The sequence below is a fragment of the Oryzias latipes genome, chromosome 4, assembly GCF_053564925.1.
Source record: "Oryzias latipes strain Hd-rR chromosome 4, Olatipes_Hd-rR_3.1".
NCBI classification, from domain to species: domain Eukaryota; kingdom Metazoa; phylum Chordata; class Actinopteri; order Beloniformes; family Adrianichthyidae; genus Oryzias; species Oryzias latipes.
Window position 1 is genome coordinate 3,355,001 of NC_136240.1, and position 1,050,000 is coordinate 4,405,000.

Here is a 1,050,000-nt window from a genome sequence, read left to right on the forward strand (position 1 = left end):
CCGCTGCTCAGTGTGGAAGAGACCATGACTTCAGGAAGAAAAGACCAGCTTCACAGCCTCTCAGCATCTTGGGCAGAGATGTGGCAGAGGTGGAGGTAGAAGTACTTGGGAGTAACCATCGACAACAGACTGAGCTGGAAGACCAACAGCACTGCTGTGTACAAGAAGGCCAGCAGCAGACTCTACTTCCTGAGGACATTAAGGTCCTTCAATGTGTGCAGCAGGATGCTCGGGATGTACTAGCAGTCTGTTGTGGTCAGCACTCTGTTCTGTTCTGCCAGGGACACTAACAGACTGAACAAACTGATTAGAAGAGCTGGCTCAGTATGTAAAATGTAAAATGGACACGTTTGAAGCTGTGATGGAGAGGAGGACTTTAAATAAGCTGGTATCCATCATGGATAATCCTGAGCATCCTCTCCATCCTGTTCTTGACAGTCAGTGGAGCTCCTTCTCCAAGAGGCTAAGGCAGCTTCACTGTCACACCAACCGCTACAGGAGATCATTCCTACCTCACTCCATTGGACTCTAGAACTCATCATCCATTTGCAATAGATAAACTCATTTAAGGTCTGTCTGTTTTTCCCATCCTCCATACATCCATCATCCATCTATCCTCCATCCATCAATCCATCCCTCCATCCATCTTCCTCCTCTTATCCAGGACCGGGTCACAGGGGCAGCAGACTAAGCAAAGGTGCCCAGACTTCCCTCGCCCCGGCCACTTCCTCCAGCTTCTCTGGGGGGACCCAGAGGTGTTCCCAGGCCAGCAGAGAGGTATAGTCTCTCCAGTGTGTCCTGGGTCTTCCCCGGAACCTCCGCCCAGTGGGACATGCCCAGAACAGCCCCCTCCAGGGAGGCGTCCAGGAGGCATCTGGACTAGATGCCCGATCCACCTCAACTGGCTCCTTGTGAAGAAGCGGTTCTACTCCAAGCTCTCTCTGGGTGACCGAGCTCCTCACCCTTTCTCTAAGGAAGCGAACAGCCACCCTACAGAGGAAGCTCATCTCAGCCACTTGTATTCTGGGCGTTGTTCTTTCGGTCATGACCATAGGTGAGTATTGGAACGAAGATTGACAGGTAAATTGGGAGCTTTGCTTTTTGGCTCAGCTCTCTCTTCACCACAACAGACCGATATGTGACCGCATAACTACGGATGCTGCTCCAATCCACCTGTCAATCTCACGCTCCGGTCTTTCCTCAAGACCCAAAGATGTTTTTTAACCTGTCCTGTGCAACAGGCTTATTACTCTCCAGTTTTAACACTGTTGTTTGTTTGTTATCCATCAATGTTTTCTTCAGTCAAAAAACAAACATTTATATTAGTGGGAATAGTTTGCTTTTCCTCTGGAATCTCACAGCCTCAGGCTCTTCTATGAATAGGTTTGGGGGCAAAATCCACACACCTGCGCATTTTAGATGATTGCATTTTGATCCAAACTGAAACATGTTTGGGTTGAAGCTGGATCATAATACATGGTTTAAGGTCACAACGTAACACAAATATACTTTAAAGTTACAAGATAAGAGAAAGATAAATGTGAAAAATTCTTTTCAGTTATTTCCAAATGTAATCCTTCCTTCAGTTGGATCATGTGGATAAGATTGACTGCAGAATCTGAATATGGAAGATGAATTTTGCCCTACTTCCCTGGTTCCCACTCTTCCTCAGTCTAAATCTCCTCACAGAACTCAGGGAAGCTTTGGAGGAAAAGCATGAAGGAGAAAAATCCCATCAGCTAAATTATTCATCTGAAGAAATGCAGGAGAGGGAGGTGGAAGTCTGAAGCATGGCACTCAAAAAAGCCTCCAGTCTGCACAGAAATGTTTGTGAAGATCAAAGTTATATAATCCAAATTCTAATTAATGACATCAAAGGCCGTGACATCCCAAAGACACGCTAACAGTCTGGACCGGGAGCCGTCCAGCATTCCTGCAGACGGCTGGACTGAGGCTGTGCGAGGTAAACTACTTTCAGCAGATCGGATTTGTACGTCCCTGCTGTTCTGCCTGCATACAAGTATCCTGTGGATGGAGGCTTGAAGTTTTCCAGAAAACTTTAGAATTCATTTTTACATTGATTCCATTTACAGTGTGTCCAGGCTGTAAGGCAGCAGAGCCCGTTTCCACGCTCCACCTCCACCAGAACTCCCAGGTCTCGCAAAGTCTGGATGTGGAGTTTTTTCTCCACACTTTCCAAACTAGTAATATTTGGTTTCATTTGTCCACAGAACATTCTGGCAGTAGTTCTTTTGCAAATGTCAAACACATTGTAATGCTTCTTTTTCTTGTGGATTGCAGTGGCTTCTTTGTTTTGAGGACAGTTTTGTAACTTTTAGCTTCACACAAGAAACAGTCCTAAACTTAGCTGCTCTAAGAGCTTTTTGGTCAGAGGCCTGTTTGGCGTGGCACCTTTACCAGAACTGCTCCTGGTCTGTTGCCATGTTAGAATATTTTTCAGTTTGGGATGTCAATAATTACAAAACGTATTTCTTATCCCGTGCAGTGAAAAGGTTTTAGGCAGCTGTGAACGCAAAATGCTTTCTGAAAAATAAATAATTTTGAGTTGATTTTCTTTTTATCCAAGTACAAAGTACACCGTCTGTCTTCATTAAGTAGAGGAGAAATAAAGAGTTGAACTTGAATCATGTCTGGATATAAAGCCTTTATTGTTCTGACCACAAGGTTCATCTCTTTTGTGAAATCTACAACGTTTTAGGGTTAGTCAGAGATTCCAGTTCAAGAGTTCCGGTGATCATTTCCAAAGCCTGGCGTCTTCACGTTTTTGCTTCTTTGACTGTGCACCTTTTCTTAACTGTCTTTTTTATTCGACTGTTTCGTAGCTTAGTCTTGACAAGAAAACTGTTCTTAATTGTAGGAAGTAACACGTTGTCAGAGGCTCAGCGGCCATCAGACTGCACATCCTGGAGGATGAGGGCGCGTGAGGGAATCCAGAGGAAGAAGGGCAGAGCTCAGCAGTCTCCATGATTCATCAAACACATCAATTCTCTTTCATGCCTTCAGACCTCAGCTGAGCACGGAAAACATCCACTCGAGTCTGCAGGAAGATGCCGGCATTTCAAAGTATGCTTAAAGTTGAAAAACCAAAAGACTTTTCCGAAGAGGATGGTGTTTCCCAGAGAAATTCAACCCTGTGATCATGGGAGCAGTCGGGACTCTCCAGCAGAGAAATGACTGTCAGCCAGGATGAGGGAGTGACTTTCTATCGCCACTGTAAACACATTAACTGAAGTGATTCACATCAAGATTTGAATGCATTAAACAAGAGATTTTACAATGCACTGTGTGATAGTATTGACAGAATGAATCCATGAGATACCAGTACTGCAACTGAATAAATGCAGGTTTTTCAGAAAGAACAAAAAAGCGTAAAAATGTTTTAACCCTTTAACAGTAGAGAGGTTTCCTGCAACATCTTGACCACACATGCTCTTTGACATGCCAGTACTGCTTGTTTACACGATCAGTGGGAATCAGCTGATTCGGATGCAACGTAAAGAGGCTTTTCATATCAGCTTTGCACAGGAACTGCAACACATTACTGACATAAAGTGTTGCTTAAAGCTGCTTTTCACCGCTTCAGAATCTGCTGGAATTACATTCATTTAGTACATTTGTTGAAAAGTAACGACAGTCAAAAGAATGTCAACAGTGGAGCTAAAAGGCTCACTGAATAAAGCAAGAGGGATATGCAGAATTCACTGCTACAACAAATGTCTTTTGTTCTCGGACACGCTCCCAAAAATCAAAACATCTGCCTAAATCCGCCGCCAGACACCCAAGATGGCCTACACTGCAGGAACATGGCACTACGGGGTAACTTAAAAGAAACAAATTCCTCGGTTACTCGGATAGAAAAACCTACTCTCTAGTTAGCGCTGCAAAAAGACCAAGAACACAAAGAAATAATTTGGACTGCATCTGGAGATGGCTCTCATAACCTGCCCTCACTTTACTGGTAATAATCAGGTTCACATAGACACGACACAGTGCTACTACATCTGACCTACTGTGAAATTGTGCCTTATAATATCAGTACTATATTGATGTCATGAAATGATGTTGTGTTTGACTAATTTAATTTCATGATAATAATTGCACTGGGAAGCAAGCAGGCAATAAATACAGCCTAACAGATTGAGTGGGTCATAATGGAAGATCGTTCTAGGGCAGCAGCTCAGTCTGAGTCCGTGGCGCCACTTTGAAAAGATGCATTCAGGAACCTTCGGGATACCAATGTGACCAAAATGCAACACATCCAATTACCAAGTCAAATGATATTTGAACATTGTTTAGTCAAAGCTGGAGTGCCAGATAAATTGAAAGGAAGATTCTAAAAGATTGATAAATTGTTAACTAGTACGAGGCTGCGATTCTACATCTGCCCCCCCGGCAGGCACAGGTGGGGTGAGGCTCTGTCATAAACTACAGCATCACTTTAACTTAGCTGCTGCCATTAGTGTTTCATTGTTCAGGTCAGTTTTAATTATGTGAGGCATCACAGTTAAACAGGGCTCCTTAGAACAACAGTTTAAAGATCTAAACAACAACGCAATGGATAAAAAACCAGTTGAAGAGGTCAAAACTATGAAACAAACAAAAGAGCAGCAGAGTAGAAGCTAATGCAGAGCAGAATGCTTGGCTCTTCAGAAATGCTTGGGTTTGAACCCCCACTGCATGGTGTTTGTTTTACAGCAGGACGTCTGGTTGTTCCTAAACTACACTGTCTGTTGTTCATGACGTCCCTGCTGCAACATGAAGGTATAGAATGTCTACATGTCAATGATCTATATATTATCAAAGTAATGTTAAAAATAAAAACATGGAAACTGTCATTGAATCAATGTTTCATGACTCCATAGAAAAAGCCTGTGACAGCAACACAACAGGACAAATGTCAAATGTTAAACTAAATATTGTCCTTATATCTTTGTGACGTCGTGCATTAATGATTCCTTCCTGTTCAGTTGAGACTTTCTGCATGTTTCTTTTTGACAGAGACAGTATTCTAGCCCATATCAGTCCTGCTGGCTCCACTCTGTTTTCCATTAGGATGCTAACAGTTAGGGTGTAGACCGGTAATAACCTCAGTAGTAACCTCAGCTGTCCTGTTTCCTCTCTGCAGCTGTTGAGACTTTTTCTTCTCATGAAGGAAGACGAGAGCGGCCATGTCTGACTGGTTGTTTCAGTTGGGAGGTCTGGTTCACTGTCAGGGTCAGAAATCCTACGTTTCTCTGCCATTGCAGAACCATCAGCTAGCAGCATCCAGAATGCTTTGGAGGGCTCTACACGGATTGTCCCCTTTCTCAACCCTCTGAACCCTGCACACCGTGCCAGGAGCTGTTCATGTGATGGGGGAGCTTCTAGAGCCTGATTGTTAGAAATGAGACAATCAGAGTGTGGGCGTCCTACGTGCGGGCACTACACCCCCCCGTGAATTTACCAACTACAATCATCAATGGGTGATAGTAATTTAAAAATACCCCGATAAATTCAGAAAATATGATGAACATGCCCCTCCCTGACACACACCTGGCAGCCCCTCTTGCTCCGCCCCCCCTGAAGCAGAGCGCTATGTAACAACTTGATGTGATTGATAACGGTTTTTTTATTACCTTTTCATTTTCATTAGTGTTGTTCAGAGAGAATAAGGTTTTGTATTTTTCAGTTGTTTTTTTTAGCAGAACTTTTGTTCTTAATTCAGTTTAGTTTCAGGCTTTTCCAGTGGATTTACTGGTTTGTTTAGTTTTTATTGTTTCAATGTTTGTAAAGTTTTCATTTTTATTTCTTTTTTCAGTAAAAATAAATCTCATCTAGTTTTGGCTTTTAGTTTAGTTTAATTTATAACATCCTTGGTGTCGACAAGTACAACTAATAAAGTAACAGACGATTGGAGGAGCAGAAGTGAGCTTTGCTCTCAGACGGACAGACAGGAGGGTGAAAGGTCAGGCGGGCAGAAGGAGACAGACAGGAGGGTGAAAGGTCAGGCGGGCAGAAGGAGACAGACAGGAGGGTGAAAGGTCAGGCGGGCAGAAGGAGACAGACAGGAGGTCTCTGCGAAAAAACAGTGTGCATCGATGCTCACTAGATCGGTAGATATAGACCACAATGCATTGTGTCTGAACAATGTTTTACCAATAAAATTTATTTTTTAATAAACCATCAACGTTTTTATCTTCAGAAGACACAAAATGCTCATATCAATGAGATTTCATATCGATGATGTCATATTCACCGTTTAGAAGAAAATAGGAAGTAGTGAGCATGGTAACCAAATTGCTTTTAACATCCAGGACACTACATGGTTCTTCAGTTGTTAGGGTGGAATTCAGACACAATCTTATTTTCACTGAAACGGGGAGACTGATGGAAACTGTGAGCCAGAGGCTGAAGAAACAGAAGCAGAGATGGAGTTGAGGCCCACAGAGAGGAAAACGCTGGTCAGGAGATGGGGACAGGAAGCAGTGAGAGGCCACGCCCACACCTTGTTGGACTAACACCTGCAGCTGACCCCGCCCATGTTCCTCCCTGCTGTTGTCCATTCATTGAGGAAATGACCACTGGAAACATCATCTTGGATCTGGTCGTCTGTCTGGACATGACCCGTCAATCTTTGAGGCAACGGCAACCACATGTGATGCACTGAAGCAGTAAGATGTAGACTTAGCAGCAGTATCTAAAATAGTTGAGAGGTTTTGCAGAGGCTGGGCCTCTGCCGCACAGAAGACCAGTTTATAGTTTATAAACAGATTACAAAGAAAGATGGATCAGTAGATCCTTACTCCCCCCATCTGGGGTTCCAGACCAAGTCAGAAGGAAAGTGCAGCCAGGTTGAAGCCTGTGGCCACAGCAGCTACTAGGGGACAAGGCTTTAGCAACCCACTGCAAAGTTAATAGATGTTATTATATATTCTGCTTCCTGAAAGTTGTCATCAGAAAGTGTTACGTTTGTGCTCCACAGCCCCCTTTTGTGGCATGATGGTGAGATCCCTCCTGAAGTGTTTTTGTGTGTGGCACAGTGGGGGTCAGCTGCCGTCCTGATCTGGGGGGGCTTTTCTTGAGAGACAGACCACCTACCTCTGGTGGCTTAGCTGATTCACGTCTGTGACCCGCGAGCCGGCTCACCAGAACTTCAGTGTAGTTTGATGCCAGCGTCAGAGCGCCTTCTGACATGGTGGATTCATTTTGTCCCATCATACTATCCGTAGCTCTGAGCACTGACCTCTGCCGTGAGATCATGTGATACATAAACTCACAGACACAAATATTAATCGGAAGAAAAAACAAAAAAACAAGACTATCAAATAATAATACATCAATTACAGCTAAATACCCCCCCCCCCCCCCCCCCCCCGGCTTTATTTGCTTTAGACACATAGGAAGTAACCACCAGTTTTAATTGCTCCCCCTCTTAGTACATTTACCACATGCACTAATACTCTCACTGGCGTCCTGTGGGGGACACGTTTGGGGGGTCGGACTCCGCTGTTGAAGAATGGAGGAGGGGGTGGTCATGTTGTTCCCTGTCTCCAGCCCCCAGACTGGGTGGGGCGGGGCAGTGGCTGCTGCCAGGGCATTGGTGGCGTCCCGGTGGTTCATCTGCCCCTGACTTAGCAGCTCTTTTTCCACTCAGTGAGGGAGTCCACAACATCTGAGCTGGTTGGACCTTATCCCCTGGGAAACAGGTAGGGCCCCTTTTCTGGGCTCCCCGTCCCCTGTCTGGGCCCTCTGCTAATCGTTGATGTGGGTGGTCACTGCCTGCCTCTAGGCATGGGGGCTCAGGACCCCCGGGCGGTGGCATGCCTCTCGTCTGGGCGCCGGCGTAGGGCTCAAGCGGTCGGGGCATTGGGTATGAGCCTGAAGCACCTTGGGGTGGGACAGGTCCCTGACCTGGCGGGGGCCCCGTCTCCATGGTGGGGGTCGGGTGTGTGTCAGGGTGGTTGTTTTGACGTCTTTACTCGAGTGGGGCTCTCGGATGCCTGGATCAACCGGGCTGCTGCGCTGCCTCCCCCTGGCTCTGGGGTGTGTGTGTGTGTATGGGGGGGGGTCGGGTCCCCTGCCTTTGCTGGAGCATTCAGAGTGATCAAGGTACGCTCTAAGAAGCACACATTTCTTCAACCAACCTGCTTTTCTTTTGCACAAATAATAATGTGTCTGTCTGTGTGCAGAGGTCTGGTAAGGTAAATCTTCCATCATGAATCTATAAATATACTTCCAACATGTAAATAGCTTTGTGCAAACTATTTGTTAATGTGTGAACTTAGTCATGCAATTTACTTATGACACTCTTGTGTTTTGACTTTGTATTATTGACTGCCCCCCCCCCCCCCCCCACCTCCCTCATTCTAACCTCTTATCCCCCATCTCTAACATCCCACTCTATGTCTCTCTTCTTTTGATCCTTCTGGTCCAACAAGGAATGCATACAAATATAATAATCATAAATAAAGCTTATCCTCAAATACAAAAGGGGTTTATACAAATATACTCTGTTTGTCTAAAGATCCATAAACCCCTACTGGAACAGTAAAATGTGTCCAACAAAAGAGGTATTCAGCTCTGACCAGCCGGCTCAGCTGTTGGACAGGACACGTTAGCTTTGGTGAGCGGGCCGCGGTTCACAGGTCACAGGTCACAGGTCACAGGTCACAGGTCACGGTTGAGTCAGGCGAGCCACTGGAAGGTCTGGGCTGTTTACAACCCTAATCCCTGCTGCTTCTCTTCTGATGGAACAGTGCAGTTTTAGGTTATGTAGGGGTGCTGTTCTGTCACAAAAACATGGTTAGAATCTTAAAAGTGTCTATGTGTTTGAATTGAATGTTCTTCTAGAAATAACCGCTGATTGACTACATCAATCCTAACCTGTCACTGTTTGTTCTCCTGCTTTATCCTGAAGAACAACAGAGCTGCAAACTTCCTCCGCTTTGCTGGAACAGCATTTCTTCCCTTAGCTATCCAGGAAGTGTCTCAGGCCGGGTCTGACTGGAGCCAGCATGCCAGACGGCACATCAATCTCACCTTAATGTGGAGGACAGAGTGGTGCAGGTTGGTGTGTGTGAAGGCTCAAGCATTTTGTCACAGCGCTCTCGGTCTGTTCTGGTAGCAACACATGAATCATTCAACCTGCACGTTCCCCCCTCAGCCAGCCGGCACCACGTCTGATAGGTAAATGGACGATCTGGACAGTCCTAATGAAATCATGAAAAACAACCAGAGAGACAAGCTTGATCTGAAAATGCATTCAGGAGAGACGCCAAGGAGCGGCTCAAGGACAAGGTTCTGCAGTGAAAGCCAGAGCAAATGAAATGTTTTAGGACAAACACACGGATGTGTGAAGATGTTCTGGAGGTTATTTGTTTTAGCGTGGACCCCGACCACGTCAAAGCATTTCCAAACCTTTTCTGTTCCAAAGTGGGGTCAATAAAAGAAGGTTTTCACTTTAACGGGTCTCTTCTGCTCTTATGTGACAGCTTCTCACTCCAAACATCATTAAATATGTCGACTAAAACATCATTACTGATGCGTGTGCTCAGATTTTTACTGAGCAACTATGGAAGTTTGTTTGAGTCATAATTCAGAGTAAAATGCAATTTTTGATTAAAAATTCAATTTGCAATTTAAAATTCAATAATAAAATGTACCATTAAATATGACAATTTTAAAAATGAAATATTAAATTTAAAAAATCAGCTCATTCAAATGCCAACGCATTCCACAATTTACAATTTAACATGCAATTTGACCATTTTTATCTTTTTTTAAGGCATTTTGTAATTTACATTTCAATCCATGATTTGCTTTAAATTCATTTAAAGTAACTTCATATCTGTTGCATTTATAATTCTATGAATATCATTTGAATGAAGACATCAAAAATCCATCACTATTTAAAATGCAACTGAGTTTTTTTTTATTCTTCTAATTGTCATTTTAAATACTGAATTCTAAATTACAAAACGTATTTTTATATTCCAAACCTGATTTCCAAATTTAATTGTCAATTGAGACTTGCATGTCACTGTGAATTATGACTGAAAAAACATCAATAAGCAAAAAATAGGACCAAGCCACTTCTCTCTGGTTCTGAGGTTTATTGGCTGCTGTTTTGAAGTGTAATCCAGCGGTTTGGGAGCCCAAATTCCAGGGGCGGAGCTACAGGGTAGCAAGCCCCTCCCTCCCATTTTTGAGTCCACATTGACAAAGACCCTTTGATGCCAGCAGAGGCGTACTCGCCTCAAACCTCTTTCGCTCAAAATGCAGCAAAGTCCCATGTGTGCCCCCCCCACTCTTAGTCCATTTACGTTCAGTGTAAATTAGTACCTAGAAAACTTTTTCAAGCATTCGTTTCCTGAAGGATGGGTCCGAGGCGGCGCACCATCCCCTGCTTGTTTAGCAAAGGCCAACTGATGCCGGAGCATCTGTTCGGACAAGATGCTCAGCTGTGCAAAGATACAAATATGTAAATACTCACCTCCACAAAGCAGTGGAGTACTTATGATGAAATCCTGCACAGGAAGTCCACACAGATGCTCAGGGACAGTGACCTGTGGTGGTAAATTTTCACAATAAAAGAGCCAGACTCAACTGTGGAGAATCCAACATTCATCTGTGCTCACACAAAACCTCACAATTAGACTGAAGCAACGCAGGCTTTCTGCATCGAGAGGACTATTCCACTGAGCTTTGTGTTCATAATGTTTTTTTTAGTTCCTGGTTTATTAGTACCTGTTGACAAATGGTATGACTCAGGAGATACCACTTGGACAGGTATGACTGTTTTGTAACTGTATCTGTTATTAGTGACCTGAAGGAGGCGCTGTTTTACTCTGGATGTTGGAGCAAGCTTTCTGTTCGGTCCTGTTAATAAAGTCAAGCCGGTGAATGGCTAAAGAGAGACGTGGCTGCCCGTCGTAATTTCTTCATAATTATTCCGCTGCAGGTAGGCAAAAGGTGTAAGCCTACACTGAGGAACTAAACCTGCTAACAGGTTATGGGCCCAGAGACCGCAAGGAGCATTCTGAGAGTCTGACGACGGACACGTGCTATCGCAAGACGTCTGTTTGCCAACGTAAAGCAGGAATTAGCTGGAAGCTATCGCTAGCTTAGCTACGGACATAAAATGACGAACAGAACCAAGATTAAGTGGCCCACATTCGACGGGAGAGCAGAGGAGTATGAGCTCTGGGTAGAAAGGATGTTATGCTGCATGCACAGTGCAGGACTGAAGCAGACAATCCTGAATGAGCCTGCCGGTCCTCTGTCAGTGGAAGAACAAGCACGTGACAACAAGCTGAACGCTGATGCATATTGCGCGCTGGCGCCATTACTGGATAACACCAGCTTGGGACTGATATTCAGAGACACTAAAGACAAAGGCAGAGAGAGTCTCAAAGTGTTAAGAGAACACTACATCGGCAAAGGTAGGCCCCGGATTGTCTCCCTGTACATAACATTGACCTCACTGAAGAAAGCAGACACAGAGACTGTTACAGAGTATGTCATCAGAGCAGAGCAAATCATTACAGCGCTCAAGAGTGCAGGTGAAGCACCGAGTGAGGGACTGATGATGGCAATGATGAGGGGACTTCCAGAAAAATACAAGCCATTCACGCTGATGGTTACACATAGCTCTGCAGACATGAAGCTGGGAGAGTTCAAAGCCAAATTAAGGAACTTTGAGGCCTCTGAAGACATAGACCCCGTAGCAGATGAGACGGGAGAGAGAGTGCTGAAAGCCCGAGCGGCTCCAAAGAAAAAGAGCGGACCTTCAACGGACCTGGTTTGCTGGAGATGTGGAGAAAAGGGGCACAGAAAAGATGATTGCTCAAAGAAAGCTTGGTGTAGTTCATGCAAGAGCACAAGTCACACAGATAAAGCGTGCAGAAAGAAAGAACGTGGACGTGGCTCTCGGTGCGCTCGTGCTCAAGATGACTGCTGCGACAGCAGAAGCCATAAAGTGGATTGCAGGCGGGACGACACCAGGGGAGCTGCAGAAAAGGAAGACTTCACGTTTAAGACGGAGACGAAAGATGCCAGCAGAGCTGCACAGCAGATCCAGATAAAAGGCCTGGTCGTGGACACAGGTGCATCGTCCCACATTATTAACGACAGGAGCCGGTTCAAGAGTTTCGACAGCACCTTCAAGCCAGAGAGACACAGCATGGAGCTTGCAGACGGAAAGCGTACTTTTGGGTTGGCACAAGGCAGAGGGGATGCACAGGTATGTCTCCTGGACAGTAAAGGGCGCCGCTGTACAGTGACGTTGAAGAACGCCCTCTACATCCCCTCATTCCCACAAGAACTCTTCTCGGTGAAGTGTGCAACTGCTAATGGTGCCAAGGTACACTTTGATGAAGGTAAAGATGTTCTTGAGGTGCCTGATGGCACCAAATTTACCATTCATGTGTTTAAAAGGATGTACTACTTACAGACAGATTTTGGTGAAAATGATGTTTGTAATGTCAGTTATGATATCCAAACCTGGCACGAGATCATGGGTCACTGCAACTAAGAAGACATACTGCGATTGCAGGATGTAACAGTCGGCATGCACATTAAAGGTGCAAAACGTAAGCCTGATAAAGAATGTGATGTATGCATAAAAGGAAAGTTCACCCGAACGAGAAACAGAAATCAACTGACAAAGTTAAGACACAACTTGAACTTGTGAACACAGATCTAGCCGGTCCAGTAAACAATGAATCAATAGATGGTTTCAAGTATATGCAGTCTTTTACAGATGTGTATACAGGGGCTGTTTTTGTTTACTTCCTGAAAGCAAAAAGTGATGCAACTCAAGCCACTGAGAAGTTTCTGGCTGATGTAGCACCTTATGGTACTGTGAAATGCATTCGGTCAGACAATGGGACTGAGTTCACCAGTAAAGAGTTCCAGACGCTACTGAGGAAGAACAAAATCAGACATGAGATGTCCTGCCCATATTCCCCACACCAGAATGGGGTGGCAGAGAGGGAAGGGCGCACCCTTTTTGAGATGGCTCGGTGTAAGCTTATTGACAGTAATCTGCCTAAGAGCCTTTGGCATTATGCCATTCAGGAGGCAGCTTACACCAGGAATCGATGCTTTAATAAGCACACGGGTACTACCCCCTATACAGCTCTGACAGGTAAAAGGTGTGATCTGGCAAAGATGCATAAGTTTGGATCAGTGTGTTATGCCTACCAACAAGATAGGGGTAAACTAGACTCCAAGTGTGAAAAAGGGCTCTTCGTAGGACATGATAAAGGCAGTCCAGCTTTTCTGGTCTATTATCCCAGTACAGGGAAAGTACAAAAGCACAGACTGGTGAAATTCATCACAAAGACAACCTGTGAGAACGAGACCCAGACTCAGGAGCTAGATGTTGACTCCTTAGGAGACTGTGAGGAGAGAGAGGCACTGCAGCCCAGTTGCCCCATCACAGATGAACAGACAGATGATCTACAGTCACCAGAAAATGACGCAGAAGAACACCCTAGAGTGATGACACAGGTTTCGAGCAGTAGGAAATACCCCACCAGAGAACGTAAACCCCCGGGGTATCTGAAAGATTATATTCAGGGAGATGCCAAGGAGGAAGACAGTATGCTCACTAGCATAGACTACTGCTACCGAACAGTTTGTGGTGTGCCACTAACCTTTAAAGAAGCTATGTCATCGACAGAATCAGGAAAGTGGAAGAGAGCTATGGATGAAGAGATCAAATCCTTAGAGGATAATCAGACTTTTACCCTGACTACATTGCCAGAAGGCAGAAAGACAGTGGGAGGTAGGTGGGTGTACTCCATTAAGGAGAACAATGATGGACATGAACAATACAAGGCCAGATTTGTGGCTAAAGGATATAGTCAGAGGGCCGGGATTGATTTTGGCGAGACATTCTCACCTACAGCTAATCTGACCAGTGTACGTGTTGTGATGCAGAAGGCAGCCCAAGACAACCTAACATTACACCAGATGGATGTCAAAACAGCTTATCTGCATGCACCCATCGATCGAGACATTTACATGGAGCAACCTGAAGGTTACGAAAAAGGGGAAGGAAACCTGGTGTGTAAGCTAAAAAAATCCATCTATGGTCTGAAACAGTCGGGGCGCAATTGGAATGAGATGCTTCACACATGTCTGACAGATAACAATTTTACTCAGAACCCAGCAGACCACTGTGTCTATACAAAAGAGTCGAAACAGGGAGAAAAGGTAATAATCGTCATCTGGGTGGATGATCTTATCCTTGCAGCCACTAACATCAAAAGTCTAAACCAGGTGAAGGCGTTACTTTCCACCAGGTTTAAGATGAAGGATCTTGGTCAATTAAAACACTTTCTAGGCATAGACTTCAGCCAATCTGATGGCTGTGTAAAAATGTCTCAAGAGAGGTATGTTGAAAAGATCCTGAAGCGCTTTGACATGCAGGAGTGTAGAACAAGGGAGACTCCATGTGACCAAAAGCTAAATTATTCGGAGGACGCACCTAAAATGGCAGATGTTAAAACATACAGAGAGGCTGTTGGCAGCCTTATCTATCTGGCCACCTGCACAAGACCTGATTTATGTTTTGTGGTAAGCAAACTCTCACAACATTTTGCTGATCCCACAGATGAGCATTGGGTTACAGTCAAACACGTTTTGCGTTACCTCAGAGGGACTGCTAACAAACAACTTTGTTTCCGAAAAAGCAGTGAGGGCCTGGGTCTTCAGGCATATAGCGACGCAGACTGGGGGGCAGACACCAGTGATAGGCGGAGTACGACCGGTTACTGCGTAACTATGAGCAAAGACAGCTCATTGATCTCGTGGAAAACCAAAAAGCAACCAACAGTAGCCCTATCTACTTGTGAAGCCGAGTACATGGCTCTCGCCCTAACAATTCAGGAGTGTATCTATTTGGAACAGCTGCTGAAAGGCATGGATACACATGAGTATTTGAAATCTGTGGTTTATGAAGACAACCAGGGGACCATTGCACTTGTCAGAAACCCAGTGAACAGACAAAGATGCAAACACGTGGACATAAAATATCACTTTATCAGGTCCACCATAAGAGATGGGAAGATATCACTTGTCTACTGCCCCACAGAAGACATGGTCGCAGATGTTATGACTAAACCTGTCACTAAACTGAAGTTGATGAGGTTTTCACAGATCATGTTTGGTGAATAAGTGTTTTGACATTTAAGTGATTTGATTTGTTTATTTTTGTTTTATTTGACAATGTTAATGTACAGTCTACAAGTCATTCATAAGTGGGAGTGTTGACAAATGGTATGACTCAGGAGATACCACTTGGACAGGTATGACTGTTTTGTAACTGTATCTGTTATTAGTGACCTGAAGGAGGCGCTGTTTTACTCTGGATGTTGGAGCAAGCTTTCTGTTCGGTCCTGTTAATAAAGTCAAGCCGGTGAATGGCTAAAGAGAGACGTGGCTGCCCGTCGTAATTTCTTCATAATTATTCCGCTGCAGGTAGGCAAAAGGTGTAAGCCTACACTGAGGAACTAAACCTGCTAACAGTACCATCAATTATTGGAGGGAAAATACTTGGAATAACTGTGATGCGTGAATAAAAACCTCTTCATGCAGGGGATGGAAACAGCTGTTTCCCTTTTTTATTCAGTAGATGCTGCTTGTTGTAGATCTGCGACAAACGTAAAATCTATCTATTTTAGGTGCTCTTGTCAAATGTACTATCTTAACTTCATTTAGCATTTCCTGATCAAACAGCACCTCCGATCTCACACAGACTCATTTCTACAGCGGTTTGCAGTTCAGAGTAAACCGTTCGTTTGTCCGTTCTGGTGGCAGCAGCTGAGACCCCACAGGTATACTGACGCGTTTCTTCTGCGGTGAAGAGGCTTTTCCTCATCCGTGGTTTGTGAGCAACAGAGTGGATGAATGATGACTGCATTGCCTATGTTGCCATTGCAACAATAACATGTACAACTACGACAGAAATGCAGTTTTGTAGACGGGGAGTACAAGGAAATACTGTAAGAACAGTGGAACAGCATTCATGCGCTACGATGAAAAAAAAGTCCCCACTTGTTCAGAAAGGCATAATATAAAACAGATACAGCAGAGGAAATAAGTATTTGATCCCTGCTGATTTCATATGTTTGACACCTAAAAAGGTCAGTCTGTCATCTTAAAAGTCGGTTTATTTTAACAGTGAGAGATAAAAAAATCACTAAGAAAATTGAAACATCCACTTTGAAGAATTTAGATATGCACAAATTCACCCCTAAATTGTAAATTGCACAATGCCTTTTCATTGGAATTAGGGTAAAATGGCCATTTCAAATGCATTTGATTTTGTTTTTATTGGAAGACTGAGGTGTTGACGACCAAAAATTGCATTTTCAAATTGCAAATTGAATTTTCAGTTAAGAATTGAATTATTTATCTTTGAAGAAAAATGGAAAGAATTCGACTTAACAATGGCTTTGTAGGTTGATTTCTCAAGTTTTGTGGTGGTTTATTTTCAGAAACGTGGAGCTCATATTCTGATCTGCTGAACAACACGGTCTAGTTGCAGTTTTTAAAGTATAGAAACGGATTTACAGATTTTTCTGTGGAATTCAATTCTTCACCAATGCTGTCATGTTTATGTAAATGGAGACAAAGGATGAAGGCTTACATATAACCAAAGTTATAACAGAAATTCCACGACTGTATTGCCTTTTTAATTCAAGTAAATCTGCCACAGCAAGAGGATCATATTTGACACATTAGGCCATAAAGGCCGTGTCACACACAATATGTACATTTTACACATTTTACACATTTTCCACGTTTTGAAATTTTTTTAAACACAATCCCACACTGTTGATGTTGCCTCTTCTAATACTGTAGCAATTTCTGGCATGTTTTTTTCTGTTTTCTCAGCTTAATGATGGCTCCTTGAAGGGATTGTGTTTAAAAAATGCTTTAGTTTTTCACATTTTTCTGCAATCTTTTTGTTCAACCCATGGAATAAAAGCTGAAAGTCTGCACTTCAATGGCATCTGAGTTGTTTTATTTAAAATTCACTGTGGTAATGTACAGAAACCAAATTAGAAAAAATGTGTCTCTGTCCAAATATTTATGGTCCTGACTGTAGTTTGTTTTCGTTGGGTAGTTTAAGGGTTGAAGGAAGAACAGGAAGAAACCAGAAGCAGACTCTGGAAGGGTGACCATGTGCCACGACTGGTTGGTTGGGGTCTGAGAGGACAGGATGAGACGGACAAATATGGAAAAACATTAGAACATGTGTGCTAAAGTGAAAAAGGATATGTTAGTAACAGCAGCCATTGAAAAACAGGAAGCAGCTGGAGATAAAACAACATCTGCTGTAACAGATGCTACAGGAGGAACCATAGGAAAGTGTGAAAACGATACGGCTGTGGTTCTTTTCCTTCTCTTGTCTTTAAACAGGGATGTCTGCCCAACCCAACTGTCTCAAAAAAGGGGCGTTTTATTCATTAGAGTAATATCAAAAGCCTCACAAGCATCCTTCTTTGAAGTATCAGCTCCAGAGAACAGCAGATACCGGATCAGAACCCAGTATTCTTTGTTGGTTCACCTCTACAGACATGAGACAGGAAAAATAAGGTTTAACCTTTGTGCTATCTTAGATGACCCCACCCTTCCATTGACGTGTTCCCCCTACCATGACAAAGGTGGATAAAGGTGGAAAGATTTCATGTAATCCATGGACACCAGTGAAGATCACAAATCATTGAAGAAAAAAGGTTCAGAGCACTGTCTAGTGGGTCTAGATGACCCAACTCCCCATGTCAAAGTGCCTAGGACAGCACAAGGGTAACAAGGGTTATCGAATACGATAACAGTGTTTTTTCCCTTTTTACCTCCCTAATTGCTCTGGACTCAACACTATTATTTGTTAGCGTGATTCTGTTTTCAGAATGCCGTGTTCTTAGCGGTGCCTTCCAGGGTGTATTATTGTTTTAGTCTACCAGTTTCATGGCAGTCCTGGTTTGTGTTTTACGTCAGGCTTTGCCATGGGCAGCTTTTCACAGTAGTAATGTCTGTAATTGTCCAAGCAGGTGCCAGCAGATCTGCAAGAAATCATGTGCATGGGTGTACCAGTCCTTGAACGTTACATATTAGCAAATCTGTTTTAATTATCCCTATCTAAATGCAACCTTTTGGCAATTCTGATATTCCCCTTAAAGATCCCGCTGAGCTCAGCCCTAATTAAAGCAGTAGGAGGAGACACCACCAGCATCTGGCAGACTGGAAATCTGGTATCTATTTTAGAGCTGGGTGTCATTTATAATTTCAAGAATCGATTTGATTCTGAATTTACTCGGTTTACGCATTTAGACATATTTGTATAGAAACATATAATTATCTATAAATGCTTTGAAGATATTCACATAAATCTGATACAATTCACATACTGTAAATATTATCAGTAAAATAATAAACCAGTGAGATTGTTAACACCATACAGTGTTACATAATTTCTCAAAAGGAGAAGCTCCAACAGAAATGTGCAGATTGTTAAGAAACCTGTTTCAGTTTGGCCACTAGGTGGAGCTAGCGCTGCAGCATCACACTTTATTTCAGAAGATTTAAGGAAAAAATGCTGCTTACTTACTTTCCTGCCTGTGAGTATTTTAAGCTTTTCATCTAGTCAGAAATGTATGTTTAGGGCCACCGAGCGTTAGCATTAGCCGTCCTATGGGAAATTCCATTATACATTAGTATCAAGCTAGTGGACTTTGGCTTTAAGCATTAGATCACCGGAAAAGGAAAGGGATGAAAAAGATTGATGTCTACCTTTATGGATGGATTATTGATTTGATCAACCAAGACCTAATGTGTTCATGTTCAGCCCAGCAGCAGCAGCCGGCATCATCTGTACACATTATGCTTCACTCTGGAATATTTCTTTAGTTTTGCTTCTTAGAGACGTCACATCTGTGTTTGACCCGAGGGTCCAGAGGGTCCTCACATCCACCCATGATGTCACCAAATGAGCAGTTTCACTCCATCACTCCCACACTACTCACTATTATTCTCTAAAACGGTGTTTTTCAACCTTTTTTGAGACAATGTTTGCTTTTTCTTTGACAAAATCCAGCGCCACACCCTTACCCAAAAAATGTAAAAAAGAGAAAGTCTGTAGTCTGTCTTGATATACAGTCCCTCCATCATCTCACAGGCATTCTTTGTAATCATTGAGGCAGATTTTGTAGTTGCACCTGTTTTTCCTAAAAGTTGTGATGGTGTTTAATAATAATTTTTAACTAAATTAGTTGAAAATTTGCCCAGGAAGTTGCTTTTCCCTCCAGTTAATTAAAATGCAGTTCTATGGAACCTCCCCAAAACCAAAAGGCGTTTCTGAACCAATGACTGGAAATCCTTCCGTCACATTAAACATAACGGTGGTTTGTTTAGGGCGGAGGGCGGCTTCCTCTGGTCGTAGGGACATGCAAACATCACATTTCACCTTTTAAACTTTAAACCCAACTGTGGATCTGTCAGTAATAAAAGCATTTTCTGTGTTCCTTTAACCATGATTGTGAAGTTTTTAGGCCAAATCAACTATGTGTAAAATCAAGGGGTTCTTCTGCCATCTACAGGTGACGCTGTGCAGTTGCAGTAGTTAAAAGCAACATTTGTAAAAGCAGCAAACTGAACTGTTTTCCCTGATTTTCTACATAAAGTGGTAACCTGCAAAAGAAAAAAACTTTTAAAAAATAAAAGAAGCTTCAAAATTTTCAATTCAATTCAATTTTATTTGTATAGCCCAAATCCACAACAACAGTCGTCTCGATGGGCTTTGGATGGGTAATCTTTAATAAACCTAATGAGGGAACACAATTATTAAGAATCTGATTAATCTATTGTACTTTGACAATTCTTGAGATTTTCTATTGTTTGGAGGGAAACTATTTGACCGGAGTAAAAATGGAGATACCGGTTGTGAAATGTTTAACAGATCTATGCTCTATTTTGAAGTCTGTCCAGTTTAGCTTCACCTCCTATTATTTGGACTGAAGATGCTGTGCTGCAGGTTTATTAATTCCTCCCAGACTCCAAGCTAAAGCAGAAGAGAAGCTTCCTGCGTGTTCAGAGCCAGGATACGTGACGGTCTGGGTCAGGGTCTGCAACCTCTACCGGTTAAAGAACCAGATCTCTGGTCTGGTCCCGTGACAGCCGTGACAGTGTTGGACACGCGCATGGCTTTGGGGGGGTAGTTTGGCAGATTGAACTGAAAGTGGATAGAATTGCAGCAGGACAGACAGACGGAGTGGAAACAGCCTGGTTTGCTCTATGAAATGAAGACGTATCTGATCACATTTCTGGGATTTAGTTCTTTTAGGAAATGTAACTGCAAATCCATTTGTGGATGAATGTTCACACTTGAACTATTTGCTGGTTCAATTCTAAATGCATTTGCAAATCACAATGTCAACAGTAAATTTAACAACCAATCAGTTAAAGCAGGGGTGTCAAACTCATTTTGGTTCGGGGGCCACATTCAGCCCGTCTGATCTCAAGTGGGCCGGACCATAACATAAAAGCAAAATAACAGCTTTGTTTTAGTTTTTTTTACTCAGTTGGAAAAAATGCATCAATCAACATAGTAGCCTAATCACTTAGGGCTAATGGATCCCAAATAGAAGTAATTTCAATTAAAGAAAAGTTGGTCTATTCAATTTTATACAGACTGAATCTTTTACATGTGACACTGAAGCAATCCAGAAACTTTTCTTTATGGTGAGTCTCTCAGTGGTGCTGAATGTTATATTCTTTGAACACTGCGATGTTGGTGACATACAAAGCATCTGGGTTTTGCATTCAGCTTAGTGAAAGAAAAAAAAACTGTCCATTTTTCCTGGAAATCTCTTCACTCCACTTCACTTTTTGACAACATTTTCGTCATTAGGGTGTCGCTACTGATCATCCTTATAGCAAGATAACAGCGGTGAGGCTCATAGGGAACCAAAGTGAATCTTAACCAGACACAGAGCTGTTATGTTTCAACAGTAGCGGTTCTAGGCACGGGCCGTCCGGGCGGTGGCCTGGGGCGGAAAACTGAAGGGGGGCGGCACCGGCGGCTCAGCCCTTGTAAAATATTATATGCACCACTATTGGTTTACTTATGTCACAGTTTGTGAGTTTGTAACAGCCTGAACCTGGCCGCGCCGCCGCCCTCGCCCCGCAGCTGTGCGCTCTCCTGTCTTTGAGAAGTAGACACAAATGTGTGTGAAGAAGAAGGGAGGGGGCGCGGGGGGAGCACGGAGCACCACCGCGTTTGCGCATGCGCAAAACCTGACGGGCTCATCTTTCAGGGGAGGCGACGGTCGCGGGCTTGATGAAAAAAATAAAAGTAAAAACTGCGACTGCGCCGTCATGTAGCGAATCAGCGCCCCTGGCTATAGCTGCACGCGCTCCTGCTGGAAATGTGTGAAGAAAGGGGGGGGGGGGGGGGGGGGGGCTGCGGGGAATCAGTTCAATTGTGGGACGCTTCCAAATTAAGTGGCTAGGTGGGGACAAGGGCGGGGGTTTGAATCTACTTCATAAAACCTTTTTATAAGTCAGTCATAAGGTGACATTCTATAACCTACACTTTAATAAAGGTATAGAAAATATATTCTGCTTTTTTGGGGTTAATTTTGTGTTAAATGCCCAAATGAAAAAATGGCAACACAAAACAATGCTGTCACTAAGGTGACAGTTGGTTCAGTCGACGGACTTGATGTCTTCTTCGTGACGTGAGGACATTTATGCCAAACAAACGCCAAAAACATCTAAAATATGGAGAAAAAAAGGTCAAAGCCATCTGGTGCCCAATTTAGAAAGAAAAGAAAAGAAGAAGAGGAGAAAAGAGATAAAGAAAACGGTAAGTCCTCACAGCTTGATGCATGTCTTTTCTAAATTCTAATGCTACCTGCCCTACAACAACGTTACCGATGAAAACTTTATTTTGGTCGATGACCAACACTGAAGTAGGCCCAAATGTTGCAAATAGCGTCATTTTTTTTTTTTTTTTTTTTAGATTTTATTCTTAAAAATTTGCTCTGCCTTAACTTGTAACATTAGTTATGATTCATGTGTCTGTCTGCTCTGCTGTAACACAAAGGTTTTGTTGGGTTTTGCTGTTGTATACTAGTTCATAATGTTAAAAAAGCTGTGATGGTTACACAGCATGCTGCTGCTGCCATAAGATGCTAATGGGGCAAATAATTTGAGATTGGTCTTAAATTTAATAATCGTTTGTGGCAGCCTAAACGTTTTCCCAATGTTTTTTTGACATTTAACTGGGGATTTAGGGGTTAATTTTGAGCCTGCATATGAAGTTTATTTTTTATTTGTTTTACAAATGTGGGATTATATTTTTAGCCAATAGAATTTCTATAAATCTGTAGGTAGTTTTAAAAATGAATATTTACCATTTACTGCAAATCTATGGGGACAAAACATAATTCAACAGGTCATAACTGAAAATTTTCCAATCAAAGGATTGAAGACGGAAAACATGAGCTAATTTTTCTTCTCTGAAGTATAGATCGATATAGAACATGACAATTTAAATTTCCAATTCATAAATGTTTTTAAAATATTTATTTTATATTATTTATTTAATATTGATTTAATATTTCTTAGCTAACTGTATTTTTGCCATGCTTATGGTCTTTTATTTTTTGTGTTCTGATAACTATTATAATGCTGTTCAGAATTCTGACATCTTTTGTATCCACTTCTTAATTTCAATGACAATATAACATGTCAGTTGACAAAGACAAACAAAGTTCTGTTGTGACTATGGGGGGGGGGGGGGGGGGCGCCTGGGGAGGGTCTCGCCCGGGGAGTAATTCAGGGTAGAACCGCCACTGTGTTTCAATTTTGGCACGTGCATAGATATGCTGTTTCACCTGTTTTGCTTTTCCTTTACTCCCCCTAGTGGCGGAATTGGCATTTCGGATATTTCTTTTAAAAAATCGCCACAGGAATGGACTAGAAACTTGCTTTCTTTATTAATCATCCTTCTGATTTTTACTCTTCATGTGTGGGCCGGAGTAAACCACCTGGCGGGCCGGACACGGACCGCAGGCCGCATGTTTGACAGCCCTGAGTTAAAGTGATCAATTCTTCTTCAGGCTGCAGGGGGGCGCAGTGGTCAGCACTCTCATCTCACACAGACTTTTCAGTGGACTTTGCATTTTCTGTACAAGCCTGGGTATAATGTCTTCTCCTGGCAACCTGACTTCTTTCCAGCATCCAAAAAAGAAAAAACATACTTCATAAGGCCACTGACTCAGTTACTTCTGCTTTCATCAACAGCCGTTTACTGTCATACTGGCAGATGGGTGTGACTAGATGCACTCTACGGTTGTTAGCAGATTCAAATATCACCTCGATTTATTTATTATAAGTTTTTATTCTCTTCAAAGGAATCACTGCATCTTTTTTTAGATCTCAGATTGAATGAAGTGATTCTGAAATAACAACATTCACTTTACAGAGACAACATGACAGGTACAAAAATCTATTTATATATGTGAAAACAACCAATGACAGTGTCTGCATGAAGCTGGTCCTGCAGAGTCTCAGCTTTGGGCGGCCCGCTGCATGATGACAGAACACAGACTCAACATCTGCAGGTATTCATCTGCTCCGTCCGAGAGGCACTTACTCACAACCTGAAAGCAGAGACAGACAGACAGACTGCACTCACTGGAACACTTCACCATCATGTCATTTCCTCAGAGGACTGCTGTCATGCACAAACACAAAGCATCATGGATCCTTCCAAACATCCTGTAGCTGCAGTTCTATGTTTGACTGCCTCTTAAATCCACATCAGAAACATTAAAGCAGGAACTTGGATTTTCTGTAAGACTTTAGTTGAACTGTTAGGAAACTGTTAGGAGCGGCTGCACCTGCGGCTGATGTTCTTATCTTTTCCATTTACTGCAGGCAACAAACCTAATCCCACCAAAATAGAGAGAGAGATCCTTCATCACTAGACAGCAACAGATATGGTTTTTTCAGGGCCGATACAGATATTAGTAGTTAAGATAACCGACATTTGGAGCTGATATTTGTTTGCAGTAAAAGTGAAAATATTGGCATCAAAATTTAGAATAATACAAACACCAACAATAAACTTTATTTATAAAAACAAGTTAATAAAAAAGGTAAATAATTAGCTCCTATCAGTTTTAGAACTTTAAAAAGTCATGCTGACACAGTAGGTCATGACTTCCATTGAAATGTAAACTCCTGTGCTTCAAAGTACACCCACATGAAGAAACGGGACAACCCTGTCCTTCCACATGCCGTGGGGAAGGGTTGGGTTTTGGCCTTAGTCACATGCACCTGTACAGGGGTTGATCCGTTCAGGTGCTGTGGGCTTTTGGGTTGTTCGGTCCATGGAGGGTCATGGAGAAGAGCGGCTGCACCTTACTGGTAGTGATGTGACGTTTTGTATCAAGACTTCAAGCCGAGTGTCGAGTGGTAACGCAGGAACTTCCAGGAAGCGCGTATAGAGGCGTGTGTGTCTTATAGTTGCCTTATGTAGCGCTCCAGTCATTAGTGAGGTGCTTATTTATATAGCACTTTCATACAACAGTAGTTGAGACAAAGTGCTGAACACAACAGTAAAAAACATTAAAACATGTTAAGGGGGGGAAAACACAGACGGAGATAAAACTATAGAAAACAGTAAACAGTTAGAAAAACAGTGGTCTCATATTGGGTTAAAAGCCAGAGCATAAAAATGGGTTTTTAAACGGGTTTTAAAAATGGACAGTGAAGGGGCTTCTCTAATGGCCAGCGGCAAAGTATTCCACAGCTTTGGAGCGGCTACAGCAAAAGCTCTGTCCCCTCTGAGCTTCCGTCTGGACCTCGGTACCTCTAGAAGCATCTGATCAGCTGATCTGAGGCACCGTGCCGGCGAATAGGGAGAGAGAAGCTCAGAGAGGTACAGCGGGGCAAGACCGTGTAAAGATTTAAAAACAAGCAGAAGAATCTTAAAATGAATTCTAAAATGCACAGGCAGCCAGTGAAGCGATGCTAAGATCGGCGTGATGTGGTCTCTTTTGCGTGCTCCAACCATAAGACGAGCAGCTGCATTTTGAACACGTTGGAGACGCAAGAGAGACGACTGGCTGAGTCCAAGATAAAGAGAGTTGCAGTAATCCAGCCGGGACGTGATGAAAGCATGGATTACTGTTTCAAAGTGTGCAGGTGTTAAAAAAGGTTTTACCTTAGCAAGTTGGCGAAGGCTTAAAGGGCTTAACTTCACTACAGAGCTTATCTGTTGGTCCATCCTAAAATTACTGTCCAATTTAACACCCAAGTTAGAAACAGTTGATATTAAGAAACCAGTCAGAGAGCCCAGATCAATCGGGGACGGTCCACTAAAATCATTCAGTCCAAAAATTACAACTTCTGTTTTCTTTTCATTCAAACTCAAGAAACTTAGGGCCAACCAGTCCTTAATGTCATGGAGACATGACAGGAGCTGCGTCACAGAGAGATTATCCTTTTTTAGCGGCAGATAGATCTGACTATCGTCAGCGTATAAATGAAAGGAAATGCCGTGTTTTCTTAGAATGGACCCTAAAGGTAACAGATATAAAGAAAACAGAAGAGGTCCCAAAACCGACCCTTGTGGGACCCCAGAGGGAACCCGAGCTGTGGTGGATTCATAACCACCTAAACTGACACACATGGTTCTTTCCGCCAGGTAGGATTTGAACCAGTCCAGTGCAGTACCTTGAATCCCCACCAGGTTCTGGAGCCTAGAAATTAAAGTGCTATGGTCTACGGTGTCAAATGCTGCAGTTAGGTCCAGCAACAACAAACAAACTACAGCAAACAATAGAGCAATATCCAGCAGACGCTGGTATAAAAGCTACAGGATGCAGTTACAGATGCTGAAAACCAGAGTCTCCTCTGGAAACTCAACCTGTTCGACTCTTCTGTTAACAGACTGCCTGTGTTCTTGGCCATCATCAGCAAAGCCCCGTGGTAGAAAGCTATCAGAGCGCAGACCAGAACAGTTCCCAGAGGTAATGTGGTGCTGCTCTTCACTGTCTCACATAGCAGCTGGTACTTCCCTGTCCCTGGTTTGGAAACAATGATAAAAGGCGTATACTTGTATAGCGCTTCCTCGAAGGCCCAAAGCGCTGTACAGTCCCATTCACCAGTCCACACACATTCACACACTGATGGCTCTACTGTCAAACACTGGCGCCAACCTATAACCACCAGGAACAAGGTGAAGCTCAGAGCCCAAGGACACTTCTACACATGGCCGCTCCATCAATCTAAGTGCTGCATTAATTCATAATCGATGTTATTCAAATCAGATAAAAGCAAAGTCTTACCGCCATCTTCTCTGTAATGATGGACTTGTCCTTGTCCTTCAGGTCACTCTCTATGATGGACTCATGCAGCTGACTGAGGATCTGTGTGGCTGCATAACCGTCATTCACCAGGTTCTGATGAAGACACGTTCAGCTCATGAGGACATGAAGCACAGACAATGGCGGTGGCTTCCACATGACCATTAGTCTTCACTTACTGGCTGTTAGCTGGGACACAACAATGGAAGTAACCTTAGGACACCTACCCTGACTGTTACCTCCAGTCTCTCAAATGTCCCCTTAAAACATGTCTGCAGCAAGCCCTCTATCATTTTGGAAGGAACCACCTGGAAAGAGAAGATTCACCGTCAGGTGACTGGACAAAAGGAGTCCCTGGAGGGGGATTTTCTTTAAAGATCTATCCTCAGTCCGTCTGGTGGTGTGTGGCTTATGGCACCATCTCTGGATTCCCATTTATAACTTTACTAGCTTAAAAGAGGATCCTGGTCACTATTCCACTGGCGGCATGAATTCACTTTACCCATAATGCAGTTCAAACCTTCATTTTTGAGTCACAGTTTTGATACGGTTTGATTTATGACTTGCATATTAAAAAACAACAAAAAACTACAAACTCAGATTTTTTTTTCATTTTCTAATAAGCAAATAATGAAGAAAAACATTCAGTTGGTTTATACTGAGCCTGGTGTGATGCAATGAACCAATATTTAATATAATAAAATTAGCACAACAGGTGTGACCGACACTTTCAATGCATCAAACGTACGTAGCAAAGTAATTCGGTTCAATGATGTAACATGGTTTGGTTCTAAACCAGGAATGGATTGTGGCATCCCTAATGCAATCCCTGAAATCTGGAGGAGACAACACAAAGCATCCATGTGTCAGGCAGAGGAATGACTCACCCCGGCTATTTCAACAATAGCTCTGTCAGTGATCTCCTTGTCCATGTTGAGTCGAGCAGCACACTGCAGGAATGTGATGGCTTTCCGCAGGTCCCCCTCTGACACCTGCACCAGTGCCTCAATACTCTAGAATAAAATGCTACAGTTACCTGCAGCAGCTGTGCAAAGACAAACACCCAACTTCAACAGCCACTGCATGAGTCTGTGCAATGGGAAGAGAAACAAACTCTTCTTGCCTCGTCCTCTGAAGCTACGTTCACAACAAACGCACATCAGGGGCGTCCAGTTTCTATGCTAAGTTAATGTACAGACGCAATACGAGGTCAGTTGCACAAAAGAGTGTCAGATAGGGTGAGATTCTCAAGTATCTGAACTTTAGCAAAGTTGTTGGCATTGTTGCATCAACAATCAGGAACGTATTCAGTAGTGACGTGTAGATGATCTGAACACCACTTACAGTTCTAACTAACATTGAGGAGAAGCCGATGTTTCTTTGAGATATGTTTGTTATTCCTATGGAGATGATAAAAAGGAGGTCCTTGAAATGTATTCAAGTTTTTCTTTTTTCCTCCTCAGGCTAAGGCAGCAGCTCATCAAACTGGGTCACAGACAGAACCGCTGAAAGCTCCTGCAGGAGATGCTGGAGCTCACCGTACGGAGAGTCTCTGAGTGATGTCATGAACGCATGGAGACGTGGTTACCCATGCTTTGTCGTGTAATGTAGCGATAAGGCTAACATCTTTAACCGTAGCTCTTCCTACGGGCGGCAGGTTTATGAACAAACTCTTGGACAAGCATTTGTGTTGAGTGTAAACGTAGCATTGCCTTAGTCTGGCTCCTTCCCGGTCTACGGTCAATGGTGCAGATGAAGGACGGTCAACTGTCAATTTAAAGAAGGACCTATGTTTAAGCACGGTTTAAATGAAATAGGAAGCTCATAGAAAAAGGATCCATGAACCGTAATGGCTAAAAAAATAGATTTATTAAATCCTGAAATAGAAGAGTTACTTAGACTCTTTAACATCTTTCTTTGTGTTTTTATTCATTCGAAACACTACTGGATTTCATTGGTTGTAATTCATAAGCATTTTATCCTGAACTAGCTGATCCAGAGCCCTGCCCCTCGTGGTGGAGGGCTGTTTACGCCTCTGCCGCCCACGAGGGTCATCCTGGTGCTGCGGAGGAGAATCCCGTTTCTTCATGTTGGTTTGCTCTGAAGTTTACATTTCAATGTAAGTCATGACTTTTTGTATCAAACTACTTTTTGAAGTTCTAAAACGGATGCTATGCATTTTGGCAGCTGCTCGCTCACGCGGATGACCGGCGACTATGGATGACGCCAGCGAGTGGGGGTAACGACCAAATTCAAAGATTTCTCCATAACTCTCTGCTTGGAGGGCTAAATGTAGGGGTATGGAGAAGCCGTGGGGGACGGGGGAGGACTGGGATTGGGCCTAGTTCTGCATCTCCAGAGTGACTCCTGCTCTACCTCTCTGGTGTATTTGAGGTTCTCCTTCTCACAGATCTCCAGCAGTCGCTCTTCTTGGATTCGATTGGCCAAAGGTTTAAATCGAAACTTGGAGCATCTGGATGTTAGGGGCTCAATAATCCTACGGAACACAGACAGACAGCAGGGTCAGGATCCAGGTCAAAGGTCACCTCTGAGCCTTTGGGGGGGCGGAGTCAGGCAACCTGCTGATGTAGTTACAGATGAGACAGAAACGGGTGGTACGGGACTCCTTCTCCATGGTCCGCCTTAGAGCCGCCTGAGCCGGCGCCGTCATGGAGTCCGCCTCGTCCAGAATGATGATCTTAAAGGGAGGACACAGCTTTCCACTGCAAATGCAGGAAGATGGAGGGTGAATCTCTGCACTTCTTCTGTTTTTACCAAAACAAGAACAAATTTCAGCAGGAATTGTGTTCATTGAAAACAGTCGAAGGGTTACAGTAGTTGTCAGAATTGAAAGACTAGACCTAAAGCTCTGCTAGTAAAGAGTTATAAACTTATTGGTGAGGGGAATGCCGGATGTCACGTGAGTACGAACAAGTGCTGTAAGACCGCTGTACCACCACATTGGTGTCACTCAGGTAAAACTAGCTTTTCTTGTGCCTCAGTAACCCCCAATTCTTAGAAAAATATTCGTACCGACATTAAAAATAATTAAGCCTGAGGAACTGGAAGATGACGAAGGTTACATTGACGAGTGTCTCGAGCTTCATGGGGAAGACACAAGCTGCCTCCAAGTCAGGAGGACTTGCCCGGAGCTGCGTCCTCTCCCGGCGCCGACTTTGAACGCCCCCTCCGCCTTTTTGGAAGTAATAACTGTGGGAGTCAAACAAAGCATCGCTGCCGCAGATCTATGTGGATTTTCTGTCGTGTCCATTTGCGTGACTGTCTACGATTCACTCCCTCCATGTTGTCAAAATAAAGGGCTGCAGGTCTGTTACTGATCAAAACCAACGTTTTATGGGTTGTTAGGGTTTCTGGCTCAACATTTGCCACTGGTTAAAGCATCGCTTAAATACCAGAACCCTTTTAAAAGTAACGGACTGGCACCTGATAAAACCCAGACGCTTCCCATCAAGACAACTGAAATGTGGACCAAAGGCCTCCCTGACACAAAGGCATCTGTAGACGGTCTTACCGTCTGACCGCCGTGATTCATCAGCACTCATCCAACAGAAATCGTTAAAATGAGATGCTTACATTTGGAGGTTATCCTGGTGCAACAACCAACCGTAGCACACGTGTGTTCCATCATGACATTTGATGGCCATTCATTCTAGGGGTGCAACGAATCACTAGCCACGGTTCGGCGCACACATGTGCACCCCGGATTTCCACCAAAGTCACTGATTTAATCTGTTGGATTCATCAAAACAGTGTGGGTGTGTGCATGTGGGGGTCTGTCCAAATGCTTTAGATTTGAAATGAGCTCACTCTGGACGGGTTCCTGCCACGGTAAGCTGAGCAAAGGTTTTCACTTTCTCTCTGACGACCTGGATGCCTCGCTCATCCGAGGCGTTCAGCTCCAGCACCCTCTGCCGGTACAGCTCCGGCCTAAAGCGGGATATAAAAAGAGAAAGTGGGATGTTAGAAGGAGAATGTGAGGAAGAAATGAAGGACAAGAAAGGAAGCTTCTAAAAAGTCAGAAGTGGTTTCCTCACCCATAAAGTTCTCTAGCAGCTGCTAAGATGGTAGAAGTCTTTCCTGTTCCAGGCGGGCCGTAGAACAGCAGGTTTGGAAGCTGCAATCACAATGACACACATGTGAGATACTCGGCTTTTCCAACGCCTGAAAAGTTAGTTCTCATCTAACTGAAGAGGAGTAAACTCATGCTTGCTTTGCTGCAATAATCTGACAACACGAGATACCAGGTCTTACTAGCTGCATCTGAAAAAAGGATGTTGATTTAAAGAAAAGACACAAAGTTCAGGTCTCTGCAGGTGAGACTTCCATCCCAAACTCTGATCTCTGCAGTGGAAATCAAGCTCTGATACTAACATCTGCTCCTTCCAGGGACTTCTTCAGCACCGCCACCACCTCCTCCTGGAAGGCCACCTCATCCACGCATTTTGGTCTGCTGGAAAACAGAAAATCAAAGAAGTAAAGCAACTCAGAGTTTAGTATTGAACCCATTGTAGCTTCAGCTATTTCACAAGTGAACATGCAGCCGGTTACACATCTCTACAACAACACTTTAGTGTATGAAATGAAACCTGAGAAAACCAAAACATGCAGTTGTCAGTTTTTTTTATTTCACTTGCTATTGTCAGTCAGAAAACCTGATCTATCCCACGGATTTCCACATTCATATGCATTGTGCCAGTGGCTGAAATGATCCTAGATCCAGTCATCAATAAAAGTGCAACAGGAACTGCTATCAGACTGAGCCACTGTTTGAAAAAACGATGGAAGAAACCAAACATTACCCAACCTAACATGGCTGCTTTTTGTTTTTGTTTTGCCAAATAATCAAACAAACAAAGAATGAGCTGAAAGTCTGTCCATCAAACCATCATGAAGAGGATTCACTAACAGACTACAACTGTTTTTCCATGTTACATGACACAAACTACAGAGTTAACACAACACTAATGTTTGTGTAGTGATACTGCAGTCAGTCCCGGCGTGAGTGTACGGAAGCTTTTAGGTTCATTTATAGAACAAAGACTTACTATTTCTCAACCCAAGGAACAGTCTTTGGTTTCTTGTCTGCGCTGGGCCCAGCCGGCCCTTTATCCTTCAGAGGTTTACCGACACCCGCTCCTTTGAGAAATGCCTGCATGGCTCCTTCTGGATCAAGAGAAGGACGGATGAGCCAGGAACCCAGAGAAACACCAACGACAGAGCCGTACGACTATGAGGAGCTTACAGTAGAAAGGGGCACAAGGCAAGGCAACCTTTTGGTCAGTAGGGACTAGGCCTGCACAATATACCGCAAATTTATCGTTATCGCAAGATCAAGCTGTGCAATCTGCATATCGCAAAACACAGCAAAAAATGCAATAAATGGTTACCTTAAATGTGCTAAAACAATCTTATGGCAGCTTAAATTATTTAACGAATCAAATAAATCCCTTTATGCATTTGACCAATCGGATAGAGCCTTTAGCGTTGTTGACCAATCAGATGGAGCCCTTTTATGTTAGATGTTCCCTCCTATGTCAACGAGGGTCATTTGGAGTACAATTCTTAAACTGTTGCAATAAAATGGGAATGATGTTTTTGGTTGTTTCGCTATTTGTTTATATACCGCAAATTATATCGTTATCGCAATATTAATCCCTCATATCGCAAGTTTTTCCTCATTTCGTGCAGCCCTAGTAGGGACACAATAGCATTTTCAGTGGAGGCTTAAAAATTATGTCTGATTTTCCTTTTGTAAGGCACTTTGTGACAGCTGTCGGTGAAAGATTCTAATGAAATAAATAGTACTACTTAATTTAGTTTACAAGTAATATATTTTTTTTTAATCTACTAAAATACAACTTAAAAAATGACAAATTCATTGTCAACTTATTTAGGGCTATTTTGCATTAAAACTTTATAAACAAAATAATGTTACGAGCAGTGAAGATCTCTATTTTCTAATACGATTGAAACAGATACATTTAATTCCAGTATCAGTTTTAATGATGACTTCCTGAAACGTTAGCTTTCCAAACGATGATGCTCCCCCAGCCTCTGCTACACTCGTCCGATTGAACACGTTTTGCACAAGTTGTTGTTGTTGTGGTCGAAGCTAGCAAGCAGCACGAACCGCGCGCGCGAGCTGTTTTAGCTGACAAAAAAGACTACTTTTTTCTTCATACAGCTGCACGTACAGTATCTTACCAGAAAGTCCAGAGAAAGGACCAAACACCAACGTTCAATGACAACTCTGCCTTTATAAACACCCCTTTCCAAAACCGCTCCACAGCCCCAAAGCGCCGCTGTTTCCCGCTCCGCCGTAGAACGTCACTTCCGCCGTAGAACGTCACTTCCGCTGACGATCTTCCAATCAAATTCCCAAAAGATTCGTCATTTCCTGTTTGAAGGCTGTTTTCTCTTTGTCTTTTTGACAAATACACATTCTCGTTTTCTTCTTTTCCATTCTTTCTCTGCTGTGCGTGTTTACTTTTCTCTTCTGTCTCCTTTTCTTCCAGGGTTTTTCTTCGTTTGTTATTCGTCTTTTCTCCCCTCGTCATCCTTTTTTGTTTACTTTTCTTCAATTGTAATAAATAATGTTCTGACTTATATTCTCTCCTCTTTTATTCCTCTATCTTTGACTGTTTTCTTTTTTATATTACCTCATCTTATCATTTTTCCATTTCTCAGATTTTCTCGTCTTTTAATTCCTGTTTTTTGATTCCTTTGTTTTTTTTCTTAATTTCTCACCTTCCTCTCAGTTTCTTCCAGCACTTTTCAAAAAACAGTTTTTTTCTTTTTAATTAATTCTGTTTTTTTCTTTTCCTCTCCCCATTTTTTTTTAATTTTTTGTCATTCTGTGTCTTTTTTATTTTTATCTTTCTCTTCTCTCTTTTCCCTGCTTTCCTTTTGTTCTCTTCTTCTCCCCATTACTCATGTTTTCTTCCTTTTTTCACTCCCCTTTGTCACATTTCCATCCATTTTTTCTTGATTGAAAGTTGATTTAAAAAATCAGTTTAAGAAAAGTAAATGAAAATAAAATGAGAAAAAATAAAAACAGCCGGCTCCAAATCGAAGCGGCCTTTTCTCCACATGGGTCGAAACAAATGTAAAAACATCAAACAATAATGATAATATTTAGGATAATTTCTAACCAAATGGGTGCCAAAATACCTAAATCTAAATTGAAATGCTATTTCTAAAATTGTAAATTTCCCCCCATGTGTTCTCAGTTTTTCACCATAGTGACGGACACTGATTGAGAGGAAAGGAAGAGGCAGAGCAGATGTCTAGAGCTAATTGCTGTCAGTGCTGCAATGACATCAGTCCCCAGAGAGGCTTCAGCCGTCAGCTAGAACATCGTTTGCATCCAACAAAACCTGGATCTGGATCTCTCAATCAGAGAGTCCTCCAGGTGAAATCCATCCACTTTGCATAAAACAAGCAGGAAAAGCTGAAGCAGGACCACAAAGACACTGAACTATGCGATTATCTTAAGCATCACCATAAAGAGACTCATGGTCAGCATGACATGGAAAGAAAGAAAAGCCCTTTCATGAAGACCGGTCCATGTGCCGCCTGCCTCCAGTCACCAGGGTTTCTCTTTTGGACCCCACCCCATCCACAGAGCTTTCCCTCCCCCTGCAGGCAGGTACAGCAGCTGTCTGATGAGGTCTCCTTTTGTGACTCAGCTTTTTCTTTCACAGAGAGGGCAGCATCAAGAAGCAGGATCCACATTTCCTCCACAATTTCAGCCTAAATGAGAGAACGTTTTGCCTTCCCATTTTCTCCTTTCTGTCTGGGATTTTTTACCCGGAGCCCATGGATCAGCCTAAAGAGAAGTGCAGATCATTATCTCATTTTTTCATTTTTATCCTCAAGTTGGAGTAAGGCTTTTCTTTTCAAATATACCCATATCTGATGACTGGTAGGACATTAGTGATTTCGTTTACATCGGTTGTGCTTCTTGGTGCTGTTGTCAAATAGTTTGGGTCTAATATTTGTTGTTTGTAATAATCACTATTTTTCCATGTTTGTATGAACTGGAAAAGACATGACTGAATGACGAAAGCTATAAGCAAAAATCTGTGACCCAGGATAGACAAAGAGAGAATTGAATTAGTGAGCAAAGCAGAGGACAGTGAGGGGTGGAGGATAGGAGGCGTGGCAGCAGGGAGAGGAGACTGGATGCCTCCCACACTCTGAGATGCTGTGTTGGCTGAAGGAGGACGAGATGTCGGTTCAGGAGCTGCTGCAGCGGGTGCAGTGTGTTATCACACACGTCGGTAAGTCTTTTCCTTATTCACCACACCACAGACCCATTTTCTCTGATTTGTTTCCTAAATAAAATGCTGAAAATGGGTTATTTCTGCCTGCTGCTCCTGAGTGGAGGATGTGCTATGAGGTTGTAAAGCATGACAGATGACAGGAAAGCTCTCAGGAGCCTGAGGGGAGGAGCCATGCAGAGGGATGAGCAGAAAGGTGCAAACGGGACATCATTTTGCTGTGGTGTTGCATAAATCACAGCTTTTACGTTTTAGTTTTATAAGAGCAAACTCAAATGAAGACTTTACATTGCAGCTGACCTCTGCGGTAACCAAAGGCTAGACAATATTTCCATTTTCATTTAAAGTCACCATAGCCCTATAGAATTCTTTTCTACATTCATTGACCTTCGTCTTATTGGTTTTTTTTTCAACTCCTGCTCCTTTTTTTTCCTCAAAGTCTGGTCTGTCCGATGCTTTTACTTTTATTAGCCTCTCCTCTTCTTCGTCTTCATCCGGGGAATTTTCTGGCTCAAAGGAAGTAGGTTACTGTACCATGCTGGAGACGGTCACATCCTCCATTGCTGCTCAGCCTGTGCTGCACAATAGTCAGGCTGGGGTGGGGGTGTGATGTGGCAGTGAAGCAGGGAAGGACTTGTGGAGGATGTTGCTATGACAACTGAGCCAGGCTCACTTAGTAGTTTTCCTGCAATAAATGCTAAACTGTTTTGTTAGACATTATAATTATTTCTATTATTGTTATTGTATTTGTTGCTTTGTTTTTTTATCTTCACCTTTGTTATTTGCATGTTGGAAAAAGATAAATAAAAGGTTATATTAACATAAATGAGTACTGACAAAATAAATATTCTTCTGGCCCATTCCTGCATGCACAGTTATTGAAATTCCAATGTATTGAGTGAGGCCAACATAGAGAGAGGACGCTTGGATTATCCGTAGCATGGCATCTACACTTGTTCTTCCCGATGACAACTAATTATGGGTATGGGGGATTATGATCTCAAAGGGCACATTATTATTGAATCTTGAGGCATGAAGACTTCAAACCATCTGCTTCCACAGTGTCCTAAATAACATCTTATGCTACGTTCACATCGCGCATGTGATGCACATTCAACAATGCACGTTTAGCCCATTGGTCTGGACAAGGAAGGAGGGGCTTCTTCTTCTACTGTTTACTAACACATGTCTACCACCTACAACTGGAGGAGGCTTAGTGCAAAATGTCGAAGCAGTGAAAATCTAGTGAATCTTGCTCCAGGGTTTTTCTTTTACAGCTCTGTTCCGATATATGAAAGTCTTGGTGTCATATAAGTCTAGCTGGGAACAAAACACAGTTTTTAATTTCACCTCCGTAATCAATTTTCAAACGGTTGCCACTTCTGTAACTTAAAGGGGATGTCATCGTCACTACCGAATCCAAGTCCCTAATTGGTCAAACTCAACCTGGTTTGACTTTGTAGAGCCCAAAAATGGTCATAGAAACTTCCAAAGCAAGAGTTTCGAACACGGAAGTCTGAAACGAGGAAACACGCGCGCTTACAGAGACGTTTTTGTTGACAGTTTGTTGTGAACGCAGCTTTAGATAGGCTATGTCTGCTACACTTTTCAGATTAAATGATAAAGGACGTGTTTCATGCAGTGCTTTTTTTTACTTTTTATTCCACTTTTGGTGTAAATGTCATAGACTAAATATGTAAGGGTTAAGTGGCCAACAACGTGTTCATTATAAAAAATAACGGACAACGGACGACCCAGAAGGCTTAGCATCGGACAGTTGCTAACTATGGATACCTCGAAGGCCATTATCCCACGTATACCATGGTCACTTACAAAAGAAATAAATATTTAATTAATTTTTAGAACTTTATTCTTATTTTTTGGGGGTAAATTGCATTTTCACAAAAAATCAGACTATTTGATGGGTGGCGCAGTGCATTGTCATGGTAACGGCTGAGCTGGAACCGACCTCTACTGCTATGTGACCGGAACTTTTTTTTTTAGGTGTACACTTTCACTTTGTAATGCACACCCAGCACCCAATCAGAATTGAGTATTCACCCGGATCACAGTATAACTATACTGAAATTCCCAGAAGTTATGAAACTGTCTCATAGACTGACATACAAGCATCTTTATGGTTGGCATCTTTATTTTTCTATAACTGTCTTTCTTGTGAATTTAAGCTTACTGGTATGTAAAATGGGTCTTTTCTAAAAAAAAAAAAAAAAAAAGTACTGAAATGAATTAATTTCCTTGTTTGGGGTTCTCTCTGCTGGTACACTTCTTCTGTTAGACAGCAGAGGGAGCTGTCGCTTGGGTAAAAATCCCATTCTGTATGTTTTGCAATGCTAAATAATTCCAAAATAATACCAGTGTTGTCTTTGCTTCAATCTGAAGTACCTAGTAAACATTTCAAGTAAAAATGTTTCCATGCCTTTTTAGTGGTTCATGCTGTAAACAGCCATTGTGATCTGAAGTGTTATCTCCTGACAAGTGTTTCCGGTTTGCGGTATTGTTCAGAGTTTCCCCAGTATTGGCTGCCAGATCCTCCAACAGCTTCCAGTCTTTGTTTTAAGTCAGAGCACTAGTCTCTTCACTTGCTTTTCTATGGATTATCACTGGTGTGCTGGCATATCCTTTTGAGTATTTTTCTTGGTTTCTGTCTGCTGGACAGAGAGACCAGCAGATCAGGTTGGCTCACAGCAGCAGAGGTGAACAAGGGGTGAAATTCTCAGATCCAGCAGGGCACTCATTCCACATTCTGGCCCAATTTACTCACTGAATTAAATGTAAGAGGCTCAGCACTGAGCAGATCAAGCAGACTGGGTTAAGTAGACTGGTGACCAATGCAGAGCTAACAAAAGAAAGATATGGTTGGTAGTTTCTAGGTCATTGAACAGCATGGGCCACAGCAGAAAGCAAAGGCAGTTTAGCAAATAAGTTTAAAAAAATCAACACCAAATGACAATAGTATTGATAGGTGATGATGGTATTACTTTCGTCAAAGCAGAAGCACTGAACAAGTCCACTGTTTTAATGGAGCAGGATCTGGTTTTGGCTGAGTTGTTCAGCAACAGTTCAAAGATTCAAGGAGTGTTTATTCCCATTTTCAGTGAACAGAGCAGTTTCACAGAATTGGAATTTGCTTCGGTGTTAGTGTGCAACATAAAACACTTATAGAAAAAATGAACAACAGTAAGCAAAATTAAAAAATGACACAATGGTCAGAACAATAAATAAAGTAGTACTCTATAAATGTACTCACTTCAGTAGTTTGTGTCAGTGCAGTAATAGCTAGTCTCTGCGTCTAAACCCAATAACATGAGGGAACTGAGCAAATATTAAAATGTTTGTTGTCTACCAGTCACCGCTGATCAAATTCAAAATCTGAAATTGTACACCAAACTATTTGTTTTAGGTTCTGGTAACCCTTCTGACTTCATCATGGGCTGCACGGTGGCGCAGTAGTTGGTGTTCTTGCCTTGCAGGGAGAAGACTCTGGTTCAAATCCCTTTCTGTGTGGAGTTTGCATGTTCCTCCTGGCGCTCTATCTCCCTCCAAAAGACATGTTTCATAGGGTTAATTTATTATTCTAAATTGTGTTTGTGCTGATTTTTGTGGCCGTCTAACAGACTGGGGACCTGCCTTCTCCAAACAGTAGCTGGGTTGGCTCCAAATGGATTCTGTCGGTTCTAAAAATGGAGGAATGAACAAATCTTATATATGGTATTGGTTATGCCATTTTTATTCAAAATAAAAAAAAAAGTTGTTTTCTAGGACATAGTTGTTGCAGAGTGGCAGCAGTTCTTTAGAAATTCACCTCTGAGTTGTGGGCAGGTCCATTGGTGCGGATTAAATTATTTAATACAAATCAACTTTTTTGAACTTTTTAGTGTATTATATTAAAGTGATCCATTCCTGCGCTCTGAGCAGCAGCCCCTCCCAATCCAGGAAAATCTCAAGTTGTGCTGTCTCAAATTGAGGAACAGCCCCTTCCAGGAAAAGTCTGCGCTGCCAGCTCCGCCCCCCAGGCTAACGCACACCCACTTTCTCCACGGAGTTAATGGTGACCGTTATCACTTTGCACACACTCTCTCCCGCTGGCTTACAGCTCCTCTCAAACCCAAGCTAATATTAGCGGTGTAACAAAAATGGTGAACAATATCAGAGCTATCTAGCCGTAGAGTTTAGATCCAGATTCCAGCTCAACAAAGACGTTCATGGATCTATTTTTTCTGCAGGTGGATGCTTTAAAGCCGAGCAGAGCAGGGAGCTTGTGGATTGTAGTTTGTATGTAAAAACCTGACGCTTTTTCAAACTGCAAATTTTCGTCTACTCCTGATTCACAACGATTTGAACTAGATATATAGCATTAGCTGAGATAAAGCTATAGTGTAAATGCTGTAAGCTGAATCTGGCTGCTGAAGATGCTAGTTCTGATAAGCAAAAACAAACAAACAAAAAACCCGAACAAATGTCTAAATTAGCCAAAACAGTTTCCATAATGCCAAAAATATTAGCTAAACTCCAAATTGTAATTTCCTTTTAAACATGTCCTTTATCATCAGGAAAATACAACAAGAACATATTAAAAACACCCAAACACAATTTGTATGTCTTAAAGACAAACACATACCCAACACACTAAGTACCTCTTTAGGAGACTAAAGTCCTTAAAGAAATAGGAGAAATGACGTCATCAGATGGGGAGGAAACCCAAACTTCCGCAGTGAAGCAGAAGTAAGAGCAGCGATGAGAATCCAGAGTCAGGGAAAGCAGAATGCAGAGGCATATAAATCCAAATCCTGCATCCAGAGGCAAAACTTAAAGCAGGAAGATAGAGCACAGTGAGAGGTGGAAACAGTAGACTGAATCCCAATGAGGGACAGAAACGGATCCAAAGCTGACAGGCCATGCTGACTTTAAACTGCTGGACAGTGAGATAAGGTAGGACTGAAATGGCATGCATACTGTGGTTCACAGATGGAAAGAAAAAACAAAGTCTGTCATAGCATATGACGTCAAAGGTCACTTATGTATTGACATTAGTCTATACAGTTGGGAGGTGCAAGACAGAAACAAACTGTCTTTGTCATTGTGCACACCTCAGAGAAGGAAAGACAAAAGCAAAGGCGCTCTGGGGTAAACATGGAAGGGGAAGTCACTTCAGAGTGTTTCTATATTGTTGGTCAGCTGTGGTAAGAAATGAGCTGCTCAGGCAAGTCACCAACCAGCAAGGAGCGACTCAAAGCCCTGCTCTGATGGAAACGCCCACCCACACACAGACTGACCAAAGGGGAGGGTCTGTGCTGGGCTAGTCCAGAGGAATCAAGGGAAACCACACGATCCAGAAGACAGATCCTTTGTGGTCTGGTTTATGTTTTCCTGCTGGACTGTCTTGGACTGGACCCTGTTCCACCTGATTCTATTGCTCGGCTTCAAGAACAGCAGCATCAATTATGGGATCTGTGATATGTAAGTGATGGGCAGACCGGCAACAATGATCAATGCTTCAAACGGACCTGTTGGGTCCCTCTGACAGGGACACGGGGGGGGGGGGGCTGTAGAATGACATCGAATTCAGCACAGATCAACATTCAGCTGAAAGCAGACCTTTAATTCAATATCAGTGGTGGAATAGCACAAAGAATGGGATTGAAAATAGATCTCCTTTTTGTTTCTCTTCTTTTTATCAACTCATTCCTTTCTAGTGTTAAAACTGTTTTCTTTGCTCCTTTCCGTCTGTCTCTCTTCAACATCTGTTATTGTTAGTTACCAAGAGAATAGAATAGATGTTTACATGGGTGGGACAAGCTCATTGTTTTGGAAATCACTTGATGGTCTTTTGTCTGCGAAACTAGAAAAATGGAGAAAATTTAAAGTAAGGGCCAAATTTGGGACTTAAATTTTGAGTCTTCCCTTTATACAGAGATTTTGATTGTTAAAACTATTTATTCCAAAAAGAAAACGGACAAAAGTCTTATTTTTTATTTCGTTGGTACAAAAACATAAACCCAACGATGCACAAAGGAATTTAGATTTTTTTTCAAATATACCAAGTTTTTTTAAATTCTTTTAATACACCCTATAAATCCAAAAATATTATTTTCTTCATTTTATTCCTGCAAATAATAAAGCAAAAATAACCGATATAATATAAAACAGGAAGGTCAATGAACTAATTTAAAGATAAAGTTTCTGCTAACAGCTCAACTTTACAAAAAAAGTAATCAGTACCTGAAATCTGTTAGTAAAGTACAGATGAGACTTATAGAGCCATGGAGGGAAAAAACACCTTGAGAAATTTTGACTTTTTGGGAATTCAGGCTTTTTTTTCTTAGATTTCTGACTTCAAAACTTTTAGATTTGTTACAACAGTCTGACTTCCTCTTCAAATTTTTATTTTTCAAAATTCAGAAAGTAGTTAACTTGATGTATAAAAATGGTTTCAAATAAGATTTGCATTATTGCAAATTAAATCACTTAAGTAAAAGGAAAATTAATATTAATTTAAGGAAAACTAAGAAAGTAGCTTGGAAAAGACAAACAAATAAGGACTGCAGTAAAAGTTTTATTAATTGACTAAAACTAAGGAAATCAAGGTAAACAAACATGCATAAGGAATAAGGGAAATCTAATATTTTAAGATTTTGAAAATAAAACTGGAATTACTTAAAGTGGAACACTTCCAGATTATCTTGCATCCATAAATGAGACAAACATCATAAACAACACATAAAAGAACAAAATCAAATAAATAAGATAATTGCAGTCCATTGTGTTTGGGTTATATTTGTTTTAGTTATAAATCTACTTAACTAAAAAGATAAATAGTGCAGGAAAAATACTTTAACAGGATTGTTGTTGTTTTTTACAAAAGGTCACTTAAGTAAATGTAACTAGTTACTACCTACTTGTTTGTTAGTCTTGTGGCCCAGTTGATGGCGGGGAGGAACAAAAACAGCGATTAGAGGCATTTTTGACACACACCAGTTTTATAGGAGAGCTTCTGGTCTCTGATCTCCATGGACGACCTGGCAGGACAGTCCCTCAAAGGAATTCTGGAAGAGTCCGCTCAGTTTAGCCGGGATCCCTTGTGCTGGAGGAGTCTCAACAGCGTGTCGTGATGGAGGCTGTCAAACGCCTGGAGGAGATCCACAAAGGTCACGTACAGAGGGGAGTTCCACTCGACAATCATCCAAGGCATGGTCATTTAGTCAGTGCAGGATGTCTTCCGTCTGAAGTCCACCTGGTCTGACGTCAACTGCGTCCGTCATCTTTTTTCAGTTGGATCCTGTTGAACATTTTTCTTGGCACTGACTAAAGAGTGATACCTCCATAGTTCTCGCAGTTTCTTTGATAGATTAATGATGTCTCCTTCCATCTGCTGGTATGTCTTCCTGATCACAAATCTTCTCCAAGAGTGGTAGCAGCATGACGACACTGATCTTTACCATCTATGCATTGGAATGAATACTCAGTCAATGTCTGAGTATTTATTCCAATGAAAGGCACAGCAAGCCGTGCTGCACTCTCATGGTCTTCTAGATTGGAAGGAGGAATGTTGTGTTGTGCTACAGTTTGTTATATTTGCAAGCTATGAAGTCTGTTCAGTTACAGTAAAAATGCAGAATGACTAGAGTACAGCTCTACACTGGATTGAGAACTTTTAATGATTTGCCATTCAAGTATAAAGTGGAGAAAAGTTTGATTCGGGGCTGATATGAAGCAAAGTCTTGCAGCTCCACTGAGTATTAGGTTCCTGTCAGGATCTAAAGCTAAGACCAGGGCAACTGCGTATTTTGTTGTAATTCCTTTGTTTCTATACTTTGATATATTACAGAAATTTAGACACATCTCTGCATGTGCAGTTTTAGCCTTACAGAAACCTTTTTTAAAATCTTTCGTCCTGTCTTTCCATCTGAACCTGTATTTCTAGTGCAGTAGTGGTAGCTGGATGCAGGTCTGACTGGACGATGTGTAAATGTCTCCAGATTTCCATATCAAGTGCCACCGGCCGCCCAGTAGTCCAGGGGTATATAAAAAGCGACATACATTATGATTTTTACACAACATGCCTCCCAAGAAACCCCAACGCCCAGAAGGTCCAAGCGGTGCAACCACAGCAGGATTCATATGCAGGACCAATGGTGGCCAGATTGACGTCCGGTCATCGCTGGGCCTCTGGCCCATGTGAACATCCCCCGCGGGGCTACCGTACGATTTCTTACAATCGGACGGTGGCAGTGGGATGCCAGCACGTGGACGGGGGGGTGGCTGGCAGTGTGAAATAGGTTGATCATCAAACGATTTAGGGACCTCGGAGACCCTCCAATCATCATGCTGCTGCGTTCCTGCCACCCGCCTGTCAGTGGACTGCCACCCTGCTACCTCCAAATGTGCCCGGACGGCCACTGACCGGTGTCAAAAACTTGTCCGTTCATGGTTTAATTTGACCTTGTTCTTAAAACCTCATACACCGCTGCACTGGTGTAAAAATACAATTGCTGCCTTGCAGCCGCCTGCCAAATTTGCATTTGCATTTTGGGATATGTGACCTAAGTTTTACATGCGCTATCAACAATTACTCAATCAGTTTTTTACTGGTGTTGTCGAGATGCTGGAGTTCAGCTTTTGGTCATTGCTAACATCACCATGTTAGCCCAAAGGAAAAAAGTATTACCTTATTATTCCAGGATGCCTCGACTGACTGGGGTTAATCCCTAGTATCTAGATGTGTTGCATTTAGAAGCATTTCCAGCTGTCAGCAGTGGAATGACTACTTAAATGAAGATCGTTTTATTCTAGGCTCAGTTCAAACTGACAAAGTAAGCTGTTGCGCAGACTGCCGATACTTCTTAAACAATGTAACCAGGTCTGCAGAGTTTCTTTGTTCAAGTCCTAAAAAAATTAAAACACAAAATCCTTTAGTAGTTTTTGTGTGTTCATGTTGGGATGCAACCGGCTGTTATGTCACCCCAAGGCAGGCACAGAAAGGAACAAGTGAAAAGTCTCATTCCATCTAGGTGAGTCATTTCCGAGGTTCAGGTCTGGTGTTAAATACTGGATGATCTCACGGAAAATGAATTATCTTGTAATATTGAATCTTTCTGTGCTTTCTTTCCCACCAGCTTGTCTCAGTTTGACAGGAAAGTAGTTGCAGTGAAGGTCTCCACACTGTGCACATGTAAAAGCACTTTAATAGGCTTTCCTGGTAAGCACAGATTATGACTGCAACAGTCAGACTGTCTCGCACACCTTAAGCTTTGCAGGGAAAGCACATAGTCAGAGTACCTGCAGTACTCCTGTACAGCAAAGCAGTCTTGTTTGACAGTGGATAAATACACCACTCTATTGCTGTAGAGCCAAACATACTGGAAGGAGTAAAAGCTTCTAGAAAGGAGCATTCAAGCATGGCAGAATCTTGTGTTCTTCAGAAATCCTACTCTGTTGTACGGATCTCCTTGTCTGAGATGGAGTCATATTGTCGCCTGGTTGGGGCGTCTCAGACGACCCAGCCCCTCACACTGAGAAGTTGGTCCTCCCGTCCTTGTTTCCACTGTAACAGTTCTGCAACAGTTTGGTATGTTTAGTGCTTTTGTGAAACTCACCATAAAAATAAACTAAAGATGTCATTTTCACCTGTTATATATGTTTATGCCCATGAATGCAAAAATATATATATAAAAGACTTGTACTTGTTGTGCAAAGAGGCATAGAGTGATGCAACCTTTGATTCAAACATAGTAAATAACTATCTATTTTTTACTTTAAATTGATCAGACAAGATGCAACTTTAAAAAGTAGTTTATAAGGACCCTTGGTTTCTGGAAGGAAATTCTGTGTAGGAAAGGTGTTGGGTCATGATGGTGGCGTTTCTGAGGTCCTTTTGCAGAAGTCGTAGCCAGTGTCATAAAGCGAAGCCCCTTTTTCCTGGGAGTTGTTGTCTGTCTCTGACAAAAGCCCTCATAGGCCTAAAGATGGGAAATCTGGGATGTCTACGTGCCTGACAATATTGCACGATTTTTCGGACCATAAGTCGCTCTAAAGCAAAAGTCAAAGTCAAAGACGCCAAAATATACATAAAAAAAAGCTACAAGTAGCATTTAGCGGGCCCGACCACGTGCGACCGCCCCTCGAGCAACGTTCCGCTCGAGCCGTTTTGCGTCACCGCAACCACCCGCTTCGCACAAAGGAAGCGTTGAAACGTCACATTCAGTAATTCAACATCCAAGTCACAGCTTCACGGCCGCAACCTAATCTTCCGAAACCGCACAAACATCTGCAAAAGGCTTCTGTGTTCACAGGAATTCATCATTTTTCTACACAATTTCCAAGTATTTGGCTGAATTCTTATTTTCACCAAAAGGGGGCGCTGTAGGTATGATCAATGAATCCACTTAATCTTTTTCCTCAGCCACCATTTCCATCACACGTGTTACCTGCAATCCAAAAAATCGTGGCACCAAAATAGAGAACACGACCATGTGAACTTGAAAGTTTTCTGATTATCTTAGCCAGAAAAATATGGAGTTTGGAAGTAAAACGTATTTGCATGACAGTACAAAGAGACGAGAGGCGTGGACGATCTCTTTAAATCTTTCTCAACTCGTTCAATTAACTGACGTAGTTTTCTAAAGGAAATCTGCAGGGAGCTGTGCAGGAATCTATGTCCAGATTCCCCAGGAGTATACAAAGCTATGGTCAAAAAGACTAAATGAAAATATTCCTGCAACATGCATAAAAAAAGGATACAAAAGTATTAAAAGAAAAATGTTTGCAAAAGCCCAAACAAAAACATGCAGACATTAAGAAACGGACTAATGACAGAAATCAAGGTGCTGAGAGCTAAAATTACATCATATTTATGTTTTAATCTGTGTAAAAATGAGAAACCTCAGGTCATGTGTTACATAAAAGATCCAGCTTTGCTGGGTCGTGTCCCAACTTGAGTTTGGAATTGGTAAGAATGATGGTTGTTAGTGTCTTTATGAGGACATAATGTTAGTAAGCAGCAGCATCTGTGCGATTCTGTGTGAAAATAAATGGCCCCTTGTGTGCAGATCCTGTCATTAGACATCCTCTGATTGTTTTCAAGTATTGACGTCTTCTTCCGGACAACAACCCCTGCTCCTTCCTTTCCCCTGACCTTGAGGAGCAACCACCCAAAAATAACTTGGGTGGTGCGTCACAAGAGAAGCAATGAACCTCCTACATCAAAGCCACTGTGGAAACAGCAAAACGTGACTTGATTGGAAAGTTACTCTTCAACATTAGGTCCATTCAACATGCAGTCCTAAATTGAATAAAGTACAATCTTTTAAAAAATAAATATTTATTTGTCACATTAGCCAATTTTCAATGTAAGAATTGAAAAAATTCTTACATTTAATGATTCAAATCCGCCTCAGCATCTGAACTTCTCTGTCCTCTTTAACAGTTTAGGTTGATACTCTGGCTTTCTGTTAGCTTAAACAGATGGGATTAATTCCAATAGCCCAAAATGAGTAGAGTTCTTAATAAAAGTAATATTTTGGTTTCATCTGACCATAGGACATTCTCCCAATCCTCTTCTGGATCATCCAAATGCTCTCTAGCAGACTTTAGACGGGCCTGCACATGTACTGGCTTTAGCAGGGGGACACGTCTGGCCCTGCAGGGTTTGAGTCCCTGGTGGTGTAGTGTGTTACTGATGGTTTGTTACTTTGGTCCCAGCTCTCTGCAGGTCATTCTCTAGGTCCTCCATGTGGTTCTGGGATTTTTACTCACTGTTCTTGTGATCATTCTGACCCCACAGGGTGAGGTCTTGGGGGGAGCCCCAGATGGAGGGAGATTCTCAGTGGTCTTGTCTTCCATTTTCTAATAATTGCTCCCACAGGTGATTTCTTCACACCAAGCTGCTTTCCTGTTGCAGATTCAGTCTTCTAGCCTGGTGCAGGTCAACTATTTGGTTTCTGGTGTCCTTAGACAGCTCTTTGGTCTTGGTCATAGTACAGTTTGGAATGTGACTGTTTGAGGTCGTGGACAGGTGTCTTTATATAGAAACCAGTTCAAACAGAAAACATTAATACAGGTAACCAGTGGAGGACAGAGGATCCTCTACAGAAGAAGCTACAGGTCTGGGAGAGACAGAAATCTTGATTGTTTAAACCAAAAACTTATTTTCTATCCTAATTTACAAATATATTCTTTAAATGTATAACTCAACTATGATAAATATATAAATATATAAATATGATAAATATATATCATAGTTGAGGTATACCTATGATGAAAATTACAGGATTTCATCTTTTTAAGTGGGAGAACTTAAACAATTGGTGGCTAAGTGAATCATTTTTCTCCCCACTTTACATAAGGTGAAGTAAAATACCACTTTGACCCCTGAGCAAAGGGGTAAAACATGTTGGCTTGAAGGCCTTATATCACTGTAAATGATCATAATTTTACTCTTGGAACCATAAAGAAAGATATTTAATGGAAGACGACTTATATGAAATACCTGGAAGTAAGATGGCTCGATTTCTGAGGCCCCGCCTTTGGCTCCATGTGGGTGTCGCCCCGCAGCAGCGTGTCTGTGTTTCACCCACGAAAATAAACATCTGAACTTTAGCAAAGATGGATGTTCATATTGTGCATATAAAAAGAGAGAGTTTTTGCCTAACACTGCTAGCTCCGTGGAGAAAGTGGGCGTGTCTGTTAGCCTGGGGGCGGTGCTGGATGTGCAGACTCTTCCTGGAAGGGGCTGTTCTCATTGGTCTACATCACAATGTGAGAACCCACTCGTTTTACTGGATTGAAAAACGATGAGGGCTGTCTCATCTGCCTCTTTCTCGTGTATGTGAATTAGAAAGTTGAAAAGCAGCACTGAAAAAAAAAACATAGAGTAGACGATTCTAAAATTTGTATTTGATTTTTACTAATAAAAAGTATATTTATTTACATTTTAATGTATTTTTTAAGCTATATATTGCAGGTGAGGCACAGCCCCCCATTACTGCACATCAATGACCCTTTAAGTTTCATGATGATGTTGCATGGAGCATGATGGGTGTTTGTTGGAGGGCCCTTGTTCTTGTGTGGGGCTGGTGGGTAAGGGGGTGTTCAATACTCCTGGATAGTGGTGGGCCCCTTCTCTGGAGCTTGGTAAAGTCGCTTTTCCCTCAGAAGAAGAGAGCAAGTATTTACGTGCTTGTCAGAATCAAACAAAGAAAACATGAATATTTCAACATCGAACTTGGTTCGGGGATATTTTAAAATGTCCGTCATTATTTCTTCGCGGCATTGTAGACGCTACTTGGCGTCTATCTTCTTCGCTGGTATGTGTGCTCAGCAAGGCAGTTTTGTGTTTGAGCGCCCCCAAGTGGTGTTTTACTGTAACTTCAGAAGCTCCAGACACGTGTGCAAAAGTGCCATTCTCATTGGTGGAATAGATTTCGACGCGACGCGTCAAAAAAAAAAAACGAACCCGAGGCGTTTTTTTTTTGACACTTTGACGCGTGGCGTTTTTTCGCGTTGGTGTGCACACTCTCATTGGTGCCCTTTGTTTAGTCATGAGGCGTTAAACGTCGGCCAAAATCGCGCGCGAAATTCGTCCCGGTGTGTGCGGGCCTTCAGGCTGGACTGGGGCTTGCGATATCCGTTCTGCTGTGCCCCTTTTTTGCAACAGTCCTTGTAACTTAGGTCTGGGTGGCTTTTATAGGGTCCCCCATGGGTGGTGATGGTGGAGTGGAAGGGTTAGATATTTAACCCATGTCTTGGATAGCACAAGGGTTTAAAAGTGTTTCCATTATAATTTCATTATAATGGATGAAATCTTGAAACAGAAACACAGTTCAAAGGAATGTGAGTCATGAAGTTTACTGTCTGGTTCTGGGGAACGTGACGTGAGTCAGAAACCATAAAACTCACACACACCAACAAAACACTTATGACTGCAAACACAGCGGATTGTCTCCTTTTTTCCAGCGCTCACTGCCCTCCCTTCCCCTCCTTCTTTTCCATGAACTCCCACTCCTGCCATCCTCTGGCTGTTGATAGGCTGTTCGCTGCTCACAGCAAAGTTGTTTTGCAGCTGGAGCTGCAAAAACTGACCGCAGACGCATGAAACAACTGGAAAGCAGACTGACGTTAGCTTGAGTGCTTTTGACTAGATTTTTCAGCTTTACCAAAGAAAGCAAAGAGAGGGAAATGAATTTGAACAAGAGGATGCCAGAATGCATCAGGACACATCAACACCTTGGTGAAAAAGACCCAATTGGACTTTTGGATTTTGTCTTGATCCGGTGAACAGTCTGATGGGATTATTGGTCTTCTAGGGGGATTTGTGCTGCTGGACGGCGTAAACATGAAGAGTGTCAAACATGTTATAGGTAACACTCACACAAACTCTGAGAACTGTGACATGGAGGGTCTATCAGAGTGTCATCAAATCCAAAAAAATATACAGAACCTGTTCTATTTCTCAAAGTAAAATGTTTCTTTAGAAATAATGGGTTAGGATTTAGTACCATGACTTGGTAGACCTACTGATGGCAAAACAACTCTGATTTCTACATTGAGGATGAGAGTGGAGCGGTTCAACAAAATCTGTGTTAAATAATAAAATGGCATCAGTTTGACAGTAGCTTTTGTGGAGATAACCCAGATAAAACTGTTTTCTCTTCTGCTTCTTTATGTAATTCCCCGTCTGGGTCTTTGTTTCTGTCCCAGAATGTTTTTCAAAATGTTTGAAACTGTTGTTCTGCAAAACAGGCTCACTTCATTTCAAACAGAGAGGATACTTGATGTTAGGATGATGAACAGGAAGTTCAAATGACCCCAGTAACAAACTTGTTCAGATGTAAGAAGATTCTGGGATTTTGGTCCCAATAATGTGTGACAGTTGTGATGAAGAAGTCCCAAACAGTGATGCACGGCAAAGACCTGAGCTGCCTCTAAGGCCCAAAGTGTTGCCACTATGTTTCCTTTGGCACTTTCCTTTTAAAATGTTTTCAGTTAGAAATTTGAACATTTCTGACATGCTTTTCTTTAAAGTGTTCATCCACTGTTAGTAAGGGTTAGTATCACATCTCAAGGAATCAGCAAACTATTAGAAAAATCTCTTGCCTGCAATATTAATTACCACTACACATCCCCTTATTACAAATAAGAAATCAAAAATGCTGCCAGAACTGGCTTCCCTTAAATGTCCAACTTCCAACAGTTATTACACAGAGGTCCAGCTTCTCTTTTGCTTTTGAAGGACACAAATGAAGGAGAAAGACAGGTTTGAAAGAAGACTTGGAGAGGATGGATAAACTTGAAAGAATTTTATGCCATATTTGCCAAGTTTGGTTACAGTTAGTCAGGGAGGATAAACCCAGGAGCAGGAAGACTCAAACACATCCAGAAAGTTTCAAAGATTTCATCAAAAGGCCAACCATGAGAGACGGCAGAGAAGACGCTCCAACACCAAACACAGAATGAAGCTAGATTAGATCATTGCAGGCAGCTGTGACTGATTCAGGGGAGGCTTGACCTGCACGAAACAGAAGCTAAAAAACATCACTAGGGGCCGATCCATGACAGGTTTTTGTTCATCGTCGCCATGTCAAGCGTTTAAAAAAACTTTTCAAATGATCTCCAAGAACAGGGCCACGGGACCAAAAATCAACCAGCAGCTTTTCATCCGCAACAACCGTCACCATGGTTTGGAAACACCCAATACAAACTTACAGCCAATATTTTTGTAATTAAGCCTTGTCTGTAAGATGTTTCTGCGGTTAAAGGACAGAGCAGAGTGTAAATGTATCAGCAAAAGGGAAGCTTTCCAAAATGATCTGGCTGTGATTGAGTGTGTTCTGAATGGACTTGGGATGTCAGCAGACTGGAACCAGAACAGAGGTACATTGATCTTTAAAAGCCACAATCAGCTGCTGTGTTCTTCATCTCCTCATGACCGTCTCCTCCCCCATCAGCTCAGAACCTACCCCGTTCTGTTTCAGATAAAGTGCGGGCAGGCTCAATGCGCGTCTTTCTTCTCAACCACAGAGAGTGTTCTGTGCCACATATGCTGCACTTTCAGCTTCAGGCAGTTGGGTAAACCAGTGCAGACATGAAACAATATGCTTGAATGGATGTGTGTTGGGCTGTGCACATATCTGTGCCTCCACCAACTTTGGTTGAGAATCTTTGGTTCCAGTTTTTACAAATTGTTAACTCCTAAAGTGCAATAGTAGAAAGCTGTTTTCTAGATGAACTAACTCTCTAAAGATGCAGAAAAAATGTAACAGGAAATATCCATCCAGTAATTTTGGTGACATGTTTTCAGATACAAATTCAGAGTATCTCCAAACTTTGGCTTCCGATATAATTATCAAGTGTTTGTTTTGTGTGTCGGATTGGAGCACAAGAATTTAAAGACCTTCTCCAATGAAAATGTTTTTTGGGTGTTTTTTTTGCATGTTTTTGTTGGATGGTTTCTCCATCCTCAGTGTAATCCACAGAACATTCCTCAACCAGACGTTCCACCTGGAATGACTGGTTGGGGTTGTGGGGGCTGTAAGCTAGCAAGAGAGAGAGTCAGCAAAGGGATTATGGGAAATGAGCGCAGGCAAACTCCTTGCCAACTGTACCGCCCACAACACAGAGGTGAATTTCTGACAAACTCCTGCCACTCTGCAGAAACTATGTTCTAGAAAACAACACAGGTTTTTATTTTTTTATTTTTGCTGAAAACGGCATCATCATAATTTGAAAATAGACTAAAACATGATTGGAGTGGGACTCTAAAGCTTCTGTCTCAACCAAGAATAGAAGAGCCTGTGCCGCCCTGATGCACAGCTAGTGCAGCGTGAAGATGGAAAGCAAGGAGAAGCATTCTGATTGGTGTTTGCAGCAGAATTCAGATTTGTAGCTGTCAGGCTGAAGCTGCTGTCATGTGTGAGCTGGGAAATTTACAGTTCAATCATTTCAATGATGCTTTATGTGAGCTCTCAGATATTTCCATTGGGGGGGGGGGTTAGCAACATTATTTACCTTTGAGGGCAGTGTTCCATGGGTTGGGAACCACTAACCTGAGTTATAAGTTGGCACTGTACCATGTTTATGGAGTCGCTGGATTTAATGTTAAGTACTGTAAAAAAAAAGGTACAAAATAATTTTGGAATCACATCTGCTGTTTGCACTGAAGCTTTGAAAATCTTGAGCAGACTGACTATCATCCTCTCTATGCTGCTTGTTTCCTTCATCTGTGCATGTGCTGTGTGTCTCTTCCTCTAGATGAGATCATGCAGCAGGACATCAGGCCCCTGCTAGCAGTGGATATCATAGAGCAGCTTCATCTGCAGTTTGCCTTGCTGTCAGGTAAGTTGGAACTTTCCTGCCCCTTTGCAGGTGTTAAATAACCTTCACTCCTCAACATTTGTACTATTATAAAACATGTCTCTTTGGAGTCACTATTTTAAAGCAAAACGTCCAAATAAGAACAATTACAACAGAAGACACCAAAAATACATAAAAATCCTAATAGATTAGTAAAATGAAGCCCTGCAGACTCGGTTTACCAGAAAGTTCTGGGTAAAAAATAACTCAGTAAAAGTCCACTTTGCTCCATGGGTGAGCAGAAGGAGCAAAGTGATGACAGCCAAACTAACCTTAACAGTGCAACAAAACTGGTGATCAATATCAGATCTGTCCATCTGTCCAGTTCTGATCCAGATTCCAGCTCAGACCAGGAAAACAAAGACGTTCATGGATCTATGGATGCATCAGAATAGAGCAGAGCTGGGAGCTGGTGGCCTGCTGATTGTAGATTTTACATAACTTTTTTTCTTCTACTCCTGATTCACAACAATTTGATAAAAGAAATACTCAGAAATGGCCTTTTAATCTTAATTTTCATCAATATGTCCTCCATCATCAGAACAGTACCAAAAGAACATGTTAAACACCAAAAGATCCATATAGTGTTTAACTAATCAGAGCTAATGCAATCATTTAACCATTAGCTCTAAATATGGCCACAGTACCTGGCCTACATCAACATTTCAATAAATAAAGCACTAAAGGTTATGCAGCATTGTTGAAGTTGTTTGGGGATTCAGCTTCTCCTCCTACAGGGGAATCGATCCTTGAACTGGGACTTTTTCACGTTTCTCAGCTGAATTTGTCAATGACTAGTTTCTACAACAGCCAGATCACTTAAACCCAATAGTTCACATAGAGATGCATTGTGTTCCTGCATTGTGATCATTAAGTTATCTCAGTTGAATTTAGCCCAGACTGCTGTGCAGATATGCATGTAACAAGTGTGATAACGGATAATGAGGCATGCACTGACTCGTGTAAAAAGTCTAAAACTCAAACATTTCTTTTTATTTCTGTGGAACGTTCTTACCTTTCTGATTCTGCATGATATCCTAACTCTGCATTTATCCCAGCTCTTCAACCTTCTGGATGAACTATTAGTACACATCTAAGTTCATACAAATATTTCTCTTCTATCCTCTTCAAAGACAGATCTGTGCGTGAATCCTTTCAACCTTTGCCAAAGCCAGAATAGTGTTTTAACTGAAACACGTGTTTCTGTTGATGCAAAGCAGCAGTTTCCTCCGGTGGGTGACGGCTGCCATCCTGACTTCCAAACAGCTTCAGGCTGCCTGGTTTTAAATAAGTATGGAGGCTTCAGCCTCCTTAGAACTTCTCTTCTTTGTGTGCAGAGTCTCTTTCCTGATCACCGCTTGGGTCAAAGTAACCCAGATGACTTATTACAAGGTGACTCATGTCACAGTTTTAGCAAAGACCGTTTCACATTAGTGTTCAAACAGGGGAAGTCTACTTTTAGCGAACCATTGATATTTCTGAAATTTCCTCCAGAACTTCTGCATTTTCATGCTTTTGGACAAATATTTTGCATGTATTTTTAGAATTGTATTTGGTTTATGGATTTTCAAAATGCTGTTACTGCATTGCAGACAATATTCATGCACATGGTTAATATAACCAACAGCCTTGGAAAAGCCGCTGCCTGGAAATATTCAATGATTTTGTGTTTTTCTGCAGGTGGACGGGGGAAGGATGGAGCGCCCATCATCATTTTTCCTGAGTACTCTGGCTTCAGTGAAGTGCCAGAGGAGGATTTTCTCAATGTTGTAACTTACTTGACCAGCATCCCCAGGTACGTTCCCTACATGATGCACCAACACTGTCCCGTCATCCTGACATGATCACACTCCTATGTTTTCTAAAGTTCAAAAGGCCACACCTTTTGATGGGAAGTCATGCTAGACTTCTCTTTTATGCAGCATCAGGATGCTTCAGGAAGATAATGAATGTTCACCGGAATTGTAATATCAACCTCTTAAGAGCTGTCTCACCCCCCCCCACAGATTTAATTGAATCCTATTCTTATGTCACTCTCCTCCATCAAAATTTATATTACATGGATGATGAAAAGTTACATCTTCACGGTAGAACAAGTGATGATGTTGGTAAAAAAAAAGCAGTCAACTTGACCTATAGTGTATCTTTTAATGTTGAAAACATTTGTCTAATGCTGTCAAATGCCCCCTGTTTTCCTGCCCCCAGCCTGGATGCTGCCAGTATTGGCTTCATCATCATCATGGACCGGCGGAAGGACAAATGGAGCTCGGTCAGGGGATGTTTGTCCAGGATTGCTGTAAGTCCTCAGAGACTGCTGAATGTCCATCACCTGTCCCTGTGCTGGCTTAGCTCGCTTTCTCATTCTGATACTACAATGCTAAACGCTCTGCGCTCATTTAGTGGTCACACCGCTCACATGACAGCAAAACATGCTTTCACGTGGAGCCATTTTTACTCAGCAGACCTAAACCTGAGCCCCCACACACCCACACCTCCAGAAACAGGCCGGGACCACCCATGCCCAGCCCACACTGCACACCTGCCCGCCAGCCCCACTGATGACAAACCAGGGGAAGTGGCAGAAACCGACTGTCAAACTATGAAGGCGGGCACCATCAACCAGCAGAGGCCCCGTCTGGGGCCAGGGGACGGTGAGCCAGAGGACCAGACTCCGGTTACTTTGAGCAATGATGGAAAAATTGGGGTGCCCCAGAAAAGGGGCCCTACCTGCTCCTCTGGGGACACAGTCTAACCAGTTCAGATGTTGTGGACTCTTGCCATGTGAAAAACTAGCTGCATGGTCAGGAGCGCAAGAACCCCTGAGACACCACCAATGCCCCAGCAGCGGCCGCCGGCCCGCCCACCCAGTCTGGGAGGTGTAAAACAGAGAACGTGACCATTCCTCTGTCGCAGTGTGTGTATGTGTGTGTGTGTTATTATTGGTGGACATGGGTGATGCAGACTCCTCCATTCTTCAACAGCGGAGTCTGACCGCCCAAACGTGTCCCCCGCAGGACCCCAGTGAGTGTATTTGTGTAGGTAGTGAATGTACTAAGGGGGGGTGCAAATACATTTGGTGGTTACTTTCCCCAATGATCCCTACACGTCTACAGCAAATAAAGCCTGATATGGGGGGGGGGTCCTTTATTTGTAATTTATTTGTATATTTCCACAATTGATAGTTGTGTGCCCCCCTCCCCATTGACATTTGACAAACATACGTATAAATATATATATATATATATATTTTTTAAATGTTTAGCCCCCCCCCCCCCAGCGGAGCTGCCACCAGTGTGTGATTGTGTGACTGTAAAGTGCTTTAGGCCTTTGGAGAAGGTAGAAAAGCACTTTATAAGTATTATGTCAAATACCATTTACTAGCTGATGTGATCCAAAAGTAGTTTCTGGTATTTATTATAACTGCTGCTGTTTTTACTCACCCAGTTAACTAAAACAGTTTTTTTCATCTATGCAAAGAGCAGTAAAGATGACGGGTTTCAATCTTTCCTCTATACTGATGGTGCTCATTTCACCAAGTGAAAGTGTCATATCGGGTTGACAGATCTACACACACCTGCCAAAACCATGAGGCTGACATGCAGAGCCACAGTGCATGCAGATAATCATCCGGTGTGTTGCTGTTCCAAAACTCACTAGTGTCTGATTCTCTGAGACCATGTGGAACATCCGTTGTCCTGTGTAGTGAGTCCTGTTCAAGCTGATTTCGGTAGCTTCCACAAAGCCACACCGTGAACTGCTGACATCATCGGAGATGTCTTTTTTCAGGGGGCTTTCCCAGGACATCTTCAGCTGGTGTTGGTGCTCAGGCCGTCCAGGTTTTTCCACAGAACTGTCACAGATATTGGGATAAAGATGCACAAGGATGACTTCAAAATGAAGGTATGAGTTAATTCCCTATTGTTACAAACAGGAGACGCAAACTGAATCAAGCAAACACTGAGATGGAATTATGTAAGCAATATGTAGCTAGATGCTTAGAAAGGCAACCTTTCAGAAAATCTTATTTTCAGGAGTGACTTTTATAGTGAAACTTGAACCCTCAGAGTTTGTGTTCCCAATGTAATCCCAGTTGTCGCTGCAGTGAACAGATGGCACTGGTTTCATACAGTAGTTAGGAGGGAACAGTATCAGCAGTGAAATTGAAACGTAATCAAAGCTTGACTGACTGTGACTGCAGTCAACAGACTATCTGTGTTTTCAGATAGTGATGCTGAACTCACTGTCAGACCTTCATGGTTATGTGGACAAAAGCCAACTGACCCGGGAACTTGGGGGAAGCCTGGATTACAACCACAGTCAGTGGATGCATCATCGAACTGTAAGCCAACATCCTGAACTCCATCAGATTTACAGTCAGACTGTACTCTCACCTCCATTTGGCCCTTCCTGGGAAAATGGTCCAAAACAATCTTGTACATGAACTTGTTGGAACATCTTTAGGAGAGATGCAGGATTATTTCATAATTCTAAACTTACAGCTTCTGAGGGAAATATATTGGTTTTGTTCCAAATGATTATTCTGTCACGTCACTGCAGCTGTTTGGCAGCTGACTCAGCATCAGGTGGACTGCACATGCATGAGGCTGAAAGAAGAGGAAACTGTTGTGGGACCCAACTCCCTGATTTGACTCTAAAACTTAAGGGATGTAAATTGTAGAGGCACAAAACCTTTAAACAATGTTGTTGTGCATCAGCCCTGCATTCAGATTGCAGATTACAGAATAACTTTGTCCTGAATACTGCAATCATCCCTCAAAAGAAAAAAAGGAAAGTATTTTTGTTATGTCACAGGTCCCGTACTTTCTCAAACAATCAGTGAAAAGGTTGTGCAGGCATGCTAAGACTTGCTGGCACTTCTTCACAGCGTCATCCTAAATTAAAAGAGCAGATGCAGGTCCATCCTGCATCCCAGATGAGAGTGAAGAACTGTAAGTGAGAACTCCCACTCCCACTCCCACAAGGCGGTACAAAGGCGAGGGATGGTTCAGTGCAAAAAGACTCGGTGTGTTCTCGACAGAAGAGCGTTATCGACGCAGCTACAGAGGAAGCTGTGTCTGAGTTAACTGCTAGAATTCATAGGGCTCATATTTACAGCTGCATTACACTGATCTCTCTGAACCTAGGTTGTAACAGCTGGGCAGAGTCTGGAAATGTTTGAATCACGTGTCATCTTTTTTTTTTGTAGGCCATAGAAAACTTTGCCATGACGGTGAAATCCACTGCCCAGATGCTGCAACGGTTTGGAAATGAGCTGGCTGAGACGGATCTCCCCCAAGATGTCCAGAGCACCAAAGACCTGCTGGCTGCACACACTGACAGACACAACCACCTCAAAGTAAAGCAGACACACCAGTTGGTGAAACACTGCTGGTCAAATTTGAAATACTCCATTGGTAAGACTTACCAAGTGTGGAGGAAGTTTAACTCTGTAGGGAGAGTGGAGAAGGATGAGTTCTTTTGAAATACAGTTATCCCAAAAATCTTTAAAAAGACTCCAATAGAAAAAGGAAACATTCAATAATCATTTCAATTTTGTTTGTATAGCCCAAATTCACAAAAACAGTCGTCTCAGTGGGCTTCGTACCGGTAATTGATTCTACATGTTGGCTCTCAGTAGACATGAACACCAAAAGAAGAACGATTCAATCTTTGAAAATGTCCCATGCGTTTGAGCAGAAATGTGTCGTTGCACACAGATTAAAAGTGATGCTAAACATGAAACGTTCTGTGTATTGGCATCAGGACGAACTGAAGCTGGCTCTGCGGCAGGGCTCCACCCTGTCTGGATGTATAAAGGAGCAAGCGGCCAAGTCAGAGAACCATGAACTCAACCCTGATGAGACGGAGAACCAAACCACCGTGGAAAGGTGCTGCACGTTGGGCCTCTGACACGCTCTGCACCATAAACACCATGCAATGCTGAAGATGCTGCCGTGCGTTCACAGGCTGATGGCCCAGTTGGATGAGACGGACAACGCCTTTGAGCAGTTCTGGAGTAAACATCACCTCAAGCTGGAGCAGTGCCTGCAGCTGCGCCACTTTGAGAAGGACTTCAGAGAGGTAGAGCTGCCTGTGGAACAACACACTTCTCTGTAGACGCAGCTTTTTGGACGTTTGAAATGGTTTATTTTAAGCAATCAAAGCAAGAATAATACACCAAACAATACAATCAGCAGTTCTACATTCATACAAAGGCGTATTAAACTTAGGATAAGTAGCTTCAAACCAGACAGTTCATCAGGAAGAATCTCTGGTGCCACGCTGAATCTTGTTAGGCTTTTGAAAGAAACAGAAATGGGAGTAAAACACTGCACGTCTGTTCTGTTTATTACAGTAAGTTAACATATTAAGAAATTAAGAAGAGGAAGGTATTATTTTGGGGCATGGAATGCTCAGCAAAGATTTTGATCTGGAACTAACGGTACTGCTGACCAACAGTCACAGCAGGATTGTTCTTAGCATTTGACTTTGTAATGTTTACACAGTAAAAAAGTTCAAATCAAGCTAAACTTTTTGGAAAAAATCTGGACAAACATTTCTTTTTCTTTAACTTTTCTTCCAGGTCAAAGTGACTCTGGATGGTTTGATGAATTCTGTAAACACACTGGCAGACACAGCGGACTGTGCAGCCAGAGTTGAGCTTCTTTTAAAGGACCTGAAAGCACTGGAGGACAAAGCACGGGTCAGTCAACACACACATGCACACACTGACATTTCAACTCTGCTCCATATCATGGCTGCTTCTTTATCCTGCTTCTGTTTAGCTTTTGAATCTGGGAAAAGATGGTCTGAGATCGTCTTGGCACTCCTTTTGGTATTCATTAGTAGCATCTGAATTGAGGTCAGCTCCCTCATGGCTGCAGGAGTGTAAACTCCAGGCTTTGTGGTACGTTGTCCTGCTTTTTCTGAGATCTCAATACCACATATGCTGCTGATTACCTGGATCATCTGCGTTCCATCAGTAGGAACCCACAATAGCAGACTAGTTAAAAAAAGCAGAACACTGGGCATCAAAGCCTGGAGCAGACATTTCCTGTAGGATAGCATCCATTTGTGGCATGGACGCTCCTACTTGGCTGTAACAGTCTGTTGGTGATCATCAACAGATGATTTTTAAATCTAGTTGTTTTAAGGAAATGCTTTGGGTGTCAAACACAAAGTCATCACAGAGAAGAAAAGAATCGAGCAGGAGTATTAGTTTAGAGTACCAGTCACCTTCAAGAACCTTAGAGATCCATGTAGAACCACAAAAACACTGGAACATCTGTTGTAAAGCTAAAGAGAGGCAGGTTAGTAATGGCAATAAGCACAAGTACACTGATGAACATAAATGTGAGAGCGGTCATCATACATTTCAAAGCAACTGAGTTCATTTGTTTACCTAACTGATGTCGTCCTGATCAGCTGTTGTTGTCCACAGCCCTCGCTGGAGAAGGCACAGCTGCAGGCGCTGCATGGCGACCAGCTCATCCAGAGTAGCCACTACGCCGTGGACTCCATTCGCCCCAAATGTGTGGAGTTGCGGCGGGTCTGCGATGACTTCAGCAACGAAGTCCAGAAAAAGCATGATGTCTTGTCCAAATCCTTGCAGATACATAGAGGCATCGACAAGGTAAGAGTCTAATGCCAGACGACTGACAGACCACAGACATAAACATAAAATTCTACATTTGAGCTCATCAGGATTAAGTCTGCCCTAACGATACAAGGTCGTGGCGTTCCTCTCCTGACTTCTGCCCTCAAACATGATTTGTTCTTATAGAAGTAACAAGTGAGCAGTCAGAACTTTGGTAGATTTTTTGAGGTGGAAATGAAATATTTTAAGTGAAGGGGCTGCTGGTTCCACTACACTGTGGTTTATTTAACAATGCTTTTTGGTGTACAAACTATAATAATAATACTTTATTTGTAAAGCACCTTTCGAGATAAAAATCACAAAGTGCTTTTTAAAAGAAAACACAGAGTCTGCAGATTTGAGGCTGAGAGGAAGGGAGTTCCAGAGGGATGGAGCCACTGCTGCAAAGACTGTCACCTTTACATTTTAACCAGGTTCTCTAACAACCAGACCCTGGTCACATGACCTCAGGGACCTGCTGGGAGGGTACTTCTGCACAAGGCCTTTTCTATAGACCGGTGCTTGGCTGTTAAGAGATTTTAAAATGCACTTGGACACGGATGGGGAGCCAGTTCAGCTGCATTAATAACGGGGCGACCTGTGAAAACTTGGATGACTGTTTTAAAGCCTTGCTGCAGTGTCTAGACAACCTGGAGCCGTTCTAAAGATTTTTTGCTTAAAAGTGAAGATGGAGTTGAAGTAAACAAGATCAGAAACTAAAAGATATAAAAACGTGGATGAGCATCTTCATATCATAATGTGACACAATTAGACTCCATTTTACAATGTTTTTTAGATGATATAAACTACAATAAATAAGTGACCCAACATGAGAGTCAAGGGTTAAAACGGGGTTTAGAGTCACCCCAAGGTTCCTGACAGAAGGCTTGATAAAGGAAGCAAGTGGACCGAGCCACTGGACAATCTGGGGGAGGCAACTGTCAGCAGCACAGACTAGGACCTCAGTTCTGGCTTCATTTAGTTGGAGAAAGTTATTATTCATCCAACTATTACCTTAATCCAGACACCTGCGTAAAATCTATATTTTAAAAACATCCTGGGGTTTAAAAGACACATAAAGCTGACCATCATCAGCATAAAATGATAGGAAATATCATTAAAAGAAGTTAGAATCTGCTGCAAAGGCAGCAGATATAAAATGAACGATAAATGTCCCAAAACTGAGCCTTGTGGCACACCAGAAGTGAGGGATGCAGAGGAGGAAGTAAACTTGGAAAATACAATGGAGACTGATCTACCACTCAGATAAGAGGAGAACCAATTTAAATCGGATCCGGACACCTCAACCCAACTAGCTCTAAAATGGCATGTGGACATTTTTTAGACATGATGAACAAACACTAAATGTGATCTGAATAGAGCTGTGGGTTTTCTCCAGGAATTCTGGCTTCCTCCCACAGTCCAAAGACACGCTTCATAGATTCATTGATGATTCTAAATCGTCTGTGGGTATGGGTGTGTGTGGTTGTCAGTCTTTGTGTGAACCTGTAATGCACTGGAGAACTGCACAATAGCTGGGTATTCACCTCGTGACCCTGTAAGGTGCAAAGTAGGTTTGGAATGAATGAACCTCTGCTGAAGGCAGCCATGGAACACCATGACTGGATCAGATCAGCAGGGGCCTCTTGTACACCTATTCCACTTTTGATATCTTCAGAATATTTGAACTTTTTTACGTAGGAGGATGGGGATGTAACATGTACAGAAGTAAATTTCAACTGTGACCATCATATTAATAATGTCATGGTGGTTTTATGAAGGACGTGTGGGAAAATGTTCTGCTGCACACTCATGATCCATGTGCGTTTTTTCTTTTTATCTTCAGGTCAACCAGTGGTGTGACTCTGGCATCTATCTTCTGGCCTCTCAAGCTGTGGACAAGTGTCAATCACAGGAAGGGGCAGAGTCAGCACTGACAGACATTGAAAACTTTTTGGAATCAGCAGAGAAGAACCAGCTAACAGAACTGAAGAACCTCCACAACCAGTTTGAGATGGTTCTGTCTGAGGACCTGAAGGTATGGTGCAGAGGAAACCTGCAGCGGGGGGCTCCACACTGAATGTTCACGAGGATAAGGATTACTGTAGGCTGTGTGTTTGTGCGTAGGGCAGCGTCCAGATGGTGCTGAAGCGACTGGAGGATGTTCAGGAGATGTTTGAGAAGCGGCATGTTAGCCTTAAAAGACTGTCGGCCAAACAGACGAGGCCCATTCAGCCCGTTGCTCCAAGGCCTGATTCCTCACCCAAACGTCCTTCACTCAGAAACCCCCCGAGAGCTACAGGGAGTCCGCAATGTGAGCGGCCTGTTGTGTCTTCAGCTGATTTATTCTGATGATGGAACCACTGTAACTCTACCTGTGTGTTGCACAATCTGTCTGCAGAACTTTGTTCTAGAATGACTGAAAACCTGAGTGGAAGCTTCTTGGTGTGAAGCTTGTCAGCTCTTCTGCATCGACTTTCAAACATAAAAGCCTTTTCATTACATTTTTCATGTTTTCTTTTTCTGTTTCAGCTTTTGCTCGCAGAGCAGCTGATAACTCACACAGTGGTAGACAGGCAGCAGAAGTTGATCCCAACAAGAAGAAAAACACTCGCAAGACCAAGGCAGGCATCAAGGTACAGTGAGCGTCCCTGGAGAGAAAAAAGGTCAAATGTGCCGCCACCAATGAAAGGCTGTCCAGTGCTGAAGTCACTAAAGGGACGTTCGGTGCAGAGACTCTCTAGAATAGAACAGAATCAAACGGTATTGATCCCACAAAGGGGAAATTACCTTGCTACCATAGCTCTACGAAAAACTGTAAATAGATTAAATAACAGCTAAAAAATGATCAACAAACATTATCGTCCAGTGTAAAGTCAAATAGCTGACAGGAGGATAAAGTGGCAAAAGCGCCCCTTTCCTGCAGCGAGGGGGTTTCAGTCTCTGACTGAAGGAACTGCTCAGAGCATCCATGGTCCCATGATGATGATGATGATGAAGAGGATTGTCCCTGATGGATTCCAGTTTCTGCTGCATCCTCCTCCTCTCATCCACCACAGTCACAGACTTTAGGGGACATCCCAGAACAGAGCCACATCTCACACCAGTTTGTTTTCCTGTTCTGGTTCCTGTCAGTGCGTCCACCCCCACCCCCCACCCCCCAGCAGCTCACTCTGCAGAAGAGGGCAGATGCAACAACGCCATCAGGAAAAGTCTTCAACCTGCAAATCCTGAAGGATCCAGTCTTCTCAGCCTCTCCTGGGATCTCTGGTTGCTTCTTCTGTGGCATTTTGTTGTTGCTAATGCTAATGCTAACGCCGCTGCAGTCACGTGACGTGTAACACAAAAAAGTTATTAATAAGAGAAAAACAAAACAGAAACAAGTCAACACAGAGCTGTGGGAACTGGCAGCGTACTGTCAAAAATACATTCAAACAGGAGGCTGTTCCTTCTAAAATAATAAAAAGTCAGCAATCACTCAAGCAACTAGATGTCTGACCTGGAGTTTGTCCTCCTTTAAACTTCAACTCCTGCGGTGACACCTGTTGGTCTTATGACATGGTTCACATCTTTGTGCCAAGGTTTTGTGCTTCTAAAGGTTTGTTTGCATGTCAGAAGGAAAAGTGAAGCACATGAAACATCAAACCGGAACATCAGACTGTCAATGTTTCTGCTACAGATCGAGGTGATGCACGAGGAAAGCCAGGGAGGCTCCGCACATGTTGTTGCTCCCGCTGAATCTGAGGAGAGTCTGTCCAGCAGACGCAGGTCATCACACAAACACGCCGCACAGACACACCAGACACATGGCTGCCTCTCTGCAGACCATGCAGGAGGAGCGGCAGTTTAAAAAGAGACATTTAAGATGCTGTACTTGCTGCTAAAGCATGCCATGCATTGTTCTGTAGACTGAATTTTACTTTTTTTTCCCTGAATCCCACAATAAATCTAATGTTTAAGGAGTTCATCTGAGAGAAACTAATGCAGCAGAGGTACAATAAAAGATTGTATTACTTTAGTTTGCTATGGTTAAAATGTTTTCCCTGAAGGCTTGACCTGGGCTTTGGCTGAAAACCTCAATGTACCAAAGGAAAGAACGATCATACAGCAGACTTTCTGGGAAGAAAAGTCTAATGCCAGGATCAATCCTGTAGCCTGCCTTTCACAGCATCGGGTTCTTTGTTTGAGTAGATGTTGGAGTTCCTAATCTTGTGTCTTAGACTGCGGTCACATATCCCAAAATAACTCCTGCAACTTAAATGCAAGTTTTTCAGCAAATTGAGTGAGTGGCCATGCAAAGGCATTTCTAATCAGGAGGGGGCAGTTGTATTTTTACACACCACACGGTGGCCGCAGAGGTTAAACAAGGACCAGACAATTTTTGGACATTGGTCAGTGGCCGTCTGGGCACATTTGGAGGTGGTGGAGTGGCAGTCCAGGACAGGCGAGTGGCAGGAAGGCAGCAGCACTTGGAGGGTCTCCAAGGTCCCCATAATCGTCTGATGATCAACCGATTTCAGACTGTCACCCTCCTGCAACCCTTGTGCTGCCGTCCCACTGCCACCGTCCGATTGTGAGAAATCGTTCGGTAGCAGTGCGGGCACTCGACGGGGCCGGGGGCCAGCGCTGACCTGGACGTCAATGTGCCGATCCCGGCCATCGTGGGTCCAAATGGGGAGACGGCATTGATGCTGCACCCAACTGACCATGGCCTTGAAAGCACCACAGCGACTCAGAGACCTGTAGATTATTTCAAATCAGACCCCCTGTTGTTTCTTTTTGGATTATTTATAACAAGCTGAGGTTTTCCTTTTCAAATTGTAGTTCACAAATGTAAAAATAACAAGGCAGGTATTTGACATAAAGCTAAGCACAGCATGCTGAAGAAATTGATGATCAAAGTCAGTCAGACTTTGGTTCAACTTTTTTCAAAGATCTAAATAAACTGAAACGTGAATATGAATAAATGAACATTCATGCTGTCAAATGATCCAAGTTATAGCCATACTTGTTCTTACTGACACCTTCATTTAGATGTGGTTGTGCTTTTGACTCAAGTATTGAGGCATTTTTGTTGTTCCTTCTTAGACACATCATGACGGAGTTAATTGAAACCGAGAGGATTTACGTGGAGGAACTGCAGAGCATCTTGGAGGTACCGGCACTCCAACTATGATGTGCTTTTCGTTCAGGCAGAGAATTGAAGCGGACTTGTAGAAAGTTAAAGAGCAGTCAGAGAAAGAAGTCACTAGGTAGAGCTTTCAGTCACATTGAATGTTTATATCATTTTGTTTTGGACGGTTCAGGCTTCTGTGTCGTCTGCCTGTTTTTGAAAATAGAAACTTTGTCGTTTGGCATGATCACTTACTAAAGGTTCAGGAGGAGAACGATCAGATTCTCCTCCATGTTGGTTTTGGTTTCCATCCATTGATCACATCCTCAACACAACACAGGCCAAAGCTGAGATCCTGAGTACCGTCGTCTTCTTCCCCAAAGTTGAAATATTTGAACTCTGGTTCTGCCGCAAAGCGCCGCAGGACTTCAGATAAAGAGACTTGACATTGAAACTGGACGCCATTGATGCGGGAATCACGTTCGGTGTGAACCGAAGACTTCCAAACATACGTTTCCTAACAGGCTTAGTGTTCCCATCGCTGGATTAAGACTCTCTTTCTAACAAAAGTCTCATGTCATTTAAACGTCCCAAATCAAAAGCTTTGCTTAAACCTTTCTTAAACAATGGAACCTTTCACACCAGTCTTGTTTCTTGAAGTTAATGACTACCATGCGTTTAAAATGAAATAAATAAATAAACGTTTAATTGCAAAAAAGAAGTAATTCTAGCTCAAAGTACCAAAAGACAGACAAAATGTTCACTCTATGTCTCAAAGTTCATAAAAGCAATTCAGAAACAAGAACCTATCTGATTCAACATGAAGACCAAGAACCTTCCTTTGTACGACTTGTACTTTTTAAATCGTGGGAATCAGAGGGAGTGAGGGCATGCCACCACCAGGAGGCTAGTTGCCCCAGCAGGGCAGTCCTGACTAACATTAGCCCATTTGCTCCACCTTTACAGCAGAAGAAAATGCATAGAAAATGTTCTAAACCTAGTATGCAGCATTTTTTTAACCTCATTTGATTTATTATGCGATATCAATATACGCCTTAATGAAAGGGTGGTGTGTGTGTGTGGGGGGGGTGAATGAAATGTCATCCTTTAATCATGCATTTTAGAGTTTTGTCGTTCATGCAAAACTGTTTGACTAAAGGGTTTTAGGTTAGATGTGTTTGAGGAGAATTGTGTCCACTGAGCAGCCGGGTCATATGTGTGCGAAAGCATGCGTCCAAACACGTATGACCCCACCTGCCTGTGAGAAAAAACATGACAGAACCAGCTTTAACAGCCTTTGTGTGTCGAGCATTTCATGTTGGCCACTCAAATTTCATCTGGATGATAAACAACCTGAATTTATTCAAATGACCAAATTTGAGTGGACAAGTTTTTCTTCTTTTTTACTTTTTCCTTTATGATTAATACTATTTCACTTGATTGCAAAGTATAGGGGTTTAGATCCAAAGCCGGATCGAGCCGCAGTTTGGATTTTGTGCCTAAATAATATTTTGTTCACTTCTGTTTTGTCTTCATGTTTTCCCAATACCTGTTATTTCCTAATCCTAATCTCCTTCTCCCTCCCCAGGGCTACTATGTTGAGCTGAATAACTCTGAGTTTAGCCACCTTATCCCCCCATCCCTAGAGAACAAAAGAGACGTGCTGTTTGGGAACCTGCCAGAGATCTACGACTTTCACAACAAGTAGGTGAAAAGCTTTTTCTTCATTTTGTTGTGTTTTTGCTTTGTGTGTGTGGCAGAGGATGTGATCAGCATCCTAATGTCAACATTATCTCAGTCTAAGAAAGGAAGTCTGAGCAGAAATGTTTGCAGTAATTGACAGTCAAAAAAAGGAATTTGTGCATTTTTTCCAACTTGGTGGTTTTTCTATTTTCTGAACAAATCTAGCTGTGGTTTTGGTGAGATGAAAATGTTTAAAAAATGCAGTAAAAAAATGCAGTATTCTCATAACATTAAATGCAAATAAACTATTTCACGAAAAATCTACTACAATTAAATGCTTTTCATTTCTTCATATAAAACAAAATACATCTAAATAAATTTTTACCAAAATTACTGTGAATTACACATTTAAAGACCAGAAATAAACGGTAAAAGAGTCTATCTGAAAAATAATAATGATATTATTATTAACAGTTGACATTATAGAAATGACCTAGAAAGCATCACAGAAGGGTCCAGCAGCAGTAGTTGTGTTTACATGAACAAAAGTAATCGGAATAAACGCCTGATCAGAACAAAAATGCGTCACGTAAACACGCCATTTGGAATACTCTGACCCGATCAGACTCCTTCGGATCAAAATGTCTTTCCAATTGAGATAGGTGGGTTATACCGATTGTTGATCCGACTGTGGTCTATGTAAACAGTTTACTCTGATTGTGGGACACTAATGCTCTGTATTTACGGCATGCATGGATGGATTGGTGCTTCAGAGAAAGCTTTGGAGCGCAAGCAGGAATGGCTGCCTGCTCTGCGTGAGTGAACTGCTGGACTCGGTAGAACCGGGTCTCCCGGTAGAACCGGGTCTCCTGTGACTCTGAGCAGAAGAGCAGCTCTGGGACATTGTGTAAGCTAACGGAGGCAGCTTTTAAATGCTGAAGTGCAGACCAGTCCTGAGAAACCGTGTAAACAATCATGTGTTTTTCATGTTTCCAACCATGTCCACACACAATAAAGGCTGATGTTATTCCCATATGTTAACGGTTAGCCTGGATGCCATTTGCAGCTCTGAACACAAAGATTATTTAAGTTCATCCAAGGCTTAAGGTTGTTAGCACGTGTTAGCCTAATCCTAACCCCTCTTCTGGGTCTGTTCGGCCGATAATAAAGCACTGGCCGCACATAATTATAACATTATGAGTGAACATGCCCTTAATAATAATCAAAACAATAATAAAATCACGTTTAGAAGATCATTTAGCTCTATGCTATAGCTTTATTGTTTACTACGTAACTCCAGTAATTTAGAGAGTTCTGCGCAGTGTGGCATTGGTCAACGTTTGTTATAATCTGAAATAGTTTTTCTGTGTCCATGTACACGGTTCAATTCTAATCCAATATTTGATCCGTTCAAAGTTATTTTTCACATGGAACTGCGGCTACAGTTGCCACAGGTTTACAAAGGCTAAATGCAGAATTTAGCCAATCACGATCAAGAAATCATACCCACATTTTTGAAAAAGTGGGTCCCATTTTGATGTTATGACGGGACCCTGCAAACCGGGGGAAATTTGAGTGCAGGCTGCATTCACACAGGCCCACAGGCCGGACTTTGGACATGCCTGGTTTACACTATCAGAAAATAATGACATTTAGACATATCATCATTGAGGGATTGGTGCATCCGTAAAAACACAGGCAAAAGACAGTAGTCTGATTAAAGACAGTAGTCTGATTAAAGACAGTAGTCTGATTGAAGACAGTAGTCTTATTTCTAAAACTACTATGAGTCACCGGTCATCTGCAGAGAAAACATAACAAATGCAAAGACTAACTACTGGTGACAAAAGGTTTGTAAAAAAGCCTCAAATCTTCAAACAAGTGATTTAAAAGATGGATGCCTGTCCAGAAATGCTAAAAATTGAGCAGTTTGGCTGACTGAATTCATTCGCAACCCCTACCGCTTCTCCCTATCCCTACATTTAGCCCTCCAAGAGGAGGGTTATGCATTTAAATCCAGTCGTTTCCACCACTCGATGACATCATCCAGTCACCGGTCATCTGCGTTGGCGCGTAGCAGCCAATGCTCGGAAAGTACCCAAAACATCGGTTTTATAAATTTTGAAAAGTCATGACTTACATTACAACGTAAACGTCTGTGCTTCAGAGCACACCCACGTGCAGAAATACATTTCTCTGACGCGGCAGGGATCACCCTACCGGTGGAGGGATTGCCAACCTTAAGTCACTATGGCTCCCCACTTAAAAAAACACTTTTGGACACCGCTACATCTCCAAATGCCCCTTCAATTGGAGCAATAGTGAGGAGCCAGAGGGACTGGGAATGATTCTGGATTTCGGACTATGACTCAGGGGCAGTAAGATATCTTAATTTATTCTTCCTGCACAGAAAGACACACAGAGAACATCCAACAAAGTCAGCTCTGACTAGAATGAATAAAAAATATTTGAAAAACAAAGACAGACTAAAGATACTTATATTTATATAAAAATGCTAAGAAATATTCTAAATAATGTTAAATAAAATCATAAAATCGTCAAATAGCCGCAAAATCTACAAAACAGCCAGCGAGAAATATTCTGAAGATAGACTGTACATCATAAAGGAGCAGACACAGCAGCTGTAACAACAACATTCCAGCTGCTGAGAGTCTGCTGTTTCCTCTTGACTGAGTCAAATTCATTTGCAGGACGTTTCTCATGGAGCTGGAAAACTGCGTTGAGAAACCAGAGTTGGTGGGAAGCTGTTTTCTGAACAGGGTAAGTGAAGTGAAAACTAGTCTGAAAATCTCAAATTCAAACAAATCTGTTATTTGTTTGTGACATAAACCATAAAAATGCATTTTAAATAAATGTTTGACTGAGGGGAGAGCTCTCAGTTTGTTGGTGGTGTGTAAAGCTGCGTTCACACCGTATGTGAATCACACCCCAAGTTCGCATCGCATGCCCCCTGTGGGACAAAGTTGCTGCTGAATGCTTGTCCAGAAATGTTCATAAACTTGACGCTCCAGACATGTGGGAGGAGCCACCGTCCAAGGTTTTTAGCCTGGTTTCCACGTTGAGGCATTGACTGTTTCTCATTATAGTCAATGCATGTCAAACACAGATGATGTGTAGAGATCAGGTTTATTTAGGTTATTAGAGGTCTACAAAAGCATCGGTAACCACGTCTCCACATCAGAGACTCTCCCAGTACAGAGAGTCTCTGTCTGCAGGAGCTTCGTCTGAATGACGGACGCTTGCTGTCCCGGATTAATCCAAGCAAAATAGAGAAAAGAATAAAGTTAGAGGATCTTTTTATTATTGTCTCGATGGAAAAGCAAACATAATCACTTCAGGTGTAGAGGTCTGCTGCTACTGTAGTCCATCTGCATGAAGGTTGGACGTGTTGTGCATTCGGAGATGCTCTCCTGCAGACCTCGGTTGGATCCAGTGGTTCTTTGAGTTCCTGTTGTCTTTCTATCAGCTGGAACCATTCTGACCTCTGACGTCAACAAGGCATTTCTGTGCACAGATCTGCTTCTCACTGGATATTTTCTCTTTTTCTGACCATTCTCTGTAAACCTTAGAGATGGTTGTGGGTGAAAATCCCAGTAGATCAGCAGTTTATTAAATCCTCAGACCAGCCCATCTGGAACCAACAACCATGCCGTGTTCAAAGACACTTCAATCACCTTTCTTTCTCATTCTGATGCTGGTTTGAACAGCAGCAGATTGTCTGGACCATCTCTACATAAATGCATTGAGGTGCTGCCATGTGATTGGCTGATTAACGAGCAGCTGGACAGGTGTGTCTAAGGGTGAAGGTGTAGATCAGGGCTGCTCATTCCTGGTCCTGGAGATCTACCACCCTGCCTGTTTTCCAGCTCTACCCTGCACTGCTTGCTGCTGATTACCTGGACCAGGTGTGTTCCTTCAGTCAGAATGTGGAGACATCTGATTGAGCTAATCAGCAGCTAGCAGGACTTGGAGATCTGGAAAACAGGCAGGGTGGTAGATCTCCAGGACCAGGAATGAGCAGCCCTGCTGTAGAGGGTTAACACCAGTTTGACCTGGTTTCTTTCCTGCATTGTGCCTGGTTTCTGCAGCTGGTCACAGCCAAAAACATAAGCATAGTCCTTGTGCTTCCTGGCATGTTCCAGTGGCGGCGGAAACATCACCATCTCTGAGTTGGTTTTTTGTAAAAATCCTTTTGAAATGTTTAGCTCTTAGCCTGACATGAGGTTGAGTGGGCTGCCATGGTTCGAGGGAAGTCCCATGGTTGTGGTCACACACATACCCCTCAGATGTGCTGAGCTGCAGTCTAACCTTTTGATAGTTTCTGACCCTCAGTCCAGATCTCTCTGTAAGACATTTGGCACCACTGAGGGGCTGAATGAAGGGTTTGGAACTTTTGGAAAAGAAATCTTTAAAGTGGTAAAGATATGGTTTCTTCATTCTCTAGGTGTTTGTATGCCAACAAGATGTCGTGATAGGGTCTTTAAACGTCCTCTTGTTTCTATGTTGCAACAATGTGCTATGCCTTGCAACATTGAAGTTTAATGTCTTCTTTTATATCAAAGGACCTTCAGTTTAATGTTGTGCAATGTGACAGACAGCAAAATTACAGGTAAAAGCTCTTGGATCTGGCCCTGTGTGTGTCACCAGAAGGAAGAGCTTCAGGTGTATGAGAAGTACTGCCAGAATAAGCCTCGCTCTGAAGTCTTGTGGAGACAGTGTGGGGACAGCCTCTTTTTTCAGGTAATGAATTCTGAAGACATTTTTGAGCACAATCTTCATCTTTGACTGGAATAGAGGTCATTTTTATGGTGAGCTCCACATACTGTAATATCCAGCTTGTCCTACATGATCTTACATATCCTGCTTGGCAGATTTAAGATGATACGGTTTGTAAAGAAACTTTTGCCTGTGTGGGAGCAGGAATGCCAGAAGAAACTGGACCACAAACTGTCTCTGGATGCTTACCTGTTGAAGCCCGTTCAGAGGATCACTAAATATCAGCTGATGCTAAAGGTGGGCAGAAAGGCATAATACCTGACAGTACAGGCAGCTGCACACTACATTATGAATGCATTTGCCTTCACAAAGTCCATCCCATGAATTACACTTTTGTTGCTTTGGTTTCCATTTTAAAAATTCAAACAATGATTTCAATTTGGGGCCACAAATCTCAGGGGAACTCATTAAAATTTTGAACATTTCTTTAGTTTGATTTCTTTTTGAATACATTTTGACTGCTTTATTTTTTTCCACTAACATTTGTCGTCTACATAAAAAAACTGTTGACAAGAAAAATAGTTTTTCTACCTTTTGTTTTTTAAATAACCCTAACTACTGCAATGAATATATATTTAGTTAGAAGTTTAAAAAAAAAGAAACACTTTTCATCATCTAATCCGTTCCCTTTCGGGGTCACAGGGCTGCTGGAGCCTATCCCGGCCAATCATGGGCGAAGGCAGGGGGCATCCTGGACAGGTCACCAGTCTGTCACAGGGTCACAATCACAAACCCATTCACACCTATGGACAACTTAGATTAACCAACTAAGCTATGAAGCATGTCTTTGGACGGTGGGAGGAAGCCAGAGTCCCAGGAGAAACCCCCCGCATGCACAGGGAGAACATGCAAACTCCACACAAAAAGGTCCCCCATTGGTGTTTTGGTCCAGGTCCCCCAGCCGGGACTTGAACCAGGGGCCTTTTTGCTTTGGGGCAAGAGCAGTAACCACTGCCCCACCGTGCAGCCCGTAACAACTGTTTGGAAGGTTTTTTCTTTGCATTTGGAATAACTAAACCCAGAAAGGAAGCTGTGGTGGAAATGCTAAATGACTTGGTTACCAATAACCTGTTGGTGTCAGGTACGAGAGTTGATGTAGGACCCAAAATGCAGAGATGGGAGGCACACGGTTCCAAGTCACGTGGTTTTAATTCCATAAACAAAAGCGCTGCCGAGCGGGGAAGACAAACAAAACCAACTCTTGTGGTAAACAGGGAAGAAGACGGTCAGGGAAATGACGGTATGGACCAGCACAAGAGGAACCAGACACAGCTGAAAACCATCACGAGATATTGGGACCAGGGAAGTAAAACTCAAAACTAATACATACAGGAAAACTTCAAAATAAAACAGGAAGTAGAACTTAAACATGACAGGAACAAAATGGAAGCAAAAAGTAAGGGAAAAAACCCAAACCATGACAGTTAGGTGGACTAGTGTTTGTTCTGTTGACATCTAACTGTATTGTGATCTTTTTTCTCTTCTTTTCCTCAACTCCTGTGTAATTGTGTAGTCTTGTGTTTGTCTCTGGCATCTCCTGTCTTTAGAATGACATTACTCTCCTCCTGTCCAACAGGAGATGCTCAAATGCAGTAAGGATGAGGGAATGGTGGAGCTGGAGGAGGCTTTGGCCACCGTCATCGATATTATCAAGTCTGTCAATGACTCCATGCACCAGATAGCAATTACTGGTTTTGATGTGAGTATACAGACAGACCAAAGGAATTCACTTACAGTCTCCAGCTCAGTTCTCATCTGAAAATCCCTGTCATCACTTTACAGGTGACATCAATTCTTAATGACTGTCAATTGTAGACACCACAGAGTTCATTTTGTGTACATTTAGTTAATGTTTTTTTCCATGAGCCACAGATTTGAAACATTTAGGATAAATCCCTGGACTGGGTGTTCATAATCTGTTGGGTTCTTGGTTTCAGGGAAACCTGAGTGAGCTGGGGAAGCTGCTGATGCAGGGCTCCTTCAACGTGTGGACCGACCACAAGAAAGTCCACAGCAAGGTACAGAAATGCTTACAGAAAACACGTTTCAAAGAGGGTGAGCAGGTTCAACCAATCCCATCAATTTAGCTTGGTCGTGGGCCATCATCCACAGTTAAACTTTATACCTTTATAATATCTAATCTATGATCAAATCAGTGTCGACATTGTTTATTTCAACATCAGAAGTGGACAGGTATCCATCATTGCAAACCAAAAGAATTATGGATATACTTGCAGCAAACATTTATCTTTCAACATTAAAGAAAAGATGCTTTCAACATTTTGCCTTTTTCTGAGACTCGCTTTTTCAAAAAGTCCCACAAAGCAAAGTAACAAGAAAGGTCTATGATAATAAAAACAGTTTTCTTATAAGTTTACACTTTAGACTCTCTTGAATCTTATTGAGTATTGAAAATTGTATCAATGAAATCACACCTACCGCTGTTTACACACAATGTTTTACATATTCATTAGAGATGCACAGGGCGCTCCATGATTTTAGCAAGCAGTTACAGTCAGTTATAATGTGAAACTGTTCTTAAACTTTTAAAGGGCCTACATCATGCAAAATCAACTTTTTGAGCTTTTAAGTGTCATAATGTTAATTGTTTAAGAAAAAATACCCAAAATGGTATTTTGATCCATTCAAGCATTTCTGGGTATTTCTCTGAAAACCCGACCCTCCCAATCCAGGAAAATGAGTGGGTTCTGACATTCTTAATGAAATATCAGTTGTTTTCCTGAGTTCTTTTCCAACCCAGAAGTAACACGACTCGATCACTGATGCTCCTCCTTTCTCTCCTTGTGTGTGCCGCCCATTTCATGACCTCTAGGATCATCATCCTAGAGCCGGCCTCAGCAGTGTGTCTGTTTCTCACACAAAAACAAACGACATCCAAAGCTCTGCAAAGATGGATGTGCATATTGTGCATAGAAAATAAGAGTTTAGCAAATCACTGCTAGCTCCATGGAGAAAATGGGCGTGTCTATTAGCCTGGAGGCGGGGCTCACTGTGACGTCACAATTCGTTCTTTAGTGTGCCAAAAGTATTATATTATCATATACATGGACATTATTCACTATAAAAGGCTTAAGAAGAGCAGGATATTGGCCCTTTAAACCTAAAAAACTGATTTGTAAACATGCATCCTTATTCATTCATCAGGAGTTTCCTGAAATGTTTGGTCACACAACAAATCCTCTAAAAAGTGAGCTTGAAGTTTAAAATTTAGAGGAGAAACAAATACATAAAAATGGTTGATGTTGATTTTATATTTTCTTTCATGGTGTGAAGTTTTCACTGAATGAAATGACTGTGATGTGAACCTGATGGATGCGCTGCTTCCAGGTGAAGGACTTGGCCAGGTTCAAGCCCATGCAGAGGCACCTCTTCCTATACAACAAGATGCTCCTGTTCTGTAAGAAGCGAGAGGATGCCACAGAGGGCTACGAGAAGACGCCGTCCTACAGCTTCAAACACTCGCTGAAGGTCAGGCTGCACTTCAGCCAGAAAAGCTTGTTCGTTCCATAACAGCAAACACGGATACCAGATGGTTTTGCAGTTTGTGAAGGCAGAATAGTGGACGTCATGGAGGTTCTCTAACAGTCCCGTTTGGACTCTGCTGTCAGTCTGTCTGAGTGTCTCCTTTCTGCTGCGTCCAGATGAGCGCCGTCGGGATAACGGAGAACGTGAAGGGGGACAGCAAGAAGTTTGAGGTGTGGTACAATGGAAGAGAGGAGGTTTACATTATTCAGGTATGATGATGTTAATTATTAGGGATGCTTTCAAAACAGTGATATGTCTATGTCGTATTGTCTTTTTGGTGCTGTAAACATTTGTTCTTCAGATAGTTAATCAGGTTTATTGTGGTGCGAGAGATTGTTAGAATGCCATGCTTTACCAGCTCCCTCATTGCCTACGATGCCTGTCAGGATTCCCTCTCTGCTCACTAACTACTAAAAACTGTATAGTGCAGGACTGTCTAGTTTCCTGTTTTTAAAAGCCATTCAGGCAACCCGCTCACTACTTGCTTTGTAAATGGTAAACATGGCATCCCCGATTGGCAGAAGTAAAAACATTTGACAAAGACTATGAATCCACTGTGTTCTGATGATGAAAACTTGGATGGTTAATAAATATAAATTAAAATTCAATTTTTGTCATACTAAAAATCACAATGCATTGTGGTCTAAATTTGCCGATCTAGTAACGTGAAAGCACACTGTTTTTTCGCAGACTTCTGGGAAATTATTGGCGTAATAGATTTTGGAATTTCAGATTAGGACAGCTCTACAAAATGCAAAAGCACTGTTGTCGTTATTCTTTTAGCAAATCCCTCCAGGGGTCGCCCCAGCAAATCAGCTTCACAGAGCACTAAGTAGTGAGAAGTGAAGGAATTCAGACACAGCAAACATCAAATCTTCTGTCTGCCTCCAACAGATTAAAAAGATGCACATCTTTTTACTTCCTCTTCTGTGATATTAGAAGCACAGAAAGTCGTTAGTTTCTCAAGCTAGAAAATGTAGATAACATAAACAACAGTGAGTTGTTATATTCAGCTTTCCTGGTTGTACTGGAAACAAAGTACTGGCTATAATATATAATATTAAAATATTACAGTCCTTTCTAAGAAACTGCATTTCATTCTCTCTGTTTGTGTTAAATAATGATAAGAATTATTATTAATATGATACTTTTGTACTTAACCTGATAAGTTTGCTTTGTATTATTTCCTATCAGCTTTAGAAGGTTTAGTTGGCTGAATTTTAATTTCAAATGCCTCTTTTTGGTTGACCTCCACAGGCCAGTTTAGCTAATAGTCTCCTTACCAAAAAGCCCAGACAGTCTGCATGTGTTTTTGTTTTCAGGCTCCCTCCATGGAGGTAAAAAACATTTGGGTGTCGGAGATCCGAAAAGTTCTGACAGGCCAGCTGGAGGCATGCAGAGGTTAGGACTATTCTGTGTCTTGTCTTCGTGTGAAGCTTTTAGTAGCAGCACCAGTAACTCCTAACTGATCCAGCAAAAAAACTAAAGCAGGAAATTGTCCTCATGGTTGGTGAGCAGCAGAAAGAAAACTTTTTAAGAAGTCTGTACTTTCTATCAAATTTGTGCATGGTGAAAATACAGAAAGAACAAAATTATGCAGAATGAAGTAACATTTTGATCTTTACTATCGGCTAACCAGCGTGCGAACAAACAGATGAACATGAAGGAAACACCAAAAAGCAAAATCAATTTAAGCAACACTAAAACGTTTACACTGTTCCATTGAGAGCAAAATGCCATAAGACCCCAAATGTTCTTATGCCGTTATGATGGTCTGCACACCAGTCCAGACCAGTCTAGACCTGGACCGTCAAATCACTGACAGATCTGGATCAGTAGAATGCAGATTCCTATAGTTGCTTAGTGAAAAGTTGATAAAAAATAAGAGGATGTGAGGTTGCGGGTAAAGTGTCTTGCCCAAGGACACAACAATGGTTGGCTGGGGGGAGCGGGGATCGAGCCGCCGATCCTCCGATCATTGGCCGACCTGCTCAACCACCGCCGCCCCCTTCTGTAGCACAGAAGCTGTTACCCATTAAAGTATTAGCATCAGTTGGCTTTTTTATGATCCATTTGACTCGATAAGGACAAAACTGTGGCTTGAAGGTGAAATTGGAGAAAACCTGTCCTTACGACAAAGTCAATAGTCTGTTTATCAGATGATAAACTCCTTAACTGGTTCATTAGCCCTGTAGCACTGGAGATGTCATCGGGGATACCTAAATAACACCTGCTGCTTACGCTGCTGACTGCTTACATGATCAACATGAATCAGCTGATTCAGACGTGGAGAAATGACGCCAACGGTTGTGGAAAGAAGGTAAATACTGGAGCTAAAACTCTGGTGATAAAGGGTTAAAGTTAGGAGGCCAGTATGGCAAGCTGCTCCAACATTACAGGGCAGGTTCTTAGGATCAAACATAATCCCTTCAGTCAATGACTGCCAAAGTTCTAATCTGAACATTTATTGAGTGCATCTAAGAAACTGGCAAGACTGGGCAGTAAATCTCTAAAGCACTCACATCAAACTGAAAGTAGACATTGTTTTGGTTATGAATGATCCAGTGATGTGGGGTGAGGTCCGCGGCTGGTGAGGCACTGACGTCAGTCAGATGTACAAACAGATGAACCCTACTGAGAAGCTTAGTCACCATTTGATTGGCAACAGTTAGTGTTTTGTTGAAAATCTCATTTCAACATTTTTCCTCCTTTTCCAAACAGTAGCATAGAAAAGAATCACCAAAATTGTAATTATTGACTTAATTTTACCTACAAATGAAGCTCCTTCTAAAGAAACACATAAATGACCTGTGAGTGGAAGTGTTTCTTTTCTTTCTTCACTTGAGAGCACTGACGTGTCTCCACAAATTCCTGACTTTAGACACGCGATCCTCCAGTTAGAAAATTATGCCAAACAAAATTTAAGACTAAATGGCTGCACATGACTCCCTACCACTAATTCTATTATTCTTTAGCAGCAGTGTCAGATTCTCTGGAATCACCAGCGCCCTCTGCCTTAAGGCATGGGTACTGCGGACCTCACCTAGTGCATTTCTAATGTGCATTTTTGGTAATAAAGTTGGACTCTGCAATGAGGAACTTTTAAATACTTAGGAATTATCTTTTAAAACAATGTTAAACCCCGTTTTAGGTATTTTGATGCTATATTTGAGACAGAGTTCTTCATGTGACATCAAAGATGTGAGTCAAACAGCTGATTAACCAGAAGGATGTTTTGAGTAAACCAAGACGGATAACACAAAGATTGGTTGGTAGCATTTAGCATGGTAGCATCAGTGTGTAATGACACCACTGTCTCTGAATCAACTCTTTTCACTAAAGAATCATTTCATTTCATTCATTTCCTTTGCACAGGTGTAAAAAAAGCTATCATTCCTTGTTTGTGTTTTTATTCTTTTCTTCTATATTAAATACTAAATGTACAGTATATAGAAATACTTTTTGGTGGGGTTGTTTGTGTCTCCCACTTTGATCTAAAAACACACAAATATTAGCACATGTAGAAAACATGTGTGTTTATTATAAAAATAGATCCACTTCATTTTCTTCTTAAAATCCAGAAAAAACTGTTTTATTTTCAAAAAGGCTCTATTCTGTGCATCCTGTACTTAAGGGATTTTAGTAAATCATTTTCTTAGACTCTGGTTTTTGTTTTTTTATTTGTTTCAGGCAGATGACCATGTCAATGAATTATAAACGTTTTTCTTTTCTTCACAGAAGCCAGTCAGCTCAACATCTACAGTGCTCCCATCAGGTTAGTGTTAACACAAGAACACAACTCATGAAGCAACACCATAAATGCTGAAATAATTGAAGCATTCAGTTGCTGCAACATTCTAATGACTTGGGAAAAAAAGTAATTTAATCAAATTTAAGCCATAGCACTATCTTTTGACCTGATAGGAATGTCCGCAAAATGGCTCTCAGACAATCGGATTCATCGAGTCCAGAGTTGGGCTTTAGGAGGACAAACCCTGGTCCTAACACAAGACAGAAGAAAGGTAAGACGCTGCTTTCAATAAAGTCTGAATAATAGCAATCGTTATTCTTTTTTTAATGCAAATTGACTTTAGTCTTGGTTTATCCATGTGCACAGATCATATATGTTAGGTTTCCTTCAGCCTCAGCAGCCTTTTGTTTTTCTGAAGCTCTGAAAACAGTACTGAGCACTGCAGCACATTCAGGCAAGGCTGTGTAGTCCATTGCATTGTGATGATTTCATCACACACACACGCCTTTGTTATACTGCTGAGCATATATTTGTACTCCCCCTGTGTAGAGGGTGTAAAGGGTGAACTCAAATATTAGCTCGGGTCTAAAGAGGTTAACATTGAAATCCTGAGATAACGTTCCTGATATCTCCTTGCTGTATCAGCTCCTTTTGATCTCATATCTTGAGAAAGATTAAACATGGTTCCCAGTAAACCTAACCTGGCCTGATCAAATCAGGCTTGCTGATATGCATATGTAACATATGTATCAGCGTGCGGCTGTGATGCAGCGGTAGGGCAGTCCACCTCTGATCGAACGATTGCAGGTTCGATTCCCAGTTTGCCTGGTCATGTGTCGAAGTGTCCTTGGGCAAGACAATGAACCCCACCTGGCCTTTGGTGGAAGGTTAGCGCCGGTGTTTGGCAGCGGAGCCGCCACCAATGTGTGAATGGGTTAATGGGTCTGTGACCGTGAAGCGCTTTGGGCCTTCGAGGAAGGTAGAAAGCGCTTTACAAGTATACGCCATCTACCATAACTGTTATAAACTGTTATTTATTGTTATAAAATGTCAATAGGAGCTGTAGGAGATGTATTATGTAACATCATCAGCTTGTCACAAACTGTCATAATGTTCTTCCTGTCATGAACCATGTCCAGCCTGTCATAGGTTTGCTGACAGGCTGGAATCTGGACATCTGATACCTAATATGATTAAAATTACTAAACAAAAGTGTAAATATTTACTCTGCAACCAGTCACTGTTTCAGTCTCCAGTGCAGAAGGACAAAATGCTGGTTGTGATGTCACTTAAAACATTAGCAGTTTTTTTTATTTATTTATCTCAAAATGACAGGGTGGACAGCAATTTCAGGGACGTGAGCCAATGTTCAATGGTGCTATGAAAATAGAATATGCTTGATCAAAATTACTTGTTTTATCAAGGAGTGTGCTGTGACAAAAATGATTGTTGATGAAAATTGATTTGGCATAAGTTAACCATTTATTACACACCCTGAAGTCAGCAAAACATCATGTGGGAAATACCAAAATCGCATACATCCAAAGAAAAAAGTTACATAAACTAAAGGAATCACAATTTAAGAAACAAATTATTTAATGAAATAAATTATTTTACTGATATGTGTGCAAGTCTTTGGTCACTTATGATAAGAAGTCAGAGTTGAATGATTCTTCTCCATTTTGTTACTCATGATACTCATGAGGACACCAAGAGCACTTCATAGTGACAATGACCCAATGACAACATGTTCAACTCAACTAAGGCGAGAAGAAGAAAACTCCTTACTTTGTAATCACAACATTATATATGATCATATGCCAATAGTTTTATTAACATAAGAGGAACAAAAGACGTTTTACACATTCAAAGGTTTCAAAGGGGCTTATTGTCGTATGTGCAGTATGGAAACGGTTTCCCTGTACAATGAGATGCTTCCTTTGCTGTTCGCTCTGAATGCCATAATGTTAAAGGTTAAATAAAAGACAGGGTAAGATATTTACAGGATATCTGAAACATTCACACCAAATATAAAATGTAACTGTGCATCAGTAAATAACTAAACCTATACAAATCAGCTTTTAAGCAAGTTCAGCGAAGAGCAACTGTGCAAAAGAGACTTCATGAGCTAAACAATGTGAAACACACGGATGTTGAATATTAAGGTGTATAGAGCAGGAATAATAGACAATGAGTTTGTGCAAAGGTGCTGTTTGTAGTTCCAGACTTCTGTCAGCTGTTAAGGACCCTGCTGGCAGAAGGAAAGAGAGTTCCTAATTCTGCATTTCACACTCCTGTACGTCTGTCCTGAGGGGAGGAGAGTGAACAGACCTGGTTGGGGGTAGGCGGGGTCATTGATGATGTAGACCCTGCTCTGCAGCAAGGGCAAAGGATTCCTGGTGATCTTAGATGCAGCTGCTGTACCACACTGTGATGCAAATGGTCAAGATGGACTCAACCATGCAGCCGTAGAAGCTGCTGAGGATGTCTGGGCACAGGCCGAACCTCCTCAGCCTCCTGAGGAAGTACAGCCGCTGATGAGCTTTCCTCACCAGCTGTGTGGTGTTGAGTGTCCAGGTGAGGTCCTGGCTGAGCTGGACCCCCAGATATTTGAAGCTGCTCTCCCTCCCTACTTCCAGACCCTGATAAGCAGCGGTTGATGAGGGTTCCTCTCTTTCCTCATATAATCTCCTTTGTCTTGTCTGTGTTGAGGATGAGGTTGTTGTCCTCACACCATGTCACCAGAGAGGCCCCTCCCTCCTGTAGGCTGCTTCAACCCCCCAGTGATGCGTCCTATCATGGCGGTGTCATCAGCAAACTTCAGGATGATGTTGTCCCAGCGTAATTATAATTGCACCGCAAGATCATATGAAATGTGCATGGCTGTTTGACCAACGGGGGACAGTCTACCAGCTGTCCCCGACTTACCCTAATCTCATATTTGGGTGATGGGGGAGGGTTCAGCCTGCGATGCACCTTGGGGGGAGGAGCTACTTAGCAGTGGTCCCCCTCCCATGGTTGCCATATGGAAACACGCCCTCCCCTCTTGGTTTTAATTGCATCTTGGACATGTAGGACCCTTGATGGGGGGGGGGGGGGGGGGTGCTTGGACATCACTGCCAGCAAGCAGGAGATGTCCTTTCAGTGCCCAACCTGCCAATTGTAACTGCACCCCCTTAGTACACACACCCTCCAAAATATACACTCCAACTCACACGCACACACACACAGACACACACCCTCACAAACACACACACATACATTATACAAGGAAGGTGGGACCTTGGACCATCTGTCCCCTACCCCATCCCTGGTAGGGGGGACCTGGGCCCTCGGCGATGGCGGCCATGACACTTTTTTTCCCTCTTTTTCTTTATTTTGCACATCTCTTTACCTGCACTGTTTTGTAAATAGCTTTTTAAATCATACCACATTTTCCTTGTTCTTGTTTTTTATTATTATTTTATATTATTCTTAGTCTTTTTTCCCTGTCAGTTGCTATGGTAACGAACAAATTTCCCACGTGTGGGATCAATAAAGTATTTCTGATTCTGATGTTCCTTGGGTTCCGGCATCCTGGGCCCGACAGCCCTCTCTCTCCACGCAGGGAGACGGATCCCTGAGTTCTCTGGCAAGACCAAAAGCCGGGGATCACATCACACCTGAGCCGGGGGGTGTCCTCTTCTGGGTGTCCTCCTCCTGGACGGGGGTGGCTGGCCCCTGCCTTGGTCTCTCCTAGACCAACCGTGGGCCGGGTTGATGGCTGCCAGGAGTGTGGGGTGGGTCTCCCTTGGGGGGTCCTGACTCGTGCCTGGGGTCGGGGGATGCCCAGAATTCCTGGGCAGCGGTGGGTTGCTCGTCTGGGGCTGTGGGCGTTCTTCTGGGACGGGGCACCACGTTGGGCCCTCCTGGGGCAGTGAGGGGGGTGCTCTCCTGGTTGGGCTGGAGCTTGCACTCTGTCCCCCCATGCCCCCCTGCTCTCTGGCTTTGGTGGCCCCGCGGTGGACCTGCTGGCCCTGGCCTGGGTGGCGGATGCAATCACCCGGGGGGCGGTTGATCTCTATTTGCCTGTTGCAGGTGTTGGGGGGTTGTGGCTGCCGCTGCTGCGGCAGCGGGGGTCTTGGTGTGGGGATGACTGGACACTCTTCCTCCTCAAGAAACTCCTGCATGTGCAGCAGATGAATCTTTTTGGAAAAACCAGTGAAAGGCGGTTTTCTAATGGAAGTAATCGATCAGCAGGTGTAGCTATTTTAAAAGGTCGAGTACATTTGAAATTCATAACATGACTTTTTAAAAAGGACGTTGTTAGCAAACGAAAAAAAGGTAAATGAATCCCAAGTCAGCAATTTTAAATTAGTAGTTACAATATGATGGTAATATAATACTGGTATGGTTTGTCCAAGAATTTCATATTTGTTATTCAATTGTTTATTATTTTGTGGTCATTCCACATTCACAAGTGTAAATGCTCAAATTCACAACCTTTTTTTAATTTATTTTACCTGGACTTTAAATCCTATTACAAATCAATAAAACATATCAAAGAACATTTCATACTTTAAAGGAGTGTTTTGTGTTTATGGAAATAATGTAACCCTCTGGTTTGTTAATTTTGTGTGCCGTGCGGTTGCACTGTACTTGTAGTGTTTTCTTTTACCTGTTGTTCAAAACCAAGTGTGGTTCAATAAAGTGAGGTCAGAGAGGCTCCGTCTATATGGGCTGAACACAGGAATAAAGAAAATGCACATGAAGCTGATTCACCAAAAGAGAACATCAGAACATCATTTGTGTTTCAGTCAGTAAAGGTCTCTTTCCAGTGATGCTTATAGTTTGGACCCACTCTGTAGGTTTTTATGGTGTAGTGTCAGTGTTCCTATCCTGAGATGGGAGTCTTCCTGTTCTATGGTTGCGTTGGATGAAGGAAGAAAGTCTTTCTTATCTTTGTTGGGAAAGGTGACCGGTCCACTCCAAACTCCAAATCTTACCCAGGATTTGCCCAATATTAGGTCACAATTGCACCTGATACACACATTTAACACTGAGCAACTTGTTTTTAGACTTTTAGATGTAATTTAGTTTTCTTTAGTTTGAAATGGCAAATCCTTACTTGTTCTATTAGTAACTGTTTTGCTCGTTTCAACTGGATTTTATCCTCTTCTGTTGGGACTCCTTGTTTATTGAAACTAAAGTTTGCTCTATTTTAGATGTATTTCTTAACGAAAAGTGGCTGTATCTCTGTCCAAAGAAGTTGACTGGACATGCAGCTAATAGAAAGAGAACACACACGTTTAAATCAAACACGTTTTTCAGTCTATTCTAAAGTGCATCCAGTTATGAATCAGTGATATGACTCCCACTTCATCTCATCCTGTTAGTTCACACTTGATACCAGTCAAGTGTGTTGCAGGAGGGTCCAACATGTCCTCCGTGTGTCGTGGACAGCAGTCTCCGTGCTGCGTCTTTGTGTGAAGGCCAAGTGCAGAGTGGTGGATGATGTCCATGGTGGAGGTGAACTGGGACAGTCAATCCCTTCCCATCCAGAGTCCAGCTTTAGGGGGAGGACATTTGTTGATGACATAGGGGAATTCTTATGCTCATGCTTTTGTAAACCGTGCCTTTGTTCTTCCCTGCTGTGCTTCTGCTGCGTGTTTAGCCGACACTTCGGCCGGCCGCTTGGCCCACTCGGCTGGTAATGCCAGGAAGCACTTCTCCTTGCAAGCACTTTCAAACCGAAGGTCTCTTCCAGCAGGTAACACATCAAGTGCTGCTTTATTCTTTTTTTTTAACCATCATCATCATCATCGTCATCATGAGGTCTTTGTCCACTGCCTGCTTTCGGGTTTCCTTATTTAAATTGTGAACTCCAGTCCAGTTGAGGGTCTGGCTCCATCTGTCCTTTCCTGACAGTTTCTGTCGGACTCGTCTGACACTTCCTTAGTTTGTTCATGTTTTAGGTCTGATGATAGAAATGATGTGTGAAGATGGACTTGAAATCACTCTCGGAAAGGCTCAAACCAGTGTCTACTTTTGGCAAAACACTGTAGCACCATCTGTCGGTGGTTATTGATCAAAGTGGGTCACATGGTTTTTATGAAGACGCTTTTATAGAGCCAGCAGACGAAAAAAGTCTGTGTTCTGCATTTCATTTGCTGTCCTGTTATGTCTGTCCACTCCATTTTGTGCTGACCTTAAGGCTGAAAGACACAGTCGGCCTTTGGCCCCTGCGGCCCTCAGCTGCATGCAGTCTGTTAAATATGAGGAACTTCTCTAAAGTTTTCCCAAATTCTCTGTTGCCGGTCCCAATCTGTCCTTCATGCTTCATTGTTCCAGCATGACGATTTAAAATCATTACTCCGCTCAGATTACTTTCTCTCATTTTTCTGTCGGTCTTTTGAATGTCTTTGATGTTGTTTCTGGATTTCCTGCAGACTTTCTTAAGTGCTGTTTAGGTCAACAGTGTGTTAGCGCTGTCATAAATGTAGTCCTTTCTTCTTTTCTGTCTGCTTTCATGCTGTCAACTGCTCTCCTGCACTACTTTCATTCAGAATGTCCTTTTCTCCATCTGTCTTCCTCTGGTTTTGCGCCTCGGCCGACCGTAGAGCCTGCTGCTAAGGAAGCAGAGGTTCCACGCCGCTTCTCCCTCACGTCCTCTCTGGCCTCCTCCTCTTCCATCAGCGCTCGCAGAACAAAAGGTATCCAGCTAGCTTTCCTGTTCTGGTTCTGGTTCTGGTGGCTCACATGTTATCAGAGGAAGCTGACACCACACTAAGATCTGTCATACAATTATTGACTTTCCCTTTTAGATTTGTGGAATAATAAACAAAACTATTTCCCCCACTGTGCCTTTTTTCCTCCCATGAGCACACGCTCTGGAGTTATCGCTTAGTCCTTCATTCACAACACTTATTAGCTTCTGTCTTGTTTTTTTTTTGCGCTGGTTTCAAATGTGCACCAGGCAAAAACACCAACTCCTGTCTGCAGCATCTCTGTAAACAATGCTCAGCACCTCCTCAATAAAATGTATTTTTTGTTGTTGTTTTTTTGAGTTTTAACTTATTGTGATAAAGCTTCTGTGTGGATATTTCCTGGCTGACCTGCTGTCTTTAAATGCGTGGGTGCATTTATTCTCCCTGACCAGGTTCCCTTTCTGCTAGCATAAAAAGCAAGAGACATGAAATAAAGAGTGATCCGACTCCACTTGGTTATGAAGGTACAGTCAGAACCCCCCCCCCCCCACTCTTCTTCAGTGCTTGACTGTTGTGTTTCTGCGTTTGATAGTGCATGTCATGAAATGCATTTCATGTCTGTTGCATGTGCACCTCTGGAGTTCTGGTGTGTTTGTTGTATTTGTGCATGAGGTTTTACTCAACCGGAGCCAAACTGCTCAGGTTCTGGTCTCCTGGTTTACTTGGTGTTGGTCGGTGTGTGTAGCTGTGTAGAACAGTTTTTGACTGGAATTGTGTAAAGCCCTTGCCTTCCCTCCAGATACTTTGAATGGTGCTATCGCAGCAGCGAGGAAACGCCAGAGTATGACTGGCAGCACTGGTTCTGGTGCCGGTGGCACTCCATCTGTGCCTAGATCTACCTCCCAACCAGGTAACCGTGCAGGAGGATCCTTTCCATTTCCTTTTGGAGGGGAGTTTGGACATTTTTCATTATCAGCCATAAATGTTTACAAACATGCAGCATTTGCATCTGTTTGTGAAAATGGCGTGAAGCTGCTCATCGATCACACACTGCATGATACAGCACACCTCCAACTGACTTTGATGGTTCCATTTTGGAGCAGACTCAGTGGAAATGAAGTGGGTGTTCAGCCGGATCTGTGCTGGCTTCACTTCAGACTGCAGTCTCTTCGGTTTTAGATTCATGAATCAAGTCCAGCATCTTTTCAGACCGAGCTGCTTAAACAAAACAGCATATTCTCAGGACAGATTAGGTTTCAGCTCAGCTGTCTGGGACTCATCTGTGTGTCAATGCTGAAGAAATAATCACTGACTCATACTTGAAGCTTCCTGTTTTGCTGTAAGTTATAAATATCAAAGTTCCGTTCAAGAATTGTAAAAGAATATATGAAGTTTTCCTTTTTTATATCTTAATTTCCTTGATTCTCTAGATTTCACCAAAACTTTACTTTTACAGAAACTGTCTCAACAATAACTGTAATGTAACACATTTATTAGTGAATGCAGATCATTTCTGACTCACTCAGTACAAAAGACAAAGTAACAAGACTGACATGGTTAGGATTTAGAAGGTGTAAAGGTGGGGGTCAATGCCGCGTCACACAGCCACTACGTTCATTTGGCACACATAAAAATGGGTCATTTGTGATTATGCGTGGAAAAAGTGAGAAGTTTTGGTCTTTACCTGAAATTTCCACAGATGTGTCACGAATGAACCATGTTAAAACCACAGAAGAAGTACGAATAATTCACACAGAACACGTAAATCAGCGTAAAAGCCCTAGTGTTTTAGTGATTCCTCCAACAATTACGTATTATTAACGGTATAGGTGGGCCGTATTTGCGATGTAAAAGTTCTGCATCAGTAGTACATGCGCAAAATGACACTCGTGGAACGGTCGTGAAAAGACACAAATTTGCATATGTATATTGCAAAAATTACGCACAATTGTGTACGATTTACAAAAGAATTGAATATAATCTAGGTAAACTGTGTAATTCCTAACCAACCAAAGATTCTGAACAGCAAGACTGAATTCATGTAAAGACCTGTCTACTGAAACCCTTGACGGTCATCTGCGACGCCCTTAAGAATGACATAAATCACACATGTCTCACTGCAATCTATTTTAACAGATGAGTAATCCCAAGAAATGATTAGTAACTATTGTTTACTTTTGTGTGAGCGATGACAGTGTTACAGTGTAACTCGTTCCTCTTGAGGCTAAGAATAAAAGAGCAGAGCTCAGCCATGCGTCTCTGTCACAGATACCATGGATGTCAGATCCACTTGAAAGCCTTTTAGGGCTCCGTAAGGTTCCTGCTGGGGAACTGAAAGTACTCTGGTAGTCCCAGCATGTGGACAATAAGGCTGCTCGCTCAGACAGGTTAATGCTGTCCTGCTCATCCTCACATTCCATATGTGGGCTGAAATGTCATTCTTTGAAGTTACATTGAGGTCTAATTTCCAGGCTCAATAAAAGGGCTCCATTTTGCCATTTTACTCTCCGCCATCAAGCTCAAGTGTTGCTGTCTTTGTTCATGACTCCGTTTTGAGCTCAGTCTTTTGTGCCCTCAGGCTGTGTGCAGCAGCGTCTTCTTTCCATGGACACGGAGGACTTTGAGACAATTCCCTCTAGCGCAGAGGAGTCCTCCAACTCTTCAGAAGAGGACAGCATCAGTAAAAATGTAGGTGTATGTGGCATTACCTTCACTCCTGGCTCTTTGAAATGTGGCAAGCTGTAATGTGCTATAGCAATCCGCTTCACAAAAAGCGGACTATTTGATAGGTGGTGCGGTGCGTTGTCATTAGCTGAGCCAGCCATTACCTCGACTGCAGCGGCAAAGGAAAGCGATCTACATGCTGGTTGTCACGATGGGTTAATAAAGCATCAATTCAGAGAGAAAGTTCACCTCTTACCGCTTGTTTTTGTCCACATGATGAAGTTAAAGGTTGTTTTAAAGAAGTCGGGGCAGTGATTCATAAGATTTAAGATAGCTGACCGGAACTACTTTTTTAGGCGTACATTATCACTTTTTAATCCACATTCAGCAGCCAATCAGAAACCAGTATTCACTCGGACTATGGTATAAATGTAAATAATTCAATTATAACGACTCATATTTAGACCTATTAGCTCTTATGCATACAGAACACGAGACATTGAAAGAATTAAATATTAAGTTTGTCAAGTAAGAGATAATGTCCACAAAATGTGCTTTAGAAGGAGTTTCATTCAGTGCTTGAAAGGGAACGGGACGAACAGAATTTATATAATTCCACCCCCTTATAATTTAATTTACTTTTTACTTTTATTTCCTTTGCATAAATGATCATTTTCCGCTTCTGAATTCCTGATTAGTTAGTTTATACTTTACCAATACAAGTGCAGGTCACTTGGGGACAACTGCATCAGCCAAGTGTCTTTAAACCTTTGAAGAAGGCGTGTCTGTCTGCAGTTTATGTCCCTACCCTAGACTTATATTTTATCAACAGTTGGTACTGAAAGCTGGACTTTTACAGAAACTATAGAGAAATGAGGCAGCATGAAAAAATTGAAGCAACCAAATAAAACATTGATCTTTTAAATCTCATTCTGCCTGATGCGGAGTGTCTCTAGCTTTGATTAAGGGATTCAGCTTTGTGTAGCTGCATTTGGTTGTGCTTCATAGAAATGGTGCCAGTAAGTTGAAGCTCCTTTTTTTGAAAAATATGTAAGAAGCAAACATGTCCATCTGTCCATGATCACAGAGTTTCAAATCTATTCTCTCTGCAGCGTAACAGCAGCCAGTACCGGGTGCAGCTGACCTATACATCCTGTGAAGCAAGAGACCTTTCATTGGGAGGCAGTGACCTGGTTCCATTTCGAGAAGAAACTGAGAATGGAAACTGGTAAGTTCATATCTAAGTCATGCTGTTCGCTTGTTGAACAGTCCAGCAGCTTTGAATTCACCTGCAGGAAGCCTGGGAGCATTTCCATACTGTCCTACTGTTCCTTAAAGAAGTGGGAATCCTTGGTTGGTGTCTGAACTTCATGATCACACGTGGATTAGATCTGTGACTTCCCAGGTCTGTGTCATTGATAGCAGTTGCAGAGCGAAACGGTGAAGAGGAGAAATGTCTAAATGTGGTCACATCACAGATATAAAAGGATTAAAACAGAAAATTCTTAAAAACTCTACAATGTTAATAAAACGTGCAGAGAGAAGCACGGCTTCCTAACAAAATTCTCATCAAATAACGGGACTCTAAAATAATCCTGGTTTTAAAATTGATTTAATGCATTGTTTTTAGGGTTTTTAAATTATTAATTATTTTTTATTTATCTTTTCCTCTTTACTAATTTGGACTGACAGTTAATTCATAAGACGGAGAGACCTTTGTGTCAGGTCTGGTTGTAATGTCTGCATAGCAGTAAAGAGAATCCTACCATGAATTTTAGATGTGTAACCTGAAATGATGATGAACATTTGGGCTTTGCTTTGCCAGCAGACACATGCAAACCAGGGGTGCTAGGACTTTTTTGGCATGTGAGCCACTTGTGAGACGACATTGTTCTGAAGATCTACCTGTGTGTGTGTGTGTGTGTGTGTGTGTGTGTGTGTGGGTGTGTGTGGGTGTGTGTGGGTGTGTGTGGGTGTGTGTGGGTGTGTGTGTGTGTGGGTGTGTGTGTGTGTGTGTGTGTGTGTGTGTGTGTGTGTGTGTGTGTGTGTGTGTGTGTGTGTGTGTGTGTGTGTGTGTGTGTGTGTGTGTGTGTGTGTGTGTGTGTGTGTGTGTGGGTGGGTGGGGGTGGGTGTGGGTGGGTGTGAATTTAAACACACGTGAAGTGACGTAGGTATCAGAGGATGTTTGCTTGGCCGTTCTGCATGTCAATCAAGTGCTGTACTTCTTGCTGAGGATTTTGATTTGCTGACGGATTTTTTAGAAATATATAATTTTTCTAAAAATATATATAATTTTTCTAAAAAAATATATAATTTTATTTTTTTGGTTATTTATCTTTGCTGGCCTGCGATCTACCCTCATGTCTTTGAAGATCGACCGGTTGATTGCGGTCGACGTAATGAGCACCCCTGTGCTATACTCTGACTGATGACAATGTACAGCGGGGAAAATAAGTTTTGAACACGTCTACATTTTTCTCAAAAAACAGATTTCTAATCGAGCTATTGACATGAAATTTTCACCAGATGTCGGCATCAACCCAAGTAATGCACACATAGAAAGAAATCCAAACATTTATGTCCATAAATGAAGTTATGTGTAATAAAGTGAAATGGCACAGGGAATAAGTATTGTAAGGATGTGAGACAGACTGATCACATGCAGACCTGGAGCCAAACACACACTCACACACTGCAGTGAGTGACGGGCAGTGGGTTTTACGTTTTTACAATCCCTGCGCGATTCACCTGCTGATTGTCCCCTCACCCCCCACCCTCTGCTTTCTTCCTCACACTTCCCGTCCCCGCTACTGCGCGCTCTTTCTCAGAGACGGGAGCGCGCAGTTTTAGGCACGGCAATTCACAGGTTTCCGGCTGGTACAAACTCTGTGAAATAATAGACAATTGTAAACTTATAGTGCTGGCGCAGATTTCTCTCTCCAAGCACCGCTACTACTGCGCGCCTCTGGCATCGCATCGCGCCCGAGAAGGACTGGTCTAATGAAAAAAAGAAAAAAAGGATAATTAAAGATTTGTCTGCGAGCCACATGTGACCATCAAAAGAGCCATATATGGCTCGCGAGCCATAGGTTCCCGACCCCTGCACTACATAGTACACTATATAGTGTGTTCGCCAGTTCTTAGTGCCGTCTGAATCTGCAATTCCAAAATCCAGTGCCCTAGAAATTTCCCAGAAGTCTCTGTGCAAAACCAGTGTGCATCGATGCTCACTAGATCAGTAAATATAGACCACAATGCAATGCGTCAGAACAATTTTTGTAAATGTAAATGTATTTTTTTGATTAACCATCAACGTTTTCATTGTCAGAACACAGTGGATTCATAAATAATCGTCACAAAATGTATCCATGAGATTTTACTTTGATCCATTTAACGTCATCGATTTAACTTAGTGAAATCGATGACGTCATACTGCCGTTATAAAAAAAGTAGTGAGCATAGTGGAGCATCCAGGGCACTACATAGCTGCACTATACAATGTATTCTCAGTTACATCTGTGTTTTTTTAAGACTGTGAATCCTGAACTTGTTTGGATATGTGGTGGAAATGTGACAAATGGAAATCCAGTAGAGTGAATGTTGTTTTTTATTAATCAGAGAGAGGTTCTCACATTTACCTGTTGTTGTTTTTAAGAAATGTGGATTTACAGAAATCATCAGACTCTCCAATGAAGCTGGACGCACTGAGCTTAATAAATAATTATGATTGTCATAATATATTATAATCAAAGAAGGAGCTTTGATTCTGAGAAGTAACACAGATCACTGTGTTTAAATGCAACTATTTTCTGAATCCCGTTTGGGATCACAGGGTTGCTGGAGCCTATCCCAGCTAACACTGGGCAAAGGCGAAGTTTACCATGGACAGGTCACCAGTCTGTTGCAGGGCCATGTACACACACACACACATATATATATAAATATATATATATATATATATATATATATATATATATATATATATATATATATATATATATATATATATATATATATATATACATATATACATATATACATACATACATACATACATACATACATACATACACGGACAAACTGAATTGTGGACTATGGAGGAAGCCGGAGTGCCCGGAGGAAACCCTCACATGCCAGGGGAGGACATGCAAACTCCACACAGAAGGATTTGAACCCGAGTCTTCTCACTGTGAGGCGAGAGCGCTAACCACTACACCGCCATGCAGCCCTATAACCAGGACCGGATCTCTTGTTCTGTTTTTATTTCTGTTTTTTGATTTCTTCTTGTTTTTATTCCAGATGTCCTCAGTGATGCAGGTGCAGCAGCCCCCCCTGGTTGACTGAAGATCTATCTCAGGACAGCAGATGAATGCGCCACACTTTGTGTTCATTTGACAGCAAACTTTGAACTCAAACCTGGAGTGGGACCCGATCCTACTTGTGGAATTGGAGTTTCCAAGCATTTGTTTGGTCTACTTCTGCTCTCTAGTTGGAGTTTTTCATGCCTGGCTTTCTGCTGGAACCTCAACATGCCTGAAGAGCAGCAGCACTTTTCAAACATGCAAACAGCAGCGGATGTCTGTTCTATTCAGAACTTTGACAATTGGATACAGAACAAACATCAGACGGAAACAGTCAGATCATTTTCTTCACCCAATCTTAAGTATTTATTCCAGTTGGCATTTTTCTTTGTGTTTCTCCACTTTTTGCAAACATAATGCTTATTATGTCATTTTGTTCTTGCGGTCATATTTAGTAATAAAATGTGGCATGTCCTGATAACGTCTTCATACTAGGATCCCTTAAGCACTCCAGCTTTTCATGCAACCATGTAGCACGATGCAGGACGGCCTCAGCGTTCTCAGGAAAAAAGAACAGAACTTAACCGCCAAAGGGGTAAACCAATCAGTGTCCAATGATCCCGATCCTTTACCTTCATGACAAAGCATTGTGGTTCGCTCATTCTGAAATGAGGCTGGCTGTATTAGAACATTAAAAATCCCAGGAAGTTAGGAGCTGTCAAAAATGGTTATGTTCTTTTTTTAAACTGCTGAATTTTTAATGCTGTCACTTTCAGTCAAACAGTTTGTAACAAATATTCCCTGGGACCAAACAAGAAACGGACCTTTTGTTACAAACATGTTTCATTTCCTTCGTTGCATTGGTTGCAGGTTTTCGTATTATCAGATCCTGACAGATCTTAGCATGATGCATGATGGGGTGGGGGGGCTGATGGGTATGAAGTGAATTTTGTGCCATTTTTCCAAGTGCAACATTCATTGTTTTGAGTGTAGAACCTAAAACATTTTGTGTGCTCAAACATTACTTTTAACTTAAAAAATAATAAAATAAAAGAAAAAGAAGCGTAAAATCAAACAATTTTTGCTCTATAGAGAAATTCTCTCTTCTGTGCTCCAAGCAGAGCAGGGCTCTACATTACAAATGTGCCACAAAATCCAGCCAATCACAGACATGGACATAAAGATTGATGTCTGTGATTGGCTGGCTTTTGTGGCACATTTGAAACATGGTGCCCTGCTCTGTTTCAAGAAACTGTTTTGCACATATTTCTACGTTTCAAGTGCAAAATAGTTTTTTAATGCTTTAAGATCAAAACTGTGAGTGTTGTGTTTGAGATACTGGCACAAAAATCCCTCCATTGACAAGCACTTTGTTTAAAAAGAAATAACATTGCTGATCTAAGATATTTCTGCCAAACTGCTGTATTGTTTTTACTCCTTTTCTCTTCTTCAGGCTTTGACTGTGTTCTGCATGTCGACATGGAGGGGGGAGGGGGGTCTTTTCTGTGTTAAATTATCACAAAATTGGAACAAAATGTTTTAAAAAGTCCAATGACTCCTAAACAATCTTGACTGTGACCACGGAAAAACAATAAAACATAAATAACCTCCACATTTCAGGTTTGACAGTCCACTCCTCCTGACCATATTGGATTTATCTTTAATGAAAAATGGTGTAACTTTTTTAATGAATCTATATTGCAGTTGTACTGCACCGTGATGCTGTCTTGATGGCCGTTTCTCCAAATTATGGAATATTATGTCTGTTTATTGTATTTGTCACTGTTGTGTAAATATTTATAATATGTTATATGGTTTTTATAATACAAACAATTCAATTTCGCTTTTTTGTTTGACAATTCTATCATTCTGCTTGTATATAAATAAAAGTTGTAATATGTGACAATAATATTTTTGCAACTCAAGTGAAAAATGTCTACAGCATTGCCTCAGCATCGTTAGGGTTTCATATCCCATTTCAGGCATTATGTCTGCTAGCATTGCTAATGTTTTTCATATTTAGTTTGCATTATTACAAGACCGGTTAACGAAGGCTTTGTTTCCCACGTTTCCCTTATGTTAATTGAATGTCATTTTGGTGGGTGTGGTAGGTGTTTGTGCACACATCAGCAGTCCAGAGCTCCAGCCTTCAACCCTGCAAATCTGGTAAATGTGGCAGGCCGTGAAGCCATGCCAGCTTGATTGTGGCTCGAGCCATCTGTATTGGAAGAGGCATGCAGGCAGCTGGAACAGCTGGAAACGAAGTGTAGAGGTTTTCAGAGCGCTGTTCGACCCTCTGAGCTCCATGCTATTTCACATTACAGGAACAAAGCAACGATAGAGCTGGTTTACACAATGACATCACACACCTGGGAGTCAGAAGGGATTGAGGAGGGAGGAGGGAAGGGATTGAGAAGGGATATTTTGTTTAGAAATGATTGCAAAATGATTGCCCTGGTCATGCATGATGTTTGTGCAAACAGTACACTGTAGGTTTTATGTGACATACAGTACAGACCAAAAGTTTGGACACACCTTGTCATTCAAATAATTTTCTTTATTTTCATGACTATGAAAATTGTAGATTCACACTGAAGGCATCAAAACTATGAATTAACACATGTGGAATTATAGACATAACAAAAAAGTGTGAAACAACTGAAAATATGTCATATTGTAGGTTCTTCAAAGTAGCCACCTTTTGCAGAGTCACCTCTGCTGCAGAGGATAAGTTCATCCGAGTCAGCAGCCTCAGAAATGGCAGGTTAACAGCAGCTCAGATTAGAGAGCAGGTCAATGGCACACAGAGTTCTAGCAGCAGACACATCTCTACAACAACTGTTCTAAGGAGACTGTGTGAATCAGGCCTTCATGGTAGAATATCTGCAAGGAAACCACTGCTAAAGAAAGGCAACAAGCAGAAGAGACTTGTTTGAGCTAAAGAACACAAGGAATGGACATTAGACCATGGAAATCTGTGCTTTGGTCTGATGAGTCCAAATTGGAGATATTTGGTTCCAACCACCGTGTCTTTGTGCGACGCAGAAAAGGTGAATGGATGGACTCTACATGCCTGGTTCTCACTGTGAAGCATGGGGGAGGAGGTGTGATGGTGTGGGGGTGCTTTGCTGGTGACACTGTTGGGGATTTATTCCAAACTGAAGGCATACTGCACCAGCATGGCTACCACAGCATCTTGCAGCAGCACGCTATTCCATCCGGTTTGCGTTTAGTTGGACCATCATTTATTTTTCAACAGGACAATGACCCCAAACACACCTCCAGGCTGTTTAAGGGCTATTTGACCAAGAAGGAGCGTGATGGGGGGCTGCACCAGATGACCTGGCCTCCACAGTCACCGGACCTGAACCCAATCCAGATGGTTTGGGGTGAGCTGGACCGCAGAGTGAAGGCAAAAGGGCCAACAAGTGCTAAGCATCTCTGGGAACTCCTTCAAGACTGTTGGAAGACCATTTCAGGTGACTACCTCTAGAAGCTCATCAAGAGAATGCCAAGAGTGTGCAAAGCAGTAATCAAAGCAAAAGGTGACTACTTTGAAGAACCTACAATATGACATATTTTCAGTTTTTTCACACTTTTTTGTTATGTATTTAATTCCACATGTGTTAATTCATAGTTTTGATGCCTTCAGTGTGAATCTACAATTTTCATAGTCATGAAAATAAAGAAAATTCTTTGAATGAGAAGGTGTGTCAAAACTTTTGTTCTTTACTGTAAATGGCATTATTATTGTTGGAAGAAGTATTGCATCATAGCCTGCCTTTCCCTTTTTGGCTCCCATCTGGGTAAGTATATTTCTGAAACGGAACAAAGCTGAGGGCGCCATTTAACATTTAAAATGAAATCTTCAGATATAAAGAATGGAGATGCGCCGCTATTCACGTTACAGAGAGAAAATACTTAATGATTTTTTCCCCGCTGTCTGTGTCGCCCCTGAAAAATGTCGCCCTGGGTGATTGTCCGTGTCGCCCATATCAAAAACCGCCACTGCGCCTCAGACAAACCAGAAGATGTGGATCTCTGATGAACCAAAGTCACAGTGCTGGTTCACTTTCTGATGCCCAACAGACTTTTAGAATATGTAGCCTACACTCCTGCTTTTATTTTTTTTACAGAACAGCCCTTTTTATTTATGGCTACAGGAACAGGAAAGGCAGACTGAACAAAATGTGATGTGTCATGTCAGTCATGAACAAAGTGGCTCCTATCTCACATAAATATGTCTCATATTTTGCACTAGACTAGCGGATGCAATTCGTTCCTTTTTTACGTCTCTGTATTCCCTGCTTCTGCTCAGTGGACAAACACACCACCCTCCTCTTCCTTCGTGCATTTGCAGCAAGTGAATGAACAGGATGTCATTCATGTTTTTAATAAAACTCGGAGACGATTGCGTTGTTTGAAAATAATTGACGCCGCTCAGAAGTTCATCGCAAATCAATTGCAGGCAAATCCAAACAACATAAGTATGACTTAGGCTAGATTGTGGATAAACTGATGCGATGATGATCGATTGCTTGGCTCTTGAAAGCGACAAGACCCAGCTTCTTCCGGAGAGTCTTTTTTTTTACTGTCCTTCACTCTGTCTTACTTCTTTTTCTTTTCGAGCCGCTCATTATTATTCAATACATGTTTGTGCTGAGCAGGGGAGGGGTAGCCAAAGCTCGTCACGCGTGCAGCAGCGCGTGAATGCCAGAGAGCGCCAGATGCAACAAACACTAAAAGAGACAACATTAACACAAAAACGTACAGAAATGAGTGACAATAAGAAATAAGCAAAATCTGGAACAACTTCACTTTAATTAATAATGTGAGAAGAGAATTAAGAGTCTGCAAGAAGACAAATATATCTAGAAGTGGCTCCACAACAAAGCTGCAGCTGAGAATCTGCTAAACAGAGCAGATCATTACTGACTGAAGAAACCAGATCCGCTTTAAAAAGCTAAGACACTAGTATTTTTGGATGTCCACCTTTACTGTGACGTGCTACTTCTGAATCACTTGACCCCTCAATAACCATTTTATGATGCAGAAACCAGCTTTGCATTTCATATTGAAAATTCCTGTAGCCACAATAAATGCCTCTAAATAAACAGTAAACAAATCTCCTAATGGAACCACAGCCAGGAAAAAACATTGAAAATAACCACATAAATTTGGAACATTATTTATTATTACAGTGATCCCTCGCTATAACGCGGTTTATTTTTCACGGTTTCGCTACTTCACGGATTTGCATCGTGCATTGTGTTCTGCATTCTGATTGGCTAAAAAGTCACTCCGCTTCTTCTCTACTTGTGCGTCAATAGCGTTGCAGTTTTATATGTACACGCACGTAAAACAACTTGCCAAATTTACATTAAGTGCGTGCAAATTCAACAACTCCAATATAATCGATGGTGGCCTTTTGGTGTAGAAGGATCTTTTTGCGAAGAAGAAAAAAGAGCGACAACAACTGCCTACCACTATGTTCTTCTCCTGAACAAACACAGCTGCACTGCGGGCTTCAAGAAGAAAACACTGCAGAGCGGAGTCAGGACGCAGCAGCTCAGTCTGAAGAGCAGTGAAATACACCTGAGTCACTATTTGTCCCACTGTACTTTGTATTTTTTTCATAATCATTTAAAATTTTCTCCCGTTTAATCCAATTACTCGGGTCATGGTGGGCGGGGCTAATCTCCGCGATTTGAAACCTTCTGTTCACATTGATGATTCAAATTATTATTTGACAGTACAGAAGTTATTTGTTGAAAAAAAATGTTTCTAAAGTACTTTGATTTGTGAAATAAATGCTTGAACCTGTAAAACGGTCTGTTCTTTCTTTTCAATATATAATACAGTATTTAATTGTATAATAATTGTTAAAAAAAAAGGGTTCTACTTCACGGCAAAATCCGTGAAGTAGAACACGGGTTGTTTTTGGAACGTAACCCCGCAAAAAACAAGGATTTACTCTATATTTATCATTTTACTCATCAAAAAATCTGATTATTTGAAGACTAAATCCGTCCTCCTCTCTTTCTTCAAAAACAGTTCATCCCCCTGTCGTGTAGATTATGGTCTTCAGTTCCATCAAGAAGTCCTTTTCTACTCCATCAAGGCCAGTGCTGAGAGCTCAGTCTATCCAGTTGTGTTTCTGTAGGTATGAATTCGCTTTAGAGCCGAAAATGTCCGCTGAACAGACACAGTGGACACGGGGACGGTCAGTGCCAAACACACAAATCCTTACGGCTGCTTCATGATTCGCTCAGATTTTTCTGATGACGGAAGTGTTAAACTGGACGAGGCTGCATGTGACTTCCTGAAACTTCTGTCCAATCAGAAGTTCTGAATGCTGTGACGTTGTCTAAGCCTGGTAGAAGGCCCTGCTGACATCAACTCAAAATCTGATTAGTTGAAGGAAATAAATGACCAACATTGTTGTTGCATTAGGGGGCATTCAGAACAGATAGTGAAGGTCTCTTTAGCTCTGATCCTGCCTGGCAACAGAGCACAACTGAAATGCTATTCGTTAAATGCTCCAATGAGAAAACACATGTCTGCAGCATAACCATCATAAACACAACCAAATGGAATGGACAGACCATTTGGAATGATTTCATGAGTGTGCATGGACAAAATATGATTAACACAGGATTCAGATCTTTTTTAGGCCTTCAGAGAAGGCCTTGAAGGACCTGACGGCCCACCACTGTGAATATCACATACAGTGGGTGCCTAAACGTGTTTAACTCCACCCTTGTTGAGGCACGCCTGGCTCTGCACACTGCAGCCAGGGGCTTATTGAAAATGTAGGCTTCAAGTAGAAGATTGTAGAAATCAATGGGTGACGTCAGAGATGCTTTGTCCAGTAATTTATGTCCATTGGCAAAGCAAGGGCAGTGGATGGTGTGGAGTAGAAAGATGAGATGGAGGCATTCAGGGCAAGCTTTACAATTAAGGCTACCTATGACGTCTTACCTTCTCATGCAAACCTTAGCCAATGGTGTGGCGAAAACCCCACATGCTCTCTATGTCAAAGCCCAGCAACATTGAAGCACATCTTAGTGGGATGCAAGACCAGCCTGAGTCAAGGCCATTACACCTGTCGACACAACCTGGTGCTGAGGTGTCTTGCAACAGTGCTAGAAAGACAGAGAAAAAGCATGAACGCCCTTCCTCGTTCATCATCTCATCGGCACCCAACACCATTCATTTGCCTGCCACCATGTCTGACCTTTGCCATAGTATCTACTGAGGGATAATAACACCTAGTCCAGGGGTGCTCAGACTTTTTTGGCATGTGAGCTACTTTTGAGACGACAATGTCTTGAAGATCTACCTGTGTGAGTGTGTATGTGTGTCTATATATACATATACATATTTATATATATAAAATTAGCACATAACATTTTCTATGTACTGATAATGAAAAACTACACAGTAGGATTACACAAAGATACTTCTGTATTAACATTTAAGGCGTTTTATTACAAAATCAGAAAGCAGTGACTATCGTATGTCATGCTCTGCTGTAAACCGTGCTGTGGGGGGAGCGTGGCATTTCTAAAGCCAGCTGGCTCTGTGAGAAGCACGCGCCACGGAATACACTGCTGCCTTGGTGAGCTCGGATCCATCGGGCGGGAACTACAGAACCAGCAGCAGGAGCAGACATGCGGGCGGTCCGGGCCTCTATAAACACTCCAGTGGGCCGGAGTGGTCTTCTGCCGGGGACTTGACGTGCCGCGGGGCAGAAAGCGACTTTCTGATGACAGACAGAATTTGGGCTCAATGAATTTAAACACACATGTGCTGTGAACTATGTATCAGAGGATGTTTGATTGGCCATTCTGCATGTCAATCAAGTCCCGTTACTTCTTGGTGAGGATTTCGATTTGCTGACGGACTTTCTAGAAGTACATTTTTTTTGTTATTTATCTTTGCTGGCCTGCGATCTACCCTCATGTCCTTAAAGATCGACCGGTCGATCGCGATCGACGTAATGAGCACCCCTGACCTAGTCCTATACAACAGATCTCAAATGGCTTCTTTAGCTGAAATTAAGCAGAAGTTTAAAACTATTAAAAGGAAAAAAGTTTTTAAAAGAGTTAGAGATTTGAACACAACCATTCCTTCCTATGGGACTGAACATTTTGCATAATAATTGAAAAACAAAAAAAAAATTCTATAAAAAGCACAAGCAGCAATCTCGACAGCGAGTAGAACATTTTGATGTCCAAATTGATGAGAGTATGAAGTCGAATCAACTATTTTTTATTCATTTGGCACCTTAACATGACTGTCAAACAAGGAGCCTGAAAACTCTAAACATCAAATCGGCAATAAAAGATTAAAATTATGAAGAAAGTAAAATATAAAAAAATATTTAACATGGTAATTAAAAGTTTACAGATAAAAAGCATTAGAAAAATACATTAGCAGAGCCGAGTCTTGTGCTGTGTTAAAAGCTTAGCTGAAAAATCAGTTTCATGACGTTTTTCAAAAGTGGTCGTGGTGATGCCAGCTGCAAACTCTGCAGGGAGGAACATCTACGCGCCGAAAAGTCTGGAAAGTGGACCGAAACTCCATTGGGTAAATAATTATAAAAGTATTAATAAATGGATATGAAACAATGACTTTATTAACAAACACATGGTGTGTGTCAGCTTTTTTCCGACACTTCCTAAATGCAACATGGGCGTGTCGAAAGTGATGAGTGCGTCCCGATTTGAATGAACGGACCAATTAGCTTGCTCGCCTGAATGACGCTGTTTTTGTCACGGCGCTCTTGTCCAATTGGAGAGCTCGCCGTTGTGTGCTTTGCTTTTTGAATTGAGCTTCACAGAAGCCCCGGATCCACGAAGCTGTCAACAAACCGAGACGCTTGTTTGGACTACCTTCACTTATGGAGGACGTAATGCTTTGATACGGTATTTGAACTTTGTGCCATTTGTTTTTATTTACTGGTTTATTGTGACTCTTTTCGCGCAGACCACAGATAGACGTTTACGAATTAACAGCTGACTCATTAGCTTTGTCGCCAAAGTTAGCTAATTAGCTAATCGAAGTTAATTTACTTTAGCAGCCAGTTGCATCTATCAAGCCCTTTCCTTTGGTTGACACCCGTTAGTATCAGAAATTCGGACAACAAAACATCGTAAGTTAAGTTCCACTTTTTATCCCCGCATCATCATGATCATGTCAAGGCAAGCGCCCCCTGAAAGGGCCAGTGGCTGTCGCTAACGATTAGCCTGTCATCTACAGCAACTGTTTGTGTGCGTTTGTCTGCGTTTCCATTTTTAGGTTAAAGTTGAGTCCATTGACAGCCTGTAAACAGAGACGGAGTTCGTGTCTAACCAACAGTTGTCATCGTGACTCCATCCATGTTTCTCCTGCTAGCTTGAAGAGTTTGCTGGTGTTGTGCTCGCGCCATGGCGGACAGCAGCATGCTGTCTCTGGGGGCAGCTCGGAGTCTGTTGGTGGACTCCTCGGTGTGTGACTCCAGGATTGCTGAAGTCACCAGTGACCACACTTTTCTGGCAGCAGCATGTGAAGATGAAGAAGGTGAGAAGTTGTAGTTTCTCCTCCTTTTTGGAGTTTGTCTTCCAACTTCTTGAAACGAACATCAACCGAAGTTCATCAAGAGAAAAGATGAAGAAAGAGCGGACAGAATGTAAATATTCACAGACATTACAGCATGAACAGTGGGGCAAACATAAGTAACAGAGTAAACAAGTATGTCGACTTTAGCCATGACTAGTTTTTGCGTTAGACACTGTCAGGATGTGTGCGGTTTAGTCTGGAAGATCTGCATCATCAGTGGGAAACCCCCTCTGCCTTCTTTGCTGGCCCTCAGGTGGGATGTCTCAGTGATCTTCCCCACTGCAGATCAGACTGTCTGCTGGACGAATACAGAGCCACTGATGAAGCTACATTCATGGAACATCATCAGCTCTCTCTCTCTCTGGTTTTTTGGGGGAAAACTCCAGCATAGGCTACTAAATAATGATGTTATTTTCCTGCAGTCATTAGTGATGTGGTGGGAAGAAGGGGTTAGGATTATTTCGTCCCACCTGCCCTCACATGTCAGAGTTTCAGGGCCAAATCAATGTATTTTTCTGTCAGATTATTAGAAAGTAGAGTTGGTATATGAAAAGCCTAAATCCTGACGTAAATGTTCCATATATTGTCAATAAAAGTAACTACATTGTAGCTTTAGGACAAAACACTTTTGCAACATTAATTGTTTGCTTTGGTCTATATTTAATTTCCAATTTATCATTGGATGAAAAAATGCCAGTTATTCTTTATATGGAACTTTTCTTCCTTCAGTTTGTGGTTTCAGCATCGTAGGACATTTTGCTGCTAAGTCGTGTTACAGAGTCAATCACTGAGAAAATCTATTTGTTATTTAACATTTTTGTGGGGCCTTTTTTAAGTGAGAACCCTGAATGTGTGTTGAGACTGCATATCCTCATTTGACATGCAGCCATAGTCTGCTAGAACCTGCCGCATCAATCTGTTTCTTTTAGTGGGTTCATTTGGACAGCTCCTATGGCCACTGCCATGTTAACACTCTGCTTTTTCATTTTACTTAGAAATGCTGCCAAAGGTGGAGACGCGGGTTGTCCTGGTGGGAGAAGCTGGGAGAAATCAAGTTCTTGTTAAAACACTGCAGGTACCTCATGAATATAACCCCTAAAGATACACCAATCATAGTTGGTCAAATGGTGTGTTCAACGTCCCACTGCGATCATCTTTTGATTCGTCGTTAAAGTGTTCCCAGAGGTCTTTCAATTATGATTACAAACAATAACCTAGTTTCTGCAGTGCAGCAGGAGTATGCGGTAAGGAGTCTGTCAGTAAGAAACCAATTCACAATACTTCGTGTGAGCGCGCCCACCCCGCCTGTCCCAATAATGAACTGGCCGCTGAAGCGGGGATCTCCGCCACCGGTTCCTTGTCGCTGCACGCCGCCGTCGGCTGGCGGGCAGACGGGACAGGGGTGGCAGCAGGAAAGCGGGGATCCCTCCGCCACCTGCTGGGGGTTTTCTTATTTTGCTTCATCATTCTCTTATTACTATCTCTCTTTTATTTTTTTGACTTTTTTTTTACACCTAATCAGAGGAGTAAATTTATCATAGTTTTTATGATTTGTAACAAAGTGAGGATTTATATTGAATACTTTGAGTGTTGCATTTACCTGCTTGCAAATAAGGCACATGACTTTATTCAGCCCATGTGGTATGACAAAGTTAGTCCACTTGGCTTGAAAGTGTCTTTTCTTCACGCAAACACGTTTTTCCACAAAGGAACCTGCTCTGGCTCTTTTATTGAGGGCCACAAAGAAATCTTCCCGCATGCCGCCATTGGCCCCCGGGCCGCAATTTGAGAACCCCTGATTTAAACAAGAGAGAAAGGAATAAAAGTTCAGCCTGTTCACTGTTTGTGACGTTACAGTGAAACTTATAAACATGGATAAAATGTTGGTCTTTTTTGTCTGAAATTAATCAATTTATCAAATTTATATATTTGTAAAAATTTACAGTTTCTCTGGCAGAAACATAAAAGTAAATAACCATTTAGAATGAATCTCCTTTTATTTGGTTTTTGTGAAGTTTACATAAAATTTTACTTTAATCAACTGGAGGGAAAACAACATATTGTCACAACTTTTAGGAAAAACAGCCGCAACTTCAAATATTTCTGCCTCAATTATTCCAAATCATGCAGGTGAGATTGTGGAGAGACTGTAGATCAATAGATCAATACAGACTATAGAGTTTCTCTTTTTTTGTGGTTGCTGGTGTGCCACAGGATTTCTGTCTAGGAAAAAAATGACCTTTGCTCAAAAAAGCTTTAAAAACCAACAACTGGTTTACTTAATCAGCTGCTGTCATCAGCTGTTTTTTTTATTCAACAGAGCTATGGAATCAAAGTATTTCCCTTCCAGGGCATCAATAACATTCCAAACAGTTTGAGTTTAAGAAACAAGACTCAACCCGCATGCTGACTCAGTTGAATCGATGCACTTACTCGATGTAAATGCCCCCGTGACCTATTTCTGACGCTGGCAAGGGAAATTTCAAGTTCAAGACAAGCAAGAGTCGTATTCAGAACGAAGACATGTCGAACGCAAAACTAAATGTATTCATTATTTCAAAAATTGTGTACAAAGTATTAATTTGTGCGCAGTTTTGTTTCTGTGCTTACGTTTCTTATTGACAGTTGTCTTACCCCAGTAGAAATCAACCTCCAAATTATGGGACAGACTGTTGGCATAAAGCAGCCCCAGCACCCTTCTCCTCTCCGCTGCTGAGAGCTCTCTGTTTACACTCTTTTCAACTAATTTACAGCCCTTCACTCCCCCAACCAAACATTAGTGGTGCAAAATGATGAGCTAAATTGGAGCTATGCAGCCGTCTGACCAGTTCTGATCCAGATTCCGGCTCAGACCAGGAAAACAAAGACGTTCATGGATCTGCTGGTCTCACGCTGGATCCATCAGAATGGAGCAGAGCAGAAATATTCAGAAGCGTTTTCATTATATATACATGTCCTTCGTCAGACCCCCCCCCCCCCCCCCCCCCCCACATACGATTTTCATTGGAGTGGGTCTTCAATTAGATGAAGTTGATAAATGCTGCTGCTGACTCATTTGCTTTCATCTTGCTACGTTGTGACCACATGTGTGAACTTTTCCATGTCATCCTGTTGAAGTCGGATGAATTTTGACAACTTTGGCCACACAAGGACCAAAATATGACATGATTTGTCCTTTATGTCTCTGAGTTTTCAGTTGAACAGTAAGGGCTGTAGGTTAATTTCTAAACTTAAAGAAACCATTGTTGGTCACCTGAGGCACAGAGGGACGGGTCAGCCTGCAACCTCTTCAAGTACACCCTGCTTAACCAAAAGCCCCAAACCTCATCAACAGGTAGCAGAAGCCCATCTTTTCTTTGGTAATCTTTGGTAATCCTCTTTCCAGATCCCCACTATAGACCTTAAATCTAAAACATTTATATCAAAACACCAAGTTCTTTGGTTCTGCAGCTAAGACCATCTAGAGTGTTGCTTCTGTTTGAAGTCACTGGCTTTGGATTTTGCAAGGCCACAGAGCAGGCGCAATCTTCTTCCCACCAGCTACAGGCACACTCCTGGTGTGGATGCGCATGTGTGCGTTGTGGTTTACCCCCCCCTCGCCTCCTCTAGCCCTTTTTAAATCTGTTTTTATATCATGTGTTCATTAAATGCTTGTCTTTGGTTTTTTAGGCCATCAGAATGATGGAGGTACCTGTGGTAAAGATAAGAGAAGGTGATGCGAGTGCCAAGGAGAAAATGATGATAAAATCTATAGTCAGCATGGTCAGTACAGAGTCTGTTTCTCTGTTTGACTGTTTTACATGGATGGGATCTTTGGGAAAGCACCACTTCTGGCCCTGATTCTCACTGACTTCTTCATCAATCACCCTCTAAGACTTGACTCACAGCTGAACGGGTTTCTGGGTGATATTTGTTTCTGGAATGTTGGTGCATGCTTGTAGGCCAAACATGAACAAAGTCCTTCACAAGCTTCTCTTGTTGAGTTGACTTTTGGAAATAGCAAGTTTGAGCTTGTTATCTATTTATTTGAGTGAAAGAATACCATTCTGGCTTTTCACTGCATTATCTAAACTGATTTGACTTTTGTGAAATGTATTTAATGTTTTGAGATCTTTCTTTATTCATGAGTCTGCGGTGGGGTTGGATTTTTCTGAACCTGTCAGTGCTGCAGTCATTTTAGTAGAAAATTCAAGGAAGCTACATGTTTAAAATTGTTTACATCAAATTCTGCTTTTACACCCTTTAACCTAACAAAACTGCAGACGGAACCTGGCAGGTACAGAGATATCCTCTGTTGTTATGCTGGTCTGTCTTGTTGCTGTCTGGACGTTCAATTCTCTCTTCAGTACCAGGGAAGGCTTTTAACAAGACAAGATGATTGTCATAATACAGTAAGACTCATCTTCAACCACTCATTGGTTTGCTTTCGTTGTGATTCTTCTTTTTCAGGACATAAACACTCCGTTCTTGGTGACGGATAATGTTCAGGAGTTTGCAGAAGGCGACGGTGCAGAGTTTGAGACGGTGTTTGTCCTTACAGACTTTGACACCTCAGACTACAGCTTTCTTCACAGGCGGGACAACCGAATTGTAGGGCCTCCTGTTGTCTTTCACTGTGCTGCGAAAGAAGAAGTAAGCCTTTAATACTTTCACTTTAACTAATCTTATCTTGGCTGTTTATTGCCTTAGGGCAGGGGTCTGCAACCTGAGGATCCAGAGCCACATGTGTCTCTTAACACTTTGTTTTGGCTCTCTGGCTAAAGAAAGAATAAGATGGTGATAATTCTAAGAAAAAAAGGGCTACTTATTCTGCATGATTGAATTTGAAGTAGTCATTTATATGAAATTATGGCTAAGGTCCTTCTATAACAGAAAGATAAACTGTGGAAGTTTTGTACACCACTGCTAAGATTTCCACTCAATCAAAAGCCTTTGTGCAAACAATCATTGAATGCACAGATTGAACAAAACGTTTGTAACATGATTTTACTTCTGTAAGCCGAGTTATACTTCTAAATAATGTTTAGCTGGAAGTCTGAACATGCGTATTTGTACACGTTTTGTGAAGGGGCCTTTACCAGGGGTCGGCAGCCTGGGGTACGCTGAGGGAAAGGGGTGTGTCAACAATTGGTTCTTCAGCGTTAGAAATAAGGGGGGGAAAATCTGGCAAGTAATATTTGGTTGTCCTCCCCAATTCTTGGTTGTCCTTCGATACCAATATTCAACAGCAACGAAACCTACTCAGATGTCAGTACTTACATCTATATTTCTTCTATACATATAATATCAACTGCCTCTTATGATGGACATTTAAAAAAAACTCTTTAAATTTTAAAAACAAACATTTTACTAAATATTGAAGCATCTGGTTACACAAAGTATTGCCATGTAAATCAAATACTGCTACGGTCAAATGAAAATACTTTATCTTACCCTATAATGTATCAGAAAATTGATTACATTAACCAACACTGTAACTGAATGGCATTCTGAATACAGATCAAATGTAAGGTTCAGGACTTGGTTCGGACTAAATTAACCAGACTGTGAATTTTCCTGTTTGACTACACCCCTGGAAAAAATATATAAATGTTCTTTATGCATTTATGTTTTTATTAATGACAAAAAAACACCAGTATACATACTGGTGGCATAAAGTAACCACATAAATGCAAAGCTATGTAGTTGATTATTTTTTTTAATGGCTTTAAAACTCCTACTGGGTTTTTGTCAGTAAGAAATTGCTCCAAATGGCTCTCTTGGTGTTGAAGGTTTCAGACCCCTGCCTTAGGACAAAAACATGGTGATTAAAAAGCGTATTTCTGCAGTGAAGTTCAGCTTCTCATTGCTCTTTTCTGTCTCCCGGCAGCCAATGCTCTTCTCATGCCGTCCTCTTTACTGCACTGCTATGCTCAACCTGTCGCTGTGTTTAACAGGCTTCAGGAACAAAGAGGAGATGGTGGGTTCATTCAGCATTCTCATTTTTATACAAATATTCAGGTTTAGATGTAACATCAGCCACACATCCATCATATGGATCCAAACCAAGAATGTAGAAGTCATTAATCTAAGACATGGTCGTTGATGTTGAGTGTGATGCTGAGTTTTTGCTGTCTATTCTGGATGTAGAAGAACTTGGTGAATCTGGTCCATCACATGGGTGGAACAATCCGGAAAGACTTCAGCACCAAGGTTACTCATCTTGTTGCATACTCCACCCATGGAGAGAAGTACAGGGTTTGTACATCACAATTCATTCTTGTCTCTTCTAAGAACATGCAATGTCAATTCTGGTGAAGGTCCAGTTGCTATGACTTAACTTCAAGACAATATCCAAGCCCTTAATATTAGGTTTTTTTTCAGTTTATATCAATATTATCTAAGAGCAGTATTTAATTAAATCACAAACAAGTGAATTGAAATTGAATCAATTCTGGATTCATTCTGTTTTTTATTTCTTATACTGAAAGTTATTTTGTGTAAATTTGACTATGCTGACTGTTCCTTTTTAAAAACGAATATATCTCAATATATCATTAAAAAAAGCACCATAAATTTGCACTATAAATAAAAACATTGTATGACGATAAAGGCATGTTAATATTCAGGTAGTTGTCTAATATCAGACAATTTAACAAAAAAAAGAGAAAATTTGTTCTGGTAAAGTCTTTAGATGTATCTCGATATGTATTGTATCGCTAGATTCTTGCCAATACTCACGCCTAGTTTTAATGAGGTTTTCTCTCATCTCAGCTGGCGGTGTGCATGGGTACTCCCATCCTCACTCCACTGTGGATTCAAAAATCATGGGAAAGAAGAGATGATGTGTAAGTTTGAAATCTGTGTTTTTACACCCATGTTACTTTTAAAAGTTTTGATATAAATTGTATGTATTTCTGCAATACACGGATGGGATGCTCAAGCACAGTGGTCCCCAACCCCTGGGCCATGGTCCAGCACTGATTCATGGGTCACTTGGAACCGGGCCATGGTCAAGCTTCTTTTCACAACCCACAAACCACATATGGACTGGTTAAGTTTAGGTCTGCCAAGTCTTTCTGGTGTGCTTCGCCGCCAGCCAGTCAAAGTCAAAGTAACTTTATCGTCAAAATCTGCAATGTTGACACATAAATAGAAATTGAAATTCCGTTTCTCTTCAGCTTCAGTTTTAAACGGGGAGACAACTTCAAAGTGTACTATAAAACAAACAATAAATAGTTGAGGCAATAAATAGTAGAAAAAATAACAATGTAAAAGTGAGAGGAGAAAATAAAGTGAATATAGTTCCTTGTTTAACTTAAATATTTTACGGCACTGGAGGACTGGCGGAAGGTGCAGTTAGTGCTGATGAGGTAGGTGACGTGTGTATTTCAGGGATCAGCAGAGCAGGAGGGCAACGGGGCAAAAAGAGGGGAGTGGGGGCAGGGCTGGGAGAGAGTTCAGCTTCCTGAGAGCCTGGAGGAGAAAACTGTCTCTCAGTCTGCTGGTCCTGGCCTTAAGACTGCGTAGTCTCCTCCCAGATGGCAGCAGACTGAAGGAGCTGTGGGATGGATGGGTGGGGTCATCTGCAATGCAGAGGGCTTTCCGGGTGAGGCGGGTGTTGTAGATGTCCTGGAGGGAGGGGAGGGGGTCACCGATGATCCTCTCTGCTGCCCTCACGATGCGTTAGAGGGAATTCCGGCGGGACGCGTTGCAGGCGCCATACCACACCGTGATGCAGCTGGTGAGGATGCTCTCCACGGCGCCTCTGTAGAAGGTGTGCATGATGGGGGGAGGGGCTTTTGCTTTCTTTAGTTTTCGGAGGAAGGGGAGACGCTGCTGTGATTATCCATCCAGCGATGTGATGTTCTCAGACCAGGAGAGGTTGTCTGTGATGTGCACACACAGGAACTTGGTGCTGCTCACTCTTTGTGTTGTTGATGGTCAGAGGAGCAGGCTGAGTGTGGCCTCTCCTGAAATCCACAACCATCTCCTTTGTCTTCTCCACGTTCAGGAGGAGATTATGGTCTCTGCACCAACCGTCAGCAAACTTGACGTAGACGTTGGAGCTGTGTGTCGGTGCACAGTCGTGGGTCAGAAGGGTAAATAGGAGGGGGCTCAGCACAAATCCCTGGGGAGCCCCCGTGTTTTTCATGATGGTGCTGGATGTGTTGCTGCCGACTCGCACAGCTTGTGGTCTCCCCGTCAGGAAGTCCAGCAGCCAGTTACACAGAGGAGCATTGGGGGGGGGGGGGTGTTGAATGCTGAACTGAAGTCAATGAACAGCATCCTGACATATGAGTCCTTATTCTCCAGGTGAGTGAGTGCAGAGGGGAGAGCAGTTGAGATTGCGTCCTCTGTTGAACAGTTGGACCGATAGGCAAACTGAAATGGGTCCAGGGAGGGGGGCAGGACATACTTTATGTGCCGCATGACTAGCGGTTCGAAGCACTTCATGATGATGGGAGTCAGAGCAACCGGACAGGAGTCATTAAAGCAGGAGGGAGAGGGCTTTTTAGGGACGGGTATGATGGTGGTCGCTTTGAAACATGTGGGGCTGACAGCCTGACTCAGAGAGATGTTGAAAATGCCTGCGAAGACGTCGGCCAGCTCCCCCGCACAGTCTCTCAGCACCCGACCAGGGATGTTGTCTGGTTCTGGGGCTTTTCGGGCATTGATCCTATTGAGGGATCTGATCACGCTGTCTGAAGACAGCGACAACACCTGGGGCCTCATTTATAAACGTTGCGTACGCACAAAAGAAGGCGTACGCCACTCTCCACGCAATACTTGAGATTTATAAAAAGCAAACTTGAGGGGAAAATGTGCGGTCCTTCACGCAAGCTCTGACCCAGGCGTACGCACAAAAACGGGTGAAATGAGAAACGGCGACGCCGTCGGCAGATGCAAGAAACACGTGAAAATGACAATACTGCCTCTCAGAAATAACATGAAGACTTCACAAAGCAAGTCTTACAATTAACAGCTACACCAACACCCGTTTGATCGATCAGCAGTGAAACAAACAAAAACAATCAAACGAAAATTACAACAGAAATTCAAATGAACACATATTTGCAAAAAGAAAAATGAAATATATTCTGCAATATTGCCGTGGTGTGCTATTCATCCTCATAAATAATATAGTTAACAGAACGAAATAATGTACAAAACTGATATTCTCGTTAATGTGTCCGTCTGGCGGAGCAGATATATGTGCGGGCGTGCGGACGGACGGACAGACATATTAATTGTCCACTGGGGAAAGTTGTTTTCATATTAAAACATTTCTTCATAAGCTACAGAATTATGGTATTCATGCATATGCCTTTAGTTTGTTTTATTTTTGATAAAACAATGTATTGTGTATGTCTCACCATTCAGAAAGCAACAAGAAATTACATTTGCTGATCAGTTTCCCATTTCCACGTGGATTATTACCGACATCTGTAGCTTGTCAGATGTAACTAAATGGAGGGAAATAAAATGCCCCATCACAATGCGTAATGACGCACAATGGCTGATCTTGCGCTCTTAGAAGATGTAGCAAATGGAAGAATTCGGAGTGAACGCATCTTTAGACAGCAAGAAAACTTGCTGGCAAACGAGGACGAGTGGCTTATGAGCCGGTTCCGACTTCCTCAAGCCATCCTGTTGGACCTCTGCGGGCTTTTGGGCTCGACGTTACAGAGGAGCACTCGGAGGAACTACGCTGGTCACCCGGTGCATCTGGCCATCTGGCGCACCGGTGCCCCCCCCCCCCCCCCCCCCCGATGGAGCGCTAGAAGTTTTTTCGCCTCGACTTTGATGTCCGACCATTTCTTTTTTAATTTAACCACGGTCCGAGGTTGTGAGGCTACAGCATTTCCGGCGTCTGCCACCGTCTGCCGCTCACGTGCCTTTTTGGCATTAGTAATGCCCACACTGTGCCCTCCAAACAACATTTTTCTCCTCTTTTCCACCTCACCAACGATAAATTCTACTTCACATTGAGTGAAGTTACGTTTTTTTCATTTCCCCTCGGTGTGTGCCATGATTTCGCAAGCCATGAATATTCATTTGTGGGCGTTTCACGGACTATTTATGGGCAACTATGGGCGTCTCATGTAGCCGCAAAAGCTGCGCTGCATTTAGAATTGGTTGTGATTTATTAAGGGAAAGATGCGTAGGATGTGCGTGCGTACGGTTTTATAAATCTGAATATTTCTGTGCGTACGCACGTCCTATGTTTCATCCGTACGCCACTTCTGACGCAAATCCTACGCAAAGTTTTATAAATGAGGCCCCTGGTCTCCAGGAGAGGGTGGAGTTTTCTGGGCCGTTGTGCTGTTCACTGCCTCAAAGGAGTTCAGGTCATTCAGCAGAGAGATGGAGCTGTCACATGTCTGTGGTGGAGGTTTGTAGTCTGTGATGTCTGAAGTCCACGCCACAGGCTCTGAGTGTCTCTGCTGTCGCTGAAGTGATTAGCGATCCTCCTGGAGTATTGAGCGTATTGAGTCCAACTTGCCACCAGGTAGTGATCGGTGGACAGCTCTGCCTCTCTTTATCCCAGTGTACAAGACACAAGGCCGAACGTCGCCTAACACAACCTCAAAGTCGATCGTCGTCCTGCTTTCTAGGGTGTCCTGCTGCCACGTGTATTGGTGGGACACCCTTGTGTTTTAACATAGAACACCTCTCTGATTCAGACAGTTTCTTCCAATCACGGCCTTCCAGGTGCCACAGTTTCCCTGATCTGTTCAAATGTGATTAATGCAGAAATTGAGACCTTTTCTTTTGGTCTCTTATGATTCATAATACATGAAGACCTTTTTCAATAACCTGAAGGGTTAACTGTTGGTGTAATATTTCATGACATTTTTCTGTTCTTCCTTCATGTCTAAAGAGATTTTCACGCAGGCCAGGAGGAGTTTCGATCGGAATTCAAAGTTCCTCCGTTCCAAGACTGTGTTCTGAGTTTTCTGGGTTTCTCTGAGGAAGAGAAGGCCAACATGGAAGAGAGGACTCTGAAGCATGGTTTGTGCCTCTCATTTAGAATGGATTTTGGTTTTTGTGATTAAGTGGGATTGAAAAGACTAACTGGCTTTATTTTGGTCTCAGTTTTCATGTTAAAGTTCACATCAAGATTCGTGTCATTACACAAATATGAAGTGTGTTTCTTTTAAAATATATATGATTGTTTTGCATCCAATATAATCTGTAATCTAGTGGAACTGAGTTAATGAATGCTCCTTTTTTTTAAAACTGTTTTAACTCCTTTTAACCAGTGTAATAAATCTTGAAATCACAGTACCAAAATACAGAAAAGGATGTAGAGATTATTTCTTTACAAACTTAAAAATAAAATATTGAAATTCAAATGCAAGCCAAGTAGGGCTGCACGATATGAGGAAAACTCGCGATATGCGATATTGGTAATTAATATTGCGATAACGATATAAATTGCGGTATATAAACAAATAGCAAAAAAAACAAAAACATCATTTCCATTTCACTGCAACAGTTTAAAAATTACACTCCAAATGACCTTTGTCGACGTAGGAGGCAAACATCAATATTGAACAAATGCATAAAGGGATTTATTTCATTTGTTCAATATTTCAAGCTGCCATGAGATTGTTTTAGCACATTTAAGGTAATCATTTATTACGATTTTCGCAGTCTTTTGCGGTATGCATATTGCACAGATTGATGTCGTGACAACGATAAATTTGTGGTATATTGTGCAGGCCTAAAGCCAAGTTTAGATTTGACTAATTATTTTTCGGATCAATCCTGTTTGAAAACAGAACATTTGTAACATGTTCAAGCTATGGTCCTCAAAATAAATGCCATTTCATGCCTTTTACTTGTGTATTTCTGCATTGGACCACTCAGCTTTCACACTGTGGTTTTAAAGTGTTTCTGAAAAATGACCCATTTGCATTCTAGGGAAAAAGCTGGCATTTCTTTAGACCTTTTTAGTTTTCTAACTATGTCGTTCAAAATCTCTGTAAATAAAAATTATTGGTCTTTTTTTACTTTTGTATGTTGTTGGAACTGAAAGGTGGCAGATATCTGGAGGTTGGGGATGAGAGATGCACTCACCTGGTTGTGGAGGAAAACTCTGTCAGAGAATTGCTAACTTCTTCCAAGAAGCTGTATGTGGTCAAACAGGAGGTAAGCTAGTCTTACTAACACAGGGGTCGTGTTGACAAACACTTGCTTTTATTTGATCCAACAAATTAAAAAAAAAAAAAATCAGAATCTGGCAGTTTCCATTGAGCTGGAATGTCTATAGTTGTGATTTAACAAATACTTTAGCATGTTTCCTGATCTTTTTTGGTCTTCATTTCCTCCTCCTTCATGATGCAGTGGTTCTGGGGAAGCATTCAGATGGATGCTCGTGCAGGTGAATCCATGTATCTCTATGAAAAGGTAACATGCTTCCTGTCATTGTTTGATTACTAGATGCATTTCTTCAGGCCATGCATATAAAAGCCAAGATTAAAAGGAAAAAAACAAATGATGAAAAAACAAAATCCTGACCAGTTTAAAGGAAAAAGAAGAGAAAATTACGAGTAAAGTCTAAATAAAACCAGCATTTGTGAAAATGGTAATTTCTCCTAAAAATGAGAACAAGAAGTCAAGCCTTCTGAAAGTCTAATGTGTAGACCTCTTCATTTTCTAGGACAAATATTTTAGCAATTGGCATTTAATCACAAATTGGCTAAATTGTCTTTTTTTTCTCCTGGAGCCCATCTTTTCATCGCTTCTTTCTTGCTCTTTTTCTGCTCTTTGTAGAATGACAGCCCGGCCATGAAGAAAGCCGTGTCGCTCCTGTCACTCACCACGCCTAACAGTAACCGCAAGCGCCGCCGTCTAAAAGACACTCTGGCTCAGCTCAGCAAGGAGACAGAGATGTCGCCCTTTCCCCCCCCACGCAAAAGAGCCTCAGCAGAGAACTCCCTGTCCATTGGCTCCCTGCTTGACATCTCCAACACTCCGGAGACATGCAAGGGCTTGACAGGTGAGAGCAAAGGAGAGATTACAGTACAACTGGACCTGCTTGAGCCTTTTCCACTCTGTCATTTACTGTATACTTCAGCCATATCTGTTTTCTTCATAAGAATCGATAATACCTGTCGTCAACCCAGAAGGCAGAGTAGGAGAAAGTTCTGTTAAGAGGAATAGAATGAGAAGAAGGAAAACCAGAGAAAAGAGAATCAGGACAGACACGGAAGACAAAAGGAAAGTGTCTCGCCTTAGTGCAAATATCTGCCAACATCCAGAGGAGGAGCAGCAAGGAGCCGGTGAAGGTTAGGTTCTAAAATCTAAGTGGATGTGTTGGAAATAAAGGGAGGCCTCATATCCCCAGACATATAAAACTGTACTTAGTAGCTTAGAGGAGAAAAGTTGAACTGAAACTCCTTTTTATATTTGTATTCCAATTAGAGCTCCAGATTTAATTTAAACTGGAGATCTGGTTCCAAACAGTGAGGAGATTGTGAGCATGTGACGCTTGGATTAGATCAGTCTGTAGGAACAGTTGTGTCCATAAGTCTAAATTCATGGGGGAAGATTTTAGGATTTCTCTGCCATTTTTCAGAGTTTCTGAGGTATTACATTTTACCTCATTCATGGTTAGTGGTTGGGTCGAGTCATTTGTTGTGAACAAACTCTTTTAAAATCGTAGTGACAACACAAACTTTCCAAATGATCCTGTTGAAAAGGTTACATTTCCCAGTCCTGATAACATTTTTTAACGTTCCAAGTGGTGTTTTAATTATGATTACGAAGTTTTTAATCAGAATCCCACAACCTAAATGTCTTAAAGCCATATTTCATGTTTATCTGAAGCCGCTGTTTCCAAAATCTCCTCTACATGGGCGTGGCCATTCTTTCTAAATCGAATTGCAGCCTAAGAAATAAAAAATACTTTTAATTGATCATTTTTATAACCTGTCAATGGTCTAGCATTCAGTATTCTTCTTTTTTAAACCCAATCCTATCATGATTTATTTTGTACCCAGGTTTTATGTTTGTAAAGTTGAGTTTAATTGAACAGCTTTTGCAGACAGTCTCTAGTGAACTTTTGAGGAGGGTTTCTTGGTTTTGGTACATCCGCCTGTAACTGCTGTGTCGGAGGAAGCGGTAGGTGCTAGAGCAGGCAGTTTTGAGGATATTCCTTTATTAAATAGATTTTTTTTTTGTGACTTGACACAAACTTTGTAAGCAGAACCTCCTCATTCAAAACATTGTGGAGGGAAGTGTCGTTTTTATGGCCTCTTCCCACTTTTAGAGTAATGGATACAATAGAAACAATACTGACTCTATTTTCCACACATTAAAAGCCTTCATTTTCCCCCCACAAAAAAAATGACAGTATGCGCTATAAGATGGAGCGCCTTATATATGATTAATTTCAGTCATGCTTACTGATGTGGTAGCGATTTTGAGAAGTGCACGGTCTGTCAAAATCTCATTTTTTTTTATGTACCAATTGCAAACACGGTTGGGTGTCATAGGCAGAGCTGGAGGTAGCAGAGATGTTGAGGTTCTCTTTAGGTCCAGGATGGATCAGGAATGAATCCATCAGAGGAACAGATCATGATAGATGTTCTGGAGATAAATGCAGAGAAGCAGATGGAGATGTTTGAGAGGAGGAACAGGGAGGATGATGGTGAAAGGATGCTGAGGGTGGAGCTACAGGGAAGAGAGGAAGACCAAAGAGGAGCTTCATGGATGGAGGATAGTATGCAGAGAAGAGGGTTAGATGGAGGTGGATCATTTGCCCTGGCAAGTGCGAAAGGGAGCACCTGAAAGGAAAAAAACTCTTTTTTTAATAGACGCTAGGGCTGCACGATATGAGGAAAACTCGCGATATTGGTAATTAATATTGCGATAACGATATAAATTGCGGTATATAAACAAATAGCAAAAAAAACAAAAACATCATTTCCATTTCACTGGAACAGTTTAAAAATTATACTCCAAATGACCCTTGTCGACGTAGGAGGCAAACATCAAACATAAAAGGGCTCATCTGATTGATCAACAACGTAAACGGGTCCTTCTGATTGGTTAAATGCATAAAGGGATTTATTTCATTTATTCAATATTTCAAGCTGCCATGAGATTGTTTTAGCACATTTAAGGTAATCATTTATTGCGATTTTTGCCGTCTTTTGTGGTATGCATATTGTACAGCTTGATTTCGCGATAATGATAAATTTGTGGTATATTGTGCAGGCCTAATAGACGCCAACTTAGAATTTGTCATACTGATGTTTTAACAGCTGCATCTGGTTCCACTCAGTTTCTTTTGAGACGGACTGACTGTTCAGGAAAAATAGTTCACTTTGGTTCAGAGAGCATCACGCTTCTCAGAGATTGTGCCTTTGTATCCTCTGCTGTCTGCCACAGCAGATGTAGTGTTTTGATCAGCTAATACAAAATTTGAAACATGTCAAAAATGTCAAACACATCTATTGTCTTAAGTACAACATTCTGTATAGAACTGTGAACTCTTACAATGTTTATATGTTTACTTTATCAAAGGAAAATCATGTGGATACCATGTGCTGCTCTTGGTTGCTTAGTTTGGTGCTAACTTTCTGTGTCTGCGTGCAGAGAGTTCAACTCCGGTTCTTTCAAAGCAGTCGGCAAGGTGGCAGGTCTCCAGGGAACTATATCAGACAGAAAGTAACTATGTGGACATCTTGAGCACTATCCTACAGGTAGGTATCAGCGCTCGCACTGCGTTGTCCTGATGTTCCCTCATTAGTCAGGTAGACCGTCTCCTCACACCAGTGTCTGGTTGGGCACTTTCTTAAAAATCTTAGTTAATCCCAGCAGGTTAAAAAAAAAAGGGCCTCTTTGTCTTGCTTCTAAAAATAATTTTGAGCTTCTATTCTTTTCTTGACTTGACTCAAACATCAAGAAGCAAACAGGTCAATCTGTTTAATCCACTGTTGTCAGCCTGTTTTGTAACTCTTGATGGGCACTGCACATATAAACAATTGAAAGTTGAAGCTTGCAGCGTCTTAGAGTGGGTTTATCTCCCAGTCTCAAACAAAGACGCGTCCTGATAAAATAATAAATATAATCATCTTTTATTGTTGTGATTCTTATTCTACCTCTTTTCCCTTTTTAGCTTTTTAAACATCCATTGGAAAAAGAGGGGCAGGTCGGGGGTGCCATCCTTGCCCAAGAAGAAGTTAAGACCATTTTTGGAAACATCCCCGACATCTTTGAGGTCCACACTCAAATAAAGGTAGAACACTCTGGAGCAGTGAGATGCCACTTCCAGAGAAGGGCTTTAATGTTGCTTTGTTCTTTAGAACGACTTAGAGGAGCTTCTGTCTGACTGGTCAGAAAACAGGAGCGTGGGAAACATCTTTCTCAAATACGTGAGTTTAATGCTTGTATTTTCGTGTAAAACTGTGTATTATAGATCTGAATGGAAAATGATTTTTCTTTCCTTTTAGTCTAAAGAACTGGTGAAAGCCTATCCTCCTTTTGTCAACTTTTTTGAAATGAGCAAGGAGACGATTGTGCGATGTGAGAAACAAAAGCCACGTTTCCATGCATTTCTGAAGGTATGATCTTTTTTCTAACTGTCATATAGAAGTGCACTCCTGTTCATTTGGGTTTGCCGTATTTGTGTGAAAGTTCATCGGGCGGCCATGGTGCAAAGGTACAGCGGTGGACCTCTGATTGGAAAATCACAGTTTTGGTTTTTGTCCTGCCCGCCCATGTGTTGAAGTGTCCTTGGGCAACACACTTTGCTCCTGGTGGTTAGAGGTTGGCACCAGTATTGAGCGGTGTTCACACCTAACATGGTTTGCCTGGCAGGGGCGTTGAATTTCAATTTTATGTGAATGCACAGATGCGTGTCATTTGAGTGTTGTGCATGAGGTTATTTCCTAAATATTGACTATCAAAATTTTTAATTGGACTAAAGATTATAATGAAAATGATGATAATGAAACTTAAATCAAAGAGATTTTGATTAACAAAATCATTAAATGTTTTTTGTTTCTAAGCATTTATAGGGCAAGTGGTGTATGGTTAAATCTCACTCTGATCATCCTTTAATCAGTTGTCAAAGGGTTCCCAGGGGTCTTTAAATCATCATTATAGAGTTTTTAGGCACAATCCAAAAACCTGTGTTGTTTTCTAGGGCATAGTTTCTGCAGAGCTGCAGGAGTTTATTACAAATGTGGGCAGGCTAACTCTGTGCCTGCCCCCTCCCCTTCTCATCTGTTTTCAGGCTGTACTGCTAGCTTACAGTCCCAGTAACATTAGTGGTGTCTAGGGGTGTAATGATACACAAGGTAAATGGTTCGGTTCACTTCTGTACCGTTTCGGTACCTTTTTTTTTCTTTTTTTCCCGCATAAGCATTGTAACGACCCAGCCGCTTTATCACTCGTAGTGGGGAAACGAGAGCCGAGCTGCTGATTAACTAACTGCTAAGACTGTCCTTGGAAGGCACTGCATCCGGCTTCAAAAGTAACTTGTTAGCAAAGCCCATTTTTTGAATAAAAAATGCTACAAGATGATGTTAAAAACACTAAAACACCTATTTTAGTGCAGTAATTCTTTAAATAGTGCTTGTTTAAAAAAAAAAGTTTTTTTTTAAGTTTTATGATACAAACGCCACCAAGAATTTGACAAAACAAAACCTGTAAACCACTTAACAAACAAGACTATTACAAACATGGCATGTGTTCATACATGTATTGAACAATAGGCACAAAAGAACAAAAGGGAGTCAGATCTAAACTGAGCTTTTATCTTCCATTCATTTGTTAGCACATTTATCCATTGTCATATTTGGCTATATGTCCACAGCTGTTTGTGCTTTTTTAAATTTTTTTACCTTGATGCCCAAAACACGTCAGTCCCATTCACTGATTGCACACATTGATGACTGCTCCAAATCTGCAACGTCCCGATCAGAGGTCGCCTGCTCTCCACCACAGCTGCCCCACATGCTAACTTTGTAATATCCAGTATGCTACTTACAGGCATTATGTAGCATTGCATGCTGAGTGTACAAAGGTTGTTGTTTTGTCTTTGTGTTAACACGACATGCAGTCACAAAGGGATTGTTGTGCAGATTAACCAGGCCAAGCCGGAGTGTGGCAGACAGACTCTGGTGGAGCTGCTCATCAGACCAGTGCAGAGACTTCCCAGTGTAGCGCTTCTGCTTAATGGTAACAAATGGAATATTGCACAGCCTGATGTTTAGACTGAGGCTATTGTTTGTTTTCTTTTGCTTTATACGTTTATTCTTGACATGATTTACACCAGACTTGTTTTTTCAGCACCTCTCTTTCTCTCTCCATTCTAATGTCATTGTAGTTGTTTCTTCTTGTCCATCTCTGTTTTATCAGACTTGTACTTTTTCCTCTACTGCAGATATAAGGAAACATACGTCTGATGACAACCCGGACAAGATCACGTTGGAGAAAGCGATCGAGTCGCTTAAAGAAGTCATGACGTGAGTTGGCTTAACTTTCCCCTGGGAGAGTGTGGCTCGAACACAAACCAGACCCAGATGTTGCTGGGATGCACACCAATGTTGAAAAAGCCAAAGTAGTTCCAAACTTTGTAATCAGGTCAGATACTGCTTCTACTGCTGCCTGCCTTGTTACCTTTGGATCGAGTATTTTCTAAAACACCACAGATTGTGGCTAACTCATGTCAAACTCTGGGATTGTTCAGACCACAGACCTTCTTAGCTAAAACAGATGCTGCTGTGTTGATACTTGTGGTGTGAAACTGCTGGTACCCTGTTATTTAGGAAATCCCACAGGGCTTACAGAGATTACTGAAACTATTTTCAAAGTATTGAGTCAAATTTGATAAAAGTTCAAGTCCCGGCTGGGGGACCTGAACCAGAATATCAATGGGGGGCCTTTCTGTGTGGAATTTGCATGTTCTCCCCTGCATGCGTGGGTTCTCTCCAGCTTCCTCCCAAAAACATGCTTCATAGGTTCATTGGTTACTCTAAATTGTCCCTAGGTGTGATTGTGAGTGTGCATGGGTGATTTGGGGCCCTGCGACAGACTGGCAACCTGTCCAGGATGTCCCCTGCCTTTGCCCATGAGGGGCCGGGATAGGCTCCAGCAGCCCGTGACTCTGGGACCAAGCAGGTTTAGAAGAGGAATAAATGAATGACTCAATATTTATTTAGTCAGGTTAAGGTATTTCTGTGACTATTCTGAGGTTTTACAGAAACAGAGGAATACTAATACTTTATTTACAGTATTTGCACTGGTATGTATGTGTTTATTGTTGCCAGGCAAACATAGAGTACTCTACTGGGGGCAAACAAAATCATTATCACTGTTTGAAAATGATGCATATATAGGTATGATAGAATCAGTAGAATCAATAGTAGTGTGCATGTTAAGCTTAAATTACCCATCATTTATGTTTTTGTATTTAAAATTACATTTTGAGTCACTTTCCCTCATAGTGGTTTAATTTGGAGATAGCTACTCTTTATTTATCTATTTTTTTTATTCATCTCTTAGTTGCTTATTTATCTATTTACTCGTTTATTTATGCTATTTTTGCTGTTTAATGCTGCACATTGAAACAAAATGGTCAAATGTTCTGTCAGAATGACAATGTTTGACGGATGGAGGTGGTTTCCAGTTGTTTCTGCGCTTCTGACTGTTTATTCTTGACATAAACTCTACCAACAGTCACATCAACGAGGACAAAAGGAAGACCGAAGGCCAGAAACAAATCTTTGATGTTGTTTATGAAGTCGATGGCTGTCCAGTAAGTTTGAGTTTGAATATCTTTGTGGGAGTTTTTGTTGGTATGTTTTAACATGTTTTTTTTTTCTACTTAAAAGTGTAAGGACTTGTAAAATTTCAGACAAAAATACTTCCAAAAATATTGCAAGGGGTCTTCAAGAGAATTGAGCCATAATAAGAAATCAACGAGGAAAATTAAAATATTCAAAAGAAATGTCAGAAAGCAGTAGCCAGAAGTAACTCTGCAGTGTTTTAACTCTGCAGCAGTTTCATGAAGAAGGCAGAAGCAGATGAAGAAGGTTTCTGCAAAAGTTATTCATGTTAAATACAATCTCTACCAATTTGTGTGATAAAAGATGTTTGTGATGAAAACTTCCTAACAAAAGTTAATCCAAATGTCTGGACTGAAGTGGGTTTTACAGGGACTGTATAAGTATACACGTTCCTTCCACATTCGATGTCAGACCGTTCAGTCATTTCCAGTTTGGAGAGTCCATAGCGGAACAATGTTTACATGGAAATAGCTGAGTCTTTACAGTTTACTAGATCTCTCCTGGAGCTCCTTAAATTCACAATAAATGAAATCTGCCTCCAGAAGGACACCAGGTGGGCACAACCTTCAAACTGTGTGTGGTTGCAGGGTTCATGTAAACGAGCATGTCTAGACTCCAACAACCGACTGCAACTTAGCATGGAACGTGTAGACCTATATCTTTTCATAACTTGAAGCTAGAAGGCCTCAACATCTCTCTAAAAAAAAAAAAAAACACTACATAGTTATACTGTAGTTCTCTCACTTCCAGGACTGTTTTTTGTTGTTTTTTTGCCATTAGATGCTCTTAGCATTTAGCACACACTGTGCTCATGCTAATCACTAACCATTTGTGTTTTTGTATAATGGATAGCTTACCATTTGTTAAGATAAGATATGCCTTTATTGTATTGACTTTAATTGCTTACTGTCTTGAAATAAAGTCTGATGTCATCACCGGAGGTAAACTTTTTTGCCGATAGCCATCTCCTCCATCTGACGCCTGAGCCTTGCTAGTTCAGAGCAGGGATCTTCATTTTCACTCAGGCTACGTTTAGGGCAGCCAGCTCAGTAGTAGAGCAGTAGTCATGGTCAGAACAGACTGTCTGCTCTGGTCAGTCATCACAGGCTGGGTTTGGACATCAGGACCTACAGCAGGAAGTGAGCAGTTGTTCCATCAGGATTTGACGGTTTGATAAGGTCATCAGGAATAAAATGAAAACGATTTCGCTGAATATTAATGGCCCACTTCTTCCGTTACTCGCCATTTTTAGGAAAGTGTGACTGAAAAAGTTGCATTTAACGCATGGTAGACTTTCAGGGACACATCCATGACAGCTTTATGTGCTGTTCCATCAGTTTTGGAAGTCAAAATGTGTCTTCAATGTCATCGTACAGACGCACAACAAACATACAGTCCAAAAAACAAACTAAACTCTATCAATGCTCGGAATCGTTCTCTGTTGTAGGGGAAATCAACGTCTGTAGTTAGTTGGAAGTGGAAGTAGCTCAATGGTCTTAATTTTAACAGGAAATATGTCTTTGAGATCCATGCATAGAAGCCATTTCTTTCTTCTTTTTGTGAACATTTCTGTTTCTTCTTTTTAGGCAAACTTGCTTTCTTCGCACCGCAGTCTTGTACAAAAGGTGGAAACGGTTGCTTTGGGAGACCAGCCGTGTGACCGTGGAGAACAAGTGACCCTCTTCCTCTTCAATGACTGTCTTGAGGTAAACACTTGACCCTGCATAATAGAGGCATTAACAAGTGGGGGACTCTCCTTTACTCAGAACTTAAGTTAACCAAACTTTCTGTCAAGAAATGTATTTAAAAAAATAAATAATGGAGATGAAAGGGGTGCAACAATACCAAATCACAGTAATAGTTCAAACAAAGTCAATAACACACATAGGCTCAGGGCTCCAGACTAACTTTTTTCACTAGGAGCACTGTGGCCCCTAACTGAAAATTTTAGGGGCGCAACCAGAAAATTTAGGGGCGCATACCGTAAATCAACATTCTAACCAAATCTACTAATTTCCACTGTATTACTATTAAATACTTTAATAATAGATGCAGAAATTACAATGTGCTGTTTCTAATTCAGTGTCACATTTTATTCTGCACTTTTGAAGATGCAACAAGAAGGTAAACTGACAGCACCATCGCTGTCATGACAGTACAAATAAGTAAAGAAAACGGATGGAAATGTATCTTTGTGACACCAAATAGGTGCAGCCAAGATGCACAATAAGCGTGTTTGAGATCACCCAGGTGAACTCAACGCTGCGCAGATCACCTGGTGTCTGACATGTATTTTTGTTTTTGCTCAAACATCAACTGTCAATCATCACAAAAATTTCAGGAGAAAGGGGTGGGAGCAAGGGGCAAACCTACCCGGACACAGCTGGAAACTGAACTGACTGAAAGCTGCCCTACAGACTACAAAACAATGCATTATGGGACATGTGTCCTGATGGTTTTTGTAGTGGAGTGATTAATTAAAATAATTTAAAATACCAATTCATTAAAAAAGGCTACATACATCACAAAACATTAAAATAATCATAAAATATATAATAACACAGATCATACTAAGGGGGAGAAGAATATTAAAACTAAATTGAATGTTAAGGACAACTCCAATTTCCTGTTGTCCTTCAGTCTCGCTGCAGATTCGCTTTCATCTCACAGCCCCCCCTGCCTGGTTTCCCCAATGATCCAGGCGAGGTGCCGGTTCATCTCAAACACGTCTATCGTTGCATTTTCCCCACGTATTTTCAGTGTGTCTAAAACTAATGTTGTTTTTGCTCGAGCGTGTTTAAAGTTCAAGCCCCGTTAGCTGTCACGCATGTAGGTGTGGGACATTTATTCTCCTCAGCTGACCCGACTCCCGCGGGACGGGAGCGGTGTGCTGCCGTAACCCGTTTGATGCGCCGCCGTAACCTAAACCTAAACCTTCCTCCGGTTCTGTGCGGTCCAGAGAAAAGTTCAGCACGGACTGCATGTATTTAGAAAATTACGAGCGAATGAATACGTTCTAAAGGAAAGTAAGGAACTCCTTAATGTGGTCCGGGGAGGGGGCTGACAGGTTTCCTGCTTTCAAACCCTGTCATTGTCACGCCCCCAAGAGTCATATACCCCACTGTGATTGGTTGGTCATCTCCGCGCACGACAATGAAAAAGTGTCATTCATACAAACTGGCGGGCTGCAGTAACATTAAACCTTCATATTAAGGCAGGGACCGCAAAATATCATCTTGGGGGCCGCAAATAGCCCGCGGGCCGCGAGTTTGAGACCCCTGCTGTACACTCTGGCACTGGTACACTAGCCGCAGGTCGGAAGAACGAATCAATAGTTCGCTTACTCATAGTTCAGACGCACATATCAGGTTGTGACATTTGTCTCCGTTTCCTTCCCACAGATGTTTACGCGCACGCGATTATCTCTAGGCCCCGCCCCCTCCACGCATTTTAGCCACTCACAGAGGCTTTCCCTATTCTTCTCATACGCAGTGGCCGCCTCACAGACAGGCATCACGCGAGAGTGTGCGTGCTCGCGTTTCATGAGTATGTGCGCGAGTGTGTGTGTCTGCCTGCGTGCGTGTGGGCTCGCGTCTCATTGATTATTTCATTGATCATTGACGTGCCCCTTCCACGTTTAATGTATAAAAAATACGAAGGGTGGGGGAGGCAAATTTACTGGTCGCGCATGTGCGACTGGATGTAAAATTCAGTCGCACACTCTCAAATTTTGGTCGCAAAATGCGACCAATTGCTCGCAGTCTGGAGCCCTGCATAGGCTACTCTTCTAATGAATGAGTAATTATTGATTTGCATTCTTTATCTTTGTGAGTTTGTTGGTATATTGTCAATCACACAGGGAAAGCCTGTAAAGCTTGGTTCAAGTCTTAAACCTCTGTTTTTGATTCTCTGCAGATTGCAAGAAAGAGGCACAAAGTAATCAATACCTTTAAGAGTCCATTGGGACAGACGAGACCCCCACCTCCACTGAAACATATATCACTGATGCCTCTGTCTCAGATTCGACGAGTTCTAGACCTACAAGACACAGAAGGTAATAAAACTCACACGCCACAAATGTTATTGTCTTTAGGGGGTTTTATGTGTTTTTTGCCCCAAGTCTTACCTTTGTAAAAAGTTCAACCCCCGTGTGCACCCCAGTTTATCTCACCAAGCTACTATCGATCCAATAACCATACAGACTTGGAATCAACACTATTAATATTTGGATTGATGCATCCACCACTACCAGCTCAGTGGCCTTGTGGTTAGGGCCGCCCTGTAACTGGACGGTCGTGGGTTCAAAGCCAGGCCGAGTCATACCAAAGACTTTATGAATGGGACCCAATGCCTCCCTGCTTGACACTCAGCATTAAGGGGTTGGATTGGGGGGTTAAGCCACCAAATGGTTCCTGAGCGCGGCTGTGTCTGCAGCTCATCGCTCCCCCAGGGGAGGGGTCAAATGCACACCTAGGTGTGTGACAGATAGTGGGACTTCAACGTTAAAAATGGGATCATTTTTGTGGACACCCAGAAAATATCTCATAGATCAGCACTGAACGTGGGTTTAACACACCTGTCTCCTCAAACTCTGTGGAATGATCCACTACAGCGATGTCTCTGTGGAGACATCGCTGTAGTGGATCAGTTTAATGTCAAACGATTTTTTTAAGCCCCTGGTTCCTGGAATATCTTTTTTTTACCTTTAAATGACCTTACAACCGTCCCAATTACCCACTTTAATACAACACAATTACAAGATTACGTTTTTTAGCTCAATATATGACTTGCCATTAGAAGCCATGACATGTCATTGCTTTATCATATCAAAACAAAAAGGCATTCAGTTATTAATTTAAAAAAAAAGTTAGGTAATGAAAAAGGCCTGCCACGACTGATCTTTAAGTGCGGTAAATATATAAAAAACACTTTTAGATTTTGTAATGACATCTCTAGGAGAATATATTAAGACATTTTACAATGTACTTTACCATAAAATTTCCTAAATGTTCATTATGGCCTTGTTTATTTTCTCCTCAGAGTGTGTGAATGCGTTTGCGCTGGTGGTCCGACCTCCCACTGAACAGGAAAACTTGTTGTTCAGCTTTCAGCTGGTTGGGGAGGAGACTGTTAAAAGTGCCTGGCTGCGCACACTTTGCCGTCATGTTGCCAACACCATCTGCAGGGCTGATGCGGTAAGAAGACCCACATTCACACAATGACAAAACGAGACACACAAATCCAGATCAATAACTGTTTTAATAACTGCCGCTGCTGCTGCAGTGGGGGTCTTGGTGTGGGGATGGCTGGACACTCTCCCTTCTTCTTTTCACATTCCACCATCCATTTTTAGGCATAAGTATGCGTGTGTGAACACTAATTGTATTGTGTACATGTTATCATGTGAACGTTTTTGGATCAAACAGGTGTTTATAACATCTGAGTGTGTGTGTGGACAGGCCCCGCCCCTGGCAGACGTGTATTACATCTGAACCTCACTGCAATGATTATAACCATCCAGCAACTTGTTGCTTTATGCTGCTTCATGGTTTTACCCCCCCCCCCCCCCCCCTTTCTATAATCACCCTTCTATCCCCCCCTCTCTAACATCCCTCTCTCTTCTTCCCTCCTTTTAAAAATAAACAAAATGGCCATTCTAGCAAATATGATAACTGACTAATAGCCATTTATTTTTCAGTAGGAGTCTGATGGATTTTGACTTTCTGGAACCAGCAGGGACTTCATATTTGGAAACGCGACAGGGGAGGGGTTGCTTAGTCCAGTTCACATATACAGTCTATGATTAAGACCTGGATAAAGGTTTAAAACTCAAACGTGACTCCAGACCGTAGCAGAATGGCTACAGGTTGCGGGTCCATAAACTTTATTTAGCTAATCTGACATGTCAAAATAATGACAAAGCAACAAGTGTTAACTTTTAGATTTGGATGTTTAAAATATGATGGATGTTTATAGACACAAATAATTTTTTTTTTCTTTGATATATTTCTTGTTCAGTTGTACCAAATATTTAATTTTTGAGTTATAAGAAACCGTAGCTGGATGCTAATGATTTCAAACTAACATGTTCAAATCTGTTAATGTCACATGCAGTATTAATCTTAGCAGCAGAGAGCAATGTTGCCTTACTCAAAACTTAAATGGTCTGTCTATGACTTTAGTTTTCTGAAGTACAGGAACTCAGTACATCAAATGTAGTAGTAATAAGTGATATCATACCCTTGCATGTCTGGCTGAAAACACATCTATTCAAACCCAGTGGCAGATGACAGGTGGGCGCTCGCGCCCCCACTTATAATCTTATCATTGCTGTTTTCCCTTAGATTGCTAGCTGCTCTTCATTTAGTGGGAACACACTAAATGACATAACATGTTGTTCCCTTTCTGTTGATTCACTCGATACAACACATAGAGTATGGCAGTGGTCCCCAGCCGTCTCGTGGACCGGTACCAATCCGTGGGACAGTTTGTATCAGGCCACAGAGGAAAAACATGACCTGCATTTTTTTCATTTTTATTTATAACCTGATCTTAAAAGGAAAATTATTTTGGAAAACATCCGACTCATTCTGGACAAATTAAAATCCATTCTCTACTTTTCTTAAAGTGGCTGCGCTGACCGCTAAATTGATACCCCCAAGCCGCCAAAGTTAACACAAAACAAACCATTTAGGAAAGTTTCTTTTTGCTGAGAAGATCCAGTGAGGAAAGCTGCATCTCATAGACAAAAATTGGAGCCCTTACTCCAAATATGGATTTATTGTGACAGTTTTTCACACAGACCATAATAATAATGCAGAATATTCAGCAACTGGTTGTCTAATGTACAAAGATCCTGCTAATAAAGTTGTTTAGAATTATGGATTCACATTTCTTATATTTATAAAATACCAGTTTTAGTCACATTTTTATTTAAAGTATTTATTTATTGCGTCTTAAAATATTTCCCTGCCTGCTTGACAGAATCTCTGTGGATTGAGAGCTAAAACCGAGCCTCCACAGGCTAGATTTCTTTTAGCAAACCAAGACTTTGTCAGCCATTTGGGGGCTAACAAAAGAAGAGACCGGCTCTGTTTGCGTAGCCAATATGTCTTTTGCTAAATCATTTTCACTAGGGGAAATGCATACAGAAGGAGATGCCACTGGGTGTACCAGACCATTCTATCCCAAAGGTATATTCAGATATATTCAGATATATCAAGAACAAGAACAGTGGGCAGATGGTATTTTCTTTAGAAGATCAGCAATTGACCTCTTTGCAAGCAAAGCAGTCCCATATTTGAGGGTAAGGCCTCTATTTTCTCACAGCTTCGGTCTGTGAAGTGTACTCCTCTCAAAGTCAGCACTCTGCAAACAGACACAGTAGCCATAAAAGCAACAGTGACTTGCACCATCAAGAATAGTTAAGTTGACATTGGTTTACTGAGGATAGATTGGTAGGGCTAGCTAGTAAGAGCATAGTGACCGAGTGAGCTGTTCTGGTCGAGGTAAAGACCTGAGTAATGACTCCAATGATGGAAGCATATAAGTGGAGTCGGGACTCCCCACCTGTTACTGTAATGTCATATGGTGTACAGATGGGCAAAAAAGTATTAAGTCAGCCACCAGTTGTGCAAGTTCTCCCACTTAAAAAGATGAAAGAGGCCTGTAATTTTCATCATAGATATGCCTCAAATCTGAGGGACAAAATTAGAAAAAAAACAGAAAATCTCATTGTCTGATTTTTAAAGAAATTATTTTAGTTTGTAAGAAGCATTTCAAAGTCCTGGAGTGGCAGGAGTTGAAAGTCCGTGTTGCCCAGCAACAGCCTCAAAACATCACTGCTCTAGAGCAGATCTGCATGGAGGAATGGGGCAAAATACCAGCAACAGTTTGTGAAAACCTAGTGGAGACTTGTAGAAAAGGTTTGACTGCTGTCATTTCCAACAACGGGTGAATAACAAAGTATTTACCGTAATTTCTCGACTATAAGGCGCACTTAAAAGTCTTAAATTTTCTCCAACCTGTAGGGGGCGCCCTATGAGGTTAAGCGGCTAATGTGTAGTTGTGGGACTTCGGCTAGAAGTAATAGAAGACATCAGTAGAACCAACTCAGTGTTTCTCCTGCTGCTTTTTTCCACAATGAGTGTCTATGTGTGTGTGCTGAAATGTGTGTGTGCCGAGTTCCTGCGTGCCGTGCTCCAAAAGGAGGGGGCAGACACTCATCTAAGTGAGTGTGAGTGCGCATTCAGTTTGTGTTTCTCAGTTAGGGAGAACAGTAATGAAATAAAAAGGTTTTCCTCCCAAAAAACAGAGATTGGTTCTATTATTGACCCGCTCCAGAGGCTCTGAGGGCAATGGCAACTACCCAATGTCATAGGGGTATGCGGTCACATTATAACCCCCACCACCACCACACACACACACACAGACATAAATAGATAGAGTACTTTAATAATCCCGAGGGACTTGCATATCCATCCATTGTTCCTCAAATACACAAACATTCAATAGAAATTTAAAAAGTAGTTGAGTAATAAATAGTCATAAAATCTTAAAATAATCACACTCACTAAAAACAGAGTAAAAAGAATAAAAGTATAAGAGCAATAAAAATAAAATAAAAGTAAGTAAAAGCATAAAAGTGGTAAAAAGTAGATGCCCGTTTAGTGACTCCTCATGCCCCCTATTGAACATAATAAAATGCCCCATCCCATCTAAACATCCACACAACACTTTAATTGTTTAAATGTATAAATCTAATTATTAACTGATCTTGGATATGACAATAGAACATTTTGGAGCCATTTCAACCATTATTGCCTCAACAAGTCCCCAGTTTTGTGAGGTGAAGGATCTTCTGAGGAAGGAATGCCCCAACCCTCTCCTCTGCACCTCTCTTCTTCTCCCTCTTCATCATCTGCTGATCGTCTCTCTTTATCATCATCATCTGAAGCTCTCTCCTCGTTCTTCTCGATTGTGACTGACTTGTCATGTATGCCTGCACTTATTTTCCCAGAAGGCCCCAGTGAACAAATGGTCAGCAGAAGTTTAAACCAGAATGAGCATCTAGGTTTTTGTGACTTTAATAGTTTAATATTCCTACCTGAAGTCATCTCTGCTCTTTTTTTCTAGCAGACATGGAGATGTGATTACAGATGTTTTTGTGGAGCTTTTTAAAATAAGTAAACCCGATCTCTAAACATCCTCAGTGTCTTCCATGCATTTTAATGAAATACACACAGACTGCTAAAGATGTCTGCTGGGTTAGAAGGTTTGAGCTCCAGGCCTAACATAAATTCTGCCGCACTTCCCATCTTCTAGCCATGTGATTAATCTGCAATGGGTTTTGTTGTTGTTTTCAGGAGGATCTTATCCAGATCACAGACCCAGACTCACTTCAGGTCAGCACAAAGGACATGGACAGCACACTGAGCAAAGCATCCAGAGCCATTAAGAAGACCTCGAAAAAGGTACCATGTCAACTCACTAAGAGGGGGTTAGAAAAGCTCTGCCTCCTTGTAATGAAGTTAACTCAAAAGTATTATTCAGTACCTCTATCCAAAAAGAACAAAATGTGCAGGAAGTCGCTCTATATGATTGCAGAAATGAACTAAAAACGAGACAATGCTGCAAGAATGCAGTCTTCCCTTGTTTATCGTGGGGTTAGGTTCCAAACCCAACCTGCAATAGGTGAAATCCACAAAGTAAGATTATAGATGCTTTAAGGTGGGAAAACTCTTCCCTACACACTTTATACACTTTTCTGATTCCAACTGTGCTCACCAGCTGCTCACCTGCAGAGGGTTTATAAAAGTGTTAGTGTGAGAGTTCAGTGTCAGCTTGCTGCTCCCAGGTTGGACCGGCTGAGCTCCACCTCAGGCTGTCCAGAGCGGCGGCTGTTTGCAGCTGAGTCCAGCCACAAATGCTCCTCAGCAATGGTTGCCCTCATTGCAGCATCAGATCCTGGAGAATCTGGTCCCCTGAATGAGTGCATGGTACACTTCGGCCGTGTGCTTGAATCTCCACCCCACGTGCACACTTCACACCACTTCCTGTCTGCGGTATCCCTCGCTCCTAACCCACAGTGTAGTGATGGACGCATCAGATCAGATTTTCTGGTATGGCCATAGGCTCATCTTAGTGTGAGAAGTTCATTCCTGGATGTAACATTTTTCTTTCCATCTGATCTAAATGTTGTGAAGCTTAGAATCATTACCTTCTGAAATTACTGCAGCTTGGCACTCACTTCCCCCCTCTCTCTCTTTTTGTCCCCCTTTTTTTCCTCTCTTCTTTTTTCTTTTCGCACTTTTCCCCTTCTCTTTCCTCTGGGGAAATAAACGGAAAATTTTCTTTTGGACTATTCTAAAGTGATCCTATATGAGCCCTAACCTAAATCCCATTGAGCATCTTTGGAAGGAGCTGAAACGTGCCGTCTGAAAAAGGCACTCTTCAAACCTGAGACAGCTGGAGCAGTTTGCTGATGAGGATTGCTGACGGGTGGAGGAGTCTCATTGACAGTTACAGGAACTGCTTCATTGCAGTGATGGCCTCTAAAGCTTCTGCAACAAAATATTTAGTTAGGGCTAGCATCATTTTTGATGATTTTGTAGATAATTCAGTTGAAGTGTGGTTCAAAAGCAATATCTCTTTTATTGCTTTAATTTAATAATTTTTTTTTAGTTTATTATTACTTTTGTCAGATTCAAGTTATTTCTGACTATTGTGAGTAGAGCTGTGACGGTGTCGGATTTTTGATCACCGCGGTGATGAACCACCAGCCCCCTGGTGCCCCCAAAAAACAAAACACAAAATCCCCCGGCGGCCGCATCGGAAATAAATTATTGTTCTTTATTAACAAATAACAGTAACAACTAAGTACTACCTATATAACTAATGAACTAACTATATAGCCTATATAGGTGTTGTAGATTGACTGACTGTGTGAGCACGCTGCATCGTGTGTAGGACTGGGAGGAGGGAGCGCGCACACGTGTGTTGGGGGTGCGTGTTGATTCTTCTGCAGTGGACCGCTCTCTAGCTGCACGGGAATTTCAGCTGTGCTCTCTGGTACAGACATCTTCTCAAAATATTATGTATTGCCCAGTAATAAGCAGACTGCAGACACTTTGTCACCTTTCTGGTAGCCATGAAGCCGGAAACCAATGAAGAACGCGGGGCAGGAGGCTCCGCCTTTGTTTATACAGACACGCAACGTTGCGCTGCACAAAATTCATCTTTGGTGTTACAGAGTGAAGGAGAACAGTAATAACACCCCCCGCCCAACACAAAATCCTCCGGCAGGCGGCCGTGTCGTGTACTCAAGAACGCACGCAGCTTGCAATGGAGATGAATACAAATGGAAATGAATAATTAGAACACAGTGAATTTATCGTATTTCCTCGCCAGACGGAAACTTCCGTTGTAGAATGAGGATGTGCTTCTGAAAGCGCGCGCCCGTGTGTGTAAAGGGAGCAGTGTGTCACGTGCAGCGCAGAGGCAGTGAGAGCGCGCGGCGAGAGAGAGTGAGAGGCGCGGTGGGAGAGAAGGAAAGAAGGAAAGTCTGAACACAGGACTAGCAGAAAAAGTCAATTATCAGGAAAGATGAACGTTTTTAATGTGTTTATTATAGTTCCAATCACACATCATATGCAGAACTTAAAAAAAAAAAAGTGCGGTGATGCGGTTATCATCACAGCCCTAAGTGTGAGCTGTTCTTTCATTTACTGAAGGGTACCAATCATTTTGTCCGTGTGTATATCGGAGAGTCCTGGCCTTACCTGCTTTTAGTTTTTTGGTGGCTTCACTTGGCAGCATTTGGGGGAAACCATGATGCCACTAAGGGAACACTATATACCCGCTCTTTAACTTGGAGACGGCAGACATGACATGTTCACATTTAACGTATGCCAATCTTTAATTTGGTTGTTTAGCAGTGCAGTCGTTTGAAACATTTTGAACTAGTCTCACATTCTCTTATCACTTCATTCCCCGCAAAACATGTTAAACACATTAAATGAAGGAATGCTCTTAGGTTTAACCCTTGTGCTATCCTAGGCACTTACTTTACCATTGGGAGTTGGGTCATCTAGACCCACAAGACAATGCACTGAACCTTTTTTCTTCAATGATTTGTGATCTTCACTGGTGTCCATGGATAACGTGAAATATCTTTGTGTCTTCAGGTGACTCGAGCCTTTTCTTTCACAAAGACTCCAAAGCGTGCCATCCAGAGAGCCTTCATGGCCAACACCACTCCTGACAAGAAAACCCAGAGGCTGAGTTGTGAGAACAGAGTCTGCAGCAGCGCCACACTGGCTGTGAGTCATCTGCTTCTCATTCTGATAAGAGGAACTTATCTAGTTTTCAAGAATTTGTTGCAAACTTTGTTACAGTCTCTTCTAGTTGGGATTTATTCAACCACACACTTTTGATTTGACATTTACCAACAAACCAATGGAAAGACGGGATCTAATTCATTTATAATTTTTTTAATCAGCGCTTGCTCAACATTAAGACAAAGCAAACAACATTTCAGTTTGAGTTTATAGCTGAAGTTGAAGTTTAATCAATTTACTTTACTTCTAGGATCAAAATGACTTTTTTGTGACTCTGAAAAGGTTTTTTTTTCTGTCCTGAAGAATGACTTGATTATGCTTTTGTGGGTCCAGAGAAGGAGACGTAGTCACAGGACACACCCAACCCAACAACCGCATTAGTGTGCAAGCGGACCCACAAACCATTGACCCATGCACATTACCTACGCTTTTTCACCAGCTGTCTAAAGCTGCGTTCACACCGAACGTGATTCACGCAGCAGAGGCGTCCAGTTTGAGTGTTAAGTAAATGTACAGATGTTATCTGAGGTCTTGCGGCATGATTTGAGCATTTGGCACGGTGCGCCTGTCCGGTGCTGCCATGATTTGAGCATTGCAGGGCAGTATGTTCAGGGTTAAAAATCTGAACTTTGCCAAAGGAAATGCATGTGACAGTTCAATGACATGATCAGCAGGGGGAGTCCATAACCAACATGAGGATAAGCTGATCGTTCTCCTGAATTTCATGATATATTTTTTATGCCCGTCGAGATAGTAATAAGTTCCTCTAATTTCTCTTAACATGGTCAGAGTCTTGCATGCATTGTAAGGAGATAAACGCAGACACTGCTCCATGTAGCGATCAGGCTAAAACATTAGGCAGTAGCTCCTCCCACAGGTCGAGCAGGGAATTTGCCACGCATCCAAATGGAGCCGGCCGCCGTGAATTTGACCCACGAATCGTGTTTCATGTGAACGCACCATAGTGCAGATGTTATGAGTGTGTCACAATCTGCTTCAGTCTGAAAGTCGAGTTCACTGCTGGGTTGATGAGAAACGGTCAGAGCTGTATATTTGAGAGAGAGATTTAAATTCTGTTTCTAGTTTCAACAGGCAGACAATTAAGTGACACTAAAATTCCAGGGGTGTGGTCTGCCTTGTCGGTACCACCTAAGCCTTTTTGAGCCTGTTGCCTTTCACAGAACTGTGAACAAAGTGCAGTTAAAGTGACAAAAACACAGACCTCTGAGATAAGATGTTCCGGACACTATTTAACAAAGAAAGGAAAAAAATGACACCAGCGGAATGGAAAGCCATTACAAATGTAAGAATCAAATGTGTATTTCTTGCAAGATAATTAAAAGTGTCAATTAAGTGTGTACAATTAATCAAGAATGAATGTCAAATCCATCCACATATCAGTGTCATAAAGTTTAGCCCACATCCAAATAATGCAAACGGAACATTAGTAGAACTAGTGCTGTCATGTGATTAATTTTTTGTGCTATTAATTAATCATGACCTGTAATTAATTAATCTATTGTAATCTAATTTAATAATAGCAGTGGAAAGCCTCATTTTAAGGTAATTTTATTTAAATTCATGACACACAGTAAAAAATCAAAATACAATTTAAAAAAGCGGCTTTATGAAGTTTTCTTATTATAACAGACTTCCAACTTTCACTTTTACACAACTAAAATATATTTTTTCAATCTCAAACTATTAATAAATAAATGCAAGAACAAAACAACTCAGTGTTTTTCAACCAGTGTGCTATATTTCACTGATCTAAAAACATTTACCATCAGCAGAATATCAGCTCTGTGTTCATTCCAATTGGCTCAGGTTTCACACTGAGTAGTTTGCAGACTATGTGGACCTCTCCAATATAAATGCAGCGGATCTCTCAGCATTTTCTGTCTTTCATAAGGAGGGCGAGAAAAACTCTGCCCACGCACATCAGGAGGGTGGGGTTTGTAAAGACACTTTTGGACAAATGTCCAACAGCCACTTTGATGCAGATAAAAAAAAAAGACAATTAATTTAAATAAATCACTGAGTGAGGGAGGTTCTGTGCAGAACCGGGACTAGAGATCCGTGCGGATCCCTAGTAGCTTCCCCTGGGATCCGGTGTCAGAGTGTAAACGGTGAATAAACTAATAAAGGACAGAAACATGAGTCTGTCCGGCATCAGCACCACTGCTCTCCACTACAACTCCCATGATGCATTGGGCTAATGTGACGGCGTCTCTTACTGCGCTGCTTTTAACTGTTCTTCGGGTTAGGAATGGGATGACCCTTCAGTTCATGTGAGTCAAGGGAGGTGAGGCAATACTATTGGTAAATAGTGTATATAAGGAAATGTGGACTGCACCCCCCCTCCCATCCTCCTCTAGTGGTCAGTAATTGAAAATGAATACAAGCTGTTGGCAATTTTACAAGTAAACCCCTGTTTAGCATCGGCCATCAGCTCTCAGAAAGGTGCAGACAGAGCTCTGTGGGATATGGTTTGATTTTGACTTTGTGATGATGTCCCTCCTTTTTCTGTCTTCATTTTTGAATTCTTGGTTCATCTGTCTCTCTCCTCCAGATGTCTCGCTCTACATCTACGTTTTCTTTGAGTGATTCAGCAAAATCCAGTGCCGTGGTTCAGCGCTCTAACTCTCTTGACCACCCACCCCTCAGAACCAGGGTGCCTGTCTGTATTTGTACCCCAGCCCCAAGCCCAAGCAGCAGCAGCCCTTCTTATCCTGCTGCCTCTGGCAACCAAGAATCCCAGTCCCCCAGTTCTACTCCATCGCTGACCCTGGCAGCACAGCCTCAGTCCACCCTCTCCATTCCCCACACTTCCACATATGTAGCGCATTGCACCTCTACAGTTGAGAATGACTCTAAATTCGTGCATTCCCAGCCAAAGTCTGGCCAGCATGTGTTTAGATCTCCATCCTCAATACGACTCCAGGCAAGAGCTGCAGCCTCTCATCAAGGCAATGTCCAAACCGTGACCATTTGTGAGCGAAGACGTCCTGAGCACGTGGACCCACACAAGGCCATCGGCCCTCGCAGTGAGACTCTGCTTTAGACCGACACTCAGTGCAGTCCTGAGGTTTCATGTGAGGAAACACGTCTTTTCTGACATTGTGGTGTTCCTGCACCCTCTGTAACATCAATCTAAACCTCACTTCTTTAGTTCTGCCATTCAACATCCACAAAGCACCGGTGTAGCTTCCATCCAAAATCTGCTCTTTAAAGTGAACACCCTGCCGCAAAAGATCAAACTAAACTTAGTGATTTGTGTCCAAAGATGTGGAAATATTTTTATTAGTTGGGCAGAAAATTTGAAGAGTGGATGTGGAATAGTTAACCTGTGGGTTTTGTGGACAAATTACGGTGGTGGAAGCTGGGGCCTTTCACAGGGTGGATCCATTATTGGTGGTTTATACACAAAGATTGAGTGAAATGGAAGAGTTTAAAACCTAGAATTAGGTCTTTATTCTTCCCTCCTTAATAATACCTAAGACAGAACTTTCGTGAGTTTTTAAATCTTTGTTATCCTTGGTGAATGGTTTCTCAAACACAAAATCAGCTTAGGTTCTGTGCTTTGGGTTTGGTTCGCTTTTTATTAACAGGAATAAAGAACATTCAAATAGTTTTTACTTATCGTTTTCAAACATAATTTATTTCACATGCTGACAGTAAAAACGGGAGTTTTCATTTATGAATTAGCGGCGAGTGTTTTATTTGCTCTCATGTGGCCTCGATGTGAAACTATGGGACATATTGTACAATTCTGATTTTTATCTACCGTATTTTCACGACCATAGGGCGCACCGGATGGTAGGGCGCGGTCTCAGTCACGGGGGATTTTTCCGTCATTGACACATACGAAAGGCACACCGGGTGTTGAGGCGCGGGCACGTTAATGCCCCGTTCAGACCCTCAGTGCTTCTAGAGTGGGTTAATAAAACATCCAGTCTCTGTTCTTTAGAGGAAACCTTTTTTTTTGAAGGAAGTGTTTATTCCCACACCTTGAGTTAGGTGGCTGTGAAGAGAAGTGACACTCATGTTATGCTGAATATTAGTCAACGTCTGTGAGCAACCTGCCTCACCGCTTACTCCTCTCTTACTGGATTGGTTGAGGGTTATGAGGCAGAAGAAGCATGTACAGTCGAAAAGTGCAGACAGTGACACTGCAGTCAGGTTCCACTCGGCCTTTATCTCTCTCTCCCTTCCTCACTCCATCTTCTTCTACGACCCACAGCTACACATTAAACGCACTGGCTCATAGGACGACCCTTGCTGGCGGAAGAAAATTCATGACTTAAGTGCGCCTTATAGTCGTGAAAATACGGTTAGTCACAACAATAGAAAACAGCCTACAATAACTTTCTGCAGTGCATGGTGGAAAAAGTGCGTAAACCAGTGGTCAGCATCATGGTGTCTGCGTTTATCAAGTCCTGGAGATCCTCTCACATTTCTGGAGCATGCTTGCTTGGCATTTCCTCACACAGCTGGGCTTGCAACAAGTAGCTTTATAAGGCAATTCTTACATCCGTTGAACTCATGAGAGGCTTTTGAATCTGTGCTTGCTGCCTTGTAATGGTATTTTAGCTGCTGCTCTCTTAATCTGTTGTATTTGTCTGGCCTAAAGTTTTCATGAAAAATCCAAGGTTTTCATACCTTGTCCAAGGCGTTTAACTATTTCAGAATTTTCAGGAGAGAGATCCTTTTTCTTTCCCATGTTGCTTGAAAATCTCGGTCTGCTTTAAAATGTGGAACGTCCTTCTTTAGTGTTTTTTTCTTTGATTGAACTCACCTGCAAACTGATTATTACAGGTGTCTGAGATTGATGTGAGTGACCCAAAGAGCCCAGAGACAACATCACAGTCCATATTGTTCTAACGTGTTTCTGTCAGTCACTGACGGGTTTCTTCTTCACAATTGGTTTTTACAACTTTCCTGAATCTTAGAAAATCTTGCACATTAATTCTATATTAGGAAATATGAGATTTGTTTTCTCCAGTTAATCTTTCTTAAACATTGATCTGTCTTTTTCCCCTTTTCCGACAGGCACATCACTCGCCATCTATGGTCCATCTGCCTTCCATGTTTGAGAGGAAGTACCACACATTCAGCCGTTCGACCACCCACCTGTTCTGAAGCAGTTTGACCTTTTGTTACTGGAGGTGTGACCTGTCAGGACTGTGAGTCATAAAAGGTCATTCATTAGAAAATGGACAACCTTCATTGGTCCATGCTGGTGCTTCAGATAAACATACCTGTCCAGAGGAACATGCTTATCGCATTAACTCAAAGATCTAGCAGATGCTGATATTTGTCATTATCAGAAACATTTGTTTTTCCTGAAGTTCAGTGAGAATAGGATGAAAACAGTAAACCAATTGTTGGTCATCTTGCAGCACCTGAGGTAGTTTTAGTTCTGCAGTGACGGAGGCCTTTTAAGATCACCAAGCACTAACCAACATGGTACTGTGCTCTGTTCGGGACCGCCAGACTGAGGTGCCTCTGACACTGCTGAGGGTAAGGTGCGGGGGAAACAAAGAAGGGTATAGTTTGACATTTTATGCAGATAGTCAGATCAGTTGATGGAAGTCTGCTCTGAGTCCACTGTTCTCCAACACAATTATTTTTGGTGGAGTTGAGGTTTTTGTGGTAAAGATCTTGATACATTGAAGTCCTTGTAGATTTTGTCTTAATTTAGTCAATTGTCTTCTGTTGCTCTTTTAATTAACCCTCTTTTCATAAAAGGCCTATATATATTAGATGACTTTTTATATGTAGTAGCTTAGACTAAATAAGTACTTCCAGTTAAATGGGTCCCTTCCAAATGTAAACCTTTGGTGTTCACAGCTTTCATAAAGCTGTTTTTAGAAGTTTGAGAGACTTTGTTGGTAAGAATGGACTTCAGGGTTTTGTTATCATCCTTTCAGGTGCCCTCACATCTGTGTAATTGTACAATAATTCTCCTTTAACCGCTATTTATGTTCATTACACTTGTTTATTTTTAATTGTTTCTGTTTGTCTTATTAATGTTTTTCATTCATTAAATGCACTTGAACTTGGATTTAGAGATGCCTTTTATGCCTCAAGTAAAGTTTATCTTTATCCAAACATTTGTCTTTTACTTGTTTTACACAAATCATTGAAGAAAAAAGGTTCAACGCACTGTCTAGTTGGTCTAGATGACCCAACTCCCAATGTTAAAGTGCCTATACATTTGTGGTATATGTCACACACCACCAACCCAACAAGAAGCACTTTCTGAATCTAAAACACAAGATCGATAGATTGATAGATAGATAGATCAATAGATAGATAGATAGATAGTCAGTCTTTATTGTCATTGCAACATTGTACAACGAGATTAAGGTGCAAAAATAGTCTAATAGTAAAAAATAAAATCACAATAAATAGTATAAAAACAATATAAAATACAGCAGACATAACCCACACACGCGTGAACATTCTGTCATGTTTCCATTTATGGCTTGTTCTTTACAGCGTTTAATGTAGTTATTGCTACGGGATAAAAACTTTCCTTGAATCTGTCAGTCCTTGTTTTGATTGACCTGAACCTTCTCCCTGATGGCAACAGTTCAAAGAGGGAGTGTCCAGGGTGTGAAATGTCCCTAAGAATGTCCTGGGCTTTTTTGAGGCAGCGCGAGTTGTGGAGTTCTTCCAGAGGGGGGAGAGGGCAGCCAGTGATCTTCTGTGCCGTGTTAATGACCCTCTGAAGAGCTTTCCTCTGAGCCACTGTGCATCTGCTGAACCACACACAGACACAGTACGTGAGGATGCTCTCAATAGAGCATCGATAAAAGGACACCAGCAGTCTCTGGGAGATGTTGTTCTTCCTGAGCACCCTTAGGAAGTGCAGTCTCTGCTGGGCCTTTTTTAGCAGCTCAGAGGTGTTTACTCCCCAGGTTAGATCCTCCTCTATGTGGACCCCCAAGAAGCGGAAGTCTGGCACTCTCTCCACACAGACCCCGCTGATGAACAGTGGAGAAACAGCAGTTTTCTTCCTCCTGAAGTCAATAATGACCTCCTTGGTCTTTGTGGTATTGAGGAGCAGATTGTTCTCCCTACTCCACATCGTCAGCTGATCCACCTCGTCTCTATAAGCAGACTCATCTCCCCCCGAAATGAGTCCCACCACTGTCGTATCGTCTGCGAATTTGACAGTGGTGTTGCTGTGGTGAGCAGGAATGCAGTCATGGGTGTACAGGGTGTAGAGCAGGGGGCTTAGCACGCAGCCCTGTGGGGAGCCAGTGCTGAGTGTGAGGGCCTTGGATGTGTGTGGACCCACTCTCACTCTCTGACTGCGATCAGTAAGAAAGCTCTTGATCCAAGAGCAGGTGGAGTGTGGAAGTCCTAGTTCCATCAGTTTATTTACCAGTTTGTGAGGGAGAATGGTATTAAACGCCGAGCTGTAATCCACAAAGAGCATCCGCACATAGCTTCCCTGTTTCTCCAGGTGGGACAATGCAGTGTGGAGGGCTGTGACTATGGCGTCCTCTGTGGATCTCTTTGCCCTGTACGCAAACTGGTGTGGGTCCAGGGATGTTGGAAGTAGTGATGTCATGTGACTCCGTACCAGTTTTTCGAAGCACTTCATCACCACTGGGGTGAGTGCAACTGGCCGGTAGTCATTGAGACTGGTGATGTGTGTTTTCTTGGGCAGGGGGACTATAATGGAGGACTTCAGGCATGGTGGGACAGTAGACTGGGCAAGAGACTGGTTGAAAATCCTGGTAAGGACTCCAGCCAGCTGGTCCGCGCAGTCCTTCAGAACGCGTCCAGAGACACCATCGGGTCCAGCAGCTTTCCTGGGGTTGACGGTCCTCAGTATGCTTCTCACCTCTTGCTCCTTCATGGTGAAGCTGAGGCTGCTGTGTGCCACTGGGTGAGGGTGTGTGGGTGTGTCAGAGTTTTCTACCTCGAAGCGAGTGAAGAAGAGATTCAGCTCCTCTGCCAGCGAGGAGTCAGCTTCGGCAGCACGAAGGGTGGTCCTGTAGTTGGTAAGATGCTGGACCCCTTTCCACACCTCCCTGCTGTTGTTGCTGTCCAACCAGCCTTCAATCCTCCTGTTGTAATCCATTTTGGCCTTCCTGATGCCTCTCTTCAGGTTGGCTCGGGTTGAGCTGTAAAGAACCCTATCGCCAGATCTGAAGGCAGTGTTCCTCTCCCTCAGCAGCTGCTGGACCTCCCGGTTCATCCAGGGCTTTCTGTTGGGGTACACCCTAATGTGCTTGTCCACCGTAACAGTGTCTATGCAGTTCTTAATGTAACACAGCACACTGTCTGTGAACACCTCCAGGTCTGGATGTTCAAAGACGTCCCAGTTGGTCCTCTCTTTTTTTTTTTTTAAATCAACTTTATTGCACATTATGTCATTTTACAAAGATGTACTTTTAGGTATGCAATAAAAACACAACTGCAAATATCAAATACACAACTGTAACAAACAGAAGAACAAGAATAGAGAGAAATAAGCCAGGGGGTTAAACTCTACGAGAAAATACTGAAACTATCACATACAGACAATGTTCTGATTGCTTTTTGCTTCTCTGAATTTCGAATACTGTTGATATACTGATTTAATTCAGAAAGGAATACAGTGAAACAAGGTTTTCTACCAGAAAATTTACATTTATGAACATGGAATTTAGCCAAAATTAGTAAAAGATTTAAAAGAAAAGCAGAGTCCTTTTGCATATTGTTTGATATTAGACCCAACAAAACATCTTTCCAAGATAAGACAAAACAAGAATGAATTTTATCATTAATAAAATCACATATCTTCTGCCAAAATACCTTCACTTTGGGACAATGCCAAAAAAGATGGATAACTGTTTCAGGGGAATTACAACCAAAACTACAGAGTGTCTCAATGTTTAATTTAAATCTGTTTTGAATAAACATTTTAGCTGGGTAAATTCTATGGATAAGCTTAAAAGAAACTTCTTTAACCTTATTAGTGATTAAAAATTTATTGGGTGTTTGCCAAACCTCCTTCCATGCAATGTCTTCAACAAACATGTTCCAATAAGACATGCTACGAGGTAGTGAAACAATGTTCGTTTGAAATAATGTTCGTATTGCTTTGTTGTTTTTCCTAGGATAACCGGTCAGACATATTTTCCCCACAGGAGTATTAATGGGAGAGAGTAGAAAAGGCTCCTCAACATTAACTCTGTGTTGGAATTTAAACAGCATGCAGACACCAGAAGGGATAGCTCCAAACACTCTAGCATATTCTAAAGGGGGAACAGGGAAGTTACATTTAGATAGAAATTCCTCATAAGTTCAAAGTAAGCCCTGGTTGTTAAATAATTGATACACAAAAATAATCTTATTTCGAAACCAGTATTCTATGAAGAGTGATTTACGTTTATATAAAATGTCCCTGTTATTCCAGATAGAATATTTGTGAGGTGAAAAGTTGTGTTTGTATACAAGGGACCATTAAATGAAGGCTTGGCGGTAAAATGCAGATAATTTTAGTGGGATTTTACATACATCATAATTACACATGAGAAAGAAATCAACACCACCAACTTTAGATAAAATATGAAGAGGTATATTGTTCCAAATTGAGCTGGGATTTCTAAAAAGTTGTTTCAGCCAATTAATTTTAAATGTGTTATTCAAGGTATAAAAATCGAGAAAATTGAGGCCACCTTTGTCATAGGAGTTCATGAGAACATTTTTTTTTAAGTAATGGGTTCTATTTTTCCAGATGAAATTAAAAAGCATTTTGTCAATTTCTTTGATAATTTTATCATCAACATGTAAAGCCAAATCTGCGTATGTTAAGCGGGAAATACCTTCTGCTTTGCTGAGTAAGATCCTTCCTCTCAAAGATAAATCTCTGGAGAGCCACTGATTCAATTTCCTTTGAGTTTTTTCTATTATTGGGTTAAAATTTAGGGAGCTTCTTGCATGTTGGTCTTTTGTTATTAAAATACCTAAATATTTCACTTCAGATTTAACTGGAAGATTATACAAAGTACTAGCAGCACCTTCTTTAATTGCCATTAATTCGCATTTATTCACATTCAAACAAAGACCGGACGCCTTTGAAAATGTCCCAATAACGTCAAAAGCAACAGGAATTTGCTTTTCATTTTTTAGAAAAAGTGTAGTGTCATCTGCAAGTTGAGTAATAATTAGTTCTTTGTCAATGAGATTGATGCCTTCAACTGCACTGGATTTAATGTGATCTGTTAACAGTTGAGAAACTAAAAGGAAAAGATACGGAGAAACTGGACAACCTTGCCTAATTCCTCTCTCTAGATTAAATCTGGGAGAGGTGCCACCTGCTAATTTAATAGAGCTGTTACAGTTTTTGTATAATGTAACAATAGCTGAATAAAAGTATTCTCCAAAACCAAATTTTTGAAGACAATGCAAAATGAATTTATGTTCTACGGTATCAAATGCTTTGTAAAAATCCAAAAATAAAATAAAACCGTTACCATTTATAATGTCTGGATGATCAAGAATGTCCAAAACTAGCCTGATATTATTCATTATATGTCTTCCTGACATAAAGCCAGACTGGGTCTCATCAATTATTGAGTCCAGTGTCAATTTTAGTCTCTTAGCCAAGATTGTTGCGAAGATCTTATAATCATTGTTTAGTAGCGATATTGGACGCCAGTTATCTAAGAACAATGGGTCTTTTCCAGATTTCGGAATTAATGTCATCAAGCCTTGAGTCAATGTCGTAGGAAGAAGTTCTTTATCTATACTTTCTAAAAACATTTGATGTAAAAAGGGAGACAGATTCTCAGCAAAACATTTATAAAACTCTGAAGTCAGCCCATCTGTCCCTGGTGATTTATTGGATTTAAGTTGTTCTATGGCCTTTTGCACTTCCTCAAGTGTTATCATGCTTTCACATTGCTCCTTTTCACTTTCAGTGATTGTTTTGACTGTTAACGAATCTATGAAGGCATCTGTTGAAACTTGACAAAATTTAGAGCTATAAAGTTTCTGGTAAAAATCACAACAATAGTTAGAAATGACTTTATGGTCTTCTGAAATAGTTCCATCTATATTAATTTTGTGAATGCTACTACCTTTAGAATGGTGTCTCTCCAGATTAAAAAAGTAATGTGAATTTTGTTCACCATTTTCAAGCCATCTTGATCGAGATCTCACAAAAGCTCCCTTGGCTTTTTGAAGATATAAATGATCCAGTTCAGTTTGAAGGTTAGAGAGTTGGAGTTTATCTTCATCTGATAGTGTGTCAGCTGCATTTTGACACAAGTGAGTTATTTTTGAAATGACATTTGCTAAATGTGCTCTTCTACTTTTAGCTTTATCACTACTTACTTTTCTGAGATATTTACTTATTTCAAATTTAAAAAGCTCCCAGTGTAAACCATATTTCTTTTCTATATTAGCTTTAGACCAAAAATGTGCTATTTCTCTTTTGATTTGTTTTTTAACAGAGTCATCCAGTAAAATAGAGCTATTAAGTTTCCAATAAGCTGAATGAGTAGCATAAGACTTAGAGGTGGTAAACTTTATCTTAATAACTATGGCTTTGTGGTCTGTAAGAGGGGTGGGGCAAATGTTTACATCAATCTGATCTATGGCAACACTTTTTGAGATCAACCAAAAGTCAATTCTGGACTGACTTGTACCCGTTTTGTTCCTCCATGTAAAGCATTTGACATCAGGGTTTTTCCTTCTCCATATATCATGGAGGTCAAATTTCTCCATAAAATTCTTTAGCTTGGTGTTGCTTCCATCCGGCGCACGAGGCCACCTATCTGCATTATTATCTGGGACATTATTGAAGTCACCCCCCAACAGTATGATAGCATTTGGAAATTTTTCTAACCATTTCAACAATGTTTTCTATAGAGAAAAGAAGTTGTTCATTTTCTTTGACAGTGTTGTATCCATAAATATTGGCTGAAATAACAATATTATCATCACATTGTAGTATTTGGCAAATATAATGACCTGATGGATCACTTTCAGTAAGTAAAATATCCCCACTAAACCTATTTTTTAGAGTTGTTACCCCGGCCGATCGCTCTGTACCATGTGAAAACCATAAAGAATGACCCCACTGACACTTCCAGAATTTGGCATCATCAGATATTGAATGAGACTCCTGTAAAAAACAGAGATCTGAATGAAACTGCTTAGCAAATAGAAATAAAGCTTTGCGTTTAACATTGTTGCGTAGCCCCCTGGCATTAAAAGAAACAAAAGATAGAGTAAACAGATTAACTAGAACAATAAACAACACACAGAAAAAAGATTTTGTTTTATAAAAACTATGAAGTTATTTAACAAAAAGTGCAATATCGAGAACAGCACCAAAATAAATTCTTAGCAGCTTTAGTACGGAAAAGAGAACTTTTTTCTTTTTTTTTCTTTTTTAACCTCTACTTTCCTTCCCTTTCTGCCCCCTTTCCCCCTCCCTTTGCACCCCCCCAAAAAAACCCAACTCAGATATAGAATTGAAAAGGGATTCGAGAGGGGGGAAAGTTCCTGAGAATGCAGAGGAGAACACACTGGACTCCTCACATGGTTGGGAAAACAAAGAAAAAAAAAGAAAGAAAAAAAATCAAAAAAAAAGTCTCGTATTTATTTATTTTTCCTTTTTCTTCCTTTTCTATTTTCATGGGTGAACTTCTGACCCATTAATAAATCCACGGCCTCCCACGAAGTAAGCCGCCTTTCCCTCCTCGCGTGCTTTCTTGATTTTCGGCCACAGCTTCTGCCGATTCTCCCTGTCCTCCTTTGTTAGGTCCTCGTTGAAGCGCAGGCCTTTGGCTTGGAGAAACCCGTTCTTCTTGGCCGCTCTCCAAACCTCCTCCTTCAGACGCCGGGAGATGAATCTGATTAGAACCCCTCGAGGCCTCGGGTCCTCCTGGCGTTTTCTTCCCATCCGATGAGCGACATCAACAGCATCGGGAAACTTTTCTTTTTCTGAGGGCAAAACATGCTGGCAAATGTTGATCACCTCCTCGCGCACGTTTTCCTTCTCAGCCTCAGTAAGACCGTAGAGCCTCAGATTCCATCGACGACCATAAGCTTCCATTTCTGCAACCCGGGCCAAGCATCTCGATGTAAATTCCTCATTTTTTTCCACACGTTTTTCCATGACCTCAACTTTGTCATTTATGAGTTTAATTTCGGAACGGACAGTTTCAACCATTTTTTCAAGAGCATCGCTTCTTGAGTTGATTAGTTCGGCGAGCATATTGACTGCTTCATCTGACTTCATGGACCAGGGCATAGTAGGCTTTTTAGCAAGAGGAGGCTTACTTGGGGTCACTGGGAGTGAAGGAAATTCCTCCTCCGAAGTCACGGGAATGTCCATGCTGCTGCCGGAGTAGTCGTGCTCGTCGGCTAACAACAAGCTAGCGGAGCTGTGTTTGTCTTTTGAAGATTCGCTTCTTTTAGGAGGTTTGGGCATTTTGAATGGTGGGATTTTGTAAAAAGTATCCAAAAAGTACAATCCACAACGTTCACCGATCGTTTTCAAGAAAAAGCAAAATGTTGCTGCTTCAAAAATGCTCAATAAAAAAGTTAGGTGCTCGGAGCTCGATAAAAACAAACCGGTCACGCCGCCATCTTGCCGGCCCCCCCCAGTTGGTCCTCTCAAAACAGTCCTGCAGCTGCTGAGAGGCCCCATCAGGCCATATTTTTACTGTTTTCTTAATGGTGGGAGCAGTTTTCCTGAGGGGGGTATATGCAGGAATTAGGAGCAGTGACAAGTGGTCAGACTGGCCCAGGTGAGGTAGGGGTCTAGCCCTGAAGCCCAGCTTAATGTTTGTGTAAACCTTATCCAGAGTCTTAGCTTCTCTGGTGCTGCACTTAACATGCTGGTGAAGGTTAGGAAGCACTGGCTTTAAGTCCACGTGGTTGAAATCCCCTGCTATGTGCACAGCGTCAGGATACCTGCTCTGCTGCCTGCCAATGCTGTCATGTAAATGTCCGATAGCTGTGTTAGCATTAGCGTCCGGTGGAATGTAAACAGCAGTAACCATGACCACAGTAAACTCCCTCGGGAGATAGATGGGCCTGCATCTGACAGTCACATACTCCAGGTCCGAAGAGCAGTGACTGTCTACAGTCTTGGTGTTTGTACACCAGTTGTTGTTGACATAGACACACAACCCCCCTCCTCTGCTCTTACCGGAGTCCTTCGTCCGGTCATGGCGCTTAGCGGTGTAGCCTGCTAGCTGGATAGCAGAGTCCGGGATGAGAGGATGGAGCCAGGTCTCTGTGATCAACAAGATGCACATGTCCTTCAAGATCTTGTTGTTCACAATCCGTAGCCTTAGTTCATCCATCTTGTTGACGAGTGATCTGGCGTTCGTCAAAAAAAGGCTGGGAAGCGGTGGTCTCTGTGGCTGTCTCCTCAGCCTGGCAAGTGCTCCAGCCCTGCAACCTCTCTTTTGCTTCCTGTCCCTCCGCCTTCGCTTCCTTACCGCGGGGGTTGTGAGCCACCTGGACCCATACGGAAATGATATATATGAATCTTATACGTTTTTTGTCTCTTTTATCTGAAACTTATAATTTAAGCATAAGACAGTCAAACCCCTTATAAGATCCTTAGTAAAATAGGACAATATGAAACTTGTATGTTTTGGTAACATATAAGAAAAGTGTATGATAGTAGTTCCACATACAATATTTTTAGTAGGCATGTGTAATATAGCCTAGCCTGTGACTAGCTGGGATGGGCTCCAGCAAGACCCCCGCGAGGGATAGAGCGGGTTGGAAGATGTATGGATGGATTTAAGGACCAACTATTCCTAATGACATTAGCAACATGATATTGTATCCACACAGCAAATATTGAAAATACATGTGGGATGTAATTAATATGTCGCAAAGACAGAAAAAGACGGATGCATTCTTTCATGTGATGCTAGAGAAAGACTTCTTTATTTTTGTAGACTAAATAATAGAATAATAACAACACATAACATGAAGTACAAAATGTTTTACATAGGAATACATGTGCATTTTATCTTTTCCCTAATAGGTGATATTTCATTTTAGTTATATTGTCAATAGTTGAGGCAGAAATTTTCCTTTTGGACCCTCAAAATGAATAAATGAAAATATTCTCATTTAGTTAATAGTAATTTATCTACAGTAATATGTGTTCAGTAGCTTACATACAACTGAGCTGGACTGTGAACACTGAATATACACACATGGTCTAATTACCTGAGTAGCACTTATGGCTTTGTTAAAGCCAGTGGGAAACTGAACAGTTGACATGTAGCTCAGTTCAGTTCTGACATGAGAACCTCTGGCAAATTTCTGCACTGTGCATTTACCATAGTTTCCTATGGCATATAAAGACTGGTCACCCACGTCGATAAAGTGTGAGACTCTAAAAATACTCCCATCCTCTAAAAGTACAACAGAATTGTTTCTTTGTTTTGTTTTGCTGTAGGAACGGCCATGAATAACTAATCCATTTACAGCTATTCTCTTGTAGTAACTCACCACAGCATTTGTGGGAACCTCTCTCACTGAGTGGAGAGCAGCTTGATCATCAAGAGTTACCAAGCTTACATTTGGTGGACCAAGGGCAGTCACCCCAGTGACCTTTTTAATCTTGACACGCTGCTTTCCATGTCTCATTTCATTGCAGAAATCTTTAACTTCTGCAGGTGCATTAGTTAGAAACTGCTGTGCTAAACGGGGAAATGCACGGGTTAACACCACTTGTTTACATATTTGTTGTGGTACAGCTTGACTACTTTTTACTTGTTTCAGGAGATACCCATTGAAATTTTCAAACATAAAAGCTGAGTGAGCCCACAAAGGACCCCAGTGCAATACACTTTTGCTCAAATGCAGAAGTGAATGAACATTGAACGTCATGTGTTCTACTCCATACAGTGACTGCACACCTCCAACAAAGTACACTAATGCTTCATGTGCGTGACTTATCTGTTCAGCATTTAGTCCTGACCCCAACAGAATGCTTATACCCTCTATCAACAATGCCCAATGACTAAGATATTTCTGGGGAAGTATGCCTTTCAAAACTGGCAAACTATAGTACAAAAGCCAGTGCTGCCACTCGTGGGCTTTCCAGAATTTGCGTTCTGTTAGAGATCTTGGAACTCGAGCAACAACGCCCGGAGGCTTTATTGATAAGAGGTGTCTGTCCATCAATGCCGTTTGTGCACCAATACACCATGGTTCAGAAATACTCTTGGAATCCATCCATAAACTTGCCATATATCTGCACACACCAAGCAACACACAGTGCATGTAGTCAGGGACCATCCCATTGATCAAATCAAACATTGGTAAGTGGGTAAGGGCAGATGGGCCCTTTATTCCCAGTATGGACTTCCCTTCTCTTTCAGCAATTTGTCCTATTTTTACTGTGGTTTTATGATTTCTGTCACTTGGCTTTTCAGCAGGACATGTGTAAACCCTTGTGTTTCCTTTTCCTTTCCGTGTTTGCACCCCTGGGTGAAGACAGATTCCACACCCATATTCACCATTAAACTGTTTAAAATTCTGTAGCAGTGGCCTTGCCACTGCATCACACACACAGCACAATGCGTGCACTTTAATGCGTCTCAGTAAATGATCACTAGGATGCTGCCACTCGAAACCATCTTCAGAAAGACTGACACACTCCTCAACAAAAGGATTGAAAAAGCACAACATGTCTGGCTTTTTGTTTCCAAACCATAAAGCACATAAAAGTACATGTTTATCTCTACTCTCAGGGGGTATCTCATTAACACAACACAGTATTGGCCAAATATTGAATTTAGAAGACTGAAAGACTGGTACACCATCACAGTTAAATGTAAGGGACAGAAAATTCTCTTCACTTTTTGATTTTAAGGTCTGATATAAAGTTCCATCAGCTATGTCCTTTATCAAATCCCCATCACTTTCCTCAGCACAAAAACAGAGATCATGCATCCCTTGGTTCTCAAGAATATCTTTCAGCTGATCCTTTAGTGGAATAGTAATGAAAAAATGTCCTTCCTGCAAACTTGACACAACTGTTGTGGATGAGGAACATGAGACACATTTGAGAATTTTCTCTTGAGATTGTGAAGGACCAATGTATTTAGTACAAACTCTGCAGTAATGATGACGTTGAAACTGATCAGCAAGACAAACTAACGGTTTCTCCAATAAATACTTGCTTGTTGGAACTGCACTAGTCCCAGCAGAATGTAACTTGAGCAGTTTCAGCAGATCTTCCATCAATACACCTGTAGTATTGTGTCTCATTGCGAAGGACAGAATCGAGATGATGCTTTGCTCTGCTGTTAGTCCGCGGGAGTGGGCATCTACTTCTTGAGAGGCATGACTCTAAAATGATCATAAAAAAGACATTAACATATCATGTTCCAAATGCATCAAGTTTTAATCTTATTCTTGTTAACTCTACTTATCATAACATATAAAGAAGCAACAAAAGCATGTACATTTCAGTACACTATAAAAATGTATGGGGGTGTTCTGTTAGGGTTTTTTAAATAACAAAATGAACAAATACAATAAACAGCCTCATATGTGAATGGCATAGTTAGCCTCAGTTGTACCATTGTGAAAGATTCTGCTCTTTCCTCTTGTCCTTGGCTGGTAACATTAGTGTTTTCCTGAGAAGGATACAAATAAACATTTAAATACAGAATAAGAGAAAGAGAAGACACTAAACTATTGCGGTTTTTGTGTCACCTGTGCCAGTACGACAGGTTCAATTCCAAATTCTGGCTGGCTGGCATCATCATCATTTTCCTAAGAATGACACAAATGAAGAACATAAATAGTTGTACTTTAACAGTAAGAGTAAGGAACAGAGTGGGACAAAGAAGTGTATAAAGCTGTAGTTGTTTTTCTCACCTGTGATGGTATAAAAGGCAGTGCTTTCTGTGTGATATCTTCACGGTCCTGGGAGGAACGCAATTTTGTTATTTTTTTTTTTTTAAAATAAAGAGATATGCTTGAAAAGCAAAAGTTATAGTTTTACAGTAGGTGAGAGAGAATGAGTGAGTCTGTGAGTATAACATATTTTTTTCTCACCTGTGTCAGTATAAGAGGTTCTCCTCTCTGCTCTTCTATCTGGATGTGATTTTCATCACTTTCCTAAGTATAACACAAATGAACATTAAAGACAGAATCTGCAGTAAAACAGCAAAAGTGAAAAACGGAGTTAGAAAGGTCTATAAAATGAGTTTCTACTCGCCTGTGTCAACTCTGCGCTTTTGTCAACTTTCTGGGTGGCATCTTCACTATTCTAAGAGAAGAAACAGGTGGATTGGTGATTGAAAACGAAGAAAGAAGACTTACGATAGAGAACTAGTAGCTATAGTTTGATAGTGATGGTGGAAGTTCAACAGAGAGAGCTATAATGTAGTTTTGCAAACCTGAGCTTGTGTGAGATGTTCTGTTGTCCAGTCTCCACTTTGATTGCCATCTTCATGATGCCCCTTAAAACAATTAGTATGAAAAACAGTGTCTCCTTTAGCGCATTGTAGATGACAGTGCTGCTGTATTACAATTTCCAAGAGTCATTAAACAAAATATGTAAGCTTTAAAAAAAAATTATACATAATTGCAGCATGACATTTAATGTAGCCTAAAATGTTCTCACAGCAATAAATTTGCATTTCAGATGACATACAGATGTCACGTACAATGTTGTATACTGTAATCTTCGTTCATCTAAACATACTACAACCTTCATATGATGGTGGAGTGTAATTACACTGTCCTTAACCATACGTTTTTGGTTCATGCTCTAAAAAAATGTATAATACGTCAACTCATTTATCTCAGCTGAACTTACTAAGACTTAGTTAAACTATTTTTTCCTGATCATGAGACAGAAATATTTTACACTTACATGTTGTGTTGCGTGCTCTCCACTGTCTTTTAAACTTTTTTCGATTCTCCTGACAAAACGATGGAGAGTAACGACTTACTAATCACTAGTTACTGTAAGATTATGCTTACTTTCGATCTGCGTTAGGAGACATACGTACCTTTTTTTCCATCTCGTTAAAGTACGCCCAGGAATGTTTTTCCTCAACCAGTCTCTTTCTGTTACGTCAGGTGTAACGAGTTTCCGCTTCGACATGGCTGTCTGTCTATAATCCATCCATGTTCTGAACCGCTATTTTCGCCTAGAAAATCATCGAGCACGATGTTTAATTTAATAAGAGCGATGATGGGTCAATATTGGACTGAAATTTTTAGGATCAGCCAATCAGAGGGGAGAAAGCGCGGTGTATGCGTCAGCCTTCCTAGCAACAGTTGTCAACGCGAGATCTTTGTTTAACTGAGCCGTCTGCGTCTTTTGAATATAAAAAAAGCGGCAACTGAGAGAAATCGCCGACATGGATGAAACACGCGGGTGAATCTGGCGCTAGTGGTAAGTACAGTTGTTTATTTAACGTTTTATAGATATGTGTGTTTATACAGATAGATAAGTCGATGTAAATGTTTTATGGCTTTAGCTTAATTCGGCCTCCACCTTTGCGTGGTGGAGTAGCGCTTAAGATTAGCATAATTGTTAGCTGAATCATCATGTAGAAAAGTAAATTTTAAACTGGCAATAATTGTGATATCAAAGGGAGACTTCTCAGTATACGAAATTGATTTTTCATTGTATACAGCCTGAAACGATGGAAGCGTTTCTGTCTCATAATTAAAAATAAAAGTCAAAAATCTGCGCAGCAATCACCACGCTGGCCCCGCGAAATCACTTCGCATCCCGCGGTGGAAGGCTGAACGTTCCCAGCGGTGATCGCTTCGCATCCCCCAAAAGCCGTTTGTGGGATTTCTTTTGAATTTTGAGTCAAGAAACGCCACTTCATTTTGAAAAAATAATTATGGTATTGACTTTTATTTTTTAATTATGAGACAGAAACGATAATGAAACGATCTGAAATTTAACTAGGCTTCATCATGTCCATACATTGAACCATAGAACATATACATTTTTGCGATTAAAAAAACACCACTTGGGAATTTTAACATATTTTTTATGTCTTGGTCTGTTGGCTGTTTATTGCTAACCTAAGCAATTTTATTTTGATTTCGTCAGAACTCATGGAACGGAAGTTTGCTGTGGTGAGGTGGAGTGAAGGAAAGGATGCTGGGAAGTTAAGTGAAGTCAAGACTGAGACCATCCGGGCATATGACGACTCCAAAATGGACCAGCATGGCAATCCCATTGTTGCGTATTCAGCTATTGTGGAATGGCGCCACGGGAAGAAACCGCGAGGAGGATGGCCTCACTACAGAGGCACTGTGCTGTTTGTCAGCGGTAAGTTACTGTTGAAATGGTCTGAAGTAAACACTGTCTGCTGTATAATAACCACTACCTACTACCTAATTAATAGAACAGATCGTGTCCAAACATAAATAAGGCAAGATTCATCAGTTTTAGTGTGTGTGTATGCCTAGTCTTTCCCATATATATAGATATAAATATCTATAGCTATATATAGATATTTATATAAATAACTGTCATTAATTTGAATGAATTTAAATTTCTTTGTTTTTTCTTTTCTTTCATTTTTTGTTCTCAAGCAACTCGTTTTGAGGCAACCCGTAAAATTAACTTGCTGCTGAAGACTGATGAACCTCTAGAACTGACCAAGAGGAAATCGGTCCTGCCTCAAAAATATCAAGATGAGTCAGATAACTCGACCGACACTGACAGTCAGATTCTTACTGAGTCATTACAAGTCAAGGTGATATCAAGTTATATGGAGCTCTTTTGTAATATTTCTCAATGAATGTTACATCAAATTGTGGAAGTGATTTTTAGTTCTGATTTGCAGTTATAGACTGCAATGTTTAGCTTTAAAATATATACCATCATTTGTAGTTCTTGTTACTGAACCTGTTGTTTTTGCAGTTGAGCTACTAAACTGAAACATCAGTTGTTTTTTTCTTTTTCTGTATTAATGATTTGATTTTTCTCTCTCTGGACACCCAGAAGTCAAAGGTACAGAAAAGAAAAGACCCTGCTGAAGACTTTCTTGAGATGTACTGTCATCCACAAACAAGTTCAAGAAATCCAGAAAAGACAGTATCTGAATTAATGCAGGAGATCAAGGAGCTGAAAGAGGAGAACGCTAACTTGAAGGAGATGGTTGTTCAAGGTATTTGTTCATATTATTTACTAAATTATTTGTCAAATCTTTTTCTAAAGCGTTTTATCCTGCCATTACTGTGCTGTATTGTTTTTTACTTGCCACTGATGTAAAATAATTTTTGTGTTTATATTTTTGTTTCTGCTGTGTGCAGATATACCAGAACTCATGAAAACCATGAAACATGTAATTAAGTCGGTTATACCTACCAAGCGATCCAGGCTGGAGCTTAATACACCACCGATGCCCCCCCAGAGTTTTAGTTCCTCACCACCATCCCCCCCTGGAGCTACAGAATCCAGTTCTGTGTCTGACACTGTGACTCCATCCCAGAAGGACTCGCAGTCTTCTAAGGTCATTGTTTTTTAAATTATAAATTAATGTGGTACATACATTTTTGAATGAGTATGGTTAGTGTAATTTGCTGTCTAAACTATTTAGAACTGAAAATATGTACACTTTTTTAACCCTAAATGCACTTGTCTCCTTGTTTAAACAGGTGGAGATCTACCCTGGAACTGGAGTCCTGGTGGAGAAACTGGCGTGGACGTACGCTTTAAATTCACATTCAGCCACTGGATTTGTGAGACATCTGGTCACAGCAGTCTTCCCACCAGAGATACTGCTGGTGAGCAATCTTCGCGGGGGCAAACGAGGTGGAGGAGACGCTCGTCTACCATTGGACAAGCATAAATTGGATGCCATTTACAGTATGTTTTCAGCTTTTTATTTATTTGTGTGTGTGTGCAACATTTTAGTCCTCATTTACCATAATGACAGTCTACCACCATTGGTTGTACAACTGGTACCAAGAGAATCTGGCACTATTTGACATCAACATTATGTAATGATTCTTCCTATTTTTATTGGTCTCTGTGACATTACAAAGTACACTAAGTTCTCATCTGTGTGTGCATATGTGTTTGTGTGTGTGTTTATATGCAGGTGCAACTCTTGAGAGGTGGCCAGGGACACAGATCGCCAGCATCGGAACCACAATAAATTGCAAGATTACAGAACTCCGGGCGAAAAGTAAAAATGTTGCCGTGCCATAAGTTGTCATGGTTAGACTTCGGGTTGGTTCTAAAGGTTGTTTCCTGTTTTATTTTTAAGGCCCTTCCTTGTTTGTTTAGTTTAGTTTGACTTCCCTCGTCCCAATCTTTCCTGATCATTGGCACCTATGTCTCGTCAGCCCCGTTAGTATATATGTCTTGTCACTCCCTTCCTCTTGTGCTGATCTGTACTGTTTGTTCCCCCCTTCAAGTGGTTTTGGTTCTATTGTCAAGCTTAGATAAGTCTGTTCTCAGTTTATGTTACTCTTTTGGTTTTTGGATTCCCTGTGGTACAGCGTCCTTTGTTAAATAAATAGATTTTGTTTTTTCGAACTCCTGCTGCTTCCTGTCCTGCATTTGTGTCCTCTACCAACCCTAAACGTTACATGATTGTTCCTTATTTAAATTTAGTTTTTAGTGTTATAGACATTGAAGAACTGTATTTATGTGAAGGGAAGGGAATTGTAATAGCTGAAATTAGTTTTAAGTGATGTGCCTGTTTGTAGTTGCAATTTGTAAGGCAATTTCAGTGTCCATATACCGTAATTTCAAATGAAGTCATGCCACTTCAATATGTGCTTTATATAAGTTTAACAATTAACACTTGACATTATACTCATACATACATAAAAAGTATGTTGTTTTATAAAATGCTACAACAGTTTTTATAGTTTAACATTCTTGTAGAAAAATTGTAAGGAAAATATATTTTACTATGATGTTATATACCATTAACATACAAAAGACTTGTATGTAATGATACATATGTATATATGTTTTTATACTAAGTTTGTCATTTTAATTAGATGACATATAATAAAAGTAAAAACAACATATAACAAAAGTATAATTTCCCCATCAGGGATATACATTTTACTTGCAGATAACTTACATTTAATGTTTTATTTTCATATATGAAAAGTATATTTTTGGGAAAAGAACATGTAAGAAAATACTATGACTATTATATGACACATATATAGAAAACATAGTTGCCTTTCATATTTCTTATATTTCAAATAGACTATTTTTATATGATACATACATATTTCTGGTTAATGTCATGTGTATGAGCCAACTGAAGGTGGCACAGGTGAAGCGCTGCGTCATCAGCCAGGTTGTGGGTGTGTCACTGGGGGCGTGCGTGGCACGAAGTTTGAAAGGTGCTCACTTACTCGCGGTGAGGGATGTGAATGGATGAGGAAGTGGGGTGAGCCGCGGTGTTCACATAATTTGTTGACCGCGTTACTTGACCGCGTCACTTGAGTGGTTTTGGAAGCCTGTCACTGCTGGAATATTTAATTTATCAATCGTTTGGATTGTATGGATTGGAAACCTGCAGAATAAAATAAATACTTCGCAGCCAGGCAGACGTTTGGGACTTTTCATTGGAACGCGCGTCGGACAAAGAAGCCGCAGCTTAGCTCACGGCGGCCCTCAACGCTGTTTAGGCGCAACAATAAAGTCGACAAATTGTGACTCTCAGAGACTTTGATTGGTGGAATTATCACCCTGGAGTTTTGGAGATCATTCGATCGCTTTTGGAACTGGAAACCACTGGATGTGCGACGTGATTGGAGCGCCGCAGCCCACTACGTTCATTCATCGATGGTTTGGTACGGCGTTCATTCATAAAACCGTTGGACCTGAGGTATGGAAGCACACACAACAGATGCATGCGCCTGAAGACGGACAGTGATGACAACTCATCTTCACGTTTAAATAACAAAATGGAGCCAAGCGAATCTATATCACACTCTGATGTTAAAGATAAAGATGAAAAAAGACAACCAAAGCTTACTGTTAAAGCTTTGGAAAACAAGATTGAAAAGCTACAGAAAGACCGTCAAAGAAAGATTAATGAAATTAAAACTGTAATCAGAAACCTCAAGGAATTTATGCAAACTCAAGAAAATGTTAAGATTGTTCAGTCTCACTCTGATAACTTAAATACATTAATGGAAGATGTTAATCAGCTTCATGAATCTGTCATTCCACTACTTCCATTAGAGGAACAAGAACTGCAAAATAACTGGTTTTCAAGCATTTATAGATTTAATTCTGCATTTATAGCTGAAGTTGGAAGTTGGCTTTCAAATGTGTATGATCAGTCATGTGACCTAAAGGCTTCCACCACAGAAGAAACCTCTCATCCACAACAGTCTGAGTTATTTGTTGAATCTTCAGTCAAAAAAGCAGCAGAGTCATACATTTCTCATGGGTCAAAGAACAGCAATGATGCAATTGATGATGTGAAGCCAAATGACAGTGTTTCCAACATTGGTAGCAGAAGATCAAACAAAAGCCACTCAAGTAGGAGTAGATCATCTCTATCCTCAACATCTTCAGCACGCATTAAAGCTGAAGCAGACATTGCTGCATTAATGGCAAGACAGAAAATGTTAAAACAAAAGCATGCTTTAGAAGAGCAAGAGGAACAGCTCAGGAAAAGGAAAGAAGAACTGACACACTGCAGCATCAGTGGCTAAAGTAAAGGTGTACCAGCAGAGCTCAGCTTGTTCTCAAGCAACAGCTGCTTCACGTAACGGATCTGATGGAATGAACTCTTATTTTGAAAGAGAACAAAAGAAAACGCAAACCTTAAATCCTTATTCTGAATCATTTGAGCCTACAGTTATTGGACAACAATCTCACAATAGTGTTACAGTGTGTCAGCCTCATTCACAGCCAGTCGTCAATACTAAAGTAAATCGAGTGGATACTCAGACTCAAATTACAGGCGTAGATCAGATGAACTCAGTGACTCAACAAAATGAAGCTTATACTATGAATCAGTCTCACCCTCAAACAGCACATGAAACGAACCCATCATCAGCTGGTGAAAGTAACCAATTAATATCAGTATTGGAAAGACAAAATGAAATCACGTCTTTGTTGGTTCATCAACAGTCTGTATTTTCACTCCCAAAAAGAGAAATTCCAGTATTTGATGGTGATCCTCTTCATTACAAGTCTTTCATTAGCGCATTTGAAGACAGCATTGAAGCTAAAACAAACAGTGCAAAGGATTGTTTGTATTTTTTAGAACAGTACACTAGAGGTCAACCTCGAGAGCTAGTAAGAAGTTGTATCCAAATGCCCAGTGATTCTGGATATGTTAAAGCAAAGTTACTACTACAAGAACATTTTGGCTGCTCAATCAAGATAATTTCTGCATATATGGATAAAGTTTTTTCATGGCCTGCTATAAAATCTGAAGATGTAAAAGCTTTACAAGCATACAGTTTTCTACTCCGAGAATGCTGTAATGTTATGGAAGACACTGAATTCATGCACGAGTTGGATGTTCCTGGCAATATGCAAGCTATTATCAGGAAATTACCATATAAGTTGAAGGATAAATGGAGACACGTTGTTTGTGACATACAGGAAAGGTTTCACAGAAGAGTCAACCTTCTTGATATTGTTCAGTTTATTGAGAAGCAGGTGAAGATTGAAAGTGACCCACTGTTTGGTGATATTCAAGACTTATCTACTCCAAGGAAGGTTGTTAGAGCTTCCAAGCCACAGCCATGTTCAAAGTTCAAAGGAAGCAGTTTTGCTACCACAGTTGGTGCTACAAAAAGGAAGGTAGAACCTAGAATGGAGAGAGAGAAAAATTTACCTGTTGCTAAAAGCTGTCTTTTCTGTGGATCAGGACATTATTTGGATTTGTGCCCTCTATTGGAAAAGAGAACACATGTGGAGAAAATGACCTTTTTAAAAGAAAAGGGTCTGTGTTTTGGTTGTCTGTGCATTGGGCACATGAGTAAAGACTGCAGGAGAAGGCTGGAATGTAAAGTGTGTGGTTTGAAGCATCCCACAATGCTGCACATCTTTCCTAAAGAAAAGGAAACTGGTCCAATTCAGAGGAAGGAGAACGCTGACAGTGCATGTGCGATGGCTTCACTTTCTGTCCAATCTAGTGGTTTAACTGGGGCCGGTGAACATGATTGTACTCTACCGATTGTACCAGTTCGAGTTAAATCCAAAAAGAGCCAACAAATGATAATAACATACGCCTTCTTAGACCCTGGTAGCTCTGCATCGTTTTGCACTGATGAACTCATGAGGAAACTAAAGCTAAGTGGGAGAAGAACCAACATCCTCTTAAGAACAATGGGTCAGGAGAAGATGGTTGGGAGTTGCATCGTTTCAGACTTGGAGATAGCTGGATTGGATGAAGATATGTTTTGTGAATTACCCGAATTGTACACACAGAGTTGTATGCCTGTACATCGTGATAATATTCCCCATCAAGACGATCTGCTGAAATGGCCACATCTGGCAGACTTAAGAATCACAGAAATCAATTCGGGAATTGATTTGCTTATTGGTGCAAATGTCCCTAAAGCACTAGAACCATGGCATGTCATACGAAGCGAAGATGGTGGTCCATATGCAGTTAAAACAATCCTTGGCTGGACAGTAAATGGACCTCTAAGAGTTGTAGTTGGTGGAGAAAGAAGAAATAAACAGTTAAGTGTCACTGTGAACAGAATATCTGTGTCTAGACTTGATGATCTGTGGCAACAGCAGATGAAAATGGATTTCCCTGAATGTTCTCAAGATGAGGAGCTTGGATGGTCAAGGGAAGATCATCGTTTCATGGAGATGGTTTCAAAATCCATCAAGCTGAAAGACAACCACTATGTCATTGGACTACCTCTGAGACAGATTGATGTGAAGATGCCAAACAATAGGGCGGTAGCAGAACAGCGTGTTTTGATGTTACAAAGGAGATTTACTAAAGACCAACAATACCATTCTGACTACACAGGTTACATGAATGACATAATCTCTAAAGGCTACGCAGAGAGAGTTCCTGTTGAAGAGCTTAATCGTGGTGATGGAAAGGTTTGGTATTTACCACATCATGGAGTTTACCACCCTCAGAAGAAGAAGATTAGAGTGGTGTTTGACTGTGGTGCTACGTTCCGAGGAGTTTCTCTGAATGCTCAGCTTTTACAGGGCCCTAATCTCACAAATTCATTGGTGGGTGTCATCACTCGATTCAGAAAGGAGCCTGTTGTCCTTATGGCAGACATAGAAGCTATGTTTCATCAAGTTAGAGTACCCCATTCTGATTCTGATCTGTTGAGATTTCTCTGGTGGACAAATGGAGACCATACACAAGAGCTGGTGGAGTACAGAATGGTTGTACACCTATTTGGCGCAACATCTTCTCCAAACTGTTCCAGTTTTGCGCTGAGGAAATGTACAGAAGATAATCAGCATTTGTTCACCTCAAATGTGACCACCACTGTGCTTCATAACTTTTACGTGGATGACTGTTTGGTGTCTGTGAGTTGTGAAGAGGAAGCTGTTATGTTATATCATGGTTTACGTGCACTGTGCAAAAAGGGAGGCTTTCAGCTTCTGAAGTGGATAAGCAATCGCCGTAATGTCATAAATGCTATACCACAGCATGAAAGATCCAAAGAGGTGAAGAACATAGACCTGAACAGAGACAATTTACCAGTAGAGCGTGCATTGGGTGTGCTGTGGAGTGTTGAGTCAGATCTGTTCAGATTCAACATCATGTTGAAAGACAAACCTCTGACAAGAAGAGGAGTTTTATCGGTCGTAAGCTCTATCTATGATCCCCTGGGTTTTCTTGCGCCATTTGTGCTGACCGCAAAGCAACTCCTTCAGATCATGAGCAGAAGACGAGTTGGTTGGGACGATCCTTTGCCACAGGATATCGTGCAGGAGTGGAAAAAATGGTTGGATGGACTTCATCAACTTCAAAGTTTTGAAGTCACCCGGTGCCTTAAACCTCCAAATTTTGACAATACTTTGAGCGCTCAGCTTCACCACTTCAGTGATGCAAGTGAAGAAGGTTTTGGAACAGTGACCTATTTGTTGCAGCATGACTGTAAAGGGCAAGTGCACTGTGCATTCATAATGGGGAAAGCACGTGTTGCTCCACTTAAGCCCGTTACAGTACCTCGCATGGAACTGACAGCAGCAGTGGTTGCAAGTCGAATGGATAAATTATGGAGAAATGAGTTGAGAATGGAACTGCAAGAGTCTGTATTATGGACTGATAGTACTTCTGTATTGAAGTATATCAAAAATGAAACGTCAAGATTCAAGACTTTTGTGGTGAATAGAGTCACAGAAATACTTACCTTGACCAAATCATCTCAATGGAGATATGTTGATACCCATAGGAACCCGGCAGACATTGCATCAAGAGGAGCCACTGTTGAATCTCTCTTGAAGAGTAACACATGGGTGTCAGGACCAAACTTTCTGCAGGAATCTGAAAGAAACTGGCCACTAAATCCAGATGAACTCCATAGAATCTCTTCAGATGATCCAGAGGTTAAGACCTTTGCATTTGTGAATGCTGTAGACGCCAGTGAGAAGGTTGATCCAGTTATGAGCTTCATTAATTACTTTTCTTCTTGGGTCAAACTGAAAAGAATGGTTGGTTGGCTACTCAGGTTCAAGCGCCTGTTGCAAATGTTTGTTCAAGAAAGAAAACAAATGAAAGCCAATCCAACAAGTTCCAGCTTTGATGGGGTGAGAAGTGAAGAACAAAAGAAGGAAGTAAGTTCAATCAATAGTGGCCAGAATGCATTTGGTTCTTTAAAGTGTGGGTGACATGGCCTATTTTAATAAGCCAAAATATAGTAAATAGTTTCTATTTCATGTTGCGATTGTTTTTAATATTTTTCGAAAAAGAATAAATAGCGAAAAACGCAATATAAACAACGAGGACGGCCGCCGGCTTCACGCATTCCGCCGAATTCGCGCCGCCCTGTTTGTGACGTAACGAAAGGAAGACAAGGCAGACAACATGGCTAGCACCGATAGCGAAGCACAGAGTGATGCTACCGTCTCTATTAGCGATTTATCATCAGATGAACAGAAAGATGAAGAGGAAAGTTGCGGAGATTATCATGATGATGAGTCACTTTTGCAACCGTATCGATTCGAACCCTTTTGCGAAAGTGAGGAGGATATAGCAGAAAGTAGTAGGTCTAGTGATCATGCCGATCATGACGATAGCCAGCATGAAGATTCGGCTAGACTCCAGTAAGTCTAAAAAATGTATAAAATTAAATTACTCCACTTACCCTAAAATATACTCAAAATGTCCCCTTTTGGCCTAATCTAAACAAAGGTAAACACTGGTTTTCAACCCAATTTACAAAATAAATGTCACAAAATAAAAGTTTCCCAGATGGTACTACTCTTTAGTTAACAAAGTCACTGTATACCATTAACAACTGTGGAACATTAACAGTTTTACCCGTTTGAACCCGTTTGAAACCTTTTCTCGTGCGCGCGCGCGCGCTCACACACACACAGTTCAGTTTACTCACGGTACCGGCACCTCAAAAGCAAAAGAAAAAAAACGTTGCAGGCCTGTTGCTTCTCTTGCAAAACATTGAGTGCGTTGAAATACTCCAGTTGGATCCAAGGACAACAGAAAACACGACTACTTCGCCTCAATGTGATCCATCGTGATGCACACTAGCTTAGCAGCCTCCGCTCCCGACTCCAGCGCCGTCCTCTCCGACCCAGAAAACGGCTCGCTCGCTTCCAGCTCACCCGCCTTTCCTCGACTCAGAAGCCAAGATCCTCCTCCCAACTCTCCGTTCAAAATTCTTCGTTTGTGTCCCGGTTTTTGTCCCTTCGAAAACGCAGACTTCTCTCCTGCAGATCTGGAGGGAAAAATCCTTCGCCGTCCACCTTCTTGAACTTTCCCCTTTTCAGCAGCGTTTCTTGTTTGGGAATTTTATACACAGATACACTTTCAGTAGATGTATTGCTACATCCAGCTGCCACACAACGACTTGGCATGTTGATGATTAACAGATTTAAAGACGAGAGAAACGAAGACTACCGGTTTTGTTTACATGCTGTCCGAAGCGGAACTGCGAAAATCAACGCCTTTCATGACGTCACAGGTCATATCGGGTTCACTTCCAGCCTGCGCTCTAGCGGCAGATCCAAATCTCTGATTCCTTCGAAAGATGTCTATTATTCATATGCTTCGGATTTTTTTCGACGCGAACTATTGGTATCAATAGAATCAGCGTTTAAAGGGCTTTTTTATTTGACAAAGTTGTTCAAAGCATGGCATCCACACTTTAACGCTGGAAGAGTTTACAGAGGCAGAAACTGCTATAATTCTTTATTGCCAATGGAAAAGATATTCACAAGAGATCACAAGTTTACAGAAAGGAGGGCACATAAAGAAGACTAGTCACCTCTACAATCTTAATCCTACTCTGGGAGAGGATGGCGTCTTAAGAGTCGGAGGCAGACTTAGTAGAGCAGCTATGCCAGCTGAAGCAAAGCATCCAGCTATTTTGGCCAAAGACCTTCACATTTCTGGGCTTATTTTACAATATGTGCATCATCAGACAGGACATGGTGGACGCAATCACATGCTTGCCGAACTACGCCAAAGGTTCTGGATGCCAGGAGCTAGCACCGCCATCAGGAAGATTTTATCCAAGTGTATTACTTGCCGCAGACTCCATGCTGCACCAGGCTGTCAGAGGATGGCAGATCTTCCCCCTGAGAGGGTATGTCCAGATGAACCTCCCTTTACTCGTGTTGGAGTTGATTGTTTTGGCCCCTTCGAGGTCAAGCGAGGAAGGAGCATGGTGAAACGATATGGAGTCATCTTCACTTGTCTTGCAATAAGAGCTGTACATCTGGAAGTATTGTCATCATTGGAAACGGATTCCTTCATCAATGGCTTCCGAAGGTTTAATGCCAGGCGTGGGCAAGTGTTGGAGCTGCATTCAGATAACGGAACCAATTTCGTTGGGGCTGAACGTGAGTTAAAGGAAGGAGTAAGAAGATGGAATCATTCACAAATCAGCAACACCCTACTTCAGAAGGGAATCAAGTGGATTTTTAATCCCCCCACTGGATCACATCATGGTGGAGTATGGGAGCGTCTGATCAAATCAGTGCGGAAGGTTATGAACTCTGTCTTAAAGACCCAGAGTTTGGATGAGGAAGGTCTTCATACCTTCTTATGCGAAGCCGAAGCCATCATTAACAGTCGCCCCATAACCAAAACCTCCACTGATGTTAACGACTTAGAAGCCTTGACTCCAAACCATCTACTTCTCCTAAAATCTAAACCCCTATTGCCACCAGGAGTGTTTTCTCAGGAGGAAGTTTACGCTCGTCGACGATGGAGACAAGTCCAGTACATGGCAGATCTTTTTTGGAAACGCTGGTTGAAGGAGTACCTACCTCAGCTTCAAGAACGGCAAAAATGGCAGAGCATCCGGAGAAATCTTGTTCCTGGGGATATCCTCATCATCTTGGATGATTCTGCACCTCGCAATTCATGGCTGACTGGTCGAGTTGTGGAGACTGTTCCTGACAGGAGAGGACTTGTGCGACAAGTTCGCATTAAGACAAAGACTAGTTGTCTGAATAGACCTATTACCAAAGTGTGCCTTCTACAGGAAGCTGAGGAGCCATGAAGATCTGAAGAAGACTTTCTAGTTAAAATTGACTCTTACTGTTGGAATGGTTTGAATGATCACTTGGGTTGGGTAAAGCTCACATGGTGGGTTGGTGTTTTAATGCCTTCATAGTTTTGTCTCCTACACATTGAGTAGGTAATTATTATGTGTAATAATTAGGGGCCGGAATGTATGAGCCAACTGAAGGTGGCACAGGTGAAGCGCTGCGTCATCAGCCAGGTTGTGGGTGTGTCACTGGGGGCGTGCGTGGCACGAAGTTTGAAAGGTGCTCACTTACTCGCGGTGAGGGATGTGAATGGATGAGGAAGTGGGGTGAGCCGCGGTGTTCACATAATTTGTTGACCGCGTTACTTGACCGCGTCACTTGAGTGGTTTTGGAAGCCTGTCACTGCTGGAATATTTAATTTATCAATCGTTTGGACTGTATGGATTGGAAACCTGCAGAATAAAATAAATACTTCGCAGCCAGGCAGACGTTTGGGACTTTTCATTGGAACGCGCGTCGGACAAAGAAGCCGCAGCTTAGCTCACGGCGGCCCTCAACGCTGTTTAGGCGCAACATCATGTATGAAAAGAACCAGAAATAGGCCACTTTCAGGAGTTTATCATATAAAAGACTTATACGTCTTAGAAGATGGACATATATGTGAAACATAATGCAGGTCATGTTAATTTCTTATAAGTTTTATATAGTTCTTTTCCGTATGGGGAGCCGGGGTCCCTCGCTATGTCCACCGGAATCTTTTGCGAGCTGACAAACTCGGCTGCGATATTCCGGTCGCAACAGACTCCTATTTTAAGTAGATCTAGGCGGCTGTAGATGTTGCTAACTCCCATGATGTACACGGAACAGACAAAAGTAACACAAACAAAAATACGCGAAGAAACCGTAAAAACCGCAAAAACAAAGCAAAACAAAGCACTGACTAAGCACTGACTATAGAAGCACCGAGCCGCTGCAACACTGTTCGCCGCCATGTAGTGAGCTGACTGGAAGTGCTGTGACAACTCCTCAAGTTGGGCAAATAGCACAGACATTTCCCTGTGTTTCCATTGGATTAGCTGCTTAGAAATGAACTATAAGCTCAATTTGGATTTGTCAGGGATGAATACGCGGACACAAGATGCAGGACAGCAGAAGCTCAAAAAAACAATGACTTTAATCCAGAAGAAGGCTCTGAGACTCGTACACAAAGTGACAATAACAAAGAACGTTCCGCAGACAAGTGAAGAGGCACACAAGGTTTATATACACAACAGCGATTGAAAACAGGTCAGTAGACAGGTGCTGGTGATGAATGAAGTCAAAATAACAAAAGCACAATGGAACACAGAACAGGAACTTAACAAAATAAAAGCCCCAACCCGGAAGTGAAGGCAACCTAACCGCCCTGGCCCTGGTACCCGACAGGATCAATGCTCCAGGCATTCTTCTAATAACTGATCACTAAAGTCAAAAACAGAACACTGAAGGTATGATAAAACTTCCCAAAGAAGGCCTGTCATACAGCAGCAACCCTATAATAGGCCCTTTCTGGATGGAGTTTCACCTTTAAGCTCAATTTGGATCAATGCTCCAGGCATTCTCTTGAGATCAGTGAGAGACACCCAGAAATTATTTTTTGGCAAATTTAGTATTATGGCACAACCAACTCCTGTCTTTGTGCTATCTTTCTTGTGGTAAAACCAAAATTAAGACAACCCCAAAGAGAAGCAATTAGGAAATCAAAACCATCAGTGTCTCTGTTTGAGGTGGCCTCGAAGCGATTCACAAAGCTAAGGTTTTGTCAGAAAAGGCACTTTACAGTTAGAATCCTGGTCCTATTTGTATTGTGCCCCCAAGCAAGACACTTAGAAAAAGGATGTTTTTCTTCCAGGTGTTGTCATGAACTTTACCTCAGCTTGCTTCCACGATGAGTCTGTGTTGAAGAAAGACCGAGCTTCTGGAGATTTTACTTTGTGTAAGTCTTTACATGGTGTTACTAGATGTGACAGACAGGACTGTGGGTGGTAGTTTGTCCCTCATGGTGTTCCATAGGTTAACATTGATGGCCAGCACCTGTCTGTTGAGCTGTGATTGGCTCACAAGGCTGATAAATAGCAGCTGTGGGAGTTCCATCTAGATGCTGGTTTCCTGGTTTGGCCTTGGTGGGTGAGCTTGACATGTGGACCTTTTTACTAAGGCTTTTAATCATTTGAGTCCTTTTACCAGGGATGGGAATAGAAGCCCCATGATGCCTCATTGGGGTTCATGTAATTGTTCCGGAAAAATGAACCACCCATTCAGGGCTTCGAAACCACACAGAACAGCGGCATCTGGTGGCGGACTGGATATATATCGACATATCAAAGCTCCCTGTGGAAATGTGGAAATGATGATGAAAAAACGCAAAACAGAACAATGTTGTTAATGATGATTAAAAAAAACGTATAAAACAACACAACATGTGACGTTTTCTGTGAGAAGTGCTTGACACAGCAAAATACACATCACATGAAGAAAAAAATAAACGCAAAAACAAATGTTAGAGGCTGGGCTTGAGCCAAGGACTTCTAGGTCTAAGTACCACTAATTATTCCACTGAGCTATTATTATTGAGAAAGTAATGACATGCCAGTGTAGATTCATTGCAGTGGTTTTTCAATATACAACGTTCTTACTGTATTGTTTAATTAGGAAGAACCGAATTGAAATGATCCTGAGCCACAGAACGTTTTTTACCTGGAGCCATGGTAAAGTGCAGTGAACTGACGCTGATTCCAATACAAGCGAAACAATAGAACTGGTTTGGAAACGTTCAGGATTAATTTCGCATTTCTAGAGAATAGCGCGCCCAACTGTTCAAAACACAAGTGACATCTGAAGCGTGGTTCGACAAAACGAAGCATTTGGCGCGTCATACGTCATCAAACACGTGATCTGCACTGGTTGACACACGCCCCGAAACATTGTGCCGAAACTCTCCGTTTCATGAAGGTGAAACGCGCGCCGAAGCGCAGTGTCAAACGGGCCATCCCTACCTTTTACTACAGTTTTTAAGCATTTGAGTTTCAACATTTTAAATTCTATTTATATTAACAAGTGGTGGCATGAGTTCTGACCCTGGGGCATGAGAGGTAACATAAGGGTTTGTAAAACATGTGTTTTTTCCCAGGGAGAACTAACTTATTTTTCTTTTTCCAGCAGAGTTGCCACTGCTGTTTTGCTTAAAGTGTTTTTAGTCATTGTTTTTAATGTTTTAATCAACCTTGACACCCGTGCTTTTATCCATTTTTAAACTGTTTTGTGCTCATTTTAGTATCTTGGAGGTTCGACCTGGCTGAAGGTGGCTGCCTCCTCCCTTTATCCTTATGGTAGCTGGTGGGTGCCATACATAGTATTGTGTAGGGGGGACCCCCCTGTTTTCGGCCCATAAATTAGTGGTGTCCTGAATCTAGCCACAGGGGTTGCAAGCCAGTTACTTCTGTGCCGGTCCCAAGCCCGGATAAATAGAGAGGGCTGCGTCAGGAAGGGCATCCGGCGTAAAAATTGCCAAAATAACCATGCGAATCATCCACAACACTTTAGACATACCGGATCGGTCGAGGCCCGGGTTAACAACGACCGCCACCGATGCTGTTAACCTACAGGGTGTCGGTGGAAATTTGACTACTGTTGGTCGAAGAAAGAGGGGAGGCAGAAGGGTCCGTGGCCAGAGAGAGAAGGGAAAAGGCAGGAACATAGGTTTGAGAATAGGGACTCTTAACGTTGGCACAATGACAGGGAAAGGCAGAGAGCTGGCAGACATGATGGAGAGAAGGAAGGTAGATGTACTGTGTGTGCAGGAGACAAGGTGGAAGGGCAGCAAGGCACGTAGTATTGGAGGAGGATACAAACTGTTCTATCATGGTGTTGATAGGAAGAGAAATGGGGTAGGAGTGATTCTGAAGGGGGAGTTTGTAAACAGTGTTCTAGAGGTGAAAAGAGTCTCAGACAGGATGATGAGCCTAAAGTTAGAAATTGAAGGGGTGATGGTGAATGTAGTCAGTGGGTATGCGCCACAGGTTGGCTGTGAGTTAGAAGTGAAAGAGAGATTCTGGAGTGAGTTGGATGAGGTCATCGAGAGTATCCCCAGAGGAGAGAGAGTTGTTATTGGAGCAGACTTTAATGGACATGTTGGTGAGGGCAACAGAGGTGATGAGAAGGTGATGGGCAGGTTTGGTGTGAAGGAAAGGAATCTGGAGGGACAGATGGTGGTGGACTTTGCAAAGAGGATGGAAATGGCTGTAGTCAACACTTACTTCCAGAAGAGAGAGGAACATAGAGTGAAATACAGAAGTGGAGGTAGGAGTACTCAGGTGGACTACATCCTGTGTAGACGAGGTCATTTGAGAGAGGTTAATGACTGCAAAGTGGTGGTAGGAGAGAGTGTAGCCAGACAGCACCGCATGGTGGTGTGTAAGATGACTCTGGAGGTCAGGAAGAAGAAGAGAGGGAAAACAGAAAAGAAGACCAAGTGGTGGAAGCTACAGAATGAAGAAACTTGTGAGGAATTTAGGCAGAAGTTGAGACAGGTCCTGGGTGGTCAGGATGAGCTTCCAGATGACTGGGAAACTACAGCAGAGATTATAAGGGAAACAGGTAGGAAGGTGCTAGGTGTGTCATCTGGAAAGAGGAAAGACGGTAAAGACACTTGGTGGTGGAATGAGGAAGTACAGGAATGCGTCCAGAGGAAGAGGTTGGCTAAAAGGAAGTGGGATGTAGAAAGGACTGAGGAAGGTAGACAGGAGTACAAGGAAGCGCAGCGTAGAGTGAAGAGAGAGGTGGCAAAGGCCAAACAGAAAGCTTACGATGAGCTATATGACAGGCTAGAGAAGGACTTGTACAGGCTAGCCAGACAGAGAGACAGAGATGGGAAGGACGTGCAACAGATAAGGGTGATTAAGGACAGAGATGGAAAGGTGCTAACAACCCAGGAGAGTGTACAGAAAAGATGGAAGGAGTATTTTGAGGAGCTGATGAACGAGGAAAATGACAGGGAAAGAAGGGAGGAAGATGTGGTTGTTGTGGAGCAGGAAGTAGCAGAGATTGGAAAGGATGAGGTTAGGAAGGCTCTGAAAAGGATGAAGAGCGGAAAGGCCGTTGGTCCTGATGACGTACCTGTGGAGGTATGGAAGTGCTTAGGAGAGACAGCAGTGGAATTTCTAACGAGTTTGTTCAATAGGATTCTAGAGAGTGAGAAGATGCCTGAGGAATGGAGGAGAAGCGTTCTGGTCCCGATCTTTAAGAACAAGGGTGACACGCAGAACTGCAGCAACTATAGAGGAATAAAGTTGATGAGCCACACAATGAAGCTGTGGGAAAGAGTAGTGGAAGCCAGGCTTAGGAAGAAGGTGGAGATTTGTGAGCAGCAGTATGGTTTCATGCCCCGTAAGAGCACCACTGATGCCATTTTTGCTTTGAGAATGTTGATGGAAAAGTACAGAGATGGTCAGAAGGAGCTGCATTGTGTGTTGGTAGATTTAGAGAAGGCGTATGACAGGGTGCCGAGGGAGGAGCTGTGGTACTGTATGAGGTCGTCTGGAATGGCAGAGAAGTATGTCAGAGTAGTTCAGGACATGTATGAGAGAAGTATGACGGTGGTGAGATGTGCTGTAGGTCAGACAGAGGAGTTCAAGGTGGAGGTGGGACTACACCAAGGATCAGCTTTGAGTCCTTTTTTGTTTGCTATGCTGATGGACAGGCTGACAGACGAGGTAAGACAGGAATCTCCCTGGACAATGATGTTTGCGGATGACATCGTAATTTGCAGTGAGAGTAGAGAGCAGGTGGAGGAACAGCTAGAGAGGTGGAGGTTTGCTCTGGAAAGAAGAGGCATGAAGGTCATTCGTAGTAAGACAGAATACATGTGTCTGAACGAGAGGGATCAAGGTAGAAGCATTAGGTTACAGGGGGCTGAGGTGAAGAAGGTGCAGGAGTTTAAGTACTTGGGGTCAACAGTTCAGTGTGATGGAGAGTGTGGAAAAGAGGTGAAGAGGCGAGTGCAGGCAGGTTGGAGCGGTTGGAGGAAAGTGTCAGGAGTGTTGTGTGACAGAAGAGTGTCAGCAAGACTCAAAGGAAAGGTGTACAAGACAGTGGTGAGACCAGCTCTGCTCTATGGGTTAGAGACGGTAGCAGTGAGACAGAGACAAGAGGCTGAGATGGAGGTAGCGGAGATGAAGATGTTGAGGTTCTCCTTAGGAGTGACCAGGTTAGACAGGATAAGGAACGAGTACATCAGAGGGACGGCTCATGTTGCCTGTGTTAGCGACAAAGTCAGAGAAGCCAGACTGAGATGGTTTGGACATGTTCAGAGGAGGGATAGTGGATATATTGGTAGAAGGATGTTGGAGATGGAGCTGCCTGGCAGGAGGGCAAGAGGACGGCCAAAGAGGAGATATATGGATGTCTTAACAGAGGACATGAAGTTGGCTAATGTTAGGGTAGAAGATGTCCATGAAAGAGTGAGGTGGAAAACGATGATTCGCTGTGGCGACCCCTGATGGGAAAAGCCGAAAGAGAAAGAAGAAGAAGAAATTAGTGGTGTCCTGCTCAGGTGCACCTCTTCTGTTTTGTATTTTTCTTTTAATCACTGTTTGGGTTGTGGTGTGTTTTTGTGTGCATTTGTGCAGGTACTCCTGGTGAGGGTTTGGATCGGAGATCTCCCTTGGTGGTGTTTGTGGCTACCCACCGGTGCAGTGGGGCTGAGGCGATCCTGGAGGCAGCCCCCCTCATGCAGTCTTGGAGTGCGGTCCAACTGTCCGAGTTTATTTTAACCTTCTCTTTTATGGAACTTGTGTCAAGTTTTTAATAAATTATATATTTTTAACCACTATCAAATCCAGTCTCCATTTGGGGTGCAAGTGTAAGAGGGCATTCGGTCACAAAGTGGCTGTGGTGGACCGAGCAGAAGAAGGCAAGGACAGCAAACAATTTAATCAAAAATATTTAAATTTATTCTTCAAAATGTGTAAATGGGCAAAAATGGGCCCTTAAAAGAGGTCAAAGCAACAAAGTTAACTCAAGTTTTTAAATGTAACAGAGGACAACTGAACAGACAAAGCAACATAATTAAACTGACCTCCTCCCTAATTGGAAACACAAGGGAACATATATAGTGGCTGATCAAACCAACTAGACACACAAGGGGGAACTTAAAGAGACTAAGACAAAATACATCAAACAAACTAAACTAAAGTCCAACCTATAGTAAATTAACATACACAAATGAATGAAAATAAAGAACATCAAAATAGAAACTAAAGTAAAGAAACACAAAAAGAGTTCCTTGTCCACTGGGTGATGGTTCAGTCCAATTAGCTGCCTGCTGAATATAAGGCCTCTGCTGACTGGCATGCATTCTTGTGTCAGGCCTGACTTGATTGTTCCAGCAGCAGATGGCAGCAGCAGCAGCAATGGTTCCCTTTAGCACTGGTAACTCAAAGCATAACATCAAATTAATAAAGCAAATTATAATAAAGTAAACTGAAACATGTTGATAAACTTTATGATCAAATGTGTGTTATTTTTGAAAAAGAAATCTAAAAGTATATGCAAACAAATAAAGTGAACAGATATATGTAGGGTGTGGTGCAGGAGGTTACTGCCCTGATGGTGTGGCAGCGTAGGCAGCCATCACAGTGGCGTTGTCGGCAGGATCGGATTCCTCTACTGAATTTAAGACTTGGATCTGGATTGTTGTTTTTTTAAATGTCTTTTTAGTTTGTTTCTTTTAAAACCAAAACAGCAGTGGACACACCGTAGGGCTTGAATAACGAGGGTGCTACATTGCCAGCCCAGCACTTCAGAGAGACTCCATCACAGCAATGGCAGATGAAGTGGAGCAGTTAAGAGACCAGGTTCGCCAGCTTCAGGAGGCCAATGATCGCCTGCTACAGCAGAAAGCTTCAGCCGGCTAATCCCTGAGACTTTGTGGACCCACCAAGCCCGGTTTTGTTGGACAGATTGATGTACCTCCCTAGGGAGCCAAAGTGTCTGGTGTTCCGGGGGCATGTGGGGGTATTGATGACTGGTTGGAGGAAGTTGAAGCTTGTGTTCGTGCTAGACGCCCAGGGGCTCTTGATAAAGCGTATTTCATCTTTGACCATTTAGATGGTGAGCCTAAGAGGAGATACGATATAGGCCGAGACGTGAGAGGGAAGACCCAGAAAAGATTATCAATATTCTGAAGGAGCTGTATGGATGTTCAAGTTCTTATGAAGCCTTGCAGGAGAGATTTTTCTCCAGAACACAACAGGAGGGTGAATCCCTCCATGAGGGATTCTCATGCCCTGCTCTCAGTCATGGACAAGATCAAGCAGTGGGAACGTGAAGGTAGACCAGGGGAGGATCGTCGTGGTGGCCTTTATCCAGTCCCTTCTATTTGTGCTATGCAAGGTTTCAAATGTGAAGCCTGGCCATCAGTCTAACCAAAACCAATGTCATGGCCCAGGGCACTGAGACCCCTCCAACAATCACCATTGATGGACACATCCTGGATGTTGTGGAGAACTTCACCTACCTCGGGTTCATGATCTCCAGTTCATTGTCCATTGACTCGGAGATCAACAGCAGAATCGCAAAGGCAGCTGCAGTCATGGCCAAACTAATCCAGCGAGTGTGGAATAATTCCAGCCTCACTGAGAGGACCAAATTGCACGTCTACCAAGCCTGGGTGCTCAGTACCCTCCTTTATGGCAGCGAAACGTGGACCACCTACGCAAGGCATGAGAAGAAGCTCAACACCTTTCACTTGAGGTGCTTGCGGCGCATGCTGCAGATCAAGTGGCAGGACAATGTCCCAAACATAGAGGTGCTGGAACGAGCCAACATGAACAGCATGCACGCAGCACTTGGTGAGAGACGTCTGAGGTGGCTTGGCCATGTCATGAGAATGGACACAGGCCGCATCCCTAAAGACCTACTCTACGGCGAGCTAGCTGAAGGCTATAGAACAAGAGGGCGTCCAAAGCTGCGCTTCAAAGACGTCTGCAAGAAGGACATGAGGTGGTGCTCCATTGACCCCTTCACATGGGAAAGTCAAGCAGACGATCGCCCTATCTGGAGACTTGCAGTCAGGCAGGGTACAACAGATGCTGAGGCCAAGCGGAACGAGAATGCTGTACAGAAAAGAACCAGCAGGAAGCAGCGGCAGCAGCAGCTGCAAGAGCCATCATCCTTCACCTGTACCAAGTGTGGCAGGGACTGCCATTCCAGAATGGGACTGCACAGCCACTCTCGGCGGTGCAGGTAGATTCAACAAGGAGCTACACCATCGTCTCTCGAGACGGACGGCTGCCGACGAAGGGAATCGCAAGACTAGGAAAGATGCCTTCCCTCTTCCCCGGAGTCTCTGGATGCCCTTTGTGGGGCCAAATGGTTTTCCACGCTCGACCTGGCTAGCAGCTAAAACCAAGTGTCGGTGACTGAGAGAGATTGCCCAAAGACTGCTTTCTGCACACCATTTGGGCTATTTGAGTTCAACCGGATGCGCTTTGGTTTGTGCAACGTGCCAGCTACTTTTCAGCGGTTGATGGAGAGGATGTTTGGGTCAGAGCATTGTCAATCCCTCCTACTATATCTGGATGATATTATTGTGTTCTCTTCTAGTGTGGAGAACCACTTAAATTGTCTGGATCGGGTGCTGAGTCGACTGCAGAGAGAAGGACTAAAAGTTAAGCTGGAAAAGTGTTGTTTTTTCAGGAAGGAGGTCAATTACCTTGGCCATCTGGTCTCCCGTGAAGGGGTATCTACGGATCCATCCAAGGTGTCACCTGTGGCCAATCGGCCACACCACACAACTGTCTCCGAGCTTCGGTCCTTCCTTGGATTTGCCAGTTATTACAGGCGGTTCGTGGAGGGGTTTTCAAAGCTGGCTGCGCCATTACATCGCCTGGTTGCTGAATTGGCAGGCAGAAAAGGAAAAGAACCACCCCTGGAGAGCCACTGGAGCAATGCATGTGAGGGAGCTTTCAATGAGCTTAGGAGGAGACTGGTGAGTGCACCCACTCTGGCATTTGCTAATTTTAACCTCCCGTTTATTTTGAAAGTGGAAGCAAGCCATGCAGGCCTTGGAGCAGTTTTGTCTCAAGAGCAGGATGGCAGGGTTAGACCCATCGCCTAAGCCAGTCGAAGCCTCAGCCCAGCAGAGAAAAACTATAGTTCCATGAAACTAGTTTCTTGGAATGAATGGGCTATGACTGAAAAGTTTCGGGAGTATTTGTGGGGCCAACACTGCACTGTGTGGACTGATAATAATCCATTAAGTCATTTGGAAACAGCCAAGCTGGGGGCAACTGAGCATCGTTGGGTGGCCGAGCTGTCGGCATTCAGCTATGATATTAGATATCGACCAGGGCGGGCTAATACAAATGCAGATGCATTGTCCAGGCAGCCACCCACAGCAATGACAAGGATGACCACTGGGTCAATGTTGGAAGGAGTAGCCATTCCGGTTGCTATACATCAAGCTGTTCGACAGGAGCCACAGGTTACCCAGTCTGCCGTCTCTGCTTTTCCCTCATATACTGTAAATGATCTCAAACTGTTACAGGAAGCAGACCCAATTATTGGTGCCTTTCTTCAATTCTGGAAGGCACAGAAAGCCCCAAATTCCACTGCTCGGGACAAACTGTCAAGACCGGTTCGAGTACTGTTACGGCAGTGGGACAAGATCACAAGTAAGGATGGTATGATCTTTCGCAAGGTACAACGGCCAGATGGAGGGGAGGAGGTCCTACAACTGCTGTTGCCTATGTGCCTCAAAGAAGTCCTGCAGCAGCTGAATGATGACCATGGCCACCAGGGGATTGAACGTACCACTGAGCTAGTAAGGCAGAGATGTTATTGGCCAGGAATGAGCGATGATATTAAACAATGGTGCAAAGACTTTACACGATGTATCCTGGCAAAGACCTCAGAGCTGCCTCACATACAGGAAGTGCCTCAGGTAACCAGAACGCAGTCTAGTGGTGAGGAGGACGACCAGGGTGCATGGGTCATGCTTGACCCCAGAGGAGGCCAACCTGAACTATCGTATGCACAAACCCCCCTTCAAGGTGACCTTGTGGACAATGTTACACCTCAGGAAGACTGCGTCCATCCTACAGAACCTTCCCGAGCTCCTGTGTTACCCACTGGGTCTGACGCAGAAGGGCAGAGGAGGTCAACACGCGCCACAGCAGGAAGACATAGAAACCTGCATCCTCTCCCAGCATCAGTGTTAAATCTGGCAGATGGGGCTACGAACTCCCAGGTAGCTGGGCTAGAGGGTTGCATTACTGTCGTTTTTCGACCATGGTGTTAAGTAGGTAGATTTGTTTTTTTTATCCGTGGGGCACGGATACACGTGAGGCACATAGGCAGTGGGGCGGAGGCGATCCTGGAGGCAGCCGCCCTCATGCAGTTTTGGAGTACGGTCCAACTGTCCGAGTTTATTTTAACCTCGTCTTTTATGGAACTTGTCAAGTTTTAATAAATTGTATATTTTTAACCACTATCAAATCCAGTCTCCATTTGGGGTGCAAGTGTAAGAGGGCATTCGGTCACAGACACAAAGACTACCCCAACATGTAGCACTTACTGCAAAGAAATTCAAGTCAGTGCCTATGTTAAGGTCATCTGAATGTCTGATTTTTCTCAGATTGAAGCCACAAAGGTTTTCATTGAGAAACTTCAGCAGTATTGGTATTTTTTGGTCAGGAAATACTTCAAAGAAAGGAAATACATTAGGAAAAGTATTTTCTAGCTTGCTTTTTGTTTGCGTTTAGGACACCAAAAGTCCGTGTCCGTGTCCAAAGTCCAATACCGTCAGTGCAGAGTGGAGCCACCAAAACAAAAATGGCTGAGACAATAAAAGCTTATAAAAATTTAATTTAATGAACAATTTATGATCTAAAAGTGCAGTTTTACTCCGATTAACAGTACACAGATAAAACAATAAAAGGGAGAGGCAGGAATAAAAACAGGAAGGCCGAGCCGACCGCCCGTCCAGGAGGGGAGGGAAGAGCAAGGCCGTGGACTAAGCCAGTACGCGGCAGCGCACCTCACTCCACTCTGTGCTGAAAACAAATCCACACACACACAATAAGAAAAACGTGCAAAAGAAACTTCCACTACACACTAAAAGGGAAATAAACAAATACAGTGAGGGAACTGGAGTGAGGACGACGCTGCCACAAGGGGCCCCCCTCACCAACACCACACGCACCGGCGCCCGACTCAGACCTATGCAACAATAAAAAGAAATCAGAGTCAACCACACAATAAATACAGCACCACTCTAAAACACATTAAAATGTATAAAAAGGGTGGATAAAGAACACACAGTGGCTCATGACATGTGCAACACGTCCAGCTGCTTACAGCATCTAGTTAAAAGAGCAGAAAAAAAAAGAGTAAAAGGTGATCTACATTCTCCAACAAGAGGAGCTTCAGCCATACATACCACCATGCAGGCAGGCAGCCACTGTCTGTCAACTCACTCCCTGTTCCTTGTAAAGGGGCAGACACAGCTGAACTACATCCCCAATCAAGCAGGCATGCACCTGTCACAGGCATACCTGCCGGTTACATTCTTCCCCCCTTTTTTTGTTAGCGTCCCTACAACTCACTGCCACGGGCGAAACAACCCTTCAAGCATACTGCTGGACACCTGCACCTGAGACCCTGCAGCCCCTTCTAACCTAGTCCCAACACCTACTGGTAGATGATGGGGGTTTGTATGCTGTCCAGCTGTTTGTCGAGTAGTCCTTTGTAATACAGGAGGGTCGAATGTGTTTGGGCAGGCAGCAGGAGCAGCCTCCATTGTAGGTACAGCCGGGACACCAGTTCCATTTTGTCCTGATGGTCTTAAAACCCAGAAGCCATTCTCCTCCACATCAGGGTTCCTTGTTCTAGAACTGGGTCTATCTGGCAAAACAGGTGGATCCACAGGTATAGGCTTAATCATGCAACGATTTACTTGCCGTACCTTTTCAGGCTGATCCCGTGGGGCAACTGTATAGACGGCTCCTCCAGGCTCAGGAGGTCTTGTGACCACAAACACTTCAGGAGCCCACTTGTCCCGGATCTTGTTGCGCCCTCTGTGTGAGAAGTCCCTCAGGTACACCCTCTGTCCAGTTGGCAACACCTCCTCTGTAACATGTTTGTCTGCCCTTTCCTTCCTTCCCGCAGAAGCTAGGCGCATTAGTTCTCTGGCACCTACTATAGCCACTTGTAGCCTTCTCTTGTGTTCACCGACCCAATGACGGGCCTCGCCGGCAACAGGCTCCTCAATGCGACCCAGAAGAAAGTCAACAGGCAACTGAGGTTCACGACCAAACATGAGAAGGAACGGTGAGTGTCCTGTTGACTGGTGCGGAGTGGTGTTGTAACTAAACAGCACTTGGGGCAAATACTTAGGCCAGCGGTGCTTTTGGTCAACTGGGATGGTTCGCAGCAGATCATGAAGCGTGCGATTAAACTGCTCACTTTGGCCATTTCCTTGAGGGTGGTAGGGTGTTGTGCGGGACTTTTCAACACCATACAACTCACAAAGCTGGTATATGAGGTTATTTTCAAAGCAGCGGCCCTGATCAGAGTGCAGCCGTGTAGGGACCCCAAACTTGTAAAACCACTCCTTGATGAGGATGTCTGCCACAGTAGAAGCCCTCTGGTCTCAGGTTGGTACAAGCTGTGTAAACTTGGAAAAGACATCGGTCATAACCAGTACTTGCTCTCTCCCATCCCTTCGCTGGCTCCAACATGGAAAAGTCAATGGCCAAAATTTAATTCGGCTTTGAAGCCAAGAGATGACCCATAGGTGCTCTGACTGGGGTTGGGTGCTTTTGGCCAGACAACATCGTTCACACTTCAGGCACCAATCCCGAATAATGGCACCCATACGTGGCCAGTAACACCTTTGCTGGATCAACTCCAGAGTACGTTCAACGCCTTGATGGCCATGGTGGGTATGCAATTGCTGAAACACCTCTTCCTGTAGGCTCTCTGGCAGTACTAGCTGGAGGACTGGCTCACCCCCGTCTGGTCGCTGGTAGGTGCGATGTAACAGTCCGTCTCTAATGCTAAGCCGACCCCACTGGCGAAGCAGTCTCTGTGCTCCGACCTCCAGTGCTTGCTTCTCCAGCCGGCCAGGCATTCGCTGCTGCCCGACCAGGTGCATAATCGGTGCAATGGTTGCATCTGCCTGCTGCAAAACCACCAGATCATCTGTAGTCCGTTGCGGTACTGTAGAAACACTGGACTGGCTGGCTGAAATGGGAGCACATTCCACCTCTTGAAGTCCTTCTGGTAACACAGACCCTGGGCGAGCTGGTGTAATGATGGTACAGGCCCTGGTTTGAGGTTGTCGAGAAAGAGCATCTGCATTTTGATTGGTGCGGCCAGAGCGGTATCTCACTGCATAATCAAATACAGCCAGCTCTGCTACCCAACGCTGCTCTGTAGCTCCCAGCTTTGCCGTCTTAAATGACTAAGGGGATTATTGTCAGTCCATACTACACACTAATGGCCCACCAAACAGTCCCGGAACTTTTGTGTCATGGCCCACTTCATTGCCAGGAACTCAAGTTTTAAGGAGCTGTAGTTCTTCTCTGCTTGGTGAAGACTACGACTCATGTAGGCTATGGGCCTGATTTTGCCCTACTGCTCTTGAGACAGCACTGCGCCCAAGCCCTCGTGACTTGCATCCACTTCTAAAATGAAAGGCAGATCAAAGTTAGCATATGCCAAAACAGGTGAGGAGATCAGTTTTTCTTTCAGTCTTTGAATGAAGTATGGACCCACCAGTGTGAGGGCGCTTTCCAAAGACTCCCTCCGGTGACGACGGCTCTTTCCAGACAACTCAGCAATAGCCCGGTGAAGAGGGGCAGCCAACTGGGCAAACCCTTCCACAAAGCGCCTATAATAGCTTGCAAATCCCAAGAATGTTCTTAATTCAGGTACAGTCCGGGGAGGGGCCCATTCAGCGACAGCCGCAATCTTCTTTGGATCAGTTGCCACGCCAGCTGCACACACATGACCCAGGTAGTCCACCTGCTGTTTCAGGAAATGACACTTTTCCAGCTTAATTTTCAGGGACTCCTTCTCAAAACGGCTGAGGACCAGCTCCAATCTAGTCAGGTGTTCATCAACAGTGGAGGGAAAGACAATCACATCGTCCAAGTACAGTAACAGAGTGTGACAATTCTGGTCCCCAAACATCCTTTCCATAAGCCGCTGAAAAGTACTGGGGGCGTTACATAAGCAAAAAGGCATCCTGTGAAACTCAAACAGGCCGAAGGGTGTACAGAAAGCAGTCTTCATCTTATCCTTCTCCGTCACTGCCACCTGATGGTAGCCACTGGCCAAGTCAATTGTTGAAAACCATCTGGCACCAGAAAGGGCGTCCAGTGATTCCTCGATCCTAGGTAGAGGGAAAGCGTCCTTCCTTGTCTTGCTGTTCAAAAGTCTGTAGTCGACACACAACCTCAAAGTCCCATCCTTCTTCTGAACCAGAACTATTGGGGAGGCGAAGGGGCTACAGCTCTCTCGTATGATTTGACTGTCCAGCAGTTTACGTACATGAGCCCTAACCTCGTCATAATTAGACGGTGGGATTCGCCTATGTCGCTGCCTCACAGGGGTCTCTGTTTGAGGTGGCCTCGAAGCGATTCACAAAGCTAAGGTTTTTTTAAGAAAAAGCACTTTACAGTTAGAATCCTGGTCCTATTTGCATTATGCCCCAAAGCAGGACACATAGAAAAAGGATGTTTTTCTTCCAGGTGTTGTCATGAACTTTACCTCAGCTTGCTTCCACGTTGAGTCTGTTATGAAGAAAGACCTAGCTTCTGGACACAAACTCACCCATTTTATGTGCTTGATGGTTTCAGTGATCAGACTCTTTTGTTATACAATCACTATTCAGATACTGGTTTTTGAACGACCCATTGACTGTGAAAAAGGACCAGTTAGTGTAAAGGTCAACTTGATTTTTTAGAGTTTTGTGATTTTGAGTCCATTTGGAGTCTAGTGGTTACTGGATCCAACCCAGCTATTGTTGGGGGATGGCAGAGTCGCACCAAACAGGTCTCCAGTCTGTTAAAGAACCACACAGTCACAAACACACACTCACATGCTCTGCTGAGAGCAATTCCCCAATTGGCCCTATGAAGTATGTTTTTAGGATGCTGGAAGGAAGCCAGAGTGCCTGGAGAAGACCCTTGCTTGTACAGAAAATGTAAACACACATGACATAAAAAAGGGTTAGGTGTTTCTTTTACAACCCGTTTAGTGTGGAACTACTTTCAAAAAAATTTAAAAACTGCTGGAAATAAAAACATTGCTGGGCGATTTTACTTTGTGTAAGTCTTTACATAGCGTTGCTAGACACCAAGACTACCCCAACATGTAGCACTTACTGCAAAGAAATTCAAGTCAGTGCCTATGTTAAGGTCATCTGAATGTCCGACTTTTCTCAGATTGAAGCCACAAAGGTTTTCATTGAGAAACTTCAGCAGTGTTGGTATGTTTTGGTCAGGAAATACTTCAATGAAAAGAAATACATTAGGAAAAGTATTTTCTAGCTAGCTTTTTGTTTGCGTTTAGGACACCAAAATTACCCCAACATGTAGCACTTACTACAAAGAAGAAAAAGTCAGTGCCTGTGTCAAGGTCATCTTTATGTCCAAAAGCGAGAACATGAGACCATGAAGTTTTGGTAATGTGTCAACCGTAAGGTTTGTAGTATAAGTCACACACCACCAACCCAACAAGAAGCACTTTCTGAGTCTAAAACACAAGATAGTACTCAAGTTGGGCAAATAGCACAGATATTTCCCTGTGTTTCCATTGGATTAGCTGCTTAGAAATGAACTATAAATGTATTTGTTTTTGAGTTGTTTCCTTACCAAAACAGTTGGAGTTTGTTCCCAATAGATAGGATTTAAAAGTGATTTCAAAGTCAACAAATCTAGAACAATTTATATTTGTTCAAATAAAAACCATTCTGGAATCTTCTCTCTAAACTTTACAACATAAAAAAATACATTAGTTCCGAATTCCATTGATAATAACTGATCACTGAAGTCAAAAACAGAACACTAAAGGTCTGATAAAACTTCCCAAAGAAGGCCTGTCATACAGCAGCAACCCTATAATAGGCCCTTTCTGGATGGAGTCTCACCTTAAAGCTCAATTTGGATCAATGCTTCAGGCATTCTTTTGAGATCAGTGAGAGACACCCAGAAATCATTTTTTTTGTCAAATTTAGTATTATGGCACAACCAACTCCTGTCTTTCTCCTGTATTTATTGTGGTAAAACCAACATAGAGACAACCCCAAAGAGAAGCACTTAGGAAATCAAAACCATCAGTGTCTCTGTTTGAGGTGGCCTCGAAGCGATTCACAAAGCTAAGGTTTTGTCAGAAAATGCACTTTACACTTAGAATCCTGGTCCTATTTGCATTGTGCCCCCAAGCAAGACACATAGAAAAAGGATGTTTTTCTTCCAGGTGTTGTCATGAACTTTACCTCAGCTTGCTTCCACGTTGAGTCTGTGTTGAAGAAAGACATAGCTTCTGGAGATTTTACTTTGTGTAAGTCTTTACATAGCGTTGCTAGACACCAAGACTACCCCAACATGTAGCACTTACTGCAAAGATATTCAAGTCAGTGCCTATGTTAAGGTCATCTGAATGTCTGACTTTTCTCAGATTGAAGCCACAAAGGTTTCCAATGAGAAACTTCAGCAGTGTTGGTATTTTTTGGTCAGGAAATACGGCTAAGAAAGGAAATACACGAGGAAAAGTATTTTCTAGCCTGCTTTTTGTTTGCATTTAGGACACCAAAAATACCCCAACAAGTAGCACTTACTACAAAGAAGAAAGAGTCAGTGCCTGTGTCAAGGTCATCTTTATGTCCAAAAGCATGAACATGAGACCATGAAGTTTTGGTATTGTGCCAACCGTAAGGTTTTTAGTATAAGTCACACACCACCAACCCAACAAGAAGCACTTTCTGAGTCTAAAACACAAGATAGTACTCAAGTTGGGCAAATAGCACAGACATTTCCCTGTGTTTCCATTGGATTAGCTGCTTAGAAATGAACTATAACTTTGACCAATCTCTCTAGTCATCCCAAATTAATCCTTCTGACAATGACATCAACAGTTTTCTCAATAGCATAGATTTATGGAGTTATTTCAGTCTCAATAATCAGAAATGCACACAACCAGCGATGTGGGTCGATAGCTGGATGGTGATGTGGGATCTTTCCCAGGTTTCAGAAGTAAGATTATATTAGCAGAATTCATATTTGGAGGTAGATAATTGTTGTCCTTAATTTCTATTGTCATTCTGAGAAAAATGGGAGCTAAGATTTGCCAAAACTCTTTATAAAATTCTGCTGGGAAGCCGTCTGGTCCTGGGGCTTTTTTACTAGGCATGTTGGTTAATGCTTTATGTAACTCTTCTTTAGTAAAAGGGGACTCCAGGGCTGTGATTTGTTCCTCTGTTGGTTTAGGCAAATCTATATGGAGTTATTTCAGTCTCAATAATCAGAAATGCACACAGCCGGTTTTACAAATACACACGCTCCGATTCACAAATGTCATTTTATGCAAACGTGAAAAATAAATTCGGAAATACACACCCTGTGTTTCACAAACACACACATTGTGTTTCACAAATGCACACTAAATGTTTTACAAATGCACAATAAGTGTTTCTCACAAATGTGCACACTGTTTTTCACAAAAACATTTTAGAAATTCACAATAAATGTATCAGAAATGCACAGTAAGTGCTTCACAAACGTGATTTTTAGTTACACATGTGATGTGAACTCACAGATCATTCGAATTGCAGACTGTGCATTCAAAATCCCGTTCTCGTTTGTGAATCTCCCCGTGTGTGTGAGAGATTTTTCTACGGTGAATATTGAGACTCATCTGACGGAGCGGGTCGACTAATGTCACCATTGGCTAGTGAATCTGTCAATCAAACTCATCGGCAAAGCAGGCGGGTTCGCTTTTAGCCAATCGAATGGCCCCTTACACTTTCTCTACGCTTTCTGCAGGTGGCAAGAGCGCCGCCCATGTTTGATTCTGTACCAGTCGGTCGTTAGCGTGTTAGCTTTAGCATGGCTTGTCGGTTTATTTGCCTTCTGTTGTCAAAAATTACTGGCTTGTGCAACTTTTCAGTGGACCTGGAAGCAAGGCAACAGTGGTTGAATGCAGTTGACATTGAATCCATCGAACTCTGTACTGGTCATGAGATTTACAATGAATGTTTCACTCGGGATCGTTTGTACGTTATTCTCTTAGCTTTCATGCTAGCGTCATTTCAACACTCAGACACGGTTCCCTTCGGTTTTGATCTTATGAAGGTGGAGGAGAAAAATCTTTAACTTCCACAGTATGTTCTGTGGAGAAACTGGCATCACTTTGCTCCGTACCACGCAGTAGGACTACATTACCTCAAGTTCATCTCACTGTCAATCACAGATACCCAATACACCCCCCCTGCTCAACCCGAAGTCACTTTGCCAGACCTTAATTTTATTTTTTTAATAACTCAAATGTCATTGATTTTATATTGTAACCATATACATATACCTCTTGGCCAGGTCACCCTTGCAAAAAAGATCCTCATCTCTCTGGGTTTTATAGCTGGTTAAATACTACACAACAAAAGATGGTCATAGAACAACAAAGTGCAAACATTCACCCTTTATTGCAGAGTAAAATTCAGTGAAAACATGGACAAATTAAAACATCAAAATTTAAGCAAATGTGGGATCTCTACTGATTTGAATTTTATTTAAACTGGAACTAATTTTCATAACTTCCTTACATACAATGAAGTCCCTTGAACAATACAGCAGTATTGATTTGAACTCTGTCTTGCTCCCCTCAGTCTCTCTTCTTCTGTATGTAATTATGTCGCCTAAATTAAGTTCTAAACAAACGGGACAGTAAAGATATAGGTCCACTCCCAAACGGTCTGAATTAAACAATGGGTTGATGTCGTCTTGCAGTTCCAACATTTGTGGACCCAAAAGGGGACTGTCCCATACCGGGACATTGATCCCAGGATGAGGTTCAGCCATGGATCCACTCTCCTCCCATTCAATCTCTGGAACCAGCATACCCTGACAAAAAAAAAAAAAAAAAAGATACTGTTTATGAACAGCACTGTTTTTTTTTAATGTTTTAGATTATGTAGGAACAGAGACCCACTAATAATGACTTATATTGTTTCTAGCAGGCAGACCTCATATCTCCATAACTGTTTTTAATTTGCAAATAAGTGACTTTTAACAAAGTAGTGAGATTAGTACAGCTGATGGCTCATAATGCCATGCATTGTGATGCATTTTGAATTTGCAGATGTGCTATTCTTCCTACTTGATTTAAAAAACCAAACAATTTAGGGAAATAGTTTGCACCACACAACAATAATCCTTTTCATTCATTTTTGATGAAAATTCCTTGTAGTCATTGTGATTTCATCATACTGTTCTTGATACTTTCCACTTTAGTCAAACTGCACACAAATCAGTTGTCCAGTACAGTGAGATTAAATAAAGCAGGGTTTTTCAACCAGTGTGTGTGCCGCGGCCGTGGGAGATGGTCAAGTGTGCCGTGGGGAATTGCCCTACTTCACTGATCTAAAAACATTTCCCATCTCCAGGAAATCAGCTCTTTGTTCATCCAAACAGGCACTGATAAAACACTGAGTAGTTAGGAATATGAAAGATCTTAAAATGACTTTTTCTTTGTGTTTATTTAATTCTATAAAATACATTTTGATAAGGTTGACGGTACAGCGATTTAGCTGCAGCTATAACCGTGTAAGGAAAAGTCCCGCCCCTTTAACTGTCTCCGCCAATCATTCTTGAAGGCTTAATCACATGTCATTAGTCTGACCAATCAGAAGTGGTTAAAGTCTTCACTTCCTTGTTCTTAATTCTGCTGGTAAAGTCGCTCAGTTATAACAAAAATACCAGCTAAAGCTCGTCTTTAGCGGTGTAACTTTCCACAAAGTCCGGTGTCAGACCATGGAACAAGTGAACAAAGGTTAAAAAACACTGAAATAAAGCACTTACCCGGGGATCAGAAACAGGGTTGTGGGTCAAGCCCAACTGCCACAGCTGATTTGGTGTCATGCTTTGCTCCGTCCTGATTGGATGGCTGTCCCACGCGTCACTAAAGACATCCAAACTGGCCTGAATGCGTGGTAGGAAAATATAGTGGCAGCAGAATACGTGATGTTACTGATATTGAGCAAGTCTTGGTCCTCAGGAGAGTGCAGGATGTTGTAATATAAACCAGTAACACTCATGAAGACATCACACCAGAGGGGCTCAATCCTGTATTTGGAAAAAAGCAAAAAGAAATATTATATTGTCAGATTTATTTTTAATACATCATTCACATTTATGTATATATTAAAGTAGGGCTGCACTATATGAAGAAAAGTCGCGATATGCGGTATAGGGTTGGGCGATGTCCCCTAATTTGGCCGTTGACGATGTTTGCTGTCAACCATCGTGATGGACGATGACATCGTCGGGGGGGGGTTGTATTTTTACATTTTTCGTTCTTATATAACTGCTATTCGTTTTTTTGCTTTTTTCATTTTATTTCCCAACTAATGACTAATCCGCGATGATCCAGTATAAACTGAGGGAAGTGACTTTAACAGAAAAAGTAACAAGCAAAATAGAAAAGAAGTGTAGTCGCTCCCGCACTTAATTAGTGAAGTGGACCGGCGGAGCGCGGACTTAAATCTTTGTGTTTGATGGGAAGGGGGGGGGGGGGGGGGTACATGAGCGGTATGTGTGGGAGATTTAAGACTGCGATCCTTCCCGCAGCTCTAGGGGTACAAGCAACCGAACTCAGAACCGGGTCTAAAAGTGTGTGTCTGAGCACAGCTCGGATCGTCAGCACACACAGCGGTTTGAGCATCAAAGCAGAAATGTCGCTCAGTCCTTAGAAAACATTCAAACAATCACGTGGATTTGTGTTTCCAGTCGTGTCCCGACTAAATAAAGGCTGATGTTATTCTTACATGTTTACGTGCAGCCAGCAAGCAGCACCACCCAAAGCTAATGTTGTTAGCCCGTGTTAGCATACTGCTAATCCTGGCTCCGTTCAGAAAAAGCACTGACCACACGGATTAAAATTCAAATGATGAGCGAACAGGTGTTTGATAATAACCGTAACATTATTAAAAGCACGTTTAGAAGATCGTCTCGTATTTTACCGAGCTGACATGTCAATATATATAGCCGCTCGGTGCTGTTATCGTTTTGTATTGAATTGTTACATCCAATAAAGTTTGGAAAAAAAGCCGCTCGGCGGAAGTTGTATCCCCTTCCGGTTTTCAAACTGCGCATGTGCGAATACTGCGCATGTGCGAATGATTTATTCCGACCGAAATTGTGACCTTAGTGAACGTTTTTATATTCTGAAAACATTTTTCTGGGCCCATGTACACGGTTGGATTCCAATCCGACCATTGATCCCATCAAGATATTTTGTACATGTAACCGCGGCTTATGGTGTCGACGCGCAACGTGGCGGGGGCGTGGCATCACGATGGTGGTCTCTCCATCGGGATGTCAGTCACCCATCACGATGGACGATGATATCGTCCATCGGCACAACCCTAATGCGGTATCAGTAATTAATATTGCGATAACGATATAATTTGCGGTATTTAAACAATTAGCAAAATATTATTCCCATTCCATTACAACAGCTTAAAAATTATACTACAAATGACCCTTGTTGACATAGGAGGCGAACATACAACATAATAGGGCGCCATCCGATTAGTTAACAACGTGAAGGGGTCCATCTGATTGGTCAAATGCAGAAAGGGATTCTTTCAATCCATTAAACACTTCAAGCTGCCATAAGATTGTTTGGGCACATCTAAGGTAACCATTTATTGCAAATTTGCTGTCTTTTGCGATATGCATATTGCACAGCTTGATATTGCGATAACGATAAATTTGCGGTATATTGTGCAGGCCTATATTAAAGCGTCTAAAACTAGGTTCAACTCACCGTTGATTGTGTGTACACTTTTGCTGCAACAAAGCTGTTTGTGTCAGTTCTACATACTGTGAGCATCAACTCAGCTATGCCCACATTTTCTCCTCCGTGATCTCCTCTCACCCTGACAATAACATGAAAATCATGTCTCAAACACATAATTACAAATGCATCGCCAATACGGTACACAACAATTTAAAATGTAATGTTCTTATGTATGATGCCAATAAGTAGAATTTCTAGGTTATATAAATTGCAGGAGTGGGTTACATGTATCACTGGGGGAAACATTGAGGTGAGAGAGACTGTTAAGGGGGTGTAAAATGTTATTCATGAGGGGAAAGAGTTTTAGAGTTGCCTTTGTTTTCAGAGGAGTCTAAAAAAAGTTATTTTATTTTTGTACAAATAACCAAGTGCTTATACTGCCTGATATGTGAATAAAAGATTTCTTTATGAATAACATGAATACCTCAGAGGAAAGCCATACACGTTCACAGCGTCACTGAAGAAGGCCAAGTCTGCACAGTGTTGTCTGCCATCTTCAGGTGCAAGATCTATGGAATACAAGTACAAATACTTTCAACTGACAGATATTTACAGGGGCAAAAATGCTAAATTCCCAATTGATAGGTAAAACAGTAATACAATAGGATGATAAAATATGAAATAGAATAGAATAGAAAGGTATTTAGGATGTCACGCTTCAGCAATTCCTAGAGAATAAATAAAAACACGACAAACATGGATTAGATCATTTAGCTGTCTGAGATTAAATTACAAAATTTTCAAATATTAAAAAGGGGAATTTTTTAAAACATTCTTGCTATGATAACTTGAGCTTGTAGTAAAGAACAGCTTTAAAAAAAATCAGAGACAAGTCACTGATCACAGGAAGCCTGTGTGGAATATTTACAGTAACTTCTACTCAAATCACTGTTGACAGCTGATTTCTCCCATCCGCCCTTTCTTTGACTACTTATCGACTACAAAACAGCCTAAAAACATAATGTTTGGGATTTTTGTCATTTCGTCATTGGAAGTAAAGATACAGGGAATTTAGTGGCTGTCACTCTGACACAATCTCACAGGGTTTTACAGCACAATACGGGTTCTAACGTTAGAAACTTAATGAGGCTTCTTTCATTCAAGAGTGGATTCACGTCTGTTATATTTAAAAAATGCCGTTTTCATGAATGTCATATGAATTAACTTTGTTGCACATATCCACCCCGTCTTGAAGTCTGGGTTGTGAAAAGACTGTGTCTAACTTTAACCCGGATCGCGTTTACATACTGGCAGCACACGGAACAGCTAACTTACTAGCTAGTTAGCATAGCATCAGTGTTCAAACAAATCCCGTCTCCAAATCAATACTTTTTATTAAACTTTCTGTGCTGCTGTAAATCCGGCATGTTTTCCCCTTAGTTCCTTATGAATCATGTTAAGAACCTACAGATTGGCTGTATATCTAGCTTGAACCGACGCGCTAGCTTAAACTTCCCTGACACTCACAGGGCAGGCAGACACAATTTGAGTCGAAAGCCGGCTAGTTTCGGGGCCCCTGGTTGGTTGTAGTTACTCGTGTTGTGTGAAGAGCTGGTATGCCAAGTATAAAACTTGACAAAACCATCATAAGTCCTCCCCCGCTTTCATAAAAAATATGACCGCACAGGCTAAGCTAATCTAATTTGCGGTGGGGGTACTCTGCAAACGACTCGACTGAAGTGTTCATAAAGCATTCACACATGTCACTTGGCTAAGGAGAACACTTCAACTTAGTATTCAATAACATTACAGGATGTACAACGAGGGAATAATAATCAAATAAGTGCATTACTTACGGGCTGAGACTGATCGCGTTCGGAAGACCTCTCCGCCATGTTTGCCGCCCGCGTCCTCTCAACTGCTGTGCTGAACAGCTCCCTCCCTCGTCAGTTGAGAGTGAAGAGTGTAAGGGGCCATTCGATTGGCTAAAAGCGAACCCGCCTGCTTTGCCGATGAGTTTGATTGACAGATTCACTAGCCAATGGTGACATTAGTCGACCCGCTCCGTCAGATGAGTCTCAATATTCACCGTAGAAAAATCTCTCACACACACGGAGAGATTCACAAACGAGAACGGGATTTTGAATGCACAGTCTGCAATTCGAATGATCTGTGAGTTCACATCACATGTGTAACTAAAAATCACGTTTGTGAAGCACTTACTGTGCATTTCTGATACATTTATTGTGAATTTCTAAAATGTTTTTGTGAAAAACAGTGTGCACATTTGTGAGAAACACTTATTGTGCATTTGTAAAACATTTAGTGTGCATTTGTGAAACACAATGTGTGTGTTTGTGAAACACAGGGTGTGTATTTCCGAATTTATTTTTCACGTTTGCATAAAATGACATTTGTGAATCGGAGCGTGTGTATTTGTAAAACCGGCTGTGTGCATTTCTGATTATTGAGACTGAAATAACTCCATATAGATTTGCCTAACCAACAGAGGAACAAATCACAGCCCTGGAGTCCCCTTTTACTAAAGAAGAGTTACATAAAGCATTAACCAACATGCCTAGTAAAAAAGCCCCAGGACCAGACGGCTTCCCAGCAGAATTTTATAAAGAGTTTTGGCAAATCTTAGCTCCCATTTTTCTCAGAATGACAATAGAAATTAAGGACAACAATTATCTACCTCCAAATATGAATTCTGCTAATATAATCTTATTTCTGAAACCTGGGAAAGATCCCACATCACCATCCAGCTATCGACCCACATCGCTGATTATTGCAGATCTTAAAATAATATGCAAAGCTTTGGCGGGAAGGCTGGAGAAGGTAGTTCCCTCTCTAATACATCCTGACCAAACAGGTTTTATATAGGGTAGACATTCATCTACCAACATGCGCAGATTAATCAACCTCATAGATTATACAACCATCAACAACCGAGAAGCAACCATTTTGTCACTGGACGCAGAAAAGGCATTTGATCGGGTCAACTGGAAATTTTTAATAGCCACCCTGAACAAATTTGGCTTTGGAAAATCATTTATTAACTGGATTAAAATATTATATGCCTCTCCTAATGCTCGTATCAGAACAAATGATCAAACATCTCCAAGCTTTAATTTACAAAGAGGAACCAGACAAGGCTGTCCACTATCTCCGTCTTTATTTTCACTTTTTATTGAACCTCTAGCTGCTGCTATTAGGCAAAGTCGAGACATTGAAGGCATTCAAACCAAAAATTTAGGACACAAAATAAGTCTTTATGCAGATGATGTTTTACTATTTACTCCAAATTCACAATCTTCCATCTGCCAAATCATCTCCCTAATGAATAGATTTTCCTCAGTTTCAGAATACTCCATAAAATGGTCTAAAAGCACAATTCTACCAATTAATTGCAATTATCTAAATCCGTCATTTATTAAAATACAAACAATACTTAGGTATAAATATCTCCTCTAGGCTTTCTGATCTACTCAAGCTAAACCACACCCAACTACTTAAAACAACCGAGGCTGATCTCACTAGATGGAAAACTCTACCCATTTCTCTAATCGGGAGAGTTGCAACCATAAAAATGATGATTCTCCCAAAAATTAACTACCTATTTTCAATGATTCCTTCCAAACCTCCAACTACTTGGTTCAAATCATTAGACTCATTCATTTCCCCCGACCTCTGGGAAGGTAAACCCCCACGGATCAGTTTAAAAACTATTAAAAAAACCTAAAGATAGAGGAGGACTAGGCCTTCCAGACTTCCAGGACTACTACTCCGCGAACAGATTGTGTTATGTACAAAAATGGCTGAATCCTAGTACACGAGTACTTCTTTATCTGGGTACTTTGTGGATGAGACCCAGACGGGCAGTATTGACGATGTCTATGTGCTTACAATTTCTTGGGAAACTCTATTGGTTGTTGCGGTTGCAGGTATGTCTTTGTCACTTGTATGTGTCTCTTCTTGAACATCTGTCTTTTCTTGAGACTCACTGTCAATTTTCACAGTAAGTGTCCTTTTGCGTTCTGTGAACTTGTCATCGTGCAAGCATGTTGGATGTTTCCTTTGACACTTATCACATGTGCTTCTCTTGTCGCACTTCTTGGAGTGATGCCCTGTCATTAAACATCCAAAACAAAGTTTCTCTGTTTGTACAAACTTGACACGATCTTGTACAGTTTTCTCTGTAAACTTGCGACACTTATTGAGAGTGACCAGACCTTTTGCAAAATATGCACGTTGTGGCACTGAAAATTGAGTTATCTGAGTTTGTTGTTAGAGTTTTGGCTTGAATGACTTGAGTTTTTTTGTGTTTGGGGTTTTCTGATTCTAAACTTTTGAGTGCTTGTATTGAGGTTATGGGGTCGCAGGCCAAGTCTGCTTCAGCTGACATGAATTCCACAAACATCTGGAACGATGGGTAATAGCCACTGATTTGTCTTATTTCCTTAGCTTTGCGGTTCCATCTTGACACAAGCCAATCTGGCAGTTTTAACAGTATTCTTTGGTTCCCCATACAATCATTGAGAACTTCCAGAGTTTTGATATGTGGCATTGCTGCTTCACAACTTTTAAGGAAGTCTGCAAATTCTCGTAATTCACATCCATCCTTGGAGTTTATTTTAGGCCAACTGTGGAGCTTGTCTCTGAAACATTTTCCTATGGTGAATGGATCTCCAAATCGTCTTTCCAACAAATCTTGAGCTGAGTCGTATGCTTCGTCTGTGCCTATTAGGAGAAATCCTTCGACTGCCTTTTTTGCAGATCCACCAATGTACTTTCTAAGGTAGTACAGCCTTTCGTTTTTGGGAATATTTTTTCTTTCAATTAATGTTTTGAAGGACAACTGCCAGTCTTTAAACTTTAGAGGTCTCCAGTAAACACTGTAGGTTATGGAGTTGGAAGCCGATTGGCACATATGGCTTCTGCCAAGATGCTCACTAAATCAGAATTATGCTGAAGTTGTGCGTTAGCTGTGGGGACTTGTATTTCTCTAGGAACAAATTGCTGACTTGATTCTTGAGTTATTTGACTTTTGACTACTGTGTTAGCAAGTGGAACAAATGCAGGGCTTGTTGCATTTAGAACTTGTGCTGTATTTGAACCTTGAAAGAGTGTAAGTGGTGTGATGGGAATTTGATTACGTTCATCCGCCAGTATGTTGCTGCTTGTCGAACTGTAACTTTCGTAGCTGTTTTCAGCTTCATTATAGATCTTCACTCTGGCTTTGGCAGCATTAAGTTTTTTAATCTCTTCCAAACGTTCTATTTTCCTGCGTTGTTCCTCCATTGCTTGTTGTCTCATTAAAGTCGCACCAAACAGGTCTCCAGTCAAGTTTTTGTAATTTGCTCTTTTGCCTTTCTTGTTCCTCCATGACAGCTAAGATTTCTTGGGATGCGGCTGCCTCAGCTGCTGCTTCAACCTTTTTGATTGACTGTGCGCATGACAGCAATGAGCTATTTGACTTTTGTGTTTTCGACCTGGAATTAGATCTTTCTGAAGCCAAACACGATCCAACATCTGGCCATGGCTCTTGGTCCTCTTCGGCCTTTCCTTCTAGCCACCTTTCAGCGCTTTTAACAATGAAATCTGAAAGGGTTGTGCATGCTTCAACCTTGCACCTCATGTCTGGATCCGGAGGATGTATTTGCCGGATCTCATTGTATATAGCTTGAACATTTTGGCAAGTTAATATTATGTTGTTCATCAACTCTGTTAACTCACTCTCAGTGGCTGTGTCAGTCAATATTACTTTGCTTAATCTTGCCTCATATCTCCATTTTTCATAAAAAATTTTGTATTTACGTTGCAAAGCTTTGAGCTTTTCTTCTTGAAGCTCCTTTCCCTTTTCAGTTAATGTTCTTGTTCTTTCACTTTTGCGAATATTTGTTTGAGTATCTGGATCATTAGATACGTCAGTCATCTTGTGAGTCGAGTCCTATAGTTATAGTCTCACTTCGATCACAAATGACTCAAATATTACCTTCAAATTGTTATTTCTTAGTAAATAACATTAGTTAATTAATTTCTTAACATAAATAGGATATATTCACTTAAACTACTTCAATTAACCTTTAATATGGTTTTAACTTCAAACAAAATGTAGAGACTTCAGTAATTAGAACAAACAAATTACCATAAAGTTCAGTAGAGAATAATTAGCTTTTGGCTTAATGTGCTGAAATAACTTTGTGCAGTTTAACTTCTTTTAAACCACCCTTATTTCCTTAGAGCACAATTCTTTTCTTATTTCCTACTTTACTTTATGAAATTGTCCTTAATCAACAAAGCACTGTTGCTGGGGAACGTTGAGCTGGCGTAACGGCGCCCTCTTGTGGTCTGCGTCGGTTATCGACCAACTGCCGCTGTTGTGCCGTCCGTCTCTCGAGCTTCTCACCGCCGCTTGGCTGGAAGAGTTTTCACTGTAGAGTTTTCTTCACTGTTCCTCCTCAATGACAATGCTGAACACGGTATTCTCGAGAACAGGCACATTTTAATGTCTCCACTCCATGTAACGCCATGAAAACTACACAACAGAGTTGTACAAATACCGCTAGACTTGACATTTACAATTTCACCAAAAAATACATAAGTTAACTACCTCGTGGCTGCCTGTCACTTCGGAGGTCTTTGATGAATAACCAGTCTGTATTCAGCCTTTTCCAAGCTGCCTTTTTGGATGGATCTTTCGAAGTCTATTATGATGTGAGAATAAACTCCGCAGCCCAACATTAAATCACGCGAGTTCTCAGGAACTCTCGCGTTATTAGCGTTATACACAACTTCATATAACATTGTAATGTAACAGAACTAAACAGTATAAAATCAAATAAAACACAATTTACACATTTTAATAACACAATTTTCAACCAAAAGTATTTCTTCCTTTAAACCAAAAAATCCCAAATCTTGTAACGTTTTCAGTGACACTTACAGTTTCCATTGAGAAACTTCAGCAGTGTTGGTATGTTTTGGTCAGGAAATACTTCTAAGAAAGGAAATACACTATGAAAAGTATTTTCTAGCCTGCTTTTTGTTTGCATTTAGGGCACCAAAATTACCCCAACAAGTAGCACTTACTACAAAGAAGAAAGAGTCAGTGCCTGTGTCAAGGTCATCTTGATGTCCAAAAGCGAAAACATGAGACAATGAAGTTTTGGTAATGTGCCAACTGTAAGGTTTGTAGTATAAGTCACCAACCACCAACCCAACAAGAAGCACTTTCTGAGTCTAAAACACAAGATAGTACTGAAGTTGGGCAAATAGCACAGACATTTCCCTGTGTTTCCATTGGATTAGCTGCCTAGAAATGAACTTTATTTGTTTTTGAGTTGCTTCCTTACCAAAAGAGTTGGAGTTTATACCCAATAGATAGGATTTAAAAGTGATTTCAAAGTCAACATTCTAGAACAATTTACATTTGTTCAAATAAAAAACATTGTGGAATCTTCTTGTGGTAAAACCAACATTGAGACAACCCCAAAGAGAAGCACTTAGGAAATCAAAACCATCAGTGTCTCTGTTTGAGGTGGCCTCGAAGCTATTCACAAAGCTAAGGTTTTGTCAGAAAAGGCACTTTACAGTTAGAATCCTGGTCCTATTTGCATTGTGCCCCCAAGCAAGACACTTAGAAAAAGGATGTTTTTCTTCCAGGTGTTGTCATGAACTTTACCTCAGCTTGCTTCCACGTTGAGTCTGTGTTGAAGAAAGACCTAGCTTCTGGACAAACTCACCCAATTTATGTGCTTGATGGTTTCAGTGATCAGACTCTTTTGTTATACAATCACTATTCAGATACTGGTTTTTGAACGACCCATTGACAGTGAAAAAGGACCTGTTAGTGTAAAGGTCAACTTGATTTTTTAGAGTTTTGTGTTTTTGAGTCCATTTGGAGTCTAGTGGTTACTGGATCCAACCCAGCTATTGTTGGGGGATGGCAGAGTCGCACCAAACAGGTCTCCAGTCTGTTAAAGAACCACACAGTCACAAACACACACTCACATGCTCTGCTGAGAGCAATTCCCCAATTGGCCCCATGAAGTATGTTTTTAGGATGCTGGAAGGAAGCCAGATTGCCCAGAGAAGACCCTGTCTTGTACAGACAATGTAAACACACATGACATTAAAAAGGGTTAGGTGTTTCTTTTACAACCCCTTTAATGTGGAAATACTTTCAAACAAATTTAAAAACTGCTGGAAATAAAAACATTTTACTTTGATTTTACTTTGTGTAAGTCTTTACATAGCGTTGCTAGACACCAAGACTACCCCAACATGTAGCACTTACTGCAAAGAAATTCAAGTCAGTGCCTATGTTAAGGTCATCTGAATGTCCGACTTTTCTCAGATTGAAGCCACAAAGGTTTTCATTGAGAAACTTCAGCAGTGTTGGTATGTTTCGGTCAGGACATACTTCTAAGAAAGGAAATACACTAGGAAAAGTATTTTCTAGCCTGCTTTTTGTTTGCATTTAGGATACCAAAATTACCCCAACAAGTAGCACTTACTACAAAGAAGAAAGAGTCAGTGCCTGTGTCAAGGTCATCTTGATGTCCAAAAGCGAGAACATGAGACCATGAAGTTTTGGTAATGTGCCAACTGTAAGGTTTGTAGTATAAGTCACCAACCACCAACCCAACAAGAAGCACTTTCTGAGTCTAAAACACAAGATAGTACTCAAGTTGGGCAAATAGCACAGACTATTCCCTGTGTTTCCATTGGATTAGCTGCTTTGCAATGAACTATAACTGTATTTGTTTTTGAGTTGCTTCCTTACCAAAAGAGTTGGAGTTTGTTCCCAATAGATAGGATTTAAAAGTGATTTCAAAGTCAGCATTCTAGAACAATTTACATTTGTTCAAATAAAAATCATTCTGGAATATTCTTGTGGTAAAACCAACATTGAGACAACCCCAAAGAAAAGCACTTAGGAAATCAAAACCATCAGTGTCTCTGTTTGAGGTGGCCTCGAAGCGATTCACAAAGCTAAGGTTTTGTCAGAAAAGGCACTTTACACTTAGAATCCTGGTCCTATTTGCATTCTGCCCCCAAGCAAGACACTTAGAAAAAGGATGTTTTTCTTCCAGGTGTTGTCATGAACATTACCTCAGCTTGCTTCCACGATGAGTCTGTGTTGAAGAAAGACCGAGCTTCTGGAAATTTTACTTCGTGTAAGTCTTTACATAGCGTTACTAGACACCAAGACTACCCCAACATGTAGCACTTACTGCAAAGAAATTCAAGTCAGTGCCTATGTTAAGGTCATATGAATGTCCGACTTTTCTCAGATTGAAGCCACAAAGGTTTTCATTGAGAAACTTCAGCAGTGTTGGTATGTTTTGGTCAGGAAATACTTCTAAGAAAGGAAATACACTAAGAAAAGTATTTTCTAGCCTGCTTTTTGTTTGCATTTAGGATACCAAAATTACCCCAACAAGTAGCACTTACTACAAAGAAGAAAGAGTCAGTGCCTGTGTCAAGGTCATCTTGATGTCCAAAAGCGAGAACATGAGACCATGAAGTTTTGGTAATGTGCCAACCGTATGGTTTGTACTATAAGTCACCAACCACCAACCCAACAAGAAGCACTTTCTGAGTCCAAAACACAAGATAGTACTGAAGTTGGGCAAATAGCACAGACTATTCCCTGTGTTTCCATTGGATTAGCTGCCTAGAAATGAACTATAACTGTATTTGTTTTTGAGTTGCTTCCTTACCAAAAGATTTGGAGTTTACTCCCAATAGATAGGATTTAAAAGTGATTTCAAAGTCAGCATTCTAGAACAATTTACATTTGTTCAAATAAAAACCATTCTGGAATATTTTTGTGGTAAAACCAACATTGAGACAACCCCAAAGAGAAGCACTTAGGAAATCAAAACCATCAGTGTCTCTGTTTGAGGTGGCCTCGAAGCGATTCACAAAGCTAAGGTTTTGTCAGAAAAGGCACTTTACAGTTAGAAGCCTGGTCCTATTTGCATTGTGCCCCCAAGCAAGACACATAGAAAAAGGATGTTTTTCTTCCAGGTGTTGTCATGAACTTTACCTCAGCTTGCTTCCACGTTGAGTCTGTGTTGAAGAAAGACCTAGCTTCTGGACAAACTCACCCAATTTATGTGCTTGATGGTTTCAGTGATCAGACTCTTTTGTTATACAATCACTATTCAGATACTGGTTTTTGAACGACCCATTGACAGTGAAAAAGGACCTGTTAGTGTAAAGGTCAACTTGATTTTTTAGAGTTTTGTGTTTTTGAGTCCATTTGGAGTCTAGTGGTTACTGGATCCAACCCAGCTATTGTTGGGGGATGGCAGAGTCGCACCAAACAGGTCTCCAGTCTGTTAAAGAACCACACAGTCACAAACACACACTCACATGCTCTGCTGAGAGCAATTCCCCAATTGGCCCTATGAAGTATGTTTTTAGGATGCTGGAAGGAAGCCAGATTGCCCAGAGAAGACCCTGTCTTGTACAGACAATGTAAACACACATGACATTAAAAAGGGTTAGGTGTTTCTTTTACAACCCCTTTAATGTGGAAATACTTTCAAACAAATTTAAAAACTGCTGGAAATAAAAACATTTTACTTTGATTTTACTTTGTGTAAGTCTTTACATAGCGTTGCTAGACACCAAGACTACCCCAACATGTAGCACTTACTGCAAAGAAATTCAAGTCAGTGCCTATGTTAAGGTCATCTGAATGTCCGACTTTTCTCAGATTGAAGCCACAAAGGTTTTCATTGAGAAACTTCAGCAGTGTTGGTATGTTTCGGTCAGGACATACTTCTAAGAAAGGAAATACACTAGGAAAAGTATTTTCTAGCCTGCTTTTTGTTTGCATTTAGGATACCAAAATTACCCCAACAAGTAGCACTTACTACAAAGAAGAAAGAGTCAGTGCCTGTGTCAAGGTCATCTTGATGTCCAAAAGCGAGAACATGAGACCATGAAGTTTTGGTAATGTGCCAACTGTAAGGTTTGTAGTATAAGTCACCAACCACCAACCCAACAAGAAGCACTTTCTGAGTCTAAAACACAAGATAGTACTCAAGTTGGGCAAATAGCACAGACTATTCCCTGTGTTTCCATTGGATTAGCTGCTTTGCAATGAACTATAACTGTATTTGTTTTTGAGTTGCTTCCTTACCAAAAGAGTTGGAGTTTGTTCCCAATAGATAGGATTTAAAAGTGATTTCAAAGTCAGCATTCTAGAACAATTTACATTTGTTCAAATAAAAATCATTCTGGAATATTCTTGTGGTAAAACCAACATTGAGACAACCCCAAAGAAAAGCACTTAGGAAATCAAAACCATCAGTGTCTCTGTTTGAGGTGGCCTCGAAGCGATTCACAAAGCTAAGGTTTTGTCAGAAAAGGCACTTTACACTTAGAATCCTGGTCCTATTTGCATTCTGCCCCCAAGCAAGACACTTAGAAAAAGGATGTTTTTCTTCCAGGTGTTGTCATGAACATTACCTCAGCTTGCTTCCACGATGAGTCTGTGTTGAAGAAAGACCGAGCTTCTGGAAATTTTACTTCGTGTAAGTCTTTACATAGCGTTACTAGACACCAAGACTACCCCAACATGTAGCACTTACTGCAAAGAAATTCAAGTCAGTGCCTATGTTAAGGTCATATGAATGTCCGACTTTTCTCAGATTGAAGCCACAAAGGTTTTCATTGAGAAACTTCAGCAGTGTTGGTATGTTTTGGTCAGGAAATACTTCTAAGAAAGGAAATACACTAAGAAAAGTATTTTCTAGCCTGCTTTTTGTTTGCATTTAGGATACCAAAATTACCCCAACAAGTAGCACTTACTACAAAGAAGAAAGAGTCAGTGCCTGTGTCAAGGTCATCTTGATGTCCAAAAGCGAGAACATGAGACCATGAAGTTTTGGTAATGTGCCAACCGTATGGTTTGTACTATAAGTCACCAACCACCAACCCAACAAGAAGCACTTTCTGAGTCCAAAACACAAGATAGTACTGAAGTTGGGCAAATAGCACAGACTATTCCCTGTGTTTCCATTGGATTAGCTGCCTAGAAATGAACTATAACTGTATTTGTTTTTGAGTTGCTTCCTTACCAAAAGATTTGGAGTTTACTCCCAATAGATAGGATTTAAAAGTGATTTCAAAGTCAGCATTCTAGAACAATTTACATTTGTTCAAATAAAAACCATTCTGGAATATTTTTGTGGTAAAACCAACATTGAGACAACCCCAAAGAGAAGCACTTAGGAAATCAAAACCATCAGTGTCTCTGTTTGAGGTGGCCTCGAAGCGATTCACAAAGCTAAGGTTTTGTCAGAAAAGGCACTTTACAGTTAGAAGCCTGGTCCTATTTGCATTGTGCCCCCAAGCAAGACACATAGAAAAAGGATGTTTTTCTTCCAGGTGTTGTCATGAACTTTACCTCAGCTTGCTTCCACGTTGAGTCTGTGTTGAAGAAAGACCTAGCTTCTGGACAAACTCACCCAATTTATGTGCTTGATGGTTTCAGTGATCAGACTCTTTTGTTATACAATCACTATTCAGATACTGGTTTTTGAACGACCCATTGACAGTGAAAAAGGACCTGTTAGTGTAAAGGTCAACTTGATTTTTTAGAGTTTTGTGTTTTTGAGTCCATTTGGAGTCTAGTGGTTACTGGATCCAACCCAGCTATTGTTGGGGGATGGCAGAGTCGCACCAAACAGGTCTCCAGTCTGTTAAAGAACCACACAGTCACAAACACACTCACATGCTCTGCTGAGAGCAATTCCCCAATTGGCCCTATGAAGTATGTTTTTAGGATGCTGGAAAGAAGCCAGATTGCCCAGAGAAGACCCTGTCTTGTACAGACAATGTAAACACACATGACATTAAAAAGGGTTAGGTGTTTCTTTTACAACCCCTTTAATGTGGAAATACTTTCAAACAAATTTAAAAACTGCTGGAAATAAAAACATTTTACTTTGATTTTACTTTGTGTAAGTCTTTACATAGCGTTGCTAGACACCAAGACTATCCCAACATGTAGCACTTACTGCAAGAAGAAATTCAAGTCAGTGCCTATGTTAAGGTCATCTGAATGTCCGACTTTTCTCAGATTGAAGCCACAAAGGTTTTCATTGAGAAACTTCAGCAGTGTTGGTATGTTTCGGTCAGGACATACTTCTAAGAAAGGAAATACACTAGGAAAAGTATTTTCTAGCCTGCTTTTTGTTTGCATTTAGGACACCAAAATTACCCCAACAAGTAGCACTTACTACAAAGAAGAAAGAGTTAGTGCCTGTGTCAAGGTCATCTTGATGTCCAAAAGCGAGAACATGAGACCATGAAGTTTTGGTAATGTGCCAACTGTAAGGTTTGTAGTATAAGTCACCAACCACCAACCCAACAAGAAGCACTTTCTGAGTCTAAAACACAAGATAGTACTCAAGTTGGGCAAATAGCACAGACTATTCCCTGTGTTTCCATTGGATTAGCTGCTTTGCAATGAACTATAACTGTATTTGTTTTTGAGTTGCTTCCTTACCAAAAGAGTTGGAGTTTGTTCCCAATAGATAGGATTTAAAAGTGATTTCAAAGTCAGCATTCTAGAACAATTTACATTTGTTCAAATAAAAACCATTCTGGAATATTCTTGTGGTAAAACCAACATTGAGACAACCCCAAAGAAAAGCACTTAGGAAATCAAAACCATCAGTGTCTCTGTTTGAGGTGGCCTCGAAGCGATTCACAAAGCTAAGGTTTTGTCAGAAAAGGCACTTTACAGTTAGAATCCTGGTCCTATTTGCATTGTGCCCCCAAGCAAGACACTTAGAAAAAGGATGTTTTTCTTCCAGGTGTTGTCATGAACTTTACCTCAGCTTGCTTCCACGATGAGTCTGTGTTGAAGAAAGACCGAGCTTCTGGAGATTTTACTTTGTGTAAGTCTTTACATAGCGTTGCTAGACACCAAGACTACCCCAACATGTAGCACTTACTGCAAAGAAATTCAAGTCAGTGCCTATGTTAAGGTCATCTGAATGTCTGACTTTTCTCAGATTGAAGCCACAAAGGTTTTCATTGAGAAACTTCAGCAGTGTTGGTATGTTTTGGTCAGGAAATACTTCTAAGAAAGAAAATACACTATGAAAAGTATTTTCTAGCCTGCTTTTTGTTTGCATTTAGGACACCAAAATTACCCCAACAAGTAGCACTTACTACAAAGAAGAAAGAGTCAGTGCCTGTGTCAAGGTCATCTTGATGTCCAAAAGCGAGAACATGAGACCATGAAGTTTTGGTAATGTGCCAACTGTAAGGTTTGTAGTATAAGTCACCAACCACCAACCCAACAATAAGCACTTTCTGAGTCTAAAACACAAGATAGTACTCAAGTTGGGCAAATAGCACAGACATTTCCCTGTGTTTCCATTGGATTAGCTGCTTAGAATGAACTATAACTGTATTTGTTTTTGAGTTGCTTCCTTACCAAAAGAGTTGGAGTTTGTTCCCAATAGATAGGATTTAAAAGTGATTTCAAAGTCAGCATTCTAGAACAATTTACATTTGTTCAAATAAAGACCATTCTGGAATATTCTTGTGGTAAAACCAACATTGAGACAACCCCAAAGAGAAGCACTTAGGACATCAAAACCATCAGTGTCTCTGTTTGAGATGGCCTCGAAGCGATTCACAAAGCTAAAGTTTTGTCAGAAAAGGCACTTTACAGTTAGAATCCTGGTCCTATTTGCATTGTGCCCCCAAGCAAGACACATAGAAAAAGGATGTTTTTCTTCCAGGTGTTGTCATGAACTTTACCTCAGCTTGCTTCCACGATGAGTCTGTGTTGAAGAAAGACCGAGCTTCTGGAGATTTTACTCTGTGCAAGTCTTTACATAGCGTTGCTAGACACCAAGACTACCCCAACATGTAGCACTTACTGCAAAGAAATTCAAGTCAGTGTCTATGTTAAGGTCATCTGAATGTCCGACTTTTCTAAGATTGAAGTCACAAAGGTTTTCATTGAGAAACTTCAGCAGTGTTGGTATGTTTTGGTCAGGAAATACTTCAAAGAAAGGAAATACATTAGGAAAAGTATTTTCTAGCCTGCTTTTTGTTTGCATTTAGGACACCAAAATTACCCCAACAAGTAGCACTTACTACAAAGAAGAAAGAGTCAGTGCCTGTGTCAAGGTCATCTTGATGTCCAAAAGCGAGAACATGAGACCATGAAGTTTTGGTAATGTGCCAACCGTATGGTTTGTACTATAAGTCACCAACCACCAACCCAACAAGAAGCACTTTCTGAGTCCAAAACACAAGATAGTACTCAAGTTGGGCAAATAGCACAGACTATTCCCTGTGTTTCCATTGGATTAGCTGCTTAGAATGAACTATAACTGTATTTGTTTTTGAGTTGCTTCCTTACCAAAAAAATTTGGAGTTTGTTCCCAATAGATAGGATTTAAAAGTGATTTCAAAGTCAGCATTCTAGAACAATTTACATTTGTTCAAATAAAAACCATTCTGGAATATTCTTGTGGTAAAACCAACATTGAGACAACCCCAAAGAGAAGCACTTAGGACATCAAAACCATCAGTGTCTCTGTTTGAGATGGCCTCGAAGCGATTCACAAAGCTAAAGTTTTGTCAGAAAAGGCACTTTACAGTTAGAATCCTGGTCCTATTTGCATTGTGCCCCCAAGCAAGACACATAGAAAAAGGATGTTTTTCTTCCAGGTGTTGTCATGAACTTTACCTCAGCTTGCTTCCACGTTGAGTCTGTGTTGAAGAAAGACCTAGCTTCTGGACAAACTCACCCAATTTATGTGCTTGATGGTTTCAGTGATCAGACTCTTTTGTTATACAATCACTATTCAGATACTGGTTTTAGAACGACCCATTGACGGTGAAAAGGACCTGTTAGTGTAAAGGTCAACTTGATTTTTTAGAGTTTTGTGTTTTTGAGTCCATTTGGAGTCTAATGGTTACTGGATCCAACCCAGCTATTGTTGGGGGATGGCAGAGTCGCACCAAACAGGTCTCCAGTCTGTTAAAGAACCACACAGTCACAAACACACTCACATGCTCTGCTGAGAGCAATTCCCCAATTGGCCCTATGAAGTATGTTTTTAGGATGCTGGAAGGAAGCCAGATTGCCCAGAGAAGACCCTGGCTTGTACAGAAAATGTAAACACACATGACATAAAAAAGGGTTAGGTGTTTCTTTTACAACCCCTTTAATGTGGAAATACTTTCAAACAAATTTAAAAACTGCTGGAAATAAAAACATTTTACTTTGATTTTACTTTGTGTAAGTCTTTACATAGCGTTGCTAGACACCAAGACTACCCCAACATGTAGCACTTACTGCAAAGAAATTCAAGTCAGTGCCTATGTTAAGGTCATCTGAATGTCCGACTTTTCTCAGATTGAAGCCCCAAAGGTTTTCATTGAGAAACTTCAGCAGTGTTGGTATGTTTTGGTCAGGAAATACTTCTAAGAAAGGAAATACACTAGGAAAAGTATTTTCTAGCCTGCTTTTTGTTTGCATTTAGGATACCAAAATTACCCCAACAAGTAGCACTTACTACAAAGAAGAAAGAGTCAGTGCCTGTGTCAAGGTCATCTTGATGTCCAAAAGCGAGAACATGAGACCATGAAGTTTTGGTAATGTGCCAACCGTATGGTTTGTAGTATAAGACACCAACCACCAACCCAACGAGAAGCACTTTCTGAGTCTAAAACACAAGATAGTACTGACGTTGGGCAAATAGCACAGACATTTCCCTGTGTTTCCATTGGATTAGCTGCTTAGCAATGAACTATAACTGTATTTGTTTTTGAGTTGCTTCCTTACCAAAAGAGTTGAAGTTTGTTCCCAATAGATAGGATTTAAAAGTGATTTCAAAGTCAACATTCTAGAACAATTTACATTTGTTCAAATAAAAACCATTCTGGAATCTTCTTGTGGTAAAACCAACATTGAGACAACCCCAAAGAGAAGCACTTAGGAAATCAAAACCATCAGTGTCTCTGTTTGAGGTGGCCTCGAAGCGATTCACAAAGCTAAGGTTTTGTCAGGAAAGGCACTTTACAGTTAGAATCCTGGTCCTATTTGCATTGTGCCCGCAAGCAAGACACTTAGAAAAAGGATGTTTTTCTTCCAGGTGTTGTCATGAACTTTACCTCAGCTTGCTTCCACGTTGAGTCTGTGTTGAAGAAAGACCTAGCTTCTGGACAAACTCACCCAATTTATGTGCTTGATGGTTTCAGTGATCAGACTCTTTTGTTATACAATCACTATTCAAATACTGGTTTTTGAACGACCCATTGACAGTGAAAAAGGACCTGTTAGTGTAAAGGTCAACTTGATTTTTTAGAGTTTTGTGTTGAGTCCATTTGGAGTCTAGTGGTTACTGGATCCAACCCAGCTATTGTTGGGGGATGGCAGAGTCGCACCAAACAGGTCTCCAGTCTGTTAAAGAACCACACAGTCACAAACACACTCACATGCTCTGCTGAGAGCAATTCCCCAATTGGCCCTATGAAAGATGTTTTTAGGATGCTGGAAGGAAGCCAGATTGCCCAGAGAAGACCCTGGCTTGTACAGAAAATGTAAACACACATGACATAAAAAAGGGTTAGGTGTTTCTTTTACAACCCCTTTAATGTGGAAATACTTTCAAACAAATTTAAAAACTGCTGGAAATAAAAACATTTTACTTTGATTTTACTTTGTGTAAGTCTTTACATAGCGTTGCTAGACACCAAGACTACCCCAACATGTAGCACTTACTGCAAAGAAATTCAAGTCAGTGCCTATGTTAAGGTCATCTGAATGTCCGACTTTTCTCAGATTGAAGCCACAAAGGTTTTCATTGAGAAACTTCAGCAGTGTTGGTATGTTTCGGTCAGGACATACTTCTAAGAAAGGAAATACACTAGGAAAAGTATTTTCTAGCCTGCTTTTTGTTTGCATTTAGGATACCAAAATTACCCCAACAAGTAGCACTTACTACAAAGAAGAAAGAGTCAGTGCCTGTGTCAAGGTCATCTTGATGTCCAAAAGCGAGAACATGAGACCATGAAGTTTTGGTAATGTGCCAACTGTAAGGTTTGTAGTATAAGACACCAACCACCAACCCAACGAGAAGCACTTTCTGAGTCTAAAACACAAGATAGTACTGACGTTGGGCAAATAGCACAGACATTTCCCTGTGTTTCCATTGGATTAGCTGCTTAGCAATGAACTATAACTGTATTTGTTTTTGAGTTGCTTCCTTACCAAAAGAGTTGAAGTTTGTTCCCAATAGATAGGATTTAAAAGTGATTTCAAAGTCAACATTCTAGAACAATTTACATTTGTTCAAATAAAAACCATTCTGGAATCTTCTTGTGGTAAAACCAACATTGAGACAACCCCAAAGAGAAGCACTTAGGAAATCAAAACCATCAGTGTCTCTGTTTGAGGTGGCCTCGAAGCGATTCACAAAGCTAAGGTTTTGTCAGGAAAGGCACTTTACAGTTAGAATCCTGGTCCTATTTGCATTGTGCCCGCAAGCAAGACACTTAGAAAAAGGATGTTTTTCTTCCAGGTGTTGTCATGAACTTTACCTCAGCTTGCTTCCACGTTGAGTCTGTGTTGAAGAAAGACCTAGCTTCTGGACAAACTCACCCAATTTATGTGCTTGATGGTTTCAGTGATCAGACTCTTTTGTTATACAATCACTATTCAAATACTGGTTTTTGAACGACCCATTGACAGTGAAAAAGGACCTGTTAGTGTAAAGGTCAACTTGATTTTTTAGAGTTTTGTGTTGAGTCCATTTGGAGTCTAGTGGTTACTGGATCCAACCCAGCTATTGTTGGGGGATGGCAGAGTCGCACCAAACAGGTCTCCAGTCTGTTAAAGAACCACACAGTCACAAACACACTCACATGCTCTGCTGAGAGCAATTCCCCAATTGGCCCTATGAAAGATGTTTTTAGGATGCTGGAAGGAAGCCAGATTGCCCAGAGAAGACCCTGGCTTGTACAGAAAATGTAAACACACATGACATAAAAAAGGGTTAGGTGTTTCTTTTACAACCCCTTTAATGTGGAAATACTTTCAAACAAATTTAAAAACTGCTGGAAATAAAAACATTTTACTTTGATTTTACTTTGTGTAAGTCTTTACATAGCGTTGCTAGACACCAAGACTACCCCAACATGTAGCACTTACTGCAAAGAAATTCAAGTCAGTGCCTATGTTAAGGTCATCTGAATGTCCGACTTTTCTCAGATTGAAGCCACAAAGGTTTTCATTGAGAAACTTCAGCAGTGTTGGTATGTTTCGGTCAGGACATACTTCTAAGAAAGGAAATACACTAGGAAAAGTATTTTCTAGCCTGCTTTTTGTTTGCATTTAGGATACCAAAATTACCCCAACAAGTAGCACTTACTACAAAGAAGAAAGAGTCAGTGCCTGTGTCAAGGTCATCTTGATGTCCAAAAGCGAGAACATGAGACCATGAAGTTTTGGTAATGTGCCAACTGTAAGGTTTGTAGTATAAGTCACCAACCACCAACCCAACAAGAAGCACTTTCTGAGTCTAAAACACAAGATAGTACTCAAGTTGGGCAAATAGCACAGACTATTCCCTGTGTTTCCATTGGATTAGCTGCTTTGCAATGAACTATAACTGTATTTGTTTTTGAGTTGCTTCCTTACCAAAAGAGTTGGAGTTTGTTCCCAATAGATAGGATTTAAAAGTGATTTCAAAGTCAGCATTCTAGAACAATTTACATTTGTTCAAATAAAAATCATTCTGGAATATTCTTGTGGTAAAACCAACATTGAGACAACCCCAAAGAAAAGCACTTAGGAAATCAAAACCATCAGTGTCTCTGTTTGAGGTGGCCTCGAAGCGATTCACAAAGCTAAGGTTTTGTCAGAAAAGGCACTTTACACTTAGAATCCTGGTCCTATTTGCATTCTGCCCCCAAGCAAGACACTTAGAAAAAGGATGTTTTTCTTCCAGGTGTTGTCATGAACATTACCTCAGCTTGCTTCCACGATGAGTCTGTGTTGAAGAAAGACCGAGCTTCTGGAAATTTTACTTCGTGTAAGTCTTTACATAGCGTTACTAGACACCAAGACTACCCCAACATGTAGCACTTACTGCAAAGAAATTCAAGTCAGTGCCTATGTTAAGGTCATATGAATGTCCGACTTTTCTCAGATTGAAGCCACAAAGGTTTTCATTGAGAAACTTCAGCAGTGTTGGTATGTTTTGGTCAGGAAATACTTCTAAGAAAGGAAATACACTAAGAAAAGTATTTTCTAGCCTGCTTTTTGTTTGCATTTAGGATACCAAAATTACCCCAACAAGTAGCACTTACTACAAAGAAGAAAGAGTCAGTGCCTGTGTCAAGGTCATCTTGATGTCCAAAAGCGAGAACATGAGACCATGAAGTTTTGGTAATGTGCCAACCGTATGGTTTGTACTATAAGTCACCAACCACCAACCCAACAAGAAGCACTTTCTGAGTCCAAAACACAAGATAGTACTGAAGTTGGGCAAATAGCACAGACTATTCCCTGTGTTTCCATTGGATTAGCTGCCTAGAAATGAACTATAACTGTATTTGTTTTTGAGTTGCTTCCTTACCAAAAGATTTGGAGTTTACTCCCAATAGATAGGATTTAAAAGTGATTTCAAAGTCAGCATTCTAGAACAATTTACATTTGTTCAAATAAAAACCATTCTGGAATATTTTTGTGGTAAAACCAACATTGAGACAACCCCAAAGAGAAGCACTTAGGAAATCAAAACCATCAGTGTCTCTGTTTGAGGTGGCCTCGAAGCGATTCACAAAGCTAAGGTTTTGTCAGAAAAGGCACTTTACAGTTAGAAGCCTGGTCCTATTTGCATTGTGCCCCCAAGCAAGACACATAGAAAAAGGATGTTTTTCTTCCAGGTGTTGTCATGAACTTTACCTCAGCTTGCTTCCACGTTGAGTCTGTGTTGAAGAAAGACCTAGCTTCTGGACAAACTCACCCAATTTATGTGCTTGATGGTTTCAGTGATCAGACTCTTTTGTTATACAATCACTATTCAGATACTGGTTTTTGAACGACCCATTGACAGTGAAAAAGGACCTGTTAGTGTAAAGGTCAACTTGATTTTTTAGAGTTTTGTGTTTTTGAGTCCATTTGGAGTCTAGTGGTTACTGGATCCAACCCAGCTATTGTTGGGGGATGGCAGAGTCGCACCAAACAGGTCTCCAGTCTGTTAAAGAACCACACAGTCACAAACACACTCACATGCTCTGCTGAGAGCAATTCCCCAATTGGCCCTATGAAGTATGTTTTTAGGATGCTGGAAAGAAGCCAGATTGCCCAGAGAAGACCCTGTCTTGTACAGACAATGTAAACACACATGACATTAAAAAGGGTTAGGTGTTTCTTTTACAACCCCTTTAATGTGGAAATACTTTCAAACAAATTTAAAAACTGCTGGAAATAAAAACATTTTACTTTGATTTTACTTTGTGTAAGTCTTTACATAGCGTTGCTAGACACCAAGACTATCCCAACATGTAGCACTTACTGCAAGAAGAAATTCAAGTCAGTGCCTATGTTAAGGTCATCTGAATGTCCGACTTTTCTCAGATTGAAGCCACAAAGGTTTTCATTGAGAAACTTCAGCAGTGTTGGTATGTTTCGGTCAGGACATACTTCTAAGAAAGGAAATACACTAGGAAAAGTATTTTCTAGCCTGCTTTTTGTTTGCATTTAGGACACCAAAATTACCCCAACAAGTAGCACTTACTACAAAGAAGAAAGAGTTAGTGCCTGTGTCAAGGTCATCTTGATGTCCAAAAGCGAGAACATGAGACCATGAAGTTTTGGTAATGTGCCAACTGTAAGGTTTGTAGTATAAGTCACCAACCACCAACCCAACAAGAAGCACTTTCTGAGTCCAAAACACAAGATAGTACTCAAGTTGGGCAAATAGCACAGACTATTCCCTGTGTTTCCATTGGATTAGCTGCTTTGCAATGAACTATAACTGTATTTGTTTTTGAGTTGCTTCCTTACCAAAAGAGTTGGAGTTTGTTCCCAATAGATAGGATTTAAAAGTGATTTCAAAGTCAGCATTCTAGAACAATTTACATTTGTTCAAATAAAAACCATTCTGGAATATTCTTGTGGTAAAACCAACATTGAGACAACCCCAAAGAAAAGCACTTAGGAAATCAAAACCATCAGTGTCTCTGTTTGAGGTGGCCTCGAAGCGATTCACAAAGCTAAGGTTTTGTCAGAAAAGGCACTTTACAGTTAGAATCCTGGTCCTATTTGCATTGTGCCCCCAAGCAAGACACTTAGAAAAAGGATGTTTTTCTTCCAGGTGTTGTCATGAACTTTACCTCAGCTTGCTTCCACGATGAGTCTGTGTTGAAGAAAGACCGAGCTTCTGGAGATTTTACTTTGTGTAAGTCTTTACATAGCGTTGCTAGACACCAAGACTACCCCAACATGTAGCACTTACTGCAAAGAAATTCAAGTCAGTGCCTATGTTAAGGTCATCTGAATGTCTGACTTTTCTCAGATTGAAGCCACAAAGGTTTTCATTGAGAAACTTCAGCAGTGTTGGTATGTTTTGGTCAGGAAATACTTCTAAGAAAGAAAATACACTATGAAAAGTATTTTCTAGCCTGCTTTTTGTTTGCATTTAGGACACCAAAATTACCCCAACAAGTAGCACTTACTACAAAGAAGAAAGAGTCAGTGCCTGTGTCAAGGTCATCTTGATGTCCAAAAGCGAGAACATGAGACCATGAAGTTTTGGTAATGTGCCAACTGTAAGGTTTGTAGTATAAGTCACCAACCACCAACCCAACAATAAGCACTTTCTGAGTCTAAAACACAAGATAGTACTCAAGTTGGGCAAATAGCACAGACATTTCCCTGTGTTTCCATTGGATTAGCTGCTTAGAATGAACTATAACTGTATTTGTTTTTGAGTTGCTTCCTTACCAAAAGAGTTGGAGTTTGTTCCCAATAGATAGGATTTAAAAGTGATTTCAAAGTCAGCATTCTAGAACAATTTACATTTGTTCAAATAAAGACCATTCTGGAATATTCTTGTGGTAAAACCAACATTGAGACAACCCCAAAGAGAAGCACTTAGGACATCAAAACCATCAGTGTCTCTGTTTGAGATGGCCTCGAAGCGATTCACAAAGCTAAAGTTTTGTCAGAAAAGGCACTTTACAGTTAGAATCCTGGTCCTATTTGCATTGTGCCCCCAAGCAAGACACATAGAAAAAGGATGTTTTTCTTCCAGGTGTTGTCATGAACTTTACCTCAGCTTGCTTCCACGATGAGTCTGTGTTGAAGAAAGACCGAGCTTCTGGAGATTTTACTCTGTGCAAGTCTTTACATAGCGTTGCTAGACACCAAGACTACCCCAACATGTAGCACTTACTGCAAAGAAATTCAAGTCAGTGTCTATGTTAAGGTCATCTGAATGTCCGACTTTTCTAAGATTGAAGTCACAAAGGTTTTCATTGAGAAACTTCAGCAGTGTTGGTATGTTTTGGTCAGGAAATACTTCAAAGAAAGGAAATACATTAGGAAAAGTATTTTCTAGCCTGCTTTTTGTTTGCATTTAGGACACCAAAATTACCCCAACAAGTAGCACTTACTACAAAGAAGAAAGAGTCAGTGCCTGTGTCAAGGTCATCTTGATGTCCAAAAGCGAGAACATGAGACCATGAAGTTTTGGTAATGTGCCAACCGTATGGTTTGTACTATAAGTCACCAACCACCAACCCAACAAGAAGCACTTTCTGAGTCCAAAACACAAGATAGTACTCAAGTTGGGCAAATAGCACAGACTATTCCCTGTGTTTCCATTGGATTAGCTGCTTAGAATGAACTATAACTGTATTTGTTTTTGAGTTGCTTCCTTACCAAAAAAATTTGGAGTTTGTTCCCAATAGATAGGATTTAAAAGTGATTTCAAAGTCAGCATTCTAGAACAATTTACATTTGTTCAAATAAAAACCATTCTGGAATATTCTTGTGGTAAAACCAACATTGAGACAACCCCAAAGAGAAGCACTTAGGACATCAAAACCATCAGTGTCTCTGTTTGAGATGGCCTCGAAGCGATTCACAAAGCTAAAGTTTTGTCAGAAAAGGCACTTTACAGTTAGAATCCTGGTCCTATTTGCATTGTGCCCCCAAGCAAGACACATAGAAAAAGGATGTTTTTCTTCCAGGTGTTGTCATGAACTTTACCTCAGCTTGCTTCCACGTTGAGTCTGTGTTGAAGAAAGACCTAGCTTCTGGACAAACTCACCCAATTTATGTGCTTGATGGTTTCAGTGATCAGACTCTTTTGTTATACAATCACTATTCAGATACTGGTTTTAGAACGACCCATTGACGGTGAAAAGGACCTGTTAGTGTAAAGGTCAACTTGATTTTTTAGAGTTTTGTGTTTTTGAGTCCATTTGGAGTCTAATGGTTACTGGATCCAACCCAGCTATTGTTGGGGGATGGCAGAGTCGCACCAAACAGGTCTCCAGTCTGTTAAAGAACCACACAGTCACAAACACACTCACATGCTCTGCTGAGAGCAATTCCCCAATTGGCCCTATGAAGTATGTTTTTAGGATGCTGGAAGGAAGCCAGATTGCCCAGAGAAGACCCTGGCTTGTACAGAAAATGTAAACACACATGACATAAAAAAGGGTTAGGTGTTTCTTTTACAACCCCTTTAATGTGGAAATACTTTCAAACAAATTTAAAAACTGCTGGAAATAAAAACATTTTACTTTGATTTTACTTTGTGTAAGTCTTTACATAGCGTTGCTAGACACCAAGACTACCCCAACATGTAGCACTTACTGCAAAGAAATTCAAGTCAGTGCCTATGTTAAGGTCATCTGAATGTCCGACTTTTCTCAGATTGAAGCCCCAAAGGTTTTCATTGAGAAACTTCAGCAGTGTTGGTATGTTTTGGTCAGGAAATACTTCTAAGAAAGGAAATACACTAGGAAAAGTATTTTCTAGCCTGCTTTTTGTTTGCATTTAGGATACCAAAATTACCCCAACAAGTAGCACTTACTACAAAGAAGAAAGAGTCAGTGCCTGTGTCAAGGTCATCTTGATGTCCAAAAGCGAGAACATGAGACCATGAAGTTTTGGTAATGTGCCAACCGTATGGTTTGTAGTATAAGACACCAACCACCAACCCAACGAGAAGCACTTTCTGAGTCTAAAACACAAGATAGTACTGACGTTGGGCAAATAGCACAGACATTTCCCTGTGTTTCCATTGGATTAGCTGCTTAGCAATGAACTATAACTGTATTTGTTTTTGAGTTGCTTCCTTACCAAAAGAGTTGAAGTTTGTTCCCAATAGATAGGATTTAAAAGTGATTTCAAAGTCAACATTCTAGAACAATTTACATTTGTTCAAATAAAAACCATTCTGGAATCTTCTTGTGGTAAAACCAACATTGAGACAACCCCAAAGAGAAGCACTTAGGAAATCAAAACCATCAGTGTCTCTGTTTGAGGTGGCCTCGAAGCGATTCACAAAGCTAAGGTTTTGTCAGGAAAGGCACTTTACAGTTAGAATCCTGGTCCTATTTGCATTGTGCCCGCAAGCAAGACACTTAGAAAAAGGATGTTTTTCTTCCAGGTGTTGTCATGAACTTTACCTCAGCTTGCTTCCACGTTGAGTCTGTGTTGAAGAAAGACCTAGCTTCTGGACAAACTCACCCAATTTATGTGCTTGATGGTTTCAGTGATCAGACTCTTTTGTTATACAATCACTATTCAAATACTGGTTTTTGAACGACCCATTGACAGTGAAAAAGGACCTGTTAGTGTAAAGGTCAACTTGATTTTTTAGAGTTTTGTGTTGAGTCCATTTGGAGTCTAGTGGTTACTGGATCCAACCCAGCTATTGTTGGGGGATGGCAGAGTCGCACCAAACAGGTCTCCAGTCTGTTAAAGAACCACACAGTCACAAACACACTCACATGCTCTGCTGAGAGCAATTCCCCAATTGGCCCTATGAAAGATGTTTTTAGGATGCTGGAAGGAAGCCAGATTGCCCAGAGAAGACCCTGGCTTGTACAGAAAATGTAAACACACATGACATAAAAAAGGGTTAGGTGTTTCTTTTACAACCCCTTTAATGTGGAAATACTTTCAAACAAATTTAAAAACTGCTGGAAATAAAAACATTACTGGGCGATTTTACTTTGTGTAAGTCTTCACATAGCGTTACTAGACACCAAGACTACCCCAACATGTAGCACTTACTGCAAAGAAATTCAAGTCAGTGCCTATGTTAAGGTCATCTGAATGTCCGACTTTTCTCAGATTGAAGCCATAAAGGTTTTCATTGAGAAACTTCAGCAGTGTTGGGATGTTTTGGTCAGGAAATACTTCTAAGAAAGGAAATACACTAGGAAAAGTATTTTCTAGCCTGCTTTTTGTTTGCATTTAGGACACCAAAATTACCCCAACAAGTAGCACTTACTACAAAGAAGAAAGAGTCAGTGCCTGTGTCAAGGTCATCTCGATGTCCAAAAGCGAGAACATGAGACCATGAAGTTTTGGTAATGTGCCAACTGTATGGTTTGTAGTATAAGTCACCAACCACCAACCCAACAAGAAGCACTTTCTGAGTCTAAAACACAAGATAGTACTCAAGTTGGGCAAATAGCACAGACTATTCCCTGTGTTTCCATTGGATTAGCTGCTTAGCAATGAACTATAACTGTATTTGTTTTTGAGTTTCTTCCTTACCAAAAGAGTTGGAGTTTGTTCCCAATAGATAGGATTTAAAAGTGATTTCAAAGTCAGCATTCTAGAACAATTTACATTTGTTCAAATAAAAACCATTCTGGAATATTCTTGTGGTAAAACCAACATTGAGACAACCCCAAAGAGAAGCACTTAGGACATCAAAACCATCAGTGTCTCTGTTTGAGATGGCCTCGAAGCGATTCACAAAGCTAAAGTTTAGTCAGAAAAGGCACTTTACAGTTAGAATCCTGGTCCTATTTGCATTGTGCCCCCAAGCAAGACACATAGAAAAAGGATGTTTTTCTTCCAGTTGTTGTCATGAACTTTACCTCAGCTTGCTTCCACGTTGAGTCTGTGTTGAAGAAAGACCTAGCTTCTGGACAAACTCACCCAATTTATGTGCTTGATGGTTTCAGTGATCAGACTCTTTTGTTATACAATCACTATTCAGATACTGGTTTTAGAACGACCCATTGACGGTGAAGAAGGACCTGTTAGTGTAAAGGTCAACTTGATTTTTTAGAGTTTTGTGTTGAGTCCATTTGGAGTCTAGTGGTTACTGGATCCAACCCAGCTATTGTTGGGGGATTGCAGAGTCGCACCAAACAGGTCTCCAGTCTGTTAAAGAACCACACAGTCACAAACACACTCACATGCTCTGCTGAGAGCAATTCCCCAATTGGCCCCATGAAGTATGTTTTTAGGATGCTGGAAGGAAGCCAGATTGCCCAGAGAAGACCCTGGCTTGTACAGACAATATAAACACACATGACATAAAAAAGGGTTAGGTGTTTCTTTTACAACCCCTTTAATGTGGAAATACTTTCAAACAAATTTAAAAACTGCTGGAAATAAAAACATTTTACTTTGATTTTACTTTGTGTAAGTCTTTACATAGCGTTACTAGACACCAAGACTACCCCAACATGTAGCACTTACTGCAAAGAAATTCAAGTCAGTGCCTATGTTAAGGTCATCTGAATGTCCGACTTTTCTCAGATTGAAGCCACAAAGGTTTTCATTGAGAAACTTCAGCAGTGTTGGTATGTTTTGGTCAGGAAATACTTCTAAGAAAGGAAATACACTAGGAAAAGTATTTTCTAGCCTGCTTTTTGTTTGCATTTAGGACACCAAAATTACCCCAACAAGTAGCACTTACTACAAAGAAGAAAGAGTCAGTGCCTGTGTCAAGGTCATCTTGATGTCCAAAAGCGAGAACATGAGACCATGAAGTTTTGGTAATGTGCCAACTGTAAGGTTTGTAGTATAAGTCACCAACCACCAACCCAACAAGAAGCACTTTCTGAGTCTAAAACACAAGATAGTACTCAAGTTGGGCAAATAGCACAGACATTTCCCTGTGTTTCCATTGGATTAGCTGCTTAGCAATGAACTATAACTGTATTTGTTTTTGAGTTGCTTCCTTACCAAAAGAGTTGAAGTTTGTTCCCAATAGATAGGATTTAAAAGTGATTTCAAAGTCAACATTCTAGAACAATTTACATTTGTTCAAATAAAAACCATTCTGGAATCTTCTTGTGGTAAAACCAACATTGAGACAACCCCAAAGAGAAGCACTTAGGAAATCAAAACCATCAGTGTCTCTGTTTGAGGTGGCCTCGAAGCGATTCACAAAGCTAAGGTTTTGTCAGGAAAGGCACTTTACAGTTAGAATCCTGGTCCTATTTGCATTGTGCCCGCAAGCAAGACACTTAGAAAAAGGATGTTTTTCTTCCAGGTGTTGTCATGAACTTTACCTCAGCTTGCTTCCACGTTGAGTCTGTGTTGAAGAAAGACCTAGCTTCTGGACAAACTCACCCAATTTATGTGCTTGATGGTTTCAGTGATCAGACTCTTTTGTTATACAATCACTATTCAAATACTGGTTTTTGAACGACCCATTGACAGTGAAAAAGGACCTGTTAGTGTAAAGGTCAACTTGATTTTTTAGAGTTTTGTGTTGAGTCCATTTGGAGTCTAGTGGTTACTGGATCCAACCCAGCTATTGTTGGGGGATGGCAGAGTCGCACCAAACAGGTCTCCAGTCTGTTAAAGAACCACACAGTCACAAACACACTCACATGCTCTGCTGAGAGCAATTCCCCAATTGGCCCTATGAAAGATGTTTTTAGGATGCTGGAAGGAAGCCAGATTGCCCAGAGAAGACCCTGGCTTGTACAGAAAATGTAAACACACATGACATAAAAAAGGGTTAGGTGTTTCTTTTACAACCCCTTTAATGTGGAAATACTTTCAAACAAATTTAAAAACTGCTGGAAATAAAAACATTACTGGGCGATTTTACTTTGTGTAAGTCTTCACATAGCGTTACTAGACACCAAGACTACCCCAACATGTAGCACTTACTGCAAAGAAATTCAAGTCAGTGCCTATGTTAAGGTCATCTGAATGTCCGACTTTTCTCAGATTGAAGCCATAAAGGTTTTCATTGAGAAACTTCAGCAGTGTTGGGATGTTTTGGTCAGGAAATACTTCTAAGAAAGGAAATACACTAGGAAAAGTATTTTCTAGCCTGCTTTTTGTTTGCATTTAGGACACCAAAATTACCCCAACAAGTAGCACTTACTACAAAGAAGAAAGAGTCAGTGCCTGTGTCAAGGTCATCTCGATGTCCAAAAGCGAGAACATGAGACCATGAAGTTTTGGTAATGTGCCAACTGTATGGTTTGTAGTATAAGTCACCAACCACCAACCCAACAAGAAGCACTTTCTGAGTCTAAAACACAAGATAGTACTCAAGTTGGGCAAATAGCACAGACTATTCCCTGTGTTTCCATTGGATTAGCTGCTTAGCAATGAACTATAACTGTATTTGTTTTTGAGTTTCTTCCTTACCAAAAGAGTTGGAGTTTGTTCCCAATAGATAGGATTTAAAAGTGATTTCAAAGTCAGCATTCTAGAACAATTTACATTTGTTCAAATAAAAACCATTCTGGAATATTCTTGTGGTAAAACCAACATTGAGACAACCCCAAAGAGAAGCACTTAGGACATCAAAACCATCAGTGTCTCTGTTTGAGATGGCCTCGAAGCGATTCACAAAGCTAAAGTTTAGTCAGAAAAGGCACTTTACAGTTAGAATCCTGGTCCTATTTGCATTGTGCCCCCAAGCAAGACACATAGAAAAAGGATGTTTTTCTTCCAGTTGTTGTCATGAACTTTACCTCAGCTTGCTTCCACGTTGAGTCTGTGTTGAAGAAAGACCTAGCTTCTGGACAAACTCACCCAATTTATGTGCTTGATGGTTTCAGTGATCAGACTCTTTTGTTATACAATCACTATTCAGATACTGGTTTTAGAACGACCCATTGACGGTGAAGAAGGACCTGTTAGTGTAAAGGTCAACTTGATTTTTTAGAGTTTTGTGTTGAGTCCATTTGGAGTCTAGTGGTTACTGGATCCAACCCAGCTATTGTTGGGGGATTGCAGAGTCGCACCAAACAGGTCTCCAGTCTGTTAAAGAACCACACAGTCACAAACACACTCACATGCTCTGCTGAGAGCAATTCCCCAATTGGCCCCATGAAGTATGTTTTTAGGATGCTGGAAGGAAGCCAGATTGCCCAGAGAAGACCCTGGCTTGTACAGACAATATAAACACACATGACATAAAAAAGGGTTAGGTGTTTCTTTTACAACCCCTTTAATGTGGAAATACTTTCAAACAAATTTAAAAACTGCTGGAAATAAAAACATTTTACTTTGATTTTACTTTGTGTAAGTCTTTACATAGCGTTACTAGACACCAAGACTACCCCAACATGTAGCACTTACTGCAAAGAAATTCAAGTCAGTGCCTATGTTAAGGTCATCTGAATGTCCGACTTTTCTCAGATTGAAGCCACAAAGGTTTTCATTGAGAAACTTCAGCAGTGTTGGTATGTTTTGGTCAGGAAATACTTCTAAGAAAGGAAATACACTAGGAAAAGTATTTTCTAGCCTGCTTTTTGTTTGCATTTAGGACACCAAAATTACCCCAACAAGTAGCACTTACTACAAAGAAGAAAGAGTCAGTGCCTGTGTCAAGGTCATCTTGATGTCCAAAAGCGAGAACATGAGACCATGAAGTTTTGGTAATGTGCCAACTGTAAGGTTTGTAGTATAAGTCACCAACCACCAACCCAACAAGAAGCACTTTCTGAGTCTAAAACACAAGATAGTACTCAAGTTGGGCAAATAGCACAGACATTTCCCTGTGTTTCCATTGGATTAGCTGCTTAGCAATGAACTATAACTGTATTTGTTTTTGAGTTGCTTCCTTACCAAAAGAGTTGGAGTTTGTTCCCAATAGATAGAATTTAAAAGTGATTTCAAAGTCAGCATTCTAGAACAATTTACATTTGTTCAAATAAAAACCATTCTGGAATATTCTTGTGGTAAAACCAACATTGAGACAACCCCAAAGAGAAGCACTTAGGACATCAAAACCATCAGTGTCTCTGTTTGAGATGGCCTCGAAGCGATTCACAAAGCTAAAGTTTTGTCAGAAAAGGCACTTTACAGTTAGAATCCTGGTCCTATTTGCATTGTGCCCCCAAGCAAGACACTTAGAAAAAGGATGTTTTTCTTCCAGGTGTTGTCATGAACTTTACCTCAGCTTGCTTCCACGTTGAGTCTGTGTTGAAGAAAGACCTAGCTTCTGGACAAACTCACCCAATTTATGTGCTTGATGGTTTCAGTGATCAGACTCTTTTGTTATACAATCACTATTCAAATACTGGTTTTTGAACGACCCATTGACAGTGAAAAAGGACCTGTTAGTGTAAAGGTCAACTTGATTTTTTAGAGTTTTGTGTTGAGTCCATTTGGAGTCTAGTGGTTACTGGATCCAACCCAGCTATTGTTGGGGGATGGCAGAGTCGCACCAAACAGGTCTCCAGTCTGTTAAAGAACCACACAGTCACAAACACACTCACATGCTCTGCTGAGAGCAATTCCCCAATTGGCCCTATGAAAGATGTTTTTAGGATGCTGGAAGGAAGCCAGATTGCCCAGAGAAGACCCTGGCTTGTACAGAAAATGTAAACACACATGACATAAAAAAGGGTTAGGTGTTTCTTTTACAACCCCTTTAATGTGGAAATACTTTCAAACAAATTTAAAAACTGCTGGAAATAAAAACATTACTGGGCGATTTTACTTTGTGTAAGTCTTCACATAGCGTTACTAGACACCAAGACTACCCCAACATGTAGCACTTACTGCAAAGAAATTCAAGTCAGTGCCTATGTTAAGGTCATCTGAATGTCCGACTTTTCTCAGATTGAAGCCATAAAGGTTTTCATTGAGAAACTTCAGCAGTGTTGGGATGTTTTGGTCAGGAAATACTTCTAAGAAAGGAAATACACTAGGAAAAGTATTTTCTAGCCTGCTTTTTGTTTGCATTTAGGACACCAAAATTACCCCAACAAGTAGCACTTACTACAAAGAAGAAAGAGTCAGTGCCTGTGTCAAGGTCATCTCGATGTCCAAAAGCGAGAACATGAGACCATGAAGTTTTGGTAATGTGCCAACTGTAAGGTTTGTAGTATAAGTCACCAACCACCAACCCAACAAGAAGCACTTTCTGAGTCTAAAACACAAGATAGTACTCAAGTTGGGCAAATAGCACAGACATTTCCCTGTGTTTCCATTGGATTAGCTGCTTAGCAATGAACTATAACTGTATTTGTTTTTGAGTTGCTTCCTTACCAAAAGAGTTGGAGTTTGTTCCCAATAGATAGAATTTAAAAGTGATTTCAAAGTCAGCATTCTAGAACAATTTACATTTGTTCAAATAAAAACCATTCTGGAATATTCTTGTGGTAAAACCAACATTGAGACAACCCCAAAGAGAAGCACTTAGGACATCAAAACCATCAGTGTCTCTGTTTGAGATGGCCTCGAAGCGATTCACAAAGCTAAAGTTTTGTCAGAAAAGGCACTTTACAGTTAGAATCCTGGTCCTATTTGCATTGTGCCCCCAAGCAAGACACTTAGAAAAAGGATGTTTTTCTTCCAGGTGTTGTCATGAACTTTACCTCAGCTTGCTTCCACGTTGAGTCTGTGTTGAAGAAAGACCTAGCTTCTGGACAAACTCACCCAATTTATGTGCTTGATGGTTTCAGTGATCAGACTCTTTTGTTATACAATCACTATTCAAATACTGGTTTTTGAACGACCCATTGACAGTGAAAAAGGACCTGTTAGTGTAAAGGTCAACTTGATTTTTTAGAGTTTTGTGTTGAGTCCATTTGGAGTCTAGTGGTTACTGGATCCAACCCAGCTATTGTTGGGGGATGGCAGAGTCGCACCAAACAGGTCTCCAGTCTGTTAAAGAACCACACAGTCACAAACACACTCACATGCTCTGCTGAGAGCAATTCCCCAATTGGCCCTATGAAAGATGTTTTTAGGATGCTGGAAGGAAGCCAGATTGCCCAGAGAAGACCCTGGCTTGTACAGAAAATGTAAACACACATGACATAAAAAAGGGTTAGGTGTTTCTTTTACAACCCCTTTAATGTGGAAATACTTTCAAACAAATTTAAAAACTGCTGGAAATAAAAACATTACTGGGCGATTTTACTTTGTGTAAGTCTTCACATAGCGTTACTAGACACCAAGACTACCCCAACATGTAGCACTTACTGCAAAGAAATTCAAGTCAGTGCCTATGTTAAGGTCATCTGAATGTCCGACTTTTCTCAGATTGAAGCCATAAAGGTTTTCATTGAGAAACTTCAGCAGTGTTGGGATGTTTTGGTCAGGAAATACTTCTAAGAAAGGAAATACACTAGGAAAAGTATTTTCTAGCCTGCTTTTTGTTTGCATTTAGGACACCAAAATTACCCCAACAAGTAGCACTTACTACAAAGAAGAAAGAGTCAGTGCCTGTGTCAAGGTCATCTCGATGTCCAAAAGCGAGAACATGAGACCATGAAGTTTTGGTAATGTGCCAACTGTATGGTTTGTAGTATAAGTCACCAACCACCAACCCAACAAGAAGCACTTTCTGAGTCTAAAACACAAGATAGTACTCAAGTTGGGCAAATAGCACAGACTATTCCCTGTGTTTCCATTGGATTAGCTGCTTAGCAATGAACTATAACTGTATTTGTTTTTGAGTTGCTTCCTTACCAAAAGAGTTGGAGTTTGTTCCCAATAGATAGGATTTAAAAGTGATTTCAAAGTCAGCATTCTAGAACAATTTACATTTGTTCAAATAAAAACCATTCTGGAATATTCTTGTGGTAAAACCAACATTGAGACAACCCCAAAGAGAAGCACTTAGGACATCAAAACCATCAGTGTCTCTGTTTGAGATGGCCTCGAAGCGATTCACAAAGCTAAAGTTTAGTCAGAAAAGGCACTTTACAGTTAGAATCCTGGTCCTATTTGCATTGTGCCCCCAAGCAAGACACATAGAAAAAGGATGTTTTTCTTCCAGTTGTTGTCATGAACTTTACCTCAGCTTGCTTCCACGTTGAGTCTGTGTTGAAGAAAGACCTAGCTTCTGGACAAACTCACCCAATTTATGTGCTTGATGGTTTCAGTGATCAGACTCTTTTGTTATACAATCACTATTCAGATACTGGTTTTAGAACGACCCATTGACGGTGAAGAAGGACCTGTTAGTGTAAAGGTCAACTTGATTTTTTAGAGTTTTGTGTTGAGTCCATTTGGAGTCTAGTGGTTACTGGATCCAACCCAGCTATTGTTGGGGGATTGCAGAGTCGCACCAAACAGGTCTCCAGTCTGTTAAAGAACCACACAGTCACAAACACACTCACATGCTCTGCTGAGAGCAATTCCCCAATTGGCCCCATGAAGTATGTTTTTAGGATGCTGGAAGGAAGCCAGATTGCCCAGAGAAGACCCTGGCTTGTACAGACAATATAAACACACATGACATAAAAAAGGGTTAGGTGTTTCTTTTACAACCCCTTTAATGTGGAAATACTTTCAAACAAATTTAAAAACTGCTGGAAATAAAAACATTTTACTTTGATTTTACTTTGTGTAAGTCTTTACATAGCGTTACTAGACACCAAGACTACCCCAACATGTAGCACTTACTGCAAAGAAATTCAAGTCAGTGCCTATGTTAAGGTCATCTGAATGTCCGACTTTTCTCAGATTGAAGCCACAAAGGTTTTCATTGAGAAACTTCAGCAGTGTTGGTATGTTTTGGTCAGGAAATACTTCTAAGAAAGGAAATACACTAGGAAAAGTATTTTCTAGCCTGCTTTTTGTTTGCATTTAGGACACCAAAATTACCCCAACAAGTAGCACTTACTACAAAGAAGAAAGAGTCAGTGCCTGTGTCAAGGTCATCTTGATGTCCAAAAGCGAGAACATGAGACCATGAAGTTTTGGTAATGTGCCAACTGTAAGGTTTGTAGTATAAGTCACCAACCACCAACCCAACAAGAAGCACTTTCTGAGTCTAAAACACAAGATAGTACTCAAGTTGGGCAAATAGCACAGACATTTCCCTGTGTTTCCATTGGATTAGCTGCTTAGCAATGAACTATAACTGTATTTGTTTTTGAGTTGCTTCCTTACCAAAAGAGTTGGAGTTTGTTCCCAATAGATAGAATTTAAAAGTGATTTCAAAGTCAGCATTCTAGAACAATTTACATTTGTTCAAATAAAAACCATTCTGGAATATTCTTGTGGTAAAACCAACATTGAGACAACCCCAAAGAGAAGCACTTAGGACATCAAAACCATCAGTGTCTCTGTTTGAGATGGCCTCGAAGCGATTCACAAAGCTAAAGTTTTGTCAGAAAAGGCACTTTACAGTTAGAATCCTGGTCCTATTTGCATTGTGCCCCCAAGCAAGACACTTAGAAAAAGGATGTTTTTCTTCCAGGTGTTGTCATGAACTTTACCTCAGCTTGCTTCCACGTTGAGTCTGTGTTGAAGAAAGACCTAGCTTCTGGACAAACTCACCCAATTTATGTGCTTGATGGTTTCAGTGATCAGACTCTGTTGTTATACAATCACTATTCAGATACTGGTTTTAGAACGACCCATTGACGGTGAAGAAGGACCTGTTAGTGTAAAGGTCAACTTGATTTTTTAGAGTTTTGTGTTGAGTCCATTTGGAGTCTAGTGGTTACTGGATCCAACCCAGCTATTGTTGGGGGATGGCAGAGTCGCACCAAACAGGTCTCCAGTCTGTTAAAGAACCACACAGTCACAAACACACTCACATGCTCTGCTGAGAGCAATTCCCCAATTGGCCCCATGAAGTATGTTTTTAGGATGCTGGAAGGAAGCCAGATTGCCCAAAGACCCTGGCTTGTACAAAAAAAAGGAAACACACATGACATAAAAAAGGGTTAGGTGTTTCTTTTACAACCCCTTTAATGTGGAAATACTTTCAAACAAATTTAAAAACTGCTGGAAATAAAAACATTTTACTTTGATTTTACTTTGTGTAAGTCTTTACATAGCGTTACTAGACACCAAGACTACCCCAACATGTAGCACTTACTGCAAAGAAATTCAAGTCAGTGCCTATGTTAAGGTCATCTGAATGTCCGACTTTTCTCAGATTGAAGCCCCAAAGGTTTTCATTGAGAAACTTCAGCAATGTTGGTATGTTTTGGTCAGGAAATACTTCTAAGAAAGGAAATACACTAAGAAAAGTATTTTCTAGCCTGCTTTTTGTTTGCATTTAGGATACCAAAATTACCCCAACAAGTAGCACTTACTACAAAGAAGAAAGAGTCAGTGCCTGTGTCAAGGTCATCTTGATGTCCAAAAGCGAGAACATGAGACCATGAAGTTTTGGTAATGTGCCAACCGTATGGTTTGTAGTATAAGTCACCAACCACCAACCCAACAACAAGCACTTTCTGAGTCTAAAACACAAGATAGTACTGAAGTTGGGCAAATAGCACAGACATTTCCCTGTGTTTCCATTGGATTAGCTGCTTAGCAATGAACTATAACTGTATTTGTTTTTGAGTTGCTTCCTTACCAAAAGAGTTGGAGTTTGTTCCCAATAGATAGGATTTAAAAGTGATTTCAAAGTCAGCATTCTAGAACAATTTACATTATTTCAAATAAAAACCATTCTGGAATATTCTTGTGGTAAAACCAACATTGAGACAACCCCAAAGAGAAGCACTTAGGAAATCAAAACCATCAGTGTATCTGTTTGAGGTGGCCTCGAAGCGATTCACAAAGCTTAAGTTTTGTCAGAAAAGGCACTTTACAGTTAGAATCCTGGTCCTATTTGCATTGTGCCCCCAAGCAGGACACTTAGAAAAAGGATGTTTTTCTTCCAGGTGTTGTCATGAACTTTACCTCAGCTTGCTTCCACGTTGAGTCTGTGTTGAAGAAAGACCTAGCTTTCTGGACAAACTCACCCAATTTATGTGCTTGATGGTTTCAGTGATCAGACTCTTTTGTTATACAATCACTATTCAGATACTGGTTTTTGAACGACCCATTGACAGTGAAAAAGGACCTGTTAGAGTAAAGGTCAACTTGATTTTTTAGAGTTTTGTGTTTTTGAGTCCATTTGGAGTCTAGTGGTTACTGGATCCAACCCAGCTATTGTTGGGGGATGGCAGAGTCGCACCAAACAGGTCTCCAGTCTGTTAAAGAACCACACAGTCACAAACACACTCACATGCTCTGCTGAGAGCAATTCCCCAATTGGCCCCATGAAGTATGTTTTTAGGATGCTGGAAGGAAGCCAGATTGCCCAAAGACCCTGGCTTGTACAAAAAAAAGGAAACACACATGACATAAAAAAGGGTTAGGTGTTTCTTTTACAACCCCTTTAATGTGGAAATACTTTCAAACAAATTTAAAAACTGCTGGAAATAAAAACATTTTACTTTGATTTTACTTTGTGTAAGTCTTTACATAGCGTTGCTAGACACCAAGACTACCCCAACATGTAGCACTTACTGCAAAGAAATTCAAGTCAGTGCCTATGTTAAGGTCATCTGAATGTCCGACTTTTCTCAGATTGAAGCCACAAAGGTTTTCATTGAGAAACTTCAGCAGTGTTGGTATGTTTTGGTCAGGAAATACTTCTAAGAAAGGAAATACACTAGGAAAAGTATTTTCTAGCCTGCTTTTTGTTTGCATTTAGGACACCAAAATTACCCCAACAAGTAGCACTTACTACAAAGAAGAAAGAGTCAGTGCCTGTGTCAAGGTCATCTTGATGTCCAAAAGCGAGAACATGAGACCATGAAGTTTTGGTAATGTGCCAACTGTAAGGTTTGTAGTATAAGTCACCAACCACCAACCCAACAAGAAGCACTTTCTGAGTCTAAAACACAAGATAGTACTCAAGTTGGGCAAATAGCACAGACATTTCCCTGTGTTTCCATTGGATTAGCTGCTTAGCAATGAACTATAACTGTATTTGTTTTTGAGTTGCTTCCTTACCAAAAGAGTTGGAGTTTGTTCCCAATAGATAGAATTTAAAAGTGATTTCAAAGTCAGCATTCTAGAACAATTTACATTTGTTCAAATAAAAACCATTCTGGAATATTCTTGTGGTAAAACCAACATTGAGACAACCCCAAAGAGAAGCACTTAGGACATCAAAACCATCAGTGTCTCTGTTTGAGATGGCCTCGAAGCGATTCACAAAGCTAAAGTTTTGTCAGAAAAGGCACTTTACAGTTAGAATCCTGGTCCTATTTGCATTGTGCCCCCAAGCAAGACACTTAGAAAAAGGATGTTTTTCTTCCAGGTGTTGTCATGAACATTACCTCAGCTTGCTTCCACGATGAGTCTGTGTTGAAGAAAGACCGAGCTTCTGGAAATTTTACTTCGTGTAAGTCTTTACATAGCGTTACTAGACACCAAGACTACCCCAACATGTAGCACTTACTGCAAAGAAATTCAAGTCAGTGCCTATGTTAAGGTCATCTGAATGTCCGACTTTTCTCAGATTGAAGCCACAAAGGTTTTCATTGAGAAACTTCAGCAGTGTTGGTATGTTTTGGTCAGGAAATACTTCTAAGAAAGGAAATACATTAGGAAAAGTATTTTCTAACTTGCTTTTTTTTTCGTTTAGGACACCAAAATTACCCCAACAAGTAGCACTTATTACAAAGAAGAAAGAGTCAGTGCCTGTGTCAAGGTCATCTTGATGTCCAAAAGCGAGAACATGAGACCATGAAGTTTTGGTAATGTGCCAACTGTAAGGTTTGTAGTATAAGTCACCAACCACCAACCCAACAAGAAGCACTTTCTGAGTCTAAAACACAAGATAGTACTCAAGTTGGGCGAATAGCACAGACTATTACCTGTGTTTCCATTGGATTAGCTGCTTAGCAATGAACTATAACTGTATTTGTTTTTGAGTTGCTTCCTTACCAAAAGAGTTGGAGTTTGTTCCCAATGGATAGGATTTAAAAGTGATTTCAAAGTCAGCATTCTAGAACAATTTACATTTGTTCAAATAAAAACCATTCTGGAATATTCTTGTGGTAAAACCAACATTGAGACAACCCCAAAGAAAAGCACTTAGGAAATCAAAACCATCAGTGTCTCTGTTTGAGGTGGCCTCGAAGCGATTCACAAAGCTAAGGTTTTGTCAGAAAAGGCACTTTACAGTTAGAATCCTGGTCCTATTTGCATTGTGCCCCCAAGCAAGACACTTAGAAAAAGGATGTTTTTCTTCCAGGTGTTGTCATGAACTTTACCTCAGCTTGCTTCCACGTTGAGTCTGTGTTGAAGAAAGACCGAGCTTCTGGAAATTTTACTTTGTTTAAGTCTTTACATAGCGTTGCTAGACACCAAGAGTACCCCAACATGTAGCACTTACTGCAAAGAAATTCAAGTCAGTGCCTATGTTAAGGTCATCTGAATGTCCGACTTTTCTCAGATTGAAGCCCCAAAGGTTTTCATTGAGAAACTTCAGCAGTGTTGGTATGTTTTGGTCAGGAAATACTTCTAAGAAAGGAAATACACTAGGAAAAGTATTTTCTAGCCTGCTTTTTGTTTGCATTTAGGACACCAAAATTACCCCAACAAGTAGCACTTACTACAAAGAAGAAAGAGTCAGTGCCTATGTCAAGGTCATCTTGATGTCCAAAAGCGAGAACATGAGACCATGAAGTTTTGGTAATGTGCCAACTGTAAGGTTTGTAGTATAAGTCACCAACCACCAACCCAACAAGAAGCACTTTCTGAGTCTAAAACACAAGATAGTACTCAAGTTGGGCGAATAGCACAGACTATTACCTGTGTTTCCATTGGATTAGCTGCTTAGCAATGAACTATAACTGTATTTGTTTTTGAGTTGCTTCCTTACCAAAAGAGTTGGAGTTTGTTCCCAATGGATAGGATTTAAAAGTGATTTCAAAGTCAGCATTCTAGAAAAATTTACATTTGTTCAAATAAAAACCATTCTGGAATATTCTTGTGGTAAAACCAACATTGAGACAACCCCAAAGAAAAGCACTTAGGAAATCAAAACCATCAGTGTCTCTGTTTGAGGTGGCCTCGAAGCTATTCACAAAGCTAAGGTTTTGTCAGAAAAGGCACTTTACAGTTAGAATCCTGGTCCTATTTGCATTGTGCCCCCAAGCAAGACACTTAGAAAAAGGATGTTTTTCTTCCAGGTGTTGTCATGAACATTACCTCAGCTTGCTTCCACGATGAGTCTGTGTTGAAGAAAGACCGAGCTTCTGGAAATTTTACTTCGTGTAAGTCTTTACATAGCGTTACTAGACACCAAGACTACCCCAACATGTAGCACTTACTGCAAAGAAATTCAAGTCAGTGCCTATGTTAAGGTCATCTGAATGTCCGACTTTTCTCAGATTGAAGCCACAAAGGTTTTCATTGAGAAACTTCAGCAGTGTTGGTATGTTTTGGTCAGGAAATACTTCTAAGAAAGGAAATACATTAGGAAAAGTATTTTCTAACTTGCTTTTTTTTTCGTTTAGGACACCAAAATTACCCCAACAAGTAGCACTTATTACAAAGAAGAAAGAGTCAGTGCCTGTGTCAAGGTCATCTTGATGTCCAAAAGCGAGAACATGAGACCATGAAGTTTTGGTAATGTGCCAACTGTAAGGTTTGTAGTATAAGTCACCAACCACCAACCCAACAAGAAGCACTTTCTGAGTCTAAAACACAAGATAGTACTCAAGTTGGGCGAATAGCACAGACTATTACCTGTGTTTCCATTGGATTAGCTGCTTAGCAATGAACTATAACTGTATTTGTTTTTGAGTTGCTTCCTTACCAAAAGAGTTGGAGTTTGTTCCCAATGGATAGGATTTAAAAGTGATTTCAAAGTCAGCATTCTAGAACAATTTACATTTGTTCAAATAAAAACCATTCTGGAATATTCTTGTGGTAAAACCAACATTGAGACAACCCCAAAGAAAAGCACTTAGGAAATCAAAACCATCAGTGTCTCTGTTTGAGGTGGCCTCGAAGCGATTCACAAAGCTAAGGTTTTGTCAGAAAAGGCACTTTACAGTTAGAATCCTGGTCCTATTTGCATTGTGCCCCCAAGCAAGACACTTAGAAAAAGGATGTTTTTCTTCCAGGTGTTGTCATGAACTTTACCTCAGCTTGCTTCCACGTTGAGTCTGTGTTGAAGAAAGACCGAGCTTCTGGAAATTTTACTTTGTGTAAGTCTTTACATAGCGTTGCTAGACACCAAGAGTACCCCAACATGTAGCACTTACTGCAAAGAAATTCAAGTCAGTGCCTATGTTAAGGTCATCTGAATGTCCGACTTTTCTCAGATTGAAGCCCCAAAGGTTTTCATTGAGAAACTTCAGCAGTGTTGGTATGTTTTGGTCAGGAAATACTTCTAAGAAAGGAAATACACTAGGAAAAGTATTTTCTAGCCTGCTTTTTGTTTGCATTTAGGACACCAAAATTACCCCAACAAGTAGCACTTACTACAAAGAAGAAAGAGTCAGTGCCTATGTCAAGGTCATCTTGATGTCCAAAAGCGAGAACATGAGACCATGAAGTTTTGGTAATGTGCCAACTGTAAGGTTTGTAGTATAAGTCACCAACCACCAACCCAACAAGAAGCACTTTCTGAGTCTAAAACACAAGATAGTACTCAAGTTGGGCGAATAGCACAGACTATTACCTGTGTTTCCATTGGATTAGCTGCTTAGCAATGAACTATAACTGTATTTGTTTTTGAGTTGCTTCCTTACCAAAAGAGTTGGAGTTTGTTCCCAATGGATAGGATTTAAAAGTGATTTCAAAGTCAGCATTCTAGAAAAATTTACATTTGTTCAAATAAAAACCATTCTGGAATATTCTTGTGGTAAAACCAACATTGAGACAACCCCAAAGAAAAGCACTTAGGAAATCAAAACCATCAGTGTCTCTGTTTGAGGTGGCCTCGAAGCTATTCACAAAGCTAAGGTTTTGTCAGAAAAGGCACTTTACAGTTAGAATCCTGGTCCTATTTGCATTGTGCCCCCAAGCAAGACACTTAGAAAAAGGATGTTTTTCTTCCAGGTGTTGTCATGAACTTTACCTCAGCTTGCTTCCACGTTGAGTCTGTGTTGAAGAAAGACCGAGCTTCTGGAAATTTTACTTTGTGTAAGTCTTTACATAGCGTTGCTAGACACCAAGACTACCCCAACATGTAGCACTTACTGCAAAGAAATTCAAGTCAGTGCCTATGTTAAGGTCATCTGAATGTCCGACTTTTCTCAGATTGAAGCCCCAAAGGTTTTCATTGAGAAACTTCAGCAGTGTTGGTATGTTTTGGTCAGGAAATACTTCTAAGAAAGGAAATACACTAAGAAAAGTATTTTCTAGCCTGCTTTTTGTTTGCATTTAGGACACCAAAATTACCCCAACAAGTAGCACTTACTACAAAGAAGAAAGAGTCAGTGCCTGTGTCAAGGTCATCTTGATGTCCAAAAGCGAGAACATGAGACCATGAAGTTTTGGTAATGTGCCAACTGTAAGGTTTGTAGTATAAGTCACCAACCACCAACCCAACAAGAAGCACTTTCTGAGTCTAAAACACAAGATAGTACTGAAGTTGGGCAAATAGCACAGACATTTCCCTGTGTTTCCATTGGATTAGCTGCTTAGCAATGAACTATAACTGTATTTGTTTTTGAGTTGCTTCCTTACCAAAAGAGTTGGAGTTTGTTCCCAATAGATAGAATTTAAAAGTGATTTCAAAGTCAGCATTCTAGAACAATTTACATTTGTTTAAATAAAAACCATTCTGGAATATTCTTGTGGTAAAACCAACATTGAGACAACCCCAAAGAGAAGCACTTAGGAAATCAAAACCATCAGTGTCTCTGTTTGAGATGGCCTCGAAGCGATTCACAAAGCTAAGGTTTTGTCAGAAAAGGCACTTTACAGTTAGAATCCTGGTCCTATTTGCATTGTGCCCCCAAGCAAGACACTAGAAAAGGGAAGTTTTTCTTCCAGGTGTTGTCATGAACTTTACCTCAGCTTGCTTCCACGATGAGTCTGTGTTGAAGAAAGACCGAGCTTCTGGAGATTTTACTCTGTGTAAGACTTTACATAGCGTTACTAGACACCAAGACTACCCCAACATGTAGCACTTACTGCAAAGAAATTCAAGTCAGTGCCTATGTTAAGGTCATCTGAATGTCCGACTTTTCTCAGATTGAAGCCACAAAGGTTTTCATTGAGAAACTTCAGCAATGTTGGTATGTTTTGGTCAGGAAATACTTCTAAGAAAGGAAATACACTAAGAAAAGTATTTTCTAGCCTGCTTTTTGTTTGCATTTAGGATACCAAAATTACCCCAACAAGTAGCACTTACTACAAAGAAGAAAGAGTCAGTGCCTGTGTCAAGGTCATCTTGATGTCCAAAAGCGAGAACATGAGACCATGAAGTTTTGGTAATGTGCCAACCGTATGGTTTGTAGTATAAGTCACCAACCACCAACCCAACAACAAGCACTTTCTGAGTCTAAAACACAAGATAGTACTGAAGTTGGGCAAATAGCACAGACATTTCCCTGTGTTTCCATTGGATTAGCTGCTTAGAATGAACTATAACTGTATTTGTTTTTGAGTTGCTTCCTTACCAAAAGAGTTGGAGTTTGTTCCCAATAGATAGGATTTAAAAGTGATTTCAAAGTCAGCATTCTAGAACAATTTACATTTGTTCAAATAAAAACCATTCTGGAATATTCTTGTGGTAAAACCAACATTGAGACAACCCCAAAGAGAAGCACTTAGGAAATCAAAACCATCAGTGTATCTGTTTGAGGTGGCCTCGAAGCGATTCACAAAGCTTAAGTTTTGTCAGAAAAGGCACTTTACAGTTAGAATCCTGGTCCTATTTGCATTGTGCCCCCAAGCAGGACACTTAGAAAAAGGATGTTTTTCTTCCAGGTGTTGTCATGAACTTTACCTCAGCTTGCTTCCACGTTGAGTCTGTGTTGAAGAAAGACCTAGCTTTCTGGACAAACTCACCCAATTTATGTGCTTGATGGTTTCAGTGATCAGACTCTTTTGTTATACAATCACTATTCAGATACTGGTTTTTGAACGACCCATTGACAGTGAAAAAGGACCTGTTAGAGTAAAGGTCAACTTGATTTTTTAGAGTTTTGTGTTTTTGAGTCCATTTGGAGTCTAGTGGTTACTGGATCCAACCCAGCTATTGTTGGGGGATGGCAGAGTCGCACCAAACAGGTCTCCAGTCTGTTAAAGAACCACACAGTCACAAACACACTCACATGCTCTGCTGAGAGCAATTCCCCAATTGGCCCTATAAAGTATGTTTTTAGGATGCTGGAAGGAAGCCAGATTGCCCAGAGAAGACCCTGGCTTGTACAGAAAATGTAAACACACATGACATAAAAAAGGGTTAGGTGTTTCTTTTACAACCCCTTTAATGTGGAAATACTTTCAAACAAATTTAAAAACTGCTGGAAATAAAAACATTTTACTTTGATTTTACTTTGTGTAAGTCTTTACATAGCGTAACTAGACACCAAGACTACCCCAACATGTAGCACTTACTGCAAAGAAAATCAAGTCAGTGCCTATGTTTAGGTCATCTGAATGTCTGACTTTTCTCAGATTGAAGCCACAAAGGTTTTCATTGAGAAACTTCAGCAGTGTTGGTATGTTTTGGTCAGGAAATACTTCTAAGAAAGGAAATACACTAGGAAAAGTATTTTCTAGCCTGCTTTTTGTTTGCATTTAGGACACCAAAATTACCCCAACAAGTAGCACTTACTACAAAGAAGAAAGAGTCAGTGCCTGTGTCAAGGTCATCTTGATGTCCAAAAGCGAGAACATGAGACCATGAAGTTTTGGTAATGTGCCAACTGTAAGGTTTGTAGTATAAGTCACCAACCACCAACCCAACAAGAAGCACTTTCTGAGTCTAAAACACAAGATAGTACTCAAGTTGGGCAAATAGCACAGACTATTCCCTGTGTTTCCATTGGATTAGCTGCTTAGCAATGAACTATAACTGTATTTGTTTTTTGAGTTGCTTCCTTACCAAAAGAGTTGGAGTTTGTTCCCAATAGATAGGATTTAAAAGTGATTTCAAAGTCAGCATTCTAGAACAATTTACATTTGTTCAAATAAAAACCATTCTGGAATATTCTTGTGGTAAAACCAACATTGAGACAACCCCAAAGAAAAGCACTTAGGAAATCAAAATCATCAGTGTCTCTGTTTGAGGTGGCCTCGAAGCGATTCACAAAGCTAAGGTTTTGTCAGAAAAGGCACTTTACACTTAGAATCCTGGTCCTATTTGCATTGTGCCCCCAAGCAAGACACTTAGAAAAAGGATGTTTTTCTTCCAGGTGTTGTCATGAACTTTACCTCAGCTTGCTTCCACGATGAGTCTGTGTTGAAGAAAGACCGAGCTTCTGGAGATTTTACTTTGTGTAAGTCTTTACATAGCGTTACTAGACACCAAGACTACCCCAACATGTAGCACTTACTGCAAAGAAATTCAAGTCAGTGCCTATGTTAAGGTCATCTGAATGTCCGACTTTTCTCAGATTGAAGCCACAAAGGTTTTCATTGAGAAACTTCAGCAGTGTTGGTATGTTTTGGTCAGGAAATACTTCTAAGAAAGGAAATACATTAGGAAAAGTATTTTCTAACTTGCTTTTTTTTTCGTTTAGGACACCAAAATTACCCCAACAAGTAGCACTTATTACAAAGAAGAAAGAGTCAGTGCCTGTGTCAAGGTCATCTTGATGTCCAAAAGCGAGAACATGAGACCATGAAGTTTTGGTAATGTGCCAACTGTAAGGTTTGTAGTATAAGTCACCAACCACCAACCCAACAAGAAGCACTTTCTGAGTCTAAAACACAAGATAGTACTCAAGTTGGGCGAATAGCACAGACTATTCCCTGTGTTTCCATTGGATTAGCTGCTTAGCAATGAACCATAACTGTATTTGCTTTTGAGTTGCTTCCTTACCAAAAGAGTTGGAGTTTGTTCCCAATGGATAGGATTAAAAAGCGATTTCAAAGTCAGCATTCTAGAACAATTTACATTTGTTCAAATAAAAACCATTCTGGAATATTCTTGTGGTAAAACCAACATTGAGACAACCCCAAAGAGAAGCACTTAGGAAATCAAAACCATCAGTGTCTCTGTTTGAGGTGGCCTCGAAGCGATTCACAAAGCTAAGGTTTTGTCAGAAAAGGCACTTTACACTTAGAATCCTGGTCCTATTTGCATTGTGCCCCCAAGCAAGACACTTAGAAAAAGGATGTTTTTCTTCCAGGTGTTGTCATGAACATTACCTCAGCTTGCTTCCACGATGAGTCTGTGTTGAAGAAAGACCGAGCTTCTGGAAATTTTACTTTGTGTAAGTCTTTACATAGCGTTGCTAGACACCAAGACTACCCCAACATGTAGCACTTACTGCAAAGAAATTCAAGTCAGTGCCTATGTTAAGGTCATCTGAATGTCCGACTTTTCTCAGATTGAAGCCACAAAGGTTTTCATTGAGAAACTTCAGCAGTGTTGGTATGTTTTGGTCAGGAAATACTTCTAAGAAAGAAAATACACTAGGAAAAGTATTTTCTAGCCTGCTTTTTGTTTGCATTTAGGATACCAAAATTACCCCAAGTAGCACTTACTACGAAGAAGAAAGAGTCAGTGCCTGTGTCAAGGTTATCTTGATGTCCAAAAGCGAGAACATGAGACCATGAAGTTTTGGTAATGTGCCAACTGTAAGGTTTGTAGTATAAGTCACCAACCACCAACCCAACAAGAAGCACTTTCTGAGTCTAAAACACAAGATAGTACTCAAGTTGGGCAAATAGCACAGACATTTCCCTGTGTTTCCATTGGATTAGCTGCTTAGCAATGAACTATAACTGTATTTGTTTTTGAGTTGCTTCCTTACCAAAAGAGTTGGAGTTTGTTCCCAATAGATAGGATTTAAAAGTGATTTCAAAGTCAGCATTCTAGAACAATTTACATTTGTTCAAATAAAAACCATTCTGGAATATTCTTGTGGTAAAACCAACATTGAGACAACCCCAAAGAGAAGCACTTAGGAAATCAAAACCATCAGTGTCTCTGTTTGAGATGGCCTCGAAGCGATTCACAAAGCTAAGGTTTTGTCAGAAAAGGCACTTTACACTTAGAATCCTGGTCCTATTTGCATTGTGCCCCCAAGCAGGACACTTAGAAAAAGGATGTTTTTCTTCCAGGTGTTGTCATGAACTTTACCTCAGCTTGCTTCCACGTTGAGTCTGTGTTGAAGAAAGACCTAGCTTCTGGACAAACTCACCCAATTTATGTGCTTGATGGTTTCAGTGATCAGACTCTTTTGTTATACAATCACTATTCAGATACTGGTTTTAGAACGACCCATTGACAGTGAAAAAGGACCTGTTAGTGTAAAGGTCAACTTGATTTTTTAGAGTTTTGTGTTTTTGAGTCCATTTGGAGTCTAGTGGTTACTGGATCCAACCCAGCTATTGTTGGGGGATGGCAGAGTCGCACCAAACAGGTCTCCAGTCTGTTAAAGAACCACACAGTCACAAACACACTCACATGCTCTGCTGAGAGCAATTCCCTAATTGGCCCTTTGAAGTATGTTTTTAGGATGCTGGAAGGAAGCCAGATTGCCCAGAAGACCCTGGCTTGTACAGAAAATGTAAACACACATGAAATAAAAAAGGGTTAGGTGTTTCTTTTACAACCCCTTTAATGTGGAAATACCTTCAAACAAATTTAAAAACTGCTGGAAATAAAAACATTGCTGGGCGATTTTACTTTGTGTAAGTCTTTACATAGCGTTACTAGACACCAAGACTACCCCAACATGTAGCACTTACTGCAAAGAAATTCAAGTCAGTGCCTATGTTAAGGTCATCTGAATGTCTGACTTTTCTCAGATTGAAGCCACAAAGGTTTTCATTGAGAAACTTCAGCAGTGTTGGTATGTTTTGGTCAGGAAATACTTCTAAGAAAGGAAATACACTAGGAAAAGTATTTTCTAGCCTGCTTTTTGTTTGCATTTAGGACACCAAAATTACCCCAACAAGTAGCACTTACTACAAAGAAGAAAGAGTCAGTGCCTGTGTCAAGGTCATCTTGATGTCCAAAAGCGAGAACATGAGACCACGAAGTTTTGGTAATGTGCCAACCGTATGGTTTGTAGTATAAGTCACCAACCACCAACCCAACAAGAAGCACTTTCTGAGTCCAAAACACAAGATAGTACTGAAGTTGGGCAAATAGCACAGACATTTCCAAGTGTTTCCATTGGATTAGCTGCCTAGAAATGAACTATAACTGTATTTGTTTTTGAGTTGCTTCCTTACCAAAAGAGTTGGAGTTTATTCCCAATAGATAGGATTTAAAAGTGATTTCAAAGTCAACATTCTAGAACAATTTACATTTGTTCAAATAAAAACCATTCTGGAATCTTCTTGTGGTAAAACCAACATTGAGACAACCCCAAAGAGAAGCACTTAGGAAATCAAAACCATCAGTGTCTCTGTTTGAGGTGGCCTCGAGGCTATTCAAAAAGCTAAGGTTTTGTCAGAAAAGGCACTTTACAGTTAGAATCCTGGTCCTATTTGCATTGTGCCCCCAAGCAAGACACTTAGAAAAAGGATGTTTTTCTTCCAGGTGTTGTCATGAACTTTACCTCAGCTTGCTTCCACGTTGAGTCTGTGTTGAAGAAAGACCTAGCTTCTGGACAAACTCACCCAATTTATGTGCTTGATGGTTTCAGTGATCAGACTCTTTTGTTATACAATCACTATTCAGATACTGGTTTTAGAACGACCCATTGACGGTGAAAAAGGACCTGTTAGTGTAAAGGTCAACTTGATTTTTTAGAGTTTTGTGTTGAGTCCATTTGGAGTCTAGTGGTTACTGGATCCAACCCAGCTATTGTTGGGGGATGGCAGAGTCGCACCAAACAGGTCTCCAGTCTGTTAAAGAACCACACAGTCACAAACACACTCACATGCTCTGCTGAGAGCAATTCCCCAATTGGCCCTATGAAGTATGTTTTTAGGATGCTGGAAGGAAGCCAGATTGCCCAGAAGACCCTGGCTTGTACAGAAAATGTAAACACACATGACATAAAAAAGGGTTAGGTGTTTCTTTTACAACCCCTTTAATGTGGAAATACTTTCAAACAAATTTAAAAACTGCTGGAAATAAAAACATTGCTGGGCGATTTTACTTTGTGTAAGTCTTTACATAGCGTTACTAGACACCAAGACTACCCCAACATGTAGCACTTACTGCAAAGAAATTCAAGTCAGTGCCTATGTTAAAGTCATCTGAATGTTTGACTTTTCTCAGATTGAAGCCACAAAGGTTTTCATTGAGAAACTTCAGCAGTGTTGGTATGTTTTGGTCAGGAAATACTTCTAAGAAAGAAAATACACTAGGAAAAGTATTTTCTAGCCTGCTTTTTGTTTGCATTTAGGATACCAAAATTACCCCAAGTAGCACTTACTACAAAGAAGAAAGAGTCAGTGCCTGTGTCAAGGTCATCTTGATGTCCAAAAGCGAGAACATGAGACCATGAAGTTTTGGTAATGTGCCAACTGTAAGGTTTGTAGTATAAGTCACCAACCACCAACCCAACAAGAAGCACTTTCTGAGTCTAAAACACAAGATAGTACTCAAGTTGGGCAAATAGCACAGACATTTCACTGTGTTTCCATTGGATTAGCTGCTTAGCAATGAACTATAACTGTATTTGTTTTTGAGTTGCTTCCTTACCAAAAGAGTTGGAGTTTGTTCCCAATAGATAGGATTTAAAAGTGATTTCAAAGTCAGCATTCTAGAACAATTTACATTTGTTCAAATAAAAACCATTCTGGAATATTCTTGTGGTAAAACCAACATTGAGACAACCCCAAAGAAAAGCACTTAGGACATCAAAACCATCAGTGTCTCTGTTTGAGGTGGCCTCGAAGCGATTCACAAAGCTTAAGTTTTGTCAGAAAAGGCACTTTACAGTTAGAATCCTGGTCCTATTTGCATTGTGCCCCCAAGCAAGACACATAGAAAAAAGATGTTTTTCTTCCAGGTGTTGTCATGAACTTTACCTCAGCTTGCTTCCACGTTGAGTCTGTGTTGAAGAAAGACCTAGCTTCTGGACAAACTCACCCAATTTATGTGCTTGATGGTTTCAGTGATCAGACTCTTTTGTTATACAATCACTATTCAGATACTGGTTTTTGAACGACCCATTGACAGTGAAAAAGGACCTGTTAGTGTAAAGGTCAACTTGATTTTTTAGAGTTTTGTGTTTTTGAGTCCATTTGGAGTCTAGTGGTTACTGGATCCAACCCAGCTATTGTTGGGGGATGGCAGAGTCGCACCAAACAGGTCTCCAGTCTGTTAAAGAACCACACAGTCACAAACACACTCACATGCTCTGCTGAGAGCAATTCCCCAATTGGCCCTATGAAGTATGTTTTTAGGATGCTGGAAGGAAGCCAGATTGCCCAGAGAAGACCCTGGCTTGTACAGAAAATGTAAACACACATGACATAAAAAAGGGTTAGGTGTTTCTTTTACAACCCCTTTAATGTGGAAATACTTTCAAACAAATTTAAAAACTGCTGGAAATAAAAACATTGCTGGGCGATTTTACTTTGTGTAAGTCTTTACATAGCGTTGCTAGACACCAAGACTACCCCAACATGTAGCACTTACTGCAAAGAAATTCAAGTCAGTGCCTATGTTAAGGTCATCTGAATGTCTGACTTTTCTCAGATTGAAGCCACAAAGGTTTTCATTGAGAAACTTCAGCAGTGTTGGTATGTTTTGGTCAGGAAATACTTCTAAGAAAGGAAATACACTAGGAAAAGTATTTTCTAGCCTGCTTTTTGTTTGCATTTAGGACACCAAAATTACCCCAACAAGTAGCACTTACTACAAAGAAGAAAGAGTCAGTGCCTGTGTCAAGGTCATCTTGATGTCCAAAAGCGAGAACATGAGACCATGAAGTTTTGGTAATGTGCCAACTGTCAGGTTTGTAGTATAAGTCACCAACCACCAACCCAACAAGAAGCACTTTCTGAGTCTAAAACACAAGATAGTACTCAAGTTGGGCAAATAGCACAGACATTTCCCTGTGTTTCCATTGGATTAGCTGCTTAGCAATGAACTATAACTGTATTTGTTTTTGAGTTGCTTCCTTACCAAAAGAGTTGGAGTTTGTTCCCAATAGATAGGATTTAAAAGTGATTTCAAAGTCAGCATTCTAGAACAATTTACATTTGTTCAAATAAAAACCATTCTGGAATATTCTTGTGGTAAAACCAACATTGAGACAACCCCAAAGAGAAGCACTTAGGACATCAAAACCATCAGTGTCTCTGTTTGAGATGGCCTCGAAGCGATTCACAAAGGTTAAGTTTTGTCAGAAAAGCCATTTTTTCAGTTAGAATCCTGGTCCTATTTGCATTGTGCCCCCAAGCAAGACACATAGAAAAAGGATGTTTTTCTTCCAGGTGCTGTCATGAACTTTACCTCAGCTTGCTTCCACCTTGAGTCTGTGTTGAAGAAAGACCGAGCTTCTGGAGATTTTACTTTGTGTAAGTCTTTACATAGCGTTACTAGACACCAAGACTACCCCAACATGTAGCACTTACTGCAAAGAAATTCAAGTCAGTGCCTATGTTAAGGTCATCTGAATGTCCGACTTTTCTCAGATTGAAGCCACAAAGGTTTTCATTGAGAAACTTCAGCAGTGGTCGTATGTTTTGGTCAGGAAATACTTCTAAGAAAGGAAATACACTAGGAAAAGTATTTTCTAGCCTGCTTTTTGTTTGCATTTAGGACACCAAAATTACCCCAACAAGTAGCACTTACTACAAAGAAGAAAGAGTCAGTGCCTGTGTCAAGGTCATCTTGATGTCCAAAAGCGAGAACATGAGACCATGAAGTTTTGGTAATGTGCCAACTGTATGGTTTGTAGTATAAGTCACCAACCACCAACCCAACAAGAAGCACTTTCTGAGTCTAAAACACAAGATAGTACTCAAGTTGGGCAAATAGCACAGACTATTCCCTGTGTTTCCATTGGATTAGCTGCTTAGCAATGAACTATAACTGTATTTGTTTTTGAGTTGCTTCCTTACCAAAAGAGTTGGAGTTTTGTTCCCAATAGATAGGATTTAAAAGTGATTTCAAAGTCAGCATTCTAGAACAATTTACATTTGTTCAAATAAAAACCATTCTGGAATATTCTTGTGGTAAAACCAACATTGACACAACCCCAAAAAAAAGCACTTAAGAAATCAAAACCATCAGTGTCTCTGTTTGAGGTGGCCTCGAAGCGATTCACAAAGCTAAGGTTTTGTCAGAAAAGGCACTTTACAGTTAGAATCCTGGTCCTATTTGCATTGTGCCCCCAAGCAAGACACTTAGAAAAAGGATGTTTTTCTTCCAGGTGTTGTCGTGAACTTTACCTCAGCTTGCTTCCACGATGAATCTGTGTTGAAGAAAGACCGAGCTTCTGGACAAACTCACCCAATTTATGTGCTTGATGGTTTCAGTGATCAGACTCTTTTGTTATACAATCACTATTCAGATACTGGTTTTTGAACGACCCATTGACAGTGAAAAAGGACCTGTTAGTGTAAAGGTCAACTTGATTTTTTAGAGTTTTGTGTTTTTGAGTCCATTTGGAGTCTAGTGGTTACTGGATCCAACCCAGCTATTGTTGGGGGATGGCAGAGTCGCACCAAACAGGTCTCCAGTCTGTTAAAGAACCACACAGTCACAAACACACTCACATGCTCTGCTGAGAGCAATTCCCCAATTGGCCCTATGAAGTATGTTTTTAGGATGCTGGAAGGAAGCCAGATTGCCCAGAGAAGACCCTGGCTTGTACAGAAAATGTAAACACACATGACATAAAAAAGGGTTAGGTGTTTCTTTTACAACCCCTTTAATGTGGAAATACTTTCAAAAAAATTTAAAAACTGCTGGAAATAAAAATATTGCTGGGCGATTTTACTTTGTGTAAGTCTTTACATAGCTTTGCTAGACACCAAGACTACCCCAACATGTAGCACTTACTGCAAAGAAATTCAAGTCAGTGCCTATGTTTAGGTCATCTGAATGTCTGACTTTTCTCAGATTGAAGCCACAAAGGTTTTCATTGAGAAACTTCAGCAGTGTTGGTATGTTTTGGTCAAGAAATACTTCAAAGAAAGGAAATACATTAGGAAAAGTATTTTCTAGCTTGCTTTTTTTTCGTTTAGGACACCAAAATTACCCCAACATGTAGCACTTACTACAAAGAAGACAGAGTCAGTGCCTGTGTCAAGGTCATCTTTATGTCCAAAAGCGAGAACATGAAATCATGAAGTTTGGGTAATGTGCCAACTGTAAGGTTTGTAGTATAAGTCACACACCACCAACCCAACAAGAAGCACTTTCTGAGTCTAAAACACAAGATAGTACTCAAGTTGGGCAAATAGCACAGACATTTCCCTGTGTTTCCATTGGATTAGCTGCTTAGAAATGACCTATAACTGTATTTGTTTTTGACCCTCTTCCTTACCAAAAGAGTTGGAGTTTGTTCCCAATAGATAGGATTTAAAAGTGATTTCAAAGTCAACATTCTAGAACAATTTACATTTGTTTAAATAAAAACCATTCTGGAATATTCTTGTGGTAAAACCAACATTGAGACCACCCCAAAGAGAAGCACTTAGGACATCAAAACCATCAGTGTCTCTGTTTGAGATGGCCTCGAAGCGATTCACAAAGGTTAAGTTTTGTCAGAAAAGGCACTTTACAGTTAGAATCCTGGTCCTATTTGCATTGTGCCCCCAAGCAAGACACATAGAAAAAGGATGTTTTTCTTCCAGGTGTTGTCATGAACTTTACCTCAGCTTGCTTCCACGATGAGTCTGTGTTGAAGAAAGACCGAGCTTCTGGAGATTTTACTTTGTGTAAGTCTTTACATAGCGTTACTAGACACCAAGACTACCCCAACATGTAGCACTTACTGCAAAGAAATTCAAGTCAGTGCCTATGTTAAGGTCATCTGAATGTCTGACTTTTCTCAGATTGAAGCCACAAAGGTTTTCATTGAGAAACTTCAGCAGTGTTGGTATGTTTTGGTCAGGAAATACTTCTAAGAAAGGAAATACACTAGGAAAAGTATTTTCTAGCCTGCTTTTTGTTTGCATTTAGGACACCAAAATTACCTCAACAAGTAGCACTTACTACAAAGAAGAAAGAGTCAGTGCCTGTGTCAAGGTCATCTTGATGTCCAAAAGCGAGAACATGAAATCATGAAGTTTGGGTAATGTGCCAACTGTAAGGTTTGTAGTATAAGTCACACACCACCAACCCAACAAGAAGCACTTTCTGAGTCTAAAACACAAGATAGTACTCAAGTTGGGCAAATAGCACAGACTATTCCCTGTGTTTCCATTGGATTAGCTGCTTAGCAATGAACTATAACTGTATTTGTTTTTGAGTTGCTTCCTTACCAAAAGAGTTGGAGTTTGTTCCCAATAGATAGGATTTAAAAGTGATTTCAAAGTCAGCATTCTAGAACAATTTACATTTGTTCAAATAAAAACCATTCTGGAATATTCTTGTGGTAAAACCAACATTGACACAACCCCAAAAAAAAGCACTTAGGAAATCAAAACCATCAGTGTCTCTGTTTGAGGTGGCCTCGAAGCGATTCACAAAGCTAAGGTTTTGTCAGAAAAGGCACTTTACACTTAGAATCCTGGTCCTATTTGCATTGTGCCCCCAAGCAAGACACATAGAAAAAGGATGTTTTTCTTCCAGGTGTTGTCATGAACTTTACCTCAGCTTGCTTCCACGATGAATCTGTGTTGAAGAAAGACCGAGCTTCTGGACAAACTCACCCAATTTATGTGCTTGATGGTTTCAGTGATCAGACTCTTTTGTTATACAATCACTATTCAGATACTGGTTTTTGAACGACCCATTGACAGTGAAAAAGGACCTGTTAGTGTAAAGGTCAACTTGATTTTTTAGAGTTTTGTGTTTTTGAGTCCATTTGGAGTCTAGTGGTTACTGGATCCAACCCAGCTATTGTTGGGGGATGGCAGAGTCGCACCAAACAGGTCTCCAGTCTGTTAAAGAACCACACAGTCACAAACACACTCACATGCTCTGCTGAGAGCAATTCCCTAATTGGCCCTTTGAAGTATGTTTTTAGGATGCTGGAAGGAAGCCAGATTGCCCAGAAGACCCTGGCTTGTACAGAAAATGTAAACACACATGACGTAAAAAAGGGTTAGGTGTTTCTTTTACAACCCCTTTAATGTGGAAATACTTTCAAACAAATTTAAAAACTGCTGGAAATAAAAACATTTTACTTTGATTTTACTTTGTGTAAGTCTTTACATAGCGTTACTAGACACCAAGACTACCCCAACATGTAGCACTTACTGCAAAGAAATTCAAGTCAGTGCCTATGTTAAGGTCATCTGAATGTCCGACTTTTCTCAGATTGAAGCCACAAAGGTTTTATTTGAGAAACTTCAGCAGTGTTGGTATGTTTTGGTCAGGAAATACTTCAAAGAAAGGAAATACATTAGGAAAAGTATTTTCTAGCTTGCTTTTTTTTCCGTTTAGGACACCAAAATTACCTCAACAAGTAGCACTTACTACAAAGAAGAAAGAGTCAGTGCCTGTGTCAAGGTCATCTTTATGTCCAAAAGCGAGAACATGAGACCCTGAAGTTTTGGTAATGTGCCAACTGTAAGGTTTGTAGTATAAGTCACCAACCACCAACCCAACAAGAAGCACTTTCTGAGTCTAAAACACAAGATAGTACTGAAGTTGGGCAAATAGCACAGACATTTCCCTGTGTTTCCATTGGATTAGCTGCTTAGCAATGAACTATAACTGTATTTGTTTTTGAGTTGCTTCCTTAACAAAAGAGTTGGAGTTTGTTCTCAATAGATAGGATTTAAAAGTGATTTCAAAGTCATCATTCTAGAACAATTTACATTTGTTTAAATAAAAACCATTCTGGAATATTCTTGTTGTAAAACCAACATTGAGACAACCCCAAAGAGAAGCACTTAGGAAATCAAAACCATCAGTGTCTCTGTTTGAAATGGCCTCGAAGCGATTCACAAAGCTAAGGTTTTGTCAGAAAAGGCACTTTACAGTTAGAATCCTGGTCCTATTTGCATTGTGCCCCCAAGCAAGACACTAGAAAAGGGAAGTTTTTCTTCCAGGTGTTGTCATGAACTTTACCTCAGCTTGCTTCCACGATGAGTCTGTGTTGAAGAAAGACCGAGCTTCTGGAGATTTTACTTTGTGTAACTCTTTACATAGCGTTGCTAGACTTTTGGTGACCTAGCTTCTGGACAAACTCACCCAATTTATGTGCTTGATGGTTTCAGTGATCAGACTCTTTTGTTATACAATCACTATTCAGATACTGGTTTTTGAACGACCCATTGACAGTGAAAAAGGACCTGTTAGTGTAAAGGTCAACTTGATTTTTTAGAGTTTTGTGTTTTTTGAGTCCATTTGGAGTCTAGTGGTTACTGGATCCAACCCAGCTATTGTTGGGGGATGGCAGAGTCGCACCAAACAGGTCTCCAGTCTGTTAAAGAACCACACAGTCACAAACACACTCACATGCTCTGCTGAGAGCAATTCCCCAATTTGCCCTATGAAGTATGTTTCTAGGATGCTGGAAGGAAGCCAGATTGCCCAGAGAAGACCCTGGCTTGTACAGAAAATGTAAACACACATGACATAAAAAAAGGGTTAGGTGTTTCTTTTACAACCCCTTTAATGTGGAAATACTTTCAAACAAATTTAAAAACTGCTGGAAATAAAAACATTTTACTTTGATTTTACTTTGTGTAAGTCTTTACATAGCGTTACTAGACACCAAGACTACCCCAACATGTAGCACTTACTGCAAAGAAATTCAAGTCAGTGCCTATGTTAAGGTCATCTGAATGTCCGACTTTTCTCAGATTGAAGCCACAAAGGTTTTCATTGAGAAACTTCAGCAGTGTTGGTATGTTTTGGTCAGGAAATACTTCAAAGAAAGGAAATACATTAGGAAAAGTATTTTCTAGCTTGCTTTTTTTTCCGTTTAGGACACCAAAATTACCCCAAGTAGCACTTACTACAAAGAAGAAAGAGTCAGTGCCTGTGTCAAGGTCATCTTGATGTCCAAAAGCGAGAACATGAGACCATGAAGTTTTGGTAATGTGCCAACTGTAAGGTTTGTAGTATAAGTCACCAACCACCAACCCAACAAGAAGCACTTTCTGAGTCTAAAACACAAGATAGTACTCAAGTTGGGCAAATAGCACAGACATTTCCTTGTGTTTCCATTGGATTAGCTGCTTAGCAATGAACTATAACTGTATTTGTTTTTGAGTTGCTTCCTTAACAAAAGAGTTGGAGTTTGTTCTCAATAGATAGGATTTAAAAGTGATTTCAAAGTCATCATTCTAGAACAATTTACATTTGTTTAAATAAAAACCATTCTGGAATATTCTTGTTGTAAAACCAACATTGAGACAACCCCAAAGAGAAGCACTTAGGAAATCAAAACCATCAGTGTCTGTTTGAGATGGCCTCGAAGCGATTCACAAAGCTAAGGTTTTGTCAGAAAAGGCACTTTACAGTTAGAATCCTGGTCCTATTTGCATTGTGCCCCCAAGCAAGACACTTAGAAAAAGGATGTTTTTCTTCCAGGTGTTGTCATGAACTTTACCTCAGCTTGCTTCCACGATGAGTCTGTGTTGAAGAAAGACCGAGCTTCTGGAGATTTTACTTTGTGTAAGACTTTACATAGCGTTACTAGACACCAAGACTACCCCAACATGTAGCACTTACTGCAAAGAAATTCAAGTCAGTGCCTATGTTAAGGTCATCTGAATGTCCGACTTTTCTCAGATTGAAGCCACAAAGGTTTTCATTGAGAAACTTCAGCAGTGTTGGTATGTTTTGGTCAGGAAATACTTCTAAGAAAGAAAATACACTAGGAAAAGTATTTTCTAGCCTGCTTTTTGTTTGCATTTAGGATACCAAAATTACCCCAAGTAGCACTTACTACGAAGAAGAAAGAGTCAGTGCCTGTGTCAAGGTTATCTTGATGTCCAAAAGCGAGAACATGAGACCATGAAGTTTTGGTAATGTGCCAACTGTAAGGTTTGTAGTATAAGTCACCAACCACCAACCCAACAAGAAGCACTTTCTGAGTCTAAAACACAAGATAGTACTCAAGTTGGGCAAATAGCACAGACATTTCCCTGTGTTTCCATTGGATTAGCTGCTTAGCAATGAACTATAACTGTATTTGTTTTTGAGTTGCTTCCTTACCAAAAGAGTTGGAGTTTGTTCCCAATAGATAGGATTTAAAAGTGATTTCAAAGTCAGCATTCTAGAACAATTTACATTTGTTCAAATAAAAACCATTCTGGAATATTCTTGTGGTAAAACCAACATTGAGACAACCCCAAAGAGAAGCACTTAGGAAATCAAAACCATCAGTGTCTCTGTTTGAGATGGCCTCGAAGCGATTCACAAAGCTAAGGTTTTGTCAGAAAAGGCACTTTACACTTAGAATCCTGGTCCTATTTGCATTGTGCCCCCAAGCAGGACACTTAGAAAAAGGATGTTTTTCTTCCAGGTGTTGTCATGAACTTTACCTCAGCTTGCTTCCACGTTGAGTCTGTGTTGAAGAAAGACCTAGCTTCTGGACAAACTCACCCAATTTATGTGCTTGATGGTTTCAGTGATCAGACTCTTTTGTTATACAATCACTATTCAGATACTGGTTTTTGAACGACCCATTGACAGTGAAAAAGGACCTGTTAGTGTAAAGGTCAACTTGATTTTTTAGAGTTTTGTGTTTTTGAGTCCATTTGGAGTCTAGTGGTTACTGGATCCAACCCAGCTATTGTTGGGGGATGGCAGAGTCGCACCAAACAGGTCTCCAGTCTGTTAAAGAACCACACAGTCACAAACACACTCACATGCTCTGCTGAGAGCAATTCCCTAATTGGCCCTTTGAAGTATGTTTTTAGGATGCTGGAAGGAAGCCAGATTGCCCAGAAGACCCTGGCTTGTACAGAAAATGTAAACACACATGACATAAAAAAGGGTTAGGTGTTTCTTTTACAACCCCTTTAATGTGGAAATACTTTCAAACAAATTTAAAAACTGCTGGAAATAAAAACATTTTACTTTGATTTTACTTTGTGTAAGTCTTTACATAGCGTTACTAGACACCAAGACTACCCCAACATGTAGCACTTACTGCAAAGAAATTCAAGTCAGTGCCTATGTTAAGGTCATCTGAATGTCCGACTTTTCTCAGATTGAAGCCACAAAGGTTTTATTTGAGAAACTTCAGCAGTGTTGGTATGTTTTGGTCAGGAAATACTTCAAAGAAAGGAAATACATTAGGAAAAGTATTTTCTAGCTTGCTTTTTTTTCCGTTTAGGACACCAAAATTACCTCAACAAGTAGCACTTACTACAAAGAAGAAAGAGTCAGTGCCTGTGTCAAGGTCATCTTGATGTCCAAAAGCGAGAACATGAGACCCTGAAGTTTTGGTAATGTGCCAACTGTAAGGTTTGTAGTATAAGTCACCAACCACCAACCCAACAAGAAGCACTTTCTGAGTCTAAAACACAAGATAGTACTGAAGTTGGGCAAATAGCACAGACATTTCCCTGTGTTTCCATTGGATTAGCTGCTTAGCAATGAACTATAACTGTATTTGTTTTTGAGTTGCTTCCTTAACAAAAGAGTTGGAGTTTGTTCTCAATAGATAGGATTTAAAAGTGATTTCAAAGTCATCATTCTAGAACAATTTACATTTGTTTAAATAAAAACCATTCTGGAATATTCTTGTTGTAAAACCAACATTGAGACAACCCCAAAGAGAAGCACTTAGGAAATCAAAACCATCAGTGTCTCTGTTTGAAATGGCCTCGAAGCGATTCACAAAGCTAAGGTTTTGTCAGAAAAGGCACTTTACAGTTAGAATCCTGGTCCTATTTGCATTGTGCCCCCAAGCAAGACACTAGAAAAGGGAAGTTTTTCTTCCAGGTGTTGTCATGAACTTTACCTCAGCTTGCTTCCACGATGAGTCTGTGTTGAAGAAAGACCGAGCTTCTGGAGATTTTACTTTGTGTAACTCTTTACATAGCGTTGCTAGACTTTTGGTGACCTAGCTTCTGGACAAACTCACCCAATTTATGTGCTTGATGGTTTCAGTGATCAGACTCTTTTGTTATACAATCACTATTCAGATACTGGTTTTTGAACGACCCATTGACAGTGAAAAAGGACCTGTTAGTGTAAAGGTCAACTTGATTTTTTAGAGTTTTGTGTTTTTTGAGTCCATTTGGAGTCTAGTGGTTACTGGATCCAACCCAGCTATTGTTGGGGGATGGCAGAGTCGCACCAAACAGGTCTCCAGTCTGTTAAAGAACCACACAGTCACAAACACACTCACATGCTCTGCTGAGAGCAATTCCCCAATTGGCCCTATGAAGTATGTTTCTAGGATGCTGGAAGGAAGCCAGATTGCCCAGAGAAGACCCTGGCTTGTACAGAAAATGTAAACACACATGACATAAAAAAAGGGTTAGGTGTTTCTTTTACAACCCCTTTAATGTGGAAATACTTTCAAACAAATTTAAAAACTGCTGGAAATAAAAACATTTTACTTTGATTTTACTTTGTGTAAGTCTTTACATAGCGTTACTAGACACCAAGACTACCCCAACATGTAGCACTTACTGCAAAGAAATTCAAGTCAGTGCCTATGTTAAGGTCATCTGAATGTCCGACTTTTCTCAGATTGAAGCCACAAAGGTTTTCATTGAGAAACTTCAGCAGTGTTGGTATGTTTTGGTCAGGAAATACTTCAAAGAAAGGAAATACATTAGGAAAAGTATTTTCTAGCTTGCTTTTTTTTCCGTTTAGGACACCAAAATTACCTCAACAAGTAGCACTTACTACAAAGAAGAAAGAGTCAGTGCCTGTGTCAAGGTCATCTTGATGTCCAAAAGCGAGAACATGAGACCATGAAGTTTTGGTAATGTGCCAACTGTAAGGTTTGTAGTATAAGTCACCAACCACCAACCCAACAAGAAGCACTTTCTGAGTCTAAAACACAAGATAGTACTCAAGTTGGGCAAATAGCACAGACATTTCCTTGTGTTTCCATTGGATTAGCTGCTTAGCAATGAACTATAACTGTATTTGTTTTTGAGTTGCTTCCTTAACAAAAGAGTTGGAGTTTGTTCTCAATAGATAGGATTTAAAAGTGATTTCAAAGTCATCATTCTAGAACAATTTACATTTGTTTAAATAAAAACCATTCTGGAATATTCTTGTTGTAAAACCAACATTGAGACAACCCCAAAGAGAAGCACTTAGGAAATCAAAACCATCAGTGTCTGTTTGAGATGGCCTCGAAGCGATTCACAAAGCTAAGGTTTTGTCAGAAAAGGCACTTTACAGTTAGAATCCTGGTCCTATTTGCATTGTGCCCCCAAGCAAGACACTTAGAAAAAGGATGTTTTTCTTCCAGGTGTTGTCATGAACTTTACCTCAGCTTGCTTCCACGATGAGTCTGTGTTGAAGAAAGACCGAGCTTCTGGAGATTTTACTTTGTGTAAGACTTTACATAGCGTTACTAGACACCAAGACTACCCCAACATGTAGCACTTACTGCAAAGAAATTCAAGTCAGTGCCTATGTTAAGGTCATCTGAATGTCCGACTTTTCTCAGATTGAAGCCACAAAGGTTTTCATTAAGAAACTTCAGCAGTGTTGGTATGTTTTGGTCAGGAAATACTTCAAAGAAAGGAAATACATTAGGAAAAGTATTTTCTAGCTTGCTTTTTTTTCGTTTAGGACACCAAAATTACCTCAACAAGTAGCACTTACTACAAAGAAGAAAGAGTCAGTGCCTGTGTCAAGGTCATCTTGATGTCCAAAAGCGAGAACATGAGACCATGAAGTTTTGGTAATGTGCCAACTGTAAGGTTTGTAGTATAAGTCACCAACCACCAACCCAACAAGAAGCACTTTCTGAGTCTAAAACACAAGATAGTACTCAAGTTGGGCAAATAGCACAGACATTTCCTTGTGTTTCCATTGGATTAGCTGCTTAGCAATGAACTATAACTGTATTTGTTTTTGAGTTGCTTCCTTAACAAAAGAGTTGGAGTTTGTTCTCAATAGATAGGATTTAAAAGTGATTTCAAAGTCATCATTCTAGAACAATTTACATTTGTTTAAATAAAAACCATTCTGGAATATTCTTGTTGTAAAACCAACATTGAGACAACCCCAAAGAGAAGCACTTAGGAAATCAAAACCATCAGTGTCTGTTTGAGATGGCCTCGAAGCGATTCACAAAGCTAAGGTTTTGTCAGAAAAGGCACTTTACAGTTAGAATCCTGGTCCTATTTGCATTGTGCCCCCAAGCAAGACACTTAGAAAAAGGATGTTTTTCTTCCAGGTGTTGTCATGAACTTTACCTCAGCTTGCTTCCACGATGAGTCTGTGTTGAAGAAAGACCGAGCTTCTGGAGATTTTACTTTGTGTAAGACTTTACATAGCGTTACTAGACACCAAGACTACCCCAACATGTAGCACTTACTGCAAAGAAATTCAAGTCAGTGCCTATGTTAAGGTCATCTGAATGTCCGACTTTTCTCAGATTGAAGCCACAAAGGTTTTCATTGAGAAACTTCAGCAGTGTTGGTATGTTTTGGTCAGGAAATACTTCTAAGAAAGAAAATACACTAGGAAAAGTATTTTCTAGCCTGCTTTTTGTTTGCATTTAGGATACCAAAATTACCCCAAGTAGCACTTACTACGAAGAAGAAAGAGTCAGTGCCTGTGTCAAGGTTATCTTGATGTCCAAAAGCGAGAACATGAGACCATGAAGTTTTGGTAATGTGCCAACTGTAAGGTTTGTAGTATAAGTCACCAACCACCAACCCAACAAGAAGCACTTTCTGAGTCTAAAACACAAGATAGTACTCAAGTTGGGCAAATAGCACAGACATTTCCCTGTGTTTCCATTGGATTAGCTGCTTAGCAATGAACTATAACTGTATTTGTTTTTGAGTTGCTTCCTTACCAAAAGAGTTGGAGTTTGTTCCCAATAGATAGGATTTAAAAGTGATTTCAAAGTCAGCATTCTAGAACAATTTACATTTGTTCAAATAAAAACCATTCTGGAATATTCTTGTGGTAAAACCAACATTGAGACAACCCCAAAGAGAAGCACTTAGGAAATCAAAACCATCAGTGTCTCTGTTTGAGATGGCCTCGAAGCGATTCACAAAGCTAAGGTTTTGTCAGAAAAGGCACTTTACACTTAGAATCCTGGTCCTATTTGCATTGTGCCCCCAAGCAGGACACTTAGAAAAAGGATGTTTTTCTTCCAGGTGTTGTCATGAACTTTACCTCAGCTTGCTTCCACGTTGAGTCTGTGTTGAAGAAAGACCTAGCTTCTGGACAAACTCACCCAATTTATGTGCTTGATGGTTTCAGTGATCAGACTCTTTTGTTATACAATCACTATTCAGATACTGGTTTTAGAACGACCCATTGACAGTGAAAAAGGACCTGTTAGTGTAAAGGTCAACTTGATTTTTTAGAGTTTTGTGTTTTTGAGTCCATTTGGAGTCTAGTGGTTACTGGATCCAACCCAGCTATTGTTGGGGGATGGCAGAGTCGCACCAAACAGGTCTCCAGTCTGTTAAAGAACCACACAGTCACAAACACACTCACATGCTCTGCTGAGAGCAATTCCCTAATTGGCCCTTTGAAGTATGTTTTTAGGATGCTGGAAGGAAGCCAGATTGCCCAGAAGACCCTGGCTTGTACAGAAAATGTAAACACACATGAAATAAAAAAGGGTTAGGTGTTTCTTTTACAACCCCTTTAATGTGGAAATACCTTCAAACAAATTTAAAAACTGCTGGAAATAAAAACATTGCTGGGCGATTTTACTTTGTGTAAGTCTTTACATAGCGTTACTAGACACCAAGACTACCCCAACATGTAGCACTTACTGCAAAGAAATTCAAGTCAGTGCCTATGTTAAGGTCATCTGAATGTCTGACTTTTCTCAGATTGAAGCCACAAAGGTTTTCATTGAGAAACTTCAGCAGTGTTGGTATGTTTTGGTCAGGAAATACTTCTAAGAAAGGAAATACACTAGGAAAAGTATTTTCTAGCCTGCTTTTTGTTTGCATTTAGGACACCAAAATTACCCCAACAAGTAGCACTTACTACAAAGAAGAAAGAGTCAGTGCCTGTGTCAAGGTCATCTTGATGTCCAAAAGCGAGAACATGAGACCACGAAGTTTTGGTAATGTGCCAACCGTATGGTTTGTAGTATAAGTCACCAACCACCAACCCAACAAGAAGCACTTTCTGAGTCCAAAACACAAGATAGTACTGAAGTTGGGCAAATAGCACAGACATTTCCAAGTGTTTCCATTGGATTAGCTGCCTAGAAATGAACTATAACTGTATTTGTTTTTGAGTTGCTTCCTTACCAAAAGAGTTGGAGTTTATTCCCAATAGATAGGATTTAAAAGTGATTTCAAAGTCAACATTCTAGAACAATTTACATTTGTTCAAATAAAAACCATTCTGGAATCTTCTTGTGGTAAAACCAACATTGAGACAACCCCAAAGAGAAGCACTTAGGAAATCAAAACCATCAGTGTCTCTGTTTGAGGTGGCCTCGAGGCTATTCAAAAAGCTAAGGTTTTGTCAGAAAAGGCACTTTACAGTTAGAATCCTGGTCCTATTTGCATTGTGCCCCCAAGCAAGACACTTAGAAAAAGGATGTTTTTCTTCCAGGTGTTGTCATGAACTTTACCTCAGCTTGCTTCCACGTTGAGTCTGTGTTGAAGAAAGACCTAGCTTCTGGACAAACTCACCCAATTTATGTGCTTGATGGTTTCAGTGATCAGACTCTTTTGTTATACAATCACTATTCAGATACTGGTTTTAGAACGACCCATTGACGGTGAAAAAGGACCTGTTAGTGTAAAGGTCAACTTGATTTTTTAGAGTTTTGTGTTGAGTCCATTTGGAGTCTAGTGGTTACTGGATCCAACCCAGCTATTGTTGGGGGATGGCAGAGTCGCACCAAACAGGTCTCCAGTCTGTTAAAGAACCACACAGTCACAAACACACTCACATGCTCTGCTGAGAGCAATTCCCCAATTGGCCCTATGAAGTATGTTTTTAGGATGCTGGAAGGAAGCCAGATTGCCCAGAAGACCCTGGCTTGTACAGAAAATGTAAACACACATGACATAAAAAAGGGTTAGGTGTTTCTTTTACAACCCCTTTAATGTGGAAATACTTTCAAACAAATTTAAAAACTGCTGGAAATAAAAACATTGCTGGGCGATTTTACTTTGTGTAAGTCTTTACATAGCGTTACTAGACACCAAGACTACCCCAACATGTAGCACTTACTGCAAAGAAATTCAAGTCAGTGCCTATGTTAAAGTCATCTGAATGTTTGACTTTTCTCAGATTGAAGCCACAAAGGTTTTCATTGAGAAACTTCAGCAGTGTTGGTATGTTTTGGTCAGGAAATACTTCTAAGAAAGAAAATACACTAGGAAAAGTATTTTCTAGCCTGCTTTTTGTTTGCATTTAGGATACCAAAATTACCCCAAGTAGCACTTACTACAAAGAAGAAAGAGTCAGTGCCTGTGTCAAGGTCATCTTGATGTCCAAAAGCGAGAACATGAGACCATGAAGTTTTGGTAATGTGCCAACTGTAAGGTTTGTAGTATAAGTCACCAACCACCAACCCAACAAGAAGCACTTTCTGAGTCTAAAACACAAGATAGTACTCAAGTTGGGCAAATAGCACAGACATTTCACTGTGTTTCCATTGGATTAGCTGCTTAGCAATGAACTATAACTGTATTTGTTTTTGAGTTGCTTCCTTACCAAAAGAGTTGGAGTTTGTTCCCAATAGATAGGATTTAAAAGTGATTTCAAAGTCAGCATTCTAGAACAATTTACATTTGTTCAAATAAAAACCATTCTGGAATATTCTTGTGGTAAAACCAACATTGAGACAACCCCAAAGAAAAGCACTTAGGACATCAAAACCATCAGTGTCTCTGTTTGAGGTGGCCTCGAAGCGATTCACAAAGCTTAAGTTTTGTCAGAAAAGGCACTTTACAGTTAGAATCCTGGTCCTATTTGCATTGTGCCCCCAAGCAGGACACTTAGAAAAAGGATGTTTTTCTTCCAGGTGTTGTCATGAACTTTACCTCAGCTTGCTTCCACGTTGAGTCTGTGTTGAAGAAAGACCTAGCTTCTGGACAAACTCACCCAATTTATGTGCTTGATGGTTTCAGTGATCAGACTCTTTTGTTATACAATCACTATTCAGATACTGGTTTTTGAACGACCCATTGACAGTGAAAAAGGACCTGTTAGTGTAAAGGTCAACTTGATTTTTTAGAGTTTTGTGTTTTTGAGTCCATTTGGAGTCTAGTGGTTACTGGATCCAACCCAGCTATTGTTGGGGGATGGCAGAGTCGCACCAAACAGGTCTCCAGTCTGTTAAAGAACCACACAGTCACAAACACACTCACATGCTCTGCTGAGAGCAATTCCCCAATTGGCCCTATGAAGTATGTTTTTAGGATGCTGGAAGGAAGCCAGATTGCCCAGAGAAGACCCTGGCTTGTACAGAAAATGTAAACACACATGACATAAAAAAGGGTTAGGTGTTTCTTTTACAACCCCTTTAATGTGGAAATACTTTCAAACAAATTTAAAAACTGCTGGAAATAAAAACATTTTACTTTGATTTTACTTTGTGTAAGTCTTTACATAGCGTTACTAGACACCAAGACTACCCCAACATGTAGCACTTACTGCAAAGAAATTCAAGTCAGTGCCTATGTTAAGGTCATCTGAATGTCCGACTTTTCTCAGATTGAAGCCACAAAGGTTTTCATTAAGAAACTTCAGCAGTGTTGGTATGTTTTGGTCAGGAAATACTTCAAAGAAAGGAAATACATTAGGAAAAGTATTTTCTAGCTTGCTTTTTTTTTCGTTTAGGACACCAAAATTACCTCAACAAGTAGCACTTACTACAAAGAAGAAAGAGTCAGTGCCTGTGTCAAGGTCATCTTGATGTCCAAAAGCGAGAACATGAGACCATGAAGTTTTGGTAATGTGCCAACTGTAAGGTTTGTAGTATAAGTCACCAACCACCAACCCAACAAGAAGCACTTTCTGAGTCTAAAACACAAGATAGTACTCAAGTTGGGCAAATAGCACAGACATTTCCTTGTGTTTCCATTGGATTAGCTGCTTAGCAATGAACTATAACTGTATTTGTTTTTGAGTTGCTTCCTTAACAAAAGAGTTGGAGTTTGTTCTCAATAGATAGGATTTAAAAGTGATTTCAAAGTCAGCATTCTAGAACAATTTACATTTGTTTAAATAAAAACCATTCTGGAATCTTCTTGTGGTAAAACCAACATTGAGACAACCCCAAAGAGAAGCACTTAGGAAATCAAAACCATCAGTGTCTCTGTTTGAGATGGCCTCGAAGCGATTCACAAAGCTAAGGTTTTGTCAGAAAAGGCACTTTACAGTTAGAATCCTGGTCCTATTTGCATTGTGCCCCCAAGCAAGACACTAGAAAAGGGAAGTTTTTCTTCCAGGTGTCATGAACTTTACCTCAGCTTGCTTCCACGATGAGTCTGTGTTGAAGAAAGACCGAGCTTCTGGAGATTTTACTTTGTGTACGACTTTACATAGCGTTGCTAGACACCAAGACTACCCCAACATGTAGCACTTACTGCAAAGAAATTCAAGTCAGTGCCTATGTTAAGGTCATCTGAATGTCTGACTTTTCTCAGATTGAAGCCACAAAGGTTTTCATTGAGAAACTTCAGCAGTGTTGGTATGTTTTGGTCAGGAAATACTTCTAAGAAAGAAAATACACTAGGAAAGGTATTTTCTAGCCTGCTTTTTGTTTGCATTTAGGATACCAAAATTACCCCAAGTAGCACTTACTACAAAGAAGAAAGAGTCAGTGCCTGTGTCAAGGTCATCTTGATGTCCAAAAGCGAGAACATGAGACCATGAAGTTTTGGTAATGTGCCAACTGTAAGGTTTGTAGTATAAGTCACCAACCACCAACCCAACAATAAGCACTTTCTGAGTCTAAAACACAAGATAGTACTCAAGTTGGGCAAATAGCACAGACATTTCCCTGTGTTTCCATTGGATTAGCTGCTTAGCAATGAACTATAACTGTATTTGTTTTTGAGTTGCTTCCTTACCAAAAGAGTTGGAGTTTGTTCCCAATAGATAGGATTTAAAAGTGATTTCAAAGTCAGCATTCTAGAACAATTTACATTTGTTCAAATAAAAACCATTCTGGAATATTCTTGTGGTAAAACCAACATTGAGACAACCCCAAAGAAAAGCACTTAGGACATCAAAACCATCAGTGTCTCTGTTTGAGGTGGCCTCGAAGCGATTCACAAAGCTTAAGTTTTGTCAGAAAAGGCACTTAACAGTTAGAATCCTGGTCCTATTTGCATTGTGCCCCCAAGCAAGACACTTAGAAAAAGGATGTTTTTCTTCCAGGTGTTGTCATGAACTTTACCTCAGCTTGCTTCCACGATGAGTCTGTGTTGAAGAAAGACCGAGCTTCTGGAGATTTTACTTTGTGTAAGACTTTACATAGCGTTACTAGACACCAAGACTACCCCAACATGTAGCACTTACTGCAAAGAAATTCAAGTCAGTGCCTATGTTAAGGTCATCTGAATGTCCGACTTTTCTCAGATTGAAGCCACAAAGGTTTTCATTGAGAAACTTCAGCAGTGTTGGTATGTTTTGGTCAGGAAATACTTCTAAGAAAGAAAATACACTAGGAAAAGTATTTTCTAGCCTGCTTTTTGTTTGCATTTAGGATACCAAAATTACCCCAAGTAGCACTTACTACGAAGAAGAAAGAGTCAGTGCCTGTGTCAAGGTTATCTTGATGTCCAAAAGCGAGAACATGAGACCATGAAGTTTTGGTAATGTGCCAACTGTAAGGTTTGTAGTATAAGTCACCAACCACCAACCCAACAAGAAGCACTTTCTGAGTCTAAAACACAAGATAGTACTCAAGTTGGGCAAATAGCACAGACATTTCCCTGTGTTTCCATTGGATTAGCTGCTTAGCAATGAACTATAACTGTATTTGTTTTTGAGTTGCTTCCTTACCAAAAGAGTTGGAGTTTGTTCCCAATAGATAGGATTTAAAAGTGATTTCAAAGTCAGCATTCTAGAACAATTTACATTTGTTCAAATAAAAACCATTCTGGAATATTCTTGTGGTAAAACCAACATTGAGACAACCCCAAAGAGAAGCACTTAGGACATCAAAACCATCAGTGTCTCTGTTTGAGATGGCCTCGAAGCGATTCACAAAGCTAAGGTTTTGTCAGAAAAGGCACTTTACAGTTAGAATCCTGGTCCTATTTGCATTGTGCCCCCAAGCAGGACACTTAGAAAAAGGATGTTTTTCTTCCAGGTGTTGTCATGAACTTTACCTCAGCTTGCTTCCACGTTGAGTCTGTGTTGAAGAAAGACCTAGCTTCTGGACAAACTCACCCAATTTATGTGCTTGATGGTTTCAGTGATCAGACTCTTTTGTTATACAATCACTATTCAGATACTGGTTTTAGAACGACCCATTGACAGTGAAAAAGGACCTGTTAGTGTAAAGGTCAACTTGATTTTTTAGAGTTTTGTGTTTTTGAGTCCATTTGGAGTCTAGTGGTTACTGGATCCAACCCAGCTATTGTTGGGGGATGGCAGAGTCGCACCAAACAGGTCTCCAGTCTGTTAAAGAACCACACAGTCACAAACACACTCACATGCTCTGCTGAGAGCAATTCCCCAATTGGCCCTTTGAAGTATGTTTTTAGGATGCTGGAAGGAAGCCAGATTGCCCAGAAGACCCTGGCTTGTACAGAAAATGTAAACACACATGACAAAAAAGGGTTAGGTGTTTCTTTTACAACCCCTTTAATGTGGAAATACCTTCAAACAAATTTAAAAACTGCTGGAAATAAAAACATTGCTGGGCGATTTTACTTTGTGTAAGTCTTTACATAGCGTTACTAGACACCAAGACTACCCCAACATGTAGCACTTACTGCAAAGAAATTCAAGTCAGTGCCTATGTTAAGGTCATCTGAATGTCTGACTTTTCTCAGATTGAAGCCACAAAGGTTTTCATTGAGAAACTTCAGCAGTGTTGGTATGTTTTGGTCAGGAAATACTTCTAAGAAAGGAAATACACTAGGAAAAGTATTTTCTAGCCTGCTTTTTGTTTGCATTTAGGACACCAAAATTACCCCAACAAGTAGCACTTACTACAAAGAAGAAAGAGTCAGTGCCTGTGTCAAGGTCATCTTGATGTCCAAAAGCGAGAACATGAGACCACGAAGTTTTGGTAATGTGCCAACCGTATGGTTTGTAGTATAAGTCACCAACCACCAACCCAACAAGAAGCACTTTCTGAGTCCAAAACACAAGATAGTACTGAAGTTGGGCAAATAGCACAGACATTTCCAAGTGTTTCCATTGGATTAGCTGCCTAGAAATGAACTATAACTGTATTTGTTTTTGAGTTGCTTCCTTACCAAAAGAGTTGGAGTTTATTCCCAATAGATAGGATTTAAAAGTGATTTCAAAGTCAACATTCTAGAACAATTTACATTTGTTCAAATAAAAACCATTCTGGAATCTTCTTGTGGTAAAACCAACATTGAGACAACCCCAAAGAGAAGCACTTAGGAAATCAAAACCATCAGTGTCTCTGTTTGAGGTGGCCTCGAGGCTATTCAAAAAGCTAAGGTTTTGTCAGAAAAGGCACTTTACAGTTAGAATCCTGGTCCTATTTGCATTGTGACCCCAAGCAAGACACTAGAAAAGGGATGTTTTTCTTCCAGGTGTTGTCATGAACTTTACCTCAGCTTGCTTCCACGATGAGTCTGTGTTGAAGAAAGACCGAGCTTCTGGAGATTTTACTTTGTGTAAGACTTTACATAGCGTTGCTAGACACCAAGACTACCCCAACATGTAGAAATTACTGCAAAGAAATTCAAGTCAGTGCCTATGTTAAGGTCATCTGAATGTCTGACTTTTCTCAGATTGAAGCCACAAAGGTTTTCATTGAGAAACTTCAGAAGTGTTGGTATGTTTTGGTGAGGAAATACTTCTAAGAAAGAAAATACACTAGGAAAAGTATTTTCTAGCCTGCTTTTTGTTTGCATTTAGGATACCAAAATTACCCCAAGTAGCACTTACTACAAAGAAGAAAGAGTCAGTGCCTGTGTCAAGGTCATCTTGATGTCCAAAAGCGAGAACATGAGACCATGAAGTTTTGGTAATGTGCCAACTGTAAGGTTTGTAGTATAAGTCACCAACCACCAACCCAACAAGAAGCACTTTCTGAGTCTAAAACACAAGATAGTACTCAAGTTGGGCAAATAGCACAGACATTTCCCTGTGTTTCCATTGGATTAGCTGCTTAGCAATGAACTATAACTGTATTTGTTTTTAAGTTGCTTCCTTACCAAAAGAGTTGAAGTTTGTTCCCAATAGATAGGATTTAAAAGTGATTTCAAAGTCAGCATTCTAGAACAATTTACATTTGTTCAAATAAAAACCATTCTGGAATATTCTTGTGGTAAAACCAACATTGAGACAACCCCAAAGAGAAGCACTTAGGACATCAAAACCATCAGTGTCTCTGTTTGAGATGGCCTCGAAGCGATTCACAAAGCTAAGGTTTTGTCAGAAAAGGCACTTTACAGTTAGAAGCCTGGTCCTATTTGCATTGTGCCCCCAAGCAAGACACATAGAAAAAGGATGTTTTTCTTCCAGGTGTTGTCATGAACTTTACCTCAGCTTGCTTCCACGTTGAGTCTGTGTTGAAGAAAGACCTAGCTTCTGGACAAACTCACCCAATTTATGTGCTTGATGGTTTCAGTGATCAGACTCTTTTGTTATACAATCACTATTCAAATACTGGTTTTTGAACGACCCATTGACAGTGAAAAAGGACCTGTTAGTGTAAAGGTCAACTTGATTTTTTAGAGTTTTGTGTTTTTGAGTCCATTTGGAGTCTAGTGGTTACTGGATCCAACCCAGCTATTGTTGGGGGATGGCAGAGTCGCACCAAACAGCTCTCCAGTCTGTTAAAGAACCACACAGTCACAAACACACACTCACATGCTCTGCTGAGAGCAATTCCCCAATTGGACCTATGAAGTATGTTTTTAGGATGCTGGAAGGAAACCAGATTGCCCAGAGAAGACCCTGGCTTGTACAGAAAATGTAAACACACATGACATAAAAAAGGGTAAGGTGTTTCTTTTACAACCCCTTTAATGTGGAAATACTTTCAAACAAATTTAAAAACTGCTGGAAATAAAAACATTTTACTTTGATTTTACTTCGTGTAAGTCTTTACATAGCGTTACTAGACACCAAGACTACCCCAACATGTAGCACTTACTGCAAAGAAATTCAAGTCAGTGCCTATGTTAAGGTCATCTGAATGTCCGACTTTTCTCAGATTGAAGCCACAAAGATTTTCATTGAGAAACTTCAGCAGTGTTGGTATGTTTTGGCCAGGAAATACTTCTAAGAAAGGAAATACACTAGGAAAAGTATTTTCTAGCCTGCTTTTTGTTTGCATTTAGGACACCAAAATTACCCCAACAAGTAGCACTTACTACAAAGAAGAAAGAGTCAGTGCCTGTGTCAAGGTCATCTTGATGTCCAAAAGCGAGAACATGAGTCCATGAAGTTTTGGTAATGTGCCAACTGTAAGGTTTGTGGTATAAGTCACCAACCACCAACCCAACAAGAAGCACTTTCTGAGTCTAAAACACAAGATAGTACTCAAGTTGGGCAAATAGCACAGACTATTCCCTGTGTTTCCATTGGATTAGCTGCTTAGCAATGAACTATAACTGTATTTGTTTTTAAGTTGCTTCCTTACCAAAAGAGTTGAAGTTTGTTCCCAATAGATAGGATTTAAAAGTGATTTCAAAGTCAGCATTCTAGAACAATTTACATTTGTTCAAATAAAAACCATTCTGGAATATTCTTGTGGTAAAACCAACATTGAGACAACCCCAAAGAGAAGCACTTAGGACATCAAAACCATCAGTGTCTCTGTTTGAGATGTCCTCGAAGCGATTCACAAAGCTAAAGTTTTGTCAGAAAAGGCACTTTACAGTTAGAATCCTGGTCCTATTTGCATTGTGCCCCCAAGCAAGACACATAGAAAAAGGATGTTTTTCTTCCAGGTGTTGTCATGAACTTTACCTCAGCTTGCTTCCACGTTGAGTCTGTGTTGAAGAAAGACCTAGCTTCTGGACAAACTCATCCAATTTATGTGCTTGATGGTTTCAGTGATCAGACTCTTTTGTTATACAATCACTATTCAGATACTGGTTTTTGAACGACCCATTGACAGTGAAAAAGGACCTGTTAGTGTACAGGTCAACTTGATTTTTTAGAGTTTTGTGTTTTTGAGTCCATTTGGAGTCTAGTGGTTACTGGATCCAACCCAGCTATTGTTGGGGGATGGCTGAGTCGCACCAAACAGGTCTCCAGTCTGTTAAAGAACCACACAGTCACAAACACACTCACATGCTCTGCTGAGAGCAATTCCCCAATTGGCCCTATGAAGTATGTTTTTAGTATGCTGGAAGGAAGCCAGATTGCCCAGAGAAGACCGTGGCTTGTACAGAAAATGTAAACACACATGACATAAAAAAGGGTTAGGTGTTTCTTTTACAACCCCTTTAATGTGGAAATACTTTCAAACAAATTTAAAAACTGCTGGAAATAAAAACATTTTACTTTGATTTTACTTTGTGTAAGTCTTTACATAGCGTTACTAGACACCAAGACTACCCCAACATGTAGCACTTACTGCAAAAAAATTAAGTCAGTGCCTATGTTAAGGTCATCTGAATGTCCGACTTTTCTCAGATTGAAGCCATAAAGGTTTTCATTGAGAAACTTCAGCAGTGTTGGTATGTTTTGGTCAGGAAATACTTCTAAGAAAGGAAATACACTAGGAAAAGTATTTTCTAGCCTGCTTTTTGTTTGCATTTAGGACACCAAAATTACCCCAACAAGTAGCACTTACTACAAAGAAGAAAGAGTCAGTGCCTGTGTCAAGGTCATCTTGATGTCCAAAAGCGAGAACATGAGACCATGAAGTTTTGGTAATGTGCCAACTGTAAGGTTTGTAGTATAAGTCACCAACCACCAACCCAACAATAAGCACTTTCTGAGTCTAAAACACAAGATAGTACTCAAGTTGGGCAAATAGCACAGACTATTCCCTGTGTTTCCATTGGATTAGCTGCTTTGCAATGAACTATAACTGTATTTGTTTTTGAGTTGCTTCCTTACCAAAAGAGTTGGAGTTTGTTCCCAATAGATAGGATTTAAAAGTGATTTCAAAGTCAGCATTCTAGAACAATTTACATTTGTTCAAATAAAAACCATTCTGGAATATTCTTGTGGTAAAACCAACATTGAGACAACCCCAAAGAAAAGCACTTAGGAAATCAAAACCATCAGTGTCTCTGTTTGAGGTGGCCTCGAAGCGATTCACAAAGCTAAGGTTTTGTCAGAAAAGGCACTTTACACTTAGAATCCTGGTCCTATTTGCATTCTGCCCCCAATCAAGACACTTAGAAAAAGGATGTTTTTCTTCCAGGTGTTGTCATGAACATTACCTCAGCTTGCTTCCACGATGAGTCTGTGTTGAAGAAAGACCGAGCTTCTGGAAATTTTACTTCGTCATCAGTGTCTCTGTTTGACGTGGCCTCGAAGCGATTCACAAAGCTAAGGTTTTGTCAGAAAAGGCACTTTACAGTTAGAATCCTGGTCCTATTTGCATTGTGCCCCCAAGCAAGACACATAGAAAAAGGATGTTTTTCTTCCAGGTGTTGTCATGAACTTTACCTCAGCTTGCTTCCACGATGAGTCTGTGTTGAAGAAAGACCGAGCTTCTGGAGATTTTACTCTGTGCAAGTCTTTACATAGCGTTGCTAGACACCAAGACTACCCCAACATGTAGCACTTACTGCAAAGAAATTCAAGTCAGTGTCTATGTTAAGGTCATCTGAATGTCCGACTTTTCTAAGATTGAAGTCACAAAGGTTTTCATTGAGAAACTTCAGCAGTGTTGGTATGTTTTGGTCAGGAAATACTTCAAAGAAAGGAAATACATTAGGAAAAGTATTTTCTAGCCTGCTTTTTGTTTGCATTTAGGACACCAAAATTACCCCAACAAGTAGCACTTACTACAAAGAAGAAAGAGTCAGTGCCTGTGTCAAGGTCATCTTGATGTCCAAAAGCGAGAACATGAGACCATGAAGTTTTGGTAATGTGCCAACCGTATGGTTTGTACTATAAGTCACCAACCACCAACCCAACAAGAAGCACTTTCTGAGTCCAAAACACAAGATAGTACTCAAGTTGGGCAAATAGCACAGACATTTCCCTGTGTTTCCATTGGATTAGCTGCTTAGAATGAACTATAACTGTATTTGTTTTTGAGTTGCTTCCTTACCAAAAAAATTTGGAGTTTGTTCCCAATAGATAGGATTTAAAAGTGATTTCAAAGTCAGCATTCTAGAACAATTTACATTTGTTCAAATAAAAACCATTCTGGAATATTCTTGTGGTAAAACCAACATTGAGACAACCCCAAAGAGAAGCACTTAGGACATCAAAACCATCAGTGTCTCTGTTTGAGATGGCCTCGAAGCGATTCACAAAGCTAAAGTTTTGTCAGAAAAGGCACTTTACAGTTAGAAGCCTGGTCCTATTTGCATTGTGCCCCCAAGCAAGACACATAGAAAAAGGATGTTTTTCTTCCAGGTGTTGTCATGAACTTTACCTCAGCTTGCTTCCACGTTGAGTCTGTGTTGAAGAAAGACCTAGCTTCTGGACAAACTCACCCAATTTATGTGCTTGATGGTTTCAGTGATCAGACTCTTTTGTTATACAATCACTATTCAGATACTGGTTTTTGAACGACCCATTGACAGTGAAAAATGACCTGTTAGATTAAAGGTCAACATGATTTTTTAGAGTTTTGTGTTTTTGAGTCCATTTGGAGTCTAGTGGTTACTGGATCCAACCCAGCTATTGTTGGGGGATGGCAGAGTCGCACCAAACAGGTCTCCAGTCTGTTAAAGAACCACACAGTCACAAACACACACTCACATGCTCTGCTGAGAGCAATTCCCCAATTGGCCCTATGAAGTATGTTTTTAGGATGCTGGAAGAAAGCCAGATTGCCCAGAGAAGACCCTGGCTTGTACAGAAAATGTAAACACACATGACATAAAAAAGGGTTAGGTGTTTCTTTTACAACCCCTTTAATGTGGAAATACTTTCAAACAAATTTAAAAACTGCTGGAAATAAAAACATTGCTGGGCGATTTTACTTTGTGTAAGTCTTTACATAGCGTTAATAGACACCAAGACTACCCCAACATGTAGCACTTACTGCAAAGAAATTCAAGTCAGTGCCTATGTTAAGGTCATCTGAATGTCCGACTTTTCTCAGATTGAAGCCACAAAGGTTTTCATTGAGAAACTTCAGCAGTGTTGGTATGTTTTGGTCAGGAAATACTTCTAAGAAAGGAAATACACTAGGAAAAGTATTTTCTAGCCTGCTTTTTGTTTGCATTTAGGACACCAAAATTACCATAATAAGTAGCACTTACTACAAAGAAGAAAGAGTCAGTGCCTGTGTCAAGGTCATCTTGATGTCCAAAAGCGAGAACATGAGACCATGAAGTTTTGGCAATGTGCCAACTGTAAGGTTTGTAGTATAAGTCACACACCACCAACCCAACAAGAAGCACTTTCTGAGTCTAAAACACAAGATAGTACTGAAGTTGGGCAAATAGCACAGACATTTCCCTGTGTTTCCATTGGATTAGCTGCCTAGAAATGAACTATAACTGTATTTGTTTTTGAGTTGCTTCCTTACCAAAAGAGTTGGAGTTTGTTCCCAATAGATAGGATTTAAAAGTGATTTCAAAGTCAGCATTCTAGAACAATTTACATTTGTTCAAATAAAAACCATTCTGGAATATTCTTGTGGTAAAACCAACATTGAGACAACCCCAAAGAGAAGCACTTAGGACATCAAAACCATCAGTGTCTCTGTTTGAGATGGCCTCGAAGCGATTCACAAAGCTAAGGTTTTGTCAGAAAAGGCACTTTACAGTTAGAATCCTGGTCCTATTTGCATTGTGCCCCCAAGCAAGACACATAGAAAAAGGATGTTTTTCTTCCAGGTGTTGTCATGAACTTTACCTCAGCTTGCTTCCACGTTGAGTCTGTGTTGAAGAAAGACCTAGCTTCTGGACAAACTCACCCAATTTATGTGCTTGATGGTTTCAGTGATCAGACTCTTTTGTTATACAATCACTATTCAGATACTGGTTTTTGAACGACCCATTGACGGTGAAATAGGACCTGTTAGTGTAAAGGTCAACTTGATTTTTTAGAGTTTTGTGTTTTTGAGTCCATTTGGAGTCTAGTGGTTACTGGATCCAACCCAGCTATTGTTGGGTGATGGCAGAGTCGCACCAAACAGGTCTCCAGTCTGTTAAAGAACCACACAGTCACAAACACACACTCACATGCTCTGCTGAGAGCAATTCCCCAATTGGCCCTATGAAGTATGTTTTTAGGATGCTAGAAGGAAACCAGATTGCCCAGAGAAGACCCTGGCTTGTACAGAAAATGTAAACACACATGACATAAAAAAGGGTAAGGTGTTTCTTTTACAACCCCTTTAATGTGGAAATACTTTCAAACAAATTTAAAAACTGCTGGAAATAAAAACATTTTACTTTGATTTTACTTTGTGTAAGTCTTTACATAGCGTTACTAGACACCAAGACTACCCCAACATGTAGCACTTACTGTAAAGAAATTCAAGTCAGTGTCTATGTTAAGGTCATCTGAATGTCCGACTTTTCTCAGATTGAAGCCACAAAGATTTTCATTGAGAAACTTCAGCAGTGTTGGTATGTTTTGGCCAGGAAATACTTCTAAGAAAGGAAATACACTAGGAAAAGTATTTTCTAGCCTGCTTTTTGTTTGCATTTAGGATACCAAAATTACCCCAACAAGTAGCACTTACTACAAAGAAGAAAGAGACAGTGCCTGTGTCAAGGTCATCTTTATGTCCAAAAGCGAGAACATGAGACCATGAAGTTTGGGTAATGTGCCAACCATAAGGTTTGTAGTATAAGTCACCAACCACCAACCCAACAAGAAGCACTTTCTGAGTCTAAAACACAAGATAGTACTGAAGTTGGGCAAATAGCACAGACATTTCCCTGTGTTTCCATTGGATTAGCTGCTTAGAAATGAACTATAACTGTATTTGTTTTTGAGTTGCTTCCTTACCAAAAGATTTGGAGTTTACTCCCAATAGATAGGATTTAAAAGTGATTTCAAAGTCAGCATTCTAGAACAATTTACATTTGTTCAAATAAAAACCATTCTGGAATATTCTTGTGGTAAAACCAACATTGAGACAACCCCAAAGAAAAGCACTTAGGAAATCAAAACCATCAGTGTCTCTGTTTGAGAGGGCCTGGAAGCGATTCACAAAGCTTTGTCAGAAAAGGCACTTTACAGTTAGAATCCTGGTCCTATTTGCATTGTGCCCCCAAGCAAGACACTAGAAAAGGGATGTTTTTCTTCCAGGTGTTGTCATGAACTTTACCTCAGCTTGCTTCCACGATGAGTCTGTGTTGAAGAAAGACCTAGCTTCTGGAGATTTTACTTTGTGTAAGACTTTACATAGCGTTGCTAGACACCAAGACTACCCCAACATGTAGCACTTACTGCAAAGAAATTCAAGTCAGTGCCTATGTTAAGGTCATCTGAATGTCTGACTTTTCTCAGATTGAAGCCACAAAGGTTTTCATTGAGAAACTTCAGCAGTGTTGGTATGTTTTGGTCAGGAAATACTTCTAAGAAAGAAAATACACTAGGAAAAGTATTTTCTAGCCTGCTTTTTGTTTGCATTTAGGATACCAAAATTACCCCAAGTAGCACTTACTACAAAGAAGAAAGAGTCAGTGCCTGTGTCAAGGTCATCTTGATGTCCAAAAGCGAGAACATGAGACCATGAAGTTTTGGTAATGTGCCAACTGTAAGGTTTGTAGTATAAGTCACCAACCACCAACCCAACAAGAAGCACTTTCTGAGTCTAAAACACAAGATAGTACTGAAGTTGGGCAAATAGCACAGACATTTCCCTGTGTTTCCATTGGATTAGCTGCTTAGCAATGAACTATAACTGTATTTGTTTATGAGTTGCTTCCTTACCAAAAGATTTGGAGTTTACTCCCAATAGATAGGATTTAAAAGTGATTTCAAAGTCAGCATTCTAGAACAATTTACATTTGTTCAAATAAAAACCATTCTGGAATATTCTTGTGGTAAAACCAACATTGAGACAACCCCAAAGAAAAGCACTTAGGAAATCAAAACCATCAGTGTCTCTGTTTGAGAGGGCCTCGAAGCGATTCACAAAGCTTTGTCAGAAAAGGCACTTTACAGTTAGAATCCTGGTCCTATTTGCATTGTGCCCCCAAGCAAGACACTTAGAAAAAGGATGTTTTTCTTCCAGGTGTTGTCATGAACTTTACCTCAGCTTGCTTCCACGATGAATCTGTGTTGAAGAAAGACAGAGGTTCTGGAAATTTTACTTCGTGTAAGTCTTTACATAGCGTTACTAGACACCAAGACTACCCCAACATGTAGCACTTACTGCAAAGAAATTCAAGTCAGTGCCTATGTTAAGGTCATCTGAATGTCTGACTTTTCTCAGATTGAAGCCACAAAGGTTTTCATTGAGAAACTTCAGCAGTGTTGGTATGTTTTGGTCAGGAAATACTTCTAAGAAAGGAAATACAGTAGGAAAAGTATTTTCTAGCCTGCTTTTTGTTTGCATTTAGGACACCAAAATTACCCCAACAAGTAGCACTTACTACAAAGAAGAAAGAGTCAGTGCCTGTGTCAAGGTCATCTTGATGTCCAAAAGCGAGAACATGAGACCATGAAGTTTTGGTAATGTGCCAACCGTATGGTTTGTAGTATAAGTCACCAACCACCAACCCAACAACAAGCACTTTCTGAGTCTAAAACACAAGATAGTACTGAAGTTGGGCAAATAGCACAGACATTTTCCTGTGTTTCCTTTGGATTAGCTGCTTAGAATGAACTATAACTGTATTTGTTTTGAGTTGCTTCCTTACCAAAAGAGTTGGAGTTTGTTCCCAATAGATAGGATTTAAAAGTGATTTCAAAGTCAGCATTCTAGAACAATTTACATTTGTTCAAATAAAGACCATTCTGGAATATTCTTGTAGTAAAACCAACATTGAGACAACCCCAAAGAGAAGCACTTAGGAAATCAAAACCATCAGTGTCTCTGTTTGAGGTGGCCTCGAAGCGATTCACAAAGCTAAGGTTTTGTCAGAAAAGGCACTTTACACTTAGAATCCTGGTCCTATTTGCATTGTGCCCCCAAGCAAGACATATAGAAAAAGGATGTTTTTCTTCCAGGTGTTGTCATGAACATTACCTCAGCTTGCTTCCACGATGAGTCTGTGTTGAAGAAAGACCGAGCTTCTGGAAATTTTACTTCGTGTAAGTCTTTACATAGCGTTACTAGACACCAAGACTACCCCAACATGTAGCACTTACTGCAAAGAAATTCAAGTCAGTGCCTATGTTAAGGTCATCTGAATGTCCGACTTTTCTCAGATTGAAGCCACAAAGGTTTTCAGTGAGAAACTTCAGCAGTGTTGGTATGTTTTGGTCAGGAAATACTTCTAAGAAAGGAAATACACTAAGAAAAGTATTTTCTAGCCTGCTTTTTGTTTGCATTTAGGATACCAAAATTACCCCAACAAGTAGCACTTACTACAAAGAAGAAAGAGTCAGTGCCTGTGTCAAGGTCATCTTGATGTCCAAAAGCGAGAACATGAGACCATGAAGTTTTGGTAATGTGCCAACCGTATGGTTTGTAGTATAAGTCACCAACATCCAACCCAACAACAAGCACTTTCTGAGTCTAAAACACAAGATAGTACTGAAGTTGGGCAAATAGCACAGACATTTCCCTGTGTTTTCATTGGATTAGCTGCTTAGAATGAACTATAACTGTATTTGTTTTTGAGTTGCTTCCTTACCAAAAGAGTTGGAGTTTGTTCCCAATAGATAGGATTTAAAAGTGATTTCAAAGTCAGCATTCTAGAGCAATTTACATTTGTTCAAATAAAGACCATTCTGGAATATTCTTGTGGTAAAACCAACATTGAGACAACCCCAAAGAGAAGCACTTAGGAAATCAAAACCATCAGTGTCTCTGTTTGAGGTGGCCTCGAAGCGATTCACAAAGCTAAGGTTTTGTCAGAAAAGGCACTTTACACTTAGAATCCTGGTCCTATTTGCATTGTGCCCCCAAGCAAGACATATAGAAAAAGGATGTTTTTCTTCCAGGTGTTGTCATGAACATTACCTCAGCTTGCTTCCACGATGAGTCTGTGTTGAAGAAAGACCGAGCTTCTGGAAATTTTACTTCGTGTAAGTCTTTACATAGCGTTACTAGACACCAAGACTACCCCAACATGTAGCACTTACTGCAAAGAAATTCAAGTCAGTGCCTATGTTAAGGTCATCTGAATGTCCGACTTTTCTCAGATTGAAGCCACAAAGGTTTTCATTGAGAAACTTCAGCAGTGTTGGTATGTTTTGGTCAGGAAATACTTCTAAGAAAGAAAATACATTAGGAAAAGTATTTTCTAGCCTGCTTTTTGTTTGCATTTAGGATACCAAAATTACCCCAACAAGTAGCACTTACTACAAAGAAGAAAGAGTCAGTGCCTGTGTCAAGGTCATCTTGATGTCCAAAAGCGAGAACATGAGACCATGAAGTTTTGGTAATGTGCCAACCGTATGGTTTGTAGTATAAGTCACCAACCACCAACCCAACAACAAGCACTTTCTGAGTCTAAAACACAAGATAGTACTGAAGTTGGGCAAATAGCACAGACATTTCCCTGTGTTTTCATTGGATTAGCTGCTTAGAATGAACTATAACTGTATTTGTTTTTGAGTTGCTTCCTTACCAAAAGAGTTGGAGTTTGTTCCCAATAGATAGGATTTAAAAGTGATTTCAAAGTCAGCATTCTAGAACAATTTACATTTGTTCAAATAAAGACCATTCTGGAATATTCTTGTAGTAAAACCAACATTGAGACAACCCCAAAGAGAAGCACTTAGGAAATCAAAACCATCAGTGTCTCTGTTTGAGGTGGCCTCGAAGCGATTCACAAAGCTAAGGTTTTGTCAGAAAAGGCACTTTACACTTAGAATCCTGGTCCTATTTGCATTGTGCCCCCAAGCAAGACATATAGAAAAAGGATGTTTTTCATCCAGGTGTTGTCATGAACATTACCTCAGCTTGCTTCCACGATGAGTCTGTGTTGAAGAAAGACCGAGCTTCTGGAAATTTTACTTCGTGTAAGTCTTTACATAGCGTTACTAGACACCAAGACTACCCCAACATGTAGCACTTACTGCAAAGAAATACAAGTCAGTGCCTATGTTAAGGTCATCTGAATGTCCGACTTTTCTCAGATTGAAGCCACAAAGGTTTTCATTGAGAAACTTCAGCAGTGTTGGTATGTTTTGGTCAGGAAATACTTCTAAGAAAGGAAATACACTAAGAAAAGTATTTTCTAGCCTGCTTTTTGTTTGCATTTAGGATACCAAAATTACCCCAACAAGTAGCACTTACTACAAAGAAGAAAGAGTCAGTGCCTGTGTCAAGGTCATCTTGATGTCCAAAAGCGAGAACATGAGACCATGAAGTTTTGGTAATGTGCCAACCGTATGGTTTGTAGTATAAGTCACCAACCACCAACCCAACAACAAGCACTTTCTGAGTCTAAAACACAAGATAGTACTGAAGTTGGGCAAATAGCACAGACATTTCCCTGTGTTTTCATTGGATTAGCTGCTTAGAATGAACTATAACTGTATTTGTTTTTGAGTTGCTTCCTTACCAAAAGAGTTGGAGTTTGTTCCCAATAGATAGGATTTAAAAGTGATTTCAAAGTCAGCATTCTAGAACAATTTACATTTGTTCAAATAAAGACCATTCTGGAATATTCTTGTGGTAAAACCAACATTGAGACAACCCCAAAGAGAAGCACTTAGGAAATCAAAACCATCAGTGTCTCTGTTTGAGGTGGCCTCGAAGCGATTCACAAAGCTAAGGTTTTGTCAGAAAAGGCACTTTACACTTAGAATCCTGGTCCTATTTGCATTGTGCCCCCAAGCAAGACACATAGAAAAAGGATGTTTTTCTTCCAGGTGTTGTCATGAACTTTACCTCAGCTTGCTTCCACGTTGAGTCTGTGTTGAAGAAAGACCTAGCTTCTGGACAAACTCACCCAATTTATGTGCTTGATGGTTTCAGTGATCAGACTCTTTTGTTATACAATCACTATTCAAATACTGGTTTTTGAACGACCCATTGACAGTGAAAAAGGACTTGTTAGTGTAAAGGTCAACTTCATTTTTTAGAGTTTTGTGTTTTTGAGTCCATTTGGAGTCTAGTGGTTACTGGATCCAACCCAGCTATTGTTGGGGGATGGCAGAGTCGCACCAAACAGGTCTCCAGTCTGTTAAAGAACCACACAGTCACAAACACACACTCAGATGCTCTGCTCAGAGCAATTCCCCAATTGGCCCTATGAAGTATGTTTTTAGGATGCTGGAAGGAAGCCAGATTGCCCAGAGAAGACCCTGTCTTGTACAGACAATGTAAACACACATGACATAAAAAAGGGTTAGGTGTTTCTTTTACAACCCCTTTAATGTGGAAATACTTTCAAACAAATTTAAAAACTGCTGGAAATAAAAACATTTTACTTTGATTTTACTTTGTGTAAGTCTTTACATAGCGTTACTAGACACCAAGACTACCCCAACATGTAGCACTTACTGCAAAGAAATTCAAGTCAGTGCCTATGTTAAGGTCATCTGAATGTCCGACTTTTCTCAGATTGAAGCCATAAAGGTTTTCATTGAGAAACTTCAGCAGTGTTGGGATGTTTTGGTCAGGAAATACTTCTAAGAAAGGAAATACACTAGGAAAAGTATTTTCTAGCTTGCTTTTTGTTTGCATTTAGGACACCAAAATTACCCCAACAAGTAGCACTTACTACAAAGAAGAAAGAGTCAGTGCCTGTGTCAAGGTCATCTTGATGTCCAAAAGCGAGAACATGAGACCACGAAGTTTTGGTAATGTGCCAACCGTATGGTTTGTAGTATAAGTCACCAACCACCAACCCAACAACAAGCACTTTCTGAGTCCAAAACACAAGATAGTACTGAAGTTGGGCAAATAGCACAGACATTTCCAAGTGTTTCCATTGGATTAGCTGCCTAGAAATGAACTATAACTGTATTTGTTTTTGAGTTGCTTCCTTACCAAAAGAGTTGGAGTTTATTCCCAATAGATAGGATTTAAAAGTGATTTCAAAGTCAACATTCTAGAACAATTTACATTTGTTCAAATAAAAACCATTCTGGAATCTTCTTGTGGTAAAACCAACATTGAGACAACCCCAAAGAGAAGCACTTAGGAAATCAAAACCATCAGTGTCTCTGTTTGAGGTGGCCTCGAGGCTATTCAAAAATCTAAGGTTTTGTCAGAAAAGGCACTTTACAGTTAGAATCCTGGTCCTATTTGCATTGTGCCCCCAAGCAAGACACTTAGAAAAAGGATGTTTTTCTTCCAGGTGTTGTCATGAACTTTACCTCAGCTTGCTTCCACGTTGAGTCTGTGTTGAAGAAAGACCTAGCTTCTGGACAAACTCACCCAATTTATGTGCTTGATGGTTTCAGTGATCAGACTCTTTTGTTATACAATCACTATTCAGATACTGGTTTTAGAACGACCCATTGACGGTGAAAAAGGACCTGTTAGTGTAAAGGTCAACTTGATTTTTTAGAGTTTTGTGTTGAGTCCATTTGGAGTCTAGTGGTTACTGGATCCAACCCAGCTATTGTTGGGGGATGGCAGAGTCGCACCAAACAGGTCTCCAGTCTGTTAAAGAACCACACAGTCACAAACACACTCACATGCTCTGCTGAGAGCAATTCCCCAATTGGCCCTATGAAGTATGTTTTTAGGATGCTGGAAGGAAGCCAGATTGCCCAGAAGACCCTGGCTTGTACAGAAAATGTAAACACACATGACATAAAAAAGGGTTAGGTGTTTCTTTTACAACCCCTTTAATGTGGAAATACTTTCAAACAAATTTAAAAACTGCTGGAAATAAAAACATTGCTGGGCGATTTTACTTTGTGTAAGTCTTTACATAGCGTTACTAGACACCAAGACTACCCCAACATGTAGCACTTACTGCAAAGAAATTCAAGTCAGTGCCTATGTTAAGGTCATCTGAATGTCCGACTTTTCTCAGATTGAAGCCACAAAGGTTTTCATTGAGAAACTTCAGCAGTGTTGGTATGTTTTGGTCAGGAAATACTTCAAAGAAAGGAAATACATTAGGAAAAGTATTTTCTAGCCTGCTTTTTTTTCCGTTTAGGATACCAAAATTACCTCAACAAGTAGCACTTACTACAAAGAAGAAAGAGTCAGTGCCTGTGTCAAGGTCATCTTGATGTCCAAAAGCGAGAACATGAAATCATGAAGTTTTGGTAATGTGCCAACTGTAAGGTTTGTAGTATAAGTCACCAACCACCAACCCAACAAGAAGCACTTTCTGAGTCTAAAACACAAGATAGTACTGAAGTTGGGCAAATAGCACAGACATTTCCCTGTGTTTCCTTTGGATTAGCTGCTTAGCAATGAACTATAACTGTATTTGTTTTTGAGTTGCTTCCTTACCAAAAGAGTTGGAGTTTGTTCCCAATAGATAGGATTTAAAAGTGATTTCAAAGTCAGCATTCTAGAACAATTTACATTTGTTCAAATAAAAACCATTCTGGAATCTTCTTGTGGTAAAACCAACATTGAGACAACCCCAAAGAGAAGCACTTAGGACATCAAAACCATCAGTGTATCTGTTTGAGGTGGCCTCGAAGCGATTCACAAAGCTTAAGTTTTGTCAGAAAAGGCACTTTACAGTTAGAATCCTGGTCCTATTTGCATTGTGCCCCCAAGCAGGACACTTAGAAAAAGGATGTTTTTCTTCCAGGTGTTGTCATGAACTTTACCTCAGCTTGCTTCCACGTTGAGTCTGTGTTGAAGAAAGACCTAGCTTCTGGACAAACTCACCCAATTTATGTGCTTGATGGTTTCAGTGATCAGACTGTTTTGTTATACAATCACTATTCAGATACTGGTTTTTGAACGACCCATTGACAGTGAAAAAGGACCTGTTAGTGTAAAGGTCAACTTGATTTTTTAGAGTTTTGTGTTTTTTGAGTCCATTTGGAGTCTAGTGGTTACTGGATCCAACCCAGCTATTGTTGGGGGATGGCAGAGTCGCACCAAACAGGTCTCCAGTCTGTTAAAGAACCACACAGTCACAAACACACTCACATGCTCTGCTGAGAGCAATTCCCCAATTGGCCCTATGAAGTATGTTTCTAGGATGCTGGAAGGAAGCCAGATTGCCCAGAGAAGACCCTGGCTTGTACAGAAAATGTAAACACACATGACATAAAAAAAGGGTTAGGTGTTTCTTTTACAACCCCTTTAATGTGGAAATACTTTCAAACAAATTTAAAAACTGCTGGAAATAAAAACATTTTACTTTGATTTTACTTTGTGTAAGTCTTTACATAGCGTTACTAGACACCAAGACTACCCCAACATGTAGCACTTACTGCAAAGAAATTCAAGTCAGTGCCTATGTTAAGGTCATCTGAATGTCCGACTTTTCTCAGATTGAAGCCACAAAGGTTTTCATTGAGAAACTTCAGCAGTGTTGGTATGTTTTGGTCAGGAAATACTTCAAAGAAAGGAAATACATTAGGAAAAGTATTTTCTAGCTTGCTTTTTTTTCCGTTTAGGACACCAAAATTACCCCAACATGTAGCACTTACTACAAAGAAGACAATGGAAATAAAAACATTTTACTTTGATTTTACTTTGTGTAAGTCTTTACATAGCGTTACTAGACACCAAGACTACCCCAACATGTAGCACTTACTGCAAAGAAATTCAAGTCAGTGCCTATGTTAAGGTCATCTGAATGTCTGACTTTTCTCAGATTGAAGCCACAAAGGTTTTCATTGAGAAACTTCAGCAGTGTTGGTATGTTTTGGTCAGGAAATACTTCTAAGAAAGGAAATACACTAGGAAAAGTATTTTCTAGCCTGCTTTTTGTTTGCATTTAGGACACCAAAATTACCTCAACAAGTAGCACTTACTACAAAGAAGAAAGAGTCAGTGCCTGTGTCAAGGTCATCTTGATGTCCAAAAGCGAGAACATGAGACCATGAAGTTTTGGTAATGTGCCAACTGTAAGGTTTGTAGTATAAGTCACCAACCACCAACCCAACAAGAAGCACTTTCTGAGTCTAAAACACAAGATAGTACTCAAGTTGGGCAAATAGCACAGACATTTCCCTGTGTTTCCTTTAGATTAGCTGCTTAGCAATGAACTATAACTGTATTTGCTTTTGAGTTGCTTCCTTACCAAAAGAGTTGGAGTTTGTTCCCAATGGATAGGATTTAAAAGTGATTTCAAAGTCAGCATTCTAGAACAATTTACATTTGTTCAAATAAAAACCATTCTGGAATATTCTTGTGGTAAAACCAACATTGAGACAACCCCAAAGAAAAGCACTTAGGAAATCAAAACCATCAGTGTCTCTGTTTGAGGTGGCCTCGAAGCGATTCACAAAGCTAAGGTTTTGTCAGAAAAGGCACTTTACACTTAGAATCCTGGTCCTATTTGCATTGTGCCCCCAAGCAAAACACTTAGAAAAAGGATGTTTTTCTTCCAGGTGTTGTCATGAACTTTACCTCAGCTTGCTTCCACGATGAGTCTGTGTTGAAAAAAGACCTAGCTTCTGGAGATTTTACTTTGTGTAAGTTTTTACATAGCGTTGCTAGACACCAAGACTACCCCAACATGTAGCACTTACTGCAAAGAAATTCAAGTCAGTGCCTATGTTAAGGTCATCTGAATGTCTGACTTTTCTCAGATTGAAGCCACAAAGGTTTTCATTGAGAAACTTCAGCAGTGTTGGTATGTTTTGGTCAGGAAATACTTCTAAGAAAGGAAATACACTAGGAAAAGTATTTTCTAGCCTGCTTTTTGTTTGCATTTAGGACACCAAAATTACCCCAACAAGTAGCACTTACTACAAAGAAGAAAGAGTCAGTGCCTGTGTCAAGGTCATCTTGATGTCCAAAAGCGAGAACATGAATTCATGAAGTTTGGGTAATGTGCCAACCGTAAGGTTTGTAATATAAGTCACACACCACCAACCCAACAAGAAGCACTTTCTGAGTCTAAAACACAAGATAGTACTCAAGTTGGGCAAATAGCACAGACATTTCCCTGTGTTTCCATTGGATTAGCTGCTTAGCAATGAACTATAACTGTATTTGTTTTTGAGTTGCTTCCTTACCAAAAGAGTTGGAGTTTGTTCCCAATAGATAGGATTTAAAAGTGATTTCAAAGTCAGCATTCTAGAACAATTTACATTTGTTCAAATAAAAACCATTCTGGAATATTCTTGTGGTAAAACCAACATTGAGACAACCCCAAAGAAAAGCACTTAGGAAATCAAAACCATCAGTGTCTCTGTTTGAGGTGGCCTCGAAGCTATTCACAAAGCTAAGGTTTTGTCAGAAAAGGCACTTTACACTTAGAATCCTGGTCCTATTTGCATTGTGCCCCCAAGCAAGACACTTAGAAAAAGGATGTTTTTCTTCCAGGTGTTGTCATGAACTTTACCTCAGCTTGCTTCCACGATGAATCTGTGTTGAAGAAAGACCGAGCTTCTGGAAATTTTACTTTGTGTAAGTCTTTACATAGCGTTGCTAGACACCAAGACTACCCCAACATGTAGCACTTACTGCAAAGAAATTCAAGTCAGTGCCTATGTTAAGGTCATCTGAATGTCCGACTTTTCTCAGATTGAAGCCATAAAGGTTTTCATTGAGAAACTTCAGCAGTGTTGGTATGTTTTGGTCAGGAAATACTTCAAAGAAAGGAAATACATTAGGAAAAGTATTTTCTAGCTTGCTTTTTTTTTCGTTTAGGACACCAAAATTACCCCAACATGTAGCACTTACTACAAAGAAGACACTGGAAATAAAAACATTTTACTTTGATTTTACTTTGTGTAAGTCTTTACATAGCGTTACTAGACACCAAGACTACCCCAACATGTAGCACTTACTGCAAAGAAATTCAAGTCAGTGCCTATGTTAAGGTCATCTGAATGTCCGACTTTTCTCAGATTGAAGCCACAAAGGTTTTCATTGAGAAACTTCAGCAGTGTTGGTATGTTTTGGTCAGGAAATACTTCAAAGAAAGGAAATACATTAGGAAATTATTTTCTAGCTTGCTTTTTTTTTGATTAGGACACCAAAATTACCTCAACAAGTAGCACTTACTACAAAGAAGATAGAGTCAGTGCCTGTGTCAAGGTCATCTTGATGTCCAAAAGCGAGAACATGAAATCATGAAGTTTTGGTAATGTGCCAACTGTAAGGTTTGTAGTATAAGTCACCAACCACCAACCCAACAAGAAGCACTTTCTGAGTCTAAAACACAAGATAGTACTCAAGTTGGGCAAATAGCACAGACATTTCCCTGTGTTTCCTTTAGATTAGCTGCTTAGCAATGAACTATAACTGTATTTGCTTTTGAGTTGCTTCCTTACCAAAAGAGTTGGAGTTGTTCCCAATGGATAGGATTTAAAAGTGATTTCAAAGTCAGCATTCTAGATCAATTTACATTTGTTCAAATAAAAACCATTCTGGAATATTCTTGTGGTAAAACCAACATTGAGACAACCCCAAAGAAAAGCACTTAGGACATCAAAACCATCAGTGTCTCTGTTTGAGGTGGCCTCGAAGCGATTCACAAAGCTAAGGTTTTGTCAGAAAAGGCACTTTACACTTAGAATCCTGGTCCTATTTGCATTGTGCCCCCAAGCAAGACACTTAGAAAAAGGATGTTTTTCTTCCAGGTGTTGTCATGAACTTTACCTCAGCTTGCTTCCACGATGAGTCTGTGTTGAAAAAAGACCGAGCTTCTGGAGATTTTACTTTGTGTAAGTTTTTACATAGCGTTGCTAGACACCAAGACTACCCCAACATGTAGCACTTACTGCAAAGAAATTCAAGTCAGTGCCTATGTTAAGGTCATCTGAATGTCTGACTTTTCTCAGATTGAAGCCACAAAGGTTTTCATTGAGAAACTTCAGCAGTGTTGGTATGTTTTGGTCAGGAAATACTTCTAAGAAAGGAAATACACTAGGAAAAGTATTTTCTAGCCTGCTTTTTGTTTGCATTTAGGACACCAAAATTACCCCAACAAGTAGCACTTACTACAAAGAAGAAAGAGTCAGTGCCTGTGTCAAGGTCATCTTGATGTCCAAAAGCGAGAACATGAGACCATGAAGTTTTGGTAATGTGCCAACTGTAAGGTTTGTAGTATAAGTCACCAACCACCAACCCAACAAGAAGCACTTTCTGAGTCTAAAACACAAGATAGTACTCAAGTTGGGCAAATAGCAGACATTTCCCTGTGTTTCCATTGGATTAGCTGCTTAGCAATGAACTATAACTGTATTTGTTTTTGAGTTGCTTCCTTACCAAAAGAGTTGGAGTTTGTTCCCAATAGATAGGATTTAAAAGTGATTTCAAAGTCAGCATTCTAGAACAATTTACATTTGTTCAAATAAAAACCATTCTGGAATATTCTTGTGGTAAAACCAACATTGAGACAACCCCAAAGAAAAGCACTTAGGAAATCAAAACCACCAGTGTCTCTGTTTGAGGTGGCCTCGAAGCTATTCACAAAGCTAAGGTTTTGTCAGAAAAGGCACTTTACACTTAGAATCCTGGTCCTATTTGCATTGTGCCCCCAAGCAAGACACTTAGAAAAAGGATGTTTTTCTTCCAGGTGTTGTCATGAACTTTACCTCAGCTTGCTTCCACGTTGAGTCTGTGTTGAAGAAAGACCGAGCTTCTGGACAAACTCACCCAATTTATGTGCTTGATGGTTTCAGTGATCAGACTCTTTTGTTATACAATCACTATTCAGATACTGGTTTTTGAACGACCCATTGACAGTGAAAAAGGACCTGTTAGTGTAAAGGTCAACTTGATTTTTTAGAGTTTTGTGTTTTTGAGTCCATTTGGAGTCTAGTGGTTACTGGATCCAACCCAGCTATTGTTGGGGGATGGCAGAGTCGCACCAAACAGGTCTCCAGTCTGTTAAAGAACCACAGTCACAAACACACTCACATGCTCTGCTGAGAGCAATTCCCCAATTGGCCCTATGAAGTATGTTTTTAGGATGCTGGAAGGAAGCCAGATTGCCCAGAGAAGACCCTGGCTTGTACAAAAAATGTAAACACACATGACATAAAAAAGGGTTAGGTGTTTCTTTTACAACCCCTTTAATGTGGAAATACTTTCAAACAAATTTAAAAACTGCTGGAAATAAAAACATTTTACTTTGATTTTACTTTGTGTAAGTCTTTACATAGCGTTACTAGACACCAAGACTACCCCAACATGTAGCACTTACTGCAAAGAAATTCAAGTCAGTGCCTATGTTAAGGTCATCTGAATGTCCGACTTTTCTCAGATTGAAGCCACAAAGGTTTTCATTAAGAAACTTCAGCAGTGTTGGTATGTTTTGGTCAGGAAATACTTCAAAGAAAGGAAATACATTAGGAAAAGTATTTTCTAGCTTGCTTTTTTTTTCGTTTAGGACACCAAAATTACCTCAACAAGTAGCACTTACTACAAAGAAGAAAGAGTCAGTGCCTGTGTCAAGGTCATCTTGATGTCCAAAAGCGAGAACATGAGACCATGAAGTTTTGGTAATGTGCCAACTGTAAGGTTTGTAGTATAAGTCACCAACCCAACAAGAAGCACTTTCTGAGTCTAAAACACAAGATAGTACTCAAGTTGGGCAAATAGCACAGACATTTCCCTGTGTTTCCATTGGATTAGCTGGTTAGCAATGAACTATAACTGTATTTGTTTTTGAGTTGCTTCCTTACCAAAAGAGTTGGAGTTTGTTCCCAATAGATAGGATTTAAAAGTGATTTCAAAGTCAGCATTCTAGAACAATTTACATTTGTTCAAATAAAAACCATTCTGGAATATTCTTGTGGTAAAACCAACATTGAGACAACCCCAAAGAAAAGCACTTAGGAAATCAAAACCATCAGTGTCTCTGTTTGAGGTGGCCTCGAAGCTATTCACAAAGCTAAGGTTTTGTCAGAAAAGGCACTTTACACTTAGAATCCTGGTCCTATTTGCATTGTGCCCCCAAGCAAGACACTTAGAAAAAGGATGTTTTTCTTCCAGGTGTTGTCATGAACTTTACCTCAGCTTGCTTCCACGATGAATCTGTGTTGAAGAAAGACCGAGCTTCTGGAAATTTTACTTTGTGTAAGTCTTTACATAGCGTTGCTAGACACCAAGACTACCCCAACATGTAGCACTTACTGCAAAGAAATTCAAGTCAGTGCCTATGTTAAGGTCATCTGAATGTCCGACTTTTCTCAGATTGAAGCCATAAAGGTTTTCATTGAGAAACTTCAGCAGTGTTGGTATGTTTTGGTCAGGAAATACTTCAAAGAAAGGAAATACATTAGGAAAAGTATTTTCTAGCTTGCTTTTTTTTTCGTTTAGGACACCAAAATTACCCCAACATGTAGCACTTACTACAAAGAAGACACTGGAAATAAAAACATTTTACTTTGATTTTACTTTGTGTAAGTCTTTACATAGCGTTACTAGACACCAAGACTACCCCAACATGTAGCACTTACTGCAAAGAAATTCAAGTCAGTGCCTATGTTAAGGTCATCTGAATGTCCGACTTTTCTCAGATTGAAGCCACAAAGGTTTTCATTGAGAAACTTCAGCAGTGTTGGTATGTTTTGGTCAGGAAATACTTCTAAGAAAGGAAATACACTAGGAAAAGTATTTTCTAGCCTGCTTTTTGTTTGCATTTAGGACACCAAAATTACCATAATAAGTAGCACTTACTACAAAGAAGAAAGAGTCAGTGCCTGTGTCAAGGTCATCTTGATGTCCAAAAGCGAGAACATGAGACCATGAAGTTTTGGCAATGTGCCAACTGTAAGGTTTGTAGTATAAGTCACACACCACCAACCCAACAAGAAGCACTTTCTGAGTCTAAAACACAAGATAGTACTGAAGTTGGGCAAATAGCACAGACATTTCCCTGTGTTTCCATTGGATTAGCTGCCTAGAAATGAACTATAACTATATTTGTTTTTGAGTTGCTTCCTTACCAAAAGAGTTGGAGTTTGTTCCCAATAGATAGGATTTAAAAGTGATTTCAAAGTCAGCATTCTAGAACAATTTACATTTGTTCAAATAAAAACCATTCTGGAATATTCTTGTGGTAAAACCAACATTGAGACAACCCCAAAGAGAAGCACTTAGGACATCAAAACCATCAGTGTCTCTGTTTGAGATGGCCTCGAAGCGATTCACAAAGCTAAGGTTTTGTCAGAAAAGGCACTTTACAGTTAGAAGCCTGGTCCTATTTGCATTGTGCCCCCAAGAAAGACACATAGAAAAAGGATGTTTTTCTTCCAGGTGTTGTCATGAACTTTACCTCAGCTTGCTTCCACGTTGAGTCTGTGTTGAAGAAAGACCTAGCTTCTGGACAAACTCACCCAATTTATGTGCTTGATGGTTTCAGTGATCAGACTCTTTTGTTATACAATCACTATTCAGATACTGGTTTTTGAACGACCCATTGACGGTGAAATAGGACCTGTTAGTGTAAAGGTCAACTTGATTTTTTAGAGTTTTGTGTTTTTGAGTCCATTTGGAGTCTAGTGGTTACTGGATCCAACCCAGCTATTGTTGGGGGATGGCAGAGTCGCACCAAACAGGTCTCCAGTCTGTTAAAGAACCACACAGTCACAAACACACACTCACATGCTCTGCTGAGAGCAATTCCCCAATTGGCCCTATGAAGTATGTTTTTAGGATGCTGGAAGGAAACCAGATTGCCCAGAGAAGACCCTGGCTTGTACAGAAAATGTAAACACACATGACATAAAAAAGGGTAAGGTGTTTCTTTTACAACCCCTTTAATGTGGAAATACTTTCAAACAAATTTAAAAACTGCTGGAAATAAAAACATTTTACTTTGATTTTACTTTGTGTAAGTCTTTACATAGCGTTACTAGACACCAAGACTACCCCAACATGTAGCACTTACTGTAAAGAAATTCAAGTCAGTGCCTATGTTAAGGTCATCTGAATGTCCGACTTTTCTCAGATTGAAGCCACAAAGATTTTCATTGAGAAACTTCAGCAGTGTTGGTATGTTTTGGCCAGGAAATACTTCTAAGAAAGGAAATACACTAGGAAAAGTATTTTCTAGCCTGCTTTTTGTTTGCATTTAGGATACCAAAATTACCCCAACAAGTAGCACTTACTACAAAGAAGAAAGAGACAGTGCCTGTGTCAAGGTCATCTTTATGTCCAAAAGCGAGAACATGAGATCATGAAGTTTGGGTAATGTGCCAACCATAAGGTTTGTAGTATAAGTCACCAACCACCAACCCAACAAGAAGCACTTTCTGAGTCTAAAACACAAGATAGTACTGAAGTTGGGCAAATAGCACAGACATTTCCCTGTGTTTCCATTGGATTAGCTGCTTAGAAATGAACTATAACTGTATTTGTTTTTGAGTTGCTTCCTTACCAAAAGATTTGGAGTTTACTCCCAATAGATAGGATTTAAAAGTGATTTCAAAGTCAGCATTCTAGAACAATTTACATTTGTTCAAATAAAAACCATTCTGGAATATTCTTGTGGTAAAACCAACATTGAGACAACCCCAAAGAAAAGCACTTAGGAAATCAAAACCATCAGTGTCTCTGTTTGAGAGGGCCTGGAAGCGATTCACAAAGCTTTGTCAGAAAAGGCACTTTACAGTTAGAATCCTGGTCCTATTTGCATTGTGCCCCCAAGCAAGACACTTAGAAAAAGGATGTTTTTCTTCCAGGTGTTGTCATGAACTTTACCTCAGCTTGCTTCCACGATGAATCTGTGTTGAAGAAAGACCGAGGTTCTGGAAATTTTACTTCGTGTAAGTCTTTACATAGCGTTACTAGACACCAAGACTACCCCAACATGTAGCACTTACTGCAAAGAAATTCAAGTCAGTGCCTATGTTAAGGTCATCTGAATGTCTGACTTTTCTCAGATTGAAGCCACAAAGGTTTTCATTGAGAAACTTCAGCAGTGTTGGTATGTTTTGGTCAGGAAATACTTCTAAGAAAGGAAATACACTATGAAAAGTATTTTCTAGCCTGCTTTTTGTTTGCATTTAGGACACCAAAATTACCCCAACAAGTAGCACTTACTACAAAGAAGAAAGAGTCAGTGCCTGTGTCAAGGTCATCTTGATGTCCAAAAGCGAGAACATGAGACCATGAAGTTTTGGTAATGTGCCAACCGTATGGTTTGTACTATAAGTCACCAACCACCAACCAAACAAGAAGCACTTTCTGAGTCCAAAACACAAGATATTACTGAAGTTGGGCAAATAGCACAGACATTTCCCTGTGTTTCCATTGGATTAGCTGCTTAGCTATGAACTATAACTGTATTTGTTTTTGAGTTGCTTCCTTACCAAAAGAGTTGAATTTTGTTCCCAATAGATAGGATTTAAAAGTGATTTCAAAGTCAGCATTCTAGAACAATTTACATTTGTTCAAATAAAAACCATTCTGGAATATTCTTGTGGTAAAACCAACATTGAGACAACCCCAAAGAGAAGCACTTAGGAAATCAAAACCATCAGTGTCTCTGTTTGAGATGGCCTCGAAGCGATTCACAAAGCTAAAGTTTTGTCAGAAAAGGCACTTTACAGTTAGAATCCTGGTCCTATTTGCATTGTGCCCCCAAGCAAGACACATAGAAAAAGGATGTTTTTCTTCCAGGTGTTGTCATGAACTTTACCTCAGCTTGCTTCCACGTTGAGTCTGTGTTGAAGAAAGACCTAGCTTCTGGACAAACTCACCCAATTTATGTGCTTGATGGTTTCAGTGATCAGACTCTTTTGTTATACAATCACTATTCAGATACTGGTTTTTGAACGACCCATTGACGGTGAAATAGGACCTGTTAGTGTAAAGGTCAACTTGATTTTTTAGAGTTTTGTGTTTTTGAGTCCATTTGGAGTCTAGTGGTTACTGGATCCAACCCAGCTATTGTTGGGTGATGGCAGAGTCGCACCAAACAGGTCTCCAGTCTGTTAAAGAACCACACAGTCACAAACACACACTCACATGCTCTGCTGAGAGCAATTCCCCAATTGGCCCTATGAAGTATGTTTTTAGGATGCTAGAAGGAAACCAGATTGCCCAGAGAAGACCCTGGCTTGTACAGAAAATGTAAACACACATGACATAAAAAAGGGTTAGGTGTTTCTTTTACAACCCCTTTAATGTGGAAATACTTTCAAACAAATTTAAAAACTGCTGGAAATAAAAACATTTTACTTTGATTTTACTTTGTGTAAGTCTTTAGATAGCGTTACTAGACACCAAGACTACCCCAACATGTAGCACTTACTGTAAAGAAATTCAAGTCAGTGTCTATGTTAAGGTCATCTGAATGTCCGACTTTTCTCAGATTGAAGCCACAAAGATTTTCATTGAGAAACTTCAGCAGTGTTGGTATGTTTTGGCCAGGAAATACTTCTAAGAAAGGAAATACACTAGGAAAAGTATTTTCTAGCCTGCTTTTTGTTTGCATTTAGGATACCAAAATTACCCCAACAAGTAGCACTTACTACAAAGAAGAAAGAGTCAGTGCCTGTGTCAAGGTCATCTTTATGTCCAAAAGCGAGAACATGAGATCATGAAGTTTGGGTAATGTGCCAACTGTAAGGTTTGTAGTATAAGTCACCAACCACCAACCCAACAAAAAGCACTTTCTGAGTCTAAAACACAAGATAGTACTCAAGTTGGGCAAATAGCACAGACATTTCCCTGTGTTTCCATTGGATTAGCTGCTTAGCTATGAACTATAACTGTATTTGTTTTTGAGTTGCTTCCTTACCAAAAGAGTTGAATTTTGTTCCCAATAGATAGGATTTAAAAGTGATTTCAAAGTCAGCATTCTAGAACAATTTACATTTGTTCAAATAAAAACCATTCTGGAATATTCTTGTGGTAAAACCAACATTGAGACAACCCCAAAGAGAAGCACTTAGGAAATCAAAACCATCAGTGTCTCTGTTTGAGATGGCCTCGAAGCGATTCACAAAGCTAAAGTTTTGTCAGAAAAGGCACTTTACAGTTAGAATCCTGGTCCTATTTGCATTGTGCCCCCAAGCAAGACACATAGAAAAAGGATGTTTTTCTTCCAGGTGTTGTCATGAACTTTACCTCAGCTTGCTTCCACGTTGAGTCTGTGTTGAAGAAAGACCTAGCTTCTGGACAAACTCACCCAATTTATGTGCTTGATGGTTTCAGTGATCAGACTCTTTTGTTATACAATCACTATTCAGATACTGGTTTTTGAACGACCCATTGACAGTGAAAAAGGACCTGTTAGTGTAAAGGTCAACTTGATTTTTTAGAGTTTTGTGTTTTTGAGTCCATTTGGAGTCTAGTGGTTACTGGATCCAACCCAGCTATTGTTGGGGGATGGCAGAGTCGCACCAAACAGGTCTCCAGTCTGTTAAAGAACCACACAGTCACAAACACACTCACATGCTCTGCTGAGAACAATTCCCCAATTGGCCCTATGAAGTATGTTTTTAGGATGCTGGAAGGAAGCCAGATTGCCCAGAGAAGACCCTGGCTTGTACAGAAAATGTAAACACACATGACATAAAAAAGGGTTAGGTGTTTCTTTTACAACCCCTTTAATGTGGAAATACTTTCAAACAAATTTAAAAACTGCTGGAAATAAAAACATTGCTGGGCGATTTTACTTTGTGTAAGTCTTTACATAGCGTTACTAGACACCAAGACTACCCCAACATGTAGCACTTACTGCAAAGAAAAATTCAAGTCAGTGCCTATGTTAAGGTCATCTGAATGTCCGACTTTTCTCAGATTGAAGCCATAAAGGTTTTCATTGAGAAACTTCAGCAGTGTTGGTATGTTTTTGTCAGGAAATACTTCTAAGAAAGGAAATACACTAGGAAAAGTATTTTCTAGCCTGCTTTTTGTTTGTTTAAAGGACACCAAAATTACCCCAACAAGTAGCACTTACTACAAAGAAGAAAGAGACAGTGCCTGTGTCAAGGTCATCTTTATGTCCAAAAGCGAGAACATGAGATCATGAAGTTTGGGTAATGTGCCAACCATAAGGTTTGTAGTATAAGTCACACACCACCAACCCAACAAGAAGCACTTTCTGAGTCCAAAACACAAGATAGTACTGAAGTTGGGCAAATAGCACAGACATTTCCCTGTGTTTCCATTGGATTAGCTGCTTAGAAATGACCTATAACTGTATTTGTTTTTGAGAAGCTTCCTTACCAAAAGAGTTGGAGTTTGTTCCCAATAGATAGGATTTAAAAGTGATTTCAAAGTCAGCATTCTAGAACAATTTACATTTGTTCAAATAAAAACCATTCTGGAATATTCTTGTGGTAAAACCAACATTGAGACAACCCCAAAAAGAAGCACTTAGGAAATCAAAACCATCAGTGTCTCTGTTTGAGGTGGCCTCGAAGCGATTCACAAAGCTAAGGTTTTGTCAGAAAAGGCACTTTACAGTTAGAATCCTGGTCCTATTTGCATTGTGCCCCCAAGCAAGACACATAGAAAAAGGATGTTTTTCTTCCAGGTGTTGTCATGAACTTTACCTCAGCTTGCTTCCACGATGAATCTGTGTTGAAGAAAGACCGAGCTTCTGGAAATTTTACTTCGTGTAAGTCTTTACATAGCGTTACTAGACACCAAGACTACCCCAACATGTAGCACTTACTGCAAAGAAATTCAAGTCAGTGCCTATGTTAAGGTCATCTGAATGTCTGACTTTTCTCAGATTGAAGCCACAAAGGTTTTCATTGAGAAACTTCAGCAGTGTTGGTATGTTTTGGTCAGGAAATACTTCTAAGAAAGGAAATACACTATGAAAAGTATTTTCTAGCCTGCTTTTTGTTTGCATTTAGGACACCAAAATTACCCCAACAAGTAGCACTTACTACAAAGAAGAAAGAGTCAGTGCCTGTGTCAAGGTCATCTTGATGTCCAAAAGCGAGAACATGAGACCATGAAGTTTTGGTAATGTGCCAACCGTATGGTTTGTAGTATATGTCACCAACCACCAACCCAACAAGAAGCACCTTCTGAGTCCAAAACACAAGATAGTACTGAAGTTGGGCAAATAGCACAGACATTTCCCTGTGTTTCCATTGGATTAGCTGCCTAGAAATGAACTATAACTGTATTTGTTTTTGAGTTGCTTCCTTACCAAAAGAGTTGAAGTTTGTTCCCAATAGATAGGTTTTAAAAGTGATTTCAAAGTCAGCATTCTAGAACAATTTACATTTGTTCAAATAAAAACCATTCTGGAATATTCTTGTGGTAAAACCAACATTGAGACAACCCCAAAGAGAAGCACTTAGGAAATCAAAACCATCAGTGTCTCTGTTTGAGATGGCCTCGAAGCGATTCAGAAAGCTAAAGTTTTGACAGAAAAGGCACTTTACAGTTAGAATCCTGGTCCTATTTGCATTGTGCCCCCAAGCAAGACACATAGAAAAAGGATGTTTTTCTTCCAGGTGTTGTCATGAACTTTACCTCAGCTTGCTTCCACGTTGAGTCTGTGTTGAAGAAAGACCTAGCTTCTGGACAAACTCACCCAATTTATGTGCTTGATGGTTTCAGTGATCAGACTCTTTTGTTATACAATCACTATTCAGATACTGGTTTTTGAACGACCCATTGACAGTGAAAAAGGACCTGTTAGTGTAAAGGTCAACTTGATTTTTTAGAGTTTTGTGTTTTTGAGTCCATTTGGAGTCTAGTGGTTACTGGATCCAACCCAGCTATTGTTGGGGGATGGCAGAGTCGCACCAAACATGTCTCCAGTCTGTTAAAGAACCACACAGTCACAAACACACACTCACATGCTCTGCTGAGAGCAATTCCCCAATTGGCCCTATGAAGTATGTTTTTAGGATGCTGGAAGGAAGCCAGATTGCCCAGAAGACCCTGGCTTGTACAGAAAATGTAAACACACATGACATTAAAAAGGGTTAGGTGTTTCTTTTACAACCCCTTTAATGTGGAAATACTTTCAAACAAATTTAAAAACTGCTGGAAATAAAAACATTGCTGGGCGATTTTACTTTGTGTAAGTCTTTACATAGCGTTGCTAGACACCAACACTACCCCAACATGTAGCACTTACTGCAAAGAAATTCAAGTCAGTGCCTATGTTAAGGTCATCTGAATGTCCGACTTTTCTCAGATTGAAGCCACTAAGGTTTTCATTGAGAAACTTCAGCAGTGTTGGTATGTTTTGGTCAGGAAATACTTCAAAGAAAGGAAATACATTAGGAAAAGTATTTTCTGGCTTGCTTTTTTTTTCGTTTAGGACACCAAAATTACCCCAACATGTAGCACTTACTACAAAGAAGACAGAGTCAGTGCCTGTGTCAAGGTCATCTTTATGTCCAAAAGCGAGAACATGAGATCAGGAAGTTTGGGTAATGTGCCAACCGTAAGGTTTGTAGTATAAGTCACAAACCACCAACCCAACAAGAAGCACTTTCTGAGTCTAAAACACAAGATAGTACTGAAGTTGGGCAAATAGCACAGACATTTCCCTGTGTTTCCATTGGATTAGCTGCCTAGAAATGAACTATAACTGTATTTGTTTTTGAGTTGCTTCCTTACCAAAAGAGTTGGAGTTTATTCCCAATAGATAGGATTTAAAAGTGATTTCAAAGTCAACATTCTAGAACAATTTACATTTGTTTAAATAAAAACCATTCTGGAATATTCTTGTGGTAAAACCAACATTGAGACAACCCCAAAGAGAAGCACTTAGGAAATCAAAACCATCAGTGTCTCTGTTTGAGATGGCCTCGAAGCGATTCACAAAGCTAAGGTTTTGTCAGAAAAGGCACTTTACAGTTAGAATCCTGGTCCTATTTGCATTGTGCCCCCAAGCAAGACACTTAGAAAAAGGATGTTTTTCTTCCAGGTGTTGTCATGAACTTTACCTCAGCTTGCTGAGTCTGTTGAAGAAAGACCGAGCTTCTGGAGATTTTACTTTGTGTAAGTCTTTACATAGCGTTGCTAGACACCAAGACTACCCCAACATGTAGCACTTACTGCAAAGAAATTCAAGTCAGTGCCTATGTTAAGGTCATCTGAATGTCTGACTTTTCTCAGATTGAAGCCACAAAGGTTTTCATTGAGAAACTTCAGCAGTGTTGGTATGTTTTGGTCAGGAAATACTTCTAAGAAAGAAAATACACTAGGAAAAGTATTTTCTAGCCTGCTTTTTGTTTGCATTTAGGACACCAAAATTACCCCAACAAGTAGCACTTACTACAAAGAAGAAAGAGTCAGTGCCTGTGTCAAGGTCATCTTGATGTCCAAAAGCGAGAACATGAGACCATGAAGTTTTGGTAATGTGCCAACTGTAAGGTTTGTAGTATAAGTCACCAACCACCAACCCAACAAGAAGCACTTTCTGAGTCTAAAACACAAGATAGTACTCAAGTTGGGCAAATAGCACAGACATTTCCCTGTGTTTCCATTGGATTAGCTGCTTAGCAATGAACTATAACTGTATTTGTTTTTGAGTTGCTTCCTTACCAAAAGAGTTGAATTTTGTTCCCAATAGATACACTGTAAACCCGAATAGTCCAATGAGCTCAAAAGTTTTATTTTTAACTCAAAAGTAACAAACAAGTTGAGTCAGCTTAAAACCTATAAGCCGATTCAACTTTTGCCACAGTTATATCTTTATTGGACTGAAACATTTTGAGTAAATGAAACCTTGGAGTCAAAACTTATGAGTAATGAGACGTGATGACGTCATAACGTACGCCCATGAACGTGAACTCAGCCACAGAAGTCTTCAAGATGGCGGAGGTCTGATGCGAGTGTCAACTGGCCCAAGTTGATAACGCACATACGTCTAGGTAAGTCGTATTATTTTATTTTTTATTATATTTTATGACTTTCGCCTCTGTATTATATATTTGTTGCTTCTTTTGATGTTCCTTCTAGTATATCCTTTGTATTCATGACGTGCTCCACGAGTTTGTATGTATCTTCGAATAATATTTGTTCTGAATTAAACAATTATGTATGTTTTGCTGTATCATGTCATCAGAGAATTATTGCTTGTGGTTAAAAGAAGTTGTTGGGGCAAAGTTTCAAGTTTTACATTTACCGAGTTGGTTGGCGCACATTTTAAATTATCTAACCGTTACTACTACCTAACCGTTACTACTAGCTAACCGCTAGCTAGCTCTGGCAGAGCGGCTGCCACAGCCACATATACGACTCGGTGGGAATTGCCTTTTTTTTCTACTACATTTTACCACAGGCTCTGTGATTTGGTAATCGTTATGTTTTTCTGTAACTTGTATTTCACGTAGTAACCTAATAAATGCAAATGTGGGCTAAGCTAGCTGCCTTACGCTAACATGTTCTCGTATCTTATTTTTAGTGAACCGGCGGTGCGTTTGAAAAATAAGAGCGGAGGTAAGTTTGGGTTGTAATTAACATGGCTGCAATATTTAAGACACGAGCAGCTCCCAGTCCAATGAATCCTCCGGCTATGGAGAACATTTGACCTTATTGACAAATTAAATTAATTATAAATAAGTGAAAATGTCAAAACTACCTTAATGTTATGTAGCAGTTATAACTTTGTCCTGAATTGGGCTCGAGTTAAAGTACTAAATGTATGATATAGTTTGCTTAAGACTCACAAAACGGTATTTTGGCCCCTGGTTTGGTTGTGATTTGTGTTTCACAATGTCAAATATTTTAATATAACAGTTTTGTCTCTTCCTAAAACATCCATAAAATATTAATATGCATCCTAGATTACATATTGTGGACAGAGTATTGAGGCTATTGTAAAATGCAGCAGTTTTTCCAAGCTACCAGTAGCTTGAAAAAGCTTTAAATTGTGTTTAACATTTTAATTTTTTTTTTTTTTTTGTAGATGTGAGCTGAGTTTCATCGCATCACAAATGTCAACCTGCGAAAACCGTTTTATTTTGACCTGGACAGACAGACGCCACGGATGCTGATCTTTTTGAGACAGAAGGCAGCACGAACCGGAAGGCTCTATGCGACTTTCTGCACCTCTATGATAAACAGGTGAGGTATAACTGCATGGCATGATCAACATTATGCATTAGTATAGCTAAAAGAAGGGGCTGACTTGGATCGGTTCATATTAATCACTGAGCATTTCTAATTCAGTGAATGACTGTAAATGTTTGCTTCACTGGAGAAAAAAACATCAACGTTGATCCCAATGCATTTGTAAATATGAATTTAATGTCATCTTATGTTTGGTGTTTGGTATTTTTGAAATAACTGTACAATTTTAAGATAATTAAAAAGACTAAATGAACTGATCTGAGCCAGACCAAAGGGTGCAGTCATTTGAAATATGTTTGCCATATTAATTTGTTTTTGTCTCTGTGCAGCAAGAGCAGACTGCTGATGTCAAAGGTACTCCTGTCCTCTACTGGTTTCTAATATACAAACGTGAGGAGGACCCACAGTTCTTCAAAGTTTGGAATGTAGGTACTTTATGATGGATAATGTTTTATTCACTAAATAGTACCAGTGACAGTGTGCTGGTTAATACTCCAGCTGTGTGGGTAATATAACTTAACCAGAAAGTCATGCCAAAGCAATGTTGTGAGGTAAAGCACATAGTCTCCTAAAATATTGCACTCCAGCTCATCTGTGCTCCTGTACCTGACCGTGGACCTCACCTCTGGCTCGTCTCGGGCCCACAGCCGTCCCCTATTTCATCTGGATGACGCCAATCTGCTGGACTTTAAAAATGCAGTTGTTGAACTAGAAAATGTAATTCTTCTCTAAGAGTTCTGGAACATTGCCTGTCCGTCCTGGGGGAGGAGTCTTTTTTTATTTATTTTTTTAAAGGAGTTTTCCTTACTGTGTAAGAGGGATCTAATGGCAGGGATGCCCAGTTTAGTTTAGTCTGTTTAGTTTAGCCAATACCTAATGTATTATGATTTCATGTTCTTGTACAATTGCCGGTATGAAGCCCATGGAGACGACTTTTGTTGTGACATAGGACTATATAAATAAAATTGAACTGAATCTTTGCTCTTAAGTTGCATTGGCAAGAAGGGGATTCTTTCCAGCAGGTTGTGTCATTTTTATGGAGATGTTCTGTGCTGTAGTTAAAACTGCCCAATAACAAAGACACAACCTGGTGGAGAGTTACGAGTGCTAACTGTGAGAGCATGACATCAGGAAAGAGTTCCAGAGGGTGAATAGTAGGTAAGAAGCTGGGTCGGATGGAATTCCTGGACGTGTCCTGAAAGGTGCTGACCGTCCAGCACAAGCTGAGAGTTATGTTGGTAAAACTGGTTAGGTGGAGGGAGGGGTGAATAAATGTGATCCTGTTTTCAGATTGTCATGTTACAAAAGCTTTTGCTTATTTTTTTATGGACAGTGCCTTATGGAATCATGATGATTCTTACATATAGTCTTATTTTGATTTCATTTGATTTTGTATTATATAAGCTCTGTTCTTCCAGATCCTTTTCAAGCAATAAATCAAGCTCTACATGACTTTAGTTAAAGATCACTGTATTGAATTAAGCAAATGTGATTTAAGTGACGTTTTTGTTTTATATTCTGTCTTTTTAATCAATGCATTTCATCATTTCTGTAATGAGTTTGATAAATGTTTAAATTATTTATTGCTTTGACTACAATGCTTGAAATCATTAATTTAAATCAACTTTAATAATTTTCCTGATGTGTAATTTCTGACCTTCTCTTAAAATGTAAATTTCAGGTTGTAGTTTTTGCATAAAGTTTTCTTCCCTCAAGCGATCAATTCTTTCTTTAATACTACACTTTTTTTTCATTTGCAGATTAAAGAGTCACCAGAGGCAGACATCAGCAGCACCTCTGTTGGCATTCTGACCGTCAGCAACAACAATACAAGTTCAGTTCATTTCTGTCCGCTCAGTACAGCAGTTGTGGTGGAAGATGAGCTTGTGGTAGGCGACATTCCTAAATGGGTATTTTTTTGAGCGCTAATGTTTGTAGGGAAAGGGCAGCCTAAGAAAATACAGTTTTATGTGGGAAAAGTGTAAAAAAAAAAAGGCTAATAAACAATTTTTGCTTTTCTTGAAATGTAAGAATGCTCTTTTTTATAAAGTTGTATAAGGAAATGGTGTAAAAAAGATTAGTGCTCATTTTTTGCTTTTCTTGAAGACTGATTTTTTTTTTTTTTTTTTATGGCTTGTGCACTTTTTCTTAACACAAATTGTGCAGGGTTTTACATTTTCTAAGACCACAAGTTGTTCAAATGTACTTGTGTAAGGTGGTTAAAAAATAAACTTGCAATTAGAATTCTGCCTCAGTTTTTCTTTTGTAAGAATGGTCCTGACTAAGAAGGATAAAAAAGGCTTAGTTTAGACTTCAAATGATTAATTTTGAGTTGAGATATATTAAAGTTTTTTAGTTCATTGACTAATGTATTAAGGTTCAATAAAAACAAAATATTCTAGTTTAGTAAAGTAAGAATCTTTAAGTTAGTTAAATAAAAAGTTATTGTTTACTTTTAGTTAAATTGTTTTATTTTATTCAACTCAAAGATTTTAAGTTCAAATAACTTATACTTTTTAAGTAAGTCAACTTAAAAATTATTATGTAATCTGTTTCCTCAAAAATTTTGAGTTCACTGAACTTATTTACAGTGTAGGATTTAAAAGTGATTTCAAAGTCAGCATTCTAGAACAATTTACATTTGTTCAAATAAAAACCATTCTGGAATATTCTTTTGGTAAAACCAACATTGAGACAACCCCAAAAAGAAGCACTTAGGAAATCAAAACCATCAGTGTCTCTGTTTGAGGTGGCCTCGAAGCGATTCACAAAGCTAAGGTTTTGTCAGAAAAGGCACTTTACACTTAGAATCCTGGTCCTATTTGCATTGTGCCCCCAAGCAAGACACATAGAAAAAGGATGTTTTTCTTCCAGCTGTTGTCATGAACTTTACCTCAGCTTGCTTCCACGATGAGTCTGTGTTGAAGAAAGACCTAGCTTCTGGACAAACTCACCCAATTTATGTGCTTGATGGTTTCAGTGATCAGACTCTTTTGTTATACAATCACTATTCAGATACTGGTTTTTGAACGACCCATTGACGGTGAAAAAGGACCTGTTAGTGTAAAGGTCAACTTGATTTTTTAGAGTTTTGTGTTTTTGAGTCCATTTGGAGTCTAGTGGTTACTGGATCCAACCCAGCTATTGTTGGGGGATGGCAGAGTCGCACCAAACAGGTCTCCAGTCTGTTAAAGAACCACACAGTCACAAACACACTCACATGCTCTGCTGAGAGCAATTCCCCAATTGGCCCTATGAAGTATGTTTCTAGGATGCTGGAAGGAAGCCAGATTGCCCAGAGAAGACCCTGGCTTGTACAGAAAATGTAAACACACATGACATAAAAAAAGGGTTAGGTGTTTCTTTTACAACCCCTTTAATGTGGAAATACTTTCAAACAAATTTAAAAACTGCTGGAAATAAAAACATTTTACTTTGATTTTACTTTGTGTAAGTCTTTACATAGCGTTGCTAGACACCAAGACTACCCCAACATGTAGCACTTACTGCAAAGAAATTCAAGTCAGTGCCTATGTTAAGGTCATCTGAATGTCTGACTTTTCTCAGATTGAAGCCACAAAGGTTTTCATTGAGAAACTTCAGCAGTGTTGGTATGTTTTGGTCAGGAAATACTTCTAAGAAAGGAAATACACTAGGAAAAGTATTTTCTAGCCTGCTTTTTGTTTGCATTTAGGATACCAAAATTACCCCAACAAGTAGCACTTACTACAAAGAAGAAAGAGTCAGTGCCTGTGTCAAGGTCATCTTGATGTCCAAAAGCGAGAACATGAGACCATGAAGTTTTGGCAATGTGCCAACTGTAAGGTTTGTAGTATAAGTCACCAACCACCAACCCAACAAGAAGCACTTTCTGAGTCTAAAACACAAGATAGTACTCAAGTTGGGCAAATAGCACAGACATTTCCCTGTGTTTCCATTGGATTAGCTGCTTAGCAATGAACTATAACTGTATTTGTTTTTGAGTTGCTTCCTTACCAAAAGAGTTGAACTTTGTTCCCAATAGATAGGATTTAAAAGTGATTTCAAAGTCAGAATTCTAGAACAATTTACATTTGTTCAAATAAAAACCATTCTGGCATATTCTTGTGGTAAAACCAACATTGAGACAACCCCAAAGAGAAGCACTTAGGAAATCAAAACCATCAGTGTCTCTGTTTGAGATGGCCTCGAAGCGATTCACAAAGCTAAGGTTTTGTCAGAAAAGGCACTTTACAGTTAGAATCCTGGTCCTATTTGCATTGTGCCCCCAAGCAAGACACATAGAAAAAGGATGTTTTTCTTCCAGCTGTTGTCATGAACTTTATCTCAGCTTGCTTCCACGTTGAGTCTGTGTTGAAGAAAGACCTAGCTTCTGGACAAACTCACCCAATTTATGTGCTTGATGGTTTCAGTGATCAGACTCTTTTGTTATACAATCACTATTCAGATACTGGTTTTTGAACGACCCATTGACAGTGAAAAAGGACCTGTTAGTGTAAAGGTCAACTTGATTTTTTAGAGTTTTGTGTTTTTGAGTCCATTTGGAGTCTAGTGGTTACTGGATCCAACCCAGCTATTGTTGGGGGATGGCAGAATCGCACCAAACAGGTCTCCAGTCTGTTAAAGAACAACACAGTCACAAACACACTCACATGCTCTGCTGAGAGCAATTCCCCAATTGGCCCTATGAAGTATGTTTTTAGGATGCTGGAAGGAAGCCAGATTGCCCAGAGAAGACCGTGGCTTGTACAGAAAATGTAAACACACATGACATAAAAAAGGGTTAGGTGTTTCTTTTACAACCCCTTTAATGTGGAAATACTTTCAAACAAATTTAAAAACTGCTGGAAATAAAAACATTTTACTTTGATTTTACTTTGTGTAAGTCTTTACAGCGTTGCTAGACACCAAGACTACCCCAACATGTAGCACTTACTGCAAAGAAATTCAAGTCAGTGCATATGTTAAGGTCATCTGAATGTCTGACTTTTCTCAGATTGAAGCCACAAAGGTTTTCATTGAGAAACTTCTGCAGTGTTGGTATGTTTTGGTCAGGAATTACTTCTAAGAAAGAAAATACACTAGGAAAAGTATTTTCTAGCCTGCTTTTTGTTTGCATTTAGGACACCAAAATTTTGTTTTTGAGTTGCTTCCTTACCAAAAGAGTTGGAGTTTGTTCCCAATAGATAGCATTTAAAAGTGATTTCAAAGTCAACATTCTAGAACAATTTACATTTGTTTAAATAAAAACCATTCTGGAATATTCTTGTGGTAAAACCAACATTGAGACAACCCCAAAGAGAAGCACTTAGGAAATCAAAACCATCAGTGTCTCTGTTTGAGATGGCCTCGAAGCGATTCACAAAGCTAAGGTTTTGTCAGAAAAGGCACTTTACAGTTAGAATCCTGGTCCTATTTGCATTGTGCCCCCAAGCAAGACACATAGAAAAAGGATGTTTTTCTTCCAGCTGTTGTCATGAACTTTATCTCAGCTTGCTTCCACGTTGAGTCTGTGTTGAAGAAAGACCTAGCTTCTGGACAAACTCACCCAATTTATGTGCTTGATGGTTTCAGTGATCAGACTCTTTTGTTATACAATCACTATTCAGATACTGGTTTTTGAACGACCCATTGACAGTGAAAAAGGACCTGTTAGTGTAAAGGTCAACTTGATTTTTTAGAGTTTTGTGTTTTTGAGTCCATTTGGAGTCTAGTGGTTACTGGATCCAACCCAGCTATTGTTGGGGGATGGCAGAATCGCACCAAACAGGTCTCCAGTCTGTTAAAGAACAACACAGTCACAAACACACTCACATGCTCTGCTGAGAGCAATTCCCCAATTGGCCCTATGAAGTATGTTTTTAGGATGCTGGAAGGAAGCCAGATTGCCCAGAGAAAACCCTGTCTTGTACAGACAATGTAAACACACATGACATTAAAAAGGGTTAGGTGTTTCTTTTACAACCCCTTTAATGTGGAAATACTTTCAAACAAATTTAAAAACTGCTGGAAATAAAAACATTTTACTTTGATTTTACTTTGTGTAAGTCTTTACAGCGTTGCTAGACACCAAGACTACCCCAACATGTAGCACTTACTGCAAAGAAATTCAAGTCAGTGCATATGTTAAGGTCATCTGAATGTCTGACTTTTCTCAGATTGAAGCCACAAAGGTTTTCATTGAGAAACTTCTGCAGTGTTGGTATGTTTTGGTCAGGAATTACTTCTAAGAAAGAAAATACACTAGGAAAAGTATTTTCTAGCCTGCTTTTTGTTTGCATTTAGGACACCAAAATTTTGTTTTTGAGTTGCTTCCTTACCAAAAGAGTTGGAGTTTGTTCCCAATAGATAGCATTTAAAAGTGATTTCAAAGTCAACATTCTAGAACAATTTACATTTGTTTAAATAAAAACCATTCTGGAATATTCTTGTGGTAAAACCAACATTGAGACAACCCCAAAGAGAAGCACTTAGGAAATCAAAACCATCAGTGTCTCTGTTTGAGATGGCCTCGAAGCGATTCACAAAGCTAAGGTTTTGTCAGAAAAGGCACTTTACAGTTAGAATCCTGGTCCTATTTGCATTGTGCCCCCAAGCAAGACACATAGAAAAAGGATGTTTTTCTTCCAGGTGTTGTCATGAACTTTACCTCAGCTTGCTTCCACGATGAGTCTGTGTTGAAGAAAGACCTAGCTTCTGGACAAACTCACCCAATTTATGTGCTTGATGGTTTCAGTGATCAGACTCTTTTGTTATACAATCACTATTCAGATACTGGTTTTTGAACGACCCATTGACAGTGAAAAAGGACCTGTTAGTGTAAAGATCAACTTGATTTTTTAGAGTTTTGTGTTTTTGAGTCCATTTGGAGTCTAATGGTTACTGGATCCAACCCAGCTATTGTTGGGGGATGGCAGAGTCGCACCAAACAGGTCTCCAGTCTGTTAAAGAACCACACAGTCACAAACACACTCACATGCTCTGCTGAGAGCAATTCCCCAATTGGCCCTATGAAGTATGTTTTTAGGATGCTGGAAGGAAAACAGATTGCCCAGAGAAGACCCTGGCTTGTACAGAAAATGTAAACACACATGACATAAAAAAGGGTTAGGTGTTTCTTTTACAACCCCTTTAATGTGGAAATACTTTCAAACAAATTTAAAAACTGCTGGAAATAAAAACATTGCTGGGCGATTTTACTTTGTGTAAGTCTTTACATAGCGTTACTAGACACCAAGACTACCCCAACATGTAGCACTTACTGCAAAGAAATTCAAGTCAGTGCCTATGTTAAGGTCATCTGAATGTCTGACTTTTCTCAGATTGAAGCCACAAAGGTTTTCATTGAGAAACTTCAGCAGTGTTGGTATGTTTTGGTCAGGAAATACTTCTAAGAAAGAAAATACACTAGGAAAAGTATTTTCTAGCCTGCTTTTTGTTTGCATTTAGGACACCAAAATTACCCCAACAAGTAGCACTTACTACAAAGAAGAAAGAGTCAGTGCCTGTGTCAAGGTCATCTTGATGTCCAAAAGCAAGAACATGAGATCAGGAAGTTTTGGCAATGTGCCAACTGTAAGGTTTGTAGTATAAGTCACCAACCACCAACCCATCAAGAAGCACTTTCTGAGTCTAAAACACAAGATAGTACTGAAGTTGGGCAAATAGCACAGACATTTCCTTGTGTTTCCATTGGATTAGCTGCTTAGCAATGAACTATAACTGTATTTGTTTTTGAGTTGCTTCCTTACCAAAAGAGTTGGAGTTTGTTCCCAATAGATAGGATTTAAAAGTGATTTCAAAGTCAACATTCTAAAACAATTTACATTTATTAGAATAAAAACCATTCTGGAATATTCTTGTGGTAAAACCAACATTGAGACAACCCCAAAAAGAAGCACTTAGGAAATCAAAACCATCAGTGTCTCTGTTTGAGGTGGCCTCGAAGCGATTCACAAAGCTAAGGTTTTGTCAGAAAAGGCACTTTACAGTTAGAATCCTGGTCCTATTTGCATTGTGCCCCCAAGCAAGACACTTAGAAAAAGGATGTTTTTCTTCCAGGTGTTGTCATGAACTTTACCTCAGCTTGCTGAGTCTGTTGAAGAAAGACCGAGCTTCTGGAGATTTTACTTTGTGTAAGTCTTTACATAGCGTTGCTAGACACCAAGACTACCCCAACATGTAGCACTTACTGCAAAGAAATTCAAGTCAGTGCCTATGTTAAGGTCATCTGAATGTCTGACTTTTCTCAGATTGAAGCCACAAAGGTTTTCATTAAGAAACTTCAGCAGTGTTGGTATGTTTTGGTCAGGAAATACTTCTAAGAAAGGAAATACACTAGGAAAAGTATTTTCTAGCCTGCTTTTTGTTTGCATTTAGGACACCAAAATTACCCCAACAAGTAGCACTTACTACAAAGAAGAAAGAGTCAGTGCCTGTGTCAAGGTCATCTTGATGTCCAAAAGCGAGAACATGAGACCATGAAGTTTTGGCAATGTGCCAACTGTAAGGTTTTTAGTATAAGTCACCAACCACCAACCCAACAAGAAGCACTTTCTGAGTCTAAAACACAAGATAGTACTGAAGTTGGGCAAATAGCACAGACATTTTCCTGTGTTTCCTTTGGATTAGCTGCTTAGCAATGAACTATAACTGTATTTGTTTTTGAGTTGCTTCCTTACCAGAAGAGTTGGAGTTTGTTCCCAATAGATAGGATTTAAAAGTGATTTCAAAGTCAACATTCTAGAACAATTTACATTTGTTCAAATAAAAACCATTCTGGAATATTCTTGTGGTAAAACCAACATTGAGACAACCCCAAAGAGAAGCACTTAGGACATCAAAACCATCAGTGTCTCTGTTTGAGATGTCCTCGAAGCGATTCACAAAGCTAAAGTTTTGTCAGAAAAGGCACTTTACAGTTAGAATCCTGGTCCTATTTGCATTGTGCCCCCAAGCAAGACACATAGAAAAAGGATGTTTATCTTCCAGGTGTTGTCATGAACTTTACCTCAGCTTGCTTCCACGATGAGTCTGTGTTGAAGAAAGACCTAGCTTCTGGACAAACTCACCCAATTTATGTGCTTGATGGTTTCAGTGATCAGACTCTTTTGTTATACAATCACTATTCAGATACTGGTTTTTGAACGACCCATTGACAGTGAAAAAGGACCTGTTAGTGTAAAGGTCAACTTGATTTTTTAGAGTTTTGTGTTTTTGAGTCCATTTGGAGTCTAGTGGTTACTGGATCCAACCCAGCTATTGTTGGGGGATGGCAGAGTCGCACCAAACAGGTCTCCAGTCTGTTAAAGAACCACACAGTCACAAACACACACTCACATGCTCTGCTGAGAGCAATTCCCCAATTGGCCCTATGAAGTATGTTTTTAGGATGCTGGAAGGAAAACAGATTGCCCAGAGAAGACCCTGGCTTGTACAGAAAATGTAAACACACATGACATAAAAAAGGGTTAGGTGTTTCTTTTACAACCCCTTTAATGTGGAAATACTTTCAAACAAATTTAAAAACTGCTGGAAATAAAAACATTGCTGGGCGATTGTACTTTGTCTAAGTCTTTACATAGCGTTACTAGACACCAAGACTACCCCAACATGTAGCACTTACTGCAAAGAAATTCAAGTCAGTGCCTATGTTAAGGTCATCTGAATGTCTGACTTTTCTCAGATTGAAGCCACAAAGGTTTTCATTGAGAAACTTCAGCAGTGTTGGTATGTTTTGGTCAGGAAATACTTCTAAGAAAGAAAATACACTAGGAAAAGTATTTTCTAGCCTGCTTTTTGTTTGCATTTAGGACACCAAAATTACCCCAACAAGTAGCACTTACTACAAAGAAGAAAGAGTCAGTGCCTGTGTCAAGGTCATCTTGATGTCCAAAAGCAAGAACATGAGATCAGGAAGTTTTGGCAATGTGCCAACTGTAAGGTTTGTAGTATAAGTCACCAACCACCAACCCATCAAGAAGCACTTTCTGAGTCTAAAACACAAGATAGTACTGAAGTTGGGCAAATAGCACAGACATTTCCTTGTGTTTCCATTGGATTAGCTGCTTAGCAATGAACTATAACTGTATTTGTTTTTGAGTTGCTTCCTTACCAAAAGAGTTGGAGTTTGTTCCCAATAGATAGGATTTAAAAGTGATTTCAAAGTCAACATTCTAAAACAATTTACATTTATTAGAATAAAAACCATTCTGGAATATTCTTGTGGTAAAACCAACATTGAGACAACCCCAAAAAGAAGCACTTAGGAAATCAAAACCATCAGTGTCTCTGTTTGAGGTGGCCTCGAAGCGATTCACAAAGCTAAGGTTTTGTCAGAAAAGGCACTTTACAGTTAGAATCCTGGTCCTATTTGCATTGTGCCCCCAAGCAAGACACTTAGAAAAAGGATGTTTTTCTTCCAGGTGTTGTCATGAACTTTACCTCAGCTTGCTGAGTCTGTTGAAGAAAGACCGAGCTTCTGGAGATTTTACTTTGTGTAAGTCTTTACATAGCGTTGCTAGACACCAAGACTACCCCAACATGTAGCACTTACTGCAAAGAAATTCAAGTCAGTGCCTATGTTAAGGTCATCTGAATGTCTGACTTTTCTCAGATTGAAGCCACAAAGGTTTTCATTAAGAAACTTCAGCAGTGTTGGTATGTTTTGGTCAGGAAATACTTCTAAGAAAGGAAATACACTAGGAAAAGTATTTTCTAGCCTGCTTTTTGTTTGCATTTAGGACACCAAAATTACCCCAACAAGTAGCACTTACTACAAAGAAGAAAGAGTCAGTGCCTGTGTCAAGGTCATCTTGATGTCCAAAAGCGAGAACATGAGACCATGAAGTTTTGGCAATGTGCCAACTGTAAGGTTTGTAGTATAAGTCACCAACCACCAACCCAACAAGAAGCACTTTCTGAGTCTAAAACACAAGATAGTACTGAAGTTGGGCAAATAGCACAGACATTTTCCTGTGTTTCCTTTGGATTAGCTGCTTAGCAATGAACTATAACTGTATTTGTTTTTGAGTTGCTTCCTTACCAAAAGAGTTGGAGTTTGTTCCCAATAGATAGGATTTAAAAGTGATTTCAAAGTCAACATTCTAGAACAATTTACATTTGTTCAAATAAAAACCATTCTGGAATATTCTTGTGGTAAAACCAACATTGAGACAACCCCAAAGAGAAGCACTTAGGACATCAAAACCATCAGTGTCTCTGTTTGAGATGTCCTCGAAGCGATTCACAAAGCTAAAGTTTTGTCAGAAAAGGCACTTTACAGTTAGAATCCTGGTCCTATTTGCATTGTGCCCCCAAGCAAGACACATAGAAAAAGGATGTTTATCTTCCAGGTGTTGTCATGAACTTTACCTCAGCTTGCTTCCACGATGAGTCTGTGTTGAAGAAAGACCTAGCTTCTGGACAAACTCACCCAATTTATGTGCTTGATGGTTTCAGTGATCAGACTCTTTTGTTATACAATCACTATTCAGATACTGGTTTTTGAACGACCCATTGACAGTGAAAAAGGACCTGTTAGTGTAAAGGTCAACTTGATTTTTTAGAGTTTTGTGTTTTTGAGTCCATTTGGAGTCTAGTGGTTACTGGATCCAACCCAGCTATTGTTGGGGGATGGCAGAGTCGCACCAAACAGGTCTCCAGTCTGTTAAAGAACCACACAGTCACAAACACACACTCACATGCTCTGCTGAGAGCAATTCCCCAATTGGCCCTATGAAGTATGTTTTTAGGATGCTGGAAGGAAAACAGATTGCCCAGAGAAGACCCTGGCTTGTACAGAAAATGTAAACACACATGACATAAAAAAGGGTTAGGTGTTTCTTTTACAACCCCTTTAATGTGGAAATACTTTCAAACAAATTTAAAAACTGCTGGAAATAAAAACATTGCTGGGCGATTGTACTTTGTCTAAGTCTTTACATAGCGTTACTAGACACCAAGACTACCCCAACATGTAGCACTTACTGCAAAGAAATTCAAGTCAGTGCCTATGTTAAGGTCATCTGAATGTCTGACTTTTCTCAGATTGAAGCCACAAAGGTTTTCATTGAGAAACTTCAGCAGTGTTGGTATGTTTTGGTCAGGAAATACTTCTAAGAAAGGAAATAAACTAGGAAAAGTATTTTCTAGCCTGCTTTTTGTTTGCATTTAGGACACCAAAATTACCCCAATAAGTAGCACTTACTACAAAGAAGAAAGAGTCAGTGCCTGTGTCAAGGTCATCTTGATGTCCAAAAGCGAGAACATGAGACCATGAAGTTTTGGCAATGTGCCAACTGTAAGGTTTGTAGTATAAGTCACAAACCACCAACCCAACAAGAAGCACTTTCTGAGTCTAAAACACAAGATAGTACTCAAGTTGGGCAAATAGCACAGACATTTCCTTGTGTTTCCATTGGATTAGCTGCTTAGCAATGAACTATAACTGTATTTGTTTTTGAGTTGCTTCCTTACCAAAAGAGTTGGAGTTTGTTCCCAATAGATAGGATTTAGAAGTGATTTCAAAGTCAACATTCTAGAACAATTTACATTTGTTTAAATAAAAACCATTCTGGAATATTCTTGTGGTAAAACCAACATTGAGACAACCCCAAAGAGAAGCACTTAGGAAATCAAAACCATCAGTGTCTCTGTTTGAGATGGCCTCGAAGCGATTCACAAAGCTAAGGTTTTGTCAGAAAAGGCACTTTACAGTTAGAATCCTGGTCCTATTTGCATTGTGCCCCCAAGCAAGACACTTAGAAAAAGGATGTTTTTCTTCCAGGTGTTGTCATGAACTTTACCTCAGCTTGCTTCCACGTTGAGTCTGTGTTGAAGAAAGACCTAGCTTCTGGACAAACTCACCCAATTTATGTGCTTGATGGTTTCAGTGATCAGACTCTTTTGTTATACAATCACTATTCAGATACTGGTTTTTGAACGACCCATTGACAGTGAAAAAGGACCTGTTAGTGTAAAGGTCAACTTGATTTTTTAGAGTTTTGTGTTTTTGAGTCCATTTGGAGTCTAGTGGTTACTGGATCCAACCCAGCTATTGTTGGGGGATGGCAGAGTCGCACCAAACAGGTCTCCAGTCTGTTAAAGAACCACACAGTCACAAACACACTCACATGCTCTGCTGAGAACAATTCCCCAATTGGCCCTATTAAGTATTTTTTTAGGATGCTGGAAGGAAGCCAGATTGCCCAGAGAAGACCCTGGCTTGTACAGACAATGTAAACACACATGACATTAAAAAGGGTTAGGTGTTTCTTTTACAACCCCTTTAATGTGGAAATACTTTCAAACAAATTTAAAAACTGCTGGAAATAAAAACATTGCTGGGCGATTTTACTTTGTGTAAGTCATTACATAGCGTTGCTAGACACCAAGACTACCCCAACATGTAGCACTTACTGCAAAGAAATTCAAGTCAGTGCCTATGTTAAGGTCATCTGAATGTCTGACTTTTCTCAGATTGAAGCCACAAAGGTTTTCATTGAGAAACTTCAGCAGTGTTGGTATGTTTTGGTCAGGAAATACTTCTAAGAAAGAAAATACACTAGGAAAAGTATTTTCTAGCCTGCTTTTTGTTTGCATTTAGGACACCAAAATTACCCCAATAAGTAGCACTTACTACAAAGAAGAAAGAGTCAGTGCCTGTGTCAAGGTCATCTTGATGTCCAAAAGCGAGAACATGAGATCAGGAAGTTTGGGTAATGTGCCAACTGTAAGGTTTGTAGTATAAGTCACACACCACCAACCCAACAAGAAGCACTTTCTGAGTCTAAAACACAAGATAGTACTCAAGTTGGGCAAATAGCACAGACATTTCCCTGTGTTTCCTTTGGATTAGCTGCTTAGCAATGAACTATAACTGTATTTGTTTTTGAGTTGCTTCCTTACCAAAAGAGTTGGAGTTTGTTCCCAATAGATAGGATTTAAAAGTGATTTCGAAGTCAACATTCTAGAACAATTTACATTTGTTTTAATAAAAACCATTCTGGAATATTCTTGTGGTAAAACCAACATTGAGACAACCCCAAAGAGAAGCACTTAGGAAATCAAAACCATCAGTGTCTCTGTTTGAGATGGCCTCGAAGCGATTCACAAAGCTAAGGTTTTGTCAGAAAAGGCACTTTACAGTTAGAATCCTGGTCCTATTTGTATTGTGCCCCCAAGCAAGACACTTAGAAAAAGGATGTTTTTCTTCCAGGTGTTGTCATGAACTTTACCTCAGCTTGCTGAGTCTGTTGAAGAAAGACCGAGCTTCTGGAGATTTTACTTTGTGTAAGTCTTTACATAGCGTTGCTAGACACCAAGACTACCCCAACATGTAGCACTTACTGCAAAGAAATTCAAGTCAGTGCCTATGTTAAGGTCATCTGAATGTCTGACTTTTCTCAGATTGAAGCCACAAAGGTTTTCATTGAGAAACTTCAGCAGTGTTGGTATGTTTTGGTCAGGAAATACTTCTAAGAAAGGAAATACACTAGGAAAAGTATTTTCTAGCCTGCTTTTTGTTTGCATTTAGGATACCAAAATTACCCCAACAAGTAGCACTTACTACAAAGAAGAAAGAGTCAGTGCCTGTGTCAAGGTCATCTTGATGTCCAAAAGCGAGAACATGAGACCATGAAGTTTTGGCAATGTGCCAACTGTAAGGTTTGTAGTATAAGTCACCAACCACCAACCCAACAAGAAGCACTTTCTGAGTCTAAAACACAAGATAGTACTGAAGTTGGGCAAATAGCACAGACATTTCCCTGTGTTTCCATTGGATTAGCTGCTTAGCAATGAACTATAACTGTATTTGTTTTTGAGTTGCTTCCTTACCAAAAGAGTTGAACTTTGTTCCCAATAGATAGGATTTAAAAGTGATTTCAAAGTCAGAATTCTAGAACAATTTACATTTGTTCAAATAAAAACCATTCTGGCATATTCTTGTGGTAAAACCAACATTGAGACAACCCCAAAGAGAAGCACTTAGGAAATCAAAACCATCAGTGTCTCTGTTTGAGATGGCCTCGAAGCGATTCACAAAGCTAAAGTTTTGTCAGAAAAGGCACTTTACAGTTAGAATCCTGGTCCTATTTGCATTGTGCCCCCAAGCAAGACACATAGAAAAAGGATGTTTTTCTTCCAGCTGTTGTCATGAACTTTATCTCAGCTTGCTTCCACGTTGAGTCTGTGTTGAAGAAAGACCTAGCTTCTGGACAAACTCACCCAATTTATGTGCTTGATGGTTTCAGTGATCAGACTCTTTTGTTATACAATCACTATTCAGATACTGGTTTTTGAACGACCCATTGACAGTGAAAAAGGACCTGTTAGTGTAAAGGTCAACTTGATTTTTTAGAGTTTTGTGTTTTTGAGTCCATTTGGAGTCTAGTGGTTACTGGATCCAACCCACCTATTGTTGGGGGATGGCAGAATCGCACCAAACAGGTCTCCAGTCTGTTAAAGAACAACACAGTCACAAACACACTCACATGCTCTGCTGAGAGCAATTCCCCAATTGGCCCTATGAAGTATGTTTTTAGGATGCTGGAAGGAAGCCAGATTGCCCAGAGAAAACCCTGTCTTGTACAGACAATGTAAACACACATGACATTAAAAAGGGTTAGGTGTTTCTTTTACAACCCCTTTAATGTGGAAATACTTTCAAACAAATTTAAAAACTGCTGGAAATAAAAACATTTTACTTTGATTTTACTTTGTGTAAGTCTTTACAGCGTTGCTAGACACCAAGACTACCCCAACATGTAGCACTTACTGCAAAGAAATTCAAGTCAGTGCATATGTTAAGGTCATCTGAATGTCTGACTTTTCTCAGATTGAAGCCACAAAGGTTTTCATTGAGAAACTTCTGCAGTGTTGGTATGTTTTGGTCAGGAAATACTTCTAAGAAAGAAAATACACTAGGAAAAGTATTTTCTAGCCTGCTTTTTGTTTGCATTTAGGACACCAAAATTTTGTTTTTGAGTTGCTTCCTTACCAAAAGAGTTGGAGTTTGTTCCCAATAGATAGCATTTAAAAGTGATTTCAAAGTCAACATTCTAGAACAATTTACATTTGTTTAAATAAAAACCATTCTGGAATATTCTTGTGGTAAAACCAACATTGAGACAACCCCAAAGAGAAGCACTTAGGAAATCAAAACCATCAGTGTCTCTGTTTGAGATGGCCTCGAAGCGATTCACAAAGCTAAGGTTTTGTCAGAAAAGGCACTTTACAGTTAGAATCCTGGTCCTATTTGCATTGTGCCCCCAAGCAAGACACTTAGAAAAAGGATGTTTTTCTTCCAGGTGTTGTCATGAACTTTACCTCAGCTTGCTGAGTCTGTTGAAGAAAGACCGAGCTTCTGGAGATTTTACTTTGTGTAAGTCTTTACATAGCGTTGCTAGACACCAAGACTACCCCAACATGTAGCACTTACTGCAAAGAAATTCAAGTCAGTGCCTATGTTAATGTCATCTGAATGTCTGACTTTTCTCAGATTGAAGCCACAAAGGTTTTCATTAAGAAACTTCAGCAGTGTTGGTATGTTTTGGTCAGGAAATACTTCTAAGAAAGGAAATACACTAGGAAAAGTATTTTCTAGCCTGCTTTTTGTTTGCATTTAGGACACCAAAATTACCCCAACAAGTAGCACTTACTACAAAGAAGAAAGAGTCAGTGCCTGTGTCAAGGTCATCTTGATGTCCAAAAGCGAGAACATGAGACCATGAAGTTTTGGCAATGTGCCAACTGTAAGGTTTGTAGTATAAGTCACCAACCACCAACCCAACAAGAAGCACTTTCTGAGTCTAAAACACAAGATAGTACTGAAGTTGGGCAAATAGCACAGACATTTTCCTGTGTTTCCTTTGGATTAGCTGCTTAGCAATGAACTATAACTGTATTTGTTTTTGAGTTGCTTCCTTACCAAAAGAGTTGGAGTTTGTTCCCAATAGATAGGATTTAAAAGTGATTTCAAAGTCAACATTCTAGAACAATTTACATTTGTTCAAATAAAAACCATTCTGGAATATTCTTGTGGTAAAACCAACATTGAGACAACCCCAAAGAGAAGCACTTAGGACATCAAAACCATCAGTGTCTCTGTTTGAGATGTCCTCGAAGCGATTCACAAAGCTAAAGTTTTGTCAGAAAAGGCACTTTACAGTTAGAATCCTGGTCCTATTTGCATTGTGCCCCCAAGCAAGACACATAGAAAAAGGATGTTTATCTTCCAGGTGTTGTCATGAACTTTACCTCAGCTTGCTTCCACGATGAGTCTGTGTTGAAGAAAGACCTAGCTTCTGGACAAACTCACCCAATTTATGTGCTTGATGGTTTCAGTGATCAGACTCTTTTGTTATACAATCACTATTCAGATACTGGTTTTTGAACGACCCATTGACAGTGAAAAAGGACCTGTTAGTGTAAAGGTCAACTTGATTTTTTAGAGTTTTGTGTTTTTGAGTCCATTTGGAGTCTAGTGGTTACTGGATCCAACCCAGCTATTGTTGGGGGATGGCAGAGTCGCACCAAACAGGTCTCCAGTCTGTTAAAGAACCACACAGTCACAAACACACACTCACATGCTCTGCTGAGAGCAATTCCCCAATTGGCCCTATGAAGTATGTTTTTAGGATGCTGGAAGGAAAACAGATTGCCCAGAGAAGACCCTGGCTTGTACAGAAAATGTAAACACACATGACATAAAAAAGGGTTAGGTGTTTCTTTTACAACCCCTTTAATGTGGAAATACTTTCAAACAAATTTAAAAACTGCTGGAAATAAAAACATTGCTGGGCGATTGTACTTTGTCTAAGTCTTTACATAGCGTTACTAGACACCAAGACTACCCCAACATGTAGCACTTACTGCAAAGAAATTCAAGTCAGTGCCTATGTTAAGGTCATCTGAATGTCTGACTTTTCTCAGATTGAAGCCACAAAGGTTTTCATTGAGAAACTTCACAGTGTTGGTATGTTTTGGTCAGGAAATACTTCTAAGAAAGGAAATACACTAGGAAAAGTATTTTCTAGCCTGCTTTTGGTTTGCATTTAGGACACCAAAATTACCCCAACAAGTATCACTTACTACGAAGAAGAAAGAGTCAGTGCCTGTGTCAAGGTCATCTTGATGTCCAAAGGCAAGAACATGAGATCAGGAAGTTTTGGCAATGTGCCAACTGTAAGGTTTGTAGTATAAGTCACACACCACCAACCCAACAAGAAGCACTTTCTGAGTCTAAAACACAAGATAGTACTCAAGTTGGGCAAATAGCACAGACATTTCCTTGTGTTTCCATTGGATTAGCTGCTTAGCAATGAACTATAACTGTATTTGTTTTTGAGTTGCTTCCTTACCAAAAGAGTTGGAGTTTGTTCCCAATAGATAGGATTTAAAAGTGATTTCAAAGTCAACATTCTAGAACAATTTACATTTGTTCAAATAAAAACCATTCTGGAATATTCTTGTGGTAAAACCAACATTGAGACAACCCCAAAGAGAAGCACTTAGGAAATCAAAACCATCAGTGTCTCTGTTTGAGGTGGCCTCGAAGCGATTCACAAAGCTAAAGTTTTGTCAGAAAAGGCACTTTACAGTTAGAATCCTGGTCCTATTTGCATTGTGCCCCCAAGCAAGACACATAGAAAAAAGATGTTTTTCTTCCAGGTGTTGTCATGAACTTTACCTCAGCTTGCTTCCACGTTGAGTCTGTGTTGAAGAAAGACCTAGCTTCTGGACAAACTCACCCAATTTATGTGCTTGATGGTTTCAGTGATCAGACTCTTTTGTTATACAATCACTATTCAGATACTGGTTTTTGAACGACCCATTGACAGTGAAAAAGGACCTGTTAGTGTAAAGGTCAACTTGATTTTTTAGAGTTTTGTGTTTTTGAGTCCATTTGGAGTCTAGTGGTTACTGGATCCAACCCAGCTATTGTTGGGGGATGGCAGAGTCGCACCAAACAGGTCTCCAGTCTGTTAAAGAACCACACAGTCACAAACACACTCACATGCTCTGCTGAGAACAATTCCCCAATTGGCCATATTAAGTATGTTTTTAGGATGCTGGAAGGAAGCCAGATTGCCCAGAGAAGACCCTGGCTTGTACAGAAAATGTAAACACACATGACATAAAAAAGGGTTAGGTGTTTCTTTTACAACCCCTTTAATGTGGAAATACTTTCAAACAAATTTAAAAACTGCTGGAAATAAAAACATTGCTGGGCGATTTTACCTTGTGTAAGTCTTTACATAGCGTTGCTAGACACCAAGACTACCCCAACATGTAGCACTTACTGCAAAGAAATTCAAGTCAGTGCCTATGTTAAGGTCATCTGAATGTCTGACTTTTCTCAGATTGAAGCCACAAAGGTTTTCATTGAGAAACTTCACAGTGTTGGTATGTTTTGGTCAGGAAATACTTCTAAGAAAGGAAATACACTAGGAAAAGTATTTTCTAGCCTGCTTTTTGTTTGCATTTAGGACACCAAAATTACCCCAACAAGTAGGACTTACTACAAAGAAGAAAGAGTCAGTGCCTGTGTCAAGGTCATCTTGATGTCCAAAAGCGAGAACATGAGACCATGAAGTTTTGGCAATGTGCCAACTGTAAGGTTTGTAGTATAAGTCACCAACCACCAACCCAACAAGAAGCACTTTCTGAGTCTAAAACACAAGATAGTACTGAAGTTGGGCAAATAGCACAGACATTTCCCTGTGTTTCCTTTGGATTAGCTGCTTAGCAATGAACTATAACTGTATTTGTTTTTGAGTTGCTTCCTTACCAAAAGAGTTGGAGTTTGTTCCCAATAGATAGGATTTAAAAGTGATTTCAAAGTCAACATTCTAGAACAATTTACATTTGTTTAAATAAAAAACATTCTGGAATATTCTTGTGGTAAAACCAACATTGAGACAACCCCAAAGAGAAGCACTTAGGAAATCAAAACCATCAGTGTCTCTGTTTGAGATGGCCTCGAAGCGATTCACAAAGCTAAGGTTTTGTCAGAAAAGGCACTTTACAGTTAGAATCCTGGTCCTATTTGCATTGTGCCCCCAAGCAAGACACATAGAAAAAGGATGTTTTTCTTCCAGGTGTTGTCATGAACTTTACCTCAGCTTGCTTCCACGATGAGTCTGTGTTGAAGAAAGACCTAGCTTCTGGACAAACTCACCCAATTTATGTGCTTGATGGTTTCAGTGATCAGACTCTTTTGTTATACAATCACTATTCAGATACTGGTTTTTGAACGACCCATTGACAGTGAAAAAGGACCTGTTAGTGTAAAGGTCAACTTGATTTTTTAGAGTTTTGTGTTTTTGAGTCCATTTGGAGTCTAATGGTTACTGGATCCAACCCAGCTATTGTTGGGGGATGGCAAAGTCGCACCAAACAGGTCTCCAGTCTGTTAAAGAACCACACAGTCACAAACACACACTCACATGCTCTGCTGAGAGCAATTCCCCAATTGGCCCTATGAAGTATGTTTTTAGGATGCTGGAAGGAAGCCAGATTGCCCAGAGAAGACCCTGGCTTGTACAGAAAATGTAAACACACATGACATAAAAAAGGGTTAGGTGTTTCTTTTACAACCCTTTTAATGTGGAAATACTTTCAAACAAATTTAAAAACTGCTGGAAATAAAAACATTTTACTTTGATTTTACTTTGTGTAAGTCTTTACAGCGTTGCTAGACACCAAGACTACCCCAACATGTAGCACTTACTGCAAAGAAATTCAAGTCAGTGCCTATGTTAAGGTCATCTTAATGTCTGACTTTTCTCAGATTGAAGCCACAAAGGTTTTCATTGAGAAACTTCAGCAGTGTTGGTATGTTTTGGTCAGGAAATACTTCTAAGAAAGGAAATACACTAGGAAAAGTATTTTCTAGCCTGCTTTTTGTTTGCATTTAGGACACCAAAATTACCCCAACAAGTAGCACTTACTACAAAGAAGAAAGAGTCAGTGCCTGTGTCAAGGTCATCTTGATGTCCAAAAGCGAGAACATGAGACCATGAAGTTTTGGCAATGTGCCAACTGTAAGGTTTGTAGTATAAGTCACCAACCACCAACCCAACAAGAAGCACTTTCTGAGTCTAAAACACAAGATAGTACTGAAGTTGGGGAAATAGCACAGACATTTCCCTGTGTTTCCATTGGATTAGCTGCTTAGCAATGAACTATAACTGTATTTGTTTTTGAGTTGCTTCCTTACCAAAAGAGTTGGAGTTTGTTCCCAATAGATAGCATTTAAAAGTGATTTCAAAGTCAACATTCTAGAACAATTTACATTTGTTTAAATAAAAACCATTCTGGAATATTCTTGTGGTAAAACCAACATTGAGACAACCCCAAAGAGAAGCACTTAGGAAATCAAAACCATCAGTGTCTCTGTTTGAGGTGGCCTCGAAGCTATTCACAAAGCTAAGGTTTTGTCAGAAAAGGCACTTTACAGTTAGAATCCTGGTCCTATTTGCATTGTGCCCCCAAGCAAGACACATAGAAAAAGGATGTTTTTCTTCCAGGTGTTGTCATGAACTTTACCTCAGCTTGCTTCCACGATGAGTCTGTGTTGAAGAAAGACCTAGCTTCTGGACAAACTCACCCAATTTATGTGCTTGATGGTTTCAGTGATCAGACTCTTTTGTTATACAATCACTATTCAGATACTGGTTTTTGAACGACCCATTGACAGTGAAAAAGGACCTGTTAGTGTAAAGGTCAACTTGATTTTTTAGAGTTTTGTGTTTTTGAGTCCATTTGGAGTCTAATGGTTACTGGATCCAACCCAGCTATTGTTGGGGGATGGCAGAGTCGCACCAAACAGGTCTCCAGTCTGTTAAAGAACCACACAGTCACAAACACACTCACATGCTCTGCTGAGAGCAATTCCCCAATTGGCCCTATGAAGTATGTTTTTAGGATGCTGGAAGGAAGCCAGATTGCCCAGAGAAGACCCTGGCTTGTACAGAAAATGTAAACACACATGACAAAAATAAGGGTTAGGTGTTTCTTTTACAACCCCTTTAATGTGGAAATACTTTCAAACAAATTTAAAAACTGCTGGAAATAAAAACATTGCTGGGCGATTTTACTTTGTGTAAGTCTTTACAGCGTTACTAGACACCAAGACTACCCCAACATGTAGCACTTACTGCAAAGAAATTCAAGTCAGTGCCTATGTTAAGGTCATCTGAATGTCTGACTTTTCTCAGATTGAAGCCACAAAGGTTTTCATTGAGAAACTTCAGCAGTGTTGGTATGTTTTGGTCAGGAAATACTTCTAAGAAAGGAAATACACTAGGAAAAGTATTTTCTAGCCTGCTTTTGGTTTGCATTTAGGACACCAAAATTACCCCAACAAGTATCACTTACTACGAAGAAGAAAGAGTCAGTGCCTGTGTCAAGGTCATCTTGATGTCCAAAAGCAAGAACATGAGATCAGGAAGTTTTGGCAATGTGCCAACTGTAAGGTTTGTAGTATAAGTCACCAACCACCAACCCAACAAGAAGCACTTTCTGAGTCTAAAACACAAGATAGTACTCAAGTTGGGCAAATAGCACAGACATTTCCTTGTGTTTCCATTGGATTAGCTGCTTAGCAATGAACTATAACTGTATTTGTTTTTGAGTTGCTTCCTTACCAAAAGAGTTGGAGTTTGTTCCCAATAGATAGGATTTAAAAGTGATTTCAAAGTCAACATTCTAAAACAATTTACATTTATTAGAATAAAAACTATTCTGGAATATTCTTGTGGTAAAACCAACATTGATACAACCCCAAAAAGAAGCACTTAGGAAATCAAAACCATCAGTGTCTCTGTTTGAGGTGGCCTCGAAGCGATTCACAAAGCTAAGGTTTTGTCAGAAAAGGCACTTTACAGTTAGAATCCTGGTCCTATTTGCATTGTGCCCCCAAGCAAGACACTTAGAAAAAGGATGTTTTTCTTCCAGGTGTTGTCATGAACTTTACCTCAGCTTGCTTCCACGATGAGTCTGTGTTGAAGAAAGACCTAGCTTCTGGAGATTTTACTTTGTGTAAGTCTTTACATAGCGTTGCTAGACACCAAGACTACCCCAACATGTAGCACTTACTGCAAAGAAATTCAAGTCAGTGCCTATGTTAAGGTCATCTGAATGTCTGACTTTTCTCAGATTGAAGCCACAAAGGTTTTCATTGAGAAACTTCAGCAGTGTTGGTATGTTTTGGTCAGGAAATACTTCTAAGAAAGGAAATACACTAGGAAAAGTATTTTCTAGCCTGCTTTTTGTTTGCATTTAGGACACCAAAATTACCCCAACAAGTAGCACTTACTACAAAGAAGAAAGAGTCAGTGCCTGTGTCAAGGTCATCTTGATGTCCAAAAGCGAGAACATGAGACCATGAAGTTTTGGCAATGTGCCAACTGTAAGGTTTGTAGTATAAGTCACCAACCACCAACCCAACAAGAAGCACTTTCTGAGTCTAAAACACAAGATAGTACTGAAGTTGGGCAAATAGCACAGACATTACCCTGTGTTTCCATTGGATTAGCTGCTTAGCAATGAACTATAACTGTATTTGTTTTTGAGTTGCTTCCTTACCAAAAGAGTTGGAGTTTGTTCCCAATAGATAGGATTTAAAAGTGATTTCAAAGTCAACATTCTAGAACAATTTACATTTGTTCAAATAAAAACCATTCTGGAATATTCTTGTGGTAAAACCAACATTGAGACAACCCCAAAGAGAAGCACTTAGGACATCAAAACCATCAGTGTCTCTGTTTGAGATGTCCTCGAAGCGATTCACAAAGCTAAAGTTTTGTCAGAAAAGGCACTTTACAGTTAGAATCCTGGTCCTATTTGCATTGTGCCCCCAAGCAAGACACATAGAAAAAGGATGTTTTTCTTCCAGCTGTTGTCATGAACTTTACCTCAGCTTGCTTCCACGATGAGTCTGTGTTGAAGAAAGACCTAGCTTCTGGACAAACTCACCCAATTTATGTGCTTGATGGTTTCAGTGATCAGACTCTTTTGTTATACAATCACTATTCAGATACTGGTTTTTGAACGACCCATTGACAGTGAAAAAGGACCTGTTAGTGTAAAGGTCAACTTGATTTTTTAGAGTTTTGTGTTTTTGAGTCCATTTGGAGTCTAGTGGTTACTGGATCCAACCCAGCTATTGTTGGGGGATGGCAGAGTCGCACCAAACAGGTCTCCAGTCTGTTAAAGAACCACACAGTCACAAACACACACTCACATGCTCTGCTGAGAGCAATTCCCCAATTGGCCCTATGAAGTATGTTTTTAGGATGCTGGAAGGAAGCCAGATTGCCCAGAGAAGACCCTGGCTTGTACAGAAAATGTAAACACACATGACATAAAAAAGGGTTAGGTGTTTCTTTTACAACCCCTTTAATGTGGAAATACTTTCAAACAAATTTAAAAACTGCTGGAAATAAAAACATTGCTGGGCGATTTTACTTTGTGTAAGTCTTTACATAGCGTTACTAGACACCAAGACTACCCCAACATGTAGCACTTACTGCAAAGAAATTCAAGTCAGTGCCTATGTTAAGGTCATCTGAATGTCTGACTTTTCTCAGATTGAAGCCACAAAGGTTTTCATTGAGAAACTTCAGCAGTGTTGGTATGTTTTGGTCAGGAAATACTTCTAAGAAAGAAAATACACTAGGAAAAGTATTTTCTAGCCTGCTTTTTGTTTGCATTTAGGACACCAAAATTACCCCGACAAGTAGCACTTACTACAAAGAAGAAAGAGTAAGTGCCTGTGTCAAGGTCATCTTGATGTCCAAAAGCGAGAACATGAGACCATGAAGTTTTGGTAATGTGCCAACTGTAAGGTTTGTAGTATAAGTCACCAACCACCAACCCAACAAGAAGCACTTTCTGAGTCTAAAACACAAGATAGTACTGAAGTTGGGCAAATAGCACAGACATTTCCCTGTGTTTCCATTGGATTAGCTGCCTAGAAATGAACTATAACTGTATTTGTTTTTGAGTTGCTTCCTTACCAAAAGAGTTGAAGTTTGTTCCCAATAGATAGGATTTAAAAGTGATTTCAAAGTCAGCATTCTAGAACAATTTACATTTGTTCAAATAAAAACCATTCTGGAATATTCTTGTGGTAAAACCAACATTGAGACAACCCCAAAGAGAAGCACTTAGGAAATCAAAACCATCAGTGTCTCTGTTTGAGGTGGCCTCGAAGCGATTCACAAAGCTAAAGTTTTGTCAGAAAAGGCACTTTACAGTTAGAATCCTGGTCCTATTTGCATTGTGCCCCCAAGCAAGACACATAGAAAAAAGATGTTTTTCTTCCAGGTGTTGTCATGAACTTTACCTCAGCTTGCTTCCACGTTGAGTCTGTGTTGAAGAAAGACCTAGCTTCTGGACAAACTCACCCAATTTATGTGCTTGATGGTTTCAGTGATCAGACTCTTTTGTTATACAATCACTATTCAGATACTGGTTTTTGAACGACCCATTGACAGTGAAAAAGGACCTGTTAGTGTAAAGGTCAACTTGATTTTTTAGAGTTTTGTGTTTTTGAGTCCATTTGGAGTCTAGTGGTTACTGGATCCAACCCAGCTATTGTTGGGGGATGGCAGAGTCGCACCAAACAGGTCTCCAGTCTGTTAAAGAACCACACAGTCACAAACACACTCACATGCTCTGCTGAGAACAATTCCCCAATTGGCCATATTAAGTATGTTTTTAGGATGCTGGAAGGAAGCCAGATTGCCCAGAGAAGACCCTGGCTTGTACAGACAATGTAAACACACATGACATTAAAAAGGGTTAGGTGTTTCTTTTACAACCCGTTTAATGTGGAAATACTTTCAAACAAATTTAAAAACTGCTGGAAATAAAAAGATTTTACTTTGATTTTACTTTGTGTAAGTCTTTACAGCGTTGCTAGACACCAAGACTACCCCAACATGTAGCACTTACTGCAAAGAAATTCAAGTCAGTGCCTATGTTAAGGTCATCTGAATGTCTGACTTTTCTCAGATTGAAGCCACAAAGATTTTCATTGAGAAACTTCAGCAGTGTTGGTATGTTTTGGTCAGGAAATACTTCTAAGAAAGGAAATACACTAGGAAAAGTATTTTCTAGCCTGCTTTTTGTTTGCATTTAGGACACCAAAATTACCCCAACAAGTAGCACTTACTACAAAGAAGAAAGAGTCAGTGCCTGTGTCAAGGTCATCTTGATGTCCAAAAGCGAGAACATGAGACCATGAAGTTTTGGCAATGTGCCAACTGTAAGGTTTGTAGTATAAGTCACCAACCACCAACCCAACAAGAAGCACTTTCTGAGTCTAAAACACAAGATAGTACTGAAGTTGGGCAAATAGCACAGACATTTCCCTGTGTTTCCATTGGATTAGCTGCTTAGCAATGAACTATAACTGTATTTGTTTTTGAGTTGCTTCCTTACCAAAAGAGTTGGAGTTTGTTCCCAATAGATAGCATTTAAAAGTGATTTCAAAGTCAACATTCTAGAACAATTTACATTTGTTTAAATAAAAACCATTCTGGAATATTCTTGTGGTAAAACCAACATTGAGACAACCCCAAAGAGAAGCACTTAGGAAATCAAAACCATCAGTGTCTCTGTTTGAGGTGGCCTCGAAGCTATTCACAAAGCTAAGGTTTTGTCAGAAAAGGCACTTTACAGTTAGAATCCTGGTCCTATTTGCATTGTGCCCCCAAGCAAGACACATAGAAAAAGGATGTTTTTCTTCCAGGTGTTGTCATGAACTTTACCTCAGCTTGCTTCCACGATGAGTCTGTGTTGAAGAAAGACCTAGCTTCTGGACAAACTCACCCAATTTATGTGCTTGATGGTTTCAGTGATCAGACTCTTTTGTTATACAATCACTATTCAGATACTGGTTTTTGAACGACCCATTGACAGTGAAAAAGGACCTGTTAGTGTAAAGGTCAACTTGATTTTTTAGAGTTTTGTGTTTTTGAGTCCATTTGGAGTCTAATGGTTACTGGATCCAACCCAGCTATTGTTGGGGGATGGCAGAGTCGCACCAAACAGGTCTGCAGTCTGTTAAAGAACCACACAGTCACAAACACACACTCACATGCTCTGCTGAGAGCAATTCCCCAATTGGCCCTATGAAGTATGTTTTTAGGATGCTGGAAGGAAGCCAGATTGCCCAGAGAAGACCCTGGCTTGTACAGAAAATGTAAACACACATGACATAAAAAAGGGTTAGGTGTTTCTTTTACAACCCCTTTAATGTGGAAATACTTTCAAACAAATTTAAAAACTGCTGGAAATAAAAACATTGCTGGGCGATTTTACTTTGTGTAAGTCTTTACATAGCGTTACTAGACACCAAGACTACCCCAACATGTAGCACTTACTGCAAAGAAATTCAAGTCAGTGCCTATGTTAAGGTCATCTGAATGTCTGACTTTTCTCAGATTGAAGCCACAAAGGTTTTCATTGAGAAACTTCAGCAGTGTTGGTATGTTTTGGTCAGGAAATACTTCTAAGAAAGGAAATACACTAGGAAAAGTATTTTCTAGCCTGCTTTTGGTTTGCATTTAGGACACCAAAATTACCCCAACAAGTATCACTTACTACGAAGAAGAAAGAGTCAGTGCCTGTGTCAAGGTCATCTTGATGTCCAAAAGCAAGAACATGAGATCAGGAAGTTTTGGCAATGTGCCAACTGTAAGGTTTGTAGTATAAGTCACACACCACCAACCCAACAAGAAGCACTTTCTGAGTCTAAAACACAAGATAGTACTCAAGTTGGGCAAATAGCACAGACATTTCCTTGTGTTTCCATTGGATTAGCTGCTTAGCAATGAACTATAACTGTATTTGTTTTTGAGTTGCTTCCTTACCAAAAGAGTTGGAGTTTGTTCCCAATAGATAGGATTTAAAAGTGATTTCAAAGTCAACATTCTAAAACAATTTACATTTATTAGAATAAAAACTATTCTGGAATATTCTTGTGGTAAAACCAACATTGAGACAACCCCAAAAAGAAGCACTTAGGAAATCAAAACCATCAGTGTCTCTGTTTGAGGTGGCCTCGAAGCGATTCACAAAGCTAAGGTTTTGTCAGAAAAGGCACTTTACAGTTAGAATCCTGGTCCTATTTGCATTGTGCCCCCAAGCAAGACACTTAGAAAAAGGATGTTTTTCTTCCAGGTGTTGTCATGAACTTTACCTCAGCTTGCTTCCACGATGAGTCTGTGTTGAAGAAAGACCTAGCTTCTGGAGATTTTACTTTGTGTAAGTCTTTACATAGCGTTGCTAGACACCAAGACTACCCCAACATGTAGCACTTACTGCAAAGAAATTCAAGTCAGTGCCTATGTTAAGGTCATCTGAATGTCTGACTTTTCTCAGATTGAAGCCACAAAGGTTTTCATTGAGAAACTTCAGCAGTGTTGGTATGTTTTGGTCAGGAAATACTTCTAAGAAAGAAAATACACTAGGAAAAGTATTTTCTAGCCTGCTTTTTGTTTGCATTTAGGACACCAAAATTACCCCGACAAGTAGCACTTACTACAAAGAAGAAAGAGTAAGTGCCTGTGTCAAGGTCATCTTGATGTCCAAAAGCGAGAACATGAGACCATGAAGTTTTGGTAATGTGCCAACTGTAAGGTTTGTAGTATAAGTCACCAACCACCAACCCAACAAGAAGCACTTTCTGAGTCTAAAACACAAGATAGTACTGAAGTTGGGCAAATAGCACAGACATTTCCCTGTGTTTCCATTGGATTAGCTGCCTAGAAATGAACTATAACTGTATTTGTTTTTGAGTTGCTTCCTTACCAAAAGAGTTGAAGTTTGTTCCCAATAGATAGGATTTAAAAGTGATTTCAAAGTCAGCATTCTAGAACAATTTACATTTGTTCAAATAAAAACCATTCTGGAATATTCTTGTGGTAAAACCAACATTGAGACAACCCCAAAGAGAAGCACTTAGGAAATCAAAACCATCAGTGTCTCTGTTTGAGGTGGCCTCGAAGCGATTCACAAAGCTAAAGTTTTGTCAGAAAAGGCACTTTACAGTTAGAATCCTGGTCCTATTTGCATTGTGCCCCCAAGCAAGACACATAGAAAAAAGATGTTTTTCTTCCAGGTGTTGTCATGAACTTTACCTCAGCTTGCTTCCACGTTGAGTCTGTGTTGAAGAAAGACCTAGCTTCTGGACAAACTCACCCAATTTATGTGCTTGATGGTTTCAGTGATCAGACTCTTTTGTTATACAATCACTATTCAGATACTGGTTTTTGAACGACCCATTGACAGTGAAAAAGGACCTGTTAGTGTAAAGGTCAACTTGATTTTTTAGAGTTTTGTGTTTTTGAGTCCATTTGGAGTCTAGTGGTTACTGGATCCAACCCAGCTATTGTTGGGGGATGGCAGAGTCGCACCAAACAGGTCTCCAGTCTGTTAAAGAACCACACAGTCACAAACACACTCACATGCTCTGCTGAGAACAATTCCCCAATTGGCCATATTAAGTATGTTTTTAGGATGCTGGAAGGAAGCCAGATTGCCCAGAGAAGACCCTGGCTTGTACAGACAATGTAAACACACATGACATTAAAAAGGGTTAGGTGTTTCTTTTACAACCCGTTTAATGTGGAAATACTTTCAAACAAATTTAAAAACTGCTGGAAATAAAAACATTTTACTTTGATTTTACTTTGTGTAAGTCTTTACAGCGTTGCTAGACACCAAGACTACCCCAACATGTAGCACTTACTGCAAAGAAATTCAAGTCAGTGCCTATGTTAAGGTCATCTGAATGTCTGACTTTTCTCAGATTGAAGCCACAAAGGTGTTCATTGAGAAACTTCAGCAGTGTTGGTATGTTTTGGTCAGGAAATACTTCTAAGAAAGGAAATACACTAGGAAAAGTATTTTCTAGCCTGCTTTTTGTTTGCATTTAGGACACCAAAATTACCCCAACAAGTAGGACTTACTACAAAGAAGAAAGAGTCAGTGCCTGTGTCAAGGTCATCTTGATGTCCAAAAGCGAGAACATGAGACCATGAAGTTTTGGCAATGTGCCAACTGTAAGGTTTGTAGTATAAGTCACCAACCACCAACCCAACAAGAAGCACTTTCTGAGTCTAAAACACAAGATAGTACTGAAGTTGGGCAAATAGCACAGACATTTCCCTGTGTTTCCTTTGGATTAGCTGCTTAGCAATGAACTATAACTGTATTTGTTTTTGAGTTGCTTCCTTACCAAAAGAGTTGGAGTTTGTTCCCAATAGATAGGATTTAAAAGTGATTTCAAAGTCAACATTCTAGAACAATTTACATTTGTTTAAATAAAAACCATTCTGGAATATTCTTGTGGTAAAACCAACATTGAGACAACCCCAAAGAGAAGCACTTAGGAAATCAAAACCATCAGTGTCTCTGTTTGAGATGGCCTCGAAGCGATTCACAAAGCTAAGGTTTTGTCAGAAAAGGCACTTTACAGTTAGAATCCTGGTCCTATTTGCATTGTGCCCCCAAGCAAGACACATAGAAAAAGGATGTTTTTCTTCCAGGTGTTGTCATGAACTTTACCTCAGCTTGCTTCCACGATGAGTCTGTGTTGAAGAAAGACCTAGCTTCTGGACAAACTCACCCAATTTATGTGCTTGATGGTTTCAGTGATCAAACTCTTTTGTTATACAATCACTATTCAGATACTGGTTTTTGAACGACCCATTGACAGTGAAAAAGGACCTGTTAGTGTAAAGGTCAACTTGATTTTTTAGAGTTTTGTGTTTTTGAGTCCATTTGGAGTCTAATGGTTACTGGATCCAACCCAGCTATTGTTGGGGGATGGCAGAGTCGCACCAAACAGGTCTCCAGTCTGTTAAAGAACCACACAGTCACAAACACACACTCACATGCTCTGCTGAGAGCAATTCCCCAATTGGCCCTATGAAGTATGTTTTTAGGATGCTGGAAGGAAGCCAGATTGCCCAGAGAAGACCCTGGCTTGTACAGAAAATGTAAACACACATGACATAAAAAAGGGTTAGGTGTTTCTTTTACAACCCAATTAATGTGGAAATACTTTCAAACAAATTTAAAAACTGCTGGAAATAAAAACATTTTACTTTGATTTTACTTTGTGTAAGTCTTTACAGCGTTGCTAGACACCAAGACTACCCCAACATGTAGCACTTACTGCAAAGAAATTCAAGTCAGTGCCTATGTTAAGGTCATCTGAATGTCTGACTTTTCTCAGATTGAAGCCACAAAGGTTTTCATTGAGAAACTTCAGCAGTGTTGGTATGTTTTGGTCAGGAAATACTTCTAAGAAAGAAAATACACTAGGAAAAGTATTTTCTAGCCTGCTTTTTGTTTGCATTTAGGACACCAAAATTACCCCAACAAGTAGCACTTACTACAAAGAAGAAAGAGTCAGTGCCTGTGTCAAGGTCATCTTGATGTCCAAAAGCGAGAACATGAGACCATGAAGTTTTGGCAATGTGCCAACTGTAAGGTTTGTAGTATAAGTCACCAACCACCAACCCAACAAGAAGCACTTTCTGAGTCTAAAACACAAGATAGTACTGAAGTTGGGCAAATAGCACAGACATTTCCCTGTGTTTCCATTGGATTAGCTGCTTAGCAATGAACTATAACTGTATTTGTTTTTGAGTTGCTTCCTTACCAAAAGACTTGGAGTTTGTTCCCAATAGATAGGATTTAAAAGTGATTTCAAAGTCAACATTCTAGAACAATTTACATTTGTTTAAATAAAAACCATTCTGGAATATTCTTGTGGTAAAACCAACATTGAGACAACCCCAAAGAGAAGCACTTAGGAAATCAAAACCATGAGTGTCTCTGTTTGAGGTGGCCTCGAAGCGATTCACAAAGCTAAGGTTTTGTCAGAAAAGGCACTTTACAGTTAGAATCCTGGTCCTATTTGCATTGTGCCCCCAAGCAAGACACATAGAAAAAGGATGTTTTTCTTCCAGGTGTTGTCATGAACTTTACCTCAGCTTGCTTCCACGATGAGTCTGTGTTGAAGAAAGACCTAGCTTCTGGACAAACTCACCCAATTTATGTGCTTGATGGTTTCAGTGATCAGACTCTTTTGTTATACAATCACTATTCAGATACTGGTTTTTGAACGACCCATTGACAGTGAAAAAGGACCTGTTAGTGTAAAGGTCAACTTGATTTTTTAGAGTTTTGTGTTTTTGAGTCCATTTGGAGTCTAATGGTTACTGGATCCAACCCAGCTATTGTTGGGGGATGGCAGAGTCGCACCAAACAGGTCTCCAGTCTGTTAAAGAACCACACAGTCACAAACACACACTCACATGCTCTGCTGAGAGCAATTCCCCAATTGGCCCTATGAATGTTTTTAGGATGCTGGAAGGAAGCCAGATTGCCCAGAGAAGACCCTGGCTTGTACAGAAAATGTAAACACACATGACATAAAAAAGGGTTAGGTGTTTCTTTTACAACCCCTTTAATGTGGAAATACTTTCAAACAAATTTAAAAACTGCTGGAAATAAAAACATTGCTGGGCGATTTTACTTTGTGTAAGTCTTTACATAGCGTTACTAGACACCAAGACTACCCCAACATGTAGCACTTACTGCAAAGAAATTCAAGTCAGTGCCTATGTTAAGGTCATCTGAATGTCTGACTTTTCTCAGATTGAAGCCACAAAGGTTTTCATTGAGAAACTTCAGCAGTGTTGGTATGTTTTGGTCAGGAAATACTTCTAAGAAAGAAAATACACTAGGAAAAGTATTTTCTAGCCTGCTTTTTGTTTGCATTTAGGACACCAAAATTACCCCAACAAGTAGCACTTACTACAAAGAAGAAAGAGTCAGTGCCTGTGTCAAGGTCATCTTGATGTCCAAAAGCGAGAACATGAGACCATGAAGTTTTGGCAATGTGCCAACTGTAAGGTTTGTAGTATAAGTCACCAACCACCAACCCAACAAGAAGCACTTTCTGAGTCTAAAACACAAGATAGTACTGAAGTTGGGCAAATAGCACAGACATTTCCCTGTGTTTCCATTGGATTAGCTGCTTAGCAATGAACTATAACTGTATTTGTTTTTGAGTTGCTTCCTTACCAAAAGACTTGGAGTTTGTTCCCAATAGATAGGATTTAAAAGTGATTTCAAAGTCAACATTCTAGAACAATTTACATTTGTTCAAATAAAAACCATTCTGGAATATTCTTGTGGTAAAACCAACATTGACACAACCCCAAAAAAAAGCACTTAGGAAATCAAAACCATCAGTGTCTCTGTTTGAGGTGGCCTCGAAGCGATTCACAAAGCTAAAGTTTTGTCAGAAAAGGCACTTTACAGTTAGAATCCTGGTCCTATTTGCATTGTGCCCCCAAGCAAGACACATAGAAAAAAGATGTTTTTCTTCCAGGTGTTGTCATGAACTTTACCTCAGCTTGCTTCCACGTTGAGTCTGTGTTGAAGAAAGACCTAGCTTCTGGACAAACTCACCCAATTTATGTGCTTGATGGTTTCAGTGATCAGACTCTTTTGTTATACAATCACTATTCAGATACTGGTTTTTGAACGACCCATTGACAGTGAAAAAGGACCTGTTAGTGTAAAGGTCAACTTGATTTTTTAGAGTTTTGTGTTTTTGAGTCCATTTGGAGTCTAGTGGTTACTGGATCCAACCCAGCTATTGTTGGGGGATGGCAGAGTCGCACCAAACAGGTCTCCAGTCTGTTAAAGAACCACACAGTCACAAACACACTCACATGCTCTGCTGAGAACAATTCCCCAATTGGCCATATTAAGTATGTTTTTAGGATGCTGGAAGGAAGCCAGATTGCCCAGAGAAGACCATGGCTTGTACAGAAAATGTAAACACACATGACATAAAAAAGGGTTAGGTGTTTCTTTTACAACCCCTTTAATGTGGAAATACTTTCAAACAAATTTAAAAACTGCTGGAAATAAAAACATTGCTGGGCGATTTTACCTTGTGTAAGTCTTTACATAGCGTTGCTAGACACCAAGACTACCCCAACATGTAGCACTTACTGCAAAGAAATTCAAGTCAGTGCCTATGTTAAGGTCATCTGAATGTCTGACTTTTCTCAGATTGAAACCACAAAGGTTTTCATTGAGAAACTTCACAGTGTTGGTATGTTTTGGTCAGGAAATACTTCTAAGAAAGGAAATACACTAGGAAAAGTATTTTCTAGCCTGCTTTTTGTTTGCATTTAGGACACCAAAATTACCCCAACAAGTAGGACTTACTACAAAGAAGAAAGAGTCAGTGCCTGTGTCAAGGTCATCTTGATGTCCAAAAGCGAGAACATGAGACCATGAAGTTTTGGCAATGTGCCAACTGTAAGGTTTGTAGTATAAGTCACCAACCACCAACCCAACAAGAAGCACTTTCTGAGTCTAAAACACAAGATAGTACTGAAGTTGGGCAAATAGCACAGACATTTCCCTGTGTTTCCTTTGGATTAGCTGCTTAGCAATGAACTATAACTGTATTTGTTTTTGAGTTGCTTCCTTACCAAAAGAGTTGGAGTTTGTTCCCAATAGATAGGATTTAAAAGTGATTTCAAAGTCAACATTCTAGAACAATTTACATTTGTTTAAATAAAAAACATTCTGGAATATTCTTGTGGTAAAACCAACATTGAGACAACCCCAAAGAGAAGCACTTAGGAAATCAAAACCATCAGTGTCTCTGTTTGAGATGGCCTCGAAGCGATTCACAAAGCTAAGGTTTTGTCAGAAAAGGCACTTTACAGTTAGAATCCTGGTCCTATTTGCATTGTGCCCCCAAGCAAGACACATAGAAAAAGGATGTTTTTCTTCCAGGTGTTGTCATGAACTTTACCTCAGCTTGCTTCCACGATGAGTCTGTGTTGAAGAAAGACCTAGCTTCTGGACAAACTCACCCAATTTATGTGCTTGATGGTTTCAGTGATCAAACTCTTTTGTTATACAATCACTATTCCGATACTGGTTTTTGAACGACCCATTGACAGTGAAAAAGGACCTGTTAGTGTAAAGGTCAACTTGATTTTTTAGAGTTTTGTGTTTTTGAGTCCATTTGGAGTCTAATGGTTACTGGATCCAACCCAGCTATTGTTGGGGGATGGCAGAGTCGCACCAAACAGGTCTGCAGTCTGTTAAAGAACCACACAGTCACAAACACACACTCACATGCTCTGCTGAGAGCAATTCCCCAATTGGCCCTATGAAGTATGTTTTTAGGATGCTGGAAGGAAGCCAGATTGCCCAGAGAAGACCCTGGCTTGTACAGAAAATGTAAACACACATGACATAAAAAAGGGTTAGGTGTTTCTTTTACAACCCCTTTAATGTGGAAATACTTTCAAACAAATTTAAAAACTGCTGGAAATAAAAACATTGCTGGGCGATTTTACCTTGTGTAAGTCTTTACATAGCGTTGCTAGACACCAAGACTACCCCAACATGTAGCACTTACTGCAAAGAAATTCAAGTCAGTGCCTATGTTAAGGTCATCTGAATGTCTGACTTTTCTCAGATTGAAGCCACAAAGGTTTTCATTGAGAAACTTCACAGTGTTGGTATGTTTTGGTCAGGAAATACTTCTAAGAAAGGAAATACACTAGGAAAAGTATTTTCTAGCCTGCTTTTTGTTTGCATTTAGGACACCAAAATTACCCCAACAAGTAGCACTTACTACAAAGAAGAAAGAGTCAGTGCCTGTGTCAAGGTCATCTTGATGTCCAAAAGCGAGAACATGAGACCATGAAGTTTTGGCAATGTGCCAACTGTAAGGTTTGTAGTATAAGTCACCAACCACCAACCCAACAAGAAGCACTTTCTGAGTCTAAAACACAAGATAGTACTGAAGTTGGGCAAATAGCACAGACATTTCCCTGTGTTTCCTTTGGATTAGCTGCTTAGCAATGAACTATAACTGTATTTGTTTTTGAGTTGCTTCCTTACCAAAAGAGTTGGAGTTTGTTCCCAATAGATAGGATTTAAAAGTGATTTCAAAGTCAGCATTCTAGAACAATTTACATTTGTTTAAATAAAAACCATTCTGGAATATTCTTGTGGTAAAACCAACATTGAGACAACCCCAAAGAGAAGCACTTAGGAAATCAAAACCATCAGTGTCTCTGTTTGAGATGGCCTCGAAGCGATTCACAAAGCTAAGGTTTTGTCAGAAAAGGCACTTTACAGTTAGAATCCTGGTCCTATTTGCATTGTGCCCCCAAGCAAGACACATAGAAAAAAGATGTTTTTCTTCCAGGTGTTGTCATGAACTTTACCTCAGCTTGCTTCCACGATGAGTCTGTGTTGAAGAAAGACCTAGCTTCTGGACAAACTCACCCAATTTATGTGCTTGATGGTTTCAGTGATCAGACTCTTTTGTTATACAATCACTATTCAGATACTGGTTTTTGAACGACCCATTGACAGTGAAAAAGGACCTGTTAGTGTAAAGGTCAACTTGATTTTTTAGAGTTTTGTGTTTTTGAGTCCATTTGGAGTCTAGTGGTTACTGGATCCAACCCAGATATTGTTGGGGGATGGCAGAGTCGCACCAAACAGGTCTCCAGTCTGTTAAAGAACCACACAGTCACAAACACACACTCACATGCTCTGCTGAGAGCAATTCCCCAATTGGCCCTATGAAGTATGTTTTTAGGATGCTGGAAGGAAGCCAGATTGCCCAGAGAAGACCCTGGCTTGTAAAGAAAATGTAAACACACATGACATAAAAAAGGGTTAGGTGTTTCTTTTACAACCCAATTAATGTGGAAATACTTTCAAACAAATTTAAAAACTGCTGGAAATAAAAACATTTTACTTTGATTTTACTTTGTGTAAGTCTTTACACCGTTGCTAGACACCAAGACTACCCCAACATGTAGCACTTACTGCAAAGAAATTCAAGTCAGTGCCTATGTTAAGGTCATCTGAATGTCTGACTTTTCTCAGATTGAAGCCACAAAGGTTTTCATTGAGAAACTTCAGCAGTGTTGGTATGTTTTGGTCAGGAAATACTTCTAAGAAAGAAAATACACTAGGAAAAGTATTTTCTAGCCTGCTTTTTGTTTGCATTTAGGACACCGCAATTACCCCAACAAGTAGCACTTACTACAAAGAAGAAAGAGTCAGTGCCTGTGTCAAGGTCATCTTGATGTCCAAAAGCGAGAACATGAGACCATGAAGTTTTGGCAATGTGCCAACTGTAAGGTTTGTAGTATAAGTCACCAACCACCAACCCAACAAGAAGCACTTTCTGAGTCTAAAACACAAGATAGTACTGAAGTTGGGCAAATAGCACAGACATTTCCCTGTGTTTCCATTGGATTAGCTGCTTAGCAATGAACTATAACTGTATTTGTTTTTGAGTTGCTTCCTTACCAAAAGACTTGGAGTTTGTTCCCAATAGATAGGATTTAAAAGTGATTTCAAAGTCAACATTCTAGAACAATTTACATTTGTTTAAATAAAAACCATTCTGGAATATTCTTGTGGTAAAACCAACATTGAGACAACCCCAAAGAGAAGCACTTAGGAAATCAAAACCATCAGTGTCTCTGTTTGAGATGGCCTCGAAGCGATTCACAAAGCTAAGGTTTTGTCAGAAAAGGCACTTTACAGTTAGAATCCTGGTCCTATTTGCATTGTGCCCCCAAGCAAGACACATAGAAAAAGGATGTTTTTCTTCCAGGTGTTGTCATGAACTTTACCTCAGCTTGCTTCCACGATGAGTCTGTGTTGAAGAAAGACCTAGCTTCTGGACAAACTCACCCAATTTATGTGCTTGATGGTTTCAGTGATCAGACTCTTTTGTTATACAATCACTATTCAGATACTGGTTTTTGAACGACCCATTGACAGTGAAAAAGGACCTGTTAGTGTAAAGGTCAACTTGATTTTTTAGAGTTTTGTGTTTTTGAGTCCATTTGGAGTCTAATGGTTACTGGATCCAACCCAGCTATTGTTGGGGGATGGCAGAGTCGCACCAAACAGGTCTCCAGTCTGTTAAAGAACCACACAGTCACAAACACACACTCACATGCTCTGCTGAGAGCAATTCCCCAATTGGCCCTATGAATGTTTTTAGGATGCTGGAAGGAAGCCAGATTGCCCAGAGAAGACCCTGGCTTGTACAGAAAATGTAAACACACATGACATAAAAAAGGGTTAGGTGTTTCTTTTACAACCCCTTTAATGTGGAAATACTTTCAAACAAATTTAAAAACTGCTGGAAATAAAAACATTGCTGGGCGATTTTACTTTGTGTAAGTCTTTACATAGCGTTGCTAGACACCAAGACTACCCCAACATGTAGCACTTACTGCAAAGAAATTCAAGTCAGTGCCTATGTTAAGGTCATCTGAATGTCTGACTTTTCTCAGATTGAAGCCACAAAGGTTTTCATTGAGAAACTTCAGCAGTGTTGGTATGTTTTGGTCAGGAAATACTTCTAAGAAAGAAAATACACTAGGAAAAGTATTTTCTAGCCTGCTTTTTGTTTGCATTTAGGACACCAAAATTACCCCGACAAGTAGCACTTACTACAAAGAAGAAAGAGTCAGTGCCTGTGTCAAGGTCATCTTGATGTCCAAAAGCGAGAACATGAGACCATGAAGTTTTGGCAATGTGCCAACTGTAAGGTTTGTAGTATAAGTCACGAACCACCAACCCAACAAGAAGCACTTTCTGAGTCCAAAACACAAGATAGTACTGAAGTTGGGCAAATAGCACAGACATTTCCCTGTGTTTCCATTGGATTAGCTGCCTAGAAATGAACTATAACTGTATTTGTTTTTGAGTTGCTTCCTTACCAAAAGAGTTGAAGTTTGTTCCCAATAGATAGGATTTAAAAGTGATTTCAAAGTCAGCATTCTAGAACAATTTACATTTGTTCAAATAAAAACCATTCTGGAATATTCTTGTGGTAAAACCAACATTGACACAACCCCAAAAAAAAGCACTTAGGAAATCAAAACCATCAGTGTCTCTGTTTGAGGTGGCCTCGAAGCGATTCACAAAGCTAAAGTTTTGTCAGAAAAGGCACTTTACAGTTAGAATCCTGGTCCTATTTGCATTGTGCCCCCAAGCAAGACACATAGAAAAAAGATGTTTTTCTTCCAGGTGTTGTCATGAACTTTACCTCAGCTTGCTTCCACGTTGAGTCTGTGTTGAAGAAAGACCTAGCTTCTGGACAAACTCACCCAATTTATGTGCTTGATGGTTTCAGTGATCAGACTCTTTTGTTATACAATCACTATTCAGATACTGGTTTTTGAACGACCCATTGACAGTGAAAAAGGACCTGTTAGTGTAAAGGTCAACTTGATTTTTTAGAGTTTTGTGTTTTTGAGTCCATTTGGAGTCTAGTGGTTACTGGATCCAACCCAGCTATTGTTGGGGGATGGCAGAGTCGCACCAAACAGGTCTCCAGTCTGTTAAAGAACCACACAGTCACAAACACACTCACATGCTCTGCTGAGAACAATTCCCCAATTGGCCATATTAAGTATGTTTTTAGGATGCTGGAAGGAAGCCAGATTGCCCAGAGAAGACCATGGCTTGTACAGAAAATGTAAACACACATGACATAAAAAAGGGTTAGGTGTTTCTTTTACAACCCCTTTAATGTGGAAATACTTTCAAACAAATTTAAAAACTGCTGGAAATAAAAACATTGCTGGGCGATTTTACCTTGTGTAAGTCTTTACATAGCGTTGCTAGACACCAAGACTACCCCAACATGTAGCACTTACTGCAAAGAAATTCAAGTCAGTGCCTATGTTAAGGTCATCTGAATGTCTGACTTTTCTCAGATTGAAGCCACAAAGGTTTTCATTGAGAAACTTCACAGTGTTGGTATGTTTTGGTCAGGAAATACTTCTAAGAAAGGAAATACACTAGGAAAAGTATTTTCTAGCCTGCTTTTTGTTTGCATTTAGGACACCAAAATTACCCCAACAAGTAGGACTTACTACAAAGAAGAAAGAGTCAGTGCCTGTGTCAAGGTCATCTTGATGTCCAAAAGCGAGAACATGAGACCATGAAGTTTTGGCAATGTGCCAACTGTAAGGTTTGTAGTATAAGTCACCAACCACCAACCCAACAAGAAGCACTTTCTGAGTCTAAAACACAAGATAGTACTGAAGTTGGGCAAATAGCACAGACATTTCCCTGTGTTTCCTTTGGATTAGCTGCTTAGCAATGAACTATAACTGTATTTGTTTTTGAGTTGCTTCCTTACCAAAAGAGTTGGAGTTTGTTCCCAATAGATAGGATTTAAAAGTGATTTCAAAGTCAACATTCTAGAACAATTTACATTTGTTTAAATAAAAAACATTCTGGAATATTCTTGTGGTAAAACCAACATTGAGACAACCCCAAAGAGAAGCACTTAGGAAATCAAAACCATCAGTGTCTCTGTTTGAGATGGCCTCGAAGCGATTCACAAAGCTAAGGTTTTGTCAGAAAAGGCACTTTACAGTTAGAATCCTGGTCCTATTTGCATTGTGCCCCCAAGCAAGACACATAGAAAAAGGATGTTTTTCTTCCAGGTGTTGTCATGAACTTTACCTCAGCTTGCTTCCACGATGAGTCTGTGTTGAAGAAAGACCTAGCTTCTGGACAAACTCACCCAATTTATGTGCTTGATGGTTTCAGTGATCAGACTCTTTTGTTATACAATCACTATTCAGATACTGGTTTTTGAACGACCCATTGACAGTGAAAAAGGACCTGTTAGTGTAAAGGTCAACTTGATTTTTTAGAGTTTTGTGTTTTTGAGTCCATTTGGAGTCTAATGGTTACTGGATCCAACCCAGCTATTGTTGGGGGATGGCAGAGTCGCACCAAACAGGTCTCCAGTCTGTTAAAGAACCACACAGTCACAAACACACACTCACATGCTCTGCTGAGAGCAATTCCCCAATTGGCCCTATGAAGTATGTTTTTAGGATGCTGGAAGGAAGCCAGATTGCCCAGAGAAGACCCTGGCTTGTACAGAAAATGTAAACACACATGACATAAAAAAGGGTTAGGTGTTTCTTTTACAACCCTTTTAATGTGGAAATACTTTCAAACAAATTTAAAAACTGCTGGAAATAAAAACATTTTACTTTGATTTTACTTTGTGTAAGTCTTTACAGCGTTGCTAGACACCAAGACTACCCCAACATGTAGCACTTACTGCAAAGAAATTCAAGTCAGTGCCTATGTTAAGGTCATCTTAATGTCTGACTTTTCTCAGATTGAAGCCACAAAGGTTTTCATTGAGAAACTTCAGCAGTGTTGGTATGTTTTGGTCAGGAAATACTTCTAAGAAAGGAAATACACTAGGAAAAGTATTTTCTAGCCTGCTTTTTGTTTGCATTTAGGACACCAAAATTACCCCAACAAGTAGCACTTACTACAAAGAAGAAAGAGTCAGTGCCTGTGTCAAGGTCATCTTGATGTCCAAAAGCGAGAACATGAGACCATGAAGTTTTGGCAATGTGCCAACTGTAAGGTTTGTAGTATAAGTCACCAACCACCAACCCAACAAGAAGCACTTTCTGAGTCTAAAACACAAGATAGTACTGAAGTTGGGCAAATAGCACAGACATTTCCCTGTGTTTCCATTGGATTAGCTGCTTAGCAATGAACTATAACTGTATTTGTTTTTGAGTTGCTTCCTTACCAAAAGAGTTGGAGTTTGTTCCCAATAGATAGCATTTAAAAGTGATTTCAAAGTCAACATTCTAGAACAATTTACATTTGTTTAAATAAAAACCATTCTGGAATATTCTTGTGGTAAAACCAACATTGAGACAACCCCAAAGAGAAGCACTTAGGAAATCAAAACCATCAGTGTCTCTGTTTGAGGTGGCCTCGAAGCTATTCACAAAGCTAAGGTTTTGTCAGAAAAGGCACTTTACAGTTAGAATCCTGGTCCTATTTGCATTGTGCCCCCAAGCAAGACACATAGAAAAAGGATGTTTTTCTTCCAGGTGTTGTCATGAACTTTACCTCAGCTTGCTTCCACGATGAGTCTGTGTTGAAGAAAGACCTAGCTTCTGGACAAACTCACCCAATTTATGTGCTTGATGGTTTCAGTGATCAGACTCTTTTGTTATACAATCACTATTCAGATACTGGTTTTTGAACGACCCATTGACAGTGAAAAAGGACCTGTTAGTGTAAAGGTCAACTTGATTTTTTAGAGTTTTGTGTTTTTGAGTCCATTTGGAGTCTAATGGTTACTGGATCCAACCCAGCTATTGTTGGGGGATGGCAGAGTCGCACCAAACAGGTCTCCAGTCTGTTAAAGAACCACACAGTCACAAACACACACTCACATGCTCTGCTGAGAGCAATTCCCCAATTGGCCCTATGAAGTATGTTTTTAGGATGCTGGAAGGAAGCCAGATTGCCCAGAGAAGACCCTGGCTTGTACAGAAAATGTAAACACACATGACATAAAAAAGGGTTAGGTGTTTCTTTTACAACCCCTTTAATGTGGAAATACTTTCAAACAAATTTAAAAACTGCTGGAAATAAAAACATTGCTGGGCGATTTTACTTTGTGTAAGTCTTTACATAGCGTTACTAGACACCAAGACTACCCCAACATGTAGCACTTACTGCAAAGAAATTCAAGTCAGTGCCTATGTTAAGGTCATCTGAATGTCTGACTTTTCTCAGATTGAAGCCACAAAGGTTTTCATTGAGAAACTTCAGCAGTGTTGGTATGTTTTGGTCAGGAAATACTTCTAAGAAAGGAAATACACTAGGAAAAGTATTTTCTAGCCTGCTTTTGGTTTGCATTTAGGACACCAAAATTACCCCAACAAGTATCACTTACTACGAAGAAGAAAGAGTCAGTGCCTGTGTCAAGGTCATCTTGATGTCCAAAAGCAAGAACATGAGATCAGGAAGTTTTGGCAATGTGCCAACTGTAAGGTTTGTAGTATAAGTCACACACCACCAACCCAACAAGAAGCACTTTCTGAGTCTAAAACACAAGATAGTACTCAAGTTGGGCAAATAGCACAGACATTTCCTTGTGTTTCCATTGGATTAGCTGCTTAGCAATGAACTATAACTGTATTTGTTTTTGAGTTGCTTCCTTACCAAAAGAGTTGGAGTTTGTTCCCAATAGATAGGATTTAAAAGTGATTTCAAAGTCAACATTCTAAAACAATTTACATTTATTAGAATAAAAACTATTCTGGAATATTCTTGTGGTAAAACCAACATTGAGACAACCCCAAAAAGAAGCACTTAGGAAATCAAAACCATCAGTGTCTCTGTTTGAGGTGGCCTCGAAGCGATTCACAAAGCTAAGGTTTTGTCAGAAAAGGCACTTTACAGTTAGAATCCTGGTCCTATTTGCATTGTGCCCCCAAGCAAGACACTTAGAAAAAGGATGTTTTTCTTCCAGGTGTTGTCATGAACTTTACCTCAGCTTGCTTCCACGATGAGTCTGTGTTGAAGAAAGACCTAGCTTCTGGAGATTTTACTTTGTGTAAGTCTTTACATAGCGTTGCTAGACACCAAGACTACCCCAACATGTAGCACTTACTGCAAAGAAATTCAAGTCAGTGCCTATGTTAAGGTCATCTGAATGTCTGACTTTTCTCAGATTGAAGCCACAAAGGTTTTCATTGAGAAACTTCAGCAGTGTTGGTATGTTTTGGTCAGGAAATACTTCTAAGAAAGGAAATACACTAGGAAAAGTATTTTCTAGCCTGCTTTTTGTTTGCATTTAGGACACCAAAATTACCCCAACAAGTAGCACTTACTACAAAGAAGAAAGAGTCAGTGCCTGTGTCAAGGTCATCTTGATGTCCAAAAGCGAGAACATGAGACCATGAAGTTTTGGCAATGTGCCAACTGTAAGGTTTGTAGTATAAGTCACCAACCACCAACCCAACAAGAAGCACTTTCTGAGTCTAAAACACAAGATAGTACTCAAGTTGGGCAAATAGCACAGACATTACCCTGTGTTTCCATTGGATTAGCTGCTTAGCAATGAACTATAACTGTATTTGTTTTTGAGTTGCTTCCTTACCAAAAGAGTTGGAGTTTGTTCCCAATAGATAGGATTTAAAAGTGATTTCAAAGTCAACATTCTAGAACAATTTACATTTGTTCAAATAAAAACCATTCTGGAATATTCTTGTGGTAAAACCAACATTGAGACAACCCCAAAGAGAAGCACTTAGGACATCAAAACCATCAGTGTCTCTGTTTGAGATGTCCTCGAAGCGATTCACAAAGCTAAAGTTTTGTCAGAAAAGGCACTTTACAGTTAGAATCCTGGTCCTATTTGCATTGTGCCCCCAAGCAAGACACATAGAAAAAGGATGTTTTTCTTCCAGCTGTTGTCATGAACTTTACCTCAGCTTGCTTCCACGTTGAGTCTGTGTTGAAGAAAGACCTAGCTTCTGGACAAACTCACCCAATTTATGTGCTTGATGGTTTCAGTGATCAGACTCTTTTGTTATACAATCACTATTCAGATACTGGTTTTTGAACGACCCATTGACAGTGAAAAAGGACCTGTTAGTGTAAAGGTCAACTTGATTTTTTAGAGTTTTGTGTTTTTGAGTCCATTTGGAGTCTAGTGGTTACTGGATCCAACCCAGCTATTGTTGGGGGATGGCAGAGTCGCACCAAACAGGTCTCCAGTCTGTTAAAGAACCACACAGTCACAAACACACACTCACATGCTCTGCTGAGAGCAATTCCCCAATTGGCCCTATGAAGTATGTTTTTAGGATGCTGGAAGGAAGCCAGATTGCCCAGAGAAGACCCTGGCTTGTACAGAAAATGTAAACACACATGACATAAAAAAGGGTTAGGTGTTTCTTTTACAACCCCTTTAATGTGGAAATACTTTCAAACAAATTTAAAAACTGCTGGAAATAAAAACATTGCTGGGCGATTTTACTTTGTGTAAGTCTTTACATAGCGTTACTAGACACCAAGACTACCCCAACATGTAGCACTTACTGCAAAGAAATTCAAGTCAGTGCCTATGTTAAGGTCATCTGAATGTCTGACTTTTCTCAGATTGAAGCCACAAAGGTTTTCATTGAGAAACTTCAGCAGTGTTGGTATGTTTTGGTCAGGAAATACTTCTAAGAAAGAAAATACACTAGGAAAAGTATTTTCTAGCCTGCTTTTTGTTTGCATTTAGGACACCAAAATTACCCCGACAAGTAGCACTTACTACAAAGAAGAAAGAGTAAGTGCCTGTGTCAAGGTCATCTTGATGTCCAAAAGCGAGAACATGAGACCATGAAGTTTTGGTAATGTGCCAACTGTAAGGTTTGTAGTATAAGTCACCAACCACCAACCCAACAAGAAGCACTTTCTGAGTCTAAAACACAAGATAGTACTGAAGTTGGGCAAATAGCACAGACATTTCCCTGTGTTTCCATTGGATTAGCTGCCTAGAAATGAACTATAACTGTATTTGTTTTTGAGTTGCTTCCTTACCAAAAGAGTTGGAGTTTGTTCCCAATAGATAGGATTTAAAAGTGATTTCAAAGTCAACATTCTAGAACAATTTACATTTGTTTAAATAAAAACCATTCTGGAATATTCTTGTGGTAAAACCAACATTGAGACAACCCCAAAGAGAAGCACTTAGGAAATCAAAACCATCAGTGTCTCTGTTTGAGATGGCCTCGAAGCGATTCACAAAGCTAAGGTTTTGTCAGAAAAGGCACTTTACAGTTAGAATCCTGGTCCTATTTGCATTGTGCCCCCAAGCAAGACACATAGAAAAAGGATGTTTTTCTTCCAGGTGTTGTCATGAACTTTATCTCAGCTTGCTTCCACGATGAGTCTGTGTTGAAGAAAGACCTAGCTTCTGGACAAACTCACCCAATTTATGTGCTTGATGGTTTCAGTGATCAAACTCTTTTGTTATACAATCACTATTCAGATACTGGTTTTTGAACGACCCATTGACAGTGAAAAAGGACCTGTTAGTGTAAAGGTCAACTTGATTTTTTAGAGTTTTGTGTTTTTGAGTCCATTTGGAGTCTAATGGTTACTGGATCCAACCCAGCTATTGTTGGGGGATGGCAGAGTCGCACCAAACAGGTCTCCAGTCTGTTAAAGAACCACACAGTCACAAACACACACTCACATGCTCTGCTGAGAGCAATTCCCCAATTGGCCCTATGAAGTATGTTTTTAGGATGCTGGAAGGAAGCCAGATTGCCCAGAGAAGACCCTGGCTTGTACAGAAAATGTAAACACACATGACATAAAAAAGGGTTAGGTGTTTCTTTTACAACCCAATTAATGTGGAAATACTTTCAAACAAATTTAAAAACTGCTGGAAATAAAAACATTTTACTTTGATTTTACTTTGTGTAAGTCTTTACAGCGTTGCTAGACACCAAGACTACCCCAACATGTAGCACTTACTGCAAAGAAATTCAAGTCAGTGCCTATGTTAAGGTCATCTGAATGTCTGACTTTTCTCAGATTGAAGCCACAAAGGTTTTCATTGAGAAACTTCAGCAGTGTTGGTATGTTTTGGTCAGGAAATACTTCTAAGAAAGAAAATACACTAGGAAAAGTATTTTCTAGCCTGCTTTTTGTTTGCATTTAGGACACCAAAATTACCCCAACAAGTAGCACTTACTACAAAGAAGAAAGAGTCAGTGCCTGTGTCAAGGTCATCTTGATGTCCAAAAGCGAGAACATGAGACCATGAAGTTTTGGCAATGTGCCAACTGTAAGGTTTGTAGTATAAGTCACCAACCACCAACCCAACAAGAAGCACTTTCTGAGTCTAAAACACAAGATAGTACTGAAGTTGGGCAAATAGAACAGACATTTCCCTGTGTTTCCATTGGATTAGCTGCTTAGCAATGAACTATAACTGTATTTGTTTTTGAGTTGCTTCCTTACCAAAAGACTTGGAGTTTGTTCCCAATAGATAGGATTTAAAAGTGATTTCAAAGTCAACATTCTAGAACAATTTACATTTGTTTAAATAAAAACCATTCTGGAATATTCTTGTGGTAAAACCAACATTGAGACAACCCCAAAGAGAAGCACTTAGGAAATCAAAACCATGAGTGTCTCTGTTTGAGGTGGCCTCGAAGCGATTCACAAAGCTAAGGTTTTGTCAGAAAAGGCACTTTACAGTTAGAATCCTGGTCCTATTTGCATTGTGCCCCCAAGCAAGACACATAGAAAAAGGATGTTTTTCTTCCAGGTGTTGTCATGAACTTTACCTCAGCTTGCTTCCACGATGAGTCTGTGTTGAAGAAAGACCTAGCTTCTGGACAAACTCACCCAATTTATGTGCTTGATGGTTTCAGTGATCAGACTCTTTTGTTATACAATCACTATTCAGATACTGGTTTTTGAACGACCCATTGACAGTGAAAAAGGACCTGTTAGTGTAAAGGTCAACTTGATTTTTTAGAGTTTTGTGTTTTTGAGTCCATTTGGAGTCTAATGGTTACTGGATCCAACCCAGCTATTGTTGGGGGATGGCAGAGTCGCACCAAACAGGTCTCCAGTCTGTTAAAGAACCACACAGTCACAAACACACACTCACATGCTCTGCTGAGAGCAATTCCCCAATTGGCCCTATGAATGTTTTTAGGATGCTGGAAGGAAGCCAGATTGCCCAGAGAAGACCCTGGCTTGTACAGAAAATGTAAACACACATGACATAAAAAAGGGTTAGGTGTTTCTTTTACAACCCCTTTAATGTGGAAATACTTTCAAACAAATTTAAAAACTGCTGGAAATAAAAACATTGCTGGGCGATTTTACTTTGTGTAAGTCTTTACATAGCGTTACTAGACACCAAGACTACCCCAACATGTAGCACTTACTGCAAAGAAATTCAAGTCAGTGCCTATGTTAAGGTCATCTGAATGTCTGACTTTTCTCAGATTGAAGCCACAAAGGTTTTCATTGAGAAACTTCAGCAGTGTTGGTATGTTTTGGTCAGGAAATACTTCTAAGAAAGAAAATACACTAGGAAAAGTATTTTCTAGCCTGCTTTTTGTTTGCATTTAGGACACCAAAATTACCCCAACAAGTAGCACTTACTACAAAGAAGAAAGAGTCAGTGCCTGTGTCAAGGTCATCTTGATGTCCAAAAGCGAGAACATGAGACCATGAAGTTTTGGCAATGTGCCAACTGTAAGGTTTGTAGTATAAGTCACCAACCACCAACCCAACAAGAAGCACTTTCTGAGTCTAAAACACAAGATAGTACTGAAGTTGGGCAAATAGCACAGACATTTCCCTGTGTTTCCATTGGATTAGCTGCTTAGCAATGAACTATAACTGTATTTGTTTTTGAGTTGCTTCCTTACCAAAAGACTTGGAGTTTGTTCCCAATAGATAGGATTTAAAAGTGATTTCAAAGTCAACATTCTAGAACAATTTACATTTGTTCAAATAAAAACCATTCTGGAATATTCTTGTGGTAAAACCAACATTGACACAACCCCAAAAAAAAGCACTTAGGAAATCAAAACCATCAGTGTCTCTGTTTGAGGTGGCCTCGAAGCGATTCACAAAGCTAAAGTTTTGTCAGAAAAGGCACTTTACAGTTAGAATCCTGGTCCTATTTGCATTGTGCCCCCAAGCAAGACACATAGAAAAAAGAAGTTTTTCTTCCAGGTGTTGTCATGAACTTTACCTCAGCTTGCTTCCACGTTGAGTCTGTGTTGAAGAAAGACCTAGCTTCTGGACAAACTCACCCAATTTATGTGCTTGATGGTTTCAGTGATCAGACTCTTTTGTTATACAATCACTATTCAGATACTGGTTTTTGAACGACCCATTGACAGTGAAAAAGGACCTGTTAGTGTAAAGGTCAACTTGATTTTTTAGAGTTTTGTGTTTTTGAGTCCATTTGGAGTCTAGTGGTTACTGGATCCAACCCAGCTATTGTTGGGGGATGGCAGAGTCGCACCAAACAGGTCTCCAGTCTGTTAAAGAACCACACAGTCACAAACACACTCACATGCTCTGCTGAGAACAATTCCCTAATTGGCCATATTAAGTATGTTTTTAGGATGCTGGAAGGAAGCCAGATTGCCCAGAGAAGACCATGGCTTGTACAGAAAATGTAAACACACATGACATAAAAAAGGGTTAGGTGTTTCTTTTACAACCCCTTTAATGTGGAAATACTTTCAAACAAATTTAAAAACTGCTGGAAATAAAAACATTGCTGGGCGATTTTACTTTGTGTAAGTCTTTACATAGCGTTGCTAGACACCAAGACTACCCCAACATGTAGCACTTACTGCAAAGAAATTCAAGTCAGTGCCTATGTTAAGGTCATCTGAATGTCCGACTTTTCTCAGATTGAAGCCACAAAGGTTTTCATTGAGAAACTTCACAGTGTTGGTATGTTTTGGTCAGGAAATACTTCTAAGAAAGGAAATACACTAGGAAAAGTATTTTCTAGCCTGCTTTTTGTTTGCATTTAGGACACCAAAATTACCCCAACAAGTAGGACTTACTACAAAGAAGAAAGAGTCAGTGCCTGTGTCAAGGTCATCTTGATGTCCAAAAGCGAGAACATGAGACCATGAAGTTTTGGCAATGTGCCAACTGTAAGGTTTGTAGTATAAGTCACCAACCACCAACCCAACAAGAAGCACTTTCTGAGTCTAAAACACAAGATAGTACTGAAGTTGGGCAAATAGCACAGACATTTCCCTGTGTTTCCTTTGGATTAGCTGCTTAGCAATGAACTATAACTGTATTTGTTTTTGAGTTGCTTCCTTACCAAAAGAGTTGGAGTTTGTTCCCAATAGATAGCATTTAAAAGTGATTTCAAAGTCAACATTCTAGAACAATTTACATTTGTTTAAATAAAAAACATTCTGGAATATTCTTGTGGTAAAACCAACATTGAGACAACCCCAAAGAGAAGCACTTAGGAAATCAAAACCATCAGTGTCTCTGTTTGAGATGGCCTCGAAGCGATTCACAAAGCTAAAGTTTTGTCAGAAAAGGCACTTTACAGTTAGAATCCTGGTCCTATTTGCATTGTGCCCCCAAGCAAGACACATAGAAAAAGGATGTTTTTCTTCCAGGTGTTGTCATGAACTTTACCTCAGCTTGCTTCCACGATGAGTCTGTGTTGAAGAAAGACCTAGCTTCTGGACAAACTCACCCAATTTATGTGCTTGATGGTTTCAGTGATCAGACTCTTTTGTTATACAATCACTATTCCGATACTGGTTTTTGAACGACCCATTGACAGTGAAAAAGGACCTGTTAGTGTAAAGGTCAACTTGATTTTTTAGAGTTTTGTGTTTTTGAGTCCATTTGGAGTCTAATGGTTACTGGATCCAACCCAGCTATTGTTGGGGGATGGCAGAGTCGCACCAAACAGGTCTGCAGTCTGTTAAAGAACCACACAGTCACAAACACACACTCACATGCTCTGCTGAGAGCAATTCCCCAATTGGCCCTATGAAGTATGTTTTTAGGATGCTGGAAGGAAGCCAGATTGCCCAGAGAAGACCCTGGCTTGTACAGAAAATGTAAACACACATGACATAAAAAAGGGTTAGGTGTTTCTTTTACAACCCCTTTAATGTGGAAATACTTTCAAACAAATTTAAAAACTGCTGGAAATAAAAACATTGCTGGGCGATTTTACCTTGTGTAAGTCTTTACATAGCGTTGCTAGACACCAAGACTACCCCAACATGTAGCACTTACTGCAAAGAAATTCAAGTCAGTGCCTATGTTAAGGTCATCTGAATGTCTGACTTTTCTCAGATTGAAGCCACAAAGGTTTTCATTGAGAAACTTCACAGTGTTGGTATGTTTTGGTCAGGAAATACTTCTAAGAAAGGAAATACACTAGGAAAAGTATTTTCTAGCCTGCTTTTTGTTTGCATTTAGGACACCAAAATTACCCCAACAAGTAGCACTTACTACAAAGAAGAAAGAGTCAGTGCCTGTGTCAAGGTCATCTTGATGTCCAAAAGCGAGAACATGAGACCATGAAGTTTTGGCAATGTGCCAACTGTAAGGTTTGTAGTATAAGTCACCAACCACCAACCCAACAAGAAGCACTTTCTGAGTCTAAAACACAAGATAGTACTGAAGTTGGGCAAATAGCACAGACATTTCCCTGTGTTTCCTTTGGATTAGCTGCTTAGCAATGAACTATAACTGTATTTGTTTTTGAGTTGCTTCCTTACCAAAAGAGTTGGAGTTTGTTCCCAATAGATAGGATTTAAAAGTGATTTCAAAGTCAGCATTCTAGAACAATTTACATTTGTTTAAATAAAAACCATTCTGGAATATTCTTGTGGTAAAACCAACATTGAGACAACCCCAAAGAGAAGCACTTAGGAAATCAAAACCATCAGTGTCTCTGTTTGAGATGGCCTCGAAGCGATTCACAAAGCTAAGGTTTTGTCAGAAAAGGCACTTTACAGTTAGAATCCTGGTCCTATTTGCATTGTGCCCCCAAGCAAGACACATAGAAAAAAGATGTTTTTCTTCCAGGTGTTGTCATGAACTTTACCTCAGCTTGCTTCCACGATGAGTCTGTGTTGAAGAAAGACCTAGCTTCTGGACAAACTCACCCAATTTATGTGCTTGATGGTTTCAGTGATCAGACTCTTTTGTTATACAATCACTATTCAGATACTGGTTTTTGAACGACCCATTGACAGTGAAAAAGGACCTGTTAGTGTAAAGGTCAACTTGATTTTTTAGAGTTTTGTGTTTTTGAGTCCATTTGGAGTCTAGTGGTTACTGGATCCAACCCAGATATTGTTGGGGGATGGCAGAGTCGCACCAAACAGGTCTCCAGTCTGTTAAAGAACCACACAGTCACAAACACACACTCACATGCTCTGCTGAGAGCAATTCCCCAATTGGCCCTATGAAGTATGTTTTTAGGATGCTGGAAGGAAGCCAGATTGCCCAGAGAAGACCCTGGCTTGTACAGAAAATGTAAACACACATGACATAAAAAAGGGTTAGGTGTTTCTTTTACAACCCAATTAATGTGGAAATACTTTCAAACAAATTTAAAAACTGCTGGAAATAAAAACATTTTACTTTGATTTTACTTTGTGTAAGTCTTTACACCGTTGCTAGACACCAAGACTACCCCAACATGTAGCACTTACTGCAAAGAAATTCAAGTCAGTGCCTATGTTAAGGTCATCTGAATGTCTGACTTTTCTCAGATTGAAGCCACAAAGGTTTTCATTGAGAAACTTCAGCAGTGTTGGTATGTTTTGGTCAGGAAATACTTCTAAGAAAGAAAATACACTAGGAAAAGTATTTTCTAGCCTGCTTTTTGTTTGCATTTAGGACACCGCAATTACCCCAACAAGTAGCACTTACTACAAAGAAGAAAGAGTCAGTGCCTGTGTCAAGGTCATCTTGATGTCCAAAAGCGAGAACATGAGACCATGAAGTTTTGGCAATGTGCCAACTGTAAGGTTTGTAGTATAAGTCACCAACCACCAACCCAACAAGAAGCACTTTCTGAGTCTAAAACACAAGATAGTACTGAAGTTGGGCAAATAGCACAGACATTTCCCTGTGTTTCCATTGGATTAGCTGCTTAGCAATGAACTATAACTGTATTTGTTTTTGAGTTGCTTCCTTACCAAAAGACTTGGAGTTTGTTCCCAATAGATAGGATTTAAAAGTGATTTCAAAGTCAACATTCTAGAACAATTTACATTTGTTTAAATAAAAACCATTCTGGAATATTCTTGTGGTAAAACCAACATTGAGACAACCCCAAAGAGAAGCACTTAGGAAATCAAAACCATCAGTGTCTCTGTTTGAGATGGCCTCGAAGCGATTCACAAAGCTAAGGTTTTGTCAGAAAAGGCACTTTACAGTTAGAATCCTGGTCCTATTTGCATTGTGCCCCCAAGCAAGACACATAGAAAAAGGATGTTTTTCTTCCAGGTGTTGTCATGAACTTTACCTCAGCTTGCTTCCACGATGAGTCTGTGTTGAAGAAAGACCTAGCTTCTGGACAAACTCACCCAATTTATGTGCTTGATGGTTTCAGTGATCAGACTCTTTTGTTATACAATCACTATTCAGATACTGGTTTTTGAACGACCCATTGACAGTGAAAAAGGACCTGTTAGTGTAAAGGTCAACTTGATTTTTTAGAGTTTTGTGTTTTTGAGTCCATTTGGAGTCTAATGGTTACTGGATCCAACCCAGCTATTGTTGGGGGATGGCAGAGTCGCACCAAACAGGTCTCCAGTCTGTTAAAGAACCACACAGTCACAAACACACACTCACATGCTCTGCTGAGAGCAATTCCCCAATTGGCCCTATGAATGTTTTTAGGATGCTGGAAGGAAGCCAGATTGCCCAGAGAAGACCCTGGCTTGTACAGAAAATGTAAACACACATGACATAAAAAAGGGTTAGGTGTTTCTTTTACAACCCCTTTAATGTGGAAATACTTTCAAACAAATTTAAAAACTGCTGGAAATAAAAACATTGCTGGGCGATTTTACTTTGTGTAAGTCTTTACATAGCGTTGCTAGACACCAAGACTACCCCAACATGTAGCACTTACTGCAAAGAAATTCAAGTCAGTGCCTATGTTAAGGTCATCTGAATGTCTGACTTTTCTCAGATTGAAGCCACAAAGGTTTTCATTGAGAAACTTCAGCAGTGTTGGTATGTTTTGGTCAGGAAATACTTCTAAGAAAGAAAATACACTAGGAAAAGTATTTTCTAGCCTGCTTTTTGTTTGCATTTAGGACACCAAAATTACCCCGACAAGTAGCACTTACTACAAAGAAGAAAGAGTCAGTGCCTGTGTCAAGGTCATCTTGATGTCCAAAAGCGAGAACATGAGACCATGAAGTTTTGGCAATGTGCCAACTGTAAGGTTTGTAGTATAAGTCACGAACCACCAACCCAACAAGAAGCACTTTCTGAGTCCAAAACACAAGATAGTACTGAAGTTGGGCAAATAGCACAGACATTTCCCTGTGTTTCCATTGGATTAGCTGCCTAGAAATGAACTATAACTGTATTTGTTTTTGAGTTGCTTCCTTACCAAAAGAGTTGAAGTTTGTTCCCAATAGATAGGATTTAAAAGTGATTTCAAAGTCAGCATTCTAGAACAATTTACATTTGTTCAAATAAAAACCATTCTGGAATATTCTTGTGGTAAAACCAACATTGACACAACCCCAAAAAAAAGCACTTAGGAAATCAAAACCATCAGTGTCTCTGTTTGAGGTGGCCTCGAAGCGATTCACAAAGCTAAAGTTTTGTCAGAAAAGGCACTTTACAGTTAGAATCCTGGTCCTATTTGCATTGTGCCCCCAAGCAAGACACATAGAAAAAAGATGTTTTTCTTCCAGGTGTTGTCATGAACTTTACCTCAGCTTGCTTCCACGTTGAGTCTGTGTTGAAGAAAGACCTAGCTTCTGGACAAACTCACCCAATTTATGTGCTTGATGGTTTCAGTGATCAGACTCTTTTGTTATACAATCACTATTCAGATACTGGTTTTTGAACGACCCATTGACAGTGAAAAAGGACCTGTTAGTGTAAAGGTCAACTTGATTTTTTAGAGTTTTGTGTTTTTGAGTCCATTTGGAGTCTAGTGGTTACTGGATCCAACCCAGCTATTGTTGGGGGATGGCAGAGTCGCACCAAACAGGTCTCCAGTCTGTTAAAGAACCACACAGTCACAAACACACTCACATGCTCTGCTGAGAACAATTCCCCAATTGGCCATATTAAGTATGTTTTTAGGATGCTGGAAGGAAGCCAGATTGCCCAGAGAAGACCATGGCTTGTACAGAAAATGTAAACACACATGACATAAAAAAGGGTTAGGTGTTTCTTTTACAACCCCTTTAATGTGGAAATACTTTCAAACAAATTTAAAAATTGCTGGAAATAAAAACATTGCTGGGCGATTTTACCTTGTGTAAGTCTTTACATAGCGTTGCTAGACACCAAGACTACCCCAACATGTAGCACTTACTGCAAAGAAATTCAAGTCAGTGCCTATGTTAAGGTCATCTGAATGTCTGACTTTTCTCAGATTGAAGCCACAAAGGTTTTCATTGAGAAACTTCACAGTGTTGGTATGTTTTGGTCAGGAAATACTTCTAAGAAAGGAAATACACTAGGAAAAGTATTTTCTAGCCTGCTTTTTGTTTGCATTTAGGACACCAAAATTACCCCAACAAGTAGCACTTACTACAAAGAAGAAAGAGTCAGTGCCTGTGTCAAGGTCATCTTGATGTCCAAAAGCGAGAACATGAGACCATGAAGTTTTGGCAATGTGCCAACTGTAAGGTTTGTAGTATAAGTCACCAACCACCAACCCAACAAGAAGCACTTTCTGAGTCTAAAACACAAGATAGTACTGAAGTTGGGCAAATAGCACAGACATTTCCCTGTGTTTCCTTTGGATTAGCTGCTTAGCAATGAACTATAACTGTATTTGTTTTTGAGTTGCTTCCTTACCAAAAGAGTTGGAGTTTGTTCCCAATAGATAGGATTTAAAAGTGATTTCAAAGTCAACATTCTAGAACAATTTACATTTGTTTAAATAAAAACCATTCTGGAATATTCTTGTGGTAAAACCAACATTGAGACAACCCCAAAGAGAAGCACTTAGGAAATCAAAACCATCAGTGTCTCTGTTTGAGATGGCCTCGAAGCGATTCACAAAGCTAAGGTTTTGTCAGAAAAGGCACTTTACAGTTAGAATCCTGGTCCTATTTGCATTGTGCCCCCAAGCAAGACACATAGAAAAAGGATGTTTTTCTTCCAGGTGTTGTCATGAACTTTACCTCAGCTTGCTTCCACGATGAGTCTGTGTTGAAGAAAGACCTAGCTTCTGGACAAACTCACCCAATTTATGTGCTTGATGGTTTCAGTGATCAGACTCTTTTGTTATACAATCACTATTCAGATACTGGTTTTTGAACGACCCATTGACAGTGAAAAAGGACCTGTTAGTGTAAAGGTCAACTTGATTTTTTAGAGTTTTGTGTTTTTGAGTCCATTTGGAGTCTAATGGTTACTGGATCCAACCCAGCTATTGTTGGGGGATGGCAGAGTCGCACCAAACAGGTCTGCAGTCTGTTAAAGAACCACACAGTCACAAACACACACTCACATGCTCTGCTGAGAGCAATTCCCCAATTGGCCCTATGAAGTATGTTTTTAGGATGCTGGAAGGAAGCCAGATTGCCCAGAGAAGACCCTGGCTTGTACAGAAAATGTAAACACACATGACATAAAAAAGGGTTAGGTGTTTCTTTTACAACCCCTTTAATGTGGAAATACTTTCAAACAAATTTAAAAACTGCTGGAAATAAAAACATTGCTGGGCGATTTTACCTTGTGTAAGTCTTTACATAGCGTTGCTAGACACCAAGACTACCCCAACATGTAGCACTTACTGCAAAGAAATTCAAGTCAGTGCCTATGTTAAGGTCATCTGAATGTCTGACTTTTCTCAGATTGAAGCCACAAAGGTTTTCATTGAGAAACTTCACAGTGTTGGTATGTTTTGGTCAGGAAATACTTCTAAGAAAGGAAATACACTAGGAAAAGTATTTTCTAGCCTGCTTTTTGTTTGCATTTAGGACACCAAAATTACCCCAACAAGTAGCACTTACTACAAAGAAGAAAGAGTCAGTGCCTGTGTCAAGGTCATCTTGATGTCCAAAAGCGAGAACATGAGACCATGAAGTTTTGGCAATGTGCCAACTGTAAGGTTTGTAGTATAAGTCACCAACCACCAACCCAACAAGAAGCACTTTCTGAGTCTAAAACACAAGATAGTACTGAAGTTGGGCAAATAGCACAGACATTTCCCTGTGTTTCCTTTGGATTAGCTGCTTAGCAATGAACTATAACTGTATTTGTTTTTGAGTTGCTTCCTTACCAAAAGAGTTGGAGTTTGTTCCCAATAGATAGGATTTAAAAGTGATTTCAAAGTCAGCATTCTAGAACAATTTACATTTGTTTAAATAAAAACCATTCTGGAATATTCTTGTGGTAAAACCAACATTGAGACAACCCCAAAGAGAAGCACTTAGGAAATCAAAACCATCAGTGTCTCTGTTTGAGATGGCCTCGAAGCGATTCACAAAGCTAAGGTTTTGTCAGAAAAGGCACTTTACAGTTAGAATCCTGGTCCTATTTGCATTGTGCCCCCAAGCAAGACACATAGAAAAAAGATGTTTTTCTTCCAGGTGTTGTCATGAACTTTACCTCAGCTTGCTTCCACGATGAGTCTGTGTTGAAGAAAGACCTAGCTTCTGGACAAACTCACCCAATTTATGTGCTTGATGGTTTCAGTGATCAGACTCTTTTGTTATACAATCACTATTCAGATACTGGTTTTTGAACGACCCATTGACAGTGAAAAAGGACCTGTTAGTGTAAAGGTCAACTTGATTTTTTAGAGTTTTGTGTTTTTGAGTCCATTTGGAGTCTAGTGGTTACTGGATCCAACCCAGATATTGTTGGGGGATGGCAGAGTCGCACCAAACAGGTCTCCAGTCTGTTAAAGAACCACACAGTCACAAACACACACTCACATGCTCTGCTGAGAGCAATTCCCCAATTGGCCCTATGAAGTATGTTTTTAGGATGCTGGAAGGAAGCCAGATTGCCCAGAGAAGACCCTGGCTTGTACAGAAAATGTAAACACACATGACATAAAAAAGGGTTAGGTGTTTCTTTTACAACCCAATTAATGTGGAAATACTTTCAAACAAATTTAAAAACTGCTGGAAATAAAAACATTTTACTTTGATTTTACTTTGTGTAAGTCTTTACAGCGTTGCTAGACACCAAGACTACCCCAACATGTAGCACTTACTGCAAAGAAATTCAAGTCAGTGCCTATGTTAAGGTCATCTGAATGTCTGACTTTTCTCAGATTGAAGCCACAAAGGTTTTCATTGAGAAACTTCAGCAGTGTTGGTATGTTTTGGTCAGGAAATACTTCTAAGAAAGAAAATACACTAGGAAAAGTATTTTCTAGCCTGCTTTTTGTTTGCATTTAGGACACCGCAATTACCCCAACAAGTAGCACTTACTACAAAGAAGAAAGAGTCAGTGCCTGTGTCAAGGTCATCTTGATGTCCAAAAGCGAGAACATGAGACCATGAAGTTTTGGCAATGTGCCAACTGTAAGGTTTGTAGTATAAGTCACCAACCACCAACCCAACAAGAAGCACTTTCTGAGTCTAAAACACAAGATAGTACTGAAGTTGGGCAAATAGCACAGACATTTCCCTGTGTTTCCATTGGATTAGCTGCTTAGCAATGAACTATAACTGTATTTGTTTTTGAGTTGCTTCCTTACCAAAAGACTTGGAGTTTGTTCCCAATAGATAGGATTTAAAAGTGATTTCAAAGTCAACATTCTAGAACAATTTACATTTGTTTAAATAAAAACCATTCTGGAATATTCTTGTGGTAAAACCAACATTGAGACAACCCCAAAGAGAAGCACTTAGGAAATCAAAACCATCAGTGTCTCTGTTTGAGATGGCCTCGAAGCGATTCACAAAGCTAAGGTTTTGTCAGAAAAGGCACTTTACAGTTAGAATCCTGGTCCTATTTGCATTGTGCCCCCAAGCAAGACACATAGAAAAAGGATGTTTTTCTTCCAGGTGTTGTCATGAACTTTACCTCAGCTTGCTTCCACGATGAGTCTGTGTTGAAGAAAGACCTAGCTTCTGGACAAACTCACCCAATTTATGTGCTTGATGGTTTCAGTGATCAGACTCTTTTGTTATACAATCACTATTCAGATACTGGTTTTTGAACGACCCATTGACAGTGAAAAAGGACCTGTTAGTGTAAAGGTCAACTTGATTTTTTAGAGTTTTGTGTTTTTGAGTCCATTTGGAGTCTAATGGTTACTGGATCCAACCCAGCTATTGTTGGGGGATGGCAGAGTCGCACCAAACAGGTCTCCAGTCTGTTAAAGAACCACACAGTCACAAACACACACTCACATGCTCTGCTGAGAGCAATTCCCCAATTGGCCCTATGAATGTTTTTAGGATGCTGGAAGGAAGCCAGATTGCCCAGAGAAGACCCTGGCTTGTACAGAAAATGTAAACACACATGACATAAAAAAGGGTTAGGTGTTTCTTTTACAACCCCTTTAATGTGGAAATACTTTCAAACAAATTTAAAAACTGCTGGAAATAAAAACATTGCTGGGCGATTTTACTTTGTGTAAGTCTTTACATAGCGTTGCTAGACACCAAGACTACCCCAACATGTAGCACTTACTGCAAAGAAATTCAAGTCAGTGCCTATGTTAAGGTCATCTGAATGTCTGACTTTTCTCAGATTGAAGCCACAAAGGTTTTCATTGAGAAACTTCAGCAGTGTTGGTATGTTTTGGTCAGGAAATACTTCTAAGAAAGAAAATACACTAGGAAAAGTATTTTCTAGCCTGCTTTTTGTTTGCATTTAGGACACCAAAATTACCCCGACAAGTAGCACTTACTACAAAGAAGAAAGAGTCAGTGCCTGTGTCAAGGTCATCTTGATGTCCAAAAGCGAGAACATGAGACCATGAAGTTTTGGCAATGTGCCAACTGTAAGGTTTGTAGTATAAGTCACGAACCACCAACCCAACAAGAAGCACTTTCTGAGTCCAAAACACAAGATAGTACTGAAGTTGGGCAAATAGCACAGACATTTCCCTGTGTTTCCATTGGATTAGCTGCCTAGAAATGAACTATAACTGTATTTGTTTTTGAGTTGCTTCCTTACCAAAAGAGTTGAAGTTTGTTCCCAATAGATAGGATTTAAAAGTGATTTCAAAGTCAGCATTCTAGAACAATTTACATTTGTTCAAATAAAAACCATTCTGGAATATTCTTGTGGTAAAACCAACATTGACACAACCCCAAAAAAAAGCACTTAGGAAATCAAAACCATCAGTGTCTCTGTTTGAGGTGGCCTCGAAGCGATTCACAAAGCTAAAGTTTTGTCAGAAAAGGCACTTTACAGTTAGAATCCTGGTCCTATTTGCATTGTGCCCCCAAGCAAGACACATAGAAAAAAGATGTTTTTCTTCCAGGTGTTGTCATGAACTTTACCTCAGCTTGCTTCCACGTTGAGTCTGTGTTGAAGAAAGACCTAGCTTCTGGACAAACTCACCCAATTTATGTGCTTGATGGTTTCAGTGATCAGACTCTTTTGTTATACAATCACTATTCAGATACTGGTTTTTGAACGACCCATTGACAGTGAAAAAGGACCTGTTAGTGTAAAGGTCAACTTGATTTTTTAGAGTTTTGTGTTTTTGAGTCCATTTGGAGTCTAGTGGTTACTGGATCCAACCCAGCTATTGTTGGGGGATGGCAGAGTCGCACCAAACAGGTCTCCAGTCTGTTAAAGAACCACACAGTCACAAACACACTCACATGCTCTGCTGAGAGCAATTCCCTAATTGGCCCTTTGAAGTATGTTTTTAGGATGCTGGAAGGAAGCCAGATTGCCCAGAAGACCCTGGCTTGTACAGAAAATGTAAACACACATGACATAAAAAAGGGTTAGGTGTTTCTTTTACAACCCCTTTAATGTGGAAATACTTTCAAACAAATTTAAAAACTGCTGGAAATAAAAACATTTTACTTTGATTTTACTTTGTGTAAGTCTTTACAGCGTTGCTAGACACCAAGACTACCCCAACATGTAGCACTTACTGCAAAGAAATTCAAGTCAGTGCCTATGTTAAGGTCATCTGAATGTCTGACTTTTCTCAGATTGAAACCACAAAGGTTTTCATTGAGAAACTTCAGCAGTGTTGGTATGTTTTGGTCAGGAAATACTTCTAAGAAAGAAAATACACTAGGAAAAGTATTTTCTAGCCTGCTTTTTGTTTGCATTTAGGACACCGCAATTACCCCAACAAGTAGCACTTACTACAAAGAAGAAAGAGTCAGTGCCTGTGTCAAGGTCATCTTGATGTCCAAAAGCGAGAACATGAGACCATGAAGTTTTGGCAATGTGCCAACTGTAAGGTTTGTAGTATAAGTCACCAACCACCAACCCAACAAGAAGCACTTTCTGAGTCTAAAACACAAGATAGTACTGAAGTTGGGCAAATAGCACAGACATTTCCCTGTGTTTCCATTGGATTAGCTGCTTAGCAATGAACTATAACTGTATTTGTTTTTGAGTTGCTTCCTTACCAAAAGACTTGGAGTTTGTTCCCAATAGATAGGATTTAAAAGTGATTTCAAAGTCAACATTCTAGAACAATTTACATTTGTTTAAATAAAAACCATTCTGGAATATTCTTGTGGTAAAACCAACATTGAGACAACCCCAAAGAGAAGCACTTAGGAAATCAAAACCATCAGTGTCTCTGTTTGAGGTGGCCTCGAAGCGATTCACAAAGCTAAGGTTTTGTCAGAAAAGGCACTTTACAGTTAGAATCCTGGTCCTATTTGCATTGTGCCCCCAAGCAAGACACATAGAAAAAGGATGTTTTTCTTCCAGGTGTTGTCATGAACTTTACCTCAGCTTGCTTCCACGATGAGTCTGTGTTGAAGAAAGACCTAGCTTCTGGACAAACTCACCCAATTTATGTGCTTGATGGTTTCAGTGATCAGACTCTTTTGTTATACAATCACTATTCAGATACTGGTTTTTGAACGACCCATTGACAGTGAAAAAGGACCTGTTAGTGTAAAGGTCAACTTGATTTTTTAGAGTTTTGTGTTTTTGAGTCCATTTGGAGTCTAATGGTTACTGGATCCAACCCAGCTATTGTTGGGGGATGGCAGAGTCGCACCAAACAGGTCTCCAGTCTGTTAAAGAACCACACAGTCACAAACACACACTCACATGCTCTGCTGAGAGCAATTCCCCAATTGGCCCTATGAATGTTTTTAGGATGCTGGAAGGAAGCCAGATTGCCCAGAGAAGACCCTGGCTTGTACAGAAAATGTAAACACACATGACATAAAAAAGGGTTAGGTGTTTCTTTTACAACCCCTTTAATGTGGAAATACTTTCAAACAAATTTAAAAACTGCTGGAAATAAAAACATTGCTGGGCGATTTTACTTTGTGTAAGTCTTTACATAGCGTTGCTAGACACCAAGACTACCCCAACATGTAGCACTTACTGCAAAGAAATTCAAGTCAGTGCCTATGTTAAGGTCATCTGAATGTCTGACTTTTCTCAGATTGAAGCCACAAAGGTTTTCATTGAGAAACTTCAGCAGTGTTGGTATGTTTTGGTCAGGAAATACTTCTAAGAAAGAAAATACACTAGGAAAAGTATTTTCTAGCCTGCTTTTTGTTTGCATTTAGGACACCAAAATTACCCCGACAAGTAGCACTTACTACAAAGAAGAAAGAGTCAGTGCCTGTGTCAAGGTCATCTTGATGTCCAAAAGCGAGAACATGAGACCATGAAGTTTTGGCAATGTGCCAACTGTAAGGTTTGTAGTATAAGTCACGAACCACCAACCCAACAAGAAGCACTTTCTGAGTCCAAAACACAAGATAGTACTGAAGTTGGGCAAATAGCACAGACATTTCCCTGTGTTTCCATTGGATTAGCTGCCTAGAAATGAACTATAACTGTATTTGTTTTTGAGTTGCTTCCTTACCAAAAGAGTTGAAGTTTGTTCCCAATAGATAGGATTTAAAAGTGATTTCAAAGTCAGCATTCTAGAACAATTTACATTTGTTCAAATAAAAACCATTCTGGAATATTCTTGTGGTAAAACCAACATTGACACAACCCCAAAAAAAAGCACTTAGGAAATCAAAACCATCAGTGTCTCTGTTTGAGGTGGCCTCGAAGCGATTCACAAAGCTAAAGTTTTGTCAGAAAAGGCACTTTACAGTTAGAATCCTGGTCCTATTTGCATTGTGCCCCCAAGCAAGACACATAGAAAAAAGATGTTTTTCTTCCAGGTGTTGTCATGAACTTTACCTCAGCTTGCTTCCACGTTGAGTCTGTGTTGAAGAAAGACCTAGCTTCTGGACAAACTCACCCAATTTATGTGCTTGATGGTTTCAGTGATCAGACTCTTTTGTTATACAATCACTATTCAGATACTGGTTTTTGAACGACCCATTGACAGTGAAAAAGGACCTGTTAGTGTAAAGGTCAACTTGATTTTTTAGAGTTTTGTGTTTTTGAGTCCATTTGGAGTCTAGTGGTTACTGGATCCAACCCAGCTATTGTTGGGGGATGGCAGAGTCGCACCAAACAGGTCTCCAGTCTGTTAAAGAACCACACAGTCACAAACACACTCACATGCTCTGCTGAGAACAATTCCCCAATTGGCCATATTAAGTATGTTTTTAGGATGCTGGAAGGAAGCCAGATTGCCCAGAGAAGACCATGGCTTGTACAGAAAATGTAAACACACATGACATAAAAAAGGGTTAGGTGTTTCTTTTACAACCCCTTTAATGTGGAAATACTTTCAAACAAATTTAAAAACTGCTGGAAATAAAAACATTGCTGGGCGATTTTACCTTGTGTAAGTCTTTACATAGCGTTGCTAGACACCAAGACTACCCCAACATGTAGCACTTACTGCAAAGAAATTCAAGTCAGTGCCTATGTTAAGGTCATCTGAATGTCTGACTTTTCTCAGATTGAAACCACAAAGGTTTTCATTGAGAAACTTCACAGTGTTGGTATGTTTTGGTCAGGAAATACTTCTAAGAAAGGAAATACACTAGGAAAAGTATTTTCTAGCCTGCTTTTTGTTTGCATTTAGGACACCAAAATTACCCCAACAAGTAGGACTTACTACAAAGAAGAAAGAGTCAGTGCCTGTGTCAAGGTCATCTTGATGTCCAAAAGCGAGAACATGAGACCATGAAGTTTTGGCAATGTGCCAACTGTAAGGTTTGTAGTATAAGTCACCAACCACCAACCCAACAAGAAGCACTTTCTGAGTCTAAAACACAAGATAGTACTGAAGTTGGGCAAATAGCACAGACATTTCCCTGTGTTTCCTTTGGATTAGCTGCTTAGCAATGAACTATAACTGTATTTGTTTTTGAGTTGCTTCCTTACCAAAAGAGTTGGAGTTTGTTCCCAATAGATAGGATTTAAAAGTGATTTCAAAGTCAACATTCTAGAACAATTTACATTTGTTTAAATAAAAAACATTCTGGAATATTCTTGTGGTAAAACCAACATTGAGACAACCCCAAAGAGAAGCACTTAGGAAATCAAAACCATCAGTGTCTCTGTTTGAGATGGCCTCGAAGCGATTCACAAAGCTAAGGTTTTGTCAGAAAAGGCACTTTACAGTTAGAATCCTGGTCCTATTTGCATTGTGCCCCCAAGCAAGACACATAGAAAAAGGATGTTTTTCTTCCAGGTGTTGTCATGAACTTTACCTCAGCTTGCTTCCACGATGAGTCTGTGTTGAAGAAAGACCTAGCTTCTGGACAAACTCACCCAATTTATGTGCTTGATGGTTTCAGTGATCAGACTCTTTTGTTATACAATCACTATTCCGATACTGGTTTTTGAACGACCCATTGACAGTGAAAAAGGACCTGTTAGTGTAAAGGTCAACTTGATTTTTTAGAGTTTTGTGTTTTTGAGTCCATTTGGAGTCTAATGGTTACTGGATCCAACCCAGCTATTGTTGGGGGATGGCAGAGTCGCACCAAACAGGTCTGCAGTCTGTTAAAGAACCACACAGTCACAAACACACACTCACATGCTCTGCTGAGAGCAATTCCCCAATTGGCCCTATGAAGTATGTTTTTAGGATGCTGGAAGGAAGCCAGATTGCCCAGAGAAGACCCTGGCTTGTACAGAAAATGTAAACACACATGACATAAAAAAGGGTTAGGTGTTTCTTTTACAACCCCTTTAATGTGGAAATACTTTCAAACAAATTTAAAAACTGCTGGAAATAAAAACATTGCTGGGCGATTTTACCTTGTGTAAGTCTTTACATAGCGTTGCTAGACACCAAGACTACCCCAACATGTAGCACTTACTGCAAAGAAATTCAAGTCAGTGCCTATGTTAAGGTCATCTGAATGTCTGACTTTTCTCAGATTGAAGCCACAAAGGTTTTCATTGAGAAACTTCACAGTGTTGGTATGTTTTGGTCAGGAAATACTTCTAAGAAAGGAAATACACTAGGAAAAGTATTTTCTAGCCTGCTTTTTGTTTGCATTTAGGACACCAAAATTACCCCAACAAGTAGCACTTACTACAAAGAAGAAAGAGTCAGTGCCTGTGTCAAGGTCATCTTGATGTCCAAAAGCGAGAACATGAGACCATGAAGTTTTGGCAATGTGCCAACTGTAAGGTTTGTAGTATAAGTCACCAACCACCAACCCAACAAGAAGCACTTTCTGAGTCTAAAACACAAGATAGTACTGAAGTTGGGCAAATAGCACAGACATTTCCCTGTGTTTCCATTGGATTAGCTGCTTAGCAATGAACTATAACTGTATTTGTTTTTGAGTTGCTTCCTTACCAAAAGAGTTGGAGTTTGTTCCCAATAGATAGGATTTAAAAGTGATTTCAAAGTCAGCATTCTAGAACAATTTACATTTGTTTAAATAAAAACCATTCTGGAATATTCTTGTGGTAAAACCAACATTGAGACAACCCCAAAGAGAAGCACTTAGGAAATCAAAACCATCAGTGTCTCTGTTTGAGATGGCCTCGAAGCGATTCACAAAGCTAAGGTTTTGTCAGAAAAGGCACTTTACAGTTAGAATCCTGGTCCTATTTGCATTGTGCCCCCAAGCAAGACACATAGAAAAAAGATGTTTTTCTTCCAGGTGTTGTCATGAACTTTACCTCAGCTTGCTTCCACGATGAGTCTGTGTTGAAGAAAGACCTAGCTTCTGGACAAACTCACCCAATTTATGTGCTTGATGGTTTCAGTGATCAGACTCTTTTGTTATACAATCACTATTCAGATACTGGTTTTTGAACGACCCATTGACAGTGAAAAAGGACCTGTTAGTGTAAAGGTCAACTTGATTTTTTAGAGTTTTGTGTTTTTGAGTCCATTTGGAGTCTAGTGGTTACTGGATCCAACCCAGATATTGTTGGGGGATGGCAGAGTCGCACCAAACAGGTCTCCAGTCTGTTAAAGAACCACACAGTCACAAACACACACTCACATGCTCTGCTGAGAGCAATTCCCCAATTGGCCCTATGAAGTATGTTTTTAGGATGCTGGAAGGAAGCCAGATTGCCCAGAGAAGACCCTGGCTTGTACAGAAAATGTAAACACACATGACATAAAAAAGGGTTAGGTGTTTCTTTTACAACCCAATTAATGTGGAAATACTTTCAAACAAATTTAAAAACTGCTGGAAATAAAAACATTTTACTTTGATTTTACTTTGTGTAAGTCTTTACACCGTTGCTAGACACCAAGACTACCCCAACATGTAGCACTTACTGCAAAGAAATTCAAGTCAGTGCCTATGTTAAGGTCATCTGAATGTCTGACTTTTCTCAGATTGAAGCCACAAAGGTTTTCATTGAGAAACTTCAGCAGTGTTGGTATGTTTTGGTCAGGAAATACTTCTAAGAAAGAAAATACACTAGGAAAAGTATTTTCTAGCCTGCTTTTTGTTTGCATTTAGGACACCGCAATTACCCCAACAAGTAGCACTTACTACAAAGAAGAAAGAGTCAGTGCCTGTGTCAAGGTCATCTTGATGTCCAAAAGCGAGAACATGAGACCATGAAGTTTTGGCAATGTGCCAACTGTAAGGTTTGTAGTATAAGTCACCAACCACCAACCCAACAAGAAGCACTTTCTGAGTCTAAAACACAAGATAGTACTGAAGTTGGGCAAATAGCACAGACATTTCCCTGTGTTTCCATTGGATTAGCTGCTTAGCAATGAACTATAACTGTATTTGTTTTTGAGTTGCTTCCTTACCAAAAGACTTGGAGTTTGTTCCCAATAGATAGGATTTAAAAGTGATTTCAAAGTCAACATTCTAGAACAATTTACATTTGTTTAAATAAAAACCATTCTGGAATATTCTTGTGGTAAAACCAACATTGAGACAACCCCAAAGAGAAGCACTTAGGAAATCAAAACCATCAGTGTCTCTGTTTGAGATGGCCTCGAAGCGATTCACAAAGCTAAGGTTTTGTCAGAAAAGGCACTTTACAGTTAGAATCCTGGTCCTATTTGCATTGTGCCCCCAAGCAAGACACATAGAAAAAGGATGTTTTTCTTCCAGGTGTTGTCATGAACTTTACCTCAGCTTGCTTCCACGATGAGTCTGTGTTGAAGAAAGACCTAGCTTCTGGACAAACTCACCCAATTTATGTGCTTGATGGTTTCAGTGATCAGACTCTTTTGTTATACAATCACTATTCAGATACTGGTTTTTGAACGACCCATTGACAGTGAAAAAGGACCTGTTAGTGTAAAGGTCAACTTGATTTTTTAGAGTTTTGTGTTTTTGAGTCCATTTGGAGTCTAATGGTTACTGGATCCAACCCAGCTATTGTTGGGGGATGGCAGAGTCGCACCAAACAGGTCTCCAGTCTGTTAAAGAACCACACAGTCACAAACACACTCACATGCTCTGCTGAGAACAATTCCCCAATTGGCCATATTAAGTATGTTTTTAGGATGCTGGAAGGAAGCCAGATTGCCCAGAGAAGACCCTGGCTTGTACAGAAAATGTAAACACACATGACATAAAAAAGGGTTAGGTGTTTCTTTTACAACCCCTTTAATGTGGAAATACTTTCAAACAAATTTAAAAACTGCTGGAAATAAAAACATTGCTGGGCGATTTTACTTTGTGTAAGTCTTTACATAGCGTTACTAGACACCAAGACTACCCCAACATGTAGCACTTACTGCAAAGAAATTCAAGTCAGTGCCTATGTTAAGGTCATCTGAATGTCTGACTTTTCTCAGATTGAAGCCACAAAGGTTTTCATTGAGAAACTTCAGCAGTGTTGGTATGTTTTGGTCAGGAAATACTTCTAAGAAAGAAAATACACTAGGAAAAGTATTTTCTAGCCTGCTTTTTGTTTGCATTTAGGACACCAAAATTACCCCGACAAGTAGCACTTACTACAAAGAAGAAAGAGTCAGTGCCTGTGTCAAGGTCATCTTGATGTCCAAAAGCGAGAACATGAGACCATGAAGTTTTGGCAATGTGCCAACTGTAAGGTTTGTAGTATAAGTCACCAACCACCAACCCAACAAGAAGCACTTTCTGAGTCCAAAACACAAGATAGTACTGAAGTTGGGCAAATAGCACAGACATTTCCCTGTGTTTCCATTGGATTAGCTGCCTAGAAATGAACTATAACTGTATTTGTTTTTGAGTTGCTTCCTTACCAAAAGAGTTGAAGTTTGTTCCCAATAGATAGGATTTAAAAGTGATTTCAAAGTCAGCATTCTAGAACAATTTACATTTGTTCAAATAAAAACCATTCTGGAATATTCTTGTGGTAAAACCAACATTGAGACAACCCCAAAGAGAAGCACTTAGGAAATCAAAACCATCAGTGTCTCTGTTTGAGGTGGCCTCGAAGCGATTCACAAAGCTAAAGTTTTGTCAGAAAAGGCACTTTACAGTTAGAATCCTGGTCCTATTTGCATTGTGCCCCCAAGCAAGACACATAGAAAAAAGATGTTTTTCTTCCAGGTGTTGTCATGAACTTTACCTCAGCTTGCTTCCACGTTGAGTCTGTGTTGAAGAAAGACCTAGCTTCTGGACAAACTCACCCAATTTATGTGCTTGATGGTTTCAGTGATCAGACTCTTTTGTTATACAATCACTATTCAGATACTGGTTTTTGAACGACCCATTGACAGTGAAAAAGGACCTGTTAGTGTAAAGGTCAACTTGATTTTTTAGAGTTTTGTGTTTTTGAGTCCATTTGGAGTCTAATGGTTACTGGATCCAACCCAGCTATTGTTGGGGGATGGCAGAGTCGCACCAAACAGGTCTGCAGTCTGTTAAAGAACCACACAGTCACAAACACACACTCACATGCTCTGCTGAGAGCAATTCCCCAATTGGCCCTATGAAGTATGTTTTTAGGATGCTGGAAGGAAGCCAGATTGCCCAGAGAAGACCCTGGCTTGTACAGAAAATGTAAACACACATGACATAAAAAAGGGTTAGGTGTTTCTTTTACAACCCCTTTAATGTGGAAATACTTTCAAACAAATTTAAAAACTGCTGGAAATAAAAACATTGCTGGGCGATTTTACTTTGTGTAAGTCTTTACATAGCGTTACTAGACACCAAGACTACCCCAACATGTAGCACTTACTGCAAAGAAATTCAAGTCAGTGCCTATGTTAAGGTCATCTGAATGTCTGACTTTTCTCAGATTGAAGCCACAAAGGTTTTCATTGAGAAACTTCACAGTGTTGGTATGTTTTGGTCAGGAAATACTTCTAAGAAAGAAAATACACTAGGAAAAGTATTTTCTAGCCTGCTTTTTGTTTGCATTTAGGACACCAAAATTACCCCAACAAGTAGGACTTACTACAAAGAAGAAAGAGTCAGTGCCTGTGTCAAGGTCATCTTGATGTCCAAAAGCGAGAACATGAGACCATGAAGTTTTGGCAATGTGCCAACTGTAAGGTTTGTAGTATAAGTCACCAACCACCAACCCAACAAGAAGCACTTTCTGAGTCTAAAACACAAGATAGTACTGAAGTTGGGCAAATAGCACAGACATTTCCCTGTGTTTCCTTTGGATTAGCTGCTTAGCAATGAACTATAACTGTATTTGTTTTTGAGTTGCTTCCTTACCAAAAGAGTTGGAGTTTGTTCCCAATAGATAGGATTTAAAAGTGATTTCAAAGTCAACATTCTAGAACAATTTACATTTGTTTAAATAAAAAACATTCTGGAATATTCTTGTGGTAAAACCAACATTGAGACAACCCCAAAGAGAAGCACTTAGGAAATCAAAACCATCAGTGTCTCTGTTTGAGATGGCCTCGAAGCGATTCACAAAGCTAAGGTTTTGTCAGAAAAGGCACTTTACAGTTAGAATCCTGGTCCTATTTGCATTGTGCCCCCAAGCAAGACACATAGAAAAAGGATGTTTTTCTTCCAGGTGTTGTCATGAACTTTACCTCAGCTTGCTTCCACGATGAGTCTGTGTTGAAGAAAGACCTAGCTTCTGGACAAACTCACCCAATTTATGTGCTTGATGGTTTCAGTGATCAGACTCTTTTGTTATACAATCACTATTCAGATACTGGTTTTTGAACGACCCATTGACAGTGAAAAAGGACCTGTTAGTGTAAAGGTCAACTTGATTTTTTAGAGTTTTGTGTTTTTGAGTCCATTTGGAGTCTAATGGTTACTGGATCCAACCCAGCTATTGTTGGGGGATGGCAGAGTCGCACCAAACAGGTCTCCAGTCTGTTAAAGAACCACACAGTCACAAACACACACTCACATGCTCTGCTGAGAGCAATTCCCCAATTGGCCCTATGAATGTTTTTAGGATGCTGGAAGGAAGCCAGATTGCCCAGAGAAGACCCTGGCTTGTACAGAAAATGTAAACACACATGACATAAAAAAGGGTTAGGTGTTTCTTTTACAACCCCTTTAATGTGGAAATACTTTCAAACAAATGTAAAAACTGCTGGAAATAAAAACATTGCTGGGCGATTTTACTTTGTGTAAGTCTTTACATAGCGTTGCTAGACACCAAGACAACCCCAACATGTAGCACTTACTGCAAAGAAATTCAAGTCAGTGCCTATGTTAAGGTCATCTGAATGTCTGACTTTTCTCAGATTGAAGCCACAAAGGTTTTCATTGAGAAACTTCAGCAGTGTTGGTATGTTTTGGTCAGGAAATACTTCTAAGAAAGGAAATACACTAGGAAAAGTATTTTCTAGCCTGCTTTTGGTTTGCATTTAGGACACCAAAATTACCCCAACAAGTAGCACTTACTACAAAGAAGAAAGAGTCAGTGCCTGTGTCAAGGTCATCTTGATGTCCAAAAGCGAGAACATGAGACCATGAAGTTTTGGCAATGTGCCAACTGTAAGGTTTGTAGTATAAGTCACCAACCACCAACCCAACAAGAAGCACTTTCTGAGTCTAAAACACAAGATAGTACTGAAGTTGGGCAAATAGCACAGACATTTCCCTGTGTTTCCATTGGATTAGCTGCTTAGCAATGAACTATAACTGTATTTGTTTTTGAGTTGCTTCCTTACCAAAAGAGTTGGAGTTTGTTCCCAATAGATAGGATTTAAAAGTGATTTCAAAGTCAACATTCTAGAACAATTTACATTTGTTTAAATAAAAACCATTCTGGAATATTCTTGTGGTAAAACCAACATTGAGACAACCCCAAAGAGAAGCACTTAGGAAATCAAAACCATCAGTGTCTCTGTTTGAGGTGGCCTCGAAGCGATTCACAAAGCTAAGGTTTTGTCAGAAAAGGCACTTTACAGTCAGAATCCTGGTCCTATTTGCATTGTGCCCCCAAGCAAGACACATAGAAAAAGGATGTTTTTCTTCCAGCTGTTGTCATGAACTTTACCTCAGCTTGCTTCCACGATGAGTCTGTGTTGAAGAAAGACCTAGCTTCTGGACAAACTCACCCAATTTATGTGCTTGATGGTTTCAGTGATCAGACTCTTTTGTTATACAATCACTATTCAGATACTGGTTTTTGAACGACCCATTGACAGTGAAAAAGGACCTGTTAGTGTAAAGGTCAACTTGATTTTTTAGAGTTTTGTGTTTTTGAGTCCATTTGGAGTCTAGTGGTTACTGGATCCAACCCAGCTATTGTTGGGGGATGGCAGAGTCGCACCAAACAGGTCTCCAGTCTGTTAAAGAACCACACAGTCACAAACACACTCACATGCTCTGCTGAGAACAATTCCCCAATTGGCCATATTAAGTATGTTTTTAGGATGCTGGAAGGAAGCCAGATTGCCCAGAGAAGACCATGGCTTGTACAGAAAATGTAAACACACATGACATAAAAAAGGGTTAGGTGTTTCTTTTACAACCCCTTTAATGTGGAAATACTTTCAAACAAATTTAAAAACTGCTGGAAATAAAAACATTGCTGGGCGATTTTACCTTGTGTAAGTCTTTACATAGCGTTGCTAGACACCAAGACTACCCCAACATGTAGCACTTACTGCAAAGAAATTCAAGTCAGTGCCTATGTTAAGGTCATCTGAATGTCTGACTTTTCTCAGATTGAAACCACAAAGGTTTTCATTGAGAAACTTCACAGTGTTGGTATGTTTTGGTCAGGAAATACTTCTAAGAAAGGAAATACACTAGGAAAAGTATTTTCTAGCCTGCTTTTTGTTTGCATTTAGGACACCAAAATTACCCCAACAAGTAGGACTTACTACAAAGAAGAAAGAGTCAGTGCCTGTGTCAAGGTCATCTTGATGTCCAAAAGCGAGAACATGAGACCATGAAGTTTTGGCAATGTGCCAACTGTAAGGTTTGTAGTATAAGTCACCAACCACCAACCCAACAAGAAGCACTTTCTGAGTCTAAAACACAAGATAGTACTGAAGTTGGGCAAATAGCACAGACATTTCCCTGTGTTTCCTTTGGATTAGCTGCTTAGCAATGAACTATAACTGTATTTGTTTTTGAGTTGCTTCCTTACCAAAAGAGTTGGAGTTTGTTCCCAATAGATAGGATTTAAAAGTGATTTCAAAGTCAACATTCTAGAACAATTTACATTTGTTTAAATAAAAAACATTCTGGAATATTCTTGTGGTAAAACCAACATTGAGACAACCCCAAAGAGAAGCACTTAGGAAATCAAAACCATCAGTGTCTCTGTTTGAGATGGCCTCGAAGCGATTCACAAAGCTAAGGTTTTGTCAGAAAAGGCACTTTACAGTTAGAATCCTGGTCCTATTTGCATTGTGCCCCCAAGCAAGACACATAGAAAAAGGATGTTTTTCTTCCAGGTGTTGTCATGAACTTTACCTCAGCTTGCTTCCACGATGAGTCTGTGTTGAAGAAAGACCTAGCTTCTGGACAAACTCACCCAATTTATGTGCTTGATGGTTTCAGTGATCAGACTCTTTTGTTATACAATCACTATTCCGATACTGGTTTTTGAACGACCCATTGACAGTGAAAAAGGACCTGTTAGTGTAAAGGTCAACTTGATTTTTTAGAGTTTTGTGTTTTTGAGTCCATTTGGAGTCTAATGGTTACTGGATCCAACCCAGCTATTGTTGGGGGATGGCAGAGTCGCACCAAACAGGTCTGCAGTCTGTTAAAGAACCACACAGTCACAAACACACACTCACATGCTCTGCTGAGAGCAATTCCCCAATTGGCCCTATGAAGTATGTTTTTAGGATGCTGGAAGGAAGCCAGATTGCCCAGAGAAGACCCTGGCTTGTACAGAAAATGTAAACACACATGACATAAAAAAGGGTTAGGTGTTTCTTTTACAACCCCTTTAATGTGGAAATACTTTCAAACAAATTTAAAAACTGCTGGAAATAAAAACATTGCTGGGCGATTTTACTTTGTGTAAGTCTTTACATAGCGTTACTAGACACCAAGACTACCCCAACATGTAGCACTTACTGCAAAGAAATTCAAGTCAGTGCCTATGTTAAGGTCATCTGAATGTCTGACTTTTCTCAGATTGAAGCCACAAAGGTTTTCATTGAGAAACTTCAGCAGTGTTGGTATGTTTTGGTCAGGAAATACTTCTAAGAAAGAAAATACACTAGGAAAAGTATTTTCTAGCCTGCTTTTTGTTTGTATTTAGGACACCAAAATTACCCCGACAAGTAGCACTTACTACAAAGAAGAAAGAGTCAGTGCCTGTGTCAAGGTCATCTTGATGTCCAAAAGCGAGAACATGAGACCATGAAGTTTTGGCAATGTGCCAACTGTAAGGTTTGTAGTATAAGTCACCAACCACCAACCCAACAAGAAGCACTTTCTGAATCCAAAACACAAGATAGTACTGAAGTTGGGCAAATAGCACAGACATTTCCCTGTGTTTCCATTGGATTAGCTGCCTAGAAATGAACTATAACTGTATTTGTTTTTGAGTTGCTTCCTTACCAAAAGAGTTGAAGTTTGTTCCCAATAGATAGGATTTAAAAGTGATTTCAAAGTCAGCATTCTAGAACAATTTACATTTGTTCAAATAAAAACCATTCTGGCATATTCTTGTGGTAAAACCAACATTGAGACAACCCCAAAGAGAAGCACTTAGGAAATCAAAACCATCAGTGTCTCTGTTTGAGGTGGCCTCGAAGCGATTCACAAAGCTAAATTTTGGCAGAAAAGACACTTTACAGTTAGAATCCTGGTCCTATTTGCATTGTGCCCCCAAGCAAGACACATAGCAAAGAGGATGTTTTTCTTCCAGGTGTTGTCATGAACTTTACCTCAGCTTGCTTCCACGTTGAGTCTGTGTTGAAGAAAGACCTAGCTTCTGGACAAACTCACCCAATTTATGTGCTTGATGGTTTCAGTGATCAGACTCTTTTGTTATACAATCACTATTCAGATACTGGTTTTTGAACGACCCATTGACAGTGAAAAAGGACCTCTTAGTTTTAAGGTCAACTTGATTTTTTAGAGTTTTGTGTTTTTGAGTCCATTTGGAGTCTAATGGTTACTGGATCCAACCCAGCTATTGTTGGGGGATGGCAGAGTCGCACCAAACAGGTCTCCAGTCTGTTAAAGAACCACACAGTCACAAACACACTCACATGCTCTGCTGAGAGCAATTCCCCAATTGGCCCTATGAAGTATGTTTTTAGGATGCTGGAAGGAAGCCAGATTGCCCAGAGAAGACCCTGGCTTGTACAGAAAATGTAAACACACATGACATAAAAAAGGGTTAGGTGTTTCTTTTACAACCCCTTTAATGTGGAAATACTTTCAAACAAATTTAAAAACTGCTGGAAATAAAAACATTGCTGGGCGATTTTACTTTGTGTAAGTCTTTACATAGCGTTACTAGACACCAAGACTACCCCAACATGTAGCACTTACTGCAAAGAAATTCAAGTCAGTGCCTATGTTAAGGTCATCTGAATGTCTGACTTTTCTCAGATTGAAGCCACAAAGGTTTTCATTGAGAAACTTCAGCAGTGTTGGTATGTTTTGGTCAGGAAATACTTCTAAGAAAGAAAATACACTAGGAAAAGTATTTTCTAGCCTGCTTTTTGTTTGCATTTAGGACACCAAAATTACCCCGACAAGTAGCACTTACTACAAAGAAGAAAGAGTCAGTGCCTGTGTCAAGGTCATCTTGATGTCCAAAAGCGAGAACATGAGACCATGAAGTTTTGGCAATGTGCCAACTGTAAGGTTTGTAGTATAAGTCACCAACCACCAACCCAACAAGAAGCACTTTCTGAGTCCAAAACACAAGATAGTACTGAAGTTGGGCAAATAGCACAGACATTTCCCTGTGTTTCCATTGGATTAGCTGCCTAGAAATGAACTATAACTGTATTTGTTTTTGAGTTGCTTCCTTACCAAAAGAGTTGAAAGTTTGTTCCCAATAGATAGGATTTAAAAGTGATTTCAAAGTCAGCATTCTAGAACAATTTACATTTGTTCAAATAAAAACCATTCTGGAATATTCTTGTGGTAAAACAAACATTGAGACAACCCCAAAGAGAAGCACTTAGGAAATCAAAACCATCAGTGTCTCTGTTTGAGGTGGCCTCGAAGCGATTCACAAAGCTAAAGTTTTGTCAGAAAAGGCACTTTACAGTTAGAATCCTGGTCCTATTTGCATTGTGCCCCCAAGCAAGACACATAGCAAAAAGATGTTTTTCTTCCAGGTGTTGTCATGAACTTTACCGCAGCTTGCTTCCACGTTGAGTCTGTGTTGAAGAAAGACCTAGCTTCTGGACAAACTCACCCAATTTATGTGCTTGATGGTTTCAGTGATCAGACTCTTTTGTTATACAATCACTATTCAGATACTGGTTTTTGAACGACCCATTGACAGTGAAAAAGGACCTGTTAGTGTAAAGGTCAACTTGATTTTTTAGAGTTTTGTGTTTTTGAGTCCATTTGGAGTCTAGTGGTTACTGGATCCAACCCAGCTATTGTTGGGGGATGGCAGAGTCGCACCAAACAGGTCTCCAGTCTGTTAAAGAACCACACAGTCACAAACACACTCACATGCTCTGCTGAGAGCAATTCCCCAATTGGCCCTATGAAGTATGTTTTTAGGATGCTGGAAGGAAGCCAGATTGCCCAGAGAAGACCCTGTCTTGTACAGACAATGTAAACACACATGACATAAAAAAGGGTTAGGTGTTTCTTTTACAACCCCTTTAATGTGGAAATACTTTCAAACAAATTTAAAAACTGCTGGAAATAAAAACATTGCTGGGCGATTTTACTTTGTGTAAGTCTTTACATAGCGTTGCTAGACACCAAGACTACCCCAACATGTAGCACTTACTGCAAAGAAATTCAAGTCAGTGCCTATGTTAAGGTCATCTGAATGTCTGACTTTTCTCAGATTGAAGCCACAAAGGTTTTCATTGAGAAACTTCAGCAGTGTTGGTATGTTTTGGTCAGGAAATACTTCTAAGAAAGAAAATACACTAGGAAAAGTATTTTCTAGCCTGCTTTTTGTTTGCATTTAGGACACCAAAATTACCCCAACAAGTAGCACTTACTACAAAGAAGAAAGAGTCAGTGCCTGTGTCAAGGTCATCTTGATGTCCAAAAGCGAGAACATGAGACCATGAAGTTTTGGTAATGTGCCAACTGTAAGGTTTGTAGTATAAGTCACCAACCACCAACCCAACAAGAAGCACTTTCTGAGTCCAAAACACAAGATAGTACTGAAGTTGGGCAAATAGCACAGACATTTCCCTGTGTTTCCATTGGATTAGCTGCCTAGAAATGAACTATAACTGTATTTGTTTTTGAGTTGCTTCCTTACCAAAAGAGTTGAAGTTTGTTCCCAATAGATAGGATTTAAAAGTGATTTCAAAGTCAGCATTCTAGAACAATTTACATTTGTTCAAATAAAAACCATTCTGGCATATTCTTGTGGTAAAACCAACATTGAGACAACCCCAAAGAGAAGCACTTAGGAAATCAAAACCATCAGTGTCTCTGTTTGAGGTGGCCTCGAAGCGATTCACAAAGCTAAATTTTGGCAGAAAAGGCACTTTACAGTTAGAATCCTGGTCCTATTTGCATTGTGCCCCCAAGCAAGACACATAGCAAAGAGGATGTTTTTCTTCCAGGTGTTGTCATGAACTTTACCTCAGCTTGCTTCCACGTTGAGTCTGTGTTGAAGAAAGACCTAGCTTCTGGACAAACTCACCCAATTTATGTGCTTGATGGTTTCAGTGATCAGACTCTTTTGTTATACAATCACTATTCAGATACTGGTTTTTGAACGACCCATTGACAGTGAAAAAGGACCTGTTAGTGTAAAGGTCAACTTGATTTTTTAGAGTTTTGTGTTTTTGAGTCCATTTGGAGTCTAATGGTTACTGGATCCAACCCAGCTATTGTTGGGGGATGGCAGAGTCGCACCAAACAGGTCTCCAGTCTGTTAAAGAACCACACAGTCACAAACACACACTCACATGCTCTGCTGAGAGCAATTCCCCAATTGGCCCTATGAATGTTTTTAGGATGCTGGAAGGAAGCCAGATTGCCCAGAGAAGACCCTGGCTTGTACAGAAAATGTAAACACACATGACATAAAAAAGGGTTAGGTGTTTCTTTTACAACCCCTTTAATGTGGAAATACTTTCAAACAAATTTAAAAACTGCTGGAAATAAAAACATTGCTGGGCGATTTTACTTTGTGTAAGTCTTTACATAGCGTTACTAGACACCAAGACTACCCCAACATGTAGCACTTACTGCAAAGAAATTCAAGTCAGTGCCTATGTTAAGGTCATCTGAATGTCTGACTTTTCTCAGATTGAAGCCACAAAGGTTTTCATTGAGAAACTTCAGCAGTGTTGGTATGTTTTGGTCAGGAAATACTTCTAAGAAAGAAAATACACTAGGAAAAGTATTTTCTAGCCTGCTTTTTGTTTGCATTTAGGACACCAAAATTACCCCGACAAGTAGCACTTACTACAAAGAAGAAAGAGTCAGTGCCTGTGTCAAGGTCATCTTGATGTCCAAAAGCGAGAACATGAGACCATGAAGTTTTGGCAATGTGCCAACTGTAAGGTTTGTAGTATAAGTCACCAACCACCAACCCAACAAGAAGCACTTTCTGAGTCCAAAACACAAGATAGTACTGAAGTTGGGCAAATAGCACAGACATTTCCCTGTGTTTCCATTGGATTAGCTGCCTAGAAATGAACTATAACTGTATTTGTTTTTGAGTTGCTTCCTTACCAAAAGAGTTGAAAGTTTGTTCCCAATAGATAGGATTTAAAAGTGATTTCAAAGTCAGCATTCTAGAACAATTTACATTTGTTCAAATAAAAACCATTCTGGAATATTCTTGTGGTAAAACCAACATTGAGACAACCCCAAAGAGAAGCACTTAGGAAATCAAAACCATCAGTGTCTCTGTTTGAGGTGGCCTCGAAGCGATTCACAAAGCTAAAGTTTTGTCAGAAAAGGCACTTTACAGTTAGAATCCTGGTCCTATTTGCATTGTGCCCCCAAGCAAGACACATAGCAAAAAGATGTTTTTCTTCCAGGTGTTGTCATGAACTTTACCGCAGCTTGCTTCCACGTTGAGTCTGTGTTGAAGAAAGACCTAGCTTCTGGACAAACTCACCCAATTTATGTGCTTGATGGTTTCAGTGATCAGACTCTTTTGTTATACAATCACTATTCAGATACTGGTTTTTGAACGACCCATTGACAGTGAAAAAGGACCTGTTAGTGTAAAGGTCAACTTGATTTTTTAGAGTTTTGTGTTTTTGAGTCCATTTGGAGTCTAGTGGTTACTGGATCCAACCCAGCTATTGTTGGGGGATGGCAGAGTCGCACCAAACAGGTCTCCAGTCTGTTAAAGAACCACACAGTCACAAACACACTCACATGCTCTGCTGAGAGCAATTCCCCAATTGGCCCTATGAAGTATGTTTTTAGGATGCTGGAAGGAAGCCAGATTGCCCAGAGAAGACCCTGTCTTGTACAGACAATGTAAACACACATGACATAAAAAAGGGTTAGGTGTTTCTTTTACAACCCCTTTAATGTGGAAATACTTTCAAACAAATTTAAAAACTGCTGGAAATAAAAACATTGCTGGGCGATTTTACTTTGTGTAAGTCTTTACATAGCGTTGCTAGACACCAAGACTACCCCAACATGTAGCACTTACTGCAAAGAAATTCAAGTCAGTGCCTATGTTAAGGTCATCTGAATGTCTGACTTTTCTCAGATTGAAGCCACAAAGGTTTTCATTGAGAAACTTCAGCAGTGTTGGTATGTTTTGGTCAGGAAATACTTCTAAGAAAGAAAATACACTAGGAAAAGTATTTTCTAGCCTGCTTTTTGTTTGCATTTAGGACACCAAAATTACCCCAACAAGTAGCACTTACTACAAAGAAGAAAGAGTCAGTGCCTGTGTCAAGGTCATCTTGATGTCCAAAAGCGAGAACATGAGACCATGAAGTTTTGGTAATGTGCCAACTGTAAGGTTTGTAGTATAAGTCACCAACCACCAACCCAACAAGAAGCACTTTCTGAGTCTAAAACACAAGATAGTACTGAAGTTGGGCAAATAGCACAGACATTTCCCTGTGTTTCCATTGGATTAGCTGCCTAGAAATGAACTATAACTGTATTTGTTTTTGAGTTGCTTCCTTACCAAAAGAGTTGAAGTTTGTTCCCAATAGATAGGATTTAAAAGTGATTTCAAAGTCAGCATTCTAGAACAATTTACATTTGTTCAAATAAAAACCATTCTGGAATATTCTTGTGGTAAAACCAACATTGAGACAACCCCAAAGAGAAGCACTTAGGAAATCAAAACCATCAGTGTCTCTGTTTGAGGTGGCCTCGAAGCGATTCACAAAGCTAAAGTTTTGTCAGAAAAGGCACTTTACAGTTAGAATCCTGGTCCTATTTGCATTGTGCCCCCAAGCAAGACACATAGAAAAAAGATGTTTTTCTTCCAGGTGTTGTCATGAACTTTACCTCAGCTTGCTTCCACGTTGAGTCTGTGTTGAAGAAAGACCTAGCTTCTGGACAAACTCACCCAATTTATGTGCTTGATGGTTTCAGTGATCAGACTCTTTTGTTATACAATCACTATTCAGATACTGGTTTTTGAACGACCCATTGACAGTGAAAAAGGACCTGTTAGTGTAAAGGTCAACTTGATTTTTTAGAGTTTTGTGTTTTTGAGTCCATTTGGAGTCTAGTGGTTACTGGATCCAACCCAGCTATTGTTGGGGGATGGCAGAGTCGCACCAAACAGGTCTCCAGTCTGTTAAAGAACCACACAGTCACAAACACACTCACATGCTCTGCTGAGAACAATTCCCCAATTGGCCATATTAAGTATGTTTTTAGGATGCTGGAAGGAAGCCAGATTGCCCAGAGAAGACCCTGGCTTGTACAGAAAATGTAAACACACATCACATAAAAAAGGGTTAGGTGTTTCTTTTACAACCCCTTTAATGTGGAAATACTTTCAAACAAATTTAAAAACTGCTGGAAATAAAAACATTGCTGGGCGATTTTACCTTGTGTAAGTCTTTACATAGCGTTGCTAGACACCAAGACTACCCCAACATGTAGCACTTACTGCAAAGAAATTCAAGTCAGTGCCTATGTTAAGGTCATCTGAATGTCTGACTTTTCTCAGATTGAAGCCACAAAGGTTTTCATTGAGAAACTTCAGCAGTGTTGGTATGTTTTGGTCAGGAAATACTTCTAAGAAAGAAAATACACTAGGAAAAGTATTTTCTAGCCTGCTTTTTGTTTGCATTTAGGACACCAAAATTACCCCAACAAGTAGGACTTACTACAAAGAAGAAAGAGTCAGTGCCTGTGTCAAGGTCATCTTGATGTCCAAAAGCGAGAACATGAGACCATGAAGTTTTGGCAATGTGCCAACTGTAAGGTTTGTAGTATAAGTCACCAACCACAAACCCAACAAGAAGCACTTTCTGAGTCTAAAACACAAGACAGTACTGAAGTTGGGCAAATAGCACAGACATTTCCCTGTGTTTCCTTTGGATTAGCTGCTTAGCAATGAACTATAACTGTATTTGTTTTTGAGTTGCTTCCTTACCAAAAGAGTTGGAGTTTGTTCCCAATAGATAGGATTTAAAAGTGATTTCAAAGTCAACATTCTAGAACAATTTACATTTGTTTAAATAAAAACCATTCTGGAATATTCTTGTGGTAAAACCAACATTGAGACAACCCCAAAGAGAAGCACTTAGGAAATCAAAACCATCAGTGTCTCTGTTTGAGATGGCCTCGAAGCGATTCACAAAGCTAAAATTTTGTCAGAAAAGGCACTTTACAGTTAGAATCCTGGTCCTATTTGCATTGTGCCCCCAAGCAAGACACATAGCAAAGAGGATGTTTTTCTTCCAGGTGTTGTCATGAACTTTACCTCAGCTTGCTTCCACGTTGAGTCTGTGTTGAAGAAAGACCTAGCTTCTGGACAAACTCACCCAATTTATGTGCTTGATGGTTTCAGTGATCAGACTCTTTTGTTATACAATCACTATTCAGATACTGGTTTTTGAACGACCCATTGACAGTGAAAAAGGACCTGTTAGTGTAAAGGTCAACTTGATTTTTTAGAGTTTTGTGTTTTTGAGTCCATTTGGAGTCTAGTGGTTACTGGATCCAACCCAGCTATTGTTGGGGGATGGCAGAGTCGCACCAAACAGGTCTCCAGTCTGTTAAAGAACCACACAGTCACAAACACACTCACATGCTCTGCTGAGAGCAATTCCCCAATTGGCCCTATGAAGTATGTTTTTAGGATGCTGGAAGGAAGCCAGATTGCCCAGAGAAGACCCTGGCTTGTACAGAAAATGTAAACACACATGACATAAAAAAGGGTTAGGTGTTTCTTTTACAACCCCTTTAATGTGGAAATACTTTCAAACAAATTTAAAAACTGCTGGAAATAAAAACATTGCTTGGCGATTTTACTTTGTGTAAGTCTTTACATAGCGTTACTAGACACCAAGACTACCCCAACATGTAGCACTTACTGCAAAGAAATTCAAGTCAGTACCTATGTTAAGGTCATCTGAATGTCCGACTTTTCTCAGATTGAAGCCACAAAGGTTTTCATTGAGAAACTTCAGCAGTGTTGGTATGTTTCGGTCAGGAAATACTTCTAAGAAAGGAAATACACTAGGAAAAGTATTTTCTAGCCTGCTTTTTGTTTGCATTTAGGACACCAAAATTACCCCAACAAGTAGCACTTACTACAAAGAAGAAAGAGTCAGTGCCTGTGTCAAGGTCATCTTGATGTCCAAAAGCGAGAACATGAGACCATGAAGTTTTGGTAATGTGCCAACTGTAAGGTTTGTAGTATAAGTCACCAACCACCAACCCAACAAGAAGCACTTTCTGAGTCTAAAACACAAGATAGTACTCAAGTTGGGCAATCTGAATGTCAGATTGAATCTCAGATTGAAGCCACAAAGATTTTCATTGAGAAACTTCAGCAGTGTTGGGATGTTTTGGTCAGGAAATACTTCTAAGAAAGGAAATACACTAGGAAAAGTATTTTCTAGCCTGCTTTTTGTTCGCATTTAGGATACCAAAATTACCCCAAGTAGCACTTACTACAAAGAAGAAAGAGTCAGTGGCTGTGTCAAGGTCATCTTGATGTCCAAAAGCGAGAACATGAGACCATGAAGTTTTGCTAATGTGCCAACTGTAAGGTTTGTAGTATAAGTCACCAACCACCAACCCAACAAGAAGCACTTTCTGAGTCTAAAACACAAGATAGTACTCAAGTTGGGCAAATAGCAGAGACTATTCCCTGTGTTTCCATTGGATTAGCTGCTTAGCAATGAACTATAACTGTATTTGTTTTTGAGTTGCTTCCTTACCAAAAGAGTTGGAGTTTGTTCCCAATAGATAGGATTTAAAAGTGATTTCAAAGTCAGCATTCTAGAACAATTTACATTTGTTCAAATAAAAACCATTCTGGAATCTTCTTGTGGTAAAACCAACATTGAGACAACCCCAAAGAGAAGCACTTAGGAAATCAAAACCATCAGTGTCTCTGTTTGAGGTGGCCTCGAAGCGATTCACAAAGCTAAGGTTTTGTCAGAAAAGGCACTTTACACTTAGAATCCTGGTCCTATTTGCATTGTGCCCCCAAGCAAGACACTTAGAAAAAGGATGTTTTTCTTCCAGGTGTTGTCATGAACTTTACCTCAGCTTGCTTCCACGATGAATCTGTGTTGAAGAAAGACCGAGCTTCTGGAAATTTTACTTTGTGTAAGTCTTTACATAGCGTTGCTAGACACCAAGACTACCCCAACATGTAGCACTTACTGCAAAGAAATTCAAGTCAGTGCCTATGTTAATGTCATCTGAATGTCCGACTTTTCTCAGATTGAAGCCACAAAGGTTTTCATTGAGAAACTACAGCAGTGTTGGTATGTTTTGGTCAGGAAATACTTCAAAGAAAGGAAATACACTAGGAAAAGTATTTTCTAGCCTGCTTTTTGTTTGCATTTAGGACACCAAAATTACCCCAACAAGTAGCACTTACTACAAAGAAGAAAGAGTCAGTGCCTGTGTCAAGGTCATCTTGATGTCCAAAAGCGAGAACATGAGACCATGAAGTTTTGGTAATGTGCCAACTGTAAGGTTTGTAGTATAAGTCACCAACCACCAACCCAACAAGAAGCACTTTCTGAGTCTAAAACACAAGATAGTACTCAAGTTGGGCAAATAGCACAGACATTTCCTTGTGTTTCCATTGGATTAGCTGCTTAGCAATGAACTATAACTGTATTTGTTTTTGAGTTGCTTCCTTACCAAAAGAGTTGGAGTTTGTTCCCAATAGATAGGATTTAAAAGTGATTTCAAAGTCAGCATTCTAGAACAATTTACATTTGTTCAAATAAAAACCATTCTGGAATCTTCTTGTGGTAAAACCAACATTGAGACAACCCCAAAGAGAAGCACTTAGGAAATCAAAACCATCAGTGTCTCTGTTTGAGGTGGCCTCGAAGCGATTCACAAAGCTTTTTGTCAGAAAAGGCACTTTACAGTTAGAATCCTGGTCCTATTTGCATTGTGCCCCCAAGCAAGACACTTAGAAAAAGGATGTTTTTCTTCCAGGTGTTGTCATGAACTTTACCTCAGCTTGCTTCCATGATGAATCTGTGTTGAAGAAAGACCGAGCTTCTGGAAATTTTACTTTGTGTAAGTCTTTACATAGCGTTGCTAGACACCCAGACTTCCCCAACATGTAGCACTTACTGCAAAGAAATTCAAGTCAGTGCCTATGTTAAGGTCATCTGAATGTCCGACTTTTCTCAGATTGAAGCCACAAAGATTTTCATTGAGAAACTTCAGCAGTGTTGGTATGTTTTGGTCAGGAAATACTTCAAAGAAAGGAAATACACTAGGAAAAGTATTTTCTAGCCTGCTTTTTGTTTGCATTTAGGACACTAAAATTACCCCAACAAGTAGCACTTACTACAAAGAAGAAAGAGTCAGTGCCTGTGTCAAGGTCATCTTGTTGTCCAAAAGCGAGAACATGAGACCTTGAAGCTTTGGTAATGTGCCAACCGTAAGGTTTGTAGTATAAGTCACCAACCACCAACCCAACAAGAAGCACTTTCTGAGTCTAAAACACAAGATAGTACTCAAGTTGGGCAAATAGCACAGACATTTCCCTGTGTTTCCATTGGATTAGCTGCTTAGCAATGAACTATAACTGTATTTGTTTTTGAGTTGCTTCCTTACCAAAAGAGTTGGAGTTTGTTCCCAATAGATAGGATTTAAAAGTGATTTCAAAGTCAACATTCTAGAACAATTTACATTTGTTTAAATAAAAACCATTCCGGAATATTCTTGTGGTAAAACCAACATTGAGACAACCCCAAAGAGAAGCACTTAGGAAATCAAAACCATCAGTGTCTCTGTTTGAGATGGCCTCGAAGCGATTCACAAAGCTAAGGTTTTGTCAGAAAAGGCACTTTACACTTAGAATCCTGGTCCTATTTGCATTGTGCCCCCAAGCAAGACACATAGAAAAAGGATGTTTTTCTTCCAGGTGTTGTCATGAACTTTACCTCAGCTTGCTTCCACGTTGAGTCTGTGTTGAAGAAAGACCTAGCTTCTGGACAAACTCACCCAATTTATGTGCTTGATGGTTTCAGTGATCAAACTCTTTTGTTATACAATCACTATTCAGATACTGGTTTTTGAACGACCCATTGACAGTGAAAAAGGACCTGTTAGTGTAAAGGTCAACTTGATTTTTTAGAGTTTTGTGTTTTTGAGTCCATTTGGAGTCTAATGGTTACTGGATCCAACCCAGCTATTGTTGGGGGATGGCAGAGTCGCACCAAATAGGTCTCCAGTCTGTTAAAGAACCACACAGTCACAAACACACTCACATGCTCTGCTGAGAGCAATTCCCCAATTGGCCCTATGAAGTATGTTTTTAGGATGCTGGAAGGAAGCCAGATTGCCCAGAGAAGACCCTGTCTTGTACAGACAATGTAAACACACATGACATTAAAAAGGGTTAGGTGTTTCTTTTACAACCCCTTTAATGTGGAAATACTTTCAAACAAATTTAAAAACTGCTGGAAATAAAAACATTGCTGGGCGATTTTACTTTGTGTAAGTCTTTACATAGCGTTGCTAGACACCAAGACTACCCCAACATGTAGCACTTACTGCAAAGAAATTCAAGTCAGTGCCTATGTTAAGGTCATCTGAATGTCTGACTTTTCTCAGATTGAAGCCACAAAGGTTTTCATTGAGAAACTTCAGCAGTGTTGGTATGTTTTGGTCAGGAAATACTTCTAAGAAAGAAAATACACTAGGAAAAGTATTTTCTAGCTTGCTTTTTTTTTCGTTTAGGACACCAAAATTACCCTAACATGTAGCACTTACTACAAAGAAGAAAGAGTCAGTGCCTGTGTCAAGGTCATCTTTATGTCCAAAAGCGAGAACATGAGATCAGGAAGTTTGGGTAATGTGCCAACCGTAAGGTTTGTAGTATAAGTCACCAACCACCAACCCAACAAGAAGGACTTTCTGAGTCTAAAACACAAGATAGTACTGAAGTTGGGCAAATAGCACAGACATTTCCCTGTGTTTCCATTGGATTAGCTGCTTAGCAATGAACTATAACTGTATTTGTTTTTGAGTTGCTTCCTTACCAAAAGAATTGGAGTTTGTTCCCAATAGATAGGATTTAAAAGTGATTTCAAAGTCAACATTCTAGAACAATTTACATTTGTTTAAATAAAAACCATTCCGGAATATTCTTGTGGTAAAACCAACATTGAGACAACCCCAAAGAGAAGCACTTAGGAAATCAAAACCATCAGTGTCTCTGTTTGAGATGGCCTCGAAGCGATTCACAAAGCTAAAGTTTTGTCAGAAAAGGCACTTTACAGTTAGAAGCCTGGTCCTATTTGCATTGTGCCCCCAAGCAAGACACATAGAAAAAGGATGTTTTTCTTCCAGGTGTTGTCATGAACTTTACCTCAGCTTGCTTCCACGTTGAGTCTGTGTTGAAGAAAGACCTAGCTTCTGGACAAACTCACCCAATTTATGTGCTTGATGGTTTCAGTGATCAAACTCTTTTGTTATACAATCACTATTCAGATACTGGTTTTTGAACGACCCATTGACAGTGAAAAAAGACCTGTTAGTGTAAAGGTCAACTTGATTTTTTAGAGTTTTGTGTTTTTGAGTCCATTTGGAGTCTAATGGTTACTGGATCCAACCCAGCTATTCTTGGGGGATGGCAGAGTCGCACCAAACAGGTCTCCAGTCTGTTAAAGAACCACACAGTCACAAACACACACTCACATGCTCTGCTGAGAGCAATTCCCCAATTGGCCCTATGAAGTATGTTTTTAGGATGCTGGAAGGAAGCCAGATTGCCCAGAGAAGACCCTGTCTTGTACAGACAATGTAAACACACATGACATTAAAAAGGGTTAGGTGTTTCTTTTACAACCCCTTTAATGTGGAAATACTTTCAAACAAATTTAAAAACTGCTGGAAATAAAAACATTGCTGGGGTTGTACACAGTTTTTTTTTCGTACGTGGTAACAATACTTGTAGGGTATTGTAGGTGTAGGGTTTTGGGGCTCTGATAGATTTAACTGTTAGTACCTTATTTACCTAAAATTTGCATGTGCAATAACATGTGTATACTTGATAGAACACGCAACATAATGTCCACAGTTATTCTTTAACTGGATTTGCAACATATTTCATAAAAGATCTGACAATATGGGCAATTCTGGCAAAGGATTTTCATTTTTAGAACATGAAACAGGTTTACACAGGTTGGTATGAGTTCATGAAAAGGAAAAAGTATTGGACGGAGAGGTATGTGTTCATTTTTGTTGCTGTCAAATTCAAACCTGAGAGCCTGAGCTGAGAAAAAGTTTAAAGTGTTACAAATCCCCACAAAACCAAACAGACACATTCCAAACATCAATTTCCACAATACCATAAAACACTAATGAATATATAGTTTTACCACTTTGCACTCGTTATTTGCTAAATTGTGTATGTTTAGCAACATACTCATATACTTTTTAGCAATTGTTTCTTTAACTTTTCAGTGACGTTTCCATAACCTATCACTGATTTTCCAAGCCCAAAAATGAACACATTTCAGTCAGACTATTGTAATCTGTGCCTCTAAATCAAGCAAAAACACATATCGATACTTCTTAACGTGTTTTCTTTCAACACTAACACAGGTATCATTACAGTTTTATCAGATAAACCATCTGACTTCTCGCTTTCACAAAGAGCAAGAGAAATGACAACATAAAAGATCTTGAGGGAAAGGAATACAGTTTCTTAAATCAAAGTATCTGTTGTTTCAACACATAAAAATGAAGAAAAATTCAGTGCACTAGCATTCTTATTAAAACATAAATATAAGTTCTTCAAAAATAAACTTTCTCCTAAAACATAAAATATGCAACATCTCAAACTGAATGTAAAATGAATTTTTGTTGTAATGGTCCTATTCGTATTCACTTTTACAACAAAAACAAAACGGGAAACAATAGCTGGGAAAGCGGAGCGGAGCGGTGGCGACCCCTGACCTGACATGCCAAAAGATGAACATCGTTACACTATATTATTTTTTTTTAATGCTTCACACATCCAAGATACACCCAATATTTCAGTGACTTTTCCAAAACTTTACAGAAGAAGTTCGTATTTCTAAACTTTTAAAAGACCTTGAAGTTGCATTTTCATGTTCCATAACTTTTCACAGTTTTTCATGACCGTACAAACTCTGTTAATAAGTACAAGCAGTGTTAAAACAAACTACTCTGAGCTTTTGATGCTTTAAATTTTAGACTTAAGTCTGTCAAATGAATGCTTAGCAACACAGCCATCGATGAGGTTTAGAGCTTTTTGATCCCGATCAATTTCTCACAGCGAAAAAAACCTTGTTAAAGTAAGTTGACGACGATGAAGAAAGAACCAGGAAACCGAGACCTGGCAGTCATCTGCCTCCCAATTACATTCTTTATCTGATCGTTTTCCTGTGGCGGCAGAAGATAGCAAAGATGAAAGCGGCGTTCCTGCGTTAGTGGAGAGGACGTGTTATTAGTTTACAAAATTAGGTTATCTATCATGTGAAAACCATCAGTGTCTCTGTTTGAGATGGCCTCGAAGCGATTCACAAAGCTAAAGTTTTGTCAGAAAAGGCACTTTACAGTTAGAAGCCTGGTCCTATTTGCATTGTGCCCCCAAGCAAGACACATAGAAAAAGGATGTTTTTCTTCCAGGTGTTGTCATGAACTTTACCTCAGCTTGCTTCCACGTTGAGTCTGTGTTGAAGAAAGACCTAGCTTCTGGACAAACTCACCCAATTTATGTGCTTGATGGTTTCAGTGATCAAACTCTTTTGTTATACAATCACTATTCAGATACTGGTTTTTGAACGACCCATTGACAGTGAAAAAAGACCTGTTAGTGTAAAGGTCAACTTGATTTTTTAGAGTTTTGTGTTTTTGAGTCCATTTGGAGTCTAATGGTTACTGGATCCAACCCAGCTATTCTTGGGGGATGGCAGAGTCGCACCAAACAGGTCTCCAGTCTGTTAAAGAACCACACAGTCACAAACACACACTCACATGCTCTGCTGAGAGCAATTCCCCAATTGGCCCTATGAAGTATGTTTTTAGGATGCTGGAAGGAAGCCAGATTGCCCAGAGAAGACCCTGTCTTGTACAGACAATGTAAACACACATGACATTAAAAAGGGTTAGGTGTTTCTTTTACAACCCCTTTAATGTGGAAATACTTTCAAACAAATTTAAAAACTGCTGGAAATAAAAACATTGCTGGGCGATTTTACTTTGTGTAAGTCTTTACATAGCGTTGCTAGACACCAAGACTACCCCAACATGTAGCACTTACTGCAAAGAAATTCAAGTCAGTGCCTATGTTAAGGTCATCTGAATGTCTGACTTTTCTCAGATTGAAGCCACAAAGGTTTTCATTGAGAAACTTCAGCAGTGTTGGTATGTTTTGGTCAGGAAATACTTCTAAGAAAGAAAATACACTAGGAAAAGTATTTTCTAGCTTGCTTTTTTTTTCGTTTAGGACACCAAAATTACCCTAACATGTAGCACTTACTACAAAGAAGACAGAGTCAGTGCCTGTGTCAAGGTCATCTTTATGTCCAAAAGCGAGAACATGAGATCAGGAAGTTTGGGTAATGTGCCAACCGTAAGGTTTGTAGTATAAGTCACACACCACCAACCCAACAAGAAGCACTTTCTGAGTCTAAAACACAAGATAGTACTCAAGTTGGGCAAATAGCACAGACATTTCCTTGTGTTTCCATTGGATTAGCTTCTTAGCAATGAACTATAACTGTATTTGTTTTTAAGTTGCTTCCTTACCAAAAGAGTTGGAGTTTGTTCCCAATAGATAGGATTTAAAAGTGATTTCAAAGTCAACATTCTAGAACAATTTACATTTGTTCAAATAAAAACCATTCTGGAATCTTCTTGTGGTAAAACCAACATTGAGACAACCCCAAAGAGAAGCACTTAGGAAATCAAAACCATCAGTGTCTCTGTTTGAGATGGCCTCGAAGCGATTCACAAAGCTAAAGTTGTCAGAAAAGGCACTTTACAGTTAGAATCCTGGTCCTATTTGCATTGTGCCCCCAAGCAAGACACATAGAAAAAGGATGTTTTTCTTCCAGGTGTTGTCATGAACTTTACCTCAGCTTGCTTCCACGTTGAGTCTGTGTTGAAGAAAGACCTAGCTTCTGGACAAACTCACCCAATTTATGTGCTTGATGGTTTCAGTGATCAAACTCTTTTGTTATACAATCACTATTCAGATACTGGTTTTTGAACGACCCATTGACAGTGAAAAAGGACCTGTTAGTGTAAAGGTCAACTTGATTTTTTAGAGTTTTGTGTTTTTGAGTCCATTTGGAGTCTAATGGTTACTGGATCCAACCCAGCTATTCTTGGGGGATGGCAGAGTCGCACCAAACAGGTCTCCAGTCTGTTAAAGAACCACACAGTCACAAACACACACTCACATGCTCTGCTGAGAGCAATTCCCCAATTGGCCCTATGAAGTATGTTTTTAGGATGCTGGAAGGAAGCCAGATTGCCCAGAGAAGACCCTGTCTTGTACAGACAATGTAAACACACATGACATTAAAAAGGGTTAGGTGTTTCTTTTACAACCCCTTTAATGTGGAAATACTTTCAAACAAATTTAAAAACTGCTGGAAATAAAAACATTGCTGGGCGATTTTACTTTGTGTAAGTCTTTACATAGCGTTGCTAGACACCAAGACTACCCCAACATGTAGCACTTACTGCAAAGAAATTCAAGTCAGTGCCTATGTTAAGGTCATCTGAATGTCTGACTTTTCTCAGATTGAAGCCACAAAGGTTTTCATTGAGAAACTTCAGCAGTGTTGGTATGTTTTGGTCAGGAAATACTTCTAAGAAAGAAAATACACTAGGAAAAGTATTTTCTAGCTTGCTTTTTTTTTCGTTTAGGACACCAAAATTACCCTAACATGTAGCACTTACTACAAAGAAGACAGAGTCAGTGCCTGTGTCAAGGTCATCTTGATGTCCAAAAGCGAGAACATGAGACCATGAAGTTTTGGCAATGTGCCAACTGTAAGGTTTGTAGTATAAGTCACACACCACCAACCCAACAAGAAGCACTTTCTGAGTCTAAAACACAAGATAGTACTCAAGTTGGGCAAATAGCACAGACATTTCCTTGTGTTTCCATTGGATTAGCTTCTTAGCAATGAACTATAACTGTATTTGTTTTTAAGTTGCTTCCTTACCAAAAGAGTTGGAGTTTGTTCCCAATAGATAGGATTTAAAAGTGATTTCAAAGTCAACATTCTAGAACAATTTACATTTGTTCAAATAAAAACCATTCTGGAATCTTCTTGTGGTAAAACCAACATTGAGACAACCCCAAAGAGAAGCACTTAGGAATTCAAAACCATCAGTGTCTCTGTTTGAGATGGCCTCGAAGCGATTCACAAAGCTAAAGTTGTCAGAAAAGGCACTTTACAGTTAGAATCCTGGTCCTATTTGCATTGTGCCCCCAAGCAAGACACATAGAAAAAGGATGTTTTTCTTCCAGGTGTTGTCATGAACTTTACCTCAGCTTGCTTCCACGTTGAGTCTGTGTTGAAGAAAGACCTAGCTTCTGGACAAACTCACCCAATTTATGTGCTTGATGGTTTCAGTGATCAAACTCTTTTGTTATACAATCACTATTCAGATACTGGTTTTTGAACGACCCATTGACAGTGAAAAAGGACCTGTTAGTGTAAAGGTCAACTTGATTTTTTAGAGTTTTGTGTTTTTGAGTCCATTTGGAGTCTAATGGTTACTGGATCCAACCCAGCTATTCTTGGGGGATGGCAGAGTCGCACCAAACAGGTCTCCAGTCTGTTAAAGAACCACACAGTCACAAACACACACTCACATGCTCTGCTGAGAGCAATTCCCCAATTGGCCCTATGAAGTATGTTTTTAGGATGCTGGAAGGAAGCCAGATTGCCCAGAGAAGACCCTGTCTTGTACAGACAATGTAAACACACATGACATTAAAAAGGGTTAGGTGTTTCTTTTACAACCCCTTTAATGTGGAAATACTTTCAAACAAATTTAAAAACTGCTGGAAATAAAAACATTTTACTTTGATTTTACTTTGTGTAAGTCTTTACATAGCGTTGCTAGACACCAAGACTACCCCAACATGTAGCACTTACTGCAAAGAAATTCAAGTCAGTGCCTATGTTAAGGACATCTGAATGTCTGACTTTTCTCAGATTGAAGCCACAAAGGTTTTCATTGAGAAACTTCAGCAGTGTTGGCATGTTTTGGTCAGGAAATACTTCTAAGAAAGGAAATACACTAGGAAAAGTATTTTCTAGCCTGCTTTTTGTTTGCATTTAGGATACCAAAATTACCCCACGTAGCACTTACTACAAAGAAGAAAGAGTCAGTGCCTGTGTCAAGGTCATCTTGATGTCCAAAAGCGAGAACATGAGACCATGAAGTTTTGGTAATGTGCCAACCGTATGGTTTGTAGTATAGGTCACCAACCACCAACCCAACAAGAAGCACTTTCTGAGTCCAAAACACAAGATAGTACTGAAGTTGGGCAAATAGCACAGACATTTCCCTGTGTTTCCATTGGATTAGCTGCCTAGAAATGAACTATAACTGTATTTGTTTTTGAGTTGCTTCCTTACCAAAAGAGTTGAAGTTTGTTCCCAATATATAGGATTTAAAAGTGATTTCAAAGTCAGCATTCTAGAACAATTTACATTTGTTCAAATAAAAACCATTCTGGAATATTCTTGTGGTAAAACCAACATTGAGACAACCCCAAAGAGAAGCACTTAGGAAATTAAAACCATCAGTGTCTCTGTTTGAGGTGGCCTCGAAGCGATTCACAAAGCTAAAGTTTTGTCAGAAAAGGCACTTTACAGTTAGAATCCTGGTCCTATTTGCATTGTGCCCCCAAGCAAGACACATAGAAAAAGGATGTTTTTCTTCCAGGTGTTGTCATGAACTTTACCTCAGCTTGCTTCCACGTGGAGTCTGTGTTGAAGAAAGACCTAGCTTCTGGACAAACTCACCCAATTTATGTGCTTGATGGTTTCAGTGATCAGACTCTTTTGTTATACAATCACTATTCAGATACTGGTTTTTGAACGACCGATTGACGGTGAAAAAGGACCTGTTAGTGTAAAGGTCAACTTGATTTTTTAGAGTTTTGTGTTTTTGAGTCCATTTGGAGTCTAGTGGTTACTGGATCCAACCCAGCTATTGTTGGGGGATGGCAGAGTCGCACCAAACAGGTCTCCAGTCTGTTAAAGAACCACACAGTCACAAACACACTCACATGCTCTGCTGAGAACAATTCCCCAATTCGCCCTATGAAGTATGTTTTTAGGATGCTGGAAGGAAGCCAGATTGCCCAGAGAAGACCCTGGCTTGTACAGAAAATGTAAACACACATGACATAAAAAGGGTTAGGTGTTTCTTTTACAACCCCTTTAATGTGGAAATACTTTCAAGCAAATTTAAAAACTGCTGGAAATAAAAACATTTTACTTTGATTTTACTTTGTGTAAGTCTTTACATAGCGTTGCTAGACACCAAGACTACCCCAACATGTAGCACTTACTGCAAAGAAATTCAAGTCAGTGCCTATGTTAATGTCATCTGAATGTCCGACTTTTCTCAGATTGAAGCCACAAAGGTTTTCATTGAGAAACTACAGCAGTGTTGGTATGTTTTGGTCAGGAAATACTTCTAAGAAAGGAAATACACTAGGAAAAGTATTTTCTAGCCTGCTTTTTGTTTGCATTTAGGACACCAAAATTACCCCAACAAGTAGCACTTACTAAAAAGAAGACAGAGTCAGTGCCTGTGTCAAGGTCATCTTGATGTCCAAAAGCGAGAACATGAGACCATGAAGTTTTGGTAATGTGCCAACTGTAAGGTTTGTAGTATAAGTCACGAACCACCAACCCAACAAGAAGCACTTTCTGAGTCCAAAACACAAGATAGTACTCAAGTTGGGCAAATAGCACAGACTATTCCCTGTGTTTCCATTGGATTAGCTGCTTAGCAATGAATTATAACTGTATTTGTTTTTGAGTTGCTTCCTTACCAAAAGAGTTGGAGTTTGTTCCCAATAGATAGGATTTAAAAGTGATTTCAAAGTCAACATTCTAGAACAATTTACATTTGTTCAAATAAAAACCATTCTGGAATATTCTTGTGGTAAAACCAACATTGAGACAACCCCAAAGAGAAGCACTTAGGACATCAAAACCATCAGTGTCTCTGTTTGAGATGGCCTCGAAGCGATTCACAAAGCTAAAATTTTGTCAGAAAAGGCACTTTACAGTTAGAATCCTGGTCCTATTTGCATTGTGCCCCCAAGCAAGACACATAGAAAAAGGATGTTTTTCTTCCAGGTGTTGTCATGAACTTTACCTTAGCTTGCTTCCACGTTGAGTCTGTGTTGAAGAAAGACCTAGCTTCTGGACAAACTCACCCAATTTATGTGCTTGATGGTTTCAGTGATCAGACTCTTTTGTTATACAATCACTATTCAGATACTGGTTTTTGAACGAACCATTGACAGTGAAAAAGGACCTGTTAGTGTAAAGGTCAACTTGATTTTTTAGAGTTTTGTGTTTTTGAGTCCATTTGGAGTCTAGTGGTTACTGGATCCAACCCAGCTATTGTTGGGGGATGGCAGAGTCGCACCAAACAGGTCTCCAGTCTGTTAAAGAACCACACAGTCACAAACACACTCACATGCTCTGCTGAGAGCAAGTCCCCAATTGGCCCTATGAAGTATGTTTTTAGGATGCTGGAAGGAAGCCAGATTGCCCAGAGAAGACCCTGGCTTGTACAGAAAATGTAAACACACATGACATAAAAAGGGTTAGGTGTTTCTTTTAGAACCCCTTTAATGTGGAAATACTTTCAAACAAATTTAAAAACTGCTGGAAATAAAAACATTGCTTGGCGATTTTACTTTGTGTAAGTCTTTACATAGCGTTACTAGACACCAAGACTACCCCAACATGTAGCACTTACTGCAAAGAAATTCAAGTCAGTGCCTATGTTAAGGTCATCTGAATGTCTGACTTTTCTCAGATTGAAGCCACAAAGGTTTTCATTGAGAAACTTCAGCAGTGTTGGTATGTTTTGGTCAGGAAATACTTCTAAGAAAGAAAATACACTAGGAAAAGTATTTTCTAGCCTGCTTTTTGTTTGCATTTAGGACACCAAAATTACCCCAACAAGTAGCACTTACTACAAAGAAGAAAGAGTCAGTGCCTGTGTCAAGGTCATCTTGATGTCCAAAAGCAAGAACATGAGACCATGAAGTTTTGGTAATGTGCCAACCGTATGGTTTGTAGTATATGTCACCAACCACCAACCCAACAAGAAGCACTTTCTGAGTCCAAAACACAAGATAGTACTGAAGTTGGGCAAATAGCACAGACATTTCCCTGTGTTTCCATTGGATTAGCTGCCTAGAAATGAACTATAACTGTATTTGTTTTTGAGTTGCTTCCTTACCAAAAGAGTTGAAGTTTGTTCCCAATAGATAGGATTTAAAAGTGATTTCAAAGTCAGCATTCTAGAACAATTTACATTTGTTCAAATAAAAACCATTCTGGAATATTCTTGTGGTAAAACCAACATTGAGACAACCCCAAAGAGAAGCACTTAGGAAATCAAAACCATCAGTGTCTCTGTTTGAGGTGGCCTCGAAGCGATTCACAAAGCTAAAGTTCTGTCAGAAAAGGCACTTTACAGTTAGAATCCTGGTCCTATTTGCATTGTGCCCCCAAGCAAGACACATAGAAAAAGGATGTTTTTCTTCCAGGTGTTGTCATGAACTTTACCTCAGCTTGCTTCCACGTGGAGTCTGTGTTGAAGAAAGACCTAGCTTCTGGACAAACTCACCCAATTTATGTGCTTGATGGTTTCAGTGATCAGACTCTTTTGTTATACAATCACTATTCAGATACTGGTTTTTGAACGACCGATTGACGGTGAAAAAGGACCTGTTAGTGTAAAGGTCAACTTGATTTTTTAGAGTTTTGTGTTTTTGAGTCCATTTGGAGTCTAGTGGTTACTGGATCCAACCCAGCTATTGTTGGGGGATGGCAGAGTCGCACCAAACAGGTCTCCAGTCTGTTAAAGAACCACACAGTCACAAACACACTCACATGCTCTGCTGAGAACAATTCCCCAATTCGCCCTATGAAGTATGTTTTTAGGATGCTGGAAGGAAGCCAGATTGCCCAGAGAAGACCCTGGCTTGTACAGAAAATGTAAACACACATGACATAAAAAAGGGTTAGGTGTTTCTTTTACAACCCCTTTAATGTGGAAATACTTTCAAGCAAATTTAAAAACTGCTGGAAATAAAAACATTTTACTTTGATTTTACTTTGTGTAAGTCTTTACATAGCGTTGCTAGACACCAAGACTACCCCAACATGTAGCACTTACTGCAAAGAAATTCAAGTCAGTGCCTATGTTAATGTCATCTGAATGTCCGACTTTTCTCAGATTGAAGCCACAAAGGTTTTCATTGAGAAACTACAGCAGTGTTGGTATGTTTTGGTCAGGAAATACTTCTAAGAAAGGAAATACACTAGGAAAAGTATTTTCTAGCCTGCTTTTTGTTTGCATTTAGGACACCAAAATTACCCCAACAAGTAGCACTTACTAAAAAGAAGACAGAGTCAGTGCCTGTGTCAAGGTCATCTTGATGTCCAAAAGCGAGAACATGAGACCATGAAGTTTTGGTAATGTGCCAACTGTAAGGTTTGTAGTATAAGTCACGAACCACCAACCCAACAAGAAGCACTTTCTGAGTCCAAAACACAAGATAGTACTCAAGTTGGGCAAATAGCACAGACTATTCCCTGTGTTTCCATTGGATTAGCTGCTTAGCAATGAATTATAACTGTATTTGTTTTTGAGTTGCTTCCTTACCAAAAGAGTTGGAGTTTGTTCCCAATAGATAGGATTTAAAAGTGATTTCAAAGTCAGCATTCTAGAACAATTTACATTTGTTCAAATAAAAACCATTCTGGAATATTCTTGTGGTAAAACCAACATTGAGACAACCCCAAAGAGAAGCACTTAGGACATCAAAACCATCAGTGTCTCTGTTTGAGATGGCCTCGAAGCGATTCACAAAGCTAAAATTTTGTCAGAAAAGGCACTTTACAGTTAGAATCCTGGTCCTATTTGCATTGTGCCCCCAAGCAAGACACATAGAAAAAGGATGTTTTTCTTCCAGGTGTTGTCATGAACTTTACCTTAGCTTGCTTCCACGTTGAGTCTGTGTTGAAGAAAGACCTAGCTTCTGGACAAACTCACCCAATTTATGTGCTTGATGGTTTCAGTGATCAGACTCTTTTGTTATACAATCACTATTCAGATACTGGTTTTTGAACGAACCATTGACAGTGAAAAAGGACCTGTTAGTGTAAAGGTCAACTTGATTTTTTAGAGTTTTGTGTTTTTGAGTCCATTTGGAGTCTAGTGGTTACTGGATCCAACCCAGCTATTGTTGGGGGATGGCAGAGTCGCACCAAACAGGTCTCCAGTCTGTTAAAGAACCACACAGTCACAAACACACTCACATGCTCTGCTGAGAGCAAGTCCCCAATTGGCCCTATGAAGTATGTTTTTAGGATGCTGGAAGGAAGCCAGATTGCCCAGAGAAGACCCTGGCTTGTACAGAAAATGTAAACACACATGACATAAAAAGGGTTAGGTGTTTCTTTTAGAACCCCTTTAATGTGGAAATACTTTCAAACAAATTTAAAAACTGCTGGAAATAAAAACATTGCTTGGCGATTTTACTTTGTGTAAGTCTTTACATAGCGTTACTAGACACCAAGACTACCCCAACATGTAGCACTTACTGCAAAGAAATTCAAGTCAGTGCCTATGTTAAGGTCATCTGAATGTCTGACTTTTCTCAGATTGAAGCCACAAAGGTTTTCATTGAGAAACTTCAGCAGTGTTGGTATGTTTTGGTCAGGAAATACTTCTAAGAAAGAAAATACACTAGGAAAAGTATTTTCTAGCCTGCTTTTTGTTTGCATTTAGGACACCAAAATTACCCCAACAAGTAGCACTTACTACAAAGAAGAAAGAGTCAGTGCCTGTGTCAAGGTCATCTTGATGTCCAAAAGCAAGAACATGAGACCATGAAGTTTTGGTAATGTGCCAACCGTATGGTTTGTAGTATATGTCACCAACCACCAACCCAACAAGAAGCACTTTCTGAGTCCAAAACACAAGATAGTACTGAAGTTGGGCAAATAGCACAGACATTTCCCTGTGTTTCCTTTGGATTAGCTGCTTAGCAATGAACTATAACTGTATTTGTTTTTGAGTTGCTTCCTTACCAAAAGAGTTGGAGTTTGTTCCCAATAGATAGGATTTAAAAGTGATTTCAAAGTCAACATTCTAGAACAATTTACATTTGTTTAAATAAAAACCATTCTGGAATATTCTTGTGGTAAAACCAACATTGAGACAACCCCAAAGAGAAGCACTTAGGAAATCAAAACCATCAGTGTCTCTGTTTGAGATGGCCTCGAAGCGATTCACAAAGCTAAAGTTTTGTCAGAAAAGGCACTTTACAGTTAGAATCCTGGTCCTATTTGCATTGTGCCCCCAAGCAAGACACATAGAAAAAGGATGTTTTTCTTCCAGGTGTTGTCATGAACTTTACCTCAGCTTGCTTCCACGTTGAGTCTGTGTTGAAGAAAGACCTAGCTTCTGGACAAACTCACCCAATTTATGTGCTTGATGGTTTCAGTGATCAGACTCTTTTGTTATACAATCACTATTCAGATACTGGTTTTTGAACGACCCATTGACAGTGAAAAAGGACCTGTTAGTGTAAAGGTCAACTTGATTTTTTAGAGTTTTGTGTTTTTGAGTCCATTTGGAGTCTAGTGGTTACTGGATCCAACCCAGCTATTGTTGGGGGATGGCAGAGTCGCACCAAACAGGTCTCCAGTCTGTTAAAGAACCACACAGTCACAAACACACTCACATGCTCTGCTGAGAGCAATTCCCCAATTGGCCCTATGAAGTATGTTTTTAGGATGCTGGAAGGAAGCCAGATTGCCCAGAGAAGACCCTGTCTTGTACAGACAATGTAAACACACATGACATTAAAAAGGGTTAGGTGTTTCTTTTACAACCCCTTTAATGTGGAAATACTTTCAAACAAATTTAAAAACTGCTGGAAATAAAAACATTTTACTTTGATTTTACTTTGTGTAAGTCTTTACAGCGTTGCTAGACACCAAGACTACCCCAACATGTAGCACTTACTGCAAAGAAATTCAAGTCAGTGCCTATGTTAAGGTCATCTGAATGTCTGACTTTTCTCAGATTGAAGCCACAAAGGTTTTCATTGACAAAACTTCAGCGGTGTTGGTATGTTTTGGTCAGGAAATACTTCTAAGAAAGAAAATACACTAGGAAAAGTATTTTCTAGCCTGCTTTTTGTTTGCATTTAGGACACCAAAATTTTGTTTTTGAGTTGCTTCCTTACCAAAAGAGTTGGAGTTTGTTCCCAATATATAGGATTTAAAAGTGATTTCAAAGTCAGCATTCTAGAACAATTTACATTTGTTCAAATAAAAACCATTCTGGAATATTCTTGTGGTAAAACCAACATTGAGACAACCCCAAAGAGAAGCACTTAGGACATCAAAACCATCAGTGTCTCTGTTTGAGATGGCCTCGAAGCGATTCACAAAGCTAAAGTTTTGTCAGAAAAGGCACTTTACAGTTAGAATCCTGGTCTTATTTGCATTGTGCCCCCAAGCAAGACACATAGAAAAAGGATGTTTTTCTTCCAGGTGTTGTCATGAACTTTACCTCAGCTTGCTTCCACGTGGAGTCTGTGTTGAAGAAAGACCTAGCTTCTGGACAAACTCACCCAATTTATGTGCTTGATGGTTTCAGTGATCAGACTCTTTTGTTATACAATCACTATTCAGATACTGGTTTTTGAACGACCGATTGACGGTGAAAAAGGACCTGTTAGTGTAAAGGTCAACTTGATTTTTTAGAGTTTTGTGTTTTTGAGTCCATTTGGAGTCTAGTGGTTACTGGATCCAACCCAGCTATTGTTGGGGGATGGCAGAGTAGCACCAAACAGGTCTCCAGTCTGTTAAAGAACCACACAGTCACAAACACACTCACATGCTCTGCTGAGAACAATTCCCCAATTCGCCCTATGAAGTATGTTTTTAGGATGCTGGAAGGAAGCCAGATTGCCCAGAGAAGACCCTGGCTTGTACAGAAAATGTAAACACACATGACATAAAAAAGGGTTAGGTGTTTCTTTTACAACCCCTTTAATGTGGAAATACTTTCAAACAAATTTAAAAACTGCTGGAAATAAAAACATTGCTTGGCGATTTTACTTTGTGTAAGTCTTTACATAGCGTTACTAGACACCAAGACTACCCCAACATGTAGCACTTACTGCAAAGAAATTCAAGTCAGTGCCTATGTTAAGGTCATCTGAATGTCTGACTTTTCTCAGATTGAAGCCACAAAGGTTTTCATTGAGAAACTTCAGCAGTGTTGGTATGTTTTGGTCAGGAAATACTTCTAAGAAAGAAAATACACTAGGAAAAGTATTTTCTAGCCTGCTTTTTGTTTGCATTTAGGACACCAAAATTACCCCAACAAGTAGCACTTACTACAAAGAAGAAAGAGTCAGTGCCTGTGTCAAGGTCATCTTGATGTCCAAAAGCAAGAACATGAGACCATGAAGTTTTGGTAATGTGCCAACCGTATGGTTTGTAGTATATGTCACCAACCACCAACCCAACAAGAAGCACTTTCTGAGTCCAAAACACAAGATAGTACTGAAGTTGGGCAAATAGCACAGACATTTCCCTGTGTTTCCATTGGATTAGCTGCCTAGAAATGAACTATAACTGTATTTGTTTTTGAGTTGCTTCCTTACCAAAAGAGTTGAAGTTTGTTCCCAATAGATAGGATTTAAAAGTGATTTCAAAGTCAGCATTCTAGAACAATTTACATTTGTTCAAATAAAAACCATTCTGGAATATTCTTGTGGTAAAACCAACATTGAGACAACCCCAAAGAGAAGCACTTAGGACATCAAAACCATCAGTGTCTCTGTTTGAGATGGCCTCGAAGCGATTCACAAAGCTAAAGTTTTGTCAGAAAAGGCACTTTACAGTTAGAATCCTGGTCTTATTTGCATTGTGCCCCCAAGCAAGACACATAGAAAAAGGATGTTTTTCTTCCAGGTGTTGTCATGAACTTTACCTCAGCTTGCTTCCACGTGGAGTCTGTGTTGAAGAAAGACCTAGCTTCTGGACAAACTCACCCAATTTATGTGCTTGATGGTTTCAGTGATCAGACTCTTTTGTTATACAATCACTATTCAGATACTGGTTTTTGAACGACCGATTGACGGTGAAAAAGGACCTGTTAGTGTAAAGGTCAACTTGATTTTTTAGAGTTTTGTGTTTTTGAGTCCATTTGGAGTCTAGTGGTTACTGGATCCAACCCAGCTATTGTTGGGGGATGGCAGAGTCGCACCAAACAGGTCTCCAGTCTGTTAAAGAACCACACAGTCACAAACACACTCACATGCTCTGCTGAGAACAATTCCCCAATTCGCCCTATGAAGTATGTTTTTAGGATGCTGGAAGGAAGCCAGATTGCCCAGAGAAGACCCTGGCTTGTACAGAAAATGTAAACACACATGACATAAAAAAGGGTTAGGTGTTTCTTTTACAACCCCTTTAATGTGGAAATACTTTCAAGCAAATTTAAAAACTGCTGGAAATAAAAACATTTTACTTTGATTTTACTTTGTGTAAGTCTTTACATAGCGTTGCTAGACACCAAGACTACCCCAACATGTAGCACTTACTGCAAAGAAATTCAAGTCAGTGCCTATGTTAATGTCATCTGAATGTCCGACTTTTCTCAGATTGAAGCCACAAAGGTTTTCATTGAGAAACTACAGCAGTGTTGGTATGTTTTGGTCAGGAAATACTTCTAAGAAAGAAAATACACTAGGAAAAGTATTTTCTAGCCTGCTTTTTGTTTGCATTTAGGACACCAAAATTACCCCAACAAGTAGCACTTACTAAAAAGAAGACAGAGTCAGTGCCTGTGTCAAGGTCATCTTGATGTCCAAAAGCGAGAACATGAGACCATGAAGTTTTGGTAATGTGCCAACTGTAAGGTTTGTAGTATAAGTCACCAACCACCAACCCAACAAGAAGCACTTTCTGAGTCCAAAACACAAGATAGTACTCAAGTTGGGCAAATAGCACAGACTATTCCCTGTGTTTCCATTGGATTAGCTGCTTAGCAATGAATTATAACTGTATTTGTTTTTGAGTTGCTTCCTTACCAAAAGAGTTGGAGTTTGTTCCCAATGGATAGGATTTAAAAGTGATTTCAAAGTCAGCATTCTAGAACAATTTACATTTGTTCAAATAAAAACCATTCTGGAATATTCTTGTGGTAAAACCAACATTGAGACAACCCCAAAGAGAAGCACTTAGGACATCAAAACCATCAGTGTCTCTGTTTGAGATGGCCTCGAAGCGATTCACAAAGCTAAAATTTTGTCAGAAAAGGCACTTTACAGTTAGAATCCTGGTCCTATTTGCATTGTGCCCCCAAGCAAGACACATAGAAAAAGGATGTTTTTCTTCCAGGTGTTGTCATGAACTTTACCTCAGCTTGCTTCCACGTTGAGTCTGTGTTGAAGAAAGACCTAGCTTCTGGACAAACTCACCCAATTTATGTGCTTGATGGTTTCAGTGATCAGACTCTTTTGTTATACAATCACTATTCAGATACTGGTTTTTGAACGAACCATTGACAGTGAAAAAGGACCTGTTAGTGTAAAGGTCAACTTGATTTTTTAGAGTTTTGTGTTTTTGAGTCCATTTGGAGTATAGTGGTTACTGGATCCAACCCAGCTATTGTTGGGGGATGGCAGAGTCGCACCAAACAGGTCTCCAGTCTGTTAAAGAACCACACAGTCACAAACACACTCACATGCTCTGCTGAGAGCAATTCCCCAATTGGCCCTATGAAGTATGTTTTTAGGATGCTGGAAGGAAGCCAGATTGCCCAGAGAAGACCCTGGCTTGTACAGAAAATGTAAACACACATGACATTAAAAAGGGTTAGGTGTTTCTTTTACAACCCCTTTAATGTGGAAATACTTTCAAACAAATTTAAAAACTGCTGGAAATAAAAACATTTTACTTTGATTTTACTTTGTGTAAGTCTTTACAGCGTTGCTAGACACCAAGACTACCCCAACATGTAGCACTTACTGCAAAGAAATTCAAGTCAGTGCCTATGTTAAGGTCATCTGAATGTCTGACTTTTCTCAGATTGAAGCCACAAAGGTTTTCATTGACAAAACTTCAGCGGTGTTGGTATGTTTTGGTCAGGAAATACTTCTAAGAAAGAAAATACACTAGGAAAAGTATTTTCTAGCCTGCTTTTTGTTTGCATTTAGGACACCAAAATTTTGTTTTTGAGTTGCTTCCTTACCAAAAGAGTTGGAGTTTGTTCCCAATATATAGGATTTAAAAGTGATTTCAAAGTCAGCATTCTAGAACAATTTACATTTGTTCAAATAAAAACCATTCTGGAATATTCTTGTGGTAAAACCAACATTGAGACAACCCCAAAGAGAAGCACTTAGGAAATCAAAACCATCAGTGTCTCTGTTTGAGGTGGCCTCGAAGCGATTCACAAAGCTAAAGTTTTGTCAGAAAAGGCACTTTACAGTTAGAATCCTGGTCCTATTTGCATTGTGCCCCCAAGCAAGACACATAGAAAAAGGATGTTTTTCTTCCAGGTGTTGTCATGAACTTTACCTCAGCTTGCTTCCACGTTGAGTCTGTGTTGAAGAAAGACCTAGCTTCTGGACAAACTCACCCAATTTATGTGCTTGATGGTTTCAGTGATCAGACTCTTTTGTTATACAATCACTATTCAGATACTGGTTTTTGAACGACCCATTGACAGTGAAAAAGGACCTGTTAGTGTAAAGGTCAACTTGATTTTTTAGAGTTTTGTGTTTTTGAGTCCATTTGGAGTCTAGTGGTTACTGGATCCAACCCAGCTATTGTTGGGGTATGGCAGAGTCGCACCAAACAGGTCTCCAGTCTGTTAAAGAACCACACAGTCACAAACACACTCACATGCTCTGCTGAGAGCAATTCCCCAATTGGCCCTATGAAGTATGTTTTTAGGATGCTGGAAGGAAGCCAGATTGCCCAGAGAAGACCCTGTCTTGTACAGAAAATGTAAACACACATGACATTAAAAAGGGTTAGGTGTTTCTTTTACAACCCCTTTAATGTGGAAATACTTTCAAACAAATTTAAAAACTGCTGGAAATAAAAACATTTTACTTTGATTTTACTTTGTGTAAGTCTTTACAGCGTTGCTAGACACCAAGACTACCCCAACATGTAGCACTTACTGCAAAGAAATTCAAGTCAGTGCCTATGTTAAGGTCATCTGAATGTCTGACTTTTCTCAGATTGAAGCCACAAAGGTTTTCATTGACAAAACTTCAGCGGTGTTGGTATGTTTTGGTCAGGAAATACTTCTAAGAAAGAAAATACACTAGGAAAAGTATTTTCTAGCCTGCTTTTTGTTTGCATTTAGGACACCAAAATTTTGTTTTTGAGTTGCTTCCTTACCAAAAGAGTTGGAGTTTGTTCCCAATATATAGGATTTAAAAGTGATTTCAAAGTCAGCATTCTAGAACAATTTACATTTGTTCAAATAAAAACCATTCTGGAATATTCTTGTGGTAAAACCAACATTGAGACAACCCCAAAGAGAAGCACTTAGGACATCAAAACCATCAGTGTCTCTGTTTGAGATGGCCTCGAAGCGATTCACAAAGCTAAAGTTTTGTCAGAAAAGGCACTTTACAGTTAGAATCCTGGTCTTATTTGCATTGTGCCCCCAAGCAAGACACATAGAAAAAGGATGTTTTTCTTCCAGGTGTTGTCATGAACTTTACCTCAGCTTGCTTCCACGTGGAGTCTGTGTTGAAGAAAGACCTAGCTTCTGGACAAACTCACCCAATTTATGTGCTTGATGGTTTCAGTGATCAGACTCTTTTGTTATACAATCACTATTCAGATACTGGTTTTTGAACGACCGATTGACGGTGAAAAAGGACCTGTTAGTGTAAAGGTCAACTTGATTTTTTAGAGTTTTGTGTTTTTGAGTCCATTTGGAGTCTAGTGGTTACTGGATCCAACCCAGCTATTGTTGGGGGATGGCAGAGTCGCACCAAACAGGTCTCCAGTCTGTTAAAGAACCACACAGTCACAAACACACTCACATGCTCTGCTGAGAACAATTCCCCAATTCGCCCTATGAAGTATGTTTTTAGGATGCTGGAAGGAAGCCAGATTGCCCAGAGAAGACCCTGGCTTGTACAGAAAATGTAAACACACATGACATAAAAAAGGGTTAGGTGTTTCTTTTACAACCCCTTTAATGTGGAAATACTTTCAAGCAAATTTAAAAACTGCTGGAAATAAAAACATTTTACTTTGATTTTACTTTGTGTAAGTCTTTACATAGCGTTGCTAGACACCAAGACTACCCCAACATGTAGCACTTACTGCAAAGAAATTCAAGTCAGTGCCTATGTTAATGTCATCTGAATGTCCGACTTTTCTCAGATTGAAGCCACAAAGGTTTTCATTGAGAAACTACAGCAGTGTTGGTATGTTTTGGTCAGGAAATACTTCTAAGAAAGAAAATACACTAGGAAAAGTATTTTCTAGCCTGCTTTTTGTTTGCATTTAGGACACCAAAATTACCCCAACAAGTAGCACTTACTAAAAAGAAGACAGAGTCAGTGCCTGTGTCAAGGTCATCTTGATGTCCAAAAGCGAGAACATGAGACCATGAAGTTTTGGTAATGTGCCAACTGTAAGGTTTGTAGTATAAGTCACCAACCACCAACCCAACAAGAAGCACTTTCTGAGTCCAAAACACAAGATAGTACTCAAGTTGGGCAAATAGCACAGACTATTCCCTGTGTTTCCATTGGATTAGCTGCTTAGCAATGAATTATAACTGTATTTGTTTTTGAGTTGCTTCCTTACCAAAAGAGTTGGAGTTTGTTCCCAATAGATAGGATTTAAAAGTGATTTCAAAGTCAGCATTCTAGAACAATTTACATTTGTTCAAATAAAAACCATTCTGGAATATTCTTGTGGTAAAACCAACATTGAGACAACCCCAAAGAGAAGCACTTAGGACATCAAAACCATCAGTGTCTCTGTTTGAGATGGCCTCGAAGCGATTCACAAAGCTAAAATTTTGTCAGAAAAGGCACTTTACAGTTAGAATCCTGGTCCTATTTGCATTGTGCCCCCAAGCAAGACACATAGAAAAAGGATGTTTTTCTTCCAGGTGTTGTCATGAACTTTACCTCAGCTTGCTTCCACGTTGAGTCTGTGTTGAAGAAAGACCTAGCTTCTGGACAAACTCACCCAATTTATGTGCTTGATGGTTTCAGTGATCAGACTCTTTTGTTATACAATCACTATTCAGATACTGGTTTTTGAACGAACCATTGACAGTGAAAAAGGACCTGTTAGTGTAAAGGTCAACTTGATTTTTTAGAGTTTTGTGTTTTTGAGTCCATTTGGAGTATAGTGGTTACTGGATCCAACCCAGCTATTGTTGGGGGATGGCAGAGTCGCACCAAACAGGTCTCCAGTCTGTTAAAGAACCACACAGTCACAAACACACTCACATGCTCTGCTGAGAGCAAGTCCCCAATTGGCCCTATGAAGTATGTTTTTAGGATGCTGGAAGGAAGCCAGATTGCCCAGAGAAGACCCTGGCTTGTACAGAAAATGTAAACACACATGACATAAAAAGGGTTAGGTGTTTCTTTTACAACCCCTTTAATGTGGAAATACTTTCAAACAAATTTAAAAACTGCTGGAAATAAAAACATTGCTTGGCGATTTTACTTTGTGTAAGTCTTTACATAGCGTTACTAGACACCAAGACTACCCCAACATGTAGCACTTACTGCAAAGAAATTCAAGTCAGTGCCTATGTTAAGGTCATCTGAATGTCTGACTTTTCTCAGATTGAAGCCACAAAGGTTTTCATTGAGAAACTTCAGCAGTGTTGGTATGTTTTGGTCAGGAAATACTTCTAAGAAAGAAAATACACTAGGAAAAGTATTTTCTAGCCTGCTTTTTGTTTGCATTTAGGACACCAAAATTACCCCAACAAGTAGCACTTACTACAAAGAAGAAAGAGTCAGTGCCTGTGTCAAGGTCATCTTGATGTCCAAAAGCAAGAACATGAGACCATGAAGTTTTGGTAATGTGCCAACCGTATGGTTTGTAGTATATGTCACCAACCACCAACCCAACAAGAAGCACTTTCTGAGTCCAAAACACAAGATAGTACTGAAGTTGGGCAAATAGCACAGACATTTCCCTGTGTTTCCATTGGATTAGCTGCCTAGAAATGAACTATAACTGTATTTGTTTTTGAGTTGCTTCCTTACCAAAAGAGTTGAAGTTTGTTCCCAATAGATAGGATTTAAAAGTGATTTCAAAGTCAGCATTCTAGAACAATTTACATTTGTTCAAATAAAAACCATTCTGGAATATTCTTGTGGTAAAACCAACATTGAGACAACCCCAAAGAGAAGCACTTAGGAAATCAAAACCATCAGTGTCTCTGTTTGAGGTGGCCTCGAAGCGATTCACAAAGCTAAAGTTTTGTCAGAAAAGGCACTTTACAGTTAGAATCCTGGTCCTATTTGCATTGTGCCCCCAAGCAAGACACATAGAAAAAGGATGTTTTTCTTCCAGGTGTTGTCATGAACTTTACCTCAGCTTGCTTCCACGTTGAGTCTGTGTTGAAGAAAGACCTAGCTTCTGGACAAACTCACCCAATTTATGTGCTTGATGGTTTCAGTGATCAGACTCTTTTGTTATACAATCACTATTCAGATACTGGTTTTTGAACGACCCATTGACAGTGAAAAAGGACCTGTTAGTGTAAAGGTCAACTTGATTTTTTAGAGTTTTGTGTTTTTGAGTCCATTTGGAGTATAGTGGTTACTGGATCCAACCCAGCTATTGTTGGGGGATGGCAGAGTCGCACCAAACAGGTCTCCAGTCTGTTAAAGAACCACACAGTCACAAACACACTCACATGCTCTGCTGAGAGCAATTCCCCAATTGGCCCTATGAAGTATGTTTTTAGGATGCTGGAAGGAAGCCAGATTGCCCAGAGAAGACCCTGTCTTGTACAGACAATGTAAACACACATGACATTAAAAAGGGTTAGGTGTTTCTTTTACAACCCCTTTAATGTGGAAATACTTTCAAACAAATTTAAAAACTGCTGGAAATAAAAACATTTTACTTTGATTTTACTTTGTGTAAGTCTTTACAGCGTTGCTAGACACCAAGACTACCCCAACATGTAGCACTTACTGCAAAGAAATTCAAGTCAGTGCCTATGTTAAGGTCATCTGAATGTCTGACTTTTCTCAGATTGAAGCCACAAAGGTTTTCATTGAGAAACTTCAGCGGTGTTGGTATGTTTTGGTCAGGAAATACTTCTAAGAAAGAAAATACACTAGGAAAAGTATTTTCTAGCCTGCTTTTTGTTTGCATTTAGGACACCAGAATTTTGTTTTTGAGTTGCTTCCTTACCAAAAGAGTTGGAGTTTGTTCCCAATATATAGGATTTAAAAGTGATTTCAAAGTCAGCATTCTAGAACAATTTACATTTGTTCAAATAAAAACCATTCTGGAATATTCTTGTGGTAAAACCAACATTGAGACAACCCCAAAGAGAAGCACTTAGGAAATCAAAACCATCAGTGTCTCTGTTTGAGGTGGCCTCGAAGCGATTCACAAAGCTAAAGTTTTTTCAGAAAAGGCACTTTACAGTTAGAATCCTGGTCCTATTTGCATTGTGCCCCCAAGCAAGACACATAGCAAAGAGGATGTTTTTCTTCCAGGCGTTGTCATGAACTTTACCTCAGCTTGCTTCCACGTGGAGTCTGTGTTGAAGAAAGACCTAGCTTCTGGACAAACTCACCCAATTTATGTGCTTGATGGTTTCAGTGATCAGACTCTTTTGTTATACAATCACTATTCAGATACTGGTTTTTGAACGACCCATTGACAGTGAAAAAGGACCTGTTAGTGTAAAGGTCAACTTGATTTTTTAGAGTTTTGTGTTTTTGAGTCCATTTGGAGTCTAGTGGTTACTGGATCCAACCCAGCTATTGTTGGGGGATGGCAGAGTCGCACAAAACAGGTCTCCAGTCTGTTAAAGAACCACACAGTCACAAACACACACTCACATGCTCTGCTGAGAGCAATTCCCCAATTGGCCCTATGAAGTATGTTTTTAGGATGCTGGAAGGAAGCCAGATTGCCCAGAGAAGACCGTGGCTTGTACAGAAAATGTAAACACACATGACATAAAAAAGGGTTAGGTGTTTCTTTTACAACCCCTTTAATGTGGAAATACTTTCAAACAAATTTAAAAACTGCTGGAAATAAAAACATTGCTGGGCGATTTTACTTTGTGTAAGTCTTTACATAGCGTTACTAGACACCAAGACTACCCCAACATGTAGCACTTACTGCAAAGAAATTCAAGTCAGTGCCTATGTTAAGGTCATCTGAATGTCCGACTTTTCTCAGATTGAAGCCACAAAGGTTTTCATTAAGAAACTTCAGCAGTGTTGGTATGTTTTGGTCAGGAAATACTTCAAAGAAAGGAAATACATTAGGAAAAGTATTTTCTAGCTTGCTTTTTTTTTCGTTTAGGACACCAAAATTACCCCAACATGTAGCACTTACTACAAAGAAAACAGAGTCAGTGCCTGTGTCAAGGTCATCTTTATGTCCAAAAGCGAGAACATAAGATCAGGAAGTTTTGGTAATGTGCCAACCGTAAGGTTTGTAGTATAAGTCACCAACCACCAACCCAACAAGAAGCACTTTCTGAGTCTAAAACACAAGATAGTACTCAAGTTAGGCAAATAGCACAGACATTTCCTTGTGTTTCCATTGGATTAGCTGCTTAGCAATGAACTATAACTGTATTTGTTTTTGAGTTGCTTCCTTACCAAAAGAGTTGGAGTTTGTTCCCAATAGATAGGATTTAAAAGTGATTTCAAAGTCAGCATTCTAGAACAATTTACATTTGTTCAAATAAAAACCATTCTGGAATATTCTTGTGGTAAAACCAACATTGAGACAACCCCAAAGAGAAGCACTTAGGAAATCAAAACCATCAGTGTCTCTGTTTGAGATGGCCTCGAAGCGATTCACAAAGCTAAGGTTTTGTCAGAAAAGGCACTTTACACTTAGAATCCTGGTCCTATTTGCATTGTGCCCCCAAGCAAGACACTTAGAAAAAGGATGTTTATCTTCCAGGTGTTGTCATGAACTTTACCTCAGCTTGCTTCCACGATGAATCTGTGTTGAAGAAAGACCGAGCTTCTGTAAATTTTACTTTGTGTAAGTCTTTACATAGCGTTGCTAGACACCAAGACTACCCCAACATGTAGCACTTATTGCAAAGAAATTCAAGTCAGTGTCTATGTTAAGGTCATCTGAATGTCCGACTTTTCTCAGATTGAAGCCACAAAGGTTTTCATTGAGAAACTTCAGCAGTGTTGGTATGTTTTGGTCAGGAAATACTTCAAACAAAGGAAATACACTAGGAAAAGTATTTTCTAGCCTGCTTTTTTTTTGCATTTAGGACACCAAAATTACCCCAACAAGTAGCACTTACTACAAAGAAGAAAGAGTCAGTGCCTGTGTCAAGGTCATCTTGATGTCCAAAAGCGAGAACATGAGACCATGAAGTTTTGGTAATGTGCCAACTGTAAGGTTTGTAGTATAAGTCACCAACCACCAACCCAACAAGAAGCACTTTCTGAGTCTAAAACACAAGATAGTACTCAAGTTGGGCAAATAGCACAGACATTTCCCTGTGTTTCCATTGGATTAGCTGCTTAGCAATGAACTATAACTGTATTTGTTTTTGAGTTGCTTCCTTACCAAAAGAGTTGGAGTTTGTTCCCAATAGATAGGATTTAAAAGTGATTTCAAAGTCAACATTCTAGAACAATTTACATTTGTTTAAATAAAAACCATTCTGGAATATTCTTGTGGTAAAACCAACATTGAGACAACCCCAAAGAGAAGCACTTAGGAAATCAAAACCATCAGTGTCTCTGTTTGAGATGGCCTCGAAGCGATTCACAAAGCTAAGGTTTTGTCAGAAAAGGCACTTTACAGTTAGAATCCTGGTCCTATTTGCATTGTGCCCCCAAGCAAGACACATAGAAAAAGGATGTTTTTCTTCCAGGTGTTGTCATGAACTTTACCTCAGCTTGCTTCCACGATGAGTCTGTGTTGAAGAAAGACCTAGCTTCTGGACAAAGTCACCCAATTTATGTGCTTGATGGTTTCAGTGATCAGACTCTTTTGTTATACAATCACTATTCAGATACTGGTTTTTGAACGACCCATTGACAGTGAAAAAGGACCTGTTAGTGTAAAGGTCAACTTGATTTTTTAGAGTTTTGTGTTTTTGAGTCCATTTGGAGTCTAATGGTTACTGGATCCAACCCAGCTATTGTTGGGGGATGGCAGAGTCGCACCAAACAGGTCTCCAGTCTGTTAAAGAACCACACAGTCACAAACACACACTCACATGCTCTGCTGAGAGCAATTCCCCAATTGGCCCTATGAAGTATGTTTTTAGGATGCTGGAAGGAAGCCAGATTGCCCAGAGAAGACCCTGGCTTGTACAGAAAATGTAAACTCACATGACATAAAAAAGGGTTAGGTGTTTCTTTTACAACCCTTTTAATGTGGAAATACTTTCAAACAAATTTAAAAACTGCTGGAAATAAAAACATTTTACTTTGATTTTACTTTGTGTAAGTCTTTACAGCGTTGCTAGACACCAAGACTACCCCAACATGTAGCACTTACTGCAAAGAAATTCAAGTCAGTGCCTATGTTAAGGTCATCTGAATGTCTGACTTTTCTCAGATTGAAGCCACAAAGGTTTTCATTGAGAAACTTCAGCAGTGTTGGTATGTTTTGGTCAGGAAATACTTCTAAGAAAGAAAATACACTAGGAAAAGTATTTTCTAGCCTGCTTTTTGTTTGCATTTAGGACACCAGAATTTTGTTTTTGAGTTGCTTCCTTACCAAAAGAGTTGGAGTTTGTTCCCAATATATAGGATTTAAAAGTGATTTCAAAGTCAGCATTCTAGAACAATTTACATTTGTTCAAATAAAAACCATTCTGGAATATTCTTGTGGTAAAACCAACATTGAGACAACCCCAAAGAGAAGCACTTAGAGACACTGATGGTTTTGATGTCCTGTTTGAGATGGCCTCGAAGCGATTCACAAAGCTAAAGTTTTGTCAGAAAAGGCACTTTACAGTTAGAATCCTGGTCTTATTTGCATTGTGCCCCCAAGCAAGACACAGAAAAAGGATGTTTTTCTTCCAGGTGTTGTCATGAACTTTACCTCAGCTTGCTTCCACGATGAGTCTGTGTTGAAGAAAAACCTAGCTTCTGGACAAACTCACCCAATTTATGTGCTTGATGGTTTCAGTGATCAGACTCTTTTGTTATACAATCACTATTCAGATACTGGTTTTTGAACGACCGATTGACGGTGAAAAAGGACCTGTTAGTGTAAAGGTCAACTTGATTTTTTAGAGTTTTGTGTTTTTGAGTCCATTTGGAGTCTAGTGGTTACTGGATCCAACCCAGCTATTGTTGGGGGATGGCAGAGTCGCACCAAACAGGTCTCCAGTCTGTTAAAGAACCACACAGTCACAAACACACTCACATGCTCTGCTGAGAACAATTCCCCAATTGACCCTATGAAGTATGTTTTTAGGATGCTGGAAGGAAGCCAGATTGCCCAGAGAAGACCCTGGCTTGTACAGAAAATGTAAACACACATGACATAAAAAAGGGTTAGGTGTTTCTTTTACAACCCCTTTAATGTGGAAATACTTTCAAGCAAATTTAAAAACTGCTGGAAATAAAAACATTTTACTTTGATTTTACTTTGTGTAAGTCTTTACATAGCGTTGCTAGACACCAAGACTACCCCAACATGTAGCACTTACTGCAAAGAAATTCAAGTAAGTGCCTATGTTAAGGACATCTGAATGTCTGACTTTTCTCAGATTGAAGCCACAAAGGTTTTCATTGAGAAACTTCAGCAGTGTTGGGATGTTTTGGTCAGGAAATACTTCTAAGAAAGGAAATACACTAGGAAAAGTATTTTCTAGCCTGCTTTTTGTTCGCATTTAGGATACCAAAATTACCCCAAGTAGCACTTACTACAAAGAAGAAAGAGTCAGTGGCTGTGTCAAGGTCATCTTGATGTCCAAAAGCGAGAACATGAGACCATGAAGTTTTGCTAATGTGCCAACTGTAAGGTTTGTAGTATAAGTCACCAACCACCAACCCAACAAGAAGCACTTTCTGAGTCTAAACCACAAGATAGTACTCAAGTTGGGCAAATAGCAGAGACTATTCCCTGTGTTTCCATTGGATTAGCTGCTTAGCAATGAACTATAACTGTATTTGTTTTTGAGTTGCTTCCTTACCAAAAGAGTTGGAGTTTGTTCCCAATAGATAGGATTTAAAAGTGATTTCAAAGTCAGCATTCTAGAACAATTTACATTTGTTCAAATAAAAACCATTCTGGAATATTCTTGTGGTAAAACCAACATTGAGACAACCCCAAAGAGAAGCACTTAGGAAATCAAAACCATCAGTGTCTCTGTTTGAGGTGGCCTCGAAGCGATTCACAAAGCTAAAGTTTTGTCAGAAAAGGCACTTTACACTTAGAATCCTGGTCCTATTTGCATTGTGCCCCCAAGCAAGACACTTAGAAAAGGGATGTTTTTCTTCCAGGTGTTGTCATGAACTTTACCTCAGCTTGCTTCCACGATGAATCTGTGTTGATGAAAGACCGAGCTTCTGGAAATTTTACTTTGTGTAAGTCTTTACATAGCGTTGCTAGACACCAAGACTACCCCAACATGTAGCACTTACTGCAAAGAAATTCAAGTCAGTGCCTATGTTAAGGTCATCTGAATGTCCGACTTTTCTCAGATTGAAGCCACAAAGATTTTCATTGAGAAACTTCAGCAGTGTTGGTATGTTTTGGTCAGGAAATACTTCTAAGAAAGGAAATACACTAGGAAAAGTATTTTCTAGCCTGCTTTTTGTTTGCATTTAGGACACCAAAATTACCCCAACAAGTAGCACTTACTACAAAGAAGAAAGAGTCAGTGCCTGTGTCAAGGTCATCTTGATGTCCAAAAGCGAGAACATGAGACCATGAAGTTTTGCTAATGTGCCAACTGTAAGGTTTGTAGTATAAGTCACCAACCACCAACCCAACAAGAAGCACTTTCTGAGTCTAAAACACAAGATAGTACTCAAGTTGGGCAAATAGCAGAGACTATTCCCTGTGTTTCCATTGGATTAGCTGCTTAGCAATGAACTATAACTGTATTTGTTTTTGAGTTGCTTCCTTACCAAAAGAGTTGGAGTTTGTTCCCAATAGATAGGATTTAAAAGTGATTTCAAAGTCAGCATTCTAGAACAATTTACATTTGTTCAAATAAAAACCATTCTGGAATATTCTTGTGGTAAAACCAACATTGAGACAACCCCAAAGAGAAGCACTTAGGAAATCAAAACCATCAGTGTCTCTGTTTGAGGTGGCCTCGAAGCGATTCACAAAGCTAAAGTTTTGTCAGAAAAGGCACTTTACAGTTAGAATCCTGGTCCTATTTGCATTGTGCCCCCAAGCAAGACACATAGCAAAGAGGATGTTTTTCTTCCAGGCGTTGTCATGAACTTTACCTCAGCTTGCTTCCACGTGGAGTCTGTGTTGAAGAAAGACCTAGCTTCTGGACAAACTCACCCAATTTATGTGCTTGATGGTTTCAGTGATCAGACTCTTTTGTTATACAATCACTATTCAGATACTGGTTTTTGAACGACCCATTGACAGTGAAAAAGGACCTGTTAGTGTAAAGGTCAACTTGATTTTTTAGAGTTTTGTGTTTTTGAGTCCATTTGGAGTCTAGTGGTTACTGGATCCAACCCAGCTATTGTTGGGGGATGGCAGAGTCGCACAAAACAGGTCTCCAGTCTGTTAAAGAACCACACAGTCACAAACACACACTCACATGCTCTGCTGAGAGCAATTCCCCAATTGGCCCTATGAAGTATGTTTTTAGGATGCTGGAAGGAAGCCAGATTGCCCAGAGAAGACCCTGGCTTGTACAGAAAATGTAAACACACATGACATAAAAAAGGGTTAGGTGTTTCTTTTACAACCCCTTTAATGTGGAAATACTTTCAAACAAATTTAAAAACTGCTGGAAATAAAAACATTGCTGGGCGATTTTACTTTGTGTAAGTCTTTACATAGCGTTACTAGACACCAAGACTACCCCAACATGTAGCACTTACTGCAAAGAAATTCAAGTCAGTGCCTATGTTAAGGTCATCTGAATGTCCGACTTTTCTCAGATTGAAGCCACAAAGGTTTTCATTAAGAAACTTCAGCAGTGTTGGTATGTTTTGGTCAGGAAATACTTCAAAGAAAGGAAATACATTAGGAAAAGTATTTTCTAGCTTGCTTTTTTTTTCGTTTAGGACACCAAAATTACCCCAACATGTAGCACTTACTACAAAGAAAACAGAGTCAGTGCCTGTGTCAAGGTCATCTTTATGTCCAAAAGCGAGAACATAAGATCAGGAAGTTTGGGTAATGTGCCAACCGTAAGGTTTGTAGTATAAGTCACCAACCACCAACCCAACAAGAAGCACTTTCTGAGTCTAAAACACAAGATAGTACTCAAGTTAGGCAAATAGCACAGACATTTCCTTGTGTTTCCATTGGATTAGCTGCTTAGCAATGAACTATAACTGTATTTGTTTTTGAGTTGCTTCCTTACCAAAAGAGTTGGAGTTTGTTCCCAATAGATAGGATTTAAAAGTGATTTCAAAGTCAGCATTCTAGAACAATTTACATTTGTTCAAATAAAAACCATTCTGGAATATTCTTGTGGTAAAACCAACATTGAGACAACCCCAAAGAGAAGCACTTAGGAAATCAAAACCATCAGTGTCTCTGTTTGAGATGGCCTCGAAGCGATTCACAAAGCTAAGGTTTTGTCAGAAAAGGCACTTTACACTTAGAATCCTGGTCCTATTTGCATTGTGCCCCCAAGCAAGACACTTAGAAAAAGGATGTTTATCTTCCAGGTGTTGTCATGAACTTTACCTCAGCTTGCTTCCACGATGAATCTGTGTTGAAGAAAGACCGAGCTTCTGGAAATTTTACTTTGTGTAAGTCTTTACATAGCGTTGCTAGACACCAAGACTACCCCAACATGTAGCACTTATTGCAAAGAAATTCAAGTCAGTGTCTATGTTAAGGTCATCTGAATGTCCGACTTTTCTCAGATTGAAGCCACAAAGGTTTTCATTGAGAAACTTCAGCAGTGTTGGTATGTTTTGGTCAGGAAATACTTCAAACAAAGGAAATACACTAGGAAAAGTATTTTCTAGCCTGCTTTTTTTTTGCATTTAGGACACCAAAATTACCCCAACAAGTAGCACTTACTACAAAGAAGAAAGAGTCAGTGCCTGTGTCAAGGTCATCTTGATGTCCAAAAGCGAGAACATGAGACCATGAAGTTTTGGTAATGTGCCAACTGTAAGGTTTGTAGTATAAGTCACCAACCACCAACCCAACAAGAAGCACTTTCTGAGTCTAAAACACAAGATAGTACTCAAGTTGGGCAAATAGCACAGACTATTCCCTGTGTTTCCATTGGATTAGCTTCTTAGCAATGAACTATAACTGTATTTGTTTTTGAGTTGCTTCCTTACCAAAAGAGTTGGAGTTTGTTCCCAATAGATAGGATTTAAAAGTGATTTCAAAGTCAGCATTCTAGAACAATTTACATTTGTTCAAATAAAAACCATTCTGGAATATTCTTGTGGTAAAACCAACATTGAGACAACCCCAAAGAGAAGCACTTAGGAAATCAAAACCATCAGTGTCTCTGTTTGAGGTGGCCTCGAAGCGATTCACAAAGCTAAAGTTTTGTCAGAAAAGGCACTTTACAGTTAGAATCCTGGTCCTATTTGCATTGTGCCCCCAAGCAAGACACATAGAAAAAGGATGTTTTTCTTCCAGGTGTTGTCATGAACTTTACCTCAGCTTGCTTCCACGTGGAGTCTGTGTTGAAGAAAGACCTAGCTTCTGGACAAAGTCACCCAATTTATGTGCTTGATGGTTTCAGTGATCAGACTCTTTTGTTATACAATCACTATTCAGATACTGGTTTTTGAACGACCCATTGACAGTGAAAAAGGACCTGTTAGTGTAAAGGTCAACTTGATTTTTTAGAGTTTTGTGTTTTTGAGTCCATTTGGAGTCTAGTGGTTACTGGATCCAACCCAGCTATTGTTGGGGGATGGCAGAGTCGCACCAAACAGGTCTCCAGTCTGTTAAAGAACCACACAGTCACAAACACACACTCACATGCTCTGCTGAGAGCAATTCCCCAATTGGCCCTATGAAGTATGTTTTTAGGATGCTGGAAGGAAGCCAGATTGCCCAGAGAAGACCCTGGCTTGTACAGAAAATGTAAACACACATGACATAAAAAAGGGTTAGGTGTTTCTTTTACAACCCCTTTAATGTGGAAATACTTTCAAACAAATTTAAAAACTGCTGGAAATAAAAACATTGCTGGGCGATTTTACTTTGTGTAAGTCTTTACATAGCGTTACTAGACACCAAGACTACCCCAACATGTAGCACTTACTGCAAAGAAATTCAAGTCAGTGCCTATGTTAAGGTCATCTGAATGTCCGACTTTTCTCAGATTGAAGCCACAAAGGTTTTCATTAAGAAACTTCAGCAGTGTTGGTATGTTTTGGTCAGGAAATACTTCAAAGAAAAGAAATACATTAGGAAAAGTATTTTCTAGCTTGCTTTTTTTTTCGTTTAGGACACCAAAATTACCCCAACATGTAGCACTTACTACAAAGAAAACAGAGTCAGTGCCTGTGTCAAGGTCATCTTTATGTCCAAAAGCGAGAACATAAGATCAGGAAGTTTTGGTAATGTGCCAACCGTAAGGTTTGTAGTATAAGTCACCAACCACCAACCCAACAAGAAGCACTTTCTGAGTCTAAAACACAAGATAGTACTCAAGTTGGGCAAATAGCACAGACTATTCCCTGTGTTTCCATTGGATTAGCTACTTAGCAATGAACTATAACTGTATTTGTTTTTGAGTTGCTTCCTTACCAAAAGAGTTGGAGTTTGTTCCCAATAGATAGGATTTAAAAGTGATTTCAAAGTCAGCATTCTAGAACAATTTACATTTGTTCAAATAAAAACCATTCTGGAATATTCTTGTGGTAAAACCAACATTGAGACAACCCCAAAGAGAAGCACTTAGGAAATCAAAACCATCAGTGTCTCTGTTTGAGGTGGCCTCGAAGCGATTCACAAAGCTAAAGTTTTGTCAGAAAAGGCACTTTACAGTTAGAATCCTGGTCCTATTTGCATTGTGCCCCCAAGCAAGACACTTAGAAAAAGGATGTTTTTCTTCCAGGTGTTGTCATGAACTTTACCTCAGCTTGCTTCCACGATGAATCTGTGTTGAAGAAAGACCGAGCTTCTGGAAATTTTACTTTGTGTAAGTCTTTACATAGCGTTGCTAGACACCCAGACTACCCCAACATGTAGCACTTACTGCAAAGAAATTCAAGTCAGTGCCTATGTTAAGGTCATCTGAATGTCTGACTTTTCTCAGATTGAAGCCACAAAGGTTTTCATTGAGAAACTTCAGCAGTGTTGGTATGTTTTGGTCAGGAAATACTTCTAAGAAAGGAAATACACTAGGAAAAGTATTTTCTAGCCTGCTTTTTGTTTGCATTTAGGACACTAAAATTACCCCAACAAGTAGCACTTACTACAAAGAAGAAAGAGTCAGTGCCTGTGTCAAGGTCATCTTGATGTCCAAAAGCGAGAACATGAGACCATGAAGTTTTGGTAATGTGCCAACTGTAAAGTTTGTAGTATAAGTCACCAACCACCAACCCAACAAGAAGCACTTTCTGAGTCTAAAACACAAGATAGTACTGAAGTTGGGCAAATAGCACAGACATTTCCCTGTGTTTCCATTGGATTAGCTGCTTAGCAATGAACTATAACTGTATTTGTTTTTGAGTTGCTTCCTTACCAAAAGAGTTGGAGTTTGTTCCCAATAGATAGGATTTAAAAGTGATTTCAAAGTCAGCATTCTAGAACAATTTACATTTGTTCAAATAAAAACCATTCTGGCATATTCTTGTGGTAAAACCAACATTGAGACAACCCCAAAGAGAAGCACTTAGGACATCAAAACCATCAGTGTCTCTGTTTGAGATGGCCTCGAAGCGATTCACAAAGCTAAAGTTTTGTCAGAAAAGGCACTTTACAGTTAGAATCCTGGTCCTATTTGCATTGTGCCCCCAAGCAAGACACATAGCAAAGAGGATGTTTTTCTTCCAGGTGTTGTCATGAACTTTACCTCAGCTTGCTTCCACGTTGAGTCTGTGTTGAAGAAAGACCTAGCTTCTGGACAAACTCACCCAATTTATGTGCTTGATGGTTTCAGTGATCAGACTCTTTTGTTATACAATCACTATTCAGATACTGGTTTTTGAACGACCCATTGACAGTGAAAAAGGACCTGTTAGTGTAAAGGTCAACTTGATTTTTTAGAGTTTTGTGTTTTTGAGTCCATTTGGAGTCTAGTGGTTACTGGATCCAACCCAGCTATTGTTGGGGGATGGCAGAGTCGCACCAAACAGGTCTCCAGTCTGTTAAAGAACCACACAGTCACAAACACACACTCACATGCTCTGCTGAGAGCAATTCCCCAATTGGCCCTATGAAGTATGTTTTTAGGATGCTGGAAGGAAGCCAGATTGCCCAGAGAAGACCCTGGCTTGTACAGAAAATGTAAACACACATGACATAAAAAAGGGTTAGGTGTTTCTTTTACAACCCCTTTACTGTGGAAATACTTTCAAACAAATTTAAAAACTTCTGGAAATAAAAACATTGCTGGGCGATTTTACTTTGTGTAAGTCTTTACATAGCGTTACTAGACACCAAGACTACCCCAACATGTAGCACTTACTGCAAAGAAATTCAAGTCAGTGCCTATGTTAAGGTCATCTGAATGTCTGACTTTTCTCAGATTGAAGCCACAAAGGTTTTCATTGAGAAACTTCAGCAGTGTTGGTATGTTTTGGTCAGGAAATACTTCTAAGAAAGGAAATACACTAGGAAAAGTATTTTCTAGCCTGCTTTTTGTTTGCATTTAGGACACTAAAATTACCCCAACAAGTAGCACTTACTACAAAGAAGAAAGAGTCAGTGCCTGTGTCAAGGTCATCTTGATGTCCAAAAGCGAGAACATGAGACCATGAAGTTTTGGTAATGTGCCAACCGTAAGGTTTGTAGTATAAGTCACCAACCACCAACCCAACAAGAAGCACTTTCTGAGTCCAAAACACAAGATAGTACTCAAGTTGGGCAAATAGCACAGACTATTCCCTGTGTTTCCATTGGATTAGCTGCTTAGCAATGAACTATAACTGTATTTGTTTTTGAGTTGCTTCCTTACCAAAAGAGTTGGAGTTTGTTCCCAATAGCAAGCCAGTTGCCTCTGTGCCGGTCCCAAGCCCGGATAAATAGAGAGGGTTGCGTCAGGAAGGGCATCCGGCGTAAAAATTGCCAAAATAACTATGCGAATCATCCACACCACTTTAGACATACCGGATCGGTCGAGGCCCGGGTTAACAACGACCGCCACCGATGCTGTTAACCTACAGGGTGTCGGTGGAAATTTGACTACTGTTGGTCGAAGAAAGAGAGGAGGCAGAAGGGTCCGTGGCCAGAGAGAGAAGGGAAAAGGCAGGAACATAGGTTTGAGAATAGGGACTCTTAACGTTGGCACACTGACAGGGAAAGGCAGAGAGCTGGCAGACATGATGGAGAGAAGGAAGGTAGATGTACTGTGTGTGCAGGAGACAAGGTGGAAGGGCAGCAAGGCACGTAGTATTGGAGGAGGATACAAACTGTTCTATCATGGTGTTGATAGGAAGAGAAACGGGGTAGGAGTGATTCTGAAGGGGGAGTTTGTAAACAGTGTTCTAGAGGTGAAAAGAGTCTCAGACAGGATGATGAGCTTAAAGTTAGAAATCGAAGGGGTGATGGTGAATGTAGTCAGTGGGTATGCGCCACAGGTTGGCTGTGAGTTAGAAGTGAAGGAGAGATTCTGGAGTGAGTTGGATGAGGTCATAGAGAGTTTTCCCAGAGGAGAGAGAGTTGTTATTGGAGCAGACTTTAATGGGCATGTTGGTGAGGGCAATAGAGGTGATGAGGAGGTGATGGGCAGGTTTGGTGTGAAGGAAAGGAATCTGGAGGGACAGATGGTGGTGGACTTTGCGAAGAGGATGGAAATGGCTGTAGTCAACACTTACTTCCAGAAGAGAGAGGAACATAGAGTGACATACAGAAGTGGAGGTAGGAGTACTCAGGTGGACTACATCCTATGCAGACGAGGTCATTTGAGAGAGGTTAATGACTGCAAAGTGGTAGTAGGAGAGAGTGTAGCCAGACAGCACCGCATGGTGGTGTGTAAGATGACTCTGGAGGTCAGGAAGAAGAAGAGAGGGAAAACAGAAAAGAAGACCAAGTGGTGGAAGCTACAGAATGAAGAAACTTGTGAGGAATTTAGGCAGAAGTTGAGACAGGTCCTGGGTGGTCAGGATGAGCTTCCAGATGACTGGGAAACTACAGCAGAGATTATCAGGGAAACAGGTAGGAAGGTGCTTGGTGTGTCATCTGGAAAGAGGAAAGACGGTAAAGAGACTTGGTGGTGGAATGAGGAAGTACAGGAATGCGTCCAGAGGAAGAGGTTGGCTAAAAAGAAGTGGGATGTAGAAAGGACTGAGGAAGGTAGACAGGAGTACAAGGAAGCGCAGCGTAGAGTGAAGAGAGAGGTGGCAAAGGCCAAACAGAAAGCTTATGATGAGCTATATGACAGGTTAGACACAAAGGAAGGAGAGAAGGACTTGTACAGACTAGCCAGACAGAGAGACAGAGATGGGAAGGACGTGCAACAGATAAGAGTGATAAAGGACAGAGATGGAAAGGTGCTAACAACCCAGGAGAGTGTACAGAAAAGATGGAAGGAGTATTTTGAGGAGCTGATGAACGTGGAAAATGACAGGGAAAGAAGGGAGGAAGATGTGGTTGTTGTGGAGCAGGAAGTAGCAGAGATTGGAAAGGATGAGGTCAGGAAGGCTCTGAAAAGGATGAAGAGCGGAAAGGCCGTTGGTCCTGATGACGTACCTGTGGAGGTATGGAAGTGCTTAGGAGAGACAGCAGTGGAATTTCTAACGAGGTTGTTCAATAGGATTTTAGAGAGTGAGAAGATGCCCGAGGAATGGAGGAGAAGCGTTCTGGTTCCGATCTTTAAGAACAAGGGTGACACGCAGAACTGCAGAAACTATAGAGGAATAAAGTTGATGAGCCACACAATGAAGCTGTGGGAAAGAGTAGTGGAAGCCAGGCTTAGGAAGAAGGTGGAGATCTGTGAGCAGCAGTATGGTTTCATGCCCCGTAAGAGCACCACTGATGCCATTTTTGCTTTGAGAATGTTGATGGAAAAGTACAGAGATGGTCAGAAGGAGCTGCATTGTGTGTTCGTAGATTTAGAGAAGGCGTATGACAGGGTGCCGAGGGAGGAGCTGTGGTACTGTATGAGGTCGTCTGGAGTGGCAGAGAAGTATGTCAGAGTAGTTCAGGACATGTATGAGAGAAGTATGACGGTGGTGAGATGTGCTGTCGGTCAGACAGAGGAGTTCAAGGTGGAGGTGGGACTACACCAAGGATCAGCTTTGAGTCCTTTTTTGTTTGCTATGCTGATGGACAGGCTGACAGACGAGGTAAGACAGGAATCTCCCTGGACAATGATGTTTGCGGATGACATTGTAATCTGCAGTGAGAGTAGAGAGCAGGTGGAGGAACAGCTAGAGAGGTGGAGGTTTGCTCTGGAAAGAAGAGGCATGAAGGTCAGTCGTAGTAAGACAGAATACATGTGTCTGAACGAGAGGGATCAAGGTAGAAGCGTTAGGTTACAGGGGGCTGAGGTGAAGAAGGTGCAGGAGTTTAAGTACTTGGGGTCAACAGTTCAGTGTGATGGGGAGTGTGGAAAAGAGGTGAAGAGGCGAGTGCAGGCAGGTTGGAGCGGGTGGAGGAAAGTGTCAGGAGTGTTGTGTGGCAGAAGAGTGTCAGCAAGACTCAAAGGAAAGGTGTACAAGACAGTGGTGAGACCAGCTCTGCTCTATGGGTTAGAGACGGAAGCAGTGAGACAGAGACAAGAGGCTGAGATGGAGGTAGCGGAGATGAAGATGTTGAGGTTCTCCTTAGGAGTGACCAGGTTAGACAGGATAAGGAACGAGTACATCAGAGGGACGGCTCATGTTGCCTGTGTTAGGGACAAAGTCAGAGAAGCCAGACTGAGATGGTTTGGACATGTTCAGAGGAGGGATAGTGGATATATTGGTAGAAGGATGTTGGAGATGGAGCTGCCTGGCAGGAGGGCAAGAGGACGGCCAAAGAGGAGATACATGGATGTCTTAACAGAGGACATGAAGTTGGCTAATGTTAGGGTAGAAGATGTTCATGATAGAGTGAGGTGGAAAAGGATGATTCGCTGTGGCGACCCCTGATGGGAAAAGCCGAAAGAGAAAGAAGAAGATAGGATTTAAAAGTGATTTCAAAGTCAGCATTCTAGAACAATTTACATTTGTTCAAATAAAAACCATTCTGGAATATTCTTGTGGTAAAACAAACATTGAGACAACCCTAAAGAAAAGCACTTAGGAAATCAAAACCATCAGTGTCTCTGTTTGAGGTGGCCTCGAAGCGATTCACAAAGCTAAAGTTTTGTCAGAAAAGGCACTTTACACTTAGAATCCTGGTCCTATTTGCATTGTGCCCCCAAGCAAGACACAGAAAAAGGATGTTTTTCTTCCAGGTGTTGTCATGAACTTTACCTCAGCTTGCTTCCACGTGGAGTCTGTGTTGAAGAAAGACCTAGCTTCTGGACAAACTCACCCAATTTATGTGCTTGATGGTTTCAGTGATCAGACTCTTTTGTTATACAATCACTATTCAGATACTGGTTTTTGAACGACCCATTGACAGTGAAAAAGGACCTGTTAGTGTAAAGGTCAACTTGATTTTTTAGAGTTTTGTGTTTTTGAGTCCATTTGGAGTCTAGTGGTTACTGGATCCAACCCAGCTATTGTTGGGGGATGGCAGAGTCGCACCAAACAGGTCTCCAGTCTGTTAAAGAACCACACAGTCACAAACACACACTCACATGCTCTGCTGAGAGCAATTCCCCAATTGGCCCTATGAAGTATGTTTTTAGGATGCTGGAAGGAAGCCAGATTGCCCAGAGAAGACCCTGTCTTGTACAGACAATGTAAACACACATGACATTAAAAAGGGTTAGGTGTTTCTTTTACAACCCCTTTAATGTGGAAATACTTTCAAACAAATTTAAAAACTGCTGGAAATAAAAACATTGCTGGGCGATTTTACTTTGTGTAAGTCTTTACATGGCGTTACTAGACACCAAGACTACCCCAACATGTAGCACTTACTGCAAAGAAATTCAAGTCAGTGCCTATGTTAAGGTCATCTGAATGTCCGACTTTTCTCAGATTGAAGCCACAAAGGTTTTCATTAAGAAACTTCAGCAGTGTTGGTATGTTTTGGTCAGGAAATACTTCAAAGAAAGGAAATACATTAGGAAAAGTATTTTCTAGCTTGCTTTTTTTTTCGTTTAGGACACCAAAATTACCCCAACATGTAGCACTTACTACAAAGAAGACAGAGTCAGTGCCTGTGTCAAGGTCATCTTTATGTCCAAAAGCGAGAACATAAGATCAGGAAGTTTGGGTAATGTGCCAACCGTAAGGTTTGTAGTATAAGTCACACAACAACAACCCAACAAGAAGCACTTTCTGAGTCTAAAACACAAGATAGTACTCAAGTTGGGCAAATAGCACAGACATTTCCTTGTGTTTCCATTGGATTAGCTGCTTAGCAATGAACTATAACTGTATTTGTTTTTGAGTTGCTTCCTTAACAAAAGAGTTGGAGTTTGTTCCCAATAGATAGGATTTAAAAGTGATTTCAAAGTCAGCATTCTAGAACAATTTACATTTGTTCAAATAAAAACCATTCTGGAATCTTCTTGTGGTAAAACCAACATTGAGACAACCCCAAAGAGAAGCGCTTAGGAAATAAAAACCATCAGTGTCTCTGTTTGAGATGGCCTCGAAGCGATTCACAAAGCTAAGGTTTTGTCAGAAAAGGCACTTTACAGTTAGAATCCTGGTCCTATTTGCATTGTGCCCCCAAGCAAGACACTTAGAAAAAGGATGTTTTTCTTCCAGGTGTTGTCATGAACTTTACCTCAGCTTGCTTCCACGATGAATCTGTGTTGAAGAAAGACCGAGCTTCTGGAAATTTTACTTTGTGTAAGTCTTTACATAGCGTTGCTAGACACCAAGACTACCCCAACATGTAGCACTTACTGCAAAGAAATTCAAGTCAGTGCCTATGTTAAGGTCATCTGAATGTCCGACTTTTCTCAGATTGAAGCCACAAAGGTTTTCATTGAGAAACTTCAGCAGTGTTGGTATGTTTTGGTCAGGAAATACTTCAAAGAAAGGAAATACATTAGGAAAAGTATTTTCTAGCTTGCTTTTTGTTTGCATTCAGGACACCAAAATTACCCCAACAAGTAGCACTTACTACAAAGAAGAAAGAGTCAGTGCCTGTGTCAAGGTCATCTTCATGTCCAAAAGCGAGAACATGAGACCATGAAGTTTTGGTAATGTGCCAACTGTAAGGTTTGTAGTATAAGTCACACACCACCAACCCAACAAGAAGCACTTTCTGAGTCTAAAACACAAGATAGTACTCAAGTTGGGCAAATAGCACAGACATTTCCTTGTGTTTCCATTGGATTAGCTGCTTAGCAATGAACTATAACTGTATTTGTTTTTGAGTTGCTTCCTTACCAAAAGAGTTGGAGTTTGTTCCCAATAGATAGGATTTAAAAGTGATTTCAAAGTCAGCATTCTAGAACAATTTACATTTGTTCAAATAAAAACCATTCTGGAATAATCTTGTGGTAAAACCAACATTGAGACAACCCCAAAGAGAAGCACTTAGGACATCAAAACCATCAGTGTCTCTGTTTGAGATGGCCTCGAAGCGATTCACAAAGCTAAAGTTTTGTCAGAAAAGGCACTTTACAGTTAGAATCCTGGTCCTATTTGCATTGTGCCCCCAAGCAAGACACATAGCAAAGAGGATGTTTTTCTTCCAGGTGTTGTCATGAACTTTACCTCAGCTTGCTTCCACGTTTAGTCTGTGTTGAAGAAAGACCTAGCTTCTGGACAAACTCACCCAATTTATGTGCTTGATGGTTTCAGTGATCAGACTCTTTTGTTATACAATCACTATTCAGATACTGGTTTTTGAACGACCCATTGACAGTGAAAAAGGACCTGTTAGTGTAAAGGTCAACTTGATTTTTTAGAGTTTTGTGTTTTTGAGTCCATTTGGAGTCTAGTGGTTACTGGATCCAACCCAGCTATTGTTGGGGGATGGCAGAGTCGCACCAAACAGGTCTCCAGTCTGTTAAAGAACCACACAGTCACAAACAAACACTCACATGCTCTGCTGAGAGCAATTCCCCAATTGGCCCTATGAAGTATGTTTTTAGGATGCTGGAAGGAAGCCAGATTGCCCAGAGAAGACCCTGGCTTGTACAGAAAATGTAAACACACATGACATAAAAAGGGTTAGGTGTTTCTTTTACAACCCCTTTAATGTGGAAATACTTTCAAACAAATTTAAAAACTGCTAGAAAATAAAACATTTTTCTTTGATTTTACTTTGTGTAAGTCTTTACATAGCGTTACTAGACACCAAGACTACCCCAACATGTAGCACTTACTGCAAAGAAATTCAAGTCAGTGCCTATGTTAAGGTCATCTGAATGTCCGACTTTTCTCAGATTGAAGCCACAAAGGTTTTCATTGAGAAACTTCAGCAGTGTTGGTATGTTTTGGTCAGGAAATACTTCTAAGAAAGGAAATACACTAGGAAAAGTATTTTCTAGCCTGCTTTTTGTTTGCATTTAGGACACTAAAATTACCCCAACAAGTAGCACTTACTACAAAGAAGAAAGAGGCAATGCCTGTGTCAAGGTCATCTTGATGTCCAAAAGCGAGAACATGAGACCATGAAGTTTTGGTAATGTGCCAACCGTAAGGTTTGTAGTATAAGTCACACACCACCAACCCAACAAGAAGCACTTTCTGAGTCTAAAACACAAGATAGTACTCAAGTTGGGCAAATAGCACAGACATTACCCTGTGTTTCCATTGGATTAGCTGCTTAGCAATGAACTATAACTGTATTTGTTTTTGAGTTGCTTCCTTACCAAAAGAGTTGGAGTTTGTTCCCAATAGATAGGATTTAAAAGTGATTTCAAAGTCAGCATTCTAGAACAATTTACATTTGTTCAAATAAAAACCATTCTGGAATATTCTTGTGGTAAAACCAACATTGAGACAACCCCAAAGAAAAGCACTTAGGAAATCAAAACCATCAGTGTCTCTGTTTGAGGTGGCCTCGAAGCGATTCACAAAGCTAAGGTTTTGTCAGAAAAGGCACTTTACACTTAGAATCCTGGTCCTATTTGCATTGTGCCCCCAAGCAAGACACATAGCAAAGAGGATGTTTATCTTCCAGGTGTTGTCATGAACTTTACCTCAGCTTGCTTCCACGATGAATCTGTGTTGAAAAAAGACCTAGCTTCTGGAAATTTTACTTTGTGTAAGTCTTTACATAGCGTTGCTAGACACCAAGACTACCCCAACATGTAGCACTTACTGCAAAGAAATTCAAGTCAGTGCCTATGTTAAGGTCATCTGAATGTCTGACTTTTCTCAGATTGAAGCCACAAAGGTTTTCATTGAGAAACTTCAGCAGTGTTGGTATGTTTTTGTCAGGAAATACTTCTACGAAAGGAAATACACTAGGAAAAGTATTTTCTAGCCTGCTTTTTGTTTGCATTTAGGACACCAAAATTACCCCAACAAGTAGCACTTACTACAAAGAAGAAAGAGTCAGTGCCTGTGTCAAGGTCATCTTGATGTCCAAAAGCGAGAACATGAGACCATGAAGTTTTGGTAATGTGCCAACTGTAAGGTTTGTAGTATAAGTCACCAACCACCAACCCAACAAGAAGCACTTTCTGAGTCTAAAACACAAGATAGTACTCAAGTTGGGCAAATAGCACAGACTATTCCCTGTGTTTCCATTGGATTAGCTGCTTAGCAATGAACTATAACTGTATTTGTTTTTGAGTTGCTTCCTTACCAAAAGAGTTGAAGTTTGTTCCCAATAGATAGGATTTAAAAGTGATTTCAAAGTCAGCATTCTAGAACAATTTACATTTGTTCAAATAAAAACCATTCTGGAATATTCTTGTGGTAAAACCAACATTGAGACAACCCCAAAGAAAAGCACTTAGGAAATCAAAACCATTAGTGTCTCTGTTTGAGGTGGCCTCGAAGCGATTCACAAAGCTAAGGTTTTGTCAGAAAAGGCACTTTACAGTTAGAATCCTGGTCCTATTTGCATTGTGCCCCCAAGCAAGACACTTAGAAAAAGGATGTTTTTCTTCCAGGTGTTGTCATGAACTTTACCTCAGCTTGCTTCCACGATGAATCTGTGTTGAAGAAAGACCGAGCTTCTGGAAATTTTACTTTGTGTAAGTCTTTACATAGCGTTGCTAGACACCCAGACTACCCCAACATGTAGCACTTACTGCAAAGAAATTCAAGTCAGTGCCTATGTTAAGGTCATCTGAATGTCTGACTTTTCTCAGATTGAAGCCACAAAGGTTTTCATTGAGAAACTTCAGCAGTGTTGGTATGTTTTGGTCAGGAAATACTTCTAAGAAAGGAAATACACTAGGAAAAGTATTTTCTAGCCTGCTTTTTGTTTGCATTTAGGACACTAAAATTACCCCAACAAGTAGCACTTACTACAAAGAAGAAAGAGTCAGTGCCTGTGTCAAGGTCATCTTGATGTCCAAAAGCGAGAACATGAGACCATGAAGTTTTGGTAATGTGCCAACTGTAAGGTTTGTAGTATAAGTCACCAACCACCAACCCAACAAGAAGCACTTTCTGAGTCCAAAACACAAGATAGTACTCAAGTTGGGCAAATAGCACAGACTATTCCCTGTGTTTCCATTGGATTAGCTGCTTAGCAATGAACTATAACTGTATTTGTTTTTGAGTTGCTTCCTTACCAAAAGAGTTGGAGTTTGTTCTCAATAGATAGGATTTAAAAGTGATTTCAAAGTCAGCATTCTAGAACAATTTACATTTGTTCAAATAAAAACCATTCTGGAATATTCTTGTGGTAAAACCAACATTGAGACAACCCCAAAGAGAAGCACTTAGGACATCAAAACCATCAGTGTCTCTGTTTGAGATGGCCTCGAAGCGATTCACAAAGCTAAAATTTTGTCAGAAAAGGCACTTTACAGTTGGAATCCTGGTCCTATTTGCATTCTGCCCCCAAGCAAAACACATAGAAAAAGGATGTTTTTCTTCCAGGTGTTGTCATGAACCTTACCTCAGCTTGCTTCCACGTGGAATCTGTGTTGAAGAAAGACCTAGCTTCTGGACAAACTCACCCAATTTATGTGCTTGATGGTTTCAGTGATCAGACTCTTTTGTTATACAATCACTTTTCAGATACTGGTTTTTGAACGACCCATTGACAGTGAAAAAGGACCTGTTAGTGTAAAGGTCAACTTGATTTTTTAGAGTTTTGTGTTTTTGAGTCCATTTGGAGTCTAGTGGTTACTGGATCCAACCCAGCTATTGTTGGGGGATGGCAGAGTCGCACCAAACAGGTCTCCAGTCTGTTAAAGAACCACACAGTCACAAACACACACTCACATGCTCTGCTGAGAGCAATTCCCCAATTGGCCCTATGAAGTATGTTTTTAGGATGCTGGAAGGAAGCCAGATTGCCCAGAGAAGACCCTGGCTTGTACAGAAAATGTAAACACACATGACATAAAAAGGGTTAGGTGTTTCTTTTACAACCCCTTTAATGTGGAAATACTTTCAAACAAATTTAAAAACTGCTGGAAATAAAAACATTGCTGGGCGATTTTACTTTGTGTAAGTCTTTACATAGCGTTACTAGACACCAAGACTACCCCAACATGTAGCACTTACTGCAAAGAAATTCAAGTCAGTGCCTATGTTAAGGTCATCTGAATGTCCGACTTTTCTCAGATTGAAGCCACAAAGGTTTTCATTAAGAAACTTCAGCAGTGTTGGTATGTTTTGGTCAGGAAATACTTCAAAGAAAGGAAATACATTAGGAAAAGTATTTTCTAGCTTGCTTTTTTTTTCGTTTAGGACACCAAAATTACCCCAACATGTAGCACTTACTACAAAGAAGACAGAGTCAGTGCCTGTGTCAAGGTCATCTTTATGTCCAAAAGCGAGAACATAAGATCAGGAAGTTTGGGTAATGTGCCAACCGTAAGGTTTGTAGTATAAGTCACACACCACCAACCCAACAAGAAGCACTTTCTGAGTCTAAAACACAAGATAGTACTCAAGTTAGGCAAATAGCACAGACATTCCCTTGTGTTTCCATTGGATTAGCTGCTTAGCAATGAACTATAACTGTATTTGTTTTTGAGTTGCTTCCTTACCAAAAGAGTTGGAGTTTGTTCCCAATAGATAGGATTTAAAAGTGATTTCAAAGTCAGCATTCTAGAACAATTTACATTTGTTCAAATAAAAACCATTCTGGAATATTCTTGTGGTAAAACCAACATTGAGACAACCCCAAAGAAAAGCACTTAGGAAATCAAAACCATCAGTGTCTCTGTTTGAGGTGGCCTCGAAGCGATTCACAAAGCTAAGGTTTTGTCAGAAAAGGCACTTTACACTTAGAATCCTGGTCCTATTTGCATTGTGCCCCCAAGCAAGACACATAGCAAAGAGGATGTTTATCTTCCAGGTGTTGTCATGAACTTTACCTCAGCTTGCTTCCACGATGAATCTGTGTTGAAAAAAGACCTAGCTTCTGGAAATTTTACTTTGTGTAAGTCTTTACATAGCGTTGCTAGACACCAAGACTACCCCAACATGTAGCACTTACTGCAAAGAAATTCAAGTCAGTGCCTATGTTAAGGTCATCTGAATGTCTGACTTTTCTCAGATTGAAGCCACAAAGGTTTTCATTGAGAAACTTCAGCAGTGTTGGTATGTTTTTGTCAGGAAATACTTCTACGAAAGGAAATACACTAGGAAAAGTATTTTCTAGCCTGCTTTTTGTTTGCATTTAGGACACCAAAATTACCCCAACAAGTAGCACTTACTACAAAGAAGAAAGAGTCAGTGCCTGTGTCAAGGTCATCTTGATGTCCAAAAGCGAGAACATGAGACCATGAAGTTTTGGTAATGTGCCAACTGTAAGGTTTGTAGTATAAGTCACCAACCACCAACCCAACAAGAAGCACTTTCTGAGTCTAAAACACAAGATAGTACTCAAGTTGGGCAAATAGCACAGACTATTCCCTGTGTTTCCATTGGATTAGCTGCTTAGCAATGAACTATAACTGTATTTGTTTTTGAGTTGCTTCCTTACCAAAAGAGTTGAAGTTTGTTCCCAATAGATAGGATTTAAAAGTGATTTCAAAGTCAGCATTCTAGAACAATTTACATTTGTTCAAATAAAAACCATTCTGGAATATTCTTGTGGTAAAACCAACATTGAGACAACCCCAAAGAAAAGCACTTAGGAAATCAAAACCATTAGTGTCTCTGTTTGAGGTGGCCTCGAAGCGATTCACAAAGCTAAGGTTTTGTCAGAAAAGGCACTTTACAGTTAGAATCCTGGTCCTATTTGCATTGTGCCCCCAAGCAAGACACTTAGAAAAAGGATGTTTTTCTTCCAGGTGTTGTCATGAACTTTACCTCAGCTTGCTTCCACGATGAATCTGTGTTGAAGAAAGACCGAGCTTCTGGAAATTTTACTTTGTGTAAGTCTTTACATAGCGTTGCTAGACACCCAGACTACCCCAACATGTAGCACTTACTGCAAAGAAATTCAAGTCAGTGCCTATGTTAAGGTCATCTGAATGTCTGACTTTTCTCAGATTGAAGCCACAAAGGTTTTCATTGAGAAACTTCAGCAGTGTTGGTATGTTTTGGTCAGGAAATACTTCTAAGAAAGGAAATACACTAGGAAAAGTATTTTCTAGCCTGCTTTTTGTTTGCATTTAGGACACTAAAATTACCCCAACAAGTAGCACTTACTACAAAGAAGAAAGAGTCAGTGCCTGTGTCAAGGTCATCTTGATGTCCAAAAGCGAGAACATGAGACCATGAAGTTTTGGTAATGTGCCAACTGTAAGGTTTGTAGTATAAGTCACCAACCACCAACCCAACAAGAAGCACTTTCTGAGTCCAAAACACAAGATAGTACTCAAGTTGGGCAAATAGCACAGACTATTCCCTGTGTTTCCATTGGATTAGCTGCTTAGCAATGAACTATAACTGTATTTGTTTTTGAGTTGCTTCCTTACCAAAAGAGTTGGAGTTTGTTCTCAATAGATAGGATTTAAAAGTGATTTCAAAGTCAGCATTCTAGAACAATTTACATTTGTTCAAATAAAAACCATTCTGGAATATTCTTGTGGTAAAACCAACATTGAGACAACCCCAAAGAGAAGCACTTAGGACATCAAAACCATCAGTGTCTCTGTTTGAGATGGCCTCGAAGCGATTCACAAAGCTAAAATTTTGTCAGAAAAGGCACTTTACAGTTGGAATCCTGGTCCTATTTGCATTCTGCCCCCAAGCAAAACACATAGAAAAAGGATGTTTTTCTTCCAGGTGTTGTCATGAACCTTACCTCAGCTTGCTTCCACGTGGAATCTGTGTTGAAGAAAGACCTAGCTTCTGGACAAACTCACCCAATTTATGTGCTTGATGGTTTCAGTGATCAGACTCTTTTGTTATACAATCACTTTTCAGATACTGGTTTTTGAACGACCCATTGACAGTGAAAAAGGACCTGTTAGTGTAAAGGTCAACTTGATTTTTTAGAGTTTTGTGTTTTTGAGTCCATTTGGAGTCTAGTGGTTACTGGATCCAACCCAGCTATTGTTGGGGGATGGCAGAGTCGCACCAAACAGGTCTCCAGTCTGTTAAAGAACCACACAGTCACAAACACACACTCACATGCTCTGCTGAGAGCAATTCCCCAATTGGCCCTATGAAGTATGTTTTTAGGATGCTGGAAGGAAGCCAGATTGCCCAGAGAAGACCCTGGCTTGTACAGAAAATGTAAACACACATGACATAAAAAGGGTTAGGTGTTTCTTTTACAACCCCTTTAATGTGGAAATACTTTCAAACAAATTTAAAAACTGCTGGAAATAAAAACATTGCTGGGCGATTTTACTTTGTGTAAGTCTTTACATAGCGTTACTAGACACCAAGACTACCCCAACATGTAGCACTTACTGCAAAGAAATTCAAGTCAGTGCCTATGTTAAGGTCATCTGAATGTCCGACTTTTCTCAGATTGAAGCCACAAAGGTTTTCATTAAGAAACTTCAGCAGTGTTGGTATGTTTTGGTCAGGAAATACTTCAAAGAAAGGAAATACATTAGGAAAAGTATTTTCTAGCTTGCTTTTTTTTTCGTTTAGGACACCAAAATTACCCCAACATGTAGCACTTACTACAAAGAAGACAGAGTCAGTGCCTGTGTCAAGGTCATCTTTATGTCCAAAAGCGAGAACATAAGATCAGGAAGTTTGGGTAATGTGCCAACCGTAAGGTTTGTAGTATAAGTCACACACCACCAACCCAACAAGAAGCACTTTCTGAGTCTAAAACACAAGATAGTACTCAAGTTAGGCAAATAGCACAGACATTCCCTTGTGTTTCCATTGGATTAGCTGCTTAGCAATGAACTATAACTGTATTTGTTTTTGAGTTGCTTCCTTACCAAAAGAGTTGGAGTTTGTTCCCAATAGATAGGATTTAAAAGTGATTTCAAAGTCAGCATTCTAGAACAATTTACATTTGTTCAAATAAAAACCATTCTGGAATCTTCTTGTGGTAAAACCAACATTGAGACAACCCCAAAGAGAAGCACTTAGGAAATAAAAACCATCAGTGTCTCTGTTTGAGATGGCCTCGAAGCGATTCACAAAGCTAAGGTTTTGTCAGAAAAGGCACTTTACACTTAGAATCCTGGTCCTATTTGCATTGTGCCCCCAAGCAAGACACTTAGAAAAAGGATGTTTATCTTCCAGGTGTTGTCATGAACTTTACCTCAGCTTGCTTCCACGATGAATCTGTGTTGAAGAAAGACCTAGCTTCTGGACAAACTCACCCAATTTATGTGCTTGATGGTTTCAGTGATCAGACTCTTTTGTTATACAATCACTATTCAGATACTGGTTTTTGAACGACCCATTGACAGTGAAAAAGGACCTGTTAGTGTAAAGGTCAACTTGATTTTTTAGAGTTTTGTGTTTTTGAGTCCATTTGGAGTCTAGTGGTTACTGGATCCAACCCAGCTATTGTTGGGGGATGGCAGAGTCGCACCAAACAGGTCTCCAGTCTGTTAAAGAACCACACAGTCACAAACAAACACTCACATGCTCTGCTGAGAGCAATTCCCCAATTGGCCCTATGAAGTATGTTTTTAGGATGCTGGAAGGAAGCCAGATTGCCCAGAGAAGACCCTGGCTTGTACAGAAAATGTAAACACACATGACATAAAAAGGGTTAGGTGTTTCTTTTACAACCCCTTTAATGTGGAAATACTTTCAAACAAATTTAAAAACTGCTAGAAAATAAAACATTTTTCTTTGATTTTACTTTGTGTAAGTCTTTACATAGCGTTACTAGACACCAAGACTACCCCAACATGTAGCACTTACTGCAAAGAAATTCAAGTCAGTGCCTATGTTAAGGTCATCTGAATGTCCGACTTTTCTCAGATTGAAGCCACAAAGGTTTTCATTGAGAAACTTCAGCAGTGTTGGTATGTTTTGGTCAGGAAATACTTCAAACAAAGGAAATACACTAGGAAAAGTATTTTCTAGCCTGCTTTTTGTTTGCATTTAGGACACTAAAATTACCCCAACAAGTAGCACTTACTACAAAGAAGAAAGAGGCAATGCCTGTGTCAAGGTCATCTTGATGTCCAAAAGCGAGAACATGAGACCATGAAGTTTTGGTAATGTGCCAACCGTAAGGTTTGTAGTATAAGTCACACACCACCAACCCAACAAGAAGCACTTTCTGAGTCTAAAACACAAGATAGTACTCAAGTTGGGCAAATAGCACAGACATTACCCTGTGTTTCCATTGGATTAGCTGCTTAGCAATGAACTATAACTGTATTTGTTTTTGAGTTGCTTCCTTACCAAAAGAGTTGGAGTTTGTTCCCAATAGATAGGATTTAAAAGTGATTTCAAAGTCAGCATTCTAGAACAATTTACATTTGTTCAAATAAAAACCATTCTGGAATATTCTTGTGGTAAAACCAACATTGAGACAACCCCAAAGAAAAGCACTTAGGAAATCAAAACCATCAGTGTCTCTGTTTGAGGTGGCCTCGAACCGATTCACAAAGCTAAGGTTTTGTCAGAAAAGGCACTTTACACTTAGAATCCTGGTCCTATTTGCATTGTGCCCCCAAGCAAGACACTTAGAAAAAGGATGTTTATCTTCCAGGTGTTGTCATGAACTTTACCTCAGCTTGCTTCCACGATGAATCTGTGTTGAAAAAAGACCTAGCTTCTGGAAATTTTACTTTGTGTAAGTCTTTACATAGCGTTGCTAGACACCAAGACTACCCCAACATGTAGCACTTACTGCAAAGAAATTCAAGTCAGTGCCTATGTTAAGGTCATCTGAATGTCTGACTTTTCTCAGATTGAAGCCACAAAGGTTTTCATTGAGAAACTTCAGCAGTGTTGGTATGTTTTGGTCAGGAAATACTTCTACGAAAGGAAATACACTAGGAAAAGTATTTTCTAGCCTGCTTTTTGTTTGCATTTAGGACACCAAAATTACCCCAACAAGTAGCACTTACTACAAAGAAGAAAGAGTCAGTGCCTGTGTCAAGGTCATCTTGATGTCCAAAAGCGAGAACATGAGACCATGAAGTTTTGGTAATGTGCCAACTGTAAGGTTTGTAGTATAAGTCACCAACCACCAACCCAACAAGAAGCACTTTCTGAGTCTAAAACACAAGATAGTACTCAAGTTGGGCAAATAGCACAGACTATTCCCTGTGTTTCCATTGGATTAGCTGCTTAGCAATGAACTATAACTGTATTTGTTTTTGAGTTGCTTCCTTACCAAAAGAGTTGAAGTTTGTTCCCAATAGATAGGATTTAAAAGTGATTTCAAAGTCAGCATTCTAGAACAATTTACATTTGTTCAAATAAAAACCATTCTGGAATATTCTTGTGGTAAAACCAACATTGAGACAACCCCAAAGAAAAGCACTTAGGAAATCAAAACCATTAGTGTCTCTGTTTGAGGTGGCCTCGAAGCGATTCACAAAGCTAAGGTTTTGTCAGAAAAGGCACTTTACAGTTAGAATCCTGGTCCTATTTGCATTGTGCCCCCAAGCAAGACACTTAGAAAAAGGATGTTTTTCTTCCAGGTGTTGTCATGAACTTTACCTCAGCTTGCTTCCACGATGAATCTGTGTTGAAGAAAGACCGAGGTTCTGGAAATTTTACTTTGTGTAAGTCTTTACATAGCGTTGCTAGACACCAAGACTACCCCAACATGTAGCACTTACTGCAAAGAAATTCAAGTCAGTGCCTATGTTAAGGTCATCTGAATGTCCGACTTTTCTCAGATTGAAGCCACAAAGGTTTTCATTGAGAAACTTAAGCAGTGTTGGTATGTTTTGGTCAGGAAATACTTCAAACAAAGGAAATACACTAGGAAAAGTATTTTCTAGCCTGCTTTTTGTTTGCATTTAGGACACCAAAATTACCCCAACAAGTAGCACTTACTACAAAGAAGAAAGAGTCAGTGCCTGTGTCAAGGTCATCTTGATGTCCAAAAGCGAGAACATGAGACCATGAAGTTTTGGTAATGTGCCAACCGTAAGGTTTGTAGTATAAGTCACACACCACCAACCCAACAAGAAGCACTTTCTGAGTCTAAAACACAAGATAGTACTCAAGTTAGGCAAATAGCACAGACATTTCCTTGTGTTTCCATTGGATTAGCTGCTTAGCAATGAACTATAACTGTATTTGTTTTTGAGTTGCTTCCTTACCAAAAGAGTTGGAGTTTGTTCCCAATAGATAGGATTTAAAAGTGATTTCAAAGTCAGCATTCTAGAACAATTTACATTTGTTCAAATAAAAACCATTCTGGAATCTTCTTGTGGTAAAACCAACATTGAGACAACCCCAAAGAGAAGCACTTAGGAAATAAAAACCATCAGTGTCTCTGTTTGAGATGGCCTCGAAGCGATTCACAAAGCTAAGGTTTTGTCAGAAAAGGCACTTTACACTTAGAATCCTGGTCCTATTTGCATTGTGCCCCCAAGCAAGACACTTAGAAAAAGGATGTTTTTCTTCCAGGTGTTGTCATGAACTTTACCTCAGCTTGCTTCCACGATGAATCTGTGTTGAAGAAAAGACCGAGCTTCTGGAAATTTTACTTTGTGTAAGTCTTTACATAGCGTTGCTAGACACTTAGACTACCCCAACATGTAGCACTTACTGCAAAGAAATTCAAGTCAGTGCCTATGTTAAGGTCATCTGAATGTCCGACTTTTCTCAGATTGAAGCCACAAAGGTTTTCATTGAGAAACTTCAGCAGTGTTGGGATGTTTTGGTCAGGAAATACTTCAAAGAAAGGAAATACACTAGGAAAAGTATTTTCTAGCCTGCTTTTTGTTTGCATTTAGGACACCAAAATTACCCCAACAAGTAGCACTTACTACAAAGAAGAAAGAGTCAGTGCCTGTGTCAAGGTCATCTTGATGTCCAAAAGCGAGAACATGAGACCATGAAGTTTTGGTAATGTGCCAACTGTAAGGTTTGTAGTATAAGTCACCAACCACCAACCCAACAAGAAGCACTTTCTGAGTCTAAAACACAAGATAGTACTCAAGTTGGGCAAATAGCACAGACTATTCCCTGTGTTTCCATTGGATTAGCTGCTTAGCAATGAACTATAACTGTATTTGTTTTTGAGTTGCTTCCTTACCAAAAGAGTTGGAGTTTGTTCCCAATAGATAGGATTTAAAAGTGATTTCAAAGTCAGCATTCTAGAACAATTTACATTTGTTCAAATAAAAACCATTCTGGAATCTTCTTGTGGTAAAACCAACATTGAGACAACCCCAAAGAGAAGCACTTATGAAATCAAAACCATCAGTGTCTCTGTTTGAGGTGGCCTCGAAGCGATTCACAAAGCTAAAGTTTTGTCAGAAAAGGCACTTTACAGTTAGAATCCTGGTCCTATTTGCATTGTGCCCCCAAGCAAGACACATAGAAAAAGGACGTTTTTCTTCCAGGTGTTGTCATGAACTTTACCTCAGCTTGCTTCCATGTTGAGTCTGTGTTGAAGAAAGACCTAGCTTCTGGACAAACTCACCCAATTTATGTGCTTGATGGTTTCAGTGATCAGACTCTTTTGTTATACAATCACTATTCAGATACTGGTTTTTGAACGACCCATTGACAGTGAAAAAGGACCTGTTAGTGTAAAGGTCAACTTGTTTTTTAGAGTTTTGTGTTTTTGAGTCCATTTGGAGTCTAGTGGTTACTGGATCCAACCCAGCTATTGTTGGGGGATGGCAGAGTCGCACCAAACAGGTCTCCAGTCTGTTAAAGAACCACACAGTCACAAACACACACTCACATGCTCTGCTGAGAGCAATTCCCCAATTGGCCCTATGAAGTATGTTTTTAGGATGCTGGAAGGAAGCCAGATTGCCCAGAGAAGACCCTGGCTTGTACAGAAAATGTAAACACACATGACATAAAAAAGGGTTAGGTGTTTCTTTTACAACCCCTTTACTGTGGAAATACTTTCAAACAAATTTAAAAACTTCTGGAAATAAAAACATTGCTGGGCGATTTTACTTTGTGTAAGTCTTTACATAGCGTTACTAGACACCAAGACTACCCCAACATGTAGCACCCACTGCAAAGAAATTCAAGTCAGTGCCTATGTTAAGGTCATCTGAATGTCTGACTTTTCTCAGATTGAAGCCACAAAGATTTTCATTGAGAAACTTCAGCAGTGTTGGTATGTTTTGGTCAGGAAATGATTCAAAGAAAGGAAATACACTAGGAGAAGTATTTTCTAGCCTGCTTTTTGTTTGCATTTAGGACACTAAAATTACCCCAACAAGTAGCACTTACTACAAAGAAGAAAGAGTCAGTGCCTGTGTCAAGGTCATCTTTATGTCCAAAAGCGAGAACATGAGATCAGGAAGTTTGGGTAATGTGCCAACCGTAAGGTTTGTAGTATAAGTCACCAACCACCAACCCAACAAGAAGCACTTTCTGAGTCTAAAACACAAGATAGTACTCAAGTTGGGCAAATAGCACAGACATTACCCTGTGTTTCCATTGGATTAGCTGCTTAGCAATGAACTATAACTGTATTTGTTTTTGAGTTGCTTCCTTACCAAAAGAGTTGGAGTTTGTTCCCAATAGATAGGATTTAAAAGTGATTTCAAAGTCAGCATTCTAGAACAATTTACATTTGTTCAAATAAAAACCATTCTGGAATATTCTTGTGGTAAAACAAACATTGAGACAACCCTAAAGAAAAGCACTTAGGAAATCAAAACCATCAGTGTCTCTGTTTGAGGTGGCCTCGAAGCGATTCACAAAGCTAAAGTTTTGTCAGAAAAGGCACTTTACACTTAGAATCCTGGTCCTATTTGCATTGTGCCCCCAAGCAAGACACAGAAAAAGGATGTTTTTCTTCCAGGTGTTGTCATGAACTTTACCTCAGCTTGCTTCCACGTGGAGTCTGTGTTGAAGAAAGACCTAGCTTCTGGACAAACTCACCCAATTTATGTGCTTGATGGTTTCAGTGATCAGACTCTTTTGTTATACAATCACTATTCAGATACTGGTTTTTGAACGACCCATTGACAGTGAAAAAGGACCTGTTAGTGTAAAGGTCAACTTGATTTTTTAGAGTTTTGTGTTTTTGAGTCCATTTGGAGTCTAGTGGTTACTGGATCCAACCCAGCTATTGTTGGGGGATGGCAGAGTCGCACCAAACAGGTCTCCAGTCTGTTAAAGAACCACACAGTCACAAACACACACTCACATGCTCTGCTGAGAGCAATTCCCCAATTGGCCCTATGAAGTATGTTTTTAGGATGCTGGAAGGAAGCCAGATTGCCCAGAGAAGACCCTGGCTTGTACAGAAAATGTAAACACACATGACATAAAAAAGGGTTAGGTGTTTCTTTTACAACCCCTTTAATGTGGAAATACTTTCAAACAAATTAAAACACTGCTGGAAATTAAAACATTGCTGGGCGATTTTACTTTGTGTAAGTCTTTACATAGCGTTACTAGACACCAAGACTACCCCAACATGTAGCACTTACTGCAAAGAAATTCAAGTCAGTGCCTATGTTAAGGTCATCTGAATGTCCGACTTTTCTCAGATTGAAGCCACAAAGGTTTTCATTGAGAAACTTCAGCAGTGTTGGTATGTTTTGGTCAGGAAATACTTCAAAGAAAGGAAATACACTAGGAAAAGTATTTTCTAGCCTGCTTTTTGTTTGCATTCAGGACACCAAAATTACCCCAACAAGTAGCACTTACTACAAAGAAGAAAGAGTCAGTGCCTGTGTCAAGGTCATCTTGATGTCCAAAAGCGAGAACATGAGACCATGAAGTTTTGGTAATGTGCCAACTGTAAGGTTTGTAGTATAAGTCACCAACCACCAACCCAACAAGAAGCACTTTCTGAGTCTAAAACACAAGATAGTACTCAAGTTGGGCAAATAGCACAGACATTTCCTTGTGTTTCCATTGGATTAGCTGCTTAGCAATGAACTATAACTGTATTTGTTTTTGAGTTGCTTCCTTACCAAAAGAGTTGGAGTTTGTTCCCAATAGATAGGATTTAAAAGTGATTTCAAAGTCAGCATTCTAGAACAATTTACATTTGTTCAAATAAAAACCATTCTGGAATAATCTTGTGGTAAAACCAACATTGAGACAACCCCAAAGAGAAGCACTTAGGAAATAAAAACCATCAGTGTCTCTGTTTGAGATGGCCTCGAAGCGATTCACAAAGCTAAGGTTTTGTCAGAAAAGGCACTTTACACTTAGAATCCTGGTCCTATTTGCATTGTGCCCCCAAGCAAGACACTTAGAAAAAGGATGTTTTTCTTCCAGGTGTTGTCATGAACTTTACCTCAGCTTGCTTCCACGATGAATCTGTGTTGAAGAAAGACCGAGCTTCTGGAAATTTTACTTTGTGTAAGTCTTTACATAGCGTTGCTAGACACCAAGACTACCCCAACATGTAGCACTTACTGCAAAGAAATTCAAGTCAGTGCCTATGTTAAGGTCATCTGAATGTCCGACTTTTCTCAGATTGAAGCCACAAAGGTTTTCATTGAGAAACTTCAGCAGTGTTGGTATGTTTTGGTCAGGAAATACTTCAAAGAAAGGAAATACACTAGGAAAAGTATTTTCTAGCCTGCTTTTTGTTTGCATTTAGGACACCAAAATTACCCCAACAAGTAGCACTTACTACAAAGAAGAAAGAGTCAGTGCCTGTGTCAAGGTCATCTTGATGTCCAAAAGCGAGAACATGAGACCATGAAGTTTTGGTAATGTGCCAACTGTAAGGTTTGTAGTATAAGTCACCAACCACCAACCCAACAAGAAGCACTTTCTGAGTCTAAAACACAAGATAGTACTCAAGTTGGGCAAATAGCACAGACATTTCCTTGTGTTTCCATTGGATTAGCTGCTTAGCAATGAACTATAACTGTATTTGTTTTTGAGTTGCTTCCTTACCAAAAGAGTTGGAGTTTGTTCCCAATAGATAGGATTTAAAAGTGATTTCAAAGTCAGCATTCTAGAACAATTTACATTTGTTCAAATAAAAACCATTCTGGAATAATCTTGTGGTAAAACCAACATTGAGACAACCCCAAAGAGAAGCACTTAGGAAATAAAAACCATCAGTGTCTCTGTTTGAGATGGCCTCGAAGCGATTCACAAAGCTAAGGTTTTGTCAGAAAAGGCACTTTACACTTAGAATCCTGGTCCTATTTGCATTGTGCCCCCAAGCAAGACACTTAGAAAAAGGATGTTTTTCTTCCAGGTGTTGTCATGAACTTTACCTCAGCTTGCTTCCACGATGAATCTGTGTTGAAGAAAGACCGAGCTTCTGGAAATTTTACTTTGTGTAAGTCTTTACATAGCGTTGCTAGACACCAAGACTACCCCAACATGTAGCACTTACTGCAAAGAAATTCAAGTCAGTGCCTATGTTAAGGTCATCTGAATGTCCGACTTTTCTCAGATTGAAGCCACAAAGGTTTTCATTGAGAAACTTCAGCAGTGTTGGTATGTTTTGGTCAGGAAATACTTCAAAGAAAGGAAATACACTAGGAAAAGTATTTTCTAGCCTGCTTTTTGTTTGCATTCAGGACACCAAAATTACCCCAACAAGTAGCACTTACTACAAAGAAGAAAGAGTCAGTGCCTGTGTCAAGGTCATCTTGATGTCCAAAAGCGAGAACATGAGACCATGAAGTTTTGGTAATGTGCCAACTGTAAGGTTTGTAGTATAAGTCACCAACCACCAACCCAACAAGAAGCACTTTCTGAGTCTAAAACACAAGATAGTACTCAAGTTGGGCAAATAGCACAGACATTTCCTTGTGTTTCCATTGGATTAGCTGCTTAGCAATGAACTATAACTGTATTTGTTTTTGAGTTGCTTCCTTACCAAAAGAGTTGGAGTTTGTTCCCAATAGATAGGATTTAAAAGTGATTTCAAAGTCAGCATTCTAGAACAATTTACATTTGTTCAAATAAAAACCATTCTGGAATAATCTTGTGGTAAAACCAACATTGAGACAACCCCAAAGAGAAGCACTTAGGAAATAAAAACCATCAGTGTCTCTGTTTGAGATGGCCTCGAAGCGATTCACAAAGCTAAGGTTTTGTCAGAAAAGGCACTTTACACTTAGAATCCTGGTCCTATTTGCATTGTGCCCCCAAGCAAGACACTTAGAAAAAGGATGTTTTTCTTCCAGGTGTTGTCATGAACTTTACCTCAGCTTGCTTCCACGATGAATCTGTGTTGAAGAAAGACCGAGCTTCTGGAAATTTTACTTTGTGTAAGTCTTTACATAGCGTTGCTAGACACCAAGACTACCCCAACATGTAGCACTTACTGCAAAGAAATTCAAGTCAGTGCCTATGTTAAGGTCATCTGAATGTCCGACTTTTCTCAGATTGAAGCCACAAAGGTTTTCATTGAGAAACTTCAGCAGTGTTGGTATGTTTTGGTCAGGAAATACTTCAAAGAAAGGAAATACACTAGGAAAAGTATTTTCTAGCCTGCTTTTTGTTTGCATTTAGGACACCAAAATTACCCCAACAAGTAGCACTTACTACAAAGAAGAAAGAGTCAGTGCCTGTGTCAAGGTCATCTTGATGTCCAAAAGCGAGAACATGAGACCATGAAGTTTTGGTAATGTGCCAACTGTAAGGTTTGTAGTATAAGTCACCAACCACCAACCCAACAAGAAGCACTTTCTGAGTCTAAAACACAAGATAGTACTCAAGTTGGGCAAATAGCACAGACATTTCCTTGTGTTTCCATTGGATTAGCTGCTTAGCAATGAACTATAACTGTATTTGTTTTTGAGTTGCTTCCTTACCAAAAGAGTTGGAGTTTGTTCCCAATAGATAGGATTTAAAAGTGATTTCAAAGTCAGCATTCTAGAACAATTTACATTTGTTCAAATAAAAACCATTCTGGAATAATCTTGTGGTAAAACCAACATTGAGACAACCCCAAAGAGAAGCACTTAGGAAATAAAAACCATCAGTGTCTCTGTTTGAGATGGCCTCGAAGCGATTCACAAAGCTAAGGTTTTGTCAGAAAAGGCACTTTACACTTAGAATCCTGGTCCTATTTGCATTGTGCCCCCAAGCAAGACACTTAGAAAAAGGATGTTTTTCTTCCAGGTGTTGTCATGAACTTTACCTCAGCTTGCTTCCACGATGAATCTGTGTTGAAGAAAGACCGAGCTTCTGGAAATTTTACTTTGTGTAAGTCTTTACATAGCGTTGCTAGACACCAAGACTACCCCAACATGTAGCACTTACTGCAAAGAAATTCAAGTCAGTGCCTATGTTAAGGTCATCTGAATGTCCGACTTTTCTCAGATTGAAGCCACAAAGGTTTTCATTGAGAAACTTCAGCAGTGTTGGGATGTTTTGGTCAGGAAATACTTCAAAGAAAGGAAATACACTAGGAAAAGTATTTTCTAGCCTGCTTTTTGTTTGCATTTAGGACACCAAAATTACCCCAACAAGTAGCACTTACTACAAAGAAGAAATAGTCAGTGCCTGTGTCAAGGTCATCTTGATGTCCAAAAGCGAGAACATGAGACCATGAAGTTTTGCTAATGTGCCAACTGTAAGGTTTGTAGTATAAGTCACCAACCACCAACCCAACAAGAAGCACTTTCTGAGTCTAAAACACAAGATAGTACTCAAGTTGGGCAAATAGCACAGACTATTCCCTGTGTTTCCATTGGATTAGCTGCTTAGCAATGAACTATAACTGTATTTGTTTTTGAGTTGCTTCCTTACCAAAAGAGTTGGAGTTTGTTCCCAATAGATAGGATTTAAAAGTGATTTCAAAGTCAGCATTCTAGAACAATTTACATTTGTTCAAATAAAAACCATTCTGGAATAATCTTGTGGTAAAACCAACATTGAGACAACCCCAAAGAGAAGCACTTAGGACATCAAAACCATCAGTGTCTCTGTTTGAGATGGCCTCGAAGCGATTCACAAAGCTAAAGTTTTGTCAGAAAAGGCACTTTACAGTTAGAATCCTGGTCCTATTTGCATTGTGCCCCCAAGCAAGACACATAGCAAAGAGGATGTTTTTCTTCCAGGTGTTGTCATGAACTTTACCTCAGCTTGCTTCCACGTTGAGTCTGTGTTGAAGAAAGACCTAGCTTCTGGACAAACTCACCCAATTTATGTGCTTGATGGTTTCAGTGATCAGACTCTTTTGTTATACAAACACTATTCAGATACTGGTTTTTGAACGACCCATTGACAGTGAAAAAGGACCTGTTAGTGTAAAGGTCAACTTGATTTTTTAGAGTTTTGTGTTTTTGAGTCCATTTGGAGTCTAGTGGTTACTGGATCCAACCCAGCTATTGTTGGGGGATGGCAGAGTCGCACCAAACAGGTCTCCAGTCTGTTAAAGAACCACACAGTCACAAACACACACTCACATGCTCTGCTGAGAGCAATTCCCCAATTGGCCCTATGAAGTATGTTTTTAGGATGCTGGAAGGAAGCCAGATTGCCCAGAGAAGACCCTGGCTTGTACAGAAAATGTAAACACACATGACATAAAAAGGGTTAGGTGTTTCTTTTACAACCCCTTTAATGTGGAAATACTTTCAAACAAATTTAAAAACTGCTGGAAATTAAAACATTTTACTTTGATTTTACTTTGTGTAAGTCTTTACATAGCGTTACTACACACCAAGACTACCCCAACATGTAGCACTTACTGCAAAGAAATTCAAGTCAGTGCCTATGTTAAGGTCATCTGTATGTCCGACTTTTCTCAGATTGAAGCCACAAAGGTTTTCATTGAGAAACTTCAGCAGTGTTGGTATGTTTTGGTCAGGAAATACTTCTAAGAAAGGAAATACACTAGGAAAAGTATTTTCTAGCCTGCTTTTTGTTTGCATTTAGGACACTAAAATTACCCCAACAAGTAGCACTTACTACAAAGAAGAAAGAGTCAGTGCCTGTGTCAAGGTCATCTTGATGTCCAAAAGCGAGAACATGAGACCATGAAGTTTTGGTAATGTGCCAACCGTAAGGTTTGTAGTATAAGTCACACACCACCAACCCAACAAGAAGCACTTTCTGAGTCTAAAACACAAGATAGTACTCAAGTTGGGCAAATAGCACAGACATTACCCTGTGTTTCCATTGGATTAGCTGCTTAGCAATGAACTATAACTGTATTTGTTTTTGAGTTGCTTCCTTACCAAAAGAGTTGGAGTTTGTTCCCAATAGATAGGATTTAAAAGTGATTTCAAAGTCAGCATTCTAGAACAATTTACATTTGTTCAAATAAAAACCATTCTGGAATATTCTTGTGGTAAAACCAACATTGAGACAACCCCAAAGAAAAGCACTTAGGAAATCAAAACCATCAGTGTCTCTGTTTGAGGTGGCCTCGAAGCGATTCACAAAGCTAAGGTTTTGTCAGAAAAGGCACTTTACACTTAGAATCCTGGTCCTATTTGCATTGTGCCCCCAAGCAAGACACTTAGAAAAAGGATGTTTATCTTCCAGGTGTTGTCATGAACTTTACCTCAGCTTGCTTCCACGATGAATCTGTGTTGAAAAAAGACCTAGCTTCTGGAAATTTTACTTTGTGTAAGTCTTTACATAGCGTTGCTAGACACCAAGACTACCCCAACATGTAGCACTTACTGCAAAGAAATTCAAGTCAGTGCCTATGTTAAGGTCATCTGAATGTCTGACTTTTCTCAGATTGAAGCCACAAAGGTTTTCATTGAGAAACTTCAGCAGTGTTGGTATGTTTTGGTCAGGAAATACTTCTACGAAAGGAAATACACTAGGAAAAGTATTTTCTAGCCTGCTTTTTGTTTGCATTTAGGACACCAAAATTACCCCAACAAGAAGCACTTACTACAAAGAAGAAAGAGTCAGTGCCTGTGTCAAGGTCATCTTGATGTCCAAAAGCGAGAACATGAGACCATGAAGTTTTGGTAATGTGCCAACTGTAAGGTTTGTAGTATAAGTCACCAACCACCAACCCAACAAGAAGCACTTTCTGAGTCTAAAACACAAGATAGTACTCAAGTTGGGCAAATAGCACAGACTATTCCCTGTGTTTCCATTGGATTAGCTGCTTAGCAATGAACTATAACTGTATTTGTTTTTGAGTTGCTTCCTTACCAAAAGAGTTGAAGTTTGTTCCCAATAGATAGGATTTAAAAGTGATTTCAAAGTCAGCATTCTAGAACAATTTACATTTGTTCAAATAAAAACCATTCTGGAATATTCTTGTGGTAAAACCAACATTGAGACAACCCCAAAGAAAAGCACTTAGGAAATCAAAACCATTAGTGTCTCTGTTTGAGGTGGCCTCGAAGCGATTCACAAAGCTAAGGTTTTGTCAGAAAAGGCACTTTACAGTTAGAATCCTGGTCCTATTTGCATTGTGCCCCCAAGCAAGACACTTAGAAAAAGGATGTTTTTCTTCCAGGTGTTGTCATGAACTTTACCTCAGCTTGCTTCCACGATGAATCTGTGTTGAAGAAAGACCGAGCTTCTGGAAATTTTACTTTGTGTAAGTCTTTACATAGCGTTGCTAGACACCCAGACTACCCCAACATGTAGCACTTACTGCAAAGAAATTCAAGTCAGTGCCTATGTTAAGGTCATCTGAATGTCTGACTTTTCTCAGATTGAAGCCACAAAGGTTTTCATTGAGAAACTTCAGCAGTGTTGGTATGTTTTGGTCAGGAAATACTTCAAAGAAAGGAAATACATTAGGAAAAGTATTTTCTAGCCTGCTTTTTGTTTGCATTTAGGACACTAAAATTACCCCAACAAGTAGCACTTACTACAAAGAAGAAAGAGTCAGTGCCTGTGTCAAGGTCATCTTGATGTCCAAAAGCGAGAACATGAGACCATGAAGTTTTGGTAATGTGCCAACCGTAAGGTTTGTAGTATAAGTCACACACCACCAACCCAACAAGAAGCACTTTCTGAGTCTAAAACACAAGATAGTACTCAAGTTAGGCAAATAGCACAGACATTTCCTTGTGTTTCCATTGGATTAGCTGCTTAGCAATGAACTATAACTGTATTTGTTTTTGAGTTGCTTCCTTACCAAAAGAGTTGGAGTTTGTTCCCAATAGATAGGATTTAAAAGTGATTTCAAAGTCAGCATTCTAGAACAATTTACATTTGTTCAAATAAAAACCATTCTGGAATCTTCTTGTGGTAAAACCAACATTGAGACAACCCCAAAGAGAAGCACTTAGGAAATAAAAACCATCAGTGTCTCTGTTTGAGATGGCCTCGAAGCGATTCACAAAGCTAAGGTTTTGTCAGAAAAGGCACTTTACACTTAGAATCCTGGTCCTATTTGCATTGTGCCCCCAAGCAAGACACTTAGAAAAAGGATGTTTTTCTTCCAGGTGTTGTCATGAACTTTACCTCAGCTTGCTTCCACGATGAATCTGTGTTGAAGAAAGACCGAGCTTCTGGAAATTTTACTTTGTGTAAGTCTTTACATAGCGTTGCTAGACACCAAGACTACCCCAACATGTAGCACTTACTGCAAAGAAATTCAAGTCAGTGCCTATGTTAAGGTCATCTGAATGTCCGACTTTTCTCAGATTGAAGCCACAAAGGTTTTCATTGAGAAACTTCAGCAGTGTTGGGATGTTTTGGTCAGGAAATACTTCAAAGAAAGGAAATACACTAGGAAAAGTATTTTCTAGCCTGCTTTTTGTTTGCATTTAGGACACCAAAATTACCCCAACAAGTAGCACTTACTACAAAGAAGAAAGAGTCAGTGCCTGTGTCAAGGTCATCTTGATGTCCAAAAGCGAGAACATGAGACCATGAAGTTTTGGTAATGTGCCAACTGTAAGGTTTGTAGTATAAGTCACCAACCACCAACCCAACAAGAAGCACTTTCTGAGTCTAAAACACAAGATAGTACTCAAGTTGGGCAAATAGCACAGACATTTCCCTGTGTTTCCATTGGATTAGCTGCTTAGCAATGAACTATAACTGTATTTGTTTTTGAGTTGCTTCCTTACCAAAAGAGTTGGAGTTTGTTCCCAATAGATAGGATTTAAAAGTGATTTCAAAGTCAGCATTCTAGAACAATTTACATTTGTTCAAATAAAAACCATTCTGGAATATTCTTGTGGTAAAACCAACATTGAGACAACCCCAAAGAGAAGCACTTATGAAATCAAAACCATCAGTGTCTCTGTTTGAGGTGGCCTCGAAGCGATTCACAAAGCTAAAGTTTTGTCAGAAAAGGCACTTTACACTTAGAATCCTGGTCCTATTTGCATTGTGCCCCCAAGCAAGACACATAGAAAAAGGACGTTTTTCTTCCAGGTGTTGTCATGAACTTTACCTCAGCTTGCTTCCATGTTGAGTCTGTGTTGAAGAAAGACCTAGCTTCTGGACAAACTCACCCAATTTATGTGCTTGATGGTTTCAGTGATCAGACTCTTTTGTTATACAATCACTATTCAGATACTGGTTTTTGAACGACCCATTGACAGTGAAAAAGGACCTGTTAGTGTAAAGGTCAACTTGTTTTTTAGAGTTTTGTGTTTTTGAGTCCATTTGGAGTCTAGTGGTTACTGGATCCAACCCAGCTATTGTTGGGGGATGGCAGAGTCGCACCAAACAGGTCTCCAGTCTGTTAAAGAACCACACAGTCACAAACACACACTCACATGCTCTGCTGAGAGCAATTCCCCAATTGGCCCTATGAAGTATGTTTTTAGGATGCTGGAAGGAAGCCAGATTGCCCAGAGAAGACCCTGGCTTGTACAGAAAATGTAAACACACATGACATAAAAAGGGTTAGGTGTTTCTTTTACAACCCCTTTAATGTGGAAATACTTTCAAACAAATTTAAAAACTGCTGGAAACATTTTACTTTGATTTTACTTTGTGTAAGTCTTTACATAGCGTTGCTAGACACCCAGACTACCCCAACATGTAGCACTTACTGCAAAGAAATTCAAGTCAGTGCCTATGTTAAGGTCATCTGAATGTCTGACTTTTCTCAGATTGAAGCCACAAAGGTTTTCATTGAGAAACTTCAGCAGTGTTGGTATGTTTTGGTCAGGAAATACTTCAAAGAAAGGAAATACATTAGGAAAAGTATTTTCTAGCCTGCTTTTTGTTTGCATTTAGGACACTAAAATTACCCCAACAAGTAGCACTTACTACAAAGAATAAAGAGTCAGTGCCTGTGTCAAGGTCATCTTTATGTCCAAAAGCGAGAACATAAGATCAGGAAGTTTGGGTAATGTGCCAACCGTAAGGTTTGTAGTATAAGTCACACACCACCAACCCAACAAGAAGCACTTTCTGAGTCTAAAACACAAGATAGTACTCAAGTTAGGCAAATAGCACAGACATTTCCTTGTGTTTCCATTGGATTAGCTGCTTAGCAATGAACTATAACTGTATTTGTTTTTGAGTTGCTTCCTTACCAAAAGAGTTGGAGTTTGTTCCCAATAGATAGGATTTAAAAGTGATTTCAAAGTCAGCATTCTAGAACAATTTACATTTGTTCAAATAAAAACCATTCTGGAATCTTCTTGTGGTAAAACCAACATTGAGACAACCCCAAAGAGAAGCACTTAGGAAATAAAAACCATCAGTGTCTCTGTTTGAGATGGCCTCGAAGCGATTCACAAAGCTAAGGTTTTGTCAGAAAAGGCACTTTACACTTAGAATCCTGGTCCTATTTGCATTGTGCCCCCAAGCAAGACACTTAGAAAAAGGATGTTTTTCTTCCAGGTGTTGTCATGAACTTTACCTCAGCTTGCTTCCACGATGAATCTGTGTTGAAGAAAGACCGAGCTTCTGGAAATTTTACTTTGTGTAAGTCTTTACATAGCGTTGCTAGACACCAAGACTACCCCAACATGTAGCACTTACTGCAAAGAAATTCAAGTCAGTGCCTATGTTAAGGTCATCTGAATGTCCGACTTTTCTCAGATTGAAGCCACAAAGGTTTTCATTGAGAAACTTCAGCAGTGTTGGGATGTTTTGGTCAGGAAATACTTCAAAGAAAGGAAATACACTAGGAAAAGTATTTTCTAGCCTGCTTTTTGTTTGCATTTAGGACACCAAAATTACCCCAACAAGTAGCACTTACTACAAAGAAGAAAGAGTCAGTGCCTGTGTCAAGGTCATCTTGATGTCCAAAAGCGAGAACATGAGACCATGAAGTTTTGGTAATGTGCCAACTGTAAGGTTTGTAGTATAAGTCACCAACCACCAACCCAACAAGAAGCACTTTCTGAGTCTAAAACACAAGATAGTACTCAAGTTGGGCAAATAGCACAGACATTTCCCTGTGTTTCCATTGGATTAGCTGCTTAGCAATGAACTATAACTGTATTTGTTTTTGAGTTGCTTCCTTACCAAAAGAGTTGGAGTTTGTTCCCAATAGATAGGATTTAAAAGTGATTTCAAAGTCAGCATTCTAGAACAATTTACATTTGTTCAAATAAAAACCATTCTGGAATCTTCTTGTGGTAAAACCAACATTGAGACAACCCCAAAGAGAAGCACTTATGAAATCAAAACCATCAGTGTCTCTGTTTGAGGTGGCCTCGAAGCGATTCACAAAGCTAAAGTTTTGTCAGAAAAGGCACTTTACAGTTAGAATCCTGGTCCTATTTGCATTGTGCCCCCAAGCAAGACACATAGAAAAAGGACGTTTTTCTTCCAGGTGTTGTCATGAACTTTACCTCAGCTTGCTTCCATGTTGAGTCTGTGTTGAAGAAAGACCTAGCTTCTGGACAAACTCACCCAATTTATGTGCTTGATGGTTTCAGTGATCAGACTCTTTTGTTATACAATCACTATTCAGATACTGGTTTTTGAACGACCCATTGACAGTGAAAAAGGACCTGTTAGTGTAAAGGTCAACTTGTTTTTTAGAGTTTTGTGTTTTTGAGTCCATTTGGAGTCTAGTGGTTACTGGATCCAACCCAGCTATTGTTGGGGGATGGCAGAATCGCACCAAACAGGTCTCCAGTCTGTTAAAGAACCACACAGTCACAAACACACACTCACATGCTCTGCTGAGAGCAATTCCCCAATTGGCCCTATGAAGTATGTTTTTAGGATGCTGGAAGGAAGCCAGATTGCCCAGAGAAGACCCTGGCTTGTACAGAAAATGTAAACACACATGACATAAAAAAGGGTTAGGTGTTTCTTTTACAACCCCTTTAATGTGGAAATACTTTCAAACAAATTTAAAAACTGCTGGAAATAAAAACATTTTACTTTGATTTTACTTTGTGTAAGTCTTTACATAGCGTTGCTAGACACCAAGACTACCCCAACATGTAGCACTTACTGCAAAGAAATTCAAGTCAGTGCCTATGTTAAGGTCATCTGAATGTCTGACTTTTCTCAGATTGAAGCCACAAAGGTTTTCATTGAGAAACTTCAGCAGTGTTGGTATGTTTTGGTCAGGAAATACTTCTAAGAAAGGAAATACACTAGGAAAAGTATTTTCTAGCCTGCTTTTTGTTTGCATTTAGGACACTAAAATTACCCCAACAAGTAGCACTTACTACAAAGAAGAAAGAGTCAGTGCCTGTGTCAAGGTCATCTTGATGTCCAAAAGCGAGAACATGAGACCATGAAGTTTTGCTAATGTGCCAACTGTAAGGTTTGTAGTATAAGTCACCAACCACCAACCCAACAAGAAGCACTTTCTGAGTCTAAAACACAAGATAGTACTCAAGTTGGGCAAATAGCACAGACATTTCCTTGTGTTTCCATTGGATTAGCTGCTTAGCAATGAACTATAACTGTATTTGTTTTTGAGTTGCTTCCTTACCAAAAGAGTTGGAGTTTGTTCCCAATAGATAGGATTTAAAAGTGATTTCAAAGTCAGCATTCTAGAACAATTTACATTTGTTCAAATAAAAACCATTCTGGAATAATCTTGTGGTAAAACCAACATTGAGACAACCCCAAAGAGAAGCACTTAGGACATCAAAACCATCAGTGTCTCTGTTTGAGATGGCCTCGAAGCGATTCACAAAGCTAAAGTTTTGTCAGAAAAGGCACTTTACAGTTAGAATCCTGGTCCTATTTGCATTGTGCCCCCAAGCAAGACACATAGCAAAGAGGATGTTTTTCTTCCAGGTGTTGTCATGAACTTTACCTCAGCTTGCTTCCACGTTGAGTCTGTGTTGAAGAAAGACCTAGCTTCTGGACAAACTCACCCAATTTATGTGCTTGATGGTTTCAGTGATCAGACTCTTTTGTTATACAATCACTATTCAGATACTGGTTTTTGAACGACCCATTGACAGTGAAAAAGGACCTGTTAGTGTAAAGGTCAACTTGATTTTTTAGAGTTTTGTGTTTTTGAGTCCATTTGGAGTCTAGTGGTTACTGGATCCAACCCAGCTATTGTTGGGGGATGGCAGAGTCGCACCAAACAGGTCTCCAGTCTGTTAAAGAACCACACAGTCACAAACACACTCACATGCTCTGCTGAGAGCAATTCCCCAATTGGCCCTATGAAGTATGTTTTTAGGATGCTGGAAGGAAGCCAGATTGCCCAGAGAAGACCCTGGCTTGTACAGAAAATGTAAACACACATGACATAAAAAGGGTTAGGTGTTTCTTTTACAACCCCTTTAATGTGGAAATACTTTCAAACAAATTTAAAAACTGCTGGAAATTAAAACATTTTACTTTGATTTTACTTTGTGTAAGTCTTTACATAGCGTTACTAGACACCAAGACTACCCCAACATGTAGCACTTACTGCAAAGAAATTCAAGTCAGTGCCTATGTTAAGGTCATCTGAATGTCCGACTTTTCTCAGATTGAAGCCACAAAGGTTTTCATTGAGAAACTTCAGCAGTGTTGGTATGTTTTGGTCAGGAAATACTTCAAAGAAAGGAAATACACTAGGAAAAGTATTTTGTAGCCTGCTTTTTGTTTGCATTTAGGACACCAAAATTACCCCAACAAGTAGCACTTACTACAAAGAAGAAAGAGTCAGTGCCTGTGTCAAGGTCATCTTGATGTCCAAAAGCGAGAACATGAGACCATGAAGTTTTGGTAATGTGCCAACCGTAAGGTTTGTAGTATAAGTCACACACCACCAACCCAACAAGAAGCACTTTCTGAGTCTAAAACACAAGATAGTACTCAAGTTGGGCAAATAGCACAGACATTACCCTGTGTTTCCATTGGATTAGCTGCTTAGCAATGAATTATAACTGTATTTGTTTTTGAGTTGCTTCCTTACCAAAAGAGTTGGAGTTTGTTCCCAATAGATAGGATTTAAAAGTGATTTCAAAGTCAGCATTCTAGAACAATTTACATTTGTTCAAATAAAAACCATTCTGGAATATTCTTGTGGTAAAACCAACATTGAGACAACCCCAAAGAAAAGCACTTAGGAAATCAAAACCATCAGTGTCTCTGTTTGAGGTGGCCTCGAAGCGATTCACAAAGCTAAGGTTTTGTCAGAAAAGGCACTTTACACTTAGAATCCTGGTCCTATTTGCATTGTGCCCCCAAGCAAGACACTTAGAAAAAGGATGTTTATCTTCCAGGTGTTGTCATGAACTTTACCTCAGCTTGCTTCCACGATGAATCTGTGTTGAAAAAAGACCTAGCTTCTGGAAATTTTACTTTGTGTAAGTCTTTACATAGCGTTGCTAGACACCAAGACTACCCCAACATGTAGCACTTACTGCAAAGAAATTCAAGTCAGTGCCTATGTTAAGGTCATCTGAATGTCTGACTTTTCTCAGATTGAAGCCACAAAGGTTTTCATTGAGAAACTTCAGCAGTGTTGGTATGTTTTGGTCAGGAAATACTTCTACGAAAGGAAATACACTAGGAAAAGTATTTTCTAGCCTGCTTTTTGTTTGCATTTAGGACACCAAAATTACCCCAACAAGTAGCACTTACTACAAAGAAGAAAGAGTCAGTGCCTGTGTCAAGGTCATCTTGATGTCCAAAAGCGAGAACATGAGACCATGAAGTTTTGGTAATGTGCCAACTGTAAGGTTTGTAGTATAAGTCACCAACCACCAACCCAACAAGAAGCACTTTCTGAGTCTAAAACACAAGATAGTACTCAAGTTGGGCAAATAGCACAGACTATTCCCTGTGTTTCCATTGGATTAGCTGCTTAGCAATGAACTATAACTGTATTTGTTTTTGAGTTGCTTCCTTACCAAAAGAGTTGAAGTTTGTTCCCAATAGATAGGATTTAAAAGTGATTTCAAAGTCAGCATTCTAGAACAATTTACATTTGTTCAAATAAAAACCATTCTGGAATATTCTTGTGGTAAAACCAACATTGAGACAACCCCAAAGAAAAGCACTTAGGAAATCAAAACCATTAGTGTCTCTGTTTGAGGTGGCCTCGAAGCGATTCACAAAGCTAAGGTTTTGTCAGAAAAGGCACTTTACAGTTAGAATCCTGGTCCTATTTGCATTGTGCCCCCAAGCAAGACACTTAGAAAAAGGATGTTTTTCTTCCAGGTGTTGTCGTGAACTTTACCTCAGCTTGCTTCCACGATGAATCTGTGTTGAAGAAAGACCGAGCTTCTGGAAATTTTACTTTGTGTAAGTCTTTACATAGCGTTGCTAGACACCCAGACTACCCCAACATGTAGCACTTACTGCAAAGAAATTCAAGTCAGTGCCTATGTTAAGGTCATCTGAATGTCTGACTTTTCTCAGATTGAAGCCACAAAGGTTTTCATTGAGAAACTTCAGCAGTGTTGGTATGTTTTGGTCAGGAAATACTTCAAAGAAAGGAAATACATTAGGAAAAGTATTTTCTAGCCTGCTTTTTGTTTGCATTTAGGACACTAAAATTACCCCAACAAGTAGCACTTACTACAAAGAATAAAGAGTCAGTGCCTGTGTCAAGGTCATCTTTATGTCCAAAAGCGAGAACATAAGATCAGGAAGTTTGGGTAATGTGCCAACCGTAAGGTTTGTAGTATAAGTCACACACCACCAACCCAACAAGAAGCACTTTCTGAGTCTAAAACACAAGATAGTACTCAAGTTAGGCAAATAGCACAGACATTTCCTTGTGTTTCCATTGGATTAGCTGCTTAGCAATGAACTATAACTGTATTTGTTTTTGAGTTGCTTCCTTACCAAAAGAGTTGGAGTTTGTTCCCAATAGATAGGATTTAAAAGTGATTTCAAAGTCAGCATTCTAGAACAATTTACATTTGTTCAAATAAAAACCATTCTGGAATCTTCTTGTGGTAAAACCAACATTGAGACAACCCCAAAGAGAAGCACTTAGGAAATAAAAACCATCAGTGTCTCTGTTTGAGATGGCCTCGAAGCGATTCACAAAGCTAAGGTTTTGTCAGAAAAGGCACTTTACACTTAGAATCCTGGTCCTATTTGCATTGTGCCCCCAAGCAAGACACTTAGAAAAAGGATGTTTTTCTTCCAGGTGTTGTCATGAACTTTACCTCAGCTTGCTTCCACGATGAATCTGTGTTGAAGAAAGACCGAGCTTCTGGAAATTTTACTTTGTGTAAGTCTTTACATAGCGTTGCTAGACACCAAGACTACCCCAACATGTAGCACTTACTGCAAAGAAATTCAAGTCAGTGCCTATGTTAAGGTCATCTGAATGTCCGACTTTTCTCAGATTGAAGCCACAAAGGTTTTCATTGAGAAACTTCAGCAGTGTTGGGATGTTTTGGTCAGGAAATACTTCAAAGAAAGGAAATACACTAGGAAAAGTATTTTCTAGCCTGCTTTTTGTTTGCATTTAGGACACCAAAATTACCCCAACAAGTAGCACTTACTACAAAGAAGAAAGAGTCAGTGCCTGTGTCAAGGTCATCTTGATGTCCAAAAGCGAGAACATGAGACCATGAAGTTTTGGTAATGTGCCAACTGTAAGGTTTGTAGTATAAGTCACCAACCACCAACCCAACAAGAAGCACTTTCTGAGTCTAAAACACAAGATAGTACTCAAGTTGGGCAAATAGCACAGACATTTCCCTGTGTTTCCATTGGATTAGCTGCTTAGCAATGAACTATAACTGTATTTGTTTTTGAGTTGCTTCCTTACCAAAAGAGTTGGAGTTTGTTCCCAATAGATAGGATTTAAAAGTGATTTCAAAGTCAGCATTCTAGAACAATTTACATTTGTTCAAATAAAAACCATTCTGGAATCTTCTTGTGGTAAAACCAACATTGAGACAACCCCAAAGAGAAGCACTTATGAAATCAAAACCATCAGTGTCTCTGTTTGAGGTGGCCTCGAAGCGATTCACAAAGCTAAAGTTTTGTCAGAAAAGGCACTTTACAGTTAGAATCCTGGTCCTATTTGCATTGTGCCCCCAAGCAAGACACATAGAAAAAGGACGTTTTTCTTCCAGGTGTTGTCATGAACTTTACCTCAGCTTGCTTCCATGTTGAGTCTGTGTTGAAGAAAGACCTAGCTTCTGGACAAACTCACCCAATTTATGTGCTTGATGGTTTCAGTGATCAGACTCTTTTGTTATACAATCACTATTCAGATACTGGTTTTTGAACGACCCATTGACAGTGAAAAAGGACCTGTTAGTGTAAAGGTCAACTTGTTTTTTAGAGTTTTGTGTTTTTGAGTCCATTTGGAGTCTAGTGGTTACTGGATCCAACCCAGCTATTGTTGGGGGATGGCAGAGTCGCACCAAACAGGTCTCCAGTCTGTTAAAGAACCACACAGTCACAAACACACACTCACATGCTCTGCTGAGAGCAATTCCCCAATTGGCCCTATGAAGTATGTTTTTAGGATGCTGGAAGGAAGCCAGATTGCCCAGAGAAGACCCTGGCTTGTACAGAAAATGTAAACACACATGACATAAAAAAGGGTTAGGTGTTTCTTTTACAACCCCTTTAATGTGGAAATACTTTCAAACAAATTTAAAAACTGCTGGAAATAAAAACATTTTACTTTGATTTTACTTTGTGTAAGTCTTTACATAGCGTTGCTAGACACCAAGACTACCCCAACATGTAGCACTTACTGCAAAGAAATTCAAGTCAGTGCCTATGTTAAGGTCATCTGAATGTCTGACTTTTCTCAGATTGAAGCCACAAAGGTTTTCATTGAAAAACTTCAGCAGTGTTGGTATGTTTTGGTCAGGAAATACTTCTAAGAAAGGAAATACACTAGGAAAAGTATTTTCTAGCCTGCTTTTTGTTTGCATTTAGGACACTAAAATTACCCCAACAAGTAGCACTTACTACAAAGAAGAAATAGTCAGTGCCTGTGTCAAGGTCATCTTGATGTCCAAAAGCGAGAACATGAGACCATGAAGTTTTGCTAATGTGCCAACTGTAAGGTTTGTAGTATAAGTCACCAACCACCAACCCAACAAGAAGCACTTTCTGAGTCTAAAACACAAGATAGTACTCAAGTTGGGCAAATAGCACAGACATTTCCTTGTGTTTCCATTGGATTAGCTGCTTAGCAATGAACTATAACTGTATTTGTTTTTGAGTTGCTTCCTTACCAAAAGAGTTGGAGTTTGTTCCCAATAGATAGGATTTAAAAGTGATTTCAAAGTCAGCATTCTAGAACAATTTACATTTGTTCAAATAAAAACCATTCTGGAATAATCTTGTGGTAAAACCAACATTGAGACAACCCCAAAGAGAAGCACTTAGGACATCAAAACCATCAGTGTCTCTGTTTGAGATGGCCTCGAAGCGATTCACAAAGCTAAAGTTTTGTCAGAAAAGGCACTTTACAGTTAGAATCCTGGTCCTATTTGCATTGTGCCCCCAAGCAAGACACATAGCAAAGAGGATGTTTTTCTTCCAGGTGTTGTCATGAACTTTACCTCAGCTTGCTTCCACGTTGAGTCTGTGTTGAAGAAAGACCTAGCTTCTGGACAAACTCACCCAATTTATGTGCTTGATGGTTTCAGTGATCAGACTCTTTTGTTATACAATCACTATTCAGATACTGGTTTTTGAACGACCCATTGACAGTGAAAAAGGACCTGTTAGTGTAAAGGTCAACTTGATTTTTTAGAGTTTTGTGTTTTTGAGTCCATTTGGAGTCTAGTGGTTACTGGATCCAACCCAGCTATTGTTGGGGGATGGCAGAGTCGCACCAAACAGGTCTCCAGTCTGTTAAAGAACCACACAGTCACAAACACACACTCACATGCTCTGCTGAGAGCAATTCCCCAATTGGCCCTATGAAGTATGTTTTTAGGATGCTGGAAGGAAGCCAGATTGCCCAGAGAAGACCCTGGCTTGTACAGAAAATGTAAACACACATGACATAAAAAGGGTTAGGTGTTTCTTTTACAACCCCTTTAATGTGGAAATACTTTCAAACAAATTTAAAAACTGCTGGAAATTAAAACATTTTACTTTGATTTTACTTTGTGTAAGTCTTTACATAGCGTTACTAGACACCAAGACTACCCCAACATGTAGCACTTACTGCAAAGAAATTCAAGTCAGTGCCTATGTTAAGGTCATCTGAATGTCCGACTTTTCTCAGATTGAAGCCACAAAGGTTTTCATTGAGAAACTTCAGCAGTGTTGGTATGTTTTGGTCAGGAAATACTTCAAAGAAAGGAAATACACTAGGAAAAGTATTTTGTAGCCTGCTTTTTGTTTGCATTTAGGACACCAAAATTACCCCAACAAGTAGCACTTACTACAAAGAAGAAAGAGTCAGTGCCTTTGTCAAGGTCATCTTGATGTCCAAAAGCGAGAACATGAGACCATGAAGTTTTGGTAATGTGCCAACCGTAAGGTTTGTAGTATAAGTCACACACCACCAACCCAACAAGAAGCACTTTCTGAGTCTAAAACACAAGATAGTACTCAAGTTGGGCAAATAGCACAGACATTACCCTGTGTTTCCATTGGATTAGCTGCTTAGCAATGAACTATAACTGTATTTGTTTTTGAGTTGCTTCCTTACCAAAAGAGTTGGAGTTTGTTCCCAATAGATAGGATTTAAAAGTGATTTCAAAGTCAGCATTCTAGAACAATTTACATTTGTTCAAATAAAAACCATTCTGGAATATTCTTGTGGTAAAACCAACATTGAGACAACCCCAAAGAAAAGCACTTAGGAAATCAAAACCATCAGTGTCTCTGTTTGAGGTGGCCTCGAAGCGATTCACAAAGCTAAGGTTTTGTCAGAAAAGGCACTTTACACTTAGAATCCTGGTCCTATTTGCATTGTGCCCCCAAGCAAGACACTTAGAAAAAGGATGTTTATCTTCCAGGTGTTGTCATGAACTTTACCTCAGCTTGCTTCCACGATGAATCTGTGTTGAAAAAAGACCTAGCTTCTGGAAATTTTACTTTGTGTAAGTCTTTACATAGCGTTGCTAGACACCAAGACTACCCCAACATGTAGCACTTACTGCAAAGAAATTCAAGTCAGTGCCTATGTTAAGGTCATCTGAATGTCTGACTTTTCTCAGATTGAAGCCACAAAGGTTTTCATTGAGAAACTTCAGCAGTGTTGGTATGTTTTGGTCAGGAAATACTTCTACAAAAGGAAATACACTAGGAAAAGTATTTTCTAGCCTGCTTTTTGTTTGCATTTAGGACACCAAAATTACCCCAACAAGTAGCACTTACTACAAAGAAGAAAGAGTCAGTGCCTGTGTCAAGGTCATCTTGATGTCCAAAAGCGAGAACATGAGACCATGAAGTTTTGGTAATGTGCCAACTGTAAGGTTTGTAGTATAAGTCACCAACCACCAACCCAACAAGAAGCACTTTCTGAGTCTAAAACACAAGATAGTACTCAAGTTGGGCAAATAGCACAGACTATTCCCTGTGTTTCCATTGGATTAGCTGCTTAGCAATGAACTATAACTGTATTTGTTTTTGAGTTGCTTCCTTACCAAAAGAGTTGAAGTTTGTTCCCAATAGATAGGATTTAAAAGTGATTTCAAAGTCAGCATTCTAGAACAATTTACATTTGTTCAAATAAAAACCATTCTGGAATCTTCTTGTGGTAAAACCAACATTGAGACAACCCCAAAGAAAAGCACTTAGGAAATCAAAACCATTAGTGTCTCTGTTTGAGGTGGCCTCGAAGCGATTCACAAAGCTAAGGTTTTGTCAGAAAAGGCACTTTACAGTTAGAATCCTGGTCCTATTTGCATTGTGCCCCCAAGCAAGACACTTAGAAAAAGGATGTTTTTCTTCCAGGTGTTGTCATGAACTTTACCTCAGCTTGCTTCCACGATGAATCTGTGTTGAAGAAAGACCGAGCTTCTGGAAATTTTACTTTGTGTAAGTCTTTACATAGCGTTGCTAGACACCCAGACTACCCCAACATGTAGCACTTACTGCAAAGAAATTCAAGTCAGTGCCTATGTTAAGGTCATCTGAATGTCTGACTTTTCTCAGATTGAAGCCACAAAGGTTTTCATTGAGAAACTTCAGCAGTGTTGGTATGTTTTGGTCAGGAAATACTTCAAACAAAAGAAATACACTAGGAAAAGTATTTTCTAGCCTGCTTTTTGTTTGCATTTAGGACACTAAAATTACCCTAACAAGTAGCACTAACTACAAAGAAGAAAGAGTCAGTGCCTGTGTCAAGGTCATCTTGATGTCCAAAAGCGAGAACATGAGACCATGAAGTTTTGGTAATGTGCCAACCGTAAGGTTTGTAGTATAAGTCACCAACCACCAACCCAACAAGAAGCACTTTCTGAGTCCAAAACACAAGATAGTACTCAAGTTGGGCAAATAGCACAGACTATTCCCTGTGTTTCCATTGGATTAGCTGCTTAGCAATGAACTATAACTGTATTTGTTTTTGAGTTGCTTCCTTACCAAAAGAGTTGGAGTTTGTTCTCAATAGATAGGATTTAAAAGTGATTTCAAAGTCAGCATTCTAGAACAATTTACATTTGTTCAAATAAAAACCATTCTGGAATATTCTTGTGGTAAAACCAACATTGAGACAACCCCAAAGAAAAGCACTTAGGACATCAAAACCATCAGTGTCTCTGTTTGAGATGGCCTCGAAGCGATTCACAAAGCTAAAATTTTGTCAGAAAAGGCACTTTACAGTTGGAATCCTGGTCCTATTTGCATTGTGCCCCCAAGCAAAACACATAGAAAAAGGATGTTTTTCTTCCAGGTGTTGTCATGAACTTTACCTCAGCTTGCTTCCACGTTGAGTCTGTGTTGAAGAAAGACCTAGCTTCTGGACAAACTCACCCAATTTATGTGCTTGATGGTTTCAGTGATCAGACTCTTTTGTTATACAATCACTATTCAGATACTGGTTTTTGGACGACCGATTGACGGTGAAAAAGGACCTGTTAGTGTAAAGGTCAACTTGATTTTTTAGAGTTTTGTGTTTTTGAGTCCATTTGGAGTCTAGTGGTTACTGGATCCAACCCAGCTATTGTTGGGGGATGGCAGAATCGCACCAAACAGGTCTCCAGTCTGTTAAAGAACCACACAGTCACAAACACACACTCACATGCTCTGCTGAGAGCAATTCCCCAATTGGCCCTATGAAGTATGTTTTTAGGATGCTGGAAGGAAGCCAGATTGCCCAGAGAAGACCCTGGCTTGTACAGAAAATGTAAACACACATGACATAAAAAAGGGTTAGGTGTTTCTTTTACAACCCCTTTAATGTGGAAATACTTTCAAACAAATTTAAAAACTGCTGGAAATAAAAACATTGCTGGGCGATTTTACTTTGTGTAAGTCTTTACATAATGTTACTAGACACCAAGACTACCCCAACATGTAGCACTTACTGCAAAGAAATTCAAGTCAGTGCCTATGTTAAGGTCATCTGAATGTCCGACTTTTCTCAGATTGAAGCCACAAAGGTTTTCATTAAGAAACTTCAGCAGTGTTGGTATGTTTTGGTCAGGAAATACTTCAAAGAAAGGAAATACACTAGGAAAAGTATTTTCTAGCCTGCTTTTTGTTTGCATTTAGGACACCAAAATTACCCCAACAAGTAGCACTTACTACAAAGAAGAAAGAGTCAGTGCCTGTGTCAAGGTCATCTTGATGTCCAAAAGCGAGAACATGAGACCATGAAGTTTTGGTAATGTGCCAACTGTAAGGTTTGTAGTATAAGTCACCAACCACCAACCCAACAAGAAGCACTTTCTGAGTCTAAAACACAAGATAGTACTCAAGTTGGGCAAATAGCACAGACATTTCCCTGTGTTTCCATTGGATTAGCTGCTTAGCAATGAACTATAACTGTATTTGTTTTTGAGTTGCTTCCTTACCAAAAGAGTTGGAGTTTGTTCCCAATAGATAGGATTTAAAAGTGATTTCAAAGTCAGCATTCTAGAACAATTTACATTTGTTCAAATAAAAACCATTCTGGAATCTTCTTGTGGTAAAACCAACATTGAGACAACCCCAAAGAGAAGCACTTATGAAATCAAAACCATCAGTGTCTCTGTTTGAGGTGGCCTCGAAGCGATTCACAAAGCTAAAGTTTTGTCAGAAAAGGCACTTTACAGTTAGAATCCTGGTCCTATTTGCATTGTGCCCCCAAGCAAGACACATAGAAAAAGGACGTTTTTCTTCCAGGTGTTGTCATGAACTTTACCTCAGCTTGCTTCCATGTTGAGTCTGTGTTGAAGAAAGACCTAGCTTCTGGACAAACTCACCCAATTTATGTGCTTGATGGTTTCAGTGATCAGACTCTTTTGTTATACAATCACTATTCAGATACTGGTTTTTGAACGACCCATTGACAGTGAAAAAGGACCTGTTAGTGTAAAGGTCAACTTGTTTTTTAGAGTTTTGTGTTTTTGAGTCCATTTGGAGTCTAGTGGTTACTGGATCCAACCCAGCTATTGTTGGGGGATGGCAGAGTCGCACCAAACAGGTCTCCAGTCTGTTAAAGAACCACACAGTCACAAACACACACTCACATGCTCTGCTGAGAGCAATTCCCCAATTGGCCCTATGAAGTATGTTTTTAGGATGCTGGAAGGAAGCCAGATTGCCCAGAGAAGACCCTGGCTTGTACAGAAAATGTAAACACACATGACATAAAAAGGGTTAGGTGTTTCTTTTACAACCCCTTTAATGTGGAAATACTTTCAAACAAATTTAAAAACTGCTGGAAATTAAAACATTTTACTTTGATTTTACTTTGTGTAAGTCTTTACATAGCGTTGCTAGACACCCAGACTACCCCAACATGTAGCACTTACTGCAAAGAAATTCAAGTCAGTGCCTATGTTAAGGTCATCTGAATGTCTGACTTTTCTCAGATTGAAGCCACAAAGGTTTTCATTGAGAAACTTCAGCAGTGTTGGTATGTTTTGGTCAGGAAATACTTCAAAGAAAGGAAATACATTAGGAAAAGTATTTTCTAGCCTGCTTTTTGTTTGCATTTAGGACACTAAAATTACCCCAACAAGTAGCACTTACTACAAAGAATAAAGAGTCAGTGCCTGTGTCAAGGTCATCTTTATGTCCAAAAGCGAGAACATAAGATCAGGAAGTTTGGGTAATGTGCCAACCGTAAGGTTTGTAGTATAAGTCACACACCACCAACCCAACAAGAAGCACTTTCTGAGTCTAAAACACAAGATAGTACTCAAGTTAGGCAAATAGCACAGACATTTCCTTGTGTTTCCATTGGATTAGCTGCTTAGCAATGAACTATAACTGTATTTGTTTTTGAGTTGCTTCCTTACCAAAAGAGTTGGAGTTTGTTCCCAATAGATAGGATTTAAAAGTGATTTCAAAGTCAGCATTCTAGAACAATTTACATTTGTTCAAATAAAAACCATTCTGGAATCTTCTTGTGGTAAAACCAACATTGAGACAACCCCAAAGAGAAGCACTTAGGAAATAAAAACCATCAGTGTCTCTGTTTGAGATGGCCTCGAAGCGATTCACAAAGCTAAGGTTTTGTCAGAAAAGGCACTTTACACTTAGAATCCTGGTCCTATTTGCATTGTGCCCCCAAGCAAGACACTTAGAAAAAGGATGTTTTTCTTCCAGGTGTTGTCATGAACTTTACCTCAGCTTGCTTCCACGATGAATCTGTGTTGAAGAAAGACCGAGCTTCTGGAAATTTTACTTTGTGTAAGTCTTTACATAGCGTTGCTAGACACCAAGACTACCCCAACATGTAGCACTTACTGCAAAGAAATTCAAGTCAGTGCCTATGTTAAGGTCATCTGAATGTCCGACTTTTCTCAGATTGAAGCCACAAAGGTTTTCATTGAGAAACGTCAGCAGTGTTGGGATGTTTTGGTCAGGAAATACTTCAAAGAAAGGAAATACACTAGGAAAAGTATTTTCTAGCCTGCTTTTTGTTTGCATTTAGGACACCAAAATTACCCCAACAAGTAGCACTTACTACAAAGAAGAAAGAGTCAGTGCCTGTGTCAAGGTCATCTTGATGTCCAAAAGCGAGAACATGAGACCATGAAGTTTTGGTAATGTGCCAACTGTAAGGTTTGTAGTATAAGTCACCAACCACCAACCCAACAAGAAGCACTTTCTGAGTCTAAAACACAAGATAGTACTCAAGTTGGGCAAATAGCACAGACATTTCCCTGTGTTTCCATTGGATTAGCTGCTTAGCAATGAACTATAACTGTATTTGTTTTTGAGTTGCTTCCTTACCAAAAGAGTTGGAGTTTGTTCCCAATAGATAGGATTTAAAAGTGATTTCAAAGTCAGCATTCTAGAACAATTTACATTTGTTCAAATAAAAACCATTCTGGAATCTTCTTGTGGTAAAACCAACATTGAGACAACCCCAAAGAGAAGCACTTATGAAATCAAAACCATCAGTGTCTCTGTTTGAGGTGGCCTCGAAGCGATTCACAAAGCTAAAGTTTTGTCAGAAAAGGCACTTTACAGTTAGAATCCTGGTCCTATTTGCATTGTGCCCCCAAGCAAGACACATAGAAAAAGGACGTTTTTCTTCCAGGTGTTGTCATGAACTTTACCTCAGCTTGCTTCCATGTTGAGTCTGTGTTGAAGAAAGACCTAGCTTCTGGACAAACTCACCCAATTTATGTGCTTGATGGTTTCAGTGATCAGACTCTTTTGTTATACAATCACTATTCAGATACTGGTTTTTGAACGACCCATTGACAGTGAAAAAGGACCTGTTAGTGTAAAGGTCAACTTGTTTTTTAGAGTTTTGTGTTTTTGAGTCCATTTGGAGTCTAGTGGTTACTGGATCCAACCCAGCTATTGTTGGGGGATGGCAGAGTCGCACCAAACAGGTCTCCAGTCTGTTAAAGAACCACACAGTCACAAACACACACTCACATGCTCTGCTGAGAGCAATTCCCCAATTGGCCCTATGAAGTATGTTTTTAGGATGCTGGAAGGAAGCCAGATTGCCCAGAGAAGACCCTGGCTTGTACAGAAAATGTAAACACACATGACATAAAAAGGGTTAGGTGTTTCTTTTACAACCCCTTTAATGTGGAAATACTTTCAAACAAATTTAAAAACTGCTGGAAATTAAAACATTTTACTTTGATTTTACTTTGTGTAAGTCTTTACATAGCGTTACTAGACACCAAGACTACCCCAACATGTAGCACTTACTGCAAAGAAATTCAAGTCAGTGCCTATGTTAAGGTCATCTGAATGTCCGACTTTTCTCAGATTGAAGCCACAAAGGTTTTCATTGAGAAACTTCAGCAGTGTTGGTATGTTTTGGTCAGGAAATACTTCAAAGAAAGGAAATACACTAGGAAAAGTATTTTGTAGCCTGCTTTTTGTTTGCATTTAGGACACCAAAATTACCCCAACAAGTAGCACTTACTACAAAGAAGAAAGAGTCAGTGCCTGTGTCAAGGTCATCTTGATGTCCAAAAGCGAGAACATGAGACCATGAAGTTTTGGTAATGTGCCAACCGTAAGGTTTGTAGTATAAGTCACACACCACCAACCCAACAAGAAGCACTTTCTGAGTCTAAAACACAAGATAGTACTCAAGTTGGGCAAATAGCACAGACATTACCCTGTGTTTCCATTGGATTAGCTGCTTAGCAATGAACTATAACTGTATTTGTTTTTGAGTTGCTTCCTTACCAAAAGAGTTGGAGTTTGTTCCCAATAGATAGGATTTAAAAGTGATTTCAAAGTCAGCATTCTAGAACAATTTACATTTGTTCAAATAAAAACCATTCTGGAATATTCTTGTGGTAAAACCAACATTGAGACAACCCCAAAGAAAAGCACTTAGGAAATCAAAACCATCAGTGTCTCTGTTTGAGGTGGCCTCGAAGCGATTCACAAAGCTAAGGTTTTGTCAGAAAAGGCACTTTACACTTAGAATCCTGGTCCTATTTGCATTGTGCCCCCAAGCAAGACACTTAGAAAAAGGATGTTTATCTTCCAGGTGTTGTCATGAACTTTACCTCAGCTTGCTTCCACGATGAATCTGTGTTGAAAAAAGACCTAGCTTCTGGAAATTTTACTTTGTGTAAGTCTTTACATAGCGTTGCTAGACACCAAGACTACCCCAACATGTAGCACTTACTGCAAAGAAATTCAAGTCAGTGCCTATGTTAAGGTCATCTGAATGTCTGACTTTTCTCAGATTGAAGCCACAAAGGTTTTCATTGAGAAACTTCAGCAGTGTTGGTATGTTTTGGTCAGGAAATACTTCTACGAAAGGAAATACACTAGGAAAAGTATTTTCTAGCCTGCTTTTTGTTTGCATTTAGGACACCAAAATTACCCCAACAAGTAGCACTTACTACAAAGAAGAAAGAGTCAGTGCCTGTGTCAAGGTCATCTTGATGTCCAAAAGCGAGAACATGAGACCATGAAGTTTTGGTAATGTGCCAACTGTAAGGTTTGTAGTATAAGTCACCAACCACCAACCCAACAAGAAGCACTTTCTGAGTCTAAAACACAAGATAGTACTCAAGTTGGGCAAATAGCACAGACTATTCCCTGTGTTTCCATTGGATTAGCTGCTTAGCAATGAACTATAACTGTATTTGTTTTTGAGTTGCTTCCTTACCAAAAGAGTTGAAGTTTGTTCCCAATAGATAGGATTTAAAAGTGATTTCAAAGTCAGCATTCTAGAACAATTTACATTTGTTCAAATAAAAACCATTCTGGAATATTCTTGTGGTAAAACCAACATTGAGACAACCCCAAAGAAAAGCACTTAGGAAATCAAAACCATCAGTGTCTCTGTTTGAGGTGGCCTCGAAGCGATTCACAAAGCTAAGGTTTTGTCAGAAAAGGCACTTTACAGTTAGAATCCTGGTCCTATTTGCATTGTGCCCCCAAGCAAGACACTTAGAAAAAGGATGTTTTTCTTCCAGGTGTTGTCGTGAACTTTACCTCAGCTTGCTTCCACGATGAATCTGTGTTGAAGAAAGACCGAGCTTCTGGAAATTTTACTTTGTGTAAGTCTTTACATAGCGTTGCTAGACACCCAGACTACCCCAACATGTAGCACTTACTGCAAAGAAATTCAAGTCAGTGCCTATGTTAAGGTCATCTGAATGTCTGACTTTTCTCAGATTGAAGCCACAAAGGTTTTCATTGAGAAACTTCAGCAGTGTTGGTATGTTTTGGTCAGGAAATACTTCAAAGAAAGGAAATACATTAGGAAAAGTATTTTCTAGCCTGCTTTTTGTTTGCATTTAGGACACTAAAATTACCCCAACAAGTAGCACTTACTACAAAGAATAAAGAGTCAGTGCCTGTGTCAAGGTCATCTTTATGTCCAAAAGCGAGAACATAAGATCAGGAAGTTTGGGTAATGTGCCAACCGTAAGGTTTGTAGTATAAGTCACACACCACCAACCCAACAAGAAGCACTTTCTGAGTCTAAAACACAAGATAGTACTCAAGTTAGGCAAATAGCACAGACATTTCCTTGTGTTTCCATTGGATTAGCTGCTTAGCAATGAACTATAACTGTATTTGTTTTTGAGTTGCTTCCTTACCAAAAGAGTTGGAGTTTGTTCCCAATAGATAGGATTTAAAAGTGATTTCAAAGTCAGCATTCTAGAACAATTTACATTTGTTCAAATAAAAACCATTCTGGAATCTTCTTGTGGTAAAACCAACATTGAGACAACCCCAAAGAGAAGCACTTAGGAAATAAAAACCATCAGTGTCTCTGTTTGAGATGGCCTCGAAGCGATTCACAAAGCTAAGGTTTTGTCAGAAAAGGCACTTTACACTTAGAATCCTGGTCCTATTTGCATTGTGCCCCCAAGCAAGACACTTAGAAAAAGGATGTTTTTCTTCCAGGTGTTGTCATGAACTTTACCTCAGCTTGCTTCCACGATGAATCTGTGTTGAAGAAAGACCGAGCTTCTGGAAATTTTACTTTGTGTAAGTCTTTACATAGCGTTGCTAGACACCAAGACTACCCCAACATGTAGCACTTACTGCAAAGAAATTCAAGTCAGTGCCTATGTTAAGGTCATCTGAATGTCCGACTTTTCTCAGATTGAAGCCACAAAGGTTTTCATTGAGAAACTTCAGCAGTGTTGGGATGTTTTGGTCAGGAAATACTTCAAAGAAAGGAAATACACTAGGAAAAGTATTTTCTAGCCTGCTTTTTGTTTGCATTTAGGACACCAAAATTACCCCAACAAGTAGCACTTACTACAAAGAAGAAAGAGTCAGTGCCTGTGTCAAGGTCATCTTGATGTCCAAAAGCGAGAACATGAGACCATGAAGTTTTGGTAATGTGCCAACTGTAAGGTTTGTAGTATAAGTCACCAACCACCAACCCAACAAGAAGCACTTTCTGAGTCTAAAACACAAGATAGTACTCAAGTTGGGCAAATAGCACAGACATTTCCCTGTGTTTCCATTGGATTAGCTGCTTAGCAATGAACTATAACTGTATTTGTTTTTGAGTTGCTTCCTTACCAAAAGAGTTGGAGTTTGTTCCCAATAGATAGGATTTAAAAGTGATTTCAAAGTCAGCATTCTAGAACAATTTACATTTGTTCAAATAAAAACCATTCTGGAATCTTCTTGTGGTAAAACCAACATTGAGACAACCCCAAAGAGAAGCACTTATGAAATCAAAACCATCAGTGTCTCTGTTTGAGGTGGCCTCGAAGCGATTCACAAAGCTAAAGTTTTGTCAGAAAAGGCACTTTACAGTTAGAATCCTGGTCCTATTTGCATTGTGCCCCCAAGCAAGACACATAGAAAAAGGACGTTTTTCTTCCAGGTGTTGTCATGAACTTTACCTCAGCTTGCTTCCATGTTGAGTCTGTGTTGAAGAAAGACCTAGCTTCTGGACAAACTCACCCAATTTATGTGCTTGATGGTTTCAGTGATCAGACTCTTTTGTTATACAATCACTATTCAGATACTGGTTTTTGAACGACCCATTGACAGTGAAAAAGGACCTGTTAGTGTAAAGGTCAACTTGTTTTTTAGAGTTTTGTGTTTTTGAGTCCATTTGGAGTCTAGTGGTTACTGGATCCAACCCAGCTATTGTTGGGGGATGGCAGAGTCGCACCAAACAGGTCTCCAGTCTGTTAAAGAACCACACAGTCACAAACACACACTCACATGCTCTGCTGAGAGCAATTCCCCAATTGGCCCTATGAAGTATGTTTTTAGGATGCTGGAAGGAAGCCAGATTGCCCAGAGAAGACCCTGGCTTGTACAGAAAATGTAAACACACATGACATAAAAAGGGTTAGGTGTTTCTTTTACAACCCCTTTAATGTGGAAATACTTTCAAACAAATTTAAAAACTGCTGGAAATTAAAACATTTTACTTTGATTTTACTTTGTGTAAGTCTTTACATAGCGTTACTAGACACCAAGACTACCCCAACATGTAGCACTTACTGCAAAGAAATTCAAGTCAGTGCCTATGTTAAGGTCATCTGAATGTCCGACTTTTCTCAGATTGAAGCCACAAAGGTTTTCATTGAGAAACTTCAGCAGTGTTGGTATGTTTTGGTCAGGAAATACTTCAAAGAAAGGAAATACACTAGGAAAAGTATTTTGTAGCCTGCTTTTTGTTTGCATTTAGGACACCAAAATTACCCCAACAAGTAGCACTTACTACAAAGAAGAAAGAGTCAGTGCCTGTGTCAAGGTCATCTTGATGTCCAAAAGCGAGAACATGAGACCATGAAGTTTTGGTAATGTGCCAACCGTAAGGTTTGTAGTATAAGTCACACACCACCAACCCAACAAGAAGCACTTTCTGAGTCTAAAACACAAGATAGTACTCAAGTTGGGCAAATAGCACAGACATTACCCTGTGTTTCCATTGGATTAGCTGCTTAGCAATGAACTATAACTGTATTTGTTTTTGAGTTGCTTCCTTACCAAAAGAGTTGGAGTTTGTTCCCAATAGATAGGATTTAAAAGTGATTTCAAAGTCAGCATTCTAGAACAATTTACATTTGTTCAAATAAAAACCATTCTGGAATATTCTTGTGGTAAAACCAACATTGAGACAACCCCAAAGAAAAGCACTTAGGAAATCAAAACCATCAGTGTCTCTGTTTGAGGTGTTCTCGAAGCGATTCACAAAGCTAAGGTTTTGTCAGAAAAGGCACTTTACACTTAGAATCCTGGTCCTATTTGCATTGTGCCCCCAAGCAAGACACTTAGAAAAAGGATGTTTATCTTCCAGGTGTTGTCATGAACTTTACCTCAGCTTGCTTCCACGATGAATCTGTGTTGAAAAAAGACCTAGCTTCTGGAAATTTTACTTTGTGTAAGTCTTTACATAGCGTTGCTAGACACCAAGACTACCCCAACATGTAGCACTTACTGCAAAGAAATTCAAGTCAGTGCCTATGTTAAGGTCATCTGAATGTCTGACTTTTCTCAGATTGAAGCCACAAAGGTTTTCATTGAGAAACTTCAGCAGTGTTGGTATGTTTTGGTCAGGAAATACTTCTACGAAAGGAAATACACTAGGAAAAGTATTTTCTAGCCTGCTTTTTGTTTGCATTTAGGACACCAAAATTACCCCAACAAGTAGCACTTACTACAAAGAAGAAAGAGTCAGTGCCTGTGTCAAGGTCATCTTGATGTCCAAAAGCGAGAACATGAGACCATGAAGTTTTGGTAATGTGCCAACTGTAAGGTTTGTAGTATAAGTCACCAACCACCAACCCAACAAGAAGCACTTTCTGAGTCTAAAACACAAGATAGTACTCAAGTTGGGCAAATAGCACAGACTATTCCCTGTGTTTCCATTGGATTAGCTGCTTAGCAATGAACTATAACTGTATTTGTTTTTGAGTTGCTTCCTTACCAAAAGAGTTGAAGTTTGTTCCCAATAGATAGGATTTAAAAGTGATTTCAAAGTCAGCATTCTAGAACAATTTACATTTGTTCAAATAAAAACCATTCTGGAATATTCTTGTGGTAAAACCAACATTGAGACAACCCCAAAGAAAAGCACTTAGGAAATCAAAACCATTAGTGTCTCTGTTTGAGGTGGCCTCGAAGCGATTCACAAAGCTAAGGTTTTGTCAGAAAAGGCACTTTACAGTTAGAATCCTGGTCCTATTTGCATTGTGCCCCCAAGCAAGACACTTAGAAAAAGGATGTTTTTCTTCCAGGTGTTGTCGTGAACTTTACCTCAGCTTGCTTCCACGATGAATCTGTGTTGAAGAAAGACCGAGCTTCTGGAAATTTTACTTTGTGTAAGTCTTTACATAGCGTTGCTAGACACCCAGACTACCCCAACATGTAGCACTTACTGCAAAGAAATTCAAGTCAGTGCCTATGTTAAGGTCATCTGAATGTCTGACTTTTCTCAGATTGAAGCCACAAAGGTTTTCATTGAGAAACTTCAGCAGTGTTGGTATGTTTTGGTCAGGAAATACTTCAAAGAAAGGAAATACATTAGGAAAAGTATTTTCTAGCCTGCTTTTTGTTTGCATTTAGGACACTAAAATTACCCCAACAAGTAGCACTTACTACAAAGAATAAAGAGTCAGTGCCTGTGTCAAGGTCATCTTTATGTCCAAAAGCGAGAACATAAGATCAGGAAGTTTGGGTAATGTGCCAACCGTAAGGTTTGTAGTATAAGTCACACACCACCAACCCAACAAGAAGCACTTTCTGAGTCTAAAACACAAGATAGTACTCAAGTTAGGCAAATAGCACAGACATTTCCTTGTGTTTCCATTGGATTAGCTGCTTAGCAATGAACTATAACTGTATTTGTTTTTGAGTTGCTTCCTTACCAAAAGAGTTGGAGTTTGTTCCCAATAGATAGGATTTAAAAGTGATTTCAAAGTCAGCATTCTAGAACAATTTACATTTGTTCAAATAAAAACCATTCTGGAATCTTCTTGTGGTAAAACCAACATTGAGACAACCCCAAAGAGAAGCACTTAGGAAATAAAAACCATCAGTGTCTCTGTTTGAGATGGCCTCGAAGCGATTCACAAAGCTAAGGTTTTGTCAGAAAAGGCACTTTACACTTAGAATCCTGGTCCTATTTGCATTGTGCCCCCAAGCAAGACACTTAGAAAAAGGATGTTTTTTTTCCAGGTGTTGTCATGAACTTTACCTCAGCTTGCTTCCACGATGAATCTGTGTTGAAGAAAGACCGAGCTTCTGGAAATTTTACTTTGTGTAAGTCTTTACATAGCGTTGCTAGACACCAAGACTACCCCAACATGTAGCACTTACTGCAAAGAAATTCAAGTCAGTGCCTATGTTAAGGTCATCTGAATGTCCGACTTTTCTCAGATTGAAGCCACAAAGGTTTTCATTGAGAAACTTCAGCAGTGTTGGGATGTTTTGGTCAGGAAATACTTCAAAGAAAGGAAATACACTAGGAAAAGTATTTTCTAGCCTGCTTTTTGTTTGCATTTAGGACACCAAAATTACCCCAACAAGTAGCACTTACTACAAAGAAGAAAGAGTCAGTGCCTGTGTCAAGGTCATCTTGATGTCCAAAAGCGAGAACATGAGACCATGAAGTTTTGGTAATGTGCCAACCGTAAGGTTTGTAGTATAAGTCACCAACCACCAACCCAACAAGAAGCACTTTCTGAGTCCAAAACACAAGATAGTACTCAAGTTGGGCAAATAGCACAGACTATTCCCTGTGTTTCCATTGGATTAGCTGCTTAGCAATGAACTATAACTGTATTTGTTTTTGAGTTGCTTCCTTACCAAAAGAGTTGGAGTTTGTTCTCAATAGATAGGATTTAAAAGTGATTTCAAAGTCAGCATTCTAGAACAATTTACATTTGTTCAAATAAAAACCATTCTGGAATATTCTTGTGGTAAAACCAACATTGAGACAACCCCAAAGAGAAGCACTTAGGACATCAAAACCATCAGTGTCTCTGTTTGAGATGGCCTCGAAGCGATTCACAAAGCTAAAATTTTGTCAGAAAAGGCACTTTACAGTTGGAATCCTGGTCCTATTTGCATTCTGCCCCCTAGCAAAACACATAGAAAAAGGATGTTTTTCTTCCAGGTGTTGTCATGAACTTTACCTCAGCTTGCTTCCACGTTGAGTCTGTGTTGAAGAAAGACCTAGCTTCTGGACAAACTCACCCAATTTATGTGCTTGATGGTTTCAGTGATCAGACTCTTTTGTTATACAATCACTATTCAGATACTGGTTTTTGGACGACCGATTGACGGTGAAAAAGGACCTGTTAGTGTAAAGGTCAACTTGATTTTTTAGAGTTTTGTGTTTTTGAGTCCATTTGGAGTCTAGTGGTTACTGGATCCAACCCAGCTATTGTTGGGGGATGGCAGAATCGCACCAAACAGGTCTCCAGTCTGTTAAAGAACCACACAGTCACAAACACACACTCACATGCTCTGCTGAGAGCAATTCCCCAATTGGCCCTATGAAGTATGTTTTTAGGATGCTGGAAGGAAGCCAGATTGCCCAGAGAAGACCCTGGCTTGTACAGAAAATGTAAACACACATGACATAAAAAAGGGTTAGGTGTTTCTTTTACAACCCCTTTAATGTGGAAATACTTTCAAACAAATTTAAAAACTGCTGGAAATAAAAACATTGCTGGGCGATTTTACTTTGTGTAAGTCTTTACATAATGTTACTAGACACCAAGACTACCCCAACATGTAGCACTTACTGCAAAGAAATTCAAGTCAGTGCCTATGTTAAGGTCATCTGAATGTCCGACTTTTCTCAGATTGAAGCCACAAAGGTTTTCATTAAGAAACTTCAGCAGTGTTGGTATGTTTTGGTCAGGAAATACTTCAAAGAAAGGAAATACACTAGGAAAAGTATTTTCTAGCCTGCTTTTTGTTTGCATTTAGGACACCAAAATTACCCCAACAAGTAACACTTACTACAAAGAAGAAAGAGTCAGTGCCTGTGTCAAGGTCATCTTGATGTCCAAAAGCGAGAACATGAGACCATGAAGTTTTGGTAATGTGCCAACTGTAAGGTTTGTAGTATAAGTCACCAACCACCAACCCAACAAGAAGCACTTTCTGAGTCTAAAACACAAGATAGTACTCAAGTTGGGCAAATAGCACAGACATTTCCCTGTGTTTCCATTGGATTAGCTGCTTAGCAATGAACTATAACTGTATTTGTTTTTGAGTTGCTTCCTTACCAAAAGAGTTGGAGTTTGTTCCCAATAGATAGGATTTAAAAGTGATTTCAAAGTCAGCATTCTAGAACAATTTACATTTGTTCAAATAAAAACCATTCTGGAATATTCTTGTGGTAAAACCAACATTGAGACAACCCCAAAGAAAAGCACTTAGGAAATCAAAACCATCAGTGTCTCTGTTTGAGGTGGCCTCGAAGCGATTCACAAAGCTAAGGTTTTGTCAGAAAAGGCACTTTACACTTAGAATCCTGGTCCTATTTGCATTGTGCCCCCAAGCAAGACACTTAGAAAAAGGATGTTTATCTTCCAGGTGTTGTCATGAACTTTACCTCAGCTTGCTTCCACGATGAATCTGTGTTGAAAAAAGACCTAGCTTCTGGAAATTTTACTTTGTGTAAGTCTTTACATAGCGTTGCTAGACACCAAGACTACCCCAACATGTAGCACTTACTGCAAAGAAATTCAAGTCAGTGCCTATGTTAAGGTCATCTGAATGTCTGACTTTTCTCAGATTGAAGCCACAAAGGTTTTCATTGAGAAACTTCAGCAGTGTTGGTATGTTTTGGTCAGGAAATACTTCTACGAAAGGAAATACACTAGGAAAAGTATTTTCTAGCCTGCTTTTTGTTTGCATTTAGGACACCAAAATTACCCCAACAAGTAGCACTTACTACAAAGAAGAAAGAGTCAGTGCCTGTGTCAAGGTCATCTTGATGTCCAAAAGCGAGAACATGAGACCATGAAGTTTTGGTAATGTGCCAACTGTAAGGTTTGTAGTATAAGTCACCAACCACCAACCCAACAAGAAGCACTTTCTGAGTCTAAAACACAAGATAGTACTCAAGTTGGGCAAATAGCACAGACTATTCCCTGTGTTTCCATTGGATTAGCTGCTTAGCAATGAACTATAACTGTATTTGTTTTTGAGTTGCTTCCTTACCAAAAGAGTTGAAGTTTGTTCCCAATAGATAGGATTTAAAAGTGATTTCAAAGTCAGCATTCTAGAACAATTTACATTTGTTCAAATAAAAACCATTCTGGAATATTCTTGTGGTAAAACCAACATTGAGACAACCCCAAAGAAAAGCACTTAGGAAATCAAAACCATTAGTGTCTCTGTTTGAGGTGGCCTCGAAGCGATTCACAAAGCTAAGGTTTTGTCAGAAAAGGCACTTTACAGTTAGAATCCTGGTCCTATTTGCATTGTGCCCCCAAGCAAGACACTTAGAAAAAGGATGTTTTTCTTCCAGGTGTTGTCATGAACTTTACCTCAGCTTGCTTCCACGATGAATCTGTGTTGAAGGAAGACCGAGCTTCTGGAAATTTTACTTTGTGTAAGTCTTTACATAGCGTTGCTAGACACCCAGACTACCCCAACATGTAGCACTTACTGCAAAGAAATTCAAGTCAGTGCCTATGTTAAGGTCATCTGAATGTCTGACTTTTCTCAGATTGAAGCCACAAAGGTTTTCATTGAGAAACTTCAGCAGTGTTGGTATGTTTTGGTCAGGAAATACTTCTAAGAAAGGAAATACACTAGGAAAAGTATTTTCTAGCCTGCTTTTTGTTTGCATTTAGGACACTAAAATTACCCCAACAAGTAGCACTTACTACAAAGAAGAAAGAGTCAGTGCCTGTGTCAAGGTCATCTTGATGTCCAAAAGCGAGAACATGAGACCATGAAGTTTTGGTAATGTGCCAACCGTAAGGTTTGTAGTATAAGTCACCAACCACCAACCCAACAAGAAGCACTTTCTGAGTCCAAAACACAAGATAGTACTCAAGTTGGGCAAATAGCACAGACTATTCCCTGTGTTTCCATTGGATTAGCTGCTTAGCAATGAACTATAACTGTATTTGTTTTTGAGTTGCTTCCTTACCAAAAGAGTTGGAGTTTGTTCTCAATAGATAGGATTTAAAAGTGATTTCAAAGTCAGCATTCTAGAACAATTTACATTTGTTCAAATAAAAACCATTCTGGAATATTCTTGTGGTAAAACCAACATTGAGACAACCCCAAAGAGAAGCACTTAGGACATCAAAACCATCAGTGTCTCTGTTTGAGATGGCCTCGAAGCGATTCACAAAGCTAAAATTTTGTCAGAAAAGGCACTTTACAGTTGGAATCCTGGTCCTATTTGCATTCTGCCCCCAAGCAAAACACATAGAAAAAGGATGTTTTTCTTCCAGGTGTTGTCATGAACTTTACCTCAGCTTGCTTCCACGTTGAGTCTGTGTTGAAGAAAGACCTAGCTTCTGGACAAACTCACCCAATTTATGTGCTTGATGGTTTCAGTGATCAGACTCTTTTGTTATACAATCACTATTCAGATACTGGTTTTTGGACGACCGATTGACGGTGAAAAAGGACCTGTTAGTGTAAAGGTCAACTTGATTTTTTAGAGTTTTGTGTTTTTGAGTCCATTTGGAGTCTAGTGGTTACTGGATCCAACCCAGCTATTGTTGGGGGATGGCAGAATCGCACCAAACAGGTCTCCAGTCTGTTAAAGAACCACACAGTCACAAACACACACTCACATGCTCTGCTGAGAGCAATTCCCCAATTGGCCCTATGAAGTATGTTTTTAGGATGCTGGAAGGAAGCCAGATTGCCCAGAGAAGACCCTGGCTTGTACAGAAAATGTAAACACACATGACATAAAAAAGGGTTAGGTGTTTCTTTTACAACCCCTTTAATGTGGAAATACTTTCAAACAAATTTAAAAACTGCTGGAAATAAAAACATTGCTGGGCGATTTTACTTTGTGTAAGTCTTTACATAGCGTTACTAGACACCCAGACTACCCCAACATGTAGCACTTACTGCAAAGAAATTCAAGTCAGTGCCTATGTTAAGGTCATCTGAATGTCCGACTTTTCTCAGATTGAAGCCACAAAGGTTTTCATTGAGAAACTTCAGCAGTGTTGGTATGTTTTGGTCAGGAAATACTTCTAAGAAAGGAAATACACTAGGAAAAGTATTTTGTAGCCTGCTTTTTGTTTGCATTTTGGACACTAAAATTACCCCAACAAGTAGCACTTACTACAAAGAAGAAAGAGTCAGTGCCTGTGTCAAGGTCATCTTGATGTCCAAAAGCGAGAACATGAGACCATGAAGTTTTGGTAATGTGCCAACCGTAAGGTTTGTAGTATAAGTCACCAACCACCAACCCAACAAGAAGCACTTTCTGAGTCCAAAACACAAGATAGTACTCAAGTTGGGCAAATAGCACAGACTATTCCCTGTGTTTCCATTGGATTAGCTGCTTAGCAATGAACTATAACTGTATTTGTTTTTGAGTTGCTTCCTTACCAAAAGAGTTGGAGTTTGTTCTCAATAGATAGGATTTAAAAGTGATTTCAAAGTCAGCATTCTAGAACAATTTACATTTGTTCAAATAAAAACCATTCTGGAATATTCTTGTGGTAAAACCAACATTGAGACAACCCCAAAGAGAAGCACTTAGGACATCAAAACCATCAGTGTCTCTGTTTGAGATGGCCTCGAAGCGATTCACAAAGCTAAAATTTTGTCAGAAAAGGCACTTTACAGTTGGAATCCTGGTCCTATTTGCATTCTGCCCCCAAGCAAAACACATAGAAAAAGGATGTTTTTCTTCCAGGTGTTGTCATGAACTTTACCTCAGCTTGCTTCCACGTTGAGTCTGTGTTGAAGAAAGACCTAGCTTCTGGACAAACTCACCCAATTTATGTGCTTGATGGTTTCAGTGATCAGACTCTTTTGTTATACAATCACTATTCAGATACTGGTTTTTGGACGACCGATTGACGGTGAAAAAGGACCTGTTAGTGTAAAGGTCAACTTGATTTTTTAGAGTTTTGTGTTTTTGAGTCCATTTGGAGTCTAGTGGTTACTGGATCCAACCCAGCTATTGTTGGGGGATGGCAGAATCGCACCAAACAGGTCTCCAGTCTGTTAAAGAACCACACAGTCACAAACACACACTCACATGCTCTGCTGAGAGCAATTCCCCAATTGGCCCTATGAAGTATGTTTTTAGGATGCTGGAAGGAAGCCAGATTGCCCAGAGAAGACCCTGGCTTGTACAGAAAATGTAAACACACATGACATAAAAAAGGGTTAGGTGTTTCTTTTACAACCCCTTTAATGTGGAAATACTTTCAAACAAATTTAAAAACTGCTGGAAATAAAAACATTGCTGGGCGATTTTACTTTGTGTAAGTCTTTACATAATGTTACTAGACACCAAGACTACCCCAACATGTAGCACTTACTGCAAAGAAATTCAAGTCAGTGCCTATGTTAAGGTCATCTGAATGTCCGACTTTTCTCAGATTGAAGCCACAAAGGTTTTCATTAAGAAACTTCAGCAGTGTTGGTATGTTTTGGTCAGGAAATACTTCAAAGAAAGGAAATACACTAGGAAAAGTATTTTCTAGCCTGCTTTTTGTTTGCATTTAGGACACCAAAATTACCCCAACAAGTAACACTTACTACAAAGAAGAAAGAGTCAGTGCCTGTGTCAAGGTCATCTTGATGTCCAAAAGCGAGAACATGAGACCATGAAGTTTTGGTAATGTGCCAACTGTAAGGTTTGTAGTATAAGTCACCAACCCAACAAGAAGCACTTTCTGAGTCTAAAACACAAGATAGTACTCAAGTTGGGCAAATAGCACAGACATTTCCCTGTGTTTCCATTGGATTAGCTGCTTAGCAATGAACTATAACTGTATTTGTTTTTGAGTTGCTTCCTTACCAAAAGAGTTGGAGTTGGTTCCCAATAGATAGGATTTAAAAGTGATTTCAAAGTCAGCATTCTAGAACAATTTACATTTGTTCAAATAAAAACCATTCTGGAATAATCTTGTGGTAAAACCAACATTGAGACAACCCCAAAGAGAAGCACTTAGGAAATCAAAACCATCAGTGTCTCTGTTTGAGATGGCCTCGAAGCGATTCACAAAGCTAAAGTTTTGTCAGAAAAGGCACTTTACAGTTAGAATCCTGGTCCTATTTGCATTGTGCCCCCAAGCAAGACACATAGCAAAGAGGATGTTTTTCTTCCAGGTGTTGTCATGAACTTTACCTCAGCTTGCTTCCACGTTGAGTCTGTGTTGAAGAAAGACCTAGCTTCTGGACAAACTCACCCAATTTATGTGCTTGATGGTTTCAGTGATCAGACTCTTTTGTTATACAATCACTATTCAGATACTGGTTTTTGAACGACCCATTGACAGTGAAAAAGGACCTGTTAGTGTAAAGGTCAACTTGATTTTTTAGAGTTTTGTGTTTTTGAGTCCATTTGGAGTCTAGTGGTTACTGGATCCAACCCAGCTATTGTTGGGGGATGGCAGAGTCGCACCAAACAGGTCTCCAGTCTGTTAAAGAACCACACAGTCACAAACACAGACTCACATGCTCTGCTGAGAGCAATTCCCCAATTGGCCCTATGAAGTATGTTTTTAGGATGCTGGAAGGAAGCCAGATTGCCCAGAGAAGACCCTGGCTTGTACAGAAAATGTAAACACACAAGACATAAAAAAGGGTTAGGTGTTTCTTTTACAACCCCTTTAATGTGGAAATACTTTCAAACAAATGTAAAAACTGCTGGAAATAAAAACATTGCTGGGCGATTTTACTTTGTGTAAGTCTTTACATAGCGTTACTAGACACCAAGACTACCCCAACATGTAGCACTTACTGCAAAGAAGACAGAGTCAGTGCCTATGTTAAGGTCATCTTTATGTCCAAAAGCGAGAACATGAGATAAGGAAGTTTGGGTAATGTGCCAACCGTAAGGTTTGTAGTATAAGTCACACACCACCAACCCAACAAGAAGCACTTTCTGAGTCTAAAACACAAGATAGTACTCAAGTTGGGCAAATAGCACAGACATTTCCTTGTGTTTCCATTGGATTAGCTGCTTAGCAATGAACTATAACTGTATTTGTTTTTGAGTTGCTTCCTTACCAAAAGAGTTGGAGTTTGTTCCCAATAGATAGGATTTAAAAGTGATTTCAAAGTCAGCATTCTAGAACAATTTACATTTGTTCAAATAAAAACCATTCTGGAATATTCTTGTGGTAAAACAAACATTGAGACAACCCCAAAGAGAAGCACTTAGGAAATCAAAACCATCAGTGTCTCTGTTTGAGGTGGCCTCGAAGCGATTCACAAAGCTAAAGTTATGTCAGAAAAGGCACTTTACACTTAGAATCCTGGTCCTATTTGCATTGTGCCCCCAAGCAGGACACTTAGAAAAAGGATGTTTTTCCTCCAGATGTGGTCATGAACTTTACCTCAGCTTGCTTCCACGATGAATCTGTGTTGAAGAAAGACCGAGCTTCTGGAAATTTTACTTTGTGTAAGTCTTTACATAGCGTTGCTAGACACCCAGACTACCCCAACATGTAGCACTTACTGCAAAGAAATTCAAGTCAGTGCCTATGTTAAGGTCATCTGAATGTCTGACTTTTCTCAGATTGAAGCCACAAAGGTTTTCATTGAGAAACTTCAGCAGTGTTGGTATGTTTTGGTCAGGAAATACTTCTAAGAAAGGAAATACACTAGGAAAAGTATTTTCTAGCCTGCTTTTTGTTTGCATTTAGGACACCAAAATTACCCCAACAAGTAGCACTTACTACAAAGAAGAAAGAGTCAGTGCCTGTGTCAAGGTCATCTTGATGTCCAAAAGCGAGAACATGAGACCATGAAGTTTTGGTAATGTGCCAACCGTAAGGTTTGTAGTATAAGTCACCAACCACCAACCCAACAAGAAGCACTTTCTGAGTCCAAAACACAAGATAGTACTCAAGTTGGGCAAATAGCACAGACTATTCCCTGTGTTTCCATTGGATTAGCTGCTTAGCAATGAACTATAACTGTATTTGTTTTTGAGTTGCTTCCTTACCAAAAGAGTTGGAGTTTGTTCTCAATAGATAGGATTTAAAAGTGATTTCAAAGTCAGCATTCTAGAACAATTTACATTTGTTCAAATAAAAACCATTCTGGAATATTCTTGTGGTAAAACCAACATTGAGACAACCCCAAAGAGAAGCACTTAGGACATCAAAACCATCAGTGTCTCTGTTTGAGATGGCCTCGAAGCGATTCACAAAGCTAAAATTTTGTCAGAAAAGGCACTTTACAGTTGGAATCCTGGTCCTATTTGCATTCTGCCCCCAAGCAAAACACATAGAAAAAGGATGTTTTTCTTCCAGGTGTTGTCATGAACTTTACCTCAGCTTGCTTCCACGTTGAGTCTGTGTTGAAGAAAGACCTAGCTTCTGGACAAACTCACCCAATTTATGTGCTTGATGGTTTCAGTGATCAGACTCTTTTGTTATACAATCACTATTCAGATACTGGTTTTTGGACGACCGATTGACGGTGAAAAAGGACCTGTTAGTGTAAAGGTCAACTTGATTTTTTAGAGTTTTGTGTTTTTGAGTCCATTTGGAGTCTAGTGGTTACTGGATCCAACCCAGCTATTGTTGGGGGATGGCAGAATCGCACCAAACAGGTCTCCAGTCTGTTAAAGAACCACACAGTCACAAACACACACTCACATGCTCTGCTGAGAGCAATTCCCCAATTGGCCCTATGAAGTATGTTTTTAGGATGCTGGAAGGAAGCCAGATTGCCCAGAGAAGACCCTGGCTTGTACAGAAAATGTAAACACACATGACATAAAAAAGGGTTAGGTGTTTCTTTTACAACCCCTTTAATGTGGAAATACTTTCAAACAAATTTAAAAACTGCTGGAAATAAAAACATTGCTGGGCGATTTTACTTTGTGTAAGTCTTTACATAGCGTTACTAGACACCCAGACTACCCCAACATGTAGCACTTACTGCAAAGAAATTCAAGTCAGTGCCTATGTTAATGTCATCTGAATGTCCGACTTTTCTCAGATTGAAGCCACAAAGGTTTTCATTGAGAAACTTCAGCAGTGTTGGTATGTTTTGGTCAGGAAATACTTCTAAGAAAGGAAATACACTAGGAAAAGTATTTTGTAGCCTGCTTTTTGTTTGCATTTTGGACACTAAAATTACCCCAACAAGTAGCACTTACTACAAAGAAGAAAGAGTCAGTGCCTGTGTCAAGGTCATCTTGATGTCCAAAAGCGAGAACATGAGACCATGAAGTTTTGGTAATGTGCCAACCGTAAGGTTTGTAGTATAAGTCACCAACCACCAACCCAACAAGAAGCACTTTCTGAGTCCAAAACACAAGATAGTACTCAAGTTGGGCAAATAGCACAGACTATTCCCTGTGTTTCCATTGGATTAGCTGCTTAGCAATGAACTATAACTGTATTTGTTTTTGAGTTGCTTCCTTACCAAAAGAGTTGGAGTTTGTTCTCAATAGATAGGATTTAAAAGTGATTTCAAAGTCAGCATTCTAGAACAATTTACATTTGTTCAAATAAAAACCATTCTGGAATATTCTTGTGGTAAAACCAACATTGAGACAACCCCAAAGAGAAGCACTTAGGACATCAAAACCATCAGTGTCTCTGTTTGAGATGGCCTCGAAGCGATTCACAAAGCTAAAATTTTGTCAGAAAAGGCACTTTACAGTTGGAATCCTGGTCCTATTTGCATTCTGCCCCCAAGCAAAACACATAGAAAAAGGATGTTTTTCTTCCAGGTGTTGTCATGAACTTTACCTCAGCTTGCTTCCACGTTGAGTCTGTGTTGAAGAAAGACCTAGCTTCTGGACAAACTCACCCAATTTATGTGCTTGATGGTTTCAGTGATCAGACTCTTTTGTTATACAATCACTATTCAGATACTGGTTTTTGGACGACCGATTGACGGTGAAAAAGGACCTGTTAGTGTAAAGGTCAACTTGATTTTTTAGAGTTTTGTGTTTTTGAGTCCATTTGGAGTCTAGTGGTTACTGGATCCAACCCAGCTATTGTTGGGGGATGGCAGAATCGCACCAAACAGGTCTCCAGTCTGTTAAAGAACCACACAGTCACAAACACACACTCACATGCTCTGCTGAGAGCAATTCCCCAATTGGCCCTATGAAGTATGTTTTTAGGATGCTGGAAGGAAGCCAGATTGCCCAGAGAAGACCCTGGCTTGTACAGAAAATGTAAACACACATGACATAAAAAAGGGTTAGGTGTTTCTTTTACAACCCCTTTAATGTGGAAATACTTTCAAACAAATTTAAAAACTGCTGGAAATAAAAACATTGCTGGGCGATTTTACTTTGTGTAAGTCTTTACATAATGTTACTAGACACCAAGACTACCCCAACATGTAGCACTTACTGCAAAGAAATTCAAGTCAGTGCCTATGTTAAGGTCATCTGAATGTCCGACTTTTCTCAGATTGAAGCCACAAAGGTTTTCATTAAGAAACTTCAGCAGTGTTGGTATGTTTTGGTCAGGAAATACTTCAAAGAAAGGAAATACACTAGGAAAAGTATTTTCTAGCCTGCATTTTGTTTGCATTTAGGACACCAAAATTACCCCAACAAGTAACACTTACTACAAAGAAGAAAGAGTCAGTGCCTGTGTCAAGGTCATCTTGATGTCCAAAAGCGAGAACATGAGACCATGAAGTTTTGGTAATGTGCCAACTGTAAGGTTTGTAGTATAAGTCACCAACCACCAACCCAACAAGAAGCACTTTCTGAGTCTAAAACACAAGATAGTACTCAAGTTGGGCAAATAGCACAGACATTTCCCTGTGTTTCCATTGGATTAGCTGCTTAGCAATGAACTATAACTGTATTTGTTTTTGAGTTGCTTCCTTACCAAAAGAGTTGGAGTTTGTTCCCAATAGATAGGATTTAAAAGTGATTTCAAAGTCAGCATTCTAGAACAATTTACATTTGTTCAAATAAAAACCATTCTGGAATAATCTTGTGGTAAAACCAACATTGAGACAACCCCAAAGAGAAGCACTTAGGAAATCAAAACCATCAGTGTCTCTGTTTGAGATGGCCTCGAAGCGATTCACAAAGCTAAAGTTTTGTCAGAAAAGGCACTTTACAGTTAGAATCCTGGTCCTATTTGCATTGTGCCCCCAAGCAAGACACATAGCAAAGAGGATGTTTTTCTTCCAGGTGTTGTCATGAACTTTACCTCAGCTTGCTTCCACGTTGAGTCTGTGTTGAAGAAAGACCTAGCTTCTGGACAAACTCACCCAATTTATGTGCTTGATGGTTTCAGTGATCAGACTCTTTTGTTATACAATCACTATTCAGATACTGGTTTTTGAACGACCCATTGACAGTGAAAAAGGACCTGTTAGTGTAAAGGTCAACTTGATTTTTTAGAGTTTTGTGTTTTTGAGTCCATTTGGAGTCTAGTGGTTACTGGATCCAACCCAGCTATTGTTGGGGGATGGCAGAGTCGCACCAAACAGGTCTCCAGTCTGTTAAAGAACCACACAGTCACAAACACACACTCACATGCTCTGCTGAGAGCAATTCCCCAATTGGCCCTATGAAGTATGTTTTTAGGATGCTGGAAGGAAGCCAGATTGCCCAGAGAAGACCCTGGCTTGTACAGAAAATGTAAACACACAAGACATAAAAAAGGGTTAGGTGTTTCTTTTACAACCCCTTTAATGTGGAAATACTTTCAAACAAATGTAAAAACTGCTGGAAATAAAAACATTGCTGGGCGATTTTACTTTGTGTAAGTCTTTACATAGCGTTACTAGACACCAAGACTACCCCAACATGTAGCACTTACTGCAAAGAAGACAGAGTCAGTGCCTATGTTAAGGTCATCTTTATGTCCAAAAGCGAGAACATGAGATCAGGAAGTTTGGGTAATGTGCCAACCGTAAGGTTTGTAGTATAAGTCACACACCACCAACCCAACAAGAAGCACTTTCTGAGTCTAAAACACAAGATAGTACTCAAGTTGGGCAAATAGCACAGACATTTCCTTGTGTTTCCATTGGATTAGCTGCTTAGCAATGAACTATAACTGTATTTGTTTTTGAGTTGCTTCCTTACCAAAAGAGTTGGAGTTTGTTCCCAATAGATAGGATTTAAAAGTGATTTCAAAGTCAGCATTCTAGAACAATTTACATTTGTTCAAATAAAAACCATTCTGGAATATTCTTGTGGTAAAACAAACATTGAGACAACCCCAAAGAGAAGCACTTAGGAAATCAAAACCATCAGTGTCTCTGTTTGAGGTGGCCTCGAAGCGATTCACAAAGCTAAAGTTATGTCAGAAAAGGCACTTTACACTTAGAATCCTGGTCCTATTTGCATTGTGCCCCCAAGCAGGACACTTAGAAAAAGGATGTTTTTCCTCCAGATGTGGTCATGAACTTTACCTCAGCTTGCTTCCACGATGAATCTGTGTTGAAGAAAGACCGAGCTTCTGGAAATTTTACTTTGTGTAAGTCTTTACATAGCGTTGCTAGACACCCAGACTACCCCAACATGTAGCACTTACTGCAAAGAAATTCAAGTCAGTGCCTATGTTAAGGTCATCTGAATGTCTGACTTTTCTCAGATTGAAGCCACAAAGGTTTTCATTGAGAAACTTCAGCAGTGTTGGTATGTTTTGGTCAGGAAATACTTCTAAGAAAGGAAATACACTAGGAAAAGTATTTTCTAGCCTGCTTTTTGTTTGCATTTAGGACACCAAAATTACCCCAACAAGTAGCACTTACTACAAAGAAGAAAGAGTCAGTGCCTGTGTCAAGGTCATCTTGATGTCCAAAAGCGAGAACATGAGACCATGAAGTTTTGGTAATGTGCCAACCGTAAGGTTTGTAGTATAAGTCACCAACCACCAACCCAACAAGAAGCACTTTCTGAGTCCAAAACACAAGATAGTACTCAAGTTGGGCAAATAGCACAGACTATTCCCTGTGTTTCCATTGGATTAGCTGCTTAGCAATGAACTATAACTGTATTTGTTTTTGAGTTGCTTCCTTACCAAAAGAGTTGGAGTTTGTTCTCAATAGATAGGATTTAAAAGTGATTTCAAAGTCAGCATTCTAGAACAATTTACATTTGTTCAAATAAAAACCATTCTGGAATATTCTTGTGGTAAAACCAACATTGAGACAACCCCAAAGAGAAGCACTTAGGACATCAAAACCATCAGTGTCTCTGTTTGAGATGGCCTCGAAGCGATTCACAAAGCTAAAATTTTGTCAGAAAAGGCACTTTACAGTTGGAATCCTGGTCCTATTTGCATTCTGCCCCCAAGCAAAACACATAGAAAAAGGATGTTTTTCTTCCAGGTGTTGTCATGAACTTTACCTCAGCTTGCTTCCACGTTGAGTCTGTGTTGAAGAAAGACCTAGCTTCTGGACAAACTCACCCAATTTATGTGCTTGATGGTTTCAGTGATCAGACTCTTTTGTTATACAATCACTATTCAGATACTGGTTTTTGGACGACCGATTGACGGTGAAAAAGGACCTGTTAGTGTAAAGGTCAACTTGATTTTTTAGAGTTTTGTGTTTTTGAGTCCATTTGGAGTCTAGTGGTTACTGGATCCAACCCAGCTATTGTTGGGGGATGGCAGAATCGCACCAAACAGGTCTCCAGTCTGTTAAAGAACCACACAGTCACAAACACACACTCACATGCTCTGCTGAGAGCAATTCCCCAATTGGCCCTATGAAGTATGTTTTTAGGATGCTGGAAGGAAGCCAGATTGCCCAGAGAAGACCCTGGCTTGTACAGAAAATGTAAACACACATGACATAAAAAAGGGTTAGGTGTTTCTTTTACAACCCCTTTAATGTGGAAATACTTTCAAACAAATTTAAAAACTGCTGGAAATAAAAACATTGCTGGGCGATTTTACTTTGTGTAAGTCTTTACATAATGTTACTAGACACCAAGACTACCCCAACATGTAGCACTTACTGCAAAGAAATTCAAGTCAGTGCCTATGTTAAGGTCATCTGAATGTCCGACTTTTCTCAGATTGAAGCCACAAAGGTTTTCATTAAGAAACTTCAGCAGTGTTGGTATGTTTTGGTCAGGAAATACTTCAAAGAAAGGAAATACACTAGGAAAAGTATTTTCTAGCCTGCATTTTGTTTGCATTTAGGACACCAAAATTACCCCAACAAGTAACACTTACTACAAAGAAGAAAGAGTCAGTGCCTGTGTCAAGGTCATCTTGATGTCCAAAAGCGAGAACATGAGACCATGAAGTTTTGGTAATGTGCCAACTGTAAGGTTTGTAGTATAAGTCACCAACCACCAACCCAACAAGAAGCACTTTCTGAGTCTAAAACACAAGATAGTACTCAAGTTGGGCAAATAGCACAGACATTTCCCTGTGTTTCCATTGGATTAGCTGCTTAGCAATGAACTATAACTGTATTTGTTTTTGAGTTGCTTCCTTACCAAAAGAGTTGGAGTTTGTTCCCAATAGATAGGATTTAAAAGTGATTTCAAAGTCAGCATTCTAGAACAATTTACATTTGTTCAAATAAAAACCATTCTGGAATAATCTTGTGGTAAAACCAACATTGAGACAACCCCAAAGAGAAGCACTTAGGAAATCAAAACCATCAGTGTCTCTGTTTGAGATGGCCTCGAAGCGATTCACAAAGCTAAAGTTTTGTCAGAAAAGGCACTTTACAGTTAGAATCCTGGTCCTATTTGCATTGTGCCCCCAAGCAAGACACATAGCAAAGAGGATGTTTTTCTTCCAGGTGTTGTCATGAACTTTACCTCAGCTTGCTTCCACGTTGAGTCTGTGTTGAAGAAAGACCTAGCTTCTGGACAAACTCACCCAATTTATGTGCTTGATGGTTTCAGTGATCAGACTCTTTTGTTATACAATCACTATTCAGATACTGGTTTTTGAACGACCCATTGACAGTGAAAAAGGACCTGTTAGTGTAAAGGTCAACTTGATTTTTTAGAGTTTTGTGTTTTTGAGTCCATTTGGAGTCTAGTGGTTACTGGATCCAACCCAGCTATTGTTGGGGGATGGCAGAGTCGCACCAAACAGGTCTCCAGTCTGTTAAAGAACCACACAGTCACAAACACACACTCACATGCTCTGCTGAGAGCAATTCCCCAATTGGCCCTATGAAGTATGTTTTTAGGATGCTGGAAGGAAGCCAGATTGCCCAGAGAAGACCCTGGCTTGTACAGAAAATGTAAACACACAAGACATAAAAAAGGGTTAGGTGTTTCTTTTACAACCCCTTTAATGTGGAAATACTTTCAAACAAATGTAAAAACTGCTGGAAATAAAAACATTGCTGGGCGATTTTACTTTGTGTAAGTCTTTACATAGCGTTACTAGACACCAAGACTACCCCAACATGTAGCACTTACTGCAAAGAAGACAGAGTCAGTGCCTATGTTAAGGTCATCTTTATGTCCAAAAGCGAGAACATGAGATCAGGAAGTTTGGGTAATGTGCCAACCGTAAGGTTTGTAGTATAAGTCACACACCACCAACCCAACAAGAAGCACTTTCTGAGTCTAAAACACAAGATAGTACTCAAGTTGGGCAAATAGCACAGACATTTCCTTGTGTTTCCATTGGATTAGCTGCTTAGCAATGAACTATAACTGTATTTGTTTTTGAGTTGCTTCCTTACCAAAAGAGTTGGAGTTTGTTCCCAATAGATAGGATTTAAAAGTGATTTCAAAGTCAGCATTCTAGAACAATTTACATTTGTTCAAATAAAAACCATTCTGGAATATTCTTGTGGTAAAACAAACATTGAGACAACCCCAAAGAGAAGCACTTAGGAAATCAAAACCATCAGTGTCTCTGTTTGAGGTGGCCTCGAAGCGATTCACAAAGCTAAAGTTATGTCAGAAAAGGCACTTTACACTTAGAATCCTGGTCCTATTTGCATTGTGCCCCCAAGCAGGACACTTAGAAAAAGGATGTTTTTCCTCCAGATGTGGTCATGAACTTTACCTCAGCTTGCTTCCACGATGAATCTGTGTTGAAGAAAGACCGAGCTTCTGGAAATTTTACTTTGTGTAAGTCTTTACATAGCGTTGCTAGACACCCAGACTACCCCAACATGTAGCACTTACTGCAAAGAAATTCAAGTCAGTGCCTATGTTAAGGTCATCTGAATGTCTGACTTTTCTCAGATTGAAGCCACAAAGGTTTTCATTGAGAAACTTCAGCAGTGTTGGTATGTTTTGGTCAGGAAATACTTCTAAGAAAGGAAATACACTAGGAAAAGTATTTTCTAGCCTGCTTTTTGTTTGCATTTAGGACACCAAAATTACCCCAACAAGTAGCACTTACTACAAAGAAGAAAGAGTCAGTGCCTGTGTCAAGGTCATCTTGATGTCCAAAAGCGAGAACATGAGACCATGAAGTTTTGGTAATGTGCCAACCGTAAGGTTTGTAGTATAAGTCACCAACCACCAACCCAACAAGAAGCACTTTCTGAGTCCAAAACACAAGATAGTACTCAAGTTGGGCAAATAGCACAGACTATTCCCTGTGTTTCCATTGGATTAGCTGCTTAGCAATGAACTATAACTGTATTTGTTTTTGAGTTGCTTCCTTACCAAAAGAGTTGGAGTTTGTTCTCAATAGATAGGATTTAAAAGTGATTTCAAAGTCAGCATTCTAGAACAATTTACATTTGTTCAAATAAAAACCATTCTGGAATATTCTTGTGGTAAAACCAACATTGAGACAACCCCAAAGAGAAGCACTTAGGACATCAAAACCATCAGTGTCTCTGTTTGAGATGGCCTCGAAGCGATTCACAAAGCTAAAATTTTGTCAGAAAAGGCACTTTACAGTTGGAATCCTGGTCCTATTTGCATTCTGCCCCCAAGCAAAACACATAGAAAAAGGATGTTTTTCTTCCAGGTGTTGTCATGAACTTTACCTCAGCTTGCTTCCACGTTGAGTCTGTGTTGAAGAAAGACCTAGCTTCTGGACAAACTCACCCAATTTATGTGCTTGATGGTTTCAGTGATCAGACTCTTTTGTTATACAATCACTATTCAGATACTGGTTTTTGGACGACCGATTGACGGTGAAAAAGGACCTGTTAGTGTAAAGGTCAACTTGATTTTTTAGAGTTTTGTGTTTTTGAGTCCATTTGGAGTCTAGTGGTTACTGGATCCAACCCAGCTATTGTTGGGGGATGGCAGAATCGCACCAAACAGGTCTCCAGTCTGTTAAAGAACCACACAGTCACAAACACACACTCACATGCTCTGCTGAGAGCAATTCCCCAATTGGCCCTATGAAGTATGTTTTTAGGATGCTGGAAGGAAGCCAGATTGCCCAGAGAAGACCCTGGCTTGTACAGAAAATGTAAACACACATGACATAAAAAAGGGTTAGGTGTTTCTTTTACAACCCCTTTAATGTGGAAATACTTTCAAACAAATTTAAAAACTGCTGGAAATAAAAACATTGCTGGGCGATTTTACTTTGTGTAAGTCTTTACATAGCGTTACTAGACACCCAGACTACCCCAACATGTAGCACTTACTGCAAAGAAATTCAAGTCAGTGCCTATGTTAAGGTCATCTGAATGTCCGACTTTTCTCAGATTGAAGCCACAAAGGTTTTCATTAAGAAACTTCAGCAGTGTTGGTATGTTTTGGTCAGGAAATACTTCTAAGAAAGGAAATACACTAGGAAAAGTATTTTGTAGCCTGCTTTTTGTTTGCATTTTGGACACTAAAATTACCCCAACAAGTAGCACTTACTACAAAGAAGAAAGAGTCAGTGCCTGTGTCAAGGTCATCTTGATGTCCAAAAGCGAGAACATGAGACCATGAAGTTTTGGTAATGTGCCAACCGTAAGGTTTGTAGTATAAGTCACCAACCACCAACCCAACAAGAAGCACTTTCTGAGTCCAAAACACAAGATAGTACTCAAGTTGGGCAAATAGCACAGACTATTCCCTGTGTTTCCATTGGATTAGCTGCTTAGCAATGAACTATAACTGTATTTGTTTTTGAGTTGCTTCCTTACCAAAAGAGTTGGAGTTTGTTCTCAATAGATAGGATTTAAAAGTGATTTCAAAGTCAGCATTCTAGAACAATTTACATTTGTTCAAATAAAAACCATTCTGGAATATTCTTGTGGTAAAACCAACATTGAGACAACCCCAAAGAGAAGCACTTAGGACATCAAAACCATCAGTGTCTCTGTTTGAGATGGCCTCGAAGCGATTCACAAAGCTAAAATTTTGTCAGAAAAGGCACTTTACAGTTGGAATCCTGGTCCTATTTGCATTCTGCCCCCAAGCAAAACACATAGAAAAAGGATGTTTTTCTTCCAGGTGTTGTCATGAACTTTACCTCAGCTTGCTTCCACGTTGAGTCTGTGTTGAAGAAAGACCTAGCTTCTGGACAAACTCACCCAATTTATGTGCTTGATGGTTTCAGTGATCAGACTCTTTTGTTATACAATCACTATTCAGATACTGGTTTTTGGACGACCGATTGACGGTGAAAAAGGACCTGTTAGTGTAAAGGTCAACTTGATTTTTTAGAGTTTTGTGTTTTTGAGTCCATTTGGAGTCTAGTGGTTACTGGATCCAACCCAGCTATTGTTGGGGGATGGCAGAATCGCACCAAACAGGTCTCCAGTCTGTTAAAGAACCACACAGTCACAAACACACACTCACATGCTCTGCTGAGAGCAATTCCCCAATTGGCCCTATGAAGTATGTTTTTAGGATGCTGGAAGGAAGCCAGATTGCCCAGAGAAGACCCTGGCTTGTACAGAAAATGTAAACACACATGACATAAAAAAGGGTTAGGTGTTTCTTTTACAACCCCTTTAATGTGGAAATACTTTCAAACAAATTTAAAAACTGCTGGAAATAAAAACATTGCTGGGCGATTTTACTTTGTGTAAGTCTTTACATAGCGTTACTAGACACCAAGACTACCCCAACATGTAGCACTTACTGCAAAGAAATTCAAGTCAGTGCCTATGTTAAGGTCATCTGAATGTCCGACTTTTCTCAGATTGAAGCCACAAAGGTTTTCATTGAGAAACTTCAGCAGTGTTGGGATGTTTTGGTCAGGAAATACTTCTAAGAAAGGAAATACACTAGGAAAAGTATTTTGTAGCCTGCTTTTTGTTTGCATTTTGGACACTAAAATTACCCCAACAAGTAGCACTTACTACAAAGAAGAAAGAGTCAGTGCCTGTGTCAAGGTCATCTTGATGTCCAAAAGCGAGAACATGAGACCATGAAGTTTTGGTAATGTGCCAACCGTAAGGTTTGTAGTATAAGTCACCAACCACCAACCCAACAAGAAGCACTTTCTGAGTCCAAAACACAAGATAGTACTCAAGTTGGGCAAATAGCACAGACTATTCCCTGTGTTTCCATTGGATTAGCTGCTTAGCAATGAACTATAACTGTATTTGTTTTTGAGTTGCTTCCTTACCAAAAGAGTTGGAGTTTGTTCTCAATAGATAGGATTTAAAAGTGATTTCAAAGTCAGCATTCTAGAACAATTTACATTTGTTCAAATAAAAACCATTCTGGAATATTCTTGTGGTAAAACCAACATTGAGACAACCCCAAAGAGAAGCACTTAGGACATCAAAACCATCAGTGTCTCTGTTTGAGATGGCCTCGAAGCGATTCACAAAGCTAAAATTTTGTCAGAAAAGGCACTTTACAGTTGGAATCCTGGTCCTATTTGCATTCTGCCCCCAAGCAAAACACATAGAAAAAGGATGTTTTTCTTCCAGGTGTTGTCATGAACTTTACCTCAGCTTGCTTCCACGTTGAGTCTGTGTTGAAGAAAGACCTAGCTTCTGGACAAACTCACCCAATTTATGTGCTTGATGGTTTCAGTGATCAGACTCTTTTGTTATACAATCACTATTCAGATACTGGTTTTTGGACGACCGATTGACGGTGAAAAAGGACCTGTTAGTGTAAAGGTCAACTTGATTTTTTAGAGTTTTGTGTTTTTGAGTCCATTTGGAGTCTAGTGGTTACTGGATCCAACCCAGCTATTGTTGGGGGATGGCAGAATCGCACCAAACAGGTCTCCAGTCTGTTAAAGAACCACACAGTCACAAACACACACTCACATGCTCTGCTGAGAGCAATTCCCCAATTGGCCCTATGAAGTATGTTTTTAGGATGCTGGAAGGAAGCCAGATTGCCCAGAGAAGACCCTGGCTTGTACAGAAAATGTAAACACACATGACATAAAAAAGGGTTAGGTGTTTCTTTTACAACCCCTTTAATGTGGAAATACTTTCAAACAAATTTAAAAACTGCTGGAAATAAAAACATTGCTGGGCGATTTTACTTTGTGTAAGTCTTTACATAGCGTTACTAGACACCAAGACTACCCCAACATGTAGCACTTACTGCAAAGAAATTCAAGTCAGTGCCTATGTTAAGGTCATCTGAATGTCCGACTTTTCTCAGATTGAAGCCACAAAGGTTTTCATTGAGAAACTTCAGCAGTGTTGGGATGTTTTGGTCAGGAAATACTTCTAAGAAAGGAAATACACTAGGAAAAGTATTTTGTAGCCTGCTTTTTGTTTGCATTTAGGACACTAAAATTACCCCAACAAGTAGCACTTACTACAAAGAAGAAAGAGTCAGTGCCTGTGTCAAGGTCATCTTGATGTCCAAAAGCGAGAACATGAGACCATGAAGTTTTGGTAATGTGCCAACCGTAAGGTTTGTAGTATAAGTCACACACCACCAACCCAACAAGAAGCACTTTCTGAGTCTAAAACACAAGATAGTACTCAAGTTGGGCAAATAGCACAGACATTACCCTGTGTTTCCATTGGATTAGCTGCTTAGCAATGAACTATAACTGTATTTGTTTTTGAGTTTCTCCCTTACCAAAAGAGTTGGAGTTTGTTCCCAATAGATAGGATTTAAAAGTGATTTCAAAGTCAGCATTCTAGAACAATTTACATTTGTTCAAATAAAAACCATTCTGGAATATTCTTGTGGTAAAACAAACATTGAGACAACCCCAAAGAGAAGCACTTAGGAAATCAAAACCATCAGTGTCTCTGTTTGAGGTGGCCTCGAAGCGATTCACAAAGCTAAAGTTTTGTCAGAAAAGGCACTTTACACTTAGAATCCTGGTCCTATTTGCATTCTGCCCCCAAGCAAAACACATAGAAAAAGGATGTTTTTCTTCCAGGTGTTGTCATGAACTTTACCTCAGCTTGCTTCCACGTGGAGTCTGTGTTGAAGAAAGACCTAGCTTCTGGACAAACTCACCCAATTTATGTGCTTGATGGTTTCAGTGATCAGACTGTTTTGTTATACAATCACTATTCAGATACTGGTTTTTGAACGACCCATTGACAGTGAAAAAGGACCTGTTAGTGTAAAGGTCAACTTGATTTTTTAGAGTTTTGTGTTTTTGAGTCCATTTGGAGTCTAGTGGTTACTGGATCCAACCCAGCTATTGTTGGGGGATGGCAGAGTCGCACCAAACAGGTCTCCAGTCTGTTAAAGAACCACACAGTCACAAACACACACTCACATGCTCTGTTGAGAGCAATTCCCCAATTGGCCCTATGAAGTATGTTTTTAGGATGCTGGAAGGAAGCCAGATTGCCCAGAGAAGACCCTGGCTTGTACAGAAAATGTAAACACACATGACATAAAAAAGGGTTAGGTGTTTCTTTTACAACCCCTTTAATGTGGAAGTACTTTCAAACAAATTTAAAAACTGCTGGAAATAAAAACATTTTACTTTGATTTTACTTTGTGTAAGTCTTTACATAGCGTTGCTAGACACCAAGACTACCCCAACATGTAGCACTTACTGCAAAGAAATTCAAGTCAGTGCCTATGTTAAGGTCATCTGAATGTCTGACTTTTCTCAGATTGAAGCCACAAAGGTTTTCATTGAGAAACTTCAGCAGTGTTGGTATGTTTTGGTCAGGAAATACTTCTAAGAAAGGAAATACACTAGGAAAAGTATTTTCTAGCCTGCTTTTTGTTTGCATTTAGGACACCAAAATTACCCCAACAAGTAGCACTTACTACAAAGAAGAAAGAGTCAGTGCCTGTGTCAAGGTCATCTTGATGTCCAAAAGCGAGAACATGAGACCATGAAGTTTTGGTAATGTGCCAACTGTAAGGTTTGTAGTATAAGTCACCAACCACCAACCCAACAAGAAGCACTTTCTGAGTCTAAAACACAAGATAGTACTCAAGTTGGGCAAATAGCACAGACATTTCCCTGTGTTTCCATTGGATTAGCTGCTTAGCAATGAACTATAACTGTATTTGTTTTTGAGTTGCTTCCTTACCAAAAGAGTTGGAGTTTGTTCCCAATAGATAGAATTTAAAAGTGATTTCAAAGTCAGCATTCTAGAACAATTTACATTTGTTCAAATAAAAACCATTCTGGAATATTCTTGTGGTAAAACCAACATTGAGACAACCCCAAAGAAAAGCACTTAGGAAATCAAAACCATCAGTGTCTCTGTTTGAGATGGCCTCGAAGCGATTCACAAAGCTAAAGTTTTGTCAGAAAAGGCACTTTACAGTTAGAATCCTGGTCCTATTTGCATTGTGCCCCCAAGCAAGACACATAGAAAAAGGATGTTTTTCTTCCAGGTGTTGTCATGAACTTTACCTCAGCTTGCTTCCACGTTGAGTCTGTGTTGAAGAAAGACCTAGCTTCTGGACAAACTCACCCAATTTATGTGCTTGATGGTTTCAGTGATCAGACTGTTTTGTTATACAATCACTATTCAGATACTGGTTTTTGAACGACCCATTGACAGTGAAAAAGGACCTGTTAGTGTAAAGGTCAACTTGATTTTTTAGAGTTTTGTGTTTTTGAGTCCATTTGGAGTCTAGTGGTTATTGGATCCAACCCAGCTATTGTTGGGGGATGGCAGAGTCGCACCAAACAGGTCTCCAGTCTGTTAAAGAACCACACAGTCACAAACACACACTCACATGCTCTGCTGAGAGCAATTCCCCAATTGGCCCTATGAAGTATGTTTTTAGGATGCTGGAAGGAAGCCAGATTGCCCAGAGAAGACCCTGGCTTGTACAGAAAATGTAAACACACAAGACATAAAAAAGGGTTAGGTGTTTCTTTTACAACCCCTTTAATGTGGAAATACTTTGAAACAAATTTAAAAACTGCTGGAAATAAAAACATTGCTGGGCGATTTTACTTTGTGTAAGTCTTTACATAATGTTACTAGACACCAAGACTACCCCAACATGTAGCACTTACTGCAAAGAAATTCAAGTCAGTGCCTATGTTAAGGTCATCTGAATGTCCGACTTTTCTCAGATTGAAGCCACAAAGGTTTTCATTAAGAAACTTCAGCAGTGTTGGTATGTTTTGGTCAGGAAATACTTCAAAGAAAGGAAATACACTAGGAAAAGTATTTTCTAGCCTGCTTTTTGTTTGCATTTAGGACACCAAAATTACCCCAACAAGTAACACTTACTACAAAGAAGAAAGAGTCAGTGCCTGTGTCAAGGTCATCTTGATGTCCAAAAGCGAGAACATGAGACCATGAAGTTTTGGTAATGTGCCAACTGTAAGGTTTGTAGTATAAGTCACCAACCACCAACCCAACAAGAAGCACTTTCTGAGTCTAAAACACAAGATAGTACTCAAGTTGGGCAAATAGCACAGACATTTCCCTGTGTTTCCATTGGATTAGCTGCTTAGCAATGAACTATAACTGTATTTGTTTTTGAGTTGCTTCCTTACCAAAAGAGTTGGAGTTTGTTCCCAATAGATAGGATTTAAAAGTGATTTCAAAGTCAGCATTCTAGAACAATTTACATTTGTTCAAATAAAAACCATTCTGGAATAATCTTGTGGTAAAACCAACATTGAGACAACCCCAAAGAGAAGCACTTAGGACATCAAAACCATCAGTGTCTCTGTTTGAGATGGCCTCGAAGCGATTCACAAAGCTAAAGTTTTGTCAGAAAAGGCACTTTACAGTTAGAATCCTGGTCCTATTTGCATTGTGCCCCCAAGCAAGACACATAGCAAAGAGGATGTTTTTCTTCCAGGTGTTGTCATGAACTTTACCTCAGCTTGCTTCCACGTTGAGTCTGTGTTGAAGAAAGACCTAGCTTCTGGACAAACTCACCCAATTTATGTGCTTGATGGTTTCAGTGATCAGACTCTTTTGTTATACAATCACTATTCAGATACTGGTTTTTGAACGACCCATTGACAGTGAAAAAGGACCTGTTAGTGTAAAGGTCAACTTGATTTTTTAGAGTTTTGTGTTTTTGAGTCCATTTGGAGTCTAGTGGTTACTGGATCCAACCCAGCTATTGTTGGGGGATGGCAGAGTCGCACCAAACAGGTCTCCAGTCTGTTAAAGAACCACACAGTCACAAACACACACTCACATGCTCTGCTGAGAGCAATTCCCCAATTGGCCCTATGAAGTATGTTTTTAGGATGCTGGAAGGAAGCCAGATTGCCCAGAGAAGACCCTGGCTTGTACAGAAAATGTAAACACACAAGACATAAAAAAGGGTTAGGTGTTTCTTTTACAACCCCTTTAATGTGGAAATACTTTCAAACAAATGTAAAAACTGCTGGAAATAAAAACATTGCTGGGCGATTTTACTTTGTGTAAGTCTTTACATAGCGTTACTAGACACCAAGACTACCCCAACATGTAGCACTTACTGCAAAGAAGACAGAGTCAGTGCCTATGTTAAGGTCATCTTTATGTCCAAAAGCGAGAACATGAGATCAGGAAGTTTGGGTAATGTGCCAACCGTAAGGTTTGTAGTATAAGTCACACACCACCAACCCAACAAGAAGCACTTTCTGAGTCTAAAACACAAGATAGTACTCAAGTTGGGCAAATAGCACAGACTATTCCCTGTGTTTCCATTGGATTAGCTGCTTAGCAATGAACTATAACTGTATTTGTTTTTGAGTTGCTTCCTTACCAAAAGAGTTGGAGTTTGTTCCCAATAGATAGGATTTAAAAGTGATTTCAAAGTCAGCATTCTAGAACAATTTACATTTGTTCAAATAAAAACCATTCTGGAATATTCTTGTGGTAAAACAAACATTGAGACAACCCCAAAGAGAAGCACTTAGGAAATCAAAACCATCAGTGTCTCTGTTTGAGGTGGCCTCGAAGCGATTCACAAAGCTAAAGTTATGTCAGAAAAGGCACTTTACACTTAGAATCCTGGTCCTATTTGCATTGTGCCCCCAAGCAGGACACTTAGAAAAAGGATGTTTTTCCTCCAGATGTGGTCATGAACTTTACCTCAGCTTGCTTCCACGATGAATCTGTGTTGAAGAAAGACCGAGCTTCTGGAAACTTTACTTTGTGTAAGTCTTTACATAGCGTTGCTAGACACCAAGACTACCCCAACATGTAGCACTTACTGCAAAGAAATTCAAGTCAGTGCCTATGTTAAGGTCATCTGAATGTCTGACTTTTCTCAGATTGAAGCCACAAAGGTTTTCATTGAGAAACTTCAGCAGTGTTGGTATGTTTTGGTCAGGAAATACTTCTAAGAAAGGAAATACACTAGGAAAAGTATTTTCTAGCCTGCTTTTTGTTTGCATTTAGGACACCAAAATTACCCCAACAAGTAACACTTACTACAAAGAAGAAAGAGTCAGTGCCTGTGTCAAGGTCATCTTGATGTCCAAAAGCGAGAACATGAGACCATGAAGTTTTGGTAATGTGCCAACTGTAAGGTTTGTAGTATAAGTCACCAACCACCAACCCAACAAGAAGCACTTTCTGAGTCTAAAACACAAGATAGTACTCAAGTTGGGCAAATAGCACAGACATTTCCCTGTGTTTCCATTGGATTAGCTGCTTAGCAATGAACTATAACTGTATTTGTTTTTGAGTTGCTTCCTTACCAAAAGAGTTGGAGTTTGTTCCCAATAGATAGGATTTAAAAGTGATTTCAAAGTCAGCATTCTAGAACAATTTACATTTGTTCAAATAAAAACCATTCTGGAATAATCTTGTGGTAAAACCAACATTGAGACAACCCCAAAGAGAAGCACTTAGGACATCAAAACCATCAGTGTCTCTGTTTGAGATGGCCTCGAAGCGATTCACAAAGCTAAAGTTTTGTCAGAAAAGGCACTTTACAGTTAGAATCCTGGTCCTATTTGCATTGTGCCCCCAAGCAAGACACATAGCAAAGAGGATGTTTTTCTTCCAGGTGTTGTCATGAACCTTACCTCAGCTTGCTTCCACGTTGAGTCTGTGTTGAAGAAAGACCTAGCTTCTGGACAAACTCACCCAATTTATGTGCTTGATGGTTTCAGTGATCAGACTCTTTTGTTATACAATCACTATTCAGATACTGGTTTTTGAACGACCCATTGACAGTGAAAAAGGACCTGTTAGTGTAAAGGTCAACTTGATTTTTTAGAGTTTTGTGTTTTTGAGTCCATTTGGAGTCTAGTGGTTACTGGATCCAACCCAGCTATTGTTGGGGGATGGCAGAGTCGCACCAAACAGGTCTCCAGTCTGTTAAAGAACCACACAGTCACAAACACACACTCACATGCTCTGCTGAGAGCAATTCCCCAATTGGCCCTATGAAGTATGTTTTTAGGATGCTGGAAGGAAGCCAGATTGCCCAGAGAAGACCCTGGCTTGTACAGAAAATGTAAACACACAAGACATAAAAAAGGGTTAGGTGTTTCTTTTACAACCCCTTTAATGTGGAAATACTTTCAAACAAATGTAAAAACTGCTGGAAATAAAAACATTGCTGGGCGATTTTACTTTGTGTAAGTCTTTACATAGCGTTACTAGACACCAAGACTACCCCAACATGTAGCACTTACTACAAAGAAGACAGAGTCAGTGCCTATGTTAAGGTCATCTTTATGTCCAAAAGCGAGAACATGAGATCAGGAAGTTTGGGTAATGTGCCAACCGTAAGGTTTGTAGTATAAGTCACACACCACCAACCCAACAAGAAGCACTTTCTGAGTCTAAAACACAAGATAGTACTCAAGTTGGGCAAATAGCACAGACATTTCCTTGTGTTTCCATTGGATTAGCTGCTTAGCAATGAACTATAACTGTATTTGTTTTTGAGTTGCTTCCTTACCAAAAGAGTTGGAGTTTGTTCCCAATAGATAGGATTTAAAAGTGATTTCAAAGTCAGCATTCTAGAACAATTTACATTTGTTCAAATAAAAACCATTCTGGAATATTCTTGTGGTAAAACAAACATTGAGACAACCCCAAAGAGAAGCACTTAGGAAATCAAAACCATCAGTGTCTCTGTTTGAGGTGGCCTCGAAGCGATTCACAAAGCTAAAGTTTTGTCAGAAAAGGCACTTTACAGTTAGAATCCTGGTCCTATTTGCATTGTGCCCCCAAGCAAGACACATAGAAAAAGGATGTTTTTCTTCCAGGTGTTGTCATGAACTTTACCTCAGCTTGCTTCCACGTGGAGTCTGTGTTGAAGAAAGACCTAGCTTCTGGACAAACTCACCCAATTTATGTGCTTGATGGTTTCAGTGATCAGACTCTTTTGTTATACAATTACTATTCAGATACTGGTTTTTGAACGACCCATTGACAGTGAAAAAGGACCTGTTAGTGTAAAGGTCAACTTGATTTTTTAGAGTTTTGTGTTTTTGAGTCCATTTGGGTCTAGTGGTTACTGGATCCAACCCAGCTATTGTTGGGGGATGGCAGAGTCGCACCAAACAGGTCTCCAGTCTGTTAAAGAACCACACAGTCACAAACACACACTCACATGCTCTGTTGAGAGCAATTCCCCAATTGGCCCTATGAAGTATGTTTTTAGGATGCTGGAAGGAAGCCAGATTGCCCAGAGAAGACCCTGGCTTGTACAGAAAATGTAAACACACATGACATAAAAAAGGGTTAGGTGTTTCTTTTACAACCCCTTTAATGTGGAAATACTTTCAAACAAATTTAAAAACTGCTGGAAATAAAAACATTTTACTTTGATTTTACTTTGTGTAAGTCTTTACATAGCGTTGCTAGACACCAAGACTACCCCAACATGTAGCACTTACTGCAAAGAAATTCAAGTCAGTGCCTATGTTAAGGTCATCTGAATGTCTGACTTTTCTCAGATTGAAGCCACAAAGGTTTTCATTGAGAAACTTCAGCAGTGTTGGTATGTTTTGGTCAGGAAATACTTCTAAGAAAGGAAATACACTAGGAAAAGTATTTTCTAGCCTGCTTTTTGTTTGCATTTAGGACACCAAAATTACCCCAACAAGTAGCACTTACTACAAAGAAGAAAGAGTCAGTGCCTGTGTCAAGGTCATCTTGATGTCCAAAAGCGAGAACATGAGACCATGAAGTTTTGGTAATGTGCCAACTGTAAGGTTTGTGGTATAAGTCACCAACCACCAACCCAACAAGAAGCACTTTCTGAGTCTAAAACACAAGATAGTACTCAAGTTGGGCAAATAGCACAGACATTTCCTTGTGTTTCCATTGGATTAGCTGCTTAGCAATGAATTATAACTGTATTTGTTTTTGAGTTGCTTCCTTACCAAAAGAGTTGGAGTTTGTTCCCAATAGATAGAATTTAAAAGTGATTTCAAAGTCAGCATTCTAGAACAATTTACATTTGTTCAAATAAAAACCATTCTGGAATATTCTTGTGGTAAAACCAACATTGAGACAACCCCAAAGAGAAGCACTTAGGAAATCAAAACCATCAGTGTCTCTGTTTGAGATGGCCTCGAAGCGATTCACAAAGCTAAAGTTTTGTCAGAAAAGGCACTTTACAGTTAGAATCCTGGTCCTATTTGCATTGTGCCCCCAAGCAAGACACATAGCAAAGAGGATGTTTTTCTTCCAGGTGTTGTCATGAACTTTACCTCAGCTTGCTTCCACGATGAATCTGTGTTGAAGAAAGACCTAGCTTCTGGACAAACTCACCCAATTTATGTGCTTGATGGTTTCAGTGATCAGACTCTTTTGTTATACAATCACTATTCAGATACTGGTTTTTGAACGACCCATTGACAGTGAAAAAGGACCTGTTAGTGTAAAGGTCAACTTGATTTTTTAGAGTTTTGTGTTTTTGAGTCCATTTGGAGTCTAGTGGTTACTGGATCCAACCCAGCTATTGTTGGGGGATGGCAGAGTCGCACCAAACAGGTCTCCAGTCTGTTAAAGAACCACACAGTCACAAACACACACTCACATGCTCTGCTGAGAGCAATTCCCCAATTGGCCCTATGAAGTATGTTTTTAGGATGCTGGAAGGAAGCCAGATTGCCCAGAGAAGACCCTGGCTTGTACAGAAAATGTAAACACACATGACATAAAAAAGGGTTAGGTGTTTCTTTTACAACCCCTTTAATGTGGAAATACTTTCAAACAAATTTAAAAACTGCTGGAAATAAAAACATTTTACTTTGATTTTACTTTGTGTAAGTCTTTACATAATGTTACTAGACACCAAGACTACCCCAACATGTAGCACTTACTGCAAAGAAATTCAAGTCAGTGCCTATGTTAAGGTCATCTGAATGTCCGACTTTTCTCAGATTGAAGCCACAAAGGTTTTCATTAAGAAACTTCAGCAGTGTTGGTATGTTTTGGTCAGGAAATACTTCAAAGAAAGGAAATACACTAGGAAAAGTATTTTCTAGCCTGCTTTTTGTTTGCATTTAGGACACCAAAATTACCCCAACAAGTAACACTTACTACAAAGAAGAAAGAGTCAGTGCCTGTGTCAAGGTCATCTTGATGTCCAAAAGCGAGAACATGAGACCATGAAGTTTTGGTAATGTGCCAACTGTAAGGTTTGTAGTATAAGTCACCAACCACCAACCCAACAAGAAGCACTTTCTGAGTCTAAAACACAAGATAGTACTCAAGTTGGGCAAATAGCACAGACATTTCCCTGTGTTTCCATTGGATTAGCTGCTTAGCAATGAACTATAACTGTATTTGTTTTTGAGTTGCTTCCTTACCAAAAGAGTTGGAGTTTGTTCCCAATAGATAGGATTTAAAAGTGATTTCAAAGTCAGCATTCTAGAACAATTTACATTTGTTCAAATAAAAACCATTCTGGAATATTCTTGTGGTAAAACCAACATTGAGACAACCCCAAAGAAAAACACTTAGGAAATCAAAACCATCAGTGTCTCTGTTTGAGGTGGCCTCGAAGCGATTCACAAAGCTAAGGTTTTGTCAGAAAAGGCACTTTACACTTAGAATCCTGGTCCTATTTGCATTGTGCCCCCAAGCAAGACACTTAGAAAAAGGATGTTTATCTTCCAGGTGTTGTCATGAACTTTACCTCAGCTTGCTTCCACGATGAATCTGTGTTGAAAAAAGACCTAGCTTCTGGAAATTTTACTTTGTGTAAGTCTTTACATAGCGTTGCTAGACACCAAGACTACCCCAACATGTAGCACTTACTGCAAAGAAATTCAAGTCAGTGCCTATGTTAAGGTCATCTGAATGTCTGACTTTTCTCAGATTGAAGCCACAAAGGTTTTCATTGAGAAACTTCAGCAGTGTTGGTATGTTTTGGTCAGGAAATACTTCTACGAAAGGAAATACACTAGGAAAAGTATTTTCTAGCCTGCTTTTTGTTTGCATTTAGGACACCAAAATTACCCCAACAAGTAGCACTTACTACAAAGAAGAAAGAGTCAGTGCCTGTGTCAAGGTCATCTTGATGTCCAAAAGCGAGAACATGAGACCATGAAGTTTTGGTAATGTGCCAACTGTAAGGTTTGTAGTATAAGTCACCAACCACCAACCCAACAAGAAGCACTTTCTGAGTCTAAAACACAAGATAGTACTCAAGTTGGGCAAATAGCACAGACTATTCCCTGTGTTTCCATTGGATTAGCTGCTTAGCAATGAACTATAACTGTATTTGTTTTTGAGTTGCTTCCTTACCAAAAGAGTTGAAGTTTGTTCCCAATAGATAGGATTTAAAAGTGATTTCAAAGTCAGCATTCTAGAACAATTTACATTTGTTCAAATAAAAACCATTCTGGAATATTCTTGTGGTAAAACCAACATTGAGACAACCCCAAAGAAAAGCACTTAGGAAATCAAAACCATTAGTGTCTCTGTTTGAGGTGGCCTCGAAGCGATTCACAAAGCTAAGGTTTTGTCAGAAAAGGCACTTTACAGTTAGAATCCTGGTCCTATTTGCATTGTGCCCCCAAGCAAGACACTTAGAAAAAGGATGTTTTTCTTCCAGGTGTTGTCATGAACTTTACCTCAGCTTGCTTCCACGATGAATCTGTGTTGAAGGAAGACCGAGCTTCTGGAAATTTTACTTTGTGTAAGTCTTTACATAGCGTTGCTAGACACCCAGACTACCCCAACATGTAGCACTTACTGCAAAGAAATTCAAGTCAGTGCCTATGTTAAGGTCATCTGAATGTCTGACTTTTCTCAGATTGAAGCCACAAAGGTTTTCATTGAGAAACTTCAGCAGTGTTGGTATGTTTTGGTCAGGAAATACTTCTAAGAAAGGAAATACACTAGGAAAAGTATTTTCTAGCCTGCTTTTTGTTTGCATTCAGGACACCAAAATTACCCCAACAAGTAGCACTTACTACAAAGAAGAAAGAGTCAGTGCCTGTGTCAAGGTCATCTTGATGTCCAAAAGCGAGAACATGAGACCATGAAGTTTTGGTAATGTGCCAACTGTAAGGTTTGTAGTATAAGTCACCAACCACCAACCCAACAAGAAGCACTTTCTGAGTCTAAAACACAAGATAGTACTCAAGTTGGGCAAATAGCACAGACATTTCCCTGTGTTTCCATTGGATTAGCTGCTTAGCAATGAACTATAACTGTATTTGTTTTTGAGTTGCTTCCTTACCAAAAGAGTTGGAGTTTGTTCCCAATAGATAGAATTTAAAAGTGATTTCAAAGTCAGCATTCTAGAACAATTTACATTTGTTCAAATAAAAACCATTCTGGAATATTCTTGTGGTAAAACCAACATTGAGACAACCCCAAAGAAAAGCACTTAGGAAATCAAAACCATCAGTGTCTCTGTTTGAGATGGCCTCGAAGCGATTCACAAAGCTAAAGTTTTGTCAGAAAAGGCACTTTACAGTTAGAATCCTGGTCCTATTTGCATTGTGCACCCAAGCAAGACACATAGAAAAAGGATGTTTTTCTTCCAGGTGTTGTCATGAACTTTACCTCAGCTTGCTTCCACGTTGAGTCTGTGTTGAAGAAAGACCTAGCTTCTGGACAAACTCACCCAATTTATGTGCTTGATGGTTTCAGTGATCAGACTGTTTTGTTATACAATCACTATTCAGATACTGGTTTTTGAACGACCCATTGACAGTGAAAAAGGACCTGTTAGTGTAAAGGTCAACTTGATTTTTTAGAGTTTTGTGTTTTTGAGTCCATTTGGAGTCTAGTGGTTACTGGATCCAACCCAGCTATTGTTGGGGGATGGCAGAGTCGCACCAAACAGGTCTCCAGTCTGTTAAAGAACCACACAGTCACAAACACACACTCACATGCTCTGCTGAGAGCAATTCCCCAATTGGCCCTATGAAGTATGTTTTTAGGATGCTGGAAGGAAGCCAGATTGCCCAGAGAAGACCCTGGCTTGTACAGAAAATGTAAACACACAAGACATAAAAAAGGGTTAGGTGTTTCTTTTACAACCCCTTTAATGTGGAAATACTTTCAAACAAATGTAAAAACTGCTGGAAATAAAAACATTGCTGGGCGATTTTACTTTGTGTAAGTCTTTACATAGCGTTACTAGACACCAAGACTACCCCAACATGTAGCACTTACTGCAAAGAAGACAGAGTCAGTGCCTATGTTAAGGTCATCTTTATGTCCAAAAGCGAGAACATGAGATCAGGAAGTTTGGGTAATGTGCCAACCGTAAGGTTTGTAGTATAAGTCACACACCACCAACCCAACAAGAAGCACTTTCTGAGTCTAAAACACAAGATAGTACTCAAGTTGGGCAAATAGCACAGACATTTCCTTGTGTTTCCATTGGATTAGCTGCTTAGCAATGAACTATAACTGTATTTGTTTTTGAGTTGCTTCCTTACCAAAAGAGTTGGAGTTTGTTCCCAATAGATAGGATTTAAAAGTGATTTCAAAGTCAGCATTCTAGAACAATTTACATTTGTTCAAATAAAAACCATTCTGGAATATTCTTGTGGTAAAACAAACATTGAGACAACCCCAAAGAGAAGCACTTAGGAAATCAAAACCATCAGTGTCTCTGTTTGAGGTGGCCTCGAAGCGATTCACAAAGCTAAAGTTATGTCAGAAAAGGCACTTTACACTTAGAATCCTGGTCCTATTTGCATTGTGCCCCCAAGCAGGACACTTAGAAAAAGGATGTTTTTCCTCCAGATGTGGTCATGAACTTTACCTCAGCTTGCTTCCACGATGAATCTGTGTTGAAGAAAGACCGAGCTTCTGGAAATTTTACTTTGTGTAAGTCTTTACATAGCGTTGCTAGACACCCAGACTACCCCAACATGTAGCACTTACTGCAAAGAAATTCAAGTCAGTGCCTATGTTAAGGTCATCTGAATGTCTGACTTTTCTCAGATTGAAGCCACAAAGGTTTTCATTGAGAAACTTCAGCAGTGTTGGTATGTTTTGGTCAGGAAATACTTCTAAGAAAGGAAATACACTAGGAAAAGTATTTTCTAGCCTGCTTTTTGTTTGCATTTAGGACACCAAAATTACCCCAACAAGTAGCACTTACTACAAAGAAGAAAGAGTCAGTGCCTGTGTCAAGGTCATCTTGATGTCCAAAAGCGAGAACATGAGACCATGAAGTTTTGGTAATGTGCCAACCGTAAGGTTTGTAGTATAAGTCACCAACCACCAACCCAACAAGAAGCACTTTCTGAGTCCAAAACACAAGATAGTACTCAAGTTGGGCAAATAGCACAGACTATTCCCTGTGTTTCCATTGGATTAGCTGCTTAGCAATGAACTATAACTGTATTTGTTTTTGAGTTGCTTCCTTACCAAAAGAGTTGGAGTTTGTTCTCAATAGATAGGATTTAAAAGTGATTTCAAAGTCAGCATTCTAGAACAATTTACATTTGTTCAAATAAAAACCATTCTGGAATATTCTTGTGGTAAAACAAACATTGAGACAACCCCAAAGAGAAGCACTTAGGAAATCAAAACCATCAGTGTCTCTGTTTGAGGTGGCCTCGAAGCGATTCACAAAGCTAAGGTTTTGTCAGAAAAGGCACTTTACAGTTAGAATCCTGGTCCTATTTGCATTGTGCCCCCAAGCAAGACACTTAGAAAAAGGATGTTTTTCTTCCAGGTGTTGTCATGAACTTTACCTCAGCTTGCTTCCACGATGAATCTGTGTTGAAGAAAGACCGAGCTTCTGGAAATTTTACTTTGTGTAAGCAAGCAAGACACATAGCAAAGAGGATGTTTTTCTTCCAGGTGTTGTCATGAACTTTACCTCAGCTTGCTTCCACGTGGAGTCTGTGTTGAAGAAAGACCTAGCTTCTGGACAAACTCACCCAATTTATGTGCTTGATGGTTTCAGTGATCAGACTCTTTTGTTATACAATCACTATTCAGATACTGGTTTTTGAACGACCCATTGACAGTGAAAAAGGACCTGTTAGTGTAAAGGTCAACTTGATTTTTTAGAGTTTTGTGTTTTTGAGTCCATTTGGAGTCTAGTGGTTACTGGATCCAACCCAGCTATTGTTGGGGGATGGCAGAGTCGCACCAAACAGGTCTCCAGTCTGTTAAAGAACCACACAGTCACAAACACACACTCACATGCTCTGTTGAGAGCAATTCCCCAATTGGCCCTATGAAGTATGTTTTTAGGATGCTGGAAGGAAGCCAGATTGCCCAGAGAAGACCCTGGCTTGTACAGAAAATGTAAACACACATGACATAAAAAAGGGTTAGGTGTTTCTTTTACAACCCCTTTAATGTGGAAGTACTTTCAAACAAATTTAAAAACTGCTGGAAATAAAAACATTTTACTTTGATTTTACTTTGTGTAAGTCTTTACATAGCGTTGCTAGACACCAAGACTACCCCAACATGTAGCACTTACTGCAAAGAAATTCAAGTCAGTGCCTATGTTAAGGTCATCTGAATGTCTGACTTTTCTCAGATTGAAGCCACAAAGGTTTTCATTGAGAAACTTCAGCAGTGTTGGTATGTTTTGGTCAGGAAATACTTCTAAGAAAGGAAATACACTAGGAAAAGTATTTTCTAGCCTGCTTTTTGTTTGCATTTAGGACACCAAAATTACCCCAACAAGTAGCACTTACTACAAAGAAGAAAGAGTCAGTGCCTGTGTCAAGGTCATCTTGATGTCCAAAAGCGAGAACATGAGACCATGAAGTTTTGGTAATGTGCCAACTGTAAGGTTTGTAGTATAAGTCACCAACCACCAACCCAACAAGAAGCACTTTCTGAGTCTAAAACACAAGATAGTACTCAAGTTGGGCAAATAGCACAGACATTTCCCTGTGTTTCCATTGGATTAGCTGCTTAGCAATGAACTAATCTAGCCACAGGGGTTGCAAGCCAGTTGCCTCTGTGCCGGTCCCAAGCCCGGATAAATAGAGAGGGTTGCGTCAGGAAGGGCATCCGGCGTAAAAATTGCCAAAATAACCATGCGAATCATCCACAACACTTTAGACATACCGGATCGGTCGAGGCCCGGGTTAACAACGACCGCCACCGATGCTGTTAACCTACAGGGTGTCGGTGGAAATTTGACTACTGTTGGTCGAAGAAGGAGGGGAGGCAGAAGGGCCCGTGGCCAGAGAGAGAAGGGAAAAGGCAGGAACATAGGTTTGAGAATAGGGACTCTTAACGTTGGCACAATGACAGGGAAAGGCAGAGAGCTGGCAGACATGATGGAGAGAAGGAAGGTAGATGTACTGTGTGTGCAGGAGACAAGGTGGAAGGGCAGCAAGGCACGTAGTATTGGAGGAGGATACAAACTGTTCTATCATGGTGTTGATAGGAAGAGAAACGGGGTAGGAGTGATTCTGAAGGGGGAGTTTGTAAACAGTGTTCTAGAGGTGAAAAGAGTCTCAGACAGGATGATGAGCCTAAAGTTAGAAATTGAAGGGGTGATGGTGAATGTAGTCAGTGGGTATGCGCCACAGGTTGGCTGTGAGTTAGAAGTGAAGGAGAGATTCTGGAGTGAGTTGGATGAGGTCATACAGAGTTTCCCCAGAGGAGAGAGAGTTGTTATTGGAGCAGACTTTAATGGGCATGTTGGTGAGGGCAATAGAGGTGATGAGGAGGTGATGGGCAGGTTTGGTGTGAAGGAAAGGAATCTGGAGGGACAGATGGTGGTGGACTTTGCGAAGAGGATGGAAATGGCTGTAGTCAACACTTACTTCCAGAAGAGAGAGGAACATAGAGTGACATACAGAAGTGGAGGTAGGAGTACCCAGGTGGACTACATCCTATGTAGACGAGGCCATTTGAGAGAGGTTATTGACTGCAAAGTGGTGGTAGGAGAGAGTGTAGCCAGACAGCACCGCATGGTGGTGTGTAAGATGACTCTGGAGGTCAGGAAGAAGAAGAGAGGGAAAACAGAAAAGAAGACCAAGTGGTGGAAGCTACAGAATGAAGAAACTTGTGAGGAATTTAGGCAGAAGTTGAGACAGGGTCTGGGTGGTCAGGATGAGCTTCCAGATGACTGGGAAACTACAGCAGAAATTATCAGGGAAACAGGTAGGAAGGTGCTAGGTGTGTCATCTGGAAAGAGGAAAGACGGTAAAGAGACTTGGTGGTGGAATGAGGAAGTACAGGAATGCGTCCAGAGGAAGAGGTTGGCTAAAAAGAAGTGGGATGTAGAAAGGACTGAGGAAGGTAGACAGGAGTACAAGGAAGCGCAGCGTAGAGTGAAGAGAGAGGTGGCAAAGGCCAAACAGAAGGCTTACGATGAGCTATATGACAGGTTAGACACAAAGGAAGGAGAGAAGGACTTGTACAGGCTAGCCAGACAGAGAGACAGAGATGGGAAGGACGTGCAACAGATAAGGGTGATTAAGGACAGAGATGCAAAGGTGCTAACAACCCAGGAGAGTGTACAGAAAAGATGGAAGGAGTATTTTGAGGAGCTGATGAACGTGGAAAATGACAGGGAAAGAAGGGAGGAAGATGTGGTTGTTGTGGAGCAGGAAGTAGCAGAGATTGGAAAGGATGAGGTTAGGAAGGCTCTGAAAAGGATGAAGAGCGGAAAGGCCGTTGGTCCTGATGACGTTCCTGTGGAAGTATGGAAGTGCTTAGGAGAGGCAGCAGTGGAATTTCTAACAAGGTTGTTCAATAGGATTTTAGAGAGTGAGAAGATGCCTGAGGAATGGAGGAGAAGCGTTCTGGTTCCGATCTTTAAGAACAAGGGTGACACGCAGAACTGCAGCAACTATAGAGGAATAAAGTTGATGAGCCACACAATGAAGCTGTGGGAAAGAGTAGTGGAAGCCAGGCTTAGGAAGAAGGTGGAGATCTGTGAGCAGCAGTATGGTTTCATGCCCCGTAAGAGCACCACTGATGCCATTTTTGCTTTGAGAATGTTGATGGAAAAGTACAGAGAAGGTCAGAAGGAGCTGCATTGTGTGTTCGTAGATTTAGAGAAGGCGTATGACAGGGTGCCGAGGGAGGAGCTGTGGTACTGTATGAGGTCGTCTGGAGTGGCAGAGAAGTATGTCAGAGTAGTTCAGGACATGTATGAGAGAAGTATGACGGTGGTGAGATGTGCTGTAGGTCAGACAGAGGAGTTCAAGGTGGAGGTGGGACTACACCAAGGATCAGCTTTGAGTCCTTTTTTGTTTGCTATGCTGATGGACAGGCTGACAGATGAGGTAAGACAGGAATCTCCCTGGACAATGATGTTTGCGGATGACATTGTAATTTGCAGTGAGAGTAGAGAGCAGGTGGAGGAACAGCTAGAGAGGTGGAGGTTTGCTCTGGAAAGAAGAGGCATGAAGGTCAGTCGTAGTAAGACAGAATACATGTGTCTGAACGAGAGGGATCAAGGTAGAAGCGTTAGGTTACAGGGGGCTGAGGTGAAGAAGGTGCAGGAGTTTAAGTACTTGGGGTCAACAGTTCAGTGTGATGGGGAGTGTGGAAAAGAGGTGAAGAGGCGAGTGCAGGCAGGTTGGAGCGGTTGGAGGAAAGTGTCAGGAGTGTTGTGTGACAGAAGAGTGCCAGCAAGACTCAAAGGAAAGGTGTACAAGACAGTGGTGAGACCAGCTCTGCTCTATGGGTTAGAGACGGTAGCAGTGAGACAGAGACAAGAGGCTGAGATGGAGGTAGCGGAGATGAAGATGTTGAGGTTCTCCTTAGGAGTGACCAGGTTAGACAGGATAAGGAACGAGTACATCAGAGGGACGGCTCATGTTGCCTGTGTCAGCGACAAAGTCAGAGAAGCCAGACTGAGATGGTTTGGACATGTTCAGAGGAGGGATAGTGGATATATTGGTAGAAGGATGTTGGAGATGGAGCTGCCTGGCAGGAGGGCAAGAGGACGGCCAAAGAGGAGATACATGGATGTCTTAACAGAGGACATGAAGTTGGCTAATGTTAGGGTAGAAGATGTCCATGATAGAGTGAGGTGGAAAAGGATGATTCGCTGTGGCGACCCCTGATGGGAAAAGCCGAAAGAGAAAGAAGAGCTGCTTAGCAATGAACTATAACTGTATTTGTTTTTGAGTTGCTTCCTTACCAAAAGAGTTGGAGTTTGTTCCCAATAGATAGAATTTAAAAGTGATTTCAAAGTCAGCATTCTAGAACAATTTACATTTGTTCAAATAAAAACCATTCTGGAATATTCTTGTGGTAAAACCAACATTGAGACAACCCCAAAGAAAAGCACTTAGGAAATCAAAACCATCAGTGTCTCTGTTTGAGATGGCCTCGAAGCGATTCACAAAGCTAAAGTTTTGTCAGAAAAGGCACTTTACAGTTAGAATCCTGGTCCTATTTGCATTGTGCCCCCAAGCAAGACACATAGAAAAAGGATGTTTTTCTTCCAGGTGTTGTCATGAACTTTACCTCAGCTTGCTTCCACGTTGAGTCTGTGTTGAAGAAAGACCTAGCTTCTGGACAAACTCACCCAATTTATGTGCTTGATGGTTTCAGTGATCAGACTGTTTTGTTATACAATCACTATTCAGATACTGGTTTTTGAACGACCCATTGACAGTGAAAAAGGACCTGTTAGTGTAAAGGTCAACTTGATTTTTTAGAGTTTTGTGTTTTTGAGTCCATTTGGAGTCTAGTGGTTACTGGATCCAACCCAGCTATTGTTGGGGGATGGCAGAGTCGCACCAAACAGGTCTCCAGTCTGTTAAAGAACCACACAGTCACAAACACACACTCACATGCTCTGCTGAGAGCAATTCCCCAATTGGCCATATGAAGTATGTTTTTAGGATGCTGGAAGGAAGCCAGATTGCCCAGAGAAGACCCTGGCTTGTACAGAAAATGTAAACACACAAGACATAAAAAAGGGTTAGGTGTTTCTTTTACAACCCCTTTAATGTGGAAATACTTTGAAACAAATGTAAAAACTGCTGGAAATAAAAACATTGCTGGGCGATTTTACTTTGTGTAAGTCTTTACATAGCGTTACTAGACACCAAGACTACCCCAACATGTAGCACTTACTACAAAGAAGACAGAGTCAGTGCCTATGTTAAGGTCATCTTTATGTCCAAAAGCGAGAACATGAGATCAGGAAGTTTGGGTAATGTGCCAACCGTAAGGTTTGTAGTATAAGTCACACACCACCAACCCAACAAGAAGCACTTTCTGAGTCTAAAACACAAGATAGTACTCAAGTTGGGCAAATAGCACAGACATTTCCTTGTGTTTCCATTGGATTAGCTGCTTAGCAATGAACTATAACTGTATTTGTTTTTGAGTTGCTTCCTTACCAAAAGAGTTGGAGTTTGTTCCCAATAGATAGGATTTAAAAGTGATTTCAAAGTCAGCATTCTAGAACAATTTACATTTGTTCAAATAAAAACCATTCTGGAATATTCTTGTGGTAAAACAAACATTGAGACAACCCCAAAGAGAAGCACTTAGGAAATCAAAACCATCAGTGTCTCTGTTTGAGGTGGCCTCGAAGCGATTCACAAAGCTAAAGTTTTGTCAGAAAAGGCACTTTACAGTTAGAATCCTGGTCCTATTTGCATTGTGCCCCCAAGCAAGACACATAGAAAAAGGATGTTTTTCTTCCAGGTGTTGTCATGAACTTTACCTCAGCTTGCTTCCACGTTGAGTCTGTGTTGAAGAAAGACCTAGCTTCTGGACAAACTCACCCAATTTATGTGCTTGATGGTTTCAGTGATCAGACTGTTTTGTTATACAATCACTATTCAGATACTGGTTTTTGAACGACCCATTGACAGTGAAAAAGGACCTGTTAGTGTAAAGGTCAACTTGATTTTTTAGAGTTTTGTGTTTTTGAGTCCATTTGGAGTCTAGTGGTTACTGGATCCAACCCAGCTATTGTTGGGGGATGGCAGAGTCGCACCAAACAGGTCTCCAGTCTGTTAAAGAACCACACAGTCACAAACACACACTCACATGCTCAGTTAAGAGCAATTCCCCAATTGGCCCTATGAAGTATGTTTTTAGGATGCTGGAAGGAAGCCAGATTGCCCAGAGAAGACCCTGGCTTGTACAGAAAATGTAAACACACATGACATAAAAAAGGGTTAGGTGTTTCTTTTACAACCCCTTTAATGTGGAAATACTTTCAAACAAATTTAAAAACTGCTGGAAATAAAAACATTTTACTTTGATTTTACTTTGTGTAAGTCTTTACATAGCGTTGCTAGACACCAAGACTACCCCAACATGTAGCACTTACTGCAAAGAAATTCAAGTCAGTGCCTATGTTAAGGTCATCTGAATGTCTGACTTTTCTCAGATTGAAGCCACAAAGGTTTTCATTGAGAAACTTCAGCAGTGTTGGTATGTTTTGGTCAGGAAATACTTCTAAGAAAGGAAATACACTAGGAAAAGTATTTTCTAGCCTGCTTTTTGTTTGCATTTAGGACACCAAAATTACCCCAACAAGTAGCACTTACTACAAAGAAGAAAGAGTCAGTGCCTGTGTCAAGGTCATCTTGATGTCCAAAAGCGAGAACATGAGACCATGAAGTTTTGGTAATGTGCCAACTGTAAGGTTTGTGGTATAAGTCACCAACCACCAACCCAACAAGAAGCACTTTCTGAGTCTAAAACACAAGATAGTACTGAAGTTGGGCAAATAGCACAGACATTTCCTTGTGTTTCCATTGGATTAGCTGCTTAGCAATGAATTATAACTGTATTTGTTTTTGAGTTGCTTCCTTACCAAAAGAGTTGGAGTTTGTTCCCAATAGATAGAATTTAAAAGTGATTTCAAAGTCAGCATTTTAGAACAATTTACATTTGTTCAAATAAAAACCATTCTGGAATAATCTTGTGGTAAAACCAACATTGAGACAACCCCAAAGAGAAGCACTTAGGAAATCAAAACCATCAGTGTCTCTGTTTGAGATGGCCTCGAAGCGATTCACAAAGCTAAAGTTTTGTCAGAAAAGGCACTTTACAGTTAGAATCCTGGTCCTATTTGCATTGTGCCCCCAAGCAAGACACATAGCAAAGAGGATGTTTTTCTTCCAGGTGTTGTCATGAACTTTACCTCAGCTTGCTTCCACGATGAATCTGTGTTGAAGAAAGACCGAGCTTCTGGACAAACTCACCCAATTTATGTGCTTGATGGTTTCAGTGATCAGACTCTTTTGTTATACAATCACTATTCAGATACTGGTTTTTGAACGACCCATTGACAGTGAAAAAGGACCTGTTAGTGTAAAGGTCAACTTGATTTTTTTAGAGTTTTGTGTTTTTGAGTCCATTTGGAGTCTAGTGGTTACTGGATCCAACCCAGCTATTGTTGGGGGATGGCAGAGTCGCACCAAACAGGTCTCCAGTCTGTTAAAGAACCACACAGTCACAAACACACACTCACATGCTCTGCTGAGAGCAATTCCCCAATTGGCCCTATGAAGTATGTTTTTAGGATGCTGGAAGGAGGCCAGATTGCCCAGAGAAGACCCTGGCTTGTACAGAAAATGTAAACACACATGACATAAAAAAGGGTTAGGTGTTTCTTTTACAACCCCTTTAATGTGGAAATACTTTCAAACAAATTTAAAAACTGCTGGAAATAAAAACATTTTACTTTGATTTTACTTTGTGTAAGTCTTTACATAGCGTTGCTAGACACCAAGACTACCCCAACATGTAGCACTTACTGCAAAGAAATTCAAGTCAGTGCCTATGTTAAGGTCATCTGAATGTCCGACTTTTCTCAGATTGAAGCCACAAAGGTTTTCATTGAGAAACTTCAGCAGTGTTGGTATGTTTTGGTCAGGAAATACTTCTAAGAAAGGAAATACACTAGGAAAAGTATTTTCTAGCCTGCTTTTTGTTTGCATTTAGGACACCAAAATTACCCCAACAAGTAGCACTTACTACAAAGAAGAAAGAGTCAGTGCCTGTGTCAAGGTCATCTTGATGTCCAAAAGCGAGAACATGAGACCATGAAGTTTTGGTAATGTGCCAACTGTAAGGTTTGTAGTATAAGTCACCAACCACCAACCCAACAAGAAGCACTTTCTGAGTCCAAAACACAAGATAGTACTCAAGTTGGGCAAATAGCACAGACTATTCCCTGTGTTTCCATTGGATTAGCTGCTTAGCAATGAACTATAACTGTATTTGTTTTTGAGTTGCGTCCTTACCAAAAGAGTTGGAGTTTGTTCCCAATAGATAGGATTTAAAAGTGATTTCAAAGTCAGCATTCTAGAACAATTTACATTTGTTCAAATAAAAACCATTCTGGAATAATCTTGTGGTAAAACCAACATTGAGACAACCCCAAAGAAAAGCACTTAGGAAATCAAAACCATCAGTGTCTCTGTTTGAGGTGGCCTCGAAGCGATTCACAAAGCTAAGGTTTTGTCAGAAAAGGCACTTTACAGTTAGAATCCTGGTCCTATTTGCATTGTGCCCCCAAGCAAGACACTTAGAAAAAGGATGTTTTTCTTCCAGGTGTTGTCATGAACTTTACCTCAGCTTGCTTCCACGATGAATCTGTGTTGAAGAAAGACCGAGCTTCTGGAAATTTTACTTTGTGTAAGTCTTTACATAGCGTTGCTAGACACCAAGACTACCCCAACATGTAGCACTTACTGCAAAGAAATTCAAGTCAGTGCCTATGTTAAGGTCATCTGAATATCTGACATTTCTCAGATTGAAGCCACAAAGGTTTTCATTGAGAAACTTCAGCAGTGTTGGTATGTTTTGGTCAGGAAATACTTCTAAGAAAGGAAATACACTAGGAAAAGTATTTTCTAGCCTGCTTTTTGTTTGCATTTAGGACACCAAAATTACCCCAACAAGTAGCACTTATTACGAAGAAGAAAGAGTCAGTGCCTGTGTCAAGGTCATCTTGATGTCCAAAAGCGAGAACATGAGACCATGAAGTTTTGGTAATGTGCCAACTGTAAGGTTTGTAGTATAAGTCACCAACCACCAACCCAACAAGAAGCACTTTCTGAGTCTAAAACACAAGATAGTACTCAAGTTGGGCAAATAGCACAGACTATTCCCTGTGTTTCCATTGGATTAGCTGCTTAGCAATGAACTATAACTGTATTTGTTTTTGAGTTGCTTCCTTACCAAAAGAGTTGGAGTTTGTTCCCAATAGATAGGATTTAAAAGTGATTTCAAAGTCAGCATTCTAGAACAATTTACATTTGTTCAAATAAAAACCATTCTGGAATATTCTTGTGGTAAAACCAACATTGAGACAACCCTAAAGAAAAGCACTTAGGAAATCAAAACCATGAGTGTCTCTGTTTGAGGTGGCCTCGAAGCGATTCACAAAGCTAAGGTTTTGTCAGAAAAGGCACTTTACAGTTAGAATCCTGGTCATATTTGCATTGTGCCCCCAAGCAAGACACTTAGAAAAAGGATGTTTTTCTTCCAGGTGTTGTCATGAACTTTACCTCAGCTTGCTTCCACGATGAATCTGTGTTGAAGAAAGACCGAGCTTCTGGAGATTTTACTTTGTGTAAGTCTTTACATAGCGTTGCTAGACACCAAGACTACCCCAACATGTAGCACTTACTGCAAAGAAATTCAAGTCAGTGCCTATGTTAAGGTCATCTGAATGTCTGACTTTTCTCAGATTGAAGCCACAAAGGTTTTCATTGAGAAACTTCAGCAGTGTTGGTATGTTTTGGTCAGGAAATACTTCTAAGAAAGGAAATACACTAGGAAAAGTATTTTCTAGCCTGCTTTTTGTTTGCATTTAGGACACCAAAATTACCCCAACAAGTAGCACTTACTACGAAGAAGAAAGAGTCAGTGCCTGTGTCAAGGTCATCTTGATGTCCAAAAGCGAGAACATGAGACCATGAAGTTTTGGTAATGTGCCAACTGTAAGGTTTGTAGTATAAGTCACCAACCACCAACCCAACAAGAAGCACTTTCTGAGTCTAAAACACAAGATAGTACTCAAGTTGGGCAAATAGCACAGACATTTCCCTGTGTTTCCATTGGATTAGCTGCTTAGCAATGAACTATAACTGTATTTGTTTTTGAGTTGCTTCCTTACCAAAAGAGTTGGAGTTTGTTCCCAATAGATAGGATTTAAAAGTGATTTCAAAGTCAGCATTCTAGAACAATTTACATTTGTTCAAATAAAAACCATTCTGGAATATTCTTGTGGTAAAACCAACATTGAGACAACCCCAAAGAAAAGCACTTAGGAAATCAAAACCATCAGTGTCTCTGTTTGAGGTGGCCTCGAAGCGATTCACAAAGCTAAGGTTTTGTCAGAAAAGGCACTTTACAGTTAGAATCCTGGTCCTATTTGCATTGTGCCCCCAAGCAAGACACTTAGAAAAAGGATGTTTTTCTTCCAGGTGTTGTCATGAACTTTACCTCAGCTTGCTTCCACGATGAATCTGTGTTGAAGAAAGACCGAGCTTCTGGAAATTTTACTTTGTGTAAGTCTTTACATAGCGTTGCTAGACACCAAGACTACCCCAACATGTAGCACTTACTGCAAAGAAATTCAAGTCAGTGCCTATGTTAAGGTCATCTGAATGTCTGATTTTTCTCAGATTGAAGCCACAAAGGTTTTCATTGAGAAACTTCAGCAGTGTTGGTATATTTTGGTCAGGAAATACTTCTAAGAAAGGAAATACACTAGGAAAAGTATTTTCTAGCCTGCTTTTTGTTTGCATTTAGGACACCAAAATTACCCCAACAAGTAGCACTTACTACAAAGAAGAAAGAGTCAGTGCCTGTGTCAAGGTCATCTTGATGTCCAAAAGCAAGAACATGAGACCATGAAGTTTTGGTAATGTGCCAACTGTAAGGTTTGTAGTATAAGTCACCAACCACCAACCCAACAAGAAGCACTTTCTGAGTCTAAAACACAAGATAGTACTCAAGTTGGGCAAATAGCACAGACATTTCCCTGTGTTTCCATTGGATTAGCTGCTTAGCAATGAACTATAACTGTATTTGTTTTTGAGTTGCTTCCTTACCAAAAGAGTTGGAGTTTGTTCCCAATAGATAGAATTTAAAAGTGATTTCAAAGTCAGCATTCTAGAACAATTTACATTTGTTCAAATAAAAACCATTCTGGAATAATCTTGTGGTAAAACCAACATTGAGACAACCCCAAAGAGAAGCACTTAGGACATCAAAACCATCAGTGTCTCTGTTTGAGATGGCCTCGAAGCGATTCACAAAGCTAAAGTTTTGTCAGAAAAGGCACTTTACAGTTAGAATCCTGGTCCTATTTGCATTGTGCCCCCAAGCAAGACACATAGCAAAGAGGATGTTTTTCTTCCAGGTGTTGTCATGAACTTTACCTCAGCTTGCTTCCACGTTGAGTCTGTGTTGAAGAAAGACCTAGCTTCTGGACAAACTCACCCAATTTATGTGCTTGATGGTTTCAGTGATCAGACTCTTTTGTTATACAATCACTATTCAGATACTGGTTTTTGAACGACCCATTGACAGTGAAAAAGGACCTGTTAGTGTAAAGGTCAACTTGATTTTTTAGAGTTTTGTGTTTTTGAGTCCATTTGGAGTCTAGTGGTTACTGGATCCAACCCAGCTATTGTTGGGGGATGGCAGAGTCGCACCAAACAGGTCTCCAGTCTGTTAAAGAACCACACAGTCACAAACACACTCACATGCTCTGCTGAGAACAATTCCCCAATTGGCCCTATGAAGTATGTTTTTAGGATGCTGGAAGGAAGCCAGATTGCCCAGAGAAGACCCTGGCTTGTACAGAAAATGTAAACACACAAGACATTAAAAAGGGTTAGGTGTTTCTTTTACAACCCCTTTAATGTGGAAATACTTTCAAACAAATGTAAAAACTGCTGGAAATAAAAACATTGCTGGGCGATTTTACTTTGTGTAAGTCTTTACATAGCGTTACTAGACACCAAGACTACCCCAACATGTAGCACTTACTACAAAGAAGACAGAGTCAGTGCCTATGTTAAGGTCATCTTTATGTCCAAAAGCGAGAACATGAGATCAGGAAGTTTGGGTAATGTGCCAACCGTAAGGTTTGTAGTATAAGTCACACACCACCAACCCAACAAGAAGCACTTTCTGAGTCTAAAACACAAGATAGTACTCAAGTTGGGCAAATAGCACAGACATTTCCTTGTGTTTCCATTGGATTAGCTGCTTAGCAATGAACTATAACTGTATTTGTTTTTGAGTTGCTTCCTTACCAAAAGAGTTGGAGTTTGTTCCCAATAGATAGGATTTAAAAGTGATTTCAAAGTCAGCATTCTAGAACAATTTACATTTGTTCAAATAAAAACCATTCTGGAATATTCTTGTGGTAAAACAAACATTGAGACAACCCCAAAGAGAAGCACTTAGGAAATCAAAACCATCAGTGTCTCTGTTTGAGGTGGCCTCGAAGCGATTCACAAAGCTAAAGTTATGTCAGAAAAGGCACTTTACAGTTAGAATCCTGGTCCTATTTGCATTGTGCCCCCAAGCAAGACACATAGAAAAAGGATGTTTTTCTTCCAGGTGTTGTCATGAACTTTACCTCAGCTTGCTTCCACGATGAATCTGTGTTGAAGAAAGACCGAGCTTCTGGAGATTTTACTTTGTGTAAGTCTTTACATAGCGTTGCTAGACACCAAGACTACCCCAACATGTAGCACTTACTGCAAAGAAATTCAAGTCAGTGCCTATGTTAAGGTCATCTGAATGTCTGACTTTTCTCAGATTGAAGCCACAAAGGTTTTCATTGAGAAACTTCAGCAGTGTTGGTATGTTTTGGTCAGGAAATACTTCTAAGAAAGGAAATACACTAGGAAAAGTATTTTCTAGCCTGCTTTTTGTTTGCATTTAGGACACCAAAATTACCCCAACAAGTAGCACTTACTACGAAGAAGAAAGAGTCAGTGCCTGTGTCAAGGTCATCTTGATGTCCAAAAGCGAGAACACGAGACCATGAAGTTTTGGTAATGTGCCAACTGTAAGGTTTGTAGTATAAGTCACCAACCACCAACCCAACAAGAAGCACTTTCTGAGTCTAAAACACAAGATAGTACTCAAGTTGGGCAAATAGCACAGACATTTCCCTGTGTTTCCATTGGATTAGCTGCTTAGCAATGAACTATAACTGTATTTGTTTTTGAGTTGCTTCCTTACCAAAAGAGTTGGAGTTTGTTCCCAATAGATAGGATTTAAAAGTGATTTCAAAGTCAGCATTCTAGAACAATTTACATTTGTTCAAATAAAAACCATTCTGGAATATTCTTGTGGTAAAACCAACATTGAGACAACCCCAAAGAAAAGCACTTAGGAAATCAAAACCATCAGTGTCTCTGTTTGAGGTGGCCTCGAAGCGATTCACAAAGCTAAGGTTTTGTCAGAAAAGGCACTTTACAGTTAGAATCCTGGTCCTATTTGCATTGTGCCCCCAAGCAAGACACTTAGAAAAAGGATGTTTTTCTTCCAGGTGTTGTCATGAACTTTACCTCAGCTTGCTTCCACGATGAATCTGTGTTGAAGAAAGACCGAGCTTCTGGAAATTTTACTTTGTGTAAGTCTTTACATAGCGTTGCTAGACACCAAGACTACCCCAACATGTAGCACTTACTGCAAAGAAATTCAAGTCAGTGCCTATGTTAAGGTCATCTGAATGTCTGATTTTTCTCAGATTGAAGCCACAAAGGTTTTCATTGAGAAACTTCAGCAGTGTTGGTATATTTTGGTCAGGAAATACTTCTAAGAAAGGAAATACACTAGGAAAAGTATTTTCTAGCCTGCTTTTTGTTTGCATTTAGGACACCAAAATTACCCCAACAAGTAGCACTTACTACAAAGAAGAAAGAGTCAGTGCCTGTGTCAAGGTCATCTTGATGTCCAAAAGCGAGAACATGAGACCATGAAGTTTTGGTAATGTGCCAACTGTAAGGTTTGTAGTATAAGTCACCAACCACCAACCCAACAAGAAGCACTTTCTGAGTCTAAAACACAAGATAGTACTCAAGTTGGGCAAATAGCACAGACATTTCCCTGTGTTTCCATTGGATTAGCTGCTTAGCAATGAACTATAACTGTATTTGTTTTTGAGTTGCTTCCTTACCAAAAGAGTTGGAGTTTGTTCCCAATAGATAGAATTTAAAAGTGATTTCAAAGTCAGCATTCTAGAACAATTTACATTTGTTCAAATAAAAACCATTCTGGAATAATCTTGTGGTAAAACCAACATTGAGACAACCCCAAAGAGAAGCACTTAGGACATCAAAACCATCAGTGTCTCTGTTTGAGATGGCCTCGAAGCGATTCACAAAGCTAAAGTTTTGTCAGAAAAGGCACTTTACAGTTAGAATCCTGGTCCTATTTGCATTGTGCCCCCAAGCAAGACACATAGCAAAGAGGATGTTTTTCTTCCAGGTGTTGTCATGAACTTTACCTCAGCTTGCTTCCACGTTGAGTCTGTGTTGAAGAAAGACCTAGCTTCTGGACAAACTCACCCAATTTATGTGCTTGATGGTTTCAGTGATCAGACTCTTTTGTTATACAATCACTATTCAGATACTGGTTTTTGAACGACCCATTGACAGTGAAAAAGGACCTGTTAGTGTAAAGGTCAACTTGATTTTTTAGAGTTTTGTGTTTTTGAGTCCATTTGGAGTCTAGTGGTTACTGGATCCAACCCAGCTATTGTTGGGGGATGGCAGAGTCGCACCAAACAGGTCTCCAGTCTGTTAAAGAACCACACAGTCACAAACACACACTCACATGCTCTGTTGAGAGCAATTCCCCAATTGGCCCTATGAAGTATGTTTTTAGGATGCTGGAAGGAAGCCAGATTGCCCAGAGAAGACCCTGGCTTGTACAGAAAATGTAAACACACATGACATAAAAAAGGGTTAGGTGTTTCTTTTACAACCCCTTTAATGTGGAAATACTTTCAAACAAATTTAAAAACTGCTGGAAATAAAAACATTTTACTTTGATTTTACTTTGTGTAAGTCTTTACATAGCGTTGCTAGACACCAAGACTACCCCAACATGTAGCACTTACTGCAAAGAAATTCAAGTCAGTGCCTATGTTAAGGTCATCTGAATGTCCGACTTTTCTCAGATTGAAGCCACAAAGGTTTTCATTGAGAAACTTCAGCAGTGTTGGTATGTTTTGGTCAGGAAATACTTCAAAGAAAGGAAATACACTAGGAAAAGTATTTTCTAGCCTGCTTTTTGTTTGCATTTAGGACACCAAAATTACCCCAACAAGTAGCACTTACTACAAAGAAGAAAGAGTCAGTGCCTGTGTCAAGGTCATCTTGATGTCCAAAAGCGAGAACATGAGACCATGAAGTTTTGGTAATGTGCCAACTGTAAGGTTTGTAGTATAAGTCACCAACCACCAACCCAACAAGAAGCACTTTCTGAGTCCAAAACACAAGATAGTACTCAAGTTGGGCAAATAGCACAGACTATTCCCTGTGTTTCCATTGGATTAGCTGCTTAGCAATGAACTATAACTGTATTTGTTTTTGAGTTGCTTCCTTACCAAAAGAGTTGAAGTTTGTTCCCAATAGATAGGATTTAAAAGTGATTTCAAAGTCAGCATTCTAGAACAATTTACATTTGTTCAAATAAAAACCATTCTGGAATATTCTTGTGGTAAAACCAACATTGAGACAACCCTAAAGAAAAGCACTTAGGAAATCAAAACCATGAGTGTCTCTGTTTGAGGTGGCCTCGAAGCGATTCACAAAGCTAAGGTTTTGTCAGAAAAGGCACTTTACAGTTAGAATCCTGGTCCTATTTGCATTGTGCCCCCAAGCAAGACACTTAGAAAAAGGATGTTTTTCTTCCAGGTGTTGTCATGAACTTTACCTCAGCTTGCTTCCACGACGAGTCTGTGTTGAAGAAAGACCGAGCTTCTGGAGATTTTACTTTGTGTAAGACTTTACATAGCGTTGCTAGACACCAAGACTACCCCAACATGTAGCACTTACTGCAAAGAAATTCAAGTCAGTGCCTATGTTAAGGTCATCTGAATGTCTGACTTTTCTCAGATTGAAGCCACAAAGGTTTTCATTGAGAAACTTCAGCATTGTTGGTATGTTTTGGTCAGGAAATACTTCTAAGAAAGGAAATACACTAGGAAAAGTATTTTCTAGCCTGCTTTTTGTTTGCATTTAGGACACCAAAATTACCCCAACAAGTAGCACTTACTACGAAGAAGAAAGAGTCAGTGCCTGTGTCAAGGTCATCTTGATGTCCAAAAGCGAGAACATGAGACCATGAAGTTTTGGTAATGTGCCAACTGTAAGGTTTGTAGTATAAGTCACCAACCACCAACCCAACAAGAAGCACTTTCTGAGTCTAAAACACAAGATAGTACTGAAGTTGGGCAAATAGCACAGACATTTCCCTGTGTTTCCATTGGATTAGCTGCTTAGCAATGAACTATAACTGTATTTGTTTTTGAGTTGCTTCCTTACCAAAAGAGTTGGAGTTTGTTCCCAATAGATAGGATTTAAAAGTGATTTCAAAGTCAGCATTCTAGAACAATTTACATTTGTTCAAATAAAAACCATTCTGAAATATTCTTGTGGTAAAACCAACATTGAGACAACCCCAAAGAAAAGCACTTAGGAAATCAAAACCATCAGTGTCTCTGTTTGAGGAGGCCTCGAAGCGATTCACAAAGCTAAGGTTTTGTCAGAAAAGGCACTTTACAGTTAGAATCCTGGTCCTATTTGCATTGTGCCCCCAAGCAAGACACATAGCAAAGAGGATGTTTTTCTTCCAGGTGTTGTCATGAACTTTACCTCAGCTTGCTTCCACGTTGAGTCTGTGTTGAAGAAAGACCTAGCTTCTGGACAAACTCACCCAATTTATGTGCTTGATGGTTTCAGTGATCAGACTCTTTTGTTATAAAATCACTATTCAGATACTGGTTTTTGAACGACCCATTGACAGTGAAAAAGGACCTGTTAGTGTAAAGGTCAACTTGATTTTTTAGAGTTTTGTGTTTTTGAGTCCATTTGGAGTCTAATGGTTACTGGATCCAACCCAGCTATTGTTGGGGGATGGCAGAGTCGCACCAAACAGGTCTCCAGTCTGTTAAAGAACCACACAGTCACAAACACACACTCACATGCTCTGCTGAGAGCAATTCCCCAATTGGCCCTATGAAGTATGTTTTTAGGATGCTGGAAGGAAGCCAGATTGCCCAGAGAAGACCCTGGCTTGTACAGAAAATGTAAACACACATGACATAAAAAAGGGTTAGGTGTTTCTTTTACAACCCCTTTAATGTGGAAATACTTTCAAACAAATTTAAAAACTGCTGGAAATAAAAACATTTTACTTTGATTTTACTTTGTGTAAGTCTTTACATAGCGTTGCTAGACACCAAGACTACCCCAACATGTAGCACTTACTGCAAAGAAATTCAAGTCAGTGCCTATGTTAAGGTCATCTGAATGTCCGACTTTTCTCAGATTGAAGCCACAAAGGTTTTCATTGAGAAACTTCAGCAGTGTTGGTATGTTTTGGTCAGGAAATAGTGCTAAGAAAGGAAATACACTAGGAAAAGTATTTTCTAGCCTGCTTTTTGTTTGCATTTAGGACACCAAAATTACCCCAACAAGTAGCACTTACTACAAAGAAGAAAGAGTCAGTGCCTGTGTCAAGGTCATCTTGATGTCCAAAAGCGAGAACATGAGTCCATGAAGTTTTGGTAATGTGCCAACTGTAAGGTTTGTAGTATAAGTCACCAACCACCAACCCAACAAGAAGCACTTTCTGAGTCTAAAACACAAGATAGTACTCAAGTTGGGCAAATAGCACAGACATTTCCCTGTGTTTCCATTGGATTAGCTGCTTAGCAATGAACTATAACTGTATTTGTTTTTGAGTTGCTTCCTTACCAAAAGAGTTGGAGTTTGTTCCCAATAGATAGGATTTAAAAGTGATTTCAAAGTCAACATTCTAGAACAATTTACATTTGTTCAAATAAAAACCATTCTGGAATCTTCTTGTGGTAAAACCAACATTGAGACAACCCTAAAGAAAAGCACTTAGGAAATCAAAACCATCAGTGTCTCTGTTTGAGATGGCCTCGAAGCGATTCACAAAGCTAAGGTTTTGTCAGAAAAGGCACTTTACAGTTAGAATCCTGGTCCTATTTGCATTGTGCCCCCAAGCAAAACACATAGAAAAAGGATGTTTTTCTTCCAGGTGTTGTCATGAACTTTACCTCAGCTTGCTTCCACGATGAATCTGTGTTGAAGAAAGATCGAGCTTCTGGACAAACTCACCCAATTTATGTGCTTGATGGTTTCAGTGATCAAACTCTTTTGTTATACAATCACTATTCAGATACTGGTTTTTGAACGACCCATTGACAGTGAAAAAGGACCTGTTAGTGTAAAGGTCAACTTGATTTTTTAGAGTTTTGTGTTTTTGAGTCCATTTGGAGTCTAGTGGTTACTGGATCCAACCCAGCTATTGTTGGGGGATGGCAGAGTCGCACAAAACAGGTCTCCAGTCTGTTAAAGAACCACACAGTCACAAACACACACTCACATGCTCTGCTGAGAGCAATTCCCCAATTGGCCCTATGAAGTATGTTTTTAGGATGCTGGAAGGAAGCCAGATTGCCCAGAGAAGACCCTGGCTTGTACAGAAAATGTAAACACACATGACATAAAAAAGGGTTAGGTGTTTCTTTTACAACCCCTTTAATGTGGAAATACTTTCAAACAAATTTAAAAACTGCTGGAAATTAAAACATTTTACTTTGATTTTACTTTGTGTAAGTCTTTACATAGCGTTGCTAGACACCAAGACTACCCCAACATGTAGCACTTACTGCAAAGAAATTCAAGTCAGTGCCTATGTTAAGGTCATCTGAATGTCCGACTTTTCTCAGATTGAAGCCACAAAGGTTTTCATTGAGAAACTTCAGCAGTGTTGGTATGTTTTGGTCAGGAAATACTTCTAAGAAAGGAAATACACTAGGAAAAGTATTTTCTAGCCTGCTTTTTGTTTGCATTTAGGACACCAAAATTACCCCAACAAGTAGCACTTACTACAAAGAAGAAAGAGTCAGTGCCTGTGTCAAGGTCATCTTGATGTCCAAAAGCGAGAACATGAGACCATGAAGTTTTGGTAATGTGCCAACCGTAAGGTTTGTAGTATAAGTCACAAACCACCAACCCAACAAGAAGCACTTTCTGAGTCTAAAACACAAGATAGTACTCAAGTTGGGCAAATAGCACAGACATTTCCCTGTGTTTCCATTGGATTAGCTGCTTAGCAATGAACTATAACTGTATTTGTTTTTGAGTTGCTTCCTTACCCAAATGAGTTGAAGTTTGTTCCCAATAGATAGGATTTAAAAGTGATTTCAAAGTCAACATTCTAGAACAATTTACATTTGTTCAAATAAAAACCATTCTGGAATCTTCTTGTGGTAAAACCAACATTGAGACAACCCCAAAGAGAAGCACTTAGGAAATCAAAACCATCAGTGTCTCTGTTTGAGATGGTCTCGAAGCGATTCACAAAGCTAAAGTTTTGTCAGAAAAGGCACTTTACAGTTAGAATCCTGGTCCTATTTGCATTGTGCCCCCAAGCAAAACACATAGAAAAAGGATGTTTTTCTTCCAGGTGTTGTCATGAACTTTACCTCAGCTTGCTTCCACGATGAGTCTGTTACGGTACAACATACAACTGTATGTTATACTGTATGTGGTGCGGTAAAATGAGTTGATTTAATAAACTGTAGAGACTGACTGACGCACACCAGCCAATGGTGTGCCATAAAGCCACTTTCTGTCAGAAGTGGAAACTGGGTGGGTAAATGTGTTAAGAAAAAATGGGTGAAATGGGTAGATTGCAGGAGATGTGGTTGTTTTCACTGATACAATGACTATTTATTAAAATTCTCTAAAAAAACACACAATTTAAACGATTTTTTAAAATAAATGCACACCAAAAAAACGAAAGAAAAAAAGTTCTGCCGAGGACTGGAGTAATAAAGGGAGGTGGAGGCTACCAAAAAAGCAAACTCACTATGCAAATCCCTCAACCATGTGATGCAGGTTACACACTGGTGAAAGCCCTTTAACCAATATAGCAGGATGATGCTGCACAGCTGCAGTCAATCCCCTTCTTCTTCCACTTTCGGCTTCTCCCATCAGGGGTTGCCACAGCGAACAAGTCGCATGGTAAATTTGGCAATGTTTTACGCCGGATGCCCTTCCTGACGCAACCTTCTCAAACCGGGCTTGGGACCGGCACAGAGGTAGATCCCCTGATCACCCTAATTACCTGGGAGGGGTATAAAAAAGGAATTTGCCTGAGTAAAGGACACTTCATATGCAGTGCTCATACCCTGCCCATGTCCTGGTGGCTAACACTGAACTCGCCACTGAGAACAAGAAATCTCTGGCATCTGGTCAGAGGGTACTCTTATCTGCCCTATATGATGACTACCTACCCTGGACCCAAACAAGCCAGATTCCGCATGGTTGAATAGCTGAACAAGAGCAAAAGTGGAGATGATGATTAGCATCCTGAAGGCTCATTTCTAGTGTCTGTGTGACCTCAGGGTCATTAAGCTACATTCACACTGTTCACAACCCCAACCAAACATTAGGGGTGCAACAAAAATGGTGAGCAATATTGGAGTATCCAGCCATACAGTTTAGATTCAGATTCCAGCTCAGAGGAGAGTAACAAACATGTTCATGGATGTATTTGTCTGAAAGTGGATGATCAGAATGGAGCTGAACAGGGAGACTTTGGCCCCGGCCAGAGTAGTTTGTACGACAAAAAGAAGCTCTCTTTCAAACAGCATTTTTTTCATATTCTCCTAATTTTGAATAAAGAAATTCTCAGAAATGCAATTTAAACCCTAATTTTCTATTATTTAGTATATGACCTTCATCATGACTAAAAATGCCACAACAGGTTCCAAATTTTTCCTCTAGTTGCACCAGTGCGCCTAACGTTTTTGAACCAGCATAAAGGTTTAGTGCTCCCACCTTCTCGACCACATTGCTTTTAACCCAGCACTTTTACATGGTCAGTTTTGTCCATATTGGAATTCCAACTTGAATATGATTAATTTACAAACGGGTAAACAAAAAGCCCTTTATTTGAAACTGTTCTACTATAATGACTACATGAAAAAGTTGGTGTTTAAAGACCCACTCCAATGAAATTCATGTTTTGGTGTTTTTAACATGTTCTTTTGCATTTTTCTAATGATAGAGACAAATATATAAAAAAATGTAAGATTAAAACTGCATTTCTCTTTCTATTCTTTATTTATTTAATCAAATTGTAGCAAATAAAGTTTGTGACACAGCAAGTGAAATGGGTAGACCAGAGTCTCCTTGCTCTGCTCCATTCTGATCATCCACTGTCAGACAAACAGATCCATGAAGCTCTTTGTTTTCCTCATCTGAGCTGGAATCTGGATCTTAACTCTACAACTGCATAGCTCAGACTTTACTTTTCCTTTTGTTGCGCCAGAAAAGTAGGCTGGTAATGTGAGGGGCTGTAAACTATCAGGAGAGTCTAAATCAGGGGTCTCAAACTCAATTTACCTGGGGGCCACTGAAGGCAGGGTCTAGCTGAAGGAGGGCCGCAACTTTAGCGCACACACACGCAACTTGTGAGTGTCTGAGAGCCAATAAATTTGTATGGAACATACTGGTATACCATACTATTAACTATACTTTATTATTAACTATTTTCTGTACAAAATGTACTCATAAAACTCCCATTCAAATAAAATAAAATTTATAAATAAATAAAAATCAATAAGTAAATTTAAGTGCTACATGTTGGGGTAGTCTTGATGGTTTTGATGTCCTAAGTGCTTCTCTTTGGGGTTGTCTCAATGTTGGTTTTACCACAAGAAGATTCCAGAATGGTTTTTATTTGAACAAATGTAAATTGTTCTAGAATGCTGACTTTGAAATCACTTTTAAATCCTATCTATTGGGAACAAACTCCAACTCTTTTGGTAAGGAAGCAAGTCAAAAACAAATACAGTTATAGTTCATTGCTAAGCAGCTAATCCAATGGAAACACAAGGAAATGTCTGTGCTATTTGCCCAACTTGAGTACTATCTTGTGTTTTAGACTCAGAAAGTGCTTCTTGTTGGGTTGGTGGTTGGTGACTTATACTACAAACCTTACAGTTGGCACATTACCAAAACTTCATGGTCTCATGTTCTCGCTTTTGGACATCAAGATGACCTTGACACAGGCACTGACTCTTTCTTCTTTGTAGTAAGTGCTACTTGTTGGGGTAATTTTGGTGTCCTAAATGCAAACAAAAAGCAGGCTAGAAAATACTTTTCCTAGTGTATTTCCTTTCTTAGCACTATTTCCTGACCAAAACATACCAACACTGCTGAAGTTTCTCAATGAAAACCTTTGTGGCTTCAATCTGAGAAAAGTCGGACATTCAGATGACCTTAACATAGGCACTGACTTGAATTTCTTTGCAGTAAGTGCTACATGTTGGGGTAGTCTTGGTGTCTAGTAACGCTATGTAAAGACTTACACAAAGTAAAATCTCAAGAAGCTCGGTTTTTCTTCAACACAGACTCATCGTGGAAGCAAGCTGAGGTAAAGTTCATGACAACACCTGGAAGAAAAACATCCTTTTTCTAAGTGTCTTGCTTGGGGGCACAATGCAAATAGGACCAGGATTCTAACTGTAAAGTGCCTTTTCTGACAAAACCTTAGCTTTGTGAATCGCTTCGAGGCCACCTCAAACAGAGACACTGATGGTTTTGATTTCCTAAGTGCTTTTCTTTGGGGTTGTCTCAATGTTGGTTTTACCACAAGAAGATTCCAGAATGGTTTTTATTTGAACAAATGTAAATTGTTCTAGAATGCTGACTTTGAAATCACTTTTAAATCCTATCTATTGGGAGTAAACTCCAACTCTTTTGGTAAGGAAGCAACTCAAAAACAAATACAGTTATAGTTCATTGCTAAGCAGCTAATCCAATGGAAACACAGGGAATAGTCTGTGCTATTTGCCCAACTTGAGTACTATCTTGTGTTTTAGACTCAGAAAGTGCTTCTTGTTGGGTTGGTGGTTGGTGACTTATACTACAAACCATACAGTTGGCACATTACCAAAACTTCATGGTCTCATGTTCTCGCTTTTGGACATCAAGATGACCTTGACACAGGCACTGACTCTTTCTTCTTTGTAGTAAGTGCTACTTGTTGGGGTAATTTTGGTGTCCTAAATGCAAACAAAAAGTCTGTGTTGAATTTTTTTTAATGTTTACTTTTTAAAACACAAATCAGTAAAGGAGAAACAAAATTCAGTCACTATTTTTGGATTTTCTTTCTTATGACTTTTTGCACATTTAAACCATGGTCACAAGTTATTGTAGAGCAGCCGGTCAGCCACTCCTATGTTTTCATAGGTGAATTCAAACTGTGGTTTGTAAAAGAACGGGCACTGTTCATTGGAACAGAACAGAACATTCGATGCCGATACCCGAGATCAAAGAACGGCTCAAAAACGGATGGAAATTCATGTTGGCATCACCAAATAAGTGCATTCAAGATGCACAATCAGCGTGTTTGAGATCACCCAGGTGGACGCAACGCTGCACAGATCACCTGGTGTGTGACGTCTGTTTTTGCTCCAACATCACCTGTCAATCATCACAAAAATATCACGAGAAAGGGGCGGAGGCCAAGCGCCAACCTAAGCGAACGCAGCTGGAAATGTAGTACTGTGCTGACTGAAAGCTCCCCATTGACAACAAAACAATGCATTATGGGAAACATGTCCTGACGGTTTTTGTAGTAGAGTGATCAATTTAAATCATTTAAAATACTTATTGATTAAAAAAGGCTACCTATATTGAAAAACACTAAAATAATTATAAAGATAAAATAACACGGATCATACTAAGGGGTAGAGGCATTTTATAAGTAAACTGAATGTTAAGGACAACTCCAACTTTTCGTCTTCAGTCTCGCTGCAGATTTGCCTTCATTTCAGCCCCCCATCTCGGCTTGCAGCCGTCTGGTCTTGCTAACGATCCAGGTGCGGCACTGGTTAATCTCCAACACGTCTATCGTTGCATTTTCCATACGTATTTTTAGTGTGTCCAAGACTACATGTTGTCGCTCGCACGTGTTTACTGTTAAAGCCCCGTTAGCTGTCACGCATGTAGGTGTGGGACATATATTCTCCTCGCACGAAAACTGTTTGGTTGGGGTTAATACGTCGCCGTGCGTAACCGTAACCATAACCTTAACCCTCCTCCGGGACAGAGCGACCCAGAAACAAGTTCAGCACTGACTGCATGTATATAGTAAATGCATGCGAATAAATCCGGTCTAAAAAGAAAAGAAAAAGAAAGTCTTAAATGTGGTCTGGTGGGGGGGCTGTCAGGTTTCCCTAAATGTTCTCCTGCTTTCAAGCCCGGTCAATGTCACGCCCCTAAGAGTGAGATTGGTTGGTTTGTCAGCTCCGCGCACAACACTGAAAAAGTCTCATTTATAAAAAACTGGCGGCATGCATTAACATTGAACTTTCATAATAAGGCGGGGGCCACAAAATATCAACTTGGGGGCTGCAAATAGCCTGCGGGCCGCGAGTTTGAGACCCCTGGTCTAAACAAAAATTTTATTGGAAATCAGAAGAGGGTTACTTTAACGACAGTCCAGCCAACAACTCAGAGGCTAAGTCCTATCCAGCTTATGCCGCTCTGCAGAGACTAAGTCCTGGAAAACGCCACAGGTTTTTAGATTTTGGCTAAAATGGCATCATTTTAATTAAAAACCCACTAGGAACACTCTTCTAATAGGTTGTCAAATAGTTGGAGGCAGACTGTAAATTGCTTCACTGAGCTAAAATTAAAGCTAAAAACAAAATTTATAAACGTTATCGGATTAGTACAGGGCATGTCCAGAATCTGTGCATTAAAATATTCTTTGACAGAAGCTGCTGCATGTTTGGGTCAGCAGTAAGATTCACCAAAAACATTCATTTTTGGTTAAAGGCACTTCATGCTTTGGTGGAAAAAAGCCATCATACAATTAGTGATGTCCCACAAAAAGTACTTTTTCTAGTTTCTTCCTTTTTATTTTTAACATCTCATTTAGATTTCTCAAAAATACTTTTGTTTTCTGAATCCTTTTATTTTTGCTTTGTTTCTTTTCTTCCTTTCTTATTATTTTTGAATAGTTTTATTTTCAAGAATTTTGTTCTGATTTCTTCAAGATGGTGATGTCTCTGTAATAATTGTTTTCCTTTTTTAATTGCTCTGATGATGTTTATGTGTTGATTTGTTCATGTTATTTGAACTTTAGGCCCTCCGTAGATAACTCTTCAACACCAATAATGTCACAGCGACCCCTAAATAACATGGGCTTTTTGACTCTTTGAAAATCTTCAACCGTTCACGTGATCACTGTCAATCAGCTGATAAATCTTGACTTTGTGAGCACTTTACAGTTGTACCATGCTGCATATCCATGCAAGCCTGCTTTTCTCTGCTTCACAATCCGCTGGAATTATTTTCTGAGCGTTAAAGCATTAAACATTACTGAAGAAAATGCAGTTGCAAATGCAATCAAATTGGTCACACTCTAGAGCCTTGCAAAAGAACATATTTAAAACACACACACAAAAAAATTTCGGCAGAGTGGGTCTTTGAGGTTGTGAGTGTGAGACTTAAAGACAAGCTGCAAAGCACCTTTTTTCCATCAGATTGCGACTGGCACAAAGGGATATGAGGACCGGCAGGCACAAGCTGAAAGAGAATGACAAGGAGACTGGAGGGGGTAACAGCTAATTAAGAGGACCTTGGCTAATAAAGCTAAAAAAATTTATGCAATATGGGATTAAAACAAGGATTTCTGAGGGTTTCTCGCTGATCTCATAAGAATGCCTGGAGCATTGATCCAGATTGAGCTTTAAGGTGAAAATTCATCCAGAAAGGGCCTATTATAGGGTTGCTGATGTATGACAGGCCTTCTTCGGGAAGTTTTATCATACCTTCAGTGTTCTGTTTTTAACTTCAGTGATCAGTTATTATCAATGGAATTCGGAACTAATGTATTTTTTTATGTTTTAAGTTTGTAGAGAAGATTCCAGAATGGTTTTTATTTGAACAAATGTAAATTGTTCTAGAATGCTGACTTTGAAATCACTTTTAAATTCTATCTATTGGGAACAAACTCCAACTCTTTTGGTAAGGAAGCAACTCAAAAACAAATACAGTTATAGTTCATTGCTAAGCAGCTAATCCAATGGAAACACAGGGAAAGGTCTGTGCTATTTGCCCAACTTGAGTACTATCTTGTGTTTTAGACTCAGAAAGTGCTTCTTGTTGGGTTGGTGGTTGGTGACTTATACTACAAACCTTACAGTTGGCACATTACCAAAACTTCATGGTCTCATGTTCTCGCTTTTGGACATCAAGATGACCTTGACACAGGCACTGACTCTTTCTTCTTTGTAGTAAGTGCTACTTGTTGGGGTAATTTTGGTGTCCTAAATGCAAACAAAAAGCAGGCTAGAAAATACTTTTCCTAGTGTATTTCCTTTCTTTGAAGTATTTCCTGACCAAAACATACCAACACTGCTGAAGTTTCTCAATGAAAACCTTTGTGGCTTCAATCTTAGAAAAATCGGACATTCAGATGACCTTAACATAGGCACTGACTTGAATTTCTTTGTAGTAAGTGCTACATGTTGGGGTAGTCTTGATGTCTAGCAACGCTATGTAAAGACTTACACAAAGTAAAATCTCCAGAAGCTTGGTCTTTCTTCAACACAGACTCATCGTGGAAGCAAGCTGAGGTAAAGTTCATGACAACAGCTGGAAGAAAAACATCCTTTTTCTAAGTGTCTTGCTTGGGGGCACAATGCAAATAGGACCAGGATTCTAACTGTAAAGTGCCTTTTCTGACAAAACCTTAGCTTTGTGAATCGCTTCGAGGCCATCTCAAACAGAGACACTGATGGTTTTGATTTCCTAAGTGCTTCTCTTTGGGGTTGTCTCAATGTTGGTTTTACCACAAGAAAGCGAGGACAAAGACAGGAGTTGGTTGTGCCATAATACTAATTTTGCCAAAAATTAATTTCTGGGTGTCTCTCGCTGATCTCATAAGAATGCCTGGAGCATTGATCCAAATTGAGCTTTAATGTGAAACTCCATCCAGAAAGGGCCTATTATAGGGTTGCTGCTGTATGACAGGCCTTCTTTGGGAAGTTTTATCATACCTTCAGTCTGTTTTTGACTTCAGTGATCAGTTATTATCAATGGAATTCGGAACTAATGTATTTTTTTATGTTTTAAGTTTGTAGAGAAGATTCCAGAATGGTTTTTATTTGAACAAATGTAAATTGTTCTAGAATGCTGACTTTGAAATCACTTTTAAATCCTATCCATTGGGAACAAACTCCAACTCTTTTGGTAAGGAAGCAACTCAAAAGCAAATACAGTTATAGTTCATTGCTAAGCAGCTAATCTAAAGGAAACACAAGGAAATGTCTGTGCTATTTGCCCAACTTGAGTACTATCTTGTGTTTTAGACTCAGAAAGTGCTTCTTGTTGGGTTGGTGGTTGGTGACTTATACTTCAAACCTTACGGTTGGCACATTACCAAAACTTCATGGTCTCATGTTCTCGCTTTTGGACATAAAGATGACCTTGACACAGGCACTGACTCTTTCTTCTTTGTAGTAAGTGTTACATGTTGGGGTAATTTTGGTGTTCTAAACGGAAAAAAAAAGCAAGCTAGAAAATATTTTTCCTAATGTATTTCCTTTCTTTGAAGTATTTTCTGACCAAAACATACCAACACTGCTGAAGTTTCTCAATGAAAACCTTTGTGGCTTCAGGATTCTAAGTGTAAAGTGCCTTTTCTGACAAAACCTTAGCTTTGTGAATCGCTTCGAGGCCACCTCAAACAGAGACACTGATGGTTTTGATTTCCTTTTTTTTTGGTGCGACTCTGCCATCCCCCAACAATAGCTGGGTTGGATCCAGTAACCACTAGACTCCAAATGGACTCAAAAACACAAAACTCTAAAAGATCAAGTTGACCTTTACACTAACAGGTCCTTTTTCACCGTCAATGGGTCGTTCAAAAACCAGTATCTGAATAGTGATTGTATAACAAAAGAGTCTGATCACTGAAACCATCAAGCACATAAATTGGGTGAGTTTGTCCAGAAGCTAGGTCTTTCTGTTAACTGTTACCGTAACAGTTATGGTCTTGTAAGCACAAAAACAGGTATTAGTTAGACTACTCTGTTACAAGCACTTTGTGTAATACTTTTATATGAAAAGTGCTTTATAAATAAAGTTTGATTGATTGATTGACTAAAAAGAACAACATCATTACCGAAGGCCTTTTTCTTTAAATGGCTTTCTTACACTCACTGGTTGAGTTAGCCAGGTGTGTATGAGGCCAGAACAGTCTCATAATTCAGAATTGCACACACTCCGAGTCACAAATGTCATTTTATGCAAACGTGCTAAATAAATTTTGGAAATGCACACGTTGTGTTTCACAAATGCACACATTGTGTTTCACAAACACATACATTGGGTTTCACACATGCACACTGAATGTTTTACAAATGCACAATAAGTGTTTCTCACAAATGTGCACACTGTTTCACAAAAACATTTTAGAAATTCACAATAAATGTATCAGAAATGCACAGTAGGTGCTTCACAAACATGAACCGGGACACATGTGATGTGAACTCACAGATCATACGAATTGCAGACTGTGCATTCAAAATCCCGTTCTCGTTTGTGAATCTCCCCGTGTGTGTGAGAGATTTTTCTACGGTGAATATTGAGACTCATCTGATGGAGCAGGTCAACTAATGTCACCATTGGCTAGTGAATCTGTCAATCAAACTCATCGGCAAAGCAGGCGGGTTCGCTTTTAGCCAATCGAATGGCCCCTTACACTCCTCACTTTCAAACTGACGAGGGAGGGAGCTGTTCAGCTCAGCAGTTGAAAGGACGCGGGCGGCAAACATGGCGGAGAGGTCTTCCGAACGGGATCAGTCTCAGCCCGTAAGTAATGCATTTATTTGATCATTCCCTCGTTGTACATCCTGTAATGTTATTGAATAATACGTCGAAGTGTTCTCCTTAGCCAAGTGGCATGTGTGTGAATGCTTTATGAACACTTCAGCCGAGTCGTTTGCAGAGTACCCCCCACCGCAAATTAGCTTAGCTTTGCTTAGCCTGTGCGGTTATATTTTTTTTTATGGTTTTAAAGCAGGGAAGGACTTATGATGGTTTTGTCAAGCTTTATTCTTGGCATACCAGCTCTTCACACAACACGAGTAACTACAACCAACCAGGGGCCTCGAAACTAGCCGGCTTTCGACTCAAGTTGTGTCTGCCTGTGAGTGTGAATGAAGTTCAAGCCGGTGTCGGTTCAAGCTAGCGTCTATTACCAATCTGTAGGGTCTTAACATGATTCAGACGGAACTAAGGAGAAAAACATGCCGGATTTACAGCAGCAAAGAAAGTTTAATAAAAAGTATTGATTTGGAGACGGGGATTTGTTTAAACACTGATGCTATGCTATGCTAACTAGCTAGTTGTTCCGTGTGCTGCCTTTATGTAAACGCGATCCGGGTTAAAGTTAGACACAGCATTTTCACAACCCAGACTTTAAGACGGGGTGGATATGTGCGACAAAGTTAATTCATATGACAATCATGAAAACAGCATTTTTTAAATATAACAGACATGAATCCACTCTTGAATGAAAGAAGCCTCATTAAGTTTCTAACGTTAGAACCCGTATTGTCCTGACCAGCCCTGTGAGATTGTGTCAGAGTGACAGCCACTAAAATCCCCGTATCTTTACTTCCAATGACGTAATGACAAGAATCCCAAACATTATGTTTTTAGTCTGTTTTGTAGTCGATAAGTAGTCACAGAAAGGGTGGATTGGAGAAATCAGCTGTCAACAGTAATAAGAGTAAAAGTTACTGTAAGTATTCCACACAGGCTTCCTGTGATCAGTGTCTTGTCTCTGATTTTTTTTAATGATGTTCTTTACTACAAGCTCAAGTTATCATAGCAGGAGTGTTTTAAAAAAAATCCCCTTTCAAATATTTGAAAGTTATGTAATTTAATCTCAGACAGCTAAATTATCTAATCCATGTTTGTCGTGTTTTTATTTATTCTCTAGGAATTACTGAAGCGTGACATCCTTCAAAGGTTGCATCATTTGACTGTCAAGCATCTTGGAGAGGCAACCTGTTGATGTGGAGGAGAGGCAACCTGTTGCTGTGGAGGAGAGGCAACCTGTTGATGTGGAAGGCCTGGACATTCAGCAACAGACTGAAAGAAATATTTTATTCCCATACCAGGCAGTATAAGTACTTGGTTATTTGTACAAAAATAAAATGACTTTTTTAGACTCCTCTCCATAAACAAAAGGCAACTCTAAAACTCTTTCCCTTCATGAATAACATTTTACACCCCCTTAACAGTCTCCCTCACCTCAATTTTTTACCCCAGTGATACATGTAACCCACTCCTGCCATTTATTTGACCTAGAAATTCTACTTATTGGCATCATACATAAGAACATTACATTTTAAATTGATGTGTACCGTATTGGCGATGCATTTGTAATTATGTGTTTGAGACGTGATTTTCATGTTATTGTCAGGGTGAGAGGAGATCACGGAGGAGAAAATGTGGGCATAGCTGAGTTGACGCTCACAGTATGTAGAACTGACACAAACAGCTTCATTGTGGGAAAAGTGTACACACAATCAACGGTGAGTTGAACCTAGTTTTAGAAGCTTTAATATATACATAAAAGTGAATGATGTATTAAAAATAAATCTGACAAAATAATAATTTTTGCTTTTTTCCAAATACAGGATTGAGCCCCTCTGGTGTGATGTCTTCATGAGTGTTACTGGTTTATATTACAACATCCTGCACTCTCCTGAGGACCAAGACTTGCTCAATATCAGTAACATCACGTATTCTGCTGCCACTATATTTTCCTACCACGCATTCAGGCCAGTTTGGATGTCTTTAGTGACGCGTGGGACAGCCATCCAATCAGGACGGACCAAAGCATGACACCAAATCAGCTGTGGCAGTTGGGCTTGACCCAGAACCCTGTTTCTGATCCCCGGGTAAATGCTTTATTTAATCTCACTGTACTGGACAACTGATTTGAGTGCAGTTCGACTAAAGTGAAAGTATCAAGAACAGTAAAATGAAATCACAATGACTACAGTGAATTTTCATCGAAAATGAATGAAAAGTATTATTGTTGTGTGGTGCAAACAATTTCCCTTAATTGTTTGGTTTTTTTAAATCAAGTAGGAAGAATAGCACATCTGCAAGTTCAAAATGCATCACAATGCATGGCATTATGAGCTATCACAGGGCTCCAGACTGCAACCAAATGGTCGCATTTTGCGACCAAAATTTGAGAGTGTGCGACTGAATTTTACGTCCAGTCGCACATGTGCTACCAGTAAATTTGGGGGCACGTCAATGAAATAATCAATGAGACGCGAGCGCGCACGCAGGCAGACACTCGCAGACATACTCATCAAACGCGAGCACACACTCGCGTGATGCCTGTCTGTGAGGCGGCCAATGCATGTGAGAAGAATAGGGAAAGCCACTGTAAGTGGCTAAAATGCGTGGAGGGGGAGGGGCCTAGAGATAATCGAGCGCGCGTAAAGGAAGGAAGCGGAGACAAATATCATCACAACCTGACGTGCGTCTGAGCTGAGTTAGCGAACTATTGATTCGTTCTTCCGACCTGCAGCTAGTGTACCAGTGCCAGAGTCTCAGCAGGGGTCTCAAACTTGCTGCCCGCGGGCTATTTGCGGCCCCCAGGATGATATTTTGCGGCCACCACCTTGAAATGAAAGTTTAATGTCAATGCGGCCGGCCAGTCTGTATGAATGACACTTTTTCATTGTCGTGCGCGAAGCTGACCAACCAATCACAGTGGGGTAAATAACTCTTGGGGGGCGTGACAATGACCGGGCTTGAAAGCAGGAAACCTGACAGCCCCTCCCTCCCCGGACCACATGAAGGAGTTCCTTACTTTCCTTTTTAGAACGTATCTAGTCGCTCATAATTTTCTAAATATACATGTGGTCCGTACTGAACCTTTCTCTGGGCTGCACAGACCCGGAGGAAGGTTTAGTGTTTTGGTTACGGTTAAGCGCGCGGCGGCGCATCACCCCCGACCAAACGTTCCTCAAGCATGGCTGTTACAGCAGCACACCGCTCCCGCGGGAGTCGGGTCAGCTGAGGAGAATAAATGTCCCACACCTACATGCGAGACAGCTAAGGGAGCTTTAACATTAAACACGTGTGAGCAACAACACGATTAGCCTTAGACGCACTGAAAATACGTGGGGAATATGCAACGATAGACGAGCTTGAGGTGAACCAGCGCCGCGCCTGGATCGTTAGCGAGACCAGGCCGGGGGGGGGTGCGAAGACGAAGCTGCAGACTGAAGGAGAACATTCAATTTAGTTTTGATATGCCTGTCACCCTCAGTACGATCTGTTATTATATATTTTATATTGATTTTAATGTTTTGTAATGTATGTAGCCTTTTTTAATCAATTGGTATTTTTAATTATTTTAATTAATCACAAAAACCATCAGGACACATGTCCCATTGTTTTGTAGTCGGTATGGCAGCTTTCAGTCAGTTCAGTACTAAATTTCCAGCTGTGTTCGGGTAGGTTTGCCCCTTGCTCCCACCCCTTTCTCGTGATTTTTTTGTGATGATTGACAGTTGATGTTGGAACAAAAACAAAAATATATGTCACACACCAGGTGATCTGCACAGCGTTTTGTCCACTTGGGTGATCTCAAACACGCTTATTGTCCATCTTGGCTGCACTTAGTTGGTGCCACCAAGATAAATTTCCATCTGTTTTCTTTACTATATGTACTGTCATGACAGCGATGGTGCTGTCAGTTTACCTTCTTGTTGCATCTTCAAAAGTGCAGAATAAAATTTGACACTGAATCAGAAACAGCACATTGTAATTTCAGCATCTATTAGTAAAGCATTTATTAGTAATACAGTGGAGATGAGTAGATTTGGTTAGCATGTTGATTTACTTGTATGCGCCCCTAAATTTTCTGGTTGTGCCCCTAAAATTTTCAGTTGGGGGCCACAGTGCTCCTAGTGAAAAAAGTTAGTCTGGAGCCCTGTATCAGATGTACTAATGTCACTACTTTGTTAAGGATTACTTATTTGCAAAGTAAAAACAGTTATGGAGATATGAGGTCTGCCTGCCAGTAACAATATGAGTCATTATTAGTGGGTCACTGTGCCTACAAAATCTAAAACATTTTTAAAAAAAGCAGCACTGTTCATAAACAGTATCTTTTTTTTTTTTTTTTGTCAGGGTGTGCTGGTTCCAGAGATTGAATGGGAGGAGAGTGGATCCACGACTGAACCTCATCCTGGGATCAATGTCCCGGTATGGGACAGTCCCCTTTTGGGTCCACAAATGTTGGAACAGCAAGACAACATCAACCCATTGTGGAATTCAAACCGTGTGGGAGTGGACCTATATCTTTACTGTCCCGTTTGTTTAGAACTTAATTTAGGCGACATAATTACATACAGAAGAAGAGAGACTGAGGGGAGTAAGACAGAGTTCAAATCAATACTGCTGTATTGTTCAAGGGACTTCATTGTATGTAAGGATGTTATGAAAATTAGTTCCAGTTTAAATAAAATTCAAATCAGTAGAGATCCCCCACATCTGCTTAAATTTTGATGTTTTAATCTGTCCATGTTTTCACTGAATTTTACTCTGCAATAAAGGGTGAATGTTTGCACTTTGTTGTTCTATGACCATCTTTTGTTGTGTAGTATTTAACCAGCTATAAAACCCAGAGAGATGAGGATCTTTTTTACAAGGGTGACCTGGCGAATAGTGTCATGGTTTGAGTTTGTTGTGTTGTGTTTTTTCATTTTAGTCCTTGTTCTGTCTTGTTTGGTTCTGTTTCCTGTTTTATTTTGAAATGTTTCCTGTCTTGTTACTTGTGCTTTAGTTCCTTTGGTCCCCATCTGCCCTGATCGTGTTCACCTGTGTCTTGTCTGCCCTGCTTGTATATAAGTCTTGTCTCTGCCTTCCTCTTGTGCTGGTCCATTAACTTCTGGTCGTGTGTTTAACGTCTTCATGTGTCTTCGTCCGTTCATTCCATGTTTCATGCCACGCCACAGTGAGTTTTTGTTTTGTCATCCTGCTCTGCAGCGCCTTTTGTTTGTTGTTTATTAAACCCCCTGGCCTTGGAACTGTTTGCCTCCCGCCTCTGCTTCTGGGTCCAACCGGCTCTCGAGCCACCCCCCTCACATGACAAATAGGTTAGAAGCAGAAATATGGTTACAATATAAAATCATTGACATTTGAGTTATTGAAAAAATAAAATTAAGGTCCAGCAAAGTGACTTCAGGCTGAGCAGGGGGTGTATTGGGTATCTGTGATTGACAGTGAGATGAACTTGAGGTAATGTAGTCACACTGTGTGGTACGGAGCAAAGTGATGCCAGTTTCTCCACAAAACCTTCTGTGGTAGTTGGAAGATTTTTCTGCTCCACCTTCATAAGATCAAGACCGAAGGGAACCATGTCTGAGTCTTGAAATGACGCTAGCATGAAAGCTAAGAGAAAGGATAACGTACAAACAATCCCGAGTGAAACGTTCATTGTAAATCCCATGACCAGTACAGAGTTCGATGGATTCAATGTCAACTGCATTCAACCACTGTTGCCTTGCTTCCAGGTCCACTGAAAAGTTGCACAAGCCAGTAATTTTTGACAACAGAAGGCAATAAACCGACAAGCCATGCTAAGGCTAACACGCTAACGACCGACTGGTACAGAATCAAATATGGGCGGGGCTTTTGGCACCTGCACGAAAGTGTAAAGAAAGTGTAAGGGGCCATTCGATTGGCTCAAAGCGAACCCGCCTGCTTTGCCGATGAGTTTGACAGATTCACTAGCCAATGGTGACATTAGTTGACCTGCTCCGTCAGAAGAGTCTCAATATTCACCGTAGAAAAATCTCTCACACACACGGGGAGATTCACAAACGAGAACGGGATTTTGAATGCACAGTCTGCAATTCGTATGATCTGTAAGTTCACACCCCATGTGTACCTAAAAATCATGTTTGTGAAGCACTTACTGTGCATTTCTGATACATTTATTGTGAATTTCTAAAATGTTTTTGAGAAACACAGTGTGCACATTTGTGAGAAACACTTATTGTGCATTTGTAAAACATTCAGTGTGCATTTGTGAAACACAACGTGTGCATTACCAAATTTATTTAGCACGTTTGCATAAAATGACATTTGTGACTCGGAGTGTGTGCAATTCTGAATTATGAGACTGTTCTGGCCTCATAGGTGTGGCACTACGCACTAACTGCCACTCATGATGAGTCAGAAGGAAGAAGCAGCAGAAGAACAAGAACACGTGTCTGAGAATGCGACACAAGGTACTTTTTTTTCCCCCTGAGGCAGAGGGCGGCGCTTGGATGACTTTGATGGATAGGAATGCTGCTCATCCACACACACCCACGCAAGTCCCACACATCAACGTGAACATACCCAAATTCACAGATGGGTACACACACAGGCTGTTCTGTCCAAGCAGATCTGACATTCATTGTGAAATGTTTTACAGCCCACCCACGTGACTTCCTGTCCGTGACTAAACCTTTCTCGGAAGTACAGGTATGTGTAATATAGAATCATGTACAAATCTCTAATACACAAGAATCACTTTAGTAGTCGCTGATTTGGAAAGCATAGCAAGAAGACGTCTGTAAAGTTTCATCATAGATACTCTTGATACACGTAGGCAATGTAATAGGAAATAAATGAACAACATTGTACTTTTTTTCAAAGAAATGTATAAGAATATACTATATGTAATGGTATAGAAATAGGAGTTTAGCACCTACAGACAAACAACAAATGTTGCCTTCACAGACCTGTTACTTCTTTAGAAAGCTCTTCTACCGTTGCCTGTTTTAATGGCACCTGTTTAAACTTGTCATTTCTATAAAACACTTCCTTAACCCTTTAACACTGGAGATGTCCTGGAGCTGCTAACTAAATAACACACGCTCTTTGACTGTTCACACGTTCACCGTGAGTCAGCTGATTCTAATGCACTGAAATGTTGCACTGATATGCAACATTTCACTAACTTAAAGGGTTGCATAATAGCACAAAGCTGCTCTTCTCCGTGACAGAATATGCTGATTCACAAGGATTCGGTAAGCACGTCCCTTCGTTAAAGTGCATATCAGCGCAAAGATGCTTTGCTCTACTTCAAAAGGCCCTGGAATTATGTTAATTACAAAAACAATAGAGGAGTTATGGTAGTTGAAGGAATGTCAACTCTGGATTAAAGCTTGTTGTTAAATGATTCAATAATTAGACTGCAGCTTCTCTTCCAAGACCAAATCGCTTTTTGACTTATGTAAAACCAGAGCTGTTGCTGGCATCAGAAAATAACACACGCACTGTGAACTACCATAACTCTTAAGACTGCTTTTGCAATTAACATCATTCCAATGGATGCTGAAGCTGAGATAAGCTTTGGGAGAGCGTAAAAGTAAAGTGTTGCATATCAGTGAGATATGCAAGATCTCCAACAGAGAATCTCTGGAGGAAAATGAAAGTGTGTTAAATAATAATAATTGATACTTTATCCCACAATATGAAATTCTTCGCATTTGACCCATCACCTGGGGGAGCGGTGAGCAGCTGAACTGCGCTCGGGAGGCAGTGGAATTAAGGGTCTTGCCCAAGGCCCCCCACATACTGGGTGATGTTAATTGCTCGCCATTGATATGGTAATTGCCCTCAGTACCATTGTTTATTCCCCTCCGGGAATCGAACCCTGGATTCCCTTTACCTTACCAACCGAAACTTTATTTATCCCACAATTAGGAAATTCTTCTCCGCTTTTTGAACGTGAGCTGCAGACTAGCCGCGCTCGGGCCGCGGGGGATCGATCCGCCAACCCTTGGGTTTGTTGGACAACCTGCTCTACCGCCTGAGCTAAACTGCCGCCCATTAAGCCACAACGAAAAACATCCCAGCTCTTGAGAAGATCTGCATGGAAGAATTGAATAAAATCCCAGCTGCAATGAGTGCAAACCTGTTCAGTGTCAATGGGAAACATTAAACCTCTGTCATAGAAAACAGGATTATATTGTAAAGTACTGAGGTGAACTATACCAACTGATCAAATATTTATTTCCTGTACTTTTATACAAATAAAACCTTTAAAAAACATTCACGATTTTCTGGATTTAAAAAAAAAAAATAATGTATCCAATCTATCATACAGTCAGGGATTGTGTTTAAAAAATGTTTTAGTTTTTCACATTTGTATGCAATCTTTTTGTTCAACCCATGGAATAAAAGCTGAAAGTCTGCACTTCAATGGCATCTGAGTTGTTTTATTTAAAATTCACTGTGGTAATGTACAGAAACAAAATTAAAAGGAATGTGTCTCTGTCCAAATATTTATGGTCCTGACTGTAGTTGAAGTGTTTCCATGTTGAACATTACAGACTAAACTCAACTTATTACACATGAAAACTTGCCAAATCGGTGACAGCCACATACTTTTTGTTCCTGGTTTGCCGTCAGTGTCGGGGGTACAAAGGAACAAAGTACTCCAATTTGATTACTTTTGTCAGTAAAGGAGGAAAGTAACTAATTACGGTTCAAATTTTGGTGATTAAATTGTAATTACTGGAGTAAGGAAATCCCCGTTACTTTGTTTTCACAATTTTTAAGGTGTTTCAATGCTGGTGACTATTGTGACTTAATGCTGAAGACAAAAGAAAGAACAAGGAACAGCTAACAACTTGTCGTGGATTTCAGCAAATATATCTTTAAATGTAATGCTCTATGTTAGAACACCACACCAGTATTCACAATTCCTTTCGATCGAACACAGTGAGTGAGTCAATCCATTATAATGAATTCTATTTATCCATAAAACATATTTTTTTATGTGGGACATGTTCTGTCCCAAATTCTCAAGAATCATTGGTTCTTGTCTGTAGGATGAGGTTGTGGAAAAACATGGAGGAAAGTATCAAAATGAATAAAAGTATTACACAAATTAAAAAGAATTTAAACAGAAATGTTTGAAATGCATAAATTACTAAAAGGGAAACCTAATGGGACAACTTAAAGACAATCATGACTTTGTGATGTTGTTTTGGTATCTTGATGCTTTTCTCTTTATTTCTTTTGTGTTTATGTGATAAGTGATTATATGTTTAACACTTTTATTTTTATTAGATTTTCACAAGTCAAAGTACAACAGTCTTTAATTTTTAGCAGTTCCCACATGTCCTATCCTCAGCCACAAAAAGCCCCCCCCCCCAAAAACACACAAACAAACAAACAAACAATTAAAAAACACACATTAATTATTTTGTTTGCTAATTTATACAATTGTCCAAACAAAAGCAAGGAGTGGTCGTTTTACTATAAAATTGCCATATTTATTCAGACTTTTTTGCATGGTCCAAAAAGGGTTTCCAGTCTTAAGGGGTGACTCCAAATAATGCTGTGAGTGGATTTGGGAGGATCACTACATTCCATGGTTTTGCTAGGAAGTCTTGGACAAGTGTTGTCTGTCCCTTGGAAGATCCTTTCCAATTTACTATTTGATATATTAAGCCTATGGACAACCTTAAATTGTATCAAGCCATGTCCTATACCTGGATAAACTTAGATATCTGCTGACACTGAGTTCCAGTTATTTCCAATCCTGATTCCTGTTGCCATTGTTTTTTAATAAAATCTAAAGAGGGCGCTGCTGCTGTGTTAATTAGGCTGTATAACTAAGGAATAACCCCTTTCCTTACAGGATCTAGAGGCAGTTATCTATCCAACTATCTAGAGGTGTTTGAAGAGATGGCGTGTAAAAAAGCTACACACCTGCAGGTATCTGAAGAAGTCGGATGACGGCAACTTGAATTTTTCCTGCAATTATTCAAAGGACATTAAATTTCTCTAGCTAAAAGGTTATTACAGAGGGAATGAATATATGTTTAATATGTAAAAAAGTATGCATTAAAGATAGTAAGACAGGGGTCAGATTTTCCTTCCACCCATTCCTTTTTTGAGGACTTTATAATGTTTACTTACTGCAAAGATATATTGACGTATTGCAAAGAATGAAAGCTTTCAGTGAGTTGTCAAAATGAAAACTAGATGTTTTCAAACAGAGTAGTTTTTGTTTACTGGTAAATGAGTCAGGTATCCAAGGTGTCTGTTTACCTGCGCTGTTGCCAGGTGACATTTTTGTGTCGTCAGAGACCGGCCACATCCCAGAGATTAAGAATTAACTTCATTGACTGTTTTGTTAAGGTGGCAACTTTTTTGTTCTTTGTTTAATCTTCAATCTCCGTGGTTTTTATGAAGGTCTCCATGTAAATTGCATGGTGAATTTGCAATGTATTTGCACCCTATGACCAAACTTTATTTTGGCGTCTGTTTTTCCACCCAGCCTTCCCTGTTGACATGAGCGGGGGAGCAGAGCCACCTTAAAAAACGTGTCGACTCAACAAGAACGCCAGTCTCCGCCCATCTCCGAGAGGAGCCGTTTAAGCGGAGCCTCGCTCGCAGTCCCGGCTCCTCTGTGTTCACTAAGGAAGACGTCGGGCTTCAGGAAGTACTCGGACTCTTTCTTACACATTAAGCATTAAGCAGGACTCCTGCACGCGGACGAGCCTGCCGGTTCAGCTTTTTGACTGGATGCTTTGAGAATTTGGATTAACGAGATTGTCTGTCGCCGCCCGGCCGGGCTGACGGGGACACAAAGCCCTTTCGGCGGAGGAGCTTTACAGTTTTCAGCACACAATAGGTAGGCATGTTGTTTTTATTTTACTTATTTATTTTTTAAATAGTTAACCATAAAATTCGAGCTAGATCTGCTAAGGACAAAAGCATTTTCCCTACGACAGCAGGAACCATGCGGCAGAATTCTCGCATTCATTGTGACCACAGTGTTCGCAGACGACGTCAGAGAAAGGACGAGCGAAGCGAACGTCGTCCACATGATGATCATTAATGACTATCTTTAGGAGAATGCCCTGAACCGCTTCAGAGGGAACAATAAACCGAATGTTTTCCCCCATTCAGAGAAATGGTTTTGTTTGAAACACAAAGCAGCCAGCCTTAATGTGGAAGCTACGCCCGGATCCACGATGTGGCGACAAAGCATTTGTGTAATTGGTGAGAGGCATGCGAAGGGGCCAGCGGGCCGGAAACCGCCACCCCCTGCATCCTGCTCCTCTGTCTCTTTGACGGTGACAATGACTCAACTTGATTCCTTGTCTCGTACAAAATGTAAACTTTATTATTTTTCTCAGTCCTCGAATAGTAAAATGTTTTTTTTTAAATACTTTCTCTCTTCTCTTGAAGATGTTGGGGCCCCTCAGAACTTTTTTTTTTTTTTACAAAGAAACTAGTCCGGTTTACCCTTTTGCATAGTTTGCACTGATAATAGTACAGTGTCAATATTCTTATAGACCAAACCTGATAATTGTACAGAAATGCTCTACCCTTCCAGCTACGCTTTTAAAAAAGACTTTACCTCTGCTGTAGCCAGGTCATAAAATATCACTAGAAATGTGATCAAAACAAGAATACTTTTTGATTTGGTTACCATGACGATGCAGAGCAACTGCTCAATGTAAATAACAGACGATAATAGAAGCCAGTAAATGTAGCAGTATATGTAGCAAAGATTCATGACTTAAAAGAGAATTACTGGTTATAAAAATCAAGGCCTTTTAGAACAGTACAGAATAAGACTTATTGATTTGTTACAACACAAAAGATGACACTAAAGAATAAATAACACAATGAAGTATTCAGCGTCTGAGGCTTTTTTCTAATGTCTGACAGCAGAGTAGATCTGTGGAAGCGCTCCTTCGTTTCAGTCTCTGACTGACGGAACTGCTTACAGCATCCATGATGATGGTGATGATGATGAAGAGGATTGTCCCTGCTGGATTCTAGTTTCTGCTGCATCCTCCTCCTCTCATCCACCACAGTCACAGACTTTAGGGGCCATCCCACAACAGAGCCACATCTCACACCAGTTTGTTTTCCTGTTCTGGTTCCTGTCAGTGCGTCCACCCCCACCCCCACCCCCCAGCAGCTCACTCTGCAGAAGAGGGCCGTCTTTTACGATAATTTCAGTTTTTTTAAACTTATAATTTTATAATGCATTTTCAATAAGAATAACATTTACCCATTTGAAGGAGCTCTTGGGGCCTAAGGGTCTTTCTGTGGTGTTTGAAACCCTATTTTTGTTTATACTGTAGTTATGAATGGTCAACTCAGTATTCCTCCACATGGGTGTGGATCTTATACCTCATTGGCTGACACTAGGAAGAACTCTCATCTGATTGGTCAGTCTTTCTCTGGGATGTGGGCGTATCTTATCAGCAATGAAACTGAGAACTCCCCTCGGTGTTGGTCTTTCAGTGGAGCCTCAGTAGGTGTAGAAAGCTGCAGAGAACCTCTCGCTATTGCCTGCGGACACGAGGTTGGTCTTTCAAAGCTTATGTGACGTCTGATTGGAATTCAAGTTTTCCACATTTGACGTTTTTAAAAAGTGGCTTTCAGATTAAGCGCACCATTTTTGTTTCTAATGGATCTAACAACTCTGTTTGGTGTTAATCAAATGATGTAGTATTTTGGAAGGTTTGCGGTGATGCCAGATGACAGTAAAAAGACTAATTATAGAGGAGAACAAATCTTTTTTCATGTATCTGATGGGCTTGATTTTTATTTTGAGTATGGGGTAATTAAATACAGGACATAAATAAAAGGAAACCGCGTTCTGAGTATTGCCTTGGATTTGCAAATAGAACAAGGGATTGTAGTCAGAGTGACACATTTGTCTCACCAGCCCTACATGCCTCCTTCATTGCAGCCTCTACATGTCTTCTTTTCCTCTCGTCTGACCTCAGGTAATCGGATGGACCAGCATCCCAGCGCTCAGAGCTGCACCAGCCGTGGGGCTTCGTCCTGCGAGAGCATCCTCACAGAGCCCTCCATGAATCTGTACATCCACTCCACCACTGGTACACGCTTCGAGCTCTCTCTGCCCCTGGAGGAGACGGTGGAGGGTTTGAAAAAAAGGCTGTCGCAAAGACTCAAAGTAGCAAAAGACAAACTGGCTGTGCTTCACAAAGAAACGTGAGTAAAATGGGAAACCAAGTTTTATTTAATCTCACAACAACGATAACAAGATAATAATAACAAATATTAATTTAGGAATTTATTTTGAGAATCCAATTGCAGATTTGTGATGCAATAATGCTCTACCCAAAGGTGGAGTTGTCATTCTTTAGGTCCTTTATTAGCCTTTTTTTACAAAGTGTGCATTTTTATTTCTCTCCATTAAAATCGCATTATCTGTTAACATTGTTAAATATCTTCATGTACCTTTTAACTGTGGACCTGCTCCGTGTGTGAGTGCTTTCGCTTGAATGGGGTGAAATTTGGGTCATGTCTGTTTAGCAAGCAGTCAGATGGGTTTTATAGTTTATCATCAAATGCAAGAAAGTCAGCAAACTGATCTGCACCAAAGACCAGACATAATGCATATCTGTATTAAAAAGGTTTACATTTTTCTTAAACCAGAATAAGACAGACATGATGACAAAATCACCAATATTACTTATTCGTTAGATTTTTCTGCCAATATTTGTCATCCATGTCATGGCACTGACAATTTATTTTTTTATCCAGTCTGAATGTGAAATAGTTTATTGTAGCCAAATATCCATTGCATAACTTAACATGATCAAAATAAGACTTTTTTTAAAATCCTCTTTTTTTTCTATTTGCCATACAAAAGTGTAATATTCCACTGCCCTTTTCTAAAGTAATTTAGCAATCTGTCTTCTCTTGTCTGAGGAGAGAAGATATTGTCAGCACAGTCTAACCATGTCCTCATGTCTCATCCTGCAGGCGACTAAGTTCAGGCAAGCTTCAGGACCTAGGCATCTCTGATGGGAGCAAGCTAACACTTGTACCTACAGTTGAAGCAGGATTGATGGTAAGGATCAACCCATTATTGTTTTATTGTTATTACAAGTTCAGTAATTAATAATGACATTCTATCTGTATTTAAACATGAAAAAGAAATTGTTATTGCCTGCTTGTCTGTCCTTAAAGATGCCTGACATTTAATGTTTTGCGCTTTTTTTTACCATTCTTTTGTAGTCTCAAGCATCAAGACCAGAACAATCAGTAATGCAAGCCTTGGAGAGTCTAACAGAAATTCAGGTAAGGATCTGGTTTGTCCTGGGTTAAAGGTTAAGTCTTACTACCTAACTTGATCTATAGAAATTTTGTTCATTGTGTACCAAAGCAGTTGTAGTCTTCATTAAGGCCTTATTAAAGAACATAGACACAGATGAGAGGCTGTTTGAACAAGCGTCTATTTTTATCTAATCTCAGTCTCCTAAACAGGCCAAGCTAGATACTGAGTGTGAGCTGCAAGGGTATTGCAGGCTCTAACAGCCTCCTGAGTCCTACAGCTGTAATGTTATATATGCAGGCCTCGATGTGTCTGTGTATGCACTACATAGCTGCAAAAGAAGGACAAATCTACACAAAAAGGCTGGTTTATTATTGCTGCCGCCACATTTGTTATGTCTTGTTTGCAATCTCTCTGAATCTTTCTGTACATCACGCACTAACAACCATGAACACACATGCACGGGCAAGTTTCCAGGAAGTGTGCTGTAGCTGCATTGGGACTTCAAATACTTTAGCCACTTTGACTAAAAAAACAGAGCACTAGATCATCCGATGACGGGCCTCTTGCACAGTATTAGCTCAGGGTTCTTGGAAGCAGTGCGTACATGCATGGCCTAAAAGAGGCCTGCACCCTTGTCTTACAGTAAATGTCTATAGGCTAGCTGAAACACATAAATAGCTCAATCAGTGAGTCATGACTCATCATAATGATCAGGACATCCTAATGAGAAGGAAGTGTAGAAAGGCTTTATGATGGTCACGGAGAAAAAAATGTGCTTATACAAGAGAGCAATGCAACTGTGCAGCTGTCTAAATGACTCGGCTCAACTTCCTCCTCTGGCATTAAGTTACAATAAGATTTGGAACTCTATAAGCGTTGCAGCTCTGACTGATGTCAAAACAGTACAAGATGGTGAGCCAGAGCACTGATGCAAGAAGTAAAGCCTGTCTGCCTCGTAGAGGTTGCATCTGATGATTTTGTCCAGGGGAGCATGGCCGGTGTGTTTTTGGAGAATCTTTATCAGAGTGTTCGAGTTATTCATAGATTGGCAGTGTGGCTTTGAACGTAGTCCTTTCCCACTGATGATTTTTGTGGTGGAAATCCTGACTCTGTGTGTAAACTCTGCATGTCTTGCAGTGGCAGATGACTGTGTGTTAGTGTGTGTATTTGTCCATCAAAATGTAATATTTGTGTGTGTCGTCTACAGGGTTTGTAGATTATAGGGCTAGCCATGTCCATATTATGATACACCCTTTATTGGTAATCAAGAGGGCATTTCTGAAGTCTTTCATGATTTGGTGATGTTGTTTATTTTGTTTGAGAGTTCAAGATGCAAGTGGATTGATTTATTTTAACGCAGGGGTCTGCAACCTGCGGCTCTGGGAGCCTTTCTACCCTGTGCTGCGGCTCTCTGTGGTTTTTGTAAAATAACTCATGTCCTAAGATTGTCGTGGGTAGTGCGAGCGGGCGTCACAGAGGTAATCTCCTAGGGACACATGAACATCCAAAAAAGAAAAGCCTGTGTTTTTTCCTACACCAAAACCGTCCATTCCTTCGTATCCTTGAAGCTGCAGAGGATGTGAACAGGTAGAGAGGAGGGGGCGGAGCCTATACTTACTGCTTATGATTCCAGAACAGAACGCAACAAACTTAACAGCTGCTTCATCCATAAAATTAATATACTTTATTGGGTTTACTGGATTTAAAATGAAAATGAATAGAAACGAGAACAAAAGATCAAAGGTCATCTTGTTCATAAATAATTACAATTAATAAATATCCTGACAGCATTTGGAATTAATACAAGTATGGCCAAATGAAGTATCGCGATATTTCAGCAAAACAATTTTCTTCTAACACCCCTAGTGTTGCGGCTCCCTGTGCTTTCATTTCTGTGAGAAACTGATCCAAATGGCTCTTTGGCTACGTTCACACTGCAGGCTGAAACGACCCAATTCCGAATTTTTTGCCCCTAAGCGGCCCAATTCCGATCTTTTCATGACAGTCTGAATGACACAGATCCGATCTTTTCAATTGCGACCCAGGCCCCGTGGGTTTGCCGGCCTGATTCCGAATTGTAGCCGATCTTTTCAATTGCGACCGCCGTCTGACCGGCCAGGCGACTTGATTCCGAACTGTACGTCATCGACACGCAACAAACGTCATCATTTTGCGTTGAAGTAGGCGGGAACGAGAACGTAAACATCAACCATGGTGGACGATGCTGCTGAGATCAGTCAGTAGAAGGGAAGAGAGGTCACCGATTGGATTAATATTTGGGCTGATCGCTCTTTTCAGGCCAAACTCCAGGGCTCTGATCGCAACTGGGCGGTTTTTGAAAAAAATTCCAGATAAATGGCAGAGCGTGGTGTTGAACCTTTACCGCGATAACTTTTTTTTCTTTCTCCCCTTTGACCGTGCTCAGAAGCGCGGGGGACCCAGGCAATCCCCCTCCTCCTCCTCCCTGTTCTGATCCTTAGATTCTCCAGAACGGGTTAATAAAGAGTCCATAGCATTTATTCTGGGGGAAACCTTCTTTTATTACCGTCCTCCGTAACACACAACATGAATGCGCGCCCACACTGCCCCCCCCTATTCTCTATCGCGGCACGCGCTTGCACACACGCGGGCGCGCGGCCCCAGCACATACACATTCCTCTTCCACTACAGTGGGTACAGACGATCCCGACTCCAATGCCTTCTTAAAATGAGAAGATTGTAATTGTGCTGCTCCTTTGTGAAAATAAATTTAATATTACAAAAAGAGCTCCGCTTTTGACAACACTGTTGTTGACATCCATTGTTAACGTTGGCTCCGCAAACGAGTGACGTCGTTCACCGTTGAGTATTCTTCTGGCTTCTGCGCATGCGGGTCTCGTTTGGGTCGTGTCACGGTCACACTGGAGATCACAAAAGTTCGGATTTACTTGGAAATGTGAACGGTCTAGCAAACAATTCGGATTTTTTCAAAAAATCCGAATTGAGCATTAAGCCCTGCAGTGTGAACGTAGCCTTTGAGAGGTTCAGGTTGCCGACCCCTGGTCTAATGGGACTGTGTGCAGGAAAGGGCAACGGGTGCCGTAAATACACAGGATTTGACGCAATGTTAATTTCCATCTGTAGTTTCATAGATTTCAGGAAAAATACAGATCTGATGAAGATTACACAAGGTCTTTTCACTCAATGCACTTAGCTCTGTGTGTGACATGATGAATGCTTTGCCCATACACCTAAAAATAAATTCAAGGAAATTTTGTGACTGTTCCTGGTAGTGGGAGCCACAAATGAAGTGGTATACATTCCTGGATCCCTACTAAGCATTTGCCTCTCCAAATAACTTTGGTTATGCAAGATCTAGTTTCAGGATTGCATGTTTTTCCTAGTAGTATATATTCATGGAATATTGGGGTCAGCAGATCACCTCATGCCTTCTCATTTATCAGAATTCTAAAGATGACTTCAGCCAACCTTGATAATGAGGGGAAAAATAACTTGATCTAAGACCCTCTAAAGTTATTGCCTCCTAAACTAAAGGGAACATTTTTCATGACAATTTTACCCTGCAAATATTGTCCCTCTAATCTGTTCCCCTTTTATTCTATAACCTGTTTCTGATTAAAGGGTGCACAATTAAAATCTTCTCTGGTTTTTAATTGAAGTTTTCTCTGTTTAATGGTTGTGGCTGGCTTCCTCAGCGGCCTAAAGACATTGTTTGGTGTCACAGGAGACTTTTTTTCCTTGACAACTTGGCTGAGTGCCTCCTGATGGTCGATTGAAACACAATTGCTGGCTGCTTCTTTTTATGCTGGCTCAAATGTCAAAATTGTAAGGTCCATTTGAAGTCCAATAGAAGATGGTGAAAATGGTGGAAGCAATTCTTGTGCTCATCCAGGGATCAATATTGGCTAATAATCTATTGATTTTATGCAGAGCCCTTAATCTGACGTGGGTATAATAAATAAATAATTCGTTCCCACAAAATAATTAATTTGTGCGAAGGAAAAAATTATTCGTGTCCAAAGTCATTCATAAACACGGATGTGAACAACAGTTGCATTTACAGCAGATACTTTCACATTTCTGTCTGTGTGTGTCTCATAACATTGCATGGAGGATGTTTGGAGATCAGATGTATTTATTTTAAAAAGCTCTACAAAAGCATCGGCAATCACGTCTCCATGTCTGGGTTCATTCAGTCTCTCCCGGTGCGCTCTCCGTCCTCCCGCAAAAGTAACTTTCCGCCGCTATTTCCGTGTCTCTGTGATCCACATTCGTTCAAGAGGGGGAAAATAAAAACAATAATGATCTATTTATTATTGTCTAGATGAAAATAAGAAAAATATCCAAAGATTTAGGATTGCCCAAGCTTGCTGCTTCCCCATACTGCAGCGATTCCCTGGACATAGCTTGCTCGAGCTTTGGCCGTCCGCTACCAGCTCCGGCCCGCCGCGGAGCTCTTTTGCCTGTCACACCGGCATTCGGACAGCTGGCCGGTAGACGGACAGCCAGCTGCGGTATGGGGTATTGTAGTTTAGGGTCGAATAGGAATAAGAATATTCAGGACTTGTCTTTTATTAACACACTCGTTAGCAATCACTTAACGTCCGAAGGCTAGATGCTACGTATCCCATCATGCATCACACATATCCCATAATGCATCTCGACCAATCAATGTGTCCCTGTAACGGTGGTGCATTCATATACAACAGGATAAATGCATATCAAAATAAAAATTTTGGGAACACATTAATTATTCCCTGGGAACACAATTTTATTTTGTGGGAACCGTCTATTTATTTATTTATTTTACCCATGTCGGATCTCGGGCTCCGTAATTGTATTATTTGAATGAAAGGGAATCATTGGACATTTCTTCTAACACACAATGACATTTGCTCATTGATGCACATTGCAGGCTAAATAACAGTGAGGTGGGTACACTGCACCATCACCATCCCCCTCCTATTGCCCTTCCCCCATGCACTCGCCCCTTTGTTCCAGTTTTATTCCATGAGCACCAAACCTGACTAGCTTGCAAACTCGCAATGTATTGCTGTGTTTGATAAGTGATTCTTTTCATTTAAGTATCCTCGTTTTCATGAATCCATTCTTCTGTTTGTTCTACATCTGCACTAATGCATTTTGATTGGAAAAGGAGTAGGCTTCAGGAACATTTAATTGCAGATTGGCTAACTTTAACTAACACAAGCCCTGTCATATGTACCTGTGCTATGTTTGTATGGAAATATGCCCCTCTGCAGCTATAAACTATACTAACCAGACAGATGGGGATACATGATGGCATATTTTGCAAACACAGCTTTACCTCTTTTTGCCAGTCAAATCCTGGAGAAGGTCAGACCCCATCAATATAAGACAACTTTAGTGTATTTTTGTCTTCAAAGGTCTGTACTACTTTAACTAGGTGGGACTTTGTCGTACAAAAAATGTTGTATTTTGGTCTTCAAATACAATATTATTCAAATATATTTTGCTACCCTGAGCAGAGCCACAGAAAATCAATGTACTTTTGAAAGTCTCAACCAAATTGTTAGTAGAGGTAAAGATGATGCAGTGTTAAAGGTCTGTTCAGAAAAATCCCAGGCCCTGAAAATAGAAATGTTATTATGTTTACATCTGTGTAATCCTTTATGTGATATGTAGATTCACAGCTGGAGAATGATGCTGGAATTGGATAAATAGAACCGAGGTGTGTTTTTAGGCAAACAAAGAGATTATTTTTTTCTCTCCCTTAAATGGCTGCATGGTTTCCTTAATTTATTTTTGTCTGAACCTGCACGTTCCAGCAGATTTTTTTGTGTCTTCTATTAAACAGGCTTTAAAGTGTTATTGCTCCTCGTCTGAGTCGTGACGGTCATTGTTTTCCATCCTCTGGCTGCACAGTGCTTTACTGATTCAAATACCAGGCATCGTGACCGTTTGGACTAATGTGTGGGAGAGTGGAAGCCAGAAATATCACGTCTGATCTTCATCAATATCTTGTCTGATTTGCACTGATACTTGTGTTAAGAACATTTTATAAATAAACTAAGAGCAAGGCAGGGAAAAGAAGATGTGCTTTAAAAAACCACGGATTGTTGCACTTAAATTATGCCTTTCTAACAGTATTTCTTCAACACAGTTTCCTAAAGAATATTATCAAACTAGTGTTTAAAGTGAAGTTAAGAGTATTGTATGAAAATTGTACTATGGTACTCTGATCTGTTAATTCATTTAAATGTGAAATTTGGTCATGACTAGCTAATCTTATCATGCTTTGTATCTCTTCAGGCCAGATTACAGACAGTTGTTTTTCTGACATGGTGCTTTTAAAGTGTCCTCTGTTGTCATAGGACTTTTGACACATGATCCACAGCATTTAGTTTGGTTTTTCTATATTTGCCTGTTATAGTAATCTTTAGCTGGTGTGTGTCTGCCTACTGGCTATCAATAATGTTCTAGTGTTATTAACATGATCTGGATTAACAGGCTAACGGGTTAATATGCTGTTTTGGAACTGAACCGTTCACCTCTGTTAGACTAGTTTAGGAGCCGATTGAGAACTAGGAAATGGCTAAAGGAGATGAGTTTGCTTTCTTGTGGCTTGTATCTCTCCACCCACTCCTGCCTTTCAGTCCTTGATTCTCTTTTGTAAAGCACAAATCTGCACAGTTGTTCATGAATGTCAGCGGCTAGCATACTCTACCCCCTCCCCCAGATCCTTTCTTCCTTCTTGTCCTTAACGTCTTTCTCTCTTACGGTACTTTGCTTAGTGTGCAAGGGAAAAATGACTGCGAATAAGTTCCTTGAACCGTAGGAACCCTAATAAATAAAACTGTCAGCCAGAGACTTTGGAGGAAGAAAAAGGTGAAAAGAGCTAGAAGCACACTCGCTGAATATTTCATCACCCACCAACACCACCATCAGTTTTGCACCCTACCCCCACTGCCCATGAATACATTCCCCCTTTACAACCCTTGTTCCTTGTGTCTCTCATGCCCCCATCATTGTCTTCAACATGTCCCCGCTACTCTTTCTTATATTCTCTCCCATTATTGCGTAGCAACCAAAGCTTCATACTGACACTGGTGATGAAGAGACATTTGTTCAAAAACTGACTCTGGAATTTACTAACCATTTTTTCAGTACCAGTACACTTTTCTTTTGTCTTCAAACATGGCCATACAGTTTTTATGGAAAATAACAGTTGTGCATGTCAGCTGGTATAACAGTACCTCTTTTCATACCACTGCTATACTAAATGGTAAATATTGATAACTGGTTTATTAATTTCTGTCATAACCATAGACATATAAACGCAGGACTGAGGAGCTCAAACATCAAATTATAGAATTTTGAACAAAGACGTAAAGTCTATTATGAGAAGAGCACTTTGACTATTCATGATGCCAACTTCAATATCATCCTGATCATCCTGGATTATCGGGCAGGACTACTTTTGCTTAGTTCACCCAATTTGGTTACCCACCTGACAATTAAAACCATTCTGTTTAAATTACACAAAATTAAGCTCTTAATTTAATTGGATATGTAAAAAAAAGATGTTATAAGAAGGAGTCCATCTGGTGGAGAGAAAACGGTTTGTTGATCCTGAATTAAGGTGGTTGTCTATGCCAGTGTTTTTCAACCAGTGTGCCGTGAGAGATGGTCAGGTGTGCCGTGGGAAATTGCCCTCATTATCTAAAAGCAATTACCATCTCCAGGATTTCAGCTCTCTGTTCATCCAAACAGGCCCTGATAAAACACTGAGGAGTTAGGAATATAAAAGATCATAAAATACTTTTTCTTTGCGTTTATTTTATTTTATTAAAGACATTTTGATAAGAATGACCGTACCGCGATTCAGCTGCACCTTCGGCTGTATTTTGGAAACGTCCCGTCCCTTTAACTGTCTCCACCAATCATTCTTGAAGGCTTAATCACATGTCATCAGTCTGACCAATCAGAAATGGTTAAAGTCTTCACTTCCTTGTCCCGATTTAGCTCGTAAAGTCGCTCAGTTCTAAAAAAAATACCAGCTAAAGCTCGTCTTTAGTGGTGTAGCTTTCTACAGAATCCGGTGTCAGACCGTGGAACAAGTGAACAAAACAATGAAGCTCCGAAAACCGATCTCCGGCTGTTTTATGCACCACATCTCCCATGATGCATTGGGTTGTGAGAGTGACAGCGCACAAGGAGATCTGTTGTTAAACGTCTTGAAACCAACGAACACACATCAAACTGTTTTTAAATCTTCTAACTTATCTTTTATTGCATCTTTTAGAAGAAAAAAAACAGCTGCAGTTTCCAGCTTTTTCTGCAACAATTATCTCAAAAATGCATGTGAGATTGTGGAGGGGCTGTAGATCAATACAGACTATGAGTTTCTCCTTTTTTTTTTTTAATTTTTGGATGCTGGTGTGCCGCGGGATTTTTTTTAAGGTTGAAGTGTGCCGTGGCTCAGACAAGGTTGAAAAACACTGGTCTATGCTGTTCAAAACGATGAGGATAATACAACAACCACCCAGCAGTGGTCATTGGTGGAATTTCACCATATGGTACTTTCTGGTTGGCTTCAAATCTTGAAATTAGAAGTGGGTTCGCTCTCTTAATACAACAAATGTGAGACTCTTTACCCTCTTCACATGATCAAACCATTACATTGACTCTCTTGACTGGGATACTCAGAACAAGCAGATGTGTTTAGATTGGAGCTGGAGGTGCAAGCTGAGCCTTCAACACCAGAAACTCTGTCCCCCAAAGTTCAAGTTTAAGCAGGACAGTTTTTCTTTCTATGCAAAATGACCCTTCTGAGTGCAAACAGAAGGGCTGTCAGGGCTTTCATTTATATTTAGATGTTATTCCATCATTTTGTGCACATATCTAAGCAGTATTTATTTTTATGGAGGGCTCTTTATTTTCAGTCTTTTAAAACTGCTTGCATGCCTAAATTGGAAACAAGTTGTGTTACTTAAAGCTTTTCTCTTTTTGTGTGCAGGTTAGTGACTTTCTGTCTGGCCGCTCTCCCCTAACCCTGGCACTGCGTGTAGGTGATCACATGATGTTTGTCCAGCTTCAGTTGGCAGCACAACAGTCTGGTGCTTCTCAGCTCCATAACAGGCATCTCATTACTCGAGGAGGAACAGAGGCCACCATGGGACAGCCTACAGGACAGCTTCGTGCGCCCCACATTCACCCGCCATCCCGCCCTCATCATCCACACAATAACCCCAGCCCACTCTCATCTCCGCCTCATTGTGTCCCCTCCTCCCCGTCTCATAGAGGCCCTCCTTCCTCTCGTCTGCCTTCCACACACCAGCAGCCGGTGCCTCCCATGTACCACCAGTCGCCCTCCTTAGCTCACTGTAGTAGCCCTATTTCTCCCCCCCACCCTTCTTGCTCATCCCACATCCCAGGAACTTTTTTACGTTCTTCAGCTCACTGTCATCACCATCACAGTCATCATAACCAACATCACCATCATTACCACCAGCTTGCCTCATCTCCACCAAGCCAGGATGTTGGCCAGGTCAGTACCGTAGCTCTGGTTCTCTGCCCTCAGGTTAGAGAACCAAAACATTCCCATAATCTGATTATTTGTGCATGTTACACATGTTTGTGTGGAGGTACACGTTTTACATTTTCTGCACTTTTCCACTAGCTCTCATTAGTGCTTTTGCTTTGATTAGTTGTATTAGCTGTATTCAGACTTCATCAAGGACAAAATGAAGGTTGAGAAAGACACCAAAAAAAACTGACCCATGGTTGCAGATCATCTTTTAACCACAGCCAGACCTGTATTTGAGCCAGCCGACTTCCTTCAAAAGCGATGTTCAAGTGAAACTACAAGTATTTCAGCTGTTTTGACAGCGGTGGTCACACCAAATTTAGTTTAGATTCCTCTTTTTATTATTCACTGCATGTTGTTGGTTAATGAAAAAAGTCACTTCTATTAAAACAAGTCATTTTTTAAAATTATTTTTTGTTTTTTTGATGATTGTCCAAAATGTTTGAATAGTATATACATTATGCACACAAACATTACCTGTGTGTATGCATGTGTATGTGGCTGTGTTTGCAAATGTGCTTGTTCTTACAGTTTTTTTTTTTTAGATCCAATGATTATCTTGCAATTTCACCTCTTTAGAATAGTTTTTTATGTTCATTTGTTCTCTTCAACTAGTTGTTTTTGTCCAATGGTTTAATTTTCTTCTCAAAATGTGTCTTCCAGGCAAACTGCAGCACAAAAGGCTCTAACCCAGCAACTTGTATCTCTCAACACTCCCGTAAACCTGGTGCCATCATCGAGAGCTTTGTTAACCATGCTCCTGGGGTCTTTTCGGGGACGTTTTCAGGTGAGGAGGACATTATGGATACAATAAAATTTAATATTTCTGTGTGTACAAAACACTATCAGTTAGTCATTTGAATACCTATTTCATTAAAATCTAAAGGATTCATGCTTAACCTTCAACATTTAAGACTATTTTGTTGGTGTGTGTATTATATATACATGTTATTATATGTACTATATTATCAACTGCCCCCTTAGTCTGAAATACAAAAAGGTTTATACAAATATACACCCTGTTTGTCTGAAGATCCATAAACCGCTATTGTAACAGTAAAATCGGTCCAACACAAGAAGCCTTCAGCTCTGATCTGTGTGGTCAGCTGTTGGACTGGACAAGCTAAAAAAGAAAGGAATAAATACAGAAAAGAACCCCGTTTACTCCTAGGTTTTCTAAAAAACTAAATTGTCTATCATTTGATTTCTCAGGCACTTTGCATCCAAATTGCCAGGACAGCAATGGGCGTCCAAGACGAGACATTGGGACCATTTTGCAGATCCTAAATGACCTCTTAAGTGCCACACGGCACTACCAGGGCATGCCCCCCTCCTTCACTCAGCTACGTTACCAGACCCAGTTTGGTCCATCCACCTCCCCATCCCCCTCGCCTCCGCCATCACCTCCAGTCGCTGGTGCTACAGGCCTCTCTGATAAAGTTACCTCCATACCTGCTGGTAGTCCTAGCAGTCCTCCTTTGACTCTTCATCCACTGGTGCAGTGCCAGAGCCAGATCCACATGTGTAAGCCAGGTAAGGGGCAGTTTCTTCCACATACTCCTTTTATGCAAGTAACTAGCCTTTGTGTAATTTGTGAAACATGAATGAATGAAGCAATAAAGCAAGCTTTATTAGTCATATGCATTATCAACACAGGTCAACAATGCAATGAAATGTTTGTGATGGGAAGAGTCGACTTATTCGTCAAAAAAGGGTTGGGAGGTACCCATACACAATAGTAGTACCTTGTTAGGAAAAATAGAAAAAAATAAATGATAATAAAATATGTCTTTGTGTTTACTAACACGAGAAGACAACATTTTACCAAGCAATTTTTTTTACTTTGCAATCTATTTTCATCATCCATTTTTTTATATCAGTTTCTAAGTAGCTGGTTGTTGTCTTTAAAATACTGACAAAGCAAGAGTATAAAAGTCATAAAGAAGATATGGTCATGCACTGCATCTACAACTAATCACGTTTCTTGGTTGTGGAGTCCATAAGTGAATGGATTTTTTTTTTCAGCACTTGGTAACAAGTTTCTCCAGATTTGTTTGATGAAGCTTCATCTGCAAGTCATGAAGTTGGTCTTGTCTTTGCACCTTAAGGAGGTGGATTTACTGCTACAAGCCTGGGCTTGGCTATGTTTAATTTCGAAAAGACTGGCTGATTTAAGCTGCGTCCTAAATGGAACAGCTGCTGAGGACACACCTGTAAATACCTCTGGCAGCAGACTGATCCAGGTCATATGCTGCAGGTGACTTTTTATTTTCTACAGTGTGTTTGTATGGCCTTGGTTAAGGCTTTTGCAGAGAAGAGTTCAAGGAAGGATACTGTGCTGGATTGTTGTTCTGGTGTCAAAGTTAGGCAGGAGACTAAGGAAAAGATGTAGGTGAAGAGAGAACTTCTTTCCTGTTTGACCTGTGTTCTCTTTGATATTATACACTTTGTGTTTCTAAGAAATATTTGGTTGTTGCTTCTTCATCTGTATGTAATGGTTCATTTCTATTGCAGGTTCTCTGTACTTTGCTACATTTTCAGTTGTTTTTTTCTTTTGGTGACCTTTCTTTGTGATCCCCATAGCTCTTGTGCAAATGGCATTTGTGTTGTGAGGGAAGCCTACTCTCCTTAAGCAGTCTAATAATAGACTGACTGTCAGTAATCTAGTCGGTAGATTCCTGCGGTCAGCTCTGTCTGGTCCAACTGCCCAGGTCTCCAGTAGTGATAATGAATAGCTACACAGACTAATGCACAACATAAATGTGGTGGAGCTCCAAGCACATTCTGAGCACTTTTTTTCAAACCAAAGGCCAGGATCTTCTGCAGTTCAGCCAAAATTACCTCAAAGTGTGCCATCCTGCTGAGCAGATTATCATTAAGTGAAATAAACCACAAAACACCTAAGTAGAAATCTATCTAGCTGTTGATTTTTGTTGTATCGATATGCAATACATCAACATTTCGATAGGTAATTTTCTCTTTTGGCTTGTTAGCACAGGGACCAGGACACCTGGGGACTTAACTGAAAAGGCCCCTACGCGCAAAGCAGTTATGTAGACAAATGTCGGTACACCAAAGAGAAAGTCTTTGAAAAAAGATAAGCTTAAAGCTGTGCTTGTTTTCAATTTGGTGTAGTCTAATGGAGGGGACACTGTCAGTTTTGTTTTGTTTTTTATTGCAGAATTGGAGACAAGAGACCCACTCTGATGAAAATGTCATTTTTTTTTGTGTGTTTTTAGCATGTTCTTGTAGCATTTTTCTCATTATAGAGGACATTTAGAAAGAAAATTAAGATTAAAATTGCATTTCTGAGTCAAGCTACTGTAAATCAGGAGCAGATGAAAAAATGCTGTTTGAGAAAGCTTGACGTAGAAGCTACAATGGCAAACCGCCTGCTTCCTGCTCTGCTCCATTCTGATCATCCATCTCCGGACAAATGGATCCATGAACGTCTTTGTTTTCCTTGTCTGACCTGGAATCTGGATCTAAACTGTTATGGCTGAGATAGCTATGATGTTGCTCACCCTTAATGTTAGCTTGTGGTTATAATTGGACGTAAGCCAGCAGAAGAGCGTGTAAACAAGGGGAAATTGGGATATGAGTACTGCCCACAACAAATTTTAATGAACTGCAGCTCTGCAGAAACTATGTCCTAGAAAACGACACAGGTTTTTGGATTTAGTCTAAAAACAGCATTGTCATAATTATAAGACCACTGGGAACGCTTCGACAATGGATAAAAAGATGATTAAAATGGGATTTCAAGGGCAACAGCCTAATTTATTTAACATCACAGAACCTGACTCGCACAGACTCACAATGTATGTGTGCACTAATTTGTACCTTCTTCTTGAGTTATTAGTCATGATAAAGCAGATATGCCCTAAGACATTTTGCAATAAAGTGAAGATTCATATCAAACGTATGACAACTGTGTCCCCCTTGGTTTTTAAAGCAATTCCAAACAAGTGTTTTCAACCTCGCAGTATGCAAACAGCTGTTTTCTCCTCCGCTGACATCTCTTATCTGCTTCCTAACCGGCAACCCAAAGCTGCATATGAATGTTTGGAAAGTAATTTGTCATTCACATGGTCCATCTATGGATACATTAGAGCAAGATATAGAACGACAACATGTTCACCTATGCACTCTGGATGCTGATATTTTAACAAGCATGCACCGCATGGCTTCATGAATTTAAATGTGGTCATTTTGGGATTTGAAAACTCACAATATGTGACATTAGTGATCAATATTGCGATGCCGATATAACTTGCGAAAAATGAACAAATAGCAGAAACAACAATGACATTTCCATTTCACTGCAAAAGTTTAATTAAAACTAGAAAACTAACTGCATTTCCAGAAGAAAATGCAGGGTTGAATGCTGTATTGCTGAATGAAAGCAGAAACTCTCGTCCATGTATAAAAGAGAAAAATATTTTTCATCAGCTAGCTAGCTGAATTACACAGCATTTTATTGTCATTTAACCATTAGCACATGTGGTGTAACAAAATGATAGTCACTTCTCGTAACAGCCACCTAACTCATGGTGTGGGAATCAACACTTCCCATGAGCCTTAGCAGTCGTGGGCGGGGCTAAGGCCCAGGTCCCGACTGTTGTTCACAAGATGGCTGGAGCACATGTTTGAACTGCAGCTTCCAGCTACGAGGATGAAAATAAAAAATACATCAAAACTAACTTAGATTTGCTCCCACTGTTTTTTCTAACATACATTGAGTGTTTGTGTGTGTGCTTTAAGCTGCTCTGATCATTTTAACGTTTGAATGGTGTCTCTAGCTAAAATTGTGTGGAAGCTGTTATGGTTGGAAGTAGCAAAGGTTTTCATGATTGAAAAAAAGCTGAATTTGTGGATGAAATGGCTCAACTGTCCTGGAAAATCCTGGAAAATCCCTAAAATTTAAAGGATAAAAAGTCAAAACTTATGAGTAACCCCAACTCAAAGAAAATTCTTCCATGTAACGAAATCTAATTGAATTAGTCAAACTGAATTTTATCAAGAAAGGCAAGGTAAAAAACCATGCAGAAAAAGTCTGATGCCAGAATCAAACTCAGAACTTCAGTATTATAAACCTGCTTACTTAGCCACTGAGCTATCACTTTTGTGATGACAGACTGCAGCAGGTATAAATTAATCAGGCTTGTCGTGTATCATCTTATTGGGAGAGGCCGAGTTGAAACGATTTCATGCCACAGTTAGTTTTTTACGTAGAAAAATCAAACAAAAGTTTTCACTTTTGAAAAGTCGAAAGATTTGAAGGACCAAAAGTGGTGGAAAAACATTCGTGGAGGTAAAAAAAATTGTAGAAGGAGTTAAACAAGGCCCGAAATTGTTGAAAAAATGGCTGAATTAATGAGAATTTGAAGATTTGAAGGAAAAGAATGAACTGAACTGTTTCATACAATGGTTAAAGTAAGTAAAAACCTGTAAAAGGAGCTAAGCACAAGGATTATCTATGTATTTTAATGGAGCAAAACATCCTGGAAAATCCTGGAATATCTTAAAAAGTTCAATGATTTGAATGACCAAAAGTAATAAATAAGTTGAAAGAGCTCAACATTTTAAAAGTAAAATGGTAAAAAAAAATTTAAGGGTCCGAACCGGGTGTCGAACCCGGAACCTCATGTACCATAACTTCCCAATGCATTTTAATAGGGCAAAAATTCCCGGAAAAACTGGAATATCTTAAAAAGTACAAGGATTAGAAGTACCAAAAGTCATAGCATCAATAAGATGAAGGAGCTGAACATTTTAAAAGTTGAATGGTTAAAATAGGTTCAAAATTGTAGAAGGAGTTAAGTGCCGAAAAACGGCGGAAGATAGCATAAGAGAAAAACAAAGGGTTGAATGCTTTACAGCATTCAACCAATAAGTCAAAAAACCCTAAACTTATTCTCCATATGACCCTCATCTAATTAAGAGGCTACATCTAACATAAAGCGGCTGGCTGGGTAGCTCGGTTGGTAAGGTGAGAGGCTACCATGCAGGAGTCCAGGGTTCAATTCCTGGAGGGGAATGAGCAATGGTACTCGGGGCAATTACCATATCAATGGCATTAACATCACTCTATTCTTATCATCCATTTTTTTACATCAGTTTCTAAATAGCTGGTTGTTGTCTTTAAAATACTGACAAAGCAAGAGTATAAAAGTCATTACAAAGAACATATAGTCATGCACTGCATCTACAACTAATCACGTTTCTTGGTTTTGGAGTCCATAAGTGAATGGATTTTTTTTCAGCACTTGGTAACAAGTTTCTCCAGATTTGTTTGATGAAGCTTCATCTGCAAGTCATGAAGTTGGTCTTGTCTTTGCACCTTAAGGAGGTGGATTTACTGCTACAAGCCTGGGCTTGGCTATGTTTAATTTAGAAAAGATTGTCAAAAAACAATATCAAGTCAAATGTTAATGCCATTGATATGGCATTAACATTTGACTTGATATTGTTTTTTGACAGTCTCACTCAGTGAGGGTCCTTAGGCAAGACCCTTAATGCTACCGCCTCCCGAGCGCGGCTCGTCTGCATCTTACCGCTCCCCCAGGGGATGGGTCAAATGCGGAGATCAAATTTCGCACACCTAAGTGTGTGACAGAAAGGTACTTACTTACTTAAAAGCTCCATCTGATTGGTCAACAACTTGAAGGGCTCCATCTAATTGGTCAAATGCACGATAAATTTGCGATTAATTGTGCAGGCCTACTGTGTTTCATGGCAGAAATCCTCAAACAGTTTTATAGACAAGTCACCAGAAATTCACAACATTCTTGAAGCTAACATTTAGGAGCTAATGCATTTATATTAAGAATAAAAGAAGAAGAACAGCTTGCTCTCTCAGATTGAAAGTACCATTTGCTTTCATTTTCAACTGAAAGCCATTGCCTTGGTCCTGAGATGGACAACTGCATGAGAGCAAAGGTTTAATCAATAGATCTTTTTAAGTTACCATTGATCCGCCTTAAAAGCTATTGCAGATGTCGGTGCTGTTTCTGCATGTGCATGTGCTTGCTCATTTGTGTGGAAGCAGTAGTGCACACACATGCATTGACTGTTATTGTCTGATCACCCTCTGCAAATGAAAGCACACTCAAGTGCCTTGATGTTTATTCTGATTGCATGAGAGGTAGAGATAGTGCAGTGCTACAGTTTATTGACATACTAGCGTAAAAATACAATTCCCTGATGGAGCTGGCTAAGAGAGTGTGGTTGCTAGCTGCCCTTTCAAACCTCCAGATATATGTGTAAATAGAATTAGGCTTGACATGCTTGGTGTTTCTCATCATTTATAGTCTAGTGCATGGGGTCTCCCACAAGACCCGACCATACTGTAAAGCAGTGGTCCCCAACCTTTTTAACGCTGCGGATGGGATGACATCATACAAAATGTTCTCGGACAGCTCTTTAAGATGTGGCGGAGGATTATTGCAGCAAGGCTTCCCTGAAGGATGAACAGAAACGTGACAAGACAGCTCTGAGCTTTTAAATTGACAAGCATGTCTTTGTACATCGCACAGGTGTCATCATCCTCTCCCCTTCCCACACTCATGGTGCAAGAAAGAAGTACTGTCTATTAAATGAAGCTCTTTTTTTTTGGAAGTGGAAGGCTCCTCTTCTGTCTCCTGGCTGGGCCTTTTCCCCTTGGCTAAGAAACTTTCCAAAGATGTTTCTTTTTTACTCATTTTGCCAGCTCCTGGGTTTTATTTTAGCGGTAACCTATCACGTCACCCAGAAGAGCGCCTTGTTCTGCGTCAAGAGTGACATAGACGGATGGAACAGAGAATTGGGCAATTTTTCAAAATAAAACATCTTCCAGATTCCAAAGTAAATAAAACAGAAGTAATGTAAGTCATTTATTCTTTCCATGCGGCCCGGTACCAAATGACCCACGGACCGGTCCGCGGCCCGGGGGTCAGGGACCGCTGCTGTAAAGCACAGCATCAGCTGCAAATGCATTTGTGTTCACAACATGTCACTTTAACATGAAATGGTTAAATATTTTTGCCCTTATCAAAGGGATTGGGTGGTGTCGGCTCTGATGTGCGTTTCTATCTTTGTGACCCTAATGTTGATTGTCACTAGACTCCAATGTCCCACAGTATGCATATAGGAGTTAGTACTGAGATCATGTTTGCAGGCCGTCCTTGCTTGGATGCGTACATCAATCCTTTCAAATCTGTCATTTCTTGTAACTGTATAGCAGCTCTAAAAGATGTTGCTGACCGTCTCTGCTCTCTTCTTCCATACAGGTGATCGTTTACGTCAGACCGAGAACAGAGCAACTCGCTGTAAGGTGGAACGTCTGCAGCTTTTGATGCAACAGAAGCGCCTGCGCAGAAAGGCTAGGCGAGACCAACGCGCTCCATATCAGTGGCTGCCCAACCGCAGGTCTGCAAGGAGCAGCAGCAACAGCAGCATGTCCAGTGAGGGATCCCTGGACCTGGACTTTGATGATTCTGTGTGGAAGCACGATGTAAAAGCAGACTTGAACCCTGAGTATGTCATGGCCTGAGCTGTGGGCACCCTTAAGATGGAAAGATGTGTAAACCATGTCCTGGGATTCATTTGGAGTGGGGATGGAGAGACTGAGTATTTGCAGGAGGTAAATAAGCAAATAGGAAAGGAAAGGCTGTCACGTGACCCCTCATCAGCCATTTTGGGGGAAAAAAGCTTCTTAAGACTTCAATCCTTCCCCTATACATAGCTGACGTTGTCGAAAGCAAAATACTTTGACATGAGACTTGGACTTGGTCAGCCAGTGAATGGACTCTGCAGTGTAGAAGACTTGAAATTTGATGGCAGTCACCGTACCTGTAGTTGAGCAGGAAAACATTCTGTGGGGTGGTGGTGGTATTTTTAGTAGGGGTTTCTTTTGTTTGCCTTGTTTTGTTTTCAACTGCTCTTTGAGCAGAAATGAATGGATCCCCATTGGACGTGTGAAGAGCTGAGGATCACCACAGACTTTGAAGCAAGCCACAGGGCCATCTCAACAGAGAGCAGTAATGGGGAGGTTAAACCTTTGCTTTTCCACTTTTAAAACAAATGTTTCTATTTTATAAGTAAAACACAATATGTAGCATTGTTCACAGAGCATTCAGGTTTTCCTACAACAATTCAAAGTTGTTGATTAGTTGCATATTTCTTTGATATTCAACAGCTGGTCAGAATTTACAAAAGAAAGTGAGGCCTTGGGGGGGGGGGGGGGGGGGGGGGTAAAGAAGATGCTTATGGATCATTACTCACAATAGGAAACGATTAATGAATAAATAAAATGAAATATTAACAGCAAGTGCTTTAAAAAGATTTTAAGATGTATTTTAAAAAACATCTTTTTTTTTCTTCTAAAAACAGGAGCCCTTTGTGGCTCTGGTCAAGTTGGTGTCTACCAAGAATTATGTTGCTTCATTTAATCATCTGTGGATTATCTTGTTTCAATGCAGCAAAATAATACTCCCAAGATGTTCGTCATCCAGCCAGCGCGACAAACCTTTGTAAAATTGATGTTTTTTTACATAAATATGACAACTAGCAAACATCTTTGTGAAAGTGTGTATGTTTGAGTACAAAGTATATTTCTTTTAAATGAGTTTTTTGTTTCTCAAACCGGGAAGCTAAACTACAGTAAATGAAAAGGTGACTCTTTAATGCAGTTCCAGGACAAAACAGTAAAGTCAAGTTTTTAAAGTGTACTTTCACCAGGAGTCATACTGACCATCTTTTAGTTGTTATGACCTTTTTCCTGCATCATTATTTAGTGCCTCCACCAGAACATCTATTGGCTTATCAGGTTTGACCTTCCACAATGTTGCTGCTATACTTAGGGGTCCTAAAGCAGGAAAAAGACTTCCGTGTGCATGCAGACATGTAAATGACACTGACCTATTGAATTTTGTGCTTCGGAAAAAAAAAAAACATTTAAACTTGCATGAATTTGTATGGATTTGTGAAGAAAATAAAGTGCTGCTTTTGTTAGCTAGGGTTTTTTTTGGTAACTTTTTAGTGTCAATTCAACAATGTCCCACTAAATTATTACCACTGAAAGAGAAAACGGATAAAGTGTGGGCCCATGTTGTTGCTCAGCACTAAACATTCCTGTTGTGTGACAACACTTGCAAAGAGCAAATGACGTTTAACTCCCCAGTGGCTCCCAAAGATCCAGACAGCTGAGGAAATGTTCATCCCGCCCCCCTCCTTCCAGCCTGAACCCAAACACTGACAGGGACATGTCCTTTCTGGGACCCACAGAGCTGTTTATGAAAGTCACCCAAGAAAATACCTGCTGTGACTCTGAATCCGTCTGACTGACCACCCAACCAACCGCAATGCGATTGCACTCCTAGTGTTTGCAGTGAGAGATTATTTTTTTGGTGAACCTTGTCTTTTATTCTGAATTTGTTTGTTTTTTTCAAGTGGCCTTATGTTTCACAAAAAACATTGCAGCCAATGGAATGGGACTTTGTCTTTTCTGACATTTTTGTGTCAGTCAGACGTACCACGCTGTCACTGAGGACACTGGGCATTTGATGTGACTTTTCCTGGTGGACTCTGTATAATGTCAAGGTGTCTGTATGTGAAAATGTTGCCCTCATCGTGTCAGATTGACCTTTCTTGTTGGTATACTTGACTATAACTATGAGAGTCAAAGAGAGAATCACTTCTTAAAAGTAGTAGTTATACCTCAAATGTAGTTTATTTGTTCCCCATTTCATCATTGTGTTTCCATGCTTGTTGGTGATGCTAACATCTTTGATTTCCAGCCAACAAGCTAGTAAAAGTAAAAAAATAATGTAAAGGGAGGCGATTTTAGGTAGGCACTGCTCAGATGGAAAGAAAACAGCCCTAAGTTGGGCTCTTAAAGATTCTGAGGACTTTTGAAAACACGAACTTCCCCCTTCCTTGGTTACAATGGTGTGAAAGGACAATTCAATGCCCGTCTCTCCCATATTCTTGTGTGTGTCAACTTTACTGTGTGCCTCTTTTAATGGGTGAAACTCAAAATCAGAAACGGAACAGAACAAAAGCCTTACAGAAAAGATAAAAGGTGTACGTTGATGGAGTTCTGATCACATTATTGAAGTTTCTGGTTTATTTCTTGTAGCCAACAATTATAGATACTTTTTTTTAAATTAAATTACAATGTACCTACTCTTGACCAGTGTAGCACATGTGTGATTGTATGAATTTATGAAACCCAAATGGTAACTGTGAATTATTTTGTTTTGGTCAGAGAGGAAACTGGGCATGCAGCAGCAGCAGCTGATGCTCAGGTAAAATGTTTTTTTCTTTTTGTGGACTATAATGGAAGCTACAAGTTTCCCAAAAGTAAGAAAAAAAGTCAAAAAAAGATTTTTTTCTCAAGCAATACATTTCTGTGTGACCTGTGATATATTTTTTTCTTTTTTAGGTAATGAATAAAATCAAAATGAAGACATGTGTTGGCCTGTGGGTGAATTAATAGACACACTGCTGTCAGTTTGACATTGTTTGAATAAAGGAAGAAACAAATGTAGCTCCTCTTTGTTTAGGGGCTTGTGAAAGAAGACTGAATTTATTAATCAGATGATAACGTATAACAGTTTCTTATGCTTCTTTTTGTTTTTTCATAAACTGAACTTCTTAACCACATCATCCGATCCACTATTGCTGCACACGTGTCCTGCTTCCAATGCTTTGCTAAAAGTGCTCTTCTTTTTTCCAAGCAGAAGTTACATGAGTTTGGCAACAAACTTAGCAGATATTTAACAAAGACCCAAACTGATCCGCAAATAATTACTTCAATTATTGATGCTACTGGCAATGAATATTTCAATTTTGACTATTTATCCCTTGTGCTGTCCTATGGGGTCCAGATGACCCCACCCTTCCATTGACGTGTTCTCCCTACCATGACAAAGGTGGATAAAGGTGGAAAGATTTCATGTAATCCATGGACACCAGTGAAGATCACAAATCATTGAAGAAAAAAGGTTCAGAGCACTGTCTTGTGGGTCTAGATGACCCAACTACCAATGTTAAAGTACCTAGGATAGCACAAGGGTTACGCAGTTTGACTCCTTTCGTTCTCCATGCCAGGGCACTGGGCGAATTTGTTGCTGCCTGGCACTTAAAGAAAAGAAGACACTAGACAGTGCCGGAATCGCAGCATGACATGTTAATCTTTTTCCGTTTTTTCATTCAAAATACATCAGAACCATTTTATTCTAAAACTATTTTGGTCTGATCAAATGTACTGTTAAGCCGCCATTAAGCCACCAAGATTGCAGAATTGGTGACTGCCAAATATTATTCACCACACTGTAAATATGAAATGACAGGATTTGCTTGAATGACAGTTTGCAAAAGGCTTTAGATTTGTTGTTCTGTTTACTCATTAGGACCCATTCCAATGAAAATTGTATTTTTGGTGTTTTTAACTTGTTCTTGTAACCTTTTTCTCCTGATGGAGGACATATATAAAGACAATCAAGATTAAAACTGTAGTATTTTGTTATTCAAATCGGGGTTCAGGAGCAGAGGAAAAAAACTGAAAAAGCATGTAGTCACTACATATCAACTACATTCAGCGAGCCACAATCTCCCTGGTCTGCTCAATAATGATCCATGAACGTCTTTGTTTTCCTCGTCTGGATCAAAACTGCATGGCTGGATAGCTCCAATTTTGCTCGCCATTTTTGACACAGGTTTTGATTTTGTCTAAAAACGACATCATCATAATTAAAAGACCACTGGAAACGCTTTGAAAATAGATCAAAAGATGATTGGAGTGGGACTTTAAGCCTTACTCACATGCACTCATATCTGTACAGCTTCTGTGGGTTTTTGGGTTGGCGATAGAACAATCGCACACTCACATGGTCACTTTAACCCTTGTGCTATCCTAGGCACTTTACTATTGGGAGTTGGGTCATCTAGACCCACTAGACAGTGCTCTGAACCTTTTTTATTCATTGATTTGTGATCTTCACTGGTCTCCATGGATTACATGAAATCTTTCCACCTTTGTCATGGTAGGGAGAACACGTCAATGTAAGGGTGGGGGTCATCTAAGATAGCACAAGGGTTAAGCGACGTCATAAAAATGGGACCTATGATTCTCGTATGTGTGGTAAGTGTATTGGGACGTATTTGTAAAGCTAATGTAAGGTTTATGGTTTTTTGATGTACAGGTGATGCTGTTGTACAGTGCCCTATCGTCACACTCTAGTCACTCTAATTAGTCCTAATTAGTAAGCTGCATGTCCTGGCTCCTTACTGCCTTAGCGCAAATGTGCAAGCTCCATACAAACTATGCTAGGATTGTCTAACCGCCTGTTTAAGAGTCAGGCTGCACACAAGGAGAGTGCACTTTCTGTGTGAACAACTTTCACAGGTCATTATGAGGAATCTGCAGGATTTGGGGTGGTCAAAAAATGAACAATTTGTTCGACACGCTTTGCATGTTGCGTTAGCTACAACCTGTGGCTCACACCATGCTGTTAGAGAAATATGTGCATGAACATTTGGACTCTACAGACTCACCTGGTGGTCTACGATCTTGTCAACAGGTCTGCCCATTTGCCAGCAGACAGCCCGTATCTAGCCGTAAGGGCAGTTGTGGCTAAGGCGTTACTGGATTACAATAGTTGGAACCACACAAAGAGACACTTGTAGTAGATATATTTACTATTTATTTTCTATTTTTAAGCATGCTTTATAATACATTTCAAAAAGGCTGTAAGTATAAAGAATCAATTTATTTTCTACTTTGAGGAGAAGGTTACCCTTCCATCTGTCTATAGGTGAGAGAAGAAAAACAGTAGTAAACCACATGAAAATGTTGACACACATTTATGGTAAGAAATGCAGGTGTAGACTCCCCTTAGTGATTCTGTTACTGCTGCCTGTTCAGTGTTTAGTGTTTTACATTTTACTGGATGTATCATGTGCAAAGTGTGCAAAAAGACTCTAATACATTTTCATGGCATCCAGTCATACTGCAACTAGCAAAAAGTGTCTTCTCAGAAGTCACTGCCTTTTTATACAATTATGACTGCATTTGACTGGCAGGACTCAGCCTCCACACCTTTCTGCACGCTTGGCCTCTGTGTATGTAACCGTCTCTCAAGACAGAAGACTCAGCTGCCACCGCAAACCGAAACCCTGTGGCTCTGGGATGGAGAACAGTTTTGCAGTCTGACTTTCACAGCCTTCAAAAAAACGCACAGACATAGCCTGCGGCGTGTGTGTGTATTTTGAACAATGAAAACAAATTGTTGTCAATAATGATACAAAATTCAGAATCAGAAGCATTCATTACAATTGTTAAATTAATTAAAAACTGTAAATGGGAATCTTTTTAATGTATATGCATTCAATTATTATAATGATGTATGTTTAACGTTTGGGGAAGCCCTTCTTCTTAAACTCCCTAAATGGATATGTAAACACTACGGTTTCTGTTGTGTCAGGAGTGTGAACACAAAACTAAAGATACACAGTCAAACTTAACCTTGCAGGAAGTGGCGACTGCCACCATGGTAGCAAACTGAAACCTGAAGCAGAAAGGAGACGTACCTTTCTGCTGCTTTGACGTCATTTCTAGTATGCAGACACTAAAAGGAAGCAGCAAGAGTTCATAAGAACAAACACTAGGCAACACTATTTTTTAAAATTAAAACACAATTGTGTGAGTGAGAGCTGTGTTAACATTGCAATTTAAAACTTTTTTGTAATCCTTATATATACAAAAATAAGTAAACAATTTTAAAAATGTACAGTAACTAAAGGAGAAAGTATATTATTAAAAGAGTAAATGGTGAATTTGGGAGTTAATCTGGTAGTGTAATGTCAAAACCTCTACATTTTCAATTCCACCAGTCAAGTCAAAGACATCAGCACAAAAACATGAAATAGCAACGCAATCCACTTATTGTTTAAAAACAACTTTTATCTAGTTTGGCAGCTCCTCTAAATTCTTTAACATTAAATCTTTGAAACAAAATTATTAAAGACCCACTCCAATGAAAATGGTGTTTTTAACATTTTCTTGTAGTATTTTTCTCATAATGGAGGTGAAATATAAAATAATTAGAGATTAAAATTTCATTTTGGAATATCTGTAATCCTTGTGCTATCCTAGGGACTTTAACATTGGGAGTTGGGTCATCTAGACCCACTAGACAGTGCTCTGAACCTTTTTTCTTCAATGATTTATGATCTTCACTGGTGTCCATGGATTACATGAAATCTTTCCACCTTTATCCACCTTTGTCATGGTAGGGAGAACACGTCAATGTAAGGGGGGTCATAGGATAGCAAAAGGGTTAATCAAATCGTGTGGGAGCAGATTAAACCATGTGGATTGAAAAGTTAATCCATTTAATTACCACAACTTCATTTTGTCTGTTATTTTCTATGATTCTTTTTCTCTCCGGTTTCCACGCACAGACTAATAGATTTATGTTCCGCTCTGTTTTCCTGGTCTGAGCTGGAATTTGGGTCAAAACTGTATGGCTGGATAGCTCCAATAATACTCTCCAGTTTTTATTTTATTTTTTTTGCTATGTTAATGTTAGGTTGGGGTTGTCAGGAGGTGTAAGATAGAGGGAAAGAGTGTAGACAAAGTGATGATGGGATTTTAACAAAGGGTTACTTCCACACCAACAGTCCCACCCACAACAATGAGGCAAATTTCTGATGAGCTGTCTCTGCAGAAAATATGTCTTAAACACGACACTGGCTTTTTGATTTTGGCTAAAACTGCATAATCATAATTAAAATACCACTGGGAATACTTTTGCAATAGAAAAAATATAGTTGGAGTGGGACTTCAAAGGGTTGTGGAAGAAATTTGTTTCATTTCAGCAGGGAGTCCCTCTAAAAGTATTGGAACAGCATGGTCAAGTCCTCTGTTTTTCAGTTTTCATTTCTCAGTGATATCTCAGGGTAGAGCACCTTTTCTCTAAACCTACCCACTTTTTAAATGGGCAAACATATTGGAACATGTGACTGATAGGTGTTTAGTTGCTCAGATTTTGGATTTTAGATTGATTGCTGAAACATTAAATAATTTAAGTATTCGGCTTTGGGTTTTACCTGTCAAAACTGTATTTGCATCTATGGGACAGAAGGAAATCATTTGGAAGCCAAGAGAAGAGGGAAATTGCAATAAAACCATTTGGAATATCCTGAAAAAGAAAGAAACTATTGGGGTACTGAACAACAGACATCAAACAGGTCAGCCAAGGGTGACAACAGCAGTTTGTGACAGAAACATATTGATACCTGTGAAGAAAACCCCCAAAACAACAGTCACTGATATCACTGCCAATCTCGGGGTCGGAGTGAAGCTATCCCAAATCCACTGTTTGAAGAAGACTTAGAGAGAAGGAATTGTAGAGCCAATTACACAAGATTCAAACCACTCATTAGCAAAAAAAAATTCAAAATGCCAGATTGGGTCTTGCAAAGAGGTACAGAGATCAGCCACCAAAATTGTGGAAGAAACTTTCAGTGACTGATGAGACTGAGATGAACCTTCTACCAAAGGGATGAAAAGGGCAAAGTATGGAGAAAATAAGGCTTATGTTCCAAAACACACAAGCTCATCTGAGAAGCAGGCAGGAGATAATTTTATGCCTTGGGCTTGCATGGTTGCATCTGGAATTGGCTCACTATTTTACACTGTATGTTTTGAGTAACTCATGTAGCACCAGAATAAATGCTCAAGTATACAAAACCATTCTGTCCAGGAATCTTCAGAAAAAGGCATCCAAACTAATTAAGAGACATTTCGTAATGCAACAAGACAATGACCCAAAACACGCTGCCAACACAACAAAAGACTTTATCAGGGGCAAAAAGTGGAAAGATTTAGACTGGCCAACATAAAAATAAGAATAAAATTAGGGGACCATTTGTCCCAATGAATATTGTCTCGATGAAAATACGTAAAATATCACAAAGTTAAGGAGGCCTGAGCAGGCTGCCCCCTGCGTGCTGCAGCGGGTCTCCGTCTGACCGCCAGCTTGCCTCCCAGGGGCCAGCGTAGCGCACGCTCCAGCTTCGCCCACCAGTCTTCAACCTCCATTTCCTGACAGTTGTACTAAATGTGACTCTTGTTTTGTTTTGTGATTAACAGCCAGCTAAACACAGGCTTCTGTTATTGTTGGCAAGATTTTAACACAAAAAGAGTGTGACACTGAATGATGCAAAGATAAAAGACGGAAATTTTAATCAGAAAATGTTACATTTAACAGATAAATTTCGTTTCAGACCTGTAGTGAGGAAGCTTTGAACTCCCCATAAATAATGTTAATTTATTTTGAAAATTTCCCCGTTTTATTTTGTACGAAGGACCGAGCTTCCTGCGTCCAACTTACTTTGTTGATCCAATACTTTTAGAGGGGACTGTAGTTTCCACATTATTAATCGTTTATTCCTCTGTTAAATTTCTATTTAATGTCAGCAAACGATGTCCTAGCAATAATTTGGAAACAAAATTCAATCAAGGAAGTCACAATAGATGCACTACTTCTAATCTATTAGGAAAAAAATGCCCAAGCTGGTGGTTGTAATGAATCTGGAGGATCAAAAGAGCAGAATGTGGTTTAAGAATTTGTTTAGTTCAATCCAAAGCCCAATGCAGGGCTGGGCAAAGGGGAACCCTGAATTTGCAGGCTTCTGAAAAACAAAAGTTCTATGGACAACCAACAATCTGGCAGTGGGTGAAATGGTATAACAGGAGGCTTAGGCAGTCAAGGCAGTCTTGAAGATGAGGAGCTGGAACTAAACCCAGGTTGGCACTTGAGTAGGTGGTGTTCTGTTGACAGAGCGAAACAAGAATGAGACTTGGCAGGACAAGAGTTAGGCTTGGTAAACGAGAGTTATCTCTAGACCAAGTACTGCACCATAGAGGGCAACGAACTGGCGACGAATGCTGGAGCGAGGCCACCATAAATACTGGAAAGGAGATGAGGTAAGTGCCAACAGCTGGGTTCAATCTGTGAATGAGAGCAGACAGGGGGGGGGGGGGGGGGGGGGGGGGGGAACTCCCGGAGGTAACTTGACAGTCAGAACAATTCCCTGTGTAACTCCCACACCGCAGGTTAGAGTGCTGGACACACAGTCCGACTCTGACAAACTGGATCTTGTTTGTGAGGTAGTCCAGGACCCACTCAGCCTGGTTAGTGTTCCTCCATCGGCTGGATGAAGTTGCAAAAGGCGGAGAAATTGCACAGAACTGCAGAGGTTCCCCAGTTGGGCTGGAGGACGATGAAACAGGGAGATGGAGACAAGGCAAAGACCCAGGGAAAATACAGAGAACCCAACACTGGCCCTCGAGAAGATGAGACGTCACAGAAGGTAGGTAAGACATAATGTTATGGCTGTGGCCATATTTGTGGTTTGTTTTTCTGTGTATTCTCTGGAGTGTGATGTGCTTTTGTGACAAAGTGGGCCCTTGCTGTGTCCTGTGGAACTTTGTGTGTTTTTGTGAAAAATTCTTTCAGATGTGGGTTGCTGAGTGTTGGAGGGTATTTAAGCTATTCAAAGCTCCCTTAACCCTTGTGCTATCTTAGATGACCCCACCCTTACATTGACGTGTTCTCCCTACCATGACAAAGGTGGAAAGATTTCATGTAATCCATGGACACCAGTGAGGTTCACAAATGATTGAAGAAAAAAGGTTCAGAGCACTGTCTAGTGGGTCTAGATGACCCAACTCCCAATGTTGAAGTCCCTAGGATAGCACAAGGGTTACAATCTCTGCTTTACCTTCACTCCACTGAGTTGGCAGAAATCCCCCCAAATCCCTATAACCCTAAAACCAAGAAGTCAGCCAGCCACCCAGCCAACCAACCACTTCTCTATGGAGCTCAGTTACCAGTGTTGCTGCTTAGCGCCTTCAGCTTTCAGCTCTACTTTAGTGTACCTGACCCTAAAGTGGTTCACTCGTTTATGTTCTATAAGTGCCTGCAAATAAGAACATAATGACAAAGCTACCAGGATCACTGGTGAAATGTTTATAAAGAGAAGACATCAGGTCCTGATACCTTGACTCAGCTTTAAGACAACACTTATTGGCATTCCTGACCGCAAATTTCAACCATTGCTCCAACGGGGGTTGGCAGGCAGGTAAGCCGGGTTTTGAGTTCTCTGAACCGAATAGGGAGTGGGAGCTGACAAGTAGACATGTTCACAGCTCCATGCACAAAAGAAATCGGCCAGACTTTGGCGCATCTGCAACGTAGCGGCAATGATCTGCAAGCGTGACGTGACTCTGTTCACCTAGATCCGCCCTCCTCTCAGTGACCGGTATGTTTAACTGGCTTCCACCTGCACATGCAAATTGAGGCTCCTGCAAACTATTTTTCTTTTTCTTCAGGAACGTGTTTTAGGCTGCACGCCCTTCTCTCCCCGCAAATAGGGGTTTAAGCTGCTGCTTTGCTTTTATTGTTTTTACTGTGATTTCTGTCCGGGTCCCACCCCCGCCACGGCGGAACCGGTTGGAGCGAACGCCCAGCTCACGGAGACCTCTCGTTGCTGTGGCGTCTCACCGGACTGTGGACGGCTCCCACCAGCTGATCGGCGGTGGTTGGGCGGCTTACCGGCGCCCCTGAAGACCAGTCGTCTTTTTTTTTTCTTTGTTTTTAATGTTGTGTCTTTTATTGATATTGTCAATTTTATTCTTGTTTCAGGAGGTAGGAGGCCGAGGTGGTGGACTGCTGTGTCTGGTGGTGGGTCCCAGTGTGCTGTGTGGTTTCCATCACGTGTGCAGTGATTCAAAAAGGGGTGTTTGCATTGTTTTTATGCTGTTTTTAGCCACCTCGGTAAGCTCCTCCTCCAGAACATTTTTTTACTGACTTTTATCAAGGATTGTTTTATTAAAAGGTTTCTTAACATTGTTTTTAACTGAATTCTACTAAATTATATTTTAAAGCAAACCACAGCCTCTGCCTTGGTTTAGAGCAGGACCTGCACCTGCCTTACTTTAAAATCTTTTCCTGGGGCTCATCAGCCCCAGGTGGCATTGTCAACCCGTTTTCTCGTGCTGCCACACTATCTAAGTATTACAAGAAGAATGTATATGCCATTTGGATATTTGTAAAATTACACTTTGTGACAGACTGACTGAACTGGTCGTGGAATGAGAAAAAAGGATATTGTCATCAAGATAAACGGATAAAATTACGGATCGTGTCACTGAGGACACTGTCAACGAGATTCTGTAACACTGCTGGAACGTTAGTTCATCAAAATGGCATGGCAAGAGGCTCTCAGTGACCACTAGAGGGTTAAATACCGCCTTCCACTCTTCTCCCTCCCTTAAATGGATCAAATGCTATGCATTAAGTAAATCCTTTTTGGTAAATATTAAGCAGTTGTGTAAGAATTCAAATGAAATTATTAGTTGGAGAAGGTATCACATCTTTATAACCTGAAAGGTCCAAGACTTCTACCTGTTATCATAACAATAAGAAAGGCAAATTAGTCCTTCAGAGCTTTTGGCATATTTTCATATACTTTACAACTCTTTAAAGTGTTGTAAAGTGTACTGTCAGCATCAGAATCAGTTGGTTTATGTTAATTGGGTAACCACTTTACTACAGTTAAGTTCAAAGAACATCAACACTGGAGCTAGTGTTAAAGGGTTCACTTGATTGTTAAGTCCTTAATAAAAAAAACCTAACTTTGCAGATTTGTTCCGTTTAGAGTCTTCCACCTGTGTGTGAAATTCAACAGCATAATCATCAACTGAACGATATCTCTGTGCTAAGCATGGCAGGATAGTTGAGAGACACTCAACTAAACACCTTTACACAAACAGGATATACGTATGCACCCAGCAATGATATATGCTTGAATATGTTTGCTTGTATGCATATATGCATGTCCGTGATCTGTATCTGTACAATGTATGTGTCGATATGCATGTGAATGGAAACTGTTGTGTTGGTAGTATTTGAGCATGTGGATGAATGTGTCTGTGGACAGGCCAAGCTCTTTTGGTAAACGCCTAAATGGAAAAGTAATAATGAAAAACACATGATCTGACCCTTTCTATTGTTCTACAATCACTCTCCAACCCTTAACCTTCCCTTTCCTTTTTATCTCCACGTCCCCCATCTCTACTATCCAACTCGCCCTCTTCTCCATCCTGACCAAAAAGAAATTCATACAAATAAGATCAAATAAAGTTTAGTCACCAAAAGGGGTTTATACAAGTATACACCTTGTGTGTCCAAAGCTACATAACCTCCTATTTTAACAGTAACATCTGTCCATCTGAATGCTCAGCGGCTAGACAACAGAAAATACAGCAAAAGAGCTTGACAAAGCTAAAGATGTTGAGGTTATCTTTGGGAGTGACTTGAAAAAAATCAGGTATGAGTTCATACAATGGGGATGGATGAGGCACATTTGCTAACTTTGTTCATTCTGTCCATGACAGTACACATACATGTGATGTTACATTAGAAGCATTAAAAAGCAAACGAGTGAGGAAATAATGACATGTAGCTCTGTTTATTTCAGGAACTAAAAAGATATTAGCAAATCTGTTATCTATTTTTAAAATATGTATTAAAAAGACAAACTAAACACAAAACGACATTTTTTTAGTATAAAGCAGTTGACCTTAAAACCATAACTGTAAATTGGAAAAAAAAAATAACCTACAGGAAACTGTTACATTGCTTGTCAGTCGACAAGCAGCTGCAGCATGCAGAAGCAACAGCCGTGTTTTATACATCTACCAAAAACACCTGCAGCCAGTGAACATTCTGTTGTGTAGGCCTAACACTGACAATGAGAGGAACCATCTTAGCATCATAGTGAAAATGTTCTAGCACATTTTTAAGGGCATGCTGTGGGCGACAGATTGTAGTGAATGCCTATACAACACACAATTAAGGGTGAAGTAGGTAAAATGTATGGAAGCGATTCTGTAGCATAATTAAAAATAAAAGTCAAACCAGAAATGCTTTTTAATTTTCAAAATGAAGCTGCATCAAATGACTCAAAATTAAAATCTTCAACACTGCTTATTCTATCACTTAATTAAAATGATAATGAAAATGGTATTTGACATTTCATTTTCAAACAGTTCTCTGGTAAATGTGTAGCAAAATTCATTTAGAAATATTAATTTGACAATTAAAATGGATTAACAGAAATGCTTTTTCATTTTCTAAATGTAAATGCATCCAATGATTCAAAATTAAAATGAAAAATCAAGCCTTCAGAAGGCTTTTTTATTTCTACTCAAAAACAGCTTATTCTGAGTCATAATTAAAAGGAAAATGCAAAGAGGGGATTGCATTTTCATTTTCACATCCACCCTGTGAATAGTAGCCCATTGTTCAATTCCACTTAGCATTTCCAGAGGGGAGGCGGGGCGATGACGTCAGTGCTGTCTCCGTGTTGCTCCGGCTGCTAACAGACACATGCTAGGAGCAGTGCGGCCAGGCTTGTAGCATTAAAAATAATCATGACAGTAATAAAAGCACATTTAGAGGATAGTCTCCTGCAGCTTCCCGCTGAGTGCATGTTGGTCAAACCAGCAAACGGCAAAAGTTTAGCATGGCGAAATCTGCTGGAGCTGCTCAAACAGCAAAATCAGCGAAAATAAATAATAAATAAATAAATAATTGATACTTTATTTATACCACAATGGGGAAATTCTTCTCCGCATTTGACCCATCCCCTGGGGGAGCGGTGAGCTGCATCCTAACCGCGCTCAGGAGGCAGCAGCGTTAAGGGCCTTGCCTAATGAAAGCTGCAGACTATCTTCTAAATGTGCAGCAATGAGCAACTTGGATCCATCCATCCACTTCCGCTCATCTGTAACCGGGTACGGTGGCAGCAGTCTAAGCAAAGATGCCCAGACTCCCTTCCCCCCGGCCACTTCCTCCAGCTCCTCTGGGGGAATTCCAAAGTTTTCCCAGGTAAGTCGAGAAACATAGTTTCTCCAGCATGTCCTGGGTCTTCCATGGGTCTCTGTTCAGTGGGACATGCCCGAAACACGTCCCCAGGAAGGCATCCCGACCAAATCCCAAAGCTACTTCAACTGGTTCCTCTCATTGTGGAGGAGCTGTGGTTCTACCCCGAGCTCTCTGACTGATTGAGCTCTTCACCCTATCTCTAAAGGGGTGCTAAACCACCCAGTTGAAAAAGCTCATCTTGGCTGCTTGTATTTGGGACTTTTTACTTTTGGTCAAAATCCACAGTTGTTATGTGGTTCCAATACAGGTGTCAGTCTCACACTCTGATGTCCCCTCACTTGTTAACATGATCATGAGATACTTATCTTTCTGGAGATGACAAGCTACCTCTCTTCAGTCAAGAACCATGGCCTAAGACTTAGTCATGCAAATGGCCCCAACCTATACTAGATGTCCTTTCTTGATGAAGCCAACAGGACCAAATCATCCACAAAAAGAGAGTAGAAATCTTATGGTCCCAAACCAGACCCTCTCTGACCCCTGGCCGCACCTATAAATTCTACCATAAAGATTATGAACAGAATTGGCAATGGGGGGCAGCCCTGCATTGTAGCTGCTAGTTGGCACATTCTTCATTGCAGATCTTCTCAACAGCTGGTCTGTTTTGAGACTGTTGCTGGACAACACAGACTTTCAACTTTTTTGACAGATTCTCTATTAAATTATGGTCACTCTAAAAATTTGAAATGGTTTTTATGTTGCTTTTTCTTCATTGCCTAAGCAGTGCTTGGGATCATTCTCATGTTGGAGGATCAATCCATAATTCATTGCTCAAAGCTCTCACAGATGGCTCGTCCTGTGCTCTGAAGAAAAGCGGTCCCAACATTTCCATTAGGTATGGTGTTCTTGAGATGCAGCTCAGCATTCTTCCCATTCAAACACAGAGTGGCATTTATACTAAAGAGTTCCATTTTGGTACCATTCTCCCAATCCTCCTCTGAATCAAAGAACTTGCTTTTCAGTACTTTTCTTAACCCTTGTGCTATCCTAGGCACTTTAACATTGGGAGTTGGGTCATCTAGACCCACTAGACAGTGCGCTGAACCTTTTTTCTTCAATGATTTGTGATCTTCACTGGTGTCCATGGATTACATGAAATCTTTCCACCTTTATCCACCTTTGTCATGGTAGGGAAAACATGTTAATGTAAGGGTGGAGTCATAGGATAGCACAAGGGTTAAGTGCATTGCAGCCAAACGGACGACGGTCCAAACCCCTTCTCCGGACCGCACGCTATAACAAAGCACCTTTCTGCCTGCAAACACGAAGCTACGAGACTCCAGCTGCACTGCTCAGAGACACGGTTCACTTGTGTAGAGCAGCAGGTTCATTCTAACAGCCACAGATGTTTTTACAAAGTGGGTTGTGGCAAAATCTCTCTATAAACTTTACAAAGAATAATGTCAGACACAACTTATTAAGGAAAAGAACTTTAGGTTGCAAAAGGAAACGTGAAATAAAAATATATAGAGCCCGAGCAGATCTCCACGCTATGTAGTTTGTCCAATTTGGGTTACCGTAGTGTGACGATATCGTCAGTCGAAAGGACCCCGAACTCTTATAGCAGGCTGGATGGTTATGGCACCCACACCGGGTGTGTGAGTGGGGGGGTATGTGTCCACGTGTTTGTCTGTATGTGTGTGTGTGGGGGGGGACCTTGAGCCCACTGGTGTAAAAAGTGGGTCATTCACAGCATGAAGGTAAAGCAATGGCAGGTCGACAAGAGGCATGGAGAAGCTGGAGGAGGAGCAGAGGCCTCTGTAAATGGAAGACAGGAGCAACTGCCACAATGCTGCACGTGCCGTGTGCATGCAGCATGTTTGCTGTGTGCTGTCTATGTGGGTGGATTGAGCATCCAACTAATCAGACGTGTTATGTGTATCGGTTGAAGGCATGGCTGCTCACAGAATGTGAGACATCTGCCTTCAACCTTCAGCCTCACTTTCATGCTGCAGCAATTTTCAACGTGTCATACATCTGTTCAGACATGTTTAGAAGGACACATCAAAGGGCTGAATCATTCAAAGGAGTAGAATAAAAGAAATGTTTCCCAGATAAAAAAATACTAGAAAAGATTGTTTTTCTACTTTACCACCTCAATCTGTAACTGTTTATATTCTGTCATCAGATTTTAAATTAAAAAAGGAATTAGGAATGAGTTTGGTCCAAACTGGATGAGTTTCAGGATAAGTTTATAGGACAGCAAAGTCAGAAGACCTAAAACCCCAAAGAGGTGATGATCTGACATGTTCTTCGTGCTTTGATTGATGCTTTGATTAGAGAATCCTTGTAAAAGTCTTAACCCTCTTGGAAAAATACAGTAGATCCCTTTTATTTACTGGTGTTCGCTTTTCCTTAAAGAAAATGTAAATAAAACATTTACAGTAATGTGAGATGGGGAAGAGAGAAATTGGATGACAACACACACCACAACACATTTCTATTAACTTTCTTAAAAATATTTTTTGGGTTTTTGGGTTCGTGTGTGGGGATGACAATGTTAGCAGTGGTGTGTAATCACAAAGTTAAAAGAAAATAAATGAGAAAGAAAAAGGAATTACTTTCAGGAAGAAGAGTTAAAGTGATGTTTAGCTGAGCTTGGACTGTATGCCAGGAGTGGTTCCTTAGAGGGCTGATTGTTTCAGTAAATAAGATGTTTCTGCCAACGTTTGCCCTCATGTTTCATTCAAATTCAATTGAAAGGTTGTGTCACACATTTGCGCATATTGCACAAATGAAAATTGGCCATACGTGAATAAATGTGAAAAAGGCAAAAAGGTTGTCGACTTTCACCTGAAATTTTTACACGTGTCATGAATGAACCTTGTTAAAACCATGGAAGAAGTAGGAATAAACATGTAAGCAAAACCAAAAACATCAATGTCAAACCCAAATTTGGCCCAAAATGTGTGCGTCAAAAATTTATACATCTGTAGTAACTGCCTGAAAAGTCCACGGACAAACGTCGAGCTGTCGTGGAAAGCCATACATTTGCGCACAATTGCACAAGATTTACACAACAATTGCGTATAAACGATGTCTATCTATCTATCTATATACCCAGGCTATGTCCCACCAAGGTGGGGTAGCCTAGACAGGGCACACCATTTTAACTCCTTCCTTCTCTTCCCCAAACCCTCCTCCTTCAGTGTGTGCGCGTGTGTGCGTGTGTGTGTGTGTGCCTGGTCTAAGGCCTGGTCTAAGGCCTGGTCTAAGCCACACCACACTCATAAACTGCACAATTCTCAACTGACCAAACATTTTGAACCGCTTTAAAACCGAATTCACGTAAAGACCTGTCGGCCGAAACTGTTGATAGACATCTATGCACATCAAACTGACTAACACAGCAAACTGAAATTTCATACGTAGAAAATGCGAATGCCACTAAAAATGTAAAGACACCAAAACGCTCTGTTGTAGACCACATCCCACAAAAGCCTTTCTATATCCTAGGCAATCTTACAATTTTACTGAACAGTCAGCCGAAACAGGAACATTTCTGTTTTTGATTTCTTTACTCTGACTCTGTCATTCCTCACCATTTCTTAACGTTTTTTTAATATTAACCTTGCCATTCTTTTTTCCTATTTCAATATTTATTTCCCTCTTTTCATCTTTGAGTAAAACACCAAACAACCAGGTGATGAGAAACGTGACGGACACATGCAGACATGACTGTTTGAGAATGGTCAATGGAGAGCAAATGTATAACAGAGGAAAAACAACACATAAAGAACATTTGAAAGAACCAGAGGGAAAAACGGGTAGTATAAAGAAAACACAGAGAGGGAGGAAGCACAAGGTTAAAAATGTTTGAAATAACAGAAAGATTGCTTGCTCAGTTAGAGAAAATATTAGAGGATTGGGGTAGAAATTGAACAACAGATTGTGGGGGGATTTAGTCAAGGTGGCCTATGTTCCTGATGCCTCTTGTTTCGTGGCTTCCCCAGTCTGTCAGAGAAAACAGTCCAATCATGCAGACAGCTGTACTTTGGAGGCTGTGGGGGCGAAAGACAGGAGAGAGGAGAGCTTTGTTTTCCATTTTGTTTCATCAATGTGCTGATTTATTTCCCTTCTCTTCTCTACTCTGCTCTGTTATGTTTGTTACAAGTACAACAAATGAAACACAAGTCTAGATTCAACACCTTTAACAATAATTGAACATCTATTTTTAGAGTGTGCATCCCTTATACTGTTTTAAGTAAAAGGGGAAGTAAGGCTTTGTCCTTTCATTTTTACATCTGATAGTTGACATGTTCTAGTATCTTTTTTTTGCACGGCAATAATATTTAAGGGAACACGCACAACGTTTGGATCCGGTTCTGGTTTTACAGTCAAAACAATCCTTTGGGCAGGTGGACAAAATTTGGGCGAGTTTGCCAGTTTTCAGTTCCTCATTGAAAGTGTTTCTAACAGGGAGATGCGGTCAGGTGAGGCAGGTCAGGCAGTGCCAGTCCTCGCCATCATGGGCAACAACTAATAAAATAAAAGTGTTCACTAATCTGTTCAATAGATGTGATTTATATGTATGATTCCAATAATTGTAACCATTTTTTCCTAAAATCTTTGTATTTTGCATATCAAACCCAGTGCAGGCTGCGAGGTGATGAAGCATCAGGCTCTGCATCACGACAGATTGCACAATCTAATGTGAACTGGGTTGATGGCATGCCTTTAGCTGACTCAGCGTATGCTAATGTTGTAATAGTTTATTAATTTTTTTCCATACGTTTGGATGACACGTTCTCAATGTCCATTTAATATATGATGTATTTCTCATTTGTCGTTCATTTTGTTTATGAATACATACACATCTTTGGGAGGATTTTTATTGCTGATGCAAAAATGGTGAAAAACACCAAATACTTTATGGAGTAAACCCAGGTGATGTTTGATTATTTGATTTAGTTTTCAAAGTTTTATTAATATATTCACAAGAACAAGTCTTTAAAAAATAAACCACTCTTTAATATGTTTCACAAGGAGACTTGCTTATGTTTTACTTCACCTAAATTTATGAAAAGAAAAAAATGTAAAAACAATTCCCACTTTGGTTCTTGATAATACATTAAACCAGAACCCCTGGTATTTGATTATTTGTGGGGTTTTTTCCCTTTCCCACCTTTTTTCTAATTGTTCTTGATGTTCTAGTAAAGAAAAGGGGTTGCTAAGAAAAGTCATTTTATTTGTAAGTATACCTATTCTTGTTCTGATACCTACTTGTAACATAAAAATAAATACATAAATTTTGATGTAGTCTTTTTAGTCCAATTTTTTTTAAAGATATATTTTCTTCACAAGTTATTCAAGTTATTAACAGACCAATCAGATGTCTCAGTAAAAGCATGTGGGTCTGACATCAAATGTCTGAGGCGCTTGATTGACAGATTTAGGGTAGCCAATGCCAGCTGACTTCATCCATGCTGTCTTTCAAGGCAATTCTTGCAACCCTTGTGCTATCCTAGGCACTTTAACATTGGGAGTTGGGTCATCTAGACCCCTCAAGACAATAATAATAATAATAATAATAATAAATTTTATTTAGAAATGCGCTTTACATTTTAGGTAAAATCTCGAAGCGCTAAGACAGTGCTCTGAACCTTTTTTCTTCAATGATTTGTGATCTTCACTGGTGTCCATGGATTAAATGAAATCTTCTCCACCTTTATCCACCTTTTTCATGGTAGGGAGAACACGCCAATGTAAGGATGGGGTCACCTGGACCCCATAGGATAGCACAAGGGTTAAAAAGTGTTAAAAACAACAAAGATTTTCCCATTTCTGTCTGGCTCAACGCAGATGAACCAGGAGTGAAAAACTATAAAAATAAGAATAAAGGTTAACAAATACAGATTACTGCTCCCAGATTCAGATGTTCAAATGGATCTCTCTCAACAGCTTGTACAATTCTCCTGAGTCACGTTATTGACTGTATAAAGGGAAAGCTGAATACTGTGGTGTTTATGGCTCTCTCAGCCAAAAAAGGTTCCCGACCCCTGGTTTAGGGGGATAAAAGGATTTTTTTTGGGGACGTTCATGTGCTCCCTACGAGATCACCACTGACTGTCTGTCCAGAAAAACTTTCCATCCCATAACAGACTCTGGTCGGCGTTCACAGGTGCAGACACGCCCCTTCTGCGCGTTCACGCTGCTCTCTTTCTCCTGCCTGCCCGCACTGACGGTGCACCACGACAATTTTAGAACATGAGTTATTTTACAAAAACCACAGAGAGCCGCAGCACAGGGAGGAAAGAGACGCATTTTGGACCATTTAGTTCTTTCCACCACCGTTCATCTTTAGGAGCGTTTTCGCCGCGTGCTGTCTGAACAACAGCCCCGCCCCCCATGCACACAAATAGCCAGACAGACCTCTCCTCTTCAGCGAGAATAGCGAAATTAATATCATCCTTAATTAACGGAGAATTGACTGACTTGGTGAGTTAAATATGGTAGATAACGTTTATATCTTGTGGGACACAAAAACATGCGACTTCTCCAGTACCGATAGCAGAACCGCTGAGGTCAAATCTTAACAATACTGCGGCCTTGAAGAATGTTGCCCCGGGGCTCGTTCAATACCGGGGCTCGGTACCCATCCCTATCCATTACTCAAATCTTTATCGAAATGCTAGAAATGTCAGAAAACACAATTTCGCAATTACATTGTTTCCAATAAACATAATTACACGATAAACAAACCACCTCGCACGATAGGTCGTTCAAAAACACGGATGTGGGACTTCCGGTTTGGCGAGCATGGGGTAGGATGTCTTTTTTCTACTACCCACTACGTTTTTCATCTTAACCCCACAAACGGACGTTTACAAAGCCTAACAACATTTGAGCACTGAGAGAAATCTCCCTGCTTTTATCGTGTCACGAAATGCCTCCCAAAAACGCCAAACCAACTGAAAAAACAGCAGAATCATCTGATCACAGTGTTTTTACAGCCATTAACAGAGCTGACATAGCAGCGTTGCTAGCTGAACACAGGGCTATACTTCTCGCTGATTGAAAACTACCTTCTTTGATGAAGTGAATGAAAAGCTCGATGGATTATAAAAGGAGTCGGAGCGCCATGGCGAACGTTTAACATCACTGGAGGACAACGCCGAGTCACTTCACCAACGTTTGATCAAAGTGGAGGCTAGCTGTGCTACAAACTAATAACGAGAAGCTTAAATCTAAGCTAGCAGACATGGAAGGGAGACAGCGCCGGTCTAATGTGCGATTACTAGGACTACCAGAAAGAATCGAACATCCTCAGCCATCAAAGAAATGTTCTCAGCTCCTGATGGTTTTTGGAAGGATATCTTTCCATCACCACCTGAACTGGACCGGGCTCATCGAAGCCTAGCCCCAAAGCCCTCACACCTATGAGGACTACATCTTTGAAGTTGTTGGCCAATGGAAGAAGTGCAGATCAGTGATGTCCGACCTGTATCAGATGGGATTGAGACCCTCGCTGCTTTATTCAGCGCGGCTCTGCATCACCAAACCTAATGGCAAGCAGCAAAGTTTCAGCTCCGCGCTGGAGGCTGAAAAGTTTGTGAAGGATTACAAGACAGACTGATTAAATAATTTAAACATGGGTGAAGTATAACACTTTAATTACTGTTAAATCACGATTTCGGCTTTCAGTCATACAGAGCTGTCTAATGTTGATGACTGTCCCCCAGCATGCCTTGGGATCTGGATGTTGTGAGATTATGCTTTTGGCTTTCCGGCCACTTATTTTTTATCCATTATGGTATATTTTGATTGTTACCATGAATTGTTTTCCTTTATATTTGGGACAAACTCTTTATTTCTTTTCAAAGTATCATGTACATATTTCGGAAACATTCTCAAATTCAAGGGGTTACATTCTTTCAGTCGTTACATTTAATCAGGGCATAGAAGAGTTTAGATTTAGTGTGGGAGTTTTGTATTTTGATAGGGTAGGTGTGCTGTTTGTTCTAACAGCTAGTATCACCAGTGTGTTCTGGGGTTTTGGAGGAGGGGGGAGGGCGGTTTTTAATGCCTTGCTGTCAACATTGAACCAAATGTTTATCTCTGTTTTCATCATTTCAGCCAAAATGTGCATTTATAAGTCTATCTCAACTATAATCACTGTGCTTACTGTTATGTTATAATTTTCTTACTTATTATTGAAATATATTCAGGCCTTAATGGCTTGTTATGTTGATATTGTTAACTGGAATGTCAAAGGCCTGAACCACCCAGTTAAAAGAGAATAATCTCTCACTGACTTAAAGAATATGGGTACAGGAATATTATTAGTACAGGAAACGCACTTCAAAAATGAAGACAATGCTCGCTTGAGAGATGGTTGGGTTGGATAGCTATTTCATTCGACTTGTCAGGGGAATGCCAGGGGAGTTGTAATATTACTAAATAAGAATATTTCTTTTACCTCCTCTTCAGTCTTAGCTGATCCCAATGGTAGTCACAGGTGTAATAGTCACAGGTTTAATCTATAATCTATAGGTCATTCTGACTAATATATACACTCCAAACATTGATGATCCAACCTTTTTTTCCCTTATTTTTGAACAACTGCCATGTTTGAAATTACATACTCTCATTATAAGCGGAGACTTAAACTTGTGTTTGAATTTAGGAATGAATAGATCCTCAGTTAAACCAGGATACGCAATACCCAAAGGCGCTTCCCATGTTCTGTCTTTCCCCTCCACCAATGGTGTCTTAGATATCTGGCATTTTTTGCATCCTAAGGACAGACAGTATTCTTTCTGCTCCAATGCTCAACAAAGAGATTTAGAGAAACGGATTGCAGACTTGGACAACAGACACTCATCAAATCCCACAAACGATCTGTACGAAGAACATCTCAAACTTTGTGCAAAACATGACAGGCTCACTTCTTATTCCATAGAATACCTACTGTGAAAAAACAGGACTATTGTTTATGAACATGGTGATAAGACAAGAGAGGTTCTAGCAAGACAGCTCAAGGGTTCAAAAGCCAAATAAGCTGTAAGTGCAGTGACAACTCAAGCTGGGGAGATAGTCATAGATCAGCAACAGATAAATCTATACAGTTCGGATGATACTTGTAACTCTGATCTTCTCTCTAACTTCTTTAGACAACTTTATGTACCAGCGTTGTCTCTGAAGAGGTCTGTGTGCTTAATGCACCGATAAAACAGCTATTAAATCCTTACAACCACACAAATCACCAGGTCTCCATCTCCAGATGGTCTGCCAAGTGAGTTTTTCACAGCTTTTTTCTGAAAAATTGGCTCCAATGTTAGCCAAAGGATAAACAGACTCTTTTAACTAAGACGTTCTTCCAAGTAGTCTAAACCACATCACACTACTCCCAAACTAGAGAAGAATTTCTTAGAGTGTGGATCTTACTGGCCCATCTCGCTTCTGAACTGCGATTATAAAATTTTAGTCAAGGTTCTCGCATGTCGTTTAGAAAAAGTGCTGCCCACCATTATATCAAATGACCAGACTGGTTTTGTAAAAGGTCAGCGATCCTTTTTTTTAACATTCGTCATTTATTCAACATTATATACACCCCCAGTATTAATCAAACCCAATGCCTTCTTTCCCTGGATGCAGAAAAAGCTATTGTCAGAGTGGAATTAAATGACCTGTTTGAAACTTTGGGAAGATTTGGACTTGGTGGACCCTTTTTTTCCTGGATTAACCAGTTATACTCATGCCCCTCAGCCATGCTGTTTAAAACTGACCCATATTCCAAACCGTTTAGGCTACATTGTGGTACCCATCAAGGCTGTCACCTGAGCCCCCTTCTTTTTGTATTAGCTATTGAGCCATTAGCTATTGCTAAAAGAAGTCATTCTTCCATTCACTGTATAAAAAGGTGGGGCACAGAACATGCCAGCTGTCAATGCTGACGATCTCCTGCTATTCATATCCAAGGATGAAATAACAATCTCAAATACCCTAGACCTCCTGACTAAATTTGGAGAACTTTGAGGGTACAAACTCAACTTACACAAAAGTGAACTGCTGCCACTGAACACTTCAGAATTAGTTTTAAGAAGCATCAATTTACCCTTCAAGGTTGCCAAGGAGGGTCTTGTATATCTTGGAATTAGAGTGACAAGAGATTTTTGTGACCTTTTAAATAAAACTTTGTTAAACTGCAGACATTTGTGCAGCAAAAGTTCTTCAAGTGGTCACCCCTCTACCTTTCATTAATTGGTACTTTAAATGTGGTTATAATGTCAACATTGCCCAGATCTTTATACTTATTTCAATGCCTACCAGTGTTGATCTCTAATGCCCATTTTAAAAAGCTTAATTCAATAATTTCATAATTTATTTGGAATGTTAAAAGGCATGTTTACGTAAAGAACATTGGATGAAACTAAAGCAGGAAGGTGGTCTAGGTCTTCCCAATTTTTCGTTATTATTACTGGGCTGTCAATTTGTGCTGTCTTTCCTTCTTGGGGAAAGATTCAGATGGTGGTGGGCCGACATGGGTTGAGATGGAAAGGCTTTCTTCTAACGCTATTTCCCTACTATGTCATTGGGGCATCTCTTCCTCTAAGTAAAAACTTGTTGCTTAGTAATCCAATCGTTCATAATTCTGTTAAAATTTGCTTACAATTTAGGAAACACTTTGGTCTGTTAAGAATTAGCTTACTAGTCCCAATTGCACCAAATGTTGTCTTTCCACCTTCAGCCCAAGACTATATTTCTCAGGTGGCAACAACAAGGGACGAAAAGTCTCGATCATTTATTCCATGAAAATAAGTTTGCATCTTTTCAGCAGATATCTGATAAGTACAACCTTCCGACTTCTCATTTCTTTAGATACTTGCAGATGTGTCACTTTGTCTCAGTGAACTTTCCATCCCAGGGTTCCCAGAGAAACCTGCAAACAATGCGATGGATGAGATCATGATTTCTGATCCCTCCAAAAAGAAAGCCATTTCAGCAATGATAGGTCTGATTTCAAGTCTGGATACAACTTCAATGTCAACTTCTAACCCTAACCCATTAAAAGGGGTAGGGAGACTGATCTAAAAATTAAGATCACTCCTCCTCAGTATACGCCAAACATAGACTTATTCAGTTTAAAGTGGTTCACACACAGGATTAACCTTCATAAATCCAAATTGGCAAAAATATGCCCAAATATTGACCCTACATGTGATAAATGTAAAACTGGAGAGGCTGATTTGATCTGATTTCTGTTTTTTTGTTGGTTTAAATGATGAGTAACAAGAAAACAGCCTTTTTGCTAATACAAACAACATCCAGTCTATAAATGGAAGCTACACATAATGTAACCTAGCAACCAGTGTGTAGCTGTGTGTGACAGAAAGGGAGTCTTTTCCAGCTGCTTTTTTGGATTTAAGTTGTTACTTCTGAGGCAAATGTGCTGAACAGCATGTATTGCTTCTGAATCTGGTTTTCTATATACAATAAATATAGTATAGATAAAACAATTTACCCTATATTTGTGCTTGACATAGATATAAGACCATCTTCTGTTCCAAAAGCACAAATCTGGTTAATACAATTTTGATTAAAAAAAATTTTTTTTGGTCTCACCTTTTAGTGAAAGGTGCTTAATAAATTAGCTGTTAATAATGAAAGAAAAAAAAATCGTTGATAATTTTAACTTTTTTCTGATTCAGGGGGAAAGCCACTCTGTTCCACCTTTCACATAAATACATTTCCAAACTTTTTTATGCACAGGGTTGTCAATATTTACTCAGAGGTTTGAGGTGCACTGATGTCATCGTTTTAGACTCCAGACCAGACTTCACTTCCCTAAACAGTTCCTTTGTTGAGTGGGAGTGAGCTTGTAGGAGTGAGAGCTTTTTCTGTAGACAAAAAAAGCAAAAAAACCTATGAATGTGGATCTTGGTTCACTACAGTGTAAATTTTGAATATCAAGGAAACCTAAAATAAAATGTTCAAATGCCACAAAAAAGTATGCCACATTGAAATTGTGTTCCCAATTATTTTTTGTATTTTCTTGCTGCGCATAATGGTTCTAATAAATATTTTTGTGTATAACCACCTATTTTACTTCGTCACGCTGACTCGAATTTGTCTGAGCCTTGAATTTGTCAAAACAATGCTCACATCTAAAGAACTGCATTGTCAGAATGTTCTAAACAGATCATGAATGGTGACGTTTGGAGCCAAAGGTATGCAGTATGACCTGAGGAGCTTAATGGCTTATCTGTTTGCTGAAAGTGTAATATTTCTGTCACTGGCTGAATGGTCACAGAAAAATGGCATAAAAATTGCAGAAGAAATAGGAAAGTATACATTTTTGTATAGTGAAAGTAGGCTTGCCAATTATGTCCCAAACTTTATCTCAAGCAATCCCAATTTCCTCCTCTGACCCAGCCACAACAGCATCAAATCCCCTCCACACATCCCCATGTACTGTGCTCCATTTTTGAACAGTCCCAAACAATCACCCACACGCACAATACCCAGAAATGTAAACTAATCACCTGGAAAACTAACAGTTTTGTTTGTGTGGGTGGGTGTGTTTGCACATACACACTTGTATATGGGCAAATTTCTCAAATATCTTTAATTTGTTCACAGTTTTTTGTTACTTTAAAGCGCTTTGGGGCTTAAGGTAGAAAAGGGCTGTATGAGTCAATCCTATTCACCATTAAAGGATTTTCTGTGGATTTTGTCTCGAAATCTCAACCATAGACACCAGTCTCTCAAATTGTCATTTTCATTCGCAGTTTGTGAACAAGGTAGCTATTTTTTATTTCATAATAGTAATATCAGTTAATTACATCACTGACTCCAAAATTTAAAGATGAAATATTATGTAAAAAAAAACAAAAACTTTGTTTGCAACAAACACACCAAAGACAGAAAACTTGTTATGATCAGCAAAGCTGAGCAGACCCAGATGCTGGAAGGACCACAGGAGACTGAAATGGATTAAAAGATTTATAGTCCAAGTCAGTTGATGACCGGATGAGGAGCAGTTGGTGAGTATGGATGTTGATTATCTAATGGCGTAGCAACTCTTGTGGAGCGGCTGGGAGTAGTTGCGTGGCATGGAGTCGTAGCGAGGCTTGGAGTTGTGGTGTGGAGTGGATGTATTGTAATCTATTTGCAAGAAAGTATTTGTGGAAGTTAGGTAATTCTAATCCTCCACAGCTTTTTGCAGATTTTAAAGTTTTTAGAGTAATTCTTGCAGGTTTATTGTTCCATAAAAAGCTTGACATGGACGAGTCTAATGTTTTGAACCATTTTGGTGGCGGTTGTGTGGGAATCATTGAGAAGAGATAATTAACCTTGGGTAAGATTTTCATTTTAACCGTGGCTACCTTGCCCATAAGGGACAGAGGCAGGTTGGTCCAGCGTGTTAGATCGTCCTGTATGCTTTCCAGTAATGGGCTGTAGTTTAGCTGCACCAGTTCTGATAGTTTGGGGGAAAAATTGATACCTAGATATTTGATATTTCCTGATTTGACTGGTATTGTGAGTCTTTGCTCCGCATTACTGTTCAGTGGTAATAAAACAGACTTATTCAAATTAATGGAGTAGTCTGATATGGAGGAGAATTCATTAATGATTGTTGCCGTTTCATTTTGAAACGGCAACAATTTTTTTTTCATTCATACTTAAAAACAGTAATATGTCATCTGCATAGAGACTAATTTTATGATGGCTGTGTTTGGTTTTTATTCCTACAATGCACTCATTCTGTCTTATTGCTGCAGCTAGAGGCTCAATAAATATAGCAAAAAGAGAAGGAGAGAGTGGGATACCCTGTCTGGTTCCTCTTCCAAGAAAAAACCTGTTGGAAGTCTGTTTATTAGTTCTAACTGATGCATTGGGGTTGTGATATAATATTTTGATTGATAATATTTTGGGGTTCTGCCTATTAAACGAAGTTCGTATTGGGAGACAAAATGGTCAGGATTACTGCAGTAAAAACAGGACTTTTCCTCCTTCCTTTTTTGACGTTCCTCCGGCGTCAATTTGCATCGGTTCGATCTGCATAGGTTCTTCCATGGTTTTACGGGAGAAATCCTGTACAGGTACTAGAGGAGGATTCAAAGAAGGAGCGATATGATTGAAGTTAGAAGGTGGTTTATATAATTGACGGTCCTTTTCAGCTTGTCTGGACATCAGAGCGGAGGGCTGCAGAAACCAGATCCTCAAAGGTGTGAGTCTCAGGTTGGGAGCAAAGGTGATCTTTAATGGACTCATTTAGGGAGTGGTAAAAACTTCCCCTTAAGGCTTTTTCAGGCCAGCCTGCTTCCACCGCTAAAATGCGAAAATCAATTACATGATCACTTACAGATCGGTTGCGTTGCTTGAGATTAAGTGGACGACGTGTTGCTTCTTTACATTGTTGGTGAAAAACTAATTTGAATTCCTCAATGAAACCGGCAAAGGGCAGGTGAGATATAGGATTAGATGATAGATAGGCTTGGGCCCTCTGCATGGCTTTATTTTGGAGGTTATTCACAATTAGGGTGATCTTACTCTGGTCCAACTGATAATACCTGGGAGCTTGTTAGAAGATCAGCTGACATTGTTGGAGGAAAGCTCCGCAGGCTTCTACTTTGCCGTAGAAAGGTTCCGGCTGTAGGCACAAGTTTTTTGATGAAGCGGAAGTGATATGTCCTGTCAAGTCCATCAAGGCTTGTGAAATCCTGTCAATGCGGCAAAACAGGTCTTGTTGTTCTGAAGCCATCTGGGATAAAGCGTCGGCTTGGTGACCTGGAGGCCTCCCTGCTGGGTAACTGTGAAGCAAAGACCTTCTGGGTCAGCTGGGTCTGGAGTTTGGCCAGTTTGTTCTGTCATGATCAGCAAGACTGATCAGACCCAGATGCTGGAACCCAGAAGGACCACAGGAGACTGAAATGGATTAAAAAATGTATTGTCCCAGTCAGTTGATGATGATTGGATGAGGAGCCGTTGGTGAGTATGGATATTGATCCAACGGCGTGGCAACTCTTGTGGATCGGCTGGGAGTAGTGGCGTGGAGTGGAGTCTTGGCGTGGATCGGAGTCATGGCGTGGTGTCGTGGCGAGGCTTGGACTCGTGGCGTGGAGTGGAGTCTTGGCGTGGCTAGCAGTCTTGGCGTGGATTGGAGTCGTGGCGTGGCTGGAGGCTTTGGATCTCTAATGATTTTCAGTAGGCTCTTGTGGAGATAGGACCCAGGTCGGCACTCGTGGAATCTGTCCTGTAGACGAGGTAGAGAACCAGATTTAGCAAATAAGCATGGATCGAATAAAATTGAAACCATAGCTTGTGACCAGGTAATGCACCATAGAGGGGCAACAAACTGGCGATGAATGCTGGTAAAGGTTCCTCTTAAGTAGAGCTGGCAAGTGATGAGGTGAGTGCCAACAGCTGGGTCCAATCTAAGAAGCAAAGCAGAGAAGGGAGAGGGCAGGAGAGGACTCCCGGAGGCACCATGACAAAACTTTTCTAAATTGTCAATGTATTTTTAGTAACATAGCTTTTTTTTAAATTATATTAAAAAAACATTATACCTATTTAAAAAAAACAGGCAAATAATTTCTAATTTAACATTAATAGTTGATAGTAAACAATGTACAACATAGTACAATTATAGTAAAATAACACTAGTAAGTCTCAGAGCCATTAAAAATTAAAAACTAAATTTAAGTGCAGCTGTTTGTCACACTCAGTCTAAACTATTTTCATAAACTTGCGCATTCTAGAAAAATCTGTTTTCTAAAACTGCTGTCACACTTCCTCGTAAATACTAGAAAAACTAGAAATATCTCAGGTCAGCCCTATAACTAAGACAAAAACAAAAAATACACGTTTTGGACAGACATGGTTCACTGAACAAATAGAACCTCTAGCAGGTGCACATACAATGGAAGAAAAACACTTGACTTTGCACCCACCTATTCTTTTCCCAGCTGCCTCAGCTCACTCACTCAGACTAGAAAATTACTGCAGTACAAAGAATACACCGGCTGATAACAAATCCAGCTGTAATTTTCTACAAGTTCCGTCCAATGATGGAACTAAAGAGATTAAATTGTGCCATACCTTTTAGAAGTTATCATTCATCTATTTAAAAAAACATTAATAACAAGACAGTGTCCAGTCACAATTATGCAAAAGCCCACAGGTCTTCATTGTGGGTTTTCATTACCACAAAAGACAGCTAACATGAGATTACAAGAACAGCCTGACTTACTGTTGGACATCTAATCACTGGTTGTATTGCGGTTCTCTCTAAATTTCACTTTTCCTGATCTTAGTTGTCAGAGGAGGTGTGTGTTTGACTTTGATAATGGATGTGATTTGGTATTTGGCTTTGAGGGATGTTTTGTAACATGTCTGGCCACAGTGGAACCAGACAAGATTTTTTAAACAACTTCCCACGAACCATCGACGGAAAAGGATAATACAGGGCAACTGTAGGTGGCAGAGATACACAAACTATCACAGTGTGTTTACATTTACATATGTGTGTGTGTTATAGCTAAAGTAAATGTTTGTGTATATGAGTGAGTGGAGGTGGTAAGGGTTATAATCTGCTCCAAACTGCTTGTGGGCAGAAGCAAGGTGGGCGAGACAGTGAAACAAAAAGAGAGCAAGCGATGGTTAGTGTTTGGGGGGCAAACAACTAAAAAAACAAGTTTGCAAGAGAAAACACCAAAAGAAGAAAAATAATGGCGATGGCAGACAAAGAATTCACCCATTTTACAGATGGTTAAAGACACTGTTTTCTCCTGTCCACCATTGTTGTTCTGCTTGGGGCATCAGCAAAGCAGGTAATTACTCTGAAATGTATTTTGCTTTTTTACTCCCTAAGTGACATTAAGAATACAGTCTATCTTTCTTTGGTGCATTACTTATGATTACAATTTTCTACCAACGTATAAACTATTCTGAAGGTTATATGCACTTCCATTGGTATCATTTAAACTTCCTATTTATACCATTACATTGTGTTTTTTTTCAAGGTTACTCCAGTCAAGTAGTACTGGAGCTACTGCTAGGCCACCTCACCACACTTATTTAACAGCAGTTAATACTTACCTTGAGTTACATTTACAAGAATGCTCTATATGCGATTTCATGAACGCACATTCACCTCGATATGTTCACACCGGACAAACAGGCAGTGGTAGGGAGGGGCTTCTTTTTTTGTTTTTCTACCGTTCACTAGCGCATGTTCACCTCCTGAAGTTAGAAGAGGCTTTGTGTTAAATGTCGAGGAGATGCAAATCTTGCTCCAGTTTTTTTCTCTATTCCAATACATGAAAGACTTGGTGTCATATAATTCCTGTTATTGTTTGCCACTTGTGTGTTTGGTTTCTGGGTTTTTTTGTAGTTTCTCTCCTGGAGGCCCTGCCCCAGGGTTCTCCTGGAGATGTTCTCAAATGTTTATAGAGTAATCGTTTGCCCTCATTATTTAAGGAGTTGTCCTCTTGTGTTTTGTGTCACAGTACCTTCTGTTCTGGTCTGAGTTTCTGCCTACCCTTGGTTTACGCTTGAACGCAAGTTGCCATGGCTGGTGTGTAAGCAGCTTGAAGGTACATTCACACCGGGCACGTTTTGCATTTTGCAGAATGCCGTGTTCACACACAAGACAAGCAGGGAGCGGCAGGAAGGAGCTTCTTCCTCTTTTGTCTTTTTACTGTTTAGCCCTTACCTGCCACCTTGCCACCTACAATTGAAAGAGGCTTGGTGCAAAATGTCAAAGTCTCTCTCCTGGATTTTTTTTCACAGCTCTGTTCCCAGAAATGTGCATCATAGTGTCATATAATTCAGACCGAGCACATACTGCAATTATTTAAATCTCCTACCTGATCATGCTTACAACCGACTGGCACTTCTGTATTTTGAAAAGGACGACATCCACACCACACTACCAAATCCGTGTCCCTGATTAGTCTTTGTTCAACATTTAATTTTAGCAATTCATTTAGCATAATTTAACAGTCAATAGTTCAACTAATTGAACTTCCAGCGCACGAACAATGAATGCCTGATTTGTACATAGAGCCCCGCGAACGGACTTCAAAACGCGCGAGAGTTCCGAATGGAAGCCTGAAACGAGGGTTTACGTGCATTTACAAAGACTATTCATTGGAAGTAGCTGCTGGGACGCAAGTCAGGGAATGCAGCTTCAGAGACACCACCTTTATTACCTTGATATCACTTGGCTCCAGTGGAGTTGTCAAATTACTTTAATGTTCAGTTTTGGTTTTTGGTCTTTAATCTGCGGAAATGGTGATATGTATTCTCTATGGAATGAGTTTAATCATTTAACTCAAATATCATGCAACTGGAGACTTTTATAAAAATCCAGTCAACTTAGATTAAATTGTTCAAAAACCGTTAAAAAAATCAACAAGTTTTTGGTTATCTAAACATACATAGTAAGCCAAGATTGATATTGTTACCGGATAAAGATATATTTCACATTAGCACTGTAGCTTAGGTGGGACAACTTGTTGATCAGGTCAATAGCTGACCTAATGCCTAAGGTTCTACATGCTCTGATGGACACGTTGACTGTATAAAGAGAACTGGACTGAGTGGCTCCACCCCACTCATGTTCCAAACAGGAAGTGCCTGCGGGCTCAGAGAAACCAAAATCCCATAGACTTGGATATCTATTTTAGTAATCATATTTGTTGGATATCCACTCTTGCTCTACTGTCTTTTTTAATATGTTCTTGATAATCCTAATATTTTTTCAGAATTTCAAGTTATACACTGACCAATCAGATGCCTCAATAATAGTGGTGCATGCCGGCGCTGAACATTTCAAATGCTTGATAGATTTTATGTAGCCCGTTATCAAGTGGAAGAGGTGTGGACGTCCAGTCCTGATTAGCCAGAGTGGTTGCTAAAGAAGCATTGACTCAGACTGACTCGGAGTGATCACTACTCACTGATGACATTTGGCTCGAACAAGGAGGCATCCATATCAAGATAAAATGGCAACTGAATTGACTAAATGTCGCTGGAGCTGGAAAGCTATTTTCTATTGATGACGTCACACTTAGTCCAGTTCTTATAGACAGTCAATGGATGGACACCTTTATACTCAAACCTAATGTAAAGCTTTTTATGAGCAAACTCTAACAAGTCCACCAACATGTCCATTTAGTTTCAGATTAGGGGGGCTGTTACATCAAACTTCTCAAAGTCTCCTTGTCTTTTCCCATGTGGGCGTTGACATGTCCCAGTAGAACATTGGAGTCCCCAATCAAAGCAATTTCCCCTCCTAGACACTACGAAAAGAAAAGAAAGTGTCCAAACTCTCAAGTCTCCAGGTTTGAGAATCTTTTTCAAGGACTTCAAGCTTCTTTCTACTTGTGGCTTTTAGACCCCCTTTAACTGCCCCCCAAGTCATAACGCACCAGCCCCAAGTAGTAGTTCCACAAGGGGGTAGTGCTGAGGGAAAGCAATCTGATATAGCTGTTTCAGGCTGGGCTATTTGCAACAGGTTTTCTCAAATTTATGACTGTCTCTCATAAACCTTCCGGTGCCAAGCAGAAAGACATTTTTCAATTGAGTCAATGAATGGAGAACAAAGGAGAAGAAAATTAATACAAATTGGAGATTTGTGTTGAACTACTATCTGATAAGCTGAATTTTGTGAAATCTGACAGTGTCCCAGACAACAACAAAATCTTCTCTGTCATTTTCTTGTTAAATGTTCTTATGAATGATGCCGATTAACAACTTGAACCGGCAGAGTTGATCTTTTGACCCGCTTCCCTTATGGTCATTTCATAAACCAACATATGGTCAGTAACTATAGCCTGGATCTCATCAGAAATTCTTGTTCTCTGTCATTGTCATTTAGGTTTAGACCAAAGAGAGATGCTTTTGAGAAAAGAGTTAAAGCAGTTGATCAACACTGCTTTCACTTGACAGAGTACAATTGGAAAAAAACTTCCATTCAGCAGCAACAGTTCAGTATCAAGGAGTGTGTTACACTTCAGCAAAGCAGTTTTTATTCACAGGGGTAGAATGTATAAAATTAGTACAAGCTATGAATTAAAAACGTTAATGATGAATCCAATCAAATTAAATCAAATTTTAATTCTTAAAAAAAGCGCTTCTCATGCCTGGCGCAATTTGAAGCGCTATAACATTTAAAACAAAAAGCATGCACAATATTACAATATAATCCAACCCACCCTTCACCCTTCCCCCTCCCCTCAGTTAACACATATGACCCATAGGAACATCGCCACAGCACCTAGACCGGGACAGCAAGGGCTCCACTTCACAGCCGTGAGGCTGCAATGTTAAATTCCAGCTGCCCCAGTAAGAGCGACAACTGCAGCAACAACCACTGACCAAGCCGGCAAGTCCTGGCAGAAAAGATCCTTCACATGAAACACTGGGACAAAAATCATGATACAGTAGTAAAATTAAAGACATAAGATGAATATAAAAGCATAAAATTGAGAGTAAGATTAAGTGCATAAAATTAAATAAAATGCATAAAATTGTATGTCTTAACATTAATAGAATAAATAAGCAGATACGATCAAAAAGGGAAATTAAAAAAGTGGGTCTTGATCATCTTCTTAAATCCTCTACGGTCTCTGCAACCCTGAGGCTCTCAGACAGGCTGTTCCAATGGCGAGAACCGTGATGGTGGATTGAAGACTCACCATAAGTTTTGGTCCTCACCTTAGGGTCAACAAGAAGTCCTGAATCTGAGAACCTCAGGTTCCACGAGAGCTCATAGTCTAAAAGAACATAATTTACATAAGACGGCCCAAGACTATTAAAACATTTATAAACCATTAAAAGAATCTCAACATCAATTCTGAAACCAAAGAGGGCCAATTCAGTGTTAAAATGGGTGTAATGTGTTCCCGCCCCCTGGTTCTTGTTAGAATCTGATTTAAGATGTCGTTTTTTTTTCTCAGATGCTACTTTACATGTCAATTTGATTGCTCCTTTTGCTCCTCAAATTGACATCAATATGGAAAATATTGATTTTGAAATCTGAGTTTCTAACAAAAGCCATAGAATTATAATAATATTCAACATGATTAAGATTGAATATTTTAAAACTCTGTTTTAAAAATATTAGGACTAAACCGTGCAGTATAATTTAATGCGTGAATTTAGTTGTTTAGTGTGAAATATCCCTTTTTTGTTTTTTTTAGAAACGGTGGCACCATGCTGCACGGGCTGCACCGTGGCGCAGTGGTTAGCGCTCTTGCCTCACAGCAAGAAGGCCTCTGGTTCAAGTCCCGGCTGGGGGACATGAAAACAACATCAATGGGGGACCTTTCTGTGTGGAGTTTGCATGTTCTCCCCGTGCATGCGTGGGTTCTCTCCAGGATCTCCAGCTTCCTCCCACCATCCAAAAACATGCTTCATAGGTTAATTGGCAACTCTAAATTGTCAATAGGTGTGAGTGTGAGAGTGAATGGGTGTGTGATTGAGGACATTCTACCCTGCGACCTGTCCAGCGTGTCCCCTACCTTCGCCCACAAGTGGCCGGGATAGGCTCCGACAGCCCCGTGACCCCGAAAGGGAAAAATGGTTAAGTAAATGAATGAATGTTTTAAAATAATTAAACAGGTTTTTAAAGCAAAATGAATTGAGTTTTAATTTGAATTAATTTGAATGAAAGTAAATTAACTATGTCAGACAACTACATTTTTTCGTTAAGTTTAAGATTAAAGTCATTGATTTATTTTCACCAAACCAAAGTTAGATCAATGTAAAAAAGTTCATCTTTCCAACTACAGCCCAAATACTCTTTTTAGAGTCAAAGCAAAGAGATTACATCAGAATAATCCAAAATGATTTAAACAACTAAAATACTTAAAGTTGAAAATGAATAATGTCAAAATGATTTCAAGTTTCCTCAACAATATAAAAACCAACAATACGTGTAGAGCCAAAAGAAATAATGAAAATTAAAGCCGCAAGCGGCGTTGTATGGCCCGCAGACGCAACCCGCCTTCCACGCCCAATTCTACGCAACACCGCTGCCCTCTCCGCCCTCATTGGCCACAAATTAAAAGCTAGTCAAGGCTGGATTTGCTAATAATGCTAACTATGCTAACTATGCTAATGTGACTAAAAGTCCTAGCATAGCGATTAGCATAATCAACTCTCTCAGAAAAACACATTACCTAAAATGCTAATTATGCTAACTATGCTAGCTATGCTAATGTGGCTAAAAGTGCTAGCATTACAATCAGCATCTTCAACTTACTCAGAAAAAAACATTACCTAAAATGCTAATTATGCTAACTATGCTAGTTATGCTAACATAGCTAAAAGTGCTAGCATAGCGATCAGCATCATCAACTGACTCAGAAAAACACATTTCCTAAAATGCTAGTTATGCTAACTATGCTAGCTATGCTAATGTGGCTAAAAGTGCTAGCATAGCGATCAGCATCATCAACTGACTCAGAAAAACACATTACCTAAAATGCTAATTATGCTAACTATGCTAGTTATGTTAACATAGCTAAAAGTGCTAGCATAGCGATCAGCATCATCAACTGACTCAGAAAAACACATTACCTAAAATGCTAATTATGCTAACTATGCTAGTTATGCTAACATAGCTAAAAGTGCTAGCATAGCGATCAGCATCATCAACTGACTCAGAAAAACACATTACCTAAAATGCTAATTATGCTAACTATGCTAGTTATGCTAACATAGCTAAAAGTGCTAGCATAGCGATCAGCATCATCAACTGACTCAGAAAAACACATTCCTCCATTGGTGAGAGCTATATGTCATGAGTTGATAAAAAACCCACTTTTTCCAAAATGGCGGCTTTTCTGTTGATTTTATCTCCAATGGTTGCTCCAATAGCAACCATTTTATGTTTTGGTCCCCTCGGGAAGACGAACAGATTGACGTCAGTTTCGGACAAATCGGTAAAAGGAAACTTTTTGTTGTCCTTAGCAACAGGGGTTTTATGTGAACCACGCCCACATTCCTTATATGTCCATATCCAGTGTTTTTCAATGTATTCAGTTTCAGGCATGAATGCATGCATTCAATTTTCACTGTATTGTATTGAAATGCATGGGAGTTATAACACTGCGCCACTTTGCTAGCTTGCCACGCGCACGCCGTTCAAAATCTACAACTTCTAATTCCAGCATTTTTTCCACAGTAGCTTGCCGTTGATGCCCAAAAAGTTTCGAGACGATCGATGAAAATTCCAACGACAAGTTTATGTTTGAATCTGGTTGTAAAGGTGTTTTTTATAGAAAATTCAAGATGGGCGCCTTTTCCCGAGGTCAAAGGTCGACGAAACTCCAAAGGTCATTGTAGACTTACGCTTGGGACCTGCGCGTCAAATTTCGTGAAAATCGCTCGAAAAAAAGTTCATTTTTCCATATTGTGTAAAAACGCGAAAAACTCAAAATGGCAGATTTTGGCACAAAATGGCCGCCAAACCGTAGGTCGTGTTGCCATCACGTAATGATTTCAAAACTTTGTTTGGATATACCCGACAAAGTTGTCTAGGTTTCGTTAGTCGATTCTTAAAAAAGAAATCCGATTTTTTTTTTTTTTTTGCTGAGTTGGCACTTTTTTTTGCGATCGTTTTTTGTTTACCACGGCCACATTCCTTTATCGATTTTGTCGTATCTGACATCGTTTTGTTCAGTGTGGGCCAGGGAATCGTATAATTCTGTTCACGACATTCCGATAAAATATGTGCGAGCTAGCTAAAATGGCGACGGTTGCGAATTCGCCACGCGCACGCATTTTAAATTCTACAACTTCTAGTTCCAACATTTTGTCCACAGTAGCTTGCCATTGATGCCCGAGAAGTTTCAAAAAGATCGGAAAAAATCCCTAGGACGAGTTTTCGTTTGTATCCGTTACTAAAAGTGCTTTTTTATGAAAATTCAAGATGGCCGCCCCTTGCCAAGGTCAAAGGTCAACGAAACTTCTTTGGTTATTGTAGAATCGTGCTAGTGGCATGTGTGTCCGATTTCGGGAAAATCGCTTGAACAAAAGTGTTGTTTTCCCATATTGTCAAAAAACACGAAAATCGCCATTTCTCTGAGTTCGCCACAAAATGGCTGCCAAGCCGTAGGTCGTGTGGCCATCCCATAATGATTTCATAACTTCTTTGGGATATCTCCAATACGCGTGTTTTGGTTTCGTTGCTCTAATTTGAAATATTTTTTTTTGGCCCCATAAGCAATTTTCGGCCCATTCATTTTTTTGACGGGATCGCTCGCTGTGATGTCATCGACTTCGGGGGGGTGGCGTTCTCTTTGCCGAAAATTCATTTTCAATTTATCCTAGGTGTGTACCAATTTTGGTGAGTTTTCGGGTATGTGGTGGGGGTCAAATTTGCGATCAACGGATCCGTTAGAAACGGGAATAATAAACGAAGCAGAAACAATATAGAAGTTTTTGCGGTTAGGATTTCCTATGTATTTCAATGCGGCCTGTCTTTTACTATAGGCTGGGCATGTCTTTTTGGCTTTAAACCCGTCCTTTGAGGGCTTTTTGGGGCTTTTTTGTGTTTTTGTCGTCATTTTTGCGACTACAATTTTGACGTTTGTGCGTTGGTGTTGTGCGTGTGTGTGTGTATTTTTGTTGCGTTACACAATTGTCGTGTCGTTGTGTGCTTTGGGCGACTTTTGACCCCATTTTTTGGCGTTTTGACGCGTTTTTTTGACGTTTTGGACCTTTTTGAGTGTTCGACCCTCGTAGCAGTTACAATATGGTCCTTGCAGTCTATGACTGCTGCGGGCCATAATAATTCATTAAATATTTCAGTCAAATTATATTATATATTATATTTAGCAAAAAAAATGTAAATATAAAATTGTACATGTGTGGGGCTGCACGGTGGAGCAGTGGTTAGCGCTCCTGCCTTATAGCAACAAGGCCCTGGTTCAAGTCCCTGCTGGGGGACCTGAAACAGAACATCAATGGGGACCTTTCGTGTTAATGCAATTTTCTAATCAGCCAAGTGCATTTAGGCATGTAGACATGGTCCAGACGATCTGCTGCAGTTCAAACTGAGCTTCATAATGGGGAAGAAAGGTGATTGAAGTGACTTTGAACATGGCATGGTTGTTGGTTTACTTCCGGCTTCAACCTAAAGAAATGAAGTCAATCAATTATCTTTTTGTATTACAGACGCCGCCTTATTGGAGCCAGTTGGCATCAATAAGCAGCGATTTGTCCGAGTCGATCTGAGTCAATATTTCTATGGCAAGCACTTTCACCAATCAGGAGTGAGCTTGTTGGAAGTCCACACACCTTCCACTGAAAGTGTGCTTGAGAAAATCTGTTAATGAAACGTTTTGAATGTTTGAGAGGGGGGCCAGCGGGCACCACACACTTTAATTTCAGTCAGGCAGTCAGGCAACTCATGCAGTAGTGAATGATTTATTTCCAGATTTTTCTTTTAGTTTGGCATTAGGCTCCACTAAGATGCATAAAACAACATCTCCATAGAAAAACTTTGGGTATAAAACTACCCCTAACGGAGCTCACAGGTGGAAGCTGGGGAGGAGGGTGGGGCCACAAATGCAGTGCTCAGGAAAATGGATGAAGAGGGCGTGGCGCGAACACCTGGTTCTTAAGTAGGACGCGGAACAGGTGAGTTTATTGGGCTGAACCGCCCACGGGGAGGAGTAAACAGGTAAACACACTGCAGAGCTGCAGCGCCACGAAAGGAACAAACTATCTAGTGGAACTGCTAAGTGTGACCCGGCACCTTTGACCGTAGGGCTGCCCCCATCCGAGTACAGCGCCACTAAGGGAACGTAATATCTAGTGGAACTGTTAGGCGTGCCCAGCATTTTTGATCGTAGGGCCATTCTGTCCGAGTATGGTGCGGCGAGGAAAATACAAAAATGGAACTACCATGGAGCAAGACCTGTAAGACAACACAAAGCATTAGTAACATCCATATTTTCAAGGCTTCCACCTGGCATTATATAAATATTTTAACCATCCATAATGCTAGAACTTATTTTCCTTTGTGCTGCTAATATGTTGAGGCCTTGACATCTTCTGATCGAGAAAGGAGGGGCAGACGCGGGGATGACGGACGCCTCCACGAAAGAAGGGAGATGAACAAGTCCAAAAAGAACGGGGGGAAGACATCGGAAGGAGAAGGAGAACAGATAACCGACGACAAACGCAGCCCTCGCGGAAATGGATGAAGAGGGCATAAAGCGCACACCTGGAACTTTGAGTAGGATGCGGAACAGGTGAGTTCATTGAGCTGAACCACCTGCAGGGAGGAGTAAACAGGTAAACGCACTGCAGAGCTGCCTGCCTGAAATTCTCCCAGGGTCGTTCATTTGAGGCATCATGTAGATGTTTGTCATGTAGAATCGATGAGAGGCTGATGCTGGGTCCAGGTTTTGAGCGCGTCACTCTAAATCTGGAGCATAGTGAAAAAAGAAGACAATTAAATCCACTTATGATCTCGTGATCAAAAAGAGAAAAAGCAAAAAAATCAAGAAACAAAAAATGCGGCAACCCAGCTCACCCCCCTTCCATCTTACACAGGGAAAAAACCACAGGTGAGTTAAAATCACATAATGTCTCCGCCCACAAACATGTGACCCACCAGCTGATTACCTGAACCAATAACACAATATTCAAAACACACAAAAAACATATTCATTCACGCTAATAAAAGGTAATTGATAGCACCTACACATCTGATTGGTCAGTTTATAACTTGAATAACTTGCACTTCAGAAATAATATGGAAAAAAAAATGACAAATATCAAGACGATGTTAAATAAGGTATCAGATCAAGAATAGTTGTTCTGACCAATAGAATGAAAGAGTAACAGCTGTTTATTTCTCTATAGAAGTATATGTGATCTTGGCCTCTTGGAGCCAGCAGGTACTTTCATGAATCAATGCTTCTAATATACTGAAGTATGGGTTGGGGTGGTGGTGGGGGGGGGGGGGGAGGAGGGAGCTGAGCTTTTATGCATTTTTTTCTACATTTTCTATTATATTTTCTTTTCCCTTCTATCATTTCTTGTGTCTGTTATTTTACAAACAGGGCCCCTCTCACGGGATCTCAGGCGTGATGCAGACCCACACAGTGTTGTGGCTGGAAGCTGTGACTCAGAAAGGAAAGGGAATAGAGGGTGGGGATGAGGGAAGGGTAACGGGAGCGAGGGTGGCAGAAAAAAGCTCTGCAAGGGTTGGTGTCACTGATGAAAAGTCTTATCATCTACACCCAGAGCTGCAGAGATGAGTAGCCATATATACACAAGCAGCAGAATCCCTCAGCACATGCAGTGTACGCTGATAAATAAAGAAACACCATAAAAACCTAAATGGAGGCCATCCACAACATCCACTAATTCTCTAGCAGACAGCAGGCCTGCACATTAGATCAGAGTTGCCCCAGATGTGTGTCTGGAGGGAAGGTTTCTAAGAAATTGAAAGAGTGAGCTCTTGGAGATTTTCAGATTGTCAATAACAGGAAACAGATTTTACAGGAAGCAAACTGAGTTCCAGCAGGAATAGTTGCATAAATTAGTGTCATGAATACAATGTATTTTATTTAAATGTGCATCAGGGAAACAACCAGGGTGCAGGTTTTACTGCAGAATTGGCAGGAAAATGAACAATATTTTTTTAACAGTTTGTTCACCTTCCTTGTGTCTCCATCTGTCTTCTTTCTATTTTGTTCTCTCTATACACAGAAGATGACAGGTAAGCTAATCTCAATATAAATAGAATGAAATCCTGCAGCCCAGGTGCCAGGTGTAATAACAAATATTTATTTTCCTTCTGAGAGCACTTTATTTTCACTACTTGGCTATTTGCACTATTTTAATCTTTCTTCACTCTTTTTACTTCATATATTTCTATTATTTTCAACTCTGCAGCCCACTGTTTCCAATCTGACCCTCCACACTTTCATCAAATCAATATTACACCTTTACACACAGAGATTATTAACATATTGAACGGCATCTGGGCCACACAAAAGATCAGGATCGTTGACCACCCGTTGAGCCCATAGGGTGAAAATGTTTATGCACATTTTTTCCATGGGTGCCAGGTCATAGTGAATACTTGTACAGCACGTAAAGGCAAGTAACTGTGAAGAAGTAGGAGAGACACAGGTTATCGTACGGATTATTCATTTTTCAACTCCCCTAAACTGTGCACTGTGCAGGGAGCCCGTTAGTGCTGTTCACGTGATAAATGCACGCTCCTTGCTGCAGCCTGACTGTTGGAAATGAGGAAATTAGACAGTCAGAGTGTAGATTGTGTGGTAATTCCTACGGGCACTTACATTTCACCGGCACACTCCGTGCATGACGTAATGAATCGGTGCACGCAACTTACTAACGACTGGAGCACTGCATGAAGAAACTCCAAGGACACACCTGTGCTCACATTAACATGCAGCCTCTTCTCTTTACAAGCCTCCAGATGCCTGGGCATATGGTTCATCTTATGTGTGTCTTGCAATTCCTTTGAGGCTCATTGGAGATGGAGCATTCCATTATTGTGTGTGGTAAGCGTATTTTTACAGAACGTGGTCTGTCCAGCACTATGTGAGCCAGAAAGAAGGTTGTTAGTTCAAATCCAGGCCAAGTCATACCAAAGACTTTTACATTTAGCATTAAGGGGTTGGATTGGGACAAAAAATTTCAGTCCGTTCTTGGGCTCTATGTACAAATCAGGCGTTCACTGAACGCATGCTGAAGCAGTTGAACCTTCGACTGCTTGAATGTCAAACAGCTGAACTTTAAACAATCAGCAACTCGGATTTGGTATACAAAACACAGACGTACCAACAGTTATAAATATGATAGTGGAGGATAAATTAATACTTGCTGCTTGAGCCTTGTTGGAATTCTATGACACCAAGTCTTTCGTATATTGAAATAAAGCTATGAAAGAAAAAGCCTTGAGGAAGATGTGTGAGATTTGCCTGGACATTTCACACCAAGCCTTTTCCAACTGCAGGTGCCGAACATGCTCTAGTAAAGAGTAGAAAAACAGAGGAAGAAGAAGCCCTCCCTGCTGCTCCCGGCTGGTCCGGTGTGAACACCTGAATGCACATGAAACCCTATGAAATACATTCTTGAACACACATCACATGGCCATATGAACGTTGCAGTAAACCTGACACTCATGACGCTATCTAATAGACCGATGGGAACGGATCCACAACAGTTTATAGGATCTGTCTTTGCCCGTCAAACTTTTGTTTGCAGTCTGCCCACTATGTGTGAACCCTGAGCTTCATCCTTTTTTCTTCGACTTGTGGAAGCACCTTTTCAGTGTGTCAGAGGACTGTGTTGGAGACTGTAAACTTCTGGATGTTTTTGATAAACGTTTTCCTTTTCTAATATGAAGTGAGTGTGCACTCCTTGGTTGACATCTGACAGTCCTGCTTGTTCTGCATCTAACAGCTCATTAAAGGTTGCACATTACCACAGCCCCCCACCCCCCGGTCTGAGTCTTTTATTTCTTTATTTTACACCTTGCCCTGGGTCAGGAATGTAACATGTATCAAGTAGATGTGCTAATGTAAGTTTCATGCTCTAATGATGTATGGCTGACGCTGTCATGCAGTGCCCTTTATAAAGCTACACCTTAGTTGTTAGTTAGGTCACAATTTTACGGTGGCCCAGAAGGGTCACAACACAACACATTAACTTTACACACAACACATTCACTTTACACACAACACATTAACTCACAACACAACACATTAACTCACAACACAACACATTAACTTTACACACAACACATGAACTTTACACACAACACATTAACTTTACACACAACACATTCACTTTACACACAACACATTAACTCACAACACAACACATTAACTCACAACACAACACATTAACTCACAACACAACACAATAACTCACAACACAACACAATAACTCACAACACAATATCTCACAACACAATATCTCACAACACAACACATTAACTCACAACACAACACATTAACTTTACACACAACACATGAACTTTACACACAACACATTAACTTTACACACAACACATTCACTTTACACACAACACATTAACTCACAACACAACACATTAACTCACAACACAACACATTAACTTTACACACAACACATGAACTTTACACACAACACATTCACTTTACACACAACACATTAACTCACAACACAACACATTAACTCACAACACAACACAATAACTCACAACACAATAACTCAAAACACAAGATCTCACAACACAATATCTCACAACACAACACATTAACTCACAACACAACACATTAACTTTACACACAACACATGAACTTTACACACAACACATTAACTTTACACACAACACATTCACTTTACACACAACACATTAACTCACAACACAACACATTAACTCACAACAGAACACATTAACTTTACACACAACACATGAACTTTACACACAACACATTAACTTTACACACAACACATTCACTTTACACACAACACATTCACTTTACACACAACACATTAACTCACAACACAACACATTAACTCACAACACAATAACTCACAACACAATAACTCACAACACAATATCTCACAACACAACACAATAACTCACAACACAACACAATAACTCACAACACAACACATTTACTCACAACATAACACAATAACTCACAACACATTAACTCATGGCCCAGAAGGGTCACAACACAACACATTAACTTACCTCACAACACTTTAACTCACAACGGAAGTAAAGCAGCAATTGAAGTGCTTTTATTCTGAAATTTGAGCGGCTAACTGCCTAACAGAAAGTAATGTCACAGTGAGCTGTGGAGGGAGCATGATTTTTCTGAAGGAGCAGCTAGCAGCAGTGTTGCCAGAAACTTTCTCTTTGTTAAGTTTCTCCTTCCTCTAAACCAGGGGTCGGGAACCTTTTTGGCCAAGAGAGCCATAAACGCCACATATTTTGAAATGTAATTTCGAAAGAGCCATACAATAATGTAGTGTCTCTTTCCCACACTGAGGCACGGAGACTTAACCTCTTTTAAGGTTCTTTATTCGGGTTACTGTAAACCGCAACAAACGCCGTATAATTAATTCAGCAACTCCTGAATCTCTCCCGCCGAGACGAGACGAGAGAGAGCGCTTCTACCAACTTTATATTCACCTGCTCCCGCTGCAGCCCTCCCCTTTCCCTTATTCGGCCCATAGCTGAACCCCATTGGTCCAAACTACCTAACAACAGGCTGAGCGACAGAACTGAGGGCCAATCAGATCTCTGCTTGATCGATGCGTTCCATGAACTCCAGAACTTTTAACGCGGCCCAACAGCCATCCAACTCAGTCCGCGACAATATGTTTAAAACTAAAATACAAGTGAATGTGTGCATTTGATGTAATTTCAACCTTTTTAAAGTACAATAAGTCTGTGGATTCTTTTTAATAACATTGTTATGCTATTGCTAATAAATGATGTGTATTTCTCGTGGTAGTTTTGCTGATTGTCTAGTCTGGTTGATACGTGGTGAGTTTCTGCTTCATGCAGGCGTTGAGACTTTAAACGTGATCTTAGGTTGGTCTGAATGTTCTGTAGATGTGACAAAGACTGCTCACATGCAGACGCGGAGACAAACACACACTCACACACTGCAGTGAGTGACGGGCATTGGGTTTTACGTTTTTACAATCCCTGCGCGATTCACCTGCTGTCCCCACAACACCTCACCCCACCCTCTGCTTTCTCCCTCACACATCCTGTCCCCGCAACTGCGCGCTCTTTCTCAGAGACGGGAGCGCACAGTTTTAGGCACGGCAATTCACAGGTTTCCGGGTGGTACAAACTCTGTGAATTAATAGACAATTTTAAACTTATACTAGTGCTGGCGCAGATTTGTCTCTCTAAGCACCGCTACTACTGCGCGCCTCTGCCATCGCATCGCGCACGAGAAGGACTGGTCTAATGAAGAAAAAAAATTTGAATTAAAGATTTGTCTGCGAGCCACATGTGACCATCAAAAGAGCCATATATGGCTCCCTCCGCTGTCACACCCCTCTCTGTCCTGCACGCCCGCTCCTCTCCTCTCCTTTCTTCCGCTCCCTCCTCTCACACAGGCGCGTGCAGTCCCCAACACACACACAAACAAACACACACACACACACCCACTCCGCAACACTATACACCAAGAATGTGGAGAGATGGGGTTTAGTATTTTGGAGAGTTCTACTTGGTAATCATGTTTCCATGTTTGAGATCATGAGATCATCCCAGAGAGAGTCTCTGCTTCAACTCCTGCAGTGAAAGCTGCATCTAAATCTGACGCCATGTTTGCATCTCTGACAGTTTGAAGCCAAAGCCCCTCCCCCGCCTCTCTACCTGCTTTTCCTCTCTACCTGTTCACATCCTCTGCTGCTGAGTTGTTTCCCCCAACACTCCTCCAGTGTATCCTACACAGAGAGCGCAAAATACGGTCATCATAGGTTGACGCGATTGTCGGCGCGCTCCGGCATTGCACACGGAAGAAAGAGCCGCATATAGCGGGGTAGAGCGGGTTAAGAAAATGAATGAAAGAAGGCCGGTCCGCTGAAGAAATATTCAATACTGTCCTCCTTTTATTAGATCAGGAGAAAGAAGAATACACAGCTTTCAATGAGTTTTCCCCCTACTGGACTGATTTAGCACCCGATCCGATGATTTTTCAAAATAAAAGATGGTTCAGACTAATAATAAAAGGATCGATAAACACAGACACCGATCCATGTAGCGATCAGACCATAACTTTAGCTGGTATCTCCTCCTACACGCAGCCGCAGTGTCAGGCTTTTAAGAGGCGGGGCGTTGCACCCCCCCAACAACAGGTTAGATGACAGAGCCCGTTAAGCGTCTCTGCCTGGTGCGTTTATGTGACAGACAGAGCTGTGGGTGGTGGTTTGTCCCTCATGGTGTTCCATAGTTTAGCATTCATGGCCAGCACCTGTCTGTTGAGCTGTGATTGGCTCACAAGGCTGATAAATAGCAGCAGTGGGAGTTCCATCTAGATGCTGGTTTCCTGGTTTGGCCTTGGTAGGTGAGCTTGACATGTGGACTGTTTTTACTAATGCTTTTAATCATTTGAGTCCTTTTACTAAAGTTTTTAGCATTTGAGTTTGCAACATTTTAAATTCTATTTATATTAACAGGTGGTGGCATGAGTTCTGACCCTGGGGCATGAGAGGTAATATAAGGGTTTGTAAAACATGTGTTTGTCCCAGGGGAGAACTAACTTATTTTTCTTTTTCCAGCAGAGTTGCCACTGCTGTTTTGCTTGTAGTTCTTTTAGTCATTGTTTTTAATGTTTTAATCAAGCTTGACGCCCTTGCTTTTATCCATTTTTAAACTGCTTTGTGCTCATTTTTAGTATCTTGGTGTCTGGACCTGGCTGAAGGTGGCTGCCTCCTCTTATCCTTATGGTAGCTGGTGGGTGCCATATATAGTACTGTGTAAGGGGGACCCCCCTGTTTTCAGCCCATAAATTGGTGGTGACCTGCTCAGGTGCACCTCTTCTGTTTTTATATTTTCTTTTAATCACTGTTTGGGTTGTGGTGTGTTTTTGTGTGCATTTGGGCCCTGAGCAGGTGCTCCTGGTGAGAGTTGGATCAGAGATCTCCCTTGGTGGTGTTTGTGGCTACCCGCCGGTGCAGTGGGGCTGAGGCGATCTTGGAGGCAGCCGCCCTCATGCAGTGTTGGAGTGCGGTCCAACTGTCCGAGCCTATTTTAACTTTCTCTTTTATGGAACTTGTGTCAAGTTTTTAATAAATTATATGTTTTTAACCTATCAAATCCAGTCTCCGTTTGGGTTACAAATGTAAGAGGGCGTTCGGTCACAAAGTGGCGTTGTCGGCAGGATCGGATTCCTCTTCTGAATTTAAGACTTGGATCTGGATTTTTGTTTTTTTTAAATGTCTTTTTAGTTTGTTTGTTTTAAAAGCAAAACAGCAGTGGGCACAGCGTGGGACTTGAATAACGAGGGTGCTACATTGCCAGCCCAGCACTTCAGAGAGACTCCACCTCAGCGATGGCAGATGAAGTGGAGCAGTTAAGAGACCAGGTTCGCCAGCTTCAGGAGGCCAATGATCGGCTGTTACAGCACCAAGCTTCAGCCGGCCCAGCTAATCCCAGAGACTTTGTGGACCCACCAAGTCCGGCTTTGTTGGACAGATTGATGTACCTCCCCAGGGAGCGAAAGTGTCCAGTGTTCCGAGGGCGTGTGGGGGTGGGTATCGATGACTGGGTGGAGGAAGTTGAAGCTTGTGTACGTGCTAGACGCCTAGGTGCTCTTGATAAAGCATTTTTCATCTTTGACCATTTAGAGGGTGAGGCTAAAGAGGAGATACGATATAGGCCGAGATGTGAGAGGGAAGACCCAGGAAAGATTATCAATATTCTGAAGGAGCTGTATGGCTGTTCAAGTTCTTATGTAGCCTTGCAAGAGAATTTTTTCTCCAGAACCCAACAGGAGGGTGAATCCCTCCAAGAGTATTCTCATGCCCTGCTCTCAGTCATGGACAAGATTAAGCAGACCTCCCCTGAGTCTGTGCCTCAATCAGACAAACTCTTGCGCGACCAGTTTATTGAACATGTCCTGGACCCAGACCTTCGTTGGGAGTTAAAAAGGATGGTGCGTTTAACCCCGCAAATGTCGATGTGGGAGGCACGGACTACAGCAATTCAGTGGGAACGTGAAGGTAGACCAGGGGAGGATCGTCGTGGTGGCCTTTATCCAGTCCCTTCTATTTGTGCTATGCAAGGTTCAAATGTGAAGCCTGGCGCCCCTCCTCCCTCAGTTGGTGTCATTGGCCCTGAACTGGTGGAGTTGCGTGCTCTAATCTTAAAGCAACAGGAGCAGATTAATAAGCTGACTGATGCCATGGCTATATTACAGAGAGCACCGCGGCAAACTCGGCCAAACCGTGCAGCCATCATTTGTAGGCGATGTCAGCAAGTGGGTCATTATGCAAAAGAATGTGATAATGAACGCGTTCGCACTCGGAGCCCTTCTACCCTATCCCCCCAACAGGGGGATAGTGGTCTTATTTCCCAGGTTGTGGGAAACTAGTTCCCTCCAGCATGCTGAGCCACACGTTGGAAGGGGACCTTACTGGCTCTAACAGTGAGAATTCAGTTGACCCTAACTTGACCTCCCTTGTTGCACAGTGCCCTAAGGTAGCTGTTAGAGTGGGAGGGGTAATTGTGAACTGTTTGTTAGACACAGGATCAATGGTGTCTACAATGGTGGAGAGCTTTTTCATTTTAAAGATGACCTTCAGCACTGTCATTGGTTGCACCTACGTGCGGCCAATGGTTTGGACATTCCCTACACAGGCTACGCAGAGTTCACGGTTGAGGTGCTGGGAAAAGTAATTCCTCAACGAGGGTGGCTAGTGGTCAAAGATCCCCCGGGCCAGCCTCGTCCTGCGGTGCCTGGTGTTTTGGGGATGAATGTAATCAATCAGTGCTATGATGTGCTATTTGGTCAGCATGGGCCTTCTTTGTTTGATCTCCCACCCCTAGTGCATGCTTCACCTCCATGGCAACAGGCGCTACAGTATTGTCATCAATCCCGGCGTCATCCAGTCAGAACAGGCCTGGCCAAGGTTAGAGGCCGCAGACCTATTCTAATACCGGGAGGTACAGTTAAGTTGGTAGCGGCCACTTGCGCACCATACTTTGGCAATGTCTCGTCTGTTCTGCTGGAGCGAGCTAGTAGCCCGTTACCGGATGGCCTTTTGGTTTCACCTTGTTTGGTCCGTGTAGAGAATGGCACAGCCTTTATTCCAGTTGTGAATGTAGCACTCACGCAGACAAAACTGTACCCCCGCAGCATTGTGGGTAATCTGGTCCAAGCCACAGTTCAAGGGCTCCCTTCAGGGATTTGTGAGATTCCAGAGGAGTCTGGGGTTACAGCCTCTATCAAGGTCCACGAGGGTCACGTTAGTAGTGTTGGCCAACAGTTACAGAACATTGATCTGTCTGAGCTATCGGAGACCGAACAGAAACAAGTGAGGACATTTCTGTTGAGGCATGAGTCAGTTTTCTCTGCGTCTGAAAGTGATCTTGGCTGTACTAACCTGATTTCACATGAAATCACTCTGCTCGATGACAAGCCTGTTAGACAGCGGTATAGGCGGTTGCCCCCCTCTGATTATGAGGCGGTGAAGGCCCACTTGCGACAGCTGTTGGATAGTCAGGTTATCAGGGAAAGTAGTAGCCCCTATGCCTCTCCTATTGTGCTGGTGCGAAAGAAGGATGGTTCCCTCCGAATGTGCGTCGATTACCGGCAGCTTAACCGCAAGACTAGGAAAGATGCCTTCCCTCTTCCCCGCATTGAGGAGTCTTTGGATGCCCTTTGTGGGGCCAAATGGTTTTCCACGCTCGACCTGGCTAGCGGCTATAACCAAGTGTCAGTGAATGAGAGAGATCGCCCAAAGACTGCTTTCTGCACACCATTTGGGCTATTTGAGTTCAACAGGATGCCCTTTGGTTTGTGCAACGCGCCAGCTACTTTTCAGCGGTTGATGGAGAGGATGTTTGGGGCAGAACATTGTCAATCCCTCCTACTATATCTGGATGATATTATTGTGTTCTCTTCCAGTGTAGAGGACCACTTAAATTGTCTGGATCGGGTGCTGGGTCGACTGCACAGAGAAGGACTAAAAGTTAAGCTGGAAAAGTGTTGCTTTTTCAGGAAGGAGGTCAATTACCTTGGCCATCTGGTCTCCCGTGAAGGGGTATCTACGGATCCATCCAAGGTATCAGCTGTGGCCAATTGGCCACACCCCACAACTGTCTCTGAGCTTCGGTCCTTCCTTGGATTTGCCAGTTATTACAGGCGGTTCGTGGAGGGGTTTTCAAAGCTGGCTGCACCATTACATCGCCTGGTTGCTGAATTGGCAGGCAGAAAAGGAAAAGAACCACCCCTGGAGAGCCACTGGAGCAATGCATGTGAGGCAGCTTTCAATGAGCTTAGGAGGAGACTGGTGAGTTCACCCACTCTGGCATTTGCCAATTTTAACCTCCCGTTTATTTTGGAAGTTGATGCAAGCCATGCAGGCCTTGGAGCAGTTTTGTCTCAAGAGCAGAATGGCAGGGTTAGGCCCATCGCCTATGCCAGTCGAAGCCTCAGCCCAGCAGAGAAAAACTATAGTTCCATGAAACTAGAGTTTCTTGGAATGAAGTGGGCTATGACTGAAAAGTTTCGGGAGTATTTGTGGGGCCAACATTGCACCGTGTGGACTGATAACAATCCATTAAGTCATTTGGAAACAGCCAAGCTGGGGGCAACTGAGCATCATTGGGTGGCCGAGCTGTCGGCATTCAACTATGATGTAAGATATCGACCAGGGCGGGCTAATACAAATGCAGATGCATTGTCCAGGCAGCCACCCACAGCAATGACAAGGATGAACACTGAGTCAATGTTGGAAGGAGTAGCCATCCCGGTTGCTATACATCAAGCTGTTCGACAGGAACCGCAGTTTACCCAGTATGCCGTCTCTGCTTTTCCCTCATATACTCTAAATGATCTCAAATTGTTACAGGAAGCAGACCCCACTATAGGTGCCTTTCTTCAATTCTGGAAGGCACAGAAAGCCCCAAGTTCCAGTGCTCGGGACAAACTGTCAGGACCGGTTCGAGTACTGTTACGGCAGTGGGACAAGATCACAAGTAAGGATGGTTTGATCTTTCGAAAGGTACAGCGGCCAGATGGAGGGGAGGAGATCCTACAACTGCTGTTGCCTATGTGCCTCAAAGAAGAAGTCCTGCAGCAGCTGCACGATGACCATGGCCACCAGGGGATTGAACATACCACTGAGCTAGTAAGGCAGAGATGTTATTGGCCAGGAATGAGCGATGACGTTAAACAATGGTGCAAAGACTGTACACGATGTATCCTGGCAAAGACCTCTCAGCCCAAACTCAGTGCACCCATGGGGCATTTGTTGGCTTCCCGCCCAAACCAAATCTTAGCAGTGGACTTTACCCTTCTGGAACCAGCTACTGACAGGAGAGAGCATGTCTTGATAATGACGGATGTGTTTTCTAAATTCACACAGGCGGTGCCTACCAGAGACCAGAAATGCGCAACGGTGGCCAGCGCCCTTGTTCGGGAGTGGTTCTTCCGTTTTGGTGTTCCCGCTCGCCTCCACTCCGACCAAGGACGCAGCTTTGAAAATGCTGTTGTCGGTCAGCTGTGTAGCCTGTACGGAGTGCAGAAATCCCGGACTACACCATACCACCCCCAGGGAAATGGGCAGTGTGAGCGGTTCAATCGGACAATGCATGACCTGTTGCGGTCACTGCCAGCAGAGAGGAAAAGACACTGGCCAGAATACCTGCCTCAATTGGTGTTCTGTTACAATACCACTACTCATCAGTCAACAAGTGAGTCACCGTACTACTTGATGTTTGGCCAAGAACCTCAACTGCCGGTCGATTTCCTTCTGGGCAGGATTGAAGAGCCAGAACGGGGGCAAGTGACTGACTGGGTGCGAGAACATCAGCGCCGCCTTGCAGTGGCCTTCCATGGCACCAGGGAACGTCTACAGGCAGCTGCCCTAAAACGCAAAGACCGGCATGACCGCCAAACCCTCTGTGATCCATTGGCAGAGGGGCAGCTAGTGTACCTGAAAAACTGCACCATGCGCGGTCGCACCAGGATTCAAGATGCCTGGAGTCCTGTTTTACATAAGGTAATACAGGCCCCTACACCAGATGGAGTTGTGTACTCAGTTGCACCCGTTCAAGATCTGGGTAGGATTCGTCAAGTCCACCGAACCATGATGAAGGCAGCCAATGTGGATCGGGCCTCAGAGCTGCCTCACATGCAGGAAGTGCCTCAGGTAACCGAAATGCAGTCTGGTGGTGAGGAAGACGACCAGGGTGCATGGGTCATGCTTGACCCCAGAGGAGGCCAACCTGAACCATCCTATGCACAAACCCTCCTTCAAGGTGACCTTGTGGACAATGTTACACCTCAGGAAGAGTGCGTCCCTGCTACAGAACCTTTCCAAGCTCCTGTGTTACCCACTGGGTCTGATGCAGAAGGTCTGAGGAGGTCTACACGCGCCACAGCAGGACGACATAGAAACCTGCATCACCTCCCAGCATCAGTGTTAAATCAGGCAGATGGGGCTACGAACTCCCAGGTAGCTGAGGTAGAGGGTTGCATTACTGCCATTTTTCGACCATGGTGTTGAGTAGGTAGATTTGTTTTTTTGTTTTTTTATCCGTGGGGCACGGATACAAAAAGGGGGGGTAAAATGTGACAGACAGAGCTGTGGGTGGTGGTTTGTCCCTCATGGTGTTCCATAGTTTAGCATTCATGGCCAGCACCTGTCTGTTGAGCTGTGATTGGCTCACAAGGCTGATAAATAGCAGCAGTGGGAGTTCCATCTAGATGCTGGTTTCCTGGTTTGGCCTTGGTAGGTGAGCTTGACATGTGGACCGTTTTTACTAATGCTTTTAATCATTTGAGTCCTTTTACTACAGTTTTTAAGCATTTGAGTTTCAACATTTTAAATTCTATTTATACTAACAGGTGGTGGCATGAGTTCTGACCCTGGGGCATGAGAGGTAATATAAGGGTTTGTAAAACATGTGTTTGTCCCAGGGGAGAACTAACTTATTTTTCTTTTTCCAGCAGAGTTGCCACTGCTGTTTTGCTTGTAGTTCTTTTAGTCATTGTTTTTAATGTTTTAATCAAGCTTGATGCCCTTGCTTTTATCCATTTTTAAACTGCTTTGTGCTCATTTTTAGTATCTTGGTGTCTGGACCTGGCTGAAGGTGGCTGCCTCCTCTTATCCTTATGGTAGCTGGTGGGTGCCATATATAGTACTGTGTAAGGGGGACCCCCCTGTTTTCAGCCCATAAATTGGTGGTGACCTGCTCAGGTGCACCTCTTCTGTTTTTATATTTTCTTTTAATCACTGTTTGGGTTGTGGTGTGTTTTTGTGTGCATTTGGGCCCTGAGCAGGTGCTCCTGGTGAGAGTTGGATCAGAGATCTCCCTTGGTGGTGTTTGTGGCTACCCGCCGGTGCAGTGGGGCTGAGGCGATCTTGGAGGCAGCCGCCCTCATGCAGTGTTGGAGTGCGGTCCAACTGTCCGAGCCTATTTTAACTTTCTCTTTTATGGAACTTGTGTCAAGTTTTTAATAAATTATATGTTTTTAACCTATCAAATCCAGTCTCCGTTTGGGTTACAAATGTAAGAGGGCGTTCGGTCACATTTACTGAGCTTCAGTACATAAAAGTTCACCCACACGGCCTAACGTAGTCCGCTATTATATATTCATGAGGGAAAAAACCCGCCGAACTGACCCTAAAACAGCCCAAATTATGAAAACCCGGCCAAAGCCATTTTTACCCGCAAATTTAGAACCAAAATCGCCCAATCTGGCAACACTGCTGCTATCTTCTCTTGTAGAAAAATCATGCTCCCTCCGCAGCTCACTGTGACGTTACTTTCTGTTAGGTGGTTAGCCGCTCAGCCCAGTGGAAATTTCAGAATAAAAGCACTTCCATTGCAGCTTTACTTCCGTTGTGAGTTAATGTGTTGTGTTGTGACTCTTCTGGGCCACCGTATAATTTGGCTTACATTAATTGCGAAAACCCTCTACTACTGTAAAGTGTTGCATATCAGTGCAAAAGCTACGTTTCTCAGCTTCAGAATCTGGTTTAATTGCGTAAAAACTGATTCATAGATTCATAGAAGATTTACGGCAATTCAAAGAATGTCAACATCGTAGCTAAAGCTCTGATGTTAAAGTCCCACTTCAATCATCTTTGGACTCATTTTTAAAACGTTCCCCGTCGTTTTTTCATTGTATTATGTATCTAGCCACAATCTAAAAATCTGTGACATTTTTTCAGCGTGGCAAGAAATTCACCTGTCCCAACTTCCCATCATCCCTTTTTTTTACACTCGCTCCCACTAGCTTACAGCCCCTCAACACAATAACAGAGAGCAATATGGGAGCTATATCCCGCTGTACAGTTTGAGCCAGATTCCAGGTCAGACGAGGAAAACCGACTGTAGCACCTATGACATTTTAGTCTGCTCCTGATTCACAATGATCTGAATAAAGAAATATTCAAACATAACATTAGGCTTAATTTTCTTAATATAAGTCCTCCATCATGAGAAAAATGCCACGAGAACATATTGAAAACACCAAAAACATGATTTTCATTGGAATGGGTCTTTGAAGGGTGAAACAAAGCAAATCAAATAATTTTGCTTCACCTGGAGCGCAGCAAAAATGGAAAAACACTCAAAGAAATGCACTATCAATATCTATCAACTATCTTTTTTTTAGAGGATGACATTACACAGCATCTTATGTATAGTATGTATCGTATGTCAACTCATTGCTACACCTTGCAACTGACAACGGAGTCAAAGATTGTGAATTCAACTTAACTGTGATTCTTTTAAACCAATACTCAACATTGAACTGGCATTGCCATCTGTGAGGGACCCATTCATTTTCTGTGCCAACCACAACAACAAACAAACATCCCAAACGTAACTCTCACCAGAGCAACAACAAAAAAGAAAACCATTTGCTTTTTTTCATGTGGAAAATTTGTGGGTTGAAACATGACAAGGTAATGCTATACTCTCCTGGAAGAATGAAACAACATCCTCTGTTCACTTGCCTTTACACTCCCACAGAAGCCAGAAACAGCAGGACAGAGGCATGGAAAAAGGGAAATGAAGGGAGGAAAGATGGCAGGATGAGAGTGAGAAATCTAGATGACAAATTGATGATGCCATTCCCACTTTGACACCCACCTACTCCTGCCATGTGCTAGGGTTTGCTTTGGAGAAAAAAGATAGAACCAGTCGACCCACACTCCTTCTCCCTCCTTTTCTCCCGTCCCTTCTGACACAGAGCCATCTCTCTCTGATCATGTATCTTCCTTCCTCCCACTCTCCTGGTCATTGTTTAGTTGAGGTAAAAGTGATGACAGGTGCTGGGATGACCCCTCCCCTTTCTAATATTTGTCATTCCTCACATCCCACAGTTGACAACTGCGTCCGCCCACACACATTTTCACCTTTTTATGATGTTAAATATTTAATGGACAGGAGTGCACAGACAACATTTGTTGTTAAGGAGTGTGTAAAATAGTGTGTTGAGTTTCTTATTGTTGTTTTGTATTCATAACCATAGATGGTGCGTGAAAACAAAATCCATTTGAAGGGCTGGTTGTGGGATGATAGTCACATGTGAGACCTTCACCATCTATTATTTACATATTGTTTACATGATGGGTGTTTGCACTAGAAAATAGGTTCTCTTCTTCAAGTTGTATTTGTCTGACAGCAAGGAGGATCTGCTGTGAAAGAAAAAAACTCCTGGTTCCCATCTCACTGCAAAGCTGAGCAGAATTTCATGCGTTGTGAGAGCACTGTGAGTCTTCATGAGTGTAAAGCAAAAAGAAATGGAGCACAGAGGGGACAAAGATAACACACTGTCGAGTTTTATTGCAGTGGATGCAATTCACATGGTGGTAGCTCTCCCCATGGTGACATTCAGGCCCCCACATGTGTCATCCAGTGATCTCATTGTTGTGAGCCACAAATAAACGCGCACACACAGTCCTCTACCGAGACACGACCTCAATATCTTCCCTGAATGCAAAGAGAACTTTGCAGAAGCCTGGTATGCATGAGAGCCCCCACACGACGTGCACAGAAAGACCGCAGCTGAAAGGTGGAACAGACCGAGCGCTTCAAAAACCACTCGCTTCATGCACTATGAAGGTGGACAGAGAATGTTAGTGTGGGAGGTAGAAGCCTAAGACATGGAGCAAAGCAAGCAGCAGCAGCGTGAGAGTTAGAAAGTGAAGGTAAGAGAAACAGCTGAAGGTAAGCCTGTCACATCAACTAACTTGGATTCACTAACTAGGCCAACTCATGGCCTTTGGATCTACCCTTCTAAAAAGATAGCTTTGGCAGCTTTTCTCTATGTTAAGGTGGAACATAGGAGCTTGGAGCTACCCTGTTCACATTGACCACTTCCCTCTTTATCACCATCATCATTTTTAGCATTTCCATTCTCCAAGGTAGACATTTCTCCTCTCCCACTGGTTCAAATTAGTAGCTCTGTAAGGATTCTGATGTTTAGTTTGGTTTTGTTTTTCTTGTTCATGTTTTTGGTTTCCTTTTTGTCAGTCACACCAGTTTCAGCTTCATGATCCACAGCTGTCCTCAGTTCAGTTGATTGCCCTCAGCCCATTTAAGTGTCTGGATCATCCTTGTCAGGTCATCTGCTCTTTACTACTTTGTCACCTTTTTGTTTCTCCCCATGAATTTGTCATGTTTCGGTTTGTTTATTAAATGTTTTGCTATCTGTCGCCATTCCTGGTCTCCTGCAGTTTGGTCCTCCACAACCAGTTCCTGACAAGCTCACTCTCCACCAAAAGAAGAACCTCACCAAAGAGCAGACACTTTGTTATTTCAGCCTTGAGTTGGCAGCAACTCTCAATGGTCAGAGAAAGCTCCATTTTAGAGTGCAGCCGGCCACAACATGGCAGTAGCAGTCAGAAGCAGGACACAGGAACTGAATGCAATCTTAAATAGCATGAAAAAGAATTTCCAGACATCAAAATGAAATGTTAAAAATGGAAACCTAATGAGGAACCAGAAAAGTGCTGACATTGCTGATTGGATGATGTTGTTTGATTTTAAATGTTTTAATTGTTTGATTTCCTGTTTTAATTGTCGTTGTTAACTTTATTATGTTTTTGTATTGAGTGATTATTGAGGCGTTCCCAGGCCAGCAGAGAGACGTGGACACACACCAGACGCATGCCCTCTGTGAAGTCCACCTGTAAGGAACTTTAATGGTTTGAGGAGAAAATAACATTTGATCTTTCAGGAGTGCAAGCCTTTGCTTCTAATAAGAAGCCAGAGCTGCATTTCTACTTCTCTGAGATCAATGCCGGTGTCTGTGGAACTCCCCAACAAACAGTTAACACCTCGGACGGAGAGGCATAGTGGGGGTGGGAGGATAAGGAAAGGAATGGAGTGAATGAGAGAAGGAGAGAGGAGGTGAGCTCAAGGCTATGGAATCAGGAACTGCTTTTTTCTCTATCAGTCTGCAGCACTACAACACCCACCCCCACCACTAACCCACCCACACAATCACTGCTCCACTTCATTTGAACTGGAATGCTGACTAAAATTCCCACCTACCTCCTCCATATTTCTCCCCCTACCTCACGAATTACAGTAATGGAGGTAAAGAAACAGCCACAGTTAGAAATTGCAGTCCTGTATGACCATCTGATTATGAATCTAACACTCTTAAAGCACTTTCTTCAAACACACTTTCTTTAACCCAGTTCTTGGGTTTTTGTTGTTAGGTTTTAATTATGGGTTATTTTTCGGAGCAATACTAATAATCCGGGTTTTATCCGAGGTTTTATTTCAACCCAATTTACGATTGTTTTTCTGATCCATACATTGGTTCATAACTCAAAATGATTTTAATTCCGAAGCAGAGAAAAGTGGTCTTGCGCTGAAATGCAACACTTTACATAGTGAAATGCTCATGCAGTCAACATAAATCAGCTGATTCTGACGCAGATTTCCAGTGTTATGCCACACTTTAAATTAGTAAAGTTGTATCTCAGTGCAAAGCCGTAATGAAAAGCCACTTTTCTCTGTGTCAGAATCAGCTGCAATCCTGTAGATCACGTAAACGGTAGAAGATTTACGATATGTCAAAGAGCGTGTATTATTTGGGTGTCACCAGTGTTAAAAAGTTAAACTGTAAAATAAGTAAAAAAGTGCTTGTTGGTGATTATAAAATTGTTCATGTTTATGCTATGGTGACCCCAGCCAAGAGATTTGAGTATTGAAACATTTATCTGTTAAACTTTAGCTCCTGCTGATCCAAGAAAGCATCGGGTCAGATGTGTGCCCCTGTTGGTATGTTTGTCTGAATAAATGTTTGTCATAAATTCATTGTTTTTTTTCTTTGGGTTGAACACATATTGATTGGCAATGTGTGATTTTAGAATATTTTTATTGCAATACGTTAGAAGGTTTGACTATGTTATCTACAGTGGGTCCTACGAGCAAAAACAGAAAATTATGGATCTAACCCAAGATTAAGAATCAAATCAATTTAGAGGTTGGATTAATTATTCCCTTTGTAACCCTGGAGTTGGGTTAAAAATAACCTTGTGCTTTATGAGCAGAAAGGGGAGAGGTTATTATGTTGAAATAGCTGACCTGAATAGAACACAGGAAGAGCAAAATGCACTGGCTAATCCTGAGTAAAACAGAGATTTAATGTTTGGTGTCAGATCTGACCTTTTATAAAATCTCTCCATGTTCTAACCCCTGCATATCCAAACTTTTTACTCTGTCCTTGGCCAGAAATCAGTCAATGAATCTAATTCCTACTGCAAGGAACCTTGATAAATAGATTTCACTGCCACCCTTTCAGTGTTTGTCATTAGCTGATTTTCACAGAGTTATCAGAGAGGTGTAAAGACGTTTTACTAGATTTAACAAGGTTTGTGAGATCTCACTCAGAGCCTTGATGCTGTAGTTCTGTGTTATTCTGTGTTAGGATTTGATCATTCTGATATTTTGCTCCACACACTAAAGATATTCAACCTATCCAACCAAAATGTCAACCTTTCATTTTACAACCACTATAGAGAGGGCCTCTCATTTTCTGGGAGAATTTGAAACAGCTTTAACCTTTCCTCAACAATGCTGCAGCTTTGTACTTTGGAATGCTGAGCAATGTTACAAGGTACCAGGTCTCAGTTTTATTCAGGTGCTCTGATCTGGATTCCAAGCAAGTAGGGGTAAAGGATGCAGACACACTAACACCCTATAGAAAGTAAAACACAATCTAAAAGCGTGCGATGAAGGGCCCCTGAGGTTTTGTGGGATCACAGAGCTGTTTAGTGTGTCATCAGCTGTTTTGGCTCTTCCTCTATGCCTCTTCTCTCATTCATTTTACATTTGTTATTGTGAGGTTTCAAAATGTGTCTGTCTCTTGTCTATGGCCCTTTTCTCCTCCCATTAACATTTCCTGTCTCCGCCTCTCTGTGCCTCTTAAGGCTCTTTGCTTCCTCCCTTCTCTCTGCATTCTTTGGTGAGTGGGTGGAAAGTTCATTGGGGATGTGTGATCCCTTCAGGGCAAAGGGTGGGGTGTTGGCGTTGCCTCACAGTATGTGTACCAGACCAGGAAATTCTGATCCACTTATTCAGTCTTTCTCCTCAACTTCCACATGAGTCAGCCAGAGCCTACTCCTGCAGTGGAGGGGAACGCTGCTGAAGGGGATGAAGCATTCCTAACATTTCAGAGAATGTGTCATTAAAAACAATGTAATAAAACTATAACATTTTGTACAAACATGTGTGCTGGTGTACCCTCATTACCTTTTGTTTCCAAGTCCTAGAATGACACATTGCCAACAGATAATGGAAGAAGGACCTCTACTGGTTTTCTCACGACACTTCAGTCTGTGTATAATCTTTGAGGGGTCATCATCGTTGCCTGCAGCCTGAAGGCAAGAACGAAAAAGGCTTAAATTTTAGTGGAAAGAATGCAGCAGGATTAATAATCCTCACAACCACATATTCAGTCCAACACAGCTTTGCTCTCTGTTTTTGCTTTTGTCTCCAACACTTGTTTGTCTGACTTGTCAGGTATCAAATTTAGAAAATAAGTTGGTTTGACTTCTATTTGTTAGTGAAAAAACTGGCACCATTGCACCCAGAGCATTTTCCCTTTTTAAATCATCCTGCTCTGTTCATTGCACGAAAGCAAACAAGCTAGCTCTAGAAACGGCTCTGATCTGTGGGCTGCAGGTGTTGGAGACATAGGCTACAGGAAGTGGTGGGCTACCAGCAAACTGTACTTCCCCTTCCTGTTGCTGTCCTCTCTCGTTTTTTGCCTGCCTGCTTCGGCTAATAATGTTACTCTAAGCAACCCACCACACACCCACGTGGGTACTGGTAGCTAATGTGCTCTAGAACTCCTATGTGCATGCACACAGACAAAAAGGCACAAAAACAAATTTGCATGCAATCCCTGAAGGTTTATTGACGTAAGAAAACTGAAAGCTTATCAGACAACATACAGCATTAGGTTAAAGAATGTGCAAAACAGGGGGAGTTGTCAGAGGAGACTTAGATCGGTACAATGTTCTTTAGTGCCATGTGCAACAAACAAAATGGTCTAGTTGAGTAGCTGTCCGTCACTCTATAGACAGGTAAAACTATAGCCACCTTAATATAAAGTGCATGTACGCACATAAAACCACAAGCTTGATAAAAAGATTTCACTCTCCCTTATGCTCAAATAGCAACACAAAAACAATAGCTTTGTATCACTACAACTTAAAACACTTATTTCAATTTTCTGTAGATTATTACCTTCTTAAAGTGGGCCGGCAGGTTTGACACTTAAACACTTTCAGTCTCCTTTTGTCTTTGAAGAATGTATCACTTACACTCGTGACACAGCCTACACACACACATCATGCTCCTTGTCTCCTTCCAGTCATCCACCTCGTGCGAGAACAGATAGGATACATGTTGGCATGAATCACAGTGAATCATGCTGCCTAAATAGCACCCAACAAGAGGTGTTGCATTTAGCCAGGACATAGACTATTTATAATAGCCAGAGTGTGCACATTCTCATTATAGGTTGCTGAGGATGCTGACAATAGACAGGGAGATGAGAGGTTGGTGGGGCAGTGAGTCCTTTTAAATGTCACCAGAAAAATATCTTCCTATTTGCAGACAGTCGGAGCAGCAGTGTGTCTAATTGCAAAATTCAGAGATGACTGAACTTGGGAAAAGGGGAGGGAAGGACTATTGCTGCTATACTGTAATATTGCAGATGATGGAGCAAAGTTAAGGATATGCACTTTTCACATGTAATCAGCTGTGTTATGAAGAGGTGCTTTGCTTTCCTTAAGTATAAGACAAAATTAAGCAAAACTGGATAAACATTTTCAAAAAAACAAATATCAACTATGTTTTATAAAGTTTATTAAAGTCTTATTAAAGTAAAAACACACTTGAAACACTTCTTGGTTCTCATAATGCCTTCTTTCTGGACGCTCCAGTTGCACTGATAGCGTCATATCAAGGCTGAGTATTGGTCCCTGTAAAGCTGCCTTGGAAGGCAACAAAAGATTAAAAACACACCTTAAAAATCACCTGATAGCAGCAGAAAATCAAATTTCCAGAGAAAAAGCTTCCTCAAATAATAGAACAAATGTTGGTTGAGAGGAGCTCAGTGTGTGAGAAAAGTGTGTAGATTCATCATGCACAAAATTACAAATTTAGGTCAGGCTAATTACTAATCCATGAAAAAATAAAGATACTTTTTAAAATGATCTACTTTTGGTTGCACAGCCTGTCTTTTTTATGTTTTAGTTGGAGAAGAAGGAAGGTCCAGTTCATTGTCAGAGAAGATGTAAGCGCATGTCACATGACTCTACCTAGCCAACAGTTGTCATGGCAGCAGCTTGTCACATCATCTGTGTCTCACCTTGAGTAAATGGAACCTGTGAAACATGTGCACTCTCTACCAGGGAGGTTACTGTGAAGTGAGGGGGCTGTAGTGGAAGTGCGTCAGTCATTCGATCAGCTGGGGACTGTGTGCATTAATGTGTTGGTGGGACGGAATTCTCTTTATTAGGAGCTACAAGGAAGGCTCTGGGCAACAATGTCACTTCAGGGACAAAAGTTACCATGAACAACAGAATGGCAGTTAGCTACTTACCTCGCTGTGACAAGGTGTACTACTTTTTGTTTGACTGCATTTATTTCAAGCTTGTCAAAAACCGTAAAGAACAAACTACAATGGAGTATGTTACATATCGTCAGCCTAATAGCATTTCTGCCTAACTCATTTTTTTGCCAAATTGAGATATTGGCCTAACTATACTCTCCTTTCACTGCTGCACCACCCTGTATAACTGCCTATTTTCTCAGCCAATCAGAAGGCTTCCATCATTCAAAAAACACTATCTGCTTTAGTCATCTAATTGACTTGGGCATTTTGATGCCATATAAAAATGTGCTCAAGTCATCTCAAATTGACTTGAGCAGTTTTGGCGCTACACAACAATGGCTGCCCTATGAAGAACAAGGCTCGTCTTAGCATAAATGAAGCATTAGATCTTATCTTTGATTCATCAGGTAAGGTTATTCATTCCTTTCTGGAGCCTGGAACAGTTATTTGTGACCTGTACAAAGAATACTGTAAAGCTGTTGGTGAGAATGGAGCACGGGTTGTGAGTGAGGGGTATTTCCGCAAAGTGTTCCGTGAGTTGAAATACTCTGTGTTCATAACACGGAAAGACCAGTGTGATGTATGTGTTGGTGCCAAGGCAGGAAATGTAGATCAGGATACCCTTAATGCTCATTTGAAATTAAAGGCTGAAGCTCAGGCTGAAAAAGCTAAGGATAAACAGGAATCCAGTGACAAACTCTCAGTGTGGACAATAGACCTGCATCGTGTTCTTTTGTGCCCCAAGACCCAAGCGAGCCCAATGTATTATAAAACTAAACTGCAGATACACAACTTTACTTGCTTCAACCTGGGTAAAAAAGATAGCTATTGTTACCCCTGGGAGGAGCATGAGGGCTCCCTCAGCAGTGAGGTTTTTGCCCATCTGCAGTTCAAACACTTTGAGTCAGTCTTAAGGCCTGTTCACACCGGAACGAATTTCGCGCACGATATTCGCCGACGTTTAACGCCTCGTGACTAAACAAAGGGCACCAATGTGAGTGTGCACACCGACGCAAAAAACGCTACGCGTAAAAGCGTCATTTTTCAAAAAACGCCTTGGGTTTGTTTTTTTGGTTTGACGCGCCGCGTCAAAAACTATCTTTTGCACACGTGTCTGGAGCTTCTGAAGTTACAGTAAAACACAACTTGGGGGCACTCAAACAAAAAACTGTCTTGCTGAGCACACATACATAACGGCAAAGAAGATATACGCCAAGTAGCATCTACACTGCCACGAAGAAATAAGACGAAGAAGATGCACTCAATGACGGACATTCTAAAATATCCCTGAAAACGCTCATGATACATTTTCAGCTCATGTACCAGTCGATAAAACTCCCCATGTTCTTCTCTTCTTGTAACTATGGGATGTACATCTGCGTCTTTTCCGGCGTCTTTCATCATTCAACAGAACAATAATTTCTTCATTGCTGGAACTGGAGCTACTGGTGCTTGAAATATTCATGTTTTCTTTGTATGATTCTGACAAGCGCGTAAATACTTGCTCTCTTCTTCTGAGTGAAAAGCGACTTTAAGAAGGGTAAAGTTGCGCAGCGCCACCTTGTGTACAGGAGTATTTCTGTTTTACGTTAAGCGCCATCTAATGTCAGGGAATGAATTTGCATGTTCACTCGGCTCATCGTTAGGCGAAAATCGCTTGGGTGTGAACACAAAAAACGAGGCGAAAAACGCTGGCGAATAACGTGCGCCGATATTCGTCCCGGTGTGTACGGCCCTTTAGAGGCCAACCCAAATATTAAAAAGTCATAGTCTGGAGTGATGGCTGCGGCTATCAGAATCGGTGTTGCACCATTGCAAATGCGTACCTTGATCTGGCCATGAAGCATGATGTCACAATTGTACAAAAATTTCTGGTTGCAGGGCACACACAAATGGAGTGTGACTCCATGCATAGCTGCATTGAACGCCGTATCAGGAAAGACATTTACACTCTGCGTGATTACATCATCATTTTTGAAACTGCACGTTTGAACCCATCCCCGTACAAGGTCACCCAGTTGTACCACAACAACTTCATGAAGTTATCTGGGGCCTACGTCAAAACCATCCGGCCAGGTGGAAAACCAGGTGATCCCACAGTCCATGACCTTCAGGCTTTCCAGTACTTGGCAGATGGATTCGCTATAAGTTAGCGTTTGAGTCAGACTGAGAGGGCCTGCTTCAGCGAGTGACCATCCCCAGAGAATCATTCCCCTGGGTCCCACTCTTTCCTACCCAATTGCCACTCACTCTGAGGAAATTCCAGTCAATGAAACTCGTACTACCAAGAGTGGTCCATGACTACTATAACAACCTGCCTCACCAAGGCAAATGAAACAATCTGGGTTAGGCAAGTGAAACATCGTTTCACGTTAGTTAATGTTAGGTCTTAACATTGGTTAAGGAAATAGTTAAATAACCAGGTTATGTTAAGGCAAGAAACAAGTTTGATGGTTTTTACTTTATTATAAAAACTGCCTAAGTCAAATTGAGTTCCCTGCAAAATTTGCACAAGTCAGTTTTCTATGTTATGCAATAGCTATTGTGTCTGTTTTTTTATTTCAAACGGGTTCACACATCTGGTGGGAGTCACCATTAACATATAAATAAAAAGTTCTTACAATTTGGTGAAAAAAAGGTGTTTTTTCTTCTTTTCCAAAAACCTGAAAAAATGAGTTAGGCAGATATGCTATTAGGCTGACGATATACACTATGCAATTAATGGTGCTTTTCCTTTTAATTGAGCTATTTCAGTTGCTGTACTCTTGGCCTTTGGCAGACAAAGGATGCTTACAGCATGAAGTATGTTATGTTGTTAATGTTCTTTGCTTTTTATTAACAACAGATCAACATATATTGCTACTTTACCTTTTCCCATATCTAATCCAACTGATGAAGCTTATTTGCTGGCATTGGTGGGGAGAAAAACGGACGGGGAGAAGCGTGGTTGGCGGATGAACAAGTAATTGACAGACAACCTGTAAGCTTTGATGCTTCGTTTTGAACCCGGTGCTTTTTTGTGTACAGCCCTTCCTTGATAAGAAAAAAACAAGCAACCAGTAAAATTTCTAAACTTGTCCTGTCCGGCAGCTGAGCTATCAAATGAGAGCCGGAGGCCTCTTGTGTTGAACAGATTTCACTGTTACAAAAGAGGGTTATGGATCTTCTGACACATGAGGTGTACATTTGTATGAACACCTTTTCTAATTTAGGCTAAACCTTATCTAAAAGGGGCGGGGCCTGTCCACACACATACTCAAGTGTCACAAACGTACCTGTTCAAATCAAATCAAATCCAACAAAATAAATAATATAAAAACAAGCATGAAAATTAAAAATAAACAAGCTCAAAACTATAAAAAGTAAAAAAAGGGCCCCCCTCCCCGTACTTACATAAACCCCCACTTCTTTCACACCTCCCACCCCCTAACTTATGGGAAAGACAATGAGAAATAGGCTGAGCATGAAAACGAGATGTTGGAAACACGAATAATTGGAACCTCCCTCTCTGTGAACAGCTGCATAACCATTCAAGTGCAGCTGTTCACAGGCGGGGACCGCTCCACCACAGCTAAGCAGTGATGCAGGTCCCCATCCAGAGCCGCAGTGGCTGAACAGCAGCCGACCCAGAGGGAGAGGTCCCAACTGTCCTATAAACTTATCCTGAAACTCATCCAAAACTCAATTCTAATTTTTTTTTTTTAATTTAAAATCTGATGACAGAAATATAAACAGTTACAGATTGAAGTGGTAAAGTAGAAAAACAATGTTTTCTAGGATTTTTTTTATCTGGGAAACATTTCTTTTATTCTACTCCTTTGAGATATTCAGCCCTTTGATGTGTCCTTCTAAACATGTCTGAACAGATGTATGACACGTTGAAAATTGCTGCAGCATGAAAGTGAGGCTGAAGGTTGAAGGCAAATGTCTCACATTCTGTGAGCAGCCATGCTTTCAACCGAAACACGTCTGATTAGTTGGATGCTCAATCCACCCACATAGACAGCACACAGCAAACATGCTGCATGCACACGGCACGTGCAGCATTGTGGCAGTTGCTCCTGTCTTCCATTTACAGAGGCCTCTGCTCCTCCTCCAGCTTCTCCATGCCTCTTGTCGACCTGCCATTGCTTTACCTTCATGCTGTGAATGACCCACTTTTTACACCAGTGGGCTCAAGGTCCCCCCCCCCCCCCCCCACACACACACATACAGACAAACACATGAACACATTCCCCCCACTCACACACCCGGGAAGGCATATCAAGTAGATCAACTTTATTGTCTGTTTAATTAACAGAAATTCATCTTTCATATGGAAATTTGAAAAATTATTAAATACATACAAATCATAAACATCACAGACTGCACCATCCACATCCAGTTTAAAATAAGTGCAGTAGTGAATTAAGCAGAGTGACTGTATTGGGGATAAATGCTTTTTTGTAGAGGTTTGTCCTAGCCAACAGGGTTCTGTATCTTCTGCCCGAAGAGCACATCAAACCCTAAATGAATGCATTCATAAGATCACAAAGGGTGGTGAGTTCCATTAATACAGGGTGAAAACTACTTTTCCCTCTCCCTTTCCTGAAGCTGAAAACCAAAAAAGTCTGACCCACATTGACCCACACTGTTACTTACGGTTAAAGAACTTGCTTTTCTGTACTTTTCTTAATGCTGTTCAGTTGTCACACAAAGTTGTGAGGCCATTTTTGATTGAAGAAAGTAGACATCAAGGTGTCAGCACATGGATGTAGCATAAAAGAACAACATTCATTCTGCATACGTAATGCAGAAAAAAAGTACTAAAATATTAGTGCCTAGGGTTAACCCCGGGTGTTATTATTATGACATGTCTGGTTTCTCAAGACTTAGAGAGTTGCTTTCCTTCAAAGACACTGTCAAAGACATGTATACAGTTCAGCAAAAAATATCTGGTAGTCACCAATTCTGTAAACTGTCCCAACTTAAAATATGAATAATAATGAATTGGATTTATCTGCGCTTTTCAAGTCACTTAAAGCGCTTCCAATGTGTCCATTATTCATTCATACTTGGTGACGGTGAGCTACGGTTGTAGCCACAGCTCCCCTGGGGCAGACTGACAGAGGCGTGGCTGCCAGTTCGCACCTACGGCCCCTCTGACCATCACCGGGACATTCATACACATTCACACACCAGTGGAGCCATAATGGAGGGTGAAGTGACTTGCCCAAGGACACAACGACAATTGGCTGGAGGGAGTGGGGATTGAACCGCTTAACTGCCTGAGCCACTGCCGCCCAGAGAGAGACACTTTACCTGTGAAATACAGAAAGTAAAAAAAGAAGTTAGGAAATCCCATTCAGTTGTTTTTAAATAATTTGTTTTACAACTGTGTAGTATGTTGCAAATTGGCTAAATACATTGTGAATGGGTTAATAAGCAGAAAATCAACAGTAGATAATCCTCCCCCTGTATCGATGGCACTCATGTCACCAAACACGCAAAGTGAAGGTGAAGCCGTGATTGAAACCTTAAGCCAGACTGATAGATCGGCACATAGCTGCTGCCAGAGAGCCTGGACAGGTGTACAGAACCACAGTGCATGCATGTAACTGTCGGGTAGATTACCATCACAGTGCTCACAAATGTCTGAGTTACTGAGACCCATCTTGAACATCCTCTGTCCAGTGTAGTAAATTCTGTGAAGAGTTTTGAGATGGATTAGCTGCAAATTTGGACTTTTTGTCAGTTTAAAGGTGTTTAGACAAAGTTCAGACCAGAAGCTTTCATCTGTGCTGATGCTCAAATCTGCATCCCATTTTGTTGTCGGAAGTGAAATGTTATTATCTAGGTTACATAAGAGTTTGTATATTTTGGAGAGAGACTTAGATCATTAGTCTCAAATTTCACGACGATGGGATGGTCATGAATTTTTAGATTTACTTGGCAACTTGGCTATTTAGAAACTTCACCCACATCACTGAGAATCTTCTCACTCAGCTCTGGCCAAGGCTTCCGTGTGAATGCAGTTTCACATCGTTCTGGTCAGTGCTGAGGAAGATTAAGAGCTGTCTGTGAGCTTGGCAGAGATGCTGTGGCCACTTCCATGCCCTTTCAGCTATCAAGTGGGAAATTGATAAATATTTTATGCAGTGAAGGAGCCTTGAAATCATACATGTAAATGACAAATTGACCTAAATGAATGAGAAGTGCATACTCTGCATCATTAAAAAACTAATTTGGCGTTTTATTCAGGTCCATGCGAGGCTTCATTATGTTTGATTTCACATGGTTCCTGTGAGTGCTTGTTGGATGATACAGTTCACCCTTGACCATGACAAAGATACATTTGCCCCAAGGATAGATAACTTTTGTAGCATACTGGTTTTTAATAAAACAGAAAAACTAAACGCCTTAGGCATATTACTCACCAAAAATCCATTACATGTTCTTGTTGCATTATCTGAAGATGGAGGACAATCAGAAAATAAGGCTTAAAACTGCATTACTGACTATTTCTTTATCCAAATCATTGTGAATAAAAAGGCGAGTAAAAAAAAGGGAAAAGATTGTACCGACTCTTGTTTCGTACAAACTACAATCAGTGAGCCAAAGTCTCCCCGCTAAATTCCATTCTGATCATCTACTGTCAGACAAATAGATCCATGAACATCTTTGTTTTCCTGGTCTGAGCTGGAATCTGGATCCAAACTGTGAGGCTGGATAGCTCTGATATTGCTGCCATTTTTGTTGGAGCGCTAATGTTAGGCTGGCCTTGTGAGGGGCTGTAAGCTAGCTGGAGAGAATGTAGACAAAAGGATGGTGGGCTTACGCCCTGCCAACAGTTTCGCCCACAACTCCCCTTCAACCTTCCCCCCTAATTAATGATTCCATATTAACGATAATAAATACCTCTCTGGAAACGGGTTACGTGCCACAGTCTTTTAAATATGCAGTTGTTAAACCTCTTCTGAAAAAGCCCAGTTTGGATCCTAGCATCTTGGCCAACTATAGACCGATATCAAACCTGCCCTTTATTTCTAAAATCCTAGAAAGAGTTGTAGTTAAGCAGCTTTACTGCCACCTACAGGAAAACAGCCACTTTGAAGACTTTCAGTCGGGGTTTAGACCCCACCACAGCACGGAAACTGCACTAGTTAGAGTCTCTAATGACTTGTTATTGGAGTCTCTAACTGGGACTACTTTCTATTCTGGTCCTGTTGGACCTCAGTGCAGCCTTTGACACTATCGACCACAGTATGTTACTCCATAGATTAGAGCAGGACATTGGGATCAGAGGATCTGCTCTCCAGTGGTTTAAATCCTATCTGTCCAATAGGTATCAGTTCGTTAATGTAAATGGCCATTCCTCTCAGTGCACTCGAGTCAACTATGGAGTCCCACAGGGCTCAGTTTTAGGACCCATCCTGTTTATGCTTTATATGCTACCCCTAGGAAACATAATCAGGAAACACAGCATTAATTTTCATTGTTATGCCGACGATACGCAGTTGTATTCATCCATGAAGCCTGACCAGAATGACGATAATAGCCGCGTTTACATGGGCAAAAGTAATCGGAATGAACTTCTGATCGGAAAGAAAATGTGTCATGTAAACGTGCCGTTCGGAATACTCTGCCCCGGTCAGACTCGTTCGGATCAAAATTTCTTTCCGAAGAAAGAAATCAGAAGATCAGAAATATACTTTCTAAGAGTGATGCTGAAAAACTCATCCATGCATTTGTTACGTCTAGGCTGGATTACTGTAACTCCTTGTTAGCAGCATGTCCTAAGAGTTCCTTAAGAAGTTTCCAGCTTGTTCAGAACGCAGCTGCTAGATTGTTAGCAGGAACTAGCAGAAGAGATCACATCACTCCTGTGTTAGTTTCACTTCACTGGATCCCAGTTGATTCTAGAATCAAGTTCAAGATCCTCCTGTTAACCTATAAGGCCTTACATGGTATGACCCCGTCCTATATATAAGTTAGACTGAAAACATTCCTCTTTGGACAGGCTTATTGTCAGACTAGCTAGTATTCTGAGATTACTTAACTTAATGTTTTTATTAAACGAAATAACAATAACATTAAGTTGTTAGTAGGCTGTTAGAAGTTGAAGCTGGGGTAACTATGGTGCACTGGGGTTCTGTCCTCTTTTCTCATCTACTTCTACCCTTCTTCTCCTGTATTCTTGATCATTATTCATCATTTAGTTCTCCATGCCTCTGTTTGGTGCAGTGATTCATGTACTGTCCCCCTTCCCCCCCCTGGGGAGTGGGAGTGCTTCCAGATTCCAGTTGGCTCCTCCGTGCTCCTGTTCCTGACCGTGTACCTTGTCTCTGGCTCGCCTCTACTGCTGCTCCTACATCTGGGTGTGGATCGTGTCTCCGGCTCGTCTCGCGCCCCCGGCTGTCCCCCAACTCCATCTGGATGAAGCTCGTCTGCTGGACTTGAAATATGTAGTTGTAGATTTAGATAAGTTAATTCTTCTCTAAGAGTTCTGGTAAATCGCCTGTCCTTCCTGGGGGAGGACCCCTCCTTCATGTGGACACCCCTGAGGTTTCTTCGTTTTTTCCAGAATGCTTTTCTTTAGTTTTTCCTTACTGCAAAGGAGAGTCTAAGGGCAGGGATGTCCAGTTTAGCTTAGTCTATTTGTTAGTTCAATTTAGTATTTTCTTATTGAATTCTATGTATTCATGATCCTTTTGATTTTATGTTTAACTTTTTCACTTACCGATACGAAGCCCATCAAGACCACTGCTGTTGTAAATTTAGGCTATGCAAATAAAATTGAATTGAATTGAACTCAGAAGCGAAATTCTAATGAACTCCTGCCGCTCTGCAGAAACTACGTCCAATAGAAAACGACACAGGTTTTTAGATTTTGGCTAAAAATGGCATGATCATCAATGAAAGACCGCTGGGAAAACTTTTAAAATAGATACAAAGTTTGGAGTGGGACATTGGACGACCTGCTTAACCTCCTGAGCCATTGTTGCAATAAATGATTGTTCTATAGTTTTTTTAATATTTGAAAATCTGTGATGTCACACTTTACTGCTAAAATGCCCAGTCCTTGTAGGACATAGGGGAACTTCTCAAGACAACTCAATGTTTGTTAGATAACACTTTTTAGGCTTTGAAAAAATTAAATCTCAAAGAAAATAAAAGGCCTCCTATCCGGTAAAAAAAAAGTACATTACAAATATTAAATGTTCGGTGACCCTGTGGAGTCATTAATGGAAGGTTGTTCACTTTTAACCCTTTAACACTGCAGCTTTAGCTCCAGTGACTACCGTTTAACTACTGTTTAACCGTTTATGCTATTAACGTAATTCCAGCAGATTCTGATGTGGAGAAAATCCACCTTAGACTGATGTCAGTGCAAAGCCAACATGCAAAACTGCTTTTCTCCACATCAGAATTAGCTGATTCTTGAACCATATAAATGATTGAAGAGTTATGGTAGGTGTGTTTTTCAGGTGTCATTTACAACATTTCTGGTGTTAAATAAAGAGTTAGAAACTTGTTTCAAGTTTCATGCATTTAAGGGGGGTAAATTTGTCTCCAAAGAGGCTCATTTGTCACATTTTTGTTTAATTAGTCATCACGTAGTAATCCTGCCTATTCCAACATGGTGCACTCAGAGAAATCCGTGGTGCGTTAAAACTGTCTTCATCTGTTAATGCTTTTTTGGTCACAGAACTGTTTTGTCTGCATCAGCTTAGGAATAAATGCAGACATATCCGAACATTGGGACTCTGTCTATTTGTGTGGGGAATGACTCATCTCCTAAACCTGGAGTGGAGCCAAGCCTTTCTCACCTCCTCCCCCCTCATCTTTGTGAGCCCTTCACTTTGCCCACTCTGACTCCACCACTGAAGCACATCAGTCATTCACTTTAGCTGTCATCACAGTCAAAGAAAGATTGGGAAAGGCAGCGCGTCCCTCTGCATAATTTAAATCACTTAATACACTATTTTTACAGTGAGGATGCAGTGTTTCATGAAAGGAGCTTGGGAGGAAATAAATAAGCTGTGCAGACCCTTTTTCCAGAAGACAAAGGATGGAAATAGGAACGAGAGGCCAGCTTTTAAAAGACAACCTTTTCAGCTGCAGTCTTCATACATTAACAGACATTATTTCCTTGTCAGTGGGCAGCTTAGCATTGAGCATTTATCCTGTAACACTTTTTAAAAAGGAGAGGGGAGCACAGAATGAATCCCAGCCTCTTAAAAAACACAGTCTCTGTTTTCTTCCACATATCTGTCTCTCTAATCCATACTGGCCTTTGGAGACTCATATTAGGAGACTCCTACGCTCACCACCCCCATAGCTTCTCCCTCCTCCACACAACACCCCACATCCGCTTTCTGTCCACCTCCGTAGTCGGCTTGTGGACAAACCCAGAATAACAATGCCTCTTAAAGGAACAAGCATTTTGCATTTGTGTATTAGATTAGATTTAATGCATCACTGCCTTTCTGTAATCACAAGTTCATGATGGTGCTGACTCAGGATGGCCATTTTAATGGTCTCCCAAGTTTCAAATGATCAAAATAAATAATAAAGACAAAGCTGCTAGAGAATGAAGATCCGGTTTGCCTTTAAAGAGTAATGGTTAATTCCAACAGGGTCGACACGAGCTAAATCTTTGGTGTTAAACATATGACTCCATCAGCCAACACATTAATATTTTATCAGAGACTTTTCCATGGTTGAAGTGTTCCATCTTTTCTAAGCAGAGATCTTCGCAAACCAAAAAAAGTTGTTTGCCTCACAGACCAACGGACCTCCAGAGTTCGCTGGAAAAAGTAAATGCCTTTTGGTGCCCAACACTCTACATCCCTCTCTGATCATTTTTTGATCTGTTTTCAAAGTGTTCCCAGTCTGCTTTCTTATATGATGATGTCAAAATTCAATAACCTTTGTTCTTTTCCTGAACACAGTTTCTGCAGAGCGTTTATCAGAAATTCACCTTTGAGTTGTGGGCGGGACTATTGGTACAGAGTAAGCCTGCACTTATTTCCTATCTTGCCTTTGTTCACACTGTCTCCCCCTGGCTTAAGGCCCCTCACACCCCCAACCTAACATAAGCGGTGCAACAAAAATGGCGAGCAGGACTGAAAGTATGGTCGGGTACTGCATCCCAGTATAAGACCTGGTGGTGGTACGCCGTACCGGTTGGAAGATCACCTGCGTGACGGCGCTTTACTGCGTTAACGCTCATTCAAAAGCAGCTGGAGGCTGATGATGCCCCTAAAACTGTGAACCAGGCAGCACTTGATCTCATCATTTTAGCGTCTCTGTGGTTTTTAGAGTCATATCATCTCTACAAAATGCGATCTACGTCCCTCTCTCCCCTCACGTCTTCGCTAATTCTTTTGCTTCCTTGAACAATAGTATTGGTTCCCAATGAAACCGTTTTTTTATAGCAGCTGTTAGGAGAGAAAGACGAGAGCCGGCTCCTTTTTGGAAGCTCTGTTCTTCTTCTTTCAAGCTCTTGTTTTTTTTCTCTTCAAGCGGCACCTGACGGGTCAATACATATGCAGGAGGGGGTCGTTACACGCGCAGCAGCAGCACGTGATCCGAGTATGAGGGAGACAGCAGGAGCGCCAAGTGTAACGACATCCACAAACTACATCAACACAAAATGTAAAATAGAGAAAATGATACTGGACACTGGAAATAAAGAAAAATCTGGAAGCATTTCAGTTTTACTGATAACACAAAGGAAGAGTCTAGAGTCTGCAGGAAAAATTCCATCTAAACCGGCTCCAGAACCATCCTGTACAGACACCTGAAAGAACCTTCTCCAGAACAGAACAGGTCAGTACTGACAGAAGAAACCAGACTACCTCCTTAAAGCTGAGACACCTGGCTTTCTAAATGTCAGCCGTTACTGCGAATAAAGGTCATCTTTGTTTAACATATTTTAGTCTGTATGTTGTGTTGTGGTTGAAGCGTTTTGTCTGACATCGCTTCAAATTTGTTTTAAACGAAAAAAGCTGAAATGTTATATGCCAGTGGTTAAAAGCTGAATTGTGATATAGCTGGTTTTCGTTTTTATTATTTATTTTAAATGTTTTATCTGTATAACTAGCATATACATTTACATGTCATACACTTTTGATTTGTTGTCTGTGGTCAGTTAATTAAATCACAGTCAAGTAGGATTATTTTTATGGAAGTTGAAGGTTGGTCGTATTTGAAAAAGTCATTGAAAATGGAACAAAGCAGGGAAGATTGTTCAGGAGGAAGACTGCAAGTGAGGATGAAGATGTACAAGCTGAAACTAGAAGAGAAGAACAAAAGAAGGAAGAAGGTGTATTTTCTGCATTTATGAAGTTCTGTAGTCCAACAGACAATTCAAATATTTTTTTTCCACAAAGCCACGTCTACATTTTTATTTACAGTCAAGATTTATTCTCAAACATATTTATATTAGTAATAAAAATAATAGTAATAATAATACATTATATTCATATAACGCCTTTCTGGACACTCAAGGTCGCCACACAGTACAAAAAAAATATGTAAAAGTATGAAAATACAGCAACAAAACTCCACAAAACACAAATTAAGTTACTAGTTAAAACAGCAGTTAAATATTAGGTGCCGAATGCATGATGAAAAAGATGAGTTTTGAAATGTTGGGCAAACTGAGAAAGTGAGTCCATATTTCGTAGATCAGAGGGGAGGGAGTTCCAGAGAAATGAGAAATGAAATGGAAACGAGACGTGATCGTGGAACAACCAGTCAAAGGGAGGAGGAGGATCTGAGGGAGCGAGTGGGAGGAGCAACGGCAGGAGCTCTGAAAGATATGGAGGGGTGAGGTTGTGGAGGGCTTTGACCCTTGTGCTATCTTAGATGACCCCCCCCCCCTTACATTGACGTGTTCTCCCTACCATGACAAACGTGGATAAAGGTGGAAAGATTTCATGTAATCCATGGACACCAGTGAAGATCACAAATCATTGAAGAAAAAAGGTTCAGAGCACTGTCTAGTGGGTCTAGATGACCCAACTCCCAATGGTAAAGTGCCTAGGGTAGCACAGGGGTCACAGGTTAAGATGATTATCTTTAGTTCTGCAACGATTCATATTAACAACCATTCACATCATAAGCTGTGTTCACTGATCTGACTCATAGTTTATATTTTTTCATTTTGATCCATCCGATTCTCTGATCTAAAGTGGATCCAGATCATCTTTATCCAAACTTCCAGCAGTGAGACTCAGACAGAAAGTCCTGCTACTGAACAGTGAAGTTTTCCAGATTCTTGGATTTCTTCCAGATCATCAAGTTAATGAAATCTGTGTCCAAACAAACAAGTAAACTAGAATGAATGTCAAATCCATTCACATGTTAGTTTCCTAAAGTTCACCACTGTTGTTTTTCCACATCCAAAGAATCCAAAGGGAACATTCTTAGAACATTCTAGACACTGGATGGTCACATGATGACTTTAGTCAAAGTCTGTCCACACATTGGACTGGAATGATGGATGAATAATAATGCCAATAATATTTAATGACATCACATGTGTGTTGTCTGCTGTGATGCACTTGGTTGTTTTTTACCTTATGGTAAAAAAACCCTACAGTGTCTCAATCCAAAAGTATTTTCCAAGATTAATTTTGAAACGATTTTATAATAGTATACTTTAATTTGATTCAATTAACAACTTGAATCAGACAGATCATTCTGCTTGGATAAATCAATTTATCGATAAATCAATTCATCCCTAATCTGCATTTACTGCTGTTACATGCAGGGATTTTTCACTGTCTGTCTTTCTTCCTTCCTCTGCATGTGCTTGCTGTGCTTAGTGAAGTTACCTGGTGGAGACCTGACGAGCTGTCCAATCAGGCCCCAGAGCCCACCACGCCTGCATATGAGCTCCTGTGGATCACTGGGAAAGGAGGGCTCTTTCTCGATCGCAACTTTCAAATGAATGCTTAAGTCCCCTTTATGCTGGGGAGTGTGGGAGGTTTGTGGACAGGGGAAAAAAGGGGACCCTGTACACCTTATGCAGCCTGTCTTCTGTTATGCACACTAGGCAAGGTGGTTGGGGCCACCGCCTGTATGTAATCATTCCTTTTTTGTAGATAAGTCAGCGAGTTTTTTGTTTTCTTGTTTCCGTTTTAGAATGGTGACAGCAGTGGTTAGCGCTCTTGCCTCACTGCAACAAGGTTCAAGTCCCGGCTGGGGGACCTGAAACAGGACACCAATGGGGGACCTTTTAGTGTGGAGTCTGCATGTTCTCCAAAATGCAACAATAACACCAAAAACACTATTTTCCTTGGACTGGGTCTTTAAGTAACTTTTATATTAAATTTAAAGATAAAAATGAAAATTCACAAAGGTTTGTTTAAATAAATTGTGTTAAAGTTTGAACACAGGCATGTTCAAAGTCTAGCCCGTGGGCCAAACGCGGCACTTGTTCAAATTCCCACCGGCCCACAGGCTCCTGTCCTAAAATCAATGTGGCCTCCAACTCCTTTTAAGAGCTAGGATTTCTTGGTTGTGATTACATAACTACGTCAGATGTTTTCAAACATGTGGCAACAGCCTGTGGCTCCTTGGGCTTCAGAGCCTTAAGGGCTGAAGCAGGGGTGTCAATCTCATTTTCACTGAGGGCCACATCAGCATAGTGTCTGTCCTCAAAGGGCCAGATTTGAACCTGTAACCAAGGCTACGTTCACACTGCAGGCTGAAACGACCCAATTCCGAATTTTTTGCCCCTAAGCGGCCCAATTCCGATCTTTTCATGACAGTCTGAATGACACAGATCCGATCTTTTCAATTGCGACCCAGGCCCCGTGGGTTTGCCGTCCTGATTCCGAATTGTAGCCGTTCTTTTCAATTGCGACCGCCGTCTGACCGGCCAGGCGACTTGATTCCGAACTGTACGTCATCGACACGCAACAAACGTCATCATTTTGCGTTGAAGTAGGCGGGAACGAGAACGTAAACATCAACCATGGTGGACGATGCTGCTGAGATCAGTCAGTGGAAGGGAAGCGAGATCCCCGATTGGATTAATATTTGGGCTGATCGCTCTTTTCAGGCCAAACTCCAGGGCTCTTATTGCAACTGGGCGGTTTTTGAAAAAAATTCCAGCTAAATAGCAGAGCGTGGTGTTGAACCTTTCCCGCGATAACTTTTTTTTTCTTTCTCCCCTTTGACCGTGCTCAAGCGCGGGGGACCCGAGGCGATCCTCCTCCTCCTCCCTGTTCTGATCCTTAGATTCTCCAGAACGGGTTAATAAAGAGTCCATAGCATTTATTCTGGGGGAAACCTTCTTTTATTAGCGTCCTCCGTAACACACAACATGAATGCGCGCACACACTGCCCCCCCCCATTCTATATCGCGGCACGCGCTTGCACACACACACGCGGGCGAGCGGCTCCAACACATACACATTTCCATTCCACAACAGTGGGTACAGACGATCCCGACTCCATTGCCTTCTTAAAATGAGAAGATTGTAATTGTGCTGCTCCTTTGTGAAAATAAATTTAATATTACAAAAAGAGCTCCGCTTTTGACAACACTGTTGTTGACATCTGCTCCGCAAACAAGTGACGTCGTTCACCGTTGAGTATTCTTCTGGCTTCTGCGCAATCGGGTCTCGTTTGGGTCGTGTCACGGTCACACTGGAGATCACAAAAGTTCGGATTTACTTGGAAATGTGAACGGTCTAGCAAACAATTCGGATTTTTTCAAAAAATCCGAATTGAGCATTAAGCCCTGCAGTGTGAACGTAGCCCAAATGTAATGAAAAATAAATGTAACTACTCCTTAATGTTAAATAACTCTTTTATTTATTATAACTTATTAAAGTGACAATTACAATCCATAGAAAAAATCTGTTTGCTTGTTACTTTAGCATAAATACTTTTAAATTTGATTCTGTCAGGTTAGGTTATATGGACAGTGTTTGAGTCCTAATGTATAGTTGCCCAATCCGATACTTCAAGTCCAATTCCCCCTAGATATGAATAAATACACACCAATTTTTATTTCTATTTAAATAAATGAAAAACTTTTATGCTCTCGTGGGCCACATAAAATGACATGGAGGGCCACATTTGGCCTGCGGGCCTTGAGTTTGACACATGTGGCCTAAAGGAAAGGAACAGATTGATTTCAGAACAAATCCACAGTGCAGCTTTATGTTGGATCCAATCACTAAATAAACAACAAACATGTAAAACATTAGCTGTTAAATGGAAAGAAGTAACATGTCTAGAATACAAGATTTTACTTTATTAGCATACGCTAAGATAAGCATGCATTCAATCAAGTTTGTATGGGATTGTGCAATTTAACATGACGCAGAGCTCAGTGCTGCTTCACTTCGCAGTGCACTGTGTAAAGGAATACAGGAAATACACAAAATAGCAATTTTTTCAAAATAAAAATGGTTAAAAGCATTTTAATAGTTAAAATTGAGAAATTGCATTAGTAGTACAGATGAGTGGATAAATATGTATCATCAGTACACCTCTGATGATGACAGTCATCAAAATGTAATTTTATTAGAAGGGAAAGAAATATTTGCACAAAAAAACACACAAAGTAAACGATTCACAAAAACTAATAACCCAGTTGTGTGGAAAATAAAATAAAGTCTTTAGCGAAACAATGAACCTGCCTCATTTTTTTACAAAGACTGATTTAATTGGTCAAATACATGAGGTCAGATGTGTCAAGTCTGGATTAAAATAATGATCACATATTATGATGTATTTGTACATGTCTTCACAAGGAGGCAGTATTGCTTTTCTGCTTTCTTTTTGGCCATTAAAGAAAAAAAAGTCACTTTTTGAAACGCTTTAAATGATGATGGAAATTTGAATTTTTAAATTAGAGGAAATAATTGTTGTCCTTATCTAATCAGTTGGTATATATTTTATAACAAAGGTGAATTTATGCATGTTAAACAATTAAATTCTAGTAAATAAAATTCTGAGCTTCTAGAATGTTAAGTCTGACCAATGCAAGTGGAGACTTTGGCTTCCTAATTTAAAAAATAACCAAATAGCTTGCAGTTTTAACCCTTTAATGCCAAAGATGTTGCCGCCAACACCTACATACCAGATGCTCATTGACATACCCTAACTCTGACCTTCTGCATGTCAATCCGCTGATTCTGACGTGGAGAAAAGAGGCTTTACATTAAAATGCAACACAGTAATATGCTGCTTCTCTCCACATTAGCATCAGCTGATTTATGTCAATTGCACGCTCTTGCCTCACAGAAACAAGGCCCCCCGTTCAAGTCCCAGCTGAGGGACCTGAAACAGAACACCAATGGGGTGCGTGCGTGAGTTTTCTCCGGGGACTCTGGTTTCCTCCCATTGTCCAAAAAATGCTTCATAGGTTCATTGGTTACTCTAAATGGTCCATAGGTGTGATTGTGAGTGTGCATGGGCGTGTGATTGTGACCCTGCGTCAGACTGGACACCCACAAGTGGCCGGGATAGGCTCCAGCAGCCCTGTGACCCCGAAAGGGAATAATCGGATTAGAAAATGAATGAAAAATTGTTAGCTTTTCTCGACTTCAGAAAATCAGCTGGAATTATGTAAATTGCGTAAATGGTTAAAGAGTAATGGTTATTTCCAAGAAGGTCAACACAAGCAAAATCTTTGGTGTTGAAGGGTTAATGTCATTCGCCACAAATATGTGATTGGATAAGCCAAAAAACATTAATATTTAATCAGAGACTTTTTCATGGTTGAAGTGATCCATCTTTTCTGATCAGAGATCTTGGCAAACACATACAGTTGTTTGCCCCCTGAAGGCGGTGTGTAAATGGAGGAAACTACTCCGTACGCAACTTCACCCTCACAGACCAACGGACCTCCAGAATCCCCCTGAAAAGTAAATGCAAATGTAGAGGCAACAGCAGATCAAACATCAGGTCATTCCCCTCAAAAGTTATTTTGCTTATGTCAAAAAAGAAGATTACTTACAGGACCTGGACCAGTTTTTCCCTCAGAACAGAATGAGTTTTCATTTGGACAATTTTGATCCCCAATCAAAGTTACTTCCACTTCCATCAGTTTGTTAGACGTGAGTTTAGCATTCATGCTTGTTTTTCCCCAGCCAGAGACTATGCAGTGTTGTGGCACTGGACTATTATGGTCTGCAAGAGCAATAGGTTTCACATAGTTGTTGATCTGTGCCTTGGAGCTCAGCTGCACAAAGAGAACAAATATAAAATAAATGTAATGTCATCTTCAAAGGTATACACAATTTTTGGCAAATTTAATTGATTTATTTCCATTTTCCATAAGACAACTTAAAAATAACATTTAAAATAAGGACTGCAAATATAGAAAAATACAATTGGTGACCTTGTTACAGGCTTGATCTCACCTTAAGAAGCATTAGATCGTTTACAAATCCATCTTCCCTGTAATCTTTGTATGGAAATGCTTCTTTTACTGTTATCTCCTGCACATTTTTCTTATCATGCACGTAATGAAGACCAAGATAAACTGTTATAAACCTGTATGAAAAATCAGATTAAAAACAAAAAAGCTTCATTTCATATAGGAGTCTGAGTTTGAATCAACAGCTCAGTTCAGTCGATTGAAAGTGAAGCCGTGAACTCACTCAGCCTGACAGTGGGCAGCAGTCATTAAAAAATCTTCATCTAGAAGGAATCCATCACAGTATTTGACTTGATTTTGTGATACGTTTCTCTTCAGAAGTGCCATGTAAGGCCTGCTATGAGGCTTTGCCTCAGAACCTCCAATGATTTCTCCTGCAAAGCCTGGAGAGTGAAAAAGCAATTTAAAGACATTTTCTACAAACCCTTAATATTAAACCAATTTGTTCCGTAATAATGTTTTCATACAGTTCTGAATACAATGATTCCCATGCTACATGGCACATTTTATACATGAAACAACACTGTTTGACCTTGTATGTAAACAAGGATAGCAGGTTTCATATATTTCTGATCATTTACACTATTAGAAATTACAAAGTAGAAGTTGCAGTTCATGTATTGGTTTAAATAAAGCCCATATGAACCAAATAAAAAGGCCAGTACATTTATCAAACTTGAACATGGTTTATTTAGTTAATGCACTAAAAAAGTCTGTCATCCTAATAGTCGAAGTGCTTTTTAAGTATAGGAATTTTGTTTTAGCACTTCTAGTGCCAAGAGACATCCTAAGGGAAGAAAAATAAAAGTCATACACATTTTTCACATATACCTTTTTTGTAATAATGTTAAACGGAAATCTTACCTTGACCATAAAAAAACAATACAACGGTCACCACAACCAGTTCACAGAGGAAAGACATAATTGGTTTCTGATCTAGTTACAGTTCTGGGTCACAATGAAACATTTCAGTTCAGCACTGCATCCTTTTATCAGTGTAGAAAGGAAGTGAGCAGAGACATATTCTAATGAGGTGATGACACAGTGACTTGCAAAAGTGTTCACGCCTACTGAACTTTTCACATTTACTTCTCGCATTACGACTACAAGCAAATATCTTTATTGGAATTTTATGCAAAGACCAACACAAAGGGGCATACAAGAAAGACAATTGACTCGATTAGTTCAAAATGGGCCCAAGTCCACAATTTTTCAAAATAGAGATTTTATATGTTCTATGGCCTTTAAGGGAAAAGCTATCTGATTATCTGCAAAAAAGTCCCAAGTCCGTTGTAATGTATTGACTATGCTTGACATTTAAAATGCATTAAACGCAAAATTCCTGGCTTTGGGCCTTTCTTGCATGGGTTTAGCTTTATCCCATAGATGGCAGCACTAGTTATCCAATATGGCAACGCCCCTGTTTAATTCAAGAAAGGGCCCAAGTCCAGAGACTTTATTTTGCTAGTCTTCTGATAAAAGGGAGGTGCTTCATATTAAAGCATTTGTAAACTATGATGTAACCCCCGTTACAAATACACTCAGTAATAATAGAGCATTTTACAATGATATAAAAAGGTCAATAAATATTAATAAACAACATGATAAAAACAGCTAAAAGTTGTGAGGATAAAAATATAAATAGTATTAACATTAATAATTTATAGGTTTTATTACTATTTTTGTTTAAAAAGAGAAATTGTTTTTGTTGTCGATAAAGTTTAAAGTTTTTCAAGAGCCCTCCCCAACCTGTGCGTTGCGTAGCGGAGAGATAGGCCTGTTTAGGGCAGAGACAGCAAGCACGCGCAGCAGAGTAGCCATTAGCTGAAAAACTACGGTGAAAAACTAAAATAACGGTGCAAACCTGTTGTCTAGCCAGACCGGAAGAGGGGTGTGAGCCAAATAAGATTTTATGCCATTACGAGACGAGTTTTGGTGAGTTTTGTTTTGTATTTTGCCTACTTTTGTGGCGTGGGTTTTGCCGTGATGAGGCGAGCCCAGTTGAGACCAATTTAAGTTGTGAAAAGACGACAAAACAGTACTTTTGAGTTATTTATAATTTTCTTTGACACTTCGAAACATGAATGTATTTTATTTGATGTATTTTGGGTATATTTTGTGTGAAAAGAAGCTAATTTTGCAAGTAGAGTTGGATGTATGAAAAAGAAAAAAGAGCAGCCGCCATTTTAAGTTTCTAAAGAGTCACGTAGCCTTCTAGTGCGGCTCCGCTTTCATTTTGGAGTGGTTTTATTTTGCATATGGACTAAAATTATTTTTATGGCCTGTCCTGCAGGCCAGGTTTTTGAGTCCCCCCGAGAGTAATTGGGAGACGGTTCCGGACCGGATCGTTCTGGACTTCTCCTGATCCATGGATGGCGAGCCTACCCAAGGAGCACGATAATCCGGACTGCCTGTAGAGCATCACGTGGTCCTTTACTTTTCCTCACTACTACAAAATCTCTGCCAAGGTCGCGGTAGGAGATTGAACACTAACTGTGGATCCAATATACTTTAAAGGAGCACTACCAAAACTGGATACGTCTGCTAACAAACTTTAAAGGATTTTGCTAAGCAATTGGACATTTAGAAAAACAGTTCTTTGTTTGCTTTGCATATTGAATTGTCTTTTGTTTGATATCTGATATTTTGTAACTTTAAAGGATACTTTTGGTGTAAATTTAAAGTGACAAAACTGATTTACAAAAAAAGTGAAAAGGGTAAATATAGTAAACTCAAAAGAAAGCTTAAACTAAATTTAAGTTAAATAAATTCAGTTCTTTAACTAAAATCCCTTTAAACCAAATGACCGGTCATCTTTAATTAAAATAGATTGAAACTGAAATTAACTTGAACAAAACCTTTTATTTGAACTTTAACAGAAAAAGTAAAGGAAAAAACAACATAAAGGGTGTTGAAAAGGTGTCTTAACATTACTTAAGAACCAAATTTGTATGTTTATTGTTGTTTGTCAATTGTTCAGTAAACTGCCGGCTTTTTCCATTCTACCTTTTTATTGACTCTTGGCTCTTTTATTCAATACACACCACTCCGTGCGAACCTATATTTGGTCCAGTAGCCTGACTACCTCTGCCTAATAGCATAGGTGCTACAATGAACTGGGGCTAAATCTGGGTTAAGTATTGATCATTTGGTGTAGCCTCCCTTTAAGCTATGCAATTATAATAATTTCCTGGAAAAACAAACCTCTTGGACTTTGAACTAACCGATTCAATTGTACATGAGTTTTTATATTTTCCCAACAACAATCTTAAAAGTGCAGTGAGCTAATTCACCCCCTTATTTCAGTGCACCGAATCGCCTTCAGAAGTTGCTTAATGATTGCTGACTTATCGAATGTTGACCTAAATTCACGACAACAACCCTAAACATAAAGCCAAGGCTACAATGGAATACTTTCAAATGAAAATTATTCATGTGTTGGAATGGCCTAGTCAAAGTCCAGACCTAAATCCAATCCAGAATCTATGGCAAGATCTAAAAACTGCCGTCCACAAACACTCTCCATCTAATCTAACTCGGCTTGAATTGTTTAGCAAGGAAGAATAAGAACACTGTCCAACTGCTGATGTCACTGTTGAAATTGAAATACATCACGTATGTCATACTTGGAGAACAATGACCGGATAATCTGGTAAACCAAAACTTTGGAGTTCATGCTGGATCTGTCAGATAACAAGGGATTGGAATGCTTTCCATTGATTTAAAGACAGTTTATTTCAAGTAAACTGAAAAAATTAAAAAAACAAAAAGAACAGAAGAAAAATAAAGATTTGGAGGACAGGAAAATACCTGTTCTACAGTACAGACCAAAAGTTTGAACGCACCTTCTCATTTGAATGAATGGGAAGGTGTGTCCAACCTTTTGGTCTGTACTGTAGTTTAGCTGAAGACAGACAGGAAAATGTCTGCCAACGTTTGAAAGACACAACAAAATAATTCATCTCTAAAACCCCTTATGACAAAGTACATTTCACAGAGAGGAACCGCAATTCTACTTAAGGAATGTTATCAAGTACCATGGGGGATCAGATTGTAAAAACAGGTTGTTGCTCCTACCAAAACCACCAACACTACCCATTTTGACTGTACCTTATAAGCATGGACAAAATTGGGCCTACCTAACCTAGGCTAAACACAAATATGCACAGGTTATCTATTATTATGCAACTGGAAATCTAGATGTTTATCCTTTATTCTATGCAGGTTAAACATATTGTAAGATGTCTGATGTCCCCATCACGTTTTTCTTGATGGGGAATAAAAAGGGCAACACATGAGGAGAAAAGCAATGGCACTATGTTCTTGTCAGGGCAAAGTATAAAATGTCATCTTTTGGGGAGGGCTTCACTCTCAACTTCTTTTTTTGTTTTAGAAACTTCTTCATAACGTATGTAATCTCAGCAGCTTTAGCTGAGCATCTTGTACTGCAGCAATGGACATGTTTTGTCAATACAGGGGGGGGGGACATTTGTCATTCACTGCAAAAGTTTTGCAAATTGTCCAATTTAAAATATGTTTATCAAAGGTTCACTTTTAACAGTGAGACTGAATGTAAAAAATAATTCATAAAGTCAGATATGAATTTACTTATATGATGATGCAGAAAATAAGTATCCGGTCAATAACTAAGTTGGAGCACTTTTTTAATGGTAGAAATTGCAGACTCTGACATGAAAGTCAGTGGTGCAGTTCATGCACAGCATTGATTTTTATCATCGACCATTTCCTCTCATATAGTTTTGTGCAGAAGAACAACAACTTGGCTATTTCACAGTGTGTTTCCTTAAAGCTCCTGAATAGAATTTCTAACTTAGTTTAGAACTAATGGAAGCGATGAACTATGGTACATAGCGAAGACCTTGAACAGTGAAAACAATCAGCATCCACATCACAGAGGTTATTGACCAATGCCCACTATGTACTGTAGCTCTGAGCTGCTTTCCCATAGTTCTCAGGATTTTTTGTACCCCACGAGGAGAGATCTTGCAAGCAGCCCCAGATGGAGGGAGATTGTCTGATCTTGTGTTCATTATTTTTTTTAGTAATTGGTCTAACAGTTGATATCTTCTTACCAAACTGTTTGCCTATTATAGATTAGCTAAACCGAGTGTGGTTCAGTTGTTCAATTGTGTTTCTTGTGTCCTTAGCTCTTAATGTTTGCCCATTGTGGAGAGGTTGCAGTCTGACTGTTTAACCCTGTAACATTGGAGATATTGCTGGCGACACCTAAATATCACAAGCTCTTTGACATACTGTTACTCTTAGACCGTTTACTCAATTAACATGAATCTGCTAATCCGGACAGAGATATTAATACAAGTAACAAGGAGACGGTAGAAAAGCTTCTCCAAGAATTAAAAAGTTTGTGAGGAACAGAAATCTGTTACTTAGGGGGGTTGAGGGAGTACCCAGATGCAGAGAAGAGGAGGCAGGAGTTCCAGGTGAGCAAGATCTTTAATAAATAATAACTAGAAACACTGAAACCAAAACCACTGCATAAGCAGGCAAGCCAAACTAGTAAACTCGAAATACTTGAAAAACCCACAGGAACAGGGGAGACCTAAGACTATGAAGCAGCACAGCAGGAAGGGAAAGAAAGCACTTAAATACATACCGACAAACAAGGCACAGGTGGAAACACTCAGGACAGATGGGAACCACAAGCAAAACTCGAAACAACATAACAGGAAACCTTTCAAAATAAAACAGGAAACTGAACTCAAAACATGACAGAAACAAAAGAGAACCAGAACACAAAACCAAAGAAACTAAAACCGTGACAATTTCTTGCTTCATTAATAGGTGCTAGACACTTTTTTTTGCACCAAAATAATAAATTCTTTAAAAAACAAAATCTGAATTTCTGGATTCTTTTTTTTTTTTACATTTTGTCTCCGACAATTGAAGTCTACTTAAAATGAAGAATACAGACTTCTCTGAACTTCTAACATGGAACGACCTCCAGGGTGTTTCAGACTGGAAATGTTTGTTGGTCTGGACGAATTGCTTAATTTGGTCCGGATTGAGTCCTGAACCTTGTGTTTTGTCTGTATTCAGACTGCCTTTCAACTGGACCTTTCTGTTTTGAACCAAAGATCTCTTCAGTCAATGGCCAGAAATTATGAGAGTTGGGCAAAGTAACAAAAGACAGAATGATGCATTTAGTATTTTTAAGTAGTAAGTAGTATTTTTGCAGTTTTTGTTGGGATAGTTCACATTTTAAACAGTATATTTTACTGACCAATATTGAACGTCTGTATCAATGTCAGGTACAACACTTTGCATGCTGCAAGGCGTTTACTCAGAAGATGGCGAGAAGATGATATGCTGATAAGTGTTCATGACATATACATTGTTGGGAAAATAGTGAGAAGCAATGTGTGTCACGTTAAAAGTTGTTTTGATGAACCTGCATTCATCCAACTAAATTTCAATGAGTTGCTGTGTCTCATTGTTGCTCCATGTTTGTCTTCTTGGATTGCTTCCTTTCTACTGTTTACATTCTGTAATGTAATGCCAGGCTATGGTGGCCTTTTTGGTTCAGTTGTTTCGCTCCGAGCACAGAGCCTATTCAGACTGAGCAAAACTCAGAGTGAACTGAAGCTCAGTGTGACCGGAATCAACCACATCAAGATATGGGTTCAAGAGCAGTTTCTGGTACTGGAACAGGGCCCATTGAATGTATTCAGATGGAAAATCAGTGGGTAACAGATACCTAACAGATACCAAGTAACTTTGGTGTTTGTGTGGCAGGATGAGCTAATTGAGCCACAGGTGTAGTCACTCATCTTGGTTCTGCTGATGAGCACCTGGCCAGCTACAAAAGAGGACTGAGCTGGCTCTCCCTCAGTTCCTGCTGAGATTGCCTCCTGTTCTCTGGGTTCTTGCTCCCCTGTCAGTGCAGTGAGTATTGTCACACAGCATATCGGCGGGTGACAGGAAGGGGCGAAGTGGAACGGAGCGCATCGCTCCCTGCCCCTCCCTTTAGGTGCGATCAACGCTGATCGGGTGTTTGGTGGAACCTGCTGCTGCTGCCTCTGTACAGAGTTTTAGTTCTTGTAGTGTTTTCGTAGGTGCTCTCTACACGGCCCCCCTCCCACTTCGTCTACGGCCAACCACGTGGCTGTGCAGGTGCTCCTGGGAGTTGGAGGCCAGTAGTGATGTGGGTGTGTGTGCGCACCTACCGCTTCCTGACCACCTGTACAAAGGACTCGGGTACACAGACTCTGGGACTTCACTGGTTTACCGTGTTTTGTTTGTTTGCACCTTATCCCCTGCATGTTACGGGGTATTGTTTGTTCCGTTCCAGTGTTGTTTGGGTGCCCGTGCTGTTAACAGGTGGGCTTGAGGCTCTTAATGTTATTTGTTTTACTCTGTTTTAATTATTTATATGAGGTTCTCACTGTTTTTATCTGGTTTTACCCTGGTTTTTATCTCTTACTGTTTTTATCTGGTTTTAATTATTGCTATTAAAACTATTTTTTTAAGCCAGAACCACGCCTCCACCTGGTTGAGTCCTCAATTTTGTTTGGTGTGTCCTGAACCGCTCATGTTGCCAAACTTGGTTTTGTTAGCAGGATCTGACACTAGGGGGAGGCGTGTGTTTCTTTTTATCTTTTTTACATTTTTTTTACTCTATTTTATTGCTTTTTAACTAAATTGAGTGAATAACGCTTGTTTTTTTTATTTCAAAGCAGCAGCGGGTTGTCCACGGAGCAATAGGGGAAACTAGTCATGGAGGAGCAACTGAGGGGACTCAATGATTTGGTTGCTATGTTGAGGGGAGAGAATGAGCGCTTAAGGCAAGACCAAGCAGCAGCTGTGCCAGGTCCCAGTTTTGCCTCTGCCGGTACTGCTCCAGTCCCCCCACTTTCTCATGCAAATGTTCACATAGCATAAAGACTAGTGTATATCCCCAGAGATCGGAAATGCCCTATGTTCAGGGAAAGAACTGGAATGGGGCTGGCAGAGTGGCTGGAGGAGGTGCAGGCGTGTATGAGGGCGCGTCGGTTGGAGGCATCAGATCAGGCGTATTTTGTTTGATCATCTGGAGGGAGAAGCCCGCGAGGAGATCAGATTCCACCCTAGTGCTGATCGTGATGACCCCGCTAAAATTATTGCCACACTACAGGAACTGTTTGGATGTACAGAGTCTTATGTTACCCTACAGGAGGCATTTTTCTCCCGTCGGCAACAAGACGGAGAGACGCTACAGGAGTTCTCTTTAGCCCTGATGGGCCTTATGGCTACTGTTAAGGAGAGGGCACCAAATGGTTTTCCGAATGCTGAAGTTTTGCTTCTTGATCAGTTTTTAGAAAACGTTTCTGATCATATGCTACGACAGGAATTAAAACAGTTTGTGCGCAGACAGCCTACGGCAACATTGCTCGAGGTCAGGGGGGAGGCTATCCAATGGGAGCGTCAGGGCTCCTCCGGGGGTGGCAAGGGCCGGAGTCAGTCAGTTTCTTCCTTTATTGGGTTTCAGTGTGGGGTTGGAAGTAGTGCTGGCGTGGTACAAAACTCCGGCAGTCATCAGAATTGAGTGAAATCAGGGACATACTCAAACAACAGCAGCAACAAATAAACCAGCTGACCCAAAGCCTCTTACCCATTCAAGGTTCAGCGCCGCATAACCTGCAGGCGGTGTCAACAGCCAGGCCATTTTGCCAGGGACTGTGATGGCGTACGTGTCAATTCATCATCACAGACAACCTTACTGGCTCAGGGACCAGTGGGGCAGACAAAGACCCAATTTCCATCGGAAAACTAGTGCCCGCCGAGCTGCAGAGACAAAGCTCGACAAGGGGGAGACAAAGGGGGTTAGTGGTTGGCTCGGAGGTGAACAAATTGATGGCCAATTGCCCACATTTGGAGGTGACCATGGGGGGACATGTTGTTTCCTGTCTAGTGGACACAGGCTCCATGGTTTCCACCATCACAGAAAGCTTCTTCCGGAAGCAGCTTGAGAGCTTGAGCCGCATGGGTTGAAACATCTTCATGACTGCCGTTGGTTGCAGTTAAGGGCAGCCAACGGATCAACCATCGGTTATTTGGAGCTCGAGGTTGAACTCTGTGGTGCACTGTTGCCTCAGTGTGGAATTTTAGTGGTAAAGGACTCTCCTGGTGCTTCTAACAAAACACCCGGGGTGCTGGGGATGAATATTATCAACCGTTGTAATGCCAGACTGTTCGACAACCATGGCGATGCCCTTTTTAGTCCCCAACAGGTAACTAAGATTCCAGGCACGTTGGTGGCAGCCATGCAACAGTGCCACCAGGGCACTGAAGGGGAGTCGGTCCGCCTTCACAATGCAAGAGTTCGCGGTCCCAAGGCCTTTTGGATCCCGGGTGGTACCTTGAAAATGATCCCTTCCACTTGCTCTGACCAGGGATCAGGTACATTCGCTTTGTTTGAGCCTTCGGAGTCAGAACTCCCTGCTGGACTTCTAGTCTCACCAGCTCTGGTAAGGGTACAGAAGGGGACAGTATATGTCCCTGTGGTGAATGTGAGCGCTGCAAGTGTGAAGCTTCCTCCACGTACAGTGATTGGTACGTTGGCACCAGCCAGCGTGGTTAGCCTACCCCAGGGAGTGGTTGAGACTCCTTCAATGGTGGCTACTATTGCGACTCAGGGGGCTGGGGCCTCCTCACCTAACTCCATCGACTCTGTGGATTTGTCTTCTCTGCCAGTGGAGGAGCAACACAAGATGAGATCCCTCCTCACAAAATACTCGTCCATCTTTTCAGCACATGATGCTGACTTGGGCTGCACCAATCTAATCACCCATGAGATCCCCCTTCTGGATGAAGTTCCTGTGCGGCAACGCTACAGACGCATCCCTCCCTCAGATTATGAGGCGGGGAAGGAGCATATTAACCAGTTGCTCGAGTCTCAGGTGATTAGGGAAAGTAGCAGTCCCTATGCGTCGCCGATTGTGCTGGTGCGCAAAAGGTATGGTAGTCTTCGCATGTGCGTTGACTACCGACAGTTAAACGACAAAAGACGAGGAAGGATGCTTTTCCTCTCCCTCGCATAGAAGAGTCTCTGGATGCATTAACTGGCTGCCGCTGGTTCTCTACTCTAGATTTAGCTAGCGGGTACAATCAAGTTCCTGTGGCAGAAGCAGACCGTTCCAAAACTGCCTTCTGCACCCCCTTTGGCCTGTTTGAGTGGAACCGCATGCCCTTTGGACTGTGCAATACTCCCAGCACCTTCCAAAGACTGATGCAACGCATGTTCGGTGACCAACAGTGTCAATCGCTTTTATTGTATTTGGATGACATTGTGGTCTTTTCCTCCACAGTCGACCAGCACTTGGAGAGATAAATTTGGTGCTTGGACGTCTGAAGCAAGAAGGCCTGAAGGTCAAGCCCAGCAAATGTGCCTTTTTCCAGCGTCAGGTGGACTACCTGGGCCATGTGATCTCTGACCAAGGTGTCTCCACTGATCCTCGCAAGGTGGAGGTGGTGGCCAACTGGCAAACCCCAGGTAACATTCCACAGCTGCGGTCGTTTCTGGGCCTTGCCAGCTACTACCGGCGATTTGTGGAGGGTTTCGCCAAGTTGGCCGCCCCCTTGCATGGATTGGTTGCAGAGCTAGATGGAGCCAAAGCCAGGTAGAGGCCAGGACGGAGTCTGTCAGCCCATTGGACAGATGAATGTCAACAAAGCTTTGAGGCACCCTTTATTCTTGAGGTAGATGCGAGTCATTGGGGCCTGGGGGCGGTGTCATCCCAGGAACAAAATGGTGTGGTTCGACCAATTGCATATGCCAGCAAAGGCCTGCGGCCCACTGAACGCAACCCAGCCAACTACAGTTCCATGAAGTTGGAATTTCTGGCCCTAAAGTGGGCAATGACAGAAAAATTCAGGGAGTACCTTCTTGGGCAAAAGTGCGCAGTCTACACAGACAATAACCCACTCAGTTATTTGTCAACTGCAAAGCTGGGGGCTATGGAACATCGTTGGGTAGCCCAGCTGGCATCTTTTGACTTTGTCATAAAATACAGGTCTGGAAAGAGCAACAAAAATGCTGATGCCCTATCCAGGCAGCATGCCCCAGGTACTCCAGACCTGGATCCTGTTCTTCCTGGCACTAGGCTCCCCGGGGATCTGCAGCTGACTCAAACATCCCCTTGGGTGGAGGCTTCTCAGGCAGCTCAAGTTGCTTTCCCACTCTGCAGTTCATTAGATATGCTAAAGTTGCAACAGGCTGACCTGATAATACAGGAGTTGTGCTCTTTTCGGGAACAGAAGCGTCTTCCAACACCGGAGGAGCGCAAACGGCTGTCTCCAGCTGTTATGACACTGCTCCGACAATGGGACCGTTTGGTGGAGCGGGATGGGGTGCTGTACCGCCAGGTCTTTCGCCCAGATGGAGCAGAGGAGGTCTTTCAAGTGGTGCTCCCTGCAGCCATGAAAGAACAGGTATTGACTGAAGTCCACCAAAAGCATGGGCATCAAGGGGTAGAGAGGACCCTGGAGCTGCTACGGCAGCGTTGTTATTGGCCAGGGATGTCTACTGATGTGACTGACTGGTGCCAGAAATGTGAGAGGTGTCAAGTTGCCAAGGCCAATGTGCCACCTGCCCGTAGTCCTATGGGACACTTATTTGCCTCCCGTCCAAATGAAATCCTGGCCATGGACTTCACAGTGTTGGAGCCCACTCGTAGTGGTCTGGAGAATGTTATGGTCTTAACAGACGTGTTTAGCAAGTATACTCTTGCTTTTGCCACCCGTGACCAGCGCGCTTCAACAGTTGCTGAGGTTTTAGTCACCGAATGGTTCTCTAAGTTTGGGGTACCGGCCCGTAGCCATTCTGACCAGGGCCGAAGTTTTGAAGGCACCCTTATTCAGCAGCTGTGTTCTCTCTATAAAATAGAGAAGTCACGCACAACCCCATATCATCCCGCTGGCAATGGACAGTGTGAAAGATTTAACCGAACACTGCATGACCTGCTGCGTACTCTACCCAATTCTCGTAAACGAGATTGGAACTCTTGTCTGCCACAGCTCCTTTATGCCTACAACACCACCCCTCATCAGGCGACAGGAGAATCTCCTTTCTTCCTGATGTTTGGGCAGGAGCCAAGGCTCCCTATTGACTTTTTGTTGGGTCGGGTCCAGGAACCCACTGGTGGTTCGGTGCATGATTGGATCCAGGAACATCAGTCGCGCTTAGAAGGCGCATTTGATGGTGTCCAAAGAAGGCTGCAGGTTGGGGCAGCACACAAGAAGAGGAACCACGACCAGCACGTAGGGAACTCGTCCTTGTCGGAGGGACAGCTAGTCTTGATTCGAGACTGTAGCACACGGGGACGCCACAAAATGCAGGACCTGTGGAGTGCTGTGGTCTACAGGGTCCTGAGAGCACCGGAGGGGGGGTCGGTGTACACCATTGCACCAATTGATGACCTGGGTAGAACAAAAAAAGGTCCACCAATCGTTCCTAAAGGCTATTGTGGGGGAGGTCCCCAGGCAGAGCAACAGCATCCCAATGGATGCTCCTCAGCCCAATCCACCACGGATAAACCAGGATGATTGGGCGGATGGGGAGTTATTCATAGTAAGGCCAGACCACCTTGGTAGGGCAGAGGTGGAGGAACCCCCCTCCGAGCCGCCACTAGAACCAGTTGCGACACAACCCAGTGTACCGGCAGCGGTGGGGGACAGTTCTTTGACGCAACCAACCGGCGCTGGTAGTAGCAGTGTGCCCTTTCGTTGCACTTCAAGGGCTACAGCTGGTCACCATTCTAACCTTCACAGACTCCCAAGATCTGTGGAAGGTCAACCTGGTGTCACCTCTCAGGCGGTGTCTGTTGTCTTTCGGCCATGGACATAGTCCATTCCTGCTCTATTTTATTTTTTTTCCTCTTCTCATCGTCGGGTTGACGATGCAAACTCTGGGGGTGGATTGTGGCAGGATGAGCTAATTGAGCCACAGGTGTAGTCACTCATCTTGGTTCTGCTGATGAGCACCTGGCCAGCTACAAAAGAGGACTGAGCTGGCTCTCCCTCAGTTCCTGCTGAGATTGCGTCCTTATCTCTGGGTTCTTGCTCCCCTGTCAGTGCAGTGAGTATTGTCACACAGCATATCGGCGGGTGACAGGAAGGGGCGAAGTGGAACGGAGCGCATCGCTCCCTGCCCCTCCCTTTAGGTGCGATCAACGCTGATCGGGTGTTTGGTGGAACCCGCTGCTGCTGCCGCTGTACAGAGTTTTAGTTCTTGTAGTGTTTTCGTAGGTGCTCTCTACACGGCCCCCTTCCCACTTCGTCTCATCCAACCACGTGACTGTGCAGGTGCTCCTGGGAGTTGGAGGCCAGTAGTGATGTGTGTGTGTCTGTGCGCACCTACCGCTTCCTGACCACCTGTACAAAGGACTCGGGTACACAGACTTCACTGGTTTGCCGTGTTTTGTTTGTTTGCACCTTATCCCCTGCATGTTACGGGGTATTGTTTGTTCCATTCCAGTGTTGTTTGGGTGCCCGTGCTGTTAACAGGTGGGCTTGAGGCTCTTAATGTTATTTGTTTTACTCTGTTTTAATTATTTATATGAGGTTCTGTTTTTATCTGGTTTTTACCCTTGTTTTAATCTCTTACTGTTTTTATCTGGTTTTAATTATTGCTATTAAAACTATTTTTTTAAGCCAGAACCACGCCTCCACCTGGTTGAGTCCTCAATTTTGTTTGGTGTGTCCTGAACCGCTCATGTTGCCACATTTGGAACAGAAATGCAGAGGGACAGACAATGACTGTTAGAACAATAGAAACAACAGTGGTGAACGGATTTTTTTCAAAAAGCAAGAAGCAAAGATGACATTGAGTGGATGAAGGAGCACACTTCTTGTGCAGACATCAGTGATGGAAAAGTTGGGGTTAGCAAGAATGTAGCCAGGCAGCGTAAGATAGTGGTATGATGATGACTCTGTTGGTGAAGAAGATGAAAGGGGAAGGACAGAGAAGAGTATCAAGTGGTGGAAATTAGAAAATAAGAAGAGTGCTGTGTGCCTTTTGGGAGATCAAGAGGTTCTTCAAAATGAGTTACAGCAAGCGACAAAGGAGACTGGGAGGAAGGAACCTTGTAAGTCATTGAGGAAAAAAAATAAAAAGACTAGAAGGTGGACTCAAGAAATGCAGGAGGATGTTAAAAAGATATTAAAAGTGGGACACCAAGAGGACAGCAGTCAGAAGTACAGGGAGATACAGTCCAAGGTTGGAGTTGGATATGGAAGACACCAAATAAAGGGTGTTTGAAGACTTGAATAACAGATTGGACACAAAGCAGAGATATGGATCCTTACAGGTGAGGCAGAGAAACAATGATTGAAGGATTTTCATCAGGTCAGGGAAATCAAGGACATGGATTTAAAGGTGTTGACAGGTTCCAAATGTGATTGAAAGAAGAATTTTGAAGATGAAATACATAAGGAAAATGTTAGGCAGTACAGAGGACTAGAGGAGACTGTTATGGAGCAGATAGTAGCTCAGTGGTCTGATATTGCAGAAGATGATAAGGTAAGTTATTGCAGAAGATGATGAGCTGAAAGGAAATTCATCCTAACAACAAGCCTGTATGGATGTGTACAGGAGAGATGACAGTGGAGTTTCTGTTTGGGTTTGTTGAGAAGATCTCAGAGAATGTTTTAGTACAGTAGTCCCCAACCTTTATAAGACCACGGGCGGTTATGTCTGTCGATATTCAGTCCAGTTTTCAGGAAAATCTATTTTTCCAAGATAAAATGGTCATACTCTTGAATGAACTCTAATTTATTAGAAGAATGTGGAATGTGTTCACAATGTTTTGGGTTGTGCTGTCCTCACCAAGTCATTACAGAAGTTGGAAATAAAGCACCAATAATTGACATTATGTTTAGCAAGTGATCATTGTTTAAAGCCAAAAGACAGAACAGAGGATTGAAAGAGCCGTATGTAGCTGCAGAGCCTCAGGTTGCAGACCGCTGGTACAGCACACTTGTGTGTATTTGACTTACTCTGTAAACTGTTTCATAATAATCTCTGTTGCAGTTCATGTGCAGCATTGATTTTTATCAAAAACCACTTCCTCTGCTTGAGCTACATGCAGAACAACGACTTCTCAGTTATCTGACAGTTAATGTCCCCAAAGCTTTAGAAACATATTTCTTACTTGGTTTCTCATTTGGGTGTATGTGTTTACCCATAGTGTACAGTGAATGCTTTGAATTTAAAATAATATTAGTAACCAGAACCACATGGCAATCAGGCCTACATTTTCAGTGTCAAGTGTGCTTTTGATTTGAAGGGAGTATATTTCTTGTTTTGTTTTAATAATAATAATACATTTTATTTGTTAGGCACCTTTCTAGGAGCCCAAAGTCACTGTTAATTAAAATGAAAATTAAAATAAAAGCAATAAAATGTACAGTAAAATATACATTTAAAATAGGCTAGGGATAACAAGTTATGGGGGGAAATGGGCAAGTTGGAAAAGGTGAGTTTTAGTTTCTTGGTGAATTGTGAGAGAGAGCCAATGTTTCTGAGGTCAGGAGGTAGTGAGTTCCAGTGTGGGGGCAGAGCAGCTGAAGGCTCCCCATAGTGACAAGGCAGTGGGGACATCCAGATGAAGGAGGATCCGAGGGTACGGGTGGATGTGGCTACATGAACAAGATCTTTTTATTAAGACACTTTAAGTGTGATATGGCTGACATGCCCAATTGGGTTGTTTGGTTGTGTCAATGGCAACTCGAAGTCACAGCAAAAAAGCATGTCAAATACCAGCTGGATAATTTTATGTAATTTATGAGCATTGTCTCCTTTCACAGTCCTAAAGAACGTCTTAATTATAGGAGATTTCTCCACCAAAAAACTGAAATAGTCAACATTGAATTGCTAACCACTACTAACAAAGAATATGGATTCTGTATGTAGTTTGCATTGTGTGAATGTGTGTGTGACTGGGTGAATGGGTCAGTGACTGTAAAAGCGCTTTGTCCTTGTAGGTAGAAAAGCGCTATACAAGTATATGCCATTACCATTTACCATTTCTGTGTGTTTACACAGAGACTTAGAGGTAATTTCTCATATTTCTCTTATTTTTCTCATCTCATATTTCTGCAATCCAACACACTTTTAAGACCAGAATAATTTTCAAGTGAACCTCGGAAAAATAAAGTAAATCATTTGTTTTTCAGATAATATGCATTTTGGATCTCTAGTCTTTATGAGAACGTACCTGTTATATGCGCGCCTTTGCACTCTGCAGTTTTGCAATATCCTGGCAATGTCCTGGTGTTACTATACCTAGATGTGAGAGATAAAGCACTGCAGGAAGTTAACTTAATCAATAGATCAACTAGTTTTTCAAAAGAAGAAGGGTTTGGGGAAAGTATACACTTAGAGCAATGTAAAAATTGTTAACATTTGTTGTTGAGTTTTTCTAAAATATGGACTTTATTTTTTTTTTTTAACTTGTTCTGTCCAACAGCTGAGCAGACAGATGGGAGCTGAAAGTTTCTTGTGTTGGACATATTTTACTGATACAATAGGGGTTATGCAACATTTACACACTATGTGTATATTTAAATAAACCCCTTTTTTGATTTAGGCTAAACTTTATTAACTCATATCTGTAACTGTGTTTTGTTGGACCAGACGGAAAAGAAAAGAAGGGAAGAAGAGAGAGGAATGTCTGGGGGGAAAGGTGTTGATTAAAGAGGAGGGGGGTAGAACCGTTTAAAAGTAATATCTTTATCTAAATTTGTATAAACCCCTTTTTTGTTACTTTATCATTTTTTATTTATTTATTACATTTAGTGTGTGTGGGGAGGGAGAGGGGAAGAATGTGTGTGTGTGTGTGTGGGGGGGGGGGGGGGGGGTAGAGAATAAAAGTAAGAGAGGTGGAGAAAGTGGGGGATACAAGCACTGATTTGAATGAGTCATTATTTTAAGCTGTAACAATTACCAGATCTGCTGGAAAGACAAATATTACATCCAAAGGTGAAATTCTGACACGAAGATGAGTGGAAGACATCTGTCCATCAATACACTGTGGGTTAGGAGGGGGGAGCAGTGTACACGTGGGGGTGGTGATACATGCATGCTGCCGACGTGAACCGTGTGATCATAAGGGGAACCAGATCCTTCCCAGCCAGACCAGAAGAGGGGGGAAGAGATCCCAGGCCGGAAGCACCCCAGGTGACGGGACCCAAGCAGCCCGGGATGGGGGGGGCGCCCACCCAGCCAGGTGCAGAGGGGGCCCCCCGGCACCGAGAGGCATAGGCGAACCTGCCGTTTGGGCCCCCAGGCCACAGGACAGGCATGCTTGGCCGTACCAGGTGGCAGCCATGGGGGCCACCGGGCGCTGGACACCGAGACGCGGACCAAGGACGAAGCCAGGGCCCAGAGGACCCATGAGCCGCCCATCACCCAGCCAGAGCCCCGTCTCCGAAAGCCAGCCCCGGCACCCGACCCAAGCAACCCAGAGATCACGTGCAACCACAGCTCCACCCCCCCCCCACACGCACACACACACACACTACTCTACCCTCTAAACCAGGGGTCGGGAACCTTTTTGGCCGAGAGAGCCATAAACGCCACATATTTTTAAATGTAATTTCGAAAGAGCCATACAATAATGTTGTCTCTTTCCCACACTGATGCACGGAGACTTAACCTCTTTCTAAGTTCTTCATTCTGCTTACTGTAGACCGCAACAAACGCCGTACAACTAATTCATCAACTCCTGAATCTCTCCTGCCGAGACGAGAGAGAGCGTTTCTCCCAACTTTATATTCACCTGCCCCCGCTCCAGCCCTCCCATTTCCCTTATTCGGCCCATAGCTGAACCCCATTGGTCCAAATTACCTAACAACAGGCTGAGCGACAGAACTGAGAGCCAATCAGATCTCTGCTTGATCCCTTCAATGAACCCCAGAACTTTTAACGCGGCCCGACAGCCAAGTTAAACTCAGTCCGCGACAATTTTTTTAAAACTAAATATACAAGTGAATGTGTGCATTTGATGTAATTTCAACATTTTTAAAGTACAATAAGTCTGTGGATCCTTTTTAATAACATTGTTATGCTGTTGCTAATAAATGATGAGTATTTCTCGTGGTAGTTTTGTTGATTGTCTAGTCTGGTTGATACGTGGTGAGTTTCTGCTTCATGCAGGCGTTGAGACTTTAAACGTGATCTTAGGTTGGTCTGAATGTTCTTTAGATGTGAGAAAGACTGCTCACATGCAGACGGGGAGCCAAACACACACTCACACGCTGCAGTGAGTGACGGGCATTGGGTTTTAGGTTTTTATAATCCCTGCGCGATTCACCTGCAGCCTGTCCCCACAACCCCCACCCTCTGCTTTCTTCCTCACACATCCCGTCCCCGCAACGCGATCTTTCTCAGAGACGAGAGCGCGCAGTTTTAGGCACGGCAATTCACAGGTTTCCGGGTGGTACAAACTCTGTGAAATAATAGATAATAGTAAACTGATAGTTTTTTCTCCAAGCACCTCTGGCATCGCATCGCGCCCGAAAAGGACTGGTCTAATGAAAAAAAAGTATAATTAAAGATTTGTCTGCGAGCCACATGTGACCATCAAAAGAGCCATATATGGCTCGCGAGCCATAGGTTCCCGACCCCTGCTCTAAACCCTCCTCCACCCAGCCGCCTCTCCCCGATGGTATATGCCAAGTAGCATCTACACTGCCGCGAAGAAATAATGACGGACATTCTAAAATATCCCCGAAAACGCTCATGATACATTTTCAGCTCTTGTACCAGTGGATAAAACTCCCCATGTTCTTCTCTTCTCGTAACTATGGGATGTACCCAAAATCGGCGTCTTTTCCGGCGTCTGTCATCATTCAACGGAACAATAATTTCTTCATCGCTGGAACTGGAGCTACTGGTGCTGGAAATATTCATGTTTTCTTTGTATGATTCTGACAAGCGCTTAAATACTTCCTCTCTTCTTCTGAGTGAAAAGCGACTTTAAAAAGCGCCACCTTGTGTACAGGGGGTATTTCTGTTTTACATTAAGCGCCATCTAATGTCAGGGAATGAAATTGCATGTTCGCTCTGCTCATCGTCAGCGAAAATCGCCTGGGTGTGAACACAAAAAACGTGTTGAAAAACGGCTGGCGAATATTCGTCCCGGTTTGTACGGGCCTTAAGCCCATACTGGAGGAATTGAACAATTTAGACTTTGTGTCTTTGAAATTTTTGCTTCATTATCTAGTCAAAAACAAACAGTAAGAGGTAAACGTTCCCTCTGAAAGGATACTTTGGTTAGCTTATCATGACGTTCATCATTTATACCACTTTCCTCAGCTGCAGAATGCGAGATGGTTGCAGGCTCAGCTGTTACCACAACAATGTGGTATAGAAAGAGTTGCTTTTGTTAAAAACAAGTTAAGCTTTAAAATATAACGAGATTAAAGTACTAATAATTGATTTAATATTTATATCTGAATGACCATGGTGTAAATGGGACAATACTCCTCCAGGGTTGCATTATCAAAGACTATTAGGCTTTAGGGACTCCGTCTGATGCGATTAGACCTCTGCTGTCCTGTTATTCCACGGTCCGGGTGAATGCTCGATTCTGATTTGTTGTTGGGTGTAGATTAAAAAGTAATGATCCACAGTAAAAATATGCACGCTTAAAACAGAGGTTCCGGTCACATAGCTTAAATGTTCTATATCACTGTGCTGGCTTCTTTGAAACAACCTTTTGTTTCATCATCTGGACAAAAACGAGCAGTAAGAGGTGAACTTTCTCTCTGAACTGATGCCAAAAAGGAGATCAGCAATAGTTTGAAGAGAAAGTGAATGTTAAGATCAGTTTTATGTGTGTTTAAGTTCAATGTGTGTTTCGGAGGCATTCCATATTCAACAGACTTACAATTATGAGTGCTATGTGTGACCCGGCACCATTGACCGTTGGGCTGCTCCCATTCGAGTACAGCGCCATGAAGGGAACACACTCTCTAGTGCATTGCTTCTCAATTATTTTTTGCGAGGCCCCCCACCCCCCGCTATATAACTCAACTTTCAACAAATATTTACTTTATTTTGCCACATAAACCCTGTTACAGTATAAAACAGAAAATAAGCTTAAAGTGCCTGAAATAAAAAATTCTGTCATTCCTTGTTTAAACTAAAACATTTTTGACCAACTGAACCTTTTAATGCTAAGAAAAATAAATCCAATGAATAAATAATATTAAATGTAAATTTACATTAACATTAATAATAACATGAACACAGCAGCACCAATTTATTTAACATTTTATTGTGAACAAAAAACCTTGTGCTGATTTTTTTTTTAAATTTTAATTTTTTTTTTTTAAATCACATTAATATAGTATTCTTGATCATAATTCATCATTTAGTTCTCCATGCCTCTGTCTGGTGCAGTGCGATTCATGTATTGTCCCTCTTTCCCTCTCCCCTCCTGGGGAGTGGGAGTGCTTCCAGACTCCAGTTGGCGCATCCGTGCTCCAGTTCCTGACCGTTTACCTCGCCTTTGCTCCCGCTCCTACACCTGGCTGTGGATCCTGCCTCTGGCTCATCTCTGGCTCGTCTCTGCTCTGTACCTGACCGAGTACCTCGCCTCTGCTCCTGCTCCTACACCTGGCTGTGGTTCCTGTCTCCGGCTCGACTCGCGCCTTTGACTGTCCCCACAACCACGGCTGGATGAAGCTCGTCTGCTGGACTTTATATATGTAGTTGTAGATTTCATTCTCTGTGAGGAAGCAGTCTAGCATTTTAAATAGCTCCTCAGCTGTGGCTCTATTTTTGACAGATTTACAGAAGAGCAAATCCTCACACAAAGAGTTTGTCATGCCAAAACGCACATAAGCAATAAATAAACTCTTTGTTGCTTTCAGTTGTTTCATCAAATTGTAAGGCAAACCTTTTGTCTGTGAGTTCCTGCAGATCATTTGCGATATCATATATGTGTCTTGCAATCGTGTCATTGGACAGTTGGATAGTTTTTATTTTTTTGTCAACAATGACAGAAACTATGTCTACTGCTGTAGGGAGTTTCAACTCTTCCGCTATTGTGTGAGGTTTTTTGCTCTGCACAATCTGGTGCGCCACTTTAAATGAGGCCAAAAGTGCTCGCTGGTTTAATGTTGAAGCGTTCTCAAAGCGGGATGATTGTTGGCCGTACTCCACACATTTTCGCTGAAAAAAAATCAAGCGGTTTGTCGACATGTTGAGGGTGTAATGTCTGTAGGTGACGTCTTAATTTATTTGGCTTCATGCTGTCCGCATGCTGTTCACAGATTTGTGAACAAAATTTCAGAGAACTGGTTATTTTGTGTATGTGGAAAATGTTTCACATCTTTGAGTTCATACCATTAAAAAATGTGAGCAATAACAAAAGTGTTGCGTTTATATTTTTGGTCAGTGTATGTGTGTTTGTATTGAAGTGTATATTTTGAGGGGTAAAGGGTGTGTGTACTAAGGAGGTGCAGTTATAATTGGCAGGTAGGGCACTGAGAGGACATCTGCTGATTACTCACAGTGATGTCCAAACACCCTCCCCACCAAGGGGCCCTAAATGTCTACGGTGCAGTTAAAATTCAACGCTTTTATCTGAAGTACTAAGATATGTGCTTAACGGCAATAAACTATTTATCATCGCACTTCTTGAAACAACCTTTGTAATAATCTCCAAGGCTGAATTCTCTCAGAACAGCATGATCTGTTAATGGACCATTAGAGCTGTGGATTTGGGTTCAACATCCTAAATATCTGGCGCCCGGACAATTATAAACCAGTCTTCATAAAATTCCCCCAAAACCAACGGAGGGCGCAGCCTCAGAAAACAAGTGGAGGGAGACCGAAGACCCGAATCAGTCATCATCATAACGAAACACCACTCCAAGCATAGAGAGGAGATACCAGAAATGCAAGACAGAGAAACATCCAGAACAAGGATTACGGAGGTCCGGGACTGAACAACCTAGAACAAGAAAACAAAATGAACAGATGACCGCGGGGAATAATGCAGATAGCAAAATTCAGGTGGCCCAACGACAATCGAGAACCGGTGACGAACGCAGAGCTCGCGGAAATGGAAGAAGAGGATTGGACCGCACTTGGACTTAAGTAGGACGCTAAACAGGTGAGTTGATTAGACTGAACCGCCCGCAGGGAGGAGTAACCAGGTAAATGCACTGCTAGAGTTGTCTGCCAGAAATACTCCCAGGGTCGTTCACTTCTTTTGTAAGTGACCATGGTATGTAAGGGATAATGGCATACGAAGTGTGCAATTATCAGAAATTAACGCACTTTACGGTAGTGTCTGACAGTTAAGGTTTCCACGGCATGTGTTCATTTCTGATAGCTGCACACTTCATTGGCCATTATCCCTTACATAACGGGCCCCTCATAAGGAATCATGCCTTTAGTAATTGATAATAGTTATAGATTAATATTGAGATGAATACAGTTACAAAAATAACATGGTAAGTCTGTCATTAATCGCAAGTAACAAAATAATTTAAAATCCCCAATATTCAGATGGATTTAGAATGTCATGGCTAGCTTGACGAGACAGACCCAGATGCTGGAACCCGGAAGGAAAACACAGGTGAGTAATAATGTTTTATTTTTCTTGGTCCAGAGTAATAGTTGGCATTGCGGGAGATCGGAAGATGGCTCGTGGCGTGACTGGAGGTTTGTCCGTGGCTCGTGACCGGAGGATACGACCGTGGCTCGTGGCGTGGCTGGAGGTCCGGCAGAGGTTCGTGGCGAAACTGGAGGTAGGTTGAGGCTTGGATCCGTGAGAATAGAGGACAGAGGTGACAACTCGTGGGAATGAATTCCTGAGCATGAGACAGAGAGCGAGATTTAGGCAAAAAGCAAGTACTTGAACAAGATAAATAGTGACCAAACAATGCACCATCAGGGGCAACGAACTGGCCATGAATGCTCGTCCAGGATCTTCTTAAGTAGGCAGGCAAGTGATGAGGTGAGTGGTATCAGCTGTGTCGCATCAGGAGCCAAGCAGAGAGGGGAGGGGGAGGAGAGCTGACAGAGGCACCATGACACATAAGTTGTTTTAAAAGTTTTATACCTTATGAAGTTACAGTATTCCCCCCTTATTTGTGGTGTTAGTGTCCAAAGGCCCCGTGAATGCACAGAATCTACAAATACGCAAATACTTCAGCTTTCTGTCAATGTGAGGGTGAGCGTAAGCTCAAAGAATAAATAGTGCTAGCCATTGATAAAACTACTACTTTCAATAATGCCAAATACAGATTTATTGAAGATCTTGGTGGAGGATGTTTGGATGGCCTTCAGCTGATCCGAAACACTTAATAGGGAGCTTATGGAGGAGAGCAAGGGAAAAATCTGCAGAATCCTCTGGTGGAAGATGAAGATAATGGGTGTCAAGTACAAGGTCAAAAAATAAGTTAAAAAATCCCTTATCCTTAGACATGGTCCAGGCCAAATCCAAATCCAGAGATCCAGTAGGTAGTACCTAAAAGAAAGAGGCAGATGAAAGGAAGAAAAAATGAGTCAAATGGACCAGAGGGAGACAAGGAGAATCCATTAATGGAGCAGACAGAGCTGTTTAAAAAGGACAGGGGACACACTGGGGAGGAAATTCATAGTGTAGGTAAACATGTTGAGAGTGGTGAAACAGAAAGTCCAAAGATCATAATCATATATGGGGCAGAAAGTAGTCCTAAAACAACACCAGTCAGTAGCTTCGTTTCCATTGACTAGAAAAATTGTGCAAATCAGATGTGCGATAATAAATGTTCCTAATGAAAACACGACAATGCTCTTCTTGGTAGGAACTGGCTGCCTTGGTCACTGCACAACGGGTGTTACAAGACGTCCAACAGCATCACACAGCTCATCAAAAGTTGAGTGTGTCGTGTGTAATTGTTAAAACTCAACTCCTCAGTAAAATCAACAACCACCATTTCCCAAGGTTGCTTCATCCGTAGCCCCTCCCACGTGTAAAGAGCTCACCGCTTCATGGCCTGAAGAAGACCCTGACGTCTCCTTTGATAGATGATGATGAGTGCTAGTGCTGTGACAGAGATTTGAATGTATCTGCTGTAAATCAAAGTATTGTTCACATCCGTGTTTCTGAATGAATTATCGCGTCAGTTGGTTTGTGTTTATTCCCATTATTATGATTTAATGGAAACCGTGTAATTGCAAAATTGTGTTTTTCGACATTTTAAAAATTTTCCTCATCTGTGTAATGGAAATGCAGCTAGTGCTGTAAAGTTTCAGAATGCTTTGTTTTATAATGTTCTAATATATCTGTTAGATTACCTCTTCAGTCTAGTCATGAGTATTCTCCTCATATATTTCTTTAGACCCTGAAAGTATATAGTTAAAGTGAACAACAACATTTCGTAAATCACGCAACTGTTTTAAGTGATGCACAAAAAAGTTGAAAAGCGGGAAGGAAGAAAATGTATTTGAGGCAAAAAAAACAGGTTTTAGTGAAGTATTTATGGCAGTAATAGCAAATGCAGAAGAACAATAAAAAAGAAACTGCTTTGATAGAACAGGCCCTTAGCCATTAGTCTGTTACTTTTATGAGGACCATGGGGCCAGGAGGGCTGGTTTAACCATTGAACACGGCAAATAGGAAGGAGGGAATGTGATAGTGGTCATCAATCAAAGCATTAAGGAATATGTATTAGGGAAGAAGAAAAATAATAATAATAAAGGCAATAGAAAGACAGATATTCTCTGAACAGTCACAACAGTTCAAAATGTGAACACAAATGAAATGACATACAGGAAAGAGAGGATCAAATAAACGGCTGAATGGACTGCACCTGAAAATGATACTTTTTGCACAAGATACTCTTAGATGAGAGTATCAAGACACTTTTGTTGTAGTTGTTGTTTTTCAAATGTTCTTGTTCCTAAACGGTTGTTTGATTGGTGATATAAAAAAAAAATTGTATCACGTTTGCAGTGGATCACACGCCACTTTCGTAGCTGTATTTATCTATAATGAGAATGTCATTTTTGATGTCCTTTTTTTGCTGTTACTTCTGAATGTTGTTTTTGCTGCCACAGATAAATGAATCACCCCATCGTGGGATAAATAAAGTCATTATCATCATCATCATCATCATCAAAAACATTTTCTATTAAAGCATTGCGATGTTTTTGGTTCCAAAATAGTAAAAATTTACTTTATTATTCTGCCCAAAATGACCTAATTAGAAAACAGATTTTTTTCCTATAAAAGAATAATTATAGTTTTGCAAGAAGCCTTTTGTCAAATACGGCTGTAAAGTCCTTCCAACAGATGTCTTTCTTAACTATAGTGAAGGAAATAAATATTTGATCCCTTGCTGGTTTTGTAGGTTTGCCAACTTAAAAAGAAACTGACAGTTTGTCAACTTAATGGTAGGTTAATTTGAACAGCGAGATCGAAAATCTCAAAGAAACCCACTTTAAAGAATTTATATAAATGCATATATAAATTACATTTCATTGAATTTAAATGGGTTGCTCCGGAAACCAATCTAATTGAATTGTCAAATATTACTTGGTTTTCTGAAAAGTTTGTCACAGACTTTCACCTATATACTTTGTTGATCCCAGATAGTTTATAGAGAAGATTATTAACATTATGATGTGATGGAAAACAGCAGCAAGATCACATCTGTTTAACTAAAGTCATTATTATTTTATCTAAAAGTCTCCACAAAGACCATCGTCACATTTTCACTCATCACAGGAATCCGCAGCTGTTTTGGTAACTGTGCAATTTCAAACTATAATGTAATGTGTGTAAATATCTATTTTTAAACAAAACCAACATACTTTTCACATTTTTTTTCCAAATTTGACCCTTGATTGTAACGAAAGTGCATTTTTTAGAATTTGTGAGAAAAAGACATTTTTGACCGGTTAAACCCTGTAATGAAAGTAATGTCTTTCTCACATAAGACAAACAATTTCAAAGTGGCAACTCTCATGCCACCTGATAGTAATGGAATAAACTAATATCAGGAAAAGTTTAACAACTTAAACATGTCATTTTGCAGTAACTATTTCCCCGTATTAGGCACTTGACATTGCTTTTCTGGACAGATGCTGCAGGCCAAAAAGGACAAAAACATTTCAAAGTTAATTTTTTTTAACCCCAACAACATTTTTCAGGTTCTAACTTTGGCTCCTCATCTGACAAGCTAGTCTTACCACACTGACCGCGGCACCATATTTTTATAAACCTAAGAATGAAAAAAGAGAGAGAAACTTGCTTGCCTTAAACTATGTGAGATCTATGGCTGTTTTTCTCTTCTGCCTGAACCACTCCAATTCAAAAAAGACATGCTGTCGTTTTGCCGTGGACATGGGATTAGTATTCAGATGTATCAGATTTAAACCAGTATAAATGAAAAATGGTAATTCCAACAGGGTAGTCAGACCACATTTTTTGCAGGAAAAGCAATATCAGTGACAAAGCTTCCAGACTTGAGTTCTGAAAGTTGTCTAAAAGAAGCTGTCAAAAATAAGGTTAACTGTTCAAACCAGATGTTCACATTTGTAATTGCGCAGATGTTTTATAGCCTTCAGTTACATTTAGTTATATGAAGTATCTTTTAAAAAACACAACGTTATTACTACCAACTAACAATACAAAGGCCAAACATAACCCTTTAACACCAGAGTTTTAGCTCCAGTGTTGACATTTTGTCGACACACTGTAACTCTTCTACCGTTTACGGAACTACAACCGGTTACGCAAGTAGCGTAAACGGACATGCAAAAATTTACATCAACAAAGTTCTTTCACAATCAACATAAATCAGATGATTTTGTCATGGAGAAAAAGCAACTTTGTGTCATTATGCACACTTTACATTAGTAATGTGTTGCATATCAGTGCAAAGTTATTGAGACAAGTTGCTTTTCTTTGCATCAGAATCAGCTGATTCAATTGAACCTTTAGCTGCAGCCTTAAGACAGAATGAAGATATAGAGGGAATTAAATTTAAAAAAAAAACATCCATCACAAAATTAGTCATTATGCAGACGATGCATTGCTCTTTCTCTGAAACTCAGAATTGTCAAACCCCAGAGCAGTGGCAGTTATTGACACTTTTTGTTAATTTCTGAGTACTCCATTAACTGGAGCAAATCAGTGCTATTACCACTCAATGGTACTATGATACTTTGCTGCTTTAAATATATAGTTAAAGACAGGGAATAGTAAATATCTTGGTGTCAATTACTCATCCAGCCAATCAGACTTAGTGCAATTAAACTATATACAGATATCAAACCAGCCCAAAATTATGTCCATCCACCTAAAGCAATTTTTACCCGCAGTCAGAATAAAAACCACCATAACATACAGGACAACTTAAAAACATACAGGCCGACTTAAAATGATGGGTCAACCTGCTAATATCACTCATGGGCAGAATAGCTTCATTTAAAATGAAAATCCTACATAAAATTAACTACCAGTACCTGTTTTGATCCCTGTACAACCACCTGAAAGATGGTTTAAAATATTAGATACATACAAATGACTATTTCTTATCCTACACCGAATAAACAGATTCCCATATGGATCAATCCTGAAATCCTAATAAACAAGAAAATGGTTAACTTCTCAACATGGCAGACTAAGGGTATTACACAAACTGAACATATAATTCAAAAAAAAACTTTTCTCTCTTTTGAAAATTTGAAGGAAATATATAGAATAAGTAATAACTTCTTAAAAATCAACAGCTGAAGTCAGCAATAAGCACAAGGTTTAAATTGAATCTGACAAATTTGATCCCACCGGAATCAGTGAATATGTTTTTGAATTTATCATCATATAAACTTCTGCTGAAAGTATATACATTTCTAAGTAACATCGGAAACAAAGTTACAATGCCAACAAAAATGGGAATTAGACCTGGGGACTGTGGTACTATTTGGTCACAAATTTGCTCAAACACCTTTAGATTAACCTAACGTTCCAAATCTGCAGCTCATACAGTATGAAACTCTTCATAAGACTTACTACACCGGGCAACAAATGTTTAAGATGGTTCTAAGAGACACTGACTCCTGTGGTTTCTGCAATAGTAACACCCTGGATGGCTTTATGGATGCCATGTGCCTCTGCACATCGGTTTCACAGTTTTGGGAGGTGTGTGAAGGCTTTCATACATTCAGCTGGCAGGTTGCGTGCTGTTTCATTTAGCAGTCCATTTCAAGGTCTTTAAGAGACATCTTAGCATGCATACTCTCAATCAAGAAACAACCACACTGCGAAGCTCAGAGCAAAAATAGTACCACATATCTTGTGGTAATGCATCTTACAGAGATGCTACAATTCTAACCACCGTATGCTCTGTGACTAGTTTTTCTTCCTTTTTGAGATATTGGTCCTACACTGGGCTTCCAATCTACTTAGAGCTTTATATTTAAAGCGTGTATGAAAGAAAAGGAATCTAAAGTATCTTTTAGTGCTTTCGGTGAGTTTTAGAAATTCGGAGTAAAACTGTCCTCAAAAAGTTCTATTTCAGGTTAAATATGACTAAAGAATGACATGTCTTTGTCAAAATATTAAAGATGTTAAGCACATAGCAAAAGAAACACTTCAGCGACAGGATTTAACAGAATAAGCGGCTAGACAAGCATGGGCTGGTGTTTTGGATTCCACCCTAGCATTTGCTTAGATAATGAACACCACCTGGAGAGAAGCTCCTCCAGATGAGTAAGGAGTCTTAGGAGAATGGTTGCAGACGAGATGAAGCTAATGATGGATGATTTTGCTCCAGTCTGCTGTCTGATCAAAACCACATTTTTTCCGCACCAAATTTCATCCCATGCAAACTGTAACATTGTTCTTGGTTTATGTTCTGCAATGAGAAATTTATGGATGTTGTCGTGCTACGCAATCTGGCTTATTTTTCATTTAGGCAAGTTTGCGTGATAAATAACTCCAGTCTGCTTATTCAAATTGTCCAAAATGCATAGTTTTCGTTATCTTTGTATTTATTGTGTTTTTCTTTTCAAAAGTTGGTCTCACTTTACTTGTTTCATTCAATTCTTAACGCACCTCAGTTTGTCGTGTTGTGAAGTGATGGTGTGATGTCACTGCCACCTCACTGACGTTCTTTACTTTACTCTACAGTTTCTACAGAAAAGAATCATTAACTGATGCTATCTTATGCTTAAAAATAGTAATAACTATAACAGTAAAGGTTTACAACAAGCCAAAAAGGGAGCATCACTTAGATTTGTCTTTAATGGGCATGGATCGGTTTTTCCAGCTTTCTTTGAGATATTTCAGCTTTAATTTGAGGGTTTCCACAGTAAAGATTGGAAGCAAATGATAAGCGGCTTTGTTATTTCTTAGATGATGGGATGCCGACTGAATCGGTTCAAATCCCAGGTGGGACCTTTCTGTGTGGAGTTTGCATGTTCTACTTGTGTGTGTGGGGGTTTTCTCCAGGCACTCCGGCTTCCTGCCACAGTCCAAAAACATGGGTCATAGGTTGATTGGTTACTCTGAATCAGTGTTTCCCAACCCTGGTCCAGAGGGCATACTATCCTGCATGGTTTGCATGTTTTCCTGCCTATGCACACCTGATTCAACTCATCATCAGGCTCTGCAGAAGCCTGAGAATGGCAGTCATCAAAGGCAGGTGTGTTTGAGCAGGGTTAGATTGAAAAAATGCAGGACAGTGTGCCCCGAGGACCAGGGTTGGGAAACACTGCTCTAAATTGTCCCTTGGTGTGACTGAGAGTGGGTGTGGTAGTGTGATTGTGTGGCCCCAAGGGCAGGCGACCTGTCCAGGGTGTACCCCGCCTTCTTCCAACAGTAGCCAGGATAGGCTCTGACAACCTCATGACCCCAATGTACCTATCATTTTGCCAGACTCTTGCCAATACACACCCCTAATAAACAGGCATCTGGAAAGTCAATGGCTGCAGATTACCACTGGCAGAGGCCCTTTGAAAGAGCCTGCCCAAAAAGGCAACCATGCTGATCACCTGTCAGATCCCCACAGGTGGAGAGAGGTTTCCCACTTAATTGGGTGGTTTTGATTCTGAATTTGTGTTCCAATTTTACTTTGGGCAGGTAGACACAGTTTGATTTGATAATAAAATAATTTGATAATTGGGTCAAATCGGGGTTTTTTAATTCCATATTTAACTACATTTCAACCAGAGACGCGCCATCAACTTTCATCATTTTCACGTTTTAGTTTCTTTACTTTTGTTTTCTGTTTGTCTTTTGTTTCTTCATGGTTTGAGTTCACTTCCTGTTTTATTTTGTAGGATTTCCTGTGTTGTGTGTCATGTTTTCGAGTTTTACTTTTGGTCCCCATCTGCTCTCATTGTTTCCACCTGTGTCTCGTCAGTCTCGTCAGTCCTGTATGTATTTAAGTCCTGTCTTTTAGGTCTCCCCTGTTCCTTTTTATTTGATATGTATGTCGAGTTTCGAGTTTGCCTGCCTGAGGGCCTCGGGAGCATTCTGCCAGGAGGCTCCCAAGGTTCTGGTGGACCCCTGAATGGTCCCAGATCCCCTCTTTCTTCAACAGGAGTCGTGAGAGGCGGCCGTCATCGCCGCTGCCGCCCTCATCGTGAGTCCTCACCTGTCCCCGTGGTGGTGTCAGATGTTCTCCAGCATCAGTCCTTCATGGACCCGCTGGACCAGGACATGTGGCTTTGGGAGGACTTTTGCCAGGAGGAGGAGGAGGTCGAGACCCATTGGACTTCGGACAGCTTCCAGTTCCCGCCCTCACCTTTGACGGGAGTCGTCTGAATGTGACTCCCGTCGTCGTCGCCGCCCTTCTTGACGTCCCGTCTCAGTTCTGGAGGTGGTCCTGGACGCACCCTGGCCTGAGCCACCAGTCCCTGCTCCCAGAAGGGTGCCAGACAGAGGGATGTCGGACAGGAGGGTGACAGAAGCACCCCGACCCATCCCTGCTTCTAGGAGGGTGCCGGAAGCACCTTGGTCTGAGCTGCCAGTTCCGGCCTCCTGGCCCGAGCCGCCGGTTCGAGCCCCCTGGCCCGAATAAAACAGGACTTGAACTCAAAACACGAAGAAACAAAAGACAACCAGAAAACAAAAGTAAAGCAACTGAAACCGTTACAATTGTAGGATGTAGACTTCTAATAAAATGAATGTGTCCAGTAATCTGAATTATAAATACCATTCACAAATTATTCTAATAATTTTCTTCTTTTTCATGCTAAAAATCTTTTTGCATATTTTGCATATTAGTTAGAGGGTAGGTTGTAAAGTGTGACAGCGCCGAGCTTTGCCTCACATCAGATTGCGCAATCCCATACTTAATAATAATAATAATTGACTTTATTTATCCCACAATGGGAAATTCTTCTATGCATTTGACCCATCCCCTGGGGGAGTGGTGAGCTGCAGCTGAACCGCACTCGGGAGGCAGTAGCGTTAAGGGTCTAGCCCAAGGACCCCCACTGGATGATGTTAATTGCTTGCCATTGATATGGTAATTGCTCCAGGAATCGAACCCTGGATCCCTGTGTTGCAGCCTTCTACCTTACCTTCTACCTCACCAACCAAGCTACCCAGCTGCTAACCGGGTTGAATGGTGCCTTTAGTTTACTCAGTGTATGCTAATAATTGAACGTTTTATTAAACACTTGTATTATACATTGTTGACAATTATCACATGTCCCTAGTGTTTGGATCTGATGTAAAGCCGCACTGAAAAAACATAAGGTTAAGCAAGGCAGTAGCTCTGCCTTTAAATGTAGAGGGTTCAATTCAATTTTATTTGTATAGCCCAAAATCACAACAACAGTCGTCTCGATGGGCTTCGAAGTAAAACATGAACTTAAAAGGATCATGAATACAAAGAGTTCAATTGGAAAATACTAAAATAAACAAACTGGGGATTGTTTGTACGTTATCCTTTCTCTTAGCTTTCATGCTAGCGTCATTTCAAGACTCAGACACGGTTCCCTTCGGTCTTGATCTTATGAAGGTGGAGGAGAAAAATCTGCAACTTCCACAGAAGGTTTTGTGGAGAAACTGGCATCACTTTGCTCCGTACCACGCAGTGGGACTACATTACCTCAAATTCATCTCACTGTCAATCACAGATAGCCAATACACCCCCCCTGATCAGCCTGAAGTCACTTTGCTGGACCTTAATTTTATTTTAATAACTCAAATGTCATTGATTTTATATTGTAACCATATTTCTGCTTCTAACTTATTGGCCAGGTCACCCTTGCAAAAAAGATCCTCATCTCTCTGGGTTTTATAGCTGGTTAAATACTACACAACAAAAGATGGTCATAGAACAACAAAGTGCAAACATTCACCCTTTATTGCAGAGTAAAATTCAGTGAAAACATGGACAGATTAAAACATCAAAATTTAAGCAAATGTGGGATCTCTACTGATTTGAATTTTATTTAAACTGGAACTAATTTTCATAACTTCCTTACATACAATGAAGTCCCTTGAACAATACAGCAGTATTGATTTGAACTCTGTCTTACTCCCCTCAGTCTCTCTTCTTCTGTATGTAATTATGTCGCCTAAATTAAGTTCTAAACAAACGGGACAGTAAAGATATAGGTCCACTCCCACACGGGCTGAATAAAACAATGGGTTGATGTTGTCTTGCAGTTCCAACATTTGTGGACCCAAAAGAGGACTGTCCCATACCAGGACATTGATCCCAGGATGAGGTTCAGTCATGGATCCACTCTCCTCCCATTCAATCTCTGGAACCAGCATACCCTGACAAAAAAAAAAAAAAAAAAGATACTGTTTATGAACAGCACTGTTTTTTTTAATGTTTTAGATTATGTAGGAACAGAGACCCACTAATAATAACTTATATTGTTTCTAGCAGGCAGACCTCATATCTCCATAACTGTTTTTAATTTGCAAATAAGTGACTTTTAACAAAGTAGTGAGATTAGTACATCTGATAGCTCATAATGCCATGCATTGTGATGCATTTTGAACTTGCAGATGTGCTATTCTTCCTACTTGATTTAAAAAAAAAACAATTTAGGGAAATTGTTTGCACCACACAACAATAATCCTTTTCATTCATTTTCGATGAAAATTCACTGTAGTCATTGTGATTTCATTATACTGTTCTTGATACTTTCCACTTTAGTCAAACTGCACACAAATCAGTTGTCCAGTACAGTGAGATTAAATAAAGCACTTACCCGGGGATCAGAAACAGGGTTCTGGGTCAAGCCCAACTGCCACAGCTGATTTGGTGTCATGCTTTGCTTTTGCTTTTAGGATGATAAAATATGAAATAGAATAGAATAGAAGGGTATTTAATAATCCCACATAAAAACACACACGCATTACAAATAGAAATATCACAAATTAAAAAGATTGATAAAAAAGGTAAATAATTGGAAAATCAGTGGGTAAAATTAATTAAAAGAAATTACTTGTAAGATGCCCTGCCAGAGAGTTGTAGTGCCTGATGGCACAAGGAACAAACGATTGCTTTAGTCTTTCTGTGGAGCAGCACTGGGACAGCTGACTGTTGCTGAATGTCCAGGCCTTCCACATCAACAGGTTGCCTCCCCTCCACATCAACAGGTTGCCTCCCCTCCACAGCAACAGGTTGCCTCTCCTCCACATCAACAGGTTGCCTCTCCTCCACAGCAACAGGTTGCCTCCCCTCCACAGCAACAGGTTGCCTCTCCTCCACATCAACAGGTTGCCTCTCCAAGATGCTTGACAGTCAAATGATGCAACCTTTGAAGGATGTCACGCTTCAGTAATTCCTAGAGAATAAATAATAACACGACAAACATGGATTAGATAATTTAGCTGTCTGAGATTAAATTACATAACTTTCAAATATTTGAAAGGGGATTTTTTTTAAAACACTCCTGCTATGATTACTTGAGCTTGTAGTAAAGAACATCATTAAAAAAAATCAGAGACAAGACACTGATCACAGGAAGCCTGTGTGGAATATTTACAGTAACTTTTACTCTTATCACTGTTGACAGCTGATTTCTCCCATCCACCCTTTCTGTGACTACTTATCGACTACAAAACAGACTAAAAACATAATGTTTGGGATTCTTGTCATTTCGTCATTGGAAGTAAAGATACAGGGAATTTAGTGGCTGTCACTCTGACACAATCTCACAGGGTTTTACAGCACAATACGGGTTCTAACGTTAGAAACTTAATGAGGCTTCTTTCATTCAACAGTGGATTCACGTCTGTTATATTTACAAAATGCAGTTTTCATGATGAATGTCATATGAATTAACTTTGTTGCACATATCCACACCGTCTTAAAGTCTGGGTTGTGAAAATACTGCGTCTAACTTTAACCCGGATCGCGTTTACATAAAGGCAGCACACGGAACAACTAGCTAGTTAGCATAGCATAGCATCAGTGTTTAAACAAATCACCGTCTCCAAATCAATACTTTTTATTAAACTTTCTTTGCTGCTGTAAATCCGGCATGTTTTTTTCCTTAGTTCCGTCTGAATCATGTTAAGACCCTACAGATTGGTAATAGACGCTAGCTTGAACAGACACCGGCTTGAACTTCACTCACACTCACAGACAGACACAACTTGAGTCGAAAGCCGGCTAGTTTCGAGGCCCCTGGTTGGTTGTAGTTACTCGTGTTGTTTGAAGAGCTGGTATGCCAAGTATAAAACTTGACAAAACCATCATAAGTCCTCCCCCGCTTTAAAACCATAAAAAAATATGACCGCACAGGCTAAGCTAAGCAAAGCTAAGCTAATTTGCGGTGGGGTACTCTGCAAACGACTCGGCTGAAGTGTTCATAAAGCATTCACACATGTCACTTGGCTAAGGAGAACGCCCCAACTTAGTATTCAATAACATTACAGGACGTACAATGAGGGAATGATCAAATAAATGCATTACTTACGGGCTGAGACTGATCCCGTTCGGAAGACTTCTCCGCCATGTTTGCCGCCCGCGTCCTTTCAACTGCTGAGCTGAACAGCTCCCTCCCTCGTCAGTTTGAAAGTGAGGAGTGTAAGGGGCCATTCTTCTTCTTCTTCTTCTTCTTCTTTTGGTTTTATTGGCGGGCGGCACCATCGTAAAGGTGCATTACCACCACCTACTGCATTGGACTATAGGTCAGAGTGGGGACTACCTAACCAACCATACAGAGAAAAAAAAATAAAAATAAAAAATATTAAAAATCCCTCACCCATCCCTAGATTCTCCCCCATAACCTAGTTCTCTTCAAAAAACCTATAATCACACCATGTAACTTTTCCTCCCCTCCCAAAAGCTTCTTTAAACTAAGGTGTTCACCCTCTTTCAACCGTACCCTTCTTTCCAGTTGTCGTCTTTCCTCCCCATACAGTTCACAGTGACATAAAACGTGCTCAACTGACTCTTCCCCTTTCCCACACTCACACAGACCAGTTGGGTGTTTCCCTATGAGATGCAATGTATTATTTAAACCAGTGTGACCCATCCTCAACCGTGATATTATGCCACGATCTCTGGTGTCTACTCTGATATTCAGACCTCTCCCTACTTTGTCCTGAATTCTAAATAAATGTCGACCCTTCCCCTCCTTTTCCCATTGTGTCTGCCATTCGTCCATAATATGCCTCCTAATAATCGCCCTTATTTCTGTTCTAGCTAATGGAATTTCCATCTCCATACCTCGTTTCAACGCCCTTTTACCTATGTGCTGGTACCCACATAAATCTAATGTTTATTTCCAATTTTTCCAACCTGAACAAACTCTCATAAATTTCATACAATATATCTGATCTGCTATCAGAATAGTAAGACTTCAGAGACATCAAAGCTGACAATGAGTCTGAACAAATAATACCATCTCCAACTCTATTCTGTTCTAACCAGCTTAAACTATATGATATTGCCAACATTTCAACTGTAAAAACTGAAAGATCCTTTTGCGTCTTAATTCCGATATATTTCCCCAATGTAGGGATACAGAAAAAAAACCCAGTTCTCATTGTGTCTGGATCTTTAGATCCATCTGTATATATTGGGATAAATGAAGCATGGACCGTGTCTAACCTATCTGCTGTTATCTCATCCCAGTTTCCCTTCCCTTTCCTACCCTCCATTGTTCTATGGAGATACAAATCCACTTGTATGGTTGGAAAAACCCAGAAAGGAGAGGTCAGGTACAAAAATGTCTTAACTAGGGTTTTACCATGAATGTTTTGCTTTTCTCGCAAAACTAGCTAATTTCCAAGCAATACTTTCTTTTGACCCATTACCACTTTCCCAACAAGGAGCAATAGCTCTCCTAACCATGTGTGCTACATCTACACAACCCTGTATTTTCACCCAATAATTAAGCATCAGTTGTTTGATTCTGAGAGTCAATGGTAGTTCCCCCATTTCAACTTGTAATGACACAGCAGGAGTTGACCTCATAGCCCCAGTACATATTCTCAATGCCTGTTTTTGGATTACCTCAATCTTATGTAACAGCGTTTTGCAAGCTGTATTATAAACAATGATTCCATAATCTGTGACTGACCTAATCATAGTAATATATATTTGCTTTAAAGCCTGCACACTAGCTCCCCACCCAGTACCTTTCAAGCATCTCATTATATTTATGACTTTCTTACATCTCCCTACTATACTATCAGTATTCTCTCTCCATTTCAACTTTGTATCAAATATGACTCCCAGATATCTAAAACTATGCACTTGCTCCATTGCTTCTCCATGTAATTTTAAGTTCAAAACAGTATCACGTTTCTTAGTAAAAACCATGCATTTTGTTTTAGTCACTGAAAACTTGAACCCCCAATCATATGACCAGTTTTCCACCTCTGTAATAGCGTCTTGTATCTTTCTCTCCACATAACGAATATTCCTTCCCCTCTTCCACAAGGCTCCATCATCTGCAAATAATGCTTTCCCAAATTCGCATCCAATTGAATTAAAGATATCATTAATCATAATTAAAAACAGCACAGGGCTAATCACACTTCCTTGTGGGGTTCCATTATCCACTATATACCTATTAGAAAAGGACTGTCCTAGTCTAACTTGTATATATCTATCAAATAAAAATCCCTTAATCCAATTATAAATTCTTCCACGAAGTCCTAACCTACCTAATTTTATCAATAAACCCTCTTTCCAGACCATATCATAAGCCTTTTCAATGTCAAAAAATACTGCCACTAAATATTCTTTATTTACTTGGGCTTTCCTAATGTCTGCTTCAAGGCAGACTACAGGGTCCATTGTCCCTCGACCTTTCCTAAAACCATTCTGGTATTGGGACAGTAAATTTTTACTTTCCAGGTAGTAAGACAATCTCTCATTTATCATTCTTTCCATTACTTTCCCAACATGTGATATGAGTGCTATGGGCCTGTTATTTTCTGGGCTGCTCGGATCTTTCCCAGGTTTTAACATAGGAATAACCACAGCCTCTTTCCAATTAGTCGGCAATTTACCTTCACTCCAGACCCTATTATACATGTCCAATAATTTCAACTTCATTTTTCTACCTAAATGTTTTAACATAACATAACTTATACCATCCCTACCTGGTGATGTGATTTTAGATTTTTGTAGTGCAAACTCCAACTCAAAGTATGTAAACGGAGCATCCATAGCTGTCAAATAAGTGTCACCATCAAATTCCTGATAGTGCTGTTCCCTAATTTCATCTCTCCTCCCTTTCCTATATCCTGACAAATTCTCATTACTTTGACTTCTCACAAAGGTCTTAGCCAACATTTCAGCTTTATCCGTATCTGTTATCGCCAGGTCATCACCCATATTTAATACTGGATATTGCAACTCTCTCCTTATACCCTTCATTTTCCTAATCATACCCCAAACCGTACTAACCGGAGTTGTTCGACCAATTGTATCACAAAAACCACTCCAGTACTCCCTTTTCTCCTTTTTAATAATCCTCCTCGCCTGTGCACAAAGCCTCTTATAGTTCAATAGGTTTTCATATGTGTGAGTCTGTTTTAAGAGTCTCAAACCCTTATTCCTATTTTTAACTGCTATCTTGCAGTCTTCAGTCCACCATGGAATATTTCTCCTCATCATAGTCGTTTCACTTCTTGGAATTGTCTTTTCTGCTGCTAAAATTATTACATTTCTAATTTTCTTTTCCATTTCTTCAGCAGTGCTCTCCATACTAATGTTTGAATATTCCTCACACATACAAGTAAAGTCATCCCATTTAGCTTTTTGAAAAAGCCATCTTCCTTCCTTGTCATTACTTGATGGTTCTCTATCTCCACCAACCCTAGAGAAAACAGGAAAATGGTCACTCCCCATAGTGCTGTTGTGTACAGTCCACTCACAACACCCTGCCAGGACACTTGAAACAAAAGTGAGATCTAATGCTGACATGTTCCCTGTACAAACATCTATTCTTGTTCCTCTCCCATCATTGAGACACACCAAGTGTAATTCATCCATCAAATCCTCCAACACCTCACCATTAGCATCTGTCACCTTCCCACCCCATAATGTGCTATGTGCATTAAAATCCCCACAAACAATGACATGCCCATTGTCTAGATCAGTGTTTTTCAACCTTTTTTGAGCCACGGCACACTTTAACCTTGACAAAAATCCCGCGGCACACCAGCATCCAAAAAAATAGATAAATAAAAAAAAAGAAAAAGCTCAGTCTGTATTGATCTACAGCCGCTCTGCAATCTCACATGCATTTTTGTGATAATTGTTGCAGAAAACGCTGGAAGCTGCAGCTGTTTTTTCTAAAAGATGTATTAAAAATTAACGATTCAAAAACTGTTTGATGTGTGTTCGTTGTTTTAAGACGTTAAGAGGAGAGACTCATTGTGCGCTAAGACAGTCACTTTACTGCATCATGGGAGATGTAGTGCCCGTAATCCGCCGACCGCAGAAAGACCAGCGTCTTTGAGCTTCATGGTTTTGTTCACTTGTTCCAGTCTGATACCAGATTATATGGAAAGCTACACCGCTAAAGACGAGCTTTAGCTGGTATTTTTGTTAGAACAGAGAGACTTTTTTGCGCTAAATCGAAACAAGGAAGTGAATACTTTAACCACTTCTGATTGGTCAGACTGATGACATGTGATTAAGCCTTCAAGAATGATTGGTGGAGACAGTTAAAGGGGCGGGACTTTCCTTACACAGTTATAGCTGCAGCTAAATCGCGGTATCCCCTTATTCTTATCAAAATGTCTTTAATAGAATCAAATAAACACAAAGAAAAAATAATTTTATTATATTTCATATTCTTAACTTCTCAGTGTTTTATCAGGGCCTGTTTGGATGAACAAAGAGCTGATTTCCTGGAGATGGTAATTGCTTTTAGATCAGTTAATGAGGGCAATTTCTCACGGCACACTTGACCATCTCCCACGGCACACTTGTGTGCCGCGGCACACTGGTTGAAAAACACTGGTCTAGATGAATAAGTGATTTAAGAAGACTGAGATCTAACTTTTTGCATGGATTATAGTAATTAATAACATACACTCTCCCCAGACCAATATAAATTTCAATGCCAATACATTCTTCTTGTGTTCCTGTTTTAATCACCCTGTAATAGAAATTGTTTTTAATAAAGGTGGCACAACCACCTCCCCCTCCCTCTGCTCTATCACACCGGATTCCCGTATATTGGGAAATTCTAAAATCTAAATTCGGCCTTAACCACGTCTCCTGAATACATATGACATCTGGTTTTTGATCCAAGTCATCTATACACTTTTTAAATTCCTGTCCATTCGCCAACAAGCTCCTTGCATTCCATTGTAGTACAAGAACCATTTATCCCACACTTCCCACCTCCTGACTAGACTGGGCACTGAGGTTGTTCCGAACCTCTTCCCATGTTAACTCATTGATGTCCAAATGATTCGCCGCTGCTTTCACAATGATTTGTATTCTTTCTGTTTTCGACTTAGTTTCCATCGTTGCATTTATAACTCCAGCAACAAACGTGACTAGTTTCTTCAAATCTAACCAAACTTTCCCCCCAACATTCCTGTCCTGTATACTATTAGACACCTAGTGTATGACTCCTGCCTGTCTATCAGAACCCTTACCAACCATTTTGACTGCATCTGCATATGAGATTCTATGTAGTACTTTGGTTTTTTAAATATGGACTTCTCTTTTCATGACCTGACAGCCTGCATATGCAGCACTATGATTCCCCCCCACAGTTACAACACTTTGGTTTCAACTTGTTTCCACAGGACTCATAGCCATGATCTTCTCCACACCTGGGGCATCTCTGCTTGCCTTTACACACAGCAACAGTGTGTCCAAACCTCTGGCAGTGAAAACATCTAACAGGTTTAGGAATGTATTCCCTCACAGTATAAGACATGTATCCCAGGGATACTCTATCCGGCAGGCTCCTTCCCATAAACTCAAACAGTATTCCCTCAGAATCCCTCCTCACACCATCCCGAAAAACACTTAATCTCCTTACTTCTCTTATTTCTGCCCCTCGTAGGTTAGCTTTAAGTTCTGTAATGGACATCTCCACAGGTATGCCCCAAATAACTCCCCTCCGCCCCTGACCTCCCAGTCCTACCTTGCTCATACTAACAACTTTATGTTTCCCTACTTCTCTCATTTTAGAGGCCCTGTCCCTCTGCTCCTCACTCCTACAAACAATCAACAGGTTCCCATCTCTCAGGACTCTAGCAAGTTTAATATCCCCCACTTGATTCTTCAAGATAGTCGTCAGTTTTATCGGGCTCAAAGAACCTAACCCTTGTCCTTCAGAAAATCTCAAAATTACTTTATAGCCATCCCCTCCTTCTTCGTCACTGTCAGTCGACATCACCCTTCTTTGTTTTCTAGCATCAGCTCCATCAAAACTATTTCCCCTCTTTTCCCTCCCTGTTTCAATCCCAAAGCTCATCTCCATGCTATCCTCACTTTCACATCCCCCGTCTTCTCCCCACTCCTTCCCAGTCACAACGCAGCTGTGCCTACCCGCCGCTGCTTTAGCGTCCAACCTTGATTTAGCCATGTTCCCCGGCTATTTCGAAAAAACACCACCGGAGGGAAAACGCATCCAAGTAGCGATGTTTGCGTCCCGTCTTCAACTTTGAATTTCCGCGTTCGAAATCCCCGGCAGACGATTTCCTCACATCCGGCTGTCGTGAATCACCAGCAAGGGGCCATTCAATTGGCTCAAAGCGAACTCACCTGCTTTGCCGATGAGTTTGATTGACAGATTCATTAGCCAATGGTGACTTTAGTTGACCTGCTCTGTCAGATGAGTCTCAATATTCACCGTAGAAATATCTCTCACACACACGGGGAGATTCACAAACGAGAACGGGATTTTGAATGCACATTCTGCAGTTCGAATGATCTGTGAGTTCACATCACATGTGTAACTAAAAATCACGTTTGTGAAGCACTTACTGTGCATTTCTGATACATTTATTGTGAATTTCTAAAATGTTTTTTGTGAAAAACAGTGTGCACATTTGTGAGAAACACTTATTGTGCATTTGTAAAACATTTAGTGTGCATTTGTGAAACACAATGTGTGTGTTTGTGAAACACAGGGTGTGTATTTTTCCGAATTTATTTTTCCCGTTTGCATAAAATGACATTTGTGAATCGGAGCGTGTGTATTTGTAAAAGCGGTTGTGTGCATTTCTGATTATTGAGACTGAATTAACTCCATAAACCACAGCCAGGTGTAGGAGCAGGAGCAGAGACGAGGTACACGGTCAGGTACAGAGCAGAGACGAGCCAGAGATGAGCCAGAGGCAGGATCCAGGTTCACATAAATCACTGATAATTGTAGAATATTTTGAAATTATTTTGTGCTTGATTTTAAAGTTAATGATCAGAAAATATATAATCGTGGGACTATGACAAAAATAACGACAGAGAGCGCCATAGAGCGAGCAATCTTCTAAACGGGGTTTTATTATTGTTATGATTATTACTAAGTGCATGTTCGCTTATAGTTTTTTAAATCCGTGTGGGCAGTGCTTCATACTTGGCCGAACTGACCCGGAAGAAGGGTTAGGATAAGGTTAATAAGTTCTGGACGGTTTCTCAGGACTCTTCATTCAAAAGCCGCCTCTGCCTGTCCCAAAGCCGGACGGACTGCGGTTTATTTTTTTGATTTTGGCTAAAAACAACATAATCATGATCAACAGACTACTGGGAATGCATTGACAATAGATAAAAAGAGGATCGGAGTGGGACTTTAATCAAAGCATTGTTCAAGGAAAACTGCCTTATCCATGTGCAAATATTTGAATCTCATCTTGGTCTAGCTGGCAGATTGTGATCCAAACCTAAGTAATAGTTTCCCTAATCGCTTCCCTTGGGAACATGGCATTACTATTTCTTTCTTTGCACAGATATCTTACATTTAAATGTTTTGTTATTCACATCACATCTGTTAGATGGTCTGATTTGGTATTTTACACACCACCAAAGTTTTATAGTGCTTCTCTTTTCTACACATGGGTTCAATCATCCCTTTTACTTGATGGAAGCTACATCTGCAGCTTTTTGATCTCAACACTCGTGGCCCTCTGGCCCATGATTAAAGAAGTCAGTGATGGGGAAATGCAGTGATATATGTTTTAGGATGCTTTTGTTTATCGCAGCAAAAAAGTAGTTACCTAGAATTTGGCGAATAACTATGCGTCTTAGTCATCCACATAAGACAATAAAATCACTTTTCTCATGAAAAGCAATACATTTGTTTATCAGCACCTTGTGGTTTCTCTAAGCACTTCAGTTGACATGGTTTGCTAATATCTTTGCTCTCTCTGCACCTGATTCCAGAGTTGTCTGTGCTTACCTGGATTTCTGACCTGTTTTTCTGTCCCGACCAATGAATTTCTGCTGCTGCTCTGATCTGCCCTGGGCTGTATTTCTACAATCCGGCTGATGTCAAGACCGAACTGTCTATCTGTTATCAACTCCTGAGCTTTTATTCCATGGGTTGAACAAAAAGATTGCATAAAAATGTGAAAAACTAAAGCATTTTTTAAACACAATCCCTTCATTTCATGGGCTTGTAAGTAATTGGACAATTGACTTTCATGCTATTACATGGGCAGGTGAGGGCAATTCCCTTGTTATGTCATTATGAGTGAAGCAGATAAAAGGCCTGGAGTTGAACCTCCAGGAGGTAGGTGTATCAAAATCCAAGTCTACCATCAAAAGAAATTAGAAAGAATGTGTATCTGTCCAAATATTTATGGTCCTGACTGTATTTCATTTGGTTATCCTACTGAGCAGAATCTGTGTTTCCTGGTGTTCTGCCATACTTCCCACAATGGTGCCCACTGTAAGTTGTATGTTGAGTAGCTACATTGTGAACTTGAAAGACTCTATGCTAAATAAATAAATGTTTTGTATTATTATCATAATGTGTAGTGCAAATATCTATTGTGTATGTAACTACACTATCACTCATGACACATGGAAAGCACTTGATCAATTTGTCCAGCCAAACCAACAGTGTCAGGGTAACCCCTTGTGCTTTCCTAAGCACTTTAACATTGGGAGTTGGGTCATCTAGACCCACTAGACAGTGCTCTGAACCTTTTTTGATTTGTGATCTTCACTGGTGTCCATGGATTACATGAAATCTTTCCACCTTTATCCACCTTTGTCATGGTAGGGAGAACACGTCAATGTAAGGGTGGGTCATCTAAGATAGCACAAGGGTTAATAGTGTACTCTACGTTGTGCAGTGCACATTTTTGCTTCTGTAAAGAAAGCCATTAGCTGAGAATATTTAATCCCTTTGACAGGTTAAACTGAACACCTATAGCTGTACAAACTGTTAAATAAGGTCTGAATTCTAAATGAGTTATGTAGCAGTCTAAAAACATGAGGGAATGAAATTTTGTGTTATATCGCATTATCATCAGTTAATTGGGGTCTCTAAATTGTTCCTAAGTGTAATTGTGAGTGTGTGCGGTTGTGAATCTCTGTGTGATCCCAAAACTGGCTTGGATAGCTCCAGTAACCCCATGATACTTGGAAAAATGGATGGATAATATTAACAATTCAGAGTTTAAGCCATTAATGACAAGTTTACATCCACAGGAATAATTTACTACAGGCTGAATTTGAGTAATTCTCAAATTTATTGATAATATTGCACTTCAAAATACAAAGAAAGTTTACAAACATCTATTAATACAAAATTCGTTTGAGCAGTGAATAAAATTATAGGCATAAGTGATGCAGAATGCAGGAACACTGTTCAGATAACATTTTGTTTTGCAATAATAAGGTTATATCTTACAATAAATAATTATCATTATAGAGGTTTTCTAAGTGAAATCAATGCTTTCCTTGGAAAAGGTTTTGGCCTCTTACATCTGAAGTAGGCACGGGAAGACTTTTGACTGATTGTAGTTGTGCCGTAGGACTATAATAACAAAAATGCTTGGTTTAAAACCTACCCCACCTCTGACCGGCATGGCCCTCTGTCTTTCTCAAGTGCATCTTCCTTTGTAAGGTTTTCTGAGTCTACAGAAAAGTTTGGGCCGTTTCAGAAAAACAAAAACTTCCCTTTAATTTCTTTATGATGCTAAATGAACAAGTTTGTTAGAAAACAATAGTCAATTCAGACAAATTCAACAAAGTATTTACAGTGAAGTACAGTACATTGAAAGAAAGTAAATACCACAAAAGTCATATAAAATCCATTGTCATTTCCCAATATTATGTATTCATTTAGGAAATTACAACAAAACTATTTTAGCCTGTTGTACATTTACAAAAAGACAAAATGATACCTGCCTTTTAGAAAGAAAGGAATACATCTTAATACACAATTGTTCAAGTCTCCATTTGCTTCACGATTACAGTCAATCATACAATGATTTTGTTGAATGGTGTCTACCACAGTCTTTTTATTGTCTTCAGGGAATGAATGCTTTTGATCAGACAACCTTTACCCTGAAGTTTCTTTAAATTTGCCAATTTTTCACCATTTGCCTCAAAATTAAAACAAAATAACATAAATCCCTCTGAAACTGCTGTCAATATAAGTTTAGATGGAACGATCTTAGAAAACCCTCCTTCTATGGTACTACTTATTGGTACTGCTGTTCTCGCACAGGCACTGTTCTCCTGGCTCCAGAGCTCATTCTGCGACTCTGAGTCCTACCACGCTGCTCTGAGGGAAAGACCACCTGGGTAGCTGACCTTTGCCTTTGCTCACCCTGAAAGTCTCTCATGTCTCTTGCCATTTGAGACAAAGTCTGACCTGGGTTGGTTTGCAGACGTTGAAAGAGACTTTGCCTGTTAATTTTCCTCTCTGGACAGCTGAAGGTCAGTGCTACTCCAGAGTCGGACTTCATCTCTCTGGAGAAACCATCTGAGGTACCATCAAAGCAGCGTCCAATAGCAATCTCTTTGGCCACCCTTGGGTTCTGGTCGGTGACAGTGTAGATGCCATAGTTATGTCCCAAAGGATCCACAGGTGCCATCATGGTAAAAGAATGAGACCCATTACTCTGAGTGAACGGTGGATGTTTAATTAGGTATTCCTGTAGGAGGTTGTTGATATTAATCCTGCGACAGTTACCCTGTGGAAGCACTGATATAAGGGATCTGTCTACCTCTGACTGATCATATAACATGCCACTACATTTAAACTCAACACAAGCAGCCGAGGTGTTCGCCTCTCTCATGTCACGAGTACTGCGAATGTCTCTAATGCCATAAAGTTTGTCCTTTGTTTCTGGGTGTGTTCCTCCATGGTTCCTTGACCTGACCATAACTTCCTTCTGCCCATGAATTCTGACTTTAATAAAGCATGCTCTAAACTCCTGGGGGTTAGGCCACCAGGAGAGATAGTCTCCTGTCCATGACGTCAAGTCATTTTCCTCAAAGGGAACAACATTGTATTCATACTTGTCTTTTTCCACTCTAAAAAATCTAAAATGATTTGCATCTATAGGGGCATTTTCACAAGCTATCATACTCTGATATGGATAAATTGGTCCATTGGTCTCATCAAGGTTGTTTTGGTTTGGCTTTGCCAGATTGATTTTAAAGGCTGTTTTCTTTAGGGCAGAGTCTGTGTGATCTGAACGCTGGTAGTCTAATTTATCCAGAAAAGGCTTAGATACTCCAATAATGTTTGGATTCATCTTTGGTGTGGATGGAGCAGCCTCAAGCTCCTCTCCATTTAGCATTGCTGTAACATAAGCTGTGTAAGCATCGGGCCTCATAGCATCACAGAAAGCTGGCAAACAGGCTCCATTGGGCCCAGTTATAACACTGTCGAAGCGTCCCCATGCCCTAGGGTTGGATGAATAGCCAGGTTTGGGTTCAAGGTTTATCAAAGTGATCACAACACCTTCCAACTGTTCAGTAGGTAGGAATTTGTCACTCATGTAGGCACGAACCTTCACATAACACCGCCTGCTTTCAGGCACATCTAAATTGAAGAGTCTGCGCTCTCTTATCTCCATGTTTCCTATAAGGAAAGTGCGCTCCTCACGCTTGCTCCGTCCATGACCATCTGCAGTTGTTGTGCTGTAAGAGAATTTACTTTCCTCCTCCCAGACCCCCGTGTCTGGGTTTAAAGACCACAGTTTCATTTGAGGAATGTGCTCTTGCATTTTGACATGCTGTGTGTCAAGGAGGACTTGAACAGCTCCTGCTCCAAGAACTTTGTTGCTGGAGTTATCTCTGAAATCCACTGAAAACATGCCATAAGTCCTCAAAGGAAGCATGTCACCTTCATCGTCTACAAAGTTGAGATCCCCAGGGGTTGCAGCGGCTGTTGTAATGTTTCTTGGGTCAATGAATGTAACGCTAGCTTTCACAGTTCCCTCATACACCTCTCCAGTGTCTTTATGAAAGGAATTGGGAGGAATTACTAACTGTCCTATTGGATCTTCCCCTTTAATTTCTCCTAGATCAATGACATTTGTCTCTCTGGAATTAATATCAATTGGTTTTTGTTTTCTCATGACTTTTACATCATGATAGATGGATCCACTTTTTTTGTCAAAGATGAACACCTTTGGCGTGTTAAGAAACGTTTCAGTGGGATCAACAAAATTTACCACTAACCTTTGTGTGTCTTGAGCGATTTTCAAAGTAAACCCTCCTTGGTATCCAGTAGTACCCACTCTTTCTTTGCCAATGTAGATGTGCCCAAATCGCAGAGGCTCATTATTGTCAGCTGTCACCACTCTTCCACGAACAATTACTGTTGGCTGCATACATTTCTGACAGATGCATTTTGTCACCGCCCGGATAGGAAGACTGTAACTACCACAGTCAATGACCCGACTCTCCATACTCTGAACCCCACAGCAAAATCCAGCTCCATCTTTGCAGCGCATGTCAAACTCCAGGGATCCAGCACATTTGTTGTGTGGGCAGCGGCCAGCATTGTAGTACTTTGATTGTGTTCCAGGTTGGACACAGTCCAATGGTAGCCTAATGAGATGTGCTTCAGGAGTGGAGTCGCATGCTGGTGTTCCTTTAGCTGTGAATCAAATGAAACATTAAATTATGCTGTTTAAATTACAATTTGTCTAGTCATAAAATAGAATTGGATGTACACAAACCACAAGAGATTGGTCCTTTTTGGTGATTAAACACCTATATTACTTTTAGAAATGGACATTCTTAAAACGTTAATATTGTTCTTGTTTTAACTGATATATTCTTTAGATCAGACAGAATTCAATTTCATTTTAGAGGTCTTTTAGTAGATGTAAAATGAGTCAAGGCCCGTACACACCGGGACGAATATTCGCCAGGCGTTATTCGCCAGCGTTTTTCGCCACGTTTTTTGTGTTCACACCCAGGCGATTTTCGCTGACGATGAGTGGAGTGAACATGCAATTTCATTCCCTGACATTAGATGGCGCTTAATGTAAACAGAAATACTCCTGTACACAAGGTGGCGCTGCGCAACTTTACGCTTCTTAAAGTCGCTTTTCACTCAGAAGAAGAGAGCAAGTATTTACCCGCTTGTCAGAATCAAACAAAGAAAACATGAATATTTCAAGCACCAGTAGCTCCAACTGGTGCTTGGTTCGGGGATGTTTTAGAATGTCCGTCATTATTGCTTCGCGGCAGTGTAGACGCTACTTGGCGTCTATCTTCTTCGCTGGTATGTGTGCTCAGAAAGGCAGTTTTGTGTTTGAGCGCCCCCAAGTTGTGTTTTACTGTAACTTCAGAAGCTCCAGACACGTGAGCAAAAGCGCCATTCTCATTGGTCGAGTAGATTTCGACGCGACGCGTCGAAAAAAAAAAACGAACCCGAGGCGTTTTTTTTTTTTTTGACGCTTTAACGCGTGGCGTTTTTTCGCGTCGGTGTGCACACTCTCGTTGGTGCCCTTTGTTTAGTCACGAGGCGTTAAACGTCGGCGAAAATCGCCGGCGAAATTCGTCCCGGTGTGAACAGGCCTTCAGGTTGAGTTTTAGGAATTCAGTCTTTAAACATAGATTTTATGATATCCCACTAATAATCAATAAAATGACATACAGACACATTCATTCGAAATGCTTTCTTTAAAGGTCCTGTAAGTTGCCACGCTGGTTGCCGAGGTACAGTGCCTTGGAAGGGCAAAACACTTTAAACCTAATGAACGCAATATTACATTTACCCCAAGCAAACAGATACTGAACAAAACACATTCAATTTACATTTCTATATAAAATTACATTTTACAAAATGATGCTAAATTTATCAAAAAAAATTACATTTCACAAAAAACAATTTACAAGAGGGAAAACATCTACAAATTTGGAAATAAATTAAAGGGTCTATATCATGTGTTTCTTAAGCCTTTTAGAGTAAACTATATCCATACACATGTATATGATCATATAAACCTTTGACACGCTAAAGAACAAAGTTTTTATGAAATAGTAGTTCTTTTCTGTGAACTCACAAGAAGCGAAAGGCGGGGTCATTCACTTGTTGTGGGTCCCGCCCATTTCATGACCTGTCAATGGCATCATGGCGTTTCATTTCTGTTTGAAGCCGCGAAGGGGGGTCTAAGGGCAGGGATGCCAGTATGGCTTAGTCAGTTTGTTAGTTCATTTTAGTATTTTCCTATTGAACTCTTTGTATTCATGATCCTTTTGAGTTCATGCTTACTTCAAAGCCCATCGAGACGACTGTTGTTGTGATTTTGGGCTATACAAATAAAACTGAACTGAATTGAATTGAAGCATCATCAATCTCCATATCAAAAATCCTCCTCGCTTTCATGGGGATCATTTTCCTGGAGACATGCGCACCTTTCTGTCTTTGCTCAAAAATCCATGTTCAAACCAGTTCTTGTCGCTCGCTTTCTTTGCACCTTCGCCAGGAAATCGTTTGCTGCCGTCTTCTCAATATCACCCATCTGCCTGCGCCATCCTGGGAAACGTTTAAGTTTGACCCCAAAATGACGTTCAGTTACCTCACCAGAATGTTCTTTGGCGTATGCCACTGCACAAAGTTTAAATGCTACATTAAAAGAGCGTTTTTGGCCATCGCTGCACTGGCTTCCAACAATTGGAACACAATTACCACAGACGCCCGTAGTCTGCACGACTGTGTACATCCCGGGGGGGGGGGGGGGGGGGGGGGGGGGGGGTCTTAAAGGAGCAGGAAAGTGTTTAGCTGATCAGCGCTAGCCCCGTGGAGAAAGTGGGTGTATCTATTAGCCTGTGCTGGCAGTGCAGACTCTTCCTGGAAGGGGCTGTTCTCACTTTTAGGTATGAATATGAGAACCCACTAGTTTTGGTGGATTGGGAGGGGCTGGTGCTCAGACCACGGGTTTTTAGAGGAATACTCAGAAATGTGTGAAAGGATGATAAAACCACTTTAAGGTTTTTCATCGTAAAAAATGAACATTATAATACACTTAAAAGCTCAAAAGGTTGATTTTGCACGATACAGGCCCTTTAACCACTTTTGTCTCGCTTTCAGCAAGGGTCTTGGTGACCGGGCACTCCCCCTCTTTTTACATTCCATCATCCACCACTGTAGAGAACAGACACTCACCTGAGCACAGGTGTCAGCTCATATTGCACTAATAGCATGACAGAAGTATGTTTTACGTGTGTGTTTGTATGTGTGTGTGAGCTGTATTGTGTACATGTTGACATGTTTGTATGTAAAGATTTTTGGAACCAACAGGTATGTTTGGAACATTTGAGTGTGTGTGTGGACAGGCCTCCCCCTTTTAGATTTTTTATACATCTACACTTGAAAGTAGTGATGACAAACCTCCAGCATCTTATTGCTTTGTGATTCAACCCTCTCCTACTTCTTATTCATCCTCCAACGCCCTAAACCCCTTTTCTCCCCTTCCTTTTGTTCCCTTATCGCCCCTCTCTAAAATCCCATTCTCTTCTCTTTTTTTCCATCCGGTCCAAGAAGAAATGTATACAAACATAATGAATATAAATTTATATAATAATGTAATATAAATAAAGTTTAGCCTCAAATACAAAAGGGGTTTATTCAAATATGCACCTTGTGTGTCATAAGATAACCTCATGTTGTAACAGTAAAATCTGTCTAACACAAGAGCCTTCAGGTCTCATCTGTTTGCTCAGCTGCTGCACAGGCAGGACAAGTTAAAAAAAAAAAAGTTTTTATTTTTTTAAGGATAAGAGATTTCCCAATTTCTGGAAAATACACACCTAACTTCTGTTTGGTTTTGTAACTTTATAAATTGTAAAGGTAGACAGAAACTAAACAAGTCCTTTTAAGTTTTGATTGAGTCTGTAATGTATTGCTGTTTTTGTGTAGGGCGGCAGTGGCTCAGGCAGTTGAGAAGGTCGGCCAATGATCGAACGATCGGCGGTTTGATCCCCACTGCCTCCAGCCAACTGGGCTCCAACTGTGTGAATGTATATGAACGTCCCGGTGATGGTCAGAGGGGCTGTGGGCACGAACTGGAGTTGGAGGATGCGACAGAGGAGTAGACCTCTGTCAGTCTGCACCAGGACAGCTGTGGCTACAACAGTAGCTACCATCACCAAGAATGAATAAAGAGTGAATGAATAATGGACACATTGTAAGCGGTTTGAGCATCTGGACAAGTGCAGATAAATCCAATCCACTATAGTAAATTAGAGACTTATTGCTCACTTTTATTTGCTTTTAGCTAGTTCCTATTCAGTTAAAAAAATGATTTTCTTTTTACCTTTAAATTTATTTCAGAGTTTGTTGTAAGGTTTTCCCCCTGAATTTGTTTTGTGAAGTAAAATGTTAATTTGTTTTGGTTAAATGGACAATAGTTCCTTAAAATTTAAATGTGTTTTGCAATTCCCAGCCACTGCACTGAACTGACATTTGAAGAGGCATTCATTACTTACTACACAGCTGGAAACTGGAACAACTAAAGGAATGGTCTAATGGTTTAATATGTACAGTAATACCTTAAATTGATGCAATTGTTCACATACCAATTACAGAGAGGATGGCTACAGAGGACTTGATGCTGCCTGCAGGATTGCTGGTTTTGCAGTAATACTCCCCTGAATGCTCAAACTTTAGATCCTGCAGCATAAGGTCCTCTTCATATTTGTAAATCTTTCTGTCAAGTAGTGTCCCATTGTGGTACCTAGATGTATATTTGAAAAAAAATTATTCTTTTTGAAAACATAACAATTTTCCTTATGTTTGTTTCAGGTTTGCTTTGACCAATGCTGTGATAACCGTCAGATTTTTCTCACCAGTAATACTTGCTGGGCGCCGGTGATCCTGTTGCTGAGCAGCACAACAGCACCCGTCCTCCTTCATAACGCACTTTGTCCTCTGGGTGCTTCACAACGTAAGGCTTTTCTGTCCAAAAAGAAAATGCAAATATCCTGATGATTATTGTTCTGAATTTGTAATGAGCTTTGGTGATTGATGGTTCAAAAAATTAATTTTCAGCCGCACAAAATTTTGTTTTCTATTTTGATCCCTGAATATGAATTTTAGATGAGATTCTTTTTTGAAATAATAATCCAAAATTAAGAATGTCTGCTTGTCTGCACTTACCAGCTGATCTGAGGACAGCCTTTAACCTGGACAATCCAGTAGTGTTACTAGAGGTAGAGACTATGGTTGGGACATACTTCTCCTTCTTGATGATGATTGAAGAAGAGGTGGAGGAGCAGACTCCTGCGAGCACAAACTGCCCTTTAGCATTGGTTTGAGCATGGAGGGCTTTAGAATGGCTAGCCAGAGACACTCTGGCTCCCTCCACAGGGACTCCTGTCACACTATGGACGTCTCCATGCAACACGTGGTCCTCGCACACACAGAGGCTGCAGTCCTCACTAGGATGGCCTTCCTCGCACACAAGCTGGCATTTGGCTGTTGTGAAACAATACAATGGCTGATGACGGACACCATCATACAAACACGGCAACACATTTGAGGGGTTCTGTGGTTTTCAATACCAGGGCAGGGTGTCTTTCCACACTTCTGTATATCAACAGAACGACCTGCACACTGAACAGAGACTGAGGTTCTTACACAGGTCCGTCTTCTGGTTCTTTGACCTCCACCGCAGGTAACTGAGCACATCCCCCAGTGACCCCATGGACTCCATTTGGCTGAATCACACACAATTACACAAGATGGTGAGAGAATTGGGAATAATTTCTTTCAGATCATCTTTTAGCATCAGTTGTGGTGGTTCGACTTTCATGTCAAGGTGTGTGCATCAGGGTCATTTGTTGAATTCAGACAAAATGTTGGAATACGCTGCGGCTGTATCAGAATCCCTTTACTACTCACTACTTAGTGCAACATATAAGGTGTTTGCCATTTTGTACTGTTGTCTGAATCCACAATTCTATCCGGTGCCCTGAAAATGTCCCGGAAGTCTCTGCAAAAAACCATCAGCGTGCATTGATATTCACTAGGTGAATAGATACCACAATGCATTGCATTTGAACTATTTTTCATGTGAAAACAACGCATTGTATTTATTCTTTAATTTTTTTTAAAACCATCCAATTTTTCTTCTTTAGAACCCAGTATAGTTTCATAAATAGTCTTTGTCTAAATGTTCCTATTTATTAGGTTTTACTTTGTGAAATCGGTGATGTCATATTTGATGTTAAAAAAATAAATTAAAAAAGTAGTCAACATGCTGTCTGAATTGCTTATAAAATCCAGGTCACTAGATAGTCCCGCGACCTGTCCAGGGTGTACCCCACCCATGACCCTGAAAGGCAAGTTAAGAAAATGGATGGATGATTGGATGGATGGATGGATGGATGGATGGATGGATGGATGGATGGATGGATGGATGGATGGATGGATGGATGGATGGATGGATGGATGGATGATTGGATGGATGGATGGATGGATGGATGGATGGATGGATGGATGGATGGATGGATGGATGGATGGATGGATGGATGGATGGATGGATGATTGGATGGATGGATGGATGGATGGATGTATGCATGCATGCATGGATGGATGGATGGATGGATGATTGGATGGATGGATGGATGGATGGATGGATGGATGATTGGATGGATGGATGGATGTATGCATGCATGCATGGATGGATGGATGGATGCATGTATGCATGCATGCATGGATGGATGGATAGTCCCGCACCATCGTTTTTTTTTTTTTTTGTAGTTATGTAGTAAGGAGGAAATTAGGACACAGCCTCCGTTTTTGAAGTTCAAAATCCATTGTAGTCTGAGAAGAAAACATTTGGCTCTGTTTTAATGCAATATGGTCAAGTGTTTCACACATGACCTGTTGTGTTAAACTGTTTTAATATCTGAGGCAGGTTTTTAATAAAGGTATTATTGGAAAAATGGGGGGGGAAACTGTTGGCAAAGGGGAAAAGTCAGCATTAGTGAACAGGTTCTTTCTTCTCAGTTCAGCTTTAAAACATGGTTCCACTTTTGTTACAGCTGCTGATAGATGCTGCAGTCCTCACCTGTGCATTGTGGGGTTGAACACTCCCTTCTCTCTGAGTGGTGTCCCTGACATGCTGGAACAAACAAGAGAGGCATGGGCTGAGAACTCAAACATTTCCTCTGGCGCACCTGGATTCCCACATCACTACAAACTGTGGCTGAGCAGGGACCCCATTCACTCCATTCAGTCCAGTAACTCTGCACTGTAAAAGAAAAAAAGCTCTTTTAACCATGAGAGACCAAACGATTTCACATTCTAAGCAAACTAGAATGGAATATTTATCAAGCGTTACTATTGTCAACAGGACTACCTGGGGGACACTGAAAGCGGACATGGTAGTTCGAACAGATGTTGCCTTTTGGTTGTTCTTTGTTGATGCACCAAAAGCCCTTCTCCAAACTAGAGTGCACCACTTCACCAGTGTCTGCGGCTGTCAGCCAGTCAGAGGTTCGAGCCTCTATGGCTGTAGGCCGTGAACAGACTCGCTCTCTGTAGTAGAAACGAATTGCTTCCAATCGCTCATAGTCTCCATTTCCACCGGGATGGTCGATGTTGAACCAAGATGTCCACTCGGTCACGCCTGGAAGGGAACATTCAACAAAGTAAGGAAAGCGTCAAAGAAAACATATATAATGATGGTATGGGCAACTGGCCTTCATAAAAGCCCAAGCATCTAACCAATTTCGGCTTTTGCAGCATGAGCAATGCATCTTCATAGGGACAGCTTCAGCGGGAAAGGCCACTAGAGACTGACTTTATATGCACCAGAGTATTGAGGCAGATTTTCCTCTTTTTTGTCTTTGGCATAGAATGAAACATAAAAGTCTATATTAAAAAAGTTTAATCATAATAAAAACCAACCTTTTCCAGATTTTAGGATATTTACAATTGCAACCTTTTTCCTTATTTTCCTCTTAAGTCTCTAAAATGTCACCATGGAGAGACTAAAATTGATGGGAAAACCAGTGGAAGCCAAGGTTTTAGGCCTGTGGTTGCTTCAAATATGGAACCAGTGTTGTTTACACAACTATTCCTAAACTGACTTTAAAACGTGAAGAAACTACAAAAAGTGATGGTACTCAGGTAAATCCAGTATTTAAACACTGTGCAGTTTCCCCAATACACTAAAAAAGGTTTGTGAATACATATAACATTGAATTTATAGATTATGTGTAGTTATGTGGTGTAAAAAGATTTCATAAGGTTCAGAGAATTTCCACCCTAAAAATGATAGTAGCATTTAATATAAAAGTCTTTTAAAACAACCCTTTAATGATGATGACAGCACTGACAAACAGAAGTAACAGAGCTCTTTACTGCATGTATTAATCAGTATAGTACAGAAATATTAACCTCTTTATCCAGGTAAAACCATTTAAAGACCCTCTCCCATAAAAATTGTGTTTTCTGTGTTTTTAACATGTTCTTGTAGCATTTTTCTGATGTAAATACAAATTAGCTCAAAATTGCATTTCTGAGTATTTTTTTTATTGAAATGTTGAGAATCAGGAGAGTATGAAAAATGCTGCTTGGAAAAATGCTTATTTTGGACGAAGAAACTACCCTGGGAGGAGCCAAAGTCTTCCTACTCTGCTCTATTCTGATCACCCACCTGCAGACAAATAGATCCATGAACGTCTTTGTTTTCCTCGTCTGAGCTGGAATCTGGATCTAAACTGTACGGTTGGATGGTTCCACTGTTGATTACCATTTTTGTCACACCACTAATGTTAGGGTGTGAGGGCTGTAGGCTAATGGGAGAGATTGTAAACAGAAAATGTAGTTATGGGTGATGGGAAGGGGGCCTGGTTGCACTGCCCCAACAGTCGCTCCCACAACTCAGAGGTGAATTTCTCAAAAACTCCTGCCGCTCTGCCGAAACTATGTCCCAGACAAACTACAATAGTATTTTTTTTTGGCTTAAAATGGCATTATAGTAACTAAAGGACGACTGAAAACACATTCACAATCGTTAAAAGATGATCGGAGTTGGATTTAAATGACAATAAAATAGGAGGCCAGTTGTTACAATTCATGGTTGATCCTGGATTATATTTAAAAGGAAAGATCTAACTGCCCATTTTTTTGTTGGAGTAGGAGAAGAACCATAGATTAAACTTTACCAAACTGGCTGCCCTTACATCACAGAGGCCTGCGGTTATTGATGGCAAAACAAAAATCAGTCTGATCAAAACAATAATAGTCAATGTTAGCGGAGCTGGTTAGGGCGATACTTCGAACAAATCATGCATTTTGTGGCACAAAGCACCAAATTTGGTGTGAAAGTATCTTAGTCGGAAACCTCTGTCAGAGAGGTTAGTCATAAAAAAAAGCCAAAATGTAAAGATGGCAGTCATCGTGTGATTAATAAAGTATCATTCAATTCTATTGTTATAAACATAAACAATGTCTATTTGCCCCCATCTCAACAATGTGGGCTGTTCATGCACAAAATGCACTTTTTAAACTTGAGGGGTTCCTACAGAATACTAGTATTTGTATTGTTATTTATATATTTCATAATCTTGTTTTTTTTTTTTGGCTATGTGCCTATGGTACATCCATGCCATACAAGTTTGTACCACAAAATGCACGATTGTTTTAATAAGCAGATCTTCTCCTGTCTGTTTCTTTTATATTAAACGAAAAAAATAGTTTTCTTTTGTTTTTGACAACCCGATTTTTGGGAAGCACGAAAGCATGAGTGTGTGAATAATGTGAGAGCTGTGGACGCACACGCATTCCTCCTTCATCGTGAGCCTGAACATGGAAATGTTTCTAGGGAAAAAACATTCTTTATGAGTTTGGCCCTCAAAGGACATAATGTGCTGGATTTGAAAAGACTCAACAGAAAGAACAATTTTGTAAATTTGTTTTTACATTCTTCAGAGCTACTGTAACATTGGGTATAGATTCTAGAGAAAGGCCATTTATTTGTTAACATTTATGCTACATTTTTGTTTTTTATATTATTGGTTTTTATATAATTCTATTTTCGCTTATGTTTACTTGCTACGGTAACAAACAAATTTCCAACATGTGGGATCAATAAAGAACTTCTGATTCTGAACTGACCAATCCCAAATCCCGTTCTCATAAAGCCTTTTTTCAGCATGTGTGTTTCCAGCTACCATCTTACTACTATATTTTGGCATGTGAGGCATCCAGACTCAGTACCTGTCCTCTGTGTGTCGCTGAACCGGTTGGAGGCCGTTCTTTTGCTTCGGTCTGAAATGTTCCTGGTCCTCAAGGAACCTGCACAGGTTTGGAAGAAAACAAAGAAAAAAATTAATATTTTATTTTTCTGCAAAAATTGCAGAAAAAGTTCTTTCTTATCTGACAGGAATATCATTTAAACTTATTACGGGGTTACGTATTGTGGTGCAAAATTACCGTCTTTTTGCCCTCTATTTAGTGTGTTTTTCTTGCTTTTGATGTGTAATTTTCATTTAAGATCATTTTCACTTGAAGCTCGTTTTGTTCCACCATGACGCTGAGAAACTAACAGAAAGACAAAGACTCCTGAAACTGAAGCTCAACAAAGCTTACATGGATGTGGTCATCTGTTACTCCCAACAGTGGAATCATGTCATCAATAAAAGAACATAAAATAAAACAGTAATGTGAAACAGATGTTTAGCACAAACATGGCAATGTTAGTATGATATAATCATCCTTGAGTCACAGTCAAATGCTTTCTGATCTACTGCCTTTTAAGATGGGAGCAATTTTTGCTTTTTGTGAAAGAATTGATCTAAAACGTGACATTTTATCTTTTGTCCTCTTCCTTTAAAGTATGAGGGTGGAAAAGTCCCATTTAATGTCAGCTAGAGTTCTTTTCATTTAAGAACAGCTGTGGGGTTTTTTCCTGGCATTTTTACTTTGAGGTAAAATCAGTCGTGGAGAAATTATAAACCTTATTGATGCCAACCAAAAGTAATTCCTACAAGATTTTTGTGTTTGTGTCTGCAATATGTGGAAACACTGCAGACTTTATTAGCTGAGAATCCAAAAAGCAGGAGCGGTACTGATCCCAGTCTGTGCAGGTTTTATGGTTCCCGTCAAGTCTTTACTGTCATGCCAAGTCTTTCCTTTCAACCTTTACATTTTTATTTACATTTCCTGATAGATTTAGCAAAATATCACTGTTGATTTTAATGTTTTTGGCTTTTAGAAAATCCTTGCAAGGTTTTTGAGTTAGCCGCTGTGTCTGAGACAGTGGGTTGACTTGAGAACCACATTCAAATGCTTTCTTCTAATCTGTTCAGCAGATGTACGTCTGTCTGTGGATTCAGTTTCCCAGGTCAAATATTCAAATAGTTTCCCCATTATTCTTCTACTGGATAATACATTTTAGTCTTTTTTTGCATCCCAGAAGCAGTTATAGAAGTGTTCCATGCTCTGTCTTCGCTGACTTTAATGTTCACAGTTATGCAAGTGTTTTTTTTTCTAAAAGGTGCTGCAGGTTAGTGTTTGCTAGACTGTCTGAAAGAGAGGAGCGTTCATTCCTGCTCTAAAATGCAACCATTCCTTTCTTGCTTTTGCTCCTCCGTAAACGGAGCTCATTACCTCCCTCCCTCACACCAGAAGAAGAGAACAGCAGAGCTCCTGATTTTAATTTCAATGTGTTTCAAAATAAAAAAAAAGCCAATAGCAAACAAGCACTTGAGTTTTATTAGACGGATGATGGAATATAAAACTAAAGAGAAAATCCAGATTAGCAAAAACGGAAAAGAAAAAACTGCTTAGAAGTAGTTTCTCCAGGATGGGATTAACAAAGTGAATGCTGTCTTTACAGAAATCAATTGGAGAAATGACTGCTCATGCAGGTGTGAGCCAGCACAGGTCAAAGGTTTTGAAAATCAGTACATGTTACCGGCTGAGTGGCCGTCACGGCTCCATGTTGTAGCACGTGACTGAAGAGTTCTGCTGTTGTTTAAAGCCAACAGAGTCAGGCTGTAAGGCCAATGGTTTCCTCTTGTTCCTTTCCTTAAATTCTACTCTGAAGCATAAATCCTAAAGTGTAAAGGCTGTTTGTTACTTTTTGATGTTTGTTTTCAAATTATTATCATCATCATAGAGATATTCCAGAAAAAGATTGCTCCTAAACCAAAATACACCCCATCTATGGTGGGCCAGTTCCATTATGTATTCATGTGTTCAATTTTAATATAACCCTATAAATGATCATTCATAAATCCAAAATTACAAACTTGATTCATATAGAAAGACAAAACAAGCTTCCAGATTACTTATCATAGTTCCGTATGTTGGCTTTCTCATCACCATGACGTCTGACAGCTTCTACATCCAACATCTGACTTCTATTTGGCTTTGTGTTCAGCCTTTCACACCACATCTGCTCATTCACAAGACAATACTTTATAAAGCATGACTGCACAGAAACTGTTCTTTCTTATTTTTTTCCACTTTCATGCATCACTTATTTATGCTAATCAACAGAGGAAAAAGAAACAAAACATAAACCCCTGAGCTCCGTCTCATGAAAGCCAAAGGTCGCCAGCCAGAGCGACTCTATAAAAGAACTGGCTTAACCGTTCATAAAGAAACCTAACTATCACATCTCACTCAGTAGAAGGACCTGTTTTCTACCACAAAAATAGACTACTTCTCTGAACTCATCTCCACAAACAAAGGCAACTCCAAAAAGGCAGAGGCAACTCCAGGCTTATTACCGCCATTATTCATTCCTCACAATCAACTGCTACCGTCCCATCACTTTTTAAAAGGGCAGCTTTTACCAACCCTTCAAAAGCCGGTTCAAATCCCAGTACAATTTTTCAGTTTTTCAGTACAATTTCGAACCTTCCCTTCATCTCCAAAATTCTAGAGAAAATTGTCACCTCCCAACTTTATGACCACTTAAAACATAACAATCTTCTGGAACCTTTTCAGGCCAGTTTGCGCCCCTCAAACAGCACTGAAACTGCTCTCCTCAAGTTCACCAATGACCTCAGTGCAGCGGATTCTGGCCTCCTCACATCCTCATCCTCCTTGATCTGAGTGATCTTTGATACCATTTCTCACTCCATCCTCCTACAAAGGCTCTCCTCCCTCTGCATCACCTCCTACCCCCTCCATTGGTTCCACTCCTGCCTCTCAGGCCACACCCAAATCATTCAACTTAAATATTTAAATCTCAACCTTCCTCTGTCTCTTATGGTGTCCCACAAGGTTCTGTCTTTGGTCCTCTTCTTTTCATTACTTTTTCACTGTTTTGCCGATGACACCCAGCTCTATGTATCAAGCAGACCTGCCTCCTCTCTTCCACCCTCCTCCCTCCACTTCTGTCTATCTGAAATCAAAAACGGGTTCACCTTAAACCTTCTCAAACTCAATAGTGATAAAACCGAGCTAAATAAAGCTTGTGTTCCTTCTATCTGAGTTTTGTGCATTCTGGGGTTGAGCTACATCCTTCCAAAAACCTGACATCCTTTGATATCTGCATCACTCAGCCGAACTTTCTTCTGCTCCTCGGTCTCTGTCTTTTTGGGTTCTGTCCTAAATCATTACAATGACTTAAAAAAGGAAATCCTCTGTGTTTAAACCGTTTCATGGTTTTACATGGTTTCACTTCCTTTCCTAATTTGTTTCGTAATGTAATCTCTATTATTGGAATTAGAATGAGCCTTCATTGTAATTGAGGGGAAAGGGGGGAATAACATGGAATGAAAGGAGACAATGATGGCCAAAAGAGCCCCCATAGACAATGTCATAAAGCTGGAATCATCTCAGACTGGTTTCCTGAACATGACGATGAGTTCACTGGACTCAAATAGCTCCACAGTCACCAGATCTCAACCAAATACAGAACCTTTGGGATGTGGTGGAACGGGTGATCAGCATCATGGATGTTCAGCCGACAAATCTACAGCAGCTGTGAGATGCTGTCATGTCAGTGTGGACCAAACTCTGAGGAATGTTTCCAGAACCTTGTTGAATCTCTGCCACCAAGGATTAAGGTAGTTCTGAAGGAAAAAGGGGTCCAACCCGATACTAGGTGTGGACCTGATAAAATGACCAGTGATTGAATATTTCAAACTTAGATAAATACTTTACTGGAACTCTTCATAACATAAACGGATGAGGATATTTTACTGCGCAGCAGAATACTACACTAGCTTGAGTAGGAGGTAAACTAAAACAGTTCCGTAAAGTTAGTGAAAACCTTTAAACTGACAGCAAGTGCTCAAGTGCACAGGTTTGGCTTAAACAACGACCTCAAATCCATTTTAAAAGAAAACAGATCATGTTTGTTTTGTTTTTTTACTTTTTAGTGAGCATTGCTCTCTAAGACATTTTAATGGAGATATAAATTACATTTAACCAAAATGTTCAACAGTTCTGAGCATACTAAAGCTTCAGTCACCATATTTTCTAACATGAATAATTATCACCTATTTTTACAGTCAGCTATTTATTCTAGTTGATAGTTGCACTATTTTTGCTTGATTGTTAAGGCGTGTCTGCTCATGCACTATTACCAGAAGTGTTGGCTCAGCCATCCAAATGGTCAGAATCAGGTGTCCTAATCTCTTGGCCTGGCCACAGGTGTATCAAATCAAGTCTTCAGGTATGCAGACTGTTTTTACAAACATTTGTGAAAGAATGTTCTGTTCTCAGTAGCTCAGTGAATTCCAGTGTGGAACTGTCATTGGACGCCACCTGTGCAACAAATCCTGTAGTGAAATTTCCTCACTCTGAAATATTCCACAGTCAACTGTCAGCTCTATCAGAAAAACATGGAAGAGTTTAGGAACAACAGCAACTCAGACATGAAGTGGTAGACCACATAAAGTGATGGAGAGGGGTCAGTGGATGCTGAAGCACATCATGCAAAGAGGTCCCAGACTTTCTGCAGTCATTTGCTACAGAGCTCCAAACTTTGACCTTCAGATTAGTCCAAGTACAGCACTCAGAGAGCTTCATGGAATGGGTTTCCATGTCAGAGCAGCTGCATCCAAGCCACACATCACCAAGTGCAATGCAAAGCATCGATGCAGAGGTGTAAAGCACGCCACCACTGGACTCTAGAGCAGTGGAGACGCCTTCTCTGGAGTGATGAATCACACTTTTCCATCTGGTAAACTGATGGACCAGTCTGGGATTGGAGGTTGCCAGGACAACGGTACATCTGGGACTGCATTGTGCTGAGTGTGAAATTTGGTGGAGGAGGAATTATGGTGTGGGGTTGTTCTTCAGGACTGGTAAATGGTAAATGGCGTATACTTATATAGCGTTTTTCTACCTACAAGGATAAAGCGCTTTACAGTCACAGTCCAATTCACCCAGAACACACACACATTCACACACTGGTGGCCGCTACGCTGCCAAACAGAGGCGCCCGCCAACCACCAGAGGCAAGGTGGTGTTCAGTGTCTTGCCCAAGGACACTACGACTCGTGGGCGTGCAAGGCGGGAATCGAACCTGCAATCTTATGATCATGGGACATATGTGAGTCAAGCAGGTTAGACAATGCTATTAGTAATAAAGTGTACTTCACATAGGTGCTCTGTTTAAGTGTTAAATGATTAACAAAATAGAAATTGGAGCAAATCGGGGCCTTTTCATTAAATTGGTCCATCTTTTAATGTGTTACAAAAGTATCGGGCCAGGACTCAAAATTGAATATCTTGGAATCAGATCAGGACAAAAAAACCTCATCAACTTTAGTCCTCTGTAGTTTCCACAGGTCTGTAGGTCTTACTTGTTCCATTAATCCAGTTACATTCCCCTATGCTCCGCCCTGTTCAGGAATGTTTTCACCACTGACATGTTCATTCTTTTAGCAAAGTCAACCACCATCTGTCCTCATCGTCTCTGTCACGTCTATTAAAACATGGCCCAATCATCACTCTCTGCCATCTACTGGATTACCTCATCTGTTCTTATTTGCTGTGTGAGTCGGAGTTCTGTGTTTCCTAACATTTAAATAAAACAATCAATACATTTGGTAAAAGAAATTACTTTTGAAGTTACACATAGAAATGTTTATCCATATTTTGCATTCTTAGTTGTGTCAAATTTCGCCTGGCAGACAGGATAGGATAAAGGTTCTGGTTATAATATGTCAAGCTATAAAATGAGGGAAAAGATTTAAAAATGACATGGCTTACCCGACAAACTGCCTTAGCTTATCAGGTTGTGTAGTTTTTGCAGCTGCAGCTTGGCTCTAAGTGGTATTTGGTGTTAGAATTGATTGATGTGACTGAGTGGGCTTTTGTGTGTGATGATCCATTAGCCATGTCATATGGAAGCTGTTACGTTTTGGCTAGCCCCTGGCTTGAGGTGTATGTGGTTTCAGAAAACTTTGCTCTTCCTCCTCAGCCCAACATTCCTCGATCTCAAAAATCTGTCTGATCTTCAAAACATCTGTTGCTTCTTCAAATTAGCTCATTTGTCCCTGCATGGCATTGGCCTGTGATGCAATTCAGCCACGTGATTTACGGATTTGTAAAGAACTTGGATGCAAAAAAGGAGATCTTTAAGGAACCCAGAACAGACTCTGTTAAAAACAATAAGGTGGTGTTGAACTTCTGCACTCTAATAGAGAAAAAGAGCCAATAGTTGGAAATAAATGAAATAATTAAATGAAACAATTCTGCAGAGACCATGTCATTTCAACAAGAACTAATTGCTTGATAAATGAGTGTAAACAAGAAGACTAGAAACAGAAAAATGAAAATGTGGCATGGCTTTGGTATTATTATTGTTAGAATTTGTACATTTTTCTTTAATTACATTTACATTATCTTCACTTAAGTCCGCTGGCTAGACAGAGTTGTGTTTGAAGCAGACAATAGTCAGCATCTGGAAAAGCACTCCTAATTTTTCAACAAAATTTAAAAGAAAAAGCAGACGGGAGACAGGAAGCTAGAAAAACGACGGTCCTCAGTTTCTGTGTGCATTCCTTACAGCTGCCATCTTTAAGTAGGACGTTAGCTCATAGGTTTGAAAGGTTGAGGTGAAAAGTTAAGGTGTTTGATGGAGAGGACATAGAAATTAGTAGAGAATGTGTAGATGAAGTGACATGGCAGGGAGGGATGCAGAGGGGAAAAAAGGTAGGGAAAGTATTTGTCCAAGTGAGACAGACTAGAAACAAACTGCAAACAGATGAGGACAAAAACAGAAGGAGGCTGCAGATAATACTGTGCTGGTGCATTAAATGCTGTGAAGCGTCTGAGATGCTCATCAAACAGGAAACCGAAAATTAAAGGGGGGGGGGGGGGGGGGGCATTTTACCTGCAGTCTTTATTTTTTGTTTCCATCATTCCATTTTCTCATTTAGTAAAACACAAAGCCAGTGAGGGTGCAAAACTGAGCAACAGTTGATGATTATAGACCACAAAAAAAAAACAAGTCAGAGCTAAACTTGCTTAAAGCATAGCAGTGCTGGAAAAAAAAACACACTCACAAAGCACGTCTGCTAACATGTTGATCGATAATACTACCATATTTACAGTACAGTGTAGAGTTTGGGGACATACTTATAAAACAATTCTACAGTGTATATCTTACAAAAAAAAAAGCTATTGGAATAATTTAGAGTGGATTATTGGACACATACAAATACACTATTTTTAAAGTTATTGAATTTATGGGAACCAGTGAAACTTAAAACAGCACTCATCATGTGTAACCCTTGTGCTATCGCACTTTACCATTGGGAGTGGGGTCATCTAGACCCACTAGACAGTGCTCTGAACCTTTTTTCTTCAATGATTTGTGATCTTCACTGGTGTCCATGGATTACATGAAATCTTTCCACCTTCATCCACCTTTGTCATGGTAGGGAGAACAAGTCAATGCAAGGGGGGGGGGTCATCTAAGATAGCACAAGGGTTAAAGCCAGAATCAACTTACTTCCAGTAAACATACAACACTGCATACGTGCTACAAAAAATGAAATGTGCTTATCAATTTGTGGTGTGGACTTATGGGTTGGCTGAAGGTTTAAATCAAAGCAGAAGTTTACATCTATTCAAAAAAGAAATACAAGATGTCACCAATGGAACTGTAAGGCTAGAAATGATCACTAAAAATGAGCAAATGTCTCATTTCCTTAGGTGTTTCACAGAGGGAGTTTATTTTCATTTTGTGTTGGAAAAAATAAAATTGAATGAAAGAGGATCAATGCATCTGGTTTCCAAGGTGACTGGGTTTAGATCTTTGGTGACAGTTGACATCACATTTGTGGATGAAAAAAGGCTAAATCACATCACCCTACTGCTTAGTGTGGTAGGTCTTTGTGGTCAGATATTTACCACCCTGAGAACTCACACCCCAATATAAAGTGACAGACACTATACGTAAAACTGTACATGTAAAAAGGATAAATACGGTAAACTGAAATAAAATAAAAATAAACAATAGTGTCCCTTAGTAAGACCAGTGGATTTTGAGAAATAAAATGTGTGAAATAAAAAATGCAGTGCAGGTTTCTGGTGATGGTGCTTTGTTGATAGATCATAGATGGGCTTTGATATGTGAATAAACCTCAGACAACATCTTTGTCATCAGATCCCCCTACAGCATGAATTAGAGCAGAGGCACATGTCTGAGACCTAACACCAAGTTTTATTTCTTGATCTATGCCACATTTTAGAATGCTAGCTTTGATCATTTGTCAGAACTAAACATAGCAATATTTTCTTGTCAATCCTGGCATAAACATGAATATTTTTTTATCATACGCAGATCAGCTTCTGGCTTTGGTAAACCTTTACTGTTTGAATAAACTATACTGGGAGTTTTCTTTGCTTCTCAATCCCACAAGCTAAAAAAGACAATGAATCAGAGCTATTTCTCTGAAATGTACTAAATCTTACACACACCTTTGGACGTCTCATACTGGATTTGTTTTCTTAAACCATAGTTTTAAAATTCTTTTTGGGTTATTCAAAGCCCTGTTACACTTTTTATACATCAAGCTTGCTTTTACATTTCCATGACTTTTTGAGTTTCTGGTTGTGGCAACACCTGACGGGATGTGTTGAAAGGTAAACAACAACATTTTTGTATTGTCTGTGCAGTAAATCAGCCATGACTTACCTTGACCCAGAGTCACATAGGCCAGCAAAGACAGCAGAAGTCGCAGCTTGTTCAATTCCAACATTGTTCTGACAAACGAGATTTCTTTACTCAGATTTTCTACAGCATTGATGCAAATCTCAGGATGATTGAAAAGCTTCTTTCTCAGCTTTCTGATGTCCAGCTTGAAATCCACAGACAGGAGTGATGCTGATGGTCGAGTCTTGCTGCTGCTCCTTCTCATGAAAATCGAGTAGCTAAGCAGAAAACAGAAGCTTTTTATAAGAAAGGCATCAGCAGTGCTCTCCAGTTCAGCCCCTTACACACTGGAATTGGCCAATGAAACTTGGCAAATTGGTCCCTGCCAAAAAAAAAGGGAGGACCTGGACGGATGGATGGAGACAGAATCACACACACAGAAAAAGGCAGAATGTATGTAGTTGAGATGAAACCACTGAAGTGTTTCTTCTCATTTGGCTAAGAATTGTGTCACCTTTGAATCCTATTTTTCTTGCTGTGGCTTATTTCAGCTTTCTTTTTTTTTAATTAAGCTGTTTGTCCACAGAACAGAAGTGTGTTCACACACATGTGTGTGTGCAGACATGAGTGTGTCTATCTAATGTGGTTTCTGTTTTGTCGTGCAGAAAGCTTTACCTTCAGACTTTCTTCCAAAATGCTTTATTTTGCCTTGCTAATGTTTTAGGATCATGTTTTGCCTTGAATGTGCCCATTTCATACATGTAGTAGGTTCTGTGATATGGAGTATCACGTTTTCCATTTGCCTCAGTCTTCCTCTCTATTTTCTCTTCTCACATGACAGATGCTACTTGGTCCTCGGGTTTAAGTCCAGGTTTGGTTTAGTAACTCAGAATCGTTGCTGGTTGTACAGCAATGCACTGAAGGCAAAGAGCCCAGACTTGAACTTGACAGTTCTCTGGCTCTTGAACAATCGTTTGCTTGTAGAGTAAAGTATTAGTACAAGTCCAGTGTTTTTGTCACAGTACAGGCAGACGGCTGGATCCAAATGCAGCAGGTTTATTTGCTCAGCTAAAAGTCCACAAAGCTAAATCAGGGTCAGACAGGCAGGAGTCAATCACGACGAGCATGGGAGCATCAGAGAAGAGACATGAGTAGTCAGGATCCAGGCGAGATTCGGGGCAGGTTGCAGACAAATGGAGTCAGAGACAAAACAGGGTCAGGAAATCTGAAGATCAGGTCTGGATATAATGCTTGGTAATGCAGGCAGAGTGACACAAACAATACTTTGTACTGAGTGAGGCTCAGTGCAGAGCTTAAGTGAACTGTGATTCATTTGGTGAATGAGAGTCAGGTGTGCAGCACTCAGAAACTGAACGCTGGGGTTGCTGGGAAATGTAGTGTGTTTAGAACTCTGGAGATGGTTCCCGCAGATGATCAGAGTGGGAGATGGAGTTCTGACTTCTACCAGCTTTGCACAGAAGTACTTGAGTAAAATTAGTTATCAACATTTGAAAGAGTGGAGCCAAGTGATGTTTTAAAAGACAGTTTAATTGAATTTTTATTCTAGTTAAAAAGGAATACCTCATTTCAATGTGAACATTATCTGACTAAGTAAAAAGATATAAGGGGTGAAAATTAGAACTAAAAGCTGTAAAAAGCTTAAAGTCCCAATCTGATGGTCAAATGGTCTCTCAAATATAATAATGCCGTTTTTAGCCAAAATCCAAAAACCTGTGTCATTTTCCAGGACTTATTTTCTCCAGAGCAGCAGGGGATCACTCGAAATTTACCAGCTCTGGTCCATAGGGATCTAAAATTAGTAATCATATAGGGTTATCCAATATTCCCTGGACATAAGTGCAGGTGATGCCTCTTGTTTTAGTCCAAATCTGACGAGCATAAAGGAGACAGTTTAAAAAAAACACAGTATGAAGCAGTAAAAGACAGAAGCGCATACTATATTTTATTTCCAAAAATATTCAGAAAATACTGAGCAATGACTGGGCCCCTAAAAGAGGTCAACTTAATCTAAACTTACACATACATAATCAGCAACCTAACAAAAAATAAATCCTCCCATACAGCTTCAAGGGCTCACCTTGGAACATGTATTGTAGGGGATCAGTTCACATCATAAACACTACACTCGGGGTGAAAACACATCCACTAACTTAACACAAAGGAAAAGAAAGTTCCATTTCTCCATGATGTCACAGCCTATAGAGCCGTCCATTCCCTGTTGTCCATTCCTCATTATTGTTGTCCAAATAATTTCAAACAAAACAAATTTCTGATGTCACGCAAAGAAAATACTGATTTAAATCTTAGTGAATGAGCTGTGTCTCCATTGGGTTGTGCTGGCGCCCATCACACATAGGTTGGAATATTTTTACCTTGTTTTTTCTCGTGTCTCTTATTTTCCTTGTTAGTAACTTTATCTAGTGTTGAAAAGAGGAAATATGCAGGATTGTGCCTTTGATAAATCTGCATTGTCTAAATTTGTTCTTAGTTGGTCTTAAGATTTTTTAAAAAGCATTCAGAAGAGACGGTTTTCTAGAGCTGTATTCCTACAATCCAACCAGATCGATCTGTCTGAGGCAAGTTGTTAATCAATTCAATCTATATCTATTAAATCGTTTGAAAATGAAATTAATCAATTATAACCCAGCCAGCAAGGCTCCTGGGAAGTGGAGTCCGCTGCGCTCCCCACCGGGCGCCTGGCTGGCGTAGCACACCAGTCCACTGAGTGACTCGACTAACTTAAGCCAATGTGGGCAAACACAGGTAGGGCCACCACAGAAAGTGCAGACAAACCCAATCGGGGCCCACATTTTCTGCCCACTTTTATACCATATGGGGCCCACTTGGCCTTGCTGGTACAGTAGATTTTTTACTATAACGTAAAAACGTCCAAGTATTATCACAGCAGACAACACATGATGTCATAAAAACTGATCATCCATCATTCCAGTCCAATGTGTGGACAGACTTTGAATAAAGTCATGTGACCATCCAGTGTCTAGAATGTTCTAAGAATGTTCCCTTTGGATTCTTTGGATGTGGAAAAACAACAGTGGTGAACTTTAGGAAACTAACATGTGAATGGATTTGACATTCATTCTAGTTTACTTGTTTGTTTGGACACAGATTTCATTTATACTTGAAGATCTGGAAGAAATTTCAAGAATTTGGAAAACTTCACTGTTCAGTAGCAGGAATTTCTGTCTGAGTCTCACTGCTGGAAGTTTGGATAAAGATGATCTGGATCCGTTTATGTCAATGAATCAGATTAAATCGCATTGTTCAAAATGAACCAATATTGACTATGAATTGGATCATCAGCTACAAATTTTGATACAAATCGAACCATTGTTCAAATGAATAGTTATACTTCTACTAATTTAAACGAAAGCTTGATTTTGTGGACGAGGATGGACCTTTTTCTTTTTTAATTTAGGTAATTGCAGGGAAAAAGATGTCGTCAACCAAAAACAGCAACTCATTTAAACAAGAATTTTTTTATTGCAAAGTAACCCCTTGTCATCTTCAGAAGCCAACTCATGGAGTGAGGTCAATTCAAGGTAAACAATAATAATTCTTATAAGAAAAAAAACATTCCAGCTAATAGCGTTATGGAAAAGGAATCTTTCTTGGGAAAACCAATGCTACACCTTTTACCAGCGGACTCCTCGTGGCTTTTTCTTAGAAGTCATCTCCCATGACCCGGTTTCTAATTATTCTCTTTCTGTGGTACCTCAGCTACACATTTGCCTAAATTGAATCTAGATCTAAACAACTAAAATATGGACATTAATAACCAACAGTAACAATGTATATAAAACCAACAAGGGTCCAGTGGCCACACCACTCATGTTTTAGAGTTACAATTTGACCAAGAAGTCTGTACCAGGGAAGTCTGGGAGATTGAGCTCGTATTTTTTCTGAATGTCATAGGGCAGGAAACGTCCAACCAAAAAATGCTTTCCAAGAAAAGCACTAGCACATTTCTTTGGTGCCATCAGTGAGATGAGGGCATCGGGGTTTATGCCATCTTGGTTTGCTTCTTCTGCATCCCAGCCTGCCAAAAAAGTAAGAGTATTTTTAACATGTCTTCCTTTATGAAGTACAATATATAAATTGTGACATTGGCCCTCTGTATGCTTCCTCACAAATAATTTTTTTTCTCTTTGAATGGGGCTCCTTTTTCACCATTTTATCACCCACCTGCCTCAGGGTTCATTTGTGCACTTTGACCCTTACCTGAAGGCACATCCACACTGGCAATGGGGATCCTGACTTGCTTCAGGGTAACAAGAATGCCAGAGTATGGTTCCTTAATGTTGGAACAGTCTGCTTCAGGGCCCAGCATGGCATCAATTACTAGGTTATAGGCATCATTTATGAGCTGCACCTGAAAGAAAACATCTCAGCATTAATGTCATAGAACATTTGCATCCTAAACTCAGCTGTGTGAGTAAGATTGTGTTTTGTTTTGCCTCTGGAACTTCACCTATTCAGGCAATGAAGGCCGGCTCATCCTAAACAAAAAACTTCTGCAGATTGCAGATTGTTTAGAAACATTTGCCTCTAAGGCTGTATAATGAACTAGTCTTCTCTAGAGCTACTGCATGGTAGCTAGTAGATAAGGTGTATTAAATGTTCTACAGCTGTGCTAGTTTCCAAATTGCGTTGCTTTAGCACAGAGCCTTGCTTTGCTGCTGAGTGGAACTGATAGGCAGCAGATTTTGCTGTACCTATAGGAAAAGCTGTGCAGCGAATAGCATCATAGCTGAATTGGTCCAGTGGGAACTTGCTACAGACAACAAAATGGTGCCCAGATATAATAAGCCACATCTGGAAGTCCCCATTCTGTCCCCAACCCCATTTCAGTCAAAAAATACTCTCTTTTTTTTGGTCGAAAAAGACTAATTTAACAGGCGACCCCAACAATTTTGTCCTTTTTCCATTTCAATCTTTAACACCAGAGATGTCTCTTTTAAAATCTACTATGCTGTTCGCCATACCGTAACTCATTACACAATCAATGGGAATCAGCTGATCCGCGGAGAAAAGTGGCTTTGCGCCTGTAAGCAAAGCCACTTTACTCCACGACAAAGTACGTAAACACTGGAGCTAAAGCTCCAGCCTCCTGCTGGGTTTACAAATCGGAACCTTTTTGTTAATATCCTTTTAGATAGGAATCAAGCGATTAGTATCTCGCACACTAAACCGTTGATTCATATTAAAAAGTAGTAAAGTAAGTAGTAAAGTGAAATCTTGTAGAATTTCTGCTTTTGGCTAGTGATGTCTGGACACCATCTCGTCTGCAGCTAGGCCCCCTCCAAGTGTGTCGCTCATTTAAAATGTGGCTGACCTCTGTGGGAAGATATGAGAGGAAGGGGATGTCCATCTTCTCACACTGCACTGTGAAGTCCTGGTGCAGACTGTGCGGAGAATGTTTCGGGTGGTAGACGGTCGGCTCAAAATTCTGCATCAGAGAAGGAATAAGGCAATTTTGAAAAATGATACACAAGAAAGAGGAATGACCAGGAGAAAAAGGTTAGGTACATTAAAAAGGTCTCACAGCTGGCAGAATTTGGTCATGCAGATTTAACTTGAGGTTGGGGATGAGTGAGAATGCTGTTGATTGTGTGAAAGTGTAGTTTCTATAGTCTGCTTTCTGAATAAAAAACATTTCCCCGGCACTAAAAGGGTAGAAATTCAGATCTGTGCAGCCTGAGAGGTTTGTGAAACACAACAGGAAGTACCTGTGACCTATGACCTTTACACAGCCACAAAACCTGCAACACCACCATGTGCCTGCAGTCTGTCTGCTTCCAGGTTGGATTGTGTTCAATTCTTCTTTATATATCTTTTAAAAATGTAATTATCTATTGCAGGGCTGGTCCTCAAGAGCCACAACCCCCCCTGTCATCCAGTCCTCCCTGAGCAGCTCGCTGCTGATTGGCTGACCCAAGTGATTCCACATCCTGATGGACTGAACACACCTGGTTTAGGTAGTCAGCATCAGGCAGTGCAGGGAGAGCTGGAACACAGGGAGGGTTAAGGACCAGGGTTGGTCAGCCCTGGTCTATAGTGATGAAACTAAGTATAGTTATAAGTAAAATATGTGGGCAAACAGTACATTCTACCTCTTCCACTTCGTGATTTATTTTCCTTGTTGAGCCAGTAGTTCTAAAAAACCATGTGGAAAGGTCAGATTCAGATTTTTTTTATTGAAGTCTGACTCTGTTTATCTAATGTCAAAGTGTTCACAGTAGTCTTTTAAGTATGATGATGCCGTTTTTTAGCTAAAAGAAAAAGAAACCTCTGTTGTTTTCTAGGAAATAGTTTTTGCAGAGTGGCAGGAGTTCATCAGTAATTCGTCTCGGTAGGTAGGAATGTTGGCACAGAGTGAGTCTGTCCTTGTTTCCCATCATCCCTTTGTTTACACACTGTCCTGCTAGCTTACAGCCCCTCATAACCTTTGCCTAACATTACCAGTGCAACAAAAATGTTGAGGAATGTTTTAGCTATTCAGTCGTCCAGTTTAGACCCAGATTTCAGTTCAGACAAGGAAAACAAAGACGTTCATGGATCTAGAATTGTAGCAGAGAAAACAAGACTTTGGCCCGCCCACGGCAGTAGTTGGGTCATATGTCTGTGCTTTTTCAAACATCTGGTTTTAATCTGGTCCTAATCCTACGCAATTAGAATAAAGAAATACTCAGAAACAACTTTAATCTTAATTTTTTTTTACACATCTCTCCATGATGAGAAAAATGCTACAAGATCATGTTAAAAACACCAAAAACACAGTTTTTTTATTGGAGTGGGTCTTTAAGATCTTAACCCGTAAGAAACCATGGTGACATCAGTGTAACAGAAAAATATCAGACATGTGTTTAGTGGTCCACTTTGTTTGTGGAGTATTCTACATGATTTACTTTTTTAGGAAAAATGGGTCTGGGTTCTTATGGGTTAAAGCAGAAAAGTTATTTAGCTGTAGTGTTTTAAAAATGACATTTAAAAATAATTCAACCAAAAGAGCATGTCCTTGTGGGCCTTTTTGATGATAATACCAACATCTTGTTGGGTAACACTTTATCCTCCTGGACTGTGATACTTTGCTGCTGTTTTACTTTTTAAAATAGTCATATGAGATCTGGAACATTCATTTAAACAAGCCTCATTTTCCCATGTTCATAAAAACAAGGAGAAAACCAGATAATCATGTAATGTTGAGTACATTATCATACTTATATGAAGTGATGGTTTATGGAACATGCTGCCTAACCATCATGTGACACATTTTGATACAAACAAAACCCCAGAACCAAGACCTTGAGATATTTATTTTTTTGTCTCCTGAAGTTTTTTAAACCTTTATTTTTTTTCAGTAGTCCATGATGTTCTCTCCCTAAACCAAAGGTGTAGAAAGGACTTTTTCTTCATGTTAACATGAAGAAAAAGTTTGCCCTGTGGCTAATCAATCATATCTGCACTCTGATGCCCTTTACAGATCTGCACCACAGCTTCAGGGCTGTTCAAGTCTGCTTCTCATGCTTGTGCCTGTGTGTCGTCTTGCTGACAGGGATTGTATTGCTCTTTAAAAACATGCATGCCAGTGCAGGGAAAGGCATCTTTTGTCCAAAGTAAGCATTTTGGTTTCTCAGATTACATCAAACTCAGATGAGTGTGGTCCCAGTTGCTGTGGTGTGCTTTGTAGTCCATTTAAAAATCAGCAAAGTGAGACTTTATTTATTTGGAAAAATTTCTCAATGATATAAATTTGTCAGTACAAGTCAAAAAATAAAAGGACATGGGGTAAAGTCATTAGAAACTAAAGCTGCATGTAGTAGAAGTCAGTCTGTGTGAATTTCCTTAGGAAAGGTTCAGACACTTTAGTCTCTGACCTGGTTTTTGGCTTGAAAACTGAGTGGAAAACTAAGCCTGAAAAGAGGAAGACTATACTGGGAGACATCAGACTTCACAAACACAGTCTGCTCAAACATAGTTTTAGTCTAAACTATTAACACGCTTGTTAATGTGGCGTGTAGAACACATGTGGTAAAACGTGTTTCCATTCAAATCCAAAGATTGACCCAGTCCTTTTCCTCCACTGCAGTCGATCTGTAGTGTTTGAGTTACTCTTCTTAAAACTGGATATGCAGTAAGTGTGTGGCAGACATAATGGTCATGACATCACACTGCGGCTGCGGAGGCAAAGCGGGTTGAAGGCAGCCTTAACGGGAGTGACAATAGCATGATATCATGCCTGTCTGAGTAGTCTTGCAGAGAAGGTAATGTGATAACTGCCCTGAGACGTCTGCAGGAGCTGAATGAAACTCTGTAACACATGAGGGCCTGAAAACACTCCTGCCTGTTAGTGCAACACAAGGGAGAGTCACTTTTTTTCCATTTGAGCTGGATAGTTATGATTCACCTTCACCTACGGTGCGTTTTACTTACAAACATGCGCAGGTGTCGTGCACAAACAAGACCAATGGAGCCTTTTTGTTCTGGACCGCAGATCACCAGCACTGTCGGCTGCTTCTTTGTGAGAGAACTGAGAGGGTAAGCCTGAAAAGAAAGTGTGAAAAAACAAAATACAGTGTTCCAAGAGCAACATTAAGTGAAGTACTAAACCTGAAAAATGACAAACAGATCAAATGGGACATTTAATAAAAAATGTCATCAATGGAAAACAATAAGGGAGGAGGAACATAGCTTTCCAGTAATGTGTGTTAGTGTGACTCCAATTTATTCCTCCCATTCAGTGCAGGTTTACGCTATCTGTACCTGTAGGCCAGCTATATCATAAGATAACTATCCTTTTCATAGTGACAGAAGGCTCTGGTAAATAACCTTGAGTGCAGAGGAAAAAATACCAGCATCCTCTTTGAGAGATGGTTCCTTAAATAACCCACTTTCTGTCCCAACTGGAGTGAGCTGCTGGCATCTTCTCTGTGTTGTTCCTGCAGTCCCTTGTCAATCCCACACATCTGTTTTCAACCAAACAGGCATTTGCTTCCAAAGACCCTGACAGTCCAAACAGGTTCCTCTTTTTAGCCTGCAGATTTTCCACCAACCCCTGCAGCAGTAAATGGCCCACAATGGAATTTTCCTTAGCTGTACTGTTAAATTTTGCCTTACTGAATCATTCAATGTGATGAATTTATCATCTGATATGGTCAAGGCCAATGACTCTAAGGAATTCCAGAAAAAGCTTTTGAAGGTTTAGGCAGAAATCTTGTTTATTTGAGTCCAAAAATGTGGGTCAGAACAATAAGTTTGGGACTTTATACCCCCGTTCATCCACTACAAAGTAAAAAACAGTGCATATTGCAAAACCAACTATTTACATATGAAAGATAACATACAGAGTTCCCTAGTTTATCACGGGGGTTACAGTACGTCCCATAATTAACCTGCGAATGATCCGCATAATAGGATTCCAGATGTTTTAAGGCTGTAAAACTCCTCACTGCACACTTTATCCACTTTTCTCAGACAGAAATGAACATTTTCACACTTTTCTCTCTGGTTTAAACTCTCAAAGTTCAAACCTTCATAGAAAAATAAGTCCAAGATTAGAGAATGAAAACAAACGGAACACATTCTGCACAGGAGACGCGACATGGAAGAGATTGACTGACAAGATCTACAGCCAATCAGGTTGCAGAACACAGTGTGCTGTAAAAAAAAAGCTTGTAAATCAACAGGAAAAATCAGCAAAAGCTGAACTGCAATTTAGCGAGGAAACTGTAAGGCATTAAAAGAGAACAAATGAGAAATAAAGAATGTCAGTTTTACAATGACTGACCAGTTTTCCCTGACTCACAAGCATACAATTAGATTTTAAGAGGTGAATAACTTTACTAACAAAAGGCCTTCAGCTCTCATCTGTTCGCTCAGTTGTTGGACAAAACAAGTTGAAGAAAACTAACAATGAAAAAAAGAAGTGAATAATAATACAAAGGAAAAAATGTCTCTAATATTTTAGTATATTTACTTTTAATCTACTTTATTTGCTTTAGCTGGCTCGTGTTTATGAATATCAATTTGATGGGAATATTAGTTTGATGTTGAAATGTTTTTATGTATATAAAAGTCATTACATTTGATATGATGCCAAAACAAGAAATAGTTGTTTCATCAATTTCTTAGAAATCATCATTTGCAACATAAAAACTTTGCTTAGAATCATCACGAAAAACTGAGGACATGGAGGACAGAAACGGCTGATGATTGCCAAGTTAAAGCAGTAAAGATTCAGATTATGGGACAACAAATAAAAAAGCTTTTTATTTTGAAGCTCGGGCAGCTGAATGTGGTCATAAACATATACCAAGAAGATTCAACTACACAAGTAAGCTAACCCAAACGAATCCATGGAAATGAGCACCAAACGCATAAAACCTTTACATTTACTGAGTCTGTGATCAAGTTCTAGGATTTCATAGAAATGCTGCAGCGTAAATGTAGTGTGGCAGTAATGAAGCAACAGCAGGTAATGACCTCAAGCCACTGCTGATAAGAGACCAAACACTTAAGCAACACTGCATGTGTGATTCACGTATAAAACCACACAAAATATCAGAATCATGGAAAACAATCAGGTAAGAATTTCCTTCAACAGATAGCGTGATAAACACCCACCCACATGTACACACACTCACAAACACACACCCAGACATACATACACACACCTACACGCACACACACACATGGACACACACAAGTAGGTCTGAACTAATATTTTTCGGAGGATTTGTGTATTTTTTAATTTTGTTGTTGTTGATTTGATTCAACTAAAGCAGTAAATCTGAGTTCAAATGTGATTTCTGAGGAGAGCCCGTTTCACTGTTACTGAAAACATTGACTCACTGAAGGCACAGAAAAATTTCAGGCACCTTTTTGATCCGATGCCATCAAAGACTAGAAAAGTTGACGATTAATTTTTTTAATTTTTTAAATCATGCTAAAACAGTTATTCATTAGTCATGCGATGAGGTTACTGCAGACATCAGCTCTGATTATTTGATTGCTATGTGGCTAATTGTTTCATGAAAATAACATTTCACAAAATGTTTTTCTTGTGAGGCAAATTCCTGACTGCATAGTTTGACCCAATTTTTTATTGTTATAAATGCATTTTTACGGTGGCCGACAGAGCTCACACACAAAAGAAACAACGCAACTGCATTATCCGAAGCACAACATTACCCGCAACACAACGACGTAAACCGCAGCACAACGGAAATGACGGAAAAAGAGGAAATGAGGACTTTTTTTTCCTACCAGCGGAAAAAAAACAATTCAGTTTCAAACTATTCGGTACAACAGAGTTTTAGGGCCGCCAAAAAAAAAGAGTCAAATTACGAGATTTTCAACTGTAAATTTACGAGAAACAAAACTCGTAATTTTACGAGATTAAAGTGGAGGTGAGCATACAGAGCAGCAAGTGAACGCCGCGCTGCAGCAGAGCAGACAGACTAAACTTAGTTGAACAGGTGAGCTGAACGTTTATTGACAATGTTCCAAATGTTTGGAAGCTCATTTGTTTGATTTATGATTCATTAATGTTTTATTTATTGATGGTGGTTTGCAGGATCTCTGCAGCCCGATGAAGCTGTCTCCGACGGCGTTGGTGTGCAGCTGTCCACTTCAATCCTTTCTTCCTCCATTAACCCTTGTGCTATCCTACGCACTTAACGTTGGGAGTTGGGTCATCTAGACCCACTAGACCAGGGGTGTCAAACTCATTTTTACCGAGGGCCACATTAGCATAGTGTCTGTCCTCAAAGGGACAGATATAACTTATACATGTAACTAAATGTAATGAAAAATAACTTTACCTACTCCTTAATGTTAAATAACTCATTATTTTTTTTATTATAACTTTTTAAAGTGACAATTCCAGTTGCATGTAAAACATATGTTTGCTTGTTACTCTAGCATAAATCCTTTTACGTTTGATTCTGTCAGGTTAGGTTATATGGACAATGTTTAATGTATAGTTGCCCAATCCCATATTTCAAGTCGTAAATTCATAAGATAAAAACTTGTAAATTAACGAGATTTTTATCTTGTAAATTTACAACTTAAAATTCGTAATAAAAAAAAAAGACAAAGAGCGTTAGATGCAGATGTCCCTATGTGGAGAGCTGGGTAAATTTATATTTTTAGACAAACGTGTATTTGTAATAATTTATGTTATCTAGTAAGAAAACACCTTAATCTAGTCCAAATATCACGTAGCTCTCAGGAGCAACGAATTGTTTGAAACTGAATTGATTTTTTTCCGCCGGTAGGAAAAAAAAGTCCTCATTTTCTCTGTTTCCATCATTTCCGTTGTGCTGCGGTTTATGTTGTTGTGTTGCGTTGTTGTGTAATGCCGTTGCGTTGTTTCTTTTGTATGTAGTGTGAGCCCTGTCGGCCACCGTACATTTTACATGGATTCCTATCCACCAGCGATGAGATGATGTGCATTACTTTCAGTTAAATGAGTAGCTCTAAACTGATTCAACCATCTGTATTTTTCACTGCAGTCTGCCATTGGAAAAGGTTTGTTCTGTACCCTCTATTGATGGTGGATGTAGATGTAAAAAAATGGTATATTTTTGGAACGCTGTTGTTGTTGTTCTGTGGCTGAGAGGAGCAGTTTGAAGAACTCTGGCTTTATTTTTAAGAACGCCATGCGTTTAACATCACAGGGGGTCATCCTCTCCCTCCCTCTCACCCATGATGCAGAAATCAACAACACAACAGGATAAAACAACCAAGAGCAAAACACAGAAGAACAGCCAGACAACAAAACACAAAGGCAAAACACCCACAATCAACCCAAATCCACCCAGACAGGCAAAGGGACAACTCCCCGCACTGCCACACCTGACAGCAGGCCCTATGTGTCTGTGATCATCACTGCAATATATACACACACGCATGCACACACATGCACACCAAAGTATTGTCTAACCTGCCTTGACTCACATATGAACTGAAGTCCCATCCATTCCTAACCCATAGAGTTCAATATGATCCTGGTCCACCTTTTGCAGCTTCAACTCTTCTAGGAAGTCTGTCCACAAGGTTGAGGAGTGTTTCTAGGAATTTGTGACCATTCTTCCAAACAGCATTGATGAGGTCACACACTGATGTTGGTGGAGAAGGCCTGGATCTCAGTCTCTGCTCTAATTCATCCCAAAGCTGTTTTATGGGCTTCAGGTCAGGACTCTGTGCAGACCAATCCAGTTCATCCACACCAGACTCTGTCCTCCATGTCTTCATAGACCTTGCTTTGTGCTCTGGTGTACAGTCATGCTGGAAGAGGAAGGGGCCGCTCCAAAGTGTTCCCACAAGGTTGGGAGCATGGAATTGTCCAAAATGTTCTGGTATCCTGAAGCATCCAGAGTTCCTTTCACTGGAACAAAGGGACCAAGTCCAAGTCCTGAAGAACAACCCCACACCATAATTCCTCCTCCACCAAATTTCACTCTCAGCACAATGCAGTCCCAGATGTACCGTTGTCCTGGCAACCTCCAATCCCATACTGGTCCATTAGTTTACCAGATGGTAAAGTGTGATTCATCACTCCAGAGAAGGTGTCTCCAGTGCTCTAGAGTCCAGTGGTGGCGTGCTTTACACCACTGCATCAACACTTTGCACTTGGTGATGTGTGGCTTGGTTGCAGCTGCTCTGACATGGAAACCCATTCTATGAAGCTCTCTGAGTGCTGTACTTGGACTAATCTGAAGTCCAAATGAAGTTTGGAGTTCTGTAGCAAATGACTGTGCAGAAAGTCCGTGACCTCTTTGCACTATAAGCTTCAGCATCCTCTAAACCCTCTCCATCACTTTATGGGGTCTACCACTTGGTTTTTGAGTTGCTGTTGTTCCCAAAGTCTTCCACTTTGTTCTGATAGAGCTGACAGTTGACTGTGGAATATTTCAGAGTGAGGAAATTTCACCACTAGATTTGTTGAACAGGTGGCGTCCAATGACAGTTCCAAGCTGGAATTCACTGAACTCCTGAGAACGGCCGATTCTTTCAAAAATGTTTGTAAAAACAGTCTGGATACCTGAGTGCTTGATTTGATACACCTGTGGCCAGGGCAAGAGATTAGGACACCTGATTTTGACCATTTGGATGAGTGTGCCATTACTTTTGTTCAGGCAATGGAGAGCAGAGGATACAGTGCTGGAGGACAGATCCTCATGGGAGGACAAACCCCTGCATGGGATGTACCACCGGACCATAACTGAAGTGGCTGATATCAAGAAGTCCTACCAATGGCTAGAAAGGGCTGGCCTACAGGGCAGCACTGAAGCGCTGATCCTGGTAGCTCAGGAACAAGCCCTGAGCACCAGAGCGATAGAGGCTCAGATCTACCACACCAGACAAGACCCAAGGTGTAGATCTACCACACCAGACAAGACCCAAGGTGTAGATCTACCACACCAGACAAGACCCAAGGTGTAGACTGTGCAAAGAGGCGCCTGACACAATCCAGCACATAACTGCAGGATGTAAGATGCTGGCAGGGAAAGCATACATGGAGCGCCACAATCAAGTGGCTGGAATAATATACAGGAACATGTGTGCAGAATATGGACTGGAAACCCCAAGGTCAAAATGGGAAACACCTCCGAAGGTGGTAGAGATTGAGAGGGCAAAGATCCTGTGGGACTTCCAGATCCAGACTGATAGGATGGTAATGGCGAACCAACCAGACATTGTAGTGGTGGATAAAGAACAGAGGAAAGCCGTTGTGGTGGATGTGGCAGTGCCAAGCGATGGGAAGCTCAGGATGAAGGAACATGAGAAACTGGAGAAATACCAGGGACTCATAGAAGAACTGGAGAAAGCCTGGAAAGTGAAGGTGACAGTGGTGCCTGTGGTAATTGGAGCACTCGGGGCAGTAACCCCCAAGCTGGAGGAGTGGCTACAACAGATACCTGGAAAGACCTCAGACCTCTCAGTCCAGAAAAGTGCAGTGCTAGGAACAGCTAAGATACTGCAGGACCCTCAAGCTCCCAGGCCTCTGGTAGAGGACCCCAGCTTGGAGGAGAAACCACCCGCGGAGGGTGAGAGGGGCTAGAGGTAAGATCTTAAGCCCGAGTCAGAACCGGGTCGGGTCGGGCACTAAGTGACAATCATTACATTCGGGTCGGGTCGGGCCTGGCTTCTCTCTCGCTGACTTTTTTAATAAATATATTGTAATGGCTGAAAAGAAGCTCCTTAGGCTGGCGGTTGTCAAACAGCTCTTTATCAATGCTGTATGTCAGAACGGTTACCGTACGAACCGAAATCTTGCTTTTTTTTCTGCCAAAAATACTATGGGATAAATGGAAATTTCGGGTTTGCTTCGGGCTCGGGCCTGCAAATCAAGTTAATTGGTCGGGTTCAGGTCCGGTTCGGCTTTAATGCCCGCGGGCCGGTGTCGGGTCGGGCTGGATTTTTTTAGGCCCGATCTTACCTCTAAGAGGGGCGTTTTTATTGTTTTGTCTAGGTTTTAATGTTTATTTAATGAAACCAAACTACAGTCCAGCGCCTCATTTGAATTACAGACTAACTTCTTGCATGCTGTTGCTTGCTAGTGTTTTAGGTGTTGGGAAGGCCTGAGACTGATAGAGAAACACTGTCTGGAGCTGGTTGTTGCGGCCACTCTCTGGTACATTACCGAGATTACTTACAGAAAACCTATCATTCATCTTGTAACCACAGGTGTAGGTATGAGAATCTGTGCATGTTCTTGTTTGTTTGGTAGCCAAAAACCACAAGCTGGCAATGAAATTAGTGAAAGTGCACTGTCTGCATCTCCTTCTACAGTAATTTTCCCCTAAATAGCTGTGATGTCATGTAAATGGTTTGGTTCGGGCAGCCGTGATCTCCAGCATACAGACCATGTTTGTCTAGTAAATCTAAGCTGTTGGTCTGATGATGAAGACCAAGCTTGAGGTTAGAAGAGGAAATGATACTACAGGGGAAGTGCATGTGGTGGATTTAATAACTCGCTCTACAGGGGGAACATTTAGTTTTACTCAGGCTCCAACACAACTTGATTTGCTCCTGCTTTTTTATTGATAGTTAAGGCTGAGGTTATTACTTTCTCCTATTGGTGTTGCTTTTAAACTGCTCATTTGGGCTTCTGCTCTTCATGTTTAGTCATTCCTCTTTCAAACAGCAAAAGCAGGATTTCTTGTATCTGGTAACTTGGATGCTGATTCACCAAACACAGCTAAGCCGGTGCTTAGGTCAGCGTGTTGCTCCCAGCTGTCCACTGACTCAATTCTTGTCTCAGTTTAACAGAATCCAGACCACAGCTCAGAAAAACTGCAGCCACACCAGAGAGAAGAGCTGCTGTTGGAAAAACAGGCCCCTCCATGCGGTGTGCTCAGGTGTCGTGCCCTAAGGTGAGCTGCTCTAAAATGACTACTGCAGCTTCAAAATGATAGCATGAAGTGTCTTTATATGAGCTTTTGAAGAACCACTGAGTTGGATGTTGTAGAAGCTTTTTTACATGTTTTGGGGATGGAAAATTTAACAGTTGATCGTTCTATAATGCAAGAGTAAAGCAACACAAGAAAAGCAAAAGAAAGCACAAAAATAACATTTTTTAGAACAATTTATACACGCTAGAAACACACTGTTTGTTTCCCTTTTGGCTTTTCCCATCAGGGGTCGCCACAGCGAACGAGTCGCATGGTAAACTTGGCAATGTTTTAAGCCGGATGCCCTTTCTGACGCAACCCTCTCAAAGCAACCGGGCTTGGGACCGGCACAGAAGTAGAGAAGGGAACAGGGAGCAGCCCGGAGTCGAACCCTGGTTTCACGGACACCAATACTTCATGTTTAAATGTGAAAAAGTAGAAAGGACACTAGCTGCGTTTCCATTGACTGAGAAAATTGGATTTGCAATAATGATACACTTTTTTTTTCTTAATGAAATGAGTCATGTGACCAACGACCGGATGGCAATGTGCTTCTTGGTAGGAACTGGCTGCCTTGGGAGCTGCACAGCGGACGTCCCACAGCATCACACGAATCATCAAAAGTGGAGCGTGTAGTGTGGAATTCTTGGATCCACAGCTCCTTTGGAAAATCACCAACCACCATTTTCCAAAATGGCTTCATCTGTAGCCCCTCCCACATGTAAGGAGCTCGCCACTCCATGGCCTGAAGAAGACGCCAACGGCTCCTTTTGAGCGCTAGTGGCAAAAATGTAAATGTATCTGCAGTAAATCAAAGTATTGTTCACATCCGTGCTTTTGAATGAATTATCCTGTGAGTTGAATTTGGTTTTAATCACATTATTATAATTTATGGAAACAGTGTTATTGTAAAATTGTGTTTTTTCAACATTTTTTGAATTTCAAATAAAGTTTTGAACATATGTGTGATGGAAACACAGCTTGTGATGCTTGGTTTGACTTTAAATGGTACAACAGAAAAATCCACAGAATGATCTCTCTTAAAAAGTGGCTCTTCAATGAAAACAGACATTCATACCTGTGAAACTGGATGATCCCCGTGATTGCACAGATTGATATCACCCAATGAATGAAGGTGGATTCGATGATGCGTAATACACGTCTCACCTTTCACTGTTTTTTAGTTTTTATTATTAAGAAGAAATGAGAGGAGGTCCAGACCTTAGCTATGGCCAGAGCACACGCTTGTCCCCAAAGCTCGATCAGCTGCTGCTGTCCAAACCTATAGTCCCTCAGTAGTTCTGCTTCGATCGCTGCTGCTTCTCCTTTGCTGACAGAAACAGAGCAGAGTACATCATTATTACCTGTGGAAGTCTAAGAGAACAAACTTTCTCTGACACAGGTGAAGCTGCCTGAGCAGAAAAGTGGTTGGTTTATAAATAAACAGCAGCAAAAATCTTTTCATACCATAGGCTCACATTTTATGTTGCAATTGTTACCATAATTTAAAGATAAACTGTCTACACTACCACGCAAAGAGCATACAGACAACAAGATTCTTAATGTCAGACCATGAAAAGATTGTGTGGAATCTAACAGAGAGGCATCAAGCATGAACTGCTTTTATAACATGTGGTCCATTGTTTTAGGAAAAATAAGACCTTTTAGTTAAAAAGACATTAAAGAAACTGAAAAGGATGATGCAGACATTATCTGTTAACACAAAGCAACAGAGTTAAACAGAAAGTTCTGTACGGACCTCCACTTAGAATCTCTATCTCTCTACAGACACCTAGTGGTGTTCCTTAAAAACACATTTAAGGTGGAAACGCAAAAACATTTTTTATCAATTATTTCCAGAAAAATGAGTTGGAAATCCTCCCCACAGAAATCTAAAAGTCCACAGGAAAAGCAACAATATGAGCATAAAACGTTTTTTTTTTCAGCAGTGAGTGCAAAACTCCCATGCACTGATGGACACTGCCAAACCAACCAACCGTTTCACTCCCCCAGAACAACAACTCATTGTTTGCCCCCGGGACCACAGCCACCCAGGGAGGCCCCAACACTGACAGGGCTAACCCGAGGAGAGGGCCCCGGGGACGACCATACGGGAGGGGCAAGAGGGGAGGAGGGCTCCAGGCTAGGCTAAAGGATCTAACAGGTTTTTCACACCAAATTCATTTTCAATTTAAATTGGGTAATTTGGCCTCCTCCCTTTACAAAAAGCCAGAATATATTTAACAAAAACTTCCATTTTAGCATCTCCTTTGGAAGTTGACTTTATTTGAAAGTGCAACTAAATTAAGCTGCAAAAATGTTTGTAATGCAGTGGGGCAGATGTTTTGTGAGCTGCGCTGGAATATCTCAGTAGAAGAATCTCTTCTCCCACTTGATAGAGCCTCTGTTTCAGGCGTTCAAAACAAATCCGCCGTACTTCCACTTTTGTCAGCAACAGTTTTTGCAGCGTGTGGTTTGATGCTCCAAGTCTGAAGTCAGAAAACCAAACCAGTTCCCATTACTGAAGAAACTGATCCTGTTTTGGGAACAAGCTTGTCTTTGGTAGTTGCCGTCAACAGCTGGACTTTGCGAGAGACAGTCGGAATGACCTTTTCTGATTTTTGGGTAGGAACCTGTGGTTAGATTATAACATTAAAGAAAAGTAAACTACTGTAAGTGACAGTAACAGTTCAGTCACAACTTTCATGAATTTTTGTTCACCATCCTAATAAGCCAGATTATGAATGACACTTTGCTATTTTTGTCTTATTTAAGCAGCAATTGTATTTTTAGTTACATTTTGTCCTTTCATTGTCTTTGTATTTTAGTATTGTTGGTCTTGTCTGATAATTAGGACTCCACTCTTCCTAATTTGTAAAAATGAAAAAGGAAGGGCAGAAGATAGGCCAAGTTTTTTTGTGCAAACTAATTCATTAATGTAACTATCTTAACATTCAGAATTTGTAACTATAAAAAGGCTGCAGAAATGAGCACAGACAGTTACATTATTCTCTGTTCTAAGTCTGCAGCGTGGATGTGTGTGTGCATGCGTGTGCATGCGTGTACGTGCATGTGTGTGTGTGTGTGTGTGTGTGTGCGTGTGCGAGCAAACCGGTGTCTCCATGTGGGGATCTTGGCATTTACCCATGCCAGTTTAGTGACAGCAGCTGTCACCCACAGCTCACCTCAGGGATGTTTCCTGAGTCACTGTGAGAAACGGATCTTTAGAAAGTTCATTTTAGTCCTCAGATTTTCTCTGTTTACAATCCTGCATTTGTCCCATTGAGCCAAATTAGTTTTACTTGAGTAAGACATTATTCATACATTTTTGACCTTTGAAAGGGAAGCATGTTAAAACAGGTCATGCTTTATGTAGGTTGGAAAATAGTGGTGCCAGAGACCAATGAAGGGTTATCATTGACAGAATCTTCTGGGTCTGTAGATCACTCAGAAGCTTCCATTATTGAGGAGAGATGACTTCTTTGTGGCTTTTTAAAAAACGTGCTTTGGTTGTGCTTGTTATAGTTTTAAACAAATTAGTTTTGAAAAATCAAACGTGTTTTTAAATCCACTAAACATTAACCTGCACGGTGGCGCAGTGGTTAGCGCTCTTGCCTCACAGCAAGAAGGCCCCCGGTTCATGAAAAAAAAAAAAACACAACATCAATGGGGGACCTTTCTGTGTGGAGTTTGCATGTTCTCCCCGTGCATGCGTGGGTTCTCTCCGGGATCTCCAGCTTCCTCCCACCGTCCAAAAACATGCTACATTGGTTGATTGGCAACTCTAAATTGTCCATAGGTGTGAGTGTGAGAGTGAATGGATGTGTGATTGAGGATATTCTACCCTGCGACAGACTGGCGACCAGTCCAGGGCATCCCTTGCCTACCCCCAAGTGGCCGGGATAGGCTCCGGCAACCCCGTGACCCCGATAGGGAATAAACGGTAAAGAAGATGAATGAATGAATGAATAAACATTAACCTGAGTCAGAGAAGCCCTGGTTTGGGTTGACATGTTTAGGGCTCAGGCATGAACCAATTGTAGCAATTCTACATAGAAAGTCGACTCTTTGGCTTTGTGAAATGATCTGGATCTGATTCTTGCTTGTTTCCCATTTGATCTGTAATACCCCACGTACCCATGAGAGTCATGGTATTTCTGTGTGTCACCTTATGTTGTTTTTTTCAGAGTCTGGAAGTATCTGAAGGAAAAAAAACTCCTGTTGTTGAAGCTGAGCAGCCGTAGACAGCTCCTACTCGAGTGTCTTTTGTTTGGGTATGGATTTATATTTCTTTGGATACACCTGGACATCAACCTGTATAATAATGTTCATTCCTCATGCAAAAAAATCCAAAGCGGTATTTTGATCCGCTCACACATTTCCGAGTGTTCCTCTCAGCACCAGCCCCTCCCAACCCACAAAAAGAAGCGGGTTATCACATTGTGATGTCACAAAGTGAGGAACAGCCCCTTCCAGGAAGTCTGCCGGCAGGCTCCGCCCCCAGGCTAACACATCCCCTTTCTTTCATTTTCTATGCACGATATGCACATCCATATTTGCAAAAATTTGGATATGTTGGTTTTCGTGGGCAAGGCACACTGCGGAGGCCGGCTCTAGGATGACGTCATGAAAGGGCGGCACCCACAAAGTGAGAAAGGCGGAGCCTCAGAGATCAAGTCGTCTTACTTCCAGGTAGGAAAATATGCTTTGAAAGTAACTCATATTTCCTTAAAAAATCGTTCTTTAGTGTACCAAAAGTAAAATATTATCATATTTATGGATATAGTTTACTCTGATAGGCTTAAGAAAATTATGATATAGACCCTCTTTAAAAAGGACTTGGAAAAAAAAAGTTTAAAGTATAACTTGTTGGTTTTGCTTGTTTCCTGTTTGTAACATAAAAAGTAAAAAGACGTTTTATTCTATTTAGTGACGTTAATTTGTTACTTTGGAAAATCTAAAGACCCTTTAAAAAATTAATCAAGAAGACTAAAGAAAATAATAAATCATTATAATATTGAGGATTTAAAGCTGGGGCTTGTATGTTCAAATGTATTGCAAAAGATATAGTGTCTTGATTAGGAAAACTGAGTAAATGAGAAGGCGGAAGAGAGACCAATGAGGGTAAAACAAAGTCCTGTGGGTGTTAGCCCCTGTAGCAGTGCAGTGTGGTGCAACATATTCATTCAATGATTTTTTTTTTTCATTTTCTATTCCGTTTATTCCCTTTCGGGGTCACGGGGATGCTGGAGCCTATCCTGGCCACTTGTGGGCAAAGGCAGGGGACACCCTGGACAGGTCGCCAGTCTGTCGCAGGGTAGAATGTCCACAATCACACACCCCTTCAGTCTCACACTCACACCTAGGGACAATTTAGAAGCATGGAGATCCCGGAGAAACCCCACATATGCACGGGGAGAACATGCAAACTCCACACAGAAAGGTCCCCCATTGATGTTGTTTTTCAGGTCCCCCAGCTGGGACTTGAACCAGGGGCCTTCTTGCTGTGAGGCAAGAGCGCAAACCACTGCGCCACCGTGCAGCCTGTGTTGCAATGCATGATATTTCTAATTTCTGAAACACCTCTAATGAAGTTTCGCTAACTTTCTCTGGAAGCTGTTTTTCCGTAAACACAACACGCCGGTTTGCCCTCAGACACACACACACATACTGCAGAATTAGAATTTGCTAAACAACACAGGAGAACAGAGATAATGGTCACTAGTATTGTTAGGGAAGAACCTCAACTATTCTACAAGGTAACATGTTTTCTGAGTGAGTAGACTGAGGTGAACTGAAATTAAAGTTTAGTGCCCCTGAGGGGAACTAGGCACACACTAGCAACACATAGCAGGAGTGAATATCACAGAGGATTACACCATCTGTTGATGACAAGCATCACTATCCCTCCTGTTTTTTTATTGTCAGGTTATACGTTAATCAAAAATAAACAATTCCCAGGTAGACTTTTTTTTTACCTTCTTTCTCTCATTTTGCTTTGCTCCAAATCTACATCCATGTCTTCGTCTTTTTTCTCTCTCCTTTATTGGTACCATTTGTATTCTTTACATATTATACGATATAAGCAAAAAACCAAAAACTAATTAGAGGCAGAAGCATATGAAGTTTATTGAATGCCTATCCTTCAATATCCTCCAATGTCCATTAGGGGTATTAGAAAAATTGATTTGGCGATAGTTCATATGGCAATACTTGTATCGATTCAAAATGCTGTCAGGACAATGTTTCTTTACGAGCGTCCTTCAGCGTCCGACTCTTGTTGTCCTCTTGAACCCCCAACCGCTAGTTGGCAGCAGAGAACACGGAGCCTCTCTGAGCAGCTCTGCACCACACAAATAAAACTACATGGTGTTAGCAAGAAGCAGCTTGTTTTGTTGTTGTGAGACATAAACTACTTACGGTAGTTTTTGCTTGGGATAGGTACAGAACCAAAACTCTGTGCCATGTTGCTGTCAGTATCATGTAAAAATGCGGATTGTTGTGCTTTGTAGCTCAGATAAGAACGAGTGAAGCAGTGCAGCTGCACAGCGGCTAATGCATGGAGCATCAGCCAAAATGCTTTCAGCAATGTGGGCCATAGTTCTGCAGAACCTCAGCAATAGATTCTAGTTTAGCGACCTGATGGATCAGAGGGATGTGTCCAACGCTCTGAATAAAGGCAGACATCGTGGTGATCAGCGTTACTAGTTTACTTCCGCATGTGAGAAAGCAGAGCTGCAATGGTGCAGTGCAGCCTGTATACAAAGGATCTTTGTCACATTAACCCTTGTGTTATCTTAGATGACCCCCCCTTCCATTGACGTGTTCTCCCTACCATGACAAAGGTGGATAAAGGTGGAAAGATTTCATGTAATCCATGGACACCAGTGAAGATCACAAATCATTGAAGAAAAAAGGTTCAGAGCACTGTCTAGTGGGTCTAGATGACCCAACTCCCAACGTTAAAGTGCCTAGGACAGCACAAGGGTTACATGTCAGACATACTATGACAATCTTTAACCCACATTTTAAGTATGTAAAATTCATGGTTTTTTTTGTAAATCTTTGTGTGAAATGGCCAAATGTAAAACGGGAACAAAAAGAAAAACGTGAGCTCACCAATGTGAAAAGTGGCTTAGTCTGCGCCTTTCGGTAAGAAGGTTTATTGCCAAACGCCAAATGCAAACGCCAGAGAGACAGACATGAACAGGCAGGATGCACGTTTTCTGCCACCTGCCACAATGACGTCGACAACCAAATGTTGCAACTGACATTATTGTTTATTTTATAAGCTTTTATTTTCTTCTAAAACTTTTGTTCTACCGTTACCTGCATTGACAGCTGTATATAACATTAGTGGCAACCCTCAGCAAATGTCATGACCCGTGTGTCTGCTGTAACACGACGGTTTTATTGTATAATTAGTTCATAAATGTTGAATGAGCTGTGATGGTTATACAGCATGCTGCTGCTGCCACAATAACATTAGTCATAACTTTAATAATTATGAATTAACATTTCATTAGTTAACTGAGGCTTTAACAGTTAAAGTGGCTGACTGTAAGCCTGCATGTCTGAAGTTTATTTTTTATTTCTTTCCATCTTGTTGGGTTACATAAATAAGCAGTGGATTTTTCATAAAATCTGTCATTATAAAGATGAATATTTACCATTTATTACAACTCTATGGTGACAAAACATAGTTCAATAACTAAAAATGTCCCAATGACAGGATTGAATACAAAAAACATGAGCTGATTGTTCTGATCACATATTTCCACAGTTATTATCTGAGCAAAGATCTGATAGTGAGGATGAAGACGTTGCATCATCATCCCCATCAATCCCTCGGCAGGGGAGAAGATTTCATATGATGATATTATTGACGAGCTTGTATCAACAAAGGCCAGGAAAATTAGGTTTTAGTTGGAGTTCTCTGTTCTTAGAGCAATAGTGTTATGATTATTTTGATGTGTTCTTTGTGTGATAAAAAATGTGTGCTTTATAATATTTATTTTATTTAATATTGTGTTTGATTTAAAGGGCCTATACCATGCTATCCATAAGACTTTTATAGCAGACAATATGATTTGATAATATATAATAATATATTACATTACCTTTGGCACACAAAAGAACAAATTCTTTGATGAAATGTGAGTTATTTTCTCAGTTCATTTCCTACCCCATATTAAGACGATTCGATCTCTGAGGCTCCGCCTCTCGCTCGTTGTGGGTGCTGCCAATTTTCTGACATCATCCTAGCGTCAGCCTTGGCAGTGTGTCTGTGTTTCTCCCACAAAAACAAAACAAAATCCAAACTTTTGCAAAGACGGATGTGCATGTTGTGCATACACCGTATTTTTAAATTTCTATCAAACACGTCAAAAATTGATTTAGCATTGCATAGACTTTTGAAGATTTTTGCCATGCTTCTGTTCTGATAACTGTTATTATGCTCTGCAGAATTGTGTTAAACTTCTTTTGTATCCAGTTCTCAATTATAATTGCATTAAAACAAGGTCGTCGACCTCGTCATGGGGGGGGGGGGGGGGGGTAAGAAGGGGAGTAATTCAGTGTAGAACCACCACTGCTTTTGCATCAAGTTATTGGTTTAGCCAAGCTCCTGTTGGAAAAGTTGAGAATGGATCATTTTTACTCAAAGAAAAAAACTTTCTTGTGGTAAACTTTGTTGATTTTTTAAAATTGTCCCTTAGGTATGAATTGTGTGTCATTGTGGTTTTGTGTATCTCGTCTTCACTCGGCGTTAGCGAAAACAGGCTCCAGCGTGGATGGATGGATGGATGGATGGAGGGATGGTGCCAAACTCTGGTTATTTTCTGTGAATGAATAGGTATTATTCTGTCCATGTGTGACTCATGTACTTCTTCTCATGTTTAGATCTCATGCGATTGCAGAAGAATAAGGGCTCTCGTCTAAATAGATGAGTATCCTCCCACTTAAATAGAGAGGCACAGATCATGCTGATGCAATAAAGCATAACTTGACATTAGGTGCACGGCCCGTACACAAACCCACACACGCTCATGTTGCATCATTTTAGATCCCACTAAAAGACAGATTTCCTAATGTATCTCAGTGTCAAAGTGAGGCATAGTTTAAGTGTAATTGGTTTAGGATCCTAGTGCACCTGAGGTACATTAAGATCTAAAACCGCACGAGTCACATCCTTATTGGATTAAATGAAGAAAGATGTTTGTTTGTCTTTGTGGTCATGCAGGAAGAGTAACACAACTGACGAAGGTTCTGCTCAGGAAACAACAAAGTGACATTTCTAAGCAAGTCAGACCAAGTCTGCAGAAACCATGGAACAACAGGACCTGCTGAACCTAGTTCATTTTTAAACTGAAAGCTAAATTTCATTTCTCCAGAAAAAAAAAGAAGAGAGAAGCTATTTTTTCCTCCCAAGAACCCACTCTTAATGCAATGTCCTGTTGTCATAGCAACAGAGCTGTTACTATAAGTTTCTGTCCATTTTTCTTTAGCATTTATTGTGATAACAGACGAGTCTCAGAAATAACTAAAAATAAGAGTGAAATAATACTATGAGTAATAAGTAAATGATAGCATCCCTGTTAGAAATGGTTTGTGACCATCTAACACATGGAACTGTCCTAAACTGCGTTTGTGTTTCCCTCACTGATTTTTGTTCACTGCCTTTCTGACAGCAAATGAAGTTTGACTGAGTCTGCATGTCAATCATAACAGACGGTCAGGACAGTCATAGTTTTTACAGCCGCAGCAGTAAATGTCTAAACATGCTGCAACGACCACGCATGTACAGAAAGGCGGTCACACCACAGAACATGCAGCAGCTCAGACAGATGCAGCTGACAGAACTTCAGTTCAAAGCAATGCTGCATAAAGCTGACATGGATGGAAATGTGGGAAATGACTGAGAACGCACCTGAAACAAATCCTCTTTTGATCTGATTATATCTGAAACTGGCCTGTAGCATGAACAGACTACAACAGACTAGACTAGACTAGACTAGACTAGAATAGAATAGAATAGAATAGAATAGAATAGAATAGAATAGAATAGAATAGAATAGAATAGAACAGAATAGCAGGTGCTTACCTGAGGTATCGCAGAGGTTCGGTGTTTTCCGCCTCTCCTTCAGCTGAGCTGTGGTTCATCATCTTGTTCCGCTGTTTTCGCCCAGAACGACTCGACAATCAGGCGAACGGATGAGGAGAAACCCGCCTCCGCTTCTCTGGACCTTAATCAACCAACAGGAGGACTAAAATGGGCTCCCTCTGTCTGCGTTTCTCCTCTTCTGATTGGCCCAGACGCTGGACGAAAATCACCGGCCGCCCTGCGCGTGCACGTAGGAACTGCGCGCGCACGCTGCCTGTGTCCCCGCCGCGCCGCGTCCCCGGTTCTCTCCCGGAGATAACAAACGGCCTGGAATAGAACGGAACAGCTGAGACCCAGCCAGAGACAGATCATCAGGGAACGGCTCGGGATCTGATTGGCTGAGAGCATTCTGTCATCCGCGCCAGAATTCCAACGAATACACACACTGTAGTCTGCACACTGACAACACACGTCTGGAGAGCAGTTACACGCACACAAACGCGCACACACTCACGGGACTTGATTGGCACTAATTATTAGGTGCTTATGAAACTGTAAAAAGAAAAAAACAGTTTGGCAACCATTTGATTTTCTGTCACCTCCAAAGTATTGTGTAAAGGATATTTTTCATGACATTCAAACAGTCAGTGCCAGTGACAGTCAGCAGCATTTTAAAGTCATTGACTCCCAGAGTATAAATAAAATGTTATCAGACAAACCTCCCAAGTGTCCCGGGGACAGTCTACCAGCTGTCCCCCATTTACCCTCTTCCTCATATAATCACTTATTAGGGTGATGGGGGGGGGGGGGGGGGGGGGGCAGCCTGCGATGCACCTTGGGGGGAGGAGTCACTTGGCGGTGGTCCCCCTCCCCTGGTTGTCGAATGGGAACGGCTCCCCTCTCTATTTTAATTGTATCTTAGGATCGAAGGACCCTTGGTGGGGGGTGTCCTTGGGCATCACTGCCAGCAGGAAGGAGATGTCCTGTCAGTGACCTACCCGCCAATTTTAACTGCACCCCTTTAGTACACACACCCTTTACCCCTCAAAAACGTACACACACACACACACGCACACAAACCCACATCCATATAGTACAGACCAAAAGTTTGGACACGCCTTCTCATTCAAAGAGTTTTTTTTATTTTCATGACTATATAAATTGTAGATTCACACTGAAGGCATCAAAACTATGAATGAACACATGTGGAATTAAATACATAACAAAAAAGTGTGAAATAACAGAAAATATGTCATAGGTTCTTCAAAGTAGCCACCTTGTGATTTGATTACTGCTTTGTACACTCTTGGCATTCTCTTGGGGGCTGCTCTCCTGGTTGGGCTGGAGCATGCACTCTCTGTCCCCCCATGCCCCCCTGCTCTCTGGCTTTGGAGGCCCCCGTGGCGGACCTGCTGGCCCTGGCCTGTGGGGCGGATGAGATTCCCCGGCGGGCGATTGTTCCCTATCTGCTGCTGTGGGGGTGTTGGGGGGTCCTGGCAGCTCTAAATTATTACACTCAACGGGGTTTTGAAAGACTCTGTTGGTGAAAATGCTAATTTGTTGGATTTGCTGCATTAGGACGTCAAAATTATTGAAATTTGTATCTATTCCAATCAAAAACATTTTCACAGGTCAAGTTCCATTTATATATAGGACCCCTTATTTGTAGCAGCTTTTCAATTAATTAGATTAGATTAGATTAGATCTGTTTATTAATCCCACGAATGGGAATTCTTGCATCCACTGTGAGTTTTTGGAGAGTTTCTGCGTGAATTTGTCAGAATAGCCTCCCAGAGTTCCTGTCTGGATGTGAACTGCCTCCCACCCTCACAGATGTTTTGCTTGAGGATGCTCCAAAGGTTCTCAGCAGGATTGAGGTCAGGGGGGGGATGGGGGCCACACCATCAGTTTATATTTATGCTCATAGCAGCCAATGATGCAGAGGTAGGCCTTGTGGCAGGAGGTGGCCCATTGTAAACAGTTATTGTTTACCTGTAGATGAAGTTTTGTAACTGTTTGTCATAAAATGTTTTTTTGGTATATCCACAAATAACCACTAACTAAAACTGTCTCTGTGATGAGGAGGAGATTTGTTTACGGTTTTGTTATTTAGTTTATTTAGAGGCATTTATTGTGGCTACAGGAATTTTCAATATGCAATGCAGAGCTGGTTTCTGCATCGTATAATGGTTCATGAAGGGTTTAGTAATTCAGATGTAGCACTACTGAAGGCCCAGGTGTGTAATGCACGGTCTGCTACTGCATTTACCACAATGCATATTGAAAAGCCACAAAACTTCTGAGACAATGTCCTTTGGCCAGATGAGACAAAACTGCATTTTGTTGAATTGTACAACAGGTACACTTGTGCTCATGGTTTACATATCCTAAAAGAAATGAGTTTATTTCTGAGAATATGAATAAGAAAACAGGTTTAACCCTTGTGCTATCCTAGGCACTTTAACATTGGGAGTTGGGTCATCTAGACCCACTAGACAGTGCTCTGAACCTTTTTTCTTCAATGATTTGTGATCTTCACTGGTGTCCATGGATTACATGAAATCTTTCCACCTTTATCCACCTTTGTCATGGTAGGGAGAACACGTCAATGGTCATCTTGGCCCCATAGGATAGCATAATGGTTAAAAGCTGTCATCAAATCTACGGGAAAAGGTAACTGAACTGTACAAACCAGGGAAGGGATATGAGGAGATGTCCAAGGATCTGAGAATGGCAGTCATTCTTCAGACTTTGATCAAGAACGAGAAAGTGAGGGCTTCTGTTGAAACCTAACCACGGTCACAAAAAAACTGCCAAAAAATCTTTAGGGATGCAAAATAGGCTGCACGGTGGCGCAGTGGTTAGCGCTCTTGCCTCACAGCAAGAAGGCCCCTGGTTCAAGTCCCGGCTGGGGGACATGAAAAATACATCAATTGGGGACCTTTCTGTGTGGAGTTTGCATGTTCTCCCCGTGCATGCGTGGGTTCTCTCCGGGATCTCCGGCTTCCTCCCACTGTCCAAAAACATGCTTCATAGGTCAATTGGCAACTCTAAATTGTCCATAGGTGTGAGTGTGAGAGTGAACGGGTGTGTGATTGTGGATATTCTACCCTGCGACAGACTGGCGACCTGTCCAGGGCGTCCCCTGCCTACGCCCAAGTAGCCGGGATAGGCTCCGGCAGCCCCGTGACCCCGAAAGGGACAAAGCGGTACAGAAAATGAATGAATGGATGCAAAATAACTTCAGCTGGGAGACAGGACTCTGAAAAATGTTTCCTGATGCCCAATAGGGACACAAGAAAGCCCTTTTTGTGCAAATACCAAAAAATAGCTGGCTTACAACCCCCCAAACATCACAGAGACATGCCTCCAAACCTATAGACCAAAGTCATTTGAAGTGATGAGACCAGGACTGAACTTTTTGGCCACAGCCATAAACGCTACATTTGGAGAGAGGAATCAACAACAGCTTTGATGAAAAGAACACTATTGCAACTGAGAAACAAGGAGGCTGATGGTCTGGGAATGTGTGAGCTCCAAAGGCTCGGGAAACTTGATGAATGAATGCATATCATCAGAAGATAATGGAGAAAATCTTGTACTCTTCAGCTTGGAGGCTGCACATGGGACACACTTGGACATTTCAACGTGACAAGGATCCAAAACACAAGACCAAGTCACCGGTCACTGGTTCCAACAGAATAAGGTGAAGGTTCTGGAGTGGCCATTTTAGTCTCCCTGACCTCAATGTTATTGATCCATTGATTTATTATTGATCTGGGGAAATTTCAGCCCAAGCATTGAAAGGAACTTGAGGTTTTTCCTCCAAGATGAATGGGCTGTTTTACCATTAGAGAACATAGAGCCTCATCCACAACAACCATAGGAGACTTCCAGCTGTTATTGAGGCAAAGGGAGGCAATACAAGGGATAAAGTACTGAGGTATGTACACTTCTGAGCAGGGTCATTTGGGAAGTTTCTGTTGTCATTAGGGTTTAAAAAGGGTAAAAAGATTTTTTGTTTTTAAGTAAATGGCTTCACCCAACCGCTAGCTCATATTCTCCAAGAAATGGCCAAGAAATCATTTCTTTAAAGGTATGTAAACATTTGAGCACAGCTGGATGGCTTATCATGATTTTGGTTCAGACCTGTTGTGGCCTCTTATGACCATTGCTTCTATAACAGATGGGTAGCAACAACATTGTTCACGTGTACACAACTACTCAAAGTTCTGGTGACCTATTTTTATCCTAGTTGTGTTATAATAATTACTTACAGTTTCTCAAAAGGAAAAGATCTAATCCACCTTATAAAAGTATTCACCAAAGAGTGGTTTCTTTTTATTATTTTACACAAACACGTTAAAACAAAAAACAACGAAACCGTTGAAGACATGTTAAAATTAGTTTTATTATTTTGATAAAGAAAAAAATCCCCCAAAGAATTATTTGTCACACTGTTTTGTGTCAGGGCTGCACTGAATGGATGGCAGCAAATGAATGGAATGGTAATATTGCTGGCAGACAGCAGCAACAGAGTAGTCAGGACATCACAGTTACATTTAGCAGGGCACAAAAAGAGCTCATCTAAACCCCCTCTTGTTTCTTTCTTAAACATGTAGGTTCCTTATCTATTGCCCGTTGGGAATGTGAAATATTTCTTATTCATCACAGAGATTTCAAATTGAAAATATCTGGGTCTTTTCAACAATATCCAGTTGAAGCCTGTCCAAATCCAGCATCCTGCAGGGACACATGACAGACGTCTGCAGGCTGGACAAAAGCCGTCTAAGGCCGTTTGTCGGGTTTGGTCTTTTTCAAAAAGAAATCTTTAAAATACCACAATCCCATGAAGTGAAGTCAGCCCTAACTTTTGCATTGCATTTTAAATCGACTGAGAGTTAATTCAGAAACTGACTTCCATAACCCATCATATCTATGAGAAGTCCTGCAGCTTTTCCTGCACCACTGCAAGACAACTCAGATGTACAATGACTCGACTGAACAGCCAGATGGAAACCATAGAAATCTTCCTGATAAGGATGATTGTGCCGTTTCTGGGTTTCTGTTGTCTGACGTTTCCATAACAACGACGAATCCTGCCCAGATTCTCTTGAGTCAACTGGAGCCACATGATGCAGGAGACACAAACTTTAAAGTGAACATCCATTCATAAGCATACATCTCTACTTACCCTTTAAATAAACATCTGTTTATAAAAGAAAAAAGAAGCACCACAACCTATGATATGAGGCAAAGTAAAGTCAGGAAATGGGACATTCCTCACCCCCACTCAGTTTAGCATTAGTTCATGTTCCAGGGGGTTCAGCAAAAGCAGAAGGGATTTCTGCTTAGGCTTCAACGTTTCTTTGGAAGGTTCGTTTTACAATTATCCATCCCACCCATCTTCAAAACCAACTCAATCCCTTTGGGGGTTTACTGGGCTGCTGGAGCCTATCCTAGCTACTGTTGGGCGAACCGGTCGTCAGAGCAGGCCTCCACACGGGTGCTTTGTGCTCTCACTCAAAGTCAGTGAAACCTTTGACTTTTTTCTTCATCTTAGCAAACAAAGGGATAAAATAAAGGAAATAAAATAGGCCACCACATGGAACCCAGCAGATGTAAAACCACCTTAACAGTAACATTAGCCTGTAAAGTCAGACCTCAAAGAGAGGCCTCTTCCAAAGTGTCACGAGCACAACATTTCAAACACAGTATAGGACTCACAGATGAAAGAGCACATCCAAACATTCAATCATACTAAATTATCAAACACACACCAACTTCTCTCCAATACGCACGAAGCTGGAGGGACGAGGCAGTCTTGTGTGCACACGCAGGTTCTTATTTCCTTTTTCCTGGTCCTTTTTGCAAAGCTGAAGCGATTCATTTATAGACGGTCCTCAAAGTTCAACAGTCTCTGCCATGAGGCCCACAGATGACGGTAATTAGGTCACCAAATGGCCTGAGTCTTACTGCCTTTGGCCGAGGAGGGACGTATGTAAGGCCAATATCTTGCACACAGAAGCCAAAGACTTGGTCCAGCCTAAGGGCAGAGGCAAAGGAGATCACAGATTTCTGTGGCAACTTCCTCCAGGTGCAACGACAGGAGGCTGAAAAAGCAGATGGGGAAAGAGAGGCTAACTCACTGGAGTCTTAAGTGTAACTGTACCCACTGGTGTCAACCCCAGCCCCCCCCAAAGGGTACCCAAAATCTTTTTAACTTTTTTCTTTAGTCTTTATATCCCAGAAGCTGTTACAGCAAATTCCATTTTGGAAAGAATCCAAAACAGGAAGAAGGTAGCAAAAGAAGCAAAGGCAAGAGCATCTCCATCCAAGCAGGGAAAACGTTGAATACTACCCAGTGGCCATTTCAGCCAAAGACAGAGTCCATAGAAAACTTTAGAATGGTGAGAATGGCTCTTCGTGGTATCAAGAGGGCGAACAGTTATGGTGTCCTTTGGGAGTGGGATTGCATTATTTCCACGTGTTTGCAGCTTGGGAGATGGAACGCGACGGAATCATGTCCAGCAGATATTCCCGCTGACGTTCAACCGCAGAGGAGGTTTTATGAGCGGACAAGCTGGGGTTCACGTAGGCCATGGTCACACCTGTCAGCAGACAAACACAAAGTCAGTCGCATCCATCTAAGCCCAAAAAGCACGGGCTGTGATTAGCCACGTGGTCTTTCCAAAAGTACAGACAAGGAGCTAAATGCTCAAAGACAAGCAAGAGTAATGAATCCATCAAAGAGAAGAAATGGCCTGCATTTCTCTGATCTAACATCAACATACCAGTGTTTCCACCACTCTGCTTCCTCCAAGCCACCACATTGCCTTGGCTGCCACTGCTGCCACTGCTGCCCTTTGCTCCCTGCTGAAGGGAGCGGCCAGAGACGTGCTTATCTGACCTGCTGCCCAGTGCTGCCGCCGCCGCCACCGCATTTTGGAGTTGGGAAGAGGTATAGGAGTGAGCCACTCCACGAGAGCTCACAGCAGATTGGATGCTGTGAGACAGCTGACTCTGCAAAGACAAATAAGGCGATGAAACATTAAGCCGCACTGAAGATAAAGCTGCGTTCACACCCAACGCCATTTGCCTGGTAAATTGGCATCCTCTGCCTCGGCTGAGATGAGCATCAAATCTGCTGCTCGATTCCTGTTCAAAAATATGTTTAGAAACGTAAAAAGTTTTTAGCCTGATCGCTACATTGAAGCACTGACTGTATATTTCATTTCCGATCCACGGATGATGTTTAGAGGTCAGGTTGATTTATTTGAAAGAGTTCTACAAAAGCATCAAAAAGCATCGGTATAAGAGCTTCAGCATCTGCTGCCAGAGCGGCGTCTGAATGACGGCCGCTGTCAGCTGCACTCCTGTCTCTCTGTGACCCAGTCTGAGGACTTCCCGTCCCGCATTAGTGCAGGGAAAAAAACAAGGATATATCTTCATTGTTGCTTCGATGCAAATAAGAAAAGTATAAACATAATGATTATGAATATTCATGAGGAGAATGATCAGATTCTCCTCCGTGTTGGTTTTGAACTCCACACACGGCTCATGTCATCACTAAATCATGGGCCAAAGCTCGGATCCTGATTGGTTAACGCCATGCAGATTCTGCCCAACGTTTAGATATTTGAACAGAGACTTTTTTTCAGAAACGTCGCCATTGTTGTGCCACTGCAGGGCCCCACACCCAAATCGCGCCGCAGGACCTCTGATTGCAGCAGTGTGTTGACTTAAGGAAACTGGACGGCCCTGATGTGTGAATCGTGCTCGGTGTGAACACAGCCTAAGGCTCTGAAAAAGAACAACTACACTGCAAGAAAGAAGTCTAAAATTCTCTAAATTAAACAAATCTTCTTTAAATAAGCAAACATAATAATAATCTGCCAAAAGGGCAAGAAAAAAGGGCTTACCAAGAATTCCTATTTTAAGGAAAACTAAGATTTTTTTGCTATAAAAACGTTTTTCACATCATTTTTCTTGTAAAAAAGAAAATACGACATTCTTTCTTGACACAAGGGTCTTTTTGCTTTCTTGAGAATCTGCTTTTGCAGTAAAGATCCCACTTAAAAACCTAATAAGATGTTGGACTGAACCTGTCAGACTAACCTGCTTCATAGAATGGTGAGCACCCACAGATCTGTGCTGCATAGCAGGTCGGACCTGCTTGAATCCCTGGGAAAGAAGCATCTCGTTCTTTGACAATGAGGGAGAGGATGAGGTGGTTTTAGAGGCGGGGGAGGCAGAGGAGGAAGAGGAGGCTGTTTGCTGAAGGATGCGCTGCTCAATTTCTTGCTCCTGTTGGAGGGCCTTAACAAAGGCAGATTTAAGCCGACTGGTGTGTTCAGCCTTCAGGACCTTCTTCTGATTGGACGACATGCACTGATCACAGAGGATGGTCCCAGCTTTCTCCTTTCTCCAGCGGGAGGTAAAGTCTGTCTTGCACTGGGCACAGGTATGTGGCTCTTTGGAAATGGAGTTGGCCATTGCAGTAGCTGGTCCTAGATTGCCTTTGTGCATGGTAACACAACACAGAGTTATTCTAGGCTCATACTTCTACATTCAACAGTCAGCGTCACCTGGATTTTGGAGCACTGAAATGTAAACGTATTTACTTACCCCTTCCATGCATTTCCAAAAGTTTTTGCACCACTTCCTCCAAACCCAACAAGTAGATAAACTCATTATTAGCAGCTGAAGGCAAGAAGTTGAATTCAGGAGCCGGAGGTTTGGGTGGAGGAATCTCCAGCAGCGTTTTCTCCAGCTGTTTACGCAGTGCTAATTTAGCAGCAGCCTGTCTGCTCGCTGGAGAATCGTTGATACTTGAGTTTGGTGATGCTGAGGAGCCTTTCAGACCACTTTGAGAAGCCTAAAAGTGAACACAAAATCCTTAGGTTAGACGCACAAAACCGCTCCGAATAAGTGTGAGCAAATCCGACCTTTTACAGGATAATCTGACCTGAGAGATGTTGACCATGACATTGCTGTTGGAGACATTAGCCACTCGGATCAGACCCTGCTGAATGATCCTCTGGCCCTGGACCTGGACGTTGGGGACAGATGCCCTGGGGGCCAGCAGGAGGGGGGGAGGGCCTGATCCACTGTGCTGCTGCTGCTGCTGGCGTAAACTAGCCATCTGCTGGGGAGTCACTGCGATTGGCTGGAGAGCACACAGGCACAAGCAGTAGATCATGACAGGATAATCAGTTGTTGGAATAACAAGAACAGTGAAATTGCTCATTTAACCCTTTAACACCAAAGCTTTAGCTCCAGTTTTTAGTCTTTCGACCACCGTAACTCTTCAACCGTTGACACAATTATTGCCTTGCTCCCAACAGCCCTTACGGGTGGATACAGGCCGTCTGTGGACGAAAAACGGGCTGTAGGGGCACACAGGTGGCCAGCAGGAAGCGTCAAGATCCTAGAGCAGTCAGTGAACCCATAGGACAGCCCTTTGTGCAGACCTCGAGTGCAGCATCAAAGATAGCGATCTATATGCTGGTCGTCACGATGGGTTAAATGAAGCATCATTTCAGAGAAAGTTCACCTCTTACCGCTTGTTTTTGTCCACATGATGAAGTTAAAGCTTATTTTAAAGAAACCAGTGCAGTTGTACAGAACATTTAAGCTAAGTGACTGGAACTTCTATTTCAGGCGAGCGGTTATCACCGTGGATGATCACTTTTTAATGCACACCCAATCAGAATCAAGCATTCACCCGGATCATGGAACAAAAAGGGATAATCCACAGTGATAACCGCTCGGCTAAAAAAGAAGTTCCGGTGACACAACAAATGTTTTATATCACTGCGCCGGCTTCTTTAAAACAAAGGTTAGCTCCATCTGGACAAAAACAAGCGGTAAGAGGTGAACTTTCTCTCTAAACTGATGCTTTATTTAATGCGTTGTCACGGCAACGCACCACCTAACAAATAGTCCACTTTTTGTGAAAAAAGTGATCCAAACCGAAAAAAATAACAAGAATAACGTCCTCAAAACTGACTGAATATTTCTTTCTTTTGTAATGTCTTGACCATGGTATAAGTGGGTTAATAGCCGTCCAGATCTTTGCGTGGAACCGTTCAGGCTTCCACGTCGTGCGTTAATTTCTGATAATGAACAATTTGTCGGCCGTTAACCTTTACTGAGCCTATACCCGGCCAACTGAGCTACCCAGCTGCTTTAATGTCAAAAGTTAAAAGTCAAAAATTTCCATTCTCCTTCCAGATGCTTTACGAAACACTTGCCACACTCACAACAATGGTACGTTCCATTTTCATGACATTCAGAACTGCAAGACACACCTGTGTTCCCTTTAAAATAAAGCTCCTTCAGTCTACAGCCCTCCATGGGCCGGGACGACCCAAAAACCTGTGACTAAAGCCTAACGTAACTCCAACAGATGCAGAAGTGGAGAAATGCAGCCTAGTGCCAATATGCAACCATTTACATAAGTCAAGTGAAAAGACGCTTTTCTCCATGCCACAATCAGCTGGTGACTGCGTTAACGGTTGAACATTTATAGTATGTCAAAGACCACGAGTTATTTAGGTGTCACCGGCAACATCTGGTGTTAAAGGGATAAAACAGGGCAATTTAAAGAATAGGCATCCAGCTGTCATCATAATATAGACTGAAAGCTCTTCACCAACCTGGGCTCCTCTTACCAGCGGGGGCATGACAATCTGAGAGCTGTGCTTTGAATGGACATGCTGGCCTCCCCGTACCAAAGGAGGAGGGATCACTGTGCCCGAGCCACGCCCTGTCACCTGTAAACACCAAATATAATTACATTTACATGATGCGTTTATGTTATGGCCATAAAATATCACAAAAAATGCGTTAGCTTTACTTGGAACTACCAGTATGCATTTTCTAAGAAAAGGGAAAGACTGCGTACTAAGGGCATTACGATTAATCGACGAATGGATGAATGGACGAAATCCTAATATCCAACAAGATTGATCTGTCTGAGGCAAGTTGTTAATCAAATCAACCTATAGCATTATAAAATGATTTAAAACTGTAATAAATCAATTATGATCTACATTAGAAAATACCATTTGATTGAGATCTGATGAGTTTATTTAATGCATCAGTGGACAACACACATGTGATGTCATTAAAACCATCATTCCAGTCCAATGTGTGGACAGACTTTGAATAAAGTCATGTGACCATCCAGGGTCTAGAATGTTCTAAGAATGTTCCCTTTGGATTCTTTGGATGTGGAAAAACAACAGTGGTGAACTTTAGGAAACTAACATGTGAATGGATTTGACATTCATTCTAGTTTACTTGTTTGTTTGGACACAGATTTCATTTTCTCTAGTTTATCTGGAAGAAATCCAAGAATCTGGAAAACTTCACTGTTTTTCTGTCTGAGTCTCACTGCTGGAAGTTCTGGATAAAGATGTTCTGGATCCATTTAGATCAGTGAATCGGATCCAATCGGATCGTTCAGAATGAATTGGATCGTCAATCTATAATTTTGATTTGAATGGAATTGTTTTTGAAATTAATCGTTACACCCCTAATGCATACATTACCTGAAGGGGGCCTTTACTTGATGTCATGGTTCCTCTAACAAGAGGTGGAGGAGTGGCCACTGAGCCACTTGCCTTGAAATGAACCAAACAAGGAGCAGGTCAGTAATAAATCATGTTGCAGACAAAACAAGGACAATATGAACTGAAGTCATGAACATGCATGCAAAATGTGTGTGCAGTACAAGTACTATAGACACCTGGCAGGGACTCAACCCTCTCCCCGTTTACCTTCTGTACAGTACTCTCTTTCTGGATCTGGCTCTGCCGGAGTTTCTTCAGAAGCACTAATTTGGCCTCTTGAAGTCTCAGTTCTTCCTGAAGTTGTTTGATGATCATTTCCCTTTCTTCAGGTGAACTCTTCTGCAATTAACAAGAAAAAAAGAAAAGATTCTCTTTACCCTGTGTATGATTTCATCAAAGAAAACTACCAAGGAATTGGAAAAACTTTGTAAAGTTAAAAACGGCATGTGATTTCAAACAACATAGATGTTTAATTTTTAAAGTTTTAAATCCCAAAAGGGATTACTGCAACAGTGGGTAATTCCTTTCCACAGTTAAAGGCAGGAACTTGACTGCACTGAATACGTATCCTTACCTTCAGTTTCTCCGTGTCTGTTTTTGTGAAGCAATGGCCGTTCATGATTGGACTGGCGGGCTCATTATCGGACAGAACAATCACATCATCTGGAGAAGGTGGTTCTTGCTCTGTCTTGATGTCACTGATGAGAAACACATCAAAAGGTAATCAACGAGCGAGAAACCTTGTAGTTTTTCCATTTGTCCAGTAGATGGTGATATTGAGTCATTTTGCATCAACTAAGGCAAGCTGTAACATGACTGTTTTAGGACAGAGAGAGAAAGAAGACAGAAACCAAGAGATCAATAAAGGGGAAATGGTGGCAGGGGAAGAGCACAACAACCCATTATATCTTCATCAGAAAGTTGCATCAACAGAGCTCCGGTTATCTCTTTTTCAACAACAAAACACCTTTTCAATTCTATGCAACCAAGCGCATTTTCAAATCAGCCGTTAGGTTTTCCTGAACAAATGTGACAGTTAAACAAGCTGATTAGTGAAACCCCATGTTTTCATAAAGCTGAAATGAGGTGAAATTAGCAAACGAGCTACTGAGCCACTTCTACACAGATCTCAAGTTCAGAGGTGTGGATGGAATGGAAAATGAACAGACATGTGCCGAGAGTAGCTACACGACAGCAGAAAGAAGATTGACGTTTGGGTCCAACTGTTATGGTATTCAGTCACTTATGCAGTCAAACTTTGGAAAGTAAGAGCCTGGAAGCTCAGTCCCAATGCGCCACCATGACAAGCCTAACCCCTCCCCTACCTTTGTGGCAGGGCCTGTGGCCTAGTTGGGTCAGTTCAGCCCGGGCCTCAGCTTTCCCCTCCCTCCCAGCTGCTAACATCACGAGCAGAGGTCCGCTGGAGACGCTCAGGAGGGTGACAGTGAGGGGGAAGGGAATAGATGGCCAGGAGCCAACCTATTGTGTACACTTACTCGGTCGCCACTTCACGCAACCCTCCCCCACCCGTGCTCGTTCTTTCTTTACTCCAACTTACTGACTCACGGACTTGATGTTTCTCTTGGCTTTGCTCAGCCCCGTTTTCATAGCCGTTCATTTGCCATCTTCTCCGCTCTCAACAGCTGCAGTCACAGACCAACAGCCCTTCCAGCAGGACAATCAGAGAAATTTACCAGTTCTTCATCTATCTAATCAGAAAACTAATGAGCATTAGAGTGATTAGACCTCATTGGTCTGCTATTAACCTGCTTCTTCCGGTAAAACTATATTGATTTGTGTAATAAACTTCCAAAAACCTTAGCATTCTCAAAGTACTGCTGTCATGGAAATGGCACTTTAAAAATTGAACTTTTCAAAATAGAATTATTTAAATCCATCAAAAGGAAGAAATTCCTCACATTTTTGATGGCTTGTTTAAAAAAAAATACACTCGAGAATCTTTGTAATTACGATCACTAGCAAAAGAATTAGACTTGAACGTGGGCCTTGCTGCCAACATGCGAGATCAGGTCCTGATCGGTCGCTACCATTTATTAAGAACCAGTAACACAAGCATCACAACACACCTGCTTGGTTGTGTAAGGGCCAGTTTTTCTGCATGCCTCAGCTTCAAAATGATCCCACTGCTGAATCAGTGCAGTGGGTTCCTCCATTTAGACAGCAACGTACACCTGCTGAGGGCCACATTGAACTAAGAAAGGCACGACAGCTAATGCTTTTCAATATTTACCAAGTATGCACAACTATCTCCAAAGGAAGATTCTCGTGGGCTTTGTTGCCGTACCACCATGGAATGGATTGAATCCTTTTCAATGATTATTTCCAAAGCCCTGTGACAGACTGGCGACCTGTTGGGGTACAGCCACAGCTCCAGATACCCTGTGACCCCAAAAGGGATTCCCTGGGTTTGATAAATGAATGAATATATGTGGAGTATGACTTCCATACAAACAATAAACTATTCACTTTGGCCTAAAGCAGCAAGCTCTTGGACTGAACCAAGGCCAAAGGTGACAGTTGCTCAAAATGATGATGCACCATAGTCTACGCGTAAGCAGCTGAGCTATATCTGTTTCACTTTAACCGCCATCTCATCGCAATGTATTTATTGCTTCCCAACATGTAATAACATTCTCTTTATGGTCATGTGACACACCCGTTTTCCATCCTGTGCCCTACTTTCAACTGCTTCTTCCTTTGTTGAAACCATGGCAATGGCCAGTTTAAAACCCGTTTCAACACATAGCCTTAATTTTGTAAAAAGTGTGAGGCAGAGTTAAGGTGCTGCTGTGGGAGAAAATGGAGCCTGGGCCTCAGGAGCCACAACGTTTTCAGAATGGGGGCAGGCTGCAGACAACCACACAGCAACTTCCTGTTTGACTCCTATCAGACCACTTGCTATTGCAAATCTAAACAGAAAAACAACAAGAAAAAAACTTGCAGCTTCAAGAGACACCTCTGCATATGAGACATTTTGCTATTCATTCACACACACATTCAACACCTTTGAGGTAAAAAAAAAAAAGAAGAAAGATATGTGTTAAGGCCTGTTCACACCGGGACGAATTTCGCCCGCGATTTTCGCCGACGTTTAACGGCTCGTGACTAAACAAAGGGCACCATTGTGAGTGTGCACACCGACGCGAAAAACGCCACGCGTCAAAGCGTCACTTTTAAAAAACGCCTCGGGTTTGGTCTTTTTGGTTTGACGCGTCGCATCGAAAAACTATTCGACCAATGAGAATGGCGCTTTTGCACACGTGTCTGGAGCTCCTGAAGTTACAGTAAAACACAACTTGGGGGCGCTCAAACACAAAACTGCCTTGCTGAGCACACATACCAGCGAAGAAGATAGACGCCGAGATGCATCTACTCAGCCGCGAAGAAATAATGACGGACATTCTAAAATATCCCCGAACCAAGCACCAGTTGGAGCTACTGGTGCTGGAAATATTCATGTTTTCTTTGTTTGATTCTGACAAGCGCGTAAATACTTGCTCTCTTTTTCTGAGTGAAAAGCGACTTTAAGAAGCCTAAAGTTGTGCAGCGCCACCTTGTGTACAGGAGTATTTCTGTTTACATTAAGCGCCATCTAATGTCAGGGAATGAAATTGCATGTTCGCTCGGCTCATCGTCAGCGAAAATCGCCTGGGTGTGAACACAAAAAAACGTGGCGAAAAACGCTGGCGAATAACGCCTGGTGAATATTCGTCCCGGTGTGTACGGGCCTTTTATGGGACTCTTAAGCTTCTCAACAAGACATGTGGCCATTTTGGGATCTGTTCAATTTGATCTTATCATATCAAGTGAACAAGACAATTTGAAAAAAGCAACAAAGTGTTTGGATATTATTTAAAGGGATGTAGATGGAGTTGTCCACCATGAAAGTTTAAAAGCCCAAACCAAAACAGTATCACACACATATCCACAAAAACGTGTTTATCGTCTTCTTCTGATTGTTGAGCAAATAAAAACTTTAAGAAAAACTTTAGAAAAACACTTTGGTCCATTTGGTTAATCATTAACTTATTTTATGTTGCAAAATGTCTCACCTTTTCGATGTGCTCATGTCAACAGGTTCATCTCCAGTTTGCACCTCCACCTTAATGGTTGCCTTTACTTCCCCCGTCTTAAGGATACTGGCTGCTATCTTAGCACTATGCTCGTTCTTTACCCTGACATCTTCAGCTCCAGATCCCACAAGGGCTAAAGGGGTCACGGCTGGGTCACTTTTCTCCAGCTTCACCCGTTTGCTGTCCATGTCTCCCAGGGAGTCACCAACAGATGCATGGTCCCTCTCCAGAGCCCGCTTCTGGCTGCGAGTCTGACGCACGGCCTCCTCCGACATGGCTTCTCTCACTCTGGAGATAAACAAAACAAAAAAATGCAAAAACCATCAGAAATGACTGTAATTGCAAAAAGAAAACAAGGCAGTTCGATTGCAAGGAGAAGAAAACCTGGAGTTGATGTCGCCTGAAAAGTTACAAAAGATACATTACTCAAAACAAATTAGAGATCCTGTTATTTACACAAGTTATATTTTTTGGTCTACATTATCATAAAAAATGGTGAGGCAAAAAAGTATTTAGTCAGCCCCCAGTTGTGTTAAGTTCTCCCACTTAAAAAGATTAGAGAGGCATGTAATTTTCATCATAGGTATATTTCTCAACTTTAAGAGACAAAATTAGAAAAATAAACCTCAATACTTTATATATCCTTTGGCTGGGCCACTCCAGGACCTTGGAATGCTTCTTATGAAGCCACTCTTTCGTTATCCGGGCAACGTGTATTTGGGATAGTCGTCATGCTGAAAGATCCAGACATGTTTCGTCTTCAATGCCCTTGCTGATGGAAGGTTTTCACTCAAAATCTGACCATACACGGCCCCATTCATTCTTTCCTTTACACGGTCCCGTCCTGGTCCCTTTGCTGAAATACCGTCCCAAACCATGATGGTTCCACCCCCGTGCTTTACAGTAGGTATGGTGTTCCCCTGGTGTGGTGTAGTGTGTTACTGATGGTAGCCTTTGTTACTTTGGTCCCAGCTCTCTGCAGGTCATTCTCTAGGTCCTCCATGTGGTTCTGGGATTTTTGCTCAGCGTTCTTGTGATCACTTTGACCCCCCGGGGTGAGGTCTTGGGGGGAGCCCCAGATGGAGGGAGATTCTCAGTGGTCTTGCATGTCTTCCATTTTCTAATAATTGCTCCCACAGGTGATTTCTTCACACCTGTTGCTGATTCAGTCTCCCAGCCTGGTGCAGCTCAACAATTTGATTTCTGGTGTCCTTAGACAGCTCTTTGACCTTGACCATAGTGGGGTTTAGACTGTTTGAGGTTGTGGACAGGTGTCTTTATATAGATAACCAGTTCAAACAGGTGCTAATAATACAGGTAATGAGTGGAGGACAGAGGATCCTCCTACAGAAGCCGTTACAAGTCTGTGAGAGCCAGAAATCTTGCATGTTTGTATGTGACGAAAAATTTATTTTCCACCGTAATTTACAAATAAATTCTTTAAAAATCAGACAATGTGATTTTCTTTTTTTTTTTTCTAATTTTGTCTCTTATAGTTGAGGTATACCTATGATGAAAATTGCAGCCCTCATCTTTTTAAGAGGGAACCCTTCCAAAATTGGTGGCAGACTAATTACTTTTTTGCGCCACTGTATGAAGAATTTTCCTTTCGATATTACCAATAATGAATGAGAAGGCAGACCATTTTCATTAGTTCGATATTTATTACACCCAAGATTAAAACAAGTACAAAGATAGTCCAGATAACAAAAACTGACCATGTCAGTTGCGGGTATTTCCATCATTTGCTGCAATGACAGCTTGAGAGCAACATCTCATGCTCCTCGCCACCCTTTTGATGTTGTTCTGAGACAAAGCGTTCTACTCTTCCACAAGTGCTACATACAGTTCTTCCAGGTCACTTGGGGGTGGGGTACAATTATCCAGTCTCTGGTTCAGCTGGTCCCAGATGTGCTCCATTGGGTTCAGGACAGGGGTCATTGCTGGCTAGACCATATGAGCCAATCCCCACTTCCACTTGTTAAGCACTAAGCCATGACACTATGCTATTGAGCTGTTCAGTGAGTCATCAGTATGTGACCACAAACTTCACGAACCGGAGTAATCTGCATCTTATTAACATTACAGAGCTGGTGTTTGGCTGATAGTGCTGAGAGTAGCCATCAGTGGTCATAAAGGGATGGACATGGTCAGCAACAACACAACCATGCTCAGTTGGTACTAAGGGGCCCAAAGTGTGCTTAAAATATCCCCCACACCATTACACCACCACCAGACTGAACCGTTGATACAAGTCAGGATGGATCCATGCTTTCATGTTGTTGAGGCCAAATTCCAGAGTCTAACCCTACCATCTGAATGTGGCAGCAGAAATGGAGACTCATCAGACCAGACAATGTTTTTCCAATCAGTGTTGGTGAGTCTGTGTGAATTGTAGCTTCAGTTTCCTGTTGTTAGCTGACAGGAGTGGCACCCGGTGTGGTCTTCAGCTGCTGTAGTCCAAGGTTGGAGGTGTTTTTCCAACCTTTCTCTGTGAACCCTAGAGGTGTTTTCCTCTGTTAACCATTCAAAGTCACGTCAATCACATTTCTTCCTCATTCAGATGCTCGGTTTAAACTGCAGCAGATCGTCTTGACCGTGTCCACAAATGAGGCCAAAAGTTTTGAGAATTACATCAAATTGGAAAAGTTGCTGCTTCGCTTTTAATAAAAGCAATTTGCATATCCTCCATAATGTTAGGAAGAGTGATCAGATAGATTGCATAGTCCTTCTTTGCCATGAAAATGAACATAATATACTTCATCACTGCTGTCATTAAGGGACCTGCAGAGATCATTTCAGTCATTGTCTTGTTAACACATCTGAGAATGTTGCCGAGCACAAGGCCAGAGATCATCATATCAGGCTGATTGGGTTGGAATGGCAGACTTGACATGTTAAAGGGAGGGTGAAGCTTGAAATCATTGTTCTTCCATTGTTAACCATGGTGAGCTGCAAAGAAACGTGCAGCCATCACTGCGATGCATAAAAATGGCTTCACAGGCAAGGATATTGTGGCAACTAAGATTGCACCAAAATCAACAATTTATAGGATCATCGACAACTTCAAGGAAAGAGGTTAAATTCTTGTTAAGGCTTCAGGGCATCCAAGAAAGTCCAGCAAGCGCCAGGATGGTCTCCTAAAGAGGATTCAGCTGTGGGATCAGAGTGCCACCAGTGCATAGCTTGCTCAGGAACGGCAGCAGGCAGGTGTGAGCGCATCTGTACGCAAAGTGAAGCCAAGACTTTTGGAAGATGGCCTGGTGTCAAGAATGGCACCAAAAAAGCCTCTTCTCTCCAAAAAAGACATCAGGGACAGATTGATCTTCTGCAAAAAGTCTGGTGAATGGACTGCTGAGGACTGGGGGAAAGTCATTCTCTGATGAAGCCTCTTTCTGTTTGTTTGAGGCATCTGGAAAAAGGCTTGAAGAAAAAGTGAGTGCTACCCTCAGTCCTGTGTCACGCCAACAGAAAAGAATCCTGAGATCATTCATGTCTGGGGTTGCTTCTCATCCAAAAACACACCCATGAATAAAGAATGGTACCAAAACACGCTCCAACAGCAACTTCTTCCAACAATCCAACAACAGTTTGGTGACCAACAATGCATTTTCCAGCACGATGGAGCACCATCAAGGCAAAAGTGATAACTAAGTGGCTCAGGGACCAAAACATTGAAATTGTGGGTCCATGGCCTGGAAAATTCCCAGATCTTAATCCCTGTAGTTGCATTTACATGGACAAAAGTAATCAGAAAGAATCTGAAGAAAAATGCGTCATGTAAACACGCCGTTCAGAATAGTCACACTTTTGGCAGAAAAGTGCAACCCCTTCTGAACAGAGCCATCAAGCATAATGTGTTCACCATGAACCATTTAACACATCAAATTAGTGTCTGCTGGCTCTTTTTTGACATCAAATATGATGCTTTTCTAAAAATGGGTTAATAAACTAGACACTGCCGTCACATGTGGGAGAAGCTTTTAACCTCATGGCGACATGGAAGCATTGACTGTATATCTCAATGTACAGAAGACATGGAGGAATCAAGTGTATTTATTTTGAAAAGCTCTTCAAAAGCATCGGTAAACATGTCTCCATGTCTGGGTTCATGAGATCATTCAGTCTTTTTTTCCCTTTTCTTACCACAACTTTAGCTTGCAGGGGCTGCATCTTAATGACTGTGCTTTTAGCGGTACTTCTGTTAGTCCAGTGCTTCTTAAATAGTGTGGCGCGCCAGGGAGGGGGCGCGCAGTAGTAGCGGTTTTAGGCACAGGCAATACGGCAATTGCCCGGGGCTCAAATTTAACGAGGGGCAGTGGCGGCAGCACCTCAGTGTTTGGGAAAAAAAAATCGGTGCCACTATGGGTTTCCTATGATCCGTTACATCAGTTTGTGATGGCCTGAAACTGAACTGCCGTCACTGCAGCTGCTCCTGTCTGTGAGAAGGTAAAGGAGAGGGGAGGGGGCTCAGGCTGCCAGGTGGAACGGCGCACGGAGCGCTGCCTCTATTGAGCAAGACCAGGATCTTACGCAAAACATTATCTTTTTCCAAGGGGGGGCTTGCAAAAAATAACTGAGAAGCACTGTGTTAGTCCAAGGAAGAAAAAAATAATAATATTGTTTTAATGCAAATAAGGAAAATATATCATCTATCAAGCTGACTGGGAGAACGATCAGATTCTCCTCAGTGTTTGTTTGGGACAGCCCTTCTTCTAATATATGAGCCTATGTTTATTTTTAAAAAATTTTTAAACACAAATAAGTCCCTCCTGAGTTCAAGTTGCAACCTTGGCTAAACTATGAAAGAAAGAAAAAACCCCAGAAGATATGGTAAATGATAGATATGACAAATCTAGTGACATACAGAACAGACCAAAAGTTTGGACACACCTTCTCATTCAAAGAGTTTTCTTTATTTTCATGACTATGAAAATTGTAGATTCACACCGAAGGCATCAAAACTATGAATTAACACATGTGGAATTAAATACATAACAAAAAAGTGTGAAACAACTGAAAATATGTCATATTGTAGGTTCTTCAAAGTAGCCACCTTTTGCTTTGATTACTGCTTTGCACACTCTTGGCATTCTCTTGATGAGCTTCTAGAGGTAGTCACCTGAAATGTTTTTAACTTCAAAGGTGCGCCCTGTCAGGTTTAATAAGTGGGATTTATTGCCTTATAACTGGGGTCGGGACCATCAGTTGTGTTGTGCAGAAGTCAGGTGGATACACAGCTACTACTGAATGGACTGTTAGAATTTGGATTATAGCAAGAAAAAAGCATCTAAGTACAGAAAAACGAGTGGCCATCATTACTTTAAGAAATGAAGGTCAGTCAGTCCCAAAAATTGGGAAAACTTTGAAAGTATCTCCAAGTGCAGTCCCAAAAACCATCAAGTGCTACAAAGAAACTGGCTAACATGCGAACCCCCCCAGGAAAGGAAGACCAAGACTCACCTCTGCTGCAGAGGATAAGTTCATCCGAGTCAGCAGCCTCAGAAATGGCAGGTTAACAACAGCTCAGATTAGAGAGCAGGTCAATGGCACACAGAGTTCTAGCAGCAGACACATCTCTACAACAACTGTTCTACGGAGACTGTGTGAATCAGGCCTTCATGCTAGAATATCTGCAAGGAAACCACTGCTAAAGAAAGGCAACAAGCAGAAGAGAATTGTTTGAGGTAAAGAACACAAGGAATGGACATCAGACCATGGAAATCTGTGCTTTGGTCTGATGAGTCCAAATTGGAGATATTTGGTTCCAACCACCGTGTCTTTGTGCAACGCGGAAAAGGTGAACGGATGGACTCTACATGCCTGGTTCTCACTGTGAAACATGGAGGAGGAGGTGTGATGGTGTGGGGGTGCTTTGCTGGTGACACTGTTGAGGTTTTATTCCAAATTGAAGGCATACTGAACCAGCATGGCTACCACAGCATCTTGCTGCAGAATGCTATTCCATCCGATTTGTGTTTAGTTGGACCATCATAATTTTTTAACAGGACAATGACCCCAAACACACCTCCAGGCTGCGTAAGGGCTATTTGACCAGGAAGGAGAGTGATGGGGGGCTGTGCCAAATGACCTGGCCTCCACAGTCACCGGACCTGAACCCAAACCCTAACCTAAATACACTTTTTTCACACAAACATGAATATTTTCACACTTTTCTCTTGTTTGAATTCTCAAACCTTCCTAAAAATTAGGTCCAGGATCTTAGAATGAAAACAAAGATCTGAATGATGACGGATTTCTGATCTAAAGAGCTCCGCGTTTCTGTACAGGAGACACAGCATGGACTGGGGAGATTGAAAAGTTCTCCGGCCAATCAGGACACAGAACAGCGTGCACAGTTTAAAAAAGGCAGCATAATGGCTCTAAAAGAATGAGCTAAACCGGGAAAGATGAACTGTGATATAGAAAGAGAAGACTGTCTTCTGTTCTGTTTGACATGGAGTTTTAGAGGGTTTCAGGTTGGAGCACAGACTGCATAAGGGTGGAAGGAAATGTCACGTCCTGACCATGTGGCGAGATTTAAAAAAAAAACACGGGTCTCTGCTATTGTTCAGTGGGCCGGACCAAACATGGAGGCGGGCCGGATCCAGCCCGCGGGCCATAGTTTGCCCACCCCTGCAGTAATGAAATCAGGTGGCTACTATGGTGGCTACTATGAAGAACCTACGATATGACATATTTTCGGTTGTTTCAGGCCTTTTTGTTATGTATATAATTCCATGTGTTAATTCATAGTTTTGATGCCTTCAGTGTGAATCTACAATTTTCATAGTCATTAAAATAAAAAAAAACTCTTTGAATGAGAAGGTGTGTCCAAACTTTTGGTCTGTACTGCAAATACAAAGCTGTCAAGAATGACAGATAATGTAACTCTCAAAAACATAAGGTAAAGTTATTTAATTTGGTGAGCAGTACCTTAGAATTTTCTACCCAAACTCTACCCAATATGACTCATTAGCGCCACCACATGGCCAGATAAAATAAAACACATTTGGGCCTATAGCCCCCCCAAACATAAGTTGTAAAAGCATTTTATCCTTTATATTCCTTGGATGCCATAAAAACCTTTTTTTTTTATTTTCTAAATTGGGGTGCCCACTTACATCTGACAATATTTTCAACAATTTTGGATTTTTTGTAAAACCACTTATACACTTTCTGTTCAAACATACTATAAAACAGCTTCACTAATGTCTGTATTCACCAGAGTAGGACCACCACAAAACCTATGATATCCTGTATTTTGCACAATTCATCACAGTTTTCTTCAAAAAAAAAAAGTCATGTAGATTAGAGGGGTGTGGTCATCAGCTGTCTACAGTCTATTTGTATGAACATGTGATGGCAGTAGAAGAATGTCCAAGCACAAGTTTGCTCCTACAAGGTTGGGTCAATAACAATCACCTTACACTAAAGATAACCATCATTTTTTTAAAATAAATTACACTGACACTTCAACCTTTAACACCAGAGCTGTTGCTAGGGACAACAAAATAACACTCTTTGAACTACCGTAACTATTCAAACATCTACCCAAATAACATGGTTTCCACAGATTCAGAAATAAGGGGCTTTATTGTATCTATTGAGGTAAAATTGGGGACTGTGTTGTATCATCACAAAATCAATTGACTTTTTTTTTATATCAATTGGTGGACCATGCATTGAGGTGCATCTCAAATCATGTGAGAGGGAAAGATATACACCCCTAGCAGAAAGGCCTGTAGCATGCAGTTATCAAGTATAGTTAATTCCCAAATCAATACATAAAGTATTTTCAATTTGTTATTGGCTACAGGGAATCATTGTGTATATAAAAGCCATGTGGAAGATGGCAGGATAAGCTGCCCCACTATAATACAGTTCTGTGACTTAACAACATAGACTTCACAGCTTAGAGAGACTGAATCAATGACAGAGATAACAGGCCTTCCTCTCATCTGCAGCAATGATTGCCCCTCTGTGAACAGCAAGGCCAGCAAGCACATCAACAGCCAGTTTAAAAACATAAGCTTCACAACAGTCTCAGCAGGGTTCAATACATGAAAAATTATATAATTATAAAGACCAATAAAGGAAAAACAAGCTCAGTAAAAAGAGGTGGGCTATTTTTGGGTAAATGATTTTCTCTTATATCTGCCCACGTTCTAACCACTGTGGTTTACATTAAATTGAGGACACCATTTACAATTTGGCACTTTTTAAAAACATACCTACATTTCTGTGTAGATGCAATCAAAGAATTATTAATTCTGAAAAGATGAGACTACCTATCTTGGTCAGAGAACCAGTCTTGCAGTGGGGGCAGGGACCCAGATGAGGTGGTGCCATGGTTGGGGGAGGGAGCAGCATTCTGAGTCAATGTGGTTAGCTTAGCAATAATCTGACTGTACCCAAGTGAAACATACTCTTCCTGGTCTTTACACTCCGTTTACCCCTCCCTACAACACACACACACACAGATTTCTATCTGAGTTGTTGTGCAGCAGACTTGCCAGAGTTGCGTGTGTGTGTGTGTGTGTGTGTGTGGCCACACTGCCTGTGTCCTGAACACCAAGGGTTAAGCCCCTGCCATTTTAACACCACTGACTGATCAGACCATTAGGGTGTTACCTAACAAAATGGAAGCATTTAACCCCCTCTCTGCCAGCCTGCGTCACTGCGTGTCTTTGAGACTGAGGGAACATTAAGAAACAGAGCAATGCCAGGGAAATGAACGCCACTGAAAGTTGCATTGGGATTCACCTTTAGCATGACAAGGATGCCAAAAACAGTCCTAAGCAGCCTGAAACTGCATAGCAATGCTTTAAGCTAAACTGTTAAGCGTTGCTTGAACTTCATACACACAAAGGTTCTCATGTACTGAAGAAGAATTCAAATTATCCTAAAACAAATGGACGCAAACAATACAAAATTAAAGAAGAAGCAGTGCAACAGCTGACATCTATTTCAATAAAATACATTGTTTATTTTGACAATGTGCAAAAAATGTTTATGTCTGATGTAAATATAAGATATAAAAACAATAGGAAGCTGAGACAGATTTCACGTTTCATTTTGATTGTTATTTTCTGGCTCTTGTGTGTCTTGAGTTCAAGTGAAACCATTGGCATTTCACATTTAATGACATATTGTTGGGTTTATTATTCCTTACTGTTTACTGTTAATATTTTAAACAATATGAGCTTTCCAATAGACTATTGCTTTTAACAGACGTGTTTTATGCACAGTAAAAACACTCAATAGATTTTGCTCCTTTAACAGAAACTGTGTCCTCCTTAATCTGCTTTAAGTACTGGTTTTAAAGAAAATGCTTAGTAATGTTCAAAACAAGTCAAATTCAGGACTTGGACTTAAACACAATCATAAATAGATGCCATGCCCCACGATAAGATACATATTTAGTCCAAGGATTAGATACATATTGTCATATTGTACCAAAATAAATGTTATTTTCTTTTTTCCCCCCCTTTTTCTTTTTTAAGAGTATAATTTAGAAAAAAGAACCTCTACCTGAATACTAATGTCTTTCATTGTAATAAAATAGTGACATTGATTTTATTTAATGATTACAATGTTAAGCTCTACAAATGTATCTCATATACAAGTTGCTTTTACCCAACCAAATTCATAGGGCTTTTATTTTGGTAAATTAAGAAATATTAGTTCTTAAAAGGTAACAGATTGTCTGGTTTTTACAACAACTTTTTTCAGTATCAGAAAATAATAGAATGAATGTGCCTTAACCAATAAAGTTCTATAAGTATGATTGAGGAAATAAAGTTCTGTTTCTTTTCAGCATTGCTTAATGTAGCTTTTTCAGTACTTTTAAACGGTTCAGGAGCCTGAATGGTGTTTAAAAAATAAAGGAAAAACAAAACAAAACACTAATTCTTTCCAGAAACATTAAGCATAATGAGGGAACGTAACAGGGCGAAGGAGAAGGCTTCAATGTGGCTAAGAAGCTTTATTTACATGACAGTCTGCATTGCAGCTGCAGCTACGTTTTTCTCACACGTGGAAGTAAACACAATTTCACTGCTCATTGCCATGACGTTGGCCTTTTTTCAGAGTGTTGTGCACATGACTCTGATCCATCAGGTCGCTAAACTACAATCTATTGCTGTGAGGTTCTGAAGAACTTTGACCTTCTTTGCCAACAGCATTTTGGCTGACGCTCTGTGCATGACCCGCTGCACAGCTGCACGGCCTCACACATTCACTTTAAAACACAGCAATCTGCGTTTTTACATGATACTGACAGCAACATGGCACAGAGCTTTGGTTCGGTACCCATACAAAGTAAAAACTACCGTGAGTAGCACATGTCTCACAACAACAAAACAAGCTGCTTAAATTGATCAAAGTAAATTCAACCTCATTAAATTCAAAAGTCTTGAAGTAGTTCTCCAAGGCATTACCAAAGCATTAAATATACCGTAATTTCCGGACTATAAGCCGCTACTTTTGTCTTGCGCGAACAGCCCTGCGGCTTATTCAGTGACGCGGCTAATTTGTGGATATATTTGGCGGCCGCCTTGAGCGTACTTTCAGTCTTAGAGCATGGGTTGAATGCATAAACCAACTCCAAGCAACAAGTCTTTTGTTTTTCAACATACCTCTAAGCAGCCAAACAGCATGGCCTTGACTTCAGGTCTTAGACACTTCAGTCATGGTTCAACAAAAAGAAACACGCATGCCCAGCCGCATCCCAGAATCCTTTGGTGCTATTAGACTCAACTTGCACGTGATACAATATGACAGCGTGACAGCTTTTAAGTTAAAAGCAATCGTTAAAAGCAGCGTGAAAAAATCCACCATCACCAACGGGTTTGGAAAAGCCAGTCAGCTGCATGACGGAGAGAACAGCGCATGCTCAGGAGTGAATTTACCTCAGAGTCATAGTGACACTAGCCCATCTATTAGCAGCTCCGTAATATACCAGATGATCTTCTAAACGTGCTTTTATTATTGTTATGGTTATTATGAAGCGCCTGTTCGCTCATTTTATTTTTAATCTGTGTGGTCAGTGCTTTTTTGTGGCAGAACGAAGCCGGAAGAACGGTTAGGTGAAGGCTAACAGGCGCTAACAACAACAGTTAGCCTTTAATGAACATAAATCCATGCGGGAAATTCCGCAATCTGCAGCTTGGCTGCACGTAAACATGTGGGAATAACATCAGCCTTTATTTTGTCGGGACACGACTGGAAACACAAATCCATGTGATTGTTTGAACAGTTTCTAAGGATTGAGCAGAATTTTGCTTTGAAAAGCTCACACCGTCACCATCTTCTCCTGCTGCTCGTTCACATAGAGCTGCGGGACCGATGGCAGTCTGAAAGCTCCCACACGTAACAACACATCCGCCCCTCATCCACAAAACGTACAGTATTAAGTCCGATTGCTCTGCACAGACACGATTTCTCCCGTCCACCGGCAGCCGCGCCCAGCGATTGGGCGCAATGGGGACGAAGCGCTACTCTCTGGAACCGCCCTCGCGAGGCGTGTCGGAGAAGATAAGAAGGGGAGACAAGGAGCCCGCGGGGGGAGGGTGGAGCGCATAGGCGTCCGCGGAGCAACAGTGTGTCACTGTTGTGGAAGGAAACTTCTGGCGCACGTGCCGCGCTGAGGCGCGCGCTTTTCAGTCGCCACTGCTTTATTTTACTGGTGTGTTTTTTTAACCAGCCCTGTTACTACCATAATGCTGCCGCGACACAAGCGGAAGGAGAGCTGCTATCCCGTTCTCCCCTCCATAGGGATGGGTACCGTGCCCCGGTATTGAAACAGCCCCGGGGCCGCATTCTTCAAGACCGCAGTATCGTTAAGATCTGACCTGAACGGTTCTGCTATCGGTACTGGAGAAGTTACTTTTTCTTTTTTTTTTTGTGTCCCACAAAATATAAGCGTTATCTGCCATATTTAATTCACCAAGTCAGTCAATTTTCCGTTAATTAATGATGATATTAATTTCGGTATTCTCGTTGAAGCGGAGAGCTCTGTCTGTCTATTTGTGTGCACGGGGGGCGGGGCTGTTGTTCAGACAGCACGCGCCGCGCACACACACACAAGACAAGGCAGCGCACACACAGTCAGTGGCGATCTTGTAGGGGACACGTGAGCGCCCCAGACTAAGAACTAACGTTTCTTCGTAAAAATTATTAAGTTTGCCTACTATGCTGTCACCTTGCTACTACGATGACCGTATGTTGCGCTGTTTGTGCAGAACAGGCTGGGACAGCGGGAGGGGGGGGTGGGGGTGGGGGCGTTGCACGCGGAGCATACAACAAACAGGTAGAGAGGCGGGGCTTAGACTCACCGCTTATGATTCCAGACCCGCGACAAACTATCAGCTGCTTCCTAATACTTAAAAATAATTAATAACTAATGATAGTTGTCATCCGTAAAATTAATATCATTTATTGGGTTTACTGGATTTAAAGAAAAATAAATGGAGTTGGCAAAATAGAAAGGAGTCTGCATCAAAGTGAATTTGTTTCCATCATTTAACTTAACTTAACTCTGGTGTTTGACAGACAGAAAAGTCTATTCAAGGTTGTGGAAAATGGACAAAAGATCAAATGAAACATCACACTCATAAATAATAAAAACAATTAGATTAAATAATTAAATGAATATCCTGTCTGGAACATTCTCATGTATAAAGTAAAATGTTTTGTTAAAAAAAACAATGTTGTTGCATAGTGAGGAAATAAAACACTTTATGTTCTTAATTTGTTATTTATTATTTTTCGTCCTCAAAAAGTATCGATAAGAGTACCGATAAGAGTACCGGATCGATAAGCAGTATCGATAAGAGTAGTAGTATCGTTAAAACCTTAACGATACCCATCCCTACCCCTCCATGCACTGCTGATACTTGCTCATTCTTAAACACTGACAACAGTGTGGCGACCCGGGGCTTAGCCCCGCCTTAAACCACTAAGACTCATGGGAAATGGGGAATCGCGGATGTAAATTTCCTCATCATAACTGAGGGATGTAATGTTGATTATATGGTTACTGTTTGTAATTTTATGTATGATACCTCAATTGTCAATAAGTAAAAAAAAAAACTAAAAAAAAAAAAAAAACTGAGGAACTTGTGAACAGAAGTGAGGTCCATGCTGTTTGGCAGATGTGGGTATCTTCAAATACATGAGATCATGCTATACTGACTCCTCCCACCGTGAGGTTTAAAGCTGCAGCCAGTCTGAGTCAGGACATGCTTTGTTAGGCTGGCCGCGTTCCTTAATGCATGCGGCTTGTACGCTGATGCGGCTTATGTATGTAAGAAGGAAGCTCAACACGTGAAAATGTGTGAGTGCGGCTTGTAATTGGGTGCGCTTTATAACCCGGAAATTACGGTACATTTTACTCCTAAATAGTTTACAATAACCATTATACCCACAAACAAAGGGATGATGGGAAGCTGTTTGGTTGTCTGTGCAACACTGCGTGGCAGTCAGGTCCAAACCATTGGATTGGCAGACTGGGGTGATGGTTCCTCTTTTTATGAAAAGAGAATGGAAGGTATGTTTCACCTACCAGGAAATCACACTCCTCTGTCTTACTGGGAAAGTCTATTCCAGTATACCGGAGCAGAGTTCTGCCAATAGTAAAAACTCAGATTTGAAAAGAGTAAAGTTTCTTTACTGGTTGTGGAACAGTGGACTAGCTCTACACTCTCCATAGGGTAGAGACGAGTTTGTGAGAGTTTGCTCTTCCAGTCCATATGTATTGTGGATTTGGAGTAGGTGTTCAACTACGTCCCCCGTGGTCTATTGTGGAGGGGGCTCTATAAATATGGGGTCTGAGGAGCCTTACTGAGGGCTTCCTTGTCCCTGTATGACCGGAGCAGTAGCTTAGTCCACACAGCCGGCAGTAAGTCGGACCTGTTCCCAGTGCAAGTTGAACTCCGGCAGGGCTACCCTTTATCCCAGATTTTCTTCAAGATCTTTAAGTACTGAATTTTTGGTTGCAGCCAGGGGGCAATGGAAGTCTGGTTTGGGGACCACAGGATTGCGTCTCTGCCTTTGGCAGATGATGATGTCCTGTTGACTTCATCAGGCCAGGACCTCCAGCGTGTGTTAGGGTGGTTCACAACAAAGTGTGAAGCAGCTGGGACTAGGGTCATCACTGCCAAGTCTGAGGGTATGTTCCTGACCAGAGAAAGATGGTTTGTCCTCTCTGGGTGGCTGGAGAGCTCCTGGCTGGGTCAAGAAAGTCTGGGTATCTCTGCTTAAACTGCTGCCCCATAACCCGGCTCCAGATAAAAGGGAATCAAATTGATGAATGGGTTTTCAGAAACATCACCAGCTGTTAACATGGTGAAAACTTGATAAGGCAAGGCAGATTTGCAAACACACCGTTATCTGTTGTTTTTTTTTATAACTGACAAAATGCGCTATATGGAAATGAAATGAAGACATGATTTTGACATTACATACTGAAATACAAAATGTTGATGTACGATAATCTTAATACATTATCCATCTGGGAAATTATTTAATAATTATGTTTGTTACATAAAAATCAGCCAATGTGAACATTTTCTTTAGCAATAGTTTGAGTCAAAATAGCCATAAAACCTAAATTCATCAACACGCCTTTACATGTTAGAGGTGTGTCAAAATTTAAGTTTTTCTGCCTTAATATTATTTTAAAATAATTGAAACTCCCGACACTCCCTGAAAAGTTCCAGCAATCCGCTTTTAAGAAAAGATCTCCCACAACAAACAGCTGAACTGTAATTCACTTAAGTAAAATTGGAGTGAGGCATAAGGCCGAGCTGTGTCAGAGCGTAGTCAAAGATGTTTATCTCTTACTGAGAAATAATAAATAACCTCTAGATGTCAACTTCCTTATCTTCACTCTGGATTATTTACTTAACCTGCTTCTGTTCTGTCGGATTTTACAGCAAATGACAAGCACCACAAACAGGAACAGATTCCACTTTTCCAGACTGGATTATCAAACAGAAAAAAAAATGTAAGTACCATAACAAAAAGACTTCTATGGTAGATTGTATTCACAAGCTTTTGTTTTTTGTTTTATGACAACTCAGATAAACTGGTGTTCATTTTGATCCTTGAGTGGGATTAAAACTCAATATTCAAGAATAAACTGAATCCCTGTTTTCCATGGTACTAGTTCGTCTGTAAATGTTTAAATGTAGGGGTGTAACGGTTAATCGATTAATCCATTTATCAAACCAGTTTGATATATCTGAGGCAAGTTGCCAATCAAATCAATCTAAAGCATTATAATTTTTTTTTTCTTCAAAATAAAATCAGGTAGGTTTGTTTCACTCTAATGTGAAAATGACCAAGTGCATCAGCGGACAACAGGCATCTGATGTCATTAAAACTGATCAGTCCTTTATTCCAGTCCAATGAGTGGAAACACTTTGAATAAAGTCATGTGACCATCCAGTGTCTAGAATGTTCTAAGAATGTTCCCTATGGATTCTTTGGATGTGGAAAAACAACAGTGGTGAACTTTAGGACACTTAAGTGTGAATGGATTTGACATTCATTCTAGTTTACTTGTTTGTTTGGACACAGATTTCATTTCCACCCGACGCAGGACCGCAGCATCTGTACATTGACTTAACACTGAAACTCGTGCGAATGCAGCTTTAGAAAGATGCCGAGGTTGGAGCTCCCAGGAAAGAGGCCTAGAGGTAGACTAAACTGCATACTGTTTATTTCAAAACATACATGACACACACACACACACTGGCCTTTACTCAGCAGAACTCATTAAAAACACTTCCTGGTTTAAAAAAATAAAAAAGGAAGCTGTGCAGAAAATCCAACTTTTATTTAAAACAACACAAGCAGCAGCTGATTGACAAAAATAAACCATCTATGGCATCATTTGAAAACTAGAAACATTACATCGCCTTCACAGCCAAAACACACAAAGGCACCTTAGTAAATCAAAAAATGTTGTAGTGTTACTCTTTCTAAGCAGCACAACAAAGACACTGAAAGGGCCAGGCGGACACCACCAACACTTCAATGTGCCTTTGTCCCTCACCCTTATGACCCTTATGGCTTTGCTTAAATCACAGTTAGCCATTTCATGACATCATAAAATCCCCTGGAGGAAGTGGGCCCAACAACCAGCAATCCAAAACTAGAAAGTTGTTTTAAAAGAGCATGCTGACTTATATTAATCTGAGAAGAAAAAAGTATTAGTGTTTGCAATGTACTCAGATTTTCATTAATGTTCTGTTAAAATTGGATTCTTCAACAACCGCTGGTAAACTATTACTTTTAACAAGACAAACAGTTAAGCTTTGGTTCAATTGCTTCAGTTTCTATTCCTTAAATGAAAGAGCTGCTTGAGGCCTGTCCTCCCTAAACAGGCTTTTATTCAACAGAAACATTCTGTTTTTGCTAAAGTTATAAAAGCAAGAACGATGCATTATCCACTACAGAAACCAACAAACTTTTCTTTTTAATAAGGCAATAAATCTGAACTGAAGCTGATAACCAGAACACAACAATCAGTTTGTCTTGTAGTTTTACCACACAAGAGTGCAACACAAACCCATTTTATCGGCCAAATCCCACCACACAATGACACAATACTATAATATAATATAATAATTTTATTAAGAACAATTATTGTATATTGATATTAAGCATTATTATTATTATTGTTACCATGGTAACAGAGCTACCCCTTAGGCAGAGGGGTAACTTTGAGCCTTTTGCTAGAAAACAAAAGCGAATGGAGTCATGCATGTCCAGTTACATCATTTTCAGTGAAGCGTTTCATAAGATGCAACTTTCTTTGGGCAACTCCAAGCCGTATCATAGAATGCAATGTGACATCTGCATCCTATGATACGGCCTGGACCACCCCAGTCCAGGGTACCAATTGTCTTCTTGATTTGAATGAAGGGAGTTTGCTTAAAACAGATCATAAACACACTGCTGATCCCCTTCTTGGACAAAATTGATATTGGGTGAATAGAAATGTGTCTCGTCTGCTTAAACAGCTTGACCTGTGGTTTAATGGTCAAAAGCACAGATTAAAAACAAACAAATAAGTTAGTCACCATTCATAAATAAGCTCAAATGACGTGACCTTAATGACTAAAGAAGGTTGCAGTGACAGAAGTATTTAGTATTTAAATAAGCAGTGCATCTAATCGGACCCCCCACCCCCTACAGACTGTTAAAAGTAGATGATTTCCTGGCTTGGTGTTGTTAAAAGTAGATGTTTTCCGGCTTGGTGTTGTGTGGGCGGCTGCTACTAGGCAGACACCTTCCGACTGAGACGCAGTAGTCCACCATTACGCCTCTGTGGAGAGCCTTTCCACGGCTGACAAAGTTATCAGACCATTAAATAAACGCCCGCTGTGATGGAACGAGTGCGCTCACATCTACGGACTGTCAACAATAGTTGTGTTTTTGTAAACTTACGCGATGCAACCGGCTCCAACCCTGTAGCTCTTTATCTTCAAATAATTAATCACTGGTAAGCTAGAACATGATGCTGCTAGCGTCAACTTGGCTTGCCGACAACTGTCGGTCCATTTGTCCGGATTCCAAACAAGTGGCTACATAACGAGCTACCAGCACATGATCACTGCTGGTAGTTACGGAGATTACCCGCTGACTAGCTAAACCTGCAGCCTGTGCTGCCTTTAACGGGCTTGTCTTTAGGTCATTTATAGGGGTGTAACTACTGTGCGTTCAAATAGCGACACACAACAGACAATGAAACTGACCCGGTCCGAAAGACCGGGGCGAATTAAAAGACATGCTAACTAGCTAAGTTAGCATGCTAACGCTAACTCTGGCCACTCGCCTGCCAGATAGTCACACTCAAGGTATTCTCTCAAATCCGAGGTTAATTACAAATAATGCCAGTGTTGTTATACTTTTATATTTATGTTACAAATATGCCAACGTACTACTTCATTTAAACAATTGTGGCCGCTCTAAAAAATAAGTCTTGTAGGAAAAGTTTAGGTCCTATTCCTGTACTTAAGGTTTTTTTGGCAGTCTTATCGATAGGTAGGTGTATGTGTGCAGATGAGCCACACAAACTCGTTAGCTCAAATCAAGCCTTGCTAGCTAGCTTAACTTGCATTAGCTGAGCTAACACCGACAGAGAAACTTCCGTCACATTTCAACTCAAATAAGTACCCAGGACTACAGTAGAGCGATGGCGAAATAGTCGGATACATACTTAGAGAGTTTAGGAGGAGCTTGCCCGAGTTACCCTCGATCTTTAGTAGCTCGACGACAGTAAATTGCTTTAGCGTACAAATCCCGGGATCCCCTCTCGTCTCCTGTCCGCTGCCACTCCGGTTGCCAGATAATGTCATGAGCCACCACAGGCGGCGTCATGCTGCGTTCAGAGACAACTCGGAAATGTTAGTTCAGTGTCAGGTGCCAGAGCACAAACAGGGGCATCGCGCGCGCGCACACACAGACACGGATTTTTCTTGTTTCCCACCTTTTCTTTTTTTGCATTGAAGCACATTTTTATTTTTTACTTTACAGACTATATTAAGACTTTCCTCGAAACCACCAAATCAAATTCTAACGAAATGTCCTCTCATGACCAATAAAAGCTTCCATTAAAACTGTTTACATTTTGCTTTATCCTAACAATAAACACATGAGCATAATGAGTTGGGCCTGCAGTATTACTATTATATATGAGGCAAACAGCAATTTGCCATTCACATAGAATAAGATCCTTTTGTACAGTAAGACTGTGGATAAGCAACTTGGAAATAAAGGTCTAAAACTTCCTTAATTGTACTGGTACATCGTTAGCAAACTACATTACCCAGCATTCTGAGGGAGTCCTGGAATGACGCTCAGCTTCTCAGAATGTCCAGGGTGGTTTGAAGATGTCCCACACATCTCCACAAGAACCTGAGCAGAACCCAGGAAGCCCACAATAATCCAAAAAACATGACAAGAAACTCGGATGACAAGGAATATATTCAATTATATTTTATTGGAAAACAATAGAAGAATTAAAAACATAGGAATTGGGTAAAATATGGCTAGTACTCGAGCTCAAACTGCATGTTCTTACAGTGTTTTAAATAGCAAGCATTTAAAACCTACATAAGGTTGCTAAAATAATACATCACACTTTACTAAATTAAATTTATAAAATGTCACTGTACAATAAATGTTCAAGAGGCAAATCTATACAAACATACTGTGAGATATTTTTTTACTATAACTATCATGACAAATTAAAATACAATAAAATATAATCTTAACTTTCCATATCTGCCGAAAGCTCCAAAAGTCAAAATGAAATTGTGAAAATGGATTCTTCTTTTTTATGGCGGTTTCTTTATTTAATGAGGATTATTTTTTTTAAAGGAAGTAAGTCAAGAATTGACGTTCCACTGTAGCTAAATGTTTTTTTCTGTTCAGCTATGAAAGAATTCAGACTTTGAAATCAGGACTTGAGCTCTAGTTTTCCTATTCTGTTTTCATGAGGGGGGGGGGCTCTTGTTAGTGACCTATTTTACAGCGAGTACACATCACTAACGTCCATGCATGTTTAAGAGCGCCACCATCCATACAAAAAAAGGCAAAATATTTACCAACAATTACAAAAATAGCAACACAAATAAATTATTTTTTTCTACATTTCTATGCCCCCCCAACTAACCAGCTGTTTCCAATACATGGGATTACCTCCCAAAAACAAGCCCCCCTTAAATGAATAGTCCCCATATCAGAGGCTGTGAAGCCTCGTGTACATTACCTTGTGTCCTTCACTCTTCAAGAGTTCAATTGTGCCGTACAAACGACAGCGCATTTAGAAAGGGTTCAATACAACAGCGCTTTGAATTATTGTACAACTTTAAAAAAACGACGTTTTGACGACCAGGAACAAATCTGGATGAGCAAGAAGAGAAGGTCAACTCATGAAATCCTCCCACGCTGTAGTGGCTGTAGGAGGTGAATAGGCGTCAGAGAGGGTCCACCAGATACCGCTGGACACTCCAGGACTCCTCATAGAAGGCTAGCAAGGCTGGTGGTTGGACCATTCTGGGCTTGAATCTGAACAGGTGGGGGGCCATCGGTCCACTAAAAGAAAAAAAGAATCAAAATACCTCAGTTTCAAAATAAACAGAAGCTGAGAATCCTCATTTTGTACTCCCATACACTATTGTCACATTTACAGATTTGTCAACTTGAATTTTTTAAGGATGTTTATTTTAAATGTCCAGTTGGGCAGATATGAAAGTATAGGAGATCCACCAGAGCAGCCTCAACGGGAGAACATGTGTCCAAACTGCCCTCTCTGAGAAAACCCAGGGCTTTAGAATGGGCTCCCTGTCCAATAATCCTTCTACCTTGGTTGTTCTTGGTCATAGCTTTGGTTTAAACTAAACTTTTAACATCACTGTTGCATTTAGCTGTCCCCTAATACACAAAACCAGTGAGACCCCCCCCAAACTGGAAAGCCAAAAGAACTGTTGAATAAACACGAAGGGAAGGGGATGAACGTTTAAGTCTGGTTTATTGCACGGTCTAGTTTATACCAAGGTTACTACTTATACTTCTGAGTGGCGTTGAAAAGTTTCAAGCCTGACACGATTGTCTCCAGAATTTCGAGGACTTGGATTTGCAGCAAGGACGACACCTTGCTCATACCCCGACTGCGTCGGCGAACGTGCAGGGACACGTGAGACAGAGGAGGAAGTGGTGAGTTCCTCCACGAAACACAAGCACCATTTAGCATTATAGAGGCAAATTCCATTCTATAGTGCAAGATGTGCATATTTTACATGACCAAGTGCACTTCAGGTACTTCCACATGTCAGTTGAAGTATCATAGCGGTTGTGGCATTTCCAAACTTCCTGATATACCGTTTTTTCATTGTGCTAAAGACAATTTTCTGGGTTGGGTTTGCTTCAACATTGCACATGCTAAACACTGGAACTACAGAGTGAATTACACAATTGGTGGCTGACTACACACCTTTTTGCCCCATTGTAACTTTTGCAGGCGATTGTGTCACGGGTGTAAAATTTCACTCGCGTTCATCAGCTTGTGTCACCTTTAGCAGTAATTGGGCTGAGAGAGAATGAATCGCTAGGACGTATAAACCGTGCACCGGGCCTTTTCATTTTCTACGTTGTTCCAGATGAAAGCCAATAGACTTCAGGTTATTTAGAAAAATAACAAATGATACGCATCATTTACTTGGATGGCGTTTTTCTACCTTCCTCAAAGACCCAAAGCGCTTTACAGTCACAGCCCCATCCCCATACTGGTGGCGGCTCCGCTGGCGCCAGCCGCAGAGCGTTTGGAGAGGAATGTTACAGACCAGCTGGACCCCTTCACCTCCCTGCCACAGAGACCCTTACCGCTGAACAGACCCCACATTTTCTGCTGACGTGTTGTGATTGTGGCTCAAAGGTTGGTCAGTAATTTCTTTTAGAACACCACACACGGTATAAGGGCGGCAACAAGCTTCAGTTCTTTTTTTTTGCTTTAATGTTTATGGAGCCACAATACCGGCCAAAACCAGGACGTGTGGAGGTCTTTCTAAGGCTACAGGTCTTTAGCACATCAAATAACCATTTTCCATTGAGATGCTCTAAAATAATTCAGCTTTTCTTCTTTTAAATGATAATAATTGTAGCTTCTTTTCTGTGGATGAAAGGATCTTAAAGTTTTGATTGTGATCTGGGAATCTACTCGTTACTTAGAAGCTATTTGGTTTAGATTGATGAAATCTTCGATCAGGAAGACTGACATAACGGCTGAAAGCTGCGTCACGTACACTGATGAGGTTATGTTCAGGGAGGCTGCAGGCAGCGATGTGGTCCTGAAGGAGCTGCTGAGAGAAGTTCTGGTGCATCTGTGCCGCTTCGTGGGCGTCCATGTTGTTTCCAAGAGCTTTGTTCAAGTCTGCAAGTACAACATAAAGTCACAATCTCTCAACCAAACTCACCTCTCAGCAGGTTTCCCTATCTAAAAAGGCCAGTAGGGTTGACTGTTATCAGAGAAACGCATCTTTTTACTCAGCTGGTCACATGACATCAAGAGAACATTTGATGAACCCACAGACAGATGGGGTTATAAAGCAGATCAAGTGAAACGTGGTGTGAGATAGAGCCCTGCGCGGGACTATTTTCTTCATCCCGCTCCCGCCCGCGCCCGCTGAATTTCTGACCAATCCCGTCCGCTCCAGCAACGTATGCGTTACACTCCCGCCCGCTCCCGCAATATGTATGTCCACTCCCGCCCGCACCCGCAAAACTCAGAGAATTTAGTCCCGCACAGTAATAGAGATGCATTGATTTTGTATCGTCCCCCGTCCCGCAGGAAAAAAACACGTATTTTTATTGATATTATTAAAGAGATTCATGTCCCTCCTCCAGCCTCATCTTTTGATGCATTCCTCTTGTGTAATGTGCAACTTAAATATTAAATATATTTTCACAAATCCTGTTCGGTTAAAAGTGTCCGTGTGTGCGCGCGCAGACAGACGGCCTGAAGCGCGCTCTTAGTAAGAGGCGGGGCGGGGCGCACCCCCAACATCAGGTTACATGACAGAGCCCATTGGGCGTCTCTACCTGGTGCGTTCACAGAGCTTCAGTACATAAGAATCCAACAGCTGCACAGCCTAACGTAGACCGCTAACATATATTCATGAGATGTTCATGGCAGCACTGATCCCGCGGGGTTTATTTTTTGCCGCCCGCTCCTGCCCGCAGCACAATCCAAACCGCCCAATCCCGCGAGATTTGGGTTGGGTCCCGCGGGACCCGGCGGGACCCGATCCCAATGCAGCCCTCTAGTGTGAGAGAGGGATGATGGGAAAGTCTGTACACTTTCTAGTGAGCTGTGATGTTTTTCCAAGAGTGTCTCTTAACTGCAATAAGTCAAATTTGATAAACCCACAAGAACCCATTTTTCCTTCAATAGAAACCTATATGGAAGTCACACCCCTGATGTTTTTCTGTTGCACTGACTTCACCCCATGGGTTCCTATGGCTTAAACTCAATGACCACTGTTGAAATTTTTCAGTTCTAACCAAAGAAAACTAGGAATTTAGAAGCCAATGCATAAAGAAGGCGCAGCACACTGTCGACTTTCAAGGTATGTCAAGTCTGAAAATGAGGTGGAAATCTTTCAGAGGAACAAATAAACACCATGTTGTACCTTTTAGTAGGGCTGAAGACCAGAGCTGAACAGACATGTCAGGAATCTTGCTAGCCAACTGCATGGCAGGCACAACCATGTTGTTGCTTTCCTAAAGAACACAAAGACAGAAAAGCACATTCTTAAAGGATTTGAAGAAACTATGACCACGCTTTGAAGACACTGATGAGGAAAGTCAGAATGTTACTAGAAATCTTCTGTAGACAGACGCATTAAAGAAAATCTGTTCTGGAAATGCTGTGATCTTCACGGACAGAAGAGTGTTTATACGGAGAAGACATCAGAAATGACTGAATCTTCCAGAATATTAATAGGAGGACTGCAGGCCAAAGGCAATGAACCATTGGGAGGCATAAAGCAGATCAGAGAACAGGAGCAGGACGCCAGTGGGGATCTACAGAGAACGAGTAGAACGAGATGAGCTGGTGGCTGTGGCTTGAAACCGGACATTTTTATCAAAGTATAGCTAAAGAAGACATCAGCAAATCAGACAAAAAAGACTGAAAACATGATGATCAATGGAGAACAGTTTGTTTATACAAAAAGAAACAGCAGTCAAACCAGAAAAGGCACTAAATGAACATGGATCCTTGATTTCCACGCTTCCTTGCAAAGAGAGTCAGTCCATCTAAAACGACCTTTTCCTGGTGGTGGTACGGCAGAGGCCTCTCTGAAAGTTCTCAGAATACCAGGCTACTGAGGAGGAAGTAGGAGGCTGCCACTGCTGGGCCCAGCGCGGTGGCTGAGAGCCCATCCTCCCCCCTATCCCTGTTGACAACTATGCCCCCCCTCCAACCTGGTTTCCTCTAACCTTCCTGGCCTTTTACTGATCAGCTGTTTTTATGGCCAACCACAGATGTGCTTCCCAAACCAAAACGGCTGAAACGTCATTTCTGACTCGCCAGCCAGCATGTTTTACCGGCCAAACGATGACCCTATGTTACAGAGAAGCAGCGCATCCTAACTTTATCATTCTGAAATGATAACATGCTGAATGCTGAGAAGAGAGGAAGTCAAAACAGAATTCAAACTTAAAGACAAAAACTTTCTGGTTGGTTTGCTTCTTTTCTGTCAAACAAAAAGTTCGAAAAAGTTTAAAACTTCAAAAATGTTTGATTGAAATTATAAAGATTAAACCCCTTTATTAATTTCTAATCAAAGTCTTTTTACTTTTGCCACTTTCACACCGTTTTCTTTTGCACAGCGGACCAACATTTCATTCTCATAAGGAATGAAATGTTTTTTTTTTACATTTTTTCTTAAGAAAATGAAATAGCAGAAACGGCATGAACACGTCTGTAGCTCTGTCGTGTCCTCTAACAGTAAAGTCAAATTCAAAGCTGCTGAGAAAATGTGGACAGATTTACTGAAGGGGAGCAGATTGACAGACTTTTTCCTAATTCTGCCTCCAGGTGATTCATTTTTACATGAAATGAGAACAAAAACAGCCTAAAAACATGATCATGTTGTGGATTCTTGTCATTGACAATAAAGATGCAGCGCTCTCACGAAGGGGGGGGGCGCTGTAATGTTACAAAGACACTACTAATAAAGTTTCATACAAAGTGTCTCTTATATTTATAAAATACAGTTTTTAATACATGTTCTATGAATTAATTTTGTTGCTTTTATCTGCCACGTCTTAAAGTTCACTCTGTGAAAATATAGTCTGACATTAAACCATGATCACATGATCAAGTCCCGACTGGGGGACCTGAACCAGAACATCAATGGGGGACCTTTCTGTGTGGAGTTTGCATGTTCTCCCCGTGCATGCGTTGGTTCTCACCGAGGACTCTGGCTTCCTCCCACCGTCCCAAAATATGCTTCATTGGTCACTCCAAATGGTCCATAGGTGTGAATGTGAGTGTGCATGGGTGTGTGATATTGTGTGACCCTGCCAAGGACTGGAGACCTCTCCAGGATGTCCCCTGCCTTCGCCCACGAGTGGCTGGGATAGGCTCCAGCAGCTAAAGCGCCTTTAGTTTGTGCCACTGACCCTGTGGTTTCCCAGGACGTAGAAAATGTGGCCCAGCAGAACCAGAGAGCAGGCGGTCAGTCTGTTCAGATCCTCGGCATTAGACATCTTCAAGGTTTCCCTCAGAAAACGCCTGAAAGAACAAAAACAGTAGGTACAAAGCAGATGGTTTCGTCCGTCACACGTCAGGGTTTTAGCCTTACTTTGCCTCGTTGTAGCGTCCCTGAAAGAAGGAGAGGAGGCCCCTGATGTAGAAAGCTGCAGCGCGGAGGCAGTGGGAGCTGAGGAGACCCAAGACAATGAGAAGATACGGACAAATCCACTACTTTAGGATTGACTGAACTGAATTTAGGATTCTGAATCGAATCTTTGAAAGCCGTGGTGTCATTTCTTACCTCACAGGGAAGTTATGATCAGGATTTATTCTCTCCAAGAGACTGTACAACTGAAGGAAAGAACGTCAAATAAATTAGGACACGGATACTTCTCCTCACAATATCCATTTGTACAATCTTCTAAAATAAGCTGCCAAAAACTCTGATCTCTGAATAGTCTGATCATCTTGAAATGGGGCTCACTGGTGCCCTCTAGTGGAGAAGCAACGCAATGGCAAACTACCCCAGAATAGGTGTTAAAAGGTTGAAGAGATTTATGTTTCCATAGCAATGTGGTCTCTAACTGGAAGATTAAAACATCAGGCAATAGAAAATACTATTGAAAAGTATTTATTCAAAGTAATATGCCATGATATTTAGCTAGCTGTAAGTCAAGCAAAGAAACGCTCTGACTTCACTGACCTCCTGGTGTCGGTTTCCTTCCCTTATATACACACTGGCCAAGTTGGTTACGATGTACGTCCAAAGCTCCTGGTGTGTGGTGAGCTTCAATACATCAAGCAATGTAGACACGGTTTAAGCAACAAGCAGCAGCATTTAGCAAAACAGACGAGCATGCGTGATGGGGAAGAATTAGCACGGACTCACCCGCAAAGCTGTGGTAAACTGTGCTTCTGCGTTATCCATGCAGTTCACGGAGATGCAGTACAAACCCTGAGACAGGAAAACCACAGCAACGTTCCTGTTAAAACTGGTGTTTGTGCTCCAGCTGTCTTCAGTAACCTCACAGCTACACTTCAGCAGGTCCTTACAATGACGACATTCACGCCAGCACACTGTCCCCTCAGTTATTGTGGTCGATACGTTCCAGAAATAACCCGCCACAGGTGAAATCCATCAACATTTCCAGATGTTTAAAGGCAGTAAAGCTCCTCACTACACACTGAATCCATCTTTATTAGACATGAGCAGTTTCACACTTCTCTCTCTCTTGGTTAAATGACCTGTAAGTGTGTTATAATGTCCATTCCTCACTATAACCAAGCCCAAAGTGGTATTTTGATCTTTTCATGCATCTCTAAGTATCCCTCTAAAAACCTGCCCGGAGCACGAGCCCCTCCCAATCCAAGAAAAGAAGAAGAACCGCCCCTTCCAGGAAGTGTCTGCACTGCAAGCCCCGCCCCCCAGTCTTACACACCCACTTTTCTCTGTGGAGCTAGCAGTGATCGGCTAAACACTTTCATTGTCTATGCACTATATGCACATCCATCTTTGCTGAAGTTCGGAAGTTGTTTTTTTTGTGGGTCAAACACACAGACGCTGCTAAGGCAGACTCTAGGATGATGTCATGAAATGGGCGGCGCCCACAAGGAGCCAAAGGCGGAGCCTCAGAGATCCAGTCGTCTTACTTCGGGATGGGAAATAAGATGTGGAAATAAGTCATGTTTCATTAAAGAATGTTCTTAAACGTTCCAAATATGATCGTATTTATGGATATAGTTTACTCTGAAAGGATCTACATCAGGGGTGCTCATTACGTCGATCGTGATCGACCGGTGTCTTCAAGGACATGAGGGCAGATCACAGCAAAGATAAAAAAGTACTTCTAAAAAAATCCGTCAATCATCAAAATCCTCAGCAAGAAGTACGGGACTTGATTGACATGCAGAACGGCCAATCGTCCTCTGAAACATAAGTCACTGCACATGCGTGTTTAAATTCACTGCCACTATTCCGTGGCACGTGCTTCTCATGAAGCCAGCTGGCTTTAGAAATGCCATGCTAACGCCAGAAAAGTGTGAGCATCCCTGGAAGTTCAAACGTTCATAGAAAAAGAAGTTCAGGGTTAAAGACTGAAAACAAAGATCTGGGGCCTCATTTATAAAGGTTGCGTACGCACAAAAGAAGGCGTACGCCACTCTCTACGCAATAGTTGAGATTTATAAAAAGAAAACTTGACGGGACAATGTGCGGTCCTTCACGCAAGCTCTGACCCAGGCGTACGCACAAAAACGGGTGAAATGAGAAACGGCGACACCGTCGGCAGATGGAAGAAACACGTGAAAGTGAAAATGACAATACTGCCTCTCAGAAATAACATGAAGACTTCACAAAGCAAGTCTGACAATTAACAGCCTACAGGAACACCCGTTTGATCGATCAGCAGTGAAAACAAAAAAAAAAAATCAAACAAAAATTACAACAGAAATTCAAATGAACACTTATTTGCAAAAAGAAAAGGGAAATATATTCTGCAATATTGGCATGTTGTGCAATTCATCCTCATAAATAATATAGTTAACAGAACGAAATAATGAATAAAACTGATATTCCCTTCAATGTGTCCGTCTGGCGGAGCAGATATAGGTGCGTGCGGACGGACGGACAGACATATTAATTGTCCACTGGGGAAAGTTGTTTTCATATTAAAACATTTCTTCATAAGCTACAGAATTATGGTATTCATGCATATGCCTTTAGTTTGTTTTATTTTTGATGAAACAATGTATGGCGTATGTCTCAACCATTCAGAAAGCAACAAGAAATTACATTTGCGCTGATCAATTTCCCATTTCCACGTGGATTATTACTGACATCTGTAGCTTGTCAGATGTAACTAAATGAATGGAAATAAAATGCCCCATCACAATGCGTAATGACGCACAATGGCTGATCTTGCGCTCTTAGAAGATGTGGCAAATGGAAGAATTCGGAGTGAACGCATCTTTAGACAGCAAGAAGACTTGCTGGCAAACGAGGACGAGTGGCTTATGAGCCGGTTCCGACTTCCTTGAGCCGTCCTCTTGGACCTCTGCGGGCTTTTGGGCCCGGCGTAACAGAGGAGCACTCGGAGAAACCACGCGTCACCCGTACATCTGGCTCTCCGGTGCGGAGTTAAGTTTTTTTGATTTCCTCTCTGTGTTTGCCATGGTTTTGCAATCAATGAATATTCATTTGTGGGCGTTTCACAGACTATTTATGGGCAACTATAGGCGTGTCATGAAGCCGCAAAAGCTGCGCTGCATTTAGAATCGGTTGTGATTTATTAAGGGAAAGATGCGTAGGATGTGCGTGCGCACGGTTTTATAAATCCGAATATTTCTGTGCGTACGCACGTCCTATGTTTCATCTGTACGCCACTTCTGACGCAAATCCTACGCAAAGTTTTACAAATGAGGCCCCAGATCACGATGAAGATTTATGTAACTCTGGCGAGCTGCTCATGCAGCGTCTCTGTACAGAAGACATGGCATGGAAGAGATTGATTGACAGGATCAACAGCCAATCAGGACGCAGAACACAAAGTGCTGTTTAAGGAAAACAAAAGGTGCTGAAAGAAACCTCAAAAGGTGAACCGCGATACAGCGAGGGAACACCGTACACGTTATGAAAAACTGGTTTTCACCGGCGCTGCATAAAAAATTACTTTGGAATTCTTTTAATTCATTCTTTAGAAAACGGATTGGTCCAACCCATGAAGGGATTTTTAAAAACAACCTCTTGTATTTGCAGCCAAACAAAAACAGCTTTTGTCTATAAGTTATTTTAAATCATCTGTTTAGTTCCACTAGTGATGTCTAAAACATGAAGAGTCAAACATCTTCTTGCTGGAACTTTTAGTAACTGATTCCTGTTGACTCTGAAACACATCTATTGTGCATCAAGGTTTGCTAAAATGAGCTGCTTCCCATACTTACCAACAGTGTGTGCAGCTGAGCAGCGTGGTTGGTGAATAACCTGGGGGACTGTTGGCACAGCTGACAGACCTGTGAAATCTGGACAGACAAAGACAGAAAGCTGCTGAGGCCTGCAGCTTCAGCTCCGTGTACGGTAAACCACCTGAACCCTCCCGTTCCAGTGTGGTTTTTAGGATGAGACGTCCTGAAAACAGGACACAGCAGAGGACTGTGAGGAGACACCGCCTACCTCCTGTAAAGCAGTGGCCTTGTGGCCGGTGACCAGGCGACACATGATGATGTGCTCCAGCAGAATGACTTGAAACGTTGAGAGGATGGGGCTGCAGTCCAGCACTAGATGAAGAGATTGACAGGCGGATTCAACAAACGATCAAACAACAGTCCAGACTGTGGGCAGGTTGGCCATCACTCCACCTACTTTTTAGCTTCTCCAGTTGCATGAGGGCCTTGTCCGTGTACTTCTGAGCTTTCTCCAGATAGCCTGCTTGCATGGAGTGCATGACCGTCACCTTCAGGACAAAACTTCGCATTAGTCTGCACTTCACTGAAGCAAACATTACTGAATGGTTTTATTTGAATCAGTAAAGTATTTATGCTGTTCACTACTTCCATAATGACTGAGGCTGTTGTTTCAATGCATGGCTGTAATAGAAGTATTAATGACCTAGAGTGATACCTAAATGGATTCATACTAAGGGATTTGAGTCATGTCAGGAAGTACCATCATCCCATGGAAAGGGAAACTCCTAAAAGCCCTCACTGCTTTTTCTGCAATGCAAAAATGTAGATTGATTTAGCATTACCAAATATACGAGGACACACATGTGCTCCTTGGGGAGCCAATGGAAGAGATCAGCCGGGTTGCTGGGTAGAATCTCGTCGTCGTGGAGTGTAGAGATGGTCTGGATACACTGCTGCAGCTGCTTCAGACAAGGCTTCACACTCTTGACCTGAAGACACGCACGGTTTGTTAGCAGGGCCTGTTTTTGTACCAACAGCTCCAGGTTCAGGAAACAGTTCCCACCTGTCCAGCATCCAGGTAGTGAGTAACCTGTAGGACCAAGAAGAAGACCCGCAGAGACTCCTTCTGGATGGGGTTTCCCTGCCAGTTTTCCACGATGGTTCCACACAGCGACAGAAGAGGATGCACCTCCCCGAGTTTCCGCTCCATCAAAAGCAACTGAAGTGTAGAAAACAAACATTCACAGCATCATATGATGGCATTGTTCTCCATTAGACCATCAATGAAATGTGCTGTTATGTTCTGATGAATGAAACAAACATGTCAAATAAAGCTTTTTGGCTGCAGGAAATAAGTAAGAGCCTCCTAATCAATGGCATAAATACTTTAACGATATCTAAAGCCCCCACTCCACCATGTCATAAGCCATGGTTGTGGGACAGGATGAGATTACTGGCATGGATCAGACTGCAGTTCCTTTGAAGCTCGTCCGGCCACCTTAAGGGACGTCATGCGGTAAATGTATCGTGAGGTATTTGTAAGGATAACGGAAGTTACACACACTTATGTCGTACAGGTGATGCTGCTGTACGATGTCCTGACTCTAGCCAAAATGTGGTGAGGGCCTTGGACTTGTGAATCACAGGGCGACCATGGTGCAGTGGTAGGGCGGTCGACCAATGATCGTAAGTTTCGAGGTTCGTTTCCTGCCTTGCACACCCACGTGTCGAAGTGTCCTTGGGCAAGACGACCCCCCCTTGCCTCTGGTGGAAGGTTGGCGTCAGTGTTTGGCAGCGGAGCCGCCAACAGTGTGTGAATGTGTGAATGGGACTGTGACTGTTAAGCGCTTTGGGCCTTCAAAGAAGCTAGAAAAGCGCTTTAAAAGTATACACCATTTACCATTTATCACGTGATAAACACGTGATACTCTAAGACGCCTGTAGGATGTCCACACAAACGACACATTTCCCTCATTCTAACAGTCAAACTGCATGCAGACGCCAAAACCTCGTTTCCACTAAGCGGTAGCGTCCCGTCTAGACAAGCCTGGTTTTTTAACCGTTTCCATTATAAAATGACCCATTAAGCTGGACCGAATTGTACCATTTTAGGCCCCCATTGGCTGTGGGTCCGTAGAAAAATGGAACAGACCGGTTAGGGTGGAGCTACTATTGGCACCCATTCATTGGTCAGTACAGCAAAAGAAAGCTCCAAGAAGACAGCCGCTCTTCGCCGCCCACAATCTGCTCTCTAACAACATTAAAAGCTTTGTTTATACGAAGTAGCAAAAGCCAATGAGCTGCTGGAGGACCTCCATTGTTGTCGTAGTTAGCTTCACTCCACATGCGCCGTGACGGCCCAACTTGGAGTGGAAACGCTCACTTGAATTCCTTGGACCATTCTAAACCATACCGGACCAGACCGGACTGCTGAGTGGAAACCAGGCTCAACAGACTCCTTGCACAGGGTCAGGGGTGGCCTGTACGGTGAGCCCTGAACAGGTTTGACCATTTTTTCTCCCACAGACAGCCTGTATCCGCCCCTAAGGGCATTTGGGGTTAAGGCCGACACTAAACAGCAGGAGTGGTGTCTGTGTTCAATAGAGAAAGTCGCAGAATTCAACCCCACAAAGAATCTGCTGGGCGAGCTGAGGAAGACTTTAGGACAGCCGTCGATAGATAAAACAAGAACCAGGTGAAAACAGATGCAAATCCAGAAAACTTGACTGTGAAATTGCAGATACTGCCGATTATAAAGATGCTACAGCAAAAGTGTCATGATCAAACAAATGAGGGATTTTTTTGGGAGGTGGACAGTGCAATTAAGACAAAAAATACTCAAACTCACCATTCCTTTACTGAGAAGAAATAAGGCCCTTTAAAAGAAAAAAAAAAAACAAATCATTAGACATCTAAAACATAAGATCTTCTGCATCTTTTAGAAAATTGAAGTTGGAGACATAAACTTGAGCTTGGTTGACTTTAGTTTATTCCATGCTCCAGGTGAAAACTCGATTCCGATTGGCTGCTGGGTGTGCATTCAAAAGGAAAAACGCACAGTGATAACCGCGAGCCTAAAAAAGTAGTTCCGGTCACCTAGCTTAAATGTTCTGTATCACTGCTCTGGCTTCTTGAAAACAACCTTTAACTTCATCGTCTGGACAAAAACAGGCGGTAAGAGGAGAACTTTCTCTCTGAACTGATGCTTTAGGCCATCGGGATGAACAGCATATGGATCGCTTTACTTTGCCGCTGCAGTCGAGATCAGAGGTCGGATCGGCGCGTTGTCACGTTAGCGTAACAACTATGCAACAAATAGTCCGTTTTTAGTGAAAACAGCGATCCAAACCAAAAAAATAACCAGAATAAAAATACTAAAAAACTGATTAAACAGTTATTTATTTCATAAGTGACCATCGTATGGGTGGGTTAGTGGCACACAAAGTCTGCATTATCAGAAATTAAGTTACTTCATGTCGGAGTGAGCCTGTTCTCATTTCCCCTGATCTCTTTGTTTACATTCTCTCCCACTAGCTTACAGCTCCTCACATCGCCAACCGAACATCATCAAAATGGTGAGCAGTAATGGAGCTATCCAGACGTAGAGTTTAGATCCGGATTCCAGGTCAGACCAGGAAAACGGAGACGTTCATGGATCTATTTGTCTGACAGCGGATGATCAGAATGGAGCAGAGCAGGGAGCTTGTACCATTGTAGCTTCTACATCAAGCTTTTTCAAACTGCATTTTTCATCTGCTCCTGTTTCACAACGATTTGAGTAAAGAAATCTTCAGAAATGCATGTTGAATTTTCTTTACATCCTCAGAAAAATGCCACAAAACTTGTTCAAAACAGCTTAATCATTGGAGTGGGTCTTTAACATCTACACATATCTGTACTACAATACATAGTACTGTGTGAAGTACACCAAAAATCCTCTGGAATACCTGGTGTATTCGGAGCCCACCACTCTGGCATATTCGGCTCCAACACCTAGAAGGTCACAAGCCGACACCAAGTCTTTCTCCAATGTATGAAGTTGCTACAAAGATAAAAACATCAAGGGAAAGGGAAATGAACTTCATGTCTAGTAGAAAAACCTCAACGTAAATCACAAATCAACATAAATCAATACAAAACAAATGTTAATGATTGCACGTGTGTGTGTGTACTGGGTCTTACAGGGCTGACCCGGTCTACATGAACCAGTGCTACATACATACCGCTAACTGGAACAGCAGCCTGCAGTGCCAGTAAGGAGTCTGCTGGGAGATCTGGATGGCTTTGCGTAGCAGAGGCTTTGCAGAGTCCACCATGTTCTGAAACGAGATCATGGAACCACATGAAGGCTCCACAGAGGTCCACTTCCGCCGGTTCTCTACCTGTCCACTACAAACCTGTTGGCAGTAAAGTTCGGACAAGATGCTGGCCGCTTCGAATTTCACATCTTCAAATTGAGGGACTTGCTGAGATATAAACCACTGGAAGAACAACGACGAGCACAGACAAAGGTTGCATTAGTTCTCATTCTCACCCAACAGTGGACCACAGTAGACCACACCGGAGGAAGACCGTCTGAGCCCGAACTCATAACAACAACCAGCGAAGTCCCTTCAACTCTAAACGCGAATTTTCAACAAGCTTCTTGCAAAAATGATCTTCAACAATGAGGAGTTAATTGAGGACTTCCGCCGATGGCCGTTCCGTGCGCGCGCGGCCTACACCGTTCCCGCTCTACGCAGCATCCCCGCTCTTTCCCAGATCACGCGCCCCTCACCGCTTGCTCCAAATGGTTGCGGGCCAGCTCGCTGTTCTTGGTGTGATGGTAGAGAACGGAGCCCAGCTGAAGGTGTGTCCGAGCCTCGATCCTCTGTGGAGGCTTAAACTGAAACACGGCCTGGAGACAATGCACACACAGTCGAATTTTGGGCGGACTAGAGGTTCGAAAATGTTCCGCGAACCCGAGAAGGGCGAGGTACCAGCGCTCAGGGGCCTCTACGTTTGACGCCATTTTCCCAGACAACAACAAGTATTTCAGCGCTTATGACGAGACCGCGGGTTGCCAGGTATGACGGAAATTTAATGCATTTGCTTTTTGCATTTTCCAAAAACCAATAGTAAATGGCGTATAGGATCACAATTATTAAAATGATTGATGAATTTGCATGTATAGTAAAACATTAACATTTATTTTTTTGATAGTGATACTGCTCAGTTTGCTTCCACGGGAATTTACTTTTTTTCAAGTAAAATTAAGGGGAGACTTTCACAAAATATTGTACTTGACAATACATCTACAGACTTTTCTGTATTTCTAAATAAATTTGGATGTTTTTACTTACTGTTCACAACTTTTTTATTATTATTATTTTACAGATATTTGAGTGAGCTTTATGAAGGCAATACAATTGTTTTTCCCCACGCCATATTCTATTTTTATTCAATACATAGAATGTAATACAAATACAAAAAAAATGCCAGTATGTTTTTGACAGAATTTTAAAAGCAAAACTGATAAAAACGGGTTGACACCAAATCTGGCAACCCAATGTTGACTAAAATATCGCGAGACTTTAGCACAATAACAATGTTCGCAGTTGGAGGTTGGAGTCGACTGCTTTCACGCTCTGCCCCTCCTCGAGATCCAGAAGAATCTTTAGCGCCGCAGCGGAAAGCTTAGACGTCTTCTGCCAGGCGGGATATTAACGCATGACGGGTGTCTGCGGCAAACATCTCCCAAGACGTCAACAACCTGGAAGACGTGGCGACGCATGTCAGGTTGAGTTTAGAGTCTACGCCTCCTGCAAGTAAACAAGAGTTGTGCTGCAGGAGCTTTAGGGCAGACTGCTGACCCACCGACATCTCCCCAGGCTCGGAGGTTTGTAAACACTGGATCTTTTCAGACACACGGAGATTATTGGACACACATGCGGTCATGGACGTGTCTATTTGAATCAGACTGTGTTTGTTTGTGCCATTAATTATCTCTCTGTTGGTAATGCCGTACACATAATCGGTAGTGAGTTTGGTTCATAAAAGCTGGAATTCCGACGCTCGCTCGCCCTCTGAACGCGGCACACTGAGGTGTTTGGAAACACAGCTGTAGTCTCACGTACGAATCGAGTAACTCCGACCAAACACGGGCATATTCATGCACGTGCGCATGTATTTGTGTGTACGGCATTCTAACCGCTTTGGGGTCTTTTTTAGGTCACGCATGGCCCACCCCGTGCAGGAGCACCAGAGCCGCCTGCCCGTGGCTCAGGCCGCGGTGCTGGCCCTGCCTGCGTCCAGCCAGACCCAGGTGAGTTTACAGACAGGTGACCCGATCATGATGCCTGTTCTGTTTATGGCTGCAGGAACCTTTTAATCATCCAGGAAAACGCTGAAAAGTGCGTGACATGTCTGTCAGTGTGGCTGAGACTCTTCAGGCTCGTGCTGGGTTGTGTTGCTCTGGACTCCTACAGGCTTACATGTTGTAAACAGGCACAAAAAGGTCACACCTGCAAGTCTATTTATGGAGGCGCTGACTCTGGAGACCCTTGCAGGCTGCTCATGTTTACTTCAGAGCTACCTCAAGAACTATACTTCTTTACTTGATGTTTAAACAGCCAAACTAGTGACAGTTCAACCTTTTTGTTATTTCCCATCACAGGCTTAGGGAAAGGTGCAAAAGTTCCAAATATTGTGAAATTAATCTTGACTTCTGCACACTGACCATTCTGGCCCTTTTTTTTTTTTTTTGAAAGACTGTTCTTCTCATTTTTAGCCTAGTTTTGTTGTTAAAGTGATTTATCTGTGAAACATTTATCTGGCATTCAAACCTGATTTTGCTTTATAAAAATATAGGAAGCTGCAGCAAAGCATGCAGACACAACCTTGTAATCCTGATCTTAGTGCAAACATGTCCACACTATCACTTTCAAATCTACAGTTTGGGGCATTTTCCTTGAGGTCCAGTGGAAAAAATCAAAGGACTCAATTGTAAAATGTTGCTGTGGCCATAAATTGCGTCAGAGCTTTGTTTGTTTGTTTAGATGTTTGTTGGTTAGGTCAATTTTTTGCCCAAATCAAAAGAACCCGTATCACTTTCTAGGACATAGTTTCTGCAGTGCAGCAGTAGTTCTTTAGACTGTTGGCACAGAGTGAGCTCGCCCCCACTTCCCGTCATCCATCTGTTAACATGCGCTCCCGTTAGCTTACTGCCCCTCACAGCCCCAGCCTAAATGCCTGTTCACACCGGGACGAATTTCGCCGGCGATTTTCGCCGACGTTTAACGCCTCGTGACTAAACAAAGGGCACCAACGAGAGTGTGCACACCGACGCGAAAAAACGCCACGCGCCAAAGCGTCAAAAAAAAAAACGCCTCGGGTTCGTTTTTTTTTTTCGACGCGTCGCGTCGAAATCTATTCGACCAATGAGAATGGCGCTTTTGCACACGTGTCTGGAGCTTCTGAAGTTACAGTAAAACACAACTTGGGGGCGCTCAAACACAAAACTGCCTTGCTGAGCACACATACCAGCGAAGAAGATAGACGCCAAGTAGCGTCTACACAGCCGCAAAGAAATAATGACGGACATTCTAAAATATCCCCGAACCAAGCACCAGTTGGAGCTACTAGTGCTTGAAATATTCATGTTTTCTTTGTATTATTCTGACAAGCGCGTAAATACTTGCTCTCTTCTTCTGAGTGAAAAGCGACTTTAAGAAGCGTAAAGTTGCGCAGCGCCACCTTGTGTACAGGAGTATTTCTGTTTACATTAAGCGCCATCTAATGTCAGGGAATGAAATTGCATGTTCACTCGGCTCACCGTCAGCGAAAATCGCCTGGGTGTGAACACAAAAAACGTGGCGAAAAACGCTGGCGAATAACGCCTGGCGAATATTCGTCCCGGTGTGTACGGGCCTTAAGATTAGCGCTGCGACATCAGATCTGTCCATCCGGCCAGTTCTGATCCAGATTCCTGCCCAGACAGGAAAACGGAGACGTTCATGGATCTGTTTGGCTGACAGTGGATGATCAGAATGGAGCTTATGGCCTGATGGTTGTTGTTTGTACAAACTTTTCCCAACGACATTTTTTCATCTGCTCCTGATTTGAACAAAGAAATACTCAGAAACGCAGTTTTAGGCTTAATTTTCTGTACTTATGTCCTCCATCATGAGAAAAATCCTACAAGAGCATGTTTAAAAAAACACAATTTTGATTAGAGAGGGTCTTTACGGGGGGGTTTCAGGCCACTCAGCCCACCAAAAGGTTCAAAATGAATGAATCCTTTGTTTGTCCAGTGTGAGTGGTGAAACACGTTTGTTTTTAACTCAAACAAACGGCTCGCCTTGATTAAAGGCCATGACGGTGTTTTCTCTCTTTGTTGTGAGTCAACAGTTTAGTGTTGTGCATTCTTTGGACCAATTTCTCCTGACAGATAGCAGTGGGTGCTGATAAGCATGTGACCTACACAATGATAAACTGATAAAAAAGGGAAACCTTATCACTTTAAAAACAAGCACCTTATTGCTGCTTTGAGGAGGTTTAGAATGGAAGCTGATCTGTTTGGAAGGTGAGAAATGTGTCTGCCAACAGGACTTGAGGCCCCGATTGTCTGCTGTGGACTCCCTGCTCTGTGGTGCATTCGCTGGAGCTGTGGCCAAAACAGTTATTGCTCCCCTGGATCGCACCAAAATCATTTTCCAGGGTAAGGCTATGCATGGCTGTGAGAGAGTCGCTATTTTCCTCTAACCTACAACCTTCTCTTTGCTTATATTTGACTCTTTTTACTGGACGGGTTTCTAACGGCTGCTCTTCTTGTTGTTGCAGTGTCCTCGAAAAGATTCTCGGCCAGGGTGAGTCCAGCACGAGGTGCTCGTAAATGTTATGGTGTTTTTCTCTCAGTGATAACACAGGCAGTAAATGGCACGTGCTTGTGATCATTTGTATCAGCGCTTCCCAGTAGCTGACATTTGTCAGGGTTTCTGCAGCACACTGGAAAAGCACAAATGCAGAAAGTTCACGGCCATTTCTGCCCTCCATTGTTCTTGTACTTATTCTGGTTCAGACGTTAATACAGTCATCCTCAGAACTGTTCATGTTGGATCACTTCTGATTATGCAATAAGATCAGCGGCATCGGCCCGTTTTCTGTCCAGGAGGCCTTCCGGCTCATTTACTGCACGTACCTGAAAGATGGGCTGCTCAGTCTGTGGAGGGGGAACTCTGCGACCATGGTGAGGGTCATGCCCTACGCCGCCATCCAGTTCTGCTCACATGAACAGTACAAGAAACTGCTGGGGGGGGATTATGGCTCCCAGGAAAGGTAAGGACAAAGTTTGGGCTTCGTTCTGTCTGAGAACACATTCTGCATCTTAAAACTTTCCCAGTCTATTCCGTCAAGTGCAGCTTGTTTGAGTTGCTGATGAGTGAATTCCTCTGCAAACAATCCCTTCCAAAAGTATTGCAGCAGCAAAGTCCAGTCCTGTTTTTTTATGTACTGGAGACATTTGGATTTCAGAGCAAACGACAAAAATGAGACCAAAGTTAAGAATTCCAGCTTTTATATGAAGGAATCAACATCTAGATGTGATATGTACCCACTTTTAAACTCAGCTAAAGAATTACAACACGTAGTAGTAGTAGTAGTAGTAGTAGTAGTAGTAGTAGCTGTAGTTGTAGTAGTAGTTGTAGTTGTAGTAGTTGTAGTAGTAGTTGTAGTAGTAGTTGTAGTAGTAGTTGTAGTAGTAGTTGTTGTAGTAGTAGTTGTTGTTGTAGTAGTTGTTGTAGTAGTAGTAGTAGTAGTAGCTGTAGTTGTAGTAGTAGTTGTAGTTGTAGTAGTTGTAGTAGTAGTTGTAGTAGTAGTTGTAGTAGTAGTTGTTGTAGTAGTTGTTGTAGTAGTAGTAGTAGTAGTAGCTGTAGTTGTAGTAGTAGTTGTAGTTGTAGTAGTTGTAGTTGTAGTAGTAGTTGTAGTAGTAGTTGTAGTAGTTGTTGTTGTAGTAGTTGTTGTAGTAGCAGCAGCAGTAAATTTAGTGTTATAACAATAACAAACTAAAACACAGATGCTGGCAGACCAAGTTTGTCCGGTTGGAGTTCAGCTTGGAGAGTCTTCCAAATGGAGGCGGCATGACTGATGGGGGGGGGGGGGGGGGGGGGTGTTTGCCTTTTAGACTGACTGTAAAGATTAGCTGTCTTTGTTTCAGGGCCCTACCTCCGTTCCCACGTTTACTGGCAGGTTCTCTGGCCGGTACCACTGCCGCCACGCTCACCTACCCTCTGGACGTGGTCCGAGCCAGAATGGCAGTCACTGCCAAAGAAATGTAAGTGATCAGAGAGCCGCCCTTCAACTGGCCATCATTGGCCAGCACCCCAAACCACAACGCGAGAGGACTTCTCACAGGCATCTAGACTTATTTTAAAAACCTGAACCTACTTTTTATGTGTATAGAGAGCTTTTTAACACATTAACTAAATGCAGCAAACCAGAACGCAACATTTGAATACAAAAACGAAATACATGTACAGGGAGTCGTGTTCAAAGCGTACAGAAGAGATAAGAAGAGTGACGCAGGACAAACACTGAAACATAAATGCTGTGTTGATAATTGTGGTCATATATCCCATGTCTTTGCACAAACGTCGTCTTTGTGGTACAGTCGACAGGTCAAACAATCCAGAGACACACAGTTCAGCAGGACTTTCTGACCCAGTTTATAAGAAGACCCTTTCTAGCACAGAAAGTATGCATTTTGTGAAGTTGGCTATTGTATTTATAACATTTTAATTTAGTTTAATTTATAACAGCATCGATCAAACCCAATAGTAAAAACAAGATTATTGTTTAAGTCAGCAGACAGAATTGCATTCATTTCCGGACCAATGGGATCCCAGCATAGCTGTACAGGAACAAAGCAGTGTGTAAGAGAAGCAATCCAAGTCTTCAAACACAACCGAGACGAGTCCACTTTGAATTTTTGCCGTTCATGGGGAGAAATGTGAGCTCATCTCTTTGTGATCTGATTGGTTTAATGATTGAATTCTAGATCTCCTCTAAAAGTTCTGACTGGGCTTTTAGTGTTGATGTATGTTCCTACAGCCATAAAGGGTTCATAAAACGTGATATCTGACCTTTACGACTCAGTCATGCTTTGTTTTATTGGCCGGATCATTTAAAGAACTACAACACAATTTGTTTAGCAGTATTTACTAAAGCAGGTTCAGAGGCAGCTGTTTGCTTGTTTAACTAAATTACCATTATAGCACTGAGATTGTTTCACGGTACACTAATAACTGAAGAAACATGTAGGCACTTGATCACATGGTGTTCTGTGTTTGGAGCTGGTTGTAAATGTTTTTTCATTCGTTTTCTAACCCGTTTGGTCCCTTTCGGGGTCACGGGGCTGCTGGAGCCTATCCCGGCCACTTGTGGGGGATGGCAGGGGGCATCCTGGACGGGTCACCTGTCTGTCACCGGGCCACAATCACACACCCATGCACACTCACACTCACACCTAGGGACAATTTAGAGTGACCAAGGAACCAATGAAGCATGTTTTTGGACGGTGGGAGGAAGCCGGGGTCCCAGAAGAAAACCCACACATGGAATGGAAACAAGTTTATTTCAAATATAAAAAAAAAAGAGAAAATAAAGAAAACGCTCACACTCGAGAAAAAAGAGGAAAAAAAACATTATTATAAACACAAACAGAAAAAGAAATATGAACACATATATTATGAACAATTATAAGACTATACATATTCGAAAAGGAGTGAGAAGAAGTATAAACTTATATAAACTCACCCCCTATTCCTCATCAATATTAATGACATTAGCAAGCAGCTTCTTTATTTATATATAATGTTTTATAATATAATCTATGTGGCTATAAAATATAATACTTTCTATAGAGTACTGTCATAAATACTAATCATGAATTATGATTGAAAAATACTAAGATAAAAATAATATACATAAACATATTATTTACATATATACCGACGGGAGAACATGCAAAGTCCACACAGACTTTGGTGTCCTGGTTCAGGTCCCACAAGGACAGGCAAGAGCGCTAACCACTGTACCACAGCCATCAGTGGAACTCTGCTTATCAGACCATAAGGTGCTCCACTTCTGCTGTTTTAAAAGCGCTTTATAAATAAAGTTGACTTGACTTGACTCCACAGTATTGACTGCATCAAGCAAAACGGTCAGATAATGTGATAGACTAAACTACCCAGAATGCCTAGGGAGGCAGTGGGGTTGGTGGGAACGTTTTCAGTGAGCTCTGTTGTTCATGTGCGCCGCTTTTGTCTGCACTAAGCAGCCGTTAGCAGAGAGCGCAGCACGACTGACCTTTGTAGGAAACCAGTCGGTGTGGAAACGTACTGAATCGGAGAGTACACGTCAGTTTGTCAGGATTAAAGGAGCTTTAATTATCCGATACTGAATTTTCCCCTACAGGTACAGCAACATTATGCACGTCTTTGTCCGCATTTCCCAAGAAGAAGGAGTGAGGACTTTGTACAGAGGGTTCACGCCCACCATCCTCGGTGTCATCCCATATGCAGGGATCACGTTCTTTACTTATGAAACCCTGAAAAAACTCCATGCAGGTAATCGCTGTTCTGTTCAGGACACGTTTGAATTCTGATGAGTGAAATGGCGTGGATTCAAGCGGTTGGTGTTTTTTTTTTTTTATCCCAATAATGTATGTGCAGAAAGGACAAAGCGATGTCAGCCTTACCCCCATGAGCGCTTGGTCTTCGGAGCCTGTGCCGGCCTCATCGGACAGTCTGCTTCTTACCCTCTGGACGTGGTGCGGCGGCGCATGCAGACGGCGGGTGTCACAGGCTCATCCTACTCTACGATTGTGGGGACGATCCGGGAGATCGTGACGAAGGAAGGAGTGGTGCGCGGATTGTACAAGGGCCTGAGCATGAACTGGCTGAAAGGGCCCGTTGCCGTGGGGATCAGCTTCACCGCCTTTGACATCACTCACGACCTTCTGCTGAAGCTGCATCAGATGGGTTACTCCATCAGCTGAATGGAGGGTGAGCCAGAGAGACCATGGTGAGGACGGTGTCTGCTCTGTGCAGTCCAGCTGTGGGGGGAAAAACGCACATCAGGAGCTTTCGGTCAGAGAGACGAGGCTCGTTTTTTTAATGGACATCATAGCTTGGCTGTCAAATCACAGCACATCAGACTGTCACTAAAGAACTGCCGTTTGGAGCGGTTAGAACGCTTAGAAAAAACCCTGAATCAGCAGGAAAATCCTGGGTTTTAATGATTTCTACTGAAGCAAACTGTCATTTCTGCTTTAACCTTAAACTACAGTCTCTTTAGTTTCCGTGTTGGAGTTTAGTTCTACTGATCATTTTGTGCTACAAAGTGAATATATGCTAAAGTAATGCTGGTGCCTGGGACCAGTGAGTTTATACTGATGGGAGAGGATTGTGTCAGCAGGCCTGCACAGTTTCTCTGTCCCTCCAAGACTGAGCTGAATCAGAACGTCCTCATGTATGTGTCATAGACCCTAATCAATAAAAATCGATGTAAATCAGCAAATGGTTCATGTTGGAATCATTGAGTTCCTTTATTGGAGTGTTTTGTCATTGCCGTGGACATTTCATGGCTACAACTGATCCACAGACGTCTGTTCAGCATGACCTTGCAGTGAAGGATGGCGGCCCTGAGCAGGAAGCCTCCTTTTCCACATGAGGGCGCCATGCAAGAGCGAGACTCCCAGCAGCATGAGTGGAAGTCTGCCTGTAAAAGTGGATGTCAGAAATGGAGCAGGGCGGTAAACAAAGACTCTCTGCACATGTAAATGACCCCCCCCCCCCCCCCCACTCTATGTGAGGAAAATAGTTTAGATCCCACTGATGTAAAGATTTAGACCACTGTCACCGCTCAGCTATCTATGTGAACAAGGAGTCAAGCACAAATAGACAATAAACTTTCTTTTTTTTTAACTTTGAAATAATCCTTAATTTTTATTTCACTTCTGAAGGCATCATTTTCAGGCATGTAGGATGGAAATATGTTTAAAATGATTCATTTACATCCAGCCTGCTCCTATCCAGTTCTCCCGTCTTGCTGCTGATCGCTTTTTTACATTCTGACTGAATGAACACCTGAACACCTGCTGCAGGTAAGCAGGAGCATACAGAGGTGCAAAACAGGTGTGTGTGTGTGTGTGTGGGGGGGGGGGGGTCGTCTTCCTGTTATAGAGTAAAGAAGCTGGTTCATCTGAACGTCATGTCAGCGTGTTTAGACCGTCTTTTTTTCTTCCTCCTCGTTCAACCATCATCTCCCTCGGTTGTTTTTGTCCTGAACCCCCCCCCCCCCCTCCCCATACGTGCTCGTCTGACCCTGGCTATGAATTATGGGAGCTCACCCAACATCCTGGTACTGCATTAACTGAATCAATGCAAGTGAGGAAGAAGCAGGGGTGCAGCATTTCTGGGTTTGAAAGCAAACGGTGTCACACCATTCAAACATAATGGTGGGGAAAGTGAATGGTGGCATCTCTACTGCACGGCATTCATGGATTCTGTCACATCTAGGAAGGGTGTTTGGTTTATCCTTTTATTACATCACACCAGGCTAACACAGGTCTGACCCTAACGTTAAGCCAACTGAAATGTTTAGCTGCTTTTTAGCAAATTAAATATAGGACATTTTAGAATGTTTGTTGTTTTGTAATCCACAAATAATGTATCGATGCAAAACAAAGCCCTGACCCAAAAATTGAGGTTTGAAGTGAATCGTGAGGAAAGTGTGTCGTTGCAATAAATGACACGTGATGGAGGCAGAGGAAGATGAGGAAGGATGGCTGGAAAGCGGTTTCTTGAAGGTTCTGTTGCCATAGGTTACCTGGATCTGTGCCTGAAGCGGGAGGGGACCATTTGCATGTATTCAGATCTCACATGAATAACTTCCTCTGTTGATAAACTGGTGGGGCTTTGCAGAATCCAAGCGCGGACACAAAAATAGGGTGGCGAACTGGGTTTTAATGTTATGTGCAGAGGGGATGAATGACAGGCCGGCAGGTGAGCAGACTGGCAGGAAGGCAGGTGAGCAGGAAGGCAGGTGAGCAGACTGGCAGGAAGGCAGGTGAGCAGACTGGCGGAGTTTGCAGGGAGGCAAATACACAGGCTGGCAGAATCTCACTCATGAGGCACAATAATCTGGTGTTTGCCGACGGCTCCATCTCTGAATAAATCATCTCTGTAATGAGCTGCAGGTGATGAGATGGTGAGGAGTAGTCACTGCGGAAGCATGCCCACAGAACCACAACATCCTCTGATGGGGCGTGGGCAGACAATTATGTCCAAATACAAAGTAAAGCCCTAAAAAATGCCAATAAAAAAGCTACCACTAGTGTTTTCTCATGTACTTGTACCTGAGGATTGGTTTGAGGGTCACAGCAGAGGGTACCCACCTGCATCCCCTCATGATGTGTCGGCCTTCAGTTTCTTCCAAATGAAGTTCTGATGAGGCCATGTTTACACGTGTCTGCATGTTTATGGCTCTCTAGTGACGTATACAGCGTGTTGCCAAGAATGTAAGGCTGATCTTTATTAGACTTAGACCTATTGTATAATAAACATGAAAGTAAACTAAAGTAAAGTGACTAGGCACTCCTGCCCTTAGACCACATGTGTCAAACTCAAGGCCTGGGGGCCAAATGTGGCCCTCCATGTCATTGTATGTGGCCTGCGAGACCATAAAAGTTTATAATTTCTTAAAAAAAAAAAAAAAATTGGTGTGTATTTATTCATATCTAGGGGGGATCGGACGTGGAATATGGGATTGGGCAACTATACAATAGGACTTGTCCATATAACCTAACCTGACAGAATCAAATTTAAAAGGATTTATGCAAGAGGAACAAGCAAACATATGTTTTCTATGGAACTGTGATTGTCACTTTAAAAAGTTATAATAAATAAATAATGAGTTATTTAACATTAAGGAGTAGTTACATTTATTTTTCATTACCTTTAGTTACATGTATAAGTTCTGTCTGGCCCTTTGAGGACAGACACTATGCTGATGTGGCCCTCAGTGAAAATGAGTTGGACACCCCTGCCTTAGACCCTCAGATCAGACATTTTTCCACTTCTCTGTGAAAGCTCTGAGGTCACTGCTGGCCTACACGACTATGAGGGAGTGTTCAGGCCAAGGCAGCACTTAGTGCAGATCAGGAGACCCCCCCCCCCCCCCCCCCCCACACACACACACACATGACGCCATGGTGCAGATAAGCTGAGTTCATAAATCTTGAATCCTGCATAATTATGGTCCGTGCATCATACTCATGTTCATGATTTCAAGCCTCCAGGCAGAAACAAATGAAGAAAACAGGAATATAGGCTTGTGTCAATCACTCCGTCTTTATTTACATCACACTTTTCATACAACGTGCTCTTCACCAAAAAAGATGGTTCATTTCAAAATGATTGTGTTTCAAATCTAATTTATGCTTCCATGAAAATGTGATGGTGACAGTGAGAAAAGGAAAACTCAGTGTTTGCCATCTAGGCTCTGTCAGGGTCACAGGAAGTTACAGATAATATGAGTTAACGCAAACTGCAAAACCCTTTCTTGTTAATAAAGCTCTAGGCTTAAAGGATTTTTAAACCTTTTTTAAATGTTGTGATTCTGTTTTGTGTGGAAAGTGCAGATACTCTGCAGGTTTTGCTGCATGACCTTTTTTATATTTTTAAGACTTTCAAGCAAACAGGACACATTTTGAATGAACAATAAGTTTTACTCATCGGACACATTTCAAAGGGAGAACCCTGTTTCAGTGGGCTGTGCCCGTTTAAAAGCATGTGGAAGACGGGGGTGGGCCAGTGCTCGGTGGGTGGACAGCAGAAGAGAAGCCCCTGACAGAGTTTGCATGAGAATGGCTCGGGTCCTGTGAACCTTCTGCTCCTTCCATCCAAATTCAATGGCATTGCTGCAGTTATCATGAAACACTGGGCTCCAGGTTCTAAGACTTTTTAAATACAGGCCACATGCTCCCCATCGGCGCCACCCACCCATGTTCTGAACCCCTCCACCCGGCTTTCGGTGGGTTAAAAAACAGACTTTATTGAGTGTCAAGAGGGCTGCCAAGTTCACGGAGACCAGGGGGTAGGAGGGGGGCAGGAGGCAACACTTACATGGGTGGGTTTCACAGACCTGTTCAGCTGAAGAAAAACCAGGTTTTGTTTTTTAAACTCAACAGTTTATTAAAATACAAATATTCATGGCAGCAAAAAACTGCTTAGAGACCCACTAGAATGAAAACTGTGTTTGGGGTTTTCAACATGTTCTTGTGGCGTTTCCTGTTGATGGAGGACATATGGCGACCTGTCCAGGATGTGACCCCACCTCCGACCACAAGGGGCCGGGATGGACTCCGGCAGCCCTGTCACCCCGAAAGAGAGAAAACGGCTTTAGAAAACGAATGAATGGGGGACATATTTAAGACATACTTCATTTTCTTTAATAATAAATAGAATTACTATTAAAGAAAATGAAGCTTAAATTAGTTTCTCTGAGGATTTCTGTGTTCAAATTGTTGTGGATCAGGTGCAGATGAAAAAAATGCTGTTTGAACAAGCTTGTAGCTGTGACATAGAAGCTTCAACCGTAGGCCACAGTCTCTGCTCTGCTCCATTCTGATCATCCACCTGCAGGGCAACAGATCCATGAACGTCTGTGTTTCCCTCATCTGAGCTGGTATCTGGATCAGAACTGGACGGCTGGATGTCTCTTATATTGATCACCATTTTTGTTGCACCGCTACTGTTAGCTTAGGGTTGAGAGGGACTGTAAGCTAGTGGGAGAGAATGCAAGCAAAGGGATGATGTAAAATAAGTTAAGGCTTACTCCCCACCAACAGTACTGCCCATGACTCAGAGGTGAATGTCTTGAACTTGTCCTGTCCAACAGCTGAGCAGACAGGAGCTGAAGGCCTCTTGTGTTGGACAGATGTTACCGTAACAACAGGGGTTCTGGATCTTCTGACACAACGTGAATATTTGAAAGAAAAAAAACTTTTGTAATTAAGGCTAAACTTTATTTAAATTGATTACATTTGTCTTCTTTTTCTTTTTGTTGGGCCGGACGGAAAAGAAGAAGAGGAAAGAAGGGAGGGATGTTGGTGACGGGGTGTGAGGGCGCAGAAAAAAGGCGGAAAAGGGGATTTCAGGAAATCCAGAAGATGATTAGGTGAATTTCTAATGGACTCCTGCCCCTCTGCAGAAACTATGTCCTTAAAAACGAAACGTTTTTTAGATTTTAGCAAAAAACATCAGAATCATAATTAAATGACCATGGTAACATTTTGACTATTGATCAAAAGTGTCACGGTGGAGGGTGGCTCGAGAGCTGGTTGGACCCATTTGCAGAGGCGGAGACAAGAGGATCAGGGCTAGTGGGTTTAATTCAGAAAAAACAAACAAAAAGCGCTGCAGAGCAGGATGTCAGAACAAAAACTCACTGTGGCGTGGCGTGGCGTGGCGTGGCGTGACGAGAAACATGGAACATGGAATGACATGAACACCAGACAGGAATAATGGACCAACACAGGAGGAAGGCAGAGACAAGACTTATATACAGACAGGGCAGACAAGACACAGGTGAACACGATCAGGGCAGATGGGGACCAAAGGAAGTAAAACTCAAGAAACATGACAAGACAGGAAACCTTTCAAAATAAAACAGGAAACAGAACCAAACAAGACAGGACAAGAACTAAAGCGAAAAACAAGACACAACAAACTGAAACCATGACAAAAAGATGATCTGTAAAATTTGGTAAATTTCTTGGATGAGCCAATGGGTTTCCTTGATGCCTGCTCTTTATAATGAAATACTGTATTTCTCTGCCCTTCTGATGTTTCATGTGTGTATTCTCTTGTCTGCACGTTGCCAGCCTACAAACACTGGGTGCATTTCCGAATTCAATGCAGAGATGCTCAAGAAAAAATAAATTTCTTTGAGAATAACCAACGAATATTTAAATATTGTGTGCTGATATTCTTGATTGGAAAAATACAAAAAACATTTCAAATTAAAAGTCTTGTTTGTTGATTATTTTTATGGCTGTAAAATAAAAGCAGAACAGAGTGAAGTTCTTTTTTGAGTGTAACTACCGAAAAATAAACATGTACCGGTAGTTACAATCATCTGGTTTGGTTTAAGGGTTTTAAGCTTTTGTGAGTTTCTCGTAAAGGTCTTTGTGCTGTTAAAGCTTGAATTTTTTTAGACCCTTCCTCAACCAACAAACAACTGAAACGGAACAAGACAACACATGTGCCCCCACAGGTTCATGCAGCTGAAATAGGGGCTGTTTTTGTAAGGATGTAACAGACACTCAGCTCCAACACCAATACATCTCCTTTACAAATGTCAGTGTCATAAAGAAAACTATCCATACGATTTTGTGGTTGTGATTAATATGGTTCAGGACGTCCCAAAATGAAATGTGCAGTTGGGAAATTAAAAGACACACAGGAGTCTGCATGAATTTTCCAAACCTTTGCAAAAGGGGAGAGATGAAAAAAAACACGACCTGTTAGACATTGTGGTTTTCCGCTCTCTCCGTCCTCAAGGCAAAAAGGTTTTTTTATTATCCAGCAGGGCAAAAATATAAACATGCAGAATACGTCACTGTACTGTTGTGTTTGTGTCTAGTCTGCATTGCAGGTGTTGTGGCTCCATAAACACTCAAGAACAGAAAGAAAACAGAGACCAAAAGTCCAAAACAGGCCTACTGCTGACCTCGGCACATCTTATCTGGCACGCAGGTTTCCCTGTTCCTTTTGAAGCAAGAAAGCATATTTCACAATACTATATTCATGCTAATACCATGGTCCGGGTCAATCTATTCTGATTGGCTGCTGGGTGTGCATTAAAAAGTGATGTACCACAGTGATATACCACGCCTAAAAAAAGTAGTTCCGGTCACCTAGCATAAAAGTTCTATATCACTGCGCTGGCTTCTGTGAAACAAGCTTTAGCTTCATCATCTGGACAAAAACAAGCGGTAATAGGGGAACCTTCTCTCTGAATTGATGCTTTATTCAACCCATCGGGCGGCGCCATGTCACGTTACCATGACAAGGCACAGCACCATGTAACAAAAAGTCTGCTTTTCGTGAGAAAAGCAATCCAAATCGGAAAAAAACAAGAATTACAGACTAAAAACTGGTTAATATTTGTTTCTTTTGTAAGTGATTATGGTATAAGCGGGTTAATGGCCTTCGAAGTGTGCATCATCACTTTTTAATGCACTCCGCGGAACCAACCGTCCTCCAGTTCAGGCTTCCACAGCGTGCGTTAAAAAGTGATGATGTATACTTCGTCGGCCATTAACCCTTACATATATATGGAATTAAGTAAATGCATAATCAAAAGAGCATAGATGACATAATGGAACCCCTGTTCACCTACACAATTTCAATGCTAAAAGCAATGAAACCAAAGGAAAACTGTTCATGTTAAAAAGACCAAATGACCATAAAACCCACAGAAACAGTGTGACAGGGTTCTTCTTTCAGTGAAAACTAAAAACTCAAAAACAAGATGACCAGGCCATTAGAATGTAAAGAACAAACAATTGGATTTCATTTTTCCCCCCAAAAGAATACAACTGTTTCTGGGAGAGTTTGTTGCCTCACCTGCAACCAAGACTGCTCTCTCTAAACTGGTAAAAGTCCCCCCCCCCTATAAAGGCCTAGCCCTCCCACAGGCTTACCAGCTTACTACACATTTCTTTAAAAGAAATTCCTGCCTTGCAACGTCAAACATAACCCCAAAATTACAGAAATGTAAAAAAAAAAGATCGTAACAAATGAAATACATCAATAAGTTTGAAACAAAATCAGAAAGAAAAACAACAAAAATAATGATTCTGACATTTGAAGTAACTTTCTGTTTCCTGTGGATGGATATGTGTGGTGATGTGTGCAATGCTCTGGTTTGGCTGTTTGTGGAGGGAAACTTTGATGGTGAGTACGATTCTGTTTAAAGCTAATCGCGCACCCTTAGCATTGAACAAATTTGGGCCTTAATGTAGGCCATTTTCATGTTTGTCTGCTCAAATGTCATCACGTGGACTGAGTCTTATCCTGACAGTCGTACACTGTATGCAGGCTGTATGTCATATGGTCCATAACTCTGTCTATAAGTATTAAGGCAGGAGTTCAGACCCTTTTACTCGGGAGGCATCTATTGCATTTTAATCCATACATGGCTGAAGGCTGTGTCACACAGCCACTACGTACATTTTGTGCACAGTGCACGGATGAAAATTGGTCATAGATGAATATAGTGGACAAAGTGATCTTGTGGTCTTTACGTGACATTTTTACAGACGTATCACCACTGAACCTTGTTAAAAACACAGAAGTACGAATAAACCATGTAAAGAATTAATTGACGTGGTACATGAACCATGTGTAATTATGGCAATAACGCAAGAAACGCTTATGAATTATGTATGTCTCGCATGTATCACAAAAGACTAAAATTACATACATGGAACATGCACAAAGTGTTCATAGTGGCTGTCTGGCCTATAACACACAATGGCTGCATGCGGCCTTCATTTAAACCTTCATTTCTCTGCTTGACACATAAAGTAATGAACAATTCTGCCTGAAATCAATGTTAAAAAAAACATTCAGAGTGGATTATAATCCATCCAACTGTTTTTCCGACAGAAACTAGCCTGTACTGTAAGGTCCAGGCTAGTTCCTGCAGAGTGAAGCCTGCAGAGGGGCAAAGGAAAAAAAGATTAGGACTGTGTTTTATTTCTGGACAGATGGACAGAGGAATTTGTCTTTGTAGAGAGAGCAGGTTCCCAAAAAGTCAAATACATTTACATGCAAATTTGATGCGGGAATCACAGTCATCACACATGAATGGGTGCATTCATGTTCACATCCGAAAAACTTCAAGACCAATCTACGATCCTGTTTAAGGGACGGAAGTCTCAAAGTCAGCATAAAGCCTTAAGTATCAACCAAACTACTCAAAAACGAGCAGCATCAAAAGCTGCAGTATTCATTTCAAGTATTCTATTTCTTGTTCTCATGATGCTTTTGCAACTAAAACACCTGTTGGTCTTACTGAACACCGTGTCACACAGCCACTTCTTATATTTAGCCCATTTTTTCCACATATGAAATTTCTGTCTTTTGTGATACACACGTGATATACATCCAGGGTTTCGGCTGATGTGAATTTAGCTTTTAGCTGTTCAAAATGTTTGGTGAGTTAGAATTACGTTGTTTATACACAATTATTGCATAAATCTTACACAATTGTGTGTGATTTCTGCGAGGTGCATGTGCAGATTTGTGTCTTTCCATGACCATTCCACGTATGTCTAACAGACTTTTCACACATGCACCACCGAACTTTTATATTGAGCATCCGGCGCACATATTACGTTCAAATTTCTCACTTTTCCCACTTATATTCACTTATGAACAACTGTCATTTGTTAAATATATGCGCAAATTGTTGTAAGTAATACACGGCCTTTAGAAATGCATGCAGTTAGATGTGTTGGTTGTTAAAAATATTGTGGCTCATTTTCAGATATTTGTCTTTCATGGCTCTTTCTTCCAGCCTAAATGTAAAGCCGTCATTCTCACTATTGAAGAGGTTTTCCTTCCTTCCCACTGACCTATGATTCGCCTAACAGGATACAGAAAACAACCTGAAAGTCAAGTATTTACTGTACAGAAGGCTGTGTTGAAACGGCTCTGCTCTGAGAGTGTATCACTGAGAATGGAGGGCCGGCCACTGCACACTGTGCTGTTGGAAAGCCTAAAGGGCATGGCCTTCTCCCCACTGAGATTGGGGGAATCTAGCTCAGCCTGCAAGCACATACGGTATATCAGGCCATCTCACGGCTGGCTGGACGCTCCCTGGGTGGCCCGGCGTGGTCAATACTGCACTGGTGACTGGACACACAGAATAGGATAATCTCTGGCTTTCTTTCAGGGCCGTGGTGCAGCACACGGGTCTTTTTCTATGCTGACTCAACCATGGAGGTTTGCCTGGTCTTAATTTCAGGTGAGGGGGAGGCTGTGGGATTGTTTGAGGTGGGGGGGGAAACTAACCAAGGGTGGTGTTGAAGAGGGAAAGGCGGGAAACTGGATGGGAACAGTGCACTCGCTTTAGCCTGAGCACTGGAGCATTTCCTCTGTTGAGTGAAACAGAAGAAGGTACGATCCGCCCAAAAACTGATTCTGCCTATAAATCTGTACGTTTCCTTGAATTCACTGAATGTTCACACACTAAAGCAACTGACATGATAGATTCAGGCCTCCCTTCCAAACGTCAAACCACTTCTCTGGTCTTCAAACATGCATAACATTGTGTGTAATCCACAGAAATGCCTCTGTGAAGGAAATGTGGAATTATGTCTTTATTTTTATAGACTCGATTGTCAGGGTAAAATGCAAAAAACAACAACAAAAAAAGGCAAAAAAATGCTTCAAAAAGAACCACACCCATTTATTATGACACCATCCTTTGTCCATAAGGTTACACAGTTAAAGCGCGACAAAATGTTCCAAAATAAGTGATTAAAAACACAACAACTGAATTTGACCTCATTAGGAACTTTATTCAAAACTGGTCCATCCATGTTTTACAATCAAATATTTGATATACAATGAAAATGACTTCATAGGATCCACAGAAGACTACATTTTTGATTTTAAATGACTGAAAAAAGGAAAATTCAGTTCTGTACAATCTCAATATTATTTGATAAGTGAAAACAATGAATACATGTCTTTATTACTTTCTTTTTACCTCCAAACTTACCTTTGTGAAAGTGACTTTTGGCTCACTCTGGCTTGGACTGTAAGGACGTGGACGCGACATTTTCTATATGAAGCCAGAACTTATGACATTCAAAAAATGGGCTACAGGCTGTTTGCTTTCTTTTCAAGGCTCAGTGGAACGGCGGCTTTTCATCATCGTATTGGCGTTTCCAAGACTGCATCTGTGAACACATTTACAAAGTGTTGTGAGTCAAACGAAAGTCCCCAAAATGTTGCAGTGATCTCTTGAAAAACTCTAGTTTTTCTTCGAAAGTTGTGAAAAAACTGAGGAGCTTTCCCTGCAGTGAAGCATGAGTGCAGGTGTGGAAATGTTTCTTAAATGACCTTATTTGGGAAGGATGATGCAGCTTATGGTGTCCTAACTTCAAGCTGACCGAAGTGTTAATGTCTGCAGCAGGGGTTTGTGCGTGCAAGCACGTTTATGCGTCTCTCAGCTGTCTGCATGACCCCTGAGCTCGTAGACAGAGCTGGGTCAAAGGCCAAAGCAGATCCCGTCTGAGCCTTCTGGCTGACCCCAGAGCCTGCAGCAAAACACACATACGCTCTCTGGGCTGAGGGGACGTTGTCAGGGGGTGGGCTCCTCCTCTACCAGACTAATATCACCTCTGGGACTAAGATCCAGACAGACCACGTTGACCCCAGACATGTGCAAACACACACTCTGCTTCAGATGCAGAATGTTCTTGGTCGTCATGAAGCAAGACTCTGCTGTGTGTGCTGATGCAGAGGGGGGCAGCAGAGGGGCTGAGGGTGCTGCTGAACGCAGAGGAGACCGGGGGACGATCTGGCGACAAAAAAAGAAACATGAAGATGGGCTCATTCAAAAAATGTTTGCAATTGGACAAATGTCACTCCTCTGAGAAACAGACATGAAACATTTAGGTCGTTGTATTTCCTGTTCATGCACTGAGTGTGCACGAGGAAAGGAGACACGTGGTGAGGATCCAACTAGCGTTCAATTAAAACACATCTGTGGAACATTTTATTTGAAGACCAAGAGTGAAATAATTTTAAATTACCTCCCCACACACACACACACACTCGCGCTGAGTGCAGCTCATTTAGGCCTCTGACCGGCCAACAGGAAAACTCCTAAACGAGCCGAGTGTTCATTCTGTTGATCCACCTGATTATTGCAGAATCTGTGACGTCTGGAGGCGCTCTGCCAGGGATCACCGGGACAGATGCAAACAGAATCCTGACTGCAGTAGAATAGAGAGGGCTTTGTATGGAGAAAGACACAGAAGACTGATGACAACACCAAAAACTCACGGCCTGGAAAAAAGCCGTACTGTACTGTACTTCAATAAAAACAGAGTTATAGTGCAAAATGACAGAGGAGGGGTGCACAGTGGTCTGGTGGTTGACACTGTCACCTCCCAGCACAAAGGCCTCATGCTTAAATCCTTAAATCCTGCAGGGCCGTTCTCTGTGGGGTTCGCCTGTTTTTCTCGTGTTTCGTCCAAACACTCTGACATCCTCCCACAGTCCAAAAACGTTTTCATAAAGCCTTTTTTTTAAAAATGTTCCCTCTCAAACAGATGTGTGTGGCCCTGTGATGGACTGGCAAACTGTCCAGGGTGCCCCCTGCCTTGGCCTTACACTGGTTGGGACAGGCTCCAGCAACCTCTGTGAGACCAGACAAAGCGGGAATAAAGATAGGCGGGCAGAAGGAAACAGAAAGGCCAGAGGCAACAGACTCGCACCTGGGGGGTCTTCCCTTCAGTGTGGACCCCACAAACATTATCTAGGCAGTGTTAGGCTAAGGGGGTGATCATAAGAAGTGTTTGGAAAATTCCCTGGAACTAAGGGGTGCAGCTATGGGTGCTGACCATGTCAGAGCAAACAGAGCCAAGAGAGAAGAGGGGGGATGGGAGGGTGTCCCTTTGGGGGGGGGAGTAACAACAAGGAAACTGCTGGCGGTCTGTCTGACTTCTCATTAAGGTTTTAGACAGGCACTGGTGAATGAAAAGATGAAGAGAGGAGAGAAAAGAGTGGGAGGAGAAGCAAACGACAGACTCTTTCCCTCTCTAGCACAGCTCCCTGTTAGATCCACAGGGCCGTCTGTCGGCCTCGCCGCATACTAATTCCCTTTAGCCCTTTAGCCCTTTGGCCTTGAACATAAACCAGCGACGGGTGCTTCCCCCCAGAGCTTTACCAACGCTTTACATCTCTAAACTGTAACAAATAAAATCACAACAAAGCACATGTTTCTAATTCATCTTTACATGGACAAACAAAAATCTCACCCAGTGAAATAATCTGAAAATCTTTTTTTAAATGAATTTGACTTTTTTGTTGTTTTTTTGTCTGAGGAACAAAATGGTAACAAACACACAACAAACAATTTGTGGCAACTAAAGACAGAGAAATAACAAAATAGACAAGTGCTATTGTAAGGGTTTTAGCGTGCGGCAGGCATCATCTCAGTTTTCAGCCGCGCTGCTGTGTCTTTTCAGGCTCTCTCAGCGAAACGCCTGGACTGGCAAATATTGATAATGATGCAGCTAAACTGGAAACAACAGACTTTGTGACAGTTAAGCAGGATGTGGCAGACACCGAAAGCCTCCTCGCAAAGCAATCAAGGAAGGGTCCAACCCCAGAAGACACAGGGTCTCAGAGTAACAGAGACAAAAGCACCGATCACAATCTAGTCAGGACCAGGAAGGTGGTAACCAGTCTGATGTGTGCACGCCTCTCTGTCAAACACGCTATCGGACTGCCTGGTCGTCTGTTCTGGACTCATAGCACTTCTTTAACGTCACGTAAGAAAAGGAACAATTTTATTATCATTATTGGAGGATTCAGAAATAAACACATGCTGCTGAACCTTCACAGTACTGAAAATGTACTTCAAAATGTACTACACACAGCACATTCTTATACATTATAGCGCGTACATCTCACATTGAAGTCTGCTTTCCCTTAGCAAAACCACTGGACGTTTTCTTTATTAAGTTTTCTTCAGTATAAGTATGAGGATAGCAAGTCTACTAGGGAGTCTGCAATCTTTGACACTGGAAGGATCAAACCCAGCGAGAGCCGCAAAGGCCCTATTCTTTAAAAAAAAAGCTCTTTATTTATGTTTTTGTAGCATTTAAGCCATTTATTAATTGAACAGAGCTTTGAAATATTTACAACAATTGAATTATTTCAGTGTTATTTTTTTCATTCCTTTTACTCTAGTTGGTAGTTCATATAAGTTCCTTTCAAAAATAAATGACACCCTGTGTTAAAAAAGATCCTCTTGCTGCAGCAGATTTACTTGAATTAAAAATGCAAATATGGAATTTTCTATGATCATGACTTTGGTTGTTGTTGAACCCTTGTTTATCGGAGCAGGTCGATTGAAAGCAATTTCTCATTTACAGCGATGACCTGAGCCGTTGGTGAGCCGTCTGCGTTTTTCTACTTTCAATACTGAATATAAACATCACAACATGGATGTAGAATCCAATTCAAACAACCTTTACTTGTAAATGCAGTTTACACACTTTGCCCCTAAACAGCAACTAGACACTGTTGTTTATCAAAGACAATATTTGCTTGAATTTCTTTCTAATAATGAAGAGCTGTGACAGTAGATACAACCTTCTACCACCATTTTGTTCTGACAGGCTTGAGTTTATGAGGAGTGGAACAGCCCCCAAACCCCCTGATTTTAGTGTAATGCCAGCAGTTATTTGACTAATATTAGATCCCCTCAGTTCTAAAATCTAAACGTAATAATCTATTGTTTATTCAAAACATTTGGATTTTTCTTCCACAATAAAGGAGCCACAACTTGGCTCCAGAGCCTCATTTTTGCAGACCCCTGCTAAAGACCACGTACGCGTGGTAAAGTGAAGAATACTAACTGAATACTTCTTCAGACTAACATTGGAACATTTTATGTTTACATTTACAGTGTATAAAAAGTAAAATCCAAGTATATTTCAGTATAGACTAAGTATGCTTGCAGTACACTTATCCATCTATATAGACTACTTTTGCTAAAGGTTGGTCTGTAAGGTGTGGATGTGTTTTCTTGCAGTGGCTCAGAATTTCACGATACCCTCTTCTTTATACCCACTTCTCAGGGCTGACGGGGTGCTGCTGTAAACTCTGGATGGGTTGCCATTAAACACTCATTCTCAGTCCAAGAAAATAATTCAGATACCTTCACAAAAAAAACTAAATTGCACATTTTTATTTATGTTTAAAAACCAGAGTAAGAAAAACAACCCACAACGGCACAGAGAGAGCATGCCGACTCCACACACAAAGAATCCAAGCTGTCCACCTCTCTACCCAGCAGCCTCTTTGACTCCACGGGGAAACTCAAACATCAACACTAGCCGCGTGCAAAATATCTTTGATTGGATCAAAGATTGGATTAGAACTGAACTGTGTACATGGGCCCAGAAAAACTTTATCCAATATCCAGCAACTTTATCCAGCAGCTCAGATTGGTCTGGTAAAATATGGAGAACCCCCCCCTCTCTCTAACATCCCTCTCTCTTCTTCCCCTCTTTCCTTTTCCGTCCGGTCCAACACCAAAGATCTTCAAACATGATTGAAATTAATAAAGTTTGGCCTCAATTCCAAAAGGGGTTTATTCAGACATACCTTTGGTTTGTCTGAAGATGAATAACCCCTCTTGTTAAAGTAAAATATGTCCAACACAAGAGGCCCTCAGCTCTCGTCTGTCTGCCCAGCTGTTGGACAGGACAAGTTAAAAAAAAAAAATATGGAGAACCCCAAAAAGGAAAGAAAGACAAGGGCCGGAGAGGTAAACGTTTTAGAATAAATAAGAAAGAATGAACAAACTATATCATGAAGAGAGCAAATGAAAAGCACCTTTGCAATTTAACTGGTATATATATATATATATATATATATATATATATATATATATATATATATATATATATATATATATATATATATATATATATATATATATATATATATATATATATATATATATATATATATATATATATATATATATATATATATATATATATACAACTAAGGGATATATCTATATATGTATATATAGATATATCCCTTAGTTGTGGAAGGCTAAAAAGGGGTACAGTTCTGTAATAAACCTCTCACAGATGTAGTCAGCTTGTCAAACCATCCTGTCAGATCAGTGCCTCCGGAGAGAAGAAGGGGGAAAAAAATGGCAAAAAGGGGAAGAGAGCAACCGGGGGTGAATTGAGTCAGCAGGGAGGAACGCTCACCCCCAGAAGCAAGCAAATGGCTGTGAGAGTGAATCCATGTGGGTGTGAATTGGTGGTTGGGTGGGTCTGGATGTGTGTTAACTCAAGCTGGGCAGACATTTACTCGACATGCTGATAAGGATTTAAGCAGTGGGTGGGTTGTGTGTCTGACCTAGGTGAATGAGTAGAGAAGGGGGGCAGTGGGGACTGGAGGGTGATAGGAGGCAGGGGGGGCTGATGGAGGGGGATTTGGGAAAATTCACAACATTCCTGCTACTAAGCTTAGAATCAGTGTAAGCCGAGATGATTGGAGGGGTAGAAATAGGCTGGTTTTGTTTTTGGAGGGGCCTCCAGGCTATGAAGGAAGGAAGGCAGTCTGATGAAGCTGAGGTCTGTGATGAAGAATGAGGACAGGCGACATGCTCGTGTCCACAGATGAAGCCAGCTAACCAGCCTGCCTTCTTGCTTCCTATTTTTTCCCAATCCCCTCTTTTCCAGTCCTGCCCCTCGTGTGCTGCAGCCCCTCCTCTTAAAGGGCTTGCACGGTATATTTCAGAAGCACCATGAGCTTCTGCTGCTGGAATCTTTTTTGGTTGGTTTGATGAAACTCTTTTGGGACAGATCAATACATTTTTTATTGAGGAGATGGAACAAAAAGTAAAAAGAAAAATGGCTAAGCTTCGGCAGAGAAGTCATGTAACGTGAATATCACACAGTATCCACCAAAACAAACACAAAACACTCCAAGGCTTCTTTGGAATCTGATTGAGGAGTGCACAGCCCATAAACCTGAGCAGACATGTTGAATTACAAGAGGCAGCAGACTGAGACCGACAAGAGCGGCTGTCAGAGTGTCTGACTGGCTCTGGCTGCGTAAGGCTGGGGGTTGTTTTTAAACCAAGGCGTTGACCAGGCTGCAGGACTGATTTGGCCCTGGGTTGGACGGAGTCAGCTGAAGGGTGGGGCTGTTCATTTTTCACTCAGCTAGAAAAGCATCTTAGACGAACAGAAATAGCATAAATACAGGCAAAGCAGCCTACTGCCATGAACACAGGCCACTGATGCAAAAACACACTGGTGTGAGTCTGGGCGGCAGCTTTGACCCCTTTCCCCCACCTCCTCTAACCTTGACCCTTGAGGCTCTTATTAAACTATTTCTGAATGAACGTCAGCGCAGCTGGGATGTCTGGCCATGAACAACCCCCATCACGGCCCCCTTACCCCCAATCATTTAGCCTTTTCCCACGCTTCATGACTGACGTGCTCTGTCTGCATCAATAGATTATTTATGTGACCACTGGAGTCTCATCCAGCTGTTTCTAAGGGCAACAGCATTTTCAGACTTGCATGGGATTTACCCCTCCATGAACCGTCACCATAATGTGGTAAAGGGGTTGGAGAGCCTGAGTGATCCTCAGAGCCAAGCTACCTATGGCTGATGCCCCTGGTAGGATCTCCCATGGCAGATGGTGACTGGTCCAACAAGGAGCGGTTCAGAGCCCACTAATGGCATCATTGGGGCCCCACCCTGGAGCCAGGCTGAGGGTTGGGGCTTGTGGGGGAGTGCCTGGTGGTGGGGGCTCCTCTTTCAGGCTCAGCCTGAAAAGATGAGGCAGGATCACTTAGGGAGAGGAAACTGTGAGCATCATTGCAAAGACTGCTGACCTTATGACCAGGGCCAAGATGAGCAGAAGATGGATGATGGATGGATGGATGGATGGATGGATGGATGGATGGATGGATGGATGGATGGATGGATGGATGGATGGATGGATGGATGGATGAATAATGGATGGATGGATGAATAATGGATGGATGGATGAAAAATGGACGGATGGATGGATCAATAATGGATGGATGGATGAAAAATGGACGGATGGATGGATGAATATTGGTTGGTTGAATAATGGATGGATGGATAGAAATATGGATGGATGATGGATGGATGGATAGAAATATGGATGGATGATGGATGGATGGATGGATAGAAAGATGGATGGATGAATGGATGGATGGATGGATGGATAGATGGATGGATGGATGGATGGATGGATGGATGGATGGATGGATGGATGGATGATGGATGGATGGATTGATGATGGATGGATGATGGATGGATGAATGGATGAATAATGGATGGATGGATGGATGGATAGATGAATAATGGATGGATGGATGGATGGATGAATGGATGAATAATGGATGGATGGATGGATGGATGGATGGATGGATGGATGGATGAATATTGGATGGATGGATGAATAATGGATGGATGGATGAATAATGGATGGATGGATGGATGGATGGATGGATGGATGAATAATGGATGGATGGATGAATAATGGATGAATGGATGGATGGATGGATGAATAATGGATGGATGGATGAATAATGGATGGATGAATAATGGATGGATGGATGAAAAATGGACGGATGGATGGATGAATATTGGTTGAATGAATAATGGATGGATGGATGGTTGGATAGAAATATGGATGGATGGATGGATGATGGATGGATGGATGGATGGATGATGGATGGATGGATGATGGATGAATATTGGATGGATGGATGAATAATGGATGGATGAATAATGGATGGATGGATGAAAAATGGACGGATGGATGGATGAATATTGGTTGAATGAATAATGGATGGATGGATGGTTGGATAGAAATATGGATGGATGGATGGATGGATGATGGATGGATGGATGGATGGATGAATATTGGATGGATGGATGAATAATGGATGGATGAATAATGGATGGATGGATGAAAAATGGACGGATGGATGGATGAATATTGGTTGAATGAATAATGGATGGATGGATGGTTGGATAGAAATATGGATGGATGGATGGATGATGGATGGATGGATGGATGGATGATGGATGGATGGATGGATGGATGAATATTGGATGGATGGATGAATAATGGATGGATGAATAATGGATGGATGGATGAAAAATGGACGGATGGATGGATGAATATTGGTTGAATGAATAATGGATGGATGGATGGTTGGATAGAAATATGGATGGATGGATGGATGATGGATGGATGGATGGATGGATGGATGATGGATGGATGGATGATGGATGAATATTGGATGGATGGATGAATAATGGATGGATGGATAGAAAGATGGATGGATAGATGGATGGATGGATGATGGATGGATGTATGGATGAATGAATATTGGATGGATGGATGATGGATGCATAGCATGTGATTTCAAAGCCTGCTAAACATCATTATGTAAATGTGTTATGAAGCGTCTCTGTTTTGGCTCCTAGGTTCCTTCAGCGCATGTGGGCACAGTGAGTGTAAGGCTGACTGTGTGCTCCTGTGCATTCAAAGCCCACCACTTTCACATTTTCATTATGGTCAAGTCTCAGACCCGTGTTTCAGCAGCGTGGCTTTCTGCTGGGAACAAAGCAGTTCAATCACACATACAGCACTACTCCATTTTCATTGCCTTTTCATGCAGCCGCCATTCCACTCCAGCTTCATAATTCACCTCTCAGAGCTGTCAAGCCCATCTGAGTGTTTGCAGCCTGTTGAAATGTCATAATCAGGGACTTGGACAAATGCCTGCATGTTTTTCCTTCTGTTCCTAATCAGACTAGAGGCTCAGTCCTGCAGCTTCTAGAAAACCATAGACTCAGGAATGACGTCCTTAGAAGGTCAGCTTCAACCAGAAAATGACCTCAACCACTGACTACAGGAATTTAGTTTGAAACACTGTTGTTTCAATAAAAAAAATGAATTTCTTCTTTCTTCCAAACAAAACCTCTTATTAAATAAAATGCAAAACCAGAGAGTCTGAAATGAGTGAATAGAAACTTTAGCTCCATTTAGCTGAATTGCATTGATGGGACATTTCGCCCACGTAGAGATACCAAAACAACTAAAAGGTTAAAGTCAAGAGAAGCTGCAGTGGACTAACAGCAAAATACACACTAATAAAACAGCTGATATAGATGAGGTACAGCAGTAAATGAATCCTTTCAAAGCTTAGCTTAAATATTCTAAACATTATGCCATACTGAAGCAGTGCTGGCTACTCCAACACAAAAAGTGTTTCTGGGAGAAAAGGTAATAATTCAGTTACTATGGTGACCCTGAAGGATTTTAAATGAAAACTAGCAGATTTTTAATGGGTTAAGATCCTATTTTTGTGGTTTTAGGATTGCCCTCTGTCAGCTGAGATGTTGGAGCCTTTCAAACAGGAACTCTGAGGAGCCGTGAGGAGCCCGCCGCCCCACAGCGGGGTCTGCTGCACACGTCTGCTGTGGCTGGAAGGCTGCAGCAGGAACACGTATGGCACCTGTCATTAGCATAAAAGCTTTTGCAGGACATTGTGTTCCAGAGTGCTTTGTACCTGCGAGTCAGTGTGTGGAGCTGTGTGTTTATGCTGTGTGTGCACATGTTGACATGGTTCATTAACATGCGTGTAATAAAGTGTGGTGGCTCAAATACAAAGCAGTTCAATTCCATGGATGTGGCACAAACCCCCCCAAGTGCGGTTTAAAAAAATGTCTTAGCATTTACTTACCCACACTTGAAACATAAATGATATAGAAAAGTACTTTTTCAGAAATGAAAAAATTATTTGTATAATTGTTTGAGACGAATGATTTAATTTGTTACATTGATAATATTTGAAAGGCTGCCAAGTGCTACAGCACAAAAGCAGCATCCCCCACAGGCTAAAACCAGCCAGAATGTGGTCATGACTGGGATGGTGTTCTGCAGGAAACATTACATTCATCTTTTCTTTTTTTTTGCTCTGATAGACGTTGGAAAAAGGGTTTTGTGGGTTCGAAAATGACGACACCATCGGCAAAAAGGAAACTAAATTTAATGGGACTCAGTGCTGTGTGTTTGTGGCCTACTTTTAGAATATGAAGGAAAGTAAAGTTTAAAGATATAAGCTATAAATCAAATGTATTTAGTCCTATTAAAAAAATGGCTCCCCGTCATAACATCCACATGTAGTCATGACAAAAACTCAGTTTAGATGTCCAGTCAAACCTTCAAAAGAATCGCCAGCACATCTAAATAATTAAGAATACCTCAACATATATGAATAATTCTCTTCCATCTTGTCAAAAGCATTGAGAGAAGCAGCAAGGACATGTTTGGATGAGTCGCCTGCGCTCTTCCTGAGCAGATGAAAGACGCCCTGCTGCAGACAAAAGCTCTTCACTCGTTGCATTGCTGAGTCCTGAAGAAGACATCGTACCAATCCCTCTACAGCCATCAGCACCGACTGGTGAAAACAGCAACACATGAAGCAAACCCCAACATATATGTCAGCAGGCAGCATCAGCACACAGGCTTCAGCTAACACCACATTAAAAACCATAAAGCAAAGAGACAGCTCCTGTTCTTCCACCGCAGCGCGTCTCCTGCTGCTTCTGCGCTGATATTCCTGATCCCCTGCGCTTCGACAAAGCATAAGAAAGCCTGTATGAAGTGCTGCATTGTGTGGGAAGAACACAATGTTGCATGCTGAGTGCTGTGAGAAGGGTGTACGCCGTTGGGTCCCACGGCGCAGCACCGCACCAGGGCCTATAGCAGAGGGTGCAGAGCATGCTAATGAGGTCATTATGTTATGCCTCTCTGTTGCTTTTACTCTTCTTTACAGTGTTCAGCCTGCTTGTCACCGGCGTGCTCGGGTAACGCAGCCCAGCTCACATGTCACACGCTGCACTGTGTGGAGCGGCTCTGCATGGACGACTGGGAGAAAAGCCAGTCGCTGGTGCGTCGTTCAGTAAGCCTCATAATGCGAAAACAGCACAAGTGTTGACAAATATCACATGGTGAGCTTAAAGGGAAGTAAAGAGCCAGGCCAACTCTGTGTTTGCTGTAAGCTCTCCCACATCTTCACTATTATTTACAACCCAGAAAGAGAATCACATGCAAAGACAATTGCAAGATATTTGCATTTATATTAGCAGTTAAAGGGCAGATGGGAAACAGCAGGCATTAAAAGCTGATTAAGCACACTTTTGAGTGAAGAAAACAGACAAGAAGCTCCCATTTTGTTCCTATGGGTGGTTGCCATGCTGAGGGTCTTTCTGTGCTACAGCTTGGCAGGTGAGGAGGAGCTTTGCCAGAACCTCCTTCCTGGGACAAACAACAACAACAAGCTCCTAGCCCGGTGCAGAGCAAATTTAACTCAAACTAACTTTAGATAAGCAAAGAGATGTTTTCTCATTCCAACGGCTTGGACAAAAACATTTTTATTATCACTTTTTGTTAGAAATCTTTGCAAACATGTACAACTAAATCCTACTCACAAAGAGATGCATTCATCTCTGGACATAGTCACACTCAGAAATCTGGCCGTTCATCCTTTATGGTCCATCCAGCGCACAATGTGTAAATAAAGATCTCCCTTTTTGACTTGCTCTTGTTTATCTGCACTGAAGATGTTCATGTGTTCACTAACACAAAATCAGCCATTTCTGTTCCTGATTGTTTTCAATGGTTTTCCTCAGTCTGGAAGGATTTGACTTGATCTGTCTGAAGGTTGACTTTTGGTTCAGACGTTCATTTGAAGGGGAAAGAAAAGGAGCACAGTGTCCCGCCGTCTCTGCTGCCGAGCAGGAAGTGGACTTCAGATGGCATTTCTCCACACACATAGTAGAAGTATGAAAGCCCAGGCCCGCCTCTCTCTTTTCCACCTTTCAGATCAATAGCGCTCTGCCAAAGCCTCTGATTAGAGCTGCTCTTGTGAAGGTAAGAAAATCTAAGGCAAAAAGACAGGCGGTGGCTGTTACAGTAGATGAGAGAAAAAGTTGTCTTTCATCCTGGCTCAGGAGATCTGAGGAATACTGTCTGCTATGAGCTTGCAAATGGGACTGAGCTGAAAAGTCCGATGAATTCCCATTCCACCAGTGACGAAGGAGTGAAGGAGGAGAGAGTGGGAGCTGGAGCACAGGAGTCCTTCCACACGGTGCTGCTTCTATTGTTGGCTGTCCCTGTGTCTCTTTGACAAAGTTTTATCAAGTGATGTTGGGTGCCAGAGAGGAAAAACCCTCCAGCGGAACCACACACAGTTACTTTATCTTTTCTCTTGATTTCTCTGTTTTCTGCACTCAAAATGAATGTTCTGACACACATGCTGCATGTGGAGCAGTTACAAGGTTAGCGCCTTAACCCAGGCTGGCGGTTGGACTGCTGTTGAAAAGAAGAAAGATGGAGAGAGGAGATGGGAGTGGTGGTGGTGGGTCCCTGGGCTCTGAGGCCCGCAGGCGGTGCTGGGCAACCTCTGCTAGCCTCTCTCCTCTGTATTGATTTCTGCTGCTCCGTTCTGCTCCGTTCTGCCGAGGAGGCTCCTAGCCAGCGGGAACAAGAACATAGCTCACCCGCCTCACCTGCTTCTCTTCTGGCTCGGCTGGCCCAGTCTGCCCACTCTGCTGCTGCTTTGGCTGGCCCCTGCAAGCTCCATGGGACCCCTGAATGTAACACTGGGGCCATGAGAGGAGAGCAGCCAGAGAGCCCATGGCGATCCACAGCTGCGTTCACCTGCTCTGGGTTCACTTGAGCCACCTCCTCCAACTACTTCAGTCTTTCTCTCCTTGCATTTCACCACCCACTCTGCCTCTCATTTTTCCTCCTCTACTTCCTCTTCCTTTAAATGTCAGTCCTGTTCTTTCACCAGGAGGGAGTCAAGATTTGCCGTCCACTCTTAGTTACAGTAGAAATATGAACCTGCTGCCCTACAGAACAGTGTTTAGGGAGTAAGCAATATATACATATATGTTTATCTCTATCTCTTTATGGATACGTAGAATAATTGAAAAAACATCAAATGTGAAAGAGTGGAAATGTTTCTGGCAGGCTAGTGGTGCCCCATGGAAACTTGCTCAAAGAAACATCTCAGCTTTTGTATCATCTGGAGTCATTCAGATGGGTTCAGCGGCCCTCTTCTTATGATAATCGCAGACGGAGCAACATTTCTTTCAGGATCCATGGTCCCATTATGTTCCTAAACACAGAAGGAGCCATGGCCAAATTCGACCCCCACCACGCCACACCAACCCCAAATCTTGGTACTTTCTACATCTCTGTCCCTTTTGCACCTTCAAATAATGCCCACTCCCTGCCAGAGAAGTAGAGCAGTAAAATGCAGAGGTCCAGGCGGCCAAGCCTTTAGAGTTTCACGATTTCTGTTGAGAGGCTGAAGGGAGGCAGCAGGCGTGTAAGGGGGTAACACTGTTGGGCAAGGAAAGCACGTTTGGGAGGGGGTAAATTGAGTTAGGGGGACATGGATGGAGACCGGACTGCGGAGTCCATCTCAGACACAAAAATGCTTTTCATCGTGCTCAGACATGGGTGTTAACTCCCCTCTGACAGAGCACAATGAGACTGACATTCAGGCAGCCTCTGTGATGCTGCTGGTTCAGGGCTGCAGTGTCCCTGCAGGACGGATCACCTGCACTGGATTCAAACAGGCACGGTGGATGGAGGGATGGAGGGAGGGTCTGTCTGTCTGTCTGTCTGCCTGTCTGCCTGCCTGTCTGTCTGCCTGCCTGCCTGCCTGCCTGCCTGCCTGCCTGCCTGCCTGCCTGCCTGCCTGCCTGTCTGTCTGTCTGTCTGCCTGTCTGCCTGCCTGCCTGTCTGTCTGTCTGCCTGCCTGCCTGCCTGCCTGCCTGCCTGCCTGCCTGCCTGCCTGCCTGCCTGTCTGCCTGTCACTTGTGAAGGATAGAAAAGAGGAAGAAAGGTGGTGTCAGCCACTCAGAGTTGGTGATTACATTGAGGGTGTTTGTGCTCCAACATACCAGAGCTTGGTGTTTCAGAGGAAATGCACAAAAGAGGAAACTAAGACTGACTAAAATGAATCTAATAAATCCCATAATATAACAGCTATAAATAGAGAAGGCAGAGGATGCAGATGTTGAAGGAAAAGCAGAATGACATTATTCTAACAGCATCATCCTCTACAATGCTTTACAATCAGAAAGTTCCACCGCAAAAAGACAGATAAAGTGGTGAAATTTAGATGTTTGGAGTTAGGGCGTTCGTCTGTTTTGACAGGTCAGACCAACACTCAGAAAAAAATCAGAACTACCTAAAAAAAGAGTTTTTTAAGCCAATAGGAAGACAGCAAAGTATCAAATGATTTTTAAACAACTGCGTCCTCTTTTCCAAAGCAAAAGAAACCCAATATGACTTGTCGTCTAAAGAATCCTAACTCATTTAGTAACAAAATGTCTGCGTTCATGTTAAGCAGCAGATAGATCTGTTGTCACAGTAAGACATGGTATTCAGGTCCAGCACCGCCGTACATTCTGAACTGATCCCTTACAGACAGTGAGCCGCAGCTCATTTGCACACTCTCGCTTAGCGTACTACTGCTTCTTCTGCACAGACAAAGCTCTTCTCATGAACACTACTTTGTTTGTTGCCCCTCTTGTAAACTCTGGTCAGCTGTTCCCATGGCAACCTTCCCTCCTCATTCCCTGTGCCTGTTTTTGTGTGATAAAGAAAGAAGATGAAGATGCTGTACTGTAAGGTACAGTACTGGGAGTTGTGTGGTCTAGAGTACATTTGCCTTGTAGAATGAACAAACTGATCAACAAAGATGGATTTGTGTTCAGTAATAGTTGACCAGAAAAATCTAAAACACACAAAAACTGTAGGTATCATTCTGCATCCTGTAAACTAATATTCCTGTTCTGTATTGATTGAGCGTATTTACTCTGAGCTTTCTAAAGAAGGCCTTCACCTCATTTAACTGGGTGATGCTGCCATGGAGGGACGGATGTCCCTCAGAGGCGGTTGAGGAAGAGACGGTAGAGATCGTAGTGTGTGGCCCACGGGACGGTTGCATTAGTCAACCAGCACAGACCACGTTCCCCCAATCACTAACTTTATTATGAACCAGTAAAATGACTAAAGGAAGTATCACCCAGAAGTCAAGGACAGAAAGTAACAGAAAGCAAAAAGGGATGGATGAAGGAAGAGAAAGCGCAGGAGAATAAAAGAGGCTCTACCGGTACAAGGACATGCTAAAAAAGGAAAAGGGACAGTGTCAAAAGGAGAGCGACGGTGCAAAGGAGGAGGAAAGAGAAGCGTACTCTTTAAAAAAGATTAGATATCAGATTTAACACAGGACAGGGAGGATGGTTACAGGACAGAGACCAGCAAAGTGGACTCTAAACCAATGGTCCCCAACGCTGTGAAATGGTACAGTCTGTAGGTCAGTTGGTGCCAGGCCGCAGACAAAAAACATACATACGGTAACTTACATTATTTCCATTTTGTCACTTATCAGATTCTGAAGGAAGTTTTCTTTAGGAAAACCACTGGCCTCCCTACTCCACATCTGCCTGACTTACTCTGGACAATTGACTGTAGCCTGTATGAGAACTGGACTGAGTGGCCCCTCCCCCCTCCCCTTCCAAACAGGAAGTACCTGCTGGCTCCAAAAAGCCAGAATCCCACAGATTTCTACAGAGAAACGAACAGTTTCCGTCATTCTATTGGTCAGAATAAGCATTCTTGATCTGATACCTTTTTTAACATCTTCTTGATAATCTTCACTTTTTTCATGATATTATTGCTGTAGTTCAAGTTATTCAAGTTATAAACTGACCAATCAGATGCGTTAATGAAAGCATGTGGTCTCCCATCCAAATTTCAAAAGGTTTGACTGATGGATTCTCCCAAGCCCTCTTTCAGTGGTAGAAGTCTGGACTTTCAACAGGCTCACTTCTGATTGGTCAGAGTGGTTGCCATAGAAACTGTCACTCGGACCAATCACTGCTTACTGACAGCGTTTGACTCCAACATAGCGGCGTCTGTCCTACGGAAAAATGGCGACTGAAATTGACTTCACTTGATTGGAGCCGAAGTAAATTATTTTCTCCAGATGACATCACACTCACTGACTGACTCACTGACTCACTCACTGACTCACTCACTGACTCACTCACTCACTCACTCACTGACTCAATCACTCACTCACTCACTCACTCACTCACTCACTCACTCACTCACTCACTCACTCACTCACTCACTCACTCACTCACTCACTCACTCACTCACTCACTCACTCACTCACTCACTCACTCACTCACTCCAGTTTTCTGATACAGTCAACACTCTAGATGCAGGTCCAGTCGTTTGCCTCCATCATGTGTCTTAAATACATTTGCTACTTTCTTAAAGCAGCTAATCTGAGTGCTAAAGCAGAAGCCCAAAGCCAACAAAAGCACAAAATAAACGTCTCTGGGAAGTTTCTTTGGGGAAAAAGAGCCAGGAAGGAAACGGTAGAGGAGCTTTCGACCTGAAGGAAAAACAATTCTGGATTTAACACACATCTCACTTGGAGTCTGGATTTATTGCGACAGTTGTTCCCACCCAGCTGCTCTGCCTAATATATGGCGACTAATTCTTTAATGTTACAAACATTCTGCTAATAAAGTTGCCCTCATTCATGTGTTATTTTATTAGTGTTGGAAGATAGCAGTGAAATTAAATCGAAGAAGCCACCAGCTGCAACATAGACTATTAACTTCTGAATGTGTAGGGAGATAACTAGGTTTTATAATTTTCTTTTCTCTCTCTGTCTTTTTTCGTCCTCCAACTCCCTTTTAAAGCTGTATATATATATATATATATATATATATATATATATATATATATATATATATATATATATATATATATATATATATATATATATATATATATATATATATATATATATACAGCTTGAAAAAGGAGTTATATATATATATATATATATATATATATATATATATATATATATATATATATATATATATATATATATATATATATATATATATATATATATATATATATATATATATATATATATATATATATATATATATATATATATATATATATATATATATATATATATATACATACATTAGATGTATGCAAATTCAGTCAAAAAAAGAATTCATAAATGTAGAAAATACACATTTTTGTGACGGAAACATCTTATTTTGTGGTATTCATCTGCTACACCTTAAGAGTTTGCGTCTGGTTTTTGGCCTCCACGCTTTAATAGGTCCTAAATGAAACCGAGAGCACAAAAAAGTTTAAAACAGATTTGCAAATAGTTTACAGGGAATGAAAATTTAACGTTTCTGATGTGTTGAAACTGTCAAGAGTAAATTTAAGAATATTCCTACAGCAAAGCTAAATAAGGCAGACATAAAAAAATACTCCTCTGTGTTGACAAAACAAAACATAATAAATCAAGATTTATTTTAAAATTAAATTAGGAATTGTCGATTCTCCCTGAAAGATGATCTGAGCCTGGATGGAGTTTTTATTGTTTTATGGAAAATACCCTGGAATGATGCCTTTATTACCTTTTTACAAATTTAGAGACAAATTCTAAAAATCAAAAACTTTGTTTCATTGAATCTTTCTCCTCTGTAAATCATCTATCTGTCCTTTTAAATTACATTCTATGTAGGAGCATGTTCATTTGAAAAATCTTCAAATAAGACCTTCTGTACAGACCAGTCTGTGAAAATAGGGTCTGACATGAAACCAGTCCAACCACTGGTCTGAACAGAGAACTCAAAAAGAGGAGATAGAAAGAGAAGAGGAGCAGTGCTCAGGTGTCCATGACCCTCATGTGATGGGAAAGGACTCACTGAAGCCAAATCTGACAACCTGCTGTTTAAACTACAGCACAGCCACATCTAGACATTTTATGACAAACACAGTTGATCATTGTGTTATTTAAGCATAGGATTGTTGGAATCCAGTTGTCAGGCCCACATAGCAACGCTCAGGCCCCACTGAAGACACACATGACTCAGCAGTGCACTGAAAAGGGTTAGGCCTGTGTCTCTGCAAAGGACACCTCAGAGTTTGAGTTTGTGCACGTGAGTGTGCTTTCCTGTCAGGTGGATCTGTCTCAGTGTGTAGATTTTTGCTTCTTTTCCTCCCACAATAGTGTTTCTCTCCCCTCATTTCGTCTTCCTCTTCCTCAGATCATGCTCACTAAAACAGAGGATGACATAAAGATGCTCTCCCAGCACTATTCTTCATCATTGTTCCATGTGCACGTCTCCCGTACCCCATGGTGAAGCAGCCAGACAGGACTGCTCGGCCCCTCTCCCACCATTATTGATCCTGAGAGCCAGCCGGATAGGGAGCTGCTGTCTCTCCCGCTATCTCACCTCCCTCCATCGCAGCTTCCTCCTCCAACTGCTCACAACTTCTTCCTCCCTCCATGCCTCCACTCCTTCCCCTCCTCCACTTCATTTACCAAGGCTAAAGAACTCGTATAAAAAAGGGAAGAGGGGTCGACTGGGTGTTATTCGACTTTATGAAAGAAATCCCCTCAGGCTGCTCCACCAGAGGAGGATGCTCCCTGAGAGACCCCACTCTGCACCCACATTCACACACACAGAGCGAGCAGCGGCGGCGAGGCGGCCCACTCAGTCAGCCGCAAATAGTAGGAAGCGTGTCCAGTGTAGCTCAGGGAACAGTCACAGAAATGTCAATCACCGCTCAGACTTTTATTAGGAAACAATTTTGAATACTTTCAGAAAAGTTCCACCACTGGCAGTGGAAAAGGGTGTTTAAAGTAATTTTACTAGATGAAAAATGAACAATTTTACACAGAAAAAAAATTTGAATGTTCTTTTTATCTTTTACAAAGCTGATGTGTTCGAATTTAATGTATACAATAAAATGTGCAAACCAAATAACTAGATATAAAGCATTACCTTCAATATTGGAAGTGTGATGGCTGTAAGCTGAATGTGGAAGAGGCTGAAGCTATTTTGTAAATGCTAAAATAGTTGCAGGATTTGAAGTTTGCCTCAGCAGAAATGTTTGATAAAAAGCTGAGAAATAATGCTTCATGTGTTGCAGCAGCTGGCTTAAAGACGAGTCAAGATATTGTATATAGTTAAAGAAACGTCTGAATTAACTAAACGAGCAAGCACAATGGAATTATAATGGTTACATTCTGATATAGCATAACATTTGTACGAAAATATAAATAAGTAAAAATTGCTAGCATGTTGCTAAAATGTTAGCTAAGCTGCAAATTAGCTTATAAAAACAGTAGACGCCAAATTAGGCAAAAGAGCTACTAGCTTGTTCTTCCAGCTTTTCAGCATTCACACAACAAACTATAAATATTAGCAGCAAGAAAGTAGCAAAAACATAGACAGTATTCCTAAACTAAAAGGAAAATCTGAACCTCAAATAATGTACCTTTAAAAGAAAGAAGTGTAAATTCTGTTCTGTACATGTGGAGTATATGTTCTCCACAGCACATTTCTTTATTAAGGCTTTCACTATGCATACAAACCTGCCTGCATTAAGACTGAAAACAGCAGGAAGTTACATTACTTTCCATCCTGCTCCTTCATAGCTGTGACTGCTATTGTCACAGTTATTGTCACCAAATATCTCTTCAGTCCGCTGGTTCAGTCAGCCGTCACAACTGTCTTCCACTTTTTCATCCATCCAGAGAGAGGAGGACATGGCTACGGGAAAAGACGAGAAGAACTGTCTCAAAGAGTCCAAACATTCCAAATGGCTGTGTCCTAGCCAGCATTTAGCAGATAAACGATGAGGCTGCTGTCTGTGGAATGGAGTCAGGTCCAGGACTCTGCAGGTCATCCTGGACCTGAGAATGTTGCTGCCATCAGTCTGACAGTTAAATGGCACAATCATGCCAACATGCCTACATAAGCCTAAAAAACAAATGATGGAAACGGCGCCGTTCAAGATATCTTCTCATGCCGAAGATCATTTTAAAGATCTGACACATTCCCTTCACTTCCTTTCCAAGCCTACAGTACAGACCAAAGGTTTGGACACACCTTCCCATTCATTTGAATCCTTTGGTCTGTACTGTGTCTCTACCATGAATTTGAACAGATCACTTAACACACACGCTTAAACTGTACTGCCACACACCAACACACACACAAAGACAACAACTTGTGGTCCAAACCCCCCCCCGACCTCCTACTGAGAGCGCCGCCTTCTCCTGCCACACTGAACTTCTTCTTGAACTTGAAGAGCCTTCTGCTCATGAATGAACTCCGGTTTCTTCAGGGTCCTGCCAGACAAACAACTCTGCTGACATAATGGAGCGGGGGGGGGGGCTGCCGGCCTGTCTATCTGCCCTCAGCACCCACACACAAAGCAGGAGGGCATCTGGCGGTGGTGATGGTGAGGGAGCAGTGGTGGGGGTGCGAGGCTGGACTGGGGGCTTTCAAAGTGTTATACATCCCCCCCCCATGGAATATGATTATATGTTAACGGCACTTCAGACATGACGACTGAGTGAGACAAAAAGTGTGGGGACTCCAGTGGACACAAAACGTTTCATAGACATTTATGAAATGGTTTTATTCTAAAATGTGTGTAGTTGTATATTTGGTGTTCATGTGTGAATAAGAGACAGACCAAAGTTTGAATTGATCATTTTTAGGATGCAAAATCCAAGACAAAACTGTGGTGCAGAAGCCTGTCTGAGCTGTGGCCCCCACCCGCATCTCTGTCTGAAAAGCTGTGTGTGTATGTGTGTGTATGTGTGTGTGTGTGTGCATACACAAGCTAAATGAATGTGCGTGTGCATTGTGAGAGACGACGAGCTCTGAGTATTGGAACTGTGACTTGACCCTGGCGCACTAAAGCAGGGTCTCTGCCTCGTACTGGGCGTGGGAAAAAGGGGAGACCTCTTTTCACAGCTGCTCCGTCCGTTGCATTGAACCAATAGAGGCCCCCACCATCACTCCAGCACCCCCAATCTGCCTGTGCTGCTCATGCCCCCCCCCCCCCCCCCCCATTCCCTTCCCATTCACTCCACTGCTTGTTGCCTTTCAGTGGACCCCTGTACCCCCCTCCTCTGTTGGTCACCCTTTGCATGCCTCAATCTTAGCCACAACCAGTCTTTAACGCCGTCACCATTCAGCCAGTCTGCATTAAGACGCCAAAGACCTTTGTGCTCTAGGGAGGAAAATAAAGAAATAGCTGTGGAAAAAAGAAAATGTATTTCTGGAATGCAGACAGCGGCAGATCCAGAGAACCCCAGCAGATCCACTTCTCCATTTCTCATGTCTCCTCTTTACCTCCAACCGCTGAAAGTGCCCTTTATGCTTAAATCCAAATATTCGCCCTTTCTTTATTTTAACTGAGTGGCTGTGGTGCAGAGGTAGACGGACTGACCTCTGATCCCAGGTTCGATTCCTGTCTGGCCCACCCATGTATTGAAGTGTCCTTGAGCTAAACACTGACCCCCACGTTGCTCCTGGTGGTCATGGGTTGGCGCCAGTGTTCGGCAGCAGAGCTGTGTGTGTGAATGTGACTGAGGAGCGTTTTGGGCCTTAAAACAAGGCAGTAAAGTGCTATAGAAGTATACATCATTTACCTTTTCCAACTCACTGGACTTGGACTTGAATTTCTGCTAACATATGCCACTCCATAGTCATCCTGCACTCGTGCACCTAAGCTTTGTGTTGCTGGCCTCCTGTCTTTGGCGTATTTGTTTGAATCTTTTTATTTCCTGTTACATCATGCAGAGCATCATTTAGGTTAAAATTCAGGAACAGCAAAGCCTTCTACTTGTTCACATAGATGCAGGGGGCTGCTCAGCAAGAAGTCCCCGGTTCAAATCCCAGCTAGCTTCCCTGTGTGTTGTCTTCATGCATGTGTTCATCTGGCCAAAGCCTTGCTTAACACGGCCATTGATTCCTCTAACTGGCCCTCAGAACTGAATGTGTGTTTGTGTGTCTGGTTCAGCATAGCATCAGTAGGTTGAAGACGAGGTCCATCCTGGACGGTTCTTAAGTCCAGGGCCAAGGTCAAGGGTCAAACTGCGATGGATTCACACTGTCTGGGGTTGCTCCCACCTTTGCTCCACAGCACATTGGATAGAAAATGGATGGAGATGGAGAGTCTGGGCAATGAAAAACTAAATTGAAAAAAAGAATTAAACTGAATGCACACTCAACAACTGTGTAAAAAACGTTTTAACTGCGTTCTGTGTTGAGCACATTTGGAAAACGTGTTTTTTTTAAATGTATATAGTGTGTATTATTTAGCCAAAGCAATAAGGAAAAAACTATTTTCTTTTTTGTGTTAAGTTGAGTTAAAAGGTTAAAAAAAACAACAACTGCAGAATAAATCTAGTAGACTGTGAAGGTCCATCATGCTGTTCACAATCTGTGAGGGGAAACTCTCCCAGCTGGTGAAAAAGAACTAAGAAATAAAGTTCACTTGGTGCTGCCTTTCTTTAATCAAAATGAAGACTGCTGCAAAAAAAAAACCAAAAAACATTGCAACCAGCACCTGGCCACCACAGAACCGGGTCAGTCACGTCTTCGGACAAGTCTGGCCTGACCCAATGGAAGAAAAGTGAAGCCTGTCTGCATCCCCCTTTTTGTGTGTGTGCGTGAGCAGAACAGTACGTGAGCATGATGATTTTCACTCTGCGCTCCAGAGTAGGCCGTCTCTGTAACTTCAGACACTTTTTGGATGTCTGGAAAACTGACAGTGTTTTCAGAACAGTCCTTTTTCAGAAAAGGCTTCCTGACAAATTGAAACAAATGAACAACTTGAACATTTGGGGGAAAAATGCAGCACAAATGCAATCCTGCTCATCTAAACCTCTAATTTCATGTGAAGATGTGAAGACTGTCACTTCTAAATTGATGCATTTCTCCATGAAATTCGGCCCAAAGCTATGCCTCCACTTCCAAAGCGTGCACCCAGCCAAAGCTTGTTTGCATTGATTTATTTAGTTTGGAAATATAATATTGACTAAGTAAACCTGCAACCTCAATTGAGTTGAGGCAGAGGTGGTGGAAACTATGGCAGAGGATGGCCACAGGCTGTGAAATTTCCTCTGATCTTTTTCTTGTCTGTTTTTAAAATGAAACCTCAAACGGTTGGTGGGGGCGGGAGGGGGCAAGCTGATCCAGAACTTGGCCAATGTCACAGAATGCTCATCTAACCCTGGAGGGAAATAAGAAAATCCCTGATGATGGCCCACCTCTTCCATGGTCAGGGCTGTTTCTGCCTCATCCAGCTCTCCCTCCACTGTGTTCTCCACAGGAAGCGTGAACAGTGTTCTTGGCCTTTGCATGGCCTGCTGCAGCAGTAGGCCAGTGAGAGTATTCTTTCTTTGTGTCGCTCAAATCTGACAGAAACGGAGAGGAAATAAAGCAACAAAGGCTGTTCGTTTCAGCCTCACTACAACTTCCACACGACGAGGGAAGTCAGCTCAGACGAGTAAAAATGAAGACATGAGAGGCAAGAAGACGAGGGAAAGCCAACAAACATCCTTTTAAAAACAAGTTTGAATCCTTATTGACCATAAACTCACAACATGGCATCAGGTTGACCCCACACCGTTCCAGAGACGAGGCCCCAAAGAAAGAACAGGTGCACCTGCTTATAGCATCTGAGAGTTTTCAGTCATCTTTGCTTGTTGGCTGCAGGACATCATGAGCATTTCAGTAGAACTGTGTCTCACCTGCAGTAACTGACAGAACCTGAGCTCTGCTCCAGAAACACAGACTACTGCAAAACACACACGAATCCTTCTGCGAGGAAATGCTAAAGCTGAAATGTGACACAGGTTTCCACTTTAACCCTATTTATTACAGATTAGAAAATACCTATGTCGAACATTTTGTGTTTTATTTCCAAGGTCGAAGTGATGCACACATTTGAAATCAGCATTTTCACAAACAATTGAAACAAATGTAGATTCCTAAATTAAAAAACACAATAGGTCCAAATAGCTTTAAAGGAATTTACTTTACAGACTCCCTCTGACTACAGGAGGTATTTCCAAACACGGCCTCGGAGCGTTACCAACAAAAAAAAGAGCATGTAGTAAACACGAGGGAAAATAAAAAGCTTTTTAAATGTGGAAGAAGGTAGAATTCTTTACACATTTTTCTATAGTACTTCCAAAATAAAACCAATCTCATTAACCCCCCCCCCCCCCCCCCCCACACACACACATCTACAGAAGGTTTTTCCTTTTTCTCTTGCAGGGGTTAGTGTCTGCTGCTAAGCTACCAAACTCAGACCACACGTTTAAAGAAAAAGGTCCATCACTTCAAATCAAGGTAAAGCAGGTGAATAATAATCAAATGTAACAGATTGACCTTGTTGTTTTTCCTCTTACTCAAAAAAATGACAAAGGCAGCCTTCTTCAGAAACATGAACTATACATTACAGTTATGACCCCACAGTGACAAGAGCCAGAAGTGAAGAAAGAAGCCTCTCTGTTACAGCCTACAGCAGCCTGCTGTGCTTATTGTAAGTAACCTATGAATACATGATGCAATAAGCAGGTACACAGTTACAGTGTACCCCAACACACACTCAAACGGAAGTGCATGAACAGAAATACATATATACACATAAAATGTGCCCCAAACTGGTGATACTGTGAGGAGCATGCAAACAGGGATGGAGAAATCACTGAACAATGACAAACTTAATGCAGCCAAACGGCAGATGCTTGGAAGCTAGACTCAGTCTAGACTGGGCTCCATCTGGTGCTGAAGGGCCTCCTCCTGATGGTGGAGAGGGCCCCAGCCAGACGTACAATAATGTGGGAAAAGTGACGTCTCGCCTTCCTCTCAGCTACTCGCCGCTCTACATTTGAATCTCAAAAGGTTCTCCCCGCATCCTCTATTTATTAGCCTTCAGCGATGCATTAATTTTCACTGCAACAGGGCAAAGGCAGGGAGGGTGGAGGACTCCGAATAGAACAATCGCACTTGACAGATCCTGCTGGGTTATAAATGCCCAGCCTAATGTTGCACTAACACATTACAGAGGAATCAGAGAAAGCTGAAAGGCTGAATGTGCACTTTTCAGTAACCAACTATTGTATGGGACTCCCAGGTCTTCAGTTTCAGCCTGAAATGTTTGCATCTTTTCAGTAGAAACATGCTAATGATTTGCTGGGAGGAAAACATGAAATTTCAGGATGTTTTACATTAAATCCCATCAAACTGCAGAAATACAAACATTAGAAAAATGAAAGTTGCATAAAACTGAAGTGTGGAATGTAAAGGTTAGCAAGCTGCAGGAACTGTGCACCATCACCAAACCACAGCTTCAGCTAAACTGGTTGCTGTTCCAGTTTGTGATGGAACTAAAGCGGGAATAGCAGCAGCAGGCTTTGTGCAGCGACGCCATCACCGTCAGAAGCACAGAAGGCTCCAGCCTCAGCAGCCAGCACAGAGCTGGTGTGTTTAAAATTCAACATCCTCCACCGTGGAGGACAAGCTGTCACTCAGACGGCCCCCTTTGACTCAGACGGAGAGGAGAAGGAGATCCGGACATGTGGTCCAAGCAGCTTTTCAAAACAGTTCTGAAAATCCGTAAGATCCCTGCACGACCTGCTGACCTGCCGTTGTTCTGCATGGACCTCAGCTACATTAGAACATGTTTACATTTCACTCTGGTATTTGTCGATTATAGCATCTTTGAAAAATGGCTGCTCATCAGCAAAAACAGCAAACATCTTTCACAAAAGATAAATCCTTTGTGTTGCTTTCCTGATGTTAACACACCCGTGCATTAAATCTAAAAAATGTAGCCACAATTAAACTCATTTTTAGGATTGTTTTTTCTTTGACTAACCTCTGATAAAAAGCTAAATGCCCCCCTTTCCTAGAAAATGAGACTGGTACAGGTCCGACTTGGAGGCTGTCTCCTGATTTGGTCGGACTTTTTCTTTTCTAAATGCTAAACTCATGCATGATCCTTGTAGTATTCTCCTTTGAGCTTAGTGCAGGGAACTAAAAACAGACAACTGGAGAATGCAGGACTCAGATTTTAAAGACGCTGTGCTGAAGCTGATAACCCAGCAGGCACCAGCGGAAGATGCCTTTGCAGAAGCCAAAACAGGCCGGAATTTACTGTGGAACACGTGACTCCAAAGAGCCCTCCCATCCCATCATCTTCCTCACACCTTCTGTGTCCTTTCTGCTCGAGATACAACTGTCAGGAATACAAATCAGGAAACGTGTTTCAGGCATTTTAAAGAGGCGGTGACTAAAATCCAAGTCTGCTCCATGAAGAAACACCAGCAGCAGCACAAGTGCCGAGCAGCCCCCTCCTCATCATCACCACCGTCGTCCCTGTGCATGCAGTCTGCCCCCGATCATAGACTGCTGTCACTCCATGCATCCTCCGGGAAAGAAATGTAGCGCCGCGAATCCTTCGGTCCCCGCAAACACGCGGCTCCGCGGGTTGAGGAGGCGGTTCTGGCTGCGCGGACGCCCCTGCGGTCTCCCGCTCCTCCGAGTCTGCATCCATCCATCCATCCATCCATCCATCCATCCATCAGTCCCTCCGATCCGGCGTCCTCCCGCGTGCTGTCCGGGCTCCTTGGTGCTGGCAGCGGAATCAGTTTCTACATTCGGTTCTCTAGCTTTATGATATTACACCAACTCATACAGCTAGATAACCAAAGATAAAAACTAAGCCACGTTTCTTAAAGGGGCCGCGGAGCTGCGTGTGTTGTGGTCACATGGAACTATTGCAATCCGCCTGCGTGCGCGCGCGCCTTCCTCTCTCTCCCTTAGACTCTAGTGTGCGCACTTGAATGCGCACAGGCACCAAACAGGTTAGAACTATCTGCCTTTGTTGTTTTCTGTGGAATCGAACCTTCTCTCCACAGAGCCCGTCCGTGAGGTTTTGCGCTGTGAAGGAAATATGATGAAAAGCCCGCATGAACCCGCAGAGTCCATAAGCAAAGAGAATCAATCCACGCATCCAGATCTTCTTGAGCAGCAGGCTCCATCTGGGCCTCTGCAAGTCCACCTGGAGGGTGACACCCCCATCCGTCATCCACGGACACCCACCATCGATGTAGCGCCAATTTCCCTCCTAACCAACCAGACAACGTAATGGACGCTTCAGCACAGCCCAGGCCCTCACAAACTAACAAGTTATCGAACTCAAATCCACCCATTTTCTACCACCGTTTGGGTGGTAGTGGAAGCAGATGAACTAGCACAGGCATTCAGGAGGATGACTGTAGTCTGACAGAAGATGAAGATGACTGAAGGCTAGAAGATGAAGATGAAGATGACTGCAGGCTGAGAGAAGATAAAGATGACTGAAGGTTAGAAGATGAAGATGACTGCAGTGTGACAGAAGATGAAGATGACTGCAGTCTGACAGAAGATGAAGATGACTGCAGGCTAAAATATGAAGATGAAGATGACTGCAGGCTGACAGAAGATGAAGATGACTGCAGGCTAAAATATGAAGATGAAGATGACTGCAGGCTGACAGAAGATGAAGATGACTGCAGGCTAACTGAAAATGAAGATGGCTGCAAGCTAACAGAAGATGAAGATGACTGCAGGCTATAAGATGACTGCCGGCTAACTGAAGATGATTACAAGCTAACAGAAGATGAAGATGACTGCAAGCTGATTGAGGATGAAGATGACTGCAGGCTAACTGAAGATGAAGATGATTGCAAGCTAACAGAAGATGAAGATGACTGCAAGCTAACAGGAGATGAAGATGACTGCAGGCTAGAAGATGACTGCAGGCTAACTGAAGATGAAGATGACTTTGGGCTGACGGAGGATGAAGGTGGCTGTGTGTCTTCTAGATTCCTATGTGATCAGATAATTTTTCAGATAATCAGCCACTTGTGTTGGGACACATTTGTTGATTAGACATTTTTAATTGGTTTTACAAAAGTGGATTAAGACTAATCTGAATGAATCATTTTGATCGATGATGTCTGGGATGTAGCCTGCAATGATGTCTGTGATAAATTATGGAACCACGTGGTTTCATTTCTCCAAAGGTCTAAAATGTTTGTATGAAATCTCCTGTTTTCTTCCAAACAAAAGCTAAAAAACAAGCATCATAACCAACATAAATGATAACAAAAGGGAGCGGAACAGGTTTGGAGTTTGAAACTTTAAAATTGAAATCGCGGTCCCAAGGTGCGCAGAACGGTGCGCGCTGACTGGCGCAGAGATGGATGAGAACTAGGAACCATGCTGATCATGAACAGGTTTGGGGTGCTGGAAAAACCTCCACAGGACACCGCCACAGCCTGGATCAGCCTCCACCCAAAATTCACTGCAAAAGTTTCATGTATCAGACATTTCCACCAAACAGAAAGAAAGAAGTTTAAAAAGTGATTCGCAAAAACCTGCGCCAGGCCTGTAGTTAAGGACCCCCCCCCCTCTCATCCCATAACCCCCGCCCGCCTCTATAGATGATGATGGCAGTATAAGATTCATCTCTCAAACACAGTCAGGTTTACTAAAAGGACACTGTGCGCCTTTGGAAAGAAAAGAAATGTTGAGTTTATGTCAGAGTTTAGTTTTTATATACCTTACCATTCACTGTATATAATGTTATAGTTGCGTTTCGCATGTCAGTCTGGATTTTTTCTTCTTAAAGAGTAATTGATGGATTTTGAGAAGTCTCTTTTTTGTGGATCATGTCTCCAAAGCCGCTGATGGCCTCTCATCTCTGCTGCTGTAGCAGCACGTAGAGCGCGCGCGCTCACGTGCAAGCAGTAGACTCCATCACTTCCTAACTTTTTGTCAGGGCTCAAATTCAGTCTCTGTCCGCAGGAATCAACCCCTGGCCGTTTTTCTGAATAGCTTTGCGCGAGCTGCAATGAACGACCCGTTCTTTCAATATGAATGGAAGCATGTCCGGGGAAACAGGAAGGAAATGTCAGAAATCAGCTGCAGGCAACATCATACCTGGGGTTCTTCAAAACAGTTACATTTGTCCATAGGTTTTCACACCATTGAAACAATAAAAAATCCCTGAATATGAATGTTTCACTATTTTTTTCACATGTTAAATAAGTCTTGGGTTACTAATTCATTTCTACAAAAACGCTCATGTGGATGAGAACGAATGAGAACTTTGACGGGTTCCAGTGCGGGAACCTTGATTTTCTGCGTGTTCGTATTTATATTTATCCATTGAAGGTTTAGCTTTTCTATAAAAATAAACACAGCCTGCACGCAAACACGTCAGTTCTTCCTTGAATCCGCCTCACGGTGATTTGCTTTGACACCCCATAACAACAACGGGGGAGCAGCAGAGACTCATTTCTATTTTATTAATGTCAATAAATCCAAAACTTTTTTTCTCAGTCTGAAATCAAACGTTTTTGGTTCTAAAATCCTGTGAGTTCCTTTGATTTCTGCATTGCGTTTTTTAGTGCGGCAAAACTACATTTATATAGCTTCAAATGAATGACAAAAATTATTTCAATATTTAATATGTTTAATATATTATTTTAATATATATAAATATATGAATGTGATCTAGGGCTGGAGGAAGAAAGCCTCTGTCCTTGGTGCTGAAACGAAAATATCAGCTGCAGATTTGGAAAGCAGCAACGTGCAAATAGATGTAAACTTAATATTAACCTTTAAATTATTAGAAATTTTTTCCAAAATATTGGCTTTTATTTTTCGGAAAAATAATAAGGAAAGTTAACGTCATTAATTTAAGGCACCTATGATTTTTTAAAATATCTTTAAATAAAAAAACATCAAAGTGTTTCAGTGACTGCAGTTATAGGTGGAACTAAAGCCCTGAAAATTAACTTTTTATTTTTATATTAGATATCAATAATTCAGAGGTTTTGTTTTATTGTAAACGACAAGAAATCACCTTTTTTTGCAGTAGGTTTACTACTAAATAACGTTTTACAAAAAATGAACAAAGAGATTATGTTTCTGCTTTGTAAGATTTAGGCTAAAAACCAAGCGATTATTTCTATTCTTTTCAAGAGCAATAGTGTCTAAAATATCACATTTAATTATTTGATAGAGTCAACATACTTTGGTCCCGTCTGACTTTGTCCAGAAAATATTCACCTATGAAAACCTAAAAGCTATGAAATACAATCAGCTCTTTACGGAACCAGGTTCGTTTTCTGTTTCAGCCAAATTAATCCGCTGAATGTTTTCCCACAAGCGAAAGAACAAGAAAGAAAAAGAGGATAAAGAAATAAACCCTGAAAGAATAAGATCACCATGGAAGAAAAGAGAAAGTCAACATCAAGTTCAACTGCGCGCTGCTGCTCATTTACATCACAACAGTGTCTGCTGCGCGCGGCTCCCCTTAACAAGAGGCTTTGGCGTCAAGTCCCTCCACCTCCCAGGCTCCCAGGCTTTTCCCAGGCTCTGCTAACAATCACGCAACTGTTTGCTTTTTAAACGCACTCAGGCCGCCTCATCAGCCCTCAATGGAGGCTCCGCTGACGCGGGACAGACACCAGCACGCACACCACTCCCTTTACTACTAATACTAGAGCTGCTTTCTGTCATGTTCTACACTTGATTATAAATATTATTCTGATCATCAGACAGGCGTCCTCGCATTCCAAAGTGTCCTTTATCTCTCATTTCTCTCAGTTGATGAAGGCAGAGATACTTACAGTCTGTCGCTCCTTCACGTCCACTTCAGGTCCTTTCAGGTTTTGGAGTCAGCCTTCAGCCATAGCTTCCAACAGTCCCGCTGATAATCAGTGAGTGGATTCCATACACAAACTCTTGTTTCTCGTTGCTCATGGAAACCTTTGCTGGGCTCTGCCGTCACGCAGCTCACGAAGAAACCGCCTCCATCCGTCCGTGCGTCCCGTCCGGCCTCATCTGGCGGGCAGTGCGCCGGGAGCAGCCGCTCCGCCTCTCTCTCCTTTCACTTCATCTTGTTTTTACAAACGCTCACGCAGGCTCACGCAAACGCCACGCACACGCCTAGACTGTCAGCTGTTGGTGTGCATAATTTGCCTCACGCGTTCGTCCAAATGCGAACTCCGTCGTTCTCCTTGCGCAAAGGTTCTGCTCTTCTCCGCAGGCTGCCAGCATTTGATGGACGTGAGAAGCCACGTGCCGCCTGTGTCCTGCGTGCTGGTGGGGCATAACTGGGGGGTGGAGCTGGGAACCACATAGACCTCGGAGGAAAAAAGCCGGGTCTCTCTGTCCTCACGTGATCCCAACCTCAGTCAGTCAGAGCTCCCCAGCTCCAACCAGAGGTCCTGATGCTGCGCGGAACACCTTCTTCTGGGTGCACCTGTGACCACATCCTGCGAAAACATGGAGCCAACCCAGAAGCAGCTTAGTCATTTCACGCGTGATGGGATCCCCGCGCGTCTGCTGCCCGTGGAGACAGCGGTACGATGAAAGCGGAGCAGCAGCAGCGGCGTGACGACGTGCCGCAGCTCCGCAACATCCCGAAAAGAAGAAGGGGCATCGTTTGGTGCTGGGCTCCTGCGTTACATGACGTCATGCGCTTTCCTCGCTGGGTCATGATGAACATCTGTGCCAAGCGCGGGTTTGAGAGCGCAGATCGAGGACTTTCCCAGGACCAACAGATCCCTGCAGGTGCAAAGAACAGCGCCTGAAGAGCCGACGCCGCATGGAGCAGGAGCTCCTGAAGGTTGCGTGAATGTTTGCGCGCTGACGTCAAGCGCCAGGGTAAAATAATCCATGGATTTGTCCAATGCGCGTGCTCGCTGGACCCAGTCCTCATTTAAACCACGAAGAGAGTGGAGTGTTGGACAGAAGACGTCTGTGGGTTCTGGAGCTGTTGGCGCATCGGCTCCACTTTCACTTGTTGGGAAAGAAAAAAACGTTTTTTCTTTGGCAGAAAAGCATTGATGCATATTTCTGTGTTATGGACGAAAGTCAGGAAATCCCTTCAGAAGCACGCGGAGTGGAATCGTTTGAAGTTTTGATTAGAGAAAGTGATTAAATAAAGCGGCCTAAATCATTAAATGATGTGTGTACAAACCCATTGTTCCTGGCTAACTGCACACAAAGCGGACACAGATTTGACACATTTCTTTCCATGAATGTCAGTCAGACGCCACCTAACGGCGTCATGGTGGAACTGCAGCCGCGTAGAGGCCTTGAGGCCTGCATGCGCATCCCGCCGCACGGTGACCACCGCGCAGCCAAAAAGCACCTTCAGTCAGGCCGTGCAACCTGCAGCCCTGCAGCGGAGGCCCGGGCTGCTGCACGGAGGACCAGCTTCTCCAACATCCCTGTCTGCTTCTGACAACAGCAGACACGAGGAGAATCTGTCCAAATCCTTTAGTGAGACTAACCATTCCCCAGGTCTCCGGTTCCTTCATAGTCTGAATTAAATTAGTAAAATATGCTCTGGAGCATTGGGTTAGGATCTGCGCTGTGCTGTAAAAGTTATCTTTAAATAAATTGAAATAAACGAAATAAAAAGTTTAAAACTGGGCTGGTGTAGGCTAAGGCCTAAAAAGGCCACAGAGGTCTGAGATGAAACACTGTGAAATCCATTTGCAATTTGTTCCACAAGAGAACATGCAAGTTATGTCATTTTTAGATTTTAATAAATGAAAATGATTTTAGCACAGATTGTAGAACAGTGCTTTTATTTCTAAAATTTGGCGTAAATGATACATTAATTAATCAAATTCCCTTAAATCAAAGAGTTGATGATGTTTTCAGGCTGTAAAAGGTGGAGGGTCTCAGAGATTTATTCTTTTAAAATAAAAAAAAAGATGCCAAAGTAAACAAACCAAAGACATGAAGTGATTTTTAACAAAGATGCAAGGCAACAATTTTTCTTGAGAAGCATTAGTAAATATTGGCTTTAACAAGCTGTAGCTTCAACTTCTTCTCCTTATTTTTTTATAAAAGAAAATAACAGATTAAATAAAAGTAAAAAATTTACTGAAAGAAAATGAAAACATCCAAAGCACAAGTGTGAGAAGTTTTAAGTGTGAGAAAAATAAACCTGTTTAAAATTTAAATAAAAAAGGAAGCTGCTCTTCATCATTTCCTGAATCTATTTCAACATTTTTCTCAAATGAAGTTTGTCGTTTGTGTAAATAAAAACTAAAAACAATTTAATTTTCACATAAATTTGGGTAACATCTTCTTTAATAAGGAAGTATGTTTACAACATGTCCCAGTCTGTCCTCTTCATCACTTGCTGAGTCAATGTCCGACACTGTAATTTTCTCTGGTCCCCTGGCGAACTTAGTCAGTGATGAAATGTACAGCCGCTTTTAATCATTTAACCGCTGGCTTTCTAGATGGTGCCCAAAAAACGGCGTTGGTTTTGTGGATAACTGGAGCATGTTCTCCTCTTTCTAGAAACATTTCTGCTAGTCTTAGTCTGTCAACCTGACAACCCAGAGACGAGACCCGGGTGCAGAGCAGCAGTGTAAAACGCTCCTCTGAGCCTCCCTTAGGGTTAGTGCTGGTGCAAAACCCATGCAGGGAAAGTCAAGCAGTTATAGCTTTAACTTATGTGCTAAAAGAAAAGAGAAAGGAGTGCGTCACAGAAACCTTAAAGGGACAGACAGCGGTTCTCACAAGCAGTTAATTAATTATAACAACCTCAGTCTTCTAGCTTTAACAGAAACTTGGCTCCAACAGGATGGCTATGTTAGATTGAATGAAGCACCCCCCCCCCCCCCCCCTCACTTATGCTAACTATCAGAGATCCAGGATTTCAGGAAAGGAGGTGGTTTGGCAGTACTATCACAGTCTAGCTTACTTCTCAGCCCTAAAGTTAAAAATGTTTATAACTACTTTGAAAGCATCATATTGTCTATAAGTCACCCAAACAGGAAGACTCGAAAACCTGTTTTATTCATAATTATTTATCGCCCCCCCGGCCCATATTCAGAATTTTTAACTGAGTTTTCCGACTTCCTATCGACTATTGTCTTAGATTCTGATCAAACTATAATATTAGGGGATTTCAATATTCATGTTGATGACCCCAGTGACTGCCTAGTGGCTTTTGCAGCTTTATTAGATGATGTTGGTTTCACCCAAAGTGTGAATGAACCCACTCACTGTCATAAGCACACCCTGGACCTTGTTTTAACCCATGGTATAGAGATCAGCCAGCTGAGTGTCCTTCCTCTTAACCCCATCATTTCTGATCACTTTATGATTACCTTCCAGTTTACATTAGAACACGCTACCGCCCCAGTGAATAAGAAACAGCTTAGAAGAACCTTAACTGTCCGTTCTGTGTCTGAGTTTAAACACAAAGATCAACCAATACTGGCTTAACGTCATGTGTGAGGAGCTTTAAACAATGCAGAAAATAAGACAGGTTAAAGGTAACAAATGAAGGTCAGTATATGACTGCAGTACAATCGGCAAACAACCAGCTTCCTGCTCTGCTCCATTCTGATCATCCACTGTCAGATCCATGAACGTCTTGGTTTTCCTGGTCTGAGCTGGAATCTGGATCAAAACTGGACGGCTGCAATTTTGTTGCTCTGGTAAGGTTGGAGTTGTGAGGGGCTGTAAGCTAGCGGGGGAGAGAGAGGAAACAAAACACAAGTTTACTCTGCACAAATGGTCCCGCCCAGAACGCAGAGGTAAAGAAAAGGACAGTTGTTGTTTGAAATGTGACTATTTGCACATGAGAGGAAGACCAGTGGAAAGAAGTAAGCGGTGGAACTGAACCACAACATTACTCAGGTTTCCAAAGGGGTTTAGTTCATACTCCTTTTGTTAGCACAGGTCAACTGATGAATACCAAAAACAAGTTCAAGTAACAGGTTCATAAATGTGATTCAGGTTTATTCAATGAACTGAAGATGGTTGTAAAAATAAAGAGATAAATCTATGAGTGTGTACAGTGTCCTGACCCTCCCCCTTTGCTTCCATTCCCTGTTATAACACCTGTTCATCTTAGTTTCATATTACCTTGCTCACCACCACCTGTCTGCAAGAAAATGGTCAGTCCTTGTCAGCTCTCCGGCCGAGGTTCGGGCTCTGCCCGGTCCTCCCATTCCTGACCCTGACCCTGGTCTTCTTCCATTCCTCATGTTTTCTATGCTCTGCCCAGCATGCTAATAATGATAACAGTTAATTGGTTTTATCTATGCTTTTACACAGATGTTCCAGGTTTTTCCAATGTGTCCATTATTCATTCATACTTGGTGACGGTGAGCTACTGTTGTAGCCACAGCTGCCCTGGGGCAGACTGACAGAGGCGTGGCTGCCAGTTTGCGCCTACGGCCTCTCTGACCGTCACCGGGACATTTATGCACATCCACACACCAGTGGAGCCACACTGGAGGCAAGGAGGGTGAAGTGTCTTGCCCAAGGACACAACGACAGTTGACTGGGGGGAGCGGGGATCAAACCCCTGAGTCTTCGATCATTGGCCATCATGCTCAACTACCTGAGCCACTGCTGCCCATAATGCTGTTTTCCTTAAAAATCTACTCCAGTGTGAAGATTCCTTACCTGCTTCTTCCTACCCAAGAACCTGTGTATGAAACGTTTAAATTAAAATCAATAAGATGTTGATTTTCTTTACTTGATCTGCAATGTGTAGCAATGATCACTAGTTTAATGTGATTATGTGTTCTAAAAATAAATGATTATTACATCTCAGTTACCTAAAGTGTGAATCATTAATGTTTACTGAAAAGATGTAAGAATTCTTTCTGAGGATCATGAATGAATGTTTTCTGAAGATAATCAATCATTAATGAGCTCCTGATTTTGTAACTATCAGATCAGAACTGGATTACAAAAACGATGTAAAACTATAAAATGAATTTACTCAGTAGTTGGTATTATATTATTATGTGGGATTATATAAACTCGCTTCTTCCCGCTCCTTTTCAAGCAATAAATCAAGCTCTCTTTGACTTCCGTTAATGATCACTATTTTTAATTAAGTAAATGTGATTTAAGTGTGACTTTGTTTTTATTTGTCTGTTTTTCATATATCTATGCATTTAATCATTTCTGTAATGAGTGTGATCAATCTTTGTGATTGTTTTTGTATCGACTACAATGCTTAAATTCAACAAATCAAATCAAATCAAATCAAACATCAAAATACATCCGATGTAAAACAACTAACTTCCATAATATATTTAATTCTTAGAATTTTTATTTGAAGTGACAGTGGAGACTCAATGGAGCCGCATGTTATCCAGAATTCTAAGATAGAAACACCCAGCTTATATATAGAGTATTTCTATGGTCTTATGGATGTAGTTAAAATGTAAAAACTTCATGAGTTTTTATTTCGTTTTAAAACTCTATTTAAATCCATTTATGTCCGTTCTTAATTTTTTTCGCTCTTCTTTTTTTTTAAATAAATACTTATTCACTGTTGTAAAAAAAATGAAGCGCGTGAAAGCAGGTAATGACGTCACAACGACATCCGGGTCGGGTCGCTCACATGTCAGTCGCTGTAACTTTCAGAAGACGTTCAAGAATGTCCAGGAACGCCGCGAGACAGCTGTGAGCTCGTGCCCTGCTAGAGGAAATGGTGAGTTAACGGTGACGTTTTCTCTTGACTCCCGCAGGAACCGCAGGGTCGACCCGCGCGCGCACAGGAGCCGTAGATGCTAGCTCCGGCTAACACTAGTACCAACAGGCGGACAGCTGCTGCTGGAGTTTTGGCTAAATTTAGATTTGCAGTCATTTGCTGTGTTCAATTCATTGTGCAGAAGGTTTCAGCATGCCACGTCTTGGCGTTAAATGCGCGTAATTTTGTTGTTATTTTAGGCTGGAACTACTTTTGCAGCGCGTATTAATACACACAGGGCTGTTGTTGAAAGTTTGCTGTTTGTTTCCTCTGAGGCTCTGATGGGGGTTCAGCTGGTGGTCAGCCTGCTGGCTGCTAGCATCATGCAGAGGATGGCTCCTCACTTCTCCTTCGCTCGCTGGCTCCTCTGTAACGGAAGGTAGGGCTCACCTGCTGCTGCAGTGCAGCCAGACCTGCATTCCTGCTGCTCCCACTGATGATTGACACTTGGATCCCCTCAGTTTATTTAGGTTCAAGCATCCTTCAGAGGGGGAACTGTGTGCGCTGGCAGGGAAGCAGATGCCCAAGCAAAACAGGAGAGACAGGTAGGAATTCAGTGACTTTACAACAACTGCATTAAAGACCCACTCTGATCACCGTCTGATCCATTGTCAAAGTGTTCCCATTGGTCTTTTCGTCATGTTAAAGCAGTTTTTACTCAAAATCCAAAAACCTGCATCGGATTCTAGGACTTAGTTCTCTGCAGAGCAGCAGGAGCTCATCAGAAATTCCCCTCTAGTGGGCGGGACTGATGGCGCAGAATAAGCCTGCCATTATTGCTTTTATTTACATTCTCTCCCACTAGCTTACAGCCCCTCAAAAACCCCAGCCTAACATTAGTGCTGCAACAAAAATGGTGATCCTTATCAGAGCTATGCAGCCGTGCAGATCTGAATCTGATCCAGATTCCAGCTCAGACCAGGAAAACATGGATCTGTTTGTCTGCAGGTGGGTGATCAGAATAGAGCAGAGCAGGGAGCTGGTGGTCTTCAGATTGTAGTTTGTTCTTAACAGCTACAACCTTTCTAAACGGCATTTATTCGTCTGCTTTGATTCACAATTTAAATACATAGAAATATTCAGGAACACTGAGCTTAATTTTCTTTATACATGTCCTCCATCGTAAGAAAAAAAAACTACACATTTTTATTGGAGTGGGTCTTTAAGCACAGGTACCATTTCAGGGCTCCAGACTAACTGTTTTCACTAGGAGCACTGTGGCCCCCAACTGAAAACTTTAGGGGCACAACCAGAAAATTTAGGGGCGCATACCGTAAATCAACATGCTAACCAAATCTACTAATTTCCACTGTATTACTAATAAATACTTTAATAATAGATGCAGAAATTACAATGTGCTGTTTCTAATTCAGTGTCACATTTTAATCTGCACTTTTGAAAATACAAGGTAAACTGACAGCACCATCGCTGTCATGACAGTACAAATAGTAAAAAAAATACCATACATTTATAATTAAAAAAAAAGTTTTTAGTAACTAAGTGATTACCGTAGTAACCTTTCGGTCATTTCACAGTTACAAACAACACTTAAATGTATGTAAACATTAGGGGATGGAAATTCATGTTGACGACACCAAATAGGTGCAGCCAAGATGCACAATAGTTTGAGATCACCCAGGTGGACTCAACGCTGTTCAGATCACGTGGTGTGAGACGTGTATTTTTGTTTTTTCTCTAACATCACCTGTCAATCATCACAAAAATATCACGAGAAAGGGGTGGAAGCAAGACCCCAACCTGAGCGAACGCAGCTGGAATTTTAGTACTGAACTGACTGAAAGCTGCCCTACAGACTACAAAACAATGCATTATGGGACATGTGTCCTGATGGTTTTTGTAGTTCAGTGATCAATCAAGATAATTTAAAATACCAAATGATTAAAAAAAGGCTACATCCATTACAAAACATTAAAATAATTATAAAAGATGTAATATCACTGATCATACTTAGGGGGAGAGGCATATTAAAACTAAATTGAATGTTAAGGACTACAACTTCCTTACGCTTACCCATAGTTCAGACGCACAAATCAGGTTGTGATGATATTTGTCTCCGTTTCCTTCCCACAGATGTTTACGCGCACTCGATTATCTCTAGGCCCCTCCCCCTCTACGCATTTTAGCCACTTACAGTGACTTTCCCTATTCTTCTCACACGCATTGGCCGCCTCAGGCATCACTCAATGAAACGCGAGAGTGTGCTCGTGTCTCATGAGTATGTGTGCGAGTGTGTGTCTGTCTGCGTGTGTGCGCTCGCGTCTCATTGATTATTTCATTGCTCATTTCATTGATCATTGACGTGCCCCTTCAACGTTTAATGTATAAAAAATACGGAGGGTGGGGGAGGCAAATTTATTGGTAGCACATGTGCGACTGAGTGTAAAATATAGTCGCACACTCTCAAATTTTGGTCGCAAAATGCCACATTTTGGTCGCTGTCTGGAGCCCTGCATTTAGATGTTGGTTAAGGAATCCACACAGAGCCAGAACATTTGCTACAATGAGATCTGTCTGTCTGTCTCTCAAGCTTTGATGTTGTCATGTTTGTCTTTCATGGTTGTTAGTAGAAAACAAAACGGTGAGAGCAAACCTCTCACGGTGCCCAAAGACATCGACCTGCACCTGGAGACAGCTCCCGTCAAAGCGATGGATGCCCTGGGTAAAAATCAGATTTCCTTTGAAAATCTAAATATACAAAACTACTGTAAACGCTCTCCAACTATCCTGTTGTTGTGAAATGAAACCTCTAACCATTTGTACTTCCAGTTCTGCGGTTCTTCCTGGAGTACCAGTGGCTGGTTGACTTTGCAGTCTACGCTGTTGGAGTCTTCCTCTTCACTGAGTGTTATTACAGCGTAGTAGACGCCAGCAAAGAGGTCAACATTGGAGCCATGTGGTGTCTCCTAATTGTTGTCTTTGGTCTGTATCCTTTAAAGCCACATTGTGTATGTTGTGATACACGATCACACACTTGAATCCTCCCGGTGCTTTAAAATGACCAGTCACTCGGCGGGACAAAGACTCAGAGGACGACCTTTAACCTGAGCTGCTCAGAAAGACCCTTCATACTTTGATGAGCCACTACTTCCACTCAGAGGAGGGGGGGGAGCGCTCCGTGTGTCTGGCCTTTGGCTTCCTCTCTCTCCTTGTGGCCATGCTTGTGCTGGTCGTCAAGGAGGACTACTTGGAATTCGGCCTTGAGTCCGGATTTTCCAGCCTGTTTGACAACTTGGAAATCTTTGCCAAGCAGCAGGGCTATGCGGAGTGGTCGTAAGTATTTGTTTGATTATATGGTATATGGTTGTGTGTAAAATAAAAGCCGCCTTTGCTGACCAGTATTTGTCTGTGTGACGTGCTGCTGGATTTGGCCTGTGCACCAGCATCCCTGTGACCAGGCTGACCGTCAAGCTCTTTCTGGCAGCTGTGTGTGCGTACATCGGTGCCCTACTGGCTTTTCCTGGACTGCGTCTGGCTCAGACTCACCTGGATGCGGTACAGATGAACTCAGAACGCCCTTTAATCCAGTAGGTCGAAGCGTGAAGACGATATAACGTATGGAAATCGATTCTACCAGTGTCTGTCTGTCCCTATAGGATCCTGTTGCACATGGGTTTCTTGTCTCCAGTCGTGGTTTTGGTCCTGTGGGTGAAGCCTATCGCTAGAGACTTTCTGGCAAACGCACCGATGGGAAAGACTTCTGTCACTCTGTGAGTGGACGCGTGTGCCCACAGGCACTAAAGCAGCCCTTTTCCCTGATATTATCCACTTTGCAGAGTGTCCAGTGCCGCATTTGACAGCATGCGCTTGTGGATCATCGTGGCGCTGTGTGCTCTGCGGCTGGGCCTGATACGGTACCACCTGCAGGCCTACCTCAACCTGGCTAACAAATGGGTGGAGCAGATGAAGAAGGAGGCGGGACGCATTGCTGCTATTGACATTCAGAGAAAGGTCGAACATCTTTACTGTTCCTGTTCTTCCTTTATCCGTCTTTTTTAGAAGAATCCTGAACTTCTCCACATTTCTGTTGGAATAAACGTAGAAGACTGTAATAAAATGTAACCTAGTACATTGTTAGCGCATAAGAGATAACATAGAAGAACCCCACATGTAGCCAAAAGTAAATGTTTCCTTCACGTTTCTTCCATTGTGATATTGCTGGACAGCCTACCATGAATGGACTCTTAAGATCCACCACAGGAAAAGAATTGCCCTTACAATCTTTAGGTTTACAGACGTTTTATTTCCTTTTAAAAGAATTTGAAATACCATGTGAAAGTATGTTGCTCTGAAAATACAAATCATTCTTTGTAAAGAATGTAAAATGTGAGGCAGACCTCGCAAAATTGCCCTGTTCTTAATGTTTCTAACAGAGATCCTAAAATTAGAAGGTCCTGCCTCTGCACACATGACAAGACTATGGCTCTCAAAGGAGCGCGGCCACTAAAGTAACCAGCACCTGTTAGACCCAGCGTTTTTGGAAATGGGACACAATTGGATCATATATGGTATTATGCATTTAAAAGGAAAGAGTCTAGCTGATCAGCGCTAGCTCCATGGAGAAAGTGTGTGTGTGTGTGTGTGTGTTAGCCTGCAGGCGTTGCTGGCAGTGCAGACTCCTCTTGGAAGGGGCTGTTCTCACTGGTTTACATCACAGTCGCTGTGGTTCCATGTGCCAAATATCTGTGATCGGATCAAAGATCTGATTAGAACTGAACTGTGTGCATGGGCCCAGAAAAACTTAATGAAATTAAAAAAAACGTTTACATACACCACACTGTTGGTCAGAATAAATGTACATGTGCAAAACTGTTTAAAATACTGGAAACAGCCGTAGAAGAAGAAATAGTGAGTTCTGTTGTAAACAATAAAGCTGCAGCACAGAGAGAGAGGATCTTCTAAATGTGCTTTTATTGTTATGATTATTATTAGCTGCTAGTTCGATCATTATTTTTTAAAATATGTGCAGCGAATGCTTTATTCTTGGCAGAAAGGATCCAGAAGGAGGGTTAGGGTTAGGCTGTGTGCTAACAACAACATTTATCCATGGATGAACCTAAAATCAATGTGTTCAAAGCTGCAATCTGCATCTAGACAGAATGTAAATATAGGGGAAAAACGTCAGCCTTTGTTTTGTCTGGACACGGCTGGAAACATGAATTCACACGAAGCCTCCTCTAGAGCGTCACACCATCTACGCGTGACATAAAAACCTGTGCAGTAGTGACCCACGATTGGAATAAAATCGGCATAACCCACCCATCTGGATCGAAAGGAAATTTTGATCCACATGAGTCTGATCGGGGCAGAGGATTCCTAACGCTGTGTTTACATGACACATTTTTAATCTGATCGGGCGTTTATTCCGATTACTTTTGTCCATGTAAACCCAGCCAATTTAAGGCCAAAGTATGTGCTCTAACCATTGACTGTTTAAGAGAACTGGACTGATTGACTCCTCGCCTCCAGCGTTCCAAGCAGGGAATACATTCTGGCTCCAAGACGCTAAAATTCCTAGACTTCTTTAGAGAAATAAACAGTTGTTTCTCAGTCATTCTATTGGTCAGAATAACTATTCTTGATTGTGATAAAGATGAACAGGGGCACTAAGTCCAGGTCTCATACACAATCAATGATGTACGTATATTCTCTGTTTCAATTGTATCAATAACCAGCATTATAAAACCCTAACTGCTCATTCTTGTTTCCTGTAGGTTACTCGAGTATTTTGCTACTTGACTGTAGTTACTCTTCAGTATCTGGTTCCTGTTTTCCTCATCCTCTTCTCCACTCTCTCACTAAAAGCCCTGGGTGAGTCAAATACAGCCTGAACTCTGTCATTCCAGCTGCTCTTTTTGGGAGACATTTTCATTGATCCAGACTGTTCCAATGGAGGAAAACCACATCCGTTTGAAACATTCACTGCCAAGAGTTTGATGACAGCAGCCAGCTCAGGACAGCTTTGTGTGCAATCAGTAAAACACCATGTTTGTATTAGAATAGCAGGTTTGTCTTTCTAGTCCTCATCAGTTTATTCAGGAATGAATAAAGACTATAACATCCCGGTAAAAGATCACACTTCTTCAGAATGATCTTTGATTCAGTTGGACTCAGTTGGGCAGTAAAAGATGCTTTTATTCCTTTTTGATTGTATGAAAAAAGTATCATAATGGAGATTTTTAGTTGTAAAGTTTTTTGAGGTTTTGCTGTTTGGTCCTGACTGGTAGAGCTGCCATGGAAATCTGAAGCAGAGATTCAATCAATTTCATTAACTTTTCTTTGAAAGCATAAAGGTTACAGTTCACTTTTCTTCAGGAAACACTCTGCAGCTTGAACTGTAACTGTGGCTACAGTTTCTGCCAAAAAACCTCCCTGTCATCCCAGTGAGACAAAATACCGTTTTATTTTTAAACTGGAATGTGGTGTCAGAAATACCAGAAGTATTTACTCGCTCTTAGTCAAAGAAAGTTCTGTTCAAGGGACTTCGACTACCTGCTTTCAAACCTTAGACCTGTTTGACCAATCAACAGTCAGCGTGACACATTTTTCAAATTCAAACTCTAGTTATGAAGCACTTTTCATTCAGCAGCTTTACAGGTTTAAAACAACTTAAAAATAAAATTATGAAACGCAGAATTCCCACAACCGCGACACTGTGCCCCCTGCTGGTTTATCACAGCAGTGATCAAAAATCCCACACCGTCACAGCTCCACAGGTGCTCTGGCGGACAGGTGCTCTGGCGGACAGGTGCTCTGGCGGACAGGTGCTCTGGCGGACAGGTGCTCTGGCGGACAGGTGGAAAATACCAAACCAGAATCCGATTTTTAAGGCAGTGTGTCTTTATGAAACAGATTTCAATCAGCAGGACTTTTAATGCCTCAAGTTGTTTAGCTTGAGGATTTTTTTTAAATGTAAACTTGGATTAATAGTTAACTTTGATCAATTCATGACTTTGTGCTGATTAACCAGAAAAATAAGTGTCAGTTTTATTTCATTCTAAATCTAATAAAGGTCAGGTCAGGTCAGCTTTTCAAGAACACAGAGCAGTAGTACGAATGTTTCACACTCGTATCTCATAATGTAAACATTTAAACAGCCTGAATGAATTCTGTGTTTTAGCTGATAATGGACCATCACTGTTTGCTTTCAGGGGACTTCTCCTGGGGAATGGGGAACGAGGAGACTCCTGGAGTGACTCCAGCCTTGGTGATGTCCACAGCAGCACCTGTCCTGTCCGGTGGGGTGGATGAAGATGAAGATGGGATGGAGGACATGGAGGAAGACATCCAGGCCACAGCAGCTCGCCTGTCGGAGACCTTTACGGCTCTACGTTCTGTCCTTACCCCACTTTTCTTCCGCGGTTTCTTTGCCTTCCTGACCTGGTGGGTGGCTGCCTGCCAAGTTATCAGCTCCTTGTTTGGGATCTACTTCCACCAGTATCTAATGCAGAACTAGAGCAGCTGAGGGGCTGTGGGCTCATTTTTCAGCTGTGAGGGTGTCCTCCTGCAGAAACAGAGGCCTTTTATGGAAATCCTACAACAGACAAAGTTTGCTTTTCTGTGCAGCTCTGTGGTCAGAGAGGCAGTTCCACCAGCAGACTACAGCAACACAAATATCCAAAACAGCTGGGGCTTGTTTCACACAGGAGGTTCTACACGGTCAGGTACACGTCTGAACATCTCTGCTCTTAAAGTTCAGGGAGTTCCAGCATGATGCAGCCTACAGGACGGCCCAGACCTCTGCCACCGCAGAGGGTCTTCATGGCTGTCATTGCAGTTTCGACGTCTCACTCTGATCTTAAAGAGGAGTTGAATGAAGAAGTTCATTTCCTTCATGCAAACAGCTGCTGTTTCATCTGTTGTCCTTATTCTTTTCCAGAAATCTTGACCCTCTACTGATTTACAAAATTCAAATTCAAAATTGTCTGTGCCAATTCTATAGCATTTTAGGAAAATGTACGCTTTCTTTTCTGAGGTCTTTGTAGCAGAAAGACGAGTCGCATCGTAACAAACACGGCTTTAGACTCTATTAAATCCATAGATTTAAGAGATTTAATCTGTGGTGGGAGCGTGTACAAATAGACATCAATTGGGATGTGGCAGCAATACATGAATATCCATGGTAATCTATACTTCACCATGGTTTTTTCTGCTTCAAACCAGGAAAAATGTTTCGGTGTAAAGCTTGCAGGACAGATGATCCATCCAGCTGTGCAGATGTTTTCTGACGCTTCTGCCTGAAGCTAAACCTGCCAGATACTTTTAGCCGTTAATGATGTCAAATGGACTGTTGGATATTGGCTGGATTAAAAAAAAAAACAAAGGTAAAAATTGGAAGTAAGAACTGCAATAATTGTTTTTGATTATGTGTTTGATTTGCTCTTAACAGTCAGTTGATGACAAAACTGTTATCAATGGTCTAATGATAAAAACAGCAGGATGTGCTCCTGTGACGCCACTACAACTACAGATAGTCTGAGATGAGCTGAAAGGCTGAAAAACTAGCTGATCTGACTTTATTCTACAGGCCCCTTCAGCCCCCCATCCAGCCCCCCATCCAGCTTCATTTAGCCGTTTTCTCTGCTGCTGCTGCATTTGAATGCTACCTTTGATATAGTTGTTGGTGGATGATAGTACATACTTTTTGTACGGGAGACTTGGTCTCTCTTAAAGAACCGATTCAAGAGTGCTAATTTAAATTTTTGTTCTCATTGGGAGCTGACTGAGTTGCAAATGAGGTGAGAGTGTTATGAGTTTGAAGTTATTTGTTGAAGTTAAGCACTGGAGTGTCTGTTTAACCCCGGGGTCTGCAGAAGCCGATGAGTTTGTCTTGTTTGAAATGTCTGGTTTTTATGCAGGTAGTGGATTCCTCTCAATGGCAAACATGCAACATTTCTGTCTCTGGATGTTCTTTCCAGACTCTCCCTTTCATTCACATTTTACTAAACTTGCTTTTTTGACCTGTTTTTATTTAAAACTCTGAATATTTAAAAACTGCTTCTTCAGTTAAATTGTTTTCCTTGGTCTAAAATGATGCTGAAGGCTTTTGTTTAGTTTGCTTCAGTTTTGTGTTGTTTTTTTCAGTGCATGGTGTGTTGAAGAGCGGCAGAATAAACATGAGCCCTTTGTTGGACATCGTCTTTTACTTGAGTTTTCCTGACGGAGTAGATGCATTAAAGACCTTTGCTGTGTTTGACGTCGAGTCAGTGCTGTGTTTAGCCTCAGCGTGGGGTCCTGACCTCTGACCCCAGCCCCCTGAAAACGTCCTCCTTTAATCATGACTGGACCTGATGACCCTGTAGAAATCAGGAACCTTTTCTATATTTGGAATGTATTTAATATATTTGAAATTGATAAATAGGTTGAATACATTTGAAATAATGAGTTTTAATCAAAGTAAATCTACATGTAATTTGAGGTTGAAACAAAAACAACCAAGAGTTTATTAAATTCTTTTTAAAGAAAAGAGTGAGCAACTTTCTTGGAATTCAAATTAACTGGCTGAGTAGCTCGGTTGGTAAGGTGAGAGGCTGCCATGCAGGAATCCAGGGTTCAATTCCCAGAGGGGAAGAAACAATTTTACTGGGGGCAACTACCATACCAATGGCGAGCAGTTAACATCACTCAGTGAGGGTCCTTAGGCAAGACCCTTAACGTTACCCCCCCCCCCAAGGGCAACTCAGCTGCAGCTCACCGCTCCCCCAGGGGATGGGTCAAATGCGGAGAAGAATTTCCCCATTGAGGGATAAATAAAGTATCCGAAAAAACAAAGAATTAACAAATCCTCCAAACATTTGACCAAGTGTCCTTTAGGGAGACGACGAATAACAGCAATGAGAGAAAATCAAGCGTTTAGCATCTAAAGCACAGCTCTATTTGAATTAGAAATCAAAGTTCCAAACTTTATGCTGCTGCTGTACAACAGCACATTCCGGAAGATCTGAGGATAGTTTCATTAAAATTATATAATCAATAAACAAACAAAAACTCCAATCTGAAAAATGTTTAGCTAATGAGCTTAAAACTACTAACAATCAACAATCTCCAGCTGGTGGGTTTATTTCACCCCATGGTCCTAGTGAAGACTGGATTCTGATTGGCTGCAGGCTGTCCTTTAAAAAGTGATAGGACACCTAAAAAAGGAGTCCGGGTCACATAACCTGAATATTCTAAACGACTGCGCTGGCCTGAACGCCACATAGCTGGACAGACGTTGAGCCACAGTTTGGAAAAGGCGGTCACCTGTGTTCACCTGTGTAGTACCAGTACCTAGATCACCCCAGGCTAATGAGCCAAACAGCTTCAGCCCGGTGGCTCTCACATCCCGCCTCCTAAAACCGCTGGAGAACCTGCACCCCTGGGTGAGCTCAGCAATGAATCTGTTGAAGTCCGCCTACTGGACCAGCGTAGGAGTGGAGGAGGCCAGCTGGAGAACCTCTGCAGTTCTGTGCGATTTCTCCGCCTCTTGCAACTCCATCCAGCCGATTCCAGGACCCACTAACCAGGCTAAGTGGGTCCTGGACTACCAGACAGTCGGGGACTGTGTGTCCAGCACTCTAACCTGCGGTGTGGGAGTTACACAGGGTAGTGTTCTGACCCCCTTCCAATGTACTCTACCTACCGCAGACTTCAGGTACAGCAGAAGGGCTGTGGAAAAAAACAAGACCCGACCTTTGTGATTTCCTTGATCATCCTCCAACCACTTCTCACCTCTTTTATTTCTTGTACCCACAACCTCCATCTCTAATCTTACTCTGTCTTCCATCTGGTCGTAAAAGAAATACACTCATATATGATAAAAATAAAGTTTAGGCTCAAAGCCAAAAGGGGTTTATTGATACAACTGTTTAAGGTACATAACCTATTTTGACAGTACCATCTTTCTAACATAAAAGAGTCCATCAGCTCTTTTGTTTAATTACTTACTGGACAGGACAAGTACAAAACGAGACAAACTTTGTAACAGCAAAACCTTGGAGAGGATACTGGTATGAAAGTTGTTTGTGGGGGATATTTGGTTTCCACGCCTGATCAGGAACCATAAAGGTCAGTCCTGTCCACAGGAGTGTGGTCTCATTTGGTTTTCTTTTTGCTACATCGTCTCATGAGTGGGTCTTTTCTCCTGCAGGTCGGTGCTAACAAGCAGCCCGCCGGGCTTCTGAGTGTCTGCAGTGAAGGCCTCAGGCTGTGTTGTGTGGTTGGTAGACCAACAGTCATGTCTGATATGATCCATGTGTGCATGCTTATTTTTTATTTAACCCTTGTGCTATCTTAGATGACCCCACCCTTACATTGACGTGTTCTCCCTACCATGACAAAGGTGGATAAAGGTGGAAAGATTTCATGTAATCCATGGACACCAGTGAAGATCACAAATCATTGAAGAAAAAAGGTTCAGAGCACTGTCTAGTGGGTCCAGATGACCCAACTCCCAATGGTAAAGTGCCTAGGATAGCACAAGGATTACTTAGTGGTGGTGGAGTCTTCCTATTTGGAAGCGACAAACAGCAAGGATGGCCCATGATCCTTGCAGCTCCAATGTTCCCTCCCTCTTCGCCGTTGGCTGAAAATGCTCTTGGAGCCCCAGAGAAGGCCAAGGTTACTGTCAGATGCAGTGGAAGGGTCTGTAGTTTACACAGAATGTCTTTTTAGGATGTTAAGTTCTTCCGTAATAAGAGTGGTCCGTTCTCTTTCTGCTGTTTACTTGAGCTATCTGACATAATGAGTTCGGTATTTTCAAAGGTAAAACAAACAGTAGAGCTTCACAGTATTCTATCAGCCCACCAAAGACATTGGACCGAGAGAATGGCTCTTTTTCAGCAATTGACTTATGATAAAAAGTCATTCACACAAGATAAACAAGTAATTTTTATTTTATTTTATTTTAAAGGCCTCACAAAATACAGCTGAATAAAAACTCTGCTCATAAAAAACTCAGATACAGGTCAAACTGTTTAGTTAGCTGAAACAAACTGGACCTCCATCATCAGTTTCATAGCTGATAGAAAAACAACATCATTGGAAAACAATAGATTTTTTTGGCGCCCTGTACTTTCTAATCAAGTCTGTGAGTGGATACAGAGCCCCCCCTGACAGACTGGAAATCAACATAGTTTGGGTTCTGCTCCGTTCAGAAGACTGTTGTTCAAGTGATTTGGAAACTGGAACACAATGCAAATTAATTGCAATTATAATTCAAAAGTAATCTATTAGTTTACAACATTGACGCCTCAGAAATGTAATGCATTCCATAAATCCTATATTATTTCATTTCTGCTTTGGAAAGAAAAAACAGAAGAGAGAAGCTTTGTGCGTCTAAAAAGGACTGAAACACAAAACAAAAGGAGGTTAAAAAAATGTTCATCTAGTCAAAACAAACCATAAAAAAGCAGAGGAAATGTAGATAAGGAAAACAAAAACCAAATCACTGTTTGTGTCTACTAAGCCTAAAAGAAAATTCATGCCAGAAATGAGTTTTAACACAAGCTGGAAACGGATTTTTTCTGTGGCATGTAAAGAGTAAAATATTTACAAAAACGTAATCACTACTGCCTGACATCACTTTGTTACAGCAAACACTTCTGGTATTGTAATACCTCAGTTTTCTAATGTTGATATTGTGAACATTTCAACAAAAAAAAGGTAATCAAATGTCAGTAATATTTAAACATGGAGTTTTGTTGTGCTATCTTTGAGGACCCGCCCCTTCCATTGACGTGTTCTCCCTACCATGACAAAGGTGGATAAAGGTGGAAAGATTTCATGTAATCCATGGACACCAGTGAAGACCACAAATGATTGAAGAAAAAAGGTTCAGAGCACTGTCTAGTGGGTCTAGATGACCCAACTCCCAATGTTAAAGTGCCTAGGATAGCACAAGGGTTACAGACAGGCTTTACCAAGGTCAAATGAAAATTCTTCACTTCCAAATATTTTATACAGTTTGGCAACTTTGAGACTTTGTTTTGGGGATTTTTCTAACTAAAAATCCTTAACATGAACAGAACTGCTAAAAATGATTATTTTTTTTTAAAACTAGCAACAAATCTTAATCTTCCATATACTGGTACATATAAAAGTTGATATTTTGTCAAATCTAGTGTCAAAATGATTATTATTCCATTTGAAGTCAAAAATGTTCTGACCCATCTACATGGTAACACTGGTCCAGCAGGCCAAAGGTGTTTTAGCAGGACTCTTTGTCAATCATGACCACTAAGACAGGTAGACAGTCAGGTCTGCAGGATAATCCTTAGAACAGACATCAAGACAAATGAATACATCGATTTTGCAGAACTGCAGAAAATGAAATGTGATTTTTTATTCTTTTTTTGTTTTTTAAGTGCTTTGAGGGATATGTGAAGTATCTATAGCCCACAGGTCACAGCTTGAATAGAATCTATTTGTGTTTCTTCATTTTACCCTGCAAATAAACTCGACTGTTCTGTTCATGAAAAGGCCTTGCATGAGGAAGTGTCTGAGATAGCTGATGCCGATATTTCTCTGAATAGTAAAGACTATTCTTTATCCTTTTTGGATAAACATGCCTGATGCAGGTAAGGCAGGATTTCTGTAAAACCAGCAGGAGGCCGCCCCTCCAGGAGTTTGACAGTGTATGGCTACGTTCACACTGCAGGGCTTAATGCTCAATTCCGATTTTTTTTTTATTTGATTTTTTGCAAGGCTGTTCACATTTCCAATTAAATGAGAACTTTTGTGATCTCCTGTGTGACCGTGAAATGACCCAGAATTGACCCGCATGCGCAGGATTGTACTGTACAGTGAACGACGTTGCTTGTTGTTTGCAGAAGTAGCTAACGTTAGCAATGGATGTCAACAGTGTTGTCAACAGAGGAGCTCTTTTTGCATTAATACATACATTTTCACAAAGGAACCAGCACAATTACAATCTTCTCATTTTAAGAAGGCATTGGAGCCAGGATCGTCTGGACCCACTGTTGTGGAATGGGGATGTGTATGTGCTGGGGCCGCGCGCGTGTGTGTAAGAGAGAGGAAAGAGCGCGTGCAGCGAGGTAGAGAATGAGGGGGCAGTGTGGGCACATTCATGTTGTGTGTTAGAGAGGAAGGAGAAGGATAATAAAAGAAGGTTTCCCCCAGAATAAATGCTATGGACTCTTTATTAACCCGCTCTGGAGAATCTGAGGGTCCGAACGGGGAAGTGAACCCCGAAGGAGGATCCGCCTTGGATCCTCCGCGCTTCTGACCACGGTCGGAACGAGAGAAAAAAGTAATCGCGGGGAAGGTTCAACACCACGCTCGGCCATTTCGCTGGAAATATTTTCAAAAGCCGCCTGGTTGCTATAAAAGCCCTTGAGTTTGGCCTGAATAGAGCTGTCACCCCAAATATGAATCCAATCGGTGACCTCGCTTCCCTTCCACTGACTGGTCTCAGCAGCATCGTCCACCATGGTTGTGGTTTATGTTCTCGTTCCCGCCTACTTCAACGCAGAATGATGACTTTTGTAGCTTAACAATGACGTACAGGTCGTATTCATGTGGCATGGTCGGTCAGACGGTGGTCGCATTTCAAAAGATCGGATAGGTATCGGATTCCGGACGACATACCCAAGTGGCCTGGGTCACATTTGAAAAGATTGGATTTGTGTCGTCCAGACTGTAATGAATAGATCAGATACAGGTCGCATAGGAGTAAAAAAATCAGAATTGGGTCATTTCAGCCTGCAGTGTAAACATAGCCAATGTTTTAGACTGAATGATGTATCTTTCAGTGGTAGGGGCGTGGCCTTCTAACATGCTCACTCCTGATTGGAGACATTGGTTGCCATTCAAATGTAGACAGGCCAAGTCTATCCATAGGAAAGGAGAACTTTAAAAAAACCTGTGCTGTGATCACTCAACACGTCAATCAGGCTTTTAGCATCTTTAGAAAGGTGGTTGAGTCAGAAAAGGTAAGAAAGCTTAAGATTCGCTCAGGCTTCAGAGAATATTTGATGGAAGCCAAAACTCTTTGGATGTAGAAGCATTCAGTTGACTTCACCACTAAAGCATTTGAAGTTGTGAACAAACACTTTGAGTTGAATAATTTAGGATTCAACATAAACTAAAAAGAAACTAATCAGAGTGACACTAATCAGAGTCAGTGTCAGACCTTTCACTTCATGTGATCAAGCAAGTGGGGATTTCTCCACCACCCAGGAGAGACCGGCTCTGTGAGGGCAAACATCTGTGGGGCATTTCTCCATGACCTCCAGGTCAGCTGAAAGGGAGGTGCTGGTGGAGGGCAGAGCTGGCTATCTCTGCCAGCCGTCATCCGTCTCCAACGGCCTGAGTGAATGCCCTCCCACCTCTTCCTCGTGGAGGTAGCCAGCTTTGGGAAACACCTTGACCCCATTGGTTAGATGTGTTTCCGGAGGCGTGCGGCAAACGGGATCAGGGTTGTTCATTGGAGATCCCTGCCGGAGGTGGTGAAGAGGAGGGGTGGAAGGTGAAGGCATGTGCTCAGGAGAGCTTCTCTCTGATTTGATGCTGAGGTTGAGGGAGGGCAAGTGTGCAGAGTCTGAGGAGCAAGTCTGACTTGGGAAAGAGCCCCCTCCGCTGGACATCCTTGGCACAACAACAAAGAGACGGAAGAAAGCAGTTGGAAAATAATATCTCAATAAAATATTTGGACTATATTTAAAATTGTTATAACTAATCATGACATTTATGTCAAATCTATAGGTATTTTATTTTGAAATTAACTTGAACACAAAACTTTCCCCCATGCTTTTGGTCCTTTCCATTTTTGGTAAAATATTTTGACGATAAAGAAATGAGCATGATTTGGAATAATCAGAACTGTGGGCAATAAACTTCTCATTTCAGAGAGTTTCTGATACTTGGAGGCACGCTCTTTGTGCTTCTGTTGAGAGTTGATCACATGATTGGACCCATGAATGATGGAGTTGTTGAAATACTTCCTATTTGCTCTTTATTGTACCTGTGCCATCCACAGGCTCCACCTGACTGATCATCTGTTAATGCTTAGAATCTAGCCTCACCAGCTTACCCAGAGCTCACATGCGACCCATAGGCGTGCTGAGGCAGAACTGCTGGTTGCCAAGGATTCCCAGTTCCCCGTTGAAAGGAAACAGACTGGTAGAAACACGGCTGGCTGTACTCTGTAGTGAAAGAAGGAGACAATGAAATAATGCCAGCAACATCAAAAGAAAGAACAGACAGGGTTTGTCAGACGAAACAAAATGTTTGTCTGGTTTTAATCTGTAAAATGATGACTTTTCATATTTTTCTCTCAAAGTAAAATGAAAAATAAACTGACAACTTAGATCAATAAAAAAAAACGTTTTTTTTCTCGGTCAGTATTACAAAATATCTGAATGAAGACGATAAAACTAAGATAACATGAACAGAAATTCCGTCCATTTAATTGACAATCCATCTTTGCAAACCCGCTTTGGCCTCTGTTTTTCATTCAACATTTGTTTGCAGTCTCGTGGATATTATCACAGGGATGTTTTTGAAGCATTAAAACTCTGTTTAAGTCAAGCTTTTTTTTTTCACACAAATGGTCGGAATATAAAGCCGCAATATAACCAGCAAGCCAGCTGGCTGTGGTTGTCCTATTTTTGCAGCAATGACAGCCTTAAATGATCTTATTTATCTTGTGTGTGTATACATTTCATTTAGAAACAGAGTTTACAATATTTCACTCTGCTGTGATGTTTTATTTTATGTACTTAATGTGAATAGGTAGTTTTTGTGTCATTGCCCAGTGTGATGCGATGTTAGTTTTCTAACTGCTTAGCTTTGCTGTAACCTCTATACTGAGAAATCTGTCTATTTTTTTGTTTTTCACTTACCGTGCCAGGAGGCTGCAAGAGACCTCTGTCACATTTTTCTAACAAGTTCATTGGCGGTGAAGCTGCAGGGGTAATATTGATATTATGGTTATGGTAAATGTTTTTAGATCAGTGAAAATGTGTAATTCCCCGCGGCACACTGATTGAAAAACACTGCACTAAGTAATCCTCCATCACCTTCTAAAACAATGTTTACATGGACTTCATTGAAAGTGGACGTACATTATATTTCCAAACGTTTTGTCTAACCTGCCTTTACTCACATATGAACTGAAGTCCCATCCATTCCTAACCCATAGAGTTCAATATGATCCTGGTCCACCTTTTGCAGCTTCAACTCTTCTAGGAAGTCTGTCCACAAGGTTGAGGAGTGTTTCTAGGAATTTGTGACCATTCTTCCAAACAGCATTGGTGAGGTCACACACTGATGTTGGTGGAGAAGGCCTGGATCTCAGTCTCTGCTCTAATTCATCCCAAAGGTGTTCTATGGGCTTCAGGTCAGGACTCTGTGCAGACCAATCCAGTTCATCCACACCAGACTCTGTCCTCCATGTCTTCATGGACCTTGCTTTGTGCTCTGGTGTACAGTCATGCTGGAAGAGGAAGGGGCCGCTCCAAAGTGTTCCCACAAGGTTGGGAGCATGGAAGTGTCCAAAATGTTCTGGTATCCTGAAGCATCCAGAGTTCCTTTCACTGGAACAAAGGGACCAAGTCCAAGTCCTGAAGAACAACCCCACACCATAATTCCTCCTCCACCAAATTTCACTCTCAGCACAATGCAGTCCCAGATGTACCGTTGTCCTGGCAACCTCCAATCCCATACTGGTCCATTAGTTTACCAGATGGTAAAGTGTGATTCATCACTCCAGAGAAGGCGTCTCCACTGCTCTAGAGTCCAGTGGTGGCGTGCTTTACACCACTGCATCAACACTTTGCACTTGGTGATGTGTGGCTTGGATGCAGCTGCTCTGACATGGAAACCCATTCTATGAAGCTCTCTGAGTGCTGTACTTGGACTAATCTGAAGTCCAAATGAAGTTTGGAGCTCTGTAGCAATTGACTGTGCAGAAAGTCGGTGACCTCTTTGCGCTATGAGCTTCAGCATCCTCTGACCCCTCTCCATCACTTTATGGGATCTACCACTTGGTGGCTGAGTTGCTGTTGTTCTTAAAATGGATTCTAGTTTTTTGGAGCCAGCGGACACATTCTATTTGGAAGGCCAGGGGGGAGGGCTCACCGAGTCCCGTTCTCATAAATAGTCAATGCCACATGACAGATAATGCTCCTATTGGTCAGGACTTACTGCAGCCACATGACAGATGGGGGAAGCATTGTAACTCCTGCCAACCGTCTTCTGACAGACAGATGAAGCCGTTAATTTGGTTTTATAATTTTATGTATTTTTTTAATTGGTCATAATAAAACAGCTTTACCTATTAGGTTTATCAGCATGACCCAGAAAAGGTTCAGAAATATAGAATGGATACATTAGTGGTTAAATGTGGAAAGGCTTGCACAGACAAATAAGGTAAAACCAAATGACTGATAGAGCCTTTACCAGAGCCTGTGCCTGACAGCCACATAAGAATATGACATGAGCTATCAGGAACTTCACGAGTTAAAAATAAGATAAAAAAATCTTCAAAGAGAAACATCTGATGGGAATAGTCCAAAGAGACGTGTAATTTATCTCCCAACTACTTTAGATTAGTGCTACTGTGTCACACTCAAAGCAATAGATTAAAGCTATGAATGGGGAAATCCAATTGTTAAAAGAAAATAACAGTTTTATGAACTTTTCTGACGCAGGGAAGAAAAAAGGGAGAAAGTGGGTTTACAGAATAAAGAGTGACACTGACAGTTGTGATAAATCCAAATCAAGATTTACAGTTGAAGGAAGATGTTTTAGTGAAATCTTCTCCCCAACAGCTCATTTCAACAAGCACAAGAACACTTTAAAAAGCAGCAAAGGAGAGATTGTTACTTTAGTCTTAGGGATGTGGAAACAGCTTACATACATGCTCCCACTCAGTATAACATCTTCATTGACTAGCCAGCAGGTTATGAAGAAGGGAAAGACTTTTTATGGGATAAAACAATCTGGCTGCAACTGGAATAGAACAACTGTCGTAGTATCTAACCAAGAATGGTGTCACACATGTTACCCGATCATCACAGCAAGCAATGGAGAAGTAATGAAAGATGTTACAGACATCCTTTCAGACAGTCTGAAGGGGAAGGACTTGGCCACACATAAGCAATTTGTTTTGGTCTAGATTTCCCTCAGTTTGACAGATATCTGAAAATATTACAAGAAACATGTCAACAAGTTACTGGAGAGGTTCAATATGCAGAACTGTGAACCCAGAAAGTCACTCACACAGAAGATGCTATGAAGATAAGAGATGTAAAGATATTGGAGAGGCTGTAGGAAGACTTATATATCTTATGACGTGTACTTGACCAAACTGTTTGTGGTGAGCAAATTATCACTAAACGTTTACGAGCCAGAGAAACGGTGGCTAACAGTTAAGAATGTGTTAAGATATCTTACTGCAAACGAGGGGCTGTGCTTTAGAAGAAAGGCCGTGTCACAAAGCCACTACATACATTTTGTATATGTTGCATGACAATTGGTCATACGTGAATAAATGTGGAGAAAGTGAAAAAAGTTGGGGTCTGTACGTGAAATTTTCAAAGATGAATCACAAACGAACCACATTAAAACCATGGTAGAAGTACGAATAAAACACGCAAAGAACACGGAAATCAACATAGATCATGAACCATGTGTGATTATTGTGCTGTTTATATACAATTCATTAGCGGTTCATGTGTCAATTATGTAACTTTAACATTATATGTGCACAAAACAAAAGTTATGTATCCGTGGTTAATGTGTGAAAAGTCCGCTAGACATGAGTGGAATGGTCTTGGAAAGCCACAAATTTGTGTCTCTTGCAAAAATCATGCACAATTGCGTGAGATTTGCATAGTAATTGTGTATACAACTACGTAAAATACTCATAAACTGTGTAATTCTCAACTGACCAAGAATTTTGAACAGCTCAAAACCGAATCCACATAAAGACTGATCGGCCGAAACCCTCGACGAACATCTGCACACATCAGTGAACCACAAATGCAAGACACATGTGTCACGTATGTATCACAAAAGACTGAAATTTTGACACGGCTTTAACATAATGAAGACTGGCTAGCAGACAAACGCTGCAGGCTTTTGTGTGAGCCTCAGTAGGAAGGGTTCTGCAGTTTATTGGAAAACCAAACCAGGCTGTAGCAGCACTGCCTACCTGTGAAAAAGAACTTAAGCCCTTGGCCTTCACCATGGAGTGTACAGATTTAAAACAAAGGGCTGTTCATTTTTTTGTTACTAACAAATTATTGCTCCAAAAAATGTAGTGTCTCACCTTTTTCTTTAGAGTTCAACGTTGTGGAATCTGCTAAGCTCAAAATGAAGTTAAAATGAAGTTTTTTATGCCATAAACCATAAACAATTTACAGCTCAGAATTTACAGCACAGATTAGGATCTAGTGAGGGCTTTGGTCATTGTGTGGCTTGCATTTAGCATATCTGCCATTGTGCTGTGCAAGTGGCACATCTTAAAAAAATGAATGCAATTCTGAGCATGTCTGTCTCACCTCAAAAAGCCACAAAAATATCTCTGGTACAGTGAACAGTCTATCAGACATAACTGTGGTTTTGAAGACAAGCTACAATTTTGATAACATCTAATGTTGGAGACTTTTTTCTTTTTTTTGCTTTTACAGTTTTATAAAATTTAAGTTTATTTTAGTTTACTCCTGAATTATTGGCACATCACATTTTTATTGATAATTCACATACAAAATATTGTATTTTTATGTGATGACTCTGTCATTATTGACATGCCTTTGTTTGGGTTTACATCATTCTTCACATGTTAGTGACTGGACTCAGATAATTGTTAAAAAGCATGGGTTCTGTCACTTTGCAGATACTTCACATGCAAGAACAGATGCAACACATTAAAAGAAAAAACTCAAACCCATTTTCTAAATTCACCACATGGCAGAGGATTCTCAGCTGACGTACCAGGAGTTCCAGAGGTCGGAAAGCCATAGCCGCCCAAACCGTGACTCAAAAGCCCCGCCTTGCCCATGGCCACCATGGAGTTGCCCGCTTGCAGGCCCTGGTACAAGAAACCCCTCTGATGATTAGAGAAACACACACAGTCACACAAAAAATGTCAATTTGACTGATAATGGTGTCAATCTCCACAAACTGTGTGAGTGAAAAAAGCTGTTTGTCTCCACACTGTGTGGATGGGTTGTGAGTCATTACGTGTTATGTGCTCTGGTTATGTAGGTTGAGTCTGAATTCATTCCCATTCCTCCCTATCCCTCCAATTCCAGGTGCATTTGAAGCTTTAGTGGTGCTTTAGGTCCGATGTTGTTTTTTAAAGGGGAGCCATAGCGACTTAGAGCTGGGTATCCCTCCGCCGTTAGGGTGATCCGAGGAGATTTAGTGCTTTAGTGCTCTGAAGCACCTAAGTTTACATTTAAATGTAAGAAATTACTTCATGTCTATGCATGACTTTTTTAAAGTTCTAAAACTGAAGATGTGTGTTTTCCTAGTGCTGTTAAGCTGCGCGCTAATGTAGATGACTGGTGACTATTGATGACATCATTGAGTGGTAGTAACGACCGGATTTAAAGACACTACTTTCCCTAACGCGCCGTTTTTAGGGCTAAATGTAGGGGGAGAGAGATGCTTTGGGCGTTTGGAATGAATTTTGATTCGGCCGTAGACTGACAGACACTCACAGCAGAGTTATGGTTCGCCCGTGTGGATCCCATGCCTGGATTTGCAGCATCTGCCTGCAGGTTGTCGCTGCCCAGGTTCAGAGGAGGAGGACTTTTCATGTCCAGAGCTCGATTCACGCTGCCATGGGAGAACACTGAATAACCAATACCTAACAAGTGATACAAAGAAACAGGAAGGGAAACTTAGCTTGTTTTATTCTCAATGAAAGAATATATTTGAATTTTATTTCTGCATATCCTCTATTTATGCTACAAGTTGTATCTTTCCTTCTGTTTCCCTGCAGTCCAATCTAATCTAAATGTGTCACCATTGAACTGACATTAAAATCTGGACCAAAATCTGTGGCTTCTGAGTACCATTTCTCTGCAAACCCGGCGGTAAACCAAACAAGGATTTCTCATGATCTAGTAGCACGTCATCTGAATAGACCAAGAGAGAGTGACTGACTGACTGACTGACTGACAGGTGTGATGGATTCTGTGCAGAAACCACGGAGCTGCTGTTGCACTGGCTGAGAGCCAGTTTCATGCAACAGGCTGAACGCATGTGTGGACGAGCAGAAACACACATAGGCAGACTTCCTGTGAGTTCACAGCCACCTGCACAGATGGCTGGCAGTACGTGTGAATTTTGCACCTATTATTCGGTAAAAAGTCAATTCTGCCTCTGACTCAGAGAATGTATTAACCCCTTAATTCATTAAACATTCATGAGTAACAAATGAAGATGTTCTGATGAATGAACCAAAGACAAACATGCAAAATTAATCTCAAAGCTGCTTAACTACAGGAAATGATTCAAAAGGTTATGGATGGTTCATTTTCAAATAATTATTAGCAGATATGCATTATTGATACTGATTCAGAAAAAAAACCCCAATGTTTATTAATATAAATGCAATCCCTTGTCATTTTTTCAGATTTTCTTTTTACAGAAATACCTTCAGTTTGCAATGATCTGGTACTTGATCGGGCCCGGCTCACCTGTGTGAGGAGACATGAGCGTACCGTGCACATGTGATGCAGCAGGGCTGGAGGAGCCTGGCCTACAGCTCAGAGGTTTAAAGCTTGGCGGCCTGTTGGAGGTCAAGTTTGATGCAGAGGAGTTGGGAAAACTGTTTTCACAGCCTGCAGACGCCATGAGCTGTGCTTCTGGGGAATGCAGTGCAGGGCCCTGAGGAGCAACGTAAATATGCTTGGTTACTGACATGTTGACTCATCTCTTTTTGTCTTTATAAATATAAATATATATATATATATATATATGCATTAAATGTGCTGATAGGAAAATAGTGTGTAGAGACTGACGTAGAGACGCTGACGAGCCACAGAGAGATCCAAGCTCTCACTGAGGGGGTATTTGTCAGCTGTCACCCGCACATTCTCCTCGCTGTCGAGCTCTGAGCTGTCCAGACCAAGACCTTTCCTCCGCAGGGTCTGATCCAGGAAAAGTGTACATATTAGAAATTACCCACAATGCTACCAGCCCAAACTAAAGATCAAGGGTTGCTATTCAGAAGGTGGTAACTAGAAGTTTAGCTATCCATCTTTTTCACCACTATGTGTGACTATTATCATATGTTTGACTGTTGTCCATTCATGTACACTCACCGGCCACTTTATTAGGCACACCTGTCCAGCTCCTTGTTAACTCAAATTTCTAATCAGCCAATCACATGGCAGCAGCTCAAAGCATTTAGTCATGTAGACATCGTCCAGACAGTCTGCTGCAGTTCAAACCAGCACCAGAATGAGAAAGAAAGGTGATTGAAGTGTCATTGAACGCAGCATGGTTGTTGGTTCCAGACGGGCTGGTCTGAGGATTTAATAAACTGCTGATCTACTGGGATTTTCACCCACCACCATCTCTAAGGTTTACAAAGAATGGTCCAAAAAAGAGAAATATCCAGTGAGAAGCAGATCTGTGCACAGAAATGCCTTGTTGATGTCAGAGGTCAGACTGGTTCCAGCTGATAGAAAGACAACAGGAACTCAAAGAACCACTGGTTCCAACAGAGGTCTGCAGAAGAGCATCTCTTAACGCAGAACACGTCCAACCTGGAGGCAGATGGCCTACAGCAGTAGAAAACCACACCGGGTATCACTCCTGTGAGCTAAGAACAGGAAAGTGAGGCTAAAATTCACACAGACTCACCAAAACTGGACAATAGAAGATGTAAAAACTTTGTCTGGTCTGATAAGTCTCCATTTCTGCTGCTACATTCAGATGGTAGGGTCAGAATTTGGCATCAACAACATGAAAACATGGATCCATCCTGCCTTGTATCATTATTCAGGCTGGTGGTGGTAGTGTCATGGTGTGGGAGATATTTTCTTGGCCACATGCTGACCATCTCCATCCCTTTCTGACCACAGTGTACCATCTTCTAATGACTACTTCCAGCAGGATAAGAAACTATGTCATAAAGCTGGAATCATCTCACACTGGTTTCTTGAACATGACAATGAGTTCACTGGACTCAAACGGCCTCACCAGATCACCAGATCTCAACCCAACAGAGCACCCAATGTGGTGAAACTGGAGATCGGCATCATAGATGTGCAGCTGACAAATCTGCAGCAACTGTGTGATGCTATCGTGTCAATATGGACCAAACTCTGAGGAATGTTTCCAGAACCTTGTTGAATGTCACCAAGGATTAAGGCAGTTCTGAAGGCAAAAGGGGTCCAACCCTATACTGGCAAGGTGGACCAGATAAAGTGGCCGTTGAGTGTATATTTGCTCACAGGATTCCTTTGAATTGTTCCACTGTACCTCCAGGATGTCAGTGTTGGTGCGGCTTTCGTGGGGCTCGCTATACTCTGTGTATTTGAGAAGCACTTTGTCCATGTCTGTGCTTGCGTACTGGAACAGACGGTTGGTGCTGTTGAAGATGATGAGGGCGATTTCACAGTCACAGAGCACACTTAGTTCATAAGCCTTCTTCATTAGACCGAACTTACGTTTGGTAAAGGTCACCTACCACGAGGCAAAAGAAAGAAATGAAAGGAGTGAATGAAGGCAGTTTATTAGATACAACAAAAAATACTTTCTTTTTTAGATTCATTCATGTCCAGGGAGTTCCAAAGGATGTTTCATTCTACGGCAGAAGATTCTAATCTAACATTGCTTCTAAACAACGTCTCGGCGGCACTGTGCATGTCCAAAGCTAAATTGAACAATTTCAGAGGGTTTGGCTCAACAATCTGCAAACCAACAGAAACTATATATACATATTCATGCCCTTAAACCAGATAAGAGAACACGTAGAACTGAATTTTATCACTTTAAAGCATCATGTTAGGATCAGATAAGTAAGACATACTGTGCTTACCAGCCTTCTACACCGAGTTGCCTTTACAGAACACTCACGCATAGTCATGCCAGCTCCTAACTGTCATTGAGATGATAATGTTTGTGTTTCCTGCAGCAGTCTACTTTCATAGAGATGAAACGGTGATTTCATGAAGACAGTCTGATTATGGTTCAACACACTGAAGGATGTTGCAGCATTTTATACACTTAAGGAAAAAAAGACAGAATTTCTTATTGTATCAATAACGTGAATTACAGGATAAAACTCTTTGCTTCGGGAAAAAATAGGATCTTATTTTCCTGCTTTGGCTTCTCACAAGTAATAAATGCTAAAAATGCAAGTAACCCTTGTGCTATCCTAGGCACTTTAATGTTGGGAGTTGGGTCATCTAGACCCACTAGACAGTGCTCTGAACCTTTTTTCTTCGATGATTTGTGATCTTCACTGGTGTCCATGGATTACATGAAATCTTTCCACCTTTATCCACCTTTGTCATGGTAGGGAGAACACGTCAATGGAAGGGGGGGGGGGGGGGTCATTGGATACCACAAGGGTTAAACATGCAGACTTAAAAACATTTTTTTTTTGGATAGGAACAGAACAGAAAAAGCTAGTGTTGTATAAAATGTACAAAACTTGAGATGTATAAAAGTGTATAAAATCACTCAAATCTGTTGGAGACCAGTCAAATCCTGCATTTCTGGTCCCAGTGTTTAAGAATTAAATGCTACTCAGGATAAAAACATCCGGCAAAACAAAACGAACTCCATCTACATTGAACTGACAAAACATAGACATAAAAAGATGTATTTTCCCTGACCGTGTAATCTGATATCAAATACACCACTTTTAAAGCATTAATAAAGCCCCTCAGCCTTAAAATTTGCTTAATTTTACAAACATTATATTTATAGGAGAATTTCAAATTATGGGAATGCGACCTTACATATAAGCTCTAAGTCATATCGTGTCATTTGTTTAACAAGAGTTCAGCCAAAGGGTTTCCCCAGTTTGACCGATGACACTTGAATAATTGATCCGTTGCAATAGTTTTCACCTCTGGAAAAGCTGAAGACATTACTGAGTAAGAGACGCTCTTCACTTCAAAGCAAAGTTGAGGGACGGACACAGGGTTTTAAGGGGGCGGGGCTCAAAGTTGGAAAACGGCAACAAAAACGCACTTTTTTTTGTCTTTTGAAGAATATGAAAGTGAAGTGAAATTTTCAAATAAAGTACTTATAGATAATTACTCAATCCTCTGTCAGTCACTCCAGGTTCATGTTCATCATCCACAGCCGTCTACATTTCTGTTCATTGTCTTTAGTGAGTTGAATTGTCTGGTCTTCAGTTTTACCTTGTCAGGTCATCTGTTTTATCTGATTTTTGTTTCTCCACGGTTTTTGTCTTGTTTAAGTTGAATTATGTAATGTTTACGTTTCTGCCTCCAACCCCAGTTTCCTGCATTTTGGCTCCTACACCTCCAGTTCCAGTTCAGTTTACATATTTTGATACAGACGATTGTGAAACTGAATGACACAGAGTTTAAAGAAATCGATTCTAATTAGAATATATTACATTAAACGGATACATTTAGTGTCGGACCAGTAGTGAGGAAGCTGGTTTTTTATTGACAAAATACGACAGAAAAGTCGTATTCAAGACACAAAGAAAAGTCATATTCAAGCCAGACGTGTTAAACGTAAAACTAAATGTTGTAGGCCCTATTTATTCATTTTTTTAAAGTTGTGCACAATGTTGTCTTTATGCATATGTGTCTTTTTGACAGTTATCTTACCCCATACGCCATAGATGGAATATGATGCATACCATATTGTGTGTGTGTGCTGAAATGTCTCTGTGCGGAGGCTTTTGCAGTCAACAGGTATATTTATAATATTTCAGTGTGTCTGTGGCCACACTCTTTTGATAAACATGTTCATACAAAAATCATTGTAATGAACCCCTGGCAACTTGTTGCCTCTTTCTCTTTGTAGTCCTGACCCCCCCCCCCCCCCCCCCCTTTGTGTTTCTATGATCCTCCTCCAACTTCTTCATCCCCTTTTTCCTCTCTTGTACCAGGTCCCTCATCTCTATTATCACACTCTTCCTCCGTCTTCTTTTGGTCCAAAAAGAAATACACACAAATATAAAGTTTAGCTTCAAATCCAAAAGGGGTTTATTCAAATACACCCTTCATGTGTCTGAAGCCTTGTAACCCTCTATTGTAACAGTAACATCTGTCCAACACAAGAGGCCTTCAGCTCTGATCTGTTTTCTGTACAGGACGAGGGAAAAAAATGACTCTAAAGTGTTCAATTACTTTTATTAAACCGTAGGAGTACCAGAGACTATTATTGTCACTCAACACAAGTTACAGCTGAATTGAAATATGAGATTGGCTTGTTTACTGGCGAAGAGACCAGAGTGAATCTTCGCCCAACAATAGCCAGGGCAGGTCTCTGGCGACCCAGTGACTCAGAAAGGATACATAGATGGATGGAGAGCGGCTGGACTTTGTGGGGTAAACCAGAGAGCAGTGGAAGCAATGCTCACGCTCATTCTGCCCCATTACCAGTGCTGCTCCTTCAAGTATGCAGAGCTTGTGGCCGTGTCTGCAGTGCACCTTTGCCTCATACTAAACATGCATAGCAACTCATCGAGTCAGAAAATGGTGACCCTGGTACATGAAGGTACTAAGATTGGCCTGACTGAACGTCAGAGGTTAGCTTCAGGATGTTCCAGATTTTTAATTCGTGCAAATGAACGCGGAAAACGTTTTTTTTATTTTTTTCATTTTAAGTTGAAGTTTCACCTCTTATGAAAATGTTTCTTGGATGAGAGGCAACATTTCTTCAGCTTGAAACTACTAAACCCAGTTTTTCTCTTCTTCATTTTTATTCATTTTTTCCTGTTTTGCCAGAAAACCATCTTGGATGAATGAGTCTTCACAGATATGTGGAAAAGAACTGTACAAGTGTGCAGAACGCAGGCTCACCTGTCTGTTTCTCTGGTCGAGAATACGAGAAATCTGTATTTTCTTTCTTCCCATTTTTCTTCTTCTTTTCTAAAACCTGTAAAAGAAGAAGTAAAAATCTTGCTTACAGCTGTATGTCATAACCAGCTTCTGCATTTGCACCAGCGTTAACCTTTCACAGAAATAATTAGGACAACTGTTTTTTCTTTGAATAAAAGTGAAATACCCTCTTTCCCCAAACATTTCGTTGAAAGAAATTTAAACAGTTTTTTTTGTTTACAAAAATAGCTGTTGAGTAATTGATTATAATCTTGAAAGGTTTTTTTTTTAATTTACTTTTGATGTTTGTAAATCTGGTTTTCTGCTGTTGATTGTTAACATTTGTGAATCAGGTTTTGCTTGTTTTGGCCTAGAAATATTTAATAAATGAAAGAAGGAATTATGGGAAACTGTAAACAAACAAACAAAAAATGGAACATCTACAAACAAGCCGTTATTGCTAAACAAATGGAGACTTTGAGTGAGGACCACTTCTCACCACACTGCAAGGGTTTAGCAGTTCTTTCTATGTTTGTAAAATGTCCTCTGCTTGGTTAAAGTGACTCAGGTCTCATCCTTTTGGTAGGGGCAGAGGGTTTATTTTTACCATCATTAGGTGATGTGGTCTAAACTTAGTCTGTTCCTCACCATCAGTCCACACAGACTTATTCATATACAGTCTGGGTTACCCCCCACTCCATCGGCCCAGCGCTCCACAGCCCCCCGAGGCCCAAGAGACGGGGTTAAAAATAAGGTTCACAACTCTTTTTAAAGGTCCAGCAGCCAGTCGCTGCAAACAAACAGTAGAAGGAAACCGGTGTGTTTTTTCCACCCACTCCTCTCTCATAGACCAGGTCACACAAAAAAAGAACTTGAAGATCTGGGGGACCGAGACAAGGCTCTAGGTTGACTTGAAACTGGTTTCAACCCCCCCACACACACACACACACACTTTTCGTATTTATTTAAATCATCCTAGTTACTAAATGCCAGCAGATAAACTCTAATTTTGAGTTATGAAGTGATGGCCTGACTTTTTCTGGCCAGACTGTGCAATGCTCCTGGAAAGCCTTAGGGGATATTTGACTGGTTTCCCCTCCTAATGCTGAACATCTATTGGACTTTTCTAAATTTAGTTGTTTATCCTTGCTGATGCTGCCTAAACTGACATGGCGTCCTTGTTCCCACGACCCCTGAAGTGCCCACTGCTTCTCAACATGACGCTTGGTGCCGGGCATGTGGGTCCAACCTGGTGGAATTCACCTTTTCGCCCTCAAAGTTACCTTATAAAGACTGTTTGCTTGAGACCTGAATCTGCTGCAGACGCCAACCAAACTCATTATTGTCTTTGCCACAGTAGGTGAAAAAAAGCACGCAATGGACAAGTAAAACCACAAAAACCATTGTTGGTCTAGCTTGCTGACAACTCAGCTACCACAAAGCATTCAGTGCCAATTAGCTCAACCGTTCAGTTTTTCAGACCAGAAGTGAGACAAATAAACCACAAGTCAAGGCATATCAGTGGTGTGAAGAGAGAAGTTGGACATGTGTTCTAAACAGTGCAAGAAGATCCTTATCTTGCGGTTTTATAGAAGTTTCTTTCCTGTCAAAGAAACAACCAAAAGACAGCTAACAGAGCCCTGACAGCACAGTGAAAAAGCACCACTACAGCTGAATGATTATAGCTTCATGTCCAGCCCAACAGCGTGGACTCAGCAGTTAGCTTTGTGGTTATGCAGCTTTGTAAACTACCAGAAGGCTGAGACAGCTGAGAAAACCCGGTCCTGGTGTTTTCACCACTGACAGCTGCCGTTTCAGGTCGAGCATACAGAAAGAACCAGCGTGCTCCTGGTCTGCAAGACCTTACTTCCCAAAAGCCAACTCCTCAGTTTGCCATCTAAGATGAGACAGACAGGAAGAAGATGAAAATGACTCTCTCTCAATGGAGAGAGACCAGATGTCCACACCGACACTCAGGAGGGAATCGCGAGTCTCGCTGTAACCCTTATGCTATCCTAGGCACTTTAACATTGGGAGTGGGGTCATCTAGACCCACTAGACAGTGCTCTGAACCTTTTTTCTTCAATAATTTGTGATCTTCACTGGTGTCCATGGATTACATGAAATCTTTCCACCTTTATCCACCTTTGTCATGGTAGGAATAACACTTCAATGTAAGGGTGGGGTCATCTAAGATAGCACAGGGGTTAACTCAATTATTCTTTGTGTCATGTTGGTTCTGAGAAACAGGTAAAGTGGACTTGGTTTTTGGTGAAAGGCTTGTAAGCAACATGAACTGATATTTCTTTTAGAGGTTCAGCATCAAACCCAAATATAAAAATAAAAAAATCAAAATTTTTGAACGAAGCCCTTTTTGATCGGCTTTTCCGATACAGTTCACGATCCTTCACATTTACCTTAGCGCTGTATGCATTAATGAGAAAGGAACTTGAGCGGGGCATTTATGTGGCTTCTGCCTCGGTGCTCCTCTTTCCATGACTCATTCAGAACATGCTGGCTTGGGTCTTAAAAAAATAACAGCCGCGTGCATGGATGTTCAAGGCAGTTAACTCAACTTACACCAAGCAGATTCCACAGATTCTTGTTATTTATGATCAAAATTGGTGGAAAAAAAGCTATTTTGCAATTGTTAAAAGCACGTTTTGACAAAATGTTCTTGTGACTCTGGATTATCATCTCAGTGATTTGGTCATTTGTGAGTCTCAGGATGGCATGCATTATATCAAAGACTAACTTCTTTTTTAGTAGCTAACACACCAAGAAGTTACACCGTAATAACCAAGTCAAAAACAAAAAACCTTTAGTTATCATGTTAAATAAAATATTGTTTTTAAAATAATTTTTCCTAGGATTTCTTTTGAATGAAATCTGTAAAGTTCTCATTTAAATCAGGATTAGGTGATCACATCTTTGCGTTTATCTGCTTCGGCAGGTCTTGGTGAACGTTTGCATATCTACTTCTCAATCTGAAATGGTCATACATTCTCAGCTGTACCTGTCCCCTGGGAAAGGCTGTGCACGCGCGCGCGTGGGGGGTGCGCGCGCATGTGAGGGTCAGACAGTGAATGTTGGAGCTCACTTGTCTGGCAGATGGATGTTGAAGAAATATTTGTGTGCGTTTTTAACAGGTGATCAATGAGATGCTGTGATACTAGTTCTTTCTCCTTCCATCCATCTGCATGGTGACCATCAAGCATTCCATTCCAGAAAAACTCAACAAGACAACATGACAGGGTTTCCAAGAGGAACATCTGGGCTCAGGCCACTGGTGTCTCTTTTCCACAGAAAGTATTAATGTAACAGAGACTTCACAGTAAGTCCTTTATAGGACTTTTCCTCAGTACTTTGATGAAAACGGATCACTGAAAAGACTCTGCCTCCAAATGACCAAGCAGCCAAGCGCCTGCTTCAGCTGTCATGACGCATTTCACTTCAATTACACATCATAAATTGGCTAAAAGAAAATACAGAGATACATGAAGGAAAAGGTGAATGATTTGATCTGACCTTTTGCCGAACTTTCTGGGGGCCTTTTGTAGTCTCTCTCATTTGCTGGAAGTGAGCAGAAGTGCGCAGGTGTCAGTCAGAAGCCTCAGAGGAGCGGAAGAGTCTGCTGATGGTGGGAGACTGCTCTGATGCAGAACAGCGAGTGTTGAAGGAGCGCCGCGCGCTGCCTTCCAACAGCTGGCCATCTCTGCGCAAGCGCAGTCCTTCCTGCGCGCTGCCTCATCAGCCGCGCCATTGGACACCTTCCTTCACTTCCCACCCTCCCTTAGAATCACCCCCATGGGGCGCCGAATGTAAAAGTTCAGCAAACAAAGTTTAGCTCATAGCTTTGCCCGATTGAATCAACTTTTCTAGTATTTACATCATTTTTCTACTGGTGTCAAGCCAGCCCTCTCTCGTCGAACGGCTGTCAAGTGAGCCCTCTCTCGAAAACGGTGTGCCGCTTTTTTACATACATCGCGGTAACTGCAAGAAGGACTTACTTCTAAAGTGAAAGCATACATAAAATTTCAATGTATACCCCCCCCCCCCTTCCGAGATATATTATTAGATTTAGATAGTTATATGTCAAATGTGGAATTTCAAAGTAAAATCCAATTGAAATCATGTATGAATGCATTAATGCCACATGTTGACAAAGCTGTAAAATGAAAACTCCTAGTTTCCACAGAGTCATTTCACTTCTCACTTAAAGTATTCCACCTGGTGATGCCACAAAAAAAGTTTCAGAGGGATCTGATGTGGAATTTCAAAATAAAACACAAGTGAAATCTGTTATTACAGAATTATCGCCACATGTTGACAATGGTGTAAATTGAAAACTCCTAGTTTCCACAGACTCATTTCACTTCTCACTGATAGTATTCCACCTAGTGAGGCCACAAAATAAGTTTTAGAGGGATCTGATGTGGAATTTCAAAATAAAACCCATTAGAAGTCTGGTATAAATGCGTTATCGCCATATGTTGACAGAGCTGTAAAATGAAAACTCCTAGTTTCCACGGAGTCATTTCACTTCTCACTTATAGTATCCCACCTGGGGCCTCATTTATAAACGTTGCGTACGCACAAAAGAAGGTGTACGCCACTCTCTACGCAATAGTTGAGATTTATAAAAAGCAAACTTGACGGGAAAATGTGCGGTCCTTCACGCAAGCTCTGACCCAGGCGTACGCACAAAAACGGGTGAAATGAGAAACGGCGACACCGTCGGCAGATGGAAGAAACACGTGAAAGTGACAGTGGAAATGACAATCCTGCCTCTCATAAATGAACGCAAGACTTCACAAAGCAAGACTTACAATTAACAGCCTACACAAACACCCGTTTGATCGATCAGCAGTGAAACAAACAAAACAGATCAAACGAGAATTACAACATAAATTCAAATGAACACATATTTGGAAAAAGAAAAGTTATATATGTTCTACAATATTGGCATGTTGTGCAATTCATCCTCATAAATAATATAGTTAACAGAACGAACTAATGTACAAAACTGATATTCTCGTCAGTGTGTCCGTCTGGCGGAGCAGATAGGTGCGGACGGACGGACAGATGTACTTATTGTCCACTGGGGAAAGTTGTTTTCATATTAAAACATTTCTTCATAAGCTATGGAATTATGGTATTCATGCATATGCCTTTAGTTTGTTTTATTTTTGATGAAACAATGTATGGCGTATGTCTCAACCATTCAGAAAGCCACAAGAAATTACATTTGCGCGGAACAATTTCCCATTTCCACGTGGATTATTACCGACATCTGTAGCTTGTCAGATGTAATTAAATGGAGGGAAATAAAATGCCCCATCACAATGCGTAATGACGCACAATGGCTGATCTTGCGCTCTTAGAAGATGTAGCAAATGGAAGAATTCGGAGTGAACGCATCTTCAGACAGCAAGAAGACTTGCTGGAAAATGAGGACGAGTGGCTTCTGAGCCGGTTCCGACTTCCTTGAGCCGTCCTTTTGGACCTCTGCGGGCTTTTGGGCCCGGCGTTACAGAGGAGCACTCGGAGGAACCACGCGTGTCACCCGGTGCATGCATCTGGCGCTCCGGTCCCCCCCTCCCTCCCATGGAGCGCTGTAGCCTCACAACCTCGGACCGGCCACCGTCTGCCGCTCACGTGCCTTTTTGGCATTAGTAATGCCCACACTGTGCCCTCCAAACAACACTTTTCCCCTCTTTTCCACCTCGCCAACGATAACTTCTACTTCACATTGAGTGAAGTCACGTTTTTTTGATTTTCTCTCTGTGTTTGCCATGGTTTCGCAATCAATGAATATTCATTTGTGGGCGTTTCACGGACTATTTATGGGCAACTATGGGCGTGTAGTGGGGCCGCAAAAGCTGCGCTGCATTTAGAATCGGTTGTGATTTATTAAGGGAAAGATGCGTAGGATGTGCGTGCGCACGGTTTTATAAATCCGAATATTTCTGTGCGTACGCACGTCCTATGTTTCATCCGTACGCCACTTCTGACGCAAATCCTACGCAAAGTTTTATAAATGAGGCCCCTGGTGAGGCCACAAAATAAGTTTCAGAGGGATCTGATGTGGAATTTCAAAATAAAACCCAATTGAAATCTGTTATTACGGCGTTATCGCCACACGTTGACAGAGCTGTAAAATGAAAACTCCTACTTTCCACAGAGTCATTTCACTTCTCACTTATAGTATCCCACCTGGTGATGCCACAAAATAAGTTTCAGAGGGATCTGATGTGGAATTTCAAAATAAAACCCAATTGAAATCTGTTATTACGGCGTTATCGCCATATGTTTACAGAGCTGTAAAATGAAAACTCCTAGTTTCCACAGACTCATTTCACTTCTCACTTATAGTATTCCACCTGGTGAGGCCACAAAAAAAGTTTCAGAGGGATCTGATGTGGAATTTCAAAATAAAACACAAGTGAAATCTGTTATTAGAGCATTATTGCCACATGTTGACAAAGCTGTAAAATGAAAACTCCTAGTTTCCACAGACTCATTTCACTTCTCACTTATAGTATCCCACCTGGTGATGCCACAAAATAAGTTTCAGATAGATCTGATGTAGAATTTCAAAATAAAACCCAAGTGAAATCTGTTATTAGAGCATTATTACCACATGTTGACAAAGCTGTAAAATGAAAACTCCTAGTTTCCACAGAGTCATTTCAATTCTCACTTATAGTATTCCACCTGGTGATGCCACAAAATAAGTTTCAGAGGGATCTGATGTGGAATTTCAAAATAAAACCCAATTGAAATCTGTTATTATGGCGTTATCGCCATATGTTTACAGAGCTGTAAAATGAAAACTCCTAGTTTCCACAGACTCATTTCACTTCTCACTTCTAGTATTCCACCTGGTGAAGCCACAAAATAAGTTTCAGAGGGATCTGATGTGGAATTTCAAAATAAAACCCAATTGAAATCTGTTATTACGGCGATATCGCCATATGTTTACATAGCTGTAAAATGAAAACTCCTAGTTTCCACAGACTCATTTCACTTCTCACTTATAGTATTCCACCTGGTGAGGCCACAAAAAAAGTTTCAGATAGATCTGATGTAGAATTTCAAAATAAAACACAAGTGAAATCTGTTATTATGGCGTTATCGCCATATGTTTACAGAGCTGTAAAATGAAAACTCCTAGTTTCCACAGACTCATTTCACTTCTCACTGATAGTATTCCACCTGGTGATGCCACAAAATAAGTTTCAGATAGATCTGATTTGGAATTTCAAAATAAAACACAAGTGAAATCTGTTATTAGAGCATTATTGCCACATGTTGACAAAGCTGTAAAATGAAAACTCCTAGTTTCCACAGACTCATTTCAATTCTCACTTATAGTATTCCACCTAGTGAGGCCACAAAATAAGTTTTAGAGGGATCTGATGTGGAATTTCAAAATAAAACCCACTTGAAATCTGTTATTACGGCGTTATCGCCATATGTTTACAGAGCTGTAAAATGAAAACTCCTAGTTTCCACAGAGTCATTTCACTTCTCACTGATAGATACCCACCTGGTGATGCCACAAAATAAGTTTCAGAGGGATCTGATGTGGAATTCCAAAATAAAACCCAATTGAAGTCTGTTATTACGGCGTTATCGCCATATGTTTACAGAGCTGTAAAATGAAAACTCCTAGTTTCCACAGACTCATTCGCTTCTCACTTATAGTATCTCACCTGGTGAGGCCACAAAATAAGTTTCAGATAGATCTGATGTGAAATGTCAAAATAAAACACAAGTGAAATCTGTTATTAGAGCATTATTGCCACATGTTGACAAAGCTGTAAAATGAAAACTCCTAGTTTCCACAGAGTCATTTTAATTCTCACTTAAAGTATTCCACCTGGTGATGCCACAAAATAAGTTTCAGAGGGATCTGATGTGGAATTTCAAAATAAAACCCAATTGAAATCTGTTATTACAGCGTTATTGTCATATGTTTACAGAGCTGTAAAATGAAAACTCCTAGTTTCCACAGACTCATTCACTTCTCACTTATAGTATCTCACATGGTGAGGCCACAAAATAAGTTTCAGATAGATCTGATGTGGAATTTCAAAATAAAACCCAAGTGAAATCTGTTATTAGAGCATTATTGCCACATGTTGACAAAGCTGTAAAATGAAAACTCCTAGTTTCCACAGACTCATTTCACTTCTCAATGATAGATACCCACCTGGTGATGTCACAAAAAATGTTTCAGATAGATCTGATATGGATTTTCAAAATAAAACACATTTGAAATTTGGCATATATGCATTATGGACATATGTTGACAAAGATGTTAAATGAAAAGTCCTAGTTTCAACAAACTCTTTCCACTTTACACTGATAGTGACCAACCTGGTGAAGTCACAAAATAATTTTCAGATGGATCTGATGTGGAATTTCAAAATAATATCAAATTGAATTCATGTATGAATGCATTATTGCCATATGTTGACGATGGTGTAAAAGGAAAACTCCTAGTTTCCACATAGTCATTTCACTTTTTACTGATAGATAACCACCTGGTGATGTCACACAAAAAGTTTCAGATAGATCTGATGTGGATTTTCAAAATAAAACACAATTTAATTCAGACAAGGCAGAGGTGAGATGTTTTAACCTGTTCTAAAGGACCATCTTTTCATTTCAGTCTCATCTGATTTAGCATTCCTAACTTTCTTTTGCATTTATCGGTTGATTGTTGTTGGACCCGATGGCATAGCTGGCTGGGACAAAGTCCAGGAGCTGGTTTCTTACTTAGTGGGACTCCGTGAGGCTCCTTACCTCACTGACCCACTTGTTACAGAGGCCATTCAATTATGGACCGCTCTCCTGGATGTGGACAAAAAGTGGGTCAACTACCAGCCTCAACTTAGTCACGGCCGCTTTAAGGTACCAAAACGCACCGTGGTGACACCAGGAGTGGAAAGTGTCAAAAGGTGTCTCATTGGACATCCTATGGGGTCCAGCTCAGTGGCCAAGTACCAGCCGCTTGATGGAGGCCAAATGCATAAGTTTAGCAGTTTACATAAGATTCCTGACAAAAAGGCTGGAGTCATCACCCCAAGGTGGTCCAAAATCCTCATGGATAACCACCATATTCGGGATATAGTGCTGAGCAATCGCAGGCTGATGGAAGAAACTATGATCCAGCTGTTTGAGCTCAAACAGAGAACACTCATTCAGTGGTGAACACAGCTCGTTATTTTCTTCAATTTCACAGAGTTTTTCAAAACATTATCATAATACCTTTGATTTATTTCAGGTTTCAGCGGAGGCAGAAAAAACAAGACATGAGTGTCCTCGCCTATGGATTGACTCATCCAAGCTAGTTGCTGGAGCTGCACTGCACGCGACCTTCCAGCTCCAAGGGAAAAAATGGATGAGGTACCATTCACATATTGGCCAAAATTCAAATTTAATCTCCCACTAAATAGAGTAGGAGAGGCTCCTATTCTGAGACCAGGTAACAAGCCTGTTGCTGCTGCTACAGTTTCTTCCGCTGCTGCTGACAGTATGAAGTGCCATCACACCTGCCACCAGTGTAACTGGAATTATTCCACCTGTGTCAGCACCTGGGTTACTGTTGGGGACCATAATTCTAAACCCAGTTATGACTGTGCCCAACGCGTATGCATTTCCTGGAGCAACAAGATAAGGTGCAGGCTTCATTCCACTTGTCTGTGGAAACTAGAAGTTTTCATTTTATAGCTCTGTAAACATATGGCGATAACGCATTTATACCAGACTTCTGATGGGCTTTATTTTAAAATTCCACATCAGATCCCTCTGAAACTTATTTTGTGGCCTCACCAGGTGGGATACTATAAGTGAGAAGTGAAATGAGTCTGTGGAAACTAGGAGTTTTCAATTTACTGCTCTGTCAACATGTGGCAATAACGCTGAAATAACAGATTTCAATTGGGTTTTATTTTGAAATTCCACATCAGATCCCTCTGAAACTTTGTTTGTGGCCTCACCAGGTGGGATACTATAAGTGAGAAGTGAAATGAGTCTGTGGAAACTAGGAGTTTTCATTTTACAGCTCTGTAAACATATGGCGATAACGCCGTAATAACAGATTTCAATTGGGTTTTATTTTGAAATTCCACATCAGATCCCTCTGAAACTTATTTTGTGGCATCACCAGGTGGGATACTATAAGTGAGAAGTGAAATGAGTCTGTGGAAACTAGGAGTTTTCATTTTACAGCTCTGTAAACATATGGCGATAACGCCGTAATAACAGATTTCAATTGGGTTTTATTTTGAAATTCTACATCAGATCCCTCTGAAACTTATTTTGTGGCCTCACCAGGTGGGATACTATAAGTGAGAAGTGAAATGAGTCTGTGGAAACTAGGAGTTTTCATTTTACAGGTCTGTAAACATATGACAATAACGCTGTAATAACAGATTCCAATTGGGTTTTATTTTGAAATTCCACATCAGATCCTGCTGAAACTTTTTTTGTGGCCTCACCAGGTGGGATACTATAAGTGAGAAGTGAAATGAGTCTGTGGAAACTAGGAGTTTTCAATTTACAGCTTTGTCAACATGTGGCGATAACGCTGAAATAAGAGATTTCAATTGGGTTTTATTTTGAAATTCCACATCAGATCCTGCTGAAACTTTTTTTGTGGCCTCACCAGGTGGGATACTATAAGTGAGAAGTGAAATGACTCCGTGGAAACTAGGAGTTTTCATTTTACAGCTCTGTCAACATATGGCGATAATGCCCTAATAACAGATTTCAATTGGGTTTTATTTTGAAATTCCACATCAGATCCCTTTGAAACTTATTTTGTGGCCTCACCAGGTGGAATACTATAAGTGAGAAGTGAAATGAGTCTGTGGAAACTAGGAGTTTTCAATTTATTGCTCTGTTAACATGTGGCGAAAATGCCGTTATAACAGATTTCAATTGGGTTTTATTTTGAAATTCCACATCAGATCTATCTGAAACTTTTTTTGTGGCCTCACCAGGTGGGATACTATAAGTGAGAAGTGAAATGAGTCTGTGGAAACTAGGAGTTTTCATTTTACAGCTTTGTCAACATGTGGCAATAATGTTGTAATAAGAGATTTCAATTGGGTTTTATTTTGAAATTCCACATCAGATCCCTCTGAAACTTTTTTTGTGGCCTCACCAGGTGGGATACTATAAGTGAGAAGTGAAATGAGTCTGTGGAAACTAGGAGTTTTCAATTTACAGCTTTGTCAACATGTGGCGATAACGCTGAAATAAGAGATTTCAATTGGGTTTTATTTTGAAATTCCACATCAGATCCTGCTGAAACTTTTTTTGTGGCCTCACCAGGTGGGATACTATAAGTGAGAAGTGAAATGACTCCGTGGAAACTAGGAGTTTTCATTTTACAGCTCTGTCAACATATGGCGATAATGCCCTAATAACAGATTTCAATTGGGTTTTATTTTGAAATTCCACATCAGATCCCTTTGAAACTTATTTTGTGGCCTCACCAGGTGGAATACTATAAGTGAGAAGTGAAATGAGTCTGTGGAAACTAGGAGTTTTCAATTTATTGCTCTGTCAACATGTGGCGAAAATGCCGTTATAACAGATTTCAATTGGGTTTTATTTTGAAATTCCACATCAGATCTATCTGAAACTTATTTTGTGGCCTCACCAGGTGGGATACTATAAGTGAGAAGTGAAATGAGTCTGTGGAAACCAGGAGTTTTCATTTTACAGCTTTGTCAACATGTGGCAATAATGTTGTAATAACAGATTTCAATTGGGTTTTATTTTGAAATTCCACATCAGATCCCTCTGAAACTTTTTTTGTGGCCTCACCAGGTGGGATACTATAAGTGAGAAGTGAAATGAGTCTGTGGAAACTAGGAGTTTTCAATTTACAGCTTTGTCAACATGTGGCGATAACGCTGAAATAAGAGATTTCAATTGGGTTTTATTTTGAAATTCCACATCAGATCCCTCTGAAACTTTTTTTGTGATCTCACAAGGTGGGATACTATAGGTGAGAAGTGAAATGAGTCTGTGGAAACTAGGAGTTTTCCTTTTACAGCTCTGTCAACGTGTGGCGATAACGCCGTAATAACAGATTTCAATTGGGTTTTATTTTGAAATTCCACATCAGATCCCTCTGAAACTTATTTTGTGGCCTCACCAGGTGGGATACTATAAGTGAGAAGTGAAATGAGTCTATGGAAACTAGGAGTTTTCATTTTACAGCTCTGTAAACATATGGCGATAACGCCGTAATAACAGATTTCAATTGGGTTTTATTTTGAAATTCCACATCAGATCCTGCTGAAACTTATTTTGTGGCATCACTAGGTGGAATAATATAAGTGAGAAGTGAAATGAGTCTGTGGAAACTATGAGTTTTCAATTTACACCATTGTCAACATATGGCGATAACGCATTTATAACAGATTTTAATTGGGTTTTATTTTGAAATTCCACATCAGATCCCTCTGAAACTTATTTTGTGGCATCACCAGGTGGGTATCTATCAGTGAGAAGTGAAATGACTCTGTGGAAACTAGGAGTTTTCATTTTACAGCTCTTTAAACATATGGCGATAATGCCATAATAACAGATTTCAATTGGGTTTTATTTTGAAATTCCACATCAGATCCCTCTGAAACTTTTTTTGTGGCCTCACCAGGTGGGACACTATAAGTGAGAAGTGAAATGACTCTGTGGAAACTAGGAGTTTTCATTTTACAGCTCTGTAAACATATGGCGATAACGCCGTAATAACAGATTTCAAATGGGTTTTATTTTGAAATTCCACATCAGATCCCTCTGAAACTTATTTTGTGGCCTTACCAGGTGGGATACTATAAGTGAGAAGTGAAATGACTCTGTGGAAACTAGGAGTTTTCATTTTACAGCTCTGTCAACGTGTGGCGATAACGCCATAATAACAGATTTCAATTGGGTTTTATTTTGAAATTCCACATCAGATCCCTCTGAAACTTATTTTGTGGCCTCACCAGGTGGGATACTATAAGTGAGAAGTGAAATGAGTCTGTGGAAACTAGGAGTTTTCATTTTACAGCTCTGTAAACATATGGCGATAACGCCGTAATAACAGATTTCAATTGGGTTTTATTTTGAAATTCCACATCAGATCCCTCTGAAACTTATTTTGTGGCCTCACCAGGTGGGATACTATAAGTGAGAAGTGAAATGACTCTGTGGAAACTAGGAGTTTTCATTTTACAGCTTTGTCAACATGTGGCAATAATGCTCTAATAACAGATTTCACTTGTGTTTTATTTTGAAATTCCACATCAGATCTATCTGAAACTTATTTTGTGGCCTCACCAGGTGGAATACTATAAGTGAAAAGTGAAATGAGTCTGTGGAAACTAGGAGTTTTCATTTTACAGCTTTGTCAACATGTGGCAATAATGCTGTAATAACAGATTTCAATTGGGTTTTATTTTGAAATTCCACATCAGATCCCTCTGAAACTTTTTTTGTGGCCTCACCAGGTGGGATACTATAAGTGAGAAGTGAAATGAGTCTGTGGAAACTAGGAGTTTTCATTTTACAGCTCTGTCAACGTGTGGCGATAACGCCGTAATAACAGATTTCAATTGGGTTTTATTTTGAAATTCCACATCAGATCCCTCTGAAACTTATTTTGTGGCATCACCAGGTGGGATACTATAAGTGAGAAGTGAAATGACTCTGTGGAAACTAGGAGTTTTCATTTTACAGCTTTGTCAACATGTGGCAATAATGCTCTAATAACAGATTTCACTTGTGTTTTATTTTGAAATTCCACATCAGATCTATCTGAAACTTATTTTGTGGCCTCACCAGGTGGAATACTATAAGTGAGAAGTGAAATGAGTCTGTGGAAACTAGGAGTTTTCATTTTACAGCTTTGTCAACATGTGGCAATAATGCTGTAATAACAGATTTCAATTGGGTTTTATTTTGAAATTCCACATCAGATCCCTTTGAAACTTTTTTTGTGGCCTCACCAGGTGGGATACTATAAGTGAGAAGTGAAATGAGTCTGTGGAAACTAGGAGTTTTCAATTTACAGCTTTGTCAACATGTGGCGATAACGCTGAAATAAGAGATTTCAATTGGGTTTTATTTTGAAATTCCACATCAGATCCCTCTGAAACTTTTTTTGTGGCCTCACCAGGTGGGATACTATAAGTGAGAAGTTAAATGAGTCTGTGGAAACTAGGAGTTTTCCTTTTACAGCTTTGTCAACGTGTGGCGATAACGCCGTAATAACAGATTTCAATTGGGTTTTATTTTGAAATTCCACATCAGATCCCTCTGAAACTTATTTTGTGGCCTCACCAGGTGGGATACTATAAGTGAGAAGTGAAATGAGTCTGTGGAAACTAGGAGTTTTCATTTTACAGCTCTGTAAACATATGGCGATAACGCCGTAATAACAGATTTCAAATGGGTTTTATTTTGAAATTCCACATCAGATCCCTCTGAAACTTATTTTGTGGCCTCACCAGGTGGGATACTATAAGTGAGAAGTGAAATGACTCTGTGGAAACTAGGAGTTTTCATTTTACAGCTCTGTCAACGTGTGGCGATAACGCCGTAATAACAGATTTCAATTGGGTTTTATTTTGAAATTCCACATCAGATCCCTCTGAAACTTATTTTGTTGCCTCACCACGTGGGATACTATAAGTGAGAAGTGAAATGAGTCTGTGGAAACTAGGAGTTTTCATTTTACAGCTCTGTAAACATATGGCGATAACGCCGTAATAACAGATTTCAATTGGGTTTTATTTTGAAATTCCACATCAGATCCCTCTGAAACTTATTTTGTGGCATCACCAGGTGGGATACTATAAGTGAGAAGTGAAATGACTCTGTGGAAACTAGGAGTTTTCATTTTACAGCTTTGTCAACATGTGGCAATAATGCTCTAATAACAGATTTCACTTGTGTTTTATTTTGAAATTCCACATCAGATCTATCTGAAACTTATTTTGTGGCCTCACCAGGTGGAATACTATAAGTGAAAAGTGAAATGAGTCTGTGGAAACTAGGAGTTTTCATTTTACAGCTTTGTCAACATGTGGCAATAATGCTGTAATAACAGATTTCAATTGGGTTTTATTTTGAAATTCCACATCAGATCCCTCTGAAACTTTTTTTGTGGCCTCACCAGGTGGGATACTATAAGTGAGAAGTGAAATGAGTCTGTGGAAACTAGGAGTTTTCAATTTACAGCTTTGTCAACATGTGGCGATAACGCTGAAATAAGAGATTTCAATTGGGTTTTATTTTGAAATTCCACATCAGATCCCTCTGAAACTTTTTTTGTGATCTCACAAGGTGGGATACTATAAGTGAGAAGTGAAATGAGTCTGTGGAAACTAGGAGTTTTCCTTTTACAGCTCTGTCAACGTGTGGCGATAACGCCGTAATAACAGATTTCAATTGGGTTTTATTTTGAAATTCCACATCAGATCCCTCTGAAACTTATTTTGTGGCCTCACCAGGTGGGATACTATAAGTGAGAAGTGAAATGAGTCTATGGAAACTCGGAGTTTTCATTTTACAGCTCTGTAAACATATGGCGATAACGCCGTAATAACAGATTTCAATTGGGTTTTATTTTGAAATTCCACATCAGATCCTGCTGAAACTTATTTTGTGGCATCACTAGGTGGAATAATATAAGTGAGAAGTGAAATGAGTCTGTGGAAACTATGAGTTTTCAATTTACACCATTGTCAACATATGGCGATAACGCATTTATAACAGATTTTAATTGGGTTTTATTTTGAAATTCCACATCAGATCCCTCTGAAACTTATTTTGTGGCATCACCAGGTGGGTATCTATCAGTGAGAAGTGAAATGACTCTGTGGAAACTAGGAGTTTTCATTTTACAGCTCTGTAAACATATGGCGATAACGCCACAATAACAGATTTCAATTGGGTTTTATTTTGAAATTCCACATCAGATCCCTCTGAAACTTATTTTGTGGCCTCACCAGGTGGGACACTATAAGTGAGAAGTGAAATGACTCTGTGGAAACTAGGAGTTTTCATTTTACAGCTCTGTAAACATATGGCGATAACGCCGTAATAACAGATTTCAATTGGGTTTTATTTTGAAATTCCACATCAGATCCCTCTGAAACTTATTTTGTGGCCTCACCAGGTGGGATACTATAAGTGAGAAGTGAAATGACTCTGTGGAAACTAGGAGTTTTCATTTTACAGCTCTGTCAACGTGTGGCGATAACGCCGTAATAACAGATTTCAATTGGGTTTTATTTTGAAATTCCAAATCAGATCTATCTGAAACTTATTTTGTGGCCTCACCAGGTGGAATACTATAAGTGAAAAGTGAAATGAGTCTGTGGAAACTAGGAGTTTTCATTTTACAGCTTTGTCAACATGTGGCAATAATGCTGTAATAACAGATTTCAATTGGGTTTTATTTTGAAATTCCACATCAGATCCCTCTGAAACTTTTTTTGTGGCCTCACCAGGTGGGATACTATAAGTGAGAAGTGAAATGAGTCTGTGGAAACTAGGAGTTTTCAATTTACAGCTTTGTCAACATGTGGCGATAACGCTGAAATAAAAGATTTCAATTGGGTTTTATTTTGAAATTCCACATCAGATCCCTCTGAAACTTTTTTTGTGATCTCACAAGGTGGGATACTATAAGTGAGAAGTGAAATGAGTCTGTGGAAACTAGGAGTTTTCCTTTTACAGCTCTGTCAACGTGTGGCGATAACGCCGTAATAACAGATTTCAATTGGGTTTTATTTTGAAATTCCACATCAGATCCCTCTGAAACTTATTTTGTGGCCTCACCAGGTGGGATACTATAAGTGAGAAGTGAAATGAGTCTATGGAAACTAGGAGTTTTCATTTTACAGCTCTGTAAACATATGGCGATAACGCCGTAATAACAGATTTCAATTGGGTTTTATTTTGAAATTCCACATCAGATCCTGCTGAAACTTATTTTGTGGCATCACTAGGTGGAATAATATAAGTGAGAAGTGAAATGAGTCTGTGGAAACTATGAGTTTTCAATTTACACCATTGTCAACATATGGCGATAACGCATTTATAACAGATTTTAATTGGGTTTTATTTTGAAATTCCACATCAGATCCCTCTGAAACTTATTTTGTGGCATCACCAGGTGGGTATCTATCAGTGAGAAGTGAAATGACTCTGTGGAAACTAGGAGTTTTCATTTTACAGCTCTGTAAACATATGGCGATAACGCCATAATAACAGATTTCAATTGGGTTTTATTTTGAAATTCCACATCAGATCCCTCTGAAACTTATTTTGTGGCCTCACCAGGTGGGACACTATAAGTGAGAAGTGAAATGACTCTGTGGAAACTAGGAGTTTTCATTTTACAGCTCTGTAAACATATGGCGATAACGCCGTAATAACAGATTTCAATTGGGTTTTATTTTGAAATTCCACATCAGATCCCTCTGAAACTTATTTTGTGGCCTCACCAGGTGGGATACTATAAGTGAGAAGTGAAATGACTCTGTGGAAACTAGGAGTTTTCATTTTACAGCTCTGTCAACGTGTGGCGATAACGCCGTAATAACAGATTTCAATTGGGTTTTATTTTGAAATTCCACATCAGATCCCTCTGAAACTTATTTTGTGGCCTCACCAGGTGGGATACTATAAGTGAGAAGTGAAATGAGTCTATGGAAACTAGGAGTTTTCATTTTACAGCTCTGTCAACGTGTGGCGATAACGCCGTAATAACAGATTTCAATTGGGTTTTATTTTGAAATTCCACATCAGATCCCTCTGAAACTTATTTTGTGGCCTCACCAGGTGGGATACTATAAGTGAGAAGTGAAATGAGTCTGTGGAAACTAGGAGTTTTCATTTTACAGCTCTGTAAACATATGGCGATAACGCCGTAATAACAGATTTCAATTGGGTTTTATTTTGAAATTCCACATCAGATCCCTCTGAAACTTATTTTGTGGCATCACCAGGTGGGATACTATAAGTGAGAAGTGAAATGACTCTGTGGAAACTAGGAGTTTTCATTTTACAGCTTTGTCAACATGTGGCAATAATGCTCTAATAACAGATTTCACTTGTGTTTTATTTTGAAATTCCACATCAGATCTATCTGAAACTTATTTTGTGGCCTCACCAGGTGGAATACTATAAGTGAGAAGTGAAATGAGTCTGTGGAAACTAGGAGTTTTCATTTTACAGCTTTGTCAACATGTGGCAATAATGCTGTAATAACAGATTTCAATTGGGTTTTATTTTGAAATTCCACATCAGATCCCTTTGAAACTTTTTTTGTGGCCTCACCAGGTGGGATACTATAAGTGAGAAGTGAAATGAGTCTGTGGAAACTAGGAGTTTTCAATTTACAGCTTTGTCAACATGTGGCGATAACGCTGAAATAAGAGATTTCAATTGGGTTTTATTTTGAAATTCCACATCAGATCCCTCTGAAACTTTTTTTGTGGCCTCACCAGGTGGGATACTATAAGTGAGAAGTGAAATGAGTCTGTGGAAACTAGGAGTTTTCATTTTACAGCTCTGTAAACATATGGCGATAACGCCGTAATAACAGATTTCAATTGGGTTTTATTTTGAAATTCCACATCAGATCCCTCTGAAACTTTTTTTGTGGCCTCACCAGGTGGGATACTATAAGTGAGAAGTGAAATGAGTCTATGGAAACTAGGAGTTTTCATTTTACAGCTCTGTAAACATATGGCGATAACGCCGTAATAACAGATTTCAATTGGGTTTTATTTTGAAATTCCACATCAGATCCTGCTGAAACTTATTTTGTGGCATCACTATGTGGAATAATATAAGTGAGAAGTGAAATGAGTCTGTGGAAACTATGAGTTTTCAATTTACACCATTGTCAACATATGGCGATAACGCATTTATAACAGATTTTAATTGGGTTTTATTTTGAAATTCCATATCAGATCCCTCTGAAACTTATTTTGTGGCATCACCAGCTGGGTATCTATCAGTGAGAAGTCAAATGAGTCTGTGGAAACTAGGAGTTTTCATTTTACAGCTCTGTAAACATGTGGCGATAACGCCATAATAACAGATTTCAATTGGGTTTTATTTTGAAATTCCACATCAGATCCCTCTGAAACTTTTTTTGTGGCCTCACCAGGTGGGACACTATAAGTGAGAAGTGAAATGACTCTGTGGAAACTAGGAGTTTTCATTTTACAGCTCTGTAAACATATGGCGATAACGCCGTAATAACAGATTTCAATTGGGTTTTATTTTGAAATTCCACATCAGATCCCTCTGAAACTTATTTTGTGGCATCACCAGGTGGGATACTATAAGTGAGAAGTGAAATGACTCTGTGGAAACTAGGAGTTTTCATTTTACAGCTCTGTCAACGTGTGGCGATAATGCCGTAATAACAGATTTCAATTGGGTTTTATTTTGAAATTCCACATCAGATCCCTCTGAAACTTATTTTGTGGCCTCACCAGGTGGGATACTATAAGTGAGAAGTGAAATGAGTCTGTGGAAACTCGGAGTTTTCATTTTACAGCTCTGTAAACATATGGCGATAACGCCGTAATAACAGATTTCAATTGGGTTTTATTTTGAAATTCCACATCAGATCCCTCTGAAACTTATTTTGTGGCATCACCAGGTGGGTATCTATCAGTGAGAAGTGAAATGACTCTGTGGAAACTAGGAGTTTTCATTTTACAGCTTTGTCAACATGTGGCAATAATGCTCTGATAACAGATTTCACTTGTGTTTTATTTTGAAATTCCACATCAGATCTATCTGAAACCTATTTTGTGGCCTCACCAGGTGGAATACTATAAGTGAGAAGTGAAATGAGTCTGTGGAAACTAGGAGTTTTCATTTTACAGCTTTGTCAACATGTGGCAATAATGTTGTAATAACAGATTTCAATTGGGTTTTATTTTGAAATTCCACATCACATTCCTCTGAAACTTTTTTTGTGGCCTCACCAGGTGGGATACTATAAGTGAGAAGTGAAATGAGTCTGTGGAAACTAGGAGTTTTCAATTTACAGCTTTGTCAACATGTGGCGATAACGCTGAAATAAGAGATTTCAATTGGCTTTTATTTTGAAATTCTACATCAGATCCCTCTGAAACTTTTTTGTGGCCTCACCAGGTGGGATACTATAAGTGAGAAGTGAAATGAGTCTGTGGAAACTAGGAGTTTTCCTTTTACAGCTCTGTCAACGTGTGGCGATAACGCCGTAATAACAGATTTCAATTGGGTTTTATTTTGAAATTCCACATCAGATCCCTCTGAAACTTATTTTGTGGCCTCACCAGGTGGGATACTATAAGTGAGAAGTGAAATGAGTCTATGGAAACTAGGAGTTTTCATTTTACAGCTCTGTCAACGTGTGGCGATAACGCCGTAATAACAGATTTCAATTGGGTTTTATTTTGAAATTCCACATCAGATCCCTCTGAAACTTATTTTGTGACATCACCAGGTGGGATACTATAAGTGAGAAGTGAAATGAGTCTGTGGAAACTAGGAGTTTTCAATTTACAGCTTTGTCAACATGTGGCAATAATGCTGTTATAACAGATTTCACTGGGATTTTATTTTGAAATTCCACATCAGATCTATCTGAAACTTTTTTTGTAACATCACCAGGTGGGATACTATAAGTGAGATGTGAAATGAGTCTGTGGAAACTAGGAGTTTTTTTCCTAAACATAAATGAACATTACAGTAAATCCTCTTCAACATATGATTTTAATTTCGTCTTTAATTGATCATTCACCTGAAACATATAATTAAATATACACATATAAATATATAGCTATATACGGGGAGGGGGGCTTATGTGTAAATATATACATATGAGTATAATGACAGTTCTTACTTTTTGCATTTACTCGAATGAAGGCTTTCTTGCTGTTACCGCAATGTATGTAAAAAAGCGGCACACCGTATTTGAGAGAGGGCTCACTTGACAGCCGTTTGACGAGAGAGGGCTGGCTTGACACCAGTATTTTTCTTGCCTTTATGTCAGACTCCAAACGAATGTGTGTCATTTAAGAACATGCTGATTCTAAAGCTTAGTATAAAAAACATAAAAGCTAAATATAAATCTTTATTCTAAATGCTTAACATAAATATATAAGTGTTTTATTTAAATCAAAATGTTTAAAAAATATGGATAGAGTGGGGTCTTATTAAGGCCTGAATGAAGATCGGAGCGTGAGATCGACAGGGGCGGCGTCCGCTGTCATGAGGTCATTGTGCCACATTGCTGTGGTGAAGAGAGAGCTGAGCAAGAAAGCAGAGCTCTAAGTTTTCAATTCAATTTTATTTGTATAGTCCAAATTCAATACAACAGTCACCTCGATGGGCTTCGTATTGGTAATTGAAAAAGTTAAACATAAAATCAAGAGGATCATGAATACATAGAATTCTGTAGGAAAATACTAAAATGAACCAACAAATAGACTAAGCTAAACTGGACATCCCTGCCCTTAGACCCTCCTTTGCAGTAAGGAAAAACTAAAAAAAACGGATTCCGGAAAAAAACAAAGAAACCTCAGGGGTGTCCACATGAAGGAGGGGTCCTCCCCCAGGACGGACAGACAATGTTACAGAACTCATAGAGAAGAATTTACTTATCTAAATCTACAACTACATATATAAAGTCCAGCAGACGAGCTTCATCCAGATGGAGTTGGGGGGACAGTCGGGGGCGCGAGACGAGCCGTAGACAGGATCCACAGCCAGGTGTAGGAGCAGGAGCAGAGACGAGGTACACGGCCAGGTACAGAGCAGAGACGAGCCAGAGGCTTATATGATTTGCAGGTGAAGGGCATGGATCACATGTAGAGGAGAAGAAAGGGGAGGGGGGAGATTTTGTGACTCAGGAATGAGGAAGGAGCAGCCTGAGCAACTGGACCATCCACTGGCAGAAGGCTGGGGCAGGCAATGGGGAGGGACCAATTTGGTGCAGATCAGGTTGGTATTGGAAATAGAAATGACAGGTGCAACACTAAACTGATTAAATAGATACACATGTGGAGAATATTGTTGGTACCCTTCGGTAAATGAAGGAAAAAGTCACAATTGTCAAAGTAATGATAAATAAACATTCTATGAAATTTTACCAGTGAAAGTCAGAGATTGATTTTCAACGATGAATTAATCCCAAACGTGAAATCATGAAAAGGGACTGAACAATATTAATGGAATAACTAGAAAAGAGTGAAACTAATGTGACCAAAGGGACATGTTTGTCTAAGGTGTCCACTAATTAACATCACAGGTGTCTACAGTATTGTAGTCAATCTTTGGGTTTATATAAGGGTAGTCACAGGTAAACACTGAGCTGTTTGGTGAGATGGTGCACCACACTCAACATGGACCAGAAGAAGTGAAGGAAAGAGTTAAACAAGGGGATTAGAAAGAAAATCATAGACAAGCAAGTCCACATGGAACAACAGGACATCAGCTCTATGTTCACAGACAGAAAAAAGAAGCATATCAAGAAAAGAACTGTGAAACATGGAGGAGGCTTTGATATGTTCTGGGTTACTTGGCTGCACTTAGTGTGACCGTATGCCCTCTTACACTTGCACCCCAAATGGAGACTGGATTTGATAGTGGTTAAAAATATACAATTTATTAAAAACTTGACACAAGTTCCATAAAAGAGAAGGTTAAAATAAACTCGGACAGTTGGACCGTACTCCAACACTGCATGAGGGCGGCTGCCTCCAGGATCTCCTCAGCCCCACTGCACCGGTGGGTAGCCAATCAACGATGCCAAGGGAGATGTCCAATCCAAACCCTCACCAGGAGTACCTGCTCAGGGCCCCAATACACACAAAAACACACCACAACCCAAACAGTGATTAAAAGAAAATACAAAACAGAAGAGGTGCACCTGCACAGGACACCACTAATTTATGGGCTGAAAACAGGAAGGTCCCCCTTTCCGCAGGGCACCAACAACCCCGCAGTTTAACTACTTTCTCCCAGAAGTTGCCTTTTGGCAACACCCACGTCGAACACCGGCATTCGCAGACATCTTTCCGTGTTCCAGTAAGAGGGGATATGGGGCTGAATAGAAAGCAAGAAAACGGAACATCTGAATTTTGTGAGAGAAAATAATGTAATATTTAATAAGATCCACTCCTGATCAAAATCACAAGACCAGTTAAGAAATTGCATGAATTTGCAGGAAATGGGAAAAAGAAAGAGGCCAAACATTTTGAGCAGACACTTTAAAGGGCCTATATCATGTAATATCAATTTTTTTCAGCGTTTAAGTGTATTATAATGCTAATTCTACCCAAAAACAACCCCAAAACGATATTTTGATTCTTAGAATTCTTAGAGTATTCCTCTAAGAACATGCGCTCTGAGCACCAGCTCATCCCAACCCACAAAAATGAGTGGGTTCTCACATTGAGACATCACAAAGTGAGGACCAGCCCCTTCCAGGAAGAGTCTCCACGGCCAGCACCACCCCCAGGTTAACACACATCCAAACTGTCTTTGTGGAGCAAGCGGTGATCGGTGAAACTGTTTCATCTCATACGAACAATATGCACATCCATCTTTGCAAAAGTTTGGATGTTGTTTGTTTTAATGAGAGAAACACAGACACACTGCCAAGGCCGGCTCTAAGTTGATGTCATGAAATGGGCGGCACCCACAAGGAGTGAAAGGCGGAGCCTCACAGATCGAGTCATTTTAAATAAAAATAAGATAAATCATATTTCATAAAAAAATAATTCTTTAGTGTGTCAAATAGAATATATTACTGTTTATATGGATATAGTTTACTCTGAAAGGCTTACAAAAAGGCAGGAAGGCCTTTAATTTAAACAATAATTTAACTGAAATGGGCTGTTCATCAGCTGATTAAAAGTTTAGGACCATAACACAAAAAACCCTGTTACGTCCTGGGTCCCATCAAAACAGCAATGATTGGTCCACCGTTCGTTCTTTGTTGATCACCTCAAAAATTGTTTTGGTTTGCTTGATCTGAGGGTTTCTGAAAGGCTTTGGGAAGGTTGTGCTAAGTGGTGAAGATGGTTTTCTGAAGAGCATCCACCGTCTGGAACTGATGTCCATTTATGTAAACTTCCCCCACCATCCATCCCCAAAGGTTTTCAACTGGGTTTATATAAGGAGAACATGCAGGACGGTCCAACAGAGTGAGGTTATTCTTCTAAAAAAGTCCTTTGTCAGGTGTCAGGTCCTGTCCAAAAACCCAGTCATCACCACACAGACGAGGCCCTCAATCATGAAGCATGGCCGTGCAAAGTCTCCATGCAGCCTTCCACAACCTGGGGCCATTGTTCCATTAGAGGAAAAAGCAGCCCAGACCATGATGGCTCCTCCTCCACTGTGCCGCGTAGAAAACTTGTCCGGTGGGATCTCTTTGTCATGCCAGTTTTTTCTCATCACAAGAGAGAACTTTTACTAATCGAGAACATTCAACCACTATTAAATGTCCCACATTTGCTGTTCGGAGTTCCTTAAAAGAGTCCTTCTCTTGCAGATGGCGTCTGATTGTTACTGAGCCACAGTCAGCACCACCGACCGTCTTCATTTGGGTCCAGCACAGTCCCATGTCTTGGCGGACATCTCTTTGAATCCTCCGGCTCAGTGCCGGTGACATTTTTTTGGGTCGCCACTTTTTGCTCAATAGCCCATGTTCAGCTGGACTTTGTTCAGGTCCAGCTTTGATTCTTTACTGATCCTATAAAAGTGATCCCAGAAGTGTATTTAATGTTCACTAATTTCTTAAAACCTAATAAATAGCACTGCTTGTATTCTATGAGAAAATTACACATTTTTACAGTTTATCCTAAAGTTTTTGTGTGTTTAAGAAAATAAAAGTAAGGCCACCCAACAGTAATGACTGATAGGTGTTACAAATGCTCTGTCTCATTTGTGCTCTGGTAAGACGACGGTAGCGGTGAAATCTCCAGCCCCCATTTCTAGTCAGCAACTTCATCGTGGATTGTGTCAGTGGGGGTTTTAGTGGTGGTGATCATTCATAGTTAATTTTCAATCATTTTCTAGAAATGATTTGACATTTTATTTTAAGATGTGTTTCTTTCGCCTTTCCTTCTACTAAAATATTCTTTAAAACAAAAACTTCTGCATCAGTTGAAAGCATAACTGCTCCACAGCTGGGAAGGTCTCTAGATTTACATTTCAGCATTTATTTCACCCAAACACACAGGCTCCTCCACCATTTCAGTCCTTTTTGAGATGTTCTAAAACCCACTCAGACTGTCGGTTTATTTTGAGGAATGGAGTTTTTCTTTTCTCCTAGTGTCTGCTTTAGTTTGCATCTACTTGATAACTCAAAATAGGCTTACAAAAAGATGTTTTAAATGCCAAATAAGTATGCATCAAAACAGTTAGTCCACTTCTGATGACACAGGTTATACATACACAAGAGCAAAAATGTTTTAAGAGTATGATCATCAATTTCTGAATTAATTCAGTGGATGTTCATGTGAAAACCTGATATGAAACAAACAGAATCAAAGATTTTGGTCATTTTACTGACACATATTTAGATTAGGATTATGATGTAAAGACTGCAAACTGTGTTGAATTTAACTGAAGAATGAAGAGGTGGCTTGTGTTCTGTGGATGGCTATGAAACAGTTTTAAGCCTTTCCATTAAACTAAAGCAAAGCAACACCACCTTTGCTTAAAAAACAAAGCTTACTCTCTGGAGTTTCTAATAACCGTTGAACACTTCGAGCAAAAATGCCCGTCTCCATGGCATTTTTGCCAAAATGCCTGTACTCCTGTAAAAAACAACCAAAAAAATAGCTGTCAGTTCCTGCACTCAACCTCTGAGCTGAATCTGTATGAACCGCGCTGTTTGATTTGTAGAAAACATAAATGTTCATCATATCACTGATAGCATCTGAAAAAACAATTGTGGGAAAATGAAAGCAGGCATGATGTCAATTATTTGATAGTTAATAATGGAGCCACTGCCAAAGCTGCATTATCGGCTATTTTTCAACTAAGAATAATTGTGTAACAAATAAACTGGCAAATGAAAACACATAAAAATCCCCAAATAAAAACCCAAACAGAGGAGAAAGGGTCTGCATCCACCTGCAAACACTGCGAGATAATCAGCAGCAGCAGATCTGTGTGCAGTGTGTTTCTGCAGATGCTTCCTCTGCACTATTCCTTGAAGAAGAGAAAGAAACAAAGACAAGAACCTGCACAAAAATAAAGCTCTCTTTGAAAACTTCAAGCACTTTTTTTTATTTTCCCGAAACTTCTCACTTCTGCTTTTGACAAGATCAGCCGCGACCTTTTCGAGTCTGTGGTGAAGCTTCTGGATTCAGAAATAGCCTCCATGGTCAGTGTACATGTGTGAGAGAACTTGCTCACAGGGTTCTTTATAGCAACAGTCTTATCTACATCTCAACAGAATGAGGGCTTACACCTTTGCCTCCCTGTGCACCAGCCTCCAGTCTCAAACAGAACAATAACTCCTCTGTAACACAGGTCACACACTGTAAGTGTGTCAAGGAGCTTGTGGTCCAGGGTTATAAGAGAAACACATTTGAATTTTTCTGTCACTGCAACACAAAAGTGTATCGATAAGTGGAGAAATTCTGTTAATCTGTGGCAAACTGTGCAAGTTTCCATGGAAACCAGGAAATATTTGGGGGAGCCTGAGGGGTTGCCCTGCTGCAAATGTTTGCAGTGGCAAACACCTGGCTCAGGTCCATTTCACTTTGGAAGAACTCCACATTATTTTAACCCAGAAGTGGCTCAGAGTTCCCCCAGGAATTTCTTTAAACCGTTTGCATTTAATCTAGAATTTGTGCGTCACCATTTTTGGTTGTGTTAGACAACACACATGCTTAAACAGTCTCCTAGGAGAAGCTCCTGTAATCCTTTAATCGCTTCATTAGAACAGTGATCAATGTTACAGCATAATAAGTAGGCTAATCTACAGAAGACAAGCCTGCTAAACACACTTTCTCTTTTCTGAAGCACAGACACATGCTCCACAAGGTTTCTTAAGACTTCATCTGAAAAAACAACAACATAAAAATCTCTTCTGATTGGATTTTTCTGGAGCACTGAAAATATCAAATATAAGTGTTTTGAATAAACCTCCATATTAGCTGTAAGCAAAACGAAGTTAGGATACACTTTGATCAAAAAAGTACTATTGCAGATTGCTGCTGCCGTTTTAGAGCCAAATGAATGAAAAGGAAACGGCCTTAGGATTCCACGCTGAGAAAAAGAACGAAACAGACAGACAGATAGATAAAAATATAGATAGATGGACAGGCAGACAGACAGACAGACAGACAGACAGACAGACAGACAGACAGACAGACAGACAGACAGACAGACAGACAGACAGACAGACAAATAGATAGTTTACTTTATTAATCCCCACAAATTAGTTCAAACAGCTCTCTGGCAAGAAAAGATAAAAGACATGGTACAAACAGTTTGATTTTTTTAAAATCAATTAGAAAAGTAAAAATACTGCATTAACTAAACTAACTAAAAGGGTGATTATAACACAACTTTTAACAGACAAAAACATCCAAACGTTTTTACTAACTAAGAACTATTAGTAACTATCATGTAGTATTTTTAATTCACAGAAATTGACAATATTTTGTACTAAACAGAGAGATGAAATGAGAGATTCCCAGAAAGAGCAAAGTAGAATCCCATGAAGGTGGAGGTCCTTGTTGTGGCGGGCTGGGGCTGAGCTCTGCCTCTCCCGCGGACACGTCCGTGCATTGTTCTGTGGCGGTGGAGAAAAACTCCATTGTTGTTGGGAACTGTTAATCTGGGGATTGGAACCCCGTCACGTGCTCGGACGGGGCAGCGGAGATCCAGTCCGAGGACAGCGACCGTGCTGGACGCTTTACGCACGGACGCGCCGCGCGCCGCTCAGTCAGAGACCGTTCGTCCTGGGGAGCAGGACCACCTCTGGACCTCAGGAACGCCATGGCGCACCAGTACAGCCAGAGATCCCTGCTGGTTCTGTCCTTACAGGGGGTCCTGTCTGCCATCATGGCAGCGTTATCGGTCATTCTCATTTTCCAGCTGCAGTCCCTGCGCGCGGCGGGCGGGGACTCCGCGCTCATACCCGCCTCGGTCTGGGCCGTCCTGCAGCCCGTCTCCACGGTCCTGTCCGCCCTGTCCCTCACCCTCCACCTGAGCTCCGTGCTGGTGTGCCTCCTCCACAGCTACTTCTCAACCGAAGTCTGCAGGGAGGAGCAGGACACCCACAGGTATTTGTCCCGCTCCCAAACACCTGAGCTTGAGGAGGGGGGTCCGCTCAGAGGGGAGCAACTTTTTACAATCACAACACAAATGGTTGTGGTAGCCAGGAGCCTTCGTGCGCCGTTTCGGTGACTGTGACGCAGAGCCCCCAGCCCGGTAACGCGTCAGGCTCCGAGGCCAGAAACCACACGAGGCTGAAGGAAGGCAGTTCTCATTGCAGAGTTACTTTTAAAAAGTTTTGCTCCACTCTTGCAGTTTATAATTTTGGATCATCAAGTTTACAAGAAGCATAAGCAGCTTAACACATGTTCCTTTATAATCAGAGTTTGGATTTCTATTTGACAAGTGAAGCTTTTTTATTTTCAGGGTTCAGACTCAGAAATATAACCAAAGTTTGGAGGGAATCAAACTCAAGGATAATGAAGGTGTGTTTAACCTCAGACCCCACCTCTTGTTTGCCAGACTTTTACCAGTCCAGGGGCCGTATTAAGCAGAATGTACTACCATGGTAGCATAACCCAAAAAGTGATGTCCACACCTGTGGAGGTTAAAGACCCACACAATGAAAATGATGTTTTTGCTGTTTTAACATGTTCTTGTGGCGTTTTTCTCATGGAGGACATGTAGAAAGTAAAATTACATTTCTGAGTATTTCTTTATTGAAATCGTGATGATTGGGAGCAAAAAAGCTGTTTGTGAGGCAGAAAATACGCTGGGTGGGTCACAAGCTTCAGATCATCCACTGTCAGACAAACAGATCCATGAACGTCTTTGTTTTCTTCATCTGAGCAGGAATCTGGATCAGAACTGTGAGGCCGGATGGCTGTGATACTGATCACCATTTTTGTTTTACCGCTAATGTTAGGCTGGGGATGTGAGGCTGTAAACTACCACTAAACAAATGGATGACGGGAAGTGGAGGCTGGCTTACAGTCCTGCCCTCAACTCAGAGGAGTATTTCTGAAGATCTCCTGCCGCTCTGCAGAAACTATGTCCTAAAAAAAGACACAGGTTTTGATTTCGACTAAAACAGCATCATCATTATGAAAACAGGAACGATTTTAGAGTAGATCAAAAGATGATGGGAGGGGCACTTAAGGTTTGAAAATCCATCCCAACCCCACAAAGATGCTCCTGTTTTCTTTTGACACGATTAAATTTCAGCCTCATCCCCAACACCAAACTCTGCTGTTAGGCTGTGTGGCCAAAAGAAAAACCCGTTTCAGAGGTATGGTGCTGCCCCCCCCGCGTCAGAGAGCAAACGCTGATATGGTCGATCAACCCCCACCCAGCTCGGATCAATCTCATTCCAACAATGGCCTCCCCCCCCTTATTCCCCCAGCCTCTAGCTGGCCCTTCCCCACATAGGCCAACACTGTGGGTCATCTACCCCAGGAACCCCCTCCTGACGGGGGAATTCCAAGAATGGAAATAGTATGAAGCTGTCAGAAGATCCATCAATGTAGCCAAATAATGATTCCATTGAAAGAAGTAGAAATGTATGCTTTGCCTGAGGAGTGTGTTGATCAGGTCTTGATGCTGACCAGCGTTTTGACGTCCTTTAACAGAGCAGACTGGTTCCTGTTGGACAGCATAGGAGTGCGACACGTGGCCATTGGACTCTTCTGTCTGGGAGTGTCAGTTTACTTGATAGGTAAGAGAAGCAGACTGAAAAGCAGGACATTTTTGAAACCTTTGTATTTTATTAGAAGATTTCTCAGAATTTGCCATGAAACCTGAAAACAAGTGTTCAAATCCCTGTGACTGTTTGGAAAAACAGGAGGCAAACAGCTCTGGTGTGTCCGCTCTGATCCGGTGGATAAGAACAATGCATTCTTTGAGCAGCCATGACTGAAGTGTTTTGATGCTGAACCTGGTGGTGCTGGGAGGTGGGGGGTCCGCTGGAGGCAGGCATTTCCCTGCAGTGGGAGTTGCCTCTTCCAGCCTAACTTCAGCCACAGTCAAAAGGACAGCACGAATCCGGAAAAGGCCGTCATATCCGGTGCCTCTCCCCGCCCTCCTTCGGCGTGCTGGAGTCCACGGCCCTTTTCCTGAAGAAAAACAGGACAAGCTCAACAAGAAGCAGCCATCTCCGTCTTTCAGGAAGTTTTGGAAGAGAATAAAAAGGAAAGTCTGTAAATGTATGCGTCTCCTCTTTTTCAACAGCCATGTCGATCTTCATGCTCCTGATATTTGAGACGGAGACGGGCATTGCAAGCGCTTGCATCCTCTCCTCAGGAATCCTCATCCTGTTTGTGGCTGTGATCCATTCTCTGGTCAAAGCTTCCCACTCTGCCAGACACTACCGAAGTGACCACATCCACAGCCTGTATGAGAACCAACAGGGAAGCAGCAGCCTGCCCCTCTCAAGGCCCTGCGAGCTGAGGGTGGGCGTGGACCAGCCGCGGATTCACCGCAGCCAGTCTCACCTTCAGCATCCGGTCCCGTACCAACCGTGCAGCAGCCGGAGGCAGCAGGAGCAGTATGAGCAGCAGCACTCTCCCGCTGAGGGGCTCCAGGGACACATCAACGACAACGAGTGCTACAATAGTGGGGGCAGTTTTCCCAGAATGCACAGGACTCTGTCCACCGAGTCGGCTCTACTACAGGCCCAGACTAAACCCTGGAATGGGGTCAACAACGAAATGAGGAGTGTTCTCGCACGGAAGTCAGGGATTTCTGCTAAAGACTCGACTCTCGTGTGACTGTACACCAGGAAAAAGAAGGAATTTCAAGTTCATAGATCCAACTTTCAGTTTTGTATGAGATCATTTATTCTGATATTTGTATTGTGCTCAAATGTAGTGTTTTGATTGAAGGAAAACTCATCAACATTCTCTTCTTTTAAATGGACACAAATGAAATGAATAAAAATGTTGTGGTCCAAGTATCAATCAGGCAGACAGATAGCTTCCATTCTGATCATGTTCTTCCCTCTGCCGTGTTCAGGCGTTTGTGAGTCAACTGTAAATAAACTCATAAAGACAGACTCCAGGGTTTGAAGGGTTAGTTAAGACTTTTCTTTCTTTTTTTGGCTTCACCTCACTTTGATCACATCTAGAGGAAGTACTAACCTCAGGTGCATTTGAACACAGGTCATGAGGAAGTGGGTGGGGCATGTGGAGTAGAGACAAGGGAACTGGGAGGAGGGGTCACATCATGTAATCTGCATGCAAATGTCATTAGAGAAAAAAAAATCATAAATGCAAGGATAAAAGGTTAGAAAAAAAAGGAGAGTCTCACATTAAAGTTTGGTCTAAACTAGACAGGAGTTAAACGATGTTGCAGGTATGAGTAGACTGAGTTAACATTCACCTACAGAATATCCATAAATAAAGTAGCTGGCATCTTCATAAAGAAGTAGGAAAAAGTGGAATGGTCCAAAAAAGAAAAAAACATGTAGATAATTAATGAACTGATGATAGTAAAGATCTAGTTGAGCATCAGGAGGGTCTTCATCCAACATCCACATGTCCAATCGTTCATATAAATAACTCTTGAAGGGATTAAAAACCAACATACGGATATTTTATTAAAGTTTTAAATGCAATGGGACTCTATTAAACTTTTATTGTGCGAATGCATGAAAAGTTAAGGACGTCTGTGCAGAAACACCACCAGAGGACTAAAATATAGAACACATTTAATAAATATGTGTAAAAATATAATATGAAGTACATATTTATAAAGGGGGGTATTTTATGGGCGTGTCAAACAACCTTCCTCATCTGTAACTCTGGTAAAGACATTACTGCGTCCTACCTGCGTCCTTGAGAGTTACTGCTCTGTTCCTTCCAGTTGATGGCTTGACGGAGAAGACTATCGATGTTTTTGAAGTAGAAACTGCTGTTTGTCATGCTCTTCACGGCGCTGAACATACAAAAAAACACAAAACATAACTTCAGCTTCTCTTCTCAGACGTCTTTAAAGGATGAAGTATCCTACCTGCAGGCATACTCCACAGTGTAGATGGCGCCTTGGCTTTGCTCCTCCCAGTTCTGCATGTCTGTCTGAGGAAGGAAAGAGAAAGATTGTTTTGTTTTTGTTTGCAGCAAAATACATGGCTAAATGAGAATTAACATTCTAAAGTCTCAATCTGTCCATCTTTTCATCTATTCTCAAATGTTCTGAGTGATCTTTTCATGATGTACTATGCCGTTTTTAGCCAATTAAAAAAAAAACCTGGTTCAGAGGTCATCAGAAACTGTTGGCATGGAGTAACCCCGCCCCCCCTTCCCGTCATCTCTTTGTTTACTATCGGTCCTCCTAGCTAACAGCCCCTCTCAAACCCCCAGCCTAACATTAGTGGTGCAATAAAAATGACCCCAACATCAGAGCTATCCAGAAGTGTAGATCCAGATTCCAGCTCACAAAAATGACAGATCTATTTGTCTGAGAGTGGATGCATCAGAATGGAGCGGAGCAGGGAGCTTGTGGATCCTCCACTGACTGTATGTGAAAACTGCCCCCCCCCCCGCCGCCGCCGCAATGCTCCAGACAGGAAGTACCTGCTCGCTCCAAGAGGCCAAATCCCACAGACGTCTATAAAGACAAACAGCTGTTCCTCAGTCATTACGTTTGTCAGAATACGCATGATCCAAACGTTTGACAGATTCCCTCGAAGGGGTGTGGTCTCCCAACAAGCTCCCTCTTGATTGGCGACAGTAGTTGCCATAGAAACGTTGATTCAGAATGACCTGGCCCAATCACTGCTTACTAACCTCTGTGGCTCCAAGTAGTGGCTTCTGTGCTGCAGAAGATTAGCGACTAAATTGGCTGGAGCATAGTCTATGGGTGACGTCACACTCGCTTTGTCCAGGTGTCATCCAGTCAATGGGCGTGTGATAGTAGTAGCTTCGACATCATAACACAACCACACGTTGCTTTTTTCAAACAGCAGTTTTTGTCTTCTGCTAATTAACATTTGAAGATAGAAATATTCAGACACGCCATTTGAAGCTCAACTTCTTTGTATCTGTGACTTATATCATTAGAAAATCCCACACAAGAACATGAAGAACACAATTTTCCAAGAACACATTTTTCTTTGGAAGGAGTCCCATATGCCAACAGCTAAAGCTAAACATCTTGGTCATCATAAAAACACCTCAGTGCTTTATTCATTTGTCTCTTCCATTTTCACTGAGTTATTCAAAACAAAAACGGACAAACCAGGGGGGTATTCCAGGAAGCAGGTTATGCTAGCTCCCACGGTAAGTTTGAGGCTAAGGAAGTTGATAACCTCAGCTTTCGGTTCCAGAAATGGAGGCATGTTTCAGGGTATGCCAAGTTGCCATAGCAACTCTGAACATAACCTGGTCTGGAGCAGGTTTAGTTGAAGGTTAGTTTGTTTTCAGAGAGGTGAAGCAGCATGGCGTGTCCATTTGAAGATGATTTAGTGGATGAAGAAGCTCAGATAATACTTTTTCCACCGTGAGAGGATAATAAGACCACATAGGGATGTTTTAAAGATAAACCTTTTACTTTGATCTAACTTAATTATTTGCTTCAGTTAAGATAAATCATTTTTTTTGTTAAGTCATCTTAAAAATAACACGTAGTTTTCAGACAGTTATTTACTTTCATTCAAATTAATTCAATTAAGTAGGTGTAACTTTGGTGCTGCTGTTAGAGCGGCGGCGCAAGGGATTCTGGGATACCATTTCCTTTGCCTATCTGGATGGATTTGGGTTTAAGTGTGGGTTTTTGTCCAAATGTGTTTAGTTGTTTAGCTGTGTTACTGTGTTTCACCGTGTTATTTTTTGTTCCTACTATGCTTAAGTCTCTGCACCATGAGTGAGAGGGAGGGAGAGGATGATGAGTTTAGATAGCACCCCTACTGCTCCATAATGTATTGACAATGTAGGAAAATTCCCAAATCAATATGTATGTAGTTTTGTTCTTTTTATTTTTATACAAATGAGCATATCTGTCGGCTTAAACTTAGACATATGAGAGTTCAAGAATTATAATTAATTAAGATGGAAATAATATTAATTGAATTGGAGTACAGTGATCCCTCGCTATAACGCGGTTTGCTTTTCACGGTTTCGCTACTTCACGGATTTGCATCGTGCATTGTGTTCTGCATTCTGATTGGCTAAAAAGTCACTCCGCTTCTTCTCTACCTGTGCGTCAATAACGTTGCAGTTTAATATGTGCATGTACGTAAATCAGCTTGCCAAATTTTCATTACTACGTGCAAATTCTCTTGATGGTGGCATGTCAGTGTATAAGGATCTTTTTGCAAAGCAGAAAAAAGGAGCGACAACAACAGCCTACCACTATGTTCTTCTCCTGAACAAACACAGCTGCACCGCGGGCTTCAAGAAGAAAACACTGCAGAGCGGAGTCAGGATGCAGCGACTGAGTCTGTAGATCAGTGAAATACACCTGAGTCACTATTTGTCCTACTGTACTTTGTATTTTTTTCATAATCATTTTTAATTTTCTCCCGTTTAATCCAATACTCGGGTTGCGGTGGGCGGGGCTAATCTCCGCGATTTGAAGCCTTCTGTTGACATTCATTAAAATTGGATGGCATAAGTATAGCCCCTAATTCCACAGTTAGAAACCTTGGGGTTTTACTTGACCAGGATTTATCATTTAAGGCTCACATATCTCAGGCGTGCAGAACTGCCTTTTTTCACCTGCGGAATATTGCCAAGATCAGAAATATACTTTCTAAGAGTGATGCTGAAAAACTCATCCATGCATTTGTTACGTCGACGCTGGATTACTGTAACTCCTTGTTAGCAGCGTGTCCTAAGAGTTCCTTAAGAAGTCTCCAGCTTGTTCAGAACGCAGCAGCTAGATTGTTAGCAGGAACTAGCAGAAGAGATAACATCACTCCTATGTTAGTTTCGCTCCATTGGCTCCCAGTTGATTCCAGAATCAAGTTCAAGATCCTCCTGTTAACCTATAAGGCCTTACATGGAATGGCCCCGTCCTATATTAAGGACCTCATAGTCCCTTACCATCCAATCAGAACACTTCGCTCGCAAAATGCAGGACTGCTTGTGGTTCCTAGAATTAGTAAAAGTACGGTTGGAGGTAGAGCGTTTAGCCACCAAGCCCCTGTCTTATGGAATAAACTCCCAGCTCATGTAAGAGAGGCCGACTCAGTTTCTACATTCAAAGCTAGACTGAAAACATTCCTCTTTGGACAGGCTTATTGTCAGACTAGTTAGTATTCAGAGATTATTTAACTTAATGTTAATTTGTTTAAATTAAACTTAATAACTATTTCTTTTAAAAGGCTGCTAGAAGTTGAAGCTGGGGTAACTATGGTACACTGGGGTTCTGTCCTCTTTCCTTTTTTTACTTCTACCCTTCCTCTCCTCTATTCTTGATCATAATTCATCATTTAGTTCTCCATGCCTCTGTTTGGTGCAGTGCGATTCATGTATTGTCCCTCTTTTCCTCTCCCCTCCTGGGGAGTGGGAGTGCTTCCAGACTCCAGTTGTTTCATCCGTGCTCCAGTTCCTGACCGTTTACCTCGTCTCTGCTCCTGCTTCTACACCTGGCTGTGGATCCTGTCTACGGCTCGTCTCGCGCCCTCGACTGTCCCCCCAACTCCGTCTGGTTGAAGCTCGTCTGCTGGACTTTTATATATGTAGTTGTAGATTTAGATAAGTTAATTCTTCTCTAAGAATTCTGGTAAATCGCCTGTCCGTCCTGGGGGAGGATCCCTCCTTCATGTGGGCACCCCTGAGGTTTCTTCGTTTTTTTCCGGAATTCGTTTTTTTTGGGAGTTTTTCCTTACCGCGAAGGGGGGTCTAAGGGCAGGGATGCCAGTATAGCTTAGTTAGTTTGTTAGTTCATTTTAGTATTTTTCTATTGAACTCTTTGTATTCATGATCCTTTTGAATTCATGTTTTACTTCGAAGCCCATCGAGACGACTGTTGTTGTGATTTTGGGCTATACAAATAAAATTGAATTGAATTGAATTAAAATTATTATTTGACAGTTCAGTACAGAGTTATTTGTTGCAAAAAAGGTTTCTAAAGTACTTTTATTTGTGAAACGAATGCTTGAGAATGTAAATTGGTTTGTTCTTTCTTTTCAATGTATAATAGAGTTTTTAATTGTATAATAATAGTTTAAAAAAATAAAGGTTTCTACTTCACGGATTTTGCCTATCACGGGGTCTTTTTGGAACGTAACCCCCGCGAAAAACAAGGGTTTACTGTAATTAGTTAGATAAATATGTAAATTTGAGTTGTATAAACAATTATTTTTATAGACGTAAGAAATTAGGTTGAATAAATTTAACTCAATTACAAGGAAAATGGAAATAAGATCAGAAACTTGTGCGTTTACTTTGTCCGTTCTTTTTTCTCCAAGCAGAAACTCTTTCTTTTGATGATGCAGCCGTGTTACTTTTTTGACGGACGTATAATCTTCATACGCTGTCATTAAAATCTCAGACTCCGTCTCACTGAAGTACAGTGCTCTCTTTTTTTCTCCACACGTTTCCATGGTGACTCCGGAAATCGCCGATCCATTGAGAATGTCTTTATGTTCTTGCTGTGCACGTGCATTAACCCAGGGTTACCAAGTCGAGCTTAATTAGCGTAAAACATACTTCCTGGAATACCCCTCAGGAAGCATGTTTAAACTAGCCTGACTTTAAGCCTCAACTCTGGCTGAAATCCGCCTGAACTTGCTTACTCTGGGTATGTCGGTTCCAAAAGACTGATATGAGTTAGTGTAATTACGCAATCCCTTCCTCTCACTTATGGTGCAGAGACATCAGCTTAGTAGGACAAAATAACTCAACAGAACACGGTAAAACACAGTAACACAGCTAAACAACTAAACACATTTGGTCAATAACCCACACTTAAACCCAAATCCATCCAGATAGGCAAAGGGAATGGAATCCCACAATCCCTTGCGGTGCCGATCTAACAGCAGCACCAAAGTTACACCTACTTAATTGAATTAATTTGAATGAAAGTAAAATAACTGTCTGAAAACTATGTGTTATTTTTAAGCTGACTTAACAAAAAAAAAGATTTATCTTAACTGAAGCAAATAATTAAGTTAGATCAAAGTAAAAAGTTTATCTTTCCAACATCCCTATGTGGTCTTATCAGCCTCTCACGGTGGAAAAAGTATTATCTGAGCTTCTTCATCCACTAAATCATCTTCAAATGGACACGCCATGCTGCTTCACCTCTCTGAAAACAAACTAACCTTCAACTAAACCTGCTCCATACCAGGTTATGTTCAGAGCATGAGTTGCCATGGCAACTTGACATATCCTGAAACATACCTCCATTTCTGGAACCGAAAGCTGAGGTTATCAACTTCCTTAGCCTCAAACTTACCGTGGGAGCTAGCATAACCTGTTCTCTGGAATACCCCCCAGCAATGAGCATTTAATCTATGTCAATAGTTGTTATTATTGGGAGGAGCGGCGCGTGCTTGTTCGGTATGAGGTCGTTTTCCCACCGATACCTTGTGTTGGACCAGTTCCGGCAGAGACCTTCTGACGTGCTCCTGGAGCCTGTAGAGAGCCACGGACGGCTCATTCGCCAGGACGTACATGCTCTCGGTGAATTTGTCGCTGACTGAAAGGCGATAACAAGCATAAACAAAGACATGTCTGCGTCATTTGTAAATGACGGCCCCCATCAAAGCTCTGAGTTGAAAGGTCACGTACACGTGTGTGTGGTTTACCTCGTCTCACTTTCAGGTGCATTTCCTGGTCCTCCATAGTGCTGCTTTTTTATTTGATTATTTTTCTGTTCGGGTTTCCCAACCTGTTAAAAAAACAATGGAATCGCCCAATTTGTTGCTGTTCCGATGTTGTGTGCCACGTTGATAGTATTCCGGGTAGAAATCTCTACTGTAACAAAAGTTCCGCCTTGGAAACCAGACGGCTCGACAAACGAGCTCGCGATTCCAACATGTTTGTCCAGCTTTGGTTTGAACCAACGGTTTGTTAAACAGCTAACCACTTTCGGGACATCACTACATCATCTGTGCTCCAAATGCACCACTAAGAAGAGCTTTTGTGGGATCTAGAAAAAAAAAACACTTTTAGTTTCACATTAAGTTAAGTTAGCGCAACTGTGAGGATCGATGTGGTGAGTAGGAAATGAATATGTGTGCTTTAATATGTGCCAACCTGCCAGTTTCCGGTTACGATTTTTAAAAATTCACTTTGACCAGTTAGCGGGCGATAAAACGATATCCTACCTGTATTTGATTGACGTCATTTTCATGATCAAGCAGACCATTTCCGTGTTTTTGCTTCGAGCTCATTATTAGCACTAGTACCTTCCCCATGAACACCGGGATGTTTTCATCCAATCATCATCCCACAAACCCCCACCGTGAGGGGTCGAGGTGACTGCTGTCAACGTTAAGGGTGCAAACCTAAAGTGGATTGCTATATAATGAAATGATGCCCTAACTGTCATCTTATGCCATGCAGCCTTTTTGCTCTTTATTGAAGTTACCATGGAGACCAGAGGGGATGACGAGGTGGCAGGTGAGCAACACGTTCAGCCGTTCACTGACTGTTCGGAGGTGCTGCAGGGTAGAAATCTGTGGACAGTTTGTCAGTCAGATGTCGTCCATATCATCATGCCAGCAGACAAAGCAATTGTTCATTAGTAAGGCCGTCACTGTTGCCCCCAGACAACCCCGATGTAGACGAAGATGATCTGCTGAAGCACTCCACCGCGCTGACCAACAAGCAGCGAGGCAATGAGGTTTCTGTTCGCCCTGCAACACTGGACTGTACGTGGCTCACGGGCAGAGAACAGCTGAGGCCGAATGAGTGCTTTGTTCACCTGCAGCTCTTTTTCTCCCCGTTAGCTCTGTCTATGCATCAGCTGGCGGCGCAGGGCGAGGTTTCACAGGTGGCTGCACGTCTGAGTAAAGGTGCCAGACTAGTTTCACCAACGGCAACCTTTTTCTTTCAAGCTTAAACCATTGAGGCTTCTTTCAGATGGACTGTTTCCTGCTTTATCCGGCAGACAGCTCGCTGCTCAGCAGGCAGGACGAACGAGGCTTCACTCCTCTCATGTGGGCAGCAGCGTTCGGAGAGAAGGCAGTGGTGGACTTTCTCTTGGAAAAGGTTGGAACAAAGACATGTTTTATTTTACACGTGACACGCAGCAGCTCACAGACGTTCATGTGATCCGTTATCAAGGGTGCCGACCCCAAAACCATTGCCAGGGAGCGAGAGAGCGCCCTGACATTGGCCAGCTCTGGGGGTTACGTGGACATTGTTGAGTCACTTCTCAGACACGGAGTGGACATTAACACCTACGACTGGGTAAAATGTAGAGTCTGTTTTCCATACACATAGTGAGACGTTTGATTTATTCATGATGGATCTCTTTGTTCTCAGAATGGTGGAACTCCTCTTCTTTACGCAGTACGAGGGAACCATGTCAAATGTGTAGAAGCGCTACTAGGTATGCCTCATGTTTTAGATGTAGAAAAGGAAGCCTTCAAAACTGATTCTGATCACTCTTGTCCGTTTCAGCCAAAGGAGCAGACATGACGATTGAGTCGGACTCTGGCTACAGTCCGATGGCCTTAGCGGTTGCTCTGGGACACAAAAAAAGTATGAATCATGCTGCTCTACCTGATATACTTTGGATGATTAGAACTTGCTAAGAGATCGTTTGTGGCTACAACCAAACAGTCTGTGCAACTTGACAAAAATAAAGCCTCAAACTGAATAAAATAAAAACTGCATACAGAGTACCTGGCATCATTTATCCACGTTTGGTTGTAGAACCTATGAAACAGTTTCTTTAAGCCATGCTGGCTTAAGTTTTGATGCTTTCAGAGTTAAGTGTTGAGCTTAAAGACCCACTCCAATGAAGATTGTGTTCTTGTAGCATTTTTCTCAGACATATTTAACACTTTTGCTATAAAACGTTACACCATCACTGGGTAATTTCCCCCCGATATAATTTATCCAACAAAACGTACTTTTTATCAGTAATAGATCAAAAAAAGACAGCACATGATAAATTAGAGTGGTTTTCTTTTATTTTCAACAGTGGTATGTGTAACAAAATGAAAAATATAGGAAGTTTCTAAACACATGCTCAAAAATCACTGAAAAATAGGAATCTGAGAACAAAAAAATACTAAAATGATCCTAGAAACTCGGTTTTTGGTCCCCCCCATTCCTGGGACATGAGTCTTCCCTGGTGAAGGCACAGACTCCTTGAAACGTGGAAATTAATGCAAATAGTTTTGCTCGGGTGAAAATCACCCGGCGACAGTACGATAGGGTTAAAGAAAATTCAGCCTGAAATTACATTTCTGAGATCGACTTTTTATTTTTTTAAAATCATAGCAGATGAAAAAAATGCAGTTTAAAAAACGATTGTAATGTTCAGTCGACCCAAGTCTTCCTGCTCTGCTCCATTCTGATCATCCACTGTAGGACACACAGATCCATGAACGTCTTTGTTTTCCAGGTCTGAGCTGGAATCTGGATCAGAACTGGACCGACGGCTCCAATGTTGATTACCATTTTTGTTACACCACTAATGTTAGGCTGTAAGCTAGGGGGAGATGGTGTAAACATAGGAATCATGGGACATGAGGGCAATTTTTGCTGCTTCACAATAAATATGTCGTAACCCTTGTGCTATCCTAGGCACTTTAACATTGGGAGTTGGGTCATCTAGACCCACTAGACAGTGCTCTGAACCTTTTTTCTTCAATAATTTGTGATCTTCACCGGTGTCTATGGATTACATGAAATCTTTCCACCTTTATCCACCTTTGTCATGGTAGGGAGAACACGTCAATGTAAGGGGGGGGGTCATCTAAGATAGCACAAGGGTTAAACAGCACAGGCTTATTAAAACTTTGCCTAAAACCTGAACAGACATAATGAACAGAGCACTGTGAACGCTTTGATAGATCAAAAGATGGTGGGAGTAGTTTACTTTAGAAGCAGTTTAAGTCAGAAATGTCCAATCATTTTTCTTTCTTTTTTTTCTCAGTTCAGAAGGTTTTGGAGGACCACATCCTGAAACTCTACAGGCCACCAACATGACACCAAGCTACAACCCATCCATTGAAAAAAACCCAACGGATTTGATCACAGACCTACAAGCCATTCAGATCTGATGAGATGGAGGGGGGGCCCCCAAAAATACGTTTAACGTTATCAGAAAGTCTGTAGACACGATGAAAGGTGAACTCTGGAAGCTGAACGTGTTGATGTAAAAGCAGTTTATTCCATTTGAATACACTTGATTACATTATGTCAAATGTCTAGAGAAGAGGTATGACATGCTATTGCTGTGCAGTAGAAATATTTTGTCTTAAAAAAACTGCAATAAAGTTTTTAAAAATGCTCCTTTGCAGACATGTTGATGCCTTAATCCAGTCTCAGAAACAGATGCATTCAAAACCAAAGCATCCGATTGATTTGAGATGTGGGGGATTGGCAGTTCCGTCCATGAAGGCACTTATGCCAAAGAAAAGACAGATTTCCTAGAGTTCTCAAGGGGGCAGCGTAAGACAAGAATTTCCGTAGGACCCGTTCTCCTTTACGTCTCTCACCAGCATGGAGGAAACGGTCATGAGGCCTTTTCCCCGAGGACATCCAGGGAATAAACAATAATTCTCCCAAAAAAGTCAACACTGTTCTCAAAAAATATTTTGACTTTGTTCACTGTAGTGGCCTCCTGTATGGGAAAGCTGTGGGTGTGGAGTTAAGAATAACGTAAAGACAGATCCAGAGACCTGGGAAAATATTCAGCAGCTCTTTTTATGGTCCATGTAACGCAGACAGAGGAAGTGATCATTTTCTGACTTGTTGACTTTCTTTTTGATTGATGATCGCTTTCAATGAGATTATCACAATTCTGACACACAAGTTGTGTTTAAGTGAAGGTAACTACCATTTAATAGGTGAGGCAGCATTCTCAGAGCAGTAGGAAGGATATCTGAAGGGCGTTGTTGTCTTCTGGGTAAAACTGGTCGAGCTCGGTGAAGTCGCCATTTTTCAAGCCCCCTGCAGAAAACACATTCTGGATAATTATTTACATTTGCTTTCACACATTCAGTCAGAAACAAAGCAGTTCCAACTGTAACTAATCCAGTGGTGGGCTGGCGTTTTGGTCTTACCTTCTAATCTGCAGGTTTTGGCTGAAAAGCCTCCCTGAAACTGGACTTTAACTTCTGACACCCGTACAGGCCCGGGAAACTCCAGCGACACCCACTGGCACTCACCCTGAACAACAGGGATTTCTCATGACGCCACTGTGATGTGCACGTCAGTCTTTGCAGGGACACGTGGGACATTACAGCAATGCTTCTTTCCTTTCAAAATAAAGCAGGATTTCATATTGGACTGGACGCCGTTTTGGAAAATTGTGCACCACTGGAAAAGTCTGCTGCTTAGATTGTCTTCCACGTCCCACAAGCTCTTCTGTGAAGGTCTGGACTTAAGAATTTAAACAAGAGAAACGTGAGAAAAAGTTCATGTCTGTTTTAGAAAAGTGTAGAAAGTGTGTAGTAAAATATCTGCTATCATACTATGCATATTCTACTGATCCCAGGACCACTGTACTGGTCAAAGGGTAATGCATCTACCTGCCCAGCTACAGCAGAAGACAGAAGACTTGAACTTTTTGTGATTATCACGGGGGGAGGAACAGACGTGCAGGACAAGTTTCCTTTGTGAAGTTTAGCCCAAAGTGGGAGACGTGTGAGGGGATTCACCTTAATGCCTTGATTTATGTAAACTCCGTCAAACACTCACAGTATAGAACAGAGGTGGGCACTGAGGGCCGCATTCCTGCATGTTTTCCAGCATACCCTGCTCTGGCATGTTCTAATTGGCTGGACACACCTGAACCAGGTAATCAGCCATGAGAAGGGCAAGACTATCTGGAAATCATGCAGACACACCGGCCCTCGAGGCCTGGAATTGCCCACCCCTGGTATAGAATGATTCTTAAGTTCTGAGTTATCTTGTAATAGTGTTTAGGTACTCTGACATGCAATAAAATGTCATATCTATACTAAAGACTAATGTGGTGTCAGAATTCCCACCCAACCCCTACATAGCGCACTATATAGCGCGTTCACCATTTCCTAGTGCTGTCTGAGTCTACAATTCCATAATAGTGTCCTAGAAATTACCCAGAAGTCTCTGCAAAAATCCAGTGTAAATCGATGTTCACTAGATCGGTGAATACAGACCACAATGCATTGCGTCGGAACAATTTTTACCCAAAAAATGTATTTAAATTTATTTTTTTAATAAACCATCAACGTTTTTATTTTCAGAACTCAGTGGATTCATAAATAATCGTTGCAAAACGCTCATATCAATGACATTTTACTTTTGTGAAATCGATGACGTCATATTTACCGTTAAAAAAAAGAAAAAGTAATGAGCGTGATGTCTGAATTGCTTTCAAAATTCACGGCACTACATAGTACCACACTATATAGTTTTTTAGTAGTTAGGGAGGATGATGGGAATTCAGACAGCCTAAGTTTCACGCTTCATTGAAAACACACTTTTTTTTAATGGCGTTTTCACTTTTTGTTTTATTTTACTGGGCCTACATAGAAAAACAAACCTTCACTGAATAAAACACAGAAGGATTTAGATGATGATGATCTTTCATTGCATAAATGACAAAAACAAAAGAAAGGGTTTAATTAACCCATGCAGATACATGGACTGCACAGTGGCACAGTGGTACAGTGGTTAGCGCTCTTGCCTCAAGTCCCAGCAGGGACCGTTCTCTATGCAGTTTGCATGTTCCCCCCCGGGGACTCCGGCTCCCTGCCACAGTCCAAAATCCTGCAGCACAGGTTAACGGGTGACTAAGTCAGGGCTGCTCATTCCTGATTTAGGATCTACCACTCTGCCTGCTTTCAGCTCTCCCTGCACTGCTTGCTGCTGAATGTGGAGATGTCTGATCAGCAGCTAGCAGGGCTTGGAGATCTGGAAAAATCTCCGGGGTTCCAGAGGAGGCAGGAGAAGTCCCCGAGGCCACGGTGAGGTCCTTTTTGGAAGACCATCTGAAGATCCCCAAGGAGGAAGTCCAGAAGATCTCCTTCCACAGGGTTCACCGGCTCGGAGGGAAAAGGCCGGACAATCAGCGTCCCCGTCCTATTGTTGCTAAATTTGAACATTATAAACAAAAGGAGCAGGTAAAAAGCAGAGGACGCGAGCTGAAAGGCACACATTACAGCGTGAATGATCAGTTTCCAGGCGAGATCCTCCGCCGGCGGAAAATCCTCTTCCCGCTGAGGAGGAAGCACCTGTCTGCTGGAGCACGCGCGGTGGTTGCCGTTGATAAACTTTTTGTGAATGGCAAGCTGTTCCGGGACCCAGAGGTAACACCCTGGCTGTGCTGAAGGCTTTCAGAGGTGCACTGACATCTGCGCCGCCCAGAAGAAACCCGCAAACTTATTTAATTGAATAGGAAATAATCGGATCATCAATAATCCACACCTCTCAGGAAAAGTGTTTTTTCTTTCTCTCACATTCATGTTTCTGTTGTTGTTTCGTTGTTTTTGTTTTTTGTTCTTTCTCTTTTCCTCTCTCTTTTCTCTTGTCCCCCCCCCTTCCCATGTCCTCATATGTGAATCAGGTAAAGTCAACGCAACCACGGTGAGTATTTATTTATGCACGGAACGGGCGCGCGCGCATACTAGCGCGCATAAGAGCATGCACACGCGATCCAGCACACACACGTTGACAAACTGCAAAAACCTCACTTAGGCTCACACAGGACGCACGCAACATGCAGCTCACAGCCAAGACATGTCCACCTCCTACGCACAGCGCTTGTCAGTGTAGCAGGTACGCACAGCGGGCACGCGCACACGGACGGGCACACGCACTATTTAGCCTTGCACTCTCCCGGTTAGAACAGCTATGAACAGTCTTAACATCGTTAGCTGGAATGTGCGTGGACTTGGCGCTGGACCAAAGAGATTGAAAGTGTTAAATCACCTGAATGATCTTAAAGCAGATATAGCTCTGCTGCAGGAGACCCATTTATCTTTATCAGCTGGTAATCTCCTGTGCTGTTCCCAGTATCCAGTTATGTATTCTGCCAGTTTCAACTCCAAACAAAGAGGGGTTGCAGTTTTGATTAAGAAAAATGTTACATTTACTCATAAGGATACAGTTACTGACCCAGAAGGCAGATTTGTAATCATTAATATATCCATTCAGAATAAAGACTTTTGTATCGCCAGCATCTATGGTCCGAATGTTGACGACTCTTCCTTCTTTCACAGATTCTTCACCTCACTCTCAGCTCACTCTGACTCCACAATCATTATAGGAGGAGACGTTAACCTTGTTATGGACCCTGAACTTGACAGACTCAGCACAGCAGCAAATCAGCGTACATGGCAGTCTGCAAGTATTCTAAAGCAGTACATGAATGATCTGGGTCTCTGCGACGCTTGGCGCTCATGTCACCCAAACACTAAGGGGTTCACCTTTTTCTCTCCAGTTCACCATTCACACTCTCGTTTAGATTATTTATTAGTCAGTAACTCCCTTTTGAAAGAAATTAAAAGTTCCAACATTCATCCAATTATTATCAGTGACCATGCACCAGTTTCTGTTACTATTTCAAGGGAAGTACCCACACCCTCAGGTTCAACCTGGAGGTTTAATACGTCTCTGTTAAAAGACCAGGAATTTATTGAATTCTTTAAAAAAGAGTGGGAAACCTTCTTAGAATTCAACAATACTTCTGAAATATCACCAAGTATTCTTTGGGAAACAGCAAAAGCAGTCATGAGAGGGAAAATCATCTCTTATTCAACGCATAAAAAACGCAAAGAGAAAGCAGATTTATTAGAATTAGAAAATAAAATCAAAACCCTGGAGACTGCTTATGCTGCTTCTGCACAGGAACACATACTGGGGGACCTGAAAAATTTAAAGCTGCAGTTTAATGACATCATCAATAAACAAACACAATTCCAGATACAAAGGCTTCGACTGGAAAGATATGAAAACTCGAATAAATCTGGCAAATTTCTAGCTAATCAGCTTAAAATTAATAAAGAAAAATCAACAATCGCTTCTATTATGGACAAAACAGGGAATGTCACCCATGACCCGGTAAAAATTAATAATGCGTTTAAAGACTTTTATCAAAACTTATACACTCCACAGATCAATCCATCAGAACAAAGCATCAACTCATTTCTTAACAATATAAACCTGCCCAAGTTAAACGAAGATCAAATCACAAATTTAGACTCTCCGCTCTCGTTGTCTGAGCTTCATGAAGCTCTGTTACTTATGCCTAACAGCAAAGCACCAGGACCCGACGGCTTTCCAGCAGAGTTTTATAAGGAATTCTGGGAACAACTGGCACCAACGTTTTATAAAACGGTAAAATTTATCAATGAAAGCCAATCTCTACCACCTAACATGAACTCTGCCAACATTATCCTTCTTCTAAAACCAGACAAAGACCCCACGAGTCCTTCAAGCTATCGCCCCATTTCTTTAATTAATGCAGATGTAAAAATTATCTGCAAAGCACTAGCACAGAGAATAGAAAAAGTCACTCCTCACATAATTCACCTTGATCAAACTGGATTCATCAAAGGCAGACACTCGGATGACAATGTCCGCAGACTCGTTAACATAATAGACTTTGCCACCATCAAAAACCAGGAAATGACTATACTATCACTGGATGCTGAAAAAGCCTTTGATAGAGTAAATTGGAAGTTCCTCATTGCTGCCCTCCATAAGTTTGGGTTTGGAGAATCATTCATCAATTGGATCAAAATATATCACAACCCCAATGCATCAGTTAGAACTAATAAACAGACTTCCAACAGGTTTTTTCTTGGAAGAGGAACTAGACAGGGTTGCCCACTCTCCCCCTCTCTTTTTGCAATATTTATCGAGCCTCTAGCTGCAGCAATAAGACAGAATGAGAGTATCAAAGGAATTAAAACCAAACACAGCCATCATAAAATTAGTCTCTATGCAGATGACATATTACTGTTTTTAAGTAATATACATTCTGTAAATGAAACGGCAACAATCATTAATGAATTCTCTTCTATATCAGACTATTCCATTAATTGGAATAAATCTGTTTTATTACCACTGAACAGTAATGCGGAGCAAGGACCCACAATACCAGTTAAATCAGGCAATATAAAATATCTAGGTATTTATTTTCCCCCCAAAGTATCAGAACTGGTGCAGCTAAACTACACCCCATTACTGAAAAACATACAGGACGATCTAACACGCTGGACCAACCTGCCTCTGTCCCTTATGGGCAAGGTAGCCACGGTAAAAATGAAAATCTTACCCAAAGTTAATTATCTCTTCTCAATGATTCCCACACAACCGCCATTAAAATGGTTCAAAACATTAGACTCATCCATATCAAGCTTTCTATGGAACAATAAACCTGCAAGAATTAGTCTAAAAACTTTAAAATCTGCAAAAAGCTGTGGAGGATTAGAATTACCTAACTTCCACAATTACTTTCTTGCAAATACATTACAATATATCTTAAAATGGTTAAAAAATAATCCAGAAACCAACTCATGGTTAGACTTGGAACAGGCGTTATGTGGAAAGATCAACCTGTCAGATCTTCCATTTATCAGCCAAATAGTTAAAAGACAGGATTGTTTCAAAAGTACCAATATAAATGCCACCTTAACAGCCTGGTGGGAATTTCTCAAAATATCAAAATCATCAATTCAACCGTGCAAAATGACACCCATCTGGAACAACCCAGACATCCTCATAAACAAAAAGATTATCCACTTCCCAGCTTGGCAAGCAGGGGGCATAAAACAACTAGAGCACATAATTATTGATAGAAGATTCATAACTCCCCAGGAACTTCAAGACAAACATGGAATATATAACTTCTTGGAATATCAGCAACTTAAATCAATTATTACTAAAAAGTTTAAATACAGAGACAACGATTTAAAGCTACCAGATGTAGTTACCACTCTGATCAATTTCACAATGAATAAAACTCTCTCCAAAATATACAAACTTTTATGTAATTTAGATAATAATATTTCACTTCCGACAACAAAATGGGATGCGGATTTGAGCATCAGCACAGATGAAAGCTTTTGGTCAGAACTTTGTCTAAACACCTTTAAACTGACAAAAAGTCCAAATCTGCAGCTAATCCATTTCAAAACTCTTCACAGAATTTACTACACTGGACAGAGGATGTTCAAGATGGGTCTCAGTAACTCAGACATTTGTCAGCACTGTGACAGTAATCTACCCGACAATTACATGCATGCACTGTGGTTCTGCACGCCTGTCCAGGCTCTCTGGCAGCAGGTATGTGCCGATCTATCAGTCTGGCTTAAGGTTTCAATCACAGCTTCACCGTCACTTTGTGTGCTTGGTGACATGAGTGCCATCGATGTAGAAGGAGGATTAGGCTCTATCATTTTCATAACTCTTTGCATTGCTAAAAAAACTATTTTAATAAATTGGAAAAGCAAGAAAAATATAAATATAAGTCAACACAGAAATCTGCTGCTTGATCATATCAGCTTGGAAAAAATGTCAGCCCAAGGTTCAAGTAACTTTGAAAGAACTCAGTCTCTCTGGTCTCCCATAGCTAACTCCGTGACTTAGGGGGTGGGGGGGGCCTGGTCGTCGCCGCTCCTTGCCCTTCTGCCGTGGGCTGGGGTGGGGGTCGGGGCCTCCGGTGCCTGGCGGGGGGTGGTGGGGGCTCCGTTGGTCGGGGGGTCGGGTCCGGCGCCTGGGTTGGGCGGGCTGGGGCGCTGCGTGGTCCTCTGGGCTTGGGTGTGGGGGTGCGTGGTGGGGGGGTGGGGTGGTGGTCTGGCTTGGCTTGGGGGGGTGGTCCCTTTGCCTGTGCTGGGGGGGGTTGGCGGGGGGCGCTGCTCGGGGGGGGGCCCAGCGGCGCTGGATGGGCTTCCCACCTACACCTGGGGCTGGGATCGGCCCTTCCCTGGCTCTGGGGCGGGACGGGACAGCCCTCTTGGGGCCCCCGGTCGCTCTGGGTGTCATCCGCTTTGGCTGCGGGGTCTGGGGGGTGGTGGGGTGGGGGGGTCTTGTCGGCCCTGCCTTGTGGGGGGGCATTCTGGGGGAGGGGGGGGGGCTCTATTGGTACGGGGCAGGGGGGGTTGACGGGTCGGGGTCTCCGCTGAGGCCATCGGCGGTTTCCCCGGCCGGTCGGCTGCCTCGGTCCCGTCGAGGCCTGACCAGAGCTCTTCCAGGGCCGGCGTTTGGGGGTGGGGGCCTGGGCTTGCTCCTGGGGGGGGCCGACGCTTTCTGGCTCCTCTCTCTCTGTGTGGGGGGGGGTGGTGCTGGGCCTGGGGTGTCGGCGCCTCCGGGGGTGGGGCCCCTGGGCTGGGTGGGTCTGGCCCCCTTGCTGGGGGGGGGGGGGGGGGGGGGGGCAGCTGTCTGACCACCGGGGGACAGTCTACCAGCTGTCCCCAACTTACCCCCTTCCTCATATAACCTCATAATAGGGTGAGGGGGTGGGGGGCTTAGCCTGCGATGAGCCTTGGGGGGGGGGGTTTACTAGGCAGTGGCCCCCCTCCCATGGTTGCCGTATGGAGTGGGCCCCCCCTCTTTCGGTTTTATTTGCACCTTAGACATGTAGGGCCCTTGGTAGGGGGGGTGCTTGGACATCACTGCCAGCAAGCAGCGGATGTCCTCCTGGCACCCTACCCGCCAATTTTAACCACACCTTAGACATTTAGGGTCCCTTGGTGGGGAGGGTGAGGGGACGTCACTGTGAGTAATCAGGAGATGTCCCCTCAGTGCCCTACCCGCCAATTTTAACTGCACCCCCCTTAGCACACACACCCCTCCCCCCTCAATATATACATTCCAACATAAACACACACACATGCACACACACACCCTCTCAAACACACATACACGCACACACATTTTGCAAGGAAGGTGGGACCTAGGACCATCTGTCCCCTGCCTCTTCCCTGGTGGGGGGTACGGGCCCCTTTGCAACGGCGGCCGTGTCCCCGGGGTGCCGGCTTCCTGGGCCCGGCGGTGCTCTCTCCGCGCGGCGGGGGGGTTCACATTACATCTGAGCCGGGAGTGTTCGTGTCCCTGGGGGGTGGGTTCTGGTCCTTGCTCCTGGGCGCTGGGCCCCGCCATATTTCCAACTGTGGCCGAGCCTGGTCGGGCCATATTTACAACACCCCTTGTGGGCCCTCTTTTTTTTTCCCCGGGGTTCCCCCCCTCTTGGGCGGGGGCGGCGGGCCCCTGCCCCGCTCCTCCCTGGACCAGCCGCGGGCCGGGCGGATGGCTGCCTGGAGCGCGGAGCGGGTCTCCCTTGGGGGGTCCTGGCTCGTACCTGGGGTTGGGGCGGGGGGATGCCCGGAACTCCTGGGTGGTGGTGGGGTGCCCGTCTGGGGCTGTGGGCGTCCGTCTCCGGTGGGGCCCTGCGTTGGGTTCTCCCGGCGCGGCGGGGGGGCTGCTCTCCTGGTTGGGCTGGGGCGGCGCTCTCTCTCCCTCCGTGCTTCCCTGCTCTCTGGCTCTGGGGGCCTTGCGGCGGTCCTGCTGGCCCTGGCCTGGGTGGCGGGCTTGGTCGCCCGGGCGGCGGTTGTTCCCTGCCGGTTCCCGTGTGGCGTTGGGGGGATTCCGGCTGCCGCTGCTGCTGCGGTGGGGGTCTTGGGGTGGGGATGGCTGGGCACTCTCCCTCCTTCTTTCCACGTTCCACCATCCATTTTAGAAGAACATAAACACTCACCTGAGCACAGGTGTTAGCTCACCTTTGCACTTACAGTTTGCATGACTGAATGACTGAAATATTTCACACTAGTTGGTTTTAAGGCATAAGTATGCGTGTGAACACTATCTGTTTTGTATATATGTCGACAGGTGGACATTTTTTGCAGCTAGCAGGTGTGTTTATAACATTTGAGTGTGTGTGTGGACAGGCTCCGCCCTTATTGTACTACATTTGAACGTTACCATAATGATTAACAACCAGTAAACTTGTTGCTTTATGCTGCTTCATGGTCTTATCCCCCTTCCCCTCCTATTATCACCCCCTACCCCCCCTCTCTCTATCGTCCCTCTCTCTTCTTCCCCTCTTTCCTTTTCCGTCCGGTCCAACACCAAAGATTTTCAGACATGATTGAAATTAATAAAGTTTGGCCTCAATTACAAAAGGGGTTTATCCAGACATACCTTTGGTTTGTCTGAAGATTAATAACCCCTCTTGTTAAAGTAAAATCTGTCCAACACAAGAGGCCCTCAGCTCTCATCTGTCTGCCCAGCTGTTGGACAGGACAAGTTAAAAAAAAAAAAAAAAAAAAAAAAAAAAAAAAAAAAGATCTTAAGGACCAGGAATGAGCATCTAGGTGTGTGATTGTGGCCCTGTGACCCGTCCAGGGTGTAACCCCGCCATCGCTCAAAAATAGATGGCTTAGGCCGTCTATCTTCTTCCTGCTCCTCTCTCCACTACTCCTTCAGTGTTTCCTCGGTGCCGTGTCTCTCTATCTGTATCACTTTTTATCTTGACTTCTCCTCCACCTGTCTTTCCTTAGCTTACAAAGCAAACACTTGGACTTTTCTCGTTGCTTGCGTTGATTTTCCATTTCTCCTCCATCACCCCTAAACTGACAGTTTCTCTCCAGCCAAACTTTCCTTCAACAATAAAAAAAAAGTTACATATTTTTAGGCGGATGTTATTCGCACGTATTTCTGTGCGACCAGCACAAACCTGATGGAAATTCGCATCGGCCGCATGGAAGACGTGGAGCCAAGACGCACAATGTTGTATTGACCGCACGTATTTTAAGTACCTCCAAGGTTGCATTTTGTTGTTGGCTAAAGTCCCGTCAGCTGTCACGCTCCTAGGTGTGTGACGTGTTCTCAACATGTCATCCGTAGGATCCTGTAGGAGAGGTGAGCTGCAGAAACAGGAACTATTTGGTGGTTTAACCAGAAACGTAACCATAATCCTAAACTTAGACCTTCCTCTGGGTCTGTGCGGCCAAAAAAAAAAAACTACATCACCATTGACACTTTCTTCTTTTTAACTGCGTATGATTGTAAATGTGCAGAAGAACACCACCTAAATGTTATTCTCTTCCTTTACCATGAGGAAAAAAACACACTATTATGGGATTAGGCAGTTATTGTTGGATTTGTCAGCTCTGTCAGACATGAACGCTGATGGCGTTGACACTGACTAAATCGACAAAGTTGCATGCTTGCTTCAGCTAGCTAGCTTTTTTGGCTCCTGCTATTTGCTTTCTCCAAAACAAGCAAGAATTGATTCCACTGGGGGTTTAAAAAGTATTGTGACAGAGGGACGGTGTTGTGCAGCTGTGACCACAGGAAAAATGGACGTTTTTATCTAAAATATAGAGGTTCAATTGAGCGGACCATGTGTGGTCCTGCTGCATCCACCACAGCTAGGAGAATGAAAACAGGTCTTCAAGGATGCAAAAATTCAGGTTTTTACCTGAATAAATTCATTTTTATTGAAAATCTGACGGTTGACAAAAGCAGAGGACAGACTTTTGATAGGCCGATTGCAATGGCAAAAACTTTGAGTTTTTTATGTCATATACCGTTTGATATATTTTGAATCATGACCTCTGAATTGATACATTTTTTAATGTCTGTCAATGGAGACTATTGTGACCTTCTGCCAAGGAGAAGAGAGATAACAGTATTTCCAACAACTGCTTCATCGATCAAAGACCCAATCTGAAGAAAATTGGGTTTTTAAGACGTTCTTGTAGCATTTTTCTCATAATGGAAGATAGAAATAAACTAATTTAAGATTAAAATCACATTTCTGAGTATTTCTTTATCTTAATTGTTGTGAATCAGGAGCAGATGAAAAAAAGCTTGTAGGAGTGACGCAGGTGCAGTCGGCTCGCCATTTTTGTTGCACTGTTGTAATGTTATGTTGGAGTTGTGAGGGGCTGTAAGCTAGAGGGAGAGAGTAAACAAAGGGATTGCGGGAAATGAGGGCTCAGAGGTGAACTTCTCATGAACTCTTGCCGCTCTATGATTGTGTCCGAATTCCCATCATCCTCCCTAACTACTAAAAAGCTATGAAGTGCTGTGAATTTTGAAAGCAATTCAGACACCATGCTCACTACTTTTTTTTTTAACGTAAGTATGACGTCATCGAAGTCAAAATCTTATTGATATGAGCGTTTCGTGACGATTTTTTATGAATCCACTGTCTTCTGAAGATAAAAACGTTGATGAAAAAATACATTTTTTTGGTAAGAAATGTTCCGATACAATGCATTGTGGTCTGTATTCACCGATCTAGTGAGCATCGATGCACACTGGTTTTTCGCAGAGACTTCTGGGAAATTTCCAGGCCCTTTGGAGTTGTAGGTTCAGACAGCACTAGGAAATGGTGAACACACTATATAGTGCACTATGTAGGGGTTAGGGTGAGAATTCAGATACAATCTATGTTTTAGAAAACGATACAGGTTTTTTTTATTTTAACTAAAACCGGCATTATTATCATTAAAAGAAACACTTTGAAAACAGATTAAAAGATTATAACCCCCCCCCCCCAAGTAATTATCTATGCTAATTTCCTTTAGATCTTCTAACTTGGTGAGTATGACAATTATGAGAAATAGATTTCTCTTTAATATGAATAAGACTTTTCTATGTGGGTCACGTTTTGTCCCGACTCAAAAATCAGTGTTTATTTGATCTCTTGTTGAAATGAATGTTAGAATCAAAGAACTGAACTCATGAGAACTATCAATAAAAACTTGTTTAATGTTTTTCATTTTGGATTAGATTAGTCTGATTTTTCAGCAGGTTTCGAGTATGTTTTCCATCAGAAGTCCGTGGACTTTTATGTTTGCCTCATCCAAGTGTGTTTAGTGAGGACTCCACCTGAGGGGAGCGTCCGTCCTGACCTGTGAGTGTCTGCTACCTGGTCTGAGTTCCAGCAGGTTTCCTCATCACAGTCGAACATGTTCTTCTTTCCGTAGTTCTTTCCATCTCTGTTTAGCACCGAACTCACCCTAAAGCAGAGGGAATCGGACACGTCACTGCGTCTGCAGAGCGTCCACAGACGCGCCTTCAGTTCCTCTAATCACGTTCAAACGGTTTTACCTGCTCTGCGTTTCACAGCAGATCAAAGACGCCATCTTTGCTCCGACTGTGGAGGGCACGTGGTGTTGTTTGGACGACGGTGACGTCAATGCGTCACTTTTTTCAACCACTAGATGTCAGTAAAGTCCCTTTAAAATATTCATTTTTTTCGACATGATCCAAAGATGTTATAGAAAAGATAAACATTTGATAAAAAAACAAATGGCGATCTAATTCGTTCAAATTTTTTCGTGTTTAAAAAAGCCTTAATATGTCAGTGCCAAATCTTTCCACACCACAATTTGGTTCATTTGGGAGGAGAACATTTGAAGGAGAACTGCTACACAGAAGTCTAACAGCACCCGGGATGGCTCCAGTAACAATCCACAGTGATCTCACCACCAACTAAAAAAATGTGTTAAAGAGGATCTCTACTTGCTGAGAAGATGGAAAAGAGTGCAGTATTTGAGGAATGTGTTCTTTTTTTTTTTTTTTTTTTTTTTTTTTTTTTTTTTACCTTGTCCTGTCCAACAGCTGGGCAAACAGATGAGAGCTGAGGGCCTCTTGTGTTGGACATATTTTACTTTAACAAGAGGGGTTATTAATCTTCAGACAAACCAAAGGTATGTCTGAATAAACCCCTTTTGTAATTGAGGCCAAAATTTATTAATTTCAAACATGTTTGAAGATCTTTGGTGTTGGACCGGACGGAAAAGGAAAGAGGGGAAGAAGAGAGAGGGACGTTAGAGAGAGGGGGGGGTAGGAGGGTGATAATAGGAGGGGAAGGGGGGTAAGACCATGAAGCAGCATAGAGCAACAAGTTTACTGGTTGTTAATCACCATGGTAAGGCTCAAATGCAGTACAAAAAGGGCGGAGCCTGTCCACACACACACCCAAGTGTCAAACACACCTGCTAGTTGCAAAAATGTCCATCTGTCGACATGTACACAAAACAGATAGTGCTCACACGCATACTTATGCCTTAAAACCAACTAGTGTGAAACATTTCAGTCATTCAGTCACGCAAACCGCCAGTGCAAAGGTGAGCCAACACCCGTGCTCAGGTGAGTGCTCATGTTCTTCTAATATGGATGGTGGAATGTGTAAAGAAGGAAGGAGAGCGCCCAGCCATCCCCACCCCAAGACCCCCACCGCAGCAGCAGCGGCAGCCGGAATCCCCCCCACGCCACACGGAAACCGGCAGGGAACAACCGCCGCCCGGGCGACCAAGCCCGCCACCCAGGCCAGGGCCAGCAGGACCGCCGCAAGGCCCCCCAGAGCCAGAGAGCAGGGAGGCACAGAGGGAAAGAGAGGGCCGCCCCAGCCCAACCAGGAGAGCAGCCCCCCCGCCGCGCCGGGAGAGCCCAACGCAGGGCCCCACCGGAGAGGGACGCCCACAGCCCCAGACGAGCACCCCACCACCACCCAGGAGTTCCGGGCATCCCCCCGCCCCAACCCCAGGTACGAGCCAGGACCCCCCAAGGGAGACCCGCCCCGCACTCCAGGCAGCCATCCGCCCGGCCCACGGTTGGTCCAGGGAGGAGCAAGGCAGGGGCCCGCCGCCCCCGCCCAGGAGGGGGGAACCCCGGGGAAAAAAGAGGGCCCACAAGGGGTGTTGTAAATATGGCCCGACCAGGCTCGGCCACAGTTGGAAGTTAGGCGGGGCCCAGCGCTCAGGAGCAAGGACCAGAACCCACCCCCCAGGGACACCAACACCCCCGGCTCAGATGTAATGTGAACCCCCCCACCGCGCGGAGAGAGCACCGCCGGGCCCAGGAAGCCGGCACCCCGGGGACACGGCCGCCGCTGCAAAGGGGCCCGCACCCCCCACCAGGGAAGAGGCAGGGGACAGATGGTCCTAGGTCCCACCTTCCTTGCAAAATGTGTGTGCGTATATGTGTGTTTAAGAGGGTGTGTGTGTGCATGTGTGTGTGTTTATGTTGGGATGTATATATTGCGGGGGGAGGGGTGTGTGTACTAAGGGGGGTGCAGTTAAAATTGGCGGGTAGGGCACTAAGGGGACATCTCCTGATTACTCACAGTGATGTCCCCTCACCCTCCCCACCAAGGGGCCCTAAATGTCTAAGGTGCGGTTAAAATTGGCGGGTAGGGTGCTAGGAGGACATCTGCTGCTTGCTGGCAGTGATGTCCAAGCACCCCCCCTACCAAGGGCCCTACATGTCTAAGGTGCAAATAAAACCGAAAGAGGGGGGGACCACTCCATACGGCAACCATAGGAGGGGGGGCCACTGCCTAGTAAACCCCCCCCCCCCAAGGCTCATCGCAGGCTAATCCCCCCACCCCCTCACCCTATTATGAGGTTATATGAGGAAGGGGGTAAGTTGAGGACAGCTGGTAGACTGTCCCCCGGTGGTCAAACAGCTGTCCCCCGCCCCCCCCCCCAGCAAGGGGGCCAGGCCCACCCAGCCCAGGGGCCCCACCCCCGGAGGCGCCGACACCCCAGGCCCAGCACCACCCACCCCACACAGAGGGAGAGGAGCCAGAAAGCGCCGGCCCCCCCCCGGAGCAAGCCCAGGCCCCCACCCCCAAACGCCGGCCCTAGAAGAGCTCTGGGTGAGAATTCAGATACAATCTATGTTTTAGAAAACGATACAGGTTTTTTTTATTTTAACTAAAACCGGCATTATTATCATTAAAAGAAACACTTTGAAAACAGATTAAAAGATTATAACCCCCCCCCCCCCAAGTAATTATCTATGCTAATTTCCTTTAGATCTTCTAACTTGGTGAGTATGACAATTATGAGAAATAGATTTCTCTTTAATATGAATAAGACTTTTCTATGTGGGTCACGTTTTGTCCCGACTCAAAAATCAGTGTTTATTTGATCTCTTGTTGAAATGAATGTTAGAATCAAAGAACTGAACTCATGAGAACTATCAATAAAAACTTGTTTAATGTTTTTCATTTTGGATTAGATTAGTCTGATTTTTCAGCAGGTTTCGAGTATGTTTTCCATCAGAAGTCCGTGGACTTTTATGTTTGCCTCATCCAAGTGTGTTTAGTGAGGACTCCACCTGAGGGGAGCGTCCGTCCTGACCTGTGAGTGTCTGCTACCTGGTCTGAGTTCCAGCAGGTTTCCTCATCACAGTCGAACATGTTCTTCTTTCCGTAGTTCTTTCCATCTCTGTTTAGCACCGAACTCACCCTAAAGCAGAGGGAATCGGACACGTCACTGCGTCTGCAGAGCGTCCACAGACGCGCCTTCAGTTCCTCTAATCACGTTCAAACGGTTTTACCTGCTCTGCGTTTCACAGCAGATCAAAGACGCCATCTTTGCTCCGACTGTGGAGGGCACGTGGTGTTGTTTGGACGACGGTGACGTCAATGCGTCACTTTTTTCAACCACTAGATGTCAGTAAAGTCCCTTTAAAATATTCATTTTTTTCGACATGATCCAAAGATGTTATAGAAAAGATAAACATTTGATAAAAAAACAAATGGCGATCTAATTCGTTCAAATTTTTTCGTGTTTAAAAAAGCCTTAATATGTCAGTGCCAAATCTTTCCACACCACAATTTGGTTCATTTGGGAGGAGAACATTTGAAGGAGAACTGCTACACAGAAGTCTAACAGCACCCGGGATGGCTCCAGTAACAATCCACAGTGATCTCACCACCAACTAAAAAAATGTGTTAAAGAGGATCTCTACTTGCTGAGAAGATGGAAAAGAGTGCAGTATTTGAGGAATGTGTTCTGGACTAGATGGAGAAAGGAATATTTGTTAAATCTGCAACAGAGAAGTAAGTGGAAGAAGACCAGAAGAAACGCAAAGGTAAATGACAATGTTCTGCTACAAGAAGAGTGTGTTCCAAGAAACCAGGGGAAGCGCCAGAGTCACAGAGGTCACTCTAGGAGCCGACGGCAGGGTCAGGAAGGTTAAGCTTCTTCTTGGTGACTCTATTGAAGATAAAGGAGGAACGCGCGGCACCAAGACTGTTCTGGAAAGACCAGTCCAGCAGACTGTTCTCTTACTTGAGGAAGAGTCTGTTAATGTTTGTTTACAGTATAAGCTTCTATTCAGGATCACATACTGTTTGTAGTGATGGTGGGAGTGCAGCTGTTGATATGTGAGTGCTTATTTATTTAGCCACCAGAGGGCGCTCTGCCGTAGTGCTACTGAAAACGTTTAAATGATTTTTTTCTTTAATTTGTACATTTTAATATTTGTATTTTCTACACTTTATACCACATGTATGGAGCTGTAGGAGCAATAATATTTAAGTTTGAAGAATATTTAACCCTCGTATTATCCTCAAATATTACTCACACATTTCAGTGAGCAAGAGTTTGAACCCTATTGGTTTTGGTGATGATATGACCTTTGCTGTAGTGCCACCATCAGATTAAACTTTCAGTTTTAGAGTTAATGATACTTGAAAAATTTCAATCCAAATCTTTTTTAATTTGGGATGCACATTCACGACTCTCACAGAATAGAGCTTATTGGCTGATGTTAGTGACCCCCCTTTCCTGTTAGGAACATTTTTACTCTTTTGTATCTCCTTTTTTGTGACATATTTGTGGTTAATCACTATAAAGTTTCACTTACCCCTCCTCTTTTGTTATCCGGGCTTGGGACCGGCAGTGGCAGAGTTTTTTTTTTCCTTTTTGTTTTCTTTTTTTAATGTTTTTGTGTGAAACAGAAAATCATAATGAGAACATACAGTAAGTCAGATTGTCAGAACATGGAACAGGTCTTTATGCCCAGAGTCAAGCTTTTAGTCTGCACTACTGTACACAGGATGAGTAGTAGAGTAGGAGAGTTGGTGCATGCTCCTTGGAGACGTATTTCTTGTTAAGAGTGTGTCCCACCAGACACACAGTCCCTCATGTTGAAGACAAAGTCATTATTGGAGCTCTTCATTTGAGAGATGAGATGAGATTAAACTTTATTAATCCCAAATTCTGTTGTCAGGAACTGGTGTTCAGCAGCAAAGTGATGTTCAGCAAAGTAAAGTGACCTTCAAGTGTTACAGTTCATCATTATAATATATGTATAACTTAAAATATATAACCATCAATTTAAAAGATTTTACTTGAGATGATAATTTTAGAGGGGAGGCATATGTAGTTGGAAAGACTTGGATGTGATCAACTCACAAGCCTACATTGGCTTCCTCATTTTGGCAGGATTTCACACTTCGCCACGAGAAATATCAAAGTTTTTGTGGGAAAGTTGTTTCCCCCACCCCCCTGTTATTTATCAACTCAAAAGTATCAACTCTGCACCTGAAGGTGTGGGGATGTTAGGTCACACACACAGACAGACACGTTTTACACAGCTAAACCAGCTTGGGGTCAAATTGACCCCCGAGGAACACCAATGTATGCAATATGTGTTTAGCACGTTGAAAAAAAGATCATCATGATAGATTTATGCTTAATCAGTTGTCCCCATCAAATTAGGAAAAGTCATTAAATATAAAGTAAAAAGGAAAAGGTTAACTATTATTTTTTTTAATGACAAACATTGAATTGGGGTCAAATTGACCCCAAGGATAATAGGAGGGTTAAATGTTCAGATTAACTGAATTCAGCTAAAGCAGCACATGCAAAGTCAGCACAACAGAAAGCGAAAAGAGAGCAATTAAGAAGGTTTTTCTGTGTTTAGTTCACCGGTTGGTTCATTAGCAGGCCAAAGTGTTCTACGAGGTTGATGCGGTGTAAAATCTGAAGAAAGGAAAACCACATCAAACAGCAGTACAAGGAACTCTAGTGCCTCTCATCTGTTTGTAATAATGACCAAGCCAGCGTAGTATATGCAGAATACTTGAACACCAGAAAGACAAAGTAAACAGAGACAGGACACCACTGTCTTATTCCTCTCTGAAGAAAGAATCTGTGAGTAGTGCCAGCACTCAACTTAACAGAACTATTTCCGTTTGCATAGAGGGTTTTAACAGCACTACACATATATTCCCCAAAACCCAGCTTTTAAAGTCAGTAGAATAAAACAGGATGCTCAACCGTATCAAACGCCTTACAAAAGATCAATGAAGCTTTCATCATCAGTAATAAAGTCTGATGAGATCAAGAAGTAGTCTAGATTGTTGGAGATGCATCGCCTTTCATGAAACCTGAATGATTCTACATCAAGAACACTTTACTTTCTCATGGCTAAAACTGTGGCCAGAAATGTATACCGGTAGTCATTATTAAGTAGACTGATAGGTCTCCAGTTATCCATGAGCAAAGTATCTCATGTATTAGTAGTCATGGTGGCTGGAAGAGACACCAGAAAATGATTTTATCTTCTAAAGTGTCCAGAAGCTGATTGTTAGATCTGAGTTGCAGTTATAGCCATAAATATTGATCCTTGTGCAATGAATATTGCTCATCCCCACAAAAAGACAACTAAAGTGACCATTTGAATTACAGAGTGCAGTGATTCCTCATGCAACATATCCCCGCAGAGAATTCTGTGCCATGTGAAAACCATAAGTCTTTCAAAAAATCTGCGTCCTTAGCAAGTGAATGAGATTCCTAAAAAATATATAATTTTTTTGCTGGTTTGCGAGCAAAAATGAGGCTTTACGTTTTACATGATTCCCTAACCCTCTGAAATTTAACGAGAAAACAGACAATGACAAAAAAGTAGAAAATAAGTAGAAAAATAAGTAGAAAAATAAGTAGAAAAATAGAACCTTAGTAACTTGTAAGAAAACTTTAGTCCAAAAAAAATACTTGGGTCAACAGCAAATGCAGTCGCACCTTCTTAAATCAAACTAGTGTGAAAAATATTACTGAGAACATTAAAGCATGAACTCAACAGCCTCTTTATAAAAATGTCAAGAAAAATAACATTTATATGCCCATTGTGTTAACACTTCAAGCTGAACCTTTTTTTTTTCTTCCTCAAATTGTAGTTACGTTATTGATCACCAATGAGGATTTCCCCTTCTCCTTGGATGAAGGCCCTGGCACCAGCATAATAGGCCACTTTTCCCGCAGCTTGAGCTTTATGGATCTCAGCCTCCGTGTGTTGCTTGAAGGCTGCCTCTTATTGCCAAGTCCATGTACAGTGTCTAGAACATCCACCAACTTTTCCTTCATGGAAGGGAGGACCCTCTGACAGATCTTTACTACGACAAGGCGGGTGTTTTCCTTCTCTGTCACAGGAACTCCCACAAGCGTCAGAGTTCATCTTCTTGCGTCAGATTCAAGCTCATCCATTCTTCTTTGTAGAAGTTTAACAGGCATCTCCAAGGAGTCTACCCACTGTTCCAGAACAGCCACCTTTGTGCTGTTCTTCGTTAGCCACAGCTTCCACCTTGTTGTTAAGAGCAGCTATTTTGTCCTCAATAGCATCCAACCTAATATTAAGTAGTTCGGTTCTACTGGCAAGCTGGGTGTAAATGTCATCTTTGGATGATGATGTAACCTGCTTTTGAGCCTTTTTCTTTGTTACAGGTGGCTACTTGGAGTTAGCGGCAACGGCGGAAACTCTACATTCACGCTTTTTCGCCATGGTGATTAGAAAAAATCTAAAATATTCAAGATTAAACTTTGGAAAGCAAGGTTCGTTGCTATGTATCTTTTCACAACTTTTATTTTTAATTAAAGTGGGTGCAGAGCAAAGCAAAAAACAGACCGACCAGGTCACCATCTTGGAACGCCCCCTGAGCTTTGAGGTTTGCCTTGATGTGCTTGAGAAGCTGCAGAGACAGGCAGGGACCGTCAACAAAGTTCACGAAAACACCGCAGACAAACAACAGCAGTTTCTCTGTAACTCGCCTTAAGTAATCTAAAAAGACATCACAAGTCCTCCTTGTTGTTACGAGAAACTCCCCAGAAATCCCTAATATCTTTCTCTTAGAGTAAACCAGAATGTTCGAGGAATGCAAGTTGTAGATGCGTCCTTATCTTCTCACTTTAGGACTACAACTGTTGTACAGTGGTCCGAAACAATAAAGCAAAAATGAGAAAAATTAGAGCAAAAAACAAAAAAATATCTAAAAAAATAGAAAAGAAAAAAGTGTATGAAAAAGTCTTTAAAAAAATTGAAAAACAAAAAAATAAAAAGAATCTTGTAAAACAGAGTGCCAGCCACAAAGTTGACCACACCCACAACGTGAGCGTCCACCAAGTCACTACGACTATGTGTCCAACGTTGTCTTTGGGATTGACTCACAAAGAAAATTAGCAGTCCATTCTGGTCGATATAACTAATACTTCCCCAACGTTTTGCGTTGACGACGAACACATCCAAAACATGAACTTTGTGTGCCACAGAGGTGTGTGTATAAAATGCATATCAGTTCACTGTTTTGATATTGTGACAAGCACATGAAACGGACACAGATCATGTTGATGACACAGACCGGTGGTGGCTTTACCACTTGTCATTGCAGGTCGTCTCAGTTTTCATGAGCAGATAAGGTTAGAGCCCAGCCGGCTTTTTGTTCTTTGCTTTCGTTGCTTTTTTTAAATATTAGAAAGAAAATCATGGAAAAGAGTTGAAGAAATGATCCTCCTTGGTTGTTTTTTTTTCTCTTGAAACACAAAAAAATTAGAATGAAAATAACAGTTTTTCTCAATTGACTGCAATATGCTTCCATAAAAGGAAGCAAATTGCAAATGCATATTGATATTTTTTTAATGTATAAGAGAACTGGACTGAGTGACCTATGCCCTCTCAACTTCCAAACAGGAAGTACCTGCTGGTTCCAAGAAGCCAAAAACCCCTTAAGTTTGCGTGTCAAATTCGCACCAGATGTGTCTTTTTAGACATGCTTCTCTCATGCGTAAAATTCATTGCATAATGCCTGTCCAAAAATCTGTTCATAAGCTTGTCGCCCCAGACGCGTGGGGGAGGAGCTACTGTCAAATGTTTTTATCCTGATCGCAATGCAGCAGTGTCTGTCTTTATCTCATCCACAATTCATGGAAGACACGGGTAATGTTCAGAGATCAGGTTTATTCAGTGGTGGGTCGTCAGGCCTTCAAGACCTTCTCTGAAGGCCTAAAAAATATCGGAATAATGTGTCAATTATATTCTGTCCATGCATACGCATTAAATCATTCCACATGGTCTGTCCATTCCCTTTTATTCTGTTTACGTTGGTTATGCTGCATCCAGACAGACATGTGTTTTCATATTGGAGCATTTAACCAATAGCCTTTCAGCTGTGCTCTGTTGCCAGGCAGGATCAGAGCTAAAGAAATCTTCACTATCTGTTCTGAAGGCCCCCTAATGCAACAACAATGTCGGTCATTCATCTCCTTCAACCAATCAGATTTTGAGTTGATGTCAGCAGGGCTTTCTAGCAGACTTAGACAACGTCACAGTATTCAGACCTTCTGATTGGACAGAAGTTTCAGGAAGTCACATGTAGCCTTGTCCAGTTTGACACAGAGACACGGAGCACTTTTAGATCTGTCTCAGTTAAAAACAGACTGACTCCATGGAGGATTTAGCAGGAACATCTCCCACTGATCTCCTTCATGTCCTTCATCAGAAAAATCTGAGTGAATCATGAAGCAGCCGTAAGGATTTGTGTGTTTGGCACTGACCGTCCCCGTGTCCACTGTGTCTGTTCAGCGGACATTTTCGGCTCTAAAGCGAATTCATACCTACAGAAACACAACTGGACAGACTGAGCTCTCAGCACTGGCCTTGATGGAGTAGAAAAGGACTTCTTGATGGAACTGAAGACCATAATCTATATGACAGGGGGATGAACTGTTTTTGAAGAAAGAGAGGTGTTTTGTTTAATATATATTATGTTTAATATAATAATAAATAATGTTCCAAATTTATGTGGTTATTTTCAATGTTTTTTCCTGGCTGTAGTTCCAGTAGGAGATTTGTTTACTGTTTTTTTATTCAGTTTATTTAGAGGCATTTATTGTGGCTACAGGAATTTTCAATATGCAAAGCTCCTTTCTGCATCGTAAAATGGTTATTGAGAGGTTGAGTGATTCAGACGTAGCACTACTGAAGGCCCAGGTGTGTAATGCACGGTCTGACACTGGGTTTATTTATAATGAAGAGCTCTTCAAAAGTTCAAGTTCATGAAATCATTCAGTCTTTCTCAGAACGGTGAGCTTCACTCTTGTTGCGGGAGCTTCATCTGAAGGATGACTGCTTTTTGCCGCTTCTTCAATGGACTTGTGACAGGATCTTGAAGAACCTTCAATCGTCAAGAATGCAGGTGGGAAACACAGTTTTCTTGTTTTACCATCCAGCAACAGTGACCTGGGATTGAGAGTTGTTTTTAATGAGTAAATTACCCTATCAAATTGTAATACTGTAATACACAAGCGCCTCTGGATTATCTGGTAGGTTTAAGCAGCAAACTGTCTTCACATTTTCCTTTATATGCAGCAGATAACAGTGTTCTTTATGCAGATTCTCTCTTGACCTCACAATTTAGTTATTAGCATTAAAGTTCAAGTGTACGTTAACCAACTTCCGAGTTGGCAGTTTGTCCTTCACTTATGGGAATTTCTTTCCATGTCCTTATCTTTTTTACCTGAAAATCTAAAAACTTTAAACTTTTCCTTTCCCTGAAACCCATTGTTGTCTGCTTCAAAGCTATCCCAAATAAACATTTGTTAGACTGCATGTCCTAATAATAAGATAAATGGTGGCATTGATGCTGGTTGAAAAAAACACATTGGGCCATCTCTCTTTGTCGGTCTCATAATCACACCTGGAGGACCATTAAAGATCAAAACCAACCCTTTCCCCCTTTTCTCCTCCCCCAGGCCGGTCAGGGACTTTCTGATTGGATGTCTGTTTATTACAGACCAGGCAAAAGCCAGCTCCTAACCTCTTTTCACCTCCTTTCTCAGCTTCATTCATTATGGATCACCTGCCCCCACCAGCACGGCTTCATTACTCTCTCATTTACAGCTTCCCTGGTCTGCTGACTCTTCTTTTTTTTACCTCAGCATCTAACAACCCTTCTGGTGCAGCTTTCCCATCAGTGTGCCTTGTCTCTGTGCATGCATTCTTTCCTCCACCTTCCCTCATTCTCATTTTCACCATCAGCTCATATAACCTTTCATTCAGGTAGTCCTCTTCACAGGAGCCGAATGATTGAGTACAGCGTGTTGATTGCCTTTCTGGGTCACTGAACTGACCTGGTTTACCACAAATTGGAACCTCCAGGAAGTGACACACCAGTATTCCTTCCTAATTGCACTGCCTGTACACAGCACTTTTTTCAGCGCAGAGCCCCACTGATGATGCTCTCTCCAAAAGTGTCAAAGCCAATAATCCTTGCATAGAAAGCAGCACAAACAGAGAAAAAAGGCAATTAGAACTGGGGAAGAAAGCTGCGATTAAAGCAACCCAATAAATGCGCAGACAGATTTAACATCTACAACAAACTCCTTCTTTTACAAAACAAATCCATAGGTTTTCAATTGTGTTTGCTGTTATTTCTACTTTGCCTAGCCTTCTACTTTTTTCTATTTGAAAAAATATAAATTATTTTGACTATACTATTTAAAAGGATTAAATTATTTGTATTTTTTATGACTGATAAATAACATTTTTACCATAAATATTTCAACTAATGACGTTTTCTTTGTGGTGCCACAAAAAAACAATGTCAGTGGTCCAGGGGGGTATTCCAGGAAGCATGTTTAAACTAGCCTGACTTTGAGCCTGAACTCTGGCTGAAATCCGCCTGAACTTGCTTACTCTGGGTATGTCGGTTCCAAAAGATTGGAAATGAGTTAGCGTACGCTCCACTTGGTAACCCTGGGTTAATGCACGTGCACAGTAAGAACATAAAGGCATTCTCAATGGATCGGCGATTTACAGAGTCACCATGGAAACGCGTGGAGAAAAAAGGGAGCGCTATACTACAGTGAGACGGAGTCTGAGATTTTAATGACGGCGTATGAAGATTATACGTCCATCAAAAAAGTAACACGGCTGCATCAGCAAAAGAAAGAGTTTCTGCTTGGAGAAAAAGAACGAACAAAGTAAACGCACAAGTTTCTATCTCATTTCTATTTTCATTGTGACGCATAGATATAACTTATCCAACTTAAATGAATGAATTCACTGGGTAACAAGTAATTGATTTAAATTTATTCAACCTAATTTCTTACGTCTATCTAACTCAATAGTTGTTTATACAACTCAAATTTACATATTTATGTAACTAAATGTCATTTTACTCCAATTCAATTAAAGGTTTTTCCAAATTAATTTAATGTACTTCTTGAACTCTCATATGTGTAAGTTAGAGGCTGCAGATTTTCTCATTTTTATAACTTTAAAATGAGTGCTGTAGTGTGGATTTACAACATGTGGCATGTATGCAGTTATCATGACTCTAACTTTAACTGCAGATCTTGTGGTACCAGCTTGTGCTACTGATGCTAAATAATCTCATCATCCTCTTCCTCCCTCTCACTCATGGTGCAGAAAGAATTAAACATAACAGGGTAAAATAACTCAGCAGAAGACAGTAAAACAGCTAAACAACTAAACACATTTGGTCAAAAAGCCACACTTAAACCCAAATCCGTCCAGACAGGCAAAGGGAATGGTATCCCACACTCCCTAGCGGTGCCGATCTAAGCACCAAAGTTACATCTACTTAATTGAATTAATTTGAATGAAATTAAAATAACTGTCTGAAAACTACGTGTTATTTTTAAGTTGGCTGAACTCCAAAAAATGATTTATCTTAACTGAAGCAAATAATGAAGTTAGATCAAAGTAAAAGGTTTATCTTTCCAACATCCATATGTGGTCTTATCACCCTCTCATGGTGGAAAAAGTATTATCTGAGCTTCTTCATCCACTAAATCATCTTCAAATGGACACGCCATTGCTGTTTCACCTCTCTGTATGTTATGGTTTGAGTTCTTTGCTTTTGTTTTTGGTTCTATTTCAGTTCAGTTTCCTTTTTTATTTGAAAGGTTTCCTTTTATGTTGTTGGTTTGAGTTTTACTTTTGGTCCCCATCTGCCCTCATTCTTTCCACCTGTGTCTCGTCAGTCCTGTATGTATTTAAGTCCTGTCTCCCCTTCCTCCTGTGCTGGTCCATTTTATGCTCTTCCCCTGGTTCCTGTGTAGTTTCGAGTTGTTCTGTCCTGCACTGCAGTGGGTTTTGGTTTTTGTTTAAGTTATTAAAGTTCCTGTTCCCCTGGAACCTTCTGCCTTCTCCTCCGCTCTGCGCCTGGGTGCTTCCCTCATTCCCCCGTTTGTAACACTGAAATCAACTAAACCTGCTCCAGACCAGATAATGTTCAGAGCATGAGTTGCTATGGCAACTTGACAAACCCTGAAACATACCTCCATTTCTGGAACTGAAAGCTGAGGATATCTGCTACCTTAGCTTCAAACTTATTGTGGGAGCTAGCATAACCTGCTTTTTGGAATGCCCCCCCCCCCCCCCCCCCCATCCAAACTCATGTGTAAACAAAAAACATGTTAAGCACGTGTAGCTCTGAAATCCCAGCGTTTCTATTTATTTTTAACTCATGAGCATGAAAAGCAGTGAACTGAGATTCATTTTGTAAATACGCCTCTGTGGCACACAAAGCTTCTGTTTTGGATGTCTTGGTAAACAAGTCTCCTTCTATTCAAACTTTATTTTTTTTTTTAGTACATTGCGTTAGTTAGAAACACAAAGCACTTTATATGAAAGCAAATAAAATACCCATTAAGAATGCAGAGACACACACAAAGCATTACAAAAACAGGACATTTACACAAAATTAGCCCCACTCCCTCCCGTGATTCCTCCCTCCACCCACCCACTTCCTCCAATATAACCCTAGAACGAAACTGAACAAAGACTTCAGAGCTGCAAACAGTGTGGCTGGTGCTGCTGTGCAGAAACGGTACTATGGGGATCCATTGATTCTGAAGCCCAGCCCGACTACAGCCACCCTTCTTCTTGGGGCGGCCTGCGGTGTAGAGCTAAAGGTCGACCTTTGACTGGAAGGTCGCAGGTTTCAGCGCCTGTGTAAAGGTGTCCTTGAGCAAGCACTGAACCCCTCATTGCTCCTGGTGATTATAGGTTGTGGAGCCACCATCAGTGTGTGGATATGTGTGTGACTGGGTGAATGGGACTGTGACTGTAAAGCGTCTTGGCTCTTCAAGGAAGGTAGAAAAGTGCTAAATAAGTTTAAGCGTTTATTCTCTGGCTTGTTGGTATTTCTGGATGACATTCTTGTAGGGTGCCAGCACCTCTGGCCCAGAGGCCCCATAATGCCTTTGCAAAGTTAGGTCTTCATGTATTACTTTTTGAACATGTTACTCTTTTTGTCAGGATTTACCTTCCAAGTTTAAACCACAAAGGTTTAGTAAAATCAACCTATTCATCTTGCTGAGAATAACTTCAGGAGAAAAATGTTAAGGGGCCAAAACTGAGACCAAAACTTCATCAACCTTAAGTAAGCTTTTCTCCAAAACAGAATATGTGCAAATGTTGTGTGCGACCAAAGTCACAGAACCTTATATATTAAGAGAAATAATAAAAAGAGTAAACTAGTTAGACTTGACTTGAGAGCAAAGGGAAGAGAGAAATTGATTGAAAATAGTCTAAAATACTCCAATTTGGAAAACTCTCGCCTCAAATTTTCCAATCCTGATATCCTCTCTGCTATGGGTGCTGAGATTTCTAAAATTGGTTCTCAATATTAAAGCTTTGAAGCTTCACTGCTTTGGGTCTGAGTTGAAAAGAGATTTTCAGATCCAGAATTCAGACAAGTATAAGTTCCTGGAAGAATCTGAGTGAGCTCAACTCTTTCAGGCTGTTTAGCATTGTTCCTGTGTTCTATGACCTTTTCCATCATTTCAGATTTCCCAGTGATTTTAAACTAACATTGTTATGACAAAATTAATTTCTTTTAAATTAAAATGAATTGCATGGCCAAGGATGTGCCCTCTCTTCAGAAATGTATGCTGTTTTGTTGATTCAGAAATGTGTTGCTGTTTTCACTGAACCCAAATTTTTGCTTCTGCTTCACAACTGCAGCAGTTTACAGAATGGAGCTTGCAAGCAGACAAAGTTACAACCTTAGCCACTAATGAGGTGGTAGATGCTAACTTGGTTTCAGGAACCTCTTGGGAGGAAGTATATTTCTCGGGTCGGCCTAATTATTCCACTGGGTTTCAGGGGTGGCTGGGCACTGTATCAAGAAACCAGTTCTCTAGGGATTGCTACGTCTCATGTTTCATCTAATTAAAGAGTTAAGCAAATGTATCAAAGTCTTGGTGGATGGTACTTCAAAGACGTGCATTACTCATAGTTCAAGTCTTGATGGATTTGAGGATATTGAAATGGCTTTTAAAAGCACAAATGAAGTCCAGGGTTCGTAGGCTAGCAGAGTCAGAGTAATATCATTTTATCCATCAAGAGTCTTCATGTGTGTCTGAACTGATGAGCATTAGTGCAATGTTGCTCCTCTTGCTATGTCTGCTGGCTCTACTGTTTTACTAAAGTCAGAGTTCAGCCAATACTTAAGTGTGACTCTCGTGGGATGCTTTGAACAAAAACTGTTTTCAAACAGTCCTAATTTACAACAGTTGATCATCCCTGCAGACTGTAACTAACTTCTTTCGGGGGATTTTTGTCAATTTTGATCATTTTGCACATATTTTTCAATTCTGCAACTAAACTGCAGTGATTACCTGTAGTTACTTTGGTCACCATCCACCCATGCATCCAACCATGCATCCAACCATGCATCCATCCATCCTTACATCCATCCATCCATGCATCCACCCATGCATCCATCCATCCATCCATGCATCCATCCAATTCTTCCATCATCCACCCATGCATGCATCCATGCATCCATCATCCATCCATCCATGCATCCATCCATCCATTCATCCATCCATTCATCCATCCATCATCCATCCATGCATCCATCCATCCATCCATCCATCCATCCATCATCCTTCCATGCATCCATCTATCCATCCATCCATCTATTAATCCATGCATCCACCCATGCATCCATCCATCTATCCATCAATCCATCCATGCATCCACCCATGCATCCATCCATCCATCTTTCCATCCATCCATCCATCCATCCATCCATCCATGCATCCACCCATGCATCCATCCATCTATCCATCCATCCATCCATCCATCCATCGATCATCCTTCCATGCATCCATCTATCCATCCATCCATCCATCCATCCATGCATCCACCCATGCATCCATCCATCCATCCATCCATCCATGCATCCATCCATCCATGCATCCAGCTATCCATCCATCCATGCATCCATCCATCCATGCATCCAGCTATCCATCCATGCATCCACCCATGCATCCACCCATGCATCCATCATCCATCCATCATCCAGCCATTCATTCATCCATCCATCATCATTCCACCAAATGGAGGAATTCGGAGTGAACGCATCTTTAGACAGCAAGAAGACGTGCTGGCAAACGAGGACGACTGGGGGACGACGACACCGGAGCTGACCCCTCTTGATGAGAGACAAGCGGCAAGAATTGGGGAATCCCTTAGTGGAGTGGTGACAGAGGCGCAGGGGGACGCCGACGCGCCAAATGCACCGGGTGACACACCCCCAAAAGCCCGCAGAGGTCCAACAGGACGGCTCGAGGAAGTCGGAACCGGCTCATAAGCCAGTCGTCCTCGTTTGCCAGCACGTCTTCTTGCTGTCTAAAGATGCGTTCACTCCGAATTCTTCCATTTGCCACATCTTCTAAGAACGCAAGATCAGCCATTGTGCGTCATTACGCATTGTGATGGGGCATTTTATTTCCATCCATTTAGTTACATCTGACAAGCTACAGATGTTGGTAATAATCGGCGTGGAAATGGGAAATTGATCAGCGCAAATGTAATTTCTTGTTGCTTTCTGAATGGTTGAGACATACGCCATACATTGTTTCATCAAAAATAAAACAAACTAAAGGCAGATGCATGAATACCATTATTCTGTAGCTTATGAAGAAATGTTTTACTATGAAAATAACTTTCCCCAGTGGACAATTAATGCATCTCTCTCTATCTATCCATCTGTCTGTCTAATTGCACCTATATCTGCTCCGCCAGACGGACACATTGACGGGACAATCAGTTTTGTACATTATTTCGTTCCGTTAACTATATTATTTATGAGGATGAATTGCACAAAATGCCAATATTGCAGAACATATTTCACTTTTCTTTTTGCAAATAAGTGTTCATTTGAATTTCTGTTGTAATTTTCGTTTGATTGTTTTTTGTTTGTTTCACTGCTGATCGATCAAACGGGTGTTGGTGTAGCTGTTAATTGTAAGACTTGCTTTGTGAAGTCTTCATGTTATTTCTGAGAGGCAGTATTGTCATTGTCACTTTCACGTGTTTCTTCCATCTGCCAACGGCGTCGCCGTTTCTCATTTCACCCGTTTTTGTGCGTACGCCTGGGTCAGAGCTTGCGTGAAGGACCGCACATTTTCCCCTCAAGTTTGCTTTTTATAAATCTCAACTATTGCGTAGTGAGTGGCGTACGTCTTCTTTTGTGCGTACGCAACGTTTATAAATGAGGCCCCTGCTCTTGGTCATCAATTGGTTTTATTTATTATGTCCATCCTGTTGAAACACTGCTCCTGCAGAACCCGGACCTACTTCACCTCTTCAAGCGCGTCCAGAATTTGTCCGTGAACATTCTGTATAGCTTTGATCTGGCTGCAATGGGCCCAGCCTCATTTTCAAACAGTCTCGTTCACTGATGAGTGCAGTGTGACCATAGGGATTGCCCAAGTGGATGGAGTAGTGGGTGGTTGGTGGATGACCACCATGTTCCAAACAGGCTGACTGTCATTTGCATTGAGTATTTAGAAAAATCATAGAAAAAAATAACTTGCATAATAATTTGGAACACGCTTTAATAAGCAAGGTTAGCTCCACTAGGCGGGAGCCGGTTTAGCTCGTGCTGGTTTGCAGCACCTTCCGTCCATGAAACCAGGGCTCAACTCCAGGCTGCCCCCCGTTCCCCTCCCCACCCCCGCGCCAGCCCCAAGCCCAGCCGCCCCGAGAGGGCCGCATCTGGAAGGGCATCCGGCGTAAAACATTGCTGTGGCGACACCTGATGGGTAAAAGCCGGAAGAGAAAGAAGAGCTCCACTAGGCAATATTTTCATGTCATGTAACCTTTTTACAAAGGGACATATTCAAGGTGTCAATGTCCCGATGTCCACATTTTTATTTATCCCCATTGATAGATTTGTACATTTATTCATTAAATTGTTTTTTTTAATCTTATTTTCGTTTTTACTATTTGGATGCAATAACTTTAAACACAGGAGCCAGTGTAGCTCATGCTGGTTTGCAGCACCTTCCGTCCGTGAAACCAGGGTTCAAATCCGGGCTGCTTCATGCTCCCTTCTCTGCTTCTGTCCCAGTCCCAAGCCCAGATAAATTGAGAGGGTTGTGTCAGGAAGCCCATCCGGCATAAAAACATTGCCAAGTTAACCATGTGACACATCCTTGACAGAGGTTGTTTCGCTGTGGCGACCCCTGATGGGAAAAGAGAAAGGAGGATGCAATAACTTTAAACAGAGAAGTAAATGAGGAAACTTCGGAAGCAATGTTGATTTTAATGAGAATTACAAAAGAAATTCTTTCTTTTTGGCTAGATGGCAGGGCTTTTCTTTTCTTTTCTTCAGAAATAAGGTATTTTGTATATCTCAGCATTGTGCCTCAGCTGTCTTTCAGCACTTTGGACAACTCTTCCTCCAGAGGGGCTACAGACTGTTTCCTTTAGTAGACTAAATATACTGCCTATATATATTGCATTGTGTTCGGCAGTCCTGATTGGCCGTGAAAACACTGTTAATCAATCTCTTGTGCTGCGCCTTCTGTTTGCCAGATCTACATATAGCATCTCTGTCTGCCATCAGATCTTTGTTTTCATTCTATAATCCTGGACTTCAATTTCTATGAAAGCTTGAACTTTGAGAGTTTAAACAACAGAAAAAAGTGTGAAAATGTTCTGAAAAAGTGGATAAAGTGTGTAGTGAGAAACTCATTTTTACAGACAACATTTGATAAAACTGATTAAAATACCTGAATTTGAAGTTGAAAAAATACCAGAAATAGTTACTGAGGGTCAAATGTCTGCTCAACACAGCTGTATGCTTTAAATGGTTTACAGTACACATGAATAATTTATACACAAGAAGATTGTTCTATCCATGTCTATAAAGAAATATTCTCTGTAGGACAAATATGTTCTTATGTGTATTTTATAAGCTGTTAGCTGCTGTTGGATGAACGCTGAAATATTCAGTTTTTCAATTGTAAATCTGACTCCAGAGGCGTCAGTGCCTCACCAGCCATCAACCTCACCGCACGTCACTGCTGTAGAGGTCCAGTAGATTGTTGGGCCCTTAGCGGAACAGCTTCACGCAAAAGTACTGTCTTCCATCAGAGGAACTTGTCACTAAAGGACTGAAGGTGTCCTGATCATAATAATTTGCAAATAAATAAAACATGTGAATGAATAGAGATTATTCTTTTGGTCCAAATAATTTGGATGGGTAACACCGACCCCCTCCCACACACACATGCGTGGCTCTCTCTCGCCGTCCCCCTCCATCCCTCTGCGCTGTGTGGTTGTGAGGCAGAACCTCTTCTTTGTTCAGCGGCGCTCAGCTGCCGGAGGTGAGCGGCTCCAGCTGACGCGCTTTCTTCACGCGGGGCTCGGTGTGCAGCAGGCGCCTCCTTACCGGCTTTACCAGCGGCTCCCTTCAAAACCTGCAGCATTGTTGGATGCGAGCCTTCGTTCTGTGGAACTGCCACCTGCTCCGTGGTCCAGCCACGCTCCCGTGGAGCTGCGTCGTCGCTCCGCATTCCTGTGGACCACAGCGCATCCAAGAGGTAGAGACCAGCTGCTATACTGTTTGGGTCGCGTGCCAGAATGAGTCAAAGCCCTGTCATGTGTAGCTTTTAATGATAATGAATGATCATAAACGCTTGGGAGGAATTTGATGAGCAGTCGTTATGAAATGAAGAAAACCGCGTGGATGCTGTGAGGACATAAACACAGGCGCAGATACTGAAAGTGTAGTGTTGGCATTAAGAAATTCCAAGAAGTTGAATAATAAGGCACACCTCACAGCTATCCTCTGCTCATCTCTGGTGGTGGAGGTTCAGGTCAGACAGTCCATGATCAGCAGCTTTATATACAGACAGAGCTGACACCAAAACACAGAGACCATGTCCAGGATCTCCACCACATCCCTCCCCAGGAAGGGTTCAGAGAAAACCCGTCCATCCTTCAGGAAGATCTGAGCAGCGTGGAAGGTCTGCCGCCACAAAGGAGCAACACACACGCCTGTCAACTGCTTTGCATTGAAGAAAAACAATACTGTGTTTTATGTGTTTGAAAACATTGGAGTTACAGAACCACAGGGACGGACGGTGCTGCTTTCCAACTTAAATGCAAATTTAGGCAGAAATTCAGCCTCAGTTTATTCTTTTTTTTTTATTTTGCCTACATGTGAGTGTTTGGAAATGTGTCATTTAAAGTTCTTCATAGATTTAAGAAAAAACAGCGTCAGTCAAAACTGACCTGTATTGTGATGTTTCTGACTTTATTTTTAGATTTCGTCGTCTTTGTTGAATAGTTCTGTCTAGAAACACTTATGGTGGTAAAATTATGAATTCAATCTACCAACTATCTTGTTGCTTGAAGAAGTGACTCAGAACATGGCTTTCTCAGAGAATTTATGTGTCTTTCTATCTCCTATATAATTCTGGCTCAGTTTCCGCTGTACTGGATCACAGGCTCTGCCGTTACCGTCATTGCTCTCAGAAGAGTTTTTTTCCTGCTATTGCCTGTTCAGTTCTCCTCTCTTCACCTTTCCTGTGTGTCGAAGCATTACAACAGATGAACAATATTCCTTCAGAGAAAGGTGCATCACTTCCCATTGGCATTTCTGCAGGTGTGGTCAAAAACTAAAAAATGTTGCCACGTGTTAGTGCAAAGCCACTGAAAGGAAAACAGCCCAAAGGCAGACGTGAAGGAGGAAGGTGACAGCAGAGGCATTCTCTGCTCTCTGCATGAAGCGGCGCTTCCGCGAGTTTCAGTAACTTGTCTTTGCTGGTTGGTTGCACTCAGCTTTGTGCAGACACTATTAGCAGAAGAGGTGAATTGGCGAAACTATGAATCTGGTAGAGATTTGGAAATCCAAAACATGAATATTCTTTGAATAAACCTTCTGCTATGATCATGAGAAAGCAAAGTCATCCTGGCATGTGCTGGAAGTAAGCTAAAGACTGCCAACGGGAACACAATATCAGCACAGAGGATCTCTGGCTGGAGCTTGGCTGTGGGAATGATGACAGCATGTCAGCCATATCCTGCAGAATGAATGATGTTGTGCTAGGAGTCCATTTCGACCACCCTGTTGCCAGTAGCTCATCATGTTATTTACTTTTCCTGGTGGATAAATACATTTATCATAAGATGTGGCTGCTTTTGGCTGAAAACCAGAGCTCAGTGCCTTTATGAAGATAATTGTTTTTCTTCTCGTCAGTGGTAGAAGAGGGGGAAGGGTGAATGCCAAAGGATTCAAGCAAGAGGTACTAATTTACAGACTACAATGACCCTGATCCAATTAAGCAGTGAAGACCTGCAGCAGACTATGCATTTCTGGTGGATAAACGACAATGTGTGTGTTGCAGTAGATGCCTGAGAACACATTACCATAATCATTTTAGGCTATGATATACCTGACACCCTTCCCTTAGTTTCTTTGCTCTCAGTGGGGGCTGAACCTCTGCTCACCAGGGCACGTCCGTCTGCTTGATTGACAGCTAGGTAGGTGCCCATTCACTTCTCCAACCTTACAGCAGATGGAGCACAGCCTAAGAGGGCTGCTGCTGGCTTTGCTTTGGCTGCGAACATAATAGTCTGGCACTAGCAATGTTGAATTTGCCACTGTGAATAGAGCTGAGCAAATGAGCAGCGCAGCTGGTCCATCATGGTCAGGAGCCGAGCAGACAAAGCCCAGGAGGCACAGAGGCAAAGAAAAGGTGGCTTACCAGAATCCCTTTAGACGCAGCTTATTAATATTCATCAGTCACCCCTCCGCCACCCCTAAACCCAGCTCTGCACCCCTCTCCCACCAAATGCATTATTCAAATGGAGCATTTTCCCTATTAAATACTATAAATAAGTAATGACATCTGGTAACACTTTTTATATCCCAAAGTAATGACAGGAGCACATCCAAGTGTGTTCCCCTGATTGGAGTTAAAAGAGGTGTTGGGTTGGATTTATACGTTGGTGCCTCTTTGCTCTTTGTCTCTCCTATTGCATTCAGCTCCTCTTTTGTTGAATTCAGCTGCCTTGTCAGTAGTCTGGACTGGATTGCATCTCTATCAGACAACCCGGAGGTGATAGTTCACAGCTGGGGGTGGGGGGTCTGGGTTTTTTAGGTTGTCTTTAGAAAACAAAAAAAAGTCTCCCTTTGGGTTCTTTGTTAGATTTTCAACAGTGAGCAGCTCCTGAAGCTGTATTTGTCCTGTCCATCCCTGCTATGTTTTCACACTCACAGCAAGCAACTGATAGATGCTGCACAGAAGCGTATCAGCAATGTGCTGTTGGCATCATTGTAGTACAGGTTGTAGCTGTCAGACTCTGATGAGCTGGTAAACTGGGATGGTTTGAGACCCACAGATGGCCCGTGTTTTCCACACTTGTGTCCTGCGATCCCCAAAGCAGATGCACATATTCATCTGTGTGGACTCATTTTAAGCTGTCATTTGCAGAAGTACAAAGGATCCCCCTCAATGTAATTATGTATCTCCAGACAGGAATAACGTCATAGAAGACATTTGTCGGTAGAAGAATAAGCGATTGTTAGTGACAGTGATATGGTTTTTCTCCTCCGCCAGCCTCTTTGCATCTATTTATGAATCAATAGCAGCAGGATCATGCTCATCACAAAAATATTCTTTGTAATCAAATGTGTTTCTGAGATGCTGCCAGAAGTCAGCTGGAGTAGAACAGGAAAACGTTTTTTGTCTGTGTGAGTTTGTTGATATGACGATTTCCTATCAGCCAAAGCCTTTACGCAGTGGTACTACTGGGTATCTGTCCTGTCGTCACTGGCAAAGCCTGAAATATTTAATTTGATAAAGGGATGTCCCGATCCAATCACATGATTGGAAATCAGGCTCGATTAATTAGGTTCTGACTCAATCAAACTCCGATGTTATCTCCCGATTGGATGTGTGGTATTGGATATTTATTTTTATAATTTTGATCAGCGCTGTATGTATTAAGCTTGTTGTTTCAAACAAATGTCCTCGTAGAAGTCTGCATATCATGAACGCATCACGGCATTTTACTCTCATAACGCGCTGGAGAAAACGGCAGCAGTTTTGTCATGGTTTGAGTTTGTTTTGTCTTGGTTTTCGCTTTAGTTCTTGTTCTGTCTTGTTTGAGTTCTGTTTCCTGTTTTATTTTGAAAGGTTTCCTGTCTTGTCATGTTTTTGAGTTTTACTTCCTTTGGTCCCCATCTGCCCTGATCGTGTTCACCTGTGTCTTGTCTGCCCTGTCTGTATATAAGTCTTGTCTCTGCCTTCCTCTTGTGCTGGTCCATTAGCTTTGTCATGGTGTCTTTGTCATCCTGTCTTCACGCTCTTGTTCCATGTTTCAAGCCACGCCAAAGTGAGTTTTGTTTTCTTTGTAATCCTGCTCTGCAGCGCTTTTAGTTTGTATTAAACCCCTTGTCCTTGAACCGTGTGCCTCCGCCTCTGCGTCTGGGTCCTACCTGCTCTCCTGCCCCCCTCACCGTGACAAGTTTGAGCAGGAGGCTAACGGCTAACACAAACAGCTCTGTAAAGGTAGAAAAATATTCACGGACTCAGACTTTGGGGCTCAAAAACTCTTTAAATAAAGGTTTAAAACTGACAGGAAGTGTCTTTTGCTTTTTATTTTTATTCAAACAACAACCTACAAAGGCATTTCAACAGGAAAAAGACTGGATTTTGAGTGCAGGCTTTAAAAAAAGTTTATGTGCGACCAAGCACAAAACCTGATGGAAATTCATGTTAGCCACACGTAAAACGTGCAAGAGGCACATTGCTGAATTGCTCGTGCATATTTGAAGCCTGTCTAAGGCTAAATGTTTTTAATTGCATATAACCCTCCCAGTCCACCAGGTACTGGATCCCTCTGCTTTACCCTCTGAGAAGCGAGTTGAGTCTTGACAGGACATACTGTGCTCCCATCCATGATACGGGGAGGAGGGGGGACCGTCTGATGCTGCATGGAGAGGACTCACTGTCTCAGGCTTCAGCTTGCTCACATGGAACACCAGGTGAATTCTCAAGGTGTGTAGGAGGTCCAGCTTCACAGCCACAAGGTTGATGATCCTGCTGGTGTTAAAGGGCTGATGAAGCGCGAATGCAGCTTTTTGGAGGCACCCTTGAGAAGGATGTCCACGAGTTCAGCCAGAACCTGTCCCCCACCTTATACTCTAGAGCAGAAGTCAGTTGATGATTTGCCACAGTAGTGAACCTCTCCTGGTTTCTCAACAGCTGACTTCTGAATGTCCTCCAGGTGCATAGACAACGCTGTACAAAAGCCGCTGGACCAGTTGTGGATGCCAACTGCTCCTGGTGGGGGAAGAGAGGTGGCTTGTATCCATAAGCAGCCTGGAAAAGTGAGAACCCACAGGAATGTACTAAGGAGTTATGGAGCATTTTACTGGGGTTCTTGGAGCATATGTCGAGTAAATTGGTGCAGGGGGAAGACGTATCTGGACACAACCACTGCTGGATCTCTGGCTGAGGGAAGTCTCTGCAGGGCAATAGCATAAACTTACCTGGAGACCCAGTCCACAATGGCCCTAATGACTGCTTTACCTCTGGAGTTAGGCAGACTGGTAATGAAGTCCATTGCTATGTGGGACCAAGGACTAGAGGGCACAGGTAGAGGCCTAAAAGACCTGCTGGCAGACGACATGGAACCTTCATGCTGGCACATACTGGTCACGAAGAGACAAAGGTTCTTAAGTCGGAGGACATTGAAGGCCACCAAAATCGCGGTGCCACCAAAAATGCAGTCTACGTACGCCGACCAAGGAGACTGTCCCTGTTTCAGCACCTGGGGACAAAGACTGGAGAGAACAGACAGACAGCTAACAGGACATCCAGCAGGAACAGCAAAGTCATCTCTCACCGAAGCCTTACCCTTGCATTCTAGGACCCAGCGTGTTGTCCCCAAAACCATAGATTGTGGTATTATGGGGCCACCAGCTCTGTCCACCATCTCCTCCTTCTGGTACAGATGAGAGAGAGCATATCTCATCTCACTTCTTACTGCCAAGTCTGCAAAACAAGGTGAACCTTAACCTATTGAAAAACAAGGACCATCTCACCTGCCGGGAGTTGAATCTTTTAGCAGTATGAATATACTCTAGGTTCTTGTGGTCGGTCCAAGAAAGGAACCCATGCTTCAGACCGCTCTAGCCAATGATGCCACTTCTAGGGAGCCATCTTCACCGCTTGTAGTTCTCTGTTCCGTAAATCGTAGTTTCTCTCCACAGGAATGAGCTTTGGGTAGAAGAACGCGCAGGGATGGATTTTATTATCGGACGCTCTCTGTGACAACACAGCTTCCACTCCTGAGTTAGACGCAGCCACCTCCACAATGAATTGTTTGGATTCCAGAATGGGAGTCTCAGAGAAGTGTCTCTTAAGTTTGGTAAAGCTTTGCTGGCCCGCTCTTCCCTGACAAGAAATATCTAATCGGAGGACAGCCGATGGAGAGGTGCAGCCACGCCACTGAAGCCCCTTATGAAGCGCCTATAGAAGTTGGCAAAACCCAGGAAGTCCTGAAGTTGTTTTCTGCCAGTAGAGATATGCCACTCCAAAACAGCTTGAACATTTGAGTCATTCATCCGAACAGCGCCTGGAGTGGCTACATGCCCGAGAAACTTGTTTTGAGTGGTGTGGAACTCGCACTTCTCCGCTTTAATGAAAAGCTGGTTCTCCAGCAGGCACTGTAGGATGGCTCTGACATGCTGCACATGGGTAACAAGGTCTAGAGAATAAGTCAAAATCAAATTGTAGTCCAGATAAACAAAACAAACTTATTGATAAAGTCTTTAAGCACAGCATTGGTCAGACTCTGAAAATCTGCAGGAGCATTTCTTTTAAATCAAAGGTACTCAAAGAGTCCAGATAGGGATGTTGAAGGTTGTCTTCCACTCATCTCCATCTCAGATGCACACCAAATGGGTATGCGCTACGGAGATCCAGCTGGAGAAAATGTTAGCACCCCTATGTATGCATCTCTCTCTCTCTCTGTCTCTGTCTCTGTCTCTGTCTGTCTCTCTCTCTCTATATATATCTATATATATCAAATCTATATATATATCTACACATATAGGAGCTCATTTCTTAAACTTGTTGTTTGTAGATGTTTCTTCATCTGTCGGTGTGAGTCTATAGCAGAAACATCTGTCTGCAACTTTTTAGGGAGCGTCCTAAATCCTTTCTCTGTACTTTTTTTTTATTTGTCTCTCAGCAGTTGGAATTAAAAGACTGTCTGTTTGTCTGTCCTAATATTTATCCCTGACACTGAATCCCTCAATTTTGTTTTTTTTTAAACTGCTTTGATAAATTTGGCAAAACCTATGAGAGCTCTTGGTGGGGCTCTAAATGTCTGTCAGAGTCTCAGACGTTTGGGTTTAGGCTAGAGAGGCTAAAAGGACTGCTGTTTTACTGCAAACTATCCACCTCATTGAAGACTGATTTGGTTCTGTGATGGATGTGATGGATGTGTAGCGGCCTATGAGCTGTCTTGGCAGCCAGTGCAGAGTTTACAACAGCAGCACTTGTGTTTTTGTGCCGCCTCTTATAGATAACTCCAACTCTTCATACTATTTTTGATTTGCTTCAGCTGTTGTTTTAAAATCCAATCAGGTTGGTGCGCAGCAGCTGAGAAGACATCTTTTGTGGGTGGAGTTACTCTGAAATGCCCCCCTTCAACCCTGTCCCTTCAATGCTTTGATGTGCTCTGAGATGAGGACTTTCGTGCTGCTCGGCATGCGCGGCTCTTCTCCAAGCACCAAGCAGAGAAACAGGAGGACTTTTAAAGCTTGGCTGGCTGCAGTCACCTCGGGTGTTTTAGGTCAACTTCTAATTGGACCTTGTGGTAGCGTGACCTTCTTTGTTTGACAGAGAGAGAAGGGGGGGGGGTGTACTTGCAGTGATTTTTAAAAGGGTCACATCTGTCTGAGCTTGTGAAGGGTTATGTGCACACAGAGGTGCATCTGCCTCTCTTTTGTTATGTGTTGGTTGTAGTATTCCGACACTTGCATCTGAGAATTAAAATAATTACATTCAAACATCAAATCAGCTCCAGATTAGCGGATGGTATTAATAATATCAATAATAGAAAGTATACATCTTTAGCATATTAATATTAATACAATACAATATTAATTTAAGCAGGGGAATAGGCCGCTCTGGCCCGATTAAGTGGCAGGATTTACTTCAGAGTGAATGGAGAATGAAGCACTCCCTGCTGCCCTGGACTCCATTACTATCTGCTTTCCTGGTATTTTCCTGGTAAGCATTTCTTTCAGACCACCCGCCTGTTTCAACACATGAGAACTTGTATATACTGAGAACACATAGGAAACTGCTGAAATATCAAAAAGCTAACCTGAAGTTCACTTATGGGCTGCTACAGAAGTAAGAAATTGCTTTGTTGTTTGTGTAACAGGGCAACAAATGTCCACCTCCCACTCCCCCACCACTGTCTTCCTGCTCCTCCTTCTCTCAGTGGTTTAAAGTCCCAATTGAACTGTTTCACTAATAGAGGTCAAGTCTGCAGTCAGGCTTCTTGATTGAGGTGTTTATTCTTTACCAAACTCAAGACAGAACAACATATTCAGCGGTCCATGACTTCTCTCTGCAGTAATCACACATGAGGGGGTGAGGGACTCTGGCTCGTCTCGCGCCCCCAGCCGTCCACCAACTCCATAGAGCCATTGACTGTATAAGAGAGCTGGTCTGAGCGAGTGTGACGTCACCCACAGACGTCCACCCACTTCCGGCTCCAGTGATATGAAGTCAATTCAATCACATTTTTTTCGCTATACAGACGTCACCATGTTGGAGCCAGATGACAGTGATTAGTCGGAGTTGGTCTGAGTCAAGGTTTCTATGGCAACTACTGTCGTAAATCAGAAGTACTAAAAAAAGCAGGCTCGGGGAAATTTGTCAATCAAACATTGATGTGGGGATCATCAAGAATATGTTAATAAAAAGGGATCAGATCAAGAACAGATATTCTGACCAATAGAATGTCTGAAGAACAGCTTTTTATTTCTCTATAGAAGTCTATGGGATTTTGGCCTCTTGGAGCCAGCAGATACTTCCTGTTTGGGATGCCAGGGGGAGGGGCCACTCAGCCCAATTCTCTTTTACAGTTAATGAGAAGAGTTTTAATTGGGTGTTAAGTGTCCTTTAATCGTTCTGCTAAAATCTTCTCTTAATCTAGACTCCAAAAAAACTGGAAATGAAGTTTCCAAATTTTCTTTAGATAAGTTTGTATAAGTTCTTGTCAGGATTTTATTGCGTGTTGTGTGTCCTTGCTGTCATATTTAGGGTTAGCGTTGTCTGGGCTAAGCAAACAGACTCCATCGAACCACAGTGTATTCATCTGTCTTTACATTGTCCTCAAACCAGATCTCAGACTCCATCTTGTCCCAGCTGTCACACCTGTTAAAATGGCCCCGGCCTCCTGTAGCATGGGCTCTTTGGAACGGCCATCAGATAAGGTGTTTGCTTTACTTTGGTAGAGTGGTGCCTTTTTTAAAAGGTCAGGGTGGCTTCACTGGGGAGGCTGGGCTCTGCTGAGCTGGATTTCTACCTAAAGACGTGTTAGTCTCCTCTGTGTTCTCCATCTGCATCAGTGAAGAGTTCCATCTGAAGGAGCTTCTTCCAGCTGATTAGATTCCCAAAACGTTCAGCTTTTGAAAAAATGACCAGGGTTTAGTTTAGGAGTTTAACGTCTGTATTCCAACAGAGTTGATGGGTTTCAGAAAACCTGGCAAATACTAACCAAGTCACATAATAACTTTGGTGGTGGTTGAATGACTTTTATCTATTCCTTCGTACATTTCCCTAACATTATGTAAAAATACTATGCCTGACAGTAATTTTCCTGCACCAAACGTTTCCCTTTTACTTGAGTCGATTTGTGATGAAAAACTATACTTTAATTGAACTGAGCTTTATAAAGTATATTTTTCAAAGTTACTTTCTAACATTCAGCATTTTTTGTTGGGGGTCATCGATCCTATTCAAGTATTATTAGTATTGGAAGATGAATGCCTAAAATGACTAAATGTTACTCAGTGATAGTTTTTACTCTAATTTTGGTTATAATTTGCGGACATATATGGATGATCTACCTATACCTTAGTAAAAGTACGTTCAAGTACAACTACTATTAATTAATAACGAACAATTCATTATTACTCTGAATTTTCCATTGTCAAAGATCATTGGTGAATTAAATTTTTTAAATCTTTCATTTTCTATGTTATAACGTTTTGTGTTGTCTTTGCAAGAAGCAAACATGTAAGAACTCTAGACATTGGTTTTAGTCTCAGGTTTTGTTTCTTAATTAATTAAAGCCAAAAATAAAGTTTGCTTCAAACTGTTGCGTTAAAAAAGGTTGTATTGTATTTCTTTTTGAGACATTATCACATGAAAGTTCTAGCTGTATCGTCTTCTGTCTGGTTTTTGCAGGCTGCCAATTTTCCCGCTCTTTTCTGAATTTCTAGCAGTATCTTCAGTACCCCCCCCCCCCCCCCATGGCATGTGCTGCTTTTTGACATGTGCAGCTGTTAGCAGGTTCTTAAGATTTTCTTCTGTCTGTCAAATCCAATCTGACGCAACATCAGGTCCAGTTTGGAAATGTTCAGTTTGCACCTGGACAGACTTGTTCTCATAAGCGTACAATTTAAAAGTAAAAGTGGGTTTAGTGTGGGAAGTTCAACTTCAAATCAGATAAATAAATAAAAAGCGTCCAAAAAAAGTACTTTTTTAATTATTAGTTTGACATAAAACAGATATTAACTGGGGTGAAGTTTTGAGAGGAAATGAGCTAAAATGTGCTTATTCTTAGCTGTAATTGTTGTTTGTAAGGATTACACAAATGGAGAGATTTTTGATCTGGTAATTCTTTGGGCATATTTTTATTGTTATTAAATTAGTTTAAATATCAAAAATATGTATCAACAGAATGGGAACAAACATTCAATGATATTAAAAAAAAAGAGTGTAAAACACTTTTTGATTGAACAATGAAGACACATAAATTATTCAGTATCAATCTCCAAAAATTGGAAAACAACGTTTTTTTAAAGAGGTTTCTTCTCTTATACTATAATGTAAATGTCACCTTGAATAGGTCCACCAATGAAACAAATCTTATCAACAAGTCAATTACAGTAATTGGATGGTGGATATGTTTGAATAATTTATTCATCCCTGAAAGGCAAATTCTTATGGCAGACAGTGACGGGAAAACAGCCACAAGTATTACAAGCCGACAGTAGGTGAAGAAAAACGGAACCTCTAGAACAAAAAAGTCTAAAAGTCTGAGTCTAAGCCGCCTGATGTGTCTCTCCACAAAGCTCCACAGCTCACCTCTCGCGTTAAGAAGCTTCACAACTGTCAGATAAATCACAAATCCTCCGATCCCAACTATCAAATATCTGAACAGGCAGACATCTTTAATACCGTCCACAGACAGTAGGGATAGACACACTAACCTCCACTGGCCAAATGGGTCGTTGGTGTATCCAACCGCAAACGCAGCATCAGGGCAGGAAGGATCCTATCCATCACACTCAAAGACCAGTTTATCAAATTCATTTTCAGAGTGGGAGGGCAGAAAAAGTGCCCAAGAAGGAAAATGCAGGCACGGATGCTCAGCGGGGACAACGGGGCAAGGAAACCTTTGGAATGACATGGGAGGAATAGAAAGAGCGTTGGACTCCAGCAGGAAGAGAAAAATAAGCTCAGTAAGACATGGGCTGGATGTCTTTATTATTTATCAGTACATTGCTAGTGCCATTCTTTTATCACAAAAAGAAAGTTTGCGTTTTAAACTTAACATTTGAGCCACCTTATAATTATTTTGGTCTATATTTCTGACTATTCAGATGTGTTTTTTCCGTTTTACATCAAAAAGATTAGAAAGACACTAGTTGGAACATTTGTAATTGACTTACAGAAACCGAAGAAGAAACATCGCTTTTGTCAGCATCTTTTGCTAAGTTAGTCTTTGTTTTTCACTGTCATGTGGAACAAAATTATTTTTATTGAATAAATAGCAAAGGAAGCAAGTTTGGCATTAATTCATTGAAGTGAACGTTTGTGTCAATAATAGAACCAGATCAGGCCTTACAATAATTAAAGGAAAGGCAAAAATGCTTGTCAATAATTCCAAAAAGGAGATTTCATTTACAATGTGTAGTATATCCCTCTTAGTGCTGTGCCAAAGTGACTCTGATGATTTGAACCAGATTTTCTGCTTCCTGTGTGATGTGGGAAACTGCAAGAGGAGTGATTTACCCTCAGAGGCACGATATTTGAGTTCTTCTCCCTTTGATCCCATTTTTCTAGAGCAAATAAACTTGTCATTATGTGTAAAGTGGAGAACAATGATTAACATTTAAAATGTTAGAGTCCCACTCTGATCATCTTCTGATCTGTTGTCAAAGTGTTTCCAGTCTTTTAATTATGATGATGCTGTTTTTAGCCAAAATTAAAAACCTGTGTTGTTTTCCAGGACATAGCTTCTGTAGAGCTGCAGGAGTTTATTAGAAATTCACTTCTGTGTTGTGGGCGGGACTGCTGTTGCAGAGCAACCCTCCCCCCTCCCCTCCCAGTTACTGAGAGGTCTCTGTTTCTCTGTGAGAAGTCAGAGCTTTGTCCCCCCCTCTGGTCACCGGCAGGAGCCGTCCCCAGATTTCTGAACGCACTACATCTCCCATCAACCCCAGCGCCCAGTTGGGTAAGGGACCAATTAACCAAAGTTCACTTAAGCTCTGCACTGAGCCTCACTCAGTGCAAAGTATTGTTTGTGTCACTCTGCCTGCATTACCAAGCATTATATCCAGACCTGATCTTCAGATTTCCTGACCCTGTTTTGTCTCTGACTCCGTTTGTCTGCAACCTGCCCCGAATCTCGCCTGGATCCTGACTACTCATGTCTCTTCTCTGATGCTCCCATGCTCGTTGTGATTGACTCCTGCCTGTCTGACCCTGATTTAGCTTTGTGGACTTTTAGCTGAGCTAATAAACCTGCTGCATTTGGAATCAGCCATTTCCCACTAGCTTACAGCCCCTCTCAACCCCAACCTAGCATTACAGGTGCAACAAAAATGCCAAGCAATATCAAATCTATCCATCTGTACAATTTTGATCCACATTCCAGCTTAGATGAGGAAAACAAAGACACACAGCGTATTTTCTGTCACAAATAAGCTATTTTTTAAACAGCATTTTTTTATCCGTTCCAGATTCACAGCAGTTTGAATTACGAAATAGAAACACAGTTTTAATCTCAATTTTCTTAATATATGTCCTTCATCATCAGAAAAATGCTATAAGAAGATATGAAAACACCAAAAACCACATTTCTTCAGAGTGTGTCTTTAAGGGAACTCCTACAGAGGCTGTAACCTCATTTTACAGATAGACCGTTCATCAAGCTGAGCAAGTGAGACACATTTACACTCAAATATGGTCTCACTTCTTCATTTAGAGGAGGAGAGCCAGGGTGAGGATGGGACCATCTATTGCTGGAGCTGTTGGCTCCAGTGACAGGAGAACATTTATCAAGACTCCATGGACAAAAGCAGATAATCAGGCATGACACCAGGCGGAGAGAGTATGGGCTGAACACTTGTACAAAAGCAAAAATGTCAACACGTCACTGCATTTTAAAGATGAAACAATGGATGCTTTTTTCATTGACAATTAGAAAGCACGTCTTTAGTCCAACAAGGGGGCGCTTATTCCATACATGCTACCTCTCAGAATTCCCAAATCATGCCAGCCAAATCGCAGTAAGAATGGAATCACTGAGAGCCGTTGGCTGTGTGTGGTCATGATGAGATCCGTAATTATCCAAAGCAAGCTGACAAACTGCTGCAGGTGCATGAGAGATGAAGGCAAATGAGCCAGAAGAGAGGTCAGAGGACACCAGAGGAGGTGTTACTGCAGCTTGTCAAATTCAAATGTTGAGCCAGTTCTGTGCAAAACAGCAAGAACACGTTCTTCTTTCATCTGTGCCTCAATCCCACAGCCTGTCATACCCTTGCTGTTTGTTATAGTCTGCACATTTGTCAGTGAGTGCGGATAAGCTGCTTTTGGGCAGCTGCAGATGTATTAGAAATAAAATGTGTGCTTTGGGGAAGAACTTCATATGAATCAACAACTTGGCTGACACTGCCAAGAGTCCAGGTGGACGAGGTGGAGGTTAACACCATCAGTCAGAATGGTTAATTGTTCCAATTTAGCTATTAGTTGTTGAATTGGAGGTGAGAGCTGACACCTGCAGGGTCTTAAGAGTGAGGCACAGGCAAGACCCATTTACTGCCATTATAAAAAAAGTCAACTAACAATTAAATGTGATCAAGTGTAGAAGAAAGTATCACTGGAGTTTGAATCAAATATCACATTTGTATCTGTAAGTAGCAACAGTTAATGAAAGGTAAATGTTCAAGAATATGTGTTCTGATTCAAGAGTTTCTTAAAAAACTAAAAAAGGAGATGAGTGGAAACATTTCCTGTATATGGAAGAAACTGCTTCCTGTCATTTTAAAGCTAGACGTGTGGTTCCACAGCTCACTACAATCATCGCTGATGTCACATCTGTCACAAGAACAGGCAGACGGCTGGATCCAAGTGCAGCAGGTTTATTATTAAAGTCCACAAAACTGAATCAGGTTCAGGCGTGTCAGGAGACAGAAGATCAGGGCCAGATATGATTCTCAGTAAGGAAGGCAGTGGGGCACAAATAATACTTTGCATTGAGCCCAGTGCAGTGCCCAAGCATGCCACAGTCGATTGAGTGAACGCAGGTGTGCAGCATCCAGGAAGTGTGGTTAGAACTCTGGAGATGGTTCTCAGTGGTGACCAGAGGGGCAGACAGAGTTCTGACTTCTAACAACATCGTATACGTCATTGAGGTGTCCTCATAGATCATTTCTATGCAGTTTTCTACAGTGTGTGAGACAGCAAAGAGAGGATCACACAGTCACTGAAAGCATGGACCTAAACTCTGACAGAGATAAACGGTGGGGATTATGGGAAAAACAAGATAGATAACAGGGCTATACTATGCCACAATCCTATACATGACAAAAGAGGAAGAAAAGGAGTGAAACAACAGAATAACAGGTTAATGTAGAGAAAAAGAAAAGTTTGGTTAATATAACCAACACTTCAGGGTGGACAAAACCAAAAGCATGAAAAAGCCAGAATAGTCAATCTATTGTCTTAATTGGAAAAAAATTCTGTTTTAATCAGGAGTTTCTACAAATGTTTTTCCTGTTTAAATCCAATTTGATATTGTCCGGGTGAATACTCGATTCTGATTGGCTGCAGGGTGTGGATCAAAAGTGATAATCCACAGTGATCATCCACACCTAAAAAAGCTTAAATGTTCCTTATCAGTGCGCTGGTCTGAATACTTGTGGGTATTCCGATTAACATTAAAAAAAGAACAACAACATAGGCCCTTATTCCACAGTTTATCACAACAGCAAGACGGTCGAAAAGACCGTTTGGCTACTAAAAATTAATTGAATATTTATTCAAGTAAGGGACCATGGTATAAGAGGGATAATGGCTTTCGAAATGTGCAATATGAGAAATTAAAGGACTTCCTGGAAGCAACCATCAGCCATCTGGGTCGTCCGTTTAAATTCTAGCACTGGACACCTCGTCGGGCATTATCCCTTAATCAAATCAGTCCAGCGTGTCACAAATTAAACCTGCTCTGTCCACACAGGAACCCTCATATGCTTTCAGCAAACTTTTAAATTTCTTGCCCTAAACTTGTTTCAAATTTTACACTGCAGTTGTTAGGCATGGATGAGCAACAGGAACCACCCTCTGAACTCCGCCCTTTCAAAACCAAAGAGCTCTTACAGCAACAGGCTGCTCTCTCCAAAGAGTCTCACACAGAGGCTGAGATCTTCCTTTGTTCCCAGATCCATCAGACTTCAGAATTCCACTGTGGAGACTATAGGGTGAAAGTAACACTGGAAAGTAGCACAGCTACAGTCAGGACCATAAATATTTGGACAGAGACACATTCTTTCTAATTTATTTTCTGTACATTACCACAGTGAATTTTAAATAAAACAACTCAGATGCCATTGAAGTGCAGACTTTCAGCTTTTATTCCATGGGTTGAACAAAATGATTGCATAAAAATGTGAAAAACTAAAGCATTTTTTAAACACAATCCCTTCATTTCATGGGTTTCTAAGTAAGTCCATGAAATGAAGGGATCCAAATAAGAAAGAAGATAATCCTTTTAAACCTTTATTTTAAAATGAAATCTTGTACATCTTTAACAGACTTATGACTTTTTTTAGGAGTAAGCCTGTTGCAACAATCCCAGTTTCTCACATGAAAAGTTACATCTCAACCCTACAAAACTATCCATCCCAGTCCCACTCCATGGGACAGACAGCTTCAAGATATCTGAGTAAACCTTTAAACTTTGCTGCCAGAAGTAAACATAGAAAAGCCAATAAAATGAATTGGTAAAGTAAAGCCGGCTGACTGAATCCCTGGGATATTGCCAGAACAACCTAGAACCATCCAGAGCCTCTAAACAGAAGTCCAGGCCTTTGTGAAGAGTCCGTTTGTGTTTTCTGTCCATTGTGATTTATGTGCAGGACGTGGGAGGCAGCTCTCTGCATGCTCAGGGTTTCACCTCCTGGCATCGGTTGTCACTCTATAGGACATTGGAGGCGTTAAAGCCCCAGCAGGTAAACTCGCCCTCTGACAGACAGGACCAGGGCAAGAGTAGGCATTAGATGAATGAGTAGAAGCTGGTCTTCTCACTTCTGATTTTGACAAATGAATGTGTCCAAGAATCAATAAAGCTTGTGGATTCCGGGTTTTTTCTGTTCACCATTCGTCACTTTTATAGTGCAGGTTTGACACTTTTTAATTTTTGTTATTTTTAACTGTGCATTGTGTTCTGCTTTCTGATTGGTTGTAGACAATTGTTATTCCTGTCATTTTATCTGCTCTGGGCCATGTCTCCTGTACAGAATGTGTCCAGGTTGCAAATATTGTCTTTGTTTTCATTCTATAATCTTGGACTTATTTTTCTATGACAGTTTGAACCTTGAGAGAGGGATTTGAATGCCATCATAACAATGAGAAGCGATAAAAAGAAAATACATGCATATGGAGGCTTAAGAGTTATGTGATTCATTGCATTAAAACTCTGCAGTATTGTTCCTCAACAATCAGAAGCTGAGGATGTATAATGAACAACCATTATTTTTTAAAATATACCTGTTATTCTTAATTCTCACATTGCATGGTATAGTGACAAAGGAGAAAAGGTAGAAGAAGGAAGCAAACATTACTTGTAAAGGAGGGAAAACTGGAGTTGCTGCTTTGTGTTTATAACTTTATGCTCATTATGAACAGAGTTAATAAGAGTCCTTCATGTTGGCTTAATACATGAAACTAATCTATTGCTTCAGCTGCGACAAGGACGCTGACTTTGAATTGAAAAACCATGAACTTAATTATGTGAACAGAGTAAACAAAAAAGGTGGAGTAATTATGCAAATAATTATGAAGTTTACAGTATTTGATAAAACATCAGTTGCAGTTGATGGAATAGTGGAATTTCTTACAATTGAAATATGTAACGATTTAGAGAAAAATATCATTATAAGCTGCGTTTATAGGTCACCAGGGTCAAGCTTAGAAGTGTTCAGTGACTGGATTGAAAAGATGTTTACCTCTCTACCCCAAAATAAAAAAAATGTTATACATCTGTGGAGATTTTCAATATCGATCTGATAAACCCCAGCAAACATAAAGCAACCAAATGAATGGTATGACTTTATATCCAACCAAAACCCGACTCAGAGTACTGCTACTCTTATATATTTACAAATAATTTCCACTCCTTTCCAAGCAGTAAATCAAGCTCTTCTAGACTTTAGTTAATGATCATTATAGTTATTTAAGCAAATGTGATTTAAATTTCTTTTTTTGTTTTATTTTCAGTTGTTTTAATTTATGCATTTAATAATTTCGGTAATAAGTTTGATAAATCTGTGAACATTCTTTGTTGCTTTGACTACAATGCTTGAAATAAATCAATAAATCAAAAAATGAAGAATACATGCATTTGAGTGGACTAAGGAAATGGGACATAACTGATCATTTACCAGTTTTTACACTATTTGACATCAATTTGAAGACTAAAAAAAATGTATGAAAAAACATTCTATAAAAGGTTAAGAAATGTAAAAACTATGAATTCTCTTAATGACTTATCCAGTCAAAACTGGAACTCTGTGTACAGAGAGAAAGATGTGGACATCGCTTATAAATACTTTTTAGATATTTATCTCACTTTACAATAAGAATGTCCATTTATAAATTTAAGAACCAATGTGCCAAATGCCCTACAGTAAAAAGCCAGAGCAAAACAATAAAAAAACACACCAGCAGAGTCTGCTGTGTCAAAAGCATGGTATAAAAGCAGGTTTTGAGGAGTCTTTTTAAAATGAACAGTGAGGATTTCTGCGAATGCTCAGCACTAACACGTTCCACAGCTTCAGTGCACTGACTGAAAACACTCCTTCCCCCCAGGAGAAGTTGATCAGCTGATCTGAGGCACCGAGTGGGGGGGTAGGGACACAGAAGCTCAGAGAGGGACGGCGGTGCACGATAATTTAAAGATTTGAAAACAAATCAAATCCTGTTAAATGAACTCTAAAATTCACAGGCAGCCAGCGAAGGGCAGCCAAGATGGGGTGACATGGTCCAATCAGAACCTGAGTAGCAGCGTTCTGGATGTGAGAGGGAAAATAAAGACAATTACAACTGAGATGTAATGAATGCAAAAATGGTCATTTAGCAACTTTTCTTTATATTCAGACAAATGTTTTCCTTTTTATGTCCTAAAAATCACCAGGAGGGCCACACACATGCAACAAATAAACCTGCTTTGTGATATAAAACGACATTTTTAAAACATTCAAATTCTAATTAAAGTAAATGGATTTAACACACTAAGTCAGAAATTCATGAGAGGATGTGTTCCCCATGAGGTCCCAATTGTGTCAGTTTTGTGACCACTTTGTGACATAAATTGCACCGTCTTCACAAAATCCGGTTTTGTTTCTGTCTTTGAGATGAATGCATCATGCTGTTGAACTGCAGTGCAAACAATCCTTGCTTCCCTCACACTGACAGGCTGAGGGTTTTGGGTTAACTATCCTCTGACAGTAAGAAGAAGATGGGGACTTTGTTGATGGCCTATGCCCCACCAGGGGTACAAAGGATACTTAAATATCAATGTTGCAGAGAAGTTACAAAAGCCTCCCAATAATGAGAATTAATAGGGCACAATTTCCTAAGATTTCCTCATATTGTATAACGATTTGCAAACACCACATGGCTTCCACGCTCACTAGTCCTCGGCCTCCTTCCTTGCGGCTAGCATACAGGCTCAGAATGCTGGATTTGATGGAACCCTCCATGTACGGTGAGGAGCTTTCGTGACGGTTTCTCACCGTGACCATACTACATTCCAATATGAAATATCTATATTTATATAGATATAGATATCTGTATCTATATATATCTATAGAAATCTATATCTATATCTCTCTATCTCTCTATCTATCTGAGAACAAAATAATGCAGACATAACTGATGTGACGGCATCATTTTTAATTATTCTTATTATACCCATACATTTTGAGTTTTTATTCTACTTATTTTTTTGCCTTTATTAAACCAGGGAGTTCCATTGAGATTCAAAACCTCTTTTTCAAGGCGATTTACAGACTGTACTGAAAATGATACAGAAAAAAAGCCTTTAGAGTAACAAGAATCCTCCATATTTTCCCTTAAAAACAAAACAACAATTTAACGTATTCTGTTGAAAAATTATTAGTCTCTGCATTGCATGCTGGAAAAAGCTAACAGTTTTTTCTTTCCTTCTTTTCAAATGAGTCACTGAAGTTAGCATTGTCTTTTTCAATGCTTTGAATTCAAGGAAGAGGAGGGTTTTTTCCCTCACCTCTGCATCATTATATTCAAGGTGAAGACATGTAGAAAGCCAAGGGGACCTTGATGTGGCCCAAACTAGTTTAGCATCTGCCGCCGTGTAAAGTGGTTTTGCTGCACAGCAAACGAAAAGACACAGACATTTGAAAATTGCCTGGCCACCCTTCCTGAGCGTAAAGAGCTTTCTGTCATCTCCGTTTCCATGAGAGTATTGCGCTGTCCCTTCCTCTCTATTTCTACTTCTTTTTATTTTCTCCATACACTGCCTTTCTCCTCCTTGTTTGGATTCTCTCACTTGCCCGATTTTATTCTGATGCAGCATGGGCTCATTTTTCTGCCCTTCCAGAGGAGGACAATATGTTTAAGACGAAGTAATAGGAATCTTTTCTTACCTTAACTGAACCCCTTGGGCCTGTTGCCTATAGTGTATAGTTGGATATCTGTATTGTTGGGGCAGCCCTGCAGCTTATTCTCACTCTCCACCACCAGAAAACACAGCAGTGTGGCCACCTTTTGTGCTGTGATTGCAGATAAACACGAATTGCTATAAATGTTCCACTTAAACACTCAGTCAAAGAAAAAGTGGTTGGCGTGAGCTTTGTTTTACATTTTCTTTCTTTCTGCAGTTTTGTATCTCTTAGTGTGCGTCTTCATGACTAAACGATATAGCAGACTGATAAAGCTACTTGGATAGGAGGTGAAATGTTTGAGGAGGGAAGGCTTATAACCAGATGCTACGATCAGCTTCAAAACGTCACTTGGATGAACGTTTAGTACTCCCCCTAAACAAGCAGTCTGGTTCCCTCTCATCCATTAAAAGCAGTGGGAACCAGTTAAAGCTTTAGATTCAATATTTTTCATTAAACCAACCTCAGTTTGCGACAACTATCCTGCTCTGAAAGCTGCCTCAAATATTAAGGAAATATACTTGTCCTTAAAATAAGGATAGCGCTCCTATCCTTGTGTTCCTTGTCGCTGTTGCCTCAGTCATCATTATTTCTTACACGTTTAAGCAGTTCTAGCACCTTATCAAAAAATAAATTCGTTTAAAACAACTCCCAGTGACAGATGCAAACACAGAGCTATGCTCTTTGTGGTGAAAATGTGAAGCACTGAGGCCGTTTGTAATAGTGTGACAGCTGGCTTGGTTAAACTGTGGTCCTATCCTTGTGAAAAGAAAACAGCCCTTTATCACCTTATGGCTCCCTTCATTTTTCACTCTTAAGGCAGATTCATAGACACTGCTGGGACCTCTGTGAAGTACGCACTGTTGTGTGGATGGATGTGGGCCCATGTGAGCCGCAGGAACAACAGCAGTTTGGTGATGGAGGGACTGACAGAAGCCAGAGTGATTAATGAGCCTTCTCAATAGTTCATTGTGGTGGGAAACTATCATGACGATATGAATGAAAGGAAGGACGAGAAAGGCATTACACAGTCGTATTTGTTTGCAGAAGAGTTAAAAATGTAGAATAGAATCATATTGTAACAAGAGTGGAAAGTGTTTGACAGTTCATCAGCCTAAAAGGATCTTTGTGTCATAATTTTGTTGTGTAACCGGACACCTTTCTGCTGCAGCTTATTCTCACTCACCACCACCAGAAAACACAGCAGTGTGGCCACCTTTTGTGCTGTGATTCCAGATAAACACGAATTGCTATTCTGCTTTCTGACACTGAACTTGTCATATTCCCTCCATCCCTCAAGCTCATTGCTTTCACCTGTTCTGGGTTCTGCTTCTTTACCAGTTTCCTATGCTGCATGTTGCAGCATTTGATCTGGATCAGGCTTTCTGCCTCACGTTGAAGACTACTTTTCTGAGTCTTTGCTTCTGGATGTTGATCCAGTTTGTGTTCCTGGATTGTGAGTGTTTACTTACTGAGACTGTGAGAATCTGACCGGTGCATCAGACTTTCTTTTGAACTCAGTTAATGTATTTGGAATTTCCTCATAAACTTCTAAATCACCACCATGTCATCTCCTGGATTTCTTCTCCTCTATTTATCTCCAAACATCAAGTTGAGCCCCCATTACTGCACCGCAGCACAGCACCAAGTCCTGAATACTAGGGGCGGGCTGATAAAAGACATCCGCTCTATTTCATTCACACTTTCACCTGTGCTGTTTATCCTAGACATTTGGCTGCCCACAGTAAACCACTCAAGGATCCCAGATCCAACTTACTCACCGGAAAAGGTAGAATAAGAATCCTGATAAGCGGTATTTTTTACCTGCATTAGTCTCTGTTATGATTGTCAGGTGTTCTGCTAACAATCTGGACATCTCTACATGTTTGCAAGGAGACATGAAAAGTGCACATTTCACTCTGTCCTGACTGAACTGTGGTTTTACATTGTGAGCCAGTGTTCTTGCATGTCTTTGTTGGGTTTAAATGTCTTCAAATATGTGCGCAGTGGTGAGTTTCTGCTTGATATTGGTAAAACTACATTATCATTCTCAGAGAGAAGCTTAGAAGGCCCCTTCCCCATCTTTGCACCTCTGCCCACATCGATGTTATGCTAACACCTGCACATGCTAATGCAGGCCACATCAAGAATACAGCTTTCAAAAATGTGGACTCAAAAACACAAACTGATAGCTGACTGACTGTAGGGTAAGAACTGGCAAAAAACCAGGCTTAAATACAGGGTGAGTGGAGATGAGCTGCAGGTGTGTCCCTGCCAGTAATTCAGCAAACCTGTGGAGACAAAACAGGAGGAGGAGACCCGTGGTCAGCTAGCATGGAAATAACCAAAAAAGGGGGACAGACAGAAACCAAATCATGACAGAAACTATCCTGATTATTTGCCATGTAGTTTGAGTTAGAAGAGCAAGCTTTGTTAAAAGAGGGGTCACTGAGAAGCTCCTGTGAGTTATTCTCATGAAGATGGCAGACTGGACATTAGTTGATAGCTTAGACACCACAACACCAGATTTTCCTGGTGTCTGCTTTATACCAGCAATAGTATTCAAAACAGACGTGAACAGAGCTTTGTTTGCCCATCAAACTTTTATCCATACCTAACAATGCAGTGATTCTATTACCTGCCATTCATCATCCTTTACAGCATTTTTACACAAATTTCTCTTGAAATAAAATATGAGAAATTTACTGTCTTTTTTTGGTTTTCCGCAGTAATGAAATGTTAATTTTCTGCATTCATTACAAACACTGTCTGACTGCTCAACATAGACATTTTGTCGTAGCCTTTGTCCTTGCCAGTACCTTTGAGATTGACTGAATGAGGCCAAGACTGTGGTAACTGATCCTATCTGTGTCCATGATCTTCACCACATGCAGCCAAATCCTTCACACTCTGTGCCTCTCCGGTTCCCTCAGACCTCAGCCTGTCTGGTCTCCAGAGAACCCCCATTCATTATTTACACTTGGTGCCCCAAAGCAGGTGCTGACTTACCCTATTTGCTATCTATCTACTGGATTTTGTGTTTTACACATTTGGGGATTGTCCCATACAAGGGATGTAAAAAAATGCTAATAATTACAAATATGCCTACTTGATATTTAATTTGCCCTTGCTTGTCTGTTTTTTTCATTTTGTGATGTCTGACGCAAAGATAAAGCCCAAAGGCTGAATAGCAATAGGAACCCAAGAGCATCGTCATGTATAAATGTATTCATCTGTCAGGGAAACAAAAACTAAACTGGCTTCCTTCTCTAGTTAGTCAGTCTTTAGATACTAGGAAATTGCTTACTTTACATAATCAAAATGCTCATTAAAATATGGTTAAATTAGCATATTCTTCTTATAGCCAAGCTGAATGTGGTTTTGCAGCACGTTATAAACGTTTTTACCGATTGTAATGTAGAACCTGACAAGGGCAAAGTGTTGTCAGTTTTCTTTGTCTTCTCACGCTCCCTACCTTTCCATCTGTTTGCAGGTGCTGCAGGATGCAGGGGGCACCGCCTGTGTGTGGACTGCAGCCTTTGCTGGCGCTCCTGTTGCTTCAGACTGCCGGCTGTGGTGAGTCCTCATCAAGCAGAACCTCACTGAGCACACACAACAAAGAGATTCAAACGCACAGAAAACCTGTTTTACAAAATGACCTTTTTGTGACTAAATGTTTAACTTTCTTTCACTAAAAGAATTTCTTTTTTCTAAATTCAATACTATGGTTATCAACTGTATTTTGATCTTGAGAGAAATATGAGAACGTATCTCCTCTGATGACAATCTAAGCATTTAATGTTCTTCTGTGAAGCAGTTAAAATGCAAAAATGTAATTAAAGACAAAATATTTCTTTTTCAGTTTGGAAAGCTGAAATGAACAGTTGACGAGCTCTTTCAATAAACTGGGCTTTTTAAGTTAATATTTATTGAAAACACTTTGAGTTTCTGTCGTTTTTTTAATCTAGAGATCCTTTTAGTTCAAATTAAAAAAAACTTTTTATGGCTTAATGTCACCTTCGAGATTTTACCAATCCAGCTTTAGTTGTCCTTTGTCCTTCCAGTTCCTTAAGTTTCTGTGGATCGTAGAGAGGAGCGATCACATCTTAAAGGGAGCGCGAGGGTGACATCCTCAGGGGATGTTATGAAAATGGAACGTAGCATTGTCATGTGTGTGATAAATTTATTGTGAGGTATTTGTAAGGCTAAAGTAAGTTACACACACTTCTGACTTATGACGGATGATGCTGTCATACGGTGCCCTTACATCACCAGACGGCTCATTTCTACCACTAAGTGCAGCTATGATTAAGGCTTTAATGATTATTTGCCTTTTTCTTTTACTTTTGTGATTTTTATCCAGATGTTTTTAAATACCGTATTTTCCGGACTATAAGTCGCACTTTTTTTCATAGTTTGGCAAGGGGTGCGACTTATACTCCGCAGCGACTTATATTAGAACTAAATTGAAATAAATACATTGTTAACCCTCCTGTTATGTTCATTTGTGAGGAACAGAGATGATGTTCCTGGGTCAATTTGTTGTGTGAGGTATGTTAAGTGTTAATAGGATGTTAAGTGACTCAGAGAATCAGCAAACTTTTTTTTACAGTAAGATCTTGAAGGCTAACAACATAATATTCTATTTTCCAATGATTTCATAGATTCAGAAATGCAATAAAAGTGAAAACTGTTTCTACAAATACAGGATGAAAACAGAGTATTAGTTGGCCAATGATGCTTCATGAAAGGAATAAATAAATAAGTTTGAGGAAAAATTACTGTGAAATTATGAGATAAACAGTCTGCTATGATTGTGTCATATAAGGTTGTGAAAGTTAAAATGCGACTTATAGTCCAGTGCGACTTATCTGTGTTTTTTTCTACTTTATAATGCATTTTTGGGCTGGTGCAACTTATACTCCGGTGCGACTTATAGTCCGGAAAATACGGTATGTAGATTTTTTAATCCTTTAATTATGTATTTTTATGGACTTGATGGCCATAAACCCTTCACACTAATGAGGAGAGGGCTGTGCTGACGGTAAACAAGTCATTGTCTAACAGACACAGTGAAAGTCGGAATCATTTGTCAATCTGAAGCCTGAATCTGGTTGCCCTGGCGGCCCCCTCGATGTGTCTGTTTGGCAGTTTTATCTTTCTATTTCAGTGTAAGCATTCACATTCATCAGTCCTTCTTTGCCCTCTCTGTCCTCGGTGTGCACACTCCTGCTGGCTGCCTGTGTGTATCTGCATGTGTTTGTGCAAATGTAAGATAGATTTCACACCCCCTCACTGCTGCCAGTGGCCTGCCTGACCATCTCCTACTCTCTTCATTGTTTTGCTTCTTCCTTACAGGCCATATAGATGTAAACACAATAAAACTAAAATCAATGAGCCTGGCCTTTTTGTCACTTGATTCAAAAGCAGAGCAAATACAAAAATCCTGACAACTTTTATGTTTGCGTCTTTAAGTTTGTGTGAATAGCCTGAGGTCAAATCTATGAGGACATTTCTGCCAACTTGCACTGTACTGCGGCCCACTCATGCACATATAGCATTATTATCTTCCAGCTTTGCCCTGCAGTGACTGACTACTGCAGGGGTTGGCCCCCCAAGCTCACTTTGTCATACTTTTGTTCAAGCTTTACAGCCTCAATTTGGAAAAAGGCCACGCCCATGTAAAGGAGATTTTGGAACCAGAGGCTTCAGGAAAACACGAAATATGGCTTTAAGACATTTAGGTTGTGGGATTTTGGTTATAAGCTTCCTAATCATAATTGAAACCCCACTGGGATGGTTTTTATAAAAGAAATATAATTGTCATTCGGGAATTTAAATTAAGTTAACAAAGTGTTTTTCTTCAGTCTGGACTGTACGAGGTGTTCGCTTCTGCACACAAACTGGACAGTGATTGATAGAAAGAACAATCAATAGGCCAAATAGCAGTGGTATAACATTTTCCTGACAAATTTATGTTTTCTAAATGTAGCACAGTCCTTTTTTATTAACACAGCCTATTTGCTGTTGACTGTGTGACAAACAGATGGAGGGTGCAGAGATAGTGCCACAAAAAGCTTTATTTTGCATTAACAAAATCTATCACTTCTCTTTAAAAAACTGTGTGGCAACAGCTGACATGGAGGTGGGCATAGATAGTCCAATCCATGCCAAAGCACATTTTTAAAAGAAAAAAAGAAATAATCCTAAAAAAATAAAGACAAGAAACTAAGAAAGAAGGAGTAAAAATTAGTGATGTTATAAGTTGCATTCCTATTGCAGAAAAAAAATGCCATTACTACCCATTGTGCGGAACTGCATTGGCTCTCCAACTGTGTTTAATGTTACGGGAGCATTTTTAAAGAGAAGACAGGTGGACTCTCTGAACCAAGAAAACAAGAAAAGGAAAGTTGTCTTCTGAAATTGCGGGAAGTGAAGGTCATTTGGGGCCTTTTTTAACGACATACCATACTCGCCTTCCACATTAAAAAAGGAGGTCCATAAAGGATCAGCACAGCATGTCAAACGATTTTCCCAATGCAATCCAGTGGAAAACTCTTACAGAGCACATGTGTTTCTCTTGAACATTTTCTGCCTTGCATTAACTCAGGATTTTATCTGCTTTACTTTAGTCTCACAGCCAGGTGGGCCTTGTTTAGAGCTGCAACAAAGGCAAATATGAAACGATGAGAGATAAGAAAAAAAAACAGAAGGAAGTCATGCCTGTGGCAATATTTTCATCTAAATGCAGATTTGAGACAGTGCCAGCAGGGTCTCACAAATTTCCATTCATGGAGGAAGAGAGCAACTGTTTTTATTTTTGCATACCCTACAAAATGCAATTTGGAAGTTTAAAAGGAAGAATATGCTCTTATTTTTGATGATGTATTTACTGCAGCAGTTGAGAAAAACAATAAACCCATGTCCAGCTGTCTTATCTGGGAAGACTCTTATCTCATGGTTCCATAGTAGGCAAAATTTCAGAAAAGGTCATATGGACCTTTTGCTCTGATAACTAAAAGTATTTCTCAATTCTCAAATAGGCTGGTAAGAGAACTGATTTTATCAGTTTAATTTAGAATTAGAAAATCATTTTTAATAAGAGGCTAAAAGTCATTAACCTAAAAATAAGTCCCTGGGACCCTTTTTAAAAAAAGTTTCATGCTTTGGACAGAGAAAGTGGAAAGAGAGTAGGATGAAAGTTTGGAGTGTAACGATGAATAGACTTAATCAATGAATCGATTTATATTCCAATGATCCAACAGATTGATCTGTCTGAGGCAAGTTGGTAGTCAAGCTGACTATACCCATTTTTAAAAATCGTATCAAAATGAAATAAATCCATTTGGATTAAGGCAATGTTGGATTATGTCACTATAACGTAAAAATGACCAAGTGCATCACAGAAGTGATGCACTTGGTCATTGGTCACAAGTGCATCACAGAAGTGATGCACTTGTGATGTCATAAAAACTGATCATCCATCATTCCAGTCCAATGTGTGGACAGACTTTGAATAAAGTCATGTGACCATCCAGTGTCTAGAATGTTCTAAGAATGTTCCCTTTGGATTCTTTGGATGTGGAAAAACAACAGTGGTGAACTTTAGGAAACTAAAATGTGAATAGATTTGACATTCATTCTAGTTTATTTGTTTGTTTGGACACAGATTTCATTTCCACTTGATGATCTGGAAGAAATCCAATAATCTGGAAAACTTCACTGTTCAGTAGCAGGAATTTCTGTCTGAGTCTCACTGCTGGAAGTTTGGATAAAGATGATCTGGATCCATTTACAGCGGGGAAAATAAGTATTGAACACGTCAACATTTCTCTCAAAAAACAGATTTCTAATCGAGCTATTGACATGAAATTTTCACCAGATGTCGGCATCAACCCAAGTAATGCACACATAGAAAGAAATCCAAACATTTATGTCCATGTCCCCTGAAATTTATTTAATACTTAGTGCAAAAACCTTTTTTGGGGATTACAGCCTCAAGACGCCTCCAGTATGGAGAAACCAGTGGAATACATTGCTCAGGTGTGATTTTGGCCCATTCATCCACACAAACTGCATCAAATCTTCAAGGTTCGGGGGTCTCTCCTGTGAACCCGGATCTTCAGTTCTTTCCAAAGATTTTCAATGGGATTCAAGTCTGGTGATTGACTGGGCCATTCTAGCAGCTTTATTTTCTTTTTCTTCAACCAGTTGAGTGTTACCTTGGCTGTGTGCTTGGGATCGTTGTCTTGCTGAAAGATCCAGCCTCTTTTCATCTTCAGCAGCCTGGCAGATGACAGCAGATTCTGATCAAGAATGTCTCCATACTTTTCTCCAGTCATTATTCCTTCAATGATATGAAGTCTACCAGTACCACATGCTGAAAAACAGCCCCACGCCATGATGCTCCCACCTCCAAACTTGACTGTTGGTGTGGTGTTTTGGGGGTGATGTGCGGTGCCATTTTTCCTCCAAACATGTTGTGTCTTATGACATCCGAAGAGTTCAATTTTGGTCTCATCTGACCAGAGTATCTTCTCCCAGAATGTCATGGGTTTATCCAAATGTTGTGTGGCAAACTCCAAACGAGCTTCAACATGCTTCTTCTTCAAAAATGGAGTCTTGCGTGGTGTGCGTGCATGGAGGCCATGGCGGTTGAGTGCATTACTTATTGTTTTCTTTGAAACAACGGTACCTGCTGATTCCAGGTCTTTCTGAAGCCCTCCACGAGTGGTCCTGGGCTGTTGGAGAACCCTTCTGATGATTGTTCTGACTCCTCTGTCTGAAATCTTGCGAGGAGCACCTGGCCGTGGCAGGTTTATGGTAATGCCGTGTTCTTTCCACTTCCGGATGATGGCCCCAATGGTACTCACTGGAGCTTTCAGAAGTTTAGAAATGTGCCTGTAACCAATGCCTTCAGTGTGTTTTGCAACAATAAGGTTGAATAGGTCTTTGGACAGCTATTTTCTTTTACCCATCATGCAATGCTTCTTGTCTAACACCTTGCTGGTGAGAAACCTTTTTAAAAGGCATCAATCAGGACTATACCAGCTGATATTACTTTGCACTAATAGGGGGCAGGTTAACCTTCTGAATACTGACAAACTCCAGCTGCTTTCTTGACTTGCCAGACCTTTTTACCCCTCCTTTTCTTCATGTGTTCAATACTTAATACCTGTGCCATTTCACTTTATTACACATAACTTCATTTATGGACATAAATGTTTGGATTTTTTTCTATGTGTGCATTACTTGGGTTGATGCCGACATCTGGTGAAAATTTCGTGTCAATCTCTCGATTAGAAATGTGTTTTTTGAGAGAAATGTTGACGTGTTCAATACTTGTTTTCCCCGTTGTAGATCAGAGAATCGGATTGTTCATCATAAATTATATCGTTAATCAAATTGTTGCTAAAATGGTTCATTACACCCCTATTGAAGGTCAGCCCTAAAGTTGTTTTTCATTTGAAACATAGCTTTTGTTTGAGTTGCATATTTAACAAATAGCAAATAGTGTTTGTGGAAAGAGCATCAAGTAAAAGAAACATTTCTTATGCAACACTGCTGACATGGTAGGTGTATTGAAAATCCTTCGGGATCATTTCTTAATCTATTTGTCCAATTGTATTTGTTGAGCCTGTGTTCAGGAGATGAAAGGGCAACTGCTTGTCTGTGGCAAACAAAGACAAGGGCCACAGCGTCAAGGGGGATAAAGCAGGGGAGTGACAGCAGACTGGAATCTGATAGCTTATTCCACATCTGAAGGCTGTTTTTGTTTGTGTGAAATTATGTGTGTCTTCATGGGTGTGTACATCATGTGTGTTACTCTTAAACACATCTCCTGCTGGATCAAGGCAGTGCATCTCTCTTTTTCCCATCATATTTTCGTAATTTCTTTTCCACATCGCACCTTACCAATTTAATCGATGCTCATGGCTGCAGATTTTTGCAGTCTTGTATTTGCTCACATGTTTACTTTTCCTTCCTCCTTCAGTGCTCATCCTGTTTGAAAAATGAGGCTTTCATTTATAATGCAGGTAACATGTAAATTTGTCCATCAGAAGCCCTTATAGCCTTGTTTTCAAATAAAGGAGCAATAAAGGTCAGTCTTTACTCCTTGGTGCCTGATAAAATCCTGCTTATGTTCCTGTTGAGAATGCGCTGCTGTGGAATCAAGAGAGCGCTACCCAAAGACTACTCGTCAATGGTCATGTCTGAGAAGGTCTGGCTGAACCCTCCATCAGGGAAGTCTTTAGCTCCCACAATCTGAGAGAGCTACAAAGGGTGGCAGTGGCTCAGGCGGCTCAGCAGGTCGTTCAATTATTGAAGGGTTGGGGTTCGATCCCCGCTACCCAAAGCCAACTGTTGTTGTGTCCTTGGGCAAGAAACTTCACCCTCCCTGCCTCCAGTATGGCTCCACTGGTGTGTGAATGTGTATGAATGTCCCGGTGATGGTCAGAGGGGCCGGAGCCACGAACGGGCAGCCACACCTCAGTCAGTCTGCCCCGGGGCAGCTGTGGCTACAACAGTAGCTACCATCATCAGGTATGAATGAATAATGGATAAACAGAGTAAGCACTTTGTGTGTCTGGAAAAGTGTAGATAGATCTAATCCATTATTATTATTATTATTAAAGAGGTACCGAGGGACGCTGGGGAGTCAGAGTGGACAATGTTCTCCACTTCTATTCTCTCTGCTGCTATTTGGAGCGGTGGTCACAAGGTCTCTGGCGCCTGTCGCGCCGAGAATTCCCAAACTCTGTTGTGGACACCAGAAAAAAGTGATGCTGTCAAGCTTAAGAGGGACACCTACTCGTCTGAGCTTTTCTGACTTCTGGGACTCCTAAAGCTGTCCCTCAGTTACTTCAGCATGGGTGGTGGAAATCCTCACCCCAAAGTCCCAAAAACATTGTCCTGGGAGGAGTTCAGCGAGGCCATGGAGAAGGACTATTGGTTGGCCTTGAAGAGATTCTGGCAAACCGTCCAGTGCCTCAGGAGGGGAAAGCAGTTTTCTGCAGGCACCATTTTCTGTGCAGGTGGAGGGCTGTTTACTTCGACTGGGGACTTTGTCGGGCGGTGGAAAGAATACTTTGAGGACATCCTCAATCCAGCTGACATGGCTTCTCTCAACAAAGCAGGGGCAGAGGACTTTAAGGTGGGGCTTTCCACCACCCAAGCTGAAGTCACTGAGATATTCAATGAGCTCCTCAGTGCCATGGCTCCGGGAGTTCATGGAGTCCGCTCTGAGTACCTCAAGTCTCTGGATGCTGTGGGAGTGTCTTGGCTGACACGTCTCTGCAGCGTTGCGTGGCAGTCGTGGACAGTACCACCAGATAGGGGTGACCAGAGGGTGTGTTCAAACTACCGGGGAATCACACTCCTCTGCCTCCTTGGGCAAGTTTATTCCAGGTCACTGGAGAGGAGAGTCTGTCTGATACTCAAACTCCAATTCAAGAGCATCCTGAAGAGTGTTGTGTTGTTTTCAGGAAGTAGTTGAAAAAGGCTTTGACAGGTCAGGATGTTCTTCTAGTTAGTCTAGTGACCAGGGAGACTGGGAGAAAAGTACTTGGTATGTCATCTGGAATGAGGAAAGCAGATAAAGAGACTTAGTGGCAGAAGGAAGAAGTTAAGGAATCTATTAAGAAGAAATAGTTATCTAAGAAAGAGTAAGACACAGAGGACAGAAGACAGCAGACGCAGTATAAGATGAATGAAGCAAAGACCAAATGAAAGACGTCTGAGGACTTGAATGACAGGTTGGATTCAAAGGAGAGGTAGATCTGTTAAGGTGAGGCAAAGAAAAAAGATGGAAGGAAGAGCAACAGGTGAGGATGATGGACAGAGATGTAAATGTGGTGACAGGTTTCTAGTAGTGTGAAGGAAAGATGAAAGGAGAACTTTGATGAGCTGACGACTGAGGAAAGTGTTAGAGAGCAGAGGACAAGAGGAGGCAGCCGTGGAGGAGGAAGTACTTGGGGCCTGGGCATAAATAAATAAGAGCTCTGTTTCCCCCATTGGTCATCGGGAACTGTCTCCAGAGTTCTAACCACACTACATCTCTCAACAACCCCAGCGCACCATTTCACTCACAGTTCAATTAAGCTCTGCACTGAGCCTCACTCAGTACAAAGTATTGTTTGTGTCACTCTGCCTGCATTACCAAGCATTATATCCAGACCTGATCTTCAGATTTCCTGACCCTGTTTTGTCTCTGACCCCATTTGTCTGCAACCTGCCCCGAATCTCGCCTGGATCCTGACTACTCATGTCTCTTTTCTGATGCTCCCATGCTCGTGATTGACTCCTGCCTGTCTGACCCTGATTTAGCTTTGTGGACTTTTAGCTGAGCTAATAAACCTGCTGCATTTGGATCCGGGTGTCTGCCAGTTTTGTGACAAATGCAAGTTACATTGACGGACTCTGGCGAAGACGAAAGGGAACCCGGCGTGTTTGATAGAAATGAAGCCCAGCTGTTCATTTCAGAACCAGAAGATGAGGAATTTGATGGATTTTTGGGTGCTAATTGATGACTAAAGACATTTAAAAAATAAATCACAACCAACTCAGTTTTGCGCTCGCTGCCTTTTTAAAACACACCCCAGCATGCATGTTTTACTGGTACGTGTTAACGTTAAATACAGAAAAAAACACCCATAACTGAAACTGCACACTTGAATCCAGTGCTGTTGTATTGTAAGGAGAGGAGTGTGTTATGGGAAATAATATGTCTTCAAATGTGTGTGTGTCTGGCAGGTCAGTGCGTGGTGTGACTCTTTGACTATCACAGTTAAAACTTTAGGCTCTTTTTGTCAAACTAGTTCGCCACCCGTGTTAGTGTTAGCGGTTTTTGTAAGTTTTTCTCATGTGAAAATCACTGAATTCATCACCGTTTTAATCCACATTACAGCCGCCGTTTCGTTTCTATTAAAGCCTCTGAAAGAAACGCTGCCTCGTCGGATTTGACATGTAAATTTCAGCCAATCAGATCAATCAGAAAGATTTCCGCCCCCAAGTGACAAACACACCCCTGAACATCTTCTCTATGTTGCTCATTCCCCCTCCTTCAGGAAGAAAAGTTACACTCAAAAGACATTATTCTCTAAAAGACTATGAGCTTGGGTTTTTTTGTTTGTATTTTCCATACTTTATGAAATGCAGGACCTAATGGAAAAAGAAAACTTAAAAGGACAGGATTTTTGTCCTACAGGATCAGTTAGCTTAATCACAAACAAGTGAACTGAACGGTGTATAGCCCTAGCAGAAACAACCTCATATGAATGTTTGAATTACAAGATTAATGAAAACCTTTTAAAATATGAAAACGTGTGGGAGGCTTTCTTCAGACTTGCAGGACTGTGGTACACAGTGCCCCCCCCCCCTTTTTTTCCATTTTTTGACTGGCTGCGGCGGGGGAAGGGGGAGGGGTTGGGGGAGGAAAGAAAGGAAAGGGGGAAAAAAAACATCTTCAAGATCTTTATCAAAGATGCAAAATGGCCTTAAGTTTGGTATCTTGAGTTTATATGAATGTTTATTAACCGTAGTAATAAGACGAAACACTGAATAAAGATACAAATGAAAAAAAACTGAAAACAAGTGAACTAAAAATGATTGACTACTTTCTTCTGTCTTTCTCCTTTAGGTTTCACCAGTGCCGACACAATGGTGAACATGCGGAAGGTAACCCATCAGACCATCAATGAGGAGCTCTCTAAAACCGTTCTTCTGCCCTGCTTGTTCACCCTTCGCCCCAGTGCTGGTTCATCACATGAGCCTCCCAGGATCAAGTGGACAAAAGTCTGGGGGCAAAGAGGATCTGATGGCCTGCAGAAGGAACAGTCAGTTCTAGTTGCTAAAGATAATGTGGTCAAGGTAAAAAAAAATGCCAGAAGTAGACAAATGTCAAATAATGTTCTTAAGTTACATTTTTTTGGTCTTCTATTGATTTCTTTGGTCTTTTCCTATAATTTAAGGTGAAAAAAGCTTTCCAGAGTCGTGTGTCACTGCCTGGGTACAACAAGAACCGCTACAACGCCAGCCTTGCCCTGAGCGGACTCCGCTCTAGTGACTCAGGCCTGTACCGCTGTGAAGTTGTCGTAGGCATCAATGATGAACAAGACACAGTTCCACTGGAGGTCACAGGTGGGGAGCAGCTGTTGGATTTGATTCCAATTAGATTAGACTCACTCGTGTGTTTGGTCTTTGTTGCCTACAATACAAGTAAACTCAGTCAAAGTCCAAACATCTCAAAATGCCATGAAGAACATTGACTAATATTCTATAATATACATCTAAGTCATGTTTGCATTTAGCATTTCAGCTAACAATACAAACCATGATTAATAACATCATCATTTCATCATAAAACTTTAACACTTCACACAAAGATGGCAACAATGTACCACGCTTTCTTACCTTTAATGTTTTCTACTAAGGGTTTAACAATGTAACCAATCCAATCCAACCAGATCGGTCTGAGGCAGGCTGTTAGAAATCAAAGAATGTGAGGGTCACATTCTTCTCCAGTCTTTCTCCAGTGTATTCAACACCATCCAGCCCTGGTTACTGGGTGAGAAGCTGCAGCTGACGGGTGTGGATGGAGCCTTGGTCCCCTGGATCATTGACTACTTGTTGGACAGGCCGCAGTTTGTCCGGTTGGCCAGTGTCCTGTCTGACATGGTGATGAGCAGTGTGGGGGCCCCACAGGGCACTGTGCTCTCTCCCTTCCTGTTCACTTTGTGCACCAGTGACTTCCAGTACAACTCAGAGTCATGCCATCTTCAGAAATTCTCTGAGGACTCTGCGGTTGTCGTCTGCATTAATGGTGGGTGGGAGGAGGAGTGCAGGGAACTTGTGGATAAATTTGTGAGGTTGGCTGGAGCAAACCACCCGCTGCTCAGTGTGGAAGAGACCATGACTTCAGGAAGAAAAGACCAGCTTCACAGCCTCTCAGCATCTTGGGCAGAGATGTGGCAGAGGTGGAGGTAGAAGTACTTGGGAGTAACCATCGACAACAGACTGAGCTGGAAGACCAACAGCACTGCTGTGTACAAGAAGGCCAGCAGCAGACTCTACTTCCTGAGGACACTAAGGTCCTTCAATGTGTGCAGCAGGATGCTCGGGATGTTCTAGCAGTATGTTGTGGTCAGCACTCTGTTCTTCTCTGTGGTCTGCTGGGGGGGGCGGCATATCTGCCAGGGGCACTAATCGACTGAACAAACTGATTAGAAGAGCTGGCTCAGTATGTAAAATGTAAAATGGACACGTTTGAAGCTGTGATGGAGAGGAGGACTTTAAATAAGCTGGTATCCATCATGGATAATCCTGAGCATCCTCTCCATCCTGTTCTTGACGGTCAGTGGAGCTCTTTCTCCAAGAGGCTAAGGCAGCTTCACTGTCACACCAACCGCTACAGGAGATCATTCCTACCTCACTCCATTGGACTCTAGAACTCATCATCCATTTGCAATAGATAAACTCATTCTCAGTCTGTCTGTTTTTCCCCAGAGCTGTCAAGCAAACCAACTGTTTTTCACTGATGGTTCTTTTTCTGATTGATTGTTCTGTTTTCTATTGTCACCCATTGTTTGTGTGTTTGTATCTTTGAGCCTAATGCAGACTCTGTAAAAACCCAATTTCCCAAGCTGGGATCAATAAAGTATCTTTATCTTATCTTAAAAACCAAATAGACTTGCATTTTTTGAAAACTAAATGATGGTAAATGACAGGAGAAACTCCAAGTATCTGTTGATAGTTTCTGCATTTCCTCCTCTCATGGAGTCTGAATGTCCTTCTTGACAGCACACTTTCCTTCAACTGACACATTAATGCCATGATCCGGTCAGCCTACTTCCACCTCGGCAGCATCACCTGTCCTCCCTCACACCCTGCACTGCTGTCATTCTGGTCCACAGGTGTATCAACTCATGACTTGACTTCTGGAATCACTGTTTGGTCTCCCCCAGAAAACCCTCTACTAGCTACAACTTGCTTAAAGTTCAGCAGCATTAATCATATCAAGAACTTTATTCAATTGTCTCATCTCATTTGTTGTGCAGTCTTTATACTATATGGAGAATAGGGGAAAGAGCATCCTGCTCCTTTGGCCCCAACTTTGGAATTCCCTCCTCTGGGGACACTCTGTATATGGCTTTTTTATTTATTATAATGTCAAAATTCCAAACTCATGTGTTCAGACATTGCTGTCCTCTGTGGGTTGTTAGGATTTATTTCAAGATCTCATTCCAGCCATTGTCCCTGTCTGTTGTCTTCTTGTACTGTTTTTTAATTTGTTCTACAGTTTATTATTATTTTATTTATCTATTTATTGATAGGTACAATGCATAATGAACATCAGCCAGACAAGGATAGATGTAAATATGTCAGGTTCTAACAATAATGCTAATTCACATCTGTAGTCCCTGGAACGGACAAAGCAGGAACACAAAACGACTTTGCATAAGACGTTAGATCACAATAAAAGCACGCTAGCAAGACACATGCCAGTACTACAGTGAAAGGTTAACAGACTGTTTTGCTTTGAACCAATGCTTGAGACGAGTTTTAAGGGTTTGTAACAAGGGACATTCCCTCACAGAGAGTGGGACACTGTTCCAGGTGGTACTAGCCTTTACAGAAAGAGCATTTTGTCCAAAGGTATGGAAGTTTTTTTGAGTCATAATTCAAAGTAATATGCAATTCACAACTGACAATTCAATTTGCAATTCGGTCATGTAATTTGAAATGCATTTTTCAATTGACAATTTAATAAGCAATTCAGGCTTGGACTATGAAAATACGTTTAGCAATTTAGAATTCAATATTAAAATGTAAAATTCATTATGAACATTTTAAAAATGTCTCCCGGGCTTTGGCATGGGGGGTTGGGGATGGCACGGTGGGGTGGGATTCTGGCTTGGCTTGGGGGGGGGAGGGGTCTTTTTGCTTGTGTATGGGGGGCTAGCTCAGGGCCCTGCATCGGTGGGAGGGTCCACCTGCGCTGGATGGGCTGCTTCCTTCTCTGGCCTGGGACGTGGTGGGGCAACCCTCTTGCTGCACGTGGTTGCTCTGGGTGACACTTACCATGGCCACGGGATCTGGGGGCTGGTTGGCCCCGTTCTGGGGGGGGGGGCTGTCTTTGAGAGTCAAGGGGTCCACTATTGGTATGGGACGTTGGAGGATTGGAGGGGTTGGGGTCTCCTCTGAGGCAATCGGTAGCTGCCCTGACTGGTCAGGCTTCCTTGGTTCCGTCGGTGCCTGACCAGAGCTCTTGGGGGCGGGGCCCTGGACCATGTTTACAATGCTCTTTGGGGACCCCCACTTCTCTTGGGTGTCATCCTTCTGGTCTGCCTTGCTCTCTTCTGGACCTCCCGCGGGGTGGGTGGCTGCCTGGAACATGGGGCGGGTCGCGAAGACTGTGAAGACTGATTGCTTTGAAGTATAAATGTGGGAGCGGCTACAGATTAAGCCATTTTGGGAAAACATCTTCATCATCAGAAATTTAAAACACCAAAAACATGATTGGGTCCTGTCTAAGTACACTTTACATGTGGCTGTATGCTCCTTAAAATGTAAGTGGCAGATCAAGGTTAAATATGGGTAATCATGTCTAAGACAGTTTCTCTTCCCATAAGGGCTACTATCAGCTCTTATTACGGATCAGTTATGTTTCCCTTTGGCACAATAATTCTTAACCTTGCACCTTTGCAGGGCTCTACATGATTAAAGGACACATACCTGCTGCTCTGTAATTCTTTGATATTCAGTCAGGATTGAAGCCACAGATGAAGCAGAGGTACTGAGTAGAGGTACTGCATGCACATAAAATAAAAAAATGCAATTTCCCAACAATAACTGAATGTCAGCATTACTGATGCATATGGCACTGACATTTACAGGTTGCTAAACACGAACACTGAACTCTGCACAGGTGGAGCAAAGTCAGCACACAATGAGGGCATTCATATGGCTTTGTAGACCTTACACTATGTACATGTTCTTGTTGGTCACGCCTGTGGTTACTGTACATAAATTCTTCTGTCGTTTTTAAGGTCATGGGTCTTATTTTCTGGTAATTTGTTTTGCCTGTAATATTTTCCCTTTTTTCATTTATTAAACAGGTGTTGTGTTCCACTACCGGGCACCGCATGACCGCTATGCATTGACCTTCGCTGATGCCAAGAGGGTGTGCTTGGAGAACTCAGCAAACATTGCAACACCTGGGCAACTGCAGGCTACCTTTGCAGATGGCTATGAAAACTGCGATGCAGGCTGGCTGTCTGATCAGACTGTAAGGTGAGGTTCTCTACGCTGGGTTTGTTCCTGCTGGAGTGACTCTCCTATCGTCAGGCCACTCGCTGAGCCAGTGAAGTTCTTTACATGTTTTAGATTAGCAAAGTCATATTTAATTGTAAAAGTCATACTTTCAAATTAGATGTTTTTAAAAGTTTGCAAACTATTTCAGTGGGGCAGTTGTAAAGACTATGAGAGCTTTTTTTTTCTTTTATAAAAGGTGAAAAAAATAATTTAAACCCAATTCCATGAACAGCATTACATAGTTCAACATAATTTATTGTTTGCTGTGATCTAAACATGCATCACCTTAGCTGTTTGTCAGGTTCTTGCAGCTTCCTCCTTTGATTTGTTCGTTTTCAAGCTAACAGTTTTTTTCTTTGGGTGACTATCAAATTAGACCAGACTAAGGAAAACCATTACCAGCGAGGAAAATGACCATTCAATGGAAGGGAACAAACAGAAATCAGCTCTTGTCTAATTAACCACCAAAGAGAAACAATCAAGACGCACCCAGACAGTTCGAGATTCTGTTGCTTTTACAAAAACAGAGGCTTGAGTGTGTTTAGTACATTTGATTGTGCGTGTTGCCTTTACTTCATAATCTGTTGGGCTGTTGGGCTGCGCTGCTGTTGGACTCAATGTTCTGATGGAACATTTACTCCAGAGGAAGACACCTCTGGACTTGTTTTAGCCCAATATCTAAAAGAACACGTATTTTCAGGTTTTTAGTGCAGGTGCATGCTTCTAATGAAATATCAGTTTGTTTAGACAAATTATTAAAGGTAACAAGAAAGCATTAGTTCAATTACTTCCTAATTATTGTTATTTTTTTCTGTGAAGTATATTGAACCTTTTTTTTCCATGAATATGTTTGTTCATATTTATATTTAATTGTATTGGGATTTCTGCAGGAAATATATATAAAAGAGGTTTATTATAAAATTATTTATGAGCACAGATCTTTGACAGGAGAGCTGAGTCTGCCTCTTAATGCTTTGTCATCTCCATTCTGGACACATTTCTCTTGTTTTTACTGACTTTTCTTTTTGGCTTTCTTGGCTTTTTTTGTAGGTACCCAATCCAGGCGCCACGACCTGGTTGCTATGGTGATCGTGAGGACTCACCTGGTGTCCGTAATTATGGCAATAGGTCTCCTGATGAGCTGTTTGATGTCTATTGCTTTGCCAAGCAGCTTCAAGGTAAAGAATAAAGACATTGACTATGTTCTAAAGATTCAAGATTCAAGATTTAAGATTCCTCTGTTAGTTAAGGAAAAATAGAAAAGTGTGTAAATTCTATAGCATTACATATGTGAGTAAGCCAGGTAATGTTAATGTAACATTCTTGCCCTTCCTAAAGGATAATACTTTCAACATAAACTTACTGCAGTGCATATGTAGAGTTTTATACTCACTATTTTTTGTAAAATTATGGAAAAATATTCTTTAACAGTCCTAATGAAAATTTTAAACAAGCCTTAGATTGCAAAAGAACTTCTCTAACTTATTTCATTCCAGTAAATATTAACCTAATCTTTAAATGAATCATCTTTTGAATCTGGAATTTCGTTTCCTCTCATTTTTGCCCTGGAAACACCTATTCCATCATGACTTATTTAAGCCTCTTTCTGTATTTGTTTGGACCTGGACCCTTCCCCTCTTTTCTCTTCTCACTTCTCCTTAGACAAACATTTTTCCCTTCACGTCTCTTTTCCAATAAGGTCTCAATATTGCTTGAACAAGTCAATATGAACAGCCTTTTTCTGCAGCCGCTTCTAAGCTTCTGACCCTCTCCTTCTGAGAACTTACCTTTTTTCTACTACAAAAGAAAAGTTTTGAGCTTATTGCTTTGCTGCTTCCAAATTATTTTCTATATTTCTTAGACCTCTTTGGTCAAAAAAATGTGTTTTCCTCGCACGGCCCCTCGGGGACAAAGACTGGGACAATAACAGTCTTTGTCCCCTTACCGCGAAGGGGGGTCTAAGGGCAGGGATGCCAGTATAGCTTAGTCAGTTTGTTAGTTCATTTTAGTATTTTTCTATTGAACTCTTTGTATTCGTGATCCTTTTGATTTCATGTTTTACTTCGAAGCCCATCGAGACGACTGTTGTTGTGATTTTGGGCTATACAAATAAAATTGAATTGAATTGAATTGAATTGAATTGAATTGAATAAATATATGTAACTGACTGTAAAACCAAACAAACTATCAAAGTTGTTCTCAAAAAGCTTGGAAGTGTTAAGTTCTGGCTGTTATGGAGGATTATGTTAATTTAACTGTAACAAAGTCACACCTTTCTTCCCCTCTCTGTATCTGTGTCCCAGGTGAAGTGTTCCACTCCACAGTTCCAGAGAAGCTAAGCCTTGCCACCGCCTCCACCCACTGCCATTCCCTCGGAGCCCAGCTGGCCACTGTCGGACAGCTCTATCTGGCTTGGCAAGCTGGCCTTGATCAGTGTGATCCTGGCTGGTTGGCAGATGGCAGTGTCCGTTATCCCATCAATGTTCCCAGAAAGAACTGCGGAGGGGACGAGCCTGGTGTGCGGACAGTGTACAACAACCCTAACCGCACTGGCTTCCCAGACACCGCTGCACTCTTTGACGCCTACTGCTATCAAGGTACTGGCAGTACAGAAGTTGATACGGCATCATTTTTGTAATTCTCATTACAAAAAGAGTGGCTTCTAAGGCCTTCCTTTTATCTAGATTTTAAAATGGTAATGATAAAATTCCATTGGAAGAGAACTAATAAGTCTTGGGTTCCAGTTATTGTTAGGCAAAGACAGGGTAGACCCTGGACAGGTAGCTAGTCCATTGCAGGGCCACACAATCACACACTCACATTCCCACAATCTAGATTCACCAATTAAGCCAATTAAACGTGTGTTTGGACTGTAGGAGGAAGCTGGAGTGCCCACTCCATTCCTGTTTAGGATTGTGGAGTTGCTGGAGCCAACCTAGCAGCTCAAAGAAAGGACAACTTGCCTGTCCATTCCAGGGAAACACAGAGACAAACAACCACACACTCTCACATCCTCACCTAAGAGACAATTTAGAGACACCAAACATGTTTTTAGACTGTGGAGAAAGCCAAAGTGCCTGGAGAAAACCAATCCATGGATGGGAAAACATGCAAATTCCACACATAAAGGACTTAGCTAGGATGCTAGGATTCGAATCAGGGTCTTCTTGCTGAGAATCACAATGCTAACCACTACACCACCGTGCACCTGTGAGAGACCGATTGTAAAAAATAATCCAGGGAATCATAGTGTGTGCTTTTAAATAATGTATTTACATAATGGTTCAGAAAATAAATATTTATTACTTACAAACAAAAACAGATTCTGTCCCTCACAGACCTGTTTGTTGTTCCTCTATCCTCCACTTATCTGTATTAGTGTCACCTGTTTGATCTGGTTATCTGTGTAAAAGACACCTGTTGATGCCTGTAAACAGTCAGACTGCTACCTCTCCATTATGACCAAGACCAAAGAGCTGTCAAAGGACACCAGGGACAGGAGTGCAGAGCTAAACAAGACTGGAATGAACCATTCTACAATAAGCAGCAGCTAGGAGAGAAGAGATCGAACGCTGGAGCAATTATTAGAAAATTAAAGAAATACTAGATCACTGACAATCTCCCTCACCTGGAGCTTCATGAAAGATCTCACCTAGTGGAACACAGGATCTTGAGAAGGGTAAAGAAACAGAGGAAGATTGGAAGAATGTCATATGATCAGACAAGACCAAAATGGAATCCAAACACACCACTTTCCGTCTTTTGGGGGGGGGGGATGCTGACCTGTATCTCGAAAACACCTTACCTTCTGTGAAGCATGGGGTGGAAGTATCAAATTGGGATGCTTTTCTGCAAAGGGGACAGGAAAACTGATTTGTATGAAGGAAAGGATGAATGGAATCATCTATGGTGGGATTAAAAAAAAACTCCTCTCATCAATGAGAACATTACAGTAGAAACATGTCTGGATCTTCCAGCATGACAATAATCCCACACACGTGGCCTGAGCGACATAAATACATTTCAAGGTTTTGCAGTTGTGTTGCCAGTCTCTGGACTTCAGTCAGAGAATCTGTGGATGGAGTTGAAAGTCTGTGTTACCTAGAAACAGTCCCAAAAACAATCTGTGGACTTTTAGTTGTCAAATTATTTGCTGAGTTTAGTAAACTCACTGTTTGCTTTTGTTTAGGCCTAAGTCTAACACATCACACCTCTTTAGAAGATCTGCATGTGAGAATGGACCAGAATAGCCGCTACAGTGTGTTCAAGCCTGCTGAAGCCCTACAGGAGACATTTGACTTTTGCCATGGAAGCCAGGGTTACCATGCAAAGAATTAAGACCAACCTTTTGTGATTTCCTGAATTTGTTGTTTCCATTCTGTCTCTCACAGTTGAAGTGTTTCTATGATGAACATTACAGATCAAACTCAGCATTTTAAATAGGTTTTTGACAGATACTTTACCGCCCCACTGTATGTTCATGAAAGTGGATGTTAATACAGCTGTGTGGTGAATTTCCAGATAAAAACAGTTCAGTTAAGATTGTGTTTGTTGTGTTTTGCAGCCCATCAGCCAGCAGGGATCCAGGCTGCAGAGCTACAAACTTTGTACCAAACTACCAGACCAGCAGCAGAGACCCAGTCTTTGGTGACTGAAACGCAGGGGACACCCCCCTGGATTTCTTCTTGGACTGGCCCAGTTGATACAAAAAGAGCAGCGATCACCAACTCAGCTGAGACATCGGAAGAGAACCTTATCATTGAATTAAAGCCTTTTGAAGATTGGCATCAAACCAGCCAACCCAAAGAGGATGAGTTTGATGACTCAAAGAGTAACAACAACACTTTGAGTTCCTCTGAACTTGAAAGCAAGGAAAGTTCTGAAGGTCCAGTGTACGAGGCGATGGGCAGCAGGTCTTACAGGACGGATTCTGCTCCGTTATCCAGCATGATTTCTCCCAGTCCCCAACCTCAGACAACTAATAACATTCTTGTTGAATTTGTGAAAACTCTTATGAGGCCTTTTAAGTACTGGACAAGAAGCAAAGATGATGAACCTAAACAGCCTGATGAAAAAGAAGAACAGAAGGAGGCATGGACAGAATCATTCAGTACAAGCACAAATATTCAAAAACCAGCTGGTAACAAGGGCAACTTAGACAATGCTATCATAGAGCACAGGAGTGGCACCTTTTCACTTAGAGGTCCTTCAAGTGAAGTGGGGACCACAGAGGAGGGTCTGTCTGAGCAGGAAAAGGAGCTGCAGCCACTGATAAAACTGGTGCCTGCTCTCCAAAAAACAGAGCAAAGTGGCACCATCACTCATCCGGGCGCCACCAGCGTGACCAACAACCCTCAGTCCACTCAAGGTCAGCTCCCATTTCCTCTCTGTCTTTTTTTAAAACCTAATCCTTACCAGAAGATTGTTTTACATTTTTTCCTCACCTCAGTTTTAAGATAAACTGAAACCAAATTCTGACTTAACAGGATGGGTGCTGTTTCAAATGGTAAATTAATATTTTTCTGTGAAAACATAATCTTTTTATGTCATCTTTGGAGTACAGCTGCCTCTGTGCTCCTCTTTTCCCTCAAGCATGCTGTGATATATACTCCCCCGCAGGGCGATATAAGTGTGTCTCAAAATTTAATTAAACTGTAATTACACACAAACAAAGGAGCGTGTCATACACCAGATAGAAATGCAAAACGTTGCAGTGGAAGCCATGGTGCCTGCTTTGTCAAATGCGTCTTTGTTTATAGAGTAGGCTGCCACAGAAACAGCTGGAAACTCTTTGAATCTGTTTAAATACAATCAGTTCTTTTTCAAATGTGTTTTTTGTTTAGAACAAAGGACACATTCATGTATGACTTTAGCTTATTCTTTGGAGTTAAAGAAATAAAACGATTAAAATAATTTGTGTAAAAGAAATTAAATAAATCTTATGAGCAAAAATGAGAAATTATATTTTAAAAAAAATTAAATAGAAGGTGGAATTCTGAAATGTATATCTTGGAAAAATAAATGCTAGGGTGTGTTCCCTGCAAGAATCACGAGAACTGGTAGGTGGTGGTTTATTTCATCTGTTCCTAAAAGCTCTGTTAAAAAATTCTGAACTCTGATTTTTAATAAAAACATAGCACACTAAGGAAAAGCACATATATCACAATATTCACATAAGCAATGAATGTCAAGCTGTAATTGAGCATAGAAAAGTGAACAAACACTATAAATAAACCAGACCAAATCTCTTTATTTATTTGTTTTCTCCTTTATTAACTCCCACACATACAGCAACATACACATCCTTGGTAAGAGCTAAAAAGGAAAGCGACAGGACAAAGTCTTCCACAGACAGCTAGAAGAATGACTCAATAAAAGGGAGCCTTTCTTACCCAGCAATTGCTGTCTTTATTAATATAAATACTGGCTGCCATGCAACCCGGACTACCATGGTAACTTGATGTCAGGGCATCACTGAAAATCCAGGTTTTAGTCTGCATCTATTATTTACAGCCTTTTCCAATTAACACAGAGATTAAGCTGCTCCACTGTTCTCTGTAATTTCCATCAATGCCCATTTGGGCTTGGCCGTCAGAAGGTGGGCGGTAACAATCACAGCTGAGGGCATGGAATGAATGACCCTAAAAAGAAAGTAAAGGGGCAGAGAGGGAAGATGTGAGATGAAGCTGCTGTGTTGAAAATGTTTCCAAATGACATTTCTTCCTAATCTGGGGTGAAGGATCAGTGTTTGACTCGCCTTGCATCTCAGGGGTCTTTTTCCACTGGTGTTTCCCAGTTGCCTCTTTTAAGATAAACTTCACAGAATGTTTTTTCCAAAATTGTGAGAATCTAAACACTAAGGCAAAATTTTTTGGGAATATTTTGCAAAAAAAGTTAGCAAAATTGATATTTATGCCCACAGCAAAGCAAAGTAATGTGAAAATGCTGTTAAGTAAACATCTCCCAAGCTCTGGTTGTTTCTTTAAAACTTTGGTTTCAATAGGCTCTAGATCAGGGGTGATCATTACGTCGATCGCAATCGACCGGTTGATCTTCAAGGACATGAGGCAAAGATAAATAACAAAAAAATTGTACTTCTAAAAAACATGTCAGCAAATCAAAATCCTCATGAGAAGTACGGGACTTGATTGACATGCAGAACAGCCAAACATCCTCAGATACATACGTCACTGTTTAAATACGCTGAGCACAAATTCTGTCATCAGACAGTTACTTTCTGCTCCACGGCACGTCAAGTCCCCAGCAGAAGACCACTCCGGCCCACTGAAGTGTTTATTGAGGCCCAGGTCGCACCCCCGTGCCTGTGCGGTTCTGGCTCGATGGAGCCATCTCACGGACGGAGCCACCAGTGCTTTAGAAATGCCATGCTCCCCCCATTGCATGTTTACAGCAGAGCATGAAATGCGACAGTCGCTGCTTTCTGATTTAGAAAGAAAACGCCTCATCTGTTATTGCAAAAGTATCTCCTCACATAGTTTTTTGTACTCTTACTGTGTAGTTTTTGGTCTGAGGTCTGAGGTCCTTCCAGGTATCTGTTGTAGCCACTCCTCCAGCTTGGGGGTTACTGCCCCGAGTGCTCCAATTACCACAGGCACCACTGTCACCTTCACTTTCCATGCCTTCTCCAGTTCTTCTCTGAGTCCCTGGTATTTCTCCAGTTTCTCATGTTCCTTCATCCTGAGCTTCCCATCGCTTGGCACTGCCACATCCACCACAACGGCTTTCCTCTGTTCTTTATCCACCACTACAATGTCTGGTTGGTTCGCCATTACCATCCTATCAGTCTGGATCTGGAAGTCCCACAGGATCTTTGCCCTCTCATTTTCTACTACCTTTGGAGGTGTTTCCCATTTTGACCTTGGGGTTTCCAGTTCATATTCTGCACACATGTTCTTGTATATTATTCCAGCTACTAGATTGTGATGCTCCATGTATGCTTTCTCTCCCAGCATCTTACACCCTGCAGTTATGTGCTGGATTGTTTCAGGCGCCTCTTTGCACAGCCTACACCTTGGGTCTTGTCTGGTGTGGTAGATCTGAGCCTCTATCGCTCTGGTGCTCAGGGCTTGTTCCTGAGCTGCCAGGATGAGCGCTTCAGTGCTGTCCTGTAGGCCAGCCCTTTCTAGCCCTTGGTAGGGCTTCTTGATATCAGCCACTTCAGTTATGGTCCGGTGGTACATCCCATGCAGGGGTTTGTCCTCCCATGAGGATCTGTCCTCCAGCACTGTATCCTCTGCTCTCCATTGCCTGAGACATTCACTGAGCACACTGTCAGTTGGGGCCTTGAGCTTGATGTACTCATGCATCTTGGATGTTTCATCCTGGATAGTGGCTTCTACACTCACTAGTCCTCGGCCTCCTTCCTTGCGGCTAGCATACAGTCTCAGTGTGCTGGATTTGGGATGGAACCCTCCATGCATGGTGAGGAGCTTTCGTGTCTTAACATCCGTGGTCTGTATCTCTTGCTTTGGCCATCTTATTATTCCTGCAGGGTATCTGATAACTGGCAATGCGTAGCTGTTTATTGCCCGGATCTTGTTCTTGCCATTGAGCTGGCTTCTCAGGACTTGCCTTACTCGTTGGAGGTATTTAGCTGTTGCAGCTTTCCTTGTTGCCTGCTCCAGGTTGCAATTTGCCTGTGGAATTCCAAGGTACTTTCAGCTGTCCTCAATGTCTGCCATTGTTCCTTCTGGGAGTGAGACCCCTCCTGTGTGGACTACCTTGCCTCTCTTGTCACCATCCGTTGCATTTCTCAAGCCCGAATGACATCCCAATGTCAGTACTGTAGATCCTGGTGGTGTGGATAAGGGAGTCAATGTCACGTTCACTCTTAGCATATAGCTTTATGTCATCCATGTACAGGAGGTGACTGATGTTGGCCCCATTTCTGAGTAGGTATCCATAGCCAGTCTTGTTGATTATTTGGCTGAGGGGGTTCAGACCTATGCAGAACAGCAGTGGGGACAGAACATCACCTTGGTATATCCCACATTTGATGGACACTTGTGCAAGTGGCTTCCCATTGGCTTTAAGGGTAGTTTTCCACAGCTTCATTGAGTTTCCTATGAATGCTCTTAGGCTACGTTCACACCTCAGGGCTTAATGCTCAATTCCGATTTTTTGAAAAAATGCGTGTTTTTTTTGGAAGGCCGTTCAAATTTCCAATTAAATGGGAAGTTTTGTGATCTCCTGCGTGACTGTGAAATGACCCAGAAGTGACCCGCATGCGAAGAATAGTACTCAACGGGGAACAACGTCACTCGTTGTTTGCAGAAGTAGCTAACGTTAACAATGGATGTCAACAACAGCGTTGTCAACAGCTGAGCTCTTTTTGCATTAGTAAATTCTTTTTCACAAAGGAGCCAGCACAATGACAATCTTACCATTGTAAGAAGGCATTGGAGCCAGGATCGTCAGTACCCACTGTTGTGGAACGGGGATGTGTGTGTGCTGGGGCCGTGCGCGTGTGTGTAAGAGAGAGGAAAGAGCGCGTGCAGTGCCGGGAGGGAGTGAGAGGGGGCAGCGGAAGTGTGCTGGGGACGCGCATTCATGTTGTGTGTTACAGAGGAAGTAGAACAATAATAAAAGAAGGTTTCTCCAGGAAGAACTGCTATTGACTCTTTATTAACCCGCTCCGGAGAATCTGAGGGTCTGATCAGGAAAGTAAACCCCGAAGGAGGATCCGTCTTCGGCCCTGGAAAAGGTCTCCCCAGCGCTTCTGACCACGCTCAGAAAGGAAAAAAAGTAATCGCGGGAAAGGTTCAACACCAAGCTTGGCCATTTACCTGGAAATGTTTTCAAAAACCGCCCGGTTGCGATCAGAGCCCTCGAGTTTGGCCCGAGTAGAGCTGTTACCCCAAAAATGAATCAAATCGGTGACCTCGCTTCCCTTCCACTGACTGGTCTCAGCAACATCGTCCACCATGGTTGATATTTATATTCTCGTTCCCGTCTACTTCAACGCAGAATGATGACGTTTGTAGCCTATCAATGACGCACGGGTCGGAAACATGTGGCCTGGCCGTTCAGACGGAGGTCGCATTTGAAAAGATCAGATAGGTATCGGATTCAGGACCATATACCCAAGTGGCCTGGGTCGCATTTGAAAAGATCGGATTTGTGTCTTTCAGACTGTCATGACAAGATCAGATACAGGTCACAAAGGGGCAAAAAAATTGAATTGGGTCGTTTCAGCCTGCAGTGTGAACATAGCCTTAGAGTCCTGTTGATGTTGTACAGCTCCAAGCATTCAGTGATCCACGTGTGTGGCATTGAGTGACAGGCTTTCTTGTAATCAATCCAGGCTGTGCACAGGTTGGTGTGTCGTGACCTGCAGTCTTGAGCGACTGTTCTGTCAACCAGGAGTTGGTGTTTGGCTGCTCTGGAGTCTCTACCAATGCCCTTCTGTGTCTTGCTCATGTATTGATCCATGTGCCTATTTATTTTGGTTGCAGTGATGCCAGACATAAGCTTCCATGTTGTGGAGAGACAGGTTATTGGCCAGTAGTTGAATGGGACCGCACCCTTTTAGGGATCCTTCTGGATCAGGATCGTTCGCCCTTCCGTTAGCCATTCGGGGTGAGTCCCATCTCTTAGCAGCTGGTTCATTTGTGCTGCCAGGCACTCATGGAGTGCGGTGAGCTTCTTCAGCCAGTAGGCATGTATCTTGTCAGGGCCCGGTGCTGTCCAGTTCTTCATACATGAGAATCTTTCTTGGAGGTCTGCCACTGAGATGTTTACTGGATTCAGTTCAGGGAAGTTCCTTTGTTGGGCATTGCTGTTATGTGCCGTCTCTTTCTCCCATATACTTTTCCAGTACTGTTTTGTTTGGTGGGTCTGAACTGCTGTTTTGACCTTGCCACTGAGCGTACACTTTTGCAGGCTGAGTTGCGAACAGCCTGTTCATCCGTGTGGCTTTATTATCTCTTGTGTACCTCTTTAGGCGGCTGCTCAAGGCTAGGAGCCTTTGTTTGGCAGTTTCCAGTGCTTCAGGTATGGGCATCTGGCTGTATCTCTTAGGTACTTGCATTCTCATTGTACCTCCTTTAGCCTCTGTCAGCTAACTCACATTCCTCCTAGTTGCCTTGATTTTGGCCTCTAACCGTTGCTTCCATGGTGGGTATTGTGTTCCATGGTTGCTCTTTTAGCCAAGCAATGCATACAGACAGAGAGACAGAGAGACAGAGAGACAGACAGACAGACAAAGGTAGATCATTGTCGTCTCAAAAGTAGCTCACATTCCAAAAAAGTGTGATCACCACTGCTCTACATAAATGAATGGCTAGAAGTTCTATGGTTTTCAGTTAAAAAAAAATAGTACCAGTACCAGCTCATGTATTCTTCAGTCTGCTCAGTTTCTGTAATAGAAGTCATATCTTTTCATGAGATTAGGTGTCCCTCTTCTTGTCTTCTCATTGTAAGCGTTTGATGGTGTGTCAGGCTGACTTCTGACTGTATCCTCCTATAAATGAGGTGAACACAGTAGAATCACATGTAAACAGGCCATTAATGATTGAATGGAGTTTATTATAGATATATTATTCCAGGTTTCTGCTTTTAGATGTGGCTAGTATCCCCAAAAAATTGAAGTTTGATTTAGATCATGTCGTGAGGACTAAGGTCAAATTGTCTCATTTATTGCATTGGTCATTGCAAAGATGATCAGCCAGATGAATGTATTTAATTTTTCCCCATTTTGATTAATGTTCAGAGTAAAGGGAGGTAATTAGCTGTTTTGATTATTAATAAGACCCTACAGACTACAAGCCTATTATGGAAATGAACCGGACTCATAAACTTCATTAAGGCATAAGGCAACCGAGCACCTTCTGAATAATTTACACACAGTTTAATGTTTTATGCATGGACATCTTTGTGTATATTCTTCCTCATGTGGCAAATCTTAATATTTTATTGCTGTACTTTTCATACATGTTATCCAAGCTGTGGAGAGCCAAACTGAGCCGAGTAATGAGGAATAGTTAGCCAACCTTCTCAGTGACTCAGTTTTGCCCCTAAAAGTCTCTGACACCAGCCTCGACACACAAATGCAGAAAAAATGAACGCTGATAGCCTTAGCGTAGCTGAGTTTGTTAAGTTTATGTACTATTTTACAAAAACTGACAAAGATGTAGGTTGTTTTTGAATCAGCAATTTGCTGGTTGTATAAAAGCTTTATATTTTTGGCATGTGCCTGCTTTCGCTGCAAAATACTGGAACCGAGGGTGGTTTTGTTCAACTGTTCTGTTTCAATAAATTCCTGCATTTTGCTAGTTAATTATCACTGCTGTGCTTGGTCATGTATCCAACTGAAGGCCTACCGCTTTTTTGCACATAAGGTTGCAACCTGAATCTCTCTTGTCTGTGTGTAAGAAAATAAATTCAAGCTATTTTAGGTCAGATAAGAAATCACTGAAATTGCTAGTGCACATTTTTTTCTTTGTAAGACATGCAGGAAGAAAAACATAAACCAATTAGAATGTGATATTTTGATTCAGAAGTATCCTTTACATCTCTGAAAATATGCAGTAAAGTTAATGTTATAGTTGTTTTCCATTGTAACAGGTTGATAGTTTTCTTGTTTCTAAATTTGTATTGTCAAAAAGTAGCCATAAATATGTAGTTATAGGGCCTTCATCGTATCCCAATGAGAAAGTAAAGCAAGTACTAAAAACTGTTCTTTGTCTGATTTTTCTGAGATTTTTCTCTTGATTTTTCAAATATCCAATGTTTGTCATTTGAACTTTTGGAACTATAAGTTTGAATCTTTCTTAGCACTTTTAAATGACAAAATATGTCAACAAGTAAAGGTCTGCATTGGGGCAAGACAAATTCAACTGACATCTAGAAATTCAAAACCATCATAATATAATTTTCCCTCAAAAAGCATGTTATAATCTAATTTTACCTTTTTCTCTCTGTTTTCCATAGATTTTGCATCAGCTCTGATTGACAGTTTTTCATCCAATCAACTTCACAATATATCAAGTCTTCTGGGCCGCAGAGAAGGATTTGATTTACCTACTGTTCCCAGCAGTCACGTTCAGTGGGTCACTAAGTCCATAGATGACTCCAAACAAGACTCTCCTAGAAATGTGGCCCATGTGGTCCAAGAATCTTCCTGGCAGCCATTGGAAGCAAAAGCAGGATCCCTTGAGGTAATGACCATGGCCAACCCCCTACAACAAGACAACCTAGAAAATTATTCAGGTGAGGGCAAAGAGCAGGACAGCGAAGGCACTGATTTATCAGAAGTCAGGAGTAGAGCTGTGTCAGAAGAAGACAAAGGTGTGGATGGAAGCGGAGAAGGAAACAACTCATCTGAAGGTTTTGAAATTACAGTCAAACACCAGAAAAACTATTATACCAAACCGGGTGCAGTAACAGACTCTGTATTTAATCTGGCTGATGCTGTGACTGGGAGTGAGCACACCTCTCTGTCCCAGTGGCAGCTTGTTGAGCACCCCACCAAAGCCCCCCAGAGCTCCACAAATCCAGACCCAGCAGAGGAGGCCAGAGGGGAGATCCTGTATGTCCACCAGCTTGTTCAAAACCTGTCTTCTGCCTTGTCACATAGAGATGATCAGTCCCATTCGGAGGCCCCTCCAGCGCCTGGAAAACACAGCAAAGATGAGATAACGGCTATCTCAGAAGAAGATTTGGGGAAGATGCAAACAAATTCTGAGGCAACCACAGTGGAACTTTCAACCATGCAAACACACAGAACAGACATAAATGTCACAACAACCAACGCACAAAACACACAAATGAGCCTTTCCTTCAAAGAGCCATCCTTCTCAGGTCTCCAGGGGGAGGAGGAGAAAACTACAACCAACTCTGAATTTCAAAGTTACACTGCTGTGACTTTGTTACCTACTAAAGATGGGGATCTATATTTGACCACCACTCCAACTAAGAGTGGCACCATCCCAATGGAGTCCAAAGTAGACACACCTGTGGGAATGATTACTTCAAAAAGCCCAACATTGAAGGAGCTCACAACCTTGGAGGCGGAGGCCAACAAAGACCCAAACAACCCCTTTGGCATTCTTGTTCCAAGCTGGGCATTCAGCCTCATCCCATCAGGTACGGTAATCCCATGGTGCTCCTTCTAATGAATTTAATTGGTCATCATAAAAAACAGCCATTATTTCTTAGTGAGAGCAGAATGGTATAACTACATGCAGAAACATTGGTGCAAAATGTCCACCAGTTTGTTGCTTCATGTCCTATATTTAAAACACACACAGCTCTCTTTTGTCCATCTTTATTGTATGTTTACTCTCTGCCTCCTTCTCATCATGCATTCCTTATCCATTCTTTTGTCCATTGTTCTTCATATCTTGATGTTCTATCATGTTCACTTTTTACTCACTGGCTTTTTGTTAAAGACACAACTCCAGACGCCAACACCAGACACCGTACTCATGTACGACCAACAAAGTCCAATACAAGTCATTGATGGGGCAGAGATAATGCTATTAGGTTAACGGGGCAGAGACAGAGATTTTAATCCCCTACAAATCAATGTAGAGACAAACTGTGAGGCAAGACTTGTAATTGACTTCAGCCTCTTCTCCTTCCTCCCTTCTTTGTTTGCTTGTGTTGACTCTGCCCTTTCTGTGGTGTTGAGGTCAACTTTCATCTCTTCAATGCACCGAATGGTGACAGGATTGTTTGTGCTTTTTGTTTCACCATTCTCACATTGATTTCTTTCAGCAGTTAATGGACCTGCTACTGTGGCAGAGCAACACAGAGTAAATGAACATTGTGTATTTAAACTACTCACCTCTTTCCTACTTGAACTTGCAATAGCGCAACTCCTAAACGTTTAGCTAATGTGGTTGTCAAGAAGAACAGTCACACTCCAGCATTAATAGAGGTGCATGATGGGATTGGTGAGGCACAGTACAGTCAATCTCACATTTAAAGAAGTTGGCCGTGTGCATTTTTTTCATAAGAAGATCTTCAGATGTTTTTGTTACCAAGGCAGAATGTTGCTTTGTCTTGTTTGGACACTGTTGAAGCCAGTCAGTGTTAATGGCTGTTTGAAGACCCTAATCCAGGAGACTAGAGCCAGCCTAAAGTCAGAACACCAGAAGCCCAGAAAGACAGAACCAGAAAAACTAAAAAATGTAAAACATGTAGCATAATGGGTGAAAATCAAAAGTGACAGTCAAGTTTGGGAAGTCCTACATAAACCCCGGACGGCACATGAACTGAGGAAAATTACTCAGAAGTCTAAGGCAGCTGTGATGAAGCTATGTTGTGAGTAACTCAGGGAGCAGGCCGAAGAAGCCAAAATAAAATAGCTATTCACTCACATAGACAAATAATGTGATAAATACTGTCAAAGCCCTTCATTTATTTATTTTTTTCAAGGCTTTTAGAGGCCTGAAAAAAATTATAAATTTAACTTATTCATGCAAATTGGAAGGGAAAAACTCTAAAACACTTTTGTTAGTAAAGTTTTTTATTCCATTCTTATTCATCATTAGAATATAATAAGCCTCATTCTGGCATTGGCTGCATTAAAGACAGCAAGTCAGAGCAAAAACAGGACATTTTGTCTTAATCAAGTTGGTGTTTAAATGCGCTGACTTTCTGCCCCTTTGCTGAGTGACTGCGAGGCTCCTTCCTCAGTGTGACCTTTTGTAGTTGTCACTTTTTACAACAGGGGAAATTACAGTGAGGGTTTTCTCTCTGTTACATCAGGGAGATGCAGGGAAAGGGCAGAATGAAGGGACAGTACTGGCAGGAAAAAACAGGGCCATAGCAGGGAAGAGGAAGAGGGGCACACTCTGGATCTGTGGTCGGTAGAAAGACCGAGGCATTTTTAATCAAAGGCTCAGATGCTGTACTGACACAGTTCTGTGGATTCATCTGCAGTTTTCTTTTTCCACTCCTTCTATTTCAGTTTCCTTTTGTTTGTTAACAGAGCAGTTCCAGACCCTTCCAGGTCCTATTTAGGCATTTCTGCTGTGATAAGACTGATATAATACCCGTTTTCCAATTCTCTCTCATGCTTCCCTAAAGCTAAAGCAGCACAGATTTTTAGACAAATACTCAAAAGTAACTAAATAATTGGAAGCAGCACCATCAGATCAGTTTTCATTCAGGAGAACATGTCATAATCCCTTGAAAAAACAAATTTTAATGGAGCTTGTTATTCAGTTATTTTGTTAAACAATTGCTTTGTTTTTTTTCTACTCTGAGTTTTCAATTTCATTTGACGTCATTAAAGTCAGTACCAAGGGACCTTCCAACAATTCAGTAGCAGCATCTATGTTTTGGATGTATTATATCCAGCACTGAGGTGATCAAGCATCCTGGAGCGTACAGTGTGAGCTGTCTATCCGGTCCTTACCATGCCAGCGTAATTCTCTGACAAACTGAGAGCAGGGTGCCTGAGTTATAGTCATATTGACTAAAGCCTTGTCCCGGACTCAAGATGGATCAGACCTCTGGCAACATCAATAACATGGCAGCCAGCCCGCATCCAAATTAGAGGTTTAAATTTGGAGGAGAAAATCCAGTGAGTTGAAGTGTGTATGTGACAGGGCCAGGCTGGGGTGGCATATTATCAGTCTGGGTGCTTGGATGGATGTTCAGTTTGTCTAGCTAGCTGCTGGAGTCCTTGGAAGGGCTGTCTAGAGCAGAGACAGAAAGAGCACTTTGTAGAAGGCTATTGATTTTCTAGCTGCTGTAGCTCCCTTTTTTCTCTTGCTAGCCTCCCCTCTTTTTGAGTCTATCAGACATGTGCTTTTTGTCTTCCTTTCTTTCAATTGTCTTGAATGTGTCTTTTATTGTTTTTGTTAGTGTTTTCAAAGCCTCTTAATCCCACCAGTCAACTGCTGTGTCCCTGCATCAGCTCTGTATACAATTGTTTCCCTGAACAAATATCAACACATATGGTATAATCCGCCATCCTCCAATTTGATTCCTGCAGCTAAGCTTCTCTTTTGGTGTCTTTCTATGGTTAAAATGGACTGTTTTCATAGCAACCCTTAATTTCGATCCAATCTTGTGAAGCGATTAATTACGAGCTGTGAGTGCAACATAGAGTGGCGATCCTTCAGTCAGAGCACAGCTATCAACTCTCGCGCTTCTCTGGTCAAGAGGGAGCACACCAGTGACACTTTTACGAAGGATAGAGGCTTGGTTTTTGGGGTTAAAACAGATTGCACTGCATAAGGAACCCCACGTGTTGTTCGGGTTCGGGTTGAACTTAAAACCGAAACTGCCATTCTCTGTCCCGGTTTGTGAGCGGGAGGTGGGCTTGGTGTGCCACCTTTGGCAGTTGTTCAAGATGACTGAGCGACCGGAGGAGTTGCGGCGGAGGTGTCGCTAACAGGCGGGTTGATTTGCAGACTTGGCTGCGACATGGCTTTGGTCGCAGAGGTTAGAGGATTGAGCTGGCGATTATGCTCCAGGAATAAAGTAGCAAACCCTGCCAAGTTCATTGTTGCTATAGGAACTCCTGCTGCTGGTTCCATGTTTGACAAGGTATTGTGTGACTAGAACAGGCAGACTGGTTTCAATTGCAGCAGGTTTATTAGCTCAGCTAACAGTCCACAAAGTTAAATCAGGGTCATGCGGGCAGGGGTCAATCATAAGCATGGGAGCAGAGAAGAGGAAGGAGTAGTCAGCATCCAGGCGGGATTCGGGGCAGGCGGCAGGCAAACAGAGTCAGAGACTAAACAGGGTCAGGAATCAGAGGATCAGGTCTAGATATAATGCTCGGAGATCCAGGCAGATTGGCACAAACAATACTTAACACTGAGTGAGGCTCAGTGCAGAGCTTTGGCATGAATGATTGCAAATGAGAGTCAAGTTTGCAGCATTCAGAAACTGTGCGCTGGGGTTGCTGGGAGATGAAGTGCATGGGACAGGTGGAGAATGGTGTGTCTGTGCCAACTGTCTCTGGGAAAGGTTGAAGATGTGTATCTATTTGGACTTTTGATAATTGAATTTATAGCAAATGAGGATTTCTGATTTATCTGGCAATTTCAGCACAGCAAACAGCTAGAGGTGAGCTGTTGGAACTTTGTAGAGAAACACTGGGCAGCTGACACATCTGGCACTCTACTGAGCAGAGTGTTTGTGATCCTAGAAAGAAATGGATGCAAACGTAGATGACTTTCTTTCCTCCTGTGTGTTTCTTTGTTCATCCTCCAACTGTCCTAAATGAAATTCAAGAAAGTATTAAAAAAAAAAGTTTAGTTTCCAAAACTAAAGGGGTTTATCCAAATATACACCTGATGTGTTAACAGCTTCATAACTCTCTATTGTAACAGTAACATCTGTCCAACAGTAGAGGCCCTAAGCTCTGATCTGTTTGCTCAGCTGCTGGAGAGGACGAGTAAATAAAAACAAGAGTGTGTGTGCTTGATATATGTGACAAAACTGCAATCCCTCTGAGAGTCTGTGCTGTGGAGTCTAACAGTGGAGGTCCAGAGATGTTCTGGGGGTGCTAGTTTCCTTCACTTTGTGATCAGTATCATCAATGCTGATGATTACAAAAGAATGTTTGGGTACAGCATAGTAACCAGAGTCAGACGGGTGCATCTCCACCAAAGGTCATGTCACCTCACAGAAATGGTTGCAGAGTTCTGAAATGAGTCCAGACATGAAACCCTCAGAACAGATGTGGAGATATCTCAAACAGCAGTTTGGAACACACTTCCCTGAAATCTGAGTGACCTAAAGCAGTTTGCAAAAGAAGAGTGTTCTTTTCATTTATTTCATGCTCCTTCACTGAGATAGTTTACTATTGTCTGTCAGTCAGATACAATAAATCGATAAAGCTCAGGTCACTGCTCAGGAAGAGGTTCCTTTTGATTTCTGGGTTGAGTTTTTTTAGAGTAATTTGAAGAACAACTTCACCTCTGTGTTAAGCTTTCTGAAAAAGAGTGACGCAGACAGAGAGTCTGTCAAAAACACTGCCAGAGATAATACAGCCTGACTCTGTGGAGTCTGTGTGTGCAGAGCAGCAGGGAAATGTGAGAAGGCATCACAATAATACATTCAGGCCTTATCTGAAAACATTTCAGAATTTCCCTACTTTGGCTGACACAAGCTTTCACTTTAGTATCTGCATGCCGTCAGTCCTGTAAAAGGTCAAAGCAAGTAGACTTGCAGAGTCAGACCTTTCAGGTGTTTCTTCTAAAACAATAACCATATGTTATAGACTTTTGTTTGGTAAAATTAGGAATGGCAATGTACTTGGCCCTTTGTCTATTTTTTCATATTTGCTGTCAGACTTTTGAAATGGATGACATGGAGACAACCCAGTACTGAAATGTGTGATGGTATATTAACAGAGTGTTGTTGCTTTAGAGGAGTGAACATGGGCCTCCAGCTGAGCCCTGTTGTCTCACTGGGGCTGAAGGCTGAGCAGTGGCTTCAGCGTTCAGCTCCTGGCATCAGTCAGAACCAATCAGTCTGCCCACAGCGGGTCAAAGAACTGGGAGTCTCCTGATGTAAAGCAGATGAGACACAAACCAGTGTGGAGAAAAATCCCAGAGGTGAACATAAGACAAAATTCAGGTTGAGTAATGCAGACAATGAAGAAACTCTTGTTATTGTATTTCCCATCATCGCTTTGTGTACACTCTCTCACTAGCTTACAGCCCCTCACAACGTCAAGCTAACATTAGTGGTGCAACAAAAATGGTGAGAAATATTGGAGCTATCCAGTTTAGATCCAGATTCCAGCTCAGACACGGAAAACAAAGACGTTCATGGATCTATTTGTCTGACAGTGGATGATCAGAATGGAGCGGAGCAGGAAGCTTGTGGCCATCCCATTTCAGTGATTTTTTTTGTCTACCAAAAACACAGTTTTCTTTAGAGTGAGTCTTTAAAGACTGAATTAAAAAACAAAGTATATTAACGTTTTTGTCACACATCACCACTCAATTACAAGAACATGTAAATGGACCAACATGTGATCACTGACATTTGATGAGTTCTTAGGTTCATTAGCAACACATGGACACAAGGGACATTCCAGCAATGACCAGCATGATAAAATATCCAGCCATCAATCTCCTTCCGCTCATCCAGGTCTGAGTTTCGGGGGCAGCAGTCTAAGCAAAGTTGCCCAAACTTACCTCTGCCCAGCCACTTCCTCCAGCTTAATTGAGTGTTTAGCAGCCCCCCAATCTAAAGCATGACCAAATAGGGGGTGATCTTTACAAGCCATTTATAAATTGCTTGTGGACAGTTACTGCCCCTTGGAAAGGGCAGAATCTGAGTGCAAACATTTTGAAGTTTGTTAAAATTTATTTACTTTGAAATGTTCAAGGTACTGAGGCCCAATCTGTAAAGGTCAGTATGTGTGTCTCTTCTTTCACATTATTGTTGTGATGTGTTGAAGAGTTGTTATATGTTTGTGGCTTTGATTAGTGTCATAAAGGTCATTGTTCATATTCTGTACTTTGTGGTTCTTTGTGGCAAAACATAGCCCACAGTTTAGGATGCTGCAAAACACTCAAACTGTCAATGAAGGTTCTCGTTCATCCAGGTGGTGTAGTCTGGAGGTTGAGCAATATCAGCTGGACTTAAAAAAATGTATTTCCAGTTTGACATGGGAACTGTTAATATATTTATTATTCCCATATTGCAAAGAATACAATGAAACGGTGTTTTCGACCAGAGAATTTACATTTATGAGTATGAAATTTGGCAAAAATGAGCAAGAGATTTAAAAGTAAACCAGAGTTCTTTTGTATATTTTTTTATATTAGACATCTTTGATTCAAAAAATTAAACAAAACAAAAATCAATTTTATCATTAATGAAATCACACATCTTCTGTCAAAATACTTTACCTTTAGGACAATACCAGAAGAGATGGATGACTGTTTCAGGGAATTGCAGCAAAAACTACTGAGTGTATCAATGTTTAGTCTAAGGTTACGTTCACACTGCAGGGCCTAATGCTCGGTTCCAATTTTTTGAAAAAATTATATTTCTTTGCAAGGCCGTTCAAATTTCCAATCAAATGGGAATTTTTGTGATCTCCTGTGTGACCGTGAAATGATCAGAAGTGACCCGCATGCGCACAATAGTACTCAACGGGGAACAACGTCACAGTTGTTTGCAGAAGTAGCTAATGTTAACAATGGATGTCAACAGCAGTGTTGTCAAAGCGGAGCTCTTTTTGCTTTATCAAATTAATTTTCACAAAGGAACCAGCACAATTACAATCTTCTCATTTTCAGAACGCATTGGAGCCAGGATCGTCTGTACCCACTGTTGTGGAATAGGGATGTGTATGTGCTGGGGCCGCCAGCGTGTGTGTAAGAGAGAGGAGAGAGCGCGTGCAGCGAGGTAGAGAATGAGGGGGCAGTGTGGGCACATCATGTTGTGTGTTATGACGGAAGGAGAACGATAAAAAAAGAAAGTGTCCCCCAGAATAAATACTATTGACTCTTATTAACCCGCTCTGGAGAATCTGAGGGTCTGAACGGGGAAGTGAACCCCGAAGGAGGATCCGCCTTGGGCCCTGGAGAAGGTCTCCCCCGGGCTTCTGACCATGGTCGGAAAGGAAAAAAGTAATTGCGGGAAAGGTTCAACACCACGCTCTGCCATTTCGCTGGAATTTGTTTTTCAAAAACCGCCCGGTTGCTATAAGAGCCCTGGAGTTTGGCCTGAATAGAGCTGTCACCCCAAATATGAATCCAATCGGTGACCTCGCTTCCCTTCCACTGACTGGTCTCCGCAGCATTGTCCACCATGGTTGTGGTTTATGTTCTCGTTCCCGTCTACTTCAATGCAGAATGATGACGTTTGTAGCTTAACAATGACGTACGGGTCGGATTCATGTGGCATGGCCTTTCAGACGGAGGTCGCATTTCAAAAGATCAGATAGGTATCGGATTCAGGACCACATACTCAAGTGGCCTGGGTCACATTTGAAAAGATCGGATCTGTGTCGTTCAGACCGTCATATAAAGATCCGATACAGGTCGCATAGGGGCAAAAAAATCGGAATTGGGTCGTTTCAGCCTGCAGTGTGAAAGTAGCCTAAATCTATTGGTCACGCTTTAGATTGGGGGGGCTGCAAAACACTCAATAAAGTGTTAATAAGAACACTGTTAATATATTTATTAATCCCATACAAGCAATTTATAAATAGCTTGTGAAAAGGATTAACAAATGCTAATAAATGTCTTTATGAGCAGCTTGATACCACATTACTCCTGCTTGTAAATGTCTTATAAGTAGTTTATTAAGGAATATTTTAACGTATTTATAAACAGCTTATTTAAACTTGTAAGTCAGTTTTGAGACATTTACAAATGCTAATTAATGTACTTATAAGCAATTTACTAAAACATTACTAGTGCTTGTTAATATTTTATAAATAGTTTATTAAGGACTCTTTTTATAAAGTGTTACCCGGCCTCAAATGGTTTAAAAGTGGACAGAAAATGTGGGCCCTAAATGGGTTTATTCCCAGTTTCTCTGGTGGCCCCACCTGTGTTTTCCCACATTGGCTTAAGTAGGCACTCAGTGATTTGGCTTGCTATGCCAGCCAGCCATCCAGTGGGCAGCATAGAGAACCCTGCCGGCAACAGGCGGCCGGCTAACAGGTGGGGCCATCACGGAAACTGCAGACAAACCCATTCATGACCCACATTTTTTGCCCACTTTTAAACCATATGGGGCTCACTTTGCCTCGCTGGCTGGATTTCCTGCTCACATTGCTCACCTCCGTAAACCAATCCATCTGAAGTCATCTAAGACTGCAATGAGGTCAGCATCTCTCTGTTATTGAGACAAGTCTTATCTATTTTTCAGCAGGAGCAGGAATTGTATCTTCTCCCCGTGTTTGCTGTGACAGGAATTGTAGCTCATACAGTGACAGAGCTGTTTGTTCTGCTTGGCACTGTCTCATGAATTCTCAACTTTATCTTATCAAAAGAGAGGGTGAATTTGATTGCTCCGTGAACTTTGGGGAGTAATCTCTAAAGTCAATTGTTTTTTTTTCGTGTTTTTTTTTCTTGCAACTAGTTGCCACTCTCATCTCACCGTAAGGCTGGATCCTTTCTGTATGGACTTTGCATGTTTTCCCTGTGCATGCATGTTTCTCCAGTCACCCCTGCTTCCTTTCCTTTCCATTGAAAAATCTGCATCAGTAGTCCATGGATGTCTCTTAATTGGCCTGCATTGGATTGGCAAACAGCCAGGCAAAACCCTGCCTTCCCCCAACAGTGGCTGGGATAGGTTCAAGAATCCTAGTAGCCCTAAAAGGATGAAACAGGTTTGGAAAATAAATGGGTGGATGTTGTCAGAGTGTGCATGAAGACCTACTACAGTTTGCCCCTATTGTGTCAAATGAATGATTCACAGTTTGTTGTTTTTAGAACTTTTTATGATGGTTACGTTTTTAAAAACATCCATAGTTAACCTGAATAATGACTGGATCATTTTCTCCAAAAACCAAATCTTTCCTCAGATGTTGAAATGACTGGGTCTACAATCTGATACACACCTGCCAGCAGACTGGTTAAAACACCATTGGCATTTTTAACTGACATTCCTCCCTAAACCTCATTTATTTAGCATCTTAATATGTCAGATTAGTACTAACAAATATGGACCGCAGGGAGCAAGCAGTCACTGAGTCCTCCTGTCAGTGGAGGGCGTCTGAGGGTGCTGCAGTCAGAGAGGCAGACAGTGTCAGTTTGCAGAGTACAGACCTGGAACAGTGAATGAAAACTATCTGGCAGCCAAAGAAGAACACAGGTTGTCTTAAATAGCAGGGCACACAGGTGACATGCAACTACCTAATGCAGTGTTGCCAGATAGAGTCACAGTTCCAGCCTAAAAGTCATCTAAAAAACCGCTAGACCCCACAAATAAAATGAATGCCCAAGAAGTTAATCAGTAATCAATTAGCTGTAACTAGTATTAATTAATCATTCATCATTTATTACTTCACATTTTGATTGAAAGTCCAACTCTGAGATTTTAAGACACCTGCCTCCCCTGACCGCATGTCCCTGGTGAGCACGTGTCGGAATAGCATTAAAATCCAGGCCCCTGGAAATTCCCGCACTACATAGCCTTTTAGGGGTTAAGGAGTAGTGAACAAATTCAGACACAGCCAGGGTTTCATCCAATCTCCATTTTCTAAAACCATTGAAACCCTTTCAGGCTGACTGGGCTGCTGGATCCAAGCTACTGTTGGGCAAAGGCGAGGTACACCCTGAACAGGTCGCCATTCATTGCAGAACCACACATCATATTCACCTAAGGGACGATTTAGAGTCACCAAAATCACCAATAGAGCATGTTTTTGGATACTGGGAGGAAACTGGAGTACCCGGGAAAAAAACACACATGAACAAGGAAAACATAAAAACTCCACACAGAAATGTCCCAACCGGGATTTAAACCATGGGCTTTCTTACTGTGAGATGAGAATGCCAACCACTGCACCATAGTACAGGCCCACATGGTTCTAATTTATGAATAAATCATAGAGTAGGATTTATTAAGATCCCAAATTAAAAGCAGATATGTATGCAGTACAAGGGGGAAAAACTGGACTCTTGCTTTGTGGTCCAAACTTCTCTTTCAGGTATAAAAAATGAGTTTCACTTTTTTAAAAGTAAATGATGAAAACATAGAACTTTTTGTCAATAGACTACATTATTTAGATGCATCTGTCTGCCCAAAGAAATTATGATTTAGGTTCTGTCCCAATTCCTTCACTACTCACTCTAGTTCGCCATTTTCTAGTGCTGTCCGAATCTAAATTCCAATGGAATCTAAATTCCAAAATCCAGTGCCCTAGAAATTTCCCAGAAGTCTCGGCAAAAATCCAGTGTGCATCGATGCTCACTAGATTGGCAAATATAGACCACAATGCATTGCAAAGAAAAGTATTTAAATGTATTTTTTAATAAAATATCAATGTTTTCATCTTCAGAACACATAAATGATCGTCTCAAAATGCTCATATTAATCAAGATTTTTACTTTGTGAAATCGATTACGTCATAATTGCCGTTTAAAATATAAAAAAGTAGTGAGCATCATGTCCAAGTTGCTTTTAAAATCCAGGGCACTACATAGTACAACGCTATTAAAGTTTTTCAGTAGTTATGTGTTAGGGAGGGAATTCAGACATTGCCTTACTTTTGTTTATCTCATTGCTTCTGAAAGGCAATTTCCTTCAGTTAGCTAAAAAAGGGACATAAGTAAAAATAAAACATGAAATATTATATAATTACGTAACATTTAATGTCCCGTGTTCCTCTGCTAGGACTACTCCTAAAGATGCATCTTTTATTTCCTCCTAACGTCTGTCATGAAGTGACATCATGAATATTTCACCCTGCACACTCACTGAGCTTTGGCAGCCACAGTAAAGACCATGCTTCAAAGTTTAGCTCTGTGCACTTCACTACGTCTTTGTAAAGGCCTGGAGCACTGCAGCTCTCGCTAAGCCCAGGATATGGCTTATCATAGAAGGAGAAGACTTGAACATCTCAGCAAAGCAATTACAAGGTTCAATGGGTCCAAGCACAGCCTCGCTGTAGATGATAACCAAGTGTTTATATGTAAACCCAAGGTGTGTGTCACACGTTTGCTAATGCAGCGATCTGCGTTTCTGTCAGCACAACCTTTTCATCAGGCTTCCAGCTGAATTAGCATTTGACTCCAGCTCATAGAGCATGACATTTTCCTTTACTTACCCTCATATTTACATTTCATTCTGATTCTTGGACGTGTGATCAAGTCGGTATTAAGAGTAGCTCTTCAATGAACATTCATGAGAGGCTTAGAAACAGTTCAGGATGACTTCATTTGACGTACTGTCACACAGCACATCGTATTTTCTTAATGCTTTGCTGAGGGTGGAATAGACATGGCTTAGCATCCCATCAAATATCATGCCGACAATATCAACTTATATAAGTTTAAATGTATGTCAAACTGCAGAATGTCATATGGAAAAGTATAAATCCTGCAGTTTTCCTCTTTTTTTTTCTTGCTTTAAACCTTCTTTTTGCCCTCGTCTTATTTTCAAAGCCAGCTTCCTCCGCTTCCCTTTTTTGTGTAAAAGACAGACACAAAGTAGGCAGTGACCTATTTTAAGGACAGCTTGCAATTAATCACACGCTAACAACCAGCATTAAGAGAGGAAGAAATGCATGATAGCCTCTTCTGTGACTTCCTGTCCTCCCTCAATGATTTTCCCCTCTTGGTTCTAGACTAAAAATGAACCTTTTTTTCTTTAACAAGCATCATTCCAGATATTCTAGAAATCTTTTTCACACTCACACACAAAGAGTCGGCTGGTTTGGATGTATAGTCACATTTAATTAAGAGCCAAATGCATTTTTTAATACATTCATTTATGCACATTTATGTGGTTCATGTGAAACTTGTGTGGACAGACATTAATTTTAACCTTACATAATTTGAAAAATGTTAACAAGACAAGTTTTAGATTTGATTGGATTTGGTTTAATTGTGATTGCTGCATACTGATGATTGAACATCATTTTTAGAGAGGGAGGACATTAATCTCTTGAAAACCTGAATTTATTTCCATTGATTAAAAAAAAACTTGTGTTTTTGGTTTCATGTGATGCTAAATTAAGGTAATTTTGGAGCCAAAGTGGTTTGATGCACACTTTCATCAATATGCATCAAGGGGTTAAATTACAAGTAAAACAAACGTATAATTTTACTTGAAGTCTTGACACTTGCGGTTTGACCTCATGCAGTATTCTTGTCACAAAGACAGTTGTTTAGGGAAAGCTTCATTAGAATAATTCAGTTCTCTGCAGGGTAATGGAAGGATTCTTATGTTTAGTTTGGTTTTGTTTTTCTTGTTCATGTTTTTGGTTTCCTTTTTGTCAGTCACACCAGTTTCAGCTTCATGATCCACAGCTGTCCTCAGTTCAGTTGATTGCCCTCAGCCCATTTAAGTGTCTGGATCATCCTTGTCAGGTCATCTTCTCTTTACTACTTTGTCACCTTTTTGTTTCTCCCCATGAATTTGTCATGTTTCAGTTTGTTTATTAAATGTTTTGCTATCTGTTGCCATTCCTGGTCTCCTGCATTTTGGTCCTCCACCACCAGGAGGGTATTCCAGAAAGCATGTTCAAACTGCTAAGTTTAAACAGTTTGAGTTTGAGGCTGCAGATATTCTCATTTTTAAAACAGTGAAAAGAATTATGTGGGGGGAATTTGCAATATGAAAAATGCATGCATGACTCTAACTTTGACTGCAGTTCTTATTTCATCAGACTGCGCGAGTGGTGCTAAATAATCTCATCATCCTCTTCCTCCCTCTCACTCATGGTGCAGAAAGAATTAAACATAACTGGACAAAATAACTAGACAAAACACATAAAACAGCTACAACTAAACATATTTAAACAAAAACCCACACTTAAACCCAAATCCGTCCAGACAGGCAAAGGGAATGGTATCCCACAATTCCTTGCCGATCTAACAGCAGCACCAAAGTTACACCTACTTGATTGAATTAACTTGAATGAAAGTAAAATAACTGATAACTACGTGTAATTTTTTAATTGACTGGACTCAAAAAATGATTCATCTTAACTGAAGCAAATAACTAAGTTAGATCAACAAAGTTTATCTTTCCAACATCCATATGTGGTCTTATCACCCTCTCACGGTGGAAAAAGTATTATCTGAGCTTCTTCATCCACTAAATCATCTTTAAATGGACGCGCCATGCTGCTTCACCTCTCTGTAAACAAACTAACCTTCAACTAAACCTGCTCCAGACCAGGTTATGTTCAGAGCATTAGTTGCTATGACAACTTGACATACCCTGAAACATACCTCCATTTCTGGAATCGAAAGATGAGGTTATCAACTTCCTTAGCCTCAAACTTACCATGGTAACTCACATAACCTGCTTTCTGAAATACCCCCTGTTCCTGACAGGTAATATTTTAATGTTTGCCCATAATATGAAGTTACACATTTTGCTGTTTAAACTAAAAAAATTATGCTATAATTAAAAATCTTTGTTGTTAAAAAATATATATAAAACAACCTCTAGCGGCTATACATTGTATTTGACCAGATACATCATAATCTGGCTGCTGATTTGAAGAATGTTTGAAGAACATTTAGGAGTATATCCTCAGAGAGGAAAACTGCACAGTTTGCTGTGTTCTATCATCCTCTGACTTGTGCTCCTGTTCAGCAGCTACTTTTTGCACTAATTCCAGCACTCCTCACCTTCTATATGGTTCCAATTATTTTAAGGGTGTTCTAGCCATCAAAAAGAAGCATCCATCCATGTCATAAACCCCCTTTTTGTCCAGTTCTGGACAGTCCTCCAGTCCATCCCAGGAACACACAGAGACCAACAGCCACACACACAAGTGTGTAAGGGACAATTTAGTAACCAACCAGCCTATAATGCATGTTGGAAGAATGTGGGAAGAACTTGGAGCTCCCGGGGAAAACCCAAACATTCATGGGGAGAACATGAAAACCCCTCACAGAAAGATCCCTGCTGGGATTTGACCCCGAGGCTTCTCTCTGTGACGTACGAGACCCACAAACTCAGGGATTCCTGGGCTCATGGAGAGCTTCATTTTCCACTTCACTAAGAATATTGAGTGTTTGAATAGAGGGCTGAGTGATGCAACGACTAGAGCAGTGGTGTAAAGTTCTTTATACACTTAGACAAACAAGCATTTATTTATTTTACCTCTGTCTAACAAATCAGTTTGAAAAAAGTCAGTAGTTGTGTTTCCATCAAACATGAAATGTTAAAAAATACACAGTTTCACAATTACACTGTTTTCATTAAATCATAATTATGCAAACAAACACAAACCAACTCACATGATAAATCATTCAAAAAACACGGATGTGAACAATATTTTGATTGACAGCAGATACATTCACATTTCTGCTTCTAGTGCTCATCATTATCTATTAAAGGAGATGTTGCCGTCTTCTTCAGGCCGCGGAGGGGCGAGCTCCTTTCATGTGGGAGGGGCTACGGATGAAGCCATTTTGGGAAATGGTGGTTGTTGATTTTACAGAGGAGCTGTGGATCCAACAATTCCACACGACACGCTCAACTATTTATGAGCTGTGTGATGCTGTGGGACGTCTTGTAACACCCACTGTGCAGTGACCAAGGCAGCCAGTTCATTCCAAGAAGCGCATCGCCATCCGGTTGTTGGTCACGTGACTTATTTAATTTTTTTAAAGTGTTTCTGTTGCTGTTTGGAGAAATATGTGTATTTGGATGCTCCTCAAAAACCACGTCCTCCAAGCGCTGAAGTCTTTTTTCAATAAATGTGAGTTTTTTTTTTAAATTGTCGTGTTTCCATTAAGCAAATTTAGTATCGCAAATCCAAGCTGTGCAAATTCATAGTCAATGGAAAGGCAGCTAGTGCGTGTAAATGAACTGATAAAATGAAATGTGATAGCCCAGTTTCAGCCAAAGTCTGTACTCACTTCAACATCAAGTTCATGCCAAACAAATATTTGACAGGAATTTTTAGGTTATTACAGAATCACAATGTCATTATTTTATATTCATTTTATATTCTATTTTCCTTTAGGTAAAGTATGGTAAGATGTTCAGGGTTTCTTGGACAAATTCCTTTACAACATGTTTCTATTTCCTTGCCTTTTAATGAAATAGGTTTTTATCAAATATCCCACACTGACTGTACTTTTGTTCTACTGAACTGAGAACAGAGTTTGTTCAGTGTTCTTTTACATTCAGAAAAGGTGTTTATGTCATTTCAAAGAACTCAGACCTTCTGTCATCACTAACCATCTCTCTGCAGCGTTGGTCAGGGGCTAGCACCATTTTTCTTGGAAAAGTAACAGCAGTTCTTTACATATACAAGCTGGAGCAATCTCACACACATGTTGATGTTTTTCCCTTTTTCATGGAAACCGTGGTCTATGTTCTGCTTGGACTCATCAAGCAATTTGCTTTTGATTATGAAGATGAAGCATGAATGAAAAATGAAAAGGAAGGCTGACTGTAACGGGGGAGAAGGGGAGTACCCAGGCGCAGAGAGGAGAGAAGGCAGGAGGTTGCAGGTGAAACGGGGCTTTAATAATCAAACTACAAAAACAAAACCACTGCATACGGCAGGCTAGAGACTCGAAAAACACAAAACCAGAGAACAACACAATATGGACCAGCACAGGAGGAAGGGAAAGACGGGACTTAAATACATCCAAGGCAACAAGACACAGGTGGAAACACTCAGGACAGATGGGGCAAGGTAAAACTCGAAACGACAACAAAACAGGAAGTACTACAAAATAAAACAGGAAGTTAACTCAGAACAAAAGGAAACAAATCACAAGGGCAAAGAAACATAAACCGTAACATCGACAGATTGTTTCAGGGTTTGCAATCCTTCCAAGATCCGGAAATTAAAAGGCACTTCATATATAAAATGTTAGTAGCCTCTGCTTTGCACTGATTTAAGAAAATCCTATTAATCACTTCATGGTCTAAACTGTCTTCGTCCATTCTTCTCCCTCCGTTAGTCTTCTCTAAAAATTTAAGAGCAACAGCTTTATCTTGATTTTCTTCATCTCCCCTGTTTATCCTCTCCTTTTTCCTTAAATATGTTAATACCGATTTTGTGAAGCAGTACACTTCTGCTTATCAACAATGTGAAAAGTTTTCATATCAGCTTTCTTGATGGTTTGATGATGAACTGGTTTAAGGACTTGCATTGATTCACTGGACTTTACAAAATAGAATGTTAGCACATGTTTGTGGGTGAATTAATATAATATAATAGAAATACTGTCTGCAGAATTACATTTTCAACACATTTTCTTTTTTCATTTTGGGAAAAATAATAAAAAGAAAAAGAAACCCAGTTTATTTAGCCATCCTCATAACTCTGCTTTACTGTCTTCTCAGTGGAAAACAACCCCTGCCAGAATAACCCTTGTCTCCATGGTGGAAGCTGTCTGCAAGAAGGGGATAGTTATAGCTGCTACTGTCCTCAGGGCTTCTCTGGAGAGAACTGCGAGATCGGTGAGTCACTACTGAGTTAAGTCAAAGCGCAAAGACCTGAAAGGTCAGCAGCTGCAGACAAATGCTGTGGCCCTGTAGCATGAGGTTTTATGACATATGTAAATGCTGGCTTAGGATTCTGCAGATGTGCAGGGAATTCGAGAGGAAGTCCTATCACTTTTTGTAGGATTTTCTTCCATGTTTGGTACTGTGGATCTTATCTGAGTGTGCAGAACGTTTAGCTGACAAGTCCAGCAGTTTTGGGTTAAGCTTCCTGATAGAACATGGCAGGGGAATATCCATATGCTGCAAGACAGTCTTTTGTGCCAGTGGCTGTTGATGGTGCATGTGCTCAACTGTGCCTGCCACTTTTTTCTGCATGTTTCCTCCCTCTGCCCCGAGAGCAGTAGGTAGCTCATCTCTTTACTTTTCAGCTCCGTAATGGGAAATTCTGACTGTTAGAAACCGATGGTTCAGTGATTTAAGTGGATCAATCGGTGTGTTTGTGTGTGCATTTGCCTGTGTGTGAACACGTGTGTACATGTGCCTATGTGTTTGAATGTGTTTCTGAGCGGAAATGCTTGTTTTTGTCCATAGGTATGCATGTATGTGTGTGTGCAAGTGTGTATGTTTTGAATAAAAAATGTGCATGTGTGTGTAGGACTGCATCCATCTATGTTAGTGTGTGTGCATATGTATGTCAGCAAATGGGCATGCAAAAGTGTGTGTGGGCATATGAACAAGTTCATGCATGTGATTGTGTTTGTGCATGTGTGTGTGTATATATATGTGTGCACGCATGCGATGTGTATGCATGCATGTGTGCATATATGCGTGTGTATGCAAACCTGTGTGTGTGTGCATGTAAGATCAAGTGTGTATGCAAGCATTTGTGCTTGGGTGAATGTGAATATGTGTGTGTGTGTGCACATGTGTGTGTGTGTTGGGTGTGGGAGGTGGTGCATCTGATTAGACAGATGAAGTAGCTGTAACTCTGTTGTGAATGAAAAGAAACATGATGTTAAGTTGGGAGCTTGCCTATTGAAGTGATCAGAATAGTGCCAAAAGCTTTGATTATGAATTCTGAGATTTTACATTTTATCAGAAGCTCTAAGTTTCATTCACATGGTTGCATAACTTTTTTACATTACATTGTTTTTACATTATCCTGACAGTGTCCACCTAATAAAAAATGGAAAACAATTTAAGCTACTATTGGGGAATTCTTACAGGAAAATCCTCTTCCTTCACATTTGTGGTTAATATTGATTCATCTTGATTGGTTCATAGAAGTCATTACAGCTCTACCGTGGTCCCTCTATCTGGTCATCTTTTTCAGTGCAGTTTCACATGCTTCTATATTTATTTATATTTAAACAGTACATTGTGTCCTGCATCCTGACTGGCTGAAAACATCACATGCAGCTCTCCAAATTTTCAAGTGTGATTTTCATTCTCTGATCCTGGACTTCTTTTTCTGTGAATGTTTGAACTTTGAGAGTTTAAGAGAGAAACGTGTGAAAATGTTCACGTTGGTCTTAAAGAAGTGGATAAAGTATGTAAAGAGTAATGTAATGAGAGTTTTACAGCCTCAAAATATCTGTAGTCCTACTTCACTGATTTCACCTGTCGCAGGTTAGTTTTAGAACCTAAAGTTGGAAGACTGTAGAGATTGAAGTTCTGGGCAGTGGTCATAACATTGTCTCTCCTACACTTTGTAGCATGCAAAGTCATTTTTGAGCGTTTAAGTGTATAATAATGTTCATTTCTCACTATAAACAACCCAAAGCAGTATTTTGATCCATTCCCACATTTCTGAGTATTCCTCTAAAAACCTGCTGTCTGAGCACCAGCCCCTCCCAATCCACCAAAACGAGCTGGTTCTCACACTCATACCTAAAAGTGAGAACAGCCCCTTCCAGGAAGAGTCCAGGATGCTTGCCCACACACACACAGACTTTCTATGTGGAGCTAGCGCTGATCGGCTAAACACTTTTGTACGACCCCACAATATAAACATCCATCGTTGCAAAATTTCCAAACAGCATGAAAATAGCTAAAGTCATACAGCTGTATAAAACTGGGAACAAGCACCACTTCACAAACTACAGACCCAGATCCTTATTACCACAGTTATTAAAATATTGGAGAAACTTTTTGAATGTAGATTGGATGCATTTATGGAAAAGCACAAACTTCTTAGTGACAGTCAATACGGATTCAGAGCAAACAGATCAACATCCTCTGCAATCATAGACTTTATAGAGCAAATCACAAATGCAATTGATCAGAAAAAATATGTTGCTGGAATTTTCATTAATCTAAAGAAAGTTATTTACACTATTAATCATGATATATTGCTAAATAAATTAGATTGATATGATATTAGAGGGATAGTGTTAGACTGGAGCAGAAACTACTTGAGTATGAGAAAGCAGTTTGTGAAGCTGAGAGATGTTTGTTCAGCATCTTTGGACATTGCTTGTGGTGTCCCACAGGGGTCAGTGTTGGGCCCCAAGTTATTCATTTTGTATATAAATGATACATGTAAAGTATCTGAAATATTTCAATTAGTTCTATTTGCAGATGATACAAATATATTTTGTGATGGTGACGACTTAAACAAACTGTTGGAAGATGTAACTAAAGAGATTAATAAATTGAAAATATTGTTTAATATGAATAAATTATCATTGAATTTGAGCAAAAAAAAATTATGTTGTGTGGTAACTGTAAAAGAAATATGCACATTGATGTAACGATTGATGGGTAGAACTTGAAAGAATATGTGAATGTAAATTCCTCGGTGATGTAATTGATGATAAATTAAGTTGGAAGCCACTTATCAAATACAGACAATCAAAATTGTCTAAAAGCATATCAGTGCTAAATGAAGCAAAATTTGTCCTAAATTATAAATCCCTTTATATTCTATACTGTTCCTTGGTTCTACCGTATTTAAACTACTGTGTGGAGGTATGGGGAAACAATTATAAAACACCATTACATTCACTGTTAATACTTTAAAAGAAAACGATACGAATCATACATAACGTGGGTTATCTGGATCACACACATGCATTATAACTACAATCAAAATCATTGAAACCTACAGACATGTTGGAGCTGCGTAGAGCATTAATCATGTTCAAAGCCACATATAGCATGCTACCAGCAAATATACAAAAATTACTCATGAAAAGAGAGGGAGAGTACAATTTGAGAAGAAAACAGAATTGTTACATATACAAAGCACGCAGAAATAGAAGATGTTTGAGTGTTTCTATATGTGGAGCAAAACTGTGGAACAGTATAGAAGCAGAAATAAAGCAATGTCCAAACATAAAACTGTTTAAAATAAGATATAAAAATATTATTTCAAAACAATATTCAAATATATCGGATGGATATTAAATGTATATATGTATATAAGTATACATATGTAAATAATATGTTTATGTATATTATTTTTATCTTAGTATTTTTCAATTATAATTCATGCTCAGTATTTATGACAGTACTCTATAAAAAGTATTATATTTTATAGCCACATAGATATTATTATAAAACATTATATATAAATAAAGAAGCTGCTTGCTAATGTCATTAATATTGATGAGGAATAGGGGGTGAGTTTATATAAGTTTATACTTCTCACTCCTTTTCGAATATGTATAGTCTTATAATTGTTCATAATATATGTGTTCATATTTCTTTTTCTGTTTGTGTTTATAATAATGTTTTTCTTTTTTTCCGAGTGTGAACGTTTTCTTTATCTTCTCTTTTTTTAAATATGTGTGTGTTTTTTTAATGTTCGAAATAAAGTTGTTTCCATTCCATTCCATTTTTACAAGCGAATCACAGACACTGCCGAGGCCGGCTCTAGGTTGATGTCGTGAAGTGGGCGGGACCCCCAAGAAGTGAAAGTTGTGGCCTCAGAGATTGAGTTGTCTTACTTCAGGGTATGAAAAGAATTCACAGAACTAACTACTATGTTGTTAAAAAAAATGTGTTCCTTAATGCGCCAAAGCTATATTCTGATATACATAGATATAGTTTTCTCTGAAAGGCTCAAGAAAAGCATTATATAGACCCTTTAACTCATGATCAAATACATTGCAATCTACTACCGGTACTTTTATCAGTCTACATTGTGTTCAGTAACCAACTTACATGTGGATTTGTGACAAATGCTCATTAGAAGCTAGAATAACACCTAAAGGTTTGCAGGTATTTATGGGGTCAGTTTAGCTTTGCTTTGCTTTTGAGTTCTAAATAAAATCGTGTTTTTTTAAGTAGCTAAAAGACTGAACATTATTCTAGTTCTAATGGTTGTGAAATACACACTCATACATCATTTGTCACACAGACAAATTACTTGTTGCTCTGCAGTTTCCTCTACAGGGTTGAAGGGCTTTTCCTCGTGTGCCTGAAGTGTTGTCTTGAGGATTAAACTGTTAAACAGCTGCTCTGCCACTGATTTAATATCAATCAATGTTACAGGAAAAAAAAGGTTATTACCTTTTACTGCTCGTTGTAACAATTATACAAAACAAATACAATGCTGTGTTAGTAGTAAGTGTGAAGAGTTCTTCTGTAACCATTACATGTCCACAGATTATTTAGGAAACACACTTCTTTCTATTTTAGACCAAACTACCTCGCTCAGAGATAGAACAACCAATCCTCTCCACCATTTGAGCTTGTGTGGAATAATAAGCTACATGACACATTGTCTTATACATGTAAGCAACTAATGCTTTAGTCACATGTGGCGGATGGGTCGCCTCCTTTAATTTTAGGGTCGTCTGGGCCAAAGATCGCCCCAGGATTCCCACAGAGGAGCTGAAGGATCTTTGCCTACGCTAAATGCATATTTTCAGCAATTCTTTACACAAAATGCTTTATAGGGTTTGACAAAAGGAAATATCTGTTTTAACGTTCTTTTAAATCACTGATCATTGAAGCTGCTTCCATTGCTAAAAGACACTTATTTGGATCAAACTTTCTCATGAACTCATAGGAGCCCAGACCCATTTTTCCCTAAAGGAAAATGATGTGGAATATAGCACATACCATGTGGACCACAGAACACATTCCTGATGTTCTTCTGTTATACTGATGGGATCTTATGGGTTAAATTAAAAACTCAGGTTTTTAATGTACTACTGTTCGAAGTAATGTGTCTCACAGCCACCATGGAAAACAAAAAACACAAACTTCTCTCATGCTTGGCTACAATTGTGGAAATCTTTACCTTTTCAGAAAGACATTATATCAATCCAAAGTAAAGGAACTACAGTCATAAGCAAAACTAAAGGTTCAGACCTATTTTTTCTGTTTCTTCCGAAATACTAAAAAATGACATTTACAGGTGATGAAACACATTTTTAAATGTGCAAAATAGCACATGATTTTTTCCTCTCCAAGACTCTTTAAGAATGAAGAAGTGATCCCAGTGGAGCTAAAGAAAATCCACATCTGGTCTCCAAAATACTTGGGCTCCTTTAAATTCTTCATGTTCAATCTAGAACACCTGTGTCCAACTCAGGCCCAGTGGCCAAATTTGGCCCACAGTGTAATTATATCCGTGAAATCATATCAAATACGGTCTATACTGTACCGCTAATACCACAAATCCCACAATGCTTTACTAGTACGTTGGCGCGCAGTCGAAACCGCCAAGTGCTCCTTTTTTCTGTTGACAGTCACTGACAGCCGTGCTCCAGTCACATCAGACAAATTAATTTCACCCTCCACAAAAATGGCCAAACGAAAGATGGACAACAAGAGCTCTGAAGACATTGCTGCTAAAATACGAGGTTTACCTCGGCTCAGAGCCTGACCCCAGACATTGACGAAAATGCATCTAAGAAAATATGCCAGGTATCTGGCTTAGACCAATGTGCAGAGTGAATCAGAGTGTAGCAAACTGAGCTGGAATGTATCTGTTTCTTATGCACTTTTTCTACTGCAAGGCATGCTCTGTTTCTAGATGATTTTGGATTTTTATTGAATGACATTAGTTTTGCTTCTTTTGTTGGCTTTGAAAGAGATTTACTTTAAAAGGAAACTTGAAAGGATACGGGGAGAGACATACTTTATTTATTTATTTAAATAAGAAAAGATCACCACTGAAGCTTTGTTTTTTTCCAGATTCTGTGTTTAAGCAAAACTAAAGTTTGTTTCCATCTGAAAAGGTTAAACATCAGATATCAGATGCAGTACATTTTCTAATAAATATTGAGTTTGGCCCATGACGTTACTTCACTGCTTGGCCCACTGTGAATTAAAGTGTGACATCCCTATTCTGGAGTGTGTCCATGTGACCTGGTGTCAGTATGTGGTTCATTACCAAAAATGTCTTGATGGTTTTTTCTGGGCTATTCAGTTCCAGCGGTTTCTAAATAATTAGTGTGATTTTAAAAAGGAGATGAAAAAAGGAAAAATAAACGTTTGCACGCCGTTTTTTCTAAAGATGGCAGGCACTAAAATTATGAGATAAAATGAAATAACTCCCTATGATTTGGGGTATGAATAGATTCTTCTGTCGTTCAGTTCTTCTATTCCAATTTTAGTTGTTTTTTTATAGTATTTAAAGTATTAAAAAGAAACATTGCAGGACAGTGGGAATCAGATTCTCATTTAAAACATATCCATTTCAGCAAAATGAAACAAACAGAAAGTTTTTCTGCACATAAATGTGGGTAAGTGACTCTTTGTTTTGAAGGTTTGGTTGTGTTCTGAGGTCTGACAGTCTGACCTGCAGACAAACAAAAACAAGACAAATAACTGATGGATTCATACACATACAATATTTTAAATTTCAGCAATGAAAAATTTTTACAGCACAAGAAAACAGTTTAAACAAAAAGTGAAATGTCAAGATGTTAAAAAAGGTATCAGAGCTAGAATGGTTATTCTGACCAATAGAACGACTGAATACCAGCTGTTTATTTCTCTATAGAAGTCTATGGGATTTTGGCTTCTTGGAACCACTTCCTGTTTGACAAGCCAGGGGGGAGGGGTCACTCAGTCCACTCAGTATACGGTCAATAGCTGCCTCTTTGCAGACCTTCTTAGCACATCTTTATTTGTCAGTCTGTCTGCTCCACCTCTACTGCATTATCATTTTTTATTTTTATCCTTTTAGTCAAAATACATTTTTTCTCTTGTTTGGTGTCTCTTCTTCCTGTCTTCCTTCTCCACATCTTTCTTTCCTCTGGTGTTCAGTTTTCTGCCTTCAGCTCTGTTCTTCCACAGTATAGGGTTGCACTGAAACCACAGCTGAGCAGAGTTTGAGGTGAAATCAAGCCTGCGGCCCCCCCAGCATGTCTACAAAAAGAATCTTTTCATTTCCTGCCATTCTTCTGTACTCACCTCTTACCCACAACCTCCATCCCCCCTATTCATCTTTCTTTTTTCACTCTGGGCCTCTTGTTTTCCATCCAATGTTTTTCTGTCACAGTCATATGCATTTATTCATACAGAGAGGTTTCTGTACTCGTGCACAAAATAAACATTTACAAACGTGTTCTCGTTGCACATCCTCTGTTTTTACATGCATACTTCCCATCTTCCCCACTGATCTGATCTTCCCTTTGAATGTGTTTTATGACATTGTGTTAAAGGAAAATCATTATGTATTTTAGACTAAAAAACAAATCCTGCACTGTCCTGTGGTTCAGAATGCCCAGATGAGCATTTCTGCTTGGTTTGTGCGGGAAGCATCACCATCTTTTTAACCAACTCTCAAGTCAGCTCATGTGATGGAGGCTGAAAGATTCATGAGGCTGAGCTAATAATATCAAGCCCCAACCTACCTCACTATAGTGTCCACAGATCTGAGTACCAAGGTCAAAGATGATGCAAATGGGAGACCCAGAATGCAGCTGAGCCAAGTCTATGAGATAGATAAGTCTGCTTTAAACAAGATCATTTCACATTCAAATTCAAATTAATGTTATTCCTAAAGCTCTTTTCCTGAAAAAAGAACGGCTCCAGGTGCTGTACATAAAAACAAACCAGAACGCAAAAAAACCCAATTCCCACACCGGCAATAACATAATACAAGAAGCCCGTCATAATAACAGACACAAAAACAAACACAAAAAAGAGAAATGATTATAAAAAGCCAAAGAAGAGAGAACCCAGAAGGCGCCGTCTGCCCTGTCCCCCAGTTGGCCGGAGTGTCAGCATCCAAACAGCACAAGCACAACTCATCCCCAGCACCTCCCACCCCACAGCCCCCCAACCCCTGGGTCCAATGCACCTGACATTGGCACACGGGGAACCCGGAACAAGAGATGCCAGAGGACAAGCATGGCCAAAACTCTGGGAGCCCGAACATAAACACCCCAACCAAGGGTGAGAAAACACCTGTAAACGGTTTAAAATGTAAAAGTAATAAATAGAAGAGTTAGCATATAGAAACAGCTAAAATATGAAGAAAAGAATTAAATTAAGTTAATGCATAAAATTGTGCATAAAAAGTCTAAACATCTAGATCCCACAAACAACATCCAATTAAAAGCTAAATTAAATTTCAGGCTTTCATATCTCTCTAAGAAGGGAAAGAATGACACAGATTATTGATGAGTCCCCTGTCACTTCAATGGTCCACCATCTCCAGTCATTCCTTCAGTAATGATTTAACAAATGTGTGCATTTGACTTCAAATCAGTGCAAAGATTGAACCCAGTAATCACATTTTAAATGCTGCTTCCAGGCTTCTTTCTTTTTGTTACAACAATCTGTTGCAGAACTTATAGAATAATTAAATTGCTTTCTGAGCAGACTTTGTTTCCAACAGATTTTTTCTGGAAGCCCAGGGTAGAGCAGGAACAGGGTTAAACTTACTCCGTGTGTGGGAAGTCTGTCTCCCTGTGGACACATGAACATTAAGGCTTTCAGAGATCCCTTTGAAAGAATTTTCAGATTTGCTCATTTCTATCACTTTTGAACGAAGGTCTGCTGAGAGCTCTTTTGAGCAAGCCTTGGTTGACAGCAGCCAATCCTTCTTTAAGACAGCAAATTCCACTCAGGTGGGGTGTTTTTTAGAGGGCATTGAAACTAAAACCAACACATTCTATCTCACCACACTGACTAAATTACCGCTTGGCTTACACCTGTCTTGAATTGTCTTGACAAATTCTTAGTCTAAGAGCTAATTTTTTTCACGTTGTGTTCAATAAACGTGTGAATAAATATGTTTGTGTGGTATTAGTTAAAGCTGTCTGTGGATGTCAATTGTTGTGACTTGGATAAACAGAACTTTTTGTTCAATTCGGGTCCACTTACTTTTTGCAACAAAATAAAATCCCGATGACGTTAAAAGCACCTCTTTCATTGTTTCTTTGAGTACCCGTTGTCTTCAAAGGCCGAATCCGAATTCATTCCCTACCCCTTTATTCAGCCCTCCAAGCAAAGAGTTATGGAAAATAAGTGTCTTCAAATCCAGACGTTACTCCCACTCCATGACATCATAATTAGCTATCTACATTAGCACGTAGCTGCCAGTGCTTGGACAGTAGCCAAAACATTGCTTTTGTACATTTGAAATGTCATGCAAAAACAAAAAGTCAATACTGACATTTCATTGTAAACGTCTGTGCTTCAGAGCACACCCACGTGAAGAAATCCTTTTCTCTTCCGTGTCACAAGCGCGGTACGGATCACCCTACCGGTGGAGGGATAGCCTGCCTTAAGTCGTTATGGCTCCCCACCTAAAAAACACTTTTGGACACCGCTACAGCTCCAAATGCCCCTACAATCTGAGCAATAGGGAGGAGCCAGAGGGACAGGGAATAAATTTCCATTCGGCCTATGTCTCCTCATCTGTTAGAGTGCAGTTGAGCATCTGCAGAGCGCGTTCACGTCTGTTTTGTCTGTGCCAAAATCACGAGGCCAATGCCCGGCTGACAGTGGCACGGGGATGTGAAGTGCCCACTGTCGGCCAAACAAACACACTACTGAAAAAAAAGTAGGTTTCACTGTCTGTATGTCTCAGAAATACTCATACAAAACAGCCCTCCTTGCTTTTGCTTTGTATTTTTTAGAAACTACTACAGAAAACATGTATTTAAAAACAGAATTCAATTGAGCTGAGACTTTAAAGGAAGACTGTAGGACAGTGTTCAAGACAATGAAAAAAATGACATCTTTAAGCAAAAAAAATTATTGAAATATGGAGGTGATTCCTGAAGACCAACCTTTTCCATTCTTCTGCATTCATTCATTCATTTTCTTAACCGTTTATTCCCTTTCGGGGTCATGGGGCTGCTGGAGCCTATCCCGGCCACTTGAGGGCGAAGGCAGGGGGACAGCCTGGACAGGTCGCCAGTGTGTCGCAGGGTAGAATGTCCACAAACACACACCCATTCACTCTCACATTCACACCTATGGACAATTTAGAGTTGCCAATTGACCTATGAAGCATGTTTTTGGACGGTGGGAGGAAGCCGGAGATCCCGGAGAAAACCCACACATGCACGAGGAGAACATGCAAACTCCACACAGAAAGGTCCCCCATTGATGTAGTTTTTCACGTCCCCCAGCCGGGACATATATACAAAAGTGTTGCGTTTATATTTTTGGTCAGTCTATATCTATATCTATATCTATATCTATATCTATATCTATAGATATAGACAGATAGACAGACAGACAGACAGACAGACAGACAGACAGACAGACAGACAGACAGACAGACATTACCATTTTTACTAAGGCACCTTTTTTCTGTAATCTTGACTTTATTTTTGTCCATCTCCAACTCTTGCTCAGTGTTTTCTTCAGATCAGCTTTACCTTTTTCCTTCAATTTCCACCACAGATTTTCAGATAAATTCAAAAATAAAAACAAATAAAAACAAATGAAAACTCAAATTGCCACACAATCTTTGAGCTTGTTGGAGTTATAAGCACAGAGTTCATTTGATCTGGAATGAACTTCTAAATAATCTGTGACTGGAAATAGTTGGCAGTTGTCTATATTTGTGTGACACAGCACTTTGTCCAAAGCAGATTTGCATTTAATCACCTAATATGACAACATTTCCAAAATTCATTATTTTCCTCTTATTCAGTGTTTCTGGGTTTTTCTTTTCTGTTTAGATCTTTGCTTTTCCTACCAATTTATTACTTGTCTTGTTTTAGATATTCTGTTTTTTAATTAAATCACATTTAAATATTCAATGTAAAAAAGCATGTTAAAATGTTTTTTTTTACATTTCATGCTAATGCATATTCTTCCAAAACTAACTAATTCCTAAAAGAAGCACTTTCTTTCAAGTCCCAAAGTGATTTATTTTTCGGCCAAAAATTAAAAACATAAATAAACATCTTTAAGAATGTTCAATATTCTGCCAGAGGTTTCAGTAAAGCCAAAGGCAAAAGTACAATTGCTGCCAATCTCACTTTACTTATAAAGTCAGACTTAAGTGGTTCACTGGTTTAGAAAAATAATTATTTATTGATGAATCAGAAAACCTTTTTTTCTGTCTCAACACACTTTAAGAAATATCTTGCAGCTGTGGACACTGGTATAAAAGACTTTCTTGGCTCCATAAAAACAGCGTGGGGGGGGGTGAAAAAGAAAAGAATGAGCACCAGAGATTAAGAAAGCTTGACAGAGATAGAGTCAAAGTTCAGAGAGAATGTGGTCTGTGCATTTTAGCCAAACTTTAAAAGATCTAAACTGTTTAATAAAAATAAGAAGTATGGACATGTTAAATATTTCTTCCTTGTCCACTCAGAATCACATACTCATGGTAAGTCACCATTAAATCATACATTTAGGTTCAGGAGAAATAGATTAATTTACTGTTCTAATCCATCAGAAGTGTGTCAGAAATAACGGCATGAGGCAAAAAATAGCCTGTCATTCACCGCTCCAGGGAACTGCTCTCTTTCAAGTTATTGATTTTTTTTTTCATGTGCACCCCCCCCCCCCCCCACTGGATGTGAGGATTGAGATGGACAGAAGGAAACAAGGAAAAAAAGATAGGAATACAGTATGTGAACATCTGAAACTGAAAAAATCTGACAAGAAGCTATGCTGTGTCATAGATCAGGCTGGGCTTGAAGGGCTGCTGCTAATGCCAGGAGCTGTATGAGGACCCTTGTAGACCCCCCTGACTTAAGGAAATTAGTCAGATAAGACCCCCACAGTGAGGGGGGGTCAAGTTTCCATTTAGAGATGTCCTAAGATGCAGCACAGACAGAAGGTGAGAGGAGAAAACGAGAAGAAGCTGGAGGAGGAAAAGACTAGACAGACATAGGAGGAGGATTCTTGGGACATGTTCTGCCTGCTCTGTCATTCTAAGGTCCTCCATGTCTCCAGTCTTCACGCTGCTCCATCTGAAGGGAGATAGAAATAGCAGGTGACTATGTGATACTGGTGGCAGCTGGTGTCATTTTCCTGGCAACTGCCCCCCTCCCACACAGAATATAAACAGACACTGTAGACAAAGTCAGCAAGCACACACAGACTCACATGCTGCTGTCAGAAGTGAAGGCTAGCAGAACGATGTTGGATATTGTGACACTTTACCTCATTACATTTTCCCAGTCTGTTATGAATGTTGTGGCAGTGCTGTCAGCCAAACCCCCCCTGAAACACACACACACACTTACGTATACGTTTGCTGTCTGTAAATGGGGTGTTCTGTAACTTTCATCTGTTCATTACCCAGATTTTCAGGTTCACTAATCCTGCTTGTCTTGTTGGATCTCTTGATTGATTGATCGATTTCAAGCATTGTAGTCAAAGCAATCAAGAATGTACACAGATTTATCAAACGCATTAGAGAAGTGATGAAATGCATAGATAAAAGGAACAGAAAAAAAGACACTTATATCACATATGCTAAATTAAATATAGTGATCATTAACTAAAGACATGCTGAGCTTGATTTATTGCTTGAACAGGAGTGGGAAGAAGTGAGTTTATATAATCCCACCCCTACTAAATTAATTCATTACACAGTTTAACATAGTGTTTGTAATCTGGTTCTGATCTGATAGATTCTTTTCAAGTTACAAAATCCAGTGCCTAGTAATGATTGATTATCTTCAGAAAACATTAATTCATGATTTCAGTAAACAGTAACGGTACCTATTATGTAATAATCATTGATTATCATTAGAACACATGATCACATTAAACCATTAACTATTGCAGATCAAGTAAAGAAAATCAAAAGCTTATTGACTGTAATTCAAACATTCAGTCATCAGTATTGCACATTACACAAAGTAATACTCAGTGGTTGTAATTAAAAGAGCTTTGATTATTTCACCACAATCAAGTTCACACATGTTTTTGGATGACTGGGCACTCTCCCTCCTTCTTTTCACATTTCATCATCCATTTTAGAAGAACTTAAACACTCACCTGAGCACAGGTGTTAGCTCACCTTTGCACTAATATTTTGCGTGATTGAATGAAATATTTCACTCTAGTTGGTTTGAAGGCATAAGTATACGTATAACCATCCAGCAACTTGTTGCTTTATGCTGCTTCATGGTTTTATCCCCACCACCACCACCACCCCCTATAATCACCCTCCTACCCCCCCCTCTCTCTAACATCCCTCTCTCTTCTTCCTTTCTTTCCTTTTCCGTCCGGTCCAACAACAAAGATTTTCAAATATGATTAAAATGTATAAAGTTTGGCCTCAATTACAAAAGGCGTTTATTCAAACATACCTCTGGTTTGTTAGAAGATTAATAACCCCTGTTGTTAAAGTAAAACATGTCCAACACAAGAGGCCCTCAGCTCTCATCTGTCTGCCCAGCTGTTGGACAGGACAAGTAAAAAAAAACAAAAAAAAACATCACTTTTATTTTATCTCAGTTTAAAGATAATTTGTTGTAATCCATCCATGATTTTATTTTGTTTAACTCTGTGTTTACCACATTGATAAGTTCCCTATGATTGTTTGTAGAATAGAATACATTTGTGTCATCAGTTTCAAAAGCTTTGAAACATTAAATAAATCAATTATGTAAATATTGAATAGCAGCGGGCCCAGGATTGATCCTTGTGGGACACCACAACTTTTCTCTATGGTTTCGGATGTAAATTCCTCAATCTTGACAAATTGTTTTCTTCCCGTTAAATAGCTTTTGACCCAAGTTAGCGCTAGTCCTCTTATCCCATACACTTCCAGTTTGTCAAGTAGGATGTCATGGTTGGGAGACAAAGGTTTTTTTCAAGTCAATGATAATTTCAGCTGCATATTTCTTTTTGTCCAAAGCATTTGTGATTTCCTCCACAGCATCAATAATAACCAATGAGGTTGATCTGTTTTCTCTAAAACCACATTGGTTTTTATTCATATCGTTATGTTTATCAATAAATGTAACAAATTTATCCTTAAATATTTTTTCTAAAATTATTGAGAATAGTGGGAGAAGAGAAACAGGTCTATACTTTGTAAATTGGTGTTTGTCTCCACTCTTATAGATAGGAATCACTTTGGCTATTTTCATTTAGTTTGGGAATCTCCCAGTTGGTAATGATAAGTTATATATGTACGTTAAAGGCTTAGAGATACTATTAATGACTTTTTTCACCACCTTCATATCTACATCCTCACAATCTTTCGAGTTTTTACTCTTGAATTTCTCTACAATTGATATCAGCTCATTTTCGTTCACATCAGAGAGAAAGATTGAGTGTGGGATCTTTTCGATGGGTGGATTATTGTCTTTGCTGGTTTTGCATTTTGGAATTTCCGCTGCCAACTCTGGACCCACGTTTACAAAATAGTTATTGAGACCATTTCCTGTTACATTGATGTTATAGCTTTGACCCTTCTCATCTGTAAAGTAATCTGGGTATGTTTACTTTTTTGTCCCATTTGTAATGATGTTAGTTAATATTTCCCAAACTCGCTTTACGTTGTTTTTATGTTCGTTCAGTAGATTATTGAAGCACACTTTTTTTCTGTGCCGTGTTATATCAGTTAGTATATATTTGTAAGATTTATAGAAGTTATTTTTTCTTTTTACAAGGTTTTTGTAGACCGGCGGTTAACCAAGGATGTTTGGCAAATTGGTTCTTAGATTTGTAAATGGACATTCTTATTGTAAAGTGAGATAAATATTTCTAAAAAACATTTATAAGCGGTGTCCACATCTTTCACTGAACCCCAGCTTGCCTCTGGTGGTTGGCGGGCGCCTGTGTTTGGCAGCGGAGCCGCCACCAGTGTCTGAATGTGTGTGTGAATGTGTGAGTGACTGGGTGAATGGGTCTGTGCCTGTAAAGCGCTTTGTCCTTGTAGGAAGAAAGGCGCTATACAAGTATACGCCATTTACCATTTACCACTTTCCCTCTGTACACAGAGTTCCAGTTTTGTCTGGATAAGTCATTATTTAGAGCATTCATGATTATTTCATTTCTTAACCTTTTATAGCTTTTATGGTTCTTTTATAATTTTCTTTGTCTTCACATTGATGTCAAATAGTGCAAAAACTGGTAAATGATCAGTTATGTCACATATCATTAGTCCACTCATATGAGTGTATTCTATATTATTTGTAAAAATATTTTAAATAAGAGTAGCACTTTGAGTAGTGATTCTGCTGGGTCTTGTTATGGTTGGATATAAAGTCATAGCATACATTCTGCTGATAAAGTCGTCTGTGGCTTTATGTTTGCTGGGGTTTATCAGATCGATATTGAAGTCTCCACAGATGTATAATATTTTGTTATTTAGAGAGGTAAACATCTTTTCCATCCAGTCACTGAACACTTCTAAGCTTGACCCTGGCGACCTATAAACACAGCTTATAATGACATTTTTCCCTGAATTGTTACATATTTCAATTGTAAGACATTCCAGTATTCCATCCACTGCAACTGACAATTTATCAATGACTGTAAACTTTGTATTTTTTTCCACATATATTGCGACTCCTCCACCTTTTTTGTTTACTCTGTGCACATAATTAAGCTCGCAGTTTTCCAATTCAAAGTCAGCATCCTTGTTGCGGCTGAACCAAGTTTCAGATTTAGTTACGATATCAAAGGAATGCTCGATGTTCTGTATGTCTTTAAAGTTGGTATACATGCTTATGCTGTTAAAGTGAATGATTGACAGTTTTCCTTCTGGGTTAACAGAGTTTACAGTCCATATTTACAGTGGATCAATGTCATCTTGCAGATTGTTGTAATTATCACTGAAAAAAAACTTTTGCATGCTGTAATATATGAGGGATAATGCCCGACAAGGTGTCCATTATCAAATTTGTGGAGGCGTGAACCGTCCACCGGTATGGCACGGTTTCACTTATAAAGGAAATGCATTTTCAATCAAATATTCTTTCTCTTGTTATTTTTCATGTTACGGAAACCGCACTGTTGTTCCTGAATCCGAACCTCGGATTCAGGAACAACAGTGCGGTTTCCATCCTGGTCGTGGAACAGTGGACCAGCTCTACACCCTATCTAGGGTGCTGGAGGGTTTGTGGGAGTTCGCTCATCCAGTCCATATGTGTTTTGTGGATTTGGAGAAGGCGTTCGACCGCGTCCCCCGTGGCATCCTGTGGGGGGTGCTCTGGGAGTATGGGGTCCGGGGAGCCTTACTGAGGGCTGTCCGGTCTCTGTATGACCGGAGTAGGAGCTTGGTCCGCATAGCCGGCAGTAAGTCAGACCTTTTCCCGGTCCACGTTGGACTCCGGCAGGGCTGCCCTCTATCACCGGTTCTGTTCATAGTTTTTATGGACAGAATTTCTAGGCGCAGCCAGGGGCCGGAAGGGATCTGGTTTGGGGACCACAGGATTTCCTCTCTGCTTTTTGCAGATGATGTTGTCCTGTTGGCTTCATCGAACCGGGACCTCCAGCGTGCATTGGGGCGGTTTGCGGCCGAGTGTGAAGCGGCTGGGATGAGGGTCAGCACCGCTAAATCTGAGGCCATGGTCTTTGACCGGAGAAAGGTAGTTTGCCATCTCTCGGTCGGTGGAGTGTCCTTGCCCCAGGTGGAGGAGTTTAAATACCTTGGGGTCTTGTTCACGAGTGAGGGAAGATTGGAGCGTGAGATTGACAGGCGGATCGGAGCAGCGTCCGTAGTTATGCGGTCGCTCTATCGGTCCGTCGTGGTGAAGAGAGAGCTGAGCCGAAAAGCAAAGCTCTCAATTTACCGGTCGATCTACGTTCCAGTACTCACCTATGGTCATGAGCTATGGGTCATGACCGAAAGAACGAGGTCCCGAATACAAGCGGCTGAAATGAGCTTCCTCCGTAGGGTGGCTGGGCGCTCCCTTAGAGATAGGGTGAGAAGCTCGGTCACCCGCGGAGAGCTCGGAGTAGAACCGCTTCTCCTCCACATCGAAAGGAGCCAGTTGAGGTGGCTCGGGCATCTAGTTCGGATGCCTCCTGGACGCCTCCCTGGAGAGGTGTTCCGGGCATGTCCCACTGGGCGGAGGCCCCGGGGAAGACCCAGGACACGCTGGAGAGACTACGTCTCTCGGCTGGCCTGGGAACGTCTCGGGGTCCCCCCAGAGGAGCTGGAGGAAGTGGCTGGTGTGAGGGAAGTCTGGGCATCTCTGCTCAGTCTGCTGCCCCCGCGACCCGGTCCCGGATAAGCGGAGGAAGATGGATGGATGGATGGATGGATGGATTTTTCATGTTTAAATCATTTTTCACAAGAAGTGGATTAGTGTGCCACGCCGTCACGGTAGAGTGGTTTATATTCTGAACGTCATGTTAAGTGAGCCAAAGCATTAGTTCACAGAGAAAGTTCACCTCTTACTGTTGATTTGTCCAGATGATGAAGCTAAAGGTTGTTGCAAAGAAACAAAGTGTATTCATAAGAAAAAAAAGTTGTTCATAAATTATTACTTTGCTTTTAGATAGTTATGATTGAAGAAATATCAACCCTGAACTCTGATCACACACGTGGGTCAACAAACACCAAACCATATTAAATTTAGGTCAATATTGATGTTGATGGTAATGGTGGACAGAGATCTTCTCATGTCCATCATAGAGACATTTGAAGGACAAACGTCTTGCTGTTGTGATGAACTAATGAATGTCTGTCCCCCTGTGTTCTGAGTTTCTGTTGTTCTGCTTGCCAACTGGCATAGGACAGCACAATACTGTAGAACATTCAGGCCATTTGATCAAAGCGTCCTGTTTAGGTGTCCGTCATCACTTTTTAATGGACATCCTGCAGCCAATCAGAATGGAGTATTCAGCCAGACCATGGTATAATTACTGCTGTCATTTGAGGCATAGTCAAATATTTTTATTTTTTTCTGAGAGGAAACTTTTTTTCTGATGAACTTTATCAGATCTACTGATAAAGTGATGTTTTTCTGACAAGTCTGCAGATTATTTAAAGCTTGTTTCCTCTACCTTGCTGATTCTGATTTCTTTCTGATTCTCTGGTTTTCAGACACTTTATTGTACTTTACTGTACTCCAAACACAATAAAAACATAAATGGTTTCTTCTTCACCACAGATAAGTTGATAACAAAGATAAACACTAATAAAAAAAAAAGGTTGTTTTTGTCTTGAACAGCTGTTTCTTGACATTAGCACGTGTTAGTTTGTAGATTTTAATATCAATCCAAACAGCAGCTCACCTGTTTTCTTCATTTTCAAGCTGCTGCCCGTAGAAAACCATGTAACAGACTGACAGAGAAACACACTAAAGTCATGTGAAACTTGTATTTCTCCTAAAGGAAACATCGACATTGACACAACATGGTCTATTTAGTTTCCATGCTGTTGAAAAGAGGAGCAGTTTACCAGAAAGGTATCCATCTTTGTAGAAGGCCATGGAAATGTCAGTGCCTCTCAGCAAACCAAAGGCAGTCAGTCAGCCAGGAAAATGACAAACACATAAAGCCTTTCAGCCACAACCTTTGTATGACTAACATTTGCTGTTCAAAGCCGTCATACTGCAGGATGCCATGTCAATTTATTTTTACATCCTGCTGTTGGGTATAGGAGACAAACAGAGAGGGGCCACATCTGTCACAAGTTTAGACTTAAATAGTAGCACATGTCAGAGTGTGGGTGTCAGATCCAGAGTGACTGAGCTAGAGTTGGATGTTTTCTTCTCAGTCATGGTCAGGAAAAGTCCTTGCTTTGTATTCATACCATCCTTCTGTGCCCCTCCCAAAGGCCCTGGTCATATTAAAGTCTTTGGGTGATTCAAATGTTCACTGTGTAATTGATCAGACTGCTTTTTGATTTGTGCTTCCGGACATGGAGTCCAAAAAAAATAAAAAATAAAAACATAAACATATGAATATCAGAGTTAGAAACACCCCGGACCGTCACAACTGAGATTTATCACATCAGGGCCTGCATGCTAACCGTGGTCCAACAGTACTACCGTGTTGCTTATTTTTCAGAGGCCTACTGCCCTACTTTTTGCTAATTAACTAAATTTGGGGATTGGTTGACACACCTGATTTAACTTCAGTTTATTTTTTCTGAGCAGTATTTTTGATTCTCCTTGTTCTGCTTTTAAATCATTCCCTCCAGGACCTTTTGAGCCTTTCTGATGAATGTTGCAGCCCTAAAAACCTGAAATTATAGCAGGTTTCCTAAAAGTTGGTATTTTGCAGTAACAATTTTCAACTAAAGGCTTTAGGAGGATGTACAAATTTGAAAGTAGTTGTTTTTTCCCCAGTTTATTGAAGTGTAGTTTTATAAAAGGAAAGCACAACTTGATAAAAATCCTAAATAAACTGTGATTGAGTTTAAATCAAAGCAATCTTATTTTCATATTTGTTAAAGCAATTGCAAAAGTTAAATGGTTGTAGAACGGCAGTTTATATTTAACACAAATGAATGGAGCAATGTTGTTGAACCTAATTAAATTTAAAGTTTACATTTATAAAAAATAAAAAAAATGTAAAAGTTGACTCTGAGGTTCAATGAGCTATTTTTAGGTGTTAATTAAAAAAACAAGTTGGATTTATTTTCAGGAAAGCCACTGTCGCTACAGCAACTCATCTGTTCTCCCCTGCATCAGCAACCATGCTCAAGTCTTCCTTCTCATCCATGAACATCCTCTTTGTTCTTGATCTGGACTTCTTTCCCTCAACCTCATCTCAATCCCTCATTTTATCAATAATTTTAGAATGTATTTTCTTAGTTTTGCTCATCTGCAGTTGATTTGTGATGCAGTTATCTTTTAGTGTTCATTGTTTCTGTGTTAGAGAATGTTATTTTCAAAATCCTCATCAGAGTCAGGGAGAAACATGTCAATGCCTGATCCCTTTGCAGAGTGACGCTTTCTCTCCTGGAGGATTGGAACTGACTGAGTCCTAATGCAGACCTGTAGTCTCTCTGATCAGAGCACACATTTCTGCAATGACCTGAGAAATACACCTTTTAGATTTGTTTTACCACAGCATTTGAAAACAGCTCTGCTATGTGCGAAGCCGATTGAGACGACTGTTGTGATTTTGGGCTACACATATAAAATTGAATTAAAATTGAATTGAATTGCAGTGACACCCTCCTTAATTGGGGTTGAAAACAGGAAGTACTGGGATAGAAACCTCTGGATCCTGTGATTCCCATCAGAACTTTCAACATGTAAAAAAAACGTCATGTTGATCCTTGAAACAGATTTTGAGCTGACAAAAACAGTAAGGGGATCTACTTTTTTATGAGAAACCTGTTCTGAGTGAAACTGAGCTGGCTGTGTTTACAGTGATGCCTAACAAACTTCAGCATCATTAAATGGTTGCAGCTGTCTCTCACTGGCTCTTTATTTATTGCCAGAGAAGCTCAGAGGAGTCCTGTTTTTGAAATTCAGGTGCATTTAATTTCTTTGACCAGGTTCTTAAGGAAAACTCAAATCGTATTGCAGTAATGTGGATTTTCAAGTTCTCACAGGCTTGCAACGGTGATAGCATAAAAGGATCCCATTTTAAGTATGTTTGCTCATGGAGCAGTTCAATAATATGAGATGACAAAATGTAGAATGCACCTAAAGAGACAGGGTCCAACATGCAAAGTAAGCATTTTAAAAAAGCTGTGATGACATCACCTTCATATCCAGATTTACATCTGACGAGACTGAATTTTCTCATACAAATCAAATCACCATTCAGCTGGATACACATGTGAGCTTTAAAAAGGGAATCAAGACAATAACCCAACATTAGATGGATAGATAGAACCTCAACTGATCCCACTATGGGGAAATTAATTAACGTTGTTATCAAGCATAGATTTGAGAGCAGTAACCTATCAGGTCATCTTAGATTTGAATGTGTTTTTATTGTTCTAACAATTGAAAAAAACCTTATTGTTATCTTCCTGTGTATAAGGGGCATCATGAAAACGGAATGTACCATTGCCGTGAGTGTGTGTGGTACAGTAAGTGTATTGTGAAGTATTTGTAAGGATAATAATTGTTCCACACACTTGCGACGTGCTGTTGATGCTGTCGTAAAGCGCGCTTGCACTGGTCATTAGTGAGGTGTGCTCACTGGCTCCTCACACTCCTTAACTGATTCATAAGTTCAAACACAAACTCCAATCTGAAATTTCTAACAGTCAGGCTGGAAGCACACAGCGTGAAACAGGCGTGCAAGGAGCCGCACTTATCAGTTGAACAGCACTAACAGGCACCTTGCTTAGTGCACAGGCTTTTGGGGGGGGGGTTCAGGAAAGGAACATCTGTAAGACACGCCCAGGTCTCCCCCTTACTCACCCTTCTGTGTTGGTTTTTGTTCACTTCGACCTGTCATTCGCAGCATGCCTGTGGGAAAAAATGTGCATGAACACAGGCTCACCAAGTGATGGAGGATCTTCAGATTACCTGCAGGCCGCCTACACTCCATACAGGTCTGCCTATTTTCACCTGCAGAAAGCCTGTATCCACCTGTAAGGGCAGTTGTGTCTAAGGCTTAGGTTTCCTCTAGCTTGCAGATATTTTGCATTTGATTTCAGCCAATCAAACATTGAGGCATCAAGTAAAAGTGTCATTTTGTTTTTATAACAAACACCAATCTGAGCTGGAGGGTATCTGTGCAAAATGCAAACTTTGAAATTGGTCAAATATCCTCTAGTGGCAGACTGAAACAATCTTTTCTCAGTCTTCAGACTCTTCTCCACAGCCCCTTTGCAGGTCTCCAGGGCCTCTCCACTAGTTGTGATGGCAAAGGTTGTGAGCCACCAGCTGCAGTTTTACTGACCCCCTCACCAGGATCAGGGCAGCCAATGAAATAAACCGATCAGTTTCCACCGGAATGACAACTTCTTCCTTTTTTTTCACAGACCTCTCAGTAAAAGAAAAAACAAAACAAAAACATACATTGAATTGAATGATACTTTATTAATCCCACAGTGGAGAAATTTAAAAACAAACACATCATATCATATTTAAGATATAGTATTGTTCCCAAACATAAGAAATAATAAGATGAATGTTTTGGTTTTTGCTGCAGCTAAAATGACCGCTGGTTGCTGTGTTGCTTTTGAAAGAGCATTTTTTAAAATAAATGTTTTTTGTCTCTCAATCTCTTTTCCTCATTATTTCTCTCTGTTATATTTGCCTGCTGTTCAGGCTTGACAGAAGCAACCGCAGCAAGTCTTAAAAACACACTGCAATTAGCATCATTTGCTTCGTTGCATCTAAACCCTTCCCCGATGGAGTTCAATCAATTCCCCTTATTAGAACTTTCACACTGACGCCTCTAATTTGATCCTGCAGGGTTGTTGTTTTTCTGTCTGTCATTGACTAAATGCTTCAGGTGGTTCAAAAAAATGAACAATTTGGTTCTTTGTGTGTTTGCATTAAAGCACTCATAGCAAACTTACTTCTGCTTCTTCTCTGACTCTTTTCTTGCAGACATTGATGACTGTCAGTCGAACCCCTGCCAGAATGGAGGGACATGTATTGATGAGATCAACTCCTTTGTGTGTCTCTGTCTGCCCAGCTACAGTGGAGCTACTTGTGAAAAAGGTAAGCACCAAGTTGTAATGCAAGACAATCAGAAGAAGAACCTTAGTTCAGAAGTAGATGAAGAAAGAATAAGAACAGAAGTGGGACGAGAAAACCACTGAATGACTAAAGAAGGAAGTGAATTGTGAAGGATGTAAGAGGTAAAAGAAAGTAAGGCTCTAGGATGGGATGGGAAAAAGTGTCAAGTGACACGATTGGATGTGGAAATTCCTCCATATTCCGGTAGCACAGGGGTAAACACAGAGATGAGGAAAAAGGAAGAGGAAGCCCTGTGGAATCACAAACTGGGTTTATATGAAACAGCTGAGCTCAGCTGTCTTCAGTGTTGAAAGTCCTCTTGTTAAAACAGTACATTTAGGGTTCTTGTTCAGAAATCCCACATTACATGAAAACATCATGTCAATACCTTTTTCCACTGAGAAATCCTCTCTGTCGCTGTGTCACAGCATGTATGTGCTACTGTACGTGTGCAATGGAAAGGCTTTGTCCCACTGCTGCTTTGTACAATTTGCGCATATTGCGTGAACGAAAACTGGTCAGGCATATTATTTTGGAAAAAAGTGAGAAAGACTGTGGTCTTTACATAAAATTTTCCCAGATTTACAGTATAGACCAAAAGTTTGGACGCACCTTCATATAGATTTGAATGAGAAGGTGTGTCCAAAGTTTTGGTCGCTACTGTATGACGAATGAACTACATCAAAACCACAGAAGAAGTACGAAAAAAAGCACGCAACGAACACGTAAACCAGTGCTTCACTAAACTTCTTCACTCAGAGCACTGGCCAGAAATCACATCAGTTCCCTCCCAGCGGGCTGCCTCGCCTCACGTCTAACATCTGAAAATCTTTTTATCTATAGCAAAGCATCACAAGGGCCCGCCCGCGGTGGGTACTGACCACGGTTCTGACGCGATGTGACTTTTGCTCAGTGCTCTGAAAGTCAAAGTGATAAACTGAAGGAAGCGTGGGTTTAAGTGCCCTTTGCGTGGTTTATTCGTACTTCTTCCGTGGTTTTAACGTGGTTCATTCATGATACATCTGTGTACATCTGGGTGTACATCAACCAATGACCAACTTTCATCCGTGGACAATGTGCAATTTTTATGCAGCAGCAGCGTGACTCTGTGACTGCTTTCAAGAAAATAATCTCCAGTTCTAATTAGAAATGTGATGTCAAGTGTCATACATGTCACAGGGAGCTTGATGTTGTTCCAGATGGTGAAGTAACTTCGTCCACTTAAAACATCCACAAAGTTCATGGCTTAAAGGACACAGCTTGGCTGAGAATGATCTGTTTTGTTTGTCTATAACTGTGTTTCCTTCAGCATTCATCGACACCTGCATTCTAAGATGACATGCTGTGGTGCCACTTTACAACGATTCCAGGAATTTGTAGATAAATTCTTGTGGTGACATTATGGGACATCAGGAAGGTCAACCCAACTTGTTAAAATGGGAAACGTCCTGGTAGCACATAGGTTGACAGATCCAGCTCACCTGCATTATTAAAGCTGTTCCCCTTCTAAATCCTGTCTTTTAAGATAGTGACATTAAACTGTCACAGAAATGACAGCCAAAGGGGCAAAGCTATAAACAGAGAGTGTGACATTTTAACAAGAGAAACATTTTTAGGTAATGAGAGAGCATGGAGTGGAGCAGAGAAGCTTCCACGTTTAGACTCCTCTGAAATGACTAGAACTCAGATTCTGCTCATCCAAATTGATCTTTTTTCAGGAAAAGTACAAGACAGAGAATCATTATTTTTAGCTCGGTCTGACTTCCAGTGCCACGAATGCGTTCTTTTTTTGTTATAGTCTGCTCAGATCTAGGAGCCCGAGGGCAGAGAGTTTGATATCAAACTGTGAGAGTGAAGCAAAGGACTCAAACAGTTTGGGAGCCTTTAAAACATGGAGTCCGTACACTGTTCAAATTGAAGGAATATGTGTAAAAAAGCCTGTTCCACTTTTCTGTCACTACCAAAACAAAGAGTTTCTGCCAGCAGGGAGATCCATTTCTAATCTACAAATCTTAGATTTCTACCATCAATGTAGAAAGAAAGAATTCATCTCTTTGATGACAACATGGTGAGTACAAAAGTAGTGTAGATTATGATACTGAAGTGTCATTTCTGGTTGAGTGTTCACGGTTTTTAAGAAATGGAATACAAATCTTTGTCAAGTTTTAACTCTGGATGGGAATCACTGTAGAATGGCCCATGTTCTTTGTGTTTTAGGGTGTATTCAGACAGTTGGTCCACTTCATTTGGTCCAGATGAAGTCCTGAATCTTGCGTTTGGTCTGTATTCAGACTGGCATCAAGCGGACTATTGTTATAAACCAAAGCTTGTAAGCAAAAAGCTAGTGACTAAAGAAATCAGTCTATGGCCAGGAATTGTGAGGGCGGGGCAAAGCAATGAGGCAGAAATGATGGTAGTCCTGCGCTTTCCAATCCTTGTCCGGATAGTTCACTTATTGAAATGTTATATTTCGCTGACCAATTTTGAACGTCTGTATCAACATCCGGTACAACACTTATTACTTTGGTAGGGCGGAGGCATGCAGCAAGGAGGTTAGTGAGAAGATGGCTGCTAAGCAGGAGTGTTTATGACATATAAATTGTTGGAAAAACGGTGAGAAGCTATGTGAATCACTTTAAAAGTTGTTTTAATGAGCCTGCATTAATTCGACCAAATTTCCATTGGTCTTTGTGTCTCATCGTCATGTTTGCCTCCTTCCTACTCTTTTTACATCAGATAATGCCCGGTGGCTCCGAGCACAGAGCCTATTCAGACTAATGAAACTAAAGCAAACCGGAGCTCAATCCTACTGGAAATGAACCGAGAGCACTTCTAAAGATGGGTCAAAGAGCGGTTTCTAGTCCTGGACCAGGGTCTGCTTCAGACTGTAAATTTGTTCTGGGTTCTCTGGAAAAACGGACTCTGGCTCACTTAAAGCAAACCAACTGTGCCCAGTCTGAGTACACCCTATAATCTATACAGAATGCGTGAATCACATGACCAGTGAATTGTACAGAAATGTGATCATAAAAAAGATACTGTCAAATGGGTTTAAAAAGACACTTTTTCTATTGTGGACCACAAGCTTTTTTAAAACATGTTATCAATTCCCCTTTAGCAAAAAAAAAAAATATGGATAAGGGACAAAAGAAGATAGTGTTTAAAAGAAGACTGCAAGGTGGTGTAGTGGTTAGACTAGAAGGCACCAGTTCAAATCCCGACTGAGCTCTTTCTGTGTGGAGTGTGCTCATTCTCCTCGTGCATGTGTGGGTTTTCTCTAGGAACTCTGGTTTCTTCCTGTAGTCCTAAAACATGTAGCTTAGGTTCATTGATATCTCTAAATTTTCAGTGGGTATGTGATTGCATGGTCCAGCAACTGACCAGCAGCCTCTCCTCAGTATACCCCACCGTCCCCCTATAGCAGCTGGGATAGGCCTCAGCAACCACTCTAAGAAAACAAGTGGGTTTGGGAGATCCAGGGATGGATGGACAGGAACTGGTTTAAAGTTTTGCTGGAAGCAGATTTTAATGATGTTAAAGCAATTCTACATCCCATAATTTAATTTCACTGCAGTAAATAAGTTTCATTGCATAACCTTGCTTTGTGTTTGTCTATGGTTTTCTGCTGGCTCCCACACATCCTCTGGCTGTGCCTTGCTTTTGCCATGCTGAGGAGTTTTGCCTCCGTTCTCCCCGCCTGCTTCGCCGTTGCTTCATGACTGACTGGGAGCAGCAGGACGGATGTAATGAAACGAAAGTCCTGGTTGTTCTGTAACTTTTAGCCGTCCTTGTTATGCAGTAACAACAAGGATTCAGCTGTGAGGAAGGGAGCTTCGCTTTGGGTGTCTCTCTGTCAGTTCAGCGGGAGCTTAGCTTGATTTCCACATCTACATCTAAACTGTGACAGCAGGAATAAACTCACAGGTTTTACCAAAGATCCATCCAGATGCCGTGCTTTAATGTCTGATCTGCTAACTTGGTCAGTGGGATAACTGTGAGCAGTTTGGAGAATTATTGTAGTAGCTCTTTTTCTCTGCAGTACACACATGCTTTATTGTTTTTATTTTAAATGTTCTTTTCCTGCCTTCCTGCTGTCACTTGCTGCACCTCTCCTGGTTTTTGTGCTTCTCATGTGAGTGTAGGAAGTGAGGCTTTGTTACACTCTCAGCCTGTTGTTGTGTTCATCCCCGTGTGCCACTGTGGCACTGGATGTGAGTGGGTTTGGTGAGTGGATGTTAGATGCTAATATTTATTTTATTAAGCTTCAAAGATGGAAGTGCTCTCTTCTCTTTTTTTCTGTCTTCTATTTTCTGTTGATGCTTGTGTCAGATTTCTCTGCAGTCCCAAATGTCTTTTTTATCACACTTTAATGTGTGTTTGCTCATTGCAAACATCACAATTAAACTGTGCCTTATCCTGTCATGGAAAAATAACAATATTGTGACGTGTAAATAAATTAAGAATTAGAATTTGTTTCAAGGAATTAAAACAAAAAATAAACACCAACAAGCAAATGCATCATCAATATTTTAAGTCATCAGTTGATTGAAAAAGAAGAAAATGAAATAAGATAAAGAAATGCACATTTATACATAAACACACAAATATATATTATACACACATACTTATACATTATACACACATCAACATGTAAATGATGCCATTAAGTTATTCTTAATCATAAATAGACATATTTGCACTTAAACATTTCTTACACATTGAATCTATTACATTTTAAGTTTGTCAAATAGTTTTATTATTTGCTTAAAGGTTTGTTAGAGGAAACAAACATGCAGTGAGGCGAAAAACTATTTAGTCAGCCACCAGTTGTGCAAAGTCTCCCACTTAAAAAGATGAGAGATGCCTATAATTTTCATCATAGGTTTACCTCAACCCTGAGACACAAAATGAGAAAAGAAATCCAGAAAATCACATGTCTGATTTGTAAAAAATGGATTTGTAAATTATGCTGGAAAATAAGTGCCTTTATTTTATTAGCAGACCTAAAATGTTGATGGGATGTCTTTACCAAACCTGAGGGTTTATTATCGGGCGGCTCACCGTAAAATAATTCAATTTTTGGATGCACGCTCACTCATTCTCTTCTCCTATCTGGTTGAAGTTGGAGGCTGCATGATGCAAACTGGTGTCACTCTCAGCTTTAGCCCATGTTCCAATCAAGAGTCCCTCTTCTGCTTAGACAAAAAACATAATGGTCACATTTAGAATCTGTTCAGACGTCACTTTGGCTGCTAATCGTACTCTATTTTAGCACCATATTTAAACAATTTTCAACCCTCTTTGCCAGATGGGACATGTACTAATTGGTCTACCCTTAATATTAAATGATATTTAAGATCTGGATGTTGGCATGACGTGCTCAAATAAACGCCATGTCAAACAAGAGGGAGACCCTGTAAGACTTAGCAAGAGTTTATTTTCAAACAGATATTTAACACAACTAAATCTGAAAAAGGGTAAAGGGATTGGTAGATGGTTACAACATCATTTGCCGGGTGAGAGAGAGAAACGCCACAAATCCCAGCAGCTTTTATACCCTCTGTCAGCCCAGAGGGTGGAGACTGGCTCAACCAGGACCTGTAAATAAAAAATAGGAAATGCACACACAAAGACACACAGCCCTGGAACAGAGGAGGACTGAGGCTGTTACGATATTAACAAAACCTTTGCATCAACTGACCAATTATCGGAAAAGTTTAGGTTATCTAAACAACACCTCTTTGCATTTTTCCAGATTCAAAGTTTTGTTAATAACAAATTAATTGAGTTCCCAAATGCACCCATGGAGTCACCCCTGGATACATCTTCCTTAGGCCTGCACTTGGCCTAAAGGGAATGATGTCATATATTTACATTCATTTTTACTCCCTTAGTCTCAATTCATTGAACTTAATCAAGGAGCTCTGGGAAATAGAGTTGGTAGAGGAAATCCCTGTGGAGACTTGGGACGTGACTCTCAAGAGAGTACATAAATCTTCTGTTTGTACATAACATGGGCTGATTTAATGCAAAATTAGTAACCATGGTCTCTGGTTAGGCTTGCTGAAATTTGTAAAGATGTGAACCCGACTTTTGACAGGTGCCATCAGTCACCAGCACATCTTGTTGTGGTCTTGTTCTGCTTTAGATTCTCTCTGAAGAGACATTTTTAGATCCCTATCCCACATCACAAGGGAAACAACAGAGCCCAGTCCTTTGCTATATTTGGCACAGTTCCATCTACTGTCCTAGTCTCCTCCTCAGCCTCAACTTTGAAGTCATTTGTTCCCTTGTTAGCCAGACGTCTAATTCTACTTAGATGGAAGTCTTCAAGTCCTCCTTCCCACACATTGTGGATTGAAGAAATCCTGAATCACAAACTTGAAAAGATCAGATACACTCTGAAGGAATCGTTTGTGGAGTTTCACAAAATATGGGACCCTTTTTTTGTCTATATTAAATGGCTGAGAAGAGGTATGAAGAAGAACCAAGAAGAGGTATGAAGGTCAGTCGTAGTAAGACAGAATACATGTGTCTGAACGAGAGGGATCAAGGTAGAAGCGTTAGGTTACAGGGGACTGAGGTGAAGAAGGTGCAGGAGTTTAAGTACTTGGGGTCAACAGTTCAGTGTGATGGGGATTGTGGAAAAGAGGTGAAGAGGCGAGTGCAGGCAGGTTGGAGCGGTTGGAGGAAAGTGTCAGGAGTGTTGTGTGACAGAAGAGTGCCAGCAAGACTCAAAGGAAAGGTGTACAAGACAGTGGTGAGACCAGCTCTGCTCTATGGGTTAGAGACGGTAGCAGTGAGACAGAGACAAGAGGCTGAGATGGAGGTAGCGGAGATGAAGATGTTGAGGTTCTCCTTAGGAGTGACCAGGTTAGACAGGATAAGGAACGAGTACATCAGAGGGACGGCTCACGTTGCCTGTGTTAGCGACAAAGTCAGAGAAGCCAGACTGAGATGGTTTGGACATGTTCAGAGGAGGGATAGTGGACATATTGGTAGAAGGATGTTGGAGATGGAGCTGCCTGGCCGGAGGGCAAGAGGACGGCCAAAGAGGAGATATATGGATGTCTTAACAGAGGACATGAAGTTGGCTAACGTTAGGGTAGAAGATGTTCATGATAGAGTGAGGTGGAAAAGGATGATTCGCTGTGGCGACCCCTGATGGGAAAAGCCGAAAGAGAAAGATTAAATGGCTGAGCACTCCATTTGCTCCGGAATGATTTGTCTGTGCTTATGGGTCATTGTTCTTTTGGGTGGGGGGGATTCAAGTAATGTATTGATACAAATATAGCCTAATCTTTAATTATTTTTGCCAAACCTTTTTGACCAATTAAACAAAAATGTACGCCTAAATTGTGTTTTATCTACGGCATCTCTTGTATTGTATCTCGATTGTATCTTGTACTGTTTCTCTACTCTGACTATACAAAAAGGGTAATAAATGACCTGCAGTTGACACAATCCACACCATCTATGCTTTCTCTATAAAATAATCCAGAGAAGATGAAGGGTTTACATGGGTCTGTTTTTCTTTTTCTTTTTCAAAGCCGGTCACAGCACACTTACAAACGAGGTTGTTCTGCCCCTTCCCTCCCTTCTTAGCTCTAGCTCAGAAGTATGGCTGACCCTGGGAAACCTTCCACAACTTCCTTTTTGCCACCCAGGGACCACTAATATTCTGATATCTTCCAGTTCCAGGCATCTTTTTATAATTGAGTTCCCTTCTGCTCTTCTTGGAACTGCTCTCTGCTTCCATCATGGCGAATAACCCCAGCATTAAAACTGACCCTATCATAACTTTGCAGACTGTTGTAGAGTCAGAGGAGCAGGGTGGACCAACACCACGTTTTTGGTGGCCGGAGACCGAATTAGCATCTTTATAGGTTTCAATTCTACGGTGGCCCTGAAGTGCAAACCATTCAACAAATCACTCGATACAAAAACATTTTTAAGATCACAGCAACAATTTAAAAAGCTTATTACATTTTAGAAAACAAAACAAAATTTCAGAAACCAAAACATAAAAAAGAAAAAAGAAAAAAAAGAAAAAAAGATTTCAGAAAACAAAATTAATTTCCAGAAAAAAAAAAAAATATTACAAAATGAAAACATTTCAGAAAAAAAATTAATTTCCAGAAAACAAAATGAAATAAAAAAAATGAAAACATTTCAGAAAAACAAAATGAAATATGAAAAAATGAAAAACATTTCAGAAAAAAAATGAAATATTAAAAAATGAAAAACATTTCAGAACACAGAATGAATTTCCAGAAAACAAAACGAAATCTTCAAAAATGAAAAACATTTCCAAACCGGAAGAAGCAGGTACTATGGGACAACGCTGATTGGATGATGATGTTTGTCAATCATTTGAACTGAAGAGTATTTTAAATGAAGCGACGACGGATTTTATCGTCCAAACAACAATGTACCATGATAATTCCCGTATTTCCCATTTACATATTAAATCAAAAATGCAGCAAACAGATAATGAAGGTTTAAATTATTTTTTGAATATTTCGTCTGAAGCAGAACGGTCACCCGGAAGTAGTTTGTGTAGATGACGTCCGTTCTGCAGGTAAACAAAGAAAGGGACGGTAAAACGTTAACATAAACTTTAATCTTTGAATATTTAGCGGATGTGATGACAGAACGCACGCAGAAATATCAACACCAACCAGGTTTACAAATGTTTCAAAATGTCGTGAGAGGATTCTGTCTGAAGCAGCAGCTGCGAAGAAACGGGTGTTAAAGACGGCGCACATCAGGAAATGCAGTCCCGCCATCCACAGATAAGGTATGGAGGCACATTTGTTTGATCTAATAAATGTAGCGTTAAACGTGATTTCTAAGAGGGTGTTTACAGACAGATCCAAGATCCTTCAGTCATACGTTAATGACAGGTTACCTCATCAGCTGGAGAGGGGGGGGGGGGGGTCACGTGGGCAGGATTCTCAGACAGGTGTACCAGCAGCATAAATCAGCAAAGCTGTCAGGTAAACTGCAGCAGTTTGTGTCTCAGAATAACATTTATGAATGCTTCTTATTCACACTATTAAGATCTGTGACTTTAGAGTGTGTCAGTGCACAGAAACATGACAGTAAATGACTGGATGTGCACATCATCAGACACGTCCAGGTGTGTAACTAAAGGTGGCAAAGTCTGTAGTGTAAAATAAATCTTTAAAAAAAACGTTTTAGTCTTTCAGGCAGAGGAGGAATACCAAATTGTTTTAGAATGTATTTTTTATAAGACTGAAATAATGTATTTTATTCTGAGTTTGGTGTTTTGACCCCTCCCTAATGAATTTCTGGTTTAACCCATTTTCTCCTCATTTTGATGAACTCAACTTTTTCCTGAATGAAAGATGAACGGTAGCCGATGTTTTTCTGTCAGGGATTTTTAATTTAATAATTTATTTCTGTCAGGGATTTCAAGAGCTGGAGCTGGAGTCCAGTGCAGAGGAAGCTGCTAGCATGTACGAGCAGGAACTGGCGTCTCTTACCTGTGCATCTTCCTCTGGATGTGATGCTGAGCAGCAATGTGGACAAACCTTTCCTGACATGACTCTTTTTGATATAGTTGTTAAGCACAAACAGACTTTTCCCAGATGCATTTTTTCCTCTAATAAATGTGACTGACAGGTACGCTGAGTAAATGCTGAATGTAAACGTAACATTTGATTGACTGCATGAAGAAGCCCATAAAGGAAAATCCACAACTGTTTCTTTGTTTCTGTTACTGAATAACGTATTCATGTTAAGTTTTCAATAAATATACTGCATTGCTATGAAACAAATTTGTTTATTTTCATATCCATTATTACAATCCTCACATCAGCATTCAGTTTTTTCATTGACAAAAAAACATTTCTAAACAACAGCTTTGAAAATCAAACATCATCTTTGTTAATAAAGCTTTAAAACCTAAAATGGTAAACATGGAAAAACTCCTAAATGAAGCAAGCCTAATATGAACATTTTAAACTGGAGTTTTGCTTAAAGGATCATTAAGTTGTTTGGAGTTGTACAAGTGTTTGATGCGATTCCTCAGATGTGATTTCCAGATCATCAGCCGGACGCTAAAGCCAGGAATTGTGCTTCGTTTTTCACTCCCCACTGCATCATTTACAACTAATCAGGCTTATGCAGCAGGTTAAAGACGTTTTTTAAAGGACCTGCAATTTAAAAAAAAAAAATTAGATATTAAGGTTAAATAATATTTATTGATTACATTTCACATAAATCATGGTGACTTGCCTGTACACTGCACAATGATATGAATGACTTTAGTCTTCTTGTATTCCCATGTAGAGCTGCCATCTGTTCTTCTGCAGCACAAACCTTTCTGGAACTTCGCTTTGAGAAACTTCACCTGCAGAAATATCACATGTTAATTCAATTAAGTATTTTATAAATTTTAAAGTTCATTTTTAAGTTTCAGTATATGTGTATATGCATGGTTCAAAAATATACAATGCACTTAAATATTATTTCCCATAAGAACTTGTTTACTGATTTCAGTCTTAAAGTCGATTTTTAGCAACACTGATGCCATATAATTACTGTAATTACTGTATAAATCACAGAATCAGGCTGGCTCGGAGCTTTTTCTCTCATGTTGTCACCGAAAACGGGAACGGCTATCATGTGAAGACGGTTCGTCTCCATGGGGTTCTTTTTGCGCATGCGCAAAATAAAAAGAAATTATCTTTTCAAAGCAGCACTTTAACATCCTAAAATTAACATCCTTAGAGACATGTGACTGACAAAAGAAAAGATCACAGAATTGATTCTTACCTAAAGATGATTGACAGCGTGAACCTCGCAGCCGTAGACATAAGCGCACAGCGTTCAAAGTAAAAGTGCTCACAAACTACTTCCGGGTGACCGTGTGTCAGGCGAAATGTTAAAAAAATAATTTTAAAGTTCATTAACAGTTTGCTGCATTTTTTATTTGATAAATAAATGGGAAATACGTGGATTATTATAGTACATTGTTGTTTGGACGATAAAATCCAGCATCGCTTCATTTAAAATACTTTTCAGTTCAAATGATTGACAAAAATCATCATCCAATCAGCGTTGTCCCATAGTACCTGCCTCTTCCGGTTTGGAAATGTTTTTCATTTTTGAAGATTTCGTTTCGTTTTCTGGAAATTCATTCTGTGTTCTGAAATGTTTTTCATTTTTTAATATTTCATTTTTTTTCTGAAATGTTTTTCAGTTTTTAATATTTCATTTTTTTTCTGGATTTTTTTTTTCTGAAATGTTTTTCATTTTTTAATATTTCATTTTTTTTCTGGATTTTTTTTTTTCTGAAATGTTTTCATTTTTTAATATTTCTTTTTTTCCTGGAAATTAATTTTGTTTTCTGAAATGTTTTTTTTTTTTCATTTTTGTTTTTCAAGTTTTGGTTTCTGAAATTTTGTTTTTTTTTTCTAAAATGTAATGCTGCTTTTTAAATTTTTTTTTTTTTTTTAATTGTTGTGATCTTAAAAATGTTTTTGTATCGAGTGATTTGTTGAATGCTTTGCACTTCAGGGCCACCGTACAATTCACACACAGAAAATATCAATGTCGGTATATTAAAAAAAGGACAGATTTTAAAACAATTAGATGTTTCTAAATACAAGTAACTTATTGATCATAAATATGAAGTTCGGAGTCACCACACTTCTCTGAAATATCTGAAATGCGATGGTGAGAATATGATGCGATGATGATATCCAGTATCTCTTGATGCCAAATAACTTTCAGATGAAATGATGGACAAATGTCACTATCCAATCAGTTTTAGTAGTTTTCTTCTGTTTGTTACCTTACAGAAAAGAATAGCATAAATGGATGAAAACCCATAATTTACTCTCCTCCTAGACGAACACCCTTTAGATGAATCAGTACACAAGTGGATCCATCCATTCATCCATCCATCCATCCATCCATCCATCCATCCATCCATCCATCCATCCATCCTCCATCCATCCATCCATCCATCCATCC

At 40.8% G+C, this 1,050,000-nt stretch overlaps 19 protein-coding genes, 10 long non-coding RNA genes and 10 other non-coding genes across 84 annotated transcripts in view; 18 read left to right on the top strand and 21 right to left on the bottom strand.

Moving 5' to 3' along the window:
- Positions 1-22,988: 22,988 nt before the first annotated feature.
- On the bottom strand, positions 22,989-32,800 carry rfc4 (replication factor C (activator 1) 4). Of its 5 annotated transcripts, XR_013655447.1 has the most exons (12): positions 32,616-32,754; positions 31,457-31,574; positions 30,783-30,861; positions 30,446-30,525; positions 30,219-30,338; positions 28,970-29,113; positions 28,767-28,887; positions 27,278-27,403; positions 26,618-26,698; positions 26,373-26,486; positions 25,952-26,108; positions 23,511-23,678 (listed from the first exon to the last, which is right to left on the bottom strand). XR_013655447.1 is itself a non-coding variant. In XM_011494553.4 (11 exons), the coding sequence occupies exons 2-11, from the start codon at positions 31,564-31,566 to the stop codon at positions 23,586-23,588; spliced, it is 1,068 nt and encodes a 355-aa protein (XP_011492855.1). In that variant the 5' UTR covers positions 31,567-31,574; positions 32,616-32,800; the 3' UTR covers positions 22,989-23,585. The 5 variants fall into 5 exon arrangements, 4 of the variants coding, with proteins under 4 accessions (XP_011492855.1, XP_020558506.1, XP_004067597.1 ...); XM_011494553.4 differs by lacking the exon at positions 25,952-26,108 and having other exon boundaries at positions 22,989-23,678; positions 32,616-32,800; XM_020702847.3 differs by lacking the exon at positions 25,952-26,108 and having other exon boundaries at positions 22,989-23,678; positions 32,678-32,762.
- A 1,236-nt stretch (positions 32,801-34,036) lies between these two features.
- On the top strand, positions 34,037-94,146 carry mcf2l2 (MCF.2 cell line derived transforming sequence-like 2). Of its 11 annotated transcripts, none has more exons than XM_078945476.1 (34): positions 34,037-34,693; positions 51,959-52,042; positions 53,741-53,855; positions 54,266-54,356; positions 55,847-55,960; positions 56,283-56,399; positions 57,267-57,416; positions 57,824-57,948; positions 58,027-58,141; positions 58,644-58,763; positions 59,502-59,693; positions 61,543-61,734; positions 61,824-62,010; positions 62,229-62,332; positions 63,376-63,464; positions 64,785-64,851; positions 66,398-66,513; positions 69,204-69,273; positions 71,161-71,253; positions 71,434-71,526; positions 72,866-72,988; positions 73,227-73,307; positions 74,638-74,778; positions 74,952-75,044; positions 76,158-76,236; positions 78,574-78,610; positions 78,760-78,857; positions 84,240-84,335; positions 85,132-85,278; positions 85,725-85,796; positions 86,072-86,182; positions 87,851-87,960; positions 89,049-89,164; positions 92,236-94,146. In XM_078945476.1, coding segments are annotated over exons 1-34 (3,618 nt in total). In that variant the 5' UTR covers positions 34,037-34,614; the 3' UTR covers positions 92,237-94,146. The 11 variants fall into 11 exon arrangements, with proteins under 11 accessions (XP_078801602.1, XP_011492825.1, XP_020558504.1 ...); XM_011494523.4 differs by having other exon boundaries at positions 85,186-85,278; XM_078945479.1 differs by lacking the exon at positions 34,037-34,693 and adding an exon at positions 39,428-39,643.
- Positions 94,147-101,031: 6,885 nt separating this feature from the next.
- ect2 (epithelial cell transforming 2) lies at positions 101,032-140,082 on the top strand. 8 transcript variants are annotated; one of them, XM_011494490.4, is made up of 27 exons: positions 101,032-101,167; positions 101,637-101,801; positions 102,836-102,915; positions 105,510-105,602; positions 106,290-106,472; positions 107,710-107,799; positions 107,970-108,077; positions 108,594-108,667; positions 112,705-112,835; positions 113,866-113,978; positions 114,174-114,236; positions 114,603-114,828; positions 114,929-115,117; positions 117,432-117,538; positions 117,955-118,074; positions 118,142-118,210; positions 118,289-118,399; positions 119,924-120,020; positions 120,226-120,307; positions 121,521-121,599; positions 123,217-123,336; positions 125,546-125,684; positions 126,671-126,825; positions 130,996-131,103; positions 133,816-133,950; positions 136,541-137,063; positions 139,021-140,082. In XM_011494490.4, exons 2-26 carry the CDS (start codon positions 101,669-101,671, stop codon positions 137,030-137,032), a joined length of 3,297 nt encoding a protein of 1,098 aa, XP_011492792.1. In that variant the 5' UTR covers positions 101,032-101,167; positions 101,637-101,668; the 3' UTR covers positions 137,033-137,063; positions 139,021-140,082. The 8 variants fall into 8 exon arrangements, with proteins under 8 accessions (XP_011492792.1, XP_004067623.1, XP_011492805.1 ...); XM_004067575.5 differs by lacking the exon at positions 136,541-137,063; XM_011494503.4 differs by lacking the exon at positions 114,929-115,117.
- A 13,854-nt stretch (positions 140,083-153,936) lies between these two features.
- Positions 153,937-156,312, top strand: LOC111947331 (uncharacterized). Its single transcript, XM_023953929.2, has 6 exons — positions 153,937-154,279; positions 154,546-154,709; positions 154,958-155,123; positions 155,269-155,468; positions 155,614-155,824; positions 156,060-156,312. The coding sequence occupies exons 1-6, from the start codon at positions 154,063-154,065 to the stop codon at positions 156,167-156,169; spliced, it is 1,068 nt and encodes a 355-aa protein (XP_023809697.1). The 5' UTR covers positions 153,937-154,062; the 3' UTR covers positions 156,170-156,312.
- Positions 156,313-177,201: 20,889 nt separating this feature from the next.
- Positions 177,202-177,290, bottom strand: mir430c-3 (microRNA mir-430c-3). Its single transcript, NR_107068.1, has one exon. It is a non-coding gene; the product is annotated as a microRNA mir-430c-3 (primary transcript).
- A 221-nt stretch (positions 177,291-177,511) lies between these two features.
- LOC144992005 (uncharacterized) lies at positions 177,512-182,831 on the bottom strand. Its single transcript, XR_013655708.1, has 2 exons — positions 180,443-182,831; positions 177,512-180,351 (listed from the first exon to the last, which is right to left on the bottom strand). It is a non-coding gene; the product is annotated as an uncharacterized LOC144992005 (long non-coding RNA).
- On the bottom strand, positions 182,020-182,106 carry mir430c-5 (microRNA mir-430c-5). The gene has a single exon (NR_107074.2). It is a non-coding gene; the product is annotated as a microRNA mir-430c-5 (primary transcript).
- On the bottom strand, positions 182,242-182,323 carry mir430b-1 (microRNA mir-430b-1). Its single transcript, NR_107066.1, has one exon. It is a non-coding gene; the product is annotated as a microRNA mir-430b-1 (primary transcript).
- Positions 182,832-183,252: 421 nt separating the features above from the next.
- mir430c-1 (microRNA mir-430c-1) lies at positions 183,253-183,338 on the bottom strand. Its single transcript, NR_107065.1, has one exon. It is a non-coding gene; the product is annotated as a microRNA mir-430c-1 (primary transcript).
- Positions 183,339-183,475: 137 nt separating this feature from the next.
- mir430a-1 (microRNA mir-430a-1) lies at positions 183,476-183,557 on the bottom strand. The gene has a single exon (NR_107064.1). It is a non-coding gene; the product is annotated as a microRNA mir-430a-1 (primary transcript).
- Positions 183,558-186,868: 3,311 nt separating this feature from the next.
- LOC144991819 (uncharacterized) lies at positions 186,869-680,695 on the bottom strand. 2 transcript variants are annotated; one of them, XR_013655449.1, is made up of 4 exons: positions 680,661-680,695; positions 189,171-189,255; positions 188,714-188,825; positions 186,869-187,008 (listed from the first exon to the last, which is right to left on the bottom strand). It is a non-coding gene; the product is annotated as an uncharacterized LOC144991819 (long non-coding RNA). The 2 variants fall into 2 exon arrangements; XR_013655448.1 differs by lacking the exon at positions 680,661-680,695 and adding an exon at positions 190,543-190,661.
- On the top strand, positions 291,263-295,296 carry LOC144992006 (uncharacterized). Its single transcript, XR_013655709.1, has 5 exons — positions 291,263-291,504; positions 292,038-292,072; positions 292,542-292,699; positions 293,035-293,130; positions 294,466-295,296. It is a non-coding gene; the product is annotated as an uncharacterized LOC144992006 (long non-coding RNA).
- Positions 522,054-522,140, bottom strand: mir430d-1 (microRNA mir-430d-1). The gene has a single exon (NR_107069.1). It is a non-coding gene; the product is annotated as a microRNA mir-430d-1 (primary transcript).
- On the top strand, positions 525,353-525,439 carry mir430d-2 (microRNA mir-430d-2). Its single transcript, NR_107071.2, has one exon. It is a non-coding gene; the product is annotated as a microRNA mir-430d-2 (primary transcript).
- On the top strand, positions 525,777-525,858 carry mir430a-3 (microRNA mir-430a-3). Its single transcript, NR_107072.1, has one exon. It is a non-coding gene; the product is annotated as a microRNA mir-430a-3 (primary transcript).
- mir430d-3 (microRNA mir-430d-3) lies at positions 529,569-529,655 on the top strand. Its single transcript, NR_107075.1, has one exon. It is a non-coding gene; the product is annotated as a microRNA mir-430d-3 (primary transcript).
- On the top strand, positions 533,274-533,605 carry LOC144991820 (uncharacterized). Its single transcript, XR_013655450.1, has 2 exons — positions 533,274-533,414; positions 533,520-533,605. It is a non-coding gene; the product is annotated as an uncharacterized LOC144991820 (long non-coding RNA).
- midn (midnolin) lies at positions 542,266-566,997 on the top strand. Of its 3 annotated transcripts, XM_020702881.3 has the most exons (9): positions 542,327-542,557; positions 544,189-544,249; positions 544,677-544,905; positions 545,683-545,770; positions 545,938-546,000; positions 554,976-555,506; positions 556,209-556,332; positions 556,758-557,078; positions 563,816-566,997. In XM_020702881.3, exons 3-9 carry the CDS (start codon positions 544,685-544,687, stop codon positions 564,076-564,078), a joined length of 1,611 nt encoding a protein of 536 aa, XP_020558540.1. In that variant the 5' UTR covers positions 542,327-542,557; positions 544,189-544,249; positions 544,677-544,684; the 3' UTR covers positions 564,079-566,997. The 3 variants fall into 3 exon arrangements, with proteins under 3 accessions (XP_020558539.1, XP_020558541.1, XP_020558540.1); XM_020702880.3 differs by lacking the exon at positions 544,189-544,249 and having other exon boundaries at positions 542,266-542,557; XM_020702882.3 differs by lacking the exon at positions 544,189-544,249 and having other exon boundaries at positions 542,280-542,557; positions 555,051-555,506.
- On the top strand, positions 611,420-614,241 carry LOC105353783 (uncharacterized). Of its 5 annotated transcripts, none has more exons than XM_078946483.1 (4): positions 611,420-611,583; positions 611,696-611,730; positions 611,914-611,995; positions 612,131-614,241. In XM_078946483.1, exon 4 carries the CDS (start codon positions 612,571-612,573, stop codon positions 613,609-613,611), a length of 1,041 nt encoding a protein of 346 aa, XP_078802609.1. In that variant the 5' UTR covers positions 611,420-611,583; positions 611,696-611,730; positions 611,914-611,995; positions 612,131-612,570; the 3' UTR covers positions 613,612-614,241. The 5 variants fall into 5 exon arrangements, with proteins under 5 accessions (XP_078802609.1, XP_078802607.1, XP_078802608.1 ...); XM_078946481.1 differs by having other exon boundaries at positions 611,914-611,972; XM_078946482.1 differs by having other exon boundaries at positions 611,420-611,579.
- Positions 643,742-646,714, bottom strand: si:ch211-212d10.1 (granzyme B(G,H)). Its single transcript, XM_004067743.5, has 5 exons — positions 646,601-646,714; positions 645,960-646,119; positions 645,720-645,852; positions 645,314-645,538; positions 643,742-645,214 (listed from the first exon to the last, which is right to left on the bottom strand). The coding sequence occupies exons 1-5, from the start codon at positions 646,656-646,658 to the stop codon at positions 645,047-645,049; spliced, it is 744 nt and encodes a 247-aa protein (XP_004067791.1). The 5' UTR covers positions 646,659-646,714; the 3' UTR covers positions 643,742-645,046.
- LOC111947332 (uncharacterized) lies at positions 647,504-648,741 on the top strand. Its single transcript, XR_002873131.2, has 2 exons — positions 647,504-647,671; positions 648,030-648,741. It is a non-coding gene; the product is annotated as an uncharacterized LOC111947332 (long non-coding RNA).
- On the top strand, positions 666,763-672,522 carry LOC144991821 (uncharacterized). Its single transcript, XR_013655451.1, has 2 exons — positions 666,763-668,518; positions 669,560-672,522. It is a non-coding gene; the product is annotated as an uncharacterized LOC144991821 (long non-coding RNA).
- Positions 680,696-689,849: 9,154 nt separating the features above from the next.
- cilp2 (cartilage intermediate layer protein 2) lies at positions 689,850-711,964 on the bottom strand. Its single transcript, XM_011473490.4, has 9 exons — positions 711,721-711,964; positions 702,825-702,902; positions 699,958-700,227; positions 699,667-699,849; positions 698,156-698,311; positions 697,752-698,069; positions 697,442-697,550; positions 697,172-697,329; positions 689,850-693,239 (listed from the first exon to the last, which is right to left on the bottom strand). The coding sequence occupies exons 1-9, from the start codon at positions 711,941-711,943 to the stop codon at positions 690,826-690,828; spliced, it is 3,909 nt and encodes a 1,302-aa protein (XP_011471792.1). The 5' UTR covers positions 711,944-711,964; the 3' UTR covers positions 689,850-690,825.
- Positions 711,965-713,615: 1,651 nt separating this feature from the next.
- yjefn3 (YjeF N-terminal domain containing 3) lies at positions 713,616-738,469 on the bottom strand. Its single transcript, XM_004067592.5, has 6 exons — positions 738,220-738,469; positions 729,339-729,447; positions 720,151-720,261; positions 717,053-717,166; positions 715,939-716,089; positions 713,616-715,756 (listed from the first exon to the last, which is right to left on the bottom strand). The coding sequence occupies exons 1-6, from the start codon at positions 738,279-738,281 to the stop codon at positions 715,560-715,562; spliced, it is 744 nt and encodes a 247-aa protein (XP_004067640.1). The 5' UTR covers positions 738,282-738,469; the 3' UTR covers positions 713,616-715,559.
- Positions 738,470-742,610: 4,141 nt separating this feature from the next.
- gatad2ab (GATA zinc finger domain containing 2Ab) lies at positions 742,611-772,393 on the bottom strand. Of its 4 annotated transcripts, none has more exons than XM_011473505.4 (11): positions 772,125-772,393; positions 753,872-754,180; positions 750,373-750,496; positions 750,006-750,137; positions 749,778-749,849; positions 748,881-748,997; positions 747,188-747,388; positions 746,848-747,097; positions 746,338-746,738; positions 745,014-745,242; positions 742,611-744,830 (listed from the first exon to the last, which is right to left on the bottom strand). In XM_011473505.4, exons 2-11 carry the CDS (start codon positions 754,165-754,167, stop codon positions 744,697-744,699), a joined length of 1,956 nt encoding a protein of 651 aa, XP_011471807.1. In that variant the 5' UTR covers positions 754,168-754,180; positions 772,125-772,393; the 3' UTR covers positions 742,611-744,696. The 4 variants fall into 4 exon arrangements, with proteins under 4 accessions (XP_011471807.1, XP_011471812.1, XP_078801615.1 ...); XM_011473510.4 differs by having other exon boundaries at positions 748,896-748,997; positions 772,125-772,311; XM_078945489.1 differs by having other exon boundaries at positions 748,896-748,997; positions 772,158-772,308.
- Positions 772,394-772,888: 495 nt separating this feature from the next.
- Positions 772,889-788,171, bottom strand: mau2 (MAU2 sister chromatid cohesion factor). Of its 2 annotated transcripts, XM_078945490.1 has the most exons (19): positions 788,048-788,171; positions 787,846-787,965; positions 787,466-787,549; positions 787,292-787,387; positions 787,016-787,110; positions 785,917-785,944; positions 784,132-784,287; positions 783,911-784,057; positions 783,526-783,616; positions 783,337-783,440; positions 783,108-783,185; positions 780,058-780,123; positions 779,872-779,955; positions 779,470-779,519; positions 779,278-779,355; positions 779,096-779,207; positions 777,097-777,187; positions 775,711-775,838; positions 772,889-774,004 (listed from the first exon to the last, which is right to left on the bottom strand). In XM_078945490.1, exons 4-19 carry the CDS (start codon positions 787,382-787,384, stop codon positions 773,930-773,932), a joined length of 1,476 nt encoding a protein of 491 aa, XP_078801616.1. In that variant the 5' UTR covers positions 787,385-787,387; positions 787,466-787,549; positions 787,846-787,965; positions 788,048-788,171; the 3' UTR covers positions 772,889-773,929. The 2 variants fall into 2 exon arrangements, with proteins under 2 accessions (XP_078801616.1, XP_004067642.1); XM_004067594.5 differs by having other exon boundaries at positions 787,846-788,120.
- A 494-nt stretch (positions 788,172-788,665) lies between these two features.
- On the top strand, positions 788,666-796,622 carry LOC101167609 (mitochondrial coenzyme A transporter SLC25A42-like). Its single transcript, XM_004067595.5, has 8 exons — positions 788,666-788,946; positions 789,279-789,372; positions 791,655-791,766; positions 791,889-791,914; positions 792,217-792,383; positions 793,261-793,377; positions 795,519-795,670; positions 795,776-796,622. Exons 2-8 carry the CDS (start codon positions 789,286-789,288, stop codon positions 796,099-796,101), a joined length of 987 nt encoding a protein of 328 aa, XP_004067643.1. The 5' UTR covers positions 788,666-788,946; positions 789,279-789,285; the 3' UTR covers positions 796,102-796,622.
- Positions 796,623-799,437: 2,815 nt separating this feature from the next.
- On the bottom strand, positions 799,438-838,566 carry LOC105353806 (uncharacterized). Its single transcript, XR_002290102.3, has 3 exons — positions 837,595-838,566; positions 806,904-807,084; positions 799,438-800,478 (listed from the first exon to the last, which is right to left on the bottom strand). It is a non-coding gene; the product is annotated as an uncharacterized LOC105353806 (long non-coding RNA).
- On the bottom strand, positions 833,542-833,648 carry mir9b-1 (microRNA mir-9b-1). The gene has a single exon (NR_107091.1). It is a non-coding gene; the product is annotated as a microRNA mir-9b-1 (primary transcript).
- Positions 838,567-843,312: 4,746 nt separating the features above from the next.
- On the top strand, positions 843,313-852,711 carry tmem161a (transmembrane protein 161A). 2 transcript variants are annotated; one of them, XM_011473537.4, is made up of 11 exons: positions 843,313-843,458; positions 843,773-843,876; positions 843,959-844,042; positions 846,083-846,177; positions 846,285-846,441; positions 846,573-846,788; positions 846,899-847,042; positions 847,112-847,225; positions 847,292-847,466; positions 849,230-849,326; positions 850,667-852,711. In XM_011473537.4, exons 1-11 carry the CDS (start codon positions 843,456-843,458, stop codon positions 850,969-850,971), a joined length of 1,494 nt encoding a protein of 497 aa, XP_011471839.1. In that variant the 5' UTR covers positions 843,313-843,455; the 3' UTR covers positions 850,972-852,711. The 2 variants fall into 2 exon arrangements, with proteins under 2 accessions (XP_011471839.1, XP_004067794.1); XM_004067746.5 differs by having other exon boundaries at positions 846,086-846,177.
- A 3,710-nt stretch (positions 852,712-856,421) lies between these two features.
- On the bottom strand, positions 856,422-875,227 carry mef2b (myocyte enhancer factor 2b). Of its 5 annotated transcripts, XM_078945492.1 has the most exons (10): positions 875,042-875,227; positions 871,496-871,571; positions 868,148-868,163; positions 867,960-868,068; positions 866,492-866,620; positions 866,168-866,357; positions 865,184-865,332; positions 864,453-864,567; positions 859,546-859,657; positions 856,422-859,100 (listed from the first exon to the last, which is right to left on the bottom strand). In XM_078945492.1, exons 1-10 carry the CDS (start codon positions 875,081-875,083, stop codon positions 858,788-858,790), a joined length of 1,251 nt encoding a protein of 416 aa, XP_078801618.1. In that variant the 5' UTR covers positions 875,084-875,227; the 3' UTR covers positions 856,422-858,787. The 5 variants fall into 5 exon arrangements, with proteins under 5 accessions (XP_078801618.1, XP_078801620.1, XP_078801619.1 ...); XM_078945494.1 differs by having other exon boundaries at positions 864,453-864,549; positions 866,192-866,357; positions 867,960-868,163; XM_078945493.1 differs by having other exon boundaries at positions 866,192-866,357; positions 867,960-868,163.
- A 24,177-nt stretch (positions 875,228-899,404) lies between these two features.
- tmem221 (transmembrane protein 221) lies at positions 899,405-902,854 on the top strand. The gene is made up of 3 exons (XM_004075130.5): positions 899,405-899,853; positions 901,414-901,499; positions 902,012-902,854. Exons 1-3 carry the CDS (start codon positions 899,567-899,569, stop codon positions 902,548-902,550), a joined length of 912 nt encoding a protein of 303 aa, XP_004075178.1. The 5' UTR covers positions 899,405-899,566; the 3' UTR covers positions 902,551-902,854.
- On the bottom strand, positions 901,529-910,195 carry borcs8 (BLOC-1 related complex subunit 8). Of its 5 annotated transcripts, none has more exons than XM_078945499.1 (7): positions 910,056-910,195; positions 909,534-909,616; positions 909,312-909,424; positions 903,791-903,855; positions 903,608-903,715; positions 902,920-903,011; positions 901,529-901,896 (listed from the first exon to the last, which is right to left on the bottom strand). In XM_078945499.1, exons 2-6 carry the CDS (start codon positions 909,568-909,570, stop codon positions 902,942-902,944), a joined length of 393 nt encoding a protein of 130 aa, XP_078801625.1. In that variant the 5' UTR covers positions 909,571-909,616; positions 910,056-910,195; the 3' UTR covers positions 901,529-901,896; positions 902,920-902,941. The 5 variants fall into 5 exon arrangements, with proteins under 5 accessions (XP_078801625.1, XP_023809703.2, XP_078801624.1 ...); XM_023953935.2 differs by having other exon boundaries at positions 909,312-909,459; positions 910,056-910,145; XM_078945498.1 differs by lacking the exon at positions 902,920-903,011 and having other exon boundaries at positions 909,312-909,459; positions 910,056-910,145.
- rfxank (regulatory factor X-associated ankyrin-containing protein) lies at positions 909,719-913,197 on the top strand. Of its 5 annotated transcripts, none has more exons than XM_078945496.1 (10): positions 909,766-909,853; positions 909,892-909,943; positions 910,294-910,350; positions 910,500-910,601; positions 910,680-910,745; positions 910,841-910,941; positions 911,017-911,142; positions 911,218-911,284; positions 911,356-911,436; positions 912,842-913,197. In XM_078945496.1, exons 3-10 carry the CDS (start codon positions 910,320-910,322, stop codon positions 912,892-912,894), a joined length of 627 nt encoding a protein of 208 aa, XP_078801622.1. In that variant the 5' UTR covers positions 909,766-909,853; positions 909,892-909,943; positions 910,294-910,319; the 3' UTR covers positions 912,895-913,197. The 5 variants fall into 5 exon arrangements, with proteins under 5 accessions (XP_004067644.1, XP_078801622.1, XP_011471878.1 ...); XM_078945497.1 differs by having other exon boundaries at positions 909,789-909,853; positions 910,315-910,350; XM_004067596.5 differs by having other exon boundaries at positions 909,719-909,943.
- On the bottom strand, positions 913,057-926,107 carry nr2c2ap (nuclear receptor 2C2-associated protein). Its single transcript, XM_078945500.1, has 4 exons — positions 925,963-926,107; positions 925,781-925,871; positions 913,974-914,079; positions 913,057-913,860 (listed from the first exon to the last, which is right to left on the bottom strand). The coding sequence occupies exons 1-4, from the start codon at positions 925,995-925,997 to the stop codon at positions 913,772-913,774; spliced, it is 321 nt and encodes a 106-aa protein (XP_078801626.1). The 5' UTR covers positions 925,998-926,107; the 3' UTR covers positions 913,057-913,771.
- A 2,912-nt stretch (positions 926,108-929,019) lies between these two features.
- LOC144991824 (uncharacterized) lies at positions 929,020-929,329 on the bottom strand. The gene is made up of 2 exons (XR_013655453.1): positions 929,203-929,329; positions 929,020-929,111 (listed from the first exon to the last, which is right to left on the bottom strand). It is a non-coding gene; the product is annotated as an uncharacterized LOC144991824 (long non-coding RNA).
- A 386-nt stretch (positions 929,330-929,715) lies between these two features.
- The window catches only part of ncanb (neurocan b), a 151,941-nt gene continuing 31,656 nt past the window's right edge, over positions 929,716-1,050,000 (top strand). The window contains exons 1-11 of the mRNA XM_078945501.1: positions 929,716-929,739; positions 969,159-969,241; positions 979,305-979,534; positions 979,636-979,804; positions 983,782-983,956; positions 985,028-985,155; positions 986,281-986,574; positions 988,542-989,345; positions 996,929-998,083; positions 1,014,932-1,015,048; positions 1,037,863-1,037,976. Of these exons, the coding sequence (XP_078801627.1) occupies positions 969,169-969,241; positions 979,305-979,534; positions 979,636-979,804; positions 983,782-983,956; positions 985,028-985,155; positions 986,281-986,574; positions 988,542-989,345; positions 996,929-998,083; positions 1,014,932-1,015,048; positions 1,037,863-1,037,976 (3,259 nt within the window). The 5' untranslated portion in view covers positions 929,716-929,739; positions 969,159-969,168. The remainder of the gene's footprint in view (positions 929,740-969,158; positions 969,242-979,304; positions 979,535-979,635; positions 979,805-983,781; positions 983,957-985,027; positions 985,156-986,280; positions 986,575-988,541; positions 989,346-996,928; positions 998,084-1,014,931; positions 1,015,049-1,037,862; positions 1,037,977-1,050,000) is intronic.
- LOC144991825 (uncharacterized) lies at positions 1,046,657-1,047,645 on the top strand. The gene is made up of 2 exons (XR_013655454.1): positions 1,046,657-1,046,794; positions 1,047,427-1,047,645. It is a non-coding gene; the product is annotated as an uncharacterized LOC144991825 (long non-coding RNA).
- LOC144991822 (uncharacterized) lies at positions 1,048,038-1,048,885 on the bottom strand. The gene is made up of 3 exons (XR_013655452.1): positions 1,048,798-1,048,885; positions 1,048,258-1,048,372; positions 1,048,038-1,048,175 (listed from the first exon to the last, which is right to left on the bottom strand). It is a non-coding gene; the product is annotated as an uncharacterized LOC144991822 (long non-coding RNA).

Excerpts from the sequence above, each read along its gene's own strand:
- LOC111947331 (XM_023953929.2), top strand. The coding sequence starts at position 154,063 with ATGGAACGGAAGTTTGCTGTGGTGAGGTGGAGTGAAGGAAAGGATGCT. Across the intron at positions 155,124-155,268 it reads GAAGGAGATGGTTGTTCAAG|ATATACCAGAACTCATGAAA; the intron begins GTATTTGTTCAT and ends TGCTGTGTGCAG. Across the intron at positions 155,825-156,059 it reads TAAATTGGATGCCATTTACA|GTGCAACTCTTGAGAGGTGG; the intron begins GTATGTTTTCAG and ends GTTTATATGCAG.
- si:ch211-212d10.1 (XM_004067743.5), bottom strand. The coding sequence starts at position 646,658 with ATGTCTTTCCTCTGTGAACTGGTTGTGGTGACCGTTGTATTGTTTTTT. Across the intron at positions 645,853-645,959 it reads GCTGCCCACTGTCAGGCTGA|GTTTATAACAGTTTATCTTG; the intron begins GTGAGTTCACGG and ends TTTTTCATACAG. Across the intron at positions 645,215-645,313 it reads GAAAAACTGGTCCAGGTCCT|GGGGATTCTGGAGGTCCGTT; the intron begins GTAAGTAATCTT and ends TTTACTTTTCAG.
- cilp2 (XM_011473490.4), bottom strand. The coding sequence starts at position 711,943 with ATGAGAAGGAGCAGCAGCAAGACTCGACCATCAGCATCACTCCTGTCT. Across the intron at positions 702,903-711,720 it reads CTATGTGACTCTGGGTCAAG|GTTCCTTGAGGACCAGGAAC; the intron begins GTAAGTCATGGC and ends AAACCTGTGCAG. Across the intron at positions 693,240-697,171 it reads AGCCATCCTCTCTGTAATTG|CTAAAGGAACACCAGCATGC; the intron begins GTATGTGAACAA and ends TTTGATTCACAG.
- midn (XM_020702880.3), top strand. The coding sequence starts at position 544,685 with ATGGACCAGCATCCCAGCGCTCAGAGCTGCACCAGCCGTGGGGCTTCG. Across the intron at positions 546,001-554,975 it reads AGAGTCTAACAGAAATTCAG|GTTAGTGACTTTCTGTCTGG; the intron begins GTAAGGATCTGG and ends TTTTGTGTGCAG. Across the intron at positions 557,079-563,815 it reads GATCCACATGTGTAAGCCAG|GTGATCGTTTACGTCAGACC; the intron begins GTAAGGGGCAGT and ends TCTTCCATACAG.
- mau2 (XM_004067594.5), bottom strand. The coding sequence starts at position 788,079 with ATGGCGTCAAACGTAGAGGCCCCTGAGCGCTGGTACCTCGCCCTTCTC. Across the intron at positions 780,124-783,107 it reads CTCAGCTGCACACACTGTTG|GGTTTGTACTGCATCTCCGT; the intron begins GTAAGTATGGGA and ends TTCCTGTCTCAG. Across the intron at positions 775,839-777,096 it reads GTCTTCAGCCCTACTAAAAG|ACTTGAACAAAGCTCTTGGA; the intron begins GTACAACATGGT and ends TTGTACTTGCAG.
- ect2 (XM_011494490.4), top strand. The coding sequence starts at position 101,669 with ATGGCGGACAGCAGCATGCTGTCTCTGGGGGCAGCTCGGAGTCTGTTG. Across the intron at positions 120,308-121,520 it reads TCGCTTAAAGAAGTCATGAC|TCACATCAACGAGGACAAAA; the intron begins GTGAGTTGGCTT and ends CTCTACCAACAG. Across the intron at positions 131,104-133,815 it reads TTAAGAAGACCTCGAAAAAG|GTGACTCGAGCCTTTTCTTT; the intron begins GTACCATGTCAA and ends TTGTGTCTTCAG.
- rfxank (XM_004067596.5), top strand. The coding sequence starts at position 910,320 with ATGGAGACCAGAGGGGATGACGAGGTGGCAG. Across the intron at positions 910,351-910,499 it reads AGGGGATGACGAGGTGGCAG|ACAACCCCGATGTAGACGAA; the intron begins GTGAGCAACACG and ends TGTTGCCCCCAG. Across the intron at positions 911,143-911,217 it reads ACATTAACACCTACGACTGG|AATGGTGGAACTCCTCTTCT; the intron begins GTAAAATGTAGA and ends CTTTGTTCTCAG.
- tmem221 (XM_004075130.5), top strand. The coding sequence starts at position 899,567 with ATGGCGCACCAGTACAGCCAGAGATCCCTGCTGGTTCTGTCCTTACAG. Across the intron at positions 899,854-901,413 it reads GAGGAGCAGGACACCCACAG|AGCAGACTGGTTCCTGTTGG; the intron begins GTATTTGTCCCG and ends GTCCTTTAACAG. Across the intron at positions 901,500-902,011 it reads AGTGTCAGTTTACTTGATAG|CCATGTCGATCTTCATGCTC; the intron begins GTAAGAGAAGCA and ends CTTTTTCAACAG.
- LOC105353783 (XM_078946483.1), top strand. The coding sequence starts at position 612,571 with ATGGCAGATGAAGTGGAGCAGTTAAGAGACCAGGTTCGCCAGCTTCAG.
- LOC101167609 (XM_004067595.5), top strand. The coding sequence starts at position 789,286 with ATGGCCCACCCCGTGCAGGAGCACCAGAGCCGCCTGCCCGTGGCTCAG. Across the intron at positions 789,373-791,654 it reads CTGCGTCCAGCCAGACCCAG|GACTTGAGGCCCCGATTGTC; the intron begins GTGAGTTTACAG and ends GTCTGCCAACAG. Across the intron at positions 791,915-792,216 it reads CGAAAAGATTCTCGGCCAGG|GAGGCCTTCCGGCTCATTTA; the intron begins GTGAGTCCAGCA and ends TTTTCTGTCCAG.
- tmem161a (XM_011473537.4), top strand. Across the intron at positions 843,877-843,958 it reads TGGCTCCTCTGTAACGGAAG|TTTATTTAGGTTCAAGCATC; the intron begins GTAGGGCTCACC and ends GGATCCCCTCAG. Across the intron at positions 846,789-846,898 it reads CAGGGCTATGCGGAGTGGTC|CATCCCTGTGACCAGGCTGA; the intron begins GTAAGTATTTGT and ends CCTGTGCACCAG.
- gatad2ab (XM_078945488.1), bottom strand. The coding sequence starts at position 772,285 with ATGACGCCGCCTGTGGTGGCTCATGACATTATCTGGCAACCGGAGTGG. Across the intron at positions 754,181-772,157 it reads CGAGCTACTAAAGATCGAGG|AGTGAGAGAAGCCATGTCGG; the intron begins GTAACTCGGGCA and ends GTTTATCTCCAG. Across the intron at positions 745,243-746,337 it reads CTCACCATTCTATGAAGCAG|AGTCAGCTGTCTCACAGCAT; the intron begins GTTAGTCTGACA and ends TTGTCTTTGCAG.
- rfc4 (XM_011494553.4), bottom strand. The coding sequence starts at position 31,566 with ATGCAGGCATTTCTCAAAGGAGCGGGTGTCGGTAAACCTCTGAAGGAT. Across the intron at positions 30,339-30,445 it reads GCTGCTAGAGAACTTTATGG|GCCGGAGCTGTACCGGCAGA; the intron begins GTGAGGAAACCA and ends ATCCCGCTTTAG. Across the intron at positions 29,114-30,218 it reads GTGGCAGGAACCCGTCCAGA|TGGAAAGCTGTGTCCTCCCT; the intron begins GTGAGCTCATTT and ends CTGCATTTGCAG.
- mef2b (XM_011473550.4), bottom strand. The coding sequence starts at position 871,549 with ATGGGAAGAAAGAAAATACAGATTTCTCGTATTCTCGACCAGAGAAAC. Across the intron at positions 866,621-867,959 it reads CCAACACTGACATCCTGGAG|ACCCTGCGGAGGAAAGGTCT; the intron begins GTACAGTGGAAC and ends TTCCTGGATCAG. Across the intron at positions 865,333-866,167 it reads GCTCATGTCTCCTCACACAG|GTATTGGTTATTCAGTGTTC; the intron begins GTGAGCCGGGCC and ends ATCACTTGTTAG.
- yjefn3 (XM_004067592.5), bottom strand. The coding sequence starts at position 738,281 with ATGATGAACCACAGCTCAGCTGAAGGAGAGGCGGAAAACACCGAACCT. Across the intron at positions 729,448-738,219 it reads GAACCTCTGCGATACCTCAG|CAAAGGAGAAGCAGCAGCGA; the intron begins GTAAGCACCTGC and ends TGTTTCTGTCAG. Across the intron at positions 720,262-729,338 it reads GTGCTCTGGCCATAGCTAAG|GCTTACCCTCTCAGTTCTCT; the intron begins GTCTGGACCTCC and ends CTTTCTTTTCAG.
- borcs8 (XM_023953935.2), bottom strand. The coding sequence starts at position 910,145 with ATGGGGAAGGTACTAGTGCTAATAATGAGCTCGAAGCAAAAACACGGA. Across the intron at positions 909,460-909,533 it reads GCACCTGAAAGTGAGACGAG|ACATGTCTTTGTTTATGCTT; the intron begins GTAAACCACACA and ends CAAATGACGCAG. Across the intron at positions 903,012-903,607 it reads AGTAACTCTCAAGGACGCAG|ATTACATGATGTGACCCCTC; the intron begins GTAGGACGCAGT and ends ATTTGCATGCAG.
- nr2c2ap (XM_078945500.1), bottom strand. The coding sequence starts at position 925,997 with ATGGCGTCTTTGATCTGCTGTGAAACGCAGAGCAG. Across the intron at positions 925,872-925,962 it reads TGCTGTGAAACGCAGAGCAG|GGTGAGTTCGGTGCTAAACA; the intron begins GTAAAACCGTTT and ends CCTCTGCTTTAG. Across the intron at positions 914,080-925,780 it reads CCTGCTGGAACTCAGACCAG|GGTGAGTGCCAGTGGGTGTC; the intron begins GTAGCAGACACT and ends CCTGTTGTTCAG.
- mcf2l2 (XM_078945476.1), top strand. The coding sequence starts at position 34,615 with ATGCTGTGTTGGCTGAAGGAGGACGAGATGTCGGTTCAGGAGCTGCTG. Across the intron at positions 69,274-71,160 it reads GAAGCTGTTTTCTGAACAGG|AAGGAAGAGCTTCAGGTGTA; the intron begins GTAAGTGAAGTG and ends GTGTGTCACCAG. Across the intron at positions 85,279-85,724 it reads CAGCGCTCGCAGAACAAAAG|GTTCCCTTTCTGCTAGCATA; the intron begins GTATCCAGCTAG and ends CTCCCTGACCAG.